General features: G+C 38.4%; 5 protein-coding genes and 2 pseudogenes across 8 annotated transcripts; 4 read left to right on the top strand and 3 right to left on the bottom strand.

Moving 5' to 3' along the window:
- Positions 1-58,050: 58,050 nt before the first annotated feature.
- Positions 58,051-60,118, bottom strand: FIBIN (fin bud initiation factor homolog). Its single transcript, XM_004016353.4, has one exon. The coding sequence runs from the start codon at positions 59,658-59,660 to the stop codon at positions 59,025-59,027; it is 636 nt and encodes a 211-aa protein (XP_004016402.1). The 5' UTR covers positions 59,661-60,118; the 3' UTR covers positions 58,051-59,024.
- Positions 60,119-355,675: 295,557 nt separating this feature from the next.
- On the top strand, positions 355,676-401,659 carry SLC5A12 (solute carrier family 5 member 12). Of its 4 annotated transcripts, none has more exons than XM_004016352.6 (15): positions 355,676-356,315; positions 365,374-365,439; positions 366,669-366,720; positions 368,342-368,409; positions 372,820-372,974; positions 373,095-373,235; positions 378,360-378,489; positions 379,365-379,453; positions 384,832-384,944; positions 390,025-390,092; positions 395,246-395,332; positions 397,219-397,385; positions 398,449-398,552; positions 398,749-398,876; positions 401,045-401,659. In XM_004016352.6, exons 1-15 carry the CDS (start codon positions 355,977-355,979, stop codon positions 401,189-401,191), a joined length of 1,854 nt encoding a protein of 617 aa, XP_004016401.3. In that variant the 5' UTR covers positions 355,676-355,976; the 3' UTR covers positions 401,192-401,659. The 4 variants fall into 4 exon arrangements, with proteins under 4 accessions (XP_004016401.3, XP_042089231.1, XP_042089232.1 ...); XM_042233297.2 differs by having other exon boundaries at positions 384,832-384,948; positions 397,298-397,385; XM_042233298.2 differs by lacking the exon at positions 384,832-384,944 and having other exon boundaries at positions 397,298-397,385.
- Positions 401,660-412,763: 11,104 nt separating this feature from the next.
- On the bottom strand, positions 412,764-868,368 carry ANO3 (anoctamin 3). Its single transcript, XM_027979573.3, has 27 exons — positions 867,836-868,368; positions 633,366-633,560; positions 632,371-632,442; positions 606,580-606,698; positions 549,032-549,190; positions 543,198-543,298; positions 532,919-532,963; positions 524,062-524,193; positions 523,397-523,503; positions 521,224-521,279; positions 517,196-517,317; positions 512,829-512,963; positions 504,567-504,663; positions 497,043-497,103; positions 471,138-471,220; positions 470,579-470,719; positions 469,887-470,051; positions 456,009-456,045; positions 449,227-449,338; positions 448,319-448,376; positions 432,182-432,279; positions 428,650-428,783; positions 427,646-427,798; positions 426,389-426,536; positions 421,730-421,810; positions 421,451-421,556; positions 412,764-416,014 (listed from the first exon to the last, which is right to left on the bottom strand). Exons 1-27 carry the CDS (start codon positions 867,987-867,989, stop codon positions 415,832-415,834), a joined length of 3,054 nt encoding a protein of 1,017 aa, XP_027835374.2. The 5' UTR covers positions 867,990-868,368; the 3' UTR covers positions 412,764-415,831.
- MUC15 (mucin 15, cell surface associated) lies at positions 484,632-497,768 on the top strand. The gene is made up of 4 exons (XM_012096107.4): positions 484,632-484,853; positions 490,491-491,209; positions 493,134-493,283; positions 495,650-497,768. Exons 2-4 carry the CDS (start codon positions 490,528-490,530, stop codon positions 495,808-495,810), a joined length of 993 nt encoding a protein of 330 aa, XP_011951497.1. The 5' UTR covers positions 484,632-484,853; positions 490,491-490,527; the 3' UTR covers positions 495,811-497,768.
- A 127,627-nt stretch (positions 868,369-995,995) lies between the features above and the next one.
- Positions 995,996-1,120,618, top strand: LOC101110537 (glycerophosphodiester phosphodiesterase domain-containing protein 4-like). The gene is made up of 13 exons (XM_042232619.1): positions 995,996-996,177; positions 1,038,036-1,038,129; positions 1,043,182-1,043,241; positions 1,047,689-1,047,787; positions 1,047,858-1,047,951; positions 1,048,713-1,048,787; positions 1,049,594-1,049,739; positions 1,050,134-1,050,216; positions 1,063,758-1,063,914; positions 1,099,880-1,100,101; positions 1,102,788-1,102,942; positions 1,119,815-1,119,962; positions 1,120,613-1,120,618. Exons 1-13 carry the CDS (start codon positions 995,996-995,998, stop codon positions 1,120,616-1,120,618), a joined length of 1,521 nt encoding a protein of 506 aa, XP_042088553.1.
- Positions 1,071,368-1,071,845, top strand: LOC114118436 (large ribosomal subunit protein uL15-like; annotated as a pseudogene).
- LOC101113955 (PC4 and SFRS1-interacting protein-like) lies at positions 1,086,803-1,087,784 on the bottom strand (annotated as a pseudogene).
- Positions 1,120,619-1,121,476: the final 858 nt, after the last annotated feature.

Genomic DNA, 1,121,476 nt, shown 5'->3' with positions numbered 1-1,121,476 from the left:
GAGGGAGACCCAGGTTGGATCCCTGGGTCAGGAGGATAACCTAGAGAAGGAAATGGCAACCCATTCTAGTATTCTTGCCTGGAAAATTCCATGGACAGAGGATACAGGCAGGCTACTGTCCCTGAGGTTGCAAAGAGTCAGACACGACTGAACGACTAAGAACTCACACTCTCCTTCTAGGGACCTTACAGCTCAGTGCCATGGCAAGCTCTCCTCTCTCCCTCTAAATATATATATTTATTTATTTATAAATATATATAAATATATAAAACTATAAATATATATATTTATAAATATATATATTTCTCAGTGAGACATTTTTGCTGAATTAAAATGGTCCTATAAAATGAAAATGTTTATTTTATACCTATTTTGGTACTTATTATTCACAATTATGATTTAATTCATGAAATATCACTTGAATTTGGTGGGAGGAAGTCATATTCACATCCTGAGAAACAGACTTCAGATTGACATCAGGGGGGCTTATTATCTAATGGGATAGATTTCTTTTCATTTCATCCCATTACTTGATGTTTCTGTATGCATTGTCATTTTCCTTGCTAACTCACCATATTTTCCCCCTTCAGAGTTATGGACCTTTGTTTGGGACTCCTGTTTTGCTCAATAAACTGTTTTAGGGATTATCTTACTTCAGTCATGGGTGTAGTTTTTACCTTCTTTAAAGTTTTACAAACTCAAAATTTCCCAGCTGCTTGGAAAATCAAGAAAATAGCTCTGAAAGTTATTTTATGTGTTGGTCTTGGGAATAAAATAAACTTAGAACTGAACTCTGAAAGAAAAATCTACGCTATCATCGGGTTGAGTGTCTTCATCTGATAGCAAGGAAAATGGAAGCTCAGAAATGCTGGGTGTAATTTGTCCAAGCACGCACTGCTGCCTGGTGGGAGAGGTTGCCCCAAACCTGGATTGGCCAATCTACTGTACACATATAAAAGTGAACACCTTCTAGTTCTAATCCAAGGGAGAGCAAAAACTCGTCAAATGCTAATTGCAACTAATTTGAATAATAGGTTTTAGAAAGGATTCTCAAGAAATTAACAAATACACTGCATAGTTACTATATATAAAATTAAAATTGATGGAGGTTAATAATATACACCAGAGAAGGCTGATTGATCTACTAGATTATTCACTCTTCAAAATAAAAACTGTCATTTTTCAACTGTTTTTGTGTAATGGAAGACTAGATAGAGAGGACTCATGTTATCAAATGTCAGAATCTGTTAATGTCTTTTTCCTCTTCCTCAGGCCTGCTGTGATAGAACAGGATTTTCTGTGTTTGACCTCCTATTTTTAGGTTTAGGATAAAAAAAAAAAAATCAAAATGCAAGAAACAAGCAAATTGCATGGGTAAGTATATGAGATGTATGTACTAAACCATGTATTCAGCACTTTTTATGTGGTAGCTGCTCTACTGATGCTTTCAATTGAATAAACCTTGTGTAATCCTCTGGAAAACATTATGAGATCCCTGCCATCATTCCCTTTTACAGATGATTGGAGATTTAAGAGGTAAAGAAACTGACTTGAAGGCAGAGGAAACAGAAATCATGGCCACTACACTTGACTACCTCATGGAGAATCTATGGTCAAATAATTTTCCAGGCAATAACTTCAATTTAGCAAGAACGTACTTTTAAAATAGCAGCTAACTCTCAAGATTGTTGGTTGTTTGTTGACCTCACCATCCAACATTTCATCATTGAAAGGAGAGGACAGGAAGAAGTTTTCCAGACATTACACCATAAAGGCTTAAAATATTATTATTCTTTTATATATCAACCTTTAAGTCATAAAACTCAATTCATTTCCACTTGGTGAGGTAGAGGTTGACCAGACCACATTTGTAGTACATGAACCTTAATATGGTTTGAGTATATACATACTCTACTCATTACTTTTGCTACCTAAGTAGTTTGAACTTTTAGAAGTTATTGCTTTTTTTGCTAACTTGATTTAATAAGTGGCTGAGTTACTTAATAATTCATGAGTGTACTCTCAGGGGAATAATGAATTCTATGAAACCCTTAGTAAAACCGGTCCGTTCTCTTGAGTATGTTTACCCTTCTGCCTGCTCACTTGTTTAAAGTATCACCTTTTATGCAAATACTTTCTTCCTAAACTAGAAAAAGGAAAAATCTAGCTTCAGTCTTGTGGCATTATTACATTCAGATTGAAACAAATTATCAATGCATTTGTTTATCAAGGTAGAGCAGAGTACTGGTCTATACAGTACTGGATCTAGATTTTAAGAAAGTCTCTAAATCTTTGAATCAGAATATGTATTCATTATGAGAAATCCTTTGTTTGCAAAGAAAAGCATTTCAAAATTTCTGTCATACTTCCCCTTGAGCTACATTCAGGAAGAAAATAATTGAAGAGGGATACAATAGCCTTAATTGACCAGTATTCTAAAAAACCATGTTACATTCAGTTTGGGAGCTTAACAAAGGGCCATCATATAATATGCAGTCATTTCCTTTGGGCTGGACTGTGGATTGGTCAGTGAACATTTTCAGATTCCAGCCAGAACCCCCCCTCCCCCCATCACCCAGTCTACTTTTTAGACAGTATCCCCTCTGTCTCCTCTGAATGCTTTCTGGATCTGCTTAGGGACTGCAAAGTAATTTGACTACTAGACTAAGCCAAACATAATTGGGAAGGGAAGCTGCCAAGAAGCAATCAAACCCACTGAATTCCAAAATCAAGACTATTGCAAATGCCTGATGGACCATCCTCATCTCAGCCCACATGGCTGTGAGACTCATGTGACTGGATTTCCAATTGGATACCCCCTCCCCCGACCCCTAATCCATAGACCTGGATCCACAAGCTCTTCCAAATAAGAAAAAGTTGAACTCAACCATACCTGTTTTCAGATGTGCATTAGGCCCCAAACCATGCAAAACTTACCAAGGCAGGAAAACGTAGGCTTTACTATTCAATGTCCTTTGCACAGGGAACCTCCAGTGCTTGTCACCACCCAGTTGGATCTGCCTCCAGTGTCCCTGTAGTGCTCTGACTTGTAAGCCTTTCTTTCTGCTCCTGGCAGCTCCCACTGCTGCCCTGCCCCCAGACATAGCTGAGGCTTGCAAATGAGGAAGGATGGATGTCCCAATCTGAAGGTGTAACAACTCCTGAGGGGAGATTGGAGGTGGAAAAAAAAAAAACAAACTAAAGAGGTTTTATGGCCTAGAGGAGAAGCAGTTAGAAAGAGAAAATCCTTTAACTCCTACTAGTTCCCGAAGCCTCGAAACCCCAGGACTCAGTGCAACTTACATTGCCTTTGTTAGAATCTTTCTGATACATGGAGGGCAGTTCTCAGGTTCTCACCCGTTTTATCTTCTGCCCCCGAGCTGGCAGCAGCAAGTGCAGGAGCTCCTTTACTCTTGTCCCACCTGTTCATGCAACAGCTTTATTGTTGCAACACTCACTTGGAGAAAAAATTTTTGAGATGTATGTTTAATAGGGAGGGGCTACCAGCTCCTCACCTGAGCAGAGAGGAGATGGTATCTCTGTGTCCAAGGAATCTTCCTTATGAGTCTCTTTGGAGGGAGCCTGACTAGTTTTGGGGGGCTGGTAGGAAGGTTGGAATGGGTCTTCCTGAGCCTGATGCCCTCCTTCCTCTGCAGCTTTGGCTGATGTGAACTGCAGTGGCCAGAGAGTGTGGGGCTTTTCTGAAGGCACCTGGTTGCCCAGTGACTTGACTCTCAACACACAGCCCTTAGGGCAACAAAAAGGAAAGGCCAGGGTAGGCAGCCTGCCAGGGACCCAGAGCCTGGCTGCTGGGCATTCAGATAGGTCTGAACAGTGCAAAGGGAAGGCTAGTGGGCAAGTCTCAAGTTCTAGTTCTTAACAGGGGCCCAGATTCCATTAAAAGCAAGTCTGCAGGTGGCAAGTAAAGTCCAGGAAAGAGACACATGCCCTCTGCCCTCCTCCCAGCAAACACCACCCTTCCCAGGAAGGCACCCAAACAGCCTCAGCCCACAACTTGTTGATTCTTGCCCAAAGGACATCCACACCTGAGAGACTCAGAGAGGCAGGAAATACAGAGCTAACTAGAGACACAGAGAGGGAGAGAGAATGCAGAGCCACTGTCTGTGGTCTCCTCGTTGGTTTTTTGCTCGGGACAACTCTTCCTTCCAGAACTGCAGTGTCCCTTCCATTAATGATGCTCTGTGGACTCTTTCACAGTAAAGTTTAAACCATGTCATTTGTGGTCCCTTCCTTTACTCTCCCAGGTCTCCAGATCAAATGACTGACATCTAGCATCCAGTGAAAATAAGGCAGGTTTTGTTTCCCATGTATGGGAGTAGGGTGTGTGGATGTGGGGGGCACTCATCAATGTTGCCAGCACTTTAAACCCACGGTGACTGAGGTGATAAGCATGCCAGAAGCAATTAGTTAATTATACTTTAAACATTTAGGAGGCGGTCCTAAGATGGCAGAGGAATAGGGCGGGGAGACCACTTTCTCCCACACAAATTCATCAAAAGAACATTTGAACGCTGAGTAAATTCTACAAAACAACTTCTGAATGCTGGCAGAGGACATCAGGCACCCAGAAAAGCAGCCCATTATCTTCAAAAGGAGGTAGGAAAAAAATATAAAAGATAAAAAGAGAGACAAAAGAGGTAGGGACGGAGATCCATCCTGGGAAGGGAGTCTTAAAAAAGAGAGAAGTTTCCAAACACCAAGAAATACTCTCACTGGTAAGTCTGTGGTGAGCCTTGGAACCTCAGAGCGCAACATAATTGGGAGGAAAAATAAATAAATAATTAAAACCCATAGATTACGTGCCCAGCGGTAACTCCCCACCGAAGAAGCAGCACAGATGCCCGCATCTGCCACTAGCAAGCAGGGGCTGCGCAGAGAGGCATGGGCTGCATTGCTTAGAGTAAGGACCAGGCCTGAATGCCTCAAGGGTAATCTTAGGGAACTAACTTGAGATAGCAAACCAGACTGTGGGATAGCTACCCCTCGAAAAGCCCTAACCTAAGACATGGCCAGGCCTGCTCACAGAACAAAGGACTGACTATAGCTACATGAAAGAAAGAGAGTTTCAGAAAAACATCTATTTCTGCTTTATTGACTATGCCAAAGCCTTTGACTGTGTGGATCACAATAAACTGTGGAAAATTCTGAAAGAGATGGGAATACCAGACCACCTGACCTGCCTCTTGAGAAACCTGTATGCAGGTAAGGAAGCAACAGTTAGAACTGGACATGGAACAACAGACTGGTTCCAAATAGGAAAAGGAGTACATCAAGGCTGTATATTGTCACCCTGCTTATGTAACTTCTATGCAGAGTATATCATGAGAAATGCTGGGCTGGAAGAAGCACAAGCTGGAATCAAGATTGCCGGGAGAAATATCAATTACCTCAGATGTGCAGATGATCACCTTTATGGCAGAAAGTGAAGAGGAACTAAAGAGCCTCTTGATGAAAGTGAAAGAGGAGAATGAAAAGGTTGGCTTAAAGCTCAACATTCAGAAAACTAACATCATGGTATCTGGTCCTATCACTTCATGGCAAATAGATGGGGAAACAGTGGAAACAGTGTCAGACTTTATTTCTGGGGGCACCAAAATCACTGCAGATAGTGACTTCAGCCATGAAATTAAAAGACGCTTACTCCTTGGAAGGAAAGTTATGACCAACCTAGATAGCATATTGAAAAGCAGAGATATTACTTTGCCAACAAAGGTCTGTCTAGTCAAGGTTATGGTTTTTTCAGTGGTCATGTATGGATGTGAGAGTTGGACTGTGAAGAAATCTGAGTGCCAAAGAATTGATGCTTTTGAACTGTGGTGTTGGAGAAGACTCTTGAGAGTCCCTTGGACTACAAGGAGATCCAACCAGTCCATTCTGAAGGAGATCAGTCCTGGAAGGAATGATGCTGAAGCTGAAACTCCAATACTTTGGCCACCTCCTGTGAAGAGTTGACTCATTTGAAAAGATCCTGATGTTGGGAGGGATTGGGGGCAGGAGGAGAAGGGGAGGACAGAGGATGAGATGGCTAGATGGCATCACCAACTCAATGGACATGAGTTTGAGTGAACTCCAGGAGTTGGTGATGGACAGCGAGGCCTTGCGTGCTGTAATTCATGGGGTCTAAAGGAGTTGGACATGACTGAACGACTGAACTGAACTGAACTGAAGACACCACCAGGCCCTCTTATAGAACAAAGGACTGACTAGAGCTAGCCGGCTGCAGACTGGGTCATGCCTTGCCGGAGACAGGCAGTCAAGGGCAGCCAAAGCTGGAAGGAGGCAGTCGCAGCCCCAGAGAGGCATCATGTACCAAACTGCAAGCAGGCTTCCTTGCTAACCAAGACTTCTTGGAATTCTGGAACTGTCAACATCCACCTGAGAAGGTGCGCCAGTTGTACACCCAGAAAACCGAGTGGGAGGGACAGGGGAGGCAATAAGTCACAGCGACTGTGCTCGCCAAACACCTGGTCACCTGAGTTGCTCAGACTTGGGAAGGGCACAAAACGCAGGCCCAACCAAGTCTGTGCCTTTTTGGAGTACCCAAGTACCTGAATCTGTGCAGCTTAGACCTGGGAAGTGCATACAACCCAGGGCTAGCCTCAGACAGTTCCTGGCAGAGCAACCTAGAGCTTAAGCAGTGTAGACAGGGAAAGCACACATGCCGTGAGTGGGGGCAAATCCAATGTGGCTGAGACACTGTGAGCACACGCCAGTGTTATTTGTTTGCAGTGTTCCTTCCTCCCCACAGCACGACTGAACAAGTAAGCCTAAAAATGTGTCCACCATTGCCCCCTTGTGTCAGGGTGGAAATTAGACACTGAAGAGATCAGCAAACAGAAGAAGCTAAAACAGACGGAACCACCTTGGAAGTGACAGATGGAGAAGTCTTGAGGCTACTGTAAGAATAAGACTAAAAACCAGAGGCAGGAGGCTTAAGTCAAATCCTGAGAACACCAGAGAACTCCTGACTCCAGGGAACATTAATCAACAGGAGCTCATCAAACACCTCCATACCTACACTGAAACCAAGCACCACTCAAGGGCCAACAAATTCCAGAGCAAGACATATCATGCAAATTCTCCAGCAACACAGGAACATAGCCCTGGGCTTCAATATACAGGCTGCCCAAAGTCACTCCAAACCCACTGACATCTCATAACTCATTACTGGACAGTTCATTGCACTCCAGAGACAAGAAATCCAGCTCCACCCACCAGAACACCAACACAAGCTTCCCTAACCAGGAAACCTTGACAAGCCACCTGTCCAACCCCAAACACAGCGAGGAACCTCCAAAATAAAGAGAACTCCACAAACTGCCAGAATACAGAAAGGCCACCCCAAACACAGCAATATAAACAAGATGAAGATGCAGAGAAATACCCAGCAGGTAAAGGAACAGGATAAATGCCCACCAAACCAAACAAAAGAGGAAGAGATAGGGAATCTATCTGATAAAGAATTCTGAATAATGATAGTGAAAATGATGCAAAATCTTGAAAACAAAATGGAGTTACAGATAAATAGCCTGGAGACAAGGATTGAGAAGATCCAAGGAAGGTTGAACAAGGACCTAGGAGAAATAAAAAAGAGTCAATATATAATGAATAATGCAATAAATGAGATAAAAAACACTCTGGAGGGAACCAACAGTAGAATAACAGAGGCAGAAGATAGGATAAGTGAGGTAGAAGATAGAATGGTAGAAATAAATGAAACAGAGAGGAAAAAAGGAAAACAAATTAAAAGAAATGAGGACAATCTCAGAGACCTCTGGGACAATGTTAAATGTCCCAACATTCGGATCATAAGATTCCCAGAAGAAGAAGTCAAAAAGAAAGACTATGAGAAAATACTTGAGGAGATAATAGTTGAAAATGTCTCTAAAATGGGGAAGGAAATAATCACCCAAGTCCAAGAAACCCAGAGAGTCCCAAATAGGATAAACCCAAGGCAAAACACCCCAAAACACATATTAATCAAATTAACAAAAATCAAAGACAAATAATAAATATTAAAAGCAGCAAGGGAAAAACAACAAATAACATCCAAGGGGATTCCCATAAAGATAACAGAGGACCTTTCAATAGAAACTGTTCAGGCCAAGAGGGAATGGCAGGACATACTTAAAGTGATGAAAAAAAAAAAAATAACCTACAGCCCAGATTACTGTACCCAGCAAGGATCTCATTCAAATATGAGGAGAAATCAAAAGCTTTACAGACAAGTAAAAGCTGAAAGAATTCAGCACCACCAAACCAGCTCTCCAACAAATGCTAAAGGATCTTCTCTAGACAGCAAACACAGAAAGGGTGTATAAACTCAAACCCAAAACAATAAAGTAAATGGCAATGGGATCATACTTATCAATAATTACCTTAAATGTAAATGGGTTGAATGCCCCAAACAAAAGGCAAAGACTGGCTGAATGGATACAAAAATAAGACCCCTATATATATTGTCTACAAGAGACCCACCTCAAAACAAGGGACACATACATACTGAAAGTGAAGGGCTGGAAAAGATATTCCACACAAATAGAGACCAAAAGAAAGCAGGAGTAGCAATACTCATATCAGATAAAATAAACTTTAAAACAAAGGCTGTGAAAAGAGACAAAGAAGGACACTACATAATGATCAAAGGATCAATCCAAGAAGAAGATATAGCAATTATAAATACATATGCATGCAACATAGGAGTATTGCAATATGTAAGACAAATGCTAACAACTATGAAAGGGGAAATTAACAATAACACAGTAATAGTAGGAGACTTTAATACTCCACTCACACCTATGGACAGATCAACTAAACAGAAAGTTAAAAAGGAAACACAAACTTTAATTGATACAATAGAGCAGTTAGACCTAATTGATATCTATAGGACATTTCACCCCCCAAAAATGAATTTCACCTTTTTCTCAAGTGCACATGGAACCTTCTCCAGGATAGATCATATCCTGGGCCATAAATGTAGCCTTGGTAAATTCAAAAAAATTGAAATCATTCCAGGCATATTTTCTGACCACAATGCAGTAAGATTAGATTTCAATTACAGGAGAAAAACTATTAAAAATTCCAACATATGGAGGCTGAACAACACGCTGCTGATTAACCAACAAATCACAGAAGAAATAAAAAAAGAAATCAAAATATGCATAAATGAATGAAAATTAACACACAACAACGCAAAACCTGTAGGACGCTGTAAAAGCAGTGCTAAAGGGAAGGTTCATAGCAATACAGGCATACCTCAAGAAACAAGCAAAAAGTCAAATAAATAACCTAATTCTACACCTAAAGCAACTGGAAAAGGAAGAAATGAAGAACCCTAGGGCTAGCAGAAGGAAAGAAATCTTAAAAATTAGGGCAGAAATAAATGCAAAAGAAACAAAAGAGACCATAGCAAAAACCAACAAAGCCAAAAGCTGGTTCTTTGAGAGGATAAATAAAATTGACAAACTATTAACCAGACTCATCAAGAAACAAAGGGAGAAAAATCAAATCGATAAAATTAGAAATGAAAATAGAGAGATCTCCACAGACAACACAGAAATACAAAGGATCATAAGTGGCTACTATCAGCAATTATATGCCAATAAAATGGACAACTTGAAAGAAATGGACAAATTCTTAGAAAAGTACAACTTTCCAAAACTGAGCCAGGATGAAATAGAAAAATCTTAACAGACCCATCACAAGCATGGAAATTCAAACTGTAATCAGAAATCTTCCAGCAAAAAAGAGCCCAGCACCAGATGGCTTCACAGCTGAATTCTACCAAAAATTTCGAGAAGAGCTAACACCTATTCTACTCAAACTCTTTCAGAAATTGCAGAGGAAGGTAAACTTCCAAACTCATTCTATGAGGCTACCATCACCCTAATACTAAAACCTGACAAAGATGCCACAAAAAAAGAAAACTACAGGCCAATATCACTGATGAACATAGATGCAAAAATTCTTAACAAAATTCTAGCAAAGGGAATCCAACAACACATTAAAAAGATCATGACCAAGTGGTCTTTATCCCAGGGATGCAAGGATTCTTCAATATCCACAAATCAATTAATGTAATTCACCACGTTAACAAATTGAAAAAGAAAAGCCATATGATTATCTCAATAGATGCAGAGAAGGCCTTTGACAAAATTCAATATCCATTTATGATAAAAACCCTTCAGAAAGCAGGAATAGAAGGAACATACCTCAACATAATAAAAGCTATATATGACAAACCCACAGCAAACATTATCCTCAATGGTGAAAAATTGAAAGCATTTCCCCTAAAGTCAGGAACAAGACAAGGGTGCCCACTCTCACCACTATTATTCAACATAGTTTTGGAAATTTTGGCCACAGCAATCAGCAATCAGAGCAGAAAAAGAAATAAAAGGAATCCAAATAGGAAAAGAAGAAGTAAAACTCTCACTGTTTGCAGATGACATGATCCTCTACATAGAAAACCCTAAAGACTCTATCAGAAAATTACTAGAAAATGAATACAGTAAAGTTGCAGGATATAAAATCAACACACAGAAATCCCTTGCATTCCTATACACTAATAATGAGAAAATAGAGAAATTAAGGAAACAATTCCATTCACCATTGCAATGAAAAGAATAAAATACTTAGGAATATATCTACCTAAAGAAACAAAAGACCTATATACAGAAAACCAGAAAACACTGGTGAAAGAAATCAAATAGGACACTAATAGATGGAGAAATATACCATGCTCATGGATTGGAAGAATCAATATAGTGAAAATGAGTATAACTACCCAAAGCAATTTATAGATTCAATGCAATCCCTATCAAGCTACCAACGGTATTTTTCAGAGAGCTAGAACATTAATTTCACAATTTGTATGGAAATACAAAAAACCTCGAATAGCCAAAGCAATCTTGAGAAAGAGGAATGGAACTAGAGGAATCAATCTGCCTGACTTCAGGCTCTACTACAAAGCCACAGTCATCAAGACAGTATGGTACTGGCACAAAGACAGAAATATAGATCAATGGAACAAAATAGAAAGCCCAGAGATAAATCCACACACCTATGGACACCTTATCTTTGACAAAGGAGGCAAAAATAAACAATGGATTAAAGACAATCTCTTTAACAAGTGGTGCTGGGAAAACTGGTCAACTACTTGTAAAAGAATGAAACTAGAACACTTTCTAACACCATACACAAAAATAAACTCAAAATGGATTAAAGATCTAAACGTAAGACCAGAAACTATAAAACTCCTAGAGGAAAACGTAGGCAAAACACTCTCTGACATAAATCACAGCAGGATCCTCTATGACTCACCTCCCAGAATATTGGAAATAAAAGCAAAATAAACAAATGGGACCTAATTAAAATAAAAAGCTTCTGCACAACAAAGGAAACTATAAGCAAGGTGAAAAGACAACCTTCTGAATGGGAGAAAATAATAGCAAATGAAGCAACTGACAAAGAATTAATCTCAAAAATATACAAGCAACTCCTGCAGCTCAATTCCAGAAAAATAAATGACCCAATCAAAAAATGAGCCAAAGAACTAAACAGAGATTTATCCAAAGAAGACATATGAATGGCTAACAAACACATGAAAAGATGCTCAACGCCACTTATCAGAGAAATGCAAATCAATACCACAATGAGGTACCATTTCATACCAGTCAGAATGGCTGCTATCCAAAAGTCTACAAACAATAAATGCTGGAGAGGGTGTGGAGAAAAGGGAACCCTGTTACCCTGTTGGTGGGAATGCAAACTGGTACAGCCGCTATGGAGAATAGTGTGGAAATTCCTTAAAGAACTGGAAATAGAACTGCCATATGACTCAGCAGTCCCACTGCTGGGCATACACACGGAGGAAACCAGAATTGAAAGAGACACGTGTACCCCAATGTTCATCGCAGCACTGTTTATAATAGCCAGGACATGGAAGCAACCTAAATGTCCAACAGCAGATGAATGGATAAGAAAGCTGTGGTACATATACACAATGGAGTATTATTCAGCCACTAAAAAGAATACATTTGAATCAGTTCTAATGAGGTGGATGAAACTGTACCTGATTATACAGAGTGAAGTAAGCCAGAAAGAAAAACACTAATACAGCATACTAACACATATATATAGAATTTAGAAAGATGGTAACAATAACCCTGTATGTGAGACAGCAAAAGAGACACAGATGTATAGAATAGTCTTTTGGACTCTGTGGGAGAGGGCGAAGGTGGGATGATTTGGGAGAATGGCATTGAAACATGTATATTATCATATGTGAAATGAATTGCCAGTCCAGGTTCGATGCATGTTACAGGATGCTCAGGGCTGGTGCACTGAGATGACACAGAGGGATGATGTGGGGAGGGAGGTGGGAGGGGGGTTAGGATGTGGAACACGTGTACACCCATGGTGGATTCATTTCAAGGTATGGCAAAACCAATACAATATTGTAAAGTAATTATCTTCCAATTAAAATAAATGAATTTATATAAAAAACAAACATTTAGAGGACATAATAGAAATACACTCCACTAAATTTTTATTTCACACTTTGTGCTTTAGTTAACAGTTGTTGGAATAAATTACGTGAATTCTGTTTTAGCTCTCAGAATGTAGTTTAAAAAAATACGCGGCATGAACATGGGTTCTAATAGAAGAGTAAAAAGAAAGAAAACAATAGCAAACAAACATGTTAATGCTTAAAGTTTAAAAACCTGCCCATAAAGAATTAATTCCTACATTGAAAACAAATAACAGAGTAACAAATTCTACTCTTGACTGTGAGAAGCCTCTTTAAGAGTGAAATAAATACCAGTGGTTCCCTGAGGGCTCTCTCCTGTCAGTGTTAACCCTTCATAGCCTTAATTGGCTTTTGTATTTGGTCTCTCAGTGTACTCTCCAGGAAGTAGCAAACAGTACTAGTATTATGGGTTTCAGATGGAAAAAATGAGGCTGAAGAGGTTCATGAACTACCGAAGGTCATAAAACTTGCAAGAGGTGACGTCAGTACCAGAGCCAGAAATGTTTTCATTTTGCCCATGTGTTTTTTAAGCTTTAGACTGAAGAAAAGTTTATTTTATTTTAAAAGTTAATTCCCTGTTAAGTACAGATAATTGAACTTAAGTCAATGAGTTAGACATTAAAAACACATTGAAACTCAGTTTTTATTCTAAACAGAAATACAGTGAATGATTCTTTCCTTTCAGTGAGCTTGCACTAATGGAGGATGATCTGGGTTACATGAAAGACTTCTATGATGTTGTCGGATTTGATGAGATTGAGCAAGCTCTAACTCAAAGATATGAAGATGGGTGGTGTTTCCAAAGGAGGAAGCCTTTGGAGGCTGGAGACTTTTGTGGCAACACGCTCATCTCATTTTTAGCATCTGGTGATGCTGGAGGTGGGGGGGGGGGAGGTGACTTGGGCTTAAGAAAATTTTGTTAAGTGGCAGGACCATTTAGCTTCAGTGAAATCTAGTACCTGTGGGAAGATTCTGCTGCTTATATCATTTCCAATTTTGTTTAAGGAAAAAAAATATCAGGATCTGTACAGGATACTTCCTACACAGTTGATTCTTTTTATTTAAATTCTAGTCATTTCATAAAGGTTTGAAAAACAAAATATAATGATATTAAAAAGGTTATATATATACTTCTCTATAAAGAAGAAAACCAAAATGGCTCATAATCGCATTGCCTTCATATTACTTAGAAAAATATGGAAATATAATAAAAAAAGCCTTCCTTCTCTTTCTTTTGAATTCTTTTTCCCAAAAGTAATTGCTGTTAACAATATTTTATTTTTAGTTCACAATGATTTACTACACATATGTATAACCCAGTGGTATGCTGGTAAACATTGAACAACCAGCTCTGTGTGTCCACAAGTTTCTAATTCTCAGGTAAATAACAAAAGTGCTTTCATTATCTAGGATCAAGACACCCGTGAACAAGGAGCAAGCCCAGCCAGAATCTACAAAAGGACCCAGTCAGGTAAGTAGAAGGAACACTCTTATGGAGTAGGAAGCTGTTCTGAGTCTGTCCTCAGCCGTCGTAACAAATACTGTGATGAAAAATAAATATTGGTAATCATTTTGCAAGCTGAAATCAATAACTCAGCTCTGAATTTTTAATCACTTATTCTCCAAGAACTAAGTAATTTCCAAATAAATAAGTCATTCTTAATCTTATGATGGTAAATATCACTATTAATCTTAGAGAGTGGTGATAATATAACCAATTTGATCTTGAAAATAATTTGCTTTAAATATTTGATATTTAAACTATTATATATTCTCTTGTGAAACACAAGTTCCACCAGGGCTTTGGGAATTCTATATTTAGTATCAGTCTTAGAACAAACAGTAAAGTCTTCTATACTGTGTCCTTTCCCATGTTAGCAAGGTAATGCCCCAAATCCTCTAAGCTGGGCTTCAACAGTATGTAAACCAACAAATTCCAGATGTTTAAGCTGGATTCAGAAAAGGCAGAGGAACCAGAGACCAAATTGCCAACATCCACTGGATCATAGAAAAAGCAAGAGAATTCCAGAAAAGCATCTACTTCTGTTTCATTGACTATGCTAAAGCTTTTGACTGTGTGGGTCACAACAAACGGTGGAAAATTCTTAAAGAGATGGGAATACCAGATCACCTGACCTGCCTTCTGAGAAATCTGTATTAAGGTCAAGAAACAGCAGTAAGAACTGGACATGGAACAATGGACTGGTTCCAAACTGCGAAAGGAGTACATCAAGGCCATATATTGTCACCTGTTAATTTAACTTATATGCAGAGTACATCATGAGAGATTCCAGGCTGGATGAAGCACAAGCTGGAATTAAGATTGCCAGGAGAAATATCAATAACCTCAAATATGCAGATGACACCACCCTTATGGCAGAAAGTGAAGAGTAACTAAACAGCCTCTTGATGAAAGTGAAAGAGCAGAGTGAAAAACCTGGTTTAAAACTCAACATTTAAAAAAAATGAAGATCATGGTGTCCAGTTCCATCACTTCATGGCAAATAGATGGGGAAAAAATGCAAACGGTAACAGACTTTATTTTCTTGGGCTCCAAAATCACTGTGGACAGTGACTATAGCCATGAAATTAAAAGATGCTCGCTCCTTGGAAAAGAAGCTATGACAAACCTAGGTAGCATACTAAAAAGCAGAGGCATTACTTTGCCAACAAATGTCTGTCTAGTCAAAGCTATGGCTTTTCCAGTAGTCATGTATGGAAGTGAGGGTTAGACCATAAAGAAGGGTGAGCACCAAAGAACTGATGCTTTTGAACCATGGTGTTGGAGAAGACTCTTGAGAGTCCCTTACACAGTAAGGAGATCAATCAGTCAATCCTGAGGGAATCACCCCTGAATATTCATTGGAAGGACTGATGCTAAAGTTGACGTTCCAATACTTTAGCCACCTGATGTGAAGAGCCAACTCATTGGTAAAGATGCTGATGATGGAAAAGATAGAAGGCAGGAGGAGACAGGGTCAGCAGAGGATGAAATAGCTGGATGGCATCACCAACTCAATGGACATGAGTTTGAGCAAGCTCCAGGAGATGGTGAAGGACAGGGAAGTCTGGCATGCTGCAGTCCATGCTGTCGCAAAGAGTCAGACATGACTGACTGACTGAGCAACAATTCTGGCCCCATTCCATTTGTACCACTCCCCATAGGTGATTTAATATGGAACTAGGCACCCCACTCCAGTACTTTTGCCTGGAAAATTCCATGGACTGAGGAGCCTGGTAGGCTGCAGCCCATGGAGTCGCTAGAGTTAGACATGACTGAGCGACTTCATTTTCACTTTTCACTTTCATGCATTGGAGAAGGAAATGGCAACCCACTCCAGTGTTCTTGCCTGGAGAATCCCAGGGACGGGGAAGCCTGGTGGGCTGCCGTCTATGGGGTCGCACAGAGTCGGACATGACTGAAGCGACTTAGCAGCAGCAGCAGCAGGAGATCCACCCAGAGCCTGTGCCATCTCCATTCTAAATGATGCCATATGATCCCAGAACCTGACATTTAAGATCTGCAAAGACTTGTGTCTGCTACTAGGATCTATAACTGTTCTCTTCTCTACCCCAAGGACACTGAGGTTGTACAATTCCCTTGGTATAAAACCCTAGGCCTGAGTGTTGGTCCTAGGCAGCTATACATCTGTGTGTGGTGTATAGAGAAGCTTACATGTGTTTTCTGGAGTGTGTCCACATGATCTTCCTCCCAGAGAAGGATGAAACTTGAGATGATTGAGAACTGGATGGAGCCATGGGCTCAAGCTGCATACTGGAGGCTAGAGTCCAAGACTGGCTCTCCCTTCCCAGTCAAGATACGGTGCAGAAGAAAAGGAATTTGGGGATTTTAAATTCAAACTTGGCCTCCTAGCTTATTTTAAAGGTTATTATTCAAGGTTGGGGAATAGAACATACTTTATTAAGCTCTTACGTTGTCATAAGCAGTGGTGAGCTGGACAAAGTTTGACAAGAGGCCCTCTGGAAACAACAACAATTACAATGACCCAATCTATTTTGTTTTCTATTCACCGTGGTGTAGATGCTCGCAGAAGTGTGGTGGCCATGGCAGCGGTGCTTGGTGCGGCCGAGAGGAGCTACCCTACGTCCAAGGTCAGGGGCAGCGGCCAAAAGGAGCTCCCCCACATCCAAGGTAAAGAGCAGCAGCTGCGCTTGGCTGGAGCAGCTGTGAAGAGATACCCCACGTCCAAGGTAAGAAGAACCCATGTAAGATGGTAGGCACTGAGAGGGGGCATTAGAGGGCAGACAGATTGAAACCACAATCACAGAAAACTAGCCAATCTGATCACATGGATCACAGCCTTGTCTAACTCAATGAAACAGCCATGCCATGTGGGGTCACCCAAGACGGATGGGCCATGGTGGAGAGGTCTGACAGAATGTGGTCTACTGGAGAAGGGAATGGCAAACCACTTCAGTATTCTTGCCTTGAGAATCCCATGAACAGTATGAAAAGGCAAAAGATAGGACACTGAGAGATGAACTTCCCAGGTTGTTAGGTGCCCAATGTGCTACTGGAGATCAGTGGAGAAATAACTCCAGAAAGAATGAAGAGACGGAGCCAAAGCAAAACAACACCCAGTTATGGATGGGACTGGTGATAGAAGCAAGGTTTGGTGCTGTAAAGAGCAATATTGCATAGGAACCTGGAATGTTAGGTCCATAAATCAAGGCAAATTGGAAGCGGTCAAACAGGGGATGGCAAGAGTGAATGTCAACATTCTAGGAATCAGCAAACTGAAATGGACTGGAATGGGTGAATTCAACTCAGATGACCATTATATCTACTACTGTGGGCAGGAACCCCTCAGAAGAAATGGAGTAGCCATCATAGTCAACAAAAGAGTCTGAAATGCAGTACTTGGATGCAATCTCAAAATCGACAGAATGATCTCTGTTTGTTTCCAAGGCAAACCATTCAATATCACAGTAATCCAAGCCTATGATCCAACCAATAATGCTGAAGGAGCTGAAGTTGAACAGTTCTATGAAGACCTACAAGACCTTCTAGAACTAACACCCCCAAAAGATGTCCTTTTCATTATAGGGGACTGGAATGCAAAAGTAGGAAGTCAAACACCTGGAGTAACAGGCAACTTTGGCCTTGGAGTACTGTTTGAAGCAGGGCAAAGGCTAATAGAGTTCTGCCAAGAGAATGTACTGGTCATAGCAAACACCCTCTTCCAACAACACAAGAGAAGACTCTACACATGGGCATTACCAGATGGTCAACACCGAAATCAGATTGATTATGTTCTTTGCAGCCAAAGATAGAGAAGCTCTATACAGTCAGCAAAAACAAGACCAGGAGCTGACTGTGGCTTGGATCATGAACTCCTTATTGCCAAATTCAGACTGAAATTGAAGAAAGTGGAGAAAACCACTAGAACATTCAGGTATGACCTAAATCGTATCCCTTATGACTATACAGTGAGAGTGAGAAATAGATTTAAGGGACTAGATCTGATAGAGTGCCTGATGAACTATGGATGGAGGTATGTCACACTGTACAGGAGACAGGAATCAAGACCATCCCCAAGAAAAAGAAAAGCAAAAAAGCAAAATGGCTGTCTGAGGAGGCCTTACAAATAGCTGTGAAAAGAAGGGAAGCAAAAAGCAAAGGAGAAAAAGAAAGATATAAGCATTTGAATGCAGATTTCCAAAGAACAGCAAGGAGAGATAAGAAAGCCTTCCTCAGTGACCAATGCAAAGAAATAGAGGAAAACAATAGAATGGGAAAGACTAGAGATCTCTTCAAGAAAATTAGAGATACTAATGGAACATTTCATGCAAAGATGGGCTCAAAAAGGGACAGAAATGGTAGGGAACTAACAGAAGCAGAAGCTATTAAAAAAAGGTGGCAAGAATATGCAGAAGAACTGTACAAAAAAGATCTTCATGACCCAGATAATCACGATGGTGTGATCACTCACCTAGAGCCAGACATCCTGGAATGTGAAGTCAAGTGGGCCTTAGGAAGCATCACTACGAACAAAGCTAGTGGAGGTGATGGAATTCCAGTTGAGCTATTTCAAATCCTGAAAGATGACACTGTGAAAGTGCTGCACTCAATATGTGAGCAAATTTGGAAAACTCAGCAGTGGCCACAGGACTGGAAAATGTCAGTTTTCATTCCAATCCCAAAGAAAGACAATGCCAAAGAATGCTCAAACTACTGCACAATTGCACTCTTCTCACATGCTAGTAAAGTAATGTTCAAAATTCTCCAAGCCAGGCTTCAGCAAGATGTGAACCGTGAACTTCCAGATGTTCAAGCTGGATTTAGAAAAGGCAGAGGAACCAGAGATCAGATTGGCAACATCTGCTGGATCATCGAAAACGCAAAAGTGTTCCAGAAAACATCTGTTTCTGCTTTATTGACTATGCCAAAGCCTTTGACTGTGTGGATCACAAGAAACTGTAGAAAATTCTGAAAGATATGGGAATACCAGACCACCTGACCTGCCTCTTAAGAAACCTGTATTCAGGTTAGGAAGCAACAGTTAGAACTAGACATGGAACAACAGACTGGTTCCAAATAGGAAAAGGAATACGTCAAGGCTGTATATTGTCACCCTGCTTATTTAACTTATATGCAGAGTACATCATGAGAAACGCTAGGCTGGAGGAGGCACAAGCTGGAATCAAGATTGCCGGGAGAAATATCAATAACCTCAGATATGCAGATGACACCACCCTTATGGCAGAAAGTGAAGAGGAACTAAAAGTCTCTTGATGAAAGTAAAAGAGGAGAGTGAAAAAGTTGGCTTAAAGCTCAACATTCAGAAAACTAAGATCATGGCATCCGGTCCCATCACTTCATGGGAAATTGATGGGGAAACAGTGGAAACAGTGTCAGACTTTATATTTGGGGGCTCCAAAATCACTGCAGATGGTGACAGCAGCCATGAAATTAAAAGGTGCTTACTCCTTGGAAAGAAAGTTATGACCAACCTATACAGCGTATTAAATAGCAGAGACATTACTTTGCCAACCAAGGTCTGTCTAGTCAAGGCTATGGTTTTTTCAGTGGTCATGTATGGATGTGAGAGTTGGGCTTTCTGAGTTGGACTCAGAAAGCTGAGAGCTGAAGAATTGATGCTTTTGAACTGTCGTGTTGGAGAAGACTCTTGAGAATCCCTTGGACAGCAAGAAGATCCAACCTGTCCATCCAAAAGAAAATCAATCCTGAATATTCACTGGAAGGACTGATGCCAAAGCTGAAACTCCAATACTTTGGCCACCTGATGTGAAGAACTGACTCATTGGAAAAGACCCGGATGCTGGGAAAGATTAAGGGCAGGAGGAGAAGGGGACGACAGAGGATGAGGTAGTTGGATGGCAACACCGACTCAATGGACATGGGTTTGGGTGTATTCCAGCATTTGTTGATGGACAGGGAGGCCTGGCATGCTGTGGTTCATGCAGTCGCAAAGAGCTGGACACGACTGAGCAACTGAACTGAACTGAACTTAGATGATCCAATCATGGCCAAATTCAAATTGCCAATACAACATTACTGAAAGTGAATTTGGAAAGAAATGCATACAATTGGCTCTCCTGAACTGTTAACAGCTGGATCGATCACAATATTATTTATGTAATAGGAAAGAAGAAATCTGATTTCATATTAGATGTGTTCCTTTGACTTTAACCCTTGTGCTTTGTGGCCTGAGCTTAGTCATGCTGGTTTTGCACCTTTTGTAAAAGAATGTTGCTTATAACCTGAAATATACCAAATAGACTACTCTTGGGTTTATGATAATTAAGTGTCCATTCATATAGAGAAAAAAGTTGCAGAACAGAAAACAGCGTTTGTTTTGTTGGAGTTGTATAGGAACATCGGACCTGACCTACATGAACACCTGCAAGAACAAAGGATTGTGACACCAAGAAGTTTGCAACAACAAACTGTGCCTCCGTTCTCACCTTGCCTTTAAAAGCACTTTGCTGAAACCCTTTGAGAAGTTCAGGATTTTATAAGGCACAAACCACCTGGTCTTCTTGAATGGTCCTACGATAAAACTTTCTCTGCTCCAGACTCTGACTTTGGGCTTTTTTGGCCTCACTGTGCATCAGGCATACAAACTTGTGTTGGTAACATTTATATTTTAAATATTTAGCCATATGGTATAGAATCCTCAATGTACTCCCATTCTTGGACCCTCCCCCTCAAACATTTATGATGCACCCTAGTGCATAAAATAGTGCTGGCATGCAGAAAACCTTAATAAACATCTCCTGGATAAGAGGCTTTTTGGTTACATGACTTTAGATAAGCCATTTATCTATAAATTCATCTGTACTTTATAGAATTCTTGACCAAATGACACAATTCATGTGAAAACATTGAACATGGTTCTTGGCACCTTAGATACAATCAATAAATAAATGGCATTGAAAGAATGAGTAATAGACTTTCAATAAATTTTCATATCTTTTTATTATCATATTTGGAAAAATTCAAGTTTTTTAGTTTAAGCTGTTCTTAGGTGTTTGTAATTTTCTACAGTTGTCTCTAGATCAATACAATTGCCCATTTCTTTGAGGATTTTTCTTGGAGAGTCCTTTGTGATAAGACATCTCATTTTCATACAGTTCCCAAGGGAACAGTGCTCACACAATGTTACTCATTTTAGAAAGTTTGGTAAAATTCCATTTGGCTACAAGTCTGTTATCTGAGCCTCAGGGAAGAAAGTCCCTGTTTTATGCTTTTACTTCACTCTCAGCTGTATTTTGTAAACTGGGGTAGTGAAAAGAAAAAGGACTTTGAATTAATAGCTAAGATTTAGTCATTGTATATGTTATCCTCAGTGAGGAATTAAAGATGAACACGAAAAATAAGAAAGTGTAAAAGATTCAGCAGTGGCATTCTCCCTCTCATTTGCTTGGCTAATTGAATAAAGCTTAATGATTAGTAATCATTTCTGCTGAGAGAGTTGTTACTGGTGAGCATAGTCCATTGACTGGTTATTGATATATTTAGTTAAAGCGTTGCTTTTTCTCAGTCATTCCAATTAGCAGATATTTTACTTTTCATGAGTGTGTTTTCTTCCTCCCCAAATATTTCAGTTCTGCTCCAGTGTGCTCAATGAGACATTTGTTCTCCCTTCAATATTTTTTTCACCATTAGCTATGTTTTATTTCCTTTTTTTAGGTGTAATTTTTCTTTCTTTTCTTTTTTTTAGCCATGTTTTCTTTTCACAATGTCACGAATAACTTATTGTTTTACCTCTCAATTTCTATGAAAAAGTTGAGAGAGCTCTGTTTCTATACATTCAAAACTCTAAGAAATCACTTGTTAATAGCAAAAATTCTTGTCTGAGAATCTTCCTTTGTACTATCAAAAACCCACAGTTCTTTCTCCAAAAGATCTCCAAAAAGGGTAACCTAGGATCAGATCACAAAGTATTGAAAACTCTTCTGAACAAATGGCTGAACAGAAATGCAGATTGATCCATATGCCCATGAACCTAAAGACAGGGCTCAGGAAAATCATCAGTAAATGTACAAGTATAATTGCAATTGGGAAGAAGCTTAGACATCTTCTGATTTTAAATCTTATTTCATAGATGGTGAATCTGGAATATTTTCAAAGGAAAGAAAAACCAGGTATCATTAAGGTGATATCATCTACATGTCCACTCTAGAGATTTTCATTTCAGTATTAGTGAGGATTGGTTGAATTATGGTGCATAAACAAATAACTGCAAAGGCTAAATGGCTTAAAGCAACTGAGGGGGCATTTCTTACACATATGACATGTCCATTTTTTGTGGGCAGTGGGATCTGATCAATGAACTTGAGAATCAAATCTGAACTTGGGGATTTAGACTGATGGAGTCCCTACTGCTTCGCACTTCACCAGATGCTGTGACAGAGTAAACATTGCTAATTATGGCTGGAAGTTAAAGACTCCCATCTGTAAGTGTCACAAATCACCCCCACTCATTTCATTAGTTAAGCAAGTCAATCATCACACATCCTTTCAAGGAGGCAGATAACTGCAATCCATTCATGTTACTGGGAGGATGAAACTGGAGGTCTTTTTGAACTGTCTGAATGTCTGGAAATCCTTATTACTCCTACAGTCACTGACAATTTTCAGATGTGTGAACTCATAGACACAGGTAGTAAACATAAAATATACTAAGGCATAATAAGTCCTTAACAATAAAATGTTTTGAGAATGTAATTATAGAAAATTCATTCTAGGAAACTGGCATGGAACTGAGTGGCTGAAACAGTTCTTCCAGCTCTCTCCTGTCTGAATTAGTAAGACCCAAGCAGTTGTAGGATGCGTGTGTGTGTGTGTGTGTGTGTGTGTGTGTGTTAGTCACTCAGTTGTGTCTGACTCTTTGTGGCCACCATAGACTGTAACCCACCAGGCTCCTCTGTCCATGGAATTCTCCAGGCAAGAATATTGGACTGGGTTGCTATTCCCTTCTCCAGGGGTTATTTCTGACCCAGGGATCGAACCTGGGTGTCCTGCATTGTAGGCAGATTCTTTACCATCTGAGCTACCAGGGAAGCCCCTAGTTGCAGGATAAATGATATCAAGATATCTAAGGAAAGGGTCAGTTGGAAGGTGAGGAAATATTGAAACATAGGAATTAGAAGAAGAAAGCTGCCAACACCCCTCTAGGACCACACAAGGATTTGGCAGTGAAGATGGATGTCTTAGTGTCAGAATATATCAAAAAATATTTGAGACCCACAAATAGTTCTCCTTGGCCATCAAGCCATTTTTATATTGAAATTTGTCTTCCACATTTTTTTTTTTCATAGAAAGAGAAAATGGACAGCTTAGGCTAATATGAATAGTTGCCATTTCAAAGTTAAGAGTTCTTGTTCTAATTCAACAAATTAGCTTCTAGTTTTGGAGAAGGCAATGGCACCCCACTCCAGTACTCTTGCCTGGAAAATCCCATGGACGGAGGAGCCTGGTGAGCTGCAGTCCATGGAATCGCTAAGAGTCAGGCATGACTGAGCGACTTCACTTTCCCTTTTCACTTTCATGCACTGGAGAAGGAAATGGCAACCCACTCCAGTGTTCTTGCCTGGAGAATCCCAGAGATGGGGGAGCCTCGTGGGCTGCAGTCTCTGAGGTCGCACAGAGTCGGACATGACTGAAGTGACTTAGCAGCAGCAGCAGCTTCTAGTTTACATGCATCAGTGTGGACCTTGCAAGGCAGTATCCCTTGGTGTTATCAACTCTGAGAGACTGACATTTTCTGTGTCTCCAGGGCCAATACTTAAGATAATCCACCCAGGAGATGCTGCTGAGTAAGACTTTCTCCTCACCAATATCTAAGTTCCTTTCTTGCTCATCCTTTAAAAGAGGTCTTGCCTTGTCCATTGGAAATGTTGTCTTCAAACTATGATATTCAGGGTGCTAGTTAACTTTCTTTCTTAATATGATCTCTTTTTGGCCAAAAGAATCTACTCCAGTAACAGGCATCCCATTGATTGCAAGGCAAGCATCTCTTCATTAAGATTTAGCCTCTTCCTGAGACCTTTGCAAATGCAAATGTCCTTTGAGAGAAGCACTACTTTGTCACTAATGTTTACTGAGCGTTTCTTATGGAGCAGACACTTTAATCATTGTTTTCTGTTCTATTTTGTTCCATCTTCACAAAACCCAATGAGGTAGATACTATTATTCTTACTTTATAGGTAAGGAAATTGGAGCTCAGAGAAAGAAGGTTGGTAACTTGCCCAAGTTTATTCAGCAGGTAATTAGCAAGGCTGGAATTGAAATGCAGTTCTGATTTCAAAATCAGAGCTCCCTTCCCTCACTTTGTAGCAATGAAGAGACTAAAAGCAACTGCAATAATCATTTACTCCCTTATTCAAGAAGCATGTTTAAGAGCCCGCTATAAACACTTTGAGATGCTCCTCAGGGAGCTATTATTGTGGAACACAGACAAGAAGGAAATAAATTAGTGAGATGATTTCAGTTAGTGGTAAGTGCTGTAAAAAATATACTAAAGAGGGAAATAGGGTGGAGAGAAATTTGTGTGAAAACATATTAGTTGTGCTGGTCAGGGAAAGCTTTTATTTAAAAAAAAATTATGCAGAAAATGCTCAAGCTGAGACAAGAATGATGAGACAGCCAGCCTTTGGGGGAGGATGAAAAACATTCCCCGCAGAGAGAACAGAAGAATGGGAGAAAGTATAAAAAATATTTCAGGCAGGGAGAAGGACAAAGCAAAATGGTTTGAGAGAGGAGTCATTGTGGTGCCCTTGAGGAAAACACAGGCCACTGCAGATACGCTTGATCACGCAGAGAATGTGAGGAGCGAGGTTAAGCAGATGGGCAGGAATCATTTAGGGCAGAAGATGAGAGGCAAGGAGCAGCATCTGCTCTTGGATGAGAGTAAAAGAAACAAGAGGGAAAAACTGAGGAGTCTTGGGAGACAGAGTTTTACAGAAATATTTCTTTCCAAGGACGACCCTACTTCCTGGGATTCTTAATTTGTATCCTGCCCCCAAGATTCAGTGATGTATTACAGATTTGGTTTTAGCTATGCAAACCATTGCATTTCTTCAAGCACCTGTTGAACACAAGACACAAGACTGTCTATAACCTTGGGTGCAATTAGGTCAAACAGGCATATTACAAATGGCTGTTTGTAATTAAATGTTTTGCATTTCGAAAGATATGTAACACACTGATGGTGGTTCAGGTGAACACACAGCTGAAAATGGGACTAAGTAAATGGTACCTGTGGATATGAGGACATAAACTGATAAATATACCTCTCTAAGATTTTCCAGTGGTTCCCAGATTAACTCTGTAATGTGGATCTGAATACTACATATCTACCTTGAAATTAGGAGGTTTCTTGAAGTCTCCAGGCAAGTGATCTCAAAGATGGAACATGTTTCTTATTTTTTGGCTAAATTCTAGGTGACCCAGGGGGTCCAAGGGGACTTGCCTTGCAATTGTCTTGTGAGTGCATGTCTGCATAAACCTTTTCCTGCAAGCCAGCATACTTCGACAAAGTAACCGATAGTTCTGTTTTCTGATTTGTTGTTTAACAAATGAAGTACTCTGCAGACTCTTTGGATACCTTGACAAAAGACTTAAACATATGTGTGGGAAAACAGATTTAGAATCTGAAAATATACTGTGGAAGATGAATTTAGAGTGTGGCTGGAAGAAAATATATACTACACTGAACTGTCTTAAAGAGCCTGGTCCAATGTGTGCAATTGTGGACAAATTTGCACTTGAGAAGTATATTAAGTGTCTTTTGTTCCCTTGAAACTAACTCCTAAAATCCCACATTCCTTTCTTATCCAGATGTATTTATGAATTTTAGTACATCCCTGAATGCCCAGTACCTTTGTCAGGACTTGCTGTCTAAATTGGGAGCACAAGTGACCTTTCCTCCCTATGAAAGACCCACTGTTCAAGTGGGCTCAACCACCTATTTACTCTTCCTCTCAGTAACCCCTCAAGATGAATGGGGGTTGCACTATCTCCCGGCAAGGAAACCAGATGGATTAAACAGTCAAGAGAGAGAGTTAACAACAATTCCCTGAGGCCTGGGCCGAAGACAACCCCCCTCCCTACTCTCCCCACCCTCCCCCCCAGGTTAGCAAAACAAGTCCCACTGGTAATAGAACTCAAACCCGATACAATTATATCAGCACCTGCCTTGGTCCTGTCAGACCTTGCTTAGCTGTTTACTCTTTATGTGACTGAAAAGGATAAAGTAGCTATGGGAGTGTAGTCCCAGCCTATGGGGACATGGGATAGACCAGTGACTTATCTCTAATCAGCTGGGCAATGTTGCTGCTGGGTGGCTGGGATGCTTACAGGCAGTTGCTGCAGTTGCCTTACTGGTCCAGGAGGCAACCAAGCTGACTTTGGGCCAAGATTTGTTCGTAAAAGTCCTGCATGAGGTCAACACTCTCCTTTGAGGGGACCCCCATAAATGGCTGTCAACATCCCGGATTACTCAATACCAGGGACTGTTATGTGAGAACCCCCATGTTACTACTGAGCCTTGTCAGGTTCTGAATCTGGCCACTCTCTTTCCTGTGGGAGAAGGTGGGCCCTCACATGATTGCAAGGAAATATGCCAGCAGACCTGACTTGAGAGACCATCCAATCCTGGACCCAGATTTGGTCCTGTACACCTATGGCACCAACCTGGTGAAACAAGGACAGTGTTTGTGGGGATATGCAGTAGTCACGGAAGAAACCATTGTTGAGGCTAGCTCTCTGCCATCACACTGGTCCACTCAACAGGCCGAACTATATGCTCTAATCCAGGCCCTCCAGCTGTCAAAAGGTAAGAAGACAAACATTTACACAGACTCCAGGTATACTTTTGCCACACTACAGGGCTCTGTATAAGGAGAGGGGCCTTTGACAGCTAATGAAAAAGATATTAAAAATAAGGAAGAAATTAAGACCCTATTAGATGCTGCCAGGGAACCAGAAAGGGTTGCAGTCATACACTGCTGAGGATGTCAAAAAGAGGATACCCCCTGGGCTCAGGGAACAGACTGGCAGATAAGACTGCTAAACAAGCAGGCCAGGGCTTGGGGGTGACAAGTGAAGCTCCTATTAAATCTCTCATATTGGGGGAGCTATCTGAGCTAATGCTGCTGCTGCTGCTGCTAAGTTGCTTTAGTTGTGTCCGACTCTGTGCGACCCCAGAGACAGCAGCCCACTAGGCTCCCCCATCCCTGGGATTCTCCAGGCAAGAACACTGGAGTGGGTTGCCATTTCCTTCTCCAATGCATGAAAGTGAAAAGTGAAAGTGAAGTCGCTCAGTCGTGTCCGACTCCTAGAGACCCACTAGGCTCCTCCGTCCATGGGATTTTCCAGGCAAGAGTACTGGAGTGGGGTGCCATTGCTAGACTCTCCGAAATACACTGAAGCCCAAAACCAACTAGCCAAAGCAAAAGAGGCCTTCAAGAATGAAAAGGGATGGTGGGAATTGCCAAGTGGCAAATTATTGGTACTGGAGGAGCTGGCATCCACTCTGGTAAGCCAAACACACAAAGCGACCCATCTAGGCCATGATAAACTGTGAGAGCTAATTTGAAAATATTTCTTGGTTCCCTGCCTCTCTTCCCTATGCAGGACAAAATCTCAGAACTGCACTGCCTGCTCACAGGTCAATGCTGCCTCTTGGCACAGAAACCTCCAGGGAATCAGGTAAAAGGCATGCTGCCTTTTGAACACCTGGAAGTGGACTTCACTGAAATGAAACCTCACCAACACTACCATAACGTGCTGGTCGTAGTATGTACGTTCTTGGGATGGGTAGAAACTTTTCACCACATGAGGGTGAAGAGAGCATACCACGCAGACCCGGAGGACGCCGAGCGGACTACACAACAGGACCCCACTGATCCCCGTAAAACCCAGATCATCTTAAAGAAGAAAAAGAGATGAAGCTCTACAATCAACTGCTGCTACAAGGACTTGCTGGTATCATCTTGAGACTAATCATAGTTTTGGTACAAAGAAGGACCTGTGCTATAATTAAAGTTGAATGTTGTGTATATATTCCTGATTTATCTGGCTATATGTCAGCCATCCTAGATGACATGAAAGGTCAGGTAAAAGTTATATCTGATGATAATCTTCTTTTTGGACTTCACTACTATCTTGGGTGAAGGGTGATGGGTGGAAAACAATATTTACCATTGTTATAGTTGCCTTGATAGTTCTGCTTTGTGGACCCTTTATTTTACAATGTATTATGAACTTTGTAACCCAAAGGTTGATGTCGTTCTCCCAAATTGGAAGTTGGAGAGTCAAGGTGCAATATATCCCTATGAATGATGCTTATACTATGAGTTAAGAGCATCAAGAGGGGGGAATGAAGGAGGAAACAGACAGAACAGGCTCCATCTTGAAAGTAGGACTCCAACTTGGGCTGGACTGTGGACTTTGAGCTGTATGCCCAGTATCTATGGAAATGACATACCAACTGGAAAACCAGAGCCCCAGGGCCTGTACCTAGACTCTCTGTTGCCTAAAAGAATACCCTAATTATCTGTGTAACTGAATAGAATCATAAATTCTATTATGCTTATTGGAGTATGACCACAGGCTTATTGATAATTGTGCACTGTTAACTACCTAGGCTTAAGGCATATGAATCACAGGTTAACTCTGATTGTATCTTTCTTTTCCTTTGTTCAGTCTAGCTTCAGGGAATTTGGGGAGGTGGGTTTGGGCACGTACACTTAGGGTATATAATAAGGTTTTCACAAAAATTGGTCTGGGTCCTTGGCTAAGAGGAGACTCTGCCTTGGGCCCGCCGATGTAATAAACTGCATTCCACTATCTGCATCGTCCTTCTGAGTGAGTTTGTTTCCCAGAACGCGTGGCTACAACATTTACAATACTTTTTATTTGTTCTCAGCTTTATAGGGTTCTATAATATTCTTTGTTTTTCTTTCATGATCATTTTTCCAATTAGCTCACAAGACTCTGATGGCGTTTTTGGCAGAAAAAGGGTGGCTTCTCACTGCATGATTTGAGCAATGGGAAAAGAGAGTTAACACACCATTTATATAAAACATTTGGGAAATAATGATTTGTGGGTTCACTATTTGTCTAGCCAAATTTCAATTTTTCAAAATACTCCATTTTTTCCTACTTCTGAGAAAGTCATCTTGAGTATCAAAAGTCACTAAAAATGCTTCATCCAGACATGCGTACTTGATTCGCAAATGTAGGAGTGAATTTTAATTTTGAGATGCTTTTAGACAGATAAACTAGCAATATAAAAATACCTTAATGGAAACTTTGTTTTACTCTTAACAGATTACTTAAAAGGGTTGGGGTGGCCCATTAACGGCTTTAAAAAAATTGGTAAACACAGACCTTTGAGACAGAAATACAAATGGAAAGCTGGAATTCATTTATTTTATAGTACATTAGTGTTACTTGGTTATTTTCATGAGCCCAGTCATGAATACATATAGAATGAGATTTTAAAAATATTTCATACTTCCTTACTTATTATAAGAATTATTATTATTAATTCCTATACAGTCCATGGAATTCTCCAGCCCGGAATACTGAAATGGGTTGCCTTTCCCTTCTCCAGGGCATCTTCACAACCCAGGGATCGAACCCAGGTCTCCCGCACTGACCCATGTCTCCCACGTTGCAGGCGGATTCTTTACCAGCGGAGCCATAAGGGAAGTCTGCCTTATCAATAAACGATGTTTAAATATTTTTTATTATAACTTACCATATTTGATATGTTACTAAATTAATGTTAATGATAAATACCAGCCACAGAATAATTGTGACATATCACATGAATATACCAATTTATGGATTTCTCAGTGAGTTTGGAAATAAAAGAAATCATTAATAGAGATTACGGCTATATAATTCTGGTAATGAAGATCTTTGTTTCATATTTAAGAAAGTGCTTTTATTTGTATCACTTTCTTTTCTTATAAAATTTTACATGGTCATAAAATTTTATATAATATGGACTTACGTAAATAAAGTACATGACTAAAGTTCTCTCTTTACTCTCTTGTCCCCAAAGAAATGTGCCAGAGAGAATCATGGTAACAGTTTGGATAATATATTTCCAGATTTTTAATGTTTATTTGCCTTACATCAAGGTATGCCTACACATACAGTTAATATACATGTCCACATATGTACATGAGGCATGTACAAGTTCATACGTGTACACAAGAAATGAGATTATATTACATTCACACTTCTACAACTTGCTTTTTCACTTGAATTGTAGTAAACATTCCCTATGAGCACATGTAGTAATGTCTTACTATTTTCAACCACTGATACTGAAATATGAGATTCTGTTTTTTACTGCTCAACTTGATAAAATTGGACAAGATTAAATCCTGTCTTTAGGAAGAAATGGAGAAACAGACCCTCCTAGGTCCAGTGGGTGGGAATGTAAATAGTGACAATATGAACAGTTTTAACAGTTTTTCCAAGAATTTAGGCAGTATATAACAAAGTGTTAATGTGCAATGCCTTTGGCTTGGAAATTTTCCTTTCATTTTCTAGCATACAGAAATAATTTTCTTATTCATGATGACATATGCAAAGAGATATTGACTGCAGCACTCTCTGAATTTAAAATTTTAAGAAGGTAAACAATGTAATAGCTAACAACGTGGTAGAATGGCTACATTAACTGCTATCTATCCTTTTATTTCTCACATTTTGCCAGTTGGTTGGGCTCCAGCTGTTCTAGACAGGGCTTGGCTGAAGTTTATAAGCCTGGTTCACGTCTTCTCCATGGGTCTCCCGCCCTCTTTGGACCTGAGACTTGTTCTTCTTGTGGTAAAAAGCAGAAGTGCAAGAGAGCCAGCCAGTCCACCTAAATGCTATTTGTGTTCTTGCCAACATTCCATATGCCAAAGCAAGTCCCATAGTTGAGCCCAACATGAATGCAGGGTTCATGCCATTTTCTTCCAGTCTGTGGAGGCAGACAAGGGGGAGGGAGTGACCATTTGCAAATAATTTAATGAAATATAATAATACAAACTATTTTAAATGAATTGTCCAGGCTTCCAGTAAATTCTAGGTACAAAGAAGTCCAGTCTAGTCTAGTTGAATTTGAAACTTCAATGTCATATTCAACTTACTGCTTCTGTTCTACTCTTCTGCATCTGATTTCAGCTTGATTTAGAGCAGGAGCACATGTTGTATCTCTTCATTCTCTATTTTCCCTTTCTTATTCTCTCTATTATGGAAAAAGATGGAATAGTACAAGCATCTGTACCTTAGCAGGTCACAGCAATTCTCCGTATCTCAGGGGAGTCAATGAGTCACTGGTTAAGACTGACTGGCTGCTGATACCCCTGTAAGGCAAGCATGCATATACCGACTCTTGTGGGATCACAAGAGATTTCCTTACTGCCAACTTTTTATTATGAGAATCTTTCTAGCTTAACTGTTTGGAACCCATTCAGCCTATGCTCCTGGTGGTTTATCTCACAGCTTCTTGATGCTCTTGATATCTCACTGTATGCCCAACCCTTTTGGGTGTGTTACCAGCAAGATATTTCCTGTTCAATTACCATTTGACATGTTCACTTAAGCTGGAAAATTTCACACACCTTTACCAAATCTCACCACTGATACCTCTTTCTCCTGGTTGCCATCTCTCCTCAGTCCCTTTGCCTTGCAGTTTAGTATGTGCATTGCGTAAGCAAAGGTCCAACCAGGGGATGAGACGACAGTTTTCTGTTGCTACGGAACCGTCAAGCTCTCAGATTGTTCTCTACATGCTCTCCTCACTTGCTGCAGGGTAAAGTTAGGAGACATCATTCTCTTCCTTATGAGACGCTGGAGCTGGGGAGTCAGTGACTCCCTAATCCCATATACCTGTAGCTCTTTGTCTGTTTATTTAGGATGGAGATGGCAGGGAATAGAGGAAGATGACTCAGATAGCCGAGACATGGTTTGGATCTGGCAGAGCCAGATCTACTGCTTCTAAATAAGCCTTGGAGAGAATTTGGCTCACCTTTGTTTTTTGTTCTTTTTAAAGAAAATGTGGTACATATATACAATTTTATACATATATACAATTCAGCCATAAAAAGGAATGAATATGAGTCAGTTCTAGTGAGGTGCATACAGCCTGTTATACAGAGGTGAAGTAAGTCAGAAAGGAAAATAAATACCATATATTAATGCTTAGCAGAGGAGCCTGGCAGGCTACAGTCCAGGGGGCCTCAAAGGGTCGGACATGACTGAGCGACTAAGCACAGCACAGCATATGGAATCCAGAAAACTGGAACTGATGGACCGATTTGCAGGGAGGAAGTGGAGACACAGGTGTAGAGAACAGACCTGTGAAGATAGTGGGGGAATGTGAGAGTGGGATGAATGGAGAAAGAAGCATCGACATATATGCACCATCATGTGCAAAATAGAGAGCTGGTGAGAAGTTGTTCACACAACACGATAAAGCAATTTTCCTATAATTAAAAAATAAATAAAAAAATAAAGTGTGGGGCACTTGTCATGTTGCCATCTGCATAGGCTCTTGAGAGTCAATTCTAAGGAAATGGTGGAAAAGTCCATTCCATTTCGTATTATTTAGTATGTGTGAAACTGACATTTCCAGTCAAGAGCAGAATTGCTACTAGGGAAATTGTTCCACCTGCAGGGTATAATTTGAGTGCCCTGGAAAGATCATGTCTTGGATAAAAATGTGCAGTCTTAAAATTCTAAGTTGGTGGTATCCTAGGGAAAAGTATTGTTTCCAAAAGGACTAAACCAAGAGAATATTTTAATCCCTTCTATTCTCAGTTCAGTTGTCTGGCACCCTGTGTCCAGGTGGTTCAGAATTGGGTGGCTAGTTGGAACCTTTCTGAGAGGCAAGATGAAAGGATATCATTTAAACTTACCACGTATAACACCAGCTATAGCCTTCCCAGAAGAAATGCTCTAATCAAAACAAGGGAATCATCATTTTTTTTTGACACCTTGTAAATAACATTATTGACTCTGAGCTGGACTTCTGCCTGCTGATCATGATGGGGAAGAAGAAGTGTACCGGAAATCAGAGAAATCTACATTCTAAGCCAAGTTCAGTGTCTTCATCTGAAAATTGGGAATCATAGTAACAACCTGATAGCATCATTGTAGTTAAATGATATAAAGTATATAAAGGTCTTAGCACACTGTATGTGCTTACTAAATGGCTACTATTATTTATAAAAGCATGAAAGCAGATAGCTAATTGAATTGGTTCTACATATAGAAGCAACTTAGAGAATATCCTCTATGGTCTTCTAATATCTGCTATTAGTCATACACTGCAGAAACTTTGTGTGTGTGTGTGTGTGTGTGTGGACATATTTATATATATATTTTTTAAATTTTTACTTTATTTTACTTTGCAATACTATATTGGTTTTGCCATACATTGACATGAATCCACCACGGGTGTACATGCGATCCTTTAATTTTGTTTGAAAAACTCTCTCTTTTTACAAGTCCCAATTTTGAAGGACCTATAAATAATATTGATTATTTTTTAATATATTAGACTCAAATGGGCTAGCTAGCCAAAATTAAAAATAATATGTTATATTTTATGAAGCAAAGCCCAGGAAAGATGGTCTTGGATGACGACCAACATATACTGGTCTACAGCATTATGATTGTTTTCATTTTTCATTATTTCCTTCTATTCATGCCAATGCACACACACCCAGTGCCATACAATAGTCAGGGCCATTTCTTCCCTATAGTTACCAATTGAAGAATGGCTAGCTTTATGTATAGTGCAGTTGTTTAATACGCATCCACAGATTCAAGCATGAAGAGGAAGAACCTCACACAGCTTTGCTTGGGACTTGTTTCTTTTATACTCCAGGAAAATGAAGAGCCAATTTGTTGGGAAAGATCTTGCTGCTGGCAAGGATTGAAGGAAAAAGAAGGAAGCAGCAGAGAGAGTTACATAGCATCACTGACTCAATGGATATGAATGTAAGCAAACTCCAAGAGATAGTGGAGGACAGAGGAGCCTGGTGTGCTGCAGCCCATGGAGTTGCAAAGAGTCAGATACAGCTTAGTGACTGAGCAACAACAACAACAAGAATGAATACCAGGGAGCACATGTGCTCCAGCATCACAGAACTTCTGGCTCACGGCCTGCTATCATGTGATTTTTCAAAATGATTTTTGATCCTTGGCATTTGTCTTCAAGGGAAGCAATACACTACATTGGAAAAATTGGAAAGAGCACGAGATCTGGAGCTTGTGGTGGAAGTCACCAGCTGTCACCCCAGATTCATTCTTCCCACATTTTCTAGCATCCCCGCACAGTTAACTGTGCCCATGTGACTTCATTTTTGCTAATGCAGTTTGATTAGGAATAATGACTATCCTCCTGAAGCTGGCTTACATGACTTCTCCAGTGTGTTCTTCAGTGTTCTTTCTGGTACATGATGATGAAGATTTAAAGGTTATAATAGATCCACAAGACAGAAGAAATTTAGACCACTGATGACCATATAAAGGAGAGTTGCCCCACTGACTCAAATGATGCTCCTAGGACACCCGTGTGAATGGGAGGCTTCTACTGTGTTAAGCCACTGAAAGTTTGGGGGTTAGTATCATTGCAGCTTAATCAAACTAATATATAATCAGGTAGCCTTAAGCCTTAAATCTTACCTTTTATTAGATATTTAGTGTTCGGCTCTTCACTTATCCTATTTTATCCTCTCACTTTGTGTAAAATATAGATACAAACTAGGTCCACTACAAATTCTTACAAGAATTTAGAAAAGGTAGGTAAAGCTATAAAACCATTTTTCCTATCTATTTCGGACCTGGGAATACAGGATGAGATTAATCATAGTCTTTAGCTATGAAGCACTCTCATCACTGGCTCATGAATGGTTGCATTTGTTTTGTTGTTTATTTGTTTATAATTATTCATTTATTTCCAATAATAACAGAAACATTTGAGGACTCACTATTTAATATAAGAACTAGAATATAGCTTAAAACTACCTTTTACTCACCCGTTATGGATAGATTACATTTATTTGGCATAACCAAACGTCAGGCCAGCAGAGAAGACTCCGGTTCTTAGGTTGTGGCCTTTTAATCTGTATGTTTAAGGATGTTCCAGCTCCTCTGCCAATGTGATCAGATTCCAGAATAGAATGGCAAAGTAATTTAGCAAAACTTTTAGTCCAGCCCTATCTTGATAGTTAGTAGAGGGTACCATTAGCCTTTCCCTTGTAGGGGTCAGGAGGTAAGGGTCCCAACCTGTCAGTTGCAGCTGTATGATGATATGATGAGTGATAGAATTTGCCTCTTGGCATGAGTATTCATGTTTATAGAAGCACGAGTCTATCACAGGCACTTCAGAGTGGTGGGCTCTAAGTCTGGCATAAATGGGATTGATGACACCCTAAGAATTTGACTGGGCTTCCCTTGTGGCTCAGCTGGTAAATAATCTGCCTGCAATGTGGGAGACCTGGGTTCAATCCTTGGGTTGGGAAGATCCCCCGGAGAAGAGAAAGGCTACCCACTCCAGTATTCCGGCCTGGAGAATTCCATGGACTGTATAGTCCATGGGGTTGCAAAGAGTTAGACATGACTGAGTGACTTTCACTTCCACTTTCACTTTGAGTATTTGACTAATGCTTGTTAAGCTTTGCAGGAAGCCAGCTCTTTTTTGGGGAGATAAGCCTACAGTGAATTGGTCTTAAAGAGTTAATATGTACCTCTCAAACCTGTTATCTAAATTATTCTCAACATTTGGCACTAGTCAAAGATCATTACTCTTATTATTATTTTGCCAATTAAATGGATCTAAATGGCATCTTTATATTGTAATTTGTATTTTCCAGGTATTTGATGACACGGAATCTTTCTCTGTATGTATAGGGCAACATGTGTTTCCTTAGCCTCAAAATGTATGCTTATGCCTTAAACTACTTATTAGTGTGCAGTTTGCCCTTTCCTTATGATTTCCCACAGTTCTTTATATGTTTTTATTTCCTTTTTATTGGTTGTACATGTTGAAAATATCTTTTTCTAGTTCACAACATGCATTTTCACTTTCTTTAATGTCTCCTGATTAACAAGTGGTCTTAATTTTAATATAGTAAAATTCATCCATTTTTTTCAGTTATAACAACACATTTTATGTTTTAAGAAATTCTCTCTTCCTTGAGGTCAGAAAGAAATTCACTTGTATTTCCCACTAAAATCTTTACTTTTGACATTTAGTTCTCTAATCCATCTGGAATTGATTTTTGTGGGGCAGGCAGAAATCCAATTTTATTTTTGGCCATATGGATAACCAATTTGCAAAGGTCTTTCTATTACATCATTTGTACTTTAGGGATTTGAGTTTGACATTCTACCTGGGTTAACATCTTGCATGATTTAGAAGGGGCCTCATTATTTCTTCCCGTAGACAAAGTCTCCCCATCATAAATAAGCAGGAAAAGGTTCTGTCTTCACCATGGCTAATTTTTATTTTATTTTTAGTGAGGTTGATTAAACTTTTTGTTTCTTAAGTTTTTCTTAGTGTCGATATTATTTGATTTGCTTTGCTCTAAATCATAGCTTTTTAAGTTCTTTCAGGTTGACTTTTCAGAACCAGGCCATATATTACTGCCACCAAATCCTTTCTCCCGGATCACAATCAGTGAAGAAAGATGAATCATGTGTTCACTGAGGGTCTCATCTCCCTCCATTGAGATTTCATCGAGGATATTCAAGGGTCACTTTGAAGAAAGAATACATTTGAGTGTTCTGCAAAGTTGGGGAAGGACACACTGGTTTGAGAGTGAAAAGCTGCTGAGATGGTATGGTCTGCATGGTGTATGTGTATCCAGTACACGTGTGGGGTGGTGTTTAGTGAGTTCTGTGGACTCACTGATGAAATTCAGATGTCTGAGGTCAGAAAGATCTGGTAGTTTTCAATGATAGTTCTCTCTCTCTTGAGGTTCATTCTCAGGAAAAAGTAAAAATACTACTTGACTAAGTTAGCATGTAGTTTCATTTTGGTAAGCTTTTGAGCCACATAAATATGGACTGCCTTTTTTAAAAAAAAAATCAAAGTCTATCCTTATTATTTTATTTTATTTTTTTTTTTTCTTTTATTTTTTTTTTTTTTTTTTTTTTTTTAGTTTTTTATTTTTTAAAATTTAAAATCTTTAAATCTTAGTATCTTATTCAATAAGTGTCTTACAAAGAAGTGTTTTCCACAAGCATAACTTCAATCTCTCATTTTTATTTAACAGACTTTTGCACAACTGCCGAGTAGCATTGATCTAATGCTAGGATAAGGGAGGTACTATAGAAAATCAGAAACAGAGAGAGAAAACCTTTTTGTTTTTTTCTGAGCTTCAGGACAACAAAAACCAATCTGTGCTATTATCTGTAATTCAGCATACATTCCTCCATCTTATTCTGCAAATCAGTGTTGCCATTGAGTCAGAGTCTGTAGTAAAACCTGAGCCCTGACCTGCACTGCAGTCTGTTACAGCCACTTCACGATGACACACCACCTACAAACACAGGCAGTTTCTTTGGAATAACATTTTACTTGGAAATCCTTGCCAGAAATCCTAGCAATGCAGTGTAGCACGTAATTTATCTAAGAAGAGTTTAAATAAAGAGTTGCTGAAATCTTATCTGTCAAGATTCCAGAATATAATCTTGTGAGCACAGTTTTCTGAATGGTGGTCAAATATTCTAGTTTTATAGTTGCTGTGGGTCAGAGAAAAGGTCTATTCAATTCATTTCAACTTGATTTGACTTGATTCAATTCAATGAAGTTCAATTCAACGCAGTTCAATTCAACTGCAGTTGAACATACAATAGTTCCATTATGCGAACTTTATTGAGAACCTAATATGTACAACTCAGTGTTCTGGGGAATGTGAAAAGAAACTGTTTTGCTGTATTCATTTTGCAGGAGGAGACTGAAAGCTCCTTGGTAGCAGCAATAAAAATTCCTCTGTTTACTTTAAGCAAAAGGATTTAGTGAAAGGGTTCAGAGGGTCACAGAACATAGAGTATTATCTTGCCATTTACAACACCCATATAAGCAAATATAGAGAAGGCAATGGCAACCCACTCCAGTATTCTTGCCTAGGAAATCCCCTGGACAGAGGAGCCTGGCAGGCTATGGTCCATGGGGTTGTGAAGAGTCAGACATGATTTAGTGACTGAACAACAACAACATAAGCAAATAGCCATATAAACAAAATTCATACAACCATGAGTAACTTAAAAGTACACTTATCATTGAACATTTGCCCTTATTTCCAGGGCAAATTCACTTGTGTATGATATACAGCAAAATATAAAAAGTTTACAAAAGCAGCTCTGACTATATGGATCCTTGTTTATGCATTTTAGAATCTAGATTAAAAATTTTGAGAAAACATGGGTAAAGTGTTAGTCTTTTATTATTTTCTTCTATGAAGAATCTGTTGATTTGTTCCATGTATTAAGCATTATGTTGGTTTATCTCATAGCTAAAGAAAGAAAGAAAGTGGAGTTGCTCAGTCGTGTCCAACTCTTTGCTACCCCATGGACTGTCACCTACCAGTCTCTTGCATCCATGAGATTTTCCAGGCAAGACTACTGGAGTGGGCTGCCATTTCCTTCTCCAGGGGATCTTCCCAACCCAGGGATCGAACTCAGGTCTCCTGCATTGCCGACAGGTGCTTTACCATCTGAGCCACCGGGGAAGCCTCGTAGCTAATGACGTAGTTAAATATGAACAATTGAGTACAATGTTGAAATATTCAATGTGCTTAAGTTTGTGGTTTTGATAAATCTCATAGCTGGCCATGGAGTCATGTCAGAGAAACCTGACTACTAGTGCTAAAGATTACCTAGCCAAGATCTCAAACTCAAAATTTTTATTAAAAATATCCTCAAATGCAACAAAAAGGTATCAAGGAGACCATGCTCAGGAATGAGGTAATATAATCTAATATGTTATATAATATAGTATAATATAATACAATATGTTAAACATTATATACTGTGTATATATATTGTATAAAATGCATGTATAATACATGTATCAATCCAGAGGTCTAAAAACACAGAATGGCTGAACCATTTAGCAAATATCCCCAGCTGGAAATAACGTACTGTGTGCTGGTGATACAGTAGATACTGCCACTCTATCTTCCCCTGTGATAAGAATGATTGCTCCTTAAAGTCCCAAAGCATCAGATTTGTTGAGATTTGGTCACAGTGCAATCCTAACTGAGCCAGAGTCTGGTCTAGAATTAGAGGTGGGCACTTGCAAGCCAGGAATTACCCTTCCACCAACTTCAAAAACAATGGAGGAAGATGATTTCCCTGAAAGAAACTGGGTACTAGTTAGAAAAGGGATGACTAGGAGCTTCCTAGTGCAAGCAAGGTGGGCATTTTCATGTTGCATAGAGAATGAGGAGCAGGAAGGGACCATCAAATTTGGAGGTGATTAGATCATTATTGTTGCTGATAGATGGGGCAACAAGGAAGTGCCCTCAAAAAGCACACAGAAAATGAAATAATATGGCCACATGAGGATTAAACTATAACATGAACACTTGAGGTTTGATCTGTCAGGGATAGACAAAGCTACATAAAGGAGAAAGAGTGCCTTTCAGGCTGGTAAGACAGGACTGAAACCTGATTGAAGGCATTACCTTATCTAAGAAAAGAACGTATCAAGAGATGTTGCCCAGCAGAGAGAAGCAGAGACACAAGCCAGAGGAGGGAGTGCTCTGATTAGATGGTATAAACATCCAATTCTCACAGGCAGATGTGTTCTTATCCTGGAAGCAGACACGCTGGTGTCATTATACATTCCAATCACCAATGCTGACTACAACACATCCAGTGCTTTGCTGACCAAAGATACTTCCTGATAAATTCTGCAGGGAAAGAATGTGCAATACGAAGAGATTGTCCTAAATTTCTATTTCTTTTTTTTTCTTTTTAAAGAAATAAAAAGAGAAAAAGAAAGGAAAAGAAATAGAGTGTTTGGTTGCATTGGGCCTTAGCTGCAGCTTGGGCTTCTCTCTAGCTGTGGCACATGGGCTACAAACCATGTGTGGGCTCAGCAGTCGTGGTGCATGGGCTTTAGTTACCCTCTGGTTTGTGGGAACCTAATTTCCCAACCAGGGATGGAACCTGCGTCTCCTGCATTGCAAGGCAGATTCTTAGTCACTGGACTACCAGGGATATCCTCCAAACCAACCTTTAAACAAAGATCAAACAGTGATTTACAGAAAAATTTAAAAATAGAAACTCAAGATGTATACATATAAATGTAGATATAGATACAGATATGCCTGTGGGCTTTCCTGGTAGCTCAGTTGGTAAAGAATCCACCTGCCATGCAGGAGACCCTGGTTCAATTCCAGGGTTGGGAAGATCCTCTGGAGAAGGGATAGGCTACCCACTCCAGTATTCATGAGCTTCCCAGTAGCTCAGATGGTAAAGAATCTGCTTGCAAAGGGGAAGACCTGGGTTTGATCCCTAGGTTGAGAAGATCCCCTGGAGGAGGACATTGCAACCTCTTTCCAGTATTCTTGCCTGGAGAATCCCCATGGATAGAGGAGCATGGCAGGCTACAGCCCACGGGTTTGCAGAGTCGAACACAACTGAGTGACTAAGCACAGGCATGCATATATGTGTGTGTATAAAATTAACATTTATAAAATGTGTATAAGGAAGAAAGTAGAATTATTTAATTCTATCACACATTCTATATACATTTTACATGCGTAGTAAAATTGACACCAACTCCATTGTTTCCTGTTTTCATTTTTTTCTTTCTGATTTTCCTTATCTTCATGGTTTGGCTTTGAAGGAAAGTTCAGCTGTTTACCTTCACCACCTCACTCACAGCCCTGAAACTGTATCTACTGCACTCTCAGTTTTGGTTCATGCAGCTCCAGAGCTTGTCTGATTTCTTCTTTCCCAGCAAGGCAACATTTTTTTCAAGAAGAAGGAGAAAAGGGATCTTTCCATGTTTCTCCCCCACTAAATCTATTCTTAAGAACTCTATCTCTTTTGTTTTTCCCATAAAGATTCCCAAATGGACTCTGTGCTTAGGAAACACGAAACACTCCTCAAAGTCTTTCACACTTTTAGAAAGAACTATTTCCTCAAATTGAGTAAGCAGAATTTTCCCTTTAATTTGAATTCTAGCAGAGTAGTAGAGCAAATTCCACATATTTTTTAAAAGCAGTTTTGTAAAATTAATTTTTTTTATAATTCAGGAGATTACTTATTTATTTAATAGCTGGATCCTCAGAAGGTTGCTCTAAAAATATTTTGAAAAAGTTTTTATGCCCTGCCGCCATGGGAAGTTTAAAGTGATAATGTCACTTATAAGATAATGATTAATTGAACAGTAACTAGAAAGAAAATAGCCCCTCTCCCTACTCTCCTTTGGACAAACCACATGAAGATTTTATCAAAATGAGTCGTCTCATTCCTGACTTCCCTCTCCAGGTCTTATTACAAACTGTTATAGCAACATCTACTTCTGTTATCTATCATAGTTGCAACTGTCTATCTATTGACTTAATCTGCAGTGTTTACTGACCATTCTGCTCTGTCAGGCATTGTTTTAGACACAGAATCCACAGCAGAAAACAGCGTAGACAAGGTCCCTGCTATCACAGTTTTCTCCTGTTGAGGGAGACAGACAACAAAGAAGATAAAAGGAATAATTTTAGTGATAAGAGCTATAAAGAAAATAGAAAATACAACAGGGGAATGTGATAGAAAAAGAATGTGGTAGAGGCCTATCTTTGATAAGATGTGTTTAAGTTAGCTATTGCTGTGTAACAAGTGAGCTTCATGCTTACTGGCTTAAAAATAAGGACAGTTTAAAATTTTCACAATTCTTTGGGTTGACTGGGTTAAGCTGAATGATTTTTCTGTTCCACAGTCTGTGATGAGATCATTCACACAACTCAGATGGCCCTGTCATGTTCCTTATGGCCTCTCACCTTCCCTGGTCTCTCTCCATGTGGGCTCCTTCATGCAACTGTCTAACCCAACCTTAGTTGCTGGCTTCCAGGGTGCAAGGATGGAAGCTGCTCTTGGCCTTTTAAATTGTGGACCCAGAACTAGCACAGGGTCACTTGCACCACATTCTATTGATCAAAGCAAGCTCCCCAGCCATCCAGATTCAAAGGGAGGAATGTAAAATGTCACCCTCTGATGAAGGAAGGAGTAAAGTGTGCACGATCAGTCGCCCTTCATGTCTGACTCTTTGTGACCCCATGGACTGTAGCCCACCAGGCTATCCTGTACATGGGATTCTCCAGGCAAGAAAACTGGAGTGGGTTGCCATGAGTGGATGCATTCACTTGAGTTTGTGAGCAGACAGTCACTTGTGTATGAAGAAAAAAGAGCCCCATTTTCCAGGCAGATATCTAATGTTTGATCTAATGATTTGTTGGATTACACAAACTTCCCAGGGGTATAAGGTAACTTCAAGAGGATATTTGGATATGAACAATCATAGGGCAACATAAATGAAGATTCTGCATCAGTTCTTCATTTTCAACTCTGCTGCTGCTGCTAAGTCGCTTCAGTCATATCCAACTCTGTGCAACCCCATAGACAGCAGCTCACTAGGCTCCTCCATCCCTGGGATTCTCTAGGCAAGAATACTGGAGTGGGTTGCCATTTCCTTCTCCAATGCATGAAAGTGAAAAGTGAAGGTGAAGTCGCTCAGTCGTGCCGGACTCTTAAGTGACCCCATGGACTGCAGCCTACCAGACTCCTCCGTCCATGGGATTTTCCAGGCAAGAGCACTGGAGTGGGGTGCCATTGCCTTCTCTGTTTTCAACTCTAGAGCTCCTCTTTCTTATAAGTAAAGGTCTTTCAGGTTGAAGACTCATACCTACAATTCTTTATTTTAGGACAAGTTGATTCTACCCTGCCATCAGTTAGGTTTACAATGATAACTAGTAAACATCCAACAGTGATTATGTGTCCTCCATGTCAAAACCACCAAGTGAAAAATAAAAGTGCCAATCAACCAGATGTTTCATCTACACCATACCAAGCTATTACTTAGAAAAATCAGCATCCCTCATTCCCTTTAATTGTCTTGCCAGAGTATAGAGGAAGCCCTCATCCATGGAAAGGCCAGAAGTCCAGGCTTTTTGTCCAGTCCAGCCAAGGAGATAAAATTAGCCTGTTGATAGATGCTTTCAGTCTTCAGCCAGATGCTGGGACATTGTAACCATGATACTATATAAAATATGTGAATTCACATCAGGCATCCTGAAACTCTCTAAGTATCACTGTGCTCTAGTACATTAGACAAACCTTCCTAATACAAATATTTTTTTAAAAAATTGTATTTTCCTTCTTGCTTTGAGTTCTAGAATATGTCAGTTACGTCTGGGAAGAATTTTAATTTGATATTCAAGATCCTCAGTCTAACTACCATGTCTCTCTTGTCCTCCTGCCCCCTTATGTCTTACATTGGTAGACCATGGTTTCTCAACCTTGGCACTCCTAGCATTGTGGGCCAGAGGACTCTGTAGTGGTGGTCATCCTGTGCACTAGAGGATGCTGATCAGCATCCCTGGCCTCCACGCTTTTCCTTTCATGTCAGGCTCTATCCCCCAGCGCATGTGGTTCTTCCTCCTTCATAATCGTTTTGTCGGGACGTGGAGTGGATCATGCGTCAGTGCAGTTGTTTCCTCTTTACCAGGAGCCAGGAGGGAGAGAGGAGGAAAGAAGAGGCTAAACAGGTAAGGGTAGGAGAATGAGTGTGGACTGTGGGTGTTAATCATTCCGATCCCATTGCGTTAAGGGGACAAAGACTGCTTACTCTTTGTTCTTTTGTGCATACATGCTAAGTCACTTCAGTTGTGTCTGACTCTTTGAGACCCTATGGACTGCAGACTGCCAGGCTCCTCTGTCCATGGAATTCTCCAGGCAAGGATACTGGAGTGGGTTGCCACTTCCTACTCCAAGGGATCTTTCTAACCCAGGGATCAAACCCGTGTCTCTTGCATTAGCAGGCAGATTCTCCAGATAAGAATACTGGTGTGGGTTACCATGCTCTCCTCCAGGGATCTTTCCAACCCAGGAATGGAATCTGGACCTCCTACACTGGCAGGTGGATTCTTTACCAGTAGCACCACCTCGGAAGTCCCTTTGTGCTTTTACACCTAATGCAATAGTGTAACATACATGCCACACCATATACCAACCCTGAGGTGCTTTCATACTCCAGCAGTGTCTGACTCTTTGTGACCCCATGGATGGTAACCTGCCAGTCTCCTCTGTCCATGGAATTCTCTAGGCAGGGATACTGGAGTGGGTTGCCACTACCTACTCCAAGGGATCTTCCTAACCCAGGGATCAAACTCATGTCTCCTGCATTAGCAGGTGGATTCTTACCACTAAGCCACCTGGAAATCCCATATACCAAACTGGAGTCTCTTATTTGATCCTTTTCAATATCCTAGGAGATAAGGACCATAGTATCCATTTATAGAGAAGAAAACAGGCCCAGGAATTTAATCATTTGCCACATACAGCCCTGGTGATAAAGGAAAAGCCATGACTCAACGCAAAGCAGGCTGTGCCTAAAGAGCCTCTCCTTAACACTCTATTGAAGTTTGTGTGATTTAAAAGATATTATCTTTGAAATGGTTTGCTTTGGTTTCATCTTCCTGTTATTAAGAGATGGATCACATGGGAGAAAAAGCCAGTTGAATTGCCATCTTCCCGGTGTATTTCAATTCCAGGGCTTTCATTTGCCTTTAATGGCTTTCTCAGGTCCTTCTCTTGAGAGTGAGACCTTCCAGGGCTGAGCTCAGCCCAAACGTAAAACTTTGGGAAAGGAGTTAGGAAAGTCTGGTCAGCTGTTTTTGTAGGTGGAGAGGGGCTGGGGAGGGATAAGATAGAAAGTACCTTTTCTTCCATCCCCCAAATTTCTTAGTATTAGAACTTTCAAATTAGCATGTGGTCACACTTTTATGGGAAAGTCCAGAATTAGTTAAAAAAGACTTTAACTCTTGTCCCCTTCTTGAGCAAAGCCGTGAGTATGAAGTGCCCTGCTCATCACGTAGTTGGTGAACTAGTGACAGATAAGCTGAAGATGCTTTGCAAGGAAAGCTCATTAGCCATGGTCACTTTGGGGTAATCATTGGACTTCTCCTCTTCATTCTTCTTTCAACCTTTTCCCCAACAGGGTCTTCTCCAAATTTGCAATACTTTCCTATACAGTTCCCTTATTCATGATGAATTTGTGCAAAGATCCAACCCAGGGTTTGTTCATTCATTCATTCAGATATAATTGTTGAATTGCTATGAAGTACTAGATATAGTACTTGTGATTTTATGTGTGTTATTTTATGCATGTTATTCATGAATAAATGAAATATCATCATCACTGATGCGTGTAAAAGGAAACCAAGTTATGGTCAGGATAAGTAATCTGTCTTTAGACATTTGTGTTGCGAGTGCAGAACTGAGATTCAAGCTAGAGGTTTGTTGGTTTGCAAAGCCCATGATTTTAACCACTGTGAATAGCTGCTTCCTGGTAATAAGGTAAAGTGGGGAGACCCTGGTTCTTATGTTACAGAAGGAGGGGTTGGAGGAATTGGGTCTATGGAGCCTGACCAAAGGAGCTGCCAGGTCTTTGATTAACTCCAAGTAGAAAAGGGATAAATGGGGCTGTAAGTCTCTTAGTGGTAGAAACCCCACGGGGAGAGATTTCAGTTCAAAATACAGAAGGACTTTCTAAGAGTTGGAGCTCTCTGACAATTGAATGCATTCCTCCAGCGACAAGGGAGCGCCCTATAATTCAAGCAGTGCAAGTGTGTGGGCTGTATAATCACTTGGCAGGGCTATCAGATTAAGGCAGCTGATGACTGACCAGGTGGGCAGGATGAACTCGGCCTCCCTGGGTCATGATTCTGTGATGTTCTGGCCTTAATACCTTGAGCTTATGTGACCCAGGATAAATTTCTTCACTTGTTTATACTTCAGATCCTCCATTTGTGAAGATTGTTTCTATCTCTGATAGTCTCAGATTATGTAGCTCTCAGACCAAAACTATGACAGGGATGCAAATACAAGTACAGTTTTTACTATTTCAGCCTGACGGAGGTTGACGTAATGTTGAAATCTGGGGTTTCATGATCAGGTTGGCTGGCTCAGTCCTGAAAGCTTGAGCCTGAAGTCAAGGTCTTCTTCTGCCAGTCTTCTCTAACATTTCCTTCTCACTTAAATCTAAAGTTTGTTTTATGTAGCTCCCTGTATCACTGAGGAAGAACTGTCTCCAAATACTCCTGAACTCTTGATTTAAAGACTGCCTGATCCCTTCACAGTTAGCACTCCTGTAGAGGGTAGGAGGGGCCAGATCAGGAGAGGCTGGTAGCCAGAGAGAGGACTCTGGCAAGAGTGTGGATCAGGGAGGAGGCAAGAAGAAGTGTTGGCGTAGGCATCTGGTGATACTCTAGAAAGGTCATTGAACAGTTTACAGGCAAGACTTGTGAAGGACTGTTGCAAAGTTTACCTGTGTTAAATAAATGTGATACACTCAAAATAGTGCACTAGGTATATAAGGGTAAAAATATTGTTTATTGTTTTATTTCTATTATTGTCATTATTATTAAAACTATTATGCTCTAAATCTAGTAAAGCAATTGCACATAGTAGGTATTCAACAAATGTTTGTTGAATGAACAGAAAAATGAGTGAATATGCCCTTTGAGAAATAGTGAACGGTAAGCAAAGTGGTGGCTTCATGTTTTGGTAATGGTCATATTTTTACAGAGGAAGTGGGAGAACCCTGCAAAGCCAAACACCCTGTTAATATTATGTCATTATTGTGAACTGTCAGTCCGGATTTTTCACTGTGATTCTTTTTATGGCAAAACTCTTGGAAATTAGAGAAGCTATGGAAAATGTGATTATGGGATAAGTATTTATCATTAATATGGCCTTTGCCAATTTCTAACCCTGAATGAGTTTTTGTTTGAGCCAAACAGTTAAAAATTGTTCCATTTCCGAAGTTTCCCAAGTGAACACAATGCCTCTAATTAGAAACAAAATGCTGCTTATTTATTTCTTATATTTATTGCTAAGTATATGCACAGATTAGTGTTCACTGGGCCAAACTATCTGCTTTTATACTGAACAGGGTGAAGATCCAAGTCTTCTCTGAGCGTGTGCTGCAGGGATTACCACACCCTCTCCTGAGTTCTTGTGCATCTGAGCCAGCGCCTCTTCCTTTGCAGTCCACGTAGAGGGTGCATAGGGGCGAAGCAGGCAAGGTAGAGAATTACTCGGTGCAGAAATTTACACTTCAGGAGGTCTGTCAAGCTACATGCAAATGTCCCCAAGTTCTCTTAGTGAAGCCCGCATATGTTTGAACTGACACAAGGTCTGGATCCAATCTACCAGGCCTGGCAAACTCATGACTTGGAGACTATAGAGTACTGCTAGGCAGTCAAGTTCAGGAAACCATACAGCCAGAACACGGGGTTACGTAAAGAAGAGCATGCTGTCACCCTAATCCTTTCCATAGTGAGATCACCACAAATGAATTCTGGCCTTAGTCTTCTATGTCTGTCTGAAAACTGGACTTTTCAGGGTACCCAGGACCAAATATGTAGGTAACACTTAATAAATGGGCTTTTCAGGTAGCTTAGTGGTAAAGAATCTACCTGCCACGGCAGGAGACAAAAGAGATGGGGGTTCAACCCCTCTATTAGGAAGATCCCCTGGAGGAGAAAATGGCAAACTACTTGAGTATTTTTGCCTGGAAAATGCCATGGACATAGGAACCTGGTGGGCTACAGTCCACGGGATTGCCAAGAGTTGGACACAACTGAGCGACTTAGTATGCACATTCAATAAATATTAGGAATTAATATTCTTATTCTCTCTCACTTTGTAGCCCTGTTGCCAAGCTTTGAGAGCTCTCTTACTGTAGCTACCCATGCATTGCAATCCCTGAGTTTCTTTCAAGTGCATCACCCCACACTCAAGGCAGAAAGTGAAAGCACTGTTAACATTTGGAAAAGAAGGGTAAGCAAGTTTACTAACTGTTATTTCCTGTTGTACCTTTCATTCTCTTGGCCCAAATGAGGAGTGTTTGTGAAATAAACACATATGTGCATAGGAGTTTCCCTTATATGAATGGAAACAAACATGGCTATGGCTTCTGAGATGCGTAGAATGGGGACGTCAGTGCATATGACACACACATACAACATCTAAGGCTCATTTGAAATACATCTTTTTCATTTTAACCTAAGAATACACATGGTGTCCCTTTTATTTATTGGAGTAAAGTTGCTTTACGATGTTGTGTTAGTTTCTGCTGTACAGCAAAGTAAATCAGCTATCAGGTCAGTTCAGTAGCTCAGTCATGTCCAACTCTCTGCGACCCCATGGACTGCAGCACGCCAGGCTTCCCTGTCCATCACCAACTCTTGGAGCCTACTCAAACTCCTGTCCATCGCATTGGTGATGTCATCCAACCATCTCATCCTCTGTCATCACCTTCTCCTCCCACCTTCAATCTTTCCCAGCATCAGGATCTTTTCCAATGAGTCAGTTCTTCGAATCAGGTGGCCAAAGTATTGGAGCTTCAGCTTCAGCATCAGTCCTTCCAATGGATATTCAGGACTGATTTCCTTTAGGATTGACTGGTTGGATCTCCTTGAAGTCCAAAGGACTCTCAAGAGTCTTCTCCAACACCACAGTTCAAAAGCATCAATTCTTCGGCACCCAGCTTTCTTTATAGTCCAAGTTTCACATCCATACGTGACTACTGGAAAAACCATAGGTTTGACTAGATGGACCTTTGCTGGCAAAGTAATGTTTCTGCTTTTTAATGCGCTGTCTAGGTTGGTCATAGTATTTCTTCCAAGGAGCAAGTGTCTTTTAATTTGATGACTGCTGTCACCATCTGCAGTGGTTTTGGAGCCCCCCTAAATAAAGCCTCTCATTGTTTCCATTGTTTTCCCATCTATTTGCCATGAAGTGATGGGACCAGATGCCATGATTTTAGTTGTCTGAATGTTAAGTTTTAAGCTAACTTTTTCACTCTCCTCTTTCACTTTCATCAAGAGGCTCTTTAGTTTTTCTTTGGTTTCTGCCATCAGGGTGGTGTCATCTGTGCATCTGAGGTTATTGATATTTCTCCCAGCAATCTTGATTCCAGCTTGTGCTTCATCCAGCCTGGCATTTCGCATGATGTACTCTGCATATAAATTAAATAAGCAGGGTGACAATATACAGCCTTGCCATACTCCTTTCCTGATTTGGATCCAGTCTGTTGTTCCATGTCCAGTTCTAGCTGTTGCTTCCTGACCTGCATACAGATTTCTCAGAAGGCAGGTCAGGTGGTCTGGTATTCCCACCTCTTGAAGAATTTTCCACAGTTTGTTGTGATCCACACAGTCAGAGGCTTTGGCATAGGCAATAAAGCAGATGTTTTTCTGGAACTCTCTTGCTTTTTTGATAATCCAGCAGATGTTGGCATTTGATCCCTGGTTCCTCTGCCTTTTCTAAATCCAGCTTGAACATCCTAAAAGATGATGCTGTGAAAGTGCTGCACTCAATATGCCAGCAAATCTGGAAAACTCAACAGTGGCCACAGGACTGGAAAAGATCAGTTTTCATTCCAGTCCCAAAGAAAGGCAATGCCAAAGAATGTTCAAACTACCGCACAACTGCACTCACATGCTAGCAAAGTAATGCTCAAAATTCTCCAAGTCATGTTTCAACAGTACTTTAATCAGCCATACGTATACATATATTCCCTCTCTTTTGTACTGCCTTCCCATTTAGGTCACCAGAGAGCATTGAGTTCCCCCATACCACAGAGCAGAGCTCACTGTACTATGTAGCCATTTGTCATTATTTATCTATTTTACATATAATAGTATATATATGCCAATCCCGATATCTCACTTCATCAATAGATGAATGGATAAAGAAGATGTGGGGACTTCCTGATAGCTCAGTTGGTAAAGAAACCACCTGCAATGCAGGAGACTCTGGTTCAATTCCTGGGTTGGAAAGATCCACTGGACAACGGATAGGCTACCCACTCCAGTATTCTTGGGCTTCCTTGGTGGCCCAGCTGGTAAAGAATCCTCCTGAAATGTGGGAGACCTGAGTTCAATCCCTGGGTTGGAAAGATCCTCTGGAGAAGGGAACAGCTACCCATTCCAGTATTCTGGCTTGGAGAATTTCATGGACTAAACAGTCCATGGGATTGCAAAGAGTTGTACAACTGAGTGACTTTCACTCAGACTCAGGTTCAGTGCATGTATACAATGGAATATTACTTGGCCATAAAAAAGAATGAAATTGTACCATTTACAGAGATGTGGTTGGACCTAAAGACTGCCATACAGAGTGAAGTCAGAAAGAGAAAAGTAAATATTGCATATTAATGCATATATGTGGAATCTAGAAAAACGCTATACATGAATCTATTTGTAAAGGTATCCCTTTTAAAGGGGGATCTTTCATGAGCTTCTCATGGCAAGACTTACTTTTGCTCAGTATTATAGTAAGTCTTCTCCATACATTGGTTTATCAAATCCAAGAACTCTGCAGACTACGTGCCACAATTCCTACCATACAGCAGAGGAAAGTGAGGCTCCTAGAAGTTAAATGTTTTGCTTATGTTCTACAGCTACTAAATTGCAGAGTCATGATGCGAATCAGAATTCTGCCTCTACTTCCCATGCTCTTAATAACAAAAGGAGAGAGAGAGATGGAGAGCAAAGGAAGCAACAGGCTAAAGCCAAGGGGAGGGGAAACCAGGGTAACAGATAACTGACATTTGAAGGGTGAGCAAAAATATACCTTAGGGCAGAGTGAACCCACTAGGTTTTCTGCCCTTTATAATTTCATCTGTAGTAGAATCATGTGGAAAATGTTAGTGGTTGACTCAGTGGGACTGCCAGTGAAGCATGCGTTTTGAAAGTTGTGCAGAGCACCCGCATTTAGAGCTGGGCAAAGATCAAAGCAAAAAAAAAAAAAAAAAAAAAAGATGTTCAGGAAACACATTTCCTTAACTCCTGCAGGAGGAAACTTTTCACAGCTGGAAAATGCAAACCATCACTGCCAGCCCCAAAGCATGGAGGATTTACCTCATTAATCATAGCTGTCAGGTTCCACTCTGTAAATAGCAAGCTATTGATATATAAAGTGTCTTGTTTTTCGTGGAAAAGAAAAAAAAGAAGATGGTGAAATGTACAAGCCATCCAAGTAAATGCTGCTAAAGTCAAAATAGGATACTCTGTGCCCTTATCAAATACAAGGCAATGCAAAATTCTGAAGTCATCCCAAAGCCTCAAGAGAAAAGAATCAGAGGAAGCCAGTGCTAAAATCAAGTCCAAAGTGGGAGGGAGAGAAGAAATGGAGTCAAGAGTCGAGAAATAGGATCAATGCAGAAGAAGTTTGCAGATAATGACACACATTTTTATGGGACAAAAACAGTAATGAGACATATTGGGAGGATCAAGGTCAGTTCCTGTCATTTTTACCAAAACCACCTTGGACCAAGCTTTCGTCATCTCCCATCAGCATGACCTCGTAGCAACCAACTGGCTTTCCTGCTTCCATTCTTACTTCCCTGTATATAATCTCCAATCAGATCATTTCATTCTTCCCCGTAGACTTCCAAGTTCCAACTCTTTGTGATTCCATGGACTATACAGTACATGGGATTCTCCAGGCCAGAATACTAGAGTGGGTAGCCTTTCCCTATTCCAGGGGATCTTTCCAACTCAGGGATCAAACGCAGGTCTCAGGCATTGCACGCAGATTCTTTTGCAGCTGAGCCGCAAGAGAAGCACAATTAAAATTTGAATACTACTTAAATGGAACATTGATAATTGAAATGAATTATATCCAAATATTATTAATATTTCAATAGTATATATCCTATATTAATTAATACCTAAATATATCCTCTCAGACTTCCAGTGCATTAAAATTATAATAATACTCAAATTTCCTAAGATAACCATTTAGTTCTTATATTACCTAGCCTCAGTTCTCATCTCTGACCCAAAGTTTTTAATTTCCTCTGATTTATTCTGCTATAATTCCACTGGCTTCCTCCCTCCCCCTCCATCTTCTCAAACTTATAAAATGATCTCTGCTTGAAGGATTTTGTAGGAATATTCTTTCCTGTAATATTTATATTCTTGACCTTCTACTCAAAATCTAAGGCTCAGTTCAAATAACCTCTACTTACTCAGATCTTCCTTAGTCATCTTGACTAAAATACTACAGTTCACTGCTTAACACTTATATGTATATATTGCATATATATATTAATTTTATTTATACATATATATGCATTTAGTTTATCTCTTCCCTCAACAAAAAGGTCTTAATGAATTCATTATATTTGCATATGTAAATATAAGATCAAGAAGGGCACAGATTTTATCTGAGTGCTGTATCCTCAATAGCACCAAATATATTGTAGGCAACCAATAAATGTATTTTGAGTGAATGAATAGATGAGTGAAAGGCAGTCCTGTAGGCTAAGTGGTGCCTGGATCAGGAATTTTTATATCTGGATTCACCCTGACTGAATAACATTTCTGGCTATGAATACTGGGCTACCATTTCCAAATGGTGAACCACCATAACTTGTCCAGGGCAATTCAGCATCTATAACTTGCGTTAAGAGAGAATGTGATGATACTTGTGAAAGTGCTTGGAAAACGTCCTATTTAGCAAGAAGCTAATTGTTCATAGGTAGAGAATCACAGAGTGACACAAGTGTAAGGAGATACTTTGGTGATGTTTAGTCACTAAATCGTGTCTGACTCTTTTGTGACCCCCATGGACTGTAGTCTGCCAGGCTTCTCTGTCCAAGGGACTTCCCAGGCAAGAATAATGGAGTGGGTTGCCATTTCCTTCTTCAGGGGTTCTTCCCCTTCTCCAAACTCTTCCCAGGGAGTGAACCCACAGCTCCTGCAATAGCAGGCAGATTCTTTACCAATGAGCCACCTACCTGGGAAACCCCAGGGAGATACTTGGCCCAATGCAAAATCAGGCAGAGAAAAAAGTTCTTTGGAAAATTGGGTTTGCCTTTTTCAATTAAGGAAATCATATAAGGAAAATGTTCATTTCACAGACCACATGTCATAGATCCTGGAAGAGGCTGAGAGTTAAGAAGTCATGTGTCCAGTTTCCTGCCTCCAGAAAGGAAAAGCCTCATTAGTGGTTATGACGGCAGCAGAGGAGCCAGATTACCTGCATTTGAATCTTGACTCCACTCCTGTCTGGCTATAAGACCTTAACCTCTTGGTGCCTCAGTGTCATTATCCAGAAATTTCAGAAACTATAACATCCACCTGAAAGGTTATATAAAATAATGTATGGAAAACACTTTGAGCTGTGCCTGTTCAATTGTCTTCATTTTACAAACAAAGAGACTGAATTTCAGAACATTTAAGGGACTTCTTCAAAGGTGCACAGCTAACACATGATGGGGCTAGACGTGAGTCCAAAACTTCTACCTCCCAAGTACTGTAGACAAACTGAAACATTTTAAAAGCATTTATGCAATTGAGCATATTTAACACCTGAACTAGACATTGGCCACAAAAGTAATGTATTATTACGATATCATTTTTTTCCAAAAATATACATAAGTATATATGAAAAATACTAAAAGAATGCAAACCAAAATGCAAATATTGGGTGTATGGAAGGGGGAGTTTGAGAATTGTAAACAATTCTGTTTTGTGTTTGCTGTTTGCCCTGCTATTAGAATGCAGCAGGTATGGCCTATATTACTAGAAAAAAAAAGTTATTTAAAAAGCAAAGCAACAATAATAATAACATAAATTATTAAATAAAATTAACAAAGTTAAATAAAATAAAATTAAACTAAATAAAAATAGCATATCTCTTGAATGTGTGATTATACAAAATTCTTATCTTATTTACACTGTTTTACATTTTCCAGCCTATTCTAGTTTAGACTTTCATTGAGCTTTCAAAGAACCTTGTTCCTATGCCAATGCCCTGTGTGCCACACTCAAATTCTCTTTCAGTTGTCAGTTTCCTTAAATGTCTGTACACAAGTTGTCCATCTTTATCTCCAGTTGACTGGTTTCCAGGGCCCTTGTGGATATTCAGATCCAGGGATATTCAAGTCCCTTATATGTAATGGCTTATTATTTGCATATAGCCTATGCACATTCTCCCATATACTTTAAATCATCTCTAAATTATTTATAGTGTCTCTGTACGTGTGCTCAGTCATGTCTGACTCTTTGCTGCCCTATGGCCTGTAGCCTACCAGCCTCCTCTGTCCCTGGAATTTTCCTGGCAAGAATGCTGGTGTGGCTCAGGGATCTTCCTGACCCTTCCTGAACCTGCAGGAGACTCTTGTGTCTCCTGCATTGGCAGGTGGATTCTTTACCAGTAGTGTTACCGGAAGGAGATGCAAGAGATGTGTGTTCCATCCCTGGGTCAGGAAGATCCTTTGGAGTAGAAAGTGGCAACCCACCTCAGTATTCTTTCCTGGAAAATTCCATGGATAGAGGAGCCTGGTGGGCTACAGTCCATGGGGTTGCAAAGAGTCGGACATGACTGAGCATACATTCACCTGCTAGATTACTTATAATCTCTAATACACTGTAAATGCTATGGAAGTAGTTGCCAGTGTATTACTTTTGCTTTTTCCTTCTTGGAACTTTTTGGAATTTTTTTTTCCTTTTGAATATTTTCAATCTGAGGTTGGTTGAATCCATGGGTGTAGAACCCACAGACTCAGAGGGCTGAGTATATTATTTCTATCCTAGTTACTTCATATGGTTGCATTTTGACAATGTCTAATGAATAACATATCCTTGAGGATTCTGACTCTGGAAATAGTACTCCTAAGGACCACCCTGATTCCAAAATTACTAAGATGACTTGAAAAATCTCCTTCTCTCTACTGGTGAATGATTGTTCCGTATTTTTGTATTCTGTTCCTAACCAAGACTTTTTATGTCTCCAGTTATTTTTCCTTTTATATTAAAACATTTATAAAGCACATTCAGCATTCATATTTCACACTCAAGTGTTCTTCTTTATCAAGAAGATTTTAATAACCACCCCCTGAAAAACATCCCAAGGAAATTCTACCATACCCTTTGGGGACATTTTGTATCTTTAGTGGTTTCCATGGACACTTTTATTACTTGTTAAAATAGTTTATAATTGAAGTTTCAAGGCTTCTCTCAGAAACTTTTGAGTCTGTTTCCTTAGCAAAATTGTAAATGAGAGTTTAAAGGGCAATGAAAGTGCATAAACTATAGGACAGCCTCTCCATGGGCCATGCATAGCATACCTACACCTGCCAGCTTCTCTGAGTATGGTTTTGGTTATTGCAGAGACTAACACAACCTAGCATTCCTTATTGACAGACTCTATCTATGGAACACCTCAAAGCAGGATAAGCTAGTGTCCACAAGGTCATATTGGAAGTGTGAAGTTGAGTGGTATTAAACAATGCCTCAGAGAAGGTATCAATGAGAAATTCCATTATCAGAGTCAGCTTCTGTCCGACAGAACTTGGCATCTGAACTACCTTAGGCTCTAGGCTCACTGACTTAGAGAGGACACCATATGGAATAGACAAATGGTGGCCCCAGTGGACTCTTACCTCCATATTCCTCTTTTATTTGATCATATATTCTACTAGATAATCATCTGCTTAAAAAGTGAGAACATAGTGAAGTAAATAAGACATCACAGTTTTGACTTTGGAAAAATTACCTAGGCTTTCTGGGCTTCAGTTATACTAAGAATAATAAACAGTGTAATAGCAGCAACTAACATTTCCTGAGGATTCACTCTGTGTCAGGTACTATTCTAAGCTCTTGGCATATATTAATTCCTTTCATATAATATTTTCCTCATACAGTTTGTTGTCAGAATTAAGGGAGTACCCAAGCAAAGTTCTTAGCAGAGGCCCTAACCAATAATGCTAAAATGAGTTCTCCAAAAGAGCTGGCTATTTTGTTTAATAATAATAATAATAAATTCCTCCTACTCCAAATAAAACTCTAAGAGGTTTTTTAAGCTTTCAGTCACATGGTGTCTCAACTCTTTGTAATATCTCAGCATTACCTACAACCTAACTAGTGCCTGACGCATATTGAGTGATCAACAAATATTTATTAAAGAAAGACTATCCTACATTGTATGAATGTTCTTATAAGTACCTTCCTCAGGAAAGAAAGTACACAGTTTTCTTCAGATTTTTAAGATATGTCATGATCTAAACAATAAGGCATCACTACTCAAAAAAAAATTCTGTCACTGTATAATAACATCTTAATAAGAATAACAAGGAAGCAGAGAGGGAAGATTTGTGTGGGGCTGGCTCCCTATCCTAATTTGGAAATTCTCTGTAATGCCAGTCTGTGTTGGTAGTCCAGGATGGCTTACTTTCCCCACCTGGAAATTTCTATTTGACCTCTGGGGTCATTTACGTAAAACTCTGTGAGATTACTGGCTATATGTCTAGCCTTGAATGGATGAGTCAATGTTAAACAATTTCATTCTGGTTTTGTAGGAATCATAGAATGTCAGCACTGGAAAGAATCAGCCATCTTCTATTTTGAGGTTTTCAAATTTGTAGCAGATGGGTCACTACTCGCCTACTTGCACGCATGCAAGACATCTCTAACTGGGGACAGCAATCTCTGCAACTGTGCTATTTAAATCCTTTTTAATGTACTATTATTCTATGTAGCTATTAACAATTGGTTGAAACTAGCATCACGAGGAAAGCAGTTTCCCATCCATGTCATGAGTCTAACTTCCTCCTATTACAGCTGGGAAAATTGAGAAGATGACATTTAATACGTCTGGGGATTAAAGGTGATCACCCTGAAGTGAGTGATATGAGGTTTTGAGATAGCAAGGGTTGTGACCATAAACTGCAATCATGTGAGTACTGAATATAATCTCTTTTGCCTCTGCTGTTATCTTTTTTTCTCATCTTTCATAGAATAAAGACTGAAACTCTCTTAAAAAATCATTTACCTATTTCTCACATAGCCTTGGTGGTTAAAAGCAGAGCCTTGGGTGATGAAAAGAAATAATAAATGACTGTATGAAGTATTGTTCCATATTTTGTTCATTTTTATTTTAAACAATGAAATAGTTATGCAAAGCCAAGGGCCTCAGATCACTCTATCTCATTTCTCAGCATCCTTGAAAAAAGCACTGTGGGAAAATCCCATACTTAAATCTAGGAGACTTGGAGCTGTTGGAACTAACCGAGGATTGGTCACCTTCTGAATCTGTTTCCCCGATTGTCATAGGAGGATATTGGACACTTCAGTGGAATAGAAAACTGGATTCCCCATGCATGGGAGAGAAAGAATGACTCCCTGTTGAAAAGGAGATTATGAATACTTATTTCTTAGTGTGTGTGTGTGCCCACATGTGTGTGTTTGCGTGTGTGTGTGCAGATATGCACATATTTAAGTGAGGATGAAGACTGGCTGGGGAATGATATGAAATAAAGTGCATTTCCACTTTTAAAATGATTAATGAAATAATGTAGACCTGTCTTCAAAATTATCAAACATTACTGTAGTTCCTACAACTTAGAATGGAGCTCTCCCTCTGCATTCCAAGGGCGTATAAGCTCTGAGCCTCACCATAAACTTTTTTTCAGTTAATTCTATGCAAAAACATTAGAGAAAATTGGAGTTTTAGGCAGACCAGCAGAGATCAAGTTTTGACACAGTCTAGATTTTTTTGTTTCCTTTTGAGGTTGGTAAGGGTGGCCAGGGAAGGGAGGACTGCTAAATATGCAGCGATCCTCTGCCTGCTTTATCATATACTCTAAGTAAACTGGCTTAAATCCCAGCCTTTCTTTCCTTTTTGCATTGGCTCCTCTTTGCAATATAAAAGTTATGAATATAAATTAGAAAATAAGCAAGTATTATATGAGAACATATTTATTGGCTGAATAATAAAACTTAGTTAAGGAGTTATGAGAATTAGAATTCCCTCTACTCGAAGTACAAGTTTTCAATAAGCAAACAGAAGCAAAACCCCCAAATGAGAAAGAATACACTGGTAACCTAAATCACAGGCTTTTGGTGGTGTGTCAAGACGATCTACCTACTTCTTTGTAATGGACTGCCCCGCTGATTACACACACACACAACGAGAGACATGGCAAATCGGCTTATCACAGGAGTTCATGACCACCACCAAGGTTAGGCTTCTTAAATGTGGCTCCTTTAACTTAAACACATACCCACAGAGGCACCGCAGACATCTCCCTGCAAAAGATGATTTGCATATAATTTCTAGCCAATACTCTTAAAAAACACCCCCAAAATCCAAAAGAAAAAAGAAGACAAAGAAAAACAAAACCTTGGAGACCATGGTTAATAAATAAGAAGGAAAAGGAGAAGAAACAAGCAAATTCCATCCTCTGGCAGGCATGCTGAGTAGCACCTCTGACCTCATCTGAAAAACAGGCAATGTTGACAGCTTTCAGAGCCCAGGAGAGAAGGCTGAAAGGAGCTGTGCACAAGCTCCCTGGGCATCTTCACTTAATCTCCAGGATGGGGAACTTTAATCAGTCTTTACTGCATAAACTGTGTCCTTTTAGATGTGGCTGAAACAGGTGTCTCTGCAGAGTTCATAAAGCCCTTCTAGGAAAGGCAGGAGGCATGACTTTAAGTTGTCCTTTCCAGGTGACAAATCAGTAACAATCACATAAATAGTATACAAAACTAAAACCACTCAACTCTCACTTTTTTCCTTTTTCAGGATCATCCTCCGAGTGCAAATTAGGTTATAAAAAATAATAAGTATAAGGGGAAAGTTAGCCCTGTCTCTGTCCCCCATCCTCCACCAGGAGGACTGACTTGATGCCCTCTCCCGGGCAGTTTGCCCCTTCACCTACACTTTAAGATAATCGTTCTTCAGCCGACCTAGTCGGGTCCCATGGCTCCTGATGGTGAGTGCCAGCAGCTCATATTTGTCCCTGAGCCCCACGGAGATGTCCAGCGTTTCCTTCAGCAGGGACCTGGTGTGGACCAGCATCCCCAAGAAGTCCTCGTTGAGCCTGCTCTCTTGCCGGCTGTCCTGCTCCTGGCCCTGCTTGAACTTGCTTTCCAGCTCAGTGAGGGACTTGTCCGAATTGGAGTAGGCATCCCCGATCTGGTGGGACTCCCGCCGCAGGTACTTGCCATAGCTCTCCTCCCCGTCGAGGTCGTAGGAGATGCTCTTACTGATGCCCTCCAGCACGCGCCCCGCGTCCTCCACCTGGCGGCCCAGCACGGTGAATTCCTCCCGCAGGGTGAGGCTTAGCAGAGCGCTGGCCGAGCTCCCCTCCCCCTGGGAGCAGCGTCGGTGGTCACTCACCCTGAAGAGCAGTTGGCACTTCTCGGGGTCGTCGTTCTCCTCGTAGTCCCCGTCCGGCACAAAGTAGTGGTGCAGGGTCCCATTGGACATCTCTGGGTAGAGAGGACCGTCGAAATAGCCCTGACACAGGTGGCACAGAAAACCCATCCAGAGAAACTTCAGGAACACCATCCTGGATATTCAGGATGACCGGGGATCCCTGGAGAAGACTTTCCGCCCAGGCGCAAGGAAGGGGAGGGGGGTCCCCTTGGGAGTCAGTGCCTCCCTGCAACGGCGTCAGCTTCAGTCCCAGTCGCCTCGCTGCACCTTGACCCCCCCTCCCCAGCTGGCTTCATGTGGCTGCGCAGCAGAGCCTGAGTAGCAGACCCCGCAGCCAGCAGCCCAGGATGCACCCTCGCTCTGAGCTCCTGCGCTCGCTCTGGTGGTTGGAACTCAGCCGGCTGTTTCCTGGCGGGATGCCGGCACGATGGGGAACCCCTCCTCCAGGGTTTTGGCTGGATGCTGGCTGGCTCCTTTGCCCCACTCTGGCTCTCCGAGGTCCCTCTTGCTCCTTGGGAAATGGAGCCTATAGCTGGAGAGAAAGGCTCTTGCCCTCTTATACGATTTCAACTCCTTGACTGGGTGGGAATGCCGAGATTTTCCTTTGGCTAATGATATCCTGAGGATCGTTCTGCTCTCAAATTACAGCTGGTTTCGTCACTTGGAAGCCAGGGAACAAGTTTGGAAAGAAACCTCTCACCAGGTCTCTGCTATTAAAGGTACAGGGTCTCTTTTTGAGGATTGTTAGGGAGACCCTGGAAAACAGAATTTAAACTGAAGGAACAAATGGGAAGAGGATTAAGTGAATTCCCATAACAGAAAGGCTGTTTAACTATTAACTATTGGGAGGAAGGGTAATTACCCTGGAGAAATGCCACTGCACAATTTTAAATAAGTGTCAGTTAGATTGGATTCTGTGAGTACGTCCTATTTTTATCACTAAAAAGTTTATGACTTTGAAGACAAATTTGCAATGTATGAAAGGCAGTTTTGTTTGGAAATGGTTAGTTAATTAAAATGTGCAATAACAATACTTTGGAAGAAGCAAGAATATACAAAACTGTTAATGTGTGGTTGCTAGTATGTATAGGAACAAAAGCTGAGAAATGGACTTTTGCCAGTTTAGCAAGTCAGTGGACAACTGGGATAATTGTTTAATTTCATGAAAGCCCATCCTTGTTAAGGTCCTTCATTGCATCTTTAACCTAACACCTTTACAGCTATTGCCTCTTTTAGGACACTTAAAATTTTTTTGAAAAATAGGGGACTAGTACTCTTATCCTCATTTTCTGTATGGAGAACCCAAGGGATAGAAGGTTAAACAAATTATTTATTGTCACAAAGATTACAGTTGAACCAGGCAGCACTCAGTAAGTCACTGGGTCTTTTAATTTAATTTAAGGGGAAAAAAAAGTGTTTGTTTCACATAGCCATCTTAGTTTTTGATTTATGAATTGCTTAGCAAATTGCTATCCTTAAGGACATCTCATTTGTTCATCACACATTTATTGAACATTTATCATATGCCAGAATCTATTTTAGGTACTATAGAAAGAGCAGTGAGCAAAAATAAAGAGAAATCCTTGCCTTTCTGGAGCCCTACATTCTGGAACACAGAAAGAAAATTAACATAAATAAATAAGAGAGATTGTATGTTGAACAGGGTTGTGAAGGAAAAGACAGGGAAAGAGTAGGAAGACAGGCAGCATCCCTGTTTCTATGGTTATGTCCTCTTTCTGCCTTGAAATGTAACTGAGACACTCATGTGATCTGCCTGTGTTTTTACTTATCTTCCTCTCAAAGTCATAACGCACTGGTATCAGTATCACAAAGCCCTTCTCCCTGCTATCACGTTCAATGACCTAAACCACCCTGGCTACGCGATGAGAAGTCTGGTTAAGTAACTTATCCATGTGATGTCATGTGCATAGATTATGAGGAGCATATTGACCACACATTTTAATTTTTATCCAGATATCTGGCATCGTGAAAACAGAGACCAAATGAATTTCCTCAGTGTTTATGCTAACTAAAGACTATGACTTATTTTCAGTGTTTCAGCAGAAAACACCAACCGTCTCCAGTTGAGAGACTGGACTCTTGGACCCAAGAGCCATATTGCTTAATTCCGCTTCCCTTGGCACGTTGACAAACGACAGCAGATGGATTCAAATGGATTCTTGGCTTGGCCAAGAAAAGGAAGAGGAATTTACTCTGATTCACTTCACTTCTTGCACAATCTCTTCCCTGACTTACTAGCCAGTTAAACTAAACAAACCTATTTTAAGCACTTACTATAATTGTCCCCTACTATGTGCAAGGCACAGAGTTAGCTACAGATACACAGGGTCTGCAATAAAAAGTTCACATGTATATACACACAAAGTGTTTGCTTTTCCCTGCAGTTTCCTCATTTAAAAGACAAACCCCATGTCACAATGTTGGAAGGAATCTTTTCCCTGCAAGTAGCTCAAAGTCCACTTTAATCAGACTAAAGGCAAAAGAAATTCCTTGACTTATTGAAAGTCTAAGCTTCAGTTCAGTTCAGTTGCTCAGTTATGTCTGACTCTTGTGACCCCAAGGACCACAGCACGCCAGGCATTCCTGTCCATCACCAACTCCCTTAGTTAACTCAAACTCATGTCCATTCCGTCAGTGATGCTATCCAACCATTTCATCCTCTGTCGTCCCCTTCTCTTCCTGTTTTCAATCTTTCCCAGCATCAGGGTCTTTTCCAATGAGTTAGTTCTTCCCATCAGGTGGCCAAATTATTGGAGTTTTAGCTTCAACATCAGTCCTTCCAATGAATACTCAGGATTGATCTCCTTTAGGATGGACTGGTGGGATCTCCTTGCAGTTCAAGGGACTCTCAACAGTCTTCTCCAATACCACAGTTCAAAAGCATCATTTCTTTGGCACTCAGCTTTCTTTATAGTCCAACTCTCATATCCCTACATGACTGCTGGAAAAACCATAGCCTTGACTAGATGGACCTTTGCTGGCAAATTAATGTCTCTGCTTTTTAATATGCTGTCTAGGTTGGTCATAACTTTCCTTCCAAGGAGCAAGCGTCTTTTAATTTCATGGCTGCAATCACCATCTGCAGTGATTTTGGAGCCCAGAAAAATTGAGGTCTGCCACTGTTTCCACTGTTTTCCTGTTGAGGTCCGTTAATGGACCGGAACCTGGTGGTCCGGAGTCAACCATTAAGAAAGTAAAGGAGAGAGAAAGAGGTTGATATTCCTTGGTTTACGCAGAAAGCCAATAGAGCCCCTGGCACAGGGCTTGCTCTGTTCATGAAGGCCTCAGGCGCCCTCTTGATAGGGTGAAGGCGCAGAGTGCCTTGTCGAGAGGGTCTTAGAAGTCCAGGAAGGAAAATGAACCCAGAGGACCTCTGTGCTCCAGGGGATCAGCCTGAAAAAGAGAGAGAGTGAGAAGGAAAGCAAGACTCGGGACCAAAGCTCTGATGGAGCAAAGGTGTGGGCATATATTCTGTAGTTATTCTCAGCAAAGATAAAGATTAAAATTCCAGACTTACAAAACATAGGCGATCCATATTAAAGAGAAAGAGAGTTGTAAATAATCTCTTTTACCATATGGGTCACAAGAAGGACATCGTATAGAAAAACTAACGAAGGAAATGCCTGGATCCCTCAGCCCTGGGAGAGGCTTGCCTCTCCTCTGGAACAGAGGATTCCTGACAGATCCAAAACAGCACACAGGAAGCCTCCTGTTAAATGCTTCCTGACAATTCCCCCTATTTTATTATATTTGTAAAATGAAATTTAATTTGTATCCAGTTGTAGGCACTATGATTAAAATGAATCAAGAGTAACACAAAATTGAAATAATCTGGAAGCTAGTCCAGCCATGGGACCTTCTTCTCAGGGTCATTGGATATTTACTGGTAGCTACAAAGTACGTTGAGATCGAAGAATCAAAAGGGAAACATTTCTTAAAGAGATAGAGGAATTAAGACAAATATATAGTTTACAATTAATACGAGTTACAGAACGTAAAGTCTTATTGTAAATTTCCTATGGCTATCACAAAAGGAAGTGGGACATAGGCCTGTATAAAATATGACTGATTATAGAAACAGTTACTATGACCACGACTGGTCCTTGTGAAATGTCTGGTCCAAGTTCCAAGTTTTTCGGTGCTCGCAGCCCAAATGTCCCTTTGTTTAGGCCCACTCTGTTTACTGAGGACAATTCGAGGAAGAGGAGGGGGTGCCATTCTACCATCAAGCCAGCCGAGGAGTCCTTTGTCATGCTAATGTTTCATTAGAAATCTTTTACATAATGTATTTTGTTCTTTCCCTAACTCTTTCCCTAAAGTTTCAGCAGTGTAAACATGGTTCACAATAAATAACCCAAGCAGTGTCCGAAGGTCTTCTTTTGGAGGCAGGATGAAAACTTGTTTGTCGGCTGACGCTTATGCGTAGTTTCCCTGGGCCCCTGCACAAGGGAAGGACTTCATATCCTTTTCTGAAATAGTTACCCATTCTATTGGTTTTTCTGAAAAAAGCATTTGTAAACCAGATATACAATAAAAGACTTGTATCTAGAAAACAAAACAAAACAAAACAAAACTGTTAATTAGTTTTCCCTCCTCCCCAGGGTGTGAAGGCCCTTTAATGTACTAGGGAGAAGGCATATGTATGAGTCATTAGTGAAAACGACTGGTCCTCTCTCTGTCCATTTGACCACCTGTAATAGAGGGGGGTTGGGTATTAGTCCTAGCTCAGTCGGGGGAGGTACAGGCCAAAAGACTGAGCATTGCCAGGAGAATGTATTCAGGACTCCGAGGCAATCCCTGTTGAGAGACCAAATTTTCAGCTCGATTAGTAAGGGTTTTTATTTGTCCCCAAGTGGGGAGATCATAGGGGTGATGCCACCGAGGGTGGTGCTTCCTGGAGATCTTTAGAGCCGCCATGGCCCGTATTGGAATTCCTTCCTCCTGGCGTCCTTGTTGTCCCATCTCCATTTTGAAGGCTGGGGGCCCCCTTGGGTTGAATCTTGTGAAGAGGAAACCATGTGAGTTTATTGGATCCATCTGGGGAAATACAAGCATACCCCTTTCCCTGTAAGATTAGTTTCCCAGATTTCCACTGTTTCATTAACCCATCTTGGTACTAGATGCGCAGAGGAAGAGAAGTGTCCTTCAATTCCTTGAAATGCCTTTCTGCTCTTGTTAAGATATCTCCCTGTGGTAAGTTTTAAAAATTTAAAACAAATAAAGCTGTATTAACAATAGTTATAGGTTTAGAAAATATCTTATGTTGAAATCTAGTAAAGTCTGCTTTAGATAATGAAGACAGTAGTGTTCCTGTGTATTCTCCCTTTTTGAATTCTTTTATTTGCAACTTAAGTGTGTGATGTGCTCGTTCGGCCATGCCTTGTGCCTGTGGATTACAAGGAATACCTGTAATATGTTTAATAGAAAAAGATTGTAAAAATTGTTTAAAGTGTCTAGAAATATAGGCAGGGCCATTGTCTGTTTTTATAGAACTAGGAGTTCCCATTACAGCAAAGCAAGCTAATAAGTGAGTTACAATGTGTTGTGTAGCCTCACCGCGAAGAGGTGTGGCCCAAATAAAAGAAGAATTAGTGTCGATACAGACGTGCAAGAAAGAAGTTGGAGAGAGTTCAGGGCAATGAGTTACATCCATTTGCCATAGTTCGTTAGGTTGCAAACCATGAGGATTTATACCTTGTGCGAAGGGTCGAAGACGTAGGGGTCTCCAAGTAGAGCGATTATTAATCATTTCTTTAGCCTGGCGGTATGGGATTTTCCATAGCTGGTGTAGGGAGCCAGCATTGTTATGCAACAGAGCATGCTGTTCCTCTGGAGTAGCAAAGGAAACCAGTTTATCAGCTTGCTCATTACCATAAGTCATCGTGCTGGAAGACAAGAATGTGCTCGAATATGTGTTATATAAGTGGGAGAATTGCAGTTTCTAACAATGGATTGTAGTTCGAAAAGGAGTTGTCGAATAATAGGTTGATTGGAGTTTACGGTGGAGGTTTCTATATTTTTTAATACGAAAACAGAATATGTAGAGTCAGAGACTATATTAATGGGGTAAGGATGTAGGCAAATAACTTGAATAAGAGCATATAATTCATTTCGTTGAGCAGAATGAAATTTAGTATAAAAGACTTTATATTCCTTAAGAGACCAGAATGAAGCTTTGGCGTTTTTAGTCCCATCTATATAAAAAAACCTCGGCCTGTGGTATAGTCTGTGAGCTGATAATGCGAGAAATAATAAATTCAGTATTTTTGAAGAAATTCCACAGCTTACCAGAAGGATGATGAAATGAAATTTCTCCAAAACATTCCAGAAAAGCTATTTGGAAATCAGTAGAAGTTTGTAAAGTGTTCTCAAATTGAGATTTATTGATAGGTATTACAATTTTATGAGGATCGGAGCCAATTAGAGTTTTAGTCCTATTTATTCGATAATGATTAGAGCATTTAAATCAAGGTAGGGCGTAAGTGTGAAGAAGGCAATGGCACCCCACTCCAGTACTCTTGCCTGGAAAATCCCATGGATAGAGGAGCCTGGTCGGCTGCAGTCCATGGGCTCGCAAAGAGTCGAACACGACTAAGCGACTTCACTTTCACTTTTCACTTTCATGCATTGGAGAAGGAAATGGCAACCCACTCCAGTGTTCTTACCTGGAGAATCCCAGGGACAGGGGAGCCTGGTGGGCTGCCGTCTATGGGGTCACATAGATTCGGACACGACTGAAGTGACTTAGCAGCAGCAGCAGGGTGTAAGTGACTTTATTCCCCTAAAATAGGTATAGATCCAGTCTACTGGGTGTTCTTGTTGGGCAAGAAGTCCTGTGGGAGAATGAGAAGAGGGGAGTATAAACAATTCTAGAGGTAAGTCTATTTTGATGCAAGTAAGAAATTCCTCTCATGCCTCTTGAGAAAGTGAGCGAGGGCTACTTAAATCAGGCTGTCCTTTTAAAGTATTAATTAGGTTATTCAGTTGATAGTTAGCTATGCCTAAAGAAGGTCTAATTCAATTAATATCACCTAAGAGCTTTTGAAAATCATTTAAGGTTGATGATTTATCAGTACAGATCTGTGTTAGTTGGGGAATAATATGTAGTCTATTAACAACAAACCCCAAGTAATGGTAACGTGTAGAGGTTTGAATTTTTTCAGGGGCAATGATTAATCCAGAGTTTTTTAAGCATAGTCGAGTTATATCAAACATGTGTTGAGTTTCTAAGATAGATGGAGCCAAAAACAATATATCGTTCATATTGTGAATAACAAGAAAGTTAGGAAACTGCTTTTTCACAGGCTCAAGGGCTTTGGCTATGTAGTACTGACATATGGTGGGAGAATTCATCATCCCTGTGGCAGTACAGTCCATTGGCACCATTTATGAGGTCCTATATGATTAGAATAAGGGAGAGAGAAAGCAAATCTCTCTCAGTCTAAAGGGTGTAAAGATATATTAAAAAAGCAATCTTGTAAATCAATAATAATAATATGCCAATTTTGAGGAATAGTGGTAGGTGATGGGATTCTTGGTTGTAATGCACCCATAGGTTTCATAGATGTATTAACTTTGCTAAGATCTGTTAGGAGATGCCATTTGTTAGATTTCTTCTTTATAACAAAAATAAGAGAGGTCCAAGGAGAACAAGATTCCTCAATATGCTTTAATTCTAGTTGTGTATCTATAAGTTCCTTAGCTGCCTGTAATTTCTCTTTCGTGAGGGGCCACTGCTCTGTCCAAATAGGCTCATCATTCTTCCAAGTTATTTTAATAATTGTATTGTTTGTTAAATGAGCAGTGGCCCCTAGGGAAAATGTGGAATGTATATCTGAGTGTTCCAATTGCATAAGTAAGTCCCTTCCTATTAAATTAAGGGATGCATCTATCACATAAGGTTTTAATGCTGCAAGTTGGCCTTCTGGTCCCTCACATGGATAAATTTGAGTACTCCGATAAACCTTCTGACTTTGGTTTGAGAAATCCCTGCAATTTGGCAAGAAATTTTTTGTACAGGATTGGGGCCATAAATGTTTGGAAATAATAGTAATATCAGATCCAGTGTCCAGGAGACCAGTAAATCTTCTACCATTAATTTTGATATTTATAGTCGGTCGAGTGAATTCAGATACTAATGATGTCCAAAAGGACTGCTTTTGATCTGTACTGCCGAATCCCCCCGTCCGTACATCAGTAGAGGAGCTAATAGAAATATAAGGTAAAAGAGGTAATTGAGCGATTTTATCCCCCTTTTTGAATTGCCATATATTCTGAGATGACATCATAATTTGAATTTCTCCTTTATAATCTGAATCAATTACTCCAGGGTGAACCGTAATTCCTTTAGAAGTCAAACTAGATTGGCCAAGTGAAAGACCGAAGGTTTGTCGGGGCAGGGGTCCAAAAACTCCTGTAGGTATTCTAGAGGGGACTGCCTGGGGGTAAAGGAGAAAGTCATTTAGGGCTGGTATATTGATGGCAGCACTGAAGTGATGGGAAGCGATGGGACCATGATCTTAGTTTTCTGAATGTTAAGTTTTAAGCCAACTTTTTCACTCTCCTTTTCACTTTCATCAAGAAGCACTTTAGTTCTGTTTCACTTTCTGACATCAGGGTGGTGTCATCTGCATATCTGAGGTTATTGATATTTCTCCCGGCAATCTTGATTCCAGCTGTACTACATCTAACCCAGTATTTCTCATGATGTACTCTGCATATAAGTTAAATAAACAGGGTGACAATATACAGCCTTGATGTACTCCTTTTCCTATTTGGAACCAGTCTGTTGTTCCATGTCCAGTTCTAACTGTTACTTCCTGACCTGTACACAGATTTCTCAAAAGGCAGGTCAGGCGGTCTGGTATTCTCATCTCTTTCAGAATTTTCCACAGTTTATTGTGATCCACACTGTCAAAGGCTTTGGTATAGTCAATAAAGGAGAAATAGATGTTTTTCTGGAACTCTCTTGCTTTTTTGATGATCCAGTGGATGTTGGCAATTTGATCTCTGGTTCCTCTGCCTTTTCTAAAACCAGCTTGAACATCTGGAAATTCATGGTTCATGTTTTGCTGAAGCCTGGCTTGGAGAATTTAGAGCATTACTTTACTAGCATGTGCTGCTGCTGCTGCTAAGTCACTTCAGTTGTCTCCGACTCTGTGCGACCCCATAGATGGCAGCCCACCAGGCTCCCCCGTCCCTGGGATTCTCCAGGTAAGAACACTGGAGTGGGTTGCCATTTCCTTCTCCAATGCATGAAAGTGAAGTCAAAGTGAAGTCGCTCAGTCGTGTCCGACTCTTCGTGACCCCGTGGACTGCAGCCCACCAGGCTCCTCCATCCATGGGATTTTCCAGGCAACAGTAATGGAGTGGGGTGCCATCGCTCTCTCTGTTACTAGCATGTGAGATGAGTGCAATTGTGCGGTAGTTTGAGCATTCTTTGGCATTGCCTTTCTTTGGGATTGGAATGAAAACTGGCCTTTTCCAGTCCTGTGGCCACTGCTGAGTTTTCCAAATTCACTGGCATATTGAGTGCAGCACTTTCACAGCATCATCTTTTAGGATGTGAAATAGCTCTACTGGAATTCCATTACCTCCACTAGCTTTGTTCATAGTGATGGTTTCTAAGGCCCAGTTGACTTCACATTCCAGGATGTCTGGCTCTAGGTGAGTGATCACACCATCATGATTATCTGGGTCATGAAGATCTTTTTGTACAGTTCTTCTGTGTATTCTTGCCACCTCTTAATATCTTCTGTTTATGTTAAGTCCATGCCGTTTCTGTCCTTTATTGAGCCCTTCTTTGCATGAAATGTTCCCTTGGTATCTCTAATTTTCTTGAAGAGAGCTCTAGTCTTTCCCATTCTGTTGTTTTCCTCTATTTCTTTGCATTGGTCACTGAGGAAGGCTTTCTTATCTCTCCTTGCTATTCTTTGGAACTCTGCATTCAAGTGGGTATATCTTTCCTTTTCTCCTTTGCTTTTTGCTTCCCTTCTTTTCACAGCTATTTGTAAGGCCTCCCCAGACAGCCATTTTGCCTTTCTGCATGTTTCCCCCCCTTGGGGATGGTCTTGATCCCTGTCTTCTGTACAGTGTCATGAGCCTCCATCCATAGTTCATCAGGCACTCTGTCTATCAGATCTAGTCCCATAAATCTATTTCTCACTTCCACTGTATAATGGTAAGGGATTTGATTTAGGTCATACCTGAATGGTCTAGTGGGTTTCCCTACTTTCTTCAATTTAAGTCTGAATTTGGCAATAAGGAGTTCATGATCTGAGCCACAGACAGCTCCTGGTCTTGTTTTTGCTGACTGTATAGAGCTTCTCCCTCTTTGGCTACAAAGAATATAATCAATTTGGTTTCAGTGTTGGCCATCTGGTGATGTCCATGTGTAGTCTTCTCTTGTGTTGTTGGAAGAAGGTGTTTGCTATGACCAGTGTGTTCTCTTGGCAAAGCTCTGTTAGCCTTTGTTCTTCTTCATTCTGCACTCTGAGGCCAAATTTGCCGGTTACTCACAGTGTTTCTTGACTTCTTCCTTTTGCATTCCAGTCCCCTATAATGAAAAGGACATCTTTTGGAGGTGTTAGTTCTAAAAGGTCTTGTAGGTCTTCATAGAAGTTCAGCTTCTTCAGCATTACTGGTTGGGCCATAGACTTAGATTACTGTGATATTGAATGGTTTGCCTTGGAAACGAACAGAGATCATTCTGTTATTCTTGAGACTGCATCCAAGTAGTGCATTTCAGACTCTTTTGTTGACCATGATGGCTACTCCATATCTTCTAAGGGATTCCTGTCCACAGTAGTAGATGTAATCGTCATCTGAGTTAAATTCACCCATTCCAGTCCGTTTTAGTTCACTGATTCCTAAAATGCTGATGTTCCCTCTTGCCATCTTTTGTTTGACCACTTCCAATTTGCCTTGACTCATGGACCTAACATTCCTTTACAGCATCAGACCTTGCTTCTATCACCAGTCACATTCTTTTTAACTTAGGTCTGTCCAGAATCTAGTGTTTTTCTCAGCGTGGTTTAGTTCTACTTCCTCGGTTTATAGTCATTCTTTGGCAGTCTCTTTAATTTGTGGTTCCAAGATGGCTACCAGCGTCTTCTGGGGTTACAGGCTTCTTTGTTCACATCTAGCCAGCATGGCAGATTAGATTTCCTGGTAGCTCAAATGCAAGTCCTTCAGGTCAACCTCAGATTCCACTGTTGACCTGATATAGATCTTTAATCCATTCCTGAATGAGGCTGATCATAGTCAGAGTTTCGCATAAGCCACTGGGCTTAAGACAATACAGAGCCAATTCTGTTGCTGATGGTAAGGTACCAGGCAAAGGATATGGCTGGGAAACAGGCACCTGCTTAGGAAGGGGTCAGCATGAGAATAGATTCTAGTCAAGTATCTGCAGATATTCCCTCTTCCCCTGCTTTTGTCTTCAGTACCCACTTCTGAAAGACACTGGAACCCCGTTGCAGTGGTGTGCTGGTAAGTACTTAACAGTTGGCTTGAGGGGAGAAAAGAGACCCCTTTCTACCATTTGCTGATTTCAGTGGGGCAAATACGCTCACCATATCCAATGCCACTGAATGCAGATTTAGGAAGATGTACAATAAAAAGTCATTGTATAGTATTTTTATCATCTACATACATTAGACACAGATAACCACAAAGGCACAAAATGTAGTCAAATAATCAAGAAATGATGAGTCTTATATATGCATTCCATTTATTTTAGTATAAGTTATTTAGTTGTAAGTTTAAATAACAAATTTTAATAAAGACAATAGATGTTTAACAACTGACTTGCAAAATTCCTGAAAACCTAACGATTAGCTTTCATGAGCCAGTGTTAGCCAGCTATAGCCCACTGCAACTTTTTGCAATAAACTCTTCATTTTATTCATTTTTGAAAAGCACTTGTTCACACATTCTTTGTTTATGCACAGTTCCATCTTGCACTGCTCTTCTAGGTTCAGAGCTAAGGTGGGCTTCTGAGAATAGGTCTAAAATAAATGGAGCCAGAGGAAACATCTAAACACAGACATGCCATGCAGAGGACTTTGGAAAGTAAAATCAAGAAACACTATCTGCTGAAAGGGACAGCGATTAAGCTTAAGACTGAAAATTAGAGACAAAGTTGAAGGACAGGAACTGGGTAAATTAAAAAATAAAGGAGGACCTCTAGGGTGGACCCAGAGGATCTGATAACTCAGACGGTAAAGAATCTGCCTGCAATGCGGGAGACCTGGGTTCTATCCCTGGGTCGATATTTGGGGGAAGATTCCCCCAAAGAAGGGAATGGCTACCCACCCTAGTATTCTTGCCTGGAGAAGTCCATGGACAGAGGAGCCTGGCAGGCTACAGTCCATAGTGTCACAGCAACTAACACTTTCCCTTTCTGGGACAGGGACCAGAGTCATGTAGATGGCATGTAGACAAGCACTGCTTTCCGATACCAGCTGCTTATATGCAATTCTTGTTATGCAGTGCCGGCAGGGTAGGCTAACCTAAAATTTGCTTATCCTTTATTCTTTTCAGTGCACTTTAAAATCTTGTTCCTTTGGTATAGTTCCCACTCCAGAGAGAGTTACTGAGTTACTGAGACCAGGAATTCAGGTTGTCACCATGAGCCTAAACATTTGTAAGATTTCTTAAGCTCTGTGACTTCCCCTTGACAGGTTTTTTTTTTTTTTTCCTTGGTGTGATCCTCTGACTGTTTCTGATTATGATAATGGTGGAACTTTTATAGAAAATGGGCTTCTATGCATTAAATATAAGAAAGGTTGGGGAGATTAGGTTCCACTATATAGTCTTTTAGACTATATTTGGATTGCAACCCACAAGGAGCCTCTGGGAAGTGAAGGCTCCAACGTCCTCCCAAAACTGTCAAGTAAAGAAAGTGAGAGTGAGTCACTCAGTCTTGTCCAACTCTTTGCAACTCCATGGACTGAAGCCTGCCAGGCTCCTCTGTCCATGGAATTCTCCAGGCAAGAATACTGGAGTGGATAGCCATTCCCTTTTCCAGGGGATCCAAAACTGTCAGGCTAAAGACAAATGAATAAATAAAGACAAATGAAAGGCAAACGGATAAAAGGATCTGGACAAGAATGGGGGTCCTGGAGTGGTAGAAGAGAAGAAAAAGTTGGGCAAGATGAGTAGGACACAGTATTTAACACTTTTGGGATTATGTGATCAATTAACATGTCAGTAGCATTTATTGAGCAGCTATTGTGTACAAAGGGTGAGAAGGACACCGGAATAGAAATGGATGGGAAAAAAGAAAAGAGAGAAGAAGGGAAAGAAGGTAGCCAGGAAGGAAGGAAGAAAAGACCCAAAGAAGGAAAGAGGGAAGATAGTGGAATATATTTTGATTTTCTAGTTGACTATTAGTTACATTAACTTTAATAGAGTGCTTATTATTTACTGTAAGAACATTGGTTGGGGAAGAGGAGGGTTGATTAGCAATCACAAACACACAGTTCCTGTCAAATATACACAGTAAACTAACCTATGAAAACATAAATAAAATGGTTACAAGGAAATGAGTGTAGTGTGTAGAGAGTAATCAGCTCTCCAATCCTTCTCTATTAGTCAGACGAGTCATAATATGCTGTGGTAACAAACATCACTATATGCTAATACAGAATTCAAGTCTACTGCAGGTCAAAGTAACTCAGTAACTCTTCTTTGTGTGGCAACTCTGCCTCACTATTTACAACATAAGACCTCCTTGGTTAATGTGGCAGGAAGGCTCCAGAGAAACTCATGCTGCACTTAAATGCAGTGTCTTAGAAGTGACACATGTCACGCTGTACATGGCCTATGGCCAGTGACATGGCCCTGACTTGGTGCAAAGAGAAGGGGAGTCTAATTCTTTCATGTGGCCAGAAGGAAAGGAAAAGCAGATGAAGATGAACACTAGGTATCTCTACCACACTTTCCAGAAAAAAAGGCTGTTAGAAATATTCTAGAATTGCTAAATAGGAAATGAAGATGTAGGTTGTGAAATAGGTTCCACAATAATACAACTATTTCTTATTTTCAGCTAGGATAGAAAATACACAAGAAAAGACGATAAGCACTTATTTCATTGTCACTACCAGATACAAGGAGTTGGTGCTGTTTTCCACTCATTTCACCCATGAACACAGTCCACACCAATTGCAGAGGAAAGAGCTAGGCAGAGTCACAGAGGTGGAGGTAGGAGAGTCTGAAGGCAGGGAGGAAGATCGAGAGTATGAGGAAGGTTCCAGGAAGGGATGGGGGGGAAGCATGCTATCTGGTGTGTGTGTGTGTGTGTGTGTGTGTGTGTGTGTGTGTTTTAGTCACTCACTCATGTCCAACTTTTTGTGGCCACATGGACTGTAGCCGTCCAGGCTCCTCTGTCCACAGAATTCTCCAGGCCAGAATACTGGAGTGGTTTGCCATTCCCTTCTCCAGGGGGTCTTCCCAATCCAGGAATCAAACCCAAGTCTCCTGGATTGCAAGCGGATTCTTTACCACTGAGACACCAGGGAAGCCTATAAAGTCAAGCAGGGGGCCGCAGATCAGCTTAGCTGAAGGGGATTCTGAGGAGATAGGCACTCGAAACAATGTACAGGTGGAGGGCGGGGGGAGAGGTGAGGGAGGAGGACAGTTAAATCACCCAGGAGGAGATGCATCATTGAAAATGAGAGCTAGGAGGGCCAGAGGAGAGGAGAATGCTGCGTCTTTAGCCAGAGGATCAAATGGTGTGATCCATCACCATGCCATGTCGGCTAAGCACGTTATAAGGACTCAGACTCATTTGGGAGGGATTGTATCCTCCATTGCAGATGCCTCAGTGGCTGCTCATTGCACTTTGCCTGAAATTTAGTTCCCTTAGTTACCCCCCCTCCCCAGGTCTTGCATTGTCTGATTCTAGCATCCCAATTTCCATCTTCCGCAACTACCCATTTTGTTCACTGTGCCCAAGCCATAAAGTGAAGTCGCTCAGTCGTGTCCAACTCTTTGCGACCCCATGGACTGCAGCCTCCCAGGGTCCTCCATCCATGGGATTTTCCAGGCAAGAGTACTGGAGTGGGTTGCTATTTCCTTTTCCAGGGGATCTTCCCAACTCAGGGATTGAACCTGGATAGAACCTGGATCTCCCACATTGCAGGTGGATGCTTTACCCTCTGAGCCACCAGGGAAGCCCTACCAAGCCATAGGGGCTTCTTATTCAAATTTGCTCTTATCTCAAAGTCTTCACTCATTCTGGTCTCCTCATCTAGCATCCTCTTACCTAACTGCTTTTCTGGCTGATGCCCACACATCTTTCATGTCTTGACTGTAATGTCATTTCCTCTGAAGTCCCTCCTTGGTTTCCAGATTTTAATTAGTTCTTCTCAGATGGAGGAGCCTGGTAGGCTACAGTCCATGGGGTCGCTAAGAGTCAGACATGACTGAGTGACTTCACTTTCACTTTTCACTTTCATGCATTGGAGAAGGAAATGGCAACCCACTCCAATATTCTTGCCTGGAGAATCCCAGGGACAGAGGAGCCTGTTGGGCTGCCATCTATGGGGTCGCACAGAGTCAGACACAGCTGAAGTAACTTAGCAGCAGCAGCAGCATTCCCTTTGATACCACCCTGTTCTTTTTCCCTTGTGGCACTTTCCATTATTTAAAATTGTACTTTATGTATTTATTTATTAGAGGTTTGTCACTCCAGCTCAACTTACAGCATATAAAGACAGCAGCTATGTTCACTTCTGTCTCCCCAGAGCCTGCCACACTGCCTGAATCATAGGAGGTGCTTAGTGACTATTTTTCAGCAAACTCTAGGCTAAGTTGGTCACTTCCTATTTAGTGTTTGACAAAAAGTTTCTGTAGTGTTTCAGAGGTACTTTTTCTTTGTTCTTTTATAATATGTATTGCATTGTGTTGGGTTATCTGTTAAACTGATCTATCTCCCCTTATTAACGGTGAGTTCTCAAGGGTAAAGATATGTTTTACCTACCTTTATTGTCTCTGTGATTAGCACAGAGCCAAATGTATAGCAAGGGCCAATATTTGTAAGTTTTATGATAGCTAAACTGTAGAATTTAAGGAATTCTATTATTTAATGACACTCAGATAATAGTCTTATTTGTGCACATGTTTTATCCAGCCAACAGTCAGCCAGTGATGTCTCACACTTAATCTGGATGATCCTGGCAGGAGAGAAGAGAAAGAACCTCATGAATTCCAATGTTCAGAACATTCAGAAGGGAGTATCACTCAGAAGGGTAACTTTTGACCTACTTTTAAGTAAACTATGCAGCAGTCTGTACATGTAATTCTAGAGTGTTCTGGTCTGTAAGCTTCAGAAGCATTAGACCACCCTGCAGGGTAGCTTGTTATTTGCCTGGTAAAGATTTCCACTTTTCTGCTGTTGAAAGCACATGCCTGGGTTGTGATCAAGTCAGATTGGAGAAGAATCTGGCCTTGTTTATTTCTCTTCTTAAAGCAGTGCTTTATGTTTTTCTTATTTTAATTCTGAGGTCTGATAGAATTGGAGGAGATGAGAAAAGGTGAATATGAAAGACTGACAATAATTCTTCTCACTTCAATTCTGCAAGCACTTCATTTAGCAGCCACATGGAAAACAGAGAATTAAATACAGTTCCATACTCTGTGGAGATTGTGGGGAACTTGGGTGTGAAGAGTCTGCAAATTGAAGTGTACAGTGAGGATCATAAGAGGAGGTTCCACAAAGACTATGATGATTTGAGGAAGGTGAAGCTCACATCTGATTGGGAATAGAACAAGTGTCATGGAATTTTTAAGCCAAGAGCTGAAGTTACCAAGGAACAAAGGGGCTGAGTCAGTCCCCTTATTTAAGGCATTCTGCTGTTTCTGGTCTTAAATAAAACTTACAAAGGAGCCCACAAAATGGCCAAATAGATGCCCCTCAGAAATAAGACTGAGCAAGAAATGGAGGATTGTGGCAGGGTTAATATTCACATTTTTCCGTCTTTTCTTTGTTAGACAAGAGGAATATCTTCCACACTTGGGTTTCTTGATTCTTGGCTGCCTTTTCTTTCTCAAGATCTTGGAGACTTTTAAATTGTCCTATGGTGAACAAGTCCTTGATTATGCTTTGTCACCAAGTCCAACTCTAATTTTTAATTCTAAAGAAATGCAGTTGGAAGAGGATAATAGAGGCTATTTTGAAGATGAGTCAAAAATGGGCTTGTTACTATTGCTTTTGGGAGGAGAAGTCTGAAGAGACTTCACAAAGTTCATTTCCAGACCTTAGTTCCAAGCTGGACTCGATTCACTGCACTTCTTATTTTGCAGCTTTGCTTATGCCACCTAGTGAATACCCACACTTTAACTCTCATTTTTCCACCTACTCCTCATTGCGTCCTTATCACTGATAAACCCCCATGATCCCAAGTGTCAAACAGATGGAGGGAGAAGAGTCGACTCATCCAGACATTGGTCATATAACAATTCACTTAAATATGCTTACTAGGTATTGAATTAAAATTTTTATTTATTTTTTAGAATATTTTTTAAAGTGGGACATTTAAAAAGTCTTTATTGAATTCGTTACAAAATTATTTCTGCTTTAGTTTTAGTTTTTTGGCCCCAAGGCATGTGGGACCTTAGTTTCCTGACCAGAAATAGAATTCACATCCCTTGCATTGGAAGGTCAAGTATTAACCCCTGGGCCATTAGAGAAGTCCCACTATTAAGTCTTAATTTAGGCATGCGTTTGTTTGAAACTGGGATGCTCTTCAATCTGATCATGTTCAGAGTATGTCTTACCAATTTAATGCTGACCGTATGTTTTGACCTGTGGCTATAAGAGGACTTAGTGGTATAGATTTGACATGATTCATTAGTGTGATTAAGACTTGTCAGCAGAATTTGCATATCATGTAGCTAATGACTGTTTAGACTGGGCAAACATTCTCATTTACTGATAAACATGTTCTGCAAATTTTTTTTTTTTTTACAAATAACTCTTGATTTGTTGGAAATGAGTCTGAGTCACAGCCTCTTATCTTTAGAATGCTATTGCAGCTCTGAAATGATCAGCAAATAAAAGAGTCGAAGGAGCTATAAAAGGAAAATATGATATATTTGGTTACATTAAAAAGTGGATGTAAAAATCACTATAATGATAAGGAGCTAATATCTAAAACATACAAAGAACTCATACAACTCAATAGCAAAAAAAAGTAAACAATCTGATTAATAAAGGGGAGATCTGAATACACATTTTCTAGACAGACAGATGGTCAACAGGTACACAAAAAGATACTCTGTATCCTTAGTCATCATAGAAATGCAAATCAAAACAATAATGAAGTGTCTCACCTATTCAAATGGCTATTATCAAAAAGACTAGAAATAACAAATGTTGGGTGAGGGTGTGGAGAAAGGAGAAACTTGTGTGCTGCTGGTGGGAATGTAAATTGATGTAGCCACTGAAGAAAACAGTATTGAGACCCCTCAAAAAGTTAAAAATAGGAATCCCATGTGATCCACCCTGGATATTTATCCAAAGAAAACAAAAACATTAATTTGAAAAGATGTATGCACCCATGTGTTCACTGCAGCATTATTTACAGTAGCCAAGATATGGAGACAAACTAAGAGTCCATCAATGGATAAATGAATAAAAGTGAAGTCGCTCAGACGTGGCGGACTCTTTCTGACCCCATGGACACCAGGATCCTCCGTCCATGGGATTTTCTAGGCAAGAGTACTGGAGGGGGTTGCCATTTCCTCTCCAAAATGAATAAAGAAATTGTAATATACAATGGAATATTATTCAGCTGCAAAAAGAATGAAATTTTGCCACTTACAACAACATGGATGGAGTTCAAGGGCATTATACTAAGTGAAATAAACCAGACAGAGAAAAATATGATGTCTCTTATATATAGAATCTAAAAAATATTTTTTTAAATAAAAAATCTTAAGTCCACAGACACAGAAAATAGATTGCAGGTTTCCAGAAACAGAGGGTGATGGGTGGGAAAAATGAATGAATTGTTGTTGTTGCTTTTGTTTTACATAAAGTGAGTTAAAAATTATTATAGTCATAAACAAATTGGGACAACATTTATTTATGACTATAACAGTTTTGAAAGTGGGATATTAATGGGTCTGACCTTTCTGCAGAGCAATATTCAGAGATTTAAATTTTTTCATATCCTTAGACTTAGCAATTTTGTTCTTAGAATATATATCAGAAACATAAACAGAAATTCATAAAAGGATTTATTAGCAAAACTATTCGTTGGCATTGTCCAAGAACAGACAGCTAGAAACAGGAAAGATGTCTCAAATAGGAAAAGAATTAAATATATGGTATACCTATATGTTGGAGAAGGCAATGGCACCCCACTCCAGTACTCTTGCCTGGAAAGTCTCATGGACGGAGGAGTCTGGTAGGCTACAGTCCATGGGGTCGCTAAGAGTCGGACACGACTGAGCGACTTCGCTTTCACTTTTCACTTTCATGCATTGGAGAAGGAAATGGCAACCCACTCCAGTATTCTTGCCTGGAGAATCCCAGGGACGGGAGAGCCTAGCGGGCTGCCGTCTATGGGGTTGCACAGAGTCAGACACGACTGAAGCGACTTAGCAGCAGCAGCAGCAGCAGCAGCAGCATACCCATATGTTGGAGGTTTTTCGCATCTTTCTTTTCAAAGTCTTTGTTGAATCTATTTCAATGTTGCTTCTGTTTTATGCTTTGTTTTTTTCTAAGAGGCATGTGGGGTCTTAGCAGGGAAGTCCAAATTTGTATCTTTTGAAAATTAAATTTAAAGTTTTTTTTAAATGGGAAACAATCATGATACAATATTATTAATGTATTTATTTATGTATTTACATATAGTATTGTATCATGATTGCTTCCCATTTTATTAAAATGGTTAATACAGAAAACAACCACAAAAGTAACAACACAAAGCCAAGCTGGTGATACGACAAAAGGTTTAGTTCTATGGACAGATTGTAGGTAATGCTACGTTCTTCTTTAATATGATGTGCTTTCTTCACATTTTCCACAATAGGAGATAGTATGAATTTGGGGAAGAGAAAGAGAAACAAAGAAAGGACTGTAGTATACAGAGATATGAAAGTGTGAAGAGTGTTAGTTGCTCAGTTGTGTCTGACTCTTTGCAACCCCCTGAATCCTAGCCCACAAGTCTCCTCTGTCCATGGAATTCTCCAGACAAGAATACTGGAGTGGGTTGCCATTCCCTTTTCCAGGGGATTTTCCCGACTCAAGGATCTAACCCATGTCTTCTGCTTTGCAGGTAGATTCTTTACTGTCTGAGCCATCAGGGAAACCCCAGTATAGAGGTATACAGAGGTAGAAAAACATTCTGAAAGCATTTGCTTCCTGGAGTGCCTCCTGAATTCACATTTTTAAGGCAGAAGTCTTCCCTGATATCCTGATTCTGGGTCTTCAGACTCTCTGGTGCATTGTCTCCAGTCTGCAGTCTGGAGCCAAACACCGAAGTCCTGGGGATTCAGGAGCCTCTGGCAGATCCATTCTATTGTTAAAATAAAACACAGGATGCTCCATTACAGTGTAGGTTTGAAGTTAAAGTCCTAAATTTTCATGGATCGGAATTTTTGTCTTCAGTATTAGTGGTTGGACTAGAAAGGCAAGGTGAGAGGAGATGCAATTCTTACGTGTTGCAGAGTAATATTTTGTGATAAAAATCTCTCTACACTAGGCTAGATGAAGAGTTTCTAAGCAGAAATCTTAATTTCCAGGAAGTAGAGGCAAGCTAAATAATCCAAGACAATTGGATTTTAATTTTTTTCTTTCTCACTTTCAGGTTCCTTAATATTTATTAAGACTGCTACTTTCCAGATTTTGCTTCACACCATCACTTAAATGGAAGAGATTTCTATTAATACCATGAAGGCAACTTCATAGTCTAATTTGTGTCCTGTTATATACAGGAGAATAGATGACATATATATTTTTTCTTCCATTTCTTTTAATATAAACAAAGGTTTCCTTCAGCAATGTTTAAACTAAGTTTCAAGATGTGTAGAAAATGTGGTTTTTGTAGAGAAAATGGTGCAAAAGTTATAATTTCCTATATTTAAAGATGAAAAAATAAAAAGAGCAAGTTTTAATGAAATTTAACAGCAAAATTTTTCTTGGTCTTAACACCGATCATGGAAAATACCCTGTAAGTATTTTTTCAATGCTGTGAAGTGAAAAAACAAAGTTTGGATTTTAAGAAAGTTTAAAAATAGAGTGTGTACTACCAGGGAGGTCTGTCAAGTAACCAAGTAACTGATGATCAGAAAGACTATTAACGGTATAAAAAGATAAAGAATCCTTTCTCCTTTTTCCTTTCCTGTAAGTAGACTAGTGTCTAATACAAGTGGGTAGCAAATTATAAATTATGAATAGTGGCAAGACTCGTGACTTACAATAACCCTGTTATGACAACATAGTAATATAATAGTATTTGCACTGTTTAATATAGAGGGAACACAAAATAAAAATGTTCTCAGTCTTAGAGGTTTCAGTTAGTATTAAGGATACTGAGCCACTTTACTGTGGGATGTGTCACTGGGGTCCATGTATGTTTGGATAAGAAGAGAAAGAGGCTTTCTGCTTAGGATAAGCCATCTTCCTCTTTTCTCCTCCCAAGTGGTTTATTGATAATGGCTTTATCTCAGAAGCAGGGGCCAAATGGAAAAAGGACAAAATGATCCCCAGAGAAGAAAAATGTTCCGTTAGGAATTACATAAACAAGTTTTAAAAATAACTAAAAGTGATTTGTCATTAAAGAGTTGCTTTCCACTTGTAGAATGATTTTTACAATCTTCAGCTAGAGGAAAACATTTCTTATTTTTAAACCTCTCTGGTCCTCCTTGGCTCAGGTATGGCTGAATTCCAAAGCTGCTTGAAGAGAAGGAAAGGATTAGCTTTGGAATGGTGAATTCACTGTAGTTTATATTTGTGAATGTAGAAATCCAGCAGCTGACAGAAGAAGCAAGCAGTCAAATGTTAGGGCTATATGAAACCAAACATCAGGCTATTTGGATACATTTAGACTTTGGATGCTTGGCAATGTATAGGCAAAATATTCCTATGTTTTCTTCTTCCTCTAGATATTTTAATATACCAGGAACCTGGGCTTAAAATCCTAAACATTAAGAGGTTTGTGGGTATTTTAATTTGAAGAAGAAAAACTTTTGATTGAAAAATGCCATCCCAAATAACAAAGCCCAGAATATTATCATAGTATGTAAACTTAAATACCACAGGGAAAAATAAGACATTAAGAAATCATCACATTGATTTGTGCTTCTGCCTAAAATAGTATAACACAATTTGAATGTATCTTTCAACCCAAAAGTAACTAAAACACCAGACATAATACATTAAAAAACAGTTTCAAGACATCATGCCTTGGGCAGTGGACAGTGTCCCCTGAGAGAGAGGAAACCAGGCATGAGGAGGGAGGGGGACCCAGGTGGGGCTTGAAGTCCAGGGAGGTTAGGTTGACTAGAGTGCATGGAGCTGAGTCATGGAGAGCATAGAATTGTACAGAGTAGGAGCAGAAGAATATGCAGAAGATCTCCTTGAAGTCTTCAGCTGAGTGTTAGTAAGCACAGGCATGTGAGGAAACTACCAGAAGTGGAGAAAGAACTGCCCAAAGGAATTAGAGGAAACAATCTCGAGTTCACGCAGGGCTGGAAAGAAGTCTAATTTCATCCAGTCAGAGTAGAAATCTTCATGTTGAATAGATTACTCAAGAGAATTTTGCCTCAGTAGTGGGGAAATGTTAATCATGTTCTAAATGCTACTCTGCAGGCTAAAGAGCTCACAAACAAAACCTGTAAAAATCAAAATTATTTCCAGGTAACACACCCAATCCCACAACAAAACTCCAGAGTGTTTATAAGACCGTAAAAATATACAACACCCAACAACGTAAAACTCCTCATTAGTTAAAAATTAGCAGGTATACACATTTACCAGGCACTTTTCATCTAGAGAAACAGACCCCATGATGGGAAGGAAAGTCAATCAATCATAACTGACCCAGGAATGACACCAATAATTGAACTAGTAGACAAGGACATGAAAACAGTTATATAACTGCTTTCCATTTATTCAGAAAGCTAGAGGAAAGACTGATGATGTTAAGGAGAGATGTGGAAAATATAAATAAGAACCAAACCACCCACAGATATGAAAACTAAAACATTTGAGGCATAAAATAAACCAGAGTGAATAAAAGGTAGCTAACACATACAGAAAAAAAAAAAAGATTAACAAGCTTGAAGACATACAAAATGTAACTGTATTTATACATAAATATATAAATATTCAGCAGAAATATAAAAGATAAAAAATATATGAAGACAGCATCTCTGAGCTGTGGGATGTCTTGAAGCAGACTGATGAAGATATAATTGCAGTTCCTAGAGGAGAAGAGGTGGGATCAATGAAAAAGTATTTGAAGACATAATGGTCAATATTTTTCCAAATTTGATTAAAACTATGAACCTACACATCCTGAAACTCAAGAAACTCTATCATGAATCAACCTACTTAAAGCTAGTGAGAAAAATGAAATCTAAAAATCAGCTAGAGGGAAAATGACAAATTGTGAACAGAGGAACAAAGATGTGGGTAGCAACAAATTCCTTCTGGGGTAAATAATGTAAACTAGAAGACAGTAGAGCAACATCTTTAAAGTATGCAAAACAAAACAACAAAGCAAAAAATAAACAAAACCAAACCTGTCAGCAAGCGATTCATACCAGCACAAATATCTTTCAAAATAAAGTCACGGAAGAGGCAGCCTCGACATGAGATCGCTCTTACTAGGACGGCATAAGGCTGTGCCTTACAAATGTATCGCATGGTAAATCCTGCAGCAGGATGCTACTAGAGCAAGAGACCAGACATGGTAAGGACACTAAACGGTGTAGTTAACAGAAGACTGATCATTTACCTAGGCATCCTACTCTTCTTTCCTGTGAAAAGTTCTGAGAGTCTTTCTGTCTCCCCGTGTCTCCAGATGCAACTACCATACCTACCATCATACAGTTGTTTGCAAGTGTGGAATATTTCTTTAAGATGCTCATCATTTTTCTGGCTCTACCCCCCCAAAAAAAACTCAGAAATTTTCTACTTTTTGGGTTTAAGTTCATAATAGTGTTTCTATTATTTTCCCTTATTCCCACCCAGGGCTCTATTCTTAGAGTGGAAAAGGTACAGGTTTTCCACATTCTGCCTAACTCTTTTATTTTCTTTGAGAATTTCCTGCTTGTCTCCTCTACTCCAAAGAAGTTCTATATATTGTCTCTGAGGTAGGAAATTCTGGTTAGCTAAGTATTCCAGCAAGTCTATTATTATTATTATTTTTAATGCAGGAACTGAATTGCCAGGAGCTTAAAAGCCACAAATGAAGTTCAGTTCAGTCGCTCAGTTGTGTCCAACTCTTTGTGACCCCATGAATCACAGCACGCCAGGCCTCCCTGTCCATCACCAACTCCTGGAGTTCACTCAGACTCACGTCCATTGAATTGGTGATGCCATCGAGCCATCTCATCCTCTGTCGTCCCCTTCTCCTCTTGCCCCCAATCCCTCCCAGCATCAGAGTCTTTTCCAATGAGTCAACTCTTTGCATGAGGTGGCCAAAGTACTGGAGTTTCAGCTTTAGCATCAGTCTTTCCAAAGAAATCTCAGGGCTGATCTCCTTCAGAATGGACTGGTTGGATCTCCTAGCAGTCCAAGGGACTCTCAGGAGTCTTCTCCAACACCACAGTTCAAAAGCATCAATTCTTCGGCGCTCAGCTTTCTTCACAGTCCAACTCTCACATCCATAAATGAAGTTGGTTTTATTAGCATCTCTCCCATTGCATGCCTTCACAGCTAGCACGTAAGGAACAAATACCGCACATACTCAAATTATCATCTGGTTATTGTTGCAAATATTTCTTCTGTCATATTGCTTATGTTTAACTTTCTGTTATTAGCTAGCTGAAAGTCTGAATAGTACTGTGTGTGTGTGTGTGTGTGTGTGTGTGTGTGTGTGTGGTGCATGTGTGCACATCCACAATGAGTAAAAGAAGGGAAGAAGAGTAACACTCAAGACAAATTTAGATGGTTTGTCATTTAAACATTTCTCAAGGGCTGTCTCTGATTATGACATTCAGAACCCTCTCTAGTGCTTCCCGTGGTCTAGAGACTATTATTCATGTTGGGTGATTATAGTCCTGGCAGGAAGTTTGCTGGGGAAAAATCTACTGAATCACTTTTTGGACTAAACAGACAAATCAGTCAAAAAAGTTAACCTAAGTGTTAACAGCATGAATTTGAGCCTTACAGAAGTGTTACCAAAAGCTCCCCAGGAGAAAAGTCACAGGGGTTTACCAAGCTGTACTTAAGATGAAAAAAATAAGTAAATGGCTGAATTTTTAATTTCATCTAATTGCTCCTTCATTGTCATACATATTGTAAATTGGATCCTAATAGTTATAGTACATTTTTGAAAGTGGCTGTTTTTCTATCAATAATTATTTTGAGAGAAATCTTGCTAATATCATAGAGATACAGCCATATTGTGTTAATAGCAGCTAACTTTTTCCATATTTCATCCATTTCAAGATGTTATCACCTTTAAGATGGACTATTAGTTTGTGTACTAAAAGAAAAAATGCTGTCAATTAAACTATAACGTAATGCTATCATAGAAGTTTTAAAAAGTTTGGTTGAAAGAGCCATTTTAGACTTATATAAACATAGACTTTTATCATTTATCACTTTATGGAATACATCAAAATGAAAATGCAAGAGAAATGAACTATGTCTTTCCTTTCTCCCTCCCAACCTCCTCCTTTTTTCCATTCTTCCTTTTTGTCTTCATTGATCATATAGCTCTGGAATTTAAATTCAAAGGTAGAAGGAAAAATTTCACAAATTCTTGTTCAATACTGTGTAAAATAAGAATTGGTCTTGTTAGTGTCTCATTTCTTTAAGATTCCTTTACCTCTTCCAGGTATCAATTTCTCCTCTCTTTAGTTCTGTTGCTTGGTGTGTGACAGATGACCTCTTTGTAGATATGCAGGCAAGAAAATATTAATGGATTCATTTACTTGTGGGTATGTTACTTTCTTAGGTCCTGTTAAACACTTGATTGCTGCTTTGCAAGAAAATATGTAATTTTAGTAATTTTCCAACAGTGATATTTGCGTCCCTAACATCAAATGTCTCAATACTCTTTTCCTGTGATCTCAGGCGTACATAATAATTTTTGTTTCAATGTGAAATCATATAATCTTTTAAAAAACATCTAAAGTACCAATCACAGTGAGTGTGCGTGGAAACAGCTGTGCAAATACAGCAATTGAAGTGACAAGGATGTGTGCATCTACTTTTGAAATCATGCAAGCACAGAGAACGACACTTACCTCAAAATGCTGCCTGGTTTATGGCGATTATAAGCTCTCTTGTTTCGGGTTGGTCTCTGTCTATCCATAGTCATACTATTGTTACTGGAACAGGGCCCCTTCCAGACCCTGAGAATCTGCTCTTGTCTACCCTCAGGAAGGAATTGTCTGAGAAGACACATGTGCTGACAAAGCAAAAGATTTTATTGGGAAGGAGAGCCCAGGCGGAGAGCAGTAGGGTAAGGGAACCCAGGAGAACTGCTCTGCCATGTGGCTTGCAGTCACAGGTTTTAAGTTCATGGTGTCCCAGACAGTCATCTTGCTTGTGCTGGCATTTGGTCTGACTCAGGTCCTTCGTGGCGGTGCTCACACGTCTCAACCCACATTCTAGCGCAAGAGGTTCTGAGAAGTTGGCCGTTACTATGGGCTGATATCTCTTCCTCCCTTTTGACCCCACCTGAATCCCCCCAGTTAGTTTGCCGATGGCAACACCATGTCTCTTATTGGAATCTCCTGTTGTGAGATAATTCATGCAAGTGATTGTTATCTTCCTGGCCAAGGTGGTCAGTTTCTGTCAAGGGTTCCCTAATGCTATCAGCTAGCAATGACTGGGGGCACTCACCTAACTTACCAGACTACTGTACTTGTGGGGAGGCCCCTACAAACATTTCACCAGCCAGACCCAATGTATGACAGAGAAAGAAAGAGAGAGAAAAAGAGATTGAACCTGGGACTCTGCCTTTATTGGGATCAAGGGTGGTGTGCCTAGGTTTTTGAGGTTTTATTCTTTATTGGTGAATTTAAAACATAAGGGTGGGACTTAAAGCACAAGAAGGGAAAGCTAGATCAGTCCATCAATTTTATAGGTTGACCAGGGCTTTCTAAAAGGGAAACTTCATGGGTGGAGCTGCCTGGCTCCTTATCTAGTTGTGTAGCTGGCAGTGTGTTTATTCCAGGTGGATGTCTTTGAAACGATTATCTTGGTGATCAGAAACTTAATGTCAGGCATTTATGTTATAATACACAAAAACTAACTGTCAGACATGTTCACAGTTATTAGATAACATTTCCTAATTTCAGAGACGTTAAAGTGCTACAAAAAAGTGCATCTTAGAACCAAAATAGTGCAGCATCAATAGCATTTATCATTGGCTAAGTGCTTTATATACTTTATTTAATCCTTATAGCAGTCATAGAAAATAAGTATGATTTTTTTCATCTTTACCTTGCAGATGAGGAAACTGAGGCTCATAAAGGTAAACATGAGGGCTTCCCCGATGACTCAGTAGGTAAAGAATCTGCCTGCAACACAGGAGATGCAGGAGACATGGGTTCAATTCTTGGGTCAAGAAGATCCCCTGGAGGAGGAAATGGCAACCCACCCCAGTATTCTTCCCTGAAAAAAATCCCGTAGGCAGAGGAGCCTGGCAGGCTACAATCCAAAGAGACTCAAAGAGTCGGACACAACTGAGCATGCACACAAAAACAAAAACGTTAAGCAATTTGCTCAAGGTCATATGAGCAGTAAATTGAGGAGCTGAGATATTAACTCAAATTTCTGTTACAAGTATCTATCCTTCTTACCATGTGCTCACTTTCCTTTGGGGCTGGAATGAGTGAGTCCCAGGCAGCCTGAAAAATAGTGTGGCTCTCCAAAACCACTTTCACGTGATCTTTGTTTTAAATTATCTGTTTGCTCTCAAAGTAAACTTGCTTGTATAGTTTAGAAATAGGTGTTCACTGTATGTTTAGAGAATGAATGAGAGCTCTTTAAGTATGTTCTGAGTATAAAATGCCCATGATATGCCAACATTATGCTACAGGAAAATATAACTTTTCAAGAAAAGTCTAGTAATAGAAAGTTACTTTTGTAAGGATGCACGCAAAAATCCAGGTAGTTCTGACATCCCAGATGTCAAACAGTGTTATCCATTATCAGTATATTAAAATACAGCAAATATCACTCAAAAGCTACTACTTTCAATAAATACAGTCTGTTTTTGTAATCAAGCTTATCTTGAATGTATTTGTTTCTGTTTGTCTGTTATATTAAAAGCAAGGAACACCAGTGGCCACAGGACTGGAAAAGGTCAGTTTTCATTCCAATCCCAAAGAAAGGCAATGCCAAAGAATGATGAAACTGCTGCACAATTGCACTCATCTCACATGCTAGTAAAGTAATGCTTAAAATTCTCCAAGCCAAGCTTCAGCAATACATAAACCGTGAACTTCCAGATGTTCAAGCTGGTTTTAGAAAAGGCAGAGAACCAGAGACCAAATTGTCAACATCTGCTGGATCATTGAAAAAGCAAGGGAGTTCCAGAAAACATCTATTTCTGCTTTATTGACTATGCCAAAGCCTTTGACTGTGTGGATCACAATAAACTGTGGAAAATTCTGAAAGAGATGGGAATACCAGACCACCTAACCTGCCTCTTGAGAAACCTGTATGCAGATCAGGAAGCAACAGTTAGAACTGGACATGGAATAACAGACTGGTTCCAAATAGGAAAAGGAGTACGTCAAGGCTGTACATTGTCACCTTGCTTATTTAACTTCTATGCAGAGTATATCATGAGAAACACTGGACTGGAAGAAACACAAGCTGGAATCGAGATTGCCGGGAGAAATATCAATAACCTCAGATATGCAGATGACACCACCCTTATGGCAGAAATTGAAGAGGAACTAAAGAGCCTCTTGATGAAAGTGAAAGAGAGTGAAAAAGTTGGCTTAAAGCTCAACATTCATAGAAAATTAAGATCATGGCATCTGGTCCCATCACTTCATGGGAAGTAGATGGGGAAACAGTGGAAACAGTGGCTGACTTTATTTTTCTGGGCTCCGAAATTACTGGAGATGGTGATTGCAGCCATGAAATTAAAAGATCCTCACTCCTTGGAAGGAAAGTTATGACCAACCTAGACAGCATATTGAAAAGTAGAGACATTACTTTGCCAACAAAGTTCCGTCTAGTCAAGGCTATCGTTTTTCCCAGTAGTCATGTGTGGATGTAAGAGTTGAACTATAAAGAAAGCTGAGCGCCGAAGAACTGATGTTTTTGAACTGTGGTGTTGGAGAAGACTCTTGAGTCCCTTGCACTACAAAGAGATCCAACCAGTCCATCCTAAAGGAGATCAGTCCTGGCTGTTTATTGGAAGGACTGATGCTGAAGCTGAAACTCCAATACTTTGGCCACCTGATGAGAAGAGCTGACTCATTTGAAATGACCCTGATGCTGTGAAAGATTGAGGTCAGGAGAATGGGATGACAGAGGATGAGATGGTTGGATGGCATCACCGACTCAATGGACATGGGTTTGGGTAGACTCCCGGTGTTCGTGATGGACAAGAAGGGGTCGCAAAGAGTCGGACACAACTGAGGGACTGAACTGAACTGAACATCGATTTCCTTGCTCAAAACAGAATGAATTAAGCAAAGAAGAATGGCTGAGTGAAAAGAAAAGACATATTTGGACCTCTGGTTCCTTATTGTGAAGATACTAATACAATATTAGGTACTTATATGCCTATGAGAGGATGTAAAGCAGTTAGCATTACAATTAGCGCAGGGCTACTCTGATGGCTCAGCGGTAAAGAATCTGCCTGCAATTCAGGAGATTCAGGAAATGAGGGTTTGATATCTGCATTGGCAAGATGCCCTGGAGGAGAGAGCTTGGCAATCCACTCCAGTATTCTTGCCTGGAGAATTCCATGGACAGAGGAGACTGGCAGGCTATACACAGCCCATAGAGTCACAGAGCTGGATACGACTGAAGTGACTTAGCGCGCGCGCGCGCGCACACACACACACACACACACACAAGCTCTCAACAGCATTGACTGTTATTATTATGTAAAAATCTAATAATAGCATTTTTTGGGTAAAAATCAGTAAATTTACTAGAATTTTGAAGGAAAAAAGTGACCCATAAACATTTTAATTTTAAAAACATCATTCTTTGTGCAAAACTTCTGCTCAATATTGATCAAGCATTGGCATCACCTAGTGACTGAAATGGAATTTCAGGGCCCTCCCTAGACTTACTGAATTAGAATCTGCATTTGATCAAGGTCCTTGGTAACTGGGGTGCACATCAGCCTTGGAGAAGCTTGAACTGGGTGAGGGGTGGATGATAGGTGCTCGTGGCTCAACAGATTTATTTTCATTCCTATTCATGCTTCAGGTTTGGACACATTATTGAATTTGCTATTCTATTCAGCTTCTCAGTTTTCCAAAATTAATTTTCAGAAAAAAAGAAGAGAACAATACAAAGTAGCAGAATCTAGAACGGAGTAAATTGTCATCCATTTCATTCAGTGTCAAGTTCCAACCACGTATCACACAGATGTGTGCTTTGTCTTATTAAATCTATGAAGTCCATATAACAATTATCCAAGGTGGGGATTATTTTGTTTGTATTATAGGAATTGAAACTGAGTCTGAGTGAGATTACAACTGTTTTAAAAGGGCACTGAGCCAATAGGTGGAAGAGGTAGATTCAAACCCAGGCTTTCTGTTTTTTCTCCAAATTATATGATTTTTTCCCCCCAGTGCATCAGCATGTCATTACCTCAGTTGCATTACATTTCTGTTCTGTAGGTATTATAATTAACGAAAGAGGTGGCTTTTCCTCCTTTCCAATAGATTGGAAACACAGTATTTCTATCAGTCCAAGAGTATTTATCCTGATACATTAGTGCCCTCCCCCTCTTCATTTTATTGGGTTTTAAAATGGTGCACATTTTGCAATTGAGAATTACAGAGCCAACATATGGTTTCAATTGGACAATTCCAATATATCATAGTGAAAAAAAAAAGAAGGAAAAAGAAAACACAGACTAACCTTTGTACTTTTGCAAATGTGTTTTAATAAAAATCTATGAAGTGAAAGGTCTTGAGTTAAGTAGAGTTTCATTTATATTTGTTTATTTTTACCTTCAGTGTTGATCACGCCTAACAGCCAGTGAGCTTTAGGACACGGTTCTCATTCAGCTGCTTTTATGATTTCCCTGAAGTTTGGGGCACTATTTACCAGAATTTCAGACTATAGCTTACTGTGTCTGCCTATGGCCAGTGGTGGCTCAGAAGCTGCCTGCTTGAGTTGGAGCTTTGTTCCAGAAAGATCTTAAGGATTTCATACACTAATCTCATTTTACTGAAAGAGAGTCACGTCCCTGGGTAGTTCTTGCCTCTGAAATGCTTCTAGCTGGGAATCACTGAATTTCAGTTAGGCTGTGGTTATCCACATCCAAACCAGTTTGGTAAAATCTGCCGTGATAATTTGGAGGCAGTGGTTGGGGTGGGTTATGGGAGAATTTTAACTCTTCAGAAAAATGTGGCATGAAGTAGAGGAGTTATTGCATGTGACTACAATGAAAACAGTTACTGTCATAATTTGTGCAGGGATTTCAGTGCTTTTGTGTACACGATTGCATTTCCTCCTCATAATGAATCTTTTGAGGTTGTTGTTCAATCACTAAGTCATGTCCAACTCTTTGCTACCTCATGGAGTACAGCACACCACCAGGCTTCCCTGCCCTTCACTATCTCCCAAAGTTTGGTCAAACTCATGTCCACTGAGTCGGTGATGCCACCCAGCCATCTCATCCTTGATCTCCCCCTTCTGCTCCTGCCTTCAATCTTTCCCAGCGTCAGGGTCTTTTTCAATGAATCACCTCTTCACATCGGGTAGCAAAAGTATTAGAGCTTCAGCTTCAGTATCAGTCCTTCCAATGAATATTCAGGGTAAATATTTATTGTAATTATTCTCAATATACTAATATACAGGTGTGGGCAGTTCAGTTCAGAGCAGTTGTGACTTGCCTGAGTCACAATTGGAAATAGGTTATAGACCATACATGACAGTCTTTTTGAGGCTTTGCTTAGCTTTTGTGACATTAAACTTTCCTATTATTTCTTCATTTTTAGCTGTCACTCTCAATGACCTTCTCATGTTCATTTTCCTCTTGTTGACTGGGCCTCCATAAATTGAAGTGCTTTGAGGTATGTTCCTTGAGTGATTTTTCTCTATTTTCTTTGTAGAAGAGCTCATTTATTTGCATATCATTAAATATCATCCATATGCTAATGACTCTCAAATTTGAGCAGAAGGAATTTGTCCCTTCCATTCTGTGGTAGATGAAACTGTTGTGAATTCTTAATATTCTTTCTCATACACAGGTTTGAAAATAAAGAAATCCAAAATGAAAGTGTTGCGTGATAGAAGAAGCCTGGATTCCTGAGTCACCACTGGAGGAGAGCACAAGGAACCTATGGGACCCATGTTAGACTGAGCCATGAAAAGTAAAGCTTAGTGTAAGCCTATTGTGTTAAGTTCTTGGTATTTCAGGGTTCATTGCTACTACCACATAGCTTGTCTTTACTAGGGATTGGCAAGCTTTTTCTGTAAAGGGTCAGATAGCAAAAACTTTAGACATTGTTAGCAAGAGATTAAAGATATTATAGGCCCTTAAATCAATGGAGGAGACAAATTTCCCTAAATTTCTATCGAGAAATAAAAAAATGCAATAATAATATCATTTTATCATATCATATTAGAAGCAATATGTTACTTTTTGTAATACAGATACACTAATGAGAGGAATGGAATTCTAGTTTGAGGGAGGACAATATTTTGCCTAATTGAAGTTCCAAGGTAGCCTTTTCTATTAACAAAATCAATTGCAATTTTCTTCTGTCGATATTGAGCTGTAGTATTATATATAAAAGTATATCTCATCTTTGAAAATGTCTTTTCACAAAAGTAGATACTACCAAATACTGATATCAATCTTATTTATATATAATTTTCAGTTCAGTTCGGTCGCTCAGTCATGTCTGACTCTTTGTGATCCCATGGACTGCAGCATCCCGGGCTTTCCTATCCATCAACAACTCCCAGACTTACTCAAACTCATGTCCATCGAGTCGGTGATGCCATCCAGCCATCTCATCCCCTGTCGTCCCCTTCTCCTCCTGCCTTTCCCAGCATCAGGGGAAGACATTTATAGAATTTCATTAAATCCTTCTCTTTGTTAGTTGCTTTTCAGCATGTCCATACAATCTAGATCAGGGCCTTCCCTGGCAGCTCAGTGGTTAAGAATCCCCCTGCCAGTGCTGAAAACTTGGTTTTGACCCCTGGGTCCAGAAGATCCCCTGGAAAAGGAAATGGCAACCCACTCCAGTATTCTTGTTTGGGAAATCCCATGGGCAGAGGAGCCTGGAGGGCTACAATCCATTGGATCACAAAAAGAATTGGATATGACTTAGCGACTAAACAGCAGTGTTGCAGATTAATCTCTTTAAATTGAAGCTTAGGTGGACTCTTTGATAGCACAGTTAAATGGATTTTGAAATTTGAACATCTCTTTTGCACTTGTATTGCACTTGCATTGAAAGGCTGTTGGAACTCTACTGTGAACTCTGAAAACATGGCTACTTTTGTTTTAACTTTCAACAGCACAGAAGTATGTAAAGTAGATTGACATTACTATAATTCAAACATTATTTGTTATTTAAATGACTACTTGTATCTTGAATAAACCTTGTTTTGTCTTATAATTTTGGGTTGAATTCATAAATATTATCAAGTTCACAGCAAAAAGTAATTTTCAAAATTGTTCACCATTTGGTAATAGCGTTTGGGGTTCATTTTGTTTAGAAAAATTCAAATCTTGTTTGTGAGATCCAAAACATAGCAATAAAATTTTACTAGTGCCAAGTCACTGAACTGGTGTGTGATGGAGTAAGTCATAACATTCAGCTGCAATTCACATCTTCAGTTCATAAGTTTTCAGCATCAGTGATGATTAAGTCCATGAGAGCAAGCAAAGCTCATCACTGACTACTGGTGTGATATCACAGGATAACTAAAAAAATTTCTGGAAATGTCCGTAGATGAATAATACAGCTAATAATACATCAAAGATTATGAAAACTACACTTCTTACAAACTTTATGTTTGTTCAACTATGACTTTTTCTGCTCCATCCACATTTTCATCACTATTAGTTGTTATGCTTCTTAGAAGATTCCATGTCATGTTATACTGAAATATGTTTTCTCAATTTTGAAAGTATTCTTGCCTATAGTTATTTCACACAGATCACTCAGAAATATTCTTCAATCACTTCAAACTCAGTATTAACTCCTTGAATAAACAACTGAACAGTATTGGTAACATCTGTTAACTCATTAAGTGCTATGGAAAGACTCATATCATTTGTTTTAAATTGATTATTGATGTTGATCCCAATATTCTCAACTTTTTGAACAACCGTTTTGGCTGAAAGGCTAATAGTCTTAAACAATTTTAGTCTAAACATATTTCTTTGGCCACTAAAATCATGCATGATTTCATTAACTCCCCAAATGCTGTTTGACTGGCTAACAAATGAGCCAGTTAGAAATTTATTTTGTCTGTAATCTTATTTTTATTTGTATGGAGAAATCTTGCTGTGATGAGATACTCAGTTTTAAACTTTCTAGTAATTTTTCAGACTGTTGCTTTCCTGTGTATTGAGAATATTGTGATAAAAGTTTAATCTGGTAATGTCGTCACATATTGTATTCTATAGCTATAGGATCATTGCATGTAGAACACAATACTTTGCTATCTAATTCAGTAACAAAATCATCTACATTTCACCGTGCCTTAAAAACATACTATTCAAGTCCACTTTTTTCCTTTCTTTTATTGACACTATGGGATGCATTAGCAACAAAAATTACATAAAATATAATTGTAAGATAATGCTTGTGACAATGACATTCTGTTGAGTAGTAACTATGCACTATGATTTATAATGCACCAAGCATCAGTGTGAAGAGATTTGTGCCACATATGGTTTCTCTCACAATTGCTCAACCTCATCATTGTAGTGCAAAAGCAACCACAATGTGTAAGTGAATGAATGCAGCTGTGCTCCAATATGATTTATTTATGCCCCCTGAAACTTAAATTTTATATGCTTACATTTCACAAAATATTCCCTTTATTATTGTCAGCCATTTGTAAGTATAGAAACTATTTTTAGCTCACAGGCCATACAAAAATAGGAAGCCAGCTAGTAACATAGGTTAATAAATTCTGACTTTGACTAACACAGTGTCTATAACTAAATTATTGTTTGTACTTCCCGAACCTATTATTTGTCTAACCTCTCCACCTTTATGTATAACATCACTACTCAACTTTCTCAAGGCAAAACTTTATTTCAAATCTTAATTTCTCCCTTTTTTCAACCTAGAAATCTTGACCGTATTTTGTCTTTTACTTTTAATCTCTTTATATTTTTATACTTAAAGTTGATTTCTTGGAAATATCACATAGTTATTTTTTCTTTTAATCTTACAAACTCTGTCTTCTATTAATAACTGAAGAGATTAGACCATTTATTTTATGCAATTAGTCATGTAAGGTTGATCTTAAATCTATTATATTCTAATTGCTTTTTATTTTCTTTCTTCCCCTTCTGAAAAAATTGAGTATTTTATGATTTAATTTTATTTCCATATTTTTTCATTATGTCTCTTCTCAAGTGTTTGCTCTAGGGTTCTCTCTCTCTCTCTCTCTCTGTCTATATATATATATATATTTATAATGATCTACCTTTAAGTAATGTTATACCACTATGTATTTAGAATAGGAACTTTAGCATATACCATCTAATTCTTTCTTTTTATCCTTTGTCTTATTATTAGCCTACATTTTACTTCTACATATTTCATCTAGCCCCAAATATATTACTACTATTTTTTATTTGCCCATCATTATTTTTTAAAGTAATTACAATTAAAAAAATAATATTTTAATATCTACTCTCTTTTTGACATTTCTGGCACTCATTTCTTTGTAAATCCAAATATTCATCTAGTATCTTAATTCTTCTGTTTGATGAACCTTCTTTAATATTTCTTGCAGTGCAGGTGTGTTGGCAGCAAATACTCTCAATTTTTGTTTGTCTGAAAGACTTTTTTTTAAATATAAAATTCTGGCTTAGCTAATTTTGTTTCAGTGTTGGAAAGATAGTATTCATTTTCTTCTGGCATGCATAGCTGCAAGAATTTTTTTTCCTATAGGCAAGTAATACTTCTTATTTTATAACCACCCACAACATTTTCTCTCTCTCTTTTTTCTCTCTTTAACTCTGATGTAAACGGACATGTGTGCAAGTATGTAGTATGTGTGTGTGTAATGATCCTGCTTATAGTTATCTGAGTTTCTTGGATATGCGCATTGCGACTGTCATTAATTTTTGGAAATTTTCAGCCATGTCTCCTGGAGAGACATGTTTTTAACCTTCATTTTTTTCTGGGACTCCAATTACATTTATACTATATGGATATAAGCCTACAGTTTGGATACTCTGTTGTCATTCTTTGTTCACCTGTTCTTTTCTTTTCCCTTCTCTTTCTTACTTCTTCTCTACCATCTTCCTTATTCTTCCTCTTCTGCTTCTTCCTCTCTCTGCTCTTTGTTTCATCTTCAGTAATTTATAATAAAGTTCAGATCCACTGATTCTTTTCTCAACTCTCTCCTATCTTTAGATAAACCTGTCAAAATAATTTTAATGCCTATTATTATGATTTTTATTTCTTATTTTATTTTACTGTCTTAAAATTTCTTCTGAAATTTCCTATGTATTTGTACATTTTGTACACTTTCTTCCCTGTATCTTAAAAATTTCTCATAGTTATTTCAATATTTCTGTTTGATGGTTTCCACACAACATATGTAATAGTTTGCTAGGGCTGCCATAACAAAATACCACAGACTTGGTGACTTGGCTTAAACAGCATATTTATATTTTTTCACAGTTCTGAAGGCTGGAAATTCAAGACCAAGTCTTTGGTAGGTTTGGTTTCCCTGAGGCCTCTCTTCCCTGAGACTTACAAATAACTGCTTTCTCCATGAATCCTCATATAGCATTTTCTCTGTGCTTGTACTTCCCTGGTGCCTCTTCATATTCATACAAAGATATCAGTCCTACTGGAATAGAGTGCCATGCTTATGACTGCATTTAACCCCAATTACCTCTTTAATGGTCCTATATCCAAATATAGTCACATTAGTGTTTAAGACTTCAACATATGAATTTAGTGACACACAATTCAGCCCATAAGTATGATCAACTCTGAGTCTGGTTCTGTCGATTGCTTTATCTTTTGATATTAAATTCTCTTTCTTAAAAACCTGTTTTCTGTGTCATTATTTCTGCATATATTATCCAACATTTGAGTAAATGTTAGAAAACAGTACTTGCCTGATGAAAATATTTACAGCTGAAAATGGACTTACTTCTTCTTCTGTCAGGCTATTAAGGCAGAGAATTGAGTCGATTTGGTCACAGGTTGAGCTCAGTTTAGATTTTATTGTTGCTAGAGCCACTTTCAGTGAAGAAGATACTTCAGTTTACTTCAAAAGTAGAATATGGTTATTTGTGATTATTGTGTGCGTGTCTTACAAGTCTATTGTAGAAAAAATAATGGAATAAGAAACACAAGATTTAGGATGGTGATTACCTTATTTAGGGTTTCCCAGGTGGCACTAGTGGTAAAGGACCTGAGTGGGTTCAACCCCTGGCTTGGGAAGATTCCCTTGAGAAGGAAATAGAAACCCACTCCAGTATTCTTGCCTGGAGAATTCCATGGACAGAGGAGCCTGGTGGGCTACAGTCCATGGGGTTGCAAGGAGTTCAACACAACTGAATCAAGTTAGCACACATGTACACATAAAATGTTGATGAGGATTTAAAATTCAGGGATTTCTTGAGATATTCTACAATAATGTATGAAACTAATTATGATATTTGCAAAATCACAGAATAATTGCACATTATAATTTCTCCACTTTGTCTTTATAAGTGTTGCTTATTTTCACTTGACAGTCTGTTCATCCCATCCTTGTCAGCAACTTGCCCCAAATCTGGCTGACTTATTTTTTCTGTGCCAGATACAGAAAAATCTCTTTTATTTCTAATGAGAATAAAATTTCAGGTCATCAAAATTAACCAAACAGTTTCCTACACTTTTAATTTCCCTGTTAAAAACAACAACCAAACATTATTAGATACAGCCTTTATTGATTTTAGCCTTTGTTAGGTGTGAGATTGCACACTCTCCCAGCAGAATAAGTATTCATTAACAGTGAATGAATGCATAGTAGTTTCTGGACTTTATACTGAAGACTCCATAGGCTTCTGGCCTTCTCTCCATGACCGGTCTCTTCTCAACCCTTTGGAAAGGGTGGAATTTGTAGGAAATGGCAACCCACTCCAGTATTCTTGCCTGGAGATGGGGGAGCCTGGTGGGCTGCTGTCAATGGGGTCGCACAGAGTCGGACACAACTGAAGTGATTTAGCAGCAGCAGCAGCAGCAAGGCTAACTCACAATGCACATCCTAATAGGCAGTTTCCTTACCCCTTAACAAAGAAAAAGCCTGTTCCCAAATGCATTTGATAAAGTGAGCAAACAAGTCTAGCACGTAGGGTTATGCAGTTTGTAAATGTTAGTTTTTTAATTTTTTTTTTAAATGAAAATATGCCGACATTCTACACGAAACTTTATAGCTCACTTTGGTGCAACTAGTTTAACAAATATGGTCAATGGCATTACTTTTTTATATCACACATAACAAATCATACACATGATTTATACCAGAAGAATTTCACGGGGCTATTTGTCCTGTGACTACACATACAGTTTTCTACTGCTTACTTATACAACTATATGTCATAATTCATCGTTACCTCTTGTGTTATGTAATTTTAATATATTTTGGAAGATTAAATCACTCTTCTATTAGTTCCTTAAATGTACTATATGTTTGTGTATATAGACACATGTTTCATCTTTGTGGTTCTAGCACATCGAATAGACAATGGCACATTGTTGACAAACCCCCATCTGTCCAGAGAATGGAGCAATGCTGGAAATCTGAGGCTTGCAAGTATTTCACTTTGGAAATTGTTCTGTCCCCTTTGTGCACAGCTAATTTTAGATCTTGGGCCCTGATCTGGTGTTTTGGGGTCTGCATGTATTTGAACTGAATCCCCAGGGTTACCTCATCCATGTATTCTCACTAGCCATTGAGTCATTCCCAGGAAGAACAGAAAATCTGGCACTGCTTTTGATGACACATTAATGATGTGATGTCTGGTTTCTATTAAAAATCTAAAAGCTAAAGTTTTGAGGCTAGAAACAAAAGTATAGACAATGTCATACATAATCTTTTATATATTGCTTAATATGCTAGATACCAGACTGGTGGACTCCACTGGACAATGACATAAGAGGCCTAGTCAAGGATGGAATATATGAATACTACAGGAAAACACTGCCTTCTTTCATATTTGTCTTTTTGGATTTTCTGTGAAACAGTCCCAGTGGAGTTAGCTAGAAAGGTGGTAACCACCCATTTCAACACAAAGTAGTTTCCTAGTAGAGTGTCACATATCTCTTCAGTTCAGAGTTTTAAAGTAAAATAGACCCACTTGCTTAAATTTTGCTCACATGTGTGATGCATCCAAATTTGCCACATGTGAGAGGTGTGGCTTGTCCCCCATATAGACTCAGGACTTAGTTGTATTTGCGCTACGATTTGAACTAGGTCCCAAGGATTCCTATATTTTAAAAATGTAAATAAGTATATTATCTAAGAAACAGTAAGTGCCTACTCTGTGCCAGACTCTGTATGAGGTTTTGGAAAAAGAAATAAAGAAGATTAGTGTTTTGATTTCAAGGAGAGACAAACATATAACTTGCAAAAGCAATTCAGTGTAAGAAGAGCTGCATTGGGGGAGGTACAGTAACATGCATGTGTGCATGCTCAGTCACTCAGATGTGTCTGACTCTTTGTGACCCCATGGATTGTAGCCCGCCAGGCTCCTCTGTCCATGGGATTTTTCAGGCAAGAATACTGGAGTGGGTTGCCAAGCCCTCCTCCACAGGATCTTCTTTATCCAGAGAGTGAAGCTGTATCTCCTTTACCACTGAGCCAACTCAGAAGCCCATGCAATAATAGGACACCTAACCAACTGGGGAAAGAGTAAGAGGTGCCTTTAGGAAGAGGGGATGGTGGTCAGAATCCAGCTGTTCACCATTGGATCATTCATTATTTCATGGCTCAGGAAGTAGAAATGTTTAACATGAAATATACCACATGGGCAGTTGTTATGAACTGAAAGTTTGTGTCCTCCCCTGAAAGTACATATGTTGAAATCATACCACCAAAGTGATGTTGAAGAATGGGGTCTTTGGGAGGTAATTAAGTGATGAGGGTCGAGTCCTCACTAGTAGAATTCAGTTCAGCCTCTCAGTCGTGTCCGACTCTTTGCAACCCCATGAACCGCAGCACACCAGGCCTCCCTGTCCATCACCAACTCCTGGAGTCTACCCAAACCCATTTCCATTGAGTCGGTGATGCCATCCAACCATCTCATCCTCTGTCATCCCCTTATCCTCCTGCCCTCAATCTTTCCCAGCATCAGGATCTTCTTCAATGAGTCAGCTCTTCTCATCAGGTGGCCAATGTATTGGAGTTTCAGCTTCAACATCAGTCCTTCCAATGAACACCCAGGACTGACCTCCTTTAGGATGGACTGCTTGGATCTCCTTGCAGTCCAAGGAACTCTCGTGAGTCTTCTCCAACACCACAGTTCAAAGGCATCAGTTCTTCAGCACTCAGCTTTCTTTATAGTCAAACTCTCACATCCATACGTGACCACTGGAAAAACCATAGCCTTGACTAGATGGACCTTTGTTGACAAAGTAATGTCTTTGCTTTTTAATATGCTGTCTAGGTTGGTCATAGCTTTTCTTCCAAGGAGTAAGCCTTTTAATTTCATGGCTGCAGGCACCATCTGCGGTGATTTTGGAGCCCAGAAAAATAAAGTCAGCCACTGTTTCCACTGTTTCCCCATCTATTTGCCATGAAGTGAGTGGGATTAGTGTCCTTATAAAAAAGACCCCACAGAACTCTGTAGCCCTGTTTCAGTCATCTGAAGAGATGGCCATCTATGAACCAGGAAGAGTGTCCTCATCAGACACTGAAGCTTCCAGTGCTTGATCTTAGACTTCTCCACCTCCAGAACTGTGAAAAATAAATACTTTTAGTTTAAGCCACCAAGTCTGTAGTGTTAGATTATAGCAACACAAACTAAGACAGCAGGGTGACCTACTGATGCCACAAGAGAGAGAACAGAGGTGTCATGAGGTCACACAGGTAGGAGTATTATTTTTGTCGAGAGGAAAGGAGAAATATTAATATCTATACAATAATATTTAACACCAGTAGTCCTACCATTGTTATGCCCAAGGTCCCAATCCCCAGAACTGAGAGAACAAGACATCCACAGCAATGCAAATGCAAAAAGGGAATTTATTGCTAGCTCGAGCCAGGGCCCATGTCACCTCCAACGCAGTGGAGTGGAACAAGGGCCCCGAGCCCTGAATTACAGCAGTATTTATAGGTTTAAGACAAAGACAGGGAGTTGGCAGGGGCGGATTGGTTGCAAGGATTCCTTAGCATCTACTAATTGGCTAGATTTTCGCGTGTGCGGGCTTTCTCAGGGGGTTTTCATCCTTGTCCTGATAAGCTTGAACCAGGCTACAGGGAGTATACTGATTGGTCGAGTCCTGGCGCCGGCGGAGGATGATCTCAGCTCCTCCTTGGCAATAACTCAGCCCGTCTGTATAGGAGACTTAGGCCTACCTTGGCCCCCTGAAGCCTGTCATGGCGCCTGTTTGGTCTTAACACCATGTCCCAGGAAGAGTTCTAAGAACTTTACATCTTATAATAAACCTAAAGAAAATGTCACTCAGTTGTGTCCGACTCTTTGTGACCCCATGGACTATACAGTTTGTGGAATTCTCCAGGTCAGAGTACTGGAGTGGTAGGTAGCTTTTCTCTTCTCCAGGGGATCTTCCCAACCCAGGGATTGAATCCAGTTCTCCCGCATTACAGGTGGACTTTTTACCAGCTGAGCCACAAGGGAAGCCAATTAACCTAAAAGATAAATATTATCTTGGGGATGGAAACCTTCTGGAGAAAGAGGAAAAAGTTGCAGACTTAAGTGCTCCATTGTGGAAGACAGAGCAAGTGGTAAAAATGGGAAGAGCTCCAGAGGAATCATCTAAGAAAGTGTCACACCCAGAGCATGTATTTCTTGGACTAGAACCTGAGGCAGCATAAAGGTATAAAGATACTGATGTCTTAGAAGAACTAGTTGAAGGGATGATCCCCACAGAAGAGCCAGATGTGTAGTTAACTTTTTATGAAAGTCTGTTTCAAAATCTGGCACTCAACAGTTTAAGTGGTCTATACTCAGATTTTTACTTCCTAAGGAAAATAACATTTTCTTTCTTATGGATAGAAACAGATAAAATATAATCATAACTGCTAATTTTTTAGAGCATTTACTGAGTGCTGGGAACTGTTTCAAGCACTTATCATACATGATTTCATTAAAGTCAAATAAAAACTGTATGAAAGGTGAGCTATAATTGATCCCATTTTACAGATGAGAAAACAGAATTAGGGAGGTTAAGGAACTTATCCAAGGTTCACATCTCTTAGTAAGTGATTGAGATGACATTACAGCTCCAGCAGTCTGATTCCAGAGCCGACACTCTTCATTCCAAACCTAGGAAAGTGTTAGATTATAACTCAAGATAAAACATTTCAGCTATGGTGGAAAAATCAAAGAAGTAAATTGTAGCAAGATGTGTCCTTTCAAAATTAAAATATGGTTTAAGTATTTAAAGTTTTTTCTGCTATGAGGCATCACAGAGGTCTGATAAATGTGCACCATTTCGGGCAGAGATTGGAAACAATATAACAGTAGCTTTGAATCTCTGCTGTGGTTTCCTGCAGCTGTGAGTTTTCCACAGATGCAGTTTTGGGTTATCTTGTCACTAGATTCTTGGTGCTAGAGCCTTCAGAATGCTAATATTCTGCTCCATTTTTCTTCATTTCCTGAATACTTGATGACCTCTGAATCATCTTAAGTTTTGACTGGCGGTGTGCCCTTTGTTGTGCTAAAATCTTGCTCCTGAGGCTATGTTTCCCTTGTTTCAATTGCCTCCTTCATTTTTCGAAGTCATTTTCATCTTGAGAGGGAAAAAAAAGAACATCTAGTTTTTGGTGATTTTGCTGATTTTTTCATTGGAAGAAATCTGCAAAAACACTTTTCAAAAGTTTTGCAGTGGCAGCAAACACTCTGGGAGGTGTTTAAATGCAGTGGAAAAATAAGACATTCATGAGGAAGGGGTTTTCAGGGAATTTGCACAGAAAAAAATAATAATAATAAAGTTCAAACTGTTGAAAAGGCAGCGTTGTCTGCCAAAATGACTATTCGTGTCTATTTACACTGACTCTTCTTTTCCAGGAGCTCAGGTTCCAAAGGTTTTGAGTTGCTGACAGCAGGTAAATGCAGAAAAACTGAGGCAGCAGAGTAGAACAAGCAGGGACCAGGAATGTGGGCAAGCTGGCCTGGGGCAAGTTTTTGATCTTTACCTCTGCAAGTCTCAGTTTTCTCCTCTATAATTGACAACCCACTCCAGTATTCTTGCCGGGAGAATCCCCAAGATCTTCTTGCCTGAACACCCCCTGGAGGAGAGCATGGCAATCCACTCCAGTGTTCTTGCCTGGAGAATCCCCAAGGACAGAGGATCCTGGTGGGCTTCAGTCTGTCACACGAGTATATGCTCCTTGGTTTTCGTCTTGTCACAACAAAGATTTGGAGTGACGGACACTAAAGCCCCCTTGGCGTGTCACAGCTCTCGGGTCTTAGACAGACGGTGTTATAGCTCTCAGGTCTCAAACAGACCGTGTTATAGCTCTTAGACAAATCAGTGTTACAGCTCAGTGTTACAACTCTATTTTTTTTAGAAGATAGCAGGAAAATCCATCTTTGAGGCATGAGGGTACGTGAATCCAAAGATGCGAATAGAAGAGCACCCCAGCGGGTGGGAGGGGGAGGGGGAGAGGGAGAGAGAGAGAGAGGGAGACCTTTGGCTCTTCTTTTTATGGTTTTTTTCTTCCCCCCTGGGCCTGCCTTATGCAAATTGGGCTTAGTCAGGAGTGTTGTTCTACCTGAAGTCCTCACTTGGGTCCTCGGACCTTCCTTTGACCTTCCTCTGTCCTATTTTCGTGGGCTTGTCCCTTCCTTGTCTTTTAGCCACCACCATTTTGGACTCCTTTTCCCTATTCTAACTATGCTGGGCTGGAAAAAGCACAAGATGGAATCAAGATTGCTGGGAGAAATATCAATAACCTCGGATATGCAGATGACATAACCCGTATGAAAGAAAGTGAAGAGGAACTAAAAAGCCTTTTGATGAAAGTGGAAGAGGAGAGTGAAAAAGTTGGCTTAAAGCTCAACATTCAGAAAACGAAGATCATGGCATCCGGTCCCATCATGTCATGGGAAATAGATGGGGAAACAGTGGAAACAGTGTCACTTTATTTTTTGGGCTCCCAAATCACTGCAGATGGTGATTGCAGCCATGAAATTAAAAGATGCTTACTCCTTGGAAGAAAAGTTATGACCAACCTAGATAGCATATTCAAAAGCAGAGACATTACTTTGCCAACAAAGGTCCATCTAGTCAAGGCTATGGTTTTTCCTATGGTCATGTATGGATGTGAGAGTTGGACTGTGAAGAAAGCTGAACACTGAAGAATTGATGCTTTTGAACTGTGGTGTTGGAGAAGACTCTTGAGAGTCCCTTGGACTGCAAGGAGGTCCAACCAGTCCATTCTGAAGGAGATCAGCCCTGGGATTTCTTTGGAAGAAATGATGCTAAAGCTGAAACTCCAGTACTTTGGACACCTCATGGAAAGAGTTGACTCATTGGAAAAGACTCTAATGCTGGGAGGGACTGGGGGCAGGAGGAGAAGGGGATGACAGAGGATGAGATGGCTGGATGGCATCACTGACTCGATGGACGTGAGTCTGAGTGAACTCCAGGAGATGGTGATGGACAGGGAGGCCAGGCGTGCTGCAATTCATGGGGTCACAATGAGTCAGACACGACTGAGCGACTGAACTAACTAACTAACTAACAAGCCCATGGGATCAAAAAGAGCTGGACACAACTGAGCACACAAACATAAAGCTCTTTGCTTGCAAAGTGCTTGATGCTGATTAAGAGCTGAATACCAGTAGATATTATACTATTATTATTACTTTATTTTTAAATATTTTTAAATAAAAATATTATTTTAATATTTTATTATTGTTTAATTATTATTTTATTAAAATTAAAATAATTAGCTTTTGGCTGTACTGCATGGAAGGTGAGATCTTATTTCCCCAACCAGGAACCAAACCCCCTGCAGTGGAAGTGTGGAGTCCTAACCACTGGACCACCAGGGAAGTCCTATATTATTATTATTGTTGTATCTTTTTTTATACTGCATTGACATTAAAATGACAACAGTAAAAATTTCTGTGTGTTGAGACTGACCCTTTCGTTATTCAAATGAACTCTCGAAGACTTCAGCCTTCATCTTCAGCACCTACAGGACCTAAGAACCCTGCCTCCTCTCCCAGAAGCTGCCACAACACGATCATTCCTGCGTTATCCATCACTGATAGACACCTCAGCATGGTAGCTCGCTGTATTGTTGGAAAACACTCTCAGAAAGTCACTGTTCTAAGTACCATTTTCCAGTAATTTCTACCTGTTCACTTCAGTATGGCTCCCTAGGACCACCTTGGGATGGGTCTAGTCCCCTTTCCACATGCTTTCATGTGTGATAAGTAACTTCAGTCATGTCCAACTCTTTACAACCCCATGGACTATAGCCTGCCAGGCTCCTCTGTCCATGGGTTTCTCCAGGCAGGAAAACTGGAGTGGGTTGCCATGCCCTTCTCCAGGTGATCTTCCTGACTCAGGAAAGATCGAAACTGAGTCTTTTACATTTCCTGCATTGGCAAGCGGGTTCTTTACTGCTCATGCCACCTGGAAAGCTCCCCTTTCCATATGACAGCTCCCCACATACACGAGAATATGTGGGCAAGTTAGTTAACTCCTCTGGATCTCGGTTTATTCCTATGTAAAATGGAAATCATTGTTTCACCCTCAAGGGAATTTCCTGAGGATTAAACATATATGTGTTTGAAAAGAGCTCAGCATACGGTAGATACTTAATAAGGCATGGTGTGCCAAACCCAAGCCAAATGCTTCCTCGATGCCATGCGTTTCTGGTCCACGTGACTAACAAGATTGCCTGACATCAGCGGCTTTCCTTCGGGTTGTAGAAGAGGAGGTTTGGTCTTCACTGAGCTACACGGCAGCCCTCCATTGCAGGTATCATGTCTTCTAGGCTCTCCCTCCCACAGCCGGGCCTGCTGTGATGACTTTAACTGGTCCTTCATGTCACTGGTAGTCATGGTCAAGCAGTGCCTCGCCTTACCTCTTCCCTCTGTTCCAGGGCCTCCCCATTGCCCTGGGCTCAGCTGGTACTTGTGTGTGCTTTGGTCCACTCAGCCAGGCTGGCGAGGCTCCTGGTTACACACTGCAGAGATGAGCACACAGCTACTGACAGGCTGGCCCCTCATGCCGTGGCCTATGCTGCCAGTGTCACTTCTGCTGTTTAGAGTCCTGGCTGCCTCAAGCCAGAGGGACTTTTCTGAAGTGTGGTGGAATCAATAGCCATCATGTGGATACACAGGGCCGCTTGAATAGGAACCAGGAGACATTCCTCCTCCTCACTCTCTGACAGACCGTCTTGGAAAGCAATGGTTTCAAGAAGCTCTCTGGAGAAGCCCCAGGAGATTGAGCTCTTGATGTGCTTATTACAAACACACTATTAAAATTATTCTCCTTCCGTCTCTGCTCCAATCCTCTCTCACTTTCACTCCCATTTTTTGGAATTATTATCTCAATACTCTTTTAGGACTTAACATGTAAACTTTTGCCTCTGTCTTTGTATTCTTGGGAACCCTGGCAAAGATAGGCAAAGTTATTATTATTACTACTACCCCTCCTTTTATTCAGAGTCAGTTTGATGATAGCTGATTACCAGCTCTCCGCTCTCCTACTCACACACAAAAAAGCTTCCTTCTCTGTTTTATGAGTCAACACCTTCAGGCCAGATTCTCCTCTCTCTCTCTCTTTTTACTCCCTTCCAGAGAGTTATCCCCTTAGTTCTCATTCACTGCTTTCAAACCTCATGGGGTGATTGGATCTAAGACAATGTTGGAACAGTGCAAATGGCCTGGTATGTCACCTATTGATTGCTATGCTGGAATTTCCATAGGGGGTTTTCTGAAGAAAAAGAGCCCAGCCTTAACCTGAAATTAGGAGTTAGTGACTTTTCCTGTAAAGAATCAGAGAGTCAGTATGTTAGACTTTCCTGGTATGACTATAGTCTCTATAGCAACTATTGAACCCTACAGATGTAATGAGAAAGAAGTTTTAGCACATATGTAAATGAACTTGCAATAAAACTTTATTTATAAAAAACATTTTGGGGATCAGATTTGTCCTAAGGGCTATAGCGCAGACCCTTTCTATAAATTATGAAATTACAAGAAAACAAGTAAAGCAGAATTGGGGGAAAATAAGGGCTGTTTTAATATCTCTAAATTTCTATTTCTTTAATTTTGATTTAATTCAGTAAAAGCATATTGAAAGGAGGAAAGAGAATAAATTCTTATTGAATGCCTCCAATGAACCAGATTCTTGGCTGGGGGTTTCCATATGATATAACCCTTATTGCTTTTAGCAATTATTATTATTTCAATTTTTGGATAAGATGGGTAAGCTGAGAATTAGAGATAAAGGAGTCATCTCTTCATAAAAAGTAGTGTCAAAGTTCAATGTATACACTCTGTTATATTTAAAAAGGATAACCAGCAAGGACCTATTGTATAACATAAGGAACCCTGCTCAATGTTATGTGGCAGCCTGGATGGGAGAGAGTTTGAGGGAGAATGGATACATGTATATGTATGGCTGAGTCCCTTTGCTGTCCACCTGAGACTATCACAACATTGTTGATTGACTATACTCCAATATAAAATAAAAAGTTAAAGAAATAAAAGACTGAGGGAGAAAAGAATAAAAAGCAGTGCCAAGGTTAAAAACCAGGCTCCCTCTAACCCTGTGTGAAAATGTTCTAATTAAGTACCTACTTTGTGCAAAGTTCCGCACTTTTAGCTGCATAAAATATAGAGGTGAATAAGATGGTTCCGTTTGAGTCAGAAGCACAGTAAAACAACAGCAAAATAAAATAAGACAGTCTCTATTGTCCCAAAAGAAGCACACAGTGCTAAAGGAGTTAAAGGAGCATACCAGGCAAGTGGGAAGCTGGGCAGCCCCTCCGGAAGGGTGGCAATGAAGTTGAGATGTGAAGAACAAGGTAGGGAGAAGAAAGAGGGCTGGTCCAAGCAGAGGAAGAATGTGAATAAGACCAGGGAGTCTAGCACAGGAATAATTAGTAAATGTGGAGGAGATGTAGACCATCAAAGACAAGTCTTGTCTACTTCTTAATTTGGCCAAATGCTTTGCTCAGCCCTAGGCTTAAAGGTCCCCCTCTGAATATAGCTAGCTCTGGGCTGGGTCTGGCCATTACTGAAATGAAGTCAGTTTTGTCTAATCTTTTCTTGGATAGATGTCTCATTGAGTACTCAGGATGGAGAAATAGAATTTTGATCAATAGGAATAAAGGGGCATCGAGTGAGAGCCATTTAATCAGAGGCTGAGTAGACACAGCAAGAGAGGAATGCAGAAAATAGGAGCAACACTGGAGAGTCAGGAAGTCCAAGGCTCATTATTTTTATACCCTTTACCCTCTCTATGTGATGAGTTCTGCAAAGGCAGGGACTCTACCTGTCACTTCCAACACGCCATCCCCTGCATTTAGCACATCGCCTCGCACAGTGTATGTGCTCAGTTATACTTGACAATAGATGGAATAAATGATTGAACTCAGCCAGGCTCTTTTCCCAGTGAGAGAGCTAGGGCCCAAATCTTGTAGTAACTTGCCCCAGGCTTTCTCAGTGGGAACCACCTCTTCCATAGAAGGATTCCTATAATCCACTGGTGTTTCCCATGTGCTCCTCCCAGTCTATGAAGGCTCAGAGCCAGGGGGAAGTGCTCAAACCACCTCATGCAACCAAGAGTCTTGCATCATTCACACAGAAAGGGAGATTTTCCAAGTTCTTGTTGCTGTGGAGAGATGAGGTTAAACTGTTAAGAGGTCAGCGGTATTCTTAACACTGCCTTTGTGTTGTTTTCATATAAATATTTTTACTGGGACATTTTTTTGGCAACCCAGGCTAGCTCTCAGGACTGTGGAGAGAAGGGAAGGTTTGCTCACCACATGCCAATGGTATGCACTTGAGTCAACTGAGGGCCAGGGTGATTTGATATCAAATCCTTTTTCGCTTTTGTCTTGATGCTTTCCCACTGACTCAGTGTCTGTCCTTTATCCTCTCTTCAAATAGGAAACAGCTGGGCTGAAGTCAAGTCCATGTCCAAATTCTCTATCCACTTCCCTTTGAATGTTCCTACCCCCTCCTTTGGCCAAGAAAGTAGAAGCTATTTCTGAGACACTAATCCTGCTACAGATGTTTTGCTAATTACCAAAAAAGCTCAATTTGGCAGCTTATTGGTGTAATAGCTAAATCAGATTCATACATTTCTACATTTTCTGCTACTCACCTAGTGAAGTCCTATTCAAGAGTTGTTCTATAATTTGGAATAACTCTAGGAGTGCCTTTCTACCAAAATAGGTGAATTTCTCTAGGAAAATTCAAACAATGACCTCTTGATCCATGTACCAAAAGTGTGATTGATTCCTCTCTGTGTCTGATTGATTCCCCTCCTGCTCTGATCCATATGGATCAATGCTTAAACAATAATGGTGTTCATAATGGTTGGAGTAAATGAATGAGTTCAGAATTAGATGTTGCATCCTTCTCTTTGTAATGGTTCTACTTAGTTCACAAGGAATTGGACCCATTTCCTTGAGCTAAGATGTAAATTGAGACAGTATTTGGCAGTAAGATCTTGTGATAAAAACATCTTGCATTTTTAAGGTACTTTAAAATCCATAAACTTAGTTCATTTTTACTACTCTATAGAGGTAAAAAAAATGCATTATTTTTATTTCTTGGTTGTTTCTCTCACTATTCTCTATATCCAATACAATCCAGGTCACTGACTTTACATATGCAGCGATTCCTTACAGTATCCTATAGGGTTACCAGCTTAACCCAGACTGCCGTTTTTCTCCATATAGCTTCTTGTGATTGTATCCTAGCTGGTCTCCTTAACTCCTGAACTTTTGATTTAACTCTCACAATATTGTTAGGATCTATGTATATTTAATATACTTTATTATTTCAAAATAAAGATTAAAATGAAATAAGCCACAGCAATAGAAAAGGCAGTATTGATCCTAGTATTGGTCCTGTTACATCAACTATGTGACCTTGGATGAAGACTGGTTGCTCTGGTCCCAGTTGTCCATTAGCATAGTGAGGACACTGACCTAGGCTGCAAATGTGTGGCACTCCTTATACCACTTACTACTGCTGTGCTTAAGGCAAACATTGCTAATCAATTTCTAAACTCATTCTCATTGAATCTATATGCAAGATCAAAATTCATTTCTATATAACACTACAAGAAGTTCCTTCTATTCTATTGGGGTTTTAAATTTTCATTTATTTATTTATTTATGGCCTCACTGGGTCTTCGTTGCTCTGCACAGGCTTTATATAGTTGCAGAGCACAGGATCTAGGGGCTCTGGCTTCAGTGATTGCAACTCAAAAGCTCAGTATTTGCCGCTCTCAGGCTCTAGAACACAGTCTCAGAAGTGGTGGTGCCTAGGCTTAGCTGCTGTGTGGAATGTGGGTTCTTCCTGGTGCAGATATCGAACCTCTGTCCCCTGCATTGCAGGCAGATTCTTATCCACTGCATTACCGGGGAAGTCCCTACTGGAGTTTTTTTTTTAATGAAAAGATTGTACATGAGATTCAAAACTAAAGAAATCCTTCACTGTTCTTGGCAGTAGATATTTTCTGAAGTCCCCCTGCCTTCTGTTATTTTCCAGCAGATCTATGTGGGCCTTTCAATGTGTTTTGATTTAGGTTTCTGAGAATTGCATCAAAGAGAAGATCATGCCCAGATCCCAGGGATGCCTGGGTTTTCTGATAATGAACCCAAACATAATCACCATCCTGTGAGTAATCAGCAGTCTGTTACTCCAAGTCTAAAGCCATTGACTTGGTGTCATAAGCTAATAAGGGTTCCACACTGAAAACATCTGAGCCAAGTGAAATATTGTCATTATGAGGGCAGATGTGGCTATGCAGTTCTCATGTATCTTTTGTATTCTCAGTGCACTAGTGCAAGGGAAGTGTAAATTGGTTTTGGCATTCTCATCCACTATCCAGAGGCCTGTTTAACATAAACGTTGAGCACTATCAGAATCCTTGATGTTTTTGGAAAGTGGGTTACATCAAAACATTTTCTGAGTCCTAATTAAATTAATTTCCCTTTTTGTTCCTGGCACAAACTAAGTGTAAAAATAAATATTTGTAGAATGAATAAATTCTTAGACTTTTCACTAGCTAGCAATTCCACTGCCAAGTGCCATGTTCTCTCTAAAATGATCCCCAACTCACTCCAGTATCATCTAGCATCTCCCTTCTGTGAGCTGTCTTAGCATCCTTGACTTTGGAAATAACTGACTGTGGGTTGTAATGTGATACATTTGGACACATGTGTCTCCAACTAGCCTCTAAGTCCTCCAGGCAGGACAAAACCTTATTTCTTCTTGTTTCTATTACAAGGACCCCTGCATAGTCAGTATCTAGTAACTGCTTACCATAAACTGTAATCCACAGCCATAGCAAGATAGTCTCTAAAATAAGAGTCCCAAGGCAAGTGAGGTGGGTTTATTATAGTAGAGGGTAATATGATCTTAAGCCATGTAAACAGAACCGTCATCTCAAGACTACAGGGTGAGGCAGCCACCTAGATTGGTGAGATAATGTGTTATACTTTGTTCTAGCCACTACAATCTTCAAGGAAATAGGAAAAACCTGGAGCACTTTCAGAAGAAAGGGACAGGGTTGGGGATTGGCTGGAAAGCATATGATGCAGATTGGTTCCATGCTCTGAAACCATGTACTCAGAAAAGAAATGAATAAGACCTGGCACGAGCGTTTTCTAAAAATATCTGAAAGGCTGCTGTGTAGCAGCAAGAGTAAACTTATTGCATGCATCCTCATGGGGCGGAACTGAGAGTGACGGGTAGAAAACAGGCAAATGTGGAAATGGGAGCCCCTTCAGTATACTTCCTGGCATAGCTCACACTCTTAGGTTGGGCACGCATGCTCAGCCATGTCTGAATCTGCGACCCTATGGACTGTAGCCCACCGGGCTCCTCTGTCCTTGCCATTTTCCAGGCAACAATACTATAATCTGCAGGACTGGCTTGCCATTTCCTCCTCCAGGGGATCTTCTTGACTCAGGAATTGAATCCAGGTCTCATGCGTCCCCTGCATTGTGGGTGGATTCATTACCTGCCGAGCAATGGGGGAAGTCACACTCACAGCGGTTATGTCTCAAGTCAGGAAGTTCCCAAACTGGTATGCTTTCAGGTTCAAGGGTATATATTTGTCACATAGGACTCAGGCTTCCTTCTTGGATGAGATTCAGAATGAAGTATTGCTGAATGGAGACAAATCCGGGAGCTTATCTCCCACTTGGAAATCTTCTGCTAGAAAATGAATCTGAGAGAAGAAGCATGTCCCTTAGCAAACAAGCCTAAATAACTAAACAAACTCTGAATAGGACATAGGTCCTCAAATCCAGCAGATCCATGATACCACTCATGAAGCCTCTGAAGTATTTTAGCAATCAGATAAATATATCCTAAGTTTGAAAACCACTTGATTTCTATCATCTTCACTTACTTCTAACAGAGGTCGTGGCAGTGAGCTCTTGAGATCAGGGAGTCTGACCCTCCCTGATGTTCCATTGAACTGGTCTTGTTATAATCTCCTCTTGGGAAGTAGACTTCTGTTTAGTAAAAGAAATACCCTTCTGGATGCTGGAGTTTGCCAGGTAAAATCTACTCCCTCGGTCCATGATAAGCTTTCCAGAGGACAATAAGCATGGACTAAAGAAACAGACTTCTAGCATAGTGCAGATAGTATAATAGTTAAGTGTATGGATTTTCCAGGGTTTCTGTTCTACCCGTGCCACTTGTGAGCCCCAAACACCACTGTAGGCATTCTCCTGCCGTCTTCCCTCTTTGCTCTCATCTGCTCTTCTTAAACCATTCCTTGTGCTTGCTTCCATCTGACTTCTGTCTTTACAGCAACTAATGTTATTGTAATCCTAAAGTCATCCTTTCTCACCCCTAAGATCCGATGTTTTGTTTCATGACCCTTATCCTCACTTTGCGTCTCTTTCACCCAGCTCCGCTGCCTCTGATTGCCTAAGATAAGCACAACTCCTGATTTCCTCGGCCTGGGATCTTTCTATCCTGAGATCTCTTCCCCTGATTTCCCTTCATCTCCCATGAACTCAAAGAGCAACAACCTGAAGATTCCTCAATTCTCTGAATCCTTTTTTGGTGCGAAGTCAACTTGTTCTCTAGGTTGTAGGAACATACACCTATGAAGGAAGGAGTCATCCTCTCTTTTTACCCAGCCACTTGGAAGTCTAAGTTCTTTCAGTTGGTCTAATTCTATGGTTTTCCAGCGCAGAACAGAGCTGTTGCTAAAGAAGCAATAAAATGGGTTGTGTTTCTCTCCCTCAACATCTGTGTTTTCCCTCGCTAAACCATGCTTTGTACCACACAGTCTAATTGAAACACTTACAGCAATATTCTAGGTTTAATATCTTCTCAAGGAAGAAGCAAAGCTGAGCAATAAAGGAAAATGAGCTGTGTCAACAAAAGCATCTGAGTTATTTTGCTTTTTTTTTTTTAATTAAATTTGGGTAAAGCAGTATAGTCTTAAATTTTCTTCACTAATTTGCCTGAAAAGTCCATGCTAATAATGACTGTCTGAATATAATTTTTTTTTTTTTTTACTTTCCATCTGCCCCCTTCACATGACATTTTGGATTTTTTCATGCCCATCCTTTTCTCCAGAAAGCTCATCTTAGATGTGTCAATGCAATTAACAGACACGTTCCAGTTCAGAAATGCTTTTGAGTATATTTCTTCATAATTAAATCTGAACTAGCAGAACATTTAAAATGTATTTCTTTTTGGACAATAACCAGAGCAACCACAAACGAATATTCTGGAGCCTGGAGCATGACAGTGAAGCTAACTTATAAATATGGAAATGCAGAAAAGTGTCATGAACCAACAATGAGGCCAAAGGGTATGTTTCTACATACTCACCTGAGCCAGCCCTTTGGGAGGAAGAAGAGAATGAGCAGTTCACACAACCGTCTGGTTTCTTTCATTTAACTGGCATTGCTTAGACCAGTGGCTCTTAACCGTTTTGGGGTCACAGACTTCTTTGAGAATTTGATGAAAGCTTAGGAAAAGTCATTAGACATTTTACTTTAGAAAAAGTCTCATTCTTACATGGGTAATTTTAGTCATATAGGGATCAAACAAGAGTTTCAGGCGAAGGGGTTAAGAGGTTAGGGACTCAAAATAAATTTAAGGTCTAATTTGCAGCTCAAGTAGCACTATTTTTCACACAAATGACTTTCTCTGGTTCCAGAATTTCAGACCCACATTTTACCAATCTGCTAAACATCTGACTGAAAATTCATCCATGCATGCCATTTGTAATTAAAGTTCAATCAACTTCAAAGGTAATACTCAGGCTAAAAATCTAAGCCATTTTGATTTCTTCTTCTGTATTCCTCTTGGCAGTCCGTCAGTGTGTTCATCCACTGTCTGGTACCTGTCTCCCCAGGATCTCTTACATTTGTTCCCTCCTTGTTGATTCCTTTGGCTCCATCCCTTCATTCTTTCTGGAGTTATTTCTCCACTGATCTCCAGCAGCATGTTGGGCACCTACTGACCTGGGGAGTTCCTCTTTCAGTATCCTATCATTTTGCCTTTTCATACTGTTCATGGGGTTCTCAAGGCAAGAATACTGAAGCGGTTTGCCGTTCCCTGCTCCAGTGGACCACATTCTGTCAGACCTCTCCACCATGACCCACCTGTCTAGGGTTGCCCCGCGGGCATGGCTTGGTTTCATTGAGTTAGACAAGGCTGTGGTCCTAGTGTGATTAGATTGACTAGTTTTCTGTGAGTATGGTTTCAGTGTGTCTGCCCTCTGATGCCCTCTTGCAACACCTAACATCTTACTTGGGTTTCTCTTGCCTTGGGCGAGGATATCTCTTCATGGCTGCTCCAGGAAAGCGCAGCCACTGCTCCTTACCTTGGATGAGGGGTATCTCCTCAACCCCGCCCTTCCTGACCTTCAATGTGGGATAGCTCCTCTAGGCCCTTCTGTGCCCATGCAGCCATCGCTCCTTGGGTTGCTCCTCCCTGCTGCAGTTCCTGGCCTTGGGTGTGGGGTGGCTCCTCAGGGCCACCGCCCCTGACCTCGGACTTGGGTAGCTCCTCTTGGCCATGTGGAAAATTCTGAAAGAGATGGGAATATCAGACCACCTGACCTGCCTCTTGAGAAATCTGTATGCAGGTCAGGAAGCAACAGTTAGAACTGGACATGGAACAATGGGCTGGTTCCAAGTAGGAAAAGGAGTACGTCAAGGCTGTATATTGTCACCCTGCTTATTTAACTTATATGCAGAGTACATCATGAGAAACGCTGGGCTGGAAGAAACACAAGCTGGAATCGAGATTGCCAGGAGAAATATCAATAACCTCAGATATGCAGATGACGCCACTATTATGGCAGAAAGTGAAGAGGAACTCAAAAGCCTTTTGATGAAAGTGAAAGAGGAGAGTGAAAAAATTGGCTTAAAGCTCAACATTCAGAAAACTAAGATCATGGCATCTGGTCCCATCACTTCATGGGAAGTAGATGGGGAAACAGTGGAAACAGTGTCAGACTTTTTTTGGGGGGCTCCAAAATCACTGCAGATGGTGATTGCAGCCATGAAATTAAAAGATACTTACTCCATGGAAGAAAAGTTATGACCAACCTAGATAGTATATTCAAAAGCAGAGACATTACTTTGCCGACTAAAGTCCGTCTAGTCAAGGCTATGGCTTTTCCTGAGGTCATGTATGGATGTGAGAGTTGGACTGTGAAAAAGGCAGAGCGCCAAACAATTGATGCTTTTGAACTGTGGTGTTGGAGAAGACTCTTGAGAGTCCCTTGGACTGCAGGGAGATCCAACCAGTCCATTCTGAAGGAGATCAGCCCTGGGATTTCTTTGGAAGGAATGACGCTAAAGCTGAAACTCCAGTACTTTGGACACCTCATGGAAAGAATTGACTCACTGGAAAAGATTTGATGCTGGAAGGGGTTGGGGGCAGGAGGAGAAGGGGATGACAGAGGATGAGATGGCTGGATGGCATCACTGACTCAATGGACATGAGTCTGAGTGAACTCCGGGAGTTGGTGATGGACAGGGAGGCCTGGCGTGCTGTGATTCATGAGGTCGCAAAGAGTCGGACATGACTGAATGAATGAACTGAACTGTTGCTTCCTTTGCTAGTCAGGTTCTTATTAACTCTAAGAAGTTAATAAGTTAATAAGTGTTTTGGAAGTAGATTTCTGACTGGTCTTCCTGTCTGCATTAACAAAGCACAGCTTCAAATCTTTTTTTTTTTTAATCTTTGGCATAAAAACATTTAATTTTTTTCACTATCTCATAGATTATATCCAAAATCTGTAGCATGATATTCAGTCTCACTATCCCAAACTTTGATTCCTGCTTTGATTAAAATGCTTCCATTCACTTGGTGACTTCATATTACACTGACCCTTTCTTAAGAATGTCTTGACACCTCTCACATCTGCCTTTACCTGCCCTGAACTTCTCCCTTTTGGAGAATATATTTTAAAAAATTCAGTATATTTATTTGGCTGTGCTGGGTCTTCATTGCAGCACAGAGGATCTTCATTGCATCGTATGGATCTTTCATTGCAGTGCATGGCCTCTCTAGTTGTGGTGAACAGGCTTAGTTACTCCGAGACATGTGGAATCTTAGTTCTCCAACCATGGATTTAACCCAGGTCCCCTGCATTGCAAGGCAGATTCTTAACCACTGGAACACCAGGGAAGTCCCTGAAACTATCTTTTAAATTCTGAACTTCATGTCAGTATATCTACAGTTCTTTTCAAGTCTGAATATATATATTCAAGCCCATATATACATATATGGCTTTAAGTTAAGTTCAGTCACTCAGTCATGTCTGACTCTTTGCGACCACATGGACTGCAGCACGCCAGGTTTCCCTGTCCATCACCAAATCCCAGAGCCTACTCAAACTCATGTCCATCAAGTCAGTGACACCATCCAACCATCTCATCCTTTGTCGTCCCCTTCTCCTCTTACCTTCAATCTTTTCCAGCATCAGGGTCTTTTCCAATGAGTCAGTTCTTCACATTAGGTGGCCCAAAGTATTGGAGTTTCAACTTCAGCGTTAGTCCTTCCAATGAATAGTCAAGACTGATTTCCTTTAGGATTGACTGGTTGGATCTCCTTGCAGTCCCAAGGGACTCTCAAGAGTCTTCTCTGACACTACAGTTCAAAAGCATCAATTCTTCGGTGCTCAGTTTTCTTTATATTTCAACTCTCACACCCATAACGTGACTACTGCAAAAACCATAGCTTTGACTAGACGGACCTTTGCTGACAAAGTAATGTCTCTGCTTTTTAATAAATTGTCTTGGTTGGTCATAGCTTTTCTTCCAATGAGCAAGCATCTTTTAATTTCATGGCTGCAGTCACTAACTACAGTGGTTTTGGAGCCCCCAAAATAAAGTCTGTCACTGTTTCCATTGTTTCCCCATCTATTTACCATGAAGTGATGGGACTGGATGCCATGATCTTAGTTTTCTGAATGTTGAGTTTTAAACCAACTTTTTCACTCTCCTCTTTGACTTTCATCAAGAGGCTCTTTAGTTCTTTGCTTTCGGTCATAAGGGTGGTGTCATCTGTGTATCTGAGGTTATTGATATTTCTCCCGGCAATCTTAATTCCAGCTTGTGCTTCATCCTGCCCAGCATTTTGTATGATGTACTCTGCATATAAGTTTAATAAGCAAGGTGACATATACAGCCTTGACGCACTCATTTCCCAACCAGTCCATTGTTCTATGTCCAGTTCTAACTGTTGTTTGTTGACCAGCATACAGATTTCTCAGGAGCCAGGTAAGGTGGTCTGGGATTCCCATCTCTTGAAGAATTTTCCACATTTTGTCGTGATCCACACAGTCAAAGGCTTTGGCATAGTCAATAAAGCAGAAGTAGATGCCTTTCTGGAGCTCTCTCACTTTTTCAATGATCCAACAGATGTTGGCAATTTGATCTCTGGTTCCTCCGCCTTTTCCAAATCCAGCTTGAACATCTGGAAGTTCATGGTTCACATACTGCTGAAGCCTGACTTGGAGAATTTTGAGCATTACTTTGCTAACGTGTGAGATGAGTGCAATTGTGTGGTAGTTTGAGCATTCTTTGGCATTGCCTTTCTTAGGGATTGGAATGAAAACTGACCTTTTCCAGTCCTGAGGTCACTGCTGAGTTTTCCAAATTTGCTGGCATACTGAGTGCAGCACTTTCACAGCATCATTTTTTAGGATTTGAAATAGCTCTACTGGAATTCCATCACTTCCACTAACTTTGTTTGTAGTTATGCTTCCTAAGGCCCACTTGACCACATTCCAGCATGTCTGGCTCTAGGGGAGTGATCACACCATCATGGTTACCTAGGTCATGAAGATCTTTTTTGTGTAGTTCTTCTGTGTATTCTTGCCACCTCTTCTTAACATCTTCTGCTTCTCTTAGGTCCATACCATTTCTGTCCTTTATCGAGCCCATCTTTGCATGAAATGTTCCCTTGGCATCTCCAATTTTCTTGAAGAGATCTGTAGTCTTTCCCAGTCCATTGTTTTCCTCTATTTCTTTGCATTGATCACTGAGGTGTGCTTTCTTATCTCTCCTTGCTGTTCTTTGGAACTCTGCATTCAAATGGGTATATCTTTCCTTTTCTCCTTTGCCTTTAGCTTCTCTTCTTTTCTCAGCTATTTGTAAGGCCTCTTCAGATAACCTTTTTGCCTTTTTGCATTTCTTTTTCCTGGGGATATACGGCTTTTGATGTATAATTTACATGCCAAAAAATTCACCCATTTTAAAGGTGCAATTCAATGATTTTTAGTAACTCTACAGGGTTGTGCAACCATCTGAACATTATAATTCTGTATTTTAATAATAATATCTACAGGGCAGGCATCATGATCAGCATATGAACTTTCATAATTACAACTATTCTGAAGGTAGTAATTATCTCTAGTTTATGAATTATTTTTTGAAGCTTAGAGATAAGTAATTGTCTAAAGTCACATAACCGTTAGGAGGTAACATCAAGACTGGAGTCCAGAACTGCCTGACTGCAAATACCCTATTTTAGGCAATATGACATAATGTGTCTCAAATAAGAAAGCCAAGTTCTACTTTAAGACTGTAATTTACTAAATAAAAAGTGAATTGGTTTTAATTCATGGTTGTATTCAGATGCTAGCACACATATAAGCAAGCAGTAAACATCTGTTAAATGACTCAAGAATCCAAACCTGTGTTATATGATGGGGTTATTTTAGAACTACTCCACTATTATTTTTGTTCAAATGATAGGCCATTGGTGGCCTTAGCCTTTGGTATAATTTGTGTAACTATAACTAGGAGTGGGTGAGGGGAGGGCTTGTTAATCCTGCTGCCACGTGAGAAGGGGTGAGTAGGGTCACTAATTATCGTTTCTTTTTTAGAATTATTATTTTGTTATTATTTTATTTAAAAAGTTTAATCATTTTTATTGTGAATATTTTATTATTTTTTACATTTTTATTGGTGTATAGTTGATTTAAAATGTGTTTATGCTATATAGCAAAGTGAATCAGCTATACATCAATAACAGTATTCCCTATATTAACTGTAGTGTATACTCATCTTGAAGAATGATTACAGTGACAAAAATGTGAGAATAACGGTGGGAAAAAATATATAGCTAACTACATTTAGGGGAAGGTGCACAGCTTTTTTCTCTGTTGCTCATGTCTCAGTGACATACACCTCACTTTTCTTCCTTGCCAAAAGTAAAGAATAGATACTCTCATAATTCTCTTTTGATTGTCCTGAAATTCTGTATTTTTTCTGGTTAATATGGATCTAGAATCATCATAATCAAATAAAACATTGTCTGCAGCTGGCTTTCACTTTATTTTACAAACAAACTGGCAAATATGAGGGAAGGAAAGAAGGCAAAAAGTAAATAAACAAAAGGGAAATAAATTAAAAGAAGCAACTGATGACAAGGAGAAAAGAAAGGAATGAAGGGTCCAGAAGAGAAAATTAACTGAAGGAGGAAAGGAAAAGGGGGATTAAATGGGCAAGAAGTAGGCAGAGGACAAGCAGGAGAGAGGAGAGAGAAGAAAATACAAATGAGAGTGGGGCAAGACCTGGGTAGAAAAGTTAGAAAGGCAGAGAAGAAAGCAACTCAGTGATTTCAGCCAGGTCTATGCATTTTGAAACAATGCTTTCTGAATCCATGCTTTAACCGCAAGCCTCGAAATGCAGTTTGATCTGGAAACAGTCTCCACCGTGACGTTTCTCCCAATGTTTTTCTGCTGAAAAGACTGCCTAGTGCATGGATCCTTTTGCTTCCCAGTCCCTGTTTGAAAGCAGATCTGGAAGCCTCAGCTTTCTATTTCCATAAGGCGTGAAGGGCTCTGGCCTTGAGTTAGCCAGACATAGAAGGGCTCAATTTGCAAAGGTAGGCTGGCCAAGGGAGCGGAGCGTGAGTTGTTCACTGCTGCAGGAGGGCTGGCTGGCTTGAGTAGTTCTTGGTTCTGCTCCAGTGTGATCTCACACATCGTGACAGGGCTTGTATCTCACTCTGGTGAAAGTGGTCCTCATTAAGTGAAACCTAGAAGGCTTGACGAGGCAGAGCAAAGACAGTCTTGGCCTGTCCTAGGGACTCAGCAAAAAGATAAGATGCTAAACTTTACGTTGAAATGTTTAGGTCCAGTTCTCAAGACAATCCACAAGCCATGCAAACCTCTGAATCCTCTCCTCAAATGGACTGTGCATTCTGTTTATCTGGAAAAATGAACACAGACGCTTTGCCCATCTGCTTTGCTTTTCAAGAGAATGATTTGCTGTCTGTTTTATATGGGAGCAAAATGATAGAACGCATCTGTAGTTCCCAGAGAAGGGTGTTTATAGTGTCAGCATTTCTGCCATATCCTTCATCAGTGTACTGGAGACATTGATTGGGTCATTCATATTTATTAAAGCTTAATGTTTTGCTAAATGAAGTTCATTACTCAGTAGTGTCCGACTCTTTGAGATCCCATGGTCTATAGCCCACCAGGCTTCTCTGTCTGTGAAATTCTCCAGGCGAGAATACTGGAATGAGTAGCTATTCCCCCCTCCAGTGAATCTTCTAGACCCAGGGAAGCCCCAGTGACATTAAAGCAGACAACAGAAAATGTTTAATTTAATCATGATTATACTAGGTTCATAGTAGAAATTTCTAGTTCTTCAGAGCACTCTACAGGGAATTATAGGAGTTGTATATATGTTATGGACTGAAAGTTTTGGGTCCCCAAAAACCTCATATCTTGAAGCCTTAACCCTCAATGTGATGATATTTGGAGATGAGGCTCCCTAAAAAAAGTGATTAAGATTAAATGAGGTCATAAGCATTGGGTCCTGATCTGAGAGAATGTGTCCTTATAAAAAGAGATACTAGACAGCAAGCTTGCTCCTCTCTCCCTCCCTCCCTTCCTCTTTCTCTCTATCCCTCCACACATATTGAGGACATTACGTGCATGGATGTATTTAATAGCAAGAAGGTGGCCCATCTGCGAGCTAGCAAGAGACCCTTCATTAGCAACTGAATCCACTGGCACCTTGATTTTGGACTTCCCAAACTTCATAACTGTGAGAAAGAAATTTCTGTTGTTTTAGCCATCCAGCCAGTATTGTTCTGATAAGACAGCCTGAGCAGACAACACAGTCTGCTCTCCTTTTTGCAAGGAGGAGGGGGAGGGATGCGCAATCAAGACATGATCAAGAAAAAGGTTGGCCATGTTCCCTTAACTGGAGTCTGTGATTTTTTCCTTCTTTTTGAACTCAACACTTTCATTCTCTTAAACTATCTTGTGTTAAGTAAACATTCCCAGAACATTTTGACACTGATTTACTGATTTCATAGTTATATATAAATGTGTAAAATCAAATATTCCACATATCATGTTTTTTCCCTCAGAGACAACAGTAGCCTTTCACTGAATGACTGTCTCTTTTAAAAGAATTATTTGTTTGTCTGTGTCGAATCTTTGCTGTGGCACATGGAATCTTTGCTGTGTCACGGGGGATCTTTCATTGCGGTGCACAAGTGTATGTATGGCACAAAGGCTTAGCAGCCCCACGCATGGGATCTTAGTCCCCCCACGAGGGACCGAAGTCGCATCCCCTGCATTGCAAGGTGGATTCTTAACCACTGGACTACCAGGGAAGTCCCTGAATGACTGTCTTTAGAAAAGAAAATTCTATGGGGAGGGAAGGTTCATGTTCTCTTTAGCCCATTGATTCAATTTACCCATTCACACCAATTCCAATAGTCAGACTACTGTCCTATTTACTAAGTAGTCCAGACACAGTCCAATTTGTTAGTCCAGACAATTCAATTTGTTAATATTTTCAGAAGAACTTTTAGACATTAAGCCCTAGGAGCTTTAAACAGACTCTCTATTTATGATCTAAACCTGGTAGGCCTGAATCTGGTTCCACGTTGCGGATTTCATCAAGGGCCTTCCTCCTAACCAACTGCCTCTCCCCCTAGTCCCTCTTCCATTCACACTCTTCTCTGCACTGTCAGGAAAATAATGAGTGCTGAAGGCTCCACACTCCCTCCTACCTCTAGTTTTTAACTTACTGTCTGGAGAGTACTCTCTACCAGGATAATCCTATTCATTCATTGTATCTATTTATTTATCCATTGCCAGATACTGTCCCAGGAACTAGGGATATATGGCATCTGTTAACAAGACAAACAATCCCGTTCTCAAGAACTATATTCTTGTTGTAAGCCACAGGTTGAATTGTCTGGGAAGCACACTCTGATAAGTAGTTTAGAAGCCAAGATGTTTATTATGAGATATTCCTGGTGTCAAGATCTGTTAAAGGAAATAAAAGGAAAGAAACAGGGAAAGCTGAGCTTCAATACAAGCTTAATAGAGAGAGGGACAAGAAGGCCTGCAGTGTTATAGTCCATGGGATCGCAGAGTCAGACACGACTTGGTGACTGAACAAGGCAGTCTTAGCTATCCCATGGGGTGATTTAGAGCAAAACTGGCCATTTGAGTGGGCCCCACTGAAATGACTGGGATTTTATTCCCTGCCCTGACTAATGATATTAATAGTATCTGAGCTCTCCCAGGAAGGAAATGACTTTGGGCAAAGTGGCTTTCTGTGGCTGAGATAATATCTAAAGGGGCAGGCAGCTGAAGGCTCTCTGATGAGCAGGAAGGGTGTCATCATATCTACAGCATCATACATTATATGCTACACATCATGTAGTTTTAGCATAGGTTGACTGAAACTGTGTGAGCCTAAATCCCAAAGACATATTTTTTTTGGCTTGTTTTTAGCAACAGACTGTTTTTTAAAAAATTGAAGCAGTTTTGGGAAATAGGAGAACATTATAATATTTATTATATAGTGAATGTTGCTCAGCCGTGTCCAACTGTGAACCAGTGGACTAACAGGCTTCTCTGTCCATGGAATTCTCCAAGCAAGAACACCAAAGTGGGCTGTCATGCCCTTCAGAGAATCTTCCCAACCCAGGGATCGAACCCAGGTCTTCCTCATTGCAGGCAAATTCTTTACTATCTTAGCCACCAGGGAAGCCCTTTATTATATAAGGGACTGCAAATAGTATAGAAATGTGATGATTCTAATTCCACATAATTTTCTTATTTTCAGTAAATGCAATTTTAAAAAATAAATAGTTGTTAAGTCAGTTCAGTTCAGTCGCTCAGTCATGTCCGACTCTGTGACCCCATGGACTGCAGCATGCAAGGCCTCCCTGTCCATCACCAACACCTGGAGTTTACCCAAACTCACGTCCATTAAGTAGATGCTGCTATCCAACCATCTCATCCTCTGTCATCCCCTTCTCCTGCTCTCAATCTTTCCTAGCATCAGGGTCTTTTCCAATGGGTCAACTCTTCGCATCAGGTGGCCAAAGTACTAGAGTTTCAGCTTCAACATCAGTCCCTCCAATGAACACCCAGGACTGATCTCCTCTAGGATGGACTGGTTAGATCTTCTTGCAGTTGTTGAAGAATCTTGTAAAAAGAATTTAAAGATTCCTTTTGTAGAAGTGGCATGGAAAAAAGATATACATATATAAAAGAGAATGTTTCATGTGATTCAATGTTTAGAACCTTACAGACTTCAAAAAATTAATACACCAAAAAGAGCAAAAGTTGTCAAAATTCCTGTACCAAACATAAGTTTAGAAAATACAGTCACTGTACCATTTGGGTTCACTCCAGTGTTTGGGGATGAACAAGCTGATGATGATGGTATGATCCATCAAAGAAAAACCTCTTCTTACTGGCTCTCCAATCTCTGATTATGCATATCTTGTCCCTGATGTGCTGATAAGCAGTGGTTTTCTGCCCTGATCTATGGCAAATAGACCTTCTCACAACTAGACTGTAATGGCCATCCCACTGAATGAAATGGTCCTCTCAGTACAAAGAAAGCTCAGGGAGACAAAGCTCCTTATGCCTAGAGCTCAAGGTTGAGTAACAAGTACGCAGTCTACAGCAGGACCTAATGTACCTCGAGGCCCCTCCTGGACAATGCTCTCCAGAAACAGCAAGGTGCTCAATCAAGTTAGCACACTTCATGCATTAAGTGAAGAAAGAAAATACAGAAACACATGCATGTACACACACACACACACACGCACACGCACACATATTCTATTCTGTGTTTTCCAGTTAACTCCAGAATTTCCTGGACAGATAATGGTCTCTTACTCTAGAACCAGTGATTTCTTCTCCCTCTCTGGTAGAAGTTAGTCTCTTATGAATGAGATTAGCAAATCTAGTGGAGAAGGCAATGGCAACCCACCCCAGTACTCTTGCCTGGAAAATCGCATGGACAGAGAAGCCTGATAGGCTGCAGTTGAGGTTGCTAAGAGTCGGACACAACTGAGTGACTTCACTTTGACTTTTCACTTTCATGCATTGGAGAAGGAAATGGCAACCCACTCCAGTATTCTTGCCTGGAGAATCCCAGGGATGGGGGAGCCTGGTGGGCTGCCGTCTATGGGGTCGCACAGAGTCGGACACGACTGAAGCGACTTAGCAGCAGCAGAAGCAGCAAATCTAGATTGAGAACTGTTTTCCCTCAGTGAGTTGTTAAAAGTCTAGTTTCTGAACCTGCAAAATGAAGTCCATAAGCTGTATCCATGAGTGAATGGGATAGAACAGAAACGTAGTGCCCTTGATATTAGAAGACCAGGGTTTAGGTCTTAGTTTTACCATTGAGTGACTATCTTTGGCAAGTCCTTTGTTAAACTCTCTGCTTTTCACTTCCCCCCTTTTTAACTAACATGATAATAATGACAATTTCACACCCTGTAGTTGAAGACTGTTGTGTAGATACAGGGTATCATCATGATATAGAAACCCTGAAATCAAGATTCCCATAGCTGGGAGGCATTTGAGAGATTCTTTGAGACCCTACCTTTAGAAAAATGAATGTCTGAATCACCACTGAGAGATCCCCTGGTTGACTTAATTCTCAACTCAAAGCAAAAGAACTTTGCAAGTGGGAAATTATGGCTTTTCAGTCGTCACAGCAAGCTTTCCACAAACACTTGTTCAATTGAATTAAGTTGGAAACATTTGTTGCATAGCTGATGCTAAAACTTCAAGTGTGCAAAAACCTTCTTTATTTTTATTGTAATTGGTCTTTCTCTCATTGCCCTCTGTTCTACTTGCTGCAGATTGTTTGAGCTAGTCACTTCCAGGTGACTTTAGTCAGTTCAGATGGAAAGCTCAGGCCCCTTTAGAGTTTTCTTCTTGTTCTCCAGTGGTCTCCAGTTCCTGCCAGTAGGTTTTATACAAGGTCATCTGTACTATATTTTCTGGGAGGTCCAGTTGTTCAGTCCAATCTTTAATGATCTGCTGAAGAGACAAAACCTTCCCCATATTTACATCTCTTGAGAGGTGCGTGCCCTACTTGGCTTCCATGGTCCATAGTCTATGCTGCCTTCTTCATTCCTTTGCTCCTTTCTTCCCCCACTTCCTCATTTCCCTCTTACTTTCTCCTTTTTTCTCTTTTCCTTCATGAGTTTCTTTGTCTTTCTCATGCACTGACCACCCAAACCCCTGACACACACTCATCATTTATTGAGCACGTAGTGTTAGCCCTACAAAAGTTACTAAAATGTGATCCTTGGTTGTAAGGGGCCTTCAAATAAAGGAACTTGCATCATCAAGTTGAGGCCAAAAATTTCAGCCTTAAAAAGCCTAAAATCTCTCAAAATAACGTTTTCATTAAGGAAGCCTAATCCTCAAGCATCACAAAGACACTGTATCTTAAAACTGATTGTCTTTCAATCCTTTAGGAGCAAATTCTACCCATCGCCTGGCTCAGTGCCAGAAATAAGAGTGTTGCAGGGAGACCAGAGGCTTCCTTTGTTTGAAGATATGAAGCGAGAAGCTCATCTCCATCATCTCTTACTAATCACCAGCACTTTAACTGTGGTTTCTGATGAGGCAAATTCCCTCAGCGGACTGAGGCAATATTTTCCAAAGGAAAGCAAGTTTTGTTTTGCATTTACTCCTCCTGTTCATCACAACCCATGCCGAGGTTCCCAGCCTGGATCTGCCCCCAAGCGACCATCTGGTTAGCAGCTGCTCTGTCCAAGTGGAAACACTCGGCCTGAGTAGTCCAAGGGCTTCGTTTACTTCTTGTAAATGACAATGTCTGTATTGTAGGTTACCCATATCCTTTCCACTGGAAAAGCAACAACTGTCATTTTCCTTCCTTCTTCTTTTCATGTGTGACTGTTTACCGCGAGAACACATATGTCTGGCATATGGCGGGGGACTAGTTGGCTTAAATTGGTAAGCATGGGCAGTTGCCTATCATCAGGTCTGTGAGTGCAGCTCTTGGGGAGAAGCTTAGAGAACCTGAAGTTGTAAGGTTCGAATTATGGAATCCAGCCAGATGCATGTCCATTTGGTCAGGAGAGCCTGCTGGCTGAGTGCTAACAGTGGTCTCAGCACCAGAGAATAACCTACCCGTCCACTCTGCTTGCCCTGATCAAGCTCAGTTGACGTGGTTAGGAACACCAATAGTTAGTATTTATAAGGTGCGTATTATGTGCCTGACACAGTGCTGAGTGTTTTACACGCCTTATTCGAACATTTTGAAATCCATGGCTGAGTCATTTGTCGAAGGTCACATAGCTCATCTGGCTACTTCCTTTGCTTTCTTAATGGCAGGATTCTTGTAAGCTCCTTACAGGCAGGAATCCTGTATTGCTCAGCACTGAGTCCTCAGTACTTAGCAAAGGGCCTCACTCATAGAAGATGCTAAAAACAAATAAATAACCTCAAGTTCCTCCACTACCACTCACCCAAACCCAACACTTGTGGAATGACTAAATGTTCAATGAATGGAGAACAAGTTTGTGCCTTTACAGTAGAAGGCTGCTTGTTTTTTCCTCTAAAAACCATGACTCTCTTAAAAAAAGCCAAAAAAACCCCCCAAAAAACCAAGACTAAAAAAACAAAGAAATGACCCTCTCCAACCGACTTTACCAGAATTCATCTACACTCAGAAATATGGTAGAGAAAAAATGCCACTGGTATTCTGACCTCTTCAGAGACAGGTCTCACCCCACATAGACTGGCAGCTAGCTGCTCTTACCTGAAAATAGATTATAATTAATGTCTCAGTTATTTTGGCCTGCAGCTTTCCCTTTAGTCATGTTGTTTACTTTCTTAACATCTGTTTTGTTTGACTTGTTCAATCCTGTCTACCTTGGAGTTTTAGCTCAGACCCTCTCTCCTGTTGAATGACTCCCCCTCTATTTGCTCCTACAGTGATTACATCACTTTAACACCAGTTAGAGGGTATGATTGCCAGGAACCCCAGGAGATTATTTTTAGAGGCTGAGGGTTTAATTCTCCTGGATAAAGAGGGCTTCAGACAGATATAGTCCTGTGTTCTGCACCATTGCTGAGATGGCGGTTAATAATGGCTTCATGATCCAGCTTTTGTGGCCAAACTTTGGGTTTCATATCCTTTGCAGCTCACACATCCTTCTTTCCTCAGCTTCTTTACATTTTCAGGATCCAAATTGTACCTAGAGATAGATACAACTTTATAATGAGAGTATATCTTTATATTGAGATTTTAGACAATATTTGAATTGATATTGAAGCATCTACTCGGTGTTAGGCAGTTGACCTACATCAGCATGAATCAGCACTCAAAGAGCAGGGCTTATGTAAATGGAAACAAAAGGCAAGCTTCCAGGGCTGGGATGTCAGGAGGGTCACTGAGGTCTTGTAGATTCCTTCTTCCTGAATCTTCTTTCTTACTCTTTCTCCTTCCCCAAGTTCCATTTTTGGAATTTTATTTTCTTGGTTGGTCTTATCAAGAGGTGACCATTTGGGTTTTGATGACCATAATGTTATGCCTTATAGAGCTTCTCTTGGAAAGACTGACCATCCAGAGTTTCCAGCTGTTGTCAGGCTGCCGTGAGTTTTGTTTTGTTTTCTCACATGATACTTCTGTGTGTTAGAACTAGGGTCAGAAGAACCTCATAACTGATATTGGATCTGAGTATCATTGCTTGCAAAGTGCTTTCAGAGGACCTCTCCTGAGCCTTAAATTTTCTGATAAAGGTTAAGAAGATTCCAATCCTTCATTTTGCAAATGAAGAAACCAAAATTAAAGACGCTGAGATTCTGATCCAAAGTCACACAACCAGTAAATGAAGGATTGATGTGTTCTATGTCCAAGCTTTTTTCACATACCACACTTGTCATTCTTAACATCTCCCCATATAGTGCTAACCACATTAGAATGACCTGATATTCTTATTGAAAAATACTAATGCTGAAGCCCTATTCCAATGACTGGCATAATTGGATCCTGGATATCAGTATTTTTTTTCATGTCCCCTATTTATTTGTTTTTAATAATTTTTTAATTTATTTTTGGCTGTAATAGGTCTTCATTGCTGCTCAAGCTTTTCTCTAGTTGCAAAAAGTGGGAGCTGTTTTCAGGTTGTGATGAGTGGTCTTCTCGTTGCAGTGGCTTCTCTGGTTGTGGAGCTCAGGCTCTAGTGCACGGGGGCTCAGTAGTTGCCGCATATGAGCTCCGTAGCTCAGGTTCAATCATTGTGGCACACAGGTTAGTTGCTCCACAGCATGGGGGATCTTCCTGGATCAAGGATTGAACCCGTGCCCCCTGCACTGGCAGGCGGATTCTTCCACACTGAGTCACCAGGGAAGTCCTCATGTCCCCTATTTCTGATGTGAGTGTCATTGATCCATAGTCTTTATTTCCATGACCCTTGGTGAATTGCAAAAAATTCTACAAACTGAGAACAGTATACTTTTCAGTGTCCTCATCTTTGATTGGTTACCAAAAGCCAGGCTCTGTTAAACTATTGAATCCCTAGACAAGTATGTTTTTTGTTGATACATGAGCTTCAAAATCCAACCCTTCTGTTATTGTAGAAGACAGTTTCCAACTCCAGACTGTGTGCTGCTCCAAACAAAAGGAAAAAAAAAAGGCAGAGGTTATCTCCTTCAACTGGCCAGCTGTTGGTATTTATAAAGCTGTTCGTGCTCCTAGAATTGCTCTGCCACGGAAATCATATTTGCTTATAAAAGCTATCACCAGCTGACTTTTATATCTGACCAGCTGTCCAGAAGAAAAATGTTAACTAGTTTACAGCTTATATTTTCTCAGAAGTTTTATGGTAAAAACACATTTTTCCAATAAGTACATTCCTCTCTCTCTGGGTTTCAAGCATAACACTTCAGATGTGATCAGTGGCTTGGACCTGGAATCACACTCGGTTACTCCTGGCCAGTGAGGCCAGTTTGCTAAGCAGCAGCGGTCCTTGAAGCTCACATGGAACAGACACCAGCTGCATTCTCAGGTGTCCTCATTTTGAGTAAAAGGACGGATTTATTTTTTTCTGTGTGTTTCCAGTGGAAGGTGGGTCTGTTGTGCTGGGAAAGGTACAGAGAGGCACTTCCCAGGGATCCAGTGATTAAGATTCCATCCTTCTACTGCAGCGGGAAAGAAGGGTTCAATCCCTGGTTGGGGAACTAATATTCCACATGCAATGTGGTATGGCCAAAAAAAAAAATGAAACCAAAAACAAACCCCCACCTGAAACAAAACAAAACAAAAAGTTGCAGGGAAAAGGGAAGACAGGCAAAGTGGAGAGAGACTTCTGTCTTTGAGTAGTTAAAACTCAGCTAACCAGAATTTTCAATTAATCAGAACTCCTTTCCATTTCAGTAGGCAAAGATAAACCTTAACCAGACACTTTTATTGTAAAAGCAATGAAAAGAAAAAACAAAAACAAAAACAAAACTTTGTGACTATGCTGTCGGTTCTATTATAGAAATTTGAAATCAGACATGGTCTTTATTCATCTTTGTATGCTTCTTACCTAACACAGTGTCTAAAGTATATTTGTACTTATATTTGTTTTCAAATTATTTTGCTTTCATTAAATAAGCATATGTTCATAGTTGCTTTTTTTTTGCTGACTTCTTGATTTAAACAGTTTAAGAATTATTTATTAACCTGATCTCAACTTTAGAAATTATCTATTGACCCACTATAATAGATGAGGATTTAGTAGTGTGTCCCCTCCATATTCTTTAATTGTTTCTTCCTACCCTCTCTTTGAGCATAGTTATGTCACAATTTTGTCGAGTCCTCATTTACATTATTTTGTCCATGTAAATATTATTTGCTGCTGAGCCAAGGTGACTCAGATGGAAAAGAACCTGCCATCAATGCAGGAGACCCAGGTTCAATCCCTGGCTTCAGCAGATCCCCTAGAGGAGTAAATGGCAACCCACTCCAGCACGCTTGCCTTTAGATTTCCATGGACAGAGGAGCCTGGTGGGCTACAGTCCATGGGGTCACAAACAGCTGGACTCTACTGAGCAAACTAACACTTTGACATACTTCCACAAGCAGTATGCTGTGACTCTATTTTCTTTCTTAAACGTTTTGTTTTCTTTCATAAGTTAATTTCCTGGTTGTATGTTATTTCTTTTCCTTGGTGAAATTATCTATACATTTTCAGCAGTTTCTTCTTTAGTTCAGTTCAGTTCATTTCAGTCGCTCAGTCGTGTCTGACTCCTTGCGACCCCATGAACCGCAGCACGCCAGGTCTCCCTGTCCATCACCAACTCCCAGAGTTCACTCAAACTCACATCCATCGAGTCAGTGATGCCATCCAGCCATCTCATCCTCTGTCATCCCCTTTTCCTCCTGGCCCCAATTTGGAAGGAATGATGCTAAGGCTGAAACTCCAGTACTTTGTCCACCTCATGCTCAGAGTTGGCTCATTGGAAAAGTTTCTTCTTAATGCAACACAATTCCAATACGCCTCTCAATACTATTTTCCACCTGTATTGATATATTTTCACATGTATCAAATAATCTCTAGTTCCATTTTGATATTTTCCCTTGGAGAGCTCTTCCCTATTGTTGCTCAATTTTGATGGGCTTTTCTGTAGAACTGCCAAATAGCTCTCATGCTTTCTGTAGTTAGAAGCCTCTGAGATGGCCTCTGGAGGTCCTGTCTCCTGTTCTTCATGTTCTTGTGTAATATTCTCCTCTTGAGTGGGGGTGGAACTTACTTATTCATGTCTAATAAACAGAGGATGGCAGAAGTGATGGGATGTCACATTCTGGAAAAAGAAAAAAAAAAAAGAAAAAATGACCATGGCTTCTATGTTGGAAACTCTTTCTCAGGCACAAGGACTCTCTCTCTCCTTCTTGACACCTTGCTTTTATTTCATGGCTGCAATATCCTCTCTTTCTCTCTGAGTTTACTCCAGTTGGTCATTTCAGGTATGGCTGTAGAGCAGAAGCTGTAAGCAAACACTAAGTCCAGACCGTGAACACATTATATAGCTAAGGAGGAGTTCTGTAGACAGTCGAGAGATAAAATAACTTAAGTCATGTGTAGTCCTTAGCAATCTAAGAGTCATGTATACGTAACATGTATAATATGTACAGTTCTTACGTGCTAAGTTTAGCACATAAGAGAAGACTTAGCACATAAGTGTTCAAAAGATATCAGAAGAAGAGAAGGGGGAGAGGGAGGGAATCTTTTTAATAGTTCTAATGAGATAATCTTGATTTGAACTAAAGAGTGGCATTGGATATAAAATAGTAGAAAGTATCAGAGACCTCTTAGAATCTAGGGAAAACCATGCTGTTGATTAGTCTGGCTACTGTTCTCTGATGATCTGTTAACAGAGCCTACTTAATTAGATTGGTAGTTTGTTAAAGGCAGAGTGAAAGTGATGTCACTCAGTCGTGTCCGACTCTTTGTGACCCCATGGACTGTAGCTTACCAGGCTTCTCCACCCATGGGATTTTCCAGGCAAGAGTACTACAGTGGGTTGCCATTTCCTTCTTCAGAGGATCTTCCCAACCCAGGGATCGAACCCAGGTCTCCCGCATTGCAGGCAGACACAATGTTAAAGGCAGAGAGGAGTCTTCATACAAGTTGATTATGTGAAGTCTTTAAGCAAATCGATTGTGATCAATATTGCATCTTATACATCATCCATCCACCTTCTTCTCTCCTGACCTTGCCCAGGCTCTTACAATTCTGCCAGATGGCCAGGCTTACTAAAAATTATTTTTGCTTTAGCCTTTAATGAGAGATATTCAGTCATTATGCCATTTTTCTTTGGTAAATTGAATTATTGAAAACATGGCATCCCACTCCAGTACTCTTGCCTGGAAAATCCAATGGACGGAGGAGCCTGGTAGGCTTCAGTCCATGGGGTCGCGAAGAATCAGACACAACTGAGCGACTTCACTTTCACTTTTCACTTTCATACATTGGAGAAGGAAATGGCAACCCACTCCAGTGTTCTTGCCTGGAGAATCCCAGGGACGGAAGAGCCTGGTGGGCTGCTGTCTACAGGGTCGCTCAAAGTCGGACACGACTGACGCGACTTAGTAGCAGCAGCAGCAATACCATTTATGCTGTATGTGATGTATGTGTGTGCTCAGTTGCTTGGTTGTGTCCAACTCTTTATGACCTCATTGACTGCAGTCTGCCAGGCTCCTCTGTCCATGGGATTTACCAGGCAAGAAATACTGGATCGGGTTGCCATTTCCTTTCCCAGGGGATCTTTCTCACCCAGGGATTAATCCGCATTTCTTGTATCTCCTGCATAGACAGGCAGATTCTTTTCCACTGTACCACCCGGGAAGCTCTAATACCATTTATGGTGCTACATGTAAAAGCAATCTCTCTCATATTCTAAAGTAGAGTCCTGCCTGGGGCCCTGCAGGCAGGTGACCTCCACATTTGGACAGTTGGGGTCTTTATTCCTGCCCCTGTGTTTTTGTATCTTGTTTGCTCTACAGCATTCCACCTCCTTCAACTCTAATTGACTGGGAACTCCTCCTCCTCATAGGGCAAGAGACTAATATTCATTTTAATCTTTCTTCCATGAATTCTGTTCCTCAAGTCCTCATTCCTGTCTCTGATAACCAGAAATGTTAATCTTCACATTTCAGGGGCTCTGTAAAGGTTGTTAAAGTAGATATTCTGAACAAGCAAACATCCCACCAGACGGGGCCAGAGAAATTGCTACAGCAGTTTGAAGAGGAAATGTCACAAAGCAGTGTAACAGAACAAAGTCAAGGGGTGAATAGGTAGAACCCTAGAATGGATGAGCCGGGAACATGATTGTAAAGTTTGTTTCTTTGGAGATTCTGAGGCCACTACCTAGCCTCTTTGAGCATAGCGCCCTGCTCTTTGTAAAATAAGCATAAGAATGTCTCTCTTTTTCTAGCTCCTTGGACTACAAGTGTTCAGAATAACATGTAAAAGCAATCTGAACTCCGCGGAAGTCAGGAGTGATGGACCCAATGCATGCCATTATGATTTTCTTCCTACGATTTGGCATTTAAAACAATGACTTAAATAACATTATTTCAAGTTAAAAGAAGTAATATGTTTCATTTATGATGATCTTTTAATTGCCAGAACATAAAGGCATATATGAAACAGTATGAAAAGGCAGAATGATAGGATACTGAAAGAGGAACTCCCCAGGTCGATAGGTGCCCAATATGCTACTGGAGATCAATGGAGAAATAACTCCAGAAAGAATGAAGGGATGGAGCTAAAGCAAAAACAAAACAAAACAAAACAAAAAACAACCCAGTTGTGGATGTGACTGGTGATAGGAGCAAGGTCCAATGCTGTAAAGAGCAATATTGCATAGGAACCTGGAATGTTAGGTCCATGAATCAAGGCAAATTGGAAGTGGTCAAACAGGAGATGGCAAGAGTGAACGTCAACATTCTAGGAATCAGCAAACTAAAATGGACTGCTTTAGCTCCATTACTTCATTCTTTTTGAAAGGTTTCATTCAAAACCTTTTAGAACTAACACCCCAAAAAGATGTCCTTTTCATTATAGGGGACTGGAATGCAAAAGTAGGAAGTCAAGAAACAACTGGAGTAACAGGCAAATTTGGCCATTGCAGAATGAAGAATGGAAGAGCAAAGTCAACAAATAGTCTGAAATGCAGTTGCAATCTCAAAACCATTCAATATCACAGTAATCCAACTCTCATCAACAATAACAAAGAAGTTGAACGATTCTATGAAGACCTACAAAACCTTTTAGAACTAACACCAAAAGATGTCCTTTTCACTGGTCATAGCAAACACCCTCTTCCAACAATACAAGAAAAGACTCTACACGTAGACATCACCAAATGGTCGACACTGAAATCAGCTTGATTATATTCTTTGCAGCCAAAGATAGAGAAGGTTTATACAGTCAGCAAAAACAAGACTGGGAGCTGACTGTGGCTCAGATCATGAACTCATTATTATCAAATTCAGATTTAAATTGAAGAAAGTAGGGAAAACCACTAGACCATTCAGGTATGACCTAAATCAAATCCCTTATGATCATACAGTGGAAGTGAGAAATAGATTTAAGGGACTAGATTTGATAGACAGAGTGCATGATGAACTAGGGACGGAAGTTCATGACATTGTACAGGAGACAGGGATTGAGACCACCCCCATGGAAAAGAAATGCAAAAAGAAAAATGGCTATCTGGGGAGGCCTTACAAATAGCTCTGAAAGGAAGAGAAGCAAAAACCAGAGAAAAGAAAATATATAAGCATCTGAATGCAGAGTTCCAAAGAAAAGCAAGGAGAGATAAGAGAGCCTTCTTCAGCAATCAATGCAAAGAAATAGAGGAAAACAACAGACTGGGAAAGATTACAGATCTCTTCAAGAAAATTAGAGATACCAAGGGAACATTTCATGCAAAGATGGGCTTGATAAAGGACAGAAATGGTATGGACCTAACAGAAGCAGAAGATATTAAGAAAAGGTGGCAAGAATACACAGAAGAACTGTACAAAAAAGATCTTCATGACCAAGATAATCACGATGGTGTGATCACTCACCTAGAGCCAAACATCCTGGAATGTGAATTCAAGAAAGTATGATGACGAACAAAGCATTGGAGGTAATGGAATTCCAGTTGAGCTATTTCAAATCTTGAAAGATGATCTTGTGAAAGTGCTGCACTAAATATGCCAGCAAATTTGGAAAACTCAGCAGTGGCCATAGGACTGGAAAGGGTAAGCTTTCATTCCAATCCCAAAGAAAGGCAATGCCAAAGAATGCTCAAACTACTGCACAATTCACTCATCTCACACGCTAGTAAAGTAATGTTCAAAATTCTCCAAGCCAGGCTTTAGCAATACGTGAACCGTGAACTTCCAGATGTTCAAGCTGGTTTTAGAAAAAGCAGAGGAACCAGAGATCAAATTGCCAACATCTACTGGATCATGGAAAAGCAAGAGAGTTCCAGAAAACATCTATTTCTGCTTTATTGACTATGCCAAAGCCTTTGACTGTGTGGATCGCAATAAACTGTGGAAAATTCTGAAAGAGATGGGAATACAGACCACCTGACCTGCCTCTTGAGAAATCTGTATGCAGGTCAGGAAGCAACAGTTAGAACTGGACATGGAACAACAGACTGGTTCCAAATAGGAAAAGGAGTTCGTCAAGGCTGTATATTGTCACCCTGCTTACTTAACTTATATGCAGAGTCCATCATGAGAAATGCTGGGCTGGAAGAAGCACAAGCTGAAATCAAGATTGCCAGGAGAAATATCAGTAACCTCAGATACGCATATGAAAGTGAAGAGGAACTAAAAAAACCCCTTGATGAAAGTGGAAGAGGAGAGTGAAAAAGTTGGCTTAACACTCAGTATTCAGAAAACTAAGATCATGGCATCGGGACCCATCACTTCATGGGAAATAGATGGGAAAACAATGAAAACAGTGTCAGACTTTATTTTTGGTCTCCAAAATCACTGCAGATGGTGATTGCAGCCATGAAATTAAAAGATGCTTACTACTCGGAAGGAAAGTTATGATAAACCTAGACAGCATATTCAAAAGCAGAGACATTGCCAACAAAGGTCCATCTAGTCAAGGCTATGGTTTTTCCATTGGTCATGAATGGATGTGAGGGTTGGACTGTGAAGAAAGCTGAGTGCCGAAGAACTGATGCTTTTGAACTGTGGTGTTGGAGAAGACTCTTGAGAGTCCCTTGGACTGCAAGGACATACAACCAGTCCATTCTAAAAGAGATCAGTCCTGGGTGTTCATTGGAAGGTCTGATGCTAAAGCTGAAACTCCAATACTTTGGCTGCCTCATGTGAAGAGTTGACTCATTGGAAAAGACGCTAATGCTGGGAGGGATTGGGGGCAGGAGGAGAAGGGGATGGATGACAGAGAATGAGATAGATGGATCGCATCACCAACTTGATGGACATGAGTTTGAATGAACTCCGGGAGTTGGTGATGGACAGGGAGGCCTGGAATGCTGTGGTTCATGGGGTCGCAAAGAGTCAGACTTGACTGAGCGACTGAGCTGAACTGAATGGAAAGGAATATAAAACATTGGTTCAGATGGTTTTTTATTTCAAGTTGTTGCCCTACTTTATTATTCAGGAGAGTCTAGGCTTATGCTGTGGTAACAAACAGCCCAGAAATCTCAGTGGTTAACACCTGAGTTTGTTTCTCATGAAGGCAAAATCCTCTGGAATCCAGGCAACTGTTGAGGGCAGCTGCCAGGGCAGGGATGCAGCATTCCATGCTGATTTGGTCTGGGGCTCCCCACTATCAATGTGAGAAGTTCTCTTTGATTACTAGGACAGGGGGAAGGGAGATTAGAGTGTCACTTGGAGCTTTTCACTGACTTGAGTCAGGAGTAGAACCCAGGGATCCTGGCTCCCAGTGCAGTACTCCTCCAATAGGCTTCCCCAAATGTTTTTTTTTGGGAGATTTAGTATGATACACCTTTCTCTCACACAAAAGTAATTCTGTCATTAAACTAATTCACAAAGATAGGATTAAACAGTAGGATAGGTAAAGCTAAAAGTTTTATTTGCAGAAGAACTTCTTAAAGCTTTTAACAAAATGTAATATATTGTGGGACTTCCCTAGTGGTCCAGTGTTTAAGACTGCACTGCCAATACATGAGGCCAGGGTTCAACCCCTGGTCAGGGAAATATATCCTACTTGTACAACTAGAAGATCCAACATGCTGGACCTAAGACCCAGTGCAGCCCAATAAATAAATAGATAAATAAAAAGAAATATTAAAATAATAATACAAATACATTGTGAATCTTATGTTAGCCAAGTATTCAGAAATGACTGACCATTTTTAAACAAGAAATCATCCCCTCTCCCCAGTATTTATTTCTTCAAAGTACCTTGTAAGTGAAGATCACACTTTAGGAAATATGACATTATCATTTTACGCTTGAAAAATTGTTAATCTTTGGAAATTAGCATCATCCATATAGGTTAATAGATTTTTTTTTTCTCTCTACCCCTCCTTAGGCCTCCATTTCTACCATACCTTGATTTCTACCACATCCTGATTTCTACCACATCCTAGCCTACTGATATACATTGTTATTCTTGCATTCATACATATCTCCATTTATGTAATGAATATTGAGTGAGCATACATTCTATGCCAGGTCTGATATTGATGTTGGATCTTTAAAGATGAACAAGATGTAATCTCTGTTTTTATATTACTCATGGACTAAAATGAGAGACAGGTTCCAAATGAACCATAAAACAAAATATTCTAAGTGCTATTATAGACATAAGAATGATATTCTGTGGCTACAAAAATAGATGTGACCAAATTCTGCTCTTTCTAGTGAACAAAACTCCTAGGAGATTTTTACAGGAACTATTACTAAGTCTCTCCCATCCTTTATTTGAATAAATGATATCCTGGATCTCGGTGCTGGGCTTTATACTCTTATACAGGTTATCCCGTATCTTGTCCACTCTGGCCTACTGGGATAACCAGACCATATCTTTTGGGAGCTTGAGTTAGTAACACATGTGGTAGCTCTCCTTTCCTGCTCCTGCCATTTGGAGATCTAATGGATGTCCTTGTACATTTTCATGCAAATCCCTCATAACAACTTCACTCAAAGCAGGGCCAATGACCCATATCAAGAACTTCTCCCAGTATTAGAAAATTTCATGCTACTAGAGAATTTTCTTTCAACCTTAAACCAATTTGAGTCTAAGCAAAAGTTCTAGGTAGGGGGTCAGGGGAAACACACACACAGGACCCATTTAAACAGTTCTAAATGGGCCACTGCTTTCCAAATAATCTTCTTAGAGAAATTTGCTTCAAGAAGAGAGAACTTTGAAAGTTGGTACTGATCCTTTTCTTTCTTCTCTACATCTTCATTTCTAAATGTTAATTGAGGTCCTACTAGGGTTGTCAGATGTACTGATAAGCATCCCAGGGAACCTGAACTCAGTCCCCAGATAGTGACCTTCTAAATCAGGTACACTTACTCTCATGTTACACACAAAAAAATTGAGAAAATGAGAATTTACATGGCTTGCCCAGAGATACACATGCCAATAGGTCGATGAGTTGAAACTAAATTTGAGTTTTTCAAATTCCCAGATTCAAAAAGGTTTTATTTATAGTATATCATGCCTTATGCTGAGGTTTCACAAGTCTCTGAATGCAAATAGGCCAACCGTTTTATTGACACTTGAATCCTCTTGCCTTATTACATGCCAGGTCACTTTCAATTACCTCTGGGAGACCACAGGGATGTGTTACATATACTTTGCTCCAGTGGTTCCTAAACCCATCATCATTAGAATGATCTGGGAAGATTTTAAAAATCAGAATTCTAAATGCGTACCCCATGTTTAGAACATTTTTATTCTACAGGTCTAGAGTTAAGGACTAAGAAACTATATTTTAAAGAAAGTATCCTAATGATCTGATGACCAGTCAGGTTTTGTAACAATTTTTTTTTTTCACATGTCATCATATATTGGGATTGCAGATTGAGACCCAAGTGGAGGATAAATGGTAAGCAAAGCTTCCTGTGATAATAAAGTCTAGAAAATTAAATGAAACTTTTAACCCTTTCTCAGTGGTACCTTTTCCATCTTCTTTCCAGGGAAGTACTATCCAGGAGTCAAAGAACTAGACTTTGGCCCTTTCTCCTTGCTTATCTACTCACGCTCAGTCATTCAGTCATGTCTAACTCTGCAGCCCTAGCCCACCAGGCTCCTCTGGCCATGCGATTTTACAGGCAAGAATACTAGAGTGGGTTTCCATTTACTCCTTATCTACTAAAGAGGATGAAAAAGGATAAATCACAATGACTATAGCACCACAATACTTTTGTATTATGCACACACCACCCCACTTCTCCCAGTCTAGTCTAAGCCACCAACCATCTCACCATGGGGCTTCAGTAATAACCTTCTCACTTGGTCTCTCTGCTTCTACTTTTACCCTTTGCACCAGCCACACTGACCTTCTTGCTCTCTTTTGAACTAGCCAAATGTATTTAGGCCTCATCATTTCTACACTTGAAATCTCTGGGTGAAATAATTTTAGGATAATTCATTTGTGCTTGTTTTCTCCACATTTTTGAAACTTCTCTCTCTCCACCTTGCTTCTCTTACTTCAGATGGATAATCTATCTTCATATGCCTTGCTTCAGGTATCTTCAAGAGTAGAAAAGACAGTTTTAAGGTTATATAGCTTTTCTAGTTTTGTAGAAGGCTAAAGTCCATTGAAGAAATTATGCTAGGTATTTTGGAAGCAGAGGAAAAAGCACAGTCATCTCTCATGGGCATCATATCTAAGAAGAGATACTGCTTCATGGGAAGTTCAGAAATGTTGGTAAGACTCAAGAGCCAAGAGTGAGACAACCTTCTGAGTACATGACTGAGAAGTAGTAGCGTAAATGCCATATTAAAAAAAAAAAAAAATCACAAGCTATGTCAAAGTCTCTGTATGTTGTGACCATAGTAGGTTGGAGATTAAAATATTTCATCTCTCATTTGGGGATATTTACCCTATAAATATCCAAGATCCTACATACCTTGGGATGGGGAGGGTTTCCAAAAATGATAGATAAAGCAGTATACAGCCTTGTGTAATATAAAGGGAGCATATTGGCAATGGATATTGATAATTGAGGAATGGTTGGAGGTAGAATTAATTTAATTTTTAGAAAATAAAGTCACTCTTTTTACACACTTTGAGTTTGTCACCAGTGGTATGTGTCATAGGAGAGAGACAGGAATATTGATGAATGGCATCCAACTTAGCACCCAGAGTCAGGGTGGTTGTTACCAAAGATACTCTGGGGAAATGATCCAGAGAGATTCATCTGCAATACTATTCTGTCTGTCAATATGGCTGGTAAACAGTCCATAAATGTAGGCAAATTGGAGTAAATTCTTGATTATGTGCTACTTCTAGTTTTAAATATTGTTGGAAAGACTTTATCTGATATTTTATTTGAGTGATATAACTGCAGTCAAATGTAATAAACTGTTCCACTATAATCAGTGGAAACACATTTTACGTTTTTTCATCTTCAGCAGGAGATTGTGATCCCTTTGAGTGAGGTCTCTACAGTTTAAAATTTTAGTTTACTTTTGCCCTGCAAAGAACAGTGTCAACACCAGTGGGTGATTGGAAAAACTGCAAAAGGAGAAGAGAAATCAATATTAATAGGGGAGGAGGGGAGAGAGAGAGAAGAAAGAGCTGCAAGTGATATAAGAGGATGATAGTAAAAAAAGAAAAGGAGGGAAAAGTAGAGACAGAGGCAAAAAGAAAGAGAAGAGGAAGAAATGTGAGCATTTGCCAAGGAGAAGGAAACAGGGAACAGACTAAAGTGTTTAATCCATTTTTTCCCATTTCCCCATCAGATCAGAACATGTGGTGGCACCCAGGAACCTTTAACTTACACATAACCTTCAATTGACACCTTTCTTGGATAGAGCAACCCTACTTAGCAGTTTCACAAAACTTGGCAATCCACCAGTTATTCTTCATTGATAAATTTGGAGCTTTCAGGATAGAGTAAATAAAGTCCAAGAGCTTTTCTTCCTTCTCTTCTGGCTGTTTTAATATTGGACAAGGTCGTGTTGTCTTCAGGAAGATAGAAGAACTTAAGCTTTCATGCTCCTCACAGAGAGCTGAGCTGCAGGTGTTCCAACTGGAAATATCTTCCATTGATATTATTACCATCATTGAAGTAGATTAAAAACATGGCAGATTTTCTCCTCCTGTAAATGTGAAAGTAAGCTGTTCTTATTGCTTTCTAGGAAGAGTGCCTTTTTTCTAAACACATCATTGATTTTTCTTTTTCTCCAGCATAAGTCTAAGCAATAGTATCTTGTTTACTTTTGTCTTTTCATTGTCATCATCCGTGACAGCAAGAAATCTCAAGAAATTGTGCTGCTCAAGCAGCTGCTGGCATGCTAATGGACATCACCATTGCCAAGCATTGGCAAACTCACTATGGAAACAAGAGGAGAAAAGATAGGTATTTACTAGAAAAATGAAGAGGAATAGCCAGAAACTGCCATTGGCCAGATGTGCTCACTAGTGTCTTGGAAATGAGATATATACCACTTATAGCTCGTGCATGTTAGCTCATTAAGTTTCCTTAGAAATGAATAGCAGTGCTTTTTAGGTTAGGCACCTTTACAAAAGCTTCTCTTCTGTTTAAAGGATTTTTCTGAGTTAACATTGTTCATTTCAAGCCCAAGACTTAAAATTGTTAAGTTTTGCTATCCAAAAATGTATTCTCTACTCCTTTGCGTTCTGACACAGGGAATACTGAACTTGTAATAATTTTTCTGATAAGTAAGGATCAGTCCTTCGGCCTCCATTTCTGTATCTGATAGTGAGAAAAGCTCGCTCTGCACTGTGCTTTTCTGTCTTTTTCTTCTATGTTAAACAATAAACAGTTATTTTCAAAAGTCTCTATGAATATCTCTCTCCCTCAGACTTTTCTATTCTATTCTATAAACCTCTCAAGGCATATGGGTTTGGTGCTTGAGTTTTGTGATGGCTATTTCATGAGATAAGTGAGGAGCCTATTTTGCTTAAAAGCATATTTGGAGGATTGAATTTGCTAGAAATATGGCCTAAGGAAAATGGAACATTGCTTTATCAAAATTCACACATTACTTCTTCACCACTGCAGAAAACTCTCCAAATAGCCATTTCTTACTTTTGATCACATGGGTTTTTTTGTAGTATAAACTACTCATTGAAATACTTTTATAGCTTTCTGCCAAATTACTGTTTTTCGCTGATACAAACTATTCATCCCAGAAAAAAATTGGTGGTCAAGTCCTGAGTGACTCTGTATGTGTGTGAGAGGGGAGTTTGTTTCTCAATCTATTCTACTTTATTATTTTTTTTAAAGCAAGCTTTGCACAAATAAATTGAACTATGGGATATTTTTTTACTTCTTTTTTAAGGCCACCATTCAGAAATAACATGGAATAGAACCAGCATTGCTTTTGTGTTAAGTATGGCATAAATGCCTTCTATACACCAGTTACAGACATTCTGGCAACCAAGGCTGATGTTTAGCAAGGAAGAGACTGAAATTACATCCATTGAAAGCTGAATTTCTGTCATTCATCATCAGTTATCAGTGACTTTATCCTGAAACTCAGTTGATTCTGTACCACAACCACAAATAATTATAGAATTCATAGGATTACCATGTTTTCAGTCTCTTAGCATCAGATTTTTAATATTAATATATTGACTATGTCTAACAGTAGTTTAAAGAATATCTTCTTGTGTTTCAAATATCTCACATGACATTTCCTACTCAGCTGTACTGCAGCAGAACAAGATACTCAGCTGGCATGAGTGTATTCAGTGTAAGGCTGATATACCTTGGCTCCAATTTGACCAAATTCAGCTCCCTTCAGAACACACTATGACAAATTGAAGAGAGTCTATAATCAGTAGAGGATTTTTGTGGCTTGCAAATGCACCCCAAATTGCCAATAATGAATATTCCATAAGCAAGAAGCCTTTTTTTACTTCCAAATGCTATTAGGGAAGCAAAGATTTTTGTCAAAAATACTTATTTTGCTAAATATTTTTGAACTTAGCAAATGGCTTTACAGATTCAGCAGAAAGACTCCAAGCGTGAGTGCTATTTACATCCAAAGTGGGATATTCATGTATGAGCTGACTTCAAATTGAAACCTCTTAAAATCATATACTCATCTTCCAAAGAGGATGAGAAATTCAATCATATTTTCCAAAGGCTCAATCTCTAGGTCCAATCAATTTTGTTTGTATTACTGGAAGATTTCTATTTATAAAAGATTGGAAGTGTTCTGCCAGTGGTTAGGAAATAAATTGTTCACTGTTTGGAAGATGATTGACTTTTTCAGGTGGCTTGATGATTTTGTATGCTTTGGGGTTTTGCTGAAAAAAAAAAATAGAACTGCATTAAGCAATTTGATTCCAAACAGATATGTTTGGAACATTTTAGCACTGAAGGGGCCTTTGAGAGTATCTAGTTAAGAGGCATGCTTTTAAAGATGAGAAAACCAAAGCCCAGACATGAAAAAAACGTATCTGTAAAAGATTTATGCTATATTAGGTCGATCTAACTCTTCTGAATTTTAGTCCCTGAAGTATTCCATCACACTGATGTATCATGATTTTTTTCCACATTTTTAATCAGTTATTTAGGACATAAGGCACTATGGACACATAAGGACATGAGGCACTACGGAATGTTCTGAAGATACAAAGATATAGAAAAGAATTTCTGTATTCAGGAAGTTAAATAATGCAGTAAAGGCAAAGCAACACCTGCAAAAACAAGAACATACTTTAAATAAAAGTTGTTGTAATCAATGTACTATAAGAATACAGAGTAAAGGGTGAATATCTTGATAGGGGCTGAAAGAGGGGCTGAAAAAGAGCCAGGAAGAGGGTTCAAGAAAAAAGGCCATGAAGCCTCATTAGGGTGAAGGAGAGAGGAAAGCAGGTGCCAAGAATATGGTACATTTGAAGGACAGCAAGTAGTTTAGTATACAATGGAATCAAAAGGAGATGAAGCTGATGTGACAGACAGAGGTCAGATCATGAAAGGCTATCTATATTATATAAAGATTTGAACATCACCACTAAATTGGAGGAAGATATGGAAGGTTTCAGCCAGGGCATGATTTGATATTAATATTATTTTGCAATTTAGAATCATAGAAATATCAAGGTAAAGATTATATCAGAATAAAAAGACCAGAGGCAAGGAGAACACGTTGGAAGGAATAGCAGCAGGGGGGGAGGGGCAAGAAGAAGTGATGGTTTGAACATCATGATAATGATGATGAAGAGAAGAGAAGTGGAGGGATGGATTAGACAAGGCTTCATAACTGATTTGAGGTGTGCAGTCAAGGAAGAAGAACTGAAGATAATTCTCAGATTTCTGTCTCAGGCTCCTGGTAGATTAGTATCTTTTATCATGATGGGAAAGTTCAAAAAGAGAAATAGGTTTGTGATGGGAATTTAGGGCATGTTGAGTTTGAGATGACACAGTGTACCCTGATGGAATCATGCAGTATATCTATGGTTCTAAGTTCAGGTCAGTTGCTCAGTTGTGTCCGACTCTGCGACCCCATGAACTGCAGCACGCCAGGCCTCCCTGTCCATCACCAACTCCCGGAGTTCACTCAGACTCAAGTCAGTGATGCCATCCAGCCATCTCATCCTCTGTTGTCCCCTTCTCTTCTTGCCCCCAATCCCTCCCAGCATCAGAGTCTTTTCCAATGAGTCAACTCTTCACATGAGGTGGCCAAAGTACTGGAGTTTCAGCTTTAGCATCATTCCTTCCAAACAAATGTCCAGGGCTGATCTCCTTCAGAATGGACTGGTTGGATCTCCTTGCAGTCCAAGGGACTCTCAAGAGTCTTCTCCAACACCACAATTCAAAAGCATCAATTCTTCGGTGCTCAGCCTCCTTCACAGCCCAGCTCTCCCATCCATACATGACCACAGGAAAAATAGCCTTGACTAGAGGGAGCTTAGTCAGCAAAGTAATGTCTCTGCTTCTGAATATGCTATCTAGGTTGGTCCTAACTTTTCTTCCAAGGAGTAAGCATCTTTTAATTTCATGGCTGCAGTCAGCATCTGCAGTGATTTTGGAGGCCAAAAAAATAAAATCTGACACTGTTTCCACTGTTTCCCCATCTATTTCCCATGAAGTGATGGGACCGGATGCCATGATCTTAGTTTTCTGAATGTTGAGCTTTAAGCCAACTTTTTCACTCTCCTCTTTCACTTTCATCAAGAGGCTTTTTAGTTCCTCTTCACTTTCTGACATAAGAGTGGTGGCATCTGCATATCTGAGGTTATTGATATTTCTCCCAGCAATCTTGATGCCAGCTTGTGTTTCTTCCAGTCCAGCATTTCTCATGATGTACTCTGCATATAAGTTAAATAAGCAGGGTGACAATATACAGCTTTGATGTATTCCTTTTCTTATTTGAAACCAGTCTGTTGTTCCATGTCCAGTTCTGTGTTCTAAAGGTCTGCACTAAAGTAAAAAATTGAGGAGTGAGTAATTCTCCCAACTGTAATAGCAACACAAACAGAAGTTCTGCCATAATAGAATTTGACAGAATTAGCAAGCATGATCCCACCTAAGTTATCAAGAAAAATTTTTTGCACTTCCTTGTTCTTTATTCATTCTTTGCCTTCTTCCATTTATTTTGTCTTTGAAAAATTACTTTGAATCTGGAGCTATAAGCTTGAATTTTGAGTAATAGTTCTTCCAATGTCCCAACTTTGTAAATTTCTTCAAGTTCTGCATGGTCTGTGAAAGTCAGGTTTCTCTTATGTAAAAAGGCAATGTTATTTCATGGGATTGATAAACTCTAAGATGAAGTAATGAATGTGAAGGGATTTTAAATGGGAGACATAAACCTTGTTAGAATCACAATAGTACAAAATCATCAAAACTAGCAGAAATCATTAAGATAATCTTTTCCAATCTTCTTGTCCACAGTAATGGCCCAACTGATATGTGTTCATGGCCTTGGCCAGGACTGGGATTAGAATCAGTAGCCTGGCTCCCAATTTAAATCTCCTTTGAGGTTGGTAAGCTTTGCAAATGATACCCTTTCATTGCAATCCAGTAGGCAAAGTAACTCAGAATTTGATATTTCATTTCTTGATATGTGCATGAGAAATGCTGGGCTGGAGGAAGCAGAAGCTGGAATCAAGACTGCCGAGAGAAATATCAATAACCTCAGATATGAAGATGATTACCACCCTTATGGCAGAAAATGAAGAAGAACTAAAGAGCCTCTTGATGAAAGTAAAAGAGGAGAGTGAAAAAGTTGGCTTAAAGCTCAACATTCAGATCAAGGCATCTGGCCCCATCACTTCATGGCAAATAGATGGGGAAACAGTGGAAACAGTGGCTGACTGTATTTTTCTGGGCTCCAAAATCACTGCAGATGGTGATTGCAGCCATGAAATTAAAAGATGCTTTCTCCTTGAAAGGAAAAATATGACCAACCTAGACAGCATATTAAAAAGCAGAGACATTACTTGTCAACATAGGCTCGTCTAGTCAAGGTTTTGGTTTTTCCAGTAGTCATGTATGGATGTGAGAGTTGGACTATAAAGAAAGTTGAGCACCAAAGAATTGATGCTTTTGAACTGCGGTGTTGGAGAAGACTCTTGAGAGTCCCCTGGACTGAAAGGAAATCCAACCAGTTCATCTTAAGGAGATCAGTCATGGGTGTTCATTGGAGGGACTGATGTTGAAGCTGAAACTCCAATACTCTGGCCACCTGATGAAGAGAGCTGACTCATTTGAAAAGACCCTGATGCTGGGAAAGATTGAGGGCAAGAGGAGAAGGGGACGACAGAGGATCAGATGGTCGGAAGGCATCACCGACTTGGTGGACATGAGTTTGGGTGGACTCTGGGAGTAGGTGATGGACAGGGAGGCCTGGCTTGCTACGGTTCATGGGGTCACAAAGACTCAGACATGACTGAGCGACTGAACTGAACTGAACTGATAGAGAGATCCGAAATATGTTATATTGAACTGAAGAATCACTAGGACTAATAATATGTAAAAAAGATTTATAGCTTGTGAAAGGTACATATGGAAGCCTTTGTATTTTTTTGGTGATAAAAAAGCTATGGCTACAGAGAGATTTCATAACCTGAGGCTACAAAAGTGCATGTATGCAGACTTGTGTGTATGTGCAAACAAACACAGAGTATATATTGCTGTCTTCACTGGGTTAGCCAATATCCTTGGTGAGGTCTTTAATATCTTCCATTTGGATTACTGACATTTCTAATCATTTATTCTTCCTATTTGTGATTCTCTCCTAGTGTCCAATGTGCTACATTAATTTCAACACAGCTTTTCTTTTAGTAATTTCAGTTTACCACTTAGTAACTTGCTAGACCTTGGTCAAGTCATTTTAACTCTTGAAAACACAGTTTATTCCTCTTTAAAATGTGGCTGATAACACTTAACCTCACAGAGGTGTAAGAAGTGAAGATCAAGTACATGAAAGACCTTCACAGGTACAAATCATTATATAAATATTTAGACATTTTATTCTTAAATATTCTATCATGACATTTCCATAAAATTAAAAAAAATTTTCTACAGCATTAAGAATCAAGTCATCTTAGTTTTTAAAAGCTTTTCTGATTTCAGAAGAGCTTCCTGATGCTCCATTCATGATCCTCTCTGATTCAGCGCATTTGCTCATTATGCTCTGATAGTTGACCCATTGAAGGCTGTGCCCCTATTGCTATGATGACTTTCATCTTAAAAAATATTTTCCTTTTATCGTTAACTACCTGCCCCTTCTGTTGAGTCCACCGATAGCGCAACTCCTCAAATGTCCCTGTTAACTCTAAACTTTTTCACCTTCTACTCTTTCCACAGTGTTTAACATGGTTACTCACTTGCTCCTTCTTGAGGTACCTTTCTAACTTGAAATCCGGGACACTGCTGTCTCTCGGTTCCTATGACTCGGTCACTGCTGCTTCTTAATCTCTGTTCTGAGGTCCTGCTAATCTTGTGTAAACATTGGAGTGTCTCAGAGTTCAACATTTTCCTTATCTCATGCCCTCCCCAGGTGAGCTCATTCTGTTCCATAACATTAATTATCACTTATAGTTAACTTATAAGGGCTTATAAGTTATAACTTATAAGGGCTTCCCTGGTGGCTCACCTGGTCAAGAATTCCCCTTGCAATGTGGGAGACCTGGGTTCGATCCCTGGTCTGGAGGTAAATCCACTATTTACCTCCAGCCCCAACTTGTCCTTTAAACTCAAGACTCACCTATTAACTTTCCTTCTGAACATCCACATTTAGATGTCTGACAGTGATCTCAAACTTAACATGCCTAAAACCTAACTTTTAATTCTTTTTTTTTTTTTTTGACCATGCCACACAACATGTGGGATCTTACTTTCTCAACGATTGAACCCATGTCCCTTGCACTGGCAGCACAGAGTCCCAACCACTGGACCAGCAGGGGAATGCCCCTAACTTTTAATTTTTGTCTCCTCCAAACCTGTTCCTTTTTCAGACATCCTCATCTCAGTAATTGAAAAACCATCCCTCCACTTCATCTAGTCAAAATTGCTTGAAACCATCTTAGACTTCTCTCCATCTTTTATATACCATATGAAGTCTGTATTAGTTTCACCAGGCTGCTGTTAACAAATTACCTCAAACAGTATCTGAAGACAACAGAAATTTATTCTTTCATAGTCCTGGAGACCAGATGTCCAAAATCTGTTTCAGTTTAGTTCAGTCACTCAGTTGTGTCCAACTCTTTGCCACCCCATGGACTGGGACATGCCAGGCTCCCCTGCCTATCACCAACTCCTGGAGCTTACTCAAACTCATATCCATCGAGTGAGTGATGCCATCTGACTGTCTCATCCTCTGTCATCCCCTCTCCTCCCACCTTCAATCTTTCCCAGCATCAAGGTCTTTTCCAATGAGTCAGTTCTTCACATCAGGTGGCCAAAGTATTGGAGTTTCAGCTTTGACATCAGTCCTTCCAATGAATATTTGGGACTGATTTCCTTTAGGATTGACTGGTTTGATCTTGCACTCCAAGAGACTCTCAAGAGTCTTCCCCAACACCACAGTTCAAAAGCATAATTTCTTTGGGGCTCAGCTTTCTTTATAGTCCATCCAACTCTCATATCCATGCATGACTACTGGAAAAACCATAGCTTTGACTAGATGGACATTTGTTGGCAAAGTGATGTCTCTGCTTTTCAGTATGCTGGCTAGGTTGGTCATAGCTTTTCTTCCAAGGAGCAAGCATCTTTTAATTTCATGGCTGTAGTCACCATCTGCAGTGATTTTGGAGCCAAGAAAATAAAGTCTCTCACTGTTTCCCCATCTATTTGCCATGAAGTGTTTAACGGAGCCCAAATCAAAAATTCGGCAGCTCTAGGCTAGATCGAATCTGTTCCTTGCCTCTTCCAGTGTCTAGTATCTCCTGGCGCCCCTTGACTTGTGGCCAGAGCCCTCACAGCCTCAGAGTCTCTGCCTCCATGGTCACATTGCTGCCTCTTCTTTTTTATGCTCATGGAAACTCCCTGTACCTCTTATCATATTTATGATTGCACTTCTTGCCCACTTGGGTAATTCAGGATTATCACCTTCTCTTAAAGTCTTTAACTTAATTATACCTGCATGTTACTTGCTCAGTCATGTCCAACTCTTGGTGACCCCATGGACTGTAACCTGCCAGGCTCCTCTGTCCATAGGATTCTCCAGGCAAGAATACTGGAGTGGATTGCCATTTCCTTCTCCAAGGGATCTGCCTGACCCGGGGATTGAACCTAAGTCTCCTGCACTGCAGGCAGATTCTTTACCATCTGAGCCACCAGGAAAGCCCCTATGAATCAGATATCACAACATAAAACTCACTAGTTGTAAACAACAGTTGGAATTAAATTTAAAAAGGTTTTGTTCCCCTTTATTTTTTCTTTGGTTTCAGGAATTAGAGATAAGATATTCTAGATAGGTGATCCAGAGAGCTCTGTTGAAAGGTATAGGGGGAATTATTTCCTCAGGGCAAGAATTCTTAAAGAGGTAATTTTTTTCTTGAAACTTTCTCTGGAGTTTAAGGAATATTGTGACCACATTGTAAAAAATTGTGTTTCTCTGTGGTCATAGTTTTGCAGGCAGAATTTAGATGAGATAGTACTCAAATTTGCCCTGATAACAAGGGCAGATTGTGCCTCTGGGGAAGTGGGGTCTTAGTTTGATCAGCCCCAGGCTCTTGATTAAAGGAGGAGGTTCTGGACATAAGTGAACTTTATTTCATTTTCCTATCTTATGTGAATAAAGCTCTAATTTTTTAGGCCATTTTTCTTGTTATTTGATCATAGCTATAGACTGACCAGTCCAAAAAAACTTCTTTTTTCTAGGGTTTCCCAGGTGGAGTGTGGAACCTTAGAGTGAGCGAGTCCCATATTAGCTCAAGCAGTTTGTACCGGATGTCTGTGTGCTCAAACCAAACCAACCAAACCAAAGTGAACCAAAACGTCACCAGCCAGGAGTCACACTCCAAATGAAACAAAAGGCAAAGAGATGCCCAGAAATCAAAGCCAAGTGGCAAGAGTGCTCCAAAATGATTGTAAAATGATAACCCAGAAATCAAAAGCCAAATGTCACTGTGGACTAAAGAGATGTACAATTTGAGAGCTGCAAATTAAGTTTTATTTGGGACAAAATGAGGACTGCAGCCCGGGAGGCAGTCTCTCAGATGGCAGTGGGGGAAGGTCGGTATATAAGGTTTTGGTGACGGAGGGGTCCAATACCTTGAAGCACTCACTTTACAAAAGGTTATTTGTTATTCATGAGGATCTGACGTCACCGTGAAGTGGTTTAGTGTTTCTCTAGCTATGTGGAGATGTAAGGATTGAGATCATAAAATCTGTTTCTAAAAACATCCAACTATCTAACGACCTGTCTCAACAGATTCCCTGAAGCACAGAGTGCCTTACTCTACCCTGAACTTCCTCAGGGGTTGTTGAAGGTCGATAGCTACAGCAGCAGGGGGTTCAGTCTCCATAGAGGCAGATGGCAAATGCCTTTGTTGTTCAGTCGTTGGCAATGCTCTTGGTGAGTGCCAATGTGTAGTTGACAGCATAAATGCCAAATGTGACTGCCCAGTTCCATTAGACTTGTGACCTGGCAGAGTCAGTGCTAGCAGCCTTTTTTAGTTCTGATATAATTTTGTTAGAGTAGGAAGTAGGAGTCCAAAATGGTGGTGGCTAAAAGACAAGGAAAGGAAAAGCCCATGAAAACAGAACAAAGGAAGGTCAAAGGAAGGTCGGAGGACCTGAGTGAGGACCTCAGGTAGAACAAACAGCACTCCTGGCTAGTCCAATTTACATAGGGAAGGCCCGGGGGAGGAAAAAACATATAAAAAGATGAGCCAAAGCACACGTGCTCTCTCTCTCTCTCCTGCGCGCTGGCATGCTCCCTCACTCTCTTCTCTTCATCTTTGGGTCAGCATGCCCTCATGCCTTGAGGATGGATACTCTTGCTATTTTCTAAACAAAATAGAGCTGTAACACTGGTTTGTCTAAGAGCTATAACACGGTCTGTCCAAGAACCGAGAGCTGTGATGTGCTGAGGGCTTTAATGTCCATCACTCCAAATCTTTGTTGTGACGAGCCAGAACTGAGGAGCATACACTCGCCTGACAGTTTCAAGCAGTTTTTTGTTGATTTTCTGTGAAGAAGCTACTCTATCATTGCCTCTTTTAGAAGCGTCTAGATACCAGTCAAAGTAAGCATGGCCAGCCTTTTCTGACTGTGCACACAAAAATGTCTATTTTAGAATATCAAAAGAACCTCAATTTTGCCATTTTAGGTTGAGATCTCTTTTAGTATAATTTCTCCAATTAACTACACTTGCTGGGAGAAATATCAATAACCTCAGATATGCAGATGACACCACCCTTATGGCAGAAAGTGAAGAGGAGCTAAAAAGCCTCTTGATGAAAGTGAAAGAGGAGAGTGAAAAGTTGGCTTGAAGCTCAACATTCAGAAAACGAAGATCATGGCAGCTGGTCCCATCATTTCATGGGAAATAGATGGGGAAACAGTGGAAACAGTGTCAGACTTTATTTTGGGGGGCTCCAAAATCACTGCAGATGGTGACTGCAGCCATGAAATTAAAAGACGCTTACTCCTTGGAAGAAAAGTTATGACCAACCTAGATAGTATATTCAAAAGCAGAGACATTACTTTGCCGACTAAGGTCCGTCTAGTCAATGCTATGGTTTTTCCAGTGGTCATGTATGGATGTGAGAGTTGGACTGTGAAGAAGGCTGAGCATCGAAGACTTGATGCTTTTGAACTGTGGTGTTGGAGAAGACTCTTGAGAGTCCCTTGGACTGCAAGGAGATCCAACCAGTCCATTCTGAAGGAGATCTACCCTGGGGTTTCTTTGGAAGAAATGATGCTAAAGCTGAAACTCCAGTATTTTGGCCACCTCATGCAAAGAGTTGACTCATTGGAAAAGACTCTGATGCTGGGAGGGATTGGGGGCAAGAAGAGAAGGGGACGACAGAGGATGAGATGGCTGGATGGCATCACGAACTCGATGGACGTAAATCTGAGTGAACTCTGGGAGATGGTGATGAACAGGGTGGCATGGCGTGCTGTGATTCATGGGGTCGCAAAGAGTCAGACACGACTGAGCGACTGAACTGAACTGAACTGAACTGCAAGTATGAACTCCGTATGTATTGTACATGAGTCTGGCTGCAGTGTTAGTCAGAGGCTGGCTTCTTGACACTCTTGTTTCTGCTTTTGAGAGATTTTGTTGCCCATTTGAAGCTGAATTTGTCAGGGATAGAATCACTAGTGAACTTGTGTAAAGAGTCCATATCCTGCTTGTGAGCTTAACTCCTCCAGAAGTCACCCCAGAGTTGTTTCAGCTTGTCTTACATGTCTCAGATTTTGCCTCCAGCGATCCAAGACCACTGTGGTTGTTCAGGTCACTGAATGGCCAGTTCTAATGTGTGACCCCCAGATAAACAAGTATTTTAATTAATGAGTGGGTTTCCCTATGGGACCACTGCACAGTATGATTAGGCCTCCACCACTTCCGTAAATTTCTCAGTCACTTGAGAAAACCAAAACAGGCCAAGAGGAGTTTTTTTCCCTTTTCTTCAGAGCAAAGCTCTCATATGTTCTCCTCACTTTTATACTGACAAATTCTATAATGGCAGTCAAATTGAGGAAAAGTGTCAGATCAGCCTCTTATTTAATCACCCAGCCAAGATCATTTAGTCCCCTACAACACAGCAACCTTGGCATCTTTCAGCTGAGCCCCAGCTACTTCTCAATTTTTTCCCAATCAAGCCCCCTTACCCAGTACCTTTTCACTAGGTAGGCAATTTCCCTGGCATCTTTCATCCAGCCTCCCAACCAACATCTTTTTACTGGGTGGGAATTTGTATCCTTCAACCACCCTACTCAGTGTCTAGACCATGAGGAGTATACCCCAGATGTTTCACCCATCCTCTCTCCCCCTAGTATCTTTCCTGCCTGAGGCCAGCGTGAGGAACTCCGCCCATGGCAAAGGTCATGAGGAAGGAGGCTTGGCATATGCAAAGGTGTGATCAAGCCTCAGGAAACCCCCTGTTCCCGAGCATCTACCCCCAAAACCAGAGTCTATCTACTTTACTGTTTCATGCTCTCGCCTACACCTCTGACTTTATGGGGGGCTGTTCCTCACCATTTCTCTCAGAGAAGGAGTAAATGGGCAGTTCCAAGTCAATAAAAATTCCTGGGCATGACAAGAGTTTCAGCTTACGGACTCCTCTGAAGGTTATCTAGCCTGCCTGTATAGGTTCGTCCGGCCACATGTGATTGTTTACAGCCTGCCAACCTGAGAGGCACAAGATGTTTTAGACTTACTAAAGGCAAATTCTTTTGGGAAGTTAGAAATTATTAGTATAATGGGTTGGTTAGGAATTATATTGGTGAAAGGTTTTTTCATTTGTTGTGCCAATAATTGCTGCTAATTCCCTGCCCTGAGTGTGACAAGGTTGTCTCAGGTCAAACCTCTCTGCTGACAGACTAGCTTGTGTGACAGGATTATCCATACTCCTGCCACTATGCACATGATTGTTTACTACCTCTCAACCATAAACAGCACAGAGAGTTTTGGAGTATTTTGAGAGTCTTACTTAGACATAGGGCTTTTCTCATTGTTGAGTCAATGATTGCCACCAGGCCTCCATATCCTTAGGCACCTGGGAATATATTAATCAATGTATTTGGAATATAGAAAAGGAAATATAGTAGTTTTTAAGGTTAGTAATACTGGACTTTTTGAGTTAATGAATTTTCTCTTTTGTGATAGATCACTGTACTTTGTTATAAATCACTGTGTCCTTGCTATGTAAAAATGTAACTTTATCACTATCTTAAGACTAAATAGATCTTAAGGGGAACATTTGTGAAAGGATTTCATTTGTTGGGCTGATGTTTGCTGCTAAATCTCCATGTTCCCTGCCCTTATAATGAATATAACTAGCATATAGGAGAAATAAGTATTAACCTTTAAGATTAATCATGTTAACCTTGGGTTAAATAAATTCCTTTCTTGACTGTAACTCACTACACCCTCACCCTATAGGAATGCAACTTTATTTGGAGGGTAGTGCCTGGCTTAAGAAAAAACACCCTTGGAAAAAATAAGTTTTTGGTTATCAGAAAGAAAGGATCATAAAATGTCAGCAGATCTCATGGCCAGAAGATGATGTAAAATCCTTAAGACCTTTTTATATGAAGCACCTGATTTTGATAAAGGTCAGGACTGCTGACCCCAGTGTGACTCTGTATTCATCCCTATGTGTAACAAAAGGTATATAAGCAAACCGCAAAATAAAGAAATCAGATCAGTTTCCAGAAAGACTGATTCCCCCATGTCGTTTTTTTCTTGCTCCCCATTTCTCTAGCTGAATTCCCATCTGGAGCATGGATGCTATTCCACATAAACCAAGTTATTCAGCCTCTTTTTCCCCACTAATTTTCCTACTGCACTATCCGTTTCTAATCTCTCTATATATCTGTAATTAAATATGTATTTTTCCAAGGACGCCGACTCCGTCCCCACCTTCAAATCACCCTGGATCCACTGGGGCTTTACCCCGGCACTTTCCTATTGGGAGGAGGCAGGTAACCTGTTCCATCACCAAATAAAACTCAGAATCTCAACCAAAAATTATACCTACACACACCCTTTTTCCAAAAAAGGTAACATGTCTAGAAACCAGAGACTAGGATCTGATATCTGATATTTTGGGGTGGTTATTATTCAGCCTACTACAATATCCATCAACAAATCCTGACAGTTCTGTCTTCAAAATATGTCCAGAATCTAATCATTTTTTCACTGTTTCCACAGCCATTATCCAAGTGCACTACCTCTCAGGTGGATTATCATTTAACTGGTCTTCCTGCTACAGAGTTTATCCTCTTCAGTTAATTGTCAAAGCAACAGCCAGGAAAATCCTTTAAAAAGTTCAATCAGTTATGTTTGAAGTTATGTTTCTGCTCATAACATTCTAAGATTAATATTTTTCTCAAACTAAGATTAAAAGTTTTAACCAGGCTTTACCAGGTTCTCTTTAATCTGTATTCTGATCACCTCTCTGTCAATCAGTCAGTTTAGTTGCTCAATCGTGTCCAACTCTTTGCAACCCCATGAACTGCAGCACGCCAGACCTCCCTGTCCACCACAAACTCCTGGAGTTCACCCAAACTCATGTTCATCGAGTCGGTGATGCCTTCCAACCATTTCATCCTCTGTCGTCCCCTTCTCTTCCTGTCCTCAATCTTTCCCGGAATCAGGGTCTTTTCAAATGAGTCAGCTCTTTGCATCAGGTGGCCAAAGTATTGGAGTTTCAGCTTCAACATCAGTCCTTCCAATGAACATCCATAACTGATCTCCTTTAGGATGGAGTGGTTGGATCTCCTTGCAGTCCAAGGGACGCTCAAGAGTATTCTACGACATCACAGTTCAAAAGCATCAATTCTTCGATGCTCATCTTTCTTTATAGTCTAACTCTCACATCCATACATGACTACTAGAAAAACCATAGACTTGACTAGATGGACCTTTGTTGACGAAGTAATGTCTCTGCTTTTTAACATGCTGTCTAGACTGGTCATAGCTTTCCTTCCAAGGAGTAAGTATCTTTTAATTTCATGGCTGCAATCACCATCTGCAGTGATTTTGGAGCCCCCCAAAATAGTCAGCCACTATTTCCACTGTTTTCCCATCTATTTCCCACAAAGTGATGGGACCAGATGCCATGATCTTAGTTTTCTGAATGTTGAGCTTTAAGCCAACCTTCTCACTCTCTTCTTTCACTTTCATCAAGAGGCTTTTTAGTTCCTCTTCACTTTCTGCCATAAGGGAAGTGTCGTCTGCGTATCTGAGGTTATTGATATTTCTTTTGGCAATCTTGATTCCAGCATTTCTCATGATGTACTCTGCATATAAGTTAAATAAGCAGGGTGACAATATATAGCCTTGACATACTCCCTTCCCTATGTGGAACCAGTCTGTTGTTCCATGTCCAATTTTAATGGTTGCTTCCTGACCTGCAAATAGGTTTCTCAAGAGGCAGGTCAGGTGGTCTGGTATGCCCATCTCTTTCAGAATTTTCCACAGTTTATTGTGATCCACACAGTCAAAGGCTTTGGCATAGTCAATAAAGCAGAAATAGATATTTTCTGAAACTCTCTTGCTTTTTCCATGATCCAGCTGATGCTGGCAATTTGGTCTCTGGTTCCTCTGCCTTTTCTAAAACCAGTTTGAATATCTGGAAGTTCACGGTTCATGTATTGCTGAAGCCTGGCTTGGAGAATTTTGAGCATTGCTTTTCTAGCATATGAGATGAGTGCAGTTGTGTGGTAGTTTGAGCATTCTTTGGCATTGCCTTTCTTTGGGATTGGAATGAAAACTGACCTTTTCCAATCTTTTTCCAGTGGCCACTGCTGAGTTTTCCAAATTTGCTGGTCTATTGAGTGCAGCACTTTCACAGCATCATCTCTCAGTGTTTGAAATAGCTCAACTGGTGTTCCTTCACCTCCGCTAGCTTTGTTCATAGGGATGCTTCCTAAGGCCCACTTGAGTTCACATTCCAGGATGTCTGGCTCTAGTGATCACATCATCGTGATTATCTGGGTTGTGAAGATCTTTTTGTACAGTTCTTCTGTGTATCCTGCCACCTCTTCTTAATATCTTCTGCTTCTGTTTAGGTCCAAACCTAAGGACCTAAATAAAGGACATTTCTGTCCTTTATCGAGCCCATTTTTGCCTGAAATATTCCCTTAGTATCTCTAAGTTTCTTGAAGAGATCTCTAGTCTTTCCCATTCTGTTGTTTTCCTCTATTTCTTTGCCTTGATCCTTTAAGAAGGCTTTCTTATCTCTCCTTGCTATTTGGAATTCTGCATTTAGATGCTTATATATTTCCTTTTCTCCTTTGCTTTTCACTTCTTTTCTTTTCACAGCTATTTGTCAGGACTCCTCAGACAGCCATTTTATCTTTTTACATTTCTTTGTCATGGGGATGGTCTTGATCTCTGTCTCCTGTACAATGTCATGAACCTCTGTCCATAGTTCATCAGGCACTCTATCAGATCTAGTCCCTTAAATCTATTTCTCCCTCCACTGGTTAATCATAAGGGATTTGATTTAGGTCATACCTGAATGGTCTAGTGGTTTTCCCCACTTTCTTCAATTTAATTCTGAATTTGGCAATAAGGAGTTCATGATCTGAGCCACAGTCAGCTCCTGATCTTGTTTTCGCTTGACTGTATAGAGCTTCTCTATCTTTGGCTGCAAAGAATATATTCAATCTGATCTCAATTTTGGCCATCTAGTGATGTCCATGTGTAGAGTTTTCTCTTGTGTTGTTGGAAGAGGGTATTTGCTATGACCAGTGTGTTTTCTTGGCAAAAGTCTATTAGCTTTTGGCCTGCTTCATTCTGTATTCCAAGGCCAAATTTGCCTGTTACTCTATGTGTTTCTTGACTTCCTACTTTTGCATTCCAGTCCCCTATAATGAAAAGGACATCTTTTTTGGGTGTTAGTTCTAAAAGGTCTTGTAGGTCTTCAACTTCAGCTTCTTCAACATTACTAGTCAGGGCATAGATTTGGATTACCATGATATTGAATGGTTTGCCTTGGAAATGAGCAGAGATCATTCTGTCGTTTTTGAGATTGCATCCAAGTACTGCACTTTTGACTCCTATTGACTATGATGGCTCCTCCATTTCTTCTAAGGGATTCCTGCCCACAGTGGTAGATATAATGGTCATCTGAGTTACATTCACCCATTCCAGTCCATTTTAGTTTGCTGATTCCTAGAATGTCGATGTTCACTCTTGCCATCTCCTGTTTAACCACTTCCAATTGCCTTGATTCATGGACCTAACATTCCAGGTTCCTATGCAATATTGCTCTTTACAGCATTGGACCTTCCTTCTATCACCAGTCCCATCCACAACTGGGTATTTTTTTTGCTTTGGCTCCATCCCCTTCATTCTTTCTGGAATTATTTCTCCACTGATCTCCAGTAGCATATTGGGCACCTACCGACCTGGCGAGTTCATCTTTCAGTGTCCTATCTTTTTGCCTTTTCCTACTGTTCATGGGGTTCTCAAGGCAAGAATACTAAAGTGCTTTTCCATTCCCTTCTCCAGTGGACCACATTCTGTCAAACCTCTCAACCATGACCTGTCCATCTTGGGTAGCCCCACACGGCATGGCTTAGTTTCATTGAGTTAGACAAGGCTGTGGTCCATGTGATCAGATTGGCTAGTTGTCTGTGATTGTGGTTTCAGCCTGCCTGCCTTCTGATGCCCTCTCTCAGCGTCTGCCATGTTATTTGGGTTTCTTTTACCTTGGACGTTGGGTATCTCTTCATGGCTGCTCCAGCAAAGCATAACTGCTGCTGACTGACTAATCTTTTATTACTAATTCTTTTCTAGGTACTCAGTGAAAGACACGCTTGTCTTCCAGAACTCATCAAACATCTTCCCACCTCATGCATTTTTCTTGCCTGGAAGGCTCCTCTTCAAGTTACCTTCATGATTTCCTCCTTCAGTTTATTCAAGTTCTTACTCAAGTAGGGTATTTTCATGGCAATTTTGCCTTAGCACTCAATATGAAAAGCAAGCCTTTTCCCTCCATCACTTTCAATCCCTAAATGTGCTTTATTTTTTTCTCTTTATATTGCTTATCACTTGTAGTACACACGTTTATTTATTAATATTTTTACCATAAGAATGTACAGAAAAACCTGAATGAATTTTTGGCCAACACAATGTTTACTGCCATCCCTTCACAATACTATGTAAGATGTATGTCAGTTCTTGTTTCTCAATTGGCATATGGTCAGCACTCAGATTTTTTAAAAGGTTCTAGAAGACACTATGGATGTAATTGCAATATATAAAATAAGATACTAAGTATTACCTAATGAAAAATTATGAACAGCATTTATTTCCTTGTTAAATATATACAAAGCCATAAACTCTGCATATTTAATAGAATGCTGTCCTGATATTCTTTTGTTTTAGTGTTGACTGATAACCAAAGTCTGAGAACAAGAAATTCTAAGTGCCCTCATATTCCTGAGTGAGATATTGATTACCTATGCACATCTGCAAAGGTAACAGTTGCAAATCACCTTTGTGATTTTCAGTTCAACAAATTTCTCAGTAATATTTCAAAATTGGAAGGTGAGAGAGGTATTTTATAGAGATCGTCTCTTTGGAGACCGTTATTGGACTTGAGCAAAGTTCGACTTCACCCCACCCAATCCCATGCCTTCCAAACGAAGTTGAAGTGATGTGAGAATGGCTTCAAACAAACCATGCATGGAGTGTGACTGCAAATCCTCCAGTTTCATTGCATCATGTTTATTTCTCATATTTGTCATTGTACCTTATCTGCCAAATTTCTGTAAGCTGCCTCAGGGAAGTTAATATGTGTTTCCCAGCTCTTCATTGCATCTTTAGAGCCCAATGCTCAGGATCTAGGACACTTATACATAGTAGGTATTTAATAAATATCTCTTGAATTAATGAATGAATGAATGAAGTATTCAGTTATATAGAAGATAAATATGCATAATGATTTTTCATCTTTAAAACAAAATATGAAGTGATAGCTTCATATTGATTAATCCAATATCCCCTCCCACATGTAGTTCTAGCAGTTAGCATCCATATTCAATTTTTTTCTATTCTCCTTATACAGGAGGGAAAACATGAACTGTTTTTGAAATAATCTTTATGAATCAAAGTTGAATGCATTGCAGAATATTTAACAGAGGTGATTTGCTGTGACAACAAAAATAAATAGTTCCACAATGACTTTGACACATTCCAAATGTTTTGGTGTGGCATTTTAATACAAATATTTTCTAAATTACCAGTGTCAAAGAAATTTGCTTTATATAGAGCTCTAGTATATATCGTACCTGAAGCATTTGAAAGAAAACTGCATGGTTTACAATGGCTAATTTTCCAAGTAAAATATAACATATGGTTTGAGTAACTGAGTTGAAGGGTTTTTATTTCAAAACGTGAACATAATGCTAAGAGCCAAGCCATCTTCTCTTAACGAGGGAAAATGCCATCACTTAGTGATAATTTTTATTATTTTGTGGGATCTAAATATATAACTCTTTCAGCTCCATAATGGTTGTAGTTCCAGCAATATAACATCCCGTATTTGTTGTCTCTTCTCCAGATCTATAAAGGGCCCATAAAATGAAAATAGAACCAACTGAGGCAGAATGAGACTCTGTTATATGGTTCTTTAATTTATTCATGTAGTCAACAAACAAAATTTCTCTAATCAGATTACAGTCTAACGAGTAAACAATTGAGATTCAGCCATCCAATTAACTGACATTGCCTCTTCCTGTTTCCAATGTAGCCTGGAGCAGGGCCTGTTTAAACGTATTTTGCATACTAATCATCGTGGAATCTTGTTAAAATGCAGATTCTGATTCAGTTAGTCTGCAGAGAAGCCAAGATAGTGCATTTCTAACTTCAAATGGCTTACATACTGCTAGTCCTGAGACCATATTTTGAGTAGTGAAGAGCTAGAGTCCTAAGACCATAAGGTCACTGAAGACTGGACTGCTGGCTTTTTCCTGGAGCTCTGAGTTCTGCTGGATGGCACTAAGTATTTGTGTTGGAAAGGTGAGGTGTACCACGTCTCCATAGTTGTTTTCTGTTCCCTTTCAAACTTCAATTTACCACTGGCTGGTAGCCCTGATTTTATAAGTGGTACCATTGTTCTCCCAGTTACAAATGCTTGAGAGTTCTAAGTTTTCTCTGACTGCTCCTTCAGACTTTTCCTCCATCTTCTACATTCAATTATATGGAAAAGATCCCTAACCAAGGCCCGTGCCTGCCTCTCTGGTCTCCTGTCCCCATTGTTCATCATCAGCAGCAGCATATACCAAGAACTTGCAATATGGGCATTATATGCATTTGCTGTTATTTTTGTTCAGTCGCTAAATCGTGTCCACCTTTTTGTGACCCTATGGACTGTAGCCCACCATGCTGTTTTGTCCATGGGATTCTTCAGACAAGAATACTGCAGTGGGTTGCCATGCTCTCCTCCAGGGGACCTTCCTGACCCAGGGATCGAACCTGCGTCTGTTGCATCTCCTGCATTGGCAGGCAGATTCTTTACCACTGAGCCACCTGGGAAGCCCGCTTGTATTCAAATGCCTTTTTCATACCCAATCCTTCAGAACATGTCTTTTGCCCTTTCCTCTGGTTTAAAGAACTTTGGTCTTGCTACATCGGTGGTTCTTTTTTTTTTTTTCCTTTTTCTTAAGGTATTATAAATTCTTTTTTGAAATTAGATAAGACAGAAGGAAAAGAAGAGGAAAGGCAGGCAGGAAGCAATAATGATTGAAAAAATATTGCTGTCTGTGTTTAATTTCTACTGTAGACGTCCCACTTGAAAGGTATTGGAGGGCACCACCCTATGGCACTTGGGCACTAAGCTTTAGGAGCTTTGGGCAGTTTCTCAGGTTTCTCCTCATGGTGTAATGGGCGTGCTGCAGAGCTCCACTCTTTCATATGGGTACTGGGATTTAGAAAGAATTATGAATAGGGTGGTCTCAATGGACTGAGAACTAGAATTAGCTCATTTCTTCTTTTTCTGGGATTCAGTGCTGGATATTGTTAAACCACACTAGGCATGGTGGAGAATGGTTCTTAATAATTTTTTTTTTTTGCCAATCTTGTGATGGGTCTCAATGTGGATTTAATTTAAAAATAAAAAATTGGGACTTCCTGACCTAAAATAAGCTGACTGTCAGATATTTCTCCAGCAAAGACAGATTTATTCAAGATCAGCAGAGAATTGTAAATTCAAGATCTGCAATTATGATAAGCCACATACAAATACCAGAGGGCAAGGGAAGGAGGACTCTTTTATAGAGGGGAAAAAGAAGTTGGGAGTAAACAACTAGTCTGGCTTTTTATTGGCTGAGTTTATTGGCCAGGACAGGAGTCCTTTCTTTTGTTGTGATTTGCCATTGTCTCAGGGCATAAGCGCTCTCCCTTCCACTCTCCTGACTCTATTTAATTGAGATTTCTGTTTATTAACCTCAATTCCATATATTTTAGAATAATTTTTATATATTTTGCAAAAAAAAAAGGAAGGGGGTGAGTAAAGGAGGCTGAGTTGAATTTATATCTCTCATAATGCCTCAAATTGGTTGCAAAACAAATAACATAAATTAATTGATTCCTCATTTTAGAATCCTCTACAGATCTCTTATTTTAGGTTTACTCCCTTCTTTTGGACAAAAAGAAAAAGCCAAAGACAACACTAGTAATCTGACTCATTGTCCAGAAATGCTGTAATTTCTCATGTAGCTGCACACAGTAAAAGCCCCACTTAGAAAACCAGTAGTGCTTAGTTCTCTTCTCTGTTTCCTCTGAATCCAATCTTTCTTGCTCACCTCTTGGCTAACCCTTCTCTCCATCACTACCTCAAATTTTGTCCCCTTCTGATTTCAAGATTTTCAAAACCCATTCAAAATTCACTCTCAAGTGCAGGTTCCTAATTAAGACTGATATCTGAATTCCTCCTAACCCTGATATTTCCTGCATCCTTGTAAGTTTTGGGTAAAAATGCCACCATCCTTTGCTCCTTAGGACTCACCCCACAACAAGATGAGTCTATGGTTAGGGAGAGGGTATTTATTTAATGACTATAGTGTTTTTTATTTTCTTCACGATTGTTTTCCTTGGTATAGATACTCATCCCGATGTTAAAGTATCTATATGTTTAAAAAATAAGCAGTATATAGGAGAAACATTTGTGTAGTCAACTGAAAGTTTGCTCAACCAGAAAGTTTAGGAATCATCTATCGTAAATTATACTTTTAAGGACAAAATCTCTTTCTTCCCTTTTTTTTTTTTCATCAACTCTAATATTGAAATATCTTATGCCTGAATTTCCTTTGCCTTCCTGGTAGCTCAGATGGTAAAGAATCTGCCTGCAATGCAGAGGACCCAGGTTCAATCCCTGAGTCGGGAAGATCCCTTGGAGAAGGAAATGGTAATCCACTCAGGTATTCTTGCCTGGAGAATTTCATGGACAGAGGAGCCTGGTGGGCTATAGTCCATGGGTTTGCAGAGTTGGACATGACTGAACGACTAACTTTCACATAATTCTCTGAGAACTTAACAATAATCTCTAGTTGAAACCATTTGCTAATATCACTATTTGTCATGATAGTCCATCATTCTTTGTTGATAAGCCAAATTGCCATAAGAATCACCTTCACTCAGAATCTGAGCTTCTGTCACTTTTACTCACTGATTCTAGTTCTGCGTCCAAAAACAATTTTCTTTCGTGTTGTATCTTTTCCAATGGTTGAAGAAAATGGTTATAATTTTTCCCTTTATTTTAAGTAAAATACAATGTTTCAATAATTTCTACTGTTCCTCATATAACTGCTTTTTTAAATTTGATACTAAAATTATTGCTTTTCAATCACAGGCTCTAGCAGAGGTCTGCTTGGGTTGAATTCCAGCTCTGCTATCTACTCCCTGTGTAATCTAATGTTCTAGTGTCTGGTCCCTCATCTACAAAATGGGAATAGAAATAATACTACCTAGGGGAATATTGGGAATATATGTAAAATGTTGTGTGTGTTAAGTCACTTCAGTCATGTCCAACTCTTTACTACCCTATGGACTGTAGCCTACCAGACTTCTCTGTCCATGGGATTCTCCAGTCAGGAATACTGGAGTGGGTTGCCATGCCCTCCTCCAGGGGATCTTCATGACGCAAGGATTGAACTCGTGCCTCTTATGTTTCCTGGATTGACAGGCATGTTCTTTACCACTAGAGCTTATTTAAAAAAAAAAAAAAAAACTCATTGCAGTGCATGAGGTAGAGTTTACAGAAGTTCAAGAATAAAAATGGAAATAGCTGCTTCTTCTCTTGTAGAAATTTTACTTCTATCCAAGAAATAAAGACTCCACTGGCTAAGACTCCTTCAAGCTGTAGTTAAACAATGAACATTTAGAGCCAAACTGCATGACTTTACATCAATTCATACTACAGTTGACATTTTTTTGGTACATTGTTTTGGAGTTTTGAATTCTCCCTGAAACCTAAAATATTTACTGTCTTTCTTGATTATGACTAGCCACTTAACTGATATTAGCTCATGGTTTTATTTATTGTGCTTCTTTAATATTTCTTAACTACAAACAGAGACACCAGAAACCTTTGAAAGGAAGGTCCCCACCCCACCCCCCACCCCTTAGAGTCCCAGAGAAGGTTTATGACTTTAGAATTCATGTATAACATATGCAAACTTATAGGCCACTGAATCTCTCCTCTTGCAAGCCATTTTTTAACACAGTGCTTTCTAATTAACAAGAAGTAGCATTTTTCCAAATGGTGATGCTGTTTGAAGTCATCATTTTCAACTAGTCAAAATATCTGCTTTCTATGACTGCTGAAGTCAATTTGACTGGTGTTCCACAGATTTACATTAGAGTCTACTGCAGGTATTGCTCTTAGCAGTTTTTTAAATAGGGAGTTATAAAGGCAATCACCTGATTTCTGATGTCTAGGCATCCTTTCCCACATGACTCCATCAAGGAAGGCTGAGATTCAGGCTGTCCCAATCTGCATAATTTATTGAGTTGAGGCCTATTTTCACTGTTGAGAAGCCAAATCCCTTAGGTAGCCTTGCCAGAGAACTCTTCCACTCATTCTTTCTCATCCCCAAGGATTTGGCTTCCCTTATTAACAAAAAGCAGGAAACAAGCTCCTATTTGTGAGGTAATGTCTTTTACATGAACAGAAGTTGAATTCTCAAAGAGAATTGTCTCTTTTAAAGTTGTTTGCTTTCTGTTCATATCTCCAGTGTGTGTGAACTTGATGGTTGACGTAAGCCTTCCAAAGTATCTGTTGAGTTCAAGTGACTACACTGACTGTGCTCCTGATAAAAGACATCTTTCTTCTGGGTCAAAACTTTCTAAATGTCAATAAATATTGAAGATCAGAAGGGCACTTTTCTCTCTGATTACTTCTATACAAGACTTTTGGTGGGTGGAAGTGGGAGACTGGGAGTGAACTCCCTAAATCCTACTTTAAAAAAATTATAAGATTATAATTACAAATTAGTTTTGCATGATAGAGCATATGTTAACTCATATATATATATATATATATATATATATATATATATATTTTGCATTATGACAAGGCATGAGGATGGTAGAAAAAGAAACTGGGTGAAAGTTAAAAGATCCAGGAAGTAGTGCTGGCTAAAGTATGGTCTTGTGAAATGAAATTTCCTCTCTGACTACAAATTTCTCATAGTAAGAAGAAGAATCTGGACTCAGATACATTTCTATAGGTTTTCCCAGCTTCAGTACTTTAGAAAATATAGACTGAGGTCTCACTTTGAATAAATGCAGCATAGGGAGTATAGAGACTGAGAAAAGTAGAAGCAGGAAATAAATTTGAGGGCAAGGAAATGTTTCTAGACCCTGAAGATCAGTAATAGAGGAGCAGAAGGGAGAAGTATGCTGTGTAAAGTGTGGTATGGCTTTGCCTGAGCATCTATTTCCATATAACAAAAGAGAGAGAAATTTTATGCTTAGAGATATGGAGAGAGGCTATGTCACCAAACTTGCCTTCCTATCTTTCTATTTCTTCTTATTTTTCACCCGTGGAATCTATGAGATCTGTACTTAAAGAGTAAGACATATGCAGAGAATCAGGGACTAAGATATGGTGTGGTGCTGCATGTGCACTGAGTGTTCTGTGGCACACTTGATTTTGAGTACTGCAAAGACCATGGAATGTTCTGGTACTAATTGTCCCATGGTTTAAGGGATCATATGGAGAATGCAAAGGCATCATGTTTTACTGCCAAGAGGAGCTCTGCTAAATGTTTTTCTTAGGTCACATGATATGAAGGAAATGATGGACTAGGGTGGCTTGAGAAACATTAGGAAATGTTTACATACCAGTTTCATGGGAGAAGGCAGAAAAATGTAGCACATTTAGTTTGAAATTTTTAAAAATTAACTTATTCTTATTTAGTTGTTGTTTATGTTCAAATGGCTTATAATTGTCCTTTTGCCATCACCAAAACAATCAAATCCCATGAAAAATAATGACTGGGGCATTATCAAGAGAGACAGGCAGAGTGAAGACTAAAAATCTTTTTTTAGGCTTTATCTGGTATTTTATCATCCTTGTGTGGGCTCTTATAACCCTGGGACATTTTGCAGTTGTCCATGAAAACTACAAAAGGCTCCAGTTCTAGCAGATTCTACAGTTCAGTTCAGTTCAGTTCAGTCGCTCAGTCATGTCTGACTCTTTGCGACCCCATGGACTGCAGCGCAACAGACTTCCCTGTCCATCACCAACTCCGGGAGCTTGCTCAAACTCATGCCCATCGAGTTGGTGATGCCATCCAACCATCTCATCTTCTGTTGTCCCCTTCTCCTCCTGCCTTCAATCTTTCCCAGCATCAGGGTCTTTCTCAAGAAAATCATATTGCTTATCAATACTCATATAGGTTATAAAACCACACGATAAAGGAAGACAATGGTTATCAGAAAGATTTAAACAGTGGCTCCATCTGTTCTGAGTATCCTGATTCCACATCCTATTACCAAATACATTACTTACGTTTGTTGCTGTTGTGCAGTCATGAAGTCATGTCAAACTCTTTGCGACCCCCTGGACTTCAGGTTCCTCTGTCCTCCACCATCTCCTGGAGCTTGCTCAAATTCATGTCCATTGAGTCAGTGATGCTACTGAATCATCTCATCCTCTGTTTTCCCCTTCTCCTTTTGCCTTCAATGTTTCCCAGCATCAGGGTCTTTCCCAGTGAGTTGGCTCTTCGCATCAAGTGGCCAAACCAATCAGAACTTCAGCTTCAGTATCAAAGTCCTTTCAATGAATATTCAGCATTGATTTCCTTTAGGATTGGCAGGTTGGATCTCGTTGCAGTCCAAATGACTCTCAAAAGTCTTTTCCAACACCACAGTTTGAAGCATTAATTCTTCAGCACTCAGCCTTCTTAGTGATCCAACTCTCACATCCATACATGACTATTATACATCATTGAATGAAAGATATTAGATTACTTAACATTGACATAGAAAAAAGGACCCAAATTGGACTTCTGAAAATATCTTAAAACAAATAAATTTGCTTGGGGCTGGTGCATGGGGATGACCCAGAGAGATGTTATGGGGAGGGGAGGTGGGAGGGGGTTCATGTTTGGGAACGCATGTAAGAATTAAAGATTTTAAAATTTAAAAAAAAAAAAATTAAAAAAAACTAAAAGCCCATTAGATAATGCCACCCATAAAAAAAATGTTTATTTTAGTCCTTATAACATTTCATTTAATCGTGATGAGGCTTTTCCTATTTCTGATTACAAAGCACAAATTAAAATAGCTTTGATTTTTAAAAAAAATAAAAAATAAAGTGTATCATTAAATAGCCCTTTCTGTGGAAAAGAAAAAGCAGAACAATGGAGAGCTTTATAATATCTAACTATAAGATTGAAGGGAGGAAGAAGAAATCTGTGAATACATTTTGTAAAGTTCCATAGATTTTTAGACCTTTGACCTATTATTTTTGTGCCTTTCAGGTCGATTTCAGTTCCATAAGATGCTCTCAGTTCAGTTCAGTCACTCCATCGTGTCCGACTCTTTGTGACGCCATGAAGCAAAGCATTCCAGGCCTCCCTGTTCATCACCAACTCCCAGAGTACACCCAAACCCATGTCCATTGAGTAGGTGATGCCATCCAACCATCTCAACCTCTGTAGTCCCCTTCTCCTCCTGCCCTCAATCTTTCCCAGAATCAGGGTCTTTTCCAATAACTCAGCCCTTTGCATCAGGTGGCTAAGTATTGGAGTTTCCACTTGAACATCAGTCCTTCCAATGAACACCCATGACTGATCTCCTTTAGGATGGACTGGTTGGATCTCCTTGCAGTCCAAGAGACTCTCAAGAGTCTTCTCCAACACCACAGTTCAAAAGCATCAATTCTTCGACGCTCAGCTTTCTTTATAGTCCAACTCTCACATCCATACATGACTACTGGAAAACACATAGCCTTGAATAGACAGACTTTTGTTGGCAAAGTAATGTCTCCGCTTTTTAATATGCTGTCTAGATTGGTCATAACTTTACTTCCAAGGAGTAAGCGTCTTTTAATTTCATGGCTGCTGTCACCATCTGCAGTGATTTTGGAGCCCCCCAAAAATAAAGCCAGTCACTGTTTCCACTGTTTCTCCATTTCCCATGAAGTGATGGGACTGATGCCATGATCTTCATTTTCTGAATGTTGAGCTTTAAGCCAACTTTTTCACTTTCATCAAGTGGCTATTAAATTCTTCTTCACTTTCTGCCATAAGGGTGGTGTCATCTGCATATCTGAGGTTATTGATATTTCTCCCAGCAATCTTGATTCCAGCTTGTGCTTCTTCCAGCCCAGTGTTTCTCATGATGTACTCTGCATATAAGTTAAATAAGCAAGGTGACAATATGCAGCCTTGACGTACTCCTTTTCCTATTTGGAACCAGCTTATTGTTCCATGTCCAGTTCTAACTGTTGCTTCCTGACCTGCATACAGGTTTCTCAAGAGGTAGGTCAGGTGGTCTGGTATGCCCATCTTTTCAGAATTTTCCACAGTTTCTTGTGATCCACACAAAGGCTTTGGAATAGTCGATAAAGCAGAAATGTTTTTCTGGAACTCTCTTGCTTTTTTGATGATCCAGTGGATGATGGAAATTTGATCTCTGATTCCTCTACCTTTTCTAAAACCAGCTTAAACATCTGGAACTTCACAGTTCATGTATTGCTGAAGCCTGGCTTGGAGAATTTTAAGCATCACTTTACTAGCATGTGAGATGAGTGCAATTGTGTGGTACTTTGAGCATTCTTTGGCATTGCTTTTCTTTGGGATTGGAATGAAAACTGACCTTTTCCAGTCCTGTGGCCACTGCTGAGTTTTCCAAATTTGCTGGCATATCGAGTGCAGCACTTTCACAGCATCATCTTCCAGGATTTGAAATATGTCAACTGGAATTCCATCACCTCCACCAGCTTACTTCATAGTGATGCTTCCTAAGGCCCACTTGACTTCACACATTCCAGGATGTCTGGCTCTAGGTGAATGAGTGCACCATCATGATTATTTGGGTCGTGATCTTTTTTGTACAGTTCTGTGTATTCTTGCTACCTCTTCTTAATATCTTCTGCTTCTGTTAAGTCCATACTTTTTCTGTCCTTTATCGAGCCCATCTTTGCATGAAATGTTCCTTTGCTATCTCTAATTTTCTTGAAGAGATCTCTAGTCTTTCCCATTCTATTGTTTTCCTCTATTTCTTTGCTTAGGAAGGTTTTCTTATCTCTCCTTGCTATTCTTTGGAACTCTGCATTCAAATGGGTATATCTTTTCTTTTCTTGCTTTTTGCTTCCCTTCTTTTCACAGCTATTTGTAATGCCTCCTCAGACAGCCATTTCGCCTTTTTGCATTTCTATTTCTTGGAGATGGTCTTGATTCCTGTTTCCTATACAATGTCACGAACCTCCGTCCATAGTTCATCAGGTACTCTGTCTATCAGATCTAGTCCCTTAAATCTATTTCTCACTTCCACTGTGTAGTCATAAGGGATTTGATTTAGGTCATACCTGAATGGTCTAGTGGTTTTCCCTACTTTCTTCAATTTAAGTCTGAATTTGACAATAAGGAGTTCATGATCTGAGCCATAGTCAGGTCCTGGTCTTGTTTGTTTTGACTATATATAGATTCTCCAATCTTGGCTGCAAAAAATATAATCAATCTGATTTCGGTGTGACCATCAGGTGATGTCCACGTGTAGAGTCTTCTCTTGTGTTGTTGGAAGAGGGTGTTTGCCATGACCAGTGTGTTCTCTTGGCAGAATTCTGTTAGCCTTTGCCCTGCTTCATTCCATACTCCAAGGCCTAATTTGCCTGTTACTCCAGTTGTTTCTTGACTTCCTACTTTTGCATTCTGGTCCCCTATAATGAAAAGGACATCTTTTTGGGGTGTTAGTTCTAGAAGGTCTTGTAGCTCTTCATAAAATTGTTCAACTTCAGCTTCTTCAGCGTTACTGGTTGGGACATAGGCTTGGATTACAGTGATATTGAATGGTTTGCCTTGGAAATGAACAGAGATCATTCTGTGGTTTTTGAGATTGCATCCATGTACTGCATTTCGGACTCTTTTGTTGACTATGATGGCTCCTCCATTTCTTCTAAGGGATTCCTGCCCACCGTAGTAGATATAATGGTAATCTGAATTAAATTCACCCATTCCAGTCCATCTTAGTTCGCTGATTCCTAGAATGTCAACGTTCACTATTGTCATCTCCTGTTTAACCACTTCCAATTTGCCTTGATTCATGGACCTGACATTCCAGGTTCCTATGCAATATTGCTCTTTACAGCATCGGACCTTCCTTCTATCACCAGTCCCATCCACAGCTGGGTATTGTTTTTGTTTTGGCACCATCCCTTCATTCTTTCTGGAGTTATTTCTCCACTGATCTCCAGTAGCATATTGGGCACCTACCAACCTGGTGAGTTCATCTTTCAGTGTCCTATCTTTTTGCCTTTTCGTACTATTCATGGGGTTTTTAAGGCAAGAATACTAAAGTGGTTTGCCATTCCCTTCTCCAGTGGACCACATTCTGTCAAACCTCTCCACCATGACCCCCCCTTCTTAGGTGGCCCCACACAGCATAGCTTAGTTTCATTAAGTTAGACAAGGCTGTGGTCCATGTGATCAGATTGGCTAGTTGTCTGTGACTGTGGTTTCAGTCTGTCTGCCCTCTGATGCCCTCTCTCAGCATCTACCATCTTACTTGTGTTTCTCTTACCTTGGATGTGGGGTATCTCTTCACGGCTGCTCCAGCAATGCACAGCTGCTTCCCCTGACCTCGGGCACAGGGTTGCTCCTCTCAGTAGCAGCCTCAGTGCTTGTGCACCGTCGCTGTGCTTAACATGCTTTAAGCCTATTACATTTCTTGTTCTTTTAATATTTGAAGGCAGTCATTGATTAAAATTTAGTTGGGCTCTTGAGTTAAAGTTCATTTCAGAAATTATGACTAAGCTTTATAAGTTGGTTTCCCTAGAATCTGTTCATTAGAAAAACTATATGATACTATAAATCCCATAATCCTACAAACGTTGGAAAGTGTTACTGAAATTCTGAATCTCGAATTATATGTGAAGCATGATGATTTTATAATCCTGGGGTTCCTTGAATACAGTGTTGCCTTCATTATTGTTGTTTAGTTGCTAAGTCATGTCCAACCCTTTTGCAACTCCATGGACTACAGCCCACCAGGATCCTCTGTCTATGGGATTTCCCAGGCAGGAATATTGGAGTGGGTTGCCATTTCCTTCCCCAGGGAGCAAACCTGAATCTCCTGCATTGGCAATCAGTTACACTAATTGTATTCTATGTTATTAGTCATAATTGTAGGCAGATTGAATTCAACGAGAAATAATACACTCTGACAAGTGTATGTATGTGTGCTGGGGCATAACACAAAACTCTAATGATGACTCTGTCCATTCTGATTGGTGGGAGTAATTGTCAAACATGTTGGGCAATACTGAGCTTCACTAACCAGATCCTGGTCTAACATTTTTTTAATTTTCAATTTGCTACTGCTAGCCCACGGATCATGTTTTAAGTATTAAGAGCTTTGGCAAAGTCCCACAAGTGAATGATCTCCCCTTCTCCTGAAGCTGGGCAAACGCCCGCTGCAATCTGCCAGCTTTTTCTAGTCTGGTAGTTTAGGAGATGGTAAAGCATAAAGGGTTTCTTCTATGCCATATGTGTGGCCCAGGGCACACATGTACAGAGACCTCTGTGCTTCTTGCCAACAAAAGTGGTGATGCCACTTAGGGCACCTGATCCTCCACTCATCAGGCAAATAAAGTCATCAGACAGAGAAAAAACAAACAGAAGACACAGAACACTTGGTTCCCAGAGGAACAACACTGAAGAGAAGTTAGACAATATTTTTATTTTAATGTAAAAATCACCTGTGTGTGTACCAAGTCACTTCAGTCATGTCTGACTATTTGCAACCATATGGACTGTAGCCCATGAGGATCCTCCGTCCATGGGAATTCTCCAAGCAAGAATACTGGAGTGAGTTGTCATGCTCTGCTCCAGGGGATCTTCCCAACCCAGGGACTGAACTCACATCTCTCGCATCTCCTACATTTGCAGGATGGTTCTTTACCACTAGCACCACCTGGGAAGACCAAAAGATCACCTATAAAGAGTCAAATACCAAAAAAAAAAAAAAACCAAAAAACAAAAAAACAATCTCAATCTCTTTATAAACATGACTGGGGAACTAAAAAAGCATCTAGTCAGAAGAAAAAAAGGGAGGGGTCATAGCTGAGACCTTAGGTAAGGCTTGGTAAAATAGACATATTGCTCTTCTTTCTGATCATTTCTGTTTCTACCACTTTACTTTCAAGAAAGATCTTCATTAGTACCTGTCTTCTCCAACCAAAAGAAATCAAAAGAATTTTCACTTTTATGAAAAAAGCTGTTACTATACTAGTGAAGGTCTTTCATAGAAACAAAATGGCATAAAGGAACATTTAGAAAGTTGGGGGATTATCTTCATTTCATGTCATGTCTGCCTATGAAATGATTCATAGGAACTCTCTACTTTCTGGTAGTGGGTGAAACCTGTATCTCAAAACACCCACACAAAAAGCAAGAGATGGACATTATTAAGAAAAGGAGTCTTGGAGAATGGAACCAGGATATCCAGTATGTTAAAAAAAAAAAAAAGTTTTCCGAAGAAGAAAACAATTGAAGAAAAATAATTGAAAAAAAAAACAATAAATAAATTAACAATTTATTATGAAAATGGAAAATACCCACTGAATTTTAGATAATGGTGTTCAAGAAAGTAGAAAAAAATAAAATCAGTATGTGATTTTCATATGAAACACTGGAAGCTAGAAAGTGGTGGGTGGTAGCAGGCACAGAAGAGTTAGCAAAAAGGATGGCAACCCAAGTATAACACTTAACTGTATGGATAAGAAAAAAAAATGTCAAGATATTCAAGATACCAAAGAATATCTACTATTTATCTATCCCACTGAAAGAATATTTATGTAAGAACTCCAAGCAAAAAGCAAATAAATCAGAATGAAGACTTCAAGAGGGCTCCCCTGGTGGCTCAGTGGTAAACAGTCCACCTGCCAATGCAGGAGTCACGAGTTTGATCTTTGATCTGAGAAGATCCCATATGCCTCAGGACAACTAAGTCTGTGTGCCACAACTACTGCAGCTGCCTTCAAGAGCCCAGAAGCCACAACTACTGAAGTCCATGCACCCTAGAGCTGGCGCTCCACAACAAGAGAAGCCACTGCAATGAGAAGGCTGCTCATGGCAATTAGAAAGTAGCCTCCGCTCTCCACAACCAGAGAAAAGCCTGTGCAGTAACTAAGACCCAGCATTGCCAAAATAAAATAAATAAATGAACGTTAAAAAAGACATGGAGAGAGCTGAAAAGAGAACAAGGGTGATGGATTTTGAAGTCATTATTGTCAAAATCCAAGTGGATAATCACAGTGACTGAGAATGTAGAATTTAAGCAAAGAGTAAAAATTATTGAACTAGAAGAGACAGACTGCAGAGGAAATCCTAATTATTGTCTCAAATTAAAGTACTAGGAGAACAGCAAACTCGGGAGTTTGAAAAAGCAAATGGAGGGAGATAAGGAAATGTCTTTTCAGATTTCACAATGTGGGGATTGTGGGGATGGAAACATCTTAAATCGTCCAGCTGTGCTGGAAAGAGTGAAATCACTGATGAAATAGAATATCCTCTTGTAAGCTTTTATTTATTTTTTAAATTAATTTTTATTGGAGTATAGTTGCTTTACAAAATGTTGTGTTAGTTTATGCTGTATAGCAAAATGAATCAGCTCTAAGTTTACACATATTCCCTCTGTTTTTGGATTTCCTTCTCATTTAGGTCACCACAGAGCAAAGAGTACAGTTCTGTCTTTTGCTCCCTCCCAAAGTTTGCTCAAATTCATGTCTATTGAGTTGGTAATGCTATCTAACCATCTCACCTTGACACCCTCTTCTCTTTTTGCCTTCAATCTTTCCCAGCATCAGGGTGTTTTCCTAGTATCAGGTGGCCAGAGTTTTGGAGCTTCAGCTTTAGCATCAACCTTCACCACTAGCATCACCTAGACACCATCTGAGAAATTGCTATTAAAAAAAAAAATGTGTTGGAACAGCAATTCTGGATCCCCAAACTGGGTGGAGGCAACACTTCATTTTTTTGCATTCTGATGCTAGTGTTCCATTGCCCCAAATTTTCTAAATGAGTCCAAGAGATAAAGGCCTTGGAGTTGAGTAGATTAGAATTCAAATTAGAGCAGGGATTCTTTTCTAGTTGGATGGTCTGGAGCAAATCAGTTAATCTCTCTGAGCCTCAATTTGATCTTAATAATTATGACAGTGATGAAGTCAGTGATATTAATACTGAAAAAATATCTATCAGTTTTTGGTCACATTGTGAAAAGCCTTGTGTCAAACACTCCTTGCTTCCTTATATAGCCTGACATCTTTCATCTGTGTTTCCTTCTAACATATATCAGTTATCAGGTATCCACCACACCTGGCATACTCTCCAGTCAAGGACCATTTCTAAATCACTCTAATCCACCTACTTCTGCCCTTTCTCAACTTAGCTGACAATTTTTTTGGTTTTGCTTTGTTCCCTCTATTTTCCAGTCTTGTTTGCATAGGATTTGCTTCTCTTATATTCCTGGCTGTAATATTCTATTAATTTTAAATTTAAAAATAAAAAGTTAAAGCTTTTTTTCAGGAAAACAAAAATGAAGGTAAAGATAGTCTTAATATCAGAATTTTTATATATCAAAATAGTATTAATATTTTATATTCTTAATTTTTACTCTATAATATCACTTTTAATGATTGTCTAATTTCCCATTTAGGAATCAGTCATGATTTATTTTATTAGTCTTATATTAGAAGGTATTTAGAAGCTATATACTTAGCAACTAAACCACCACCACCACCACCACATCCTACTAAGACTGGGTATTTATTTATTTAGATTGGATATTTAGATTCTAAAATATCTGCCAATTTCATGGAATTTGAAATGGTATTTAATAGTGGTATTTACTTGAGCTGAAATATTTTAGTATGTATGTGTGTGCCTTGTCACTCAGTCATGTCTGACTTTGGAGACCCTGTGAACTGTAGCCCACCAGGCTCCTCTGTCCATAGGATTCTCCAGGCAAGAATACTCCAGGCAATACTGGAATGGGCAGCCATTCCCTTCTCCAGGGGATCTTCCTGACCCAGGAATCAAACCTGTATCTCCCGCATTGCAGGCAGATTCTTTACCATGTGAGCCATCAGAGAAGACCCAGGTTTTTTTTTTTTTTTTTTGGCTTCTCTGGTGGCTCACATGGTAAGGGATCTTCCTGCGATGCAGGAGACCTTAATTTGATCCTTGGGTCGAGAAGATCCCCTGGAGAAGGGAATGGAGACCCATTCTAATATTCTTCCCTGGAGAATTCCATGGACAGAGGAACCTGGTGGGCTATAGTGTAAGAGGTCCCAAAGAGTTGGACACGACTGAAAAACTAACACTTTCACATTTTAATATGGTTATTTATTTATATTTCTTATGTGATTTATTTGCTGGTTTCATTGAATCATTTCTCTATTATGGTATTCCTTTTGAATACAGACTTACAGAAGTTTATCTGAAGTATAGTTTATCTGAAGTATAGTTGGTACAGTGATATTATGTAAGTTTCAAGTGTATAATATTGTGATTCACAATTTTTAAAGGTTAAACTCCACTTATAGTTAAATAAAATATTGACTATATTCCCCATGTTGTGAAATAAATCCTGAGCATGTCTTACAACTTACATCAGTAGTTTGTACCTTCTATTCCTCTGCCCCTGAGTTGCCCCTCTCCCCTTCCCCACTAGTAACCACTAGCCTGTTCTCTATGAGTCTGCTTCTTTTTTATTATTTTCATGTTTGTTGTATTTTTTAGACTCCACACATAAGTGAGATCTTATAGTATTAGACTTTCTCTAACTTATTTAATTTAGCATAATGCCCTCCAAGTCCATCCATGTTGCTACAAATGGCAAAATTTCTTTCATTTTTATGGTTAAATAATATTCTTTTGGTATATATACCACATCTTCTTCATCTATTTATCTGTTGATGGATATTTAGGTTGTAAAGGAGATCTTTTTACATTAATAATACTAGTCTTTCATAACTCATTTAAAATTATCAATAATTTTCACACTTTGCCTTTTCTTTCAGTGTTTTTCTCCCAACTTTTTCTGTTTAGATTTATAGAGTAGTTGTAAAAATAATACAGAGAATTTCCATATACCCCATGTCACCTTTCCCTTTGTTGTCTTAAAACCACAGAACAGTTATCAAAACCGAGAGTATAACGTTGGTACAATTGTATTACAGTACAGATTTCATTTGGATCTTTCCATTTTCTAGCAATGTCATTGCACTGAGTTGTTGTACCTCTTTGGTTCTTTTCCATTTGTGGCAACCCCCTCAGTCATTCCTTGTCTTTTATGACCTTGATGATTTTGAAGATTATACCTTTAACTTTCAAATGTTATTTTTAGATATTTTTAAGTTTTTATAAATGTTTCTGTTAAAACATTAATATTCCCCTTTATGATTTCTACCTTTGTTGCTAGATAAAAAATACTGAGAAAGTCAAGTCATTCCCCAAGAAACAAATATTTAATAGCATCTTGTAGCACTTTTATTGCTTCATTAAAAATACATTTAATTTTATCCTTCCTGGAATTTGTTTTAGTATAAACTATGAAGTAGCAATATAATCTGCTCATTTATCCCCAAATATCTAGATATTTGTCCTAATGCTATTTGTTGAAAAATCCATTTTTCATATAAAAATTTAATGTGCCTTACGCTACGCTATGCTAAGTGGCCTCAGTTCTGTCCAACTCTGTGTGACCCTATGGACAGGAGCCAACCAGGCTCCTCTGTCCATGGGATTCTCCAGGCAGGAATACTGGAGTGGGTTGCCTTAGTGATTGGCCCATTTTTCTTTCCCTTTACCATTACCAGACTGTTTTAATTTGTATACTTAAGACAATATTTTAATACTGCTATGCTCCATTTGAAAAATGTACTGTACTGTCTGTTTTGTTCATTTTCCCTTCTAGATCAATTGTAGACCTTATCAAGTTCTAAATATTTCCTTTTGATGGTTTCCTTATTACTTTTGAAAATTTATAGCTTTAGAGGAGACTTAGCATTTTTTCCAAATCTTGAAGTTAGTTTTCAGTTATGTATAAATCTAATTGTTTAAGACTGAATATTTATTTTTTCTCTCATTTTTAATCATTTTCATTTTAGTGATAGACTTCTCAGGTGGTCCAGGTGGTAAAGAATCCTTGCACCAATGCAGGAGATGTGGATTAGATCCCTTGATTGGGAAGATTCCAACAAATTTCAAAAGGTGTGTTGAAAATTGTTAGCAAAGGAACAATATCACCTGTTTTGTGATACACACAAAATTTGTTAAAACTGTGCTATACTCTTACCATAGAAATTTATATAGAAATTTAACATGACAATTATGTTTCAAAAGTTTATAGACATGAAAACAACACTTTTGATATAACATTGTAAGTCTCAGTGGTTGATAAAAAGAAAAAAATACAATTCCAGTGAAATAATTGGGAAATGGTCTTTGAATTTAGCTGAACAGGACCCTCTCAGAAGCAGCAGCTGTGAAAAAGGCTTATATCTAATGTGTAATATAAAAAACTGAGAACAATTATTTTAAGGTAGACTTTTACCATGCTGTATTATAAAATAATGATTGTAATAGAACTTGTATACCTCCTCTGCCCACACAGACATACACACAGATTAAAAACTAGGATTGATACAGTTGAAAATTCTAATACTATATAATGTATGAGATCTATAAACAGGACCAGCTTAGCCAGCTAATAAATGTAGGTAGAATCTTCTTGGAAGATACACCCAAGACTTGGTCCCCAGTCCTAAATCTTTACTTATCATCTTCTGCCTGAATTCAAACTCACTCTTTAGGCACACAAAGTAACACTGTAGCTCTTGGAAGAATAAGAAATCAGAATCAGAATAAGAAAAAATGATTGTAGAGAAAATTAATTGAAATTCACTATACTTAGCACTTCTATTTTTATTTTATTTTTAATATAAATTTATTTATTTTAATTGGAGGTTAATTACTTTATAATATTGTATTGGTTTTGCCATACATCAACATGAATCCACCACAGGTATACACGTGTTCCCCATCCTGAACCCCCCCTCCCTCCTCCTTCCCCTTACCATCCCCCTGGGTTGTCCCAGTGCACCAGCCCCAAGCATCCAGTATCATGCATCGAACCTGGACTGGTGATTTGTTTCATATATGATATTACACATGTTTCAATGCCATTCTCCCAAATCATCCCACCCTCTCCCTCTCCCACTTAGCACTTTTAAATAGTTTCAATTTAAGTGTCTTTTGGCTTTATGATTATAATAATGTGAGGATTTTCTCTGTGAGAAAAGTTGATTAAAATATTTAGAGTAATCTAGGACATTTAATTTGCTTATTCTGTGACTAGCAGAGTCAGCTAAATTTGTAGCCAAGGGCTACATGTTGGAAAAACTAAATGTGTTAAATGATTATTATTGGTTCTGCAAGTGGTATGCATATATCTATTGTAATTTTTATTTTTATTAATACATTAGATGTTAGCAAAGGTCATATAACACTAGATTGCTTTCTATTCATATAAACTATTCAGGTACCAAAGGATTCATTAATGCACTATAAAATGTGTTCTACTAATTTTTTAAATGTAGAGGAAAAAATTTTGTTGTATAAGAAAATGATTGAAAGAAAGTACAGTGAAATGTTTATATCAGATCTTTATAATAAAATAAAAGTAATTGTTATTTTTAGATATTGTTTTGTAATTTCTAAGAGTTTTACAACAAATGCTTTTTCAGTCAGTTTGAGCTGAATTACAGCACAGTAGAAACAACTATATAGTTCATCTTACATGTCAACTTAGCTAGGTTATGGTGCCAAGTTTTTTTATCAGACAGTACTCCAGATGTTGCTTTGAAGGTACTTTGTAGATGTAAGTAGTATTAGTAACAGTTGACTCTAAGTAAAGCATATCATCCTCCATCCTGTGGCAGATCTCATCCAATAACCTGAAGGCCTTAAGAGCAAAACTGAGGGTTCTTGGAGAAGATGGAATTCTACCTCACCACTTGAATTGAAATCCTGCCTGAGTTTCCACCCTGCTAGCCTGCCCTGTGGATTTAGACCCAAGAATCTAATATCAACTTACCTGGATCTCCAACCTGCCAGCCTGCCCTTCAGATTTTGTACTTACCAGATCCCACAGCTGCATGAGCCCGTTCCTTAAAATAAGTCTCTTCATATACATCCCTATTGGCTTTGTTTCTTTGAAGAATCTGGACTTATATAACAACCACAAAATTCAAGTGGTGTAAAACTACAAGTTTATTTTTTCATTCTGATCACTGTGGACTTCCTAGGAATTCTCTTTCCATGTTGTTATCATACTTCTCTGGTAGGTTAGGTGGACAAAGTATCTAATATCTATTTTTCCAGGCTCTGTGGCAGAGGGAAATCATGGTGTGGCTAAGATCTGCTATCCCCTTAGAGCTTGTGCCTTTGTGGAAATCACTTCCATTCATATTTCATTAGTAAAAGCAAGTCATCTGGCCACATCGGAGGCTGATAGTAGGAAAGTGCACTCCAGCCATTGCCCCAGATTGTGAACAGTCCTAATGCCTACCACAATGTGTTAATAAAGTCAGAAAACATCTTATACAAGTACATTTAATAACATTGCCAAGTTTGGTTGAACTAGTGGTTTTGTGGAATATGAAGATATTTGATACTGTATCCCTTAACTACCATTGTGTCTAGTTTGACATCAAAATCCTTTGGCAGAATCTCCTTCCCAATACTTTCTTTTCTCTTCTAGGGTTCACTCAGCAACAGCTAGCTAAATAGAAAGGAGGCTTCTTTGGCCTTCTAGTCTTCTGTAACAGAAAGATGAAGATTTGTTCAAGTCCTCTCTCCTACCATAAGGAAATCAGAAGATATAAGAAGAAATAATACAAGTGTTGAAACACTCCTCATGCTGCAAAGCTAGAATAAGGCCGGAAGAAATGCTAGAGTGTGCTTCAGAGATGTGTTTTGATTTTCTTCTCCAGGTATCCTAGAATGAAAGGAGGATAAACTCACATTCCCAGAAAGAATTGAGGTTACTGTGGGTAAATCAAACCCATTCAATCATTTAAAGAGGAAAATGAATGGATTCAAATATTAAAAATAAAGTTGGAGACTGAGAGGGAGTATGATGACCTTCAAACAAGAGCATGAAAGACTTGAAGGGGATTTGATTTGAGCTGACTAGTGCAATAAAAAACTCAGTGTCTGTGGCTTGTTTTTCTCATTCCTAGCTATATGATATAATGGTGGACTTAAACTTTTGAGTCTAGTGTGGCTTCTTTGCCAACTAATTTCTAAAATATTTCTAAGATGTTTCCTTTCAAGGTGCTTCTATTGTTAGGCACAGAATTAGCCAAAAATTTTGTTTGCAAACTGAAAAAAAATACCTACCTCAAACTGGGACTTGATTGCTTCACACAACCAAAAGGTCCAGGGCTATTCCAGCTTCTACTGTGGCTGAAAGTAGGACTTAATTTGGGGCTTCAGTAGATTCATGCCCCCTTTTTATTTTCTTCTATGCTGACTTAATTTTCAGCTAGTCTGTTTCCTTATATCATGAATGTGGCTCACAGCAGTTCCAGACTTGTATCCTAAAATCACAGGGCCTCAGTGGAAGACAGCACACCTCTTTCCTAACAGTTCTAGAGAAAATGCCTAGAATGGGATCTCAGGTAAATATCAACAGTGATGGGTCACATGCCACTTTAGAATGTAAGACCTATGAAAGTAGGGAACTTCCCTGGACCTCCCACAGGTATTCAATAAAGACTGTTGAATTAGTTTATTTAATAGGTGCCAAGGATTGCAGCCATGAAATTAAAAGACACTTACTCCTTGGAAGAAAAGTTATGACCAACCTAGAGAGCATATTCAAAAGCAGAGACATTACTTTGCCAACAAAGGTCTGAATAGTCAAAGCTATGGTTTTTCCAGTGGTCAAGTATGGATGTGAGAGTTGGACTGTGAAGAAGGCTGAGCGCCAAAGAATTGAAGCTTTTGAACTGTGGTGCTGGAGAAGACTCTTGAGAGTCCCTTGGACTGCAAGGACATCAAACCAATCCATTCTAAAGGAGATCAGCCCTGGGTGTTCTTTGGAAGGACTGATGCTAAATTCTGAAACTCCAATACTTTGGCCACCTCATGCGAAGAGTTGACTCATTGGAAAAGACTCTGATGTTGGGAGGGATTAGGGGCAGGAGGAGAAGGGGACGACCGAGGATGAGATGGCTGGATGGCATCACTGACTCGATGGACATGAGTTTGAGTGAACTCTGGGGGTTGATGATGGACAGGGAGGCCTGGCGTGCTGTGATTCGTGGGGTTTCAAAGAGTCAGACATGACTGAGTGACTGAACTGAACTGAACTGAATCCCTGGGACTAAGGGTGGGATTGTTGTTGAATAGATCATGCCAACTCTTTAAGACCCCAGTGATTATAACCCCCAGGCTCCTCTGTCTATGGGATTTCCCAGGCAAGAATACTGGAGTGGGTTGTCATTTCATTCTCCAGGGGATCTTCCTGACCCAAGGGTCAAACCCATGTCTTTATATTGGCAGGCAGATTCTTTACCACTGAGCCACAAGGGAAGCCCAAGGGTGGGATTAGCCCAATTCAAACCCCATGACCTGAAAGGAGGGAACTAATGGACTTTGTTCCTCCTCTTGGATGTACCCTTCAATGGCACTCTTCTGGGCTTTATTATTGCAGAAGAGTTTCCCTTGTTTTTGAAATTCATATGAGTGAAAATCATTCAGTCTATATATTCTTTCAATCTGATTTCTTTCTTTTAATACTGAGATTCATCTGTGCATATATATCAATATATACTATATGATAATGCAAATGTAAAGTTATAGGATATGATATAATATTAACGTGTATATGTATGTGTGATTTTATTGCTGTGTACTATTTTAGTATGTGAATATCATACCATAATCCTTTATTCATTTTACTGTTGATGTGTTTGAGATGTTTTCAATTTCTGGTGATTATGATTAAAGATGCAGTGGATATTCTCGTTCATGTCTTTTGGTGGATATAAAACTACAGTTTTTAGGTGTATTCAGAAGAATTATAGAATCATAGGGCTTCCCAGGTGGCTCTAGTGGAAAGAACCTGCTTGCCAATGCAGGAAACGTAAGAGACACGTGTTTGATACCTTAGTCAGGAAGATCCCCTGGAGGAGGGAATGGTAACTTACTTCAGTATCTTTGCCTGAAGAACCCTGTGGACAGAGGAGGCTGGTGGGGTACAGTCCATAGCGTTGCACAGAGTCGGACATGACTGAAGCAACTTAACATGCATGCAGAGCATATGGAGGTTTATTTCAGAAGTGGCTGACAAACGTTGTTCTTAAGAGGTTGTACGACTTTATATTCCTGCCTTCAGTGTGTCTGTCTAGTTGGTCCACATCCTTTCCCAATGCTGGTATTGTCAGACTTTTAAATTGTAGCCATTCTGGCAGGTATGTAGTGATATCTCTTCATGATTTTAACTCACATTTCCTGATTCCTAATTATTGAGCATCTTTTCATATGTTTACCAGCCAGTTGGATATCCTCTTTTATAAAAGTGCATGTTTAAATTGTCTTCACATTTTAAATTTGGGGTAATCTGTCTTTTTCTTACTAATTTGTAGAAATTTGTTGTATACCTTAAGATATGTTTGTTTTATATCTGGTTATTTTTTTGCTATCTGAGAAACTACCCTAAATCTCAGTGACTTAAAACAAAGATTTGTTCTGCTCACAATTCTATGACTGAAGAATTTTATAAGCACTTGTCTGGCAAGTTTGTTCCTGATCCCCAGCTGTGGTGTCTGGGGATGGAGGATTTACTCTCAAGACAGCTTCTTTACTCATTCATCTGAAGCCTCAGACCTCTGGCTTTTCCCAGTTATGGTGATCTGAGGGTGGTACACTTCTTAAATGGTTGCTGTCTTCCTAGAGACAGAAAGCAGAGCTGCAAGGTGTATTAAGGGATTTTGTGGAAATGAGCACAGCATCAATTCTGTTGTACAGCATCATTATCCTGTTGCTTAAAGTAGTCATGCATGGCATTGGGCCAGGTTCTGGGAGGCTTGAGAAACAGATTCTGAGTCTTCACGGAGCAGCAAGTTCACATGGTGGATGAGCAGGTATGACGGGACATGCTGTGGACATCTTTGGGAAATACAGGTCTTTTCAAAGAAGGATTTTGAAATAGAGATGAAAGTATATCTTGTTGTACGTTGACCGAATCTGCAAGTTGTTTGAATATATATCATTATAACACTTGAAAGTTACAAGCATTGAAGCCCGTCACTCACACCTGGTCCTCACTGGTTCTTTTTGTTCTTCCTCCATTCCATTCTCTGTCTTTCCTTCCTTCCTTCTCCTGTTCTGGCTGCTGAAACAGAATACCACAGACTGGGTAGCTTATAAATTCTAAAAATTTATTTCTCACAGTTCAGAGGCTGGAAAATCCAAGATCAGGATGCTGGCAGATTCCGTGTCTGGTGAGGGTCTTCTTGGTTTATAGACAGTTATCTTTTTGCTGTGTCCTCACAGGGCATAAAGGGTGAGGGAATTCTCTTGGTCTCCTTGCTAAGGGCTCTAACCTCATTTATGGGGGCTCTGCTCCTCACCTTGATGACCAAGTCACCTCTCCTCACTTCTTAATAACATCACATTAAGTGCTAGGATTTTGACATATGAATCTTGACAGGACATAAAAATTCACTACACTGCTTTTTCTTTTCTTTCTTTCTTTTCTTTTCTTTTTTGCTTGTTTCCACTGTCCAACTCCTAAAACTCTTAAGTGCATTATTTTTATTTCCCTGAGAAAGTCCAGTAGCCTATAGCTAACTGAAAATAAGCATTGCCTCATCATCATTCCCAATCTCAAGCAATACATCTTTTTCTTTACAGAACAAATGAAGAAAGGTTCATACCTTACATCTGCTTATTTTTTTTAATATTTTTTCTTAAATTTTTATTTTTACTTTATTTTACTTTACAATACTGTATTGGTTTTGGCATACATTGACATGAATCCACCATGGGTGTACATGAGTTCCCAAACATGAACCCACCTCCCATCTCCCACCCCGTATCATCTCTCTGGATCATCCCCGTGCACCAGCCCCAAGCATCCTGTATCCTGCATCGAACATAGACTGGCGATTCATTTCTTATATGATAGTATACATGTTTCAATGCCATTCTCCCAAATCATCCCACCCTCTCCCTCTCCCTCAGAGTCCAAAAGTCCACTCTATACATCTGTGTCTCTTTTGCTGTCTCGCATACAGAGTCATCATTACCATCTTTCTAATTTCCATATATATGTGTTGGTAGACTGTATTGGTGTTTTTCTTTCTGGCTTACTTCACTTTGTATAATCGGCTCCAGTTTCATCCATCTCATTAGAACTGATTCAAATGTATTCTTTTTCATGGCTGAGTAATACTCCATTGTGTATATGTACCAAAGCTTTCTTATCCATTCATCTGCTGATGGACATCTAGGTTGTTTCCATGTCCTGGCTATTATAAACAGTGCTGCGATGAACATTGGGGTACACGTGTCTCTTTCAATTCTGGTTTCCTCGGTGTGTATGCCCAGCAGTGGGATTGCTGGGCCATAAGGCAGTTCTATTTGCAATTTTTTAAGGAATCTCTGCACTGTTCTCCATAGTGGCTGTACCAGTTTGCATTCCCACCAACAGTGTAAGAGGGTTACCTTTTCTCCACACTCTCTCCAGCATTTATTGCTTGCAGACTTTTGGATCACAGCCATTCTGGTTGGTGTGAAGTGGTACCTCATTGTGGTCTTGATTTGCATTTCTCTGATAATGAGTGATGTTGAGCATCTTTTCATGTGTTTGTTAGCCATCCGTATGTCTTCTTTGGAGAAATGTCTATTTAGTTCTTTGGCCCATTTTTTGATTGGGTCATTTATTTTTCTGGAATTGAGCTGCATAAATTGCTTGTATATTTTTGAGATTAGTTGTTTGTCAGTTGCTTCATTTGCTATTATTTTCTCCCATTCACCTTGCTTATATTTTCCTTTGTTGTGCAGAAGCTTTTAATTTTAATTAGATCCCATTTGTTTATTTTTGCTTTTATTTCCAGAATTCTGGGAGGTGGATCAAAGAGAATCCTGCTGTGATTTATGTCGGAGAGTGTTTTGCCTATGTTCTCCTCTAGGAGTTTTATAGTTTCTGATCTTACATTTAGATCTTTAATCCATTTTGAGTTTGTTTTTGTGTGTGGTGTTAGAAAGTGATCTAGTTCCATTCTTTTACAAGTGGTTGACCAGTTTTCCCAGCACCACTTGTTAAGAGATTGTCTTTACTCCATCGTATATTCTTGCCTCCTTTGTCAAAGATAAGGTGTCCATATGAGTGTGGATTTATCTCTGGGCTTTCTATTTTGTTCCATTGATCTATATGTCTGTCTTTGTGCCAGTACCATACTGTCTTGATGACTGTGGCTTAGTAGTAGAGCCTGAAGTCAGGCAAGTTGATTCCTCCAGTTCCATTCTTCTTTCTCAAGATCACCTTGGCTATTCGAGGTTTTTTGTATTTCCATACAAATCTTGAAATTATTTGTTCTAGTTCTGTGAAAAATGTGGCTGGTAGCTTGATAGGGATTGCATTGAATCTGTAGATTGCTTTGGGTAGTATACTCATTTTCACTATATTGATTCTTCCAATCCACGAACATGGTCTATTTCTCCATCTATTAGTGTCCTCTTTGATTTCTTTCATCAGTGTTTTGTAGTTTTCTATATATAGGTCTTTAGTTTCTTTAGGTAAATATATTCCTAAGTATTTCATTCTTTTCATTGCAATGGTCAATGGAATTGTTTCCTTAATTTCTTTTTCTACTTTCTAATTATTAGTGTATAGGAATGCAAGGGATTTCTGTGTGTTGATTTTATATCCTGCAACTTTACTATATTCATTGATTAGCTCTAGTGATTTTCTGGTGGAGTCTTTAGGGTTTTCTATGTAGAGGATCATGTCATCTGCAGACAGTGAGAGTTTTACTTCTTCTTTCCAATTTGGATTCCTTTTATTTCTTTTTCTGCTCTGATTGCTATGGCCAAAACTTCCAGAACTATGTTGAATAGTAGTGGTGAAAGTGGGCACCCTTGTCTTGTTCCTGACTTTTGGGGAAATGCTTTCAATTTTTCACTATTGAGGATAATGTTTGCTGTGGGTTTGTCATAGATAGCTTTTATTATGTTGAGGTATGTTCCTTCTATTCCTGCTTTCTGGAGAGTTTTTTTTTTTATCATAAATGGATGTTGAATTTTGTCAAAGGCCTTCTCTGCATCTATTGAGATAATCATATGTCCTATAGATATCAATTAGGTCTAACTGGTCTATTGTATCACTTAAAGTTTGTGTTTCTTTGTTAATTCTCTGTTTAGTTGATCTGTCCATAGGTGTGAGTGGGGTATTAAAGTTTCCCACTATTACTGTTATTGTTAATTTCCCCTTTCATACTTGTTAGCATTTGTCTTACATATTGTGGTGCTCCTATGTTGGGTGCATATATATTTAAAATTGTTATATCTTCTTCTTGGATTGATCCTTTGATCATTGTGTAGTGGCCTTCTTTGTCTCTTTTCTCAGCCTTTGTTTTAAAGTCTATTTTATTGGATATGAGTATTGCCACTCCTGCTTTCTTTTGGTCTCTATTTGTGTGATATATCTTTTCCAGCCCTTCACTTTCAGTCTGTATGTGTCCCTTGTTTTGAGGTGGGTCTCTTGTAGGCAGCATATAGAGGGGTCTTTTCTTTGTATCCATTCAGCCAGTCTTTGCCTTTTGGTTGGGGCATTCAACCCATTTACGTTTAACGTAATTATTGATATGTATGATCCTGTTGCCATTTACTTTATTGTTTTGGGTTCTGGTTTATACACCCTTTTCATGTTTCCTGTCTAGAGAATATCCTTTAGCATTTGTTGGAGAGCTGGTTTGGTGGTGCTGAATTCTCTCAGCTTTTGCTTGTCTGTAAAGCTTTTGATTTCTCCTTCATATTTGAATGAGATCCTTGCTGGGTACAGTAATCTGGGCTGTAGCTTATTTTCTTTCATCACTTTAAGTATGTCTTGCTATTCCTTCCTGGTCTGAAGAGTTTCTATTGAAAGATCAGCTGTTATCCTTATGGGAATCCCCTTGTGTGTTATTTGTTGTTTTTCCTTGCTGCTTTTAATATTCGTTCTTTGTGTTTGATCTCTGTTAATTTGATTAATATGTGTCTTTGGGTGTTTCACCTTGGGTTTATCTTATTTGGAACTCTCTGGGTTTCTTGGACTTGGGTGATTATTTCCTTCCCCACTTTAGGGAAGTTTTCAACTATTATCTCCTCAAGGATTTTCTCATGGTCTTTCTTTTTGTTTTCTTCTTCTGGGACTCCTATAATTCAAATGTTGGAGCGTTTCATATTGTCCTGGAGGTCTCTGAGATTGTCCTCATTTCTTTTAATTCGTTTTTTCCCTCTCTGATTCATTTATTTCTACCATTCTATCTTCTATTTCACTTATCCTATCTTCTGCCTCCGTTATTCTACTATTTGTTGTCTCCAGAGTGTTTCTAATTTCATTTAGTGCATTATTCATTATATATTGACTCTTTTTTATTTCTTCTAGGTCCTTGTTAAACCTTTCCTGCATCTTCTCAATCCTTGTCTCCAGGCTATTTATCTGTGATTCCATTTTGATTTCAAGATTTTGGATCATTTTCACTATCAATATTTGGAATTCTTTCTCAGGCAGATTCCCTATCTCTTCCTCTTTGGTTTGGTGGGCATTTCTCCTGTTCCTTTACCTGCTGAGTATTCCTCTGTCTCTTCATCTTGGTTCTATTGCTGCATTTGGGGTGGCCTTTCTATATTCTGGGAATTTGTGGAGTTCTCTTTATTATGGAGTTTCCTCACTGTGGGTGGGGTTGTATCAGTGGCTTGTCAAGGTTTCTTGGTTAGGGAGGCTTGTGTTGGAGTTCTTGTGGGTGGAGCAGGATTTCTTCTCTCTGGGGTGCAATGGAGTGACCAGTAATGGGTGATGAGACGTCATTGGTTTTGGAGTAACTTTAAGCTGCCTGTATATTAAAGCTCAGGGGTGTGTTCCTGTGTTGCTGGAAAATTTGCGTGGTATGTCTTGCTCTGGAACTTGTTGGCCCATGGGTGGTGCTTGCTTTCAGTGTAGGTATGGAGGCATTTGATGAGCTCCTATTGATGAACGTTCCCTGGATTCAGGAGTTCTCTGATGTTCTCAGGCTTTGGACTTACACCTCCTGCTTCTGGTTTTCAGTTTTATTTTTACAGTAGCCTCAAGACTTCTCCATCTATACAGCACTGATGACAAAACATCTAGGTTAAAGATGGAAAGTTTCTCCACATTGAGGGACACCCAGAGAGGTTCACTGAGTTACATGCAGAAGAGAAGAGGGAGGGGGAGTTAGAGGTGACTGGAATGAGATGAGGTGGGGTCAAAAGAGGAGAGAGCAAGCTAGCCAGTAGTCACTTCCTTATGTGCGCTCCACAGTCTGGACCACTCAGAGGTATTCACGGAGTTATACAGGGAAGAGGAGAGGGAGGAAGTAGACAGAGGTGGCCAGGAGCATAAAAGAAGGAAATGAAAAGGAGAGAGACAGATCCAGCCAGTAACCAGTTCCTTAAGTGTTCTCCACCATGTGGAACACACAGAGATTCACAGAGTTGGGTAGAGAAGAAAAGGCGGAGGGAAGAGACAGAGGCCACCTGGTGAAGAAAAAGGAGAGTCCAAAGGAGGAGAGAGTGGTCAAGCCAGTAATCTCACTCTCAGGTGAAATTGGGTACTGAAGTTTGGGTTTTTAAATGTACAAAATTGACAACAAATACCAAAAAGCAAAGATTAAAAATCTAGAGTAGAGGTTGGATTTAAAAAAATACAATATTAAAGAAAAGAAGAAGAAAAAAAAAGCCACAAGAATTATTAACAAACAACAACAACCACAACCACACAAAGACTATATATGGAGTTTGCTTTAAAAAAATAGGGTCTTTTTTTTTTGAAAAGTAATAGTAGGTTATAAAAATAAAAATTAAAGGAGAAATAGAGGACTTAACAATTTTAAAAAGTTTTTAAAAAAAAAGAAGAAAAAGAGAAGAAGAAAAAACAACCATACAACAACATCAACAAAAAAGAAAGAAAGAAGAAAGAAAGAAAAAAAAAGAATGATCGTAAAAATAGTAGATATATCTGGCCCTTTCTCTGGTGTTGTGGGCAGTGTGGGGTCTCTTCCAAGGTGGTCCCCTCTCTTTAATTTCTTCTGTTTGCTGGTCTCTTCAGGATCTGATTTCCGTCCTGACATGGCGGGGCAGTGGTGGACACTTTTTTTTTTTTTTTTTTAGGCTCACTTGTTCAGTCGTGCTGTGGGGAGGGAGGGATGCAGCAAAAAAAATAACACTGGCTTGTGCATGCAGTGTCTCAGCCATGCTGTGCATACCCTGCTCACGGCGCACACCGCTCAGGCTCTACGCTGCTCCGCTGGGAACCGTCTGAGGTCGGCCCTAGGCTGCATGCACCTCCCTGGTCTAAGCCGCTCAGGTTCGGCGCTCAGGTAGCCCTCAGAGGTGCAGATTTGGTTGGGACTGTGTTTTGTGCCCTTCCCAGGTCCGAGTAGCTCAGGTGTTTGGCGAGGAAGGTTGCTGTGACTTATCACCTTTCCCATCTCTGCTGCTCAGTTACTGCTGGTGCCCCTTGTGAGGCAGCCTACATCTGCTTTTTAAAACAATTTTAATCTTTCCTAGTCATCTGAGTCATTGCACTACTCCCTTGTTAATTTTGAAATTTCTGTGGTTCACCTGCGGGGTAGAAAGTACAAGTGACTACATAGTCATAGCCTAATTCCAAACTTAAAACTTTTTGGTTGTTATTTAGTTTTGAAACTAGTACTCAATGCCACCATACTTATTAGAACAATGATTTGAATTTCAATATCAAGAATCATAATTTAGAGTAATGGATTAAAGAGAGAAATGTTGAGATTTGTATTAATTTGTAAAGGTTTTGCATATATTTTATCTTATTAAATGCTATAAACCTCAAAAGGTTGGCATTATTATTATTCTCTTTAAGGAAACAGAATGAATGAGGGTCAGTAACTGGATTCAAAGCACATACCTAGTACATGGCTTGTTAGGAAAATAGAACTTCTGGTCCATTGCCATTTTCATTACACTAAGCATTCTGCACTAAAATGTGATACAAAGCAGTCACTAAAATGTGTGAGGAAAATGCACATTTCAGGATAATAATGATAATAAAATATTGGGTTCTGTATCATATTCAGTAAGAATTATAATTCAAAGTATTAATTCTGTAGCCTTGAATATTTCTCAGTCATCAAAGAAACCCTTAACCAGAAGTAACATGTCATGTCCTCTGCTTAGCTCTATGAAAACTGAAAAGAAATCATGCACATTGTCACTGCCATCAAAACACTTCAAAGACACATCAAAATAATTGGGGAGACAAGAATGTCTGCATGAAATGATTAAATAATATTTATGTGGCTTAGGTTGAGTGGGAATGTGAGGTCAATCATTTTTCAGATCATCAATGTGTACACAATAATGAGACATAGTCACTCAGGCGTGTCCGACTCTTTATGACCTCATGAACTGCAGCACACCAGGCCTCCCTGTCCATCATCAACTCCTGAAGTTTACTCAAACTCAAGTCCATTGAGTCAGTGATGCCATCCAGCCATCTCAACCTCTGGTGTCCCCTTCTCCTCCTGCCCTCAATCCTTCCCAGCATCAGGGTCTTTTCAAATGAATCACCTCTTTGCATCAGGTGGCCAAAGTATTGGACTTTCAACTTCAACATCAGTCATTCCAATGAACACCCAGGACTGATCTTTAGGATGGACTGATTGAATCTCCTTGCAGTCCAAGGGACTCTCAAGAGTCTTCTCCAACACCACACTTCAAAAGCATCAATTCTTTGGTGCTCAGCTTTCTTTATATTCCAACTCTCACATCCATACATGACCACTGGAAAAACCATAGCCTTGACTAGACGGATCCTTGTTGACAAAGTAATGTCTCTGTTTTTTAATATGCTATCTAGGTTGACCATAACTTTTCTCCCAAGGAGTAAACGTCTTTTAATTTCATGGCTGCAATCACCATCAGCAGTGATTTTTGAACCCCCCCAAATAAAGTCAGCCACTATTTCCACTCTTTCCCCATTTATTTGCCATGAAGTGACAGGACCAGATGCCATGATCTTAGTTTTCTGAATTTTGAGCTTTAAGCCAACTTTTTCTCTCTCCTCTTTCATTTCATCAAGAGGCTCTTTAGTTCCTCTTCACTTTCTGCCATAAGGGTGGTGTCATCTGCATATCTGAGGTTATTGATATTTCTCCCGGCAATCTTGATTCCAGCTTGTGCTTCATCCAGCCCAGCGTTTCTCGTGATGTACTCTGCATATACGTTAAATAAGCATGGTGACAATATATAGACTTGATGTACTCCTTTTCCTATTTGGAACCAGTCTGTGTTCCATGACCAGTTCTGACTGTTGCTTCCTGACCTGCATACAGGTTTTTCAAGAGATGTAGGGTAAATTTTGTCATATCAGTATTATATGTAAATGTTCAAATGTCTATGGAAACAATTAACAGTACTGATAATCTTCCAAGACTGAGCCAAGTGCCCAGTAGGTCACCAAATAATGATAACCAATTTGATGCCTAGAAGAAGACACAAAATGGAAAGGCCAGTCCTTCCTTTCTAGAGATGCAAAGTGGAGACATTCTTTATGAAAGGGTAGCGATAAGCATGTTTCCAGAGTTGAGGGGGAAATCTGGATTTGATTGCAATAGGTGAAAACTTCATTTAGACTAGAAAAGAGTATTCTCTCCTTCTCCATGGTTCTGAGTGGTGGTTTCAAGGGATGTGCTTCTCAAACCCTCAAGTGAATGAAATGCTGCTGGAAATCTTTTAAAGAAAAATACAGATTTAATAGATTTGGTATGGGACCTGAGATATTGAACTTTTGAAAATCTCCTGTTGTTGGTCCATTCACCACAGGTTGAGGAGCAAAACCCTAGGGCACAAAGAAGAGACACATGAAGAGAAGATTCAGCAATTCCAAGTGAGGAAGCAGGAGTTGGTTGTTTTGGGAACTGGGCACAGAGAGACACACAACCATGAGAGTTTCTTGTGGAATGAAGCATTAACAAGAGGGGTAGGATAGACAGTATAAGGAGGAGCAGAGGTTGATTGGCTGTGAATCTAATGATGCTTAGCTTTGGTGACTCTTACTTGGTAAGAAACTGGAATCAAGACTGCCAGGAGAAATATCAACGACCTTAGATATGCAGATAATACCACCATTATGGCAGAAATTCAAGAAGAACTAAAGAGCCTCTTGATGAAAGTGAAAGAGGAGAGTGAAAAAGCTGGCTTAAAACTCAGCATTCAAAAAATAAAGGTTATGGCATCTAGTCTTATGGCATCCGCTCCATGACAAATAGATGGGGAAACAATGGAAACAGTGACAGATTTCATTTTCTTGGGCTCCCAAATCATTGTGGATGATGACTGTAGCACTAAATTAAAAGATGCTTGCTCCTTGGAAGAAAAGCTATGACCAACCTAAACAGTGCTTTAAAAACCAGAGACATTACTTTGCCAACAAAAGTCTGTCTAGTCAAAGCTATCGTTTTTTCAGTAGTCATGTATGGATGTGAGAGTTGGACCATAAAGAAGGCTGACTGCCAAAGAATTGATGCTTTTGAACTATGGTGCTAGAGAAAATTTTTGAGAGTCCCTTGGACAGCAAGAAGATCAAATCAATCAATCCTAAAGGACATCAACCCTGAATATTTATTGGAAGGACTGATGCTGAAATTGAAGCTCAAATACTTTGGCCACCTGTTGCGAAGAGCCGACTCATTGGAAAAAACCCTGATGCTGAGAAAAATTTGGAGCAAGAGGAGAAGGGATGACAGAGGATGAGATGGTTGGATGGTATCACTGACTCAATGGACGTGAGTTTGAGCAAACTCAGGGAGATAGTGATAGAGAAGCCTGGCATGCTGCGATTCATGGGGTCGCAAAGAATTGGACATGACTTAGCGACTGAACAACAGCAAAAACAACTTTTAAAGCTGACACAGAAAGACATTTTAAGCATTATCACTTAAGGCTGCTGTCTCTTTTCATTCTCACTTCTACTCTTTTGTCTTTTGGTGCCAGAGTGACTCTGGATAGTTTGCAAATCTATACTCAAGGTTCAGTTGCTCAGTTGTGTCCGACTATTTGTGATGCTATGGACCATAGCCCACCAGCCTCCTCTGTCCATAGCATTTTCCAGACAAGAATACTGGGGTGGGTTGCCATTTCCTCTTCCAGGGGATATTCCCAACCCAGGGATTGAACCTGCATTGACAGGTGGGTTCTTTACTGTCTGAGCCATCCAGATGGCTCCATATTTAGTATTTAATTCATGTGAAGCTCTCTCCTATTGGCAATGTTTTCAATGATGCAGAATATAAAATTATTAATGCCTCATACAATGAAATTATTTTTCAGAGTGTACCATATGCAATCAATAGAAATTATTCTGATACTGAAAAGTATATTTTGACAATTATTTCTCATTTTTAAAGCAGTAAGTTATTAAGAAGACATGCATTTGAAGACAAGTACTGAATAGGCTATTATTTTGATTGATAATTAAATTAACAAAGTGGATTGAATCATATGAATACATTAGAAAAACAAGTGGATACCCGTTAATTTGAACTGAAACATGGGCAACAACAAAATAAAACTGACACTACAACAGTACAATGTAAATATCTAGAACAAACTGGTGAAAGATTATCATGAATTTGCGAGTTTTAATGCCATGTACTGAGTAAGCAAATTTGAACCACCACAAAACTCAGTAGTTCACATAGGAAAAAATATCTGATATGTTTTTTTTCCCAAATTTGATAGTCATCTTAAACATTTGCATGAAGTTAGCAATAATTGTTTAGAAGTAGAAACTTCTCTAAAATGTCAATAATGATTAAAAAACAGGAAAGTTTTGAAAAAATAACTCAAAATAATGTAAAATTTGGGAATCCTAGCACTAATTATAAATCAACCATGAATTTACTATGTAGAATGTGAAAATCAATTATATTTTTGTCTTTTGAACATGTATTATATCTATGTACAGAGATATTTTGGACTTGATCTAAGGGGCTTGACTGAATTTTAGCACTGCCACCTCCTAGGCTTCTGTGGTTGACAGGTGATTCACAGCTGTGCTTCCCATCTTCTAGAAGATGGCAGTGGCACCACACTAAGTGAACACTTACTGCCACAGGCACTGTGTTAAGGGCTTGTGATGTTATCTCATTTAGTCTTTCAAATAATGGTATTTGGTTGATTCTGTTATTATCACTATTTTATATATGAGGCATTTAAGGCATAGACAGGTCAAGAACTCACCTAGTGTTAAAAAAATAACTAGCAGGTGAAAGAATATGACTGTAGAAATTCTGATTCCAGAGCTGCTGCTGCTGCTGCTGCTAAGTTGCTTCAGTTGTGTCCTACTTTGTGTGACCCTATGGACAGAAGCCCACTAGGCTCCCATGTCCACGGGATTCTCTAGGCAAGAATACTGTAGTGAGTAGCCATGTCCTTCTCCAATGCATGCATGCAGGCTAAGTTGCTTCAGTCATGTCTGACTCTGTGCGACCCTATGGACAGCAGCCCACCAGGCTTCTGTGTCCATGGGATTCTCTAGGCAAGAATACTGGAGTGGGTTGCCACTTCCTTCTCCAGGGCACAAGCTCTAAATCATCTAAATTGGGCACCATTTTAGACTTGGAGGGAAAGAAAGATTATGAAGAAAACAATGTAAAATAAGAGGCATATTATGAAGCACCACATTGTGGCCACATCCTTAAAACTTCATTTTCTGCAAAGGCAGAAAAGACCATGGGACCCTGTTCTGAACTGGAGATGGCTTCATGAAGGAAATGACTCAAACTGATGACTGCAGGAAGCATCAGCATTTAGATAAGCAATTAAAACAACCAAATAACATGATGTGAGTGGAAAGACTTGCAACAATTTATTCACTGTTACCACTTGTGGAGCCAGACCTCAGCCATGAAAAGAAACAAAACTTTGCCCTAGCAAATATTTTGACCCAAAGTTAGAGAAAGCCAGTAGAAGTAAGCCCAAACAAGCCATCGAAGTTCCCTCGAGCCTAACATGGAATGTCCTGTTTCAAGTCATAAATCTTGCTGGTTAAGCTCTCAAGGGGAATAGCAATAGATTATTGCATGAGTGTATTTAAGGGACAAATGACAGTTTCTCCCACCAATAGGATAAAAATCATACAGTAAGACAACAGAGGAATCTGAGTCATTTTGTGCCAAATCAAACTTCAAGGAATGTTTCTGTATCAAAGTTTACCTGGACTTTCCCTAGCAGAAACTCTGTTATTGAGATATATGAGCCTGGTTGTACAAGAAGGAGTTCTACCAGTTCTGGGGAAATCATGACTCACAGTAATTCAGTCCTCATGCGATCTTGGCAGAGATCAAACATTACTTTACAACAGCTGCGAAATCTGCACTGGATACCTCTGTGAATGGTCCATGATGAATGGCTATGGGAACACGGGACTTTGATTTAGTTGAAAGGGTTCTAACTGACATAGTCCACCTGTGAGTACTGTTCTGTGTTTTTGAGAATAGCAACAAATGTTTTTCATTCTTTGGTCCCAGAACATCTTGCTATATTTATTGAGTGGATAACTGAAACAAGATGACCCTGGCATCTCAAAATTTTTGAAAATTTTGTTTTTCAAATCTCAGAGTCAAACTATCACTTGGTTTTGAACTCCGAATGCGGTGCAGTGCATGCATGCTCAGTTGTGTCTGATCTTCCCAACCCCATGGGCTGTAGCCCACCAGGCTCCTCTGACCATGGGATTCTCCAGGCAAGGATACTGGAGTGGGTTGCCATTTCCTCCCTGGGAAGCCCCTGAGCTCCAAACGAGCTGAAGGCAATATTTAGCTTGACATTGATCTTTTAAGTATAAAAGCATAAATTATCTGAGTTTATGCTAACACTGCAGTCATGCTGGCAACCCACTCCAGTATTCTTGCCTGGAGAATCCCATAGACAGAGGATCCTGCTGGGCTACAGTCCATAGAGTTGCAAAGAGCTGGGCATGACTGAAGTGACTTAGCATGCACACTGGAGTCATGCTAAGAGATGTCACCTTCTTGAGATACCTGAAGCTCCAATGAGAAATAATTTCTGTGTCATAGTGGCACTAGGTATGAATGGTTTTGCTTTTTAACCACGTGATTGGGTTCCTAAGGCTAGAATTTAGAGTATAGTATTTAGAATTGTGAGTTGTATATGTCTGGCTAGTGATAGTTTGATAAAAGTGTGCAAGTCCTTGGTCCTTGACTCACACAATTTTGGGTCCTTAGAGTTTCAAGTCTAATTTCCCTCAATGAGATTTCTCTCTACCTATGGTGATATTTGAAATATTTAACAACTATGATGGCTGGACAGTGAACAATGATAAACAAAAAGAAACACATTTTATTTGTTGAGTGACAATACTATCTATCTTGTAAAGATCTGGGCAGATTAAATGAGGAAGTATTTGTAATGTCTAGAAGATAGTAGGTACTCAATATATACTCAATACATATTTATTAATTTATTTCATTACACCATTGAATTTTTTCTCAATGTGTATTCCTACCTGTTGCTGAATTTTCAATAGATTCTCTCTCTGTTTCTTTCTCTTTGGGGGGATTTCAATAAACTGGTTTATGGTTATAATAAATTGACATCCATACATTTAAGCTTCTACCTGTAAATAACTATATCATAGATTTTATTTATTTTTTTTATTTTTTTTTCTTTATTATTATTTTTTTTCCAGTTTTTTATTTTTTAAATTTTACAATCTTTAATTCTTACATGCATTCCCAAACATGAACCCCCCTCCCACCTCCCTCCCCATAACATCTTTCTGGGTCATCCCCATGCACCAGCCCCAAGCATGCTGCATCCTGCATCAGACATAGACTGGCGATTCAATTCACATGATAGTATACATGTTGGAATGTCATTCTCCCAAATCATCCCACCCTCTCCCTCTCCCTCTGAGTCCAAAAGTCCATTATACACATCTGTGTCTCTTTCCCTGTCTTGCATACAGGGTCGTCATTGCCATCTTCCTAAATTCCATATATATGTGTTAGTATACTGTATTGGTGTTTTTCTTTCTGGCTTACTTCACTCTGTATAATCGGCTCCAGTTTCATCCATCTCATCAGAACTGATTCAAATGAATTCTTTTTAACGGCTGAGTAATACTCCATTGTGTATATGTACCACAGCTTTCTTATCCATTCATCTGCTGATGGACATCTAGGTTGTTTCCATGTCCTGGCTATTATAAACAGTGCTGCGATGAACATTGGGGTACATGTGTCTCTTTCAATTCTGGTTTCCTCAGTGTGTATGCCCAGAAGTGGGATTGCTGGGTCATAAGGTAGTTCTATTTGCAATTTTTTAAGGAATCTCCACACTGTTCTCCATAGTGGCTGTACTAGTTTGCATTCCCACCAACAGTGTAGGAGGGTTCCCTTTTCTCCACACCCTCTCCAGCATTGATTGCTTGCAGATTTTTGGATCGCAGCCATTCTGACTGGTGTGAAGTGGTACCTCATTGTGGTTTTGATTTGCATTTCTCTAATAATGAGTGATGTTGAGCATCTTTTCATGTGTTTGTTAGCCATCCGTATGTCTTCTTTGGAGAAATGTCTATTTAGTTCTTTGGCCCATTTTTTGATTGGGTCGTTTATTTTTCTGGAGTTGAGCTGCATAAGTTGCTTGTATATTTTTGAGATTAGTTGTTTGTCAGTTGCTTCATTTGCTATTATTTTCTCCCATTCAGATGGCTGTCTTTTCACCTTGCTTATATTTTCCTTTGTTGTGCAGAAGCTTTTAATTTTAATTAGATCCCATTGGTTTATTTTTGCTTTTATTTCCAGCATTCTGGGAGGTGGATCATAGAGGATCCTGCTGTGATTTATGTCTGAGAGTGTTTTGCCTATGTTCTCCTCTAGGAGTTTTATAGTTTCTGATCTTACATTTAGATCTTTAATCCATTTTGAGTTTATTTTTGTGTGCGGTGTTAGAAAGTGATCTAGTTTCATTCTTTTACAAGTGGTTGACCAGTTTTCCCAGCACCACTTGTTAAAGAGATTGTCTTTACTCCATTGTATATTCTTGCCTCCAGATTTTATCACTTAGTAAACTAATGTTAAACCCTTACTCTTAGTGCTAGCATTTTCTGGACTTTGTGAAAAATAAAATAAAATATATTAGGCATAATGATGTCCAAATTAAAACTTACATGTGTAGCTGGTATAATGCTTTTTAATCTGTGTACTACAGAATATTAGTGGGTTTGGAAGATGTTCATGAGCTAATAAGTTGGAGATATTCTGGTTAACCATTTTTTTAAATTATGGGACTTCACTTATCTTTTAAAAATCTCATGACTGCAGTGAAAATTTTAAGGCAACTACAAAATTATATCATGCAATGTTTCTCAAATTTATTTGACCTTCAGACACTAATTTTTATTAGAATATCTATTTACATTTATTAGGACAGTGGTATTCCATAGACCTGAGTCTGAGAAACAATTTAAGGGCTAAGAATAAAAAACACCTGGGCACTCATCATTTGTCTGCCACTAAACAACCATCTGGGAGAAGGCAATGGCACCCCACTCCAGTACTCTTGCCTGGAAAATCCCATGGACAGAGGGGCCTGGTGGGGTGCAGTCCATGGGGTTGCTAGGAGTCAGACACAACTGAGCGACTTCACTTTCACTTTTCACTTTCATGCATTGGAGAAGGAAATGGCAACCCACTCCAGTATTCTTGCCTGGACAATCCCAGGGACGGCAGAGCCTGGTGGGCTGCTGTCTATGGGGTCGCAGAGTCAGACATGACTGAAGCGACTTAGCAGCAGCAGCAAACAACCATCTATCTGAATTTAGGCAAGTTGCTCAAACTTTTCTGTACCTTTATTTTCCCAGATCTTAAATGGGAATAATGAGACCCACCACCATCCTCTAACTATCAAATAGAAAAAGAATTATGGAGACAAATGTGAAAGTAATTTTGAAAAGTCTCATTGGTATAAAATTGCATACCTTTGTAAGTCAACTTGTTCAGTTGCTAAGTCATGTCCAACTCTTTGCAACCCCATGGACTGCAGCATGACAGGCTTCCCTGTCTGTCACTATCTCCTAGAGTTTGTTCAGACTCATGTCCACTGAGTCAGTGATGCTATCCAATCATCTCATCCCCTGCTGCCCATTCTCTTTTTGCCTTCAATCTTTCCCAGCATCAGGGTCTTTTCCAATGAGTCAGGTCTTCACATAAGGTGGCCAAAGCATAGGAGCTTCAGCATCAGTCCTTCCAATGAGTATTCAGGGTTGATTTTCCCTAGGATTGACTGGTTTGACCTGCTTGCAGTTCAAGGTACTCTCAAAAGTCTTCTCCAGCACCACAGTTTGAAAGCATTAGTTCCTCAGAGCTTTGCCTTCTTTATGGTCAAATTCTCACATCCATATATGACTACTGGAAAAACCATAGCTTTGACCATATGGACTTTTGTCAGCAAAGTAATTGTCTCTACTTTTTAATATGCTGCTTAGCTTTGACATAGCTTTCCTTCTGAGGAGCAATCATCTTTCAATTTCATGGCTGCAGTCACCATCTGCAGTATAAGTCAACTAGAAGAAAACAATGAAAGATAATTTATAGGATCATATTAGAAACTACTTAATCATGTGATTCTGTTGGAACATTTCCTATAATGATCATGAGAATCTTAAAAACTTTGCTTTTCATTAAAATTTGAAAAGAATAGCTATAAATTGTCAAGCAAGGATTATAAAGCTAATACATTTATCAAAATCTGAATATGAATTACTCTGATTTCTGCACTATTAACCTAGCAGTTTGATAGAGAGCCTTCAGAAGCAAATGGTTCATAGTTTCCAAATATTTTCACACAAAATTGCATTCATATGTAGAAACAAACAGCATGATGTAATCTTTGGATTGTCTTCATAAAACAATGTTAGTATGTTTCACTTAATTCCCAATGCATATTCAATTATGGGATTTTTTCTATCAAAAGACATGCAATAGTTTAAAAACCTTAGATCATCAAATAAGATCAAAATAATTATGCATCACTTCTTTGAAATGCATGTGTAAATGTGTTAGATGAATAGTTTCATGAGAATAGAAATTTCTTTTAGTAATATCACAAGGAAAGTGGTTATCTTTGTTGTTATCATGGGTTGAAAGATTCCCAAAGACATTACTGGTGTTTGGGGGTTTTTAATTGAATTTGTGGTTCTCCTGGTGTGCTGTTACAGTCAACAAGGAAAACCAGTTTAAAGATGGTGTTGTTATTGTTTTTGTTTTATAGTCACTACGTAGTGTTCCACTCTTTTGCGACCCTATAGACTGCAACCCACCAGGCTCCTCTGGCCATGCAATATTCCAGGCAAGAATACTGGAGTGGTATTACCATTTCCTCCTCCAGGGGATCTTTCAAACCCAAGAATCCATACTGCATCTCCTGCTTACTGTTTCTCAAAAGTGAAAGAAAAGAAGCACAAAAAGAGGGCTAATGGGAAGGGTCAAGGATGTTCAGTGACTACAATGAGTATGATGAGAGTTGACGATTCTCCTTGTCCTTCTCCTGTACTGCAGAAGGCAATGCTCGTCTGTGAGAGGAAGTCAGAATGCTGCCCTCAGGTTCAGGTTGTGTTAGATGAGAATCTTGGCATTCTCACTTTCAAGCTATATGATTGGAGGGCAAGTTACATGGCATTTAAACCCTAGTTTTCTCTCCAGTATTATGAGGATACTATTATTCACCTCAGAGGCTGAACGAAATGTTAAAAAAAAAAAAAAGAGCAAATAGTGTCTGGTATATATTAGGTACTCAGTGTGCATTTCAGAACATGAGTTCTGATGAGAAACCCTTTTACCAATTTATGCTAGTGATATTCCCATTATTTCTAACAGTCACTTTATATGTACCATTTTAATGAGAAACCAGCCCTTTTGAAATTCCTGGAAGCAATGGAAAAAGAATACAGGAGTGCAGTGCTTACTGTGGATATGCCAAACACTTCCTTCCCTTGCACATGTGGGACCTTCAGATTGGATCTGGAAACTCTCTGTTTGATTCTACCTTTGCGGACCACCCAGAAGCTCCAGCTGGAGCAGAAAGTGTGGCTCATTTCCCCTGGATTGGGAGCCAAGAGGAACCTATTACCCATCTGTTCTGCTTTCTGTTCTGAATATCCAGTCTCTATAGTATAGCTCTAAGAAATGGACCCAAAGTCTGAGCCACATGCCTTGAGGATTATCTTTGTGAGCTTTCTCTTCCTGACTCAAGCCAGCAATTCCTGGCCCTCTTAAAAGTATCTGAATCACTTTCTTAAATTCTGTTTACAAGCAACGTCTCAAATATTTTTCATTAAAATGACCAACTCAGAAATTAATTAATATGTATTTTCATGGTGCTAAAAGAATTCCCCAAATCTTTGCTATTTGACCTATTAAAGATTTTACACTTTGACACGGGTTTGTATTCAGTAAAATGTTATTACCCTGGTTTATTGAAGACAATAAACTGCCCTGATAGCTCAGTTGGTAAAGAATCCACCTGTAATTCAGGAGACCCCGGTTCAATACCTGGGTTTAGAAGATCCCTTGGAGAAGGGAACGGCTCCCTACTCCATAATTCTGGCCCGGAGAATTCCATGGACTGTGTAGTCCATGGGATCGTAAAGAGTTGAACATGACTGAGCAACTTTCTTTGAAGACAATAGCCCCTCACAGGTAACAGTCAGATGGCAGTCTCATGCAATAACTCAGATTCAGACAACTACAAAGTGCTACAGAGCTAAGTTCAAATTGCAGATCCACTAGTTACTATTTTTATGATACTGAAGAAGACCCTTGACTTTTCTCAATGTCAGTTTCCTAATCAATAACATGCATGTAATAGTGTCTGTCACAGGACTGTTGTGAAATTTAAATGAGCAAATGCATAGAGAGTGTGAAGCATAATACCTCAGTCATAGTAAGTATTCAATTTCTTTTTATTTATTTATTTTACTTTATTTTACTTTATAATACTGTATTGGTTTTGGCATACATTGACATGAATCCACCACGGGTGTACATGAGCTCCCAAACATGAACCCCCCTCCCACCCCCACCCCACATCATCCCTCCGGATTATCCCCATGCACCAGCCCCAAGCATCCTGCACCCTGCATTGAACATAGACTGGCGATTCATTTCTTACATGATAGTATACATGTTTCAATGCCATTCTCCCAAATCATCCCACCCTCGCCCTCTACCTCTGAGTCCAAAAGTCCGCTCTACACATCTGTGTCACTTTTGCTGTCTTGCATACAAGGTCATCATTGCCATCTTTCTAAATTCCATATATATGTGTTAGTAGACTGTACTGGTGTTTTTCTTTCTGGCTTACTTCACTTTGTATAATTGGCTCCAGTTTCATCCATCTCATTAGAACTGATTCAAATGTATTCTTTTTCATGGTTGAGTAATACTCCATTGTGTGTATGTACCACAGCTTTCTTATCCATTCATCTGCTGATGGACATCTAGGTTGTTTCCATGTCCTGGCTATTATAAACAGTGCTGCGATGAACATTGGGGTACATGTGTCTCTTTCAATTCTGGTTTCCTCGGTGTGTATGCCCAGCAGTGGGATTGCTGGGTCATAAGGTAGTTCTATTTGCAATTTTTTAAGGAATCTCCACACTGTTCTCCATAGTGGCTGCACTAGTTTGCATTCCCACCAACAGTGTAGGAGGGTTCCCTTTCTCCACACCCTCTCCAGCATTTATTGCTTGCAGATTTTTGGATCGCAGCCATTCTGACTGGTGTGCAGTGGTACCTCATTGTGGTTTTGATTTGCATTTCTCTAATAATGAGTGATGTTGAGCATCTTTTCATGTGTTTGTTAGCCATCCGTATGTCTTCTTTGGAGAAATGTCTATTTAGTTCTTTGGCCCATTTTTTGATTGGGTCGTTTATTTTTCTGGAATTGAGCTGCATAAGTTGCTTGTATATTTTTGAGATTAGTTGTTTGTCAGTTGCTTCATTTGCTATTATTTTCTCCCATTCAGAAGGCTGTCTTTTCACCTTGCTTATATTTTCCTTTGTTGTGCAGAAGCTTTTAATTTTAATTAGATCCCATTTGTTTATTTTTGCTTTTATTTCCAGAATTCTGGGAGGTGGATCATAGAGGATCCTGCTGTGATTTATGTTGGAGAGTGTTTTGCCTGTGTTCTCCTCTAGGAGTTTTATAGTCTCTGGTCTTACGTTTAGATCTTTAATCCATTTTGAGTTTATTTTGTGTGCGGTGTTAGAAAGTGTCCTCGTTTCATTCTTTACAAGTGGTTGACCAGTTTTCCCAGCACCACTTGTTATAATAACAATGGTTATTATTGTATTTTTATTAAAATAAAAATTAGGCATGGGGGATAGTCAAATGTAAAGCTGCATTTTGATAAGTGGAATTAGGGAAAGAAGAAGGTGTTGTCTAAGTTAGAAATCAGCCAATGAAGAATTTATTTTGTGAAAATATATTCAGTTTTGAGAAAGGCTTCAGAAGATGCAAATTAGTATATAATAAGAAGTAGCTGAATATTTCCTTAAAGAGTTTTCTACCTTTCTTTTGTATCTCCAATATATTAAAAAGATAAATATTTCCAAGTAGGGGATAGTTCTCTGTCTCAGCTACTAGACATATTTTGCTAACTGAATTATATCAAAGATAATTTAGATTTGCATTTTGTTGTATTTTTTAGGTTAAGAACGACTTCAGTGACTTTAGAACCTCTTTTCCTGCATTTGTGTACAAGATATTTTTTCAAATTATTTCTTATTTCTCATAACTACAGAAACATACTTTCTACTGTTGAAATTTGAGAAGTTAAATGAGGTGGCTATTTTACTTTTTTTAGGTTTATTTAATTTGCTAACATAATTAGAAAATCTTTAACTCAATTTCTTATTTAGTAGATTTCTTTTTCAAAATATACTTAGTCTGAAGTTCAGTTTTGGTCTAGTGCTAAATTAAAAGTACCTTTTGGTGCTTCTGAAATGTCACTTTTATAAACTTTTTGTTCTTTACTGCAACTAAAAATTGCATATTCAATAAAACATGCTAGATATTCTAACAGCTTCTCTCTTCAAACCCCATTATTATTTAACTAGATCTAAAAGTTCATAAATAACAATATAATATTTTCAAGTTTTCCATGGTTAAGCTACATTGTAGACACATGATCCCATAATCACGATTCTTGAATCTCTAATTATATGATGGCTATGGTTAGTGAAATGGAGACTGAAACAATTTTTTACAGTACAGTTTAGAAATGAATGATTTCATAGACATTTAGGGTTACAATATATCCATGGGTAAAGAAAGCTATTTGGATATTATGTACTGAAAACGAGACTTTACCTAATAGATTCAGATGACTGGAGTGAATTTTTCTGTACCTTTTATCTTCCAGTTTGCTGTGTTTAGATAGAGCTACAATTACGTTTCTAATTTTGCTCAAACTATTCTTGTGTGACAGTCACAGGTACTTCTGACCAACTTAGATCATGTTAAATGTATAAGCTTTAACATTAATTCAACATTTTGTGAAAAATATAATGCCTAATCAAGGCGTACGTGGGCTTCCCAGGTGGCATTAGTGGTAAAGAACCCGCCTGCCTATACAGGAGAGATAAGAGCTGCAGGTTCATTCCTGAGTTGGGAAGATCACCCAGAGAAGGAAATGACAACACAATCCAGCATTCTTGCCTGAGCAATCCCATGGACAGAAGAGCCTGGCAGGCGATGGTCCATAGGCTCACACAGAGCTGCACATGAGAGAAGCAACTTAGCACTAGCGTTAGCACTAATCTGGATGTACAGTAAAGGGGTTCTTCCTTTTTGGCCCTACTTTCTTCACTATACTCATATCCGACGTGAAGAGCACTTCGGGAAGTCTAAGATTTAAAAGATAAGACCTATTTTATTTCTAATTTCACAAGTTGTTTGTCTGTGGAAAAGTAGAAAATAGTTGGTGGGTCATGCAGTCCTAAATATAATGCCATCCCTATAATAGAAAGTGCTAAAAATTATAATCGATGTCACTTTTAAAGAATTTTAAGAGTAGTTTAACTTATTGTCAGTTGGCACAACCTCTTTTAAAAGTAACTATGATCTATGAATTAAGAGTTACAAAACTGTATCTTATGGGCCAGCAGTTTTTCAGTCTTCTAGAAGTGTATACTTTTATAAAAGCACATGATGCTTGCTCCAATATAATTATTATGACGTTATTTACATTAAAAAAACTTGAAAGACAAGGAAATCTGAAACAGTGGAGTGGTTTAGGTCAGTCCCCAACTTTTGGGCACCAGAAACCTGTTTTGCAAAAGAAAATTTTTCCAAGGAGCAGGGGGAGGGATGGTTTTGGGATTATTCAAGTGCATTACATTTATTGCACATTTTATTTCTATTGTTACATCAGCTCCACCTCAGATCATCAGGTACCAGATCCCAAAGCTTGGGGACCCCTGGTTAGGTGACCCATTTCTTCAATTTGAAGAATGATAAAGTCACTAAACATAATCACAGGAATCCTTACACCACCTGTATCTATGACAAAATGTTTACCATTTGATACAGAATAAAAATGGTATTTATTCACACTCACACTACGAAATTGTTCATACAGAGAGTGAAATAAGAAAACGGAGAACAGTTATTGTTCAAAGTATGAATTATAGGTAGTTTTTCTTCCTTTCTTCATTATTTTCTTTAGTACTATTAAATGTTATTTGTAAAATACATACTAAGTAGAAGAAAGAAAAATATATTGTATTATCTCTCCTCAAAATATCTATATTAGCAAAAACCATTAAATCTACAATGGTTAATTGATTGACTTTATAGTATCAAACAACAGTAACCTTTCACCTAAAATATTGAATATTGATCTAAATATACAACTATATATATTTAAATTATTCATATAGTTGGCTTCATTTTCATGTTAGTATCTCTGGATAAAATAAGAATGCAGGTAGGCAATTGTATATTATTCTGACCAAACATTCTAAATTAACTGTTTCAAAGTCTACATAAAACCCAATTAAACAGAATAATACAGTAAATCTAATTAACAAAGTAGTCTCAGAGAAGATAATCATATTTAAGGTCAATATATATTTTCCAGACCAATCAGAATGCTTTCCATCTAAGGACCATTGAAAAATAATGTGAAGGTTTAGATTCCAAACAGCTGGAATGTGTTTTTGTTAAAATATCCCAATTCTCTATGGCTATTCTCTGTATTTTGTAATCTCATTAGAAATCCTTAATTTAGCAGCAGGGTATTACTGGAGGTCTGTTTGTTAGGGGAGCCAAAGACTTGCATTTTAAATCCAGCCTGGCACACGCTTTCTCATTGACCCTGGGCAATGTGAAAGCTCTCTCTGTAATTGGGTTCTTCAGCCGTGAAATTAGAGACAGTTTACATTTCCCTGAAGATTTTAGGACACCAATGTTCATTAATAGGGCTCCAAAAATAAAGGCTTCATTTGGACGTGTTTTTTCCCATGGATGAAACAGATGTTCACAGAAAGAACTCCGGGACAAACAGCATTTCTTCTTACAGTCCTAGGTACTAAAAGTTCCTTAAGGACATCAGCTGATTGAAGCATATCATTTTTTGAGAGGATTCATTATTAATCAGAATTTTAGTGGGTATGGATTTTCTAGTTAAGCCATTTTCTCTCTTTGTCCCTTGGGATGAATTTGGAACCCTAAAGCCCCCAATATATTTTGATGGTAAATAGAGACCCAGAATATGAAGCATTGATAGGCAGGTGGCAGACCTCGTGATGTTTGGGGGACTGGAATTTAATATGAAATGTTATTGGAAAGAAGTGGAAATGGCAAGATAATCCAGTTCTTTCAAATTTTGCATTCTCCCAGTTCTTTTCCAGGCCAAGAGGAAAGTCAGCAAGGATGCCTGGTACTTTTAAGGTAAATCTTCTGAGCAGATGAGATTAAGAAAAGTGAATTAGGATGTTTTGGAAAACTAAGATCATCTCAGTGACCTTCAAAGTAAGAAAGATATATTTAAATAAGTAAATTAATGTCCCCAAAATAAAGTCACATCTTTCTGTCCTTGTCCCTAGTAATTTTCTTTACTTTTCTCAGCCTGAACTAATATATCTCTTTGAACCCTCTTAAATACATTTCATTTTCAAATTGCATGAAATTGTGTTGAAGAAACTTCCCACAATGTGCTTTCTTCCAACTTGGCTTCCATGTAAAGCAAACAGCCCCTTTTACCTTAAATGACTGTAGTAGTAAATCATGGTTGGCTTTGAAGACCAGTTGGGTTGTATGAGAAGGCAGCAATTATCCTCCAACTGAAAAGGGGTCTTATTGTTTTATTTTCTTAACCCTCCATGGAGAACATATTTAAGAACCATTGATAGAAATCACAGATCATTTGCAATCTTTCTTGCTTTGCCAAGTATATTTCCATTATAATATCAACCAGGCATTCTGAAATCAGAGAACTCATTAAGCTTTTAGGATTTAATTCTCTCCATTTATGTTTTCATTTCCTATTTATCTTCTACCTCTAATTTTTAAATTCACCTAAAAACCAGATCGGAAAGCAAACTGAAAACTGGAGTTCCTGTTCACTGGAAAAGTTTTCACAAGAAAATATGACCTGCCTTTAATTATCCCAGAATTGCTATTACTTAACTTTTATTGGGGGAAAAAAAAGTTTCCGTAAGGTTAAATACTATCATCACCCAAAATCTCTTTTGCTTAAATAGAAGCATCAAGGTTAAATTGGTCTATTAGAGTTTATTAGCTTTCCTTATGGTTGATTTGGGTAACTCAGCAAGAATTTCCCCCTAAATTATATTATATATAAAGTTTCTAAAATTTACCAGGTAGTTACATTCCAGGTTTCTTTATACACATACAACCAACTCAATAACTTCCACATAAGAAAATAAACAGTAATAAAATGTTAAAGTTAAGAATCACATCCAACTGTTTAAAAGCTACAATTTTATAGAAAACAATTTATATTAAGCTTACAAAAGGCAATTTCAAAACTACTATAAAGTAGTTCCACTTTTGTAAATGCACATATATAGAAAATATTTGAACGATAAATAAGACAAGTGATTTTAATTCTGGTTTTATATTCTAAAATGTCTGCATTATGAATACATCAGCTTTGTAAAAATATTTTTTTAATTTTCTTCTAAAAACAAAGTCAAGTCATTAAAATGTATGTGAGTTTTTTCAGCTATTTTGTGTTTCATTATATATAGCAGGTATCCCCAACCCCCAGGCCATGGACTGATGCTATATATTTATAGCCACTCCCCATCACTCACATTACCACCTGAGATCTGCCTCCTGTCAGATCAGCAACAGCATTAGATTCTCAGAGGAGTATGAACTCTGCTATGAACTGTGCATATGAGGGTCTAAGGTTGCATGCTCTTTATGAGAATCTAATGCCTGAGATCTGATTCTGCATTATGGTGAGTTGTATAATTATTTCATTATATACCACAATGTAATAATAATAGACATAAAGTGTACAATAACTATAATGTGATTGAATCATCTCAAAAGCATCCCCCCACCACTGGTCTATGGAAAAATTGTCTTAAATGAAACTGATCCAAGGTACAAAAAGGTTGGGGACCAATGATATATAGTTCAGTTCAGTCACTCAGTCATGTCCAGTGCTTTGCAACCCCCTGACTGTAGCATGCCGGGCTTCCCTGACCATCACCAATTCCTGGAGCTTGCTCAAACTCACGTTCATCACGTCAATGATGACATCCAACTATCTCATTCTCTGGCGTCCCCTTCTCGTGCCTTCAATCCTTTCCAACATCAGAATCTTTTTCACATCAGGTGGGCCAAAGTATTGGAGCTTCAGCTTCAGCATCAGTCCTTCCAGTGAATATTCAGGACTGATTTCCTTCAGGATGGACTGGTTGGATCGTCTTGCAGTCCAAGGGACTGTCAAGAGTCTTCCCCAACACTACAGTTGAAAGGCTTTATGGTGAAACTCTCAAATCCATGCATGACTAATGGAAAAATCATAGCTTTGACTAGACAAACCTTTGTCAGTAATGTCTCTGCTTTTCAATACGTTGTCTAGGTTTGTCATAGTTTTTTTCCAAGGAGCAAGTGTCTTTTAATTTCATGGCTACAGTCACCATCTCCAGTGATTCTGGAGCCCCAGAAAGTAAAATCTGCCATTGTTTCCATTTTTCCCCATCTATTTGCCGTGAAGTGGTGGGACAGGATGCCATGATCTTAGTTTCCAGAATGTTGAGTTTTGAACCAACTTTTTCACTCTCCTCTTTCACTTTCATCAAGAGGCTCTTTAGTTTCTCTTTGCTTTCTGCCATACAGGTGGTGTCAACTGCATACCTGAGGTTATTGATATTTCTCCTGGCAATCTTGATTCTAGCTTGTGCTTCATCCAACTCAGTATTTTGTATATAAGTTAAACAAGCAGGGTGACAATATAAAGCCTTTATGTACTCCTTCCCCAATTTGGAACCAGTCCGTTATTTCATGTCCGATTCTAACTGCTGTTTCTTGACCTGCATACAGGTTTCTCAGGAAGCAGTTTGTTGTGATCCACACAGTCAAAGACTTCAGCATAGTCAGTGAAGCAGAAGTAGATATTTTTCTGGGATTCTCTTGCTTTTTCGATGATCCAATGCATGTTGGCAATTTGACCTCTGGTTCCTCTGCCTTTTCTAAAACCAGCTTGAACATCTGAGTTCATGTATTGCTGAAGCCTGGCTTGGAGAATTTTGAGCATTACTTTACTAGCGTGTGAGATGAGTACAACTGTGTGGTAGTTTGAGCATTCTTTGGCATTGTCTTTCTTTGGGATTGGAATGAAAACGGACCTTTTCCAGTCCTGTGGCCACCACTGAGTTTTCCCAATTTGCTGGCATATTGAGTGCAGCACTTTCACAGCATTGTCTTTTAGGATTTGAGATCTCTCAGCTGAAATGTCATCACCGCCACTAGCTTTGCTCATAGTGATGCTTCCTAAGGCCCACTTGATCTCACACTCTAGGGTGTCTGGCTCTAGATGGGTGATCACAACATCATGGTTATCTGGGTCATTAAGATCTTTTTGTATATATAGTCTTAAATAAATTAAGCAAACAATCAAGGAGCAAAAAAGAAGTAGTACCTACAGAATAGTTATCAACTTCAGTAAATTTGATTTTGATATAGTACTTTTAATTTATAGTGTGAGTTTCCATTTTGTTAGTTAAAAAATGGTCTTCATGCATGTTGATTTCTGGCATCTCAGTGTTAGGACACTGACATTCATTCATTGAGGAAAATTATCACAAATACAATCAGATGAAACTATGCATAATATCTACAATGATCATGTTGTCCACTATATTCTAAGGTGTTGCCTTTGTGAGGTTTCACAACAGAAACTTGAGTTGAGTCTTACCACCAGCAATAGCTGTGTGCCTCTGGAATACCCATGGTCATTGAGCATAGTTTCATGTTTACCTCGACTATTAATAAATCTAAAGCCAGAATTAGGTGGCAATTCTTCAAGAATGTATGATGGCTAGTTTTTGTTTGTGCTATCCCTAGATTTATTGTTTTCTCTTATTGTCTTAGTCATCTCAGGCTGTTATAACAAATTACCAGAAACTAGGTCTCTTATAAAAAAGAGAAATTTATTGCCCATATTTCTGGAGGCTTAAAAGTCCCAGATTTGGTGTCAGCATAGTTGGGTTTGGGTGAAAGCCCTCTTTCAGGATGCAGATAGCCGATTTTCCCTTGTATTCTCACAAAGTAGAAAGAGAATAAGCTAGTTTAGTGCTAGGCTAGTGTTTTCATAAAGGTACTAATCCCACTCATGAAAACTTCATCCTTATGACCTAATTACATCGTAAAAGTACAACTTCCATCACAGTGGGGATTAGAGTTCAGAGTATGAATTTTGGAGGGAATGGACATTCAGACCATAAAACTTCCCTTCTGTTCCAATTTCCTCATCTGTTTATTTGTACTTAATATTAGCTTTAAGGCTGCCTTAATCTCTTCCAGAACAAAGGCCAGGTATAAATAAATAAATGGAGTGTATATATATATATATATATATATATATATATGCATACATACATACATGGATATGTATAGAAGGGGAAAAGGTGGAAGTAATGACAAATTTCCTCTTCTTGGGCTCTAAAATCACTGTGGATGGTGACTGCAGCCATGAAGTCAGAAGATGTTTGCTTCTTGGCAGGAAAGCTATGACAAACCTAGAACAGAGTGTTGAAAAGCAGAGATATTACTCTTCTAACAAAGTAGTCAGGGTTATGGTCTTCCCAGTGGTCACGTATGATTGTGAGATCTGGACTGTAAAGAAGGCAGAGGGCTGAAGAATTGATGCCTTTGAAGTTTGGTGCTGGAGAAGACTCCTGAGAGCCCCTTGGACAGCAAGGAGATCAAACCAGTCAATCCTAAGGTAAATCAACCCTGAACATTTGTTGGAAGGACTGATGCTTAAGCTGAAACTACAGTATTTTGGTCATCTGATGTGAACAGCTGACTCATTGGGAAAGTCCCTGATGCTGGGAAATATTGAGGGCAGAAGGAGAAGAGGATGTCAGAGGATGAGATGGCTGGATTGCATCACTAATGCAATGGACACAAACTTGGGCAAACTTCGGGAGTTGGTGAAGGACAGAGAGGTCTGGCATGCTGCAGTCTCCGGGACTGTAAAGAATTGGACACGACTGCTGCTGCTGCTGCTGCTAAGTCACTTCAGTTGTGTCTGACTCTGTGCAACCCCATAGATGGCAGCCCACCAGGCTCCCCAGTCCCTGGGATTCTCCAGGCAAGAACACTGGAGTGGGTTGCCATTTCCTTCTCCAATGCATGAAAGTGAAAAGTGAAAGTGAAGTCGCTCAGTCGTGTCCAACTGTTTGTGACCCCATGGACTGCAGCCCACAGGCTCTTCCATCCATGGGATTTTCCAGGTAAGAGTACTGGAGTGGGGTACCATTGCTTTCTCCTTGGACACGACTGAACAACAACAAATATATTCATACGTACATCCTTAATGGACAAACAAAATGTCATATATATATATATATATATTCAGCATACATATAGGTATAAATATAGATATATAATGTCATAATTAGACAAGACAAATAAAGAGCCTCTAATCAGATGTCCGTGGGTAGCATCTGTTCACATGCCCCTTTTTCTCAACTAGCTTCTTACATTTTCTGCAGGGAATCAGGCACAGAAATCACATCCTCTCAGAAGACCACACCTGTGATTCTCTTTCCAATCTCAGAACTCCTAGAAACCTACACAGAATATAATCAGGTGTAGGTCTGTACAGTGGATGTACAAAGAACGTACAGGTGACACTTAGCGGTAAAGACATATCAAATCCCCTGACTAGCTTGATAGTAAAAAAGACTTCGTAGCATTCATGTTGCTAGATTTAATTCATTTTCCCATTTCCGGCCCCTGGTGGTGCCTGGCCTCATTCATACCCAAAGCTGCTCAATGAAAGCTGAAGTCACACATGTGAGACAACTTCAGGAAAGAAGACCTTTCTGGCTTCTAAAACAATAGCTTTTGTTCTTTTTTATTATGAAAACTGTTTTGGTCAAAACCCTAAATGCAGCTGATTCAATTCAGAATGTTTTGGTAGTAAAATTCACAGACTGCTGGGTCAGATATTAAAAATGTGATATTTAGAGAGCATTTTCTTGAGATTGCTTTTCTTAAAAACTCATTTTGCAATAGGTCAGGGTGTGGAAAGCCCCATGCCAACCTACATAGAGTTGTCACTATGGGCAGCATAGGGGTTTTAAATGGTTTCATTGACCTCTCATTTGGGAATATATTTGATAATTTAGAAAACAGACACACTCATGACCTTGCCTGATTTTCACAGCAACCCAGTGAGATAAACACAACATGAATTATGATGTTTATTTTATAGGTGAGAAAATTGTGCCCCACTGAGTTTAAAGCTGTCCAAGATCAGGAAAAATCTGCCTGCCCTCTATTTGTTCTATTGCAAACTCCAAACCAAACTTGCCACTTACCCATTTCGCTGATGGAATCTCCATGCTTTCAATCTTCCAGGGTAAATAGTCTAGATTAATCTTTAACTTTTCCTTCTCTGGAACTTTCTACACTTTGCGAAGAATCCAAGCTCTGTTGTCTTTGGTCTGAAATGTCCCTGCCATCTGTTCCTTCCTTCTGTCACTTCATCACCCTCTGACAGCTATTGCCATGTTCGTGGACCTGAATTCTAGTAACCATTTTCCAACTGGTCAGCCTAGTACCAGCTTCTCTCTGATTCCAATACAAATCTGTCACCAAAGTGCCCCTCTAACATATATAAGTAGTCATGGTCCTTCCTGGTTTAGAATCTACAGCAGATTTATACCGCAAGTGAAAAGTTCACTTGGCTCAAGCTGTGAAGCACAGCCCTCAACTCTATATCTAACTTCATTTATAATTTTATTTTCTACTACAGCATGCACTTCCAACTTGTAACTTGTATTACAGCTGTCAACTGGAAACACAGCACAATCTAAAACTTGAGAATTATATTTTATTCGGTAGACATACTGAAGACTCAAACCCAGGAGACGGCCTCTCAGTTCTGAAGGACTGTTCCAATAAGGTAACAGAAGGGTCAGGATATGCAGTTTTTTGCAACAACAACAACAAACCAAAGGAAAATCCAAGTAGTTGGAGCTTCAAGCAATTACAATTAATGAAAGAAAACCAAACATCTTGAGTAAATGCACTTGGCACTTTTCTCTTTATGGAAAGATGTAAGAGTCTGGACTTAACTGAAATCATTTCTTTGATATGCACCTTAGGTATCTAGGGCCAGTATCCTGATTTTCTCTTTCCTGAATTCCCAGCAGGTACATGTCTGGGGTTGGCTGCAGTGACTGATGTTGATGGCCACAACATCCTTTGTTCAATGATATGGTAGACAGCTTTCTTTATCCACACAGTCACCATAGTTTCCTCGCTATTTTGCAAAAGCACTTTTCATCTTTAACTGCTGGGTCTTTACTCAAGCTACTCCATGAGTTAGCTCAAACATGCCTCCTATATGAACAGCTCTTTAATTTCTGTGGCTGGACTTCATCTCCTTCTTTTACATACTCTAGTGACCTTTGGTTCACCTTCTCTTCTAACACATTGGAATACAATCTTTTAACACTTAATTCTGGTGTGTCTTCCACCCCAGACTACAAATTATGCGAGGGAAAGGGCCAAGTCTTTTCTCTGTGTCATTCCAAACATCTATTTCATCTGTTACATTATCAAGCATTCAGTCAATATTTGCCAAGTTAAATTACTTAAGGGCCTCAGCGTTTTGGATTAAGATGTTGTCTCCATTTTTATCAAAATGAGGCTGTAATCTGAAAGTAGCACCACAATAACCAAGTGCGTCCATTTTCCTCTAACTATGGTTAGGTTATCAGAACAACGAAAGGCAGAGAAACGTTCTTTTTTAATTGAGGTATAATTGATTTAATATTATATTAGGTATACAACAAAGTAATTTGATATTTTTATAGACTATACTCCATATAAAGTTACTGTAAAACATTAGCTATATTCTTTGTGCTGTATATTATATCCTTGTAACTTATTTATTTTATACCTAGTAGTTTGCACCTCTTAATCCCCCTTACCTGTCCACTCCTCTCCTTACCAGTAACCATGCATTAGTTCTCAATGTTCTGAGAGACTGGGAAAGGAAACAGGTAGGTAAGGAACAGGAAGGTGTGGTACCCATAGTATTTTTGCATAGCTCAGAATGACGGAAGGTGGCCATTAAAAGGATACACAAGCTGACAGAGGAAACCTGATGGGCAGTGAAAGGGGAAAAGGGAGGAAAAGAAGGAAGCTAGAATTTTTGTACATGCCAATCCTGCACCCACAGACTTCAGCATTGGTTTTTCTTTAAGCCCCTTCACAATAGCCGCAAAATAGGCTTTTATGCCAACTATTAACGTTTAAAAATAGACATACTGAGACTTAAAGAGATTTAGTGAACTTGAACCCATGTACATCTGATTCTAAAGCCTGTTGTGTTCTCTGCCTCATTGACTTGGATAAGATGGATGTTTGGGGTACAGAGGGGATTAATAGAGGTGTTAAAAAGGTACATATGTGGGATAAATGATCAAAAATTATGGTAGGAAATTTCTGTTTTATTTATGATTTTGCCTCTGGTTTATTTTTGCTTTGAAGAACAAAGAGAAATATATTCTGACAGGAAAAATAGACTTCAAGTCAGATTGCAAGTTCTTGTCGTATTTAGCCACTGTCTTTCTCATGTCCAATTAAACAATCTGCAACTTGTCCTGGATCTGGGGAAAAAGAGGGGGAGATGGACATGGGTAGAGAGCTGGCTTTCAATATAATCGCTTTCTTTTATAGAATGAAGTATGGTGTGAAAGCTAGTCTTGCGTCTTCTAGACCATAAATCTGAATGGGCCATGCTATCCTGGCAAAAACCAGTAGCAATGTGCTAAGTGTTTATTGCCAAAAGCAATAGCATTATGACAGCAGATATAATTATTAACAGTGCTACTGAGCAGGATTCGGAAGAGACAGTTCAGAGAAAAAGGGGGTGGGGTTCTCTGGCTTAAACCAATCTGATTCTCAAATCCTTGCCTCTGATATACCTTTAAGCTCAATACACCTTTTCCCATAAAGAGCAAGTGGTTTGTTTGGAGTGGAAAAAAGGAAAACCCCAGAGAACCATCTGGAACCAGGAATGAAATGATGATCAAGGGTGAGCAGGAGGGTCTTTTATTTTTAATGTTAAAGCATCTTCATGCCCCTAAACCTGTAAAAAGTGTTGGGATTCTAGTATGGGTTCCTGAGTACCCTTGTTATTTAGGATCTTTCATCCAATATTCGCTCATGATTTTCAGTGGACACATTTTACGAGGTGTGATAGCTGGATCTTGCTGTCTCTTTCTCTTGGTTTGGAGTCAACTTATGAATGAAGGCAATTCAACCTCCACAGCATGGCTGAGAGGAAAAAAAATAAATCTAATGAATTCAGGCTGTGAGGGAAAAATCTGCTCCGAGTCTCTCTTTCAAGGGGAAGGAAGAAGAAAGAAGGCAGTCAGGCTGCTACCTAGCAGCGTCTGGAAGCAAGATTCGTCTGGACATAGGGTTTCCTGCTGAAGTTAAAGAGGCCCTCTGTTACATAAGCCCTCTGACTGGCCTTGCTCTGTAGGCAAAGCCACTGTCTGAAGGCCACTCTCCAGTCCTGCTTTAAGGAGCCTTTGGTGCTTTGAGACTTTGCTCATCTCAACAGAACACTCCCATTTACAAGGCTTCATTTTATCTGAACCTGTGCCCTTCCTGGGAGCTAATTTCTCTGAGTTAATGAGGCAAAGCTATCATAAGAACAGTTTGTTGGCCTAGACTCATTAGGATTTCAGTCTCCTAGCAAGTGAATTGTCTGCATAAATCCATGACTAACCACTTGATCTTCAGGAAAACAGACATTATTCAAGGTGGATCAAGATCTTCCTTTAAAAGCAGTATCTCCTTCCTTCTTACTACACTCATAATTAAATGCATTGATTTATTGCATGGTGTGATATGATGATTTCTTTAGGCAGAGGTGAGAGGCAAAACTTTTAGCAGTGGTACATAGTGGAACTAACCAATTAAAAGATGCTGGCCATAGATAGTCTATGTGGCCTAATTAGTGAACCCTTGGGGATTATCATCCTAGTCCTTAAGGGTCAGTGCCCTCAAACTAAATACTTACTATCCAACTGGCTTTTATCAAGTATTTACTTTACATTTTTTAATCTGATTGAATCCTCAGATGACATGATATAAGGGAAATTATTTACATTTTACATAGAAAAAAGGGTTCAGAAAGACCTAGTGCCTTGCTTCATGTCACACCACAAATAAGAGGCAAAGCCACCATCTAAACCCTCCTTATCTGTCTGACACCAATGCCATCTACAACAACCTGTCCCATTCACTCCTTTGTCCCCAGTTGTCTTCCTCATTCCTTTTGTCTCCTATTGAGAAGTAGTTGAGCATATTAAATTGCCAGTCTGAACTGAATACCACAAAGTCTTCTTTCCTCTATTATTCCAGCAAATAAGCATTTATTGAATGCCTATAATGTGCCAAGCCCAGAAAATCCAAATGGTCCATGCCATGAACAAGCCTCAGATATTGATTTCATCAGTATTGTGCCCTATCTCCAACCCACTAGGTAAACCTTACCACTTTGACCAAAAGTGAGTGCAACAGTCTTTTCTACAAAGCAAAATTTTTGTCCTTTGGCTTTTAGTTATATTTCCAATTTTGTGTTTAGTGGATGAGAGGATTGAAAGACTAAGTCTTAATAAGCAGATTATTCACCCCTGCCAGCTGCCTGATTCCCTTCAACTTATAAAGTAAGTCAGAAAGAGAAAAACAAACACCGTATATTAATACATGTACAATATGTGGAATCTAGACAGATGGTACTGATGAAACTGTTTGCAGGGCAGCAGTGGAGACGCAGACACAGAGAACAGACTTATGGACCCAGTGGGGGAAGGAGAGGGCGGGGTGAATACAGAGTGTAGCGCTGAAACATGTATATTACCACATATGATATAGATAGCTAGTGGAAACTTGCCGTAGGACACAGGGAGCTCAAACCCGGGGCCCTGTGACTATCTAGACGGGTGGGAAGGGGTGGGAGGTAGGAGGGAAGTTCAAGAGGGAGGGGACATATGTGTACCTATGGCTGGTCAAGTTGATACATGGCAGACCCCGCACAATATTGTAAAGCAATTGTCCTCCAAGTGAAAACAAGTAATCTTTTTAAAAAAGAAGAATGCGCTGAGCAATCCATACCCATTGATACGAATACAAATGAGGGGAAAATCTCTCCCTTGTTCTGAATTCATTTCATGTATATTTAGTGAGGGAGTGCCTGTTTTGCAGCAGACAAACTTCACATTTGTTTCAGGTAAGCCCATGCTACTCAATGACTGTTCTATTTGAAGCAGCATTTGTAGTTTCATATTTCATATGCCTGCTTCAAGTCTCTTCCCCAGTTACAGCCAAGAGCAACATGAAGTCTTTGAAGCGGAGTTTACAACCTTATTTTTCTATTACTAATATAGCATGCTGTTCTCATCATAGGTCTTATTTGAATATTGACATGGTGACATTTTGGAATGTTTTCTCAGAGAGCCAGAAGTGAAAAGGAAGCAACAACAATGAAAAAAGCACAAACAGTTCAGAACGAGTAGGTTTCTTCCAGAAAAGTCTACAAAAAGGAATTCACTTTCTTCAGTGCTCTAAAAACCAAGTATTTGGCATTGTAAGACAGGTCTGGGTGTTTTCTGGAAAAAAAAAAAGGTATTGGGGAAAGCTGGGAAGATTGTCACTCTGTCACCCTCCTTTTAACTCTTTAATGGCTCCTCACCATGTTTTGGGTAGACAAAACCTCTTTAGCATGACATAGGAAGCATTTACAATTTGATAACTCTTCCTCCTTTCTTACTCAGCTCAAGAATCTGAGAAAGCTTTCTGGGTTATCACTGTCCTAGTAAAATTGTCTGGTCTTTCTTTACCACTTACTTTATTATTCAGTAACATGTGTCATGCTGTATTTCAGTATTGATTCAGCAATTAGGCTCCAAAATCAAATTTTCTGGGATTGAAACTCAATTTCTGCACTTAATTGCCTAACAATCAGAAAATTTCTTGACATCTTTGAATATTTGAAATAAAGATCTTAAGAAATTTTTCCATTCTTATGCCATTTTTTAAAATCAGTAGAATGAATTAATAATAGCATCTTTCTAATGGGTTTATTACAAAGATTAAATGAAATAATACAGATAAAGTGGCCAGCACAGTACTTGACATATAGATCTCAACAAATCTGATGCCTTATTATGACTAGACAGTGAACTCAATTACTCTTATATATACATTTAGTGCCTGATGATGTTCTTATTTAATTCATTGATAAAAGCTTCAGAGTATAGGGTATGATTCATTAGAGGCTATATGTTAGGAAAACATTAAACAATAACAAAATAAAAGAAAACATTACAAGTTCATATCTTGGTTCTGTAAAATTTCAAATATACTTGTCTGATCATCAGGTATCTCTCCTCAAAAGTGTAATACAGAAACCCAGGATGCTTCTATCTTGTGGTTCCTTGTCCACAACACATAGCCTCTAATATTTTTATGCCCATCTGTACTAAAATAGGAAAAGGAGAAAGAAGAGGGGAAGAAAACACATTTTCTTCTTGATCACCTTGGCCCAGAAATAAGATACCTCACTTTTGATGACATTCTACTATAAAAACCATCCTTGCTCCCACAACATTATGTCAACTTTTAGGGGGCATTAGCCATTTCCAAATAGGGCTTCAGTTCAGTTCGGTCACTCAGTCATGTCTAATTGAGCAACCACATGGACTGCAACATGTCAGGCTTCCCTGTCCATCACCAACTCTCAGAGCTTGCTCAAACTCATGTCCATGGAGTCAGTGATGCCATCAAACCATCTCATCCTCTGTCACCCACTTCTCCTCCTGCCTTCAATCTTTCCCAGCATCAAGGTCTTTTCCAATGAGTCAGTTCTTCACATCAGGTGGCCAAATTATTGTAGCTTCAGCTTCAGCATCAGTCCTTCCAGTGAATATTCAGGACTGATTTCCTATAGGATTGACTGGTTTGATCTTGCAGTCCAAGGGACTCTCAAGAGTCTTCTCCAACACCACAGTATTTAAGAATTTAATGGGTAAAATATGACAGGGAAGGCTGTCCTAGGGTAAAGAAAAGAGGAGTAAATAAATCAAGGAACATTTAGGATTAGAAAAAACATTTCATATTACAACAGAAATATAGGATACGTACTAGGAAGTCTAGGAGATGGGAGGTTGAACTCGTTCAGTACTTATACTTCATTACGAATGTTTCCTTGGTCTCAGACTCAGTCTGGTGGGGCTTCCCCAGTGGCTCAGCAGTAAAGAAACAGCCTGCAGTGCAGGAGATGGGTTCAGTCCCTGGGTTGGGAAGATTCCCTGGAGGAGGAAAGAGCTACCCACTCCAGCATTCTTATCTGGTGAATCCCATGGACAGAAGAGCCTGAGGCTACAGTCCATGGGGTTGCAAAGGGTTGGACATGACTGAGTGACTAAGCACATAGAAACACTCAGCCTCAGTTCAGTTCAGTTCAGTCACTCAGTCGTGTCCGACTCTATGCGACCCCATGAATCGCAGTACGCCAGGCCTCCCTGTCCATCACCATCTCCCGGAGTTCTCTCAGACTCACGTCCATCAAGTCAGTGATGCCATCCAGCCATTTCATCCTGGGTCGTCCCCTTCTCCTCCTACCTCCAATCCCTCCCAGCATCAGAGTTTTTTCCAATGAGTCAACACTTCCATGAGGTGGCCAAAGTACTGGAGTTTCAGCTTCAGCATCATTCCTTCCAAAGAAATCCCAGGGTTGATCTCCTTCAGAATGGACTGGTTGGATCTCCTTGCAGTCCAAGGGGCTCTCAAGACTACAGTTCAAAAGCATCAATTCTTTGGCACTCAGCCTCTTCACAGTCCAACTCTCACATCCATACATGACCACAGGAAAAACCATAGCCTTGACTAGACCAAACTTAGTTGGCAAAGTAATGTCTCTGATTTTGAATATGCTATCTAGGTTGGTTGTAACTTTTCTTCCAAGGAGTAAGCATCTTTTAATTTCATGGCTCTAGTCACCATCTGCAGTGATTCTAGAACCCAAAAAAATAAAGTCTGACACTGTTTCCACTGTTCACCCATCTATTTCCCATGAATGATGGTACCGGATGCCATGATCTTTGTTTTCTGAATGTTGAGCTTTAGGCCAACTTTTTCACTCTCCTCTTTCACTTTCATCAAGAGGCTTTTTAGCTCCTCTTCACTTTCTGCCATAAGGGTGGTGTCATCTGCATATCTGAGGTGTTTGATATTTCTCCCGGCAATCTTGATTCCAGCTTGTGTTTCTTCCAGCCCAGCGTTTCTCATGATGTACTCTGCATAAAGTTAAATAAGCAGGGTGACAATATATAGCCTTGATATACTCCTTTTCCTATTTGGAACCAGTCTGTTGTTCCATGTCCAGTTCTAACTGTTGCTTTCTGACCTGCATACAGATTTCTCAAGAGGCAGGTCAGGTGGTCTGGTATGCCCATCTCTTTCAGAATTTTCCACAGTTTATTGTGATCCACACAGTCAAAGGCTTTGGCATAGTCAATAAAGCAGAAATAGATGTTTTTCTGGAACTCTCTTGCTTTTTCCATGATCCAGCAGATGTTAGCAATTTGATCTCTGGTTCCTCTGCCTTTTCTAAAACCAGCTTGGACATCAGGGAGTTCTCATTTCGCATATTGCTGAAGCCTGGCTTGGAGAATTTTGAGCATTACTTTACTAGTGTGTGAGATGAGTGCAATTGTGCAGTAGTTTTAACTATCTTTGGCATTGCCTTTCTTTGGAATTGGAATAAAAACTGACCTTTTCCAGTCCTGTGGCCACTGCTGAGTTTTCCAAATTTGCTGGCATATTGAGTGCAGCACTTTCACAGCATCATCTTTCAGGATTTGAACAGCTCAACTGGAATTCCATCACCTCCACTAGCTTTGTTCGTAGTGATGCTTTCTAAGGCCCACTTGACTTCACATTCCAAGATGTCTGGTTCTGGATTAGTGATCACATCATCATGACTATCTGGGTCGTGAAGCTCTTTTTTGTACAGTTCTTCCATGTATTCTTGCCACCTCTTCTTAATATCTTCTGCTTCTGTTAGGGCTAGACCATTTCTGTCCTTTATCTAGCCCATCTTTGCATGAAGTGTTCCCTTGGTATCTCTAATTTTCTGCAAGAGATCTCCAGTCTTTCCCATTCTGTTGTTTTCCTCTATTTTTTTTGCATTGATCGCTAAAGAAGGCTTTCTTATCTCTTCTTACTATTCTTTGGAACTCTACATTTAGATGCCTATATCTTTCCTTTTCTCCTTTGCTTTTTACCTCTCTTCTCTTCACAGCTATTTGTAAGGCCTCTCCAGACAGCCATTTTGCTTTTTTGCATTTCATTTCCATGGGGATGGTCTTGATCCCTGTCTCCTGCACAATGTCACGAACCTCATTCCATAGTTCATCAGGCACTTTATCTATCAGATCTAGGCCCTTAAATCTATTTCTCACTTCCACTGTATAATCATAAGGGATTTGATTTAGGTCATACCTGAATGGTCTAGTGGTTTTCCCTACTTTCTTCAATTTGAGTCTGAATTTGGTAATAAGGAGTTCATGATCTGAGCCACAGTCAGCTCCTAGTCTTGTTTTTGTTGACTGTATAGAGCTTCTCCATCTTTGGCTGCATAGAATATAATCAATCTGATTTCGGTGTTGACCATCAGGTGATTTCCATGTGTAGACTCAGACTGGGGCTCCATATTCCAAAGCCTGGCTTCATGTCCTGCCTCCAACATCAGTGTGAAATTAGAAAGTGTGAAAATGCCTGAGCCAGTTAGATAATAACTGATTGTGGTCATTCTAAGCAGGGCTGCCAGATCTTGTAAATAAAAATATAGGACATCCAATAAAATTTGACTATCAGATTAAAAAAAAACCTTATTTTAAAAGTATAAGTAAGTCTCATAAAATATTTGGGACATTTTTATGCTAAAATATTTGTTGCTTATCTAAAGTTAAAATTTAACCAGGCACACTGTATATTATCTCATAACTCTCAAGAAAGGATGAGAGTTTTTCTTTGTATTCTTCTTAGACAAGAAAAGATATCTAAATTATTATTTTTTGGTTGGAATTATAATTATCTGTGCTTTAGATAAACATTTTAGGGATTTTTCCCTTTCCCGCTCATATTTTATCTTTCTTTTTCTATACCAAAAATCATCTTCTGTTAACAATCACTCTTTCATGTTGCCTCAAACAGTAAGAAAGAGAGATGCACTATGAGAAGTCATAGCTGGCCCTAAGCGGAATCAGTTCTTTAAATGGTAAGACTGAAATTAAGGACTACAAATTCCACTGGCAGCTATTTTCTGTAGTATCTTCCCTTTTAAGACCTAGGGCTGAATACTAGTTACAAAGCTACAGGGCATTGGCTAGATCATCAACACAGCTGTAGTCCGTCAAGTACATCAATTTGTTAATGATGCCAAAAATATTTTCTGGGAAGCTTCTGGTTTTCTCTCAGACTAGGATGTACATCTAACACAAGCCAATTATCTTATAAACTAATAGCAAAAAAATGTTAGTATAGTAAGAGTAATAAGACTAGCATCTTGAATGATCACTTAGTATAAGACAGCCACTTAGACAATTATGAATTGTTTCACTCAATCTGAGTAAGATAAACTTTCTCAAAGAGAGGTTAACTAATTTACCACAGTCTAAATAGCTAGAGAAAAAGAAAGTAATATCCATATGAATGCAGAGTTCCAAAGAATAGCAAGGAGAGATAAAGCCTTCTTGAGGGATCAAGGCAAAAAAAATAGAGGAAAACAATAGAATGGGAAAGACTAGAGATCTCTTCAAGAAAATTAGAGATACCAAGGGAACATTTCATGCAAAGATGGGCACAAAAAAGGACAGGAATGGTATGAACCTAATAGAAACAGAAGATTTTAAGAAGAGGTGGCAAGAATACACAGAACTATACAAAAAAGATGTTCATGACCCAGATAACCACGATGGTGTGATCACTCCCCTAGAGCCAGACATCCCAGAAGGTGAAGTCATATGGGCCTTAGGAAACACCACTATGAACAAAGCTAGTGGAGGTGATGGAATTCCAGTTGAGCTATTTCAAATCCTAAAAGATGATGCTGTGAAAGTGCTGCACTCAATATGCCAGCAAGTTTGGAAAACACTCAGCAGTGGTCACAGGACTGGAAAAGGTCAGTTTTCATTTCAATTCCAAAGAAAGGCAATGCCAAAGAATGCTCAAACTACCACACATTTGAGCTCATCTCACAGATTAGCAAAATAATGCTCAAAATTCTCCAAGCAAGGCTTCAATAGCAGGTGAACTGAGAACTTCCAGATGTTCAAGCTGGTTTTAGAAAAGGCAGAGACACAGAGATCAAATTGCCAACATCCATTGGATCATTGAAAAAGCAAGAGAATCCTAGAAAAAACATCTACGCTTGTTTCATTGGCTATGTGAAAGCCTTTGACTGTGTGAATCACAACAAACTGTGGAAAATTCCTCAAGAGATGGGAATACCAGACCACTATACTTGCCTCCTGAGAAACCTATAGGCAGGTCAAGAAGCAACAGTTAGAACTGGACATGGAACAATGGACTTGTTCCAAACTGGAAAAGGAGTACATCAAGGCTGTACATTGTCACCCTGCTTATTTAACTTATATGAAGGGTAGCACATCATATGAAATGCTGGGCTGGATGAAGCACAAGCTGGAATCAAGATTGCTGGGAGAAATACCAATAACCTCAGATATGCAGATGACACCTTCCTTATGGCAGATAGCAAAGAGGAACTAAAGGGCCTCTTGATGAAAGTGAAAGAGAAAAGTGAAAAAGCTGGTTCAAAGCTCAACATTCAGAAAACTAAGATCACGACATCCAGTCCCATCACTTCATGGCAGATAGATGGGAAAACAATGGAAACAGTGTCAGACTTTATTTTGGGGGGCTCCAAAACCACAGCAGGTGGTGATAGCAGCCATGAAATTAAAAGATGCTTGCTCCTTGGAATAAAAGCTATGAGAACCTAGACACCTAGAAAGCATAGACATTACTTTGCTGACAAAGATCCATTTACTCAAAGCTATGATTTTTCCAGTAGCCATGTGTGTATATGAGAGTTGGACTGTAAAGAAAGTTGAGCACTGAAGAATTGATGCTTCTGAACTGTGGTGTTGGAGAAGACTCTTGCGAGTCCCTTGGACTGCAAGGAGATCCAACCAGTCATCCTAAAGGAAATCAGTCCTGAATATTCATTGGAAGGACTGATGCTGAAGCTGAAGCTCCAATACTTTGGCCACCTGATGGAAAGAACTGACTCATTGGGAAAGAACCTGATGCTAGAAAAGATCAAAGGCAGGAGGAGAAGTGGGTGACAGAGGATAAGATAGCTGGATGGCATCGCCAACTCGATGGACATAAGTTTGAGGAAGCTCCAGGAGTTAGTGATGAACAGGGAAGCCTGGCATGCTGCAGTCTATGGAGTCACAAAGAGTTGGATATGATTGAGCAACTGAACTGAACTGAAGAAATAGCTAGTAAACGAGAAAGCCAAGCCCAGGGGTTAAGAATTGATGTTCGATAGCAGGTAGAAGTTGGCTGCATCAGTGAAAACTACCTGCTGCTGGGACAATGACTAAACATCAGCTCTCCCATACTGAAGCACAATTTTGGAGTGAGACGACTGACTCAACTTAAAATATTGCCTGTCACTTCTGAACTGGCACTTAGCATAGCATGTTGAAACTTTCTATATTTTCTATTCTTAGTTTTACCTATAAAAGGAAATTATGATAGCTACTTTATAAAGTTATAGTTTAAAAAAGTTATTTTTATGCAAAGAAGTTGATATAACATGGGCTTTCAGTAACTGGTAATTGATATTGTGATTATGTTATATTCACTTTCATGCAAACTGGTCTGCACAGAATTTACTAACCTTATAGAAAGGTCCTGATGTTAACATATAGATGAAATAGAAAAAACAACCCTGTACAATTTCTTTCTTACTCTTCTATTGGTGTAATGGACTGTATGTGTCTTTTAAACAAATGATCCATTACAGCAACAGATATCACTGTGAAAATTAAGAAGTAAGGGAAACAGAAAGCTAAGTCCTTTCAAAGCTTGTTGTTCAAAAACACTGTCATATCCTGTGATTTTGTTCTCTAATGGAATAGCTATATCTATTTCCCCTCATAATACTTTTATGTACTTTTAAATACTTTTATGTACTTTTTTTTACTACCAAGTAAAGCAACAATGGCATTTTTTGTGAAAAATATGTGAATGTTGCTTTGAAAAGAAAATAGTGAATGCTTTGAATACTTGGTGTCTCCTAGCTGTTCTGGGAACACACCATGTATACACTCATCTGTGTTCCTTTGCTCTGCTATTCTTCTTGGCTCTCCTTTTTTCTACTTATCTACACTTTATTCTGGTTCCTGCTTTGGTTCCAGGTCTAAAGAGGTCTAAAGAAAGAAATGCTGGCTATCTCTGAGTGCTCAAACTTTTCTGACAAATCCCCATTCCAAATTCATGTAAGACTTAGAATGTTTCCAATAATTCATATTAGCATCACAGTATTTTGTAAAACTCATAAATATAAAGCTGATTGGTGGAAAAAGCATGGGGTTTTGAGTTTGATTCCATTTTTCTAATTCTAGGGAATTAAACACACCCCTGTTTATCTTCCCCACAATAATTTCAGTGTTACCACCTGAGAAATTTAATGAATGCTTGCTCAGTTAATGATTATTGTAATTAGATAACTAGTATATGGCATTTACTTCCCATTTTTATTATAACCATGATATGCACATGCCTATGCAAGCTCGTGGGAATTGAATTGGATCCTGCATAAGCTCCTGATTCAATGGGCCCAGCATTCCAAAAACTGAACATCTGAAACTCTACTTCTGACTCATTCAACAAATCTTAGTCAGCTGGCTCTGCTGCTGGATATTAAAAGCAGCCATCATGAATAGGATATTGTTGATATTTTGTCAGGGATAGAACTCCTGGAGCACATGGCAGATTGTATTTTCAAAGATGACCATCCCATGCATCTGTTTTACAATGTGACATTGATAGACCTCCAAGAAGGGGCTGGTTTATGCCCTTCTCTGATCGTTTGAAACTGAATGAACCATTGTAAGTGCCTCAGCCAATACTGCATACCAAAAGTGACATTGTATATTCCTCACCTGTCTCTCTCGTTGGATGTGCACCTCCAGAACATTAGATCGACATGTAAAAGTCCAGCTACCGTCAAGCTCCGACTAGAGAGAATGTGTGAAGAATCCACAAAAACAGATGCCCAAGGAGTCCCAGCTGTTTTTGGTGTTCAGTTGCTCAATCGTGTCCAACTCTGTGCTAGTCTCCAATCCTTCCCAGTGAGCATGGGTGCTTAATCATGTCTGACTCTTTGTGACCCCAGGGACTCTAGCCTGCCAGGCTCCTCTGTCCATGGGTTTTCCCCAGCAAGAATACTAGAGCAGATTGCCATTCCTCCTCCAAGGGGTCTTCTCAACCCAGAGATCAAACTTATGTCTCCAGCATCTGTTGCGTTGCAGGCATATTATTTACCTGCTGAGCCATCTGGGAAGCCAATCCATCCCAGATAAGGTATCAAAACACGTGAGTGAAGAAGCCCTTGGTCTGATCCCAGCTCTGGCCACTGTTTCATTGCACGCTCATTACAGACCCCAAGTCAGGAGACCCATATGAGCTGCTTCTGGATTCCAGACCCATGAAACTGTGAGAGATAATAAACAATTAGTATTGTTTTAAACTGCTAAGTTTCAGGACAATCTGTTGTGGAGTCATGGTAACAGAAGCAGGACAATTAAAGTAAAAAACTTTCTTCAGCTGGTTTGGTCCAAACAGATGAGCCATGTCTTAGAACATTCCATCCCTCAGCCGAAGTGACCACTGTGAGGTATCCGTTGCTTCCTGGGGTTGTGGCAACTAAAGAGATCTAAGACCATTCTGTCCTGAAAAACTCATGGTTCTGGAAGAATAAAATACACTTTCTTCTTAAGAGCTTTTCCAGTAATTAAAGTTTTATTTCCACATCCTTTTTAGTAAGCATAAAAATACATTCCAAATCACTCCTTCCCTCAAAGTGGGAAAAGGAGGGGGAAGGCAGAGGCCATATATCTCCAAATAAATGTAATTATTGGCTCTGCATTTACCAAGTTCACACACCTATACTGTGGTGGGCACAGGATGGCGCAGGGAAATTTTCACATCTGGATTGCATCAAATCATATTGATTGCAGCTTGCAGACTGCAATTCCTTGCCAGTTTTCTTGTTATTAATCCCTTGGTACCATAAAAGAAAAAAAAATATGGTTCTAAACTCTTTATAAACTGGAATTGGGCAAGAGCCACAGTGCACGATAGGCAACCCAGACATGCTGCCCGTTAACAGAGCTCCCCCCTCGCTACCATACCCATAAGGTGAAAAAAAAAAAAATACAAGGTCTACACAAATGAAGAGGGAAGTAGGAAGGTTTTGCCTCTGGCCAGGAGTAAAGTGAATGTAAACAAAACGTGCAAATCCTAAAGGGACTGAGAGCAAGAAGCCCCACACAGACCACCTGTGGAAAAGGTGTTGAATGGTCACTGATGCATTTGGAACTGTCTCAGAGAGAACGGTCTCTCAAGGTTTTGGTCTGGCAGAGTGGACCCAGTAATGTTGATAGGTGATTGTCAGACCTAGAAGCAAGGGAAAAAATTGAGGATGATTCATAGGGGCAAATTCTTTCTCCATGTCTATTATCCAGCGAATAGAGTCAGAAAAAGCGGGGGGTAGGGGAGTGGGATTCATGATTCTCAAACACAATTTGGGCTTTTACACCAAGAGTTGGCAGGTGGATTCTTTACCATTAGTGCCACCTGGGAAGCCCAGCGCTGGCATGAACTCTTACAAAGGATGGAATTACAAGGATGGGATTGAAAACTAAGTTCTTTCTAACTCTTGGCTCCAGTGAATAAGCACCTTTGATTTATGGTTAATGTTTATGAGCCTTTAAAATACCTTTAACTTTAAACTATTTTTGAACTATACGACTGTTTTTTTTTTTTAAATTGAAATGTCTATTTAATTAACAGCAATCTTTTGATTTCCAGACCACCTGTATTTTTTGACATTTTATTTTTGATTGAAGGATAATTGGTTTACAATATTCTGTTGGTTTCTGCCATACATCAATATGAATCAGCCATAGGAGTATATATGTCCCCTCCCTCTTGAATCTCTCCCACTTCCCACCCCATCCCACCCCTCTAGGTTGTTACAGAACCCCAGTTTGAGCTGTCTGAGTCAGACAACAAATTCTCACTGGCTATTTATTTCACATATGGTAGTGGATATGTTTCCAGGCCACTCTGTCCATTCGTCCCACCCTCTCTTTCCCCCAGCTGTGTCCACCAGTCTGTTTTCCATATCTGCATCTCCACGGCTGTCCTGCAAATAGGTTCATCAGTACCATATTTCTAGACTCCACACATATTCTTTAGTATGTGATATTTGTTTTTCTCTTTCTATCACTCTGTATAATAGGCTCTAAATTCATCCACCTCAGCACTGACTCAAATATGTTCCTTCTAATGGTTGAGTAATAGTCCATTGTGTATGTGTACCACAGCCTCTTTATCCATTCATCTGTCAGTGGACTTCTAGGTTGCTTCAGTGCCCTCAGTTCAGTTCAGTCACTCAGTCGTGTCCGACTCTTTATGACCTCATGAATGGAGCAAGCCAAGCCTCCCTGTCCATCACCAACTCCCAGAGTTCACTCAGACTCACGTCCATCGAGTCAGTGATGCCATCCAGCTATCTCATCCTGGGTTGTCCCCTTCTCCTCCTGCCCCCAATCCCTCCCAGGATCAGAGTCTTTTCCAATGAGTCAACCCTTCGCATGAGGTGGCCAAAGTACTGGAGTTGCAGCTTTAGCATCATTCCTTCCAAAGAAATCCCAGGGCTGATCTCCTTCAGAATGGACTGGTTGCTCTCCTTGCAGTCCAAGGGACTCTCAAGAGTCTTCTCCAACACCACAGTTCAAAAGCATCAATTCTTTGGTGCTCAGCCTTCTTCACAGTCCAACTCTCACATCCATACATGACCACAGGAAAACCCATAGCCTTGACTAGATGGACCTTAGTCGGCAAAGTAATATCTCTGCTTCTGAATATGCTATCTAGTTGGTCATAACTTTTCTTCCAAGGAGTAAGTGTCTTTTAATTTCATGGCTGCAGTCACCATCTGCAGTGATTTTGGAGCCCCAAAAAGTAAAATCTGATACTGTTTCCACTGTTTCTCCATTTCCCATAAAGTGATGGGACCAGATGCCATGATCTTCGTTTTCTGAATGTTGAGCTTTAAGCCAACTTTTTCACTCTCCTCTTTCACTTTCATCAAGAGGCTTAGCTATTGCAAAAAGTGCGGGAATGAACATTGGGGTACATATGTATCATTCAATTATGGTTTTCTCAGGGTATATGCCCAGTAGTGGGGTTGTTGGGTCATGTTTGTATTCTTAGCTTTTTTATGAAATCTCCATACCATCCTCCATAGTGACTGTATCAATTTACATTCCCACCAACAGAGAAAGTAGATTCCCTTTTCTCCACACCCTCTCCAGCATTTATTGTTTGTAAATTTTTTAATGGTGGCCATTCTGACTGATGACCAAGTATTTTTGAACAAGTTAGTACCTGATGCTCTGTATTAAGTTATTCAGGATTATCCTTTATTCCTCTTAATTTAGAGACACAGTCAAGAGGATTAATCCTGGGATTAAACTCGTATCCATCACTCCTTGACTGCTTGGACAGGCTTATGAATTTCTCTGTGCCTCAATTTCCCTACATTATTAAACCTGGGGTAATGTGTGCCTGCCCCAGAGTATTTTGTGAGGAATAATTATAGTGAAACATGTAAAGGTCTTAGAGTATTTGCCTAGAATGCTTTCTTTTTTTAAATGCTGTCATGAATGCAAGTTTCCACTTATTTTATTTTGCTTTATAACATATTCAGAACAGAGAGAGAGGTGATCTTCTGATAAATTAAGAATGTTTCCTATATATCTCAACCCAAGTTTAAAGAGTACAACTTTCAAAAAGCTATCAATGTTGAAAAAATGTTATTTTTATTTAATTTTAATTTTACATTGGAGAATAGTTTATTTACAATGTTGTATTAGTTTCAGGTGTACAACAAAGTGATTCAGCTATACATGTGCATATATCCACTTCTTTTCAGATTTTTTTCCCACATACTTTATTACAGAATATAGAGTAGAGTTCCTTGTGCCACACAGTAGATCCTTGTGAGTTATCTCTTTTACATATAGTAGTGTGCATATGTTAATCCCAAACTCCTAATTTATCCCTCCCAGAACAAAGCTTTCTTGAGGATCCCCATCTGCCTCATATGCCTCTTTTCTTACTTGGGGAGAAACAAATATTAATAGAATATCTATCCTCTGTTTTAGGACATTAAATTTTGCAACCTAGGTAAATAACGAAGGACAAAAAAAATTGTTTCTAGAAATATTAACTTGTTTTAACATGAGAATATCTTTTTTTTTTTTTTAAAGCCTGCTAAGGAATAAAATTAGACCTAGGTCAGAGATGGAATCATAAGTTGTACCAGACCTAGTTGGATGTCCATATGTAAATAGGACATTTCTTCAAAGAAAGAATTTTAATGCCATGCCATATAAGCCTATGGGTGTGCCTGTTGCTCTCATTTATGAACAAATATCTAAACATGATGGAAATTCTTTTGTTGAATCTCAGATATAACTCCATCTAATTTACAATGTCTAATAATGTGACAAAACAACCCAGTTTGCCCAGATCTGTTCCAGGTTTAGCTGGAAATTTTATATCGCGGGAAATCCCTCAAGTTCAGGCAAACTGGGAAGGTCAGTCACTCTGTGACAGAGACCAGTAGCACTCTTATTACCCAGGAACTTGATAGTAATGGGGGATCCTGGCCTCACCTCAAACCTACTGAATCAGAAACTGCATTTAATAAGATCTGCAGGTGATTCATATGCACCTTAAAGTTTGAAATCTAGAAACAAGAGTTGCAAATCTATATAACTGAAATCTGAAATATCTGAGGCATTCTAGGAAATGTTTTCAAATATCTCTGTTTCCCCTTCTCTTACTCCAACATCAGCATGAATCAATTTATGGGCAGATCTTCATATGTAACCGTTTGTTCATTATACTTATTCTTTGGAAACACAAAATATCAATTGGGTATCAGCTGTTTTATCTCCATTAACTTTCTGCATGTGTGTGTTTGTTTTCTAATTAAATTCACTTTCTGTCAATTTATTTTAATTCAGATATACTTAGGTCTCTGTAGTTATAATCTAACTCTCTAACATATAATAAGCCAATTACTGTATTAAAGAACTAATCAACAAAACTTCAGTTATTTTCTTCTTTATCTGATAATTTGAGGCTTAAAAACTGTATCATTGAACTTGTTCACACGAATAGATGAAATAATTTTTCTAGCTTGCTTCTTCTTACTTCTTTGGGCATGGTAACACCTTTTATTTTCAATTTTATGCACATGATTATCTTTAATTTTGGTAAATCTTCATAAAACAAGTAGTCAAAATGACAAATTAAACATTTCATTACAATAAAAGGTCTGTGTAGGTCCTCCCAGCTCTATATGTCTTTCCTCTTTTAGAAGACAGTATCTATTATACAGAACAGTAGAAATTTTAATTTTTCATATTTTGGTTTTTGTCCTCTGTAAAATTCCTTTTTCCAAAAAATTCTTTTCAGCATTGTGGGCTTTCCACTTCTGCTATCAGATCCATGGAATACTCTTCTGAATCTCCAGAGTTTGTTTAAGTTGGCATAAAATACTAGCAAAATTCCATCAAGACTCCCTGTGGCCACCATCCAGAAACAAAGCCCAGATTCACTCCTGGCCCATTACCTGAAACCTTGACTGTTAAGTGGAACTGCAGGGTTGACTTCAGCTCAGGAATGCAAGTATGACTTTGTGAAGCAATTAGGTTTCCCTTCATTCTCATTCCGGTTTAACTAAGGTTTTCTACAGTACAAATTTGTTACACAGAATACTTGCATTTCTTTTCAAGGAAAATGGTATTGTCAACATAATATAAGATTTGAATCCAGACAGACCTGAGTCTGCCTTCACTCTGTCAGTGAGAGTTGAATAACTTACAGAAAAATTACTAAAGTTCTATGAGCCTCAATGTCCCCGTTTATAAAATGAATAATAATAAATATCTTGCAGAGTCATTATGCAAGTTAAATGAATATGTATATGAAAAGGGGCTTCCCAGGTGGCTCAGTGGTAAAGAATCTGCCTGCCAATGCAGGAGATGCAAGAGGTGTGGGTTCAAGCCCTGGGCCAGGAAGATCCCCTGGAGTAGGAAGTGGAAACCCACTCTGGTACTCTTGCCTGGGAAACTCCATGGACAGAAGAGCCTGGCAGGAGACAGAGTCCACGGAGCCATGAATCAGACACAACTGAGTGCCCAAACAATAATACGAAAAGCATAGAGCACGATGCTTCAGTTTATGTGACTTTCCTCCTCCTCCATGTCTCCATGGTGGATCTCCATGGTATTTGTAAAATGATAGCACTTGCAGTCCTGAAAATAAAAATAAAATACATCTATAACTCTCCACATATGGCTAGACATATGTATTTAAACATGTTCATGTGTTTTCCACCATTCTAATTTATTTGCTCAATCTTTTCCTAGTCTTCTGCCCAAAGTATTAAATGTCTGTGGGGAAGAGAAATGAAACAACACATGCTATGACTTGTCCCAGGCCAATCCCTTATTTTTTACACAGACTATATAAAAATGGCATTGTTTTCATGAAATATTTATAAGTGTACACGAAAGCTCACACCACAGCCTGATCTACATTCTTTTCATGCATAGCGTGTGATGAGTTTCCCCTTGATACCATTTAAGACATAAGATTTCAACTTTTGCAAACATTTAAATATGTATTCTATCCTTATGTAGAGAACAGCAAAATAAAGGATTTTGAGCCAGAATACCTGCCCTTTATAACTGTTTAATCCATAGATGTAATTTAATCTTTATCAACTTTAGTTTTCTCCTATGTACAATAATGATAATGATCAATTATCATTATCATAATTAGCAATAATGATAATTGCCGTGAATGTTTATTAAAAGCTTACTATGCCCTAACCCACATATACTTATAGTCTGATTTAATATACACAGTGATGAGGTTGGCGTTAGTATTAGATCTACTTTGCAGATGATAAACTGAGGCTCAAGAGAGATTACATGGCATGGCTTAGGTAGGCATCAGAGCTTGTGTACATAGTCTACACTTCTAGACATTGCAATCTATTGCTACTGCTAAGTCGCTTCAGTCGTGTCCGACTCTGCGTGACCCCATAGACAGCAGCCCACCAGGCTCCCCCTTCCCTGGGATTCTTCAGGCAAGAATACTGGAGTGGGTTGCCATTTCCTTCTCTGATGCATGAAAGTGAAACTGCTCACCACCAAATAAGCACAATAATTTCATATGCTTCTCAGGACTATCGTTAGGAGCCAGTGAGTTAATGCAGAAAAAATACTACTTTCTTTACTCTAAAGCTAACTAAGAGTCGTAATATTAGTTTAATTAAAGGACTCTGACCTCTGAAACTGGGCTTCCCTGGTGGCTCAATCCCTGGGTTGAGAAGATACCTTGGAGAAGGAAATGGCAACCCACTCCACTATTGTTGCCTGGAAAACCCCATGGACAGAGAGTCTATCAGGCTACAGTCCATGGGATCACAGAGTCAGACACAACTTAGTGACTGAACAACAATGACCTCCGAAGCTAGAGGAAATCTCCGCTAGTACCAGCGAAAATCCAAGTACTTAGCACTAAGAGAAAACCCTGCAAATCCATCTTTCCAGCTTCTTAAATAATTGGATATTTTAGACATGTTCATTCTCTACCCAAGGATGATTCCCACAAATTTTCTTCATTGTAGGCTGATCTCATTTCCTTTATTAAGATAAAAATGGTAGATACAGATTTCTGTCTGTCTTTCATTTGCAACTATGGACAGTTGTATTAGTTTCTTAGGGCTGCTGCAACAAACTAACACAAATTTGGTAGCTTACCACAGGCAGAAAATTTTCTTACAAAATTAATACTTTTACTATTGCATCCAGAAATACCATCCCTTGGTATTTACCCACATGAATTAAAAATGTATGTCCACCCCAAAACCTTCAAGCAGATGTTTATAGCTGCTGTATTCAAAATTGCCAAAAACTCGAAAGCAACCAAGGTGTCTTCAATAGGTGAATGGACAAATGAACTGTGGGATATTCAGGCAATGGAATATAGTTCAGCACTGAAAAGAATAGGGCACCAACCCATGAAAAGACATGGAGGAAATGTAAATGCATATTGTTATTGCTGTTACTCAGACGCTAAGTCATGTCAGACTGTTTTGTGACCCCATGAATGGTAGCCTGCCAGAGTCCTCTGTCCATGGTATTTCCCAGGCAAGAATACTGGAGTGGGTTCCCATTTCCTTCTCCAGGAGACCTTTCTGACCCAGGGATCAAACCCATGTCTCCTTCTTTGGCAGGTGGATTCTTTACCACTGAGCCACCTGGGAAGCCAGAAAATGCATATTACTAAGTGAAAAAAGCCAATCTGAAAAGGCTACATTCTTGTAACCATTAATTTTATGTGTCAACTTGTTTGAGCCCAAAAGAACTCAGACATTTGTTCAAACCATATTCTGGTGTCTCTGTGAGGATATTTTTGGATGAAATTAACATTTAGTGGATAGATTTAGAAAAGGAGATTTCCCTCCAGAGTGTGGGTGGGCCTTATCTAATCAGTTGAAGGTACGAATAGAACACAAAGGCTGACTCTCCCTTGACTAAGAAAGAATTATTTCTGTCTGATGGCTTTTGAACTGGGACTTTTGCCATTTCCCTATCTTGAGACTCAAAGTGATAACATTAGCTCTTACTGGATCTTGAGCCTGCCAGCCTTTGGACTAGAACTGAACCATTATATCTCCTGGGTCTTCAGCTTACTTGCTTACCTTACAGCTCTTGGGATTTTTCAGCTTCTATAATCATGTGAGCCAATTCTTATCATAAATCTCTTTCTCTCTCTCATGCACCCCCTCCCCCCCCCCCCCCCCCAAACACTATTGATTTTGTTTCTCTGGAGAACCCTGGTGAAACAATATTATATATTCTAATTATATGACACTTCAGGAAAGATGTAATTATCGAGATAGTTAGAAGATTAGTAGGGATTTCCCTGGAGGTTCAGGGGCTAAGACTTTGCATTCCCCATGCAGGGGAACCAGGTTCAATCCCTGGTCAGGGAACTAGATCCCACATGCCACAACTAAGAGTTCACATGCTAAGGAACTAAGGATCCCACGTGCCTCAATTAAGACTTGGTACAGCCAAATAAATAAAAATAAATAAGTTTTAAAAGAAAAGATTGGTAGTTTCCAGGGGTCATAAGTGAAGGAGTAATGGAAAAAGGAGTGCAGAGAATCTTTAGAGCAGACAAAGTACTCTGTATACTATTACTACATTGGCAGATATCAATATATATTATTAAATATTATCAAAACCCATAGAAAGTACAACACTGAGGCTGAAACTTAATGTAGACTATGGTAATGGGTGATAATAATGTGTCAGTGTAGGTTCAGGAATCTAACAAATAATCTATCACTCTGTGCAAGATGTAGATAAGGAAGGTATGAGAGTGTGGGGCAAGAAATATATGGGAACTTTATTTTCTGCTTATTTTGCTGTGAACCTAAAACTTCTTTAAAAAATAAAGTCTATTCAAACAAAGAAAAAAACAGGTAGAAATTTATTCTCTTACAGTTCTGGAGACCAGAAGTCTGAAATCAAGTTTGTCAGTAAGACTGCTTTCCAATTGGTGATTCTAGGGGAGAATCTGCCTCTTCCACATTCTGTAGCTGTGGACATCCCTTGCCTAACAACCACATCACTCCAACTTAAATGACTTCCATGGCTCATCTGCCTCCTCTTCCTTTTCCTCTGTGTATTTCTTATAAGGATATTTATTTAGAGCCCGCCTGGACACACAAAGATGAGCCCTTTTAAACTCAAAATACTTAATTTGGTTACACCTGCAAAGATCTTTTTTTATATATATATATATATATATAATGTACAATTCATAGGTTCTAGGGGTTAGGGCATGGACATACATTTTGGAGACCACTATTCAGATGTCTACCATGGTCAGTTACTCAACCATAGAAAATAGACCTCAAAGAAAGTCGACTCAGTGACTTCTAGGAAAATTTTTTTCCTTTATTTCTCCTCTATTTATTAAAAGGGATGCAGAAAAAGAAGTAACTTCCTTTTATACTATTCTGCACAGTTGTAAGAGGAAAAGTTGCCAGGAGCAGCAGCAGCCATCTGGGGTCCAAGAGGTGACAAGGCTGAACACTTGGCTGAGTTGCCAAAATGAACTTAAAACCATCCATCTCCTGAATCTTATTCTATCTGAGGTTATAAATGTCTCTATGGTTTAAATGGATGATAACTGTAAATTTTGTTGCTTGAACCTCTGTGCATCCTAACCATTAAAATAGTAAAGTGGATATAAGGAAAAAGAGAACATATGTCATATTCAAAAGTTTATGGGCTTAGAATGGAGGGGGAAGTAAGCAACTACCTCAACTATCAAGTTGGCTGAAGAGAGAGTACTTTGGAGAGTAGTAATTTATCCTATTTCTAAGGATTAATATGGTTCTGTGTTCTTGGGGGTTATTCAAAGAACACAGTTAGAAAAAATTATATTTATCCTTAGGAATAGGATGTGGAGAGAAATAGCCTAGCCTAGTCAGGAATAAGAAGAATTGGAACCAACTTCTAGTAAATTTCATGAAGTCAATTAAGACTGAATTGAGATGAATGTACAAATAAATTATATAAAAAATACAGTATCTACTTGTCTTGCTTCTAAACCTCACAGCTCACATGGGCAGCTTTTGAGATCTTGCTGGGTAATGCAGTAAAGATTCAGCACATTGAAAAGCTCAGGCTTTTATTTGTAGCAACATGTGAAAACGATTGTGAAGTGGACATGGCCTGATATAGTACTGCATAATTGGAGCTGGATTTGACACAAATCTTATGTAACAAAATGCCAGTCAGTTTTCAGTTTATACTCCAGCAACCACTGGCTCCTTTAGAAGTAATGAAAGGGTGACCCAGACAAGTTCCCTTAGGCACACACAGCCTGATATGCAGCCAGAGGAAGCTTGTGAAAATTATGAAATAACCTTCCATTATGAAGTTCATGGACTCACTCCCTCAACATGATTAAGTGAGCTTTAATTTCAATTGCTGTCAGATTTTACGGCTTTCAACACCTGCAGCTCCCTGGTAGACTTGAGGTGGGTCCTTTTCAAAACTCCTTTTCCACATCTACAAAACAGAACTTCATTTCACTGGAGTTATGATAGATCTTCTCTTTTGCAGTCAGCAGCTCTTTGACCTAGCAGAAGAATTAGCTCCCCGACCTGAGTCAGGCTGTCCTTTTTCTTGCTTCATTGTTCTTCTTGATCTCTGTCTCTCAGAGTTGTCTTCGCTCCAGACATCTCAAAGAAAGAAAGCAATAATCCTGCCCCATGTTAGGATCAGGAGGGATTCTCAGGGGTTCTGTCATAGTATTGTGAACCTCTGCCATTTCGTGGGGGATTACCATACCTAACAACCTTAGTAAACTCCCCACCAATGACCAAAACAGACTCTGGAATTTTGTTCATACCTAAAGAACAGTCCCTGAGCAGTTTCAAATTTTAGGGCAGAGGACAAGCACCCTCTATTTTAGAAAGGTACTATAATACTTAACTGAGACCAATGTCTTGATAACAGTTAGCATTTACTTAAGTAATATTCACATCTCCTTTAATCCTCTGTCTGGTCTTTGTTGCTAAAACAAGTCTGACTCTTTGTAACCCCAGGGACTGTAGCCCACCAGGCTCCTCTGTCCATGGAGTTTTCCAGGCAAGAAAACTGGAGTGGGTTGTCATTTCCTTCTCCAGGGGATCTTCCCGACCCAGGGATCAAACCAAGGTCTTTCTGCAATGCAGGCTATCTCTTCACTGACTGGGCCACCACAAACACCCTATTTCATAAGGACCACAATTATTCATTTTCTAGCTGAGAAAATCCTGCTTCCAGGTCAAATCACCTAAACTAGCATCACATAACTAGGAAGTGATGCAGATGTGGTTCCAATTCAGGCCTTTCTCTGCTTTTAACTTCTACATCTCTTCACATTATTGAGATGTTTACTAGAGCCACATGTGCGCCACAGATCTGTTATCCTATGCTCTCATAGAGATTGCTCCTGGAGAGAAACATACCTAACAAAACCTTCATAAAGGAGGAAAATACTCTTCATGACAGTCAGTTATGGTCTAGCCCCTTTGTTTTAATCAAATGGCTGCATTTATGAGAGCTAATGATTGCACTGTGCTAAGCAGAATATTTGTCTTATTTTGCTCTCTTGATACTCTCCCAAAGAATACAGTGTTATATCTTTTATTTTTAGAGAAGCTGTAGCTCAAGGTAATTAAATTTATTTACCTCCTTCTGGTGCTTATATCTGGATTTTCATTCTTTAAAGATGACAGAAAGTACCACACTTAAATGATATGTGTTCATAACTAAATTCATGTTCAACTATCATGTACAACATCTACACAACAATGAAGGATTGGGGTGCAACAGATATTCCCAGATGTTTGGTCCACATATGAAGACAATTTGTATCAGATATACCTAGATATCTGATTTTTTAAAAATAGCTTCAGAAATCTTAGTTCTCCGAAATTCTGGAAAAGTGGCCTTCTGTGCATTTTCTAAGCATAGCTTGGGGTAGGAAAAAGATGGCTTGAGAGTAGCCCATGAAAAATTTTTTTAAACTCAAAGACTGGTAAATGAGTCTGTGATGTGAAGAGCTGCAAAATGAACTGATTAAACTCAGGCTTCCTAAATAATGGAACCATATTAAAATTTTCTTCTCCCTACAATATGCTTTTAAAGGAAAAGTATTCTTAGTATGTTTTCAAACCTAGGCTTAACTTCAGATGAATACTTCTTGTAATCAGACCTTTTCTATGAATCCCAGACACTGAACTATATCTGACTTAAGAGTCACAGAACCGTCTATAAAAGCCATATATTTCTTGTGATGTTGTATTTGCTAAATACTGAAAGAACATTCCTGGAACCTTTTTGATGCATGCTCTGCTGCTGCTGCTAAGTCACTTCAGTCGTGTCCGACTCTGTGCGACCCATAGACAGCAACCCACTAGGCTCCTGTGTCCCTGGGATTCTCCAGGCAAGAATACTGGAGTGGGTTGCCATTTCCTTCTCCAAAGCATGAAAGTGAAAAGTGAAAGTGAAGTCGCTCAGTTGTGCCTGACTCTTAGCGACCCCATGGACTGCAGCCTACCAGGCTCCTCCATCCTTGGGATTTTCCAGGCAAGAGTGCTGGAGCGGGTGCCAGTGCCTTCTCCGGATGCATGCTCTCGTTTACCTCAAGTATAGGGACCCATTTTATTCACTGAGGCTTTTTATACAAAGGCCATCCCTCTGTGTAGTCACGAACATTCCTCTAATGTCTGGAGCTCTTGGGACTCAGAATATCAGGAGTACAGGGAATTCTGCTCAGTACTCTGTAATAGCCTAAATGAGACAAGAACTTGAAAAAAAGAATAGATAAGTGTATATTTATAACTGAATCACTTTGCTGTCCACCTGAAATGAACACAACACTGTTATTTGACTATACTCAATATAAAATACTTTTTTTTTTTTCTAAATAAGCAGCTCCTTGAATGAAGGCAAAGCACAGCCCCTTGAAAGAAGGGGTTGTGATTTCCAATTGTTATTGCCTTTGGATGGTGGCTTAGAAGGTAAAAATCCACCTGAAATGTGTAAGACCTGAGTTCGATCCCAGGGTTGGGAAGAACCCCTGAAGAAGGGAACAGCTACCCACACCAGCAGAATTGACTGGAGAATTCCATGGACAGAGAAGCCTGTCAAGCTACAGTCCATGGGGATCACAAAGAGACACAACTGAGCAACTTTCACACACTGCATGAATCTCAGTGTCTGGGAGCTGTTGGATTATATGGGTATTTGTGTGTGTCAGATTCAGGGAAAGGCATTGTTTCAGCATGATATTTAGCACCATTAACTGGTTTACAAAACAAAATCCATTCTACTGAAATCTTTCATTAGAAAACATCTCTCACACTTTGTCCAATTCATTCCAGGCCTTTTAGTCAGTGAAGTGTTTATAGTTTTAGCTTGAGTAAAATAGAATCATTCAGGGATATGTCAGTGTTTCCATTACGCTCCTTCTTTTTTTACCCTAAAGTAGCCCAAGTTTATTAGTCTGTCCATAAAAATTAATATTCCACTGAAACCTGGCACCAAACCATAAAGTAAATGTTTACACATCCCTTCAAATATTAACTCAGTTGTTTCTACAAGATGATAGGTGTGCCAGGCATGAACATTCTCAATTCATAGCTTTTCTCAGCTAATTCAGTTGAGTTATTCTTTCAAGGACGAAACTTAGCTAAAAAGCAGTACCTGAAATGGACAGGATGCCAAAAAAAGGGCTGAGAGAACTTTATTAATTATCCAGAAGCTTTCAACATGAGGTCATACTGGAAAGTGGAAACTATCAAACTAAGCAAGCATAGCCAAGCAAGCAGGGGGCATATGTGCACCAAAACATACCCCCCTGATCTCCGTCAACTGCATGTCAGCTTCAGGAAATGGCCCGAGGACTAACTCCCATGAGGCTGCAGCAGTGGAGGTGCTTGGGACAGAGTGGTACAGGGAGTATTGACTGAGCGTCCAATTCTCTTTTGGCTGACCCAGTGGCAGGGAGGCCAGGTCTCCACCAGTCCTTTAGACTTTAGGTCCATTGTAGAAAAGCTGACCAAACAATTCTCTGGATGAGGGGCCAGTGAGGACAAGGGAATGGAAAGTGTGATGAGCTTGGGTGTAGACACAGAGAACTAAGGAGCCAGATTTCCTCCTTCTGTCAGCCCTTATCCTGGTTCTGCTTAAAATGAAGCCGTGTTCTGAGTCCTTTGTCTCCTTGATGCCTCCCCTGGTTTTTTTTGAATACCTATTGTAACAAAAAGGTGTCAGAATTAGAAGACTGACTTGATTTGAGATGCGTATTCACCACTTACTACCCATGTGGTTTTGAGCAAGATACTTAATTACCTGAATAATCCTTTCCTTATCCATAAAGTTAACATCCAATAAAGGTTCTCAGTAGAAACCTGATGATACTAAGTGCTGTTCTTTTCATCTTACATGGTTAGATCAGAAGAACATGAGCTAACATATATAAAACTATTGGGTAATAATATTAATAATCATAATGATAATCATTTACTATGTGTCTGGAAAGGTTCAGAATTTGGCATAAAATCTTTTGCCTAGACTACATAACGCACAGGCAAGCCATTCTTCCTTTTCAGTTTTTCAGATGAAGAATCAGAGGCTCTGAAATTTTTAATATTTTTTCCAGGGTGCTCTTTCTCCCTAAATTGATGTATAGATTTAGCAACCAAACTTCCAGATGGCTTGCCCTTCTTTGTAGATGTTGACAAACTGATTTTAAAATCAATTTGGAAATGCAGAGGACCTAGAATAACCAAAAAAATTTTGAAAAAAGTAAGAAAAACAAAATAATTTAGGTGATATGCACTACCTTGTTTCAAACCTTACTATAAGAGCAAAGTCATCAGGACAGGGTGGTGTTGGCATAAAGGCAGACATACAGATCAATGAAACAGAAAAGAGAGTATAGAAATAGATCTACATATGTGTGGCCATTCAATTTTCAACAAAGGCAACAGGATAATTCATTGGGGGAAAAGCAGTTTTTGTATTTTTTTTTTTTTAATGATGCAGCAATAACTATCTACGTGAACAAAATGTACCTGATCCCTACTTCACATCATACAAAAATAAATAATAAAATATTAAAATAATTAAAAATAATTATAGATCTAAATATAGAAATTAAAGTGCTAAAACCTCTAGGAAAGAATCTTTGTGTCCTTATTATAAGCAAAAAGTTTTAAATATAGGATGCAAGCACACTAACTATACACAGGGCTTAGAGCTGCCAACCCTTCACGTAGCAAAAAAAAAAAAAAAAAAAAAATCCATGTAAAACTTTTTAACATCCAACCCTTTGCATCCAAGCTTCTGTATCCATGGATTCAATCACCTGCTGATTGTGTAAGACTGCAGCATGTATTTAGTGAGAGAAAACTGCCTTTTACTTTTAGTAAAAGAAATGTGCTTTGAGTGGACCCATGCAGCTCAGATACATGTTATTCAGTTGTTCAAGTTTATATATAAACTTGAAAAAGTACTTTAAATAGAACTACCATATGATATAACAATCATATTCCTGGGTATATATCTGGAGTAAACCATAATTTGAAAAGATACATGCATCCTAATGTTCATTGCAGCACTATAGGCAAGACATGGAAGCAACCTAAATGTCCATTGACAGAGAACTGGATAAAGAAGATATGGTACATATATACAGTGACATATTACTCATTTATAAAAAAAAAGAACAAAATAATGCTATTTGCAGCAACATGGATAGATCAAGAGATTATTATACTAAATGAAAGAAAAATATGATATCACTTGTGCAGAATCTAATTTTTTTTTAGATGATATAAATGAACTGATTTACAAAACAGACTCACAGATTTCAAAAACAAACTCATGGTTACTGAAGGAGAAATCTGGGGAGAGGGGCAAATTAAGAGCTTGGGAATAACATTCACACACTACTACATGTAAAATAGACAACCAACAAAGACACATTGTATAGCACAAGGAACTCTACTCAATACTTTATAATGACCTATATAATGACCTTTTGGGGCTTTCAGGTGGTACTAGTGCTAAAGAACCCGCCTGCCAATGCAGGAAACACGAGACCCCAGGAATGATCCCTGAGTTGCAAAGATCCGCTAGAGTAGAAAATGACAGCCCACTGCAGTATTCTTGCCTGGAAACTTTCATGGTCAGAGGAACCTGGTGAGCTACAATCCACACGGTCACAAAGAGTCAGACCTAACTGAGCACACAGTCATAGTTATAGGAAAAGAATCCAAAAAAGAGTGGAGATATATATATACACGTATAACTGGTTCATTGTGCTGTATAGTAGAACCTAACATAACATTGTAAATCAACTATACCCCAATAAAAATTAATTTAAAAATAAAATAATGAAAATGCAAAAATACAGTTAAGGAAAAAATTTTTACAACACATATACGGGGGAAAGGATTTGTATTAAAAATATGTAGAGAACTCCTTCAACTAAATAAGACACGCACATTGTATAAGTATTTACATGAGGTTCCAGAACAACCAAAACTAATTTAAATGATTAGAAACTAGACCAATGGTCACCTAGGGTTGGAGGGGAGAGGATTAACTGACAAGGAGAAAGGAAAAACTTTCTGTGATAATAGAGATTTACTACTTCATGAATGATGTATTGGTTACATGAATGTATATATTTGTTATAATTCAACCAAATGTCCACTTAAAATGGGTGAATTTTACTATATTCAAATTATATCTCAATAAAATTGATTTGAAAATTGATACAGTCAAACATTTGGATGAACAATATTTTGAGATTAATTTAGTCTTTGCTTTCATGTGTCTGTTACATGGGAAAATTGTTCATAAAAGAGGGACTCAAAAATAACTTCTAGTTTAGGATCTTTTTCGCAGTATAGTGATGTCATTAATGGTGATTCATTCATAGAAATAGCATAGCCAGAAGAAGAAGAAAGCTTTGAAAATTGAGCTAAGTTTTTACAATGGTGAGTGTTATCTGTCTATGAGATATCTAAGTAAAAATGTCTGGTAAATAGTTAAGTGTGTGGGTCTTGAGGTCAGCAGAAATGTTGGCAGAATATGGACATTTGCGAGTCAGAAGTGCAGATGTTAAGAAAGCCATAGAATGGATGGGATCTGCCTTGGAGAATTTGAAGTATTAAAATAAGAGGCTTAGGACAGAACTACAAAGAACACGTGACTTAATGGATAAAGAGAGACAAAGATGCCTGCTAAACAGAGTAAGTTTGTGCAGCTAAAGAGCTAGGACAAAAGGAAAGCAAAGTGTCACAGATATTAAAAGAGGTGACACGTATTTCAGCTAACATTTAATTAACAAAGCATGTCATAAATGGCCTATCTGACTTTTAAGAGGTGGCAGTACCATCCTAATACATGGCAGGAAGCAACAAGCGGAAATATGAGTGAACGGTACTGATGCCTATCACAGTTTGCAGTGAATTTCCCCCGTTTACTTTTAGCTTCACATTTCATTCCTGTTCTCCAATGCTATGTCTGTTTTTGTTGGATTCCATGACATTTTGGTCTTTGTGGCAAATCTACTCTTTTCTTCTCTATATTCTTTTTTGCTAACACTCTAACCTTTGGCTTGCTCTAACGATACCACTGCTTTTGTCAGAGTTTTATTGAATTGCTCATCCACTGATGATGTTTTCTGTTATCTTCATTATTTAGAACTTTAAGAGTTCTGATATACTAATTGTAGTAATGTATCCAGAGGGAGAGGATAGGAATACAAAGATTTAATTTATTATCTTTAGACACTAAATAATTACACTTAAATTATAATTTTTTTGTACACTATTGCTTTATGTCCTATGGATTCATTGCCTGATCTGAAGATGCAAAGATAGCTTCCTAGAAGTTCTATAATTTCACTTTATTAGCCTGTGAATGTTGTTGTTGTTTAGTTGCTAAGTCATGTCTGACTCTTTTGCTGCTCCATGGGCTATAGCCCACCAGGCTCCTCTGTCCTGGCATTTTCCAGGGAAGAATACTGGAGTGGGTAGCCATTTCCTTCTCCATGGGATCTTCCTTCTCCAGGGGATCTTCCTGATCCAGGGATCAAATCCTCATCTCTTGCATCTCCTACATTGGCAGGCAGGTTCATTACTGTTGAGCCACTGGAGAAGCCCAGATAATTCATATAAAATTATATATGGTTGGAGGTGGAAATAAGTCTTCAATACTTCCCTGGTGGCTCAGACGGTAAAGTGTCTTCCTACAATGCAGGAGACCTGGGTTCAATCCCTGGGTCAGGAAGATCTTCTGGAGAAGGAAATGGCAACCCACTCCAGTACTCTTGCCTGGAAAAATTCCATGAACGGAGGAGCCTGGTAGGCTACAGTCCATGGGGTTGCAGAGTCAGACACAACTGAGCAACTTCAATGTCAAATGAAATTATAAACTATTTGTTGGAAAGCCTGTCCTTTCTCCAGTGGATATCTTTGTCACTTTTTCAAAACTCTTTTGACTATGTGAGTGGTATATTTCTGAGCTTCTTATGATCCATTTGTATATTTTTAGGATGGTACTACATACTTTATGTAACCCTTAAAGTCAGGTGATGTAAGTCCCCCTAGAACCTTGTTCTGATGGTGAAAGATGCTGAGATCCCCAGGAGCAAGGAAAATGATAGAATTCTAGTACAGCAGAGACCAGGTGCCAAGACTTAGCCATCAGAAGAATGAAAGTGAAAGTGGCTTTATCATGTCTGACTCTTTGCGACCCCATGGACTGTGGCGTTCTCCTGGCCAGAATACTGGAGTGGGTAGCTATTCCCTTCTCCAGGGGATCTTCCCAATCCAAGGGTCAAACCCAGGTCTCCCACACTGCAGCTGGATTCTTTACTGTCTGAGCCACCAGGGAAGCCCAAGAATATTGGAATAGGTAGCCTATCCCTTCTCCTGCAGATCTTCCCGATCCAGGAATGGAATGGGTGTCTCCTGCATTGCAGGTGGATTCTTTACCAGCTGAGCTACCAGGGAAGCACTAGCCATCCAAGTCAAGGCATAATTCTCAATAGAGAGCATGGTCATGATGGCCTCCAGAAGGTCCTGATCCGTAAGGATCTAAGTATATGCTTCATAGAACATAATATTCTATGAAAAATAGATAGATAGACAATGAGTTAGCTCCTTAATAATAGACCATGATCCATTGCCCAATTTCAAATCTTAGACCAGTTCTAATCCCTAGTGCCCATCAGTTAAAATAGTTTCCATCTTCTTAGTGGTGAATTCCCCAGGCCTTCCCCAGAAAAACCTAGGACCATTTATAATGGGGAAAGGGAGAAGGTCAGATTTTCAAGGTCTGGGTACAAAGTTGGATACAAGGTCTGAGCTGAAATGAATACCCAGGGAACCAAAGTACCAATGTGTCACTCCTGTTAAAACAGAAGTATGTGGGAATCAGCTAGTAAATAGAGTTCTAGTATTGGCCTATCTCATAGTGAGTCCACTGCAACTGGTAAGTACACCAGTTGTCATTTCTCTGGTTTCTGAACATATATTTATAGTCATATAGGGACCTACATGTAGCTTGAAGAAGCCTCACATTGATTTCCTGGTGCATGGAGTAAATGCAATTAGAGCAAGAACATAACCATATTAGATCAGAGCCATATGTAGTCAGCTACTCAGAATTAGTCATACAGAACTCAGAATAGAAACTTCAAGTCTGGCTTCCCAATATAGATGTTTATTTTGAGATCTACTAACTCAAGCCCAGAGACATTATTAAGCCCCTAACGTTTTTATTTTTAAAGAGCTTTTGGAATAAACCTCTGTTTATATATGAATAAAAAGAAATAGTTTATCACATGGTTATTTTGAGGTCTAACTAGAAATTACTTCAAGAACTGTGAAAGGTCTAAGATTTTATGCTACTTGCAAACTAACCACTTCACCAAACACAGGTTCAAGGATGCTGGTGGAAGCTGTGATATTTGTAGGTCAAAAATTGCATTTTTTCAAAGCATAGGTCATAGCATGAACTCTTACGTTTGTATTGGTTCGCCCATGAACTCTTACATTTGCATTGGTTTGCCTTCCCTCCAAACTCACTGGGACTCAGATGGAGTCACTTGGTACATCCTGCACGCATAGTGGATGTGCATCTATGTGTTGAGAGACCTGAAGCTTAGAAAATCTGATTTAATGGACCCCAAGCAAACCTGCCTAACATCTGCTCCAGAGGGAGATGTTATCTTAACTACATTTGACAGTGAATAAACTTGTGCTCTGCTCTAGAGGGAGACATTGATTTCATTTCAGTTCAGTCACTCAGTCATGTCCTACTCTTTGTGACCCCATGGACCGCAGCACACCAGGGCCTCCTTGTCCATCACCAACTCCTGGAGTCCACCCAAACCCATGTCCATTGTGTCGGTGATGACATCCAACCATCTTATCCTCTGTCATCCCCTTCTCCTCCTGCCCTCAATCTTTCCCAGCATCAGGGTCTTTTCAAATGAGTCAGCACTCTGAATCAGGTGGCCAAAGTATTGGAGTTTCAGCTTCAACATCAGTCCTTCCAATGAACATCCAGGACTGATCTTTAGGATGGACTGGTTGGATCTCCTTGCAGTTCAAGGGACTCTCAAGAGTCTTCTCCAACACCACAGTTCAAAAGCATCAATTCTTCAGTGCTCAACTGTCTTTATAGTCCAACTCTCACATCCATACATGACCAATGGAAAAACCATAGCCTTGACTAGAATGGACCTTTGTTGGCAAAGTAATGTCTCTGCTTTTTAATGTGCTGTCTAGGTTGGTCATAACTTTTCTTCCAAGGAGTAAGCGTCTTTTAATTTCATGGCTGCAATCATCATCTGCAGTGATTTTGGAGCCCAGAAAAATAAAGTCAGCCACTGTTTGCACTGTTTCCCACTCTATTTCCCATGAAGTGATGGGACCGGATGCCATGATCTTCGTTTTCTGAATGTTGAGCTTCAAGCCAACTTTTTCACTCTCTTCTTTCACTTTCATCAAGAGCCTCTTTAGTTCCTCTTCACTTTCTGCCATAAGGGTGGTGTCATCTGCATATCTGAGGTTATTGATATTTCTCCTGGCAATCTTGATTCCAGCTTGTGTTTCTTCCAGCCCAGCATTTCTCATGATGGACTCTACATATAAGTTAATAAGCAGGGTGACAATATATAGCCTTGACGTACTCCTTATCCTATTTGGAACCAGTCTGTTGTTTCATGTCCAGTTCTAACTGTTGCTTCCTGATCTGTATAGAGGGAGACATTACCCTTATATATATATGTGTGTGTGTCTGTGTGTGTATATGTGCTAAGTCACTTAGCCATGCCCAACTCTTTGTGACCCCATGGACTGTAGTCCTCCAGGCTCTTCTGTCCTTGGCATTCTCCAGATAAGAATACTGGAGTGGGTGGCCATGCCCTCCTCCAGGGGATCTTCCCAACCCATGGATCAAAGCCAGGTCTCCTGCAATGCAGGTGTATTCTTTACCATCTGAGCCACCAGGGAAACTCACATGGATGGATATATATGTATAAATATACATATAGGTGGATGTATATATAAATATAGATGGATATATATTATATATCTACACCAATTATATATATAATTGGTATATTCACTATGTGATAGCCTTGAAACAAGAATCTCAGAGAAAGGCGAGATAGAAACATGGAGAATCTTAAATATTAGTGTATATTTCTTTTTCAAATTTTGATAGAAAAATGAAGATTTTAGATGAGATACAAGAGCCATTGATAGACTCTGGAATATTGATACACTATGCACTAGAGTGGAACCCTATCCTTAATATCTCAACCCCCACCATTGATAAAAAAGGCAGATTTTTTTTTACATTAATTCTAGCATTTAAAAACAAGATTATTTTAAGTATCTATCTATAACTTCTTGCTAAATTTATGCTCTAAACCAAGGTGGAGGTTAATTGTGCAGCTGAAACCATTGTTTTAGGTCCCAAGAGAGTACCCATTGGGTTAATGTTGATGGATTTATTTGTCTCATCATTCCATTCGAAAGCTTGGCCGTCAGATGAGAGAGAGAATTTCCTAAGGGGCCTTCAACTGAACTTCACATTTTTTTTAACCCAATTCATTTCAGCCAAGGGATAAATTGGCACCCTTCCTGATGTGAACACATAGTGGAAAAAACATCAGACTGAGATCCAGGAGACTCATGTTCTAATCCCATTTCTTCCATTAGCTTGCTGTGTAGCCTTGGACAAGAATGTAGGGCTTTAAGTAGCACAGAGTAAGAATCAGTCATAAACAAACACAGCCAAAAAAGAAATGAAAGAAGTTTTGCCAATTTCAGATTACATATCTGGCTTCTAAATTTCAAGATGAATTCTTTCTTTAATAAGCAGAGCAATGTTCTTCTACGTTAGAAGCAGACCATTTTACTGTAGTTCTTTTTTTAAACAGAGAGAAAGAGAAATCAAATAAAAATATAGATATTCCAAAAAGTTTTATAAATCTGTAACTATATAATGATTCAATATTTTATACTACAGATGTTGGAATATCATAGAAATTTTAAATCAGAAAAATTTCATGTAAAGTGAAGACTTTTTCCTTCATTTTGAAAATATCCCATTTCTTATTTCAAAATAAGGTTATTTTAAGTATCTATCTTTCTTTCTTATTCTCACATTCACTACTCTAGATTGGTCTAGAAGATTAATCATTAATCCCTTAAATGATTTCCAAGTGTCTGGCTTGTATCCACTTTCAATTTAATCTTCTTAAAATTTAAACCACCTCTGCCTATTGGATTAAATTCAAACAATATGTCTTGATATTTCTAACCTCAGGTTATCTTATCTAGTTAACATACATTGTCTTGTTTACCAAAAGAGAACTCTTATCCCAGTCAGATCAATACATTTATATGTATCTAGAATACCTCATTTCCATGTTAACTTCCTGCCTTTTTCTCCCATCATGTCTACTTATCTGATTTCAACCTTTCCCTTAAGGTTCGGTTCTATATCTGCTTCCTCTCTGAAGCATTCCTTGATTTTTCTCAGGACTTAGCAAAGCTTTTAGACATTGTATAAATGCTTGTAGCACTAAAACTCTAATTTGAACCACACACATTTTTGATTTTGTTTTGGTATTTTTCCTTAGGTTGGGTGTTTTTTTTTTTTTTTTTTTTGAGAGCAGAAAATTAACCGACTTTTTAAAAAAATCACTCCTCAAAACCTTTGACTTTCCAATTTTTCTCCATGTGATTGGTTGGATTGTGACTTGGTATGATTGCTTGCCATGATTTAGTCTAAGCAAGTAGGAATATTCTTTTGTTCTTTTTCATCATGGACATGGTGCACAGTGGTTTGGTTTTAGTGGGCTGAACCAGAAGCTGTATCTTAAGTTTACACTGATGTTTTTCACTTATAGTACCAATAAGCTAGATGAGTGGAGGGGTTTTGATTCCACGATTCAAGAGTTTTTAATTGGGACTTCCTCGGTGGGACAGTGGTTAAGACCTCATCTTCCAATACATGGGGCTGCAGATTCTATCCATGGCCAGGGAGCTAAGAATCTATATGTTTGGCAGCCAATAAATAAATAAATAAAACAGAAAACAGAAGCAATGTTGTATCAAATTAAATAAAGACTTTAAAAATGGTCCAAATAAAGACTTTAAAAAGATCTTTCTTAAAAAGAATGAATTATTAATTGATTTTACAATTATAATTTTAATAAGGTGGGAGAGAATAAATCCATATTAAAGTAAGCAAATGTACCTAGTGATGGAGTACTGATGGAGTACTAATTTATTCATACAATTTTCCATTCAAATAGTATTCAATTGGACTATTATTGTGGTCACTAATCTACTGCGAGGATCTTTGTATATTACTTAATCCTTAAGTTTCTCCTATGACTCTTCACCAGCTATTCTCTCTGAGACTCTTAAGCTATGTTGAGTCTTATTGTCTTACCAACATTTAATTAATATCCTGAAAGTGCAGCACTCAATATGCCAACAAATTTGGAAAACTCAGCAGTGGCCACAGGACTGGAAAAGGTCAGTTTTCATTCCAATCCCTAAGAAAGGCAATGCCAAAGAATGCTCAAACTACCGCACATTTGCACTCATCTCACATGCTAGTAAAGTAATGCTCAAAATTCTCTAAGCCAGGCTTCAGCAATACATGAACCGTGAACTTCCAGATGTTCAAGCTGGTTTTAGAAAAGGCAGAAGAACCAGAGATCAAATTGCCAACATCTGCTGGATCATGGAAAAGCAAGAGAGTTCCAGAAAAATATCTATTTCTGCTTTATTGACTATGCCAAAGCCTTTGACTGTGTGGATCACAATAACCTGTGGAAAATTCTGAGAGAGGTGGGCATACGAGACCACCTGACCTGCCCCTTGAGAAACCTACATGCAGGTCAGGAAGCAACAGTTAGAACTGGACATGGAACAACAAACTGGTTCCAAATAAGAAAAGGAGTACCTCAAGGCTGTATACTGTCACCTTGCTTATTTAACTTTTATGCAGAGTATATCATGAGAAACGCTGGGCTGGAAGAAGCACAAGCTGGAATCAAGATTGCCAGGAGATATATCAATAACCTCAGATATGCAGATGACACCACCCTTATGGCAGAAAGTGAAGAGGAACTAAAAAGTCTCCTGATGAAAGTGAAAGAGGAGAGTGAAAAAGTTGGCTTAAAGCTCAACATTCAGAAAACTAAGATCACGGCATCCGGTCCCATCACTCCATTGGAAATAGATGGGGAAACAGCGGAAACAGTGTCAGACTGTATATTTTTGGGCTCCAAAATCACTGCAGATGGTGACTGCAGCCATGAAATTAAAAGACACTTACTCCTTGGGAGAAAAGTTATGACCAACCTAGATAGCATATTCAAAAGCAGAGACATTACTTTGCTGACTAAGGTCCGTCTAGTCAAGGCTATGGTTTTTCCAGTGGTCATGTACGGATATGAGAGTTGGACTGTGAAGAAATCTGAGTGCCTAAGAATTGATACTTTTGAACTGTGGTGTTGGCGAAGACTCTTAAGGGTCACTTGGACTGCAAGGAGATCCAACCAGTCCATTCTAAAGGAGATCAGTCCTGAGTGTTCATTGGAAGGACTGATGCTGAAGCTGAAACTCCAGTACCTCATGCGAAGTGTTGACTCATTGGAAAAGACTCTGATTCTGCGAGGGTTTGGGGGCAGGAAGAAAAGGGGACGGCCGAGGATGAGATGCCTGGATAGCATCACTGAGTCAATGGACGTGAGTTTGAGTGAACTCCGGGAGTTGGTGATGGACAGGGAGGCCTGGCGTGCTGCAACTCATGGGGTCGCAAAGAGTTGGACAAGACTGAGTAACTGAACTGGAGTGCACTGAACTGAACTATGTATTATGGGTTAAACTGTATTCCCTTCTGTTTGTATATTTTGAACTCCTGGCTCCCGTTACCTCAGTTGTTGCTACTGTTGTTGTTCTGTTGCTCAGTCATGTCTGACTCTTTGTGGCCCAATGGATGACAGCTTCCCTGTCCTTCACTATCTCTTAGAGCTTGCTCAAACTCATGTCCATTGAATCGGTGATACCATCCAACCATCTCATCCTCTGTTGTCCCCTTCTTTACCTGCCTTCAATTTTTCCCAGCATCAGGGTCTTTTCCAATGAGTCAGTTCTTTGCATCAGGTGGCCAAAGTATTTGAGTTTCAGCTTCATTATCAGTCCTTTAAGTGTATATTCAGGACTGATTTCCTTTAGGATGGACTGGTTGAATCTCCTTGCAGTTCAAGGGATTCTTAAGAGTCTTTTCCAACAGCACAGTTCAAAAGCATCAATTCTCGGCACTCAGCTTTCTTCATAGACCAACTCTCATATTCATACATGACTACTGGAAAAACCATAGCTTTGACTAGACAGACCTTTGCCAGGAACATCAGTAGAGTAACATCATTGGAGATCTGGTAACTAATGATTCGTGGAGTTCCCTCTGGGAAAAGCCATTCTATCTATTATCAGTCGAGTTCAGTTCAGTTGCTCAGTCACGTCCGACTCTTTGAGACCCCATGAACCGCAGCACACCAGGCCTCCCTGTCCATCACCAACTCCCGGAGAATACCCAAACCCATGTACATTGAGTCCGTAATGCCATCCAACCATCTCATCCTGTGTCATCCCCTTCTCCTCCTGCCCTCAATCTTTTCTAGCATCAGGATCTTTTCAAAGTGTCTGTCTATTATGCTGTCTTAGTGGCCATCAGCTACTGGGTTGGTCAAAAAGTTCATGTAGGATCTTACAGAAAACTGGAATGCACTTTCTGGCCAACTCAATAGTTCTTCTAAGGGCTGCGGTGACCTCTGTTATTGTTGTTCAGTTGCTAAGTCATGTCTGACTGTTTGCAACCCCACAGACTGCAGCACTCCAGGCTTCCCATGCATACCATGATCTCTAGACTTGTTCTTTTTCCCAATTTAAGAAAGTGCTTTTTTTTTTTTGTAGGAGTGGGTGGTGATCTTTCTTTCTTTCAAAGTATGAAAAGTACATTTTAGATTTCAAAACAGTCCTGTTCTTCACATCAGGTGGCCAAAGTACTGGAGTTTTAGCTACAGCATCAGTCCTTTCAGTGAATATTCAGGACTGATTTCCTTTAGTATTGACTGTTTTTATCTTCTTGCTATCCAAGGGACTCTCAAGTCTTCTCCAGCACCACAGTTCAGAAGCACCAATCCTTAGGTGCTCAGCTTTCTTTATAGTCCAACTCTCACATCCATACATGACTACTGGAAAAAATCATAGCATTACCTCAGACCGTGACCTAATTTGGAAACAGGTTTGTTGGAGGTGCAATTAGCTGAGTGCACACTGGAATATTGTGGGCCCCTTGTCCAATACAACTTTTTTTTTAATAAAAAAGGAGAAACTTGGACATAGAGACATGCTCACAGAGAGAATGGTATATGAAGATTGGAATTATGCTGCCATAAGCCAAGCAACTACCTCAAGGGAGGAGAGAGGCCTGGAGGAGATCCTTTCCAGCACCTTCAGAGGAAAAATGGTCGTGTTGACATTTTGCTCTCAGAACTGTGCAGTAATAAAATCTATTGTTTAAGCCACTCAGTTTCTGACACTTTGTTATGGCAACATTAGCAAACTTGTACACTGCCCTCACAGTTCTTGGATGGAATTTTCCCTTGCATTATTATGCATTTCTACCTCTTTCTAGAACAGTGCTGTCTAAAGAATTTTTGTTTGTGATGCAAATGTCCTGTCTTCTGTCCAGATGTTTTCCGTTAGCTAAAGGTGACTATTAAGTACCTGAAATGTAGCCTCTGCACCTGAAGAACTAAATTTTTATTTTACTTAATTTCAACTAATTTACATTTACATTAAATAAGTGCTTTTGGCTAGCAATTACCATATAGAAAACTGCAGCTTTAGAACTTGTTATAGTGCAGTAGGAGTGTTTACCTCAGAGTCCTAGTCTTAAACCAGTTTGCATTTTTCAGAATTTTTTTGATGTGAACCATTTTTAAAGTGTTTGTTGAATTTGTTACAACATTGCTTCTATTTCATCTTTTGTTTTTGGGGGCCTGAAGCATGTGGGATCTTAGTTCTCTGACTGGGGATTGAACCCTCACCCCCTGCATTGGAAGGTGAAGTCTTAACCACTGGAATCAAGATTGCCAGGAGAAATACCAATCACCTCAGATATGCAGATGACACCACCCTTATGGCAGAAAGTGAAGAGGAACTAAAGAGCCTCTTGATGAAAGTGAAAGAGGAGAGTGAAAAAGTTGGCTTAAAGCTCAACTTTCAGAAAACAAAGATCATGGCATCTGGTCCCAGCACTTCATGGGAAATAGATGGGAAACAGTGGAAACAGTGTCAGACTTTATTTGGGGGGCTCCAAAATCACTGCAGATGGTGACTGCAGCCATGAAATTAAAAGACGCTTACTCCTTGGAAGAAAAGTTATGATCAACCTAGACAGCATATTGAAAAGCAGAGACATTACTTTGCCGACTAAGGTCCATCTAGTCAAGGCTATGGTTTTTCCTGTGGTCATGTATGGATGTGAGAGTTGGACTGTGAAGAAACCTGAGAGCTGAAGAATTGATGCTTTTGAACTGTGGTGTTGGAGAAGACTCTTGAGAGTCCCTTGGACTGCAAGGAGATCCAACCAGTCCATTCTGAAGGAGATCAGCCCTGGGATTTCTTTGGAGGGAATGATGCTGAAGCTGAAACTCCAGTACTTTGGCCACCTCATGTGAAGAGTTGACTCACTGGAAAAGACTCTGATGCTGGGAGGGATTAGGGGCAGGAGAAGGGGACGACAGAGGATGAGATGGCTGGATGGCATCACGGACTCGATGAACGTGAGTCTGAGTGAACTCCGGGAGTTGGTGATGGACAGGGAGGCCTGGCATGCTGTGATTCTTGAGGTCGCAAAGAGTCGGACACGACTGAGCGACTGAACTGAATTGAACTGAAACAGAAAAGTACCCATCCAGTTCAAATTTGACTTTCTGTGACCCATAATATCATAGGATAGAATAAAGCATGAATCCCAAAACTTGTCACAAAATTTGTCTGCTGAATTTTGTTTTTAAGCCTTGTCTCAGTAGTTGGAGTTCAACCAGATTGAAAGGAATGATTGAGAAGAAGGATGCTAGATTCTAGTTCATTTGCTAGTCACTTTGATTTTGTTGAGCCTGCTATCAAATGTTCCCATTGTGTTAGTGGATTTTAATATGAATCATGACTATGAATTAAGCACTAGGTCATAATTCCTGATTAATTTCAGCTAAGTCATTTGACCAGCCACTGAGGTTGCTTACTAGCTTAAGTGACCCTGGTTAACACTGAATTGGTGCCCAGAAAATACAAGGTTATAACTCATATTTCTAATTGTGTATGACTTTCATGACTCAATCAAGCCACAGGAAGATATATTTCCTTAATATTTTTATTTTTGTGGTTTTTGCACTAAGAAAGTGAGTTGCTCTTGTTTTCTTATTGCTTCTTTATTTGGATTAAAGCTTTTCTGCTAGAGTATCTTATCTTTTTGGTTTTTGATCCTCAGTTTCTATCATGGAAAATGAATCTTGATATTCCATAGATACATTTCTTGTTTTGTGCCTTATTAGCAACCAAGACGTGGGCCTCAGAAAAGGGATCATATATGTTTTTGGATTGCCTAGATTGACTCCTCATAAACTCTGGATTCTTCTCCATCTTCCAATTCTATCCTCAATGATAAAGGTAAAAAAATTAGTCTCAAAATTCTAGAATATAAGATTAAGGAACATCCCTCAAAACCTAGGAAAGGTGAATTTAGGACAAGCTAAAGACATTGGATCAACTAATTTTACATAAACACTATCAGGAAATAGAGATTTATAGGAATTACTTTGAAGACTCAGTAAGGCACCAAGTGACTCTATGTAGTCTCTACCTAAATAGCTCTAGGTACGCAACTACAAGGAATACAAGTAAAAGAAAGAAACTATAATGAACAGTTCTGGGACAGATGCCATGTGCCAGTCACATTGCAAATTATTTTCATATATAGGTCTAATTTAGTGTGGGCAAGTATATAAAAATTGTATTATGCTACTTCCTTTACTGATGAGGAAATTGAAGATCAAAGGTTAAATGACTACTTTGAGATCTATAGCAAGCATCTCCTAAATGATGAAGGAAACAGAAGATTTGGAAAGATCCAGAAGAGAATAGAGATCGGATGAACTGTGTGAAGAGAAAGCCAACAATATGATGTCAACTACAAATTGGCACTTACCAACAGCATTGACAATGACCGAACATCAAAGGCATTTGCCATCTGCCTCTACGCATATTGAACCCCATGCTGCTATAGCTGCTGACCTTCAACAACCCCTGGGGGAGTTTAGGGCAGAATGAGGCACTCTGTGCTCCAGGGAATTTGGTGGGATAGGTCTTTCAGTTCAGTTCAGTCGCTCAGCCGTGTCTGACTCTTTGTGACCTCATGAATTGCAGCACGTCAGGCCTCCCTGTCCTTCACCAACTCCTGGAATTCACTCAAACTCATGTCCATCGAGTCAGTGATGCCCTCCAGCCATCTCATCCTCTGTCGTCTCCTTATCCTCCTGGCTCAATTTCTCCCAGCATCAGGGTCTTTTCCAATGAGCCAACTCTTTACATGAGGTAGCCAAATTTTGGGGTTTCAGCTTCCGCATCAGTCCTTCCAATGAACACTCAGGACTGATCTCCTTTAGAATGGACTGGTTGGATCTCCTTGCAGTCCAAGTGACCCTCAAGAGTCTTCACCAACATCACAGTTCAAAAGTATCAATTCTTAGGCACTCAGCTTTCTTCACAGTCCAACTCTCATATCTGTACATGACCACTGGAAAACCATAGCCTTGACTAGATGGACCTTAGTCAGCAAAGTAATGTCTCTGCTTTTGAATATGCTATCTAGGTTGGTCATAACTTTTCTTCCAAGGAGTAAGCGTCTTTTAATTTCATGGCTGCAGTCACCATCTGCAGTGATTTTGGAGCCCCCCAAAATAAAGTCTGACACTGTTTCCACTGTTTCCCCATCTATATCCCATGAAGTGATGGGACCGGATGCCATGATCTTCATTTTCTGAAAGTTGAGCTTTAAGCCAACTTTTTCACTCTCCTCTTTCACTTTCATCAAGAGGATTTTAGTTCCTCTTCACTTTCTGCCATAAGGGTGGTGTCATCTGCATATCTGAGGCTATTGATATTTCTCCTGGCAATCTTGATTCCAGCTTGTACTTCTTCCAGCCCAGTGTTTCTCATGGTGGACTTTGCATATAAGTTAAATAAGCCAGGGGACAATATACAACCTTAATGTATTCCTTTTCCTATTTGGAACCAGTCTGTTCTTCCATGTCCAGTTCTACCTGTTGCTTCCTGACCTGCATATAAGTTTCTAGAGTGGCATGACCAACCTAGACAGCATGTTAAAAATCAAAGACATTACTCTACCAACAAAGGTCTGTCTAGTCAAAGCTATTTTTTCCCCAATAGTCATGTATGGATGTGAGAGTTGGACTATAAAGAAAGCTGAGCGCCAAAGAATTGATGCTTTTGTACTGTCGTGTTGGAGAAGACTCTTGAGAGTCCCTTGGAATGCAAGGAGATCCAACCCGTCCAACCTAAAGAAAATAGTCATGAATATTCATTGGAAGAACTGATGCTGAAGCTGAAACTCCAATACTTTGGCCACCTCATGCGAAGAACTGACTCAATGGAAAAGCCCCTAATAATGGGAAAGATTGAAGACAGGAGGAGAAGGGGATGCCAGAGGATGAGATGGTTGAATGGTATCACTGACTCAATGAATATGAGTATGAGTAAGCTCTGGGAGTTGGTAATAGACAGGGAAGCCCGGCATGCTGCAGCCCACGGGGTTGCAAAGAGTTAGACACGACTGAGCAAGTGAACTGAACTGAACTGAACTGTACTGAACTATATTTCCAAGGCACACCATGGAACTGATATAAAGCCCAGGGGTGAGTGATGAGCAAGAAATCAGAGAGCAATGGGCCTGAACTCAAATGTGCTGGGTACAAGGCCGGGCTGTGCCAGATATGACTTGACGATCTTAGAAGAAAATCCAAAAACTCAATAGCCAAGAACAGAAACATGAAGCTGAACGGAAATGGAATGCTATTTCCTGGCAACAAAGAAGAAAAAATTTTCAGCTAAGAAGAAAATGTCTTCCTCTAGACTGTTTTCAAAATTTATTGGCATCCCAGTTACTTGGGCTTGTTAAAACACAGGTTCCTGGGCCCCACCTCCAGAGCTGCCTTTTCCAAAGGTTTAGATCAAGATCTGAGAATTAGCATTTCTACAAGTTCCCAGGTGATGCTAATGCTTCTAGTTTAGGTTATCACACTTAGAGAGAATCTCTGTTTTAGAATATGTCATCTACTAGCTAATTTTCAAGGTGTTGCTTTCAACTATTTTTTCAGTTCTCTTGATTCTTCTTTTCAGATAACCTCAACTACTATCAGAAAATGCTGCAATATGAACATATAAACAAGCAGATTTTCAGCCATCTTAATATGACATTCTCTATTCCAAGTTCCTAGGCTGAGAGCTTTCATCTGGTCATTTTTAAATTAAATGAAGCAATTGGCCAGGTCATCAGAAGCTCCAAAAGATTCAAAACCACTGAGTATAGGCATTTATTCTTCTTAAGGGCTAGGAAACCACTTATAATTATTTTCTTGAAAATTTAAATGGCAACAAAATGAGCAATATTCCAATGGGAATTTTATCTCCTCTTGGTCTTCTTTTTTTGTCATCTGACAATTCCCACTTCCACAAGGTGAGAATTCACAGGCTTATGTGTTTTCACTAAATTACTTCTTTGCATAGCTGTTTTCTTTCATCCTATAAGAGTGACTTCCAAAAAGAGTCACTTTTCTGATTACACCATCAAAAACTCCTGGCATAAAAAAAAGCACTAAGCATAAATGGGCTTCTCTTATAGCTCAGTTGGTAAAGAATCTGCCTGCAATGTAGGAGACCTTGGTTTGATCCCTGGCTCAGGGAGATCCTCTGGAGAAGGAAATGGCAACCCACTCCAGTATTCTTGCCATGGAGAATCCCACGGATAGAGGAGCATGGCAGGTTACAGTCCATGGGCTCACAAAGAGTCAGACACAACTTAGCGAGTAAACCACCAAACATAAATAGCCAGTTGCTAATTCTCTTTTTGAAACATCTATATTCTTAGTATCAGTGAAATTTATGTTTATACAACATCATCTTAGGATGACATCAATTAACACAGGAAAGAATTGGGTTTGAATCACATTATCTTCATCTCTGCCTCTCCTGGGAACTACAAGTTGATCCGCATCCCCCTAAAGTTTGGCAGATATGACCAGTGGCTACAGGTCAGTGAGAGGACAGGTGGGAGATATAGAAGTGGTTTCACACATACTGTGCAGAAAAAGAAAACCATCTATAGTGTGCCCCAAAGGCCTTGAAGTATTTTTACAGCTAATTTGGAATCCATTTCCAGCTCTGGATTCCAGGCTCCTAATCATGCTGCCTTCTGAGTTTCCTGGATGTTTCTGGTTACTTCTTTCACTGTCTCACACCCTGTTTCACACCATATTGCATGGTTCCACTTATTTTCCTCTCTTACTCTGCTCAATAATGTGATTACCTTTAATAGTGACTTCAAAGCTCCAAGAGTTTCAAGTTCTTTTTATAGGGACCTCACAAAATTTAACAGTTTTCAAGACCTAATAAAATTAATCTTTATTGGTCTATAAGCCTAAAGTGGATCTCCCTGAATAGAGATTTCCCAAACTGTGCCTGACACTGAATCAGCCTCTTCCAATCAAATCTGATCTGGAATCTGTAGCTATATACCTTCCCATCTTTCCACCCCAGATCTCAGCAACCATCCAGATTCTGAGCTTCTATTATAATAAATGGTGCATGCCTTCTCTTGCTCCCCACCAGGAGGTAAGACTGCATATTGGTCCAATAAATGTTAATTGATGTTCAAAGTGACTATAGTCCTGAGAAATTCTCCATCATGGATAAAGGGGAAGATGAAGAAAACAGCCCAAAGACTAAAGAAGATTTTAGTCTTGAGTAGGAGGACCAGCTAATGTCATAGCAGAGTAAAGACTGTTTTCAATGTCCATGGAAGAGAGCAGTGCGTGTGCAGAGGAGCATGTCAATTCACTGTATTTCATTTAATTTGAAGCCTCTAAGAAGTGCTTATGGTCATGGTGGATCAGCTATCCCTTTAAAAGAAATATTTTTCACTTATCCAGCTTCTTCTCTGTTTTCACAGTGGAGTATCCAACATGGAGATATTCCTCTGATGGAATACTATATTTAATGGCCACTTAAATCCTCCATATGCACTCACATGAAGTTCAGTTCAGTTCAGTTCAGTCACTCAGTCGTGTCTGACTCTTTGCGACCCCATGAATCACAGCACGCCAGGCCTCCCTGTTTATCACCATCTCCCAGAGTTCACTCAGACTCACGTCCATCGAGTCCATGATGCCATCCAGCCATCTCATCCTCAGTCATCCCCTTCTCCTCCTGCCCCCAATCCCTCCCAGCATCAGGGTCTTTTCCAGTGAGTCACCTCTTTGCATGAGGTGGCCAAAGTACTGGGGTTTCAGCTTTAGCATCATTCCCTCCAAAGAAATCCCAGGGTTGATCTCCTTTAGAATGGACTGGTTGGATCTCCTTGCAGTGCAAGGGACTCTCAAGAGTCTTCTCCAACACCACAGTTCACATGAAGTAGTAATATAATAAATAAGTCCTGGTAATGTAATTTATACTTACATGATTAGATATCTTAGTAACATTAGATATCTTAATAATAACTAGATTCAGTAGAAATCAGTAGCAAATCAGCAACAAATAAAAACTTCTGGCCTTATTTTTGGCAAAATCTTACATATATAAAATGATTAATAGTTTACAAAGTGTGTCTTGCATGGGTTATCTCAACTAATGTCCATCATGATCTAAGGTGGGAGGAAGAGATTATTACTCCCATTTATGTTGAAGAAAGTTTAATGACTTCCCAAAGTCAAACATTTGGTTCATTATGGGTAAAGGTCTCAAAAACTGTGTTTTCAATATGTACAAAAATATTGGAAACAGGAAGCTAAAATGGCTGTATTCTCCTGATTTCCTTAACGATATAATATATGCTGCTGCTGCTGCTGCTAAGTCGCTTCTGTTGTGTCCGACTGTGTGTGACCCCATAGACGGCAGCCCACCAGGCTCCCCCGTCCCTGGGATTCTCCAGGCAAGAACATTGGAGTGAGTTGCCATTTCCTTCTCCAATGCATGAAAATGAAAAGTCAAAGTGAAGTCGCTCAGTCGTATCTGACCCTCAGCGACCCCATGGACTGCAGCCCACTAGGCTCCTCCGTCCAGGGGATTTTCCAGGCAAGAGTACTGGAGTGGGGTGCCATTGCCTTCTCCAGATATTATATATATATATATATATATTTTTTTTTTCCCCTTTCTAATTTGGTATTGTCTTTTCTGTATCTTTGCCAGTTCATCATCCCATGCCTGGCTACTAACTGCTGGGATTTCTCAGAGTTCAGTTATGACCTGTCTTCTCTCGTCACCTCACACTCTGCTTAAATGACTTCATCCTTTCACATGAAATTAAAACTATACCTATATGCCAACAATTCATAAATATTTTAATTAAACAACATTCTTCTGAATTCAGACACAGCTTCCATTCTTATATTTTACATGCCAGTGCAAGTTTAATAGGACACACATTGATTTCTGAACTCTTTGTGTTGTTCAGTTGCTAAGTCATGTCCAACTCTTTTTCATCCCATGGACCACAGCATGCCTGGCTTCCCTGTTTTTCAGACTCCTGGAGTTTACTCAAACTCCTGTCCGTTGAGTTGGTGATATTTTCTGTCTTCCACCTCTCCACAGACACTTGTTTCTATCCAGTCTCCCTTAGATCAATACTGACACCATCATGACCCTCATCTCCTTCATTTTCTTCATCCAATCAGTAAGTAAGTCCTCTTGATTATATATAAACCAAACAGGTCTCAATTCTGCTGACTGCCCATCTTTCTCACCTTTCTACATCCGTGATGTCAGTTCTTTTCCACTTGTTCCCTTGTGTCAGCCATGTAAGATAATGATCTTATAAAAATGGAAATGAGGCCATGTCACCATTCCCTGCTTACAAACCTTCAGTGGTTTCCTCTTGGTTTTTGGAAGACAAATTATTGGCATAATTTATAGAGGCCCTTCCCAGGCCTCAACTCAATCTTCTCTCTCCTCTTTTCCTTCCCTCCTTCTCTGCGATCCTACATACTGGTCTCTCTCAGTTGCTCTAAGATATGAACCTCAGAGCCTTTCTACATGCTGGTTCCTCTTCCTATGGTGTTAACGTGACTCACATCTCCTCATTCATTAAATTGCCATTTAAACTCATTTACTCAGATCTTTCTGGGTTATATTCTCTTAATCTATGTTAAGCCCTTCTTCTGTAAATTTTTAAGCATTATATTCTTTTATTTTATAGCACTTATCACAGTTTTAATTTACTTCTTTGCATGATTATCTTTTTTTGCTGAAATTCTCAGTATATTATAAAATTAGTGAGAATAGAAGTCAAATCTTTGCACTTCTTTGAACTGTAATTTAACATAGTTTCTGGTGGTAGGGCTTCCCTGGTGGCTCAGCAGTAAAGAATCTGCCTGCTAATGCAGGAGATGAGAGATCAATCCCTGTGTTGAGAAGATATCTTGGAGAAGAAAGTGATAACCCACTCCTGTATTCTTGCCTGGGAAATCCTATGGGCAGAGGAGCCTGGAGGGCTATGGTCCATGGAGTGGCAAAGAATTAGACTTAGGGACTAAATAACAACAACTGGTGATATGCATATTGATATTATTTCATGTTTGAATTAATAAATATACATGTTTGTAGGGGTTATTACATATTAATCTGGACATCAAAACTCCTGGTATCAATATCAAGTCCGTATTCTGAAACCAACACAGCATATAACCTGGATCATGTCTTCCCTTTTGGGTGTCATGGTTTTCTCCTTTCCTGAAAGATGATAAAAGTGTTCATTTTCTAATTTTCCTTTTATGTCCAAAATGCCCTTAATCTATTACACTAGTAAAAAACATATCCAGTAACTATAACTGGAGCCTTAAAATGCATTAAACAAATTTCCAAGTGAAGAAAAAATGTGTTTATGTGTACCATCTTGACATTGAGACAAATTTTGCTGCTATTTTTACATGGCTAAAAACAAATTTAAGGTTTTATCTCCTGACTCTATTTCTCCTTTCTGCAAGAAGCTTTAAGTTAAAGTTCATACTCATTCATCCTAAACTCTATTATGTATATGTGTACGTCTGTTTTCATTTAGGTTTCCATCTTAAAGGGCATCTCAGCCCAATAGGATAAGTTTTATTCTGAGATACACCATCTCTGTGTTCTCCATTCTTTGTATATAAAGTCAAAGGCTATCGAGTTACTGGGATCATAGAAATTATAAAATAATCCAAATACTTATTTTACAGTCCATTAGTGGTCCCAGCAAGGAGGAATCTGTCATGCTGATTTTTTTTTACTAGAGTCTGTCTGAAACACAATATAAGAAAACAGACACCATAGTCTTTATAAATAAATACTCAAATAAGTCAACACCACTCAGAAGACAAAACACTCTTTCCAAATTACCATTGTTTATCTTCCACTGTGTTTCCATTCCTAAATATGCTATCTTCTGTCTTACCCACGTCTCACTCTCCTATTATAGATCACAGATGTTGGGTTAATAGTTTTGTAAACTAGTCCTATTTCTTGCTTTGAAATTGGTTCCACATTTATAGGACATTTTTGGAAACTTGTACCAACTCAAATATTTATGATTGTTGCTAACCTCAGAATTAAATATGGCCTTCCCCTGAAAACATGAAGGGTATTTTTTTCATTGTATTCTGGAAACTTACTGGCTGTACTCCCCAAGAAGCTTGGATCATTTATCCCAAAATTATCTGGTAGTTGAGAAAACTAAAGTAGATCTTGGAGAAGCCAACCCTCCCACAGGAAGAAAGGGACATGAGCAATGAATGGCATGTCTCTGATTCTGCAACTGAAACTCTTAGTCTCCTGTCCATGAGTTTAAGTTCAATACACAATACCTTTCCTATCTTGTGCCTATGACTTGGGTAGGGGGGTAGTATGTGTTTGCTTATATTAGAGATTCCCAGAATATGACATTCATTTTGAGTTTTTATGGAAGTATTGAGGAGAGTGGGCTTCCCTGGTGGCTCAGACAGTAAAGAATCCACCTGCAATGTGGGAAACCTGGGTTTGATCCCTGGGTTGGGAAGATTCCCTGGAGGAGGGTATGGCAACGCACTCCAGTATTCTTGCCTGGAGAATTCCCATGGCCAGAGAAGCCTGGCAGGCTACAGTCCATGGGGTCAAAAAGAGACGGACACAGCTGAGCCACCTTCACTTTTCCACTTTCATTGAGGAAAGTGCTAAACAACTCACCACAATGTTATAAGATTTAAAATAAAAGGTATTCTGAATGTAGTGCCTTGGGATATAATAAAGTTTTTCTGGGGTGTTGTTAACATTATACTCATTATTTTATATGATCTCTAACTTTCTATAGAAAATCATGGTGTAATCATGTGCTTGTAGAGTGATCAGAAATGGGGGGGTGTGTTTTACCAACCGTTGGGTCATTGTCTCTCCGTTCTTTGGTGATAATAACAGTACCTTCATAACTGCTATGCTATTGTTTCTTTCAGCTCCTTATGGAATATAGTTAAAATAAGCAATGTGTTTGCAGTTACACAGTGAGTAAAATAATAGAGGAAGGAATTCACCAAGACTTCCTGAGTTATGGTTTTATGCCTCCTCCACTGTCACAATAGCTTTTTATCCTGTTAATTTAAGGGATGATGACAGCTTCTAAATCAATGCTTCACAGCATGAACTGAACAACTATGTGTTGGATGAATTAATGAGATTTTTGTACCATAACTACCATGGGCTTGGAGTTTAGTTAAAGTACTGAAAAGTGTCTATTCCAACCATATCTGGCAGGAGGACAAAAGAAAAAGGTTGTTGTGGGGTATCTCCCTCTCATTGAAGAGACAAGTAAGGCCAGCACATCTACCCCACAGCCATGGAGATTCCAAGCTCCATACATAGTAAAGTAATGTGATAAACTTTTTCCCTGATAGGCTGAGGCATTAGATACAGGCAATGGATAGGGAATATGAGAAACAGAGATGAGTCTAGAGTAACAACAGATTTCTAGTTTATGCAGACCCAAAGGACAATGAAGGCATTCATTGAGAAAAGGGAAGAGTTGTGAGGAGCAAGTTTAAGAAGGCTGATAACAAATTTCATGTTGGAAATCAATATGAGGTTCTCTGAACCATATGCATGGAGATGTCTATGGTTTGCAATATGAAATCAAAAGTCATCTCAGAACAGGGCTTTAGATCCAAATTTGGCAGTTGTTGAGGCCGCACTGACCATTGAAACACAAATAAAGCATCTGTACTATTTAGATTCTAAGTGCACATGCAAACACAAATGTATTCATTAATTAAGCAATAAGAGAAAAACACGTGATTTACTTCTATCTTTTAAAACACTGAAAGTCATCTTTCTCCAATATCAAGTGCTTTATATTTCAATGTATGTTTTGCTTTCTAAAATTATTTTCTTGTATAAATTTAGTGATGCTTGGCTATAGTTGTCTATATATTTGCTTTGTTATTTGTCTATATATTTATATTTGTTTTGTTGTTTCGTTGCTAAGTCATGTCTGACTCTTCTGTGACCCCGTGGACTGCATCCTACCAGGCTGCTCTGTCCATTGCATTTCCCAGGTAAGAATACTGGAGTGGATTGCCATTTCCTTCTCCAGGGGATCTTTCTGACTTAGAAACTGAACTCCCATCTCCTGCATCACAGATTAATTCTTTACCACTGAGCCACTAGGGAAGCCCCCCTATATATTTAGACCATCACAGTAGATCTTTCTTGTGTACCTTTTTATATGCATAGCTATTAAATTATTCAGGCCAAATTTGGATGAAACCAATATTAATTTTTTTTGTTGTTTTAGAAGTTGCATTGAATTTTCACTTTGTATTAATAGTAAGACATCACTGCAGTCATTACAATCATGAATATTTTTATGAGACAAATTGGGTTGGAACTGCAACTCTGTAGCTAATTATATGTACTACTTGGGAATTTACATAATCTTTTCATGCTTCAACCACTCATTGATAAACTACACACAACAATCTTGCTTACATCATATGGTTATAAAGAGTATTAAATAAATTAGTAAATAAGTAAAATTGCCTTTAAAAATCCCTAGTATGTAGTAAGTTTTGTACATTGCTAACTATTATTATTTTCTAATTATTTATATATATATAAGTTTATATTTAGAAACATTAAAAACATATAATTTCTATTCATTATCAAAATTTATATATAAAATATATTTGTGAAGATTATAGTTTAAATTATTGGAATAGTTTCGTGCAAAGAGTATTAGTCTTCCAAATTTAGATTGATGGCTACAGAAATTGTGAAAGGAAATTGCTTTGATCAGTCTCTTAATGAAATTGTATTATGCAAAGTATCCAATCCAATCACATTTAGGTGGCAATACTGACTTTTCAGGGCCCATGAACTCAACTTCTCTTTCATTTCTGTAGTTGCTTTAAAAGTTGGCCTTTGAAAATCTATGTTCAGATGTTCAAATGGTCTCTGAGGGAGTTGGGCTCTTGTACTTATCAGAATAAGTAAAGGTTTGTTTTAGGGGCTGTAGTAAGCGGTTTACAGAGTTCTTTGTCCTACCTGAGAGGCAAAATTTCTTAGGTGCAGGGACTGAATGTGAATAACACACACTCAGTGCACTATGGCGTGGTTGTATGCAAGTCACAGGGCTCAGCAGCAGCCAAGAGTTGTATGATTGCTAAGGTTTGCACAGACAATAAATACTGGACATAAAGCTACTTACAATTTTTGTGGAAAAATATATTACTTTATTTTTCAGTGTAGAATTTGAAGCCAAACAGCTAAGTGAACATGCTGTTGTTCACATACCAGCTTTACTCATCTATATAGTAGAACTAATAATAGTACCTATTTGACAGGTGGTTGGAAGAATTAAACTACTGTATCTTTATAAATTATTTAAGAAAGTTCTGACATATCATGCAGTCTTGATAAATGTTAACTGTGATTGTAATGGAGATATGAGCAGAATGCCTGGGATGCAGAAGACCGGTTGTATATTTTTTCTTCCTAGGAAGGTCAAGAAAGGCTCTCCTCTTCCTGATAATTTTCTCTGCCTCCCCACTCCAATTTGTCCCTCGAAGTTTGCTCAGATGTATTCCTTTTCTGTGGAGACCTCTGGTCTCCCTGCACCTTTTTTTTTTTTAAGTCAGAATGAATCACTCTACTCTTTACACTACTTCTCGACTCTGTTTTACCACTATCTGTTGAATTATTCTTATTTGCTTTACCTTTCATTCTCAACTTTGATGAATGCTGGTGAATTTACTTTGCATTGAATATTGAAGATTATCCCTTGAATATATTAGGAACCCTTGTACATACTAAGAATATATAATACAATAAATATAAAGAAATAATAGGAAAAGTAGGAAAAAATTACCTGGTGACTTGTTCCACCAACTAATAAAATGTATTTTACTGCAAACAATTAAACCATAATGATATCAAAATAAATAGATAGATCAAAAAAAGAAGATAAAATATCTAAAGAAAGAAAGGATTTTTTTTTCAATAAATGGATTCAGACAACTGGATAAAAAATTTGGAAAAAAATATTGGACTAGGATCACACAACACATCTTAAAGTAAAATAAATCTCAGGTGAATTCAAGATTGTAATGTTATTATTAAAAAATAAAATATATGTAAATACATTATTTTTAGGGTTTTGAAACAAATTTTTCTCAGTTTATAATAAAGGCAGAAATCATAATTGATAAAATAAAGCATACTTTTCAGATGGCAGAAATACAGTAAGCAAAGATAAAAGCCACATTAAGGTTTTAGATAGAAAGTTTGAAAAATATATGCAGAAAATATAACAGAAGATTAACAACTTTGACTTCCAAGAAACTCTTTAAAATAAATAAGAAAAAGACAAACTCAAACAAAATCAACAAATGACATAACCAGACAGTTCTCAAAAGAAGAAATATTATCCACTAATAAAGATATTTAACCAAGCAAGTAATTAAAATAGCAAATTAACCCATACGAGATATCAATTTAAAGCTATCAGTTTGAGAATCTTGTTTGTTTGTTTGTTTGTTTTGGGTAAAATCTATTGTTGGAGTGGATATGGCTAAATAGATATTACATAAAATATAAACAGACTTATAAACTGATATATCTTTCTGGAGAGTAATTTGACAAAAATTTACAAAAATGCCCATTCACCTTGTGGTATCAGCTCTACTTCTAGAACTTTAGACTAATGAAATTATCAGATTTGTGTGAAAATATGAATGTGAAAAGACTACAGCATAGCAGCCCTTATCTATAATGCTGCTATTCATAAGCAGTTTTAGAGTAAATTCTTGTGTACCCGTGTATTGGTGCGTTATCAGCCACGTAACTCTTTAAGTTCTGCATTTATTGACATGAAGATGAACCCAAAGCATTGTAAAGTGTAAGAGCTGTTTTAAAATCATCACGTTTATTATGATCTCATATTAGTAAGAAATGTACGTATACACTGGGGAGAAGTAGGGAGTTCATATAAAGTGTGAAAATGTACATAAAGATTGTGCCTCGAGCAGTATTTAGGTAACTATTATATTCTTCTCTTTATATGCTCATAAGCCCATGTTGTCTTAGAGTAAATTCATAGTGTATTTTATCTATAATGGGAACTTGTTATTGTTATGAAAAAGAAAGATACTGCCCAATAACCAAATGGATTAAAAAAAATGCATTTCTGTAGTTTCCAATGACACTAGCTAAATACTTGGAAATGGTCATCTTAAAGGCCTCCCCCTGTGTAATTAGAAACACAGCTGTTCAAACTTGAACAGAAAAAATTCTAGACTCAGGATTATGCTTTCCTATTTTTCCTTCTCTTCTTCATTTTCCAGAGTCTAAGAAAACAAATCACCATGAATTACTAGTCCATGGAAAAATTACCGGGGGGAAAAAGAGCGTTTTTAAAACCTTCATTGTTTTTTATAAATAATTTACTTCATTCTAGACCTAAATGTTCAAAACACCCATGATTTACAGTTCAGAATGCCAGATCTATTTCCCAGGGAATGCAAGATACATTTTCCAGATGTGTTGTTTATGAGACTAGATTATTTATCACAGGTGTCAGGGTTTTGTGTTTTTTTTTTTTTTTTCCTCTTTCAAATTCTCTAATTAGCCTTAGAGGAAAGAGGAAACCTGCTTAATTCATTTTCAGAACAGGATACAGAGGCCCCTTCCACAGCTCAGTCACAAAACAGATGTGTTAGAAGCTGATGAAAGTTGACATGTAGCATTAACACAGATCATTTGGGGTAGATTTTGTGGGGGTGGCTTTTCCTAACCTGTATATATATATATATATACACTGCTAAGTTAAGTATGAAATAGCATTCTAGAAATAAACATGAGTTTTATTTTTTATTTCATAATTCATATACAGTGTGAATACCCAACAAATAAATAATGACAGTGATCTAGCTGATATTGAGAGAACACTCTTACATTTAAAAAAATATATAAAATATTAACTTCACTTTATGTATATCCATCATGTCTCAGCTCTATTTCTTTGTTGAAAGATAACTTTCTGTGCCTTATTAGAAAATTTCCTATGTCTAATGTGGTTGAATTTGTTACTGCTACTGATAATAATGACAGCAATCACTACATTAAAAGTAGGCTTATTTACTAAATATTAAGCCCTAAGAAACACAGCTATTCTTTTATGACTATTTCCATTTTACAGATGAGGAGACTTAACCACTGAGAAATATCTAGGAAATAACTGATAAAGATGGAGATCAAGGCCCAGTTTGTCTGATTCTGACTTGACTGTGGCTTGATGTTGTTGTCTTTGTCAATGTATTCCAGAATGGTGAAGATATATTTCTTTTAAGCAAAAATAGAATTTAAATGTAAAATATCTTTTTGTACTACCCAATGTATTCTTGCTTCTACAGTCTCACTTTATTTAAGGTATTTTATAGCTGACACATATCAGGAGTAGAGAAAAATAATTCAAAAGATAACAACTGCATTTAAACTAAAATACCAAAGTAGGAGTAAATGAAAATGATGCCTGGCTAATACAGAGTTTCTGTCTACAAGCCTAGTGCTTTATACTTTCAGTTTTCTTTCATGGCCTTTGTGGAGATTGTTTGATATATCATTTTCAACCTTGCTTGATTTTACTCTGCCTCACATGTCAACTATACGCTCGGGTGGCTCAAACAGTAAAGAATCTGCCTGCAATGCAGGAGGCCTGGTTTGATCCTTGAGTCGGGAAGATCCCCTGAGGGAATGGATACCAATTCTAGTATTCTTGCCTGGAGAATCCTATGGACAGAGGAGTCTAGTGGACTAGAGTCTCTGGAGTTGCAAAGAGTCGAACACAACTGAGCAACTAAGCACACACACACGCACAACTATTCATTGTGTCATGCATTTTTTTTTGTTTGTTTAATTAAAACCTAGAGTCTATCATACAAAATGAAGAAAGTCAGCAGGAAAACAAACATCATATGTTAAAGCATGCGTGGAATCTAGAAAAATAGTACAGATGAACCTATTTGAAGGGCAGGAATAAAAACGCAGATGTAGAGACCGACGTGTGGACATGGATGCCAGGAACAGTGGGAAGACTTGAGAGATTAGATTTGACATAAATACACTACATGTGTAAGATATTCACAGTTGAGTTCCAGTTGAGCTCTTTCAAATTCTGAAAGATGATGCTGTGAAAGTGCTGCCCTCAATATGCCAGCAAATTGGGAAAACTCAGCAGTGGCCACAGGACTGGAAAAGGTCAGTTTTCATTCCAATCCCAAAGAAAGGCAATGCCAAAGAATGCTCAAACTATCATACCATTGCACTCATCTCACATGCTAGTAAAGTAATGTTCAAAATTCTCCAAGCCAGGCTTCAGCAATATGTGAACCGTGAACTTCCAGATGTTCAAGCTGGTTTTAGAAAAGGCAGAAGAACCAGAGATCAAATTGCCAACATCCGGTGGATCATGGAAAAAGCAAGAGAGTTCCAGAAAACATCTATTTCTGCTTTATTGACTATGCCAAAGCCTTTGACTGTGTGGATCACAATAAACTGTGGAAAATTCTGAGAGAGGTGGGCATACCAGACCACCTGACCTGCCTCTAGAGAAACCTGTAAGCAGATCAGGAAGTAACAGTTAGAACTGGACATGGAACAACAAACTGGTTCCAAATAGGAAAAGGAGTGCATCAAGGCTGTATATTGTCACCCTGCTTATTTAACTTCTATGCAGAGTATATCATGAGAAACGCGGGACTAGAAGAAACACAAGCTCTAGTCAAGATTGCTGGGAGAAATATCAATCACCTCAGATATGCAGATGACACCACCCTTATGGCAGAAAGTGAAGAGGAACTTAAAAGCCTCTTGGTGAGAGTGAAAGAGGAGAGTGAAAAAGTTGGCTTAAAGCTCAACTTTCAGAAAACGAAGATCATGGCATCTGATCCCATCACTTCATGGGAAATAGTTGGGGAAACAGTGGAAACAGTGTCAGACTTTATATTTGGGGGCTCCAAAATCACTGCAGATGGTGACTGCAGCCATGAAATTAAAAGACACTTACTCCTTGGAAGGAAAGTTATGACTAACCTAGATAGCATGTTGAAAAGCAGAGACATTACTTTGCCAGCAAAGGTCCATCTAGTCAAGGCTATGATTTTTCCAGTGGGCATGTATGGATGTGAGAGCTGGACTGTGAAGAGAGCTGAGCGCCAAAGAATTGATGCTTTTGAACTGTGATGTTTAAGAAGACTCTTGAGAGTCCCTTGGACTGCAGGGAGATCCAACCAGTCCATTCTAAGTGAGATCAGCCCTGGGTCTTCTTTGGAAGGAATGATGCTGAAGCTGAAACTCCAGTACTTTGGCCACCTCACGCGAAGAGTTGACTCATTGGAAAAGACTCTGATGCTGGGAGGGATTGGGGGCAGGAGGAGAAGGGGATGACTAAGGATGAGATGGCTGGATGGCATCCCTGACTCAATGGATGTGAGTTTGAGTGAACTCCGGGAGTTGGTGATGGACAGTGAGGCCTGACGTGCTGTGATTCATGGGGTCACAGAGAGTCGGACATGACTGAGTGACTGATCTGATGTGATCTGAGTGGGAAGCTGCTGTGTGGCACAGGGAGCTCAGCTGGGTGCTCTGTGATGAACTAGAAGGCTGGGATGTGGGGCAAGAGGTCTAAGAGAGGGGATATACGTGTACATGCAGCTGATTCACTTCATTGTACGCCAGAAACTTATACAACACTGTAATTTTACTCTTATGTTGTTGCTTTTGCTCCTTAGTCTCTGAGTCATATTCAGCTCTCTACAACCGCATGGACTACAGCCAGACTACTGCCAGATTCCTCTGACCGTGGGACTTTCTGGGAAAGAAAACTGGACTGGATTTCCACTTCCTTCTCCAGTGGATCTTCCCAACCCAGGGATTGAACCCATATTTCCTGCATTGGCAGGCTGATTCTTTACCACTAAGCCACTAGAGAAACTTAATTATACTCATATATATATATACATGTATATATGTAAACATATATATATGTTTCATGATATATATTATATATGTATTACTTATTTGTTGTTATTCAGTTGCTAAGTCATGTCTGACTCTTTGCAACCCCATGACTGCAGCACGCCAGGCTTCCCTGTCCTTCACCATTGCAGTCCAAAGGACTCTCAAGAGTCTTCTTCACCGTCACAGTTCTATAAAAGGTAACTATAAGAAATGAGACAGATTTTTTGCATTCTGGAACAGTATTGGTACTGGAATATAATGTCAAAATTTGTGTTTGATTTTTAAATCACATTGAAATAACGGCATTTTTCTTTTACATGCCAAAGTATTGTCTATGTCTTGGGGACTGTGGTAGACAGAGCTCAGGGTGATCCCCATGTTCATATCTTGTATATCTGGGACTTTTGTCTTGCTTCTAATAAATGCAGTGTAACAAATATGTTGCAGTGTGATGAGATGATGTCACTCCTGTGATTTTTGATAGTTACTATGATTTGTGTGTGTGTGTATATATATATATATATATATATCCACATATATCCATCTTACTATCACACATGGGAGAGACTTCCTAACTTACCTCCCTTCTTTGTTTAAAGAAACACAGTGCCATGTTGTCAAGTGCCCATAGAGAGGGCCAGGTGGTAAAGAATTGTGAGCAGCCTCTGACAAACAGGCAGAGGAAATAAAAAAAGGGAACCTTAGTCCTACAACTTCAAAGAGATGGATTCTGCAACAACCTGAGAGAGCTTGGAAGTGGAAGTGTGTATTTTCCCATATATACATCCGAGGCCATGACCTGACTGACACCTTGATTACATCCCTGTGAAAATCTGAGCAATGGAACAGCTAAGTCATGCTCAGACTCCTGACTCATGAAAATGTGGGATAATTAATATGTTTTCTTTTACATTAATAAGTTTATGGTGTCTTGTTACACACCATTCAGGCCCTGAATATCAACTTGCATTTTCCTTACTCACATGAACAAATGGTGATTCACATAATTCCAGTGGATTGCCTGTTGAATGAAAGAGAATTTATTTTTACCAGAGTATTTTTCTTCATCCTTTGACTTGAATTTGCAATGAGTTCCTTTAAGCTAAGGAAAACTGGGTTGAATGTTTTAAACAGGAAAAAAGACACTTTTAAAAATGATTTCATATATGAATGTAATAACTGCATATGTTCACTTAATCAATATGGTTTCTAAAAAATTTATCTCTCTCAAAAGTGTTTAAAAGCTATACAATGTGAAAAGTCTACTATTTATGGACTTTGGGAAAAATAGGAATACCTCATTCTTGTTTTTAAAATGCTAATTTATTTTAAGTACATTCTATATGAAATTATGTAGGGAATGAATATATTTTGATATTCTATAGCTAAGATATAAAAAATGTCTACAATTTGTGAATCAATTCATGTGGGTAGATGATTGCCAGTATCTTTAATTTTAAAACATTATAGGGAAGAAATTGCTGTCTTGGGAATGCTATTTGCACCGCTATAAACATGCCATACTTCTCAGAGGGACCCACACTGAGGATCTCAGAGATACAAAAAGTGTTTGGGGGTGGGATTTGTACAGAGTGAAATAAGTCAGAAAAAGAAAAACAAACATCATATATTAACCCATGTATGTGGCATCTAGAAAAATGGTACAGATGAACCTTTTTCCAAGGCAGGAATAGAGACACAGAAATAGAGAACTGACATTTGGACACAGGATGGAGAGAGGAGGGTAGGATGAATTGGGAGATTAGGATCGACATATATACACTACCATGCATAAAATAGATAGCTAGTTGAAACCTGGTATAAAGCACAGGGGCTCAGCTCAGTGCTCTGTGATGACCCAGATGGGAGGGATAGGGGCTGGGAGTGGGCAGGATACCCAAGAAGGAGGAGAGGAGGGGATATACGTATGCATATGGCTGATTCACTTGATTGTACAGCAGAAACTAACACAGCATGGTAAAGCAATTATATTCCAATAAAATAAAATAAAATGGATAGCCAACATGGACCTACTGTATAGCCCAGGGAACTCTGCTCAATATTATGTAACAACTTAAATGGAAAAAGAATTTGAAAAAGAATAGATACATGTTTCTGTACAACTGAATCACTTTGCTGTACACCTGAAATTAACACAAGACTGTTAATCAACTATACCCCAATATAAAAATAAAAAGTTAAAACAAAGCCTTCCATGAATCCTTTTCCAGCTCTTATCCTATCTACATCTAGTTTCAGTCAAAGTTTCCTATTTGAATCATTCTTTGAAATGTCTTGGTGGTCTCTCCACTTTCCAATCCATGCCCCTCTGTGCTAAAAGAAGGAGCTAACACACAGTGTGTACCATGGGGAGGTCAATGGCTCCCCTTCACCTTCAAGCTAAAAGGAGAGGGAGAGGTATCCCATATTTTCTGCCTATTCCACAGCCTTCTTTTCAGAGTTTGTATTCTAGGCATCTGTGTTCTTCCCTCATCATGCCTATTGAACTGTACATTCCTTGAAAATAGGACCTGAGCCTGGTGATAAATGCTTAGGAAAAGAATAAATGACTCAAATTTTGAATCTAATATTAACCTGGCAACAAAAGGTCAATATGATTTATATAGCCAGTGAATCATGACAGTAAGATCATGACACAGATGTGGAATTTACTTGCAAAATAGCCAGTCCAAGACTTCAGCAAAGCAATATCCATACTTGCTCTATAGAATCTACCTCTCACAACAAGGCTCCTCCCTTGCCCTCTGGGAGCATGGACATCTAAAAGAGAAGTGTTATATATATATTTTTTTTTTTCATGTTTTCCTTAGGGTCTAAGTAACTTCTCTTCTAATTAGAGAGGACATAGATCAATCATATTTGCATGCAGAGAAAGAGACTGTCTTGAGTCTTCACTAAATAACCCAAGAGGTAGACCAGACGTGCCTGAAAAGCTGAATACCAGGACCTAAGAAACCTAGCGCATATGTGGGCTCCACCGTTAGTCTAAACAGACTGTCATGTGGCAGCTGCTTTTCATTATCTACTAAAATCTCTGAACCTTACTTTTTGTCTTATTCCCTCCAAACCATAATCTTCTCTATTGGCCTTGAACGTACAGAATTTCATAATCTGAAAGGGTTAGACATTGACCACAGGTGCTGTAATCAGTGCTTGGAACACTAGAACCAGTTGTGCTTAGAAGCTTCTGGAGACAGGATGCTTGATGTTGGAGTGTTTTGGAATGATCCAGCTGGATGATACCCTAGAGGTGAGAGAAACATAGAGCTTGTATTTTCTGGGGTAGTTTTCAAAGTGCTAACTCTGTTGTCAGTATAAACCAATTAGTATTTGTTAGAAAATAAGATTCTTGTTGTTAGAGATCTGGTTATTGTTATAATAGTAGTAGCTATCCTAGAGAACATTTTACATTATTTGAGGGTACTAAAGGGCATGAGCTTAAGAATCAGACTAACTAGGTCCAAATTTGTGTTCTCTCATTCATAGCTGTGTGATCTAGAACAAGGATAAATGACTGACGCTCTCTGAACTTTGCTTCCCTGATTGTAAAGTGGGAATGGAAGAGTTTCTACAACACGTTTATTATGAAGATTAAATAAGATAATTTACATAAATCATTTAGCATTCAGTAATTACTGAATATGTTAGCTATTTTGATTATTATTAAAAATTTTATAGATGAAGGAACAGAAGCATAGGAAGTTTAAATAAGTTGCCTGATCTAGACAACTGGCAAAGAAGTTAGAATTTGGATTCAGACTGTCATAGCGCCAAGCCCTTTTCGTATTCACTTCACCACGCAGCTTAACACAGAAACATCCAGTGAATTATTCAACCATACATTTTGCAACTCACTTGTGGGAAACTAGGTTCAGATTCATTATACCTGCTTATCTTCCCTATGAGAAACCAGGGGTAGGATAGGAAGGGTTGCAAGAGAGTGACCCAGAGAAGGCAAACTCATCACTTTTCTCTTGATTTCTTGTGGCTGAGCCTGAGTTGGTTAATGACAGAACCAGAGGATACTCTCTTCTCTGAAGTAGAAACAGGGATACTAATAAAAATATTTAGTAATTGGATTGATATAAACAGTAAACCATCAGAATGAATACAGTGGCTAGCCCCAGATCAAGAGGATCCTGGAGGTTCCTTGCTGTAGTTCCAAGTTTGTGACTTTTTTAAAAATTATTTTAAATTGGAGGATAACTGCTTTATGTTGTTGTGTTGGCCTCTGCCACACCACAATCAGCCATAAATATACGTATGTCCCCTCCGTCTTGAACGGCCCTTCCTCTCTACCCACACCCCACCCTTCTAGATCATCATAGAGCGCCAGACTGAGCTCCCTGTGTCATATAGACAATTTGTGTCCTTTAGTTGCTGAATTATGGGGAGAACTGTGGGCTGGCTTGGGGCAGAGACTCTTCTAGCCCAAGGGAAGTATTTCCATATTTTAACTGTGCTGCAACCATGCAGTAGCAGGCCAACTGAAGGTCAGCCCTGGAGGTGTATACTTTTCATCCTGGTTACTGGTTTGTTTTCCAATCCTGCATACTGTAGTGCCTTTATTCAATGATGAATTTTAAGGTGAGTTATACCGCTTCTCAGCAAGTGAAAACTTCCAAATCCAGAGTCAAGTCTGATTCCATAACCTGAGTTCTGTGTTAAACTACCTCAACCTCACACTGTGTGCTCCGTCACTTCAGTCGTGTCCAATTCTTTGCGACCCTGGGAAGCCCAGGATAATAAAATTCAACAGCATAATGAAGAGAAAACTGAGATATACAGTGGATGGTAGCAGCAGAGCCACACTTGAACTCAGAACTTCTCACTTGTCATCCAGAACCTTCTCATCACATGGCATTAGCCTGTCTGAAAAAAAGTGAAAGTGTTGGTTGTTCAGTCGTGTCCAGCTCTTTGTGACCGCATGGACTGTAGCCCACCAGGCTCCTCTGTCCACGGAATTCTCCAGGCAAGACTACTGGAGTAGGTAGACATTCCTTTCTCTAGGGGATCTTGCTGACCCAGGGGTCAAACCCGGGTCTTCTACATTGCAGGCAGATTGTCTGAGCCACCAGGGAAGTCTATCAACATCAAAAACACTAGTCCTCTCTGTCAAACTTTTGCCTTTGCCAGTATTTCTGCTCTCTGGTTGGGAAGACCCTGATAAGGGAGTGCCTGCACTTTAAATCCTATCAAGCATATGCAACGATCAAATATCAACTTGCTCAAAGAATCAGAAGTTTCTAAAGCTCCTTATAAATACAGCTAGATGATTATTCTTGTGGCTTGCTAAATATGATCCAGGATTATTATTGACACAAAAAGAGACTCCTGTTCAATCCAACCTCTCAAGCTAACTACATTTGCTCAAACCAGATAAAAGTATGATTTATTTTTAATTTCCGTATGATATTAATAACATAAAGCTCAGTATTAATCATAACTTCTTCCATGTCAAGATGAGCAACTAGCGTGCTGGTGAAACATATTGGCTTAGCCATACACCCTGCCATACTTAAAGAAACAGTATTCTCTGAGTCCCTTTTTTCCCAAGGAAAGGGAAAAAACTAAAGGATCAGTAAATGGGGCAGAAAAGTATCTACCAAAAAAAAAAAAATGATTTTGTTTGCTTATTCTTTCCTGTCTTGTTCAAGAAAATTTTAATTTATTTAATTTTTAGTTTATCCAATTTTATGACTACTGATTGCCACCATAGGTTTCTGAGAAATGAAAATGACTTGTGACAGTCATACCACTAGAAATGACATTGAAATGATCTGTAAGTCCCTTCAAAAATAAATTTAAGTTCAAGACTCTAAACAACTATACAGAGTTTCTGTAAATAAGATAATTTTGTTATTGTTTTCATTTATTTACTTTGCATATCTCTTAAAGCATATCATACCCAACAGTTCAAATTTAATTACACTTCTCCTCCCACTCAGGTTTAAGATGAATTCATAGTTTCCTAATAGTTTTTGTATCATAATGTCTAACATATAGATTTTTCACTTATTTCTTTATGTATTTACTTAGCATCTCAGTTTCTTGTTGAGTTGTCTTTGTGTCAATTTCATAAATTTGCTGTGATTTTAGGTAAATTGCTTAGAAAATTGACTAGCATTTACTAGTTGTTAACAAAGCTTATTTTTAAAATAAATATCAAGTCTGGTCTCAAGAGTGCCCTTAGGTCTCCCCTCAGCTGGAGATGGATCCATGGCTGGGATGGATCTGTGCATTTATCTTAGGGGCATCCTTGCATCTCTGATTCTAGAATTAATACTGAGTTGCTACTTCTGGTTATGCAAATTTTGCACTGCACTATATGTAGGAAGCACAATTCACATATATCTCAGGCTTAAAGCAGCTTCTCCTTAGAAGGCACAGGTGACCAGACTTTGCATTCCTACAGTTCCTTCTATTTGATGAGCAAGTTGGAAAATGCTATAGAGTTCTCAGTTTCTTCACTTCAGTTCTCTTCTTTTCTTTCCTCTCAACTTATGTTCTCCACCTTGCTGTTTCTATTGCAGTTCCATTGCCTCCAATTTGAATTATACCACTCTGGATTTTGGGATTGATACTAGCTTGGCCTATATGCTGGTTTTGCCTTGGACTCTTATCTTTTAAAATCCAAGTGGAAAAATATTTCTTAAACAATACACAAAAAAGCACAAACTGAGAAAGAAAATAAACTGATTTGATAAAATCAACTTTAGACTTCTCTCTAACAGAGGACCCTAAAAGTTATCAGATGACTGGTATAATGGTGAGAACATAATATTTGAATATAGTAGAGAATCACTAGAAAAAGATAAAAATTACAAAAGAGAGTATATGAATAAACAAATCAAAAAAGGGAAAACAACATAAGTTTATGATGAGATACTCAAATTTAAAATAATCTGAGAAATACAAATTAAAAGATAATTTTATACCAATCAGTTCAGTTCAGTTCAGTCGCTCAGTTGTGTCCGACTCTTTGTGACCCCATGAAATGCAGCACTCCAGGCCTCCCTGTCCATCACCAACTCCTGGAGTTCACTCAGACTCACGTCCATCGAGTCCGTAATGCCATCCAGCCATTTCATCTTCGGTCGTCCCCTTCTCCTCCTGCCCCCAATCCCTCCCAGCATCAGAGTCTTTTCCAATGAGTCAAATCTTCGCATGAGGTGGCCAAAGTACTGGAGTTTCAGCTTTAGCATCATTCCTTCCAAAGAAATCCCAGGGCTGATCTCCTTCAGAATGGACTGGTTGGATCTCCTTGCAGTCCAAGGGACTCTCAAGAGTCTTCTCCAACACCACAGTTCAAAAGCATCAGTTCTTCAGCACTCAGCCTTCTTCACAGTCCAACTCTCACATCCATACATGACCACAGGAAAAACCATAGCCTTGATTAGACGGACCTTAGTTGGCAAAGTAATGTCTCTGCTTTTGAATATACTATCTAGGTTGGTCATAACTTTTCTTCCAAGGAGTAAGCATCTTTTAATTTCATGGCTGCAGTCACCACCTGCAGTGATTTTGGAGCCCCAAAAAATAAAGTCTGACATTGTTTCCACTGTTTCCCCATCTATTTCCCATGAAATGATGGGACCAGATGTCATGATCTTCATTTTCTGAATGTTGAGCTTTAAGCCAACTTTTTCACTCTCCTCTTTCACTTTTATCAAGAGGCTTTTAGTTCCTCTTCACTTTCTGCCATAAGGGTGGTGTCATCTGCATATCTGAGGTGTTTAATATTTCTCCTGGCAATCTTGATTCCAGCTTGTGTTTCTTCCAGCCCAGCGTTTCTCATGATGTACTCTGCATAGATGTTAAATAAGCAGGGTGACAATATACAGCCTTGATGTACTCCTTTTCCTTTTTGGAACCAGTCTGTTGTTCCATGTCCAGTTCTAACTGTTGCTTCCTGACCTGCATACAGATTTCTCAAGAGGCAGGTCAGGTGGTCTGGTATGCCCGCCTCTCTCAGAATTTTCCACAGTTTATTGTGATCCACACAGTCAAAGGCTTTGGCATAGTCAACAAAGCAGAAATAAATGTTTTTCTGGAACTCTCTTGCTCTTTTGATGATCCAGTGGATGTTGGCAATTTGATCTCTGGTTCCTCTGCCTTTCCTAAAACCAGCTTGAACATTAGGGAGTTCACGGTTCACGTATTGCTGAAGCCTGGCTTAGAGAATTTTGAGCATTACTTTACTAGCATGTGAGATGAGTGCAGTTGTGCGGTAGTTTAAGCATTCTTTTGCATTGCCTTTCTTCCAGTCCTGTGGCCACTGCTGAGTTTTCCAAATTTGCTGGCATATTGAGTGCAGCACTTTCACAGCATCATCTTTCAGGATTTGAAACAGCTCAGCTGGAATTCCATCACCTCCACTAGCTTTGTTCATAGTCATGCTTTCTGACAGAGTGTGGTTCACTGGAGAAGGGAATGGCAAGCCACTTCAGTATTCTTGCCTTGAGAACATCATAAACAGTATGAAAAGTCAAAATGATAGGATACCAAAAGAGGAACTCCCCAGGTCATTAGGTGCCCAATATGCTACTGGAGATCAGTGGAGAAATAACTCCAGAAAGAATGAAGGGATAGCACCAAAGCAAAAACAATGCCCAGCTGTGGATGTGACTGGTGATAGAAGCAAGATCCGATGCTGTAAAGAGCAATATTGCATAGGAACCTGGAATGTCAGGTCCATGAATCAAGGCAAATTGGAAGTGGTCAAACAAGAGATGGCAAGGGTGAACGTTGACATTCTAGGAATCAGAGAACTAAAATGGACTGGAATGGGTGAATTTAACTCAGATGACCATTATATCTACTACTGCGGGCAGGAATCCCTCAGAAGAAATGGAGTAGCCATCATGGTCAACAAAAGAGTCTGAAATGCAGTACTTGGATGCAATCTCAAAAATGACAGAATAATCTCTGTTCATCTCCAAGGCAAACCATTCAATAGCAGAGTTATCCAAATCTATGCCCCAACCAGTAATGCTGAAGAAGCTGAAGTTGAACGGTTTTATGAAGACCTACAAGACCTTTTAGAACTAACACCCAAAAAAGATGTCCTTTTCATTATAGGGGACTGGAATGCAAAAGTAGGAAGTCAAGAAACACCTGGAGTAACAGGCAAATTTGGCCTTGGAATGCGGAATGAAGCAGGCAAAGACTAATAGAGTTTTGCCAAGAAAATGCACTGGTCATAGCAAACACCCTCTTCCAACACCACAAGAGAAGACTCTATACATGGACATCACCAGATGGTCAATACCAAAATCAGATTGATTATATTCTATACAGCCAAAGATGGAGAAGCACTATACAGTCAACAAAAACAAGACCAGGAGCTGACTGTGGCTCAGATCATGAACTCCTTATTGCCAAATTCAGACTCAAATTGAAGAAAGTAGGGAAAACTGCTAGACCATTCAGGTATGACCTAAATCAAATCCCTTATGATTATACAGTGGAAATGAGAAATAGATTTAAAGGCCTAGATCTGATAGAGTGCCTGATGAACTATGGAATGAGGTTCGTGACATTGTACAGGAGACAGGGATCAAGACCATCCCCATGGAAAAGAAATGCAAAAAAGCAAAATGGCTGTCTGGGGAGGCCTTACAAATAGCTGTGAAAAGAAGAGAAGTGAAAAGCAAAGGAGAAAAGGAAAGATAATGCAGAGTTCCAAGGAATAGCAAGAAGAGATAAGAAAGCCTTCTTCAGCGATCAATGCAAAGAAATAGAGGAAAACAACAGAATGGGAAAGACTAGAGATCTCTTCAAGAAAATTAGAGATACCAAGGGAACATTTCATGCAAAGATGGGCTCGATAAAGGACAGAAATGGTCTGGACCTAACAGAAGCAGAAGATATTAAGAAGAGGTGGCAAAAATACACAGAACTGTACAAAAAAGATCTTCACAACCCATAAAATCATGATGATGTGATCACTAATCTAGAGCCAGACATCTTGGAAAGTGAAGTCAAGTGGGCCTTAAAAGCATCACTGCGAACCAATCAGTTTAACAAAAATGTAAATGTAAAATTTAATTATTCTAGGTGTCCCTGAGATTGTGAGGAATGTGCATGCACTGCTAACGAATAGTTAATCAGTTGCAGCCTTTCTGGACAGTAATTTGGCATGGCTGAGTGAAATGAGCAACAAACAAATATTCCTACACCTATGTATAGAAAACTAGAGAAACTCATGCTAGAGAAACTCTCCCAAATCTCCATAAAAGACAGGTGCAAAGAAATTCATCAGAGCATTGTTCAGGGAATTAGGGTATTTGGATGACCTGAATGTCCATTACTGCATATATGGTTAAATTAAATGCAACGGATATATTTTCAGTGATGCAGTACAATGCAGCAATGAGAAGGAATGAACAAGATTGATAATAACAACATGGACAGATTAAGGGCAAAGTCCTGAGTTTTAAAAAAAAGAGAGAGCATTGAAACAAGAGCTAGTAATTTTACATAAATTAAAACTTAAATCCACTTAATGTTATATTGATATTTCTTTCAAGGATATGCATACTCCAAACCACATTAAACGCTTTATAATAGGTTCACCATAAAGGAAGTGTTTGTAAGGAAATTACATTAGGATGGGGATGGAGAGTATAATAAAAAATAAATAGAATTAAATGAAATATGGGATTGGTCAAATTATTTGTTTGGGTTTTTCCATAATATGTTACAGAAAAGTCTGAACAAAATTTTTGGCCAGCTCAATAAGAAAGGGGCTTTACTGGGATCACTGAGAGTGACATGAATTAAAGCAAGGATTCATTTCTCCATACCTGCTGTCCAAGAAATAAAATTGTCTGAGAAACCTACCAGGACATTCTGCCCAGAGTTATTTACTTGTGAGACGATGCTTCACTTTTAGCATTTCCATCAGAATATCTTGAAGAGTTCAGCTCAGAGGTTTATGTTTTTCTATATGAATGAAGAGCCGGACACGACTGAGTGACTGAACTGACTGATATGAATGAATATACTTTTTTTCTCCTAAAATATATGAAACATTCATTAATATTAATAAGAGTTGAGGATGTACTTGAGATAAACCAGTTGCTATCGAGTAAAATACTGACAAAGTCCATCACCACATGTTATATACTATTTCTTCTCAAATAAAGATGCTTCAACATGCTTATTTACCAAAAAATCTGTTTAATATAAACTACATGATGTTTATATAAGTCTACTTGATAGACACCAATAAAGAAACATACTCCTAGTATACTAGTTCTTTACATATATACATATATAAAGAAGTCACATTATTTTCTGCATCTTTTGAATATATTTGGAACAGAGACAAAGCATGTGTATTAGTCTAAATATAGATATGAATACACTAAGTGATTTAAAAAACAATTGAAATTTAGATTCGAAAAATAAATTGTGGGGTCTTCACGGAGCTCTTACAAGGCCTGCTGTTCCAGAGGATTAAGTGGGCTTTACAAGATGACACATGTACTAAATTTATGGATGTTCCCTCACCAAGTTGTGGAGATGATGGAAACTGTGGGGAGATTTTCAGGTCAACCTTATATTGTGGAAAGAAATCCAGACTAAAATTGTGAGGATTTCCTTCTAACACTTCTTTCTAACAGCTTGAGAAATCACATTATATCCCTGAACCCAATTTGTTCATCTGTAAGATAGTGGAGAAATAGTTGCAAGATGTTCACAACATTCTAAGGACATAACAAATGTGAAAGAGCTTAGTGAACCTCAGTTGTTGGGATATAGGGAAAACTAGTAGCAATCATGATTGTTTACCCTCCCTGACCTTGTCACTTCACCCGCTTTGAAAGTGGAAAACAAAAGGTAAGAATGGTAGAAAGTTAGGTTGAAAGTAAGACACAAACAGATAAGATTCTGAAAGACTTTGCATCTACTGAGTTGAGGAGAGAAATTATATCAGAACAAGAATTTAGCATCAAATCTCTGTCAATTTCTTGCCAGTCTTCTTCCCTGCTTTGGTCAGACAAACCCCTCAAACTGAAGCTCACTTCCAGACCAGGGTCTTCCCTGGGGGCTAAGACGGTAAAGAGTCTGCCTGCAATGCAGGAGATCAGGGCTTGATTCCTGGGTCAAGAAGATACCCTGGAGAAAAAATGACTACCCACTCCAGTACTCTTGCCTGGACAGAGGAACCTGGTGGGCTACAGTCCATGGGGTCGCAAAGAGACATGACTGAATGACTTACACTTTCTTCTTTCTTTCTTCCAGACCCTGTGAGTTTGAGGTCTTCAGCCAGACCAGAGTTGACATCTTTCATGTCAAGTGGTGAATATTATGGTATGCAGGGAAAAACTGGGTGAAATACTATTATGTTTCCTCCAGACTGGGACACTTGTATGAGTGATGAGAGGGGAACATACGCTGACTACTCCTGGCAACTGACACAGGTAGTCACCCTACAGAAAGTCCACGTGTCCTTCTGTCTCCTGTGCCTTGTTAAGTTGCAGGTTAAATCATTTCACAAACCCAGTAGCAATGCTGAGTTTTTCTAATCCCATTTGCACTAACACAATTATGAGAATCCCAGGAATTCTAATGCTCTATGAAGTTTGCTCCTTCCCAGCTATTTTATGGGGTCCCTAGAAAGTAACTCTGCTGTTTGTGAATTCATTCTTTCTGGCTAGCATTAGAACATTTGCCGTCTTTTCACCATCTCCTCAGGCAAGTATCATGAATGCAGGGGAGGGAGCATTTTCCATGCCCTGGGTGCCAGCATTTTCCATGCAGGGTACCAGCCATTTTCACTTCACAGGCGCATGCGATCAGAGTCACCCTGTCCCTGAGTCACATCTGTTGTTTCCTTGGCACCTCCTCCTTTTCAGATGTGAGCCTGTCAGCTTCATGCTCCCCACTGTGTGCCTTCACCGTATTCCCATCACATTTTTTGAGGTTTCTTCTTTATTCCACTTTGTTAGAGACTCTAAAGCAGCATGTTCAAGATCTTCATTGAAATGCAAGCAGAACCACTTTTATTTTTAACCACTGCTTCTGCCCAAGACTCTGGCACTGGTTTCTGGAGAAAAACACTAACTCTGTACATAATATGAGTAGCTCACTACTAAAACAAATTCTTCTACTCTGTAACTGGGTGTGCATCTTTATAGCACATTAGTTATTTTATCTCTCCCCTCCATAAACAGATGATCCTTGGCATTTCATAAAAATAGAATGAGGTGAGAGAAAATACAAAGAAGTGAGGAGATAAGTGAGGAAGATATTCTCCACAGGAGGAAAAGCTTGATTAGAGAGCAGCAAGAATAATTATGTCCATGCTACAAGATTCCTAGACTGCGCTCATTGAAAGATGCGTGTTGGGGAGTATTTTAAGCCAGAGTTGCCTCAACTAACAGCTGCTCAATTCACACAGGAGGAGTTGAGGCAGTAAATGAAGGTATATTTTGTAGATTTCTGAACAAGAGAGAGCCAAGGACAGTCATGTTTACAGGAGGGCTTGCAATGGGTAAAGATTGTAAACAGAGAGAATGGCTAGGACTATATGAATAAAACATGCGTGAGATATAATTTAGACTCTACTAGTGGTCAGGACTGCAGGGAGCGATGGAAAGGAGAATGAAAGGCATTTTAAAAGAATAACTGACATAGCTGCTTTCTCAGGGGAAAAAACGTTCAAGTCCATTTCAGAGAGCTTAACAAATTAAAATTCATGAATCTCCCCTGTAGGCTGTTTCCTTTAAGGTGATTTTCAGTCTGAGGAATCTCATCTCAGACTTGCTCTCTTAGTGTCCTAGAACAGAAAATCAAGCCCAGCTGTGTTCAAGGTAACTTTACCTAGATTGAAGTTCACAAGCTTTCAGCCTTCCTGTCTCAACGCTTAAATGTCCATCCCACCAGTTATTTATGGTATGGTACTGGCAGGTTGAATGTGAACAAAATGTATACAATCCATCAATAGCTTCCAGATTTTGACTGCCTAAAACTGGAAAATAAAAGCAACCATAAAAATGGGAAGATAGAAGATGCTATCCACACTGAGGACAGGCTGTTGGCATTGACTTTGGATCTGTGGTGATGTGTTGAAATGTCCAGGTGACAAACAGCAAGGATGGTAACTTTCAGAGGGTCAAGATAGGAGAGAGATATTTGAGTCACTGGGATTAGGGTAAAAACCGAAACTCTGAAAATAAATACCCTTTTATAAAGGACAAGATAACAGAGAAGACTAGAAGGGAAGCCAAGATCAATTGTCTCATCATCTATCATAGGGAGAAAGTACCCGTGGTTCCTTCTACACAGCAAGCAGCCTTGAACACAGGCTCCTGACTGTCAGGCTATATCAGAGATATGATTTACCCGAATTGTCCTCGTCACCTAGCTGTTTCTGTGCCATGTTGACCAGCTTGTGCTTTCTCTTTCACACTCTCCTCCTGTGTATCTAGTGTTTAGACAGGGATGTCTGCACTGTGATCCTGACTCATGTGTTCCTTTCCTGTTTGCTCAAATCTGGCTTTACAAAGGCTTACTGCAGAAGGAGAGGTGATGTATTACTTTCTGACTCTTGGAAATATAAGGAAATCCCATCATTTAATGAAATTATGCTTATAGTTTCCCTTACATACTGCACAGATGTCATTTCACTTTTTGCCTCTGATCCCTCCATAAGCATCTTGGGGAAGGGGGGAATGAGAGAACACTTTCCCTGGGAACCACCACTGTCTGTAGAAGGTTACAGCAGTTTTTCAAAATGCCAGGTCAGCAAGACATACGCTTCAGAGACCACAGCACACGATGTAATACTTGCAACCACAGTGAATTTGGCTCAAACCATTTATTTTGAAAAATTCCAGACTGGGGCCAAGGTATAGAGAAATAGCTCCATAATTTATAGGTCCCATTTAAGTCTTCTCTCTGTAAAATTAAATTCCACCCTTTTCCTACTTCTTCTTGCAACAGCAGTTTCCTGGCATGGCTGACAAGCTTTACTCTTGAGAGTGCTACTCCTTAGAGCAATGAAAGGCTGTTTGCAAGCTCCTGATTAACCTGCCAACTAACTGAATATGAAGCCATCGTTTAGGAAGAATCAAAACAACCTCCACTCCATTTTCCAGATGCGTGGTTCCAAGGGCCAGAGCACAGCTGGCCTAAGAGAAGTCAATTGTGGTTTATGAGAAGGAAAGAGAAGCATAGGCTTTGGAATGATACAATTCTGGAGTCTAGTCCAAATTTTTTACAGCCTCGGGGTCTTTGCATTGCTATTCCCTATGCCCAGATGACTGTTCTCTTAGCTCAGTTTGTTGCATTACTAATGACTTCTCATCTTCACATCTCAGCTTAACTGTCACTTTTCCAAAGAGGCCTTCCCTGGCCAGTCCACTGAAAGCTACACCCTGTTCTCCCTCTGGTTATTATCATCACAATCCTCAGCTTCATCCAAAGCATTTTCCTCCACATATAAGTGCTGTTTACTTATATGTTTATTTGTGTTTTAGTTTCCCCTATACTCCACCCTGCTTATTTAACTTATATGCAGAGTACATCATGAGAAACACTGGACTGGAAGAAACACAAGCTGGAATCAAGATTGCCGGGAGAAACATCAATAACCTCAGATATGCAGATGACACCACTGTTATGGCAGAAAGTGAAGAGGAACTAAAAAGCCTCTGATGAAAGTGAAAGAAGAGAGTGAAAAAGTTGGCTTAAAGCTCAACATTCAGAAAATGAAGATCATGGCATCTGGTCCCATCACTTCATGGGAAATAGATGGGGAAACAGTGGAAACAGTGTCAGACTTTATTTTGGGGGGCTCCAAGATCACTGCAGATGGTGACTGCAGCCATGAAATTAAAAGACGCTTACTCCCTGGAAGAAAAGTTATGGCTAACCAAGATAGCATATTCAAAAGCAGAGACATTACTTTGCTGACTAAGGTCTGTCTAGTCAAGGCTGTGGTTTTTCCTGTGGTCATGTATGGATGTGAGAGTTGGACTGTGAAGAAGGCTGAGAGCCGAAGAATTGATGCTTTTGAACTGTAGTGTTGGAGAAGACTCTTGAGAGTTCCTTGGACTGCAAGGAAATCCAGCCAGTCCATTCTGAAGGAGATCAACCCTGGGATTTCTTTGGAAGGAATGATGCTAAAGCTGAAACTCCAGTACTTTGGCCACCTCATGCGAAGAGTTGACTCATTGGAAAAGACTCTGATGCTGGGAAAGATTGAAGGCAGGAGGAGAAGGGGACAATGGAGATGAGATGGCTGGATGGCATCACTGACTCAATGGACGTGAGTCTGAGTGAACTCCGGGAGTTGGTGATGGACAGGCAGGCCAGGCGTGCTGTGATTCATGGGATCGCAAAGAGTCGGACACGACTGAGTGACCCCGAACTGAACAGAACTGATACTCTTGAGAGTCACCTGGACTACTAGGAGATCAAACCAGTCATTCCTAAAGGAAATCAGTACTGAATATTCATTGGAAGGACTGATGCTGAAGCTAAAACTCCTATACTTTGGCCTGGATATGGTACTCCTGTACCTGATATGAATAACCGACTCATTGGAAAAGACCCTGACACTGGGAAAGATTGAAGGCAGGAGGAGAAGGGGACGACAAAGGATGAGATGGTTGGATGACATCACCGACTCGATGGATCTGAGTTTGAGCAAGCTCTGGGAGTTGGTGATGGACAGGGAAGCCTGGCATGTTCTACTTCAGTGGATTGCAAAGAGTTGGACACGACTGAGCAACTGAATTGATACTCTAAGAGGCAAGTTACCTGAGGGCGAAACTGTAAACACATCTGTTTTTTTATTTTATATTTTGAGAAGTAGAACAGACAGTGTCATGGTTCTCAAACCTTTCAGTTTCTAATCTCTGGATCTTAATACATCCTTAAATGGTATTAAGGATCCTGAGAGTTTTTATTTATATAAGTTATAACTACCTATATTTTTTGTATTAAAAAGTAAAACTGGGTAAATTTTAACAATACATCTTTTAAGTCATTTAAAAATAACAGTAGTAAAATCCACTGCATGTTAACATAAATAATACTTTTTATCAGAAAGAAATATTGTCTTCCAAAACATCTGAAGACAGTATAGTGAGTGGCATTATTTTATATTTTTGCAAATCTCTTTAATATCTATCTTACTACCAGAGATCTCTGTTATCTCATAGGCTTCTGCGTTCAGTTTGTTGTGATACACTATTTTGATTGAATAATTAAAAAAAAATATTGCATACACTCTTCTTTGATGTTATACCCAAAATTTACAACTGATAGTTCCTTAAAGTTGTTTGCAAACTCAAATCTGAAACCCTATCAATGGGCTTCTAATAATTTGTTACACTATAATTCATTGGCTTAGTACTTTGAAAGAGTTTTTAACCTATGAATGATTGTTTAATATCATGCTTTGATCATCTAAATAAATTTAGTTAATTGGTCTATGCCTATCTATCAAATCAAGTAGTTTCATTTGCTAATATCATCTCTAATCTCACAAGAAAAATTTTCATTAGGAAGCTTATTAAGCCAACAGCGACATATACACGCTTTTCAAAATCCTAGTTTTTCATTTAAAAGCTTACATTTTATAAATAGCAAAAAATACTCTCAGTTGTTTGTCTTGCAGTGACAGGGTTAAAAATTCTGTTAAGATGATTTTTAACAAAAATACTTCAGTATTTTTTCCTGGAGAATTCCTTGGACAGAGGAGTCTGGTGGACACAGTACAGGGTGTTGCAAAGAGTCAGATAGGACTGAACAACTAACACTTTCACTTTCTTTTCAAAATTAAGGAGAAGGTACAGAGATTTCCCATCTATTTTCCACCCACACATACAGCCTCCCATTATCAACATCCCCCTCCAGAGTGGTGCATTTGTTGCAACTAAAGAGCCTACATTGACAGTGTAATCAGCCAAAGTCCATAGTTTATGCTATGGTTCACTTTTGGTGTTGAACATTCTCTTAGTTTGGATGAATGCAGAATGACAGGTATCCATCATATAGGTATCAAGCAGAGCATTTTACTGTCCTAGAAATCCTCTGTGCTCTGCCCCTTCGTCCCTTCTCCTGGAAAACAGTGATCTAATATTTTGTTGAAAACTTTTTAATTCATGTTCATGAGAGATTATGGTCTGTACTCTTTCTTGTGATGTCTTTGTCTGGTCTTGTTATTAAGGTAATGCTGGGCCCAGAGAATGAATCAGGCAATATTTCCTTTGCCTTTATCCTCTGAATGAAATTGTAGAGTTCTGGTATAATTTTCTCCTTAAATGTCTGGCAGAAGTTGCCAGTGATCTGGGCCTGATTTCTTTGTATGTTTGTTTTTTCGGAAGTTTAATTAATTATTGATCCAATCTCTTTAATAAATATAGGCCTACTCAGATTATTTACTTCTTGTTAAGTGAGTTCCAGCAAATTGTGACTTTGAAAAAAAAATAGTTCATTTCACCCAGGTTATCAAATTTATGGTCATAGAGTTTTTTGCAATTTGTATTATCCTGTTAATGTCCATGGGATATGTAGTAACAACCCCTTTCATTTCTGATTTTTAGTAATTTGTGTTCTCTTCCTTTTTGTTTTATTTATGGCTAGAGAACTGGCTCTTGATTTCATTTATTTTCTCTTTTTGTTTCCTGTTTTCAATTTTGTTGATTTCTGATCTAGTTTTTGTTCTTTTATTCTGCTTTCTCTGGATTTAATTTTATTATCTTTTTCTAATTTCCTAAAGTAGACAGATTACTGATTTTAGAGCTTTTTCCTTTCTATTACAATAATGCAGAGCTTTATTTCTTCTAAGTTTTCACTTATCCCATTAATTTTGATGAACTTACTTCACTCACTTTTGAGAAATTATCTACAAAATATCTTAGTGCCAGTAACCTTATTTTGACTTCTATTCATTTAAACAAAAATGGTATTCCATGAAAAAACTGGTTAGCTTATTTCCCAATTCAAACATCATATAAATCCTTTTCCTCAAGACAGTTGTTATACTTTGTAAGCATAATTAGGGCTTTATGTGCACTCTTTATTCCATGACATAAGCTATTTAAAAAATGTATACTCAAGGGTTGCCACTTAATATAACTAATAATTTTAAAGCTGAAACTCCAGTACTTTGGCCACCTCGTGTGAAGAGTTGACTCATTGGAAAAGAGTTTGATGCTGGGAGGGACTGGGGGCAGGAGAAGAAGGGGACGACCGAGGATGAGATGACTGGATGGTATCACTGACTCGATGGATGTGAGTCTGAGTGAACTCCGGGAGTTGGTGATAGACAGGGAGGCCTGGTGTGCTGCGATTCATGGGGTCGCAAAGAGTTGGACACGACTGAACGACTGAACGACTGAACTGAACTGAAGTACATTCTTAACTTCTTCAACATTAAGATTGTTTTTTTTCTGTGTGTAAACACAATGACTATTAGGTCAGTTTGGTGCCATTGCATTGATTCATGGGATGACACTAGCTGTTTACCAACCACTATTTTGCACCATAAGTGTAAATGTCCACATGATGAAAAGCAAATGTGAAAATTGCACTGACCTCATGAAAAGGTCTCAAAGACCTCTGGGTACTCTGAGGACCACTGGAGCAGTGGTTGGGGGGATAGATGTAGGGCTCTAGAATGCTTTGGGCTCTCCTCCGTGCAGCCTATTCATAAGGAGGTTGTTTTCATCTTCGTTCAGTTTCCTCATCCCTAGAAAAGTATGCTACCGATGAATACATTTCATTATAGCTGTACAACACCAAAACTGAACCCTAATGGAAACTATGAATTTTGGGTGATTATGATGTATCAGTATCAGCCCATCAGTTGTAACAAATGTACACCTGCCGTACTGGCTACTGATAATGGGGGAGGCTATGCACATGTGCGATCAGGGAGGTGTATGGGAAAACTCGGTACTCTCTCTTAATGTTTCTGTGAACCTAAAATTGCTCTAAAAATGTCTTTTTTTTTAAGAGGAAATGCTAATAATAATATCTAATGCATAGTGTTGTGAAGTTAAGTAGGAGAAGGAAATGGAAACCCACTCCAGTAGTCTTGCCCAGCAAATCCCCATGGACAGAGGAGCCTGGCGGGCTACAGTCCATTAGGTTGTAAAAAGTCAGACATGACTGAAGCAACTTAGCATGCATGGGAAAGGTTCAGAACAGTGTCAGGCACAGAGTAAGGGCAACAGAATATCAGCTCTCTCTATTGCTTTTCATTGTTGCCCAAGCCCTTAGAAAGTATTTGACACAGGATTGGTACTCCATAAATGTTTATTGAAAAAAATGTGATTGGACCAAGCCTCACCACATATTAGTTCTTGGTTCTTAGGTAAATGACTATCTTTGAGCCTAAACTTTTTTAAATAAGATGGGAAATTTTTACTTTACAGGTATATTATGAAGAGTAAACAGAAGGCTATATGTGGAAATGCTCAAGTTTCAGGCACTCCAGAAATAATTTTTTGCCAATAATGAAAATTTTCCCTTATGGACTTCTACCCAATTTTCTGTTACCTTCTGACTTTCCCCCAGTTTCTACCCAGTTTTATAGAATTCTCCATGTCTTATCCTCATCAGCTTGGCTTTGACTAGCTCATCAGATATGCGATGGGGGATTAAGAGCAAAAGTGTCAGAGTTTCATTAAGTGGTCTACACCTAAAATAAAGTTTGTAGAAGAGAATACTAGAGCAAAACTTTTGTAATACAAAATGGGAATCAAAATTTGAATGAGCTTCCAAGCATAATAATCAGTGACAATTTGGAATTAATTTATATGAACAACAGGTGAATTAGTTAGAATTCTCTTGGCTACAAGTGATCAAAACTCAACTGTGTAAGGAGAAAACAGCCAGTCAAATAGACAAAAGTTAGTTCACATTCCTTGTGCGCAGCTTCAGGCACAACAGAATCCAAATATTCACATTTTGTCATCCTTCATCTGTCTTTCTCCTCTTCTCCACTGTATTCTCCTTAACACTGCCTCATTTCTCAGATTAGATCTCAGGACATAGTGACAGAATGAATCCCCAACAGATTTTAAGATTTTAAGCTTTCATCAGTTTAAAAACTGTGGTGGAACATTCATTTACTAGTTGACTTAGCAGAGTCCTGAGTAGGACTCTCACTGACCCAGTGTGGTCCTGTACCCATTCCTTCACCGCTTAGAGGGTTAAGTTCTCAAATAATGACCAGCTTGTAATTGACAAGTTTGATCAAACACATAACTCTAGAAACAGAAAGTAATTCAAGTCCCATTTTAACTATATAGATTGAAAATAGAAGAGAGAAAGTTTCCCCAATAAAATTTTGGTATGATATTACCAAAAGAAGGGAGATTAGAGCTGACCAAATAACAGGTATTAGCTAAGAGTGGTAGAAGAGAAATGTTGCCATTTTACTCTTATAGACTAATTACATATACTGTAAGTCCTGTGTTTTAACAGGAGTCTTTCTTGTCCGAGGGGTAACTCTGATAGAGGAATGTCAGGGGATCAGGCAGGCAAGTTGACAGACTGCATCACAAGATACTGTGTTTTGGTGAAGAGGCTTTACATTTTTATGTTATCCCTAAACATTTTGTTTAAAATAAATATCTTAGAGAAGCCCAAAATATATAAGCAGTAAAATCATAATTTCTCTGGTGAAATTATAACTTTTCTGGTTAACTTATGCTCTTTCTCTTTGTCTCATTTTCTGAAATTTCTCTTTGGACAGATTCGTGGAATTTTAGGGCCACCAAGCACAACTTGAAAGCTATCAGCATAATAGAAAGAGCCTAGGATTTCATGTCACAAATTCTGAGTTGCACCTCTAAGCCTGCTACTTATCAAATCCATGTCTTTGAGCGAAGCTTTTAACATCAGGATTTTCATTTTTGATAACTCTGTAATAAGTGGCTCAGTAACCCTTCATTCATAGATTTCTGGGCAGATCAGCTGAGGTAATAAATATGAGAGTAGTTTTCAGTCTGTAAAGTGATATTACAAGAGGATATAATGTTCTGATTGCTTTTCTGGCCAGACTTCCACTCAGTAGCTTAAGCCAGCTACCTGCTAACAGATTGTCTCCTCAACAAAACTGACATACTGTATAGCTACTTACTTCTAGGATCTTCCAGATCATGTGGACTTATCAGGACAAATGGAGGTTTAATAACCATAAAATTGAATTTAATGACTCTTGCTTTGACCTACTCACACAGAACTTCCAGAATCCCTCAAATTGTCTCCCAGTTACTTCAAGGGGTCTATAAGGGCTTTCTCACATATATGAGAAAGTAAGTATGCCTTTTTTAGTTAGTAAGTGATTTCTTCTGTTTCTTCATCTCTTGCAGTGAATCCCCTTATCTACATTCTTATCCATGTAGGTCCTTGAAGGAACTGAGTTTTCTGTAGCTGCATTTTCTATTTCTGCCCATTTCCATAAAATCACTGCTCTCTATGTGGTTTCCCAGCTCTCCTGAAATTGCTATCCATCACAGCACTAAAAAACACCATGCCCTCTTATCCGTCTCACCCTGCCCATACTTCCATATGTTCCGCCCGTTTTCCTCACTGAAAGCAATGTGATTTTACTGGGGCACAGAAGCCAGCAGTGCCTGGTCTCCATATCTCACAGGGTCCACGATACAAACAGTTGTTTTCTTTTTTGTCCAGGAACTCCTGTCCCTAAAGGGCTCATAGAGGGGTCCTTGAGGATGTGTGGATAGATGAAAGGAGAAAGATAAATTCCCATCTAGCCAGGGATGGGGCCAAGGTTGTAGTTAAGGAAACAATACCAAAGTGCCATATTGAGGTTGTGTGAGGTTGGAAATGGCTGGTGGTGGGTTGCATGGAGTGAGTCAGGGTAAGCAGCTCAGGTCTGACTCTGAGATAAGTGAGAGGGCCAAGGGCTTACTTCTAGGAAGGTTAAGTTTTTTCTACATTGATGTAAGTGATACTGTCACATATCTTTTAATTAATGGTGTTTCCATAGGACAATGATTCTAAAAATCTTAGAGTATATATTAACAGAACCTTGCAAATAAAAAGGCATGTTGCATGGCTTGAAGATGTTCTTGAGTACGCTGCATGTGCTTGCCTTCCACACAGAGTGACGCTCTATGTTACTGTGTCGCCTGCATGGACTGTTGGTCGGCTAGGTCACTAAAGGAACTGCTCTAATGAGATTCATACTAACTGTGGTGGTCAGTCTCCAAAATGGCCCCCATAGTCCTTGCCTCCTGGCATTTATTTCCCTGTGTAGTCTTCTCCTGCAATGAATTAAAGCTGGTCTGTGTGACCAATAAAGTAAAGTGGAGGTGACAGTGTGTGACTTGAGACCAGGTCATACAAAGTACTGAAGCTTCCTCTTTGATTCCTTGGATCAGTTGCTCTGGGGAAACCTGGCTGCAATGTCATGACGTCACTCTAGTATAGAAGCCAGTGGGGAGAGGAGTTGAGGCCCTCCAGCAAGCAACCAACACCAGCTTGCAAACCACATGAGTGAGTCAGCTAAAGAGGATCCTCCCGCTTTAGTTAAGCCATCAGATTAACTGTCGCCTTGGTCAAAGGCAGCTGTAACTTCGTCTGAGATCTTGAGCCAGACTGCTCAGCCAAGTCTACTTCCAAATTCCTGATTCCTGATTATGTGATAAACAACAAATATTTATCATTGCCTTAAGTCACAAGGTTTTCAGATTATTTGTAACACACAAATAGGTAACATAGAGTAACTTTAATTCCATTACTGACACCTTGGGTTAATTATACCTGTTCTTTTCCATATTGTACCAAGTAGACATTTTAAAGCTTTAGAGATTCACTAAGGACAGTGAAAAAAAAAATGCAAAGGGATGAATAAGTGTATATGATTTAATTTTTTTTAAAATTCATGTTTGCTCATATGAGGTCACAAACATGTCTTAAAAACTATGAGAGAGGAAAAAGATGGTCCCTAGAGATAGCAATATATTTATCAAATATTTGATGACAATATTAAGGACATATTTTTCATTTCTGCAAATCTAACAGAATATAATGAAACAGAATAGATTAGGGAATAAGTTATTTGACAGAACAAGGTACCAAAACGTCCACGTTGTGTGAGTCAATGGGCCACAAATTAAAAACAATAGTTTTAATGAGAAAAGGATATATTTTCTACTGTGGCCAAAATGTATATCATTTACGTATTCGTAGATCACACACAACACAGTACAATACTGGATATTCTTAATAAAAAATATTTGAAAGATATCAGCTAACACCTAGAAATTATGAGACCTGGGAACCTACTGCAAAAAAGAGGAACAAGTCCAGTCTAATTATCTAGACAATAAGAACATCTTTAATCCTCAGGAAGGGCCACTTCTGGAATGAAAATGTGGAACCATTTTTATTCTCAATCTGACTTTCTTTATATAAAACTAAGTATCCTGAGCAAACAGAGTCTGAATGCTCAGCTATATGCCGATGTCTACACTAAGGAAGAAAATAGCATTTTAATTATAATCTCTCCCTTTATCCTGTTTATCTCAAATTTAAGCTATTGTTACTACTAATAGAAGAGAAGAAAGGATGCTGGAGACTATAAAACAGCAATTGTGAACCACCAAGATGAATTTTCAAGAACAAAATAGCAGAGTTGTAAGGAGATTTAGGATTTTAGACTCCATTAGATTCAAATATCATAATGTAGCCTCTAAATGCTCATTCAGTCTTAGGCTACAGGGAGAGTCAAGGTATGAAAAATGAGAGAGTAATGTTGCTGCAGCTGCTGCTAAGTCGCTTCAGTCGTGTCCGACTCTGTGCAACCCCGTAGACGGCAGCCCATAAGGCTTCTCCATCCACGGGAGTTTCCAGGCAAGAGTACTGGAGTGGGTCACCAGTGCCTTCTCCGGAGAGAGTAATAGATGTATACTAATATGTATGCTTAGATCATGCTGGGAAAAGCAGCCTTAATATATTGCTGAGATAAGAATGAATTATTCCAGAATGTTTGTAAACACATATACACAACACACACACACATTTGTAAAGGATAAAATCTACTTTACCAGCTTAGGTCATATATAAAGTATATATACGTATAAAGTATATGAAGTCATGAAGCATAGTATTTGCTCAAGCCAGCATCTATCTAACAGGCAGGATGCTTCATTTCTCTTCCCTTCTACATTCCGGTTTCTGAAACCCCCAGAGGCTGCTCAGTTCAAAGGGACTGATTACATCTGGGTTCCGAACCTTTAACTTTTTGTTCACCACTAAGGGATGTAAGATGAGGACAAAAGGGGTAGCCCGCAGGGAGACTAATTTTTGCTTATAAGAAAACACTGTCTGAAAGTCAAAGCAGGCTGATATTTGTTATGGAAAGCGCTAAGAAATACACTGATAGATATTTAGCAGGAAGTTAAACAAGATATTTGATCAAAGATTATAGAACCAGACAGGAGTCTTTCTGCCTTGCTTGTAAGAGCACACACACTTTGTATATTTGAAAACACTGCTGATATCCTACATTTATCTACTCAGGCCACTTATAGTCTGCATATCAACACGATGCTCAGTTACTACAAATACTTTTCTAATCACTAATTTATAGCATCTGGTAGTGCTAGTGGTGAAGAGTCTGCCTACCAATGCAGGAGATGCAAGAAATGTGTGTTCAATTCCTGGGTTGGAGAGATCCCCTGGAGTAGAAAATGGCAACCTGCTCCAGTATTCTTGCCTGGAAATTCCATAGAGTGGACAGAGGAACCTGGTGGGTAAGGCCATGGGGTCACAAAGAGTCAGGCATGCCTGAGTGACTGGGCACTGGGATCAGACTCATAGGTGAAGAAGCTAACATTCTGGTTGTGTCCTTCTTTTGCACTGATAGGAGTCCTCCAAGAGAAACCTGCTCCTTGAAATGCTCCAGGGCCTATCTGCACAGAATTAAGGAAAAGAGAGCAGGGATAAAGAAGCAAAGAAAAGAGGAGAATATCAGAGAAGAGGGTTGTGATACAGACAGGCTTCTTTTCCCAGAACTAAGATGAAGTTACCATGCAGCTATGTTTTCCCGCCAGGAAAATCAACCTTGTCTTGCTTCTTTCCATTGTTTCAGTTTCTGTTTTGTTTTTTTTTTTCCTTTTATCTTTCTATTTCTTCTTCTTTTTTTTTTTTTCACTTAAAAACTTTTCCTTGTCATGGTTATTTAAAAGTGATCCAAAGAGAGCAGTAATGTGTCCAGATGGCAGTGTTAAGCACCCTGAGGAAATTAGCTAAACACAGTGTGGAATCAAAGACAGCTGCTGCTTTTTGCATATAATTAAACACTTTTGGGGAAAAACCTACTGACAAGAGCAGGTCTCTATGGGCAGTCATTGGCTTTCTACTTGTAAGTCAGAAGCCAGGCAGCATGTAAACCAGCCTCATAATCTAGGGATGCAAAGAACCACTGAAACATATTATAAGATTGCCCTTTTTTTCTTGGCCTGAAAACTTTCTTAAGATTAAATTATAAGGTGTTGAGGACTCTTATATGTCCCTGGAAATCATTTCCCTTCTCTGTATCTCATTTTCATCAGAAATAAGGTCAGAACTATGGTTCCTCACCCAAAGTACCTGGAATCTTTAAGGATTTAGGAATCTAAGGTAGTGATAAGAATCATTAAATTGCTTTTAGTGTCTCTGAAAGTTTAATGGAAATTATGAAGGCTTCCCAGCTTTCTCAGTAGGTAAAGAAGTCACCTGTAATGCAAGGGACACAGGAGACACCAATTCAACCCCTGGGTTGGGAAGCTCTGCTGGAGAAGAGCATGGTGAACTATTCCATTCTCACCTGAAAATCCCATGGGCAGAGGAGCCTGATGGGCTACAGTTCATGAGGCTGCGAAGAGTTAGATACGACTGAAGCTACTGAGCATGCATACATGCACAGAGGGCTATAAAAATAATCACTACTGAGTTTGAGTTTTTTTGAAATCTATCCATGGATTGAGACTCTATTGGTTATTTAAAGATGATAAAGAATGTTACCTGGCTATAGAAAGCTTTAAGAAGTTCTGGGACATGATTGATGGACTAGACTCTGGTAATAAAATAGGGTCACACTGGTCATGACAAAAAGAGAAGCTCTCTGTTAAGTGTTAAAAAAATAAACAACATGGAAAGGTTAGGAAAATCCACAACAGGTACGTTATATGTGTACCTGAAGCTCTCATGGGGGCTTCCTAGTGGCTCAGTGGTAAAGAAATCCCCTGCCAATGCAGGAGGCGCAGGTTCAGTCTCTGGGTTGGGAAGATCCCCTGGAGAAGGAAATGGCAATCCACTCCAATATTCTTGCCTGGAAAACCCCATGGACAGAGAAGCCTGGTGGGCTACAGTCCATGGGGACACAACGAGTCCTATAAGACTTAGTGACTGACTTAGTGACCTGCATGCTCAAGTCCTAACATTCTTTAATTTGAGATTACTAATTTCTGTGGCCTGAATTTGTCATGATCATATCTTAAGCTGTTTATCCAAAACAAATATCCCAGGATAAACTTGTGAAATTCAACCTTCTGTGAAGAGGCCATGGAAGCCATTTTTCTCTACAGAAGCGGTAAATTTTATAATTCTCCTGCTTTGACTGCATTGCAGCTATCATTTAAAGGACAAAGTAGCATTTGGAAATGTGACCATCAGGTCTTAACTTTGCCAGAGCTTTTCCTCTTTTCAGGGCACTATTGATGCCCATAACCCTCACAAGAAATGTTTTATATCTGTCTTTGTAGAGCTTCTTTTCAAGTAAAAATATTGACTTTAGATCTTCCTGGGGACAGAGACAGGGATGGAGTTGACAGCTAGGCTAAAGCTCAGTGCCCACCTTCTCAAACGACAGATGTTTTTGTGGCCAAAACTCAGGCTCTTTCTTTTTATAATGTACTATTTTAGGTCTTCAACATCTGCCATTGGTATTATTTTAATAATTGGTTTCCTGGCCTCCAATCTTACTATCTTACTGTTTTTGCCAGATAAATCTTTCTAAGGCATAGCCCTGAAAATAATTCTTGCTTAAAATCCTTCAATGACTTTTTATTGAATATAGAACAGAATAAAATCCTCCAAGCCTGGGATTCAGGGCGCAGTGTATTCTGGCCCTGAAATTCTTTACAGAATTTCTTTCCAGTACAGCCCCCTCTGGTCTGAACTTCAGCAATGATACCATGCTTATCATTCTCCCTTTTATCATTCATTCTTCATGCCTTCAAGTTTTTGCTCATGTTGTACCTTACACCTAAAATTCTTTCTTTCCATTCTTTAAAAAAAAATTGGATTAATTTCTGGGGACCAGTGCAAATGTTTCTCTAGGAAACAGAAAGACCTTTCTGCTCCTCTTTATCTTCACTTTCACAGACTTTGGCACACATTTTCGTCAGCCTTCCGTTGTGTTCTGCAGACTGGCTATAGTCCATGGGGTCCCGAAAGAGTTGAACGTGGTTTAGCAACTAAACCAACAACAAACCTGCTTGTCACACTTGTAAACTCCTAGGGATCAAGACGGAGAAGGCAATGGCACCCCACTGCAGTACTCTTGCCTGGAAGATCCCATGGGCGGAGGAGCCTGGTAGGCTGCAGTCCATGGGGTCGCTAGGAGTTGGAGACGACTGAGCGACCTCACTTTCATGCATTGGAGAAGGAAATGGCGTTCTTGCCTGGAGAATCCCAGGGATGGGGGAGCTGGGTGGGCTGCCATCTACGGGGTCGCACAGAGTCGGACACGACTGAAGCGACTTAGCAGTAGCAGTAGGGATCAAGAATTAGGTTATTTCCTCTTGTATCTTAGAAAGACCTTTAGGAAGTCTCTAAAATTATTTAGTTCCCCCACAGCGGTCAGTTGCTACATTATCTTGTGAAAGTTCTCCTAGAGAGAGAAAATGAGGATACAAGGAAGAATCTCCTCTGTTACTTCAGAGCTAAAGGATGAAACTTCACTCAAAAATGTCTGTGCTTGAAATAAGCCCTTATGGTCCTTATTGAAAGCTTTCCTCAGTCATCTTGGCTTTACCCAATTCCCGAATAGTGTAACCGATAATCTGGGTCTTTCATTTTATTTTACTGCTTTCAGATCAGGAGCCTGGGTCTCTGGTGGCTCTCTCGGGAGAATCACTCCTCTACCAGATACTTGCCTAGAGTCATAAGTAAAGATTCTGCCTGATTCTTGGAAAAAACATGTTTCCAAAGCTAAAAACAAGCAGATTCCATTGCACTTTTGCAGAAACCAAGGAAGAGAAGCCTAGAATTCTGGGTAGGTCTTACGACAAAGTAATGTCTCTACTTTTTAACATATCAGATAGAAAAGAGTGTCCTGAGGAGACACCAGTGTGAATCACAAGATGGGACATGAGAAGGGAAACAAGCTGAAAGATTAAACAAAGAGTAGAGTTCAAGAAATAGATGAGGCTCGTGTCAAAAATAAGGTAAAGTTTCCATTTCTTAAGTATTTGTTAATTATTCCTACATTTTTACTAAAAACAAAATTTTCTAAGTTGGCATGGTATATCAAAGTGAGTTGAGATGGTTTTAGGCTAGGGAGGATCCTTGATATTTAGCTGATTTACATAGCCTTATTGTGATGAAGCATATGATTGCCATTACATTCTAAGAAATATGGAAGCTGATTTGCAGACCCCTGTTATAATCTTTATAGATTCCTAGGAGGCCACCAAGTAAGATTTGGGAGAGTCATTAGAGTGAATCAATTCCAATTCTTGCACCTTTATTTTTGGAACATGAAAAACTTAACATTTCCCTGAGTTTTACTTTCTCATCCTATTGCTTAACTCCCAGAAAAAAATGTTTTCATTTTTAGATCCTCTATTCCCTCTGAAGGGACACCTATGTTAATGACTCAGGTCTGCCAATCCACAGTATTTCTTCATGAAACCTAATATCACTGTCTACAACTGTTTGAAGATAAAGAGGTCCAGATTTAAACCTCACAAAGGATTTTCCTCAAGGGAGGCTTTAAAGGCACAGTACAGCATGAATCACATGACACCCTCTGAGAATAAGGTCTTTGGGGCTGATGGAGAAAGCACTCAATGAAGTGAGACTAGAGGGGCTGTTCTATTAAACCTACAAAAGATAATCTCTATATAGCAAAATTCCATTTTTGGAAAATACCCTATTTGTATAGATATGGGATCTTATAAAACAGTTAACAGGGTGGTAATAAGATACATTGTTTGATGTTTTTCTTTTTCATTTTTCTTTTATTTAAAATTTTGCTCTTGTTTAGTAACTAACATGTCAAAAAGAATGGTTTTATGAAGGAATGTCAAACACATTTATTGTCTTTATTGAGTGAAACTATGTTGCCTTTTCTCAAAAAAGTTATAAATTATTACGGTTAAAAGTGCTTAGTAAAATGAGAAAATTAAATTAAAATTAGAATTTTAAGTAAATAAAATATAACGTGTATTTTCAAGTACTTCAGTTCAGTTCAGTCCTTCAGTCGTGTCCGACTCTTTGCGACCCCATGAACTGCAGCATGCCAGGCCTCCCTGTTCATCACCAACTCCCAGAATCCACCCAAACCCTTGTCCGTTGACTTGGTGATGCCATCTAGCCATCTCATCCTCTGTCGTCCCCTTCTGTTGCTGCCCTCAATCTTTCCCAGCATCAGGGTCTTTTCAAATGAGTCAGCTCTTCTTGTCAGGTAGCCAAACTATTGGAGTTTCAGCTTTAGCATCAGTCCTTCCAAAGAACACCCGGGACTGATCTCCTTTAGAATAGACTGGTTGGATCTCCTTGCAGTCCAAGGGACTCTCAAGAGTCTTCTCCAACACCACAGTTCAAAAGCATCAATTCTTCGGCACTTAGCTTTCTTCACAGTCCAACTCTCACATCCATACATGACTACTGGAATAACCATAGCCTTGACTAGACGAATGTTTATTGACAAAATAATGTCTCTACTTTTTAATATGCTGTCTAGGTTGGTCATAACATTCTTTCCAAGGAGTAAGCGTCTTTTAATTTCATGGCTGCAGTCACCATCTGCAGTGATTTTGGAGCCCAGAAAAATAAAGTCAGCCACTGTTTCCACTGTTTCCCCATCTATTTCCAATGAAGTAATGGGACCAGATGCCATAATCTTTGTTTTCTGAATGTTGAGCTTTAAGCCAACTTTTTCACTCTCCTCTTTCACTTTCATCAAGAGGTTTTTTAGCTCCTCTTCACTTTCTGCCATAAGGGTGGTGTCATCTGCATATCTGAGGTGTTTGATATTTCTCCCAGCAATCTTGATTCCAGCTTGTGCTTCCTCCAGCCCAGCGTTTCTCAAGATGTACTCTGCATATAAGTTAAATAAGCAGGGTGACAATATACAGCCTTGACGCACTCCTTTTCCTATTTGGAACCAGTCTGTTGTTCCATGTCCAGTTCTAACTGTTGCTTCCTGACCTGCATACAGGTTTCTCAAGAGGCAGGTCAGGTGGTCTGGTATTCCCATCTCTTGAAGAATTGTTCACAGTTTATTGTGATCTACACAGTCAAAGGCTTTGGCATAGTCAATAAAGCAGAAATAGATATTTTTCTGGAACTATCTTGCTTTTTCCATGATGCAGTGAATGTTGGCAATTTGATCTCTGGTTGCTCTGCCTTTTCCAAAACCAGCTTGACCATCTGGAAGTTCACGGTTCATGTATTGCTGAGGCCTGGCTTGGAAAATTTTGAGCATTACTTTACTAGCATGTGAGATGAGTGCAACTGTGCAATAGTTTGAGCATCCTTTGGCATTACCTTTCTTTGGGACTGGAATGAAAACTGACCTTTTCTAGTCCTGTGGCCACCGCTGAGTTTTCCAAATTTGCTGGCCTATTGAGTGTAATGCTTTCACAGCATCATCTTCCAGGATTTGAAATAGCTCAACTGGAATTCCATCACCTCCACTAGCTTTGTTCATAGTGATGCTTTCTAAGGCCCACTTGACTTCACATTCCAGGATGTCTGGCTCTAGGTGAGTGATCACACCATCGTGATTATCTGGGTCTTGAAGGTCTCTTTTGTATAGTCTTCTGTGTATTCTTGCCACCTGTTCTTAATATCTTTTGCTTCTGTTAGGTCCATACCATTTCTGTCCTTTATGAGTCCATCTCTGCATGAAATGTTCCCTTGATATCTCTCATTATCTTGAAGAGATCTCTAGTCTTAGAAGACTGAAAAAACAAAGTACAAGAGAGTCCTTCCCTGTAGGTACAGCCAGAAGCTTGCCTTTAGGTGGTCGCCACAACCAGGAAGAGTCTCAACTCGGTTTGTCTTTAAGATTCAAATAGGCCCCAGGTGGCCTCTGGTCCCCCAGCCCAGTAGAGTCAGACCAGAGGGAATTTTGGGGCAGAGCCCTCCCTGTAAATACACCTGTGCTTTCAGTATCTTCTTGAGACCAACCCAGATAAAATAACAATTTAAATTTATGAGAAAAAGTAAACCTTAGAAAGAAAATAAGTAACTTTTATTTATCTGTGCCCCTTGATCGAGTCCCTGCTCCCAGTCCTGCCCTCTACCCCAAGATTCTTGTCTCTAAAATCAAAACCCAGTAGAAGCAGGGAGACCACAGAAGAGTTAACCGTGAAGACGCTGCCATCTTGTGGCCGCTGAGAACACGCTCGCTCTGTCTGCGTAGTTTTCCTCTTACAAAACACAGCTGGTTCATATTAGACTTGTTTCAGACTGTAGTCTATAGACCATAAATACAAATCCTAGTCATGTGTTAGAGTAGGACCGGGGTCTTATACAGTCATTTTTTATGACTTTATAAAAAGCAAGGGTCATTTGAGTTTTGGGCGTGTGGCCCATTTCCGGCCGTTTTGCCATTAACATTATTCTGAATGACCTACTGTCTTCAGTCATTGGAGGCCTTCAGAAATTCACAGTGCACCTTACTGTGTGTGTTTGCTGCATTCTGAGGACTTTCCCCAGACAACTAGGGGGAGGACAGCCACACAGAAGGCTCTCTGTAGTCGCCTAACAGAGAAAATATTATAAAGATTTCTAAGAATTTCAGTGTGTAGAAAATTTTATATGGGGGCTCTGTTCAAACATACACACACACACACACACACACACACACACACACACACACACACTCAATTTACCTATTCATTTGCTTTTTCTAATGTTTGAGGAAATGGCATGGTGGGCTTCAAATTGCTTATGTCATTTTGTCATATACAGATGGCTCCTTAGTGAAATAATTAACATTGAAATTACAAAAAAAAAAAAAAAAAAACCAACAAAAAAACTTCAAATCTATTCCCGTGCAGGCTCCTTAGACATAAGAAGCACTATACCAGCTGTCAACCAATGACTGAGAGTTATAGCTACTGGGACCAAAAAAATTTAAAGAAATGAGTTTATCACTCAATGGATCTTTGTAGTTAATTTATCCTGTTAGTCGTTAAGTCATGTCTGACTGTTTTGCAACTTCATGGACTAGCCCACCAGGCTCCCCTGTACATGGGATTTCTAGTCAAGAATACTGGAGTGGGTTGCCACTTCCTTCTCCAGGCGATCCTCCCCACCCAGGAATCAAACCTGGGTCTCCTGCATTGCAAGCAGTTCTTTAATGACTGAGCCAGCAGGGAAACCACACCCTAATAGGATTCTAATTCAATTCTGGGGAATCTGCATTCTCATCACGCTTACACATATTTTCCCTCCAAACCTCCCTTGATCTTGTGTTTCTTAAGTCTATTCTGAAGTTTTACTTCTTAAGTCATCTTTCTCTTTTTTTTAGCTTTATTATTTCCTTTAGCAATTTCCCACTAGTGTACAAAGTAACTAAAACTTCCTCATCTCTAAAAATATACAATGAAACAAAACCAAATAAAAATAGTGTTGTTCAATCACCTATTTCTCTTAAGCCACCATTCCTAGTGTTATTTCTCAGAACAAATTTACGTTTCTGCCTTTCTGTGACTTCCCCAGTGCTGTGACTCAGATGTGAGAATTCAGTTAGATATATAGATTAAGATATCATCAATAAGGAGGCAGTATTTTAAGTCATCAAAGTGAAAAGTCCATCCAGGGAATGAATATAGTTTGAGAACAAAAGAGGGTTGAGGGTTAAAGAGCTGATTGAATATAAAAGTTGACCAAAGAGAACAGAAGTAGAAATTAACTGATATAGAGGGGCTGAAAAGGAAAGAAAAAGAAAAGTCCAAAGTCACTGAGTTCCAACAACAGTAGTATAAACAGCAACAAAATAATAATAATTTCAAAAATAATAATAAAATATATTGACTGTTCTCTATATTGATCTCCTACTTTTTACTAATCCTGCCTGTAAATATTTGGATTTTTTTCATTTAATTCTCATAACAGTCTTCAAGATAGATATGATTTTCTCTTGTACAGTTGAGGGATTGAGGCTTGGACAATTTATATTATTTTCTAGTTTTATAAAATGGGCTTCCCTCAGCTCAGTTGGTAAATAGTCTGCCTTCGATGCAAGAGACCCGGGTTTGACTCCTGGGTGTGAAGATCTCTGGAAAAGGAAACGGCAACCCACTCCAGTATTTTTGCCTGGAGAATTCCATGGACAGAGGAGCCTGGCAGGCTATAGTCTATGGTGTCACAAGAGTCAAACATGACTGAGCGACTAAGCACAGCACATACAGTTTTATAAAACAAGTTGGCAGAGACAGGGTTAGAATTCAATCCCCTTCATAGTGCTTCACATGCTCTAAATGACACTTCACAAATACATAAATACGTATTTTTTTCTTATCTTTATGTCTATTCTCTAACAGAGATTTTTTCCTTTCTAATTACTCCCCTATAAAGGGAAACGATGAGAGAGCACTTTGTTAGGGAAAAAGAAAAAAAAAAAAGGCGTTATGGAAATGTGATGGCTAAGGGCACATTAAGTAAAATTAGAATTCTTTTTTCATTGGACTAGGACCTTTTCATTTTCAGAAGTGTGTTTATATACCCCTGCTCATATCTATTACTGGCTGAGTTACAGCAAGGATTTCAGTCACCCAGGCAAGTTGGTAGTAACATGGATTTGTACAAATGCAAAGCATGGCACCCCACTCCAGTACTCTTGCCTAGAAAATTCCATGGACGGAGGAGCCTTGTAGGCTGCAGTCCATGGGGTTGCGAAGAGTCGGTCACGACTGAGCGACTTCACTTTCACTTTTCACTTTCATGCATTGGAGAAGAAAATGGCAACCCACTCCAGTGTTCTTGCCTGGAGAATCCCAGGGGCAGGGGAGCCTGGTGGGCTGCCGTCTATGGGGTCACACAGAGTTGGACACGACTGAAGCGACTTAGCAGCAGCAGCAGCAGCAGCAGAGCAGAAGGTCAGGTTTCCTATGGAGAAGATAATTCAGCTGTTTTATATGTTTATATGTTTATAAAGATACAATTCTCATTGGAAAATTCTATAGGCACTGCGTCCATCTGTCAAATGCAATGCTAATGTTTATATTAAAACACTATGGATATGAAGGTAAAGCTCTCTCCTTGGTTCTTCCTCTCATGATAAATGCCCAAGAGCTCTCAGAATGAAAACTTTTCTCTCTCTTCCTGCCTCACTTCCTCTTGGTTCCATTATACTTTTTGTCATTTCTTGACTCCCAGGTGCACTAGCATGGACCATCACCATCACTTCTGTTATAGATCAAGCTTCCTAAAGGTTGCAAACCCTACATACATTATTTGACCTCCCCAATTGAGCTGTCTCTGAGATGATGTTCTTAAAAATCACTCTGATGGGTCACCTCCTCTGTTTAATCATTGTTTTGAAAGAAAAAAATGTAGTTGTTCTGTTGAGCTGTAATATCTTCCATAGACTTGGTGGCTTACACAATACAAATCTAGTATCCTATGATTCTGGAGAGTGAAAGTCTGAAATATGTCTCACGTAAAATCAACATGGCAGCAAGCAGTGCTCTATTCCTGGAGCGCAGGGAAAAATCTCTTTCCTTGCCTTTTGCAGCACCTAGAATGCCATCTGAATTCCTTGTCTGAATTCCTTGGCTAGAGAGCCTTTCCTGCATCTTCAAAGTTACCAACAACAGGCTGAGTCCTTCGCATGCTGCCATTTCTCTGCATCTCTTTTTTTTCTCCCTCCTCTTTTATTAATAAGGACTCTAGTATGACAGAGTCTGCTGGGATAATCTCGGATAATCTCCCCATCTCAGTTCAGTTCAGTTCAGTCGTTCAGTCGTGTTTGACTCTTTGCAACTTCATGGACTGCAGCATGCCAGGCCTCCCTGTCCATCACCAACACCCAGAGCTTACTCAGGTAAGCTCATGTCCATCATGTCTAGGTGACACCAACCAATCATTTCATTCTCTTTCGTCCCCTTCTCCTGCCTTCAATCTTTCCCAGTGTCCGGGTCTTTTCCAGTGAGACAGTTCTTCTAATCAGGTGGCCGAAGTATTGGAGTTTCAGCTTCAACATCAGTGCTTCCAATGAATATTCAGAACTGATTTCCTTTAGAATTGACTGGTTTGATCTCCTTGCAGTCCAAGGGACTCACAGGAGTCTTCTCCAACACCACAGTTCAAAAGCATCAACTCTTTGGTGCTCAGCTTTCTTTATAGTACAACTGTCAAATCCACACAAGACTACTGGAAAAACCATTGCTTTGACTAGATGGACCTTTGTTGGCGAAGTAATGTCTCTGCTTTTTAATATGCTGTCTAGGTTGATCATAGCTTTTCTTCCATGGAGCAATACCTTTTAATTTCAAGGCAGCAGTCACCATCTGCAGTGATTTTGGAGCCCCCCCAAAATAAAGTCTGTCATTTTTCCCATTGTTTCTCCAACTATTTTCCATGAAGTGAAGGAACCAGATTCTGAGTTTTAAGCCAGCTTTTTCACCCAACTCTTTCACTTTCATCAAGAGGTTCTTTAAGTCTTCTTTACTGTCTGCCGTAAGGGTGGTGTCATCTGCATATCTGAGGTTGTTGATATTTCTCCCAGCAATCTTGATTACAGTTTGTGCTTCATCCAGCCTGGCATTTCGTACGATGTACTATGCATATAACTTAAATAAGCAGGGTGACAATATACAACCTCGATGTACTCTTTTCCCAATTTGGAACCAGTCTGTTGTTCCATGTCCGGTACTAACTGTTGCTTCTTGACCTGCATACAGGTTTTTCAGGAGGCAGGTCAGGTGGTCTGGTATTCCCATCTCTTGAAGAATTTTCCACAGTTTGCTGTGATCTACACAGTCAAAGGCTTTGGTGTAATCAATAAAGCAGAAGTAGATGTTAGCGATTTGATCTCCAGTGCCTTGGCCTCTTCTCAGTCCATCTCGAACATCTGGAACTTCATGGTTCATGTACAGTTGATGCCTGGCTTGGAGAATTTTGAGCATTGCTTTGCTAGCACATGAGATGAGTGCAATCATGTGGCAATTTGAACATTCTTTGGCATTGCCCTTCTTTGGGATTGGAGTGAAAACTGACTTTTTCCAGTCCTGTGGCCACTGCTGAGTTTTCCAAATTTGCTGGCATATTGAGTGCAGCACTTTCACAGCATTATCTTTCAGGATTTGAAATAGCTCAACTGGAATTTCATCACCTCTCTAGCTTAGTTCGTAGTGATGCTTCCTAAGGCCCACTTGACTTCATATTCCAGGATGTCTGGCTCTAGGTGAGTGATCACACCATCGTGGTTATCTGGGTCATGAAGATCTTTTTTTGTATGGTTCTTCTGTGTATTCTTGCCACCTCTTCTTAACATCTGCTTCTGTTAGGTCCATACCATTTCTGTCCTTTATTGAGCCCATCTTTGCATGAAATGTTCCCTTGGTATTTCTAATTTTCTTGAAGAGATCTCTAGTCTGCCCTATTCTATTGTTTTACTCTATTTTTTTGCATTGATCACTGAGGAAGGCTTTCTTATCTCTCCTTGCTACTCTTCGGAACTCTGTATTCAAATGGGTATATTTTTCCTTTTCTCCTTCGCCTTTTGCATCTCTTCTCTTCTCAGATATTTGTAAGGCTTCCTCAGACAACCATTATGCCATTTTGCATTTCTTTTTCTTGGGGATGGTTTTGATCACTGCCTCCTGTACAATGTCACAAACCTGTATCCATAGGTCTTCAGACACTCTGTCCATCAGATCAAACCACTTGGATCTATTTGTCACTTCCCCTGTATAATTGTAAGGGATTTGATTTAGGTCATACCTGAATGTTCTAGTGGTTTTCCGTACTTTCTTCAATTTAAGTCTAAATTTGGCCATCAGGACTTCATGATCTGAGCCACAGTCAGCTCCCAGTCCTGTTTTTGCTGACTGTGGGCAAGGGATTCTTGCCCAAAATAATAGATATAATGGTCATCTGAATTAAATTCACCCATTCCAGTCCATATTAGTTCACTGATTCCTAAAATGTCCTAACATTTTAAGATGTTTTAAAAAATAAATAAATAAATAAAAATAAAAATAATAATAAAAAATAAATTTAAAAAAAAAGATGTTTAACACACTAAGATGTTTACTCTTGCTGTCTCCTGCTTGACCACTTCTAATTTACCTTGATTTATGGACCTAACATTTCAGGTTCCTATGCAATATTGTTCTTCATGACATCAGGAAAGGTGTATGTCAAGGCTGTATATTGTCACCTTGGTTATTTAACTTATATGCAGAGTACATCATGAGAAATGCTGTGCTGGCTAGAACACAAGTTGGAATCAAGATTTCTGGGAGAAATATCAATCACCTCAGATATGCAGATGATACCACCCTTATGGCAGAAAGTGAAGAGGAACTAAAGAGCCTCTTGATGAAAGTGAAAGAGGAAAGTGAAAAAGCTGGCTTAAAACTCAACATTCAGAAAACAAAGATCACGGCATATGGTCCCATAACTTCATGGCAAATAGATGGGGAAACAGTGGAAACAGTGTCAGATTTTATTTTGGGGGGCTCCAAAATCACTGCAGATGGTGACTGCAGCCATGAAATTAAAAGACGTTTACACCTTGGAAGAAAAGTTATGACCAACCTAGATAGCATATTGAAAAGCAGAGACATTACTTTGCCAACAAAGGTCCATTTAGTCAAGGCTATGGTTTTTCCTGTGGTCATGTATGGGTGTGAGAGTTGGACTGTGAAGAAGGCTGAGCGCCAAAGAATTGATGCTTTTGAACTGTGGTGTTGGAGAAGACTCTCGAGAGTCCCTTGGACTGCAAGGAGATCCAACCAGTCCATTCTGAAGGAGATCAGCCCTGGGATTTCTTTGGAAGGAATGATGCTGAAGCTGAAGCTCCAGTACTTTGGCCACCTTATGCGAAGAGTTGACTCATTGGAAAAGACTCTGATGCTGGGAGGGATTGGGAGCAGGAGGAGAAGGGGGCCAACCTAGACAGCATATTAAAAACAGAGACATTACTTTGCTAACAAATTTCCATTTAGTCAAAGCAATGGTTTTTCCAGTAGTCATGTATGGATGTGAGAGTTGGACTGTGAAGAAAGCTGAGTGCCTAAGAGTTGATGCTTTTGAACTGTGTTGTTGGAGAAGACTCCTGAAAGTCCCTGGGACAGCAAGGAGATTCAGTCAGTCAATCCTAAAGGAAATCAGTCCTGAATATTCGTTGGAAGGACTGATACTGAAGCTGAAACTCCACTACTTTGACCACATGATGAGAAGAACTGATTTACTGGAAAAGACCCTGATGCTGGGAAAGATTGAAGGCAGGAGGAGAAGGGGACAACAGAGGATGAAATGGTTGGATGGCATCACTGACTTGATAGACATGGTTTGAGTAAGCTCCGGGAGTTGGTGATAGACAGGGAGGCCTGGCGTGCTACAGTCCATGGGGTCGCAAAGAGTTGTACATGACTAAGTGACTGAAGTGACAGTATTGGACTTTATCTGTTACCAGTCGCATTCATATCTGGGCGTTGTTTTCACTTTGGCTTCATCTTGTCATTCTTTCTGGAGTTATTTCTCCATTTGTGTCCTTATTGGGCATATCGGGCACCTACCAACCTGGGGAGTTCCTCCTTCAGTGTCATATCTTTTTGCTTTTTCATGCTGTTCATGGGGTTCTCAAGGCAAGGATACTGGTGTGGTTTGCCATTCCCTTCTCCAGTGGACAATGTTTTGTCAGAACTCTCCCGCATACCTGTCTGTCTTGGGTGGCCCTACATGGCATGGTTCATAGTTTCATTGAGTTACAGAAGGCTGTGTTCCACGTGATCAATTTGATTAGTTTTTTGTGATTGTGTTTGTAGTCATCCTCTGATGGAGAAGGATAAGAGGCTTATGAAAGCTTCCTAATGGAAGAGACTGACTGAGGGGGAAACTGGGTCTTGTTCTGCTGGGCGGGGCCATGGTCAACAAATCTTTAATCCAGTTTTCTCTTGATGCGTGGGGTTCTGTTCCCTCCCTGTTGTTTGACCTGAGACCGAACTATGCTGGAAGCAATGAAGATAATGGCGACCTCCATCGCAAGGCCCAGTGCCCCTAACTTCTGCACTCAGTGCCCCGACCCTGCAGCAGGCCACTTTGCTCTTTGCCATGTAAACTAACATATTCACAGATTCTGGGGATTAGAATGTGCACATTTTTAGGGGTCACTATTCTGTCTACCGCAGAAGTTAGAGAAGCCTCACAAGAAAAGAACAGCCAACTTCAATTTTCCATTTATCATCATGACTTTTATCTCCATCTGTATATTTATACTTATGTGCATGTGTGTGTGTGTGTGTGTGTGTGCAGTCACTCAGTTGTGTCTGATTCTTTCCAGCCCTATGGACTGCAGCCCACCATTCTCCTCTGTCCCTGCGATTTTCTCAGCAAGAAATCGGGAGTCAGTTCCAGGGAACCTTCCTGACTCAAGGATCGAATTCATGTCTCCCAAGTCTCCTGCATTGCAAGCAGATTCTTTACTGCTAAGCACAAGGGAAGCCCAACTTATACATATATGCATATTATAGTAATTATTTGTGCTAAGTTTGAAAATAACTGGCAGGCATTATAACCCTTCATATTTCAGAATTTAGTTCTTAAGAGCATCACATTTACTTATAACCACACAGCAATTAGCAAATATTATAGTAATTATTTGTGATAAGTTTGAAAGTAACTGGCAAGCATTATAACCCTTCATATTTCAGAATGTAGTTCTTAAGAACAAGCACATTCACTTATAACCACACTGCAATTAGCAAAATGTATAGGGAATTAATGATGATAAGACTATTATCTAATATTCACATTTCAACAATTATTTTTAACATGTCTTTAAAAAATTCAACTCAAGATCACACATTGCTGACATTTTTGAAGAGTACAGGATGGTTATTTTACCAAATGTCTCTCGATCTTGGTCTTTCAGAGTTTTTTAACCTCAGGATTAGACTCAAGTGATGTTTTTGCTGGTAGCAATACCCCAAAAGTGATGCTGTGTCATCTCAGTGCAATATAGAAGGAGGCTCACACTATCAGATTACTCTGGTATTGGTGATGCTGATTTTGATTACTCGACTAGCAGCGTTTGCCACAGTTTTTCACTATGCAGTTCCCATTTTCCCTTTCATAAGTAATTAATCATCTGTGAGAGAACTTTGAGACTATAGATGTTAATCTTTATTCCACCAGACATTCACGCAATATTTTAGCAACCTTTGCTGATTCTTGCCTGAATCAATTATTGGGAAAAATGATTGTAAAATGTGCATTTGTTGGAAACTTTATCATTCTTATTATACTTGTTAACTAGCATTTTATTATAAGGATCATACCAACCATCAATTCATAAACCTCCAGTGGCTACTCATGGCCTACAGAACAAACTCCTAAACAAAGTCACAGGCCAGATCTGGGACCAAAGGTCAGAGGATATATATTTTCTGTTTGATGCAAGTCATCACCTGCAGAGACTCTAGCTGACTTGTCAGTTGTTCTGTGTTTTCTCTGATTGCCCCTTAGGTCTATATGATAGGAAGAAGGGTCTTCAAAGAGGAAAGGATGAACATGATTTATTATTGTTAATAATTTGGGTTAAAGGAGATGTAGATGCCTATCACTGATTCTGTAAGCTGGAATAAAGAAGAGGAAAACTTCACAAATAGTAAGATCCATTTGGGGGTTCCCTGTGGAGCCCAAGGCCTTCTGCAGGATGGGGGCTGTGAGATAGTTAGTAGTAAACCAGGAAAGAGGATAGAGTTTTATAGGTTAGCCATTATATGCATACTAGAAATTATTTTAAACAATGACACATATTAACTCATTTAATGGTCATTTAATTTAACATGAGGAAGTTTGTTGTTGCTGTTGTTCAGTCAGTCGTGTCCAACTCTGTATGACCCCATGAACTGCAGTGCTCCAGGCACCTCTGTCCTCCACCGTCTCCCAGAGTTTGCTCGAACTCAAGTCCATTGAATCTGTGATGCTATCTACCATCTCATCCTCTGCTGCCCTCTTCTCCTTTTGCTTTCAATCTTTGCCAGCATCCGGGTCTTTTCTGAGTCAGCTCTTCACATCAGATGGCCAAAGCTTCAGCTTTAGCATCAGTCCTTACAATGAATATTCAAAGTTTTTTCCTTTAGGATTGACTGGTTTGAGGAAGGTACCCCTTATTATATCCATTTAACAGAAGAGGAAGTGATGCACAGAGAGTTTAAATAATTGCCCAAGTCCACAGACTTGGCAAGTGACTGAGCAAGAACTGCAATCTCCAAAAGGGAAATGCTTCACTACTGATTATCCCACAGATGCTCAGAACACAGCTTGGTATTGATTCAATACAAATAGATGGTAAGTAGATGCATGAATGAATGAATGATTGAGTCTTTTCAATGTAATCATACAGAAGCCTCTTTATTGGTCTCTCTGTCTCCATGCTCTTCTCATGCCAAGTTATTACCATATCATTGCTGAATCAATCTAAAATTGCTTTTGTACATGGTGGGCATTCAATAAATATTTGAGAGAATAACTAAAAATTCAAATATGATTGCATACTTCCCTTGACAATGAGTCAATGTATATTAATAATATATACTTGAAAATCCAGTCTTCTCACGGCATGATCATTTCTGGCTTAGCTGATATAGCCACATCTACTTCCAGTTTTCAGGTTCTAAGCTTCAACATTACTAACACATTACCCACAGAAGCTGTTTTTTCTGTCACCTCCATTCTTTTGAATGTGTTTATTCTTCTATCTAGAACTTCTTGCCACCTATACTCCACTTTTATCCACTTAGCACTGTGTTCTCCTTCTTCAAGCTTCCTCTTGAGTGTTACAATTTTTAGGAACCTAAACAGACTGGTTCCAAATAGGAAAAGGAGTACGTCAAGGCTGTATATTGTCACCCTGCTTCTTTAACTTATATGCAGAGAACATCATGAGAAACGCTGGACTGGAAGAAGCACAAGCTGGAATCAAGATTGCTGGGAGAAATATCAATAACCTCAGATATGCAGATGACACCACCCTTATGGCAGAGGGTGAAGAGGAGCTAAAAAGCCTCTTGATGAAAGTGAAAGCGGAGAGTGAAAAAGTTGGCTTAAAGTTCAACATTCAGAATACGAAGATCATGGCATCCAGTCCCATCACTTCATGGGAAATAGATGGGGAAACAGTGGAAACAGTATCAGACTTTACTTTTTTGGACTCCAAAATCACTGCAGATGGTGACTGCAGCCATGAAATTAAAAGACACTTACTCCTTGGAAGAAAAGTTATGACCGACCTAGATAGTGTATTCAAAAGTGGAGACATTACTTTGCTGACTAAGGTCCGTCTAGTCAAGGCTATGGTTTTTCCAGTGGTCATGTATGGGTGTGAGAGTTGGACTGTGAAGAAGGCTGAGCGCCGAAGAATTGGTGCATTTGAACTGTGGTGTTGGAGAAGACTCTTGAGAGTCTCTTGGGCTGCAAGGAGATCCAACCAGTCCATTCTGAAGGAGATCAACCCTGGGATTTCTTTGGAAGGAATGATGCTAAAGCTGAAACTCCAGTACTTTGGCCACCTCATGTGAAGAGTTTACTCATTGGAAAAGAGTCTGATGCTGGGAGGGATTAGGGGCAGGAGGAGAAAGGGACGACAGAGGATGAGATGGCTGGATGGCATCACGGTCTCGATGGATGTGAGTCTGAGTGAACTCCAGGAGATGGTGATGGACAGGGAGGCCTAGCGTGCTGCAATTCATGGGGTCACAAAGAGTTGGACATGACTGAACGACTGAACTGAACTGAATCTGATTCTGTCAGTTAGAATTCAACTTTTCTATATCTTTGATCCCATTGGGCCTTGGTGTGAGTGAGTGTGTGCGTGCCCAGTTGCACAGTCATGTCTGTGTCCAACTCTTTCTGACCCTATGCACTGTAGCCTGCCAGACTCCTCTGTCCATGGGATTCTCCAGGCAAGAATACTGGAGTGGGTTGCCATACCCTCCTCCAGGATGTCTTCCCAACTCAGGGACTGAACCAGCATCTAATGCATCTCCTGCACTGCAGGCAGATTCTTTATCACTGAGCCACTGAGGAAACTCTGGAAGTTGATAGATACTTCTTATTATATATCCTCTGATATATCTTTTAATTTATATCATATCACAATTATTTCTTGCTTGCTCTTCGCCTAGAGCTTCTCCAGAGCCAGACTAAGTCTAATTCATTTTTATATCCTTGTATCCATCTCATGGGTCTTTCCCAGTGGCTCGGTGGTAAAGAACCCACCTGCCAATGCGGGAGATGTGGGTTCGATCCCTGGATCAGCAAGATGCCCTGGAGTAGGAATGGCAACCCACTCCAGTATTGTTGCCTGGAAAATCCCATGGACAGAGGAGCCTGGTGGGCTACAGACCATGGGGTCACAAATGAGTAGGACACAACTTAGCAACTAAACAACAATAATATATCATATAGCCTGGCACATGGGAGATGCTGAGGTTTGTACATCTCACTATAAAGAATGTAGATTCTGAAATCAAACTGCCTCATCTTAAGTCCTGATTCCAGAAAGTAAGAGCTTTCTGATCATTCATGAATTGCTATCTTCTCTGTATCTTGGTTTTTTCCTTCTGTTAAAGGGAAATAATAATACTTAGCATTTAGGTTTGTTGTGAGAATTAAATGAGCAAAATGTACATATGCTTTACATAATTTAATATAATTAATCTTTAAGATAATGCATATAGATAGGTCCTATTGTTGCCTATATATTACATCATCCAGTATATTGAATTGTGGGGAGTTAGAGTAACTTGCCAAATATCAGTTATTGTTATTATATTAATTAATTTAGATCCAGTGACTAGAACAAAGGTTGATGTAACAGTAGATTCATATAGAAGATTCTGAAGGTGGGTGGGAAGAGACTTCAAAACTTTTAAATGCTGAATTAGAGTTGAACTTTATCCTAAAGATGGGAGTGGCAAATAAATTTCAGTTTTTGTGCTAACTTAGACTAATTGCTGATGGCTGTTTGGAGTGTTGAGTTGAGAAAGATTGTTGGCTTGCACACAGCATTAGGGAAAGCAAGCAGCATGAGTGACCTTATATACTTATGCTAAATGTGGGCAAGGGGAAATGGTAGCAAAAATCCCATTTAGTTGACTTCCCTGGAAACAAAGCATTAAGGACATGTGGATCTTGGGAAACTCAGACTAACTTTTCAGACTCTTGGGAAGGAACATGAGTCTCTTGTACATGAAAATAAAAATCCAATTTTATTATTTTTGACAGTTCTTTAAATGGAGATATTTCCCATGACCATATTCAATCATAGCTTTTAGTAACCAAACAAAAGTCTTAGATATTTTCTTCTAGATCATGTTGGAGACTCAGATTATATTATAAATCTGATTCCGTATTATCATCATGAAATCTTTGCTTAGACAAATCAAGCCATTAAAACAGTTCCTGGAATTTCAAAGCCTTTTCTTTCACTGATTCTAAAATATACCATATGACATCCCTGATATGAGGAATCGAAAAGAAATGATACAAGTGAACTTATTTGCAAAACGTAAACAGACTTAAAGTACAAATTTATGGTTACCAGGGGGAACAGTCGGGGGAGAGATAGTTAGTCTGGGATAGTCTGGGATTAAACATGTTATGTTTAAAATGGATAACCAACAAGATCCTACTGTATAGCACAGGGAACTCTGCTTAATGTATGTGGCAGCCTGGATGGGAGGGAAGTCTGGGGGGGGAAATGGATACATGCATATGTATGACTGAGTCCCTTTGCTGTCCATTTGAAATTATCACAAGATTGTTAATTGGCTATACTCCCATATAAATCTAAAAGTTTTAAAGAAATGTATGGCCCTGGCTGAGGACTTGCTTGTGTATGTGAAGAGTGCAAGCCTCAGTAAGTCTCTACTAACTTTACACTAATTCTCAATTCTGTGCTTGTGACATGCCCCAAGAGAATGGCACAAAAGTATGCCTACCAGTAAGGAATACATACTTGAGTCAGAGAAAATGGAAAAAAAAAAAAGAAGAAGAAGAAGAAGAAGAAGAAGAAGAAGAAGAAGAAGAAGAAGAAGAAGAAGAAGAAGAAGAAGAAGAAGAAGAAGAAGAAGAAGAAGAAGAAGAAGAAGAAGAAGAAGAAGAAGAAGAAGAAGAAGAAGAAGAAGAAGAAGAAGAAGAAGAAGAAGAAGAAGAAGAAGAAGAAGAAGAAGAAGAAGAAGAAGAAGAAGAAGAAGAAGAAGAAGAAGAAGAAGAAGAAGAAGAAGAAGAAGAAGAAGAAGAAGAAGAAGAAGAAGAAGAAGAAGAAGAAGAAGAAGAAGAAGAAGAAGAAGAAGAAGAAGAAGAAGAAGAAGAAGAAGAAGAAGAAGAAGAAGAAGAAGAAGAAGAAGAAGAAGAAGAAGAAGAAGAAGAAGAAGAAGAAGAAGAAGAAGAAGAAGAAGAAGAAGAAGAAGAAGAAGAAGAAGAAGAAGAAGAAGAAGAAGAAGAAGAAGAAGAAGAAGAAGAAGAAGAAGAAGAAGAAGAAGAAGAAGAAGAAGAAGAAGAAGAAGAAGAAGAAGAAGAAGAAGAAGAAGAAGAAGAAGAAGAAGAAGAAGAAGAAGAAGAAGAAGAAGAAGAAGAAGAAGAAGAAGAAGAAGAAGAAGAAGAAGAAGAAGAAGAAGAAGAAGAAGAAGAAGAAGAAGAAGAAGAAGAAGAAGAAGAAGAAGAAGAAGAAGAAGAAGAAGAAGAAGAAGAAGAAGAAGAAGAAGAAGAAGAAGAAGAAGAAGAAGAAGAAGAAGAAGAAGAAGAAGAAGAAGAAGAAGAGAAGAAGAAGACTCAGAATATGTTAGAGAGACATGTTGGATTAACAGCCAAGCTCCATATCCACTCTACTCCTGGCTTCTGGCAGACAGGGAACACTTGGTATGTCCACAAAAGAAAAAAAAAAAAAAGAGAAAGAGAAAGAAGAAAGATGAAATTGGTATATGTGATAATTATTCATTAAATTCACAATTTAAGGACTTCATATTCACTTTCTATGTATTATATCCCATCTTGTTCTAGAAAGAATTTCAGAAGGCCTATATATTATGTGTAGGGCATAATAAAATATGATAAATTAGTTCAGGTTAAGTGTGGGCAAAAAGTTGTGAAAGAGTAGATACAAAATGCAGCCATAAATAAAACTAATCATTCAAACTATAATGAACTACACATTTAATGTGGGTTTGAGCAACTGATGTCAAAGGTAAAAATTTGGCAATTAAACAAACCAGTGTCATTAGATAAGACCATATGAGTTACTAGATGGAATTTTAAGTAATCTTGGTTCTAAACTTAGCAAGATAACCTCCCATGATATGTATTTCAGGTGAAAGTTAATTTTCTTACAACAATACTCTCTCTATCTCAGCTTTCTCTCTATTTCTTCCTGTCCCTCCCTTTTTCTCTACACTTGACTCCCACCTAACAGACACACACACACATGCTCACACAGTCTACACACAGAGAAGAATATTATTACTAATTGTAATTAAAGAATAGCTAATATTTAACTTTGGCCATATTATTGAGTTTTAATGGATAAATCAATGCTCCTTCTCCTCCTACTCCCACCAGAAACAATCCAGAAAATACTCCCTGGAGGTACAAATATAGAATTTCTTATTTTAATATTATGTCTTATGATGGACTAGATAAAATAAAGAATTTACAAGAGGACAAAGCAGGTATGAGAAGAGAAGTGAGAGAGAAGGAAAATGGGATTTTCTTTCAGATTTCTCCTATGGTCTGAAAACTTATGAGCTAATGTTTGACCTTGATTGTAGTGGAACTGCACCATGAAGTTTAACTGAATCCGTTCCAAGAATTATCTAAATTTGGCAAGCAGATAATGCTACATACCTAAGGAAAGATTAGAATACTCACATAAATCAAAGGTGGAGGAGATCAAGTACCAGTCGAAATAACATTTAGAAATAATAATGCAGTATTATATGCAGTAAAGTCCAATGACTGCTTAATTAGATACTGTGGTCTTAGAAGCATTTATATGCAAACCTTGGCCAGCGTGAGCTCCCCAAATAAAAAAGAGTTCATTAAAGTATCACATTCCTGCTCCATGATTCTGTTATAATGATAACCAGGTATTCACAGCAGGGCCTCCGTGGATTCCTGCTTTTATAGCTTAAGCCAATACAAAGTCATGCAATGTTTTCATTTTTGTTACATCCTAGCCACCAGTCAGAGAAAGTGGAATTATAGCTTAATGGAAAGATGGTTTTATTTTCGCAAGGGAAAGTGTTATGCAGGTGATTTAATAACCTTGCAAGCAAAAGGGGGGCAAGAAAGTGACCTTGTTTAGGGTTTCAAATTAAATGGAGAAGAATACATATATACTGGGTAACATTGAAATATATTCATTATATGAAAACTGAAAGAAAGCTCATGTCCAAGAAAACAGTGCATCTTTGCAGAAAGAAAGCTTTAGAATTATATAGATCTTGGACTGGTGTTCTCACTCTGGCACTTATTAACTCTGTGTCCTTGGAAAAGTCAAACAGCTTTTTCAGTCTCAATTTCCTTATCTGTAAAATGGGAATAGTGATACCTATTTCTTAGGGTTGACAAGACACACTTTTTAACATATCTTATTCAAAGTCAGGCACATGGGAAGTAATCAATACATGGCAACTTTACGCATTTCAAGATTTGTTTTTTGTTATTTTATTTCATTTTTTTTAGATTCCAGATATAAAAACATAGTTCTTATCCTCAATAATGCAGAGTTTAACAGAGGCTACAGGTAGATAAATAAAGAGTTAAGAAATAATGTGATTAATATTATAGTAGCAACATATATGATGTTCCATCGGGGTAAAGGCTAACCAGTTATTAATTCTGTTCTGGGTAGTTGGAAAAGGCCTGGAGGCAATTACATTTGGGTCTGTCTTAAAGATGAGTAGAACTTTTTCCATCTAAGGACTGACCTGATAAAAGAAAAGGGTCCATGAAAATCCTGGAGTAAAGGATAATCTGGGACAAGGCATAAAACTGAGGACTGAGATTCTGGTTGAAGCTACATTTTGAAAGGCAAGGTGTTTCGCTAAGGATTTGGAATTTGTCTTTAGGCAGAAAGACTCTGGATGGTTTACATGACTTTTAAGCAAATGAATGACTGGTTTAATGTGTTTAGGAAGGAACCAGCAACTCTATAGAATAAGAACTAAAGAATTTGGAGAATGGAGACAGGAAATAAATTGGCCATTGCCACAGTCCATGACCGCTCAGTTGGTAAAGAATCTGCCTGCAATGTACGAGATCAGGGTTGGATCCCTGGGTCCGGAAGATCCCCTAGAGAAGGAAATGGCAGCCCACTCCAGTATTCTCGCCTGGAGAATTTTATGGACAGAGGAGACTTATGGGTTAGTCCATGGGGTCACAAAAAGTCGGCCACGACTGTGACTAACACTTTCACTTTCACAGTCCATGTGAAAAATAAGGGTTTGGACCAAGGTCCTAGTAGTGAAATTAAAAGGGTAAGACTGCAATTTCAGAGGCTTTTCAGAGGTAGATGAGTAGAAGTTGGTAATGGCTGGATATTAGAGATTAAAGAGTTAGGAGTTTTGATGGCAGCTAGAGGTGCCAGGCAGACTACCGTCCACAGGGTCACAAAGATTCTGACATGACTGGAGTGACTTAGCATGCACACATGCACAGCAGAGTTATGACAGGATCGTCAACCTGACAGAAGAGGAAGCGCAGTTTTGCAGACACAGCACTGAAGTTAATTTTGAATGGGTTGGTGTGAAGTGCTCAGGAATCATCTCAGCAGAGATGTGCAGAAAATAGTTGCACCTTGTGTTCTGGGGCTCATGATTCAGAGATGAAGATAAAAGTGAAGGAATATAAATAATTATAACATCTGTAACAACAACAGCAATAGCTACTGTTAACTGAGTACTGATTACGTGCCAGTCATGGCGCTAAAAGCTTTAATACATTATTTTATTTAACTCTGACAATATTTTCTTGTTGAACACAGGGAATCTCAGAAAGCTAAATGACTGTATACAAAGAGTGGATTTCATTCCTTAGAGGGAAGGTATACAGAATCAGCTGAGAAGCTGTTGACTGCAATTAACAGGAGACTAAACTCAAACTCTAATCTATTGATGTTTAATAATTGAAATGTCCCAAAATAGGGTCAGTCCAGTTGAAATTTGACTCTAAAACTCAGCAGTGTCTCACCAGAACCAGCTTCCATTCAGTTCTTGATTCCTGCTCTGCCTTCCACAGATTTGCTCTCATTGACCAGCTTAAATCATGGTTTCCTGCCTTCCCAATTCATTTGCCTAGAGGAACAGAATGTGCTGACTTGCTTACACCTAACTTTCTGTGCATCTTCATGAAACAGCTACGATAGCTGGGAAGGAGGCCTGGAGTTTGCTTACTGGGAAAGACCCAGAAAGGCCTATTCTCGAGAGATGTGGGCATCAATCCTATTCAAACTTTAGACTGGAAAACATTACATTCTTTAAGGAAGTGAAATGGAATGCTGGGGAGACAAATAGCAATATTGACTATACAGAGTAAACATGAGAGGGTTGAGGATGGAATTCTGGAAAGGCACCCTATTTAAAGGACAGGTTAAGAAGGCAATATTACTGCAAGAAAATGAAAAAAAAAAAAGTGATTAAAGAAGTAGGAGGAAAACCAGGGAAGAGCAATATCTCAGATACCAAAGGAAGTTTCATGTGTGCCCTTGAGACTGATTGCTAAATTCCCTGAATCAGAAAAGCCAATATGATTTTGTTTTTAGGAATCTGTTATTATTAAATCCTTATAAAACTTTTGTAAATGAATGGAAATGAGGATATCACTCCAGTGTTAGCATAGTATGATCATCTAATATGATTGCTTGAAATTTTACAATAATTTTCTCAGGCTCTTGAGATATTCTTTTTCCTTTGAGGGAAAAAATATAGAGAGTACAGTTCCAGACCTATATGTGTGGTCTTTGTTGTGAGGGGCGAGGGGTGGTCCCTTGACCTTCTAGTCTACAGAAGAGATCTCTTGGATGCCTTTGAACTGAGCATTATCTCTTACTCAACTCCCAGGCCTTAGAAGGCATTCAACATGTAGCTACATATTTCTAATGCACAAAGCACTCCTTCCAAGATTAAAGAGGTGGGATAAATTCAAACAATTATCTACTGGAAAGACTTATTCACTGCAACAAAGGTTCAGCACTACTTTAGGAAAGAATTGAGGTCTGGGGAGAAGAGAGGTCTAACACACCTGAGTTTGAATCTGACTTCTGATGCCAGATGTAGGATCCTAAGCAAATTACTACATTCTTTTGAGGCTCAGTCTCATGACAATAAGATGAGGAATTTGATAATATCTTGAAAAATGTTTATAATGTTGAGTAGGCAACATATACCTATTAATTACATTGTAGCTGTTCAATAAATTGCTGTCATAAAGTCCCATGTATGTTGTCTTTATAGTTGCCATTATTATCTGTTACAAAAAGGAAGCAGTTTGAATAGTGGCTGATCATAGAATAATGAAAATGGAGCTGCCTAGGTTTCAATTCCACACCATTTTTTAAATAATTTTATGTACTTGGATAACCACACCTCAGTTTCTTCATCTGCAGGCTAATGGTAATAATAATACTTTTTCAAAAGATTGCAAAGAAAATTAAAAGACATGATTGATATATAACTCTTAGACTTGCTACGGATGCTCAATGAGTGAGCAGTAAACATTGGTTTTAATTACTGTTGTGTAAGGTGATGATCATGGGAAATAGATGGGGAAACAGTAGAAACAGTGTCAAACTTTATTTTTTTGGCCTCCAAAATCACTGCAGATGGTGACTGCAGCCATGAAATTAAAAGACGCTTACTCCTTGGAAGAAAAGTTGTGACCAACCTAGATAGTATATTCAAAAGCAGAGACATTACTTTGCCGACTAAGGTCCATCTAGTCAAGGCTATAGTTTTTCCAGTAGTCATGTATGGATGTGAGAGTTGGACTGTGAAGAAAGCTGAGCACTGAAGAATTGATGCTTTTGAACTGTGGTGTTGGAGAAGACTCTTGAGAGTCCCTTGGACTGCAAGGAGATCCAACCAGTCCATTCTGAAGGAGATCAGCCCTGGGATTTCTTTGGAAGGAATGATGCTAAAGCTGAAACTCCAGTACTTTGGCCACCTCATGCGAAGAATTGACTCATTGGAAAAGAGTCTGATGCTGGGAGGGATTGGGGGCAGGAGGAGAAGGGGACGACTGAGGATGAGATGGCTGGATGGCATCACAGACTCGATGGACGTGAGTGAGTGAACTCCAGGAGATGGTGATGGACAGGGAGGCCTGGCGTGCTGCGATTCATGGGGTTACAAAGAGTCGGACACGACTGAGCGACTGAACTGAATTGAACTGAAGGTGATGATCAGAGAATTTTTCGTTTTAATAGACTGTCTCAGAGTGCTCTACTTACCAAGCTATTTCTTATTTGACTTCATCTCATGAAAGAGTAGATGAGGTTCTCTCTGATTGTCTTTAGATACAGTCTCATTAAGAACATGTGATCTTCTGATGGATCCACGCTCACTTTATGTACAATGTGATCAGAATAACGGTAACCTCACCGGACTGTTATAAAAAATTAGCGATCTAACATTATGCAACCCTCCAGATCTAATAAGGTTTAACTGGAGCTCCATTGTACACTCCCTGGAATTTCAAGTACTTCCTCAGATTGGACTGAGTTTTGCATTCTCCTGGTCAACCTTGAGCATGCTTTCGGTCTTTTTCTGAATCATGTAAGAATATGAACACTCCCACCTTCTCTCTCATGTTCTTGTCAGTTTTGCAATGGTTTTCTCAGCGAAGAGAAAGGGAGAGAAGAAGAGATGAGAGGGGAGAGAGAGAGAGATTAAATAAACACAGGGCACTTAAATGTGTAGTAAAAATCACTGACAATTTGGGAGACCAAAATTCCTAATTAAAAATTAGATTTTTTTTTTTTTTGGTTTAAAGTCCTCATTATAAGGGAGTTTTTCTCTCATCATTTTACCTTTCAGTGTATCCTAGCCTAACATCACTTAGCTGATTTCTCTCTTTGCTTTTTTTTCTCTTGTCATTTTAGTCTTTTTCCACTTCATTCACCATTCTCTAAAGTAATTAGAGAATTACTGTTGACATATATCCTGGCTTACTTATCAAAGGATATTCCTGAACAAATGTTTTATCCTGTTACCTACAAGCAACAATTAGTAAAGTTAAAGCACATAAAATGTGTTCAGTGATATAGCATTTAACAATAATGGAGATAGTAATTATCATTATTGTGATTTTGCCATGGGAAAGAGCACTGGTCATGGGAGAGATACATGGTTTCAGAGCATCACTCTATGGCTAACTTAGGTGGAAACTTAGGACAAGTTACTTTATCTCCTTAATCTCATATTCTTCAAATGTAAAATGAGGTGTAAAATTAATATCTACCTCATAGGGAGTTGTATGGATTTCCTGAGAGTATGTAATCTGCTTAACTCTATGCAGGAGATCCAACCAGTCCATTCTAAAGGAGATCAGTCCTGGGTGTTCTTTGGAAGGAATGATACTAAAGCTGAAACTCTAGTACTTTGGCCACCTCATGCAAAGAGTTGACTCATTGGAAAAGACTCTGATGCTGGGAGGGATTAGGGGCAGGAGGAGAAGGGGACGACAGAGGATGAGATGGCAGATGGCATCACCGATTTGATGGACGTGAGTTTGAGTGAACTCCGGGAGTTGGTGATGGACAGGGAGGCCTGGCGTGCTGCAGTTCATGGGGTCACAAAGAGTCAGACACGCCTGTGCGACTGAAATGAAATGAACTGAACTAAACTAAATTGATGTCTAGAAATACTTAATATTCGATATTTGTTCATTATTATTACTCACAAACTTCCAAACAAGCTCTCAAGGTCCAAATAATGTACAGAGTACATGCTACTTCAATAAACATACTTTCAAACACTCACCATCTAACTAACAAGCAGGTGTACCAATGGTTTTCTCTCCCAATCTACTTCTTTTTTTTTTTTAATTTTTTTGTATTGAAGGGTAATTTGTTTACAGAATTTTGTTGTTTTCTGTCAAATTTCTACAAGAATCAGCCATAGGTATACATATATCCCCTCGCTTTTGACCTCTCTCCCACTTCCCACCCCATCCCACCCCTCTATATTGATACAGAGCCCCTGTTTGAGTTTCCCGAGCCATACGGCAAATTCCCATTGGCTATCTATTTTACATATGGTAATGTAAGTTTTCATGTTACTCTTGCCATACATCTCACCCTCTCCTCCCCTTTCCCCATATCCATGTCTATTCTCTATGTCTGTTTCTCCATTGTTGCCCTGTAAATAAATTCTTCAGTACCATTTTTCTAGATTCCATATATATGTGTTAGAATATGATATTTATCTTTCTCTTTCTGATTCACTTCAATCTGTATAATAATTTCTAGGTTCATCCACCTCATCAGAACTGACTCAAATGCATTCTTTTTTAAGGCTGAATAATATTCCATTGTGTATATGTACCACGACTTCTTTATCCACTCATCTGCCAATGGACATCTAGGTTGCTTCCATGTTCTAGCCGTTGTAAATAGTGCTGCAATGAACAATGTGATACATGTGTCTTTTTAAATTTTGGTTTCCTTAGGGTGTATGCCTTGGAGTGGGATTGCTGGGTCATATCGTGATTTTATTCCTAGTTTTTTAAAGAATCTCCATACCATCTTCCATAGTGGCTGTATGAATTTACATTCCCACCAGCAATGTAAGAGGGTTATCTTTTCTCCACACCCTCTCCAGCATTTATTGTTTTTAACTTTTTTGATGATGACCATTCTGACCAGTGTGAGGTGATATCTAACTGTAGTTTTGATTTGCATTTCTCGTAGTGAGCGCAGAGAAGGCAATGACAACCCACTTCAGTACTCTTGCCTGGAAAATCCCATGGACGGAGGAGCCTGGTAGGCTGCAGTCCATGGGGTCACAAAGAGTTGGACACGACTGAGTAACTTCACTTTCACTTTCCACTTTCACACATTGGAGAAGGAAATGGCAACCCACTCCAGTGTTCTTGCCTGGAGAATCCCAGGGATGGGGGAGCTTGGTGGGCTGCCGTCTATGGGCTTGCAGAGAGTTGGACATGACTGAAGCAACTTAGTAGCAGCAGCAGCAGCAGTAATGAGCAATGCTGAGAATCTTTTCATGTGTTTGTTAGGCATCTGTATGCCTTCTTTGGAGAAATATCTGTTTAAGTCTTTTTCCCACTTTTTGATTGGGTCACTTGTTTTGCTGGCATTGAGTTGTATGAGCTGCTTGTATATTTTGGAAATTAATCCTTTGTCAGTTGTTTCATTTGCTATTATTTTTGCCCATTCTGAGGATTGTCTTTTCACCTTGCTTATAGTTTCCTTTGCTGTGAAAAACTTTTAAGTTTAATCAGGTCCCTGAATCTACTTCTGAATGGTGTGAAAAGATGAGTTTTTTCACTCATGGATCTGTTGGGATCTATCAATCTGCACATATATATGCCTATATGTTTTATATAGTATATATTATGTAATATATCCAATAACTATAGATCTTGTCTTAATATATATAACATAGTGTGTATTCTTTTATCTTCTTTTAATGTCTGTATTTAAAATACTTTAAGATGTGCATGATATATTAGTATATATAAATAATCTTTAAGCAGATAAGATATACCAATGTTAGAAGTGTGATAGAAATTTTTTAATAATGAGGTGCAGTATTAAAAAAAAAGTTTAAAAGACAATTTACAACATTCTTGGCACAATAATATTTAATTTGTTACAAGGTACCAATTTGCCAGGCTCTAGGCTATGGTTTTCCCAGTGGTCATGTATGGATGTGAGAGTTGGACTGTGAAGAAGGCTGAGCGCCGAAGAATTGATGCTTTTGAACTATGGTGTTGGAGAAGACTCTTGAGAGTCTCTTGGACTGCAAAGAGATCCAACCAGTCCATTTTGAAAGAGATAAGCCCTGGGATTTCTTTGGAAGGAATGATGCTAAAGCTGAAACTCCAGTACTTAGGCCACCTCATGCGAAGAGTTGACTCATTGGAAAAGAGTCTGATGCTGGGAGGGATTGGGGGCAGGAGGAGAAGGGGATGACTAAGGATGAGATGGCTGGATGGCATCACTGACTCGATGGATGTGAGTCTGAGTGAACTCCAGGAGTTGGTGATGGACGGGGAGGCCTGGCGTGCTGCGATTCATGGGGTCACAAAGAGTTGAACACGACTGAGCAATTGAAATGAATTGAACTGAATTGAGGCAAACTCTTGCACTTATCCCATATGCTAGTAAAGTAATGCTCAAAATTCTCCAAGTCAGGCTTCAGTAGTACATGAACCATGAACTTCCAGATGTCCAAGCTGGTTTTAGAAAAGGCAAAGGAACCAGAGATCAAATTGCCAACATCCGCTGGATCATCGAAAAAGCAAGAGAGTTCCAGAGAAACATCTATTTCTGCTTTATTGACTATGCCAAAGCCTTTGACTGTGTGGATCACAATAAATTGTGGAAAATTCTGAAAGGCATGGGAATACCAGACCACCTGACCTGCCTCTTGAGAAATCTGTATGCAGGTCAGGAAGTAACAGTTAGAAATGGACATGGAACAACAGACTGGTTCCAAATAGGAAACGGAGCACATCAAGGCTATATATTGTCAGCCTGCTAATTTAACTCATATGCAGAGTACATCATGAGAAATGCTGGGCTGATGGAAGCACAAGCTGGAATCAAGATTGCTGGGAGAAACATCAATCACCTCAGATATGCAGATGACACCACCCTTATGGAAGAAAATGAGGAGGAACTAAAGAGCCTCTTGATGAAAATGAAAGAGGAGATGAAAAGTTGGCTTAAAGCTCAACATCCAGGAAACTAAGATCATGGCATTTGGTCCCATTACTTCATGGCAGACAGATGGGGAAACAGTGGGAACATTGGGTGACTTTATTTTTGGGGGCTCCAAAATCACTGCAGATGGTGATTGCAGCCATGAAATTAAAAGATGCTTACTCCTTGTAGGAAAGTTATGACCAACCTAGACGGCATATTAAAAAGCAGAGACATTACTTTGTTAACAAAGGTCCATCTAGTCAAGACTATGGTTTTTCCAGTGGTTACGTATGGATGTGAGAGTTTGACTATAAAGAAAGCTGAGTACCGAAGAATTGATGCTTTTGAACTGTGGTGTTGGAGAAGACTCTTGAGAGTCCCTTGGACTGCAACGAGATCCAACCAGTCCATCCTAAAGGAGATCAGTCCTGGGTGATCATTGGTAGGACTGATGTTGAAGCTGAAACTCCAATACTTTGGCCACCTGATGCAAATAGCTGACTCATTTGAAAAGACCCTGATGCTGGGAAAGATTGAGGGCAGGAAGAGAAGGGGATAACAGAGGATAAGATGGTTGGATATCATCACCGACTCAATGGACATGGGTTTGGGTGGACTCCAGGAGTTGGCAATGGACAGGGAGGCCTGGCGTGCTTCGGTTCATGGGGTCGCAGAGTCAGACACAACTGAGCGACTGACCTGAACTGAACTGAAGATAGAGGGTATGTATAATACAATAATATAATAATGGCTTATGTGATACAACAATGTAATAATAGTTCAGTTCAGTTCAGTTGCTCAGTCATGTCCGACTCTGTGACCCCATGAATCGCATCATGCCAGGCCTCCCTGTCCATCACCAACTCCTGGAGTTCACTCAGACTCATATCCATCAAGTCAGTGATGCCATCCAGCCATCTCATCCTCGGTCATCCCCTTCTCCTCCTGCCCCCAATCCCTCCCAGCATCAGAGTCTTTTCCAATGAGTCAACTCTTCCCATGAGGTGGCCAAAGTACTGGAGTTGCAGCTTTAGCATCATTCCTTCCAAAGAAATCCCAGGGCTGATCTCCTTCAGAATGCACTGGTTGGATCTCCTTGCAGTCCAAGAGACTCTAATTACATTTTATACTTTTCATTCATCAGACATCAGGTTATGCACTTTGCATATCTTTCCTCACTTAAACTGTCTAAACATCTGTGGTTGTCAATAAAATTTGTATATTACAGATGAGGAGACAAAGTCTCAAAGAAGCTAAGTAACTTGCACAAAGTTATAGAACAGGTAAGTTGTAAAGTCAGAGTTTATACTCATTCAGTCTGACCATGTCATACATCAGAGCACATGACAGTCTGGTTCTAATAATTTTGTATCACACTTGACCTACCCAAGTTTTAAAATCTGTTCCTGAGTCCAATCTTATTTGAGCCACACAGCAAATCTTTGAGTCATAATTAGCCCTTGAATTTGATATGCAGAGAGCAGGAGCCCATTTCATTACTAGTCTTCAGACTATTTTTGTTTTCATTAAACCTTTACTCTTAGGGAAAAACAGAGTTGAAAGCTATCAGAGGTGAGATTTGATATATTTCTCTGATTCTTCTTTAGATATATTTCTCTGTTTCTTCTTTAATTCCCAATGTCAATGTGAATGTGTCTATCATAAATTTTGCTTCTAACTTCATCTAATGAAGTCAATAATCAATGAATTGTTGTTGTTTAGTCACTAAGTCATGTTTGATTCTTTTGCAACCCCATGGACTGTAGCCCACCAGACTCCTCTGTCCATGGGATTTCCCAGGCAAGAATACTGGAGTGGTTGCCGTTCCCTTCTCCAGGGGATCTTCCTGAGCCAGTGATTGAACCCGTGTCTCCTGCACTGGGACTCGTGTCTATACCACTGATCCAGCAAGGAAGGTCAATCAATGAATTACACAACTTCAAATTACTTGTGAAATGTAAAACTTTTTTTGTCCATAATGCCACTGAAGTCCTTTCAAGTTATAACCTATTCAATAAAGAAACAACTATGACTAACTGCTTTTGGTAAAGCATTAACAGGGGATGAATTTACTATACTTCTTTGCTGACTAATGCCCTCATTCATTTTTGAGCTCTAGCAAACACACAAGCTTGTTCTTACACCTTCATTAATAGACACATTCACTGCAAAAAGAGGCAGTCATAACTGTGTGATGGTGGGATAGGCATACATATTTATCTTGCATGATTTCACAGCAAATATTTGCGTTAAGTAGAAACCAGAAAGGGGAAGAATGATTTCTTGTACTTTCTGTAATTTCTGAGAGAGATCTGGAGAGAGACTTATAAAAATATTTTAAAGTTACCTAGTCCAATGAATTATGAGCAACAGAAGTAAATTGGAGAGATGAGCAATTGTCTGGCACATTCAGGCCTTGAAAATCTTTCATCTAAAACAATAACATGATGAAAAGAACTTGTTTTTGGCTTGAGTGATCGGGAAGATGGCCTAAGTACTCCACTTCCAGTGCAGATTAGATCATAGCATGTAAATGTTTGTTTTTGTTTTTTTTTTCTAGTACCTAGAGCAGGGGTGGGCAAACTTTTTCCGTAAATGAACAAGCAGTAAATATTTTAGATCTGTGGCCCATAAAGTCTCTGTTGCACTAATGAACTCTGTCATTGTAGCAGGAAAGCAATCACAGACAATAGTACATGAGTGGGCAGGACTGCATTTCAGTAACATTTTACTTATAAGGACAAGCAAGTGAAACAAGGGTTGAATTTGTGCTGAGAGACATAGTTCACCAATCTGTTGTCTACAACTTCTGGCTCCAAAACACCATTACTATCAAAAATTAAAACAATTTTTTTCTATTTCTTATTTTAATATTTTGACTGTACCATGCAAGTAATGCTTAAAATTCCCCAAGCCAGACTTCAATAGTACATGAACTGTGAACTTCCAGATGTTCAAGTCAGATTTAGAAAAGGCAGAGGAACCAGAGATCAAATTGCCAGCCTCTGTTGGATCATCAAAAAAGCAAGAGAGCTCCAGAAAGACATCTACTTCTGCTTTATTGACTATACCAAAGCCTTTGACTATGTGCATCACAACAAACTGTGGAAAATTCTTCAGGAGATGGGCATACCAGACCACCTGACCTGCCTCCTGAGAAATCTGTATGCATGTCAATAAGCAGCAATTAGAACTGGACATGGAACAACAGACTGGTTCAAAATCAGAAAAGGAGTATGACAAGGATGTATATTGTCACTCTGCTTCTATAACTTATATGCAGAATATATCATGAGAAATGTTGGATGAAGCACAAGCTGGAATCAAGATTGCTGGGAGAAATATCAATACCTCAGATATGCGGATGACACCACCCTTATGGCAGAAAGCAAAGAACTAAAGAGCCACTTGATGAAAGTGAAAGAGGAGAGTGAAAAATTTGGCTTAAACCCCAATATTCAGGAAACTAAGATCATGGCATCTGGTTCCATCACTTCATGGCGAATAGATGGTGAAACAATGGAAACAGTGAGAGACTTTATTTCTCTGGGGTCCAAAATCGCTGCAGATGGTGACTGCAGCTATGAAATTAAATTTTCTTGGAAGTAAAGCTATGACCAACCTTAGAGAGCATATTAAAAAGCAGAGACATTACTTTACCAATAAAGGTCTGTCTAGTCAAGCAATGGTTTTCCAGTAGTCATGTATGGATGTGAGAGTTGGACTCTAAAGAAAGCTGAGCACTGAAGAATTGATGCTTTTGAACTGTGATGTTGGAGAAGACTTTGGGAGTCTCTTGGACTGCAAGAAGATCTAACCAGTCCATCCTAAAGGAAATCAACCATGGCTATTCATTGGAAGGACTGATCCTAAAGCTAAAACTCCAATACTTTGTCTACCTGATATGAAGAACTGTTTAATTGGAAATGACCCTGATGCTGGGAAAGATTGGAGGCAGGAGGAGAAGGGGACAACAGAGGATGAGATGGTTGGATGGCATCACTGACTCGATAGACATGGTTTGAGTAAGCTCTGGGAGTTGGTGAAGGACAGGGAGGCCTGGAGTGTTGCGGTCCATAGGGTCGCAAAGAGTTGGACACAACTGAGCGACTGAACTGACTGATTTACTGATGCATGTAGGATCCTATTCCTGTCTAGGGATCAAACCCATGCCCTCTGCAGTGGAAGCATGAAGTCTCAACTATTGAGCTGCCAGTGAAGTCCCCAATAATTTTGAATATGTTGTTGTTCAGTTGCTAAATCATGCCTGATTTTTTGTGACCCCATGAATTGCAGCACATCAGGCTTCCCTGTCCTTTACTATCCCATGGAGTTTCTTCAAACTCATGTCCTTTGAGTTGGCGATGCCATCCAGCCATCTCATCCTCTATTTCCCCTTCACCTCCTGCCTTCAATCTTTCCATCAGGGTCTTTACCAATGAATCAGCTCTTCACATTAGGTGGCCAAAGTATTGGATAGAGTCTACACGTATACATTAGATATTTATATGCATGTGTGTATGTATAAATAATGTCTCTGATGATGAAAGTCTTTCAAATCTAATTTAGTAAATTCAAATTATCCTATACTGTTTCTCATTTTCAAATTACTTGTCTCACCTAGGTGGCATACCTTTTCATACCAGAAAAGGCAGGCACTATTACATGTGCTTTCTTTTTATAGAACATGAAACTATGAGCTAATTAGTGGAACCTGAACCAAGTCTTCCAAAGCTCAACCATAGGTTATCTTCGAGTGATTTAAAACATCAATTTTAGCAGCTTTTGTCTTCCCTAAAATTCATTCATGCCCAAATTTTACAATGTTATCTTTTAGGAAAAATAGATACAACCTGTGCCTAAATCTGGAATGAGAGTGGCATATAAATAAATTTTATACTAGTTTATAGTTCCTAAGATAGAGTTCAAAGGTTTTGTTTACAGCATCATCAGCATGAACGTTATTGTATGTATGTCTGGAAGATCAAACATTCTGCTCCACACCAGACAAGGACTGGGCTCTGATAGTATTCATTCAAAGATTTCTTTACATTTTTTATTGGTCAAAGGGAGGCTCAGGACTGACTTAGTGAATGGGAACCATACAGAGATGAATGACTCTGAAGACGAAAATGGCAGAATTTTTATTTGATTAGTTGGTTGATTAATTTTGCTCCTCAAGGAAAAAAGAGAGAGGAGGAAAGAAAAGATGAGGGGAAGACTAGCAAAATGTAAAGTGGCAAAAAGCAAAAACAAAAATACTTTTTCTAAAAAAAGTATATATTATTGAAGGATAATTGCTTTACAGAATTTTGCTGTTTTCTGAGAATGAATCACTGGGCTTTCCAAGTCGGAAGGGGCCCCAAATAATCAACTTGCCACCAAGTGGCTAAAAGATCTACTTGAGCAACAGTGGTATCTCCAAGGCCAAGCTTTTTGTCTCTACTAGGGTCCAGAACCCAGGAGTCTACTCACTGATTGTCCCACTGGGATCTGACACAAATTCTTTAGCACAGCTTTTTCCACCAAAGATATCTCCGGAATCAGATTCTGCTAGATCATGTGACCCAATTGGCAGGCCCACATACACTGCAGTTGAGGTCTGCTGCAGAACCCTTTCTTTCCGGTTCCCAATCAATGTTGACATTCTTTCACGGTATGCGATGTGTGATCCAGAGCAATTTTTCTAATTATAAAATTGGTTGTGTGTATATGTGTGTGTGTGCGTGCATGTGTGTGCATGTGTGTGTTATCATTCAGTTGTGTCCAACTCTTTGCAACCCCATGGATATAGCTTGCCAGGCTCCTCTGTCCATGGGATTTCCCAGGCAAGAATATTGGAATGGGTTGTCATTCCCTTCTCTGGGGAATCTTCCCAACCCAGGGATCGAATCCAGGTGTCCTGCATTGCAGGCAGATTCTTTACCATTGAGCCACCAGGGAAGCCCATGAAATGGGTTACCTCGAGATAAAAGGATACTCTCAGGAATTAGATTTCTTTGTGGAAGAGGATACAAGATTCATGATCTTTAAGGAATGTCCTGACACATCTCTGACCTATGGTTCCCTGAAATATTTCATTACAGTAGCACATCTTTAAATAGTCACAAGGTTGATCTGAGTGCCTCTGTAGCACTTATGTCTCAAAGGCTTTTGTATATAAGTCACTTCCTACTTATTCTAACCTATCGATATGATATCAATGATACATTAGATCAATGTCATGGTCTGCAGGATGTCACAACAGCTCAGATCTCTTTATTATACTATGACAAAAGAAAGGAGAGTTGATACTACTCTGGGGTAAAATTGCAAATATATTACCATCTATTTATTGTACATGTCAACTGTTTCTAGTCCTCAATTGTGATGGGACTGAAAGGAATACATTCACCAAATTAATGGCCACATGCCAGGCACACAGAGTCATGTTATATCAATCTACTGCTGCAAAAATATCTTGTTTTCCGTAATAACTCTGGCTGTAGCTACTCCTTGGTTAAGCTTGCAATAGTCTATGACATTCTCCAGGATCCATCTGATTTTTGTATGAGCTCAGACTTGCAAATGAAATAAAACTATGAGAATGACCCTCACTTTTGCTTTCCTTAAACTTGTACTGTTTTAATCTATCGTCTCCTCTGAGATGTGGTATTGCTGTAAATTTACTATTCTGCCCAGTCTTGGGATGCCGTTTCAGGGGGTTCCATTTGGTTTCCTTACTCTGCTGGTACTTACCCCAGAGGCCAAGGACTTAGTATGGGAGATCCTGCCAAGGATGTCATTCACAGATACACTTTCATGGACCAAGTAAGTGACCAACCAGTTGAGATAATGAACAAGGGGACACACAGTCATTCAGACTTTGGGGAACATGTCAATTCCTTGTATCTCCAAGTATCATTCCCCTTAGACACACTATGCCCTGTTTACATGTCTATAATTCTCACTGATTTAAGTTTCCTGGACGGCCACTCTGGCCTTGCCATTTGTTGTAACAATTGCAACATCTTAGTTTCTAGCCACCAAGGCTGCCTTCTAGCTTTTCACTTCAGGGCTCCATCATTCCCATGACTATCAGTAAGGCACATTCTCTGACAGCCTCTCCAACCACCTGATCTCAGAGATGTTCGAATTTCTGTCCCATCCCATTCCCACCAGCTTTTATGAATAGTATGTCTACTAGGCCTTTGTGGGAAGCCTAATCCTCTTCTGGATCTTCTGGCCTCCTACACCTGTCCAGCTTGCTCACTCACTTAAGTCTATTTTTCTTCTTAATAATCTTTTAATTTTAGAATAGTTTTAGGTATACAGAAAAGGTACAAAGGTAGTATAGAGTTCTCATATATCCCTCAGTTTCCCTCATTATGGACTTTTCACATTACCATGCTATAATTTTAGAACTAATAAACCAACATCAATACACTATTATAGCTAAAGTCCATACTTATTTGGATTTCCTTGATTTTTACCTAATGCCCTTTTTCTGTTGTAGGATTTCATCCAGAATATCACATGACATTATGCCATCTTTGTATTTAGCCTCCTCTAGAGGGCTTCCCTGGTGGCTCAGATGGTAAAGAGTTGGCCTGCACTGCAGGCGAGCTGGGTTCAATATCTGGGCAGGGAAGATCCCCTGGAGGAGGGCATGACAACCCACTCCAGTATTCTTGCCTGGAGAGGCCGCATGGACAGAGGAGCCTAGTGGGCTACAGCCTATGGGGTCACAAAGAATTGGACACAACTGAGTGACTAAGCACACACTTAGATGACAGCAGTTTCTCAGACTTTCCTTGTTTCTAATAGCCTTGACATATTTGAGTAGTACTTGTTTTTTAGAGTATTTATCAATTTACTTGTGACTGATATTTTTATTATAATTATATTGGTGTCCTAAGCCATGCTATCCTTTCTCTGCCATCTGCCATGATGATGCAGGCTTAAATTTCATTCATCATAGACCGTTACCTTTTTCAATCTTCTAGGAGCCACCTGAGTGGTAAGTTTATACCATTTCTGGGGGTCCTTGCCAAGGTGTTAAAATAGTATCCTAAGAGAGCTTCCCCAGCTGAGGAAGCTCTTCTTTATCTAGGCTTATGTTTTTCACTGGAGGTACAGATGGCCATAGAAAAGATAGTTTCCTAAGACTTAACAAAATTGTAGAGATGTCTCCTGATATACGATTAGATAGGATCACCGATTGAATGGACATGAATTTAAGCAAACGAAGCACAGGGAAGCCTAGTGTGCCGCAGTCCATGGGGTCACAAAGAGTTGGACATGACTTAGCAACTGAAAAACAACAACTCCTGATACTTAGAGGTAATTAGTTGGGCTCTGAGAAAATTAAGATTCCATTTCAAGAAACAAGGGAAACTCAGATGATATTTGGGTCTGTCATGCAGTGTGAAGCCTTCTGATCCACACACATTAAATAAGTGGTCTTACAAAGGTACTTTTTTCTTCTTTTTTTCTCTCCTGTAGGTTCTTTCCCATAGGCTGGACTTGGGAACAAAATTGCATAGTATGTCTGCTCAATGAGCCTTTGATTCCCTGGAAAGATGGGATGTGAAATCAATTCATGAAAAAAATTTCATCTGAGATGATTCAGATTCTAAAAATTGTTGAGAATGTCTTTTCTATTCTAACAAGTAATACAATCTTTTCCTTCATACTCAGTGACTATTCCCTGCAATGAAACTTGAACATTAATGAAGTCCTAGAACTTAAGCTAAATTTATGTGACCTGTGATCTTTGGTACAGTTAAACAACAACATCTTATTACCAGGTAAAACAATTATTAACAAAACCCAAAGTTCAAAAACAAATCTCTAACTGAAGGAAAATATCCTTGGGAGTGTGCAAAGTGCTAAGTACTTTTCAAAACTTTTAATGAAGTAAGATTTTTCTTATAAGTTGCATATTTATAAACTTTATATCCTCACCAGCAAGACCATTTACTGAGTTATTCTATCTATAGTATACTGTACTAATCATCTTAATTACTTGGTAATAGTTGAGACCTGATACTGTATTAAATCATCTTAAACTACTTTATAAACATTATTTTGTTTAATTCAAATGATCATCTTTCATATAATAATTCCCATTTCACAGCTAAGGACATTAAATCTCACAGTTTTCAGAACTTTCCTCCAACCTGTAGTGTGGAGCAGAGCTTGGGAAAGAATCTAGACTTGACCATGGTCATGATCTGTCCACCAAGATACCTTGTCTTCTCAAAAATATTTACTTCTGCCTGACAAGGTCACTCACTGGTGGTTTTTAAAAACCTCCCCACCCCCCCTTTTCTGTATTTAATTTTAGATTTGGAAGAGCAGTTTGTTACTCAAAACCAGAACCCTTTAATCAAGTATACGGGCTCTCTTAGGGAAAGAGAATGTTAGAGCCATGTTAGAGCCACCCTCCCTAAAATTACCATTGTTCCTCTTGAGTAGGAGCAGTGTCAGTGGCTTCTTTTTTCCTTTCGTTGTTGTTGTTTCCCCAGTTGGTTCTTATAAGTAAACTGCATAGAAGCTCCTTGATCTAACACAAAGACAGAATCAAACACAAAGGTATTGCTTTTTATTAGCAGTTCTATGAGTTCTACTCGCTCTCTGCTTTTCCCCTTTGACAGCAAGGTTAACTTTAATCCCAAAGTCACTAGGGGTATTTTCATTCTTTGGTGCATAAAAGTAGACACATTAAGAAGTGGCTTAGTGACAAAAAACCAGGGCATCAAAGATCTCAGCTGCTGTGTGTAGGTTTTTCTCCACTGGGGTGGGAATCCTGTTTTAGATGGTGTTTTTTTTTTGTTTTTTTGTTTTTTTTTTTCATAAGATACTGGAGGATGGGGCTGTTTTTGATCTCAAGCATTTACCCAGTGGAGTTGTTGCCAGAGTGTGGGTGCTGGAAACCAGAATGTTCTGGATCCTCCTGTGATCAGAAACAAAGTACCAACCACGGACTTAAAAGCTGGCCTGAGGCAACTGGAGAAAGTCAGCAGATATATGCCCTGCAGAAGGGGTGACCATATGCTCTGGTTTGCTTGGAACAACAATCTCTTTCTCATTATCATAACACCCTTTTCACTGTCAGCACTCCCAGTTCAGTTGATGTATCATAAATTACATCATGTCTTTAGTTATAGATCTTATCTTTGCGTCATCACACTCATACTAGATGAGAGCTAGCTTGAGAATATGAACCAGACCTCATTTGCCCTTGTATAGTTCCTCAGCATTAAGCTTTGACCCTTTTACACAGTTTGCACATAATACATGCTTATATTACTAAACTGACTCCTGTATTTACACTTTCCCCACTCATTGCTAACAAAAAAAAAAAAAAAAAGAAAGCAACTAATGTGTACAGAAAAACTGCTGTGTGGTAGGCACTGATTTGGTCTTCCCTGGTGGTTCAGCAGTAAGGAATCTGCCTACAATGCAAGAGACCCAGGTTCGATTCCTGGGTCAGGAAGATCCCCTGGAGGAGGGCATGGCAACCCACTCTAGTACTCTTGCCTAGAGAATCCCATGGACAGAGGAGCCTGGAGAGCTGCAGTCCATAGGGTTGCACAGAGTCAGACATGACTGAAGCAACTAAGCAGCAGCAGTAGGCACTGATTTAGATGGTATCTTCTATTGCTCATAAATACCTTGCAACGTATTTTTATTTTACCAAAGAAGAAAGTCCCAGAGATTCAGTAATCAGAGTAAGTTACATAGTTAGTAAACAATATAGCAAAAATGCTCTTCAGTTTTGTGTCTAAGCTCAAGACTGTCATTTCCCCTGTTTCCCCCCGACTGCCTATGCCAGCATCCTCGTATAACGTTTTTACGGTTTATAATGCATAAAAGCATGGAAACCTCAAAGCAGTCGTTTGAGGTAAGTAGCATCATTTTCATTTTAACAAAGATGTCTTTTAAAATTTGTTTGTTGTGCTCAAGATCACACTGCTGATTAGTGGAAACCTGGGCTCAAACTCAGTTCCTTTCACTTCAAATCACAAATTGCTTTGGTTCAATACTTTTAAATGTGCTGTCTCAGTGGTAAAGAAACCGCCTGCCAATGCAGGAGACATTGGTTCGATCCCTGGGTCAGGAAGATCCCCAGGAAGAGGAAATGGCAACCCATTTCAGTATTCTTGCTGGGATAATCCCAGGGACAGAGGAACCTGGAGGGCTACAGCCCGTGGGGCCACAGAGTTGGACATAACCGAGTGACTGAGCTCACATGCACGATATTTTTAAAACTACTGAAAATGGTGAAATAGCTCACCTATTGATATCTTCAGTGTTCTAGGATGAATTAATTGTGCCTTTCCCACTCCACCCCAACCTTCCTTCTTCAGGGATATGATACACAGCCTTTTAATTTATGCTGGTGATGAATTCTTAAAAATTTTGTAGTTATTTGGCTTGCAATATGTTTCCCTAAAATTGTTATCAAAAATACTTATGATTTAAAATGCAGCAGTATGTCTTTCCCAGCTGATAATTTTTGTTACTAACCCATGCTTTCCCATCAGAAAAACCTCAGCAATTTCAGACAGACCTCACAGACCTCAAACAAAGTTTAATAATTTTCCTTGGCAAGGATAAGAAGTCAGATTTTGAACTTGAAATGTATCAGGTAAATTCATATTAAAATCTCATCCATATAGGCATTCCCATACATAGGTAAGTTTTAAAAGAAATGGACAGAGATTGTCTTTACTCCATTGTATATTCTTGCCTCCTTTGTCAAAGATAAGGTGTCCATATGTGTGTGGATTTATCTCTGGGCTTTCTATTTTGTTCCATTGATCTATATGTCTGTCTTTGTGCCAGTACCATACTGTCTTGATGACTGTGGCTTTGTAGTAGAGCCTGAAGTCAGGCAAGTTGATTCCTCCAGTTCCATTCTTCTTTCTCAGGATTGCTTTGGCTATTCGAGGTTTTTTGTATTTCCATACAAAGCTTGAAATTATTTGTTCTAGTTCTGTGAAAAATGTGGCTGGTAGCTTGATAGGGATTGCATTGAATTTGTAAATTGCTTTGGGTAGTATACTCATTTTCACTATATTGATTCTTCCAATCCATGAACATGGTATATTTCTCCATCTATTAGTGTCCTCTTTGATTTCTTTCATCAGTGTTGTATAGTTTTCTATATATAGGTCTTTAGTTTCTTTAGGTAGATATATTCCTAAGTATTTTATTCTTTTCGTTGCAATGGTGAATGGAATTGTTTCCTTAATTTCTTTTTCTACTTTCTCATTATTCGTGTATAGGAATGCAAGGGATTTCTGTGTGTTGATTTTATATCCTGCAACTTTACTATATTCATTGATGAGCTCTAGTAATTTTCTGGTGGAGTCTTTAGGGTTTTCCATGTAGAGGATCATGTCATCTGCAAACAGTGAGAGTTTTACTTCTTCTTTTCCAATTTGGATTCCTTTTATTTCTTTTTCTGCTCTGATTGCTGTGGCCAAAACTTCCAGAACTATGTTGAATAGTAGCGGTGAAAGTGGACACCCTTGTCTTGTTCCTGACTTTAGGGAAGTGGTGCTGGGAAAACTGGTCAACCACTTGTAAAAGAATGAAACTAGATCACTTTCTAACACCGCACACAAAAATAAACTCAAAATGGATTAAAGATCTAAATGTAAGATCAGAAACTATAAAACTCCTAGAGGAGAACATAGGCAAAACACTCTCAGACATAAATCACAGCAGGATCCTCTATGATCCACCTCCCAGAATGCTGGAAATAAAAGCAAAAATAAACAAATGGGATCTAATTAAAATTAAAAGCTTCTGCACAACAAAGGAAAATATAAGCAAGGTGAAAAGACAGCCTTCAGAATGGGAGAAAATAATAGCAAATGAAGCAACTGACAAACAACTAATCTCAAAAATATACAAGCAACTTCTGCAGCTCAACTCCAGAAAAATAAACGACCCAATCAAAAAATGGGCCAAAGAACTAAATAGACATTTCTCCAAAGAAGACATACGGATGGCTAACAAACACATGAAAAGATGCTCAACATCACTCATTATTAGAGAAATGCAAATCAAAACCACAATGAGGTACCACTTCACACCAGTCAGAATGGCTGCGATCCAAAAATCTGCAAGCAATAAATGCTGGAGAGGGTGTAGAGAAAGGAACCCTCCTACACTGTTGGTGGGAATGCAAACTAGTACAGCCACTATGGAGAACAGTGTGGAGATTCCTTAAAAAATTGCAAATAGAACTACCTTATGACCCAGCAATCCCACTTCTGGGCATACACACCGAGGAAACCAGAATTGAAAGAGACACATGTACCCCAATGTTCATCGCAGCACTGTTTATAATAGCCAGGACATGGAAACAACCTAGATGTCCATCAGCAGATGAATGGATAAGAAAGCTGTGGTACATATACACAATGGAGTATTACTCAGCCGTTAAAAAGAATTCATTTAAATCAGTTCTGATGAGATGGATGAAACTGGAGCCGATTATTCAGAGTGAAGTAAGCCAGAAAGAAAAACACCAATACAGTATACTAACACATATATATGGAATTTAGGAAGATGGCAATGACGACCCTGTATGCAAGACAGGGAAAGAGACACAGATGTGTATAACGGACTTTTGGACTCAGAGGGAGAGGGAGAGGGTGGGATGATTTGGGAGAATGACTTTCTAACATGTATACTATCATGTGAATTGAATCGCCAGTCTATGTCTGACGCAGGATGCAGCATGCTTGGGGCTGGTGCATGGGGATGACCCAGAAAGATGTTCTGGGGAGGGAGGTGGGAGGGGGGTTCATGTTTGGGAACGCATGTAAGAATTAAAGATTTTAAAATTTAAAAAATAAAAACTAAAAATTAAAAAAAAATAAAAAAAAATAAAAGAAATGGACATTAGCTTCTTCAACCCTGTTTGTCCCATGAAGGCACTGATATTGTAAAAGTTTTTCCATAAGTTTTTCTTTCTAATCCTCTACAATTTTAAAATACAGCACACAGATAGATCATGCGTAAATGTGCTTTCTTACATAGTTCTAGTTGGTATGATATTCCATAACATGTTTGCTTCATGGGGGACTGAAATAATAATGGTTTGTAAAAACTTGACATATTCGCAAAATGGGCCATACAATTGCTTTTCTAGAGTATAGATCTGACAAGAAATTACATAGAAGCATAATAACTGCAAATACCTATAACATCACAAAGTCAGCTTCAGGCTTGCTGGACAGATATCAGCTGAACCAGAACTTTTAGCACATTCATAAGAAGATTCCCATCCAAAGATGCAAAGAGTTAATTTGAAAAAAGAAAAAAAAATTTTTATAACAGTCACAAAATGATGAATATCATCAGTTCAATGAAATTGAGAAGGTTTCCATAATCTATACATTAAAGGCAAAGAATAGAGCAAAAACCAAGGGAAACCCAATCAGAAATATAAACTCTATCCCTCTGATTTGTGAAATAAATATTTATGAATGATAGATAGTATGGTAGCTCCTGTGTTATTTTCCTAGGCTTTGTTCTTCCCAGCATAGTACTAAAAGTTCCTAGTGCAAATGCTGAAATATGACAGCTGCCAATCATATCGATCATTTGTCGTTCAGTAGCTCTGTCGTGTCTGACTCTGCAACCCCACGGTTTGCAGCATGCCAGGCTTCCCTGTCCTTCACTGTCTCTTGGAAAATTTGGTCAAATTCATGTTTGTTGAGGCACTGAAATGGATAAGCATTATTACTGAAGCTCCTACGATGTGCCCAACTCTGCATAAGGTAGCTGACAGACACCTTCAAAATCAACAACAACCCAATGAAAAGGGTCTCATTTCTATGTTAAAGATGAGCAATTGAGTGTCAAAGAAATGAAAGAACTTTTTAAGATGATCAAATTAAATACCTGAGCAAAAATCTGAGCCTAGTTATGACTCAAATTCTCATCTTCATTATTAATAAGAGCTTTCACTTAGACACTTTCACTTGATACACTTAAGTATGAGTCAAATACCTGAGTGTTAAACTAATCCCCAAATCATAAGTAGGGCCACCAAGAGTAAGCTTCTAGGAAAAAGAAAAAAAAAAAAAACAACAAAGAGAGAAGTACAAAAAGTAAATTCAAGGTCTCCAGCAAAGGAGGAGAGATACGAATCTTAACCTGGTATTTGTATGGATATGTTCATTGACTTCCTACAGAAAACTATGCTCACAAATTACTCTAAATTATTTCCCTCTGTGTGCTTTAGCATTAACCTGAGTTTCATGATGAACAATGAAAGACATAGAGCAGCTTTCTGAAGGTCATAAGGTTGGTTGACTGAGATGAGATTTGAATTTAGTTCTTTCTGCTTTAATGTAAGAGGACGCTTTCCTAATTAAACAATTTCTAAACATGGAACATTTCAGGAAGCTGAAAACTAAATTCTAAGGGGAATTTTTTTATGACATATTTTCCATGTATCATGAACCAAAATAAAATATCATGAAGACCTGGCAACCTACCTAGCAAGGAAATCAAGTCTTAGAATAAATTGGAAGGTATAGAATTAGAATAAAATTTCTGGAAATTCTTTCTTAGAAATGAAATTCCAAAAGACACACATGATCACTGAGGAATTCAACACTTAAAGAAGCTTGAATGACTGTGACCAGTGTTGATGAACCTCTGTTATTACCACTTTTTATTAAAGAGGACAACAGCATCTTATATGTGTCTCCAAACACTTGCAAACACAATCCCCTCAATCAGGGTTTTAAACAAGTCCTCGTGGAATAACTATATGTTGTAGTTACCATTGCACCATACAGTTTGTGAAATCTTTATTTGACATCGCCTTTGAGGCTAGGAGATATTCATTTGTATATTCTTAGTGATGAAAAATATCCAGTTAATTTCAGTTTAGGAAATCAATAAAAATCATTTATTCATAGTGGTGCCTGGTGATGTCAGAGATAGCATGAGGAATGCTGGAATTGATAAGAAATGAGAAACTAAAAAGAGTTTCCATGGTAACTGATAAACACTGCATCTGAACTTGCCAGCTATACTGTATGTTCCAAAGGATCTGAAAAACAAAAATCACTCAACATTAAATTTTGCCTGAATTTAATGGAAATGTCAATTGCTTATTTATAAGATATTTGCTGCTGCTAAATTGCTCCAGTCATGTCCGACTCTGTGCAACCCCATAGTCGGCAGCCCACCAGGCTCCCCCATCCCTGGGATTCTCCAGGCAAGAACACTGGAGTGGGTTGCCATTTCCTTCTCCAATGCATGAAAATGAAAAGTGAAAGTGAAGTCGCCCAGTTGTGTCCGGCTCTTAGCGACCCCATGGACTACAGCCCACCAGGCTCCTCCGTCCATGAGATTTTAGATATTTGAAGATGTGACAATATCACAAGATCGACACAAGGAGCCTTGAGTATCACTGTTCTGTTTTACTTCAGATGTGTTGATTATCATTGTTGAGGTTGACAGGAGAGAGAAACCCAGATTTTTCTCTATTACTTTTAAGAAGTGCCCCCATCAAAGCTTGAAAAGTAAGTCAGAACTGTGTTTGTAAGAAATATTCAGTATAAAGAACATGGATTTTCGAGTCACCCAGGGTTAGACTGTGTGAACTGAATCTTCATGTTGCACAAAGCATTTCCTTGTGTATATTTTTCACTTAGAAGATGGGATTATTGACACTAATTTTAAGATTTTTTATAACTATGAATGACATGACATATGAAAGTGTCACACACATGCTCGATTCTGTCCCCTTTTGAAACTTATTCAAAAGTTCTATTTTAATGCCTAGAAACCTGAAACAAACAAGAGATCCCTTCTGTTATGCTTATTTAACAAAAGGAGGCTCATAATAGATCTTGCTGGTGGTTCTCCCATTTGTCATTCTACAATGAGAAGTTATTTGGTATCTGAGGATATTTAGCTAAGGAACTTGATCCTCATGCTCAATTACCCTTCTGACTACATATTCACTTTAAAAGTTCTACTTGTTTACTGCAAGTGTGTGTTGCCATTAGTCTGTTTTAATATTAAATGATGATCTCTGCTGGACTCTGAAATTTGCCTCTTAAAGTTGAAAGTCACCATTTTTCAAAATTGTTAAGTGTATGTAGGATGAATGAATAAAATTTTAACTACTGTCAAATTTAGCTGTAAAGAATTTTGAGAATCTGATAGAATTAAATATAAATTTCAGTTTTTATTTAGATGGGAAATGTGTTTTGGAGGTAGATAAATATTTCAACTTTTTAAAAAATAGTCTTGGAAATTTTTCTTTTAGTTTCCCTTTTTATCAGTAAAACAATACTTAAACATAGATTATAACAATGAAAGAAACCCCTAGAATTCACCTAATTTAATTTGTTGAGTGTATACTATGGGACAGAAACTTACAGGTACTAAGAGTAACATAGAGAACAAAATAGACAAAGTTCTTTATGGAGCTTATATTCTAGTAGGGGGATATTGACATTCAAAATATATGATATATTAGCAGGAGATATATTTTATGGGGAATAAAGAAAGTAGAGATTGAACATGTAGCTGTTTACAGTGTAAGAAGGTTGTCTGGTCCAGGAAGGTAACATTTGAGCAGGCTTGAAAGGGTAATTTAGTTACTTAAATTAGTTTAATTATCTAATTATTATTAAATATGATATAGCAGTTTCAAATAGGTAACTAAGAACAGAGACATTAGTAATGTGTCCAATATTACAAGATGGCTGAGTGAGAGGGTGGAGAAAGAGACTTGATCCTTGTTGCAGATTAAGGATGTTTTCCACTATAGTACAATATCAAAATGGCCATGTCTTGTTCATGTCTGTTTTCCTCCTTTCTGTCCTGCTCCTGCTGCTGCTGCTAAGTCACTTCAGTCGTGTCCGACTTTGTGCGACCCCACAGACGGCAGCCCACCGGGCTCCCCTGTCCCTGGGATTCTCCAGGCAAGAACACTGGAGTGGTTTGCCATTTCCTTCTCCAATGCATGAAAGTGAAAAGTGAAAGTGAAGTCGCTCAGTTGTGTCGGACTCTTCAGGACCCCATGGACTGCAGCCCTCTGTCCTAGGCTAACATAAATGTAGTGTACATAGCCTGCTGTTAAGAATATTGCAACAATGGTGTCTTTTTCCTGGATGTCATGTCCTTCCAGTTCTTTACTCTTCTCCCCATTCCCCACCTTGGTTACCATCCAACGTCCTCCAACTCTTTTCCATTATAAATGCTCTATGCCAGGTGCAGAACAATTTCACAGCACAGAACTATTAATGATCACAAGTTCAAATATAACCTACTAGGCAAGGGTGTAATTGAATAGTTGGGCCTTGTAAAGGGAGTGTGTGTGTGTGTGTGTGTGTGTGTGTGTGTGTGTGTGCATGTGTGTGAAGGGTGGCAATATTTAGTATTTACATTCTAATAAAAGTCTCAGTTTTGCACTAATGAAATCAAATAGAGATGTGCCCTTGGAGGCCTCAGTAAGAGGATACAGGAAATACTGTGGTTTCTTTTGGTCAAAGCAGCACATTTTCCTTTGTTCTCCCCCCATGTTAATATTTCTGACATAGGGATGTACTTTCTAACTAATATAATCACTGAATGTGTTGGCTTTTTGTTTTCCCCCACAAGTTATGAATAAACAAGTGTTCTATATTATAATCAATATGAACTTTGCATAGAGTGAGTTTTAATGGGATAGAGGGAGAGGATTTGAAGACACTGAATTTTATCAAAGGAAGAAAGTGTAAAGAAATAGAAAATAACTGAGAATTAAATCAATATAGTAATGTTGTGCCTTATAATCAGCGAAAGTTGTAAGTGAGGAAGGCCAATAAAGTTTCTTGACAAAGGTTAACTGAAATCACAAGTACTCATCAATTCTTTATCTACAAGCTTCTGGTATTTAACCTTGGGAATGTATTGATATACTAATAGTGTTTTGAATTAATACTCACAAGACTTGTACAAACTGTCCTCATGTCTTATGGATTGAACATTAACGGTTAGATGTTAATATTAAAGAATAGAATAGCTAAAACTCTGAAAGCTGGAGCTCTGATTTTCTGCTGAGACAGCTACCAACAAATACCTGTTATATAATTAGAATATCTCATGATAAAAATTAGTAAAACTCAGGTTAAGGCAAAAAAATTAAAGAACTATTTTTTTCATTAATGCTGATATCAACTCTGAAAATTTAAAGGAAGGAATAAAGAAACAGGACATAGACAACCCTGGCAGAGTTTTTTCAGATTTATTCTCAACTAAAAGCATATTTCAGTCATCAAAGCTTTGTGTGGTTGACTTCAAATCCATGGATCAAAGTAGGGAGTAAAGACAGTATCCAAACTAAGCAACTAATCAAGGAGTCAGTCAGCTACTCAGATGTCAAAAGCAAAATTAGAGGTTCCTCTGTTTCATGGGAAGTATTTTTGGCCTTGGACATAATTTTTGTTTTCTTCTTTTGCTTTTTGGATGAGTTCTTTAATTTCTACAATTGTCGTTATTCAGTCACTAAGCTGTGTCTAGCACTTTGAGACCCCATGGACTGCAACACACCAAGCTTCCCTGTCTTTCACTATCTCATGGAGTTTGCTCTAATTCATGTCCACTGAGTAATTATGCTATCTAACAAACTCATCGTCTGTCGCCACCTTTTTCTCCAGCCCTCAATCTTTCCCAGAATGAGGGTATTTTCCAATGAGTCAGCTCTTCACATCAGGTAGCCAGAGTATTGGAACTTCAGCTTCAACATCAGTTCTTTCTACATATGGATTGGGCACCCTGGCCCAGATCTTGTGCCTCTGCCTCCAATGAGTTGGTCATCTACAACCACTTAGTGGCTCCTACAAATACATACATACAGAGTCTTTAAAACAGGTGAGGATATTTGCAGAGTAAAAAATGAGCACCAAGGGACCCTGCTTCCTACAGGAGTTGGGGAGGAGGACAGTAGGAAGTGTGAGTCAGAGAAGGCTCCACAGAGCAAGGTAAATAGGAACTAGATCTTGTGGGACCAACTGGTTTTGTAGGGGTGGAGTGGGGGAAAACCAATAAGAAGGCAGGAGAGGCATGAATAATGTGGAGAAATTACCCCACAGAGGCTTGCTGGGGGCACTTTGCATCAATCAACAGAGTCTAAGCGCAGAACCAAGAATCTCTGTTTCGTACATCAGTTCATTTGTAATATTTTTCCACATAAAAGTGTTATCATATGATATTTGTCTTTCTCTATCTGACTTACTTCATTTAGTGTGATAATATCCAAATCCATCCAAGTTGCTGCAAATGGCATTATTTCACTCTTTTTAATGAGTCAGTAATGTTCCATTGTATATATTAATATATACCACATCTTCTTTATCCATTTATCTGTGGATGGATATTTAGATTGCTTCCACATCCTGGCTATTACAAATAGTGCTGCAATAAACATTGGAATGCATGTATCTTTTGGAATTATGGTTTTCTCCAGATATATGCCCAGAAGTAGTATTACAGGGTCACAAGGTAACTCTACTTTAATCTTTTAAGGAAAGTCTATACTGTTCTCCATAGCAGTTATACCAATTTACATTTCCACTAACAGTGAAGGAGAGTTCCCTTTTCTTCACAACCTTTCCAACAGTTATTGTTTGTAGACTTTTTGATGATGGCCATTCTGACTGGTGTGAGGTAACATCTCATTGTAGTTTTGATTTGCATTTCTCTAATAGTTAGCACTGTTGAGCATCTTTTCATGTGCTTTGTGGCTGTATGCCTTTTTTGGAGAAATGTCTAGTTAGGTCTTCTGCCCATTTTTTGATTGAGTAGTTTGCTTTTTTGACGTTGAGTAGCATGTGTTGTTTGCAATTTTGGAGGCTAATCCCTTGTTGGTTGCATCATTTACAAGTATTTTGTCCCATTCTGTGGGTTCTTTTTGTTTTATTTATTGTTTCCTTTGCTGTGCAGAGCAGAAACATACAGACTTAGAAAATGAACTTGTGGGTACCAGGGGGAAGGCAGAAAGAGCAATAGATTGGGAGTTTGGGAGGGACATGTACACACTGCTATATTTAAAATGGATAACAAACAAGGACCTACTCTATAGCACAGGGAACTCTGCCCAATTCTCTGTAATAGCCTAAATGGAAAAAGAATTTGAAAAAGAATAGATGCATGCATATATATAACTGAATCACCTTGATGTACCCTGAAACTAACACAACATTGTTCATCAACAAAACTTCCAATATAAAATTAAAAATATAAAAGAGTAAAAAGAGGAGTAATAAAAATAATTTTAATGCACATAGAAAAAAGAATCTTTAACTGGGTTCTTCTTTCTCTTATTTGTCCTGGTCTTAAACTTAACCTCTGTGCATAAGTGTTGTGAGCTGGAAAAATGATAGAGAGACAAAGAAGAAAAATTTGAGAACTACAGGCAATGTTTTAATTATTGGTAAATTTATTTTCTGAAGCCTAGAGTCAAGAAAGAGTCACCTATTGTGTTCCTAGTTGCTTGGCTATGAGCAAGTGTAATAGTTATTTACATATCAGAAAAAGAGGGTCAGAAAGTCTGAGACACTTAAAGATTCACCATACTCTATAAGGTGTTACCATTCCATGTTCCAGCTGAAGCTCTAAGAGTTTAAATAATTCATCAACAATATCACAGCTCAATTAAGTTTGCGCCAACTTGAGCAAAGGTCTCCTGACTACTTGTTCTTTGCTCCTTTTCCTCCACACCCACTGCCTCAGAAAGTCACAGGTACACACCTTCACTCTCCCTTACTCGGAAGAAAGACACCAGTGATAGTTGTGTTGGCATTTTACAGATTCTGTTTAACTCAAAAATGCTGAGGTGGTGAACTTGAATCACTCCTATGTTTCCCAGTAATATTTAACCTTAAGTTAAAAGAAAACCTAGGAGATTAAAGAACATGGTATCTGGCAAGTGCATTTCACCATCGGTGGTTATTAATTTCAGAATACATCTGAATTCTTTCTCTGCAGCACATGCTTTAGCAAAGGAACAGAGAGCTCCAGGCCAGGGTCAGATTTCAAGTTCTTATCTGTCGATACCCATAACACTACCAGAATCCTCTTTGCTGTTGACTTCTGAGATCCTTCCCAGGTACAACTTGGTGTCTGAAGTGCTACCCAAGTGCCTCTGGTCATCATTCTCTTCACACAGCCTCAGCCTCCTCTCACAGCAAAGCATACTGAGCTTTGCTTTTGGAAAGACATCGGGTTGAGAATAACTCTCTGGTGCCTATACGTCTCAGCATGGAGGTGAAGAACTTTGCAGTTTGGGATTATGTTGTCTTTGCAGCCCTCTTTATCATTTCCTCTGGAATTGGGGTGTTCTATGCGATTAAGGAGAGAAAAAAAGCAACTTCAAGGGAGTTTCTGGTCGGTGGAAGGCAAATGAACTTTGGCCCGGTGGCACTCTCCCTGACAGCCAGCTTCATGTCCGCTGTCACTGTCTTGGGGACCCCTGCTGACGTCTACCGCTTTGGAGCATCCTTCGTCCTCTTCTTCATTGCGTATGCGTTAGTCATTATCCTCACATCAGAGCTCTTTCTTCCTGTGTTCTACAGATCTGGCATCACCAGCACGTACGAGGTAAAACAACTACTTGCTTCTTTTTTACTTTGGGAAGAGTTGCTGTTTCCTCTCCACTTGAACGGGTCTTTTTACAATTGCTTTTTCCCTCTAATATACATCTTCTATGTATTATGTCTTAATCATAACACATGGTGGTTGCAAAACACTTATTTGCAGGATAATTACAAATCATGGCGAGAATTTATTACAGTGTTATTGGGGAAAGCTTAAGCTTTGGACACGGACGTACCTGTATGCAGAGACAGCCAGACATCTACACCTTCCATCTGTAGGGTGAAAGTAACAAAGTCAAGCTCTGAGGCTATTTCAGTGATTAAATGAGAATTTGTTGGTAAACTTCTAAAGCACTGCCTAACTCATAGGAGATTCTCAATGAAAGAGAACTGAACTTGTTACTTGTTTTATTTTATTCTGAAAAGCACAAAGAACATTGTGTATTGTCTCTTTTTGGCTGAGATACAGATAGATAATTTAAGATTGTACAATAGATGGTGCACTTTTAGTAACGTGGTTCCATTACTTAAACCAGTTACAAATATGTAACTGAGGAGATTCAAGACCATACAGATAGAGGACACACAGGGATTTAGTTGAATTTAATTTACCCTTCACATTTGCCTTTTACATATTTTTAAAATTGTAGTACCCTGATACAAAGAAACTCAGATTGTGTAAAGTATATATTTTGGAATTGCCTCTTTCTTTGTAAGAACTGGCAGTGTCAGGGGTGGGGAACAGGGCAGAAAGGATAATTAGAGAGTTTGGGATCAACATGTACACACTGCTATATTTAAAATGGATAACCATCTGTATAGCAGAGGGAACCGTGCTCTATGTTATGTGGTAGCCTGGAGGGGAGGGGAGTTTGGGGGAGAAAGGATACATGTATATGTATGGTTGAATCCCTTTGCTGTCCACCTGAAAGTGTCACAACATTGTTGGTTGGCTATACTCCAATATAAAATAAAAAGTTTAAAAGAGAGAGAGGAAAGCATTGGCAGTGTGGCATATGAGAAAGGCATGAGCTCTAGACTCAAAAGAGTCTAGAGTTACTTGGTTTTGACTACTAGCTCTGCCACTTAACTAGCTGCATAGCTTTGGGGAAATGACTCACCTCTGTATCTGATTTTAACACACGTAAAATAAGAATAATAAAAGGGTCTATCTTAAAGAATGTCTGTGAGGATTAAATGAGTTATTATAGGCAAATACTCTTAACGGAGCTTGGCAAATGGTAAATACAGAGGAAGAATTTGTATTATTATAATTATTATTCTTGTTGTTGCTACTGTCCCCAAATTTATAGTCTCAATATACAGGCTTTAATTTATGTTTATTTGTTCATCCTCCATTTCTTGCTGCCTATCTATGGATATTCTTATCAGGTTTCTTGAAGTAGAAAGGACTGAAAGGGGAGAGTTTATTTCCCCACCTCTTAAATCTGGGATGGCCTTGTGACTTATTTTGGCCAATAGAATGTGACAGAAGTGATGTGTGAAAGTGGAGCTAAAGTCTCGTGAGCTTATAACTTCTGCCTTTGCCTTCTTGGAATGCTGTTCTGATACAGCTATGTCAGGAAGCGGATCTAGCTGGTCTCATTTCTGGAGGATGAATGGACACATAGAGGAGAACAGAGGCAGCCTGGCTAGCAGCCAACACCAATCATCAGACTTGTGAGTGAGGCCGTCTTGGACTTTCTCCCCCAGCTTATCTTCCCATTGATTGCAGACCCATGAGAACTTTGTGCAAACAAGTAGAGCAATCGCCTACCCAGTCCTAAAAACTGTGAGAAATATTAAGTCCTTAGTTTTTAAGCCAGTGACTTTTGGGGCTGGCAATAACCAGCTGATTTACATGCTTTAATATGCAGAAAGATTTCAAGACTAATCTATGAATGTGGGCTACTTTGTCACTATTCTCTCCCATGTCAAAGCATAAGGAATTGTTCTCGCCCTCAAGTTGTAACTCAGGCTCAGCTCATTTGCAATAGCGTGCATTTTCATTATCTCCACTTGGATAATCTATAATTAGTCTCAGGATGTTGTCTCCACCTCAGATAGAGTTACTTTCTTCTTTCTGTTATCAAACATTAATAGATCCAGTTTGTTATAATTTACCCTTAACACTAGTTGTGGGCTACCTACTTTCTCATTTTTCTTAGTCTTCTTCTTCTTTTTTAGTTTAAAGCACAAAACTTGTTATTCTTATTTTATTTTATTTCATTTTTTTGGCTGCACTAGGTCTTCATTGTGACACATGGGCTGGCAAACAGGTTTAGTTGCCCCACAGCATGTGGGATTGAACTCATGTTCCCTGCACTAGAAAGTGGATTCCCAACTACTGGACCACCTGGGAAGTCCTTTCTTGTACTTCTTAAACTAAATAGTTTCTGAACTACATACCTCTCTCTAATCCAGATTTTTCATTATAATGCGAAGGCCACTACTTCTCTATGTCTTCTTCTATGGTGTTTTCTAAGCATTATAGATTATATACACTCTTTATTTATAAATGGCTCTCATTTTACTTCTCCTTTAAATTACATTTGTGGCATTTTAGTAATTATAGTTAAAAGTTGAGAAATTAGATGCGTATGATATCATTATTGATATCGTTATTGAGTATATGATATCATTATTGAGTATTATTTCAGTATAGTAAATATTGTGACAAAATATTTGTTGTAAAATGGATGTTTAGTGCGTGATAGGGTTTGAACCACTGTTATGGGGCCTTTTTTAGACCATTTTAAGGATTGGTTTTTACTCTCAGTGAGATAGGTCATTACAATGTTTGAGCAGAAGAGTGACTTGTATTTCAAAAGTATTCCTCTAGCAGGATATTATTGCTGAAGCAGGGGTCTAGTTAGGAGGCTGCTGCCATAATCTAGGCAAGAGATGACAACATTAGTGTGGAGACAGAGGGGATGACACGAGTGGAATTCTGAAAGTTGGGGGAGGAAATGCCGGGATTCTTTTACAAACTGCACGTGAGGAGTGAAATGAAAAAGAGTCAAGGATGGCGTCACATTACTTGGGCTTGAACCCACAAGAAAAGTGGACTTGTTATTTCCTGAGATGGAAAGGAGTGAGGCTAAATCAGGTTTGGGGCTTGAAAATAATCCATCACAATGGTAAATGTTACCTGTGCTATTTTTAGAAGCAAGCATGATGTGTTCAACTTTTCTGCTGAACTTCCATTTTTACTTTTGACCATACCCAGTATTCTTGCCTGGAAAATTCCATGGACAAAGGAGCCTGGTGAACCTCAGTCCATGGGTTTGCAAAGAGTCAGACAAAACTAAGCAACTGGACATGCTTGCTTGCAAAGCTATACATCTACAAAGATGACCACTGGATGAGTAAGTGAGTGAATACAATCTTTCAGATGGAAAATTATGCAGTTTGAATAGTCTTTTATTATGGAGTGAGATAGTGGCAAAGCTCAAATTAGAATTCAAGAAGTCTTATTTCGTATATATATATATTTTTTCTTTTTTCTTAATACTGTCTCTCTAGTTTGACCAAATTGACTGAATTTAGAAGAACTAAACTGAGTTGGATGTTACAACCAATGACTTTTTCTAGATTCCTATAGCAGCTTCCTTACCCTATATCCATTTTTCAGTAACAATTCTCTGTTTGCTTTCCTAGACTTCATATGCTATCCAACCAATACCATATATTTTGGGTTTTGTTACATTTCTCAACTTCTGACATCACTTTTTATGTCAATTATCTATTGATGTGTAATATACCACCCCAAAATAAATTTCTTAAGACAACAATTATATTTGTTCACAATTCAGTGGATCTGATCTGAGCTCAAGAAGTTCTAAGATAGTCAGGTTCTTCTTCTGATCTACCTTGGGGCCGTCTATCCAGATGTTCAAGCTGGTCTTAGAAAAGGCAGAAGAACCAGAGATCAAATTGCCAACATCCGCTGGATCATCAAAAAAGGCAAGAAAGTTCCAGAAAAACATCTATTTCTGTTTTATTGACTATGCCAAAGCCTTTGACTGTGTGGATCACAATAAATTGTGGAAAATTCTGAAAGAGATGGGAATACCAGACCACCTGACCTGCCTCTTGAGAAACCTATATGCAGGTCAGGAAGAAACAGTTAAAACTGACAGAGTGGTTCCAAAGAGGAAAAGGAGTACATCAAGGCTGTATATTGTCACCCTGCTTATTTAACTTCTATACAGAGTACATCATGAGAAACGCTGGGCTGGAGGAAGCACAAGCTGCAATCAAGATTGCTGAGAGAAATATCAATCACCTCAGATATGCAGATGACACCACCCTTATGGCAGAAAGTGAAGAGGAACTAAAAAGCCTCTCGATGAAAGTGAAAGAGGAGAGTGAAAAAGTTGGCTTAAAGCTCAACATTCAGAAAACTAAGATCATGATATCCGGTCCCATCACTTCATGGGAAATGGATGGGGAAAGAGTGGAAACAGTGTCAGACATTTTGGGGGGAGGCTCCCAAATCACTGCAGATGGTGATTGCAGCCATGAAATTAAAAGACACTTACAACAAAGGTCCGTCTAGTCAAGGCTATGGTTTTTCCAGTAGTCATGTTTGGATGTAAGAGTTGACTGTGAAGAAAGCTGAGCGCTGAAGAATTGATGGTTTTGAACTGTGGTGTTGGAGAAGACTCTTGAGAGTCTCTTGGACTGCAAGGAGATCCAACCAGTCCATTCTAAAGGAGATCAGTCCTGGGATTTCTTTGGAAGGAATTATGCTAAAGCTGAAACTCCAGTACTTTGGCCACCTCATGCGAAGATCTGACTCATTGGAAAAGACTGATGCTGGGAGGGATTGGGGGCAGGAGGAGAAGGGGATGACAGAGGATGCGATGGCTGGATGGCATCACCGACTTGATGGATGTGGGTTTGAGTGAACTCCGGGAGTTGGTGATGGACAGGGAGGCCTGGCATGCTGCAATTCATGGGGTCACAAAGAGTCAGACACGACTGAGCAACTGAACTGAACTGAACTCCTTGGAAGGAAAGTTATGACCAACCTAGATGGCATATTAAAAAGCAGAGACATTACTTTGCCAACAAAGGTCCATCTAGTCAAGGCTATGGTTTTTGCAGTGGTCATGTATGGATGTGAGAGTTGGACTGTGAAGAAAGCTGAGCACCGAAGAATTGATGCTTTTGAACTGTGGTGTTAGAGAAGACTCTTGAGAGTCCCTTGGACTGCAAGGAGATCCATCCAGTCCATCCTAAAAGAGATCAGTCCTGGGTGTTCATTGGAAGAACAGATGCTGAAGATGAAACGCCAATACTTTGGCCACCTCATGCGAAGAGTTGACTCATTGGAAAAGACCCTGATGCTGGAAAGATTGAGGGCAGGAGGTGAAGGGGATGACAGAGGATGAGATGGTTGGATGGCACCACTGACTCAGTGGACATGGGTTTAGGTGGACCCTGGGAGTTGGTGATGGACAGGGAGGCCTGGGGTGCTGAGATTCATGGGGTTACAAAGAGTCGGACACGACTGAGAGACTGAACTGAATTGACTGATGTGACTGACATCAGCTAGTGCTTTGGCTCATTTTTCTAGGCAAACTCAGATGGGACAACTTGTATAATAGCATATCAGATTTGGTCTCATCTTACAGTAGGCTATCCTTGACTCTTAATGTTATGGGAGAAGAATCTCTGTCAACAAGAAGGTACAGCTTATCACACAAGCAATTCTTCAGTCTCCACTTGAATCATATTTGTTATTAATAGAAATATCACTGTCTTAAGTTGCATTCTCCCAGAAGAAAACCCTGAGACAAGGAGTTGTATGCAAGTCATTTTTTAGGGAAATGATTTTATTAAATTATCAGTAGGCCAGTGGCAAGTAAGACATGGAAAAAAAGCCAATGTTTTTTGAGCAGGTTGTTAACCATGAACAACTGAGGTTCCATCTCACTGGGGATCTCAGGAAGACAGTATAGGTTACATATCAAGGTTGGCCTCACTGGGATGGAAATTACCAGGATTTTGGAGGTCCAATTTCCTTTTATCGTTGGCTTTCAGCAGTTTTAGTCTGTCCTGGGGAAGGGCTAAGATAAAGCCCTCTAGCAGATAATCACAGAACACTTAGATACCATCAAGGTGTACTGGGACAGAGAATGGCAATAAACTACGGGGGTCACACCCACGACAGCTACTATGGTCACTAAGATCCCATATATTCCTGTCCCTGCACTTGGTGTTATCATCCACTGTGTCGTTAGGTCACACAAGTGTCAATTTTAGAGAGAGGGAGCCATGGTTTAGTGCGATAATCTAATCTTTCCAAGGACATGTAATCTGAACCCGAGTTGTCCTCAACATAAAAGTTTTGTTTTGTTTTTTATCCTGTGATAGCTGAGACTTTCAGATCGTCCCTCAGTGACTTCTTTAAAAATATTTTCCTTTTACATGGTGCCCTCATTCACACATCCACCTGACTCATAGTGTACTGAATGCACCATCTGAAGAAAGATGGGATGAAAATAAGGCAGTTCTTTCTTTGGGGGAATGATTGAGCAGGTAAGTTGAGAGATTGGATTAGTGTGAAATCGAGTGACAATTCTGCCAAGAGGAGTCTTTTCTAGGGTTTTAAAGAATGTCCCATCTTAAGGCATCAAACAACTCTTACTTATGTATTATTTCTAGGAAAAAGGAGTGGTTAATTCCAGGTTTAATCAAAATAATTTTTTCTTAAATTAGATAACAATTATTACCAATTAAAAATTACTACCAAGAATTACTACTAAGATATTGAATCCTCAACTATTTGCTACTTTTAACAATTATTTTGTTCATTCAATGCATGTTTATTGTGCACTGGAGTTCAAATACTAGTGCCTTCTAGAGCAGGAATTCTAGGAATTCAGGAATACCTTTGGTGACCCCCAACAGTAAATCAGATACATCTATTTAGTATGTTCATAACTCCCTGTAGCCTTTCTTCTAGTACATACCATCACTGTAGCTTTACTGCTATAAATTTAGCAGTCTCCTCCTTTCATCTGTAAAGTCCTTTGGGTCATGAACTATATAATATTTGCTATCATTATAGGTCAGAATGCAATATGGAAGACAAGGGATAAATATTTGTTAAATGAATACATGAAAGATGAAGATAAAGCGAAAAAATTGGACACTGTTACATGCACGAGGGAAAATAAGTGGTAGACTGGAAGATGCATACACCTCCCTCCAAAAACGGTCTTCCCAGTGCTCAGTAGTAAAGGAGCCACCTGCCAAGCAGAGGATACTGATTCTATCCTTGGGTCTGGGATATTCCCTGGAAGAGCAAATAGCAACCCACTCCAGTATTCTTGCCTGGGAAATCCCATGAACCAAGGAACCTGACAGGCTACAGTCCATGCTGACACAAAAAATCAGACACAATTTAGCAGCTAAACTACCACCACTACTCTCCAAAAGGGATAATAAATGTCCTAATGCCAAGAATCTGTAACTATTACATTATATGATTTTAAAAAAGAGATCCTTGCAAAACTGATTAAATTAAGAATCTTGAGATAGAGGGACTATCCCGACTTAACCAGGCAGGCCTTAAGTACAATCATATTTATAAAAGGGAAGCAGAGGAACACTTGTCAGACAAAGAGAAAGCAATGTGACCACAGAGGCAGAAACTGGAGTGATGACGTTAGAAGTTAAGGAATGCCTACAGCCACCAAAACTCTTAAGAGGCAAGAAGTAGATTCTTCCCTAAGACCTCCAGAGGGAGCAGAGCCCAGGCAACACCTTGGTTTTGGTCCAGTGAAATTGATTTTGAATTTCTGACTTCCAGAACTGTAAGAAAACACATTTCTGTTGTTTAAAGTCACCAAATTTGTGGTAGTTTGTTACAGTGGCTATAGGAAATGAATACTGTGAAATATGTGATGTGTGCACACAGGCATGCTCAATCAAGTCCAACTCTTTGCAGCCCATGGACTGTAGTCAGTCAGGCTCCTCCGTCCATGGGGTTTTCCAGGCAAGGATATTGAAGTGGGTTGCTATTTCCTTTTCTAGAGGTCTTCCCAACCCAGGGATTGAACCCACATCTCTTGCATCTCCTATATTGGCAGGTGGATTCTTTACCACTGTGCCACCTGGGAAGCCTATAAAATATGGGAATCCAACACTAAAATCCAAGGTAGCTGTTTATCAAGTGCTAAAGAAGCTTAGTATAATTGCCTAAAGAGTTCAGAGGGGAAAGTATGAGTAGGAACAGGAATGGCAATCAGGCTCTCGTTTTTGAAAGATGACTAATAATTGGTGAATTTTGAGGGCTAGGGGTGAGGGGAGGCTCTCTTGCACTGAAAAATCTTCCTACACAGAAGAGAAATCTGCAGAGTACAAAGCATGCTGGCTGAACAATACATAGTGATTTTATGTACACAGTAAATCAGGTGAGGGCAAGTGATGTTGAAAGTGGAAGGGTGTGGATCAGATCGTAGAGGGTTTAGAATGGAGAGCCTGAATGTGTGTTATGTTTTGTCAGTGATAGAGAATCACTGAAACCTTTGAGGAAAAGTGTGATGTGACCAGTGTTCTGCTTTAGGAGAATCAATGTGGCAGGTGTGTGGTTGGTAGAATGGGTGGGCACGATTTGGAGTGAGCTTAGAGAGCTCAGATAGAGCGTTACTGCATTGATCTGTGCAAGAGGTAAGGAAGGCCTGAGCTGAATCTAGGGGCAGTGTGGCTAGAAAATGAAATAATGGCTTTAGTACATCTAGTAGGAAGAGCCCTGGGGAGAGAACCAGGAGACCTTTTAATTGAAGCAATAATAATTTAAAAATTTAAAAAAGTATTTATCTTCTCTGACCATCACGTGAAATTTGAGCAAAAACTGAGCTTTAATACATCTTTGACTTTAAACAATCCAAATTTCTCTCCCTTTCTTTCAATTTCAAACACGGTAAAATCATGTTATAAAGCTAAGCATTAAACTCAGAGAAATACCAAGAAAAAGCAAACCTTGTTAGCAGCCTTTAAATAAAACTTGCTGATTTTTTGCATGTCCTTCTCTCTTTTCTTTCTAGTACTTACAACTACGATTCAACAAACCAGTTCGCTATGCAGCCACAGTCATCTACATTGTGCAAACGGTAAGGAGGAAGGGCTGCTGCAGAGGTGGGTTGTGGGGTGGCAGGAATGGATTTGTTTATTTCAAGAAGCAATTAACACAGTTAAAGGAAAGATTCAACCCTAAGAAGAAACTACTGTCTTCCGAGGATAGCGCTTTCAAAATATGTGATTTTATAGAGGGATTTCCACATTTCATAGACTTCATGTATCTGTATAAATAATGCCAAATACATATCATAAACCACCAAAGGAGCAAAAAAGCATTTTCTTAAATTTATTGTGAACTCTTATTTAACTGGTACAAGTTGCTTTTGATATGAAATGGTCTGGTAACTGTTTTTTGTTTTGTTTTGTTTTGCTAGTTTAGCTGTGTTGAATCAGAAATGCTCACTGGTTCAACACAGAAATGGGTTAGTTTCTGAAAATTAGTTTAAAACTATACTCTCAAACCAATACTCCCACATCCCCTTTTGGACTCTTCTCCTACCTCCTTGGTTCTAGGGTATCCTCTTGCTGCCCACAGCTGCCTGTGGGATAGCTTCGATGCATTTCAATGACTCACCGAGAACTTTCTACTATAAGATAACCTTCTTCCATTTCTAAATTAAAACTTCCATCAGTGACCTTAGGATTTAAGGGCAAGAAAACATGGAAAACAATGCTCCTTAACCTGTCCATGGTTATTTGCCTTTTAAAACTCTCACATGGATCTCTAAATGGTGAAATTTCATTCAAAACTATATGGGACCAGACCCACTTCTGTCAGTGTAGTGGCCTCCAGTTCTGGAAGTCTGAAGATATGCCCGTAAAGGAGGTCGCCTGTGTTGCTAGTTTTCCCTGCAAGGTGCTCCCCTCTTAGATTATTCCATCTCTGCTCTAAAGCCTATGTTTCAGCAAACTGCTAACATGTGTTTGTGTCACGGTGATATATGTATAATGGGCAGTGGAAGGGTGAGTCGAACACTGAACCTTATTTTCATATCCTTCAGAAATGCACCAGCTGTAGCCATAAAATCTCAAAATGTATAGCCATTTTAAAACTCCAACAGCCTTCCTCTATCTCATGCTTATTATCCTTTTTGCAAATTAGTTACAGTTGCCGAGGACTTCAAAATGAGAGTGTGAGGGAATGAAATGTTTGGAACAAGTTGAAGAAAGTGTAGTGCTAAGGTCGTAAGGAAATTTTTAGGAAGGTTTCCTTCCCATGTCGCTCTTCTCACTGTTCACCTGATTCTTGTCCCTCCACCAGATTCTCTACACGGGAGTGGTGGTGTACGCTCCTGCTCTGGCCCTCAATCAAGGTAAGTTAGCCACACTCTCTTGTGCTTTCCACCATTTTTATACCTGTGTTGCTATCTTGAGAAATGTATGCACAAAATCTTGTTGGGAAGACATTCCTGTGGTTAGAATACTGTGAATTACTGTAGTTGTCACAACACAAAGCTCTGAAAGTTGAACATAGAAAATAACGTGAATAATGAGTTATTTGGCTTTATCCACGTGGTTTCAAACATCCAATTTGATTGTCATTCGTTTTCTAATCACTGAAGTAATGACAAATTTTTTTTTGAGGTTTGGTTGATTTACAACACTGTATTAGATTCAGGTGTACATCAAAGTCAGTTTTATGTATATTTTTCGAGCTATTTTCCATTATATGTTACTATAAGATACAGAATATGGTTCCCTGTGCTAAATCTTTGTTGTTTATCTTTTTCAATTTTTTTCATGTATAGCAGTTTATAAATAGTATTAGAAATCCTGTGGATGTGTGTTAGTCACTCAGTTGTGCCCTGCTCTTTGTGACCCCATGGACTGTAGCTCACCAGGCTCCTCTATCCATGGGATTCTCTAGTCAAGAATACTGGAATGGATTGCCATTCCCTTCTCCAGGGGATCTTCCCAACCCAAGGATCAAACCTGGGTCTCCTGGATTGCAGGCAGATTCTTTCCCATCTGAGCTACCATTTATCCCTACTCTCTCTCTCTCCCCTTTGGTAACCATAAGTTGACAGTTTTGTGTTCTATACAAACAATGTAAATAAGGTCATCTATAACATATGGTTCTTTCTCAGTAATCTCATGAAGAGGATACTCTGGATACATGAGTAACAGGTGTTGGTAGTAATTATTTAAGATTTACACTTGACCTTGTTGAAAGAATAGAATCCCAGGGGGAAAAAAAGGAAAGAAAAATCAAAAGCAAAAGAAATTTCATAATGATATCTATAATTTTAGAAGTCCTCAATATTCAATTTAATTGTGTTATGTGCTCATACTGAAAAATATTTATTCACAGTCATTGTTGAGGTGGGTTGAAAGTATGTAGACTTTGTTAAGAAATGCAAATAATAAAATGTTTGGTGCAAAGATTGGACTAACTAACTTTTTAAAGAAAAACAAACAAATAAACAAATAATTGGTACAGAGATTGGGAACTCCAGAATCTTAAGAGAAAAATTTGGCTTATAACATTACATGAAAATTATGAACTGGGTTGCTGCTGCTCAGCCATTTTCATTGTGTCTAACTCTGCAACCCTATGGACTGTAACTCACCAGGCTCCTCTGTCCTTGGGATTCCCCAGGCAAGAATACTGGAGTGGGTTGCCATGCCCTCCTCCAGGGAATCTCCCCAGCCCAGGGATGGAATCCATGTCTCCTGTGTCTCCTGTACTGCAGGTGGATTCTTCACTGCTGAACCACTGGGGAAGTCCCACGGACTGGACTGAGTTACAATAATATAATAAAATAATCTTTATCAGACGTGATAAAATTTAATTTAATTTTATCACCTCTAATTTGATTTTAATTTGCCCACAAAGAATACAGACAAGAATATTGTGACTTTTTTCTCATAAAGTTTGTTCTTTTACTGTCCTTAAAGGAACTTCTTTCAATTTTTTGTTTTCTCTTTTTGTAGTGACTGGGTTTGATCTCTGGGGCTCTGTGTTTGCAACAGGAATCGTTTGCACATTCTACTGTACCCTGGTATGTATCTAGCTGTGAAAAAGTATTTAGCACTACTTCGTAATATGGGATAAGGGCAAATTTCCAACAACAAAGCATTTAAGTATAGCAGAAATTGCTATTTCTCAATTAAATAGAAATATGCTGCCTTATCTGTAACAGTTTTCTGAGGAAGGTGCTCTTGTTTTATTTAAAATCCTTTTCCATATCAACCATTAGTAGAATTTGAGCTCTGGGCCTATTTGAGAGAGCCATGACTAAAAGAAGATTTAATGACAGAATATCTCCCTGCAATGCAGACTCGGTTTCCATCCCTGCAGGAGGGTGTGGCTACCCATTCTAGTATTCTTGCCTAGAGAATCCCATGGACAGCTAAATTGAGTCTGCATTGCAGGCAGATTCTTTATCGTCTGAGCCACCAGGGAAGCCATATTGGTACTATCCATTCAGTTCAGTTCAGTCGCTGAACTGTTCAGTCTCTCAGTTGTGACCGACTCTTGGCGACCCCACGGACTGCAGCATGCCAGGCCTCCCTGTCCATCACCAACTCCCGGAGTTTACTCAACCTCATGTCCATTGAGTCAATGATGCTATCCAACCATCTCATCCTCTGTTGTCCCTTTCTTCTCCTGCCCTCGATCTTTCCCAGCATCAGGGTCTTTTCCGATGAGTCAGTTCTTCACATCAGGTGGCCAAAGTATTGGAGTTTCAGCTTCAACATCAATCCTTCCAATGAATATTCAGGACTGATTTCCTTTAGGATGGACTGGTTGGATCTCCTTGTATTGGTCTTATATATGGAGCTTATAAGTAACTAGTTAAGAATATGGCAATGGTTCCCAGATAGTTGGATTGTCTTCCCCCTTTATAGAGAAAAATAAAGTAATTGATATATTATCATATAGTATTTTGATATAGCATACTGTCCATGCATTTTGGCCTTGTGTGCATATCACCTACTTTTTAAAAACATATGTTATGATAATATACAATTTAAAAATGTTCCTATCTCTTTTTCATACCTGTAAATCCCATCTTTTCTTTACACTGCAAAGTTTCGTCTTATTTCTTTTCCCATTCCATTCTCACTACCATACTTCTGTTCCAGACACACATCTCCTTTTATTGTCGTTCAGTCCCTAAGTCACGTCTAACTCTTTGCAAATCCATAGAGTACAGCACAGCAGGCTTCCTTTGCCTTCGCTATCTCCTGGAGCTTGGTCAAATTTGTGTCCATTGAGATGGTGATGCTATCTAACTATCATCCTGAACTTCCCAGGTGGTGCAGTGGTGAAGCGTCCACCTACCAAGCAGAAGACAGATTCCATCCCTGGGTTGAGAAGATCCCCTGGACAAGGAAATGGCAACCCATTCCAATATTCTTGCCCAGAAAATCCCAGGACAGAGGAGCCTGGAGGGCTACACTCCATGAGGCTGCAGAAAGTTAGACACGACTGAGCATACACACATCCCCTACCTAAATTAGAAATGGGCTTCTACTTCGTACATGTCTGGCCATACTTAACAGATCAGTGGCTTCGAAGTATTTGCCTGTAGGAAGATAACCAGATGCATTGCCAGGGACAGGAAAGGCAGACTTCTTAGCAACAGTAATGGAAGCCAGAGCAGTGAAACAATATCTTTAAAACACTGGAAGAAACAATTGTCAATTATAATTGTGTATTCAGCAAAACTATCTTTCAGCACAACTATCAACTGTCAAGAACTAAGACAAATTACCATTAACATATCTTCCCCAGAGAATAACCTAAAGGAAGTGTTGTAGGAAGAAATAAAATTCTCTGGATTTTGATGGAAAAAATGACAAAAATATAATAATGAACATTTAGTAAGTCTAGTCAAACAATTTTTGGTGCTTAATGACAATAATAATTTTATAGTGTGGTATAATTTATATAATGTTAGATAATATAATTTATAATATTAAAATGTAATAACAATGATTATATGTGATTTAGGAATTAAGAAAAAGAATAATTTCATTTAGACATCAATAGCATGTAAATCAGGGAGAGAGCACTTAGATTTAAAGATGCTTTAATCCTTGAATTGTTGGAGATTAAGACATTTTAAAAACTTAGACTTTGGGAGAATGACATTCTAACATGTATACTATCATGTGAATTGAATCGCCAGTCTATGTCTGACGCAGGATGCAGCATGCTTGGGGCTGGTGCATGGGGATGACCCAGAAAGATGTTATGGGGAGGGAGGTGGGAGGGGAGTTCATGTTTGGGAATGCATGTAAGAATTAAAGATTTTAAAATTTTAAAAATAAAAATAAAAAATAAAAAAAAAAATAAATGAAAAAAAATAAATAAATAAAATAAAAACTTAGACTTTAAATGAAAAACCCATGGCAAAATTTCAAGGGGACCCATTTAAATAAAACAGTCAAATTAGAAAAAGGAAATTAAAACAAAGTGAAAAAATAAAAAACACCCTCAGCTGATTTAAGCGAAAGGAAAATATATATATAGAAAAAGTAGAACAAATAGCAAAAAGATGTCAGAAACAAGTCTGGATATTTTAAAAATCACAATAAATAAAAATAAGCTAAATGTACTACCTCTTAATTGATTTTAGTGCCTCCCTCCAGCCTGCATACCTCTGTCAGCCTAATCTTCTTCAAACATGCATCTCTTCATGCCACTTGACTGACCTAATTCTCTCTTTGCTTTGCATTGTTCACAGGATAAAGTGTAAGCTTCTTAGACTAGTGTTGAAAATCTTTCTGTCTGTGAGTCAGTCTGCCCAATTTGATTTATCCTCACCACACCTCTATTCCATCCTCTCTGGCCAGGCTGCAGGTCTTCAAAGTCTCACCAAAACAATGGCTCATCTATCTAGCACTTGCTCATATTGCAATCTCTTTACTCTGATAATCCCATGGATGAATAGCGTAGCTAAGATAATCAGTGGACAGTGGAAGATATTTTAAAAATAATAATAAGAAAGAATTCCTGCCATCCAGGAGTTTGCAATCTAGTGAGGTAAACAGTCGGCAACATAAAACAAAACAGGCTGATTCAATACCTAAGTGACACTCGAGATACAATCAGGATTATATATGAGTGGCATGTGGGTAGGTGTGTTTCTTGCTATATAAAGGAGTCATAAAAATCAGAGAAGTTTTCATGCTAGCTATAATCTGCCTTTTGATGCCCATTTGATAAAGTGGTTTGTTCTCTTGCCCCAGGTCTAGCTTAAGTCCAGGTTTATACATACTGTTGCATAACCCATGCCAAATAGCCTCTGAAAGGATGTCTTTGGCATTGGGCTTTGTATCACCAAAATCTGATATTTTGATTTGGATTTGGAAGGGTTTTATCGCCTTTAAATAAAATCAAAATACCACTATTTAGGAGGAGTAAGTAAGAGACTGAATATCCTTCCAGTCAGAAATTGAATAGAATATGCAAATACAATGTATCTGGAAGGGACTTTTATGTCTATTTTTTAAACTCATTTTAATTTTAATTACACAAGAAATGATGAGACAAATCCAATGTCTTCTTTCTTCTCAAGATAAAGATGAAACCTGTCATCTTTTCATAGAAGTTCTTGACACTCTGGAGGAGTAACTGAGGATAATAATTCTATTTTTCAGTGTTAAAAATATCACATCCTTTCATTCCCATAGTGCTTATTCATTTTCAAAGTACTTTAAAAATATATCATTTCATTTAATCTTTCCTAGTTTGCGCATTCCACCTTCGCCATGGTCCTAAAAGATTCTCCAGCAGCCTCTTTCTTTCCTCATTTCTTCTTGCCCACATAGTTCCAACTAGAATTATACATTTGAGTCACCTGGGGGGGCTTTCAGAAACACTTAGAACTATCCCAACCCAGACCTCAATTTATTCTGAATTCCTGGGAATGGGGCTCAGACATTGTTTTTTGTTTGTGTGCTTTTAAATTCCCCAAGTGACTCTAAAGAGGATCCAGATTTGATAACAACTGCTCTAACCACTTGCTTAATCACCCTCTCCTGAAATCTACTGTTAGAGTCACCCTCCTGACACTCTGGTTTGTTCATCTCACTATTTGATCTTCCTCCAGCTCTTGAAACACTTTTCTCCATGAATGTATGAGATCTATCATTCCTTTCTAGTTCTTTTCTTTTTTTTCAGTAGCCTACCATCTCAGTTTCCCCAAATTTATTCACTAACTTTACAAAAATAAACCTCAAGTTGTACAAGCCAGACCCAGATGATTATCCTCAATAAACGTGGCACATAAAAGGTGTTCAGTGACTGTGAAAGGAAGGAAGAAGGAAATAATGAAAGGAAGGAAGAGAGGGAGGAAAAAGACAGAAAGAAAGATGTCTAGCAGATAGCAAAGAGGTTGTGCAGAAATGGAAGAGTTTGAGTCTTCCTAAAGAACTCACATCCATTCTCTTCATTTCAGGGAGGATTAAAAGCAGTAGTGTGGACCGATGCATTTCAGATGGTTGTCATGATCGTGGGCTTCTTAACGGTTCTCATTCAAGGATCAACCCATGCTGGTGGATTACACAGTGTATTAGAAAAAGCGGAAAATGGATCTCGATTAAATATATTTGAGTATGTCCAATGCTACTTTTTCTTGTTTTATAAAGATTTAGCTGTATGACCTCATCAACTAAAATAATATTTGGGTATCAAAGGAATGTGTTTGCTCACTCATTTCTCTCTGCTTCATAGCTTTGATGTAGATCCTCTCAGGAGGCACACTTTTTGGACAATCTCAGTGGGAGGAACCTTTACATGGCTTGGGATCTATGGAGTTAATCAGTCGACCATCCAGCGATGCATCTCTTGCAAAACAGAAAGGCATGCCAAGCTGTAAGTTATTAATAAACATTTTTATGTTTTCTGCCTTCTTGGGTATTTTAATACTTTGAGTGTGTATATAAGTGTGTAAAAGAGAGAATAAAGTGAAGATTCGTTTAACCCTTTCAATAATTTTTTGAGGCAGGCATGACCATTCCCTTCTCCACAAGGAAGTGGCAGGGCTGGGATTTGAGCTTTTTTTGGTTTGCCTTTGCTCACTATCACTTGTTGCTTTCATTTTTTTTTTTTTCAGAAATTACTAGGTTAATTAGGTGCTGTGGGAGACAAAGCAAAGATAAGGAGCACCTATGTTTTACTTACAGTTTCGGTGATGAGTTGGTTCTCATCACTATTTCCATTCACCATGTGGTCTTTTCTAACTAGCATTTTTATTTTGATGGATTTACCATAAAAGTTTCCAAGGAGGTTAAGAGAATAAAACACAAGGGAATGAGGCAGTCATAACAGGACTTTAGTGGCTCCAGCTCCTGCCAGGATACTCAATAACCAGTTTTACCAGACTGCTTACTCTGAAGAACACCACAAAAAAAAAAAAAAAAAAATGAAGAACACCACAGAGTCACAACTTGTTAAGCCTTTTTTAAACCATGCAAGTCATCCCACTCTTGAGAGTGGAGACCAAATGAAGTTATACACTGTTTTGTTTTGTTTTGTTTTGCAAAGCTGGACTAAATAAGCTAAAATTGCATTGAAAATAGGCATTTCATCCTCATTGCTGCTATCCAAAGTTCCAGCCTCTGCAGACTTGTCAGGATGCCCTTAACTTCTTTTGGAATGAGAAACAGTCTCTATAAATATTTCCACAGCTGATTATAAAGACTTTAAGTGCATAGTCTCTTATTTAGATGGAATAAAAGATGCAAGTAAATGATCATGGTTCAACATTTTGTGACTTGAATTACAAAAGGGAATATATTACTTATATAGTTCACGTACCCTCAGGAGGAAGAAGTGAATATGTTGCTTACTATTCTATCATTTCATATCTTATCACAATAAATAATATTAAGCTCTCTATGCATGTGATAATCACTTTATCAAATAGTTAAATTGCTTAAAATGTGAAAGTGAAGTCACTCAGTCATGTCTGACTCTTTGCGACCCCATGGACTGTAGCCCACCAAGCTCCTCTGTCCATGGGATTCTCCAGGCAAGAATACTGGAGTGGGTTGCCATTTCCTTCTTCAGGGGATCTTCCGACCCAGGGATCGAACCCAGGTCTCCCTGCGTTGCAGGCAGGCAGGGTTGCATTGCAGGCAGAAGCTTTAACCTCTGAGCCACCAGGGAAGCCCAAGATCAAATGTAATTTTGATCTTAAAATTCATATAAAATTAGAATTTATTTAAAATTCTGCATTAAAATAAACTAGAGGATATCTGATGGGGAAGAATCCTTAGATGAAATAAATAATAATTCTCTGTTAGAAAAAGGGTTTTTTTGGTCTTATGCGCTTGTGTTATACCATTTATTCTTGTGAACATGACCAATTTTTTCCTATTACTATAATAGTACCTAAAAGTTAGGAAATGTACTTTTTTCATCATATTCCCTACAAGTCTAAGAATGATGCTTTGTGCTTATTAAATATTTATTACTTATTTAATAAAACAATGCTTCAAGAAGGTGATGCTTATATATGTGAGTGTATGAGCATATAAACTGATACATATATACATAGGAACTTTTATGTATGTGTGTGTGTGTGTGTGTGTGTAGGTGTGTGTGTGTGTAGTAGTGTATGTGTATACTCCTGCAAGTGTACTTGTGTTTGTGTATCTTTCAGTCTCATTTAGTGGACTGGTTTAAATTAAGCAATCCATTCATAATAGTTTCTTGGAATTTGTTACATTAGTATTTGATGCATATGAAAACTGTCAGAAGAGGAGAGATATTCATAAAGGAAGAAATATGTATAATTTCCTAAGCATTTAAGATCACCATTCTTGGTTTGACCCATCCCCACTCCCATGGAGGGACCAGAACTATGGTAGGAATTTTGTTAGAATAAGGAAAAATGAACAAATAAAAACTGTATTTAGAAAATAAGTACCTGTAACAATCTAAGCTGATTTCATTGATACCATCCACGGGTGAGAAATCAGCCCAAGTGGTCAGTAAAAGTGCAAGTAGCTGGAGGGGAGATTGCTAGAGTAGGGATCTACTGGGACCCTCATTTGTCACAGAACTTGAGCATCAAGGCCACCACTGGGGCACCTGAATACCGCTCAGAGCCAGCTGCCAGCAGACTCTGACCTAGAAGGCTCTATAGAATGTTGATCACAAGTACCACTTCCATTCAATTATCTGATATGACTAACAGTCCATCAGGGCTAAACCTATGCATCATTGGTAGGCAAAAGTACATTCAGAAAGTTCATACTGAATGTGGCTGTAAGTGAAAACCAAAAGTGACCCATTATAAATGAATTTAATTGCATGGTCAGAATTCTGATTACTTACAAAAGACACTTTCATCTTAAGCTAGATCTTCTTCACATCAGGAATAGTATCACTTACTGAGTCATCTTAGATGTTCTCCCTGGAAACTTCCTTGGACTCTTGTTTCTAGACTTCCATTTACATTTCAGGACTGCTGGTAGGAGATAGTGCTGTGAGGGCAGGAGAAGCTGGTGCAGGTTACCAGGTCCCTTCCCACCACCACTCATCTCCCAGCTAAGATGAGCATGTCCACATGTAGTCGCTTTTGTTCCATTCTCACTGACTTTATTTTCTTTGTATCTCTTATCATATATAAAAACACCTTGTTTATTTTGCTTTGGTGATTATTCCCTGCCTCCAGTGGGTTCTGGGTTGTCCCCTACTATGTCCTCAGTGCCTAGAAGAACCTGGTACATAATGATGCCTAATAAGTATTTTCTGAATGAATCAACAAAATGGCTTAGGTTTCAAATAGGAGAATAAGCCTTGCAGGGAGTTAAATTATATCTCTAGTGAAAAAATGGGTTTCCCAGGTGGTGCAGAGGTAAGGAATCCACCTGCCCATTGCTGAAGTTGCAGGAGACACAGGTTCAGTCCCTGAGTCAGCAAGATCCCCTAGAGAAGGGCATGACAACCCACTCCAGTATTCTTGCCTGGAAAATCCCATGGACAGAAGAGCCTGGCTACAGTCCATGGGATCACAAAGAGTCGGACATGACTGAGCAGGCACGCACATCTAGACTCAGTGTGAGGCCAGCCAAATTTCAAATCTTCCCTGATGTCATGGTCTTGTGCAACTTGGAAAAGAATTTCCAGACATGAAGCAGAATGAGAGGAGAATAGTTCATTAGAGCAGAAGATACTGTTAGAACAGTGGGCCGGCTCAAGGGAGAGTTGAGGCTTTTGTGGCTAGTAGCCAATTTTTAGAGCTTCAAGACAAAGAAAACTCCTGCTGGAAGGGTGGCAGTAGATTATTTGTTAGGGTGCTATAGTGAGGTAATAGAGTGGGTATTTTTACCTAATATGGGATCAGGGAGTTGGCAGATTTAGATTAGGAGAGCTCATGGCAATGGCTGCTATGGAGCCTAGTCAGTTACAGAGCTGACCTTAGTGCAGGTCCCACGTCTGTGGCCTTGGTACAAGGCCTTACACCTATGTCCAGGGCATATGGCTCCACACCTGAGATTTAGAAAATGTGTGATATTTTGACTTTCAAAAGACAGTATGAATACAAAATAGCCATAGGATACTACAAATGCATGCAAACTGAAGTTAAGCAGAATTTTGTATAATTTAAAAGAATAAAAAAGAATTGCTTCCAAAGAAATAGGGAAAATGACTTTAGGTTTGTCATACTTTATATTGCCTTTTAAAAAACTGAACTTTAAATTTCATCTGACTTAATCCCTAAAGTGAATATTGCCAGAATGTGTCTACTTCTACGTTTATCTCATCATCCCTCTGGGGGAAAAAAGATGTTAAAATATAAGTTGGCTTTTTGACAGTTTCATGAATTGAAAGAGGGCAAATTATTTGAAGTTATATAATATAAGTGATTGATACATGAAATTTCACCCAAGGAATTAGACCTGGCCCATATTTGAGGCTTTGCAGAAAACCTCTCAATTTCAAAAGCCTTACAGAAAAACTCTCTAATTCAAAAACCCATAAAAAATCTACCTCGTTTAAATTTCATAATCAGACTAAAAATGTAACATTCCCAAATAAAAATGAGAAAAATACAAAATGCAATGATTCTTTTAAATTGTGATATAATCGACATAATATTATGGGGCTTCCCCGGTGGATCAGTGGTAAAAAATCTGCCTTCAATGCAGGAGCCACAGGAGACGCAGGTTCAGTCCCTGGCTTGGGAAGATCATCTGGAAGAGGACATGGCACCCCACTCCAGTGTTCTTGCCTGGAAAATCCCATGGACAGAGGAGCCTGGTGGGCTACAGTCCATAGCGTTTCAGAGTTGGACACGACTGAAGTGACTCAGGAAGCGCATAATACTATATTCGTTTCAGGTGTATAGCATAGTGACTTGATATCAGAATATATAGATTTCTGAAGGCTAGAGAATTTTATTTTATAGCAAAAAGGCCCTCCAAATTTTGTCTTGATTCTTTGGTAATGGCCTTATTGACTTAGAAAAATGCACAATGTGACAGATACAATTTAAATTTCATTTGGGGCAAAAAACGAGAACTGAAGCCCAGAAGATAGCACCTCAGATAGCTCTGAGAAACTGCTCCAAAGAGGCAGGGGGGAAAGGTCAGTACATTTGTGATTTTGGTGAAGAAAGAATACATGCAGTCAAGCACATGTTGTTCCAGAAGGTTTCTAACTAGTCTTGTGAAGCTTTTGCTAGTTACTAGGAACAGTCATCACCAAGAAGAATTTTAATGCTTTTCTAGATATAAGGAGATATAAAAATTGAGCTCATAAAATTAGCTGCTTAAAATAGCTAACTATCTGAAGACCTGTCCTGCCAGTCTTTCCTGAACACAGAGTGCCTCATTTCTGCTCTCCAACCTAAACTCCTTTCAGGATGTGTTGAAAATCAGCAGCTGCAGCAGCTCATGTTTTAATGCCATGGCAAGTGCCAAACTGTAGTTGACAACATCGCCACATTGTAGTATGACATAGAGTCTACCGTGTGTTCTTTCCTAGAGCCTTGTACTTCAACTTGCTAGGTCTCTGGATCATTCTGCTATGTGCAGTCTTTTCTGGTTTAACCATGTATGCGCACTTCAAAGACTGTGATCCTTGGACTTCGGGCATCATCTCAGCCCCAGACCAGGTATGTGCTCCCTTGGGGCCAGCTGAAATGAGCGTGCTTCTGGCCTTCACTAGATAATATTGAGCCTTTCTCTTTTTCTAACTGGACCTCTAGCTATTTCCCAAACCCCACGATTTGATTTCTTTCCTCTCCTCTTGGATGATATTGTCACAGACCAGGATCTATAGTGTTCACTCTCTCCTCCTACATGTTAAACTGTCCCACTGTGTCTTGTGGGAGTTCCTCTCCCACAAATCTGGCTCCAGAGTAGAACCATAATACCTAGATTCCCTGAAGACCTGTTTTAAGCACTTGTTTTTATGGCTTGATTTCTATCATTAAAGTAAACAGGCAAGAAAATGGCACACATTGAAAACATTTAAAAAATTGAAGGTTTCTGAACATTCTAAAGTTCATACAGTGGGTTTTCCTAATATGACTGTCTGCTTCCTACCTCTTCTCCTACCCTACAGCTGGACCTCAGGTCCATGGAAATTGGATGGATCATAACTTCATTTGCTGGCATTTAAAAACCATAGTCAATGAAAACTTCTTTATTATTACTTTCTTTTTTTCCCCCACATCCTTTTGCTAAAAAGCTACAATACATGCTCAGATGCTTAGTCTTGCCCAACTATTTATGACCCCATGGACTGTCACCCACCAGTCTCCACTGTCCATGGGATTCTCGCAGCAAGAATACTGGAGTGATGTACTATTTCCTCCTCCAGGGGATCTTCCCACCCCAGGGATAGAATTCGTGTCTCTTACATCTCCTGGGTTGGCAGGCAGATTCTTTACCACTAGCACCACACAGGAAGCCCCCCAAATCCCACATTTCAGACATTCCTGATGAGACCACTCACCTGTCCCATCTCGTCTTGCCTCCTCTTCAGCTGATGCCATACTTCGTCATGGAGTTATTTTCCACGATGCCTGGACTTCCAGGACTTTTCGTGGCTTGTGCCTTCAGTGGAACTTTGAGGTTAGTGTATTGATAACACTTGTCAATAGTGTTCTGATAATGAGGATGGTAATAACAAAGCAACAAGGATGACAAGAGTATTAGTGGTACCCACCGCCAGTATCACTGAGTACTCACTGTGTATCAGCTGCCTGCTGAATGCTTTATATGTATCTGCTCATCAATTGTCAAACAGTATATGAGACCGAAATGACTCATTATCTTCTGCTGACAGACAAGGAAACTGAAAATTTAGCAAGGTAGACAACTTACCTATGATAAGAAAGTAAACTGCAGATGCGGTGTGTAAACCTAGGCCTGCTCTTGCACTAGATCTCTCTGTTTATTTTCTCAGCCTCTTCTGGAGCTCACTGCCCCCATGGTTTCACATCACTTTCCCACAAGGCAGCTCTGTTTGCTGGCATTTCTCATTCAGCTGCAGTATATTCTTCCAGATCTCTCTTTTGCAATCCATTCTATACATCTTCAATAACACACAGCTAAGAACATCCATTTCCAAAATGTAGACATTACTATAAATTCAAAATTATTCACACGTTTACTCTGACAGATATGTTAAAAGGCTTATACTATGCCAGGCACAGCTGGTGACCGTGGGGATGCTACAGACAAGATTGGCTTAAATGTTGCCCTTAAATAGAGTTTGCATTCTAGTAAACATGAGGAGAAGGCAATGGCATCCCACTCCAGTACTCTTGCCTGGAAAATCCCATGGACGGAGGAGCCTGGTAGGCTGCAGTCCATGGGGTTGCTAGGAGTCGGACATGACTGAGCAATTTCACTTTCACTTTTCACTTTCCTGCATTGGAGAAGGAAATGGCAACCCACTCCAGTGTTCTTGCCTGGAGAATTCCAGGGACGGGCGAGCCTGATGGGCTGCCGTCTATGGGGTCACACAGAGTCAGACACGACTGAAGCGACTTAGCAGCAGCAGCAGCAAACATGGGAGATGGACAATATATAACTAAACAGTAACAAAAAACAAGATATTGTTTGATGATGACAAATAGTATAAAGGAAATGACAGAGTGATAGCATAGACAGAGGTTAGGTTTGGGAGCTCTATTTTTGAGAGGGTCTTTAGTGAACTTCTATTTAAGTGTATGACATTTGTGTTGAGATCTAAAGAGTGTGAAGATCACAAACAGAATTTTTGCAGGCAGCGAGGAGGACAAATACCAAAGCCCCAAGGACATAATCTGTATGAAACAGTTCAGGATCAACGAGAGGAGTTGAAGCTTAAGGAATGAAGAGGAGAGCAAATGAGGAGAAATTGGAAGAGGCAAGCAAGCATCAGATCAGGAAAGTTTTTATGAAAGACTGAAGAGCTTTCGTTGCACATTATATAGGAAGGCACTGGAAAGTTTGAAGCAGGGAAGTTTGAGTGAGTGATGTCATACCGCTGAAGACTGTCTTCTTTGTGAAGGGAAGGGGCGATCACAAAAGGGGGAGTGGTGAGAGCCAGTGATTGTAAGGAGACTTTTGCCTTAATCCAGGTGAGGCACGACAGTCACATGGAGAATGGTGGGGGCAAGGGTGTTGGGAAAAATGAACTAAAACAATAAGCCAGCATCACTTTTTTAGATTCCACATATAAGTGATACCATATGGCATTTGTCTTTGTCTGACTTGATTCATTTAGTATAATACAAATTGCCTTGAGCAGAAGTGGGGTTGGCTATCTTTCCATACCTTCACTGGCCATTTGTATTTCTTTTTCTGTGAAATGCCAGTTCATGTTCCCTATTACTTTTTTTTTTCTTTTGCGTTTTCTTCCATATATACGTATGGGAAAAGCTTATTGATATATATCTCATTTTTTCTCATTTGGCCTATATATATTTGCTTTATTAATATTTTTGAGTATATGGAGCTGCTATATCATATTAATTAATTTTTATATTATGACTTCTAGGTTTATATCATTCTTATGAAGGCTTCTCCATTCCATGCTTACAAATAATCATCCAGATATCATTCTAGTAAATTTATTGTCTTATTAAATGTTAAAATTATTAAATCATCTAGACTATACATGGGGTATATAAAGAAAAGAAGTGGAGTTTCTGACTTATTTTTCTGCTAAGATAGTAGCAAGTTATCTCATTATTTTTAGTGAAAAGTCACCTTTTCATCACTGACTTGAAATGCTACTTTTATTACATCCTACCTTCTTTAATATTTTTAAACGTTTCCTGGATTTTCTGTTATATTCCTTTGTTCTATTTGTGTACAGCTATGACGATGCTAATAATTCTAATGACTAAGCTTTAAAGAATGATTTTAAATATGTTAGCATAGTATATAGTATTTATTCATTACTTTTATAAAATTTCCCTTGATATCAGTTTTTTTTCTAATTATTTTCAGTCCATTCTATAGAAGTTGAATGTACTCAAGTTATAATATTTGCAAATACTTTTGAGTTCTTCTTTCCTAATAGCTACACGTCTATGTTCACTCTCATATAATCATGCTTTGAGAACAGTGATAAGAAAACTGAGGGATTATGGAAATCTTTGTTTTGTTATACACTCTAAAGGGAACTTCCCTGGTGGCTCAGATGGTAAAGTGTCTGCCTACAATGTGGAAGATCCAGGTTCAATCCCTGGGTTGGGAAGATCCCCTGGAGAAGGAAATGGCAACCCACTCCAGTACTCTTGCCTGGAAAATCCCATGGATGGAGGAGCCTGATGTGCTACAGTCCAAGGGGTCACAAAGAGTCAGACATGACTGAGCTACTTCACTTTTTCTTTAAAGGGAATGGTTCCTGGATATTACCAGTAAATATGATACCAAGTTTTGGTTTGAATGATATTATTTATTTGTATTTAATATACTTATATAAAACTAATAAAATCATAAATAAGAACAATAATGCATATATTTATTCTACTTTTAGGAAATATTTTTATCAGGGAGATATATGGAATTGTGATTACTATTGGCATTTTTGAAATGACTATTGTTTCTTTTCTAGCTTTTGACATATCAATGTTAGTATGCTTATGTATTTCCAAAATAGCAATATCTCTGAATTCACATAATGATTTTAGCTTGCTTATGGTGTAATTTTAATTTAGTGTTCTGCTGAATTATTTTTGCTACTATACTTCATAGGATTTTGCATCAGCAGTACACATGATGTTGTTCTGTGGTGTTAGTATTGGTATCTCAGGGAAACTAAGGAAGAAACAATGAACAGTAGAGGATCAATAATCATTAATAGGAATGACACATTAGCTTTCATTTGGTCCCTCCCTACAGAGCTTGATTTATTTATTCAATTTTCCTAAAGCTGACTCCATAATGGATCAATACAGTTGTCAACAGATTGATTCTCTCTTAAAAGAATGATTGATTCTTTTGATCTCAAATCCAAAAATTCCAAGAAAGAGATGTACTGGACAGTACATATTATAGAGAGATTTCTTTTGCTATAAGGTTAAGGAGGATGTCAGGTTAGAGAATGGGGAAGACAAGGGAAGGGGTAGAATAAAGAGATGGTGGTTTAGTGATAGGAAAGAAAAAAAGATTTTCACCATCTTGTACCAGTTTTAGAATCTGAGAAATTGACATATGGATAATATATCTGATTGCAAAAGCAGTCCGGCAGAGGTTCTGCAAATCTGATCCTTCTGGGGAAAATTGGCTTTTTGTTGCCTCCCTCCCAGTGGATTCAAGGGTAGAAAATAAACTCTAAAGCTTAAAGCTTTCAAATGATGGATTTTGAGCCATATATGTAGGGGGCATGGAAGCTTTTTTTTTTTTTTTTTGATCCTCTCCTTTCTTTATTTGACTTGTATGGAGCTGCAGATGGAAGAGGAATCTTCTAGGGGGCATACACTGTGCCTTGATTCTCAGGAAAAGGAGAAAGCTAAGCTAAAGTACTTGGAATTTCAATTTTAAGAAATGGGTCACAGAAAGTTTCTACTAACTGTATCTGTCATTAGGGAAAGAACTTTTAAATTTTGCACTAGATGGACCTGGAACCATCCCAACTGAAGTAAACTACAGCTAATAAATTAATAACAATACTATTATCTTGCATTACAGAAAAAAGGCAAAGTTTGAATTTTCTTCCCTGCTGTTGCCGTAGCTATAGCTTGTCTTCAAATGAGCATTGGAGGATAACAAAACAATTAGCTAATGGATAGCAATGGAAAACTTACAAAGAGCCTGCCGGGCTTTGTTCATTTGCTTGTTTCTTTTCCAGAACTTTTGTTTGTGCTTGTGATTTTGCATAACATGAATTTAATAAATATATCTATCCTACTAGCTAAAATATTCCTGGTCTGGATGAGAAATTTAATAAGTTTTCATGCTGTTCTACAAAGGAAACTCCAATTTTTTGGTTTTTCTGTCCATTAAGCAAATTTCGGGCTGTAAGACTGAACTTGGTTTGGAAAGTCAGAGAGAGAATACCAGAGCTTTTATGTGCTTTTGATCTTTGCCTATTTCTTAGTATTTTCTTTGTCTTTTTCTCCCTTATTAATTACATGCTAGTTACACTGGTGCTTCCTGTTGTTGGATGAAACAAGTTTTCCATCTGCAGGCATTTACTTAAATTTTTCTCTTTGTCCTAAAACATCTTATTCTGAATTTGCAAGAGTCCTTTTAGTACTTATCTTAACCACCACTGTCCATGGAATTCTCCAGGCAAGAGTTCTAGGGTGGGTTGCCATTCCCTTCTTTAGGGGATCTTCCAAACCTAGAGATCAAACCTGGGTCTCCCACATTGCAGACACTTCACCATCTGAGCCACCAGGAAGCCCTTCCTTAGAGAAAAATCCTAACTTCATTTCAGTTTAGGTCTCTGCAAGATATGCTTTCTTAACTCTGTTATTTTTCTTCATAACAGTGTAGTCAGCTGAATAATTGATTGTTAAATATCTATGCCACAACTAAAATGTAAGCTCTATGTCTTTCTGGCTCACCATTGTATGCCTAGTACTCAGAATGAACAGATGTATAAATGGTATGAATGAAAGAATGAATGAATGATATATTGTAGTGATTCCTGAATTAGGATAGTCACTACTTCCTGCCTCAAGTTTAACCTACACACACACACACACACACACACACAACCTCTCTGCTACTGCATGTTAGCTCATTTAAGGTCTAGGGAAATCAGTGGGAGTTAGAGAATGAAACCTTAGCTTCTTCACTGGAATTAGAGGAAGAAAGTGAAGAGCATTAAACACAGAAGCAGCTTTGGAGGGTGAGGCCCTGTAGTTCCCCTGGAGATCCAGAATAAGGACATATGTCTATCTGTTTTGTCTAGAGCCTTGCCTTGTCTATTTACCCTGGATGGCAGGGCAGGCTGGTCAGCTTTATTTAGTTTGGGCTATGTTCTCGCTTTTGTCTCCCTATAGCACCGTGGCTGCCAGCATCAATGCCTTAGCAACAGTGACCTTTGAGGATTTTGTCAAGAGCTGTTTTCCTCGTCTCTCTGACAAGCTGAGCACCTGGATCAGTAAAGGCTTATGTAGGTACAGCCGGTGGATCTTCTATTCCATATCATGAAATGTATATGCGGTACATGTCAAAATCCTGCACACTCCATTTAGTGCATGCTGACAGGCACAAGTGCACATGGAGATACAGGCGTAATCTCACATATAAATTCTTTTTTAAATTGGGGTATAGTTGCTTTACAATATTGTGTTAGTTTCTGTTGCACAACAAAGTGAATCACTATATATACACATATATCCTGTCCCTCTTGGACTTCCCATCCACCCCCAGCCCATCATCCCACCCATTTAAGTCACCATAGAGCACTGAGCTGAGCTCCCCATGCTATACAGGAGGGTCCCACTAGCTATCTATTTTGCACATGGTAATGTATATACCGGCTTCCCAGGTGGCACAGTGGTGAAGTATCTGCCTGCAGGGAAAAAAGAGATGCAGTTTCATCCCTGGGTGAAGAAGATCCCCTAGCATAGGAAATGGTAACACACTCCAGTGTTCTTGCCTGGAACATTCCATGGACAGAGGATCCTGATGGGCTACAGTCCATGGCGTTGCAAAGAGTCAGACAAGACTAAGTGACTGAACAACATATACACGTCGATCCCAGTCTCCCAATTCATCCCACCCTTCCGTTCTCACTCCCCCCACTATGCAACCTTCTAAGACTGAACCAGGAGGAAATAGAAAATATAAACAGATCAATCACAAGCAATAAAATTGAAACTGTGATTAAAAATCTTAAAATGTACAAAAGTCCACGACCGGATGACTTCACAGGTGAGTTCTATCATTCATTTAGAGAAGAGATAACACCCATCCTTCTCAAACTGTTTCCAAACAATCGTAGAGAAAGGAGTACTCCCAAGTTCTTTTTACGAGGCCAAGATCACCCTAATACCAAAATCAGACAATGATATCACAAAAAAAGTAAGTTGCAGACCAATAGAATTGATGAACATAGATGCTAAAATTCTCAATAGATGCTAGCAAACAGAATCACATATAAATTCTTACACTTCCAAAGATCCCAGGAAACCAGGAGGGTGTCAAGAAAGAATGACTGGCTAGCTTAGCTTTCACCAATCTTATATTTGACATTCTCCTGTGTTCATCCTACAGTCTAGGCTCATCACATCAACACCTCTTGATCATGCCATATATCGATCCTATTTGTTCCTCCAAAGACAAAGACATTTAGCTCACTGTGGCCAGTCAGCTTGTCTAATAAAGTCAAATTGTTTTCTAAAGAATCCTTTATTACCAAACTCACGGTAGCCTTAACTCAAAAGATAATTGCTCTTTGTTTAATCATATAATCACATTTTATATTTATAATCACTGTAGCACTTATATTGAATTACAGTTTTACAAAGTTTACTTCTTTTTAAGTATAAACAAATTATACACCTACTTACTATAGGAAATGTAAGTAATTTGGGGAAGTATATGTGCTTTTAAAATAAAATTATGTATAATTTTGTTCCTGGTTATTATTTTTCCTAGTATGCTATACTGAGCATCTTCCTGTGCCATTTAACGTATTCTTTGAGAACATGATTTTGAGTGGTTGCTTAATGTTTTACAGAATGACTCATTTTTACGCTATTAGTTTGAAGTTGGTTTTTTTTTTTTTTTGGTAACACTGTGATGAAATCCATATGCATAGTATTTTATTGTATCTTTAATTTTTTTTCCTTAGTCAGGAACTCCAGAAGAAAATTACCAGGTTGAATAAAATGCTATAGTTTTTTGTTTTCACTTGTTTTGTAAAGCACATATCTGACCATTGGCACAACTCTTGTTTATTCCCAAAATTTTAATTGATTTTCTAGTAAGTATGGTTATTACCTTCAAATATTGATGGTTTTATGGTATTCTCATTCTTAAATGTTTCTCTAATCTGTGGTTTGTGTTCTCCATATTCTTCACTGTTTCTCTTATTTTCATAATATTTTCCTCTCCCTCTGTGTACTTGAAGGGCTCAGATTTTTTCTCAATGTTATTGTAAGTCTTCCACAAAATAAATTTCTTAATAATAGTGATTTGAATTCTGCTATAGTATTTTGTTCCTCACATTTTACTATTAAAAATACAATCACACAGCAAAGTTTAAAGACATTTATTATGATCTCCTGTATATATACCACCAAGATTCTCCATTAATGCTTTATTGAACTTGATTTTTCACACATCCATCTCTCTATCCATCTATTAATCCATCATATGTTTGATATATTTAAAAGTAAATCCAGACATCAGTACACTTCTCTCTAATTATTTTAGCATATTATTAACTAGAATTCAGTAATTGTTTAAAGTTTTTTAAGTGTAAAATTTATCCACAGTTTCATGGAGAAATGTTAAATAAGCATTTGCTGAGTTTTGAAAAATGCATACACCTGTGTGACTCAGCCACTAGGGATATAAATCATCACCATCACCCTTGAAAGTTCTCTCTTGGTTATTCCGGTCAATTCTTACTTCCACTTCCTTCCAGCAGCAGCCACTATGATATTTTTCATCATAGATTAGTTTTAACTCTTCTAGAATTTTAGGTAATTAGAATCACACAGTACACATTTGTTTTTGTAAGACTCCTTTCACTCAGCATAATATGTTTGAGATACATTCATATTGTTTTGTGTATCAGTATTTCATCTCTTTTTATGGCTGAGTAGTATGACATTGTATAGATACACTGCTGTTTGTTTGTTTGTTTTTTTTAACTTCTATTGGTGTACCCAGATTATTTCAGTCTGAAGTTCTTTTGATACAGCTGCTATGGATATTCTTGTACAAGTCTTTTGTGAACATGTTTTCTTTTCTCTTTAGTATATACCAAGGAGTAGGAGTGCTTGGTCAACTACTATGGTTTTCAATTTCCTTGTAGTCCTTTCTTATCACACCTGGATTCATCCTCACCTAAACTATAGGTGCTTATCCTATCCTGCTGTTTTTTTCTTGCCATTTGTTTCCTCTTGACCTGCGCTTTTCACTTCATTGAGTCCACATGTTTTTGCATAGTATTGAAATTACCAGACAATTTCTAAGTACTTTTTATGGTTCTTAAGGTAAATTATTTCCAGAAAACATACTCTGTATTTGAGCTTTTAAGTTAATATATTCATTTCCTTCTTTGGCAACATTTTGGCATGGATCCTATCTTTATTTTTTCTTTTCACTTATGCTTGAACAAGAGATTGGTGCTGACCAATGTTTGCTAACTGGGTGATTGAACTGCCTTGATTTTTTTTTTTTTTTTACTATCTTGCATAATGAGTTACACGCAGCTAATAGCAGGTGGATGAGCACCACTTCTTATGCAATTTCCAATTTCTAGCAGATATTCAAGAACATGCTGGGTAGAAGTTTCTGCTATGCCCACGGTGTCTTGTCTGATCCTCCAAGCTGTTTGTAACACTGGGAAAATCCATAGGATTTGCTGAAACTGTGGTGCTGTCTCTCTCTTGCACATTTAGTGCTTTGTCTGTGGATGCATACACTCTAGGTCTCCGTGGAACACCACCAATTTTCTCTAAGCCCCTTGCCCCGAAAGTTGCTATTGATTGCGATTTGGTGGACGTATAAAGATTTGGCGGAGGGGGGTACCGAATCAATTCTCTAGTCAGCACAGAAAAGTAGAACCCTTGGATTGAGGGGTGGTTTCCTAGAATCCCATTTGAAATAGATAACCTTTGGCTCAGCAAGAAGATAATTAACAGTTGAGAAAATATATCTTTTAAATTTTCTTCAGGCAGGCAAAATTCTCCTTATTCATGAAGTGATACAGAATTAGGGCAAACATTTATTTCTGATGTCTAATCTATCATCTTTAAAAATAATGGGAGCAATTTTATAATTTTAAAAGGTGTTTATTGGTCAAACTTGGTATTATTGTTATTGTGTAGGTTTCCTCATTTTTCCATGTTTTATTGAGAAATTGGAAAATATAGCTTTAAAGTTGCTACTCTGATTTCATCTTAAAAGTGAATTCCTGATAATAAACATGGATATCATATACCAAATCTGATATAATAATAACAAGCATATAGTACTTGCTATATAACAGGTACTCTTGGATAAATTAATTTAGATGTGATTCCTTCCTAGAATGTGAGATCTTTGGGGGAAGTCGTATTTATAGCATTGGCATTTGGTAAGTGTTTGACATACTTAGTGAAATTAATGGTGACATTGGGAACTGAGTCAAATATTTACCTGCGAGAGAGTTTCAACTAAAATGAGAAAAATCATTTTCTCTATCTCTGTCACTGTGTCTCTGTCTATATCTATCTCCAACTCCTTGTCTCTCACCCTTTCTCATTTAGTCTATGGGTTTTAATGGGAATTGAATAGTTTTAAGGTAGTTTTTAAACAAAGATGTATGAAAACAATTGTTTTTTAAAATATGGCTTAGAAGAAGATATTACCTTTAAAAGATAACCAAGATATGCTGATTCATCCAGCAAGATCCTATGATGCTAGAGGCACACTGTGCAAGATGCTTCAGAGCGTGGTACCCTGATGATCCTCATGGTGCTCCAACATAGCCATGTAAACAAAGAAATCCTTATGCAATATACTGAGGGCCATAAGGAGTTATGAATAAAGCATGAAAAGACCAGAAAAAATTCCCAGATTTGCAAAATCTGTGAGGTAAAGTGTATAGATATTTAGCCATTTTAAAGATGAAAAACTACATGTATCCCAGAGAAGTTAGTAATTTCTTCAGCTGATTATAGGTAAGTGGTTGAAATGGACTTAGTTCTCACTAATTTAGTCTGGATTAGTCTGTAGACCAGTGATTTTTCTACATCTTCATGTTGATTCAACATGACAGTTTCCTTCTTAAATCCTGGAGAGAAGACTTCAGAAGGCTGGATTCCAGCTTATTCTGCCTGACAGAGGAAAGCATGTGTTGGGGGGAGAAAGTCTCATTGGTGCCCTTGTTGGGGCTTGTGATAGCTACCTGGGGTAGACAGTCCTTCCTGAGACCCCTTCCAATTTGGCTTGCATGAGAGAAGACCCTGAGTAGGAGCTCAAGGAATCCCTCAAAGCAGGTTGGATGATAGTCCCGCATTTTCTTTCTTCAGGTCTCTTATTCGGTGTGATATGTACCTCCACAGCTGTGGCTGCATCCCTCATGGGTGGTGTCATACAGGTAATGACAGACCTGAGAACTTATTATTCTTAAATAAAACTAGGATAATCATATTAGTAAAATCAATCATTAAAATGGACATTTATAGAATGCTTATTATGGTCTAGCTGCAGTCTCGAATGTATTACCTCATTTGATCCTCATCACTTCCCTAAGATGTAGTATGAATAATGTACTAATGTCACAGGTGAAGAAACTAAGAAGTAGGGAGGTGAAGAACTGTCCCAAATTCGTATAACTAAAGTATAATAGACCTTGGAAATGAGCCCACCTCTACCTATTAACAATGCTGAACTACCTCCCATATGTTCAACTCCCTGTTCAGCTTATGTCAGCACTAGAAAGTGCTGATAATCTGTTTCAACATTTGTTTTGTAGATGATACAGAAAAAAATGAAAACATCCTGCTCAAGTTCTCCAAGCTAGTTAGTGGTTAAACCATGTTTATGACCCAAGTCTTCTGAGCTCCCCCTTTTCCTTCCTCAAATTGCCCAGCTCACAAAACATCATCAGATAAGCAATCTTCATAGTCTACATCAACCATCTTAATCCTATCACATCTTTGTATAATTTGAACATCCTATATATTTTCTTGGCATGGTTTAGGTTTTCAATACATGCTACTTATATGTAGAAATGAGTGAGAGTGAGTGAATAGTCATCACTGACTTTTATAGGATGTGTTTTAGTTTCCAGAGCAGTGGATCTTGCTTGATCTTTCCAATGGCTCTTTACATAGGTTCCATTATTTCCTTTTTGAAGTACAGGAAACTTAGTTGGCTAGTTTAGTACCGCAACAACCATTTCATCCTCTGCCTTTATAAGACAAGTTGTGGGACTGGAAACGTCCTGTCCTCTGTGCCAAGTATGAGCTATATTTAATGACAGGTACTTGCTGATCTCTTTACAGCTTTTGAGGACTTTGATATCTCCCCCTCCACACAGCAGAACTGACATGTTCATGAAGTTGTCTTTAGTGATCTCAACAGCATTTTTTAAGGTTTGCATGCTTAGTCACTAAGTCATGTCTGACTCTTTGCGACCCTATGGACTATAACCCTCCAGGCTCCTCTGTGCATGGGGATTCTTCAGGCAAGAATACTGGAGTGGGCTGCCATTTCCTTCTCCAGAGGATCTTCTTGACCCAGGGATCAAACCCAACTTCTCCTTTGTCTCCTTCAATGCAGACAGATTCCTTAGCCAGTGAACCATCGGGGAAACCTCTTTTTAAGGTTTATTTCCCCCCATTTCCAAGTTACCTCTGATGTTTTGTGCCCCTTTGTTTTCTCCCCATTTATCCGATCATTATTTACTCTTTTTTCTATTTTTTATTGTGTATAGCTGATTAACAATGTTGTTTTAAGGATGTATCACCATGTCCAATTTGGTGAGAATTTGAAAAAATAAATTGTATTCTTCCAGAGATATTCGCATGTTAAGCTTATTTGCCATTGAGGCATGAAAGGCTCCAGAATAGATAAGGTCTCCTGCAACACTGGTGTAACACGTCAAGCTTACCATGAAGTGGGAGCTGTGAGGGATGTTTGTCCTTATTCAAATAAGTATGCTAGGCTTGCTTCCTTTCTTGATTGGTTAAAATGTGTGTCACAAAGTTCACACAGTTTAGGGGATGCCAGTGGGCAAGAAATGAACACACTGATGTGCTGTTTCCTAGGAGAGAGATTTGTGTCTAAAATGCTCTCCTTGCTTCTCTGAAGACATCTGATTTGACAGGTGCAGAAAGACTAATATACCATTTAATTTTCCAATGCATTACCCTTTCAGAAAACTACAGCACATAGCAAAAGGCTCTGGGAAAACCTAGTAAGCTGTTTCACTTTAAATAAGTGACCGAAGAATCATGTACAGGGAGAGAAGATAGGAGGAGGGGCAGGTAGCACCAGTCAGTTCAGTCAGTCAGTTCAGTCGCTCAGTCATGTCCAACTCTTCGCAGTCCCACGGACTGCAGCACACCAGGCTTCCCTGTCCATCACCAACCCCTGGAGCTTACTCAAACTCATGTCCTTTGAGATCGTGATGCCATCCAACCATTTCATTCTCTGTTGTCCCCTTCTCCTCCTGCTTTCAATCTTTCCCAGCATTAGGGTCTTTTCCAATGAGTCAGTTCTTTGCAGTAGGTGGCCAAAATATTGGAGTTTCAGCTTCAGCATCAGTCCTTACAGTGTATATTCAGGACTGATCTCCTTTAGGATGGACTGGTTGGATCTCCTTGGAATACAAGGGACTCTCAAGAATCTTCTCCAACAACACAGTTCAAAAGCATCACTCCTTCAGCTCTCAGCTTTCTTTATAGTCCAACTCTTACATCCATACATGACTACTGGAAAAACCATAGCTTTGACTAGACAGACCTTTGTCAGCCATATCAGTAGAGTAACCAATGGAGATCTGATAACTAACGATTTGTGGAGTTCTGTCTGGGAAAAGCCATTCTATCTATTATGTTGCTGTCTTAATGGCCATCAGCTACTGGGTTGGTCAAAAAGTTCATTCAGGATCTTCCAGAAAACTGGAATGTACTCTCTGGCCAACTCAATAGTTCTGCTAAGGGCTGCAGTGACCCCTGTTATTGTTGTTCAGTTGCTAAGTCATGTCTGACTGTTTGCAACCCCACAGACTGCAGCACTCCAGGCTTCCCATGCACACCACGATCTCTAGACTTGTTTTTTTCCCCAATTTAAGAAAGTGATCTCTCTTTCTTTTGAAGTATAAAAAAAAATACATTCTAGATTTCAAAAGAGTCCAACTATCATATGACACACCTCAGGGATCAGAGAGCTCACCAACAGGGGAGGTAAGAAGATAATAGTAAGATGATAATAATGGTGGATAATATTTTGGGAGTGATTATCATGTTCTCCAGAGTGCCCAGGTTCTATTTAGATTCTATTGGATTCCACATTGAATACTCTCAAACAGGCACACACACAAAAATCCTAGGAAGCAGGTATTAGAAGCAGGTATTTTGATCCCCATTTGTCATCTGGGAAGGCTAGGATACCTTAGTCCTGAAACACATTTCTTTAGCTGTGATCCTCTCCTTGCAGCAGGGGCTTAAATGAGATTTGGCCACTGGGGGTAAGGACTATTAAATGATCTCTGTCTTCCTTCAATTAAACATACTTAATGACAAAAAGAAAGATAAGAAATTGAAGTTGGTTTTGTATATTACAGAAATATGTATTTTTAAAATCCAGAAACTCTTTGATTTATTTCTCTTTTATCACAAGAAGACTTCCCCCTTACCCGGGGCATATTGGCTAAGGACTTTGTAAGAGATTGTTCATTATTTTTCTCTTATGGGGGAAATAAACATTTTCCTAATTTATTGATTCTCCCATATAATAGCTAGTAAGTTAGCTTCCAAATTCAGCAACCACAGCAACTAGAAATTAATACTATCAATCAGCGGAGAAAATGTGAAGACTGTTAAGTACTGACTTTGGGGAAGAGTATCTACTGTAATTTTATCTATCTCCATCTTGTCAAAGATCTATCTGTGGCATTGATTTCTCTAAAAATTATCCTGGAAAAGCAATCATAACAGTGCATTTTAGCTCATTTTTCTGGACAAAAGAATTTATATTATAGCTGGAGTGGACTTGAAGTCCCCTTGGTCCTACTTCTATTTTTTTTTTTTAAAGAAAGAAGACTCTCTGAAGTGAAATAAATCTGAATTAATAACTGAAGTTTCACCAGATCATATTTACATGTGGCAGAGTCAAATGAGAATCTAAATATTCTCTTAGTAATGAACTATTTCAAATAACTTTTTCCCCTTAAGCAGAAAAAAGGAGACCATGATGGTTTTCCATGCTTTTGTCTTTTTTTTTAGGTGGGACTTGCTTTTAGAAGAGAAAATATGGGTTTTAGAGCCAAGCAAAACTGACTTCAGACTTTTAAATCTCACCTCTACAACATTCTAACTGAGAGTATACCTTGAATATGTTTTCTTTCAGTCCAAATTTCTCATCTGTAAAATCCAGTTAGTGCTATCAACTAAGCAGGGTAATTGTGGGGATGAAATGAGATCATTTGTTTATAGTACCAATTCATCTCTATTATCTGACGCATAAGACATGGAGCTGGTGCCTGACAAACAGAAAAGATGTATAAACTGTTTAGAACATTCTCATCACAGCCCCTTGATCTAAGAGCCCTGCAGTTGTATGGATAGAACTAGGGTTGCACTGCAGAGTAGCTTTGTGTGTGTGTGCGTGTGTGTGTCTGTGTGTGTGCATGCACGCACATACTTAAGTCATGCTTCCTTCCAGGCTTATCAGTGCCTGCGTATGTTCAAGACTTTTGAAAAGCCATGGCACAAGACTATATAGATTGATAGAAAACTAGTTTAATTAAAACCCATTTCCAATTCACTGGGTTCAATAACTTAAAGGCTAAGAGAGATGGAAATGCATTTGCCAAACTCCCTCTATATCCAAAAGAGACGGAGCCATAACAATGGGATATAGGATATGGAGTATCCAATGGCCTCCCCACCATGTTCCAAATTAATGCTGCAACATCCTTGAGGTATTCTGGTGAGATAGCAAGAGGGGGTTAACAATTATTGTCAAAATAAAGAGTTGTTCAAACTAAATTAAAACAACTGGATCAACTGCATAAGATATGCAACCAAGTTATAGATGTATTTATTAAATACATTGTTTAAAAATCTTTCTTTTAAAAAATTGTGTTACAATTCCCTTACCATGCCGTGTTAGTTTCTAGTTTCATTGCTGTACAATGAAGCGAGTCAGTCATATGTATACATACATCCCCTCCCACTTGGGCCTCTCTCCCACCCCCCTACAAAAGCTTTTTGACAAGATAGAAAATATAAACAAATCAGTAATTTCCAGCTTGCGGGAAAACTTATTCTACTAAATCTAAATTGTCTGTGTTCACACATACACACACAAGTATGTTTATAGATATTTTTGGTTTTTTACATAATGCTTATCAATGGGCCCAGAAGGGAGAAATTATTTTGAGAAAGCATATGATTAATAAGTGACAAGGTCAGGACTAGGACTGTATTTCATCACATGTCCAAGAAAGGGAGTTGGTCCTGGGTGGGCCACAGATTCAGGGGACTATAGTTTGTTGATCTGATCTGCTTTGCTCCACAGGCTGCCCTCAGCATCCACGGTATGTGTGGGGGGCCAATGCTGGGCTTGTTCTCTCTGGGAATCTTGTTCCCTTTTGTGAACTGGAAGGTAAGTCTGCACACTTCCCCTCTGCACACTTCCAGCTGAGACCAGGCCCAGACACTCTCTCTTCTCTCAGTCCTCCTTGGAAAGGCCATTTGTCTTTGCCAGAAAAAAATGAGGTCTTCTTTCCATAGTAGATCTAAATAGAGCCCTAGCCCTCCAATCTCTGAATCTGTGAGTCTGTATTAAGAGCAGAAAACAAAGTAAGAGCCAGTCATGAAATATCATATGTTATGGCATCAATGCGAACTCTTTAGGGTTTAAGTTGTCTTCTCTAAATTAAGAGCCCACAAAATGAAATATAAAACAGATACTAAGATCAGAAATAGTTTAGTTAAAACCCAACTTTGAAAACTTTAAAAGTGTAAATTTTCTTTTCTATAGTTACCCCAAATTATAAGTAACTTAATTCAGCTAATTAACTAATTGAAGAAGGAGAGAGGAGACCAGCCTGCATAATAGCTGAGTATTCTTGGTTTTGATGAAGATACAAATACTAGATACCATACAAGCTAATGTGTGTGTGTGAGTGCTAAGTCACTTCAGTCGTGTCCAACTCTTTGTGACATTATGGACTCTAGCCCACCAGGCTCCTATGTCTGTGGGATTCTCCAGGAAAGAATACCAGAGTGGGTTTCCATGCCCTCCTCCAGGGAATCTTCCCAACCCAGGGATCAAACCCACTTCTCTTATGTTTCCTGCATTGGCAGGCAGTTTTTCCTTTACCACCTGGCACCACTGGGGAAGCCTCAGCACAAGCTAATGGTATGTCCTTAAGTAAATGTTGGTTGGATGACTGTGTAGTAAAAATAAATCAAAGGGATCACTTATTTGGAAATGTAATACAATGCTCTGTTATTGCAAATACTTTTCTGATCATTAATTTATGGCATCTGGTGGTACTAGTGGTAAAGAATCCACCTGCCAATGCAGGAGACTCAAAAAATGTGGGTTCTATCTATGGGTCTGGAAGATCACTGGAGGAGGTAAAGGCAACTTACCCCAGTATTCTTGCCAGGAAAATACTATGGACAGAGGAGCCTGTTAGGCTACAGTCCACAGCGTTGTAGTCAGACATGACTGAGCAAACATGTGCAGTGTAGCCCAAGGGCCCTAGCAGTCAAGTCATATTCCTTGCTTTAGTTCCGCCAGACAATAACAAACAGAACATTCTGGTGCTGTAATTGAAGAGACATTTTCATGAATAAATAGAGAAACTGACAAGTTGTTTTCTATCACATAGAAAGTTCAGCTATCTGGCACAGACCAGCAAGATTCAGTTTTAGTTTTTGGTGGTCCTGATCCCTGCTGGGTTATTCTGTTTCCTCGGAAGGAGGAGTGAGTGACTCACTGACTTTTAACTTTTGATCAAGGAGTATGACCCTTAAGTGACATGACGAAGATTTACACTCAAACCAAAAACTCCAAACCTGGGAGTCCAAGGACCGTGACCAGCATCACCTGGGAAGAGATATAGGGATAAAAATTTCTGTATCACAGCCTACAGTGGATGTCAGGGGAAAATGACCCCAGTGTCTCCATTATCTGAGGTTTTGCATTCTGAAACTCTTCTGGGAACTGAGGTTCAACAAGTACTTTTTAGTGATAGGAGGGAGAAGCCAAAAGGAGAAGAATAAATCCTGCTAAAATTTACATAGAATGACCACAATAAAATCTTCCAATGTCTTCATCTAAGGAACAATGTGTTCCTAAATAAGGTTGTTGTGGGAGTTTGAAGGCAGGCAGTGTGCTGTTTTGAGCACAAGTGGCCAGGATTGGGGGTAGAAAGCCAGAATCTCTGAGACATAAAGCTTTTCATCTCATTATTCTTTCAATGCCTTTGATCTTTCAATGGTCAGATTTCTCATTAACTTTTGCTTTTCTTTATCAAGGGTGCCCTAGCAGGCCTTCTGACTGGAATCTTCTTGTCATTTTGGGTGGCCATTGGGGCCTTCATTTACCCTGCACCAGCCTCTAAGACATGGCCTTTGCCTTTGTCAACTGACCAGTGTGGCCTATCAAACGTGACGGAATCGGTGCCTCCAGTGCTGTCCAGCAGGTATTCTCACCTTAAAGATGGTGTCAGGTCCCAGAGAGACAGTCACCAAGTTAGAGAAAGGTGCATACTTCATGCTAGGTCTGAGGAGGCCATCTTACTCTCCTAAGAGAGAGTTAGGTGTTCTGGACAGTACCCAGCAATAAAGAGTGCCCCAGGTTTCTGTAAATATGCATTCCCCTGCACCCCAGTGCCCAAGAGTATGCATTCCTCTGCATCCTGGTGCCCAAGGATGAACCTGGCAAGAGCATTAATTGGAAGTCTCAGTTCTCAGGTCCACTATGCTGTTTCTTCCTTCCTGCCTATTCTTATTCTATATTTTTTCTTAGAATACTTAATCCTGGCTCTAACAACCTTTTTTTTTTTTTTTTTGCTTGAATAACAGCTAAGTATTTTTTAAAAACAAGCTGTGGCATCATCTCACATATCAGCCTGGGTTTAACACTCTTTCTGAATATTTTCCAAATCCTTTGTTGCTCTTCTATCAAGGTGTGCTGGTCTATTTTATGATTGTGAACTATTATATGTAGACTTTGTGGCTTACTTATCTTTAATCTCCAGTGTCTGTCACAATTTCTGGCACTAAATCCGGGCTTAGTAAATGTCTGAAATGGAAGGCATGGTCCTTATCGCAATTGTGGCATAGTAGTAGGACTTGTAATTCAGGGATGGACTGAGTTGAGTGGAATATAAAACACAACCACTCTACAGTCAGTTATTTTAAAAAAAAATGATCAAATGGCAAAAAGATAAGCTTTGGGGTTTTGAGAGATTGTTGTTTAGTTGTTCAGTCATGTCTGACTGTTTGTGACCCCATAGACTGTAGCCTGCCAGAATACTCTGTCCTCGGGATTTCCCAGGCAAGAATACTGGCGTGGGTTGCCATTTCCTCCTCCAGGGGATCTTCCCGATCAGGGGTCATACCTGGGTCCCCTGCATTGGCTCTTCATCACTGAGCCACCAGGGAAGACCATTTTAAGAAATGCCGAGCCCGCAGACATCCTCTTAGTCACTGTGAATCATGACTTCACACTCAGAACTGAGGATGTGCTGCTATTCTTCACAGACCCGCCATCGCTGAGACCTGGTATGCCCTCTCCTACCTGCACTACAGCACCGTGGGTTGCCTGGGATGCATAGTTGCTGGAGTAATCATCAGCTTCCTAACAGGCCAGTTACATACATTCCTCTTCTTGGGGCCAAGGAAGACATGGGCTAGTCTTATGCATTGCCAAATGAGGTACCCATCTTACAGGCATGATTTGGGGTTCACCACAAAAAGAGTGACCTAGTTCTCAAATGGACAATCCTTAAAGGAACTCTTGGAAGTGTGCAACACCTAATCCATTTTTGCTTTCATTACTAGGTCGCCAAAAGGGCAAGGATATTCCACCACTGCTAATTAGACCAGTCTGCAATTTATTTTGCTTTTGGTCTAAGAAATACAAAACACTGTGCTGGTGTGGAGTTCAGCATGACAGTGGAACAGAGCAGGTAAGCTGATGTTTGAGCTTCTGAACAATGTGAATTGGCTCAAAAGGATTCTGTTTCTGCCCATTTAAACCATCTGCAAGGCTGGGAGTTGGGAGGGTAGCTGGTGGATATGAGAATCTGAAAGAATCTGGGTTTCCACTTCAGTTACTTCAGCTAAATTCCCTGGTAGCTCAGCTGGTAAAGAATCCACCTGCAATGCAGGAGAGGAGACCCCAGATTGATTCCTGGGTTGGTAAGATCCTGGGCGAATCCTTGGAGAAGGGGATAGGCTACCCACTCCAGTATTCTTAGGCTTCCCTGGTAGCTCAGCTGAATCTGCCTGCAATGTGAGAGATGTGGGTTCGATTCCTGGGTTGGGAAGATCCCCTGGAGAAGGGAACAACTACCCACTCCAGTATTCTGGCCTGGAGAATTTCATGGACTAGTCCATGGGGTTGTAAAGAGTAGGACATGACTGAGCAACTTTCACACTTTTGGAACTTCAGCTTTTACCTGAGAACAAAGGGGAGACCATGGAGTGTGATCTGGACACGAACATGTCTGGTATGTCACAGAGTATAAATATAAAGTAAGATTTATTGGTGGAACTTCTCAGAGAAGCAGCAGGATACATACTATCTCCCAGCTCTCCTCTTATCCTTCCAAGAATCGTGTTTAGGCCACACAGGGTGAGGGAAATTGTCCCAGTGCTGTTAAGGTCTAGAGACACTGCCCGAGTATGATTAAGGTCACATCAGCTCATGACCACCATAACAGTCTGACGTCAGACCAGATTGGACTTACTGACTTGATATAGGAAGCAGGGCTGGGACACCCCAGGGGAGCCAGGGAGTGCTACCCTCAACAAAAGGGTAAGATTGGTGTTTCTGCTGTAGGATTCTAAGAGGGGTCTAAGTAAGGGAGAAAGGACTGGAGGCAAAGCCATCTGCAGCAGCTTTGGTGGAAGAGCAGTAACCACTCAGAGTTACTGTGGCATCTGATAACTCCAGGACCTTGACAGAAGCAATGTTTCCTGTTGGGCTTGCAACTGGTTTTATCCAGGTCTGTCTTCTCAGTCAGATAACAGGCAGGAATTTTTTTCCCTTAAAGTGAGGGCTTATTATCTTTCTTTCAAGCCCAGATATTTCACCCTTTCAGTACTCTAGGAGAGGACTCTTTGCCCTTATCACAGGTCTTAAGTTGTCATTTGTTTCCCCTCTACCCAAAGTATGTGAAGTAAAGCTGAGTTTCATAGTTTTTGCTAAGGAGAGCACCTTCTTGACAGGGGCTCAGAATGGGAAGGCAGTCTATTTGCTGACAAGGCAGCTGGCTAAGCAGTGTATTGTTTGGATAAATGAGTTTGAGGAAGTTCTAGAAAAAAAATAAGAATAATATTATTTACTGCTTTACGGACTTGTCTTCCTGGGCACAAATTTCCTGAGATAAATGGGAAATCTTGCTGATGCAGGCAGCTTCTGTTCCCAAGGCTGAGTCTAGAGTGGGAGGGGACACTTAGTTGTCACTACTGGGCTCCTTTGCCAAGAAATAACACTGAGCAGCCTTCTGCAGAGTTCTCATACAGGGCCCCTGTTGTGACCAGAAGACTTGCTGTTCATGGAAAGGAAGAGGGTGACCACCTTCTGAGACACAAGTTTGTCTCTCCTCAGGAAGTAATACTACCGCTTCACAGGACTATTGTACTAGAGACATAAATGTCTTCATGCCATACACTGATGCATTGTGCAATGCAATTACTGGCTCAGTTGTGTCCGACTCTTTGTGACCCCAAGGACTGTAGCCCGTCAGGATCCTCTGTCCATGGGATTTTCTAGGCAAGAATACTGGTGTGGGTAGCTATTCCCTTCTCCAAGGGATCTTCCCAACCTAGGGATCGAACCTGGGTATCCTGCATTGCAGGCAGACTCTTTACTGTCTGGGCCACCAGCTCACTAAACTGCTCTGTTTTTATTATTATGATTATTATCATCATTAGAAATGGTACCTACATGGACTGAGGCATCAAAGCTACCAATTAGGAAGTGCCCTGGGTCAGAGTTATTTGTGCTATTTTCATATTTGTCTGTCTTTCTTTTCTTTTTCAAAAGGGGAGGTGTAAGCAAGATTCCCTCAGTTTGATTTGGGATACATTAAGACTGTCCCACTAATATGTATCTTTCTATTTTCCTCAGGAAAACCTTGAGAATGGCAGTACCTGGAAACAAGGGGCTGAATCTGTCTTACAAAACGGCCTCAAGCAAGAAAGCCTGGTTCCAGGCTATGATCCCAAGGACAAAAGCTATGACAACATGGCTTTAGAGAAGATTACCCATTTCTAAGGCAACACACACACACGATACACAGATACACACAGTCCACATACTTCTTTCCTAATGTTTAGTGGCTTCCCTGGTGGCTCAGACAGTAAAGAATCCGCCTGCAATGCGGGAGACCTGGGTTCAGTCCCTGGGTTGGAAAGACTCCCTGGAAGAAGGCATGGAAACCCACTCCAGTATTCTTGCCTAGAGAATCCTCATGGTGGGCTAAGCCTGGTGGGCTATAGTCCATGGGGTCAGACACAACTGAGCGACTAAGCACATTGGTTAGTAGACTTTGTAGTTGCCACTACTAGAAGACAGGTTTGTCTAATGTGTATTTATATTATTTATGACCACAAATAAAATGAATGTTCCCCAGAATATTCTGAAGATTATTCTTTGGAAGATTCCACTTTCAGGTGAGAAAAAATAGACAAGCCTTAAGCGCCCCAGCAACTTTCTTTTTTAATAAATTTGGGCTTGACTTCATCAGAGTGCAAGAATCAGTCTCTTTGCTTTGTATTATATAAGACTCCAGGAACTATGTGTGTTTGTTGGTTGGCTGGGTATTTTTTTTTTTTTGTGGGGGGGAGTTATTTTTTTAGCCATCAAATATCCTGGAGTTTGAGCTTCCCTGGTAGCTCAGCTGGTAAAGAATCTGTCTGCAATGCAGGAGACCCCAGTTCAATTCCTGGGTCAGGAAGATGCCCTGGAGAAGGGATAGGCTACCCACTCCAGTACTCTTGGGCTTCCCTAGTGTCTCAGCTGGTAAAGAATCTGCCTGCAATGTGGGAGACCTGGGTTCAATCCCTGGGTTGGGAAGATCTTCTGGAGAAGGAAACAGCTACCCACTCCAGTCTTCTTGCCTGGAGAATCCCCATGGACAGAGGAGCCTGGGGTGCTGCAGTCCATGGGGTCTCAAAGAGTCAGACAAGACTGAGCGACTAAGCACACACAGCACATACATGTTGGATTCTGCAGGAGGAGAGATGCATATTAAATGCTTCCCTGACACTGTACATAAAACAAGGGAATGACGTCCACCCCTACCCCCATAGCTTACACATATGCAGATATGTCGCATGCCTTCACCCTTCAGGGGCAGTGGGAACACAACTGCTCTTAGTCCTTCCCACAACCCACCCACACACCTTTAAGTCCTTATCTAGTCATTCTTGCTATTACAGCTGTCCTGACCAAGCCTTCAAATTAATTTTGCTCAACACGAGGAGAGACTGGTGTGTCTGATAAATGGGAACAATTATAACGAGATACTCTGCTCCCTTTATGTTCTTAGTGTAGCATTCTTCTTCTCTTCTACCCCCATACAGTGAAACATGCACTCTGTGCTCAGTAGGAAGTCTGCAGTCTTCTTTTTTCCATGCATGCATGACCGCTCATTTGTTCAGTTGTGTCTGACTCTTTGTGACCCTATGGACCACAGCCAGCCAGGCTTCTCTTTCCATGGAAGTTTTCAGGCAAGAATACTGGAGTGGGTTGCCATTTCCTACTGCAGGGGACCTTTCTGACCCTGTCTCTGTTGTCTCCTGCATTCCAGCATCTCCTGCATTCGCAGGCGGATTCTTTACTACAGAGCTGGGTAAAGAGCAAAGGCCCCAGTAGGAAGCTGTTAGGACAGTATTGTGCAAAAGAAACTTACAGATAGCTTACCAACCCACAGTGGATTTCAAGAGATGCTAGGTGCCTTGCCCATGGGATTCCAACTTTGTTCCTTCAGCTCGTATCTGCAAGCTAACTGTGATCCATCGGGTTAAGGAGATGGAAGTAAAGACCCTAGTAGTTGAATTCTAGAAAATAATTGTTAAAGTTCTGGAGTGAGAGGAGACTATAGATCAAAAAGTGAATTAACAAATGGAGAGTGAATCAAGCTTTTTGGAAGAAGCAAAGAAAGCAAATCCTTAAAGGGTTAAAAAGAACCAGTGCCATAGATGCTAGATCAAGGAAAGATAATAGAAAACAAACTGATGTCTGTTAGGTGCATTAGGTCAGGGGCCAGGTATTTATTTTGGTGGCCAGGTAAGATGAAGGCCTAGAACAAGTATGTCAGCAAAATAAGGAGAAATGGTTCAAATAAGTAAGGATAAGGAGTCCAGAGGCTGTGTTGTGTCAATGTTACCCAAGAGGAGAAAACTTCAAAAGAAGCAGAAGATGGGGGGAAATTATGTAAACAGTGCTTATTAATAGGGAGATAAACTAGAAAGAAGGGAAAAGAATCAATAGAGGAATTTAAAATATAGCTGGAGTTTATGTCATAGTCCATTGCTTGCCTTCTCTTCTCCAGTTTCAAACAGGAGGGGAAATAATGGGAGAGGAAGAGAAAATTGGGCTATGGTATAAAAGAGAGATGAGAAAAATACATTTTGAAAAGAGGAGGAAAGAAGGGAAAGGAAGTACATTGGAGAAAATAATATGAAAATGAGAAGGAAAAGAATTACTAAAAACATTTTTGAAGTACAGCATGTTAATGAAGGTATTGATCTAAGGATTTGTAAATTGAAAATTGCAACTATTTTCCAAATGAGTTAGTGGTTAAAACATTCTTATCAATTAGAACTTGAAAAAATACATTAGGTGAATGTTGAAATCTGGGCCAAACCTCATTGGCTCAGTTAATGGGACAGAGAAGGAAAAAAAATCTGAGGATAAGAATTAGATTAACAGTAGCTCTATCTATAAAGAGATATCCCTGGTGGCTCAGTGGTAAAGAACCCACCTGCCAATTCAGGAGCCATAGGAGATGTGAGTTCTATCCCTGGGTGGGGAAGATCCCCTGGAGGAGGAAATGGCAACCCACTCCAGTATTCTTGCCTGGAAAATTCCATGGACAAAGGAGTTTGGCAGGCTACAGTGCATGGGGTCCCAAAAAGTTAGACACAACTGAGCATGCACACTATAAATACATATAAATATATAGATGTATGTGTATATATATATATATATATATATATAGTAGCTATATATATGAACTTCAGAACTTCACTTGGAATTCTGCAAAACTAAAAGGTATCCTATATTTTTCCATTTTACTCCCATATTCTCTTACAAAGTTTACTCACAAATTCTCCTACAGATATTTCACTAGCTTACTACTTTCCCAGAAAGTTTTTGGATCCTTTTTCAGTCACTAATTCTTTCACCTGGAGTGTTACCAAAATATAAAATGACTTACTTGCACATTGAAAATAATATTTATCATAAAAATATCTCTGTCTTCTCTCATGTGATTGAACCTATGGCATTCTGAGGTCACATTTCAAGAAATTTTAGAGGTCAATATAGGGATCACACCTAATTCTTCCCAAAAGAACAGGTGAAAAATCCAAAAGCAGATGGGGATCCACAGGAAAGCCATCTTCCACAGTGCACAGAAACCACATGTGCTGTGCAGTGAAGCAGACAGGCACTACAAGGGCAAGGTAAACAGATTTGCCTGGTTACTCATAGCACACCTCTGCTGCCTCACTCCTCCCTAAGGAATGTCAGCTCAGAGTTGCGTCAAGGCCGCTGGTGCAGTATAAAGTCTGCCCAGGGCTAAGTTCAAAGCCATAAAAATGGGTTACACTTGTGGTTGGTTTTGCCACAGAATGAACAGGGTATTTGCAATAAGGGGGCAATGAATGATGAGCTCCGACTGCTGCTGCTGCTAAGTCACTTCAGTCGTGTCTGATTCTGTACGATCCCATAGACAGCGGCCTACCAGGCTCCTACATCCATGGGATTTTCCAGGCAAGAGTACTGGAGTGGGGTGCCATTGCCTTCTCCTGATGAGCTCCTAGGATGGCCTAAAATGTGCCAAATTTGATTCCAGTCTCTTATCTGTTAAACACACCCACAGATATTGGTAAAAATGGAACAGAATGTCTTCAATGCCTCTTTCACTCATTTGGAATGATTTCATTTTGATGACTGACATTTTCTTTGTCACCAATTGGAGCAAGGAGTACAGATTCTTGATTGAGGTGAGGGATTGGAGTCAAAGGGCTTCAGGTATAAATGTAAGTTCCAACAAAAATTATCTTGATAATCTTGGGCAAGACTTTCTGACCTTTATTCACAAATTAAAAGGAGCAAAACTGTCCCTACTTAATAGAATTGTTGCGAGGATTTACAGAGGTAAATCATCTGAAGTAGTTAGCACAGTGACTGAACTGTGTGTAACATTCAATGCCTGTTAGTCTGCAGTGCACGAAGCAGATGGTACCCATTCCAGTATTCCTTTTAAATTAAATTGGTTTACTGTTTCCCTTTAGGATTTTCAAGACACATAATGCTGAGTTCAATTGAAATATGATCTTCCAGAGAGTAACTTTTCTAAAGGTCCTAAATTCTTAAAAACAGAAAAAAAAATACTGTTCTAAAGATGGACAAGTTTTTTATTGAAAAGTATAATATTCATATCTATGATTTAAGTAATACATTTATAAGTATAAACTTTGATAAGTAAACAGCATTTCAACCCCAGTTTGCCACTCAATGCACAGTTAATAGCAAGTTTAGTTGTCTAATCAAAGCAACAGTTAGAACTGGACGTGGAACAGAGTGATTCCAAATAGGAAAAGGAGGACGTCAGGACCGTATATTGTCGCCCTGCTTATTTAACTTACATGCAGAGTACAACATGAGAAATGCTGGGCTGGAGGAAGCACAAGCTGGAATCAAGATTGCCAGGAGAAATAGCAATAAGCTCAGATATGCAGATGACACCACCTCTATGGCAGAAAGTGAAGAACTAAAGAGCCTCTTGATGAAAGTGAAAGAGGAGAGTGAAAAAGTTGGCTTAAAGCTCAACATTCAGAAAACTAAGATCATGGCATCAGTCCCATCACTTCATGGCAAATAGATGGGAAAACAGTGAAAACAGTGGCTGACTTTATTTTGGGGGGCTCCAATATCACTGCAGATGATGATTGCAGCCATGAAATTAAAAGACACTTCTCCTTGGAAGGGAAGTAATAACCAACCTAAACAGCATATTAAAAAGCAGAGACATTACTTTGTCAACAAAGGTCCATCTAGTCAAGGCTATGGTTTTTCTAGTGTTCATGTATGGAGAAGTGAGATTTGGATTATACAGCAAGCTGAGCACTGAATAATTGATGCTTTTGAACTGTGGTGTTGGAGAAGACTCTTGAGAGTCCCTTGGACTGCAAGGAGATCCAGCCAGTCCATCCTAAAGGAGATCAGTCCTGGGTGTTCATTGGAAGGACTGATGTTGAAGCTGAAACTCCAATACTTTGGCCACCTGACGTGACAAGCTGACTCATTTGAAAAGACCCTGATGCTGGGAAAGAGTGAAGGCAGGAGGAGAAGGGAACAACAGAGGATGAGGTTGTTGAATGGCATCACCAACTCGATGGACCTGGGTTTGAGTGGACTCTGGGGGTTGGTGATGGGCACGGAGACCTGGTGTGCTGTGGTTCATGGGGTCGCAAAGAGTTGGACACAACTGAGCAACTGAACTGAACTGAAACAACAGTGGAAAGGTGGGGGGGGAGACTTTTCCTTTTGTTTAATTCAAATAAATTTTCTTTAGTATAAATTTCATTATTTTGTGATTTTATGGTGTTATACCATTTCTTTCTAAAATAAAAAGAAATAAACCACAGATCGGGGGCTTGCAACCAGTATTTCAAAGATAGTATTATTGAAATGTTTTTATGGTAATTTGAATCTTAATCAAGCATTATTACCAAGATCAGATCAGTAAATTAAAAAAAGGAGTCTCCCTTTAATTGTTCTTTTAGAAATAAATTGCTTTAAAATTAGTAATAGACATTTTAGCTCTTTCTATGTACATTTGAATATTTAAAAATCTAATGTGCTCAGTCTCAGTTTTGTAACAACTAGGTTTCCTATAGAGTTAACCTCTTTTATCCAGTATTCATAACCTTGAAGTAAAATCTATTTTCAAACAAATTGTAATTGATATTACAAATGATGTATATTAAAATGATATAAAACTTTAAATTAAGCAAGAATAACTAGTAATCAATTGTAATCACCTAGTGGTTATTTTTATTTGCAATTCTTGGAAAGAGTTAATGACATTATTTTCTCCTCCATTCCAATCTTTTGACCCATCTAATTTAGATTTGCAAACACTTATATGAGTAACAAACACTCATAAGCCCAATTTTCTTTTGTTGTACCTTTGGTGTTTGAAATATCAAGTTATCTTCACCAGACAGACATAAGGTTATAAATATTTGGCTACCTAATACAAAATCACCCTCACATGGGATGTCAAGATATCAGTACCCTTTCTTATTGGACTCTAATGACAAATTAGAAAAATAACCCTACTCTATAATGGAAACAGTTGGTTAATAATAATGCTTCTGTACATCAACAGGAAATTTAAGATGATGTTTTTGTATTTCCAAAAGTGTACACAGATTTTTCACAGAGCCTTGGAATACCACTCAATTTAATGCCATATTTGTATAACTAGTTAATTTTAAGGGAAAAAATGCCTATAGAATAAGAATAGATATACATAATGAAAATACATAATTATTTTAATTATATCTTCTAAAAACAAATGCAGATTGAAGTGCATTCAAACTTCGATATTCAAGCTGGTTTTAGAAAAGGCAGAAGAACCAGAGATCAAATTGCCAACATCCACTGGATCATCAAAAAAGCAAGAGAGTTCCAGAAAAACATCTATTTCTCCTTTATTGACTATGACAAAGCCTTTGACTGTGTTGATCACAATAAACTGTGGAAAATTCCAAAAGAGATGGGCATACCAGACCACCTGACCTGCCTCTTGAGAAACCTATATGCAGGTCAGGAAGCAACAGTTAGAACTGGACATGGAACAACAGAGTAGTTCCAAAGAGGAAAAGGAGTACATCAAGGCTGTATATTGTCACCCTGCTTATTTAACTTATATGCAGAGTACATCATGAGAAATGCTGGGCTGGAGAAAGCACAAGCTGGAATCAAGATTGCCAGGAGAAATAGCAATAACCTCAGATATGCAGATGACACCACCCTTATGGCAGAGATTGAAGCACTAAAGAGCCTCTTGATGAAAGTGAAAGAGGAGAGTGAAAAAGTTGGCTTAAAGCTCAACATTCAGAAAACTAAGATCATGGCATCAGTCCCATCACTTCATGGCAAACAGTTGGGAAAACAGTGAACACAGTGTCAGACTTTATTTTGGGGGGCTCCAAAATCACTGCAGATGGTGATTGCAGCCATGAAATTAAAAGACGCTTACTCCTTGGGAGGAAAGTTATGACCAGCTTAGACAAGATATTAAAAAGGAGAGACATCACTTTTCCAACAAAGGTCCATCTAGTCAAGGCTAGGGTTTTTCCAGTGGTCACGTATAGATGTGAGAGTTGGACTATACAGAAAGCTGAGCACCGAATAATTGATGCTTTTGAACTGTGGTGTTGGAGAAGACTCTTGAGAGTCCCTTGAACTGCAAGGAGATCCAACCAGTCCATTCTAAAGATCAGTCGTGGGTGTTCATTGGAAGGACTGATGTTGAAGCTGAAACTCCAATACTCTGGCCACCTGATGTGATGAGCTGACTCATTTGAAAAGACCCTGATGCTGGGAAAGATTGAGGGCAGGAGGAGAAGGGGGAGACAGAGGATGAGATTGTTGGATGCCATCACTGACTCAATGGACATGGGTTTGGGTGGACTCCAGGAGTTGGTGATGGACAGGGAGGCCTGGCTTGCTGCGATTCATGGGAATCGCACAGAGTCGGACATGACTGAGCAACTGAACTGACTGCCTGACTGACTAGGGTCAGGAGTGGGATGAAACAATTATCTTCTCTAAAATCTTCTATTTAAACAACATAGTAAGGCAGGTCAACCAAGTGAGCAAGCTAACATATGTCAAAATAAGATCTGACATATTGTTATAAAACATGACTTCTTTTTCAGTGTTTTGGATAATGCCTGTAATATCTGGGCTACCCAGGGCTACATATACACATACACACACACACACACAGACAGAGAAATAAACATTAAAGGGATTTTATGACAATAAAATTGGTTACTATAAGTAAAGAAAAGCAAATATAATGGTGGTAGTATTTATGGACATGACTTGTTTGTCCTCAGGAATTTCTATAAGCAACAATTCATCTCTTTATTAAAGCAAGCGTATGCTCAGGTATTCACAACACAGTTCCCAATTATGGAGTCTGCTTCAACACATTTGAAAAACTAAGAATAAATTTCATGTAGTATATTGATTTCATGCCACTATAACTGCCATGTAAGAAAATAAATAAGCAATCCCCAAATTGCTTATTTGTAGCAGTATAATATAGTCAGGCAGAATTTGTAGAGAATTGAGCAATCAGACAATATTGTTGACCGATTCAGAATCTACATGATAAAGGCTTATGAATCTTTATTGTTCACTTTCTTTAATAATGTCGACCTTCTCTCAATTATGGTATCTTTGGGAAGATACCATCTAAAAAACTTATTCTATCTCAACAGAGCAAAGAATTTCTTAACTGGCTTTAAAGTTTCTTATGAGAGTTTGGTGGAGAAGGCAATAGCAACCCACTCCAGTACTCTTGCCTGGCAAATCCCATGGATGGAGGAGCCTAGTAGGCTGCAGTCCATGGGGTCGCTAGAAGTCGGACACGACTGAGCGACTTCACTTTCACTCTTCACTTTCATGCATTGGAGTAGGAAATGGCAACCCACTCCAGTGTTCTTGCCTGGAGAATCCCAGGGACGGCAGAGCCTGGTGGGTTGCCGTCTCTGGGGTGGCACAGAGTTGGACATGACTGAAGCAACTTAGCAGCAGCAGCAGCATGACAGTCTGGAATGTTTAAAGATTAATAATCACTATTGTTAAGATTCATATTTTAAGATTTTAAGCATTTTCAGAGCAAAAGTTGAGAGTAAAAAGAAAAAAAGTGATATTTATAATCATCAGGCTAAATATATGGCTAAATCATCAGGCTCAATATATGTAATTCTCATATTGAGAACAAAAATGTTTGGAGAAATCCAGTCTTTCTCTTTTGGCCTTCCCCAAATTCCCCCAATTACAGGACTCTAATAGTTCTTTCCTACATGAAAATTACACTATAGACGCCAACCACCATTCCAGGAAGATAAAATTTTTCACTTAATTGCATTTTCATCTTCAGTGTTGAAAACTGAAATGATTATTCTTTAACTAGAGTTGTCACTGAAATCTAAGCTTACTAGATTTAGCTTCATGACTTAAAATAGAAAAAAAAAAAAAAGAAAACAAGACCATAAACCCTCCATTTCTTCTTCATATTAAAAGATGAACTAAATTGAAATTGTTTTTTAGTCAGAAAGAAGGCAGAGTGTACTGACAGCAGATACTGAATCAGGATCTGCAAAACAGCCATTTTTGCTTCTGTAGGCAAGTCCCATTGTGCCCCTGCCCACCATTCTCAGAACACTGCTTCCATAAGTATCTTTGCTATCAAAGTTTACTGATCATTCAATTCTCCCTTTTCTCACTTACAGAACAGCACCCAAAAAAAGTATAATATGTCAAAATCAGCAAGACAATCTGCTCATATTTTTTTGTTAGAAAAGATATTAAATTTGGTCTGAAGTGTTTACCTGGCAGCATTGAGGGATACTGACAAAATAATTACAAAAATTTTCAGGCAGCTTAAATACCACAGGGGGTTAGCTATCCACATGACAATCATTTTTGTGGGGAATTATCAAAATGGACCTCATTAAGTTTTGTTTTCAGCTAATAACTTTAAGAAATGTTTGTTTTCTGAAAAACAGAGCAAAGATAATGCTTTTCCCGCAGAGAGAGAACTGAGAGCGAACAAATATCCTGAATAAGTCAATGCTAGCATATGTATGAAACTATCATCCTCTTCCTTCTTAGGGAAAGATGTAAAGATGAGCCCACCTAGCTGACTGTCCTGTCTACTGTACAAGGCTCCCACTTTGTGGGTAGTTATACATGGAACTGATGTTAAAGCTGAAACTCCAGTACTTCGGCCACCTCATGCGAAGAGTTGAGTCATTGGAAAAGACCCTGATGCTGGGAGGGATTGGAGGCAGGAGGAGAAGGGGACGACAGAGGATGAGATGGCTGGATGGCATCACCGACTCCATGGACATGAGTTTGAGTAAACTCTGGGAGTTGGTGATGGACAGGGAGGCCTGGCGTGCTGCAGTTCATGGGGTCGCAAAGAGTTGGACACGACTGAGCAACTGAACTGAACTGAACTGATACATGGAACAGTTGCTTTTTTTTTCCCCTCAGGGAGAATGTGCTGGAGCACACATTGATACCATCATAAAGTAGTAAGGCAGGAGGTATAGATGTCTTTTTTCCTCAATGTGATAGTCTAGGAAATTGGATCTGGTCTCAGATAGGAGTCTCTTCTCCAAATCTGCCTGCTTTCATCTTACTTTCCTGAAAACATGTCTTGTGGATGTGGCTAGGATGCAGTGCTCTAATATCTGTGTTCTCCAGGAAGAAAACCATTTAATGCGGTCATGGATATCATTTCTGAGATGAACACAGCTGACAAGTACTCTTGAAGGTTCCTTAACACCACTACAAGTATATGAATCCTAGCTAGCGAGAACCTACACTGATTAGTGATTCAAGAGCAGGCCAAATCAGTCTTCAGACTATATTTTGTTGACACATTTCATTTTGAATAGAAATGTCTATATGGGAATGCCCACCTTTCCACTAGAAGCTGGGTTTTCTAAGCCATTCCTAAAATGTTTTATTTTGAGCTACTGAGGATAACAGGAAGGATATAAGAGGTTCACTGATGCTCTGGATAAAACTTAAAATTGTTTTCAGAGCTTGTTATAATACTAAGATTTGGGGGAAAATAAAAGTATCAGATGAATGTAACAGGACTGAGTTAGGCATATCTCACAGAGAGTAAGTGCTCACTGGTTTTTACAGAATAAAATGAATTCCTAGTCCTGTGTGTGAGTGCACCCATTCACACACACATACACACACATATACACAAACACATCACACTCTTGGCTTATGTCTCCCTGTTACCAACTGATAGACTAATCAAGTCAGCCTTATCAGTTAAGCAACTCTTTTCACAACCTGGATTTTCAATTTGCATCATCAAATTGAGAGAAAAAAATGGGCAATTTGGTGGCTTCTTGTTGACAGCAGGCTCAATTTGTCCTCCTTCGTTGGCATGAATTATAATCTCTGCTAAACTTCCTGTTCTAAGGAGGTTTTAATGGTGACTGATAGAGCCAGTGCAAGTGTAAAAAAAAAAAAAAAGAAAGAGAAAATGCTTCTGTGTGACAAGATCAAGCTTCCTCTCCCATCTTTGCTAACACAAAGCACTATTAGGATCAATGTGGTACTCCGTCTGCACTATAATATGAGGAAATGCCTTGAAGATGACAATGAGTTTATTAGAAGACAAAGAGTCAAAACTTTTCAAGAGTGGGGAAGGGCCCAAAGAAAAGGAAACTATTGCCTTGGAGACTATCCCCTCTTGCCATACACACTCAACAATTCCCAGCTTCAAATTTAGAAAACAAATAGGATTAAATTAACATGCATATTATAGAAAAAATACCATCTCACATGAAAATTTATTGAGTGAAAAAGATTGCTTTTTATCGCATTCTACAACAGATTGTGCTAAGAGTCATTTTGGAAGAATATGCAGCATTCAGAAGTTGTATCTCCTCATGCAGTCACTCAGGCACATTTTATCTCAAAGTGCGTGCACAGACTCAGACAACTGCAAACAATTTCAGCTATAACCTAGAGCGATTTTCCACACCCTGTACAATGAAAATGCTACAGCCTGGCGCAACTTGTCAAGGCTGAGAGCATGCACATATATGTATATATTAGTTATCTGCTTGAAAAGACAACAATTTAGAATAAGAAAATATATAAGCAGCATTCATGTAATACAGAATTCCTGAGAATAGTGTGTTATATAAATCTTTGAGAAATAATTTGTATTCATATGAAAACCATGATATAAAATATTTCTGTCAACTAAAGCTCAGTTGTCTAAAACTTATATACTGTGAGGGGCTGTCAATATTTTGCTGTCAACAATGATGAAGATATAACTAGATTTTACTGCATTGATTCACAAAAGGAGAATTTCAGATAATTTTTTCATTCTCTATTTTTCCATCGATTTCAAAAATATCAGAGAAGGCATTTCCTAAATCAATGTATTACAATTTTTATTAAAAATACCTTTTTCTTTTCATATTATTCCCACTAGGCATCAATACGATTTTATATGGTTATATAAAAATAACAGAAAGAGACAAATTCTCAAGGGCACAGCTATCCGTATTCTTTACTATAAGGCAAATATCTTTGCCTTGCATCCCTAATTGTAAAAGGACATAAATGTCAGGTTCATTTATGTCTTCAATAAGCATAGAGAGTATTTATCCTCAGGCATGTGTATACATTTAACCAACAAAGAAAAGGAAATGTAGATGCTACAAAATGGAAGTATTTAAAGTTTCTTTGTGCAGTTAGTACAATCAGTTACTGTGAATAGGCAGGTGGCAGAAAAAAAAACCTCTCTGGAATCTGAATGGAATTCCCTTGAGAGTCTGAAGTTCTTCCTCTTGCTTAGAATCAGAGGGCAGGTAGGGAAGTAAGTATTTTTGACAAAAAGCAACCAATCACTGTGATTTATTTATCTCTGGAGAGAAAGAAGTTAAACTAACATAAAACAAAACAAAAAACACTTCCATTGTTAACATTTTTTAAATAGTGAAGATAAACTTTATGATTTTTCTTGCTAGAGAAACCCTTGCATATACACAAAGTAGTTTTATTTCCATTGGGTTTAATCTGGTCTTTATAAATTTTGGAAATAACTGTACCTTTAAACAACACACAAAAAAATCACATATGTCTATGAATGCATGATTGCATACGGGCTTCTCTGGTGGCTCAGTGATAAAGAGTCTGCCTGTCAATGTGCAAGATTTCGGTTCAATCCCTGGGTAGGGAAGATCCCATGGAGAAGGAAATGGCAAACCCCTTCAATATTTTTGCCTGGAGAATCCCATGGACAGAGAAGCCTGGCAGGCTACAGTCCATGAGGTCTCAAAAATTGGGCATGACTTAGCAACTGAACCACAACCACCATGATTATGCATGCCTCATCCCATTCCCAGAAGAAGAAAATTGAGATTAGCTTTGTTTTGCAAGAAAAAGTATCTTGATTTCTACTATATATTTTCTTAATTCAACTCTTTTCTTTTTTCCCATCCTGCCCCCGTAGTTTATGCCTCCACCAGACTTTCTTTATTTGAATGCTTCCTCCAACATCAGTCTGTGAACATTCATGCTCACAGAGTTCAGAGAAACAGCAACTCCACAACAAGCAAAAACAGTATCTTTCACAATCAATTTGACTTTGTTTCTTCTGAGTTTTCAAAAATAAACCAAATCAATCTACCAAAGAAATAACAGAAAACTCCCTTCAGTGATGAAGAGAAAGTAAAATTCAAAAAACTGTGTTATTCTACAAATAATATAAATTTATATTCATGCATTGTTTTCATCAGCTCACGAGCAAGAGTGCACGTTGTTGGAAAAGCTTACGTGTTGCAAAGCATCTGGCTTCTGTTTTCCTGAATAAACAAGCTACAATGGAATACTGTATAACTGGTCTCAGAGCTGCATGAATTGTATTAATTACTTGTGTTCCGTATTGCAAGGTGCAAAAGTACAAGGAAAATCAATATATTTACAGCATTTCAAGTTATTCGGTGAGAACTGTAATAAATCAGGGAGGTGGAAATTAAGTATACTATAAAACAGCCTTCCACAGTAAAATATGGATTCATTATCTTCTAAACGATATGAGAATGAAAATCCATATTTTATAACAATATGACTCCACTGGACTTTAGTAAAGGAGAAAAAAAGGCAGTGAAAGTGAATCTGCTAATAATAAAACAGATTTGAATGCGGCCAATGCAATAGAGTATTATTTCAATGAATGGTGTTCTTTTTGGAGTCTTAGATTTTTGGTTTGACTACTGAAGTTGTGCAACTCTTCAACTGCATAGTCAGTGAAAAACAACATGAATTTCCTGTGACACAGATCCAAAAATCCCAGCAAGAAACAAAGGAAATTCCTATAAAACAGTAAGTTGAAGGGACACGGAGTTCTGGCAGCAAAGACAATAACTGATTTGTCATTTCTTGGTAAGTAGCTCAACTCAACCTAAGGTTCCAAAGTCAGATTAGTGTGCACATGAGGACCACATGATATTTTAAGTCATGCCTGACTTGTGTACATTTACATGGAAATCTGTCATTAGAAACCTCATCATCACCCTCCCTAGTATACTGTGTTGATGGAAGGTGGAGGTTTCCAAACACACAACTCCCTGAGGCTGGTTCTGAGAATTAGACCCTGGCTTCCTGCAATGTCAATCTAAGCATTTTTTTTAAGGTCGTGAGCCATTTTTCTTCTTCCCTAGAAGACTGGATATTTCAAATCCAGAGATGGCTGTGATATATTTCCAAATATCATATTATACATGTGGTTTGCCAGGTATGCCTTCCTCTTAGATCCCACCTAGAATTATAATTTGCCATCACGTCCACTAACAGTATTGCCCCCATTGGGCAACAGATCCACTAAGGCCATTCATGGTGAACAGGGTGACCACTTTTTCTCCGCTGCTGTTGCAAGTGTTCTAGTTCAGCCTCGTACATCATTTCTTGGACTAAGTACTTCTCCCGCCTTATTCGGTCATATAGGTTCTTTGGTACATCTGGAATCAGGTATGCGATGAAAGACTTGATCCCAAAAACAAGGTGCTGAAAGGTTAAGAGGAGAAAGTACATTTTCAACGATTCTGAAATGCTAATTATAAACCAAAATAGTCACGAACAATGCTATGTTTGCCTTACAATCAAGCATCAGAACTCAGTATGTACCATCTAGAATATTTTGGGGATATTTCAGGGATATCCTAAAACTATATTGGAGATACATTTATTGCCTTCCATCTAATAAGTATTACAACAAAAACGTGTTGATGTCAGCTTACAAACACTGAATGAGTCTGACATGCACACCCATAAAACCTTTATATACTATGCAATACTGCTATGATATGCATTGTCATACATGGATAAGAAAGACCATACACAGGGAAAATTCCTGCATTATAAGATGTTATAAGACACAGTGTATGAACCATACAGAATACAGTGAAGCTGTGAAGCTGAGTTTGGACTCAACCCCCAACATACACATTTTTCAGAATTTCTACTCTATTAAAATCATATATTATTATAACTGCTCTAAAAATCTTATCTTTATCAACATTTAGTCTATGATAAAATATATTATACTAAAATAAACTGATAAAAGTATTGCATTAAAAAAAAGCAGGAACAAAAATCAAAAGGTAATATGTCTGTGATTAAAAGTACAGATGTTGAATGAAATTGCATTTGAATCTTACTCCAACACTCTTAGCTGTGTAACCTTATGCAAATCACTTATGTTCTCGATGTCTCAGCTCTAAAATGATGCTAATATTGGTAACTTTTAAAGGTTGGTATAAGAATTAAAAGAGCAAATATATGTGAAAAGTTCAAAGGTGTGCTTGGTACAGTATAAACACTGCTTAAATAGTACCTTCAACTATTATAAATGCATCTTTTTTCTTTTCCCATGAATAATAGGTCTTTTAATTTCTCGTTAAAAATAATCTGATTGATAGAGTTAGGATGATCTGTAGAAAAGAACCCATTCACTAATTTAAATTGTAACAAATGTTTCTAATTTTTACTTCTGTGCTCTTGAGTCACATTGATTAAAAAAAAATCTGACTGATAGAGTTAGGATGATCTGTAGAAAAGAACCCATTCACTTGAAGGACTTAGGACTTAATCTCTCTGTGGAAAGGAAAAAGGTACTTTTAACTGGGCTTGCTGTACGTGTCCAGGGAAATAGCACTGCATAGTAAATCATAGAAATGCAAGTCATACTTTCCCATAGACAAGCAGATCAAGAGTTTCTTTCCTGACCAAATACTTGATATGCACAGAATATCCAGCAATGTGACTCAAGAGCACAGAAGTAAAAATTAGAAACATTTCTTACAGTTTAAATTAGTAAGCAGGAATATGCTCCAAGTCCTATGTGGTTCAGTCATTCAGTCATTTCTGACTCTTTGTGACTCTAAGGACTGCAGCATGCTAGGCTTCCCTGTCCTTCACCATTTCCTGGAGCTTGCTCAAACTCATGTCCATTGAGTTGGTGATGTCATCCAACCATCTCATCTTCCGCCACCCTCTTCTTCTGTTGCCCTCAGTCTTTCCCATCATCAGGGTCTTTTCCAGTGAGTCAGCTCTTCACTTCTCAAAAAGCCAAAGTATTGGAGCTTCAGCTTCAGCATCAGTCCTTCCAGTGAATATTCAGGGTTAATTCCCTTTAGGATTGACTGGTTTGCTCTCCTTGCAGTCCAAGGGACTCTCAGGAGTCTTATCCAGCACCACAGTTCCAAAGCATCAATTCTTTGGCACTCAGGCTTCTTTATGGTCCAAATCTCATATCTGTAAATGACTACTGGAAAAACCATAGCTTTGACTATATGGACCTTTGCCTTCAAAGTGGTGTCTCTGCTTTTTAATACGCTGTCTAGGTTTGTCATAGCTTTTCTTCCAAAGAGGAAGCGTCTTTTAATTTCATGGCTGCAATCACCATCTGCAGTGATTTTGGAGCCCCCCAAAATTATAATCTGTCACTGTTTCCACATGAAGTGATGGGATTGGATGCCATGATCTCCAAGTCCTATACAAAAGTAATAAATGAACCTACAAATTGATTCTCAGAAATTGATATGCAAGTATGGCTTAATACTAAAAAGGAAATCTTTTTTAAGTTAGATTTTAATACCCATTTATCAAGGCACTGTCACAACCAGTAACAGATGACAATTTTCTTAAAGTGATAGAGTTTATCTTAAAAAACCTACAGCAGATAATATACTTTAAAAAAATCAGAGGTATTACCATTGAAGATGGAAACAAGACATGGTTGTTCACACTGCTCCTATTCAACATCCTATTGAATTGAATAGGATCCTATCCCATTTCCAGCTATAGAGTAAGGCAAACAAAAGCAATGAAACTTTGGAATTCAAGATGCAAAACTGTTGTTATTTGCAACTGGTATTTTCATTTGAAAAGACAATTCACCAGATTTACCAGACAGAATACTAGAACTTAAACAAGGAGGTATGATCATCTTAAAAACACTATTAGCATTCCAGCAAAAATCAAGCAAATCATGTAAGAAAGGTTAAGATAGTATTCATAACAGCAATGAAAAACATCCATAAATTTTATAGAAATTAAAAGGGAAAAATAGCAAAAGAATATTTAAAACTCTATTAAAGGAATAGAACAATTTGAATAAATTCCATGTTCATTAATGAAACAACAGAGATTTTATAAATAAGTCAAAATTTGATTTCTACAAATGTAATTCTAACCAAAGTCTTTGCTCAATATTTGAAGGAACCTGATAAACAGTTTATATGAATGACTAATAATTCCAAATAGCTATGAAAATTTTTTAAATTAAGAGAAAATGTGGCAGGAATGGAAGGACACTTGCTTTATCAGATATGAAATATTTAAATATTGCATTTGTATAGTGCAATAGTGATCCAGTTACAGACAGAGTGATAACTCAAAATACTGAGATCAGAGATATACCTGTGACAATATAGGAGCTTGAAATGCTTGAAATATAACAGAGATGGTTTTACAAGTCAGTGGATAGAAAATAGATTATTTAGTAAATTGCAGTGCAAAAATTATTTTACTATATGGAGAATAAAAAAATAACTTTTTCTTTCAGACTCTATAAGAACTCTAGGTATCTTAAAGACATGTGATAGGTAAGACTATAGAGTTAATAGTAAAATGTAGTAGAATACCTTTTTGAATTGGAGGTAAGGAAAGTGTCCTAAATAAGCAATACAGAATAAGCTCACACCATGAAAAGTAAACAATTATGGGCTTGACTACATCAAAACGAACATTATCTGCTTACAGGTAAGACTAATAGGTTGTGGACAAAAAGTGATATCTGCTATGTATATAACTGGTTAAGATTAATATGTAAAATAGATAAGGAAATCATAAAATTTGTTAACAAATACACTGGAAACACAATCCAAAATGGACCAAAGTTATAATACACTTACAAAAAAAGGAAGCCTACGTGGCTTTCTAGTACTAAAAGTGATGGTCAGTGCTATTAATAAACAAGTTATAACAAAAAAATTAAAGCAAAATATTACCTTACTCTTTTACAACTGCAAAATATTAGAAATCAGATACTGTGAAAATCTGGTGAAAATCCAGGAGAATTTTGAAGAGCACTCTCTCAGTATTATTATACATGAAACCAAGTATGCATATAAACTAACAATTCCACACCTGAGTAAAATATTCCTTAAAAACCCTTAAATGTGTTTACAAGATAACATGTCCAATAGTCTTAATAATAGACACATTGAGGTAGAGAATTATTGTAGGTCTAAGTACCTATCTTAAGGAGCATATGGTATTTAATTTTGATGAAATATCATAAGTGACAAAATAAATTACAGATCTCATGGATAGATGTCTCTCTAGATCTGAAAAAGTACAATGGCAAAAGATAACATGAGTTATTACATAATACCATTGAAGTAATTCTGGAAAATAGTACTTTAAGTAATACTATACACACATAGACACACACATACATATATTTATAAACAAACATATATTCAAATAAAGACGTGGAACATCTTCCACAGAAGAAGAGAGAGTGGGTGCTTATGGAAGGAGTGGGTAGCAGGGAATGAAAAGAGAGGGGGAAAAAAGAAGGCATCATTGGTGTCATGGATCCATGATGGTAGGTTGCTGGTAACTGAGGCATTTAATTAAGTTCTTAACTGTATCAGGCTGGCTATATTTTAAGCAAGGCAATGATACTGGAGCTTCTCTAAATTTCTTCCCAAGACTACAATCTAGTATTATTGCATCACTGTGATCATCAAAATCTGTGCAATTTTTATAAAAGTGTTCTCAGGCATAAATTACTGAATTATTTGTATGCTTATACAAATACATATGATTAACTATAATTAGCATTGATTGTTCAGAAGATAATCTCTCCATCCGATGAATAAAATGGGTCCTTTTGTCAGATTATGAAAATCATTCTTTCCTTTTTAAATTTGGTTACTATGGTGCTCATAACTAAGTTGAAGTACAGTTGATTTATAATGCTGTGTTAGCTTCAGGTATAAAGCAAAGTGACTGAGTTATATATATATACATATACATCTAGTTTTTCAGATTCTTTTACCTTCTAGGTTATTATAAAATATTGAATATAGTTTTCTATGCTATATAGTAGGTCATTTTTGGTCATCTATTTGATATATAGTAATAGACTCTTGAGAGTCCCTTGGACTGCAAGGAGATCCAACCAGTTCATTCTAAAAGAGATCAACCCTGGGATTTCTTTTGGAAGGAATGATGCTAAAGCTGAAGCTCCAGTACTTTGGCCACCTCATGGGAAGAGTTGACTCATTGGAAAAGATTCTGATGCTGGGAGGGATTGGGGGAAGGAGGAAAGTGGGGTGACAGAGGATGAGATGGCTGGATGGCATCACCAACTTGATGGACATGAGTTTGAATGAACTCTGGGAGTTGGTGATGGACAGGGAGGCCTGGCGTGCTGCAATTCATGGGGTCGCAAAGACTTGGACACGACTGAGCAACTGAACTGAACTGAACTGAATATGTATATGTTAATTCCAAACTTCTAATTTATCCCCCTCTTTCTCCTTTAGTAACTATACATTTGTCTTCTATGTCTGTGAGTTTGTTTCTGTTTTATAAATAAATTTATTTGTTCACTTTTTAGATTCCACAAATAAGTGAAATATATTTGTCTTTCTCTGTCTGGCTTACTTCACTAAGTGTGATAATATGTAGGCCCATCATGGACCTAGAGATTATCCTAGTTTTCTGGTATAAACACTCTTTAACTAACATTATTCATCCCTTGCTTTTTTTGTACTTGTCACCGTGGTTTCATTGTATTTAAATCTTTTACAGGTACATAGTCAGCTCCAGTTTTGGAAGTCACTGAGAAACTGAGCTCAAAAAGACAATTAATGTATCAGTTGGAAAAGTGTTTATCTACAGTAATTTTATCAGCCTGTGACTAACCTCAAACACAATAATGAAGGCCAATCTAGCAGCGAGGATATGCCAGTATTGTAGGGTGAATTCATAGGGTTTGGAACTCCAAGGAGGACCTCTGTAGTCTCGGTACCTAAAATCCACAAAAACAGAGTTTGGAGAATAGAGATCAAGATGTGAAGATCCCAAATGTTCTTTATTTGCCAAAACTTCAAAATGACAATTTCAATGGGCCCATTAACATGTTGAATGGAGGAGATGGAATGGTGAAAGCAACAAGAAAAGACAGCTATAATTTTAAAGTACCTGCAATACCCAGATTTTCCTATGCCAAGTTCACTCAGGTCAAAGAAGGATAGGCTATTGTTGACATATCCTGTTAAACAACTGAAAAGAAAAGAAAGCATCATGTGACTCAGATTCATAAATTTCTAATCCAACTCCTTCATTACAAATGATGGGGTTTAATAAGTGCAGTTATGCCATTCTTTCTAATTATAAACTCCAAGCAACTCAGCTCTCTGATTCTATTCCCTGACTCACTATACCTGTGATTATACCTTAATGAGACCAACTCTTGCCTGCGATTTCCCTGCAATAGTTTCTGTCTTGCCCTATCACCTGGCTTATATTTTGTTAAGTGTTCACTGCAAAGAGTCGGACACAACTGAGCGACTGAACTGAATTGAACTGAACTGAACTGATGCAGTGGGCAGGTTTCCCTGGTGGTTCAGGCGCAGGGGGATTGACTCTCATTGCCAGCAGCCCCAGTATTCTTGCCTGGAGAATCCCACAGACAGCAGAGCCTGGCAGGCTACAGCCCATGGGGTTGCAGAGCTGGACACGACTGAAGCGACTTAGCATGCAAGCATGCATATCAATTGATATTTACCGCATTAGAAATTGAAAGAGAAATTTAGAAAATATTTATGTTAACTCATTGTAAATAACTATCAAATCCATTCAAATAATATAAAAACACATTTGAAAAATATATATTCCAAAAGAAAAAATTGGAGTGAGAGATGACACAGATTTACATGTTTGCAAAATACCTTAATATCTGCCTTAATAGAAGACAGGTAAGATTGAAAGCAGGAAGAGAAGGGGACAACAGATGATGGGATGGATCACTGACTCAATGGACATGAGTTTGAGCAAGCTCCAGGAGATGGTGAAGGACAGGAAAGCTTGGCGTGCTGCAGTCCACGGGGTCGCAAAGAATCAGACACGACTGAGCCACTGAACAGCAACAAGATACTCATGTGTGCCCCATCGTGTCCAACTCTTTCGACTCCGTGGACTGTAGTCCACTAGGCTCCTCTGTCCGTGGGATTTCCCAGGCAAGAATTCTGGAGTGGGTTGCCATTTTCTCCTCCAGTGGATCTTCTTAACTCAGAGATTGAACCCAAGTTTCTTGGGTCTCCTGCATTGGCAGGTGGATTCTTTACCACTTGAATCACCTTGGGATACCTGCATTAAATCTGCTGCAATGTGTTGTTTTTGTTGAAAGTTAAGTAGAAAATCTGGCCTCGTACGGATTAACTAGTTGGAAAAAAGAAGACTACTTTAATATTTCAGATAAATGTCAGTATTTTTCTTTGGTATTCCACCAAAGCCCTACCTATGGTAATTTCTCAAATTTTGTTGCAAAGTGGAATCTTAAAGTTTCAATGAACTTTCACATATATTGTTTCATAACAGGTCTATCTTGCAGTCTGAATTCATCATTTATCCAAGCATGATTCTCTGATATCAAATAGGGGCCATTTGGAGAATATCTTTTCCCTAAATCAGGGGTCCCCAACCTCTGGGCCACAGACTGGTACCTGTCAGATCAGCAGTAGCATTAGATTGGAAATAAAGTGCACAATAAATGTAATGCACTTGAATCATCCCAAACCATCCCTCCTCTCCCAGGTCTTGAAAAACTGTCTGCCACAAAACTGGCCCCTGGGACTGCTGCTTATGCAGATATCCCATGTGTTGATTTATTTTTTCCTGAAGAGCATGAAAAGCACAATTGTTAATATCACCACTGATTTTTATCAGAAAAAATAAATACTGGGAAACTCTCAAGCCCAACAAACATTCTTGATTATTTTCCTTAAAATGACAAGCTAGTTTTGTGCATTTTATAAAAGAGTGTTTGCTAAATACCCAAGTCGGAATACTCATAGTTTGTTTGGTAATTGTTCTTTGTCTGGCAATTGTTGAAAAACATGCTGGTTTGGTATGCAGCTCCAACAATCACGCAGGTGCTCTCTGACACTCCCATCACACTTCAGGGTATAGCACAAGTGCTTCATGCACACTTTGTGCTTTGTCAGATAGAATATTGAGAAAACATTTATTCAAGGGTAGAGACTTGATACAATTAATAATTATTACTGCTTTATCAAAGATATTTTGAAATGTCTTTGTTGTTGTTCAGTTGCTAAGTCATGTCCAACTCTTTGTGACCCTATGTACTGCAGCACGCCAGGCATCCCTATCTTTCACTACCTCCTGGAGTTTGCTCAAATTCATGTCCATTGAGTCGGTAGTGGTGTTCAACCATCTGAAATTTTGTACTGGCATCTTAAAAATGGTGACTGTAGTGAGAAATACAATCATTACTAGTAGTTTTTGGTGCCACTGCTTTGAGTGATGCAAAGCCACCAAAAATTTTTATCCACCAGTGCTTTTGTACCATCTGTGCAGACTTCAATGTGATAAAGAAAGCAAATAGTATCTTAGTATTATTATGAAAATAGTATTGACCTCATGAACACTGAAGAAGACATGCAGGCCACAAACTGAGAACCTGCCTGGAACATAACGTTGTTAGAGCTTGGGTTTGAGTGCCCATTTATCTTATTCTAAACCTCCAAATATTGACTGTAGGATCCCACTGACTTCTCCCCACCTCCCTGTCCATCCTAGACCTAATAATTTATCATTTCAGCTGATCTCTTGCCAACATTCTCCTCTCCACTGCCATCTTGCCCTTTTGCCCTCTTGCTCTAGAAATCTCCAATCTGAATGACGGTACTCCAATTTAGCTGCTAAGCATATCCAGAGAAAATTAAATACAGGTAGCCCTTGTGAATGTGTGGTTTCAACCTCACATAAGTTCACCACATCTCTCCTTGAAATGATTCTGCATCCCTAGTCACTGCTTATGGAGAAGGGGTCATATGCTGACTAAGTGAAAAGTCGGGACTGGAATGTAAAATAGCTGATGCCCAGCCAATCTCATTCTCATCTGCCGCTAGGTGGCAGTAAAGACACTAACAAACAATGCCTGTGAGGAAGAGGGCTGCCAATTGTGCTATGTATTTCAAATCTTTCCTGCTTCTAGACCATTTTGAATTAAGAAAAAAGGGACTTTGTGATTTTTCACTGCTAATATTAAAACCTTCTTTTTCAGTGTTTCGTGTTTTACAGTTCATAAAATATTACCTCAGACATCATTTCTGAAACAAAGTTCCAGATTGATGATGCGCCTTTTAGTAAGAAGCAAAGTTAATACTTAAGTCTAGGGAGTTTGACTTCAAGTCAACAATCTCTTGACAAGACTCTAAAATATAAAATAAAATCTCATGTATTTATTACCTCTCTTTGAAAAATTGAGATATTTGTTTGTGTTGAGAAAGGCACTGCAATGTTCTGAGACAAATTAGTTCATCAGCAGAACTAAGAGCTGATGTCTTCCTAACCAGGACTCAGCCTGCTGGGGCGCAAGTCCTGTACCTAGATAAGATGCAAGCCCAGAGCTGCTCTTGAAGGGAGGAGAGGCAGCTTCTCCTATCACTACTAATCACCTATCACTACTTTCATGCCTAAAGCTACCCTCTAGCTAAAAATTCCAGTTTCTCTCCCTTTCATTCTTCCCTAACACACATTTTCAAGAAGGAAAGATCTGGAAAGTCCATGTCCCTTAAGGCAGTGGTTCCATTAATAAAATGAGAAATTTTGTTCCCCAGGGACCATTTTGTGATGATTGGAGACATCAGTGGTTGTCACAACTCGGGGAGCAGGGAGGTTGCTTTTCGTATCCACTGGGTAGAGGCCATGGGTGCTGCTAAACATCGTAAGATAATTCCCCTCCTAATCAAAAACAGAATTATCTGCTCTACAGTGTCAATAGTGCAGAGGTCAAGAAACTATGGAAGTATTGATTTAAATTTTAATGAAAAAGAAAAAGGAGGCAGGTCTAGGGTATCCTTTTCTGCATCCTTAAAATCTCCAGCAGTAAATTCCTTTAGAAAAATCTCTTATATAGCTGACAGTTTCTTTACATTCTGCATCTCCTCGCAAACTAGTTTAATTCCCTTCAGTAATCCAATTAACTATTATGGGCCTCAATTTCCTGATAGCTCAGTTGGTAAAGAATCCACCTGCAATGCAGGAGACCCCGATTTGATTCCTAGGCTGGGAAGATCCACTGGAGAAGGGATAGGTTACCCATGCCAGTATTCTTGGGCTTCTCTTTTGGTTCAGAGGGTAGAGAATCTGCCTGCAATGTGTGAGACCTGGGTTTGATCCCTGGGTTGGGAAGATCCCCTAGAGAAGGAAACAGCTACTCACTCCAGTATTCTGGCCTGGAGAATTCCATGGACTGTATAGTCCGTGGGGTTGCAAAGAGTCAGACAGACTGAACGACTTTCATATCACTTCACTTCATAGACAGAAAATTGCACTGGATGGTTTTTAAGGTCTCTCCTGGTTTTATATCTGACTTCTAAATACATTATAATGTTTTTACCATTTTAATGCTGGTGATGAATTTACACAGAAAGTCATAGAGAGACTCTAAAATTATTTGCTGTAAAACACTGTTGCACTTTTTATCCCACTTGGTTTCATCTAATAAACATAGAAAAACAATGATCAGAAACATTACCCTTAATGGTCACAGAACAAAACTGCCCAGTAAGTTCTGTTTAATGACAAGCATAAAATGTGTAACGTTAACCTTACCTTTCACTATATTCAAAATGAGTTGCACAGGGGCCATATTTGTATTCATAGACGAAACGTGGGATGTAATCAGATGTTATAGCAATTACAAAAGCATTAGTGATCACAGCCAATATACCGATTCCTTCAAGAATTCCATACCAGATGCCTAGTGGGAGAAAGATAAAAGACAGCGAATAAACAGAAAAAACAGAAAATCCTTTAGTTTTCCAACCTTTAACTTGGAAAAGATGTTTTAGTTATGCTGGAACCAAGTATTGTGAAAGTGTTACTTGCTCAGTTGTCTCTGACTCCTTGGGACCCCGTAGACTATAGCCTACCAGGTTCCTCTGTCCGTAGAATTCTCCAGGCAAGGACACTGGAGTGAGTAGCCATTCTCTTCTCCAGAGGATCTTCCTGACCCAGGGATCGAACCCAGGTCTCCCACACTGCAGACAGATCTTCACCGTCTGAGTCACCAGAGAAGCCGCTGTTGGAACCAAGCTCTGTCCACTATTTATTTTCTAAGGATGGTGTATATCTCACTACAGATATTACAGCTACCAAATACTTTCTATAGAGAGGAGGAAGATCCCATCTACAGAGATTTGAAAATTAGAAGATTGTTGGAATTGGTTTTTATTTTTAACAATGAGATATGGCATAGATGCTTAAGATTCTTCAAAGCCTATATATAGAACTTGATTAGTACTTAAACCAATAAAAATATAGTAGTACTTCATTGTGTGAACCCCAAAATATCTGCATTCACTATGAGTTTTGCCTTTATCTTTGTCAAAAACGTTTTTGATGTAAAAATATTAAAAAGTAAAACTAGTTTAGTGTCAAGATCTGGAAATCATTGGTTTCTTAAGAAGCAGAAAATGTCAACCGATCTGGGATTACATAGATACACGAAACAGGCTTTGAAATTGTATATCATCAACAGAGTACTGATTTTGGTCAAAACTGATGTTTTCAAATAGGGTTAAAATTAACTTTAAAAAACAATGATATGAAAAAATAAGTCCTAGAAAGGTATATATGACATCCTTTACAGTTACAAACAAGTTTACGAAATAGCAATGCTCAGTAAGAACTTACTCTCAGGCAAGAGTTATAAATAAAATTACTCTCATTTCATTCTTTTGTTAATGAAAACAGTTTCGTTATGTTTGGAAGGGAGCCCCAGCAATAGAAACACATATGATGCTAAGTAAGATCAAGCCACCACTTGGCCTTAGCAATGCAAAAACCCATGTAGTTCCTGAATCTTACCTATGTCGGTTGCTCGGGCTGGCAAAGGCCTCCGCCACTGGGTGACAAATTTGTATGCATCCAGCCTGATTTCGATGATATTGTTTAACAAGGCCAAAAGGGGGGCCAGAGGAAAAGCTGCAACGAAGATGGTGGTAAAACCAAACTGCAAAACTGTAAAGGCAGAGAGTTAGAAAATTAGTAATATAAACAGTCTCATTTATCGAGTGTCTTCTTTGTGCCATATTAGGCATCTTTACATAGATTGCCTTTAATCCTTTCAACACCCAAAAAGTAAGTATGCTTATCCTAGTTTACAGTTGAGAAAACTTGAAGCTCATAGCTGTTAATCTGGCTAAAAGATAGATAGCTAAAAAAGGGTTAAAATCTGAATTCAAACTCAGGTCTCAATAGACTGTAAAAAGCTCTATGAGCCTTTTACCTCTATGCAATACATCAAAAAAGAAGAAAAATGTCAGAGGACTTGAAGAAAACTGCTCAGTCCTAGAAGAGAAGCAAGAGACCTAATCTTGTCCTCTGTTTTTCTGGATGAGAAAACTGAGGGCCAGAGAACAAAAGCAAACGTTAAAAGAACACACCAACATGCAGCGATCTTAATAGTCGATCCTTATTTTCATAATATAAAAAAGTTTCTTGAAGAAGCCCAGACTCAGATGGATCTGTGCAAAAATTTACTGTGAGAAAGAATTACTGCTTTTTTGGGGGATGATACATTTCTTAACATAGGAATGAGTTTTGCTTTATTATGTTCCTTTAAAATATTTGTTTAAAAGGTAGATACTTTCATTTTGCTCAAATGTTATGGTTGACAGAGCAATATGCATAAGCCTTCCAAGGCCACTGCCTTAATATCTTCTCTAGCTCTGCTGAGATAAAGGTGTAGTTGTATTTTAGAAAGCTTGGAGTTGGAAAGAAGAGAGACGGTTTTCTCTCTGGAATCAGAGTCTGCGTGAAGTAGAAAAAACTATCAAGAAGGTCAAACAGCTTTGCAGAAGGTTCCATACCCATTTCTAAGTACTCATCCATCAGTCCGTGAATATTCATGGGCTGCAGATTCCAATCATTTTCCCACTGAGGGATGGAAGCATCTTGAATTCCCCGCTTGATTTTATGTCGTGACCACCAGTTCTGGATCAACCTACATTATGAGCAGACAAAGGGCTTTTGAGCTCTTATTTAAGCAACTAGCAAACAATTTACAGTGCATTAGGAAAAGTGAAACATTTGGAAGGAATGATACTAAAGCTGAAACTCCAGTACTTTGGCCACCTCATGAGAAGAGTTGACTCATTGGAGAAGACTTTGATGCTGGGAGGGATTGAGGGCAGGAGGAGAAGGGGACGACCGAGGATGAGATGGCTGGATGGCATCCCTGACTCGATGGACGCGAGTCTGAGTGAACTCCGGGAGTTGGTGATGGACAGGGAGGCCTGGCGTGCTGCGATTCATGCGGTCGCAAAGAGTCGGACACAACTGAGCGACTGAACTGAACTGAACTGAACTGAACTACCTTGAAACTGTACTGGGAATGGGGGCTTTGTATGGTCTCAACTTCATTTTTACAAAGTTATTTATTCATTTATTTTTGGTTGTGCTGCATCTTCCTTGCTGCACGTGGGCTTTCTCTAGTTGTGGCAGGCGGGGCTATTCTCTTGTTGCAGTGGCTGGGCTTTTCATTGCTGTAACTTCTCTCTCAGCAGAGCACAGGCTCTAAGGCACGTGGGCTTCAGTAGTTGTGACACACAGGCTCAGTAGTTGTGGTGCTTGGGCTTAGTTGCCGCACAGCATGAGGAATCTTCCCGGAGTGGGGATCAAACCCATGTCCCCTGCTTGGCAGCAGGATTCTTAACCACTGGACCAAAGGGGCCCTAGACTTCCTAGCCCCTATAAACATCTACATATTTTTCAGAGTTGATCCTCCCATGCACTGGCGCTTCCTGACATTGTTTAGACAGAGTCTCATTTCTATGATTCTATGATCCCACCTATATAAATATTTAAACTCCTATGCTGCCTGCTGTAATTGTATCTGAGCCCTTCCTGCCAAATTATCTTGCTGTGCTCTCTGAACATGAGAAAAATCATTTAATTGAGCCCTACCTAGAGTTTCAAGAGATGTAATTTCTAGTCTCCACCCTACAGTGCATTAGCTGTGTGGCTTTTATTAAGTCACTTCACTTCTCTGAGTCTATAAACATGAAGCATTCAAGCAATTACACTCTGCTTCTATAGAGAACAATAATTTACAGGCAATGAGTCTGTGTTTCAGTCCATTTATCAGACTTGGGAAGGAAGTAACAATACTCTTTCCCCAGTCCAGGGGCAGTCTTGAAATTATATGACTCAGAAATATCCTGGTATGCAAATATTATAGACTTCTGGGTAATTAATTATTTTAAGAGTTAGATGAAAATTATCTCTAGGATAAAGTGAATTTCACAGGACTCAGTGAACACTATTCAACTCTCAGTTGTAATTAATCATGGACTTAGAGCTTTAGTGGGGGTTGGAAGAGCCACTATAGCTAGATAAAAACGTCGGGCAGAGTGCTTCAGTGTGTGCTCCATGTAGGTTGCCTCTGGAGCCTCATGAAGATGAAAAAGAGGGTTGGGGTTGGAAGGCCAATTTGCTTCTATGTTATTTATTTCAGTCTGATCTGCTTAATATTCTACTTGAAGAAAGAGAATTGTTGTTTAAAGTTTAAAAATTATTGCTTTAGGGGCTGGGTCACTCCTGTTACATTTTCTGCAGCAAGGTCTTAACCCAATTGTTGGAAAAACCCCACCAGGTATCCTTTGCCATGGTACCCTTGGGATTTGAAATACAAAACCCAGGCTGACCTCTTGGGCAAGGACATGGTAGAAGGTGCTGTCCAAAGTGCACAGTATGTATAGAAGTACATGGATAATGATAACAATATGAATCAATGTTAATACCGCAATGGCTACCACACCATTTTGACTGTGCTTGTGAATTACCCACACTATGTGAGATGCTGTGGTAGGCACTTGATACCTAATTTATTCTGATATTTTCAAATTACATTCTTCAAAATTTATGTTCAAAGAGATGAGCCAAGGATAGATAAGGATATGAAAAATGCACTGGACTTCCCAAACCTCTGTTGCTATTCTCTTTATTCGCTTTAATGCATCTGACTCTTGAGGATTTGTATAAATATCTCTTCACAAAAAGCTTCTGTCACTTATTGATGAAGATTTAAATACCATTGTGTCATATAATCTAATCTTCATAAATCCCTTATTTTACAAATTAAAAAATAATGTCTCAGAGAGGTTAAGTAAATTATAAGTATCTTTAGCAAGAGGCAGAGAACAAATCTGAACCAGGTCTCAGTAATTTCACAGTCCAGTGCTCTAAGACTGCCTGTAATTTAACACAATACTTTATTGCCAATTTCAGGGTTAATATCACCTCTCCAACCCCTCTGCTCAGGCATGTCCTGATATAGTTATGCGACAATGAGGAGAAAAAAATATTGTATAATTTGATGACTGAGCCTAAACTATTTATAGCATCAGTTAACTAACCAGTTCCTCCCCCATAACAAGGAAATTTCTCAATACTACATTGTTTTTAGCTTGATTAGACCTCAAAGCTTCCATATCACATTATTTTAAATACACTGTATTTCACTATATTCTAAAGGATAATATATTTTTGTAGATGTAAAAGTGAGCATTCAAGGTCCTTTTATGTCAGCATTTCACAGAATATATCTATATGGGCAAAAATAGAATGCTGTTGGTTTGATATTGTCACAACCAATACTGGTGTAATGATTTTTGTTATTATTGTTGTTGTAACAAAGAGCCCAAAATATTCCCATCTACGACTTTAACTTTATTTTGCTTTTTTTTGGCAGGCGGGTAGAATGGAGGTTCTATGTATTAAACGAAAACAACTACCACCTTAGTCTTTTGGTAACCAAAAGAAACCAGAAAGTTATTTTTGTCCTCAAGAACCCACACTATCAATAATGCTTTAAGAATACCAACAAGTGTGTTAGGATACCGAACAGAATACAAGTAATTTACATCCATTCTTTCCATTAATCCTTTAAACTGTTCTTGAGAAGATACAGCCATTGAGCCCTTCTAGGAGATGTGAAAACTAAGGCCAGACTGACTTACACACGGTCACACATTTCAGAGAGGAGCAGAATGGAAACTGAACTGTTATGAGCCTGCTTACCAAGCCCACTTCTTAACAGCCAGCCATACTGCCGTACCTTTCTTCTTTGTCACTCTCTATGTACATGTGTGTACACTCAGTTGTGTCTGACTTTTTGAGGCCCCACAGACTATAACCCGCCAGGCTCCTCTGTCCATTGACTTCTCCAGGAAAGAATCCTGGAGTGGGTTGCCATCTCCCTCTCCAGGGGATCTTCCCAACCCAGTGATTGAATGTGACGCTCTTCTGTTTCCTGCATTGGCAGGAAGGTTCTTTACCCCTAGGGCCTCCTGGGAAGACCTGTCACACTATACATGGCCAGTGTAAAAATTAAGTACTCACGGGTATCCCAGTTCCATAAAATTGTTCCATATTTGCTTCAAAAACATGATAACTCCCATCTGGAGGCAGAGGTCTATCAAACAGCCACTAGGGTGGCACTGAAACAAACAACAGAGGCAATAAGGATCTTGCTCTTCTCAGGTAGCTTAAACACCCCCATCTTCCAACTGCATAGCAAATTCTAAAGCCATGTCTCCTCATGTCAATGCACAAAGAGAATAAAAACAAGGGAGGAATAGCATGTATGAGGATACTTGATAGGAAAGTTTTCAGTAAATATACTGGAATATTGATCAAAATTATAACAACAATAACAACAAACCTTTTTTTTTTCATGGCCACCCCATGAGGTGTGTTCTCTGCATTGGAAGCACAAAATCTTAACCACTGGACCACCAGGGAAGTCTAACAAATCTGCCTTTTAATGAACACTTACTACTGCCAGGCTCCATGTTAGGCATGATCGCATTTAATGAATGCTCTGGAATACTTTATGAAAACAGTATAAGTACTAGTCACTCAGTCATGTCTGATTCTGTGATCCCATGGACTGTAGTCCACCAAGCTCCTCTGTCCATGGAATTCCCCGGGCAAGAACATTGGAATGGATAGCCACTTTCTTCTTCAAGGGATCTTCCTGACACATGGATCAAACCTGGGTCTCCTGCATTGCAGGCAGATTCTTTACCATCTGAACCATCAAGGAATCAATTTAATAACCAAGTGATATTAAAATATTTAACAAAATGTTTATATTTTTAAAATTAAGCTTCCTACCTCAGGCTAATTTTAAATTTGTAGAAAATTTGCAAAGCTAAAATAGTACAGAGAGTGCCAATACACTCCTCTCCCAATTCCCTTCACTGCCCCTTACAGAACCAAGGTATATTGTCAAAGCTAAGAAGTTCACAGTAATACATTTCTATTAGGTAGTGTATTAAAAAACAGAGACATCGCTTTGCTGACAAAAGTCTGTATAGTCAAAGCTATAGTTTTTCTAGTAGTCATGTACGGATGTGAGATTTGGACCATAAAGAAGGCTGAGTGCCAAAGAATTGATACTTTTGAACTGTGGTGTTGAAGAAGAACTCTTGAGAATCCCTTAGATAGCAAGGAGATCAAACCAGTCAATCCTACAGAATCATCCCTGAATATTCATTGGAAGGACTGATGCTGAAACTGAAGCTCTAATACTTTGGCCACCTGATGAGAAGAGCCAACTCAATGGAAAAGACCCTGATACTGGGAAAGACTGAGGGCAGGAGGAGAAGGGGATGACAGAGAATAAGATAGTTGGATGGCATCACCAATTCAACAGACATGAGTTTGAGCAAGCTCTGGGAGATAGTGAAGGACAGGGAGGCCTGGAGAGCTACAGTCCATGGGGTCACAAAGAGTCAGCCATGACTTAGCGACTGAACAACAATTAACTAAACTCCAGACTTAGATTTCACCTGCTCCGGGATCTAATCTGGGATACCTTGTAGAATTGATTTGTCATGTCTCTTCCAATCTCCTCTGGTCTAGGCAGTTTCTCAGATTTTCATATTCTTAACAATTTTAAGTATCACTGACAAGCATCCTGTGGACAATCCCCCAAGCTGGGTTAATCTCATGTTTTCACATTTAGACTGGGGTTATATGTTTTGGGAATGGAGGTAGGGTACAGTGGTGAAGTGCCATTTTCACCATCAGGGTTACATGGTATCCACACGTCATTCCTAGTGATATTAACCTTCAATATTTGGTTAGTATAGAATCTGCCAGGTGTTTCCATTGAAAAGCTACTCATTTTTCCTTTCTCTCAGAAGTGAGTCACTAAGCCTAGCCCATTCTCAAGACGGGGGGAAGGTCTATCGCCCAGGGAGGAATTATCTATGCATATTATAATGCATTTAAGTGATAAAAGTACACCACAAAAGTTTGCCAGTATGATCCCAGTGATGCCCTGTCTGTGCTCCACTGCCTTTTAGTCTTCAGTAATAGCATTAGAGGGCTTCTCAGGTGGCTCAGTGGTAAAGAATCCATTTGCCAATGCAGGAGAAGTGGGTTCGATCCCTGGGTCTGGAAGATCCTCTGGAGGAGGAAATGGCAACCTGCTCAGGTATTCTTGCCTGGAAAATCCCATGGACAGAGGAGCCTGGTGGGCTACAGTCCATAGGGCTGCAAAGTCCGACATGGCTGAGTGACTGAGCATGCACAGATGCAACAACATTAGAAACCCATGCACACAAAAATGTGATTACAATGAAAATTGTAATCAATGTGTTTTGCTTGAAAACTGTGCACTATTTGAGTAGGAAAGCGTAGGTCTTTTTCTTTGGAAATGGGTTCATGCCCTGCTCATAAGGCCGATGTTCTTTGTAGCTTTGATCTACAGTTTCTATTTCTATCAAGTCAGTACCAGTGGGACTTCAAAGGGAACAAATACTTAGGACACAAAGAGCCTCCTTTTCTGTTTCCAGCCCAGTAACTTAAAACTCTCCAATCTAAGCCAGAGAGAGGGTTTGCCAGTGGTAGTTTTTATCATGTGGAGAAGTTTCAGTTCTCCTATACAAGCATACTCCTTTTCAGGATGAATTTAGGACCCCCTGAACTCTGCCATATATATACCATAAACAGGTTTAGTAGAATGTCTGAGACCGAATAATTACTAAGCTACAGAGGCAGATCACAGATCACAGTTGCAAGCTGAAACTGTTCATTTTTTGTAGAGAGACTCAAAGAGGCACATTAACTTGTCCAAGATCATGCAATGCTAACTGGTGATGTGGAAATGAAAGCTGTGGTCTCCTCTACCCTAATGCACTGCTCCCTCACATAATGCTAAGGATGACTTCTATTTATCAAATATGTTTGCTGCCTTGTAGGGCTGCTTTAGCAAAGCCTATTATTTTGTGGAAAGGGAAAAAGAAGACCATCATAGACTCTCCGCAATGGTAGAGCAAAGTGGGGAGGCCAGAGGACAGGCCATTTACAATTTTGTTGGAATTGAGCATAAGGATTTTGTGATTTATAGGACAGAGTGTGTTAGTCGCTCAGTCATGTCCAACTCTTTGCGACCCCATGAGCAGTAGCCTGCCAGGCTCCTCTGCCCATGGAATTCTCCAGGCAAGAATACTGGAGTGGATTGCCATTTCCTTCTCTAATATGGTAGAGAAAGCGGTCTAACAGTTTCAGTGAATCTACCTCCTCACATAATGATTCCTTTGAGCTAAATCCAGTCCTTCAATACTCTAAAATTCATTTAGTAAAAAGTTTATACTTAGAAAGAGTAATGTGAAAGTCACTCAGTTGTGTCTGACTCTTTGTGACCCCATGGACTATACAGTCCCTGGAATTCTCCAGGCCAGAATACTGGAGTGGGTAGCCATTCCCTTCTCCAGAGGATCTTCCCAACCCAGGGATCGAAACCAGGACTCCCACATTGCAGGCAGATTCTTTACCAGATGAGCCACTAGGGAAGCTCAGAATGAGTAAAGGGCATGGATAAATGTGCAGGAGACCCAGACTTTCATTCCCATTGCACCACTCACAATCATATGACCAGCAGCAGTTCAGTCGCTCAGTTAAGTCACGTCTAACTCTGCCACCCCATGGACTGCAGCACGCAGGGCTTCCTTGTCCATCACCAACTCCTGGAGTTTACGCAAACTCATGACCATCAAGCCAGTAAGGCCATCCAACCATCTCATCCTCTATCGTCCCCATCCCCTCCCACCTTCAATCTTTCCCAGCATCAGGGTTTTTTCCAAAGTGTCAGTTCTTTGCATCAGGTTGCCAAAGTATTGGAGTTTCAGCAATAGCATCAGTCCTTCCAATGAATATTTAGGAAGATTTCCCTTGGGATGGACTGGTCGAACTTCTTGCCGTCCAAGGCACTCTCAAGAGTCTTCTCCAACACCACAGTTCAAAAGCATCAATTCTTCAGCTTTCTTTACAGTCCAATTCTCACATCCATACATGACTACTGGAAAAACAATAACTTTGACTAGACAGAGCCTTGTTGGTAAAGTAATGTTTCTGCTTTTTAATATGCTGTCTAGTTTGCTCATTAGATTTTCTTACAGGGAGCAAGTATTTTAATTTCATGGCTGCAGTCACCATCTGCAGTGATTTTGGAGCCCCCTAAAATAAAGTCTGTTACTGTTTCCATTGTTTCCCCATCTATTTGCCATGAAAATTAGAGATACCACGGGAACATTTCATGCAAAGATGGGCTCGATAAAGGACAGAAATGGTATGAACCTAACAGAGGCAGAAGATATTAAGAAGAAGTGGTAAGAATACACAGAAGAACTGTACAAAAAAGATCTTTAAGACCAAGATAATCACGATGCTGTGATCACTCACCTAGAGCCAGACATCCTGGAATGTGAAGTCAAGTGGGCCTTAGAAAGCATCACTACGAACAAAGCTAGTGGAGGTGATGGAATTCCAGTTGAGTTATTTCAAATCCTGAAAGATGATGCTGTGAAAGTGCTGCACTCAATATGCCAGCAAATTTGGAAAACTCAGCAGTGGCCACAGGACTGGAAAAGGTCAGTTTTCATTCCAATCCCAAAGAAAGGCAATGGCAAAGAATGCTGAAACTACCGCACAATTGCACTCATCTCACACACTAGTAAAGTAATGCACAAAATTCTCCCAACCAGGCTTCAGCAATACGAGAATCATGAACTTCCAGATGTTCAAGCTGGTTTTAGAAAAGGCAGAGGAACCAGAGATCAAATTGCCAACATCTGCTGGATCATCGAAAAAGCAAGAGAGCTCCAGAAAAACATCTATTTCTGCTTTATTGACTATGCCAAAGCCTTTGACTGTGTGGATCACAATAAACTGTGGAAAATTCTGAAAGAGATGGGCATACCAGACCACCTGACCTGCCTCTTGAGAAACCTGTATGCAGGTCAGGAAGCAACAGTTAGAACTGGACATGGAACAACAGACTGGTTCCAAATAGGAAAAGGAGTATGTCAAGGCTATATATTGTTACCCTGCTTATTTAACTTCTATGCAGAAAACACCATGAGAAACGCTGGGCTGGAAGAAGCACAAGCTGGAATCAAGATTGCCGGGAGAAATATCAATGACCTCAGATATGCAGATGAAACCACCCTTATGGCAGAAAGTGAAGAGGAACTAAAATGCCTCTTGATGAAAGTGAAAGAGGAGAGTGAAAAAGTTGGCTTAAAGCTCAACATTCAGAAAACGAAGATCATGGCATCTGGTCCCATCACTTCATGGGAAATAGATGGGGAAACAGTGGAAACAGTGTCAGACTTTATTTTTTTGGGCTCCAAAATCACTGCAGATGGTGATTGCAGCCATGAAATTAAACGACGCTTACTCCTTGGAAGAAAAGTTATGACCAACCTAGATAGCATGTTGAAAAGCAGAAACACTACTTTGCCAACAAATGTCCGTCTAGTCAAGGCTATGGTTTTTCCAGTGGTTATGTATGGATGTGAGAGTTGGACTGTGAAGAAAGCTGAGCACCAAAGATTTTATGCTTTTGAACTGTGGTGTTGGAGAAGACTCTTGAGAGTCCCTTGGACTGCAAGGAGATCCAACCAGTCTATTCTAAAGGAGATCAGTCCTGGGTGTTCTTTGGAAAGATTGATGCTAAAGCTGAAACTCCAATAGTTTGGCTACCTGATGAGAAGAGCTGACTCATTTGAAAAGACCCTGATGCTGGGAAAGATTGAAGGCAGCAACAGAAGGGGACGACAGAGGATGAGATGGTTGGATGGCATCATCGACTTGATGGACATGTGTTTGGGTGGACTCTGGGAGTTGGTGATGGACAGGGAGGCCTGGCTTGCTGCGATTCATGGGGTCGCAGAGTCGGACACAACTGAGTAACTGAACTGAACTGAACTGATGGGACCAGATGCCCATGATCTTAGTTTTCTGAATGTTGAGTTTTCTGCCAAAATTTTCACTCTCCTCTTTCACTTTCATCAAGAGGCTCTTTAGTTCTTCACTTTCTCCCATAAGGTTGGTGTCATCTGCATATCTGTGATTATTGATATTTCTCCCAGAAATCTTGATTCCAACTTGTGTTTCATCCAGTCCAGCATTTTGCATAATGTACTCTGCATATAAGTTAAATAAGCAAATTGACAAAATACAGCCTTGACGTACTCCTCTCCTGATTTGGAACCAGTCTGTTGTTTCATGTGCAGTTCTAACTATTGTTTCTTGACCTGAATACAGGTTTCTCAGGAGGCAGGTCAGGTTGTCTGGTATTCCCATCTCTTTCAGAATTTTCCACAGTTTATTGTGATCCACACAGTCAAAGGCTTTGGCATAGTCAATAAAGCAGAAGTAGATGTTTTTCTGGAACTCTCTTGCTTCTTCAATGATCTAGTAGATGTTGGCAATTTGATCTCTGGTTCCTCTGCCTTTTCTAAATCCAGCTTGAACATCTGGAAGTTCACAGTTCACGTACTGCTGAAGCCTGGCTTGGAGAATTTTAAGCATTACTTTGCAGGCATGTGAGATGAGTGCAATTGTGCAGTAGTTTGAGCATTCCTTGGCATTGCCTTTCTTGTCCTGTGGCCACTACTGCTGAGTTTTCCAAATGTATTGGCATACTGAGTGCAGCACTTTAACAGCATTATCTTTTGGATTTGAAATAGCTCAACTGGAATTCCATCACCTCTATTAGCTTTGTTCATAGTGATGCTTCTTAAGGCCCATTTTACTTTGCATTCCAGGATGTCTGGCTCTAAGTGAGTGATCACACCATCGTGGTTATCTGGGTCATTGAGATCTTTTATGTATAGTTCTTCTGTGTATTCTTGCCACTTCTTCTTAATATCTTCTGCTTCTCTTAGGTCCATACCATTTCTGTCCTTTACTGAGACCTTCTTAAAATGAAATGTTCCCTCAGTATCTGTAATTTTCTTGAAGAGATCTCTAGTCTTTCCTATTCTATTGTCTTCCTCTATTTCTTTGCAATGATCACTGAGGAAGGCTTTCTTATCTCTCCTTGGTATTCTTTGGAACTCTGCATTCAAATGGGTATATCTTTCCTTTTCACCTTTGCCTTTTGCTTCTCTTCTTTTCACAGCTATTTGTTAGGCCTCGTCAGACAACCATTTTGCCTTTTTGCCTTTCTTTCCCTTGGGGATGGTCTTGATCGCTGCTTCTGGTACAATGTCACGAACCTCTGTCCATAGCTCTTCAGCACTTTGTATATCAGATCTAATCCCTTGAATCTATTTGTCACTTACACTGTATAATCCTGAGGGATTTGATTTAGGTCATACCTGAATAGTCTAGTGGTTTTCCCTACTTCCTTCAATTTAAGTCTGAATTAGCAATAAGAGTTCATGATCTGAGCCACAGTCAGCTCCTGGTCTTGTTTTTGCTGACTGTATAGAACTTCTACATATTCAGATGCAGGGAGTATAATCAATCTGATTTTGGTCTTGACCATCTGGTGATGTTCATGTGTAGAGTCTAGAGTCTTCCCTTGTGTTGTTGGAAGAGGGTATTTGCTATGACCAATGCATTCTCTTGACAAAACTCTGTTAGCCTTTGCCTTGCCAGGACCAAATTTGCCTGTTAGTCCAGGTATCTCTTGACTTCCTACTTTAGCATTCCAGTTCCCTATAATGAAAAGGATATCTTTTTGGGGTGTTGGTTCTAAAAGGTCTTATCCATATGACCATGGACAATTCAAAGCTGGGTGCCTTCATATATTTTTCTCATTTTTTTCCTCATCAAGCCTGGTGAGATGGGTGTTCATATCTCCATTTTGTAAATAATGAATCTACGTGGCAGACAGAACTGTGAGACTCTGATATCCTCATTCCTCTCACTTGATCCACTTTAGTATGTCTACTATATTCCAGTTTGTATGTAGGAGCCAGAAATCATTCAGCAATTTCATATCAAAATCTATCTCTATTAGGTTCTCCATTGTGGCAATATGCTATCCCAACAGTGGCTGGAATGCACAGTGGTCAGAGCATAAAATCTAGACTGCCTGAATCAAATTAATATCAAAGTGATGACTTCATCACTTTGTAAGTATTTTTTGATGTGTAGGCAAATTACATAACTTCTCTAAGTTTCTGTTTTCTCATCAGTAACATGTGTGTTATAATAGAAATGCTGTAAGGAATCAATACATTAACATATGTAGAACTTTTAGAACCAATTGCTTGAATGTGCTCAGTTCAATTCAGTCACTCAGTTGTGTCCCACTCTTTGTGACCCCATGAATAGCAGCATGCCAGGCCTCCCTGTCCATCACCAACTCCCAGAGTCCACCCAAACCCATGTCCATCAAGTCAGTGATGCCATCAAACAATCTCATCCTCTGTTGTCCCCTTCTCCTCCTGCCCTCAATCTTTCCCAGCATCAGGGCCTTTTCAAATGAGTCAGGTCTTCACATCAGGTGGCCAAAGTATTGGAATTTCAGCTTCAACATCAGTCCCTCCAATGAACACCCAGGACTGATCTCCTTTAGAATGGACTGGTTGGATCTCCTTGCAGTCCAAGGCACTCTCAAGAGTCTTCTCCAACACCACAGTTCAAAAGCATCAATTTTTCAGCACTCAGCCTTCTTTATAGTCCAACTCTCACATCCATACATGACCTCTGGAAAAACCCTAGCCTTGACTAGATGGACCTTTGTTGGCAAAGTAATGTCTCTGCTTTTCAATATGCTGTCTAGGTTGGTCATAACTTTCCTTCCAAGGAGTAAGTGTCTTTTAATTTCATGGCTGCAGTCACCATCTGCAGTGATTTTGGAGCCCAGAAAAATAAAGTCTGACACTGTTTCCACTGTTTCCCCATCTATTTCCCATGAAGTGATGGGACCAGATGCCATGATCTTAGTTTTCTTAATGCTGAGCTTTAAGCCAACTTCTTCACTCTCCTTTATCACTTTCATCAAGAAGCTCTTTAGTTCTTCTTCACTTTCTGCCATAAGGGTGGTGTCATCTGCATATCTGAGGTTATTGCTATTTCTCCTGGCAATCTTGATTCCAGCTTGTGCTTCTTCCAGCCCAGCATTTCTCATGATGTACTCTGCATATAAGTTAAATAAGCAGGGTGACAATATATAGCCTTGACGTACTCCTTTTCCTATTTGGTACCAGTCTGTTGTTCCATGTCCAGTTCTAACTGTTGCTTCCTGACCTGCATACAGGTTTCTCAAGAGGCAGGTCAGGTGGTCTGGTATGCCCATCTCTTTTGGAATTTTCCACAGTTTATTGTGATCCACACAGTCAAAGGATTTGGCATAGTCAATAAAGCAGAAATAGATGTTTTTCTGAAACTCTCTTGAATGTGCTGGTATATCGTAAACACTCATTCAATATTAACTATTAACATTTTATATAGATACACAAATAAGGTGCTCAGTTGCTCATTTGTGTCTGACTCTTTGTGACCCCATAGACTGTAGCCCACCAGGCTCTTCTGTCCATGGAATTTCCCAGGCAAGAATACTGGAGTGGGCTGCCATTCCCTTCTCCAGGGTTCTTCCTGACCCAGGGAGACCAAACCTGGTGTCTCTTGTGTCTCCTGTATTGGTAGGTGGATTCTTTACCACTAGTACAATCTGGGAAGCCATGAGATATTATATAGCATAGTGTGAGAGAAGTCCATAATGGCCAGTTTATAAATTTTCTAAATAAATTGCAGTACTATTTTTATTTCTTTATAAATAGCTGCCATTATTTATGCCAGGCATTTTACATGCAAGATCCAACTTAATCTACCTATGGCCAGTATTATTGAGAATGATGAATCTTATCACAATTTGCAATAACAACAACAAATAAACTGAGACATAGAAATATTAAGATCATGTATCCAGGGGGGCCAGATTAGAACATAGATTGTCAGATTCCAAAGACAAAATACTTGTTACATATCATGGTTATGTTATTTTCTTCAAGATTGTTAACATTATTAAAGAAAGGAAAAAGATATCTTCACTTGTACACCACATATTACCCAGCAGAGGTCTAAGATACAGTGTGTATTAATAAATGCTTGTTGTATGACTAAATTCAGAGATCTAACTTTTATTTTCCATCATATATACCTTTCTATCTACATTTCCAGGATTTCCAGGCTCTATTCCAAACCCATATTTTTAATTCACTGATTTTTTTTTCAAAATAAATCTTTTGTTGGAAAATATGGCTACTGTCTATGTCATATGCATTGTGGAAAATAGGATGGTTATGAAATATTTTTCCTGACACTAATATTACAGTTATTTCCCTGGGACTTTCAAAGAGGAATCACAAATTCTAATAATTTCACAATTAACAGTGAAAGTGTGAAAGTAGCTCAGTTGTGTCTGACTCTTTGCGACCCCATGGACTTTACAGGCTGTGGTATTCTCCAGGCCAGAATACTGGAGTAGGTAGCCACTTCCTTCTCCAGGGGATCTTCCCAACCCAGGGATTGAACCCAGGTCTTCCACATTGCAGGTGGATTGTTTACCAGCTGAGTCACCAGGGAAGCCCAAGAATACTGGAGTGGGTAGCCTCCCCCTTCTGCAGAGGATCTTTCTGACCCAGGAATCAAACCAGGGTCTCCTGAATTGCAGGAAGATTCTTTACCAACTGAGCTATCAAGGAAGCCCCAGTTAAAAGAGTACCCAATTAAACAAAATTACTGGTGCTAGCAGGCACTCAAATGGCATCAATATGCAGACCTCCCTGCCTGTGACCACTTTGTTCCCCACACTACCCTTGCTAACTCCACTGAACATTCTTGGAAAAAAGTAAGCCTTATTTCTCCCTCCCCCTTCACCACACCACACCACACACACACACACACACACACACACACACACACACACACACACACACACACACATCCACACAAACACCAAAGGGGAGCTGAAAGTCTTTTAGTGCATATGGTCATACTTCTGGGTTATGAAAGAAAACTGCAAGTTTGATTTGGGGACTTCCAGGAAGCTTGGGATTAAGAAAGCCCTAGTTTATCTCTTTCCTATAGAATAATACCCAGGTAGCTATAGAGACAGAGCATTGATAAATATCAGCTACAATTTACAGAGTTTCTAGCATAGTACAAGCATTGGGCTACTTGTGTGATGCAAATTACCTCTTATCTAGTAACAGCTTTGCAACATAAGTATTACTATTGCCAGTGTACAGATGAGAAGACAGATATTCAGAGAGGTTAAATGAAGGACAAAGAATAATCAGGAAGATTAACATTTAAGCCCAGTTTTCTTTGATAAAAACCATACATTCTTTGGGCTTTCTCAAAGTAGTCCAATCAACTTTTAGAACACCCAAAGGAGACAACATTAATGAAAAAGCCCCTGTGTTTGGGGGGGGATGTTTAGATAGAGATCAGAAATGCCTCTACCCTCCAATTTCTCAGGTGATCTTTTTCTTAACCTTTCTCTAAATTATGACCTCCTAATAATGCTGCCTCCCCTTCATGGATCATAGCCTTTTCTTGGCAAAGGGGTTTTTATAACTCAATGAAGCTATGAGCCATGCCATGCAGGGCCACCCAAGACAGGTTGATCATAGCAGAGATTCCTGACAAAATGTAGTGCACTGGAGGAGAGAATGACAAACCACTCCAGTATTCTTGCCGCAAAAACCCCATGAACAGTATGAAAAGGCTAAAATATATGATACCAGAAGATGAGCCTTCCAGGTCGGAAGGTGTCCAATATGCTACTGGGGAAGATCAGAGGGCAATTACTAATAGCTCCAGAAAGAATGAAGAGCCTGGGACAAAGCAGAAATGTCACTCAGTTGTGGATGTGTCTGGTGGTGAAAGTAATGTCTGAAGCTATAAAGAACAATACTGCATAAGAACCTGGAATGTTAGATCCATGAAACAAGGTAAATTGGATGTGGTCTAGCAGGAGATGGCAAGAATGAACATCGACATTTTACGAATTCAGATGACCATTATACTGACTACTATGGGCAAGAATCCCTTAGAAGAAATGGAGTAGCCTTCATAGTCAACAAAAGAGTCTGAAATGCAGTTGCTGTAGGTCAGTCACTAAGTCGTGTCTGACTCTTTGTAATCCCATGGGCTGCAGCATTCCAGGCTTCCCTGTCCTTCACTATCACCTGGAGTTTGCTCAAACTCATGTCCAAAATACAGCACTTGGGTGCAATCTTACAAATGACAAAATTATTTCATTTTTTTCCAATGCAAGGTAATCAATATCACAGTAACCCAAGTCTACGCCCCAACCGCTAATGCCAAAGAAGTTGAAGATGAATAGCTCTGTGAAGACCTACTTAAAACACCTTCTAGAACACCAAGAAAAAGATGTACTTTTCATCAGAAGGGATTGAAATGCAAAAGTAGGAAGTCAAGAGATACTTGGAGTAACAGGCAAGTTTGGCCTTGGAGTAGAAAATGAAGCAGGGCAAAGCCTAACGGAGTTTTGTCCAGAACACACTGGTCATAGCAAACACCCTTTTCCAACAACGTAAGTGATGACTCTACACATGGACATCAGGAGATGGTCAATACTGAAATTTGATTGATTATTCTCTTTGCAACTGAAGATAGAGAAGCTTCGTACAGTCAGCAAAAACAAGACCTGGAGCTGACTGTGGCTCAGATCATGAACTCCTTATTGTAAACTTCAGGCTTAAATTGAAGACAATAGGGAAAATATTCATACCATTTAGATAGGACCTAAATCAAACCTTTATGATTATACAGTGGAGGTGATGAATAGATTCAAAGGATTAGATCTAGTAGACAGAGTGCCTGAAGAACTATGGACGGAGGTTCATGACAATGTGCAGGAGGTGTGAACCAAAACCATCCCAAAGAAAAGGAAATAAAGAAGGCAAACTGGTCATTTAAAAATGGCTAATAAAAGGAGAAGAAAAAGGCAAGGGATAAAGGGAAAGATATACCCTACTGAATGCAGAGTTCCAGAGAACAGCAAGAAGAGATAAGAAAGCTGTAAGTGAACAATGCAAAGAAATAGAGGAAAACAATAGAATGGGAAAGACTAGAAATATCTTCAAGAAAATTGGAGGTATTAAGGGAATGTTTCATTCAATAATGGGCATGATAAAGAACAGAACAAAAAGCAGATGAGATTAAGAAAAGGTGGCAAGAATACATAGAAGAACTTTAGTTTAAAAAGTCTTAATGAACTGGATAACCATGATGGTGTGGTCACTCACTAGAGCCAGACATGCTGGAATGTGAAGTCAAGTGGGCCTTAGGAAGAATTACTAAGAGAAAAGCTAATGGAGGTGATGGAATTCAAGACAAACTATTCAAAATTCTAAAAGATGATGTTGTTAAAGTGCTACACTCAATATGTCAGCAAATTTGGAAAACTCAGCAGTGGCCACAGGACTGGAAAAGGTCAGTTTTCATTCCAGTCCCAAAGATGAGCAAAGACAAAGAATGCTCAAACTATTGTACAGTTGCATTCATTTCTCATGCTAGCAAGGTAATACTCAAAATCCTTCAAGCTAGGCTTCAGTAGTACATGAACTGAGAACTTCCAGATGTACAAGCTGGATCTAGAAAATGCATAGGAAGATCACCTGGAGAAGGAAATGGGAACCCATTCTGGTACTCTTGCCTGGAGAATTCCATGGACAGAGGAGCCTGGCAGGCTACAGTCCATGGGATTGCAAAGAGTCAGACTCAACTTTGCCACTAACTTTCACTTTTCACTTTTTTCATAGGCACCAAAGTTCAAATTGCCAAGATTCCATTGCATCACAGAGAAAGGAACCGAATTCCATAAAAGCATCTACTTCTGCTTCATTGACTACACTAAAGCCTGTTATTCACTATGTGGATCACAAAAACCTGGAAAATTCTTCAAGAGCTGGGAATACCTGACCACCTTACCTGTCTCCCGAGAAACCTGTGTGCAGGTCAAGAAGAACAGTTAGAACCAGACATGGAACAGTGGACTGGTTCAAAATTGGGAAAGGAATATGACAAAACTGTACACTGTCACCCTACTTATTTCACTTCTATGAAGAGCCATCATTAGAAATTCTGGGCCGCATGACTCAAAAGCTGGAATCAGGATTGTTGAGAGAAATATCAACAATCTCAGATATGCAGATGGTAACATTCTTATGGCAGAAAGTGAAGAGGAACTAGATAGCCTTTTGATAAAGCTGAAAGAGGAGAGTGAAAAGAGTTGGCTGAAAGCTCAGATTCAAAAATAAAGATCATGCATCTGGTCCCATCACTTCATGGCAAATATTATAGAAGGGGGAAAAGTGGAGACAGTGACAGATTTTATTTTCTTGGGCTCCAAAATCACCGTGGACGATGATTACAGCCATGAAATGAAAAGACACTTGCTCCTTGGAAGAAAAGCTATGACAAATCTAGACAGTGTACTAAAAAGCAGAGACCCACTTTGCTGACAGAGGTCCAAAGAGTCAAAGCTATGGTTTTTCCAGTAGTCATGTACAGATGTAAGAACTGGACCATAAAGAAGGCTGAGGGCTGAAGAATTGATGGTTTTGAACTGTGATGCTAGAGAAGACTCTTGAGAGTCCCTTGGACTGCGAGGAGATCCAACCAGTCAATCCTAAAGGAAATCAACGATGATTATTCATTGGAAGGACTGATCCTAAAGCTAAAACTCCAATACTCTGGCCACCTGATGAGAACAGTTGACTCACTGAAAAAGACCCAGATGCTGGGAAAGATTGAAAGCTAAAGGAGAAGGTGGAAACAGAAGATGAGAAGGTTAGATGGCATCACCAACTTAATGGACATGAATTTGAGAAAACTGTGGGAGATAGTAGAGGAAAGGGAAGCCTGGTATGTTGCAGTTTATATCATTGTAAAGAGTCAGACACCACTTAGTGACTGAACAAAAACAACTAATGCTGCCATATGTTAAACTGAGTTTTACATTAGAATAATTTTTAAAATTTTGAATTAGATAAGTAAAAAATTTGACAATTAGTCTAAATAGATCCAGAAGTATTAAGATGTAGAATACTGATATAATAAACCTTACAATCTCATTTTGCTGAGTGAAAACTCATTTTATTAAATTTGTGGCTGCTAATTTTGGGAGATCTTAATTACACTTTACATGAAAATGAACTTCCAATGGGTCAAAGATAATACTTTTAAAAATAACAGTAGTTAAAAATATGCATGAAATTTTAAAATTTCCCAGATTGACAACACATTTTTATGATGAAACAAATTCCCCAAAACATTCACGACAATAATATTTTGATTAGAAAATGCCATATAGTTCTGTAAAAAATATATCAAAACAAAATTAAAAGATATATAAGAAAATGGAAAACATATCCTTAACAAATTTGAAAGAACCTTATTTTATTTGTTTAGAAATTATTAAAACAGAAAAAACAGTTTAATGAAAATTAACAGGAATAACATAGCTGCAGAATACAAAATATCAACAAACATGAAAAATGTTCTCTGCGTCACTTGTAATTAAAGGAACTGAAATCAAGAGATATTCTGATATCTTTTGGATTATTGGTAAAAATGAAACTGTTTCACTTGGCAAATTCTGAAGAAGTAAATACATATACTATAGGTAGGAGCTGGCATTTGGGAGGACAGTTTGTCAGTCTCAGTGAAAATATACAACACTCTCACCGTGGAATATAGAAATATTATTCCTAGACATTTTGTTTCCATACATACATAAATCAATGAAGAAATATAAGACTTTGAAGATATACCTATACATTTATAAATGGTATTTCATTAAGATTTCTTTTAGACTAAATTTTCCTTGCTTAGAAGGAAACCCAATATACTTAAAAGTTTGGAAATCAGTGCACAGATAATAACAATCCTCCAAAAGAAAAAAATCTACTGGAGCTAAATTTCTGGGCTTTGTGAATGGAAGAACTGGTTTTGATAGTATATTAAAGAGAGCTGAGGTCAGGATCTTGGGGTTTAATGTATATCCTCTTTTTTGGAAGACTTAGTTTCTTAGGAACCCCTAGATTTCCTGCTTTATCAAAAACATGTCTTCAGTACAGGTGAACTTGCCTGTTTCACCTCCCCTTTCTCTCTCTTCCCACCCCCTTTTTCCCCACAGTCATTGGCCCATATCCATGCCCATCCCACCCCTACCCTTACAAGGTTACTTACTTCCTCCAGTCTCCACCGGTTGAAAAGTTTATTGTACTTTCCCGGATGGCCAACAAATCTGTAAAAAGCCATTTTAATTCATTAGTGTTTAGGCGGGGTTGACTGAAGAACACTTACTAATGCATTACAACCAGTGCAAGTGTGGGTAGACGTAAGGACTCTCTGGAGCAATTTGTACCCAAACAGTGACTTAGGCCATGCTTACACATCAAAGGACCTGACTTGAAAAGGAAAAATGATGTGTGAAGTCATTATCAACGGGTTGAGAAAGTGCAGACAAACCAACCAAATGAAAATTTCCACACTGACTTGTAGAGTTTTAATGTCTTTTTGACCTACTTAATGACTATTAATAAAATGTGCTGAATTGTTTAAAATTTTCTAGCTTCAGTATGTTTCCATGGCACTGGCTGGAGTGTTGAGCATACAGCAAACCAGAACAGGTAGCTTAATATGCTTCTTTTTTTATATTTTGCAGCAAATTCAGGAAAAAAATATTACCATGATAGGTTGTTTCCACACTAAGGAAGTGTACTCTGGGCTTATACAAAACTTTTCTTATTTAACAAAATCATCACTAATGATTGGAGAATCATAATTCAACCCCAGCATGGCATATAGGTCTTATTTATTTTATTGACGTATAGCTGATTTACAATGTTGTGTTCGTTTCAGTTGTACAGAAAAGTGATTCGATCATATGGCTTTACTTTTTTATTTCAACTTTAATTGGGAGTGCAGCCAGAAGCACTATACTAAGTCTTGATTTGAAAAAGCATGTGAAGATTCATTGGGACAGTTTTTCAAGGCAGAGAACAAGAATTTGCCACCTCTGTTAACAAACTGGCAATGAAACTGTTGACAGTCTCTGTCACTGTGCAAAGACAATGTGTATAAAGTTGACTTACCTCCCCAAAAAGAAAGCAATATAGAAGATAGAACTGTTCAAATTGACAAATTGGAAGAGGAACATCTTCAAAGCAAAGCTGTTTTCCCATTCAGATTCTGTTCGAGGATATTCTAAAAGGAACATGGAGTGTGCTTACACAGATGAAGTAAATGACAAGAAATATGGATACAGAATCAGAAGTCCTATGTTCAAAGTCTGGTTCAGTCATTTACTGAGTCTATAAGCCACTCAATGCCTCTGAGTTCTAGTGTCTGCATTTGTGAAAATAGGAGTGATAATATCTGTTCCACAGAATTGATAAAAAGATCCAATGAGATAATCTTTAGACATTTTCCACAACTACAAAAGTATGACATCTGTTATTAAGACATAAGGATTTTCATGATTCTCTCTGCTCCTGTCGTTTAGAGGTGACCATAAATACTAGATCAGTCTTTCACTCCAAATGTCTATACTTAATTCAGAGACCTTAACTGTCTACAGAGTTCTTTAAAAAAGGAATATTCTGTATGCAGACTGAAGTGGATTAGTAAAGGAAAAGAGGGCTTCATCAGCCAGAAAAGCTCAGTTCTTATCTCAGCCTTATACCTAATTTGCTGGTAACTTCAGGCAGGTGTCTTCATGAATTTTGCAATCAGTTTTATAATCTGTGTGCAGGGACTTACTTCCCTGGTGGCTCAGATGGTAAAGTGTTTGTCTACAATGCGGGAGACCAGGGTTCAGTCCCTGGTTTGGGAAGATCCCCTGAAGAAGGAAATGGCAATCCCCTCCAGTACTATTGCCTGGAAAATCCCATGGACAGAGGAGCCTGGTAGGGTACAGTCCATGGGGTCGCAAAGAGTTGGGTGCGACTGAGCAACTTCACTTTCACTTTCACTTTATAATCTGTGAAGTGAGGAATTTAGATAAGATGATTTTAAGAACTCTGTCAACTTACACCTTAGGGCTCTGACTTCTCAAAATAAAGCAAACAAAAGATAACAAAATAAAGCAACATCTTCATAAAACTAGATGAAGATGGCAGAATGTACCTCAGCCTCAGCTCCCACTGGATATCCAAATAAGGGATAGAAAATATATAAGCAAATCTAATGTATATATTCTAATGTAACTGAAAATTCAACAAAGATAGAACGTAGATGTGCTCTGACTTAAAAGAAAAGATAGGCCAAACTGTATGCATGAGCAAAGCACAGAATAAAGAGGAAACTCTATCCTGGGGAACTCCAGAATAGGTCCTGGGGAATGCCAAGCCCAAAGCAGACAAGTGTCAGAAACAGGAAAGATCTGTGGGGCATCCACAAGAGTGACTGGTGGACGGGCAGAAGGGAGAGCTGTCAGGAGAGCCAACATTTCTGCATGGTTATGTTTTCACTGTTGTTTCCTTCTAAATAGTTTGTATATTAAGCAAAAAACTTATTTAGAAATGAGACTGTGGGTTTTTTAAAAAAAATCCCCTGTGTTAGATTGTTTTGGGTCTCCATTTCTAATTTTAGAAAAAACTTTGGAGAAGGAAATGGCACCCCACTCCAGTATTCTTGCTTGGAAAATCCCATAGACAGAGGAGCCTAGTAGGCTACAGTCCATGGGGTCGTGAAGAGTCGGACACGACTGAGCGACTTCACCTCACTTCACTTCTAATTTTACTGCTTCATGATCCACAAATGTGTCCTGTGTGATTTCTGCCTTAGAACAAAAAAAGTTGCAATTTCATTGTGGCCAAATTACATGGATAAGTTTTGTCAGTGTACCAAGTGTCTCACAAGAATATTCACTTTTCTCTTGAGCATACAGCTTATATACATTTAAAGGAAGCCTGCTAGTTATGATATTCAAATATTCTATCAGTTCAGTTCAGTTCAGTCACTCAGTCATGTCCAACTCCTTGCAATCCCATGAACCGCAGCATGTCAGGCCTCCCTGTCCATCACCAACTCCTGGAGTCCACCCAAACCCATGTCCATTGAGTCGGTGATGCCATCCAACCATCTCATCCTCCGTCATCCCTTTCTCCTCCTGCCCTCAGTCTTCCCCAACATCAGGTATTTTTTCAAATGAGTCAGCTCTTTGCATCAGGTGACCAAAGTATTGGAGTTTCAGCTTCAACATCAGTCCTTCCAATGAACACTCAGGACTGATCTCCTTTAGGATGGACTGGTTGGATCTCCTTGCAGTCCAATGAACTCTCAAGTGTCTTCTCCAATACCACAGTTCAAAAGCATCAATTATTCGGTGCTCAGCTTTCTTTACATATAGTGTAACTCTCACATCCATACATGACCACTGGAAAAACCATAGCCTTGACTATGTTGGCAAAGTAATGCCTCTGCTTTTTAATATTCTATCTAGGTTGGTCATAACTTTCCTTCCAAGGAGTAAGTGTCTTTTAATTTCATGGCTGCAATCACAATCTGCAGTGATTTTGGAGCCCAGAAAAATAAAGTCAGCCACTGTTTCCACTGTTTCCCCATCTATTTCCCATGAAGTGATGGGACCAGATGCCATGATCTTCGTTTTCTGAATGTTGAGCTTTAAGTCAACTTTTTAACTCTCCTCTTTCACTTTCATCAAGAGGCTCTTTAGTTATTCACTTTCTGCCATAAGGGTGGTGTCATCTGCATATCTGAGTTTAGTGATATTTCTCCCAGCAATCTTGATTCCAGCTTGTGCTTCCTCCAGCCCAGCATTTCTCATAATGTACTCTGCATATAAGTTAAATAAGCAGAGTGACAATATATAGCCATGAAATTAAAAGACGCTTACTCCTTGGAAGAAAAGTTATGACCTACCTGGATAGCATATTGAAAAGCAGAGACATTACTTTGCCAACAAAGGTCCGTTTAGTCAAGGCTATAGTTTTTCCAGTGGTCATGTATGGATGTGAGAGTTGGACTGTGAAGCAAGCTGAGTGCCGAAGAATTGATGCTTTTGACCTGTGGTGTTGGAGAAGACTCTTGAAAGTCCCTTGGACTGCAAGGAGATCCAACCAGTCCATTCTAAAGGAGATCAGCCCTGGGTGCTCTCTGGAAGGAATGATGCTAAAGCTGCAACTAAAGTACTTTGGCCACCTCATGCGAAGAGCTGACTCATCAGAAAAGACTCTGATGCTGGGAGGGGTTGGGGGCAGGAGGAGAAGGGGACGACAGAAGATGAGATGGCTGGATGGCATCACTGGCTCGATGGATGTGAGTTTGAGTGAACTCTGGGAGATGGTGATGGACAGGGAGGCCTGGCGTGCTGTGATTTATGGGGTCGCAGAGTCAGACATGACTGAGCAACTGAACTGAACTGAATATACAGCCTTGACGTACTCCTTTTCCTATTTGGAACCAGTCTGTTGTTCCATGACCAGTTCTAACTGTTGCTTCCTGACCTGCATACAGGTTTCTCAAGAGGCAGGCCAAGTGGTCTGTTATGCCCATCTCTTTTGGAATTTTCCACAGTTTATTGTGATCCACACAGTCAAAGGCTTTGGCATAGCCAATAAAACAGAAATAGATATTTTTCTGGAACTCTCTTGCTTTTTTGATGATCCAGCGGATATTGGCAATTTGATCTCTGCTTCCTCTGCCTTTTCTAAAACCAGCTTGAACATCAGGGAGTTCACAGTTCACGTATTGCTGAAGCCTGGCTTGGAGAATTTTGTGCATTACGTTACTAGCGTGTGAGATGAGTGCAGTTGTGCAGTAGTTTGAGCATTCTTTGGCATTGCCTTTCTTTGGGATTGGAATGAAAACTGACCTTTTCCAGTCCTGTATATCTTGGCTTATATTTTGAGTGTTTATTTGTCAATTTATTTGTGTATTTCTATTATATTTTGCTTTCTACGCTTTGAAGGTTGGTGGAAATGTGTATAGAAACTGACTATTATTCTGACCTGATAGGTTTTTTATCAGTATAAAGTCTCTGTCTTTCCCTCTCAAATACAGATTAAATTCTAGTTTGCCTAATATGAGTATGATGACATCTGATTTTATTGTTGCTGTTCCCTTGACATAGATACTTTTATTCCTGAATTGAACTCTGACAAAATAAAAGTTCTTTTCACCAGTTGACCTAATTTGTTTCTTGGAATCCAAGTTTATCTTTATAGATAATCAATACTACAGATAAATCATTGTTCATTATTATAGATACTTCATTATTTGGAACAACTGACAACCATTCTGATCTAATTCTTAAAAACTGAAAAGCTAGGCTGAAAAAAGTATCACTTTGGATCAAATATTATATATTCTCTTTTAAAAACCTTAATGTGACAGAATTGAAGCTTTGATTTTTGTGTATTTATGATATTTTAAAATAAAATATTTGGGCAAAAAAGAAATCAAGAAACAAAGTCTTAAAAGTATTTTATATAATTAGAAAGTTAAACCTAATTTCTAATTTGAAGCACAAATTTGCAAGCCTAAATTTATATAGAATTTAATATCATATATATTGCATACATATTATTTTTATATATACATGCAATGACATTACATTTCTTTAAACAAAATATCAATATTTTATTAATTTAAATTTATAAAGCTCATTATTAATCGACAGCTATGAGTCCACAGGCATTATGGTATGAGTTATAGATGGAAAAAATCAAATATCAAGTGAAAGCTGACATTCCTGGCAATTAGCATATTCTGCTCCTATAATTAATATTATGGTTCCCCCAAATTACTTGCTTAGGCTTGCTTTCATCTTGGGAATAAAATACTTTACAAGCAAATAAATATAAGAAATCAGAGCTAGAAGAAAGCCTTGAGATATCTAGTTCAAGTGTTTTATTACCCAACTGAAGAAACTATAGCTCAGAGGGTTTAAAGAAAATTGAAAACGATCATTCCCATTTATGGGGCACTTGTCATGTGTCAGGCAGCTAACCTACAATGACAGTGAAACAGGAACTATTCTCATTCTCATTTTACCAATGAAGAAACTGAGACTCAGAAAAAGAAAGAAAAGGAGATGGAGCAGAGAGAAGAGATGAAAGAATGGAAAGAAGAAAAAACTTGCTCATAGTCATGTAATTTCCAAGTGACCGTATCAGCCAGACTATGAACTAGGGGCTAGTTCTTCCCCCTATACGTTGTCTTTTCTCATGTTACTCGCATCTGTAAATACATCGTAAGACAAGCAACACATCTTAATGGAGTGATACAGTTACTCCACCACAGTCAGTGGAGTCTGTCACATCTGAGTTTAAATTCTACCCATTAACTTAATTGGGCTTCCCTGGAGGCTCAGTGGTAAAGAATCCACCTGCAAGGCAGGAGACACAGGATACGCGGGTTTGATCCCTGGGTTGGGAAGATTGATGAGGGATTTAACCAAGATCCTAGGGGAGGGCATGGCAACCTACTCCAGAATTCTTGTCTGGAGAATCCCATGGACAGAGGAGCCTGGCCGGCTACAGTCCATAGCGTTGCAGCGTGGGACACAACTGAAGCAACTTCGCATGCATGCAACTTAATTACCTTGATTTTCTTATCGATAAACTTGGGATACTACTGTCACAGAATTGTGATGTAAAACAAAATAGTAAAGGAGGAGAGTCTAGCTGAGCTCAGTGCCTTGGCTCTGTTGAGTTTTCAAATAATAAAAGATCGCAGCTCAAACAACTCTGTAATAAAAATTTTGTACCCAAATTGGGGGACCAAAACTTAAGTTTGAGGATAGAAATAAAGGTATTTTCTGACATGCAAGGTTTTGAGATGTTTACTTTCCATGTAGCAAAATAAGAAATTAAAACAGAAGAAACAAAGGATCCAAAAAGTTTTGTCCAACGAAAAAATAAAAAGTGAAGGAATTACCACAGTGCTGGTCAAAGCAGTGTATGCAGCTGAACACAAGCCCAGAGGGTAACCTACTGAGACTGGAGTAGACAGTGGTTCAGGGAGGATAGCTCTCGGAAGAAAGTGAGTACAATACTTAATGTTTTTTAATGTACTTAGAGAGAATTTAGAGTTACGGCAGGAAGTTCGGGATAAATCAAGGCAAGTATGTGTAGACAAGCAAAAAAAAATGTTGTTATTAGCTTCACGAAAATATAAAGTTCTTATAAGAAAGAAAGCAACCACAGTACACGTCATGCCTTAGATATGAGCATAGTTCTGTAGATACGTGATGTGAACACTAATTATTCATTAGGCTAACGCTGCTTTGGAAGGAGGAGAATTAGCAATCTGCTTTTACCTAGAGATGGATGGGGAAGTGCGAGGGAGCAGGACGCTGTGGGAATAAAGTACGAAGCTCCTGTCTTTTATTACGGGAAGGCAATCACTTCCCAAAGCTGGAAAACTCAAGAATGGCAGTAGTAGCATGCAATTTAGAAATAGGGTAGAAAAGAACAGAAAACAATGATTAAACTCCTAGAAAGCACTACCTCAGGGATATGGAAAACAAGAATTAGCAATGTGGCAAAGAGCTGGTATTTATTATAAGTCTTTTAATACTCTTTTGCCTTTTAAGTTGTGCACATGTAATATGACACTGTGATAAAATAAATGTTGCAGGGAAAATCCCAAAGAACTGAAAAGGTAGGGGGGAAAGCAATCCCAAGTAGGCAGAACTAGGTTTGTTAATTTCTACTAGGATTTTGTAACTGTGTACATTGCTTCTCTATAGTTATATGATGAATTCCAACTTCCTAGGTCCCTTCTTTCATTTTACTGACAAGTATCTAACTAAAATTGATATAAAAAATGCTAAAGAATGTAAAGAAACCATAGACTGATGCCCATGTTATTTTCTTACTAAGGAGTGAAGTAAGAAAAGTGGACTTACCTAAATTAGTGAGAAGATAAGCAATTTTTTCATAAGCCTGTGATAAGAGAAAGCAGTTAATGTTATTTTCTTTTAAAAATACTGTTATTAAAAAAATAAAATAAAAATAAATAAATAAAAATAAAAATACTGTTATTTAGACTATTCAATGAAACATCTAAAGTTATAACTTCTTTCAATTAAGAAGAAGCATGTTTTAAATCTTACTATGTGGTACTTTATATACATGAACACACAAAATGCAATAAAACATGTTGTAAACGTGGCTATATACAGACATGATTTCTGCAATAACCTTTCTGCTAGCTGTCTTTATTTTTGCTTTATAAGTCAAACAGAAGAGACCTGTATATACCCCAAAGACTTTCAGCTAGTTGATGTCTGACCTGGGATTTGATAACCAAATTATATTTTCTTTTTTCCTACACTGGAAGGTTTAGTGGAACTATGTCTTCTTTACTATTGATAAACAATTTTCCTAATTATGACGAAGACAGTGAACAAAGTTGCATTCCCAAACAACAAAGTTGTTTGGTGGTTATTTAAAACAAAATCCACTTTGCTTCCCAAAACAAAGTTGGTTTGATGGTTATTTAAAGCAAGATTCACTAATCAACTCTGTTGAATCTGTAGTTACGTGAACATTTTAATAACATTTTTTTATATTTTGTCACCTCCTTGTCTCACCTTACTCTGTCCACAGCTTATACAGACTCAAGGAAAGAAAACATATTTTACAATGTTACAAGTAAATACAGCTGGAAGCATATATTTACTACAGATAGAAGGGTGATATATACATGCATGTAAATATAATTACATAACTCCAAAATGAAACAAATCATTCTTTAGACTATAAATTCAAATAACCCTGCCTACCAGCATACAAAATCAAGAAGGTATATGGACACATTAAAACTTGTTCACCTTCCCTGACTGCTCATTCAATAGAACTAATGTGATTATTCATCTTAACCATGATTCAGTCCATCTCTTCCTAAGATCTGAAGCGGTGTCTTCAAACAGAAAGATTATATTGAGTACAAAAGTTTCATTCTACTCCTGGTGCAGTTTTTTAAAAGAACTGTACACACAAATTATCATTTTCAAATTTTAGAATTAGATAAGTTTGAATTTGTGAGCACAAAAGTTTTCCTGACTTTATTCTTTTCCATGCCCCATTTATCAACTAAGATGATTAGAGAAGGGTCTCCAAAGAGTATGATAAGACAGCCTTATCAACAAGCAAATAGTCCATGAGTAGCTACTGTGCTTCCAGCACTGAATTAAGTGCCCTCATGGGGGCTGAGAGAAAATTTTACTTAAGTAACTGCCATTTAGAGTATCTGGCTGGTGCCAAACAGTGTTTTCCAATAGGCTGCACAGAAAGTTCATTCAGGTTTTTCTGTAAGATATTATGGAAACCGGAATGAACTTTTTGGCCAACCCAATGTATACTATTTATGTTTGTCCTTACAAAAATATTATCAAATAGATGTTATGATTTTATGGAACAGGAAACTGAGGTTTAGAATGTTAAGTACCTAGCCTGAGATAATACTTCTAAGCAAGAAGCAAAGTCAGTATTTGGTATAAAGGCTCTCTTGTATCATCTATGCTATGCCTTGTCTCATAAACAATTTCAGATTTTGTCTTAGTAGTTAGCACATAGACCTGCCCATAAGCCCAGGATGGCAACATCACAGCTGATGCCCCAAGGGACTATAATAATCTAATAACCTATGAAGGAATTTTACCAGTCAGAAAAGATGCTGTGCCACCCTGGAAATACTACTTTTGGAAGGGTATCTAGAGTAGGGGAGAGCCTATACCATCCAAGGCCCAAATGCTACAGCCTATTGGCACTGTCATGATGATAAACTACAAAAAGTCCTTGCAGTGTGACTCATTAACTCACCCACAAAGTGTACGAAGAAACCATAATTTAAATATAACCAACTAGATGGTATATGACAGCAGCCTTGACGGGAAGTGGTGTGTGTGTGTGTGTGTGTGTGTGTGTGTGTGTGTGTGTGTGGTGGAATGGAGATATAATTGAGGGAGGAGAAAGTAAAGAGATTCAGGGTCAATTGTTCTGCTTCCTACATTATATACAGGCAGTGAATGTATGGGGGCTTCCCAGGTGTTGTGGTGGTAAAGAATCCACCTGCTAATGCAGGAGAAGCAAAAGACACCTCCAGGGTTCAAACTCTAGGCTGGGGAGATCCCCTGGAGTAGGAAATAGCAAGCCACTCCAGTATTCTTGCCAGGGAAATCCCATGGACAGAGGAGCCTGGTGGGCTACAATCCATGGGGTCACAAAGAGTTGGACAGCAAGAAGAATTCATGGAAGAGTGTATGTATACATTATATGAATCTGCATCATTATACATATATATATATATGCAATATATGTGTGTCTTTAAAATACATATATAAACAAAATAAATTTTAAAAATATATTAAATACCATATAATGAACCCAAGCTTTTAAAAGTCATTCACGAGTCCATTTCAGTAAGCCAATATTCTCTTAGTCATGTGCTGCTGCTGCTGCTGCTGCTAAGTCGCTTCAGTCGTGTCCAACTCTGTGCAATCCCAGAGATGGCAGCCCACCAGGCTTCCCTGTCCCTGGGATTCTCCAGGCAAAAACACTGGAGTGGGTTGTCATTCCTTTTCCAATGCATGAAAGTGAAAAGTGAAAGTGAAATCGCTCAGTCATGTCCCACTCTTCGTGACTCCATGGACTGTAGCCTACCAGGCTCCTCTTCCCATGGGATTTTCCAGGCAAGAGTACTGGAGTGAGGTGCCTTTGCCTTCTCCACTTAGTCAAAATTTCTAATGAGTCAGGTACTATCCAGGGAACCAAATGACAGTGAATCAAGTATAGTCTCTACCATTATGGAATTTAAATTTTGGTTCTCAGAGACATATGACAAAGAAATATGTACTTGGCCAGGAGATGCCAAGTACTAAGAGGAGAGATGAAGCAGGCTGATGGGTAGAGAGCGGTAGAGTGCTATGTAGAGGCTGGTCAGGGAAACCTCTAAGAGAGGGAGACCTCTGAGCAGAGAGCTACTTGGAGTAAGGGAGCCAGACAGAGATGGGGCTAAGTAACTGGTAGACATAGAAACAGTGAGTGCAAATGCCTGAGCCTGCCGTGCTCTTGGTGTGTCTCCTGAAGGTGGAGGAATAAGAGCAATGGGGTGGAGGTACAAAGGAAGTAATGGATGAATCAGAGAGATCTCGGAGGAAATACTTTTTTGGTGTCTCACAGGCTGTGATGAGGACTTCAGAATGCATTCTAAGCTGAAAAAGTCATCATCTCCCCAAATAATGCTTTGTTTTAGGGTGTTATGAGAAATCAATTGGGAAAAAAGTGGCAAAGGCATTTGCTGTGAAGGGGCAAAATTCAGGAGTTCTACATTTGCTTTAATGCTCTTCATCTCCAAGTTAGATGCTCACAATCTAACTTTCATTGTAAAAAGGAGCTCCAAATGGACAAATGCAGAATCAAAAAGAGTCTTCACTTTTCTAGGAATTCTCCTTTTTGAATTTCTAGAAATCGTTGACACACACATGAACAAACTAAACAAATACATTTAAAAAAGCTAATCTTCTCAAGAGTCATTTGTCATTGGTTCCTTTTGAGGTCAAGATGTGTGGTCCAACACTTTGATCCCCCCTATTTCATAATAACCTTTTTGCATTGTAATTATCAGTTAAGGAAACCTGGGTACATTTTGAGGTCTTTGGGGATCAGGCCCATGGAAGAAACATAGGAATGCATACTCTGGACTCTAGAGACAGAAGGGGATTAATATGTGGAAGAGTCCAATACTACAAAGCTACAGTCATCAAGACAATATGGTACTGGCACAAAAACAGAAATATAGACCAATGGAACAAGATAGAGAGCCCAGAGATAAAACCCACACCCTATGGGTACCTTATTTTTGACAAAGGAGGCAAAAATATACAATGGGGCAAAGATAAGCCTCTTCAGCAAGTGGTGCTGGGAAAAACGGACAGCTATGTGCAAAAGAATGAAATTAGAACACTTACTAATGCCATACACAAGGATAAAGTCAAAATGAATTAAAAACCTACTTTTAAGACCAGAAACTATAAAACTCTTAGAAGAAAACATAGGCAGATTACTCGATGACAGAAATCAAAGCAAGATCTTCTATGACCCACTCTTAGAGTAATAAAAACAAAAGTAAATAAGTGGGACCTAATTAAACTTAAAGCTTTTGCACAGCAAAGGAAACTACAAACAAGGTGAAAAGATAACCCTCAGAATGGGAGAAAATAATAGCAAAGGAAACAGCTGACAAATAATTCCCAAAATATATAAGCAGCTCCTACAATTCAATATCAGAAAAACAAATAACCCAATCAAAAAGTGGGAAAAAGACCTATACAGACATTTCTCCAAAGAAGACATACAGATGGCTAACAAACACATGAAAAGATGCTCAACATCTCTCATTATCAGAGAACTGCAAATTAAAACTACAATGAGATACCACCTCACACCAGTCAGGATGGCCCTCATCAAAAAGTCTACAAACAATAAATGATGGAGAGGGTGTGGAGAAAAGAGAACCCTCTTGCACTGTTGGTGGGAAAGTAACTTGATACAGCCACTATAGAAGACAGTATGGAGAGTCCTTTAAAAACTAGGAATTAAAAAAAAAAAAAAAAAAAAAACTAGGAATAAAACCACCATATGACCCAGCAATCCAACTCCTGGGCATATACCCTGAGGAAACCAAAATTGAAAAAGATACATGTACCCCAGTGTTCAATGCAGCACTACTTATAATAGCTAGAACATGGAAGCAAACTAGATGCCCACTGCCAGATGAATGGATAAATAAACAGAGGTACCTATATACAATGGAATATTAGTCATAAAAAGGAATGGATTTTAGTCAGTTCTAATGAGATGGATGAACCTAGAGCCTACTAGATAGAGTGAGGTAAGTCAGAAAGAGAAATATAAATATCATATACTGACACATATATACGGAATCTAGAAAGATACTACTGATGAATTTATTTTCAGGGCAGCAATGGAGAAACAGACAGAGAACGGACCTACAGACATGGGGGGAGATGGAAGGCAGGTTCGGGAGGGAGTGGACATGGGTGTACCCATGGCCGATTCTTGATGTATGACAGAAACCCACAAAATTCTGTAAAGCAACTATCCTTCAATCAAAAAAATAAAGTGGCAAAATATAAATAAATAATGTGGATGAGTCCAGAACCAGCATGGAGTACTTACAACAGCCCAGTATATTCAAGGGTTTTCTTTCTTTCTTTCTTTCTTTCTTTCTTTTTTTTTTTTTGGTTAAAGCAAGCTCTATGCATGGCACATGGATTCTGAAATAAGAGGAGGAATATCAAAAGGAATTTATCCTTTTATTGGCAATGCTGAAATAGTTTAATTGGCTTAATTCCAGCTATTTCAAACTGTAAGAGTACTTCTGCTGTGATGTTTCCATTTTTTTCTTCAAAATTATGCATTACTCATGAGACCAGACAGCTGTCATACTATTGCAATCTATTCTTAAATTAATTAATAATTAATTAATTAAGAATTAAGATAAATTAAGAATTAAGAATCTTGTTGTCAAGCAACAAGAACATACGTTTTTAAAATAACTGCATTTTAAATTTTTATTAAAAACGTTTTGGAAATATTTCCTAATGATGGCTAAGCATGCTGTTTATGGTATCTTCAATAGCATATTTTCAGGGTCAGTAAAATAAAGAAGAAAGAGGATGATGGGATTTATAAAAAGAAAGTCCTGGTTTTAAATTTTGGCTTTGAAGTTTTTTAGCTGTCATCCTGGTAAAAGATGTTAAAGATAATAACTTGAAATTTTAGCTACTGTTAAATTATTTGTAATCTGTATTTGAAATATGTGATTTCTGATCTTGGCTGTGTATCAAAATTACCTTATATCCCTTAAATCACTGATTTTGTAATGCTATTTTGGGGACTGACTGGATCAGAATCACTTGGAGAGCATTACGGGTTATTTTTTGTTTTAAAAACAGACTTCATAGTCCTACAAAGAAGATTCTGAATGAGACTCAGGGATCTGTAGTTTTTCAAAAATGTTTCAGGTGATTTGATGAATAAAAAACAGGAAACAATCCTTTAAGTTACTTTTATGATCTGTGAAATGGCTGTCATCAAATTTTTATTGTCTTGACCCATATCTCATTCCCAAATTGGACATTTCTTTAGGAATGGCTTGACCCACCTATTTCAAAAGCTTAGAGAATGGTATACTTTGATTATTAATTTGAATGAAAATAACAAGGGCAGAAAACCTGAAAGACACTGAAAGTATAATTCTAATAACAAAAATAATTTTGATCACATGTGATATTCAAAATGCTAGGATATTTGAAGAATAAAATATTTTAAGTGTCTTCAAAAATATATTCTAAATGTCTTTTAGTCATTCAGCAAGACCTGGAGATACAAACACGAGGAAGCTACAGTCCCAGTTCTTGAGGAGTTGATACCCTGATAGTGGGAGAAAAGGCATGTCCCAAGCACTGTAACAGAAGAATAGTCACAAAAGGGATTGTTTAATTCTACCAGGAGAATCTGATAAAAATGGAAAATAGACCTGCCCAAGTACCTATGAGAAGAGACACAAAGAAGAGATTATTTCACATATGGAACTGAGAAATATTTTAAGAAGGAAGTGATCCTTAACTAGAATTTTCAAAGATGAAGAGATATTCTCCAAGGAGATAAAAGGAAATAAAGGCCAACAGAGGAAGCACTGTGAACCAGGAAATGGGTGTGAAATAGTAGAATGCCAGGGAGCAAGCACAAGTGAGTCAGTAGGCTGCAGTGCAGAGTATGATAGACAGGGAGGGAACAGGACACACCACCAAATGAGGAGAGAAGGGAAAACCGATTTTAATAATGGAAACCCTCCTTGCCATTGATATCAGAGGCAGTGGGAACCTGTTAGGCAGATTCGAGTACAAAATTACAATGATCAAATTTGCAATTTAGAAAGGCGATCGCAGCAGCGGAGTGAAAGGGAGACGGGAAGAGGTGAAAATACAGACAGGAAGACTAATCAGTTAGAAGGCTGTGGCAACAGTCCAAGTTAAAAATGATAAGTAGCTGGCTGGACTAAGGAAGCAGAAGCGAGCCTGAGGAGCAGGGAATGAATAGGAGAGATGTTATGGAAGCACAGTTCTCGTTAGTCACTGATAAGACGAAGGAGACAAAAGTAGCACATGAATAATGACTTAAGGTTTCAGTCTGTGTACATTAAATATGAAAAGCTCCAATTAAACATATTTGGCTGATTTAAACTATTTTCCATGCACTTATTTTGTAATTTCATGTATATGACTTATAGCCAAAAAACATATTAGATTTAATAGGGTATTTTGACCGAGTCCAAATCCTTCATTTGGGGAATATAGTTTCACGTAGTCAAGTTATTAAAGAACAAAAAGTACATTTCCATGAGCTGTATATTTAGTGTTGGTCTGAAAATAACAAAAGGTAGCATTTGGTATTCCAGGTGAATCCTTTTGGTGGTATGTTTTTTTAAAGGATCTGATATTTTGATATCAATTGATATTCATCTATCCTTATTTGTTTAAGCTTTTAAATGAATCCTGTGTGTTAAGGTGTTTGATAGGACTGTTTGATAATCTGTGGAGTGCCTGAACATCCTGAGAAGGAAGGAAATGCATAAATTCAGAAGGAATATTTTATATGGATTGAATCTGAGAAATGTAACATTCCCTTCACATTTGTTGAGTAGACTGCATAGTTCTTCAGTTCAGTCGCTCCGCTGTTTCTGACTCTGCAACCCCATGGACTGTAGCACGCCAGGCTTCCCTGTCCATCACCACCTTCTGGACCATGCTCAGACTCATGTCCATCGAGTCAGTAATGCCACCCAATTATCTCATCCTCTGCCACATAGTTCTTGCCTGATGCTAAATCCATTTCAAAATTTTCTCCTGAGTTAGTTGCAAGGACAAAGGACAAGTTGTATGGCCTATTTCACTTCCAAGAATCCCTATCTCTATGCCAAATGTTCAACAAGTAGAAATAAACTTTTAAAAAAGAAAAGTCAGCTGTTTTTCACCTGGGAACTATGGATGCTTGTCTCTTAGCTCTAGGCATTTACATGGACTTTTGTATTTAAAGAAGTAGAGCTAGTGGGAGCCTGGTGGGCTACAGTCCATTGGACACAACTGAGCTCACGCATGCACACACACACACACACACACACACACACACACAGAGTGGGATTTTAAGGATCTCAAAGGATGGTTTTTATAATAAAAAGAGTACTGTCTTCACCTGTCTCTAGAGGTCTTTTTTATCTGTAAAATGCAAGTACTTTGGAAGAGACAATACATTAAACCTCATCAAAAATATAAACTTAGTGAGAAGAAGCTGTGTCTGAACCTATGAGAGGAGTGTATGTTGGAGGGTTAATTGTGATTCTCAGAAAGGAGTGGTCACTGAGGAGACAAACTAGAGGGGGTGTAGAATCAGAGGTCAAAGGACTGGGGATTGAGAAGCACCTGGAATAATACAAAACTGGAGTGTGGTACATCACTGGAAACTTTCATCAAATTTCAATTTTTTGCAATATCACTGATAATAAGAAGAATGCCAAAGAATGCTGAAACTACCGCACAATTGCACTCATCTCACACGCTAGTAATGCTTAAAATTCTCCAAGCCAGGCTTCAGCAATATGTGAACCGTGAACTTCCAGATGTTTGAGCTGGTTTTAGGAAAGGCAGAGGAACCACAGATCAAATTGCCAACATCAGCTGGATCATCAAAAAAGCAAGAGAGTTCCAGAAAAACATCTATTTCTGCTTTATTGACTATCCCAAAGCCTTTGACTGTGTGGATCACAAAAAACTGTGGAAAATTATGAAAGAGATGGGAATACCAGACCACCTGACCTGTCTCTAGAGAAACCTGTATACAGGTCAGAAAGCAACAGTTAGAACTGGACATGGAACAACAGACTGGTTCCAAATAGGAAAAGGAGTACATCAAGGCTGTATACTGTCACCCTGCTTATTTAACTTACATGCAGAAAACATCATGAGAAACGCTGGGCTGGAAGAAGCACAAGCTGGAATCAAGATTGCCAGGAGAAATAGCAATAACCTCAGATATGAAGATGACACCACCCTTATGGCAGAGATTGAAGAACTAAAGAGCCTCTTGATGAAAGTAAAAGAGGAGAGTGAAAAAGTTGGCTTAAAGCTCAACATTCAGAAAACTAAGATCATAGCATCCAATCCCATCACTTCATGGCAAATAGATGGGGAAACAGTGAAAACAGTGGCTGAATTTATTTGGGGGGGGCTCCAAAATCACTGGAGATGATGATTGCAGCCATGAAATTAAAAGACGCTTACTCCCTGGAAGGAAAGTTATGACCAACCTAGATAGCATATTAAAAAGCAGAGACATTACTTTGCCAACAAAGGTCCATCTAGTCAAGGCTATGGTTTTTCCAGTGGTATGGATGTGAGAGTTAAACTATAAAGAAAGCTGAGCACCAAAGAATTGATGCTTTTGAACTGTGGTGTTGGAGAAGACTCTTGAGAGTCCCTCAGACTGCAAGGAGATCCAACCAGTTCATCCTAATGGAGGTCAGTCGTGGGTGTTCATTGGAGGGACTGATGTTGAAGCTGAAAATCCAATACTTTGGCCACCTCATACAAAGAGCTAACTCACTGGAGAAGACCCTGATGCTGGGAAAGATTGAGGGCAGGAGGAGAAGGGGACGACAAAGGATGAGATGGTTGGATGGCATCATTGTCTCAATGGACATGAGTTTGAGTGAACTCCGGGAGTTGGTGATGGACAGGGAGGCCTAGCAAGCTGCGGTTCATGGGGTCGCAAAGAGTCGGACACGACTGAGCAACTGAACTGATCTGAACTTGTAGGGAAAATGTTTGAAGATAAAAGTTCCTAATTAATTCAAATGCGGTTCTGATTGTAACAAGTCCTTCAGTTTAACTGAAAAGATCAGTAATTTTCTGGGTAGGGACTAAGGATTGAACACTGAATCTGGAAACTCTGTAACCAGAGACGTCATGCTTGCCTTCTCAAGCAAAAAATAATTAATCACATTTGGCTTCTTCATTGTCTTTGTCTGTGAAATATTGTTCATCTTCAAAAATATGAGCCCATTTCAGTACTTAAGATGTATTTGAAGATCGGTAGGTCGCTGGAACAAATTGCCAAATAGACACAGGAACACAGGGTACGTTTTTGAAGGCAGTAATAATTGATGGGGGGAGTAGAGATTAACAGACATGAAACCATTAACACTGATTATCTCCAATGGGTACAATTAGTTTATGGTAGGAAGGGAGGAGACTGGCATTTTGGATTGAGAAAAGTGACTTTCATGTAATATTTTAAATATCCTTATACTGTCATTTGTTTTATAAGAACAATGCGATTATTTTATAGTCAATGCTAATAAATAATGGATTTAAAAAAGGAGAAACTAAAATTAAGACATATAAAAGAACAAGACTACTGAAATTACCATAGTGTAAGGTGTGATTTCTGTATGAAATAAGTAAACATTTCAATTTTCTTATATTCAGACATATATTTGATGAAAACACATAATACAACAACCTATATGTGATTCATTTTCTCTCTACCAGCACTATGAGTATATACATATTTATAGGTAGCAGATAATTTTTAAAGAACAAAGAGTAAAAAATTATTAACAAATGCAGATATGGCCTGAAGAATTTAGAAGGATCAAAGGAAAGATCATCAGCATTCCCGAACCTTGAACTAAAGGGCAATAATCAAACTCTATTATTTGAAGATGAGAAAAATGGAAAAAAATAAAGAAAATGTGGTATTTTGTAGGAAAGGAAATGAGAGTAAAATAGACTTATAAAGAGAAATAAAAATTCAAAGCGTTGAACAAATAGGAAGAAAATGAGCATTTATTGAACACTTCTATTCACTAGAAGCAGATTTCATTCCATCTTTCAATCCCCCTAGGCATTTGTCCTATTACCCTCATTTGAAAGATCAAGAAATTAAAGTTCAAAGATGTTATGCAGGGTAGTCAGGATCACACAGGTCAAGGAGCAAATCTTTGTTTTGTCTGTGTTTAAAGTCCATTACTTTTTATCTGGACAGTATGTTGAGGAACTGACAATACAAACTGATGAAAGCCTGGACAGTGTTCAGAGGGGCAGGAGAGAGGGGGAGAGCAACAATGAGAACAGAAGGAACAGAGAGAGAGAGAGAAAGAGACAGAGAGAGAGTGTGTACGTGTGTGCTCGCCTGCATGTGAGTGTCCTGGGATGCTATGCAGCCATCAGTAAGCCTTTTGTTTACTTGGTAAAAGACAAAATTTTACAAATGACCTGAAATTGCTACCTAAAGCTACCCAAGTGGCTGTGGTTTCATGAGTGACTTAAATACAAAGTAAAAATAAAGTACATTCCAATTCTGATTTGTTCCAGATTTTATATCATGGTATAATGTATTAAAAGTAAAGATTATTTTTTCTGATTATAAACCAAAACCTACATATGGAGAAAAACATTTGAATGAACAGGAAAAAAAAATATTAAACCAAATATTATCCCACTCTTGAAATATAACCACTATTAACATATCATTGTCATTCTTCAAAATGCAAGTGTGTTCCAGTTGAAATCAAGTGAAATTGTATATCCTTCTTATGTAACTGTATGTCATGTACTTAAATAATATTAAAATTTAATATTCAACCAACCTACCAAGATTAGGAAAATGAATCAATTTAAAGTCATACTAGCTTATCACTAGTGTTACCTAGAAATAACTACATTAACACTAAAGCCTTCTTTTCCTTAGATAAACAATTTTTCTTTCACTATCTGCTAGAACAGTTAAAATAAGAATGAAAGATAAAAAATCTGTTGTATAAAATCCATGCTGCGAATGGCTCCTCTTTCACTGTGGTGATTTTGTGCAACATACAACCTATACTATCTTTCATAGATTACCACACAGGCCTCTTAATCCTAGCTCTGTAGTTTTTCTATGTTTATTGTTCATTTCAATCCATGAGTCAAAAGCATAAATTAAAATACTGTATGGCTTACTTGGAGATATAGTAAAAAAAATTCTCCTTCTGCAAATAAACTGAACCCAAAGAAAGCAAACTCCAGTAGAAAATATTAACTATTGTCCTTGCATTGAAATTTACCCGTTTCTTGAAGTGACTGTTCACTTTCACTTAAGAACTTCCCTGATTATTTTAAAGTTAAATAGAAAATGATTCCAGTCCCTTCTCGACTAATCATATAACACCAGTGTCAATCTAGGTTGGAGCCAGATGCATATTACCTGTTTATGTATTGGTCAGCTCTCTACATGAATTATCATGTAAATAAATATGAAAGCACTAATACTTACTAAATGCACAATCTGGGACAAGTTATTTAAGCTCTCTGAACTGTAGTTTCCTTATTTATATAATGAAGAGAATATTGACCTTGTGGTGGTGTTGGAAGAATTAAAGGAAATAAATTGTTCTAAATGAGCCAGTCAATGCCTTCTGTTTTCAGAGAAAATAGGACCCCAACCACAGACCTTGCTAAAGGGGCAGATCTAAGCATAATGTCTTCTCAGCCACAGATATTTGGTTCACAAGTTAATTGGTATATATGATGTTGAACCAATTACATGCACTCTCTGAGAAATTAGCACATTAAAATACTGGATGATCTAAGTTAAATAAACTACAGAAACTGACCAACATGGTCATGAAGTTAGAGTCAACAAAGATAAGAAAAGCATATCAATGCACCAGCACACCAGACACTGAAACAGAGGCCATTGTTAGGCAATATAGTCTTTTGCTGATAAAAACAGTCTCTTCCCCATGAAAACAAATGCAAATAGAATCATTGTCAAAAAAAAAAAAAAAAAGATGGGAACGGAAGAAAGGAAGAGAGAGAGAGAAAGGAGAAACGGGGAGAGAAAGACAGAAAGACGAAGAGGAAGGAAGAAAGGAAGGGAGGAAAAATACTTAGTCTCAGAGAAATGCAAATGGAGAAGCTGTTTTCCTTTTCACACGAGGTCTTGCAGGAAACAAGGCTACACTTTCAAACAGAATTTCCTATATCTTTCCAATAAATTCTCAGAGTTTGAATTTGTTGGACTGGTTTTCTAATCTTAACAATTCCTTACCTGAATGAAAAGAGCATAGCATCATGAATAAAAAGAGCATAGCACCATTTCCAGCACACACTAGATACTTGATGAGTGGAAGCTGTCACTAAACCAAGTTATAAACCTAAGACTTCCCTGCTGGTGCAGTGGATAGGAATCAACTGCCAATGCAGGGGACACTGGTTCGATCCCTGGTTTGGGAAGATTCCGCACGCACCTGTGTGTCAAAGCTGCTGAAGTTCATGGTCCTAGAACCGGTGCTCCACAAGAGAAGCCACCACAATGAGAAGCCAGGGCGCTACCAAGAAGAGCAGCCCTTGCTTGTTGCAACTAGATAAATCCTGTGCAAAGCAACAAAGACCCAGCACACCAAAAATAAAAACAAATAAATAAACTATAAATTCAAAGAGCAAGGAAGACAATACAACTATCATGGATTTTAATTTTTAAAAAAATCATGTAAACCACATAGATGAAATACTTCCTGTTAAGCAAAACTTGTCTTTGCCAGAAATGATACTTGGCCTTATTTTGGCTTCTTATAAATCCAATGCAAATATAATGGAAACACAGACCTTTCCTCTATTCACCCACTTGACACCTACTGAAAAATTGTAAACACTTACAACATTCAGTGCCATAATGATTACAAAATTGATACAGACTGCAGCAGCGGAAGTTGCAAACTGCCAGTGTTGTTTGATGAAATTCCACTTGAATGATGCAAACTGTTCCATGACAACCAGGCGATACACCACGACTGCAAACACTGCAGTGATCACCAGAGAAATCTGCAAAGTGGGAGACCAGAAGAGACATCCACGTTTTGCGTTATTGAAAAAATAAAAGCAGCAACATAGATCCAAAACATTGACCCCCAAAGCTAAAGAAATTTACTTTTCCGAGAAAGCGTACATAAATTTAAAATTTCCTTTAAAGAACTGAGTTACATTAGAGTCAAAACAAACAGTGTAAGACTCAGTTGTTTTAGTGTGATATGTTGTTCAAATCTCAACTGTCACATGATTGCTCGGTTTTAAAGCAGAGGATCTAATTTAAGGACGACTTACATAATTTCCATTTTTTCTTAGATGATCTTTGTTTCTCCCAGACAGTATTTTATTTAAAAATATATACAAACTGCTTCTGCAATTACTGCATGACCTGCTGTGATTTTTAATAGTACGTATGTACCACCAACATACTGAACAGGATACAGTTTCTTACCCCCTCAGGGTCACAAAATGAGTTGGTATTTTAGAACTTCTTTCTAAATCTGGAATCCCACAATATTCTGAGATTGATGGTTCTACTTTACCATGAAGAATATTCCTGAGATAGAAACAAGAAGACGAGTGACTTTGTCTGAGGAAGGTTGATGTGGTTCAGGTTTTCCACTGATAGGATTCACTCGCTCCATCTTGTAATACTTTGCCTCGAACTGGGGACGAAGGGTTTCCTATGAGAAAAACTAAAGTTAATTAAATATCTAAGGCATAAATTTGAAAAATCATCCAATATTGACTAAATTCTTGGAATTTGGCCTACTTCTATGTCGAGTCTTGGCAAAGAAGCAACTTGTAAAAATTTAGATGCAAGATAATTTCCAAATAAACCCTAAGCTATATTTTAATTAGCATGATTTTCCACTAATGGAATTTAAGGAAACATTATAGAAGTGCTCTGAAAAAAGTACATATTTCATCACTGGTGTCTATTATCTTCATAAAATAACAAGGTTATTAGTAAAACAAAAAAAAATCAAGGGAAAACTGAATTGTGTTTAGCTGCTTCCTGCTTAGACATTAAGGCAGTGAGTGATTTCCTACATCATATGTTATTCCAGTTTCTTATCTCCTGGTCTCTTAACATCTTACCTCCTCTTCTTCCCATTCAATAAGGTCCCAAGTATAGGTTAGTGTACTTCTTCTCCTTTTCCAAAACTCCAGGAAGACTGTGGCTATAAATAAGAATAATAAAATATTACTATTATAATTCTTACCTGAGATATCACATTCTGTCATCATTGCCTTTCTTCTTTGAATTGATGCATTTACATCATATTATTAAATAATTAAAACTAACCACATTTATATTAAATTCATACAGCTGCAATTTTTCTTCCCTTACCTTCTTCTATGTAAATTATCAACATGCACTCTCAATGGAGAGTGATTCTTTTTATTGGAATAAGTAAGCAGAGACTTTTGTTAGCATGATCTTGATCTTGTGAAACTGGATTGGAGATGAAGCTGGAGGATAAGAGGCCTTCAGTGGAAAAGGGAGCTTAGTTATCAGGGAAAAGCTGGGTTTCCTATGCATCATGGAGGTAGAAGAGCATTTCAGAATAGTTGAAGATGATCTGCCCAGTAATTCTGCTCCTTAGCAACTATGCATTTATTTTTTCACTATCCCGCTGACTATCACACATAGTTTTGTCAACATTACAAAAATTTCACAGATGCACATGCTGCATCCAGTCCTTGTACCTTCATGTCTCACGATCATTTCCAGCAGCTTTCCCTTGTGATCCAAATTCAATGGCACAGAGTAACAGAATCACAGGGTCAAGCATGTAACCGTAGTAAGGTTCTATGTGTTCAGTTCACTTCAGTCGCTCAGTCGTGTCCGACTCTTTGTGACTCCATGAACTGCAGTACGACAGGCCTCCCTGTCCATCACAATCCCAGAGCCCACCCAAACCCATGTCCATTGTGTCAGTGATGCCATCCAACCATCTCATCCTCTGTCGTCCCCTTCTCCTCCTGCCTTCAATCTTTCCCAGCATCAGGGTCTTTTCAAATGAATCAGCTCTCTGCATCAGGTGGCTGAAGTATTGGAGTTTCATCTTCAGCATCAGTCCCTCCAATGAACACCCAGGACTGATCTCCTTTAGGATAGACTGGTTGGATCTCCTTGCAGTCCAAGGGACTCTCAAGAGTCTTCTCCAGCACCACAGTTTAAAAGCACAGTTCTATGTGTAGTTTGAAGTTATTTTAAATTTACAAAAACAAACTCCAGAGTGATCAATATATATCACTGACCTTGCCAAAGCATCTAGAACTTTTTCCTGTACCTGTTTTTTCCCACACTTGAAGTTTAAGTTTCTTGAGGGCCTTTCCCCCTTAGTATTTTAGTGCTTTGCACACTAAAAATGTTTAATAAATAAACTTAATTACTGAACAATTCAGGGATTGCAACTCTAATTCCTGTGCAAGTGTTCTTTGCATTATTCCAGAGGTTTTCATGGAATGCTCCATGGAATTTCACTGAAGACATTGTAAGAAAGAGAGTCCCTTGGCAGAGAATCCCTTTCTTTATATAAATATATATTGAGCAGTCATGTTCAAATTTTATTTGGAAAAATAATTATTGTTGAAAAAGTTTTAAAAACTACTTCACTATACTTTGAAGAAGAGGAGTGGCTAATGAGAGGGGGATCAGGGGCAAGAAGTCAGTTCCAAACACAAATGAAGTTAAGTATGTCTGAATATATTGAGCCTCCAAAATAATTCCAAGTATTATTTTCACCAGAAGAGATAAGGATTTGAAGCCTTCTTAAAAGGAGACCCAGCTGAAATGAGATTGTGTCAGAGCAAATGCTTGGCCTCATCAATGGGGACAACACCCAAGAACAACTAAAGAGTCCTCCATTCCTCAGATATTTTTTCAGCGACATCTGCAAGCATAATGTGCTTTCCCCACACAGCATTGCAACATCACTACACAAGAGGTAGAAACAGAAACCTCACTAAACAGGTTCTACAATTATCAGAAGGGCCATGAATATGGGACATTTTAAATCTCCCTGCTTAGGATAAGTTATTGATTTTCTCGCTAATGCCTTATAGAAATGCAATTAGTAGGGCTTTTTATGCATGAATATCTAGTAGATTAATCAATGGAAAGAGCCTATGTGTGAAATAGTAGATTTTGAATATTTGGGCTGGACTGTGCTTGACTCAGTCACCACTGGTTAGTTGTAGAACTGGCTAGTCAAGACCTTCTTGTCTGGTTAAATTTCCTCTTTGTCCAAAGACACAGAATCTGTTTCTAACTTTACTTCCAATTTTCCTCTCTTTCTGTCTCTCCAAAAATACTAAGAAATGAAACAATACATATCTATGTTCTAAAACATGAGAAGGCCAGTATTTGATATAAGCACTGAAAATCCTTACCAATTTCTAAAATCAGACATTCTTCCCCATAGGAAACTTCATTAAAAAAATAAAAAGCTACATATAAATAGCATTGTGCTATACTAAAATATGAAAACTCTCAACATAGTCTTGACCAGAGCAGACTCTTATGTTTGATGGAATGTGTCTCTCTAAGTTAACTCTTCCTGTCGCTCAATATGGTATTGGCATTTGTACATTAAATAGGCATTCAGTAGCACCTGTTCACATTAAAATGGATACTAAACGAATTGCTAAAATATTAGGTGTCTACAGAAATAACTTGTTAACTTTTTTGCCATGCATTTTAAATAAATACAACTTAATCTGTTTAAAGTTCTGGATTTATTTTTCTCAGGACATTTCTTCTTCTTACCATTCATATATTTGATATAACTTCTTTAATTAACTCTGTGGAATATTTTCTGATTATAAATATAACACCAAGGAAAGTAACAGAAACAGCCCCTGTCTTACTTCTGAAATCTAGGAATACCTGCCATTTATAAGGCTTTCAGTAAATGTATGCTGAATGAGTAAATTAAACGGTAAAGAATAGAAGTCACCTACAATTCCACATTCATAAACAGTCACTACTTCAATTTTGGCAATCCCATCCAAAGTATTTTACTAAAGAAGTGTATTTAGGGCTGATATGTTACTGACACTCAGAGATACAACCATTTGTTTTTGTTAAGTTGCTAAGTCATGTTCACCTCTTTGCAACCCCATGGACTGCAGCATGTCAGGCTCCCCTGTCCTTCACTATCTTCCAGAGTTTGCTCAGATTCATGTTCATTGAGTTGGTGATACTATATAACCATCTCATCCTCTGCTGCCCCCTTCTCCTTTTGCCTTCAATGTTTCCCAGCATCAGGGTCTTTTCAACAGAGTTGGCTCTTTGTATCAGGTGGCCAAAGTATTGGAATTTCAGCTTCAGGATCAGTCCTTCCAATGAATATTTAGGACTGACTTCCTTTAGGATTGACTGGTTTAATCTTGCTGTTCAAGGGACTCTCAAGAGTCTTCTCCAGAGTCTTCACAATTCCAAAGCATCCATTCTTTGGTTTTGTTTTTCTTTTCTCTTTTTCTGTCATAAATGAACCTGGTTGTTCATTTTTGACAGGGAAAAAGAAAAAAAAATCATAACTGAACCCTCTAAAGGCATCATGCCCTTCATAGGTTGGCCCTTCCTCTCCAGGAAACCTTCACCAGGATGAGGTACATGTAGCATTAACCCCTGGAACAGCTCTGGCCTCCAGGAAAGTGCTCCAGAACTAAAGTCAATATCCATTCTGATTGTCCAGTAAGGAGTCCTAGTTCCAAGCATGGTTAAATATTTGCCTTTTCATCTTATAAACATCCCCCTGGAATTAAATCCTTAGAAATGTACTTGGCATCATAGGTGAATGCCAACAACTATCAAAGAAATTACTATATTTTTACATAAATACAGTTTATCTTCATGATCAAGTTACAATGACCCCCAAAAGACCATCTAGGAATGACAATGTGGTGCTGGAGAAAGAGCATGGCTTGGGGTACAGATGTTCTGGTTTTGAGAGCTACCTGTATTCTTTTCTAATTATGTGACCTTGGACAAATGAATGAAAAATGATAAGCCTTTGTTTTCACAATTTAAAAACAAGAATAGCAAAATCATCTTCTTAGAGGTGTTGTACAAATTAACCTTAAATTAAGGTATAATTTATAAGTGATTTAACATCTAACTATTATTCATTCATTTGAAGAATATAATAGATAATGTTGTTGTTCGTGCTTAGTCGTTAAGTCATGTTCAACTCTTTACGACCCTGTGGACTGTAGCCCACCAGACTCCTCTAGCCATGGGATTCTCTAGGCAAGAATACTGGAGTGTGCCTTTTCCTTCTCCAGGGACTCTCCTGACCCTGGGATCGAACCCACATCTCCTGCACTGGCAGGCAAATTCTTTTCCATTGAGCCAGCAGGGAAGTCCCATAATAGATTATAATAATCTTTTTTTCAACACTCTGTTAGTTATTATACATAGGGAACTTGGTAGACAAAGTTCTTGGTTTCACTGAATAAAGCTACTGTATATTTTTCTGTAGGAAACATGCTTTTTCAATTATTTATATTTTGACTGTTTTATAAAAATTCAGTCATATCTGTCATAACACTGCCCATCTTTTTCTGGTGACCCAGCAAACCGTTTATATTGTTCTTTTTCTTCTTTTGTATTTAAGAGAGTAAAGCTGCCTCTAGAGCAGAGGTCCCCAACCTTTGGGCCACGGACCAGTACCTCCTGTCAGATCAGTGGTGGCGTCAGATTAGAAATCAATGCATAATAAGTGCAATGCGCTTGAATCATCCTGACTCCATTCCCCTGCCCCTGGTCCAGTGAAAACCTGTCTTCCATAAAACTGGTGACGTGCAGTGAAGTCAAAGCTGTCAGTCATGTCTGACTCTTTGCAACCCCCTGGACTATACAGTCCATGGAATTCTCCAAGCCAGAATACTGGAGTGAGTAGCTGTTCCATTCTCCAGGGGATCTTCCCAACCCAGGAATCAAACCTACGTCTCCCACATTGTAGGCACATTCTTTACCAGCTGAGCCACCAGGGAAGCCAGGAATACTGGAGTGGGTAGCCTATCCCTTCTCCAGTGTATCCTCCCAACCCAGGAATCAAACCAGGGTCTCCTGCATTGCAGGCAGATTCTTTACCAACTGAGCCATCAGGGAAGCCCATGAAACTGGTCATTGGTGCCAAAAAGGTTGGGGACCACTGCTAGAATAAATAATCTAATTCAAAATTATTTTTTAGAGCACAATGTCTATTATTAGAGTGCACAAAGAAAAAAAAGAAAATGAGTTGCATCATAGTCTCAAAGAGGAAGAAGAAAACTACCATTATAGAGCACTTCCAAATTTCCAGACTTTGTGTTAGACATATTTTTAATTAGCTCCTATCATTTCCAAAACAACCCAGGTGAAATAAAGGTTATTATCTCCTTCAGCAGAGCAAATTGAAGCTCTTGGAGATTAAGTTACCTGAGGAAGTCACTTGGCTGAAATTCAGATCTAACCCAAACACTGACCTTTTTCTATACTAAAGGAAAAACTATTGCTAAACATGGTCTGATACAGAACTTTTTGAGCTACATAATCTGCAACATCCTTCTGGGAAGAAATTAGCATCACAGACAAAAGGTTTGAGCAGATTTCTAATAGACCTAAATGAGATTGAGAGTGGCTTATTAATCAGAAGTCTAGTCTGACACCCTTTTTTTTTCCTTTGGAGTCTAAAAATGATTACTAACAATTTTCTTATAAATGTCTCTACCAAGATAGAAATCTTTGCATTGGTCTTTTAGAAGACTTTTCCTTTGCAGTCAGACTCAAATAAAAATCTGACACGTTATAACTTAATTGTCTGAAAAGACTATTATTTTTCCTTTATTAGACCACTGTATCTGAATTTGTGAAGACGGACATGCAGAAGTAAGCATAATGCTTCTTGGTTCACACTTCAAGCAAACAGTTTGTCCCAGAATAATTAAACTGCTTCTATTTACAATTTTGATGTGTCTAATAGTTCCCTGTAGACATAGCCAGTATCTCTGATTTTTCCAAATATGGCTGAGGGAGTGGCCAAGTGTTTTTGATAGCTAAGTCTTGCAAGGTTTCAATAATTAGGGATACATTTAGTTTGCATTTGGTGAGATATGTTTATGTGATTTGCAGGCACTTCCAAGTGTTGTTCAATCATTGCCAGTTATCCTAATGTAGCAATGGCTTCTGAGGTGACTCCTCCAGTTACATGCTGACTCTTTCAGGTGCCAGGCCAGGGGATGTATGAAGAGATGCACATGCTCTATGGTAATGGAAGAGAAATAAGATCTAAAATATATGGGGCCAGAAACTACTCCATGGGAATTATTTCACAAACTTTAAGTCATATATGAAACACACTAGAGATTTTCTCAGAGTTCCAACAATATTGAAAATGCACACAGCATTATCAATTATGAAGTTGAAATAAGCCTTTCAAAACTGCCAATAATGGGGACTTGCCTGGAAAAGACTCTGATGCTGGGAGAGATTGGGGGCAGGAGGAGAAGGGGATGACGCAGGATGAGATGGCTGGATGGCATCACGGACTCGATGGACGTGAGTCTAAGTGAACTCCTGGAGATGGTGATGGACAGGGAGGCCTGGCGTGCTGCGATTCATGGGGTCTCAAAGAGTCGGACACGACTGAGCGACTGAACTAAACTGAACTGAACTGCCTGGTAGCCCAGCAGTTGAGAATCTGCCTTGCAATGGAGGGAACAAAGGTTTAACCCCTGATCAGGGAACTAAGATCCCACATGCTGTGGAGCAACAAAGCCCCCACACCTTAACTGGAGAGTCTGGGCACCATTCTCAACAACTGGAGAGTCTGTGTAGCATCCTCAAAGATCCCACATGATGCAATGAAGATCCCATGTGCCACAGCCAAGACTTGAGGCAGCAAAACAAATTAATAAATCTTTTTTAAAACTGTCAAAAATAATAAAATAATTTTCAATTAATTGTGCTAGAGAAAGAGGAAAAACTGAATGACTTCTCCATTCCTTCCGTGAAATATCTTTTTAAACATCACACACAGAGATTGGGATTCCCTAGTGGCTCAGATGGTAAGAAATCTGCCTGCAATGTAGGAGACACAGGTTCGATCCCTAGGTCGGGAAGATGCCCTGGAGAAGGAAATGGCAACACACGCCAGTATTCTTGGCCTGGAGAACTCCGTGGACAGAGGGGCCTGGCAGGCTACAGTACATGGTGTCACAAAGAGTTGGACACGACTGAGTGACTAAAACACGCAGAGATAATAAAAAAATGCAGATAAAAAAGTAAGACAAAAAGCATTTACAGAGATATGTTAGGCAACTAATTAATTAAAATATTATTACTTCTATGGATTTTGATTTTACGTAGCATTTGAAATTTTTAAAATTTGTAAACTTTTGATATTTTTATTTTTTACTTTTTCCCTAAAGAGAGCTTCCAAAATTGTGTATCTCCTTCCAATGAATAGCTATTGTGCATCAGACACAAATGTTCCAGATAGCCTGTTCAAATGTTTTACACATACTTAACTCACAAAATCCTCAACAGCTCCATGTTCAAGAAATGAAGTTATTGTTGTTGTAACGCTGCAAAAGTTCAGAAAGTATAGCAGACTTGTCCCCAAATGAACTGGACCCTAGAAGATCAGCTCCCTGTGACACCTATGGCGGGGTTATTGGTTTAAATTATTCATTCAGAAAAAAGGATTTACAACAACACTAGGCGTTTTTAATAAGGATTCTCTCCTGATGCAACACAAAACTGCCTTCCTTTTACTGTCGCTAAGAGCTTGTAGAACTGTCAGCTTAGCTAAACCTAACATGTTTTCATTGTTCTCTGCAAAATGTTTATATTGTTCCTAGTCCTCTAAACAGATGAGAAAAACACTTGTCATTGTTATTTTTTGCCCATGAACTTAATGTCAAAATCCCACTTAAGTCATGAATAACTTCTTTTTCTTCTACCCCTGCTTTTGAGCCAAGGAAAAATCTGGATTCTTAAAGTGTATAGACCTAGCCTAGGTATCTCACTCTCTCTTCACTCTGCTCCTCTCCAGGTCATGGCTCAGTGCTGAGAACACTCAGCAAATAAACTCTTAAAAACTCTTTTGCTATGAGGTTCGGTTCAGTTCAGTTCAGTTCAGTTCAGTCGCTCAGTTGTGTCTGACTCTTTGTGACCCCATGGACCGCAGCTCGCCAGGCCTCCCCTGTCCATCACCAATTCCCAGAGTTTACCCAAACCCATGTCCATTGTGTCGGTGATGCCATCCAACCATCTCATCCTCTGCCGTCCCCTTCTCCTTCTGCCTTCAGTCTTTCCCAGCATCAGGGTCTTTTCAAATGAGTCAGCTCTTCACATCAGGTGGCCAAAGTACTGGAGCTTCAGCTTCACCATCAGTCCTTCCAATGAACACTCAGGACTGATCTCCTTTAGGATGGACTGGTTGGATCTCCTTGCAGTCCAAGGGACTCTCAAGAGTCTTCTCCAACACCACAGTTCAAAAGCATCAATTCTTCGGCACTCAGCTTTCTTTATAGTCCAACTCTCACTTCTATACATGACTCCTGGAAAAACCAGAGCCTTGGCTAGATGGACCTTTGTTGGCAAAGTTGTGAGGTTATTACTTAGTTACTCTAACTTTCAAACCAGAAAGAAACAAATTAGAAATGACAAGATTTTTTAATTATCCATCTTGATTTTTTTAAAGGCAGGATTAATAAATCACTTGGATCTCTTCTTAAAGGTAGAAAAATAAACTACAATATTATCAATCTGCCAGTTTTGCCACTTTATTATATTTAAAACCGGTTGTAACTTGATTTAATTAAATTATATCAAAATATATCATATAGTTGATAAATTAGGCAATGGCCATCTAAAGATTCTATAATGAAATTACCATCTTTAAAATTATTATAGTTACCATTGATAAGCCCTTATTTAGCATCAAGCAACACATAATACTTTACCTACTTTATCTTTTGGTTCCCCATTGTCTAGGATATCTACCTAGGAGGTAGATATCTCGTTCTGTATTTTACAAATGAGAAAGTAGTCTTTGGATATGATAGTTCAGGTTACAGAACCAGTAAGTAGCAGGACCAGGATTCAACAGAGAACACAGCCAGAGAAGGAGCCGCAGAGATCTCACACCAAATAAAGATACGGTAGGGCCACCTTATGCTAACAAATCTACTGTAGTAACATACAGGGTAGAGTATGAGCACACTGGCAATGGTAACATTCTGAAGAAAGTAATATTTACTTTTGAAATGTTTCCATCACATTTTGGCAAAAGCTCTGAAACCCTCTCCGGCTTTTTTTGTTTTTTGTTTTTTTTTTCCCTTTAATGGAACTAGAAGAGAGTAAAACTGTTACTGTGTCAGGCCCTAATTATTATAGAAAAATGCCCAGTAAAATATTCTGAATCCTTAGAAATTAGTGGAAAAGTAACACACTAAATCAGTGGTCTTCAAAATTTTTGTAACCTCAAATAAGTTTATAGAACTATGTATCATATTATATATATTTATGACTTATGACCAACCTAGATAGCATATTGTAAAGCAGAGACATTACTTTGCCAACAAAGGTCCATCTAGTCAAGGCTAGGGTTTTTCCAGTGGTCATATATGGATGTGAGAGTTGGACTGTGAAGAAAGCTGAGTGCCAAAGAATTGATGCTTTTGAACTGTGGTGTTGGAGAAGACTCTTGAGAGTCCCTTGGACTGCAAGGAGATCCAACCAGTCCATCCTAAAGGAGATCAGTCCTGGGTGTTCTTTGGAGGGAATGATGCTAAAGCTGAAGCTCCAGTACTTTGGGCACCTCATGTGAAGAGTTGACTCATTAGAAAAGACTGATGCTGGGAGGGATTGGGGGCAGGAGGAGAAGGGGATGACAGAAGATGAGATGGCTGGATGACATCACTAACTCAATGGACATGGGTTTGAGTGAACTCCAGAAGTTGGTGATGGACAGGGAAGCCTGTCGTGCTGTGATTCATGGGGTCACAAAAAGTTGGACACGACTGAGCAACTGAACTGAACTGAACTGATGACATCCAAAATTTATTTTCATCATATATGTTAATTGTGGCAAATGATGCAATTTCCAGTGAATTATAAAAACCGACATTTTAAAATACAACTTTTATGTTGGTCTTTTATACCTAATTCATATCCCTTTAAGACATATACTTTCAGAAAGCTCTTCTTATCTACTGAAACATTTTAATGGTTCCATTTTATCTTTAAATCCAATTCAATTCTATTTCTACCTCAGAATATTATCCTTTATATTTATGCCTGAAAATGTTTATTGATTACCTTGTCATACTTCTTTGAAACAAACAAACAAAAAAGAAGGAAATTAAAATAATTAAAATAACTTTAAACATCAGAATGGATATAAGTCTCTTTAAAACACCTGGATTATCACTTCAATTAACAAAACAAAAGAATTCATTCCAAAATTTAATAAATATTAAGCTTAAAATATAAAATTTATTATAAATGCTTCTCTTAAGTTGTTAAGTCAATGGTCTTTTTGTTTTTCAATTGATCCAGGTATCCATGGACACCTACTACTTATTACAATCAGATAGGTTTCAGCATCAACTTCATTTTAATTTCTTGTTTTTATAAGGATGTTTACTGAGAAAACACGTTCCTTTAAATGTATAGATATGAATGCAACAGGTTTTGTTATGGTTATGTAATTTACTTCCCTGAACTATGCCTGAATTAAAGTTTGTATCTGACATGTCCAATTTATAACCTTCATCAGATCCCCATTTATGCCTGTATGTATGCCATGTATATGCTCTTTCAAAACCTCTGCTTAACAAAAGGCATTGTCCTTAGCACCAAAATAGAGTGTTTAACCTTTCCAAGAAGTTACAGTTAAATGAAGATCATACTATAATACCATAGACTTAGAAAAAAAAACAAAACCTTGTATGCTAAACAAGTGTTAGCACTCATGAGAATGATCCCTCTACTTCTCTTCTAACAGAATACTAAAACAGCTGTTAACATTTCAAAGAAATTTTTCAGTCGCCAATTTCCATTGTACTTGTAAAGAATATCATTGACATAGCCTCAGATAATATAACCATGATATTGGTGGCTCAGAGGTTAAAGTGTCTGCCTGCAATGTGGGAGACCTGGGTTCAATCCCTGGGTCGGGAAGACCCCTGGAGAAGGAAATGGCAACCCACTCCAGTATTCTTGCCTGGAGAATCCCATGGAAGGAGGAACCTGGTGGGCTACCGTCCACGGGGTCGCAAAGAGTCGGACACGACTGAGCGACTTCACTTTCACTTTACCTTATTGTTACTCAAATTTTTTTTTATTGCTTAAAAAACCTAGGTTTCTCTGGGGAGACAAAACATAAATTCAACATAAAATTTGTTTTAGGCTCATAACCTGCTAATAATGAATTTAACCTATGGAAACGAATTCCATATGTGTGATGTCAGTATCACACATGTGAGGCAATAGGGTTTGTAAAGATACCATTTTGGACCTAGAACAATATTTTGGTTTTATCTGAGACATGGTGCCAAGCCACAATCTGGTTCTGTTTTCAGATCCATCAGTGACAATAATGTGACCTCATGTTCTGGAAACTCCACTGGTGAGTGGTTCTTCTTCCATTATATATTGTGAGGTTTAATTAATGGGTGTAAAGCAGTTGGAGAGTGCTAGATGAAAGCCTCCATAGAAGATAAGTAAGTACAACACAAATTATGTAAGCATTGTGTATGTATGTATGACATTATGTATGTCATCTCAGCTGGTTTGGCGGATGAAATTGTTGGGTAATTGTTCCTTACTGTTGAGTTCTCCAGGTCCAAAATGGGATAGGTCTTACCTGACTGTGGTACACCTGGAAATGCATCTCAGCAAGACTTGTTTGGCAAGAAATTACTGTTTAACTCCAACTCAGGTGCTTCCATAAAGGTGTCTGATCACAACTACATGAGCTAAGTAATAACTGAGGCATTAAATTTATGCATAGTTTTCATTTTATAACTTTGCTTCCAGATGTGCTCACGACAGGGAAGGTAAACAAGGTTTATCTCTAAGGTCAGGTCTACTCAATTGGTTAAGGTTGTCAGGAGGGCAGTAGTGAAAAGGATTCTGAGGCCATAGCTAGCATCTTCAGAAAAGGGGGTCACTGGAGATTAACTTTGACTCTTGTGGCAGTGAAAGCAGAGTTGAAGCAGAAGTACCTTATAATTTCCTTGCCTGGTATAGGCCATGATTACTATGCCAAGTAGAACGTGGTAATGTATTCATGCACATATCTAGGAAAATCCCTAAGGGTATGTACGGTACACCCAATCCTGCCAAGTCATGTTCAGTTCTCTAAGCACAGATATAAAAATATTTATTCAGTTGAGTTTTTTCCCTAGTAACTAGCTAATCTGAAAATAACCAATTGAATTTTATTAAGCCACTTCTCAGTAACTAGTTATTTGATTAAACTGAACTTGCTTTTCTTCCTACCGGTGCAGATATAGCTTAAATATCTTTTGAGTGAACATATTTTAGGCTTAATTGGCTTAATTTCTAATCAAACTCTAAAGGACTTTGGGCTTCAGAAAATTTGAAACTATAGAATTACCTTGTTCTTTCTTGAACCAATTAACTGAGTAGATTCTTTGCATTCGATTTAAAGCCCCTGAACTTTAGCTAAAGTTTCATTTTCTCTCCCAGCAGTTGGAAACCTATCTCCTTGTGCAACAGAAACTAAGCATGAACCTCAGGCTTACTGAACTGAACAGACCCTGGCGCCTGTCCCCAAATATTGATGTGCAGAATCTCCCAGGAAGTGCAGTTTCACTCTTCTCCCTTTTACAAGCCGTGAAAGGAAGTATGCCAGGTTGTTATTCAACTCTAGTATTTAATCAAGCATTACTTAGGCTCTTCTGAAACTCTTTGGCTTCTAAGTTGAGAGGAAAGGCAAAGAGAACACAGGATGGAAACTAATTGAGCAGGCTGCCAGGATTACTCGGGATCACATGGCCATTCTCAGTCAGGCCCCAGTTACCACCTCCCCCAAACTTCCGAGAGTCAGCAAGAAACCCCACCTCAGTCCTGGTGCTGATTTCTAACTTAATATTTTACAGCTTTCTCAAGGATATGATGCACAGTAATCCACTGTCTGAAGTGTGACTTTCTATAAATCTAGTTTCAGCGCACAGCAGACAACACTTTCTCCATTCAGGTTGTGAGTACACAAATCGGGCATCCCCACAATGGGAAAAAAAAAAAAAAGATTTGTTTATGTGTTTGGAGAACAGCATGCAGGTCAGGTCACTTGAGCAACAGGTGCAGGACTGACTCACTGTGGTTTCCTCACCTGCAAAGGGGAACCCAGCATGTGTCAGAAATCCCTGATACAGCAGTGACCAGGACCAAACTCTGTCCTGCTTTTTTTTCACTGAGGGCAAGAAACGTATGTCCTTTGTTTTCCAATACCCAAAAGAGAACTAGCCTGTCCCGAAGTCAAAGCAACCAACCTATGAAAGCTGGAGGGTTGGGCTTTCTTTTTCTCTTTTTTTTAAAGGCCTGAATGAGGTGATAGCTTCATGCTGACAGCTGAGAAGCAGGTCAGTCAGGTTCTTGGGTGCTCTATTACACAAGCAAGATACAGCCAGCCTCACCTCACTTCGTTTCTCTGGCACCCTCCTGCCCAGTGGGACATCTGTACACTTAACCCATCTGCTTTCTCTAATGCATGGCAGACTCCCTGCGGTCAGGACGGCTGTGATACTTCAGTTTCTATTTGTAAACACCTCCTAGACCTGAAGGTAAGTGCATGCTGGATTATATCAGATCCTTGGTCTCATCTCTCTCTCTCTCTTTCTCTTATTTACCAAAGAGAATCAAAGCCAGTTGAACTTTTGGCAGAACAGTCTGGCAAGTACCTACAGAGACCCTTTGTGAAGACAGGTAGCTGTTTCATCAAGTAATTATCTTCCAAATGAGCATTCGTGCTAAGTGAGTTAACTTTAAGAATTATTGCCAAATTCTCTAGATGATGAAACCAGCTGAAGAGTTAAAGAAAAAAACTTGCTTCAAACCTACATGATTGTAAGGGCGAATTTCCTTAAGTCAGATCTTAGTAAAAAGCTTCAAAATGTTTAAAGCAGAAGTGGCTGCGAGAATATAAACTGAGTATTTAGATTTAAATTATGCATTTGGCTCAATGGTTCTTGCTGAAGTATTAGAACCTGACAGCTTTTTGAAAACAATCTGCTAATGCAAGGAATTATGAAGCTTTATATCTTTACCAAAGATCTTCTTAATCAAAAATTGGCAAAATGATGTGTATATATTTTACTTAACATGAAATGTGTACATGTAGAGCACTCAATGGAAATCTAAAAAGCTAAGCTGGTTGCTGCAAAAGACCTCCCATGGATCAAAGACAGGCATTAAGTTTCTTATAATTATTTTCAGTTTGTGGCTGTGTATGGATTCTTTTATTACAGAGAGCTCGATATAATGCTTACCACTGTCTTCTAACCAACCCATAGAGACTCTTTCTACAAACAGTGAAACAATAGAAGGCTGAAAACTCAGGAATTTGGGTCCAGAATATTTCTTTTGGTGACACAATCTTTCTAAACTTAACACTCTTCCACCTAATTATCTCAGTATTGAAGTTTATGACTGAAAATGCCCGAGTTCGCAGGGAGTATGACATTCTATATATTTTTCTGGGCTTATACATTCCTCTGTCTTATAATTAGAATGATGTTCTCAAACTCTTGAAATGTATTAGTTCCTGGAGGAAAGTCATGTTTTCCTTTTTGTGTGTTTCTTTCTTTTAAAATCAAATAAAGTGAATGATATGGGTTCTCAATAGAATCCTACCTTCTGGCTAGTTAAGTCTTCTCTCCCTTAAAACCCTCTCATAAAAGGCATCCTAGAAGCGTAATTCCTCACGTCTTCATTTACTGTGGCATTTTCAGTGAGGGACAGCAAAATATAATGCAAGACTGGAAAGCCCACTCTGAGTAAAATGTGAGTTCTGCCTGGATACCAGCTACATGTCTGGCTGTTTCTTATGACTAAGACAAGCAAAACTCATCTGTCTTAATCGGTAGCCTGAGATCTACAATAAGAATGATCACAAACAACACAGAGAAGCAACACAGAATATACTCTTTAGTTGTTTCACTACAGAAACATGCTTTTATACATCTTCTCAGTGCAGCTTAAAGTGATGGTTTTCTTTAAAATTTCTGATTTTGGTTTAGTTTAGAATAACTAGCATTCCTCTTCCCTTTCATGGCTTGATTACTTGACACAAACCAGGATACTTCCTTATTTTTAAAGCTCAGTGCAAAATAGGTATGACTCAATTACAACAGGAGGACTGGGCAGAATAATAACTTTACAAAATTAAGGGGCAACAATTTTATGAACATTGAATGTGGCTTTGCTTCCCTTAATGGCCACAAGTGTTCTTTTTTTTCTTCCCTTATCACCACCTCCTGAAACCCTCTATACAAAAGCAGTAATGTGAAACCACTTTTTAGTGCCAACACCAGAGACAAGAGAAAATAGCGTTCATTTTCTTTGGATAGAGGAACTATTAAAAAAAAAAAGTGAAACTCACACTATCTGAAAGTATATTTTAAAAGTTATTAAGCCTTAGAAGCAATACAAACATTTCAATATATTCAGAAAGATTTAGAATCTTTGTTTAACGTATCACAAATTGGATGGAAATCCTCCTCTCTCTCTCTCTCTGTCTCTATTCCCTTTATAATAATTCTAATTTTGGAAGTTTTTCAGGTTCATAATGAGCTTATCTCTGTTCCTAGGCTATATCCAGAAAATTCCTCTTAGGAATTTCTACCTCAGGGCAAGATGGGGCAAAGAATAGGAGAAATGATGCTATCTGGTTCTCCTGTTTGTTTGTTTGTTTTTTCCCTCTCTCTCTCTCTCCAAATTCACTTTCTTTCATCCCCACATTCTCTCTGCCTCCACTGTGCACCTGGTTGACTGATGAACTTGGAACACAGGAGCACACAATCCATTATCTAGCATAACTTTACACAGCAAATAGACAACAGAGTTTACATATATTAACTAGAGAGGGAAGGAGGCTGAAAGGAAATTGTAAAGAATATAGATTTTTATTGTCCTCTGGAGTTTCTGTACCACTAACGTAATCTTCCCTGTTTGTAATACGCATTGTTCCATTCAGAATGGGGTCTGTGCTCAGTCATGTCTGACTCTTTGCGACCTCATGGATTATAGACCGCCAGGCTCCTCTTTCCATGGAATTTTTCAGAAAAGAATATTGGAGTAGGTTGCTGTTTCCTACTCCAGGGGAAAATGGGGTCACACTTAACCAAAATTGCTTAGTCCTTGCCCCAGCAAAAATCCAGTACCAGTGTTCTGAAAAGCTGATGGCTTCAATTCCTGGCTGCTTCTGTCCCTTTAAGATGAACGGACCTGAGTAGGAGGTGCAACCTGGTTCTCTCAGAAGCCAGAGGGCAGAAGCAAAGCTGTCCCCAGTTACCATTCTGGGACAACAGAACAAATCAGTACTCACAAAAGCCTTACCCACGGAGTGTATTAATTTTTGAATAAGTTGCAAATAGCATTCACAATGTACTGTCTTATTCCACTCTTTACTTTCTCCTGTTTCCCTGGAAATAAATTATAGGCATAACAGACTGCTTGGCTCATTAGGGGTGTTGATACCTGAGGTTTTCAAGTTATAATCAAAAGCTGGGTAAAAGGTAGAGTGATCCCCTTGGTGGTTCCATGTTACAGGCAAAGTGAAACAGGAACAACAAAACTCACTTTGTTGACTCTTGATATGTGGATTCTCATTATGAGAAGGGAGCAAAAGCACTTTGCAACAATCCTTATGTGACATTATGAGAAAATTAGATGAACGGCCAAGGTTTGTTTTTTGGTCCCCTCTGGTGACCGCTTCTTTGGGAAGACAAAATAATCAGAAAACCTAAGTTTAGGGAAGGCAAATCAAACTGCCTAACCAGATAGGTGACCAAATACAATGCAAAATGAATCAGATCTGTGGCAGGAGACAGTGAAAGAGGCTATAAAGCTTACTATGAACTTGACAGAGTTAACAGGAGAGATGTTTCTGAAAAGGTCCATTTGAGTATTTTTAAACCAAATTGAATTGCATTTTAAATGCGCTAGGTGAAGCAATATTTTAATTAAATATTGGTGAACTTCAGGTCCTGGGGATAATTGTTCCTATTTTGTTAATGTTAATCTGTAAATTACAAGCTGAAAGTGTTTATTTAGAAACCATGGAGACAACTGCTGGGAATTTTTAAATTAGGATAAAGATGTACTTTAGTATGTTTAAGAGGTACTAAATGAAGAAGGTGGCTCAGACGGTAAAGAATCTACCTGCAATGCGGGAGACCTGGGTTCAATCCCTCGGTTGGGAAGACCCCTGGAGGAGTGCAGGGAAGCCCACTCCAGTATTCTTGCCTGGAGAATTCCATGGACAGAGGAGCCTGGCAGGCTACGGTCCATGGGGTTGTAAAGCGTTGGACATGACTGAGTGACTAAGCACAGCACACAGGTAGAAGTCACTACTTTACCAGTGATTAAAAATATGAGGTTACCAACAGCTCTGTTTAAAATAAAATTTGGATTATTTTATTACTATTATAATCTGTGCTAAGTAAACACTTGTGGGAAAAGTTCTAAAAACCAGCTGATACCAAATCTATATTCTTTTGTAGCTTCTATTATATAGGTGAGTGATTATGAGATTTTGATGCCAAGGTCTGACTCCTAACCCTATCTTTCAACTACTAGCTATGTGTTTTGAATACATTATTGACATTTTTTATTCCCATTTAACTATCTGTAAAGTAGGATTAATAACCTCTTCCTTATTGTTTGATTGTTTTTGTTAAGCATTAAATGAGAAAATATGCAAACCGTCTCATGTAATAAGTGCATACTAATAATGTTTTCCAATTATGTTAAAAATTTTTAGGATCTAAATGAATTTTCTTGATTATCACAGAAAGTAACTGAAATATAAATAAACAAAATAATCACAAATACAAATATAGTCTAACTATTTTTTAAGAATTATTTTTAAATTAAAAATACTTAAAACTTTAACACCTAATTAGGTTGGAGTCAGCAAACTTGGCTTTCACTGCTGCTTTTTTCATTTACTAACTTTCATTCCTGGACACTCTGACCCTCAGTTTCTTCATCTGCAAAATGAGGATAATGTGAGCTGTACTTTTTGTCTCCAGGGATCATTGTGAGGATCTAATGAGTTGATATTACAAACTTTAAGACACTTATGGAAATAATGTTATATTTTAATAATAAGAAATGGAAATTAACTAACTGCTTACTTTGGACCAGATATGGTTTAAAGTACTTCTACCTAAATCATTTCATTTAGTCTGCAGAACACTATGAAGTTAGTATGATTATTATGATTTGATAGAACAACTGCTTCACATGACAATTTTTTTTCATATGTTTTTCATATAGAAGCCAGATTTGCAATATAAATGTAAATTCAAAACCTCTCCCCCATATCCTCCTGTCTATGAACTGTGGCACTTCCACGTTTAAGAGGCAATGTGATGTGCCCAGATTGGAGGTCAGAGCCATGGTTTCCAACTCCAACTCTGCCATGATCTAGTTAGGTACCTTTTCCCACACATGCTCCCAATCAGATTCTTCACTTATACAATAAGAGAATACAATGAAAGAATCTCCAGTTCTAAGAGTTTTCCTGACTTTCTATAACTTGGGATTAATAGGAAAAGGGGCAACATGAAGTAAACATAATGTAATAAAAAAGGATGTTAACCTCAAATTCAAGTAACTCAAATTAAGACCTAATAAAATGCTTTCAAGTGGGGTTCCTGACTGACTCACTTTAAAGTGGTATGTTTAGTGTATAATTGAGAACATAATTTTTATAATAAACACTCCAAATTACATCTTTATAAAAAAAGTTTCCTTAAATAGGTTAAAGAAATCATCAAGCTCTACATGCCTTATATTTACAGTATTAAAAGAAAAAATTACTTAGCCATCCATATACACTATGTGTGTGTATGTGTGTGTGTGTGTGCGTGTGTATACTTCAACTTGTCCCAAGCTAAATGATCTTTGAAATAATAAAATGACAATGTCTAGCTTGAAAAAGTTTCTATATGGCATTTCCCTAGAGGAATAAAGAAAGAAATACTATATAGAAAATAGAACTCAGTCAAACAGCACTTAGTGACTCTTGTTTCAATAAAATCCAAAGAAAACAAACTTTTCGAATAAAGGGTATGATACTGTCATCTCAGGACTATGTCTCTATATTTTTTAAAATCACTTTAGAAATGTAGATCCATTAAAGCAAAACCTCAATACTTCATTTAATAAATCAAATGGTTATTATTTTCTTTCAGATTCTCCATATCAACACTAATACCAAAGAAGATTACAATGTTGACTTCAGCCAAAATTCTGTTGATTTCAATTTTGCCTAGTTTACTACTGTTTGGAAGCCATGGGGAAGAAGATCAAAAAGCAAACAAAACAGAAAGCACTGTAGAAGACTTAAAAACAAGGGAAAATCAATCTGTTCCTTTAGAAAGTAAAGCAAATTTAACCTCAGATAAAGAAAATAGAGAAACTTCCAATCCCAAGGCAAGTAATTTCTCTTTTGAGGATCCATCAAATAAAACACATCAAACAGGTTTCTACAATAATCTGTCAACAGACAACTCTTCCAGGAGTCCGAGACTCATGCCTACACTTTCCCCAAGACCTCCCTCAATCCACAGCTTTGTTTCCAAACTGCCTTGGAACTCATCTATAGCAGATAACAGTCTTCTGCCAGTTTCAGCCCCTCCCAATACCACAGTTCCTGTGTCTTCAGAAAACTTTACCCGGTCTTCCATCAATGATACCTTGAAAGCTCCTGACAACAGTTCCATTACAGTTAGCAACCTCCCTTCAGGACCAAACACCGTATCTGTGACCCCCATGGTAACAGATGGATGGCCTACCACAACCAGAGAGAGCGTGGAGGGGTTTACCATCTATCAAGAAACAACTTTACATCCCACCCTGAAATTCACCAATAATTCAAAAATCTTTCCAAATACGTCAGACCCCCAAGAAGGTAAGTATAAATGGATTTAATTTTCCTTTTGTGTGAAATTGAATATCCAAATAAGTTATTACACCTAAGGAATGCACCACTCTAAAAGAAAAAGGAGGCTGCAATAGTACAAGCGTTTCTCATTTTACAACAGCAGCCATGATATTCATAGTGAATAGTGAAGGGACTTTTGGACTTAAGTCAATAGACACTAGTCATTTTGTATGGGAATGTGATGAAACAGTGGGCCAAAATAAGAAATAGGTTAAATTGAAAAGAAATTGAAACTGATGTAATGGTACAATTTTAAGATACTGTAGCAATATTACTGCATCTCAGAAAGACTATATGAAATATCCCAGGCTTTTAGGAATACAACTCAACGGAAGTTTAAAAATATACGTATGTGGGATTTGAAAAGAGAATGGAATGAATAAATTTGGTAATTACCTGAAACCATACAGCAATCACAGGAGACTAGAACACTGATATTTTAAAAGTGTAAATTCAACAGGATACCCTTCTTGATTTTTAGTTTGGTACCTACTGAATACCATAAAAATAAAATTTAGCTGTGAGTATCACAAGGAAATTGTATTATGGGGACATTTATGTTTTCATCTGGGGATTAGTCAAGTTTTAAAACATAAAGCAGAAAATATTTCTAATGTGTAATGAAGATTCATTATATACCATGGTTTGTTTCCTGAATTAAAAAAAAAAAATTCTTTTTTCCCTCCATGAACTAATTGATTTCCATACAACTTATCTACAGATGTTAGTGATATAAACAACAAATTATATATACAAATTCCTATTTGAAAGCTGTTAGTGTACAAGAAAAGTTTTAAAATTTGAAATTCAAGATTAGTATAGCACTGCAACCAATATATTATGTGTACACATATTTTCATAATTTTAAGACATCCTTCCATTCATACATATAAAACTATGCTCTGTTTTGCCTTTCTAACACTATATATATATATATATATATATAGAGAGAGAGAGAGAGAGAGAGAGAGAGAATATTGAGTACTTAATCCTACCACTGTTCTTTAATCAAAAGAAAATTTAGTTAACTTTGCCTCACTTTCAGCTTAGTAAAAAAATGTGCTGCTGTTGTCAAAAAATTTCAACATGTTTCTTGGTGTATAAATGGAGTCTGATATAGAATTAGAGACCCTATAAGAACTCTTGCCTACCTAATTAATAAGCTTCTTGAGAAATTATTTTTTTAAGCTGAAAATAAATTGCACTAAGTATAAAGTCAGGGAGTATTATGTGATTTATTGATGACAGCCTTCAAATAAGGTGCTTGTTAAAGGGGATGATAGAATGAAATTCTGGATTCCTTGAAACTCAGACCTACACATTTGTTTGAAATGTACAAAGCACAGCAAACATCCTGTTTTGTTTGGTATATTTCCTGTATTTGAAAATATTCTATATCAGAATATATTTATTTTTCTCATAATGCCTTTTCATTGGGGTGAATTCATTTCTATCACCTACTTACTCCCATTTGCTTTCTAATTCTGAATAGAAACAAACTCAAAGCCTATCTCATCATTAAAGTTCATCAGTGATTCAGAGTTGATTAAAAACAATATAGAATTCAAGAAGTTAGATCTTAATGGAGAATGCACATGGCATTTCAGTACTATTAGTGTTAATACGTAATGAGACAGTTACAAAACTAAGGCTTAGGAATGTTTCAAGATAATTCAGATTTTGAAGTACAGTTTTATCAGGAAGTATATATTTCTGATATATATACAAAACTCAGTACTTTATAAAACACACATACACCAACTATATATACATACCCATTATCTTAAAAAAAGTGTTAAACTTTGCTAACACAAAGTCCACATGTATTTCTATTCTTTGAATAACTGTTTTCTACTTCTTATGTGTAAATTATTTTTTCTTTGTCCTCTAGAGAACAGAAACACAGGAGTAGTATTTGGGGCCATTTTAGGTGCTATTCTGGGTGCTTCATTGCTTAGTCTTGTTGGCTACCTTTTATGTGGAAAAAGGAAAACAGATTCATTTTCCCATCGGCGACTTTATGACGACAGAAATGAACCAGGTAAACACGACTTTCAGAACTTCACCTGTACACACTGGTTTTAATTAAGTGAAGGTGCTAATGTTCACTGCATTATCTGGATGGGATTTAGAGAGTCACATGACAGAAATGAACTAAAGATTTATTCTGATCTACTCTCTTTCTCAAAGAACATAACCAAAATAACTATGGGCCTGTTAGTGAAGTTTTAAAACCATTTGGAACTGTTGCTCATCACATCACAATTGGTTTTAAGTAATCCCAGAACCTAAAACATAGCATTATAAATAGTGTTAGTCACTCAGTTGTGTCTGACTCTTTGCAATCTTATAGACTATATGTAGCCCACCACACACTCCTCTGTACAGGAGGAGTGTGGCAAGAATATTGGAATAGGCTGCCATTTCCTCTCCAGGGCATCTTCCCAACCCCCTGGAAGAATCAAACCCAGGTCTCCTGCATAACAGACAGTTTCTTTACCATCTGAACCATCAGAGAAGCCAATGAAAAACAATGGTATGATATTAAGAACAAAATTGCCAGTTTGTAAATAAAAAACTGGAGCCATTCTCCATCATTGTTGGATCTCTTAATAGCAGGATTTCGAACAATGATTTATTCTAATTGGATGTTCTTCCAAAGTTTACACATATACAACAAATTTACACATATACAGTAGCTCTCTATTAATTATCTTGATGAGGCTCTAAAAAAGAATTTCGGAAGAGCTGTATATTTGGGTAGATAAAGTCAGATATACCTTAATTCAGAAATTTCCCAATCACGTGATGGAAAAAAAAAGCACCACATCTATGGATGAGAAATGTGTCTGCTAAAAATGAAGTACTGAGTTTGATCAGTATTAACTAGAACAGAAATGCTGCTGCTGCTGCTAAGTCACTTCAGTCGTGTCCGACTCTGTGCGACCCCATAGACGGCAGCCCACCAGGCTCCCCGGTCCCTGGGATTCTCCAGGCAAGAACACTGGAGTGGGTGAAATCACTTCAAAAGCTTGACTCATTTCTTTTAAAAAAAAAATATTTCAGGACCCAAAAAAAAATCTAGTTTTTGGCTTACACAATAGACTCTTGCTACCTTCAAAATATAGTTAAATGCCCCTGTTGAGTCCTATTGATAAAATCTTGTTGATTTTTTATAAGTTTGGATCACTACTGATTTATTGCTGATTTTCAAAAGCAAACCCATTAGTTGTAAATTTAACTGAACTCTGTTCATCTACATCCTGGCCTTTTCAAATCTGTTTATGGATTTCTAACAATCCATAGAAAATAAAAAGTAGAACTTTTCCAAATTGAAGGATAGGATTTCAAGCTTTGGGGGCTTCCAAACTTTTTTTTTTTAAACTTCATAATATTTTCTTTAAATGTTATCACATGCAAAAGGTCAGTCTGTCAACTTTACACAATCTAAGATGTTGTGATTGAGGCATGCTGGAATAATTCAATCACAACAGTTTTTCTTTTTCTAGGTAACTTTGTGTCACGCCTTTCAAATCCATAAGGCTCCTGGGAGCCCAGTTTGTAACAGAAGGCTTAAGGACTAGTTAGGATCTGAGACTACCTAGCTGAATAATTAGATGACTAATATAGCTTGTAAATAGTCACTGTTTTAGTATTCAGAAGCCTAGAACATTCCAAGTTTTCTATAAAAATAAATTCAAGATCATTAAGGAAATAATAATTAGCTGTTTGTAGAAAGAAAAAAAGAAAACTAACCATGTTATTAGTTACAAAACCTTAAATGTATGATAACCTGGATCTATCAGAAGCAAACAGAAGCTTTTACAATTTTTTTTATCTCCATTGCTCACCCATAAATATATTAAGACACTTGATAAAATAATGACACTGATTTTAAAAGTAAAGCTCTTTACTTTTTAAAAATCACTTAAAACCAGAAGTAAAAATTCTGAACATGTTGGGAATTCCCTGGTGGTTAGGATTCTATGCTTTCATCACTGTGGGCCCAAGTTCTAGCCCTGGTCAGGAACTAGGATCCCACAAATGCACAACATGACCAAATTAAAAAAAAAAATTCTGAACTTGTCGACATGGTTCTGAATTCACAAGATTCAAAAGTCAATGAGACATGTTGATACTTCCTTATACCAAATATTGCTAGACTTCTGTTGTGATCTCTCCCGTAGTTCCTTTGTGTTTGGACCACCAGTAGTGAAATTTTGGAAGTTAAACTGTTCTTAGTTTTAGAAAGAAAAATGTGGCTTGATAAATTCAAAACCAGTATCTGACAATATCACATAAAAATGTAACTATTTGCTCATCCAGAACAATTCCTATGGTCTAGCAGATGCGGGAGTATGCGTTCCAGACTGTCACTATAAAACCATTTTTTTGTTGCTTTTTTAGTTCTGCGATTAGATAATGCACCGGAACCTTATGATGTGAGTTTTGGGAACTCCAGTTATTACAACCCAAGTGCAAATGATTCATCTACTTCAGCAGGTGGAGAAAATGCCCATGACGGCATTCCTATGGATAACATACCTCCGCTTCGCACCTCAGTGTGAAACTTAGGGGGGAAATGCTGCAGATGGCAAGTGTTCATCTACGTCCTGGCTTTTTCAAATCCATCTTCCAAACACTAAAGCAAGGCCACTGTCACGTGGCCTGTGCCAAGGAGAACTGTAAAAGCATGAGGCTACTAGCAAAAACATAAACAGAGGATAAATCATCCAAAAGGTTTCCTTTCTTACCAGCTTTGGCTATGCTGATTCATCCATTGAAAAACCTTCATTAGTATTTTGGCCTATTTTTTTCTTATTAGGAAGTATCTATGGAATCAGGTAAAACTAAGAGACTTCACCATGATTGCCCTGCCTGATTAATTAAAAAATCCTTCAGTGAAAATAGGAACCCCAAATTCAAAATCAATGGATTAACTCTTCATTGCTCCCTTTGTAGTCTTAATGAATTTTCCTGATGGAAAATTTGAAGGGTGATTTTTTTTTTTTTCAATTTTGACTTAAAACTAGAAAGAGTATGGCACAGAGTTTGTGTTCCTGGGAAATTAAGGCAATGGGAGTGAAAGATTTGTATTCTAGTACATTTTATTTTTCTGAATCAGCAGGTCCCTAGTAAAGTTCTTGATTTGCCAAGTTGGTGATAACTTTGCATTCAACAGACCATAATCAGAAAGTTGACCCTACCCAGGAAAGTAATCACTTCTTTTCAAATCATGGGAAATACCAATCTGTAATTTACTTTAGGTCTCAATTAATTGGGTTCTTTAAAAACTCAATGAGAAACTTCATGAAAAAGTCAGCCAATACATATACATAAACATAATTTTTACAGTTTTAAGATGTTAGATAGGAATAGGATTTATTTAGTATTAGACATTATTGCTCAATCGTATACGGAATAGATTCTGTATCTCTAAGTGTATAAAATGTAAGGTTAAAAAAACAGATGACTGGAAGCCTTAAGCAAACAAAACATCTTCTGATCATCACTTTCACAAGTATGCTTCAGTTTGTTTTTAATTACTGGCTGCTTTTGGTAGGAAAAATATGCTCTACAGTATAGGAAGGTTGAGGTTTTAGGGCTTAGAAGATTAGATCAAGAGTTAAATTCCCAAAGAAGCCGTGAATGTATGAAGAAGGCATAGGAAAAAAAGAGATTTTATTGTTGAATTGACACATGGTATATGTGTTTGTGCGTGGGTGTGGGTGTGCAGAAACACAGCAACAGCTTCAGAAAACAAGGGCTAGGAAGTTAAGCAATGGAAGAACGTACTTACCCCATATTGCCATAAAAATAGCAAAGAAGACTGTCCCTCCATTATCAAACAGATATGTCACCTTAATGAAAAACAAACAAAAACATTAGCCACATTTTTGCTTTTAAAAATCCAGTGATTACTTTTTTTTACACTGAGGCACTACTGATTTTTTTTTTTTTCCTCGATGGAATCGCATTATTTTATCATTTGTAAATATAAGATATACAGTCCTTTCATGGGTCCCGCAACTGTTTCATGTGATTTTCTCATGGAGAAAGTTGGGGAATCAGCATTTTCCCCCTTACTTTCTCTTTTCCTTTTGGACTCTACCTTTATTTCTGCTTTGAAGGGGTTCTAGCACTCTGAGGAAGTATTTGTGGACCGCAAATGGAAGCTATGCAGTGAGCTTTAAGAAGTTAGCTTTCCAGTGAAAGCACACACAGCTGCACTTCCTGTTAGCAAAACTTCCAGGGCTGGGGAAGTTACAGGATGCAGAATTCCATCAGTGATCCAGCATTTCCAAGGGAGAGGTATCAGAGTGCTAGGCCTGCTCTCCGATGTCCTTCAGAACGTGCCATGGGTCATTAAGAAATTTCATCAATCATTGTATATACATAGTCCAAGTGTTTTTTAATCAGACATGACCTGAAGTTTTATAAAGAACAATGTACAGTTACACGATGTTATTGAATATACATTTCAGAGTTGTAAGAATTGTTTGATTTTAATAAAGTATAAATTCAATTTGCCTTTTTCTCTTTTTATTTGCATAGTATCTTTACTATAGTTATAATTTAGTAAGGGAGATTAAACCAATACAGTCAAGGCATTATCTTTTTGTCAGTCACTTAAATCTTAAATACCGTAGAAATCATACAGAAAATAGGTGCATTATTCTCACAGGAGTAGAGGGCAATTAGGTATTTTCTTATAATATTGCATTATTGAAATTTTCATTATTTAAAAGATAATGAAAAGTATTACTTTTGAAAGTTGGTAGATAGGTGAAAGATATTCTAGATGGTTCTAAACTTCTAAGACTGTTGATGTTAAGGCTTGGGCTTTTGAAAAATGCAATAAGAATAGTTTTTCACAATAATCATCAGTGTATATTCTGTACAGTAGAGAAAAGGACCACAAAGAAATTCTTCCACAGAGCTCAAAAATTCCACCCAATGGCGGTATTTAGCTTTTTTTTATGTCCAAAGATATCCCAAACAGCTGAACAGCTGTTTGCTGTCCTTTATAAACAAGTTTAGTGCAGGAAACACCCTCTTGAAAGTGTTAGAACAGAGGCTTCACACATGGAAACATAAAGGTGACCAAGAAATAATGGCTCCCCTGCTCCAGAAATGGCCCTGTTTTTAGAAAAGTGACATGTAAAAAGCCATATTTAATAACAATTGTGTTGCACAAAAATTATTTTATGAGTAATATTTTCCTTAAAAAAACTTTTCATTTTTTTCTTGTTACTTTTGTTTATAAATCTTTCAGGCATTTTTTAACTAAGTAAATTTAAATATCAACTTTTAGAAACACATCCACTAGACGTGGTAAGGTATACGTGTCATACTGAAGTAATATGAGATTATAAACTTGTAGTGAGAGATAAAGCTAGAAGGGAAGTTAGGGAAGTCTTCAGAACTTGCCCTGAGGAGGCGGGTAAAAGTGTAAGGTCATCATATTACATCCACTAAACTATTACGTGAGGTGTGTGTTATGAGAGGGGAGACTTTGGAGATAAGAGCGCTTAGAAGCCGGTGCTTATATAATAGCTTCCCATGACAAAGCTTTTTAGGGTGCTAATATGGGCTTCCTTTAGGTTCAGTAGTAAAGAACCCACCTGACAACGCAGGAGACTCGAGTTTGATCCCTGAGTTGGGACGATCCCCTGGAGGAGGAAATGGCAACCCACTCCAGTATTCTTACCTGGAAAAATCCATGGACAGAGGAGCCTGAAGGGCTATAGTCCATGGGGTTGCAAAGAGTCAGACATGACTTACCAACTGAATAACAACAACAAGTGTCCTAATATAAGAGCTGCTAAATGAAAACGGAGGAGACAAAAAATGAAGAGTCAAGCACAATGTGAATGGCTCAAGCTTAGAAAGTGAGCAGGAGAATAAAGGTGGGAGAGGCCTTCTGCCTATTAGGAAAAGAACACTTGCTCCATAAAAGAAAACTCCAGTTGAAATCTTAAGAAAAATCCCAAAGCAGCATAACAGAGCCAAAAAAAAAAAAAAAAAAGAGCAAAAACGCTAAAAGTAAAAAGTCTTGTCCAATCTACAAATGTATATTTGCAGTGAATTATTTTATTTATTTTAATAGCATGACTTTATGCATAGAGAACCTCTGGACAAGCATTTTATTTAATATTATGCATGTGAGTAGGGATAATTTAAGAAGACAGAAGCAAACTTCTTTAAGAAAACAAAGCTGTGTTTTAGCACAAATTCTCCAATTTCTTTGACATGTGATTTCTCTTGGAGAGCTGTGGCTGAAAATCAATAAATGTGAGGACTGCTTATGGAAATAAATTTCTTATTAGGTTGGAAGCTTAAAGTCTATTTCTTGTCCTCTACTGTAATTGATAGATAGCTCTCTCTGAAATTGTTTCTTGGTGAGAAATGGACTATTTTCTGCCATATCAGTGCATAAGGATGTCATAGTCATCAACGATTCCACCCCCCAGGGCACTCAGAAAGAATACCTGTACCATCTGGCAGCCATTAGACTGCAGCCACTCCCTACAATGAGAACTGTAAATGTCAGGATGTGAAATACTGCAGGATGCTGGCCCCAGACAGCTGAGATGCATAGGAAAGGAATGATTTCAGTGAGCCCAGACTCGCATCTTTCCATACATACAAAAGTGCTAAATTTCTTAACTTGAGATATCTGGTTTTCTTTAATTCACAAAAATACTTTTGATGTTCAGACTACCTGCCCTTTGTTGAAAACTTGTATGTAACCTGACTCCTCTCTGCCTCCTTGAGCAGTTCTCTTAGGGTTACTTGAGTTGTCTCCTGGGCTTAAAGTCCTAAAAATTCCCACCAAATAAAACATTACTCTCAACTTTTAGGTTGTAACTATTTTTTAAATCAACAATGGGTTCAGAATAACTTAAGGCTCTGGAAACTGCCATATATATTCCATTCAAGAGTCTGTGGGCTAAGGAGAACAAGACTCTTCTTGAACAGATCCAACCCTGCAGGTCAGGTGATCACAGGGAAGAGAGGCAGAGAGTTGGAATTCAGACTGAAGTTTAGCCTTCTCTCAGTTCCTCAGTTTCTAATTCTTCAATAGCGCAAAATCTGTACACCTATCCATGCCCACCGGACCTGGGCACAGGCTACACCAAACATGGCAGCTTCATGTATTCACCCTCACCCCAACTCAATAGTTGTTTAGTGCAATAACTTTATAAATGTGGGCCTACAAATAAGAATCACCTGAGGAATCTGTTAACATGTAGATTCCTAAGCCTTGCCCTTGACCAGCTGATTCTGAATCTAACATGGGCCCAGGAATCTGTTTTTAATGACAGTTCTAGATGATTCTGATATAGTCTTCTGAGGATTCTTCTGTGAAATTTCTTAAAGAAGGAACATTGCACGCATGTGAGTTAAGTCACTTTAGTCACGCCTGACTCCTTGCAATCCTATGGACTATAGCCTACCAGGCCCCTCTGTCCATGGGATTCTTCAGGCAGGAATATTGGAGTGGGTTGCTATTTCCTCTTTCAGAAGAAACATGATCTGTCCTGATTCTGTTGTAATCTTAATATTAGTATACAATCTGAGGTTCAGTACATTAGGGATTGAAAAAATGTTTGCTGAACCAGTAAAAAAATCATCAAATATTAATAACTATTATAAGTAAGAGTAACTTCAAATAAGAGTTGAGTCATTTTTAGAACTATATGAAAAAACAATGTAGGACTCTTTTACCTAATGATTTCACCTTAAATGAGAAATCCTAACATAATAGGAATTGACACCTGTGGTCACCTGTGCTTTGAAGAATATGCAGATATCACTGCAATGACTTAATTGTAAATATTTCTCAACCCCCATACTTTTAAGTATCAAAAATGAAAATAATCACCAAAGAAAATATTAATGTACTTAGATATAATTTGTATTATATAACGGGACCACATTTTTCCTAAAACACACCCTTGACACTATTAAGGGAATGATTAAATGTGCACATATATTTATTTATTTATGTACAATAATAACATATAAAATATGGCAAATTTAATGTCCTGCTACTTTTCACAAGTGCTGATTGATTCCATAGGGAATTTACCAGTTCCTAGATGAGGTGGCTCGAAGAAGGCAATGGCACCCCACTCCAGTACTCTTGTCTGGAAAATCCCATGGACGGAGGAGCCTGGTGGGCTGCAGTCCATGGGGTCGCTGAGAGTTGGACACGACTCAGTGACTTCACTTTCACTTTTCACTTTCATGCATTGGAGAAGGAAATGGCAACCCACTCCAGTGTTCTTGCCTGGAGCATCCAGGGACAGCGGAGCCTGGTGGGCTGTCGTCTATGGGGTCGCACAGAGTCAGATACGACTGAAGTGACTTGGCAGCAGCAGCAGATGAGGTGGCGAGGTGATCGAGTGACTAGATGATTTTAGATTGGTGGGCTTGTTTCTTTGCTAAAAATTTCTTCTCTTATTTCTGACACTGCCCATCTAGTAACCTCTAGGTGTTTAAATATATAAACTGATTTTAAAAGAAAAGTAATTAGCCACCAATTAAAATAAATAAATTTAATTTTTAAAAAAATGAAAAAAATAAAGCTAAAAGAAAATGTTTATTTCCATTCAATGAAGGAAGAGTAGTTCTGATTTTTAAAATGTAAATCAAGTAACTACATTTTACCTTAACCAGAGGATCAAATACAAGACATAATGAAGATTTCACCTGGTGGGTGTTATTTCTTGCATTGCTCCTTAAGGCAATATTCTCTTCGGCAAGCTAACATTTCCACCTACCTGATAATAGTTACTAAGTGAGATCTTCCTGAGTCATACCTACCCTTACATATACTCTTTCCTCCAGGGTAACAGAGGAATGTAGATACCACATAATTACAATGGCTCCCTAGATTTAACATTTCTTTGGACAGCTTCTTCGCTTTATTACTCTGCCACATACGATTCTCAGCTTTAGTGTTTGGATTTGTTGGTGTCCCTAAGGCTGCCATATATCTTTGAAATGCATGGGCAAAGGGAGGGACATGTGTCTATGCATCTAATGACTCCAATATACTTGGCTTTTATTAAAAGTGTCGAGAAAATACTTCCCCAAACAAGACATCTTTGGGGAACATTTGAGAGAATTCAATACGAAGCACATTTCAGAAATTAAACTATAGACAAAAGAGATTTTTCCCATACCATGCATTCAAGAAAAATAATTCAGAAGCTAATTTTAGTAAGTTTTGGTCTCCTAGGAGGATCCTAAGTGGTTTTTGTTTTTATGTTCACCCTTGTCAAAAGTGATTATACACAAGCTTCTACTTCTGAACAGGGCTTCCCAGGTGGCCCTAGAGGTAAAGAACATGCCTGCCAAGGCAGGAGACAAGAGACGTGGTTTTGATCCCTGGGTCAGAAAGATCCCCTGGTGGAGGGCGTGGCGATCCACTCCAGTATTCTTGCCTGTTAAATTCATGGACAGAGGAGCCTGGTAGGCTACAGTCCATAGAGTTGGACACAACTGAAGTGACCTAGCACAACATTTCTGAACAAGATAAAGTAACAGAGACTGACTTTATCCACATTCTGGAAATAACCGAATAATTCCCCAAATACATAAGGCAATGGATTTCAAGACTGGATGTGAGACAGTGAAGGACAGTGATCCCTAAGAGGTGGGAAACAATGGAGGTGAGCGTTATGGTTGCCTGAAAGAGTCACAAGAGTGGAAAGAGGGACAACCCAGACAGTGAGCACTCATGTGAGGAAACTGGCTGAGGATATAACCACCTGAAACTATTACAGGAAAGAGTTTCAGGAGCTCAGAGTCAGGCAGGAGTAGGGCCTGTTCCCACCAGCCAGACTGGAAATCCTCAGTATTCACAGTTCACTGGGGAGAGTGAACAGAAAGATTTGGTGGGAAAAATTAGTGCTAGAAAGAGCACTGATATGAGGTTAACTCACAAATCCTAAAAGCAAGACCTGAAAGAATCAAATAATTTTCAAGTGACTAAACCACAATGAGCTCTCTCTAAAGATCTATTCGAACAGAATGAAAAAGACTGACTATCACGAGGACTAGTGAGTATACAGAAAACTAGAACTCTCATAAATCGCTGGTGGAAATGTAAAATGTGTAGAAATTCTGGAAAAAGTTCTGTAATGTCTCAGAAGGATAAAGATCTACCTATCATAAAAATCTAGTCATTTTTATTCTAGGCATTTACCCAAGAGAAATAACAATACTTGTCCAAACAAACATTTGTAGATGAATGTTTACAGCACCTTTATTTAAAATTGTAACAACTTAACCTCCTGCCCAAATTATTAATATGAATGGATAACTATTAAGATTCTTCTTAATAATGAAGATGAAGGAATAATTGAATTCTGATATAGCCATATCACTCAATACTATTAATACTCAGCAATAAAGAGGGAGGATTTGCTGATAAATCTTATGACATGGATGAACTTCAAAATAATTATGCTGGGTGAAAGAAACTAGAAAAAATTCACACACTGTATGACTCTATTTACATAACAGTCTGGAAAATACAAATGTATCTATAATGACAGGAAATGTTTGCCTGAGCCCAGGGGTGGGATTTGGAAGGCAGGGATTACAAGAAATCAAGAGGAAACCTTTGGAAATAATAGATATGTTCATTATCTTGACTGTGGCCGTGGTTTCACAAAAGCATATATATATTTAAATGCATTCATTTATATACTTCAAATGTGTACATTTTATTACTCAAAATTATAAAATTGAAGTACACATTTCTCAAACTTGTATGCACCCTGAAATCACCTGGGAGTTTTTAAATTATGTTGATGCCTAGGTTCCAAAACTAAAGATTCTAATTTAATTGTTCTGGGATGTGGCTTAGGTTTCAGAAATTTAAAAACTCTTCAAGTGACTCTAATAGGAAGAAATTTGATAACTTCAGTTAAGAAAACTTCATTTTCTCTGTCAAATTAGAAATATTTGGATCTCATGAGTCTTCATGGGAAGATACAAACTTTACCACTGAAGAAGAAATAATCTCCAAAAAAATAATCTGGATATCATTCCAAGTGGATGTTTTATGTCTGTGATGGCAATAAACATTTATAAAAACAGAGGAAGACAAAGATATTCTAATAAAATACATCCTTTTTATAGCTGCCACAAAGTGATGTTTTATTCAGCTGTCAATGATACTGTTTGTTGAAACTCCCGGGAACATTTAACTTTGGTAGAAAGCAGGGTTCTGGAGGACTTTTTACTGCCTAGATTCCTAGAAAAAGTAGAGGGCAGGGAGGGGAATGTGAGGGTCCACACTGACCTTGGCGTAGATACAGCTTTCGTTGAGTCTCTGCAGTGAGCAGTTCTTATCACAGAGAGGGCACATGAAGACTTCAGTGGCCTTGCAAATTTCTTGGCTTAAGAAATCAAAGAAGAAAAAGAAAGCATGAACCTCCACACTCAGGAAGCTGCTTAGCCCCTGCAGGCAATCCTACGGGAAGCAGTAGGGTGGGGAGGAAAAGAAGAAACGGAAATACTGGAAGTGTGGTGGACAGGAGGGAGAACTTGAATGACTCCAGCCCAGATTTTTAGAATTTTTGTGATATTGAGTTTGTTTGCTTCTTTGTTCTAAGAAATCTCTGATCCAAGATATTTTAATGATAATAGGCCAATTTTATACTCAGGAGGCACTTGTGGGGCATTGTTACAAGGGCATTTTTCTACCTGATTTCATGGCTGTAGGACAATCTTGGGAGGAACACCTAAGAGTATTTTAACCCAGATCATAGGCTTGGATGTGGCTGATTTTTCAGAGAAGGCAATGGCATCCCACTTCAGTACTCTTGCCTGGAAAATCCCATGGATGGAGGAGCCTGGTAGGCTGCAGTTTATAGGATCGCTAAGAGTTGGACACGACTGATCAACTTCACTTTCACTTTTCACTTTGATGCATTGGAGAAGGAAATGGCAACCCACTCCAGTGTTCTTGCCTGGAGAATCCCAGGGATGGGGGAGCCTGGTGGGCTGCCGTCTATAGGGTCACACAGAGTCAGACACAGCTGAAGTGACTTAGCAGCAGCAGCAGCATGCTGATTTTTCAGATCTGTAGATCTTTCCCCTGGTTCTCATTGCTTTACAGTCACCAAAATGAGTAGCACCCATAATTCACATAATTTCACAACCCCTACTGCAGCCAGTCAATGCATTATGGATTACTGAAATATATAATATCCTCCAATAGAATGTAACCTTGTAACATTTGCTTCTTAAGTTTATTGCTATCTTTTAAAAATCTTAGCATACTTTATAGATGACATCATGATATGAGCAGGGCATCAGTAACAATTTCTCAAAAGACTCACAGTCTGAGAGTTCACAGAAACCTGTTATTAGGTGTTTTGTGTGTTTATCTGTCGTACCTGGCCCTTTCCCATTTGGTATCCCCTTAATAAATTGTCTTTAAGTAAATCTGCTCTAGAAATGTTGAAGGTAATATAAAGGCTTTTAAAACTATGCCTGGAAATACAACTGTTAATAAAAGTTTTGCTGTTTTCAAAATATATAAACTCAAGTGGAAAAAAAAAAGTAATGCATATCTGTTTCAAATACTGGATGTGTACAATCTCAAGCCAAAGCGGAAATGACTAGTAAATAATACTACTATACACATTACAGTGACCAAAGATGGACACATGTCCATCAGGTTTAGTCCTCAGCGTAATCTCCTGCAACTGTAACATTCTCCACAACTGAGAGGAAGCTGATGTTTAAGTGATTTGTTCAAGGTCATAAGCTTACGAGAGATACTTGAACGAACTGAGTTTAGGGTTTCCCGATTCTAGGTCCAGTTCTCCATCAACTACAACTCATCTGAAAGAGGGATAAGTTTATTTCATATTAAAAGGGACTTTCCTACCAAAAACTAATTTACTAATGATGATGATGATAGAATAACGAGTCTTATATATACTATACTTCTCCCACTTTCACTTATACCTTGTTGCTAATAATCATGATGTCCACATGAAGTAGGGGGAAGCAGGTAAAATATACATTTTTAAAGCTCAGAAAAAAAGAGAGATGATTATACCTCCTCTTACTAATACTACTAATTTGTAGAAACAAACAAAAAAAAAAGAACCTACCTCTTGAAGAAAATTCCTAGTAAAATAAGCTTGCTATCATAATTCATTGTTTAAAAAATGTACAATGTGCCCCATATTGAAATCTCACACTAGAATGGTATAAAATTTGGTTTATACTACATCATCTTTCTCACCTTCCAAATAATCAAACAAAAGCAAAGATGTATCAAAGCATTCAGTCTAGGATCCTAGTCATCAGACTGAGCCTTATTTTTATGTCCAGAATTATCAAACTCATTTTCTGTAAGCTGCTCAAAGTTCCACGGGACAGATAACACACAAAAAAACACTAAGCAAGTTTTACAACATTTTTTAGCCTAAAATATGGAATTCGAAATGATTACAGCGTTCTTTGACTTAACCACTAGATGGAGAGAGAGTGCCCCAAGTGTTTCTTAATTTCTTCCTAATATACACCTGGCTTCTCTGGTAGCTCAGCAGGTAAAGAATCCACCTGCAATGCAGAAGACCCCAGTTAGATTCCTGGGTCGGAAGATCCCCTGGAGAAGAGATAGGCTACCCACTCCAGTATTCTTGGGCTTCCCTGGGGACTCAGGTGTTAAAGAATCCACCTGCAATGCGGGAGACAAGGGTTTGATTCTTGGATTGGGAAGATCCCCCGGAGGAGGGCATGGCAACCCACTCCAGTGTTCTTGCCTAGAGAATTCCCATAGACAGAGGAGTCTGTCAGACTATAGTCCTTGGGGTCACAAAGCGTCAGACACGACTGAGCAACTAAGCACAACATGATACAAACCACTGCTTAAAATGTGGCTTTCTTTTGTCTTCTACCTGTTAGAAGTACACATCAAGGGCTAATTCAAAGGAAATAATAACTATCACCCATTTATCATAACTACCACCTCCATCCATAAGGGAGGCGGGAGCAATTTGTCCATTTGTGGGTGAATGCCTGGACCTGCTCCAGGGTCTTGATGCTTCCTGTGATTCTGTTAACATGCAAAGTACAGAATAAGCAGTGTGGTAATGCCCATTTTGGGGAAATCTGGTAATATGAAAGTAGGCTTAAAGGAAGGAAGTTTGGAAACATGAGTAAAACATGGATTTTAGAATAAGATATAATTGTCAAGGAATAAGTAAATGGTAAGATGTTAAGCCACACCTGTTAGGATTGTTATTGTCAAACAAAACAAACAAAGCAAAAACAATACATGTTGGCAAGGATGTAGAAAACTTAGAACACTTGAATATTGTTGATGGGACTGTAAATTGATGCTGCCACGATGAAAAACAATATGAAGGTTCCTCAAAAAATTAAAAATAGAACTTCCATTTAATTCAGCAATCCCACTTCTGGGTATATATCTAAAAGAACTGAAATCAAGGTCTCAAAGAGATATCTGCACCTTATGGTTCACTTCAATATTATTCACATTAGCCAAGGTATGGAAATAACCCAAATATCCATCCACGGATGAATGGATAAAAAGGTACAATAAACATATAACAGAATATTAGCCTTAATAAAAGAAGGATAGTCTACCATATGCAACAACATGGATAAACTTGAAGGACATTATTTTAAGTGAAATAAACTAGTCACAGAATAATGAATACTGTGTAATTTCACTTATATTAAGTATCTTAAAAAACACACTGTTAGATACAGAGTAGAATTGTGGTTGCCAGGGAGTGATGGAGTGGAAATGGAAAGCTGCTGTTCAGTAGGTATAAAGTGTCAGTCACGTGGGATGGGTAAACTCTAGAGATGTGCTGTCCAGCATCGTGCCTACAGTCAACAATACTGCTGTGTGCACTTGTGTGTGTGTTAGTCGCTCAGCCGTGTCCAACTCTTTGCAACCCCATGGATTGTAGCCCACCAGGACCCTCTGTCCATGAGATTCTCCAGGCAAGAATACTGGAGTGGGTTGCCATTTCCTTCTCCAGGGGAATCTTCCCAATCCAGAAATCAAACCCACATCTCCTGCATTGAAGCAGACTCTTTACTGTCTGAGCCACCAGGGAAGCCTGTGCACTTAAGCGTTCTTTTAAAATATATCTATTTATTTACTTATTTTTGGTTGTGCTGGGCCTTTTTTGCTGCATGCACTTTTCTCTAGCTGTAATGAGCAGGGGCTACTCTTTAGTTGCGGTGTGCAGGCTTCTCATTGCAGCGGGTTCTCTTATGCAGAGCATGGGCTCTAGGGCGTGTGGGCTTCCGTGGTTGTGGCACATGGGATCTGAGCACAGGTTCAATAGTTGCGATGCACGGGCTGAGTTGTTCCACTGCATGTGAGATCCTCCTGGACCAGGGATTGAACCCCTGTCTCCTGCACTGGCAGCCAGGTTCTTCACCAGAGCCACCAGGGAAGCCTCACGTAAGTGTTCTTATTGCAATTTTTGAAAATTAGATATTGGTTTAACTTGCTAGATATTTCCCCCTAAGTCATCTACCACTCTGAGGATCAATTCTTCATCTCTAGTTGGAGATAACAGCCAAGTGGGATGCTACTTCAGGAATACTGATAATGTGCCTGGCACATCATAGGCACTTGATAAACCAATGAAGCCCTTATTGCTAAGGTGGTTGTCAGGAGAGGGTTTGAAATGTCCTTTAAGACAGGACCAATTCTCGTCCAACAGCTTTTGAAAAGCTGGCCAGTACTGATATTTCTTGGTGAGTTCTAATGCCGAAGAGACAAGAAAGTTGTTTCTGCTCTTTGCCTTGGACCTGAAACCCAAAGCCTGAGAAGAAGGGACCATGTGTTCCTGCTTGTTCATTTTCATATTCCTATAATATGTGCTCTGCTGCTGCTGCTGCTAAGTCGCTTTAGTCGTGTCCGACTCTGTGTGACCCCATCTGACACAGATCTGATCACCTTTGATTGTGTAAGACCAATACACATATAAATATATGCTTGTACATGCACATACAAGAAATAATCTGAACATGATTTTCACATAAACAATTAACTGCAGAGCCGTTAAGAAATATGACCTTAATTTATATAAACACAACTGGTAGAAACATAATAAATGCAACCTAATCTTTAGCTTTTCAACATTTTGTTACCTTGTAATAAACAAGAAAGAGATTACTAAAATAAAACTGAAACAAAGCAACTCAAAAGTCCTATGTCCTCCACCCACATGCCATGATAACACCTACAACTTAACCACGTCTGACACCTTGAATGGAAAAATTCAATCCCATGAAATTTTGAAAGTCAAGATATTCAGTGATGCTTACCTTGATTTAGAATAGCAAGTCTGACAGGGTCTTAATTATAGTGTGACAGAAGTAGCAGTAATATAATACCATAAAGCACAGAAGAAAAGAGTTTGCGAGTTTAAAACACTCCTTGTGCTAAAGGTTAAAGAATACTTATCTCATAAAAAAGGAGTCTAATTTTCTTCACTGGTACATAAATCAATAGGAACAGAATACCTATTCCTTTCGTTGCCTTTTGTTCATTTTCAGCTTCGAAAGTGTGGAGGAGGAAGTCTACACCACGTGGGAAAACTTTGTGAATATGTTCTCCATGGGATCAATTTGAACAGTAGCTAACTGCCTAAAAATCATTTTCTACTCTTGTCAATTCATTTTAAAAGACTACTTCTCCAAAACCCTAAGTGAAGAGAAGTGATAGTCCCTCAGTCACGTCTGACTTTTTGCAACTCCATAGACTTTACAGTCCATGGAATTCTCCAGGCCAGACTACTGGAGTAGGTTGCCATTTCCTTCTCCAGGGGATATTCCCAACCCAGGGATTAAACGCAGGTCTCCCACATTGCAGGAGGATCCTTTACCAGAGGAGCCGTCAGAGAAGCCCATTCTATCAAAAAACTATAACTAAAACAAAACAAAACAAAACTATAACTAAAACATGAATTCAATAAATTTGCTGGATATAAAATCAGTACACAAATATCAGTTGTGTTTATATATACTAACAAAAAAACTATCAATAAGAGAAAAATTTTTTAAAAGCCCACTTAAAATTACATCAAAAAGAAGAAAACATTTAGGAATAAATTTAACCAAGGAGGCGAAAGGTCTATACACTGAAAATTATGAGACATTGGCAAAGGAAATTAAAGAATATACAAATAAATGGAAAGATTTTCTGTACTCTTGAATTAGAAAATTTCACACTGTTTAATGTCCATACAACCTGAAGAGATCTACAGATTAAATGCAATCTCTATCAGCAATTCACTGGTAATTTCGCAGAAACAGAAAAACCTACCCTAACATTTTTATGAAACCACAAAAATCCCAAACAGTCAAAGCAATCTTGAGAAAGAACAAAGCTGGAGGCATCACACCTTTGATAACAATATTATAAAGGTATGATAATCATAACAGCACATTACTGGCATAAAGACAGATACATAGATCAATGGAACACAATAGAGAAACCATAAATAAACCCATGTATATGTGGCCAATTTTTGACAAAAAGCCAAGCATACTCAATGAGGAAAGGACAGTATCTTCAACAAATGGTGTTGGAAAAGAAGGATCCACACACAAATGAATGAACCTACAGCTCTATCTTCCACCATATATAGAAATTAACCCAAAATAGATTAAAGATTTAATTTAAGAGCTGAACCTGTGAAACTACTAATAGAAAACTTAGAGGGTAAGTTTCTTGAAATCAGTTTTGGCAGTGATTTATAAGGTTTGACACCAAAAGTAAAGGCAATAAATGCAAAAAATAGCATATAAAGAGACATCCAAAGAGGGATGAATGTCTTCAGTGGGTGCATGTTTATCCAGGAGGATGCTGCCTTCTAGACTGGTGCTGAGTTTGCAAAACTCTGAAATAAGACTGTTACTAGAAGAAATGCTTTTGAACATTAGGTGCTTGTTTTCATGCTAATTATCATTTGGCCTTCCTGAAGAACAAAGGGATTCTGAGATACCAAATCAAGAAATTTGGTTATGGAATAGGCTTCAACTCTGAAACAATGAAAATATTTTGTTTTTAGGCAAAATTGTTACACAAATATATCTGCATTATATATAATGCAGTGTGTACATGTGTGTATGTATGCATGTATACAAATATACAAAGAAAATTCAAGGAAATGCATTTTATGGTCCCATTAACTGTCACGATTGCTACCCAGTAGCACAGCCATGGTTAAAAGATGAACCAAAAGAGAAAAAAGTACTGAGCTTTTAAGGAGAGAAAAAAATGCTTTATCATATTTTGAATTGTATCATACAAGGTTGAACTTGATGAAATCCCTTTGGCACAGTAAATAGAACACACTATTAAGAGGATTTTTTAATGCCAAAGTGACTCTGACTTCTGCTGAATAATATCTTTGTGTGTGTTGTGTACTCAATTGAGTCTGACTCTTTGTGACTCTCTGGCCTGTAGCCTGTCAGTCTCCTCTGTCCATGGAATTTTCCAGGCAAGAATACTGGAATGGGTTGCCAGTTCCTATTCCTTGGGATTTTCCTGATCCAAGAATTGAACCCACATCTCTTGCATCTCCTGCATAGGCAGGGAGGCTCTTCACCACTGCACCACCTGGGAAGCCTGAATAATTTTATACTGTTTCTATATCCAAGTGTTGAGTCATTTAAACTTTAACAGAAAAACCATCATTCTGATAAACATTTGTTATTTCTCAAAATCTTATGTACTACTATTTTGATACTTTAAGTTGATGCTAAAATCTTTTATAAATTCTATTCACATAGAGAATAAAAAGAAAATAGAAAGTGATTTTGTTATCATGACAGGAGACCACTTAGGATAGGATTTACATGGTACAAATTCACCTGCAGTACAGGAGACTGGGAGACTCAGGTTCGATCCCTGGGTAAGGAAGAGCCCCTGAAGGAGGAAGTGGCAACCCACTCCAATATTCTTGCCTGAGAAATCCCATGGAGAGAGGAGCCTGGTAGGCTACAGTCCATGGGATCACAAAAGAGTCAGACATGACTAAGCAATAAACAACAACAGCAACAACATTTTGTTCAGATATCTTGAGCTATGTAAGATTCTCTCAAGTGCCAAAAGGAAAACTCATCTCCAAGGATGGTAGTGAAAGTTGTATAAAATGAAACAGTGTATTTGGAAGGTCTATGTATATCTCAAGTGTTTAAAGAATTGTATCTATTGCAATTATTTGAATTATTATATTGAGAGAGTATTTCAGACTACCAAAGACTATATGCAAATTTAAATTACATAGAATGGTCTATTGCATTGTTGAATTATTATTAGTTATATACTAGAAAGAGAAATTTGACATAAAGAGAAACAGTCTTAGAACTTATCCAAGATAATCTGCATATAAAAAATAGGAATGGCCTTTTTATGGTGCCTCTCCCCTGCAAAAATAAAAACAAACAAATTGTAGTGCCATCATTTATTTTTTAATCAGCATTATTGTAAAGCTTTGATCCAATCAGAAGGCCAAGCTTTTTAGTAAGTCTATTAATAGCTTACCTTACTTGACTTGCATTCATTGTTAATATTCCATAGAAGAACACACACAAGCCAACAATGGCTGCAGGAATCAGCATTCCAGTATACCACCCCAGCCAAGCAAAGTATAAGCCAATCTTCTCACCAAAGTACAGCCTGTGTGGGAAAGCAAATTCTTAGCTTATGGCAACCTAAGGAATACTACAAATATTAATGCCACACCTAATATGACTTTCAGATAGACAGTTGAGGTTCTGGCTCAGTTCCTCCTCAGTTCCATCTGGGATATCATAATAGTCTTGCCTAATAAATCCAGTGATGATAATAGTTTGTTTTGAATGTTGCCTTTATAGGAGCAATTTTGCAAAATCTATTTATGTCTGTGGCAAACTTCTTAACGTGGCTCATAAAGCTTTTCATAAGCCAGTTCTTGCTTTTCTTCATCCTCTTAGTAGAATCCTTTTTGTTTCCCCCACACAGAGCTGTGCTAAACCATACTGCTTTGGCATAACTTAGAAAAGTGTCTCCCTCTGGGTAGTTGCTGAAAGCAGACTGGAATTCAGTCTCCGTCTGCACTCTTGGCCAGATTCCCTCCCGCCAGACACAATCTGCACGATTTTGTCACACATCTTCCTCAACAAAATTCAACTCTGCTGTTCCGGGAGCACATGACTCTTTTCTTGGTTAAGGCTGTTTCCTCCCTTTGCTGCTGCTGCTGCGGCTAAGTCGCTTCAGTCGTGTCCGACTCTGTGCGACCCCATAGACGGCAGCCCAACAGTTTCCCCATCCCTGGGATTCTCCAGGCAAGAATACCGGATTGGGTTGCCATTTCCTTCTCCAATGCATGAAAGTGAAAAGTGAAAGTGAAGTCACTCAGTCGTGTCCGACTCTTCGCGACCCCATGGACTGCAGCCTTCCAGGCTCCTCCGTCCATGGGATTTTCCAGGTGAGAGTACTGGAGTGGGGTGCCATTGCCTTTCGCCCTCTTCTCCCATCTGGCTTATACTTATCCTGTCCTTTATATCACTTCTTCCAGGAAGCCTGCCCTAACTTCACTTCAAACCTGGGTTAGATGTCCTTGGTGTTGCTCCCACACTCCCTTCACCCACATTTCAGTATCCTAAACCCATGAAACTTCATGACAATTACCTGTCACACCCCCATTCCTTACCCTCCCCCTATGACTACAAGCTACTTGGAAATGGACCTGTATTTTGTTTCACTAGCACCCACCACAGGACGTATTTTGTTGAATGAAACAAAGGGAATGAATGTATTTTATTTCCCTTCACTTGGTTAACATTTCATATGGACACAGCAGATGAATAAGACGGTTCCAACAACTTCTCAGTTGCTCTTCACTACGTCACTGCCAGTATTAACCATCACAATTTACAAGGTGCCAGTAAGAAATGACAATTTCTTGAATTCTGCACTGATGTTTGGTCTCCATCTTCTAAAAATGATTACTTAACACAGTTTTGTCCCAGTACTAGTTTTAGAGATTAGTGTTTTATAGTTCATTTGGGAATACCTCTCTGAGCAAAAATTCTTACTGGAAAGAAAATTCTCTTGTTATTTTTTTCCTTCTTCAGTAAGACTTCCCTCTCAAAAATCATTCTCTTTCTACTCCATTCTCTGTACTGTGCCAACTAAAATGTGTGTGTATTCTATCTAGTGTAGACATGAAATCATCCTCTACTGAGCATCATTTATCTAATTTTTTGCATTTTTCATTGATTTCTAATAGGAGACATAGATCAAAAGTCTGTTTATTTCTTTTATAATGGAAGTATTCTACTCTGAAATGAAGCTTATAATATTAGCAGGTATTCTAACAAAGCTACTTGTTCCTTCAAACAAGTGTTCTGTGGGGTGGAGTATGGTTCTGGCACATATTACTAACATTTTTATGATGATGATTATAGAGGACTGCACAGACAGAAACCCTTACATACACAGAGTATTATACCAAGATTTTTAATTGTACATTATTGAAGGTTAAGAGGAGCAATGATGTTATTTGACAAGAGTACAATTAACCTAAGTTATAGCATATTTCAGATCTGTTTCAAGAGAAGAAACTAGTTCCAAGCAAAGAAGGCTAATGAAAATATCCTTAATCTAGAACATGGGTAGTCACAATCTCTTAGGAGCTCTATTCAATTTCTTTAAAACCACAACAGGGCAAGGAGGAACAGGGGCTTACTGTTGGTGTCACCCCATCGCACTTCAACTGAAGTCACTCTCTTTTTATGTTGTATATAGCGGTATCCTATGTTATGGGGCTTCCCATGTGGCGTTAACCCGCCTGCCAGTGCAGGAGACCTAAAAGATGCAGGTTTGATCCCTGGGTTGGGAAGATCCTCTGGAGAAGGGAATGGAAACCCCCTCCAGTGTTTTTGCCTGGGGAATCCCATGGACAGAGGAACCTGGCAGGCTACAGTGCATAGTGTCACAAAGAGTCGGACATGACTGAAGCAATTTAGCACAGCACATTCTATGTTACGTTTCATTTGACGATAGGATTCTGCTGTTGAAATAACTTCTATCATAAAAACAAATGTTTAATTGAACTCTTTTTAGAGTGAATTATTTCATTTAGCTTTTACACTTAAATCCTTCCAGTGTCTATTGAAAGACATTAGGAAAAAAGTCACACAGCTATCTTAACCAGGTTTTGTAGCAGACCATTTTTTTTAATGTATTTTTTTTCCAGATTTCAATATTTTATTTGGAAAAAAAAGGCTAAAAAGGCTTTAGCTACTAAAATGTTAGAGTTCATTCTTAAAATGAAAACAAAACACAAACACATGTTTAGAAATGGTTGTTTATAAAAAAAGAAAACGAATTGATACTCCCTCACTTTTCACCTGGGATTCTCTGGTGGCTCAGTGGTAAAGAATATGCCTGTCAACGCAAGAAGACACAGGAAACACAGGTTCAGTCTCTGGGTCGGGAAGATTCCCTTGGAGAAGGAAATCACAACCTACTCCAGTATTCTTGCCAGGATAATCCCATGGACAGAGGAACCTGGTGGGCTGCATTTCATGGAGTCGCAAAGAGTCGGACACGATTGAGCCACTGAGCACATGTGCACACAAGTACGCAGACACTTCATCATCATCTCACGGCTCTCTTGATCCTATTTATACTTCTGTATATTGAATTCTTTCATTAAATTAATTTCAAACACTCCCTTTATTCTCTCTGTCTATCCGTTTCCTATTAGGACAATGACTGACACGGTTTTGAGTTATTCTTGATATTTATAATTCATGAACATCTCATCAACACGTATAATCTTATAATATGGATGCTATTTTAAAATTTTTATCCTATAAATATTTCTAGGTAGCTGGGGATGTAAGTCTCTTTAATATATATTTCCTGATTTTTTAAAATAAGAACAAATCATCCTCCATCAAAATAAAATAAATTGTGAATATAATACTATTTCAAGACTAATTCAAGTTGTGAGCAGTTACTCACTAGGCTATACCTCCTGGAATAAAATAGACACTCATTAAATCTTCGTTGAAAGATAAATATATGCAGGGATGCTATGCTGGCCACCTTTCTGTTTGTTCTCAGATCTATTTTCTGCCTGTCCTTTCACTGGGAAGTAGATCATACAGATTCCCTTGTAAATTGCTGCTAAGTCACACTAGGAGGTACTGAAAGTTTCAGAGGTGGAAGGATGGTCGGAGCCTGTATCTTTTCTCCTCTCCTGGCCATTCTCAGGGCTCTCCCCAGAGCAGCCATAATCTGTTGTGAATTGTGTGTGTGCTCAGTCATGTCTGACTCTTTATGAGTTGGTGGACTACAGCCCATCAGGTTCCTCTGTCCATAGGATTTTCCTGCAAGAATACTGGAGGGGTTGCCACGCCCTCCTCCCTCGGATCTTCCCAACCTAGGGATCGTACCGTGTCTCCAGTGTCTCCCGCATTGGCAGGCAGAGTCTTGACCACTGAGCCACCTATAATTCTCTGTGGCTTGACTCTCAACAGGTCACATCTCTGCAGACAGTCCTAATCATCAATAGCAAAGCTCCTACCAAAGGGTTCAGGTATTAACCTCTGAAATACACTTCATCCCACTTTTCCTCCAGCATTAACGGTCGTTAGCATTTGTCTGCTGTTGTTAATTTTGGGTTTAACATGCCTCACATTTCCTGTTTGAGTTCTTACTTTTTCCATCCCTCGAGAAACTAATTCCGTAAATCGTTTCTTTTTTTGAAAAGATGCGTAGTGGCCTTTTTTTTTTTCTTGTTCAACCCTGAATAATACAGATGATTTGGTGGGTAAAGAAAATTAGTCCAAATCTAAGACAATGTTGAGAAAACAGCATAATCTGTATTCCATTATTGATCTATCCCCAGGACCTACCTGATTAAATCCAGGGGCTGATGCTTGTACCACATTCCCCAGCGTGCCCAGCGTTCATATAATAGATGTCTGTTATTCTGAGGTCCGTGGGTTTTGATGGGTTGGTTACTCTTATAGGCTCCCTGAAACAAATGAAATAAAATGAGTTGGCACACATTCTTTTAGTGAAATGTGAATTAGTAGGAATTGCTTTTGCTTTTTTTTCCTTACAGAATAATTTTAAAATTTATCGGAAGCTTCAGGATTGTAAACATAAGCCCGTCACTGGAGTGTTGCAGTAAATGCTTTTATATATCTATCTTTTATTGAAAATATTCTGATAGTTCTTTAAAACTTTTCTTAAATTCCTTTTGTAACCCAATGAAATCCCTTTTACTTAAATTAGACTTTAGGTTTGTTTGAAACTTAATGTCTTTAAATAAACACAATGTCTTCATCATCATTGAGAGAAATTACTATAATCTTTAGTTCAGAAATTGAGTCTTATTCTGCTTTGATAAGCTATCCAGTCCCAGAAAATATTTACTTCATTAATAGAAGCTAATGAAAAGAGTAAATGCTCATTGAATAAGTGCTCCCTATCTAAAAGAATCACTACACTGTACACATGAAATTAATATAATATTATAAATCAACTGTATTTTAATTAAAAGTGTTTAAAGCATAAGAGATATAAGTCACCAGTTTTGGCCATGTTTTTAAATTCTAGAATTTGTAAAACTTACTTCAGATAAGATATTCCAAAAATGGAATTGTGTTTTAAAATTCTTTATATCGCCTCTCAAAAATCTGTCATATGCAATTTCAGAAACATAGAATATATCTTTTAGAAGAAAGTGTTCCCTGAAGGCTGAACTGCTCTGCTTCTATAATAAAATAGGACAATAGATACAATAATTTTATTTTCTGAATCAAAACTTAGACACAGAACTTAATGAAGTTCCTCTGCTCACTTTGATGTGTGATTCTACTTTTATGACATGTTTGATGAAAATTTAAAGCAAGTCAAGTTATGTTTCAGTTACCTCACTTAGATCCTCACTTAGTGGGGATAAGAATAAATATTGATGAATATCAGTATAGAAGAGGTTTTGTGAAGACCCACTTGGTGTATAGCTATAAAATGTCAGGCACATCGGAAGTACAAAATCACTGTTAGCTGATTTTATAGATGTTTGCTATACTGTGGCAGTTGAACAGTGCCAAACTAACGTCTCCTTCTAGACAATCAGGGCTGTGAGATCCTATGAAGAAAAAATGGCACCTGATTCATGGTCTGCAGGTGCCTCAAGGCTGAAATGAGACGTTCATATAGATTTTGCCTCTGTTTTTCTCACTTCCGGGTTTTCCTGATAGCTCAGTTGGTAAAGAATCTGCCTGCAGTACTGGAGACCTGGGTTCGATTCCTGGGCTAGGGAGATCCCCTGGAGAAGGAAACAGCTACTCACTCCAGTGTTCTGGCCTAGAGAATTCCCTGGACTGTATAGTCCATGGGGTCGCAAAGAGTCAGACCCGACTGAGCTACTTTCACTTTTCACTTTCACTTCTAACAAAATTAATTAATCAGGTAAAAGCGGAAGTACAGTTAGTGTGCAGCCTCAGAGTTTCCTTTCCTAAGGGAACCCAAGGTGCTTAAAGATTGGAAGCAAAGGAGACGGGAGGAAAGATCAAGATGCTTAAGACATCAGCTTGAGAAACGTTTGTTTTCTTTTGAAATTGGCCTACCCGTTAAGATAGCTTGCCCTGAGACTGGGAAGTTAAATCAAAATCTCAGGTTTCTTTAAATCATTCCTAATAATCCTTCTAAAATACATGACTTTCCTTGCCAGCCTCAATGGTCAGATGTAGGCATTTCCTGGATTTAAGATGCTAACCTTCAGAATCTCTAGTACATCATTGTCTGACTTCTACTCATTAATCTCAATGAACCACAAAGTTCTGGGATGACAGTGACATGATGCACTGCAAGAGGAAGCTGACCAAAGTGCAGACTCCAGCTCAACCATGCATTTTCATCCCTTTTCACAGGACTGTGCACACTCCCTGATCCCTACCTTTTCCATGATCAGCCCCCTCATCCAGCCAACACACTTTCTTCTGTCTCCACTACTCATAATTGGTGGGATTATCAATTCTACCTATATTTTAGGCAGTCTTTCTCATATATATTCTCCTCTCCTTCCCTTTCTTCATGGTCGTGGCCAAATTTCCCTGGAAATGTCTCTTTCTCCCCTCTTGCTATTGTCTTTTTTGTAAGCAAAAAATAAATCTCAACTGTGGTGAAAAGTATAAGACTGATATTAATAATATTCTTGCATGAAGGAAAAAGGAGGTCTAAAACTGTGAGTGACTTTATTCAAATTACAGAGTCCATTGACTCCATTTTCCTCTAAATAAGCTTTCCTTTTCTTTTTACAAGTAGTAGCCCTCAAAATCAATAGGAAATTTCTGAGTACATTTTATTGACTTGCCGCTTTATTTTCATTGCCTGTATTTCAACAATATTGTTCTCTGTCATTTGGTATATGTGTACCCATAATTTTGTATACGTGTACCATATATTAGTTTTTCTACAAAATTCCAAGAATAAATGGGAAAATGGCTATTATTTACAACATATTCCTGCTGCTGCTGCTGCTGCTGCTAAGTCGCTTCAGTCGTGTCCGACTCTGTGCGACCCCATAGACGGCAGCCCACCAGGCTCCCCCATCCCTGGGATTCTCCAGGCAAGAATACTGGATTGGGTTGCCATTTTCTTCTCCAACCTATTCCTAATAGGTTCCAAATTTCACATAAGAAATTGTCAAAAAAAAAAAAAACCACACAACTGTCAGAACACAGACTAGTTAGGTAGACAAAGTATTTAAAATGATAAAACAAATGATGTGCTATAGAAGCTCTTGTGGGGACTCACACTCCAAACACTTTACCACTTACTGACTAGGTTGTATTGGACGTGGTTTTTAATTTCTGAGCCATGTTTCTGTCTTTCTGCAAGGGCAAAATAATATCTCCTCTCCAGGGTTACTGTCAGGTGAATGGGAATATTCACTTACAGGACCTGTTGTATGAAACACTCTAACACATTATCTGATATCGTTATTTCTATTCCTAATATCAGTAGGTATACCATAATGAATAGAAGCATTGAAGTCTGGATGCCTAGGTTCAAAACTGGGCCATTAATACTTAACTTTTCTCAGACTCAATTATCTATCTATAAAATAGGGTCAATATTATTGCCCATCTCAAAGGGTTGTTTGCAAGGATTAAATGAGATAGTCCATATAAATAACAGCTCAGTACCAAACAGGAAGTGCTCAATACACTTTACCTTTTATGAGTTATACTAAACTGTGAATTCCTCTGGTATAGCAATTAGGTTCTGAGTCCTCAGCCTTTAAAAATAGAAGACTGCTGGGCTTTGGAAATACACACATTACAACCCTAAATACTTTGTCTTATTTTAAAATGCAAAACTGCCTTAAAAAAGAATATTATGTGTGTGTGTTGGGGGATGGAGTTTAAAACTGATTCTTGTGTCGTTTATGACTCAACAGGCAGAGTCTACCACAACATGACCTACTGAAAACTGGAAGAGGTAATAATCTGGCAGAAAATCAAGTAAATAATGGGGTGTAGGGTTGGGGTTGTGGTTTTCCTTGGGCTTTCAGGTATCCCAAGGCAGTAGGCACAGACCAGAATCTGCCCTGTTTCACAGCTGTGTGAATTCCAAGCTGCATCAAGCCCGGAGCTCTATGCTGGAACAGTCTGGTCAGAGTGGCTGAGTCACATCCACAAGTTCCCTCCGAGGCTGGGATTCCTGGCACAGGGCAAACTGCCGAAGGAATATAGACCCAGTGCACAGGCACAGACTATAATGGGGGTCTCAGAAAGGCCAGGGCCACTCACTTAATTGAACCCTCCTGGAATAAGGCAGCTAGACTTAACTGAAAAAAAAAATGAGACCAAGCATTGAACAGGAGAAACTTTTTTTTTTTTTAATGGAAATTGTTCTTTAAAATTACCTCATGGGGGGGAAAAGCTGCTATATATGAGCCATTGTTTATAAGTTTACAGATACCTGGAAAGAGAAGAATAGAACAGCAACTGAGTTAGTTTAATTGAAGAATTCCCTCTGAAGCAACATACATAATACTCAGATCAATAAATTATCCCAAATGACTTCCACAGCCATACCACCTACAAGGACAGTGACACTATGAAAGAGACTAAATCTAAGAGTCTAATTGTGTCCTTATAACAATAATAAATGGAGCTTTGCAAGGTGCTAACAGATGGCACTTTGCCATATCATGAAATGTGGGCATTTTAATACCAACTTATTTGGAGGCAGATGAACCTGGAACAACTGGTTATTCCTCAAGAAAAAATGTCTCAAAAGGAGATTGCATATCAAGAAGTGTTTAATTCTTTAATGCTGACCCAAAGAGAATAAATATCAATATGTGACTCTTTAAAATTTCTTCTGACACAATGAGACTGTAGTGAAATGGACTCTCTCATATCGTTTGGGGAAGACTAGATAGTGATAAAACTTTTCTGAAGAGAAATTTTTATTGCAATATCATTTACATTAGTAAAGAATTAGAAATAATTATACATCAAAATTGGGGAATTGCTTCATTATTAAGGTTCAAACAATTATATTAGGGCTTGATAAATGACTGCAGTTTGATGAATGCTTATAACAGAGTATTTATAGCTATTTACAATAATGTTTTCAGGCATACTAAGGGCTTGATAAATATACATAATGGTAATTTAGAAAAGGACAGAAAATTGTAAGCATTGGATGATTCTAATTATGAGATATATATGTATGTACATAAATTTAGCACTATTTTGTAACAGTGCCAATTTTTAAATTTTATTTTTATACCTTTCTGTGTTTATTGCATGTTTGACAAAGTGCATGAATCATTTAAATGTCAATTTTATCTTTAAAGACTACATAAGCACATAGAGCTATCATTTAGACACATTTGTAGTTTACATTCTGGATTTCTCTATATTTCTTATTTAGAAAACATCTGAGTAACTGTAAAATTTTTAATAAAGATTTAGTGCTTAAATTAATTATTTTGACTGCTCAATAATAAATTAATTATTAATCAGAAGAGAACCAAAGTCTGAACATTCCTCTTTGGATGACTTGAAACATAGTTCATTTTACTAATGTGGCATTCTATTTGAATGCAAATTAGTAGATAGTAGTACAAGTTTCCATTGGCTATCAACTCTTTATTTTAAAAAGTTTTTAGAATGTGACTAACACTCTATTTCTTAAGCCATCTTTTTCACCCTAACAAATGGCCAGCTCATCTGATACCTGCTATTTTCTGTTTTGCTCTGTGTAAACTTTGCAATTTTTCTTAATTTTCCCGATGATACTTTCTCAATTTTCTGTTGCATCAGACATATTGTAGCACAGTGCTAAACATTCAAACAACACAGATGTTTAGAAAGCTAAAGTTAGGTATAATCTCTCCTTTCAGAGATAATCTCTAAAATATTTCATATATCGTCTAGATTTTTTTAATCTGTGTTTAGGAAATGGAATTATATTAGACTTATAGTTTTGTAATAATTTTTTCAACTTAATTGCTTTCAGATATCTTTCAAAGTCAACAAATAGAGAACTAATACTAATTCTCAATCTCCATCAGTAAAGGGTCTATGTCTTATACTTTTTATAATATGTAGAGTATAATAGATGATTGAATACATTTGAGTTGAGTGAATCAAATCACATCATTTTTAATGGATACATTATGTGGATATAACCTAGTGGACAAAGTATCTCCAGTATTACTCTACTGGAGTAGAGTACTCTATTCTATTTTTTGTTTACAAAGCCACAGTGGACAAATATCTACATATATCATTATTCAAGAGTCAGATTTTTTTCTTTGGAATACATTTCAAGAAATAAAGTCTAGGTTCCAAAGTTTTTGAACACTTCACATTTCAATACCTGTTGCCATATGCCCTTAAAAAAGCTTTGTTTTATTCTGTTTTCTTTCATTAAAGGCTGAAAAGAAGAGGGTTGAGAATTTGTTCACTGCATTATATCCTCATATCTAATGCAAGAAGGCAAAGCTTCATTAGTCAAAAAATACTTCTGAGTGTAATTAGTAGAAGTAAATACCATGTTGCATTTTGAATTAGTGTTCTTACCCACTTTTGATATTCCATTTTCATATTTGGTGTGCTGCAGCATGTGATACACTATTCTGCTTCGAGTAGCATTGCTGAAGAAGGTGTCCTTATTGTTAATTATGAAGCTGGGAAGATTAAGGGGATTGGTTTTAATATTCAAAGTAGACCACAGAATCCAGCAACAGTTATAAGGTCCTGGGTAGTCATCCATGCATTTTCCCCTTAAAATGAATGCAAGTAAAGTATAGTAAATCAGAAGAGAAACCCTCTTCTTAAAGGAAAATCATTTGGCTACAGTTATAAATAATACAGGGCATTATCAAATATTCATTTTAATATCTTTCAGTTTATAAGGAAGCCTAGCTATCCTCATATTTCTTGTTGAGCATGAAACAAGAAGAGATTGTCTTTTGCCTCCCATAAATTTTGTACTACCTTAAGCAATGTGGTTCCAAATAGAACACATTAACAATTGATGTCATTCCCCCATACTGCACTTTCCAAGCGAGGAGCTAGCTTATTTTGTTTTCAGTACTTTAGCGATAAGCAATTTTCTCCCTTTCCCTTCATGTCCTACTCTCCCAATACAGAAAGAGTTACATGAAATAAATGTGAGAGCCAATTATGTAAAGAGTAAAAGGGTGATTTCAAGAGATGCTGGGAGAAAAGATATGGGAACTCACTGGTGAATCCGTGCACGGCTGAAGGGGCCAGTATAGCAGTCTGACTCCTCCAGGTCTGGGAAAGCTGACTTGTCGAGAACCATTGGGTTTTGGGACATCCATTTTTTGATTCTCCTAAAATATTTTTGCACCCTGGAACAAGGTCATATTTTTTAAATGAATTAGGTTTTATTCCAGAGTCATGAATGTCTACCTTTCACTACCATTCTGAAAAAGAGTTTCCCAAAGACATACATACATCCACACTCATACCCACATACATGTATTATTTCTGTGCTCACACAAAGAAAATATATTCCAAAAAAACCCAAATCTTGCATTTATTTAAATTCTTTCAGGGAAACTAGGTTATCCTTATAAGAAAAGTCTTGTGGAAAAATATTAGAAACTCATCATGTATTATGATGGGGTAGGAAAAAGCATAAAGAATAAAACCAGTGAGATTATTTATTAAAGTTGTTTGTATACATGTATGTGTGTGTGTGTGTGTGTGTGTGTGTGTGTGTGTGTGTGTGTGTGTGTGTGTGTGGCTACAGATCACTTTACAGCAATGTGGCTCCACAAACACGGAAACAGAAAAGAAAGAAATGGCTCCAACATACTCAACACACTCAGTTTTAGGAGCCACAGGTCCTATGGGACCAGCAAGGGTTTTGGAATCAAGAAAAATTGTGTTCAAAGGCAGCTCTGCATTATGGGCATTGTAGGGACAAGTTATTTAACTTCTTGCTTTGGTTTCCTCACTCATAAAAGTAATCATACTGACATTGCTAGACAGTTGTGAGTTGGTGTTTTACTTTAAACTTGATTATTAACAACAAGTAAAGTTGAGTCAGGAGAAGGCAATGGCACCCCACTCCAGTACTCTTGCCTGGAAAATCCCATACTAAGGGTCGGACACGACTGAACGACTTCACTTTCACTTTTCACTTTCATGCATTGGAGGAGGAAATGGCAACCCACTCCTGTGTTCTTGCCTGGAGAACCCCAGGGATGGGGGAGCCTGGTGGGCTGCCGTCTATGGGGTCACACAGAGTTGGACACGACTGAAGTGACTTAGCAGCAAAGTTGAGTCAAGGAGTCTTTGTGGTACTTTCAGGACTTTAATGAACAGTTAAATCACCTGAATATCTTGTTAAAATGCAGATGCTAATTCAACAGGTTTGAGTTCTGAGACCCTGCATTTCTAACTAGTTTCTGTGGTGCTCATCCTGCTATCCATGAACTCAGCTATGTTATACTTATAAAAATGTGCTATATTTATACAGTATGAGGTCTATCTTTGGCTAATTTTGGCTTCTTCTGTAATAGTAAGTCAAAGTGGCAGGAAAGAATATTTTCCTAGAGAAGTACAATGTCTTATAATATCTGTTTGGCCAACTCTGTTTAAGCTTTTAAAAATTTAGTACAGCAATCTGCAGGCAATGATTGTATCTTAGAAATTATTTCACTAAAGTCTATTATTATAAAAATACCATACATAATTTGAAACAAACGTCAAGTCTTAATGTTAAACTTTAGCATGTAAAGAGTTTGGACCTTTTCTTTGCCAAATGAGGTTATCGTTTAGATGCCAAATCTTTTTTGGTTTTGCAGGGACAAGAGTGTTTCTTTCTAGCCTAAAATAACACATTAAAATTATCTGAAGAGTCTTTTTTGTTTCTTCTTACTACAAAGAAAGTCTCTGAAATCGCAAAATATCACCACATTCTAGCCAGTTGTGCACAGACATGTAAAAACACTGAGGAAGCAATTATAAAGCAATTATTCTAACTTTTCAAATTCAGCCTAGTGAAGAAAACAATGGTATAGAAGCTAGAGGATGAAATTGCCAGTATGGAAACTGAGCCAAACATTTCCAGTCTTTGAGCAGCAAAGACTGCTCCCTCATCTGTAAAAACAGGAAGAAATTCCATCTGTCCTACTTCATTAGGTGGCTAGGAGGATCAAATAAAAGAGGCATCTGATGACAGTTAGAAAACACTGATAAGCTACAGGACTCAAGGGCCTATTATCTCTGACAAACTTAGACAAATGAAATAAAGTGACTTTTAGATCATCATTGACCTTTTAAAGAAAAATAAATCTTATTATCAGTTTAGGCTTTTCACACACTTACTGTGAAGGAAAAAATGATGCCTGATAATGAAATGCAGTCAGTTCAGTTCAGATCAGTCACTCAGTTGTGTCCAACTCTTTGCAACCCCATGAATCACATATGCCAGACCTCCCTGTCCATCACCAACTCCCAGAGTCTACCCAAACCCATGTCCATTGAGTCAGTGATGCTATCCAACCATCTCATCCTCTGTCATCCCCTTCTCCTCCTGTCCTCAATCTTTCCCAGCATCGGGTCTTTTCCAATGAGACAGCTCTTCACATCAAGTGGCCAAAGTGTTGGAGTTTCAGTTTCAACATCAGTCCTTCCAATGAACACCCAGAACTGATCTCCTTTAGGATGGGCTGCTTGGATCTCAATGAAGGCCAAGGGACTCTCAAGAGTCTTCTCCAACATCACAGTTCAAAGGCATCAATTTTTCAGTGTTCAGCTTTCCTTATAGTTCAACTCTCACATCCAAACATGACTACTAGAAAAACCATAGCCTTGACTAGACGGAGTTTTGTTAGCAAAGTAATGTCTCTGCTTTTGAATATGCTATCTAGGTTGCTCATAACTTTCCTTCCAAGGAGTAAGCGTCTTTTAATTTCATGGCTGCAATCACCATCTCCAGTAATTTTGGAGCCCAAAAAAATAAAGTCAGCCACTGTTTCCACTGTTTCCCATCTATTTCCCATGAAGTGATGGGACTGGATGGCATGATCTTAGTTTTCTGAATGTTGAGCTTTAAGCCAACTTTTTCACTCTCCTCTTTCACTTTCATCAAGAGGCTCTTTAGTTCTTCTTCACTTTCTGCCATAAGGGTAGTGTCATCTGCATATCTGAGGTTATTGATATTTCTACTGGCAATCTTGATTCCAGCTTGTGCTTCCTCCAGCCCAGAGTTTCTCATGATGTACTCTGCATATAAGTTAAATAAGCAGGGTGACAATATACAACCTTGATGTACTCTTTTTCCTATTTGGAACCAATCTGTTGTTCCATGTCCAGTTCTGACTGTTGCTTCCTGACCTGCATACATCTCAAGAAGCAGGTCAGGTGGTCTGTTATTCCCATCTCTTTCAGAATTTTCCTCAGTTTATTGTGATTCACACAGTCAAAGGCTTTGTCATAGTCAATAAAGCAGAAATAGATATTTCTCTGGAACTCTCTTGCTTTTTCGATGATCCAGCAGATGCTGGCAATTTGATCTCTGGTTCTTCTGCCTTTTCTAAATCCAGCTTGAACATCTACCTGGGAGTTCATGGTTCATGTATTGCTGAAGGCTGGCTGGGAGAATTTTGAGCGTCACTTTACTAGCATATGAGAAGAGTGCAATTGTGCGGTAGTTTGAGTATTCTTTGGCATTGCCTTTATTTGGGATTGGAATGAAAACTGACCTTTTCTAGTCCTGTGGCCACTGCTGAGTTTTCCAAATTTGCTGATACATTGAGTGCAGCACTTTCACAGCATCATCTTTTAGGATTTGAAATAGCTCAACTGGAATTCCATCACCTCCACTAGCTTTGTTCATAGTGATACTTCCTAAGGCCCACTTGACTTCACATTCCAGGATGTCTGGCTCTAGGTGAGCCATCACACCATCGTGATCATCTGGGTTGCGAAGATCTTTTTTGTACAAGTCTTCTGTGTATTCTTGCCACCTCTTCTTAATATCTTCTGCTTCTGTTAGGTCCATACCACTTCTGTCCTTTATTGAGCCCATCTTTGCATGAAATGTTCCCTTGGCATCTCTAATTTTATTGAAGAGATCTCTGGTCTTTCCTATTCTATTGTTTTCCTCTATTTCTTTGCACTGATCTCTAAGGAATGCTTTCTTATCTTTCCTTGCTAGTCTTTGGAATTCTGCATTCAAATAAGTATATCTTTCCTTTTCTCCTTCGCTTTTCGCCTCTCTTCTTTTCACAGCTCTTTGTAAGGCCTCCTCAGACTGCCACTTTGCATTTTTTTTCTTGGGGATGGTCTTGATTCTTGTCTCCTGTACAATGTCACAAAACTCGGTCCATAGTTCTTCAGGCACTCTATCAGATCTAGTCCCTTAAATCTATTTCTCACTTCCACTGTATAATCATATTTGATTTTATTTACTTCATACCTGAATAGTCTAGTGGTTTTCCCCACTTTCTTCAATTTAAGTCTGAATTTGGCAATAAGGAGTTCATGATCTGAGCCACAGTCAGCTCTGGGTCTTGTTTTTGCTGACTGTATAGAGCTTCTCCATCTTTGGCTGCAAAAATATAACAAATCCAATTTCGGTGTTGACTATCTGGTGATGTCCATGTGTCAGGACATGTCCAATGCAGTCACGGTTGGATCTGAATCACATGATGCAAAGATCTAGCTTATTAGTTAATTTCTTTGATTCTCATTGTTTTCTCATCTCTTAAATGAAGGGATATCCTGATAACTAAATAGGTAAAGCCTGACCCTACAGTGCAAAGTGAAGACTCAATAAAATTTATGACATTAATAAGGAAAAGGAATATCACTGCTACTTCTACAACCAACACAACCACCCCCAGGCCATCAATGCAATCTACTGTATTATCGACACTCTACCAAACCAGATAATCATGATGGTGTGATCACTCACCTAGAGCCAGTCATCCTGGAATGCAAAGTCAAGTGGGCTTTCGGAAGTATCACTATGAACAAAGCTAGGAAAGGTGATGTAATTCCAGTCGAGCTATTTCAAATCTTAAAAGATGATGCTGTGAAACTGTTGCACTCAATATGCCAGCAAATTTGGAAAACTCAGCAGTGGCCACAGAACTGGAAAAGGTCAGTTTTCATTCCAATCCCAAAGAAAGGCAATGACAAGGAATGCTCGAACTACTGCACAATTGCACTCATGTCACACACCCACTAGCAAATAATGCTCAAAATTATCCAAGCCAGGCTTCAACAGTACACGAACCATGAAATCCCAGATGTTCAAACTGGATTTAGAAAAAGCAGAGGAACCAGAGGTCAAATTGCCAGCATCTGTTGGATTATGGAAAAAGCAAGAGAGTTCCAGAAAAACTTCTGCTTTATTGACTATACCAAAGCCTTTGGCTGTGTGGATTACAACAAACTGTGGAAAATTCTTAAAGAGATGGGAATACCAGACCACCTGACCTGCCTCCTAAGGAATCTGTATGCAGGTCAACAAGCAACAGTTAGAACTGGACATGGAAAAACATACTAGTTCCAAATCGGGAAAGGAGTACATCAAGGCTATATATTGTCACTTTGTCTATTTAACTTATATGTAGAGTATATCATGCAAAATGCCAGGCTCGATGAAGCACAAGCTGGTATCAAGACTGCCATGAGAAATATCAGTAACCTCACATATGCCAATGATACCACCTTTATGGCAGAAAGCAAAGAACTAAAGAGCCTCTTGATGAAAGAGGAGAGTGAAAAAATTGGCTTAAAACTCAACATTCAGAAACTAAGATGATGGCATCTCGTCATGGCAAATAGATGGAGAAACAGTGGAAACAGTGAGAGACTTTATTTTAGGGGGCTCCAAAATCACAGCAGATGGTAACTGCAGCCACCAAATTAAAAGATGCTTACTCCTTGGAAGAAAAGTTATGACCAAACTAGACAGCATATTATAAAGCAGAGATATTACTTTGCCAACAAAGGTCCATTTAGTCAAAGCTTTGCTTTTTCCAGTAGTCATGTATGGAAATGAGAGTTGGACTATAAAGAAAGCTGAGTGCTGAAGAATTGATGCTTTTGAACTGTGGTGTTGGAGAAGACTCTTGAGAGTCCCTTGGACTGCAAGGAAATCCAACCAGTCCATCCTAAAGGAGATCAGTCCTGAGCGTTCATTGGAAGGACTGATGCTGAAGCTGAAACTCTAATACTTTGGCCCCCTGATGTTGAAGAACTGACTCATTTAAAGACCCTGATCGGTGGGAAAGATTGAAGGTGGGAGAAGGGGACAACGGAGGATGAGATGGTTGGATGTTATCAGTGACTCAGTGGAGATGAGTCTGAGTAAGCTCTGGCAGTTGGTGATGGACAGGGAAGCCTGGCATGCTGCAGTCCATACGATCGCAAAGAGTCGCACACAACTGAGTGACTGATCTGAAATTGAACCAAACCTTTATCACAGTAACCATTTTGCAAACTCAAGATTTTATGGCAAAATGTGAAGATGACTTCTAACAGAGCTTTAAGTTTCTTTGCTAAAATCAGTGCAAAGCACAGAATTCAAGAGAACTTGAAAAGAAATCTCGATTAAAGGGTCAAAGAACTTGTCAGAGCACACCAGCTGTAAACGTTAGGGCATGAGGTGCAGGGTTGGTGAAAAGGAGTGATAATGAAATCATTCCTTTTCCCTGATCTGCAAAACTGGTTATGCTTTGTTCTGCCTCCCTAAAGGGTTGTTTTGAAACTGCTTTGATAATTCAGTATTAACGTGCTTTGTAAACTAATTATAGATAGCAGCAATGCTTGAACTGTATTTTTATACACATTTTCTAGCGATCTGCCTGGAGAAACAATGATCTTCAAAGCCTGGATAACTGCCTGTACCTGTTTATCCCCTAATGTTTATTGGCCAAATTACCCATGCACAAAACATTTCTCCCACATTAGAAAAGGGAAAGCACAGTGCCATCTAAATGCACACATCTGACTTTTGCTTCCCTCTTTCCAAATGTCTACAAATTGGGTTTTATAATTCTATAACAATGATGACCCCCGCGCACACACACACACACACACACACACACACACACACACACAAACATTTAAGTTTACTTTTCCAAAGGTCAAGTTTTAAGAAAAATCAAAATCAATCATTTCCTTAGTTGAAAGTGTAAATGCAAGCAAATACCAAGACAGTCATTTTTTTCAGTTTAATATTATGTATTTTATAAATTTCGCCTTTCCTATTTATTTGTTACCCTCTTCATATGCGTCCACTAACTCAAGAACAAAGAAAACTATTTGTAATATGTAAATTGTAAGTCAGTAAACTAGAGTACTACTTAAGATAAATTAACAATCATTTGGAATAACTGATAATCTTATTTTAATTTCATAAAATGAAAGAAAAAATAATAAACACAAAAGAAAATAAAACATATTATGACACATAATATAGTGTTCATTTTTCTAGTTTACTTCTGTTTGACCAAAATAGAAAAGAAAAGCATTTTTCCACTATTAAAAATGTCAAAGAAACCAAATTTAGAATACACATTTATCAGGAATTCTAAACGCAAGTACTCTAAAACTAAATTATGACAGCATTACATAGACATTGGTTCCCAATTTAATATACAGGATTTCATCCTTCTGTAAGTCTCTGAAAGGAATATACCTCTATAGCAGAAAATCCACCACTTACATAGTGGCAAAAATCCCACTAATTCTATACCGCACCCAGAAGTAAACCCAGATATGTTTTCTCAGCACAATCCAGTATTTAACAGGCATGTGTAGAGGAAAACCTGCAGTTGTATAATTATATAAAATCCCAATGAATTTGTCCTTGTTATGCAAAAATAACTTTGGAAATTTGCTATATAGACCAGGAACAAATGAACACAAGGGAAATGATGAACACTCACAGTAACTCTGAATATGTCAACCTGACAAACAGATACATCTGACTGGCTAAAGAACATCATTAATTTTATTAAAAGCCATTTAAGTGCTCATTTCTTTTAACGTTCATTCAAATTTCAAGTTTTCCTCCCATGATTTACTTTTCTTGTCGCCTATTCCAACCACACTCAAATTTAGAGTTTAAAGGAGTATACTCTTCTACTCTTGAATTCAAAAATTTCCTATTTTAAAGTTCTAAATTATATTTAGATATTTCTTTGGTAAAAGAACTAGATTTATTAAATTCTTTCCTTAAATGGTCAGATATTTACACTGTATTTTTCTAGTTTTTGGTGTCATTCTGATTTGCAACGTCCTGCAGTATCATTCACTAGAGCCTACTACATGACATTCACATTCTGCTTTGGTTAACTGATTTTTGTGCAAGGGGCAGAGCAGTCAAACATTATAAGCCTTTTGTTTGTAGAGCTCATTAAATGAAAGCTCATTTCCTCCAGTGAAAAGGGGCCAAGGCAGTTTAGTTGGGAGGGTTTCTTGTGTCTCAGGGTTATGTTTTAATTAATTCCTTTGCCATAGCTACTGTTACCACAATACATATGGAGATGTTGTTTTGAAATAAAGCTTTTAAAAAGAAGTTTGCTTTCAGTGCCAGGACTGAAAGAGAATCAGCTTCAGCTGGTGGAATAAAAGTAGGTGCGTGATACAAAAGATGCTGTATGGTCTTGGGAAACCACTTCATCATTCCGGATGCTAATCTTTCTTTTACCATCTCATCAATAAGAGGCTTGGATTAGATGATCCAGAAGGTCTCTACTGTGTCGTCTATTACTTTAGTGGGTCATCATTTACCTATCAATCCTAGCTTTATAACTATTTTTAAAATTAAAATCTCTTAAAACACTAACTAGCAATTAAAATCCTTGTTCTATGATATTATATAAAAGGAGGATTATAGGAATGGCAATGGTAAATAGAAAAAATAGATCATGATTTTAAGCGTTATTAAATTTGGTATAATCATTTTGGAAATCTGTTGAATAAATAATAAAATTCCCCTTTCTAAAATCTACAACTGCTGTTACAGATAATCAAATGCGTTTTTTATTTTTTTTCCCCCAAATGACAAATTGGTTGTAAACAAATTACTTATCACCCACCAACCTGCCCATTGATTTGCTCCTCCGGTCAGTGTAATAGGATTTTTTCCTAAAAAAGAAAGAAAGAAAGAAATCAGCTGAGGAAAGTTACATGAAAATTGTGAAATCAGGGAGTTGACAACATTCAGTTATACTGAGCATTTCAATACTCTCATTTTCACATGCTAAAGAAAGACATGGAATAAACCAGTGTAACAGGAAGAACATTTCCCAGGTGTCTCAGTGGGTAAAGAATCAGCCTGCAATGCAGGAGATGCAGAAGACGTGTTGTTTGATCCCTTGGATTGGAAAGATCCCCTGGAGGAGGACATGGCCACTCACTCCAGTATTCTTGCCTGGATAATCCCATGGACAGAGGAGCCTGGTGGGCTACAGAGCATGGGGTCAGAAAGAGTCAGACACGACTAAAGCAACTGAGAACACACACAAATAGGAAGAATGGTGAATTTGCATTGTTTTAACTTCAGAATCTAAGTTATTAATAATAGAGACACTTCATAAATCAATAGATGATTTTTGAATATTTGATTTTTATTTTTTTTAAGTTTTTAAAAATATTTATTTATTTGGCTGTTCTGGGTCTTATTTGCAGCAAGTGGGATCTACTTCCCCAACCAGGGATCAAATTCAGGTGCCCTACAATGGGAGTTCAGAGTCTTAGCCACTAGGCCACCAGGGAAGTCCCTTAATTCTCTTTTGAAAGACTGTCTTCTGCTACACAACGCATATTAATCAGAGCATATGCTTATTTGTTATACGAAGTCATCTATCCATCTAAACACATATGTACTGAATATTTCTGATATTGCAAAGAATTATATTATACCCTTAATATTATAATTAGAATTATATTATAATTAAATTATAATCATTAAAAATTTAGAGAAAAAAGAGGGTCTTTACCCTCAAAAAGCTACTCTACAGTTGAGGAGACAAGTGATAGTTATAATAAAGTGTCATGACACAGTAAAACAAGGAGGGGTAGAAAAGCATTAAGAAGGTATCTCATTTAGCCTTTGTAGGAGAAAGGAGACAGAGAAGCCTTCTTCACTATGTGTTATCTGTGTTGAGTCTTAAATTCAACCTTGTTGAATGACAGGAGTCTTCTAAACGGAGTACTTAGGACATAGCATTTTAGCCTGAGGTAGCAGGATATGAAATGGTTATGGGAGCAAGTGAACCATTGTAATATTCAGGGAATTTTTACTAATTTGATAACTTCCAGCATATAAATTGCAAGTTGAAGATCATAAAGAGGTGAGGGGATAATGAACAAGGCATATATAATGAAGGATCTTAACCACTGGTGCTAAGCTTTGGGGCTGAAAGATATTGAGTGTATTAAGTAAATGTGTACCATTCTGATTTTTGAGAAACTAAATATTTTAATGACAGAGGTTAATTCACACTCTAGAAGATTCTCACTAAATCCACATCTTGAAGCTCAAGAATCTCATTCAGGATTTTCTAAAATGCCTCTTTACCCCCACCCACAAAAACCCATTCCAGAGAATCAGAAGACTCCTCTGCAGTGCCTGTGGTTTCTAGAAAGAAGGGCTGAGAGTCAGTACAATTGATATTTAGTCCTGTATTATTAACTGCTTAGAAAACCTGAAAACATTCTGAGCTACTGTATTTCATAGCAATCACCAGTCACAATCCTAGAAAAGAATTTTAACTTGTCCCTGACATACTCTAACACTAATTTTAAGTATGGAGTTTGAACGCTTGCTCTATTTATCCCAAACTCACATTTTAAATATCTCTTCCTTCATTTTTTTCAAATACACACAGGTGTGTGTGCATATGTCTTTCACTCCCTATTGGGCTATAAACCCATCTTCACTCTAAAACTCTTGCATATTTACCCCATTATTATATAACTGTTCACTGACTATCTTCTATAAGAGATTGGGCTTCTTAAAGATGGAAGTTTAAGTTCATCTGACTTTGTCTGTATGGTATGAGTTCAGTTCAGTTGCTCAGTCATGTAAAACTCTCTGTGATCCCATGAATCGCAGCATGCCCGGCCTCCCTGTCCATCACCAACTCCCGGAGTTCACTCAGATCCACATCCATCGAGTCAGTGATGCCATCCAGCCATCTCATCCTTGGTCGTCCCCTTCTCCTCCTGCCCCCAATACCTCCCAGATTCAGTCTTTTCCAATGAATCAACTCTTCACATGAGGTGGCCAAAGTGCTGGAGTTTCAGCTTCAGTATCATTCCCTCCAAAGAAATCCCAGGGCTGATCTCCTTCAGAATGGACTGGTTGGATCTCCTTGCAGTCCAAGGGACTCTCAAGAATCTTCTCCAACACCACAGTTTAAAAACATCAATTTTTCAGCGCTCAGCTTTCTTCACAGTCCAACTCTCACATGACCACTGGGAAAACCATAGCCTTGACTAGACGGACCTTAGTCGGCAAAGTAATGTCTCTGCTTTTGAATACACTATCTAGGTTGGTCATACCTTTTCTTCCAAGGAGTAAGCATCTTTTAATTTCATGGCTGCAGTCACCATCTGCAGTGATTTTGGAGCCCAGAAAAATAAGGTCTGACACTGTTTCCACTGTTTCCCCATCTATTTACCATGAAGTGATGGGACCTGATGCCATGATCTTTGTTTTCTGAATGTTGAGCTTTAAGCCAACTTTTTCACTCTCCTCTTTCACTTTCATCAAGAGGCTCTTTAGTTCCTCTTCACTTTCTGCCATAAGGGTGGTGTCATCTGCATATCCGAGGTTATTGATATTTCTCCCAGCAATCTTGATTCCAACTTGTGCTTCTTCCAGCCCAGCGTTTCTCATGATGTACTCTGCATAGATGTTAAATAAGCAGGGTGATGATATACAGCCTTAACGTACTCCTTTTGGATTGAGTCTGTTGTTCCATGTCTAGTTCTAACTGTTGCTTCCTGACCTGCATACAGATTTCTCAAGAGGCAGATCAGGTGGTCTGGTATTCCCATCTCTTTAAGAATTTTCCACAGTTTATTGTGATCTACACAGTCAAAGGCTTTGTCATAGTCAATAAAGCAGAAATAGATGTTTTCTGGAACTCTCTTGCTTCTTCGATGATCCAATGGATGTTGGCAATCTGATCTCTGGTTCCTCTGCCTTTTCTAAAACCAGCTTGAACATCTGGAAGTTCGCAGTTCATGTATTGTTGAAGCCTGGCTTGGAGAATTTTGAGCATTACTTTGCTAGCATGGGAGATGAGTGCAATTGTGCAGTAGTTTCAGCATTCTTTGACATTTTCTTTGGGATTGGAATGAAAACTGGCCTTTTCCAGTCCTGTGGCCACTGCTGAGTTTTCCAAATTTGCTGGCATATTGAGTGCAGCACTTTCACAGCATCATCTTTAAGGATTTGAAATAGCTCAACTGGAATTCCATCACCTCCACTAGCTTTGTTCATAGTGATGCTTTCTAAGCCCCATTTGACTTCACATTCCAGGCTGTCTGGCTCTAGATGAGTGATCACACCATTGTGATTATCTTGGTCATGAAGATCTTTTTTGTATAGTTCTGTGAATATGGTATATTCTTTGGTAAATAGTAATGAGGATTCCCATGACTGATGAATAAATAATGAGCTTCTAACTCACAGCTGCATTTATTTCCTTCAGTGCCTGAAGGTACTTTCAATTTAATAAACATTTACTAAATAAGGTATATCTTTAAAAGACTACAAATGTAGAAGTTGGTTTAAAATAATTGTCAGCATCAAAAAAATCTAGGAATGTGATTAAGAGATGATAAGGATTATGATTATAATTATCAGTCATGGATATGGTAAGGAATAACATAAAAAGACAAGGGAACATTGAGACTAAATGTTATCCTCTTTTTATTGTTACTATTTTGAAGTATTTCTTTCAAGTATTTTTAAAAATTTTGAAAAGTTTTTGGAAAAATAAAATACAAATGAAGGAAAAAATCATACAAGATGAATACACATGGTTTTTAGACCATAAAAACAAATAAAATTAAGAGACTGACTTTTCCCAGGTAACTAAAATTCTAATTACCAGTCAAATCTAGGATGAAGTATGTGTGACAATTAATGCTGTCAAGTCCTCTTATTTGAGGATTGGTTACTGTTTATCTTGAGGACATGCCCATAATGGCTTGTATCTGTGCAGCTGTATAAAAAGGGGAGCTTTCTTTCTGTCTTTGCAATCTCAGTGAATTTCCTGTGACTCAAGCCACATTTGGTTTAATGCTTATTTATGATAAAAAGGGTGATCTTTCTCTTTGTGGAGAAATTTCTTTGCTTGGGGAAGATTTAGTTTTTAACTACATTCCCCTGACATAGACAAGTGAACCTTTAACCCACTCAGTCAATAATAACCTGCAATTGTCCTTAGTCTTTCTGCATAAATGAACCTGCAGGACCAAATTATTTCCACATACAATCTTCATTACACAATTTATTAACTGCATATTGTCCATTAACAGAGCTTTCTTTATTTTCCCTTATTTTTTCATTTGAAAGATCCTTCTCTTTTACACCTTGTGTCAAGACAGCATTTATCTACCCATCTACCCACCCACTTATCACAACAGTCACTCAAAATTATAAGTAAATCATTATCTCAATCACTGTTTCCAACCAGTGTTTCACATGTGAAGATGTTTGAAGGTCCAAATGAGAAGGACTGCCATATGAGAGGAACCCTGTTCCCTACTCCTTGTTAAGCGAAGCTCCTGTACTTTTATCTATTTTATACACTGGGGTCTCTGCATGTTATTACATCATTTTATTTTTGAGTGAGTTATCCTTTGCATACAAAGGTGATCTAAGTTTACTCCCAACAATAATAAAAGGTTGTTCTTAGTTGTTTTAAACAATTCTCCCAAATTTGCTATGATTAAAACACTTGTTTGAATAAAAGCTTGAGGAAAGATGGAAGGCTGACCCATATTGAACTCAGTCTGAGAAGCTACAGGCTGACTGAATCATCTTAAATAGGCTTGCCCATTTTAATGTGAGAAGGGTAAGAATGAATATGAATCACCTTGAATAAAAAGAAAAATGAGGAAAGTGGGAATTGATATTTATGGAATATAGAAGACACACAAAGTCATTCCTAATAGAATAAAAGATAGAAAATATGGGATATTTTAATTCTCAGATTCTTTTTTGGTTAGTTATGAAACCCCAAGTCCAGTATGCAGGCCATTTTAATCAAGAAAAGAAATTGCTAGAAAATTTAGATATATAAAATTCTATATATGCAGAATATTCAAGCATAGGCTCTAGATAAAATGTTGAAGTTTCATGTTCAAATAGTAAGTTAGCAGAAAACTTTTGTAGGAAGGGTTATAACTCTAATAATTTTTTCTGAATAAATTTGCAGCTTTTCTTTATGGAATGCAATATAGGTTTCAACACTGAATATGGAATAGTCAAGCATGTCCCTCTTGCATAAATCTTTTAAAAAATCTTGTCTTGAAAAGAGATATGCATTTTTCCTATTTAAGTTCTTTGATGTCAATCCATTTCTTAATTTTAAGACAATATGTATGTCTATATATGTCCCTAAATATGACAACAATTGACATTTGGAAATTGAGCTGACAATCATGAGAATAATTTGCCACTTATTCTATACTTAAATAATATTCCCTCTTCATGAGCTGACTGCTATCCCAAATTTTAGGCATACCTTATAAATAAATCAGAAGTTAGTTACTAAGGAGTTGGTTAATGCTACATCTATTATTAAAGTAATATGGAAAGATGTTGCAAAAGAACTCATTCTAGAATTCCTCAGAATGTTTTCTCAAGGATATCATTATATGATGATTTTAAAAATCCATCATCAGATGAAAATTAAGGAAAGGTTGCTCTATGTAACTGTCTGTTTAAATTTATGAACATTATAAGAATTATAAAAATAATAAAATCTTCAAGATAATATTTCTCTACCAACTATAACAAAATCACTTGGGATGCTTGTTAAAAATGTATATACTCTATCCTATCCTCTGGGTATAGGTTCTAGGAAACTTCACTTTTGCTGAGTTTCCCAGGTAATTTTGATGTATTCTGAAAACACTTAGAATCACTTCTCTAAAAATTCCTACAGTAAATAAACTTATTGTTTAACTTTGAATTTCAAGAACGTATTTGGTCACAGGAGATTTTTCTTTTACTTTCTCTTGAACCAGTGTTCTTTTGGTATACTTTGGGAAAGCTATATATTTTCTAATATTTATATTATTAAATCAAAAGAATCACAATTGCATTTTTCAAAGTTTCAGTAATGTGGAAATTGTAAACATTATCTTGAAAAACATAAAGAAGAAACTTCAGCCGCAACATCAATTAAAAGAGACAGTAACTATATATATTTCATATTTCTTTCTTTTGATGTATCATAACTCTTCTTTCAAATGCAATCTTATCAGAAAATAAAAATGAATATCATTTATAACAGCAAAATGGTTTTAAAGAACTTCTAAGGAAAAGACACAAAGAAATTATTTTGATATAGATTTTTTAAAAATTATGAGAATATTAATTATTCTTTAAAGTAGAGTTCCTCAATATTTATCTGAAAAGTAAGGGAAATGAGAGGAAAAAGGCCAATATGCTCTAACAGATTTTCAATTTTTAAATTTAATACAATCCAACCAAGATGGTGGAATGAGTTATATGAAATTTGTGACACTAGATTCTTTTGCCATTGTCTTTATAAGACTTTTTCCTGATACACTACAGCAGAGTGGACATACTTGGATAGTACTGTTAGGGGAAGCACATTGATTGAAACCGCTTATACTGGCCAGGCACCATAGTAACCATCTGCATGAGTTGTTTTATGACAGGTGGTCCTGGTAAGGAACACGGAACTAATAAACCTCCACCAACCAGAAGAGTTCGGGAAAGGTCAAAAGGAGACACCACATGTCTGACCACCTCCCAGAATCCTTCTCTCTGGCATCCATCTTGGCTGAACAAGGTGTGCACCACCAGGAAGGACTCTGAGTCAGACAATTGGCTAAAGACAACTCGAAAACTAATCCTATCACCATAAAACCAGGCTGCAGCCAGAGCTGTTCTCCTGGGTTCCCTTACCCTACTGCTCTCCACCCAGGCGCCCTTTCCCAATAAAATCTCTTGCTTTGTCAGCACATGAGTCTCCTCGGACAATTCATTTCCAAGTGTTAGACAAGAGCCCAATTTTGGGCCCTGGAAGGGGTTCCCTTCCTGCAACAGTACTGATAAAGAAAGAAAAACCATCTCTGAAATTATGAATGTTAAATATTTGGTACAAAGTGAGCATGCTAACCAACATTTATGTTTCATTGAAGGAAACTATAACTTCAAATTAATAATAAGTGTCTTGGCCAGGAACTAAGAATCAGATGATGCCAAATTCCCCCTTGGATAGCAAAAAAGGATTCAGTCTTTTGGACCTCTAGCAGAAATGTGTTTTCTATAAAGTTCAGAGGAGGTAATGGAAGCTATGAACCTTGTTGGATGAGATATTTAAACATAATATTTAGTTAACCTGAACAGAATTCAAATACTAAAATCTACTCAAATGGCATGCTTTGTGACAGTTTCTAAGGGTTTCCTCCTTTTGGATCTCTACAAGGCAATTAGTTTGTGCATAAGCTCAACTATAATTCCTCTTAGAAACAATGGTGAAATCACAGGAATAGGGGCAGAATGAAGGCATATGAAAATTAATTTGGAATTTTTTTTTAGTAATTTCACCCTGATATCAGAAAGTAGGTTATTGTCTTGGGTGTTACACTTCTTTCGCATCTTTGTTTATATCCTGCAAGCAAATTAGAACTTGCTAAAAGTAATTTTGTAAGAAAGTAAAATAAATAAGGACCCACAAAATAATAAGGACTTCACCCCCACCCATCAGAAGCAATCATGTTTTAGCATATTATATTCTCTTCCAATTTTTTCTATTCATTTTACATTGTTGAAATCTCATTGTATAAATAAATGCATATCCTAAACATATTTTACTTAAATTTTACTACTTATTATTTAACTACAGTCATTAAGAAATCCTTGTACCCATTAACTTTATAAATGAATTATTTTGCATTACAAGGGTATATCTAATTTATTTGAATCCTCTACCGTTGAACATATTCACATTTTTCACAATTATAAAAATATTGCAGGGAATGTTTTTACATATTTTCAATTTTCTTCTTAAGATAAAATATGAGGCTTATGAAAAGTTTTAAATCTCACAGAAAATACCTTTAAATTGTTTCAGAATATTTTATGAAGCTTGAGTCTCACCACATATCAACAGATCTGATTATTCACCATGTCTGTGCTAGGTTTGAAGAGTACTACCTGTGAAAGTGTTTGATAATTTTGTAAGTTAAAATGAATCTCATTATTTTAATTTTGCATGATTCTGTGTAGCATGTATACATACAGACCAAACAAGAAGAAACCAGATAGAGCAAAAGGCAAATATTCTCCCATTGTCAGCCTGAAATAAGTCACAGGCATGTATTTCAAAAGACTTTTTTAAGAAGGAGACATGGTGTCAGGAGGAAAAAATTCCTCTGAAGTCAAGAGATGTAGAGTAGCACAGTGTTTACTTACCTATTTGTACTCTCAAGATTGGTTCAGTAGAATGACCTGAATTGAAAGAAGTCTTCTGGAGACTTCAAACTATCTAATCACAACACAAATAATATTTCATATGTCCTTACTTGCTTCTTTCAGGGATCAAGTTTCATAAAAATGTACAAACTTCAGGTTCTTATAGATATCATATTAATAATTTATATAAGGTGCTATAGAATTCTAAGGAATTTTCTCTCCTGTGTTCATCTTCTTTTGTTCTTTATTTTGTTACTATTATTATTTTTGACAAGCTCTTCAAGATATTGTTTACCTATCTTATAATTATCTATATAGAGGATTTTGAAACTATTTCTCAAACAGGTTGTTTAGTTGCCCAGTCATGTCCAGCTGTTTGCAACTCCATGGACTGCAGCACCCCAGGCCTCTCTGTCCCTCACCATCTCCCAAAGTTTGCCCAAGTTCATGTCCATTGCATCGGTAACGCCATCTAGCCACCTCATCGTCTGATAGCCTCTTCTCCTTCTACCCTCAATCTTTCCCAGCACCAGTGACTTTTCCAATGAGTCAATTTTCCCATCAGATGACCAAAATACTGGAGCTTCAGCTTCAGCATCGATCCTTTCAATGAGTATTCAGGGTCAATTTCCCTTAAGACTGACTAGATTGATTTCCCTTGAGATTGACCCAAATGGGAATGGGAGTCAATTTAGGTATCTAATTCTGATATTGTCACTGTAAAATTCCTCAGTAGTTGCCAGTGCTTAATCAATTTCTCCTTTGTGGGCAATGACTTGTGGGTGCAACTTCCAAAGCCTGAGGAATTTCAGATGACTAAAAAGACAAGGCTCTCGAGGCTTGTCATGCGACCCGAGGCTGGCAGCCCTCTCACAGATCTGGCCTCTTCCATGCTACCACGTCTGATAAATTGCTTCACAGTTTTGAATTGCCCTCTTACTGTTCATGCAAATTCATTATCTAGAGGCTCTTTTCCTTAGCATCTTGTTACCCTGAACCTTTTAAAACCTTTTTTAGCAGTTGATGAAGCATACTGAGCTTCAATGCCAGTTCATGCATAGTAGAAACACTTGGATTTCATTGTGAGAGATCAGGAAGAAAAGTGATACATTCTGCATATAATACAAAACACACAATATGGGGAAATAGGTCTATTCAATTTTTTACTTTCCTGTAGTCTTGCCTAGAGGAAAGACTGAAACATCTTTGAACTAAGAAGGTCTTTCATTACCATTTATCCTTTGGCACTGAGAACAGAGTTAAGAAACTATCTGGTTGATCTGCACCTGAGAAAAGATTTCTGATAACTTCTATACAGAGAAGAACACCGAATCTGTATACATAAGAATGCTACACACTTACTTCTGTCACAAAAATAAGAGTTCCATCTACCTATATTAAATAAGTGAGACTGATTTGGGGAATAGTAAGTAAAATTAGAAAACAACTTTCTTTCCCTCCTTCCAGTCTAGTCCAGCTAGAAATGATACAAAGCATCCAGGGAACCTGGAAGCTTACATTAGGCAAGGAAATTAGAAGGTAAGATAAATGGCCATAATTAACTAAACTTGGGGGAAAAAAGCATTTCTTCTGTAGAAAGAATTACATTTATTACTCTCTGGTTTTGCAAAAAACAGGCTCATCTTAATATATTCTGAGATAGAATGAAATAAAACCTGAAAATACCTGAAGGGCATCCTAATATTCAGTCTCTCTGCATACTTGCACAGTGTGTCCCATGGAATGTGAATTTTAATAAACATGATATCCGGGTTTGCAACAGCTGGCTGTAAAGGGCAACAGAACAGGTGCCAATTAGAATCAGAGCTGATAATATCATGTCACAATTTGACCTGACAGGGAAGAACACTGTCCCCTTTATATATACAGGAATCATTATCACTGATTTTAAAGGAATTTTTATGAATAAAATTTCTTAACACAGAATTATCTTAATAAAAATGTAATAATGCCATTGTATGCAAGAAATCCATGTGAGTCAGCGCTCTTTCTTCCTTGACCAGAGCCACCAACCAGAATAATCATGAGCCAATTAGGACTCTGAAGTTATTCTGGTTGTAAACTTTCTCATGATCCTTTCTTTCCTGGTCAAGGTGGGTAGACAACACTGACATTTATACCAGTTATTCATTCATTTATCCTTCTAGGATATTTTATTGAGCAATTACTATTATACTTGTGAGAGCCTATGAAAATTCTGGGGATAAACGGAGTATAAGACCTACAAGTCCATGCCCTTGCAGAGCTGTCAATTTTGCATACTTACTTGAATCTTAAAAGGTTAGTATAATGTTTCCTGCAAGAGATCATAATAATTTGTGTCTTTGATCTAGACAAGAGGTTTTTAAGCAAAATAAAGTGGGCATTGGGATTATCTAAGGAGCTTTTAACAAACTTGAGTACTCTGGTCAATTTCTTTAATCCTAAATGCCTACTTGGAAGAAATGACACAGTATGGAAGAAAAAACACAGGGTTTAGAATCATAAAGAGGTAAGTACAAATTCCATTTCTATCATTTATTAACTCTAGGATCTTGGGGAAATTACCTAATTTCTCTGATCCTCAGTTTTCTCGCTTGGGAAATGGAGAGAATGGTCTTACCTCATAGAGTTGTCATGAGTCTTATGAGAGACTAGACTATAAGGAGCTCAAGTACAAGAAGTTTACCAAAATGTTCATTCCCAGTGAGAGCATGCTCCTAGAATCAGACCATGGCCAAGGTAATGGCTATTTTCAAAGCTTCACTAGAATAATTCTTTTTTTTTCTTTTTCTTTTTCTCAGTAAATAGCTCCTTGATTCATCTTTGGCGGAGCAGTGCCTTGGTTTTTAGGCCTTCTATAATAGGCTTTGAATTATACAAGTAAAAAGCCAGTAACAACGTATGATTGAGGAAAACTCTGAAGTTGAGGACTTGAATCAAGGCATTGAAAAGTTAAATTTTCTTTGAAATAAAACTTAGTATAAATTGTAATAAAACTGTATTTCTACAGACTATAGTTTCTTTGGGAAATTTATCTTTCCTCTTTATGTATTCAAAGTACCTTATGCTTTTATGTCATTGCTCAGTTCCTGGGGAGGTGTGGGTTACTTTCCAGCAGTTACTCAAAGACAGAGAAAATTGGACCCTCAGGATTAAAGAAAACATATTTAGTGCTCATTTCATCCCAGAATCTGGAAGTGAGACTTCTATGAAAACCAATCCAGACTTAGAAAAAATCAGTCTCCACCAGAATGACACATTCTACAGGTGGGATGATTTAAGATAACAACCAATCCCTTGAGAAGTGCACTGATGTTATGTCATTACATTTTCTCCAATGGTTTCTCAGAAGTTTGAGGGTGGGGATCTCTTTTGAGGAATAAGCAGATGTCAGGACAAAAAAAAAATCATTTCTCAGGAGCTAAGCCTTATTCTGGTGTGAATAGAGATCACACTCTCCCACAGAGCATTACAGTTCTTAAAACCTAGGCATGTTGGCTGCCAGAATATATTAGCAGCATGAAGAAGGAATGACTATTACATGCACGGGAGTTGGGAGAGATCTGGGAAGGCTTAACCTCCACCACAGGAGAGCTTGGGTTTCATACTATCAGTTGGTTCCTAGCTTGTTTTTCTTCACACCATGTGCAGCTAGAACTGGTCGCCCCCCACTTCTTCCACAGCTACTGCTCTGGGCTATCACCACCATCTGTGGTCTAGAGTCTTACAGTGTTTTCTAATAGAGTTTTGTTCATATTCTTGCCGCCAGTGGTCTATTCATAGCACAATGGCCAGAGTTATTCTTTAAAATATAACTCAGATCATATACTTTCTCAAAACCTCATTTGAATTAGAGTGAAAACCAAAGTTTTTCCAATGACCTACACAGCCTTTTACAACCTCACCCTCCATAGCTTGTTAAACCTTTCTCCTACTAATCTCCCTCACATTCACTCTACTTCCATCATTTGGTCACTTGCTATTACTTGCCTGCTTCACTCCATCATCCTTACCTCACTCCATTTTGTTTTTCTATAGTGTTTATTATCTTCTAATGAATGAGTCTATTTATGTAAGTGCTGTGAGAGGAGGGGTATTTGCTTTGTTCATTTATGTCTACTGAGCACCTTGTTCTACACCAGGCACAGAGTAGTCATTCACTAAGCATTCATTGAATGGATGAATGAATGAATGAGTTCACTTACTTTGAGTACACATTCTTTGTAACTTGTACCTAAGCGAGAGACAATGAAGATAAGAAAGCAAATAAGCCAGAATTATTTTGGAAGAGGTACTAAGTCAGGTTCAAATTAGCATCATGAATAGCTGGCTTAGCACTGATAATTAATTCAGTCTGGTCAACTCTTAAGATGTGAAAAAAATCTAACACACCCAAATAAAGTAGATGCTTCAGAAGTACATTACTGCATTAATTCTACCACCAGTGAAACATCAAGCTAAGGGCACATACAGCTAGAACATTTTTAATTTTGTATGTCTAAAATATATTAATATGTACATACATATATATGTATATATTTTTCCTAAGCAGCATGAATTGTCTTATAACTTCTTCAACTTAATTTCTCTTTTGTTATACCTCTACTTAAAAAAAAAAAAATAGTTTTATTTCCTTGCAGCAGGGGGTTGATGAAGGGATGGTGTTGGCAGAAAGCAAAATTACTTTCTCCCTTGGAATCAGAAGCTCCCAATCTGGCACTATTCTGTTTAGCTCTGATGCAGGCAGGCTTTTCCAGGGGAACAAAACACCCACAGCCTTCACACTTCACATTATTATTTAATTATTCCATCCAGAATTTTCAGGAGGTAGAAGATTCATTCTTGAGGAAAAAAAAGGAAATTTTAAAAATATGTTTTTACAATGTCACTCTGCAAGTTGGTGGCAGGGAGCTGAAAAAAATATAGAATATGGTAGCTTGCTATACTAAGTATAAGATAAAGGTAAAATGCTGATATAATCTGGAAATACACTTGGATAATAAAGAACATATCTTGACAGAGATCATCTACCTATTTATCTGCACAATCTTCAAACATGAATCATTATCTGTTGCTGATGTGATCATCTAGAAACTATCCACATCAACATGCAATTTAATGAGGATTTGAGATATACTCTGTGCCAGGCTCAGTGCTTAACTCTGTTGAATATAAATTTTAAAAATGGGAACTTGTTTCCTAGGGAATACTCCCATTTTTTCTGCTAAAAATCCAATACTGGCTGACATTTTCACAATTTCATTTTCCTTTTCCACCTGTGATAAGACCTAAATATTTTCAATTTAATACTTACTAAAATTAAGCTTCAAATAAAGCACACATACTATAATACTAGAAATTTTAAGAAGAAATAAAAGTTCATGATAATGCAAAACACTGGATTTGATAGTTCATATAGGTATAACTATTTAGATGCCATTTAGTCATCAGTTAACATAAGGTTTAAACCAAAAACATATCTATGTTCTATATTATAATCATAGCATTGTTTCTTTCTATGCCTACTTGCTTAAAAAGGCAATACATAGGATATTGAAATTTTTAATAATGTGGTTGGCAGAATTCTAAGAAATCCCCTTAGATCTTCATGCCTTGTCTTCATCTTGAACACTCTACAGGACCTGTGAATATGATGGCATATTCAGTCTCATGATTAAGTTCCTTATATGGCACATTTGCTTTTAAAACAGAGAGATTATTCTCCATGGCAGATGATTCCCTGAAAGGGACTCTTCTTGGCAAAAGAGATTCAAAACAGCAGAGGTACACAAAGGAGAGTCTCTGCCGCTAGTTTTGAACGTGGGTGGGGAGCATGCAGCAAGGAATCAGAATGGCCTCTAGGAACTGAGAGAGGTACCTGGCTTATAGCTAGCAAGGAGATGTGGATTTCAGTCCTACAACCACAAGAAACTGAATTCTATCACAACCACATAAGCTTGAAAGAATACCCTAAGTTCCAGGTGTGAATGCAAGCCTATTCAACACACTGATTTAAGTATTGCAAGAAACAGAGCCAAGTGCTCACCATACCCAAACTTCTGATTTGCAGAACTGTGAGCTAACAAATGGGTTTTATTTTAAGCTGCTGAATATGTGGTGATGCGTTAAGCAGCAATAGAAAATTAATAAAAATAGTACTGAATAATTTCTTGATTAGAAATTTTAAGACTTTTTTATATATAAAAATAACATGCTTATTTCATATATAAAGTTAGCATGCTTATTACATAGATATGTCTTGTTCACTTAAACTGTTTTTTGTTGATTTTACACATTAACATTATGATAATTAATCTAGTCCTAATTAACTCAACCATTTAAAAAACCAATGTTAATACTCTTAGAATTAAGAATATAAGTAAATATATCTTTGACAACCAAAATAAATGATTGCAGAAAATTAACTTTAAAATACAATTAAGGAATCTTAATTTTCCCTGATATTACACTTGATATTTTAACTGTATACTGGATCTCACCCTTAATTTTCACCTAAAGGCCTTTCAATTTTTTTTACTCATCTGTCTTCTGTCTCCTCAATCTTTCTCTTCTATTTCTTTCTTTCCCTGCCTCTCTCCATTCACACTTCCTTCCTCCTCATTATGTAAACACATACAAGAAAAAAAGAAAACAGAAAGAAAGAAGCAAAACCTCATGAGACCTCATTCCATCTCGGGCTACCACTCTTCATCCTTCCATTCTCAGATGAGCAAACAGATGACGTTTGCCACAGCCTCTATTTTTCCATTACCCTGTCACTCTTCAACTCGTCCCATTCTATCTCCTCAGAGAAAAGATTCTCACTGATTTTACCAAAGATCTCCATATTCTCCAATTAACTGGGCCTCTTTCTTGTCTCACTCGACTTCTGAGCAGTATTTAACCCTGGTAACCACTCTTCGCTGTGACTCCTCATCTCTTCTACTAACACCTACATCCAACACCTTCAACCATTTATTCCCCCCCCCCCCGCCCCGCCCCTACTTTTTATAGGCTCACTTTTAGGCTCTTTTTTTTTATGGTTCTTTCCAGTGATCTCATACTAAAACACAGCTTATATTACCATCTATGTTCTAAAGATTAAAGCATTCACTTTCAGTTTAGACTCCTCATTTGAGCTCTAGACACAAATTTCAAACATACTTACTAAAATATTAAAATCTAGATATTAATGGTTTGGCAGACTCATTTCTTTCAACATTTTGGTTTTCTTTTCATAGGGTTTTGTACTTTATACAGGATCATTCCTTCTTTAATTTAAAAAAAATGTAAAAACAGCTATGCCCTTTGCAAAATATTTAAATTTATAGAAATGTATAGAGTAAAAAAGGAAAATATTTTAAAATATGACTATACATATGCATTTCTTTTCCATGTGGGAGAAAATTGCTATATGTTTTTAAAAGCCATATGTTATACCTTTTAGATTGAAATGTAAAATATCATATCTCTTCCAGCACATTGTATCATATAGCTAATATTATTAAAGCACCTACCTCCTTTTCTAACATTAAGCCTTCCGCTCTGAGGTTCTTTTCAAATGTGTTTCTTTTGTCATATTGTATATTTGACTTTCTATAAACCAAGATGTAATCAATCCGCTTTTTGCCATCTTTGAATAGAAGTCCACTGGATGCTATGTAATTCATGTCATTCTGCAAATAAAGCAATGGTTGTTAATAGTGTAGGTTGGCTAAGCACACACATTCAGCTTTCAGACACTTTTGTTCAAATATTTGCAATCCAATGTAAAAATGTATTTTTTACATCCAATTATAAAACATGAAAAGATAATTTTTAAAGTTTTCATTTTTTAATATAAATTTATTTTAATTGGAGGTTAATTACTTTACAATGTTATATTGGTTTTGCCATACATCAACATGAATCCACCACAGGTGTACACGTGTTCCCCATCCTGAACTCCCCTCCCTCATTCCTCCCCACCTTACAGTAGGAAACAAGCTACCAGTGATGTTCTAGGATTTGAAATTAGTCTGACACCAGAACATGGATCCTATGATGCTAGCATCTAAAGGTATATGTTTTATTCAATAAAATCCTATAAAAATAATAACAGCCAATATACATTGAACATTTGCTCAAAATCAGGCCCAGACATAGATGTTTTACATGTTTTATCTTACTCAAAACTCAAACTTGCCTTTCAAAAATAAAGACAACAAAGCTTAAACAACATAAGTACTGAGAACTGAAATTAACATAATTTCCTCCATGAAATAATACTCAGATGAGGCATTATTTCCCTAAACCTATGTTCAACAACACCAAACAATAATTTCTGAACTGCTTGTTCCAAGAAATACTTCCCCCCAGAGTATAAGACCATGATCTGATGACAATCACCTACTTACTAAGACTAATCATGTGCTTATTAAGACTTCTGTAAGGTACTCACCTTGCTCTGTCCACCTATCCCAGCTGTTTTTTACAGATGCTGCCCAATTTTCAACCAACTGCCTGCCTTGCAAGATTTACCTTAATATCTACCAGCCCAGGTCCTAGAACCCTCTGAAAACTCTTTCCCAACTTCATCTTTGTAAAACTACTAAGACTACCCAGATGATACCCTTACTTGCTGTAACTTTAATAAAATTAATTTCAGCAATCACCTGATATTTGTAATGGCCTGTTTTTGGGAGCTGGCACTTTGTCAGTAAACAGCTCAATATTACTTTAATTCAATTTTTATTCCTGGTCCATGTTTTTAGCTATTAGATACATTATCCTTCTTTTTCCATGTTTCCTGTCAAGCTATTTGATTATCTGTACCAAATCTCTGTCCCATTTTTCCCATACAGGCATTCTTGAGCTTATTTTTATGTCCTAACATTCTGAGAGTTAACTGATAATTTCAAAAAAAGAGATCTCAGACTTCTTTGGAGGAGCCTGCTTAGGACATATATGCAGCTTAAGGTTTAAAAAAGTGAGGACCAGAGTAACCTAGTGGCCAACAAGTCAGCCAAGTGAAGCAACAAAAACTGATATCTGAGCGATTGTAATCCTACAGGAACAGGTCAGGTGGCTCAGGAGCTGTCTTCTTGGAGAAAATAGGTTCAAGTGTGTGAATTCAGGGGTATAGAGACTCCAGTATTCTTGCCTGGAGAATCCCAGGGACAGAGGAGCCTGGTGGGCTGCCGTCTATGGGGTCGCAGAGTAGGACACAACTGAAATGATTTAGCAGCAGCAGAGACTTCCAGGCTCAAGGACAAGAAGACTTTACACATTCTTTTCTCCAATGAATAAAAAGGTCTTGAGAGTCCCAGGATTACTTTCTTGGATACTACAAGGTGACTAAGTAACAACTCAAGCAGAGTCACCACTGCCTTGTAGTTGCACAACGTGTGCTGCCTTTAGTCTCTCAGTCATGTCCTACTCTTTGCAACCCCATGGGTTGTAGCCCACCAGGCTCCTCTGTCTGTGAAGATTCTCTAGACAAGAATACTGGAGTGGGTTGCCATGCTCTCCTCCAGGGGATCTTCCCAGCATAGGGATCAAACCCAGGTCTCCTGCATTGCAGGTGGATTCTTAACCATCTGAGCCACCAGGGAAGCCCATAATAATGATGAAAATAATGGCTATCACTAACTGACCTCTAACCATGGTGCCAGACAATGTGCCAAGTGATTTATTCTCACAATTCTTTAAGGTAGATATTGACATGAGTACATAGAAGCCAAAAAAGGTTGAGTAACATCCCAGATGTCACAGAAAAGGAAATAGTGAAACTAGAACTCTTATAGTGGTCTTGACAACTATATTGAAAAAGACAAGCATATGTAGGTACACATTACTAGGTCCAGGGGTTGGCAGTAATAGAAGGCTAACCCCTCAAAAGGCCTATGATTTATAGTTCCTATAGGGTAGAGATACTGAGGATTAGTAGCTGGAGAAGACATAATTAACTTCAGACTTTAGAATTCTTTTGCCTCCACCACTCCAGAGATTTCACTTGGATATCTAATGGACATATCAAAGCTGACTGTCCAAAATGGAATTCCTTATTTTATCTAAGCAAATGTTCCCCCAAACCCTTGTTATTTTGATTGGCTGCAAACCTATTCTTTAAATTGCTCAGATCAAAAATCTCGAGTCTTTGTTTCCTCTATTTTCTCCCATCTAACATGCAAATCGTTGGAACATTCTTCAAAATATATTTAGAATCTGATCACTTTCTAACATCCTCAACACTACTCTGTTCTAAGATATGTCATCTATTGACGACATTATCACAATAGTCTGACTCATCTCCTAGCTTCTACCTTTGCTTCTCTAAAATCTATTCTCAGCATGACAGTTAAGACACTTGAGTGATCCTCCACATTATAAATTACATTATGTAACTCCTCTCTTCGAGACCCTTCAGCTGTTTTCCACGATACTCCACTCTTGATTCTCCTTTCCTTACCCTATTTTTCTTAACGACTGTTAAATTCCAACATGTTCAGTTCAGTTCAGTCGCTCAGTCATGTCCGACTCTTTGCAACCCCATGGACTGCAGCACATTGGCCTTCCCTGTCCATCACCAAAACACAGAGCTTGCTCAAACTCATGTCCATTGAGTCAGTGATACCATCCAACCATCTCATCTTCTGTTGTCCCTTTTCCTCCTGCCTTCAATCTTTCCCAGGGTCTGAACTCCAATCAGTCAGTTCTTCGTATCAGGTGGCTAAAGTATGGTAGCTTCAGCTTCATCATCAGTCCTTCCAATGAATAATCAAGCCTGATTTCCTTTAGTATTTCAAACATCTAACTCAGAGCCAGACACATAGTACGCACCAATAGATCTTTATGGGAAGAAGGAAGAAAGGATAGAAAAAAAGAAAGGAATGGAAAGAATGGAATAACCCATGTAAGTGTATCCAGACAGGAATTACCTCAAAAATATAATGCCATTAAAAGCTCATGTAATCATTTCTCATCCTCTTTCCTCCAACATTAACACAAATCAAATTAGAATAAGATGATTGATCACAAAATTATAGCAGAACTGCAAAATCCCTGGCTTGTACTTTGTTTTATACATATGACCCACTGCCTCCAGACATCCTCATGATAATATAAACAAAGACAAAGTTAAAATAAGGTTATATAAAATTTTCCCTCCGCATTTTATTTTGCCTAAAGCATACCATCCTTTTAATACTAGTCTAGTATTAAGTATCACCTGATCTTAAATTAATAATAACATACTTAGCCCAGGTGAAGGTAAAATCTTTCAATGAGATGATCTAGAAATCAAACGATTGGTTGGTAGGAAAATAATGAGACAGTAAGATAGCTTTTAAAATATTTTATGTGCTTTACCAACTTTAAGAAAGTGGAACTCTGATAGTTATTACTCATTACTCTAAGATTAAGCAAAATAAATGTTAAACTCTTCCAGAAAATCAACTGCCTTACAATTTGAAAATCAAAAAAAAAAAAAAAAACACTACATCTTTTACATTTTTATAATAAGTGACCTTAGGTAATATTAACAGTTCTTGTATCTTTGTAAACATGTTACAATCAAACTCTATTAACTAGGATTCTAGTTTAGTATCTAACTATTCTATGATATAAATTATGAATAAAAAGTTTGACCAATTGATCAGGCAAAAAGAAAAGTAGTTTTCAAAATGATGATAAAGAAATATGGCAAGGAAACTCATTCTATGAGGCCACCATCACCCTAATACCAAAACCGTACAAAGATGCCACAAAAAAAGAAAACTTCAGGCCAATATCACTGATGTACATAGATGCAAAAATCCTTAACAAAATTTTACCAAACAAAATACAACAATATATTTAAAAAGATCATACATCATGAACAAGTGGGCTTTATCTCAGGGATGCAAAGATTCTTCAATATTTGCAAATCAATCAATATGATATATCACATTAACAAATTGAAAAATAAAAACCATATGATTATCTCAATAGATGCAGAGAAGGCCTTTGACAGAATTCAACATCCATTTATGATTAAAAACCCTCCAGAAAGCAGGCATAGAAGGAACATACCTCAACACAATAAAAGCCATATATGATAAACCCACAGCAAACATTATCCTCGATGGTGAAAAATTGAAAGCATTGCCTCTAAAGTCAGGAACAAGACAAGGGTATCAACTCTCACCACTACTATTCAACATAGTTTTGGAAGTTTTAGCCACAGCAGTCAGAGAAGAAAAAGAAATAAAAGGAATCCAGATTGGAAAAGAAGAAGCAAAGCTCTCACTGGTTGCAAATGACATGATCCTCTACATAGAAAACCCTAAAGATACCACCAGATAATTACTGGAGCTAATCAATGAATATAATAAAGTTGCAGGATATAAAATTAGCACACAGAAATTCCTTGCATTCCTATACACTAACAATGAGAAAACAGAAAGAAATTAAGGAAACAATTCCATTCACCATTGCAACGAAAAAGAATAAAATACTTAGGAATAAATCTACCTAAAGAAGCAAAAGACCTATATATAGAAAACTATAAAACACTGATGAAAGAAATCAAAGATGACACAAATAGATGGAGAAATATACCATGTTCATGGATCCGAAGAATCAATATAGTGAAAATGAGTATACTACCCAAAGCAATCTATAGATTCATTGCAATCCCTAGCAAGCTACCAATGGTATTTTTCACAGAGCTAGAACAAATAATTTCACAATTTGTATGGAGATACAAAAAACCTCGAATAGCCAAAGCAGTCCTGAGAAAGAAGAATGGAACTGGAGGAATCAACCTGCCTGATTTCAGGCTATCCTACAAAGCTACAGTCATCAAGACAGTATGGTATTGGCACAAAGACAGAAATATAGATCAATGGAACAAAATAAGAAAACCCAGAGGTAAATCCACACATCTATGGACACCTTAACTTTGACAAAGGAGGCAAGAATATACAATGGAGAAAAGACAATCTCTCTAACAAGTGGTGCTGGGAAAACTGGTCAACCATTTCTAAAAGAATGAAACTAGAACACTTTCTAACACCATACACAAAAATAAACTCAAAATGGATTAAAGATCTAAATGTAAGACCAGAAATTATAAAACTCCTAGAGGAAAACATAGGCAAAACACTCTCTGACATAAATCACAGCAGGATCCTCTATGACTCACCTCCCAGAGTAATGGAAATAAAAGCAAAAATAAACAAATGGGACCTAATTAAACTTAAAAGCTATTGCACAACGAAGGAAGCTACAAGCAAGGTGAAAAGACAGCCTTCAGAATGGGAGAAAATAATAGCAAATGAAGCAACTGACAAAGAATTAATCTCAAAAATACACAGTTTTTGTATTTTTGTATTGTATTGAGTTTCTGCAACTCAATTCCAAGAAAATAAACGACCCAATCAAAAAACAAGCCAAAGAACTAAACAGACATTTCTCCAAAGAAGACATACTAATGGCTAACAAATGCATGAAAAGATGCTTAACATCACTTATTATTAGAGAAATGCAAATCAAAACCACAATGAGGTACCATCTCACATTGGTCAGAATGGCTGCTATCAAAAAGTCTACAAACAATAAATGCTGGGGAAGGTGTGGAGAAAAGGGAAACCTCTCACACTGTTGGTAGGAATGCAAACTAGTACAGCCACTATAGAGAACAGTGTGGAGATTCCTTTAAAAACTGGAAATAGAACTGCCATCAGTTCAGTTCAGTTGCTCAATCATATCTGACTCTGTGACCCTGTGAATCGCAGCACGACAGGCTTCCCTGTCTATCACCAACTCCCAGAGTTCACTCAGACTCACGTCCATCAAGTCAGTGATGCCATCCAGCCATCTCATCCTCAGTCGTCCCCTTCTCCTTCTGCCTCCAACCCCTCCCAGCATCAGAGTCTTTTCCAATGAATCAACTCTTCGCATGAGGTGGCCAAAGTACTGGAGTTTCAGCTTTAGCATCATTCCTTTGAAAGAAATCCCAGGGTTGATCTCCTTCAGAATGGCCTGGTTGGATCTCCTTGCAGTCCAAGGGATTCTCAAGAGTCTTCTCCAACACCACAGTTCAAAAGCATCAATTCTTCCATATGACCCAGCAATCCCACTTCTGGGCATACACACCAAAGAAACCAGAATTGAAAGAGACACATGTACCCTAATGTTCATCCCAGTACTGTTTACAATAGCCGGGACATGGAAGCAACCTAGATATCCATTGGCAGATGAATGTATAAGAAAGCTGTGGTACATATACACAATGGAATATTACTCAGCTATTAAAAAGAATGCATTTGAGTCAATTCTAATGAGGTGGATTAGAAATTGTAGCCTATTATACAGAGTGAAGTAAGTCAGAAAGAAAAACACCAATATAGTATATTAATGCATATATATGGAATTTAGAAAGATGGTAACGATGACCCTATATGCGAGACAGCAAAAGAGACACAGAAGTAAAAACAGGCTTTTGGACTCTGTGGGAGAAGGTGAGGGTGGGATAATTTGAGAGAATAGCATTGAAATATGCATATTTTCATATGTGAAATAGATCACCAGTCCAGGTTTGATGCGTGAGACAAGGTGTTCAGGGCTGGTGTACTGGATTGACCCTGAGGGATGGGATAGGGAGGGAGGCGGGAAGGGGGTTCAGGATGGGGAACACATGTACACTCATAGATGGTTCATGTCAATGCATGGCAAAAACCACTACAATATTGTAAAGTAATTAGCCTCCAATTAAAATAAATAAATTAATTTTTTTAAAAAGAAAGAAGAAATATGATAAGATTTGGAAACCTCTTCTGGATTATGTATCAAGAACACAACATAGGTTCTACATAATTTAAGCTTAGAGTATTATATTTTGCACTTCCTGGTGGCTCAGTGGTAAAGAATCCACTTGCCAGTGCAGAGATGGAAGAGACGCAAGTTCAGTCCCTGGGTTGGGAAGATCTCCTGGAGAAGGAAATGGCAATCCACTCCAGTATTTTTGCCTGAAAAATTCCATGGATAGAAGTGCATGGTAGACTACAGTCCACAGGGTCACAAAGAGTCAGACACAACTGAGCAACTGAGTATGCACACACGTATTATATTTTAATACATACATGTCAACCATCAACCAAGATGTTTATTAAGCCATGTTCAAATATGTTGCCTAAAAGCAGAATTGACAGGAAATTTTTTAGATATATCTTTGTATTTAGACACCAAAATCAAGACTCATTTAGAACAGTGAAATGCTTTCCAATTACAACGTGGAATGCATTCAATTTAACACCAAATTTTTCATGTTTATTTTTCCCAGAAGACAGAATAAAATCAGCTTCTCTCCCAGAAGCTGGGATGCAGATCATCTATCAGGTACCTAACCTTTCAACAATTTTGAAAACCACTTAGTTATTTAAGGCATTGCAAATCATGAAGCACAGGGACTTTCAAAAAAGCTCAACTTCCTAAAGAAGATCTTAAGAATATGCAAGTTATGACTCAGGTTTGCAAAGATTTTAGCCCATTTGCCAAATAGCAATAAAGCCTGCTTATTTGCATGAGAATGCATTTTAGGGTATTCTTCAAATAAAATTATGGCAGCAACTGCTTGTGAAATGTATATTTTTCCTAACATTAATTCTTCTTGATCTAACAAGCATTTATTGAACACCTAATGTGTGCTGGTGCTGTGCTAAACTCAGGGATAAAAATAAGAAGACATTGAATATTTTCTGATTTTAGCATACATATTGGTTTCTCCAGTGGCTCAGTGGGTAAAGAATCTGCCTGCAATGTAGAAGACATAAGAGATGCGGGTTCGATCCCTGGGTTGGGAAGATCCCCTGGAGAAGGAAATGGCAATCCACTACAGTATTTTTGACTAGGAAATCCCATGTACAGAGAAGCCTGGCAGGCTGCAGTCCATGGGGTCACAGAGTCAGACACAAATGAGAGACTAACACTTTCACATTTTCACATGGAGTGATAGGCAAGGACATGTTTAGTTACAATGCTATCTAACATGTGCAGTAGGAGAGATCTGAGCTACAGAGTTAAAAAATGTCAATGTGTAGCCAGAGGAAACTGGATTAATGGATATCAGAAGCCATTAAGGGTCATATTATCTCGGTGGATTTACTATCGTCCTTTCTCAGACCATTGCAAAATTAGATCTTGTCACTAATCAGTAAGTGATGGCTGATTATCTGTTAACTATACCTTTGAGTTAGTAAAATGCAGTATGACATATTGCTTAATGTATTGAGATCCAGATCAGACACAGATGGGTTTTGATTTACTGTGTTCTTAGACATGTAATTTAATTTCATTGCTTAGCCTCAATTCCTACAGGCTTGAAGTTAAGAAAAAAATATCAACCTTGTAAGACTGTTGTTATGACTAAATGAGGCATTGCATACAGAGTACTCTCAACATAATCTGACTCACTTTACAAAGTTTTTAAAACTGTTAGCGATTATCACAAGAAAACAAGATAAAAATGCAGGCAATGTATTAATTCTTGTTAGAATGTTTCTTGTTTTTTAATGAGTCAGATGAACTCTTTCACATTTTGGAATGTTATCATTCTCAGGACAAAGATAGACAGAAACAGATAAATATGCCAAAAGATGCTATTGTGAATATGGAACTAGAGCAAAGGAAAGCAGATATCCCTCACAAGTACTTATGAAACATGATTTGCTATGAAATAAAGAGAGCAATAAAAATGCATAATAAGACAAACCTCTTTATAACTACTCCAAGAAACAATAAATACCCCCGTTAACCTTCTCTCTCAATCATTATGCCCTCCACATCCTGTTCCTCTAAAATAATCATAATCCTGTTATTTATGGTATTATTATCTCACTTTCTCTTAGCTTTATCTTCAAAGGATACATCTTTTAAGTTTTTTAAACTTTATGTAAATGTATAATGAGCAATCTATCGTGTCTGGCTTCTTTCATGTAACATTATGGGTGTGAAATTTATCCCTGATTTTCATATACATTAGTAGTCATTTTTTTCACTGTCATATTACCATATGAACACAAAAAAAATTAATTATTTATGCTCTCTTCTAATAACGGATATTTGGGCTGTTTCCAGTATTGCCTATTACAAATAAAGCTATAATAGACATTCACGTGTATACCTTAAAATACACCTGTGCATGCATTTCTAGTATGTACCTAGGATAAAAACTGGTGAGTCACAAAGAATGCTCATTTTCAACTTTAGCAGATAATGCCAAACTACCTTCTAAATCAGTTTAAATTTCTACCAATAGTAAAAGTTACCCCTTTAGAAGTGTTTCTTCTAATCTTTTAGAAATAATAATTACTATGATTGTTTCTTAAAGACATCCTTGTCTATGAAAAAATTAACTCTCCCCAGTATACAAGGATCTCAGGTGCTACTAGTTTCTGTTCTCCCTGCCCCCAACACTTCTTATCATCAAAATTTTGGTATTTCGAATTCAACCAATTACTGCCATGCCCATTTCCTGGGTATTTGTTTTCTTTGAAGTTAGCGAGTGGGACACAGATAGGGAAGGCCAGAGGTGGGAGAGCATGACTCTGGCCCACTCAGAAGACTGCGCCTGTTAAGACAGGGAGCCAGTGTTAAGTTTCTTAGACTCTGTGATCCCTGAAGCCCAAAACTAAGGCTACATCATGGACCAAATTAGCTCAACTCTCTTCTGCAATTTCGGGGCCATTAGGCAGGTTAGTTAATAAGGCCAAGTGTCTGTTCCAGGCTTAATCATATCCTGCAAATCTTCAAATACTGAAAATCTTTCCAATTAGGTTCCAGTGGTGGTGTTTGTTTTTGTGTTTCCGTATTATTTTTTTGGCTATCTTTAATACAAAACTAGAAGACAGCAGTCCAGATGCTATCCGATCCATATTTTCCTCAGAAGTTCTAGCTTTACACTCCTTAATTAGAGAAACAGCCAAGGAGCCTTGGTATGTAACTATAATTTATTTCAGAGTAAAACCATTTTTCATAATAGCTCTTGTTATTGGCCATACTTTTTATAGAGGAAAAATGATTTTTAATATTTTTTTCCATTTCAGACAAATAAGTAGTTTTGTCAAAAAATACCCACAAAATTTAAAAGAATAGAAACAATCCCTATTAATAAAAATAAATCAACAGAACAAACATCATACACTATGATTCACAAGAAATTCCACATATAGGTGGAATTTTAGTAAATGGTACTGAACTAATTAAAATTCAGATTTTTCTATCACAGAAAGTTTACTTTTTAAAATTGTACTTATAGAATAAAAATGTTTTAATTTTCTCTACATACATATTTCAATCATTTCAGTCACTCAGTCATATCTAACTCTTTGTGACCCCACGGACTGCAGCATGTCAAGCTTCCCTGTCCATCACCAACTCCCAGAGCTTGCTCAAACTCAAGTCCATCATTTCAGTGATGCCATCCAACCATCTCATTCTCTGTTACTCCCTTCTCTTCTTGCCTTCAATCTTTCCCAGCATCAGGGTCTTTTCCAATGAGTCAGTTCTTTGCACCAGGTGGCCAAAGTATTGGAGCTTTAGCTACAGCATCAGTCCTTCCAATGAATATTCAGGGTTGATTTCCTTTAGGATCGACTGAATTGATCTCCTTGCTGTCAAAGAGACTCTCAAGGGTCTTCTCCAACACCACAGTTCAACACCATCAATTCTTCAGCACTCAGCCTTTATGGTTCAACTCTTACATCCATACACGACCACTGGAAAAACCATAGCTTTGACTCAATGGACCTTTGTCAACAAAGTAATGTCTCTGTTTTTTAATATGCTGTCTAGGTTGGCCATAGCTTTTCTTCCAAGGAGCAAGCGTCTTTTAACTTATTGACTGCAGTTACCATCTTCAGTGATTTTGGAGCCCAAGAAAAGAAAGTCTCTCACTGTTTCCATTGTTTCCCCATCTATTTCCCTTGAAATGATGGGACCAGATGCCATGATCTTAACTTTCTGAATGTTGAGTTTTAAGCCAGCTTTTTTACTCTCCTCTTTCACTTTCCTCAAGAGGCTCTTTAGTTCCTCTTTGCTTTCTGCTATAAGGGTGGTATCATCTGCATATGAGATTATTGGTATTTCTCCCAGAAATCTTGATTCTAGTCTGTGCTTCATCCAGCCCGGCATTTCACATGATGGACTCTGCATATAGGTTAAATAAGCAGGGTGACAATATACAGCCTTGATATATTCCTTTCCCAACTTAGAACCAGTCTGTTGTTCCATGTCCAGTTCTCACTGTTTTTTCCTGACCTGTATACAGATTTCTCAGGAGGCAAGTAAGGTGGTCTGGTATTCCCATCTCTTGAAGAATTTTCTACAGGTGGTTGTGATCCATACAAAGGCTTTAGCATAGTCAGTGGAACAGAAGTAGATGTTTTTTTCTGGGATTCTCTTGCTTTTTCTATAATCCAGTGGATGTTGGCAAATTGATCTCTGGTTTCTCTGCCTTTTCTAAAACCAGCTTGAACAGGAAGTTCACAGTTCATGTACTGTTGAAGCCTGGCTTGGAAAATTTTGAGAATTACTTTGTGAGATGAGTGCAACTGTGTGGTAGTTTGAACATTTTTGGCATTGCATTTCTTTGGGATTGGAATGAAAACTGACCTTTTCCAGTATTGTGGCCACAGCTGGGTTTTCCAAATTTGCTGACATATTGAGTTCAGCATTTTCACAGCATCATCTTTTATGATTTGAAAAAGCTCAACTGGAATTCCATCACCTCCACTAGCTTTGTTTGTAGTGATGCTTCCTAAGGCCCACTTGACTTCACATTTCAGGATGTCTGGCTCTAGGTGAGTGATCACACCATCGTGGTTATCTGAGTCATGAAGATCTTTTTAGTATAGTTCTGTGTATTCTTGTCACCTCTTCTTAATGTCTTCTGCTTCCGTTAGGTTCATACCATTTCTGTCCTTTATTGTGCCTATCTTGCATGAAATGTTCCCTTTGTCTCTCTAATTTTCTTGAAGATATCTCTAGTCTTTTGTTTTCCTCTATTTCTTTGCATTGATCACTTAGGAAGGCTTTCTTATCTCTCCTTGATATTCTGTGGAACTGTCCATTCCAATGGCTGTATCTTTCATTTTCTCCTTTGCCTTTCACTTTTCTTCTTTTTCAGTTATTTGTAAGATCTCCTAAAACAACCATTTTGCCTTTTCGCATTTCTTCTTCTTGGTGATGGTTTTGATCACCATCTCCCGTACAATGTTCTGAATCTCCTCCATAGCTCTTCAGGTACTCATCTATCAGATCTAATCCTTTGACTCTATTTGTCACTTCCACTGGATTTGACTTAGGTCATAAATGAATGGTCTGACAGATTTTAATGCACCTACCTTAAAATATATAAGAGGTGTTATTATTATTCAAATTTTTCTATGCAAATCATCTCTAAATATACTTCTGAGGAATCTCAAAAAAATCTGACATGGCCTGACTTCACTGCTGATTAAGGCTTGTCTTATCACTTCCTTACAGAAAGTCAACTTCACCTCTAGCAGGTAGTCATCAGAAATAAAAATCTTCCCTAAACTAGTAACTCTGAAGTACTGTTTATTAGATGGCAGAATCTCTAACTGATTGTACTCCAGCTCCTATTACAATCTAGCGGGTATAACTGCTATTAGAAAATAATAACCAATATCTAAAGAAATACAAAGTGGGCCTTAGAAAGCATCACTATGAACAAAGCCAGTGGAGGTGATAGAATTCCAGTTGAGCTATTTCAAATCCTGAAAGATGATACTGTGAAAGTGCTGCACTCAATATGCCAGCAAATTTGGAAAACTCAGCAGTGGCCACAGGACTGGAAAAGGTCAGTTTTCATTCCAATCCCAAAGAAGGGCAATGCCAAAGAATGCTCAAACTACGACACAATTGCACTCATCTCACACGCTAGTAAAGTAATGCTCAAAATTCCCCAAGCCAGGCTTTAGCAATACGTTAACTGTGAACTTCCAGATGTTCAAGCTGGTTTTAGAAAAGGCAGAGGAACCAGAGATCAAATTGCCAACATCGGCTAGATCACGGAAAAAGCAAGAGAGTTCCAGAAAAACATCTATTTCTGCTTTATTGACTATGCCAAAGCCTTTGACTGTGTGGATCACAATAAACTGTGGAAAATTCTGAAAGAGATGGGAATACCAGACCTCCCAACCTGCCTCTTGAGAAATCTGTATGTAGGTCAGGGAGAAATGGTTAGAACTGGACATGGAACAACAGACTGGTTCCAAATAGGAAAAGGGGTACATCAAGGCTGTATATTGTCACCCTGCTTATTTAACTTATATGCAGAGTACATCATGACAAATGCTGGGCTGGAAGAAGCACAAGCTGGAATCAAGATTGCTGGGAGAAATATCAATAACCTCAGATATGAAGATGACACCACCCTTGTGGCAGAAAGTGAAGAAGAACTAAAAAGCCTCTTGATGAAAGTGAAAGAGGAGAGTGAAAAGGTTGGCTTAAAGCTCAACATTCAGAAAATGAAGATCATGGCATCTGGTCCCATCACTTCATGGGATATAGATGGGGAAACAGTGGAAACAGTGTCAGACCTTATTTTGGGGGGCTCCAAAATCACTGCAGATGGTGACTGCAGGCATGAAGCTTACTCCTTGGAAGAAAAGTTATGAGCAACCTAGATAGCATATTGAAAAGCAGAGACATTACTTTGCCAACAAAGGTCCATTTAGTCAAAGCTATGGTTTTTCCAGTGGTCATGTATGGATGGGAGAGTTGGACTGTGAAGAAAGCTGAGCACCGAAGAATTGATGCTTTTTAACTATGGTGTTGGAGAAGACTCTTGAGAGTCCCTTGGACTGCAAGGAGATCCAACCAGGCCATTCTGAAGGAGATCAACCCTGGGATTTCTTTCGAAGGAATGATGCTAAAGCTGAAACTCCAGTACTTTGGCCACCTCATTCAAAGAGTTGACTCATTGGAAAAGACTCTGATTCTGGGAGGGATTGGGGGCAGGAGGAAAAGGGAACAACAGAGGATGAGATGGCTGGATGGCATCACCAACTCGGAGGTGAATTTGAGTGAACTCCAGGAGATGGTGATGGACAGGGAGGCCTGGTGTGCTGGAATTCATGGGGTCGCAAAGAGTCAGACACACTGAGCGACTGAACTGAACTGAACACTAATACAAGCTAGGCAGAAAACAAGTGCTCCTCTACACAGTCTGCATATATTGACACATTTCACGGTCACAAAACTGAGAGGTAAGTGCTATTTGTCCCATATCACAGATGTTGATATTGAGGCAAACTTTAAAAAACAAATGGAAAGGTCTTTGTATTCTCTATATTCTCAACTATTACTAAGCTAGGAAACCAAGGGCCCCAGAAAGCATAATGTATTTTAATCACTGTTTTAATTACCACTGATGGCAATGCATATGAAAATAGAGAATTTTTAATAATTTTAATTCAAGAAGTTTAAGAATAAATCATGATCTGAATTAGCTTCTAACCTTGTACTACTGGGCATTGATATCTATATCTGATGATAGATTGATTCAATATTCATAACTACAGCTAACATTTATTAAAGCTTTTCTATATGCCAAGCATTTAGTCAAGCATATATGTGTATATATATATATACAGATATAGATATAGATATAAATACAGATATACACTACAAATTTAACCTGCATAGGAACCCAATATAGCAGTTTTATCATTAGCTCAGTTCAGGCAACAGTGTCGAAGGTCAGCCAGTCTGTCAGCCATAGTGTGAATTAGAATTCAGGCAGGCTGAGAGGAAGCACCAGCTCTTAAGCACTGCATTTTATAAACCCTCTCAGCTCAGTGAGGTGTTATTCCTATTTTCCTTTAGCTCTCTTCACCCAGACTCGTGCATGTGTATATCACGTAATTATGGCTTCCTACATATTAAAAATCACTACTAACTATGGAATTCAATCAGTTTACAACTAATAAATACTGATGGTGGCTCAGACGGTAAAAGCGTCTGTCTACAATGCGGGAGACCCAGGTTTGATCCCTGGGTTGGGAAGATCCGCTGGAGAAGGAAATGGCAATACATTCCAGTTCTATTGCCTGGAAAATCCCATGGACGGAGGAGCCTGGTAGGCTACAGTCTATGCGGTCACAAAGAGTCGGACACGACTGGACGACTTCACTTCACTTCACTTCTTCATTAATACCCAGAGATAGCTTATGACATCTTGGCAGCAGGCGATGCCACATGGACTTTGAAAAAAAATTTTTTTAAGATTGACAAAATAGTACATCAGTCACGGAACCCAGAGGTTGCCTTGTTACCCAACCACAGAATGCTACCTCTGAGGCCTGACAGATAATGATATACAGAGTTTAGGACATAGAAGAGAGGGCCTTCACTGATTCACTCTTCTTTCAGCTAGGGCAACTAGGGAAGCTGAAAGCAGAATCCAGGAATCAGTCATAAGCTTCTTCCCCAGTGGCAATCGAAGACCTCCTTGTCCCATCTGGACTTTCCAAGAAGAGATTCTCTTCACCTCCCTTTCACCTGAGACTTAGTGGATGCACACATACTGTGTGGCTGTGTAAATCCCAGATTAGGGAATAAGGTTTGGGAGAAGGAGTTACTGCCTCTTCTTTCTCACTGCTTATGCTTCTTGGGAATGTACGAAAGGAAGCAAGCCACTGTGCCTCCTATCCTGACCTAGAGCCAGGTACAGACGGATTCATCAGCCCTATCTGCCTACAGGCTATGCAACTGGTTGGATAATGAGGTTTGCTCCAAATGGTAGCTCTAACATATTATGTGATACAACAAAAGCACCCTAGACATTCTGGACCTTACTCTAATCTTGACCAAGATCTAATTCTTGACTTTCTTTCTCTCCGGGAGAGGACTTTTAGAGGAAGAGAGTCACCTGGGAAAAGGGTAGGACTAAAAGATGCCTTTTCTTCCTGTGCTTGGTATCTTCAGAAGGTTCAGAATTTCAGGATTTGTTTTTAAATCATACCAATTTTTTCAGCTTTAGAAATGACTGAGTTGTCAAGTGAAAGTAGCCAGTTCAAAAAGCTACATATTATTCCAATTATATTATATCCTGGAAAAGAGAAAACTATGGGGACAATAAAAAGATATACAGTCCAAGGGGCTAGGAGAATTTTAGGGCAGTGAAACTACACTGAATGATAATATAATGATGGATACATTCCATCATAAACTTTTCTTAACCTAGAGATTGTACAACATCAAGAGTGAACACTAACATCAACTATAGACTTTGGGTGATATGTTAATGTTGCTATGTCAACTGTAACAAACACACACTCTGATGGGGGGGGGGCGGTGTTGATCTTGGGAGAGGCGTTGCATGTGTTGAGGCAGAGTATACAGGAAATCTCTGACTTTCACTCAATTTTTCTATGAACCCAAAACTGCTTTGAAAAAGAAAGTTCTTTTTCAAAGTTTCTTTAAAAGACTAAATGAAATGTCATATACCTTACAAGATACTTTGTGTCTGTTATTGCCACTTTTCTAGCAATACTAAATTTACCTCTTGGGGGAAAAAAGGAGACATCTTCAAGTAAAGGTGAAAAACAAAGGACTTTTCATCTTGCTGTACAACCCCTTATCTCTAACAAGGCAATGTATCTGTTCAAGAAATATTTATTTTATATATAAAATTATATATATATATATATATATATATATATATATATATATATATATTTATCTACTCTTGCCTGGAAAATCCCATGGATGGAGGAGCCTGGAAGGCTGCAGTCCATGGGGTTGCTAAGTCGGACATGACTGAGAGACTTCACTTTCACTTTTCACTTTCATGTATTGGAGAAGGAAATGGCAACCCACTCCAGTGTTCTTGCCTGGAGGATCCCAGGGACGGGGGAGCCTGGTTGCTGCCATCTCTGGGGTCGCACAGAATCAGACATGACTGAAGTGACTTAGCAGTTTATCTACTATATTTTTGGAATGTTTGTAGACTCTGAGAAATCAGCAATGAACAAAGCAAAACAAGGTATTTCCTCCTGTAAGGCAGATATAGCAAAGACATAGTTACATGGTATAATCCAGATGGTGACAAGCACTACACAAAAATAAGTCTGGTGCTTTGGACGATTGTCAGTAAAGACCATTTTAATGGGTAGAAATAAAGATGTGGGGTTTCCAGCTGGGACAATAAGATTCAACTTGCAGATAGCAATCACATTTCTTTGTTGTGTTTTTTTTTTCTTTTTCTGTAAGAGGAATAGTTCAATAGTTCATATAATTATTGTGTAAGGTGAATTAAGGTAACATATATAAGTAAGATGGTCTCTTATTTTAATATTCTATCCTTACACATGTGCATGCAAGCTTAGTCATGTCCAACTCTTTACAACCCCAAGGACTAGTCCGTCAGGCTCTTCTGTCCATGGGATTTCCCAGGCAGGAATACTGGAATGGGTTGCCATTTCCTCCTCCAGGAGATCTTCCTGACCCTGGGATCAAACCCAAGTCCCTTGTGTCTCCTGAATTGGCAGGTGGATTCTTTACCACTGAGTCACCTGGGAAGCGTCTTTATACATATATGCTAAATGAGATAACACTTGAATGACAGGAGTAAAAACTATGTAAAATATTATAAATGTGCTTCTTATTATTGCCATTACTATTACAGCTAGGTGATGCTATTAAATAGAAATCTAGAGAATAGGGAGAACGTTCTGAAATGGGGCCTTTTGTGTAGCCAGGAAATAAATAAGTACAAAAGAAGTGTTGTTGTTTATTTTTTTAATATTGCTTCTTAAAGTAAAGAGATTCGTGAAATTAGGCCATCATATTTTTCTCAGATTGAATACTCAGAATTGTGCTAATAGAGCATCTTGTTGACAAAATTTTATTGAATTAATTCAATGAATGTTTAGAAGTTATACAAAATTAATTTACTCAAAATTTCAAATCTGTGTCAGTGAGTGAGACAAAGCATATTGTTGATTATATTCCCTGGCCTGCTGACAAGCTGGTATATTTCAGTTAGATTAAGAATTTTCAGTTTGGTTCATTAATGGTATACCAAAAATTCATTGGTAAGACTCCATTTAATGTATCAGGATAGCATATTTTATGGTAAGTGTATGAGTTAACTATTCTTGGATAAAACATTTAATACAAACTTAAGAACTAAAAATCATGTAGATATATTATCTTATATTTCTGTGGGTCAGGAGTTTAGGCAAAGCTTAGTGGGTCAGGGTCACATAAGCTGCAATCAATTTGTCTGCAGGGCTGTATTCTCATTTAGACCTGACTAGGGAGAATCCACTTCTAAGATAATTCAGGTTCTTGGTAGAATTCATTTCCTTGTAGCTAAGGAATGAGTATTTGACTTCTTTTTGGCTGTTAGCTGGAGGTCATTCTCAGCTTCTAGAAGCACTTTACTGTTTCCTGACATGTGGACATTTCCAATACGGCAGTTTACTTCATCAAACCAACAAGAAGAGTCTCCAGAGTGAGACAGATAGCAAAGTAAACTCATGTAATGGAACAAAGTCATAGAAGGGACACTGCATCTCTTCGGCCTTATTCTAGTGTTTAGAAGCAAGTCTACAGGGGAAAGGATTACATAAGAATGTGAACACCCAGAGGCAAAGATGATTCAGGCCCTAGAGTCTGTCTGTCACTGCGAAGTTTATGAATTAGATAAAAGTTAAAGATCTGGTTTAAAAGATGAAAAGGTTGATTTTTAAGAGTGATCTTAGGAAAAACTACACAAAGGAAGGAAATCTTGCCATCTCATCCACCAAATTCCACCATGGATCAACTGGGGGATAATATATCATTTTAGGAAATGTCAGGAAAAAATTTAAAAACGTAAAAATAAAGAAACAAAAGAATGTATATTTTACTCATGGTTCTATGACTGCTATCGCATTCAGACAATTCTGTTTTCTTATCTGTTGCTTAATTCTCCTATGTTTCTTTTTAGTCACTAAATCGTGTCTGACTCTTTGCAGTCCCATGGACTACAGCATGCCAGGCTTCCTTGTCCTTCACTATCTCCTAGAGTTTGCTCAGATTCATGTCCATTGAGTCAGCGATGCTATCTAACCATCTCATCCTCTATCACCCCTTCTGTTTTTGCCTTCAAGTTTTCCTAACATCAGTGTCTTATCCAATGAGTTAGCTCTGAGCATCAGGTAGGCAAGTACTGGAGCTTCAGCTTCAGCATCAGTCCTTCCAAGGAATATTTGGGGTTGATTTCCTTTAGGATTGACTGGTTTGATCTCCTTGCAATCCAGCTCCCCTGCCATGAATCATAGAGCTGCTGCAAAACAAGGAAGGACATGTGCAGCTCTGACATTCATGATGCTCTCCTTTTTCCCAAACATTTCTCCAAGTGACTGTGTTTAAAGGTCTTTCAGGGTTTTCAACTGACTTTGGCTAGGGCTTTTATTTATCTTTGAAATGATGCTCACATAAAGAGCTGGCAGTTGAGTTCACTCCCTAGGTGAGCCAAAGGTCTTTTCAGGGAAAATCATGAACAAAAATTGAGATCTGTTGTATTTCTGCCTCAGCGAGCACCTTTAACATCGTGAAGGAGAAGATAAGAGAAAAAGGCAGTGCTTTTATTCCAAAAGAAAATGTGTTGCCTTATCAATGTTATCAAATTTCACAAATCAGCTGGAATACAAAGCACATATGTTGGAATGCAGCACTCTTCTTTGACCACTGAAATAAAGTCTGAAGGGGAAAATGCAGTGATGTAAAATTCTCCCAGGAAAAACCAGCACAAGTTTTCAGAAACAAGGATAAGAATAGAAAAGCATGGCTGGGATCCCAGCCACATGGCACACAATATAATTTCAAAACCCTCATGCAGTGAAATCCTGGAAATAATAGATAAAATAAAACATACATCTTTTGAAATTCATAGAGGAATTATCAGGAAAGTATGAAAACATCTAGCTCCCAAGTAGAAAAAAAAGTGGTAGGTTTTCTAAACACATGCTGGCAAATCTATAGTGTGGCTACTCCAGGTAAGATCTTAAGGTAATAACAATAGCGGAAACAAACATTCATAAACTAAAAATAAATCACCCAAATAATTAATAAGCGAAAGAAATAAAATACAATGAAAGCTAGAAGACATTGAAAATGTAAACATAGTCTATTTAATAAATGATGCTGATTCAGATGAATTGGATATTCACATAAAAAAGATTAATTAGACCTCTACCTTATACTTAATAGGCTTTTAGAATTTTGAAACATCAATTCTAATCCAGAGATGACCCATAAATTTATGATCAGTTGACTTTAAACAACAGTGCCAAAACAATTCAATGAGGGACAAAAGTGGTCTTTTCGAACAGTGGTGCTAGGGCAACTGTATATCCATGGGCAAAGAGGTTGAGCACCTATCTTAAAACAAACACAAAAAATAATTCAAAATAGAGCACGAACCTTAATGTAATAGAGAAAACTATGAATTATGACACTAAAAACGTGAGTAAATATTTGTGACCTTGAGTTTATAGGTTATATACAATACCAATAGCACAAGTGACAAAAGATAAATAGAACCATACCAAAATTAAATATTTTTGTGTTGCAAAAATTCCATCAAGAAAGTAGGAGGAAAACCACAGAAATAAAAAAAAATTGAAAAAACTGTATGTGTGATAAGTGGACTTGTTTTCACAAAATACAAATAACAATAATTCAAACCACAAATAATCTAATTAAAATGGGTAAAGGATTTGAATAGAGATTTCTCCAAGAAAATATACAACTGACCGTATAAACACTGAGGGATTTTCAACATAATGAAAGTAATAGAGAAATACAAGTCAAAACCACAGTGAGATACCATTTTTCACCCATTATGATGGCTATAATCAGAAAGACAAAATTAAACCAGCATTGGCAAGGATGTAGAGAAACTGAAACCCTTTTATGTTGCTGGTGGGGATGTAAAATAGTAGAGAAGCTCTGGAAAACAGTTTGACAATTACTCCTCATGTGAAACATAGAGTTACCAAATCATCGATTTCGTTCCTAGGTATGTGAAAGTCGTTCAGTCATGTCCAACTCTTTGCAACCACTGATCATACATTCCATGGAATTCTCCAGACTGGAATACTGAGTGGGTAACCTTTCCCTTCTCCAGGGGATCTACCCAACCTAGGGATCCAACATGGGTCTCCCACATTGCAGGCGGATTCTTTACCAGCTGAACCACCAGGGAAGCCCAAGAATACTGGAGTGGATAGCCTATACCCTCTCCAGCAGATCTTCCTGACCCAGGAATTGAACCGGGGTCTCCTGCATTGCAGGCAGATTCTTTACCAACTGAGCTATGTTCCTAGGTGTATACCCTGAGAAATGAAGCACACATCCACACAAGAACTTCTATAAAACATGCATAACAGCATTACTTGTAATAGAAAAAAAAAAGAAATAATGCAGTGTCTACTGGATGAATACACAAATCAAATGTGGTATTATCCATATAATTAAACATTGTGTGTGCATGTTAAGTTGCTTCCGTTGTATCTGACTCTTTGCGACCCCACAGTCTGTAGCCCACCAGGCTCCTCTGTCCATGGGATTCTCCAGGCAAGCATACTGGAGTGGGTTGCCATTTCCTTCTCCAGGGAATCTTCCCTACCCAGGGATTGAACACTTATGTCTCCTGCATAGGCAGGCAGATTCTTTACTATTAGCACCACCAACATTATTTAGCACTAGAATGGAAATGAAAATTGACACATGCTACAACATAGAGGAAAACTGAAAATATACAAAGTGAAAGAAGTTAGTACAGAGTCCATATATTATATGTTCCTATCTATGAAATTCAATAGTAGGCGACATACATACTTAATACTTTTCTAAGATCGGAAGAGTGGGGAAATGAAGAGTAACCACCAATGGGTACAGGGTTTTTTGAGGGGGAGATAAAATATTTTAAAATTATATTGTGATGATTACACAATCTTATGAATATACTGCTGCTGCTAAGTCGCTTCAGTCGTGTCCGACTCTGTGCGACCCCATAGACGGCAGCCCACCAGGCTCCCTCATCCCTGGGATTCTCTAAAAACATTAAAATGTACACTTTAAATGGGCCATGGATTATGTAGTATGTGAATTTTATCTCAATAAAGTTCTAAAAATAGTTCCAGATGGATTACTGACTGTGACCAACATTAGAACATATAATTTCTAGATGCTAACATAGGAACTTACAGTAGGCGAATATTTCTACAACAGGACAGAAATAGAAAAAGATGGATAAATTTGCCAACACTGCATGTAAAAAGCATCTGTTCATCACAGGAAGATTCATTATCGTAAAAATACCCATTATCTCACACTCATCTATAAAGCTGATATCATTTAAATGAAGATCTCAACAGAGTTTTGTGTGTATGTATACAACTTGACTTCCTTGGTGGTTCTGCGGTAAGGAATCTGCCTGCAATGTAGGAGACCAGGTTTTGTTCCCTGGGTCAGGAAGATCTCCTAGAGGAGGGTATGGCAACCCACTCCGGTATTCTTGCCTAGAGAATCCCATCGACAGAGGAGCCTGGTGGGCTGCAGTCCATAGGGTCACACAGAAACAGACATGACTGAAGTGACTAATCCAGCAGCAGCAGCATATAACTTAACAAGCCTATCCTCCTATTTACTTGAAAGATCAAAGTGTCTTTGATAGGAAAAGATAGGGTTGCTAAATTCAGGGCACAGGAGAAATTAGAATTGGAGAGGTAAACTGCATACCTGAACACTTATGCTGCTTTTCCGCCTCAAGGACTTTTGCAGATCCGACAAATATGGGCTTTCATATTAGCCCTGTTGTGTGTGCTGGGTGCCAGGGTTACAATGGTGAATGAGCCAGACAGCCCAATCTGCCCAGATATTTTTAGGATACCTCAATACTTAAAATATCAAGATACTCCCTCGGCTCTGAATTCATAGCAGATGAAGGACAGGCAGATGCCTAAAAAGAATGGGAAGCTCAACACAAAGGGGTCAGATTACACAGGGGCAGACTGAATTCATTTGCAGGTTTGCAAGTGCAAAATAAAAATGTCAGGTCAAAATACAGGAAAAGATTATCTCTGAAACAGAGGCATAATCCAGAACATTACCCTGGTCAAAGGCTACTGTTTCACTTGGATATTTAACTTGAAATGGCAGACCTTCAGATCAGGGTATCATAGTTTCTGGCACTGAATAACTGCTTGGTATCATTGCCATTGTCCTTGACCATATGTGGAAATCAGGGCAATTCACATAATACCAAGGAAAACTGTCTGAAACTACGAGGTGTTTGTTTATCATCAATCATATACTCTAAGAAGGCAGAGAATAAAATCCTCCATAACCTTCATGGCAAGATGGATTTGATCTGATGAGAAATGTATTGACTCTTGCAGAAAAGAGGAGCCATAGGTTGTGTTCTTTATATTTGCAGAAAATTACTTTTCATGATCCAGCATTCCTAGGTTTCTCTTTATTTCTCCCTAAAAGCTCTACCTCAATAAGACAACAGTCTCTTGAGACACAGCAAGAGGAAGAAGAATTATCAAGCAAATATTTTTGCTAATGTCATAAAGCAGATGAGCTTTTCACAATATCTACAAATAATCTACTCAGAGCAAAAGTGAATCAGGTCATGTTGGAAACTTTAGAAAGTGAGCAATGAAAATACATGATAGAATATAAATGCTTATTTTACCATAACTTCGTTCCTTACAGTGCCAGAGTTACTTTTGCTGTTAAAATGTACATATTTATAAAGTGATAAACCCCTTCATAGATCATAGCTTTGTTGTGGTGAAGGGGCTTGCATAACTCAGTGAAGCTATGAGCCATGCCATGCAGAGCCACTCAAGATGGACAGATCATGGTAGAGAGTTTTGACAAAACACGGTCAACTGGAGGAGGGAATGGCAAACTATTTCAGTCTTCTTGCCATGAGAACCCCATGAACAGTAGGAAAAGGAAAACAAAAAGATATGACACCCCCCAGGTCAGAAGGTGTCCAATATGCTACTGGGGAAGAGCAGAGGGCAATTACTAATAGCTCCAGAAAGAATGAAGAGACTTAGCCAAAGCAGAAACAATGTCCAGTTGCGGATGTGTCTGGTAGTGAAAGTAAAGTCTAATGCCATAAAGAACAATATTGCATAGGAATCTAGAATGTTAGGTCCATGAATCAAGGCAAATTGGACTGACCAGGCAGGAGATAGCAAGAGTGAACATCAACATTATAGGAATCAGTGAGCTAAAATGGATGGGAATGGGTTGGGTGAATTCAATTCAGATGACCATTATATCTGCTACTGTGGGCAAGAATCCCACAGAAGAAATGGAGTGGCCCTTATAGTCAACAAAAGAGTCTGAAATGCAGTACCTGGGTGCAATCTCAAAAATGACAGAATGATCTTATTTCATTTCCAAGGCAAACAATTCAACATCACAGTAATCCAAGCCTATGCCTCAACCACTGAGGCTGAAGAAACTGAATTTGACCAGTTCTGTGAAGACCTATAAGACCTTCCAGAGCTAACACCAAAAAAAGATGTCCTTTTCATCATAAGGGTATTGGAATGCAAAGGTAGGAAGTCAAGATATCTAGAGTAACAGGCAAGTTTGGCCTTTGGAGTACAAAATGAAGCAGGGCAAAGGCTAACAGAGTTTTGTCAAGAGCACATATTGGTCATAGCAAACACCCTTTCCAACAACACACAGGACAACTCTACACATGGACATCACCAAATGGCCAATAATGAAATCAGATGGATTATATTCTTTGCAGCAGAAGATGGAGAAGCTCTATACAGTCAGCTAAAGCAAGATCTATAAAAACAAGAATTCTATACAAGTCAGCAAAAACTGTGGCTCAGATCATCAGCTCTTGATTACAAAATTCAGGATTAAATTGAAGAAAGTAGCAAAAAACCACTAGGCCACTCAGGTATGACCAAATCAAATTCCTTACCATTATACAGTGGAGGTGACAAACAGATTCAAAGGATTAGATCTGGTAGACAAAGTGCCTTGAGTAACTATTGGCAGAGGTCTGTAACATTGTAGAGGAGGCAGTGACCAAAACTATCCAAAGAAAAAGAAATTCAAGAAGGTAAAGGGGTTGTCTGAGAGTACTTTACAAATAGCTGAGAAAAGAAGAGAAGTAAAAGCAAGAGAGAAACAGAAAGATATACTCAGCTGAATGCAGAGTTTCAGAAAATAGTAAGGAGAGACAGGAGGCCTTCTTCAACAAACAATGCAAAGAAGTAGAGGAAAATAATAGAATGGGAAAAACTAGCTATCTCTTCAAGAAAACTGGAGATATCAAGTTTCATGCAAGGATGGGCACCATAAAGGGCAGAAAAGATAATGACCCAGAAGCAGAAGAGTTTAAGAAGAGGTGGCAAGAATACACAAAACTATACCAAAAAAAGGTCTTAATGATTGGGATGACCATGATGATGTCGTCACTCTCCTAGAGCCAGAAATCCTGCAGTGTGAAGTCAAGTGGGCTTTAGTCCAAGCATTACTATAAAAAAGCTAGTTGACATGATGGAATTCCAGCTAAGCTATTTCAAATCCTAAAAGATGATGCTATGAAAGCACTGCACTCAATGCGCCAGCAAATTTGGAAAACTCAGCAGTGGCCATGGGACTGGGAAAGGTTAGTTTTCATGCCAATCTCAAAGAACAGCAGTGCCAAAGAATGTTCACTACTGTACAATTGCACTCATTTTGCCTGCTAGTAAGGTTATGCTCAAAATACCTCAAGCCAGGCTTCAAGAGCATGTAAACCAAGAACTTCCAGATGTACAAGCTGGGTATAGGAAAGGCGGAGGAACCAGAGATCAAATTGTGAATATTTTTGGATTACAGAGAAAGCAAGGGAATTCCAGAAAAACATCTACTTCTGTTTCATTGACTGTGAGGATCACACAAAAAAAGTGGAAAATTCTTAAAGGGAAGGGCATACCAGATCAACTTACTTGTCTCCTGAGCAACCTGTATGTTGGTCAAGTAGCAACAGTTAGAACCTTACATGGAACAACAGACTAGCTCAAAATTGGGAAAGGAGTATGCCAAGACTGTATATTGTCACTCTGCTTATTTAATTGCTATGCAGAGTATATCATGCAAAATGCCAAGCTGGATGAATCACAAATTGGAATCAAGACTGAAAGGAGAAATATCAACCATCTCATATATGCAGATGATACCACTCTTAATGGCAAAAAGTGAAGAAGAACTAAAGTGCTTCTAGATGAGAGTGAATGAGGAGAGTTGAAAAAACTGGCTTAAAACTCAACATTCAAGAAACTAAGATCATGGCATCTGGTCCCATCCCTCATGGGAAATAGAAGGAAAAAAAGTAGAAGCTGTGACAGATTTTATTTGCTTGGGCTCCAAAACCACTGCAAATGGTGACTGCAGCCATGAAACTGAAAGCTCCTTGGAAGGAAAGCTATGACAAACCCAGACAGCATATTAAAAAGCTAAAACATCACTTTGCTGACAAAGGTCCATATAGTCAAAGCTATGTTTTTTCCAGTAGTCATGTACAGTTGTGAGAGTTGGACCATAAAGAAGGCTGAGTGCCAAAGAATTGATGCTTTGGGATTGTGATGCTGGAGAAGACTCTCGAGAGTCCCACGGACTGCAAGGAGATCAAACCAGTCAATCCTAAAAGAAATCAACCCTAAATGTTCATTGGAAGGACTGATGCTGAAACTAAAGCTCCAATACTTTGGCCACCTGATGGGAATAGCTGACTCACTGGAAAAGACCTTGATGCTGGGAAATATTGACAGCAAAAGAAGAGAGTGGCAGAGGATGAGATGGTTAGATAGCCTCACTGAGTCAATGGACATGAATTTGAGCACATTCCAGGAGATGGTGAAGGACAACAAAGCCTGGTGTGTTGCAATCTATGGGGTCACAAAGAAATAAAAAGATTAACTCTTTGAGGCACCCATGGATGTCATTTAAGATTAGAGGTTTGACTTTTTTTACTTTTATAGATTCCTCCATCATTGGTAGCTTAGTTCCCTAACCAGTAGAATGATAGATCAAAACAAGACTAATGGTTTTTAACTCTTCTTTGGTAATAGGCAATATCAAGAGGGGAAAAAATACACATAATTACATATTCATATAATTATACATACAATGTCAGACAGTTCGTGGGTCCCCTGGAACTCATGTGGAAGCCCCTGTAGAGCTCCTTGGACAGACTGAAAATTTTTGGATCAGGCAGTCTCAGAATCCTTCCAGTTCTAGGAACACCTGCCTCTGTAAACTAAACTCCCCTTGGTAAGCCTTGACAGAAAGATGTTGCATTTTTTACAGCAAATCCTCTAAGCTCTTTGGAAGCCTCACAGCTAAACTAATAATATAGTCATTTGAGTTTATAAAAGAAATGTGGATTAGTGAAGGTACACAACATTTATTTTCCTCCTACTAATCTTTACTTTTTTGGAGACTATGAACAACCAACACACCACAATGCCTTCTGTTTGAAACCAAGATAAGTGGAAGAATTCATATTCCTTTAATTTTGTGACAACATAACTTGCAGTTGGGATAACAGAGATGAAGACCCATTTCCTACTTCTTATCTTGAGTTACTGTGCACAAATCCTTAATTAAATTTTCCACAGTCTTATTTATAAAATGGTAATTATAAGGCCTGTTTATTTCTCTGAAAAATTGTGAAGATGGTGGCTGATGAGTATAAAACAGCTAGTGTGAGTGCCAGACCTCTTAGGTGCTAGATAAATGACAACTGTCATCTGGGAAGTAATTAGACAAGATACAACACAGCATTGCTTCTCAAAATGTACTCATATATCCATATATTTTTTGCTACAGCTAAGACCACCTATTTAATATATTTTTCTTTAGATTGCACTCTTTCTTAAAAAAATAGACTTTGCAAAAATAACAACATCTAAAAAAAACCGGTTTGGCCAGTTATGTTTTTTTTCTTCAAACAAATATTAAAATAAAGTCATATTTATTAAATTTTTAAAAGTTGTTTCTGTGCAGCTTACAAGTTATTTTGAAAACTATGATTTGGAAAGTGTGCAGGTATAGCAAGCCACTAAGCCTTAGCTTGAAGTGAAGTGAAGTGAAAGTTGCTCAGTCGTGTCCGACTCTTTGCGACCCCATGGACTATACAGTCCATGGAATTCTCCAGGCCAGAATACTGGAGTGGGTAGCCGTTCCCTTCTCCAGGGGATCTTCCCAACCCAGGGATTGAACCCAGGTCTCCTTCATTGCAAGTGGATTCTTTACCAGATGAGCCACCAGGGAACTTAATCTGGGTTTATTATTTCCCTCGGCAAAAACCAAGTCAGGAAACAAGGTGGTTGGAGTTTTGAGGGTGGGAAGGGAAGAAGGAAATGCCTCGAGGAGGCAAGTGGCAGTGCCGTGGGCATCTGACGTTTAGCCAGTGAGTGGCAGTCCCTGCGGGCTGCAAACAAGGAGAAGAAGGAAAGGAGGTCAGAACACAAGATGTCTGAATTTTAAAGACTGATGTTACTGATCTCAGGTCCAGAGATGGATAAGCTCCTGTCATTTTTAATAGGGAAAAATGACATCTCTTTTTAATGGCAGCAGTATTTTAAAGTTAGCAAAAACTTACAGATAGTTTATCACTTAAAAAAGTAAAAATTAAAACACAAGGCAGGAGTGGTCAGGATATTAGCTCAGCAGGCAGAAAAAAATGGCTCTCAATTGCTGATTTACTGATGAGAATCTTTCCTAATGCACTCCTTTTTAGAAGCTAGATACAAAGTTGTAATTCTGTAAAGCATTTGGAAAGCCATTAAAGCACTGCTTATCTTTTCTTTAATTTAATTTTTAATTGGGGGATAATTACTTTACAGTATTGTGTCAGTTTCTGCCATAGATCAACATGAATCAGTCATATGTATACTTATGTCCCCTCCCTCTTGAACTTTCCTCACACCTCCCTCCCCATCCCACTCCTGTAGGTTGTCACAGAGTACTCTCTTTGGGTCCCCTGCATACAGCAAATTCCCACTGGGTATCTATTTTACATATGGTAATGTACATGTTTCAAAGCTACTCTCTCAAATTATCCCACCCTCTCCTTTCCCCACTGTGTTCAAAACAGCACTGCTTATCTTTTAGCCAATATTTTCTGGAACTGCCCATGGCAGTCCTTTTCAGCATGCTCCTATATGGACACTAAGAAATATGTCCTAGAAAAAAAAAAAGATGGAAACAAATCACATCTCATGAAAGTTGCATTATTAAAATTCAGAGGTGCAGCTTTCACTAACCTAAAACACACGCATATCTAACATACTCAGCAACTTTGAGCTACATGCTGAAGAAACAAAGGAGCATGTATTATTCAACACATCTGTTTTTAGTGTCTACTCAGATCCAAATACTTGTTTCAGTCATTGAGGATAGAGTAGTGAACAGCAAACAGGAGAATAAAATGAGTACAAAAGTGGTCTTTTATATTCCAGTTGGCATAAGAAAATGTTTAATAAGCACTCATTACATGCTGACAAGCGTGTCTTTTTCTTAACCTTGGCCCTTTTCACCCTATAGGAGTTGGTGCAGCCTAGACTTAAAGGCTCATTCTTGGGAAGTAGACAGACCTGGATTTGAATTCTGGTTCTGCCTCTCAGCTAGCTATGCGGACTTGCACATACCAATCTCTGCATTCACTGGTTTCCCCATTCACAAAGTAGGAGACAAACATCCCCTACAATATAGAGTTAAGTACTCAGCAGCAAGTATTGATTCAGTGTTCTGTAGTGGTTACTATTTTAGGCATAAGTGGAAAACAGTGAACAAAACAGACATGGCCTTATAGTCCAGCCATCGGTATAAGTGGATAGCTTTATCTTAAAGGGATTAGTGGGAAGTTGGTGCAATGGACTTACTGGTATAATTATTCAATACTGGCATTTTGAATGGAGGGCAGGATGACAAATACATGCCCATAAAAGAAAAGTATTTTGATAAAATAAGTGGCAGGTATTAAATGACAAATGACTGTCTGGAAAATAATAAGCGTTTTAAATTATATGCTGCCCTAGAAGTTAAATATGGGAAGCTTACATGGCAGATGGTGCTGATCAAGGGCAGCTTTACCGAGAAGATAGGTTTTCCTAACCAGACAATAAGTAAAAAAGATCAGATAATCACATAACCATTTAGGCAAAGGCACCTATGAATATTCTTGAAGTGTACCAGCAGCTTTGAGATAGAGCAAAAGATATACACATCTCAGCTCCCTAATTCATTAATAAGACACTAATGGTTAATCTCATCCTAATGCCTTGAGAGAACCCCAATTTTATTGAACACAATTTTAATTCTAGATAACTAAGTTTTTCCTATGATATGGTGCAAGGTCCAGGGTCCAGGGCCCACATTCAATACATTTCTCCTTATCTACGTTGGCACAGGAAACTCTAAATAACAGATGAACTCTTGTCTTTGTAAAGAAAGGAAAGAAAGAACGTGTACTTGCTCAGCTGTGTCCAACTCATTGAGACCCATGTACTGTAGCCCACCAGGCTCCTCTGTCCATGGAATTCTCTAGCCAAGAATACTGGAGTGAATTGCCATTTCCTTCTCCAGGGGATCTTTCCCACCCAGGGATCAAACCTGGGTCTCCCGCATTGCGGGCAGATTCCTTACCATCTGAGCCACAGGGAAGCAGACAATGTCTTTGTAATGACTGATTCAAACATGACATTCTTTGATTTTGGCTTTAAACAATATTTAGAGGAGATATTAAATTGTACTTATGAACACATTAAACATCCTTAGTACAAATTGTTCTGTTGTTCATTCACCCAGTTGTGTATGACTCTGTGACCCTGTGGATTGCAGCACGCCAGGCTTCCCTATCCTTCACCATCTCCTCAAATTTGTCCAAGTTCATGTCCGTTCCATCAGTGATGCCATCCAGCCACCTCATCTTCTGATGCCCTCTTCTCCTTCTTCCCTCAATCTCTCCTAGCATCAGGGACTTTCCCAATGAGTCAGCTATTCGCATCAGATGACAAAATACTGGAGTTCCAATTTCAGGATCAGTCCCTCCAACAAGTATTCAGGGTTGATTCCCCTTAATATTGACTGGTTTGATCTCGTTGATGTCCAAGGGACTCCCCGTCTTCTCCAGCACCATAGTTCAAAGGCATCAATTCTCTGGGGTTCTGCCTTCTTTATGGTCCAGCTCTCACAACCAAACGTGACCACTGGGAAGACCACAGCCTTGACTATACAGACCTTATCAGCAAAGTAATGTCTCTACTTTTCAGCACACTGTCTAGGTTTGTCATAGCTTTCCTGCCAAGAAGCAAACATCTTCTGATTTACCATCTGCAGTGATTTTAGAGCCCAAGAAGAGGAAATCTTCACTACTTCCACCTTTTTCCCTTCTATTTGTCATTAAGCAATGAGTCAGATGTCATGATCTTAGCTTTTTAATATTTAGTTTTAAGTCGGCTCTTTCACTCTCCTTCACAAGTGGTACAAGTTACCACTTGCTAAATAATGTACAGGTAATTAAATGTTTTGGTTTTGAGTTTTTTATAATTTGGGTTTTTTTTTAACTTCAGAAAATTGTAAATAATAGGGTTTCTCTAAATCTAACGATGTTTGGTAGAAGACAGGAGCGACAATGGAGGTGGAGGCTATGTGGGAAGAGTTGGTTAAAATTCATCTGTTTCCCTTCTGAGTGTGGAGAATGTATAGGTGAATTGTGTCAACATTTTCTTACGGTCCTCTTTTCATGGTCAAAAGGAAAAACAAACTGGTGATGGAGAATAAAGAACAGTTGCTTCTGTTCTGAGGCATCTTATGGTCTTCTGGTAATGAAGTCCTTTGATGCATTGCCTCCATTTTTTGTGTACCTTTCCCTACACTGAGATCTTTTCCTCACTTCTCACCCACTAGTACCGACTGAAGTGACTTAGCACGCATGCATGCATTGGAGAAGGAAATGGAAACCCACTCCAGTATTCTTGTCTGGAGAATCCCAGGGACGGCAGAGCCTGGTGAACTGCCATCTATGGAGTCGCACAGAGTTGGACGCGACTGAAGCAACTTAGCAGCAGCAACAGCAGCTGTACCTACTCACAAGAGCCAACTTTTAAATTTGGGGAAATTTTATAAATTAGCTGACCTCATTGACAGTCTGAAATAGGCCGCTGGGAGCTTGCTGCTTTTTCACCATGGAAATCAGCAAAAATAATTATTTTGAGACCTTTACCACCAATGTTTATACATGTTGACTGCAGGAAGGCAGAGACCATATCTTTGTTCTTTACAACATCTCTGTGGTGCTTAGTCTAGTGTCTGCTATATTATGGATATAAATGAACTAGACAGATCAGATAGGAGACTTAGCAAGTCCATTCATTCATTCATTCTCAAAACTTACATATGACCTTTAAAATCATAACAGTGTCACAAAAATCCCCAGCTGTGTATGAGCTCTGTTCAACCATTTCCATAATTCCCCTGCAACAGAGAGGAGATGCTCAGAAACAAGTTATATGTGTGGAGGAAGACAACCATTGAGAGCCCCTTGGACAGCAAGGAGATCAAACCAGTCAATCCTAAAGTAAATCAACTCAGAATATTCATTGGAAAGACTGATGCTGAAGCTGAAACTCCAATACTCTGGCCACCTGATGCGAAGAGCCAACTCATTGGAAAAGACCCTGATGCTAGGAAAGATTAAGGGCAGGAGGAAAAGGGGAAGACAGAGGATGATATGGTTGGATGGCATCACCAACTCAGTGAACATGAGTTTGAGCAAATTCCAGGAGATGGTGAAAGACAGGGAAACCTGGCGTGCTACAGTCCATAGGGTCACAAAGAGTAGGACACTACTTACCGACTGAACAACAGCAACAACAGGAAGGCAGAATAAATCATAAATTTTGCAAAGTTTCTGTCACTTCAAGGCAGAATATCTCCTGACTGGGGGGAATGGAGCTACTCACAACAAATAAGTTTAAATAGCCTAAATAATCTGAGTTTCACAGGCAGGGTTTTAAAGAGCTATAGTTTTGATGTTTTTTAACCTTCTGCTCCTAAGAATCACCATGGTTTAGGAATAAAGAATGCAATGGTGTGTGGGGAAAAAAGGATTGTTGTGACTGACTTTTTGGAGACTTTAAAAGCCAAACAATTGTGAGTCATGAAAGAGTCCCTGCGAATCAGGTTGGCATCTGCAGGGCAGTGGAAACTGCATTAGGTAATAACAAAAAGCACACATCGGAGATGATTCTTAATAGCAGTATTTAACAAATGGCTAGATGATGCTATTTTTTCCACTAAAAGCCTCCCCTCTTGTCTGCCTGTTTTGACCCAGTACCACTTTAAGACCCTGTCAAACAAAGATGACAGGTCCCAAGTTCTAGGTTATATAAGAGTAGTAGTTTCTTTAATCTTTGTCCCTGCCCCAGGATCCCTTTCTTTTTACAGATGGCTGTTCTTTTATTCACTAATGAAAAAACATTTTATTTCAGTGTCAAAAATGCCAGTAGCATCTGCTAAACTCTATGATCTCATGTCAGGAACAGAAATCCTTTGAAGGCAGGATCTTGAATGTCTCCTTGTTACCAAAGGAAGAATAGCTTATCTAAGGACTAAAGAAAATCTATATCTATAAACACATAAGCATTTTGAGCACCCTGGAAAGTTTGTACAGGTTTTTAAAACACTGCTTTCCAAAGCAAAAGCAATGATATCACTAAGAAAAGCAGGTATAAATAATGTCAGGCTAGAAACCTCTACCTAGGGACTCTAAAAACATTCTCTTCTAAGCATTTAATCCTGCTTATGATTTTGTAACAAAATATGTCTCCTAAACTACATTTGCTTTATTGATGTATGTGTTTACTTTTTTAAAGGCAGTTAAATGTTTGAGACCATAAATGAAATAAACACAAAATGGAACTCAGTTATATGCATATGTGAATTTTACTTATATACATATACAGACCTGAATATTCTTTGGAAGGACTGATGCTGAAGCTGAAACTCCAATACTTTGGCCACCTGATGTGAAGAACTGACTCATTTGAAAATACCCTGATACTGGGAAAGATTGAAGGCAGGAGGAGAAGAGGATGACAGAGGATGAGCTGGTTGGATGGCATCACTGACTCAATGGACATGAGTTTGAGTAAGCTCCAGGAGTCGGTAATGGACAGGGAAGCCTGGCATTTTTCAGTCCATGGGATTGCCAAGAGTCAGACATGACTGAGTGATTGAACTGAACTGAATTGAACATATATGAATATACCTGAAGTCAGATAATTTCTAAGTAGGAAAGTTTACATATGTGCGTGTGTGTGTGTGTGTGTGTGTGTGTGTGTGTGTGTGTGCGCTACCCTGGTAGCTCATTCAGTAAAAAATCTGCCAGGAGTCTAGGAGACCTGGATTCGATCCCTGGGTTGGGAAGATCTCCTGAAGAAGGAAATGACAATACACTCTAGTATTCTTGCCTGGAGACTTCCATGGACAGAGGAGCCTGGTGAGCTATATAGTCCATGGGGTTGCAAAGAGTTGGACACGACTGAGCGACTAACATGCACATAACCTATCTCTTGTTAAGTGGGGAAAATACAAGGTAAAAAACAGACTGGTAAGTATTCTATAAAATTGATCCCAAGTCACAAGCATAATCCCCATGAAGTTCCCATGATTCATTACCACTTGTTCAGTGGTGTAGGGAGAGACTAGTTTTCCAGATTCAACATTCAAGGTCTACTTTTTCCCTTAGGTTATAAACATGTAACACAACATTGAAGAATTTTTCATCTTGTTCTTTACTTCTCTCCCTCAGCCACAAAATCCCATTTGTGGAGACAATTAGTAAGCAAGGTAGAAATTTGTCACATACTGTAGCAGAAAATGAAAGATTGCATATCACACTGTGCATTAGACAAGGCTCTTCTTCTGGAGCATTTTTTCTAAGTTTCTTTTATTTCTCCTACGATCCTAAAACCTCTAAGTACCTGCTCCTCCTCTTGGATTTTTTTTCCCTTAATCTCAATATACCTCCCTTTCTCAGCACAGAATTAGACCACGAAAGGGATAAAGTCAATCTTGCCACTTACTGTGACTGTGAATCCTTGAAACAGTGATTTGATCCCACAAATCATCAATTTTCCCATCAATAATACTATGAATGTCTTATTGATAAATCACTATGCACCAGCATAATTCTAAATTTCATATGAATATCCATTCATTGATTCCTTATAAATATCCTATGCAGTAGGTAGGTATCATTGACTGTTACTGCTCTCCCACCTTATTTTACAGAGAGGAAATCTGAGGCAAAGAAAATTTAAGCAGCTTTTCCAACACAGCAAGTAAAAAGCAGCACCAAATCTAAATTCATGTGTCTTAGATTCAGGAGCTAAGTTCTTAACTATTATATTGTTAAGATGCATGTCTATAAAGTTACAAGAATCATACCTATTTCACATACACTTATTATGTAGAGTCCCATGTACTCTTTAGCACATATTATTTGTTACTTTTACAATTACTGTTACTATTTTCAATTTTTATTTTTAGTACTACTATCAAGTATATAAAGGACCAACATCCCTACACAAGAGCACCTCCAATGCCATATCTGCCCTTCAGAATCAAACTGAGGAGCTTAGTACATAAATTGAAATGTCTATACTGTCATTTATTTAAGGAGTTACACGTGTTGTCCAGTTAAGTGACAATACAGAGTCCATTTGTTTGAATGCACAGTGGTCAATTAATCCACTCTGTGTGTGGATGTGTTTTGTAAATCTGTTTGATATCACAAACATTTGCATTTATGGGTATGAGGCAACAAAGGCTCTTCAATAAGACTTGTTATATAAAACCATATTGCCTCCTTACCTGTTGTCTCTCTACAGGCCCTTTCTGCCACACTCTGTGCTATAGCTACGTGCGTCTCTTATCTTGGTCACTGCACACATATGACCTAGTCTAGACCCTGCTTTTGTTCATGCCCCAGCCTTCGTCTGCTCCAACGGCGCTTTTCATTTTTTCTAAGTCTGCTTCCATTTTCCCCCTAATCTGCATGCCTGCTACAAAATGAAGACAAAGTTAGCATTGCTCAGAGGTGCCTGGTGTTTCAAATTCAGAGTTATCTTTCATTCTCTCCTCTCTCGACCCACAGATATAGATGCAACTGTATGTGTGATGCATATACACTTCTATGATATATAATATGCAAGGTGGTCATGTCCTATTGCACTGTTAAATACCCAAACAGTATTCAGTTTTACAGTTCTTTCATTTATTTACCTTCCAGTGAAGAATAAGCCTATTCTTCTAGCCTATTCTAGTGAAGAATAGGCTTTCCTGATGACTCAGATGATAAAGAATCTGCCTGCAGTACAGGAAACCTGAGTTCAATCCCTGAGTTGGGAAGATCACCTGGAAAAGGGAATAGCAACGCACTACAATATTCTTGCCTGGAGAATTCTATAGACAGAGGAGCCAGGACACAACTGAGCAACTAACACTTATTGTGAGTGGTAATGATTCATTGAAGAATATTTTGGCTATGTTTGCTAAATTATTCTTTGGCATGATTCATCATGATTCAGTGAATATCCCTGTTCATACATTCCTATTAACCTCTCTAATTGTTTTATTCCTATAAATCCTAGAAGTAAAATTACTCAAAACTTTTATCCAATTTCAAAGATAAACTTGATTTCCTACTTTTTCATAAACTTTATCTTAACTCTTAAGGTCACAATCATAACTCTATTAGACTGAAAGTTGTAATGTTTTCCTAATATTCTTCTTCAAGTTCACTTATTTAACAAGTTTATTGTGTGTTCTTGTTATGAGGCAGGCTCTGTGCAAGGTGCTGATGTAATTACAAAGAAAAATAGACCATGATCCCCATCCTTGAGAGAGTAATTTAGTCAAGTAGACAGATAGCAGGACAGGTTAATTACAATTTGGTGTGATTTGGGCTATATGAGGGGTGAGCGCAAGAGCTGAGAAGAAAGATAAAGTGACTGTCTGGAGAAGGAAGGAAAAGTCTTCTCTTTAACAAATGGCGCTAGAACAAGTAGACAGTCAAATGCAGAACAGAACAAAACAACTAATCTAGATGGACTACACTCTTCACGAAAATAATTCAAACTGGATCAAAGACTTAAATGTAAAGTATAAAACTATAAAATTGCTGGAAAGAAACCTAGATGACCTCTGAAATAATGATGATGTTTTAGATACAACACCAAAGTCATGATCCCTGAAAGAAATCATGTATAGCTAGACCTGATTAAAACTTTGCTTTAGAAATAGACAATATCAAGAGAATTAGAAGACAAAGCATAGACTAAGAGAAAACATTTTTAAAAAATATATCTGATAAAGAACTGTTATCCTAAGTAAACAAAGAAATCCTAAAACTCAATATTAAAAAATCAGTTAAAAATGGCATGTGGTCACTGAAAATATACTTCTTCAAAGAAGATGGTAAATAAGTACATGTAAAGATGCTCCACACTGTATGCAATCAGGGAAGTGTAAATGAAAACAATAGGGAGGTACCATTACAAATATATTAGAATGGCCAAAACCTAGTACACTAATAACAATAATTGCTGGTGAGGATGTGGAGCAACATGAATTCTCACAATGCAAAATGGTATAGCTACTTTGGAAGACAATTTGGGGATGTGTTATAAAACTAAACATACTCTTACTATATGATTCAGAAATTGTGTTCTTTAGTATTTACCCAAAAGAGTTGAAAATCTATGTCCACATAAAAACCTGCACATGCATGTTCACAGCAGCTTTATGAATAATTGCTCAAACTTGAAAGCAACCAAGATGTCCTTCAGCAGGTCAATGGATAAACTGTGGCACAGCCAGACAATGCAATAATATTCAGCACTAAAAGTAAGTGGGTTATACAGCTATGAAAAGACATCAGTTCAGTTCAGTCACTCAGTCGTGTCCGACTCTTTGCGACCTCATGGACTGCTAGAGGAATCTTAAAATGGATATTGCTCAGTAAAACAAAACAATCTGGAAAGGCTATATGATGTATGATTCCCAACTATATGACATTCTGCAGAAGACAAAACTATGGAAACAACAGAAATATTAATAAAAAATTGGTTGCTGGCAAGGGGCCGAAGTAAGGTAGAGAGAAACAGTCAGAGCACAGAGGATTTTTAGAACAGTGAAAATGCTCTGTATGTTATTATAATGATGTACATACATCATGATGCATTTATTCAGCCCATAGAATGTACAATACTAAGAGTGAACCCTAAGGCAAACTGTGGACTTTGGATGATTGTGAAGTGTCAATGTAGGTTTATCATTAGTGAAAAATGTACCATTCTGGTGAGTGATGCTAGTAATGAGGAAGACTGTGCATGTGTGAGGGTAGGGAGATATGAAAAATCTCTGTCCCTCACTTTTAATCTTGTAAATCTAAAATTGCTCTAAATATAGCCTTTAAAAGGTGGTATGTGATTTGATTCCTGAAAAATGAACAGAAGAAAGGGGGGAAAACTCTGCAGGTAAAGGGACAGGTCATGGAAGTGGGGGAGTTCTTCAAGACCCATTAGGGTGTTGGTTGTGATTGTGTTGGGAAGAAACTGGTATCTAAAAAGGCTGTCAAAGAACAGAAAGGACGGTACTTATGCACTCTAACATTTCCATCAGAGTTGCACTTATGTCCCTATTCTTATCTTTCCCAACTAACTACAAGCCTTTTGATGACTAGAACTATACCTTATTCATTTTGTAGTCACTATATTTTGTATAATGCTTGGAGTGTATATGTATGTGCGCACATACACACACACCCATGACTCAGTCATTCAACCTTGTTGGCTGTCTTCTCAAAGTCACAGTGTTTTCTTTTCACTGATACATGTGAATTTAGAATTCTATAATAATATGCATTTCTATTGTATAAAAAATAAAGGGAATAAAAAATCACCCATAATCCCAGTACGATACTTGAACACTCTTTTTACACACATGCTAGTATAATTTTGCTTTCAAACAAAATTATTTTGCTTTTTTTCCCCTCTTTGGCATGTTCCCATGTCACTATAACCAACATCACTGTGATTTTTTAGTAGCTATCATCTCTATTGTTATACATATACATATATTCTGATGTTGGAAACTCATGTATCTACCCCAACTGCCAGCACTCCTGGCTACACCACCATCATCTTTCAACGGAACTGCTCTAACACCACCTTACTTTCATCACTGTTTGCCCATTCTCATATAAAGTGATCTTAGGAAAACAGAAATCTGTTGAAAACTCTGAACTTAGAATGAAATCCAGACTCCCGGCATGAGGGCCCTGTAATGGTGTGCTTGCTTACCTCTCTCTCTCCTCTCGTTTCAGCCATCCTGGTGTTCAGCCTCTGTGTTCCTGCCCCACAGGCTATATATCAGTTTCTCAAACACACCAAGCTCTTTCCCATTCCAGGGCCCTCATAAGAGGCACCTCTCTGCCTGGAATGTCTCTTTCTCCCACTCTTCCTTCGGCTGACTTCTCATCTTTCAGTTCTTGGCGTTAATACCATCTGAGAGGTGAATACCTCCCTGATTGCCCTGTGTAGCTCCTCTTCCACTATTTAATAACCTACTTAATGACAACTTGTAAATAGTTATTTAACTTGTTAGTTTATTATCTATTTCCTGACTCCTCCATTAGACATCTACAAGCTTTGCAAGGGTAGGGATTCTGCCTGTTTTATTCATCAAGAAATATCCAGACTTAGTATAAGGTCTGGCATATGGCAGGCTCTCAAAATATAGAGTACACTGGAGATATTAAGGGAAGATGTCAGGGAATGGTTCTCAAATGTGGTACCAGTATCAGCAACACCAATATCATCTGAGAATTTCTTAGGAAAACAAATTCTCCAGCCTCAACTAGAATTATTGTTATCAGAAGCTCTGGTATAGAGCTTTGTTACCTGTTTTTTTAACAAAACCTACAGGTGATTTTGATGTTTCCAGCTTGACAACCACTGCTGCAAGGTATCTGTTTAGAAAAAGAAACATATTTTGTTTGAAAGTTGCCACAGCTAAAATTTCTTAGAATGTGACATCTGAACCTCTGTGTGTGTCTATGTGCTCAATACTGTCTGACTCTTTGCAACCCCGTGAACTATAGCTCTCCAGGCTCCTCTGTCCATGGGATTTCCCAGGCAAGAATACTGGAGTGGGTTGCCATTTCCTTCTGCAATTTGAAACTTTAATATCACCAAATATCATCTTTCACTTATTGAAAAAAAATGCTGAAAGATAATTTTTTAAAAATATTTTAACCTGACAATTAGTGAAGTTTTACTTATAATTTTGCTTTTAAGGTTATAAAATACACATAATTTTTATAAAATCAAGTAAAATTATGCAGCACATACTCTTCTCTGAAAAAAAGTCCTCAAATGTAAAGCTACTTTCCTACTGATGCCTGAGTACTAATTCAGTTAAAATCAGGTATAATTATAGAAGAACATATTTCCTATTTTTCTCAAGATGGTTCATATAATGAATTGTTCTGATAATGTATCAAACACTTGATCTTTGAGGTGAATTTTCCATTAGTGACTTAGTTATTTTATTTAAGGGGAATCAGTTTTTTACATTTGGAGTATCCTATGAAATGGAGCTGGTTCACTGAGAAACACAGTATCAGTGGAATTGCAAAGAAGATAGAAAATTAATCACTGAAGGTGGAACTTCAGGTTGGATTCAAAACACTTGAATTACTTGGCCTGCTATCACTGGATTAAGTGCGACTCTGAATACCATAGAATAAGACATATATCCATAGAAAGAATAAAGAATATGAAGCAGTTGTAAGTATTCTTTGTAAAAGTTAAAAAGGAACCAAAAGGAAGAGAGAAACAAAATGCTGATTGAATTTCTATAATGTTACAGGCACTATATTATACTAAGTGCTATTTTTTAAGACTATCATATTATTCTCTTTCCACCCATTTTTATTTGCCAAAATCAAAGGTTTTCTGGTTTTTCTAATGAAAACCAAAAGCCAAACCTTTCTAAGCAGATTATGATGGGTAGACTATGGTTTTTCTACTGGGTTCTCATTGAAATAAACATTTGTTTTTTAACATATGAGCTTTAAATATAATCTTAGTGGGAATAATTGACAGAGAATACATTTGAGCATACTTTTCCTCCCCACTGATTTTTATATTTCATATACTGTAAAATGAATCTTTTTTAAGTATTTATTTTTTTTAAAAAGAACACTTATTTACATATCAGTGATTATCTATTGTAGATGATCTAACCTTGAATGCAGATTTAGAAGTTGAACCTCTTATCTCCAAAGGGAAGTAGCTGACATTTTTAAAGAAATGAAAGCTCTCAGAATGGGACAAAATTAATTTTATCATCTTTAAATGCATGAGAAAATACAGTCGGTTGAAAAACATTTTGTTCTCTAGTTTAAAACAAAATTAATTTCATAGTTGTGTCACTTTTTTAACATTTAATGTTACAAGACATGCTTCTTTAAATTCAGATTTTTTTCCCAGACACTACTTTGACTGATATTATTTACTAAAATATCTTGTATAAAAAATAATTTAAGAACATCTTGAAAAGACATACTTTTGTAAGTGATTATACTTTATAAATATTTTGAATGAAGAACAAATTTTAGAGTAGAACTTATGAGTACCTATTTCATTGAAACCAAAAATCAAATGCATTTAAAAATAGTCAAAACTTCAGAGAGGCAGCATCTGTTATGTGAGATAAACTCTGATGCTTAAAATATATCTATTTAGATCATATATTTCTTATTTTCAAAAATACATTTCTAGTATTTGAAAGAACAGATACACTCATTTACAATTCTGAAATCAATGTCTATAATTCTTAGTTGGCTTCTTACATATTTTTAAGGAAACAGAAAAGTAAAATAGAATTCCTAGATTGATATACTTATTTAAACATACCACAGTCAGAGTTCTGGGTTCAGCTGCATTTGGAATCCTTCATTGCTGACAACAGAGTTTCAAATGACAATCTTCTTTGAAGCACTCTTCAGCTTAACAACAGAAAGTTCTCCCTTCCACCGCCTGCTTTTTCCATTAGCTAGAGTGTTACATATTGAATGCTGCACAAAGCATTTGACTGGAGGGTTTTTAGACAACTCTTTAAATGCCTGAATCTGAATAATGATTAAAAGGGGAAAAAAGATAACACATCATCTCTTTATAAGAACTTCTGTGTTTTTTTATTACTTTATTTTAAGGGGGAGTGGTTATGGGGTGGAGTAGGGGGCTGCCTTTGTGTCTCATTGCTTAACAGTGTCTACGTATGATTCATCTAAATGGCATTTAGTTATATAATGTCAGTGACATTCTGATGATTTTACTGTCAATTTTTAATGATCTATTGCATATTCTTAGGTTATTTGAATTAGTTGGGCAGATTAACATAAAAGGTGGGAGGTATATTTCAGCCTGAATAATAGTGGTCTGACAAACAAAAACTTTTTTTATTGGTGAACTATTTTTTTATAGGTACTGTATTTTTGATAGCCAAGTGGGGCTATATATTTTTTTCCAGTTCATGTGAATGGCCACATTCTCTTTTTCACTAGAGAAAGTTACAACAGAACCATTTGTAGTTTTTGAAAAATCCTATATCTATTACTTGACATTGTATTATATTGGCTCTGGGATGAAAATGATGAAGTGATTGTAACCCGAAAGCAACAGAAGTAATTGTTACCTAAAAAAAAATAAATGAATAAATAGAATTGAAAAGTTTTGCCCCTCTGTGATAAACACTGACAGGTTGAGATGCAACAGAAGGTTACACTTATTTCTGTCAAGAAAACCTCCACAGGATAGTTTGTCATTGAGACTGACAAGACAGTGAACTAAGAATCAGCCACTTAATGGATATAGCCCTGAATTAATCAGCATGCTAAAAATGGATTTTCCAGTTAATCCCACATAACAGATCATTTTAATGTCACTCAAGAGTTTGAAACCTTTAAACAACAAATGGAACATTACTGTAATCCCACTGTCTACACTGTCTGTGTCATCAAGGGGTTAATAAAATCATGCAGGTCTCCATGACTGGGATCCTCACCTGGAATCTTGAATTGCACCTTGCAAAGAAGTCAACAGTCACAAGACAATTTTTTTTAAATTCTACAAGTTTCAGAAGTTATTTAATAAACCCAAGAGTACTTAATTTTGTTGATATTTTCTTCCCTTTTCAAATAGTGATAGTGGCTCATAATGGTCATATTTTGACGGACACATTTGGTGGCAGGAAGGAGTGTGATGTGAATGGAGGCAAAGGGCATGGGGCAGTGATGGGCTCTGAGCAGCAGAAAAGGGGTGAGTATTTCACAGTTTATTAGGATTTGAGCATGCTGCTGCTGCTGCTAATTTGCTTCAGTCGTGTCCGACTCTATGCAGTCCCACAGATGGCAGCCCACCAGGCTTCCTCGTCCCTGGTATTCTCCAGGCAAGAACACTGGAGTAGGTTGCCATTTCCTTCTCCAATGCATGAAAGTGAAAAATGAAAGTAAAGTCGCTCAGTCATGTCCGACTCTTAGCGACCCCATGGACTACAGCCTACCAGGCTCCTCCATCCATGGATTTTCCAGGCAAGAGTACTGGAGTGGGGTGCCATTGCCTTCTCCGAGGATCTGAGCATAGGAACCTCAATTTTATACTTTCTTCTTAAACAGAAAACATTGACGAAAGCACAATATCCATGGTCCCTAGTGAACATGAAAATTCCTGAGTGAGGTGAACATGGTCTCTAACCACTTGATGGACTTGTCTCATGGGTTCTACAGGCCCTTTGCACACCTCCAGTATGCTGTTCAGCACAGCACAGCACTTAGCCGTGAGGTGGCCTCTATAGACTTCCTGCCGACTGCTTACCTAGCTATACAATAAAGGATACTTAGCCATTCCCAACTTCCATTTCCTCACCTCTGAAAATAGGGTAAAAATATACCCAACTTTTTAAGAGTTGCAAGTATAAAATGGATGTAGGTCATCAACAAAATCTCTGAAGGATCCTTAATAGACGTTAGCTGTTGTAACTATTTGATGTCATTTTTATTAATGTTCCAATTCCCGGTCCAGTGTTCCTTCTGCTACACACACAACCTGGAGAGTCTCAAATTAGGAGATTAATGAAGTAGACTTGACTTCAGCTGTGTTCAAATAGCATTAGTTTTTATCTGATTTCACTGGCTGCCCTCACATCTCAGCAGGTAGAGAAAGAGTTTGATGTGAGTCTATCATTGACTGACCCAAGCAGAATTCTCTGCACCATTTAACTGGTGTGCCCACACATTAATTTATTAAATTTGCTTTCATGTCCCATAAACGTATATAAAATTCTGCAGACAAGTTATTACAGCTTTCATTTTAGAGCTAAAGTCCTCCAGGGAGGCTTAGATCTCCCAAGATGAGCTAAATACTCGTGGGGACAAACAGTAAGCTGGTGATTGAGGAAGCCTGTTCTGTGTCTAATTACCAAGACATTAGTTCCAGGAGAGAGCAAACATCTATGGCATTTTGTTTGTTTTCTTGTATAGCTTATGAAATAAGACGACTTTCTAAATAGGCACATTTTCCCCATATAGTCTCTAAGGGAACAAAAAGACAACAATCCCAACAAAGCCATCCCTCACTTGAATCTACTCTCATAATTAAATGTCTCTTGATCTCCTAGCCTCCTGCTCTAGACATAGCTGTAGGGGCTTTTGTGAAGGAGTAGAGTTTTGTGGAGTTTATTTTTTCCCCTCATTTACAAGGGTAGTTCCCATACTGTGTAGCAGATGCATCTGAAAACATTTAGATCACTGATTATTGTGTAACACCAAGGAGTATACACATCCTCCTCTTGTGGCTACTTTTGCTAGAAATATTAAGTCTGTAACAAACTCCCTATAAATTTTTATTTTGTTGATATAAGAGTAAATTACAAACAGGTCAGTCCACTCCTGGGATGTAGAGGGTTAGTTACACAATATTAAAATACAGAACTACCTCCTTCAGAGCAACATTTTAGGATTTTTGAAAGATATGATTAATATATGAGTATGTTTATTATAGTTAACTATTAAGCTGAAGTCAGAAAAGCATAGAGTTCTGAAGATAAAGAGATGCTATAGTCCAACTCTGCTCCTGCCTAGTTCAGAGACTGGGCAAAAGACTTACCTCTTTAAATCTTATTTTCTTCATTAGTAAAATGAGACTACTACTCACTTTCATTATTATGAGAATTAGATTTCGTATATATATATGTGTGTGTGTGTATATATAGAGAGAGAGACAGTGAACTTCTGTTTAATGACAGTTAACATATTGAAAAGCTGAAGTCCTGAATTGCTCTTATCTCACCAGTATAGCAAAGTGGAAAAGCAGTTGTAGGAAACAGAACCATCTTATTTTAAATTCTGCATCTGCCCATTTACTAGTTGTGTGAGATTTTTAAAAATAGGAATTATAATAGTGTAATACTTAACAGCTTACATATAAGAATATGTGAAATAAACTTCAAGTCATGTGAATTTGACCAATCAGTTTAATTTTTTGTACATAATGCTAATAGTTTTATTTATGAAAAAGAGCTATATTACTTTCATATAGATGGTATCAAACTACATATATTGTTTTTTAAAATCATTTTCTTATTACATAAGTATACACTGTGATCATTTCACATCATTCTTAAATAACTGGGGACTTATTTTGTACCACCTTATTTAAAGGCATCACTACTTTTAATTTCATTTTTTACTCTTGAACATTTAAGCGCTTTATATTCCCTCCCCCACAATTCCCTTACAAATTACAGTGTGAGAAACATCTTTAAATAATTATTTAGGCTAACATCTAATTACATTCTCTGAATAAGTTCCTAGAAGTGGGTCAAAGGAAAGATTATTTTAAGGTTTTTAATCCTTATTGTCAAATTACTTTCCAGAAAATTTGGATCAACATACATATCTACCAACAAAAAATGAAATAAAAGTGACAGTTTATAGTATCAATTCTGAGTTTTATTTTTTAAATTATAATTTGGTTTAAAAAATTGCTTACTTTTGTATTTCTGCAATTACTAGTTCTGCTAATCACTTTACATGTTAAAACTGTATTGTATTGTTTTTTCAATGATTTTTTTTACTTGTACATTTATCAATTATATTGCTATGATGTCTTTGTAGGCTAAGAATATGAACCAACCTTTGGTATATTCTAGTATATTCTATATGTAGAATTTTATCTCTTTCTTCTTAACGCTATTGTAATTTTAATACTAGTAAGTATCTAGTCAACTCCATCAAGATTTCCATGATTAATTTTGTTGCTTGTGTAGAAAATCCCTTTAGAGAAGCCATTTTTCTAGTCTGTGATTAGAAAAAAAAAAAAAAAACGCTTGTTTTATTTTTACACGTACAGTTTTGAATTGGTTAACTATTTGGTTCTTTGATTCATTTTGGTGTAAGATGTGAGGTAGGCGTCTGAAAACATTTTGCGTGCATACTGAGTCGTGTCTGATTCTATGCCACCCTATGGACTGTAGCCCACCGTGCTCCTCTGTCCATGGGATTCTCCAGGCAAGAATACTGGATCGGTTGCCATGCCCTTCTCCAGCGGATCTTCCTGACCCAGGGATCAAACCCTCTCTTATGTCTCCTGTGTTGGCAGAAGGGGTCTTTACCACTAGCACCATGTGGGAAGCCTGAAACCATTTTAACCTCGTCTAAATTACTGATCAGTTACTGTGAAAACATTTGCACATTTTTTAAAAGATTGATGTCTTTACAGTTTGAAATGCTACTTTTATCACAATACATACATGAACACATGAACACATTTGGGTTTAAACAACTCATAGATAATGTGGAGGGGTTCTAGAAAAATCTTATGACAAATATTAGGGAAAATATACACTGGCAATTAGCAAGTATAGAACACACCCTCATCATTTTCTGATGAGGGCTTCTGAGGGTCAAGGTAAGTGGTTAAACAGCACAATGGAGGGACATGCCTTCTATGGCCGCAGGGAAGATAACGCTGTCCTCAGTATCAGAGTCTGCAAACAAGATCAGGTATTTGTTAGACTGATTAAAAAGGAGTCTTTTTAAAACTAGGGAAGAAGATAAATTTAAAATACCGGCAAAAACATAAAGAAACCAAAATGATTTCCTGCATGTCCCATGGTTTAAATAATAATTAAATATTTAGGGTACAGTTTCCACAATGAAATTATTAAATATAAACAAGTATTATCTCAGGTCCTAAGTTTGGGACATGTTAGCATTTTTTTTAGAAACTATCTCAATAAATGCAAATAATTAATATTTAATTTCATGTATACTCATTAGCTGAAGCAGCCACACTGGGTCAAGTTTAGTCATTTACCTTATATTTTAAATTAATATTATTAGCTACTGGGGCATAGTGTGCAAATTCAGAATAGTAGCACCTATAACATTATTTGGAGACAAAGAACCATTGAATTAAACAACTGCCAGTGTCCACAGGAAAGGTACACTGTAGAGACCACAGAGACCATCTGCCTGCACCGCACCATTAAATGATCTGTGCTTCTCCAGCCTTAACAGAAAATTATTTCTGTGACCAATTTAGTTAAAGATGAACACCATCTGCCAATGCCAGTAGACACAGTCAAAATGAATGGCCTTGTGATTCAAATTTAATGAACTGCTAAAATATTCATATCAAGACTTTCCTGATCTATAACCCCTTTTCCATCTAATATGCTCCCCAAAGTCTCTTAAGAGGCGGGGTCACTATAATTTGAAATATAGATTTATATTCTCAGACATTATTAGCAACTTCTATAGTTATTTTTGGCATCCTGAGGGACAGTAGCAGCAGTAAACTCTTCATTAATGAATGCCTAGTACACAAGCCACTGATTCTGCTTCACAGCTTCATTCCTTTTAACCTAGATTAATCACAGACATTCTCTGTATACTGTCCACATCTAGAAGTCTCAGCTGGTATGAAGTCTATGATTCCTTGATGGAGAAAGGGATTTTGTTTCTCAGAACCATCCAGTTGGTTGTAGGACCTCATCATCATGAGTTATTCATAGTTCTCTCTAAACTAATGAGACAGAGATAGGAAATATTTACTGAAATCATCTTAAAAAGAATCCTTCTCTCCTCTAAAACTTTGCTTGCAGTCTGCCCAGGTGCTCCAGTCTATAAATCCATAGAATTGCTACTTTTCTCAGATTACATTATTAATTTTCTCCCTCAATGTTCTTGTCTACACATGTGTGACAGAGTCTTTTTGTCAGGAAATAAACTTGCTTTTAAAAAAGCCATCTCTTCACCAATTTCAATGGGTGTTTGGAATATTGCTAACAATACACATATGGTTTAATGGAAGGTAATCTTGGAATTCTGCACTGATTCAAAGGTATAAAAAAAACTACTTTTGTAAATAAAGTTTTATTAAGAAAAGATAATTTAAGAAAATGTTAGATTCCTAGATTTCTCGTGATTTAGGTTATGACATTAAGATATTCTTGGGCTCTATAGAATTAAATGGATAGCATGGGTATATGTGGAAAACTCAGGGACAATTTTGCAAATGTTTCCTTTCCAATGAGAAAGAATTCACTGTACATTTACAATCATTGGTGTCAGCAAATACACTACCCTCTAACACTGATGGCTCCAATATCTATTGTGGAGAAATAAACCATCCCCAAATAATTTTTATTTAGCTCAGTAATCTGTGAGCAGACCGGGCCCAGTTGTGCAGTTCTCCCGGTCTCAGCTAGACTTTCTGTGGGTTCTAGCTAGATTCTTGCACACCTCTGTGTCAGCTGGGACAGCTGGACTCACTAGGCTTCAGTCCACATGGCCTTACAATCCTCTTGCAGGGTGGCTCTGACATTTCTATGGTGGAGGCAGAGTCCCAAGAGGAATAATGGGAGTGCAAGATCTTCCGAGTTCAAGGTTCAGCACCGGGACATGGTCACTTCTGCAGGCAATCTATTGATCAGAGCAAAGCCCAAGGCAAGTCCAATAAGAGTGTACCTCTTAGATGGGAGAACCTGCAAAGTTCCATTGAAAATATTGTAGGTATAGGGAAGAGGGAAGGGCTGTGGCCAACTTTCTATCTACCGCAATGCCCCAGAGATATTTAAATACGGCTTTTATTATAGAGCTTGAGGCTAGATAAATCTAGACTTATCCCATATCTAGTATCATCTCTAATTTCTAAAGCCTCTTAGCTTTCTCCATGTGTATGCATGCCCACCTCCTGAACTGCATCCCACTACATGGACAGCAAGACCTGTCCATGTTTGCCATCTTTATCTGTCCTCTGTCCTGTGGTGTCGAACTCTGCTCACAGTGGGTTAAAAATACATAAAAAATATATCCTATTAACTTATCAATGTCATTTTATCATATTAGATATCAGTATCACATGAGTTTAATCTCTGAAATATTAAGGAATTTTAGTGTAAATGATATGTGCCTAAAGTTAATAACTTGAAGAAAACATTCTAAAGAAATAATTCATCTTACTGAAGATAATTCTAGAGCAAACTATAGTATCTTACAAATATATTTGACTTACAAAATAATCAGAAGCAGTGGATATATGGTCAAAGCAAAATTCACCACACTGACTCAAAATCACTCAGGAAATGTTTGTACAATGGCTCTCAAAACAAATTCTCAAGCAGATGCATAGTCTACCTATACAATAACTAGTAAACTAGCCAGATGGATTTCTATATTTATTTATTTTTTTCTTACTATTGATAAACTCAACAGGGCATCTTCATAAATTCAATGTAAGACACCACTTTGACATATTTAGAGTTATTTCCTAGAACCTAGTTTTATAGATGATGGCAAATCCTGTTAGAAATTTTTATTTGTTTTCTGTAACCTAACACTTGTCATGATTTACAATGTAGTTTACATTAGGAGTCATTTTCCTCTGTGAATCTTTGTTCTCTTTCTGCTGACTCTTTATAAACTTGTTTTTTCATCTTTAAAATGTAATTGAATACCTTTTGTGAAGAAATAAAATATCAGTTACACTGTATAACATCCATGGGATGGGTTGCAACCAGTACAGTTATCCCAAGCAAATAACATAATGCACAGATCTTCAGCCATACAACTAGATACATAGAGATCAATATGTGCTAATTTGAACCATATGAAAGTTGCTATTTTGTAGGTCACAAGTGAATGAATGTTGTCAATTTCCTAAGAGCCAACTTAAAATATATGTACATACACATACACACATATATATGTATATCATTTGATGATGGGATGAAATATCAATAACCTCAGATATGCAGATGACGCCATCCTTGTGGTAGAAAGTGAAGAGGGATTAAAGAGCCTCTTGTTGAAGGTTAAAGATGAGGTTAAGAGACGTTTGCTCCTTGGAATAAAAGCAATGACAAACCTAGACAGCGTATTAAAAGCAGAGACATTACTTTGCCTACAAAGGTCTGTATAGTCAAAGCTATTGTTTCTCCAGTAGTCATGTATGGATGTGAGAGCTGAAAAATAAAACAGCTGAGCACCAAAGAATTGATGCCTTCAAACTGTAGTGCTGGAGTCTTGAGAGTCCAGACTGCAAGGAGATCCAACCAGTCAGTCCTAAAGAAAATCAGTCCTGAATATTCATTGGAAGGACTGATGCTGAAGATGAAGCTCCAATACTTTGGCCACCTATTGCAAAGTGCTGACTCATTAGAAAAGACCCTAATGCTGGGAAAGATTGAGGGCAGGAGGAGAAGGGGACGACAGAGGATGAGATGGTTGGATGGCATCACCGACGGAATGGACATGGGTTGGACCAAACTCCTGGTAAATACTGAAGGACAGGGAAGCCTGCCATGCTGCAGTCCTTGGGGTCTTAAAGAGTCGGACATGACTGAGTGACTGAACTACAACAGCAGAGTTATAAACTAAGGTTGCTCAGATGCTTGTTCAAACACTAAATATATAGGTCATTGCTTTTTCGAGGTTCTCTCTGATAAACGTACACAAAGAATACACCTAAGAAGATTATTTTGCCTTTCATTTATAGATAAGCTTTGCAGGCAAGTAGCCTAGCTAAATGTATTTTAAACATCTTTTTTCTTCTTTTGGAATAGAACTATTTATTCAAGTTGGATTTGTGCTACACCTTAACCTGTACAAAGGATGAAAGTGGACATATTTTCATAGAAGATAGAAGAGTGAATCCAAAAACTTCCAGGTGATGCACATTTTCAAATTTAAATAGAAGTGTAATAGAACTAACAGGACTTTAGGTTAGGATGACTGGACTGGACGACCATCATCACACATCATTCTCTTATTTTGCTGTCAAAAAAAACCAAAAGATGTATGCAGGTTTAATTATTGCTTCTTAACTTGAATATTCTAAAGTTCAAGTCAAGTTTGAGAAGGCAATGGCACCCCACTGCAGTACTCTTGCCTGGAAAATCCCATGGATGGAGGAGCCTGGTGGGCTGTAGTCCATGGGGTCGCTAGGAGTTGGACACGACTGAGCGACTTCACTTTCACTTTTCACTTTCATGCATTGGAGAAGGAAATGGCAACCCATTCCAGTGTTATTGCCTGGAGAATCCCAGGGACCGGGGAGCCTGGTGGGCTGCCGTTTATGGGGTCTCACAGAATCGGACACGACTGAAGCAACTTAGCAGTAGCAGCAAGTCAAGTTTAGAGATTCGGGAATTGGTGACTGTTGAGCAGAAATGGAGTGGAAGGTATCATTGGTGGTGGTGGTTTAGTTGCTAAGTCATGCCCAACTCTTGTGATCCCATGGACTATATAGCCCACCAGGCTCCTCTTTCCATGGGATTTTCCAGGCGAGAATACTGGAGTGATTTGCTTTTTCCTTCTCCAGTGGATCCTCCCCATCCAGGGATCGAACCTAGGTCTCCTGCATTGTGGGAAGATTCTTTACTGACTGAGCTACCAGGAAGCCAAAGAGGTGGGAAGGAAGGCATTAGAATGGAAAGAGACTGAAATCATAGAGGGAAGAAAACATGGTGGCATGTGCTAATTTTTAAAGCAGCAGATAACACAAATTTTATTTAATCTTAATGCATTTTTTAATTATTTTAAGCATATCATGTTTGTGTTCCTACACATTGGTGCTAAAAGTATCTTAAAGTAGAATATCTGCTTTTCCTCAATTTTTCTTATGGCTTCTCTCAGGCTCAAGTCTCTTGGAACAATGCTTTAGAGATAGTTGTTGTTTGTTATCGTTCTGTTGCTAAATCATGTCCAACTCTTTGTGACCTCATGGACTATAGCCCACCAAGCTCCCCTGTCCAGGGGATTTCCCAGGCAAGAATACTGGAGTGGGTTGCCAGTTCCTTCTCCAGGGAATCCTCCCAACCCAGAGGTTGAACCTGTGTCTCCTGCATTGGCAAGTGGATTCTTGACCACTGAGCCACTCGACTCTCCAAACATCCACAGGGCCAATCAGATAGTACATAGAGAGGCAGATGAAGTAAACATCAGGAGATAAACTACCGATTTGTGAAGACGATCTAAGAAATATCAGCACAAAATAGCATCCTTACCTAACAAAACCAAACCAAAGATGAATGAATAAACCTGGCACAAATATTTCAGCTCAGAATCATTATAACAATACGATTTAAATTGTGCCATATTTCATTACTAACACACTGATGGTGACAAATGAAGGGATTTGTAAAGTCAATCCAGGTCAAACCAAATCAAAAATCACAGAAAAAGATATTTTCAAGGAAATGATTATTGGTTATTGTCCATGCAATGACAACTAAAAGTTAAGTCATTCCTTATGTTAACATCCAAATTTCTTTACTAAGGTATTCCCACTTTAATCAATAAGCAATTTAAGAAAAAATGACAATATTTGTCTTGGAAAGCATCAAAGGGGATGATGGTATTTGGTGCTGGATGACTTTATTCAGATACTTTGAAGAACCCACAAAAGAATTTTGAGGGATGGTGGGATTTCTGGAACCAGAGATTTTTAAAACTGAACCCCAACCCAGTGATTTGTTGATGAATTATAGTTTCAACACAGTATTCTCAACATCCAAGTTGTTATGGAAACCTTTCATAATGTTTCAAAATCTGCAAATCAGTGTGATACACCACATTAACAAACTGAAAAATAAGGATTATATAATCAGCTCCATAGATGCAGAAAAAGTTCTTTGACAAAATTCAACATCCATTTTTGATAAAAACTCCCATCAAAACAAGTATACAGGGAACATATTTCAACATACATGCCAAACCCACAGTTAACATTATACTCAACAGTGGAAAGCTGAAAGCATTTGTTAAGGGACAAGAGAAGGCTGATTATTCTCCCCACTTTTATTTAACACAGTATTGGAAGTTCTAGCCACAACAATCAGACAATAAAAATAGGCTCAAAGAATCCAAAATGGGAATGAAGAAATAAAACCGTAAATATTTGCAGATGATATGAAATTTTGTAAAGATGTAGGCTACAACTTAAAATACAGAAATATGTTGTATTTCTATATACTAACAACAAATCAACTAACAGAAACAGAAATTTTTTTAAAAAATCACATTTGCAGTTGCATCAAAAAAAATTAAACATCTAGGAATAAGTCTATCTAAGGAGGTAAAAGACATACTTGCAAAACCGACACTGAGGAAAGCAACTAAAGACCAGACGCACAGAAGGAAAGATACATTAGTACCGTACTTATGGACCGAAAGAATTAATAATGTTAAAATGATCATACTACCCAAGGCTTCCCACAGATTCAACACAATCGCTATCAAAATACCAATGGCATTTTTCAGAGAACTAGAACAAATAATTCTAAAATTTGTATGGAAGACCAGAAACTATAAAACTCCTAGAGGAGAACATAGGCAAAACACTCTCCGACATACATCACAGCAGGATCCTCTATGATCCACCTCCCAGAATTCTGGAAATAAAAACAAAAATAAACAAATGGGATCTAATTAAAATTAAAAGCTTCTGCACAACAAAGGAAAATATAAGCAAGGTGAAAAGACAGCCTTCTGAATGGGAGAAAATAATAGCAAATGAAACAACTGACAAACAACTAATCTCAAAAATATACAAGCAACTTATGCAACTCAATTCCAGAAAAATAAACGACCCAATCAAAAAATGGGCCAAAGAACTAGACATCTCTCCAAAGAAGACATACAGATGGCTAACAAACACATGAAAAGATGCTCAACATCACTCATTATTAGAGAAATGCAAATCAAAACCACAATGAGGTACCACTTCACACCAGTCAGAATGACTGCGATCCAAAAATCTGCAAGCAATAAATGCTGGAGAGGGTGTAGAGAAAAGGGAACCCTCCTACACTGTTGGTGGGAATGCAAACTAGTACAACCACTATGGAAAACAGTGTGGAGATTCCTTAAAAAATTGCAAATAGAACTGCCTTATGACCTAGCAATCCCACTTCTGGGCATACACACAGAGGAAACCAGAATTGAAAGAGACACATGTACCCCAGTGTTCATCGAAGCACTGTTTATAATAGCCAGGACGTGGAAACAACCTAGATGTCCATCAGCAGATGAATGGATAAGGAAGCTGTGGTACATATACACAATGGAGTATTACTCAGCCGTAAAAAAGAATTCATTTGAATCAGTTCTGATGAGATGGATGAAACTGGAGCCGATTACACAGAGTGAAGTAAGCCAGAAAGAAAAACACCAATACAGTCTACTAACACATATATATGTAATTTAGAAAGATGGCAATGATGACCCTGTATGCAAGACAGCAAAAGAGACACAGATGTGTATAGCGGACTTTTGGACTCAGAGGGAGAGGGAGAGGGTGAGATGATTTGCGAGAATGGCATTGAAACATGTATACTATTATGTAAGAATCGAATCACCAGTCTGTCCGATGAGGATACAGCATGCTTGGGGCTGGTGCATGGGGATGACCCAGAGGGATGTTGTGGGGAGGGAGGTGGGGGGCGGTTCATGTTTGGGATCACATGTACACCCGTGGTGGATTCATGTCAATGTATGGCAAAACCAATACAGTATTATAAAGCAAAATAAAGTAAAAATAAAAAGTTAAAATACTAAAAAAAAAAGACAAAGCCCCAAAGCTCTAAAAATAAAATAAAATAAAATAAAATTTGTATGGAAATACAAAAGATGCCCAAATAGCCAGAAACAATCTTGAGAAAGAATAAACCTAGAAAAATCATGCTTTGTGATTTCAAACTACACTACGAGTTAAAGTAATCAGAACCATATGCTACTGGCTCAGAAACAAACACACACATCAGCGGGACAGAACAATGAACCCGCGACAAAGGAGGCTGCAACACAGAAAAACGAACCTGCGACAAAGGAGGTTGCAACGCACAATGGGAAAGACAGTCTCTTCAGGGAGTGATGTTGGTAAAACCAAACAGCTATGCACAAAAAGATCAGACTGGACTACTTTCTCACACCATTCACAGAAGTAAATTAGAAATGGATTAAAGATGTAAAGGCAAACCCAAAACCATGAAACTTCTAGGAGATAATATGGGCAGCATGCTCTTTGACATTAATCTCAATGATATTTTCTACATATGTCTCCTTAGACAAGGGAAACAAAAGCAAAACATAAACAAATGGGACTACATTACATTAAAAATCCTTTGCACAGTGAAAGAAACTATCAACAAACTAAAAAGGTTCTCCAGGGGATCTTTCCAGCTGAGGGTCTGAACCCACATCTCTTGCATTGGCAGGCAGATTCTTTACTTCTGAGCCACCAGGGAAGCCCATACAGAATATTACTCAGCCATAAAAAGTAAATTCTTGCCGTTTGTGACAACATGGAAGGACCTAGAGACCTAGAGGGCATTATGCTTACTGAAGTAAGTCAGGCAGAGAAGGAAAGAAAAATACTGTATGATTTCTCTTACATGTCGAATCTAAAAATGGAATAAAAGGATAAATATAAAACCGAATTATAGACAGATAGGACAGACAAGTGAACAGGTGATGGCCAGAGGGGAGGGGGAGGACGGGAGGAAAGAAGTAAGGGAGATTAAAAGGTACAGACTTCCAGTTGCGAAATAACTGAGTCATAGGTATGAAATACACAGTGTGGGGAAGAGAGTCAATAACTACATTATATCTTTACATGGTGAAAAATGAAAGTGAAAGTCACTCAATCATGTCTGACTCTTCGCAACCGCATGGACTATACACATGATAAATATAATGAACACTGCTATATGCTGAATGTGGAAGTTGCTAAGAGTAAATTCTAAGAGTTCTTATTATAAGAAATATATATATATATTTCTGTTTCTTTGATTTTGCATCTATATGAGATGATGAATGTTCACTCAAATAATTCTGGTAATCATTTCATGATGTATGTAAGTCAAATAATTATACTGTATACCTTAAACTTATAAAGCGCTATGTCAATTATATCTCAACAAAACTTGAAGAAAAACAAAAAATTTGTCAAGCTGACATGATTCTAATTTTACAAACGATGAAAACAAGGCTAAGTGAGTTTGATTGACTTGCTCAAGTTACCACAACTATAAGTATTGGAATTGCAATTCAAATATTGGCCCACTTGATAATAAAATTCATGTTCTCATCAAACCATGGTGTCTTTCATAAAACAAGAAAGAAGATGGAATAAACCTCTAAAAAATTACTGAATAATTTTATGCTTCAGAATATTTATAAAATTCTGTTTGATAATATAAATTGATATGATGTCTACACATAACTTTTCAGTTTTGAGTCCTGTGCAACCTCATTCTCTCCAGGAAATATCAACTGAAATTAAAAAGAACTGTGTGGATTTAGATGTTAGAGTCCTCGATGACTTATAGACTGTTTAGTTTGCATTACCTTAGGCAATCTGGGCTTCGGTTCAGAATTATTTTTAGGAACAAAGTCTTTAATGAGGCGAGATCGGTCATAATTAGCATGCTCTGATTCATCCGTGTAATCCTTATCTTTTCCTAGGTCTAGAAAAGAGAAAGAGAAAATTACATCCATTTTTATCCTTCTTTCTTTTATTTCTCCTTAAATATAATAATCTCTTTTCTTCCATGTTTTCTCAAGGTTTAACCAAGTATAATTTTCATAGGACCCATATATCCAATAAATAAGCAAAAAAAGGTAATAATACAGAATCTTGCCAGTAACTTTCAGAAAAAAATGAAATGCATCTCTGTCATTTCGTGTACTTAAACATTTGAAAACAAAGTTAAAGTCATGCAAATGCAACAAGATGTTATCTCTTTTGAACTTGAAAATAGAGATATTTGCAAGAATTCAATACAATTTTGCTTTTTAAGGCAAATTTTACACATTTATCTGCTTAATTTAAAAGACTACAGATTTTGGTCATTTTTTTAAATAGCTGCTTCATAAATATGAACTTGACTTAAAAGAATAAGAAGTCTAAGAAATCATATAAGAAATGCTAACAAACTTTACAAGAAAGATTAAAAAGTATTGGGAGATTGAAATGAAACCACAACAGTAAAAAAGGAGCAAGAACATTGAAATATGGTAATTACCACTGGAAAAATCAAAAAGGGTAACACATACAAGAAATTATATGTGCACATTATATGAATAATGAGCAAGATATAATCAATGTAAAAGAGTATAAAATAGAAAATATCCTGATGGTTGCAAACATCACTAAGAACTAGTGACACATTTCAAAAAGTTTGTGTTCTAGGTGATACAAATCTCTCTCCAAAGTAAAAAACAGATTCAAAGAGACACAGATGTATAGAACAGTCTTTCGGACTCTGTGGGAGAGGGAGAGGGTGGGATGATTTGGGAGAATGGCATTGAAACATGTATAATATCATATATGAAATGAAACGCCAGTCCAGGTTCGATGCATGTTGTTGGATGCTTGGGGCTGGTGCACTGGGACGACCCAGAGGGATGGTAAGGGGAGGGAGGAGGGAAGGGGTTCAGGATGGAGAACACATGTATACCTGCGGCAGATTCATGTTGATGTATGGCAAAACCAATACAGTATTGTAAAGTAATTAACTTCTAATTAAAATAAATGAATTTATATATAAAAAATAAGGACATTCTCTTACAAAATTACAGTACATTTATCTTTAATATTGGTAAAAATACTATTTTTTAATCTTCATACCTTGTTCAAAGTATACTAATTGTACTTCTAATGTTCTTTATGGCATTACTATATGATATCACTATTTTGCAAGACATAACAATGAGCTAGAAATGTAATTTAAATGTTCTAGTATCTACATTAAAAAAGTAAAAAGCAAGTGAAATTAATAATAAATTGCATTTAAACCAGTTAAAAAAAAACACAGATTCCTAAATATTTAGTTTTTTCAAATAAATCAAATGGAATTATTGTAATTATTTTATTCAATCTGTCCTTAACCTGTCAACAACAAATTTTGACACAGAAAACCATCCATACTTCTTTCAAGAGTTCAGTCATGTGACTCAGTATTGTAACAAAATAAAAAATTTTATTTATACTACATGCATTAGTTTCTTTTATTCAGTTCAGTCCAGTCGCTCAGTCTTTGTCCGACTCTTTGCAACCCCATGAATCGCAGCACGCCACACCTCCCTGTCCATCACCAAGTCCCAGAGTTCACACAAACTCACGTCCATCGAGTCGGTGATGCCATCCAGCCATCTCATCCTCTGTCGTCCCCTTCTCCTCCTGCCCCCAATCCCTCCCAGCATCAGAGTATTTTCCAATGAGTCAACTCTTCGCATGAGGTGGCCAAAGTATTGAGTTTCAGCTTTAGCATCATTCCTTCCAAAGAAATCCCAGAGTTGATCTCCTTCAGAATGGACTGGTTGGATCTCCTTGCAGTCCAAGGGACTCTCAAGAGTCTTCTCCAACACCACAGTTCAAAAGCATTAATTCTTCGGCACTCAGCTTTCTTCACAGTCCAACTCCCACATCCATACATGACCACTGGAAAAACCATAGCCTTGACTAGATGGACCTTTGTTGGCAAAGTAATATCTCTGCTTTTCAATATGCTATCTAGGTTGGTCATAACTTTTCTTCCAAGGAATAAGCATCTTTTAATTTCATGGCTGCAATCACCATCTGCAGTGATTTTAGAGCCCCCCAAAATAAAGTCTGATAATGTTTTCACTGTTTCCCCATCTATTTCCCATGAAGTGATGGGACCAGATGCCATGATCTTCGTTTTCTGAATGTTCTTTTATTAGTAATGCTTAAAATCTACTATAACATATGGCATGTGATGCATAGCTAGCAGTATCAAGTTATTAGCAGCAGTATGAACTAAGAATGAACAGATCATTATACACCTTAGGAGATGATTAACTACCAATTACATTAACATGCTCTAGGCATTTGACCTATACCTATATACCTATTAATAATAGCTATCACTCATGGATGACTAATATTTGCTGAGCGTATACTAAGAGCCAGAAACTTTACACATATAATTTCCTTTAATCCTTATAACAACTCTAGTAGTGTGTATGATTTTTATCTATACAATGATACATAAACTAAGGCATATGCAAATTAAGTAGCATGGCAAAGTTGCTGAACCATTAAGGGGTACATCAAACACATCCCAGTTGGTGCCAAAGCTGATGTTTGTGAACATGCTATAATGTTTCCCAAGACTTAGGTACGAGCTTCTCAGGTGGTGCAGTGGTAAAGAATTTGCCAGTGCAGGAGATGCAGGAGACATGGGTTTGATCCAACATGATACCAACATAATAAGTTAGTAAACTTTTGGAACAAAATGTGTCAGTATGTTTTAACAGAAAGACTGGAGGGTAATCCTAAAGCTATAATCTGAAAGAAAGAAAATCTATTTTCACAAGAATGTTCAACAAGCCTATGGGCACTACAGTATAGAAACCATTGCCACCTTAATAAACAGCAACTCAATTCTTCAACACAGGCCAGAATCCTGACTCCTCATTTTCTCTTATCACCATGTCTGTACCTTAAGCAAACTGTGTTGATTTAGCACAAAGCATAATTTTTCTACTATGCCTCACTTCTTTAGCACATATCACTGCCTAAATGGCTGTACAATTTCACTTATTTATCTTCATTTATGATCTGTTTCCCTCAGTAAGGTATTTGTGCACTGAGTTTTTACTTTTTCACCTTTGCTGTCTTTCTGTTCACTGCTTCATCCCTAACATCCAGAACAACTAAGGACATTTAGCTGTCATTGACTGTATATTTGTTGAATAAATGGATTTATATGTTCAACAAATCTTATCTGAAACATCTTCAAATTATATCTAGAAACTGATCCTTTGCCGATATCTGATAATAGTTTCTTAATCCAAGCTGTCAGTCTCTCTTGAGTCTGTAAGAGCCTCCCTTACTGATCTTCCCATTTCTATCTCTTGTCTCTATTACATGGCAGAGTAGCTCTTTTACAACCTAGGTTAAATTACATTAACCTTTACTCAAAACTCTCCAATAATTTTGTAGCTCTAAGTAAAAGCCATGGTCCCATTAGGGCATGTATGAAATATTAGTCTTCTTCCTACCACATCTTGTCCCTGTCCTAAACCCGACCCTCCCTCCCTCCAATCCAGCCACCCCGTTCCCTGATGAAAAATATACTCTCACCACAGGACCTTTGCACTTGCTCCTCTCTCTGCAAGAATGCTCAATACCTTTTTCATCCAGAGTTCTGCTCACATCATCACATGAGAGAACCTCTTGTTGACCACTGTTTCTAAAGTAGAACTTTCCATAGATCTCTGTCTTCTCATAAAGTCTTATTACTTTTATTAGCACCTGACATAACATGATAACACACATATGCAAAACATACATACTATATATGTACATATATATCAGCAACTGACATTGCTATGATATAGATATATAACGTGGTATATGTTTATCCTATATACATATGAGTAAATATCATGTGCATATGCATATATGTGTGTATATATATAATGAATATGTACAAGTTCTACATGCATATATTTGTGCTGGTGCTTATATAAAGGACAAAGAAAAGAGTGTATATGTAGAGAGAGAGAGTACTGATAGATGGTCATCTATCTCTTCCACCGTAAGTGCTATTGGTGAGGTGATTGTTTTGTTCACTCTTTCACACCAATTATTTAGCTTACCGTTTAGCATCTTGTAAGCATTTAGTATCTGTTGAATAAATTGATGAATAGATGTGGGAATATTTTCCATCTGTTAAATTGCTAATTTTACAGACTGAAAACGTATAGAAATGTTTAAAACATAATATTAAGTTAAAATTTTGTTTTTCTTAATTTTGATGTATTTCATTTCAAATATACTTTCCCTTATGAATGAAACTTTTGTGATACTATGCAAACTTAAGGACAAAGAGTGACAACTGCAGTATGTTAAGAATGTGAAACATTTTCCTATTTTGACAGAAGAATGGTAGTTTTCCCCTCACCCTAGACCTTTTTCTACTATTCTTGCCAGAAGTTTATGTGTATCATAAATAGCAGAACTAAAAAAAAAAAAAACTGCAGTTGGTATTAACACCAATAAATATCTGTGACAATTAAGAGGACCACATTGCATATGATTAATAAAGTAAATCCCTCTTCCATTAGAAGAATTATCTGAAATGTAAGCAAAACCTATTAATGTGTTTTGGTTCTTATCGAGGACACAGACCCTTGTTTGTGTGAAATATGCCCCACGTGGTAAAGATCATTTAAAATTCAAACAAATTGAATAATTTCAACAACACCAAATTACAATACCAATTACATATTTCATTGTCTTAAGATGCTTTTACCCCACATTTTAGCATTTCTGAAATCAGGATGGGGTCAACAGTCCATGTTGGCCCATAAAGAAGACGGAGCACCAAGGAATTGATGCTTTTGGATTGTGATGCTGAAGGAGACCCTTGAGAGTTCCTTGGACAGCAGGGAGATCAAACCAGTCAAGCCTAAAGAAAATCCACCCTGAATATTCATTGGGAGGACTGATGATGAAACTGAAGCTCCAATACTCTGGCCACCTGATGCAAACAGCCAAGTCACTGGAGAAGACCCTGATGATGGGAAAAATTGAGTGCCGGAAGAGAAGGGGAAAACAGAGGATAAGATAGTTGGATGGCATCATCGGCTCAATGGACATGAGTTTGAGAAAACTCCGGGAGACAGTGAAGGACCGGGAAGCATGGCATGCTGCAGTCTATGGGGTCACAGAGTCAGACATGACTGAGCAACTGAACAAGAGCAACAATCCATATTTCCTAAAAGTGATTATTAATTTGATGATGCTTTTCACAATTGCTAGTGTCTTAAAATCCAGTAAATTTGATAATTAAGAAAAGCAGACTTTCAAAAAACAAAAACATTTCTGTCTGGTATAGTAGAAACAGGTAATTTTGATTATGACAAATGAAACTACTGTTGCTCTCCAGTAGCTGACTGGTAGAAAGACATACACTCTTAAAAAATAGATAATTGGATTTTATCAAAATTAAAAATCTGTACTTTAAAGAATACCATCAAGAAAGAGGGACAACCTTCAGAATATGAGAAGATGTTTGCAATTTATATATCGAATAAGGGACTTGTATATATGTATATACAACTCTTACAACTGAATAATAGACAAACAACCCTGTTTGAAAATGGGCAAAAAATCTGAACAGACATTTCTTTGAAAAAATATACAAGAGGTTCAAAGGAAAAACTAACATGAAAAGGTGTTCAACATGATTAGTGCTCAGGGAAATGCAAATCTAAACCACAATGAGACCACTTCATATTCACTAGGACGTAGTGTGCTGCAGTCCATGGGGTCGCTGAGAGTTGGACACGACTCAGTGACTTCACTTTGACTTTTCACTTTCATGCATGGAGAAGGAAATGGCAACCCACTCCAGCGTTCTCGCCTGGAGAATCCCAGGGACGGCAGAGCCTGGTAGGCTGCCGTCTATGGGGTCGCACAGAGTCGGACACGACGAAGCGACTTAGCAGCAGCAGCATATAATAAAAAAGAGTGTTGATGAGAATGTTGAGAAACTGAGTCTTCATATACTGCTGATGAGAATGAAAAATGGTGAAGCTGTTGTGGAAAACAGTCTGGCAGGTCTTCAAAATTTTTAACAGAGTCACCACATGATCTTGCATTCTACTTCTAGGGATAATACTCAAGAGAAATGAAAACATAATTCCACCAAAAAATTATGCATGAATGCTCCTAGAAGCATTGTTCATAATAGCCAAAAAGTCAAAACAATACAAATGTCCACAATCTCATGAATGGATAGATAAAATATGGTTTAATCAATAGAATTGAATTTTGTTCAGTTGAATTACTGAATTACAGTAAAACCTGACTGCTAATAGGTATGGAATTTCTTTTTATTTTTAAGTATAAATTTATTTATTTTAATTGGAGGTTAATTACTTTACAATATTGTATTGGTTTTGCCATACATCCACGTGAATCCACCAGGGGTGTACTTGTTTTTTGAGGTGACAGGAATGATCTAAAATTGACGGTGGTGATGGGTACATATCTTTGAGAATATGCTAAAAACCACTGAGTTTTCACCCACTACTTAAAGTAGGTGAATTTTATGGTCAAGGTGAATTGGAACTCGATAAATCCATTATAATAAAATACAAACAAACAAAAATCAAGATTCTCCAAGCTTAAGAAAATCACTTAGTATGTTAAGTAGAGAGTCTGATGTAATGGAAAGATAACTAATATTTGCTCCATAAAAGCCAAGTTTAAATTCTGGTTATGCCATTTATTAGCTGAGTGGCAGTGAGTCAGTTCTCAATATGAAAATTTGGGGTAATAAAATCTTTTCATTCCAAGGATTAAACAGAATAATCTAAAGTGAAGAGGTACAAAAGAGTCTCTTGACGAAGGTAAAAGAGGAGAGTGAAAAAGCTGGCTTAAAACTCAACATTAAAAAACTAAGATCATGGCATCCGGTCCCACCACTTCATGGCAAAGAGTTGGGGAAACAATGGAAACAGTGACAGACTTTGTTTTCTTAGGCTCCAAAATCAATGCAGATGGTGACTGCAGCTATAAATTGAAAAGATGCTTGCTCCTTGGAAGAAAATCTATAACAAACCTAGACAGTGTATTAAGAAGCAGAGACATCACTTTGCCAACAAAGGTCCATCTAGTCAATCCTATGGTTTTTCCAGTAGTCATGTATGGATGTGAGAGTTGGACCATAAGGAGGGCAGAGTGCTGAAGAACTGATGCTTTCAAACCATGGTTCTGGAGAAGACTCTTGAGACTCCCTTGGACTGCAAGGAGATCAAACCAGTCAATCCTAAAAGAAATCAGTCCTGAATATTCATTGGAAGGACTGATGCTGAAGCTGAAACTCCATTCTTTGGCTACCTGATGTGAAGTGCTAAATCACTGGAAAAGACCCTGATGCAGGAAAAGATCAAGAGCAGGAGGAGAAGGGAGCAACAGAGGTTGAGATGGTTGGACAGCATCATTGACTCAATGCACATGAGTTTGAACAAACTCTTGGAGATAGTGAAGGGCAGGGAAGCCTGGTATGCTACAGTCCATGGGGTTGCAAAGAATTGTACCTGACTGAGTGACTGAAGAACAATTAAAAAAATGTGACTTGTACACATAAATATTGAAGAATTATATATTTCCTTCCTTTGGTTTTTCTTAAATTCACAACTCAAATATTTAGAATCAACAAAACAAATTAGGTAATTTGGAACAAACAAAAATACCTTATCTTCCCTTTTAAAGCCTGAATGGGGAAGAAACAATGTAATTACCTTAAGTATGCCAATGGACAATTTAAAATTTAATCTAAATATCTTTTTTCCAATCACCAATAATATGATTTATGATAAAAAAAACTTTTGTTGAGTCAAGTGGGAATCCAGTAAGTCTTCTAAATTTTGCTTGTAAACCAGCACCCAAACAAAAGGGACTGATCAATATAGGAGGCTACTAAGATTGCAACATAAACTTTAGAGCCATCTCTGGGAGTATAATTTTAATAACCAAGTTATTCCATCTCAGCCATTTTTATTATAATACTATTTTATTTCCTTATGTTGTTACATTGTATTATAATTGCTTAAGCATCTGGAAATGGATGGTGAAACTTTCGAACAATTTTCAGTATGTGTGAATGATCATATTAGTTATCACTTACTTTCAAATGTGTAACCTTCCCATTTATTACTAATGTCAGCATGTTTTAGGGCTGCCAGAGTAGCTGAGGCTGAAGATTAAAACAACAGTTGTTAGGTTCAAGATGGTGGCGTAGGAAGATGCTGGACCCACCTCTCTAGGGTAGTTACATATGCATCAGTTCCTTCTGAGAAAGAGCTGTAAACCAGATGAACTGCTCCTCCATGACAAAAGATAAAAGGACCACATTAAGAAAGGTAGGAGAGACCGTATTTGACAGTCCTTCCAAAACCCCACTCTCAGCGTAGTGACACACAACAGGGAGAGATCTCCTCAGTTCAGTATTTTTCTCAGAGGAGCAAGGGATTTGTGCCTTACACGAGGCACCCCAGCCCTTGGGATCTGCAGCAGAAGAAAAGGCCCCAAAACACCTGGCAAGGAAATAAATAGGAAGACATTCAAGGGACCCAAAGGGAACTGAGATTCACCTTTTAAAGGGCTTGCATGTGGTCTCATTCATGTCAGCAGCAGTTTAAAAAGTGCCTAGCCTATATGTGAAGGAGATTCACCTGCTAATTTTAAAGCATCTGCAGAAACAGCCGAAACTCTCTCCAGAGGCAGAGGTGTTAGTGGGCACGGTTTTTGCACTCTCTACCCACCCTGATAGCACAAGTGAAAGTGCAAGTGTTAGTCACTCAGTTGTGTCTGACTCTGCGACCCCATGGACTGTCTATGGAATTCTCCAGGCAAGAATACCGCAGTGGGTTGCCATTCCCTTCTCCAGCGGATTTTCCCAACCCAGAGATCGAACTCATGTCTCCTGTGTCTCTGGCATTGCAGCCAGATTCTTTACCATCTGAGCTACCAGAGAAGCTAGCACAAGCAGGCAAGCTAAACCCTCTTGCTGCCTTGCTAGGACAGGTGGGGAAAGCAGTCTCTGCACTGCCTCACTGCCTTGCTGAAACCGCACTGTCCCACTGCCTTGCTGAAACTAAAAAGCTCATGCAGTGTGACACTCCCTCACCTGCTGTCTGGGTCCAGGGAACAAGAGCATTCTCCCCTTGTGGCTCAGTGATGGTCTTTAGTGTTATGCATTTTTGCTTTGTGATTATCAAGAGGCTCAAATATAACATCCCATGATAGCAACTTAAATGTGAACATGTTCCAAAGCTCTTCAAGGAACTCTCTCATTGCATCACGGAGACCTGCAGGCGAGCACAGTCAAGGCATTTTCCTGCAAGACTGCCCAGCTTGCAGCTGACTCAGGAAAGCCAACAGGAACACTGGTGGTATTTATTGATCAGGTAACCCTGGCAGCCAAAGAGGCTAGTTTCTGGTCTCCACCAGACTGTGACAATCAGAGACAGTTCTTGGCAGGCTACTACCCTCAGAGCAATGCACAGACCACAGACTGAAACACATCCCCACCTTCCTGTGAAAAGCCTCTTTATTTATGTTGGAGCTTCAGCCTGAGGGATAGGCTTAAGGTTTCCCACACATCTAGAGTCTATGGAGGTACTTCCAGTGAAGTAGAGAGAGAGCATCCTATCCAACCTCTTTGCTTCACTTCAACTTGATAATAGCTTACACACTGATCTGGAGCTCTGATTTTTGTTAACAGTCTCCCAAGGCCACCCTCAGATTTCCTTTCTGAAGACTGTAGGGTTTGGGATTGCAGCCCCACAGAAACTGTATGTATTTGCATACTTTAACAGAGACTGTCTGAGGCCATGGTCTCCAATCAACCTGAAACTCGGTGCTAAATGAGATTTCTTCCCTTGGAGACAATAGGTAAGTAAGAATCTCACTGCCAAAGGTAAATACAGAGAAAAGGTAGTGAATTAATTACTTATAAATCTAGTAAGGAAGTTAATGGCAACCCACTCCAGTACTGTTGCCTGGAGAATCCCATGGACAGAGGAGCTTGGTGGGCTACAGCAAAGAGTCGGATACGACTGAGTGACTTCACTTCACTTCACTTCAAGGAAGTTAAAAGACAAAAGTAGTAAAATCAACTAAAACTACAAAAATCAGTTTAGAAATACATAAAATGAAAAGATACAAAATTTGACATAAAAAACACAAAATGGAGTAAAAATGTAGAAGTTTGGTGCTGGTAAAGATCCAGACCGTCTTTTTTACATTTTTTTATTTTGTATTGGGGTATAGCTGGTTAACTTCCCAGGTGGCTCAGATGGTAAAGAATCTACCTGCAATGCAGGAGACCCTGGTTCTATCCCTGGGTCGGGAAGTTCCCCGAGAGAAGGGCATGGCAATCCACTCCAGTATACTTGTTTGGAAAATTCCATGGACAGATGAGTCTGGCAGGCTACAGTCCATAGGATTGCAAAGAGTCAGACACGACTGAGTTACTAAAACACATGCACATAGCCATTTTACAATGATGTGATAGTTTCAGGGGAACAGTGAAGGGACATGCATACACACGCAGAAGACCCAAATTTACTGATTCTTTGCTGTTCTTTTGTTGTCTGCTTCTCCCTAACAGTATCAATGTTCTAAAGTCCTGACACTAACCACTCACAGCACAGGTACTGCTGGAGCTATACTGAGTCAACTCCCCAACTGAGGAAATTCTGTGGATAAACTACTTTCCATCGTGTCAATGTGTTGGCGTTTATTCTACCCACGTCTATCTTTCCATATATTCACCCAATCAATCATCATTTGTCTACCTATCTGTCACTGAAAACAGGGTACATGCTAGGCAAAATGAATAGGACAGATATAAACAGCAACTGTTATCATCTAGCAAAATGAGTGGAGAAGGCAATGGCACCCCACTCCAGTACTCTTGCCTGAAGAATCTCACGGATGGAGGAGCCTGGTAGGCTGCAGTCCATGGGGTCGCTAAGAGTTGGGCACGACTGAGCAACTTCACTTTCACTTTTCACTTTCATGCATTGGAGAAGGAAATGGCAACCCACTCCAGTGTTCTTGCCTGGAGAATCCCAGGGACCGGGGAGCCTGGTGGGCTGCCATCTATGGGGTCTCACAGAATCGGACACGACTGAAGCCACTTAGCAACAGCAGCAGCAAAATAAGTATGCATAGAAAGTAGAAAGAAAGTGAAGTCGCTCAGTCGTGTCCGACTCTTCGACCCCATGGACTGTAGCCTGCCAAGCTCCTCCGTTCCTGGGATTTTCCAGGCAAGAATACTGGAGCAGGTTGCCATTTCCTTTTCCAGGGGAACTTCTTGACCCAGGGATCAAACCAAGGTCTCCTGCATTATAGGCAGACTCTACCATTTGAGCCACCAGGGAATCCAAAACTGAAAGTCGCTTAATTATGTCCAGTTCTTTGTGACCCCGTGGACTGTAGCCTGCCAGGCTCCTCTGTCCATGGACTTCTCCAAGCCAAAATACTGGAGTAGGTAGCTGTTCCCTTCTCTAGGGGATCTTCCCAGCGCAGGGACTGAACCCAGGTCTTCCACATTGCAGGCAGATTTTTTACCTTCTGAGCCACCAGGGAAGCCCAAGAGTACATAAAGCCATATTCAAAGTGATATAATAATAGAAAGAAGGCCTCATCTCAACTTCTGAATGTTAGGGAGGACTTCACAGAAGAGTAATGTTAGAAAGTCATAGTCTTCCTACTTAAGGAGAATGGTGACTATCCGTTCTTTAAATGCTCTCCCAGAAGGTTTGTCAACCCAAATGAAAAAGAGGAATATAATCAGATTAGGTCATCAGTGAGAATAATAACACAGTAATGATTTCTAACAGGTGAGGAAAATCACACTGAGGGATCACATCATGGTGAGAAAAGTAATGGGCAAATCCTACAGCAAACTCTCCAGAGATATGCATGTCAATAGCCTCTGTGTCGTTTATCCATTTTTCAGATTCTAAATATATTATTGGAGCCCCTGCTGCTGCTGCTGCTAAGTCACTTCAATCGAATCCGACTCTGTTGGAGCCCCTACTATGTGCCAAATAATGTTCTTGATTCTGGGCTACAGGAATCAAGAAAGTTAACAAAGCCTCTGTGTTCCGGAAACAGCAAGAGAGAGAAAGAAACCCACAGAATTTCAGGTAATACTCTCTATGTATTCAAAAGAAAAATAAATCAAGATTAGAGCACATAGAGTGAAGTTTGTGTCAATCCGGTTTCTCTCAATGGAAGGCCCTGGGATCAGAACAACAGGCAACAGAAGCTTGAATTGGCTACAGCATTAGTTTCCCAGGTGGTTCAGTGGTAAAGAATCTGCCTGTTACCATGCAAGAGATACAGGAGACATGGGTTCAATCCCTGGGTCCAGAAGATCCCCTGGAAAAAGAAGTGGCAACTCACTCCAGTATTCTTGCTTGGGAAATCCCATGGACAGAGGAGCCTGGTGGATACCCTATGGGGTCACAAAAGACCCAGACATGACTGAGCAACTGAAAAACAACAAGGGGGAAGAGGCAATAGGAAATGGCCTAAAGAGGCCATGCCCAGATATCTCATATGGCCTCTGAAGGCCAAGTAGGAGATTTACATTTTAAATGTAATGGGAAAGCTGGAGGAATATGAGGAGAAAAACGATGAGATTTAATTTCTTTTTTATTAAAGCTTCCTATAATTGCTGTGTAGAAAACAGATTATAAGGAAGCAAGAGGTGGAGCAGAGAGACCAATTAGGAGGTTATTACACTATCTCCCAAGAAATGGTGGCAGAGTGGATTAGGTTGTAGCAACAAATAGAGCAATGGTGAACAGTGTTACATTCTGAATATAACTCGAAAAGTGAGACAAGATGACTTATGTAATGTGCTTAATAAAAAGCTGAAAAGATTTACAGCGACTGTGAGGCTTTCAAAACTAAAGAACAATGTCTTTCCCTGTAATTTCATTTTTTTTTGTAATTGTAAGTAAATTGGTATCAGTGGAAAAGTTATTTTTATACCATTTTAACATGAAACTGTTGGAAAAAATGATGAAAATTAGCAGAGATTAATATTACAGAAAGACAGCAAAATCATTACATACATACATCATTACATTTGAACATAACTGTTTTGAGAAATAAGATCAACAAACAAGCCATTAAGCTGAACTATGAAACTTGCAGAAAGTGAATGTCTTGATTATCTAACACAAACCACTTCCTGAGGGAGTCGTTTCATAACACTGGCAAAATGTTGATTGCAAAAGATTAGGTAGATGAATATTTTGGTGGTTGGACCCAAAGTATATTGGTCTTAATTAGCCCTGCTTATTTCACTTCAAAGTTACCTGATTTTACTGCAGCGTGAGCAAGGGTAGAATTAGGCATTAGTTACTTGTTAATTGGATTTCTCTGTCTTTGCCATTTTCTACTACACTAACAAGAAAAGAAGGGTGAGCAATAGTAGCAGGACTTCCAGGATTGATGAACAAGATTGCTGACACACCATGATTTCAAGTTCACTGTTACATGGATCAGTACTTCCCAGAACAATTTGTGTGTGTGTGTGTCTATGTATCTATGTGGCTGGGGGAGAATGGTTTATGCAATGGAATGGTGCCCTGGCTGCTCTATGAAAAGTAGAATTAAAAGTCCAGAGACGACAATTAGAAAAATAAATGAAGAAAACCAAGCAACAAAATCCTAACCTCCCAACCTGATTAGTTTTCTTTAATCCATCATCTCCCAAATATATTTTACCATGCAATGTTACTCCTCCATCTTTTGCTGCTCCCAGCCTGATACTTATTAATATCTTGCAGAGCTGGTGTTCCCTGGGTTTCACTAACCACTTTTCATCTTAAATGCCTCTGTTACCATTGCGCTGATTTAGAGAGAAGGTGAGAGATGAAGGTTTCCTGGGTTGAAACCTCTGTTCTCCATTTGCTAGTTAGATGATTTTTGTAACTTAACTTGCCTCTTGGTGAGTCAATTTCCTCATCTGTAAAAATAAGATGATAATAACACCAACCCAAAGGACTGTTAAGAAAATTAAATAAGATAACATAGGCAGGGAGGTGCGCATGTGAGTTCAGTAAATTACTGTTATTCCAGTATGCCATCAGGGTCACATTTTGGTGATAACAGAAAGAGATGGTTAGTGAAGATATTTAAAAGCCCAGAAAAATTCAGTGTGAAAAGTAAGTTGAGTGAATGACTAAATAAAAATACTCATTGAATTTCCATGATGATGTCTTAGAGACTGTGATGGAGCTATGCTTCTTCATTTAATTCAACAATATTGTAAAGCAGGGATCTTTAATCCCAATTTACATATTAGATCATTGAGGCTCAGAGAGGTTAATAATATGCCACAGTTGCACAACTAGTAGATACAAGAATAAATGTCTGATCAATGTCTGGCTGGGAAAATAGTATTTCACTGATAATCTACTACGAACTCTGTCAGGCAACATTAGCAAAAATCTGCAGCTATGAATCAATAGAATCATGAATATTCCATTTGGCCTTGGGGTACAGAAGGAAGTGGGCAAAGGCTAATAGAGTTTTGCCAAGAGAACACACTGGTCATAGCAAACACTATCTTCCAACAGCACAAGAGAAGACATGACACATTGACATCACCAGATGGTCAACACCAAAATCAGATTGATTATATTCTTTGCAGCCAAAAATGGAGAAGCTCTATACAGTCAGCAAAAACAAGAAGGGGAGCTGACTATGGCTCAGATCATGAACTCCTTATTGCCAAATTTAGACTGAAATTGAAGAAAGTAGGGAAAACTACTAGACCAATCAGTTATGACCTAAATCAAATCCCTTCTGATTATACAGTGGAAGTGAGAAATAGATTCAAGGGATTATATCTGATAGAGTGCCTGAAAAACTATGGACGGAGATTCGTGACATTGTACAAGAGGCAGGGATCAAGACCATCCCCACGAAAAAGAAATGCAAAAAGGCAAAATACTTCTCTGAGGAAGCCTTACAAATAGCTGTGAAAAGAAGAGAAGCAAAGACAAAAGAGAAAAAGAAAGATATACCCATTTGAATGCAGAGTTCCAAGAATAGCAAGGAGAGATAAGAAAGCCTTCCTCAGCAATCAATGCAAAGAAATAGAGGAAAACAATGGAATGGGAAAGACTAGAGATCTCTTCGAGAACATTAGAGATACCAAGGGAACATTTCATGCAAAGATGGGCACAATAAAGGACAGAAATGGTATGAACCTAACAGAAGCAGAAGATATTAAGAGGTGGCAAGAATACACAGAAGAACTATACAAAAAAGATCTTCATGATCCAGATAACCACAAAGGTGTGATCACTCACCTAGAGCCAGACATCCTGGAATGTGAAGTCAATTAGGAAGCATCACTATGAACAAAGCTAGCAGAGATGATGGAATTCTAGTTGAGCTATTTCAAATCCTAAAAGATGATGCTGTGAAAGTGCTGCACACAATCTGCCAGCAAATTTGGAAAACTCAACAGTGGCCACAGGACTGGGAAAGATCAGTTTTCATTCCAATTCCAAAGAAAGGCAATGCCAAAGAATGCTCTAACTGCCACACAATTGCACTCATCTCACACACTAGTAAAGTAAAGCTCAAAATTCTCCAAGCCAAGCTTCAACAGTACATGAACGATGAACTTCCAGATATTCAAGCTGGATTTAGAAAAAGTCAAGGAACTAGAGATCAAATTGCCAACATCCCCTGGATTATTGAAAAAGCAAGAGAATTCTAGAAAAACATCCACTTCTGCTTTATTGACTATGCCAAAGACTTTGACTGTGTGGATCACAACTAACTGTGCAAAATTCTTCAAGAGATGCAAATACCAGACCACCTGACCTGCCTCTTGAGAAATCTGTATGCAGGTCAGGAAGCAACTGTTAAAATTGGACATGGTTCCAAATAGGAAAAGGAGTATGTCAAGGCTGTATATTGTCACCTTGCTTATGTAACTTCTATGCAGAATACATCATGCGAAATGCTGGGCTGGAAGAAGTACAAGCTGGAATCAAGATTGCTGGGAGAAATATCCATAACCTTAGATATACAGATGACACCACCCTTATGGCAGAAAGCAAAGAACTAAAGAGCCTTTTGATGAAAGTGAAAGTCAGTTCAGTTCAGTTCAGTTGCTCAGTAATGTCGGACTCTTTGCGACCCCATGAACTGCAGCACACCAGGCCTCCCTGTCCATCACCAACTCCCATAGTCCACCTAGACCCATGTCCATCGAGTTGGTGATGCCATCCAACCATCCCATCCTCTGTCGTCCCCTTCTCCTCCTTCCCTCAATCTTTCCCAGCATCAGGGTCTTTTCAAATAAGTCAGTTCTTCGCATCAAGTGGCCAAAGCATTGGAGTTTCAGCTTCAAAATCAGTCCTTCCAATGAATACCCAGCAACAATCTCTTTTAGGATGGACTGGTTGGATCTGCTTGCAATCCAAGGGACTCTCAAGAGTCTTCTCCAACACCATAGTTCAAAAGCATCAATTCTTCGGCGCTCAGCTTTCTTTATAGTCCAACTCTCACATCTATACATGACCACTGGAAAAACCATAGCCTTGACTAGACGGACCTTTTGGAGCCCAGAAAAATAAAGTCAGTCACTGAAAGTGAAAGAGGAGAGAGAAAAAACTGACTTAAAACTCAACACTCAGAAAACTGAGATCATGGCATCTGGTCCCATCACTTCATGGAAAGTAGATGGGGAAACAATGGAAACAGTGACAGACTTTTTGCGTGGGGACTTCAAAATCACTGCAGATGGTGACTGCAGCCATGAAATTAAGATGCTTTCTCCTTGGAAGAAAAGTTATGACCAACCTAGACAGCATATTAAAAAGCAGAGACATTACTTTGCCAACAAACTTCTGTCTAGTCAAAGCTTTGGTTTTCCTAGTAGTCATATATGGATATAAGAGTTGGACTGTACAGAAAGCTGAGTGCCGAAGAACTGATGCTTTTGAACTGTGGTTTTGGAGAAGACTCTTGAGAGTCCCTTGGACTGCAAGAAGATCAAACCAGTCCAATCTAAAGAAATTAGTCCTACACAATGGAGTATTACTCAGCCGTTAAAAAGAATTCATTTGAATCAGTTCTGATGAGATGGATGAAACTGGAGCCGATTATACAGTGAAGTAAACCAGAAAGAAAAACACCAATACAGTATACTAACACATATATATGGAATTTAGAAAGATGGCAATGACGACCCTGTATGCAAGACAGGAAAAAAGACACAGATGTGTATAACGGACTTTTGGACTCAGAGGGAGAGGGAGAGGGTGGGATGATTTGGGAGAATGGCATTCTAACATGTATACTATCATGTAAGAATTGAATCGCCAGTCTATGTCTGAGGCAGGATACAGCATGCTTGGGGCTGGTGCATGGGGATGACCCACAGAGATGTTATGGGGAGGGAGGTGGGAGGGGGGTTCATGTTTGGGAACTCATGTAAGAATTAAAGATTTTAAAATTAAAAAAATAAAAAACTAAAAAAAAAAAAAAAGAAATTAGTCCTGAATATTCATTGGAAGGACTGATGTTGAAGCTGAAACTCCAATACTTTGGCCACCTGATGGGAAGAACTGACTCATTGGAAAATACCCTGATGCTGGGAAAGATTGAAGGCAGAAGGAGAAGGGGACGACAGAGGATGAGATGGTTGGATGGCATCACCAACTCAGTGGACATGAGTTTGAGTAAACTCCTGGAGTTGGTGATAGACAAGGAGGCCTGGCTTGCCACAGTCCATGGGGCTGCAAGGAGTCAGACACAACTGAGTGACTGAACTGAACTGAACTGAATAGCTTATTTTGAACAGGGAGAAATATGTCTTCAGTGAAACACTGACCACATCCACATAACTGCCATAGCCTCAACATTTTTATGGGGCAGTTCAAAGTAGTTTACTCTAAAAAAAATGAAAAGCCATTAATTAGAAACATCAATTGGGTTCCAAAAATTGTACTAGAGCCTATTAGCACTTGGAAACTCCGATGCATTAACCAACTCAACGTTAGAAGCTAGTCATCTGCACTCTAAATGCAAAATTAGAAAATGTAACTTCACTGAATTTAAAAGACAGTGTGTATTTTTAAATACTCATGATTCATGAAGTTACAGTTTTTCCATATTTGACATTGTTTTACTTGACCTCATCGCAAACATGATAAAGGCATACCAGCTATAGATATTCATCCAACTTTGAAAGAGCATTTCACAGCCAGGTTTTGTATCTAGCTAGGCCCCTGGTGCCTGGTGATACTACGGTCAACTGGAGCTTCATTCCTGGCTTCATTATAGAGGCGAACACGTACTTCCTGTGTGCTCTCTTAACCCCTTCAGAAGCTCTGATGTTTCTCTAAACTGAATGATAGGCTGATGCCGGGAGATGCAAAAATAATGGGTATGAGTTACAAATTCCTGGAGAGATATAAACACAAGACAAATGTGTCAAATGACTGAGATACTTGAATGATGAGGTGAGGGGAAAGGAGTCTGGGCATCTAATTACATTATGCACTAGAGGAAATGTTAATATTTGGATTGGCAAACTGTCAAAAATAAGATTCCTGGATCTGAATGGAAAGGTTTACATGACTGGAGTCATTGTTAGGCTACCAGTAGTAACTTGCTACCAAGTCACTTCAGTCATGTCCGACTCTGTGTGACCCCATAGATGGCAGCCCACCAGGCTCCCCCGACCCTGGGATTCTCCAGGCAAGAACACTGGAGTGGGTTGCCATTTCCTTCTCCAATGCATGAGAGTGAAAATTGAAAGTGAAAGTGAAGTTGCTCAGTCATGTCTGACTCTTCGCGACCCCACGGACCGCAGCCTACCAGGCTCCTCCGACCATGGGATTTTCCAGGCAAGAGTACTGGAGTGGGGTGCCATTGCCTTCTCCAAGTAGTAACTTAGGAGAATTAATAATGAAGGGTTCTGTGCAAACTGTAACACCTTCATGGATATTTTGAACAAGATTTTTGTTTGTTTTTGGTTTCTTATCAGAAAACAACTAACACAAGTAACCTCTTTCAGGATTAATTACTTTTTATGGGAAAGACCTTTGCACCCTGATTGAGCATATCTGTTCTGATGAAATGCTCTTCTCGATGTTATATGTGAAATGAACCTGCTGGTGGCTGTCTTCCTTTAATTAGGAGACTTAATAAGCCAACATTGTGTCTAAGCCACACACACATAAAGAGGTATTACTTAAAAAAATACATGACTAATTCACAGTCATTCAGAGTGCTATTATAAGTAACACAGCTCGTCCTTTAAACAAATTATGAAAAAGTGTCTCAGCGAAGTCTTCAGAGAGAGATCAATATACATGTTTTAGGCTAGACATTCTTAATTCTGGCTATACTTAATATTTATCTGGGGAACAGTTAAAAGAATGGATCCTGATTTCTATCCTTAGATCAATTAAAACTGACTCTCTGGAAGTGGGTCCCAGGAAGTTTTAAAAGCTCTAGGTGACTTGAGAATGCCTGATGTAGGCAATGCAGCCAGGCCACCAGTGTGTGCACTACTGAAAATTCAGGGCTCAACTTCCACAGATTACAAATAAATTCAGTCTGAGGTTATAAAATACTTGTTGGGGCAGACACAAGTGTTGGGGTATCACTATTTGATAAAACTATGACTTCATTTTATTTCTATTTAATTTATGAAAAGAAAAGGCCCTTGTTTCAAGGAATTGCACTTAGGCAAGTCCAACAAGTATGAATCCCTCATTCAAATGAAGCAAACTTGCATTGTAACTGCAAAAGGCAAATGAGTATATTGAGTATAATTGTCTCTGTTATAGAAAAAATAAATAAAAATTATACTGTCTACTAATGGAGGATCAAGATAAAATCTTTCAGTACTACCATTATTCCAAATGTTACAACCAGTTCCAAATATCAGTTTTGAAAACTATGCATAGAACTGTGTGCTATTTTGACTGAAATATGAGCATTTTCCTCAACTTATAAAAAGTTTTGATGTCAATATTTTTCTTTACATATTCTTACTATATAACATTTGTATATATCTTGCTTAGAGAAAAAAAAGAAAATACAGACAACAAGAAGATATATAACAATCCCAAATAACCACTTGTGGAGATGATATTCATTATCAGCTAGCATAACGGTATATTTCTTTCCAGTTCTTTTGCAATATTTTTAACTAAAATAAGAGGCACTCTGCATTTATATTTGGAGAAGGAAATGGCAACCCACTCCAGTACTCTTGCCTGGAAAATCCCATGGACGGAGGAGCCTGGTAGGCTACAGTCCATGGGGTCGCAAAGAGTCGGACACGACTGAGCGACTTTACTTTCACTTTTTACTTTCATACATTGGAGGAGGAAATGGCAACCCACTCCAGTGTTCTTGCCTGGAGAATCCCAGGGATGGGGGAGCCTGGTGGGCTGCCATCTATGGGATCGCACAGAGTCGGACACGACTGAACCGACTGTAAATGCAGTAGCATTTACATTAAACTGTTTTCCCCTCTTAGCAACAAATTTCTAAACGTTCCATAATATAGTGTATTAATGAGTATGTGATATTCTAGCATGTAGATATTTCACAATTTATCTACTCTCCCATTACTAAAATATTCAATTTGCTTCCATTTTTATGATTTTTTTTGTTTTATTGCTTAATTTTTAGAATAAATTTTTAAGTTTTGGGGGCTTTTTTCCTGAAGTATAGTTGATTTAAAATGGTGTATTAATTTCTGCTTTACAGCAAAGGACTCAGTTATACACATACATTCTTTTTATATGTTTTCCCAGTATGGTTTGTCCTGAGGTCTTGAATATGGTTCCCTGTGCTATACAGCGGGACTTTGTGGCTTATCTATCCTGTATGTCATAGTTCGCATCTACTAACCACAAACTCCCAGCCCATTCCTACCCATTCCCCTCCCTTTGGTAAACACAGGTCTGTTCCCTAGGTCTGTGAGTCTGTTTCTGTTTCACAGATAGGTTCATCTGCGCCTTATGTTAGATTCCACAGATAAGTGATATCATATGGTATATCTTCTCTTTCTGACTTGACTTCACTAAATACCATAATTCTAATAGCATCTATGTTATTGGATGTCATCTACAAATGCACTAATTTGTTCTTTTTATGGCTGAGTTGTGTTTCATTGTATCTATGTACCATATCTGCTTTATCTATTCATCTGTCAATGGACATTTAGGTTGTCTCCATGTCTTGGCTATTGTGAATAGTGCTGCTATGAACACAGAGGGGTATGTATCTTTTTGAATTATATTTATATTTAATGGCTATCCACTCCAGTATTCTTGCCTGGAGAATTCCACACACAGAGGAGCCTGGTGGGTTACAGTCCATGGGATCACAGAGTCAGACATGACTGAGAGGCTAACAGTTTCTCTTTATCCTGATACATGCCCAGGAGTGGGACTGCTGGATCAGATGGTAATTCTATTTTTTAGTTTTCTGAGGAACCTCCATACCGTTTTCCATAGTGACTGTACCAACTTACATTCCTGCCAACAGTGTAGGAGGCTTCCCTCTTTTCCATACCGTCTCCAATATTTGTAGAGTTTTGCATGATGGCTATTCTGATTGGTGTGAGGTAGTATAATTTGCTTCTGTTTTTAAATTTGATAATGACTATAAAGAAAAGCTGCAAGAAAAAGTGTTTTTAATTTCTAATATTATCTTTCTTGGGATAAATTTTTAGATGTAAAATTGGGTACTGAGTCTCTACAGTAAGTAGGCCACAGATTTCCCCCTCTGTTCTATATGATAAAATATCTCATCAAAGAATCATTTATCATTAACTTGTTGATAGTGTGAAGAAGCAGAGTTCAAGGTGGCTGAATGAGCTTTCAGGTATGTTTGTTGGCCCCTCCTCTGGAGACTTCAGATAACTATTAAAAAATAAAAATCTACCAGAGTGTTCTAGAAGGCAAAATTCTGATGGAAGTGTTAACTAATGGAGCAGCTTAGCCTAGAATATGTTCAGAGGTAAGAAGAGACAGTGACTTTCCTTAGACAAATCCTAGAGATGTCTGGACTCAAAGATGGAAGATAAACAGAGGGAAAGAATGAAAATTGAGGGTGAAAACATGATGAGAACTGAAACAGGCAATAAAATACAAAACAATAGAACAGACAAACAGAAACCATTTCTCTACAGAAATTCACAGCATAAGAGAGTGATGCAGGCATTGGCACTTTAGAGTACAGTCCTCAATCTGACATGGGTGGATCATCTAATTAACAGTTCCTTCACCACTCACTGTAGCATAGATGTTTCTGTTTCTAAGACTTGTCCTTGTATCCAGCTTTGAGTCAGTCTTTCCTAAATGTAAACAGAGGACCAAAAATCACTAGAAATTTGATAAAATTCTACAGCTAAAAATGATCCCTGGGAAAACATGCTAAAATTTACAACACAAAGGAAAACTTAGGATAATAGCTCAGTGTTGTTAGAGATCAGAGATGCTGTATTTATGAAACAGAATAGGATACTTTGAAAAGTACATTCAGAAAACAAAAAACAGTCTTGGAAACTAAGTATACATATAGTGTTGCATCCCCTGCCCCGCCCCCAACCCCCCCCCCACACACATAAATGAAAAGAGATTTTGAGGAAAAATGTCAGGAATCTTCCTGAACTGAGGCAGAAATCAAAACCATGGGATGAGAGAAAATGTCAGGCTTTTAACTGGATTTCCCGAAAGAGAAAAAGAAGGAAAGCGTAAGTGCATAAATTGTAGGTAAAGTATCACAGAAGTGGAAAGGAGGCATAAGACAAATATAAAGGACAAATGATCTCTAGAGTGGGATGAACTAAAACACATACACAAATATATAAATATAATGTTGTATAATTTTATAACCAAAAAGTAAATATAATCAAAAGGTACACAGAGAAGAAAAATCAACTACAAAGGAATTTATAACAGTAATAACAAATGTTAGATGACATTGAATTAATCACCAAGTTTCATATGGAATTATTTTTAATGCAGAATTTTATAAACAAAGAAATATCAATTGAATGTAAGAACCAACAGAAGTCATCTCAGATATAGAATAACTTTAAAAGATTGCATCTCACATCAATATTCACAGGTAGTTGTTTAAGGATACATTCTGAAAAAAAATGAGAAAGAAAACCAAGAAAGAAGAATATGTGGGGAAATTAGAAAATGGAATTAATGCAGTAATTCAATGAAAGTCAATGGACACCACTTAAGAATTTCTTAAGGAAGAATGAGATAAAGGATATAAAAACAAGAAGCTGAAGTATAATGGAAGTATTTAGAAAAAGGAATATTTTTCTTTTTGAGAAAAAATTTAGATGATCTAGGAAAATAAAACTAACAGAAGTCTGTGACATGATATAAGCAACAAAATAAACGTAATGTAACATGACTTTGAGTATTTGATAGAGGGTGGATGTGGGGGACCAGCATGAGGGACTCCGCCCATGGTAAATGTTATGAGGAAGTAAGCTTGGCATACGCAAAGGCGTGATCAAGCCTCAGGAAACCCCCTGTTCCCGAGCATCTAATCCCAAAACCAGAGTCTGTTTTATGCTCTCACCTACACCTCTGACTTTACGGGGGGCTCTCCCCCATAACTGTTTCTCTCGGAGAAAGAGTAAACGTGCAGCTCCAAGGCAATAAAAATTCCAGGGCGTGACAAGAGTGTTTCAGCTTACGGACTGCTCTGAAGGTTATCTAGCCCACCAGTATAGGTTCGTCTGGCCGAATGTGATTGTTTACAGCCTCCCAATCTGAGAGGCACGAGATGTTTTAGACTTACTAAAGGCAAATTCTTTAGGGGAGCTGGAAATTATTAGTATAGTGGGTTGATTGGGAATTATATTGGTGAAGGGTTTTTCATTTGTTGTATCAATAATTGCTGCTAATTCCCTGCTCTGGGTGGGACAAGGGTGTTTCAGGTCAAACCTCTCTGCTGACAGACTAGCTTGTGTGACAGGATTATCCATACTCCTGCCGCTACACACATGATTGTTTACTACCTCTCAACCATAAACAGCACAGAGAGTTTTGGAGTATTTTGAGAGTCTTAATTATCATAGGGCTTTTTCTCATTGCTGAGTCAATGATTGCCACCAGGCCTCCATATCCTTAGACACCTGGGAATATATTAATCAATGTATTTGGAATATAGAAAAGGAAATATAGTAGTTTTTAAGGTTAGCAATACTAGACTTTTTGAGTTAATGAATTTTCTCTTTTGTAATAGATCGCTGTACTTTGTTATAAATCACTGTGTCCTTGCTATGTAAAAATGTAACTTTATCACTATCTTAAGACCAAATAGATCTTAAGGGGAACATTGGTGAAAGGATTTTCATTTGTTGGGCTGATGTTTGCTGCTAAATCTCCATATTCCCTGCCCTTATAATGAATATAACTAACATATAGGAGAAATAAGTATTAACCTTTAAGATTAATCATGTTAACCTTGGGTTAAATAAATTCCTTTCTTGATTGTAACTCACTACACCCTCACCCTATAGGAATGTAACTTTATTTGGAGGGTGGTGCCTGGTTTAAGAAAAAACACCCTTGGAAAAAATAAGGTTTTTGGTTATCAGAAAGAAAGGATCATAAAATGTCAGCGGGTCTCATGGCCAGAAGATGATGTAATATTCCTAAGACCTTTTTTTTACATTTATGTGAAGCACCTGATTTTGATAAAGGTCAGGACTGCTGACCCCCGTGTGACTCTGTATTCATCCCTATGTGTAACAAAAGGTATATAAGCAAACCCCAAAATAAAGAAATCGGATCAGTTTCTGGAAAGACTGATACCCCCATGTCATTCTTTCTTGCTCCCTGTTTTTCTGGCTGAATTCCCATCTGGAGCATGGATGCTATTCCACGTAGACCAAGTTATTCAGCCTCTTTTTCTCCACTAATCTTCCTACTACACTATCCGTTTCTAATCTCTCTATGTATCTGTAATTAAATATGTATTTTTCCAAGGACACCGACTCCATCCCCACCTTCGAATCACCCTGGATCCACCAGGGCTGGACCCCAGCAGGTGGCGCCTGAACAGGGACTTGAACCCTGGACCATCAGATTAAAATATATATACTATTTAAAGTTACAAATTTAATCTGAAGTGATTTAAAATTTTAAATGGCAGTGTAACTGAAAAGAATGAAAGGCTATACAAATGGACTAATAAGCCTTCATCTAGCATAAGAAATCAACAGATAATACTGAAATTTGATAAATCTATACATACTAGTATAAATTTATTTATTCATAGAGAAATGAAGGAAATTTCCAAAAGACTAACAGCAAATTTTTTTCTTTTTTCAGTTATAGGATTGTTGTTCATTTAAAACTTTCTGTGTTTGATTTTCAAACTGTATATGACATACCTTAACAATACTTGAACCTTTTATTCTCACCCATCAAATATTAAAGACTAAACATGAAATTTTTTCTTAAAAAATAATGTTTTAATTTGAAGACAGTTTGCTTTTGGAGTGGAAGAAAGGAGGAAGAAAATATCAAAAATCAACTCACCCAAGCAAAAATCACTGAGGTCGGTGAAAGAACATTTGAGCACAGAATCTTTTCTCTCTTCCTCATTATTAACTGGAACAACAGCAAAAAGACTTTGTAGGTTTGGGGACTAAACACATAACAATGATTAGAAAAATAACTGTGGTGACTAATATTCAAATGACTGCCCAACGTGAAGAAATGTTTTTAAGTTAATGAGTTGACATGAGAAAGACACCTGTCTTACATTTAGCACTTTGATTCTCTTAAACAATTAGCCACTTTCCTTACTGGCCATGGATGTAAGCTATTTAAAATAGGCAGTACTTTCCCAATACAATTGAAAAGAGAATATCAGAATTTTCAATTTACCTAGAGGAGGAAACAAGCTTCAGGAATCATAAGGAAATGAGTTTTCATAACATAAAAGCTTTTAGAGATGGATTGGGGCTGGTGGCGGGGGGGGAACAACACCCATCCACTGAATGACAAGGAGCCTGGTTGTATTTTGAAAAGGAGTTATCTAAAGGTATAATGGCATCTCAAACGGGCACTTGTGTGTAGTATTGGTTGCCAACACTTGTCCAATACATCTTCATGCAACCAAATCTTTATTGCTTTATAGTCAGTATTATTTAAAGTTTTGGGTCTTTTGTTTTAAGGAAACCAAGTTTATTATTGCTGGAATATTTAATTACTGGTAATAAATTCTCACTAGGAATGCTAATGAGCCAGTGATTTGGGTGGCTGGTCTGTCTCCTGCCAACAGAAAGTAGGTCCATATCTGCATGGCATTGCTACTTTTAGGGACATAAAGGGATGAACACACATCTGGCCAAGGAATGGCCTTTTGTCAGACTGACAGGGGCAACTGTTCCCCTTCCTATGCCAGTCTCCTTTCTGAAAACTCCATAAATACTAAGTGGAAGAAAGGAAGAGAGGGCAAGAGGGAGGGAGAAAGAGACAGAATGTTGGAACACTACTCTTTATAAGTTAAGCAAGAAAGTAGAGCTTACCTTGCTCTGCTTTGTCAGCAGAGATTGAGGTTACAGAAGTGGGATCCTGAGATTCACTCTCAATTGACTGGAAGAGTGAGGTAGACTGGCTCAGGCTCTTTGAGTAAGCATAGCTCTGGGCCAGGCAAGGCAAGGATCTCCGAGATGGTTTTAATGAAGTTTCTTTTGCTATCTCACTCTTGCTCATATTCATACCTGCAAATTCAAAATGGTAAGTTTTAACAATAAGAAATTATCAGAAGAAATCAACAAATAATTTTAATTCTCATGACGGCTGTTTCAGGAAAATACTATTGGAAAGTACCATCTGGGGATTAGAACTAAGTAAATTCTGTTTCTATATTTTCAAGGGAAGTATTTTGAGATTTTTGTCAAACAGTTATGAGACATAAACAGCTCCTCTTCCAGTTTTGAGCTTTCACTTTCTGTTAAAGTGCCTGCAAAAAAGAAACTGAGGTTTCAGTTCATTTGGGGAGTTATGAGGACAACAATATGGATTGTCTTTGAATGAATCTGTTTTGGTTTTAAAGCAGTGAAATAAATAAAACCTAATGAACTGACATTCAAATTACTATTATTAACTGGAACCCTTCTCTTTATACTTTATCCTCCTTTCAACACATGCATAACACATTAATGGGTGATCAAGAGGCTGGAAAGAGGTAGCATACATAGTTTAGTACAAAAATTGGTCAATAGGCAGGGGTCAAGGGACAATATTCCTGAGCTCCATGTAACAGTCCCTCCCCTCACAAAGGACTGATCTGCCAGAAGAAAGAATGTCCCTAGATAGGGCTCTGCCTCCATAACTGGATGTCCCTGTAACTATATGCTCCCAGCAATGAATGACCCCATGCCCCTGCACATCCCTGTCCTCATCATTCCTCACTTCCTCACATTAATCCCAGGGCATTCCTCAGCCCTGGAATACTGCTGTGCGTATTCTGGCATATGCCTTCTTTTGCACATACTGAGTATTTCTCTAAGAGGAAACACTTAAATGTACTATTGCTGGTTTGAAGAACATGAATATTTACGATTTGGATAAATAATGCCAAACTGATCTCCCTGAAAGCTTTATCTTTTCACACTTCCACAAATAGTACAAGATGGAATCCTTTTCCTTATGAAATTTCCCGGCCAACTCTAGACAGTATCCATTGTTTTAATTCTGAATAAAATAAAAAGCCAACAAATAGAAAACTAAAAAATTGTTTTATTCTTTTTGTAACAGATTGAACATGTTTTCATATATTTCATAGCCAATTATAACTCTTCAATGACTAAGCGATTTTATGGTTTTTCTAGTGTGTTGTTAGGCTTTTTCTTGTTATTTTATAGGTACTTAGTATATGTGTGTATACATATACAGATAGATATATTGTTCAGTCGCTAAGTTGTGTCTGACTCTTTGCAACCCCATGAAATGCAGCACGCCATCCTTGTCCAGCCTTCACTATCTCCCTGAGTTTGCTCAAACTCAGGTCCATTGAGTCAGTGATGCCTTTCAACCATCTTATCCTCTGTTGCTCCCTTATCCTCTTGCCCTCAATTTTCCCCATCATCAGGGTCTTTTCCAATGAGTCAGCTCTTTGCATCAGGTAGCCAAGGTATTGGAGCATCAGTCCTTCCAATGAATATTTAGGGTTGATTTCCTTTAGGATTGACTGGTTTGATCTTGCTGTCCAAGGGACTCTCAAGAGTCTTCTCCAGCATGACAGTAATTATCATATTTATTACAAGACAAACAAGTTAACTAAACTCCACCTACATTGTTCTGGTCAATACTTTTTAGCTATTTTATAATCAGCTCATGAATTAACTCCAGATTTCTAACAACTTATCAAATGCATGAATTCAAATAAAGACAAGCAGAGGTACCAATGTGCACTGTCCTTTGATAAAATGAGAATCTTGGGGAAAAAATGACAATTTTTGAAAGTGGTTCTAAAGAAATAAGACATGATTGAATAGATGAAATGCAGATAAACCTACCAGTATGGATTTTATCTTCCTGTTTTATTTTTTAAATGTATTTAATTAGTTTCAAATAATTATCAGGGTGCAAATAAAATGTGAACTAGAAAGGGATGCAAGAAAGAATTATAAATTGATCCAGTCTCTGACAACTAACACTTTCACTTTCTTTCACTTAGCTTTCTGGGACTCCATAACAGTAAGAAAGGAAAACACCCTTTTGTAGAGGCATTCCCTAAGGCCTATAAAACTCGTATTGAAATCCTACTCAAATATCATACAATCTCCCTTAGTTAAGGACTGAATAGAGTTTTCTATACTACATCCAAGGAACTACACAGGAAAAATCTGTCCTAGTAAGGTTTTATACCTGTGAATCTTTTGTAATATGGTCTAATATTTTATTTCATTTAGAAAACACTAACATTTAATATTAAATGATCTGTTTTTGTTACAGGGCTCTGGCTGAAAATTGTCTTTTACCATAGAAGAAGATATAAGTAAATGAATAAATATTCTTTGGAGGGTTAGGACACAGATGGAAGATGGTAATAGTTACTAGTTAAAGATATTAGAAAAAGAGAGAAATGCCTTGGTCCTCTGAGAATGGCCTTAATGGGGACTCTACAATAATACTAGTTACCTTAATCTACTGAACCCAGAAAGTATGTTCAAAAACTGCTGAGCTAATGATGACAATCACACTGGTGCCTGCGTGCATGTACATGCTAAGTCACTTCAGCCTGTCGACTCTTTGCAAGCCTGTGGACTGTAGCCTGCCAGGCTCCTCTGTCTATGGGGATTCTCCAGGCAAGAATACTGGAGTGGGTTGCCACTTCCTCCTCCAGGGAAATCGTCCCGATCCAGGGATCGAACCAGCATCTCTTAAGTCTCCTGCGTTGGCGGCCAGGTTCTTTATCACTAGCACCACCTGCGAACGCCACCGCACATGTAGATATTATTTTATGAGCCAGTATAAGGTGAGACTAAGCTTTATGCTCATCAATGCTATCAGTATTTTCTATCATTTGATTCATCTCTGTATTCATCTAGTCACAGAAAAGACATTACTTAGGTTTTTGCTCTCTGCAGGCTCCATGTTGATATTAGGTATACGGTGGTGAATAAGGTTGACCTATAATTTCTGCCCTCATGGGACTTTCACTCAAGCAGAGTGTCAGACATTAATCAAAAAATATGTATATGCTTATATAAATTGTCTGAAACACTATGAAAATACAGGCATAGTTATATAATGAAGAATTATTAAAAGGTCTTTCTTTATGAAGTGATCAGGGACATTTTCTCTGAAGACATGACAATGTTAGGCAAAAAAAAAACCATGAAAAGGAGCCTAACATACAGAAAGGTGTCTATGTATGTTTGTGTTGATGTTTATATGTATGTGTCTGTGGGGAGTGCTTTTAGGTAAAGATAATAACGTGTAAAAGCCTTGAGGTAGAAAGACTGAAACATATTTATAGAACTGAAAAAAACAACAAGTACGGTATAGTAAGTGAAAGAGGCATAAATGAGCTATCGCTGCAGTCCAGGTAGGGGATAAAAATTCGCTATGGTTCTTTGGGGAATTCTGCATATGCTTATGTTCCCATTATTTTTCACAGATTTATCTGCCTTATGTCCTTTTTTTTTTTTTTGAATAACTGCATTTGCCAAAATTTATAAAATAGCTTTAAACATACTTCAAATGGGAAATGAAAATGTGAGAAGCAATGAAATTTACCTACTCTAGGTCATAAATCAAGCAGTTGGCAGAAAGCTGAATGTGAAAGTGAGAGTCATTGGATTCCAGAATCCATAATCTATGCAGAATGCTCCCCACATGGCTCTTCACAAACCCCAATCCTAGACGAGTGGTTACCATGGTTTCACTTAGTAAAAATATCACACACATTTTCAGCAGAGGGCTCTGAATGTAGAAACCACAGAGCCAGAGCGAACTTCAGAACCTATAATTCTATATCCACAATCTTAGCCAACGCTGAAATATGCTGGTGAAAAACGAATGTGTGCTGTTTGGCACACAGTAACTAGGATGTCTACCCATCATCTGACAAGTTGGTGTTCTTGTGCTGATCTATAAAATAATTGTTGTTGTTTAGTCATTAAGTCGCATCTGGTCTTTTGTGACCTTATGGCCTGTAGCCCACCAGGCTTCTCTGTCCATGGGATTTCCCAGGCAAGAATACTTGAGTGGGTTGCCATTTATTTTTCCAGGGAATGTTCCTCACTCAGGGATCAAACCCACATCTCCTGCACTTCAGGTAGATTCTTTACCACTGGGCCACCTGGGAAGCCCTAAAATAACAGATAGGAATAATACACAAGCTGCTATGAGTAGACACGGTATGTAACTGGGTGGCACAGATAAGTATCTGCTATTATTTATAAACCTAATTGTTATTTTTCCATTTCCATCATTAAGTTAACAACGTGTGTAACTGAGTTATATAACATAAATATTATTATGCTTAAACCTAACTTTTATTCATTCAGTTTTCTTATATTTAATAATTCCAACAATTATTGAGTTCTTTTTCTGGACCAGGACTTAACTCAGTGTTTGGTAAAAATGCTGCTCACCATCAGGAGATGTTTATATACATACAAGTAGTTCTTTATATTAGAAACATAAAAAATTATGTATAAGTCACCATAAAACCACCAAAGAGGAACTCCTAACCCAAGAGGTAGTAACAGTGAAGTCCTGACTGTGAGGTAATCTGAGCTAATTCTTTCTGAACTATTTCTTCTCCTATAATTTTATTTATAATTCTTGGATTTAGTACATTTTTTACAGAGGATTATGCATATAAGGTAAGAAATTCTGTGTAAGACTCTCCATAAACACATAACTGTGGGAAACATTTGTTAAAAGCAACATAAGAAAATTGAGAAAACAATGTTGATGATACACATATCCTTCCTAAAGCTCTGCATTTTTCTTCCCCATTGACCTTTAAAGCAGAACTTTCTCATTTATTAAACAATTGAGTGTTTTAAAACTATCATACTGATCGTCTTTGCTAGAAACCAATAACATCTAAGCTGAAAGTGTGATATCCTAATGTTCTAAAAAGTACAGTTTCTTTTCAAATTTCCACATCAAACACCATCACATTCTGCTTGGCATAACCAGCAATATCTGTTCTTTCTTTGGCATGATTAACACTAACTACTCCCACAGCACATTCAGGCCTATTTTCTTCTATATTCTAAAGTTCCATTTCTTTTCTTGTATGACTTTATGTGGTACCCTTGAATATCTGACAGTTACCTATTTAAAGCTAACAACTAGAAAAGAGACCACAGTAACATGTCAGTTTTGGTAAACATATGCAGCTCTTAAGTTCAAGGTTAAACCTGTAGAAGCATAAAGATGTGTTATTTCCTATATTTGGAACAGCTTTTTCTAAAGCAACAATTAGTACTACTTCCAACTGTTCTAAGAGGACTTAATAAATGCTCACATATTTAAAAGGATCTCATGAAAAGACTATTTCACTTGGGTATTCACAAAGGTCCAATTGCAAATAAGGTATTTTCTAGAAATACATTCACATAAGACATCTGACATCAAAGGAGGTGAAGTTCTGATTGAGATACTACTTAACTCAATGAGCTTCCAGATGATAAAAAATTTTAATTGGAAAAATAGGTCCTTTGAAAACTTCAAAGAGAAAATTGAAGAGTAAAAAAATCTTTGTTGTTTTTGGTGCAAAATACACATTTTTCAAAAGACCCACCACTCTTTTATAAAATTTCAAAAAAATTAACTCATCCTAAGGACTCATGTGAATATATATATATATTTAATATATATAAAATAAATGCATATTTGTAAATATATAAAATAAATATATATATATATATATGCATATTTTATAGATCAAACTTTGGCATTTCTGCCAAGTAAATTGTTAGAAGAATTTTGGAATATTTGTAGCAAAAGAACACAATATTGTTATCTAACAAATTTCATATTATGTCCATAAGAGGAAATTTTTTTTAATTTACTCTTTCCATACATCTCGCCCTCTCCTCCCCTCTCGCATATCTGTAAGTCTATTCTCTATGTCTGTTTCTCCATTGCTTCCCTGTAAATAAATTCTTCAGGACCATTTTTCTAGATTCCATATATGTGCGTTAGAATATGATATTTATCTTTCTCTTTCTGACTCACTTCACTCTGTGTAATAGGTTCTAAGTTCATCTAGAGGTTCATTTTTCTAGAGGAAATCTTTAAAATAAATTTAAAAATAAATATATTTGTCTCCTTTTGTAGTCTCAAGATGAATTATGCTGTTTAGTAAGATTTTATACCTTTATCAGAAGTACTTTAGAACTGATGGCCTGAGGAGGGGTGGTGTCTTATGATGCTATTTAATTTTATAAACTCCAAACACAGTTTTCGATATTAGTGGATACAATCAAAGCATATCTACCTAAATAATAAGCTTTAAATCAAATCCCTTATGATTATACAGTGGAAGTGAGAAATAGATTTAAGGGACTAGATCTGATAGATAGAGTGCCTGATGAACTATGGAATGAGGTTCGTGACATTGTACAGGAGACAGGGATCAAGACCATCCCCATGGAAAAGAAATGCAAAAAAGCAAAACGGCTGTCTGGGGAGGCCTTACAAATAGCTGTGAAAAGAAGAGAGGTGAAAAGCAAAGGAGAAAAGGAAAGATATAAGCATCTGAATGCAGAGTTCCAAAGAATAGCAAGAAGAGATAAGAAAGCCTTCTTCAGTGATCAATGCAAAGAAATAGAGGAAAAGAACAGAATGGGAAAGACTAGAGATCTCTTCAAGAAAATTAGAGATACCAAGGGAACATTTCATGCAAAGATGGGCTCGATAAAGGACAGAAATGGTATGGACCTAACAGAAGCAGAAGATATTAAGAAGAGGTGGCAAGAATACACAGAAGAACTGTACAAAAAGATCTTCACGACCCAGATAATCATGATGATGTGATCACTAATCTAAAGCCAGACATCTTGGAAAGTGAAGTCAAGTGGGCCTTAGAAAGCATCACTACAAACAAAGCTAGTGGAGGTGTTGGAATTCCAGTTGAGCTGTTTCAAATCCTGAAAGATGATGCTGTGAAAGTGCTGCACTCAATATGCCAGCAAATTTGGAAAACTCAGCAGTGGCCACAGGACTGGAAAAGGTCCGTTTTCATTCCAATCCCCAAGAAAGGCAATGCCAAGGAACGGTCAAACTGCCGCACAATTGCACTCCTCTCACATGTTAGTAAAGTAATGCTCAAAATCTCCAAGCCAGGCTTCAGCAATACGTGAACCATGAACTACCAGATGTTCAAGCTGATTTTAGAAAAGGCAAAGGAACCAGAGATCAAATTGCCAACATCCACTGGATCATCGAAAAAGCAAGAGAGTTCCAGGAAAACATCTATTTCTGCTTTACTGACTATGCCAAAGCCTTTGACTGTGTGGATCACAATAAACTATGGAAAATTCTGAAAGAGATGGAAGTACCAGACCACCTGACCTGCCTCTTGAGAAACCTGTATGCAGGTCAGGAAGCAACAGTTAGAACTGGACATGGAACAACAGACTGGTTTCAAATAGGAAAAAGAGTATGCTAAGGCTGTATATTGTCAACCTGCTTATTTAACTTATATGCAGAGTACATCATGAGAAACGCTGGGCTGGAAGAAACACAAGCTGGAATCAAGATTGCCGGGAGAAATGTCAATAACCTCAGATATGCAGATGATACAACCCTTATGGCAGAAAGTGAAGAGGAACTGCAAAGCCTCTTGATGAAAGTGAAAAGGAGAGTGAAAAACTTGGCTTAAATCTCAACATTCAGAAAATGAAGATCATGGCATATGGTCCCATCACTTCATGGGAAATAGAAGGGGAAACAGTGGAAAGAGTGTCAGACTTTATTTTTTTGGTCTCCAAACTCACTGCAGATGGTGATTGCAGCCATGATATTAAAAGACGCTTACTCCTTGGAAGAAAAGTTATGACCAACCTAGATAGTATATTCAAAAGCAGAGACATTACTTTGCCGACTAAGGTCCGTCTAGTCAAGGCTATGGTTTATCCTGTGGTCATGTATGGATGCGAGAGTTGGACTGTGAAGAAGGCTGAGCGCCGAAAAATTAATGCTTTTGAACTGTGGTGTTGGAGAAGACTCTTGAGAGTCCCTAGGACTGCAAGGAGATCCAACCAGTCCATTCTGAAGGAGATCAGCCCTGGGATTTCTTTGGAAGGAATGATGCTAAAGCTGAAACTCCAGTACTTTGGCCACCTCATGCGAAGAGTTGACTCATTGGAAAAGACTGATGCTGAGAGGGATTGGGGGCAGGAGGAGAAGGGGACGACCAAGGATGAGATGGCTGGATGGCATCACGGACTCGATGGACGTGAGTCTGAGTGAACTCCGAGAGATGGTCACGAACAGGGAGGCCTGGCGTGCTGTGGTCATGGGGTCGCAAAGAGTTGGACACGACTGAGTGACTGAACTGAACTGAACTGATGGGGAAAAAAGGAAAAATGGAAACATAATTTTTTTATTTTTCTGCCTTATGAAATTATAATAGTTTTCTCTCCCTCAAAAGAACATGTGGCTTGAGTGTGTCCTTTTCAGCAGAAGTTATTTCTATGTGATAAAAGCTCTATTTATTGAGTGCCTACAAAATGCTAGGTACACCCTGTGTGTTATCAATACTTCGCACAACAATCCTGTTAAAACTTGTCATCTCCACTTTACATGTGAGAATCCTGAGACACAAAAGACATTAACTTGTCTCAAGTCCCACAGGCAGGAAGTGCTGGAGCCTGAAACAAACCAGGTCCACCTGATTTCAAGGTCTCTGTTCTTTGGAATATAACAAGCAACTTCTCTGTTTACTTAAAAATTCATTTTACAATAATTTGCTCTTCACTCACTTTTCAGTTTTCTTCTCACTTGAACAAGAAAAAGTATGTCCACTCATACTGTCCTAGTAGGGTAGAGATATTTAGTGTTGTTTAGCCACTAAGTCTTGTCCAACTCTTTCATGACCCTAGGGACTGTAGCCCACCAGGCTCCTCTGTCCATGGGATTTCTGAGGTAAGAATACTGGAATGGGTTGCCATGTCCTTTTCCAGGATATCTTCCCAACACCGGGATCAAACCTGCATCTCCTGCACTGGCAGGGGCAGTCTTTACCACTGAGCCACTAGGGAAGCCAGAGATGGTTAACTCAGAGTAACTGATGAGTTTATTAAAAGTGAACTGACTGTCATTCAGTCATGTCTGACTCTTTGTAACCCCATGGACTATATGGCCCATGGAATTTTCCAGGCCAGAATACTGGAGTGGGTAGCCTTTCCTTTCTTCAGGGTATCTTCCCAACGCAGGGATTGAACCCAGGTCTCCAGCATTTCAAGCAGATTTTTTACCAGCTGAGCCACAAGGGAAGCCTACTTAAAAGCTGTGGGCAGGACAACTAACAGTACCCAGAAACCTTTATCACCCTTGGGCCTACAGAGCAAGGAGAGGAAGTAGATGAACAAACCTGGAGACAGTTAAAGGTGGGGAAGAGGAAATCTGTCGGATCCCGCGTGCTTAGACACAGGAACGTAGCCACTGCCAACCACAGACAGGCATGAAGGGAGCCAAGGAAGTAAGGTACCCCAGCCTCTCTTTTGTCAGCTTCTAATCTGCTGCTGAAGCCTCCCACTGGTCAAATCTAAACAGTAGTTAGGGATCATGAGAACCAGCAGTTGCTGTCAGTCATAGATATCTGCTTGCTGGGACACAGTGCAGGGTAGAAAAAGGTGCAGGATGAATGTGGGGGGGATCTACAGACACGGTCCACCACATGTGTACAGATGTGTAACTTCAGAAGAGCACCGAGCATAAAACTTTGGGAGGAGAAAACAACATATGCCTTTTTAACACTAGAGAATAAAATTTAAGTCTTTTGGTGTTTTGTTTTTCTTTTTTTTAAATAATGGTAAGTACATGAACATGCTGTCGTTGTTGTTGTTCAGTTGCTTAATTATGTCCGGCATGAATATTCGAGTGGGTTGCCATTTCCTTCTGCAGGCAACCTTCCCGACAGAGGGATCCAATCCACATCTTCTGCCTTAGCAGGTAGGTTCTCTACCACTGAGCCACCAGGAAAGCCTTTATCTTTCTGTACTGCTCTGATTTCCAAGTCACACAGTCCACCCAAAATAGGTTCTTTTCCTTGCTATATGTCCTATTATAAACATACACTTGGCTTTAGTAGAACTTACCGTGTTTGCATGCACTTATTTATTAGGTTATTATTTAACATATAGTCTCTTTAGCTAAAGGGAAGTCCCATGAGGGCAAGGGCCACGTTTGTCTTGTTCACAATCATAGCTGTAGTGCATGGCACTGGGTTTGCACAAATGATATGTAAATGAATGCTTACAAATGAAAGATCAAGATAAAGTTCTATTAGGTATTTTACTAATTAATATATTCATTTGATAACTGTTTATTGTTATAGATGCTACATATTTGTTCCAAACAATGGGATATCAGTTTAGTTCAGTCGCTCAGTTGTGTCCGGCTCTTTGAGACTCCATGAACTGCAACATGCCAGGCCTCCCAGTCCATCACCAACTCCCGGAGTTTACCCAAACTCATGTTCACTGAGTCAGTGATGCCATCCAACCATCTCATCCTCTGTCGTCCCCTTCTTTTCCTGCCTTCAATCTTTCCCAACATCAAGGTCTTTCCAAATGAGTCAGCTCTTTGCATCAGGTGGCCAAAATATTGAGTTTCAGCTTCAACATCAGTCCTTCCAGTGAACACCCAGGACTGATCTTTAGGATGCACTGTTTGGATCTCCTTGCAGTCCAAAGGACCCTCAAGAGTCTTCTGCAACACCACAGTTCAAAAGCATCAATTCTTCTGCACTCAGCTTGCTTTATAGTCCAACTCTCACATCCATACATGACTACTGGAAAAACCATAGCCTTGACTAGATGGACCTCTGTTGACAAAGTAATGTCTCTGCTTTTTAATATGCTATCTAGGTTGGTCATAACTTTCTTTCCAAGGAGTAAGCATCTTTTAATTTCATGGCTGTAATCACCATCAGTGATTTTGGAGCCCCCGAAAACAAAGTCAGCCACTGTTTCCACTGTTCCCCCATCTATTTGCCATGAAGTAATGGGACCAGGTACCACGGGGATATGGCAGTGAATAAATAAGTAAAAGACCCCACACGCATGAAAACTGAAATCACGAGAGAGGGGACTATGTATACCTATGGCAGATTGATGTTGGTGTATGGCAGAAACCAACACAATAATTGTAAAGCAATTTTCCCCCAATTAAAAATAAATAAGTAAATCTCAAGGGGACTTCAAAAGGGATTTACTTTTCGTTCATGGTACAGTGTTCTGAAACTTGAAGGTTCAGACAACCTATCAACTTAGTGTTGCTGTTGTTGTTGCTGTTTTGAAGTACAAATGAGATTTTTCTTTAAATAGTCATTTGGTAATGCCACAAATAAGATATGGATATTTAACATTACAAATACAGTGACCCACACAGTGATTTGAAAATCCCCTCTCCCTCAAATACCATTAATGTCCTTGCTTCCTTTCTAAGACTCAAATCGATCTTGGCAGAAATGAAACCTGAGAGTCATAGAGATGCCTGCTATTTATGAAAGGTGCTATTTGCAAAGTGCTTTCTTTAGAATACACTTGAAAAAAAAACAAATTAGCAAAAGATAAATCTATAACACCTCTTCCTATAATTTCCCACTGTAGTTAAGTTCATAATCTCACAGTCAACATCTCCTTATTCCTTCAATAACCTGGTCATTCAGCCACATTTTCTTCATAGTATTTCTTTTGTCCTGAAAACTTCTACCTTTCAGAGTGAGGCTCAGATGCTATCGACATTGGAAAAGCTTTCGTGTAACACCTTTATGCGGTATTTGCTACCATATTCCCTAAGCATCTGTTGCACTCCCAAGGCACTTCTAGTATAGGTGCATATTTTTCTGTGACACCATGAGCTACCTCAAGGAAGAAACCAAGTCTCATTAAGTTTTGAGATCTTAGCATTTTGCACACAATTGGTTTATAGAGAAAGAAAAAGTAAGAGTGGATGGATAAATGGACGGTTTTGCTCATGCACAAGAATGAACAAATATGAATTATTGGCAAAATATGAATTCCTGATCTTTGATAAACTTTTCCATCTCTCTGCTTCCGTTTACTCAATTTCAAAATTAGAAAGTATGTGTGTGTGTTAGTTGCTTAGTCGTGTCCAACTCTTTGCAAATCCACGTAATTTAGCCCACCAGGCTCCTCTGTCCATGGAAATTCTCCAGGCAAGAATACTAGAGTGGGTTGCCACTTTCTTCTCCAGGGGATCTTCCCAACCCAGGAATCAAACCCGGGTCTCCTGCATTGCAGGAAGAATCTTTACCATCTGAGCCACCAATGGTAATTAATTTACAGACAAGTGTGAATATTAAATGATTAAAGTGTGAGTATAATGCCTGCTACTTAGTTTATCCTATAGGTATTTGCTATTATAATAAATGAATAAATGATGCCATGTGTATATAAGATGTAATAAGATTTAAAATCAGAACCATAAATATGTAGTATGCAGAATTTTTTTGTTTTTGTTTTTAATTTAACTTTATTCATTTTAATTGGATGCTAATTACTTTACAATATTGTATTGGTTTTGCCATACATCAACATGAACTTCTGGAGCTTTTATACCAGTAAAATAATAAGTAGCTCGTTTTCCAAAAAATTAATATTTTATGTAGCACAGAGACACAGAGCGCTATAAAGGAACTAATCTTCTGCTTTAGGTTTTGGTAATTAGGGTCAAAGACTGCATCTGGGTGAAAGAAATTGCGGTATATTTGAGGGAACTCCTGCCTAAATCCTTGAAGGAAAGAGATCACTATGTTCAACACTATGCTCAAAAGGCAACAGCTGTTTGAAGAAGGATTCATGAATCAATGCCCAAGAAAGAAACTGAAAGTCAGTAGATTCCCTACACATTCTCAAAGATTAAAGTCCAATAACAGAAGCAAACCTTCTACCAACATATTAAGAAATTAGGGAATTTCGTGCAAACTAACAATGGTTCTAATGAAAAACCCCAAATGGGTCCAAAGCTTCCTCCTGAAGTGCCTAATTACAATGTCTAACAAGGCTCATAAATATTCTTTTTTTTCCATTTTCTATCTAATCCTTTTGTGTTTGAAAATCTTGGAAGCCCTACTAGGAGATAATTTGGGACAGGACATATATCAAAAACCTTGAACAGTTGCAGATATCCTTTTGAAATAACCTCCAGGTAACCTTTGAAAGTGAAGAGGAACTAAAAAGCCTCTTGATGAAAGAGAAAGTGGAGAGTGAAAAGTTGGCTTAAAGCTTAACATTCAGAAAACGAAGATCATGGCATCTGGTCCCATCACTTCATGGGAAATAGAAGGGGAAACGGTGTCACACTTTATTTTGGGGGGCTCCAAAATCACTGCAGATGGTGACTGTAGCCATGAAATTAAAAGACGCTTACTCCTTGGAAGAAAATTTATGACCAACCTAGATAGCATATTCAAAAGCAGAGACATTACTTTGCCGACTAAGGTCTATCTAGTCAAGGCTATGGTTTTTCCTGTGGTCATGTATGGATGTGAGAGTTGGACGGTGAAGAAGGCTGAGTGCCGAAGAACTGATGCCTTTGAACTGTGGTGTTGGAGAAGACTCTTGAGAGTCCCTTGGACCACAAGGAGATCCAACCAATCCATTCTGATGGAGATCAACCCTGGGATTTCTTTGGAAGGAATGATGCTAACGCTGAAGCTCCAGTATATTGGCCACCTCACGCGAAGAGTTGACTCATTGGAAAAGACTCTGATGCTGGGAGGGATTGGGGGCAAGAGGAGAAGGGGATGACAGAGGATGAGATGGCTGGATGGCATCACTGACTCAATGGACGTGAGTCTGAGTGAACTCCAGGAGTTGGTGATGGACAGGGAAGCCTGGCGTGCTGCGCTTCATGGGGTCGCAAAGAGTCGGACATGACTGAGCGACTGAACTGAACTGAACCTTTGAAACCTTGAATTTTATTGTTCAATTATTGTACCACAAGTGTGTTTCATGCAGGTGGGGGCAATGGACTTCTTAGGGAAAAAACTGGTAATGATCTTGGTGGAACCACCAAGTAGGAATCATTGCAGGAACTGGAACAGTTGACAGTTCATCTCACCATGTGTGCCCAAAATCCATGCCCCTTCACACATCCTATAAGACCACCTGTGACCCAAAACACCTGTTTGAACTCTTCACTGGAAAGGGAAAAGGTATTTTCAGGATTTTGTCTTCTGAGCTGTCTCTTGACTGAAGTTAGCTAAAAACAAGGAGATTTCAGTATCATTCATTCATCATCAAGATCATATTCTAATGGAAATGCAGCTCAGAGCTATCAGGTTTAACAAAAATGTTTATTGGTTTTTTTCCAGAACTACCGTGATGACTGATAGACTTCAAATGCCTAATCAAACTCACTGGATTCTCAACGCTGCGAGAAAGGGATGCAAATGAAACCTTTCAATACCTTGGGGTTATTATTATGAAAACCACAGGGGTGCTCCTTGCATTATACTTAATGTAGTGTGTGTGCGTATGTGTCCATGCATGTGTCTGTAGAAGGGTAAAATGAAATTCCTGAACAACCCTTACCTGTCCCATGGAAGGTAACACCAAATGAAACTAAATCTTGGGTTTGGATAAGGATAAAACACTTAAAGACTTAGAGTACCTCTGACAAGGTTCAAAGTTATACTATTTATATGACTGCCAAGACCAGCACAGGTTGTTTCACTCCAAAGAGCTCAAAAACATTTGGCCAAAGTATTTGGACACTGCAAGGACACTTGGGTTACACTCTGTCCTGAAGTAGGGGGGTTCTGAAGACTCCTACTGTATGACAACATTTTGAAAATCTAAAAATCTAACCTCTTTCAACCACACATTGTTACTGGTAGAACCAATAACTAGAAGAAATTTGTTGATGTGTAGAATATGAACCCAAACACAGGCATGATTAGTCTAACCAGTGCTGCACTGGGACACAAGCTGTTCTATATTTTTATCCTACTATGAACATTTGTAGCCACCGATCTTCCCACTTCTTGCCACCTGCTGCTGTTGTTCTTACTTATGGTTTTGTTCATACTGTGCCAAAGGCTGACAATTTATACATCTGCTTATGAATATAGTTTGATATTTTACCATTGAAAGCTTATTTCAAAAGGTTAAATAAGAATGGGAAAAATTAGTTTACTAATGCTAGGAAAACAAAACAAAAAGTAGTATTTATTTCAATATTTTTTCAACCAGTTCGGGATGAGAACTTTTAGCTATTCCTATGGTATTTAAAAATAAGGTCTATTTTTAAAAACAAGTGACAAATAATAAGGATTTCACATATTATTGTTACTATTAATATTGATGTTTAATTATGTTTGTATTATTAATAATAATTACCACCTATCATTTATCAACTACTCTTCTAATGGATATTTATTTTATAGAAGGTCAGAATTTGAGTTTTAGTTTAGTTTAATAGCATTTTAGCTTTGATTTTTGAAATTATATTTTTCAAATCATGGTTTACATGCATGAAGAAGGTTATATTATTTTTTCAAAGATTTGAGTTCAATAAAACCTAAGATTATTTTTGCCAAGCACTGTTATTCTCATTATAAAAACCATATGTGTTTTGAGAGATAACACATATGCTTGGATTTTTCCCCTTTTTTAATTTACATAGAAGAAAATTAACTTTTTTGTTGTACAGTTATTTGATTTTGACACAAACATATATTATTATAACCACTCCAAAAGCGCAGTTGGAAAAATTCAGCTCAGTTCACTTCACTCGCTCAGTCGTGTCCAACTCTTTGCAACCCCATGAATCGCAGCACGCCAGGCCTCCCTGTTCATCACCAACTCCTGGAGTTCACTCACACTCATGTCCATCGAGTCAATGATGCCATCCAGGCATCTCATCCTCGGTCGTCCCCTTCTCCTCCTGCCCCCAATCCCTCCCAGCATCAGAGTCTTTTCCAGTGAGTCAACTCTTTGCATGAGGTGGCCAAAGTATTGAGTTTCAGCTTTAGCATCATTCCTTCCAAAGAAATCCCAGGGCTGACCTCAGAATTGATTGGTTGGATCTCCTTGCAGTCCAAGGGACTCTCAAGAGTCTTCTCCAACACCACAGTTCAAAAGCATCAATTCTTCGGCACTCAGCCTTCTTCACCGTCCAACTCTCACATCCATACATGACCACAGGAAAAACCATAGCCTTGACTAGATAGACCTTAGTAGGCAAAGTAATGTCTCTGCTTTTGAATATGCTATCTAGGTTGGTCATAAATTTTCTTCCAAGGAGTAAGTGTCTTTTAAATTCATGGCTGCAGTCACTATCTGCAGTGATTTTGGAGCCCCAAAAAATAAAGTCTGACACTGTTTCCACTGTTTGCCCATCTATTTCCCATGAAGTCACCTCAAAAAATTTCCAAGTCTTCCCATTTGTGTTCAGGCTCTTCCTTCACCGTTAATTCCTGACAATTAGTGATTTGTTCTTTTTACCTCTTTTTTTGCCTTTTCCAGAGTGCCACATAAACAGAACTGTACATTGTACACTGTATAAATTTTAAGATTAGGTTTTTTCATTTGGCAAAATGCATTTGAAAACCATCTGTGTTTTTGTTAAGTATCAATAACCTATTCATTTGAATTCATTTCTATTACCAAGTTATAACTCCATTGTATGGAAGTAACACATTTTTCTTTTGGCAATGTTACATAACATATAGGATCTTAGTTCCCTGAACATGTATCAAATCCACACTCCCTGCATTGGAAACATGGAATCTTAACCATTGGACCTGCAGGGGATTCCTTAATCTAATAAAATTAGATTATCCACTCACTCATTTAAGTACATTTGGGTTTGTCTAGTTTCTGTGCTTATGAATAATGCTACTATAAACATTCACATAGATGCTTTAAATTCTCATAACTGCATGGGCGTAGGCTTGCTGAGGAGAAGGCAATGGCACCCCACTCCAATACTCTTGCCTGGAAAAATCCCATGGAGGGAGGAGCTTGGTAGGCTGCAGTCCATGGGGTAGGGAAGAGTCAGACAGAATTGAGCGACTTCACTTTCACTTTTCACTTTCATGCATTGGAGAAGGAAATGGCAACCCACTCCAGTGTTCTTGCCTGGAGAATCCCAGGGACGGTGGAGCCTGGTGGGCTGCCATCTATGGGGTCGCACAGAGTTGAACACGACTGAAGTGACTTGGCAGAAGCAGCAGGCTTGCTGAATCATATGGTAAGTGCCCATTTAACTTTTAGAGGAACTGTCAACTTTTTTCAAAAGTGGCTGTTCTACCACCAATGTATGTGTTTCTGATGTCCCATACACTTATCAACAGGATTGTTGTTGCTGCTGTTAGATCTTCTAACAATAATTAGAGACTACATTTCCTTAATGACATAGAATTTCTAGAACTTCCAATCAAACACTGAGAAGCAGAAGTAAAAGTGGAAAATCTTGCCTAGTTCCTGATCTTAGGGGGAAATCTCATGATTAAGTGTGGCGTTAGATGTGAATTTTTATAAATGCATTTATCACATGGAGCACACTTCTTTCTAACCCTAAGTCACTGATATTTTTATCATGATAGATATTAAATGTCTTTTCTGCATTTATTGATATATCATGTAGTTTTCCTCTGAAGTCTGTTAATGTGGCAAATTATAATTGGTTTTTAGTGCTGGACCAACCTTGCATTTATAGGTCATATTTGATATATTTAATTCTCATAATAATCCTAAAGTTTTGATTATGCATATTTGAGACTGAGGAAATTAAAGTTAACTAACTAAAGGACATTCATCCCTGTGCTGTGCTATGCTTATTCACTCAGTTGTGTCCAACTCTTTGTGACCCCACAGACTGTAGCCTCCAGGCTCCTCTGTCCATGGGGATTCTCCAGGCAAGAATACTGGAGTGTGTTGCCATGTCCTTCTCCAGGGGATCTTCCCAACCCAGGGATTGAACCCAGGTCTTTGGCATTGCAAGCAGGTTCTTTACTGTCTGAGCCACCAGGAAAGCCAGTAGCTGCCAAACCCATGAGCTGAACTCAAGTCCATAAGATCCCTGAGCTATGTTCCTCTTACCATAGCACTCTGCCTTTAAGATATGCAAGAAGAAATTACTGATGGCCTCTAGGGCAACAACAGAAACTCTCCCTCCCTATACTCCACTTCCAAGGTAAAGAGTCCCTGGTAATGTTCTAGCAAATACACACGGTTGTTCCAGGGTTCTTAAAGAGTGAAGCCAACGGGTACATTGATAAAAGAGATCATAAACTCTGGCATGTACAGTGTCTCTTGGTCTTGCCTTTCCACTTAGTTTGTCTTCCATGTGTCAGGATTTGTGAAGGGGAAGCAAAAACAGTACAGGGCTTATGCAGGTAAGCTTTTGGAGGATAGTTTAAGACTTACACTTTAGGGACATATTTTCATTTCTTTCTGATTTCCTAGTGTTTATTAAGGTTTTGAGAGGATGTGACTTTAAGTTTCAAAATTAGATATATGCCTAGAAGAAAGAATCCTGAAAGGCCATTTGGTTTATTGTTATTTTATATCTTAAAGCATAGATGAGCTCAGCAAAGCCAATAATTTCACCTAGAATTTTGAGGCCAAGGCCCTAGTTAGAAAAAATAAAATTAACAAAAAACACTGCCTTGTGTCTTCTCTGCATATTGTTCTTATGAACCTACTGTAAGATTTGAAAATACATTTCCTGGGTTTCAGCTAAATCTTTATCTTAATTCAAGAAATGCTTATAAAACCTTAGGATTCTATGCTCACATTCTCTAATTCCACAGCATTATTGTAATTTACTCACTGAATAGAAATACCAACCTTCAAATAACATCTAAGATACAACAAAAAGTGCTTTAAAATAAATATACATATATTTTTTATTTATGGTGGAGAAAGAGTAGAATTTGGGTGATCTTAGGAAGCATATGATGAATATCCACAGTAAGATCACTTGTCCTATAAAATGGAAGTTATTAACAACTGCCAACCTATACATCAATGCTGAGCACTTTAATTATTATATCAAGGCTGAAAATAGTAAGAAATTTAGGAATAATTCATTTAACTCAGTATAAGTCTAACGTTAAAAACTTCAGAGGAGTTTCATTGCCTTCTAATTTTCTTTTAAAAGCTGTCTGAATATAAATGTTCTAATCTTGTCACTATAGAATGAAGAATGTATTTTAAATTGACAGACTGACATTATTAAAAAGAATGATTTCAAATCATTCATGATATGTACAAATGTCATGCCCAGTTCAAAAAGAAAAAGGGAATATGTCCCTTGCTTTATTTCCCTGATTTTCAAGCAACCCCTGGTCCTTGATAAGTTTTCTTCCAGAATGGCACACGCAAAAACAAAGATGTGTTCTGGAATTTTCTTTTCTACTCCTTGGAAAGGAAAATGGACTGAGGGATGAATAGGTGCTGCTTTTTGCCATGGGAGAAATGAACAGCAAAGAAATGCAAACAAATTCAAAATACAAGTGTGACTGACTGCTTTGTCTCTTCCAATGGAAACCATAGCCACATATATTTTTTAAAATTCAGACACACATTGTCAGTGAAGGTTGCTTTATCTAACTGACTAGATTGCAGGCCTTTTGCAGTTAAGAGGTCGCAGTGTTCAAACAGGTGGCCCTGGAATTGGTATAGGTCACAAACACAGTTCAGGGTATGCCACTGAACCTCTGAATATATTATCTTTATGCTTGACAGGTCTTTCTGGGGACATACTGTTATGTGAATGAGCAGGTTCAGATGGGAGTGTCATTACAAAAGGGAATGTCATCTTCTGAAGATCCTAGCAGGTCTAGCATATGGTGTCTTCATATGCCAGTTAGTACAGGGGTCTTAGGGCAATTCTAAGAATATTCAGGAGCTCCTAAATAGATTCTAGATAGACCTGGTATTTAAAGGCCTTAAAGTAGCTTGTGTGTACTTCTAAACAGACATTCACATATACACACATCCTCACACCTATCCCAAATAATATTTGGTCAGTCTGGCTCTACCTTGTACTCATGGCTACTTCACAGCCACAAGTGTGCATTCTGGGATTAGGAGTATGCTTTCACTTCTCTAAACTATAAGAAATCTCCCCCAAATTAAAACAGATAAATTGGACTGATCATAACGGTCATGGATAATTCTAAGGAAGAGTATGGCATATTATTTGTGAAAGATCCCAAAGCAGGTGATAACTCCAACACTGGACTTGGATTAAACTTCCAGACTCTGGACAATTTCAATTCCAAGATTGTAATATACTATGATTTTCATAGTTAAATTTGGTCATTCTGTTTCTAAGAGAAGTCTCAAAGGCCTTTATTTCCAATTTTTCTAGTTTTTCTCAGCCTTACTTTATTAAGTTTATGCCATAGTGAAGCTGCCCATGAATGCAAGGAGGCTGTAAACTCGGGCAGCATTATTTCTATAGACATGGGCAGGAGACATTGTGTATAAATTCTCTTCAATAACCCAACTCCTTTGTTCTGTTTTTGAAAGAAATAACAAGGAAGCTTAAGTATTAAACTGATGAAAGGAGTACATAAACATGGTTTATGATGTAAGTTCTTTGGAGATAAGTTCTAAAGTAACTCCCAAGGTAAGGAGTTAGTTTCCTATTAAATTCATTTTCAACAAAACTTAAACTAGTTCTCCAACATATTAAAATAGACTGAAATTTATGATAGTTCTATACACAGGTCAAAATAATAATATTTCTGTACAAAATAGAAAGAGTAATTATACTAAGATTTAAAAATCAGACAATTCTAAGGAAATAGATTTAAGTCACTTTCACGTAACAGCTTTACCCCAAATGCATGACATCTCAGCCTTCATATATTCTTATTTAAGGATTAGAAATACACTATGAAGACAGCCTACTATCTCCAGTTAAACAATATATAAAGTAATTTCTTCAGCAAAGTACCTATAGGAAAGGCATTCAGGGATGATAGAACGACAACTTGCAAATACATGTGACTGAACCAGGCTTAATTCCCTTCACTTCCTCCTCCTGCTTTTAAGAACACTATGGGCAACATATTGTTAAGGCAGAACTTGGCACTGTTGAGTAAATACAGTTCGTGGCTGCCATGGAATTGTAGGATGAGATAAGAGTGCTTAAGCCATTCCCAACTGTAAGGCACATATGTAAAACAGTCTATGTCTTGTGAATCACTTTTAAAAGGGACCCTTGATTTCTGGAACAATGGTGACCCCATTTAACATTCATTTCCAGAAATACATAGAGATTTGTCTGACTCCATTTATGACTTTAGAGATTAATGAAGAGTTTAACCTACCTAATAAGCCATTCAAAAGCATCCATACGCTCACACAATCTCCCTTTATTTTTCCCTTAAAAGTGTTATCTCTTTATTTCGAATTTTAATAGTACCTAGACTCCTTAACTAAAAATGATAATTTTTGTAAGCAAGCTATATCTCTACCATTAAACTCAGCCGCTTGAGGTCAGGGACAAATAAGATGCCTCCTTATTTCTGCCACAGAAGCTTGGTCAGTGCTTTACATTCACTGAACAACTTGAGGCACTGTGTCGATTTCAGCACACCAAAGGCCAGTCATGCTTCTTAAAATATACCAATATACAGTTACAGACTAAAAATCCTAAAACACCTATCAGAGTATTATATCAATAGCAATATTGTTTCACTACCCACTACAGTTATTAGACTGTTTAAAGTATATTACCTATTAAAATGTAGGCATACAGAGATTATTGCTGCAGTGCTAGTGCTAAGTTGTTTGAGTTGTGTCCGACTCTTTGCAACCTTACGGACTGTAGCACACCAGGTTCCTTTGTCATGGGATTCTCCAGGCAAGAATACTGGAGTGGGTTGCCATTTCCCTATCCAGGGAAATCTTCCTGATGCAGGGATTGAACCCAGGTTGCCTGCATTGCAAGCAGATTCTTTACCATCTGAGCTTGGAGGGAAGACCTTCTACTCTAGGAAATTATTATAATTCAAGCCAAGAGATTTCTCCTAAAGCCAGACAAACCTGCCAGAGAGTTAGGAATCTGAGGTCCCGGGACAGAAAGACAAAATTGCTTCTGACAGTCAGTGGCATGGTTAGTGCACAGGATGCCCATCCTACAAACCATGGAAATATCTACTAATACTGCTCTAACATTATACTCTGCAGCTCTGCTTACATTATGTCATTCCCTGCTTTAAAACTGTCAATGACTCCCACAGGGCAGCCTGTTTCACATTCAGACAGTTCTGGCTGTTAAGAACTTTTTGCAGAGCAAAAATGTGCCTTCCTATGGTTCCCAATGTTGATCTGGTTCTGCCTTTCAGAAAGTACAAAAATAAATGCAGTCTACCTTTCATATGACAGCATTTCAATTATTTGAAGATAGCTATCATTTCCCCTTTAAATCCTGTATTCTCTAAAGATTTTGTTTCTACAACTGTTTTGGGGGATGTTGCCAAACCACACTATTTCCCTTCAGTTCCTATAAAGGTGATGATTTGGGATTCAGTTCAGAATCAGCTCTTAACCAGTGCTCGAATTCATTGTGTTATATTTTGACAATTTCAGCAGCTCTTGATATTAGAAATAAAGAAGACTATCTCCAGTTACTTAGGATACATCTGATCCCACCTCAGTTAAAGGAGGTTTCCCTGCTTCTACTTCCATCACACACAGGCATGTATCTCCATTGTCATTAAAGAATCCTCCCTGAAATCACCTGATTCTTGTCTGCATAACTGCTGTGCATGGTAAGGTCCTGGAAGGCAGGAAATATGGTACGTTCACAGCTACAGTGTGAGACTGACACTGAGGCCACCACAGTGCCTGACACATAATAGGCACTCAATAAATATACTCAACAACTACTAAATACCAATGTATTCAGTGAATATTGAGGGATACCTGAATACTGAAGACCATCCCTTTACTTTTCATTTACATTTATGTGTCAAAAAGCATATTTTCCTTATACTCTATCCTCAGAATTCATGAAAATATTGAATGTGGTCGGGTCTAGAAAAAGAACTCTGACCAAGAGGAAATCATGCAGAAAATGGCTGACACTGATCATTAACCCTGAGATACGGTCATTTAATTACTCGACATTAACGCTCACCTTGTTTGTGCCTTGCAAAAAGAGGAAAAGACACAACATTTAAACTGCCATCCTGTTCACACACACTTTAAAATTCTGTCAAGGCACAAACAGAGATGATTAGATGAAAATAATCTGCTGTGGGAAAAAAAATGACGTTCATTTTTTTCACGATAGTTTTTACCTCAATGCAAATAAGAGAGATTATGTTACTTCATTACATATATTCCAGTACTCAATTCACAAAATACATACACAGCACATTTACTTGACTGGCAGATTCATATAACTGTTGTTCCTCCAGTGTCAGGTTACTACAATTTATAAAGTAGATATGCAGGGAAAGTGCAGCGTTATACACTCAGTTCAGTTCAGTTCAGTCGCTCAGTCGTGTCCGACTCTTTGCGACCCCATGAATTGCAGCACGCCAGGCCTCCCTGTCCATCACCATCTCCCGGAGTTCACTCAGACTCACGTCCATCGAGTCGGTGATGCCCCAGTCGTCCCCTTCGCCTCCTGCCCCTAATTCTTCCCAGCATCAGAGTCTTTTCTAATGAGTCAACTCTTTGCATGAGGTGGCCAAAGTACTGGAGTTTCAGCTTCAGCATCATTCCTTCCAAAGAAATCCCAGGGCTGATCTCCTTCAGAATGGACTGGTTGGATCTCCTTGCAGTCCAAGGGACTCTCAAGAGTCTCCTCCAACACCACAGTCCAAAAGCATCAATTCTTTGGTGCTCAGTTTTCTTCACAGTCCAACTCTCACATCCATATATGACCACAGGAAAAACCATAGCCTTGACTAGATGGACCCATGTTGGCATAGTAACGTCTCTGCTTTTGAATACGCTTTCTAGGTTGGTCATAACTTTCCTTCCAAGGAGTAAGCATCTTTTATTTCATGGCTGCAGTCACCATCTGCAGTGAGTTTGGAGCCCAAAAATATAAAGTTTGCCACTGTTTCCACTGTTTCCCTATCTATTTCCCATGAAGTGATGGGACCGGATGCCATGATCTTAGTTTTCTGAATGTTGAGCTTTAAGCCAACTTTTTCACTCTCCTCATTCACTTTCATCAAGAGGCTTTTGAGTTCCTCTTCACTTTCTGTCATAAGGGTAGTTCCATCTGCATATCTGAGGTTATTGATATTTCTCCCAGCAATCTTGATTCCAGCTTGTGTTTCTCCCAGCCCAGCGTTTCTCATGATGTACTCTGCATAGAAGTTAAATAAGCAGGGTGACAATATACAGCCTTGACGTACTCCTTTTCCTATTTGGAACCAGTCTGTTGTTCCATGTCCAGTTCTAACTGTTGCTTCCTGACCTGCATACAGGTTTCTCAAGAGGCAGGTCAGGTGGTCTGGCATTCCCATCTCTTTCAGAATTTTCCACAGTTTATTGTGATCCACACAGTCAAAGGCTTTGGCGTAGTCAGTAAAGCAGAAATAGATGTTTTCCTGGAACTCTCTTGCTTTTTCGATGATCCAGTGGATGTTGGCAATTTGATCTCTGGTTCCTCTGCCTTTTCTAAAACCAGCTTGAACATCTGGTAGTTCACGGTTCACATATTGCTGAAGCCTGGCTTGGAGAATTTTGAGCATTACTTTACTAACATGTGAGATGAGTGCAATTGTGCGGTAGTTTGAGCATTCTTTGGCATTGCCTTTCTTGGGGATTGGAATGAAAGCGGACCTTTTCCAGTCCTGTGGCCACTGCTGAGTTTTCCAAATTTGCTGGCATATTGAGTGCAGCACTTTCACAGCATCATCTTTCAGGATTTGAAACAGCTCAACTGGAATTCCATCACCTCCACTAGCTTTGTTCGTAGTGATGCTTTCTAAGGCCTACTTGACTTCACATTCCAGGATGTCTGGCTCTAGGTGAGTGATCACACCAATGTGATTATCTTGGTCATGAAGATCTTTTTGTACAGTTCTTCTGTGTATTCTGCCACCTTTTCTTAATGTCTTCTGTTTCTGTTAGGTCCATACCATTTCTGTCTTTTATCGAGCCCATCTTTGCATGAAATATTCCCTTGGTATCTCTAATTTTCTTGAAGAGATCTCTAGTCTTTCCCATTCTCTTGTTTTCCTCTATTTCTTTGCATTGATCACTGAGGAAGGCTTTCTTATCTCTTCTTGCTATTCTTTGGAACTCTGCATTCAGACGTTTTTATCTTTCCTTTTCTCCTTTGCTTTTTGCTTCTCTTCTTTTCACAGCTGTTGTAAGGCCTTCCCAGACAGCCATTTTGCTTTTTTGGAAAAGATAAAACTTATATAAAGCTGGTTTATAAGAAAAAGCAGGGAAGGAGTAACAATACAGCTTTTCTAAGAACACGTTTGGCGGTATACAGTAAAAAATTAATTATTTGCAATGCAAGCCATAATGGGAAAAAGATTAACCTAACAATATACAATAACTACATACAGTTTTTTGGGGTAAAGCAGAATGATGTGGTATATGTACACATGTTATGGATGCCAAGGAATTCATTTTTTCCATATTTCAAATATATATATATATATATATATATATAAAGAAAAAAATGAATTCTTTGAAGTCTTATAAGGCTGGAAAACTTCATTTTGCATTTCACACCGGAGTTGGTAATAGAAAAGCTAGAGAAGCAAAAAATTTAGCAAGGAAGTTGGAAAAATATAAAAAAATGTGATTAAAAGCATGAAGTCTTGGGTTACACAAGATCACAAAATACCTGGCTGTTGCTCTTCAGTTCAGTTCACTTGCTCAGTCATGTCTGACTGTTTGTAACCCCATGGACTGCAGCACACCAGGCCTCCCTGTCCATGAGCAATTCACAAAGTTACTCACACTGATGTCCATCGAGTCGGTAATGCCATCCAACCATCTCATGTTCTGTCATCCCTTTCTCCTCCTGCCTTCAATCTTTCCCAGCATCACGGTCTTTTCCAATGAGTCAGTTCTTCACATCAGGTGGCCAAAGTATTGGCATTTCAGGTTCAGCATCAGTCCTTCCAATGAATATTCAGGACTGACTTCCTTTAGGATGGACTGGTTGGATCTCCTTGCAACACCACAGTTCAAAAGCATCAGTTATTTAGCTCTTCTCAGAAGTTACATGAAACATGCCTGCATTCTTTATAGAATGTTTTCTTTTGGTATAAGAGAACTTCAGCTCCGTTTTTATGAAGTAAATACATTCTTAGAGTGACACTGAAATCCTTTGCTATTTTTGTGTTTTGATTTTTTCTTTAATTCATGTCTTTTCTTTCTTTCTTTCTTTTTTTTTTTTTTTTTTTGTACAAAAAGGCAAACAGGCTAAAAAATGGTATTTTGTAATGCTAGGTACAAACTTCTAAAGCCTATGCTGTGATACTAAACTTTATTCATCATAAATCTTAGAAAAATAAATTATGACATCCTTTTTATGAGGAAATTGTGGTTCAGAGTAAGTACACTGACTTTCCTAGTGTGCCATATATTCAAGATTGAGGCTGAGGTCTGTCTGACAAATGCCCCTATCACTCTAGGTTTGGTCTTCAATATTTTTATCCTGGCTAACTAACTGAACAAACTGAATGTTTTCCTATTGGAAACTTTCTTAGTCCCTGTGATGATCTTGAGGCTAATGTACATTTCTTCACTGTAACGCGATGAAAATAGCTATATCTAAATACCCTACAAACTGAGGAGAACAGGTCAAACTATATACTACTTCTGGCCTCAAAACTGGCCCAATCACTGCCCAAAATAATTAAGCAAGGGTATTGGAGAAGGAAATGGCAACCCACTCCAGTATTCTTGCCTGGAGAATCCCAGGGATGGGGGAGCCTGGTGGGCTGCCCTCTATGGGGTTGCACAGAGTCAGACATGACTGATGCGACTTAGCAGCAGCATGGTGATGTTTTTTCTTGTAAAAGATTTTAGCCCTAGGAATTAATCTAAGGAAATAACTGAATGGATAAAGTACTCAGTTGGCCAAAAAGTTTGTTTGGGTTCTTCTGTACGATGTTATAGAAAAATCCAAGGAAACATTTTAGTAAACCCTACAGTAAAGAAAACAAATTTTACATATTTTATGTGTAGTTCTCAGGCAAATTTTCATGATTCATACAAGATAGAAATGAACTCCAGATTCCTTCATTTTACCTATTTGGCTTTAGAATTTTAAAAGTATTTTGCATACTTTTAAATTTCAAAGAGATCCATTTGACTGAGTTTCATTATTTCTATTTAAGAATGAAGAAGAGTCATTATCCAGGGTTATTTAGCTAATAGGTAATAGAGCTCTGGCTTGAGCCCAAGAAAAAATGATCAAATCATTTTAAAGTTTAAATAATGATTCAGTTCTGTTCAGTCACTCAGTCATATCTCTTTGTGACCCCATGGACTACAGCATTCCAGGCTTTCCTGTCCTTCACCAACTCCTAGAGCTTGCTCAGACTCATGTCCATCGAGCTGGTGATGCCATCCAATCATCTCATCCTCTACAAATCACATAACTTTTTTTCAATTAATTCAATTTTTCTCTCTCTCAACATGTCAGTTTCTACAAAATTCAAGATAAAAGTAGTTTTTCAGAGGAACTTGGGATGTCTCTTTTCTTATCAGCACCTTTGTTACCTCACTGTAATAACTTCCTAGATGTGTCTCTCACCACTGTCTTTCTCTTCCTCTTTATAGAAGGGAAAAGGTGGAAGCAGTGACAGATTTTATCTTCCTGGGTTCAAAATCACTGAAGGCAGTAACTGTAGTCATGAAGTTACAAGATGCTTGTTCCTTGGAAGGACAGCTATGACATATCTAGACAGGGTATTAAAAAGCAGAGACAACAATGGATAAAGAAGTTGTGTTACATATATACAGTGTAATATTAGTCATTACAAAGAATGAAATAATGTCATTTGCAGCAACATAGACGGACCTGGAGAACATAATATTGAGTGAAGTACGTGAGACAGAGAAGGAGAAATATCACATGACATCCCTTATATGTGGAATCTATAAATAAGTGAACTTGCTTACAAAACAGAAAGAAACTCACAAACTTAGATGAGGAACTTATGGTTGCCACGTAGAAGGGATAGTTAGGGACTTTGAAAAGGTCATGTACACACTGCTATATTTAAAATGGATAACCAACAAGGACCTATTGTATAGCACATGGAACTCTGCTCATTGTTATGTGTCAGCCTAGATGGGAGTTAGGTTTGGGGGAGAATGGATACATGTATATGTATGGCTGAGTCCCTTCCCTGTTCACCTGAAATTATCACAACATTGTTAATAGGCTATATTCCAATACAAAGTAAAAAGCTGAAAGTTTAAAAAAAAAAAAAAGCAGAGACATCACTTTGATGACAAACATCCATATAGTCAAAGCGATGATTTTTCCAGTAGTTGTGTATGGATATGAAAGTTGGACCATAAAGAAAACTAAGTACCAAATAATTGATGCACATTTTGCTGGAAAAGACTATTGAGTCGCTTTGATGGCAAGGAGATCAAATCAGTCAACCCTAAAGGATATCAACCCTGAATATTCACTGGAAGTACTAATGCTAAAGCTGAAGCTCCAATACTTTGACTACCTGATGCAAATAGCTGGAAAAAGACGTTGATGTTGGGAAAGAATGAAGGCAAAAGGAGATGGAGACAGCAAAGGATGAGATGGTTAGACAGCATCACCGACCCAGTGAACATGAATTTGAGCAAACTCTGGGAGATAGTGGAGGACAGGGAAGTCTGGTGTGCTACAGTCCATGGGGTTGCAAAGAACAGGACATGACTTAGAGACTAAACAACAACAAATAATTCACACTGGATATAAATGTGAAAAAATTCCCTTTTTAAGTACCAAGAGAGACATTAACATCCATATTATACAAAAGAAATACTTGATATCTAATTTGAGTGCATATTTCTATAAAGCTTCTCTAACAGGAGCTTGAAAGACCCTCTTCTGGTGATATTCTAAGAGTCTGGCATACTATTCTCTTTCCAATGATGAAATTGCACCCTACAAATTCTTTCAGTTTCGAGAAACTTAATAAAAGACAAAACCATGTGAAGGCAGGACAGTGAGTGGTTTATTGATTACTGATTACCTTCTTATTCATATATATACTCTCAATTCAGACTGAACTTCCTAAGACAGCGCAGTACATCATTCTTGAGTTAGGCAGCAGAGGTGAACAGAGACTTTTAATTATAATATTTCAAAACTATATCAAGTTTACCATAAACTTTAAAATTTAAAAATTTTGCAAAGTACATACAGAATCAGAATTTCAATATTCCTTAGTCTTTTATTCACGATGAAAAATAATACCTTTTCAGTATGTATGATGAAAATGTAAAGCACTATAAAATGTAACTTGAGATATTCAACTTTAAGACAAATTAGCAAACATGTGGTACTTAATACATATTCATGATTATAAAGCAAGACTTTTCATAAGAATTAAAAATCTTTTCAAATGTTAATCAAAGTTCCCAAGATTATAAAGAATGCTATTATACCTATCCATTTGCAGAGTGCCTGTCTGCACATGGCTGGCCAGCTTGACTAAGGTTGGAGAAATATAATTAAAGACACATACATTGTGCGTTCTGTGTCAGATCCTGGAATCATTCATTAATGGACTCGGTTAGCTTTATTCACTCACCAGTATCACAAAGTCCTTTTGAGATAGAAACTTTTAGTATTCACGTTATATTCAGGAGTTAATTGAGGCACTGAGTTATTAGCCCAACAGCACAGGATGAATGGTAGAGGTGGGATCTGAACCCAGGCAGTCTCCGCACATGTTATTCTTCACTGTACTATTTTGTTTCACATAATAAAAAAGTACTATACTTTTTTTTCCTAATAAAGAAGGAAAAAAATCATATTTGGAGTAGTTGCTGATACACTGGCTTGGTCTTCTTACAATGGAGTAGAAAAAAATCAAAATATGTGTATTTATAAATTAATTTAACATATCAAGCAAAGTTGGCCTAAGGATTCACGGCTTAGGAAGAAATTCTGCAGATCTCACTTATGAGCACTGAATTTTGTGTTCTGTGCACATGAACACCTCTAGGCTTGCCTTGAACTTCAGTTTTTCTCAAGTACAAAATGCTCCCCAATATTTCTTTCAAGTGTTAACACGGTACAGAATACTCAACATTACTCTATTTGGGTAGAGTTTTTTGACTCTTTGATAGGACAACTGATATATGCTTAACTGCTCCCTCAACCTGGTAGATGCTGGCATTCTCTCAATGAGGGTCATTAGCAGTGACTTTAAGTGGTTCAACGACTAGTACTTATCAAAATTGGTCATAATGGGATGGCTTGCAAGGTGTGATTTTAAACGATTCATTTAGCTCTCTGTCTGCTTTCTAATCTGTAAAGTGTGTGTTAGTTGCTCAGTTGTGTCAGTTCTTTGCGACCCCATGGATTGTAGCCCTCCAGGCTCCTCTGTCCATGGAATTCTCCAGGCAAGAATATTGGAGTGAGTAGCCATTCTCTTCTCCAGGGAAACTTCCTGACACACGGATAGAATCTTTCTCCTGCATTGCAGGCAAATTCTTTATAGTCTGAACCACCAGGGAAGTCCTTTGTACCTAGTCAGGTATGTATTATGGAGGCTTAAATGAGATTTTATATGCAATGTACTTAGAACATAATGTGTCATATTTAAATGCTTAGTAAATTTTAGTTATTATTACATGTTAAAGACTACTGTTAAGAAAAGAGACTTCAAATAGACTTTTATTAATTCATTCATTGTTCATTTTACAATCAACCTTTTTGCATGAAATTCTGTGCTAAAGCCAAGATAATAAGCATATGCAAGACTGGGGTTATCTGTAACAGATTTATAGTTACTCAGGAAAAACAGTAAAATATTATATATAAAATATTCCTCTTTTTTCATAACAAAAGACTTGACATTTTAAGGATTCTTTTCTTAAAGTACTACCTGATTCTGGTTAAAATATATTTTAATGTATTTCCTGGACTGTAGGAAGTAATGAAACTCTCAAAAAAGACAGCATAACAAAACAAACAAATATTAAACAGAAAAAGAATCATGATCTGAAACCAGAACAGAGGCAGTTGGTGGCAAGCTTATAAAAGCCTATGTTACCCAGGAGACTAGAGCTTTAGCCTCTCCAAAGTGAAGAGCTGAAATTGCAATTTTCACATTAAGATCAAGCAGTTAAATCAGGAAAAAATGATTCCAGACACACTGTCCCCTGGCTCCCAGCAAAAGAAAACACAAATTCTCTGTGAAGAAAAACATCCTTGGTTTAAGCTCTAGTACTCCCACTAACTAAAATGATTTAAGAGTTGGCAAATGCAACATATAAAGATTACTCAAACAAATAAGAAAATGAACCTCTACTAACGAAAATCAGGAACAATGAAGACATAGGCTTAGGTCCTTCAGGATTTCAGATACTTACATATTAACATACAGAACATAAAGTAACTAAAGATAAAATGTTTAAAAATAAAATACAGAATTGAAAAGATGAACAAAGGGGTATTCATAAAACTCCTGATTTGATAAATACAAAAAATTAATGAAAATATATTTATTAAAATATAAAACAATGAAAGTATACAGTAGATTAAATACAGCCATAAGGAGAACTGGGGCACTGGATCTAACCAAATTACAGAGAGTGCAGGAAAGAAAGGAAAAGAGAAAGAAAGATCCAACATGTGTTAGGGATAGAGTTGAGGAGCTAAGTGATAAACTGGTTTCAGAAGAAAGGGAAAAGAAGGAAAACTGGAAGCTGTTCTTTGAGCACTTGGATGCATTGTAGGGTTCTCTATTTTTTAAAGGATTTTCAGTTAACTCTATTTGAGCTCTACTTCAGGTAGCCCCTTTGGAGGTTCTTGATACTTACAATATCTCAGCTGTTCTGGGGTCTGATAGGCATGGGTCTTGCTGTCTTCTCCATGTACCCTCAGCTTTTCACCTATCATGTCTAAAGTTAGCTACTTATTTGCTTATCTGCTTTTTTCCAGATTCCAAAACTGAGGGCATCTATTATCAATTGCTATTATGTGTAAAGCACCAAGAACAATGCCTGACACCAAATATATGCTATAATAGTGTTAGATATTGTTGTTCTTATTACTTCTCCCACATTCTTGCCAGTTTTGATAGTATTAGACATAAGCAAATATTAGCTAATGTACATATATAATAAGGAATTTGAATATTGTATTTTATCTCTCCTAGTTCAGGCTGAATCTCAGTACTTGTTTTAGGATGCTTCTGTTTCCAATGTAGTTATTCTCTAAAGGTAGTCTGAAAATAATTAAGAAAACATTTTGTTTGAAAAGCAAAGGAGAAAAGGAAAGATATAAGCATCTGAATGCAGAGTTCCAAAGAATAGCAAGAAGAGATAAGAAAGCCTTCTTCAGCGATCAATGCAAAGAAATAGAGGAAAACAACAGACTGGGAAAGACTAGAGATCTCTTCAAGAAAATTAGAGATACCAAGGGAACATTTCATGCAAAGATGGGCTTGATAAAGGACAGAAATGGTATGGACCTAACAGAAGCAGAAGATATTAAGAAGAGGTGGCAAGAATACACAGAAGAACTGTACAAAAAAGATCTTCATGACCAAGATAACCACAATGGTGTGATCACTCATCTAGAGCCAGACATTCTGGAATGTGAAGTCAAATGGGCCTTAGAAAGCATCACTATGAACAAAGCCAGTGGAGGTGATGGAATTCCAGTTGAGCTGTTTCAAATCCTGAGAGATGATGCTGTGAAAGTGCTGCACTCAATATGCCAGCAAATTTGGAAAACTCAGCAGTGGCCACAGGACTGGAAAAGGTCAGTTTTCATTCCAATCCCCAAGAAAGGCAATGCCAAGGAATGCTCAAACTACTGCACAATTGCACTCATCTAACATGTTAGTAAAGTAATGCTCAAAATTCTCCAAGCCAGGCTTCAGCAATACGTGAACTGTGAACTTCCTGAAGTTCAAGCTGGTTTTAGAAAAAGCAGAGGAACCAGAGATCAAATTGCCAACGTCCACTGGATCATCGAAAAAGCAAGAGAGTTCCAGAAAAACATCTATTTCTGCTTTATTGACTATGCCAAAGCCTTTGACTGTGTGGATCACAATAAATTGTGGAAAATTCTGAGAGAGATGGGAATACAGACCACCTGACCTGCCTCTTGAGAAATCTGTATGCAGGTCAGGAAGCAACAGTTAGAACTGGACATGGAACAACAGACTGGTTCCAAATAGGAGAAGGAGTACGTCAAGGCTGTATATTGTCACCCTGCTTATTTAACTTCTATGCAGAGTACATCATGAGAAACGCTGGACTGGAAGAAACACAAGCTAGAATCAAGATTGCTGGGAGAAATGTCAATAACCTCAGATATGCAGATGATACCACCCTTATGGCAGAAAGTGAAGAGGAACTGAAAAGCCTCTTGATGACAGTGAACGAGGAGAGTGAAAAACTTGGCTTAAAGCTCAACATTCAGAAAACTAAGATCATGGCATCTGTTCCCATCACTTCATGGGAAATAGATGGGGAAACAGTGGAAACAGTGTCAGACTTTATTGTTTTAGGCTCCAAAATCACTGCAGATGGTGACTGCAGCCATGAAATTAAAAGACGCTTACTCCTTGGAAGAAAAGTTATGACTAACCTAGATAGTATACTCAAAAGCAAAGACATTACTTTGCCGACTAAGGTACATCTAGTCAAGCTATGGTTTCTCCAGTAGTTATGTATGGATGTGAGAGTTGGACTGTGAAGAAGGCTGAGTGCCGAAGAATTGATGCATTTGAACTGTGGTGTTGGAGAAGACTCTTGAGAGTCCCTTGGACTGCAAGGAGATCCAACCAGTCCATTCTGAAGGAGATCAGCCCTGGGATTTCTTTGGAAGGAATGATGCCAGAGCTGAAACTCCGGTACTTTGGCCACCTCATGCAAAGAGTTGACTCATTGGAAAAGACTTTGATCCTGGGAGGGATTGGGGGCAGGAGGAGAAGGGGACGACAGAGGATGAGTGGCTGGATGGCATTACTGACTCGATGGACATTGTGTCTGAGTGAACTCCGGGAGTTGGTGATGGACAGGGAGGCCTGGCGTGCTGCAATTCATGGGGTCGCAAAGAGTCAGACACGACTGAGTGACTGAACTGAACTGAACTGAACTGATTGTTTGACTTGCTAGATGTTACAATTTAATAGTCCAAACTCATTTAGGATGGGACAACCCTTTAAATAAATTGCCATCATTTCCTAAAACAGCAAATCCATTACCTTAACTCAAGTTTAATTATCAGGAGCACTCTAAAATGTGATTGTGAAATGTCCATAAGGCAACTGTATCACCAAACGTAGGAATAAGTCAAAATTCTCACAACTATTAATAAATTCCCAATTTGAATACATTTGAATCAGTTCTAATGAGGTGGATGAAACTGGAGCTGATTATACAGAATGAAGTAAGCCAGAAAGAAAAACACCAATACAGTTTACTAACACATATATGGAATTTAGAAAGATGGAAACAATAACCCTGTATGTGAGACAGCAAAAGAGACACAGATGTATAGAACAGTCTTTTGGACTCTGTGGGAGAAGGAGAGGGTGGGATGATTTGGGAGAATGGCATTGAAACATGTATAAAAAAAATCCCAATTAAATATGATTAGAATATGTAGTTTTAATGACCCACTCTTTGGTTAAAAGTTCTCACAGTATGTCTTGTGGAATTTTTTATAGTGTGTTAGCATATACTGGTTGAAAACAAGTTTGTTTAAAACATATTTGGCAAAAGCTTGATAAAACTAACTTGCCTGTCATACTAATTTTCACTATTAATACCCATCTTGGAGGTAACTAGGGGATAAGATAATAAATATTATTAAGAAACAAATTCCTATCTCATTTGATTTCTAATTCCTTTTTCTTTGGATATTTGATAGAATTTCTAGGACCACATTTTGGAAAATGTGGGTATAGACTAAACCTCATCTAAAAGTGCTGCAATCTATCTGTTAGGGAATATTTATTTTCTATTTAGTACTGAATATCACAGTAACAGTGATATTTACAAATACTTCACATCAGGTATATGCTTACTTGGAGTCCAAGATCATCACAGATTAGGATAAATCTAACTTCCTTATGAGGATTCACCATTGCAGGCAAACTACTGTGACTCAGTAATAGGCTCAGGTGCTGCTGCAAGTCTCTGACTTCTTTTCAAATAATGCCAGTGTTTTCACAACTAAACAGGGAAATCTCTCAGCTTGGGTAACATGTACTTATAATTATATAAGCAGTGCAATTATTGCATTACCTTGGAGAATCATCAAGGAGGCAGAAACTGGGGTTTATAAAGCTAGGTTCATAAATGCTAGAAGCTTGCTACGAGAGAGAAGTGGGCTTGGAGAGAATATTTATGTAATTTCTGAAAAGTGATGACTAACTCCACAGCAGAGGAGCATTTGGGGAAAACCAGCTTGCTTCTATAACTGTTTCTTCTTTAAAAAATAACATCCATTTTTATTGAATTTTGTAAGGTAGGAGTTCATACTTCTTTTTATCTGAGAGACTACCAGAGTGGGTGGTTGAGGGAGGAGAAAGGAAGGAGAGTAGAGGAGCCAAGTCTAGCATGTTAGAGTTTGTTCTTGCCAATTACATTCTAATCTCAGGGAATCCCAGCAAACTGGATTTTGAGGATGTCAGTTTGGCTATCAATTATGAAGAGACCACTGCTTTGAAAACTATAAGGCTGTATACTCACTATATAGATGCTATTGTTATTATTATATCAGTAGTGTAAATATTACTTTATTGGAACTTCTAATTTTGAAAATATTTTATGATTTTAACCTTCTTTGAGCAACTATTAATGGACTTCTAATAAAACTGCTAAACTGAGAACTTTCTATGCAAATTAAATATACTATGCAGACTGAATACCAGAGCCCATGACCTGCCTTGAGAAATCTGTATGCAGGTCAGGAAGCAACAGTTAGAACTGGACATGGAACAACAGACTGGTTCCTAATAGGAAAAGGAGTACGTCAAGGCTGTATATTGTCACCCTGCTTATTTAACTTATATGCAGTGTACATCATGAGAAACGCGGAGCTGGAAGAAACACAAGCTGGAATCAAGATTGCCGGGAGAAATATCAATAACCTCAGATATGCAGATGACACCACCCTTATGGCAGAAAGTGAAGTGGAGGTAAAAAGCCTCTTGATGAAAGTAAAAGCGGAGAGTGAAAAAGTTGGCTTAAAGCTCAACATTCAGAAAACTAAGATTATGGCATCTGCTCCCATCACTTCATGGGAAATAGATGGGGAAACAGTGAGAGACTTTGTCTTTTGGGGTTCCAAACTCACTGCAGATGGTGATTGCAGCCTTGAAATTAAAAGATGCTTACTCCTTGGAAGGAAAGTTATGACCAACATAGAAAGCATATTCAAAAGCAGAGACATTACTTTGCCAACAAAGTCCATCTAGTCAAGCCTATGATTTTCCCAGTAGTCATGTACAGATGTGAGAGTTGGACTATAAAGAAATCTGAGCACCGAAAAATTGATGCTTTTGAAATGTGGTGTTGAAGAAGACTCTTGAGAGTCCCTTGGACTGCAAGGAAATCCAACCAGTCCATCCTAAAGGAGGTTAGTCCTGGGTGTTCACTGAAAGTACTGATGTTGAAGCTGAAACTCCAATATTTTGGCCACCTGATGTGAAGAGCTGACTCATTTGAAAAGACTCTGATGCTGGGAAAGATTGAAGGCAGGAGGAGAAGGAGACGACAGAAAATGAGATGGTTGGATGGCATCACCGGCTCAATGGACATGAGTTTGGGTAGACTCTGGGAGTTGGCGATGGACAGCGAGTCCTGGCATGCTGCGGCCCAGGGGATCACAAAGAGTCAGACATGACTGAGTGACTGAACTGAACTGAATACAGACTGAATATGTATGTATGTATATATGTGTGTGTGTGGGCTAAATTATTACCCAAATTGGCTAGAATGTAAACATTATGATAATATAGAATGAATCTATCATTAGTAAAAAAAATGCAATATCCTCAAAACCCAGTTTGAGAAACAAAGAATACAATCATGATTTCTCCTGCTACCAAGAAGTTTTTAATGAGGTGGATGAAACTGGAGCCCATTATACAGAGTGAAGTAAGCCAAAAAGAAAAACACCAATACAGTTTACTAACACATATATATGGAATTTAGAAAGATGGTAACAATAACCCTGTATGCGAGACAGCAAAAGAGACACAGATGTACAGAACAGTCTTTTGGACTCTGTGGGAGAGGGAGAGGGTGGGATGATTTGGGAGAATGGCATTGAAACATGCATAATATCATATAAGAAACAAATCGCAAGTCTAGGTTCAATGCAAGATACAGGATGCTTGGGGCTGGTGCACTGGGATGACCCAGAGGGATGGTATGGGGAGGGAGTAGGAGGGAGATTCAGGATTGGGAACACGTGTACACCTGTGGAGGATTCATGTTGATGTATGGCAAAACCAATACAATATTGTAAAGTAAAAAAATAAATAAATAAATAATAAAATTAAAAAAGTTTTTATACATAGATCTATTTTATGTTTATTTCTGAAAATACCCATTCTCCATTCTACTGGAGAATTACCAGTAACTTCTAAATCATAGCTGACAATCACCTTCTTTGGGAAATAGACCTGCCTTATAAGTAAATAGACCTCCCTTATGGTAAAGCTTTGGACAAGTTATTCTTTGGACACTGCTGGCAATATTCTGTATCAGACACAAGAATGGAGGGTTGAAGTGGAGGTGATTTAGGAATGAGGCTTTACCAGCTTCATATAGCAGACAAATTATTCTTTTGGTCCAAAAACATTCATTATGACCCTACTAAGTGTCAGGTCCTATTCTGTGTGCCAATGAATAAGACAGACATGGCCGCTTAGAATTGTAAACGGGGATGAGACAGTTAGTATAAAGCTAATACTGTATGAATAATTCCAAATGGTTAAGGATAACAAAACAGGGTGATGGGATGGATTATACCATTAATCCGTTTATATTGTTTACATTTTACTAAATAGTCTATAATAAGCATGTACTGCTCTTATTTCCATAAAACGACACATATAAAAAACAGTATTTATTACATGAATATAATCGTTCACAGTGAACTAGCCAATCTATTAAAATTTCAAGTATTACTCTGCCAATTTATGGCCCTTTTCCTGCTCTAATTTTATGTCTTTGGTGCCAGTCACCATTTGTCTGATGCATGTATGCATGTTAAGTCGCTTCAGTCCTGTTTGACCCTTTGTGACCCCATGGACTGTAGTTCACCAGGCTCCTCTGTCCAGTGGGATTCTCCAGGCAAGAATACTGGAGTGGGCTGCCATGTCCTCCTCCAGGGGATCTTCCCAACCCAGGGATCAAACCTGCATCTCTTATGTCTCCTGCATTGGGTTCTTTACCACTTAATGCCAACTGGGAAGCCCCGTTTGTCTGATACATTATGCAGATATATTACTTCTTATACTGTCTCTGTCTACCAACAGAATACTACCTCACTAAAAATCAAAACTTTATCTGTTTTGTTTATTGTAGGATTTAGATCAGTGTCCAGTGCACTATATAAAGTCAATTTGTGTGTTTATTTATAAAAAAAGTAATTGAAATAGTATAAAAAGTACTGCTACTTAAAGATTTACCCTTGAATTAAAAGCAAAATACATCCACTGATGTTTTATAAATGTGCAGTAACCTCTTTTATAAAAAGAGCATTTATTTAATTTCATTTATCCAGGTCTGACTTTTCATCATGAGAGCATAAAAAGGCTGCTGCTGCTGCTGCTGCTGCTGCTGCTGCTGCTGCATCACTTCAGTCATGTCCGATTCTGTGCGACCCCATAGACGGCAGCCCACCAGGCTCCCCCATCCCTGGGATTCTCCAGGCAAGAACACTGGAGTGGGTTGCCATTTCTGTCTCCAATGCATGAAAATGAAATATGAAAGTGAAGTCGCTCAGTCATGTCCAACTCTTCGCGACCCCATGGACTGCAGCCTACCAGGCTCCTCCGTCCATGAGATTTTCCAGGCAAGAGTACTGGAGTGGGTTGCCATTGCCTTCTCCCAGAAAGGCTAGCAATCCATTTTTAAGGGGGTTAATCATTTCTAGTGCATATGCTGTTCTAAATAGGTCAATTTAATTTTCACCCAAGAACAGACTGAATCTTCACATCAAAGAGTAATCTGAGTATACAGAGGGAGGGAAAAGATGAGAAGGCATTAACCTGCTCAATTTCATCCTCTCTTTAGGCAATCAGAAGGGTACAAGAAGTGGCACTGATGGCGTTCAAAACCTGAAACTGATTTGAACATCCAAGGATAAGTCCCACATGATGGTTCAATGATACACCAAACAGAGGATTTTAATTTAGAAAATAACAGTAAACCAGAAAGTAGTCAATACTGTTTGAAGAAAAAATGGAAAAAGAAGCTTTCCTTACACAGGGATAGATTAGAGAACATGAGGATGAAAATTAGAGAGACTGTGTTAGACACATCATTTGGAATCATTAAAATCAGGCCATGTTGAAAATAAGCACTAAAATCAGAGGAGTATCCTAAAAGTTTCCAAGAGTACTTTAACAAAAGTAAAAAGAAAAGAGTTGGACATTGGTAATGCGTTGTTGCTTCCCATTTTAAAAATCATAAAGTATCCAAAAATCAGCTTTAGGTTTACCTGATAGCCTCAGAGCTCTCCGATTGGAAAATAAAAAATTAAAGGAGGAGGGGAAGTGGCATAAGTGAAGAAGAAAATTAAGAATTTAAAAATATCAAACATAAATGTTATAGTTTATGTGACATTCAAATGTTTTCAGATAGGACAGATTTGAAAGATTTCCTAGATTCCCTTCTAAAATCTAAGTATGTCAGAATTCAGCTTCTTCAGAATTCCTGTTCAGAATTCAGCCACTCCTTCTTTATTTTCACTCCATGTACTGTGCTTAGTCGCTGAGTCATGTCAACTCTTTGTGACTGTAGCCCTCCAGACTCCTCTGTCCAGGGGGATTGTCCAGGCAAGAATATTGGAGTGGATGGCCATGCTCTCCTCCAGGGGATCTTCACAATCCAGGGATTGAACCCAGGTCTTCCACATTGCAAGGGGATTCTTTACTGTCTGAGCCACCAGAAAAGCCCTCCACGCTTGCAACACACATACATGCATTCATGTCATTTGAAAAGATATATATTACTTACCCGATTTAGAATATAAAAATAAATGAGGCCTTATTTTATTCATAATGATAAGGCAGAGAGAGTACTCTCAGCACTTCTGTGAATGTGGACCCTGTACATTGGTTGAGCTTTAAATCACCTATGCCATGATTATAGACTTTGTGCTTTTTTGAACCCTAAGTTATCATATTAAAAGGCATGCGCCACTATTTCAAAACCAGGTAAGAATAAAGAAAACTGAACTTTGCCAGTTGCATTTCCAGAATGTATATAGTTTTAAATAGATTCATTTATATTGAGATTCTTGATGTAAACTGATGCAGAGATCATTCAGAACTGATACTAGATTTAACCTTTAATTATTATAGAAAAGTCGAAGCACATAGATTCTCAAGGCTCACTCTAAAACCCACAGATTTATCTGTCATTAGTATTTGCATTCACAGTGATAAGGCAGAGAGAGCACTCTCAGCACTTCTGGGCAACAGTTCTTTGTCACCAACATTTGTTGTCCACTCAAGTGGACTTTAATATTTACAGGATTCATGACCTCAACAGGAAAGATCATCAATACAATGACTATGCTGTCTCTAAATGATGGCCTTGCAGGTATGAACAAGAAATATTAAGAGAGACGGGCCTTGTGAACCAAAGGCAATGATGTTTTAAAATCACTTAAGAAACTGCTGAAAATATTAGCAATATTTTTTGTTACTGAACCAGAAAGGTTATCAAACCTGAAGGGTAGATCCAACCTCTGTGTTTCTGGATGAACAGAGGTTGGATCTACAGAGGCCAGACATGCAGGCATAGGATTAATTTCTTAATTAATAGGATTAATTTCTTCTTTCTGGAAGAAGAAATGAAATTAAAATTTCTTCTTTTAAGCTTGTTGGATCTGGAATATTACCCAGAACTCTGGAGCTAAGTGAGTCCACATGAGACAGCAGCATCCACTACCAGTTGAAAGTACACAAATGGATATGATTAAAATGCATGTACTGTGAAGACTGACTTCCCAGGTGGCCCAGTGGTAAAGAATTGGCCTGCCAATGCAGGAGACACAAGTTTGATCTCTGGGTTGGGAAGATCCCCTGGAGTAGGAAATAGCAGCTCACTCCAGTATTCTCACCTGGAAAATTCCATGGACAGAAGAGGCTTGTGGGCTATAGTCCATGGGGACACAAAGAGTTGGACACAACTGAGTATGCACACACACGCTGCAGAGATTAATTACTGCAGTTCCCACTAGCACATCTCTTCTAAGTAACATTATAAATTAATATAATTTGTAAATTATATTAAATATAAATTTGTAATTTTAAATGTATATATTTAAAATTAAAGAAAAGAAATTAAAATCTCTTCTTTTTAGCTTGTTGGATCTAGAATAGCACCCAATATCTTGGAGCTATGTGAGCTACTCCTTTAAAAAGGACTGTCCTGATCAGGGCAAACATACCAAAAGTAGGCACTTGAACCTTGAAAAGACAATCTGCTTTGTTCTCAGATCTACGGTATCTTCTTTTGGGAGCTGGGTTAGGCCAGTTGTCTTAATCTCCTTCTTTCTGTAATGTATATTAGAGAACATGAAGCAAACATAGAAAATATAACTATCAGTAAGAATTGAAGCCAACAGGAGAACTGAAGGAAATAAATGCACAGTTTGTCTCAAGAATATGAAAACAACACAAAAACATAAACTCAGCAAGCACAGACTTGACGCTCACATGCACTGCCCTGTGTTGCCTAAGAGTCACCTAGGAAGTCCTAAACCTCAATATGGGTATCTTTGGATATACGGCCTTTAAAGGGGCAATTAAAGTTAAATTAGATCATATGCATCAGAATCTAACTCAATAAATGTCTTTATAAGAGGAAGAGACCCTAAGGATGCCTAGACATGGAGAAAGAGACCACGTGACAACACAGTAAAAGATGGCCACTCACAAGACAAAGAGGAGGGCTTCAGGGGAACTGAGCCAGCGGCACGTTGATCTTGGACTTACAGCCTCCAAAAAAAAATGATAATAATGATACATCAATTTTTGTTGTTAAAGGCAGCCAGTCTGTGCTTTTTTGTTATGGCAACACTAAACAGAATGCTCACTAACATAAATTCTAAAGTGCCATCAATTAATTAAGATTTATACATGGATTACCTGACAAGTTTGTGTTTTCCTGTTAAGTAAGATGAAGAAAAGTTATGACCAACCTAGATAGCACATTCAAAAGCAGAGACATTACTTTGCCAACAAAGGTCCGTCTAGTCAAGACTATGGTTTTTCCAGTGATCATGTATGGATGTGAGAGTTGGACTGTGAAGAGAGCTGAGCACCAAAGAATTGATGCTTTTGAACTGTGGTGTTGGAGAAGACTCTTGAGAGTCCCTTGGACCACAAGGAGATCCAACCAATCCATTCTGAAGTAGATCAGCCCTGGGATTTCTTTGGAAGGAATGATGCTAAAGCTGAAACTCCAGTACTTTGGCCACCTCATGTGAAGAGTTGACTCGTTGGAAAAGACTCTGATGCTGGGAGGGACTAGGGGCAGGAGGAGAAGGGGATGACAGAGGATGAGATGGCTGGATGGCATCACCGACTTGATGGACATGAGTTTGAGTGAACTCTGGGAGCTGGTAATGGACAGGGAGGCCTGTTGCTGCTGCTGCTGCTAAGTCGCTTCAGTCATGTCCGACTCTGTGCAACCCCACAGACAGCAGCCCACTGGGCTTCGCCATCCCTGGGATTCTCCAGGCAAGAACACTGGAGTGGGTTGCCATTCCCATCTCCAATGCATGAAAGTGAGAGGTCAAAGTGAAGTCGCTCAGTTGTGTCCAACTCTTAGCGACCCTGTGGACTGCAGCCTACCAGGCTCCTCCTTCCATGGGAGTTTCCAGGCAAGAGTGCTGGAGGGGGATGCCATTGCCTTCTTCACAGGGAGGCCTAGCACACTACAGTTCATGGGGTCACAAAGAGTCGGACACAACTGAGTGACTGAACTGAACTGAAGAGGATGATTGATGGGAAGTTTTTTAGTCTCTATATGTCATCGCTTCCTCACCCAGATAATGGGAAAACAGTAAGATATTGACAAATTTAAATTTAATGGGAATGATGACATTCCTAACTATGCCAATCCATCAAGGATTAGCCCATTCTCTTGACATATGCACTTAATATACTGCACTACTGACTGTTGAACAAATTCCAGTTATCACTTGTTCTTGAATGATACAAGCATATTTTAGTCCACCAATTGAGCTGTAAGAACTTAGAGGAAAGATTCTACATCATGCATTTTCATTTTTCTATGGTTTCTTTTTTTAAATTACTTTATTTTCTTAAACATATCCTACGTAAGAAACACCACTGATGCTAAGAATAAAATTATAAAGATGATGTATATGACACTTTCTTTTATGGAAGAAACTGACAAACAGAACTATGCAAGTAATTCAGAAACAGAACCACTAACAACCTATAAAATAATCTGTTAATATTTCCTTAATGAATACTTGGAAAAAAGTGTAATATTCTGGAATTCAAAAGAAGGTAACTCCTTCCTCTAAAGATCAAATTAATTTAGGAGATGGACTGATAATCCACACACCAAAAGCACAATTTGCTCATGCATTTTAGGGTCAGCCTGAGCCAGCACAATTTCATAACTGCCACAAAGCCATCTGCTCAAAAATCTGTAGGCTCTGCTTGCCATCAGTCATTCCTTTAAGATAAACTAGTTTGCTTACTGGAGTGAGAGGGATTTCAGGGTCAGGTAGAGCTGCTCTATTAGATTTCATAAATAACAATCTGAACTTGCTGTTTAAACATTCAGAACTTTAATTTCTATAACTGAGTGATGGAAAATCATAATCTACCCTGTACAGTTGTGAGAATTAGAGATACTAAACACACAACTCCAGAGAGACTATTTAAGATACATTAGAAACACAACATACTTATCATTATTTTGTTTCAAAATAAACATGGCAAAATGATTTTTAATGATTGATTGTGGCTACTTGGTACACCATCATGAAAATAGTAAGACAGTGATTTGACTCAAGTTCCTTGGCCCACAGTCAATGAAGAATTTATGTCATGGGCTCAATGAGAGAAGCTGCACATTTAAGTCTCATTCTCATGTTAAAAACTCCTATTTGGTGGTGGAAATGGTAACTGGAGACAGTAATGGATGGTTCCAGTAATTTTCCTGAACCTGTGAATCAGTCACTAAAATAATTGACAATTGTTCAGCTAAATCCTAATGGAGATGTGTGGAAGGAGAGGATAAAAGGGTATTTTACAAAAACCTGGAACAGAGTTCACTACCCAGAAGCAGAGTCAGAAGGCTACTGCCTACCGTGAAGAGATGAAAATCTTAAATAAGAAGCTATTGCAAAAAGAACCAAAGTGCCAAAGGACTAAACATGAATGCTTACTAGTGGTTTTGCAAGTACTGGGCATGTACTATTTGGGACATGCATAAGGTAGAAAAGTAATTTCAGAAATATTACCTTCTAAATCAGCAGGGTAGCAAGCGCCAAAATTGGCAGCCAACACCAGAAGTCTAATTACCATCCCTTTGCATTTCCTTCAAAATAAATATGTTTATTGCAAATGTTCTCTATTCTTCTTCCATGGCACTCATAAGGAAAAAGCATAAACAAGGGTTCAACTAAGTCATTACAATTACATTTTCAGTTATATTACAAAAGGCAGTTAAGTCACATTTCCGTGTTAAATGCAATTATGTTTTATTACAAATATTACAATAAAGAACAGATCTCTTTAAAGTGCAGTTTCTTTTTGTTCTGCTGTGATGTAGAGCAAAGCCTAAAACAATAAAATGTCATCGGATATTTGAAATGAAAAATAAATCTAATAGTCCCCAAACTGCTGCAAATATAAAACACTTATAAAAGCACTCAGGGGCCTTTTTCCCAAGACAATGGAACTCTTAACAGAATACTTGTAAGAATCTGCATACCTCTCATTTTGAACAACAGCTTTTCATTACCTAGGCCATAAGCACTGATCTCTGATATGATTTAACAGCTCTCGCATTATATTAAACTGGCCTATCCTGGCTTCTGGCATACAAATATAAAATGTAATCACATATTGTGTTTAAAGTTTAATAGGATAAAAGGGGTCAAGTTGCATTTGCACACTTAAAGCAGAACTTTTTTTTTTTCTAAAATGAGGAGTAATTGACATATCAGTTTAGATGTGCAATGTAATGATTAAGTATTTGTGTATACTGTTAAATGGTCACAAACTAATACACATCTGTCACTAGACATAGCTACAAAATATTTCTTGTGATGAGAAGTTTTAAGAAGTACTCTCTTTTAGCAACTTTCAAATGTATAATACATGATTGTTAACTAGTTACTATGTCATGCATTCCATCCTCATGGCTTATTTATTAAGGTAAGTAAGTAGTGGAAGTTTCTACCTCTTGATCCCCTTCACCCATTCTGCTCACCCTCCTCACCCCTCTGCCTCTGGCAACGACCCATCTGTTCTCTGCATCTATGAACTTGGGTCATTTTTTTTTAAGATCCCACAGATAAGTGAGATCATTTGGTGTTTGTCTTTCTTTGTCTGACATTTCAATTAGCATAGTATCCCTGAGGGCTATCCATGTTGTCACAAATGGCAAGATTTCTTTTTTTTTTTTTTAACAGCTGAATTATTTTCTGTTTATCCACTGATGGACATTCAACTTGTTTCTGTATCTTGGCTGCTGTAAATAATGCTCCAATGAACACGGGAGTGTATATATATTTCCCATTTAGTGTTTTTATTTTCTTCAGATAAATACCCAGAAGTGAAATGGCTGAATCATGTGGTAGTTCTGTTTTTAATGTGTTGAGGATTCTCCATAGTGTTTTCCATAGGGTCTGCATCAATCTGCATTCCTCCAACAGCGCACAGGGTCCTTTTTCTCCATATCCTTGCAAACACTTTTTATTTCTTGTCTTTTTGATAGCCACTCTGACAAATATGAGGTGATGAATTATTGTGGTTTTGATTTACATTTCCCTGATGATTATGATGTTTAATACTTATTAAGGATCTGTTAGCCATCTGTATGTCTTCTTGGGGAAATGTCTGTTTAGATCCTCTGCTTATTTTTTTATTGTTTTTTTTTTTTCTGCTATTTAATTGTATGAGTTCTTTATGTACTTTGAATATTAACCCCTTACCAGACAAATGATTTGCAAACATTTTCTTCCATGTGGTAGGTTGCCTTTTTATTTTGATGGTTTCCTTTGCTGAACAGAACTCTTTAGTTTCATTAGTTTATTTTCATTTTTGTTGCCTTTGTTTTTGGTGTTATATTCAAAAAAAAAAAAATCACCACCAAAACCAATGTCCATGCAGGACCTTCTCTAGATATGCAACTGGTACCACCCCAAAGAATTTGAGTTTACAATACACAGTGCTCATACATTCCAGGGATAGTGGCTGCTCCCACTAGCTAGACTGAGTGTGTGCTAAGTTGCTTCAGTCATGTCTGACTCTTTCCAGCCCATGGACTGTAACCCACCAGGCTCCTCTGTCCATGGGATTCTCCAGGCAGGAAGGCAGGTTTCCATGCCCTCCTCCAGGGGACCTTCCTGACACAGGGATCGAACCCGCATCTCTTATGTCTCCTGCATTGGCAGGTGGGTTCATTACCACTAGTGCCAACTACTAACTAGACCAGAAACTCTCAATATTCAAAAAGCCTTGCACTATAGCGAGAAATTCCTTGATTGAGCTCTGATCCCACTTCACAAAACTTAAAAACAAGATATAAGGGAGTCAAAGTAGTTCCAAGTAACTTAACTGCCTTCTAGAAAAAAGCTCAATGATATTTATAGAAATATAAAAATGTCCAGCATTCAGCAAGGAAAAATTGACAGTGTTTGGTTTCTAACTGAAAATATATATACCAGGCATTCAAAAAGCAAAATTTGAAACAAAGTGACAAGAAAATTTATCATAATTAACCCAGAACTGACACATATAGCAGAGTTAGTAAAGAAAGACATTAAATGGTTACTATAATTTTATTTCATATGGTCAGAGTAGAAGCATGATATTGAAAAAAAATGAACTTTTAGGAATAAAACCAAAGTTGTATAACAAAAAACATGCTTTGAATAAGATTAACAATAATTACTGAAGAAATAAAGCAGTGAATTTGAGCATGGCATAATGGAAAAAATTTGAAAAAACAATTAAATGAAGAGAGCAGAACTGAGTTTTGGGACAACTTCATGTAACCTAATTTATGTGTAACTGGAGACTACAAAAGAGAAGAGGATAAAACTACTGGCCAAATTTTTTTTTCCTAAATTTGTAGAAACTAAATGTGCGTGTGTGTATATATATATATATATAATATATATATATAAAACAAACCCTAAACATAATGAATTAAAAGATATACCATCTTGTAAGTCAAAAGAATATTATGATGTCATTTCTCTGCCAATTGGTCTATAGATTTAATCAAGATCCCAACAGTCTTATAAAGTGTAAATGAATAAACTTACTCTAAGTTTCATATGAAAATACAAGTAACACAGTATAGATAAAAGACCGTTAAAAAACAACAAATGAGTAATGTTAACTGAATTTCAACATTTATTATAAAGCTACAGTAATCAAGACAGTGTGAAATTGGTGTAAAGCCTGACTAGCAGAACAATGGAATGAAAATAGCTCAGTAATAGGTACACACACATATATGGACAACTGATTTTTGACAAATTGCAAAAGCAATTCAGAGAAAAAATGGCACCATTTTCAACAAATGATGTTGGAATAATTGGATATGCAAATGAAAAAGACACTTTGATCCATATAGAACACCATATGAAAGGCAAGGAAAGGGATTCTCCCCTTAGAGTCTCCAAAACAAACTAGTTCTGCCAACAATTTGACTTTATCTTGGTGAAATTTATTTTGGACTGTGACCTCCAAAAATGAAAGATGTAAGTTTAAGTCAATAAATTTACGGTAATTCATTATAGCAGCAATAGGAAATAATACATTATAATCAATATAATCAAATGTTAATCAGCAATAAAAGAAATGAGCTACTGATATACATAATACAAATGAGTATAAAATAATTAAAAAGCAGAGGCATTATTTTGCCAACAAAGGTCCATCTAGTCAAAGCTATGGTTTTTCCAGTAGTCATGTATGGATGTGAGAGTTGGACTATAAAGAAAACTGGGCGCCAAAGAATCCATGCTTTTGAACTGTGGTGTTGGAGAAGACTCTTGAGAGTCCCTTGGACTGCAACCAGTCCATCCTAAAGGAAATCAGTCCTAAATATTCATTGGAAGGACTGATGCTGAAGCTGAAACTCCAATACTTTGGCCACTTAATGCAAAGAACTGACTCATTGGAAAAGACCTTGATGCTGGGAGAGATTGAGGGCAGGAGGAGAAGGGGACAACAGAGGATGAGATGGTTGGATGGCATCACCAACTTGATGGACATGAATTTGAGCAACCTCTGGGAGGTAGTGATGGACAGGGAAGACTGGCATGCTGCAATCCAAGGGGTCGCAAAGAGTCGGACATGACTGAGCAACTGAACTGAACTGATAAAATAATTACATTGAGTAAACAAAAACATAAAATATATACCATTTATATAAAATTATGTCACTTAAATAAAATTCCAGAAAATGCAAAAGCAATCTACAGTGTCAGAGAGTATGCTGGTTATAGTCTGGGGACAAGGGGGACAGGTAGGTAGGGAAAGGAGTGCCACATGGAAAATTTCAGAAATAATATTATATTGAATGTTGTTTTGGTTTCATTCATGTGTACATAGTCAAAAATTATAAAATTGTATACTTAATTACATGCAGTTTATAATATGCCAAATATACTTCAAGGCTTTTAAAATTAAAAATAAATGCATGTAGCAGTACACGCACCGTGCTTAGTCACTTAGTCATGTCCAACACTTCACGACTCCATAGACTGTAGCCCACCAGGCCCCTCCTGCATGAAATTTGCCAGGCAAGAGTACTGGAGTGAGTTGCCATTTCCTACTTCATAGGATCTTCCTGACCCAGGGATAAACCCGTGCCTCCTGCATTGGCAGGCAGATTCTTTACCACTGAGCCACCTGGGAAGCTGTAGCTGTAGCATGCATATATAAATGGACACATATATATATACACACACATAATGTGTTAATATATACATGTGCATATGTGTGTATAAACATATAGAGTAGATAGAAGAATGGAACAAAAAGAAAAAATACAAATAGATGAAAATAGGAGAAAATAAAAGATAATTTGAGAAGTCACAATTTCAAAATCTATCTTATAGTAGCTTAAGAAAAAAATGGATAAAATTTAGAGAACTGTTATAGAGATAATATAGGAAAGCCTCCCAGAATTAACAGGCATCAATTTTATATATTAAAATAAGGAGCTTATAAGTACCAGCATAAAGAATAATTAGAACCAATGCTTGTCATTATGAGATTTCAGAATACCAAGTTAAAGAGAAGATCCTAACCCTTTAGAAGAGTTGGTATTGTGAGGAACAAGAGACTGGGAGAGAAAAAAGAAAAATAAACAAGTAAATTAAAAATTTGTAAAAGATATTTGGATCCAGAATGATGTGAGGCTATTTGAAAGCAAATGTCTGTTAAAGTGAGCAGCAATATAATTCTGTAAAAGTTTTGTGAGGAAATAATTTCTATCTTAGAATTCATTTTCTAGCTAAACAGTTCATCAACTTTGCAGGTAGAGGGATAAAAAGACATTTTTATAACATGCAAAGGCTCAAACAATTAACTCCTCAAACATCCTTTCTTAGGAAGTTACTAGAGAATATCTTAGTAAAATAAGACAGCAAATCAAATAAGTGAAAACACAGAATCAAAAAGAGATCTAAAAACAAGAAAACTGAAAAGAGAGGTTCCAGTACAACAGCTCTGCATCAGTCTTGAAGTCTGGACTAGAAGGAGACAGGTAAGATGGAGTAGCATCTTCAAGAAGGAAGAAAAAAATTTACAATCATCTATGTTTGAATATAAGGAAAAATAATTGCTAAACCTTTAATAAATTATTTTTGAACACTTAAGAAATTATGGAAGAGTTAATAAAAATAAATCAAATGAAAAATGAGTTATTCAAAAAAGAAAAACTCATAAAAAGGGAATTAATCAGTATACTATTTGACTATCACTTGACAAAGCACTAAAATATTATAGTATGATAATATATTTATTAACTAGTGATTTAATCAAAATTGATAAACTTTACTGTGAAAGTAAAGGAAGAGGGATTGTGGTGGTGATGCAGTGTTAGTATGAAAAGTTAAATTACAAGTAATTTGAGAGGAAAGCAATAGATTGTATCTAAATTTAACAAATAATAAAGTGCATCATAAGTATATAACCTAGAAATACAGAGGAAAATACCAGAATAAAGAATACTAAGAGCTAAAAGAAAGGTTGTTCCTAGGAAAGGTCCTGGGGAGTACAAAGGGGTAAAATAAGCCATTGCTCTCTTTTTAAGTCTTTTTTCATTATCCCTTCATTTTCACATTTTCCCTTTCATTTTACTTTAATCTAAAAACATTTAACAAGGAATCAGCACCTGTTGTCTTAGCAATACCTCCTAATTAGCGCAGCTTTGAATAAATCTCTACTTGCATTCTGAATCTTTTTTTTTCAGCAAAATATGTTTTACAATTAAAAGGAAAAATAAATAAAATATTTTAATTGAGGTTTACATTTCCTCATTTTTGCATGCCAATTTCTCAAAAACAAAATAAAAATGAATATCTACTGTTGTTAGTTGAGGACTTCAACTTTGGTGATAGAAATTAGTAAGAACATGTTCTTAACAGATTACAGTTTATTACTGGGTGCTGCTGCTGCTGCTACTGCTGCTGCTACTGCTGCTGCTCCTGCTAAGTCACTTCAGTCCTGTCCGACTCTGTGCAACCCCATAGACAGCAGCCCTAGATGGAAGCCCACCAGGCTGCCCCATCCCTGGGATTCTCCAGGCAAGAACACTGGAGTAGGTTGCCATTTCCTTCTCCAGTGCATGAAAGTGAAAAGTGAAAGTGAAAATTGAAAGTGAAGTCACTCAGTTGTGTCTGACTCTTAGTGACCCCATGGACTGCAGCCCACCAGGCTCCTCCATCCATGGGATTTTCCAGGCAAGAGTACTGGAGTGGGGGGCCATTGCTTTCTCCTTTAGTGGGTGCTAGTGGCAGCAAATAAACAGAAAATTAGAATTCATTGTGATTATGCTCAAAACAGTGAGGAGGGTGGCTAGGTTTAATTATGAAGAAATTTCAAAACTGGGATAGTTTCCAAATTTATAGAAAAACTTCTTGGATGGGCAAGTGTAATCAAGGCAATGAAGGGGGAAGGGTGTAAATGATGTGATTTATTATATACCAGGCAGAGGCCATCAGACAATCAGAATTTAAAACAGAGTATGTGCTTTCCAAATTACTGAGAAAGTTGAAAACCAACAATTTAAGTTTAATATAACAAAGACAGAAAGCAAAAAATAAATAAATAAAGGTAAATAAACACAATATCCAGGGAACATTAAGATAAAATGAAAAAAGGGAAAGGCACATCCATTTTAATAATTATAATTCTTATTTTTGCAACATTCTTCAATTGTATTTCTGAGAGAATTCTGGGGAGGGTGCTTCTTAAAATCACTCATATAACTCTCTCTGTCTGAAACTCCAAATTAAATGACCTAGGAGGAAAAAGGAAACGAATGAGGGGAGGGGAGGGGCAGGAGAGGGAGAAATAATATAAATGAATGAATCTTCATTACTACCACAATGCTACAAGCTAGTAAAAAAAAAAAAAAAAAGTAATGGGATAGACAAAGCCAGATTAAGTCAAGATGTCTAGTCAGATTTGGTGCTAAATTATTGGAAGAAAGTTTATGGAATTCTGTTATGAGTTGATTAATATCTGTTGATTATAAAAGCAAGGATAAGTGGACAGGGCAGAAAAATAGACGGGTCAGCATCCCTTTATCTTTATGTATTAACAGGTGAGAAGCAATAGCATAGGGCAAGTTGGTCCATATCAAACAGAAAAACACTTCAAAGTGGAGTTTTTCATTGATCCTACCGGGTTTACTTTGATACAGAAGGAACCAGAAACAAGAAAGAATTACACAAAAACACACAATTTGCCTAAAGTAGAAACCAGGCCAAAAATAAAATTTCATTAGTAAATGTAGCAAGAGGCCCAGCTGATTAAATAAACACATTTAAAAAATGGCACAAAGGAAACTGCCCAATGATCTTCTTACCCAAATCACGTCAAGATTTTAGGTCACTGAGCTGGCAAATGAACTGAGAGCAAACAGCCCTCCCCTTTAAGATATGATTGGAGGATGGTAACACAGAGCAATGACTAGGAGAATCCTCTCTATTGCCTTGGGTCAAATACCTAGCTTTTGTAGCCCTTTCTTTCATTAAAGATAAAAATTAGAAATTAATGTATAGAACTAATGAAAATGCTTATTTTTTTCTCAATGTAAGAGGAATAATATATCTCAAAGGTTGCAAAATAGTAAAACTGAATAAGACAAGCTACAATAAACAAATATAGATAGCATCTGTGATTTCCTCTAAATTAAAAAAAATTCTTAAAAATTGTTATACCATATTAAAATGAAAACAGAGCTGGATAAATTGAAGAAATAATTTATAGAGTCATTAATAATTTGTTGCTAGACATTTAAAATACTTTCTGAAAAATAAAGAACAAAATCTACCCATGAGAAAACTCGATCATTGATACAGAAGACAATCTTAAGCAGTACTATCAGAATATAGGGGGAAAAAAACATGGAAAACTGATGACAAAACAACAGAGAAGATAAAATTAACTTGAAAGCTGTATATCCCAGAGTTATGGTTGAACAATGAAGCAAGAATGAAAGAATGAGAAACAATAAAGTGAGTTTTAGGTAATTATTGAAGTTATTAGGATGACATAGCCAGTAAGTGATAAAACAAGAATTTGAAGTTTTATATACAACTCTCATCTTATACTACCTCCTCATAAGAATTAGATACTATAATATTTTATTTAAAATACTTCCAAATATTATTATGGGCAGAACATTTTGAATTGCAATGCTGGATCAGCTCCCAGGAGTTTATTCCAACAACAAGGCTGACTATAGCTGTTCTTAAAGAAGTTTTGCTTGCTTTCAAATTTTTAAGTGATTCCTTGACCACAAAGCACTTTTATGACTGAAGCTGGTGTCCAAATTGATGACAGCCAGTTATTTCTTCAGTAAAAATGATTGGTTAAGAGACAGCTCTATGTTGAGAAACCATCAGTATCCATGGAAAGGAACATAAATTTTGAAGAGCTTCTTCAGCAGATGTCAAATTTAATTAACTGTTGTGTTTCCAATATTTATCACAGTGCCTGGAACATAGTGGATATTCAATACATATTTGTAGGAACACATAATTACGGAGTTAGGGTAAGCCACATTATGATTCCTGGACCCTTGTTATTTTCCATCCCAGTGTACATGTTCCAGTAACACAACTGATGCTAAAGCTGAAGCTCCAGTATATTGGCCACCTCATGCGAAGAGTTGACTCATTGGAAAAGACTCTGATGCTGGGAGGGATTGGGGCCAGGAGAAGGGGACGACAGAGGATGAGATGGCTGGATGGCATCACCGACTCGATGGACATGAGTTGGGGTGAACTCCGGAAGTTGGTGATGGACAGGGAGGCCTGGCGTGCTGCAATTCATTGGGTTGCAAAGAGTCGGACATGACTGAGCGACTGAACTGAACTGAACTGAATATTCGATGTTTAAATTTAGGGGAAAACGTAACAAACAGCAAGTCCAGATTTAAAATGGCAGCATGAACGATATGTGACTAAAGGGAATTGGGTGTTTGGGGAGAGGGTGGTTTAGAATAACATGAGATTGGAACAGAGTCAGTCTGAGATGGTAAAACTATCTTCATAGATATTGACTATACTATAAAAAGAGATACAATCTGTAGCAGAAATTTTCAAATATTCTTTGTCGTTATCCCTCTTGTACCTTCTAACTGGATGAATAACACAAGCACCCAATAATCCTTCCACCTTGCATGGCATACAAAGTTCATATCTTGGAGTATTCATTGTAATTATTGATTAATAAACTATTTTTTCTAATCCAGTTTTTTCAGGATGACTTATAGTAGAAACAACTCTTCTTAAATATAATGCATTTCAAGATAGTAGAAAGTCAGTGAGATTTTACTCCAGGCCTGCCACATACTGGGCTTCCCTGGTGGCTCAGAGGTTACATATTAGCTATGTGAAGTGAAGAAGTGAAAGTGTTAGCTGCTCAGTCATGTCCGACTCTTTGAGACCCCATGGCCTATAGCCCACCAGGCTCCTCTGTCCATGGAGTTCTCCAAGCAAGAATACTGGAGTGGGCTGCCATTCCCTTCTCCAAGGGATCTTCTCCACCCAGGGATCAAACCCATGTCTCCTGTATTGCAGGCAGATTCTTCAACATCTGACAACAAGGAAAGTCTGTTAGGCTATGCAGCCATATGCAACTTTAAATTCATCTGTTTCCTTATCTGTAAAGTATATTTGTGCCTGAAATATACAAATTGTGTGATACTGCATGTATACAATGGCCAGCACACTGACAAACAGCAGGCCCTGAATATTATCAGCTCCTCTTACCCACCTTACTAAAATGCAAATAATATTTTAGAGAACAAATTATACAGCCAAATTGCTGGTTTAAAGTTCATAACCTAAATACTCACCTTATGTTACTGGATAAGCTATTTGTCACACTGTGCCTCAATTTTCTAATCTATGAAATGAAGCTGAGGGTACCTTCTGTGATGGGTTTTCAAGAGAGTTATTTGAACTCAATGCACATCAAGCACAGTAAGTTCAATTACAATTCCCCACATCTTTATAACAGGAATTTTTTAAAATGTTCAATGAACACTTGATGACATCTCTTCATCTACTGAAAAGCTGAAGAAGACATTTATATCTGGCCCAAAATTATTTTGGCAGAAATAAAATTCAAATACGTTGTTTTATACCTGCTGGGTACTATACACATCAAGGATTATTATCTTGGTTAAATGAAGAATTATCAGATAATTTCAAAGAAAGTCTTGCTTGTGACATTTCCAATTGGCTATGGGAGGTTTTTTTCAAGACTGGGTCTGAAGCAGGGAAAAGTTCAGAATTTCCCCATCCCTTTTTTATTTCTTACTCTCAAAACAAGCCATTCTTTTAGAAAAATTACTGTATTCTTAATTGGAAGATAATTGCTTTACAATATTGTGTTGGTTAGCTCCTTACATCAAAGTGAATTAGCCATAGGTATACACATGTCCCCTCCCTCCTAACCTCCCTCCCACCTCCCACCCTATTCCACCCCTCTAGGTTATCACAGAGCCTGGGTTTGAGGTCCCTGTATCATAAACCAAATTCCCACTGGCTATCTAGTTTACAAAGCATGCCATTCTTAAAGACAATTTGGTACTCAAACATTATGCATGTCTCAGATTATACAGGCAAATTACATTATGTCTTAAACATTATATTTAGACTGAATATCTTTATGTATACATTCATTGTTCAGTTATATCATACATGGTGTTTTAAAATATATAAAATAAGTTTTGCAAAATGTGAATTTATATGAAATATATACTAGAGTGACTGTTATCCATGATTTTTTTTTCTTTTTTAAAAAATTTATTTATTTTAATTGGAGGCTATTACTTTACAATATTGTGATGGTTTTTGCCTTTCATTCACATGAATTAGCCATGGGTATACATGTGTTCCCCATCCTGAACCTCCCTCCCTATCCCAATCCTCAGGGTCATCCCAGTGCACCAACCCTGAGCACCCTGTCTCATGCATCGAACCTGGACTGGCGATCTATTTCACATATGATAATATACAGGTTTCAATGTTATTCTCTCAAATCATCCCACCCTTGCCTTCTCCCACAGAGTCCAAAAGTCTGTTCTTTACATCTGTGTCTCTTTCGCCATCTCACATATAGAGTCATTGTTATCATCTTTCTAAATTCCGTATATATACATTAATATACTACATTGGTGTTTTTCTTTCTGACTTACTTCACACTATATAATAGGCTCCAGTTTCATCCACCTCATTAGAACTGATTCAAATGCATTCTTTTTAATAGTTGAGCAATATTCCATTGTGTATATGTACCACAGCTTTTTATCCATTCATCTGCCAATGGGACATCTAGGTTGCTTCCATGCCCTGGCTATTGTAAACAGTGCTGCGATGAACATTGGGGTACATGTGTCTCTTTAAATTCTGGTTTCCTCTGTGTATATGTATGCCCAGAAGTGGGATTTCTGGGTCATATGGCAGTTCTATTTCCAGTTTTTAAGGAATCTCCACACTGTTCTCCATAGTGGCTGTACTAGTTTGCATTCCCACCAACAGTGTAAAAGGGTTCCTTTTCTCCACACCCTCTCCAGCATTTATTGTTTGTAGACTTTTTGATAGCAACCATTCTGATTGGCATGATATGGTACCTCATTGTGGTTTTGATTTGCATTTCTCTGATAATGAATGATGCTAAGCATCTTTTCATGTGTTTGTTAGCCATCTCTGTCTTCTTTGGAGAAATGTCTGTTTAGTTCTTTGGCCCATTTTTTTATTGGGTCACTTGTTTGTCTGGAATTGAGCAATATCAAATTTCTTGTATATTTTGGAGATTAATCCTTTGTCAGTTGCTCTGTTTGCTATTATTTTATCCCATTCTGAAGGCTGTCTCTTTACCTTGCTTATAGTTTTATTCATTGTGCAAGAGCTTTGACGTTTAATTAGGTCCCATTTGTTTATTTTTGCTTTCATTTCCATTACTCTGGGAGGTGGGTCATAGAGGATCCTGCTATGATTTACATCAGAGAGTGTTTTGCCTATGTTTTCCTCTAGCAGTTTTATAGTTTCTGGCCTTACATTTAGATCTTTAATCCATTTTGAGTTTATTTTTGTGTATGGTGTTAGAAAGTGTTCTAGTTTCATTCTTTTACCAGTTGACAAGTTTTCCCAGCACCACTTGTTAAAGAGATTGTCTTTTCTCCATTGTATATACTTGCCTCCTTTGTCAAAGATAAGGTGTCCATAGGTGTGTGGATTTATCTCTGGGCTTTCTTATTTTGTTCCATTGATCTATGTTTCTGTCTTTGTGCTGATGCCATACTGTCTTGATGACTGTAGCTTTGTAGTATAGTCTGAAGTCAGGCAGGTTGATTCCTCCAGTTCCATTCTTCTTCCTCAAGATTGCTATGGCTATTCGAGCTTTTTTGTATTTCCATACAAATTGTGAAATTGTTTGTTCTAGTTCTCTGAAAAACACTGTTGGTAGCTTGATAGGGATTGCCCTGAATCTATAGATTGATTTGGGTATACTCATTTACACTATATTGATTCTTTGGATCCATGAACATGGTATATTTCTCCATCTATTTATGTTCTCTTTGATTTCTTTCATCAGTGTTTTATAGTTTTCTATATATAGGTCTTTTGTTTCTTTAGGTAGATATATTCCTAAGTATTTTATTCTTTTTGTTGCAATGGTGAATGGAATTGTTTCCTTAATTTCTTTCTGTTTTCTCATTGTTAGTGTATAGGAATGCACAGGATTTCTGTGTGCTAATTTTATATCCTGCAACTTTACTGTATTCATTGATTAGCTCTAGTAACTTTCTGGTGGAGTCTTTAGGGCTTTCTATGTAGAGGATCATGCCATCTGCAAACAGTGAGAGTTTTACTTCTTCTTTTCCAATCTGTACTCCTTTTCTTTCTTTTTCTTCTCTGATTGCTGTGGCTAAAACTTCCAAAACTATGTTGAATGGTAGTGATGAGAGTGGACACCCTTGTCTTGTTCCTGACTTTAGGGGAAATGCTTTCAATTTTTCACCATTTAGGATAATGTTTGCTGTGGGTTTATCATATATGGCTTTTATTATGTTGAGGTATGTTCCTTCTATGCCTGCTTTCTAGAGGGTTTTTGTCATAAATGGATGTTGAATTTTGTCAAAGGCTTTCTCTGCATCTATTGAGATAATCATATGGTTTTTATCTTTTAATTTGTTAATGTGGCGTATCACATTGATTGATTTACAAATATTGAAGAATCCTTGCATCCCTGGGATAAAGCCCACTTGGTCACGACATGATCTTTTTAATATGTTGCTGGCTTCTGTTTGCTAGAATTTTGTTAAGGATTTTTGCATCTATGTTCATCAGTGATATTGGCCTGTAGTTTTCTATTTTTGTGGCATCTTTGTCTGGTTTTGGTATCAGGGTGATGGTGGCCTCATAGAATGATTTTGGAAGTATCCATGATTTAAATTCTAGAGTAATGTTGTCTAAATTGGCATAAGTGCCTCTGAGTAGGTGATTTGCTCACATCTGGTAAAAGTTATGACTAATTACAAGCTGTTCATTGTTGTGCAAACACCAACTCGCTCATCTGGGAGCAACATGTGAGAACTAGAGAAGCATCATTCAAAATATTAGTGGCCCAAAGTAGGCATTACACCAAAGACTATTTTCCTTAGCAAGAAACTTAGAATTTACTGTATCCCCCCAATTTTTTTGGCTACTTTCAATAATGGACATTTAAATATTTTCATCTTGCATTATAATAGGCACAAAATATGAAATGAGAAACATAATTTGAACTCTAACTGAATAAATGTTTTTAGTTTCCATTTTCTATACACTCATCCCATGAATAATATTGCTTTATAATTCTTATAAGCATAAAACATATCATAAATAATTATAAATTTATAATGTTATATCAGAAATAAATGAAAATTCAGAGATTAACAATATATGGATTGTTTTTAGATAATTTTACTTCTAAACTGAAACCCTGGTATGTTGACATTCATATATGGGCTGATTTCTTTTGAATTATGGCATAAGTGTTGAGCTGTAAGGAAAATGAGTTAAATTTGATTTTTTCTGATCTATATTATAGGGATATCTATAGTACAAGCCTTGACTAGACGGACCTTAGTTGGCAAAGTAATGCCTCTGCTTTTGAATATGCTATCTAGGTTGGTCATAACTTTTCTTCCAAGGAGTAAGCATCTTCTAATTTCATGGCTGCAATCACCATCTGCAGTGATTTTGGAGCCCAAGAAAATAAAGTCTGACACTGTTTCCCCATCTATTTCCCATGAAGTGATGGGACCAGATGCCATGATCTTCGTTTTCTGAACGTTAAGCTTCAAGCCAACTTTTCGCTCTCCTCTTTCACTTTCATCAAGATCTCAAGGAGATCCAACCAGTCCATTCTGAAGGAGATCAACCCTGGGATTTCTTTGGAAGGAATGATGCTAAAGCTGAAATTCCAGTACTTTGGCCACCTCATGTGAAGAGTTGACTCATTGGAAAAGACTCTGAATCTGGGAGGGATTGGGGGCAGAAGGAGAAGGGGACGACCGAGGATGAGATCGCTGGATGGCATCACTGACTCAATGGACATGAGTCTGAGTGAACTCCGGGAGTTGGTGATGGACAGGGAGGCCTGGCATGCTGCGATTCATTGGGTCTCAAAGAGTCGGACATGACTGAGCAACTGAACTGAACTGAACCGATAGTACAAGCTTCCCTGGTGACTCAGATGGTAAAGAATCCACCTGCATTATGGGAGACCCAAGTTTGATCCCTGGATCAGGAATATCTTCTGGAGAAGGCAACAGTTACCCACTCCAGTGTTCTTGCCTGGAAAATTCTGTGGCCAGAGGAGCCTGGCAGGTTACAGTCCATGGGGTCACAAAGAGGCAGACACGACTGACTAACACTATCTTAGGACACACATTGTACTACAAGTGTAACCTGTACTGGGATATCTTAGAACTTTTTAAGATTAGGAAAAGTTAAAACAATAGCAAAAACAGGCAGAGCCAAATTGGTAAACGTATTATTTTTTAGAATCCATTTCAAAAAGCTACCCTCAAAACAATCCTATCAGTCCCAATTTATAAGAGAAATTTCTCTTATAATTTATAAGAGAAATTTCTCTTATAATTTATAAGAGAAAGTGGGAAATTTAGAGAAGTAAAATTATGGCTAAGACCATGCAATCGCACATAGCAAATTATACACAAGTATCATTTTAACCCAAGCTGCTTGACTTGCACTCGAGTTCTTCACCTTTCATCTCTCTCTTATTGTAAGTCTGAGACAACCTTGTGTTTATATGTTCAATCTATATTCAAAGTAACTTTAGACAAATAGACTATAAGTGTACCACTGACTGGCAAGTATATAACACTGTGCCTGTGAGATTCACCAGTTCACAGATAAAAACAATTTTGTCTTTTGAATATGTCTAAATTGAGCCAATTTTGGTAAATTAAACTCACTTATAAGAAAAAAAGAAGCTGAGTATTTTCAACCAGCTCAACTTCAGGAGAATCATTTGAAAAAAAGAATTAGGAAATGCTGGTGAAATCAAGTTGCTAAAGGAAATAGTTGGGTAAAGAAGGAAATCCCTGTACTGAGTTATGAACAATTTTTAATCCTATTGATTTGGAGTCAGAGTAGAGAGTTAATGATGCTTTATGTAAACATTATTTACAAAGTACTGAGCCTACTATAGAGCGATTTCTGTAAAAGTAACTAATGGTACACTAATGCTAATCGTTGCAACATTTCTATCTGCCAGGTAGGTAGCTTAGCTCCACTTCTACTAGTTTTGTGACCTTAAACACTTGCTTAACTTCTCTGCCCTTGTTTCCTCACTTATGAAATTCAGTTTAGTTCAGTTCATTCACTCAGTCGTGTCCGATCTTTGCGACCCCATGAACCACAGCAGGCCAGGCCTCCCTGTCCATCACCTACTCCCAGAGTTCACCCAAACTCATGTGCATTGAGTCAGTGATGCCATCCAGCCATCTCATCCTCTGTCATCCCCTTCTCCTCCTGCCTCCAATCCTTCCCAGAATCAGGGTCTTTTCCAATGAGTCAGCTCTTCACATGAGGTGGCCGAAGTACTGGAGTTTCAGCCTCAGCATCAGTCCTTCCAATGAACACTCAGAACTGATCTCCTTTAGAATGGACTGGTTGGATCTCCTTGCAGTCCAAGGGACTCTCAAGAGTCTTCTCCAACACCATGGTTCAAAAGCATCAGTTCTTCAGCACTCAACTTTCTTCACAGTCCAACTCTCACATCCATACATGACCACTGGAAAAACCATAGCCTTGACTAGAAGGACCTTTGTTGGCAAAGTAATGTCTCTGCTTTCCAATATGCTATCTAGGTTGCTCATAACTTTTCTTCCAAGGAGTAAGCACCTTTTAATTTTATGACTGCCATCACCATCTGCAGTGAGTTTAGAGCCCCCAAAAATAAAGTCTGACACTGTTTCCACTTTTTCCCCATCTATTTCCTATGAAGTGATGGGACCGGATGCCATGGTCTTCGTTTTCTGAATGTTGAGCTTTAAGCCAACTTTTTCACTCTCCTCTTTCACTTTCATCAAGAGGCTATTTAGTTCCTCTTCACTTTCTGCCATAAGGGTGTTGTCATCTGCATGTCTGAGGTGATATTTCTCCTGGCAATCTTGATTCCAGCTTGTGCTTCTTCCAGCCCAGCATTTCTCATGATGTACTCTGCATATAAGTTAAATAAGCAGGGTGACAATATACAGCCTTGACATACTCCTTTTCTTGTTTGGAATCAGTCTGTTGTTCCATGTCCAATTCTAACTGTTGCTTCCTGACCTGCATATAGGTTTCTCAAGAGGCAGGTCAGGTGGTCTGGTGTTTCCATATCTTGAAGAATCTTCCACTGTTTATTGTGACCCACACAGTCACAGGCTTTGGCATAGTCAATAAAGCAGAAATAAATGTTTTTCTGGAACTCTCTTGCTTTTTCCACGATCCAGCAGATGTTGGCAATTTGATCTCTGGTTCCTCTGCCTTTTCTAAAACCAGCTTGAACATCTGGAAGTTCACGGTTCACGTACTGCTAATGCCTGGCTTGGAGAATTTTGAGCATTACTTTACTAGCATGTGAGATGAGTTCAATTGTGTGGTAGTTTGAGCATTCTTTGGCATTGCCTTTCTTTGGGATTGGAATGAAAACGGACCTTTTCCAGTTCTGTGGCCACTGCTGAGTTTTCCAAATTTGCTGGCATATTGAGTTCAACACTTTCACAGCATCATCTTTCAGGATTTGAAATAGTTCAACTGGAATTCCATCACCTCCACTAACTTTGTTCATAGTGATGCTTTCTAACGCCCACTTGACTTCACATTCCAGAATGTCTGGCTCTAGATGAGTGATCACACCATTGTGATTATCTGGGTCATGAAGATCTTTTTTGTACAGTTCTTCTGTGTATTCTTGCCACCTCTTCTTAATAACTTCTGCTTCTGTTAGGTCCATACCATTTAATAGAAATGTCTGCTTAGGAATATTAAGTGGTTATTACAAGCAAAATGCTTTAAACAGTGTCTGGCAAAGAATAAACATTTAATAATAGCACTTATTGTTATTCTGATTTTAGAAATGAGGAATCTAAAACTGACTGAAAGCAGTTTGCCCATGATTTCCCACTATGTAACAGCCTTTAAAATTCAAACACAGCCTGTAGGATTCCATACCCCCATTTTTGATTGCACACATTGCCTTTCTCATAGTGACTTTAAATTATGACAGTAAATTATTTAGAAACACAAACCTAACACATATCTTTCATATACATTAATCAAGGAGAACCTTAAACTTTTAGCGTGCATTTTATTTTTTAAAAAAGCCATGTTGAGACATGTATAATAGCAGAATACTCATGAAAGTGTTTTCTTTTGCAAAAACTTATGCGGTAACAAATAGGAATTAAAATACCTGGGGCTTAAATGAATTAACAGCATTTGCAGCATTTACAAGTTCATGACAGGACAACTGGAGACAAAGTCTGAGAGCTCTTCCTTACAAGTATAAAAACTCCTTTACTGAAGTGTCCAGTAAAGGACACCAGACAGTAACTCTCATTTAGGAACTTCATCACTCCTCCTTACAGAGGAGGAATTGGGGAATTATAATTATATTAGAAACACACTAAGTTACATCTTCATAGTACTAAATGCATGTATGAAGCTTAAGTGCTAGAATCTGTACAGTTTTGCCTCTATTAATAAGAAATGTCATCTATTTACAATTTAATTTAGCCCACTCTCTTAAATCCATTATCTCTCTTAGTGCTTACACAGTTACTTTTTTTTTTCCACAAAATTGTTTCTCAAATGCACCTTGTAAGAATTCCATAGTGCATAATTGTGCTTAATTGTAAAGAACACAGATTCCCAGTATCCCCGGAAATGAGATTCTGTAAGTCTGGAGGCACTAAGAACTTTCATTTTAACAAGAACTCCAGGTGATTTGTTAAATCTTGCAAATGTGGGAAATGAGCTATGGCAGATAAAATGAATTGCTCAATGTATCAGTGAGTGATGGAAACTGTTTAAGACAGAACTTGTGCATGTATTTGCAATGTAGCCACATCTCCACCTCCAAATTGCTTCTAAAAGAGCTCCAAAGCCAAACATAAAACATATACAATTTAAGAGTTATTTTGGGGAGATGCCTTTTGGTCAACCTATTAAGTTCCTGGAAACATAATGATGAGAGGTGTTCCATGACTAATACAGTGCAATTAAAAAATACTTTAAGCGATATACTTCCACCCAATTTACCCGCAAGAAAGTCCTCTCCTCCATGGCCAACTATTTCTCATCTTTAGTGAGGATGTGAGTCTGGGCCTGATGTTTTGATAAACCTGAGTCCTGCAGCTAGTACAGGCTTCCTACATGCTGCTGAGTTGCCATGTAGGAAGTAACTGCTGCTTTCCTGTGCAATTTAGGAGGAAAGGCAATAAATGAAGGGAAGGTTGGGGTGGTTGTACTAATGATCTGTCAGGTTTAGAATATGATTTTATACTTCTGTAATTTCTGATGAAGTCAGAAGGTGTAATGAACATTATTCTGTTTAAATGAACATTATTCTGCAGAAGGGAGTGAGCTGATCATGATCAAGCTCAGAGATCTTAGAACTCTACCTTGAGTTCATTAAGAGTTAACTTGGCAGTGCATATAACATCTAAACCTTAACTCCCTCACCTTGAAAATAGAAAAAAAAATATGTATCTATCTGCTAAAGTTTTAGTTATTATAAAATAACACAGTGTACTTTTAAGTTCTGGGGACAGTGGATAGCGATAGTATTCACACATTAGCAGTTTTTGTTTTTGTTTTTGTTTTCTTTTGCTATCCTTTACCACATTCCTGAGAGATGAAGATTATTATCACAAAATTTTGGATAAGGAACCTAACAACCCAGTATTTGTTAGGTAAATACCCAGAGTTACAGAGGAAAAGACAGGATTCAATCACAGGAAAACCTGAGTCAACACTTTGCATCAAGGTATGATTACTTTGCATTAATCTGCAAATACTAATATTTTCTAAACATCTGAGCGATGGTAAAATGTAAAAGTAATAAATGAAAGAAAGTCAAGCTTTGCTATGCTTATAGATTCGGGTTTCCTTTAACAGGTTAATTTATATCCAGTTGACCCTTGAACAGTGTGAGGGTTAGGGGTGCTGACTCTCCATGCAGTCAAAAACCTACATATAGTTTACAGTTTGCCTTTAAATATCTGGTTCCTCTGTATCCGTGGTTCTGCATCTGTGAATTCAACCAACTGTAGATCGTGTAGTACTGTAGTGTTTACTGTTGAAAGAAAACCACATGTAACTGGACCCATACAATCCAAACTCATGTCGTTCAAGGGTCACCTGTGATCACCAATCCCAATATTTTTTTCCAGTAACATTGTGCTCACAGTATAATGTTAAACTCTACATTGAGATGGAAATTTCAGCTCTCTAGAACTCTCAGGAAATATGACGCTTTGAATACTTGAATTTCTAAATAGCTTTCATAAACACTCACATATTTACATTATAATTAATTTGGTTGGAATTCCTTTTAAACTTTACCACTTGCCTTCATTCCTACTATAAGATATATATTTATTACATAATATATACTACTGTTGCTAATTCAAAATTATCATTTTAAACATCAATGTCCTTACTTTGAAGTAACATGGCAATTCCTCTAAGCCATTTGTGGTACACAGGATTTTTAAAGAGATGATCCTAGATACATATGTTTGCTTTTTGGACTGAAGTATCTCTTTATTGTATTCACAGTTTGATTCATCATTACTAGGAGATGAATTATCTATAACTAGAGTCATAAATATGTAAGAAATAGCCTGTGGAAAGGGAAAGAAAGGGAAGGGTAAAAATGAAAAGAGCAGAAGATCTGAGGGGCTCTCAATTAGATTAGACACTCCATCCTTTCTGATGATCCAGGGTGATATTCAGCACCAGCCTGAGTACCAGTTTGTGCCTAAGGACCAGTCAGAATAATTTTCTGACTTTAAGACATCTTCCCCAACGTTTTGCCTATATAGCTGGGAAGTATTTTAACAAAAGACAATGCCTTCCCTTCTTCAGTTATAAATAAAAGAACAGACTGTCAAAATACCAGGCAGAGTTACTACGAATGTGTGAATGCATTTCTGTCATTGCATAAATGGCTTTAGATTTTTTTCTGGATTCACCAGGGTGAGAGTATAGGAAGATTCTAGATCCTAAAAATATCAGTGAAGGGAAAAGGAGGCTTAAACAGTGGATGCCAGAAATTCTGAAACCAGATATTCTCCCCAACACCCCCTCTTCTAGGTCTTGTGAAGAAGAAACTAGCACAAAGCAAGCTGGCTGCTGAGAGGCTCGACAGGTGGACCTCCGCAGTAGTGAATAATTTAAGAAAAAGAGAATGAAAGTGCCTGTGGCCTGCCAATTCCCATGTAAGTGTAACAATTACTATTACCACATAACTTATTTGAGTAGGAAGTATTTGATTCTGTGGAAATATTATAAACACTCTTCATGTTTAACCAAATGTCCTTTATGATAATGATGAATCACTTAACCACTTCTGATGATCCCATTAAATCCAAGCTTTTGGGGACAGGCTGTGTTTGATGTGACCTATGGCTTCTTTGAAAGTCTGACTGGCTGTATTGGTAAATAACAGCCACCAGAAGCCAGAACTATCATTGTCTTCTTCCCGCCCACTCTTGGGTGACACACGAGTCCATTTTAAATCAAATGGAACTAAGCAAATCAGGCTGAGGAGCAGTTGGATCTGCATCAGAAATCAGTGATGATTTGCCAGCTAGTAAGTTCCTCCAACATGTGCTAAGTCAAAGGCAAACACACACTCCCAGTTGTCTGTAAGCATAATATACTCATTTACCTTTGGGACTTCAGAAATAAAGTTGCAAAAATCCCATCCCAACACCTACCTCCACTCTAGCTGAGGATTCTCAGGGTTTTTTTTGTTTGTTTGTTTGTTTGTTTGCTTTCTTATTATGCCTCTTAATGAAACAATCTATTAATAAAACAAATAAAAATCAAAAACCTATGTGCTTCTTTGCTTCAGAAAACAAAACTTAATTGACATGGTCAAGAAACAATGTCAGCATCTTCCTAGAAAAATACAAAATTCTCTATAATTCACATGAAGGTGGTGTTCAGCAAACCTCTCAGACTTCCTACTGTACAAAGTTCTCTGAAGGAGGTTTCTGCAGCAACAGGTTTGGGAATGAAAGTGTCCTTAATACTGCTACCACTAAGCATAGTCCCTGGCACACAGCAAGAACCTGTTAAATATGGGGCAAGTCGGTAGTGAATAAATGCAACTTATTCACAAAGGAATTTTAAAATTAAGAAAAGAATTGAATTTCTAAATTTACTTAATGGGAATTTAGGTGAAGTTTTCCTGAAGTATGGTCGTATGTGTTGAATAGTTCAGAACTGTAACCCAAGACTACTGGAAGGAATCCTTTGATGGTCTGGAATCCAGTTTTCTCTAAGAAATCCTAAAGTAATAACAATGAATGAGACTAAGGAAAATAAAGGGCAATGAACTATAAGGAAATCACTAAAGGTCTGTGTTTTTTTTAACTCCTAAGAAGCCCAAAAAAAAAAAAAAAAAAAAAGAATGAGGCTGGGAAGGAAAACTATTACTATTATTGCTGCTGTTTTTGTTATTGTTTACTACATTTTGAACCCCAAACATGTGCCAGACAAACTCAGGTACTTTGAAACATATATATTATTATATTTATTTCACAGTGCTGGTGATTGAGGTTTAGAGAGATATTAACAAATGTAATTTGTTAGTAGGATATATAGGATAAAAATCCAAGGCTGAAAATGAAGAACATAGATTAACCTAAGGCTAACTATTTTAACATCCATATTGATTTATTGAAAACACTGAGTGATATCAGTGTTTGGATCAATGATTGCTTACTACATATTTCTCACGTATACTGGAACATCTCTAAGCTTGCTGAAAGTTTCATTACTGTGTGCTTATCAAGTTAGTGAACATTTTTAAAGTTTTATAATAGTTTTTTCTGAATATCTCAGGCTATTTCTAGGTATTATAAAGTTTAAATCAAAATGCATGAGACAGGGTGCTCAGGGCTGGTGTACTGGGATGGCCCTGAGGGATGGGATAGGGAGGGAGGTGGGAGGGGGCTTCCGGATGGGGAACACATGTACACCCATGGTTGATTCATGTAATGTATGGCAAAAACCACTACAATATTGTAAAGTAATCAGCCTCCCATTAAAATAAATTAATTAATTTTTTAAAAAACACACAAAATACATTGATATCACTTAAGATAAAAATAATCCTCATAAATTGCTTTACTTATCCAAATTATTTCCTAACAGTGAACTAAAAGCAGTGCTTTCCACTTTATCTGGCCCAGGGTGGGAAAATCATCTCTTTTCATTGCACCTGGCCTTCCCATAGACCAGAGGAAGACCATGTTGTTCAAGTGCTCACTTTTTTTACATTTATATATGAAGAAAAGTCCAAAGAAGTTAAAAACTTCACTCAAGGTTTCTAAGCTAATTATAGTGGCAAGCTTAGGATTTAGGACACTAGAGTTACAGTACACAACTTTCTCCTCTTTAATGGGCAGTTTTCAGGTTAATGTTACAATGAAAAGCATCCCTAAAAGCTTTCTGTCTCACACTTCCTGGGTAGGAAAGCATCTAGAATAGTGTTTTATTCTTCCCTCTTTGTAAAATTAAAATAGTTAATCCTATGTTTGGTATGTCTTTTTCAAAAGTCCACCCAGGGTTAAAAACAATTAATTAAAACCACTTTAATGATACTTCTTTCTTATCCCTCCTGTTCCCTGCATTTATCCTTCTGCTAAAGTTGCTTTTTGTGCCAAAAAGTAAAGGCAGCTTGAAATTAGATGGCTCATAATGCATCATAATGGAAACAATGCTCATAATGCATTATAATGGGAACAATAACAGTTGGTCCTAGAGTTAGCAATTATTTGCTTTTAAAAATACAATATGTGTTCATACATAAGTTGTGTGAGGGCTATTTCAATAGTTCAGGTCCCAGAAATAAGTTACCCATAGCACCCATGCATGAGGGGAGGATTATTAACCATATGGAGCTGATGCAAATTTCCTATACTTTCTTCATTCTGAATGTTTGTATGTGTTTAAAATAATGATTAAAGGGAACGAACTTTTGGAACAACTAAATTTTCTTTGGAACATTTAGATTTGAAGTGGAATTTTTTGTCTACCCAACATCTCATGTCACTTCCAACTTCAACATATTTGCAAAATAACCTAGAGAACTTGGACTTGAAGAGAGTATAAAACTACGCTATTCAAAGCTAAGTCCATAATTTGCCTAATATGGGGATTGCTCCTAAATTACCCCTGGTGGATTCAACAGTTTTTGCTTAGAAAAAGGCAAATATCTACAAAGAAACAACTGTTGGCCAAAAAAAAAACAGAAACAAACATGAATAACATCTGGGCGTGGGGAAGCAGGAATATTTAATTAAATGTATATGTCACCTTTTTTTTTTTTTTTTTTGACCCTGCTGCATAGCTTGTGAGACCTGTTTCCAGACCAGGGACTGAACCTTGGCCATGGCAGTGAAAGCGCAGGATCCTCACCACTAGGCCACCAGGGAACTCCCTATTTACTTCCCTTTGCATGAACAAATCTGCTATTCCAGAATTCACATATCTTAGGTACCATATGATCAACTATGACATAATTATCATCATTAATTCAAAAAATATGGCAATTATGCTATTTAATAATTTTAGAAACTCCAGAAAACTGGAAACATTTCCCAAATATGTGATCTATTAAAAAGCTTTTAAATAAAATAATGAACAAGGACCAAAGGGTGAGAATAACTTGAAAAAAAATCTTAATTTGACTATGAACATATATAGACTCATCACTGTATCTAGGGAGAAATTTGAAGGAAAGGCAAAGAGAGAGAAGACAGAGAACCTGACAGAGGATCCTACTAACAATAATAAAATCCTGAAACCCAGAATCAAGCATAACGACAAGGGGAAATTTGAATTTTCTGAGAAAGTTTCAGAGCCCCTTCAACAGGCCAACTTCTGGAACTGTCCAAATATTAATTTATCCTAGCATTGTATAAAATCATCTTAAATAGGATATCCACTTATGTGGAGCTTATTAACCATCTGAATCACAGGCTGGGGCAAACCTGGGCCAATATCTCTGTTTTCAAATCTCAGAGCGCAATTGGGCTAGTATAACAACCCCTGCTAAGCTGGTTTACTGCAATGCATTGACAGAATCTTAGAAGAGATAGACATTACAGTCTGTGAAATGACGAATTCCGCTTTTCCCACGGACCGTGCGGAGGCTCAGAGATCAGACTCATTTCGGATGCAAAGTGAAGTGGCATTAAAAAGAAGAAGAAGATTTTTTTTAAAACTTCACAGAGTTCTCCACCTCTGCGACGCATTAGTCTGGAAAGGATGCTCCTACACAACTGCAAGGGCATGCAGACGGGACGTGACGCCCACAGAGAGGGGGGGACCAAGATTCCGACTGACCTTTCTGCTGTTTAAAGGACTGAATCGAGCCTGAATGATGGACCATTTTCACTCAGTGCGTCCCCGCCGGTTTAGGAAGCTGTCCGAGGGAAAGGTGGAGTATCAGTATGCAGACTCTGTGAGAGCCTCCGAGGCTCAATGCAATCCCGGAACAACCGCGAACGCACTGCAATCAGACACCTGCTTTTGCCGGCACTTAGCTCCCCAGACAGCGCGCCCACTGTTGTCATGGTAACAGCGAGGCGGTCCAGCGTCCAGCTCCCCTTAGCGGCTACTCGAGGAATAGCCTCGCATACCCGGAGTGTCCAGTGCCACAGTATGGGTGGGCGTTATGCGGGGTAGGCCGGGTGTGAGAAGGGAGAACTTCTCCTAGAGTCTGTAAATGAATTGCAGGAAATCTCTAGAATCGCAAGTTCAGTTCGATTCAGTTCAGTCACTCAGTCGTGTCCGACTCTGCGACCCCATGGACTGCAGCACGCCAGGCTTCCCTGTCCATCACCAACTCCGGCAGCTTGCTCAAACTCGTGTCCATCGAGTTGGTGATGCCATCCAACCATCTCATCCTCTGTCATACCCTTCTCCTCCTGCCTTCAGTCTTGCCCAGAATCAGGGTCTTTTCCAGTGAGTCAGCTGTTGGCATCACTTCAGTTCAGATCAGTTCAATCGCTCAGACGTGTCCGAATCTTTGCGACCCCATGAATCGCAGCATGCCAGGCCTCCCTGTCCATCACCAACTCCCGGAGTTCACTCAGACTCACGTCCATTGAGTCAGTGATGCCATCCAGCCATCTCATCCTCTGTTGTCCCCTTCTCCTCCTGCCCCCAATCCCTCCCAGCATCAGAGTCTTTTCCAATGAGTCAGCTCTTCTCATCAAGTAGCCAAAGTACTGGAGTTTCAGCTTCAGCATCAGTCCTTCAAATGAATATTCATGACTGACTTCCTTCAGGATTGACTGGTTTGATCTCCTTTCAGTCCAAGGGAGTCTCAAGAGGCTTCTCCAACAGCACAGTTCAAAAGCATCAATTCTTCAGGGCTCAGCCTTCTTTATAGTCCAACTCTCACATCCATACATGACTACTGGAAAAACCATAGCTTAGGCTAGATGGACTGTTGTTGGCAAAGTAATGTCTCTGTTTTTTAATTTGCTGTCTAGGTTTGCCATAGCTTTTCTTCCAAGGAGGAAGCATCTTTTAATTTCATGGCTGCAGTCACCATCTGCAGTGACTTGGAGCCCAAGAATATAAAGTTTTCTTTATTGCTGTTTAACACTGTTTCCATTATTTCCCCAGGTACTTACCATGAAGTGAAGGGACTGCATGCCATGATCTTCATTTTTTGAATGATGAGTTTTAAGCCAGCTTTTTCACTCTCCTCTTTCACTTTCATCAAGAGGCTCTTTAGTGCTTCTTCGCTTTCTGCAATAAGAGTGGTTTCGTTTGCATATCTGAGGTTATTGATATTTCTCCCGGAAATCTTGATTACAGCTTGTGCTTCATCCAGCCCAGCATTTCACATGCTGTACTGGTACATATCCACAATGGAGTATTACTCAGCCATTAAAAAGCATACACTTGAATCAGTTCTAATGAGGTGGATGAAACTGGAGCCGATTATACAGAGTGAAGTAAGCCAGAAAGAAAAACACCAATACAGTATACTAATACATATATATGGAATTTAGAAAGATGGTAATGATAACCCTGTATGGGAGATAGTAAAAGAGACACAGATATATAGAACAGGCTTTTGGACTCTGTGGGAGAGGGAAAGGGTGGGATGATTCGGGAGAATGGCATTGAAACATATATAATTTCATATATGAAACGAATCACCAGTCCAGGTTCGATGCACGATACTGGATGCTTGGGGCTGGTGCACTGGGATGACCCAGAGGGATGGTATGGGGAGGGAAAAGGAAGAGGGGTTCAGAATGGAGAACACGTGTATACCTGTGGCAGATTCATGCTGATGTATGGCAAAACCAATACAATATTGTAAAGTAATTAACCTCCAATTAAAAAAATAAATTTACATTTTAAAAATATAAGTAGGGTGACAATATACAGCCTTGATGTACTCCTTTCCCAATTTGGTACTAGTCTGTTGTTCGATATCCGGTTCTATTGCTTCTTAACCTACATACAGATTTCTCAGGAGGCAGGTAAGGTGGTCTGGGATTCCCATCTCTTTAAAATTTTTCCACAGTTTGTTGTGATCCAAACAGCCAAAGTCTTTGGTGTAATAAATAAAGCAGAAGTAGATGTTTTCTGGAACTCCCTTGCTTTTTCTATTATACAACAGATATTGGCAATTTCATCTCAGGTTCCTCTACCTTTTCTAAATCCAGTTTGAACATCTGCAAGTTCTCAGTTCATGCACTGTTGAAGCCTTGCTTAGACAATTTTGAGCATTACTTTGCTAGCATTTGAGATGAGTGCAGTTGTGCAGTAGTTTTAACATTCTTTGTTCACTGAACACTCTTTGAACATTGCCTCTCTTGGGGATTGGAATGAAAACTGACCTTTTCCAGTCCTGTGGTGACTGCTGAGTTTTCCAAATTTGCTGGCATACTGAGAGCAGCTCTTTCATAGCATCATCTTTTGGGATTTGAAATAGCTCTTCTGGAATTCTTCTGGAATAGCTCTACTGGAATTCCATCACCTCCACTAGGTTTGTTCGTAGTGATGCTTCCTTAGACCCACTTGATTTTACACTCAGGATGTCTGGCTCTAGGTGAGTGATCACAACATTGTGGTTATCTGGGGCATTAAGAACTAGGTCATCAACAGAAAATTGGATTAAAGACTTACTGAGTATGGACCCATCCATCAGAACAAGACCCAGTTTCCCCACACAGTCAGTCTCTCCCATCAGGAAGCTTCCATAAGCTTCTTATCCTTATCCATCAGAGGGCAGACAGAATGAAAACCACAATCACAGAAAACTAACCAAACTGATCACATGGACCACAGCCTCGTCTAAGTCAATGAAACTATGAGTCATGCCTTATAGGGCCACCCAAGATGGACGGGTCATAGTGGAGAGTTCTGACAAAATGTGGTCCACTGGAGAAGGGAATGGCAAACAACTTCAGTATTCTTGACTTAAGAACCCCATGAACAGTATGAAAATACAGAAAGATATTACACTGAAAGATGAATTTCCCAGGTCAGTAGGTGCCCAATATGCTACTGGAGAAGAGTGGGGAAGTAACTCCAGAGAGAGTGAAGAGACGGAGCCAAAGCAAAAACAACACCAAGCTGTGGATGTGACTGGTAATGGAAGTAAAGTCTGAGGCTGTAACAAACAATACTGCATAGGAACCTGGAATGTTAAGTCCAGCAATCAAGGTAAATTGGTCAAACAGGAGATGGCAAGAGTGAACATCAACATTTTAGGAATCAGTGAACTAAAATTGACTGGAATGGGTGAATTTAACTCAGATGACCATTATATCTACTACTGTGAGCAAGAATCCCTTAGAAGAAATGCAATAGCCATCATAGTCATCAAAAGAGTCCAAAATGCAGTACTTGGATGCAATCTCAAAAACAATAGAATGACCTTGGTTTGTTTCCAAGGCAAACCATTCAACATCACAGTAATCCAAGTCTATGTCCCAATCACTAATGCTGAAGAAGATGAAACTGAATGGTTTTATGAAGATGTACAAGACCTTATAGAAACAATACAAAAAAAAAAAAAAAGATGTCCTTTTCATCATAGGGGACTGGAATGCAAAAATAGGAAGTTAAGAGATACCTGGAGTAACCGGCAAGTTTGGCCTTGGAGTACAGAATGAAGCAGGTCAAAGACTAACAGAGCTTTGCCAAGAGAACACACTGGTCATAGAAAACACTCTTTTCCAACAACACAAGAGAAAAATCTATACATGGATATCAACAGATGGTCAACACTGAAATCATATTGATTACATTCTTTACAGCTGAAGATGGAGAAGCTGTATACAGTCAGCAAAAACAAGACCAGGCGCTGACTGTGGCTCAGATCATGAACTCCTTTTTACCAAATTCAGACTTAAATTGGAGAAAGTAGGCAAAACCACTAGACCATTCTGGTATGGTCTAAATCAAATCCCTTATAATTATACAGTGGACGTGACAAATAGACCCAATGGATTAGATTTGATAGACTACCTGAAGAACTATGAATGGAGGTTCATGACATTGTGTAGTAGGTAGTGATCAAGATCATCCCCAAGAAAAAGAAATTCAAAGAGGCAAAATTGAGGCTTTACAAATAGCTGAGAAAAGAAGAGAAGCTAAAGGCAAAGGAGTAAACAAAGATATACCCATCAGAATGTAAAGTTCCAAAGAAAAGCAAGGAGAGATAAGAAAGCCTTCCTAAGTGATCAGTGCAAAGAAATAGAGGAAAACAAAAGAATGGGAAACACTAGAAAGCTCTTCAAGAAAATTAGAAATACCAAGGGAACATTTCATGCAAAGATGGGCATAATAAAGGATAGAAATGGTATGGACCTAACAGAAGCAGAAGATATTAAGAAGAGATAGCAAAAATAAACCAAAAAAACTATACAAAAATGATCTTAATGACTCGTAACTATAAGTAATTCACTCTTCTTCAAGTTTTGAGGCTGCTTATATCTAGGCACAGACTGATTTCCTAAAAGTTGGTCTGAAACACCAGCACTTATAGAAGAGCAAAGGTGGTTTCTGCTCTAAGAGGAATGCAATGGCAGATGCATGAACAGTTTTATTTTTCCTGCTAAACTTGAATGTGGAAAATATGAATAACCTCCACTTATCCAGTAGAATGGGTTTTTAGATAAACAATGTTAAAGTCTAGCACATTACACTTGAGTCCTCCTCTTGTATTTCAGTTACTGAGACTGGATCATATATGATATGAGCTCTGGACCTTTTCAGTAGTCAGGTATGGAAGCGAGAGTTGGACCACAAAGAAGGCTGAGCAGCAAAGAATTGATGCTTTTGAACTGTGGTGCTGGAGAAGACTCAAGAATCCCTTGGATGCCAGGAGATCAAACCAATCAATCCTAAAGGAAATCAACCCTGAATATCCATTGGAAGGACTGATTCTGAAACTGAAGCTCGAATACTTGGGCCACCTGATGCCAAGATCCAATTCATTAGAAAAGACCCTGAAGCTGGAAAAGATTGAAGGCAGGAGGAGAAGGGGATGACAGAGGATGAGATGGTTGGATGCATCATTGACACAATGGAAGTGAATTTGAGCAAACTCCTGGAGGTAGTTTAGGACAGGGAAGCCTGGTCAGCTGCAGTCCATGGGTTCACAAAGAGTCGGACACAAAAACTAAACAGCAAGAACAGGTAACAGGTGCTGAAAAAATGTACCCAAGATACTTACCTTAATCCTCATAAAAGAGCTATAAAGTGGGTAGACTATCATTATCTGAATATTATAAGAGAAACTGAAGCCCAGCACAACAAAGAATTATCACGTAAAGAAACACGTAAAGCAACACCTTGAGAGAGAAAGGAAGGCACATGATACCTAAAGACATGAAGTCACTTTCAGAAGGCCACGGTGGCCAGAACAGGAATCAGGGGCCTGCTCACCACACTTTTGGGTACAGTCTCTTTTCCTCTTACCAATGCTTCCTGAATCAAACCTCAAGTTCCGCCTGGAAGATGTAACATATTATAGAATAGGCACACACAAAAAGAGTCTAATATTTCCTGAGTTTTAAAGTTTTGTGAGATCAACTGAGAATCAGGTGAAAGATCCAAATAAAGGTGGATAAAAGAGAGAAGGATACATAGATATCAAAAATTTTAAAACCTCAGCCAGGTTGAGCTACTAGCATATGCTCTTTGATTTCACCTATGGTTCATGATATAAGGACAGGAAAGTGAAGGCAGTTTTGCACAAGCAGATGTTCCAGTGATATATGCCAGCATAACAAACCACTCTGAAAGTAGAGGCTTAAAACTGAAATTTATTATTATCTCTCATGCTATTTTATAGGTTGCCTCGTGTCAGCCTGGTGGTTCTGACTCAGAGTCTCTCCTGAGTTTTTAATGACCGGGCCTGAAGCAAGTCATCTGAAGCAAGAAGAGTGAAATTGGATTTCACTCTCAGTGGGAGCCATAGCAAAGGCTATGCAGCCTTGTTTGATGAAGGAGGGTCCTATAGAAGGAAAATGTTGAGTATTCAGTAAGAGCTCAGGAGGCAGACACCAAGAAAATATTAATTATTATTATTAATATTTGGTTAGAAGAATGAACTCAATGTGAGTTTATCTTCAACTGAAGATTTGGAACAAATCTCAGAGTCAGTTTCCACAAAGAGTCCGTTTAGAGATGTTTCTATTGAAGAGGACCCTGAAAATCACAGCAATAACTCACTTACCTAAAGGATGTTTTTGTTATGCTTTGCTCATTTCATTAAAATTCTAATACAACTGGTAGGTCATTTTGATACAACACAACACACTGAATTTTAATACAACCCGATTCTCATAGGTGAGTATTAGATAATGTATTTAAGGACTAGTTTATGGCAGGAAACTAACACACCTCAAACATTAGATACTATTATTATAATTATGATCTCAATGGATTTGATCTTCCTTTTCAAATCCTTTTAAATCACTGGGTTTGAATCATAAATATTTTTGAAATGTGGGCAGTAATCCAAGTCATGATCAGGGGGAACAGTTGTAAGAATTAAAAGCCTGTGGTTCTACTCTACCTATACTCCAGATATAGGTAACATTTTCAGTTTTCTAGAACAACTTCATTATGCTGATGTCTGATTTCTCCAACCACACATCAGCAGGAGGCAAGAATGCGTGCACAGGATCTATGGATGACTAAGAATTTGAACCTCATTAGAAAGAATTTAGCTTCATTATTTTTTTCCAGAAAAAGTAGTTTGGCATTATTCCTAGCACCCTTGTACACAAACCTCTGCAGTGCATCTAAGATTAAATTATCTTCTCATAAAATTGACTGCTTTTAATCAGAAACATTTTAGGCTGGACTGACAGATTGACATCTTTGCTTGTTTTAAAATCAGTGTTTTAAGGAAGGTTGCTAAAGGAACAGCTTTGTGAGGGGCCTTGGAAGTTTCTAGCACCATCTGCTTTACAGGAAAAGCAATGTAAAGAAAAGGAAAGGCTGTGTGTATGTGTGTGTGTATGTGTCTGTGTGTCTGTGTGTCTGTGTGTGTCTGTGGTGTATAAAGAAAGAGAGGTTGTGTGTTTGGGGAGTGGGGAGTGCAGAAAAAGGTGTTTAAACAAAGACTTTTCTGAAAAGCAAGTCTATGATTTGTTAAAAAGAAATAGTTTATACTGACATCTCTACCGCAGACAGTTTAGGAAAGCATATTAAATAGCCTCATTAGGGAAAGCTAAACTAAATGGCTTGTTTTTTCATATTGTTTTTCATTTTGGACTTTTCCACATTTTTAAAAATTTCTTGCAATTTAATACAAAGTAGAAAAATGCCGAGTAAAATGATTTCAAAATTTTCTGAGAGAAAAATACACGTATATGTCGAAATTATTTGTTTATATGTCTGCCTTCCCTTTAGATACAGCTGCTCTTTGTGAATGGCTAGTGTGTCTAAGTTTGTATCCCCAGAACCAATCATAGTGCTTAACACAGTGCTTCACATGAGTGAATGAATGAACAAAAGGAAGAAAGCAATAAAAAGGGGAAGGAAGAGAGATAATCCACTTCTAGGAATAATCATGAAAATGAGATTATTGGAATGATTGATACAAGTTCACCATAGCAGAATATAGAACACAGGTTCAGAGTCAGAGGTGGCCTGCTTGGCTTTAAACCTTGTCTTCCTTACTTGCTAGATGTCTGCTCTTGAACAAGTTACTTTCCTCAAATTTTAATAATGAATAAATATTTATTTATGTAATTTTTAATAAAGGGTCATGATTAATATGTTCTTGACTATAATATATGTTCTTAACTATAATTTATAAAACAGGGGGGAAAAAAGACTGGAAAGAAACGTACCAAAAATGTCCAGAATAATTAATTTTGCAAGTTGGGACTCGAGTGGATTTTCTAAATTCCTCCATGTATGTCATGTTAATTTATATTTTGTATAAATTATGCAACATTGATTTTAAATTGATTAAATACATGTATCTTTAAAAATCCTTCCATATCTATCTTTCTACAACTCTGAGTTTCTTTCTTTTTCCATCTTGGAACATGGCTTTTTTTTTCCTTGTTGAGGTTTCTGCTGCAGTTGCCCTCCCACAGGTCACCACCTGTCTCCTGTCCTCCTTAAGTAATTAATTTATAAGGCCCCATGCTAACTGTTGCCTTCCAGAGAGGTAAAGGACTCTGATCTTTATGTAACTGAGAGGCTTTGCATTCCTTTGAATTCTGAAATATGACCGCTCAGCTCAGCCAGTTTTGAGTTTCCCCATATTGCGCTCTGTCACAGGGAAATAGAGAGTTTCCTTGTTACCTCTTTGGCTCTTGAATCACTGACTTAATTGAAATTGCCCATTCTGCGTCTCTGCCTAAGTGCAAACAGAAATAGAGACAGAAATTCTCTTTGAGGTTACTCCCTTTCTAGAACCCAGTTATTTGAGGTATCAATGGGCAAAATCAAATAAACAAGTCACATCAGTAAGGATTTACCTACAAAGAGTAACAGGCAGTGCAGTAACGCGATCTCCCTGGAAGACATTAGGAGTGGGAGAGTATGGTCTCTTTGAGAGCAGACTGAGTGTAGAATATCTCTTTCCTCTGACACCAGTGTAGTTCTTGTCACACACGCTTAATAAATGCTTACTAATGAATAAGTAAAGAATGCAATGAATTTTAAAACGTAAAATGACCTTAAGAAAGAAAATGGTGTTTAGTTCCCTCATTTTCATATATATAATATGTATGTATGTGTGTGTATATATATACATATATATCTGCATTAATTACTTTTTTTTGTTCTAGTGGCTCTCCCTACTCAAAGGCACAAAAAAACTCTTTAAAAATTGATATGCTGTGATAAATTGAAAGGTGGAGTGCAAGTTAACAACTGCTTTCCCCAAAGTCAGTGGTTCCTTGTCACACGTGACTATATAACAACAGAATTAGGCAGGTTAGACCTGCTAAAATCCAGACTATATGTTCAGAGAAGCATTTAGGAATAACATTCCTGATGGATTCATGTGACTAAAAGAAAGCAATGGAGGAAAATCATCAGCTCCATCTTCTCTGAATTCCACCTGATAAGTTTTTTATCACAAGTATTTTCAAGAGACAGCACAAAATGATTTGCTGAAGAAGACAACATCAAGAGAAGGCAGATGTATGGGACAAAGTAGCTGGTGATGGATTAAACCACAGTTTGTATGACCCTGCTGAAAAACTTAACAGTTACTTCTTCAAGCTGCTTATGGAATACAGTCCAGGTTCACTGCTCTGCCACTCAAGCAGCTTCACGATCTGCGCTCACCCCTTCCCAGTCTTGTTTCCAAGGCTTTCCTTTATAAACTGCTTTGATCCTACAATGGATTTCTTCCTCATGCCTGGAAGATATGCTTTGCTGCTGCTGTTTCCTCCACATGGAATGCTCATTCTAAAACTCCTATCTGACTCATAAGTATTTTCACAACCTACCCATTCTTCAAGGCCCCAGTACAATACCATCTTCAGGTGATGGCTTCCTTTATCCATACCCATCCACTATAAAGCCAATTAGATATGAATTTAACCTCCTATAATTCCTAGAGGGTATGACTAACATCTTTTCAAAGCATATGTTTCTACCATGCATTATATGTATAAGCTTTTTTTTAATATTATATTTTTTGTGCTTAGTTGCTCTTAGTCATGTCTGACTCTTTGCGACCCTTTGGACTGTGGTCCACCAGCCTCCTCTGTCCGTGGGGTTTTCCAGGCAAGAATACTGGAATGAGTTGCCATTTTTAATTAGAGGATAATTACTTTACAATATTGTGATGGTTTTTGCCATGCATCAACATGAATCAGCATTAAGCTTTTTAAAGTAGGCATATACTTTTCTTCTAGTTCAGAAGGAATACTTTAGGGAAGACTTTGTACTTACCCATTTTTAAAAAATTTCTTACATTGCCTAAAAGGTAGTCTGCCATGTAAAAGTGGATCAAATATACATCTGCTGAGTAAAGTGTTTTCTCTGATCACCAACTGCTTTATAGTATTTGTCAGAAGAGTCTAGTAACAAGATATTCAAATATAAGTCTTTAACTACCTTTTAAGATTTGAATAAGACTATGCATTTGCCTTCCTTTGTAATTTTATTTATTCCAGGCAGATAATTTCGTACAGACTGTCTTTGTGATGAAAACCCAAGAATTCAATAATTATTGATTTATTTTCTATGCCTGCTCATCTTTGTAAGTTCTTAAACTAACACTCTGGTCATATCAACTACTCAACTACATTTTATTGAGTTCCTATGGTTTCGAGCATAGCTGATACTCAGCTGGTGTTCTGGATGTGGTGGAGCTTATTCTGGGTGTGACTAGAATCTCTTCTGATAGTTTGATGCTCCTACCTGACTTGTGTAGGCCTGTGCTGTTGTTGGTTTTTGGGTGCTTGCCAATAGGAAGGTAAAAATGGAGGAAGATTTTGTAGTTACCAAATTGCTGGGAGCCAGCGTGAGGAACTCCGCCCATGGCAAAGGTCATGAGGAAGGAGGCTTCGGCATACGCAAAGGCAGGATCGAGCCTCAGGAAACCCCCTGATCCCGAGCATCTACCCCCAAAACCAGTGGCTGCCTACTTTACTGCTTTATGTTCTCACCTACACCTCTGACTTTATGGGGGGCTGTCCCCCACCACCTCTCTCAGAGAAGGAGTTAACCTACAGCTCCAGTTAATAAAAATTCCTGGGCTTGACAAGGGTATCTCAGGTCAAACCCCTCTGCTGGCAGACTAGCTTGTGTGACAGGATTATCCACACTCTTGCTACTATGTACATGATCGTTTACAACCTCTCAACCATAAACAGCACTGAGAGTTTGGAGTATTTTGAAAGTCTTAGTTAGCATTGGGTTTTTCTAAAGATAAAAATCATGTTGGTGAAGGGTTTTTCATTTATTGGGCCAATGTTTGCTGCTAAATCTCCATATTGTCTGCCCTTATAATAAATATAACTAACATATAGGAGAAATAAGTATTAACCTTTAAGATTAATCATGTTAACCTTAAGCTAAGTAAATTCCTTTCTTAATTGTAACCCACTACAACCTCACCCTATAGGAATGCAACTTTATCTGGTACCTTCGGAGGATGGTGCCTGGTTTAAGAAAAATCACCCCGGGAAAATGAGTTTCTGGTTGACTGACCGTTATCAGAAAAGAAAGGATCATAAAATGTTAGCAGGCCCCCTGGCCAGAAGATGATGTAAAACCCCTAAGACTTTTTTGTATACATTTATATGAGGCACCTGATTTTGATAAAGGTCAGGACTGCTGACCCCTGCGTGACTTTAAAATTTCCATTTGTCTCTATGTGTAACAAAAGGTATATAAGCAAACCTGAAAATAAAGAAAACGGATCAGTTTCTGGAAAGACTGGTTCCCCCATGTCGTTCTTTCTTGTCCTCCGTTTTTCTGTCTGAATTCCCATCTGGAGCATGGGTACTGGCCAAGCCTGCTAACTTTGCCCTGGCTTCCAAGACCCACGTGAGAGGGAGCCCAAGGCAGAGCACCCTCCGCTATTCAAGTGGGTGCCGGTGGCCTACATAGGTGGTGCAAACTCCTTGTTTTGGAGTTTTATTGGTATTTCCACAGAAACCAAGTTATTCAGCATCTTTTTCTCCACTAATTTTCCTACTACACTATTCTTTTCTAATCTCTCTTTATACTTCTAATTAAATAGCATTTTCCTAGGATGCCGACTCCGTCCCAGCTTCAAATTACCCTGGATCCACCAGGGCTGGACCCCGGCACCAAATTACTTTTCAAAGGTAATATATGCTTAACCTCTGAGAAGCTGGAGTGACTGGGTGTGAACAAACTGTGGTCTCTATTTGAACATAACCAGCTCTGTTGAGCAAGGAATATGTCTGCTGGTTTGTCATTTGTCCAAAGATATTAACAATGTAATACTAAAAAATCCATTAAAACTGTAGTGTGCGTAAATGCTTTTTTACTGGAAAAAATGTTTGATATATGTTTTATTAATAAGAACAAACTGCAAAATAATATTGCAATGTGAGATCCACCTTTGCAAAAAATCACATATACATAGATAAATCTATGACAGAACTAAAATTAGAGCTAAATCTGCATGGAGGAAATACCAGTGAACTATTTTTATTTTACTTTCTAATATTTTAACCTTATTCTCCATCTATTCCTAACCTTATTCTCCACCTATTCCTATTTTATATTCTGGGTTGCCTTTTGTTGCAGTGTAATTATTAATAGCCTCAAACTTTTAAAAATGCTCTGTCTTGGACAGCAAATTATATAGTTACTTTAGCCACCAAAAATGTATTGCTTATGTTAGAAAAATAAATGTAAAAAAGAAATGCATAATGATAACAAGTATTTTAAAATAATATTGATATAGAATACCATTATGCCATTTTAATCCAGTAATAGTACAGATTTGAAATTGAAAAACAAACTCAGCAATTGGCCATGGAGACCCCTTTTAAATCTAGCAGAAAAATTGGAAGGAGGGCATTGCTTTGGGAGTCTAGAGCCTACCCATTTACCCTGGCCTATAAATTGGCATGCTAACCTTATGAAAATCATCTTGCCTTCTTGGCCCAAAATGTCTCATCTATAATAAAACTGATGGATTAGGTACTCCATAAGGTCTGTTCTGTTCATCATATTCCAGGCTTCTTGTGTGCTGGAAGAGAATTACATGTGCTCTGATTTCAGGTATATAATGCATAGGGCTGGCTTCACTAGGGTCATTCCTCTTAGAAAATCTTCACAGATATAAATCTACAAATAGAAGCTTTGTGCAATCTAAACTTGAGTGGGATCTGAAATTAAACATTGTAATGTGATGAAGAGACACAAATTTTGCCAAAACAAAAGTTACAGGATGAAAAATTATTGAATTATTTAATGAGATACCATTAAATCTGCTATAAAAATTAATATTGCTACTTGAAACCATTTACATATCAGTAATAAATCTGCCAATTATAGCCTTTGTATTTATTAAATCTAAAGAATCTATTTAGCATCACAGAATAGTTGATCACATTATGTTACCTTGAAAATAATCAATAAATCACATTTTATATGAAAGAAAGGTCTTCTTCCCTTCCTACAACTTCTATAGGTAAGAGGAGAAAACTACATATTACTTTTCCTTACATTAAACAAATATATAAGGAATCTATGTGTCAAATGTTTACTTTGCCGACTAAGGTCTGTCTAGTCAAGGCTATGGTTTTTCCTGTGGTCATGTATAGATGTGAGAGTTGGACTGTGAAGAAGGCTGAGTGCTGAAGAATTGATGCTTTTGAACTGTGGTGTTGGAGAAGACTCTTGAGAGTGCCTTGGACTGCAAGGAGATCCAACCAGTCCATTCTGAAGTAAATCAACCCTGGGATTTCTTTGGAAGGAATGATGCTAAAGCTGAAGCTCCAGTACTTTGGCCACCTCATGCGAAGAGTTGACTCATTGGAAAAGACTCTGATGCTGGGAGGGATTGGGGGCAGGAGGAGAAGGGGACGACTGAGGATGAGATGGCTGGATGGCATCACGGACTCGATGGACGTGAGTCTGAGTGGACTCCGGGAGATGGTGATGGACAGGGAGGCCTGGCGTGCTGTGATTCATGGGGTTGCAAAGAGTCGGACACGACTGAGCTACTGAACTGATGTGTCAAATTCAGTAGGGATGTATAATTTTAATGTTTTTCAAGCTTTATAGGAGAAGAAAGAGTACATCTTTGTAATTACTTTAAGAATAAGTAGCAAATGGTTATACAAGCTTTATACGTTTGAAGTTTCAAGTCTTCCAAGTTTGTGGTGTTTTATCGTAAAACCATGGTCGAACATTTGGAAGAAAAAAAAGTCACATTTTACACAATAAAAACAGAATGTGCATGTTTCCATTCAGGAAAGGTTGCTGGTCAATGCTAGTAACTATATTTTCCAGTCCCCAAATTAGATTTTGTCACCTTGGAATCATTAAAGTATTAAGAAACGAAAACAGGAAATAGACTGACATCAGACTTTCTAATCTGCAATGATGCAAGCTGGAATAATTCCTTCAGATTGATGATGAAATGACTTCAAACCAGAATCACATACCTAGACAGGATATTATGTATTATCAAGTATAGGAAGACATTTAAGGATTTGCAGTAAATTGAGTGATATATTTAACTTACATACTTTGATTAAACCCTGAAGGAAAGAGAGGAAAAAGAGATAAATCAGAAAAGAAACCTCAAGATAAAAGAAGAGTAAAAAATGTAGTAGCAGTATCGTGCTTATATATTTACTGAATTACATTCAAGTTAATAATAATGCATTTTCTAGGGATACTTAAAATAAGAGCTACTAAAGTCACATGGTGACTGCAGCCATGAAATTAAAAGACGCTTACTCCTTGGAAGGAAAGGTATGACCAAGTTAGATAGCATATTCAAAAGCAGAGATATTACTTTGCCAACAAAGGTCCGTCTAGTCAAGGCTATGGTTTTTCCTGTGGTCATATATGGATGTGAGAGTTGGACTGTGAAGAAAGCTGAGTGCTGAAGAATTAATGCTTTTGAACTGTGGTGTTGGAGAAGACTCTTGAGAGTCCCTTGGACTGCAAGGAGATCCAACCAGTCCATTCTAAAGGAGATCAGTTCTGGGTGCTCTTTGGAAGGAATGATGCTAAAGCTGAAACTCCAAAACCTGGGCCACCTCATGTGAAGAGTTGACTCGTTGGAAAAGACTCTGATGCTGGGAAGGATTGGGGGCAGGAGGAGAAGGGGACAACAGAGGATGAGATGGCTGGATGGCATCACCAACTTGATGGACGTGAGTTTGAGTGAACTCTGGGAGCTGGTGATGGACAGGGAGGCCTGGTGTGCTGCAATTCATGGGTCGCAAACAGTCGGACATGACTGAACAATTGAACTGAAACTGAAAAGATATTTTAAAGAAGAGAAACACTATAAAACAAATTACACTTAGTTATCAATTCTTTCAACAAACCCAGGTAGTTGGGAGTGAGAAAGTAAAAATGTTACAGAAGTCTAATGAGGGAAGGGAGAATGAATCAGGAAAAGTAAAAACAATCTTAATACCTTCTTTTATTGAGAAGAGAATAAAACAAGAGGGAAACAGAGCGGCTTTCCGGATGGTCCAGTGGTTAAGAATCTGTCTAGCAATGCAAGGGATACAAGTTCAATCCCTCTTCCGGGGAGATTCACACATGCTACAGAGCAACTAAGTCCATGAGCCGCAACTACAAAGTAAACATAGAATGATCTAAATGACTTTTCACAATCAGTGAACATTTAACAGAAGTTTATAAGAGCATATAGTATCTTTGTATTTTGTGAACAAACTGTAACATCACCTTTTGTGTCAACCTCACTAAGCTACAACTAAGTTTTCCAAACTGGTCTTCCTCCTGTGATTCCAGGTTAAAGCTAATCAGGAGAGAATTAGTGTGTGACTAGGAAAGCTGGAGGAAAGCAGCAGCTACTGCACTTGGAATGTTGTTATGTATACAAGCAATGAAAGAATGACACAGAAGTGCGCTCAGCCCTTGTTGTTGTTGGCACTGTGTCCAGCTCTTTTATCACTTTCCTACAGAAAAGCAATGCCACCAGCAGGTACTGAAGCAACAGCTGTTCCATGGGCTGCTCCAGCAGTGCGCCATCATCATCCCACTCCATGTTCCCTGATTGTCTGCCATACCAGTGCTACAGAAGAGCTGGTTAGTGGCTTTTATAGAGTCACCCAACATCCCCTTTTGGACCACTTTTTTCCTTAAACTCTCCTATTGTTGGGTAAATTCAAATTTCTAAAATAAATCCCTATTCCGTGATATTTAAAGTATTTCTCACTCTGCTTCCCTGATTAAACCTAGACTGACAAATTTAAAAGAGAGATAAGAGATAGAGGAAAAGAGAGACACAAAAAAGAAAAGAAAAGAAAAATGTAGAGTGTTTACAGACTGCATTCTCATATCATAATCTAAAAAGTCATAAAAAATTTTAAATGGGAAATACATTTTCTCCAGCAGTCAGGGAAATTTAAGTTAAAATAACTAGGTATATTTTTAAGCTCTGTACATTAACAAAAATGGAAAGGAGCCATGATACCTATTTTTATAGGGGATGTTGAGAAAAGCTTTCTTTCATATATTGCTTTGGAATTGTGATGTATGAGAGCCTATTTTAACCAATAATCCACCTCCTCAAAATATATCCCATACAAACACAGAAGCCATAAATAACGACCTAAATGTCAGAATCTTTATTGCATCACTGATCTTGATAAAAAACAGTGGAAACAAAACTCAGACTCAGCAACATGTTAAATTATAATTTATCCTACCTTGAAATCTGTCTGATTGTTTGAATATGTGTGTATTATTAAAATACACACAAAACTACCTACCAGGCTATTAACATGGGTACGGGCAGGTTAATGTGGCTGTATAAGAGAAAGAAAGAGAAGGAATCCCAAAAAGGGGAAAAGAAAAAATGACCATATATTCAAAGGCATGTATGTATATAACCATATTTATGCATTTATGTAAAGCTATATATATGTATGGCTAAAACAAAATTAAGCATTAAAAAAATTCTCAAAAGCTGGCCCAACTTAGTTTTTCCACCAGATTTCTCTTGACTCCCCAGCACAGGCTCTCAGTTTGGGTCAGAATATATTCCTTGATCTGCCTCACAAAAACAACCAAAAATACTTCTATTTCTCTCATGGAAATGTTCTCCACCTGCTATTCATCACTCAAGTTCTCCATGGCACAATTGACTTGCCGCCTCTTCCTTGAACATACCAGCCCACATGGAGTCTCTTCTGAACTTCTTTATCCTTACAAAATCATTCGGCACTTAATTATATAGAATCATGAGTTGTTCTGAGTCTTTTATGCCAGTTAGTCTTGTCTCCCTAACTATTAGTCCTATTCTATGAGTCTATTTCCTTAACATATGCATCATCAAATTGTACCTTGAGTGTAGTAATTGTCATGTATAGTGTAATGCTTGATCTTGGGTTTCCAAATAGGGAGACAGCTAGGAAAGTATGTAGCCTTGACCTCAAAAGATCTTAGCTAAAATCTGTGCTCTGTTACTTCCTAAGGGATGTACCTGAGTACATTTTTCTCTTAGCCTTATTTCCACTATCTGTAAAATAGTTTCCTCAAGCTCAATATAAAATTTTAAACAGCCTGGATTATGGAAAGAACTCTGATTTTAGAGTCAGCTAACCTGGTTTTGAGTCTAGACACTACAACTGTTTTATTTCATATAGTGTTAAGTAGCTTCAGTCGTGTCCAGCTCTTTGCAATCCCATGGACTGTAGCCCACCAGGCTCCTCTGTGTACGGGATTCTCCAGGTAAGAATACAGAAGTAGGTTGCCATTCCCTCCTCCAGGGGATCTTCCTGACCCAGGGATCGAATCTGGATCTCCTACATTGCAGATGGATTCTTTACCCCTGAGCCACCTGAGAAACCCCATCTCCTATAGTACCCTAAAATCATTAACTTGTGTCTCTGCATTCAGGTGATTTTGGTTTGTCAATAGCTATGATATGTGTTAAGTAGCACTGATGTCACCACATAATTTTCCTAACTGGCATAATTTTAAGTATGAAAAAGGAACTATTAATTTATTACACTGGGTGGGAAAGCAAGTATAAACAGGGAATGTCCCTGGGAAACTATTAGAACCTATGGTGACCCCCATCTCGAGCAAATATTCTAGTAATAGTCACCTTATTCATGAGCAGCAGGAGATAATTTTATTCTCAATTCACCCTTCCTATTCTCAATCCTGGGCTTCCCTTGTGGCTTGGTGCTGGTGGTGGTTTAGTTGCTAAGTCGTGTCCGACACTTCGACCCCATGGACTGTAGCCTGCCAGGCCCCTTTGTCCATGGGATTCTCCAGGCAAAAATAGTGAAGTAGGTTGCCATTTCCTTCTCCAGGGGACCTTCCCCACCCAGGAATCAACCCTGGGTCTCCTGCTTTGCAGGCATATTCTTTACTAACTGAGTTATGAGGGAAGCCCCTCCCTCGTGGCTTAGGGGTAAAGAATCTGCCTACAGTGCAGGACACATGGTTTCGATCCCTGGGTTGGGAAGATGCCCTAGAGAAGGAAATGGCAACCCCTTCCAGTATTCTTGCCTGGAGAATCCCATGGACAGAGCAGCCTGGGGGCCGGGGGAGAGGGGGGCTACAGTTCACGGGTTCACAAGAGTTGAACACATCTTAGTGACTAAAACACCACCACCACCACCACTGTCAACCCTGCCCCTAGTGGAAACGAGAGGTCTTTAGTCAAACAGAATAAAGAGACAGACTATGCTGTCATAACTCATTAGCCACTTGATAAAAGGCAGTCAATATTAAAAAGCCTTCATTTTCTTTATATTGTCCCTCAAAAACTTCTGAAGTATATAAAGCAGAGGTTTCGGGTTGATAAAGAATAAATCTGAACTTACGGTCATTTTATTAGGCTTACACAGTATTTTTTTCAAGGATTAGAAAGTATTGCCAATGTTCTAAATTGAAATATTTAGACAAATACCCTCATTTGCAACTTCTCTTGAAAAACTGGGGACATGTGTTAAAACTGAAACTTCATGTCACTTGTCAAGGGTCAAGTGGAACTGAACTGCCGGTGCCTCCTCTCCCGTCTCTCTTCAATTCATCACACTTCTTCTAAAGAGGTTTAGTTTCATTCATCATTCCCTTTGTCATATTACGATCTGCCTGCCTAACTCACTCACAGGTCCTGCAAAGACCCTGAAAGATTTTAGATGCTTTTTTGAGCTCCATGTAAACCTCCTTCAAGTAGCTTGCAGCAAAGATTTTCAGACTGATGCTGAAAACAAGGAGAGCAGAGTCTTACAAAGGCTAAGGAGATTTTAAAAGGGAAGAAGGATACAGACTGGAGAACACAGTGAACTCTGCCCAACTAAAGTGGGTCTTTGTGGACTGAGATATGAAATAATATATAAAAAGGTAGGAAATAATATACAATTACTAAATATTTATGGACTGACAGGTGACTAGATGGATTACTCACCATCTGACTATCATAGATAAGTGTGATTATCTACAGTTGTTTTTTTTAAATAACATTCTTACAGACCTGCCTAGAATTTATAAAAAAGGACACAAAAATTACATGCAAAATAAAAACAACAAGGTTTATTTAACTTATAAAACTGTTGGGGTCAGACTCAGTAATAAGTAAATGTAACTTTAAAATATAATAACTATAAAATGTTATAAGCCTTGAAGATGAGGAGGAGGAGTCATTTGTATTTAGAGAGCATGCTTTTTGGTTTGGGAGGTTATCTGAATATCCAGATAAAGTTTATATTTCTTGCTTCTGTATTCATTTTATTCATTGATCACCTCTTGTTGAAAATGGACAAAAAAATCATTACTAATATGACTTGGGTCAGTTTGTTACTTATTTTGTTTATTCCCTGTACACCCTATTCCTTGCATATTGCCATTCAAAAAAGGAAAGAACCAAGATCTGAGCACCAGATGGGTTTGAAGCAAGGGCCCTGGACAATCTAAGCTTTGAAGAGTGGAACCATCAATATACAGAAGACAAAGAAAGAAAAAAAGGAAAAATAAAGATGGACAACTTTCCATTCTCCTTTATCATACCAAGAGATCACTCACATTTCTGCATGGCATTCCTGAAAATCCACTTGTGGCAAAAGGAATTTTGTGTGCTGCCCCACTTACAATATTAGCAACATTAGTAAGAAATATAACAACTAATATTTAATGAGACCTTAGTATGCAAAACATTTATCTCAATCCTCATACTAGCCATATAAGACCAATAATATCTCAAACTTATACATGAGGAAATTGAGGAACAAAAGGATTAAGCAAACACTAAAAGTCATGCAGCCAGGAAAATGCATGATGAAAATCGGAACACAGATAATCGGATTCTACAGGCCGTGCAGTCGGCTTCCTTGCCATGTAGTTGCTTTTCGTGCCTAGTCGCTCCGTCATGTCCCGCTCTTTGCAACCCTATGGACTGTAGCCTGTCAGGCTCCTCTGTCTATGGGCTTTCACAGGCAAGAATACAGGAAAGAAAGAAAGTGAAGTCGCTCAGTCGTGTCCAATTCTTTGCAACCCAATGGGCTGTAGCCTACCAGGCTCCTCCGTCCATGGGATTCCCCAGGCAAGAATACTGGAGTGGGTTGCCATTTCTTTATCCAGAATACTGGACTGGGTTGCCATTTCCTTCTCCAGGGGATCTTCCCCACCCAGAGATCAAATTGGTGTTTCTGCTGTCTTCTGCACTGCGGGTGATTCTTTATCCTCTGAGTTATCAGGGAAGCCCAGTTGCTTTTTGCTACAAACGTTTATATATTTTTCTCCTGCTGACTTTTTTTGTGTTTAGAAAAGAACCTTGACAGTCATTCTCCCTTTCTGTCTTTCTTATATATTCCCTTCCTATTATATAATGAAGTTTTTATAATAATATTTAATTTCATATAAAAATATAAAATGTTTTGTTATAATGTGGTAATAAAAGAACTTACCTCTATATAGCATTTTACAAATTATTTTATAATTCAGTAATTCTTCCAGTGCTCAGAAAATCCAAGTTTGTAAAGTATATATTAACACCATCATTTTCTTAATAAAAAATAGGAAATTCAAAGAAAATTTGAGTTGCCCAAGTCACACTGCTATTATACACCCCATTCAGACTCAATCTTTTTTTTTTTTACCTTGTATATAATGTTCTTTTCAGTCTCTCTTCCTGTACTTTCTCACCTAGCTCAATGCCTGTTGCAAAAAGAACCATTACAGTGCTATGATAAATGAATGAGTGAACACAAGTCTTAATAAACAATCACTCCAATACATATATTCTTGTACAGACCTGCTAGCTTTCTTATTCACAAGATAGAAATGCTGGGTGCTAAGACTGGGTTTTTCTAGGCTGTTGGTAAGCAGGAACTACAACTTCTGGTTTGTGCCAATGAAGATTAAATTACATTCTCCCTCAAGAATTTGGAATTAATTTAAAACAGATTTTTTAATAAAATGAAATAAGCTGTATTCCTTTGATATTTAAGCATCTACCATGTCTAGGAGAATAAGAATGGCATTAAAAGAAAAAGGAAATTTTGAACATACTAAGGGGAAAACCTAGACCAACATCCCATAAGAATCATAAGAATCTCCACACAGTTAGTTATCTGGCTTTAATTAAGACAGGAAGACCTACAAGTCGTTAGTGTGGCAGGCAATTCGTGCTTTACCTCACATTAGGGATGTGTATACAGTTTGCATGGGCTTGGCTAATTCTATTTTCAGAAGGACACATGTAACAGGAGAGACTGCTGTCTAAGGAGCTCAAATTGGTGCTGCAGTTCACTCCAGGGAAATATAGTACTGCACAAACTTCCAGTTTTACATTTTAAAGACAGATTACTGTGTAGTTCATTTCGTCAGCAATATTTTTGAGAACCTACCATTTATCAGGCACTGTTCTAGGCACTAAAGACAGTGATCAAAATAGAAAAACTAAACAAAGCAAAACTTACTTCTCCCATGCCAGGTACAACATAATGGAAGAAAATAACTCATAATATAAAGAAAAAAACTATAGTATGTCAGATATGCGCTGTGGAGAAAAATAAGTACAATGATGCACATGATTACTCAGGGTCCCACTGAAAAAGTGATCTTTGATCAAAGCTCTGAAGCAGGTGAGGCAGGAAGCCATACACATATCTGGAGAAATATAGTGTTCCAGACAGAATCCAGCACAAATATAACAATCCAGAGGTAAGGAGAACTACAAGGAGGCCCTGTGCTCTATGGGGTGAGAAATGGAATATTCCCTGCCATATCAGAGAACAAAGGATGTCACAGTCATCAGCAATTGCAGCCATCAGCCAAGGGTAAGCTGGTAAGCCCTGAGAGAACTTATCTTCCCATACATGGAAAAGTGCTGTATTCCTTGACCTGAAATATCTGGTTTCTTTAACTGGCAATCTTTTGACATTAGGATTACCTATCCTTTGTTGCAAAGCAAAACTTCTGTATATCCTAGCTGCTCCCATCGCCTCCTCAGAGCAGTTTCTCAGAGCCATCTGAAATGCTGTCTGCTGGGCTGCAGCCCCAAGTAAAACCTAATTTGCACCTCTCACATGATGTAAATTTTTTTCAACAGGGGAATTAGTAGGAGATAAAATCATAGGGCTGGTAACTGGTGTTGTAGGTCATTTTAAGTAAGGTCTGTATGACACAGGAAGCCTTTAGCAGGTTTTCTGGAAGAGGAGTGACCTTATCTGATTAAAGTTGTAAAATCTGTTGTAGCTGTTCTGTCAAGAAGAGAGTGTGTGAGGGGTAGCAGAAGAGAGTAAAGCTATAGAGGACACTGGTTGGCAAGTATAGTAATCCAGTGGGAAAGATGATGGTACTTTTGACCAGAGTGGAAACAGTGAAGATGATAAGCAGCAGTTGAATTAGGCATGCATTTTGAAGATAGAGTCACAAGAGGAATTAACTAATCATATGTGGGGGATGTATTGGAAAAGGCAATGGCACCCCACTCCAGTACTCTTGCCTGGAAAATTCCGTGGACGGAAGAGCCTGGTAGGCTGCAGTCCACGGGGTCGCTAAGAGTCAGACACGACTGAGCGACTTCACTTTCTCTTTTCACTTTCATGCATTGGAGAAGGAAATGGCAACCCACTCCAGTGTTCTTGCCTGGAGAATCCCAGGGACGGGGGAGCCTGGTGGGCTGCCGTCTATGGGGTCGCACAGAGTCGGACATGACTGACGTGACTTAACAGCAGCATGTGGAGGACAGTGAGAAAAGTATCATGGAGACTATGAGTTTGGTCTGAGTAACTGGAAGGATGGAACTGTAACAAAATCTACTGATTAAACCAAACAAACAAGAGCAACATAAAATCTATCTACCTTGCCAGAAAACTTTTAGTTATACAACACAATATTATTAACTATACCACTGATCATCAGAACTTAATCGTCTTGCGTAACGGGTGACTAGCACTTTGACCAGCACCTTTGCATGCTCCCTTGCCCCTAGCCCCTAGTGACCAACATTCCACTTATCATGAAAGAATTAATTAATTAATTAATAGGTGAAGTGATAGTCACTCAGTCATGTCTGTCTCTTTACAATCCCATGGACTGTAGCCCACCAGCCTTTTCTGTCCATGGAATTCTCTAGGCAAGGATACTGGAGTGGGTGGCCATGCCCTACTCCAGGGGATCATCCTGACCCCGGGACTGAACCTGGATCTCCCACACTGCAGGCAGATTTTTTACCATCTGAGCCACTGGGGACCCCTTAATTAATAGGGTCAGAGAATAATTTTGGAGGTGGTGGATATGTTTATGGCACTGATTGCAGTGATGATTTCAAAAGTGTACACTAATCTCCAAATTCATCACATTGTTAACATTAAGCAGAACATTTTGTATCTCAATCATACCTCAATAAAGTGACTTAAAACAAAACAGGGATTTCCTTGGTGGTCCAGTGGCTAAAACTCCACTCTCCCAATGCAGGTGGCCAGGGTTCGATCCCTGGTGAGGGGAATAGATCCCACATGACATAACCAAGAGTTCCCATGCCACAACTAAAGATTCCATGTGCCACAGCTAAGACCCGGCGCAGTCAAATAAATAAATAACTTAAAAACAAAGCATGAAATGTCAAATAGGACAATACTTGCTTCTTATCCCCAAGAAAAAACAAGCTAGTAAATGCTCTGACTTTACACTAAGAAATATACAAAAATAGGTATAATGTACAGAGGATTGTTTCCATTAGGCATCAGAGAGGAGGAAAGAGGTCTTATTTCTCTGATAAGTCAGGCTTGTGGCCATGTGGTCCTAGAGCAGTAAAACCTTGAAAGCCTAAACCTTGCCAACAAGGAGACAGGTTTAGCATCTGGATGTCAATTTCTTCATTATAAATGAAAACTCTTTGATACAAAAACCCTACCTGAAATTTTCATAGCATAGGATAGAAAGGACATGCCATTTAATACCACAGGTGGATCTAAATGAGAAAAATGTAATTATTCACTTTTTATAAAAATAAGAACATCTATAGAATTGTAGAATTAAAGCAAAATCAACTTAGAGTTTCCTAGTAAGTTAACTTTATCCTCTCCCAGCATTTATTTGTCTATACACAGGATTTTGATGATTTATCATGTAAGATATGTCTGAAGACTAACAACACTCCTTCCCAAAATGCATCTAATTTTGATTTCTACAGTCGATGGAAATTTTGCTACTGATTTTTAGGATCACTCCACTATCCGTGAATGTTCAAGAGCTCTGTCTCTTCAAAAGACAGACCTGGTTTCGTGTTCAAGTTCATGACTCTGCGAGGGCAAAAGGAGCTAGATCACAAAATGTTACTTCACATGTCTCATCCTCATTTACCTAATCTGTAACTGATAGTACTCTTGGTCTCACAGAGTTGCTGGGAGCAATCAATAAGCCCACACAAAGGACTTATACGCAGTACTTGGCACACAGAATAACTCCAATATCAGTTCCTTCTAACATTCTCATTGTCATTAATGTTATACAAGAGCTTGTTTTATTCATATGAGTTTTCATTGATTCACAATTTCTTCTTGTTAATTACTTCACCATCCACCCATCAGAGAATTATGCATGAGCTGATCATGCACCCTGTGACTCTCTATGTCACCATGCCTTCAAACATCCTTCCCTGAAATCCATCAGGGAGTTGGAGTCTTTTGAGTTTTAGCTGCCCATCGTCCTTGCCAAGAACCTGCGATAAATATTGCACTCTTCTTCAACAAACCCTGTTATCCGTAGATGGGCTTTACTGGATAAAACTCAATAAGATGCACAATAATTAGTCATATGAATGCAATCCTACAAATTCGTGTTAAATTTTCACACCCCACAGACTCCGGAGGTTCTCCTCCATATACTGAATAAAAAAGGTAGGAGCACCTGAAACCAACCTCGAAACTTACCTTCATTGTATTTGCCTTTTGGCAACCCACACACTCTTTTCAAGCCCACGAAGAGAAGAGCACAACTTTTGCAAGGAGGAACAAAGAACAAAAAAATTGCTTAGAAACTCAGTAGACCAGAAAAAGAGTAGAAAATTATCATGAAAAAAAGAGCTTTTCATGTTGACTACAGTTGCTGTAAAACTACTATCTGGTATAGGTCAAATTAGTTATGAAAAAGTGTGTAGGAAGATACAACTTTCAGTAAATTGCATTAAAAACTAAGCAGGTAGGTAGCTCCTATTCACTGTTATGCAAGCTGACTGAGCTGTCATCTTCGAAGAACTTAGAATGGCTAGATTTTCCAATTACATTTGCCCCAGGTAAATAACACATTCTTCTAATACCCAGTCCAGCCAGCCTCAAAGGGTGCATCTTTTCCTTTGCTCAGTCCCTACTCTTCTTGTCACCATGCCTAATCACCAGAATTCCCTGAACACGACCTCTACTTCTTTGCCTCTGGGATTTTGCTCAATCTGTTCTCTATGTTTCAAATGACTTGTCTACCCACCAAGTTAAAGGAAAGTCTATTCTTCTTACAAGACTCACTACTAAAGCTACTTTCAAAGGCAATTTTCTGACACCTCCATTTAGAAATAATTATTTCTTTTAAATAAGCATTTCTACAGAAATGTTTCCAAGCCTCAAAAGATACCTAATAAGACGTAATGAATAGTACATTCTTATCACTCTAGCTATGTGACTTTGGAGAGATTAAGATTTCTGATCTCATTTTTTTTCTTCTGCAAAATAGAATAATAACCTTGGAATCTTGTAAAAAATAGTTTTGTTTATGTTAATTAGCATTCATATGTTAGTTCCTGGCATAAGTCCTAGTTCATATAAGTATTCAGTAAGTGGTAGCAATTAACAGTTTCTTATAATTGGAGAAGGCAATGGTAACCCACTCCAGTACTCTTGCCTGGCAAATCCCATGGACGGAGGAGCCTGGTGGGCTGCAGTCCATGGGGTCGCTAGGAGTCAGACTCTGCTGAGAGACTTCACTTTCACTTTTCACTTTCATGCACTGGAGAAGGAAATGGCAACCCACTCCAGGGTTCTTGCCTGGAGAATCCCAGGGATGGGGGAGCCTGGTGGGCTGCCATCTCTGGGTCGCACAGAGTCAGACACGACTGAAGCAACTTAACAGGGGCAGCAGCAGCATGCTTATAATTATAGTAATCCCTTTATCTGTATGCTCCCTCATTAGACAATTTTCTCCCGGAAGATAGATACCTAACCTTTTAATTCATTTCTCTATCCATATCCCCATCCCAATCTATCAATATTTGTCACAGTGCCTTGCACTTAGTAAGCTTTTTTGTCCCAGTAAAAGCTTCCTAGCTTATTCAATTAATAAATTATATAGGTGTGATGTTGTCATTTATAATAAAAAATATATAGATGGTCTTCATCCCCATTTTTGGCATAGAGCTCCTAAAACCCTTTGGGTTTCCCAAGTGTGGGGAGGGGCCTAAAGGTGTCCTTTATTGTGTTAATTAGGTGCTTTATGGAAAGCGTCTATGGACAAACATGTGATTAGAAGGCTGAAACTGCAGACCTGATATCCTGACATCTTCTAGAAATGGAATTCAATCACCAATGGCCCAGAGCTGGGTAATGAAGCCTCCACTGAAAACCCAAAAGGACAGGTCTCAGAGCTTCTGGGTTGGTGAACACAGGAAATTTGGTGAGAGTGGCACACCTGGAGAAGGCACGGGAGCTCTGTGTCCCTTCCCACAAACCTTGCTCTATGCATGTCTTCTATCTGGCTACTCCTGAGTTACAATCTTTTCTAATAAATCAGTGATCCAGTAAGTAAAATGTTTTCCAGACTTCTGTAAGCCTATCTAAAACACTGATCAAACCCTAGGAAGGAGAAGCTCATGGGAAACTCTGATTTATAGCCAGTTTGTCAAAAGTGTAGGTAACAACTTTGGCTTTTTCTAAATTTATATATTTATTTTAATTGAAGGCTAATTACAATATTATAGGGGGTTTTGCCATACATTGACATGAATCAGCCATGGGTTGTATCCCGCATCTTGAACCTCCCTCCCCACCTCCCTCCCCATCCCATCCCTCAGGGTCATCCCAGCGCACCCTGAGCTCCCTGTCTCATACATCGAACCTGGACCACTTTGGCTTTTGACAAGCATGTGAACTGCGAGGGAGAGGGGGAGCAGTCTTGTAGGACTGAGTTTGTAACCATAAAATTTGATTATATCTCTGGATAAACTGTCAAAATTCAGTTGATTTGTAGGATATCTAGCTGGTGTCCCAAGAATTGCTTGCTGGAATGGGAAACCTCCCCCATCACTCACATTGGAATTGGTATCAGAACCTATTGTGTGTGTGTGTGTGTGTGTGTGTGTGTGTGTGTGTCTTAGTAGCTCAGCCGTGTCCGACTCTTTGTGATCCCATGGACTGTAGCCAGACTTCTCTGTCCATAGAATTCTCCAGGCAAGAATACTGGAGTGGATTGCCATTCCCTTCTCCAGAGGAACTTCCCAACCCAGGGGTCAAACCTTGCTCTTCTACATTACAGGCATATTCTTTACCATTTGAGCTACAGGGAAGTCCTACCTATTTAGTAGGTGACCCCATATTTTAATGGCTCATCTGAATAAAATTGGTCTTATACAGTTACAAAAATGGAATAACTATCCTGTAATTTATCTATTATTTTGATTCTGAAATGTGAGTACTTTTATAAGGGCCTGAGGTTGAGAAATTTAATGATCACCAGACAAACATGTAATAAAATAGAGTCTATTTTATAACAGTAGAGATTGATTTATAATAGTAGAGTATAGCTTACATATATTGTATTAAATGCCTTTAAATATCAGTTTATCAATTATAAACTGAAAGAGACTTAGGGTATATCTAATCCAACCCTATTTATTTCATAAATGAGCAAATCAAGACACAGTGCATGTTTTGTAAAGGGTTTTTAGGAGACATACAGGTTGAAAGTCACAGAAGAGACTTAAAACTAGGTTTCTTCATTATTCTTTCTTGCCCAGCACTTACAAGTTTTTATAGAAGAGTATTTAGATTTCCTGATTGTTTTATCAATATGATAAAACATTAAACATTATTTTAGGGAGACAAAGACCGGAGGTTTTGGGGTTTTTTTTAGGATGGCCATAATAAGTTTGAACTGAATATCTTCAGGTATTAATAGGATTTAGGCTGACCTTAAAAAATATAAATGTCCTGGGTAGACTAAGGAGATCATAAAGTTACTTCAAGCACGGGAAATAACGAGAGAAGTGTAGAAGCAGGACAAAGGCTTGCTGAGAGATAAGGAGACGAATATGGGGTTGGAGAAGCACATTTACAGAACCCCAGCCTGATAATCTGAAGTAGAATAGTATCTACTATCTAAAGTAGATAATCTGAAGTAAAATAATAGTAGAAATAAATTGCACAACAAATGTAATGTGCTTAAATCATCCCCAAACTATACCCCTCCACATGGACCATGGATAAACTGCCTTCCATGAAACCGGTCCCTGGTGCCAAAAAGGTTGGGGACTGCTGGTCTAGGGTATATATATAAGGGTCTTAGCAAACTAAAGGTGCATCTCTTGCCTGAATCTTTTCATCACACACACAAACACACGTAGCATAACATCATATGTTTATAAAATTAGAGAACCATAAGAGACACCAGATCCTCTAACAGTTTTAAATCATGATTCTTGGAGAACTTGAGTTCTGTGCAGCTGTCTGAAAGAAACCTGAGAAGGTTGGAAGGTCTTCAAAGGGTGGTCAACTGAGCCATCATATCTCTGATTCAAATTTTTTTTTTAAAAATTCATTTTCATTTCTCACACAACCAGGATGCTGCTACCTTAAAAATACCTTAACCACTGATCAAGCTCACTTTATTCAATTAATATGTTTAAAAAAATTAGTGACCCAAAGTTTGGTACTTAACCAATGTTACAAAACCACGGCAGAAAAAGGACAAGAATTCAGGTACCTAGACTTTAACTCCAGATGGAAATGAGAAAGTTAATGAAAGTGGTAATCACCTGTGATTCCGGATTTTCCATGAGGTTGCTATAGCTTATGAAACTCGCATTATGAAGAGACAATTAAGAACTTAAAGAGGTAACTAGGCAACAGTAATGCCATTTTCCTAAAAATAATATGAGAGATATTATGCAGGGATAGTTTACTTCTGCTTCAGCTGAGCTGTTGCATATGTAGGAGAAGAGAGGTTGAGCATCTGCTGGGAATTAGCATAGACCTTTTTCCTACACACCTGTTCTGCAGAAGAATACTGATACCATCTTTCTAAATTCCATATATATATATATGTTAGTATACTGTATTGATGTTTTTCTTTCTGGCTTACTTCACTCTGTATAGTCGGTTCCAGTTTCATCCACCTCATTAGAAGAGAGGTGGGAGGGGAGTTCAGGAGTGGGAACTTATGTAATTCATGTTGATGTATGGCAAAACCAATACAGTATTGTAAAGTAAAAAAAAAAAAAGAAGAAGAAGAAGAACACAGCAAAAACCAAAAGACAAAAAAAAAAAAAAAAAGAAGAAGAAGAAGAAGAATATTGATAATGAAAGTGCCTACTAGCTTGTTCCTATGTAACTGACAAAATCCAAGCCTGTAATATTCCCTGGTTGTATCATTACAAAAGGCAGATTCTGATCTGTGAGATGGCACTAAAGTAAACAAATAAGGTAAAGTTTGATGAGGAAATTCTATGGGTAGAGTTGTATGGAATCTTAAGACCTCTGGGCCAATCCCTCTTGCTGGGCTTTAGTTTTCCTATCTGTAATGAGGGGAATGGAATTGATCTCTAAAATAAATTTCAATTCTTACACGTTGGTTATGTTGACTGGGGTATAGTATTCTTTGTATTTTATTTTTTGCTTTAAAATCATATCCAGTGCCTATAGGGAAAAAGACAAAAGAAAGAAAAATATTAGCAACTGTTTTAGAAACATGGTATCAAAGCCTTTGTATTGCTATGTTTAAAAATACCATCTCAGATAGAGCTGGAATATGGACCATGAATATTATTAAAAATATTCTTTTGACTAGAATAGAGGAGACACAATTTATTTTTAAATACAATTTGTGTGCGTATGTGTTCATGTTCATATCACACCAACTCCAGGCATAGACTGGACAGTTTAAAACACAACTGGAGCTTAAAATGTGTCAACCTGTAGGCTGATCGCCCTAAAGTTTATAACAATAGCCTCAAATGGGTCCTTAATGCTGACCAGCAGTCAATATATATTTTCACTCTCCTGGAAGACTATACCATATTTCATTCCCTCACTTTAAAATCTGTCTTCCAACACCGCCTCCCCAGAGCTCACTCTCAGCTGATGGTTTTGCTTCCTGTTTCCCTGAGAAGATTGAAGAAAAATTGCACAGCTCCCATCCACCCCCTGGCATCTGTACCCATGTATTCTGATTTGCTGCCTGATACTCAAGACAAACTAACTGCATTCCCACCAAAGCCTATCTCCTTTACTTATGAAATAGTTTCCATTACTGTCACCTACTTCAGACCAATAACTTTCTCCCATGCTCTCTCCTTACTGAGTCAAAGCCAGCCTCTCTCCACACTCCACCTCACCCCTAGTTGCTAACTCCCATCACCATACAAGCATACTGTTTTAATCCCTAAAAATTGGGGGGAGGGGAAGCAACCTCTTGACTCCTGTTTTCCTGGTGGTTTTTTCCATATTTAATTGTTTCTTTTCATTGCAAAATTCCACAAAAGTAGGGTTAGTAGTTATTGTCTCTAACTCTTCCCTGGTGGCTCTGATGGTAAAGCGTCTGCCTACAGTGCGGGAGACCCAGTTTCGATCCCTGGGTCGGGAAGATCCCCTGGAGAAGGAAATGGCAACCCATCCCAGTATTCTTGCCTGAAGAATCCCATGGACTGAGGATCCTGGTAGGCTACAGTCCATGGAGTCACAAAGAGTCGGACACGACTGAGCGACTTCACTTTCACTTTCACTTTCAACTCTTCTTAAATCTTCCACAACAGGTTTCGCTGTTGCTTGCTTGCTGTTCCATACCTCCACTAAGACTATCAGAGTCACCAATGGCTCTTCAATGCCAAAGTCAGTAGTCAGCTCCTAGTCCTCATCTTATTTGGTCTATCAGGGACTTTTGACACAATTGCTTGCCACCTCCTCCTCAATGCGCTTTCCTCACTCGGCTCTTCTCCAGCTTCACTAGCCGCTCCTTCTCAGTCCTCCCTTCTCTTGACCTGTCCACTTTGGAACGCCCATGACTCAGTCTTTGGATTCTTCTCTTTTTTATCTTTATCGCCTTCCCTTGGTGACCTCATAATTCCTCATGGTTTTAAACCTTATCTACATCTGATACCACTAGATCAGCATATCTCCAGGCCAGGTATCTCTCCCTAACTCCAGGCATTTATATTATATATCTGTCTTCTTCATATTTCCACTTGGTCTAAAAGAATCATGTTCAAACTGAACCAATATTCTCAAGTGAACCTTCTGACATTTGTTAACGGATCAAATTCACTCATCATTTTCCCATATCAGTTGATGGGGAAATCTTGGAGACCAAAATCTTGACCCCTTTTTCTCATTACCCACATTCAGTCCACTTTCAAAATATATCCAGAATCTAACTATGACTTCTCAGATCTCCACAGCTGCAAGGCTTCTAATTGGTCTCTCTACTATTGCAGTGACTGAGCGTGGGGGGTAGGTTTGGAATTGAGAGTGAACAGACATGAGGCAGATGAGTTTAAAGTGAAATCCATCTAATATGACATCTTTTCTTAAAACCCTTCATTCAGTGAACTCCCATTTCACTCAGTGAAATATAAAATGTTTATAATTAATATATGACAACAAGTCCTGAAATAATCTTGCTTGGCATTGCAGATACAAAAACACATCTGTTTCACAAAATGCTTTTTCCATATTCCTCTGTAAATGCATCTTTAAGAATTCAAAGCACATCAGTACACACATGCTTACAGAGTTTACTCATGACTAATACAGCACTTAATTATCTTTATAATGATAAGGACATTTAGAATTTAATTATGCTGTTTATTATGTCTCTCTGCTTTCAGTACCCTACACTCTTTTAAAAATGCTGCTGTCATTTCAGCTTTTTTCAATCCTAATAATTCTTTTGGTGTCCCCTTCTATTACTAGTTTCTCAATTCACTTTCCTTCCTAATTTTAATTTTTGCACATCAAATTATGTAAGTGTTTTATAAACTTGTTGCCTTACTCTTGGTAATAAAATACTAATAGTCTTTATTTTTATTGTTGTCAGTTGTAAATATGAAATTTAAAAATAAAAAATACTCCGAATTCATGACAAGAAGGGGTTAAGTACTCCTTTTCATTGTTTCCTGTGTTTGTTAATACTATATGAATCCTTTTCATTGTTTCCTATATTTGCCAATACTATATGAATTATAAAATTGCATATACAGAAGTCCCATGTGGAGAGACTTCAACAGAATATGCTCCTAGTTTATCTGGGCTATACGAATTGCAAGTTTGGAAGAAAAGGAGTGAGGAATGCTTACTTCAACAAATTTTTTATCTATTTTGGTCTGTTCCCCTATCTTCTGCCATGTAATATGGGGTCAGACACTACGGAAGTTGTCTGAGGTTTATACTTACATCAGTTGCTTGATGGGAAGGTCTAAAATTCAGAAGAGGAATTTGGCCTAGCTCATTTGGCCACACATCAAAGTTCCATTCTCCCAGCTTTCATCAACTATACAGCTGACCTTTTGATAGCCATCTGTCAGTCTCTAGTCTCTATTTATCAACTGGTTTAAAACCCAGGTAGGGAGAAGAGAAGGGAATTTGTGGAGTCCATCACAATTGCAAGGATCAAGGTACTAGTTTCTAAACTCCTTATTTTTGCATGTATAATCTGAGGGCAGGAGGGTATAATGGAAAGGATGTGCTCTGAGGTCAACCTTCGTTTCTAAAGTCAGTTGTGTTGCTTATTGACTACATCACCCGGAGTCAACTTATTTAAAGCCACTTGGCTTCTTTTCCCTGATCTATAAAAGGCATGAAAAATGACTCCCTCACTGCATCATTGTGGAGTAATATATGGAATGACTAGCAGGAAACTTGGTATAAATGTATGCTCAGAATTATTACCTTTCCCTTTATATTAATAATCCATGGAATAAATGACTGAAATCAAGTCAGAAATAAGACTCATGAGATAAATACTTACTTATTTCATTCAGAAATAAGTAGTCATGAGAAAGTTGCTTACAGACCAAAAACAACTGAGTTGTATAGACCACATATTTTGCAAAATAACCAATCTTTTATATTGAAGGGAAAGTAAATTATCTTCTTGAAAAACTGAAAGAGACTAATGAAAAAGGTACCAGTAAATGTCCAAAATTTCCACAGTAGCTGATGTGGGTGGAATAAGAGGACCCTTGATTCATCCAGCCCACGGCTTATGTTTTATATAATTACAAGTTTTTAATGGCTTCTGCAAAGGTGCTGTTGATCATTACAAGACAACAACCCCATAAATATGTGTCTGTGTTAGAACACTGGTTACTTCTGATACTGACAACAGTACTCACTACTATTAATAAAACGCATCCCCTTATAAAGCAAACTTAAATAATCCTTATAGATTTCAGCAAGGTAAAAAAGAGGATACCCAACTCCTAAAGTATACTTATAAATATCTGGATGAACATAACTGTAAAATTACTCAAAATGGAATGAGATGCTTTGGTTTGTGGCTCCCTACACCTCAAGAGATGCCCAATTATATGTTAAAACAGTCATTAATTGGAGTAGCTCTAGCAAAGATTCATGAATAATAATTAGGAATTCTAGATGATCTTTGAAAGTACCTAGTCAAGAACTCAGAGCAAACCCGCACTTACCTGACTTGGAAACTTGTAACATTTTTTATAGTAAAATCTGGTTCATTTGCTCATATGTAAATTATATAAACCTTTTTTTTTAATGATTAAGTCTCTACTCGCTTTGGAAATAGGAGTGCTCGTCAAATCAGTGCCCTTGCTAGCCTTTTGTCAATGATAATTACTCACTGCAGTGAAAAATAATAAAAAGTATCTATAGCTTCTTACCAATGTGATGATTTTCTGTCACTTAACACAAAAACAGCAAGAATGACTGACCTCTTCTCTTCTCCTAATTCCCAACCTTAGTAAAAATCTTAAAGTCTCATAGTAAAACTAATATCAGGTTTCAGGAGAAATTCAACATGTTATCAGAGACTGCAAGGACTCTACCCTGACAGCTCATTATTTTTTTTCTCCTTTTTAGACTGGTAAAAGAGAAAAATGTTTTGAATTTCTGGCTTAAACATGTTGCTTATTAGTGGAGGGTCAGTTAAATGCTAGGACCAGAAGAAGCCTTAGCATCCCATGCAGAAATTTTCTCATTTCCTATTTTAGAAATGTAGACATTTGAGAACTTACAAAGAAACTGTTAACTCGCCCATAAACCCATTCATATAATGACAGCTTGTTTCCCTTAGGTACCAAGAACATTCTTAAATATAAATCAGTGCAGGGCTTCCCCGGTGGCTCAGTGGTAAAGAATCCACCTGCCAAGGTAGGACACATGGGTTCGATCCCTGATGAAGGATGATCGCACATGCCGAGGAGCAACTAAGCCTATGTGCAGCAAATATCAAGCCTGTGCTCTAGAGCCCAGGAGCTGCAACTACTGAGGCCTGCATGTAAATCCACTGCAATGAGAAGCCAACACACGGCAACCAGAGAGTAGTCCCCACTCACTGCACTAGAGAAAGCCCACATGCAGCAATGAAGACTCAGTGCAGCCAAAAATAAATAGATAAAATCATTAAAAAATAAATCAGTGTACATAAGATCATTTACCAATACAAGAGAAAAGATGATCTTGTTACCCACCACCACTGTAGTGGGCTCCCCTGGTTACTTAGGTGGTAAAGAATCCACCTGCAATGCGGGAGACCAGGGTTCGATCCCTGGGTTAGGAAGATCCCTTGGAGGAGGGCATGGCAACCCACTCACAGTATTCTTGCCTGGAGAATCCCCATGGACAGAGGAGTGAAGCTCTCGGTCCATAGGGTTAAAAAGAGCTGGACACGACTGACCAACCAAGCATAAGCACTCTATTACAGAGAATAGTAGTCAAATTCATTTAATTTTCTTTATTAAAAATATATTTAGGCAATGAAGAACAGTGGAAGAACTGTGTTTGTGTTTTTCTACCATCCCTCTTTCCAGTTATCATTGGAGTGTGCTGATCACAAGATAATATTCAGGCTAAATAAAACACATGCATATAGACATAGTCAGCTGTGTAGTTTGAGAGCAGGAGGAGAAACTATTTCATGGAGAACATAGAAGATGAACGCATGGATGAGGGTAGAAAAAGAGGAATTTGACTCAAAGTGTCCATGTGGTTCTGCTTTCTCAGACTGAATTATTTCTAAACAATAGCATCTGTAAGAACAAAACCCAGAGATGTATTCAAAGGCATTTTCAACGAGGCGGGCTCAAGATGGCAGAGTAGGAAGACCCTGAGCTCACCTCCTCCCACAGACACACCCAAACTACAGCTACATATAGATCAACTCTCCCTGAGAATGTCCTAAAGACTAGCAGAACAGCTCTTCTACTGTAAACGATACAGAGAAAATCACACTGAGATTGTAGGAGGGGAAAAAAAAGAACCCAACCTTCAGCAGGCAACCCAAAAGAGGAAGGGTATTTCAAAACCTAGAAGAGCTCCCTAAAAAGTGAGGAATTTGAACCCCAGTTTGAGCACCCCAGCGCTGGAGATTGGCACCTGGAAAATGAACCACTTAACTGGTTTTGAAAACACGTGAAGCCTATGACCAGGAAAATCAGAAGGCTATAATAAAATAAGACTCCTTTCTTAAAGGGTGTATGTATGAACTTACTTGGGCTTCCCAGGTGGCGCTAGTGGTAAAGATGCTGCCTACCAATGCAGGAGACGGAAGAAATGCGGTTTGGATCCCTGGGTTGGGAAGATCCCCTGGAGGAGGGCATGGTAACCTGCTCCAGTATTCTTGCCTGGAGAATCCCATGAACAGAGGAGCCTGGCAAGCTACAGTCCATGGGGTTCCACAGTGTCGGACACAACTGAAAGGACTTAGCACTCATGGACGTACGAACTGACTTCTTGAATGACAGCACAGAAGTAGCAGATAGAAAAGTGTCTGGAACGTTGTTAGCCTGCCTGCCAAGGCTGACCCAGAACACCCACCAGCCCACACCCAGCTCCAGCTCCAAGCCCTCTACCAAGGCAGCAGCCTTAAGCATGCCCCAGGAGGGGTTCCAACGTACACTAGACTCCAGCTCTAGCCCCTCTGGTTCCAGAATTCCCACCAAGATAAAGGTCTCAGCACGTGCAAGGAGAAACCCTGGCCCATGCTGTAGCTACAACTCTGGCTGTAGCCAGTAGTTAAGACATATACAAAAATGTCTTACTGCGTCCAAAACATAAAACACGGGGGAGGAGTAAGGGTGTAGAGCATGATGACACTGTGATAATTATTTTTTTCAAACAGCTACAGGAAATATGCAACAACTCTCAACACACTGGCAAAAGAAAACATATCAAAGGCCATGATGTTACCAAGTGTCCAAGAGAACACAGTGGAGCCCAGGGCAGCAGGACAGCATCGTGCTATCTGGTTCCTATCATTGTATTCCACACATACATACATATTATTCACTTCTGCAGATGTTTCCAAGTTGCATAAAACAGAACTTGCTCTCACAAAGCTCATCACCATCATAATCACTGTTATTTAGCTGTATCAAGATGCTGCTGCTAAGTCACTTCAGTTGTGTCCAACTCTGTGCAACCCCAGAAACGACAGCCCACAAGGCTCCCCTGCCCCTAGGATTCTCCAGGCAAGAACACTAGAGTGGCTTGCCATTTCCTTCTCCAATGCAGGAAAGTGAAAAGTGAAAGGGAAGTCACTCAGTCGTGTCCGACTCTTCGCGACTCCATGGACTGCAGTCTACCAGGCTTCTCCATCCATGGAATTTTCCAGGCAAGAGTACTGGAATGGGGTGCCATTGCCTTCTCTGATACACTCACATAAATCTCACAAATGTTTACTAGGTTAAAGAAGAGGTAACTGAGGCATGAGGTTGAAAACTCCTTTCATAGACAGGCAATAAATTAGTAACAGAATGGAATAAAGCCATACCTCTAAAACTCATGATTTAAAACAGTCTATAGCTTGTCATTCTGTGTATTTAAATAATTATAATGAAAGGAAAGAAGAAATAATGGCCACAAGGGAGGTACAGATAAAGCATTGTGTTGGCATTTCGGAAAAATTACATTAGTTTTTAATAGAGGCAAAGTGAGCAAGTATCTTATGAAGATGTTTTGATTTGAAACCCTTAGGTAAGACTTTCTCAATTATGAAAAGAGGTACAGTACCCTGCAAAGTAGAGAGAACTACATGAGCAAATTCTGTGGGGAGGGAGGTTGGAAAAAGCACAGAAGCCATACAATTTCACTTTGGCTGAAGTGTACATCATATCAAAGAGAAGGAAAATAATATTCCTGAGTGTGTTCTTTAGTGCTAGTCACCTTGCTGTGTATTTCACACGAAATACCTATTTGTTATTGAACTATTACAAGAACTCAGTGAAGTATTATTAGAGTTTTGACAAAAATAAGAAATTGACAAGATGACAGAGCAAATGTATTCTGGTGAGATGTTGAAATCAGAGAATAAAGCCCATATTCTCTCAAATAACATCATATTTTATAACATGATGAAAAATCCTAAAAATAGATAAAGAAATAGAAACAAGGACCACATTGAGTAGAACCTTAAAGATCAAGATAAAAAAGATTAAACTTAGTTTTGACTATAATCATAATTCATTACTGGCATATTTATATCTATAGTCTAAAAACGTTTCTCTATATGTCAAAAGCACATTTTAGTCATTAACTGACTGACTTGTCTGTCATGAAAAACCAAGGTCAGTAAATTCTAATGTGTTCATTTAAATTTGTTCTTTCAGCCAAATTTTAAGCTCCTGAGTCATAACTCCCATGCAACAATCAGAAAAATAACAAAATCAAAATACTTCAGTGAATATAAAATTCATGATAAAAATTATTAAATTACTTATATAAAGAGTAAAATAAAATGGATAGTAGAATGCATTCCTGAAATGGAGACTTTCTGTATTATTCATATAAGTAGGACTGGAACATTTGCTTTGGTGAAGGAGGCTGCCACGTATTTGCCAAAAGACAAAATCTACCACTAAAACGTCACTCCTTATACATACTCTTTCCATGGATAATCATTTTTCCGAGAATTTATCCTGTGGAAGTAACTCAGTACATGCAATATTTAGGCACACAGAGATATATTTCCAATCACAAAATTGTGCAGGAAAAGTACAATATGAGGGTATAGCCTAAAATATTAACACTGATTGTGGGGATGTTTGCTGCTGCTGCTAAGTCGCTTCAGTCGTGTCCGATTCTGTGCGACCCCATAGACAGCAGCCCACCAGGCTCCCCTGTCCTGGGATTCTCCAGGCAAGAACACTGGAGTGGGTTGCCATTTCCTTCTCCAATGCATAAAAATGAAAAGTGAAAGTGAAGTTGCTCAGTCGTGTCCGACTCTTCGAGACACCGTGGACCGCAGCCTACCAGGCTCCTCCATCCATGGGATTTTCCAGGCAAGAGTACTGGAGTGGGGTGCCATTGCCTAGCTTGCGGTTAATTTTTATTGTGTTTTCATGATATATTTTTGTATTTTAAAAAGTTTATATAATGAACACAAATTATGTTTGTATTGGGGAAAATATGCAATAATATAAAATGGAGGGAGTGAGAGAGGCACAGAACTAGGAATTAAAGGACAGACCTCTTCATTTCTTACGTTCTCTCTCTGCTTCTGGCTGGCTCTGGGCACAGGAATTTGTGAATGCTGCCCAGAGAAATGCAAGATTCATTAGAGCTGTCGAGTGGTGACTGGAATGTGACCCTACATACATGACTTTTAGAGCTCATTTCTCATTCTCAAGGTCAAGGATCCATTGCTCTGACTCATATTTTATGTCAGTAAAATGATTTTGGTTTTCAGAGTGTCAGTGATCACACTTCTTGAACTTTGAGACATTCTGTTCAATAATTTTTTATTTGTGTAGATGTGTGTGTAAAAAATTCAGTTTTTGAGTTTCACATTAAAATTTAACTATATGTTTAATGTTCACTTTGATATTAAAAGTAAAATATATTGTTCTTGAGAAAATTAGATTTCTTGTTATAGATATCTAAATGCTTATCACTCAAATACACCTGCCGACATTAATGCACAGAGTGAATATTCCCATAAGTAATATTTTGATGGTTAATATTTTCTCATCATTTTTTCTTAGCTATCTTATGTAGTTTCCCATTCTTGAAGCCATTTCTTTTGTCAATTACTTATTACTGCTGCTGCTGCTGCTGCTGCTGCTGCTGCTGCTGCTGCTAAGTCGCTTCAGTCGTGTCCGACTCTGTGAGACCCCATAGACAGCAGCCCACCAGGCTCCCCCATCCCTGGGATTCTCTAGGCAAGAACACTGGAGTGGGTTGCCATTTCCTTCTCCAATGCATGAAAGTGAAAAGTGAAAGTGAAGTCGCTCAATCGTGTCCGACTCTTGGTGATCCCATGGACTGCAGCCTACCAGGCTTCTCCATCCATGGGATTTTCCAGGCAAGAGTACTGGAGTGGGGTGCCATTGCCTTCTCCAACATTATTACTAGAGTTTGTTATTCAAGTTGGCCAAGCACAAATATCTTTATCTTATTTCAATTTATATTTCTTTTGATGCTTTGCTTCGTAGCACAAGTAAAAAGACCTAGGAAAATCATGTAAATAATAAAATAAATTTGAGAGAATTGTTTACCATCAGTAAATAAGCCAGTTGATTTGTAATAATGGTTATTCATACACTTGGACAGAAGGTGAAATCTCATTTAATAAGGATATGGAAAAGTTTTAATAAGTTGCACATAGGCCAGCTGAATGTCTGAGAAAAAGATCTTTCAGAGGGTTTACCAGTGAAGAAGAGGAAATTTCTGATATAGGTGGAAACTGTCAGGTACAACTAATTTGGAAGGTAACATCATAAATATATATCATTCGTACACATAAACTCATCCAAAATGCACACACTAAGTCAGTGCTTTCAGCACTGACTATTTTTCTAGCCATATATAATTGTTCCTCTGGTATCTATGCTGCTTCATGGCATGTTGTTTTTCTTGCTCTGTTTCCAATGACTATTACCATGCCTTCATGCTAGCAACAGAGCTGATGTTAGTCTTGTTAGTAAGAAAATGTGCCTGTATCATGTCTTGAAAGACAGGTAATTTCACTTAAGTATTAAACATGTTTGCAAATAATGTTCTAATATTTGAATCTGACATTCTTGGAATACATAACCTCTAAAGTCTGCTGTAGCAGAGCCCTAACTCAGCCATTTCAGCACACGCCTTTCTGAATGTTGCTGCAAGCATCTGTGTGTCTCTGTCTAAAGGGTTTTTCTTCACAATCTGTATCTATACTGCTCATGTAAAAGGCAGGCTAGGAGTTCTAGGAAATTAACATACCTGGCAGCATCCCCCAAAAGTGATTGATGGGTCTTATAGAAAAATACCCCAGGTCCTTAACCTCTCGGGTGGGATAAATCTGAAGCATGTGTGCCAGGCCATTTTCAAATAACCTGGGATTCCAGACAGGACTAAGCTACAGATATTCACATTGAGGCCTTTATTACTTTATCAACTTCTCTCATTCAATATGCCAGCAAATTTGGAAAACTCAGCAGCGGCCACAGAACTGGGAAAGGTCAGTTTTCATTCCAATCCCAAAGAAAGGCAATGCCAAGGAATGCTCAAACTATCACACAATTGCACTCATCTCACACGCTAGTAAAGTAATGCTCAAAATTCTCCAAGCCCAGGATTCAGCAATACATAAACTCTGAACTTCGAGATGTTCAAGCTGGATTTAGAAAAGGCAGAGGAACCAGAGATCAAATTGCCAGCATCCGCTAAATTATCGAAAAAGCAAGAGAGTTCCAGAAAAACATCTATTTCTGCCTTATTGACTATGCCAAAGCCTTTGACTGTGTGGATCACACCAAACTGTGGACAATTCTGAAAAAGAGATGGGAATACCAGATCACCTCACCTGCCTCTTGAGAAACCTATATGCAGGTCAGGAAGCAACAGTTAGAACTGGACGTGGAACAGACTGGTTCCAAATAGGAGAAGGAGTACGTCGAGGCTGTATATTGTCACCCTGCTTATTTAACTTATATGCAGAGTACATCATGAGAAACGCTGGGCTAGAAGAAACACAAGCTGGAATCAAGATTGCTGGGAGAAATATCAAAACTCAGATATGCAGATGACACCACCCTTATGACAGAAAGTGAAGAGGAACTAAAGAGCTTCTTGATGACAGTGAAAGAGGAGAGTGAAAAAGTTGATTAAAGCTCAACATTCAGAAAACGAAGATCATGGCATCTGGTCCCATCACTTCATAGGAAATAGATGGGGAAAAAGTGGAAACAGTGTCAGACTTTTATTTTGGGGGCTCCAAAGTCACTGCAGATATTGACTGCAGCCATGAAATTAAAAGATGCTTACTCCTTGGAAGAAAAGTTATAACCAACCTAGATAGCATATTGAAAAGCAGAGACATTACTTTGCCAACAAAGGTCCATCTAATCAAGGCTATGGTTTTTCCAGTGGTCATGTATGGATGTGAGAGTTGGACTGTGAAGAAAGCTGAGCACCGAAGAATTGATGCTTTTGAACTGCAGTGTTGGAGAAGACTCTTGAGAGTCCCTTGGACTACAAGGAGATCCAACCAATCCATTCTAAAGAACATCAGTCCTGGGTGTTCGTTGGAAAGACTGATGCTGAGGCTGAAACTCCAATACTTTGGCCACCTCATGCGAAGAGTTGACTCCTTGGAAAAGACCCTGACTCTGGGAGTGAATGGGGGCAGGAGGAGAAGGGGACGACCGAGGATGAGATGGCTAGATGGCATCACTGACCTGATGGACATGAGTTTGGGTGAACTCCGGGAGTTGGTGATGGACAGGGAGGCCTGGAGTGCTGTGATTCATGGGATCGCAGAGTCGGACACGACTGAGCACCTGAACTGAACTTCTCTCATTTCCTGTCTTATTTTTTCACTTTGCTATTCTCCTGAAATCACTTCTCAAATGAATTATAATAACTGTTGTCTCTGATAACATTTAGTTGTTTGTCTCTCATAATGACTCATGAAACACTATGGTTACTTGTTCTGAACTTGCCCTAGTCTGCTGACATACTGATTATGTTCAAAATCAAAGTCATGGATTAGACACTTAAAAGAAGCTCCTCCTGCTGACATCCCTTTACTTCATGCTATTTCAGAGCTAATGAAGTTTTCCGTATTCTTGTCAGTGATATCTCCAATATATGTCCAGCATCTAGTACCCCCTTTATTTCTTTCCTGTTATTATTAACTTCATTCAACCCCCCGATTCCTCACACTTGGGATTATTTCCATATTAGTTCAGTTCAGTAAAGTTCATTTGCTCAGTCATGTCCGACTCTTTGCGACCCCATGAACCGCACACGCCAGGCCTCCATGTCCATCACCAACTCCCGGAGTCCACCCAGACCCATGTCCATTGAGTCTGTGATGCCATCCAACCATCTCATCCTTTGTCGGCCCCTTCTCCTCCTGCCCTCAAATCTTTCCCAGCATCAGAGTCTTTTCAAATGAGTCAGCACTTAACATCAGGTGGCCAAAGTATTGGAGTTTCAGCTTCAACATCAGTCCTTCCAATGAACATCCAGGACTGATCTCCTTTAGGATGAACTGGTTGGATCTCTGTGTAGTCCAAGGGACTCTCAAGCGTCTTCTCCAATACCACAGTTCAAAAGCATCAATTCTTTGGCACTCAACTTTCTTTATAGTCCAACTTTCACATCCATACGTGACCACTGGATAAACCATAACCTTGACTAGACAGACCTTTGTTGACAAAGTAAAGTCTCTGCTTTTCAATATGCTATTTAGGTTGGTCATAACTTTCCTTCCAAGGAGTAAGCATCTTTTAATTTCATGGCTGCAGTCACCATCTGCAGTGACTTTGGAGCCCAAAAAAAAAAGTTTGCACTGTTTCCACTGTTTCCCTATTTATTTCCCATGAAGTGATGGGACCAGATGCCATGATCTTCGTTTTCTGAAGCTTTAAGCCAACTTTTTCACTCTCCTCTTTCACTATCATCAAGAGGCTCTTTAGTTATTCACTTTCTGCCATAAAGGTGGTGTCATCTGCATATCTGAGGTTTTGATATTTCTTCTGGCAATCTTGATTCCAGCTTGTGTTTCTTCCAGTCCAGCGTTTCTCATGATGTACTCTGCATATAAGTTAAAAAAGCAGGGTGACAATATACAGCCTTGATATACTCCTTTTCCTATTTGGATCCAGTCTGTTGTTCCATGTCCAGTTCTAACTGTTGCTTCCTGACCTGCATATAGGTTTCTCAAGAGGCAGGTGAGGTGATCTGGTATTCCCACCTCTTTTTCAGAATTGTCCACAGTTTGGTGAGATCCACACAGTCAAAGGCTTTGGCATAGTCAATAAAGCAGAAATAGATGTTTTTCTGGAACTCTCTGGCTCTTTTGATGATCCAGTGGATGCTGGCAATTTGATCTCTGGTTCCTCTGCCTTTTCTAAAACCAGCTTGAACATCTTGAAGTTCACAGTTCATGTATTGCTGAAGCCTGGCTTCGAGAATTTTAAGCATTACTTTACTAGCTATTAAACTTCTTTAAATTATTAAAATGTACTTTATCCCTTCTGTCCAAAATTGAGTATGAATTACTTAACTGCAAAAAGTGGTTGCTTGTAGTCAATAGAAGATCGCATTATACTGGACAAAGAAATAATATAGTCATGGATGCCAAGTGGAGTGAGAAGTTTACTTATTTATTATTTTTGAAAGCTTTTTTTCCCTCTCTAACCAGAATGCTAGAAAGCACATTACAATGAGGGATCCACCAACTGTTCCTCTATATTCTGTTAATACATTAAGATTCAAAATCCAGTCATGGCGCTCACCTCCTTGCCAGTTTTTAAATTGTATTTTACTGCCTATAGAACGAGCAGCATTCCTTAGAGATGTATGCAAAGTTTTGTCTTACACTTCTTGAAATTTCCCCACAAAAGTTCTGTGCTCTACCTTCACCTACCTGTTTACATTTTCCCAGTGTTCTTTATAACTCAAAATATCTACACAGATGTTCATTTGACCAGTAGGACTCTTGTCAACTAGTGCTTTTAGAGCCTAATGTTAAGGCCCTTTATTAACTTCTCTGGGAAGTCTTTAAAGCAAAATTCCCACCAGAGGTAAACCACTGCTCTTCCTCTATATCCTTGCAACTTCTCTCTCCTATATTTGTTTATTCTAATGTAATTTATTATCTACCACATCCTGCATGAGACTGTGAACTGCTAGAGAGGGGACTTTCTTTGAATCTCCAAAAGGTGAGTGCCATATGATTTGGTAATAGTAAATGGTCAGGAAATAGTCAAATAAATGAATGTAGAAATGACTGATGACTGAAGACTCAAGAAAGATGACAGTGTATTCAATAACAAATGGCATCTTTAACCTAGAATATGGGATGTTAAGGAAGATTTAAGATTCTGGAGGCTGATGGGCAATCTTAATAACACAGAAGAAAAGTAGTATAATCAAATGGCATAACATTAAAGGAATTTCCCCAGTTACTCAGCAGTAAAGAACCCAGCTGCAAGGCAGGAGATGCAGGTTGAGTTCTTGGGTTGGGAGGATATCCCCTGGAGGAGGAAATGGCAACCTTCTCCAGTATTCTTACCCAGGAAAATCCATGGACAGAGGAACCTGGTGGGCTACAGACCATGGGGTCATAGAAGAGCTGGACACAACCTAGTGACTAAACAACAACAGCATAACATTAGAAGATAAAGAAAGGCCGGTGTGTGAAAGTGGGCAAATGATGCAACGGAGTACATCAGAGGAAAGGGCGTATATAATAGACTCCTCAGCTCCAGCATATTGATTCTCTAACTAATTAGAGGAATGAAGTTAATTACAACTTTAACCTATGTGAGGACATTTAAAGATACTTTAGAACATAAAGTTTAAATGGGAATCCAGTGATCCTGAGCCTATATCCATGAGGAGTCAACCAGTATGTTGTAATATTAAGGGAGAAAGCAATTGAGAACTTTCCTTTGCGATAACAAATCTCACGGTGATAAGTACGTGGAAATTACTGTGTACTAGCAGAGACAGCAATGGTTGTGAGAACTAGCAAAACTTTGTGATGACTTTCTGTTGCATCAACCTCTTATAAATACCAGAGGTGGTTAATACTGTTGGAGGTATGGGCTCTTTTGAAACTAGGATGAAAGCTGCTGACGCTCTCCTAAAAAAGAGCAGAGTCACACGTGCACACTAAAAGCGCCACGCAATTTTAGGTAATTCATAAACTGATCAGTTCAAATCAGTGAATGACCATGCTGCCTTTTCCTGGAGTGTACAGACTGTAAAAGATCTTCCTCCAAATAATCTTAGGTTAACAACACGAATTTAGCTTCCTCTTTGTTCATACCCTGGCCTCTCTTTTTTCTATATTTTGGCATCAAAATCTAGATTCAAAATATAGATTTGTTTTCAAGGCCAAACACAAATTAGTATCTATTCTATTATCACATGATAAATTATATGGTATCCTATATCTGAGGTTATTCTACTTTTCTTCATCATGGGTTGGTTTCTTTTACATGTCTGTATTTGTCCTGAAGTCTTGGCAGGATTTATTTCTAAATGGGCGGTATAGAAACCAAATGCATTTCCTTTAAAACCTAAACCAGTTTAATAGAATGGTTTAATAGAATAGTAAAGCAGATGAGCTACATATGATCAGAAATTTCCTTATATTGCACTTCTAAAAAAATAGTCGAAACCAGATACCTAAAATACAATCTATCTGATAATAAGTCTGGGTTTAAAGACTTTTAACAGTGAGAATTGTTCAGACAGAGTTCATATTTCCTTCATTTACTTCAACTAAGTGAATATGGGGCAGAAGCTATACAGCATACAGCTATTTGAAAAACTGAAAATTATAAAATCTACTGAGAGTCTATTGTCTCCCCAGAAAATGAGTACAGACACATACATAAATGTGGTAAAATGCTCATTTCAGGTGCTATTGGGACACTAAGCAAAATAATAGCACATGGGTTACTTATTTAGTTATTCTCCTGACAACAGCATAGAAGCATTGCTATTTTTACACTGTGAGAGATTGAGAAGGAGGAAAAGAGGTTCTGTCTACCTTCTCTGATTTCTAAAAATAACGTTGGAGCTTTGCCTCAGTCTGACAAGGTCAACAGATATACCATGTAACCTCTTTGAACGTTTTCAAGCACTTTCAAGAATTAGCACTTTTAAGAGTTAGCTTCCATCTAGAAGCATATCAAATGTTTTTATATAAAGTATGGATACATTTTAAAAATATTACAATGATGTTCTAAAAGATTAATTTTTCAAGCTAGATATAAGTATCTAAGTAACTTGAAATACTTAAAGAGACAAATAATTTAGCTATAAGGCATATCCATGCATTCTCAGTCGCTTAGTCATGCCCACCTTCTTGTGACCCAGTAGACTGTAGCCCACCAGACTCCTCTGTCCATGGGATTTTCCAGGCAAAAATACTGGAGTGAATTGCCATTTCCTCCTCCAAGTGATCTTCCCAACCCAAGGATCAAACCAATGTCTTCTGCATCTCTTGTATTGGCAGGCATATTCTTTACCTCTGAGCTACCTGGGAAGCCCCATAATAAGGCACATACCCATATAATATCATCATATTATACAAACTGCACAAATAAAACCATGGGGCTTATAAAAAATACAGTTGGAGACAACATTCAAAAACTTCTTACATGACATAAAAATTGAAACTGAATAAAAGAGGAAGCATAGTTTTATCAATATTAAATGGTTAAGATGCACATAAATTCTACAATAAACATGCTATTTTCCCTGACAGAGACCTACAGCTTGCTTGCAGAAGTGTTGTAGATTGTGAAGCAGTGGAAGGGGTGTTGTCTGAATCTAAAGGAACTCTGCCATGCATATGAGGACAGGAGGATTCATAACACACCACGTGGCTGAGGGGGTCGGTAGTGTCTGAGGGGTGTCCACGGGTGTGAGTTTTGTGTATGCTGTTGCGTCTGGCTTCAGTTCAGCGCAGTTTCTGTGTTCACCTAGCAGTTTCTGTGTGTGGACTCATGCCCAAGTAAAGGCAGGCTTTACATTTGTCCTCTAATACAGCACCTGAATTGAAACAAACCCTTGTTTTCAAAACAAGCTCTATAGTAGAACAGACTTCTGGTGAATATGAGAAATCCCATCCATTTTACTTCAACCAAAACAATATTCCTTATGCAGAGAAGAGAAATCTGACAGGACTATAAGCTGAGGAACCTTCAAATGCAAAAATAATGCCAGTATGACATCTGATACTATAATATTATTCTAATCATGTTTCTATTCCAATAAATCACACTATGTAGCCCATTAATTCATTGTCCTTGGCACATGATTAAGAATTTAGTGCATTTCAGAATTCAGTTCAGTTCAGTCGCTCAGTTGTGTCCAACTCTTTGCCAACCCCATGAACTACAGCACGCCAGGCCTCCCTGTCCATCACCAACTCCCGGAGTTCACTCAAACTCATGTCCATCGAGTCGGTGATGCCACCCAGCCATCTCATCCTCTGTCGTCCCCTTCTCCTCCTGCCCCCAATCCCTTCCAGCATCAGGGTCTTTTCCAATGAGTCAGCTCTTCGCATGAGGTGGCCAAAGTATTGGAGTTTCAGCCTCAGCATCAGTCCTTCCAACGAACACCCAGGACTGATCTCCTTTAGAATGGACTGGTTGGATCTCCTTGCAGTCCAAGGGACTCTCAAGAGTCTTCTCCAATACCACAGTTCAAAAGCATCAATTTTTCAGTGCTCAGCTTTCTTCACAGTTCAACTCTCACATCTATACATGACCACTGGAAAAACCATAGCCTTGACTTGACAGACCTTTGTTGGCAAAGTAATATCTCTGCTTTTCAATATGCTGTCTAGGTTGGTCATAACTTTCCTTCCAAGGAGTAAGTGTCTTTTAATTTCATGGCTGCAGTCAATATCTGCGGTGATTTTGGAGCCCAGAAAAATAAAGTCAGCCACTGTTTCCACTGTTTCCCCACCATGAAGTGATGGGACCAGATGCCATGCTCTTAGTTTTCTGAATGTTGAGCTTTAAGCCAACTAGTGCACTAATTGTTTAAGTGAGCCTGTGGTGAAGAAGGAAACCTAGTCCTAAGAGGGCCAAACTCTATAACAACAGTGATAAACAACTGGCATTCTGTTTGCCCTTATCTTACTCGTGTGTGTGTCTGTCTGTCTGTCTGTCTGACTCTCTCTCTCTCTCTTTCTCTCTCTCTCTCTCTCTCTCTCTCTCTCTCTCTCTCTCTGTAGGAGTCTTGCCTTTAGACTATACATTCATGAAGAGCAAGAACCATATTTCATTCATCCTGCATTTTCAAGAACTATCTGGAACTTGAAAGGCACACAGCAGCTATTTGTGAAATGAATAAACTACTGTTAATTGGTGGTTGCTATATGCTGACTGTTTGTCATGCTACTTCTGCTCCTTACAGCAAATGTGTGAAAGAAGGATTTGTTCTCTGTCTTTCTAACTAAAGAAACTAAGGCTCAAGGAAGTTATGTAACACGTCTAAAAACACATGGGTACAGCGGAGGAACTAGGATTTTAACATATTCTCGTGTTGAACCACTTACACTGGCAGTTCATTTTTCTGTCTCTCAAAAACATAAGACCTTTTTTTGAAAGCACTTCAAATCAAGGTTGCACTGTAGTGGTAATATACTTGTACACTACACTGTAACCTTGATTTGAAGTGTATATAACACACATCTTTGTTAAGTTAACCAGTAATCACATCTTCAAATATTTGTTACTCACCCTTGTATCCAGGCATTGTCCTGGATGCAGAGATTTGGCCCTAATATCAGAGAATCTATGAACCAGTTTAGATGGCTTAAGAAAGCATATATTTAGAATATTCATCATAAAATCTGACATTTTTTCATACACACACGCACACAAAGAATATATCATTGACCTCTCATCCTGCACTACTTGTAGATGTATTAATTTAACTGTTTCTTTTCACACATAGCTTAGTCTCCACTGTGCTAGTTCAGTTCTCTACTACATTTTCTAGGTTATTAAAATAGTCACCTGTCACGCTTACATCCAATATAAAATCTTTTCAATACCTGCTGCATTCAACAAGTACTCATGATGTTGTAATTTACATTTATATCTGACCATTTCACATCCCTGTTGTTTATAGAATTGGAACCCAGACTTTTTGGCCTGCCACATCCGGTATAGAGCCTCTGAACTTTCAGTGGGGGCTGGATGGAATTCTAAATACCTCGCTTCTCTTGCCTAGAATAGTTTTTTTCCAACACAAAGCTTAGGAGGAAGAAAAGCGTTGGCACCTCTCCCTTCTGGGGAAATACAGCAGTTCTAGCCTGGAAGCCCTTTGGAGAGGCAGCCCTGTGTTCTTGGCCACACCAGCCTAGAAAAAAGCTTCCATCATGTTGGGCTGTTTTGTTCTGAGAGAGAGGGGCAAAGAGACAATGGGTCTTGGCTCAAAAGCCACATGTACTCTCATTTCCCAAATACAACTGCAATTTAATTTACTGATGATCTGGCTCCTAAAAATCTCATTAGCAACTGCCTACTTTATGTATTATGTTACAAAAATCCAAGGCTGTTTGTAGTTTCCTGAATTCATCTCACTTTTACATACTGACAGTGTTTTCTGATGGAACAGATATGCAATATGAGAGAAGAGAGATGCTGAGTATGATTGAAAGAGTTTTACTCTAATCACATGGGTAAATGGATTAACAGCTATAGGGAAGGGGAAAAGAACAAGACACAAGGTTGGGGATAGGAAGTAAATTTGATAAATGTTATGTTTCAGATGCCAAGACACATATGAAAATCTAAATATTAGTGTGAGGCATTCCACAGATCCACCCTCCCCTTTTTTCCCGGCAAAACACCCTTAAATGATGATGTATGTATCTATCACCATTCACTTTAAATCTCCAGAAATTTCTGTAAGGATATACAGCAAACTAAGACAAGCAGACGGAGAAGGTGATGGCACCCCACTCCAGTACTCTTGCCTGGAAAATCTCATGAACAGAGGAGCCTGGTAGACTGCAGTCCATGGGATCGCGAAGAGTCGGACACGACTGAGTGACTTCCCTTTCACTTTTCACTTTCATGCCTTGGAGAAGGAAATGGCAACCCACTCCAGTGTTCTTGCCTGGAGAATCCCAGGGACGGGGAAGCCTGGTGGGCTGCCGTCTATGGGGTCACACAGAGTCAGACACGACTGAAGTGACTTAGCAGCAGCAAGACAAGCAGAAGAAAAGAAATAACTAAGATTAGATAAAATGTGGTATATCTATGCATAATGGAAAGTTATTTGGCAATGAAAATGATTGAATTACTGATACATGAAACAAAGTGGATAAATCTTGAAATTTTTGTTACATGAAAAAGCCAGTCACAAAACACTACATGCTGTAGAATTCCCTGTACATGAAATGTCTAGAGTAGAAAAATACATAGAAGCTGAAAATAGATTAGAAGTTTTCTAGAGCTGGGGTCCAGCAGAGGCTGGGAGGGGGATTGGGAACTATGAGTATGAGGTAATTTTAGGGGGCAGAAAGTCTCCTAAAATTGATTGTTTTGATGGTTGCACATCTCTGTAAATACTAAATCCCATTGAGTATACATTAAATTGGTGTATTACATGGCTATGAAATAGGATAAAGTAATGCCCCCCAGTGTGTGTTTGTTGCTCAGTCATGTCTGACTCTTTGTGATCCCGTGGACTGTAGCCCACCAGGTTCCTCTGTCCATGGAATTTTCCAGGCAAGAATACCAGAGTGGGCTGTCATTTCCTTCTCCAGGAGATCTTCTCGACCCAGGAATAAAAACCCAGGTCTCCTGCACTGCAGGCAGATTCTTCACTGTCTGAGCCTCTAGGGGAGTTAAAGTAATGCCCCAAGTTAGAATCTATTACCTAGAACTTCTTAATAATATATTTTGACTGGATTGAACTCTACAAGAAAAGCAAAAATGGCACCAAGTTATAACACACTTGATGGTTGGGTATTGGGCTTCATTCCTCTACTGCAACTTCCCAGGAGGTCATTTGCATGCAAATAGATATTGTGTATTATATCCATGGTACCAATTAATTTCTTCAACTTAGAAATACCCATGATGACTAAGGGCTTCCCTCATAGCTCAGAAGGAAATGGCAACCCGCTCCACTATTCTTGCCTGGAGGATCCCGTGGACAAAGGAGCCTACCAGTCTATAGTCCATGGGTTCCCAAGAGTCAGACTAGACTTAGTGACTCATCCTCCACCGTGATGACTAATTTAGTGTATCCAGTTGGCAAAGCAATATTCCTCTCTTCTCCTACCTTGCTGTTTTCTAGAACATGGCACAGAAAATAGTCTGCTTTAAATGTTTTCTTCCTTTATTGCTCCAGGCACACAACAGTCAAAGAAATTGGTCTGAAACTGGATGAAGGGGAGAGGCCAGGAGAAGTCTACACATTTATCCACTCTAGTTTGGGTTCATTACTGAAGCTAGAATGACCAGCTTTATGAAATCTATTAGGAAATAATAATAATAAAGCTGAGAATACTTTTATCCCTTTTCTACCCACTCATATGATGATAGTTCGAGCCAAGATTTATGTATTCTCTTGTAGGCACTTTCTTAGAACAATTTTTTTTTAAGTAATAGAAAATTCCATGTTTATTGTCTACTTAGACATGGGGTCTACTTGTTTCTTTATGAACAACCATTTCCTCAAACGTGGGCAATAATAGATACATTTGAAGTAAACTTCCACTTCTTGATCTTAAAAGTAAGCTAGGAAAAAGGCAGCATGCGGTTTCCTTGAAATTACTCGCCCTGTTGTGGGTACAGTGTTGCCAGTCTGTCTTCCTCAGGGATCTTCTGAGCCCATTCCCTTTTTTCTTGGGTACTTAGCCTCCTGCTCAGCTATGTTCAGATTTTCATCATAAAGGTTGGGGTGAGGGGAGGGCACTCTCTGCCTTCCATAATTACTTGGTTAACTTTGATGTGATCACTAATCTAGAGCCAGACATCTTGGAATGTGAATTCAAGTGGGCCTTAGAAAGCATCACTATGAACAAAGCTAGTGGAGGTGATGGAATTCCAGTTGAGCTGTTTCAAATCCTGGAAGATGATGCTGTGAAAGTGCTACACTCAATATGCCAGCAAATTTGGAAAACTCAGCAGTGGCCACAGGACTGGAAAAGGGCAGTTTTCATTCCAATCCCAAAGAAAGGCAATGCCAAAGAATGCTCAAACTACCGCACAATTGCACTCATCTCACATGCTAGTAAAGTAATGCTCAAAATTCTCTAAGCCAGGCTTCAGCAATATGTGAACCGTGAACTCCCTGATGTTCAAGCTGGTTTTAGAAAAGGCAGAGGAACCAGAGATCAAATTGCCAACATCCACTGGATCATCGAAAAAGCAAGAGAGTTCCAGAAAAACATCTATTTCTACTTTACTGACTATGCCAAAGCCTTTGACTGTATGGATCACAATAAACTGTGGAAAATTCTGAGAGGGATGGGAATACCAGACCACCTAACCTGCCTCTTGAGAAATCTGTATGTAGGTCAGGAAGCAACAGTTAGAGCTGGACATGGAACAACAGACTGGTTCCAAATAGGAGAAGGAGTACATCAAGGCTGTATATTGTCACCCTGCTTATTTAACTTATATGCAGAGTACATCATGAGAAACGTTGGGCTGGAAGAAACACAAGCTGGAATCAAGATTTCTGGGAGAAATATCAATAACCTCAGATATGCAGATGACACCACCCTTATGGCAGAAAGTGAAGAGGAGCTAAAAGCCTCTTGATGAAAGTGAAAGAGGAGAGTGAAAAAGTTGGCTTAAAGCTCAACATTCAGAAAACGAAGATCATGGCATCCAGTCCCATCACTTCATGGGAAATAGATGGAGAAACAGTAGAAACAGTGTCAGACTTTATTTTTGGGAGCTCCAAAATCACTGCAGATATTGAGTGCAGCCATGAAATTAAAAGACGCTTACTCCTTGGAAGAAAAGTTATGACCAACCTAGATAGTATATTCAAAAGCAGAGACATTACTTTGCCGACTAAGGTCTGTCTAGTCAAGGCTATGGTTTTTCCAGTGGTCATGTATAGATGTGAGAGTTGGACCGTGACGAAGGCTGAGCACCAAAGAATTGATGCTTTTAAACTGTGGTGTTAGAGAAGACTCTTGAGAGTGCCTTGGACTGCAAGGAGATCCAACCAGTCCATTTTGAAGGAGATCAGCCCTGGGATTTCTTTGAAAGGACTGATGCTAAAGCTGAAGCTCCAGTACCTTGGCCACTTCATGCGAAGAGTTGACTCATTGGAAAAGACTCTGATGTTGGGAGGGATTGGGGGCAGGAGGAGAAGGGGACAACAGAGGATGAGATGGCTGGATGGCATCACTGACTCGATGGACATGAGTCTGAGTGAACTCCAGGAGATGGTGATGGACCGGGAGGCCTGGCGTGCTGCGATTCATGGGGTCGCAAAGAGTAGGACACGACTGAGCAACTGAACAAACTGAACTGATGATAGCATTAATCCATGCTGCCGTGTGGATAGCCCATAACATACATGGAGAAGAAAATGGATGGCAATTAAATCCATGTGTCATTTTTCTATTCTTTGATAAGATCCTCTCTTAGTTTCAGTAGCCACATAGAGAACAACTTGGACTTTGTCACTGAAAGGAAACAATCTGAGTTTTTACCTATTTGTGGCCAATGACCACTTCTTTATAACTGAGTAAGTCATTTACTTTCCAGGGCTCTAATTTTCTCACCTCTTAATTGGTTCCTATAACAGTTTTATGGCAAAGCTGTAAAAAGTGGCCGTTAGGAGCAAAGGCTTAGATACACCTACTGCCTGGGTTTAAAATCCCGATTCCACCATCATTTACTGTGTGACTTTACGTAAGTTTCTTAACTGCTCTGTGTTTCTATTTCTGATGATGGAAAAGTATCTCAAATATTCACAGACCTAATTTTACCTACAATTAATATATTAGTGATACAGAAAATCAGGTGGGTACTGTAAAATCAAACTCATTGTGTTTCCACTAATTCATATATAATTTGTTGTTTAAAACTCCTTGATGCTGAAAAATCTGAGTATCTGTTGGCCCAGGTTTCCTGAAAGAAAAAATAATCTAAGCAGAGAATCCTAGTGGGTTCTAGGGTCAAGCAAAAGATTCACAGAAGATGGGCTGAAGCTTGTGTCAACAATTCAAGAGCTTCTAAACCATGGAGCAACAATGAGTGAGTGAATGAGTAAGTGACAGTCACTCAGTCATGTCCAACTCTTTGCAACCAAGTGGAATGTAGCCTGCCAGGCTCCTCTGTCCATGGAGTTCTCCAGGCAAGAATACTGGAGTGGGTTGCCATTCCTTCTCCAGGAAATCTTCCCAACCCAGGGATTGAACACAGTCTCCTGCATTGCAGGCAGATTCTTTACCATCTGAGCCATCAGGGAAGCCTACTATTAAGAAACGTTTCTGAGTATAAAGACAGGTCAACTTAAAAAGTATCAGCAGATACACGCTAGACTTTTATCTTATAATCTGTAGATAATACACTTCCATACCACTGAGCAACAATAAATAACACCAAATAAGCTGAAGGAGTCCTGGCATTTAAGAAGCTCTGTGTTTATCCTGGAGAAGAAAGCAAACCCATATTGCCTGGTACCGTGGCTAAGCAGTGGTATGTTAGTAGCAACATCGCCATCTTCTGGGAATTTCAGGCTTCACTCCAAACCTGCTGCTGCTGCTAAGTCACTTCAGTCGTGTCTGACTCTGTGTAACCCCATAGATGGCAGCCCACCAGGCTCCCCTGTCCCTGGGATTCTCCAGGCAACAACACTGGAGCGGGTTGCCATTTCCTTCTCCAATGCATGAAAGTGAAAAGTGAAAGTGAAGTCGCCCAGTCATGTCTGATTCAGCGACCCCATGGACCGCAGCCTACCAGGCTCCTCTGTCCATGGGATTTTCCAGGCAAGAGTACTGGAGTGGGTCGCCATTGCCTTTTCACTTTTCACTTTCATGCACTGGAGAAGGAAATGGCAACCCACTCCAGTGTTCTTGCCTGGAGAATTCCAAGGACAGCGGAGCCGGGTGGGCTGCCGTCTACGGGGTCTCACAGCGTCTTACAGGACTGAAGCGACTTAGTAGCAGCAGCAGCAGAACTCACAACATATTATATGTTAGATCCCGGGCAGGAAGGTGATCCCAGATTAGAAACACATGCTTCACTGGAAGGGTACTTATCTACCGGCACCTAAGAAGCTCCATTCTGAGCGAGGTTTTTATCGCTCATAGCCTTGCATGGACTGCTACCACCTTGCTGCTACTGTGCTCAAGAAGCCTTTCATGACAGCACACGGCAAAGGGAAGGGACAGCCCAGGGCTGGCCTGTCTTATTCTGCATCGGACACCAACATGCCTAAAGGAAATGATTAAATAACAATCTATGTATCCCAAATGGTTGCTGTTGTTGTTTGTACTTATTTTGTGTAATTTAATTGGAGGTATTTATATGATATGACTCATGTGCTCTAAAAATTTCCTCTGGTAGAAAAATTCTGTATTTAGTAACATATAACCTTAGAGGAAGAATAGATTTGGGGACTACGTAGAAGGTAGCTTTAATTGTTCTTAAATATTTGCTAGTCACTTAAAACAACAAGTAAAGACAGCACAGTGAATATAATTGTATACATCCTAAGGTAAAAATGCTGATTTCTCTTAAATTTTATATGACTGTATGCCTTGCTTACTAAAATATTTTCAGATTCTTCCTCAATCACAGTTTAAATTAGATGCTTTGCTGCCAATTCTTTAAATGGTGAGTTACTTTTCCCCCCCTTTATTTCCTACATTTTCTCCTTCAAAAAGGTTTATGCTCAAGATTCCAGGATCTCGTATGTGGAATATGCATACAACTTTATACAAATAACAAAGTAACCTTTATTAAAATTAAATCTATGGGTAACCCAAAGACACTAACTTTACCTTAGTTATCAAAAGCCAAGAATACAATGAAGAAAAAAATAGAAAGCATTGTAGTAGCTCACTCTAGTGGACATTCTGAAGGTAGGGCAACTCTAACAGAACAGCCATTCTACATTGTCAGGCTTGAATAGTGCCCTTACAGATCAACGAGCTAGTCAAAAGAGTGGGGAAAAGGAAGTTCAGTATTCAAAACGTGCATTTCTGAAGGCAATAAATCCAGGGAAAATCTAATTTGTATTATTCCACTTTTGCACTGAATGATGGGGACAGAATTAAAGCTATCTCATTATCCATAAATACAAAACACTTCACAGACTTGCTTTAAAAGGATTAAACAAAATCTGTTTCTCCCTCCGTCTTTCTCTACATCAAAACTCAGCATTCAAAAAACGAATATCATGGCATCCAGTCCCATCACTTCATGACAAATAGATGGGGAAACAATGGAAACAGTGACAGACTTTCTTTTCTTGGGCTCCAAAACCACTGCAGATGTGAATGCAGCCATGAAATTAAAAGACATTTGCTTTTCCGTGCTTGTGATGGGTCTGTTAAGATTTTCTATTTCTTCCTGGTTTAGTTTTGGAATATTGTACTTTTCTAAGAATTTGTCCATTTCTTCCATGTTGTCCATTTTACTGGCATATAACTGCTGATAGTAGTCTCTTATGATCCTTTGTATTTCTGTGTTGTCTGTGTGATCTCTCCATTTTCATTTCTAATTTTATTGATTTGATTTTTCTCTCTTTGCTTCTTGATGAGTCTGGCTAATGGTTTGTCAATTTTATTTGTCCTTTCAAAGAACCAGCTTTTGGCTTTGCTGATTTTTGCTATGGTCTCTTTTGTTTCTTTTGCATTTATTTCTGCCCTAATTTTTAAGATTTCTTTCCTTCTACTAACTCTGGGGTTCTCCAATTCTTCCTTTTCTAGTTGCTTTAGGTGCAGAGTTAGGTTATTTGTTTGACTTTTTTCTTGTTTCTTGACATGGCTAACAAACACATGAAAAGATGCTCAACATCACTCATTATTAGAGAAATGCAAATCAAAACCACAATGAGGTACCACTTCACACCAGTCAGAATGGCTGCGATCCAAAAATCTGCAAGCAATAAATGCTGGAGAGGGTGTGGAGAAAAGGGAACCCTCCTACACTGTTGGTGGGAATGCAAACTAGTACAACCACTATGGAAAACAGTATGGAGATTCCTTAAAAAATTGCAAATAGAACTGCCATATGACCCAGCAATCCCACTATTGGGCATACACACTGAGGAAACCAGAATTGAAAGAGACACATGTACCCCAATGTTCATTGCAGCACTGTTTGTAATAGCCAGGACATGGAAACAACCTAGATGTCCATCAGCAGATGAATGGATAAGAAAGCTGTGGTACATATACACAATGGAGTATTACTCAGCCATTAAAAAGAATACATTTGAATCAGTTCTGATGAGATGGATGAAACTGGAGCCGATTATACAGAGTGAAGTAAGCCAGAAAGAAAAACACCAATACAGTATTCTAACACATATATATGGAATTTAGAAAGATGGCAATGATGACCCTGTATGCAAGACAGCAAAAGAGACACAGATGTGTATAATGGACTTTTGGACTCAGAGGGAGAGGGAGAGGGTGGGATGATTTGGGAGAATGGCATTGAAACATGTATACTATCATGTAAGAATCGAATCACCAGTCTATGTCCGATGCAGGATACAGCATGCTTGGGGTTGGTGCACGGGGATGACCCGGAGGGATGTTGTGGGGAGGGAGGTGGGAGGGGGGTTCATGTTTGGGATCGCATGTACACCTGTGGTGGATTCATGTCAATGTATGGCAAAACCAATACAGTATTATAAAGTAAAATAAAGTAAAAATAAAAAGTTTTTAAAAAATAAAAAATAAAAGACATTTGCTCCTTGGAAGAAAAGCGATGACCAACCTAGACAGCATATTAGAAAGCAGAGACATTACTTTACTGACAAAGGTCCATCTAGTCAAAGCTATGGTTTTTCCAGTAGTCATGTATGGATGTGAGAATTGGACTATAAAGAAAGCTGAACACCGAAGAATTGATGCTTTTGAACTGTGGTGCTGGAGAAGAATCTTGTGAATCCCTTGGACAGCAAGAAAATAAAACCAGTCAATCCTACAAGAAATCAATCCTGAATATTCACTGGAGGGACTGATGCTGAAGTTCCATTACTTTGGCCACCTGATGCGAAGAACTGACTCATTGGAAAAGACCCCAATGCTGGGAAAGACTGAAGGCAGGAGGAGAAGGGGAAGACACAGGATGAGACGGTTGGATGGCATCACCGACTCAATGGACATGAGTTTGAGTAAGCTCCAGGAGTTGGTGATGGTCAGGGAAGCCTGGCATGCTGCAGTCCATGGGGTTGCAAAGAGTTGGACATGACTGAACCGAACTGAACTGAAAGATGTGCAGCACCACTAATCAAGTTTGAATCCTCATTCATTTTACTTCACATTCTACATGCATGCATGCTAAGTTGCTTTACTCATGCCTGACTCTTTGCAACCCCATGGACTGCAAACTGCCATACTCCTCTGTCCATGGGATTATCCTGGCAAGAAAACTGGAGTAGGTTACCATTCCCTTCTCTGGAGGATATTCCAGATAAAGGAATTGAACCCACATCTCCTGCATTGCAGGCAGATTCTTTACCATCTGAGCCATTCATATATGATGGGAAATTAAAAGAAGATCTCTCATAGTTGATACAAATTAGCATGGCAATAAGTTGTGAAACAAAAAAATTAAAAACTATATTAATAATTTAAAGTGTTGGATCAACTATTTTGGAGGAAGGAATGAGTTATCCTTCAATTTTGTTTACTATAGAAAATGTTATTAAAATGCACTAAAATATTCAAATAGCATGTAGCCAAAACATAGAAGAGTAATTATAGGGTTGTGACAGGTAATTATCGAAAACATATTTTACATTCTTTTTCTGAGTTTTGTGACATTTTGGTGCATGTGACCTTTCAGAATTTTATAATCATTTTGTCTTCTCATCTACTTTCTAGTTCCGTGTTTGTATTTTTCTATTTTTTCAAAAGTCTTGGGTATTCTTGAAATCTGAATTTTCCCTTAATGCTTACCTGAAACGACACATGATAATTATTGTTTTCACCTGAATAGATCAGACATGTATTCTTGTATTTTCACTTTTATTTAGTTCTCTTAATCAATTTCTATTTTAAAACATAGTGACCTACATAGTGTTAGGAATAATAAATTAGTTTTAATTTTTTAAATCTTGTCTTTTCAGAAAGGAGAAAATACATGATAACAAATTAAAGGTAAAGAAGAAATAGAACAAAAAGAAGCTACTATTGGGAAAAGTTGAATCCAAAAGTGAAATTAATATACAGAATGCAGGTTATGGGGTAATCTTAATATTATTAGAAGTTAGCAACAAATTTGTCCCTGAGTTTCCTAACAACCAACACAAAGAGATAAGCATAGACACAGTAATCAGATAATCTACTAAAGGAAAAGAGGATAAAACCCCCAAACCTTCCCAACATTATAAAATGGTCCTATTATACAAATCCAAGAATACAGTACACATATCTCACAAAAGCACACAAATACACATGCATGCACACACATAGAGAGTCTAAGTTTGGGTTCCCCCAGAAGAAGATCCTTGGACAAAATTTTAAATGCAAGTAGCTTGCTTGGAAAGGTACAGAAAACACTAATTGGGAAGTGGTAAAGTGAATCAGGAGAGACAGATAATAGACAGTATATTAACCAGAAAGTCATGACTGTGGGTAATGAGTTTCAGGCACCTGGGGAATCTAAGACACAGGTGCAAAACTTATTATCTCAGAATTAGCACATCTGAGGTACAAACCAACCATAGCATTTTTTATGACAGCTATTGAGACCATCCACAGTGATTCTGGAGTCTAAGAAAATAAAATCTCTCATTGCTTCCACATTTCCCTTCTATTTTTCAGAAGGATTAGCAGTGTCTTAATGTTGGTTATCCTTGAGTCAATCACCAAGGCCAGAAGAATGTGGCACTCTCATTAGTCAGATCTAAACCACATGCTTACTAACGGAAGAATTAAATGGTGTCAGCATCACTGGCAAGAAGGCAATGGCACCCTGCTCCAGTACTCTTGCCTGGAAAATCCCATGGATGGAGGAGCCTGGTGGGCTGTAGACCATGGGGTTGCTAGGAGTCAGACACGACTGAACGACTTCCCTTTCACTTTTCACTTTTCACTTTCATGCATTGGAGAAGGAAATGGCAACCCACTCCAGTGTTCTTGCCTGGAGAATCCCAAGGACAGAGAAGCCTTATGGGCTGCCGTCTACGGGGTCGCACAGAGGCGAACATGACTGAAGCAACTTAGCAGCAGCAGCAGCAGCAGCACTGGATACCCATGGGAATTCATGGAAGTACAGAAAGAGAATCTGGGAGTCATTACTACAACATGTGATTGGAAGTCATTACTAAAATGATGCTTTTGATGCTTTTGAACTGTGGTGTTGGAGAAGACTCTTGAGAGTCCCTTGGATTACAAGGAGATCCAACCAGTCCATCCTAAAGTAGATCAGTCCTGGGTGTTCATTGGAAGGACTGATGTTGAAGCTGAAACTGCAATACTTTGGCTACCTGATGTGAAGAGCTGACTCATTTGAAAAGACCCTGATGCTGGGAAAGGTTGAGGGCAAGAGGAGAAGGGGACAACCAAGGATGAGATGGCTGGATGGCATCATCAACTCGATGGACATGAGTTTGGGTGGACTCTGGGAGTAGGTGATGGACAGGGAGGCCTGGCGCGCTGCAGTTCATGGGGTTGCAGAGTCGGACACAACTGAGCCACTGAGCTGAAGTGAAAGATTTTATATAATAATGTATTGGCAACAAGGATCTAATGAAAGGTTTTTGACAGAGTAGGGAGATGATGAGATAAGAATTCAGATATCCTGAGAATCAAACTAATTCCTTAATATAAAAGTCTAGATACGGTATGAACAATCCAAACTCCACCTTGAAAGTCACCTCCTTCAGTCACCTCCTCCTCCATTTATATGATGGGAAACAGTATTTTACTAAAGACAACATCACTGACTCAACGGACATGAATTTGAGCAAACTCTGGGAGATAGTGAAGGACAGAGAAGCTTGGAGTGCTGCAGTCCACGGGGTCTCAAAGAGTTGGACATGACTTAGTGACCGAACAACAACAAACACACACAAGGCAGTTCTTAATAACTGCTTATTTTTACTGAAAATCTATCTCAGTCAGCACATCCAAAAGAGTACTATGAGAGAAATTCTCATACAATAAAATTATTATTTGGTGAAACTGAGAGACAACTGGGCTTCCCAAATGGCACTAGTGGCAAAGGAACTGCCTCCCAATGCAGGAGACATAAGCATCTCTGGGTCGGGAGGATCCCCTGGAGGAGGAAATGGCAATCCACTCCAGTATTCTTGCCTGGAAAACCTCATGGACCGAGGAGCCAGGCAGGCTACAGCTCATGGGGTCACAAAGAGTGGGACATGACTAAAGCGACACAGCATGCCCAAGAGACATCTATTTTTGGTGCAGATTTATTTCTGACAAATTGTTCCAGTCCCATCTGTCATGCAGCTGTGTGGCACTGGAGCAACTTTGGGGAGATACCCCACATCCAAGGGCAAAGAAGCCCCAGCAAGATGGTAGGAAGAGCGAAATTGCATTTAGAATCAAACCCTATACCAGCCGGAGGTGCTCAGAGTGCTCAAACAAAGCTTGTGTGCATCAGGACCCAGAGGCCCCTAGGGACTGAAACAGAACTGTGTTAGTGTCTCCTGTGGAGGTCCGGTTCAGCAGTGGACTGCCGCAGGGGCAGGGGCTCTGGGTGCAGCAGACTTGGGTACTGCATAAGCCCTCGTGGAGGAGGTCGCCATTAACCCCATCGCAGAGCTCCCAGAACTTACACAGGACTGGGGAAATAGACTCTTGGAGGGCACAAACAGAACCTTGTGTGCACCAGGAGAAAGGAGCAGAGACACCACAAGAGGCCGACCCAGGCTTGCCCATGAGTGTCCAGTAGTCTCCGATGGAGACGTGGGTCGGTGGTGGCCTGTTGCAGGGTTGGGGGCACTGAGTGTAGCAATGCATGCATGGGACCTTCTGAAGGAGGTCGCCATTCTCTTCATTACCTCTACCATAGTTTGGTCCCAGGTCCAAGGAGCGGTGGCTGTGCGGGCACAGGAGGGCCTAAAGAAGCCATCCCATGTTGAAGGTCAGGAAGGGCCATGGTGAGGAGATACCCCTCATCCAAGGTAAGGAGCAGTGGCTGTGCTTTGCTGGAGCAGCCGTGAAGAGATACCCCATACCCAAGATAAAAGAAACCCAACTAAAATGGTAGGTGTTGCAAGAGGGCATCAGAGGGCAGACACACAGAAACCATACTCACAGAAAACTAGTCAATCTAATCACACTAGGACCACAGCCTTGTCTAACTCAATGAAACTAAGCCATGCCCACGGGGCAACCCAAGACGGGCGGGTCATGGTGGAGAGGTCTGACAGAATGTGGTCCACTGGAGAAGGGAATGGCAAACCACTTCAGTAATCTTGCCTTGGGAACCCCATGAACAGTATGAAAAGGGAAAATGATAGGATACTGAAAGAGGAACTCCCCAGGTCAGTAGGTGCCCAACATATTACTGGAGATCAGTGGAGAAATAACTCTAGAAAGAATGAAGGGATGGAGCCAAAGCAAAAACAATACCCAGCTGTGGATGTGACTGGTGATAGAAGCAAGGCCCGATGCTATAAAGAGCAATATTGCATAGGAACCTGGAATGTCAGGTCCATGAATCAAGGCAAATTGGAAGTGGTCAAACAGGAGATGGCAAGAGTGAACGTCGACATTCTAGGAATCAGTGAACTAAAATGGACTGGAATAGGTGAATTTAACCCAGATGACCATTATATCTACTACTGCAGGCAGGAATCCCTCAGAAGAAATGGAGTAGCCATCATGGTCAACAAAAGAGTCTGAAATGCAGTACTTGGACACAGTCTCAAAAATGACAGAATGATCTCTGTTCATCTCCAAGGCAAACCATTCAATATCACGATAATCCAAGTCTATGCCCCAACCAGTAATGCTGAAGAAGCTAAAGTTGCACGGTTCTATGAAGACCTACAAGACCTTTTAGAACTCACACCTAAAAAAGATGTCCTTTTCATTATAGGGGACTCGAATGCAAAAGTAGGAAATGAAGAAACACCTGGAGTAACAGGCAAATTTGGCCTTGGAATGTGGAATGAAGCAGGGCAAAGACTAATAGAGTTTTGCCAAGAAAATGCACTGGTCATAGCAAACACCCTCTTCCAACAACACAAAAGAAGATTCTACACATGGACATCACCAGATGGTCAACACCGAAATCAGATTGATTATATTCTTTGCAGCCAAAGATGGAGAAGCTCTATACAGTCAACAAAAACAAGACTAGGAGCTGACTGTGGCTCAGATCATGAACTCCTTATTACCAAATTCAGACTCAAATTGAAGAAAGTAGGGAAAACCACTAGACCATTCAGGTATGACCTAAATCAAATCCTTTATGATTATACAGTGGAAGTGAGAAATAGATTTAAGGGCCTAGATCTGATAGATAGCATGCCTGATGAACTATGGAATGAGGTTCGTGACATTATACAGGAGACAGGGATCAAGACCATCCACATGGAAAAGAAACGCAAAAAAGCAAAATGACTGTCTGGGGAGGCCTTACAATAGCTGTGAAAAGAAGAGAGGCAAAAAGCCAAGGAGAAAAAGGAAAGATATAAGCATCTGAATGCAGAATTCCAAAGAATAGCAAGAAGAGATAAGAAAGCCTTCTTCAGCAATCAATGCAAAGAAATAGAGGAAAAGAACAGAATAGGAAAGACTAGGGATCTCTTTAAGAAAATTAGAGATACCAAGGGAACATTTCATGCAAGATGGGCTCGATAAAGGACAGAAATAGTATGGACCTAACAGAAGCAGAAAATATTAAGAAGACGTGGCAAGAATACACAGAAGAACTGTACAAAAAGATCTTCATGACCCTGATAATCATGATGCTGTGATCACTCATATAGAGCCAGACAGCCTGGAATGTGAAGTCAAGTGGGCCTTAGAAACCATCACTACGAACAAAGCTAGTGGAGGTGATGGCATTTCAGTAAAGCTATTTCACATCCTGAAAGATGATACTGTGAAAGTGCTGCACTCAATATGCCAGCAAATTTGGAAAATTCAGCAGTGGCCCACAGGACTGGAAAAGGTCCGTTTTCATTCCAATCCCAAAGAAAGACAATGCAAAAGAATGCTCAAACTACCGCACAATTGCACTCATCTCACATGCTAGTAAAGTAATGCTCAAAATTCTCCAAGCCAGGCTTTAGCAATACATGAACCGTGAACTCCCTGATGTTCAAGCTGGTTTTAGAAAAGGCAGAGGAAGCAGAGATCTAATTGCCAACATCCGCTGGATCATGGGAAACGCAAGAGAGTTCCAGAAAAAACATCTATTTCTACTTTATTGACTATGCCAAAGCTTTTGACTGTGTGGATCACAATAAACTGTGGAAAATTCTGAGAGAGATGGGAATACCAGAACACCTGACCTTCCTCTTGAAAAATCTGTATTTAGGTCAGGAAGCAACAGTTAAAACTGGACATGGAACAACAGACTGGTTTCAAATAGGAAAAGGAGTATGTCAAGGCTGTATATTGTCACCCTGCTTATTTAACTTATATGCAGAGTACATCATGAGAAACGCTGGACTGGAAGAAGCACAAGCTGGAATCAAGATTGCTGGGAGAAATATCAATAACCTCAGATATGCAGATAACACCACCTTTATGGCAGAAAGTGAAGAGGAGCTAAAAAGCCTCTTGATGAAAGTGAAAGAGGAGAGTGAAAAAGTTGGCTTAAAACTCAACATTCAGAAAACTAAGATCATGGTATCCGGTCCCATCACTTCATGGGAAATAGATGGGAAACAGTGGCTGACTCTTTTTTTTTTTTTTTTTTTTTTGGTCTCCAAAATCACTGCAGATGTTGACTGCAGCCATGAAATTAAAAGACGCTTACTCCTTGGAAGAAAAGTTATGATCTACCTAGATAGCATATTCAAAAGCAGAGACATTACTTTGCCGACTAAGGTCTGTCTAGTCAAGGCTATGGTTTTTCCAGTGGTCATGTATGGATGTGAGAGATGGACTGTGAAGAAGGCTGAGCAATGAAGAATTGATGCTTTTGAACTGTGGTGTTGGAGAAGACTCTTGAGAGTCCCTTGGACTGCAAGGAGATCCAACCAGTCCATTCTGAAGGAGATCAGCTCTGGGATTTCTTTGGAAGGAATGATGCTAAAGCTGAAACTCCAGTTCTTTGGCCACCTCATGGGAAGAGTTGACTCATTGGAAAAGACTCTGATGTTGGGAGGGATTGGGGGCAGGAGGAGAAGGGGATGACCAAGGATGAAGTGGGTGGATGGCATCATTGACTCCATGGACATGAGTCTGAGTGAACTCCGGGAGTTGGTGATGGACAGGGAAGCCTGGTGTGCTGTGATTCATGGGGTCGCAAAGAGTTGGACATGACTGAGCGACTGAACTGAACTGAAGGGAACACAGCCCCACCCATTAAAAGAAAAATGGATTAAAGATTTACTGAGCATGGCTCTCTCATCAGACCCAGTTTCCCCCTCAGTCTCTCCCATCAGGAAGCTTCCATAAGCCTCTTATCTTTCTCCAGCAGAGGGCAGACAGACTGAAAACCACAATCACAGAAAACTAACCAATCTGATCACATGGACCACAGCCTTGTCTAACTCAAGGAAATTATAAGCCATGCCACATAGGGCCACCCAAGATGGATGGGTCATGGTGGAGAGTTCTGACAAAATGTGGTCTACTGGAGAAGGGAATGGCAAACCACTTCAGTATCCTTGCCTTGAGAACCTCATGAACAGTATGAAAAGGCAAAAAGATAGGATACTGAAAGAGGAACTCCCCGAGTTGGTAGGTGCCCAACATGTTACTGGAGATCAGTGGAGAAATAACTCCAGAAAGAATGAAGAGACGAAGCCAAAGCAAAAACAACACCAACTTGTGGACGTGACTGGTGATAGAAGTAAAGTGTGATGCTGTAAAGAGCAATATTGCGCAGGAACCTGGAATGTTAGGTCCATGAATCAAGCCAAATTGGAAGTGGTCCAACAGGAAAAGGCAAGAGTGAACATCAACATTTTAGGAATCAGTGAAATAAAAGGGTCTAAAATGGATAAAATTAACTCAGATGACCATTATATCTACTACTGTGGGCAAGAATCCCTTAGAAGAAATGGAGTAGCCATCATAGTCAACAAAAGATTCCCAAATGCAGTACTTGGCTGCAATCTCAAAAGTGACAGAATGATCTCTGTTCATTTCTAAGGCAAACCATTCAATATCATAGTAATCCAAGTGTATGCCCCCACTACTAATGCTGAAGAAGCTGAGGTTGAACGGTTCATTGATGACCTACAAGACCTTCTAGAACTAACACTCAAAAAAGATGCCTTTTTCATTATAGGGGACTGGAATGCAAAAGTAGGAAGTCAAGAAACACCTGGAGTAACAGGCATATATGGCCTTAGAGTACAGAATGAAGCAGGGCAAAGGCTAATAGCGTTTTGCCAAAAGAAGGCACTGGTCATAGCAAACACCCTCATTCAACAACACAAGAGAAGACTCTACACAGGGATGTCACCAGATGGTCTACACAAAAATCAGACTGATTATATTCTTTGCAGCCAAAGATGGAGAAGCTCTATACAGTCTGCAAAAAACAAGACTGGGAGCTGACTGTGGCTCAGATCAACTCCTTATTGCCAAATTCAGACTTAAAGTGAAGAAAGTAGGGAAAAACCAACAGACCATTCAGGCATGACCTAAATCAAGTCCCTTAAAATTGTATAGTGGAAGTAAGAAATAGATTCAAGGGACTAGATCTGATAGACAGAGTGCCTGAAGGACTATGGATGGAGGTTCGAGACATTGTACAGGAGGCAGGGTTCAAGACCATCCCCGTGGAAAAGAAATGCAAAGGCAAAATGGCTGTCTGAGGAGGCCTCACAAACAGCTGTGAAAAGAAGAGAAAAGAAAGGCAAAGGAGAAAAGGAAAGATATACCCACTTGAATGCAGAATTCCAAAGAATAGCAAGGAGAGATAAGAAAGGCTTCCTCAGTGATCAGTGCAAAGAAATCGAGGAAAACAATAGAATGGGAAAGACTAGAGATCTCTTCAAGAAAATTAGAGATACCAAGGGAACATATCATGCAAAGATGGGCATAATAAAGGACAGAAATAGTATGGACCTAACAGAAAGAAGATATTAAGAAGAGGTGGCAAGGATACACAAAAGAACAATACAAAAAGATCTTCATGATCCAGATAATCACGATGGTGTGATCACTCAACTAGAGCCAGACATCCTGGAATGTGAAGTCAAGGGGGGCTTAGGAAGCATCACTACGAACAAAGCTAGTGGAGGTGATGGAATTCCAGTTGAGCTATTTCAAATCCTGAAAGATGGTGGTGTGAAAGTGCTGCACTCAATATATCAGCAAATTTGGAAAACTCAGCAGTGGCCGCAGGACTGGAAAAGGTCAGTTTTCATTCCAATCTCAAAGAAAGGCAATGCTAAAGAATGCTCAGACTACCACACAATTGCAGTCAACTCACATGCTAGTAAAGTAATGCTCAAAATTCTCTAAGCCAGGCTTTAGCAATACATGAACTGTGAACTTCCAGATGTTCAAGCTTGTTTTAGAAAAGGCAGAGGAACCAGAGATCAAATTGCCAACATCATCTGGATCATCGAAGAAGCAAGAGAGTTCCAGAAAAACATCTATTTCTGCTTTATTGACTATGCCAAAGCCTTTGACTGTGTGGATCACAATAAACTGTGGAAAATTCTTCGAGAGATGGGAATACCAGACCACCTGACCTGCCTTTTAAGAAATCTGTATGTAGGTTAGGAAGCAACAATTCGAACTGGACATGGAACAACAGACTGGTTCCAAATCAGGAAAGGAGTATGTCAAGGCTACATATTATCACCCTGTTTATTTAAGTTATATGCAGTGTACATAATGAGAAATGCTGGCCCGGATGAAGCACAAGCTGGAATCAAGATTGCCCAGAGAAATAGCAATAACCTCAAATATGCAGATGACACCACCCTTATGGCAGAAAGTGAAGAAGAACTAAAGAACATCTTGATGAAAGTGAAAGAGGAGAGTGAAAAAGTTTGGCTTAAAGCTCAACATTCAGAAAACTAAGATCATGGCATCCAGTTCCCTCAATGCATGGGAAATAGATGGGGAAACAGTGAAAACAGGGACAGACTATTTTCTTGGGCTCCAAAATCACTGCAGATGGTGACTGCAGCCATGAAAATGAAAGACGCTTGCTCCTTGGAAGAAGAGCTACGACCAACCTAGAGAGCATATTAAAAAGCAGAGACATTACTTTGCCAACAAAAGTCTGTCCAGTCAAACCCATGGTTTTTCCAGTAGTTATGAATGGATGTGAAAGTTGGGCTATAGAGAAAGCTGAGCACTGAAGAATAATTGATGCTTTTGAGAGTCTCTTGGACTGCAAGGAGATCCAACCAGGCCATCCTAGAGGAGATCAGTCCTGAATATTCATTGAAAGGATTGATTCTGAAGCTCAAACTCCAATACTTTGGCCACCTCATGCGAAGAACTGACTCTTTGTAAAAGATCCTGATGCTGAGAAAGATTGAAAGGGGGAGGGGAAGGGGATGACAGAGGATGAGATTGTTGGATGGCATCACCGAATCAATGGACGTGAGTTTGATTAAACTCCAGGAATTGGTGATGGGCATGGATGCCTGACGTTCTGTAGTCCATGGGGTTGCAAAGAGTTGGAGGCGACTGAGCTACTGAACTGAACTGAACATCTCTCATGAGTGAAGGTAGAACCAAAGCTCTGCACCCCGCAATTTGAGCAGCTGCCACTAGAGGGCAAGCTTACATCGTGATGTGAACAGTTAGCAGCAGCAGCTGCTGCTGCTGCTGCTGCTGCTAAGTCGCTTCAGTTGTGTCCGACCCTGTGCAACCCCAGAGACGGCAGCCCACCAGGCTCCCCCATCCCTGGGATTCTCCAGGCAAGAACACTGGAGTGGGTTGCCATTTCCTTCTCCAATGCATGAAAGTGAAAAGTGAAAGTGAAGTCGCTCAGTTGTGTCCGACTTTTAGCATGAACACAGCTCATGGACTGCAGCCTACCAGGCTCCTCCGCCCATGGGCTTTTCCAGGCAAGAGTACTGGAGTGGGTTGCCATGCTAGCTAAGTTAATTCAGAGCATGAAAGAACAGCAAAAGTGATCTCAGCAGAGGTTGCAAAGAGTCCATTAGTATAAAAAGAGAGGTCAGTCCGAATGACACGGACAAAATATCTCGTGAGTCACTGTGAAGCCAAGCTGACCGATTATACCCACCAAAGCCCAAAGGTAATGATACCGGAGCAGTGAACAGTATCATTTTGATGCGGAGATGACCTGTAAAGGGAGGAAGGAGGTTGCTGTCAGATTAACCAATTCTACCTTATCAGGAGTGAGGTGGGGACATTTTTCAAACACATTAAAACAGGCTAATGAAAATGTGTTGTAAGCAGGTGTTATTCCACAGAAACAGATCAGAGTGAGAAGTGCTTTTTTAAACCTAAAAACAATGGCTAAATAGAATCCCTGAGGGGATATCCTTCCTATATGAATTTATTCTTTGAAAAACTGACCCCTATTTGAATATAAACACAAGGATCCTAGAGTAGCCTGTATGTAAACAACCTTATCTCAGATTAAAGTCTTGGTGTTGTTTTGAAAGAGCTGAAAGTTATCAAACCAAATCCACCTGTTAAAATGAAGTCAGAATTCTTTGAAGGGGGACTACCTGCCTCAAAGGAAATCAGTCCTGAATATTCATTGGAAGGACTGATGCTTAAGCTGAAGCTCCAATACTGTGGCCACCTGATGCGAAGAACTGACTCCTTGGAAAAGACCCTGATGCTGGGAAAGATTGAAGGCTGGAGGAGAAGGGGATGGCAGAGGATGAGATGGTTGCAAGGTATCACCAACTCTATGGACATGAGTTTGAGCAGACTCTGGGAGCTGTTGATGGACAGGGAAGCCTAGCATGCTGCAGTCCATGAGTGTCTCAAAGAGTTGGACAAGACTGAGCGACTAAACTGACCTGCCTCAGGCTACCTTCCTCAGACAAGAGGACAGTTGTTAAAACTTGGATGACTAGATTCCGTCCTCCCTTTTGATGACAGACCCTCCCTATCAGAATTGCTGAGGTGGGGTCTAGGCATCTGCATTGCTGGGAAGAGCCTTAGGTGATTCTTTTTATTTGCAATATTTGGAGACAGAGAAGTGTGGCACAACTCAAGTTACCTCCATGTTAGCTCTATTGGGTGATTTAGATGGGTCAAGCTCTTAAGCTCAGCTAAGTGTCATCTGTTTGCCTACATACAGATACACATTTTTATAAAGCAGGCAAAGCCTCCCCTGTGTGGGACACCAGTATTTAATCTCATACTGTGCTAAGCACTGCATGTACATTATTGTATTTTAATGTTTCCTGAGCCAGTAAAAATATATATTGTCATTCCCTTTTATATATCAGAGAGAACACAGCTTCAGATAAAATTAACTGATTCATCCAAGGTCCTGCATCTAGAAAGCAAGATCTACTTAAATCTAAAGTTCTTTAGCTAAGAAGCAGAGGAAGAGGTAAATACTTAAAGGTTTATTAGACATTAATTTCCTCTTTTATTCCTAAGCATAAATTTTTGAACTGGATTTTGGAAAGCGACCCCCATTTAAAATTAAAAACCTTTTTTCTACAATTCATCTCATCTCCTGAGATGTCCAGAGTTACACAGGGGACAAGTTAATCTCTGTCCTACAATATAACTTCAGAGAAAAACTTTAGCTCCTGACTCTGTTTCAAAAGAAGAGGTAAAAAAGACTTCTAATGCTATCTCCTTGAAGGAAATCCATTTAAAATCCATCTTAATGGATTTCTTTGGTTTAGAGATGTGTTTGTAATATTTATAAACTATGAGCATTAACATTTAAAGTCAGAAGGAGGTCAGGCATTTCATCTCTACCAAAAATAAAGTGAATAAAAAGCCTAGAAAAATTACTGCAGATTTTTAGATGTCTCTAAATAAGCATATTTCACTTGTCAGGGTGTAGTCATGAAATACTATAACATAAAAATGAAATGTGGCTCGTTTTCTTTTCCTTTTAGTATATTTGGCCATTCCCATGAAATAAAACCTTTTTTTTTTTTGTAAACTCTACTTCATTTCATGAAGTATTAAAATGTCAAGCAAGAGATAAAAATCCAGATTTTCATATATTTTTTTATTATTTCTTTCATATATATATGTACACACACACACACACATAATTGTTTACCTTTACAAATTGTTAAGAAAATCACAAACATAAAAAATTAACCCTTAAAAAGTCAAAAACTAAAAAAAATACTTCTGAAATCCATGATGATATTTACAGGAGTAAAGATAAATTACAGCATTTTCAGTTAGCCTATTTTTATTTTTAATTATATATTATGTATGCATTATATATACATATTTAAGATTTTCTTTCCTTAGCTTTGTTATTATTTTAGACATATAAAAAGCTATAATAATGTATACTACTTGGTGAGCTTGGAGATAAGCATCCATTTGTGAAATCATCACCACAATTTGTGCTACTATTTTTATAAAGAATAAGTTAATTTATACTTGTATGAAGTAAGAATTATTTTCCCTCCTCCTTCTGCCCCCTCACTTCTAACCATCACTCATAATTTTCTGTCTGTTGTTTCATATCTATCCATATAGGTAGATCAGTAGGTGAAGAAGGGCAGACAGTTAGGAGAGTAGATAGATAAAATGTCTTCTTTTAAAACGAGAAATAGCACATCACTGGAGTGCCTCCATATACTATATCTGAATTTACGCATTTTCAAACAGCAAAATGGTTCCCTGACTTAAACTGAAAGGATGTATGACAAAGTCACAAGCAGATGAATTTACATTGAGGATGCTGCTGCTGCTCCTGCTAAGTCGCTTCAGTCGTGTCCGACTCTGTGCGACCCCATAGACGGCAGCCCACCAGGCTCCCCCATCCCTGGGATTCTCTAGGCAAGAATACTGGAGTGGGTTGCCATTTCCTTCTCCAATGCATGAAAGTGAAAAGTAAAGTGAAGTCACTCAGTCATGTCTGACTCTTCACAACCCCATGGACTGCAGCCTACCAGGCCCCTCCATCCATGGGATTTTCCAGGCAAGAGTACTGGAGTGGGGTGCCATTGCCTTCTCCAACATTGAGGATATAGAATGTTAATAATACAAACTATATCAAGATGATGGATTTACTCTCTCAGTGTCACCTCAAAGTTCTGCTGTTGACAATAACAAATGACTCGAAAACCCTAGTGACTTCCAACAACAAGGTTTAATCTCATTATGCAACCAAGAGGAGTGAATAGCTATTTGGTTCCATGACTCCATCGCTCCCCAATGTGAGACCACAATGATGGGACAGTTACTACCTGGGACACTGCATGTATCATAGCATAGGGCAGAAAAACCATGGAAAACAAATATTTGTGTAAAAACGTGACAGTCACCTCTTCTGCTGACATTTCATGCCCTATATAAATCCTTCAGTCAAGCCTGATGTCAGTGGGTCTAGGGTGTGGAAGGAGGGTGAGCAAATATTTTTAACAATATGTAAATTACAATAGCTTTTTAAATAGTAACTGCCATATCTAACCTTGTATTATTTTATATTATTTCATCATATGAATGCATCACAATTTATTTGTGGACTTTTATGTTCTAATTTTTCAAAATACAAACAATGCCTAATTGAACATATTTCAATATAAGCCCAAGTACACACACTTCTTTTGGACTATGCTTAATAAATACAAATTAAAACTCTAGAATTCTCTTTTATGCCTGCATTTTTTCCTCAGTTTTTCCTTCTTTTACAAAATAATACAAGTCATTCTTGCCTGATTAAACAGCTTATCCATTCACCAAATACTGATAGAAGCTGGCTTAAAATATCTATTACTGTGACAGCAAACTGAAATTTGTAAAAAAAAAATTTTTGCTTTTTTATCACTTACTTTAAAAAAAAAAGGTAGTTCAGGAAGGACGATTTGCTGTCCTCTGAGACTATTTTAATCAGATTTTTTTCACCTTGCAGACCCAAGGTACATAAAGAATTACTTCTTTGTAAGCTTTCTGGCTACTTGGATATCATTAACTGAGTTTGGGTCAACTCTGGGGTAGCTTCCTTTACTCCATGTGTATTTCTAATTCTAACACACATCTGACATTCAGCCATCTGAAGAAATAATGCCATTCTTTTCCTATATCACTGAACAAACATAATCAAGTAGTGGGTAATACTTTTTGAAATTAATGGACAGTTACACCTCACTTTAAATATCATTTAAACACATAGCCTTCCTTGTAATTTTGATAGATATTATGGTATTTTATGATGTATGAATTTATTAATTATAATATTTCTAAGAAATTGAAAGATGACTGCATCCATAATTTTGTAAATTTATTCATCCAACAAACATTCTGAAAATTGAGGACCTACTCTGTGAAAGACACCATGATCAGGTGCTGGAGTCATGAAGAAACAACATGATCTTGCTACCACACTCTCCCAGTTAGTACATAGCAACGCTGTGACCTAAAATCAGATCCATCTCTAGACAAAGCCTACAATTTTAACGAGCATGTATTATGGCCTAGAGAAATATGTGCAGACTACACTATCAATAACTGTTTTACTAAATGGAAAACAGTCTTGCTTATTCTGCTTGGTTGACAAACTAAACACATAAAATGAATGAAAATGAGATTCCTTTCACTAACCACTAACATGAATAGGGGAGGACAAAGAAACAAGAAAGTTTTTGTTTTTTCCTTTATTCTTAATATATTCAACAAATGCTTAGAGAAACTCCTTATGCAGCAGGCATTGTACCATGTGCTATAGATTTAGCTGTGACTAAAACAATCCAGGAAAATACAATTAAACCACAGAAAAAGAGACATTAAAAGGAGAAAACTGCAGAGAAGACACAGGTAAAGAACAAATAAAATGGAAACAACAAAAGGAAAATAATTCAGGGGAAATTATTCAACTAAAAGATAAAACCATTTCAACTTCCTCAAGTGGTATTCTTGATAGAAATTAGAAAAAATATATACAACAAAACTACTGGGGAAAAAAAACAAAAACTTCTAGGGAAAGGAAAATTTTTGAGGAGGGGAAGAGATAGAACATAAACCTAAAATATATATTTTGAAAGGACAATAATACAAACTTACATGAAATGAAAATCATGAGATATATATATACCAATTAAATGGCTGCATTTTAAGGCTGATGAAAGACTCCTGTGAGTGACTAAAAAAAAACTGATAGTGTTGGGAGGCAGAGATATTGAATAATATCCTCTGAGCTGAGAAGGAACTTTAAGACTTGAAAAATGGAATGCACTTACGAAGTTTATTGTGGGTAACTTATGGGGAATCAGGCAACAATGATTTAGAGGCATTCACAGCTGTACTCTGCAGAGCCAAAAGGGGTATCAGTTCAGATCAGTTCAGTCACTCAGTCATGCCCAACTCTGCGACCCAATGAACCGCAGCACGCCAGGCCTCCCTGTCCATCACCAACTCCCAGAGTCCACCCAAACTCATGTCCATTGAGTCGGTGATGCCATCCAACCATCTCATCCTCTGTCGTCCCCTTCTCCTGCCCCCAATTTTCCCAGCATCAGGGTCCTTTCCAATTCTCCAGTAGCATATTGGGCACCTACCGACCTGGAGAGTTCATCTTTCAGTGTCCTATCTTTTGCCTTTTCATACTGTTCATGGGGTTCTCAAGGCAAGAATACTGAAGGGGTTTGCCATTCCCTTCTCCAGTGAGGGGATTTAAATGAGCAAAAGATAAAAATAGAATCTGACCACTAGGGGAAAGTAAATCCACACTTCTGGGAACCCGGGGTTTTTCTCCTCCCAGGGGTCTCATGACTATTAACCATAGGCATCAGCAAAAGGCACTCTTTCAGTTTTCATATCAGACAAAGGCAAGAGGAACAGTTGACGAGAACTTATCTGGCTTGGGCACAGTCCTGGGAGTAAGCTAAACACATAGAAAGGGGAGAGGATAGGACTGCTGGCCTGAGATAGAGCTGACAAGATGGAGTCAGTGTGGTTCAGCCAAATAGGTAAAAAGACTTACAAACTTTGAAACAAACTGTCCTTAGGCCTTTTCATAAAATATGAGTATAAAAGTACAGAGAAATTTTGTCACTAAAATTTTTATACTTAGATAATATGTCATCATGGAGAAGGGAACAGCAACCTACTCCAGTATCTCGCCTGAAAAATCCTGTGGACAGAGGAGCCTGGCGGGCTGCTGTCCATAGGGTCGCACAGAGTTGGACACGACTGAAGTGACTTAGCATGCAAGCATGCATTGGAGAAGGAAATGGCTACCCACTTCAGTATTCTTGCCTGGAGAATCCCAGGGACAGAGAGCCTGGTGGGCTGCTGTCTATGGGGTTGCACAGAGTCAGATATGGCTAAAACGACTTAGCAGCAGCAGTATGTCATCAAGAATCAAAGAAAGATAAATATTCTCAAGACATATATTTTACTAAAGGCTACTATGGGGAATGGAGAAGGCAATAGCAAACCACTTCAGTATTCTTGCCTTGAGAATGCCATAAACAGTATGAAAAGGCAAAAGATAGGACACTGAAAGATGAACTTCCCAGGTTCATAGGTGCCCAATATGCTACTGAAGAGGAGTGGAGAAATAACACCAGAAAGAATGAAGAGACATCTGGAGCCAAAGCAAAATCAACACCCAGCTGTGGATGTGACTGGTGATGGAAGTAAAGTCTGATGCTGTAAAGAGCAATATTTCATAGGAACCTGGAATGTTAGGTCCATGAATCAAGGTAAACTGGAAGTGGTCAAACATGAGATGGAAATAGTGAACATGGGCATTTTAGGACTCATTGAACTAACATGGACTGGAATGGGACTGGAAGATCAAATTGCCAATATCTGCTGGATCATCAAAAAAGCAAGGGAGTTCTAGAAAAACATAATTTCTGCTTTATTGACTAAGCCAAAGCCTTTGACTGGGTGGATCACAATAAACTGGAAAATTCTGAAAGAGATGGGAACACCAGACCACCTGACCTGCCTCCTGAGAAATCTGTATTCAGGTCAGGAAGCAATAGTTAGAACTGGACATGGAACAACAAACTGGTTCCAAATCGGGAAAGGAGTACATCAAGGCTGTATATTGTCACCCTGCTTATTTAACTTATATGCAGAGTACATCATGAGAAATGCTGGGCTGGATGAATCACAAACTGAAATCAAGACTTCCGGGAGAAATATTAATAACCTCAGATAATGCAGATGACACCACTCTTATGGCAAAAAACGAAGAAAAATTAAAAAGCCTCTTGATGAACATGAAAGAGGAGAGTGAAAAAGTTGGCTTAAAACTCAACATTCAGAAAACTAAGATCATGGCATCCGGTCCCATCACTTCATGGCAAATAGATGGGGAAACAATGGAAACAGTGACAGACTATTTTCTTGAGCTCCAAAATCACTGCAGATAGTGACTGCAGTCATGAAATTAAAAGACACTTGCTCCTTGAAAGAAAAGCTATGATCAACATAGACAGCATATTAAAAAGCACAGACATTACTTTGCCAACAAAGGTCCATCTAGTCGAAGCTATGGTTTTTCCAGCAGTCATGTATGGATGTGAGAATTGGACTATAAAGAAAGCTGAGTGCCAAAGAATTGATGCTTTTGAACTGTGATATTGGAGAAGACTCTTCAGAGATCCAACCAGGCCATCCTAAAGGAAATCAGTCCTGAATATTCATTGGAAGGACTGATGCTGAAGCTGAAACTCCAATAATTTGTCCACCTGCTGTGAAGAATTGACTCACTGGAAAAGACCCTGATGCTGGGAAAGGTTGAAGGCGGGAAAAGAAGGGGACGACAGAGGATGAGATGGCTGGCTGACATCACCAACTTGATGGACCTGAGTCTGAGTAAGCTCCAGGAGTTGGTGATGGACAGGGAAGCCCGGTTTGCTACATTCCATGGGGTCGCAAACAGTCAGACATGATTGAGTGACTGAAGTGAACTGAACTATGGGGGAAGCCTGACTGATACTTTTCTAGGACAGTATCAGTTTCATGTTAGGTATATTTTCTGAAAACATTTTATCAAATATAAATTCTTCTTCATGTAAAGCAGATTCTTACTTAGAAATTCATGTGCCTACTTTCAGATATACTGGTCTGTGGAGCTCACTGTAAGCCTTTTATATTGTGGGTTATCTATTTTTAGAATTTGTTCAGAAAAATCAGAGCCAAACTGGGAAAACACATTAAAGCTTCTCCTGGTGAAACATGAGCCACAGATACTCTGTCAAAATCACATAAATGAGATTCTTTTTGTGATACTATAGCTGGCAAAGCATGGAGTTTTGGACAAAGAAGGGAGCTTGATATTACAAAACTGGATTTGGTTCCCACCAATACAGTTCATAATTATCAGCCGCCTATGTTTACTAATTAATCTCTCGAGACTATGTTCTATCATCTGTAATACGAAGAATCTTAAAAATAGTACTATCACTAGTTATTATGAAGCTTATCATTATAAATTCGTAGATCCCACATAATGTATGACTTTTCTTTCCATAATGAATAATTTTATGCCCTTCTCACCTTAGTCCAGCAGCATATCAAAAACAATAAGAAACCAAACACACAGAAAACTATATGTCATTATAAAGTTGATCATCCTTTGCTTGTCCTACACCACGTTCTAATTAGCCTTAGTTTAATGGAAATAACAGAATTTGTCAGCAGAAATGCCTGCGGTAACACTGAAATTTTATAATGCAACAGTATGGAGCAAAGTCAATTACTTAATATTTCTAATGGTTAGTATCTTCACCCATAAAATGTACTTAATAATCCCTACTTTTCAGTTTCATGAGGCTTAAATGAGGTAAAATTATGAATATTCAGAACAGAGTAAATGCTTAGTATTTAATATTCTCATTTGACCTTTCTTGTATTTTCAGAGCTTTCAAAGAATGTAAATATTTTCCAGAAATTTTCAGAATTATGTTACTAGATAGGTAATATTTACCTTAAATAATTTTAGAAGGAGAACAACATAAAATTGTACAGCAAAGTCTCTAAATGGTATTTTAAAGTGGTCTTTTAAAGCAATCTCCTCTTCATTTAGATGACATTTTGAAGGGGAGCCTTGCGGGTTGCAAAGGGGAGTCCATGGGGTCACAAGAGTCAGACATGATTTAACAACTAAACAAAAACAACAAGAAGCTAATATTACATAAATATATCAAGGCTGACATCTTTGGCTCAATACTCCAGTGGACACAATTTTGTAGGTGAAAGGGGGCTTTGACTTCCTCATATGCATCCTCTCTGCTTGAGAAGAACCTACTACAAAAAGGTCTCTGGGGGAGAAAATACATGGCGATTATCTGAGTTACACCCTTAGCACCATCCCTGGGGGACTGGGCACATTACTTCAGACAATGTTCACAACAATTACATAAGTAGGTAATATTACTTCCAGGTTGCAGATTTTGAAACTACCAGAGACTGGACATTGATGTTATCAATCCCATTAGAACAGAAACTAAATAACAACCAACTCTCTATATTTTAGGTGGTGCTTATGACAGTATCTGGCACACAGTAAATATTCTGTAAATGATCATTTTATCATATTCCTTTCAAGACCATACATTTACCATACAATGTGGAACTGTTCTCTGCTCCACAATGATTTGTCTTGGGCTATTAGTACTGTGTTTAAATTTGTTTAATTTTGCTCTCAGCTTTTTTTAGAGTTGTAAAATAGTTTCTTAACTAAAATTTCATTTTAGTATATTATCCAAGGTTTTATATGCCAAGAAATTAACAGGAAAGGGCTGCTGCTGCTAAGTCACTTCAGTCGTGTCCGACTCTGTGCGACCCCAGAAACAGCAGCCCACCGGCTACCCCGTCCCTGGGATTCTCCAGGCAAGAACACTGGAGTGGGTTGCCATTTCCTTCTCCAATGCATGAAAGTGAAAAGTGAAAGTGAAGTCGCTCAGTCGAGTACAACTCCTACCTACCCCATGGACTACAGTCTACCAGGTTCCTCTCCATGGGATTTTCCAGGCAAGAGTACTGGAGTGGGTTGCAATTGCCTTCTCCAAAAGGAAAGGATAAAGTGAGACAGAAGGAGTTATATAATTCTGTAGAGAGAGAGTAAGCATAAGTTGTTTTTTTTTTTTAATGTCTGATCATTTTAGCCAGTAGACCAAGTAGATGGAAACATAAGTAACATGTGCAATAAGATTAACTGGAGAACCATAAAGAAGGGCAAGAAAAGTGGAAAATTTAGCTGGCAATACCTGCACAATAAATATAACTAAAATGCTACTGAATTTAAAAAGAGATTCCTGATCTTCACATTATTTGCTAATTTGTAAAACTTTTTTTTTTAACTGATACTTTTAAAAGAAGAGGGAAACGTTATGGAAATGATTATGATTTTATTCTCTCTTAGCTGATGATGTTTTTCAAGACATTTAAATTACCTGCTATAGAAAAAAAAAAATTACCTGCTAAACCAAGGATGAAAATAAACTGATAAAGCCAAAAAATAATATTTTGAGCTGTATTACCTCAGTGTTCATGCAAAAATACAAAGATCTCTGAATATAAATTCTCTGTGAAATGGAACAGTTGCCACATAATACAAATTACTAGTGATAAATTTCTGGCAAAATACTTTATGTAACATCAAGCGCTTAGGATTCAAGGGGGTGACCTCAGCTATTCTGATACATGCTCCTCAAAAGGAAAGCTTCTGGTGGCACTGAAGAGTGTTGGGAAATTCCTGGTAAGTTTAGTTTGCACCACTGCAGATTTTTACGTGTATGTGGGAAGGTGGTCCTCATACATGTTCAACTTGCACTTTATGCATGGAAACGTTTTGAAAATACTGTATACTGGAAACATTGAATACTCTGTACCTAGAAATATTTACATTTGTTATTTGAATGCATAATTAACTGCTTGGATTTCAGGTCCATAAGAGCAGGAATTATATGAACTGTCTAGCATAAATCAAGTGCCCCATAATAGTGTTAAAATCAATCAATGAATAATTCTAATTAATAAACCTTTAAAATCTGAACCATAGGGAAAGAGGAAATGATGAGTGAGAGCAGAGAAAGATTTCAGAGTAATTGGGGGATAGGTTTGAGGAGGTTGGAAGTATTTCTAACTTTGAGCAACTTTGCGGAGATAGACTAAAAATTTCCCCTCGGTGATTCATGGAGGGATTTGATGAATCCCAGTGTAAACATCTACTTATAAAATTGTATTGAATCCTGAATTTCATCCTAGAGATAAGAGACAAAGAATGTCTTTAAAATGCCTTCCTTATTCCCCAGAAGGATTCCAGTCAAAATGGGCTGACACTGACAGGATTTCTCCCTCCACTGCAGAGCTTATGAGGCAGGCTACTCAGTTGGAATTTCAGGTTTACTTGACATGTATTTCATTTATCATTGCCATCTTTTGAATTGTAACCACTTTACCTCTAGGTTTTCATATGTATAATTCTCCAAGCATCTTACTCAGGATAAATGTTGTCATAGGTGAATTTCTGCTTCTCACCTGAGCTTTGAGAAATGGTCCTACATTTCACAATATTTGACTCACTACAAAATTCAAGTCCTGAACTGCTAATATTTGTCCTAAACAGGCTAACTAAGAATGGAGAGAAATCTCTGCTCAAAGAATATAACATTCCTCATAAAAATCTACTTAACTAGAGAAGAAAGAATAAAGGATGCCTTTTCGTGATTATAGATAGTGGTGGTGGTAGTGGTGGGGGTGCATCCAAGATGCATTGCTTCTGAGATTCTTTCATTAAACTGTTCTAGTAGAGCAGAGACTGATATTTTTTTTCTTTTTGTTGTATCTTCTCTGTCTGCCACAGAGAGAAGGCTGAACAATATGTATCGGATGAAGAAACTAAGTTTATGTAAAACCAAGCCAGGCATTGATGACATGGGAATAAAACAGCTAGTCCTAATCCTCAAGGAGCTCTCAGCTTAATGGAGGGAATAAATGTATATGATTACTGTACAAGATGATAAGCCTACCAGTGCTGATAAACATTGAGGTGCAAAAGTAGCACAGAGGAAAACTGCTGAATTCAGATCAGTAAAACTGGGAGAGAGTAAAGGCTTCCTACAGGAGATGGTGCTAAAATTAATTCTTCAAGCACGTCTAGGAATTAGCCATATAAGTAATGGGGAAATAATTATTAATGACAAAAAATATGTACCAATGCAGGGAAGAAGGTCACATTGGTACATGTCTAGGTGTAGCATAGTGAGAAGCATTTCTTTTTTTTTAATCTTCTTGTTCTTGATGGTCTCCTATCTTTCCCCTTTATTTCATCCAACACCACCAAGTCCAATAAATACTGTCTTCAAAAGAGAAATATAATTACCATATTGTTATAGAATGAACCATGTCCTCCAAAATTTATACATTGAAGTATTTATCCCCCGGTAATTCAGAATGTGACTGTATTTGGAGATAGGTCTTTAAAGAGGTAACTGTTAAAAGGGATAATTCGAGTGAGCTATAATCCAATATGACAGTTTTCCTTATGAGAAGGCAATTAGGACAGAGACACATAAAGAAGGAAGACCATGTGAAAAGAGAGAGAGAAGACAACTATCAACAATGCAACAAGAGAAATGATCAAAAGAAACCAAGCCTGCCAACACATTAATCTCAGATGTGCAGCCTCCAGAACTGTGAGCAGATACATTCTGTTGTTCCAGCTACTCGGTCTGTGGTAGTTTTTCATGGTAGCCCTAGCAGATTAACACAATGAATGATACCACCAGTGCTCTTCCAACACTGATAAAAGGGTAAAGACCCTCACACACACATAAAAAAATCAAAATAAAGATCCTTCGTTCATTTTGTATTCAGTTCATTCATTTAGTTATGCCTGACTCTTTGGGACCCTATGGACTGTAGCCTACCAGGCACCTCCATCCATAGGATTTTCCAGGCAAGAGTACTGGAGTGGGTTGCCATTTCCTTCTCCAGGAGATCTTCCCAACCCAGGGATTGAACCCAGGCCTTCCGCATTGTAGGCAGACGCTTTACCATCTGAGCCACCAGTGCTATAAAACTCCTCATCAAATGTCCCAGGTTAGGACACACAATTTTGAGTGGTACAAGCCTGCTATGGCCCCTTTGCCTAGTGAAACAATAAAACTATCCTTTCCTACTTCACCCCAAACTCTGTCTCTGAGACTCTATTCTTGGCACTGGTGCACAGAGGCCAGGATTTCAGCATTAAATCCACAACACGGAACACCATCCAGGTGTTGGCAGTTCCTTCTAGAGTGAGACTGCAGTATGCAGAGGAGCACTGCACCGTACTGTTGAGCATGCCTTCTTCTTATTCCAAATTACCGTTCCGGACGCTGAATAGTCTACTCAGTATCCAGCAGAGCAGACAGAACAAGCAAATGAACTATCTGTTTCAGAGGCCTTGTCCATGAAACCCAGGTAACTCAGAGTGTGATGCAGACTCAAAGCTGGCAAACACAGGTAGACTGCCATAGTGCATTAAGCAATTAGATTACCCATCCTCATAGCTCATCTTTACCACTGACCAGCCATTAGGCCTTGGATAAGAGTGCCATTATCTCTTAATTTCAATTTCTTTATCAAAAATTAAAACACACTTGACTCATGGGTTTCTTAAGGTTATTTCAAAATAAAGCATTCTCTCATTGCAGATTTCAAAGATATGCCCAATTTAAGTGTTTTCTTGTTCTTATATATTTTAGTATATTCTGCTATATTTTGTAAAGCATTGGTACAGATGTATGATCATGGTCAGTGTGCAGAGAGATGTTATGGGCTACAGCAGTGGCTTCACCAAAGACAGTGCAGTGAGAAAAGGGTTTGTCTCCTTTGGACACGATCATCCATCATTATTGTGAAGTGTTCAAGAATGTCTGCTTCCTGAATCTTCATGCCAGACAGGATGACTAAGACTCCAGTATTGTTGTCCTTTGTGAATTCTGACTTTCAATTAACTAAAATCTAACAAAGGAAGTTCTCACTTTCATACCGTCCAAGTGTTTCTTTTAGGATCAGTGACATAGAAGAATCTTTCAGGTGGATTATTTTAAAAAGGTTTACTCGGGGCACTAGTACACTAATACACTACCTTAAATATGAATTTTATTCAGATTTTAGAAATAACATGAAAAGATTTAAAAAAAGCTTTGTCTTTAATGAAATACAGTTCACTGGTGAAGAAAGAAAAACAGGCATGAAGAAGGTGTAAATGCATCTGTGTATCTGTCTAATATGTATAAACGGGGGGTTTTGTGTGGGGAGGGGGTGTTCAAATTACTGCAGAGTTGGTATGTGAAAAGCCTGGAATAAAATTAATGAGAATAAAGATTAAATAAGTAGGAACACCAAGTGCTCAAAACTATTCACTAAAGTGACTCACTTTTCTTAAGAAGGTGCTAAAAGTAGTACTCCATGGGAGAGTTTCAAAACTACTCTATTTAAATACTAGAAAATTAAAGAACAATTCACATATCTGTCTTCAGGGTCCTCATTGGCCTCACTCTATAAGAGATTTTGAAATTTTAGTTCAGAAACCAGAGGAAAACTATCTGGAGAGCAAGACATCTTCTATTGAGATTCTAGTAATTCATGGCTTTTTTAAGATATCACTATCTTCAGAATATCACTTCTCGTGATGCTTTTTAACTGTATTTTACGCTCCAAAATAAGACTGACTCACCAACTATATCATTTTAAAATTTTGAAAATTAAAAAAACTTGAGTATCTCAATTTCTAGAAAATTGAATTAAACAATGTGATTTTCTGAGTTTCTTTCGAAGTCAAGGCTAAAGCTGAATTTAGCTTTATGAAAACAGCACACCTAGAATCGAATAGCTGTGTCTCAGACTTTGACCCAGGATAGAAGGCTAAGCCTCCTATTCCCTCCCCACACTCCCTCCTTATATCCCCTTTTTAGTTAGTTTTTTTTTTTTCATTTTCTTGTTTATATTTAGGAAAACTAAAACAAATTTCATTTTAAAAACAGGTTGTGTGTGTGTGTGTGTGTGTACTTATGTGTATAAAATCAGAAGGATATAATAGCACCTCCATTTAACAGATTAAGGATCTTATGATTATCGAAGTTAAGTGAAATGCCTGAAGAAGAAAACAACTAGCTAGTGACAGAATTAAAAAGATTATTTAGTTGTCTTGCCTATCAATTCATTGTCTCAACCCTATCGTTCAGGTGGGAAACTGCTTCAACACTGAAGGATGGCAGTGAGGAATTCAATGGAAATTTTTGCATAAAATCAGCTCAGTGATAGTATGTAAGGTAGCAGAAAATTCGTAAAATAGTATCCCTTGAAAATTTATTTCACTGTAGTCTGTATATTGGAAATGAAAAGATTAAACAGGAATACAGAAGTGCTTTGACCTAGGGGTGATCAAACATGTTAGCCACTCAGGGAATGTTATGGCATCTAGAGATATGCCCATCATGGGACTCTTCAGTTACAAATGCAATCAAACGGTGACCTGGTCCTCCAGAGGGAACAGAGTCTACTATTCTTTATTCTTATATATTCACCAACATGTGCATGCATGCTAAGTCACTTCAGTTCTGTCCAACTCTTTGCGACCCTATGAACCATACCCCACCAGACTATTCTGTCCATGGGATTCTCCAGGCAAGAATACTGGATTGGGTTGCCATGCCCTTCTCCAGGGGATCTTCCCAAGCCAGGAATCGAATCCTCATCTCTTAAGTCTCCTGCGTTGGCAGGCAGGTTCTTTACCACAAGTGCCACCTGGAAAGCCCTCACCAATACCAATGAGTAGAACAAAGATGGCAGCCAACCAGAAAACATAAAGTGCTCAGAGCTGCAGGAGAAAGAAAAGGTCAAGCGCACACAAACACAAAAGGAATTTTTCCTAGTTTATGAGCAAGGCTTTTGCAACGCAAGTGACAGAGAGTTATTGCTCACCAAATAGTCCACCACAAGCCACCAGAAGAGGCAAAGAATTACACAATTCAAGAAGTAATAGAAACCAGAACACCATAAAATTCATTCCTTAACTAAAGCTGGCTAAGGCCTCTCATTTGTTCCTTTGTGTAGTGATTGATAATTAACATCAGAATATCACTATTTATTACTTCTTATGCTAACTACATAGTGGCATGTGTTCAATTATCACTCCATTGAATAAATTCAGCTTTTTCCTTATAAGTAACCTTTTATTGTCTTCACAAAGTACTATATAAACAAAGCCATACATATAGTGGGACTGAAGGACGTCTGGATTAAGAGGGTCCTGTTCAAATATGGCCATCAGTATTCACACGCCACAGTGGCAAAGCTAGATAATCAGTTTCCATTCAAGAATATTTGAAAGAGCTAGGCAAATATAAGTCATGGTCAACATTTTATCTTTGCTTAAGTTACAGTTCTGATATAAAAGGAATACAGAAATGTAAAGGCAAATAAAAAATGGTGCATCCCACAGAATTAAAGAATATCACAAAAAAATAAAAGCTTCAGAACTTCAACAAGTCAGTTCAATAGAATGATTGTGTCTGGGTAAACAGTGTCTGCATACAGAATCCAGTTACGCTCCATTAATTGATTTCAAGAGGATATAATTGAAAAGATTCCTTGGAAGAAAGTCTCTGTCTTTTGTCATACCATTTGCCATAGTTTTTCTTCAGTTTCTCTGTATTTCCTGTCATTCATTCAAGTAAACAAAAATCAAAGCCAAGATCACAGTCACATACTATAACCATCTCATTTGGGAAAGAAGGCTAATTTGAAAAAGAACTTGGAAGATGTAAATTTAAAACCTTCCTCTTAAAAGTGACTGGAGTTCCCAACTAAATAAACATTATGGATCTTTCAATAATATTCCCCTCTCTTCAAAACAGTCAGATGACGCAGACAGAAATGGAAACTGAAAAAAGCTCCATCACTAATTCAACTGAGCTGAAACAATGGTTTCTGTGAATACCGGTTCTTTCAACTCCCAATGGCCTGTCTCTTGATTTTAACAACTAACAAATAAAAGTGCTTATGAGTCTAATAATCACTGAGTAACTGATGATGTGAGAACACAGTGACTTTTTGTAGTTTATTTTTCTGGGTCTTCCAATTTTCATTACAGTGCTGAATATGATCTTTGCATTTAAGTGTTGACTATTAAGTGTTGACTAATGGTCATGTTTGAAGTCTGAGGAATTTTACACAGAATATTCAGGTGTACTCATATATCTTTTTTCACAAGGTAGCAGTTTAAGTTTGGGTTAGTGTCTGGGTCAAGGAAATAGTAAGTTCCTATCACATATTAAGTTCAGATTAAATTTGAGTCAGTAATACTATTTACCCATATTTCTCTTATGAAACTAGAAGTAAAGAAAAGAAGGTATTTTTAAAGAAGGCGTTTTAGCGAAGCTTGCTTCTGATATTTCATGTCTCTAAAGACCAGTTTCAATGAAAAACTTCCCACAAGACTAGAGAACAGAGGGACAAAGTACAATGCTAGTGCTTTATATAATTTCCAGTGAATACAGCTTTCAGCACTCACATACTGAGTATCTTTGAAATAGCCCATTGTTTTGTTTTTCTGTAACAGCATTGACTAAAATGGGCCTTTGAAGACAGCTATACTACCAAGGAAAGCTCTGGTATGAATAAACATGGGAATAAACTTTTATGTACAGCTTTAGTGGATATGAAGGGATTCCCTTAGTGCTCTTCTTTGTCATATGCTGAGGGGCCACCACAAGAAAGATAATTATGGTCACTGAATAATGATGATTGTGACAGCAAATACTGTCAAATGTTTATTACATACTATGCACTATCATAAACATGGAAAGAAATAAGCTCATTCAGTCTTCACAGTAACTGTATGAATAACTATTATTATCTTGATTTTACAGATAAAGAAGCATAGAAGGGTTAAAGTAATTTGCATAAGTAAGCAGCTGAGTCAGAATTTCAACCCTAACCATCATGAAGTTATCCACAATCCATGACTTTAACCATTTAACCAACCATGCTAAATTTACTCAGAGAAGGCAATGGCAACCCACTCCAGTACTCTTGCCTGGAAAATCCCATGGACAGAGGAGCCTGGTAGACTGCAGTCCATGAGGCTGCTAAGAGTTGGACATGACTGAGTGCCTTCACTTTCACTTTTCACTTTCATGAAGTGGAGAAGAAAATGACAACCTACTCCAGTGTTCTTGCCTGAAGAATCCCAGGGCTGGGGGAGCCTGGTTGTTGCCATCTACGGGGTCGCATAGGGTCGGACACGACTGAAACAAATTAGCAGCAGCAGCAGTAGCTAAATTTACTATGGTATACATACTATACTATACTATACTATATATCTTATTCTACTGTACTATATCATACTATACCAGACTATTCTACTTTATGGCAAATGCTTTTTTTACCCCCCAAAAGTATCAATTTAATTCCCACCTAATCTGGTATTAAAAAGTTAACTAGAGTGAAAACACTAAATTATGGAGAGAAAGTAATTTTCTAGATTAATTTAATCATGGAAAGTCTGGGACCTGTATCATTTCTCATTCTTCATTCAACAAATATTTCTTGAGCATTTGTCGTGTCAGATACTTAGCTTATACCAGAGTTACAGCGGAGGCCAAGGCAAATAGGAGCTGTGCATTTAAGACATTAAGGTAAGACAATAAGATGATAATAAACCAGGAAACAGTTCAACCTTAGTGCTATGAGGGAAATGAAATGGATAATATGAAAGAAAGTGACCTAGGGTTGCTTTAATAGCATGGGAAGAAAGTCTGCTTTATGGGATGACATCTGAATTGAAATCACAATGATGAGAAGGGGCCACCCTGGGCTGATCTGGGGCAACAACAGAAGCAAGTCAGTGAAGAGCTGTGTAAACAAGAAACTGTTTGGCATTTACAGTAAAGAGTAGAAAACTCTGAACCACAAGTCATGACTCATTTTCAGGAGGCTGAATATAAATGAAGATGTAAATTAGTCCTGCTTCTTGCTCCAAGGCCATGAAATGGAACTCTAATTAGCATAAATGGGAGGTCTCCAGCTTCTTGTAACCATACGATTATGAAAGATCTATTTTAACAATGTGTTTTCATATTATTTTTTTGTGTAAAGAAGCAATACATTACCACGAAAATAGTTTAATAATGTCTTAGTGCATCCATAAATATCAACAATTTTTAGCAGGTCTATTAAGTTACAAATTTTTGAAAAATCTGAATACAAAATCATAAATGTCTTTTAATCCAAATTAGGATTAATATAAGTCTTTAAAATGCTGGGCAGAGAGGGGGAACTGTAAAGATGGCGGAGGAATAGGACGGGAAGACCACTTTCTGCCTCACAAATTCCTCAAAAGAACATTTCAACGCTGAGCAAACTCCACAAAACAACTTCTGTAGGCTGGCAGAGGACATCAGGCAACCAGAAAAGCAGACCATTGTCTTCAAAAACAGGTAGGAAAAAATATAAAAGACAAAAAAGGAGACAAAGGAGGTGGGGAGGGAGCTCCATCCTGGGAAGGGAAGCCCGTCCTGGGAAGGGAATTTTAAGAAGAGAGGTTTCCAAACACCAGGAAACACTCTCCCTGCCGAGTCTGTGGCGAGCCTTGGAAACACAGAGGGCAACATAACAGGAAGGGAAAAATAAATAAATAATTAAAACCAACAGATTACAAGCCAACAGTAACTCCCCCAGCGGAAAAGCAGCACAGACGCCTGCATCCGCCATTGGGAAGTGGGGGCAGGGCAGGGATGCGCGGGAGGCGCGGGCTGCAGTGCTTTGTAAGAATCGGGCAGGAACGCCCCACGCGCAACCAGAACGATCTAACTTGGGCTAGCAAACCAGACTGTGGGATAGCTACCACGCGAAAAGCTCGAACATAAGACACTGCCAGGACCGAGCACAGAACAAAGGACGGAACGGAAAAAGCCGGCTGCAGACCATCCCCCGCTGGGGACAGGCAGCCAGAGCCGTAAGGGCTGGAAAGGGGCAACTGCAGAACCGGAGAGACTTTACTTACCTAACTGCAAGCAGGCTCCTTTGCTAAGACTTCTGGGGGTGCTGGACAGTCACCATCTGCCTCACGGGGGGCGCCAGCGGTCCACCCAGAAAGCTGAGCAGCAGAGGCAGAAAAGGCGACAAGTCACGGCGATCGCGCTCACCAAACTCCTGAGCTACTCAGACCTGGGAAGGGCACAAAGCGCAGTCCCAGCCGAATCTGTGCCTCTGAGGGCTGCCTGAGCGCCGAACCTGAGCAGCTTGGACCGGGGAAGTGTACACAGCTTAGGGCCGGCCCCAGACAGTTCCCGGCTGAGCATCGTAGAGCCGCAGTGGTTTGTGCGCCGCGAGAAGGGACAGGTCAAGCAGGGCTGAGACACTGTGTGCACACGACAGTGCTATTTGTTTGCAGCATCCCCCCTCCCCACAGCGCGACTGAACTAGTGAGCCTAAAAAACCAGCAAACAGAAGTTAAACAGAGGGAACCACCTTGGAAGTGATCCCACATGGCCCACAACATCAGAGAAGGGCCAGGTATATTTTTACTATTTTTAAAATCATTCCTTTTTCTTTTCTTTTTTTTTCTAACTTTTTTTTAAATTGTTAAGTCTTATAATTTTTATTTCTATAACCTACTATTACTATTTTTTTTTAAAAAAAGACTTTTTTTTTTTTAAGGCAAACACCATATATAGTCTTTGGATGGTTGATGGTGGGTTTTTTTTATTTTTAATAATTCTTGGGGGTTTTTTTCTCTTTTTTTCTTTCTTCCTTTTTCCTTCTGCTTCTTTTATTTAATATTGTATTTTTGAAAATCCAACCTCTACTCTAGATTTTTAATCTTTGCTCTTAGGTTTTTGTTGTCAATTTTGTACATTTAAAAACCCAAACTTCACTACCCAAGTTTACCTGAGAGCGAGATTACTGGCTTGACCACTTTCTCCTCCTTTGGACTCTCCTTTTTCTCCACCAGGTGGCCTCTGTCTCTTTTCCCCCCATCTCTCCTCTATCCAACTCTGTGAATCTCTGTGTGTTCCAGACGGTGAAGAACACCTAAGGAACTGGTTACTGGCAGGATTTGTCTCTCTCCTTCTCATTCCTCTCTCTTATCCTCCTGGCCACCTCTGTCTACTTCCTCCCTCTCCTCTTCCCCGTATAACTCCATAAATACCTCTGAGCCGTCCAGACTATAGAGCGCACATAAGGAAGTGACTACTGGCTAGCTTGCCCTCTCCTCTTTTGATCTCACTGCATCTCATTCCAGTTACCTCTAACTACCCCCTCCATCTTCTCTTCTCCTTGTAACTCACTGAACCTCTCTGAGTGTCCCTCAATGTGGAGAAACTTTTCATTTTTAACCTAGAAGTTTTATCATTGGTGCTGTATTGATGGAGAAGTCTAGAGGCTACTGTAAAAATAAAACTGAAAACCAGAAGCAGGAAGCTTAAATCCAAAGCCTGAAAACATTAGAGAACTCTTGAATTCAGGGAACATTAAGCAATAGGAGCTCATCAAATGCCTTCATACCTACACTGAAACTAAGCTCCACCCAAGGGCCAACAAGTTCCAAAACAAGACATACTACGCAAATTCTCCAGCAACACAGGAACACTCCCCTGAGCTTCAATATACAGGCAGCTCAAAATTATTCCAAAACCTTTGATGTCTCATAACCCATTGCTGGTCACTCCACTGCACTCCAGAGAGAAGAAACCCAGCTCCACCCACCAGAACTCCAACACAAGCCTCCCTAACCAGGAAACCTTGACAAGCCACTGATAGAACCCCACCCACAGTGAGGAAGCTCCATAATAAAGAGAACCCCACAAATTACCAGAATATAAAAAGGCCACCCCAAACACAGCAATATAACCAAGATGAAGAGACAGAGGAATACTCAGCAGGTAAAGGAACAGGAGAGTTGCCCACCAAACCAAACAAAAGAGAAAGAGGTAGGGAATCTACGTGAGAAAGAATTCCGAATATTGATAGTGAAAATGATCCAAAATCTTGAAATCAAAATGGAATCACAGATAAATAGCCTAGAGACAAGGATTGAGAAGATGCAAGAAAGGTTTAACAAGGACCTAGAAGAAATAAAAAGAGTCAAAATATAATGAATAACACAATAAATGAGATCAGAAACACTCTGGAGGCAACAAATAGTAGAATAACGGAGGCAGAAGATAGGATTAGTGAAATAGAAGATAGAATGGTAGAAATAAATGAATCAGAGAGGAAACAAGAAAAACGAATTAAAAGAAACGAGGACAATCTCAGAGACCTCCAGGACAATATGAAACGCTCCAACATTCGAAGTATAGGAGTCCCAGAAGAAGAAGACAGAAAGAAAGATCATGAGAAAATCCTTGAGGAGATAATAGTTGAAAACTTCCCTAAAATGGGGAAGGAAATAATCACCCAAGTCCAAGAAACACAGAGAGTTCCAAATAGGATAAACCCAAGGCGAAACACCCCAAGATACATATTAATCAAATTAACAAAGATCAAACACAAAGAACAAATATTAAAAGCAGCAAGGGAAAAACAACAAATAACACACAAGGGGATTCCCATAAGGATAACAGCTGATCTGTCAATAGAAACTCTGCAGGCCAGGAGGGAATGGCAAGACATACTTAAAGTGATGAAAGACAATAACCTACAGCCCAGATTACTGTACCCAGCAAGGATCTCATTCAAATACAAAGGAGAAATCAAAAGCTTTGCAGACAAGCAAAAGCTGAGAGAATTCAGCACCACCAAACCAGCTCTCCAACAAATTCTAAAGGATATTCTCTAGACAGGTAACACAAAAAGGGTGTATAAACCCAAACCCAAAACAATAAAGTAAATGGTAACGGGATCATACTTATCAATAATTACCTTAAACGTAAATGGGTTGAATGCCCCAACCAAAAGGCAAAGACTGGCCAAATGGATAGAAAAACAAGACCCCTCTATATGCTGCTTACAAGAGACCCACCTCAAAACAAGGGACACATACAGACTGAAAGTGAAGGGCTGGAAAAAGATATACCACGCAAATCAAGACCAAAAGAAAGCAGGAGTGGCAATACTCATATCCGATAAAATAGACTTTAAAACAAAGGCTGTGAAAAGAGACAAAGAAGGCCACTACATAGTGATCAAAGGATCAATCCAAGAAGATATAGCAATTATAAATATATATGCACCCAATATAGGAGCACTGCAATATATAAGACAAATGCTAACAAGTATGAAAGGGGAAATCAACAATAACACAATAATAGTGGGAGACTTTAATACCCCACTCACACCTATGGACAGATCAACTAAACAGAAAATTAACAAAGAAACGCAAACTTTAAATGATACATTAGATCAGTTAGACCTAATTGATATCTATAGGACATTTCACCCCAAAACAATGAACTTCACCTTTTTTTCAAGTGCTCATGGAACCTTCTCCAGGATAGATCACATCCTGGGCCATAAATCTAAACTTGATAAATTCAAAAAATTGAAATCATTCCAAGCATCTTTTCTGACCATAATGCATTAAGATTAGATCTCAATTACAGGAGAAAAACTATTAAAAATTCCAACATATGGAGGTTGAACAACACACTTCTGAATAACGAACAAATCATAGAAGAAATCAAAAAAGAAATCAAATATGCATAGAAACTAATGAAAATGAAAACACAACAACCCAAAACCTGTGGGACACTATAAAAGCAGTGCTAAGAGGAAAGTTCATAGCAATACAGGCATACCTCAAGAAACAAGAAAAAAGTCAAATAAACAACCTAACTCTACAACTAAAGCAACTAGAAAAGGAAGAATTGGAGAACCCCAGAGTTAGTAGAAGGAAAGAAATCTTAAAAATTAGGGCAGAAATAAATGCAAAAGAGACCATAGCAAAAATCAACAAAGCCAAAAGCTGGTTCTTTGAAAGGATAAATAAAATTGACAAACCATTAGCCAGACTCATCAAGAAGCAAAGAGAAAAAAATCAAATCAATAAAATTAGAAATGAAAATGGAGAGATCACAACAGACAACACAGAAATAAAAAGGATCATAAGAGACTACTATCAGCAGTTGTATGCCAATAAAATGGACAACGTGGAAGAAATGGACAAATTCTTAGAAAAGTACAATTTTCCAAAACTGAACCAGGAAGAAATAGAAAATCTTAACAGACCCATTACAAGCACGGAAATTGAAACTGTAATCAGAAATCTTCCAGCAAACAAAAGCCCAGGTCCAGACGGCTTCACAGCTGAATTCTACCAAAAATTTCGAGAAGAGCTAACACCTATCCTCCTCAAACTCTTCCAGAAAATTGCAGAGGAAGGTAAACTTCCAAACTCATTCTATGAGGCCACCATCACCCTAATACCAAAACCTGAAAAAGATGTCACAAAAAAAGAAAACTACAGGCCAATATCACTGATGAACATAGATGCAAAAATCCTCAACAAAATTCTAGCAATCAGAATCCAACAACACATGAAAAAGATCATACACCATGACCAAGTGGGCTTTATCCCAGGGATGCAAGGATTCTTCAATATCCGCAAATCAATCAATGTAATTCACCACATTAACAAATTGAAAAATAAAAACCACATGATTATCTCAATAGATGCAGAGAAGGCCTTTGACAAAATTCAACATCCATTTATGATAAAAACTCTCCAGAAAGCAGGAATAGAAGGAACATACCTCAACATAATAAAAGCTATCTATGACAAACCCACAGCAGACATTATCCTCAATGGTGAAATATTGAAAGCATTTCCCCTAAAGTCAGGAACAAGACAAGGGTGCCCACTTTCACCGCTACTATTCAACATAGTTCTGGAAGTTTTGGCCACAGCAATCAGAGCAGAAAAAGAAATAAAAGGAATCCAAATTGGAAAAGAAGAAGTAAAACTCTCACTGTTTGCAGACGACATGATCCTCTACATAGAAAACCCTAAAGACTCCACCAGAAAATTACTAGAGCTCATCAATGAATATAGTAATGTTGCAGGATATAAAATCGACACACAGAAATCCCTTGATTCCTATACACGAATAATGAGAAAGTAGAAAAAGAAGTTAAGGAAACAATTCCATTCACCATTGCAACGAAAAGAATAAAATACTTAGGAATATATCTACCTAAAGAAACTAAAGACCTATATATAGAAAACTATAAAACACTGATGAAAGAAATCAAAGAGGACACTAATAAATGGAGAAATATACCATGTTCATGGATCGGAAGAATCAATATAGTGAAAATGAGTATACTACCCAAAGCAATTTACAAATTCAATGCAATCCCTATCAAGCTACCAGCCATATTTTTCACAGAACTAGAACAAATAATTTCAAGATTTGTATGGAAATACAAAAACCTCGAATAGCCAAAGCAATCTTGAGAAAGAAGAATGGAACTGGAGGAATCAACTTGCCTGACTTCAGGCTCTACTACAAAGCCACAGTCATCAAAACAGTATGGTACTGGCACAAAGACAGACATATAGATCAATGGAACAAAAGAGAAAGCCCAGAGATAAATCCACACACATATGGACACCTTATCTTTGACAAAGGAGGCAAGAATATACAATGGAGTAAAGACAATCTCTTTAACAAGTGGTGCTGGGGAAACTGGTCAACCACTTGTAAAAGAATGAAACTAGATCACTTTCTAACACCGCACACAAAAATAAACTCAAAATGGATTAAAGATCTAAATGTAAGACCAGAAACTATAAAACTCCTAGAGGAGAACATAGGCAAAACACTCTCAGACATAAATCACAGCAGGATCCTCTATGATCCACCTCCCAGAATTCTGGAAATAAAAGCAAAAATAAACAAATGGGATCTAATTAAAATTAAAAGCTTCTGCACAACAAAGGAAAATATAAGCAAGGTGAAAAGACAGCCTTCTGAATGGGAGAAAATAATAGCAAATGAAGCAACTGACAAACAACTAACCTCAAAAATATACAAGCAACTTATGCAGCTCGATTCCAGAAAAATAAATGACCCAATCAAAAAATGGGCCAAAGAACTAAATAGACATTTCTCCAAAGAAGACATACGGATGGCTAACAAACACATGAAAAGATGCTCAACATCACTCATTATTAGAGAAATGCAAATCAAAACCACAATGAGGTACCACTTCACACCAGTCAGAATGGCTGCGATCCAAAAATCTGCAAGCAATAAATGCTGGAGAGGGTGTGGAGAAAAGGGAACCCTCTTACACTGTTGGTGGGAATGCAAACTAGTACAGCCACTTTGGAGAACAGTGTGGAGATTCCTTTAAAAATTTCAAATAGAACTACCTTATGACCCAGCAATCCCACTGCTGGGCATACACACCAAGGAAACCAGAATTGAAAGAGACACATGTACCCCAATGTTCATCGCAGCACTGTTTATAATAGCCAGGACATGGAAACAACCTAGATGTCCATCAGCAGATGAATGGATAAGAAAGCTGTGGTACATATACACAATGGAGTATTACTCAGCTGTTAAAAAGAATTCATTTGAATCAGTTCTGATGAGATGGATGAAACTGGAGCTGATTATACAGAGTGAAGTAAGCCAGAAAGAAAAACACCAATACAGTATACTAACACATATATATGGAATTTAGAAAGATGGCAATGACGACCCTGTATGCAAGAGAGCAAAAAAGACACAGATGTGTATAACGGACTTTTGGACTCAGAGGGAGAGGGAGAGGGTGGGATGATTTGGGAGAATGGCATTCTAACATGTATACTATCATCTAAGAATTGAATCGCCAGTCTATGTATGACACAGGATACAGCATGCTTGGGGCTGGTGCATGGGGATGACCCAGAGAGATGTTATGGGGAGGGAGGTGGGAGGGGGGTTCATGTTTGGGAATGCATGTAAGAATTAAAGATTTTAAAATTTTAAAAATAAATTAATTTTAAAAATAAAATAAAAATAAAATTTTTTAAAAAAAATAAGTAAATAAAATGCTGGGCAGGAATGGATACAGTTCCATGAAATGCTAAAAGAAGCTATCTCTAGTTAGAAGAAACTTGAATTTAGATTTTCCAAATTTGGGTTAATGATCTGAAATAACTGTCCAAAATAGATGTGCTTCGTCAGTCACTCAGTCATGTCTGACCCTTGTGACCCCATGGACTGCAGCTCGACAGGCTCCTCTGACAGAATTCTCCAGCAAGAAAACTGAAGTGGGTTGCCATTCCCTTCTGCAGTCCAAAATAGATAAATAAATATGTTATAAAACTTGACTGTAATGAATTACCAGACGATAAATAAAAAGGATGCTTGCAATAACAACGACTTCAATACTCTTTCTTCTAGTTTTATATAACACACAACATCCACCAACTACTAAAGCACTATATATAATTTTCACATTCATTATATATATAATATATATATATACATGGTTGTGAATTTTCTCTTATTCTGGGAGAAATTAATATAAAATATTATAAATATATATTATTATAAACATAATAAATTATTATAGAAATATAATAATTCTCAATGCAGTATCCCTCCCTATACTGTTCAGCTGCATGAAGCCTAGAACATTTCTGACATTCAATAAATATTGAATGAATAAATAAGTAGATAAATAGGTATATATAATTGTTTTAATGGTTGAAAGTTAAAATATCTTGATTTAAATTTTAAAGAATATTAATGTTAAACCAGATTAATTTCTAATCTCTTTCATCTTTAATCTATGATTGTAAATTAAGACCACTAAAGTCAATAAATCTGGATGACATTGAAAAAAGTGGTATGCACACTAAGTAAATACTAGTTAACCCCACAGAAACAGTTTCTATAGAGACTGTGCTGAAAAAACAAATTAATGAGCAAGCTTCCTTTTCTTGATCTTGACAAGCTAAATTCTCAAACTAGTCTAATTGAGTTTTTTTTTTAATTGAGTTTAATATGATGTGAATCCTAGAAGTTTAATTCTATGTTCTAAGCAAGCACGTGTATACATGCACAACCATTCTATGGACAACACTCAAATGATGGTCGCAGAAGGGGAAATAGACATTTTCATGAAGAGATTTTCTAAATTGTTAAAATTTGGAAATTTTTGTTTTATAAAATCATTGCACCATTTATTTAACAGTCCATGTAAACAATCCAGTTTTTGTCTTTTATACTCACACACAAGAGAAAGTTGCTTATTTTAGAATCAGTGCAGCCCTTAAATTTCACACTAACTTATGACATTCATAAACACTTTCATTCAAGTGCAGTAGAATGTTTAAGATTAAAGGCTGACATGTAATATACTAAGTTATAAACTACAGAATACTTGTTAAAATTAGGGACTGGCATGTAAACTTTAATACATGGATTTGGGCATGTATAACTTTTCATTACTAATTATTTTCAGTTTACAAAGATAATAAATGTCTATTATAGAACCTTTCACCTACATGGAAAGACAAAACAAATAAAGCTCTCTATATAAGAGCAAAAGCAAAAATATATTTTTGTTGTTATCCTACGATTCATGCTTTTTTAGAAAGAAGAAAAATATTCAGATATTTTTAGAATCACTTTTAAAATTACTAACTCCTTAAGATTTTTATGATTTTTGTCAGCTTTGTTTTATTTGTAAAATCTTGAAGCAAATTATGTAAAATGTGTTGCAACAAGAAACATATTTTGACAAAAGAAAGATACAATAATAATTAAAAGTATGATTTGTTGTCGATATTGCTGTTCAGTGACTAAATCTTGTCCAACTCTTTGTGACTCCATGGACTTGTAGCACACCAGGCTCCTCTGTCCTCCACTAGCCCAGAGTTTGCTCAGATTCATGTCCATTGAATCAGTGATGCTATCTGACCATCTCATCCTCTGTTGCCTCCTTCTCCTTCCATCTTTCCCAGCATCAGGATCTTTTCCAAAGGGTCAGCTCTTCACATCAGGTGGCCAAAGTATTGGAGCTTTAGCATCAGTCCTTCCAGTGAGTATTCAGGGTTTATTTCCTTTAGGATTGACTAATCTGATATCCTTGCTGTCCAAGGGACACCTGAGAATCTTCTCCAGCACACGGTACCAAAGCAAGAATTCTTGGCACTCAGTCTTCTTTATGGTCTAACTCTCACATCTGTACATGACTACTGGAAAAACCATGGCTTTGACTATATGGACCTCTGTTGGCAAAGTGAAGTCTCTTCTCTTTAATACGCCATTTAGGTTTGTCATAGCTTTTCTTCCAAGGAGCAAGTGTCTTTTAATTTCATGGCTGCAGTCACCATCTACAGTGACTTTGGAGCTCAAGAAAATAATGTCTGTCAGTGTTTCCACTTTTCCCCCTTCTATAAGGGAAATAAATAAGATACTTACTGATAAAAACTAAAACAGCAAACTTAAAAAAACTTAATCACCTGCAATCAGACTGTAATCACCCAAAATGCTTTAGGGAAAGGGAAAATATAACTTAAAGCTATTCTATTTTTTATGATCTTTGTAAAGTTTCATAAGTTATACTATTTAATCCTAGCAATGTACAGAAAAGGAAATATAATTACAACCAATTCATAGAATAAAAAACCTGGATTTTAGAGATCATAAGCAAACTGTTAATATCATATGAATGAAACCTGTAGAATGCATAACCAGTTTTGGCAGACTTCAAACCCTTTATGATTCAATCAATACTTTTCTATACATGGAACTATGAGGGAGGAGATACCAGTACAAGAGAAAGAATCCTTGATAATTCAAATTTATGAAAAACAGAATTTGGACCCAAAATATGTTTTCCCTAAATTTAAAATCTTTTGGAACTGTATATATCCTCATTTCTGATCCACAAAGAATTACAGACTAAATGAACCTAGTATTTGAAAACTGGGGATTCTGAAGACACTTGAATTAGTATTTCACACCATCAAATCTCACACATATGAGAAATACATTTCTTTAAAAAATTGTTTTATGTTTCAGATTCTTTTGAGGCAAAACAAACAAATAAAACCTTTTAAAAGGCTGCTTGAAGTATAATACATTGTTGATGAGAAAAGGAACATGACTCATTAGAAGAAGCCTCAGAGGCTTAATTCTGATTCTAGCCCTCGCTTGCCCTTATGTTGATGAACATACCCTATTCTTCTTCTGTGCATAAGCATTAATACCACTAATTGAGGATGACTGGTTCACTACTATTGTTCAGTATGTCAGAGATAAAGTTGGACAAGTTACATCCCCAGAGATTACAGGGTATCAATTCTCCTATTGAATCTCCATCAAAACACATCTGAACAACATGAATGGCTACCGTGATCAGTGGTCATTGTTCTGCATTTTCTTCATTTAAGTATGATTCTCACAGACTTTGAACACTCTTGGCAAACCCAAAGTTTTGATCAAAGGCCAGGACTCCTGAGGTTTAACCCCAGATGATCATCTTTATGAAAATCATCTATTTAGAGAAATACAAAAAGGAAACACTGAAGAAGAAACAAAAATTCTCATGAAAAGACAAATATTTAATAAGAACCTGCACTGTGGGTGGGGTTGTAAATTGGTGCAGGCACGTAGAAAACAGTATGGAGGATCCTCAAAAAATTGAAAATAGAAATACCATATGACTCAGAAAATTCCATTTTGGATATTTGCACAAAGAAAATGAAAATGCCAATTCAAAAAGATATGTATACCTCTATCTTCACTGCAGCCTTATTTACAATAGCCAAGATATAAGTTCAGTTCAGTCCCTCAGTCGTGTCTGATCCCATGAACTGCAGCACGCCAGGCCTCCCTGTCCATCACCAGCTCCCGGAGTTCACCCAAATCCATGTCCATTGAATCAGTGACACCATCCAACCACCTTGTCCTCTGTCTTCCCCTTCTCCTGCCCTCAATCTTTCCCAGCATCAAGGTCTTTTCAAATGAGTCAGCTTTTCGCATCAGGTGGCCAAAGTATTGCAGTTTCAGCTTCAACATCAGTCCTTCCAATGAACACCCAGGACTGATCTCCTTTAGGATGGACTGGTTGGATCTCCTTGCAGTCCAAGGGACTCCCAAGAGTCTTCTTCAACACCACAGTTCAAAAGCATCAACTCTTCGGTGCTCAGCTTTCTTCACAGTCCAACTCTCACATCCATACATGATCACTGGAAAAACCATAGCCTTGACCAGACAGACCTTAGTTGGCAAAGTAATGTCTCTGCTTTTGAATATGCTGTCTAGGTTGGTCATAAATTTCCTTCCAAGGAGTAAGCGTCTTTTAATTTCATGGCTGCAGTCAACATCTGCAGTGATTTTGGAGCCCCCAAAAATAAAGTCTGACACTGTTTCCACTGTTTCCCCATCTATTTCCCATGAAGTGATGGGACCGGATGCCATGATCGTTTTCTGAATGTTGAGCTTTAACTTTTCACTGTCCTCTTTTACTTTCATCAAGAGGCTTTTTAGTTCCTCTTCACTTTCTGCCATAAGGGTGGTATCTGAGGTTATTGATATTTCTCCAAGCAATCTTGATTCCAGCTTGTGTTTCTTCCAGTCCAGGGTTTCTCATAATGTACTCTGCATATAAGTTAAATAAGCAGGGTGACAATATACAGCCTTGACGTACTCCTTTTCCTATTTGGAACCAGTCTGTTGTTCCATGTCCAGTTCTAACTGTTGCTTCCTGACCTGCATAGAAAAGGCCATGCTAGTAAATCTTTAATCCAATGTTTCGCTGATAGGTGGAGCTGTATTCCCTGTCTATAGTAGAGGTAATGGCAGTAATGGCAACCTCCTTCAAAAGGGCTTATGCAAACATGCAAGGCCTCTCAAGACCGTTTTGGTCAGTACCCCTAACCCCGCAGCAGACCACTGTTGACCCATGCCTCCACCAGAGACTTTGGGACACTCATAGGCATGTCTGGCTCAGTGTCTCTCTCTCTCTCTCTTTTTTAAAATTTGTTGATTTATTTTAATTGGAGGCTAATTACTTTACAATATTGTACTGATTCTGCCACACATCAACATGAATCCGCCATGGGCGTACACGTGTTCCCCATCCTGAATCCCCCTCCTACCTCCCTCTGAGTGGCTCACTGTTCCCTTCTCCTGGGTCCTGGTGCACATAAGATTTGTTTCTGTCCTCCAAGAGTCTCTGTTTCCCCAGTCCTGTGGAATTTCTTTTTTTTAATTGTTTTAATTTTTTTATTTTTACTTTATTTTACTTTACAATACTGTATTGGTTTTGCCATACATTGACATGAATCCACCACGGGTGTACACAAGCTCCCAATCCTGAATCCCCCTGCCACCTCCCACCCCATATCATCTCTCAGTATCTTCTGTAATCAAATCCCACTGGGCTTAAAAGTCAAATTCCCTGCAGGTTCTCAGGACCTTTGCCAGGTCCCCAGGTTGGAAAATCTGTTGTGGGCCCTAGAACTTTTGCCACAGTGCAAGAACTCCTCTGGTATAATCATTCTCCAGTTTGTGGGTCGTCTGCTCCACGGCTCTGTAGTGGAGCTAATGGCAACCTTCTCTAAGAAGACTTATGCCACATGCTGCACCTTCCAGGATTGCTGCAGCCAGAGCCTCTGCCCCCGTGGCAAGCCACTGCTGACCCATACTTCCACAGGAGACCCTAAAACACTCAAAACCAAGTCAACTCAGTCAGTCTCTGGCAGAGGTCACTGCCCTGGGTCAAAAATTGTGAAAGTGCTGGCACTCAATATGCCAGCAAATTTGGAAGACTCAGCAGTGAACACAGGACTGGAAAAGGTCAGATTTTCATTCCAAACCCAAAGAAGAGCAATGCCATAGAATGTTCAAACTACCACACAATTGCACTCATCTCACAAGCTAGCAAAGTAACGCACAAAATCCTCCAATTTGGAACCAGTCTGTTGTTCCATGTCCGGTTCTAACTGTTGCTTCCTGACCTGCATACAGGTTTCACAGGAGGCAGGCAAGGTGGTCTGATATTCCTACCTCTTCAAGAATTTTCTGCAGTTTGTTGTGATCCACATAGTCAAAGGTTTTAGCATAGTCAATGAAGCAGATGTTTTTCTAGAATTCTCTAGCTTTTTCTATGATCCAACCAATCTTGGCAATTTGACCTCTGGTTCCTCTGCCTTTTCTAAATCCAGCTAGTACATCTGGAAGTTCTAGGCTCACATACTGTTGAAGCCTGGCTTGGAAGATTTTTCTTGGACTCCAGAATCACTGTGACAATGACTGCAGCCATGAAATTAAAAGACGCCTGCTCCTTGGATGAAAAGCTATGGCAAACCTAAACAGCATAATAAAAAAGAGACATTACTTTAGCAGCAAAAGTCCATATAAGTCAAAGCTATGGTTTTTCCAGTAGTCCTGTACAGATGTGAGAGTTGGACTGTAAAGAAGGCTGAGCACCAAAGAATGGATGCTTTCAAACGGTGGTGTTGGAGAAGAGTCTTGAGAGTTCCTCAGAATGCAAGGAGAACAAATTAGTCAATCCTACAGGAAATCAACTCTGAATATTCGTTAGAAGGACTGATGCTGAAGTTGAAACTCCAATACTTTGGCCTCCTGATGCTAAGAGCCAATTCATTGGAAAAGACCCTGTTTGTGGGAAAGATTGAAGGCAGGAAGAGAAGGGGACGACAGTGGATGAAAGGGTTGGATGACATAACCAACTCAATGGACATGAGTTTGAGCCAGCTCCGAGAGACGGTGAAGGACAGGGAAGCCTGGCATGCTGCAGTACATGGTGTCGCAAAGAGCTGGGCACAACTGAGTGAATGAACAGCAACAACAACAACGAAAGTCATGGGTATGTAAAATACAGCACAAGAAATATGGTCAATGTTATAATTTTCTATGGGGACAAATGGTTATTAGATTTATAGTGGTGACCATTTCATAATGTATTTAAATGTTGAATCACTAGGTTATACATGTGAAACTAACATAATATTGTACCCCAACTATATTTCAATTTTTAAAAAATCAACAAAGAATGACACTAAAGAATCATCTTATTTCAAAATTAAGCTGATGAATTAGGAAATCAAATGAATCTCAGTCTAAATAAGGGACATAAATTGTCTTTAGATTCCTCTACTCTTTTCTTCCTTTTTGTAGTCAGAGTATTTTAGGGACTTTTTTGTAGATATATTGACTTTTCCTCACTGGCATGTGCTCTATGTTGAAGACCTTTCTTCCCCCAGTTCTCCATATTGTCCCCTCTTATAACATCGTCACATCTCACTTTTTAAACTTTCCCACCTGTGTCCATTTCCTCATCTCTTATCTCTGCTCAAAGAAAATGTGTTGCAAAAAAATAAATAAAAATTAGCCTCTTTTGTTCAACTATCCAATTCCATGATTTTATTAATTTAAACTATATGTGTCTGGAAAGAATCACACTTTCAGGAGGCAGAAGTCTTTACCCAACTAGCTCATCTGTGCCAGTCTGTTTCATCTTTGGGCGGTGTCCTTGTCTTTACATGGCACCAATCTCAGAAGAAAGCAAAGAGGCTCTGATTCTGAAACAGAATGAGGCAAACTAAGAATAAAGGATCCTAGAGGAGAAATGATTTTAAGACAGCAAAGTAAATGGGCAAAAAAGAACAGAAAATCTCTACCAACCGTTCTTTTAGTCATGTTTTATTTCCAGCTTTATTTGTTAATACTTCATTGCATAACGACTTGAATATGGAGTAGTTCTGTGTATGGGTGATTTTTTTAAATTAACCTCTTGTAGATGTAGAGGATCCTGAACTTAAATAATAATAAAAACACACACCATGAGCTCAGCAAATGTTGCTCATAAAGAAGCAATGGATCCTAGATTAGCACCCAGTGTAGATGGGTGAAGAAGAAAGGCTCTGTGACAGTTCAGGGTCGCCCATCATTAAGAGGTAGGTTATAGACATTTTTAGAATTAGAGAAGTAAGAATAACAACAAAAAGGAGAGGATAGTTTAGCATTTAAAACAAAAACAAAAACCGAATGCATTCTTTAAAAAAATAAATAAAAGCAACCTATGATGTGCACATTGAAATATGAGAGGGGCATGCATGCCCAGAACTCAGAAGGTACTCATGGCATTTATGTCACACTTTATCATCAACAATGTTGACTTACCAACAAAGTGACTATAACTTCACTTGTGGAAGCAATAGGTTAAGAAACCAAAATTCTGTTTAAAAAGTTCATTGCTGTATAGACCAATAGCAAAATATCTTCATCTCACTGGTAACACATAACTGGCAGTCTGGATTGCTATTCTGAGGAGTATAAAGTATGAGAGGAAGAGAATTGTATGACTGAAGGGAGACGTTTCCCCAAAGCACATGGGGAGCACAAGTGAAATCATGCAAATGAAGAATCTTCCTTCATCAAAAACTCAGGATGAATAAAGGCAGGTTGAGAGATTCTTATAATAAAAAAGGGAAAGAAACTTCTCAATATTGCCTATGGATGAATCACTGATTGCTTCACCCCTGTTTTCTACAAATTGATTTAATTTCACAACATTCATCAACACAATCATTTCCCAAAGACCAGGATTTCTTTGGAAGGAATGATGCTAAAGCTGAAGCTCCGGTACTTTGGCCACCTCATGCGAAGAGTTGACTCATTGGAAAAGACTCTGATGCTGGGAGGGATTGGGGGCAGGAGGAGAAGGGGACGACCGGGGATGAGATGGCTGGATGGCATCACGGACTCGATAGACATGAGTCTGAGTGAACTCCGGGAGATGGTGATGAACAGGGAGGCCTGGCGTGCTGCGATTCATGGGGTCACAAAGAGCTGGACACAACTGAGCGACTGATCTGAACTGAACTGAACTGAGCTGAAGATGTAAATATGTGGTCTCAACTACGGCCAGTAGATGGCAGGAGGACACAGATGATCCAGTTGGTGACTTTCCCATGAAGCTCAAAGGAATGTTTATTAATAGAGGCAGGTGTCAATGAAATTCATTAAACTCATAAAATGAAATATAACAAACTCATGAGGCAACAGCAAAAGTTTCACTAACATAAATTTTCATGATTTTTTTCAGAGCTTACTGTGAACTTTTATATGTCAAGATTTAAGGATAATATATTTAAGTTAGATATTGCAAAATTCATTTAAATAAAATAAGATATGCCGTTCTATTTATCTTCCTTTAAATGTAACCTGCCAGCTTTGCCTATGTGATAAAACCAAATTTTAATCTGGCCAAAACATGTTTAATATCAAAAAAGGAAAGTGTAACAAGATAACAATTTTGAATCATTTTATTAATAGACTGAATATGCTTTTAAGGGGTTGTTAGAGTCTGTGAAGACAGGACTTACTAGGATGATTCGAGCAAAAACTGCTCCTTGGGTACCTAAGCCAAGAGGTGAGAAATAGTTACAGCAGATAAGAAGTTGGATTTGTCCTTCCTCTGCTTAAAACCAGGCAGCGACTTCTACTAACTTATAAGTAACTTGGTATTCAAACTTAAATTGAAGAAAGTGGGGAAAACCACTAGACTATCCAGGTATGACCTAAATCAAATCTCTTATGATTATACAGTGGAAGTGAGGAATAGATTTAAGGGACTAGATCTGATAGACAGAGTGCCTGATGAACTATGGACGGAGTTTCATGACATTGTACAGGAGACAGGGATCAAGACCATTCTCAAGAAAAAGAAAGGCAAAAAGGCAAAATGGCTGTCTGAGGAGGCCTTACAAATAGCTGTGAAAAGAAGAGAAGCAAAGCAAAGGAGAAAAGGAAAGATATTCCCATCTGAATGCAGAGTTCCAAAGAATAGCAAGAAAAGATAAGAAAGCCTTCCTCAGTGATCAATGCAAAGAAATAGAGGAAAACAATAGAATAGGAGAGACTTGAGATCTCTTCAAGAAAATTAGAGCTACCAAGGGAACATTTCATGCAAAGATGGGCTCAATAAAAGACAGGAATGGTATGGACCTAACAGAAGCAGAAGATATTAAGAAGAGGTGGCAAGAATACACAGAAGAACTGTACAAAAAAGATCTTCATGATCCGGATAATCACAATGCTGTGATCATTCACCTAGAGCCAGACATCCTGGAGTGTGAAGTAAAGTGGGCCTTAGAAAGCATTGGTAAGAACAAAGCTAGGGGAGGTGATGGAATTCCAGTTGAGCTATTTCAAATCCTGAAAGATGATGCTGTGAAAGTGCTGCACTCAATATGCCAGCAAATCTGGAAAACTCAGCAGTGGCCACAGGACTGGAAAAGGTCAGTTTTCATTCCAATCCCAAAGAAAGGCAATGCCAAAGAATGCTCAAACTACCACACAATTGCACTCATCTCACATGCTAGTAAAGTAATGCTCAAAATTCTCCAAGCCAGGCTTTAACAACACGTGAACTGTGAAATTTCAGATGTTCAAGCTGGTTTTAGAAAAGGCAGAGGACACAGAGATCAAATTGCCAACATCCACTGGATCATTGAAAATGCAAGAGAGTTCCAGAAAATCTATTTCTGCTTTATTGAGTATGCCAAAGCCTTTGACTGTGTGGATCACAATAAACCGTGGAAAATTCTGAAAGAGATGGGAATACCAGACCACCTGACCTGCCTCTTGAGAAATCTGTATGCAGGTCAGGAAGCAACAGTTGGAAATGGACATGGAACAAAAGACTGATTCCAAACAGGAAAAGGAGTACATCAAGGCTGTATATTGTCACCCTGCTATTTAACTTATATGCAGAATATATCATGAGAAATGCTGGGCTAGAAGAAGCACAAGCTGGAATCAAGATTGCCAGTAGAAATATCAATAACCTCAGATATGCAGATGATACCACCCTTATGGCAGAAAGGGAAGAGGAACTAAAGAGCTTCTTAATGAAAGTGAAAGAGGAGAGTGAAAAATTTGGCTTAGAACTCAACATTCAGAAAACTAAGATCATAGCATCCAGTCCCATCACTTCATGGCAAATAGATGGGGAAACAGTGGCTGATTTTATTTTGGGGAGGATCCAAAATCACTGCAGATGTTGACTGCAGCCATGAAATTAAAAGACGCTTACTCCTTGGAAGAAAAGTTATGCCCACCTTAGACAGCATATTAAAAAGCAGAGACATTACTTTGCCAACAAAGGTCGATCTAGTCAAAGCTACGGTTTTTCCAGTGGTCAAGTACGGATGTGAGACTTGGACTATAAAGAAAGCTGAGGGCCAAAGAGTTGATGCTTTTGAACTATGGTGTTGGAGAAGACTCTTGAGAGTTCCTTGGACTGCAAGGAGATCCAACCAGTCCATCCTAAGGGAGATCAGTCCTGGGTGTTCATTGGAAGGACTGATGTTGAAGCTGAAACTCCTATTCTTGGCCACCTGATGCGAAGAGCTGACTCATTTGAAAAGACCCCAATACTGGGAAAGATTGAGGCCAGGAGGAGAAGGGGATGACAGAGGATGAAATGGTTGGATGGCATCACCGACTCAGTGGACATGAGTTTGGGTAGACTCCAGGAGTTGGTGATGGACGGGGAGGCCTGGTGTGCTGTGGTTCATGGGTTTGCAAAGAGTCAGACACGACTGAGCTACTGAACTGAACCGAACTGAACTTGGTATTATCAAGGTCCTTTGAGATCTGGTTCCTGCCTACCTCCTCATTTCATTGCCCACTATTGTCCCCCGTGCATCTCACACTATAGATCTAGAACACTGTTTTCTTTTCTGTATCTCTCTACTCATATCATATAGTGTGCCTTCCACTGGGAATGCCTGATTCTTCTCTGTAAGTTCGTCCCTATTCTTGCATCCGGGGATGGTGGTTTAGTCGCTAAGTCGTGTTAGACTCTCGTGACCCCATGGACCATAGCCTGCCAGGCTCCTCTGTCCATGGGATTCTCCAGGCAAGAATACTGGAGTGGGTGACCAATTCCTTCTCCAGGGGATCTTCCCGACCCAGGAATCGAACCCAGGTCTCCCATGTTGATTTACCAACTGAGCTATGAGGGAAGCCACCATGCTTCAGAGGTTCCCATTAATATTTCCCCCCTTTTGAAAGCTTTTCCTGATTGTTCAACTGACCCTCTACTGTGCTTTGGGCTGTTTTAAATATATCTCTCTTGAGTTCTTAATCACAACCAGTTCTCAATGATTACTCGCTTCTCTGATCACATCATTAAACTATAATAGTAGTTATTCATTCACTATCATTCAACAAACATTTGTGCCAACTGCATGCAATTTGTGAGGTATCAGAGGTGCATTTGTGCTCAAACTATAGACTATATCCTTAGAAAACTTTGTGTAGTGAGAAAGACCAAGTAACCCAGGAAAGAGTCCAAGATGAAGGACTAAAACAGAAGGAAATGACATTTCCAGCTTCACACAGATAGTAAACAGGCAGCCAGGATTTAAAGTCTTTCAAACCCACAACCAGTATCTCTAATCCTTATAATAGTTTTTACCAGGAAGGAAAAAAAAAATCCAGACATAGACACCAGGCCTAGCCTGTTTCTTACAATCATGACAAGCTCGTGCTCATGCCACATGGTATAAACCACTAAGAAAAAATCAAAATGCAAAATAGTAGTACAGGCAATGTCATAGTTCACAGGTCATGATAGAAATAAACAGTGCTTCTTTTCTATTGAACACACTCCTCGTGGAGAAACAGAAAAATGTAGTCAATGGAGCTCATAATTGAAGGTGCCTCTCATTCAATATGTTCCCATGATCACTCATACATTTTTATAAGTTTGCAAAAGTTGTAATCCATTGAGACCATTGTCTGTATCTACTCTAACTTTCCTCTGTCACATCTCACCTTTGTCAAGTGGGGCTGTGGACTGGTCATGAGTACTTTTGTGACTTGACAGGGGAAGCTGAGTACGAACACATTTATTTGGGTTTTAGTGAGAAAATTATGGGCTTAGCACCTGTAGCGATGTAGTCAGTCAGTTCTGTCAGTTCAGTCACTCAGTCATGTCCGACTCTTTGTGACCCCATGAATTGCGGGACGCCAGGCCTCCCTGTCCATCACTAACTCCCGGAGTTCGCTCAGACTCATGTCCAACGAGTCAGTGATGCCATCCAGCCATCTCATCCTCTGTCGTCCCCTTCTCCTCCTGCCCTCAACCCCTCCCAGCATCAGAGTCTTTTCCAGTGAATCAACTCTTTGCATGAGGTGGCCAAAGTACTGGAGTTTCAGCTTCAGCATCATTCCTTCCAAAGAAATCCCAGGGTTGATCTCCTTCAGAATGGACTGGCTGGATCTCCTTGCAGTCCAAGGGACTCTCAAGAGTCTTCTTCAACACCACAGTTCAAAAGCATCAATTCTTTGGCACTCAGCTTTCTTCACAGTCCAACTCTCACATCCATACATGACCACTGGAAAACCATAGCCTTGACTAGATGGACCTTTGTCGGCAAAGTAATGTCTCTGCTTCTGAATATGCTGTCTAGGTTGGTCATAACTTTCCTTCCAAGGAGTAAGCGTCTTTTAATTTCATGGCTGCAGTCACCATCTGCAGATTTATGGCAGTACTGGCGTACAGATGGTTTCTAGGAATATTCCTACCATCTGCTTGCTATGTGAACTCACCCATGGTATGGCACAAACATATAAGGATAGTAACTGTGATTGTGAATGGATGTGTCCTATGTTGCTTTACTCCAGAAATTTGTAATTAGAGCTGAAATAACATTTGGAATGTACCAAACCTGAAACATCTGAGAAATTATACCAAACCCTATAGATGACAAATGAGAAACTAGAGAGAGGTATTTCCAAATTGGACAATAATTCTAAAAATGTGCATGGTATTATCAAACATAATTGTATAGCAGAAAATAATTTTTTAATGAAAATAAGCTTCTTCAAGGATGAGAGAGAAAACAATGTATCATTAAAAAATTCTTGCTACAAAAACAATTATTACAAAATCAATGTCATGTGAAGAGTTTATCAATGTTTTCCTGGTGGCTCAGTAGTAATTTGCCTGCCAGTGCAAGAGACATGGGTTCGATCCCTGATCCAGAATAATCCCACATGCGACAGGGCAGCTGAGCCCATGCACTGCAGTTACTGAGCTCCAGCGCCTGAGAGCTGCCGCTACTGAGCCCATGTGCCAGAACTACTGAAGTTCAAATGCCCTGGAGGCCATGCTCCAAATGCAACAAGAAAAGACTCTGCAATGACAAACCTGCACACCACAACTAGAGAGTATCCCCCACTCACCTCAGCTAGAGAAAAGCCCTGCAGCAGCGAAGACCCAGCACAGCCAAAAATAAACACAATAATTTTTTTCAAAAAGAGGCTATCAAAGAGTATGAATCTGAAAATTAACAGGGGAAAAAACACGGCAGACGGTGTCGGGCAGTTCATCAATAAAAATAGCATGTCTTTTTTTTTTTTTTTTTTTTTTGCAGTTTGTGCTTCTGTGCCGTTGTCAGCATTGAAACAAAGTCTAACTGTAGTAATTTACTTTTCTCAATTCTAAATATGCCCTTTTCCACCAGCTACTGTATATTAAAATTTGCATTATTTTTTGAATGTGAGTAAGTGAAAGTCTCTCAGTCATGTCCAACTCTCTGGGACCCCATGGACTATACAGTCCATGGAATTCTCCAGGCCAGAATACCGGATTGGGTAGCCTTTCCCTTCTCCAGGGATCTTCCCAACCCAGGGATTGAACCCAGCTCTCCTGCATTGCAGGCGGATTCTTTACCAGCTGAGCCACAAGGGAAGCCCAAGAATACTGGAGTGGGTAGCCTATCCTTTATCCAGCTGATCTTCCCAATCTAGGAATGGAGCTGGGGTCTCCTGTATTGCAGGTGCATTCTTTACCAACTGAGCTATCAGGGAAGTTCTTTTTTTATTATTATTTTATTTTATTACATAAGCTGCAAACCTCACAAATCCTGGATCATTTCTTACTCTCAAGCCAGAAATAATTTCTCATTTGAATTTTCTGTGGGACATTTATGGTCTCTATCTTTTTCTTCCACTTACTTGATCTTGAATAAAGTTGAATTATTCTAGTTCAGTGCCTATGACATGCAAAATGTTATGCAAAATTAAAAAGGCTTTCTAAATCCTCTACATGGAAAACCCTAAAGACTCCACCAGAAAATTACTAGAGCTCATCAATGAATATAGTAAAGTTGCAGGATATGAAATCAACACACAGAAATCCCTTGCATTCCTATACACGAATAATGAGAAAGTAGAAAAAGAAATTAAGGAAACAATTCCATTCACCATTGCAACGAAAAGAGTAAAATACTTAGGAATATATCTACCTAAAGAAACTAAAGACCTATATATAGAAAACTATAAAACACTGATGAAAGAAATCAAAGAGGACACTAATAGATGGAGAAATATACCATGTTCATGGATCGGAAGAATCAATATAGTGAAAATGAGTATACTACCCAAAGCAATTTACAAATTCAATGCAATCCCTATCAAGCTACCAGCCATATTTTTCACAGAACTAGAACAAATAATTTCAAGATTTGTATGGAAATACAAAAAACCTCGAATAGCCAAAGCAATCTTGAGAAAGAAGAATGGAACTGGAGGAATCAACTTGCCTGACTTCAGGCTCTACTACAAAGCCACAGTCATCAAGACAGTATGGTACTGGCACAAAGACAGACATATAGATCAATGGAACAAAATAGAAAGCCCAGAGATAAATCCACACACATATGGACACCTTATCTTTGACAAAGGAGGCAAGAATATACAATGGAGTAAAGACAATCTCTTTAACAAGTGGTGCTGGGAAACTGGTCAACCACTTGTAAAAGAATGAAACTAGATCACTTCCTAACATCGCACACAAAAATAAACTCAAAATGGATTAAAGATCTAAATGTAAGATCCGAAACTATAAAACTCCTAGAGGAGAACATAGGCAAAACACTCTCAGACATAAATCACAGCAGGATCCTCTATGATCCACCTCCCAGAATTCTGGAAATAAAAGCAAAAATAAACAAATGGGATCTAATTAAAATGAAAAGCTTCTGCACAACAAAGGAAAAATATAAGCAAGGTGAAAAGACAGCCTTCTGAATGGGAGAAAATAATAGCAAATGAAGCAACTGACAAACAACTAATCTCAAAAATATACAAGCAACTTATGCAGCTCAATTCCAGAAAAATAAACGACCCAATTAAATTGAGAATCTTTTCTTAATATGACCTCACTGATGAGAGTGTAATAGATATTTTAAAATTGTGCTATAAAGATAACATGACTTTTTATTTATAGTGAATTCACAATCCCCGAAAGAGCAGTGAGTAGCTTTAAGCTATAAGAAGAGAATGTAGACTCTTGTACTCCATGTTTCCTTAGGTATCTTAGGTGAGTTTCTGTCTTTTCTGTCTTTTACTTTCCTCAGCTACATAAATTGGTATATTTAACGTTGTTGTGCTCAGTCGCTAAGTTGTGTCTGACTTTTGTGAGTGTGGAGTCTGGACTATAGACCACTATGGACTGTTGGCCTGCCAGGTTCTTCTGTTCATGGGATTTCCCAGGCAAGAATACTGGAGTGGGTAGCCATTTGCTTCTCCAGGGGTCTTCCCAACCCAAGGGTTCCAACCCACGTCTCCTGCATTGGCAGAAGGATTCTTTACCACACAGCCACTTGGAAAGCCAATATTTAACCTTATTTTGTTTCAAAGACAGAGTTCATGAAAAAACTAAGAGATCCCAAGGAAAAGAGCTTTGTTTATTTTACCATAACAAAAATAAGATACGATTTCCTTTTACACTGCTGGTTATTAAAAATTTCTCCTCAGATAAAACAAACATCAAGTACAAAATGATTAAGCAGTCTCAGATAACACAGAAACTTTAATATAGCTCTTTGAAGTTCTGCCTAAGTTTCTAACTTGTGCTTACTTTCAAGTTCCCCATTTCACCATATCTCTTTCCCATGGGCTTAAACATCTCCTGGAAAAGCATATTTTAAATGTTTTTTGTTGTAGTTCTCAACTGGGGGCAATTCTGCTCTCCTGGGACTTTTGGCAATGCCTAGAGATATTTTTGTTTGTCACAACTAGTTGGAGGGGTGCTGCTAGCATCTAGTGTTGTTGAGACGAGGGATGCTGCTAAGTATCCTATAATGAGTAGGAAAGCCCCTCAAAACAAAAAACTTTATGGCAAAAAATGTTCGTAGTGCCTAGACTGAGAAACTTCAATCTGAGATGACAAACCCACAAGAGTCGAGATTTAACATGACAACTTTGAATCAAATGTTCAAATGATGACTGAAACCATCAATCTGCAGGATACCAGCTCTCCCCCACTTCATTGCATTTTATTTTCACATTAAAAAACACATGTGTGCCAAGTTCTGGTGTATATTTTTTAAAACATATCTCTTTTTTTGCCTTTTTTGGGAAAACAATCTAACAGTTTGGAGCTCTACTTACTGCTATTTCTTTCAAGAAAAATATAAGCCTTTGTACATTTACTTACCTTATATAAAAATCCTGAGTGTTAATATTGTCCTTTGGAGAAATTCTTATCAGTACAGCCACTGGATAAATGCAAATTTTCAATGAGCTGAACAATGATATGAAGCAGCTGCTCAGGACATTAAGGGTCAGAGGGTGTCACTGAACATAAATAATATCTAGAGAAGTGAGGAGCAGAGAAGGGAGCTGGAAGGATGAGTGTAATTAATTAAAATATTATTGCTCAAGCAAAAATAGAAACTAGTATGAGAAAATACGGAAGAGAAAAATTCAAGAGACTGTACATTTACAACAGAGAGTAGAGAAAAAAGCAATAAAGGATTCTAGATGGTTCTAGGAAAAGGTCATCTGACTGCTAATACCACTAGGCACAGCTACAGTGTCTTTCCTCTGATGATTCTTCTATCCAGGGTCAAACTGGCTGCAACAGGCAGTCATGGTCTGATTGTCCGGCATAAAGTGAAACCAGGACCACTTTTCCTCAAGACAAAAATCCTGTATTTCTGTTAATGTGCACTATAAACAGTGCTACGTGACCTTCTGAAAACAAATAAATGCATTTCAGAAATGTTAAAGTTGTTAAAGAGGGAATTCCTTATACCCTAGGATAGCTAAATCATACAAGCCACGAGTATTCCTGAATTCTCCTGCGTGCAGTTCAGTGTCCTTAGTTATTACATTGGTCACAATGCAAATTACATCCTCCACTTACCATGCTGGTCCATGCGTGAATATAGATACCAACCTCCCAACCTCCCAACTCCAATCATTCAGAAAGGAACTAACACATTCATACATATACACGCACACGCCAAATATCCTTAATGACTAAGGGTTTTATCTTTTAAGTTAAAATGTTTTTAAAAAGTAACAAATATCTAGAGATAATTTGAACTTAAACTTGCATTTATATATCACTTTTCAAATATTGTTATAACATGTACTATGTTCCAGGTTTTCCTCCAAGCACTTAACAAATATTAATTTGACCTTACATCATCTGCATGAATCCAGACTAATATCAACCTTGTACAGATGGGAGTTGGTGATGGACAGGGAGGCGTGGTGTGCTGCATTCCTTGGGGTCGAAAAGAGTTGGACATGACAGAGCGACTGAACTGAACTGAACTGAACTGAACTGATGGAGAAACCAAGATACAAGAGGTTGTACAAAAACGTGTCCAGGGTCAACTAGCTAGTAAAAGATAGACTTGGGATTCCAAACAGATTATCTGAATTCAGAGTCTATGCTCTCTCACTGTGACCCCCCAATCTTTACTTTATCCACCTAACTCCCATCTGAAGGTATATGAAATGGTAGAGGCCATCATCACCTCAGTCTGTTGGCAATACATGAAGACATTCAGACTCCTTGAAATTCAGGGACAGAGACAGAGAAAAGTATTTTAAATCCCTTCTCCTACAGTCAAGAAATGCTACAAAGTTTTCATCACCTGTCTGTAAACTAGACACAGGTTATATCTTCACAAAAATTAACTCAAACTAGATTATAGAACTAAACATAAAACTATAAACTTTCTGGTAGATAATAAAGGAGAATATCTATATTATACACAAAAAGTGCCATTTGTGGAAGAAAAACTGATAACTTGGACTTTAAACTATTGCTCTGAAATGGCACTTAATGGAAGAGAAAGACACACTATGGATTTGGAGAAAATACTTGAAAAGTAAATATCTGATAAAAGTCTTGTATGCAAAACATAGGAATAACTCTTAAGACTGTATAATAAAACTAACACAATCAAAAACTTGGCAAAAGATCTGACTAGACAACTAGACTCCTCATCAAAGAAGATGTTTTGGTGGCAAATAAACACATGAAAGATGCTCAAGATCTTGTCATTAGAGAGCTATAAATTAAATTAGAGAGTTAAAAATTAAATGTCACTTCAAACATTTTAAAAATTTAGAAATGTTTTGTGTGTGGAGGGGTGGCAACATAAATTGCTGACCACGATGCAGAACAATAGGAACTCTCACTCACTGCTGCTGAGAATGCAGAATGGTACGGTCAAAGCTAAGTATAATTTTACCATACACTCCAGCAATCATACTCTGAGATGTTGATTAAACTGACTGAAAATATGTCCACACAAAACTTTCACATGAAAATTATAGTAGCTTTATTCATAACCACCCAAATTAGAAGCATTCATGGTAGGCTTCAATAAGTGAATGGCTAAAAAGACTGTGGCATGTACACACGACAGAACATTATTCAGCCACAAAATGATATAAGCTGATCAAGCCACAGAACAATACAGATGGACCTTAAATGCACATTGGTGAAATGCAAGAAGCCAGTCCAAAAAGGCTGCATATGATATGACTCCACATTACTCAACATTCCTTCAAATGTAAAAAAAAAACTATAAAGATGGTACAAAAAAAAAAAGAGTGGTCATTGCCGTGTTGGATAAAGGAAAGTTTAATGGGTGGAGTACAGTGACATACAGTTAAAGTTTTATCTATGATACTGGATATGGAATACAAGACAGTACACATTCATTTGTGTACTAGCCTAGCCTATACCTATAACAACATAGACAGCATATTAAAAAGCAGAAACATTACTTTGCCAACAAAGGTCTGTCTAGTCAAACTATGGTTTTTCCAGTGGTCAGGTATGGATGCGAGAGTTGGACTACAAAGAAAGCTGAGTGCCAAAGAATTGATGCTTTTGAACTGTGGTGTTAGGGAAGACTCTTAAGAGTCCCTTGGACAGTGAGGAGATCCAAGCAGTCCATCCTGAAGGAAATTAGTCCTGAATATTCATTGGAAGGACTGATCTTGAAGCTGAAACTCCAATACTTTGGCCACCTGATGTGAAGAACTGAGTCACTAGAAAAGACCCTGATGCTGGGAAAGATTGAAGGCGGGAGGAGAAGGGGACGACAGAGGATGAGATGGTTGGATGGCATCACCAACTCAGTGGACATGAGTTTGAGTAGGCTCCGGGAGTTGGTGGACAGGGAAGCCTGGGGTGCTGCAGTCAATGGGGTCGCAAAGAATTGAACACTGAGCAACTAAACTGAAAACATTTATTTAAACCCTTAGAACTTTGTGACACAAAGAAAAAACCCTAAATTATGCAAATTTTTTTAAAAAATCTAAATAATTTTTTCAGGAAAGAAGGCAGAATGTGACAAAGCCATTTACATTTATTGCAATACATGAAACATCCTAACTAAAGAGAGTAAAGGAAAATGTTGCTATCCTAAACAATCTGAAAATGAAAGAAATCTGTAAGACTAAAGGCAAGAGGCTATACATTAGGTACAGTACTCTAGTGGACAAAGTTCTTTCTGTTGGGGGTTTAGGCTAACAATTCCAGTAACACTATACATGTATACTGGCATTGCAAAATAAATCAGTAAATGGGTGGTATCAATACATGGTAGAGGTCAAGCTTCTCATTGTTGAGAGTTGATTGTTACAGATAAACAAACGAGGAGGCTACAGTGACTCATGGAATGGATCAGTTTAACATAGACGGATACCACTACACACTGAAATATTTACAGATAGATGCACACACACAGGCTATTATGTATACATATAGTTCACTGTACTTTCAGCTGAGAGAGCCTAACAGCAATGATATTAGAACACTAATAAGCATACTTAAAGCCCAGATGTTGGTTTCTGTTTGTTCATCAATAAACAGAATAGGAGTTTTTGGAAAAATGGCTTGCTGAAGGACTGGGGAAAGAAATATACAAGAAGAGTCTGTAGCATCTTATATTCTCCAGAAGTGCAGAATGTTTCATAAGGGAAAAAACAAACACTCACAAAAATAGCAGTACAGCAAAGTGACACTGGAGACAGTTGAAACGGCTCCAAATGGCAAACTGCGAACAACTGAAGCAATACTGTATTAAAACTTAAAATTTAAAATAATTATGCATGTTTCCATACTGATAAAAATAGATGAGTATTTAAACAAATGAGGGAAAATGAACAAATCATCCGTAAAGAAGACCTCCAAATAATTTAGCTGAATACTACTCTTAAAGGAGGTGAAAACAACTTGCTACTCCGTAAGTGTGGGTTATTTATACTTTTAGTGAGTCTTTTCTATGGTAAAGAGGAAAAAAAATGAAAACGTTCTAAACTTGACAAACAGTACTTCATCCAGGTTAATTTCAACATTGGTAAGTAATGTTGATAGTATAACCTTGACACATTGTAATGAAAATTGTATTTTACATCTGTGGTCTTCCTTCTTCAAACACACAATCTCAGTCTAAACATGAGGTAAGTATATGACAAATACATGTTGAGGGACTTTCTACAAAATAGCTGACCAGTTTTCAAAACTGTAAAGACCATCAAAAACAAGGAAAGCTTGTAAAACAGTCAGAGCTAACAGTAGCTTTAATGTGTGAGTCACTCAATCATGTCTGACTCTTTGCGACCCCATGGACTGTAGCCTGCCAGGCTCCTCTGTCCATGAAATTCCCAGGAAATTCTCCAGGCAAGAATACTGGAGTGGGTTGCCATTTCCTTCTCAAGGGGATCTTTGAAATGACAAACACAAGCACTGTATTTTACTGAATGAGGTTCTGAAACAACAAAATGAATACAAATAAAAGCTAAGAGAATCTGAATGAAGTTTGAAATTTAGATAATAATATATCTATTTATTAATTTTACTAATGCACCAAATTGATGCAAAATGTTAATAACAGAGAAAACTAGGGGTGGTGTATATGAGAATTCCTCATACTATTCCCTGGATTTTTCTATAAATTTAAATCTTTTCTGAAAAGTTTATTTTAAAAATATTATGTTGATAAGGAGAAGGAAAAAGTAATGAGTAGAGGATGGAGTATGAAGAGGAATCAGACTATTCCTGAGTTTGTGGCTCTGGATGTAGTTGGACATGTCCAAATATTGCTAGTTAACAGTGATGATATTTATTTTGTGGTTACTATTTTGATCTGGAATACTTTTGCCAGAATCCATGACTAAGTATTAAATCAACAGTTATCCATTGGAAAGAAAATAATGAAGCATGACAGTTGTGAACTCGTGGAAAACTAAAAGATGCCAGCCTATCTTACAAGTACCACCACTGCCCATCCTTAATCTCCAAAACAGAAAAACACAAATCAATGTTGGTACTTATTTACACTCATAAAAGTGAAAGTGAAAGTTGCTCAGTTGTGTCCGACTCTTTGTGACCCCATGGACTATACAATCCATGGAATTCTCTAGGCCAGAATACCAGAGTGAGTAGCCTTTCCCTTCTCCAGGGGATCTTCCCAACCCAGGGATCGAACCCAGGTCTCCTGCATTGCAGGCAGATTCTTTACCAGCTGAGCCACAAGAGGAGCCTATTTACATTCATAAATAAACAAATATATTTATAAGGTTTAGACAAAGGTAATACTTGTAACTTTTTTTTTTTTGGTGTTTCTTTTCCAATTTAGTAAAGTGGCATAATATATTGCACTGCAATTTTTAAGGGACAAACTTTTGTTTGGAAATTGGTATGCTGATATAAATAGCTCAATTGGTTAATCCACCTGCAGTGCAGGAGGCCCCTGTTCGATACTTGGTCTGGAAGATACTCTGGAGAAAGGATAGACTGCTCACTCAGGTATTCTAGCCTGGGGAATTCCATGGACTATACAGTCCATGGGGTTGCAAAGAATCGGACACAACTAAGCGACTTTCAAACTTTCACTTACATGCTGATATAACATGAAAGGTCATATATGTGAAAATAATCTTTCAAAACTCTCTATTACCAAAAGCTTTTCAAAATTAAAACACTTTCATTTCTTTTTTAGGGCTCAGAACCAATATCTAAAGCTATTTTGCTCTTAAAAAGTCATATGTGGAGAAACCAAATTACTTCTGGATTCAGAAATCTAATTAAACTTGCACTAGTCCAAACAGAAATTAAATCAAGATATATTTCAGTGCAATATACTTTGAAGAGAGAGGTACAAATTTAAATGAATAAAGACTAATGCTTTAGTTTGCATTCCCACCAACAGTGTAAGAGGGTTCCCTTTTCTCCACACCCTCTCCAGCATTTATTGCTTGTAGACTTTTATAGCAGCCATTCTGACTGGTGTGAAATGATACCTCATTGCGGTTTTGATTTGCATTTCTCTGATAATGAGTGATATTGAGCATCTTTTCATGTGTTTATTAGCCATCTGTATGTCTTCTTTGGAGAAATGTCTGTTTAGTTCTTTGGCCCATTTTTTAATTGAGTCGTTTATTTTTCTGGAATTGAGCTGCAGGAGTTGCTTGTATATTTTTGAGATTAGTTGTTTGTCAGCTGCTTCATTTGCTATTATTTTCTCCCATTCTGAAGGCTGTCTTTTCACCTTGTTTATAGTTTCCTTTGTTGTGCAGAAGCTTTTAAGTTTAATTAGGTCCCATTTGTTTATTTTTGCTTTAATTTCCAATATTCTGGGAGGTGGGTCATAGAGGATCCACTATGGTGAACAGTGTGGAGATTCCTTAAAAAACTGGAAATAGAACTGCCTTATGACCCAGCAATCCCACTGCTGGGCATACACATTGAGGAAACAGAATTGAAAGAGACATGTGTACCCCCAATGTTCATCACAGCACTGTTTATAATAGCCAGGACACGGAAGCAACCTAGATGTCCATCAGCAGATGAATGGATAAGAAAGCTGTGGTACATATACACAATGGAGTATTACTCAGCCTTAAAAAGAATACATTTGAATCAGTTCTAGTGAGGTGGATGAAACTGGAGCCTATTATACAGAGTGAAGTAAGTCAGAAAGAAAAACACCAGTACAGTATAGTAACGCATATATATGGAATTTAGAAAGATGGTAACAATAACCCTGTACGCAAGACAGCAAAAGAGACACAGATGTATAGAACAGTCTTTTGGACTCTGTGGGAGAGGGAGAGGGTGGGATGATTTGGGGGAATGTCATGGAAACATGTATAATATCGTATAAGAAACGAATCACTAGTCCAGGTTCGATACAGGATGCTTGGGGCTGGTGCACTGGGATGACCCGGAGGGATGGTATAGGGAGGGAGGAGGGAGGGGAGTTCAGGATGGGGAACACGTGTACGGCCGTGGCAGATTCATGTTGATGTGTGGCAGAACCAATGCAATATTATAAAGTAATTAGCCTCCAATTAAATTAAATAAATTTAAATTAAAAAAAATAAAATGTTTAGAGAAAAAAGTATATATTAAAAAAAATTTTTTAAGACTAATGCTTTAAAACAGACCTTTTAAAAACATGTCAGATATACAAACATTTTAATTTCACCCTTATTAACCTGTACATCAATCAAAATATACCATTTAAAATAACTACCATTATTTTATAAAAAAGCAGAAAATTTGAACTTTTCCCAAGTTTACCTTGAGGTCAGCTTTATCACTGTATGAGAAGGATAATCTTAAGACTACTTTTCCCATAGAGTAGGAACTGATATTTCCAGACTGATAATATCCTTAGTGCTTGTAATCTCAGAATTAGCGTCTCTTTCCTTATAGTTCCTATAAAATTGTAAGCAAGGTTCTCCCACTTTTGTCCACATGTTCAAGTGATAAAGGACAATGACTACCAAGTGAATGATGTGTTCTAACTGAATAGAAAGTGATTTATCATGACAGTACCAGAAAGTTACCTTATCAAAATCAGTATTCTATTGTTTGAGTTATTGTAACCATTTACTTTTTATTTCATAATAAATTTTTTTATTTCATGGAAAGAATTTTGATTAGATCCAAACAAGACAGATATTTGCCCCCTCTTTTTCCCACTGTCTAACCTTGCTTTCCTCCACTTTTATAAAATTTTTTCCAAAATCTCTTTTCACTTTCTTCCCCAAATTTCCTCAAACCACAGAACAAAAGTGAACCTTTCCTGTGAATTAGGAACACATGCTATTTATGGTACATTATATACAAATGCTCAGAAGATATTTTAAATAAAGGGACTTATTACTGAGGAAAGAAGTAACTGTTGCTCTCATCAGATGTTGAATCAAGGGGCCAAAGTTGCTCATGTGACTATATTTTTATGAAGAATGTTCCTGAGAAATATCTAACTGAAAATCCCTGAAAACTTGTTTAAATATTCATAAGCTTAAAAAATCTGGTAACATAAGAGAAGACGGTTGTTGTTCAGTTGCTCAGCCATGTCCGACTCTTTGCAGCCCCATGGACTGTGGCTTGTGTCTATTTCATTGTCAAGCTTCTGTATATTTCTCATACCAACCATTAAATTAATGCTGATTAGTATAAAGGTACTTGCTATCTATTTCTGATATTCTCAGAAGTTTTAGAAAATGGCTTGATGGAGGTGGATGTGAGACTAGAAAGAACAACATCAAATATTGGCTTGGGGAAATTTATGTAGCTATATATATTTGAAGGCTTCAATTTGAATTAAGATGGAATTTTTTCCTATTGTATATGAAATCACAGGAGTAGTATTTGTGTTATGCAGGAACATGTGTTTGGGCCAGTACACAAATATGAAAGATGCATACAAAGACAAAGAAAATCCATGGAAAAATAAAGAAGTGGTACCATTCAAATAACTGCTGCTTACAATTCCCATCAATAATTCTGAGCCAGAACATAACCTCCTAATAACTCAAATTCTTAGCTACTGCTACTCCTAGAATACATTAGCTGCATAAATTTATATTCTTTATTCCTGAGTTTTATCCTCAAGGAAGCAGCCTTTCATTCAATTTAAAAAAATGCTTATCCAAGAATTACAAATTTCTAGGTACCTATTATTTAGCAAAGGTTTTTCTTTTGAAGAGAAACATTGTTAAGAAAGAGTGATGGGAGACTAGGAATGCATCTGATCAGCATGTTTGATGACAGAGAGAAAAGGATTGATGCCTAACAAAAATGAGAAATACACAAAACCAGTATCAATAAACTCACTCTTTGTAGTTATGAAGAAGATATCATTGATTGGTTGAGGCAATAGTTTTTTGCTTCATTTATAAAATGTATCTATTTATTAGCTGTCATCACATTCACATAGGCTAAGTTAATATCATTCACAGTAAAATGTTTATAGGACTTGATCAACCCATATCAATTTAGGGAGTTAAGTGGGGAGTTGTTTCACAAACAGGGTTATCAATTTTCCATTGCAAAATAATTAGTAGAAAATAAATTTATTTCCCCTAAAAATCACTATTACGCAGGGCAATTCGTTAACTATAAAACGCAATCTCAAGGATTATAATCTTAAATTTTATATGGTTTTTCATACAGTAAGCCTTAAGAAAAAGGGCTCAATTTGTAATTAAGAGATAACAGTCTAACATTCCAAAATTCAATGCAGTCTTCTCAGGGAAATCAGAACTGATTGCTCTTCATTTCAACTATCTGACACACCAGCTCCTTTTAGTCTTTCCTTACAGACTTTTCCTCATTACACGGCAAATGGTGCCATATTTCTGCCTTCTCTGTCCTAACAGAGAAATTTATTCATGGTAATGGTAATGTTGTCAGTGAATTAAGATTCTGCTAGAATAGTGTGTTGCTATTATTAGAGGGTTAAATGGTTGGGAGACATGAGACCAACAGATTCATTTATATAATATTTTAATCCCAGGAGATTGATCCTCTTTCTTGATAAATGTGGAAATGTGTGAAAATTAATAATACAGTTAAGTTGGATTTTAGGTTACCTTGGTAGGAGAAACTCATGAACTGGCTAGCGCAGTTGATAAATGCTTTTTACTATAAACAACTAAAGAATATTTTTAGCCCAATCCATGCATCCCAAAACTCACTGCAAACCTGATTTATTTATATCATGGACATTTCTACTTGAACTTTAAAGTCAACTCTTGACCTTGTCAAGAATATAACAGCTGCTCTATAAAATGTGAAATGAATCCACTGATGCTACTGAAACTGAATTTTCTCTCCCACTGTGATACAGCAATACCAAAGGTCTTTTTACAAAGTAAGGTGATCAGCTAGGTTCAGTCGCTCAGTTGTGTCTGACTCTTTGTGACCCCATGAATTGCAGCACGCCAGGCCTCCCTGTCCATCACCATCTCCCGGAGTTCACTCAAACTCACGTCCATCGAGTCCGTGATGCCATCCAGCCATCTCATCCTCTGTCGTCCCCTTCTCCTCCTGCCCCCAATCCCTCCCAGCATCAGAGTCTTTTCCAATGAGTCAACTCTTCACATCAGGTGGCCAAAGTATTAGAGTTTCAGCTTCAGCATCAGTCCTTCCAAAGAACATCCAGGACTGATCTCCTTTAGGGTGGATTGGTTGGAAATCCTTGGAGTCCAAGGGACTCTCAAGAGTCTTCTCCAACAAAAGCATCAAATCTTTGGCGCTCAGTTTTCTTCACAGTCCAACTCTCACATCCATACATGACCACTGGAAAAACCACAGCCTTGACTATGGACCTTTGTTGGCAAAGTAATGTCTCTGCTTTTGAATATGCTATCTAGGTTGGTCATAACTTTCCTTAAGGTGATAAGTGTCATTAAATTATTATTATTATCCATATTATCACTACCACTACTACATCATATTAGTTTACTACTTACTTTGTATTTGTATGTAGACAATTTTTTACAGTTTACCCACCACTATCATATCAGTTAGCTAATCTACTGATATCAGCCTTATGGGATCAAAGCTATTCCCACTACACAATGAAAGCTACACTGGCTCCAACGGTTACTTACCTCGTTTGCAGTTATGGAGTTACCAAGTGACAGAGCCCATCCTGGAACCAACTTCTTCCAACTCTAATTTCAGCATTTTTTTCCCTATAACACGAGTTTCTCCCTAACTTAATCTCTTATGAGACTCCGAACTCTGAGGAAAATTCCAGTTGAGGATAAAAAACAAGCTAGAGAGAGAACAAGATCGTGGAGGAGTAGGTGGACATGGAGTACATCTCTCTCCACAGATACATCAAGAATACACCTTCAGACACGAAAGTGCATGCAGAACACCAGCTGAGAGCAGACAGGAGTACCTGACCAGAGGAAAAGAACATATAGAAGCATGCAAAACTCCACAGGATGAAGGAACCAGGGGGAAAACAGGAGTGTTAGCAGGACTAGACCTGCCCTCTGTGGGTGGGGGAACTGATGCAGGGGTCTGATACTCACATGGGGAGAATTGTCTCGGTCAGAGGAGAAACATTCAAGGCTGACAGTGAAACAGCTGATCTGTGGCAGACTAAACAGGATGAGAATCAGATAGGCCTTGCCGCAGCCGTACATACCCTGGACAGGGATGAGGTCCCATGGAAGACGCAGCGGCTGGGAGCTGGAATTTGGGGATTATGGAGTGATCCCAGGATAAGGGCTGCTGATGACTGTGGAGAGACAGATTGAGGGGATGTGAGGGAGGAGATCGTGGTGGGAAATGCCAGTGGAGGAAAGCCAGGCAGCCATGGAAGCAAGGCGATACTGCTCAGTCATGCGTAAGGGGTGCAGCCATCACCATAGCCTCTGTCTCCCTACATGCCAGCATCGGCAGCTGAACAATACAGAGTCTGACCCATCAAATCACGTGATGCACTGAACTACAGGGTAGGACCCCACCCACGGTGCCCCTTAAAGTGCCTGATGCCCAGATCTACAGAGAAGGACATTAGGCAGGGGAGCCCTCTAAGTGCCTGAATGGACAGAGGTACAGAGAGAGACTGGCCAAAGAGGCCCTCTGATTGCCAGCTACAAGAGGCTTGAAAAAAGACTCTGATGGGGCCATTACTCCTGCAGCAGAGGCAGTCCATGTCCCTGCACACTTGGCACCCCCAGGGTCCCTGCAAGTCAAGCAGCTGCTCTACCTTCACACTCAACTCTCACTGGGGCAGAGCTGCCACAGGAAAAAACTTCTTGTATCTATGTGCACAGGGTCACTTCAGTAGTATTCGACTCTTTGTGACCATGTAGACTGTGGCCTGCCAGGCTTCTTTGTCAGGGAAGGATGGGAAGAGGTTCTCCAGGCAAGAATACTGGAGCGTACTAGCCAATACTGGTTGCCATGCCCTTCTAGAGAACTATATTTCCTGCTGGCCTAGCCGCCAACCCCCCTGAGTACCTGGTGCTGCCAGAACCCTTGCGACCCAAGCAGCTGCACAACCTCCACACCTGGCCCTCACAGGGGCAAACTAGGTCCTCCAGGGCAGCCTTAGGGGCAAGCCCCAGTGGACAATCCACAAGCAGAGGTGGAAATAAAACCACAATTGAAACCCAGGGGCAGTGTGGCTAAGGAAGAAGACTCAAAATCTACCCACCAGTTGTACAAGCTGCAAATTAAATCCACATGATCAACTAGGCAGACTCCGTGTCTATGGAATATATAAAAGGTCGTTGAGAGCTCCCATACACACACACCAAAAAAACACGCTAGTTCTGATAGCTGTGGACTTTGGAGGCAAGAACACATAGGAGTAGGAACAGATTAGAATCTGACCTGCCCCCACAGCAGGTCCAGAGATCAGCACAGTGTTGGAGGGCAAACTAGGGAGGTGAGGTGGACTGTGACTCCAGCGAGGGAAAGAATTCTGAGGGGAAGGATTCTGACAGCAGTGACTCAAGAAAAACACTTATTATTCTAATGTTTTGACTTGTTCTGTAGAACTCTTTTGGATTTCTTTTTCTTTTTCCTTTTATTCCCCCCTCTGTTGTAGTTGTCAATTTCATTGGCACTATGAAATATAATGAAGCTTTTGAGCTTTTTTTTTTTCCCTCAATCACATTTTTTATTGTTGTTGTAAACCTCTGCCTCTTCATTGCACTTTTGGCATTCTGTGTAGTTTTCCTTTTTGTTTTTTCTCTTTTTTTATTTTAATTTTTTAAACCTACTGTATTTTTTCTAACTTTATTCCTTTGTTTGCTTTTCCTACAGTCTTTACCCCCTTGCAGTTAATCTTTAATGTTTACAAATCTTCTTTATCTACCTCTATTTAACTTCTTATCTATTCTTTCTTTCTATCCTTTCCTCTCAACATATTTGTGAGTTTTATTTTCATTGCTTTATCATTCCCCAATTGGCATCTTGCTTTAGCTTAGTTTTCCAGTATGTACTTTAGTTAGTTTTGTCTTTTGTTCTGGTAGATATAATTTTTAGTTTCCTTTGTTCACTGGGTCAATCTAATGTGCTGTATTTTCACTGAACTGTTTTGATTTTGCTTATGGGTGTATATGTGTACATTCAGCATAATTTTTATTGTTGTTATAAACCTCTGCCTCTAGGTTGGGCTTTTGCAGTTCTGTGGAATTTTCCTTTTTTTTTTTTTTCCTTTTTTCTTTCTTCATTTTTCTTTATTCTTTTCTCATTTTATATTTTTATTTTTTAAAGAGATTATATTTTTCTACATTTATTCATTTTTTGCCTTTCCTACTGTTCTTTTCCCATTGTAGTTAATCTTTAATGTATATAAATCTTCTTAATCTACCTCTATTTAACTTTGTGTATCTATTTTTTCTTTCTTTTCTTTCTTTCCTTTCCTCTCAACATATTTGCTAGCTTTGTTTTCATTGTTTTATTCTCCACTTGGCACCTTGCTTTAGTATTGATTTCCAGTTTGTGCTTTAGTTAGTTTTATTCTCAACTGGTACATATAATTTTTTATTTCCTTTGTTCACTAGGTAAATCTACTGTACTTTATTTTTGTTGGACTACTTCACTTTGTTCATGGGTATATATGTATATGTGTATATTCCATTATTTTAATTATTATTTGCCTGATTTTGTAACTGTCATTTGTCTGGGGTTCATCTTTGGTTTCTCATTTTTGGATATTTATTTTAATCTCAGTTAATGTCATAACAAGCCACTTGTGGAATCTTCATTCCTGACCAGAGATCAAGCCCTGAGACTTTGGAGTGCCTTGGGAGCACTATATCCAAGACCCTAGACTACCAGAGAACTAACCCTGCTGCTGCTGCTGCTGCTGCTGCTGCTGCTGCTGCTAAGTCGCTTCAGTCGTGTCCGACTCTGTGCAACCCCATAGATGGCACCCCACAAGGCTCCCCCATCCCTGGGATTCTCCAGGCAAGAACACTGGAGTGGGTTGCCATTTCCTTCTCCAATGCATGAAAGTGAAAAGTGAAAGTGAAGTTGCTCAGTCGTGTCCAACTCGTCACGACTCCATGGACTGTAGCCTACCAGGCTCCTCTGTCCATGGAATATTCCAGGCAAGAGTACTGGAGTGGGTTGCAATTGCTTTCTCCAGAGCCTAGAGAGTATCAAATAGTGAGAACTCACACAAAGTAAAACCACTTGAATACAAGATCCAGCATCACCCAACCACGAGTTGCACCCTGTGTAGGACACCTCATCTAAACAACAAACAAAACAAAAATACAAACCCAGTCATCAGCACACAGGAGTACCACCTCATTCAGCCTTGCCCTTCGGAGGAAAAGCAAACAAACAAAAACACAGCACAAATCTCACCCTATAGGAAGCTCACACAAACCGCTGGACCAACCTTAGGAGGACAGAAAACAAAGGAAGAAAGAATTCAGCCTTGAAGCCTGGGAAAAGGAGACCTCAAACAAAATAAGTTTAAAAAATAGTGAGAAGGCAGAGAAATACCACACAAATGAAGGAACAAACTAGAAACACAGAAGTCCAAATAAATGAAGAGGAAATAGGCAAACTACCTGAAAAAGAATTCAGAATAATGATAGTAAAGATGATCAAAAACCTTGAAAACAAAATGGGGAAAATGCAAGAATCAATTTACAAAGACCTAGAAGAATTAAAGAATAAACATACAGAGAGAAACAATACAATTACTGAAATTAAAAATACTCTAGAAGGAATCAATAGCAGAATATCCGGAGCAAAAGAATGAAGCAGTTCCTCTGATAAAGATAAAATCAGTTCAGTTCAGTGCAGTCGCTCAGTCGTGTCCAACTCTTTGCAACCCCATGAACCACAGCACGCCAGGCCTCCCTATCCATCACTAACTCCCAGAGTTTACCCAAATTCAGGTCCATTGAGTCAATGATGCCATCCAACCATCTCATCCTCTGTCATCCCCTTCTTCTCCTGCCTTCATTCTTTCCCAACTTCAATCTTTCCCTCAGGTTCTTTTCGAATGAGTCAGCTCTTCTCATCAGGTGGCCAAAGTATTGGAGTTTCAGCTTCAATATCAGTCCTTCCAATGAATACCCAGGACTGATCTCCTTTAGGATGGACTGGTTGGATCTCCTTGCAGTCCAAGGGACTCTCAAGAGTCTTCTCCAACACCACAGTTCAAAAGCATCAATTCTTCAGTGCTCAGCTTTCCTTATAGTCCAACTCTCACATCCATACATGACTACTGGAAAAACCATAGCCTTGACTAGATGGACTTTTGTTGACAAAGTAGTGTCTCTGCAAGGATTCTTCAATATGCACAAATCAATCAATGTGATACACCGTATTAACAAATTGAAAGATAAAAACCATATGATGCAGAAAAAGCCTTTGACAAAATTCAGCACCTATTTATGATTAAAACTCTTCAAAAAATGGTAATAGAAGGAATCTGCCTCAGCATAGTAAAGGCCATATATGATAAGCCTACAGCAAACATTATTCTCAATGGTGAAAAACTGAAAGCATTCCCCCCTAAGATCAAGAACAAAACAAGGGTGTCCACTTTCACCACTATTATTCAACATAGCTCTGGAAGTCCTAGCTATAGCAATCAGTGAAGAAAAAGAAATAAAAGGAATCCAGATTGGAAAAGAAGTAAAGCTCTCACTGTTTGCAGATGACATGAAAATGTACATAGAAAAGCCTAAAGATAGTATCAGAAAATTACTAGAGCTAATCAGTGAATTTAACAAAGTTTCAGGATACAAAATCAATACATAGAAATCACTTGTGTTTTTATATACTAACAATGAAAAACCAGAAAGAGAAATTAAAGAGTCAATTCCATTCACCATTGCAACAAAAAGAATTAAGTATCTTAGAACAAACTTACCTAAGGAGACAAAAGAATGGTACACAGAAAATTATAAGATACTAATGATATGAATCAAAGGTGACATAAACAGATGGAGAGATATCCATATTCCTGGGTAGGAAAAATCAGTATAGTGCAAAAGACTATACTACCAAATGCAATCTACAGATTCAATGCAATCCCTATCAAATTACCAAAGGCATTTTTCACAGAACTAGGACAAAAAATTTCAAAATTAATATGGAAAGACAAAAGACCCTGAATAGCCAAGGCAGTCTTCAGAAAGAAGAATGGAGCTAGAGGAATCAACCTTCCTGACTTCAGATTATACTACAAAGCTACAGTCATCAAGACAGTATGGTACTGGCACAAAAACAGAAACATAGACCAATGGAACAAGATAGAAAGCCCAAAAACAAACCCATGCATCTATGGGTACCTTATTTTTGACAAAGGAGGCAAGAATATGCAATGGGGCAAAGACAACCTCTTCAATAAATGGTGCTAGGAAAACTGGACAGCTACATGTAAAAGAATGAAACTAGAACTCTTCCTAACACCATACAAAAAGAGAAACTCAAAATGGATTAAAGACTTAAATGTAAGGCCAGAAACTATAAAACTCATAGAGGAAAACATAGGCAGAACACTCAATGACATAAATCAAAAAGCAAGATCCTCTATGACCCCTCCCCCACCTAGAGTAATGGAAATAAAAACAAAGGTCAATAAGTGGGACCTGATTAAACTTAAAAGATTTGCACAGTAAAGGAAATGTAAGCAAGTTGAAAAGAGAACCCTCAGAATGGGAGAAAATAATACCAAATGAAACAACTGATAAAGGATTAATTTCCAAAATACACAAACAAAATCCTTCCCTGGTGGCTCAGATGGTAAAGCATCTTCCTACAATGCAAGAGACCCGGGTTTGATCCCTGGGTCGGGAAGATCCTCTGGAGAAGGAAATGGCAACACACTCCAGTACTCTTGCCTGGAAAATTCCATGGATGGAGAAAGAAGCCTGTTGGGCTACAGTCCATGAGGTCACAAAGAGTTGGACACGACTGAACCACTTCACTTCACTTCATACAACTCAATACCAGAAAAACAAACAACCCAATCAAAAAGTGGGGAAAAGACCTAAACTGACATTTCTCCAGACATACAGATGGCTAACAAACACGTGAAAAGTTGCTCAACATCACTCATTATTAGAGAAATGCAAATCAAAACTACAATGAGATATCACCTCACACCAGTCAGAATGGCCATCATCAAAAGTCTACAAAAAATAAATGCTGGAGAGGGTGTGGAGAAAAGGGAATGCTCTTGCACTGTTGGTGGGAATGTAAATTGATACAGCCACTATGGAAGATGGTATGGAGATTCCTTAAAACACTAGGAACAAAACCACCATATGATTCAGCAATCCCACTCCCAGGCATATACCCTGAGGAAACCAAAACTGAAAGAGACACATGTATCCCATTGTTCATTGCAGCACTATTTACAATAGCTAGAACATGGAAGCAACCTAGATGTCCACTGACATATGAATGGATAAAGAAGTAGTGGCATGTATACACAATGGAATGTTACTCAGCCATAAAAAGGAATGCATTTGAGTCAGTTCTAATGAGGTGGATGAAGCTGGAACCTATTATACAGAGTGAAGTGAGTCAGAAAGAGAAAGATAAATATTCGTATTCTAATGCGTATGTATGAAATCTAGAAAAATGGTACTGAGGAATTTATTTACAGGGCAGCGATGGAGAAACAGACATAGAGAATAGGCTTATGGACATGGGGAGAAGGGAGGCGAGGGTGAGATGTATGGAAAGAGTAACATGGAAACTTACATTACTATATGTAAAATAGATAGCCAACAGAAATCTGCTGTATGGCTCAGAAAACTCAAACAGGGACTCTGTATCAATCTAGAGGGGTGGGATGGGGTGGGAGATGGGAGGGAGGTTCAAAAGGGAGGGGACATATGTATACCTATGGCTGATTCATGTTGAGGTTTGACAACAAAATTCTGTAAAGCAAGTACCTTTCAATAAAAAAAAAAATATTTAAAAAAAGCTAGAGTCACACCAAGTACATCTGTTCCCACCACCTCCACCCATTTCTTCTCCACAAGAGCAACAACAGTCCAAGTTGTTCCTCAATAGTCAGAAGAAACAGGAAAAAAGAGGAGATCTGCTGAAGCAAAGCCTTAAAATACAAATGAAAGGTCTCATATATTATACAATGCTATATAATGAAACAAACTTAATGAATCAGAAAACTTTAAAAATATTAGAAAAGCAAAATCACCTCAATATCTTTTTCTTCTGACTGTTGTGTCTCATGATGGCTCTACCTAAGGCTGTTGCTTCATTCAGATCTAAGACAAGGACATGCTAACTGCTTTGATTTTATAAAATATACTTATGTGTGCAAAACAATAAATGTTTGTGTAAAACTAAAAATATTAATCAAAATAGTCTTTAAAAAGATGCCTTGGATACCTTAGAACTTTATTTTTCCTTCACTGAGGACTAACAACATTTTCATATTATATGGAAATATTTAGTTTGACATTTATTTTAATATTTTATAAAACATTCAGTTCCCTGCAGTCAAATGATCTGTAGAAGTGTGGCTCTCTGTGGAGAGCCTCCATGATCAATGCATAGAAAATAAAGTGTTAAAGCTTGGTACTATATCTTTTAACCATGTGTATCCTTCGCACAAAGTTTGATATCATTAGCCCATGGAGATTTCAGTATAGACCTCTAATGGATTATATTAATCAAAATAAAATGTCACCTTTACAAGTTCTAACTTTTACTGACCTTGATGTAACCTAGTATGGGTATTAAGAACAAATGAACCATCCTTGTCGTACCCCTGCTTTGCAGTACCCCTGCTTTATATCTGCCACTTATGAAGTAGATGCAACCCACCTTGGGCAATCTCTAACATCTCTGAGCGTCAGCTCTTTCTTCTGTAATTATAGCAACTTCTTCATTGACCCATTATGAAGATTAAATAAATCAAATTATGAAAAGCATGTAAAACAATGCCTGACACCAAGTACTTAATGAATTTATTCTTATTAATGTCATCATCATTATTATTATTATCATTAAAGATGAAGAAACTTTGGAAGAGCAGAGAAGTTGAAGGCTCATGCAAGATGGCTGGTGAGAGAGAAAAATGTGAATCTAAACCCACATCAGTGTTTAATAAAGCAATTAAGCACACATACAAAAGAAAACTACTGCTGAGGTTTTTCTTCCAAACTTCTAAAGGTTACAGAAAACCCCCAAAACTTAGAATATTAGCTCTACATTTAAGAATCTGATTTATTATAAGGGATTTATACTTTAAAAAAAAAACTATTTTTAAACCCAAAATCCTTATAAAATGAAATCTCTGGGTATCAAATTCCCTATCAATTTGACTTTATTTTAGAAATCAACTATAATTAATTGAAACAGTTAAATTAGTTATTAAATTAGCAAAGCTCAAAGTACACACTAAAATGCTTCTTTCTTGTATGTTCATTCACCTGCTCAATGCCTAACTTACTGTTTAAGAGCACATAATGCCCCAGCATGGCAAAACCTCTGCACAAACGATCCCTAAAGGTGAATAAATAATTCACTAACCTTGAGTTAGATAGTTTTGATTGAGAATATTCCAATTATTTTGTCCTTGAATGCATTTTTCTCTTCAGTCTTTAAAACAGCTTTGTACTAAGAAGATAAAATCATTCTCATTTGTCAGATAATAATTATGCTGATGTCCTTTCCACAATGGCAACCCACTCCAGTGTTCTTGCCTGGAGAATCCCAGGGATGGGGGAGCCTTGTGGGCTGCCATCTATGGGGTCACACAGAGTCGGACATGACTGAAGTGACTTAGCAGCAGCAGCAGCCTCTCCACGTAACCTTCTCTTTTCCTTAGGGAAATCAGTTTATATTAAAATATAAACTAAACTGTTCTGATACTACCCAGAAGGAAAGAGTGTTGATATTTTTATAAAAAGTAGTGCAAATAGAGATAATAATAATGAGGTTACCTAGAAATGCAAACCAAGTTGATTAACAAATACCAGATTTCTGACTTTTTTGAGAGGAATTCTAAGCATGCAGTATTTCTAATAATATAATATATGCATTTGGAGATGGATGGGTAGAATTATGTATCATGTTCGGAACAGGGAGAGGTGACATTTTGACTGCAAGATGAATTGTTCACACATATGCAAGATTCAAGTAATATAAACTGAAAGTACAATAAAAAGAGTATCACATTCATATAAACCCATACTTTAAAAGCTCCAAATTACTAACTAAACCAAATTTCCAAATGTATAATCAAATTATGTTTGACAATATCTTCAGCTCAATCAGAAATAATCTGCTATGATATATTCAATAGAAAACTAAACCATAAAAGTTGAATTGTAATTGGGAAACTACAGTAATATATTGTTATTGTCTATCACTATTCCTTGTTATCTCCTCCTTTTTCATCTATGCATGTACCTCCATTTTTCTTAAAAGGTTTTTAGATTTTCCTTTTAACAGGTGAAGGAACAAAAATTACTAGAAGAGGACACATAAAATTTAAGCTTGAGTTTTAAACAATGCCTTTTTAGGGATGAATTAGTAACTTTGATTCAACTGCCATTTTACTTGGAAATATGACTGGACAACTAAACGTCTATGGGAATGGCTGGGTCCCAAGGCTGCTATACTCAAAACAACTTGGGATCAAGTCACCTAAACTCCTCAGATTTTCAGAGGAATCTTCTGGAATATATAGGCTTTCCTTGAGAAGAAAATCCATTGTTCAGAAAATGACCTTTTAGTCACAAATCAGTGTCAATTCTGTTAGCAACCGCCTTGCTCAGATATTTCAGAACTGAGTAAGGTTGTGGTGTTTGGGCTTTAAAGCTAGACACAGCAGATTTCCAGCCAACTTCTGCCACTTGGAGAGATAATGAGTTCCACATCCATTTCCACACCTGTAAAATGAGGATAAAAAATACCTATTCTTAGAGCCAATGTGAGTATTAAATTAGCTGTAGACTGCTGCTGCTAAGTCACTTCAGTCGTGTCCGACTCTGTGCAACCCCATAGATGTCTGCCCACCAGACCTCCCTGTCCCTGGGATTCTCCAGGCAAGAATACTGGAGTGGGTTGCTGTTTCCTTCTCCAATGCATGAAAGTAGAAAGTGAAAGTGAAAACACTCAGTCGTGTCTGACTCTTAGCGACCCCATGGACTGCAGCCTACCAGGCTCCTCTGTCCATGGATTTTCCAGGCAAGGGTATTGGAATGGGGTGCCATTGCCTTCTCCTGTCTGTTGCTACTGCTAAGTTGCTTCAGTCGTGTCCAACTCTGTGCGATCCCATAGATGGCAGCCCACCAGGCTAGTAGGATACAAAATGAGATTTTTCTTTTTTTTTTTTCTTTTCCAGAAAGAGGAACCAAAGCTGAAAACAATAGGTAAAATTTACCCCCATATTCCAAAGAATGATGCTGGAAACACTTACAGATTATAAAACACATGGCTGCTTCCCTTGACACATCTTTCAGCACATCTAAATAGAAGACAATATAGAAGATTAACAGAGAAGAAAGACTGAAGACTCGTGTACACAGGAAAAGTGTTAGCCTGCTGTATCCTCTGCACATCTTCCCAATGTGCTTCACCTCTATCTCAAACCAAATGTGGCAGATTCAAGAAAACTAGTCCAAAGAGTCAGGGTGCCTCCGGAAAGACCTGTTTTACACCCATACAGGAGCTCAGCAATGAAAGATTCTTAGAGTTTCAGTGGTTAAGTGACAAATGTCTTCCTAGGAAAAAATAACCTGCATTCTCCAGGGTTCCCGTGGCACAGAAATCAATGTCTTACTATTTTCCTGGAAAATTCTGCAAGACATAGGTGCTGGAGATGTCCCTGATAACACAGCAAGGAGAAAAAAACTGGTGAGTAGCTACTTAGTTGCCTGCCCTTCTGGAATGTGTTGGGTGTAATATTACTGTGTTATCCTGTGGGATAGGCCAATATTTGGAAGGAACAGCTTGAAAGGAACTTGCCTGAGAGGAATGCCTGCCAAGGTGAAGAAACTTTTCTAAGAAAAGGCCTGTGTGAGGCCTGTGTGTGGGAACTGAGGAAGCATTCTAAAGTAGCTCCCTCCCAGGGAGAGTCGAGCAGAAGCTCCAGAAAAGGTGTGAATGTTGCGATCAGAGTGACTCTCCAGAAAATCCTCAGAAACTTTCCACTGAATGGTTTATAAACACGCATTTCTCACAGTTCTGGAGGCTGAGAAGTCCAAGATCAAGGTAAGGTGCCAGCAGATTTGTGTCTGGTGATGACCTACTTCTAAATGGTCATCTTTTCACTATGTTCCCATATGGAGGAAGAGAACAAGAAGCTCTCTGGGCTCTCTTTTATAAAGGCACTTATTCTATTCATGGAGGCTCCAACCTCAAGACCTAATTACCTCCTAAAGTCTTTACCTTCTAATTATCATCACAATGGGGGATAGGATTTCAATATGAATTTTAGGGAAAACAGACATTAAAATCTATAGCAGAAGGCAAGGTGAGTTAAACTTTGGACTGCACGAAAGGTTGAAGTGTTAAATCGTATTGTTTTCTGGACTTTTTAATTTCTTAAAACTTGATTCTCGTAAACCTGAATGCAATTGGCAAAAGGAGCAGAACTGGCCTATGAAACTGTTCAAGAGCAGAGAAGACAGACTTAATGACAAATTAATGTATAGTAACTAGAAAAAGTACATACATTCTTAAAGAATATTCTATACTTTAAATTTTACCTTACTATGCCTTTGCAAAGAGGATGTGATGAGTTTGTGTGTGAGTGGATGTGTGCATCTGAGTGGGTGTGTGTATAAGAGAGGTGTGTGTGCCTGTCTGTTTGTTCTACTACTCTATACCCCAGGAGAGTGCATGGTGCTAGAGTTAATCTACACTCCAGAAGCAGTTACTACCAGTTTTTCACTATCTGCAGTCAAAACCAATGGTTTATCAATTAAAACAGTCGATGTTAGTGTGATTTTTTATTGTGAAAGGAGTGATGTTTCAAACATAGTTTATGTAGAAACAGTACAGAGGCATTTTTGCCATTGCATAATAGGGTATATAAATCTGGGAACCCGTATCTTGGATTTCTTAACAATGGTTCCCTAGATTTAAGTTTTACATAGTCCTGTTTTACAGGTTAGGTGAACCTGCTCTTAGAATATTATTGCGTTGCCTCAGATAAATCTTTCACTCAAGGTACTATCGGAGCACCTGAAAGGACTGGCCATAGGACTTTGTGAACTTACAGAATTGGAATAACTATTTCACACTAGTCTGTTAATGAGTATTTGTATGTAGCAGTATATGTTGATTTCATTACAACTGGTAACAAGGAAGAGACATTTTCCATACCCACTTCTAATTATTCAGAAGGTACTTTAATTATTAACAAACTTAAAAGTTGTGTATGACCAGTTGTTTTAATTATTTGTAAACTTAAGAATCATACGAGGCCATACTAAAACATTTTTTTACCAAGATAATTAGCCTTCATTTGGAGACCAAAAAAATAACTTTTCTTCCTCTGGAACTATCAATAACATAGCTTGGGTTGTATCACCAACCTCCTTTAATATCCTTGGAGGCCTGTTTTCTTTAAAAAAAAAATAAAAGCTAAACTGCTTGTTTTGACATTCGAATCCCATCATAAATTGGCCCATCTTAACCTTATCTTTCAATCTCTGTCTCTTGCAACCCACGGTCCAGTTACATTACTATCCATTTAACAACTGTCTACTGAACTGCTGCCAAGGAAACATATGCTTTGCCAAGTAAATCAGAAATGGTTCCTACTTTGAGGAACATAGAATGATGATAAATAGCCTAAGAGACTCATAAAAAAATTACTCTACCAAATATATGAAAAATGTTCTAGGAATTCAGAGAAATGATTGAATATCTCTGGTGGTTTCAGGGTGGTTTTAAAGATGGATTTTGATTTCTCAACTGCAGGTTTCTTTCCCATGCTCTTCTGTGGTTGACCACATTGTTCTCTTTACCTGGACTCCTTCACCATCCTCATACTTTATGGAAAAACCCTATTTATAAGGAGTCAAATGTCTCCACCATCGTGTACTTTTTTTGCCACTTCCTTTCCAACTCTTTCTGTCAGAACTTATCACTTCTGATGCTGTGTTTCCACAACACACTATTCATGGATTTACTATAGAACTAACCATGTTACACTCTATAGAAGGTTTAAGTGTTTCTCTTTCCACTAAACTGTTCCATTGATCAAAATCCACCACATAAGATTCTAAAAAAAATTAATGAATGGAATTCTGGAAATAAATATAACTTAGAAGAGTATTTGAGGCCAGTTAGAAATTCTGGATATGATATTCTAAGAAATTTTTGTTGCTGACTCTTCTAGACTCAACCAGTTATACGAGTAGGTTAATTATGAAGACCAAGGAAGCTAATAGCTTGAACCTAATTTCCAGGGTAGAAGCTTGCTTAATTCTATTCCAACATCAGCTATATGCCAAACTCAAATAACATTTTCATAGATGAATGTAAAAATAGCAATAGACTATAAGCATCAATGAGAGTGTTCTGCCTAAAATCATTAGTACAATTTCATCAGGGTTTTATTAGTGGTCAGTCTTTCATTTGATAATCTGTATGTTAAGACCTCAAAGGCTTTGAGGGACATTTTAAAAAGTATTGCCTCATGTACTGATTCTATAGAGAGAAACAGACCCAGATATATGCAATGGTTTATTTACAGAGTTTGAATACACAAATCATTATCCCTTCATGTAACTTGTCTCTCTGAATTAAATGTATTACCTCTCAAACACAACATTCATGGACTTGAGCTTCATGATTTCTATATGTTTGACCACACTGAAAATCCATAGGATGATTTCACTTATGATTTATCAGCCTAACAAAACTGAACAGTATATTTATTTAGATTTCAAAAATATGTTGCATATGTAATAATCTGTTATTAGACGTCTTCCATGGCTTCCCTAGTTCTTCCTTTGGCTAAAATACATCTTACTTTTAATGATCAATAATCTGTCATTTCAGTAGTTCACTCAGAGCACAGACTACGTCTTGATGAATTCCCCAAACTGAACACAATATAGAACAGAAGAGGTGCTAAATACTGTAAAATTAATTACAGTAATTTGTAATATGAAAGATATAGGTAAGTAAACATACCATTATATGATAAAGATTATGATGGATTAACCACCTATCAAGTTGTGTCAAAAAAAAAAAAAATCCTCACAGATAAAGAGAACTTGAGAGAAACTTTGAAGGAAAGCAAAGGATCAGTTACACAAATTCGTACATAGGCTAGTTTTAAAAAATAACAGACTTAATTTAACCAATTTCTGGATTCAGACCAGCTTCAATTAGGGCCTGATTAATGCTCACAGATTACAGGACTATCCATCTCTTGGTTCTGCTTCTCAGTATGCTCCACAGATAGGCCTTTACAGCTCCAGGCTCTCACAGCATAACTGTTTCAGGTCTCAGTTCTAGCCTCATATCTTTCCTCAAACCCAAACAGTAAGCCCAGAATTCCTAACTAAAGTCCTAATATCCACTCTAATGGCACAGCATATCTAAATAAGTAAGACACTCTATGATCATGGATCAGTCAAACTCCCAGAGAAAAGGCTTTTATCTACAAATATTATGATTAGAATGTGGCAAGGGCATGTTTCTTCAAAGAAATTTGGCTGAGTGTCCACTGAGGGAAAAATGTACACTGTTGCAACTGTTATACAGAACCACATGGTCTTATGTTTTTAGTCTTAAAACCATTCACTGAGAAAAAAATCAATTTCTCCATATAAGGAAGATAAAATCCATTAAGGTACCATGAAAATATAGAAACATAGGATACCATTAATATCAATGAATTCTATAGTCATAGCTTCTTAAGAGTGTAAAAGTATCTTTGTCCCAGTTCCTAACCAGATGGTTAAATATGTCATTTCTCAGTGGTTATGCAAGTATAAATTTATGCCTAGATCCCATGCCTGCATGAAACAAAAAAACAGGAACATGAAGTACCCACATGGATTTCACCCTGAAATAGAACTGAATCAGGCTAGGCGAATCTGAGACCCCTGGAGGAATTCTGTAAACAGTCTAAGATTAGCCACTTCCTCCTCCTCCTACAATTAAATAAAATTTTCTCTTTAGTGGGAGAGAGAGAAAACTTCAATGTTGCCTTGGGGACACATTAGGCTTCTACATGAGGCTTAGTTTCCATCTATTTTAGATGCAAAAGGATATAAAGTCAGGAACCTAGAGAGCAGAGGTTAAGGCCAGAGTTTGTTAGACTTCCATGAGTTAAGAATGGTTGTCTGGCTATGGGCCCAGCTTACTGTTATGAGGTCTTGACTAGAAAAAAAGAGGAAAGATAAAATGGGTCTCCCTCAAATAGCAGGGTATCTATCATCCACACTGGCTAATACTATTAATTTATCATTAAAGTCTAACTATTCTATCCATGGGCAGCAAAAAGACCAAACCAGTGAATCCTAAAGGAAATCAACTCAGAATATTCATTGGGAGGATTGATGCTGAAGCTGAAGCTCCAATACTTTGTCACCTGATGTGAAGAGCAGACTCATTAAAAAGCCCCTGATGCTGGGAAAGATTGGGGGGGGGGGGGCAGAAGGAGAAGAGGGTAACAAAGAATGAGATGATTGGATGGCATTACCAGATCAATGGACATGAATTTGAGAAAACTCTGGGAGATAGTGAAGGACAGGGAAGCCTGGCATGTTGCAGTCCATGGAGTCATCAAGAGTCAGACACGGGTTAGTGACTGAACAACAACATTCATCCATTCTATCCATGTTCCACCACCTGACAACAAGAATCTTCTAATCTAGCTAAGCAGGTCATTTCTTATCATTATCCTACCCCAAACTGGAAATGTACATCTCTACCTTTGAGAAATCTTCCTTTTGCACCTGATAGAAAAGTCAAATCAAATGAGTGATAACCAATAAGAAATTCATTGGCCCAATAACTGAAATACTTGGAAGGAAGGCTGACTTCGGGCACAGTTTAGAGGCATAAACCTTATCATCAAACAGTAAGAAAGGGATTCATTTCCCAAGAGAAATCCAGAGTATTCATACTGAAAGAAAGAGGAATGTTTGCAGGACTGGCAAAAAACAAACCAGCAAACACAGGAATACGCAGCCACACAAGTGAATGCTTTTGAGACATCATATTCTGCGGTCAGTCTTCGTCCCTGCATCCGCTGAGGATCTCTTCCTTTCTTTTAAAAAAGTCTGCCCCACTTTAAAATGTCTTTCATTTTCTACTCTCTTTGGGCCATATTGATCTATTCTTCTGAAGGTCCAGAACACATATCCTCAATCATTGATTTTTCCTTTGACATACACTATAATCAATAGTTACCTCACTTTTCCCTTCAATAACCACTCTCAACTTTAAAGCGGCTGCATGTGCTGCTGAGGGTTAAATTCTAAGTTACACTGCACAGAAGATAGAAATCCCTTCCCCTTAAGAAGTGGTGTAATACAGTGTGTCCGCTTTTCAGGACAGCTTAGCAAAATGTAGTTAATTCATTATGAGACTGAGGTACAACATGAAAGTTCTAATTTGACTTTCCAAAACGATCCTAAATTATTTCCTGTTCTCTAACACCTGACCACTTATATTGGGAGAGGGAAGAACACTGCTACCCCTTCTTACCTAACTGGACCTGGGAGGTGAAAGGGTGTGCTCATTGCCATCATTTTGATAGCTCCATATCTGTGAAGGTCCTCAGCAGTACTGAGGCTGGAGTCACGCATGAGATACAGATGTTCCAACAGGTAGGGCTGAGTAAGATGGCATAAGGTGTAGAGAATGCAGGAATTTGACATCTGTGGAGGATGAATATCTAGTGTGGATGAGGATTAAAACAGTGGCCAAGTCCAGATCTGGGAAGGGTACATCTCAGAAACACTAGGGGAAGACTAATACAGATAAAGAGATATTATGCCATAGAAGCACAGACTGTAAGCCCAGGAAGAGATTCTTCTCTAGCGTAACTTCCAGTAAACTAAAGACTAAAATTAAACTTACGTGGACACATCCACACAGTGACTGTACTGCAAAATTCTCATGCAGACTCTCCTTTTCCTTAGTTTTCTTCTCCTTCTTTGTAGCCATCTATCAAGATCCTAATACTGATCACATTCAGGGTGAGACAAGGACAAGAGCCGAAGACTGAAGGGACAGCTTGAGCTAATTCATGAATAATAAAGAATGAGGCAAGGGATGCAGTGATGTCTAGAATGTCAAGAAGAATAGAATTGATACCAGCCCAGGCAGTACACACACACACATATACACAGATATTACTTCTTGTGTATCAAATTACATTTACACATGGTACATTGTATATTGCATATATTTTTATATATATATATATAGTACAATATATTGCCACATATATATATATATATATATATATACACACACACACATGGCTACTCAGTAAGTGTTAATGTAATGAATGTCTTCTCTAATAGTCAACTAAAAGAAGATACCATGTTTTAATCTCCTTTTAATTAATTCCTATCCTTGTATTATACAATTTTTACATTTTAGTAGGTCACACATTATATTGTTGATCCATAAATAAACAATTCATTCCCTGGAGCTTCCAAAAATTCCACCTATTCTTTCTATTCATCATTTCTCTGTGATGAAATAAATGGTCACTTTCAATTCAAATGTAAGACAGTTTGCATATGTATTTTATGGAGCTAACAAGATGCTACTTTCTAAAAACTAATTAATTTTATTTTTATTTTTCTAAAAACTTTTTTAAAGAATCCATATGATAAGGACATCAGATAAATTGAGAAAAGCTTCATTTGACTTTCAAGACAAAGCCAGAAGAAAAAATGACCACGCTCTCTACGATTACTCTATAGTATTTCATTTGAAATTTTGAAATACGTAGCATTTTGGATGTAGAAGTTAGGTAACTTCCAAAATCCACACTCTGGTTTCCACTACAGAACTGATCTCTTCTTTATGTCCTTCTGTTTCAAGACTTGTCTCCATTGTGGCCTTGGAAATGGAACGTGCATTCTGAAATTTGACTGGCTGGAGCCAAGTAGTCAGTGGAAAGGAATAAAAATAAAGCACTGAATTATGCTTATCTACCAAGGAATCAGATAAGAATTTTGGAGCAAACAATGGCAGAGTAGATAAAGGGGGAAGATAATTTCTTCAGTGTTAATGAACAATAAACCAACAATGATGAGATCAAGATTCTTGTATTACTAGAAATGTTTAGATGAATATTCCCATATCTTTGTCTTTTTGAAATTAGTCATAAATCACTCTCAAGGGAATCTGATCTAAAAGGCATGTAAAAGGCATGTAGTTGCAAGAATTAAGTAGGGAACTCACAGTGATATAGGTAGAATATTTTGTAGAATATTTTGTGGTTTTTCAGATTCACTATCCTTAGTTATCATAGCAATTAATGAATGGCCCAGCAATTTTTCGTTTGAGAAGCCACAGGGAGTAAATAAGTAGGCAAAACACTGAAAATGGGAAATGGGGAGACATCACATATTTATTAAACACTTATTGTAAGTCCCTCTCTGCACAAGGTATTTTTTCATACATTTTCTCAATCCCATAGACAAGTCTGTAAAGTGGATATCCCACTGAGAACAGGAAGAAAATTATTAAGTAACTTGTACAAGTTCTGAAATCTACTGTGTCTCTGAATCATAGTCAGAGCTTCCTATGATGAAGCCCATGTCGTGCCTCTTATTCATCATGAGCCCTTGGAATTAGAAGACACTTGCAGTTTTGACAATGTAAATTATACAACAGTATAGACTGACCTCTGTATCCAATTCTTTGTGTGATCTTAGACAAGCTACACATGCTGTCTTGGTCCCACTCTCATATTTTCACCTAAGAGAAGATTACAGATCTATCTCTACCCATTGACAAGTACAATTCAGTCAAGCTAATCCAGATAATGCCTGAGTATCACTAGTATCTCAGCTTCCTTATGGAACACATCATTCAACATTAAGAGAAGACATCCCATTTCTAGAAGCTAGATCACCTCAATTTATTTTAAATTTACTGAAGTACAGTTGATTATCAATATTATATGTTTCCAGTGTACAACATAATCATTCACAGTTTATAAATATTATACTTTTATAGTTATTATAAAACACTGGCTAATATTCCCTGTACTGTACAAATATGCTTATAGCTTATTAATTTTATACACAGTAGTTTGTACCTCTTAATTCCCTATCATGTCCCTCCCTTTCTGCTCTCCCCACTGGTAACCACTAGTTTGTTCTCTATCTCCATGAATCTGTTCCTTTTTTGTTATATTCATTAGTTTATGGGCTTCTCTGGTGCTCAGATGGTAAAGAATCCACCTGCAGTGTGGGAGAGCTGGGTTCAATCCCTGGGTTGGGAAGATCCCCTGGAGGAGGGCAAGGCAACCCACTCCAGTATTCTTGCCTGGATAATCCCCATGGACAGAGGAGCCTGGCAGGCTACAGTCCATGGGGTCGCAAAGAGTCTGACACAACTGAGTGACTAAGCACATTAGTTTCTGTTTTAGACTCCACAAACAGTATTTGTCTTTCTCTGTATGACTTATGTCACTAAGCATAATATTACTCTGTTGATCTATCCATGTTGCAAAAGCTAGACAATCTCCTGCCTACTTTGACCTAGACTGCCCTCTGCCTACTTTCATCTAGAGTGGGAGCAAAAGACAAGTTTAATAACTAACACAGAAAAAAGCTTGTTTCCCTTTCCCAGTCTCATTTTAAGTGAAGTATTATAAAATTCCCAGCTTCTCCTGATGATATCCTGAGAAGAGAACGCTGTTTAATGGCAATGCAACTATGTAAATGCTAAAACTAACATGGCCTCACTGAACCCAAGACATTTGACTCCACAAAAAGCACTGAGCATCACTGTCATCATGGGGCTGTGTGTGCCTATGTCCAACTTTTTGCAACCCCATGGACTGTGGCCCGCCAGGCTCCTCTGTCCACAGGATTCTCCAAGTAAGAATACTGAAGTGGTGCCATACCCTCCTCCAGGAGATCTTCCCAACCCAGAGGTCAAACCCAGGTCTCCCGCATTGCAGGCAGATTCTTTATCATCTGACCCACCAAGGAAGCCCATTGTCATGGGCCATCAACATCCAAACAACCAGCAGAAACCAAGATTCTGATGCAGCCAATACATTTTTTTTCTTGCTTTGTTTTCTTTCCAGTGCCTCACAAACTTTCCTCTAAAAATGTTTCTCATGTTAGAAAAGCAAATGCCCACAAACATCTCTAGGTTAACAGGAATTTTCTTTGAAATCTAACATTTTATTATACAAATTAATCTAGGTATTTATTCACTTCCTACCAAATTTTCCTTTTTAGTATTAAAATTTCATAAGATTACTTTTCAAGTAAAATAAATGCTCCTGAAATGTGTGATGTTAATTCTCTGTACAGTCATATATCCCTGTGGAAAACTGTACCTAAATTGAGAAGCTCAGCTCTCACTGCACAGATTCTACAATTTGTCTCATATGGATTACAATCCCCAGAACATGGTCAGTCATTGTATTGTGGAACACCATGATAGTATATAACCTACCTTGTTACCTTGCATAATGTACTTAACAACATTTCCTAAATATTTACTGTATCTGCTTAGTTGCTTGGTCATGTCCGACTCTTTGTGACCTCATGGACTGTAGCCCCACCAGGCTTCTCTGTCCATGGGGGATTCTCCAGGCAAGAATACTGGGGTGGGTTGCCATGCCCTCCTCCAGGGGATATTTCCAACCCAGGGATCAAAGCCTGCTATCCCTCATTGTAAGCGGATTCTTTACCATCTGAGCCAGCAGAGAAGCCCAGATACTTACTAGTTATAGGCTAACTGCTAAGCATTGTGCTAAATGCTTTTTTGGTATTATTTCATATACTATTCTTAACTACTCTGTGAAATAGAGATTTTTTTACAGGCTTCGGCTTCCCTGTTGGCTCACCTGGTTAAGAATCTGCCTACAATGTGGGAGACCTGGTTTCAATCCCTGGGTTGGGAAGATCCCCTGGAGAAGGGAACGGCTATTCACTCCAGTATCCTGGCCTAGAGAATTCCATCGACTGTACAGTCCATGGAGACACAAAGAATTGGATACAACTGACCAACTTGCACTCTCATTTTTAACTATTCTGTGAAATAGAGATTTTTTTTTTTACACCCTTATATGAGGAAACAGAAACACACAGAGATTCACTGAAATTTTCTTAAGTCCTATAACTAAGAAATATCAGAGTAATCTCTGGACTCTAGCTTGATTCTAGGGTCTAAAGCGACTGCCTCTCTATTGCTTTATATGATGAATAACAATTTTACTTTATATAGGGTACCAGATTATCTGCTAAGTTCCATTTCTAGGTAGACAACTCCCATATCAAGAAGTTGTTTTTCCATTTAAATGTATAGTTAAAAAATTTACAAAAATAAATGCTAGCAACTTTTGGACTTACTTACAAGAAGTAGAAAATAAAACTAATGAATCTAAGATTATCATTATGGTTTGTATTTTCTACTCATAAACTGAAGCAAGAACTTTCTGCACAGAATTTTCAGGTAACATGAACAAGTATATTTGAGTTTTGAGAACTCAAATTACAGACCAAGAAAAAGCAAAGAACAAGCAAACGCAAAGAACAAAGCACAAAGAAAAGTGAAGAACAAGCAAAAAGTTCAAATTTCAGAATGTGTAAGACACAAATATGGGAAACAAGAGAGTAGAATTCATTGGTCATCTAAGAACAGGCAAAATGCCACTATCAATAATAGCATCCACCACAGATGACTCAAGGGATAACAATGGTTTCTCCAATGCCCTTGGTTTAAATGATAAGTACCCCTGAGTCAGGGAGCACCATGAGTTTAGAAAAGGCACAAGAGTAAGGGTGAGAACATAGCCGCAGGAACATCGGAGATCAGAAGCCAATGGAGAGTTTCTCCACCATGCAAATTTATATTAAGCAATAAATATTCCAAATTTATGATGACTTGCAGGACTTTGTAGACCTTATTATTATTTAACAAAGACCCTTATTATTTTTTAACCAAATGCTTATGAAAAAAAAAAATCAAAGAATCTTTGAAAAGAGGTCCAAGTCCCTTGTTTTTCAAATGAGGAAACAAGTTCAAAGTGGCCTTCCCTTGACAAATCTATGCATTGCCTACTCTCAGGCATTGGGTCCTGTGTGGGGTTCATTCCACCCCAGTGCAAGGGTTTTGGCAGTGATTTAATCAGAAACCAGTTAGGGCACAGTTTTGGGTTGGAGATGTAGCACTGCATACTTTTCCTGTTTACTAAGTGATTTTCTGTGTAGCGCCAGAGTTGGAGGAGAGGTGAAAGTTTGGGCATATCAGCATAAGTAGCATGTGTTTGGAGTTGACAGCAGCCATGTCTCACTTTTCATGCTTAAACATCAGTATGTTCTATGATTTTTTTTTTCCTGAAAACTTACCTTAGAGCCTATTTCAATTTGAGTCAATGAGTCTATGAGATATAAAATATCTTCCTAACAAATCTCTGTGTTTCAACAGATCTTGATACATAAAAATATTCTATTGTGTAATTATCTTCCTGTTGATTTCCATACTTTTGCTATTGTTAGTTTTTAATACATGGCCCTTTCTCTTCTCTCTTATTGTTAGCTTTTTGATGCCCACAGACATTTTGATGCCTACAGCCATCATTATTTTTCCTTTCTTTCCTTTCTGCTAACTCCAACCTTTAAATAGATGTTTGTTGAGTGCCCCTTTGTCTTCCCTGAAATATCCTCTTTCTTGAAAGGTTGTAAAAATGATTTCTTCTTCTCGAAAGTAAAACATAATGCAGCTCATAAAAGTGCCAGTTGCAGTTTTACCTGGATATGGTAAATGGCCATTGATGTGTGCATATTGGCTATTTCTGCATATGGAAGAGTTTTGTTGGAAATAAGGTTAGGTATTTGGAGGGCTGGGGAGAACAAAGACTGCAAAAACAGTGCTAAAGATGACTATCCTCAACATCCTGAACAAGTGTCTTGAGTATCTAGTGTTTTCATGTGGGCCTCTATGCTAGGGCCCCAGCATGAAGATGAGATTGGAATAGAGGGTTGTGAAAATGCTGTGAGAGTCAAATGGAGACTTGAAAATTCTCAAATATTAAGAAACCTATATCTAGCCAAGGACTCTGGCACAATTTAGCTCCCTCTATGTCTATTTTCATGTAAGCTTTTTCTCATTTTTCTTCAGTATATGAAAACAATTATACTCCTGATATGCATTCATATGTAACTGTTTTATCATTGTAAAAGTAATACATGATTAATCAAGGCAGTTTGGAAAGCATACAACAAAAAAAATCCCCTTTACTGGGGATCCTAACCCTCAGGACTAACAGATTTTACTAATTTGGTATGTTTTTCTTGTATTTTTTGCTCAAATCTCATATAATTATAAATATCTACACAAAACTTGTATAAAACATCTGCATATAATTTTATCACCTCATTTAATGTTATGTCTTGAGCATTTTCCATTACCAACAGCATTTTCTTCATTACTTATTTATGAGTCTCTAACATTCCTTCTTGGGAGATATGTTATAGTTTAATTGTTTAATGAATCCAGCATTGTTGGACTCTTAGTTCTCATTATCTCTATTAAAAGCAACACTACAATGAGGGTTTTTGCTCCATTATTTCTGTGTATGTCCCTGATTTTACCTGAAACAAATTCTTAGAAGTTGCATTTCTAAATCAAAGCTATATATGATTTGAAATCCATCTGAAAAATAATGCCAAATTTCTTGCCAGAATAGTTTACTCCTGGACCTCTATCCTCCTGCTTATATCTCTAAGAATAGTGATTTTCAATTGTGTCTCTACCTTTACACATGCAAATACACCCATATATGCAGACTTAATTAATTCACAGTGTACATCTGTACCCCACTACTTTATCTCCTGCTTTAAAAAAACAGAAAGAGCATCGGAGTTAAAGTGAGATTGATTAACTGTAAGAAAATCTTGAATCTATTGTAAAGAGATAATACTCGCAAGCTGCAGTACCTAAGTACATTTTCTGTAATTGGCCATAAATTATTAGGTAGCATGTGCGACTCCATACCTCAGATATGAACACACCCATTACTTTAGAGAGAGTTTCCTGTCAGTTGCTTTCCAGAAACAGTTTTATGAATAAAGATTAAGGCTATGTATCATTATGTCAACCTGAGAACATTACCATAAATATTTCACCACAAGTCTTAATTTAGAAAGATAAAATAAAGTGCTAGGTAAGCCAAGGTACTGAGACTTATTCCAAAAAATTGATGCCAAAAATTTTTTCGTGTGGTATCAGGAAGACAAGACACCAGAAATCATTTGAGGAGAGATATCTCTATATCAGCAACTATCTTTATCTCTATTCACTTTAGTGAATTCCACCAATTATTATGCACTGATGCAATGGCCACATAAGCACTCCTTGTATGTTATTAGAAAAGTCATTTTGGAAAAAAAAAAAAAAAAAAAAAAACCTTTTATTTTGTACTGGAGTTTAGCCAATTAACAAACGTGTGAGAGTTTCAAGTGAACAGCAAAGGGACTCAGCCATACATATGCATGTATCCATCCCTCCTCAAACCCCTCTCCCATCCAGACTGCCACATAACATTGAACAGAGTCCCCTGTGCTGTACACTAGGTGCTTATTGCTTATGCATTTTAAATATAGCAGTGTGTACATGCCCATCCCAAAGTCCCTAAATATCCTTTTCCCCTATCTGCCCCTGCCCCAACCCCTGGCAACCATAAACTCTTTCAGTTTCAAAATCTGTGAGCCTGCTTCTGTTTTCTAAGTAAGTTCATTTGCATCACTCCTTTTGTGAATTAAGTCAGACAGAGAAGAGGAAATATCATGTCATCCCTTATATGTGGAATCTAGAAAGGCCACTTTTTAAATCATTATTTTGAATTATAATAGATGTACTCAATTCCTAGCAGAATATTTTCAGCAAGCATGTAACAAAATGATGGTTGTTGGGGTTATTTCCTTTTACAGCATCACATTAGCATTAACTTTTCATTTTACCAGGGCGGCCAAAGTACACATATTATATGAACCTAGATTGCTCTTCTTGAGACAGAACGAACTGAAGGTCCCTAGGCAGAGCCATTAGGAGATCAGTTATATTAAAACATTATACAAAGGAAGTGAAGATTTCTATCAGTTGGTCCATCTTTGTAAAGTCATATTAGGAACAAGTATTGCAGGTCCTTCTGTCCACAGAGCTTTCTGTTGGTCCCTTTTGAGGGAAGAGAAGTACAACATGTCTCTTACCTTGTAGAAATTTATTCTCTATTTGACAAAATTACATTGAATTTTGACAAAATTACATTAAATTGCATCCATTTAAATGCAAGATTAAATGCAAAAAGTAAACATTTTACATTGAAATCAGTGCCATAGAAGTGGGTATAATGAACCTCCAATATACAGAAAATGATATATTTTATATAAAAGATGAGAAGAGGACTTTTTAGAAGGATGTGTGAGGGTGATGTGTAGGTGTAAGAAAAATAGGAAGACACTTTGGCAAGTATATAAATGGATCAACAGCCATTAAACAAAAGTTGCTGACAAAAGAGTTCTGCTGCTGCTGCTGCTGCTACTGCTGCTGCTGCTGCTAAGTCGCTTCAGTCGTGTCCGACTCTGTGCGACCCCATAGACAGCAGCCCACCAGGCTCCCCCATCCCTGGGATTCTCCAGGCAAGAACACTGGAGTGGGTTGCCATTGCCTTCTCCAATGCATGAAAGTGAAAAGTGAAAGTGAAGTTGCTCAGTCGTGTCCGACTTTTGGCGACCCCATGGACTGCAGCCTACCAGGCTCCTTCGTCCATGGGATTTTCCAAGCAAGAGTACTGGAGTACTCAATGTTTTACCTGGATCTAATGTTTCCATGTGGGCCTCTATGCTAGGGCCCCAGCATGAAGATGAGATTGGAATAGAGGGTTGTGGAAATGCTGTGAGAGTCAAATGGAGACTTGAAAATCATTATGATCAGAAATTATCTGGAAAAAAAAATGCCATAATATAGTGATCACTGAAAGGGGCCTTTGCCAATAAACCTCTCCTTGCCATTGACAAAACATTGGTTCTCAACCTTTGGTATATAGAATCATAATATGAGAAGGTTCTAAAATCTAGATTTCTGTATTATAACCACAGACTGTACATGTAATGGGTCTGGGATGGGATCCAAGAATACTCACATATTACAAGATTCTAATGTGAGTGCTCTGTGGGCTACACTTTGGCTTTAAGAACTACCTCTCTAAAAGCACTGTCCTCCCGGTTCATAGGTTCCTGCCCTGAATGACACTGGCAGGAAGAGACAGTAACCTGTTTCAATCATACATATGGATTTTTTCATAACCAGATTTAGAGAGCACGATTTAGAGCAGACATTGGGCCTTCCAAGTACATTTCTCACACAGACTGGCAGAGAGTTGGACACAGAGCAGACATTTAATAAAAACGAACAGTTGGTGATGTTTGTATAACTATAATTAGTCATGTGGCAGCTGGTCATAGTTCTAAGCATCTCAAAAAAGTTAGTACCTCTAATTACTTCTAACTGAACAAAACTCTTTTTGTAGAGTGGCCTGTCTTCTACTCTTTGATCAGAGATAGTCTTCTGGGCTGACATTAGTTGGGTGCTCATCCTCATACCCCAAGGTCAGAGAACACATAACCTATTCTTTGGATTCCCTTAGTAGTCATGTTCTTAATTTTTTGAGACAGAGATTTCATCTACAGAGTGGTTGTAATTTTTCTCTAACATGTATGCCTATGTATGTGATTATGTGGTTTGATGGGGATACTGTGTAATACTTATCATGGGTTCATGTTTACTCCTCTGATTACTACTGAATGGTGCAATGCTCTTGAAACTAAAGCATTTGTTTGAGATCATATGACACCTGAAAATCTGTTTTTTAAGGAAAGCACAATAATTAATTGTTTTATGTCTCAGTGGAGTAGATTTATTTTCATTTGGTATCAGGGAGACATGATACTAAGAAATCTTTGAAGGAAGATGACTACTTTAGTGTGAAATGCAATAGATGAGAAATCATGAGACCCAGCTTCTCATCTTCATCTTTGGTATTAAGTAGCAGTATGACTCTTTCATGCATTGGAGAAGGCAATGGCAACCCACTGCAGTGTTCTTGCCTGGAGAATCCCAGGGACGGGGGAGTCTGGTGGGTTGCCGTCTATGGGGTCGCACAGAGTTGGACACGACTGAAGCGACTTAGCAGCAGCAGCAGCAGTATGACTAAATAAGATAATTTTAAGTTAATCCTCAGCTACAAACAAAAGAAAGCAGAAAGGATGTTTGTTGCCTCAAAATGTTACTGTAAATGCACAATACACCAGCACCTTGTTAAGACATCTAAATTCTTTAAAAATAAAAATTTAGAGAAGAAAGCAAGTCTCTTATGGAAATAACTCAAAGGCAATTTTTTTAAAGTATAGCAATTATTGCAGATTCTAGTATTTAATGATAGTTGGTCAAAAGTTAGTATTAGTTTACCAGAAATCATTAGAATTGAATAAGCTTCCTAATTTAGACATGAAAAAATGATTTAAAATGATTAATACTATTAAAAGATTCTGTGCTTCACCAAACATATAGAACACATTTGAAATGTGATGTTTGTATAATGTACTAATTATTTTAAACCAGCATGCTAACAGTTAATTTCTGTAGGCCAAGTAGTCATTCCTAGCTTAACAAGTTACTTGTCATTATTTTTTCTTGCAAAGATACCAGCTCAACCATTCTTAATTGAAAAACTATATTTGAAATATGACAGGTGATTATAATACTATTTAATCTCTCCATTCTTCTGAACAGTATGGGAAGAATAAAATGAGATTAGAAGTGTCTGGAAAGCAATTAACAGCAAATGTTGTTTTTCAATTTTTCATTATGATCATAGCAGCAATAGTGGTACTTATACTTGTAGTAGCATAGTGGCAATAACATGTGGAATTGGAAAAAGCCTGGATTTAAGTCTTTGGTTTGCCACTTACTAAAATTTCACTGTTAGATATGCAGTTTCTTTATTTGTAAAATGGGAATAATAAAATGATTTCATCTACAGAGTGGTTGTAAAGTTCAAATGTAAAAGAGCTCTGAAAATTATGAAGTTCATTGCATATGCTGACACTCACTGCTATAACTTACATATAAATTACACTTTATCTTTATCTATTTTTATATTACTGGCTTTACCAAGCTTAATGTTGTGTATTGGAAATGTTCTACATCTGTTTTTTTTTCAATTTTTTATTTTTTAAAATCTTTAATTCTTACATGTGTTCCCAAACATGAGCCCCCCTCCCACCTCCCTCCCCATAACATCTCTGTGGGTCATCCCCATGCACCAGCCCCAAGCATGCTGTATCCTGCGTCCTATTAAGCTTTTTTATAATTATCAGTGGCCTTCAAGATCAACTAATCTATTCTAGATACCGTATAGATTAGGAAAATCATTCAGAAGAGATGTTAAAACCTTGTCTAAGGTGGCATACTTTGAGGTGACTTAGTGGGACCCTATCTTGATTTTTTATTAGAGTTCTCATTGTTTCATTAGTTACATAACGTATTCTTTAAATCTTCAAAGCAAATCTTGCAGGATGTTGGAAATGTTCTGTCAAAGTGTTTTGAGTCTAATAAACATGCACAGTTCTAGATTAAATAAAATTAACAAACTTCTTCAAAGTTGAATCACATACATTCTTGAATATATTAGACTGCACTGTATGAAACTCCAGAAAAAAGTTTTACTATCTATTATGGCCAAAATCTTTAGACCACTGAAATATATTTTATGCTATTGGCCTTTAAGTGAACTACAGATCACTTTGATCAAAATGTTACTTTATCACACTGGAAGTTACATGACTACCAGTGAGACATACCTGGTTTTGGTAAGGAATGATAGATGAACAAAATGATCTTCAACTCTTCAGAATTAGCACTGTATACTTAGCACCACTGTAAAGTATTTGTATCAGTACTTATGTGAATTATATAAGCATTGTTTCAATATCCAGCCCATTGGTCCAGGATGTTTACTGGTTTGCTTTCACACAATTGAGATAACTGACACAACTTTTTTTCAATAATATACGATTTTATGTTAAGAGGTTATTATCTAATTGTACTGAGGTACTTAAATTCTAAAGGAATGTCGTGTCTGCATCATGCAACAACAGGTTAATTTGAAACTAGAAAAACAGTTCATGAAAAATAGAAATAGTAAGAGTCCCTGAGGAGCTGGCAAAAAAGCAAACATTCGGAAGCATCAAGGATATAGAAAACAGATGTAAAGACAGAGCAGTAAGTCAGTCTAGAGAACTAGACATCCACACAGGCAGACACTAGAGACAAGGGGAGAAGACATCCTTTAAAATTGCATCCGGGTTTGCTACAGTCTGCAGTAGTCATGTCTTCTTCCTGCTATATTATAATAACCACAACATGAACAAATGATCTGCTTCCTAAACTGCAGGTCTTTAACTATCAAGTAGAGCCAATCACCAAAAAGTCACAATAATCCAAGACACAATTAGGTTTAAATAAGTTTTTATAAACTATAGATGCATAACAGATTATTACAGAAAATTAAAGATGTGTAATTTTATAAACATCTAAAATCAGTGGTAACCACTCTTTGCATTTATGTACATATAATTTGTTCCTTATTGTTCATGTTGGCACATATGTCAAATGTGAACCACTGTTCTCACAGCGGGAAATGACCCATTACCCCACTACACATTTCTTAAGGTGTCGGAAATATCTGTTGATTGACTAGTAGTGTAATATGGAAATAATATTACCTAACTCTCCATAGGGCTGAACATGAGAAATTAAATATGTAAATACATACATTTGTGTGTGTATAGTGTAGCAATGTAGTGTTGCTCAGTCATGTCCGACTCTTTGCAACCCCATGGACTGTGACCCGCCAGACTCCTCTGTCCATGGGGATTCTCCAGGCAAGAATACTGGAGTGGACTGCCATTCCCTTCTCCAGAATGTGTGTGTGTGTGTGTGTGTATGTGTGTGTATACATGTATGTATGTACATATGTGTGTATATATATATTACATTAGTATGTTATAAATAAACTTTACATGTTTTATAAATAAATATAACCATTATAGGTATAAAAGAAAGCACTGCTTGAATACACAGGAAATGATATATCTGTGCTTGTCATTAACACCACAGTAAGGATGATGACCAAGATGACCATAATGATGAAATGCTCACCGGCTCACAAATCATTTAAAGTGCATTCTGGAGTCCAGAAATTTATATTTTCATTACTGATTACTAATTAAATCCATTTCTGGAACACAATAAAGCATGTTCCCCTATGTGACTTTCTTTAAACTTAACATCCAACTTGTGTTAAGAAGGAAAAAACACTAGAGACAGAAAACAGACTAAGAATTCTTACACTTCCCTTTGTCTCTGCCACCTCCCCAACACACACACACACACACACACACACACACACACACACACATACACTGTCTCTCTCTCTCTGTCTTACTATATGTATATGACTTTTGTCCAATTAAATTACTTCTCTGAAATTTGGATTCTCCTAGTGAACAGAGTTTAAGATAAACCAACTCTACCTAATAGATGTCTTGTGAGAACTATTTAAATTCTGTAGGTATGTGTTATCTTCAAGGTATTTTTTTTTAAGTAAAAAGTATAAATACTGCTTTTGCAGACAATGGAATGTATTTCTTTTTAGACAAATCCATTACAATCTTCTTCAGCATTACTGGTCGGGGCATAGACTTGGATTACTATGATGTTGAATGGTTTGCCTTAGAAACAAACAGACCATTCTGTCGTTTTTGAGATTGCATCCAAGTACCGCATTTCAGACTCCTTTGTTGACTATGATGGCTACTCCATTTCTTCCAAGGGACTCTTGCTCAAAATAGTAGATATAATCGTCATCTGAATTAAATTCACCCATTCCAGTCCATTTTAGTTTGCTGATTCCTAAAAAGTTGACATTCACTCTTGCCATCTCCTGTTTGACCACTTCTAATTTGTCTTGATTCAAGGACCTAACATTCCAAGTTCCTATGCAATATTGCTCTTTACAGCATTGGACCTTTCTTCTATCACCAGTCATATCCACAACTGGGTGTTGTTTTTGCTTTGGCTCCATCTCGTCATTCTTTCTGGAGTTATTTCTCCACTGATCTCCAGTAGCATATTGGGTACCTACTGACCTGGGGAGTTCATCTCTAAGTGTCATATCTTTTTGCTTTTTCATACTGTTCATGGGATTCCCAAGGCAAGAATACTGAAGTGGTTTGCCATTCCCTTCTCTAGTGGACCACATTTTGTCAGACGTTTGCCTTTGACTGTGTGGATCTTAACAAACTATGGAAAATTCTTAAAGAGATGGGAATACCAGGCCACCTGAAATGCCTCTTGAGAAACCTGTAAGCAGGTCAGGAAGCAACAGTTATAACTGGACATGGAACAACAGACTGGTTCCAAATAGGGAAAGGAGTATGTCAAGGCTGTATATTGTCACCCTGTTTATTTAACTTCTATGCAGAGTACATCATGAGAAACTCTGGGCTGGATGAAGCACAAACTGGAATCAAGATTGCTGGTAGAAATATCAATAACCTCAGATATGCAGATGACATCACCCTTATGCTAGAAAGCAAAGAAGAACTAAAGAGCCTCTTGATGAAAATGAAAAAGGAGAGTGAAAAAAGTTGGCTTAAAACTCACCATTCAGAAAACTAATCATGGCATCTGGTCCCATCACTTCATGGCAAATAGATGGGGAAACAGTGTAAACAGTGACAGACTTTATTTTGGGGAGCTCCAAAATCACTGCAGATGGTGACTACAGTCACGAAATTAAAAGATGCCCTTGGAAGAAAAGTTATGACCATCCTACACAGCATATTGAAAAGCAGAGACATTACTTTGCCAACACAGGTCCATCTAGTCAAAGCTGTGGTTTTTCTAGTGGTCATGTATGGATGAGAGAGTTGCACTCTAAAGAAAGCTGAGCGCCAAAGAATTGATGCTTTTGAACTGTGGTGTTGGAGAATACTCTTGAGAGTCCCTTGGACACGGCAAGGAAATCCAACTAGTCAATCCTAATGGAAATCAGTACTGAGTGTTCATTGGAAAGACTGATGCTGAAGCTGAAACTCCAATTTTTTGGTCACCTGATGAGAAGAACTGACTCATTTGAAAAGACACTGATGCTGTGAAAGATTGAAGGCAGGAGGAGAAGGGGACAACAGAGATGGCTGGATGGCATCACCGACTCAATGGACATGAGTTTAAGAAAACTCTGGGACTTGGTGATGAACAGGGAGGCCTGGTGCGCTGCAGTCCATGGGGTCACAAAGAGTCAGACTGACTGAGCGACTGAACTGTCGGATCTGACTGACTGACAAAATCTAGGAACTACCATTCATCTCCTACTTTATTCTCCCATGCTAGGAGTATGCACATATGCATACTGAAAACACATTGTTGGCCTTCCCTGCTGGCTCAGTGGTAAAGTATCCACCTCCCAATGCAGTAGACTCAGGTTCAGTCCCTGGTCTGGGAAGATCCCACACGCTGTGGAGCATCTAAGCCCATGTGCCACAACTATTGAGCCTGTGCTTTGGAGCCTAGGAACTGCAACTGCTGAGCTCAGGCTCCAGAACGACTGAAGTTCGTGTGCCTGGAGCCCACGCTCTGCAGGGAAAGAAGCCACAGTGAGAAACCCACAACACAACTAGAGAGAGTCCTCCTCTCGCCCCAGCCAGATCCAGCACAGCCAACAATAAATAAATAAAGGTACCAAAAAGAAAAAACAATGCACTCTGTCATACCATTGAGATTAAAAGGACACATTTCTTCTCTACTTCTATTATCACCTTATTTTTATTTTCATATAGACATCTAAGCATTAACTCTCATGAATATTCAATCAATATATATTGAATGAAAGGATACAACCTGACTCTATTAGAAATAGGATAAAAAGATTTAGCATACAAAACAGATTCTAGAATGCTCAATGCTCCATAAAAATTTCAAATAACAAATTCCAGGTACTTTTTATTATCAGGCAACAAATGTGTAATAATTTCCACATATTTTGGCTGTTAAAATATATGTATAATCTGATTTCAGTAAATATTACCTATAACATAAAATTCATTAAAAGATAAACTATACTGTTCTGTGCTTAGTCACATACCACTCTTCTCGAACCCATGGACCACAGCCTGCCAGGCTTCTCTGTCCATGAGATTGTCCTGGCAAGAACAGTGGAGTAGGTTGCCAGGCCCTCCTCTAGGGGATCCTCCCAACCCAGGGATCGAACCCAGGTCTGAACCACCAGATCTGAGCCACCAGGGAAGCCCAGGAATACTGGAGTGGGTAGCCTATCCCTTCTGCAGGGTATCTTTCTGACCCAGGAACTGAACGGGGGTCTCCTGCATTGCAGGCAGATTTTTTACCAGCTGCTCTACCACGGAAGCCCAAACTATATGGTACTAATTGACAATTCACTGAATCATATTTATTGTATGTGACAGACAATTGTTGTATGTGATTCACAGACACAAAAACAACAACTGTGAAATGGCAATTACCTTTAAGAAACAATCTAATAGGAAAGGAGCCATGAGCATATGTATTTATAAAAATAATTAGAATGTGAAAATTTTAACACAATGAATAAACATTTTGTAGAAGTTTAGCAACAGGAAAATTTCCTTTATATAGAGAGTTAATCATAGGTATTTGGGGATACAACAGTATTTTATCTCAGTGAGATCTTAATAGAGGCAGAGGGAAAGAATTATTGGAAATTATTTTGAAAGAATAATATGCACACTGATTTAAAGTGAAAAACATTCTTGTTGCGTATGTGTAGGTTGTATAAGGCTGGAAAAGTTTTGGAAGAAAACAGATTTAGATCATAGAGCACTAGATTTATAACTGAAGTCACAAAGAATTACAGAAATTGTAAACAAAGGTGAAAATAGGTCAGACTTGTACTTATGAAGGACTATGTGACTGTCTTCTTAAATTGAAGAAATTAGGGAACCACTATGCCACTCAGGAATGACCTAAATCAAATACCTTCTGATGATACAGTGGAAGTGACTAATAGATTCAAAGGATTAGATCTGATAAAGTGCCTAAAATATGGATGGAGTTTCATAACATTGTACAGGAGGTGGTGATCAAACCCATCCCCAAGAAAAAGAAATGCAAAAAGGCAAAATGGTTATCTGAGGAGGCCTTACAATTAGCTGAGAAAAGAAGAGAAGCAAAAAGCAAAGGAGAAAAGGCAAGATATGCCCATCTGACTGCACAGTTCCAAAGAATACCAAGGAGAGATAAGAAGGCCTTCTTAAGTGATCAATGCAAAGAAACAGAGGAAAACAATAGAATGGGAAAGACTAGAGATCTCAAGAAAATCAGAGACACCAAGCTAATATTTCATGAAAAGATGGACAAAAAAAAAAAAAAGATAGAAATGGTATGGACCTAACAGAAGCAGAAGATATTAAGAAGAGGTGGAAAGAATACAGAGAAGAATTATACAAAAAAGATCTTAATGACTCAGATAACCAGATGATGTGATCACTCACCTAGAGCCAGACATCCTGGATTGTGAAGCAAAGTGAGCCTTTAGGAAACATTACTATGAATAAAGCTAGTGGAGGTGATGGAATCCCAGTTGAGCTATTTCAGATCCTAAAAGATGATGCTGTGAAAGTGCTGCACTTAATATGCCAGCAAATTTGGAAAATGCAGCAGTGGCCACAGGATTGGAAAAGGTCAGTTTTCATTCCAATCCCAAAGAAAGGATATGCCAAAGAATGTTCAAACTACCACACGAGTGCACTCATTTCACATGCTAGCAGAGTAATGCTCACAATTCTCCAAGCTAGGCTTCAACAATGCATAAACAGAGAACTTCCAGATGTTCAAGCTGGATTTAGAAAAGGCAGAGGAACCAGAGATCAAATTGCCAACATCCGTTGGATCATATTAAAAAGCAAGAGAATTCCAGAAAAGCATCTGCTTCTGCTTCATTGACTATGCTAAAGCCTTTGACTGTGTGGATCACAAAAAACTGTGGGAAATTCTTCAAGAGATGGAAATACCAGACCACCTTATCTGCCTCTTGTGGAACCTGTATGCTGCTCAAGATGCAACAGTTAGAACTGGACATGGAACTGAACAGTTAGAACTGGATAGTTGGTTCAAAATTAGGAAAGGAGTATTTCAAGGCTGTATATTGTTACCCTGCTTATTTAACTTATATACAGAGTACATCATGTGAAATGTCTGGCTGGATGAAGCACAAGCTGGAATCAAGATTGCCAAGAGAAATATAACCCTAGATATGCAGATGACACCACTCTTTATGACAGAAAGGGAAGAGAAACTAAAGAGCTTCTTGATGAAGGTGAAAGAGGAGAGTGAAAAAGTTGGCTTAAAACTCAACATTAAAAAAATTAAGATCATGGCATCTAGTCCCATCACTTCATGACAAATAGATGGGGAAACAATGGAAACACTGACAGCCTTTATTTTCTTGGGCTCCAAAATAAGCACAGATGATGAATGCAGCCATGAAATTAAAAAACACTTGCTCCTTGGAAGAAAAGCTATGACCAACCCAGACAACATGTTAAAAAACAGAGACATTACTTTGCCAACAAAGGTCCTTATAGTCAAAGCTTTGGTATTTCCAGTAGTCATGCATGAATGTGAGAGTTGGAACTTAAAGAAGGCTGAGCATCAAAGAACTGATGCTTCTGAAATGTGGTGCTGGAGAAGACTCTTGAGAGTCCCTTGGACAGCAATGAGAACAATCCAGTCAATCCTAAAGGAAATCAACCCTGAATATTCTTTGGAAGGACTGATGCTGCAACTGAAGCTCCAATACTCTGGCCACCTGATGGGAAAAGCCAACCCATTAGAAAAGATCCTGATGCTGGGAAAGATCAAAGGCAAGAGGAGAAGGGGACGACAGAGGATGAGATGGTTGCATGGCATCACCAGCTCAGTGGAGATGAGTTTGAGCAAGCTCCAGGAGATGGTGAAGGGCAGGGAAGCCTGGCGAGCTGCAGTCCATGGGGTGGCAAAGAGTCAGACACGACTGAGCAACCAAACAACAACAAATGTGACTGTCAATATGCAAGAGGCTTGTTAAGGAGAACCTGGAGGTGAGATCAGTTAGAAATCTACACAGGTGCATGCACTAGGCGGAATGAAGAGGGCCAATCTTTCAGTCCCTTAGGTATGCAGGCAGGGAGTCACATCAAGAACCTTTTATTGCCAGGCACCCTATTGAGTATTAGGGCTACAGTGGTCGTCGAAGAGGTAGAGAAGACAAATATTATTAATAAACTAATATGCATACAACTAAACACAAACTTTATACTGCAATATATGCTAAGCAGTTATTGACTAAAAGGGAGAAAAGGATATAAGAAGGAGGAGGAGCTTTTAGGAAGTTTTGCTTAGTTGTTTTGAATCTGAGGCACTGCCAGGATATCAATGAGGAAGTGTCTTCCAGGCTCTGGGTTTACACTTAAGCTATAGATGTACAGCTCAACTGTATGAAGACAACTGTTCAATCCAAGACGTGCTATGACAGAGATGAAATGAGATAAAATTCCTTTCAAAGAAAATGATTGAACTGGCAAATGCTTTGTTTATAAATTTTCTCTTCCTGTCTAAGTTTCCTGTATAAAGCTGCATTTACTTATAAAGAACTGATTTTTCAGTTCAATGAAACCTTTTTGAGGTTCAATGCTCAAAAAGATTCTCAATTTAAGAAAAAAAAACAATAACATGGGGACCTCTTTTCTTACAATGGAAAGAAAATTTACAAAAGATTGTTATATCTCCTGACTGTAGAACTGTCTATAGTATAATAAAACAAGTCTCAGAAGACAAAGAATCTATCAACAAAAAAATCAGCAATTGGCTTGGAGTCACATAAAGCTTCTTTTTAAACATCTCAAAATAAATAAAGATGCCAAATTCTCTTGGAATAATCTTCTGGTTACAAAATGGAATTTATTATTTCTGCAAATATTTTTCACTGGACAAAGATTAGTGTCCAGTAACAATCAGAGTGATGAAGGCTTTGCTTAACTTTTACATTCATATTACACTGTCATTTTTATGAGTAAAGATAAAGAACTGAATCATAATAGTTTTCCTTTAGAATAACATTTAAGTATTATTTATTATACAATTTTTTTCTACAAAGAACAGTTTATTATCAACATCTCACAGCTGTTCATCCAAATGAAACCCTCAGAAATTTTTGATGAATGCAAACTATTAGCATCTAGCATTATTTACTCAAAAATTGCAAAGCAAGAAGGAAAACTGAAATTCTGGATAGTAATACCCAAAGATATCAAAAAGAAATTTTTCACATTAAATTCTATTAACAATGTCAGCTTACACAGAATCCAAATAAAATAACAAAACCAAAATGAATACTATCTTGTTCTTAAAGAGAGGCAAAGCATATATTGTCTTTGATATAATTATGTAAAAGGAAACAAAAATAAAAAAGAAGAATGAAAGATGGCAGGACTTTTTTTTTTTTGCAGTTTATAGATAAATCCCCTGATTTCCTCAGTCATCCCAAACAAAACTAAGCCATAATAGACTTGAGTGTTCAGACAAACAAAATCTACTTCACCATTAACATTTTTTAGTTCATTGAATTTGTTTTCTGACATTTTACTCTATTGGCAAACCCTCTATTCTTTTCTATAAAAAGCATTCATTTATTTCAGGAAAAAATAAGAAACTAAAATTGACATCAGTTACACCACTGCAAAGTAAATGACATCAAGATTTAATTTTTACACATCTGGCATTTAAAAAGTACACAGGTAAGTTAAGATACTCAAAAATATCAATCTAAAGTTTAGCTTACCAACAGGGACAGAATTGTAGTGCTGAAGTTCCCATTGACTAGAATCACCAGAAAGTTCAGTCAAGCAGGTTAAAGTAAACTCTGAGCTGGAAACATGCTCATGTCTGAATCCTTCAGGAGAAAGATTATCCAATTCAAACTTCACAGCTGACATTGCAAAATTCTTATACAGCTACATAAATCAAAGTTTAAACTTTGATTCAGATAGTTCAAACTACTGAATTTTTAAAAATCACAGGAGGGGAAAAATCACTGTTTTATAATCAGCAACAACCTCAGGCTTTCTAGCAATTGTTTTCACTTGGAAATCTAAGATAAAACACGCAGAGCTGACTTTCTACGAAGTTTTCTGTATTCACTCCCTTCCTAAGCAATTGACGTCAATAGGATGGATGGATTTTAGAGCTGTTTTTCTTGAAGATAATCTTGCTGCCTTTAAATGATAGCAGTGCTAACCCCATCTCAGAGAGGCTGCAACAGAAAGTAAAATGAGCTAAGTGAAGATACAGGCAAGGCTGCAGAGAGATGCTTTTAGTAACTTGGTATTAGGTCTCCGCATATCTGTACACAAAAGATCAGCTGGGTGGGGCTAAGTACTGTCAGAGAATGCAACTTTATTCCACTGGGCAGCACATCAGAGGAATGTTTTAATTTGGAAGGAAGTTAATTCTAAATTATATTTCCTCGGTCAGAATTGTGAGACTGTAGTCTTCATGCTTACTGAAACATGCTTGTGATAGTGGAGATTAAATTGTGAGTTAAACTAAAAAGTTCTGCACAACGAAAAATACAATCAACAAAATGAAAAGGCAAACTATGGAATGGAAGAAAACATTTGTAAACCATGTAACTGAAAGTGTGTAACATCTGAAATATACAAAGAATTCATACAGTTTGGCAGCAAAAGAATCCAGTTAAAGAACTGGCAAACAACCTGCATGTCTTCCCAAGAAAACATACAAATGGCCAACAAGTAAGCGAAAGGTGTTCAATGTTGCTAACAAGGGCAAATAAAACCACAATGAGATACCACTTCACATTCATTAGAATGGCTATTATCAAAGAAACAAAAACACAAGAAATAACATGCAGGCAGGATACAGAGAAAAAAAAAAGAACAACAACACTGTGTACTGTTGGGGGAACATTAATTAGTACAGCTACTATGGACAACACTCTGCTGCTGCTGCTGCTGCTGCTGCTGCTGCTAAGTCGCTTCAATCGTGTCCGACTCTGTGTGACCCCATAGACGGCAGCCCACCAGGTTCCCCCGTCCCTGGGATTCTCCAGGCAAGAACACTGGAGTGGGTTGCCATTGCCTTCTCCAATGCATGAAAGTGAAAAGTGAAAGTGCAGTCTCTCAGTCGTGTCTGACTTTTCGCAACCCCATGGACTGCAGCCTACCAGGCTCCTCCATCCATGGGATTTTCCAGGCAAGAGCACTGGAGTGGGGTGCCATTGTTTTCTCTGGAACAACACTGTGGAGGTTCTTCAAAAGATTAAAAAAATAGAAGAAAAAATAAATATTATTTGGTAATTCCACTTCTGGTTGTATAAAACAAAATGAAATCACTATTTTGAAGAGATATTCCACCTCCTTGTTCACAATAGGCAAAAATGAAAGCTATATAAATGTCCACTGATGGATAAATGGATAAAGGCAATATAATATATGTACAATGGAATATTACTTAACCATTTATTTCTTCATTTAAGTGAGTATGTATTGACCCTGTAATAGGTATCAACTTATATACAAAAATGCCAAGGAAGGCTCACTGGAAAGAATGGGGGCTGGATCTGGTCTCAGTGGGAAAGAGAGATACGATTCACTAGCAATCTTAATTATGACCATGGTATTAGGTTTGGGCATAGATGTGCTATACATGAGGAATGGCAATTTTACTTTCTGTGTTCAGCACTCTGAGAAGGTAAATATATATAACAGGCTCACAAATCCACTGCTGTTATAGTATAAAAAGAATTCTGGAGAAAAAGTAACAAGTCTTACTCATCATTAATTATTGTAACTGAACAAACAAAGAAAACTGGCTCTCTGCTCTACATGCTTTTATAAACTACTGTTCATAGCCATGGAATCATCATCATTTCAACAGAAAGGGCAACAAGAAATTATGCTAGGCAAACCTAGGCTACCACAGTTCTATAACAGGAATGAACAATCTGACTGAAATGGCTAATATGACCAAGTTTCTCTGTTAATTATATGACACTTTGCTTGGATAAGATGGTCAAAGCATAACCAAATTATCAATTTAAAAAACAAAATACACAGTTTCCATACGATCTTGATATTCCATTCCTGGGATGTATTTGGAAAAAACTATACCTCAAAAAGATACAGGTACCCCAGTGTTCACTGTAGCACTATTTATAATGACAAAGACATGGAAAAAAACCTAAATGTCCATTGACAGATTAATAGATAAAAGATGTGGTCCATACATAAAATGGAATATTCAGTTCAGTTCAGTTCAGTCTCTCAGTCATGTCCAACTCTGCGACCCCATGAACCGCAGCACGCCAGGCCTCCCTGTCCATCACCAACTCCCGGAATCCACCCAAACCCATGTCTGTTGAGTCGGTGATGCCTTCCAACCACCTCGTCCTCTGTCATCCCCTTCTCTTCCTGCCCTCAATCTTTCCTAGCATCAGGGTCTTTTCAAATGAGTCAGCTCTTTGCATCAGGTGGCCAAAGAATTGGAGTTTCAGCTTCAACATCAGTCCTTCCATTGAACACCCAGGACTGATCTCCTTTAGGATGGACTGGTTGGATCTCCTTACAGTCCCAGGGACTCTCAAGAGTCTTCTCCAACACCACAGTTCAAAAGCATAAATTCTTCAGTGTTCAGCTTTCTTTATAGTCCAACTCTCACATCCATACATGACCACCGGAAAAATCATAGCCTTTACTAGATGGACCTTTTTTGGCAAAGTAATGTCTTGGGTCTTTAGTCAGAATGGGACTGCCAGTTTTTTTTTTTTTTAAGTTAAGCAGCACTGTATTCTCCTCTTTCCACCTAACAGTTTGACTGAGGCAAAATTGACATAAAACATTGAGTGAGATGGAGATGTTACCTAACTTAGTTCTAAACTTCAAATTCTTTCATGAAGTATTTTCCATGATATCTTAGCTAATACTTACATTCAGAATATTTTTCTGTAAATCTTTGGAAATATCAGTCCAAACTTTTTGCTCATGTCATCTTTCTGATACCTGGAACACATCCTCCAATATTTTTCTCCGTAGAGTAAGAACGTAAGAGGGCAGGAAACAGCACACAGAAACGCACTTCCTGTTGACTGGTCTACCTCCGAATATTTTTCTCTCAATCTGGATCACTTTGTCTCCATTATTATAGTAACCACTCACTTGCCAGTGGTTACAATAAACTCAAATCTGGTCCTTTATTCATTCTAAAATATAAACTGCATTTGCAAAACTTTGTCTTCTTCAGTAAAGCCTAAATTTGTTATAATGTGTCTTGGATTCTCTTAACAGGCCAAAGTAACTTGATTTTTTTTTGAAAAATAGTTAAACTTATTTTGAATCACTGCAATTTTAATGGTATCATCAATACATTTTCAAACAAGTATAATAAGCTTGCTTTTTACACAGGTTTTAGGATATGTAGAAATTCCCAAATGAACAATTGTTGTGAATTGTAATTATTTATAACAACTTGTAATTTATAACAATTGAATAATTGTTGTGTGAAATGTCACACAATATCAGTGACATGTCACAATATCAGTGAGAATATCAGACAACATATTTTCACTGTCTCAGATGCTTTGCTCTTGGATGCACTGTGTGAAACAATTCCCCAGACATATATTTATCATTTTTCTAGTTTCAGAATGACTCTTTGAGCCCGCAGGTGTATACTCTTATCTTTTCCATTGAACCAACCATTCAACTAACTAAATAAATTACCATAGGCTCCCCTTGAATTAGCAAAAGAAATTTTAAAAATCTAAGAGTAACAAGACAGCAAATATCAGAAAATTTTAGAAAATTCTGGACTATATGGTGGAGGTGAGTGTTAAATAGACTGAATAATTGGCAATTCCATGATAACAAAAAGGAAGTTGCCTCAAAATAAATAGAGTTTGACTCAGGATGACCATGGACAAATCCTCCCCAGTTGAGAGCCAGAAATACTGAAATTAAGACGGGATATGTTCCTTTTTCTCAATCATCATTTGATTCTAATCTTCCAATAAGAAAATAATTATATACCTAAAAACTTTTTAATAATTATGCTCTTTTTGCACTGGCTAGTAAATCTAGTACATGTTAATTGAAATGACAATCATGAATATCATTTCATTTCTATTCTGAGCAGAAAATTTTCAATAATTCACTAAATATGTAGCTTATCATATGTTTTTATAGATATTCCTTTATTAGATTATTGCCATTCCTCTTTATTCATACTTCAATAAGAACATACTGCTTTTATAAACAAAGCATGTGGGTTGTTTATGTGGGTTGACTTGTGCCTAATACTTTTTCAATGTCTATTAAGATGATTTCTTTTTAATGTGATTGTTAAATTTAAAACTAATTTTTATTCCTATACTAAGTTCAACACTGATCTTGATGTAATGATTATTTTCATGTATCAATGGATTTAAATGCTAATGTTGCACCTATGTTTATAAGATAGCTCAGCATGCAATTCTCTTTCTTTAGTCCTTATAAGAAGTGGCATTGAAGATGATACTGTCCTTCTGTAAAATAATTAAATCTATTATTTTTCCTGTTCTCTGGAAGAATTTTTTTTTTTTAACTAGTATTATTCTTCCTCAAATGTTTGGTAAACTAACTTGGGAAACCATCTGGGAATTGAAGTTTTCTTGCTTTGAAAATTCTTAATTATTGATCTAATCTCTTTACTTGATAGAGAATTTGTTTTTCCCCCCTGAATCCAGTCAGTTGTGGAATGTTGTCTTTCCCAAGGTACTTTCCCTTTCTATGTACTTTTAAAAATTCTTTTGCATAATGATATTCATCACTCAACTCAATGAACATGAATTTGAGTAAACTCTGGAAAATAAATGAAGGACAGGGAAGCCTGGTTTGCTGTAGATCATGGGGTCGTGAATAATCAGATATAACTTAGAGAATAAACAACAATTCATAATATGGGTTTCCCTGGTGGCTTACTGGTAAAGAATCCGCCTGCCAATGCTGGAGACACAGGTACAATCTCGGGGTCAGCAGGACGCCCAGGAAAAGGAAACTGCGAATCACTCCAGAATTCTTGCCTGGGAAATCCCATGGAAAGGGGAGCCTGGACAGAGGCTGGCAATGTCCACGGGGTCACAAAGAGAGTCCCACGTGACCTGGTGACCACACAACCACCACCAAATTCATAATAGCCTCTCCATATCCTTTTGATGTATGTAAGATCTGAAGTTATTTCCAGTTTTTATTCTTACTATTGACAATTTATGCCTTCTTTCCTTTGATTTGATCAATCCTGTTTAGGGTATTTTTACTTCTATTTATCTTTTTCAACACAACAACAAACTTTGTTGATTTTCTCTTTTATTTATTTCTTTTATATATCAGTTTCTACTTTTACTTTTAAAATTTCCTCTTCCTATTTTTTTTTTTTTTTTGGAATCAATTTACTGTTGTTTAGACTCCTAAGAGGCATACACAGATTTTCAATCTTTCTTCTTTTCTAAAGTATAAATTTAATGTTAATTTTCCTCTAAACATAGCTTTAACAATATCTCATGTTTTGTTGATAGTTCTTAATACTTTTCTATTAATAGTTAATATTATACTTTGTGTTAAAAATTAATATTATCATTTTCACTCAATTCAAATTATTTCCTAATTTGCATTATGATTTCTTCCTTGAATTATAGGTTACTTAGTACTTGCTTAATTTGAAAATTTGGACCCTTCCTTCCTTCTTTCTTTTTTTCCATTTGTTGGTTTTACTGACAAGATGTGTTTTAAAATGGCCAGGAATCATGATTTTCATCTTTGGACTTTTATTGAAAATTACTTAAGACCCAGCATAATATCTTTGGTGCAATGTTCTTACAGGCCAGCAAGGCCATCTGTTAACCATACTGTCTAAACTTCCAAACACTTGGTGATTTTTATCTGCATGTTTCACAAATAACTGGGAAATTTTTCTTACAATCTTCTACTATGAAAGTGATTTATCTATTTCCTTTGTGTCATGTTTGCCTTGAGTAATCTGAGAATATGTTATTAGTCCACATGCAAAGTTGTAACACTTTATAGTGGATTTAACCTTTTTTCTTAAGAAATTATATACTCCTTATATCTATTAAAATTTTTTTGTTTGTTTTTCTTAGTTTTTTATTTTTTTAATTTTAAAATCTTTAATTCTTACATGCGTTCCCAAACATGAACCCCCCTCCCACCTCCCTCCCCATAACATCTCTCTGGGTCATCCCCATGCACCAGCCCCAAGCATGCTGTATCCTGCATCAGACATAGATTGGTAATTCAATTCTTACATGATAGTATACATGTTAGAATGCCATTCTCCCAAATCATCCCACCCTCTCCCTCTCACTCTGAGTCCAAAAGTCCGTTATACACATCTGTGTCTTTTTTGCTGTCTTGCATACAGGGTCGTCATTGCCATCTTTCTAAATTCCGTATATATGTGTTAGTATACTGTATTGGTGTTTTTCTTTCTGGCTTACTTCACTCTGTATAATCGGCTCCAGTTTCATCCATCTCATCAGAACTGATTCAAATGAATTCTTTTTAACAGCTGAGTAATACTCCATTGTGTATATGTACCACAGCTTTCTTATCCATTCATCTGCTGATGGACATCTAGGTTGTTTCCATGTCCTGGCTATTATAAACAGTGCTGCGATGAACATTGGGGTACATGTGTCTCTTTCAATTCTGGTTCCTCAGTGTGTATGCCGAATAGTGGGATTGCTGGGTCATAAGGCAGTTCTATTTGCAATTTTTTTTAAGGAATCTCCACACTGTTCTCCATAGTGGCTGTACTAGTTTGCATTCCCACCAACAGTGTAGGAGGGTTCCCTTTTCTCCACACCCTCTCCAGCATTTATTGCTTGCAGATTTTTGGACCGCAGCCATTCTGACTGGTGTGAAGTGATACCTCATTGTGGTTTTGATTTGCATTTCTCTAATAATGAGTGATGGTGAGCATCTTTTCATGTGTTTGTTAGCCATCCGTATGTCTTCTTTGGAGAAATGTCTATTTAGTTCTTTGGCCCATTTTTTGATTGGGTTGTTTATTTTTCTGGAATTGAGCTGCATAAGTTGCTTGTATATTTTTGAGATTAGTTGTTTGTCAGTTGCTTCATTTGCTATTATTTTCTCCCATTCAGAAGGCTGTCTTTTCACCTTGCTTATATTTTCCTTTGTTGTGCAGAAGCTTTTAATTTTAATTAGTTCCCATTTGTTTATTTTTGCTTTTATTTCCAGAATTCTGGGAGGTAGATCAAAGAGGATTCTGCTGTGATTTATGTCGGAGAGTGTTTTGCCTATGTTCTCCTCTAGGAGTTTTATAGTTTCTGGTCTTACATTTAGATCTTTAATCCATTTTGAGTTTATTTTTGTGTGCGGTATTAGAAAGTGATCTAGTTTCATTCTTTTGCAAGTGGTTGACCAGTTTTCCCAGCACCACTTGTTAAAGAGATTGTCTTTACTCCATTGTATATTCTTGCCTCCTTTGTCAAAGATAAGGTGTCCATATGTGTGTGGATTTATCTCTGGGCTTTCTATTTTGTTCCATTGATCTATATTTCTGTCTTTGTGCCAGTACCATACTGTTTTGATGACTGTGGCTTTGTAGTAGAGCCTGAAGTCAGGTAAGTTGATTCCTCCAGTTCCATTCTTATTTCTCAAGATTGCTTTGGCAATTCGAGGTTTTTTGTATTTCCATACAAATCTTGAAATTATTTGTTCTAGTTCTGTGAAAAATGTGGCTGGTAGCTTGATAGGGATTGCATTGAATTTGTAAATTGCTTTGGGTAGTATACTCATTTTCACTATATTGATTCTTCCGATCCATGAACATGGTATATTTCTCCATCTATTAGTGTCCTCTTTGATTTCTTTCATCAGTGTTTTATAGTTTTCTATATATAGGTCTTTAGTTTCTTTAGGCAGATATATTCCTAAGTATTTTATTCTTTTCGTTGCAATGGTCAATGGAATTGTTTCCTTAATTTCCTTTTCTACTTTCTCATTATTACTGTATAGGAATGCAAAGGATTTCTGTGTGTTGATTTTATATCCTGCAACTTTACTATATTCATTGATGAGCTCTAGTAATTTTCTGGTAGAGTCTTTAGGGTTTTCCATGTAGAGGATCATGTCATCTGCAAACAGTGAGAGTTTTACTTCTTCTTTTCCAATTTGGATTCCTTTTATTTCTTTTTCTGCTCTGATTGCTGTGGCCAAAACTTCCAGAACTATGTTGAATAGTAGCGGTGAAAGTGGACACCCTTGTCTTGTTCCTGACTTTAGGGGAAGTCTACTAAAATTTATTAACTTATAGTTGTTTATCTGATAGTCATTTAGCAACATTAGGCTGGTTTTTGCTAACATTTGTAGAGTATAACATTTTTCCATCTCTTTACTTTCAAGCATTTTGTATTCTGTATTACAGTTTTGACTCTTCTAAGGAGAATAGGACAAGGTTTTTAAAAATCTCAGTGACAGCATTTGTGCTTTAATTGTTCTTAATGTATTACATTAGATGTAGTTACTGATATATTTAAGATTAAATCTACCATTTTTTTTAAATTGCTTAACCTTCTGGACAAACCAATGGTTTTTTTGTTTTGTTTTGTTTCTCTGCTATTCTTCTTTTCCCATAATGCTATTATACATACTTTAATCTTTGCTTAGTGATCACCATAATACAGAATACTTTAATAAATTGACACTTTTGCCACTTCTTTAAAAGAACTTAGAAATTTTAGACTTCCTTAATTTGTCTCCTGCCTTTTGGGGCTGTAACTCTAAATGTGTATATATGTTTAATCACTACAAGAAAATATTATCATGGTTTCAGTTCTGTTTATTCAAATATTTAACCTGTTCTTTGTTCCTGGCTTCTTTTTTTCAATTTCATACTTTTCTAAAACTTCTGTCGGATTTTTTTTATCTAAACAACTGCCTTTGTAGTTTTGTTATGGGTTTTTGTAAGCCATGACACTTGTTCACTAAAGAGGCTGGCAGAGGCAGCAGCAGCCAAATGCACTGATATTTTGACAAACACCATTTGTGACTGTTATGGGATGGAGTATGCTGCCTTACTTAGCTGATCTGAGAAAATCTGTTATATCATCAAGGACTCTCCCAAAGCAAAGAGAATCAGATTAGGGTCTTGCTCATGTAAAACTGTGAGTACACGTAATCTATCACTCTATTAGATGAAACTACAGATGGAAATGTAGTGTAAAGGTTTCTCAAACACTTCCATGTTCAGTTCAGTTCAGTTCAGAAGCTCAGTCGTGTCCGACTCTTTGCAACCCCATGAATCGCAGCACGCCAGGCCTCCCTGTCCATCACCAACTCCTGGAGTTCACTCAGACTCACGTCCATCGAGTCCGTGATGCCATCCAGCCATCTCATCCTCTGTCGTCCCCTTCTCCTCCCACCCCCAATCCCTCCCAGCATCAGAGTCTTTTCCAATGAGTCAACTCTTTGCATGAGGTGGCCAAAATACTGGAGTCTCAGCTTCAGCATCATTCCTTCCAAAGAAATCCCAGGGCTGATCTCCTTCAGAATGGACTGGTTGGATCTCCTTGCAGTCTAAGGGACTCTCAAGAATCTTCTCCAACACCACAGCTCAAAAGCATCAATTCTTCGGCGCTCAGCCTTCTTCACAGTCCAACTCTCACATCCATACATGACCACAGGAAAAACCATAGCCTTGACTAGATGGACCTTTGTTGGCAAAGTAATGTCTCTGCTTTTGAATATGCTATCTAGGTTGGTCATAACTTCTCTTCCAAGGAGTTAAGTGTCTTTTAATTTCATGACTGCAGTCACCATCTTCAGTGATTTTGGAGCCAAAAAAAAACAAAGTTTGACACTGTTTCTACTGTTTCCCATCTATTTCCCATGAAGTGATGGGACTGGATGCCATGATCTTCGTTTCCTGAATGTTGAGCTTTAAGCCAACTTTTTCACTCCCCACTTTCACTTTCATCAAGAGGCTTTTCAGTTCCATTTCACTTTCTGCCATATGAGTGGTGTCATCTGCATATCCGAGGTTATTGATATTTCTCCCAGGAATCTTGATTCCAGCTTGTGTTTCTTCCAGCCCAGCGTTTCTCATGATGTACTCTGCATATAAGTTAAATAAGCATGGTGACAATATACAGCCTTGACATACTCCTTTTCCTATTTGGAACCAGTCTGTTGTTCCATGTCCAGTTCGAACTGTTGCTTCCTGACCTGCACATAGGTTTCTCAAGAGGCAAGTCAGGTGGTCTGGTATTCCGATCTCTTGAAGAATTTTCCACAGTTTATTGTGATCCACACAGTCAAAGGCTTTGGCATAGTCAATAGAGCAGAAATAGATGGTTTTATGGAACTCTCTTGCTTTTTCCATGATCCAGTGGATGTTGGCAATAGATATAATGAGGTAATAGAAGTTGATCTGTCTTTAGTGTTTATTCTATCTGAAGATGGCACAGGTTTCAGCTAACTCTGTTGCCTTTTTTTGGTTTCCCTAATTGTTTTTGGATTTCCCTAAGAACACCTGATTAAATAGAGGCTACACATCACAGCTCTTTTTGTTGAAATCCAGTATTACGTTACTAAAGCCCTACTGTGGTGGTGCTAGGATGTGGGGAGGAGGGAGTATACTATAACTACGTGATAAATTTCAGTCTTACAGGGTCTATGTCTCACTCAATTTTAAATAAGAAACATGTCCTCTCAAAATATATCTTAAATATTTGTATATTCATCTATAATGTCACGGTACTAATGATAAAAAAATTTATTCTTTGATAGATATACTTTTTCCCTAAAATTTACCCAAAACTAATTTCTAGTTAGTGAGAATATTATTCACTTAACTTCAGTTGTCTCATGGCCATTGTATATTGCATGTATACAGGAAATGTTAACATCTTTTCCATGGCCACACCTCAGTCTTACAGAAGCAGAAATCACTGAACTACAGTTAGAAGCTAGATATTTCAACAGCGACCTATGAAATATCAGTAATGAGTCATATTTAGGAACAAGTGGATTAGATATCATTTGAGAATTCTTCAGTTTTTCAATGTTAGAATTTAAGATTCTAAAACTTTATATTGGCTAGCTCCCAAGAGTTAACATTAAAGAGCACCTTGTTCGCTGTTCAGTTGCTCAATCGTATCCAACTCTTTGTGGCCCCATGAACTGCATCACAACTGGCTTCCGTGTTTTCACTATCTTCCAGAGTTTGCTCAAACCATTGACTTGGTGATGCCATCCAACTATCTCATCCTCTGTTACCCTTTCTTCTCCTACCCTCAATCTTTCCTGGCATCAGGGTCTTTAAAAATGAGTTGGTTCTTTGCATCAGGTAGCCAAAGTATTGGAGCTTTAACTTCAGCATCAATCTTTCCAATGAATATTCAGGGTTGATTTCCTTTACGATTGACTGGTTTGATCTCCTTGTCCAGGAGAACCTCAAGAGTCTTCTCCAACACCACAGTTCAAAATCATGAATTCTTTGGTGCTCAGTCTTCCTTATGGTCCAGCTCTCACATCCATACATGACTACTGGAAAAACCATAGCTTTGACTATATGGACCTTTGTAGTTAAAGTGAAGGTTCTGCTTTTAATACACTGTCTAAGTTTGTCATAGCTTTCCTTCCAAGGAGCAAGCATCTTTTAATTTCATGGCTGCAGTCACTGTTTGCAGTGATTTTGGAGCCTAAGAAAACAAAATCTATCACTGTTTCCGTTTTTGTCCATCTATTTGCCATGAAGTGATGGGACAGGATGCCAGGATCTAAGAATCTGAATGTTGAGTTTTAAGTCAGTTTTTCTCACTCTCTTGTTTCACACTCATCAAGCTCTTTAGTTCCTCTGTGCTTTCTGCCATCGGGAGTAGAAACATGCATATGTGAGATTGTTGATATTTCTCCCAGCAATCTTGATTCCAGTTAGTGATTTATCGAGCCAGGCATTTCACATGATGTACTTTGCATAGAAGTTAAATAAGCAAGGTGATAACATATCACCTTGACGAACTCCATTCTCAAATTTGAACCAGTCCATTGTTCTATGTCCAGTTCTAATTGTGGGTTCTTGGCCTGCCTACAGGTTTCTCAAGAGACAGGTAAGGAAGGTGGTCTGCTATTACCATCTCTTTAAGAATTTTCCACAGTTTGTTGTGATAAACACAGTCAAAGGCTTTAGCACAGTCAGTGAAGCAGAAGTGGACGATCTTCTGGAATTCCCATGTTTTTTCTATGATCCAGTGGATGTTGGCAATTTGATCTCTAGATCCTCTGCCTTTTGTAAATCCAGATTGTACATCTGGAATTCTTAGTTCAGCTATTGTTGAAACCTCTCTTGATGGATTTTGAGCATGAACTTACTAGCATGTGAAATGAGCACAATTGTGTGGTAGTTTTAATATTCTTTGGCATTGCCTTTCTTTGGAATTGGAATGAAAATTATCCTTTTCCAGTCTGTTGGCCACTACTGAGTTTTCTAAATTTGTTGGCATATTGAGTGCAGCACTTTAATAGCATCGCCTTTGGGGATTTTAAATAATTCAGCTGGAATTCCATCATCTTCACTAAGATTTTTCCTAATAATGCTTCCATAACACCCACTTGACTTCATACCAGGATGTTTGACTCTAGGTGAGTCAGACACCTAGATACCTACCTTGTGGTTATCCTGGTCATTAAGACTCTTGTTGTACAGTTCTGTTTATTCTTGCCACCTCTTCTCAATATCTTCTTCTTTGGTTAGGTCCCTGCTGCATCTGTCATTTACTGTGCCAATTTTTACATGAAATATTGTTTTATTCCATAAAGTAAGCCCAATATAAATTAGCTGATTGGCCTAAAATCTCAAAATAAGCTATGAATATGAAAACCAAGACAAAGTTCAGCTTGAATCCTGAGGGTTTTAGAGTTTTTCAAAAGTGGAAAAGGTCAGTTTTCATTTCAATCCCAAAGAAGGGCAATGCCAAAGAATACTCAAACTACTGCACAATTGTGCTCATTTTACATGCTAACAAAGTAATGCTCACAATCCATCAAGATAGGTTTCAACAGTACCTGAATTGAGAATTCCAGGTGTACAATCTGGATTTACAAAAGGCAGAGGATCCATAGATCAAATTGCAAACATCCACTGGATCATAGAAAAAACACGGGAATTCCAGAAGATCGTCCACTTCTGCTTCACTGACTGTGCTAAAGCCTTTGACTGTGTTTATCACAACAAACTGTGGAAAATTCTTAAAGAGATGGTAATAGCAGACCACCTTCCTTACCTGTCTCCTGAGAAATCTGTATGCAGGTCAGGAAGGAACAGATATAACTGGACATGGAACAATGGACTGGTTCAAAATTGAGAAAGGAGTTCATCAAGGCTGTATGTTGCCACCTTGCTTATTAGTGTTCTATGCAAAGTACACCACGTGAAATGCAAGACTGGAAAAATCACAAGTTGGAATCAAGATTGCAGGGAGAAGTATCAGCAACCTCGGATATGCACATGATTCCACTCTTAATGGCAGAAAGCAAAGAGGAACTAAAGAGCCTCTTGATGAGTGTGAAACAGGAGAGTGAAAAAGCTGGTTTAAAATTCAACATTCAGATTCTTAGATCCTGGCATCCTGTCCCATCCCTTCATGCAAATAGATGGGGAGAAAACGGAAACAGTGACAGTTTTTCTTTTCTTGGTTCCAAAATCACTATGGACAGTGACTGCAGCCGTGAAATCAAAAAATGCTTCCTCCTGGTTTTAGAAAAGGCAGGGGAACCAGAGATCAAATTGCCAACATCCGCTGGATCATCAAAAAAGCAAGAGAATGCCAGAAAAACATCAACTTATGCTTTATTGACTAAGCCAAAGCCTTTGACTGTGTGGATCACACAGAGAAGGAAACGGCACCCCACTCCAGTACTCTTGCCAGGAAAATCCAATGGACAGAGGAGCCTGGTGGGCTGCAGTCCATGGGTCACTAAGAGTCGGAGATGACTTCACTTTCATTTTTCACTTTCATGCATTGGAGAAGGAAATGGCAACCCACTCCAGTGTTCTTGCCTGGAGAATCCCAGGGACAGGGGAGCCTGGTGGGCTGCCGTCTATGGGGTCACACAGAGTCAGATATGACTGAAGCGACTTAGCAGTGTAGATCACAATAAACTGTGGGAAATTCTTTAAGAGATGGGAATGCCAGACCACCTGACCTGCCTCCTGAGAAATCTGTATGCAGGTCAAGAAGCGACAGAACTAGACATGGAACAGACTGGTTCCAAATCAGGAAAGGAGTACATCAAGGCTATATATTGTCATCATGCTTATTTAACTTATATGCAGAGTACATCATGAGAAACGGTGGGCTGGATGAAACACAAACTGGAATCAAGATTTCTGGGAGAAATATCAATAACCTTAGATATGCAGATGACACTACCCTTATGGCAGAGATTGAAGAAGAACTAAAGAACCTCTTGATGAAAGTATAAGAGGAGAGTGAAAAAGTTGCCTTAAAGCTCAACATTCAGAAAACTAAAATCATGGCATCTGGTCCCATCACTTCATGGCAAATGATGGGAAACTGGAAACAGTGGCTGACTATTTTTTGGGGCTCCAAAATCACTGCAGATGGTGACTGCAGCCATGAAATTAAAAGATGCTTGCTCCTTGGAAGGAAAATTATGACCAACCTAGACAGCATATTAAAAAGCAGAGACATTACTTTGCCAACAAAGGTCCGTCTAGTCAAAGCTATGGTTTTTCCAGCTGTCAGGTATGGATGTGAGAGTTGAACCATAAAGAAGACTGAGCACCAAAGAATTGATGCTTCTGAACTGTGATGTTGGAGAAGACTCTTGAGACTCCCTTGGACTGCAAGGAGGTCCAACTAGTCCATCCTAAAGGAGATCAGTCCTGAGTGTTCATCGGAAGGACTGACGATGAAGCTGAAACTCCAATACTTTGGCCACCTGATGTGAAGACCTGACTCATTTGAAAAGACCCTGATGTTGGGAAAGATTGCAGGCAGGAGGAGAAGGGGATGACAGAGGATGAGATGGTGGATAGCATCACCGACTCAATGGACATGAGTTTGGGTAAACTCCGGGAGTTGGTGATGGACAGGGAGGCCTGGCATGCTGAGGCCAAAAAGAGTCAGACACGATTGAGTGACTGAACTGAACTGAACTGCTCCTTAACCTAGATAGCATATTAAAAGGCAGAACCATCACTTTGCCGACTAAGATCCATGTAGTCAAAGCTATGGTTTTTCCAGTAGTCGTGTATGGATGTGAGAGTTGGACTATAAAGAAGGCTGAGCATCAAAGAACTGATGCTTTCAAACTGTGGTGCTGGAGAAGACTATTGAGAATCCTTTGGACAGCAAGGAAATCAAACCAATCAATCCTAAAGGAAATCAACCGTGGATACTCATTGGAAGGACTGATGCTGAAGCTGAAGCTCCAATACTTTGGCCACCTGATGGGAAGACCCAACTCATTTGAAAGACCCTGATGCTGGGAAAGATTGAGGGCAGGAGGAGAAGGCAGCAACCAAGGATGAGATGGTTGGCTATCATCTTTGACACAATGTACATGAGTCTGAGCAAACTCCAGGAGATAATACAGTACAAGAAGCCTGGTATGCTGCAGTCCCTGCGGTCACAGAATCAAATATGACTTAGTGCTTGAACAAAAACAGTCAAAAAAATCAGTAACAAAATTGAAATAGACTTCTTTTACTTGTTCAGTTCAGTTCAGTCGCTCAGTCGTGTCTGACTCTTTGCAACCCCACGAATGGCAGCACATAAGGCCTCCCTGTCCATCACCAACTCCCGAAGTTCACTCAGACTCACGTCCATTGAGTCAGTGATGCCATCCAGCCATCTCATCCTCTGTCGTCCCCTTCTCTAACTTTAACTCTTGAATGTTATTTTATCTCATTGTGGCTTTTGGTCTTAAATCTACTGATTGATCATTTTAACCGACCTAAGATAGTCTCCAGACATTATTCTTTACAATATTTCAGGCATCAGATTCCCATACCATATTGAAGTCAGTCGAAACACTATGATCAATCAAATTGATTACATATTCAAATATATTTTCCCCAGCACCAACACTGCTCTTAGAGGAAAAAGTGTTCTTATCTCATTACATTTATGATTCACATAAGTAATGCATAATCCCAAAGGCCTGGTTATTTGCTTCTCAAATTTCTCACATGAGCTTCTGAAAATTTGACTTCTGAGATGCAATCTCACATACTTATGTACATTTTCAAACTTTACTTAGAGTTGGGAATATGCAACTTGTGAGCACAAGTTTTAATAGAAGCAAAGGAAAGTTATTTATTTGAATGAGTTAGCTGAACATTCTGTATACTACAAACCGGAGCCACAAAAATCTTTTCTGTTAGGCCACTTCTGCACTTATCACATCATATGATTACTATCTTACACCAAAGATCCATTATGAGTGTTTTTAAAAATTTGTTTAGAGCCAAGCAATCAGGCATTTGTAAGAAAGTCCTAGGGTAATAACATGATTAAATTTTTAAAGAACACAGAGGCTTCATAAAAGAAATTTGCAGGGAAAAAAGAGAAAGGAAACTTTTTTTTTTCTTGGAGGAGGACAGAGATCATTGTGGCCACTTGTGAAGTGGACTTTCAATTCTGTGTCATAAAACGTCTTACAGTTCTGACTTGATCTAGGGCACTTAGGGTTAAGGATTGATACGCCTCTTAAAGTTCCTAGATTCATAAAGCTGCACATTATTATTTAATGAAGAATTTAAATTGCATATCTCTGTAGAAGAACAAAGATAGATGCAAGTATATTAGAAAAAACAGTCAGCACTTTGATTATAAAGGTATGAAGAAATGTCCTTTTAAAACTAGACTTAGTTTAATGGATATATTATACTAAAACATGTTACTGTGATACAAAATAATGATTTACAGCATAGATAAAATATTCATTTTCCTTATTTTTGCTTTCAAAATAATTAGAAAGGCAGCACAGAATAATTGCAAAACTGGGAACTCTAAAATCATATGAACCTGAATTCAATCCTGTCTTGGATATTTAATACTTATTTACATCTGTCAAATTTATTTGATATATATGAATCTGTTTTACCATGTGTGGAAAGAGAAATATTGATAGCCTAGAAGGACTGTTTTAAGACTGAGATATTATCCTCAGCTATTAGCGTAACATCTGGCTCATGACCACCTACTCATTCAATACACATTTATAAAAAGAGTCTGCAATATGATATCCATTGGTTTAGGCACTGTTTATCAAAATAATAGAAAAGATAAAATAAAGCCATTAAAAGTATAAGGTGACATTAAAAACAGTAATAATTATTAAAAAGCAAAAACAAAACAAAACTCATTAAGTAAGTAGATTGCATGTGAAAGGGTGGTCAAGGAAGGGCTCTTGGGAGATGCTATTTGCAAGGAAACTAGAAGGGAAAAGGGTGGTGTGCTCTGTAGATATCTGGAACAAGAGGCTTCTAGGCAAATGCAAGAGTCCATGAACAGAGTATGTACTGCATCTGTTGGACTCATGTTTGATCCCTGGGTCAGGAAAATCCTCTGGAAAAGAGAATGGCTATCCACTCCAGTATTCTTGTCTGGAGAATTCCATAGACAGATGAGACTGGCAGGCTATAATCCATGGGGTCACAAAGGGTTAGACACAACTAAGCAATTAACACTTTCACTTTTCACAGAATTCACACAGGTTCTAATATGTTCCCAGAAGGTAAACTAGGAGACAATATTACAAATAGCATACATGCAGTAAATTCAATAGCTAAGAACAAGGACAGTGGGATCAGACTATCTATATCCTATGTCATCTGGATATAACCTTCTGGAGTTAGCCTTAACTTATTTGTAAAGTGAGAACAACTATCTCCTAAAATTGTTGCAAGAATTAAATGTGCTAATAAACAATAAGGTGCTGCTGGGCAGTTGCTGCTGCTAAGTCGCTTCAGTCGTGTCCGACTCTGTGTGACCCCATAGATGGCAGCCCACCAGGCTCCTCTGTCCCTGGGATTCTCCAGGCAAGAATATTGGAGTGGGTTGCCATTTCCTTCTCCAATGCATGAAAGTGAAAAGTGAAAGTGAAGTTGCTCAAAAGAATTCTTTTTTTTTAAACTAACAACAAACATACTAGAGTATCATGCTGCCCGTACTGGAAAATCAACTTTGATTTAATGAGAATATAGTCAGTCCAATGAGAATTCTTGGATTACCATTTTGAAATATACTTTATCTGTGTGAATCTTGTTTTCTATTTTGAAAACATGCCTTTCCTTCTCCTCTCTAGTTTTGTTTTTAGGTTTCTTTTAGATAGAGTGGGTATTTCGTTTATTTCCAACTTTAGAAATCGTACTTAAAGAGCTCTGCTACCTCATAAACATCAGTGAGCTAAACAAATATTTTGAAAATTGATGACTCATACAATTCAAAGAAGAATTTTAAAATTCAAGAACAAATAGTTTTGATGTTTTCTTTTTGAAAACTTTTGACAGCAGGGTTAAACATTGTATCGAGTTTAAGCATGACCAGAATTTTGCATTCAAATAAAATACAGATCTCATTGCCAATTATAATGCCTTCTGCATTTAGACTATGAATTTGCTGCTTGCTCTTTCACTCATTTTCCTAGCCGATACTGACAACAGTACAGTGAAGCAGGTATTGTTTCCCCTACTTTAAAGAGGTTAGAAACTAAGAGCCATAGACAGTTAACTTAAATAACTATAATGTTAAATGTTAGAGGTAGAATTCAGTCTTAGATGTCTTAAGTCAAAGATGTATTCCCTACTGTTAATAGTTGGAATATTAGTGTTCCCCAAAAATTCATGCAAAAGTAGGAAGTCAAGAGATACCTGGAATAACAGGCAAATTTGGACGTGGAGTACAAAACAAAGCAGGGCAAAGGCTAACAGAGTTTTGCCAAGAAAATGCATTGGTCATAGAAAATACCCTCTTCCAACAACACAGGAGAAGATGCTACACATGGACATCACCAGATGGTCAATACCAAAAACAGATTGATTATATTCTTTGTAGCCAAAGATGGAGAAGCTTTATACAGTCAGCAAAAACAAGACCGGGAGCTGACTGTGGCTCAGATCATGAACTCCTTATTGCAACAATCAGACTTAAATTGAAGAAAGTAGGGAAAATCACTACACCATTCAGGTGTGACATAAATCAAATCCCTAAAAAATTATACAGTGGAAATGGCAAATAGATTCAAGGGATTAGATCTGATAGACAGAGTGCCTGAAGAACCATGGATGGAGGTTTGTGACATTGTACAGGAGGCAGTGATAAAGACCATCCCCAAGAAAAAGAAATGCAAAAGGCAAAATGGTTGTCTGAGGAGGCCTTACAAATAGTTGAGAAAAGGAGAGAAGCTAAAGGCAAGAGAAAAGGAAATATATACCCATTTGAATGCAGAGTTCCAGAGAATAGCAAGGAAAGATAAGAAAGCCTTCCTGAGTGATCAATGCAAAGAAATAGAGGAAAACAATAGAATGGAAAAGACTAGAGATCTCTTCAAGAAAATTAGAGCTACTGAGGAACATTCCATGCAAAGATGGGCACAATAAAGGACAGAAACAGTATAGACTTAACAGAAGCAGAAGATATTAAGAAGAGGGGCAAGAATACACAGAACTACATAAAAAAGATCTTCACGATCCAGATAACCACGATGGTGTGATCACTCACCTAGAGCCAGACATCCTGGAATGCAAAGTCAAGTGGGCCTTAGGAAGCATCACTATGAACAAAGCTAGTGGAGATGCTGAAATTCCAGTTGAGCTATTTCAAACTCTAAAAGATGATGCTGTGAAGATGCTCCACTCAATATGCCAGCAAATTTGGAAAACTCAGCAGTGGCCACAGGACTGGAAAGGTCAGTTTTCATTCCAATCCCAAACAAGGTCAAAGCCAAAGAATGTTCAAACTACCACACAACTGGATTCATCTCACAGGCTAGCAAAGCAATGCTCAAAATTCTTCAAGTCAGGCTTCAACAGTACGTGACCCAAACTTCCAGATGTTTAAACTGGATTTAGAAAACGCAGAGGAACCAGAGATCAAATTGCCAACATCTGTTGCTAAGTCACTTCAGTTGTGTCCGACTCTTTGCGACCCCATAGATGGCAGTCCACCAGGCTCCCCCATCCCTGGGATTCTCCAACATCTGTTGGATCATGGTAAAAGCAAGAGAGTGTCAGAAAAACATCAACTTCTGCTTTATTGACTATGCCAAAGCCTTTGACTGTGTGGATCACAATAAACTGTGCAAAATTCTTCAAGAGATGGGAATACCAGACCACCTGACCTGCCTCCTGAGAAATCTGTATGCAGATCAAGAAGCAACCGTTAGAACTGGACATGGAACAACAGACTGGTTCCAAATCGCAAAAGGAGTATTTCAAGGTTGTATACTGTCACCCTGCTTAAACTTATATGCAAAGTACATCATGCAAAATGCTGGACTGGATGAAGCACAAGCTGGAATCAAGATAGCCAGGAGAAATCTCAATAACCTCAGATATGCAGATGACACCACCCTTATGGAAGATAGCAAAGAAGAACTAGAGCCTCTTGATGAAAGTGAAAGAGGAGAATAAAAGAGTTGGTTTAAAATTCAACATTCAGAAAACTAAGATCATGCCATCTGGTCCCATCACGTCATGGCATATAGATGGGGAAACAATGGAAACAGTGAGAGACTTTATTTTCTCAGACTCTAAAATCACTGCAGATGGTAAAACTGCGGCCACGAAATTAGAAGACACTTGCTCCTTCGAAGAAAAGCTATGACCAACCTAGACAGCATATTAAAAATCAGAGACATTACTTTGCCAACAAACGTCCGTCTAGTCAAAGCTATGGTTTTTCCAGGAGTCATGTATGGATGTGAGAGTTGGATTGTAAAGAAAACTGAGCACAGAAGAATTGATGCTGTTGAACAGGTATTGGAGAAGACTCTTGAGAGTTCCTTGGACTGCAAGGAGATCTAACCAGTCCATCCGAAAGGAAATCAGTCCTGAGTGCTCATTGGAAGGACTGATGCTAAAGCTGAAACTCCAGTACTTTAGCCACCCTATGCAAAGAACTGACTCATTTGAAAAGACCGTGATACTGGGAAAGAGTGAAGGCAGAAGAAGAAAGGGAGGACAGAGGATGAGATGGTTGGTTGGCATCACGAACTCTATGTACATGAGTTTGAGTAAGCTCCAGGAGTTGGTGATGGACAGGGAAGCCTGGTGTCCATGGGGTCACAAAGAGTCAGACACAACTGAGCGACTGAACTGAACAAAATTAATATGTTTAAATCTTAAGCCTCCAAAATTATGATACTAACAAGTGGGTCATTTTGAGTATGCTTAAGTGATGAGCATAAAGCCCTCTGAATAAGGTCAGTGCTCCAGAAAGATCTCCAGTTGCTGCATCATGTCAGAATACAAGAAGTCTGGACTTAGGAAGAGGGCCCTCACCTAACCATGTTGGCTCTATAATCTTGGACTTTCAGTCTCCAGTAGTGTGAAAAATAATTTGTTTATACTTATTAGTTACCCATTCTTGGTATTATGCTATAGCAGATATCGATCCAAAAAACATCTACTACCTTCTGTTAGTTTTGCAAGCACCCAAACTACCATAAAGCTCACGCTAATAACTTCAAATCACAGTATTGATTTTACTAGTCATATAATATACAATGGGTTTGGGTTTTATAACTTTGTATTTAATATTATCTCTTGCAAATAATTATAAATTCCTTAAAGGAGGGACTGAATACTATAAACATATATTTTTGTATTTAATCTTCCATAGTCTATAAAATGTGTCTGATATAAAAGAGCTATTTTGAAAATCTTTGATAAACAAATTAAAATACCTGCACCTGGAAAGATTACAGGGTTCAGAGCTGCTCTCATTTAGACTGAAAATCTCTTCCTTGTCATTTGCTTGATCTGTGACCCTGAGCCTTATTACCTTCATCTTTAAATAAGACTAATATTTTTTTCTACCATAGTCATTATATGGATTGAATGTGTAGAAGAGAAAAAATAATTTTCCCTCTTCCCTTCTGAGTTTTTAGCTGATAACGCTTAGTAGAAGACAGAATAATAAGAGAAAGGCAAACAGAAGTTTATTAAGATGTATGGCACCCCACTCCAGTACTCTTGCCTGACAAATCCCATGGATGGAGGAGCCTGGTGGGCTGCAGTCAATGGGGTCGCTACGAGTTGGACACGACTGAGCAACTTCACTTTCATTTTTTACTTTCATGCACTGGAGAAGGAAATGGCAACCCACTCCAGTGTTCTTGCCTGGAGAATCCCAGGGACGGGGGAGCCTGGTGGGCTGCCATCTATGGGGTCACACAGAGACAGACACGACTGAAGTGACTTAGCAGCAGCAGCATACCTCATGTACATGGGAGATACCCAAAGAAAATGAATAACTTCTCTAGGTGGCTTAGCATTCTAGCTTAAATACCACAGGAATAAGGAAGGAGAGAGAGGATGTACATCTTTTAAAGGAAGAGTACAAAGCTTCTCTAGGTGTGCTATCAACTTCTAATCTAGTCTCCTGTAAGAAGTGCCAATCTTCTGCTAAAGAGACTCCTGGGGAGGAGCCTTAGACAACTGAGTTTGTTTGGGGGGATTTGTTTTTAGGCAGATAAGAGTTCAGAGTAAACCTCTCCCCTGTTTTTCCAGAGTCTAACACTCAAAATAATCAATATATTTAAGAGACATATTTAGGTTTGACACACCCTGAACTCCTACAGTCATAATTTGGGCTGGTATATTCTGCTACCTTTCAAATGTAAATCATCTACCATGAGCATGGACACATTATGGCCATTTCAAAGGTGCTGGCATTCCTAGTCCCCTCAGCCCTCACATCTATCAGAGCAAACTGAACAAATATCCCATGTTACCTCTTGCAACAAAAATAAGCTCATCTTTAATCTAGTGTCCCAAAGACTCATTAATGCTCTTGGTTTATCTTTCAATATATTTAGCTTTGAAAAGATAAATATGCTTTTCACTCTTCGTCGGAGACTTTGTTCAATGTCATTTATAATTCAAATTTAGATTTTCCACTCTTCCTTTTATTTAAATAATCGTTAAAAGGATTTTATCCATGACTCTCATTCAAGAGTATGTAAGATATGGGAGAGGCATGAGGAAGTCTTTACATATAATTCCATATTATTAACAAAACTATACACTAGCAAAGTAATGCTCAAAATCCTTCATGCCCGGATTCAACAGTTTGTGAACCAAGAACTTCGAGATGTATAAGCAGGATTTAGAAAAGGCAGAGGAACCAAAGATTGAATTAACAACATCCGTTGAATCATAGAAAAAGCAAGAGAATTCCAGAAAAAAAAAAATCTACTTCTGCTTTATTGACTATACTAAAGCCTTCGACTTTAAAGAGACTTTAAAGAGATGGAAATACCAGACCACCTTACCTGCCTCATGTGAAAGCTGTATGTAGGCCAAGAAGCAACAATTAGAACCAGGCATGGAACAGCGGATTGCTTCCAAATTGGAAAAGTAGTACACCAAGGCTGTATGTTGTCACCCTGATTATTTAACTTCTATGCAGAGAATATTATGTGAAATGCCAGGCTGGATGAGGCACAAGCTAGAATCAAGATTAGGGGGAGAAATATCAATAATCTCAGATATGCAGATGACACCACATTTATGGCAGAAAGTGAAGGGGAAATAAAGAGCCTCTTGATGAAGGTAAAAGAGGACAGTGAAAAGCTGGCTTAAAACTCAACATTCAAAAAAGTAAGATCATGGCATCTGGTCCCATCACTTCATGGCAAATAGATGGGAAACAATGGAAACAGTGACAGGCTTTATTTTCATTTTTTATTTAAATTTATTTATTTTAATTGGAGGCTAATTACTTTACAATATTGTATTGGTTCTGCCACACATCAACATGAATCTGCCATGGGCGTACACGTGTTCCCCACCCTGAACCCCCCTCCCACATCCCTCCCTGTACCACCCCTCTGGCTCATCCCAGTGCACCAGCTCCAAGCATCCTGTATCGAACCTGGACTGGCGATTCGTTTCTTATATGATAGTATACATGTTTCCATGACATTCCCCCAAATCATCCCACCCTCGCCCTCTCCCACAGAGTCCAAAGACTGTTCAATACATCTGTGTCTCTTTTACTGTCTCGCATACAGGGTTATTGTTACCATCTTTCTAAATTCCATATATATGCGTTAGGATACTGTATTGGTGTTTTTCTTTCTGGCTTACTTCACTCTGTATAATCAGCTCCAGTTTCATCCACCTCATTAGAACTGATTCAAATGTATTCTTTCTAATGGCTGAGTAATACTCCATTGTGTATATGTACTACAGCTTTCTTATCCATTTATCTGCTGATGGACATCTAGGTTGCTTCCATGTCCTGGCTATTGTAAGCAGTGCTGCGATGAACATTGGGGTACACACGTCTCTTTCAACTCTGGTTTCCTCGGTGTGTATGCCCAGCAGTGGGATTGCTGGGTCATAAGGCAGTTCTATTTCCAGTTTTTTAAGGAATCTCCACACTGTTCTCCATAGTGGCTGTACTAGTTTGCATTCCCACCAACAGTGTAGGAGGGCTCCCTTTTCTCCACACCCTCTCCAGCATATATTGCTTGTAGACTTTTGGATCGCAGCCATTCTGACTGGCATGAAATGGTACCTCACTGTGAATTTGATTTGCATTTCTCTGATAATGAGTGATGTTGAGCATCTTTTCATGTGTTTGTTAGCCATCTGTATGTCTTCTTTGGAGAAATGTCTGTTTAGTTCTTTGGCCCATTTTTTAATTGGGTCATTTATTTTTCTGGAATTGAACTGCAGGAGTTGCTTGTATATTTTTGAGATTAGTTGTTTGTCAGTTGCCTCATTTGCTATTATTTTCTCCCATTCAGAAGGCTGTCTTTTCACCTTGCTTATAGTTTCCTTTGTTGTGCAGAAGCTTTTAATTTTAATTAGGTCCCGTTTGTTTATTTTTGCTTTTATTTCCTTTACCCTGGGAGATGGGTCATTGAGGATCCTGCTGTGATTTATGTCAGAGAGTGTTTTGCTTATGTTATCCTCTAAGAGTTTTATAGCTTCTGGTCTTACGTTTAGATCTTTAATCCATTTTGAGTTTATTTTTGTGTATGGTGTTAGAAAGTGCTCTAGTTTCATTCTTTTACAAGTGGTTGACCAGTTTTCCCAGCACCACTTGTTAAAGAGATTGTCTTTTCTCCATTGTATATTCTTGCCTCCTTTGTCAAAGATAAGGTGTCCATAGGTGCATGGATTTATCTCTGGGCTTTCTATTTTGTTCCATTGATCTATATTTCTGTCTTTGTGCCAGTACCATGCTGTCTTGATGGACAGTCTTTATTTTCTTGGGCTCCAAAATCACTGTGGACGATGACTGTAGCCATCGTCTTTTAGACAGTTGCTCCTTGGAAGAAAAGCAATGACAAAATTAGTGTATTTAAAAAAAAGAGACATCACCTCGCCTACAGTCAAAGCTATGGTTTTCCCAGTAGTCATGTACAGATGTGAGAGCTGGACAATAAAAAAAGCTGAGCACTGAAAAATTGATGCTTTTAAACCCCGGTGCTGGAGAAGACTCTTGAGAGTCCCTTGGACTGCAAGGAGATCAAACCAGTCAATCCTAAAGGAAATGAGTCCTAAATATTCATTGGAAGGGCTGATACTAAAGCTGAGCTCCAATACTTTAGCCAACTGATGCAAAGAACTGACTCACTGGCAAAGGCCCTGATGCTGGGAAAGACTGAAGGCAGGAGGAGAAGGGGACAACATGAGATGGTTGGTTGACAATCACCGACTCAACAGACATGAGTTTCAGCAAACTCTGAAAGATGGTGAAGGACAGAGAAGCCTGGCGTGCTGCATTCCATGGGGTCACAAAGAGTTGGACGCAACTGAGTGACAGAACAACAACAAATATTCCTTAATTTATAGGGTAGATAGTGTCTGATAAGTTTCTAAATTTTCACAAAGCTTTGGAAGTCATCTTTGGCAACCACGAGAATGCAGCTTGCAGGTCCATAACTATTGAAGGAGGAAACAGACAGAACAGGCTTGGTCTTGAAAGCAGGACTCCATCTTGGGCAGGAATGTGGACTTTGAGCTCTATGCCCAATATCTGCGGAAACAACATACCAACTGGAAAACCAGGCCCCCAGGAGGAAGAGCCCCAAGGTTCGTACCTAGACTCTCTTTCACCTAAAAAATACCCTAATTATCTGTGTGACCAAATAGAGTCATACATTCTATTACGCTTATTAGGGTATGACCACAGGCCTATTGATAACTGTCCACTGTTAACTACCTAGGCCTAAGGCATATGAATCACAGGTTAACTTTGATTGTATCTTTCTTTTCCTTTATTCAGACTAGTTTCAGGGAATCGGGGGAGGTGGGTTTGGGCACGTACACTTAGGGTATATAAGGTTTTCACAAAAACTGGTCCAGGTGCTTGGCTAAGAGGAGACTCTGCCTTGAGCCCGCTGGTGTAATAAACTGCACTCCACTATCTGCATTGTCCTTCTGAGTGAGTTTGTTTCCCGGAACGCGTGGCTACAACACTATAGATAGATTAACAGCCTATTGCAATCTAAAATTTGCTGCAATGTTTTTCCCAAGATCCTACTTCCCAGGAGCTGCTCCCAACCAATGATAGTGTGGCAGGGTTACTAAGGCAGACCCATGCGTGGAAGACTTGGAACTCCTTGAAGAACTCTGACCTTGTCCAATCTTTATTGAATTGTACTGCAGTCTAAGACAAATCTACGCAAATTTCCCTCCCTTTCTGCTTGCCACAGGGTTGAATTTACAACACAGTAACTGTCTCTTGTGACTGCCCTCCCTCTATTTCCTTTCAAGCAGGGGCTTCCCTAATAAAATTCTTCCACATTTTATCTTGTACTCTTAAAGAAAACAGGTTAATACACCATGCTATTGTCAAACTGAAAGGTAAACAGGAAGAACAACTAGGTGCTTGAGGAAGCTAGAATGCATAATACATAAACAATTGAGATTATTTAGGCAGGAGAAAAGGTCTGTAACATACACTTTACCAGTAAACTATGCCAAAAGCATCCTTCCAAAAAGCACACCTGACTATATTTTAAAATGCCTTAAAAATGTCTTAAGGTCTGTCAACTAAAAAAATACTAGCCACAATCTGTTAATAGAGAGTTGTTTTATTTGGTGGGAATGTTAAGAACTCTGAGCCCCAGGAGGCAGCATCTCAATGGCCCTAAGAAAAACTGCTCCAAGGAGGCAAGAGAGGGAGTCAGGCTACATATAAGTTTGCAACAAAGGGGGCAGGCAGCTGGAACATCAAAGACTATGGTTAAGTAAGGAAAATCAGATATCAAGCTAAGGAATTTAGTTCTATGTATGGGAAGATGCAAGCCTTGGGACTCACTGGATTCATCTTATGCACCTCAGCGGTGCATGCGTGCCAAGTGCTCAGTTGTGTCCAACCTTTTGTGAGCTATGGACTGTGGCCCACCAGGCTCCTCTGTTCATGGGATTTTCCAGGAAAGAATACTTGAGTGGACTGCCATGCCCACCTCCAGGGACTCTTCCTGACCCAGGGATCCAACCCGGTCTCCTGTGTCTCCTGCATTGCAGGTGGATTTTTTACCGCTGAGCCACCAAGGCTAAATCCTGTTTCCTATTGTCACGCGAGTGTATGTTCCTCGATTCTTTGTCTCGTCACAACAAAGATTTGGAGTGACGCTATCAACATAAGGTGTGGCAGATGTGATGGATGGCTGCTTCTTGCATCCCCCTCAAGCTCCTCTGCAATCACCTTGGTGGAGGTGGCAACATCTGCTGGATTCCAGGCACTGTTCCCTTTTGGGAGGCCTCATTCACATTAAGGGGCCAGAAATCACTGATAGCTGTGACATTTTTAGGCCATGGATATGGCAGGAAATAGTTCATTTCACAGGTCAGTATGGTATAGGCAAAAAGTGTGGACCTCAAAGTCAGCAACATTTGATTTGAATAATAGCCCTGACACTTATGGGCATATTCATGTAAAATTAGGTGAGACACTTAACCTTTTGAGTTTCACTTCCCTTTTACATAAGAATGACAATCAATTTTATAGATGCAGCTATCACCAGTGAAAATGCTTTCACAGTACCTTGGTGTTGTTTATAACCTAAATCTTGAATCCAGTGACTCTATCCTGATTTGTTGCTCTGCACCCTCAATATACCCATCTAGAATCTGATCCATCTTCTCCCATCTTTATCTCTGTACTCTTGGGCCCAATGCATAATACTGCTTCTCTTATTCTTTAAACTAAGATTTAAACTTATCCAATATATTCTATCCCCTTCACAGATTACTGCCTTGTCATTGCAAAGAGGCTGTCTAGTGTCATCCTGTTTATGTAAAGTATATGCTGAGCACATCATGAGAAATGCCAGGATGGATGAGATACAAGCTGGAATCAAGATGCAGGCAGGGGAAACATCAATAACCTCAGATATGCATATGATATCTGATACCACTTTAATGGCAGAAAGCAAAGAGGAACTAAAGAACCTCTTGATGAGAGTGAAGGAGGAGAGTGCAAAAGCCAGCTTAAAACTAAATACTAAAAAAACTAAAATCATGGCATCTGGCCCCATTACTGCTGCTACTGCTGCTGCTAAGTCGCTTCAGTCGTGTCCGACTCTGTGCGACCCCAGAGACGGCAGCCCACCAGGCTCCCCCATCCCTGGGATTCTCCAGGCAAGAACACTGGAGTGAGTTGTCTGGCCCCATTATTTCATGACAAAGAGAAAGGGAAAACGTGGAAGCCCTCTTCTCGGGCTCTAAAATCACTGCGGATGGTGACTGCAGCCATGAAATCAGAAGATGATTGCTTCTTGGCAGGAGAGCCATGACAAACCTAGACAGTGTGTTGAAAGGCAGAAATATCACTCTTCCAACAATAGTCTGTATAGTCAAGGCTATGGTGTTCCCAGTGGTCAAGTATGGTTGTGAAAGCTGGACCATAAAGAAGGCAGAGCGCCAAAGAACTGATGCCTTCAAATTGTAGTGCTGGAGCAAGATCAAACCAGTCAATCTTAAAGGAAATCAACCCTGAATACTCCTTGGAAGGACTGATGCTGAAGCTGAAGCTCCAGTATTCTGGTCACCTGATGTGAACAGTTGACTCATTGGAAAAGTCCCTGATGCTGGAAAAGATTAAGGGCAGAAGAAGAAGAGGGCATCACAGGATGAGATGGCTGGATGGCATTACCTATGCAATGGAACTTGGGCAAACTTTGGGAGACGGTGAGGGGCAGGGAGGACTGGTGTGCTTCAGTCCACGGGTTCACAAAGAGTTGGACATGACTGGGCGACTGACCACCAGCAACAATATAGTCTATGTGTTTCTAACTGATCTAGGTAGAAAGTTTTTAAATCTATCCTTCCATTCTGGTACTCATTATGGATTAATGAGTAGTCTTTCTCTGAGGTTTGCCTGAGCTCTCAAAAGAGGGAAGAAGGAAGAGAGCAGACAAGGAGTAGCATCATAGCTAGGCTCCATAACTTGGAAGAACGTGATGTGGCAAAGATTTAAAGCACTCATCAAAGTCAAAAGAGATACAGATTACATTTCTTAACCTTCGCAGGCACCTGCATTTCTTGAATATACTGTATGCCTACAGAATGATTTTCTAAATCTTTCTATTTTTCCAGGTCCTCGAAGTTAATTAATGCCTCTCATTTTGTGCTCTAAAAAGGTGAGTTGATTCCTCTTAGCTCTTGGCTTTAAACCTCCTACACATTATCTATCTTTTAAACACTTTTATTGGCTATTTCAAGAATCTAGGAGTTAATTTAGAATTGTCATCTATAGCACATATTTTATATTATTGTCTTCAGTTCAGTTCAGTTCAGTTCAGTCGCTCAGTCGTGTCCGATTCTTTGTGACCCCATGAATCGCAGCACGCCAGGCCTCCCTGTCCATCACCAACTCCCAGAGTTCACTCAGACTCACGTCCATCGAGTCAGTGATGCCATCCAGCCATCTCATCCTCTGTCATCCCCTTCTCCTCCTGCCCTCAATCCCTCCCAGCATCAGAGTCTTTTCCAATGAGTCAACTCTTTGCATAAGGTGTCCAAAGTACTGGAGTTTTAGCTTCAGCATCATTCCCTCCAAAGAAATCCCAGGGCTGATCTCCTTCAGAATGAACTGGTTGGATCTCCTTGCAGTCCAAGGGACTCTTAAGAGTCTTCTCCAACAACACTGTTCAAAAGCATAAATTCTTCGGTGTCAGCCTTCTTCACAGTCCAACTCTCACATCCATACGTGACCACTGGAAAAACCATAGCCTTGACTAGACGGACCTTTGTTGGCATAATAAAGTCTCTGCTTTTGAATATGCTGTCTAGGTTGGTCATAACTTTTCTTCCAAGGAGTAAGCATCCTTTAATTTCATGGCTGTAGTCACCATCTGCAGTGATTTTGGAGCCCCGCAAAAATAAAGTCTGACACTGTTTCCACTGTTTCCCCATCTATAAAAACTTTAATTACAAATCATATTTCTAATTACAAAAATATCTCTCTACCTACATGAAGTAACATCTCCAGCTCTCTGTAATCAACCATATTCTCAGGATGCTTCTTTTATTTCATACAGTAGTGAGCCTATAACCTCGGTCTCCTACTGTCATTCCTTTCATTCAGAAACATTACCTTTTACTTGGAGTACTGCTTTCATCTCTTATCTGATATTTCTGCCCTCACTTTTAATTGCAATATGACTTACAATATTAAGGTATTAAATCAATATTTGGAAATATGGCAAAATGGCCACCACAATGAGTCTAGTTAACATTATCACCCTAGATTTTTTTCTTTTGATGAGAAATTTCAAGAGCTACTCTCTCAGCAAATTTTAATACACAGTACATTACTGTTAACTACTGCTACTGTGTTACACATTATATCCCTATGACTTATTTTGTAACTGAAAATTTATACTTTTTGACCTCTTTAACTCATTTTGCCTACACCACTCCCCACTGCCCTTATTCCTCAATTAATTAGCCTGTCATTCAAACTTCTGATTAAACAGATTCTCTTTGGAAGTGGTCATTTTTTTTAAATTTTAGGTTAATTCTTAAATATCAAAATAGTTCAAGGAAGAATAACTTTAGATACTCACATTTTTACCTTCCAGAATTAACCATCTTGAATATTTTGATAAATTGCTTTAAGAGATTGCTTTCAAATTTATAATTTTGAAAAAATCCGTTATTACTTACTAAAATAATTTCCACTGGAAATAACAGATTGTTACAGACAAATCTGATACTGTTCTTTGATCTTCACTGGTTATATCATTCCTTCACCCCATCTACTGCAGCACTTTCTAGAGTAAAATTCAGAGGACAAAGTTATTCAAACCCACTAGCCAAAATAAAGTTATTCTCATATCCATTCAAGTTCCACAGTTTTATAAAGTAGTACATTATGATCCCCTAGCTTTAAGTCCTAAGTCTAAACACTTACTGCATTTTCCATTACAGATTATACTTACATTTGAACAGTCCTACCCACCTTCTTTAATCATAAAAATCTGGCTCAATTTAAGGCACTTTTGTCTTCCTCTATTCATTAGGCAAATATGATCATTTCTCTGTCATATTCATGATTACTCTTCTATCATAAAACTTGTCATATTTCTTTGGTGTTACTAGTAAATGCATAGCTTTTGATCCTAATCTGTGAAGGATTTGAGAAACACAGGCTGTTTCATCCTCATATTTATAGCTCCTGAATGAAGCCTAATAGTGATCCTTTCTCTGGGTTCAATAAATTTTTGTTTTACATGAAAAGTTGAGGAAAGGTGATAATGGGAATGTAGGAAGAGGACCAAGAGAGAAGGAAGCTCCAACTTGGCATTAATTTACTCAAATCTGATTTAAAAATAAGGTTTTAGATGTAATAGTAGAAATAATATATACAATGTGGAATGAAAAGTTCAAAATATACTCATAGATGAGTAATGGTTTAAAGAATTCAATGACTTCCCTGCTATAGAATACTTGTTTAAGAAATTAAGTTTTTAGCACAAGGGAAACGTTCTGCTTGACTGAGAAGTATTGTTGAAGAAAATTTTGGAATATAAACATATCAAATGAAGATGTATGCACAAGTCTTAAAATTTAAATCTGCCCTCAAGATGAGAAAAAATAATTAGTAAATGATGTCTTTTTGCAAAGAGCTTTCTAGTTGATATCTTTGAAATGATGCCTTAAAATCCCAATGCAAAGAGTACTTTGTGTTTTAAGTTTCATATGACTCAAGCTGGAACTTTCAACTTTGGACTCTAAAATAAGATATACTGATAGAAAATATGTTGATAATTGATTTACGTTTATCAATCAATCTGGCAGGTATCAAAGTAGTGGTATTTGGGGCATTGTTTTTTAATATGAAAACAGAAAAGTAATTTTGCAATTACTAGCCATTATTTCCAATATTGTATTATAAAATCTAATACTGTATTATAAAATCTAGTTGCATAAATAAGATTGTATATTAATGTATCCAAATTATACTTCTGTTAGTTATTTCAAAATGATAGCTCTGAGTCATTTAATTAGCTGATGCTTTTATATCAATTAGATCAAATGGTGAACAACAAGGATGAGTGGATTTCAAAGCAATAATAATGGAGAATTTGAGAAAGGAATAAATATATAACTGTATGGATATGGTGGCTGATTATCTTTGGATTCATGAAGACCACTTCACCAAAAGTAAATTTGCCTTGCAGGATGTAAACTGACCAATGATCTATGTCTTAAATCTCAATCAAGCCAGTAGTTGCTTTGCAAAGCTGCTGAGACTACTGTAACTTCCTGGGCCTACAGCAAATAAAATGACAATAGGACTCCTATTAATTCTTGATTATCCCTGTGAGCTCTTTCTGATAAAGTTTTTCCACATTTTAAAATTAATTCCAATTTTCCTATTGTAATATTAGTGGTTATAGACTGAATATAAGGTACCAGCAGAAAGAACCAATCTAGATAGGAAACATATAAAATGTGCCTCAGAAATGGAATTATTCAGTGGTTTTAAGGTAGGAGAATTATTCAAACAGGGTATCTATTAAATTGAGAAAGGGAAAGCAACAGATTTTATTAACCAGTTTTGTTGTGTATCAAACAACTGCAAAATCCTAATGTTGATTCATTGCTCATGCGCCTGAAACACAGATTAATCTTGAGAAATAAGTGGATTCTTTTGAAGTAGTTGCAATTTAAAAAATCATCATCTAATGTTCATGAAGATTTCACTAAAGTGATTTATATTAAAGATGTCACAAGGAGAAATCTCCAAAAACAGAAAAGAATGCTTTATATCCCAGATGAAATTCTTCATCTTCATTTCCCATGTAACTAAGAATTAGTACATGACTGAAAACACATTAAGTCAAATGGTGGGGAAAAAATATGTTTTCCGTATTACATTGATCATATTCTCTAATTAATTATTCAAATATCATAACAAAGAAATATACTTCAAAAGTCTTCACATGCTTTAATCATTTTAGATCTTTTCTTCTTTGAAGTCAGTCAGCAGTCCCCCAGAACTAGCACTGCAGGATTTTTATGTAGATATTTACACTGTTAGGTGGAGTTTGATAATTCTCCAAATTGCAAGACTTACTGCACTAATTGGTCTTCCTAACAGGATTTTAAAAGCCTGTCCACTAAAATTTAGCAGCATCTATTTCACATATGAACTAATTATTAATCAACTGAGGAATGATGGCAAATGCTAACATTTGAGTGCTTAAATGTAACATGTTTTATGACAAACAATTCAAATAAATTATCTTTTATAATCTCACAGCTATCACAAAAGGAGTGAGTATTTTTAATGTTTATAGAAAGAAAAGAAAGGTTTATAGCTAGGTTAAATAGCATTGCCAATTTACTCAGGTAGTGATGAAGGTGGCAGATATTGAACTAGGTCTCTGTGACCTGAAGCTTGAACACTTAACACTACTAACGTTCAGTCTATATATACTACTTTAGATATTTTTGTTGTTGTTGTTGTTCAGTTGCTAAGTCATGTCTGACTTTGCAACCCCAAGGACTTCAGCACACCAGGCTTTTCTGTCCTTCACCATCTCCCACAGTTTGCTCAAATTCATATCCATTGAGCTAGTGATGCTATCTAACCATCTCATCCTCTGCTGACCTCTTCTCCTTTTGCCTTCAATCTTTCCCAGCATCAGGGTCTTTGTCAATGAGCTGGGTCTTTGCTAATGAGCCGGCTCTTCAGATCAGGTGGCCAAAATATTGGAGTTTCAGCTTCAGCATCAGTTCCTTCCAGTGAATATTCAGGGTTGATTTCCTTTAGAATTGACTGGTTTGATCTCTTTGCAGTCCAAGGGACTCTCAGGAGTCTTCTCCAACATCACAATTTCAAAGCATCAATTCTTCGGCTCTCAGCCTTCTTTATGGTCTAACTCTCACATCCATACATGACCACTGGAAAACTATAGCTTTGACTATATGGAACTTTGTAGGCAAAGTGATGGCTCTGCTTTTTAATATGCTGTCTAGGTTTGTCATAGCTTTCCTCCCAGGGAGCAAATATCTTTTAATTTCATGGCTGCAGTCACTGTCCACAGTAATTTTGGAGTCCAAAGAAAAAAAATATGTCACTGCTTCCACCTTTTCTTCTTTCATTTGTCACAGAGTGATGGGACTGGATGCTATGATCTTAGTTTCCTAAATGTTGAGAACTTAAAGCCAGTTTTTTAACTCTCTTCTTTCATCCTCATAAAGAGGTTCTATAGTTCCTTTTCGCTGTCTGCTATTAGAGTGGTATTATCTGCATATCAGAGGTTGTTGATATTTCTCCTAGGAGTCTTGATTTCAGCTTGTGATTCAAGCCAGCCTGGCATTTTGCATGATGCATTCTGCATAATAAGTTAAATAAATAGGGTGATAATATACAGCCTTGTCAAACTCCTTTCCCTGTTTTACTTTAGATATATAAGCCTAAAACCAACATTGTGAAGTTGATGCTTAAATCACCATCTTGCAGGTGAGGAAACTGAAGCTAAATAATTTGCACAAGGTAGCGTTTTTATTTAGAACCAGGATTTGTCTTTTATGATTTCAATGCACAATTCAGCAACAATTTGATTTGGTATTTAGTCCTCATAGCTAAAAAAAGGATCTTGTAAAGAACAAGAAAAAGAAATAAAATAAAGTTCTGATCAATTAAATCCCATAGGAATGCTCAGGAACACACAAGACAAAACATGGTTATTTCTAAGATGTTAAGTGAATCTACTGAACTTGGACTGTTTCTGAACTGGCCCATCAACGACCATATTTTAGAGGTACTCATGAGCAAAAGCGAACAAAATAATTTTCCTTTATTTTATTTACTCTTTACTTCAGTTCTCAAAATTCCAAAGGTATTGAGTGAAAATGAAACAACACAACAGCACTGTTATCAGAAAGCAAGCAAACCAAAAGAAAACCACAACAAACAAACAAAACCCACACAAACATATCAGAGTAAGAAAAACCCTTACTTCAGTAGAATTGAATCTCTGAAAAGCAATGTATTTGGCAGACAAACTTGAGTTTGAATCCTGACTCTAGGACCAATTAACTACCCGATTTGTGGTATAGTCCTTTCACTTCAAATAATTACAGCTGTCTACTAAATGCAGACAATTCTAACTCACAGCATTTTTATAAAAATCAAATGGCTTCAACCTATGCAAATCACTTAAGATACTGCCAGGCATATAGCAATTATTAAATTGCTAGTTTCTTTCTCTTTTGTTCTGTGTATACACAGACACATTGCTTTGTTTAAATGAGGATTAACATTATTTTTCCTCCTGTATCTCTTTGTGTTCTATTTGGCATGATTAATCCAACCCCATTTTCAAATATCACATAAAATGAAAAGATACATTGGATATACTAAATATATATTACACATACCGCAAGGATGAAATACTATTTCTTAAAAGATATTTTCTATTATATATAAGAAAAATGTACATGTGAATACTGGATTGTGATATAAAGTAAATTCTTACTGTGGGTCACCATCAAAATCTTTGAAAAGCATGGCTTAGTACAGTTCTGAGGGCAGAGTGAGCTGCAGGTAAACATGTAGTAGAACATTTTCATCAGATAAACATTGTGCTTGGTTAGTAAAAAAAAAAGGCCTCCTTTAAATATTCAAGAGTATTTTTCTCTTGCGTAAAACAAGTCAAAAGGCAGGCAATTCTGGGTTTATTTATTTTTTTTTTAATTTTAGTTTTTTATTTTTTAACTTTAAAATCTTTAATTCTTACATGCATTCCCAAACATGAACCCCCCTCCCACCTCCCTCCCCATAACATCTTTCTGGGTCATCCCCATGCACCAGCCCCAAGCATGCTGCATCCTGCGTCAGACATAGACTGGCGATTCAATTCACTTGATAGTATACATGTTAGAATGTCATTCTCCCAAATCATCCCACCCTCTCCCTCTCCCTCTGAGTCCAAAAGTCCGTTATACACATCTGTGTCTCTTTCCCTGTCTTGCATACAGGGTCGTCATTGCCATCTTTCTAAATTCCATATATATGTGTTAGTATACTGTATTGGTGTTTTTCTTTCTGGCTTACTTCACTCTGTATAATCGGCTCCAGTTTCATCCATCTCATCAGAACTGATTCAAATGAATTCTTTTTAACTGCTGAGTAATACTCCATTGTGTATATGTACCACAGCTTTCTTATCCATTCATCTGCTGATGGACATCTAGGTTGTTTCCATGTCCTGGCTATTATAAACAGTGCTGCGATGAACATTGGGGTACATGTGTCTCTTTCAATTCTGGTTTCCTCGGTGTGTATGCCCAGAAGTGGGATTGCTGGGTCATAAGGTAGTTCTATTTGCAATTTTTTAAGGAATCTCCACACTGTTCTCCATAGTGGCTGTACTAGTTTGCATTCCCACCAACAGTGTAGGAGGGTTCCCTTTTCTCCACACCCTCTCCAGCATTTATTGCTTGCAGATTTTTGGATTGCAGCCATTCTGACTGGTGTGAAGTGGTACCTCATTGTGGTTTTGATTTGCATTTCTCTAATAATGAGTGATGTTAAGCATCTTTTCATGTGTTTGTTAGCCATCCGTATGTCTTCTTTGGAGAAATGTCTATTTAGTTCTTTGGCCCATTTTTTGATTGGGTCGTTTATTTTTCTGGAATTGAGCTGCATAAGTTGCTTGTATATTTTTGAGATTAGTTGTTTGTCAGTTGCTTCATTTGCTATTATTTTCTCCCATTCAGAAGGCTGTCTTTTCACCTTGCTTATATTTTCCTTTGTTGTGCAGAAGCTTTTAATTTTAATTAGATCCCATTTGTTTATTTTTGCTTTTATTTCCAGAATTCTGGGAGGTGGATCATAGAGGATCCTGCTGTGATTTATGTCTGAGAGTGTTTTGCCTATGTTCTCCTCTAGGAGTTTTATAGTTTCTGATCTTACACTTAGATCTTTAATCCATTTTGAGTTTATTTTTGTGTGGGGTGTTAGAAAGTGATCTAGTTTCATTCTTTTACAAGTGGTTAACCAGTTTTTCCAGCACCACTTGTTAAAGAGATTGTCTTTACTCCATTGTATATTCTTGCCTCCTTTGTCAAAGATAAGGTGTCCATATGTGTGTGGATTTATCTCTGGGCTTTCTATTTTGTTCCATTGATCTATATGTCTGTCTTTGTGCCAGTACCATACTGTCTTGATGACTGTGGCTTTGTAGTAGAGCCTGAAGTCAGGCAAGTTGATTCCTCCAGTTCCATTCTTATTTCTCAAGATTGCTTTGGCTATTCGAGGTTTTTTGTATTTCCATACAAATCTTGAAATTATTTGTTCTAGTTCTGTGAAAAATGTGCCTGGTAGCTTGATAGGGATTGCATTGAATTTGTAAATTGCTTTGGGTAGTATACTCATTTTCACTATATTGATTCTTCCAATCCATGAACATGGTATATTTCTCCATCTATTAGTGTCCTCTTTGATTTTTTTCATCAGTGTTTTATAGTTTTCTATATATAGGTCTTTAGTTTCTTTAGGTAGATATATTCCTAAGTATTTTATTCTTTTCGTTGCAATGGTGAATGGAATTGTTTCCTTAATTTCTTTTTCTACTTTCTCATTATTCGTGTATAGGAATGCAAGGGATTTCTGTGTGTTGATTTTATATCCTGCAACTTTACTATATTCATTGATGAGCTCTAGTAATTTTCTGGTGGAGTCTTTAGGGTTTTCCATGTAGAGGATCATGTCATCTGCAAACAGTGACAGTTTTACTTCTTCTTTTCCAATTTGGATTCCTTTTATTTCTTTTTCTGCTCTGATTGCTGTGGCCAAAACTTCCAGAACTATGTTGAATAGTAGCGGTGAAAGTGGACACCCTTGTCTTATTCCTGACTTTAGGGGAAATGCTTTCAATTTTTCACCATTGAGGATAATGTTTGCTGTGGGTTTGTCATAGATAGCTTTTATTATGTTGAGGTATGTTCCTTCTATTCCTGCTTTCTGGAGAGTTTTTATCATAAATGGATGTTGGATTTTGTCAAAGGCCTTCTCTGCATCTATTGAGATAATCATATGGTTTTTATTTTCAATTTGTTAATGTGGTGAATTACATTGATTGATTTGCGGATATTGAAGAATCCTTGCATCCCTGGGATAAAGCCCACTTGGTCATGGTGTATGATCTTTTTAATGTGTTGTTGGATTCTGATTGCTAGAATTTTGTTGAGGATTTTTGCATCTATGTTCATCAGAGATATTGGCCTGTAGTTTTCTTTTTTTGTGACATCTTTGTCAGGTTTTGGTAATAGGGTGATGGTGGCCTCATAGAATGAATTTGGAACTTTACCTTCCTCTGCAATTTTCTGGAAGAGTTTGAGGAGGATAGGTGTTAGCTCTTCTCGAAATTTTTGGTAGAATTCAGCTGTGAAGCCATCTGGACCTGGGCTTTTGTTTGCTGGAAGATTTCTGATTACAGTATCAATTTCCGTGCTTGTGATGGGTCTGTTAAGATTTTCTATTTCTTCCTGGTTCAGTTTTTGAAAATTGTACTTTTCTAAGAATTTGTCCATTTCTTCCACGTTGTCCATTTTATTGGCATACAACTGCTGATAGTAGTCTCTTATGATCCTTTGTATTTCTGTGTTGTCTGTTGTGATCTCTCCATTTTCATTTCTAATTTTATTGATTTGATTTTTCTCTCTTTGCTTCTTGATGAGTCTGGCTAATGGTTTGTCAATTTTATTTATCCTTTCAAAGAACCAGCTTTTGGCTTTGTTGATTTTTGCTATGGTCTCTTTTGTTTCTTTTGCATTTATTTCTGCCCTAATTTTTAAGATTTCTTTCCTTCTACTAACTCTGGGGTTCTCCAACTCTTCCTTTTCTAGTTGCTTTAGTTGTAGAGTTAGGTTATTTATTTGACTTTTTCTTGTTTCTTGAGGTATGCCTGTATTGCTATGAACTTTCCTCTTAGCACTGCTTTTATAGTGTCCCACAGGTTTTGGGTTGTTGTGTTTTCATTTTCATTAGTTTCTATGCATATTTTGATTTCTTTTTGATTTCTTCTGTGATTTGTTGGTTATTCAGAAGTGTGTTGTTCAACCTCCATATGTTGGAATTTTTAATAGTTTTTCTCCTGTAATTGAGATCTAATCTTAATGCATTATGGTCAGAAAAGATGCTTGGAATGATTTCCATTTTCTTGAATTTATCAAGTTTAGATTTATGGCCCAGGATGTGATCTATCCTGGAGAAGGTTCCATGAGCACTTGAAAAAAGGTGAAATTCATTGTTTTGGGGTGAAATGTCCTATAGATATCAATTAGGTCTAACTGATCTAATGTATCATTTAAAGTTTGCGTTTCTTTGTTAATTTTCTGTTTAGTTGATCTGTCCATAGGTGTGAGTGGGGTATTAAAGTCTCCCACTATTATTGTGTTATTGTTGATTTCCCCTTTCATACTTGTTAGCATTTGTCTTACATATTGCGGTGCTCCTATATTGGGTGCATATATATTTATAATTGTTATATCTTCTTCTTGGATTGTTCCTTTGATCATTATGTAGTGGCCTTCTTTGTCTCTTTTCACAGCCTTTGTTTTAAAGTCTATTTTATCGGATATGAGTATTGCCACTCCTGCTTTCTTTTGGTCTCTATTCGCGTGGTATATCTTTTCCAGCCCTTCACTTTCAGTCTGTATGTGTCCCTTGTTTTGAGGTGGGTCTCTTGTAAGCAGCATATAGAGGGGTCTTGTTTTTGTATCCATTCGGCCAGTCTTTGTCTTTTGGTTGGGGCGTTCAACCCATTTACATTTAAGGTAATTGTTGATAAGTATGATCCCGTTGCCATTTACTTTATTGTTTTGGGTTCGGGTTTATACACCCTTTCGTGTTTCCTGTCTAGAGGATATCCTTTAGAATTTGTTGGAGAGCTGGTTTGGTGGTGCTGAATTCTCTCAGCTTTTGCTTGTCTGCAAAGCTTTTGATTTCTCCTTCGCATTTGAATGAGATCCTTGCTGGGTACAGTAATCTGGGCTGTAGGTTATTGTCTTTCATCACTTTAAGTATGTCTTGCCATTCCCTCCTGGCCTGAAGAGTTTCTATTGACAGATCAGCTGTTATCCTTATGGGAATCCCCTTGTGTGTTATTTGTTGTTTTTCCCTTGCTGCTTTTAATATTTGTTCTTTGTGTTTGATCTTTGTTAATTTGATTAATATGTGTCTTGGGGTGTTTCGCCTTGGGTTTATCCTATTTGGGACTCTCTGTGTTTCTTGGACTTGGGTGATTATTTCCTTCCCCATTTTAGGGAAGTTTTCAACTATTATCTCCTCAAGGATTTTCTCATGATCTTTCTTTCTGTCTTCTTCTTCTGGGACTCCTATAATTCGAATGTTGGAGCGTTTCATATTGTCCTGGAGGTCTCTGAGATTGTCCTCGTTGCTTTTAATTCGTTTTTCTTGTTTCCTCTCTGATTCATTTATTTCTACCATTCTATCTTCTATTTCACTAATCCTATCTTCTGCCTCCGTTATTCTACTATTTGTTGCCTCCAGAGAGTTTCTGATCTCATTTATTGTGTTATTCATTATATTTTGACTCTTTTTATTTCTTCTAGGTCCTTGTTAAACCTTTCTTGCATCTTCTCAGTCCTTGTCTCTAGGCTATTTATCTGTGTTTCCATTTTGATTTCAAGATTTTGGATCATTTTCACTATCAATATTCGGAATTCCTTCTCTGGTAGATTCCCTACTTCTTCCTCTTTTGTTTGGTTTGGTGGGCAACTCTCCTGTTGCTTTACCTGCTGAGTATTCCTCTGTCTCTTCATCTTGGTTATATTGCTGCGTTTGGGGTGGCCTTTTTATATTCTGATAATTTGTGGAGTTCTCTTTATTATGGTGCTTCCTCACTTTGGGTGGGGTTCTATCAGTGGCTTGTCAAGGTTTCCTGGTTAGGGAGGCTTGTGTTGGAGTTTTGGTCGGTGGAGCTGGGTTTCTTCTCTCTGGAGTGCAGTGGAGTGACCCGTAATGGGTTATGAGACATCAAAGGTTTTGGGATAATTTTGAGCTGCCTGTATATTGAGGCTCAGGGGAGTGTTCCTGTGTTGTTGGAGAATTTGGGTGGTATGTCTTGTTTTGGAACTTGTTGGCCCTTGGGTGGAGCTTGGTTTCGGTGTAGGTATGAAGGCATTTGATGAGCTCCTATTGCTTAATGTTCCCTGAATTCAAGAGTTCTCTAATGTTTTCAGGCTTTGGGTTTAAGCTTCCTGCTTCTGGTTTTCAGTTTTATTTTTACAGTAGCCTCTAGACTTCTCCATCTATACAGCACCGATGATAAAACATCTAGGTTAAAGATGAACAGTTTCTCCACATTGAGGGACACTCAGAGAGGTTCACTGAGTTACAAGGAGAAGAGAAGATGGAGGGGTAGTTAGAGGTAACTGGAATGAGATGCAGTGAGATCAAGAGAGGAGAGAGCAAGCTAGCCAGTAGTCACTTCCTTATGTGCGCTCTATAGTCTGGACCGCTCAGAGGTATTTACAGAGTTATACGGGGAAGAGGAGAGGGAGGAAGTAGACAGAGGTGACCAGGAGGATAAGAGAGAGGAATGAGTAGGAGAGAGACAAATCCTGCCAGTAACCAGTTCCTTAGGTGTTCTCTACCGTCTGGAACACACAGAGATTCACAGAGTTGGATAGAGAAGAGATGGGGGGGAAAAGAGACAGAGGCCACCTGGTGGAGAAAAAGGAGAGTCCAGAGGAGGAGAGAGTGGTCAAGCCAGTAATCTCGCTCTCAGGTAAACTTGGGTAGTGAAGTTTGGGTTTTTAAATGTACAAAATTGACAACAAAAACCTAAGAGCAAAGATTAAAAATCTGGAGTAGAGGTTGGATTTTCAAAGATACAATATTAAAGAAAAGCAGAAGGAAAAAGGAAGAAAGAAAAAAAAAGAATTATTAAAAAACAAACAAACAAACAAACAAAAAACAAAACAAAACACCAACAACCATCCAAAGAGTATATATGGTGTTTGCCTTAAAAAAAAAAAAAGTCTTTTTTTTTTAAAATAGTAATACTAGGTTATAGAAATAAAAATTAGAGGAGAAATAGAAGACTTAACAATTAAAAAAAAGCTCGGGAAAAAAAAGAAAAAAAAAAGCAAAAAGCAAAAAAAAAAAAAAAAAAATGATTTTAAAAATATTAAAAAATTAAAAATATATCTGGCTCTTCTCTGATGTTATGGGCCGTGTGGGCTCACTTCCAAGGTGGTTCCCTCTGTTTAACTTCTTCTGTTTGCTGGTTTTTAGGCTCACTAGTTCAGTCGCGCTGTGGGGAGGGGGGATGCTGCAAACAAATAGCACTCTCGTGTGTACACAGTATCTCTGCCCCGCTTGACCTGTCCTTCTCGCGGCGCACAAACCGCTCTGGCTCTACGATGCTCAGCCGGGAACCGTCTGGGGCCGGCCCTAGGCTGCGTGCACTTCCCCGGTCCAAGCCGCTCAGGTTCGGCCCTCAGGCAGCCCTCAGAGGCACAAATGCGGCTGGGACTGCACTTTGTGCCCTTCCCAGGTCCGAGTAGCTCAGGAGTTTGGCGAGCGCGATTGCCGCGGCTTGTCACCTTTTCCGCCGCTGCCGCTCAGCTCTCTGGGTGGACAGCTGGCGCAGCCCGTGAGGCAGACTGTGACTGTCCAGCACCCCCAGGAGTCTTAGCAAAGGAGCCTGCTTCCAGTTAGGTAAGTAAAGTCTCTCCGGGTCTGCAATTGCCCCTTTCCAGTCCTTACGGCTCTGGCTGCCTGTCCCCGGCGGGGAATGGTCTGTAGCCGGCTTTTTCCGTTCCGTCCTTTGTTCTGTGCTGGGTCCTGGCGGTGTCTTATGTTCGAGCTTTTCGCGTGGTAGCTATCCCACAGTCTGGTTTGCTAGCCCAAGTTAGGTCGTTCTGGTTGCGCGTGGGGCGTTTCTGCCCGATTCTTACAAAGCTCTGCAGCCCGCGCCTCCCGCGCGTCCCTGCCCTGCCCCCACTTCCCAATGGCGGATGCAGGCGTCTGTGCTGCTTTTCCGCTGGGGGAGTTACTGGTGGGCTTGTAATCTGTTGGTTTTAATTATTTATCTATTTTTCCTTCCTGTTATGTTGCCCTCTGTGTTTCCAAGGCTCGCCACAGACTCGGCAGGGAGAGTGTTTCCTGGTGTTTGGAAACCTCTCTTCTTAAAATTCCCTTCCCGGGACGGGCTTCCCTTCCCGGGACGGAGCTCCCTCCCCACCTCTTTTGTCTCCTTTTTCGTCTTTTATATTTTTTCCTACCTGTTTTTGAAGACAATGGTCTGCTTTTCTGGTTGCCTGATGTCCTCTGCCAGCCTACAGAAGTTGTTTTGTGGAGTTTGCTCGGCGTTGAAATGTTCTTTTGAGGAGTTTGTGAGGGAGAACGTGATCTTCCCGTCCTATTACTCCGCCATCTTTCCCCACTCCCCAATTCTGGGTTTAATCTAATGCTTCCTAAAATCAACAGGAACCTCATCCATTGGTTGTTTTCATCCTTAAGGTTCCCTGCCTGTTCAAGATGAACATTGTAGCTCTAGCCACAACATCAATACCACACTTAACAGTAAAGAAAAGAGGAACAGAGACATTCTCTCTCCCCTCCAAAGAAAGAACCTTAAGTACCTCTGAGCGATTTGATTCCTGTGTCATTCACCAGAACTTAACTGTATGGCTACAGAAGCTGAAAGGCAATGATTAGCTGACATAAATTATTCAGTTGAGTTCAGCTACTAAGGAAGATGGTAAAAGTGTATTTTAGAAGCCTGTTTCCCAGAAGAGGGGTCTGTGTTTCTTTTTCCCATTTTGTTTTGCCTCATGGCAAGAAGTCAGAACTAAGTATGAGAGGAAATCAATTTTAAGAAGAGAGATTTCAATTTCCCTTAAAGATGTTCAACTCCTAGTGGTTAATGTCAGCAATAATCTAAGAAGGCCCCACACATTCACAAAGGCAATGTCCTTGTGTGTCTTAGGATGTCCAAGGATGTCCTACGGTGCCATAATAAATATACTAAATGCACGATCACAGAAAGTTGTTGTGAATAATGGATTTCAAATGTAATTTAAGAAACGGAGAGACAGGGAGGAAGTAGGAGGGAGGGGGACAGACAGACAGATAGAGGCAGATAGAAAGTGTCTTCAATCTCCCAGGGTGAACTGGTTTTAAAAATTGATTAAAATGCCCTAGAATGGTTCATCTATTCCCTGATCTTAAAATACATATATAAGGAAATTCCAAACTGTGTTTCTTAGAACACTAACTTCTTTAGATGTTAATACTGTTCTCATATGGTAGCTCTACTTTTAATTTTTTAAGGAACCACCATATTGTTCTCCATAGTGGCTGTAACAATTTACATTCCCACCAACAGTGAAGGGATTCCCTTTTCTCCAGCATTCAATGCTTGTAGATTTTTTAATGATGGCCATTCCAACCAGTCTGAGGTGATACTTCATTGTAGTTTTGATCTGAATTTCTCTAACAATTAGTTATGTTGAGTACCTTTTATGTGACTCTTGGCCATGTCTTCTTTGAAGAAATGTCTATTTAGATCTTCTACCCATTTTTTATATTGAGCTTCAAGAACTGTTGGTATGCTGCTGCTGCTGTTCCTAAGTCGCTTCAGTCGTGTCCAACTCTGTGCTACCCCATAGATGCAGCCCACCAGGCTCCCCCATCCCTGGGATTCTCCAGGCAAGAACACTGGAGTGGGTTGCCATTTCCTTCTCCAATGCATGAAAGTGAAAAGGGAAAGTGAAGTCACTCAGTCGTGTTTGACTCCTAGCAACCCCACGGACTGCTGCCTATCAGGCTCCTCTGTCCATGGGATTTTCCAGGCAAGAGTACTGGAGTGGGGTATATTTTGGAGATTAATCCCTTGTTGGCTGGTATAGTCACTATGTGGAACAGTATAGGGGTTCCTTTAAACAAAAAACGGAACTATCATAAAACCCAGCAATCCCACTCCTGGGCACATATCTGAAGGAAACCATAATTCAAAAAAAGATGTACACCCCATTGCTCACTGCAGCACTATTTACAATAGCCAGGACATGGAAGCAACCTACACGTCCATCAACAGAGGAATGGTTAAAAAAGATGTATTTATATATACAATGGAATATTAGCCGTAAAAAAGAACAAAATAATGCCATTTGTAGCAACACTGTAAAGTAACTATACTCCAATTTAAAAATTTTTTTACAAAGTTGTTGTCAGTTTGAAAATAAGCACTTCAAGGATATATGAAAGACTGTTAAAATATTAAAATCTCTGATTTTTTTCAAGAAGAATCAGATTAACATTAATTCAGTATTTCTCTAATATATGTATATATGTACTTGAAAAGAGAGTCACTCTTTTTCTTTTTGATTAACAGCTATTCCATACTGGAAAACAGTGTACCATAGAATGCTGTGTAAGAAAAATTAAACCAAGCTGTCACCAATATCACCAATACTCCAACTAGTAGCTAATAGGAGAAAATCACACAATAAAATGTCATTTCACTATAATTGTTTTCAAAGTTCAGACTGGTTAACATTAATACAAATTACCACAGCAGCATCCAACTTTCATGGAAGGATCAAAACAGAATCATTCCCTGGACCAGTCCATGAACTTTTCTTGTGGAAGAATTCAATAAGATAAAAATATCTGCATCTTTCCTATACACTTGTCAAGTACAAATATAATGCCACCACCAATTCTTATATTACATAGTCCTAAAATGGTTTTATTCTCTCTCTCCAACCACATATTATTTGCCTTAATATTTATGCTTCATGTTATTTTAAATTATGTCATTTTTCCCATGAGAATAAATCTTCCTTTCCTCTTTTTTCTCTAAAATTACACAATAACTTGTTTGAACTTCAGAAAGAATTTAAGTCCAGGAGGAAGCTGATTTGGCATTTACTTCCCATAACCATCCCTTGTTATGCTTATGCTTTTTTTTTAATTCATTTATTTTTATTGAAGGATAATTGCTTTACAGAATTTTGCTGTTTTCTGTCAAACCTCAACATGAATCAGCCATAGGTATACATATATCCCCTCCCTTTTGGAAAACTATCCTATCTTCCTCTCCATCCCACCCCTCTAGATTGATACAGAGCCCCTGTTTGAGTTTCCTAAGCCATACAACAAATTCCCGTTGGCTATCTATTTTACATATGGTAATGTAAGTTTCCTTGTTACTCTTTCCATACATCTCACCCTCTCCTCCCCTCTCCCCATGTCCATAAGTCTATTCTCTATGTCTGATTCTCCACTGTTGCCCTGTAAATAAATTGTTCAGTACCATTTTTCTGAATTTCATATTTGTGTTAGAATATGGTATTTATCCTTCTCTTTCTGACTCACTTCATTCTGTATAATAGGTTCCAGCTTCCTTCACCTCAGCAGAACTGACTCAAATGTGTTCCTTTTTATGGCTGAGTAATATTCCATTGTGCATATATACCACTGCTTCTCTATCCATTCATCTGTTGATGGACATCTAGGTTGCTTCCATGTTCTAGCTATTGTAAATAGTGCTGCAGTGAACAATGGGATATATGTGTCTTTTTCCATTTTGGTTTCCTTAGGGTATATGCCTAGGAATGGGATTGCCGGGTCATATGGTGGTTTTATTCCTAGTTTTCTAAGGAATTTCCATACCATCTTCTGTAGTCGCTGTATAAATTTACATTCCCATGAACACTGCAAGAGTGTTCCCTTTTCTCAACACCCTTTCCAGCATTCATTGTTTGTAGACTTTTTGATGAGGGCCATTCTGACTGTGTAAGGTGATATCTCAGTGTAGTTTTGATTTGCATTTCTCCAATAATGAGCGATGTTGAGCATCTTTTCATGTTTGTTGTCTTCTTTGTATGTCTTATTTGTCTTATTTGTATGTCTTCTTTGGAGAAACGTCTTTAGATTTTTTGATTTTTTTTTTTCTGGTATTGAGTTGTATGAGCTGCTTGTATATTCTGGAAATTAATCCTTTGTCAGTTGTTTCATTTGGTATTATTTTCTCCCATTCTGTCTTTTCACCTTGCTTATAGTTTCCTTTGCTGTGCAAAAGCTTTTAAATTTAGTCAGGTGCTACTTGTTTACTTTTGTTTTTATTTCCACTACTCTAGGAGGTGGGTCATTGAGGATATCACTTTGGTTTATGTCATTGAGTGTTCTGCCTATGTTTTCCTCTAAGAGTTTTATAGTTTCTGGCCTTACATTTAGGTCTTTAATCCATTTTGAGTTTCTCTTTGTGTATGGTGTTAGGAAGTGTTCTAATTTCATTCTTTTACATGTAGCTGTCCAGTTTTCCCACACCATTTATTGAAGAGGCTGTCTTTGCCCCATTGTATATTCTTGCCTCCTTTGTCAAAATAAGGTACCCATATGTGCATGGGTTTATTTCTGGGCTTTCTATCTTGTTCCATTGGTCTGTATTTCTGTTTTGTGCCAGTACCATACTGTCTGGATGACTGTAGCTTTGTAGTATAACCTGAAATCAGGAAGTTTGATTCCTCCAGCTCCATTCTTCTTTCTCAAGACTGCTTTGGATATTCAGGGTCTTTGGTGTTCCCATATAAATTGTGAAAATTTTTGTTCTAGTTCTATGAAAAATGCCATTGGTAATTTGATAGGGATTGCATTAAATCTGTAGATTGAATTTGGTAGGATAGCATTTTCACAATATTGATTTTTCCTATCCAGGAACATGGAATATCTCTCCATCTGTTTATGTCATCTTTGATTTTTTCATTGTGTCTTATAATTTTCTATGTACAGTTCTTTTGTCTTCTTACATAAGTTCATTCCTAGATCTTTAATTCTTTTAGTTGCAATGGTGAATGGGATTGATTCCTTATCTTTTTGATTTTTCATTGTTAGTATATAAAAATGCAAGTGATTTCTGTGTATTGATTTTGTATCCTACAACTTTGCTAAATTCACTGATTAGCTCTAGTAATTTTCTGATAATATCTTTAGGCTTTTCTATGTATAGTATCATGTCATCAGCAAACAGTGAAAGCTTTACTTCTTCCTTTCTGGTCAGATTCTTTTTATTTCTTTTTCTTCTCTGATTGCTTTAGCTAGGACTTTCAGGACTACGTTGAATAATAGTGGTGAAAGTGGACACCCTTGTGTTGTTCCTGATCTTACAAGGAATGCTCTCAGTTTTTCACCATTGAGAATAATGTTTGCCATAAGCTTATCATATATGGCCTTTACTATGTTGAGATAGGTTCCTTATATGCCCATTTTTTGAAGAGTTTTAATCATAAATAGGAGCTGGATTTTGTCAAAGGCTTTTTCGGCATCTATTGAGATGATCATATGGTTCTTATTTTTCAATTTGTTAATGGTGTGTCACATTGATTGATTTGTCTGTATTGAAGAATCCTTGCATCCCTAGAATAATAACAAAACTTGATCATGATTATGAGCTTTTTAATGTATTGCTGAATTCTGTTTGCTAAAATTTTGTTGAGGATTTTTGCATCTATTTTTGTCAGTGATGTTGGCCTGTAGTTTTCTTTTTGTGTGTTGCCTTTGTCTGCTTCTTTCCCCCTATCCATTTGCCATGAATTTATAATAGATGGGGAAACAGTGGAAACAGTGGCTGACTTTATTTTTCTGGGCTCCAAATCACTGCAGATGGTGATTGCAGCCATGAAATTAAAAGACTTTCTTACTTAGACTTGCTTACTCCTTGGAAGGAAAGTTATGACCAACCTAGATAGCATATTCAAAAGCAGAGACATTACTTTGTCAACAAAGGTCCGTCTAGTCAAGGCTATGCTTTTCCCAGTGGTCATGCATGGATGTGAGAGCTGGACTATAATGAAAACTGAGCAACAAAGAATTGATGCTTTTGAACTGTGGTGTTGGAGAAGACTCTTGAGAGTTCCTTGGACTGCCAGGAGATCCAATCAATCTATCCTAAAGGCGATCAGGCCTGGGTGTTCATTGTTAGGACTAATGTTGAAGCTTAAACTCCAATACTTTGGCCACCTGATGTGAAGAGCTGACTCATTTGAAAAGACCCTGACGCTGGGAAAGATTGAGGGCAGGAGGAGAAGGGGATGACAGAGGATGAGATGCATCACCGACTCGATGGACGTGAGTCTGAGTGAACTCTGGGAGTTGGTGATGGACAGGGAGGCCTGGCGTGCTGCGATTCATGGGGTCACAAAGAGTGGGACACGACTGAGCAACTGAACTGAACTGAACTGAACTGTTTGGTTTTGGTATCAGGGTGATGGTGGCCTCATAGAATGAGTTTGGAAGTGTTCCTTCCTCTGCAATTTCTTGAAAGAGGTTTAGAAGGATAAGCATTAGCTCTTCTCTAAATGTTTGACAGACTTCTGTGAAGCCATCTGGTCCCAGTCTTTTGTTTTTTTAGAGATTTTTGATCACAGCTTCAATTTCAGTGCTTGTAATTGGGTTGTTCACAATTTCTATTTCTTCCTGGTTCAGTCTTGGAAGATTGAACTTTTCTAAAAAATTGTCCATTTCTTCCAGGTTACCTATTTTATTGCCATATAGTTTTTCATAACACTCTCTAATAATCCTTTGTATTTCCGCATTTTCTTTGTAACCTCTCCTTTTTCATTTCTAATTTTGTTGATTTGAGTCTTCTCTTTTTCTTGATGAGTCTGGTTAAGGGTTTGTCAATTTTGTTTATCTTCTCAAATAACCAGCTTTTAGTATTATTAATCTTTACTACTGTTTCTTTCATTTCTTTCTACTCAGGTTTTTATGATTTCTTTCCTTCTACTAATTTTGGGTTTTTTTTTTCTTCTTCTTTTTCCAGTTGCTTTAAGTGTAGCATTAGGTTGTCTATTCGTGTTGTTCTTGTTTCTTGAGGTAGCTTCCCTCTTAGAACTGCTTTGCTTCATCCCATAGGTTTTGAGTTGTCATGTTTTCATTGTCATTTGTTTCTAGAAGTTTTTTGACTTCCCTTCTGATTTCTTCAGTAGCCTGTTGGTTATTTAGAAACATGTTTAATCTCCATGTTTGTGTTTCTTACAGGTTTTTTTTTTTCTTGTAATTGATATCTAGTCTCATAGAATCGTGGTTGGAGAAGACACTTGACACAATTTCAGTTTTCTTAAATTTACTGAAGTTTGATTTGTGACCCAAGATGTGGCCTATCCTGGAGAATGTTCCATGTGCACTTGAGAAAAAGGTGTATTCTTCTGTATTTGCATGGAATGTCCTAAAGATATCAATGAGATCCATCTCATCTAATGGATCATTTAAGACTAGTGTTTCTGTTTTGATGATCTGTCCATTGGTATGAAGTTTTTGTTTTTGTTTTTTTTATGGTCCCTTAAGTAAAAAGAAGTTAATGGTATCTGTTTATGTACTTGTTTCACTTTCCTTATTTTTACATCATGTCTAGGTTTTGTTTCCTATTGTAGCTCATGCCACTTTTAAAAAAAAAAATCGGATAGATTTATATTTATTTTGCAAATTCCAAACTTATTTCTCAAAAAACCATGAAATCAAGTTAGTATGGAATGATAGTAACACTTCAAAGATAATAAAACCTTTTAGAACTAGAATTCCTTGAAACAAACTAAATTGCATGCAAGCAAACAGAAAAACAGAAATGTAAAAACAACTTCAGTAAAAAAAAAAATCAATAATATCACCTCCCAATGAGTCCCTAAACACTTTAAAAATTTATAACTTTAATGAAAATACAGGTTACTCATGCCTTATCACATTTCTTAAAAATCTAATATGCACAGGTGACAATAAAGGGAATTATCTGAAGGAGATCAGCCCCGGGATTTCTTTGGAAGGAATGATGCTAAAGCTGAAACTCCAGTACTTTGGCCACCTCATGCAAAGAGTTCACTCATTGGAAAAGACTCTGATGCTGGGAGGGATTGGGGGCAGGAGGAGAAGGGGACGACAGAGGATGAGATGGCTGGATGGCATCACGCACTCGATGGACATGAGTCTGGGTGAACTCTGGGAGATGGTGATGGACAGGGAGGCCTGGCGTGCTGCAATTCATGGGGTCACAAAGAGTCGGACACGACTGAGCGACTGAACTGAACTGAACTGAACTGAATGGTGAAGATCTATGTTTGCTAAGTAATCAGATACATGATGCAAACATTTACTAGCTAAGCTGCTTTTGATTCTACATAATAAAAGTGCTAGTGAATTTAGCATTTCAGAAGTTATAGAGTACGCTCTCCTACATACAAACCTTCAAGTCGCAAACTTTCAAAGATGTGAATATGTTTGCACGTCCAATCACATAAGTCATGTTTCTGGCCTATGCTATCACGTGCCTCCATCATCTACAAGTGGCTGTGCTTTGGTATATTTTACTGTACAGTACTGTATACAGCAGTACAGTGTCTTTATTTCAAGCCCAGGATGTCCTGAAGCTAGCATAAAAGCATTCTGAGCTGAGCACAGTATGAACTGATCTACATTCTGAAACTTTTGCTTCTACTCTTTTGGGGAAATTAAGCATAGAGAATCAAGAGCAGAAGCTGAAAAGTCATCTCAGGAGATACAGTGTGACAGGCTGGAGATAGTGACTTAGTTTATTGAACCACTGGCGAAAACGATGAGTATTGGTAAAAATCAACATTTACTTTTGAAGACACTATAAATCCAGGAAACAAGAATATCATAGGGTAAACATACTTCAATGGAGAGATTACCTTGAATAGTGTATGTTATTTCACCTACTCTTTAGCTGACTAGAGAACAGACAAATGCAGTCTCTTTCTGTCGCAATGTTATACTCTAAAGTTTCCAATTTGGGGGGTGTTCAATGAATGTTAATTTCCAAACTGCAGAAGCATTAATGCTACACAATGCAGCTGACACAAATTCAAATCTTTGCCTCATATAGCAGCTTAATAACTTTGGACACATTTCATAACTTCTGTGATTCAATTTTCTCATTTATAGAATCAAGATGGTAACGTATGGTAACTAGAAATTATCTTACTAAATGAAGTAAATCAGAAAGACAAAGACAAATACCATATAATATCACTTATATATGGAATCTAAAATACAACACAAATGAACTTCTCTATGAAACAGAAACAAAACCAGGGACATAGACAGTTGACTGGTGGTTGCCAAAGGGGAAGGGGTAGGAGGTGGGTTAGTGGGAGTTTGGGATTAGCAGATGCAAACTGGTGTATACAAAATGGATTAACAACAAGGTGCTACTGTATAGCACAGACAACTATATTTAATATTCTGTGATAAACTACAAAGCAAAAAATATGAAAAAGAATATATACAAATGTATAACTGACTCACTCTGTTGAGCAGCAGTAATTAACACACTATAATTCAACTATACTTTCATAAAATAATAGATTTTTAAAAAGTAACATAACTCAATATATTGCTTTGAGTAGTAAATGAAAATATAAATCACTAAGCACACTCTCTATCATGCATTAGGAGCAACTCAATAGTTATTAATTTATTTTCTCTTGTAGTTTGCATAATTATTCTCAAGCTTTGGATGTCATGAGAAATTTTGTGTACACTGCCAACACTTTGATATACAATTGTCTTTAAGAGAGAAAGTGGTCTTAATGACATGTCCAGTGGATCAACAATCTTCTAGCAATTGCCAGAAGCTCTTGGAATAAGACATGACTATGCCATGGAAAAGAAGAAAAAAAAAATCTTCATGTGCTGGGAATTTGACCATTCTTGGCACAGACAATTTTCATTTGGCAACAGGCCTGAATGTTTACTGGCTTTTGCTTTCTATTCTCTGAAAAAAATAATTTTTCCCAGGAAAATATGAAGTTCCCATAGCTATCTATGAAGAAGAATTTGAGAAGACAAACCTTATTATAATTTAACCAGGCATTCTGTGTCCTACAGCTATTATTGAATAAAATCACCATCTCCATGACTGTTTCTAAAGTTGCATATTTTATGCAAATTTATGTATGATGATATATGCTTATTTGAAAAAATTAAATGTTTGCTTCTTATTTTTATGATGGCAGTCTGTTCTAAGCTTAACTACTGCAATGTGTCTTGATGTCTATTAGTTATGTCCTTATATCTATGAGCTGCACTATAGGTAAAACACACAAAAAAGCCAAAGAGACTCTCAAAATTCTTATCTGGTGGCTAGAAACACAAGCACAGTTTAATTCTGATAGAACATCTACAAAGAAGTGGAAGTTCATAGGAACATGGGTGTTGACTGTTTCACTCTAGTAACTTCAGTGCTTACTTTTTCAATCAAGTACCTACTTCACTGATCCTTTTCTTGTGAAAACCATCCCAAAGCCTACTGTATCCACACTCTCCCCATACTCTCTTTTGCTATTACTCTTGATTCATTCTCGCTCAGACCTGGACTCACTTGCAAATCTGTCTCTTCAGCAGTCCACTTCCTTCTCCTTCTCATCACTGTCTCTCACTCTGGACAAAACTTCCTGATTCACAGATCTGATTAATTTCAGGTATCTGCTCAGGAACTCTGAGGGGTTGCTTATTTCCCACCAAATAGTTGAAGGAGAGCAGAATTTGCTAGCCTAAAATATACCTCTTTGGCATAAAGATTTAGGCTGACTACTTTCAAGAAAGAGTGGACACGAGAAGTTCTGAAAATCTAGTAGAAGTTTGTTAACCTTTTGTAATGTGCCAGGGTCCAGCCCCGGTGGATCCAGGGTAATTCGAAAGGTGGACAGAGTCGGTGAGGAGAGATTTATTTAATTAGAAATATAAGATTAGATTAGGAAAAAATAGTGTAGTAGGAAAATTAGTGGAGAAAAAGATGCTGAATAACTTGGTTTACGTGGAAAACTAATAAAACCTCGAGACAAGAGGTTTGTACCATCTACGTTGGGCCACCGACATCCACTTGAATAGCAGAGGGTGCCCCACCTTGGGCTCCCTCTCGCGTGGATCTTAGAAGCCAGGGCAAGTAAGTAGACTTGGCGAGCCTCCATGCTCCAGATGGGAATTCAGCCGAAAAAGGGGAGAAAAGAATGACATGGGGGAGCCCAGCATCGATGCAAGACTCAAGACTTTATTTTCAAAATCAGCTTATATACCCCAAGTTGTACATAAAGAAATAATGGAATATGCAGAGTTATGCAGGGGCAGCAGGTCTCCTGACCCTCACTGAGACCAGGCTTTCTTTTTGCATACCTTCCCGTATACAAAAGGTCTCAGGTGGTTTACATTATCTTCTGGCCAAGAGGCCTGTTAACATTTTTGTGGCTCTATTTCTAGATAAATGTCTATCAGCTAGAAAACTCTTTTTCCTTAGAAGCATTTTTTCTTTACTCTGCATCACCCTCAAAGTACTAAATAAAGTTACATTCCTGTAGAACAAAGGTGCAGTGGGTTATAACAAAGAAAGTACTTAACTCAAAGGTCTAATGTTGCTAATGCCAGGGCTACTATCTGTTTTTTCTATATACCAACTATGTCTACAAATAAAAGATATGAAAATTTGGCAGCAAGTATTGGCTCAACAAATGAAACCTTTAATTAGTCCTATTCTAACGGTTTTGACTCCTCGGAAGCCCCTACATTCCTAGGATGTTTTAAGCTTCCTGTGCCTCTCAAGGTCGGGAGGCTGCAAGCAACCACATGCGCAGCTATAAGAGTCCCGCAGGCAGGCTAGAAAGCCATAAGAGGGGTTTTTGGATTGAAACACTCTTATTATGCCCATGAGATTTATTATCTAAAAGTTCTAAATTAAATTTTTCCAGAAAAATGTGGTGGGGGGACAGCCCCCTGTTACTGTCAGAAGAGTAGATGGAAAGCATAACACAATAAAGCAGGCAGACTCTGGTTTTTTGGGGTGGATGCTCAGGAAATTCCAGGGGGAACCCCTGAAGCCTGATCACGCTCTTGCGTTTTGTCAGGCTTCCTTCCTCATGACCTTTGCCACGGGCAGGATTCCTCACGCTGGCTCCCGGCAGTAATGTAAATAGACATTGATACAAGCAATCACCTTACAAGAGTGTCTCCATTGGTATACCAGGAAAAAGACAACTAAATCTCCAGAACCTCTCATCAATGGAGAAGAATTGGTCTGCATAACAAATGTACCTTTGTTTACTGGGCTATGCCTGAAAACCTTCCTGCTGGTTCATCACACACACACACACACACACACACACACACACACACACACACAAACACCTTTTGTCTTTATTTGGAAATGTATTTAAGGTAATGGTTTAGGCAATTTGGGGCAGTTACTCCATTTTCCTGGGTCTCTCCCATGCATACAGGAGGTACATGTTACTAAGTTTCTGCTTGCTTTTCTTCTGTAATCTGTCTTTTATTATGGGAGTTGGTTCTGAGCCAAGAATTTAGCAGCATAGAGAAAAAAATATAACTTTCACTACATAGTCACTTTTTAGACTGCTGTTTAAAATCTTGAGGATGTAGCTCCAATATTTCTTTCCACTGTTGTCTTCCACTCACCTACAGGGTGCTACACTTATAGCTGCAGTTCCAATTAATCAAATTCTGATTCCAGCAAGTAAGTGGATTCTCTCTTGTTTGAACTCCACTACTATTTTCAGTTCCTTCTGGGCACCTATCCTGTTGCATCTTCTATCAGTGATCAGTTCAGTTCAGTTCAGTCGCTCAGTAGTGACTGACTCTTTGCGACCCCATAAATCACAGCACGCCAGGCCTCCCTGTCCATCACCAACTCCCAGAGTTCACTCAGATTCATGTCCATCTAGTCAGTGATGCCATCCAGCCATCTCATCCTCTGTCATCCCATTCTCCTCCTGCCCCCAATCCTTCCCAACATCAAAGTCTTTTCCAATGAGTCAACTCTCCTCATGAGGTGGCCAAAATACTGGAGTTTCAGCTTTAGCATCAGTCCTTCCAAAGAAATCCCAGGGCTGATCTCCTTCAGAATGGACTGGTTGGATCTCCTTGCAGTCCAAGGGACTCTCAAGAGTCTTCTTCAACACCACAGTTCAAAAGCATCAATTCTTTGGCACTCAGCCTTCTTCACAGTTCAACTCTCACATCCATACATGACCACTGGAAAAACCATAGCCTTGACTAGATGGACCTTTGTCAGCAAAGTAATGTCTCTGTTTTGAATATGCTATCTAGGTTGGTCATAACTTTTCTTCCAAGGAGTAAGCATCTTTTAATTTCATGGCTGCAGTCACCATCTGCAGTGAGTTTGGAGCCCCCCAAAATAAAGTCTGACACTGTTTCCACTGTTTCCCCATCCTATTTCCCATGAAGTGATAGGACCAAATGCCATGATCTTTGTTTTCTGAATGTTGGGCTTTAGGCCAACTTTTTCACTCTCATCAAGAGGCTTTTTAGTTCCTCTTCACTTTCTGCCATAAAGGTGGTGTCTGCATATTTGAGGTTATTGATATTTCTCCCGGCAATCTTGATTCCAGCTTGTGTTCTTCCAATCCAGCGTTTCTCATGATGTACTCTGCATAAAAGTTAAATAAGCAGGGCGACAATATACAGCCTTGACATACTCTGTTTCTTATTTGGAACCAATCTGTTGTTCCATGTCCAGTTCTATCTGTTGCTTCCTGACCTGCATACAGATTTCTCAAGAGGCAGGTCAGGTGGTCTGGTATTCCCATCTCTTTCAGAATTTTCCACAGTTTATTGTGATCCACACAGTAAAGGGCTTTGGAATAATCAATAAAGCAGAAATAGATATTTTTCTGGAACTCTCTTGCTTTTTCCATGATCCAGCGGATGTTGGCAATTTGATCTCTGGTTCCTCTGCCTTTTCTAAAACCAGCTTGAACATCTGGAAGTTCACAGTTCACGTATTGCTGAAGCCTGGCTTGGAGAATTTTGAGCAGTGCTTTACTATCGTGTGAGATGAGTGCAACCGTGCAGTAGTTTGAGCATTCTTTGGCATTGCCTTTCTTTGGGATTGGAATGAAAACTGACCTTTTCCAGTCCTGTGGCCATTGCCGAGTTTTCCAGATTTGCTGGCATATTGAGTGAAGCACTTTCACAGCATCATCTTTCAGGATTTGAAATAGCTCTACTGGAATTCTGTCACCTCAACTAGCTTTGTTCCTAGTGATGCTTTCTAAGGCCCACTTGACTTCACGTTCCAGGATGTCTGGCTCTAGATGAATGATCACACCATTGTGATTATCTGGGTCGTGAATATCTTTTTTGTACAGTTCTTCTGTGCATTCTTGATAAGTAGAGTATTTTGCAACTAGTACCTACTTCATTGTTGTCCAGTCGCTCAGTCGTGTCCAACTCTTTGTGACCCCATGGACTGTAGCACGCCAGGCATCCCTGTCCTTCACTGTCTCCCAGAGCTTGCTCAAACACATGTCCATTGAGTTGGTGATGCCAACCAACCATCTCGTCCTCTGTCATCCCCTTCTCCTCCCGCCTTCAATCTTTCCCAGCATCAGGGTCTTTTCTAATGAGTCGGCTCTTCATATCAGGTGGCCAAATTATTGGAGCTTCAGCTTCAGCATCAGTCCTTCCAATGGACATTTGGGTTGATTCTCTTTAGGATTAACTTATTCGATCTCCTTGCAGTCCAAGGGACTGCTACTACTACGTACTACTTCCGACATTTCTAAGGCTCTTAGCTATCTCCGGTCTATCCCTTCCCCAGAAGAAAGTGGCAGTAGGCAGACTGCTTCTTTGTGTGTGTGATGACTAAAGGAAATACTTTTAAAAGGGTCTATTTTTTTTCTATTCAAAATAAACTACCATCATGCTTCAGAATGAGGACTCTCTCAACGTGAGAATAAAAACAATTTTATCTAACTAGCTGAATTGTAAGTTGGAGATGACGAAGATGCAGGAAACAGTCATGATGATGACTGTGAGGCTTAGATACCTCCAGGATATCAGGGCCTACATTCTAAGCCTGGTCATGTATTCTGGAATATTCATAGTGGGGAAAAAATTTCCCTTAAGTTTGTTAAAAGGTTGTAGGGAGCAGGGGGTACCCTGACCTTTAGAGGAATGTGACATGGATTCTAGCAGCAGTCATTCTGATACTTAATATTACATTGCTTTTTTCTGCATTTTAACAGGTTAACCCATACATAATGGCCAATATTTATTAACTTACTGTACACCAAAAGAGTGCTGGGGTTACAGTCAGAGGCTAATTTACCAGAAAGCTAATGGAATAAAAGATTTAAGGCCTCTTACTTACATGAGGCCTCTTCTGTGCTGTACTGTGCTTAGTCGCTCAGTCGTGTCCAACTCTTTGCAACCACACAAACTGTAGCCCACCAGGTACCTCTTCCCATGGGATTTCCCAAGCAAGAACACTGGAGTGGGTTGCCATGCCCTCTTCCAGGTTATCTTCCCAACCCAGAGATTGAATCCACATCTCCTTTAGCCCCTTCATTGGCAAGCAGATTCTTTACCACTGAGCCACCTGGGAAGCCCCCCACTTTATAATAATTCCCATTTCATCGCTTTAGGGTGACAATTAACATTTTTAGAATCTGATTCAAGGTAAGTTGAGAAGGTACATTTAGTTTGGGATTAATAGAATATATATTCCAGTTAATAATCCTTTCTATGTAGATTAAGTTATAGTAACAATCTGGGAATAGGAGGGGTGTCCAGTAATTCTCTGAATATTGACATTAGCTAATGAGTTTCTACTAAGATGATGCAGTTGTTAATAGATCCAAGTAATCACCAATCAGAGCAGGAGAAGGGCTGGGGTAAAAGTAAGACTGCAGGAGTTGTTTGTTGACAAAGACACTGTGGCAAAGTGGAAGCAGGAATTGGGAAGCAGATTCTCCTGAGAGAGTCTGTAATTTGGAGTGGCTGAAAAAGAGATACATTAATAAGAGGGCACAGAAAACTGGTTGAGCAATAATTTGTTACAGTGACAGGTAATTTCATACACTACAGGTCAAAATGGCCTCATATTATGACACAAGAGTCACTCATTTGGGCAACGTGTACTTTTCTTTGATGTCAGTTTCTGGCAGGTTGTACATGCATGGCATATAGCTATAATAGATTTTTCAGCTTTTATAAGCTCTTCAGTATGATAAATATTGCTAACTTTAGTGCCTTACTTTTTACTTTTACATTAATATTTTCTCTGACTCTTTCATATTCTACAACCATAGATTTGGTTGTCAAATATCCAAAAGCATCTCTTTACTAGACAGAGATCTCATTCATATGTGCCCTCTTTTTCTCCAGTTTAGCATTCAGAGCTGAACATGAGCCTGTACTTATAGACATTTCCTTTTTCAGTTCATATTCAAGTAGGGTAAATGGAAAATGGCAAAGAAATGCACTTACAATAAACTATCTGTTATAGAGCTTGCTGTGGGGTTAGAAGGCAACCTTCTCAAATATGTGACAAGTTTTTAGGAATAACTATGGCATCAGAAACTGAGACTGCTTATTCCAAAGTATTCACTCCCTTATGCTATTTTATTTAAAGGAAAATATTTCTTCTTGACACAGACTGCCAAATAGCCCAATTCCATCCTGCCCTGTTTAGTTAAAGAAAATTTAATGCTTATTGGGCTAGGAGAGGGACACTAATTTCTATAATCTTTCTCCCCCAATACTCTACAACTTTACTGTAAGTGGCAGTAAAATTCAGCTGATTTTTTTTTCTAATTTTGGCTTTCTGTGTTCTCTTGTTTGGAAAATTTTAATTCTACCCCTAAACATTTATAGCTGAACTCTCCTTGCTCATAACATCTCTTTCCCATACAATTTAAGAAATTTCCTCTCTGTGACGATCTTGTTTAAAAAAAAAATCCAGTTGATGTTCAGCACTTTCCTCTGTGATGATCCTACAAACAATGGTCGATTGTAGCAATCTTCAGAAGACTTCTCAAACTCTAACTATAGATATATTTTAACTCATAAGACAGGGCATCAACCTCCTTTAATGCTGAAAAAACAAACAGACAAAGAACTCAGTTTTCTCAGATTCATAAAAATTTCAGGGATGAAAGTCACATAAACATAATTTATGGAGGAGATTAGACTTAAATGTATCACCTCCTAGGTATTAAACTGGAGCAACAGGTATCATTTTCTGGAACTCACTGATAATTTTTAGATTTTGGTATCAAGTTCATCAAGTTAAGCATTCTCATTGTGAGAAATATCAGTCCAAATCATTAAAGTTAGCAAACATCAGGAGCACACCACTAAGGTAAAATTTAAGGAAATGTGTTGCTGATAATGAATTTCATAGCAAAAAAACACACAAAACCTTTCTGTTTATAGATGTTCTTCATCAGGTTACCAGGACCAAATCTGCATTTCTGTACTTTGAGATTTAGTACTGGGAATTCTTCTGAAGGCCAATAAAAAATTTCTCTGATAATTCAACTCTCTTTTCTGGACCTTACTTTCATCATTGTATAAGGGTTAATTCCTAGAGTCCATCCCCTATTTGATATGTTCTCATTGGTCCTGCTTTTCTGACTGATAGACCTGCCCATACACTACCTTTGGATGAGATCATGACCTATCTTTTCAACACAACTGGTTGAACAAGGAGAAGAAAAAAATTTAAAGAAGGAGCCCATCCACAGACAGACTCATTGAGAAAAAGATCATCTGGGCCAACTAGATAACTCTTTTGCATTTTAGATTCAGGGCACAGAGACTGTGTCCACTAACCAAAAGATTTAAAACAAGTGACTTTAGCTATAAAAGAGCCAAGACCAGTCATGGTGAAACATTTTCAAGCTGCAGGATCAGATGAGAACTCGCTATAGAGGAAAAAAAAAAAAACTAAGAAGAGAAGAAAACAATTTCTGAGCCTGAAAGATGAATAACTGCCTTGCGTTGCTGATGGCTCCTCAGTTCTCAAGTCTAACCCTATGTGACTTTCTGTATTTGAGTTCTGGAAAACTTATCTAGGTTCTTGAAATAAACACCTCTCTCTCTTATGCAAGTATTATTTTTCCCATGAAACAAAAGAAAAATTGCAGTAAAATAAAACCAAATGTTTAAATTATATAGATGGAGATTAAAGCAGAGATGTGAAAATTCAGCACCTTCAGCTAAGATACTACTTTTAACATCCTATCTCATTCAGATTTCAAAGACCAGAAAGTAATTATACTTATGCCAGTAATTATTAAGACAATGACACTTTTTTAAGTCTACAGTGATATTTTATTTTGTCACAAGATGGTGATTTTGTTCCAAAAGATAAAATAACAGGATTTCCTAAAAGACTGATAGTTTACTAAGTATCAGGCTCTGCACACGACATTTAATAATTTGAAGATTTGTATGGAAATACAAAAAACCTCGAATTGCCAAAGCAATCTTGAGAAATAAGAATGGAACTGGAGGAATCAACTTGCCTGACTTCAGGCTCTACTACAAAGCCACAGTCATCAAAACAGTATGGTACTGGCACAAAGACAGACATATAGATCAATGGGACAAAAGAGAAAGCCCAGAGATAAATCCACACACATATGGACACCTTATCTTTGACAAAGGAGGCAAGAATATACAATGGAGTAAAGACAATCTCTTTAACAAGTGGTGCTGGGAAAACTGGTTAACCACTTGTAAAAGAATGAAATTAGATCACTTTCTAACACCGCACACAAAAATAAACTCAAAATGGATTAAAGATCTAAATGTAAGACCAGAAACTATAAAACTCCTAGAGGAGAACATAGGCAAAACACTCTCAGAAATAAATCACAGCAGGATCCTCTATGATCCACCTCCCAGAATTCTGGAAATAAAAGCAAAAATAAACAAATGGGATCTAATTAAAATTAAAAGCTTCTGCACAACAAAGGAAAATATAAGCAAGGTGAAAAGACAGCCTTCTGAATGGGAGAAAATAATAGCAAATGAAGCAACTGACAAACAACTAATCTCAAAAATATACAAGCAACTTATGCAGCTCAATTCCAGAAAAATAAACGACCCAATCAAAAAATGGGCCAAAGAACTAAATAGACATTTCTCCAAAGAAGACATACGGATGGCTAACAAACACATGAAAAGATGCTCAACATCGCTCATTATTAGAGAAATGCAAATCAAAACCACAATGAGGTACCACTTCATACCAGTCAGAATGGCTGCGATCCAAAAATCTGCAAGCAATAAATGCTGGAGAGGGTGTGGAGAAAAGGGAACCCTCCTACACTGTTGGTGGGAATGCAAACTAGTACAGCCACTATGGAGAACAGTGTGGAGACTTCTTAAAAAATTGCAAATAGAACTACCTTATGACCCAGCAATCTCACTATTGGGCATACACACCGAAGAAACCAGAATTGAAAGAGACACATGTACCCCAATGTTCATTGCAGCACTGTTTATAATAGCCAGGATATGGAAACAACCTAGATGTCCATCAGCAGATGAATGGATAAGAAAGCTTTGGTACATATACACAATGGAGTATTACTCAGCCGTTTAAAAGAATTCATTTGAATCAGTTCTGATGAGATGGATGAAACTGGAGCCGATTATACAGAGTGAAGTAAGCCAGAAAGAAAAACACCAATACAGTATACTAACACATATATATGGAATTTAGAAAGATGGCAATGACGACCCTGTATGCAAGACAGGAAAAAAGACACAGATGTGTATAACAGACTTTTGGACTCTGAGGGAGAGGGAGAGGGTGGGATGATTTGGGAGAATGGCATTCTAACATGTATACTATCATGTAAGAATTGAATTACCGGTCTATGTCTGACGCAGGATACAGCATGCTTGGGGCTGGTGCATGGGGATGACCCAGAGAGATGTTATGGGGAGGGAGGTGGGAGGGGGGATTCATGTTTGGGAACACATGTAAGAATTAAAGATTTTAAAATTTAAAAAATAAAAAAATAAAAAATAAAAATAAATAAAATTTAAAAATTAAAAAAGTAAAGCAAACAGCCTCTCATCTTTTAGAATCTCTCAGTGCTGTTGGGAAAATAGACACATAAATGATAGATACATTAATGATAATCATGAACAAATGGTATGACACTAGTGATTGAGACATATATACAGTAAATACGGGGAGAATATGGTACTCCATCTTTTACAAAACATAAAGTTATGTTTTTTTCCAATTAGGAATAGCAGGATTTCAGGAGCACTTGCATTAATAATGCTGAGTCAGGGAAAAAGCACATTCTTCAACAATGCATATCATGTCTAAAACCTACCACAGTTCATATTTACACAATGAATCATTATAACTCCTCTGCAAACATGCTCAACTATCTTCTCTCCCTTTTGATTTTTTCATATTTCCCAGGAAAAAAAACACAATCCAAGCCAAAATCTGCACCTTTGCAGATAAATATAACTGAAAAATTCTGATCTCACTCTAAATTTATGACTTCTGCCTTCAAGTGGGCCCGTAACAGTGTCCACAACATACTGTAACTCCCAGCCTTTTCTAATTCCAGTTCCTCCAGGTAAGTATTTATGTTCTTCTTTTTCTTTTCAAACTTTCAAAATATTTTGCCAATCCTCTCTCAGTTTATGACCTTGGTTCTTACTTAGCTAAGAAAATCAAAGCAACTAGAAAAGAACTATAATTGGAAAGACAATATTTGAAAACCATTTTCTACTAGACTACAGATTTTTAAACAGACATACTTTTATTCTCATGAGCTTTTTGTTGTTTTTATTTGAAAACTCTCTAAAATGTATAGAAAGCTTGCAAGAACAGTAAAAATAGCTTATATTTTCATGAACTATTTGCCCATAGGCTGAGAACCAACCAAATAATTTAGTATTTTAGAATTCTTGCATAAAGACAAACCACAGGAATCAGGAAATTAACACTAAGTCATTACCAATTTAATTCTCATACCCTCACATGTAAACTTTGTTCCCCAAATGTCCTTTAAAGCCCAGAAATAGCTTTCAGAATCATGCAATGCACTCAGTTATCATGTCTCGTTAGTGATTTTCAGAATGTAGCTGTTCCAGTCTTTCCTTAACTTTCATGAACTTGATACTTTTCAAAGTAATGAGGTTCAAGGCATCCCCCACTTCAAAATATGTTCTTTGGCATATTGATTATTTTGAATTAAAGTTACTTAAGGAGAGATCTCCTGGAGGAGGGCATGGCAGCTCACTCCAGTATTCTTGCCTGGAAAATCCTATGGACAGGGGAGCCTGGCAGGCTACATTCCATGGGGTCACAAACAGTTGGACACAATGAAGCTACTTACCATGTACCCATGCAAGAAACCACTGATACAAGAATACTCTGACCCTCTTTGGTCCCCCTTGAAGCAGGAAATTAATCTCTCATGTGAAAGGTACCCTCTCTGTACCAGGAGGTAGCAAGATATCCTTCCCACCATAGATGGAGAATTTAGAGCCTATATAAACAAACTGTTACTTCTTTACTAATTTATTACCTCAAGTTTCAAATTCTATTTCTTGTCAATTCTTCACAAATCTATTGCTTCTTTGTCTAAAAGGTATATCAGTTTCCTGCTTCAGTCACTTCTTTGGTTTCCATATCTATGGGACATCTGCATGTATGACTTTTTTTCTTCTCTTAATCTGTCTTGTGTCAACTTAATTATTAGTCCAGACAAAAAGACACAAAAAGGGTGGGGGAAAATTCCCCCACCCAACAAAGGTTAGTGGTCAATTGTCTTGTAGAATGGTCTTCAGTGGGGTTTGTCTAACGTTTTCTTAAGAGCAGATTCAGGTTATGCATCTTTGGATAGATACTGCAGAAGTTATACTACTCTCTTTTTTTTTCTTTTTTGCAGCCTATCAGGGTCACAAGATTTCAATTTGTCCCATTACCAATAATGTTTGATCTCTTGACAAGGGTGATAACTGTTAGGCATCTCTTCTCCAAAATAATATATTCTTCCCTTTATAATAGACTGGTATTTTGTGGGGAGTTGCCTTGAAATTTTATAAACATACTGTTCTTTGCAAATCTTTCAATTTATTCTCATGTCTATTTTTATTATTTTAGAGCTTCTGGTTTCCCATTTTATTCAATGCATCATAATCCATTACTGTCATGTTTATTTTTGTGCTTAAATTATCTGAGAACAAGCTGGCTACTGTGTTCTTTGAAATATTCTTTGAACATTTCCTTATTTTTTGAAATCAGCAATGTCAGGCTCATATTCAAGCGGGGTTGCCCTATGCTTGCATTCAGTCATTCTCCATCCCAGATTTCTTGGAGATGAGAATGGCATACAGAAGTCAAAATTTGTGAGGCAGATGCATACATAATCTGAGTTTCCATTAATGACTTCAAAATTAATTAACCATCATTCTTCTTTATTCCCTTTATCGCATACCTGTAACTCCATTCTCTGATACTAGCATCTATTACCCTTAATGTATTTGTTCAACTAATATCCCCATAGCCAACACACACCCTCTTTTCACCCTACTCTAGATTGGACACGCTATGCCTAGCATCTACTACTACCCACCTGTGGAGAACTCTCCATCTTCTGCCCAGGCTCCAACACCCGTTGCCAAATCATTCCACAGCACAGAAGACTCTGTACCCACTCTGGGCTCCAGGCCCCTGCAAGGCCCTATCTGTTCTACCCCCATTTGGATCCCAGCCTCACCTCACATAGGTTCTGTATCATATATTGCAATGTCCTCCTCTTCTGCTGGGACTTCCCTTCCTCACTCCCCTTTCTCTCCAGTGTGAAGGCCTTCTTCATACCCCACAGCACTGAACCCTGCTTTGTGGATCCATGACTCTTTTCCATTTAGAAAAGAATACTTCCGTGCTAGGCCCTACCTAATGGCCTTAAGACTGGATTGCTGAGGAAAGGAAAGGCAGAGATAGAAACGGTTAAAAAAAGAGAGAAGAGAAGGTATGGAATAAGAAGAAGAGAGGGTAATTTTCATGTTTTTAACACATTGAGATTGGTTTTCTGGATCATTTGTTTCATTGGCCCTTCTCTTTTTACCTTCACTCAGATTGTCCTCCTTAAATGACTGTTATATAAAACTTAAGGACAATAGTGAGGATGATATTTCTTAAGCATAATTTTCAATTAAAATATTATTATAAAATTTAATGACTGGGCTATTGCCTAGAAAAATCATTCTCAACTATGCACTTCCTTGGTCCTTTAATTAATATTGCATGGGGTGAAAAGGGACTACTTAGAAAAATTCTCAAGGAATAGTTAGCAAAACAAATCTGATACTGTGATTTCTGTTTATTTCATTGTTAAAATGTGAAGCAGGTAAATCATCCCATTCCTGTAGTTTTAACATTCCTGCTTGCAATTCCCATGTTGCTTTTCAGTTCCTCTTTTTGTTATTCCTTATCTTCTAGGCTTTTCTGAAACCATGTTTATTTTACTAATGGTTAGGGTGGCCCTGCTCACATTAAATGCTATCTGCTTCTTTATTCTAGAACAGTGCTCTCCAACTGAGACATAAGGAAAGCCATGTATACAATTTAAATTTTTTCAGGAAAAACATAAAAAGAAACAGGTAAAGTTGAATTAAAATTATATTTTACTTAACTCAGTATACACAGGTTATTATTTTAGCATGTTAACAATATTAAACTACTATTTTACACTCCTTTTTTCATACTAACTCTTTGAGATCCACTACGTATTTTAACATATACAACATCTTAATTTGGATGCTGGATTTCCATGTGAAATATCTGGCTTATATTTAGAGTTCATAAAATTATCATTTGAAAAATCAGATTCATACTTCCAAATTGGTTAAAACACACTTAAAAGTCTCCCGATATATGAAGTAAGTATAATTTATAAAATTATAACCAAACTAAACAAAATTATAACCACTTTATTGATTTTACAAGTGATCAACAGATACATGCGGACAATCTCTACTATCTAAAATAGTGTAGACTTCATCACTTAGAAATAAGGAAGGACCCTGAGGGATGGGATGGGGAGGGAGGTGGGAGGGGAGTCCAGGATGGGGAACACATGTACACCCATGGCTGATTCATGTCAATGTATGGCAAAAACCACTACAATATTGTAAAGCAATTAGCCTCCAATTAAAATAAATTTTAAAAAAAATTTTTTAAGAAATAAGGAAAGTCTGAGTTTCAGCATGGTGTGGTGTTAAGAAAGCAGATATGAGTAACTTTGAAGAGATGCAATCCATCTGATTTAGAGGCAGATTAGATCTGGGGCTATGAGAATTTAAGAGGAAAGTCAAGAATAACTGGCATTACTCATATAATATAGTTTTGAACAGTGTTTCTCAAACCATTTAGTGTGAAGAAATTTCCTTGGGGAGATACTTTAAAACATCTATCAATTTTCCTGTTCTTTACTCCACTCCCTCAGAGATTCTAGCTTAGAACTTCTACAGTGGGGCTTAGAAAACTGCATTTTGATTCTGCTTCAAATACTTTCACATGAAACTCTGAGAAATACTGCCCTCCAGAGTTTGACTGCATTAAAACCAGTTTTCAAACCAGTATTAAAAATATTTTCTAGCATTGATTTGGTGATGCTGAGCCAGCATCAGCATTGTTTTATTATTTGCCTGTTTTATTACTTACATATGTCTATGGGGTCGCACAGAGTCGGACAAGACCAAAGTGACTTAGCAGCGGCGGCGGCATGCCTGCAATTATAATGCATAGTGTCTACAATCTTGCCAGCAAGTGTGTTTAAACAGAGTGTTATTAGATCATTAAAAACACAGCAAATGATAAACTGTCCAAGTGACTAGCTCAAAACAATGAAGTCTACTGCTATTCCTCCCTCAGGTTGTCAATGTTCAAACTGTGGCTATGCCTCTATATAAAAATATTTTTCTGGCCTACAATCATAGACGATCAAGAGAAGCAGTGCTTTTAACACACTATTTAAAGATTATTCATCTGTTAAGAAAAACATTGTTAGTGTTTTGGTCATCTATATGTGATGTTACTTTCTGCTTTATATTATTTTTCTTTCCAAAATTTTATAAACATATACCTTGAAAAATTAGACTTACGCTTGTATGATTTTTAAGTATTTACATTTTGTAATCTTGTATCACAGTTTTAAAATGCAATCCTAATTATTTAGAAAAATAGCAAGGCACTAAAGAAGGGAAAAACTACATAAAACTTTGTTTAGGTATTTCTTCATATAGTATCATTTTATTACAGTTCTGCCAATGTTTCTAGATTATAATTTAAAGGGGAGAGATTGAGTATATGAGAACAAAATAAGTAAAAAGTGTCATCTGTGTCATGACAGTCAATAATAGTCACTGAGAAATTTTCTGAGACTTTGAAGGTGTTAACAGGTAACTTAGTACCAGACAAATATTTGACAGCATCAACAAAACATCTGGTAACTATAATATTCTGTCATGGGCTTCCTAGATAATCAACCCTTGCTGCTGCTGCTGCTGCTAAGTCGCTTCAGTCATGTCCAACTCTGTGCGACCCCATAGACGGCAGCCCACCAAGCTCCCCTGTCCCTGGGATTCTCCAGGCAAGAACACTGGAGTGGGTTGCCATTTCCTTCTCCAATGCAGGAAAGTGAAAACTGAAAGTGAAGTCGCTCAGTCGTGTCCGACTCTTAGCGACCCCATGGACTGTAGTCTACCAGACTCCTCCGTCCATGGGATTTTCCAGGCAAGAGTACTGGAGTGGGGTGCCATTGCCTTCTCCGAATCAACCCTTACCTCTCATTAAAATAAAGTGGTAGTATTAAGAATAAAGTGGTCCGTTTTGAAAAAAAGTCAAATAAGATGTGACAAAAAACTTCTGTAGACTACAGTGTAATTGGATAGAGATTCCATGATATCCTAATACAAGAAAGCACTGCCGTAAGAGATGCAACACAGATTTGCCAGGATCGAGACATACACCCTTGCTCAGCAGCTAGGCAGGAGAGACTGGCCCCAAACAGAACCAAATCACAAGCCCACATGGCATGTCATGGCTGGAACACAAGCAAGCTCTTATGAAACACATTTCTAAAGGAAGTAGTAACTTTGTTTTCTGCATGTCAGAAAACACTTCTCCAACCTGACAATACCCATCAAAGACATACGTCAGGCCCCTTTCACCCTTTTATTTGTCAATTTTGTCTAGGCAACTATTAGAGTTCACCTCTTGTCTGACACCCTGAAACAAAAGCAGAGACTTCTCAGTTTTCATTCCTTTTCATATACCTACAAGCTGATCTTCCCTGGTGGCTCAGCTGATGAAGAATCCACCTGCAATGCAGGAGACCTGGGTTCGATCCCTGGGTTGGAAAGATCCCCTGGAGAAGGGAACAGGCTGCCCACTCCAGTATTCTGCAAAGAGTCAGACATGACTGAGTGACTTTCACTTTCACAAGTTGATCTAGTCCTAGAAAGTCATTCTGTCTAGATTAACATCAGACTACTGTTGATTTAAGAATAGAGAATGTATTTTCTTCAGAGAGCTATCACAGAGAAAGTGGGAAATGGTGAAATCAACTTATTTTTGATGCCTAAGAATATTGAAGAATACATCCTCTAGGTATGAAAAAGGATTGATTAAATTTTTCTTGAAATTCATATAGCTGAAAATATGTACATAGGCAAATTCAAACTAGGTCCATTTAGAAATTATTTAGTGCACCCCTTGAGGTCACTGGAGAGGAAGAGATGGAACTTGTTTTAGAATCCTTGTGTAAATAATTTTGTTAATTAACTCTATCTTTAACAATGTGTCACCAAACATTACATTCTTGTTCCAAAATTAATAATTACACATTAATACTAAGTTTGTTTACTATACCTACAAATCCCAGAGTTAAGAATCCATTTAGGTATTTTTATATATAAATATCAGGGTAAGTCGACCGAAATTGACTTTTTCAGTCAACATACTTTAGCCCAGCCTTGGCCAATCCATGTAAACTGCTTTCTGAAAAAATTCACTATATAATACTAATGTGTGTCACTTGTTACACACAAATAAGTTTAACCTTTCATTGGCCACCTTATGCAAAGAGCCAACTCATTGGAAAAGACCCTGATGCTGAGAAAGACTGAAGGCAGGAGGAGAAAGGGACAACAGAGGATGAAATGATTGGATGGCATCATCGACTCAATGGACATGAGTTTGAGCAAACTCTAGGAAATGGTGAAGGACACAGAAGCCTGGCATGCTGCAGTCCATGGGGGTCACAAAGAGTCAGACACAACTGAGTGACTGAAAAACAACAAAGTTTAGCCTTCAGGATACAAATATAGCACCCAGAGAGCCCATGCCTTTAAGAAATTCATAGTCCAGTGTGTGTGTGTTTGGGGAGGAGGGGGAGAGAGGAGAGGATGGTCAAGCAACAGAAGAAATAATAACTGTACATTGTGTCCTGACACAAATGTTTATAATGAGTCTCACAGATTTGAGACTTGTTTGTAGAGGTGGTTCAAATTGTGTGCAAATTATTTTCCAGAACTGAAAAGAGATTCCAGACAAAAGGAATAACAGTTACAAAACAGAAGTGCCAACTATTGCATGTTTTAGGAAATGCACACTGTTCAACTGTCAAGAGTACAGAGGTCATGCAGGATAATAGGGATGATTAAGAACAGGAAGCTGAAAGCAGAGAGTGTACTATTGAGAGCCATGAGCACCATGCTAAGTGAACTGAATTTTATCCTTTGATGGTAAGACATAATTGAAGGCTTTAAATATGGGAATACTAGCTTAAATCATGGAGAAGGCAATGGCAACCCACTCCAGCACTCTTGCCTGGAAAAACCCATGGATGGAGGAGCCTGGTAGGCTGCAGTCCATGGGGTCACCAAAAGTCAGACACGACTGGGCAACTTCACTTTCACTTTTCACTTTCATGCATTGGAGAAGGAAACGGCAACCCACTCCAGTGTTCTTGCCTGGAGAATCCCAGGGGCGGGGGAGCCTGGTGGGCTGCCATCTATGGGGTCACACAGAGTTGGACACGACTGAAGCGACTTAGCAGCAGCAGCAGCAGCACCTTAAATCATATAGTTCAACCAAATTATTTGTAATAACAGTTTAGAAAGTATAGTAACTGCTACCACAAAGGAATAGGCTTCAGTTCCACAATTTCTACCTCACTTTTTTTCTGTTTTCATCTCTTAGTTCCATTTCCAGGGATAATAAAAATTCTCAGCAAATTACAAATAGAAGAAAACTTTCTGCACCTGCAAAAAAGCATCCAAGGAAAACTTGCAGGTAACAGTATGTCTAATTGTGAAAGATCAAATATTTTTCATCTAAGAGCTAGAATAAGGCAAGAATATCTTACCAATTCTATTCAAATTGTACTAGATGCTATAAGAAATGCAACAAAGTATGAAAAATAAAAGTTATACATATTAAAAAGGAGGGATAAAAGTACTTCTGTTGTCAGACAGCATGGTGTTTTATATAAAAAATCATATGGAATAAAAATAAATAGCTTTTAGAACCAGCAAGTTTACCATGTTTAGTATATTTATAAAACAGTAAAACAAATAAAATAGACAGACATAACATACCAGGAATTTAAAAATTCAATATCATCAAGATGAAAAGTTTTCTAGATTTCACTCAACCTCAGTCAAAATTCTCATAGTTTTTTTTTTTTAATAGAAACTGATAAATCATAAAATGTATTTGGAAATTCAAATGGTCTAGAATAGATTAAACTATTTTGAAAAAGAAAATAGATGGGCATCTTATACTACATAATTTCTGTGCCTAGTACATAGATGCTTTGAACTGTGGTGTTGGAGAAGACTCTTGAGAGTCCCTTGGACTGCAAGGAGATCCAACCAGTCCATTCTAAAGGAGATCAGCCCTGGGTGTTCTTTGGAAGGAATGATGCTAAAGCTGAAACTCCAGTACTTTGGCCACCTCATGCCAAGAGTTGACTCATTGGAAAAGACCCTGATGCTGAGAGGGATTGGAGGCAGGAGGAGAATGGGATGACAGAGGATGAGATGGCTGGATGGCATCACTGACTCGATGGATGTGAGTTTGAGTGAATTCCAGGAGATGGTGATGGACAGGGAGGCCTGGCATGCTGTGATTCGTGGGGTCGCAAAGAGTCAGACACGACTGAGCAACTGAACTGAACTGAACTGAGTACATAGAAGTTGCATCATATATATTTTTAAATAAATAACATGTTCCCCTACATGTAACAAAGCCTTACCATAATCAAATCTCACATTAACCTTTGGTAGGAAAAAATGAATTATGAAGATAGCAAATGATAACATCAGGTGAAGTAAAAAATAAAAATAACTAACAGATCTTAAGTTCTATTGAGTTTGATGTGGACATATCATCAGGTGTCAGATGTCTTTTCCATTTGCAGATTAAAAGCAAATTTTCCCATAGTTAAAAATTTCAACTCACCACTATACCTTTCACAGCTACTATCATGTTATTTCTCTTGTGAAGTGTTCAAAATGGCAGAACATATAAGCACTTGAGCCATACAGTCATTAAAGATATTAAGACAAAAATAAATCATTCCATACTGAAACCTCTAAGCCTGAAAAATCTGTGACTCATAAAACAGTGAGTAACCTTAGGAGAAATTTATTGCTTTTCATACAGAAAACTAAACCTAACTGCCTCATAAATAACTAATAAAAGTATGTAAGAGATAATCTGAGGCCTAAATTAAAGTTGTTAAACTAATTATGCTGAAATATACGAGTGTCCATATGAGCTTAATTTTGAGAAACACAATTTCTCCACTTTTATTTTATTCAGCAAGATTTTCACTGTGCCTATCTGCTACAAGTCTGATAATTTCAGCCAGCAGATTATTGCATATAATTTACTAGTGATTTATAAATTTTCCATGTAGCTAAAAGGATATACTTATTGTTGATCCCAGCCTACCAATGGTTCCCAATGAGGCAAACTGCTATGACTTCTAGGAGGGGTCAACAATAGGCTAAAAAGTATGTGTTCTTAAATTACCCAAGCGTGTAATCACCATTCCAAATAATATATAAAACATTTTCCTCACTCCATAAAATCCAACTTTACCCTTTAAATCGTTATTCCTACCCTTCCCCAGCCACTCACTGACTATCATCATAGACTGCTTTTGCTAGTTTACATATACCTTACGAAAATTCCATTTCACACTATGTATGTGTATGTATGTGTGTGTCTCCATCTTCACTGTCTCTGCTACTGCATATATCTCAAGTGTATTTCTTTTTTTATTGTTGGGTACTATTTTATTGTTTGAATACATCACAACTGTGTTTATCCATTTTTCTACAGTCGGAACTTGGGTTGTTCTCTGTTCTATTTTATTTTATACTATATATAATGCTTTTATGAAATCTTTATACAAGTGTTTTTGTGGATATAACTCTAATTTATTTCCTTGGGAAATATCTAGGAACAGAAATGTTAGACCATGGAGTTGATTTATGCTTAAATTTGTAAGAAATCACTATATAATTTTGAAACTTTAATAAACTGCTGCTGCTGCTAAGTTGCTTCAGTCATGTCCAACTCTGTGAGACCCCATAGATGGCAGCCCACCAGGCTCCCCCGTCCCTGGCATTCTCCAGGCAAGAACACTGGAGTGGGTTGCCATTTCCTTCTCAAATGCATGAAAGTGAAAAGTGAAAATGAAGTTGCCCAGTCGTGCCCGACTCTTAGCGACCCCATGGACTGCAGCCCACGAGGCTCCTCCATCCATGGGATTCTCCAGGCAAGAGTCCTGGAGTGGGTTGCCATTGCCTTCTCCTTTAATAAACTAGATGTAGTATTTTACCCTCGCACCAGCAAATTGTAAGAATTTGTATTGTTCCACATTCTTATAAACATTTTGCATTTTTGATCTTTTTTATTTTTACTATTCTATTAGATGTAGGGTCTTATTTTGTGTGCATGTGTACATTTTGTTCTGAATGGATATTTTTCTTTCCCAAGAGAAATGAAACCAACAACTTTTAGTATTTTGTGTACTTGCACAATATGGAGAGCAGACAATACCATCACCTCAGGCAATATCCTGTCTTATCTAGAATTCTTATAGATTATGACTCAGAGATTAATCTCAAGTAGTTTTGACTAACTGAAACTTTTTTTAAGTATTAAAAAAATACTGCAAATCTCTAATGTTTTATGTGCTTTATAATTTAGCATACTCAACTAGAACATATTCTAAAAGTGTGAAAATTTGTGCTTTTATAAAACTCAGAATGACACATGCATATAAGATGTCAGCTCATACAATTTATTCATCTTCTATAACTGCTAATTAGTTTGTATTCACTAGCATTTGTCACAGTCCTAAATAGTTCAGTGTTTACTAAAAAGAGTGAAATGCTTCTGAAAAATATTCTCACCACCTGGAAAGGATTTTTCCCCTATTTCAAGAAGCCTAAGAAAAGAGTTCTAACAATTTAATGTGTCCCTTTTAGCACAAAATTGATACCAAATAGAAGCAGTTAATATTATCTATCTTCTCCCTCTCCCTTTGCCTGATATCTGATAGAAATTTAATTTTCTGAAACAAACCAGTCATAAGCAAAATAAGAGAAGGTTGGCAAACAGACAAATGACAATAACAGCACAACAGCATCAACAACAAAAGCTAATGCTATCACCATATGAAGGAGCAAGTTAAAGCTACTTCCCTTAGAAAATACACAGACTAAAGAAAGAAGAGAAGACCTGAAAACTACATGTTTACAAGAGATCATCTGATGGTTGTGTGTACATTTATACACATAGCTACTGTATATTAAAATAATTTTACTGTAGAAGAAGAAAGAAAGTCAAGAGTAAGAACGAGGGATAAAGTAACTCAATTTTAGAAAGCTTTATAAGAAAAAAGTTGATTTTAAAAAGGCATAAAAAAATAAAAAGGCATAAAGTACAAAACAAATACCATTTTGAGGGGAGGGAACAAAGAAACTGTACCAGACTATACTTAGTTTTACCACGGTTACCTTGGATTTAGCATATTTAATATCATACCTTTGATTCTCTAAATTCTCATCCTAATGCACAACTGACCATACCACTACATGTCTCAATCCCAGAAACAGCACCATCATCAAGATATCATCCAACCTGGAGAACACACTTATATTTGGACTCTCCTTGTATAAGTAGCAGAATCACATCACCTTCTATATGTCTTCTGCCATGTGATTACCAATGTTATTGCTTTAGGCCCTCTTCATCTTCCTCTTGTAACTATGTTTCTCACCTAGTTTCCCCATATTTCATTTTGACTTTCATATTGCAATCAGAATTTATTTACAAATAAAATCTAATTAAATCAGTCTTCTAAAATCATTTGATTATACACCATCACATATAAGATAGTTGATAAGATAGTTTAAAATCACAGTTTATAATTCAAGGATCTTTATGAATTAGCTTCTACCAATTTCTCTCTATATAACCATATACATAATTATTTATATACAATAATTGGCAGTATTATTTCCTGCTAAACCTTCATTCATTCCCTAAGCTCTTGTTACACTGAGCCACTTTCACTTCCCTTTCTTGTACCTCATTGGCTTTCATATATTGTTGAATTTACTGAAAATTCTTCAAATTTCTTATGCACCTTCTTTCTCCATCTACTTCTTTATGTAGCTAGGCAGCTCATAGTCATCCTCAATACCTAGTTCAAGGGTAATCTCCGGGAAGTCTTTCTTTACTGGCTTTGCCCTCCTCTGTCTTCCTATGTTCTCATACTACCTTTGAGCTATCTTATGCCACTTACTTTGAAAGTCTAAGTCAGACACTATTTACATTCATTTAAAAAAAAAAACTGTTTTAGCTGTATAGTTTAATAAGTTGAGTTATTCTGCATTCTGGCTCAGCTCAGTTCAGTTCAGTCACTCAGTCATGTCCAACTCTTTGCAACTACATGGACTGCAGCACTCCAGACCTCCCTGTCCATCACCAACTCTCGGAGTTTATCCAAACTCATGTCCATTGAGTCAGTGATGCCAGCTAATCATCTCATCCTCCATCGTCCCCTTCTCCCACCTTCAATCTTTCCCAGCATCAGGATCTTTTCATACGAGTCAGTTCTTCGCATCAGGTGGTCAAAGTATTGGAGTTTCAGCTCCAACATCAGTTCTTCCAATGAATATTCAGGACTAATTTCCTTTAGCATGGACTGGTTGGATCTCCTTGCAGTTCAAGGGACTCTAAAGAGTCTTCTCCAACACCATAGCTTTCTGCCATATGGGTGGTGAAATCTGCTTATCTGAGGTTATTGATGTTTCTCCTGACAATCTTGATTCTAGCTTGTGTTTCATCCAGGCCAGCGTTTCACATGATGTACTCTGCATATAAGTTAAATAAGCAGGGTGACAATATACAGCCTTGACGTACTCCTTTCTTGATTTGGAACCAGTCTGTTGTTCCATGTCCAGTTCTAAATGTTGCTTCTTGACCTGCATACAGATTTCCCAGGAGGCAAGTAAGGTGGTCTGGCATTCCCATCTCTAGAATTTTACACAGTTTGCTGTGATCCACACAGGCAAAGGTTTTGGCGTAGTCAATAAAGCAGAGAAGTAGGGCTTCCCTGATAGCTCAGTTGGTAAAGAATCCACCTGTAATGCAGGAGACCCTGGTTTGATTTCTGGGTTGGGAAGATCTGCTGGAGAAGGGATAGGCTAACCACTCCAGTATTCTTGGGCTTCCCTTGTGGCTCAGCTAGTAAAGAATCTGCCTGCAATGTGGGAGACCTGGGTTTCATCCATAGGTTGGGAAGATCCCTGGAGAAGGAAAGGCTACTCACTCCAGTATTCTGGCCTGGAGAATTCCCTGAACTGTATAGTCCATGGGGTCACAAAGAGTTGGACATGACTGAATGACTTTCACTTTCACTTCACTAAAGCAGAAGTAGATGTTTTTCTGGAACTCTTTTGCTTTTTCTATGATCCAATAGATGTTGGCAATTTGATCTTTGATTCCTCTGAAGTGAAGTGAAGTGAAGTCGCTCAGTCGTGTCCAACTCTTTGCGACCGCATGGACTGTAGCCTACCAGGCCCCTCAGTCCATGGGATTTTCCAGGCAAGAATACTGGAGTGGGTTGCCATTTCCTTCTCCAGGGGATCTTCCCTCCTCTACCTTTTCTAAATCTAGCTTGAACATCTGGAAGTTCATGGTTCATGTACTGTTGAAGTCTGGCTTGAAGAATTTTGAGCATTACTCTGCTAGCGTGTGAGATGAGTGCAATTGTGCGGTAGTTTGAACATTCTTTGGCATTGCCCTTCTTTGGGACTGGAATGAAAATTGACCTTTTCCAGTCCTGTGGCCACTGGTGAGTTTTCTAAATTTGCTGGCATATTGAGTGCAGCACTTTCACAGCATCTTTTCAAGATTTGAAATAGCTCAACTGGAATTCCATCACCTCCACTAGCTTTGTTTGCAGTAATGCTTCCTAAGGCCCACTTGACTTCGCATTCCAGGATGTCTGGCTCTGGGTGAGTGATCACACCATCATGGTTATCTGGATCATGAAGATCTCTTTTGTACAGTTCTTCTGTGTATTCTTGCCACTTCTTAATAGCTTCTGCTTCTGTTAGGTCTATACTGCTTCTGTCCTTTATCGTGCCCATCTTTGCATGAAATGTTCCCGTGGTATCACTAATTTTCTTGAAGAGACCGCTAGTCTTTCCCATTCTATTGTTTTCCTCCATTTCTTTGCATTGATCACTTAGGAAGGCTTTTTTGTCTCTCTGTGCTATTCTTTGGAAGTCTGCATTCAGATGCTTATATCTTTCCTTTTCTCCTTGCCTTTAGCTTCTCTTCTTTTCTCAGCTATTTGTAAGGCTTCCTCAGACAACCCATTTTGCCTTTTTGCTTTTAATTTCTGGCTAGTATATCTAAATTTCAGCCCTTCGAGTGAATGTATGGATACATCACGGTGGTTTTAGTTTACATTTCCCCAATGAATAATGAAGCTGACAACCTTTTATGTTCTTACTTTTCAACTGCCCATCTTCTCTGTTGAAGTGTCTGTTTAAAACATTTATTGTTTTGTTAAATTGTTTTGGTTTACTTTGTATTACTGAACTGTAAAATTATACAATATGAATACATATATATATAATCTTGCAGCTCCGTTATACATACATTTATGTGTATGCATTTTCATACATATATACACATATAGTATGTATGTGCATTTTATATGTGCATGTACAATATTCTGAATATTAGTATTTTTAATGCAACTTGTACTCCAGACTGTGGGTAGACGTCTCATTTTTAAAAAGTGCCTTCTGAAAACAAGAAGTTTTAAATTTTCACCAAATTTAATTTTAACAAATGTTTTCATCATTCATACTTTTTGCTTCCTTTCTAAGAAATCTTTGTGTAACTCAGGTTTACAAATTTTATTCCCTATGTTTCCATCTAAAAATTTTGTAGTTTTATTTCTATGATACATTTAAGGTTCGTTCAACTTTATACATTGTGATATAAACTTCATTTTTGTTTTAAATTATTAATTGTCCCATCTGTTAAAACACTATTCTTTCCCCCATCGAATTACCCTGAATCTTTGCTGAAAGTCATTAGACCATATATCTGTGAGTGGCATGTGAGTATACTTCTGTTCCAGTTATATATTTGCATATTCTTCAACAAACAGCTCGCTCTTTTTAGTACTCTAGCCTTATAGTAAATCTTGAAATGAGGTAGTGTCTTCCTACTTTTTCACTTTTAAAATTGTTTCGATCATTCTGCGTTCCTTGAATTTCCATATATATTTAATAGTTTCAGCTTGTCCATCTGCAGAAAATATAAACTTCTGAAATTTTGGCTGGGTTAAATTTCAGCCTATAGATCAATTTAGAATGAAAACAATTTCAGCATATTTTGCAGGCTTCAAGTGTACAAATATTGAACCTGGCTTTTTTCAAAATCAATATGTTTATATGTTATTGTTAATGATATATAATTTCAAGTGTACATTGTTTAAATATAGGAAAATAATTAAGTTCTGTATATTACTTTGAACCTGAGACTGATAATATTCTTTTATCAGATCTAATTGTTTTTACAAATATTGAGATTTCCCACACACAGAATAATGCCATCTGAAATTAAAACTATTTCTAATATATATAAATTTTATTTATTTACTTATTTGCAACTTATATAATATTTTCTATTTTAATATAAAGGATTGTATCCAACTCACCAGGCCAGGCTGATTTCTTAGTCACCACTGGACGACAAAGATCCATCTAGTCAAAGCTGTGGTTTTTCCACTCCTCATGTATGGATGTGAAAGTTGGACTATAAAGAAAGCTGAGCCCCAAAGAATTAATACTTTTGAACTGTGGTGCTGGAGACGACTCTTGAGAGTCCCCTGGACTGCAAAGAGATCCAGCCAGTCTATTCTAAAGGAAATGGGTCCTAAATATTCATTGGAAGGACTGATGCTGAAGCTGAAACTCTAATACTTTGGCCACCTGATGCGAAGAACTAACTCGTTTGAAAAGACCCTGATGCTGGGAAAGATTGAAGGTGGGAGGAGAAAGGGACAACAGAGGATTAGATGGTTGGATGGTATTACCAACTCAACAGGCATGCATTTGAGTAAGCTCTGGGAGTTGGGGATAGACAGGGAGGCCTGGCGTCCTGCAGTCCATGAGGTCGCAAAAAGTCAGACACGACTGAGCGACTGAACTGAACTGATTACACAGAATAACTGAACATTCCTTCCTGAACAGTTCAGGCCAAGAGCACTACTGAATGATTCTGCCCTTCCCCAAGGTTAGATTTGGCTTTAATAATTTGCTATTTCTGATGAATATATTCCAGTTGAACAAAGCCAGGGGTCCTCACCCTTAATAAATCCCTCTACCAGGCAGGTTCCATGCCTAGATGGCCAGCCCGTCGACAGCTGGGATTTCAGAAAGGGTAGCGTGGACCACTTCAGTCCCTAAAGGTAAAATTCACCTGACCATGAGGAAGTACATCTGCGGCCGCACGGGATCCAGCTGCCCCTCAGCTCTTCTTGAGCCACTCCGACACCTCATGGTTCAGTTCCGCTCCAACTTCACGCAGATGAATGGCCATCTCGAAGAGATGAATAAATGGTTCTTGAGCTCTCTCGCCCCGAACCCATGAGCATAAGCGGCCGCTCTGCCTTGGCAGTCTCCTCCGCTCACTCAGGGCCAGGCTCACGTAGGCGGTTCAGTCGCTGCGTCTCGAGGCATGCTGGGAAATGAAGTCTGTGTCGCGTGACCATAGTCTGAGTGGCACGTGACGTGCGGAGGGTTCCTGGGAATTACACCCTGACTCGTGAGGTCTTCAAACGCTCAAAACCAGAGGAATTCAGAGAAAAAGGTATTTCCTGGTGTTCGGATTATTTGATGCATCAATCTTCTGGATTGTTTAGTCCAACTTTTTAATTTCACATACAGCCCATTTATTGAATATATAATCACTGTGGGCCACATCTAGTACTTGAGGTTGAGGAATAAAGATATATCCTGTCCTCAGGTTTACAGACACTGGAGAACACAGACAGGCGTGCAGACAGTTACAATACACTATGGGACTAAGCACTAGATGCTAAGGAAGGACGTTCCTGGATTTAGGGGGTGGGGAAAGTTTCCTGTAGGAGATACAGGGGAACAGATGGGAAGAAACCGGGAGAAACCCCTTTCCAGTCTGGCTTAGCCAGCCTGAAGCAGCAGCACGAGCAAGATCTGAGAGGAGAGAGAACTTTGAAGGAGTCATTGCTTCCAGTGTGTTGGGTAGCATTTTCGTATGATTGAACCCCAAAGAGCAGAGATGATGGTCATGGTGGGAAGCCAGTCAGTGGACAGAAGTGAGGAAGAAGAGGCAGATGCGAAGGTCACATTGGGCCTCAGACATTGTGTTAAGCGGTTTTGTCTTTATCTTAGGAAGAGTGGGAAGCTGGTGATGATTTTAAGGAGGGATATCACAGGCAGTCCATTCTAAAGGAGATCAGTCATGGTGTTCTTTGGAAGGAATAATGGCTAAAGCTGAAACTCCAATGCTTTGGCCACCTCATGTGAAGAGTTGACTCATTGGAAAAGACTCTGATGCTGGGAGGGACTGGGGGCAAGAGGAGAAGGGGACGACAGAGGATGAGATGGCTGGATGGCATCACCGACTCGATGGACATGCATTTGAGTGAACTCTGGGAGTTGGTGATGGACAGAGAGGCCTGGCGTGCTGCAATTCATAGAGTCTCAGAGTCGAACACGACTGAGTGACTGAATTGAACTGATCACAGGATTAGGTTTTTCCAAGATGATACACACCTTTTTAACATATCTAGATTTTATTTCGGAGAAGGCAATGGCAACCCACTCCAGTGTTCTTGCCTGGAGAATCCCAGGGACAGGGGAGCCTGGAGGGCTGCCGTCTATGGGGTCGCTGAGGGTCGGACACGACTGAAGTGACTTAGCAGCAGCAGCAGCAGCAGCAGCAGATTTTATTTTATATATTCTTAAATATTTTGTAGACTTCTTCGTATATTCTTTACTATTTCTCACAGCTCATTTTAAGGTGGAGTAATACCCTCTACTCTTCACTAGACTCACCATTTTTACATTTATATGTATGTATATACTTATATATTATTTTATTTAACTACATATTAGTAGACTTTATTTTTTAAAGTGGTTTTGGGCACACCCAAAAACTGAACAGAAAGGTCCCAGATGGCCTTTAATTTCCCACACCTACGTGCTGTTATTCACATCTTGCATTAGTGTGATACATTTGTTACAATTGATGTGCATTGTGTTTCCTACAGTTTTAATGAATATCATGTTATGTATCCACCATTAGAATACAGAATAGTTCTGCTCTCCTAAAAACCCCTGTGTTCCGCCTATGCATCCTTCTTTCCCTCCAAACCCTTGAAACTTAATTTTCCCTATTGGCTCTCACTTTCCATACAGTGTTGAATAGAGCTGATGAGTGGACCTATTTTATTTCTGATCTTAGGGCTAAAGCATTCACCATTAAGCATGAAATTATATGTGATTTTGATGCTTGCCCTGAACAGATTTAGAAATTTCTCTCTGGTTCTAGTTTTATGAGAATTTTTTTGTTATGAATGGGTATTGGAGTTCATTAAATGCTTTCAACATGTATTAAGATGATGTTTATTGATATGATCATATTTTTTCTCCTTTATTATTTTAATGTGATCAGTTACACTGATGCATTTTTAAATTAGCAAACTGCTCTTTTAGTTCTGCTAAGACTACAGCAGTCCTAATTTATTATTCTTTTTTATATTGCTGTGTTTTATTTGCTAAGTCTTTTGTTAAGCCTGTTTTTGTGTAAATTAGTGGTGGATATCACTATTTAGGTTTTTCTTTTTTCCCTTGAAATATCTTTGTTTGGTTTGGGTACCATAATGCTTGCCCCATAAAATGAGTTTGGGTATGTTCGTTCCTTGTTGTTTTTCTAAAAGATTTAATGAAGGATTGCTATTTTTTCTTCCTTAAATATCTGATGGATTTGACCAATGATGCTTTCTAAAACCAGAATGTTCTTTGTGGAAAGGTTTTAAATTGCAAATATATTAAAGTGATATAGGGTTATTAAGATTTATTATGTCCTCTAGCATCAAGTTTTAAATGTGTGCTTTCAAGGAATTTTTGTAATTCACATAAGATGTCAAATTTATTTGCATATATTTATTTGATGTTATTAAGTTATGTAGCACTTGTGCTGATGACTCTTCTTGAATTCCTATTATTTGGTAATTTTGTCTTCTCTCTTTTTTATTTACTTTAATCAGTACAACCTGAGTGTTTTCTTTTTAATTTTGTAGATCATTTTAGAAAAACTGCTTTCAGTTTGAATGATTTTTCTCTGTATTCATTTCTTATGTTAATGATCTTTCTTTCTTATTTTTTTTCTGTTTACCTTAGTCTTACTGTTTGTTTTCCTAACTTTTTCAGAGGTAGACATCTCAACCATTGATTTTAGACTTTTCCTTGTATTTGATATAAACATTTAAACATATAAATATCTGTGTAAGAACTGTATTTATTATGAATGCAAATGTTGGTTCTTTTTTTCATTTTCATTTAGTTTATAATATTTTATAATTTTTCTTATGCTATCCTCCTTGACATGTGAGTTATTGAGAAGTGTGTTATTTAATGCTTGTGGTGATTATTTCACACATAGGATCTGTTTTTTGTTTTTCCATACTGGAAAGTCAATCTAGCTCAAGGTATTTCATCATGCAGAAGACATGACTTTCCAATGTTTGGAGTATTTGCCATAATTCTTTTGTGTACTATCCCTACCCTTTAGAAAGGAGCCAGAACATCAGTTTCTCAGCCTTTCTTACATCAAGAACAAAAACCTAGGTTTACTAGTCAGAGGCACCAGTGTATGACCTTGATTCAGAAGAAACCTATCTGAATTAGCAGATGCATGAAGAAATTGGTTTTTTTCTAGTGATGTTGGTGACATAAAGCATTAACATAAAGCGTTCAAGGTGGAGTGGCTAGGGTTTTGATGTTCACGTTTCAGTTTCAGCAGTGTGGTTTTAGTGTTGTTTTAGATGGGTGGCCTCCGAATCTTATACTTTGCTCTTCCCTGCTCCCTGAGATTTTGAAAGATTGTTTTTAGGTAAATTGCTTTTCCATTTGAATTAATTAAGGTGGCTTCTGTTACTTTGAAAAGGAATTATGATGGACAAAGAGGTGATTGTTTTTCTAAATAATTTGCAAGTAAATCAGCTTTTAATCAGAAATATGTAACACTTTTCCTGCACTTCAGGACAGATAAGAACAGTACTTGTACACAGAGCGATTATTGAGTAAATATAAATGAATTGATGTACATTCATGTTAGTAAAATATATAGTTGTTCTTGAGATTGTCTTTGAGTATGATAAATTGTCCTACTAAGAAATCATAATTTGTATTACATAAAATATTTTTGCTGCAAGGTATTTTATCCTCCAGACCTCTCATATTTTATCTTTATTATGTTATATTACAAATATTTATGAAAATAGGCTGGAATGATATGAAAGTCTGTAGACTGTCTCTGACAATCCATTTCAAATTGCTACCCTAAAAATTTCTGGACATGACTGAGTTCGACTTGACTTTCACTTTTCACTTTCATGCTTTGGAGAAGGAAATGGCAACCCACTCCAATGTTCTTGCCTGGAGAATCCCAGGGACGGGGGAGCCTGGTGGGCTGCCGTCTATGGAGTCGCACAGAGTCGGACACGACTGAAGCAACTTAGCAGCAGTAGCATCGGTGCCTAATTTGCCTATTACTAGTATTACTATAGGAAAGAAAGAACAAAAAACTTTCCCTGACTAATGATTCCAAAGTGTGTTCACCCTTTACATCAACTCCGTGATGATGCGTATGAACTTGTCAGTGAGTTGAATAGTTTCCAGTTACAGATTCTTAAACTTTAATTTTCAGAATGGATATATTGAGGATTGGTAGACTTGACTATCTAAATCTGAAATTTCAGCACACTTATTCCATAGAATTGCTTTTCTGGAGGGACTGCTAGTTGTGTAGGGCACTGCTGGGTATACAGCAATAGGCACATGAGTGAAAACTGACTTGCACTGTATCTTCTGTTTGCTCCCTTACTTCTGTTTTACAACCCATTTGATATTGTTCTGTGCCCTAAAAGTGTGATCCTCAAGAGCTCTGCAGTTTGGAATACTTTGGTTGGTAAATGGGAGACACCAGGAGGAGATTAGTGCATGAAGGGAAGAGAGGTGGAGACAATTATCTACCAACTTCCTCCTTCTTGGGGTGTGGTTGACGGAGGATGAGTTCGGCTGTTGAAGGCTGCAACTTCTGTCTGGTGGTTCCACAACTAGATTTTTCTCTTTGAAAACGGCTCCCTGTTTTTGTCCCTTCAGACGTAAAAGCAGTATTATTTTACACTCCAGTTAACTCCAGGGTGCTTACCAAGGTATCCTTGTTATTTTTCTTTAACTCTGCCCCCAAATTTTGTAAATGGTCTTGTCTTTGAATTTATCTAATCACCACTTTTGAGTAGAGGATCTGTTTTTCTGCTGATACAGTAATTAGACCAGGAATGATCCCAGGAATCAGGGCTTCCAAATGAGAATCTGGGAGTGGGTTTCTCATTTACTTAATAGCTACATGGATATCTTACTTCTAAGGAAAAAAATAAGAAAATGGTAATCCATGCTTTTCAGTGAAAGCATAGTTGCTCAAATTATTATTCGTCATGGAATTGAAAGATGGAATATAGTCAGTATCAACTCCATCAGCATACAAGCAGTGCAATCATAATAAATCATATTATTTAATGCTAGGTAGCCACTGTGTTGACATTCTTAATAAATTTTGTCAGTGTTTGTAAATGAAGTTCCATGGATAATAAAAGACTTGGAGTCTCGGCTCACACCCAGTCCCGCCTCCTTCTGCCTCTCTCTACCATCATGTGACTGGTCTTGGCCACGAGCTCCTCCACCTCTGCCCAGTGACTGCTGTCCCAAGAGGGGACCCCAGGTGCTGGCACAGGAAGGGCTGAGGTTTGTGTACCACTGTGTCATGAAACAGGACCCTGGATATGAGAGTCTGCATATGTACCACAACCTTCCCCATGCCTGAGCAAATGTAATACTTAATAACAAATAAAAATTCCGTGACAGTTGAGAGAGAGAGATGTGGAAAAAACAAAAACTCTTTTCTGGCTTTTTCATCAGAGCCCTGCATTTTTATCTTGTTCTGCTCCCTACCAATTCTTGGGCTTCCCAGATGGCGCTAGTGGTAAAGAATCCACCCACCAATGGAAGATATATAAGAGACGTGGGTTTGATCCCTGGGTCGGGAAGATCCCCTGGAGAACGGATGACAACCCACTCCAGTATTCTTACCTGGAAAATCTCATGGACAGAGGAGCCTGGCAGCCTACAGTCCATAGCATCACAGAGTCAGACACAATTGAAACAATTTAGCATGCACAGCCCATGAATACATGGGATAGTGGGGAAGATAGATTTTTTTTAAAATTTTTTATTTTTACTTTATTTTACTTTACAATACTGTATTGGTTTTGGCATACATTGACATGAATCCACCACGGATGTACATGAGCTCCCAAACATGAACCCCCTCCCACCTCCCACCCCACATCATCCCTCCAGATCATCCCCGTGCACCAGCACCAAGCATCCTGCATCCGACATCGAACATAGACTGGCAATTCGTTTCTTACATGATAGTATACATGTTTCAATGCCATTCTCCCAAATCATCCCACCCTCTCCCTCTCCCTCTGAGTCCAAAAGTCCGCTCTACACATCTGTGTCTCTTTTGCTGTCTTGCATACAGTGTCATCATTACCACCTTTCTAAATTCCATATATATGTGTTAGTATACTGTATTGGTGTTTTCTTTCTGGCTTACTTCACTCTGTATAATTGGCTCCAGTTTCATCCATCTCATTAGAACTGATTCAGATGTATTCTTTTTAATAGCTGAGTAATACTCCATTGTGTATATGTACCACAGCTTTCTTATCCATTAATCTGCTGATGGACATCTAAGTTGTTTCCATGTCCTGGCTATTATAAACAGTGCTGTGATGAACATTGGGGTACATGTGTCTCTTTCTATTCTGGTTTCCTCAGTGTATGCCCAGCAGTGGGATTGCTGGGTCATAAGGCAGTTCTATTTGCAATTTTTAAGGAATCTCCACACTGTTCCCCATAGTGGCTGTACTAGTTTGCATTCCCACAAGACAGCCTTCTGAATGGGAGAAGACAGATTTTAACACAGAAGAATAGTTAGTTTGCCAATAAATGCAAATATTTCCTTTGGGAGGGAAAGACAAGAGTGGAATGTATGTGCAACATTCCAGCTGTTTGGAAGTCTGCTGGAAGGACCGTTTTCTGTGTCACAGTGTAGAGTATGGGAAAATATGGATGTATAAAATAGGTCCGTTGCCTTTAAGGCAGTGCCATTTATCTTCTCAACTACAACAGCACCTTTTAACTCATACACTTACATCCATATTGTTGTCAAGATATAGTTCCAAATCTTAGACACTGGTCTGCGAAGTCATAGTTGCTTGGCACCTGTCCACCATCCCAACACCATCAAATTGCCTAAGACACTGAACATGTTCATGAAAATAATGAGATTTCTATCTGCATCTTATCTGAGCTGGAATTTTTCTTCTTTATGTCTTTCAGTGTTGTATAAAATTCTCCATCAAAGTCATTTATTTTTAATCAATCGAAACAAAGTAAGAGAAGGAAAAAATGCATATGCCAAAAGGAATGAGGTGAATTTTAGACATCATTTTCTATTCTTAACTTGTATTCTGAAATTTGGGGACTTAGCACTTTAATGCTTTAGTCTTTTCTTTTTACTTATTTTTAAAATGAATATATTTTAACTGTCACATGTTAGTAGAAATTGTTGTGATTCTAAAATAAATACGCCCTTTCTGGTGAATGGTTTTGAAGTTAAGAGCAGGAAAGTTTACCCAAACTGTTACTTACAGTGTATATTAACCACATAAACCAAGGTTTCCACATTTAAACAGTTAAGAGATTCTTGGAAAATGTTTATCTTCCTTTATAGAAGCACCCCTTGTGTATGTATTGTAGAAAAAGTTGTGTGTGTGTGGATATACAAAGAGACTTTCAGAGTTTACTCTACATTTAGTCAAATTAAACATGCTTTTTGAAGACTAAACCACATAAGCATGGTCTCGCCCCAAAGAGAAAACATGGTAATAAAAATATAAAACTTACCCATCTGACTGTTCAATCTTTATAGATTCTAGGAATGTAAAAGCATCTCTTTAATGCAAAAGTTATTAACAACATATTTACTTAGTATGGCATTTTTACAGTGTTCAGTAAGGCTGAAAATAACTTGAGAGATGAACTGGTCCAACCTAGACTATGTCCAACAACACAGGAAATGACTCTACAGGTGGACATCACCAGATGGTCAATACCATCATCAGATTAATTATATTCCTTGCAGCTGAAGATGGAGCAGCTCTATACAGTCAGCAAATACAAGACCAGGAGCTGACTATGGCTCAGATCATGAACTCCTTATTGCAGCATTCAGACTTAAATTGAAGAAAGTAGGGAAAACCACTAGACCATTCAGGTATGATCTAAATCAAATCCCTTACATTATACAGTGGAAGTGAGAAATAGATTCATGGGATTAGATCTGATAGACAGAGTGCCTGATGAACTATGGACAGAGGTTCATGACATTGTACAGGAGGCAGTAAACAAAAACATCCCCACCCAAGAAAAACAAGTGCAAAAAGGCAAAATGGATGTCTGAGGAGGCCTTACAAACAGCTGAGAAAAGAGAAGCAAAAGGCAAAAGAGAAAAGGAAAGATAAACGCATTTGAATGCAGAGTTCCAAGGAACAGGACGGAGAGATAAGAAAGCCTTCCTGAGTGATCACTGTGAAAAAATAGAGGAAAACAATAGAATGGGAAAGACTAGAGATCTCTTCAAGAAAATTAATGATACCAAGGAAACAGTGTATGCAAAAATGAGCAAAATAAAGAACAGAAACAGTATAGACCTAACAGAATCAGAAGATATTAAGAAGAGCTGGCAAGAATACACGGAAGAACTATACAAAAAAGATCTTCATAACTCAGATAACAGTGATGGTGTGCTCTCTCACCTAAAGCCAGACATTCTGGAATGTGAAGTCAAGTGGGCCTTAGGAAGCATCACTGTGAACAAAGCTAGTGGAGGTGATGGAATTCCAGTTGAGCTATTTCAGATCCTAAAAGATGATGCTGTTAAAGTGTAGCATTCAGTATGCCAGCAAATTTGGCAAACTCACCGTGACCATAGGACTGGAAAATGTCAGTTTTCATTCCAATCCCAAAGAGTCAATGCCAAAGACTATTCAAACTACTGCACAATTGCACTCATCTCACATGCTACCAAAGTAATGCTCAAAGTTATGCAAGCAAGGCTTCAACAGTACATGAACCAAGAACTTTGAGATATTCAATCTGGATTTAGAAAAGGCAGAGGAACCAGAGATCAAATTGCCAACATCCATTGGATCATAGAAAAGGCAAGAGAGTCCCAGAAAGATAACTACTTCTGCTTTATAGACTGCCCCAAAGCCTTTGACTGTGTGGATCACAACAAACTGTGAAAAATTCTTCAAGAGATGAGAATACCAGACCACCTTATCTGCCTCCTGAGAAATCTGTATGCAGGTCAAGAAGCAATAGTTAGAACAGGACATGGGAAAATGTACTGGTTCCAAATCAGGAAAGGAGTCTTTCAAGGTTGTATATTGTCACCTTGCTTATTTAACTTATATGCAGAGTACATCATGCGAAATGCCAGGCTGGATGAAACTCAAGCTGGAATCAAGATTGCCGGGAGAAATATCAGTAACCTCAGAAATGTAGACGACACCACCATTATGGCAGAAAGCAAAGAAGAACTAAAGAGCCTCTTGATGAAAGTGAAAGAGGAGAGTGAAAATGTTGGCTTAAAGCTCAACATTCAAAAAATGAAGACCATAGCATCTGGTCCCATCACTTCATGGCAAATAGATGGGGAAACATCTATTTTCTTGAGCTCCAAAATCACTGCAGATGGTGACTGCAGCCAGAAGTTAAAAGGCATTTGCTCCTTGGAAGAAAGCTATGACCAACCTGAACAGCATATTAAAAGCAGATACATTACTTTGCCAGCAAAGGTCCATCTAGTCAAAGCTATGTTTTTTCCAGTAGTCATGTATGGATGTGAGAGTTGGACTATAAAGAAAGCTGAACACCGAAGAACTGATGCTTTTGAACTGCAGTGTTGGAGAAGACTCCTGAGAATCCCTTGAACTGCAAGGAAATCCAGCCAGTCAATCCTTAAGGAAATCAGTCCTGAATATTCATTGGAAAGCCTGATGCTGAAGCTCCAATACTTTGGCCACCTGATGCAAAAAAAACTGATTCATTGGAAAAGACCCTGATGCTAGGAAAGACTGAGGAGGAGAAGGGGTCAACATGGTTGGATGGCATCACCAACTCGATGGACATGAGTTTGAGCAAGCTCCAAGAATTGGTGATGGACAGGGAAGCCTAGTGTACTGCTGTCCGTGGGGTTGCAAAGATTTGGACACAACTGAGCAACTGAACTGAACTGAACCTAGACAATTCTGGAAAAATATCACAACTCTGATGGCCAAACACAATATATTTTCTTTTAATTTCCAGTCATTGGACATAGTTACATATTCATTCATTTATTTGCTTAATTATTCCATGCTTTCTATAGGCTAAATATTGTTAAGAATCTATATCAATAAGGAAAGCAGACACACTGTCTGTACTTGTGAAGTGTACATTCTATGATGAGTCAATCCATTAAAGATAAATATAATAATAAGTAAATTCCTTGGTATATTACAAGGTAATAGATGGGGAAAAGAAAAAGTAGAAGAGTAAGGATAATAGGTGCCAATATTAATTTTTAATATTTTCTTATTTTCACATTCAGAAATGTATATAAATATTGTTTAACTGATAAGGAGTTGCTTTAGTAGATAGAAAAATGTATTGTAACTTTTAAAGATCTTTCATTTATAGTTTAGAGATTATTCTTAACTGGTTTTATAAGAAGAGGAAGAGGTTGGCTTGGCTAAATGATCTCAGATTTGCTTACAAGTCTTAAATTTCAGTTCATATAAACCATAAGGTGATAACCCCTCATTTATGCTGCTTCATGATTTGGGAACAAGATTTGTGAGACTTTGTGTCACAATAAATATGCAATTTGTGCAAATGGTTCTGTGATCTGAGTTCAGTACTGAGTTCTCCTTGTCTGTGTTGTTACCAAGCATTTTCCATTGTTTGTTGCTCTGTACTTGTAGAGCAACACTCTCTGCCTAGAGTGCTTTCCTTAGGTTACCCTAGTCTGGCTCCTTTTTACAAACAAGATTTCAAATCTAATGCAAATTTTTCAAAAAAGACCTTGCAATACACTGTTTAAATCATCTACTCCACTCCAGCAGTCTCCATCATATTAACTATTTTATTTTCTTTATGACACTAAAGTTAAATAATAATTTTTTATGATTTATTGCCCTCCTTTTCCACAGTTTGATCTCCCTGAGAGCCCATCTCCTGTCTTTCTCTTTTCAGAGCTATAACCACAATCCCAGCAATGGGACAGTGGATACTAAGTGAAATATTTGTTGAATGAATTATGACCTTCCCTACTTGTCCACAGTTAAATCCAGAATGTATAAAGAACATTTCTCTTTAGTATTTTTACTGTAGTTAAATTATTAGTCCTACAGTAAATGTAGTTAAACAAGTTTAACTCTTGGTTCATATATAATACATTTTAGAAAGTCTAGTTTATTCTGGTAGTTAAAATAGTGGACTCTGGGGCTCAAATTTTAAATCTGATCTTGACAAATTTATCCAGTCTTTCTATGATCTTCAGTTCAGTCGCTCAGTCATGTCAGATTCTTTGCAACCCCATGGACTACAGCATGCCAGGCTTCCCTGTCCATCACCAACTCCTGGAGTTTGCTCACACTCACATCTATCAAGTCGGTGATGCCATCCAACCATCCCATCCTCTGTCTTCCCCTTCTTCTTCCACCTTCAATCTTTCCCAGCATAAGGGTCTTTTCCAATGAATCAGTTTTTTGCATCAGGTGGCCAAAGTATTGGAGTTTCAGCTTCAACATCAGTCCTTCCAATGAACACCCAGGACTGATCTCCTTTAGGATGGACTGGTTGGACCTCCTTGCAGTCCAAGGGGCTCTCAAGAGTCTTCTCCAACACCAAAATTCAAAAGCATCAATTCTTCAATGCTCAGCTTTCTTTATAGTCTAACTCTCACATCCATACATGACTACTGGAAAAACCATAGCTTTGACTAGATGGACCTTTGTTGGTAAAGTAATGTCTCTGCTTTTTAATATGCTGTGTATGTTGATCATAGTTTTTCTTCCAAGAAGCAAGCGTCTTTAATTTCATGGCTGCAATCACCACCTGCAGTGATTTTGGAGCCCCCAAAAATAAAGTCTTTCACTGAATCCATTGTTTCCTCATCTATTTGTCATGAAGTGATGGGACAGGATACCATGATCTTAGGCCCATTAAATTTATCTTTCTATGCCTCAGTATCCTTGTCTATAAAATCAGGATAATAATAGTCATGAGAGAGTGACTTTGTAAGGACACAATTCTTAGAATAATATACATAATATAAAATATGCATTCGATAATTAGTTTTTTTTTTAATGTGTTTGGTTCTGTTCAGTTCAGTCGCTCAGTTTTGTCTGACTCTTTGCGATCCCATGAACCGCAGCATACCAGGCCTCCCTATCCATCACCAACTCCCGCAGTCCATCCAAACCCATGTCCATTTAGTCAGTGATGCCATCCAACCAACTCATCCTCTGTTATCCCCTTCTCCTGCCTGCAATCTTTCCCAACATCAGGGTCTTTTCAAATGAGTCAGCTCTTCGCATCAGGTGGCCAAAGTATTGGAGTTTCAGCTTCAACATCAGTCCTTCCAGTGAACACCTAGGACTGATCTCCTTTAGGATGGACTGGTTGGATCTCCTTGCAGTCCAAGGGACTCTCAAGAGTCTTCTCCAACACCACAGTTCAAAAGCATCAATTCTTCGGTACTCAGCTTTCTTTATAGTCCAACTAGGTGACTATATTGTCCAGCATTCTGGCTTTGCCTGTGCATATGAATGAAAGAGCACAAGAATTTAGCAGATACTGTGAGTCTGTGGCCAGAAACATAGGTGATAGCATTTTCAGCCAAGCCAGTTCTTCTCTTGATGGGTATCCATTTTCAGAAATTCATATAGATTGTTGAATTGCAGAAAGCAATGTGTACAAAGATGGGCCATCTCAAAGTTGATGAGTATGTAACTTCTGAAATCTGTATTTGTTGCAGATTGTCCATGGCCTATGTCCTGCCTTGTCTTCTGATATTCCTCAGTCCTGTAATGTGTATGTGGGAATATTTCTTCATTGAAATGATTCCTCAGAGATTCATTGCCAAGCATGAGACTAAGATACATTCTGTAAGTATACTTTCTCAGGTTTATTCTAGAGTTAACAAAAATGTTTTGGCCACCTGAGTAAATAGTTTGAGTCAAATCTGAGCACCCTTAAAGTATGATAATAACATCATAATTCTCCTGGCTTAGGCATTCTCTAAAGCTTATGTTAAACTGGTACTGCTTTGTGAAAGAGATATTCTTCATCACTTCTCAGTGCCTGTGAAAGATTCTTCTGGCTTCAGATGTCTCCATCAAATCTTCTCATAAAACTGGAGGTCAGACTCAATGGCATCATCCAAAGAGGGAAGCCAGAAATAAACTGCCTCAAAAGACCAATATTTTTCTTTAGAACTGAGAAAACAAAATATTTCATGAGGGAGGAAATGGCCTTGGGAATTGTTATTTAAGATTTTCAAATTGCAACAATATGTGTAGAAACAATCACTTCCCATATCCTGTGTTAAATTTTCTAGTCTCTAAATTTAGTGTGATGATCATTTCATGATGCGTGTAAGTCAAATCATTATGCTGTATACCTTAAACTTAAAAACACTGGAAAAAAAAAAAAAAAACAAGAGAAAATGGACTTCGGTTAATATTAAGGTATCAGTATTGGCTTACTAATTGTGAAAAATGTACCACAGTAATATAAGATCGTAACATTAGAGGAAACTGGGTGAAGGAAATATTGGAACTTGTATTATCTTTGCAACTTTTTCATAAATATAAAGCTATTCTAAAAATTTTGTTTAAATATAAATAATTTTTTTAATTTTTAAAAATAAAATATATCTCTGAAATCTACAAATTGACAAGAGCTCTAGTTTCAACAGTGAGACAGTTTGTGTAGTGTAGGACTCAGAAAGAAAATAGCCCCACCCCTTATGCCTGTATTCTGATACTGGTGATTTATTCTGGAATCTTAATCATTGCTATGGACTTTTTTTGTCTAATTCTCTTCCCAAAAATAAACCTTACCAACCTAAACCGTGTTTTCATTAACTACAGGTTACCTCTCTAGATGTTTTATCCATTTGTTATTAGACAAATGGTGATTTATCCATTTGTTATTTCTTACCTTGAAATAAACTGCTATATTTGTAATTTAGATATCTCATAAGGCTCTTGAATCCAGAATGTATAAAGAACCCTTCAAACGTAATGCTATAAAGATAATCCAGTTAAAAATGAACAAAGAATCTAAATAGATATTTCTCCGAGAAGATATACAGATAGTTCATAAGCAAATGAAAAAATGGTCAACATCATTGCTCATTAGAGACATATGCATCAACACCACGAGATAACACTTATACCACTAGGATGATTGAATTTCAAGTTTTTCAAATCTCATATTGCCATCTAAATAACATCTGAATTCATTCAGGTGACCTTTAACATCCTGTGTCATGTGTGCACAATTTAAATTCTCATTCCTGTGTTGTATATCCCCAGTCTTGGGTTTATCACCCTGTACTCCCCTGAAATACTTGCTATTTTTCCTACCAGCCCTGCTACTTGTAGTGCTGCAACACCTCCGTTTTTAACAAGCCCCCAGGCAGTGGTATTGTAGATCATCTATGAAGAACTGTCACCGAGCTGTCTTCTTACCTGTGAAATAGCTGTGAAAATGCTACCAAGTCCAAACTCATACTGCTTGCACACAACAGGCCAATAAATCAAGAGACAAATCTTTGTTGGGACAGAGAATCGTGACATTATTAAGAAAGCCCTCAGGCCTAGAAGATGGTGGACTACTATCCCAGAGAATCATCCTACGTGAGTTAGAATTCCAGCTTCTTTATATTTAAAGAGAATGCTTGGTTGTAAAGTTCTTGGTGTCAGAATCCTTTGTTCCTGCAGAAGTCCATGTAGGTCAGGTCATGATGTTACTGTAACCTCCAAGACAGATGTTATTCTCTGTTCTGCAACTTTTTCTCTCCGTATGAATGGGCAAGTAGTAAACCTTTAGGGTCACAGCCTTTAAAATGGGCTATTCTGTATATTTCAGACTATAGGCCACATTCTTAACTTCTAACAAAAGCAATAAGGTTAAAGTAAAAGAAGCAGATCTGATCGAGATTTGTTCTTCCCTGTTATAAAGCTCCAGATTCCCAGGTGGCACACTGGTAAAGAATCTGCCTACCGGTGCAGGAGATGCAAGAGATGCGGGTTGGATCCCTGGGTCAAGAAGATTCTCTGGAGTAGAATATGGAAACCCACTCCAATATTCTTGCCTGGAAAATTCCATGGACAGAGGAGAACTGGTGGGCTACAGTCCATGGGGTCGCAGGGTCAGACACCACTGAGCAACTAACACTTTCACTTTTTTCACATACATATGTTCTTTTTTTAAATTTATTTATTTTTTATTTTACTTTACAATACTGTATTGGTTTTGCCATACATTGACATGAATCCACCATGGGTGTACATGAGTTCCCAATCCTGAACCCCACCGCCACCTCTCTCCCCATATCATCTCTCTGGGTCATTCCAGTGCACCAGCCCCAAGCATCCTGTATCCTGTATCAAACCTAGACTGACAATACGTTTCTTACATGATAGTATACATGTTTCAATGCTATTCTCCCAAATCATCCCACCCTCTTCCTCTCCCACAGAGTCCAAAAGTCTGTTCTATACATCTGTGTTTTTGGTTTGTTTTTTTTTTCCAACTTAGCATACATACTCACAAACATTACAGAAACTCTTACTTGGAAAAATAGAATGCTTGTCTCTCCAGCTGCTTCCAACCAAAAGTTATTCTTTTGTTTCCTGTCTCAAGGTTTCATTCTGCTTATAAAGAGAAGAAAAGGCACTTTTTCCTTCATATAATATCTACTCAAATTGTACTCAAATACCTTGCAAGTGTAGCATCCTTTATGCTTATCTGTTTGATTTATAAAGAACAAGGGAATTGCAGTAGTACTACCACTAATAAAAATTCTATATGGTAGCAGTGGAGCTGAAGTTGGAGTTAGTGGTTAAAACAACAGCTTACCTGTCTTTTGTTCTTGAAAATACAATATAGGGTGACTTCTCGGGATATATAACTTTACTCAAATAAACCATACCACACTTTGTTTGACAGGAAACTACAAAGAAGTTTAATGAGCATATAATGTCACATATTATTGATTCTGAAATCAGACTCTCATTGGGATTGAGAGAGTGTTTGCTGTTACTTTGCTTTTTTAGAGTTTTAAAAACAGAAATCCTGGGTATCATTCTGCAGAGTTCTACACGGTATAGTTTCTACAGAGTACATTTGATTGCAGTTTACTAATCTAGGCACTTAATAAATAACAGACATAAAACACCTCCTCGGGTTATCTATCAGCCAGTTTTGGGAAACTGTCTACAGTGTGGATCTCAGATCACTAGCTTCAAAATATCCCTGAAGTGTTTTCCTAAAGCTCTGTATCCTATACTTGCTATATCAGAATCTCGAATGTGAAATCTAGGAATCTGTACAATAAACAGATTCTACTGTAGATTCATATGTATGTATAGGAGAACAAAATGTCTCTGACACGTAGATTATTTTGAGCTGAAAACAATTAAAATCCAAAGACTCACAAAGAAGTATTGACCTCTCCTGTTAGCTACCCAAAGAATTTAGATGGAGGGCCTCTTACAGGAAAGGAATGATCACCATGGATAGCTAGAGTTTGAGCTAGGTGTGGTTGACTAAGACCTAAGAAAGTGAAAGTGAAAGTCTCTAAATCATGTCTGACTCTTTGCGTCCATGGGATTGTCACTGTTATTCAGCCCGTTCTCTGAACGGTTAGGAAATGTGTTTGTTTGTTTGCTTTAATTATGAGTTCATAGTGACACTTGGAATTCTGATCCTAAACCACAGTCTTCTCCCTTTCCGATTTCATACTTGTATTTCCCCTTTTTCCCATAAGGAAATCTGGTGCTCGAAAACTTTTAATACATTTGTACCATTTGCTTAATGTTACAATATACAGTAGTTCAAGAGTCACTTTACAAGTACTATTACTACCAAAAAAAAAAAAAACCCTGCTATTAAAATTCAAAATTTCTCTTAGTTTCCCTTAAAATATGTCTCATTGATCCATATATAGTCAGTACTACATTCAAAAGTTACCTACTTCTTTCCTCTGTATGCATGCCAGCATTTGTTAGCTCTTGTCTTTTTTTTGATGGTCATTCTAACATGCATGTGGTAATAATATCTCATTGTGGTTTTATTTTATTTTTTTTTACTTTACTTTACAATACTGTATTGGTTTTGCCATACATTGACATGAATCCACCACGGGTGTACATGAGTTCCCAAATTTTGTATTTCTCTAATGACTAGTGATGTTGAGCATTTTCTCATGTACCTCTTGGTTATTAGTGTATCTTCTTTGAAAAAATGTTTATTCAGGTCTTTTGCCCATGTTTTTAAAAATCAGGTAATTTGAGGGTTTGATATTGACTTTTAAGAGTTCTCCATGTATTTCCAGTAGTATACAGTGTTGGGGCTCAGGAAGAACTGCCCACAAATATAACACAATAGCATATTGATTACTTGGAATTAAAGTTACTTTAAAAATGTCCAGTGCAAGAGGAATACTGTAAACCTCCTTTCTGGCTCCATGAAAGCAGGAAATAAATCTCTCAGGTGAAAGATGCACTCCCTGCATCTGGAGGTGAAAGGATGCCCTGATTGCCAGAGACAGGGAATTCAGGTGAGAGGCCTATTTATGCAAATCTTGTCACTTCTTTAACATATTGCCCCAAATCCAAACTCTGTTCAGATTCTTTACTAAGTGAGCCCCCCAAACCTAAGTTTTTATGGCCTGTCAATTCCTCACAACTTATTGCTTGTCTAAAATAAAACTATAAAAGCTGCCTGCTTTGGCCATTTTTTTGGTCCTATTTCTATGAGACCTGCATGCACATAAATAAAATTTATTTCTTTTTCTCCTGATAATCTGTCTTGTGTCAATTTTATTATTAGTGCAGCTGCAAGAACTCAAGAAGGGTAGAAGGAGGAATTTTCTCCTCCCTGGCAATGGTATGTAAATACTTTCTTCCTCCTGTTCTGTGGATTGTCTTTTCACTTTGTTGATAGTTTATTTCTCTGTGCAGAAGCTTTTTTAATTTGATGTAGCCTCACTTTAAAAAAAATTTGTTGCTTGTGCTTTAGGTGTGATTTCCAAAATAATTATTACCAAGACCCATGTAAGGAGATTTTTAATATTTTCTTGTAGGAGTTTCATGGTTTCAGGTCTTAGGCCTAAGTCTTTAATCCATTTTGAGTTAATTTTTGTGAGTGATGTAAATTAGGAGTCAAGTTCTATTCTTTTACATGTGAATGTCCAATTTTCCCAGCACCATTTATTGAAGAGACTATCTTTTTTCCATTGTGTATTCTTGGCTCCCTCAATGATTCTTGTTTCCTTTCCTTTCTCACACAAAAGTTAGCATACCATATAAACTATTTTGCAATTTGCTTTTTCTATTCAATAGTAGATATTAGAAATTACCCCAAATCGGTTACAGAGATTATCTTCATTCATTATGGTATCTGCATACAGAAACTGTAATTGTTTATGGATGTATCATAATTTATTTATTCAGTTAGCATCCTATGTTTGGCAGGATCTTATCCCCAATATTTTGTTATTAAAAATAATGCTACAGTGAGAAAATCAATGCATATATTTTTCATATTCCTAACAATGAAACTTCAGAGTAAATTCTTAGAAGGAGGATTGCTGTGTGTGTGTGTTTGTCCTCTGTTGCTCAGTCATTGTCTCTTTGCCACCCCGTGGACTGTAGCCCCCCAAGTTCCGCTGTCCGTGGAATTTTCCAGGCAAGAACGAGTGAGTTGCCATTTCCCTTCTCCAGGGGATCTTCCTAACCTAGGGACTGTACTTGTGTCTCCTGCATTGGCAGGTAGATTCTTTACCTCTGAGCCGCTAGGGAAGTCCATTGGCATTACGATAATTATGTAAGAAGCTGGACATCTTTTTATAAGGTTTAGAGCCATTTTGCGTATCTGTTTTATGGACTGTCAGTTATAATATTACTCATTTTTAAAATCATGTTTCTGATCATTTTTCCTTAAGTGGTATTAGTTCATTTTGTAGTAGGGAGATGATCTTGTCATCACTGGTAGTTTTTGGAAATGTTTCCTGTTTTCATTTATCTTTTTACTTTACAATGTCTTTTCACTTTATAAGTGTATTTTAATATAGTTGAATTTATTATGCACTTCTTTTACTGATTTTAATTTTCAAGCCATAATTGGAAAAGTTTGTTTTTCTCATCCTCAGATTATGATTAATGTATGTTTTTTTCTATTACATATATGAATTCTTTTGGTGTTTTTTGTTTGTTTGTTTTTTGACCTCCAATCCCTTTTGACTTTATTCTTGTCTATTGTGCAAACTGTAAGTTCAGTTTTGTTTTGTTTTGTTTTCCAAATTTGTATCTAGTTGCCCACAACAAGTTATTAATATAAGTCATTTTTCCTCGGTGATTTGAGATGTTTTTATACCCTGGATTTTCTTCTGTACTTAAATATATTTCTGAACTTTCTCTTTTGTCGTACTGATTTATCTATCCATGTGTCAGTAACAAGAGGAGGTAGTATTTATCCATTAGTGACTAGTAGTCTTGCAAGTACTTCTGTTTATTTTTATCGCTCAATTATTGAGATAGAGACTGTTGGAAATTCTAGGAAATAACATTTATAGAAACAGTTTTTTCAGCTGAAATTAGGTAGTCTCAATCTTTTTAAATTACCATTTCTGTCTGTGCTATGTCAATTTTGAAGTTAGGAAAGACTTTTTGAAAGTCAGTTGTTTAACTTAGTTAACCTGAGTAACATGTAAGAAGGTGTGTTTATTAATGTAAGCTTAAACTTACAGGCTAGTCTCTTTGAAGTTACTTTTATTTTCTTCTCCAGTGAGAATGCTATTATTTGTGTCTCCAGTGTCATTGACTTTGATTTATTCTTTGATACATGTAACTGAATGAATAATGAAAAATTAGGGAATCTGCATAAGAATTGCGTCAAATGGTGTTTCAAGAATGAAAGAAACACAGTTTCGTTTAAATGGTCTTTTCACCTGCGTCTTTATTAATCATCAGACACAAACCTTCTGTCAGAATAGATTGTTTCTGTTAAGTTTGCATTAATTTACATTGCTCTAATAATTTTAAGAAAGTAGAACATCTAACATACTATGTTATTATTTCTTATTGTCTTTAAATTTCTGTTATGGTATTCAAAATAGCAGTAATATTACTTTAGGGAAAATATGATTCTGAAAACAGTTTACATTTGCTGAGTTCTCTGACATATGCTGTAATAGCAACTGTTTATCTGGCTTTTCCACACTGCACAGTGGTATGCTGACTGCAGTGATTGGTCTTGATATTTTTTATAACAATGTCTGTATGGTTTCTTTCAAAATAGAATTTTCTGAAGACAATGAAAAGGTTAATTACCAATCATTTAATTCATACTATTAAAATGAGAATTACATATTCTCTTAGGCTGTTGACTTAAAACAAAGGTTGTCAAAGCATGACCAATAAACCAAATCTGCCCATCTGCCTTGTTTTCTAAATAAAGTTTTATTGAAACACAGCCATGCCATTTGTTTACTTACTCTCTGCACTGTGGTGGCAGAGGTGAATAGGTATGACAGAGGTCATATGACCCTCAAAACCTGAAATATTTACTATCAGGCCCTTCAGAAATAGTATTTGCTGATCCCTGATTTAGAAGATACCACATAAAGCAAATTGTAAAAAATACAAAGCAATATTTTATCATTTATCTATGCCACATATTATAGATTGAATATTTGTGCCCTCCCAAAATCTATATGTTGAAATCCTACATCCCGAGGGTGATGATATTAGGACGTGATTATTGTTGTTTAGTTGCTAAGTCATGTCCAACTTTTGCGACCTCATGGACTATAGCCTGCCAGGCTCCTCTGTTCATGGGATTTCCTTGGCAAGAACACTGGAGTGGGTTGCCATTTCCATCTCCAGGGGATCTTCCTGACTCAGGTATTAAACCCAAATCTCCTGCTTTGGGAAGGGGTTCCTTACCACTGAGCCACCAGGGAAGCTTTAGTCTCCTTATAAAAGAGATCTGCAGAGCACCCTGCACTTTGTGCCACGAGAAGATACAAAAAGTGATCAGTTTGCACATGGGGAGAGGGCTCTCTCACCTTTGCTGGTTTCTCTCCGGCTCACAATGGATTGAAGTTTGTTGGATAATAGCTTGAGCTAATAAGTCCAAAGTAGTCTCACATCTGCTAACAGACAGGTCCTGACTTTTATCCAGGAGACCTCAGTTCTCTGTATAATAGTATGGCTCCTTCCCCATACCTGGCTCAGTGTTCCAAGGGAACACTGCCTTTATAGGCAGAAACCACATGAAAGAATGCACTGAGTATCTGTCAGTTCTGTTAGGCAGAAGTCAAGCTTCATTCATCATTATAGTACTAGTTAGCATGGTTTTGTAGAACAGAACAACAAATAGGTAAACTTATGAACAACAAAGCAGAATTGAGAGAGAATAAGCTTAACCATGACCACTGTGATCTTTGAGGGCAAATCTCTGGAATGAGTTCATAACATTCCCTACTATGTCCTGAGCTGCATGGAGAAGATCTGTGCCAAGAACTGCTTATTTGTTTGTTCTGTCTTGTTAGGTGTTGATTACCATTGACCATGATAGTGGATTAGACCAAATATGAAGAAAGGTGAAAATATAAGCCTCATATAAGTGTGTATGCAATGTTAACATACAGTGTTAAGACAGCTCTTCTACAGGCTGCAAATTCATGAAGGAATTTCCAACTCCAGAACTATATTTACTCCTTGGAATCCAGCTGTCTGTAAACAAATTTTAACATGCCAGACCCTAGACCTTCATAAGACTGCAATGTTTCCTTTCAGGCCAGTGACTTATGAGTGCCTGTAGTGTTTACTTGAAAGGTCTTATTAAGTTAAATTGTGCACTAAAGTAGCAATCATGTTGCTCTACTTCAGTCAATTTGAGTCAGAGAACATAAATATTTTTAAAGTAAAATATATTGCAGTACTCTGTTTATGACTGGGACACCTTGGATACATAAAAGATAAATGAACATAAGAAGGCTAGAAAACAAGTCTAGAGAAATAAACTATATGTATAGACCAGATAGCCTTCATTTTAGAAAATGGCTAAGTTCAAACAAATGGCATTAACTTTTATGTCTGAAACCTTCAAATTTATAATTATTTTTAGTGTGAGAGTCAGTATTTCTCATATGGAGAGATTTTTAATAATCTTTATAAACATTAATTTAGTTGCCTTTATAAACAATGAAATTTAAGGTTAACACTGGAGGCTGGCAATACTGAGAATTCTTTTCTCAATGATGCATGTTCATGTTATGCTCATTTAAATGATTCTCCCTGTACTTTCCAAATATCCACTTAACAGTGGGAAGATTTTAGCACAGAAAGATTGTTTACAAGGGACTCATACGTAATCACTGAGCAAAACTAAGACTTAACAAAAGTCCCTCATAAACTTCATACTTCCTATGTCACATTTGAAACTCACGTTTAAAATGACACAAAGGTGAGAAAGTATTATTTAATTTTTTAATCATGATACTATTTTTGCTTAATAAGGACATATTTAGTACTAAGCATTCATAGTATAGAAACTCCATAATTCCTTTACTTACTTTGTCCTCATAATAGCAATTATAGGTAGTTCTTAATATTCCATTGTTCAGACAAAAAAGCAAGTTAAACAACGCGATGAACTTACCCAGGGTAAGTGATAGAGCCAGAATTCAAATCCAGACCTGCCTTACCACAAAACCCATGCTGTGTACACTCCACTGTGCAATCTCTGTAATCATGTGTACTATCGTTGTAATCATGTTTACTAAGCATTGTATGTTATCCTAAATGAGGTGTTGATCTGATAGTTAGATGTTTTCACCTCTTTCTAAATATCATAGAATGACTAAGTGGCTAGTCAGAGGCCTGCTGGGGCATTTGTGGTCCCACTAGAAAAAGCGGACTTCTTCAGGCTGCTGAAACCTTTTGTCATTCCAGTTCTGTGGGTATTCTTTTATCTGGCATTGTTCCCTGATCAACTTTATATTATTGTAGAATGTAGCCCCACTAAAAGAGAAATGAGCTTTAAGTACAGATAGGCTTAGATCCCAGAACCAGCCTTTCCCAGTACTGTTATTTAGGCAGACTGTTCTCTGAGCTTTGGAGTCTTCATTTGCAGAATAAAGATAATAATTGCACCTAACTCAACTTACTGAGTTCTGGTGAGAAATAAAGGAACATTATGTGTGGAATTTTGTCACCAAAAGTGATTACTCATAGCCATTTTATTGCTTTACCCTAGACATGTTAGATACTTAATTTATAATTTCTATTCTTTGTTAAATAACACTACTTTTTGTTCCCTTTGAGTCTTAACAGAATGGTTTGTACATGCCAGGCACTAAGCTGGTATCTGGATAGAGCAGTGGACAAGGGAGGAGGAAAAGAAAGGTGTAACAGGTAACTAGATATAGGAGAGGTTAAAAATATCTGAGAGGTTCCCATCTCAGTAACTGGGGGAAAAAATGAAACTCTTTAAAAGGAAAAGGGAAATTAGAAAAAGTAATGAAATCAGAAATGGCAACCTGCTCCAGTATTCTTGCCTGGAAAATTCCATGAACAGGGGAGCCTCACGGTCTACTGTCCATGGGATCACAAAGAGTTGGACATGACTGAGAGACTGAGCATGTGCGCACACACGCATACACACACATACACACACATACACACACACACACACACACACACTCTAAGGCAGAGGAGTAGTGTTAGTCATGTTTAGGCTGAGAGCATGATTCTGGATGGGAATTGTCCTCACTGCATTTGGAGCATTAAGAATATAAATTGAACAAGATATTTTAACTAAAACTTCAATTTTAGAATTTGTTAGATTGAGTGACAATTAAAATCCAGAGGTCACTCTATTAAAAAAAAAAATTTGAAAGGTCAGGCACAGACCCATGGGGCATGCTCTTGTTTACAAGAATAAGAACAAGAAGGAGAAGTGGTGAGGTGATGTGTTAATTAACTAGATAGGCAGAGTCTTCTCACAATGTATATGTATTTTATTTGTATTTTATTTGTCAATTTTACCTCTCTGGATAGGCATAGACCCCTGAGGCATGCTCTTATTTACAGGTAGGAATCACAGGAATCTCTTCATACATTTGAGAGATATAAAACATGAGAGTAAGAAAGAATTTGCAAGAGCAGAGTCTAAGAGAAGCCAGTCAGATGCTGCAGTATGCTTCTTACTTGCTATATAACTTAGATCTCTGAACTCATTTATGCTTCTACAAAGTGGGAATAGTATCACATCCTTTGAATGTGTGTGTTAAGAATTAAAACAGGTAAAGAAATGGGCAGGCAGGTGTGGTAGGTAGAATAAGAGTACTGGTGCTGGAGGGTGCAATTCTGTCTCTATCCCTCAATGACTCTCAACTCTAAAAAGTTGACAACCTCAGCTACTCAGTGTCTGTTCTTTTTTTCTTTCAGTTTTATTGACATACAATTGACAAACAAAAATGTAAGGCATTTAAACTGTGTTAATACATTGTGGTGATTTGCTATATTGAATACATACTTTGTCAACAAAGGTCTGTCTAGTCAAGGCTGTGGTTTTTCCAGTAGTCACATATGGATGTGAGAGTTGGACTGTAAAGAAAGCTGAGTGCCAAAGAGTTGATGCTTTTGAACTGTGGTGTTGGAGAAGACTCTTGAGAGTCCCTTGGACTGCAAGGAGATCCAACCAGTCCATCCTAAAGGAGATCAGTCCTGGGTGTTCATTGGAAGGACTGATGTTGAAGCTGAAACTCCAATACTTTGGCCACCTGATGCGAAGAGCTGACTCATTTGAAAAGCCTCTGATGCTGGGAAAGATTGAGGACAGGAGGAGAAGGGGACGACAGAGGATGATATGGTTGGATGGCATCACCAACTCAATGCGCATGAGTTTGGGTAGACTCCAGGAGTTGGTGATGGACAGGAATGCCTGGCGTGCTGTGGTTCATGGGGTTGCAAAGAGTCAGACACAACTGAGCGACTGAAATGAACTGAACTGAACAATATGAGAAGACTCCTCCCATCTAGTTATTTAACTCATCTATCAGCTCACCACTTCTCTTCCTTGTTCTTATTCTTATTTGTCTTATTATTTTGGGGATAACATTTAAGTTCTAGTTTATTAGCATATTTCATTCATGCAATATAATGCTATCAAATATAATACCATTTTATACATTATAGACTCAGATCTTACTTATCTTATGATTTCTACCCTGAGAATTTGTACTGTTTCACCAGCCTCTATTTCCCATACCACCTGGGCCCTGAAAAACACTTTTCTACCCTCTATTTCTGTGACTTTGACTTTTTTATTTTTTTATCTTAGTTTTTACTTTTTTAAAGATTCTACATGTAAGTGATTCAATGAAGCATTTTTCTTTCTCTAACTTATTTCATTTAGCATAATGCCCTCAAAGTCTATCCATGTTGTCACAAATGGCAGGATTTTCTTCTTTCTCATGGCTGATTAGTGTTTCATCATATATATTTTGAACAACATGGAAGTTAGGAACCCTGACCTTCCACATATCAAAAATCTGCATATAACTTACATTCAGCCCTGTGTGTCTGTGTTTCCTCTGGATCCGAGGCTCCACATTCATGGTTTAAACCAACCTACGATCCATAGTACTGCAGCATTTATTATTGAAAGCAATCTGTGTATAAGTGGACCCTCAAAGTTGAAATGTTATTCAAGGGTCAGCTGCATATTTATATGTTTATCATCCCCTCCTCTTTAGCCATTCATTCACTGATGGACACTTAGTCTGTTTCCATATCTTGACTATCATGGATAATGGCCACATTGAACACGGGAGTATAACTATCTCTTTTATACCCTTTTAAAATTTCTTTTAAATAATGCATATACCCAGAAGTAGGATTGCTGGATCATATGGTAGTTCTATTTTGAATATTTTTCACTTTTTGAATAACCTCTATAGTGTTTTGTATCATTGCTCCACCAGTTTATATTCTCATAAAAAGTGCACAGAGTATTCCCTCTTCTCCACATCTTTGCCAACACTTATCTCTATATATAATTTTTTTATTTTTGGTGACACCATTCTAACAGATGTAAGGTGACATTCTATTGTGGTTTTGATTTGCATATCCTGATAATTAGTCATGGTGTAGACCTTTCCATGTACCCATTAGCCATTTGCATGTCTTCTTGGAAAGATGTCTATTCAGTTCCTAATTTTTTAACCAGATTTTTTTTTCCTTTTTGCCAGTGAGTCCTGTGAGTTCTTTAAATATTTTGGACATTAATCTCTTATATTTATGATTTGCAAATATTTTCCTCATTCTTTAGGTTGCCTTTTCATTCTTAGGTTGCTATGATGAAGCTTTTTAGTTTAATGTAATCTCACTTACTTATTTGTGCTTTTTTGCCTTTGCTTTGGTGTCAGATCCGAAACAGCATCACTGAGACTAATGTAAAGAAGCTTATTGTCTTTGTTTCCTTTTAGGAGTTTTATGATCTTAAGTCTAATGTTCAAACCTAATCCATTTTGAATTGATTTTTTTTTTTTTTTGTATGGAGTAAGATTGGGATACACTTGCATTCTGTTGAATGTGGCTGTCCACTTTTCCCAATACCATTTATTTAAGGTAATATCCTTTAACAAAGTATAGTCTTGACTTTTTTTGTCATAAATTAGTCGACTATATATGCATGGGTTTATTGCTGGGCTATCTGATTTTAGAATTCTGATCATTTTGAAATTTTCCATGCATTTTTGAGTGATTCTTCTTCCAGATAATTTGTGTCATTATTATTATTGAAAATTATAATCATGATTTTCATATGGATATAAAATATACATGTGTGAAAGTTTCATTTAATTCACTAAATTGTTCATTGATCTATGTGTCTGTTTTTATGCCAATATTATACTGTCTGGGCTTCCCTGATAGCTCAGTTTTTAAAGAATTCACCTGCAATGCAGGAGACCCTGGTTTGATTACTGGGTCAGGAAGATCCACTGGAGAAGGGATAGGCTACCCACTCCAGTATTCTTGGGCTTCCCTTATGGCTCAGCTGGTAAAGAATCTGCCTGCAATGCAGGACACCTGGATTCCATCCCTGGGTTTGGAAGATCCCCTGTAGAAGGGAAAGTCTATCCAATCCAGTATTCTGGCTTGGAGAATTCCATGGACTGTACAGTGGTGTCACAAAGAGTCAGACATGACTGAGCGACTTTCACTTTCACTATTACACTGTTTTGATTACTGTAGCTTTGTAATATAGTTTGAAATAAGTAGTGTGATTTGTTCAGTTTTGCTTTTTTTTCAGATTGGTTTGGCCATTTTCTTTTCTGGTTCTGTGCAACTTTTAAGATTGCTTTTGCTATGGAAAATGTCAAATAATTTTGATATGTTTTAATTTTGCAATGAACCTATGGATTGCTTTGAGAAGTATGAACATTTTTAATGTTAAATCTCCTAATCCATGAGTATAGAATTTTTTTCATTTCTGTATGCCTTCTACAAATTCTTTTATTAATGTCTTATAGTTTTTTTCATGTACAGACATTTCATCTCTTTGGTTAAATTTATTGCTAGATATATTATCATTTTGCAATTATAAATGGATTTTTTTAATTTTTCCTTTCCAATTCTGTTTAGTGTGTAGACACACAACTGATTTATATTTTACATCCTAAAATTTTACTAATAATTTTTAATTCTAATATTTTTTGGTGGAGTGTTTAAAGTTTTCTTTAAATAATATAATATCATCTGCAAACAGTGACAGCATTACTTTTCCCTTCCCTATCTGGACATCTTTTAGTTCATTTTCTTGCCAAATTTGTCACCCTAGAACTTTCAATATTATGTTGAATAAAGTGAGTGAGAGTGGGAATACTTGCTTTGCTTGTGATCTTAAAGGTAAAGCTTTTAGATTGTCACCATTGAATATGATGTTAGCTGTAGGATTATCATATATAACATTTATCATGCTAAGTTTCATGCCCACTATATCCAGATTGCTGAGAGTTTTTAGTCGTAAATTGTTGAATTTTCTCATATGCTTTTTCTATATCTATTGAGATGATCTTATGATTTATGTCCTCTATTTTGTTAATGTGATATATGTCATATTGATTGATTTGTGAGTGTTGAACCAGCATAACATTCCAGAGATAAATCCCACTTGCTCATGGTATATGACCCTCTTAATGTACTGTTGATTTGCTATTATTTTGTTGAAGATATTTGCATCTATGTTCATCATGAATATCAGTCTATAATTATCTTTTTTAGTAAGTGCTTGTCCAGTTTTGGCATCAGGATAATGCTGGCTTAACAAAATAAGTTTGGAAATGTTCCCCCCTCTTATATTTTTTAGAAGAGTTTGAGAATGGCTAGTATTAATTCTTTAAATACTTGGTAGAATTCACTGGTGAAGACATATGATACTGGATTTTTGTTTATCTAGAAGCTTCTGGTTACTTACCGGTTTTTTTTCTTTTAATTGGTTTCTGCAGATTTTCAATTTCATCATGATTAAGTTTTGATATTTATGTTTCTAAGAATGTATGTGTTTCTTCTAGGTTTCTCAATTAGTTACTGTACAATTGTCTATAGTAGATCTGTGCCTGGAAATGGAAATGCTGGAAAACAACTGGACAGCTTTTCGTAATATAATATTTTTCATTAATTCATTAATATATTTAAAGTTATGACTTGAGCAGTATATGATTGTAATAACTGAATGTTTTGTTTTATTAACACTTTTGAATTGTTTTTCTATCTTCAGTTCAGTTCAGTTCAGTCACTCAGTCGTGTCGGACTCTTTGCGACCCCATGAATCACAGCACACCAGGCCTCCCTGTCCATCCCCAACTCCTGGAGTTTACTCAGATTCATGTCCATTTAATCTGTGATGCCATCCAGACATCTCATCCTCTGTCATCCCTTTTTCCTCTTGCCCCCAATCCCTCCCAGCATCAGGGTCTTTTCCAGTGAGTCAACTCTTCGCATGAGGTGGCCAAAGTATTGGAGTTTCAGCTTTAGCATCGGTCCTTCCAATGAACACCCAGGACTGATCTCCTTTAGAATGGACTGGTTGGATCTCCTTGCAGTCCAAGGGACTCTCAAGAGTCTTCTCCAACACCACAGTTCAAAAGCATCAACTCTTCGGTGCTCAGCTTTCTTCACAGTCCAACTCACACATCTATACATGACCACCAGGAAAACCCTAGCCTTGACTAGACTGACGTCTTTGCTTTTTAATATGCTGTCTAGTTGGTCATAACTTTCCTTCCAAGCAGTAAACGTGTTTTAATTTAATGGCTGCAGTCACCATCTGCAGTGATTTTAGAGCCCCAGAAATAAAGTCTGAGACTGTTTCCACTGTTTCCCCATCTATTTCCCGTGAAGTGATGGGACCAGATGCCATGATCTTCGTTTTCTGAATGTTGAGCTTTAAGCCAACTTTTTCACTCTCCTCTTTCACTTTCATCAAGAGGCTTTTTAGTTCCTCTTCATGTTCTGCCATAAAGATGGTGTCATCTGCATATCTGAGGTTATTGATGTTTCTCCTGGAAATCTTGACTCCAGCTTGTGCTTCCTCCAGCCCAGTGTTTCTCATGATGTACTCTGCATAGAAGTTAAATAAGCAAGGTGACAATGTACAGCCTTGACATACTCCTTTTCCTATTTGGAACCAGTCTGCTGTTCCATGTCCAGTTCTAACTGTTGCTTCCTGACCTGCATGTAGGTTTCTCAAGAGGCAGGTCAGATGGTCTAGTATTCCCATCTCTTTCAGAATTTTCCACAGTTTATTGTGATCCACACAGTCAAAGGCTTTGGCATAGTCAATAAAGCAGAAATAGATGTTTTTCCGGAACTCTCTTGCTTTTTCCATGATCCAGTGGATGTTGGCAATTTGATCTCTGGTTCCTCTGCCTTTTCTAAAACCAGCTTGAACATCTGGAAGTTCACAGTTCACGTATTGCTGAAGCCTGGCTTGGAGAATTTTGAGCATTACTTTGCTAGCGTGTAAGATGAGTGCAATTGTGCGGTAGTTTGAGCATTCTTTGGCATTGCCTTTCTTTGGGATTGGAATGAAAACTGACCTTTTCCAGTATTGTGGCCACTGCTGAGTTTTCCAAATTTGCTGGCATATTGAGTGCAGCACTTTCACATATTATTCAATACTAGTGATAGTAGTAGTAATAATTATTATTTAGGAATTCTGATTATTTTGAAATTTTCCATACATTTTTGAATGATTCTTCTTCTGAATAATTTTTATTATTATTATTGAAAATTGTAATCATGACTCTCATATGGATATAAATATACAAGTGTTAAAGATTATTGATCTATAATCAAATATGAAATCTTGAAATAAATTTAAAAGTAGATAAACAGATGAAACTTGCTAGTATCTACAGGTTGATAATTAATTGCATTTCACAATATACAGTTTGATTTCTAGCATTAAGAATTACTTACATTCTAGCTTATTATAAAAACATATTTTGCCAACTTATTTTTATACTACAAATAGCATTAAGCACTCATAAACTCAGACTCACGTCCATCGACTCTGTGATGCCATCCAGCCATCTCATCCTGGGTCGTCCCCTTCTCCTGACCCCAATCCCTCCCAGCATCAGAGTCTTTTCCAATGAGTCAACTCTTCTCATGAGGTGGCCAAAGTACTGGAGCTTCAACTTTAGCATCATTCCTTCCAAAGAAATCCCAGGGTTGATCCTCTGGGAGTTGGTGATGGACGGGGAGGCCGGGCATGCTGCAATTCATGGGGTCGCAAAGAGTCGGACACGACTGAGCGACTGAACTGAACTGAAACTTGTTAAACCAGTCCATTCTAAAGGAAATCAACCCTGAATATAAATTGGAAGGACTGATGGTGAAGCTAAAACTCCAATATTTTGGCCACTTGATGCAAAGAACTGACTCATTGGAAAAGACCCTGATGCTGAGAAAGATTGAAGCCAAAAGGGGAAGGGGGTGGCAGAGGATGGGATGGTTAGATAGCATCACTGACTCAATGGACATGAATCTGAGCAAACTCCAGGAGATAGTGAAGGATAGGGAAGCTGGCGTGCTGCAGATCGTGGGGTCACAAAGAGTCGGACATGACGTAGCGACTGAACAACAAAAACATCACCTGTAAACTTCTGATATAAGAGATGTATTGGATCTCCAGTGGGACAAACCACTAATTTAAGTGGAAACTGAGAAATCTGAAAGCTGGAAAACAAATCCATCTGTCCTTTCTTTAAGTGAAATGTGATGAACTGCTTAAAGCTTTTCACAAGGCAAGAATAACCTAGAAATATCAGAAAGGAGCTCTATTTTCTCTCTACTCTCAGCTCTTGTTTATTTGTCCCCACTGAACTGGGAAGTGTTTATTACTGAGGTAAATTTAAATTGTTCACTAAGACTAAATGTTGAGGTACTAGGAAATCCAATTCAGTATTCTCCAAAATGCCTAAAACTATACTTATGGTCATCTCCAGAGAGGCATTTTTTAATATTAATTGAAACATGCACCAGAATCATGCTTTCAGGAAAAAAAATTCACAGATACATATATGTGTGTGTGTGTGTGTGTGTGTGCGTGTGTGTATGTGCATTATATATATGTGTGTGTGTTCACGCACACACACTGTGCTAAGTAGCTTCAGTTGTGTCTGACTCTGTGCCACCCCATGGACTGTAGCCCGCCAGACTCCTCTGTCCATGGAATTCTCCAGGCAAGAATGCTTAAATGGATTGCCATGCCTTTCTTCAGGGGATCTTGCCCACCCAGGGGTTGAACCCATGTCTTTTAAGTCTCCTGCATTGGCAGGCCAGTTCTTTACCACTAGCACCACCAGGGAAGACAAATATATTAGTATTAATAACACATTTTGAAGAACAGCTTATTTTTCAACATACAGTGGTAAAACATGCTCCTGTAAGAGGAAAACACTTAAAGAAACGTACAGAATATTATATTCCATTTTCTTATCATACAAGTACTTAGAATATGCTTGCATATCTTATGTATGTCATATCATAGGATGTATTTTTAAAAGATGATCGGCTGCTGCTGCTGCTAAGTCGCTTCTGTCGTGTCGGACTCTGTGCGACCCCATAGATGGCAGCCCACCAGTCTCCCCTGTCCCTGGGATTCTCCAGGCAAGAATACTGGAGTGGGTTGCCATTTCCTTCTCCAATGCATGCATAGATGCTAAGTCGCTTCAGTTGCGTCCAACTTTGTGCGACCCCATAGATGGCAGCCCATGAGGCTCCCCTGTCCCTGGGATTCTCCAGGCAAGAATACTGGAGTGGGTTGCCATTTCCATCTCCAGGGGATCTTCCTGACCCAGGGACTGAACATGGGTCTCCTGCATTTTCATTGTAGGAAGATTCTTTACTGTCTGAGCCACCAAGGAAGCCCTTTCATTAAGATTTCTTTATTCATCCAGCAATATATATCAAAGGCAGACATGGTACTATGGACTCAGGTTACACATCAGACAGGACAGTCAATATCTTTACCCTCATCAGATTTATAATCTAATAGGTTACACATAAATAAGTAAAATATGGTATATTAATCAGTATTGAGTGCAAAAAACAAAAATATGTAACAGGGAAGGAAGATATTTCGTGAGGGAGTAGGGATTGTAAATTTAAAGTTGTTGCTCTACAAGGTTTCAAGAAAAATGTGTGGAAGGAAGTGAAGGACAAAGTCATGTTATTGTCTGTATCAAAGCATTTCCAGGCAGAGGGAAAAGCAAGCATGAACATCCTGAGGCAAGGGAATGCCTAGTGAGAGAACTTCCATTTGGGTAGATACGGTAAGCCAAAGGGGAAAATCATGAATAATATGAAGAAAATAATGTTGGCAAAGATACAATAGGAATTTTTGTTTTTACTCTGAGATGAGAAGCCTTAGGAGGTTCTGAACATAGAAGTAATGTCATCTTATTTATTCTAACTACCTTACTCTGGTGTGTTGGGAATAGACTTGGGAGCAGGAATGGATGTTGGAAGACAAATTAAGAGACTTATATAATCATCACAGTGAGACCTGATTTACTTGGGAGAGGATGGGATACCATGTTCAGATTTTTTCCTATATGATTAATTAGATTGTTTGTTTTCTTCTTGCTGAGCTTTAAGAGTTCTTGGTACATTTGGGTAATAGTCCTTTATCATATACAATCCTCCCTCAGTATCCATGGGGGATTGGTTCCAGGAAGACCTCAGGTACCAAAATCCATGGTGGCCATTCAAGTCTCACATAAAATTTCATCAGTTCAGTTAAGTTCAGTCACTCAGTCATGTCCAACTCTTTGCGACCCCATGGACTGCATCACTCCAGGCTTCCTTGTACATCACCAGCTCCCAGGGCTTACTCAAACTCATGTCCACTGAGTCAGTGATGCCATCCAACCATCTCAACCTCTGTCATCCCCCTCTTCTCCCACCTTCAGTCCCTCCCAGCATCAAGGTCTTTGCAAATGAGTCAGTTCTTTGCAACAGGTAGCCAAAGATTTGGAGTTTCAGCTTTAGCATCAGTCCTTCCAATGAATATTCAGGACTGATTTCCTTTAGAATGGACTAGTTGGATCTCCTTGCAGTCAAGGGACTCTCAAGAGTCTTCTCCAACACCACAGTTCAAAAGCATCAATTCTTTGGCACTCAGCTTTCTTTACAGTCCAAGTCTCACATCCATACATGACTACTGGAAAAACCATAGCCTTGACTAGATGGACCTTTGTTAGCAAAGTAATGTCTCTACTTTTTCACATGTCATCTAGGTTGGTGATAACTTTTTTTCCAAGGAGCAAGCGTCTTTTAATTTCACGGCTGCGGTCACCATCTGCAGTGATTTTGGAGCCCCCAAAAATAAAGTCTGTCACTGTTTCCACTGTTTCCCCATATATTTGCCATGAAGTGATGGGACCGGATGCCATGATCTTCATTTTCTGAATGTTGAGCTTTAAGCCAACTTTTTCACTCTTCTCTTTCACTTTCATCAAGAGGCTCTTTAGTTTGTCTTCATTTTCTGCCATAAGGGTGGTGTCATCTGCATATCTGAGGTTATTGATATTTCTCCCGGCAATCTTGATTCTAGCTTGTGCTACATCCAGTCCAGTGTTTCTCGTGATGTACTCTGGATATAACTTAAATAAGCAGGGTGACAATATACAGCCTTGATGTACTCCTTTTCCTATTTGGAACCAGAGTGTTGTTCCATGTCCAGTTCTAACTGTTGCTTCCTGACCTGCATACAGATTTCTCAGGAAGCAGGTCAGGTGATCTGGTATTCTCATCTCTTTCAGAATTTTCCACAGTTTATTGTGATCCACACAGTCAAAGGCTTTGGCATCGTCAATAAAGCAGAAGTTGATGTTTTTCTGGAACTCTCTTGCTTTTTCGATGATCCAACAGATGTTGGCAATTTGATCTCTGGTTCCTCTGCCTTTTCTAAATCCAACTTGACCACCTGGAAGTTTACAGTTCATGTATTGCTGAAGCCTGGCTTGGAGAATTTTGAGCATTACTTTGCTTGCATGTGATATGAATGCAGTTGTGCGGGAGTTTGAGCATTCTTTGGCTTTGTCTTTCTTTGGGATTAGAATGAAAACTGACCTTTCCAGTCCTGTGGCCGCTGCTGAGTTTTCCAAATTTGCTGGCCTATTGAGTGCAGCACTTTCACAGCATCATCTTTTAGGACTTTGAATAGCTCAACTGGAATTCCATCACCTCCACTAGCTTTTTTGGCAGTGATGTTTCCTAAGGCTCACTTGACTTCACATTCCAGGATGTTGGCTCTAGGTGAGTGATCACACTATCATGATTATCTGGGTTGTGAAGATCTTTTTTGTACAGTTCTTCTGTGTATTCTTGCCACCTCTTCTTAATATCTTCTGCTTCTGTTAGGTCCACAGCATTTCTGTCCTTTATTGTACCCATTTTGCATAAAAATTTCCCTTGATATCTCTAATATTCTTGAAGAGAGCTCTCTTCTTTCCCACCCTATTGTTTTCCTCTATTTCTTTACATTGATCATTGAGGAAGGGAGTATATCATCCAAAATGCAAGGCTGGATAAAGTTCAAGCTGGAATCAAGATTGCTGGAAGAAATATCAATAACCTCAGATAATGTAGATGACACCATCCTAATGGCAGAAAGCAAAAAGGAAGTAAATAGCTTCCTGATGAAAGTGAAAGAGGAGAGTGAAAAGATGGCTTAAAACTCAACATTCAAAAAACAAAGATCATGGCATTTAGTCCCATCACTTCATGGCAAATAGATGGAGAAAAAAATGGAAACGTGTGACAGACTTTGTTTTCTTGGGTTCCAGAAAAAAAAAAAAAAAGCAGAGATATCACTTTGCCAACAAAGATCCATCTAGTCAAAGCTATGTTTTCTCCAGTAGTCATGTATGGATTTGAGAGTTGGATATAAAGAAAGCTGAGTGCCAAAGAATTGATGCTTTTGAACTGTGATGTTGGAGAAGACTATTGAGAGTCCCTTGGACAGCATGGAGATCAAACCAGTCAATCCTAAAGGAAGTCAACTCTGAATATTTATTGGAAGGACTGAAGCTGAAGCTCTAACATTTTGGCCAGCTGATACAAAGAGCTGACTCAATGGAAAGACCCTGATGCTTTGAAAGATTGAAGGCAGGAGGAGAAGGGGATGCCCAAGGAGGAGAAGATTGGATGGTATCACCTACTCAGTGGACATGATTTTTTAACAAGCTCCAGGAGATGGTGAAGGACAGGAAAGCCTGGCGTGCTATAGTCCATGGGATACAAAAAGTCTGACATGACTGAGCGACTGAACAACAACAGTTCTTTGATGCTCTGTTACTTTTTTCTTCAATCCTTTTTCCCTCTGTTCTTCTTATATTTGGGAATATCTATGGGTATTTCTTCAAATGTACTAATTCTTTCTTCTCCCAGGTTGAATCTTTCATTTAGCATCACAAGTGAGATTTTCATTTACTATGTTATGCTTCAACTTCAATATTTTCCTTGTTTTTTTTAAAATAATGAAAACCTATATTTGTTGATTCACTATTGTTATGCTTTAATTCTTTGAACATATATATAATACCTGATTTGAAGCCTTTTAAATTAATTTTTATTGGAGTATAGTTGCTTTACCATGTTGCATTATTTTCTACTGTACGGCATAATGAATCAACCATACATATTCATATGACCCCTTCTTTTGGACTTCCTTCCCATTCAGATCAACACAGTGCCTTAAGCAGAGTTCCCTGTATTGTATAATATATTCTCGATAGTTATCTATTTTATACATAATATCAGTAGCGTATATGTGTCAATCCCAGTTTCCCAACTTCTCCCACCACCCCCTTCCCCCTTGGTATCCATATATTTGTTCTCTACATCTTTGTCTCTCTTTCTGCTTTGCAAATAATTTCATCCCTATCATTTTTCTGGATTCCACATATATTCATTAATATACAGTATTAGTTTTTCAGTTTCTGACCTTCTTCACTCTGTGTGACACCCTAGGTCCATCCACTTCTCTACAAATGACCCATTTCCATTACTTTTTGTGGAAGAGTAAGATTCCATTATGTATGTGTATGTACCATGCCTTCCATATCCGTTCCTTTGTTGATGGACATTTAGATTGCTTCCATGTCCTGGAAGCAGCACTATCTAGAATGTTTAGGATAGTGCTGCTATGAAATTTGGGCTACATATCTTTTTGAATTATGCTTTTTTGGTGGTTTATGCCCTGTAGTGTGGTTGCTGGGTCACATTGTAGTTCTAGTTTTAGTTTTTAAGGAACCTCAATACTGTTTTCCATAGTGACTGTATCAGTTTAAACTCATACCAACAGTGCATGGGAGTTCCCTTTTCTCCACACCCTCTTCAGCATTTATTGTTTGTAGATTTTTTATGATGACCATTCTGACCAGTATGAGGTGATACCTCATTGTAGTTTTGATTTGCATTTCTCTAATAATTAGTGATGTTGAGCATGATTTAATATGCTTGTTAGCTATCTGTATGTCTTCTTTGAAGAAATGCCTATTTAGGTCTTTCACCCCTTTTTTGATTGGGTTGTTTATTTTCTTGATATTGAGCTGCTTGAGCTATTTTTTTAATTTAAATTTATTTTAATTGGAGGCTAATTACTTTACAATATTGTATATTTTAGACATTGATCTTTCGTCAGTCCCTTTGTTTAAATTATTTTCTCCCATTCTGAGGGTTATCTTTCATCTTGTTTACAGTTTCCTTTGATGTGCAAATGCACTTAATTAGGTCCTATATTCTTTTTTAATATTTCCATAACTCTAGAAGGTGGGTCAAAAAAATACCTTGCTGTTATTTATGTCAAAGCATTTTCTGCCTGTGTTTTCCTCTAACAGTTTAGATGTCTGGAGTTATATTCAGGTCCTTAATTCGTTTTGAGTTTATTGTTGTGAATGGTGTTAGAGAATGTTGTCATTTCATTATTCCACATGTGCGTGCACGCGTACCCAGTCATCTCTGACTCTTTGTGACCCTTTGGACTGTAGCCTGCCTACAGTCCATGGGATTTCCCAGGCAAGAATACTGGAGTGGGTTGCCATTTCCTTCTCTAGGATGTCTTCCCGACCCAGAGATTGAACCTGCGTCTCTTGTGTCTCTTGCATTGCAGGAGGATTCTTTACCCACTGAACCATTGGGGAAGCCCTACTTTTTTACATGTAACTGTCCAGTTTTCCCAGCAGCACTTATTGAAGAGTCTATCTTTTCTCCATAGCATATTCCTGTCTCCTTTGTCATGCATTAGTTGACCATAGGTGTGTGAGTTTATCTCTGGACATCTTATCCATTCTAAATGTAATAGTTTGCATCTGCCAACGCCAGATATCTTGAGGGATGCCATAGGGTTTTGCAGTCTGCCAAGGATATTACATAGCCCTCTTTCTGTACCATTATTCCTTTACCATTATTTTGGCACAGCTGATGCTAATATGGGAGGAAAACTACCACATTTTACTTTGTATGTGCATCTAGCAACTCTTTCAAGAGGCCCTTGACTCAGTGCTGTTTCCCATGGTATTTTGTGTGAAATGGTTTTATCTATGTAGTAGCTTTGGACTCCCTAAATTCCCTAGGCTGCTGTCCACATCTTGTCCTTGTGTACAACATTGAGAGGTTTTCTAGGAGAGAGCCATATCTGGGTGAGAGCAGTGTGAGAAGTCAGAATAAACTGTAACAACTTTTAGAATAAGGCTTTTCTTCAAGAAGCTGGCCTCTTTTTCCATCTTGAATAAGGAGCTAAAACGTTAAGATCTTCTGATGGCCTGAATCCTTAGATCAAAGAGAAGGATCTCCAAACCTGAGACTGTTAATTTTGGATGGGTGTGTTGGCCTGAGATGATAGTCTGTCAGTTGTGAGAGTACCCTGTTTTTACAGTGTGTGGCCAAACTCTCTGCAAAGGGAAATGTTTGCAGAGTGTTGGGCATGTTAGCTCTGTCCTGCTGTCTTTGTGGTTTCTGTCCTCCCACTATGGTCCAGGTCCCTAACCAGCACTGTGTCTTGTCATGTCAGCCCCATTGGCTATCTTGTCATACTCTGAGGTACCACTGCCTCTGCTGGATGAGTTTTATTTCCTTCAAAAAAAAAGGAGATTAAAATATTAGAATTGGAGTAGGCCTTTCTTTCTTCCTTTTCTTTTCCCTTTCCTTTCTAATTTTTAATTTCAAACTTAAGAAAACCTAACAAAAAATATATTATGACATATGTTTATTCTTTCAGAATCATTTGAGATTAAGTTGAAGAGGAGGTGTCCTTTTATCACTATGTACTTCAATGTGTTTTCATTCTTCTTTTCACTTTTACTTTAAATATTAAGAGAAATGGATGGGTCCCAAATGTTTGTATATTATAAGGTGTTGATTTAAGCAGTTATGGAGGCTGAGAAGTCCGATGATCTGTATCTACAAGGTGGAGACCCATGAATCCCAGTGGTGTAGTTTGAAGGCTAGACAGGCAAGGAGCTGGATTCTAGTTGAAGTCTGATGCTTGAGAACCAGGAGCAATGAGACCAGGAGAAGATCAATGTCCCAGGTGAACAGTCAAACAGCGAGCAGTCTTCATCTACCTTTTTGTTCTTTTTAGGCTCTCAGTTAATTGAATGATGCCCACCCACACCAAGGAGAACCATCTGCTTTATCCAGTCCATCAGTTCAAATGCTGATCTCTTCTCAAAACACCCTCACAGATCTACACAGAAATAACATTTAACCAGATACTGAGCTTCCCAACTTGACGGAGGCCCAGTCAAGTTGGCCGAATAATGTTAACCATCACACTCTCCATCCCCACCTCCAGGTGAGGAGCTAACTGTGGGAGAGCTAAATGAGCTGCTATCTCCTATAATCTATTTGATTTTGGCTTTTAGATCAAGGGGTCAAGATTGATAAAGAACCGATGACTCTTAATGTTGGTTTATGAGAGGAAAGAAACAATTAAAAATGAACAGTAAAATCACAGAAGATCCTCCATTTTGTTCCTGAGAGGACAAGCACAGATTTCTTATGTGTAAGATAGAAGGAATGTTAGATCATGGTTTGGCCCACTGGTAGGCAGGCTTGATATTGACCCAAAGATTGTGTTTCCTCAGTTTGAGTGTGTGGTGGTATATGGTTAGTCTTATGAGTGCCTAACTCCTAACAGATATACGATGAAATGGTATAAGAGGCTAGAAGCCACAGTTCTGCCATGTCATGCAGGCTTTGGATCACAACCCTTGTCAAGCTAGCCATTCTGTGGTTTTCCAGCCTCTTCCTTTGCGAAGCAATATCCTCCCTTGTTGACAGTCATATTAATACAAGAATCAGAGCCCCTCTCATTCCTGTATGTTGATCACAAATGGAATAAGCAACAGGGGACTTCCAAACCTGCTACTGATGTCTTCCAATAAATCCTATGCTAAAGGTCTGGTCATCTGGCTTTGTTTGCTCCATATTATCCAGTTGTCTCAATGTGCTGACATTATTTATTAATTCTTCTTAACGAACATTTGGGGGTTTTTTGCTGTTTGAGGCTATGACAAGGAATGCTGCTAAGAACTGTGTTGTATATTTAGTGCCCCAAAGCACATGTTTACCTAGGAGACATTCTAGTTGTGAATTATTGGGCAGTAGGGCAAATATATCTTCAGATTTCTAAAGTAATTCCTAAGAGTTTTCCAAAGAAGTTGTACCAATTTAATCTGCCACCCATCTGGAAGTTCGTATCCATTGCTCAACCTTTCTCAAATTGCTTAGACCTTGCTAACATTCAGTACTGTCAGACTATTTCATCATAACCGATCTGGTGTGTGTATTGTATTGTATTGTGCTTTTTCTCTTTTGTGAAGTGAGTTCTCAATCTTTTCTTCACTTTATCTATTGAATATTTTTGTTGGAATTCGTTGTATTCTAGATGGTTTTTTTTTTAATTTTGTCTTGTAAAATCTCTTTTGTGGCTTGTCTCTTTTAAATGTTTTGAGATAATTGTAGCTTTTTATATCATGTAAGAGATATTTAAGAATACAAAGGGATACACCACATACTCTTTACATAGTTTCCTCAAGAGGTAACAACTTACAAAACTAGAGTAACAATATCATAGCCAGAACATTGACATTGATATAATGACGATGCAGGACAATTCCGTAACTACAAGGATTTCTCATATTGCCCTTTGATAGTCATAACCACTTCTCTCATGTCTCATCCCTCTTTATTTTACTTTCCTTCTTCCTGCTGCTCTTGGGTCTATTTTGCTCTTCTTTTTCTAGATTCTTGGGGGCTATATTATTGTTTTGAGACTTCCTCTTTACTAATTATATATTTACTGCCATAAATCACATATGGCACTATATATGTGATATTATATATATATTATATATATATAACATATATATAATATATATAATATAATATATAATATATAATATATATTATATCTTAATATATATATTATATCTTTCTGTTATGATTACTATTTTGATTCCAGTGTATCATAGAACACATTGTGTGTGATTTAACTCCTTTTAAATTGCCAAGGTCTGTTTTAAGACTCAGAATATGGTCATACTTGCTTATGTTCTGGTAAGGATTTGAAATGAATGTATATACTGATGTTGTTGGGTGGAATGTTCTATAAATATCAATTAGACCTATTTGTTGCTGTTGTTGAACTCCTATAAATATTTGCTGATTGTCAATCTAATTTTCCTATCAATTTTCGAGAGTTTAGTGTTGAAGACTTAAACTATTGTGGATCCATCTATTTCACCTTTTAGTTCTATCAAATTTTCATTCACATATTTTGCAATTCTGTTGTCTGTTGCACACAAATTCAGAATAGCTATGTCTTCTTTGTGGACTGGCCCTTTATCATTATATAATGTCCTTCTGTGTTTCTAGTAATTATCTTTGGTCTGAAATATAATTTATCTGGTATGAATGTAGCCTCTTCTGCATTCCTTTGATTCATGCATAACCTTTCTATCCACTTACTTTCATCCTGACCATATTGTTATTTTTGAAGTGTGTTTCTTTTAGACAGCATATAGTTGGCTATTCCATACTTTATATCAGGGAGGTCATACAAAATCAGGTGAAGTGTCCTGATTTTTATTTATATTTATCTACTGGCCTTTTCCACAAATGATTTAATAAAACCTCCAACAAGAACTTTTTCAATGAAATAGTAATAAATAACAGAAAATTAGGCCCAAGGAAAAGATGACACAGATATGTTGATCACAAGAGTTAAAATATTGTTATACTTTAGCTTTTAAACTTTGGAACTGAACTTCCTGGGAGTCAATATAGCTATCGTTGAGCTTAAATTTTGGAACTGAACTTCCTGGAAGTCAAAGTAACAACGTACTTCATGTATTTCTCATTGTCAGAAAAGAGAGAGGGCATTTCAGTTACCAGTGATTCTAGACCAGCACTGTCCAATAAACTTTCAATACTAATTTTCTCTACTTTCATTGTCAAGTACAATAACTGCTAGAGACACATGGCTGTTAAACACTGAAGTGATTAGTGAATGTGATTAGTAGCAGAGAAACTTGACTTTTATTTTTGTTAAATTTTTATTAATTAAAATTTAGTTAGCCATGGGTGGCTCACAGCTACTTAACTGAAGAATTCAGGTCTAGGGGAAAAAAAGTTGCATAATGTAACTGAAGTCAAATGGACTGGGTTAATTTATATGGGTCACTTCAGTGGTATCCAACTCTTTGTGACCCCATGGACTGTATCCTGCCAGGCTCCACTGTCTATGGGATTCTCCAGGCAAGAATACTGGAGTGGGTTGCCATGCCCTCCTCCAGGAGATCTTCCTGTCCCAGGGATTGAACCCATGTCTCTTATGTCTCCTACATTGGCAGGCGGGTTCTTTACCACTAGTGCCACCTGGGAAGCTACAATTTATGAGTCAGAGGTATATGTGACTGTGGAAAAGCTACTTAACCTTTCTGAGTCTCAGTTTCTAGACCTGTGACATAAATACAATGATAACATTTAACTCTAAGACTCTGAGGAAATAAATAACATGTGCATTGTATTTAACACAAACCCTAACACACAGCAAATGCAGTCCTGTTTTATCATGCTTGGAATTACTTGGTTTATCAAATTTTATGCCACAAAACCTTTTACTCACACTAATATGGAAGTTTTATAGAAGAATTAATAACTAGGGATCAGAGTTATGCTTGAGCATCTTAGCCAATAACTGGTTTCTGTCCATAGAATCAAAGGCCAAACAACACTGATAACAACCTAAAACCACTCCAGGCTGCTTGCAGATATTCTGCTCAAAAGCATGGGATTCTTTTTTTCTTGTCAAGTTGTTAAGAGTTTCAGCCCCAATATTACCACTGAGTAGCTCTTTCAACGGAGAAGACAATGGCACCCCACTCCAGTACTCTTGCCTGGAAAATCCCATGGACGGAGAAGCCTGGTGGGCTGCAGTCCATGGGGTCGCTAGGAGTCGGACACGATTGAGCGACTTCACTTTTACTTTTCACTTTCACGCATTGGAGAAGGAAATGGCAACCCACTCCAGTGTTCTTGCCTGGAGAATCCCAGGGACAGGGGAGCCTGGTGGGCTGCCGTCTATGGGGTCGCACAGTGTCGGACACGACTGAAGTGACTTAGCAGCAGCAGCAGCAGCTCTTTCAAACTTGCTGTTGAGTATTTCTTCATTATGAGTGTATTAAGAGCAAAAATATTAATTTCAATGAGCTTTCATGAAGACAATCATTACTTTTAATAAAAAAAGGACAGTTGTTAAAATAGGAATACCATATGTATTTAGTGAAGATAATGTCCAGACTTTGGGCTTGATACACTGTTGTACATTGACTAGAGTCTGGCATCAAACCCCAGCATACTGCCAAGAAAGAAAAATCAGAGGCTGTCACTCAGCTGGTGAGGTGACATGTTTCTATAGGTCTTGAATTTATCCCTTTTTTGTGTCAGTTTTATTATTTTGCAGATTTAGGTAACTGGTACTTAAAACAGCTCCTGACTCAGCCTTCAGTCTAAGAAGTAATCAACAGAATTGCTCTAACAGTAATTAGAATGATACAAATAAAGTTTGGGATTGCTATTGCCTAGACTGTATGCTGCAGGTTAGAGATTTGAGTGTTTGTTTTAATATTACTTGCTTCTTACATTTTTTCTGAGAAGTCTCTCCTGTCACACAAAGACTTAAGTGACAGTAGGCCAGCCTACATGTTTAAGTAGCAAATGACTGTGTGTGTGTGTTTGTGTGTGTGTGTGTGTGTGTGTGTGTGTGTGTGTGTGTGTTTGCAAAGAATATGAAACAGGCTTTATGGACTATAACAAACTGCAAACTCTCTTACATTGTTTTCAGTAGAATTCTCCCCAAGATGATAGTGTAACAATGATCACTAGAAAGAAAAGTTTATCTTGGGTCAGCTTGCTCCTTATGGAAACTATTTGACTGAGAGTGCCTACTCTACAGGAGGATGGAGTTGTGAAAAAATGGCTGATATTCTTTGTTTGCAGGTTTGAAAGTGTCCTTAAAAAAAAACTCAGTTCTTCTAGCACAATCTTATATGAGTTCATCATACTTTTTGTCTAAAATCATATGCGGCTTACTAGACTTTGAACAATATTCATTACAAAACAGCCATTTAATTAGATGAATAACAAGTCTGAAACTTAGTCAGTTCTTTTGGGATAATAAAGCTGGGAGAAAATATTTCCCAGATATCAGTGGGAATTTGTGGTCTCTTATGCTATATCATGTCCCTGAGTCAAATTCTTTAACTATATTTTGCAGTCAGATTTGAAGCCTTACACAGAGATTGAGTACTTATGTTCTTTGAAATTAAAATGTGATAATTAGACTTATTTGATAAACTCTTTGGTACCCTTTTTATATTCTGCTTTGCATGCTTTAATTTTGTCTTGCTTCTGCTTTAAAACCAAGAATGATAGTATCAGACCTATGTCTGCCCTAACATGGGACCAGCCTCCAGAACTTGTTTCATTCTCTCTTGATAAGAGAAGAGGAAAAGGTGTCTAAAGAAGAAGTCAGCATGACGTTTTAGAAAATCTTGATATCAGAAAAGATTTCTTAATCCCTTGATTGCTACCTAATCTCAGTGGATACAATGATTTCAAGGGACATATAGGACAAGAGGAGGAAATATTTAACTGAGTATGGTTCTGAGGAATAGGTGGTGATGATCAAAGATGATCAGCTTCCTGTGAGTCTTACACCAACAAGAGGTATTAACCAGGTGAAAGTTGGAGGTGGGAAGTGGGTCAGCCTGGCAGTAGGGACAGCATGAATAAAGATACATAATGGTCTAGGGGAACAGTACAAGGGGTTTACTTTTACTGGAGTTACCCAACTTTTGCTGATTTGGGATGAAGGAGAGTAGAGGGAAGATGAAGCTGGGAAGAAAGGCAGGATCCAATTTAAGGAGCTAAAAATTTAACATTAGGGATGAATTTCCAGAGAAGGCAATGGCAACCCACTCCAGTACTCTTGCCTGGAAAATCCCATGGATGGAGGAGCCTGGTGGGCTGCAGTCCATGGGGTCACGAAGAATTGGACACTTACTAAGCGATTTCACTTTCACTTTTCACTTTCATGCATTGGAGAAGGAAATGGCAACCCACTCCAGTGTTCTTGCGTGGAGAATCCCAGGGATGGGGGAGCCTGGTGGGCTGCCGTCTATGGTGTCGCACAGAGTCAGACTCGACTGAAGTGACTTAGCAGCAGCCGCAGCAGCAGGGATGAATTTTAACCATGGTCAGGTATGCATTTTTTTTAAATATCACTAGACAACTCTTGAAAGGTACATTTTGGGAAAGGTATACTGGAATTAGTGAGATCTTAACACTTAGCATAGTAGTACTAAGAAGTTGTTACCAGGGTGATGATTATGAGCCTGTTGTAGTTCAGTGGCTAAGTCATGTCCAGCTCTTTGCAACCCCATAAACTGCAGTATGCCAGGCTTCCATGTTCTTCACTATCTCCTGAAGTTTACTCAAACTCATGTCCACTGAGTCAGAGATGCCACCCAACCACCTCATCCTCTGTCGCCCTCTTCTCCTGTTGTCCTCAATCTTTCCCAGCATCAGGGGTCTTTTCCAATGAGTCCACGTTTCGCATAAGGTGACCAAAGTTTTGGAGCTTCAGCTTCAGTCCTTCCAATGAATATTCAGGACTCATGTCCTTTAGGACTGACTGTTTGATCTCCTTGCTGTCCAAGGGACTCTCAAGAATTTTCTCCAACACCACAGTTCAAAGCATCAATTCTTCAGCGCTCAGCCTTCTTTATGGTCCAGCTCTCACATCCACATGTGACTACTGGAAAAGCCGTAACTTTGACTAGAGGGACGTTTGTCAGCAAAATGATGTCTCTGCTTTTTAATATGCTAAGTTTGTCATATCTTTTCTTCCAAAGAGCAACTGTCTTTTAATTTCATGGCTGCAATCACTGTCTGTAGTGATTTTTGGAGCCCAAGAAAATAATGGGCATTGAAATCAATAAGAGAATGTCTAGGAGAAATGAGTAGGAAGGATAATAATCAGAATTTGATAGGTAACCATGGGAATGGAGTTGGAAAGGAAAAAGGAGGAATTACAAATGAAGTATTGCTTTCAAATCTTGTCATTTAGGGATTTGAAGACAGAGGCAATGGATTGTATTTAACGGGAAAGATCCTTCAGGTTAGGGTTTATGGAGTCTGTGGTGTCTACAGCAGGACATTCAGATGAATATGACCAGTAAACAGTTGGATATGAGTCTAAAAGGCAGAAATAAGGTGAGAGCTAGAGAAATGCCTGGAGGAATCAGAGATTAAACAAAGGTGTACATTTTTGAAGCAGGTTGCTAAGTTCCTTCAGTCCTGTCCTACTCTGTGCGACCCCATAGACGGCAGCCCACCAGGCTCCTCCGTCCATGGGATTTTCCGGGCAAGAGTATTGGGGTGGGGTGCCATTGCCTTCTCCATTGAAGCAGGTTAGTTAAGAGAAAAAAGAGTAGAACAGAAAGAATTAAAAACAAACTGGGGTACTAAGTTAGTTAATGCCTGAACTAAATGACTGACAAGAACTGAGTTTATGTGTAAGTTATTTTTAGGAAGAGCAAGACAAAACAGTCCATACCTTAAAAGACATTTAAAGCGTGGTGCTCTGAGCTAAGGTCAAGGGTTAGCCTTGTATTTCCTCTCAGTATCCAAGGCCACGCCCCTGGCCACGCCCACCCGTACCTGCGGTCTTGGGAGCTTCATTCTGCCTGGCCGCCATCTTGAGAGACGTTGGCCTCCAGCCTGTATTCCTGATTTAGGTTTCGAATTGCAGTCACCGTAAGTACAATTCTGTGCTTACCCCTTAAGCATCTCTAGAAAGATGAAGCTACATTAATACTCTCAATTTGGTAGGCACCTCTCAGGCATTCTACCTTGTCAGCTCACTATGTCTAGTGGAGCTGGCGCTGCCATCATCCTTACCTGCACAAGGGACGGCGCTAAGAACAGCCTTAAGCCAGCCCCCAAGTGGGGCGGGAAGGGCGGGGTGGAGCGGAACGGGGGTGAGGTTGGGGGGCTTGGCAGCCCCTGGGCAGGGCCAGGGGTTCAGCTTATCTGGAAGTCCTGCAGGTGTGAATGGCATTTTTGTTTGTTTCTCTTCTCAAGAGTCACTGCTCATCTTTGCCTTGTCAGATGTCTGAAAGTTGTTTCATGCATTTTGTCCAGTTTTCTTGTTTTTTTTTTTTTTAATTTAATGTCTGTAGAGTAAATCTTGTTTCACTTTCTCAGTCCTAATGGACACAGCCTGGATTTTGCTCGGACAACTGGGTGAATGGCAGTGCCCTTTACTAACATGGAACTGACCTCAAGAGAAATAGATTTTGAAGGGAAAGTCAAGGGTTCGGTTTTGGACATACTAAATTTTGAGATACCTGTGAAAAATCCAGGTTGAGTTTGCAGTAGAGTTTTGGATGTATGGGTTTGGAAATAAGAGATCTGGAAGAGAAATCATATTTCTTAGTGTTTCTGTAAATAGTACTGAATTTTCGTGTGAATTTGGTCACCCTTGCTGATAGATGCAAGGTAAAGAATTGGTGGATATGTGGAAAAGTACGATGGTTATGATTCTGGTTAGAATGTTTCCTTTCATTCAGTATTCAAGCAGTTTACCTTCCTCTCAGTCACAAAACTTTTGTTCAGAACATCTTTCTTTGGCCAATATTTGAAATATTCATATTGCAATTCATATTGCAGTTTCAATATCAACCAATTAAAGCTTTTTCTCACATAATTGTAATTTTCCTTTTACCCATAGTTTTTTTTATGAGTATAGTGTATAATTCAGATGTTAGATTTTTCTAGTTATCTTTTTATGATTGATTTCTGGTTTAATCATACTGTAGCCAGAGAATATACCCTTAATATTTTGTTACTGAGCCACAATTGGTTTTTCAAGGGACTTTATAAAGTCCACTTTAGTTCTTTAACACTGTCTAGTCAGTCATATTTGAGTTTATATATTTTCTGAACAGGACATTCCATGGTAGTATAGTCATTATTACTGTGTCCCTTTATAAGGAGAACAGATTCTTAGTGAACTCATGCAAGTAGCTATATTTCCATGAAAATAAAAATACTGAGTTTCCAAATTCTGAAGGGATTGGGTAGAGAAGGTCTCAATTTTATTTACAAAGTTATAACTTACCAGGTTACTATATGTTATAATTAGCTTAAGGGGAAAGCTTTCCCCATATGGAAAACACAGATTAAAAGCCAGTAATATTTCAGATAAAAGCTATAAAACTTATAACTATATTCATCAGTTCACTCTATCCAGTGTACCTAATCTTTGATCTTGCATTTTGTTAACAGTTTGAAGGAACCATCAGGGTTACATCAGTGTTTCCATTAGATTTCTGTAGTTTTTTGCTTATGCATTAGAATGAATCAATAACTCTCTTTGAATAGCAAAAAAAGCTTAAATAGCTTAGTTAAAGATCTGACGGGAATGCAGTTGACAAACGTGACATACAGTGTGACATACAGTGTTTAAAGATAATAGCTAGAATTATGCCTGGTACTATGACACATCCAAGTTTTAGAAATTTCACATGATTTCTAGGAAATTTATGTTAATGACATTTATCCATACTGTACAACTTAAGATTTATCACCACTCATTTTATAATGCTTCCCATGTAGTCTGAAATATCAAATAATACTAATTAGTTTAATATTTCTCTCTGTGATGCTTCAGCGGCCCTCTGAATTATCCCAAAGTTAGCTCGAGATCCAAAAAACTTCAATTAGAATTTGCCCCTTGGAATTTTGTTGGAAATTTTTTGTCAAAAAGATTTTAAAATACCTGGTCAAATAGGTATAAGGTGACTGTAAAGCACCACTTATTCACTTAACCAAAGTGCCATTAAAAGATTTCAAAGGCAAATAAAGTTATGACAGATCACTTAAAGGAGGTGAGGAATGTAAAATCTGTAATCAACAGTAGCTCAGTATTCCAAGAAAACTTGGTTCTCTTTTCAGAGAGCACCAAAACTTCAGTCTTTCATCAGCCTACTTTTAATAACAAAGTCCTTAATTAGATCATTTACCTAATTAAAATCCAATCTAATCCTATTTCTTACCACTTACGAAACTTTTCTCAGGGTTCCTTTCCCATAAACAACCTTCCACGATTTTCTGTGTACATATTGTTCAGTCACTAAGTCATGTCCAACTCTTTCGTGACCCCACGGACTATATGCTGCCAGACTCCTCTGTCCAGGAGGTTTTCCAGGCAAGAACACTGGAGTGGGTTACCATTTCCTGCTCCAGTGTATCCATATTAGGTTAACCTTTGTTTTCTCTCCCATTTTAAAATAACCAGGATTAGGAAAAAAATCACTTTGTTTTCCCTTAACAATGCATTTCCATTTTTTCGTACTTTCTTGCGCTGAAAACACATATTTTTCCTGTATGCTAAAATGTTTCCCTTATTATTTCTAGTAGCTTTAATTATGTGTATTTTATTATTTTTCCTTGGTTTTTTTTTAAAGGCTGAGTAATATTCCATTAGAATCTGCCTGCCAATACAAAAGATAAGGGTTTGATCCCTGAGTTTGGAAGATACCCTGAAGAAGGAAATGGCAACCCTCTCCAGTATTCTTGCTTGGGAAATCCAAGAAAAGAGAAGTCTGGCAGGCTTCAACATTCAGAAAACTAAGATCATGACATCTGGTCCCATCATTTGATGGCAAATAGATGGGAAAACAGGGGAAACAGTGGCTGACTTTACTTCTGGGGGCTCCAAAATCACTGCAGATGGTGACTGCAGCCATGAAATTAAAAGACTCTTACCCCTTGGAAGAAAAGCTTTGACCAACCTAGATGACATATTAAAAAACAGAGACATTACTTTGCCAACAAAGGTCACAGCTATGGTTTTTCCAGTGGTCATGTATGGATGTGAGAGTTGGACTATAAAGGAAGCTGAGCACCAAAGAATTGATGCTTTTGAACTGTGGTGTTGGAGAAGATTCTTGAGAGTCCTTTGGACTGCAAGGAGATCCAACCAGTCCATCCCAAAGGAAATCAGTCCTGAGTATTCATTGGAAGGACTGATGCTGAAGCTGAAGCTCCAATACTTTGGCCACCTGATGTGAAGAACTGACTCATTGGAAAAGACCCTGATGCTGGGAAAGATTGAAGGCAGGAGGAGGAGACAACAGAGGATGAGATCATTGGATGGGATCACCGACTCAATGGACACGAGCTTGAGTAAACTCCAGGAATTGGTGATGGACAGGGAGGCCTGGCGTGCTGCAGTCCAATGGGTTGGACACAATTTAGTGACTAAAACTAACAACCAACTAAGATTTAGGAATATCATTTCACGTTTTCTTTTATTTTCACCTGAATATAAAGTAGTTCCAAATTCTCAGCCTCCAAATAGCCAATTTTTTTTTTTACTTTATTTTGCTTTACAATACTGTATTGGTTTTGCCATACATTGACATGAATCAGCGACAGGTGTACATGAGTTCCCAATCCTGAACCACCCTCCCACCTCCCACCCCATATCATCTCTCTGGATCATCCCCGTGCACCAGCCCCAAGCATCCTGTATCCTGTATCAAACATAGACTGGCGGTTCGTTTCTTACCTGATAGTATACATGTTTCAATGCCGTTCTCCCAAATCATCCCACCCTCGCCCTCTCCCACAGAGTCTAAAAGTCCATTCTATACATCTGTGTCTCTTTTGCTGTCTCGCATAGAGGGTTATCATTACCATCTTTCTAAATTCCATATATATGTGTTAGTATACTGTGTTGGTGTTTTTCTTTCTGGCTTACTTCACTCTGTATAATAGACTCCAGTCTCATCCACCTCATTAGAACTGATTCAAATGTATTCTTTTTTATGGCTGAGTAATACTCCATTGTGTATATGTACCACAGCTTTCTTATCCATTCGTCTGCTGATGGACATCTAGGTTGCTTCCATGTCCTGGCTATTATAAACAGTGCTGCAGTGAACATTGGGGTACACATGTCTCTTTCAATTCTGGCTTCCTCGGTGTGTATGCCCAGAAGTGGGATTGCTGGGTCATAAGGCAGTTCTATTTGCGATTTTTAAGGAATCTCCACACTGTTCTCCATAGTGGCTGTACTAGTTTGCATTCCCACCAACAGTGTAAGAGGGTTCCCTTTTCTCCACACCCTCTCCAGCATTTATTGCTTGTAGACTTTTGGATCGCTGCCATTCTGACTGGTGTGAAATGGTACTGGATGGTTTTGATTTGCATTTCTCTGATAATGAGTGATGTTGAGCATCTTTTCATGTGTTTGTTAGCCATCCATATGTCTTCTTTGGAGAAATGTCTATTTAGCTCTTTGACCCATTTTTTGATTGGGTCATTTATTTTTCTGGAATTGAGCTGCAGGAGTTGCTTGTATATTTTTGAGATGAGTTGTTTGTCAGTTGCTTCATTTGCTATTATTTTCTCCCATTCAGAAGGCTGTCTTTTCACCTTGCTTATATTTTCCTTTGTTGTGCAGAAGCTTTTAATTTTAATTAGATCCCATTTGTTTATTTTTGCTTCTATTTCCAGAATTCTGGGAGGTGGATCATAGAGGATCCTGCTGTGATTTATGTCTGAGAGTGTTTTGCCTATGTTCTCCTGTAGGATTTTTATAGTTTCTGGTCTTATATTTAGATCTTTAATCCATTTTGAGTTTATTTTTGTGTATGGTGTTAGAAAGTGATCTAGTTTCATTCTTTTACAAGTGGTTGACCAGTTTTCCCAGTACCACTTGTTAAATCTGCTAATGCTTTTTGCCTCAAGAGTCTTTGATCTGCTGATAATATCGTGAAGTAGATTATGTCACATGGCCCCAATTCTCATTTTTCCTTTAATTACATTCTTTGTGTTCATAGCTGTTGCCATGCAACTTTACAGTGGGCTCCTACCATAAGTTGACACATTCTGCTTTGACTTTGACATGAAGACATCCCTTGGAGCAGAGGGTTGAAATGAGTTTGTACCTTGGTCTTGCTCTCTTAGATAATTTCCATCACCATGAGAGCATACTCAGGCCAACCTGGTTGAGTGTCACATGGAGCAGAATTATCTGGTCATATTAACTGAGGCCAGTCTAGGTGAAAAGAATGAATAATTGATTAGCTCAGATGTGTGAGCAATAAATTATAATTATATATGATTAAAGTTTTTCCCTTTGGTTGCATATGGCATTGTCCTAGTAATGAAAAACTGATACATACAAAATTTTGTGTTTTCCTATTCTTTTACTTACTATTTCAACAGACCAAGCTCTTCTAAAGCATATGTGGTTGAGTATTGTTCTTTTGGACTTCCCTGGTGGCTCAGACGGTAAAGCGTCTGCCTATAATGCAAGAGACCCAGGTTCAATCCCTGGGTCGGGAAGATCCAATCCCTGGGTCGGGAGGATCCCCCAGAGAAGGAAATGGCAACCCACTCCAGTATTCTTGCCTGGAGAAATCCATGGATGGAGGAGCCTGGTGGGCTATAGTCCATGGGACCGCAAAGAGTGGGACACAACTTCTCTTTCTTTGTCTTTCATTGTTCTTTTAATCTAGTTAGACAGCTGTTTTTATTTGGAGCATTTAGTTCATTTACATTAAAAGGAATCAGTGATATATTTATATTTATATTTGGTATTTACTATTTGCTTTGTTCTCCTGTTCCGTGTTTATTTTCCCTCTTTTGATGTTAATATCTTTTTATTTCTATGTAGCTCCTTTGGCTTATTATATACTCCTTATTGAGGTTAATAGTATACACGTTTAACTTATCCTAGTTTACCTTCAACTAATATTATACTACTTCACATGTAGTGGAGAACTATGCAACAAATTGTACTCTTTCATTTCTCTACTTCTGGCCTTTGAATTATCATTGTCATACATTTTATTTACTTCTGTGATGGTGATGAGCTGCAGTATTCGTGGTTATATTTTTCCTTCAAATATTCAGTTATCTTCTAAAGTGATTTTATAAATAACATTCTTTCATACCTACACAAGGTATACTACAAGGCTGTTTATTGTCACCCTGTTTATTTAACTTATACACAGAGTACATCATGTGAAATGCTAGGCTGGATGAGTTACAAGCTGGAATCAAGATTTCCAGGAGAAATAGCAACAACCTCAGATATGCAGATGATACCACTCTAATGGCAGAAAGTGAAGAGAAACTAAAGAACCTCTTGATGAGTGTGAAGGAACAGAGTGAAAAAGCCAGCTTAAAACTCCATATTACAAAAACTAAGACTATAGCGTCTTGTCCCATCACTTCATGGCAAATAGAAGGGGAAAATGTGGAAGCAGTGACAGATCTCTTCTTCTTGGGCTCTGAAATCACTGTGGATGGTGACTGCAGGCATGAAATTAAAAAACGATTGTTTCTTGGCAGGAAAGCTATGGCAAACCTAGACAGTGTGTTAAAAAGCAAAGACATCACTTTGCTGACAAAGGTCCTTATAGTCAAGGCTATGATCTTTCCAGTAGTTATGTACAGATGTGAGAGCTGGACAGTAAAGAAGGCAGAGCACTGAAGCATTGATGCTTTCAAACAGTGGTGCTGGAGAAGACTCTTAGAGTCCTTGGAAAGCAAGGAGATCAAAGCAGTCAATCTTAAAGGAAATCAACCCTGAATACTCTTTGGAAGGACTGATGCTGAAGCTCTAATACATTGGCCACCTGATGTGAACTGCTGATTCATTGGAAAAGATCCTGATGCTGGGGAAGATTGAAGGCAGAGGAAGAGCGGTGACAGAGGATGAGATACCTGGATGGCATCACCGATGCAATGGACATGAACTTGGGCAAACTCCAGGAGATGGTGAGAGACAGGGAAGCCTTGTGTGCTGCAGTCCATGGGGTCACAAAGAGTCAGACACGACTTGGCGAATGAACAACAACACATATATTTAATATTTCCAATGTGCCTCATTCCTTTAAACAAAGGTGTACATTCCCCCCTGGTACTTTTTTCCTTCTTATTGGCAGACCTTCTTTGGCATTTCATATAGTAGATGTCACCTGTTGATTAATTCTCCAGTTTTTAATATCTGAAAATATCTTTATTACGCTGTCTTTTTGTAACTCTTTTGTAATACTAATGCTGAATTCTAGGGTTACATAGTTGTTTCTTTATTTCTTCAGTTCTTTGAAGAGGTTGCTCCACTATTTTTTTGGCTTTTCATTATTTTTTCACCAGAAGTCGTTCAATGAAGATCCAAAAGTCATTCTTATCTTTATTCCTTTACGTGTAATTTGTCATTCTTCTCTGGCTAATTTTGTGATTTTCTGTTTATCATATTTTTAACCATCTTGATTATGATGTGTTTCATAGTTTTATGTCTGTGCCTTTTCCTTGGGATTTGTAATGCATTTGCCTATGGATTTATAGTTTTCATCAAATTTAGAAATCTTTCAACCACTACGTCTTCATATATTGCTTTTGTCTCTAACTTTCTCCCTTCTCACTTTCAGTAACCCCGGTCACATTTATCTTAGAATGCTTCTAGTTGTTCTGCAGCTCATAGTTTCTCTATTCTTTTTTCTCAAGTTTTCTAATTTTTTTTCTACAATATCTAATCTCCTTTTAATCTTAGCAGTATATTTGTCATCTCAGACATTATGTTTCATCCCTAGAAGTTCACTTTACATATTTTAAAAATATCTTCCATGTCTTCCCTTAAAATATTTGCTTTCCTCTATTGTCATGAACAAGTGGAATATAGTTGTAATGAAGCTTTAATGTCCTTGCCTGCTAAACCTGTCATCTGAGAGTTTTCTGAGTAGTTGTTGACTGATTTATTTCCTATTTATGGATTGTATCTGCCTGGTAATTTTTGATTTGGGCTTCCCTGGTGGCTTAGTGGTAAATAATCTGCCTGATGGTGCAGGAGACATGGGTTCAATCCCTGGGTCAAGAAGATCCCCTGGAGAAGGAAATGGCAGCCCACTCCAGTATTCTTTCCTGGGAAATCCTGCGACAACAAAGCCTATAGTCCATGGGGTTGCAAAGAGAACCATGACATAGCGACTAAACTGTAACAACAACAACAACAATTTTTGATTGGACGCTAGGCATTGTGGATTTTGCTTTATTGCCTACTTTTCATATTTAATAATACGTATTCTTGATCTTTGTTCCATAACCCAGTAAAGTAACTTGAAAATATTAGATTGGGGCAAAGTAATTGAGGTTTTACATTGTTGAACTTTGTCATTTGATAATGGAATACATTCTTAAATAAATTTAGTTATCTAAAACATTTTAGTGCACCTTTCTTGCTCTATGTTTTTTGCAAACGACTTATTACTTGCTATTTATTTTATGTTTATTTTAGACTATAGAAATAATGTAGACGAAAACCAGTTTTGAGCAATTTTTTTATTCAAGTTCAAAATGAGTTGTAAAGCAATGGAGACAACTCATAATATCAACAACACATTTGGCCCAGGAACTGCTAATGAATGTACTGTGCAGTGGTGGTTCAAGAAGTTTTGCAAAGGAGATGAGAGCCTTGAAGATGAGGAGTGTATTGGCTGGCTATTGAAAGTTGACAGTGACCAATTGAGAGCAATCACCAAAGCTGATCCTCTTAGAACTACACAAGAAATTGCTGAAGAGGTCAATATTGACATTCTATAGTCATTTGACATTTGAAACAAATTGTAAAGGTGAAAAAGCTCAGTAAATCGGTGCTTCATGTGCTGACTGAAAATTTTTTAAAAAGTCACGTTTTGACGTGTCATCTTTCTCTTATTCTATACAACAACAGTGAATCACTTCTCAGATTGTGACATGTGATGAAAAGTGGGTTTTATGCAACAACCAGCTCAGTGGTTGGACCCAAAAACTCCAAAGCCCCTCCCAAAGCCAAACTTGCACCGAAAAAAAGATCATGGTCATTGTTGGTGGTCTGCTGTCTGTCTGATCCACTACAGCTTTCTGAATCCCTGCAAAGCCATTAAGTCTAAGAAATATGCTCAGCAAATCGATGAGATACACCAAAAACTGCAGTGCCTGCAGTCAGCAATGCTCAACAGAATGGGCACAATTCTTCTCCACCACAACACCCAGCCACATGTCACACAACCAACACTTCAAAAGTGGAATGAATTAGGCTACAAAGTTTTGCCTCTTCCACCATATTCACCTGACCTTTTGTCAATTGACTACCACTTCTTCAAGCATCTCGACTACTTTTTGCAGGGAAAACACTTCCACAACCAGCAGGGTGCAGAAAATGCTTTCCTATCATTCATCAAATCCTGAAGCATGGATTTTTTACACTAAAGGAATAGACAAACTTATTGGCAAAATTGTGTTGATTGTAATGGTTCCTATTTTGATTAATAAAGGTGTGTTTGGTGTGGAGATTCCTTAAAAAATTGCAAATAGAACTACCTTATGACCCAGCAATCCCACTTCTGGGCATACACACTGAGGAAACCAGAACTGAAAGAGACACATGTACCCCAATGTTCATCACAGCACTGTTTATAATAGCCAGGACATGGAAACAACCTAGATGTCCATCAGCAGATGAATGGATAAGAAAGCTGTGGTACATATACACAATGGAGTATTACTCAGCCATAAAAAAGAATTCATTTGAATCAGTTCTGATGAGATGGATGAAACTGGAGCCGATTATACAGAGTGAAGTAAGCCAGAAAGAAAAACACCAATACAGTATTCTAACACATATATATGGAATTTAGAAAGATGGCAATGACGACCCTGTATGCAAGACAGGAAAAAAGACACAGCTGTGTATAACGGACTTTTGGACTCAGAGGGAGAGGGAGAGGGTGGGATGATTTGGGAGAACGGCATTCTAACATGTATACTATCATGTAAGAATCGAATCACCAGTCTATGTCTGACGCAGGATACAGCATGCTTGGGGCTGGTGCATGGGGATGACCCAGAGAGATGTTATGGGGAGGGAAGTGGGAGGGGGGTTCATGTTTGGGAACGCATGTAAGAATTTACAAAATAAAATAAAATTAAATTAAATTAAAAAATAAAGGTGTGTTTGAGCCTAGTTATAATGATTTAAGACTCACGGTCTGAAACTGCAATTACTTTTGTACCAACCTAATATTTCTATTCTTTTGAGGCTCACCTTTAAGTTTGTTTGGCCAGATCATAGCAGCCTTTAATGTCAGCCTAACTGTTTTTTGTTTTTTTTTTTTTTTTGCACTGCTGAAGAAATACCCTTCTAAGTTTGCTACTTAGTGCCACATGGAACAGTTTTGCTGCTTTGGTGGAAACTATTCCCAGCCTTTTATGAGCCTTGGGGATTGACTCACCACTCTATTTTGTGTGGTTCTCTCCCTACTCTTCTAAAAAGTTCTTCTAAAGCAAGTATTGATTAGTATGCAGTTGGAGACATGGGAGAGACACAGGGGAACACTAATCTCCCTAAACTGCCATTTCATTCTGCTCAGTCTGGGATACTGCCAGGCTCTACTGTGTTTTCACACCCAGTGCTTTACCCTGAAAAAGTATATCCAGGTTTTAAGTGAGAGACTCATAATATTCACTTCCTTTGTTTTCCTTCAGTCGAGGATTGCTACACTTCACTGCTTATTGTATGCTGTCTGAAACCTGTTATTTCACATCTTGCAGTTTTTTAAATCATTTAATCTGGGTGATACTGTAGGCCTTGTTACTCCATTAAGGCCAGACATGAAAATTTCAGACTTTGTGTTCTTTTTATTTTGGCTGCACTGGGTCTTCGTTGCTGCAAATGGGTTTCTCTAGTTGCAGCAAGCAGGGGCTTCTCATTGCTGTGACTTTTCTTGTTGTGGAGCATAGACTCTAGGGAATGTAGGCTCAATTGTTGTGGTATACAGGCTTAGTTGCTCTGCAGCATGTGGAATTTTCTGGGACCAGGGATTGAGCCTGTGCCCCCTGCATTGGCAGTCAGATTCTTTTTCTTAATGTATATATTAAGAAATACATATAAATAAGACGTCAGGAAACGCCTGGAATAACAGTCAAATTTGGCTTTGGAGTACAGAATGAAACAGGGCAAAGGCTAATAGAGTTCTGCCAAGAGGACGCACTGGTTATAGCAAACACGCTCTTCCGAAAACACAAGAGAAGACTCTATACATGGACATCACCAGATGGTCGACACCGAAATCAGATTGATTATATTCTTTGCAGCCAAAGATGGAGAAGCTCTATACAATTGGCAAAAACAGGACCAGGAGCTGACTGTGGCTCAGATCATGAACTCCTTATTGCCAGATTCAGACTGAAATTGAAGAAAGTGGACAAAACCACTAGACCATTCAGTTCAGTTCAGTTTAGTTCAGTCGTTCAGTCGTGTCCGACTCTGCCACCTCATGAATCGCAGCACACCAGGCCTCCCTGTCCATCACCAACTCCTGGAGTCTACCCAAACCCATGTCCATCGAGTCTGTGATGCCATCCAACCATCTCATCCTCTGTCGACCACTTCTTCTCCTGCCCCCAATCATTCCCAGCATCAGGGTCTTTTCCAATGAGTCAATTCTTTGCGTGAGATGGCCAAAGCATTGGAGTTTCAGCTTTAACGTCAGACCTTCCAGTGAACACCCAGGACTGATCTCCTTTAGGATGGACTGGTTGGATCTCCTTGCAGTCCAAGGGACTCTCAAGAGTCTTCTCCAACACCACAGTTCAAAAGCATCAGTTCTTTGCGCTCAGCTTTCTTCACTGTCCAACTCTCACATCCATACATGACTACTGGAAAAACCATAGCCTTAACTAGCTGGACCTTCGTTGGCAAAGTAGTGTCTCTGCTTTTCAATATGATGTATAGGATAGTCAAAACTGTCCTTCCAAGGTGTAAGCGTCTTTTAATTTCACGGTTGCAATCACATTCTGCAGTGATTTTGGAGCCCCAAAAAATAAAGTCTGACACTGTTTCCACTGTTTCCCCATCTATTTCCCATGAAGTGATGGGACCAGCTGCCATGATCTTCGTTTTCTGAATGTTGAGCTTTAAGCCAACTTTTTCACTCTCCTCTTTCAATTTCATCAAAAGACTTTTTAGTTCCTCTTCACTTTCTACCGTAAGGGTGGTGTCGTCTATATATCTGAGGTTATTGATATTTCTCCCAGCAATCTTGATTCCAGTTTGTGCTTCTTCCAGCCCAGCATTTTGCATGATGTACTCTGCATGTAAGTTAAATAAACAGGGTGACAATATACAGCCTTGACATACTCCTTTTCCTATTTGGAACCAGTCGGTTGTTCCATGTCCAATTCGAACTGTTGCTTCCTGACCTGCATACAGGTTTCTCAAGAGGCAGATCATGTGGTCTGGAATTCCCATCTCTTTCAGAATTGTCCACAGTTTATTGTGATCCACACAGTCAAAGGCTTTGGCATAGTCAATAAAGCAGAAATAGATTATTTTCTGGAACTCTCTTACTTTTTCGATGATCCAGTGGATGTTGGCAATTCAGGTATGACCCAAATCAAATTCCTATGACTATACAGTGGAAATGAGAAATAAATTTAAGGGAATAGATCTGATAGAGTCCCTGATTATGGACGGAGGTTCGTGACATTGTACAGGAGACAGGAATCAAGACCATCCCCATGGAAAAAAAATGCAAAAAAGCAAAATGGCTGTCTGGGGAGGTCTTACAAATAGCTGTGAAAAGAAGGGAAGTGAAAAGTAAAGGAGAAAAGGAAAAATATACCCACTTGAATGCACAGTTCCAAAGAATAGCAAGGAGGCATAAGAAAGCCTTCCTCAGCAATCAATGCAAAGAAATAGAGGAAAACAATAGAATGGGAAAGACTAGAGATCTCCTCAAGAAAATTAGAGATACCAAGGGGATATTTCATGCAAAGATGGGCTCAATAAAGGACAGAAATGGTAGGGGTCTAATAGAAGCAGAAGATATTAAGAAGAGGTGGCAAGAATACACATAAGAACTGTACAAAAAGATCTTCATGACCCAAATGATCATGATGGTGTTATCACTCACCTAGAGCCAGACATCCTGGAATATGAAGGCAAGTGGATCTTAGAAAGCATCACTACGATCAAAGCTAGTGGAGGTGATGGCATTCCAGTTGAGCTATTTCAAATCCTGAAAGATGATGCTGTGAAAGTGCTACACTAAATATGCCAGCAAATATGGAAAATTCAGCAGTGGCCATGGGACTGGAAAAGGTCAGTTTTCATTCCATTCCCAAAGAAAGGCAATGCCAAAGAATGCTCAAACTATCGCACAATTGTACTCATCTCACACACTAGTAAAGTAATGCTTAAAATTCTCCAAGCCAGACTTCAGCAATACGTGTGAACTGTGAACACCCTGATGTTCAAGCTCGTTTTAGAAAAGGCAGAGGAACCAGAGATCAAATTGCCAACATCTGCTGGATCATCAAAAAAGCAAGAGAATTACAGAAAATCATCTATTTCTGCTTTATTGACTATGCCAAAGCCTTTGACTGTGTGGATCACAGTAAACTGGAAAATTCTGAAAGAAATGGGGATACCAGACCACCTGACCTGCCTCTTGAGAAATCTGTATGCAGGTCAGGAAGCAACAGTTAGAACTGGACATGGAACAGCAGACTGGTTCCAAATAGGAAAAGGAGTATGTCAAGGCTGTATATTGTCATGCTGCTTATTTAACTTCCATGCAGTGTACATCATGAGAAATGCTGGGCTGGAGGAAGCACAAGCTGGAATCAAGATTGCCTGGAGAAATATCAATAACCTCAGATATGCAGATGACACCACCCTTATGGCAGAAAGTGAAGAGGAGCTAAAAAGCCTCTTGATGTAAGTGAAAGTGGAAAGTGAAAAAGTTGGCTTAAAGCTCAACATTCAGAAAACGAAGATCACGGCAGCTGTTCCCATCGCTTCATGGGAAATAGATGGGGAAACAGTGGAAACAGTGTCAGACTTTATTTTGGGGGGCTCCAAAATCACTGCAGATGGTGATTGCAGCCATGAAATTAAAAGACGTTTACTCCATGGAAGGAAAGTTATGAGCAACCTAGATAGCATATTGAAAAGCAGACATTACTTTGCCAACAAAGGTCCATCTAGTCAAGGCTATGGTTTTCCAGTAGTCATGTATGGATGTGAAAGTTGGACTGTGAAGAAGGCTGGGTGCCAAAGAATTGATGCTTTTGAACTGTGGTGTTGGAGAAGACTCTTGAGAGTCCCTTGGACTGTAAGGAGATCCAACCAGTCCATTCTGAAGGAGATCAGCCCTGGGATTTCTTTGGAAGGAATGATGCTGAAGCTGAAACTCCAGTACTTTGGCCACCTCATGCGAAGAGTTGACTCATTGGAAAAGACTCTGATGCTGAGAGGGATTGGGGGCAAGAGGAGAAGGGGACGACAGAGGATGAGATGGTGGGTGATAACACTGACTCAATGGATGTGAGTCTGAGTGAACTCCGGGAGATGGTGATGGACAGGGAGGCCTAGCGTGCTGCGATTCATGGGTGTTGCAGAGAGTCAGACGTGACTGAGCAACTGAACTGAACTGCAGGGCAAGGGCTGCTGTTGACTGTGGAGAGACAGATTGAGGGAATGTGAGGGAGGAGGTCCTGGTGGGAAATGCCAGTGGAGGAAATCCAGGCAGCCAGGGTAGCAAGGTGATACTGCTGAGTCACGCGTAGGGGGTTGGAACCATCACCATAGCCTCTGTCTCCCCACACGCCAGCATCTGCAGCTGAAGAACAGAGAGGCTGGCCCATAAAAGGCCTGAGGCTCTGAACTGCAGAGTAGGACCCCACCCAGGGTGCCCCTTTAAGTGCCTGAGGCACCGAGCTACAGAGTAGGACCCCAGCCAAGGGGGCCCCTCTATGTGCCTGTCTTGCTGAACATCAGAGAAGGGCCCCAGGCAAGAGAGGTCTCTAAGTGCCTGAATGGGAGGAGCTATGGAGAAAGACTGGCCAAAGAGGCCTTCTGATCACCAGCTACAAGAGGCTCAGAAAAAGACTCTGATAGGGCTATTATACCTGTGGTGGAGGCAACCCATGTCCGCGCACACTAGTCACCACCAGAGTACCTGCAAGCCAAGCAGCTGCGCCACCTTCATGCTCAACTCTCACTGGGACAGAGCTGCCCCAGGCAAAAACAGTCTTAGATCTATGCGCGCAGGGTTGCTTTTGTCATGTCCAACTCTGTGACCCTGTAGACCATGGCCTGCCAGGCTTCTCTGTCAAGGAGGGGTTTCTTTAGGCAAGCATACTGGAGCATATTGGCCAATACTCGTTACCATTCATTCTAGAGCACTATATTTCCTGCTGCCCTAGCCGCCACCTCCTCTGAGTACCTGGTGCTGCCAAAACCCCTGCAACCCAAGCAGCGGCACCACTTCCACACCTGGCCCTCACAGGGGCAAACCCAAGCCTTCCAGGGCAGCCTCAGGAGCAAACCCCAGCTGATGACCCACATGCAGAGGTGGAAATAAAACCACAATTGAAACCCAGGGACAGTGTGGCTAAGGAAGAAGACCCAAACTTTCCCACCAGGTGTACAAGCTGCAGATTAAATCCACACGATCAACTAGGCAGACTCTGTGTCACCTACATTCTGAAGTTTTGGGGGAGAGTAAAAAAAACATACAAAGTATCTATTGATCACAATGTGTGATAAACTGAAAATCTTCAATAAACAGTGTGCCTGCTTAGTCACTCAAAAAAAAAAAAAAAAAAAAGGTCATTGAGAGCTCCCATGAAAGAAAATGCGCTAGTTCTGATAGCTGTGGACATTGGAGGCAAGAACACACAGGAGTAGGGCCAGATTAGAATCTGAGTTGCCCCCACAGCTGGTCCAAAGATCAGCAGAGTATTAGAGGGCATCCTAGGGAGATGAGGTGGACTGTGACTCCCAACTAGGGAAAGGACTCTGACAGCAGTGACTCAAGAAAAACATTTATTATTATTATGGTTTGACATGTCCTGTAGATTCTTTTGGATATTTTTCTTTTTTTCCTTTTTCTCCCACCTCTGTTGTTGTCAATTTCACTGGCATTATGAAATCCACCTAAGTAACCTTTTGAGCTTTTTTTTTTTTTCTTTCTCAGTCACATTCTTTATTGTTATTATAAACCTCTGCCTCTGTTGGGCTTTTGCAGTTCTGTGGAATTTTCCTTTTGTTTTGTTTTCTCTTTTTTAGTTTTAATTTTTTAAACCTATCATTATTTTTTCTACATTTATTCCTTTGTATGCTTTTCCTGCTGTTCTTTTCCCCTTGCAGTTAATCTTTAACATACATAAATCTTCTTGATCTACCTCTATTTAACTTTTCATATCTATTCTTTCTTTCTTTTCTTTCTCTCCTTTCCTCTCAATATATTTGTTAGTTTTATTTTCATTGCCTTATCCCCCAATTGGCACCTTGCCTTAGTTTTGTTTTGCAAGTTGTGCCTAAGTTAGTTTTGTTTTGGCAGATATAATTTTTGGTTTCCTTTTTTAGCTGGGTCAATCTACTGTACTTTATTTTTGTCGGACTGTTTTGATTTTGCTTATGGGTGTGTATGTATATGTGTATATTCAGCCACACTTTTTATTGTTCTTATAAACTTCTGCCTCTCCATTGGGCTTTTGCAGTTCTGTGGAGTTTTTTTCTTTCTATCCTTTTTTTTTCCTTTCTTCTTTCATTTTTTTTTCTTTTTTATAATTTTAATTTTCAATTTTTGAAAACCTATTATATTTTTCCTACATTTATTCCTTTGTTTGCCTTTCTTACTGTTCTTTTCTCCTTGCAGTTAATATTTAATGTATATAAATATTCAACTACCTCTTTAACTTTACATATTTATTCTTTCTTTCCTTTCCTCTCAACATATTTGTTAGTTTTGTTTTCATTGTTTTATTCCCAACTTCACACCTTCCTTTAGTTTTGTTTTCCAGTTTGTGCTTTAGTTAGTTTTGTTCTTAACTGGTAAATATAATGTTTTATCTCCTTTGTTTGCTGGGGCAATCTACTGTACGTTATTTTTGTTGGACTGTTTTGACTTTGCTCATGGGTGTATATGTATCTGTGTATATTCTATTATTTTAATTATTATTTGCCTGATTTTGTAACTGCCGTTTGTCTAGGGTTCATCCTTGGTCTCATTTGGTTATTTGTTTTAATCTCACTTAATGCCATAAAAAATCACTTGTCAAATCTTCATTCCTGACCAGAGATCAAGCCCTGAGTCTTTGGAGTGGGAGCACTGACTCCAAGACCCTAGACTACCAGAGAACTAATGCTAAGAAGAATCAAATAGTGAGAACTCACACAAAGAAAACCACTTGAATACAAGACCCAGCATCACCCAACCACCAGTCACATCCTTTGCAGGACGCCATATCTAAACAACAAACAAAACAAAAATACAAACCCAGTCATCAGCAAGCAGGAGTACCACCTCACTCAGCCTTGCCCATCAGAGGAAAAATAAATAAACAAAAGCTCAGCACAAATCTCACCCTATACAAAGCTTGTAGAAACCACTGGACCAACCTTAGGAAGGCAGAAACTAAAAGGAAGAAAAAATTTAACCGATCTTCAAAGAAAGAAACTTTCCTTGAAGCCTGGGAAAAGGAGACCTCAAACACAATAAAAAAGTTAAAAAATAATAATAATGAAAAGTCAGAGAAATACTTCACAAATAAGAAACAAACTAGAAACACAAATCCAAATAAATGAAGAGGAAATAGGCAAGCTACCTGAAAAAGAATTCAGAATAATGATAGTAAAGAAGATCAAAAACCTTTAAAAAAAAATGGAGAAAATGCAAAATCAGTCAAGAAAGACCTAGAAGAATTAAAGAATAAACATACAGAGACAAAAAACACAATTACTAAAATAAATACTCTAGAAGGAATAAATAGCAGAATATCTGAAGCAGAAGAACAAATCAATGTGCTGGAAGATAAAATGGTGGAAATAATTTTTGCAGAGAAGAATAAAGTAAAAAGAATGAAAAGAACTGAGGATAATCTCAGAGACCTCTGGGATGATATCAAACACACCAATGTTTGAACTATAGGGGTCCAGAGGAAGAGAAAAAGAAAAGGTATGAGAAAATTTTTAAAGAGATTATAGTTGAAAACTTCCCCAACATGGAAAAGGAAATAGTCAATCAAGTCCAAGAGACCCAAAGAGTCCCATACAGGATAAACTCAAGGAGAAAAATGCCAAGACACATACTAATCAAACTGACAAAAGAAAGTGAAAGTGAAGTCCCTCAGTCATGTCTGATTCTTTGCTACCCCACGGACTGTAGCCTACCAGGCTCCTCCATCCATGGGATTTTCCAGGCAAGAATACTGGAGTGGGTTGCCTTTTCCTTCTCCAGGAGATCTTCCCAACCCAAGGATTGAACCTGGGTCTCCTGCATTGTAGGCAGTTTCTTTACTGTCTGAGCCACCAGGGAAGCCAGTTAAACTGACAAAGATTAAACACAAAGAAAGAATATTAAAAGCAGCAAGGGAGAAGCAACAAGTAACATACAAGGAAAACCCCATATGCTTAACAGCTGATTTTTCAGCAGAAACTCTGCAGGCCAGAAGGGAGTGGCAGGATATATTTAAAGTACTGAAAGGCAAAATCTACAAACAAGATTACAGTACCTGGGTGGCTCATTCAAAATTGATGGAGAAATAAAAAGCTTTTCAGACAAGCAAAAGTTAAGAAAATTCAATACCACCAAACCACCTTTACAACAAATGTTAAAAGAGACTTATATAATCAAGAAATACAAGGAAGGAAACAGATCTACAAAATCAACCCCAAATAACTAAGAAAATAGCAATAGGAATATATATATCAATAATTACTTTAAATGTAAATGGATTAAATGCTTCAACCAAAAGACACAGACTGGCTGAATGGATACAAAAACAAGACCCATATATATGCTGTCTAAAAGAAATCCACTTCAGACCTAAAGACACATGTAGACTGATTGTGAGAGCATGGAAAATTCAGATCAGTTCAGTTCAGTTCAGTCGCTCAGTCGTGTCCATTTCTTTGCGAACCCATGAACTGCAGCACGCCAGGCCTCCCTGTCCATCACCAGTTAATTCCACACAAATGGGAAGCAAAAGAAAGCTGGAGTAGCAATCCTCATATCAGACAAAATAGACCTTAAAGATTACAAAAGATAAGGAAGGACACTACATAATGATCAAGGGGTCAATCCAAGAGGAATATATAATAATTGTAAATACCTATGCACACAACGTAGGAGCACCTCAATACATAAGACAAATACTAACAGATATAAAAGGAGAAATTGACAGTAACACAATAGTAGAAGACTTTAACACCCCACTCACACCAATGGACAGATGATCAAAACAAAAAATTAATAAGGAAACATGTCTTAAATGATACATTAGATGAGGTGGATCTCAATGATATCTTCAGGATATTCCATCCAAATGCAGAAGAATACACCTTGTTCTCAAGAGCACATGGTACATTCTCCAGGATAAACCACATTTTGGGTCACAAATCAAACCTTAGTAAATTTAAGAAAATTAAAATCATATCAAGCATCTTCTCCAACCACTATGCTATGAGACTAGATATCAATCACAAGAAAAAAATTGTTAAGAAACACAAAAACATGGAGATTAAACAACACATTTCTAAATAACCAGTGGGTTACTGAAGAAATCAAAAAATTTCTAGAAACAAATGACAGTGAAAACACAACTCAAAACCTATGGGATGCAGCAAAAGCAGTTCTAAGAGGTGCCAGGGTCCAGCCCCGCTGGATCCAGGGTGATTCGAAGGGGAGATGGAGTAGGCGAGGAAAAAATTTATTTATTTATAAATATAAGATTAGGAAGAAATAGTGTAGTAGGAAAATTTAGTAGAGAAAAGAGGCTGAATAACTTGGTTTACGTGGAGAACTAATAAAATCTCAGGACAAGAGATTTGCACCATCTACGTTAGGCCAGCAGCGTCCATCTGAATATCAGAGAGTGCCCCGCCTTGGGCTCTCTCTCTCACGGAACTTAAAAGCCAGGGCAAGTAAGTAGACATGGCAAGCCTCCACGCCCCAGATGGGAATTCAGCCTGAAATTAGAGTAAAGAGAAGACATGGGGTAAAACCAGTCTTTCCAATGACTGGCCCCCCTTCTATTGTCTGGAAAGGCCTTATATACCTTTTGATTTTACATAGAGATCAATGGATAATACAAAATTATGCAGTGTCAGCAGCCTTGACTCTTATCAAGACCAGGCTTTCTCTCTGCATACTTAGTTGTATACACAAGTCTTAGGTGATTTACATCATCTTCCGGCCAAAAGGGCCAATTAACATTTTACAGCCCTTTTCTGATAAGGGTTTGTCAACCAGAGGACTTATTTGTGTTGTTCTTCTCAAAGTCTGGTGCCACTCTCAGAAAGTACTAAAGTTACGTTCTTACACAGCAAGGATACAACAATTTGTAACAAGGAAGAAGTGATTTATAACAAAAGAAAAGTAATTAACTCAAAAGTCTAGTATTGCTAACATCAAAACTACTATATTCCTATTTCTGCATCCTGATTACATGGATTAATATCCTCCCAGGTGCCTAAAAGATAAAGGATATGGAGGCCTGGCAGCAAACAGTAACTCAACAAACTCTTCACCAAACTAATTCTTAGCTCCAAAAGGCTCCATATCTTTAAGATGTTTTAAGCTTCGTGCCTCTCACAGTTAGAGGCTGTAAACAATCCACAAGCTGTAAAAAGTCCGGGGGAACCTGTTAGGCAAGTTAGGGAGTTATCAGAGGGGGTTTGAACTGAAACATTCCTTTCAAATGCAGAAGACTAAAGCCCTAAATTAACTTTTTCCAGAGAGTGTCAGAAGAGTGGAAAAGCACAGTACAATAAAATCAGGCCAACTCTGGTTTTGGGGGTACATGCTCAGGAAATTCCAGGGGGAACCCCTGAGGCCTGACTCACCTTGCCCATCATACCTCTCTGCATGACCTTGTCCTGGGTGGGATATCCTGTGCTGGCTCCTGGCAAAGAGGGACATTTATAGCAATATAGAGTCCCTTGGACTGCAAGGAGATCCAACCAGTCCATTCTGAAGGAGATCAACCCTGGGATTTCTTTGGAAGGAATGATGCTGAGGCTGAAGCTCCAGTACTTTGGCCACCTCATGAGAAGAGTTGACTCATTGGGAAAGACTCTGATGCTGGGAGGGATTGGGGGCAGGAGAAGAAGGGGAAAACCGAGGATGAGATGGCTGGATGGCATCACAGACTCGATGGACATGAGTCTGAGTGAACTCCAGGAGATGGTGATGGACAGGGAGGCCTGGCGTGCTGCGATTCATGGGGTCGCAAAGTGTCGGACACGACTGAGCAACTCAACTGAACTGAACCCTACCTCAAAAAACAAGAAAGGCATTGAATAGACAACCTAACTTTACACCTAAAACAACTGGAAAAGAAGAAGAAGAAGAAGCCCCAAAATTAATAGAAGGAAAGAAATCATAAAGATCCAAGCAGAAATAAGTGAAAAAGAAATGAAAGAAACAATAGTAAAGATTAATAAAACTAAAAGCTGGCTCTTTGAGAAGATAAAAAAAATTGGCAAACCTTTAACCAGACTCATCAAGAAAAAAGGAGACTAATCAAATCAACAAAATTAGAAATGAAAAAGGAGAGGTTACAACAGACAATGCAGAAATAAAAAGGATTATAAGAGACTATTATGAACAACTATATGGCAACAAAATGGATAACCTGGAAGAAATGGACAGATTCTTAGAAAAGTTCCATCTTCCAAGACTGAACCAGGAAGAAATAGAAATTATGAAAACCCAATTACAAGAACTGAAATTGAAGCTGTGATCAAAAGTCTCCCAAAAAACAAAAGCCCAGGACCAGATGGCTTCACAAGAGAATTCTGTCAAACATTTAGAGAAGAGCTAATGCCTATCCTTCTAAAACTCTTTGAAAAAACTTCAGAGGAAGGAACACTTCTGAACTCATTCTACAAGGCCACTGTCACCCTGATACCAAAACCAGACAAAGACAACACAAAAAAAGAATACAGACCAATATCACTGATGAACATAGATGCAAAAATCCTCAACAAAATTTTAGCAAACAGAGTTCAACAACACATCAAAAAGTTAATATACCATGATCAAGTCGGGTTTATTCCAGGGATGCCAGGATTCTTCAGTATATGCAAATCAATCAATGTGATCACCATATTAACAAATTGAAAGATAAAAACCACATGATCATTTCAATAGATGCAGAAAAGGCCTTTGACAAAATCCAGCACCCATTTATGATTAAAACTCTTCCAAAAAATGGGCATGGAAAGAACCTACCTCAACATAGTAAAAGCCTCAACATATTATAAGCCTACAGCAAACATTATTCTCAATGGTGAAAAACTGAAAGCATTCCCCTGAAGATCAGGAACAAGACAAGGGTGTCCACTTTCACCACTATTATTCAACATAGTTCTGGAAGTCCTAGCTACAGCAACCAGAGAAGAAAAATAAATACAAGGAATCCAGATCAAAAAAAGAAGAAAAAAAGTTCTCACTGTTTGCAGATGACATGATACTGTACATAGAAAACCCTGAAGATAGTATCAGAAAATTACTAGAGCTAATCAGTGAATTTAGCAAAGTTTCAGGATACAAAATCAGTACACAGAAATCACTTGCATTTCTATATACTAACAATGAAAACTCAGAAAGAGAAATTAAGGAATCAATACCATTCATCATTGTACCAAAAAGAATTAAATATCTAGGAATAAACTTACCTAAGGAGACAAAAGTACTGTACACAGAAAATTATAAGACACTGGTGAAAGAAATCAAAGACAACATAAACAGATGGAGAGATATTCCATGTTCCTGGGTAGGAACCATCAATATTGTGAAAATGACTATGCTACCAAATGCAATCTACAGATTCAGTGTGATCCCTATCAAACTACCAATGGCATTTTTCACAGAACTAGAACAAAAAATTTCACACTTCATATGGAAACACAAAAGACCCTGAATAGCCAAAGTAGTCATGAGAAAGAAGAGTAGAGCTGGAGGAATCAAGCTTCCTGACTTCAGATTATACTTCAAAGCTGCAGTCATCAAGACAGTATGGTACTGGCACAAAAACAGAAACTGGACCAGTGGAACAGGATAGAAAGCCCAGAAATAAACCCATGCACCTATGGATATCTTATTTTTGACAAAAGAGGCAAGAATATACAATGGGGCAAAGACAGCCTCTTCAATAAATGGTGTGGGAAAACTGGACAACTACATGTAAAAGAATGAAATTAGAACACTTCCTAACACCATACACAAAGAGAAACTCAAAATGGATTAAAGACCTAAATGTAAGGCCAGAAACTATAAAACTCTTAGAGGAAAACATAGGCAGAACACTCGATGATGTAAACCAAAGCAATATCCTCAATGACCCACCTCCTAGAGTAGCGGAAATAAAAACAAAAGTAAACAAGTGGGACCTGATTAAACCAAAAGCTTTTGCACAGCAAAGGAAACTGTAAGCAAGGTGAAAAGACAACTCTCAGAATGGGAGAAAATAATACCAAATGAAACAACTGACAAACAATTAATTCTCAAAATATACAAGCAGCTCATACAACTCAATACCAGAGAAACAAACAACCCAATCAAAAAGTGGGGAAAAGCCCTAAGCAGACATTTCTCCAAAGAAGACACAGATGGCTAACAAATACATGAAAAGATGCTCAACAATGCTTATTACTAGAGAAATGCAATTCAAAACTACCATGAGATATCACCTCACACCGGTCAGAATGGCCATCATCAAAAATTCTTCAAACAATAAATGCTGGAGAAGGTATGAAGAAAACTGAATTCTTGTACTGTTGGTGGGAACGTATATTGATTCAGCCACCATGGAAGATGATCTGTAGATTCCTTTAAAAATCTATGATTAAAACCGCCATATGACCCAGCAAGCCCACTCCTAGGCATATACCCTGAGGAAACAAAAATGGAAAAAGACACATGTATCCCATTGTTCATTGCAGCACTATTTACAATAGCTAGAACATGGAAGCAACCTGGATGTCTATCGACAGATGAATAGATAAAGAAGTTGTGGTACATATACATGATGGAATATTACTCAGCCATAAAAAGGAATGCATTTGAGTCAGTTCTAATGAGGTGGATGAACCTAGAATCTATTATACAGAGTGAATGTGTGGAGTAAGTCAGAGAGAAAAAAAATATTGCATTCTAACACAATATATGGAATGTAGAAAAATGGCACTGATGAATTTGTTTAAAGGGCAGCAATGGAGAAACAGACAGAGAATAGACTTAAGGACATGGGGAGAGGGGAGGAGAGGCTAAGAGGGTGAGATGTATGGAAAGAGTAACATGAAAAGTTACATTACCATAGTAATGTAACAGGACAGATAGTGAATGGGAATTTGCTGTATGGCTCAGGAAACTCAAACATGGTTTTTTGTCAACCTAGAGGGGTAGGATGGGGAGGGAGATGGGAGAGAGGTTCAGAAGGGAGGGGACATATGTATACCTATGGCTGATTCATACTGAGGTTTGACAGAAAACAATGAACTTTTGTAAAGCAGTTATCCTTCAATAAAAAATAAATTTTAAAAACTTTTAAAAAGTCATAAATTCTTTAGCTAGAAAAAAATTCGTAGGTTTCCTAAAATACATAAGACATATTTAAATGTATGTATACAAAAGCTTTTCCACTATGCTTGATAAAGGCTTGAGAAAGAACATAAAAAAAGACAAGATGGAGAAATTGGAAAACAAATTAAATGAAATGGAAGCACTGGATATGAAATAGAAAAAAAGTGAAACAAACTAGATAAAAGTAAAATGTCGTCATGTAGTCCAGTTGTTTTTAAACATGGCTGTTCATTAGAAACATATCTGGAGCTTTGAAGGAAAACAAAAAGCAGTCATGGCATTTTTGTTTTTCAAAAATTAAGATAATTCTGATATGCATCTTGGTTTTAAAAAGTGATTGCAGGTTTTTCTATTAAATCCTAGTTTTAGAGATATAGAGTTCTATTATTTTTCTGTTGATGAATCATGATACAGTGGTATTAAGGTACTAAAAGTTACATAATCACAATAGTACAAGATGTTTATCATTTTCCACAATCAGTAGCCAGATGAAAAATAAAAGATAATTACAATTGCAATCCATAATGGGAGCATGATTAACTTAAGAGTATAAAATAATTACATACAATTTAGGGGTCAAGCAGAGTGAGGTAGTAAGTGGAAGTGCATACATGCACATGTTTTCATCCATCCAACTAGTCTATATCTTTTGGTTCGTGACTTTAATCCATTTACATTTAAGGTGATTATTGATAAGTGGCAACCCACTCCAGTATTCTTGCCTGGAAAATCCCATGGACAGAGGAGACTGGGAGTCTACAGTCCATGGGGTCACAAAGAGTTGGACATGATTGAGCAACTTCACTTTCACTTTCATGATCCTACTACCATTTTAATTGTTTGGGGTTTATTTTCTGTAGGTCTTTTTCTTCTCATGTGTTTCCTGCCTAGAGAAGTTCCTTTAGCATTTGCTGTAAAGCCAGTTTGGTGGTGCTGAATTCGCTTAGCTTTTGCTTGTCTGGAAAGCTTTTGATTTCTCCATCAAATCTGAATGAGAGTCTTACTGGGTAGAATATTCTTGGTAGTAGGTTCTTCCCTTTCATCACTTTAAATATATCATGTCATTTCCTTCTGGCTTGTAGAGTTTCTGTTGAGAAATCAGCTTATAGTCTGATGGGAGTTCCCTTGTATGTTACTTGTTATTTTCCCCTTGTTGCTTTTAATATTTTACCTCTGTCTTTAATTTTTGTCAGATTACTATGTGTCTTGATATATTGCTACTTCGGTTTATCCTGCCTAGGATTCTCTGTGCTTCCTGAACTTGGTTGACTATTTCCTTTCCCATGTTAGGGAAGTTTTTAGCTATTACCTCTTCAGATATTTTCTCAGGTCCTTTCTGTTTCTCTTCTCCTTCTGGGATCCCTATAATATGAATGTTTGTGCATTTAATGTTATCCCATGGGTCTCTTAGGCTGTCTTCATTTCTTTTCATTGTTTTTTCTATATTCTGCTCTGTGGCAATGATTTCCACCATTCTGTCATCCAGGTCATTTATCCATTTTTCCGCCTCGTTATTCTACTATTGATTCCTATTCTAGCGTATTATTCATCTCTGTTTGTTTGTTCTTTAGTTCTTGTAGGTCTTTGGTAAACACATTTCTTGCATCTTCTCCATTATTTTTCCAAAATCCTGGATTATCTTCACTATCATAATTCTGGATTCTTTTTCTGGAAGCTTGCCTATTTCCACTTAATTTAGGGGTTTTATCTTGCCCCTTCATCTGGGACATAACTTTCTGCTTTTTCATCATGATTCATTTTCTGTAACATGGTTTTTGTTTTAGCTGCTACAGGACTGTCCTTCTTGTTTCTTCTATCTACTCTCTGATGGAAGAGACTAAGTCACTTGTGTAAGACTGAGGGGAGGGACTGGCAATGGGAAAAACTGGATCTTGCTCTGGTGGGCAGAGCCTTGCTCAGAAAAGCCTTAATCCAATTACCTGTTGATGGCTGGAGTTACACTCCCTCCCTGGTAGTTGTTTGTCCTGAGGAGACCCAGCCCTAGGGTCTATGGGCTCTATGGTAGGGTTAATAGTGAACTCCAAGAGGGTTTACACTGAGGGGGACCTTCCCATCCCTCTGGTGAGCACTTGCCAACCCATGACCCCACAGGAGGCTCTCCAACACTATTAGGTAGTTTTGGTTCAGTCTCCTGTGGAAGATTGTGTTGTGCAATCCATGATTGGAGTCTCTGCTTCCCACAGTCCTGTGGTAGTCCTATAATTAAATCCCACTGACTTCAAGGCCAGATTCCCTAGGTATTCCCAGTCCCTTTGTTGGATCCCCAGGCTAGGGAGCCTGACATGGGGTTTGGAACCTTCACAACAATGAAGCTTTTTGGTATTATTGTTCTCCAGTTTATGGGTCACCCACCTGGCGGATATAGGATTTTATTTTATCATGATTGCACCCCTCCTACCACTTCACTGCAGCTTCTTCTTTGTCTTTGGACATGGGGTATCTTTTTTTTTTTTTTTTTTTTGGTGGGTTCCAGCATCCTCCTGTCGATGGTTGTTCAACAGCTAGTTGCAATTTTGGAGCTCTCACAAGAGGAGATGATTGCACATCTTTCTACTCAGCCATCTTGAATTGGAAGTCCAGACTTCGTGTTCTTAACTACAACATTAGATTGTCTTTCACAAAAGAAAAAAAAAAGGCACAAAAAAATTTCCAGGGGCAGCGACTATTGTCTTAGATCAAGTCTTTAAGAATTTTTGTTGTTTGATTGAATTTTTTCTTTACTCCCCTAATTCCACACATTCTCTAGAAGTTCCTTTGTCTGAGAACTTTATTCTATCACAGAGGTACGAGGAAATGCAGGCGTGACAGCTAGATGTCTTTCAATATCTATTTTCCCTTTTTTAACTAGTAAGAAAACCCCTGTTAGTGAAATGTCTCATACAGTTTCTTTAAATGTCCTTAAAATAAGGGGGAGTACCCTTCTTTGTTCCTTCTTCCTTCCTGATAGTTGGAATTTGGAATGATAGATATAGCTTGAACATCCATTTTGTACCCTGAGAAGGAGCCATGTGCTGTAATGGAAGAACAAACTGGAAGATGTCTGGGTTCAAATGACATTGGGAAGTAGCATGCCAATAATTTGTTTATACCTTTTGGGGGGCAAATTTTTGTTGGCAAAAGCAAAAATAAACGTCTAATTTAAGCAACTGCTTTTATGAATATTCCATAATTTTTGATTGAGGCTAACTCTTAAAAATGCCGTATGTGAGGTGAGAATGGCAAAGGGAAGGCATTTGTATGTCTAACTCATTAGTCAAGGATTGTATTTTTTCATATACTTAACCCATGCCTCTATAAATTCTCAAGCTACTTCATGAGCATGCCACAGTTTTAAAAACACATTCATATCTATTCTCTAATTTTATATTTTCAGCATCTATTAGTTAGCTAGGGCAGAGAATATGGTACCATTTTAGAGGTAAGAAAATTAAACATTGAATAGTGTAACATTTGCAGTAAATACTAAGCTAATTCATGGGAAAGAGAGGGTGAAGCTCTACTCTTCTACACCAAATCCAGTGCATCTCCCTAGATTATAAACTTTTGAAAGATCTATCCATTGTTGGGGCTTCCCTGATAGCTCAGTTGGTAAAGAATCTGCCTGCAATGCAGGAGATCCTGGTTCTGTTCCTGGGTCAGAAAGACTCCCTGGAGAAGGGATAGGCTACCCACTCCGGTATTCTTGGGCTTCCCTTGTGGCTCAGCGGGTAAAGAATCTGCCTGCAATGTGGGAGACTTTTCTATAGAATTGTGGGGTAGGAGACATTTGAGGGAGCTTCTGGATCCTAACTATTTTATTTCTCATTCCAGCAAAAGGGTGAACCATGGATGACATTAACAGGACTGAGGCTGGGAATGAGGAGACAGCAAGAAGGGAAAATGATTCATGGATTAAACGCCACTTCAACTATGAATGCTATATGACTTTCCTTAATGGCTGCTACAGCTGCAAGTGGGAAGCCCAACGGAGGGAAAAACCCAGACGTCCACTCTGCTGCTGTTCTTTGGTACAGAGCGATGGGAAGGAGATGGGCCATATTTTCTTAGATATGGGGAACATGGGCCTTGAAAGAAGTGCTGTAATTGTGTCTGTGTGTGTGTCTGCCTATGCAGACAGTCATGCATCATGTGTAATGGGTCAAAAATAACTGTTTATAAGGTGAAAGGTGATCAGAATCATAGCTAAAGAAAAGAAGATGGCAAAAGAAGTGGTATCAGAGGAGGAGGTAAAGCGCTTAGTATTAAGTGTACTTTAGGTAGAGCAGAGGATATGGATGGAGAAGTGACGGGACATGAAGCTGGAGACAGAGGCAGGACAGATGTTGTGTGGTTTAAAGAATTTTATTTCTGCCATGTAGGGAGTTAAGAGTCCCTAAAGATTTTAAGATACCAAGGAGAACAGTAGTGTGGTCAGTGAAAAATGAACTTCCATTGTTGAATTTACACATATTAGGTGATAAATGTTAAGTGATCAAGTTGGAGAATATTTTAACCAGATTGTATAGTAACTTTATGTCAAACTAAACTGTTTGAACTTTATCCTGGAAACAGTGTGGAGGCTTGGAAATGAGGCTTTTCAAATGAGTGGCAACAGTGAAAATCAAAATAAGGAAATGGATTTATTCATTATTTGTTGAATGTGTGCCATAGTGAATAAGACCACTAAGGCCTCTGGCTCTCCTGCGTATCACAGTCTAGTGGGATGAGTTAGGTCATAAACAGTAATGAAGAAAGGTGGTTTCAGCTAGAGATAAGAGCTTTGAAGACAATGCATAGGAAAATATGTTAGGTAGATGGAAACATGGTTAGAGAAGACTACTTTGAAACAATGTCACGTGAGCAGTCTCTTAAGTGAAGACTTTGGGACCACCCATGTATGTCTGGGGGCAAAAATACTTCAGGCGGAGGAACCAGGAAATGCAAAGCTCTTGAACTGGGAAGAGATTTGGTCATGGTTTGGAAACAAACAAACAAACAAAAAAAAAAAAAAACCAGCATGACTGGAGTTCAGAAATGGCAGAGTGGGATGAGGTCAGGAGTGGGCAAGGGGCTTAATCATGTAGGACCTTTGGGTAGGCAGTTTGGATGATTATTCTGATATAATAGGAAGTTCTGGGAGAGTTGTAAGCAGGGGAGTGACTTTAAAAAATTAAAAATAAAAGGTCATACATGTTTTATGTAGAGAGTGCTTATAAATCTAAGTCAAAACCTTCTCTCTCCATCTTCCTACACTCTAGACGCAGTGCCTTAATGCCTGTAGTGTCTCTCACGTTTTGGGGGTATTCTTTCTATGTTTCCCATTTTATTTCTTATCTTTAGTCTTCACAATAGCCACATAATTTATATAAGGCAGAGATTCTATACATTTTTAATAGTTTGGATGCAGTATCCCAAGGAGGCAAAATTTCTCTTTCATGTGGTACAATAATGTTCCCAGGGTTTGACAACTCTGGCTTGGCTGAATTTGATATGGTTTCAGTTCATGGGGTTGTCTCCAGGAACCAGTTTGTTCACCTTCTCCATGAAAATACTATCCATCTTGACTTTGGGCTCACATATCTGGATAATGCCACTGCCACCACTTAGCTATGTGACCTTGAGTCAATTACCTTACCTCTCTGAGCTTTAGATCTTTCTTCTTGAAAATGAGGTTAACAATACCTAACTTATATGACTATATTGAGTAATAAGATAAATGAAAATCATTTGTGAAGTCCCTAGCATTGTATTCATATAAAATGGATACTGAAAAAAAAAAGGAGGTTGTTCATTCCCTAAATTCCTCCCTTCCCAAAAATGTGGGTAGATAAATGACTAAGTGAATTTGTGAATGAACATGTTACTCAACTAATGACCAAACATTTGATACTTGAAGAGGTTGATAAATTCAACAGATGGTTGTTGAGACACTGTGATAGACACTGGCAATATATAGAAGGGTAACAGAAGTTCCTTTTCCTCAAAAAAGAAACAGATGACATCAGATGCAAATCTATACAAAAATGATTCCAGTTCAGGGTAATGTTATAAATAGGCTTTTACAAAATTCCATAGGGGTAAAAGAATACAGTGTTCTCTCCAGCCTGGGGAGTGTAATGCTGCAGTGGAGCTATGTAGACCTCTGGGGAGTATAAGCAGATGTTGCTGAGATACGATGGATAAATGGAGCTAAATGAGACCTCCTTCTTTCTATTCCCAGAGAGAGCGAATATTTTACCCATGGCTGATTATGTCATTTTTCTTGTCTGTAATTTTGCTGTTTACATGGGTGGAGACTTCAAATGAATACAATGGCTTTGACTGGTGAGTTTCACTTTTTTAAATTTTCACTGAGTAAGGGTTCTTTGATCTGATAGCCACATGGATGCTACTTCAGGCTGAAAAGATCTGGTGACATAAGAGGGAAAGTAAAAAAATTGGGTGTTCTACAGCTAGTGGATGGGAGGCACAACTCTGGGGAGGGCTATGGTTGCTCAGCACCCTCGGCTACTATACTTCCCTTCCACCTATGCTCCCTCTCACACTTAGACCAAATCTGCTCAGTGAGAAGCTTTCTCTGTGCTTCCCATGCCCCCAGTCCTTCTATTCAGATGACTCCCTGATACCTTGTTCCTCAGCTTCTCTGTCTGGGTTACTGATACCTACAGTGGTTGCATGATCTCTGTCCATGAACCCTGATGTCTGCCTCACCTCCAGCCTCTGTTTCTTCCTTCTCTCCTTAGTGGGCTTTGTAAGACTCTGGAGACAGAAACAATGTCCCATATCATCACCTTTTCTAGCCAGATTCCTGCTGTGAACTATTCCTAGCTCTTCCAATTTCTCTGGCCTGACTGATATAGCGTACCCATACTTGGTATTTGAGGGCAAAAGGGGTATCTTTTACTATGAGGCTTTAAAAATGTAATACAGTTTACTTTTTCCATTATAGAAGTAAAATATGTTGTTTTAAATATTAAGAAAAGAAGAAAATATTATCTTATTCTTCAGTGGCAATCACTTGGCATACTTCTCAGTCCTTTTTCCTATGCTTATTTTTATATTATTGTGCTTGTACCATATATGTAATTTTTCTTTTTCCCCCATTTAAAATAGCTATACACATTTTGACTAATTATTAAAACTCAATGAAAATCACTTTAAATGGTTTTAGAGGCTTTCATGACATGAAGGTACTGTAGTGCACTTGCATGCTCAGTTGCTTCAGCTGTGTCCAACTCTAGGCGACCCCATGGACTGTGGCCCACCAGGCTCCTCTGTCCATGGGATTCTCCAGGCAAGAATACTGAAGTCCCCTAGAGAAATCCACGTCTCTTGCATCTCCTGCATTGCAGGCAGATTCTTTACCCACTGAGCCGACTGGTAAGGAGGTAGTGCACTTACTTATTTTTTATTGTTAAGCATTATTAGTTTTTATAGAATATGAGTGTAGAGAAATCTTTGTGTTCTGACTTAGAGTCTTACAGAAGATTCCCACAAGTGGCATTATTCAGTCAAGAAGAATAAAACACTAGTAAAATTCATTATTCCTGTTACTAAAGTATTTCTCAAAAGGTAGTAGTTTCCATTCACAGCAAAGGTTTTGGCTTTCTATTTTAACCTTCCATTGAGAGCACTGACTATTCTAATTTTGAATCATTTTTATTAATTTTGTAGATGAAATTTATTTTTATTTAATTTGTTTATCAGGTGTTGAAACTGGTTTCTTTAGTAATTTATTTTCTTTTTGGTTTTCTTCCTTTATCTTGTGGGATTTAGTTTTCTCATTTATATGCATTCTTTATTTATGGATCATTTCTAAAGTTCTCCACAATACTGGAAATAAGAAATGTTTCACTTCTTTATAAAATTTTACCTAGTTTTAGAGAACTTTATATTGAGATGTAATTGAAATACAATATTACATTTCTTTTAGGTGTATATTATAGCATCAGTTCATTTCAGTCGCTCAGTCATGTCCGCCTCTTTGCAACCCCGTGAATCGCAGCACGCCAGGCCTCCCTGTCCATCACCATCTCCCGGAGTTCACTCAGACTCGCGTCCATCAAGTCAGTGATGCCATCCAGCCATCTCATCCTCGGTCGTCCCCTTCTTCTCCTGCCCTCAATCCCTCCCAGCATCAGAGTCTTTTCCAATGAGTCAACTCTTCTCATGAGGTCGCCAAAGTACTGGAGTTTCAGCTTCAGCATCATTCCTTCCAAAGAAATCCCAGGGTTGATCTCCTTCAGAATGGACTGGTTGGATCTCCTTGCAGTCCAAGGGACTCTCAAGAGTCTTCTCCAACACCACAGTTCAAAAGCATCAATTCTTCGGCGCTCAGCCTTCTTCACAGTCCTACTCTTACATCCATACATGACTACTGGAAAAACCATAGCCTTGACAAGACAGACCTTAGTCGGCAAAGTAATGTCTCTGCTTTTCAATACGCTGTCTAGGTTGGCCATAACTTTCCTTCCAAGGAGTAAGCGTCTTTTAATTTCATGGCTGCAATCACCATCTGCAGTGATTTTGGAGCCCCCCAAAATAAAGTCTGGCACTGTTTCCACTGTTTCCCCATCTATTTCCCATGGAGTGATGGGACTGGATGCCATGATCTTCGTTTTCTGAATGTTAAGCTTTAAGCCAACTTTTTCACTCTCCTCTTTTAGTTTCATCAAGAGGCTTTTTAGTTCCTCTTCACTTTCTGCCATAAGGGTGGTGTCATCTGCATATCTGAGGTTATTGATATTTCTCCAAGCAATCTTGATTCCAACTTGTGTTTCTTCCAGCCCAGCATTTCTCATGGTACTCTGCATAGAAGTTAAATAAGCAGGGTGACAATATACAGCCTTGACGTACTCCTTTTCCTATTTGGAACCAGTCTGTTGTTCCATGTCCAGTTCTAACTGTTGTATCCTGGCCTGCATACAGCATAATGATTTGCTATTTCTATATATTGTGGAATGGTCACTGTAGTAAGTCTGGTTAAAATTCTACATCACACATAGTTTCAATTTTTGTGTGTGATGAGAATTTTTAAGAAATATTCTCTTAGCAACTTTCAAATATACAATACTGTATTATTAACTATAGTCACCATGCTATATGCATTTATCCCCAGGAGATGTTTATTCTATAACTAGAAGTTTATACCTTTTTATCCATTTTCACCCATTTGTCTACCTGTCACCCCTCTCCTCTGGTAATCACCAATCTGTTCTCTGTGTCTATGAGTTTGGTTGGTTGGTTTTTATTTTTCATGCATAAATGAAGTCATGTGGTATTTATCTCTTTCTCTGTCTGACTGATTTTACTTAGCATAATGCTGTCAGGGGTCCATCCATGTTGTCATAAATGGCATTTTTTATATAGTTGAATGATACTCCCTTGTATGTGTATACCACATTTTTATTAAGTCATCAGTGGATACTAAGGTTGTTTTCTTGTCTTGGCTATTGTAAATAATAGACTTTTTGATAAAGGCCATTCTGACTGGCATGAGGTAATACCTCGTTGTAATTTTAACTTTCATTTCTCTAATAAATAACAGTGTTGAACATCTCTTCATGTGCTTGTTGGCAATCTTTGTGTTTTCTTTGGAGAAATATCTATTTAGGTCTTATGCCCAATTTTTTATATTTCATTGCTTGTTTGCAGTTGAGATGCATGAGTTGTCTGTATATTTTGGAGATTAATCCCTTGTCAGTCACATAATTTACAAATATTATCTCCCTTTCCGTGTGTTGTCTTTTCATTTTGTTAATAGTGTCCTTTGTTATGCAGATGCTTTTGAGTTTAAGTAGGTCCCATTTGTTTATTTTTCCCGTTACTCTAGGAGATGTATCAAAAAAGTATTGCTGCAATTTATGTGAAAGAGTTTTCTTCCTATGTTTTCCTCTAAGAATTTTATAATATCTATTCTTATGTTTGGAGCTTCCCTGGTGGCTCAGATGGTAAAGTGTCTGCCTGCAGTGCGAGAGATCTGGGTTTGATCCCTGGGTTGAAAAGATCCCCTGGAGAAGGAAATGGTAAACTGCTCCAGTACTCTTGCCTGTAAAATTCCATGGACGGAGGAACCTGGTGGGCTACAGTCCAAGGAGTCACAAAGAGTCGGGCACGACTGAGCAACTTCACTTTCACTTTCACTATTCTCACATTTAGAGTTTTAACCCATTGTTATTTTATTTCTGTGTATGATGTTAAAGAATGTTCTAATTTAAACCTTTAAAAAGTAGCTGTCCAGTTTTCCCAGAACCATTTATCGAGGAGACTATATTTTCTCCTTTGTGTATTCTTGCCTACTTCTTCATACATCAGTTGATCATAGGTGTTTTGAGTTTTGGGTTTCCCAGGTGATACTCATGGTAAGATCAAGTGGCGGCTCAGACAGAAAGTGTCTGTCTACAGTGTGGGAGACCTGGATTCGATCCCTGGGTCAGGAAGTTCCCTGGAGAAGGAAATGGCAACCCACTCCAGCACTCTGGCCTAGAAAATCCTACGGACCGAGGAGCCTGGTGTCCATGGGGTCGCAAAGAGTTGGACATGACTGAGCGACTTCACTTTTTTTCACTCATGGTAAAGAACCTGCCCATCAATGCAGGAGACCTAAGAGATGTAGGTTCGGTTCCTGGATTGGGAAGATCCTGTGGAGGAGGACACAGCAACACAATCTAGTATTCTTGCCTGGAGGATCCCATGGACAGAGGAACCTGGCTGGCTACAGTCTATAGCGTCACAAAAAGAGTCAGACATGACTTAGCACATGTGAGTTTACTTCTGTTTTTTCCATCCTGTTCTATTGATCTATATTTTGTCTCTGTGACAGTACCATACTTTGTGCCAGTACTATTTTGATTACTGTAACTTTGTAATATAGTGTGAAGTCAAGGAGCCTGATTCCTCCAGCTCCATTTTTCTTTCCAGTGTTTGGTTTGGTTACTCAGGGTCTTTTGTGCTTCCATACATGTTTTAATTTTTTTGTTGTTCTAGTTCTGTGAAAAGTGGCATTCATGTTTTCATATGGACTGTATTGAGTCTATAGATTGTCTTAATGGTATAACTCATTTTGACAATATTGATTCTGCCAATCCAAGAACATGGTACATCTTTCCATCTTCAATTTCTTTCATCAGTGACTTATGGTTTTCAGAGTTCAGGTCTTTTGCTTCCTTAAGTAGATTTATACCTACATATTTTATTCCTTTTGATGTGATGGTAAATGGATTTGTTTCTTTCTCTTTCTGATTTTTTGTTGTTAATATATAGGAATGTAATAGAGTTAATTTTGTATCCTGCAACTGTACCAAATTCATTAATGAGCTCTAGTAGCTTTGTGGTAGCATCTTTAGGATATTCTACTTATAATATCTTCTCATATACAGTGACAGTTTTACTTCTTCTTTTTCAGGTTGAATTCATTTTATTTCTTTATCTTCTCTGAATGCCATGGCTAAGACTTTCAAAATTATGTTGACTAAAACTGGTGAGAGTGGACATTCTTGTCTTGCTCCTGATCTTAGAGGAAATGCTTTCACCTTTTCATTGTTGAATATGATGTTAACCGTGGGTTTGTCATATATAGCCTTTATTATATTGAGATATATTCCACCTATGCCCACTTCCTGGAGAGTTTTTATCGTGTATGGCTACTGAATTTTTTTCAAAAGCTTTTCTGCATCTATTGAGATGATCTTATGGTTTTTACTCTTTAACTTGTTGATGTGGTATATCACACTGATTGATTTATACATATTAAAGAATCCTTGTATCCCTGGGATAAATGCCACTTGATAATGATGTATGATCCTTTGAATTTGCTGTTGGTTTCAGTTTGCTAGAATATTGTTGAGGATTTTTGCATCTATATTCATCACAGTTATTGACCTATAGTTTTCTTTTCCATGATATCTTTGTCTGGTTTCTGTACCAGGGTGCTGGTGGCCTCATAGAATAAGTTTGGGAGTATTCCTGCTTCTGCAGTTTCTTTGGAATAGTTTCATGAGGATAGATGTTAACTCTTCTCTAAACGTTTGATGGAATTTGCCCATGAAGCCATTTGGTCCTAGACTTTTTTTCTTGAAAGACCTTTGATCACACTTTCCATGTCAGTACGTATGACTGGTCTATTCATATTTTCTATCTCTTCCTGTTTCAGGCTTGGAAGGTCGTACCTTTCTAAGAGTTTGTCCATTTCTTCCAAGTTGTCCATTTGAGGGGACGTATAATTGCTTATAGTAGTCTCTTATGATCCTGTGTATTTCTGTGATCTCTGTTGTAACCTCATACTTTTCATTTCTAATGTGAATGATTTGAGTCCTCTCTCATTTTTCTTGATGAGTCTAGCCAAATGTTTTTAATTTTGTTTATCTTTTCAAGGAAACAGCTTCTAGTTTCATTGATCTTTGCTATTGTTTTTTGTTTCTATTTCATTTATATATATATTGTGTTCTTTATGGTTTCTTTCCTTTTACTAATTTCAGGTTTTCTTGCTCTTTAGTTACTCTTTTACAAGGTTAGGTTGTTTATTTGTGATTTTTCTTGTTTCCTGAGGTAAGATTGTATTGATATACACTTTCCTGGTAGAATAGCTTTTGCTGCATCTCATAGGTTCCGGGTCATTATGTTTCATTGTTGTTTGTCTCTAGGTTTTTCTTTTTATTACTTCTTTAATTTTTCAGTGCTCCATTGATTGTTTAGTAGTATACTATTTAGCCTCTAAGTGTTTTTGTTTTTTATACTTTTTTCATGTAGTTTACTTTTCATCTCACAGAGTTGTGCTTGGAAAGGATGCTTTATATGATTTCAGTTTTCCTAAGTTTACTTCAGCGATCAATGCAAAGAAATAGAGGAAAACAACAGAATGGGAAAGACTAGAGATCTCTTCAAGAAAATTAGAGATAACAAGGGAACATTTCATGCAAAGATGGGCTCGATAAAGGACAGAAATGTAATGGACCTAACAGAGGCAGAAGATATTAAGAAGAGGTGGCAAGAATACACAGAAGAACTGTACAAAAAGATCTTCCCAACCCAGATAATCACGATGGTGTGATCACTCACCCAGAGCCAGACATCCTGGAATGTGAAGTCAAGTGGGCCTTAGAAAGCATCACACGATCAAAGCTAGTGGAGGTGATGGAATTCCAGTTGAGCTATTTCAAATCCTGAAAGATGATGCTGTGAAAGTGCTGCACTCAACATGCCAGCAAATTTGGAAAACTCAGCAGTGGCTACAGGACTGGAAAAGGTCAGTTTTCATTCCAATCCCAAAGAAAGGCAATGCCAAAGAATGCTCAAACTACCACACAATTGCACTCATCTCACACGCTAGTAAAGTAATGTTCAAAATTCTCCAAGCCAGGCTTCAGCAATACATGAACCATGAACTTCCTGATGTTGAAGCTGGTTTTAGAAAAGGCAGAGGAACCAGAGATCAAATTGCCAGCATCCACTGGATCATGGGAAAATCAAGAGAGTTCCAGAAAAACATCTATTTCTGCTTTATTGACTATGCCAAAGCCTTTGACTATGTGGATCACAATAAACTATGGAAAATTCTGAAAGAGATGGGAATACAGATCACCTGACCTGCCTCTTGAGAAACTTGTATGCAGGTCAGGAAGCAACAGTTAGAACTGGACATGGAACAACAGAACTGGTTCCAAATAGGAAAAGAAGTATGTCAAGGCTGTATATTGTCACCCTGCTTATTTAACTTATATGCAGAGTACATCATGAGAAACGCTGGGCTGGAGGAAGCACAAGCTGGAATCAAGATTGCTGGGAGAAATATCAATAACCTCAGATATGCAGATGACACCACCCTTATGGCAGAAAGTGAAGAGGAACTAAAAGCCTCTTGATGAAAGTGAAAGAGGAGAGTGAAAAAGTTGGCTTAAAGCTCAACATTCAGAAAACGAAGATCATGGCAGCTGGTCCCATCAGTTCATATCAAATAGATGGGGAAACAGTGGAAACAGTGTCAGACTTTATTTTTTTGGGCTCCAAAATCATTGCAGATGGTGATTGCAGCCATGAAATTAAAAGACGCTTACTCCTTGGAAGGAAAGTTATGGCCAACCTAGATAACGTATTGAAAAGCAGAGACATTACTTTGCCAACAAAGGTCCATCTAGTCAAGGGTATGTTTTTTCCAGTGGTCATGTATGGATGTGAGAGTTGGACTGTGAAGAAGGCTGAGTGCTGAAGAATGATGCTTTTGAGCTGTAGTATTGGAAAAGACTCTTGAGAGTCCCTTGGACTGCAAGGAGATCCAGCCAGTCCATTCTGAAGGAGATCAGCCCTGGGATTTCTTTGGAAGGAATGATGCTAAAGCTGAAACTCCAGTACTTTGGCCACCTCATGCGAAGAGTTGATTCATTGGAAAAGACTCTGATGCTGGGAGGGATTGAGGGCAAGAGGAGAAGGGGACGACCGAGGATGAGATTGCTGGATGGCATCACTGACTCGATGGATGTGAGTCTGAGTGAACTCCGGGAGTTGGTGATGGACAGGGAGGCCTGGTGTGCTGCGATTCATGGGGTCTCAAAGAGTCAGACACGACTGAGCTACTGAACTGAACTGAAGTTTACCAAGTCTTGTTTTGTGGCCCAGCATGTGGTCAGTCATGGAGAATGTTCCATGTGTATTTGAGAAGAATTTGTGTTCTGCTGCTTCTGGATGGAAAGCTTTATAAATACCAGCTTCTCAGGTGGCACAGTGGTAAAGAATCTGCCTGCCAAAGCAAGAGACATAGGTTCAATCCCTGGGTGGCAAGATCCCCTGGAGTAGGAAATGGCAACTCACTCCAGTATTCTTGCCTGGAAAATTCCATGGACAGAGGAGCCTAGGGGATTACAGTCCATGGGCTCACAAAGACTTGAATACAACAACACACACTTTATAAATATCAAGTAAGTGTATCTGGTCTAATATGTTACATAAGGCTTGTGTTTGCTTATTGATCTTCTGTCTGAATGATCTGTCCATTGATAAAACTGGAGTGTTAACATCCTCCACAATTATTGTGCTACTATCGATCTGTCCATTTGTGGCCCTTAATATTTGTCTTATATATTGGGGTGCTCCTATGTTGGGTGTATATATAATTACAATTGTTATAAAAGCTTCGTCTTGGATTGATCCCTTGATCACTATGTAGTGTTCTTCTTTGTCCATTGTAACAGTCTTTATGTTAAAGTCTATTTTGCCTAATGTGAGTATTGCTACTCCAACTTTCTTTTGATTTCCATTTGCATGGAATATTTTTTCTATCCCCTCACTTTCAGTCTGAATGTGTTCCTAGATATGAAGTGGGTTTCTCGTAGACAGCATGTATATGGGTCTTTTATGTATCCATTCAGCTAGTGTATGCCTTTTGACTGGAGCATTTAATACATTTACATTTAAGTTAATTACTGATATGTATGCTTCTACTGCCATTTTCTTAATTGTTTTGGATTTGTTTTTCTAGGTCTTAATTTTCTTTCCTTCCTCTTTTGTTCTATTTTCTTATGGTTGATGACTAAGTTTATAGTGCTGTGTTTGGATTCCTTGTGTGTGTGTGTGTGTGTGTGTGTGTGTGTGTGTGTGTGTACACATGCACACATCTAATTAGTTTTGGGTTGTGCTGTTTCCGTGAGGTTTTGATACAGTAGTCTGTATATGTATAAGGTTGTATTAAGTTGCTGGTCTTTTTCTTGCCTAGAGAAATTCTGTTAACATTTGCTAGTCTAGTGGTGCTGAATTCTCTTAGCTTTTGCTTGACTATAAACTTTCGATTTCTCCGTCAATTCTGAATGAGAGCTTTGCTGTGTAGAGTATTCTTGTTTGTAGGTTCTTCCCTTTAATCACTTTGAATTTATTGTGCCACTCCCTTCTGGCCTGCAGAGTTTCTGCTGAGCAATCAACTGATAACATTCTGGGGATTCCGTTGCATGTAATTGGTCACTTTTGCCTCATTGCTTTTGATATTTTTTCTTTGTCTTTAATTTTTTGAATTTGATTACTATGTGTCTTGTCATGCTCATCCTTGTGTTTATATCCTGCCTGAATTTCTGCATTTCCTGAACTTTAGTGACTATTTCCTTTCTCATGTTAGGGAAGTTTTCAACTATTATCTCTTCAAATAATTTTTCAAGTCCTTTCTGTCTCTTCCTTCTAGGACCAGTATCATGTGAATGTTGGTGAATTTAATGTTATCTCAGAGGTTTCTTAGACTGTCTTCATTTCTTTTCATTATTTTTTCTACTGTTCTGCAACAGTGATTTCCACCACTGTGTCTTCCAGACCAAGTATCCATTCTTTTGCCTCACTTATTTTGCTACTGATCCTTTCTAGTGTATTTTTCATTTCAGCCATTGTTCATCTATGTGTGTGTGTTCTTTAGTTCTTCTTGGTCTTTATTAAACAGTTCTTACATCTTTTCAATCCTTGCCTCCATTCTTTTTCTGAATCCTGGATCATCTTCACTGTCAGTATTCTTAACTCTTTTTCTGAAAGCTTGCCTCTCTCCACTTCACTTAGTTGTTTTTCTGGAGTTTTATCTTGTTCTTCATCTGGGACATAATCCTCTGCTGTTTCAATTTTTTCTTGTTGTTTTGTGATTGTGGTTTCTATTCCAAAGGCTGCAGAATTGTAGTTTTTCTTGTTCCTGCTGTCTGCCCCTCTGGTGGGTGATGCTAAGAGGCTTGTGCAATTATAACTTTGCTTAAGAAATCAATTTATAAGCAGTTTTATCTCATAAACTACTTTAGACACACACACAAAAAAACAGAGATGTTGGAGTCCAGAGCTCTTACACAGACTATAGACATTAATAAGGTGGCTTGCTGTTATGTAAGAAAACATATATTTATATGGATAAAAAAATTTGCCAAAATGGAAAGTATTAGCTATGTGAAAGCAGTGAACTTACAGATGACTTTTCCTCTTTTGACATTCCAGAATTTCTATATTTTTTTTTTACTGAGTACAAAGCTTTTGAGTATTCTAAATAGTATTCTAATTCTAATAGTAATCTAAATAGCTTTTAAAAGCCATACAATTCACGCAGAACCCCATTAGAGTACATAATTGTCTATAGAACAAACTTAAAACTTCTCAAATAAATATCCCCAAAGGGTATCTATTCCCAAATTGCTTTTCTTCTTAGCCCCTGTTTTCTTATGTCTCATCTAGTCCAGTCTTATCCCTTATCCTTGACACAGATGCTACTAATTTATGTATTTTAGGAATTGAAACATATTTTTGCAGGGTTGTTTTCCTAGGTTCAAGAATTTGGTTCTTTTGGTCCCTTGTCTTGCTGAGTGTCCTTGGGATCCTGGCTGCCTACACAACAATGCTGGTGGTGAGTAATGTTTCCCATTTCTCCCACCCCTTTCTCGAGTAGCCTCATGAGGTGCTCTTGTCTGTGGTATGGTTCCCAATTGGTGCTGGGAGCCCTCAGATCACTCTTAGCAGAGTTTGGGTTTATATCAGCCCCTTGAATGTTAGGGAGGAGGGATAGATTGTGGGGGGAAAGGCTTGTGCTATTAGAAGGTATGTCTTTCTACTTTGACCCTTTGAAAAGGAGGCAGGACATACTTTTTCTCTTCCTCTGTTTCGTGGCTTATTTTCTGGTTCACTCAGTATTGTCGTCTTAGATGCTAACACCTTCACATGGCAGTACTTTTACACATTTAACTATTCATTTCATAGCGCATCTCCTGAGAATCAATCTTTCTGGGCCTTACAAATTATCTAGTGTGTTACACCTGTTATACTGTGCAGTGCCAGTCCGCTAGTCCAGGTGCAAAGTACATTTATTTTAGCAAGTGTCTTTACACAGTAGAGACCCTGCCTGTTTCCTGACATAGTAGTATATGTAGTCTGATAAATTCCCACCAGACATAGTAGTGTCATGTAGTATGAGAAACTGAGGCCAACCAGTAGCGGAATCTGTAGAACTGGAACATTTATGGGAGACTAATGTTTAGGTTACTGGAGTTTTTCGGTACCCACTTACACGTAGGACATATATATCTTTCTCTGATTTCATAATTTCTTGTCCCCACTGATTTCTTGTCTGATACTAAAAATACCCAACTCCCAAAGCAGTTGACATTTGCATTAACTTTTCTTTCAGCAAAATATATTGACTATTGTATGAGCCATAAGTACTGAGGTTACAGAGATCAAAGACGTGCAGTTTTTGTATTTATTCAGGGCACTTCAAAGACAGAGGTATGAGAAATAAAGTTACAATAGTCCTTAATTCAATGAGTTTAGAATCTAGTAGGGAAGTAAGTCCTAGACAAAAAATAACCAATGCAGACAGAGCATTATAATTGTCATTAGAAGGCCTAAATAAAGTTCAGCATGGGTTCTGAGAAGGAAGAGGTAACTTTCAGTCAAGAGGATTAAGTGAAACTTCTTGGAGGAGGTGGCAGAAAGGATGGTGGCCTTGAAAGGATGTTGGATTTAGACATGTGTTTATGGGAGTGCAGAAGAAAGTCCAGACCATGGCAACATCATGACAAAGTCAGTAAGACAGAGATATATGGAGTTTGAGTAGATAAGAGGGAAGAATCAGTACTGTTAGCATGTAGGGGATAGTGAAGAAAAATGGGGAATATGGTTAAAACAATAGACTTGTGATACATTTTGTAAGGCCTAAAGAGTAGGCTAAGATACTTGATATAAATCAGATTCTATAGGATTATCATTTTGAAAGGCATTGTGTGAAGGGTGTCTGTAGACAGAAATTAGTTAGAAATTTTCTATTTAATGAGAAAAATGCAGATGAATGATGTATTTGGGACAAGAATCTGGCCACCGACTTATACTACTCTCATACATGATCAAAATAAAACTAAGATGGACTTCCATTTTCCAATAAGCCATAAGTTTTTTAATAGGCTTCTCCTCTACCCTCCCTGTTTTTGGATACACTGGCAACAACGGAGGAGACCTAGATTCTGTTTCTGCTTAAAGTTATTTTGTAACCTTGACCAAGTCACATAACTCTTCTAAGCCTCAATTTCTTGGTTCAAATGAGAATTATCATAATATTTACTGATATTCTATAGGGCTTCAGTTCAGTTCAGTCTCTCAGTCGTGTCCGACTCTTTGCGACCCCATGAATCACAGCACACCAGGCCTCCCTGTCCATCACCAACTCCTGGAGTTCACTCAACTCACATCCATTGAGTCGGTGATGCCATCAAGCCATCTCATCCTCTGTCGTCCCCTTCTCCTCCTGCCCTCAATCCCTCCCAGCATCAGAGTCTTTTCCAATGAATCAACTCTTCGCATGAGGTGGCCAAAGTACTGGAGTTTCAGCTTCAGCATCATTCCTTCCAAAAGAAATCCCAGGGCTGATCTCCTTCAGAATGGACTGGTTGGATCTCCTTGCAGTCCAAGGGACTCTCAAGAGTCTTCTCCAACACTACAGTTCAAACGCATCAATTCTTCAGTGCTCAGCTTTCTTCACAGTCCAACTCTCACATTCATACCTGACCACTGAAAAAAACATAGCCTGAGTAGACGGACCTTTGTTGGCAAAGTAATGTCTCTGCCTTTCAATATGCTATCTAGGTTGGCCATAACTTTCCTTCCAAGGAGTAAGCGTCTTTTAATTTCATGGCTGCAATCACCATCTGCAATGATTTTGGAGCCCCCCCAAAATAAAGTCTGACACTGTTTCCACTGTTTCCCCATCTATTTGATATGAAGTAATGGGACCAGATGCCATGATCTTCATTTTCTGAATGTTGAGCTTTAAGCCAACTTTTTCACTCTCCTCTTTCACTTTCATCAAGAGGCTCTTTAGGTCGTCTTCACTTTCTGCCATAAGGGTGGTGTCATCTGCATATCTGAGGTTATTTATATTTCTCCCAGCAGTCTTGATTCCAGCTTGTGTTTCTTCCAGCCCAGCGTTTCTCATGATGTACTCTGCATATAAGTTAAATAAGCAGGGTGACAATATACAACCTTGACGTACTCCTTTTCCTATTTGGAACCAGTCTGTTGTTCCATGTCCAGTTCTAACTGTTGCTTCCTGACCTGCGTACAGGTTTCTCAAGAGGCAGGTCAGGTGGTCTGGTATTCCCATCTCTTTCAGAATTTTCCAGTTTATTGTGATCCACACAGTCAAAGGCTTTGGTATAGTCAATAAAGCAGAAATAGATGTTTTTCTGGAACTCTCTTGCTTTTTCGATGATCCAGCAGATGTTGGCAATTTGATCTCTGGTTCCTCTGCCTTTTCTAAAACCAGCTTCAACATCAGGAAGTTCACGGTTCACGTATTGCTGAAGCCTGGCTTGGAGAATTTTGAGCATTACTTTACTAGCATGTCAGATGAGTGCAATTGGGCAGTAGTTTGAGCATTCTTTGGCATTACCTTTCTTTGGGATTGGAATGAAAATTGACCTTTTCCAGTCCTGTGGCCACTGCTGAGTTTTCCAAATTTGCTGGCATGTTGAGTGCAGCACTTTCACAGCATCATCTTTCAGGATTTGAAATAGCTCAACTGGAATTCCATCACCTTCACTAGCTTTGATCGTGTGATGCTTTCTAAGGTCCACTTGACTTCACATTCCAGGATGTCTGGCTATAGGTGAGTGATCACACCATCGTGATTATCTGGGTTGGGAAGATCTTTTTTATACAGTTCTTCTGTGTATTCTTGCCACCTCTTCTTAATATCTTCTGCCTCTGTTAGATCCATTACATTTCTGTCCTTTATCGAGCCCATCTTTGCATGAAATGTTCCCTTGTTATCTCTAATTTTCTTGAAGAGATCTCTAGTCTTTCCCATTGTGTTCTTTTCCTCTATTTCTTTGCACTGATTGCTGAGGAAGGCTTTCTTATCTCTTCTTGCTATTCTTTGAAAGTCTGCTTTCAGATGCTTATAGCTTTCCTTTTCTCCTTTGCTTTTCACTTCTCTTCTTTTCACAGCTATTTGTAAGGTCTCCCCAGACAGCCATTTTGCTTTTTTGCATTTCTTTTCCATGGGGATGGTCTTGATCCCTGTCTCCTGTACAATGTCACGAACCTCCATCCATAGTTCTTCAGGCACCCTATGTATCAGATCTAGTCCCTTAAATCTATTTCTCACTTCCACTGTATAATCATAAGGGGTTTGATTTAGGTCATACCTGAATGGTCTAGTGGTTTTCCCTACTTTCTTCAATTTAAGTCTGAATTTGGCAATAAGGAGTTCATGATCTGAGCCACAGTCAGCTCCCGGTCTTGTTTTTGCTGACTGTATAGAGCTTCTCCATCTTTGGCTGCAAAGAATATAATCAATCTGATTTCGGTGTTGACCATCTTGTGAAACTGTTTATAGGGTTTGGTAATGTACAAATAAATGGCCTGGTGACTCAGTCAGTAAAGAATCAGCCTGCAATGCAGAAGACCCAAATTTGATCCGTGGGTTAGAAACATCCCCTAGAGAACGAAATGGCAACCCACTTCAGTATTCTTGCTTAGAACATCCCATGAATAGAGGAGACTGGTGGCTATAGTCCATGGGGTCACAAGAGTTGTGCACAACTTAACAACTAAACCACCACCAAAGTACAAATAGAATCATATCCATAAAATTATTTTGATAAAAAGGTGATTTCCTTATGCATTCAAACTCTCCTTAATAACCTAGGAATCTGAAGACCAGTTTTCAGTCTGTGACTTGGTGATTACATAGATTCAAACCTAATTAAGGTTTATTGACTAATACCAATGTTAACAGCAGTGGTTAACAGTTGTAACAATGGCACTGGTTCCTCAAAGAAGAGCTTTGTAAAAAAAAAAAAAAACTATTTATTTGGCTGTCTTTCGGTCTTGGTTGCATAGTTCAAGGTCTTTCATTAATGTTGTGGTGTATTGGTTAAGTGCTTCTCTGCATGTGGTATCTTAGTTCCCCAGCCAGAGATCAAACCCTTGCATCACAAGGTAGATTCTTGACCACTGAACCACCAATAAAATCCCAAAAAAGAGCTTTTAAATGACCTTTGGAAGGGCTGGCCCATGACCTCTGTTCTCTCACTAGTGTCTCTACCTAATACCAGGAATAAGTTCCATCACACAGAAAGGAAAATTGGTAGAAACTCAGGAAGGATATCAGTGTACTGATTGTTACAAAATCCCAGAGAAGATAATAAATTCTCTCTGGATTGCTGGTGAAAGTTACAGCTAGGAAGTAACACATGAACTGTGTTTGATGGGTCCATGGCATGGGGAGGGAGAGCTTTTTAGACAGAGGAACAGCATGGCAAACTCTTAGATGATGAAAAGGGCAGGTGTAGCAAAGAGTGAATGTAATGCCAGACTGTGAAAGGAATTTTGAGTTCAGTTTTGGGTAGCATCTTGGTTTTTTCTCTTTCATTGTTTTTTGTTATTGTGTTTTTTCTTTTTTCAGGTATTTGGATTTTTGTTGTGTTGGGAAAAAAATGAACTATACCTGCACTGGTATCATAAGGTAGGACATCTGAATCTTCATAGGAGATCTGAAACAAGGGCTGGCACTAAGTATTAAATACAGAGCCTCCCTTTCTTTGTCTCCCTTAGAAACAAGAGACCTGCTTACACAGTCTCAACTGAAATCATTCAGTTTCTAACATGTGGAACTGGCTTACTGACCAAGCTGAACCCAAACTTTATTTTTTCTCACTACTCCATGTTAAACTCATTCTGTGATTCTGTTCTTCCCATTCCCATAAAATCCTGTGCAAACTCCATTGTTTTCCCAGTCCTTTATAGTCACAGAACTTTCTTATTTCAGTCATTAAGAATTTTAGTTTACTGTAGTAGACCAAGCTTTCCTGATGGCTCAGCGGTAAAGAATTCTGCAATGCAGGAGACACAGGAGATGCAAGTTCAATTTCTAGGTCAAGAAGATCCCCTGGAGGAGGGCATGGCAACCCACTCCAGTATTCTTGCCTGAAGAATACTGGTGGACTGCAGTCCATCGGGTCGCAAAGAGTCAGACCTTGTTGTAACCTAAATGGGAAGGAAATCCAAAAAGTGGGGATATTTGTATACATACAGCTGATTCCCTTTGCTGTACAATAGAAACTAACACAATCTTGTAAAGCAACTATATTCTAATAAAATTTTTAAAAATAAACAATGTATGGCAAAACCAATACAGTATTGTAAAGTAAAATAAAGTAAAAATAGAAATAAAAATAAAATAAAATGTAAAAAAATAAAATAAAACTAATCATATTCTAATTTTAGTGTACATACTTAAAAGCAATGTACTTATTTATTTTACCATTTTATTGAGATATAATCAACATGTATTTCTCTAATATAATGTTCATATTTCAGTCATAAGGAAACAAAAATAATATAATTTTTTAGCAAAAATTTAATTTAAAAAATAAATAAAAATTTACTGTCAGTAACAAAGAATCCATATCTGGTCTGAGGAAGCAGGTATCACTGACCCAACATCTGAAGACATGCGGCTCATTTCTAACATGCAGCTCATTTCCTTCCTCATTTTGTTCTGCCATGGGCTTGAGCATCTCTAGCACAGCCCCTTGCTATTTATAGGCTTATGGCTTTGATACCATTCCTTGTATTTCCTAAAATCCAGGAACATGTCAAACTCTGAGTGGTCCCCTTAAATTTCCTTTTACTCAAAAGGGAAGGATGAACTGAAAATGCAAATTTAAGAGTTAGAATGAATGGAAATTGAAATCACAAGATCATACAGGGAAACAGGAAATTGAAGAGTGAACATATAGGCCTTACTGAGATCCTATGGGTTTTGGAGTTGGGACACCATGAGCAGTTAGTCACTACCAAGAGAATCTATCGGTTAAACCATTCTAATTACTATTCCAGGCTTGTGTGTATTACAGAAACCATGCTTATGTTGTCTCTGTCAGTGAGTGCTGCTACTTGGCATCTGCCTAGCAGAATCTCATCATTGCCTTTGAACTCAGGAAGCCAGTTTCAATGGCAGCACTTCTCACCTTTATCCAGGCATAAAGGATGGCCACTACAGTGCTTTTCAAGGATGCTGACACTTTCCTTACCAATGTGTTTCTCAGTGTCCTCTGAGACCTCCCATAGAGCATGATATAAAGTGGCTTAGCTCATCATAGGTGATATTAACAGCATTCCAGTAACCTTTTCTCAATAAGTCATTAGATTCTTTCTTCCATATTACACTAAGAAATTGCTGGTGTCCCAATTTTATAAAGTATGGGCTACTATTGAGCTGAAATTCCAATACTTTGGCCACCTGATGCGAAGAGCTGACTCATTTGAAAAGACCCTGATGCTGGGTAAGATTGAGGGCAGGAGGAGAAGGGGGCGACAGAGGATGAGATGGTTGGATGGCATCACTGACTCAATGGACATGAGTTTGGGCAAACTCTGGAAGTTGGTGATGGACAGGGAGGCCTGGTGTGCCGCAGTTCATGGGGTTGCAAAGAGTCGGACATGACTGAGTGACTGAACTGAACTGAACTATTGAGCCAAGGTTTCAGATACACAAACAGAACCACTCTGAGATGCATAATACCTAAATGTTAATACACTGAATTTAGAATCTCTGGTAAGTGCACATGTATCAGTAAATTCAGCCTGGTTTAATATCACTATTTTCTCCTTGTCTAGCATCCTTAATATTACATTGTTTTTTCCTTGGCAAGCATCCTCAGAATCAATTCTGACACATATTCTACAGGATTTTTGTTAATAAATCTAACAAAGCCATTATCTCTTCAGGTATTCTGTGATCTAATTCCAGTTACGAATGCATAGCCAATGAGAAGTGGTGGAGCTGGTTATTAGAGGAGTTGGAATACCCTTGGAAGATGACTAATTTGTGTGGACCTTTAAACCCTTGGCCTTTAAGTCTCCCTGGCAAGGGAGTTTCTTTAGGGCTTGGAATTTCAGTGTGAAAAGAGTAAACCTGGAAGGAAAGGGTTAGCAATCAGGCCTATAGTGTATCCCCTTCTACTTAAGTGTGCTCAGAGAACAATGAATGACCTCAATTAAAACTCTTTATTTAAAAAAATCTATATATAACTAATAACCCAACCTCCTAATAAACATACTAAAGATATTTATTAGCCAAAAGATAATGGAGAGTCCTTATCTATGGAAATTTCTAGGAGGATCTAAATTGGTATATCTAGGTTGCTACAATAAGTAAACTTACCTGGAATTTATAGATTTGTAAGGTGGGAAGCATGGCTGGCTGAAGTTGTGCAGTTAACAAAATATATTTTTTAAAAAATGATGCACCATAACCCAAAAGATTCCTTCTGTGGAGAAATGTTTCCACATACTTTGCTTAAAACACACCTCACAGGTTGAGTCCCAGACCAGAATATATCGTAATGTAGGAAAGACCTTTTTATGAATAGCTATTTTTGACAGACCTCCAAGGGAAACTGTTTTATCTGTACCTTATAATTGCCTTAAATCATTAGTAAAGCTTGGTGTGGAATAAAATCACAGAATTGCAAGAGATTCAGGTGAGTCTCATTCATCTATTAAAGTTTGTATTGTGATGCATTTGGTTTGCTAATAAGTTATGTAAGATTTTAATATCTACATAGACCTATGTATAGAAGCGTTTGGAATGTCATTTTTGTTTCCTATAATGTCCTTGTTGAGTGTGAATATCAGTGTTTTTGTTGGCTTCAAAAAACAAGTTCGAGAAAATTCCCTCTTTATTCTTTGGAAGAGTTTTTTAAAGTTGAAATATTTCTTCCTTAAATGTTTGAAAAATTAACCCTGAGGGCAGCAAGGCCTGGAGTTTCTTTTATGAGGTTTAATTACAGAATCAGTTACTCTCATAGGTAAAGAATTATGGAGGAGTGGAAACCAAGTCCTGTCTAGAGGGCTACATACATATAGAAAACTATCTATGTGAAGGGAGGCAGTTAAAGTTATGTATTCTTGGTCTCGATGTTCATTTCTTATGACCAAATATAGTTTTCAGGCCAGCAGGGTTTTTTCATCTGTTAACCAAATATTTATAGAAAGTTTATTATGTGTCAGACATTCTAAAGACAATAAATATATAATCATGAACATTATCCCTGATTTCATGAAGCTTATAGTCTATTTGGGGAAAGCATACATTGAACAAAATACTGTTTACCTGAGATTGTATTGAGTCATATTTTTAAAAAGAGAATATTTGTAATGGCTACTGTTGAAACTAAATGAGACATGCTAAGCAATGTTGAGGGCCAAGCTGACATGGAGATAATAAATCAGTAAAGGAATTCGACCACATAGCTGTGTAGGTTTGTTTGTTTTCCAACCATGGTGCACAAAAAAGACTTCACAGCAAAGGTGGATTATTAGATCCATGGACTATTAAAGAATGGTTAGATTAAAAAAGATGAGGAAATGAGGTCCCTGAAACTGTGAGTACATACATGGCAATCCACTCCAGTATTCTTGGCTGGAGAATCCCATGGACAGAGGAGACTGGCAGGCTACAGTTCATAGGGTTGCAAAGAGTCGGATATGACTGAAGTGACTTATCACACACTCATGCATATTTCCCAAGGACAGTTCTGATCCAAGATTAGTGTCTAAAAGTCAAAGTGAAAGTTGCTCAGTTGTGTCCAACTCTTTGTGACCCCATGGACTATATAGTCCATGGAATTCTCCAGGCCAAAATACTGGAATGGGTAGCCTTTTCCCTTCTCCAGAGGATCTTCCAAACCCACGGATAGAACCAAGGTGTCCTGCATTAAGGGAAGATTCTTTACCAGCTGAGCCACAAGGGAAACCCAAGAAAAATGGGTAGTCTATCCCTTCTCCAGTGGATCTTCCCAACCCAGGAATCAAACTGGGGTCTCCTTCACTGCGGGCAGATTATTTAACAACTGAGCTATCAGGGAAGGCCCAAAGAAGTCAAGATATTCTTTTTATTTCCCTAGATCATGGTTCTGATAGTGATTCTGTTTTGCTCGTTTTTGATGTGGATTTTATTAACTTTTTGGAGAGATAGATGGCTCACCATTGGGCTGTCACTGCAGGTAAGCACCATCCTTAGTAGTAGCCCTGTCTGTCCAGATGTGTTCAGCCTGACTTTTGGCTTTCTCTCAGGTCTTTGCTCCCTACATACACCTGAGCAGCATATCTGCAATGGTTTTGCTTTCCTGGCCTGTGGCCTTCTACTTGATCCATTTGGAAGGAGAAGGTATGTCCTAAGGGTGGAACTTTCCCTGATTCTTCCAGCTCTGACTTTAGCTAATGTACTTCACTCAGCCAAACAAGGTTGGTAGATAGCCAGCACTGTAGCTTTTTGAAATTCATTTAGCTTGTTACTCAGGCATGCTTCTGGTCAAACTCATAACCCTACATGGCCTGTCATAGCATTTCTCTGATCAGACAGGCCCTCTTCTAAAAAGGGATTCTCCTTCTAGAAAAATAAGAATTTTCTCTCTATTGTTACACATTGACTGTCTGGGAATAGGTTGAAGTAGTTGTGGGGAGGGTAGAGGGAATTTTAATTTTATTTGACCAGTGATGGTACAAGTCAGAGTTCTTTTAGTTTGTATTCAAATATTACTATTTTCAACTCTAGAACCAAGTACAGATATCCCCTGGACACATCTTAGTACTTCAAAACAGTCCCCAGTGAAATATCATGGAAACAAACAAGAGTCAAGAGCTGTATATGAAACTATTTTGAGAATGGAGTTCTCTCTCAGCACACTTACTGAGAAACCAGGAGGACCTTCTTCTATGTCTTTTTTTTCACTGCTGGTTAAATAGGGAGTGCTTGCTTCCTGACTTGTGCAAGGATGCAGGAAAGAGAAAAACTCGATTGGTAGTGTTGTCATTGAGTGTACACGTGTGTATGTGCATGTGACCAGTGTGTTTTAGGAAATGTTTCTGGGGGCAAGGACTCACAGGGCACAAAAATGACTCTCTTGTTTTTCATTTCCTGAATTTTAGCTAGAATGAGAAGAAACCAGAATACTAGTGAAAGAAGAAGAAACAAGTGGTGTAATATGCTCACAAAGTTGAGAGGTTAGAGCTGGCAGATCTAGATTTGAAAGCAACATAGGTGGTAATTTTAAAATGTACAAATGGGTAAAATCCTCCAAGATCTAAAATAGTATGTGTTGGGGAGTGGCCAGTGATAACAGGTATTATGGTCAGGCTGTGTGTGTGTGTGTGTGTGTGTGTGTATGTGTTTGTGTGTATATTTAAGAGATGAATGAGGAGAAAGAGAGAAGTGTCTACTATTTACTGAGAACCTATGATGAGTCAACACTGTCATATTAATTACATGAGACAGATGTTAGTAGCAAAATAATTCCATTTTTCAGAATGAGAAAAGTAAAGATCCGAAGAGGTTAAACAACATGTCTAAGTCATAAAATTAGAAAATAGTAGTCTCGCTTTGAACTTGGATTTCTTTTAGCTAGTATCCCTTCTACTATCCCTCACTGCCTTCAGTACAGGGGCATTTTAGGCTGATCCTTAAGGGCTTGAGGACTTTCTCAGAACCAACCAAACTACTCCTCCTTCTGAGAAGTTATTCCTTAACATTCCCTCTCCTTCTACCTCCTGAACAACTCATTCCCTTGTAAATTTGCAATTGCAATAGTTTTGACTTAATAACACTTTTTATTTGAATAGTTCTTTACTTTCAAGTCACTGAAAGAATATGGGGATATGACAGAAATTGAGAGTAAATCAATGAGTCCACAGATTCAATGAACCCATGCACTCGGTATTTACGGACTGTTGTTTTGGGGATAGTTATTTGCTTGGGATGGTTCTGCATTCCTCTTTTCTTTTTTGTCACTTTCTCCTTCCAACTTTTTCAGTTCTGCAAGTGGTTGTTGGATTGCCCTTCCTTCTTATCCTTTTATGTCTGTATGTGGTGCCATTTGGGACTTACTCTCCCTGTGTTCAGGAGAAGGATAAATTAGCACCCAAGCCGGACTTCTTTGGTCATAGAGGTGCACCCATGGTAGGTCTGAGCATGACGGATGTGGGTAAGTACAGATGTGCATGAGTGCGGATGAGACAATGGCACATCAGATCCAGGAGCCCCTGGAGAAGTAAAGAGCTGGCTTGAGATGACAGGAATAAGGAGTTAAGTGTAGAAGTTGGACTTGAACCCAGGTCACCTAATTCTCAGTCTTTTTTCTCTTTATTGTGCCCAGTGACATTGCCTCAGATGAGCCAAATCCCCAAGTCAGGTTCAATAGAGTAGAATGTAGGCAGATTCTTTACAGAAAGAGCCAAGGGAACGAAACTCTGCTTCCTAAAGTCTTTTCATTTCTGGGACCCTCCCTACCCTACAAGGGATGTTGGCAGTAAAGACTGTGAGATTAAAGGCCTGATGTCCTTTTCTTACACAGCTGGGACCTGAGAATACCATAATGTCCTTTGAGAAAGCTGTTGAACAAGGGGCCCATGGACTGGAGAGTGACGTGCAAATAAGGTAGGAAAGAAGGGGCCAGGGTGAGAGGAGAAAAGACCAATGCCATGGACGACTCCAGCCTGGCCCAGGCTGTAGAGAGGGCAAGCCTGTGGGAGTTTCTCCCATGTCCACATGGGACATCTGCACATGACACACATACGTGAACCACTTCTCCTTTACAAATCACATATCTGCAACCCCTACATTCTCAATCACAGGCTCATAAACCACTCTGTGTAGTCTCCACACATAGCTCAAATTTGTACCCCCTACAAACATGCTTATAACTCGTTCCCATGCCCTACCTTAGCAATCTATTTAATTAACATTCCCTGAGTACCTACTATGGTCCTACTATATCCTCCTTTTGAGTGCTGGGGAGAGGCAGATGAGTGAAATATAGTCCTGCCTAAGAGCTGTTCCCAGCCAGTGAAGGAGATAGGGCATGTTTACAAATAAATACAGTACAGGACCATGTGTGGTGAGGGCTGTCCAAAAAAGAATAAGGCAATGCAGTGGAACCTCAGTGGAGGAGGGTGAGTCCCCCTCCTACTCTGTGGAAAATGATCTTTGTGCTCAGAACTGTGTTTGTGTTACACCTTGAAGGAAAAATAGTATTTTCCCAAGCAGAGATGGGGAATCTGGGTAGAGGCAATAGCTTAGCCAAAGGCATCCCAGTGAGAAATAACAAGTTTGTGGATCAGTACATGATAAAGCCAGGATTAGGACTAGACTTCTTTATCCCAGACTAGGGTTCTTTTTTTTGTTTGTTTGTTTTGTTTTGTTTTGTTTTTTGAATGCTGTTTTTTTTTTTAATTTTAAAATCTTTAATTCTTACATGCGTTCCGAAACATGAACCCCCCTCCCACTTCTCTCCCCATAACATCTCTCTGGGCCATCCCCATGCACCAGCCCCAAGCATGCTGTATCCTGCATCAGACATAGACTGACGATTCGATTCTTACATGATAGTATACATGTTAGAATGCCATTCTCCCAAATCATCCCACCCTCTCCCTCTCCCTCAGAGTCCAAAAGTCTGTTATACACATCTGTGTCTTTTTTGTTGTCTTGCATACAGGGTCGTCATTGCCATCTTTCTAAATTCCGTATATATGTGTTAGTATACTGTATTGGTGTTTTTCTTTCTGGCTTACTTCACTCTGTATAATCGGCTCCAGTTTCATCCATCTCATCAGAACTGATTCAAATGAATTCTTTTTAACAGCTGAGTAATACTCCATTGTGTATATGTACCACAGCTTGCTTATCCATTCATCTGCTGATGGACATCTAGGTTGTTTCCATGTCCTGGCTATTATAAACAGTGCTGCGATGAACATTGGGGTACATGTGTCTCTTTCAATTCTGGTTTCCTCGGTGTGTATGCCCAATAGTGGGATTGCTGGGTTATAAGGCAGTTCTGTTTGCAATTTTTTAAGGAATCTCCACACTGTTCTCCATAGTGGCTGTACTAGTTTGCATTCCCACCAACAGTGTAGGAGGGTTCCCTTTTCTCCACACCCTCTCCAGCATTTATTGCTTGCAGATTTTTGGATCGCAGCCATTCTGACTGGTGTGAAGTGGTACCTCATTGTGGTTTTGATTTACATTTCTCTAATAATGAGTGATGTTGAGCATCTTTTCATGTTTGTTAGCCATCCGTATGTGTTCTTTGGAGAAATGTCTATTTAGTTCTTTGGCCCATTTTTTGATTGGGTCGTTTATTTTTCTGGAATTGAGCTGCATAAGTTGCTTGTATATTTTTGAGATTAGTTGTTTGTCAGTTGCTTCATTTGCTATTATTTTCTCCCATTCAGAAGGCTGTCTTTTCACCTTGCTTATATTTTCCTTTGTTGTGCAGAAGCTTTTAATTTTAATTAGATCCCATTTGTTTATTTTTGCTTTTATTTCCAGAATTCTGGGAGGTGGATCATAGAGGATCCTGCTGTGATTTATGTCTGAGAGTGTTTTGCCTATGTTCTCCTCTAGGAGTTTTATAGTTTCTGGTCTTACATTTAGATCTTTAATCCATTTTGAGTTTATTTTTGTGTATGGTGTTAGAAAGTGATCTAGTTTCATTCTTTTACAAGTGGTTAACCAGTTTTCCCAGCACCACTTGTTAAAGAGATTGTCTTTACTCCATTGTATATTCTTGCCTCCTTTGTCAAAGATAAGGTGTCCATATGTGTGTGGATTTATCTCTGGGCTTTCTATTTTGTTCCATTGATCTATATGTCTGTCTTTGTGCCAGTACCATACTGTCTTGATGACTGTGGCTTTGTAGTAGAGCCTGAAGTCAGGCAAGTTGATTCCTCCAGTTCCATTCTTCTTCCTCAAGATTGCTTTGGCTATTCGAGGTTTTTTGTATTTCCATACAAATCTTGAAATTATTTGTTCTAGTTCTGTGAAAAATGTGGCTGGTAGCTTGATAGGGATTGCATTGAATTTGTAAATTGCTTTGGGTAGTATACTCATTTTCACTATATTGATTCTTCCGATCCATGAACATGGTATATTTCTCCATCTATTAGTGTCCTCTTTGATTTCTTTCATCAGTGTTTTATAGTTTTCTATATATAGGTCTTTAGTTTCTTTAGGTAGATATATTCCTAAGTATTTTATTCTTTTCATTGCAATGGTGAATGGAATTGTCAGACTAGGGTTCTTGACATTATCTGACAGTGGTGTTAATCAGCTGTTTCATGCAGGATATTTTAAGCAGAATTGAAACGATGTTCTTTCAGAGCTTCTGGGTTCATTGTGCAAGTGCCTAGAGGTCATGGCCTAATGTGGTCATGATGCTGAGCCAATGAGCTCCTGGCACATTTTCTTTCTCTCTTATCTTACTTATGACTTCACCTTCAGTGTAAATGACCCTTCCAACCCTTCAGTTTCTCTGTGTCTTGATGTCTTCATTTCCCATTACCACCTCCTCCACATACCTCCACCATACACATTGATGATCATAATCTAGGTTTTATCACTAATAAATACTGCTTATCAGCCATAGTCTAGCCAGAACAGGAATAACACAGCAGTAACTACAACAGGAAAATGTAATATCAAGAATTACTAAGTAGTAAAATGGGGAAAGACTCTGATGCTGGGAGGGATTGGGGGCAGGAGGAGAAGGGGACGACAGAGGATGAGATGGCTGGATGGCATCACTGACTCGGTGGACTTGAGTCTGAGTGAACTCTGGGAGTTGGTGATGGACAGGGAGGCCTGGCATGCTGCGATTCATGGGGTTGCAAAGAGTCGGACACGACTGAGCAACTGAACTGAACTGGTCTATTGTATCATTTAAAGTTTATGTTTCCTTGTTAATTTTCTGTTTAGTTGATCTATCCATAGGTGTGAGTGGGGTATTAAAGTCTCCCACTACCATATTAACCATTTTTAAATGTATGCTTTAGTTGTAACATATATTATTTATCTGGAATTGAGCTGCAGGAGCTGCTTATATATTTTTGAGATTAATTCTTTGTCAGTTGCTTTGTTTGAAATTTAGAAAGATGGTAATGATGACCTTATATGCAAGACAGCAAAAGAGACACAGATGTAAAGAACAGCCTTTTGAACTCTGTGGGAGGAGGCTAGGGTGGGATGATTTGAGAGAATAACATTGAAACGTATATATTATCATATGTGAAACAGATCGCCAGTCCAGGTTCGATGCATGGGACAAGGTGCTCAGGGCTGGTGCACTAGGATGACCCTGAGGGGTGGGATGGAGAGGGAGGTGAGTGGGGGGTTCAGGATGGGGAACACATGTACACCCATGGCCGAGTCATGTCAGTGTATGGCAAAAACCACTACAATGTTGTAAAGTAATTAACCTCCAATTAAAATAAGTTAATTAATTTAAAAAAATTTTTAACTTAAATAAAAATAAATAAAACATATATTATTTATAATACTGCCTAAACTTCAACTGTTTATCTCCAAAACTGTTTTTATCTTGTAAAACTGAAAGTCTGTACCCATTAAATAATACTTCCCAATGCCTCCTCCTCCTCAGCCCCAGACCCTGGCAATCCCATTCTGCTTTCTTCCTGTATGATTTTGTAGTCTACAAATGTAGACTATTTCATGTAAGTGGAATCATACAGTATTTTTCGTACATTACTGGCTTATATCACTTAACATCTTGAAAGTTCATTCCCGTTGTAGCATGTTGCAGGATTTCCATCCTAAAAAGGATGAATGATATTCCTCTGTATGTATATACTACATTTGGTGTCTCCATTCGTCAGTTGATGGACACTTGTTGCTTCCAATTTTAGCTATAGTGAATAATGTAGTCATGAACATGGGTACATACATACCTCATTGAGAGACTGCTTTCAGTCTTTTGAGTGTATACCTAGAAGTGAGATGGATGGTAATTCTATTGTTCATTTTTTGAGGAATTGCCATTACTCTTTTCCAAAGTGGCTGTACCATCTTGAGTTCCCACCAACAGTGTACAAGGGTTCCAGTTTCTCCACATTCTCACCAATAACAAACAAACCTTGTTGGTTTCTGCTTTTTGGATAGGAGATAGCTTAATCTTTGTGAGATGGCATCTCATTATAATTTCGATTTGCATTTCCCCAGTGATTGGTAATGTTGAGCTTCTTTTCATATAATTATTAGCCAGTCAAGTCTTCTTTAGACAGATTTGTAGTCAAGTCCTCTGCCCATTTTTGAATCAGGTTATTTGTTTTTTTGTTGCTGAGTTTTAGGAGTTCTCTTTATATTCTGGACATTAATCCCTTGTCACAAATATGATTTGCAAATATTTTCTTGTAGCTTATGGGTTGCCTTTTTAGGTTGTCAGTAGTATATTTTGATGTATAAATTTTTGATTCTCATGAAACCAATTTCTTTGATTTTTTGTTTGTTTTCGCCTCTACCTTTGTCATCATAGAAAAAAAAATCATTGCCAAATCCAATGTCATGATTTTCCCCTATATTTTCATCTATGTCTTTGTATATGGTATTAATTTAAGTAAAGGCCTAGTTTCATTCTTTCATGTGAATGTCCAGTTTTCCCAGAACAATTTGTGGAAAAGATGTCTTTTCCCTGTTGAATGGCCCTAGCACTCTTGTCAAAAATCATTTGACCATATATGTGAGGCTTTGTTTCCAGCCTCTTTATTAGTTTGTCTGTCTTTATGCCAGTACCACACTATTTTGATTACTGTTGCTTCATAGTAAGCTTTATTTTTTTTTTATTTATTTTTTTTTTAATTTTAAAATCTTTAATTCTTACATGCATTCCCAAACATGAACCCCCTCCCACCTCCCTCCCCACAACATCCCTCTGGGTCATCCCCATGCACCAGCCCCAAGCATGCTGCATCCTGCGTCAGACATAGACTGGCGATTCAATTCACATGATAGTATACATGTTAGAATGTCATTCTCCCAAATCATCCCACCCTCTCCCTCTCCCTCTGAGTCCAAAAGTCCGTTATACACATCTGTGTCTCTTTCCCTGTCTTGCATACAGGGTCGTCATTGCCATCTTCCTAAATTCCATATATATGTGTTAGTATACTGTATTGGTGTTTTTCTTTCTGGCTTACTTCACTCTGTATAATCGGCTCCAGTTTCATCCATCTCATCAGAACTGATTCAAATGAATTCTTTTTAACAGCTGAGTAATACTCCATTGTGTATATGTACCACAGCTTGCTTATCCATTCATCTGCTGATGGACATCTAGGTTGTTTCCATGTCCTGGCTATTATAAACAGTGCTGCGATGAACATTGGGGTACATGTGTCTCTTTCAATTCTGGTTTCCTCGGTGTGTATGCCCAGAAGTGGGATTGCTGGGTCATAAGGTAGTTCTATTTCCAATTTTTTAAGGAATCTCCACACTGTTCTCCATAGTGGCTGTACTAGTTTGCATTCCCACCAACAGTGTAGGAGGGTTCCCTTTTCTCCACACCCTCCAGCATTTATTGCTTGCAGATTTTTGGATCGCAGCCATTCTGACTGGTGTGAAGTGGTACCTCATTGTGGTTTTGATTTGCATTTCTCTAATAATGAGTGATGTTGAGCATCTTTTCATGTGTTTGTTAGCCATCCATATGTCTTCTTTGGAGAAATGTCTATTTAGTTCTTTGGCCCATTTTTTGATTGGGTCGTTTATTTTCTGGAGTTGAGCTGCATAAGTTGCTTGTATATTTTTGAGATTAGTTGTTTGTCAGTTGCTTCATTTGCTATTATTTTCTCCCATTCAGAAGGCTGTCTTTTCACCTTGCTTATATTTTCCTTTGTTGTGCAGAAGCTTTTAATTTTAATTAGATCCCATTTGTTTATTTTTGCTTTTATTTCCAGAATTCTGGGAGGTGGATCATAGAGGATCCTGCTGTGATTTATGTCTGAGAGTGTTTTGCCTATGTTCTCCTCTAGGAGTTTTATAGTTTCTGATCTTACATTAAGATCTTTAATCCATTTTGAGTTTATTTTTGTGTGCGGTGTTAGAAAGTGATCTAGTTTCATTCTTTTACAAGTTGTTGACCAGTTTTCCCAGCACCACTTGTTAAAGAGATTGTCTTTACTCCATTGTATATTCTTGCCTCCTTTGTCAAAGATAAGGTGTCCATATGTGTGTGGATTTATCTCTGGGCTTTCTATTTTGTTCCATTGATCTATATGTCTGTCTTTGTGCCAGTACCATACTATCTTGATGACTGTGGCTTTGTAGTAGAGCCTGAAGTCAGGCAAGTTGATTCCTCCCGTTCCATTCTTCTTTCTCAAGATTGCTTTGGCTATTCGAGGTTTTTGTATTTCCATACAAATCTTGAAATTATTTGTTCTAGTTCTGTGAAAAATGTGCCTGGTAGCTTGATAGGGATTGCATTGAATTTGTAAATTGCTTTGGGTAGTATACTCATTTTCACTATATTGATTCTTCCAATCCATGAACATGGTATATTTCTCCATCTATTAGTGTCCTCTTTGATTTCTTTCATCAGTGTTTTATAGTTTTCTATATATAGGTCTTTAGTTTCTTTAGGTAGATATATTCCTAAGTATTTTATTCTTTTCGTTGCAATGGTGAATGGAATTGTTTCCTTAATTTCTTTTCTACTTTCTCATTATTCGTGTATAGGAATGCAAGGGATTTCTGTGTGTTGATTTTATATCCTGCAACTTTACTATATTCATCGATTAGCTCTAGTAATTTTCTGGTGGAGTCTTTAGGGTTTTCCATGTAGAGGATCATGTCATCTGCAAACAGTGAGAGTTTTACTTCTTCTTTTCCTATTTGGATTCCTTTTATTTCTTTTTCTGCTCTGATTGCTGTGGCCAAAACTTCCAGAACTATGTTGAATAGTAGCGGTGAAAGTGGACACCCTTGTCTTGTTCCTGACTTTAGGGAAATGCTTTCAATTTTTCACCATTGAGGATAATGTTTGCTGTGGGTTTGTCATAGATAGCTTTTATTATGTTGAGATATGTTCCTTCTATTCCTGCTTTCTGGAGAGTTTTTATCATAAAAGGATGTTGAATTTTGTCAAAGGCCTTCTCTGCATCTATTGAGATAATCATATGGTTTTTATTTTTCAATTTGTTAATGTGGTGAATTACATTGATTGATTTGCGGATATTGAAGAATCCTTGCATCCCTGGGATAAAGCCCACTTGGTCATGGTGTATGATCTTTTTGATGTGTTGTTGGATTCTGATTGCTAGAATTTTGTTGAGGATTTTTGCATCTATGTTCATCAGAGATATTGGCCTGTAGTTTTCTTTTTTGTGACATCTTTGTCAGGTTTTGGTATTAGGGTGATGGTGGCCTCATAGAATGAGTTTGGAAGTTTACCTTCCTCTGCAATTTTCTGGAAGAGTTTGAGTAGGATAGGTGTTAGCTCTTCTCGAAATTTTGGTAGAATTCAGCTGTGAAGCCATCTGGACCTGGGCTTTTGTTTGCTGGAAGATTTCTGATTACAGTATCAATTTCCGTGCTTGTGATGGGTCTGTTAAGATTTTCTATTTCTTCCTGGTTCAGTTTTGGAAAATTGTACTTTCTAAGAATTTGTCCATTTCTTCCACGTTGTCCATTTTATTGGCATACAACTGCTGATAGTAGTCTCTTATGATCCTTTGTATTTCTGTGTTGTCTGTTGTGATCTCTCCATTTTCATTTCTAATTTTATTGATTTGATTTTTCTCTCTTTGCTTCTTGATGAGTCTGGCTAATGGTTTGTCAATTTTATTTATCCTTTCAAAGAACCAGCTTTTGGCTTTGTTGATTTTTGCTATGGTCTCTTTTGTTTCTTTTGCATTTATTTCTGCCCTAATTTTTAAGATTTCTTTCCTTCTACTCACTCTGGGGTTCTCCAACTCTTCCTTTTCTAGTTGCTTTAGTTGTAGAGTTAGGTTATTTATTTGACTTTTTCTTGTTTCTTGAGGTATGCCTGTATTGCTATGAACTTTCCTCTTAGCACTGCTTTTATAGTGTCCCACAGGTTTTGGGTTGTTCATAGTAAGTTTTAAAATCAGGAAGTGTGAGTCCTCTACTTTTGTTCTTTTAAGATTCTTCTGACTGCTTGGGATTCCTTGTGATTCCTTATGAATTTTAGGTTGAATTTTTCTATTTCTTAATAGAAATGTTATTGAGATTTTGTCAATAGATTGCACTGAATCTGTAAGATTGCTTTGGATGGTAATGACGTCATACAATGTGAAGTCTTCCAGTCTATAAACATGAGATTATTTCCATTTATATGTGTCTTCTAACCTTCATTTCAGTAATGTTTTCTAGACTTCACTATATACATCTTTCACCTCCGTTTAATTCTTATGTACTTTATTCTTTTACTAAATGGATGCTAATGTAGTTGCTTTTCTAATTTCTTTTTCTGATTGTTCAAATCTTAGTATGTAGAAATGCAACTGACTTTTGTGTGTTGACTTAGATTCCTGCTGCTTCACTGAATTCATTCATTGGTTTTCTTTTATGTGTAATCTTAGAATTTTCTGTACATAAGATCATATCATCTAAAAACAGAAGTGATTTTATTTATTCCTTTTCAGTCTGTATGCATTTTATTTCCCTATGTTACCTAGTTGCTATGGCTAGAATTTCCAGGACTGTTATGAACAGGGGTCCTCAAAGCAGACATCCTTGCCTATTCCTAACCTTAGAGGAAAAGTTTTCAGTCTTACCACTGAGTACAGTGTTCACTCTGGATTTTTCATATATGTCTTTATATTGGGGTAGTTTCCTTTTTTTTTTCTTTTTAAAAATATTTATTTACTTGGCTGTATCTGAAATAGATGGGAATACTATACTACCTGACCTGCCTCTTGAGAAACCTGTATGCAGGTCAGGAAGCAACAGTTCGAACTGGACATGGAACAACAGACTTGTTCCAAATAGGAAAAGGAGTACGTCAAGGCTATATATTATCACCCTGCTTGTTTAACTTATATGCAGAGTACATCATGAGAAACACTGGGCTAGAGGAAGCACAAGCTGGAATCAAGTTTGCCGGGAGAAATATCAATAACCTCAGATATGAGATGACACCACCCTTATGGCAGAAAGTGAAGAAGAACTAAAGAGCCTGTTGATGAAAGTAAAATAGGAGAGTGGGAAAAGTTGGCTTGAAGCTCAACATTCAGAAAACTAAGATCATGACATCCGGTCCCATCACTTCATGGCAAATAGATGGGGAAACAGTGGAAACAGTGGCTGATTTTTTATTTTTCTGGGCTCCAAAATCACTGCGAATGGTGATTGCAGCCATGAAATTAAAAGATGCTTGCTCCTTGGAAGGAAAGTTATGACCAACCTAGATAGCGTATTAAAAAGCATAGACATTATTTTGCCAACAAAGGTCCATCTAGTCAAGGCTATGGTTTTTCAGTATTCACGTATGGATGTGAGAGTTGGACTATAAAGAAAGCTGAGTGCAGAAGAATTGATGCCTTTGAACTGTGGTGTTGGAGAAGACTCTTGAGAGTTCCTTGGACTGCAAGGAGATCCAACCAGTCCATCCTAAAGGAGATCAGTCCTGGGTGTTCATTGGTAGGACTGATGCCAAAGCTGAAACTCCAATACTTTGGCCACCTGATGCGAAGAGCTGACTTATTTGAAAAGACCCTGATGCTGGGAAAGATTGAGGGCAGGAGGAGAAGGGGACGACAGAGGATGAGATGGTTGGATGGCATCACCGACTCAATGGACCTGAGTTTGAGTGAACTCCGGGAGTTGGTGATGGACAAGGAGGCCTGGAGTGCTGCAGTTCATGGGGTCACAAAGAGTCTGACATGACTGAGCGACTGAACTGAACCAGGTCTTAGTTGTGGCATGCAGTATCTTTGATCTTCATTGCAGCATGCAATATCCCCAGTTACCACATCCCAGATACTTTGTTGCAGCATGTGAACTCCCATTCACAGCATGCAGGATCTAGCTCCTGAACCCAGGATCAAAATCCAGCCCCCTGCATTGAGAACACGGAGTCCCAGCCACCAGACCACCAGTGAAGTCCCAGGAGTGGTTTCCTTCTATTTCTAGTCTGTTTAGTGTTTTTTATCATTAAATAGTATAGAATTTTGTCATATGCTTTTTCTGCATCAATTGTGATGGTCATTTTTCCCCTTTATTCTATCAATGTAGTATATGATGTTGATGGATTTTGATATGTTGAACTATTCTTGCGTGTCAGAATAAATTCCACTTGGTCATGGTCTATATTCCTGTTATTATACTGCTAAATTCTATTTGCTTGTATTTTGTTGAGGAGTTTTGCATCACTGTTCCTAAGGGATATTGATCTGTAATTTCCTTTTTTGAAGTGCTTGTCTAGCTTTGGTGTCTGGGTTACCTTATTAGACTCCTCACTTTTCTGCAGTCTTTTTTTATTCTCTTCCTCAGACTCAATAACCCATATTGTCCTATTTGCAAGGTCAGTGATTCTTTCTTCTGCCTGATTTAGTTTGCCTTTGAATCCTTCTAATCAATTTTTTTATTCACTTTTTCATTTTAGCTCCAAAATTTCTTTCTGCTTTCTTTTTAGGTTTTCTGAATCTCTTTATTAATATGCCCATTTTACTCATATATAACTTTTTAAACTTTATCTACAACTTCCTTTAGTTCTTTGAGTATCTTTAATATTTAATGTTTAGTGTATCTTATATCAGCTCTTTTTCAGGGACAGTTTCTGTTGATTTACTTTTTGCCTTTTAATGGGCTGTACTTTCCTATTTTTTGTGTCTTGTGATTTCTGAAGATTTGAAAACCTGACAGATTGTATTATAATAGTTCTTAATGTGGGTATGTGCATGTGTACTCTTATATTTATCCTTCTTTGAATACATTAATATTCTTGGATGTATTGGTGCATAATTTTTATAAAGTTTTGGAGATTTTTTAAAAACTTTCATTTCCTCAGACTTTTTTTTCCTGTTCTTCCTTTCCTCTTAGGATTCCGATCACACATATATAATTTGGATAAATTATATTCCTACATCTGCAAATTCAGTGATCATCTATAATACCTAATCTGATAATAATTTCACCCAATGAAATTTTCATTTCAGCTATTATTCAGTAGCAAAATTCAGTTATTGAATTTTTACTTCCATGAAACTTTTTCATTTCAGCTCTGGAATTTCCCCTTATTTTTTATTTCCTACAAGTATGTCTTCATTATGTTCATATTTTCCTTTACATCTATTTTATACATCACTTATGTTTTGTATCATTTAACATCCTTATTTATTAATTTTACCATCTCTTTCCTTTCCAAGTTTCCCATTATTGGGTAATTTCTCCTGGTTATAGGTACATTTTTCTCCTTCTTTACCTATCATAGAAATTTTGTTTACATGCTGGAATTTGTGATTTTACCATGCTGGGTAGTAAATTTTCTTCTCCTTGAAAGAATTTTAGACTTTTGTTAGCATGCAGTTAAGTTGATTGAAGAGTCTTTGGAGGCTTGCTTTTTTTTAATATAAATATATTTATTTTAATTGGAGGCTAATTACTTTACAATATTGTAGTGGTTTTGCCATACATTGACATACTTTTAAGTCCTTTAGTGGAAGTTCTAAAGTCATTCTAGTTTTAAATTATCCCCATTTCAGAAGTGTAGCCCTCTGTAGTCTCTAGAGAATGCCTGAGTTATTACTGAGGTCTGTGCACTCTCACTGGATGGAACTTGACTCATTCACACACCCAGTAGAAGCTGCCCAAACTGTCTTAGAATTTTCTGGTAATTTTTCTCAAAGTTGATCTTAGCAGGCTTCAAAGAATTTTACTCCACAAGGGTATCCTTTGATATTTATTCATATATTGAAGGAAAATCTTTACATATTTCCCTAACAGTCTTCTTTTTAGCATAGCTCAATCTCCTGTGGAACTCTAATCCACAAAGTCTAGCTGTCTTGACCTCTCCTTCATCTAGTTTTTTTCTCATTTCAGCATCATTTCTGGGTCGCTTTTAGATTTTTCTTAGTACCACAGTCCAGTATTCACTTGCAAGAAGAAAACCTGGAGAATGGTAGAGGCTGTTTATTTGTTTACCTTTTCTCCAAAACCATCATGCTGTGCTCATTGTTGTCCATTGATTGAAAAAGTTATTTCCTTATTTTATCCAGTTTTCTAATTGTTTATGGGAAGGATGCTAAGTTTCAACCCTATTACTCTCTGATAGCCATTACAAAGTTCTCTTCTTAGGTATTTTAATGAGAAAAGAAGAAAGAGTCTCATAAAAACAGAGATTCTTCAAGGAAAACTTCAGAAAACAAAATTAGGACCTTTTCTAATGATACGACCTGATGTGAAGTGTCTAGGACAAGAAGTACTCACTCATGGCAGGTGCCTGGCTGGAAAATGGGTCAGAGAAACAGAGGGAGATTGTCTGGGTGCCTACTTTCTATGACTCTGAAGACCACAGAGCATTGCCCCATCCTCACCCCATTCACTTTACTCTCAAGTCACTACTCTACCTTTCTCTCCATTCTAAAAAGTTCATGGATAGAGAAGTTATTCTTTCATCATAAACATTATTATTATACACCAGAAAAGGCTGATCCCTAGGGCATTAAAATACTGACATCAACTATGAATTACTGGTACGTTGGACTGCAAGGAGATCCAACCAGTCCACTCTAAAGGAGATCAGTCCTGGGTGTTCATTGGAAGGACTGATGCTAAAGCTGAAACTCCAATACTTTGGCCACCTCATGTGAAGAGTTGACTCATTGGAAAAGACCCTCATGCTGGGAGGGATTGGGGGCAGGAGGAGAAGGGGACGACAGAGGATGCGATGGCTGGATGGCATCACCGACTCTATGGACATGAGTTTGAGTAAACTCCAGGAGTTGGTGATGGACAGGGAGGCCTGACGTGCTGTGATTCATGGGGTCGCAAAGAGTCAGACACAACTGAGTAACTGACCTGGACTGAACTGAACTGAACTGAACTTGCTGAGATTCGGTAGGAGTAAGACTTGTGACCCTGATGCACTTTCTGAGACCTCTGTCTGCCAAGAGGACTTAATTCAGTCTACTGACCCTTTCTCTTATTTTTCCCTTTGCATGCAGCCTGGATGAGGTGCCTTTCCTCATGCATGATTATGACCTGAGAAGAACAACCAATATCTTGGAAGTCATGCCAAATGCCTCTGATGAACAGAGTAGCTTTTTTTATTGGGATTTCCTGTCAACTCTGAATGCAGGCAAATGGTTTGCAGATTCATGGGTAAGACACATTCCTCAGGTCAAAAAAATCTGTATTTACTCCCTCTTGTATAGTCATATGCTGCTCCTGGAGATAAGTACACTATGTTCAGTGTAATTTTGATGCAAGTGTGAATGAATCTACTTGAGAGAGTTGGAAAACATTTCATGCGCAGGTATCATTTGAACTAAAATAAGATCATTATTAAGAGGAACCATGGGCATTGATGGATTAATGGTGGTTTGTTTCAGAGATTATAGTATACTGGAGCAAGAGGAGATATATTTGTGTGTGTGTGTGTGTGTGTGTGTGTGTGTGTATGAATGTGTAAGAAAGAAAGGAAGGAGAGGTAGGGAGGAGATGGGAGAAACAGATGGAGAGAATAATCAGGAAAATATGTTATGAGGAGACTAGCATTGCTTAAATAACAAGTTAGAGAGTTTAGAATTATCCTGAATATTTTAAATAGGTAAAACAAAAGGTCAAATTTGCATGTGATAAAAGTCGAGCCTGCCTTCTCAAGAAAGTTAAAACAAAACTTACATTTTCTATGTTATCATATGTCCAGAGGGAATCTACATGAATTCGGTTTTATCAATCAGATGTACTCATTTTGAGTCTTTGATTTTGACAGCAAATATCTGAGCAGGGCATACAGCAAGCATTCATATTGCTAGCACCTGTGGCAGCAGAGCTAAGATAGTTGGGGGCAGCTGTAGTAACGGCTCTCTTATCAGTTAATGTGTGATTAGGAAAACAGTTTTCAAATACTTTTAATTATGTTCTAGTTGGAATGGAATTTTATTTATCTCTAATGTTAATCTAGAGGATCCATTTAATCTTTTTCGTGTTAAAAGAGTGAGAAGTAAAGAGCTGTGTGAGGCTAAATTTATGCACTTCAAATGTATTCTGTTAACTAGTGTTAATACAAGGAATAGCTAAAGATTGATTTGTAATGACTGTATCATCTCAGAATACTTACTATCATATGAGTACATAACCTATAAGCACTATTTCCATATATGAAAGTAGTGGGATCAATCTGATAGTCCAAGTGTCTATATGTAGGCTCTGTACATGTCTCATCATACATGAATAAATAGACACATAGAAACTAGAGATGCTTTATTAAAATGCATATATTGGCTTAGTTAGTCATAGGTGATATTTTGTCTAATGTGTGTTCCAGATGAATAAGCTGTTATTGTATCTGTTGTGTAACATATGGCTGGTAAAAGTCTCCATGGTAAGTGGTGTGATTAGATATGTTATTGTAATAAATTTTGGTGGCTTCTTTTAGGATTAACAGTTTTTTCTTAGCATATTTAGATTATATGCTTGAAGTGCTTTGTTTTGCTGTTGCTTTAGCTACTGAAGAGTATCCTGAAACCTCAGGTTCAAATATGGTTATCTAAGCAGCTTTATTTTCAGGTTTGTTTGTGTTTTCTTTACTTGCATGCTGTATATTTTAAAGATTTGAACGTTTGGATAATTTTCCAAAGAAAAATTGGTTTTCTTTGTGAAAAATACTCTGGGTTTCTCTTCATTTGTATAGGTATAATTATGGATTGATATGGTGGTGAGTTGATGATTATTTGTTAATACATTTGTTTTTCTTGAGGTTACATGTGAAAATTAAGTAATCTGATCGGTAATGAATTAAAAATAGATACAAAAATTCTGGGAGTTGTCTCTGGAAGCTTAGCTGAGTTCCTATTTCTCCAGTAAAACCCCTTTGTGTGGAACATTTTTATATCCTCTTGTGAAAGTATAAATCTCAAAATTACAGAGATATAATTCTTATGCATATAGACAGTAAACAGAGTACAAGTTTTATTTAGCATATTCATGTGGGAACAAGCAGGATGACAAACCCCACTCAAAAGAAAAGTGAGAAACCAAAATGCAAATACTCAGTGCAACAAAGAAATACTAAAATTGCATTGCTTAGTTGGATACAAATCTAGTGTATTGTTTTGGTTAATATACTCTGTGACAATAAAGTTTACTTTTAGAGTTCTCTTCTCTATCAAAACTCATTTGCATCTTTACCACACAAAAATCTTTTCCTCTTTTATCAGTTTTCTAGAGGTCAACATCTAACTTTACATAGTCTGTCCCTAATTAATAATAAATAATTCAAAGAAAGATACATTCCCTTAAGAGATGACACTTAGGTGTGCCTGGTAAGAAAAAAATGTGCTACCATAATACTGGAGGGTTCAACAAGCCTTATTTCTGAGTTTTGAATAATTTAGTTCCCCTCTTGTGATCATAAATAAACTCTATAGACTATTTAGAGGCTGTTCTCATTGTGATTTGTGTTATTTGTCTTTATTGATTTACATCAGTGCAGTTAAAAGAGTTGGTTACTACACATAAGGTTCCTTGTTGTATAATCAGCAAACCTAGAGTCAGATTGTGTTGTACAACTACTAAGCCTATTAAATGAGGTTCTGTCTAGAGAGTACATAAGGAATCTAGAATTACACTTTTAATAGTCCCTGTCATTCCAGGGCTCTTTTGCTCACTACTACTTTAAAAGTTTGAAGTTCACTTGAACCCAGTTTCACATCTATAGCTACAAATATGTGCCAATTTCTCTTTCCTTTTCCTGCTAGTCATTGATCTTTCTTACCTGTAAAGGTGAAACAATGTACATCTTGACTCAATGTACAAGAGTCATACCTGACTCTTTGCAACCCAATTGACTATACAGTCCATGGAATTCTCCAGGCCAGAATACTGAAGTGGGTAGCCTTTCCCTCCTCCAGGGGATCTTCCCAACCCAGGGGTCAAACCCAGGTCTCCTGCATTGCAGGCAGATTCTTTACCAGCTAAGCCACCAGGGAAGCCCCCGTGTACAACAGGGAACACCAGATAGTTTGCCTAGGAAGGCTCATAGGCATTGGTTCCAAATACTGATCAGATATGTGTCCTTAGCGAGGACTGGTGGCTTGTCATATTCGATTGAATGACATTTATTCTCAGATATGATCCTTCAGATATGACCTTTACAACACAATCAGTTTTTCCAGTTATATCCCAGTGTAAAGGGGCACATATTTTTATTCAGTGTATGCAAATAACTGCATTGCCCTGAAACATAGTGACTCAGTAAAGAGAATTTGTACCTAAATTCAGAGGAGTGGTGAGAACAAGTTCTTAAATATTGGGTTGCCCAAACAGCTCCTTAAGCTATTAAGTAAAAATGAAGGACGTTTTTTCATTTTCACCAAGAAGTTTATTAAACAACGTATTCACCATTTTGTTCCACTACCTTCTGCCATTTTTCTGGCAACTTCATAATTCTCTCTTCAAAACGTTTTATCTTTGTGAGCAAAGAACTGTTCCAGGTGCCTTGTACAATCTTTCAGGAAACTTAAATTTTTTCCACTAAGAGAATTTTGTGAAGACCAAAATCAATGGAAATTCAAAGATGCAATGTCTAATGAATATAGCAGTTGAATCAGAACTTCCCAACCAAACCATAACAGTTTTTGCCTGATCATCAAAGAAACATGCAGGCTTGCATTACCCTGATGGAAGATTATTTTCTGATGACTAATTCTGGATACTTTTCATTGAATGCTGCTTTCAGTTGGTCTGAGAGCAATACTTGTTGGAATTAGTCATTTGGTCTTCCAGAATGAGCTCATAATAGAGGACTCCCAATCCCACCATATACACATCATCAGCCTCTGTGGATGAGGACCAGGTGTGGTTGGTGGTGGTTCATTTTGCTTGCCCCACAATCACTTCTGTTCCACATTATGGTACAATATCCACTTTTCATCACCAATCACAATTTGTTTTAAAAATGAAACGTTTTCACTATGTTTAAGTAGAGAATCGCATGCAGAACTACTTTCAAGGTCTTTTTCACTTAACTTATGTGGAACCCAAACATCAAAGCAATAAACATAACCAAGCTGGTACAAATGATCTTTAACACCTGACTTGGTTATTTTGAGTATGTCAACTGTCTCCCTTGTGGTATAACTTTGATTATTCTCAATTAATGTCTCGATTTGGTCACTATCAACTTCAACTCGCCTCCAATCTGTTTAGAAATCTCCAGCCCTGAACTTCACAAACTACTTTTGACGTGTTCTATCAGTCACAGCACCTTCTCCATACACTGCACAAATCTTTTTTTGTATTTCAGTTGTGTTTTGACTTTCTTGAAATAATAAAGCAAAAAAAAAAAAGAAATAATAAAGCATAATATGCTGAAAATTTTGCTATTTTATTCCATCTTCCATATTAAAATGGCTACACAATTGCTGTATGGGAGCTCAGATTCAGTGCTCTGTAACAACCTAGAGGGATGGAATGGGGTGGGAGTGGAAGGGAAGTTCAAGAGGGAAGGAATGGGGTGGGAGTGGAAGGGAAGTTTGGAAGTTCAAGAGGGAAGGGACCTATGTATACCTATGACTGACTCATGTTGCTATACAGCAGAAATCAACATAATAAAAAATGTCATTATGAAATATTAAAGATGAAATAAAATAGCTACATAAAAATTCACCAATTTTGATAACTTTTTAAAAAGTTTTTAAATAGTCTAGCAATTTTTCTCATTTGAAAAGACCCTGATGCTGGAAAAGATTGAAGGTGGGAGGAGAAAGGGACTACAGAGGATGAGATGGTTGGATGGTGTCACCAGCTCAATGGACATGAGTCTGAGTAAGCTCTGGGAGTTGGTAATGGACAGGGAATCCTGGCATGCTGCAGTCCATGGGATCACAAAGAGTCAGACACAATTGAGTGACTGAACTGAACTGAACGACAGCTGTCACAATAGAATCTAACAAAATTGTTTCAAATGAAGTTAGACAGCTAAGTGCTTCTAGAACCATCTTATGGAAAAAAATGAATGAACCTTTTTGGCCAACTCAGTATTTATGATGTTATGTATTGTTAATGTTTAAACCCTTTTATCATTACATCGTGACTTTCTTTGTTCCTTGTTACCATTTGCTCTAAAGTTTATTTTGTTGGGCATAAGTATAACTACATTTGTTTTCTTTTGATTATAATTTGCATGGAGTATCATCTTCAGTCCCTTCATTTTGAGTCTGTGTGTATCTTTAGAACTGAAACAAGTATCCTGAAGACACCATACAGTTCAGTCTTATTTTTTAATCCATCCCGCCACTCTGTGCCTTTTGATTGGTGAGTTCAATCCATTTACATTTCAGATGATTATTGATATGTAAGAACTTACTACTGCAAATTTATCTTTTGTTTTCTGGTTGTTCCATATCTCCATTGTTTCTTTTTTCTTGTGTTTCTGTCTTACTTTGTAAATCAGTGATTTTCTGTGGTTGCTTGCTGAGTTTTCCTCTTTATGTTTACTATCTGTGTTCTAGATTTTTGTTTTCTGAGTATCATGGGGTTTGCATAGGACATCTTTCTCATAGATTAAATAGTCTTTTTCCTGTTAATAGAAATTTTTCTTAATTTGCTGTCCTCCCTTTTTTTATTTTCTCTGTAGAAATTATCTCTTTTTATTCTAGAGTTTGTTGCCACATTGTAGTAGCTATAGTTATTTACGAAGCTCCTTCCTTTAACCTTTATATGATAGTTTAATGTTTAACACTCTGTTCTAAACTAGAGTTACAGTTTTCTAAATTACTGAGAGCTATGTATACTTTTATCTTTTCCTTGGAAAAGCTCCTGTCAGTATTTCTTGTGAGGCAGATCTAGTGCTGAGGAACTCCTTAATCTTTGTCTGGGAAAGCCTGAATTTCTCCTATCTAAGGAATAACTTTGTTGGATAGAGTATTCTGGACAAGCAACTTTTATCTTTCAGTACTTTCAATATGTCATTCCACTCTTTTCTGGCCTATAGAGTTTTGCTGGTAATCTAATGGGGATTCCTTTGGGCAATACGTTTCCCTAGTTTCTTTTTTTTTATCATGGACCCTGACACCTTCCTTTTAATGTGTCTTGGAGAAGGTCATTTTGCATTGAGATAAGGTGATCTCTTAGCTTTATGGATTTGTATGTCCAGGTTTAGGAAGTTTCCGGCTATTACTTCTTTACATAACTGCTCTGCCACCTTTTCCCTTCTCTTATTCTGGTATACCCATTACCTGTATTTTGGCTTTCTTAATTAATCTGATACTGTGCATAGTGTTTCTTAACTATTTTAGAAATCTTAGCTCTCTCCTCTTCCATCTGAAGCATTGGTAGATTCCTTTCTTCCAGCTCATTTATTCTCTCTTCCATTTCTGTATTTCAAATGCTGTCTCATGCATTCTTCATCATATCTGTTGAGTTCTTAAGCTCCAGAATTTGGATTTGGGTTTTTTTTTAATTGAAAACTTCCCAAAAGCTAAAACAAAAAACAAAACAAAACAAAACAAAACAAAAAAAACCCACACCTCTAAATAACCCATAGAAAAAAGGGGAGAAATCTCAGAGAAAATTGCATATGTTTTACACTGAATCAAAAAAAAAAAAATACAACATATTAAAATGGGCAGAGCTTCCCTGGTGATCCTGTGGCCAATGCAGGGGACAAAGGTTTGATCCCTGGTCCAAGGAGATCCCACATGCCACAGAGCAACTAAGCACAGGTACCACAACTACTGAGCCCAGCCTCCTAGAGCACATACTCAACAATGAGAAGCCACCACAGTGAGAAGCTTGCACACTGCAAAGAAGGGTAGCCCCCAGTTACTGTAGCTAGAGAAAGCCCACACACAGTAATGAAGACTCAGCACAACCAAAAATGCATAAAAGTTTTTAAAAATTGGTAGAATGCAACTATGGCAGTGACTAGAGAAACACTCCTGGGATTATCTGCTTATGTTAGGAAAGAAGGGTCTCAAATCAAAAATGTAAGCTTCCTCTTTAATAAGCTAGAAAAAGAGCAAATTTAACTTGAAGTAAACAGAAGAGAAAAAAAATAAAAAGCACAAATCAGTGAAATGGAAACAGAGAAATAGAAAACATCAATGAAACAAAAGGTTATTCTTTAGAGATCAACAAAATTGATAAACATCTAGTCAATTGACCAAGACAAAAAGAAAATACACAAGTTTCAAACATTAGGAATGAAAGAATGTTCATCAGTTCAGACCCTCCAGTCATTAACAAAGGTAATAATGAAAGTGAATAGTGGAGCTGGCTCATATTGGCTCATAAGAACTAAATAGATCTCAGAGCTTTCAGAACCAGTTGTTAATTCAGTTGTAAAATTAGGCATGGTTATAAGTCCATGTGCATAAATCTGCCAATTTAGATGGAATGGAACAATTCTTTGTATCATGAAAATTCAATTAACAATCAAATTTTAAAAAAGAAGTTGAGCCAAACTGAAGATTATAACCAGGAGACAGACTCTCAAAAGCTCTAAGAACTGTTCTAGTAGTTGATGTTCAAGGCACAGTCATATAGGTTTTCGAGACAAAAGATCATACATCACAATGACATGCTGACCTCTCTCGTCTAGGCCGACAACATGCCATCCAGACTAAGGAAGACGCATAAACTTAGGGGCCACATGAGCCACAACCACATGGACAAACACCGAGAACACCTAGGAGGCTGAGATAATGCGGGTAGCATGCATGACCACAGGATCAACTTCGACAGCTATCACCCACGATACTCTGGGAAAGTTGGTATGAGGCATTACCACTAAAAGAGGAACCAGAGTTTCTGCCCAAATATCGACCTTGATAAATTGTGGACATTGGTCAGTGAGCAGACCCAAGTAAATGCTGCCAAGAACAAGACAAGTGCTGTTCTTATTACTGATGTGGTGCAATCTAGGAGCTTTCCCTTCCCCAGAACTTTGTAGTAAATAGATTGTAGTAAATAAAGTTCTGGGGAAGGGAAAGCTCCCAAAGCAGCCTGTCATCATGAAAGCCAAATTCTTCAGCAGAAGAGCTGAGAAGATTAAGCATGTAGATGGGGCTTGTGTCCTGGTGGCTTAAAGTCACATGCTGGAAAATTAATTAAATGTTAACAAGTGCTTTTCAAAAAAAAAAAAAAATGACATGCTGACATTTTACATAACACTCACCAAAGATAAACAGACCAGATAAGCACATATAAAGTGAGCAGAAAGTCACCATGAACCCTTGCAGAGTTGAGAAAGAATGCTAATCTTTTAAGACATCACATTAGTAGCATCAGAAAAAAAGTAAAAATTGATGTTTCCAGTAAAGCAGTCATTCCCATCTTTGAGATCTTGTTGATGTTCAAGGCAGAAGCACATTGCATATTGAAGGGGTGGGGTCAGGGGAAGGAGGGCCAAAAGACAGAGAAAGAGCATTTTATCCTTAAATTTTCTTGTCCTGCCTTGAAATATAAATTTTATCTTTTGAAAAACTCAGTAAGAAATACATAAATAAACTGACATTGTAGTGTAAAAACTTTCAACAGAAAATTCCAGATGCAGGTGTGCTCACTGGGGAATTCTACGATTGCACAAGAAAAAAATTATACTGATTCCACAGTCAGTGGATTCTAGAAAATCCAACAAGAGAGCATAATTCCCAGTGTAATTTGATCAGCCCAGTATTTCTCTGATAACAAACAAAAGCATTTTCATAAACCTCAGGACTGATACCCCTCATGAATATAGATTGAAATAACCTCAACAAAATCCAGCAACATGTAAAAAGAGCATATCTTAATCAAAGGAGTTTTATCATGAGAATGCACTGTTAGTGCTTACAGTTTAAAAATGAATGATTTTTTATCATGTGAACTTACACGAAGAAAGTCATATAATCTCAATACACGCAGATCATTTGATATAATTCAGTTCCGTTTTTCATTTTAAAAACTCTTTGCAAACTAAAAAATAGAGACTTTCTTAACTTGATAGAGGTAATCTCCGGTATACTTATAGCTTTTATTATACTAATGGTGAAAGACTGAATTAATTCATTTTCCATAAGACCTGGAAAAAGAAAGGATAATTATTAAAAATTCTATACCTAGGCATATTGCATTCAAATTGCAGAAAATCAAAGACAAAAAATTCTCTAAAGAAGTCAGCCAGGAGGAAAAATATCCTTACCTATTGAAGAACAAAGATAAGAATTACATCAGACTTCCCATCGGTCTTGAAACCATGCATACAAGAAAAGAGTAGACTATTTATAATTGCAAAAACCATCGCAAGAAGTTCTTCAGAGAGAAGGAAAACAATATAGATGAGAAACTCAAGTCTCCGTAGAAAGAGAAAGAGCATCAGAAAAGGAATATGTAATTCCTAAATAAAATTTTTTATTTAGTATAAAACTTCTAATAGAATATATGGTAGAAAATTGTGGTAACCCTGGATTACATAAAGAGTTCTTGGAACGTCAAAAGCATCTTTGAAAGAAAACTGGATAAATTAGACGTCATGAAAATGAAAAGCTTTTGCTCTGTGAAAGACATTCTTGATATTTCAAAACAAGGAAAAGGGTACGAGTGATATAGAGCATAATATATCTAATTGTATTATCCTTGCTTGTAAGTGCTACAGTCAGGTTTGCATCATGAAAGAGACAACTTTTGATATTTTGCTGAGGAATAGCACATAATTTGGGATGTAAAAAACTTAATTTATTTTTTCTGAATTTAGGATCCTATGTTTGGAAGATAACATAAAAATGTTATGGTATATAGTTCATTTAATTTTGGAGAGTTAGGTAACTAAGAACAGAGAATAATTTTAGTTTTGTTATCAACCATACTGCTAAACACTTTTAAAACAAAAATAGCAGAACATAACAATTATAAGGAAATTGAATTCCTTAAAAAGTAAAAAACATTTGTTTTTGTTATCTAAAAATAATAAAGGGCATGCCAAAGTTAAGGCATGAAATAACGAAGCACAAGTTATTTAAGGGAAATATGGGACCTTTGCTAAGTGGACAGATGATGACCCACAATGTTCAGTCCATATTTTAAGGAGAAGACCAAATAGTCAAAGATCCATTTGGCATTTTAACAAGGGTAAAACTGAATTATAGTCATACAATAATGTAATGTTTGTCAGCAGAAATTCAAAAGCCCTTTAACTATCTTTTTAAATGAGTTAAACTGAACTTTGTCCAAATTTTGATCCATTTAATTGCTTCTTACCACAAACCAAGACAAATATATCAACAGTTCTCCTCCCTCAAATCTTATATAATTTATTGTACACACTCACTTGTCTTTAATTACATTTTGCTTCACATTCTAGAACAACCAAATACTTTCAGCTCTTTCACTAAACACACTGTTTAGTTGACTTGAATAGCCTTATTCTAGCACGATACGTATGTATAGTGGGAAATAATACACCCAAGGAAAGAATCCTAGCATCAGGGCTGAATTTTAATCCTGCGGTTGTTCACTGTTGAGTTGAGTGATTGGACGTGTCACTTATAGTTTACCTATTAGTTGAATAATTGTACTTGTCATTTTTTAAGCTTTAGTTTTCTCATTTTTAGTATATGCTGTGGTAAAATTAAATAGTGCATTTGGTGTTGGGTTTTGTTTTTTGTTTTTTGGGTTTTTTTTGTTTTTTTTTTTTTTTTTGCAAATTGCATCTTACTGATACCATAGTCCAACTCTAAGAAGAGCCCAAAATAATTTTCAGTGACCACTGTCATGAAACATATTATGTTTTATTTGTCTGTGTGTCTTACCTGCCTTACTAAACTGAATATTTTGAAAATAGAATTTGTGTTTTAGGAGCACACAGAGTATGCTTGCTGAATAAATGATTGTCTAGTATCCAGGGCTTAGAAAGCAAATCTTACACTCCTTTCTTCTTATCAATGTCATTGAAAATGTACAACTAATGACATTGGTAAGTTAAATTTCCTGAAACACTGCGTTCCTAGTAGCATCCACTGCTGCAAAACCGAGGCAATGCAAGTCCTTTTGATTACATTTAATAAACCCCTCCCTTATCAAGCCACAGTTCAGTTCAGTTCAGTCGCTCAGTCATGTCCGACTCTTTGCAGCCCCATGGACCACAGCATGCCAGGCCTCCCTGTCCATTACCAATTCCCAGATTCAAGCCACAGTTGGTCTTTAATCCAGTACAACATGAAGTGTTGGCAGTGATGCTGGTTGGACAAAAATAAATCCAGGGCTTCACTATTTTCCATAACTACTCAGGCTAAGGAATTTAAACAGTTACGGTATACACCTAAGGCTTGGGTTGTGTCTTTTATCACATCAGCCAAAGTGAAAGACACATTTTTTAAATCACTTCAATTAGTCAGTTCCTGGTAGTGGGATCCATATCCTTAGAGAGCTGTTTCCTAGGAAATATGCTATTCTTCATATGCTTTATATGCAGATGTTGTTTACTGAGAGTTTGGAGAGTCCTGCAGTTGGGGAGATCTAACTGGCCCACAGAACATCTAACCCTGCCATGGGTTACCATCAAAAAGCCTGATTTCTACATAGTTAAAGAACACAGGAGTTATACGAGAAAAATACTGTCACTACAAATATAATCGTTATTAATAAAATTTCAAGTTGTCTACACTAGTAACATCTTGGAGGAACTTAGAGTGATGATTGTGTAGAAAAGCTTGAAAGTGAAAGAGAAGTCACTCAGTCGTGTCTGACTCTTTTGCAACCCCATGGACTGTAGCCTATCAGGCTCCTCCATCCATGGGATTTTCCAGGCAAGAGTGCTGGAGTGGATTGCCATTTCCTTCTCCAGGGTATCTTCCCTACCCAGGAATTGAACCCAGGTCTTCCGCATTGCAGGCAGACACTTTACCGTCTGAGCCACCAGGGTAGAAAAGCTTAGAGTTAGGCAAATTATTATTTTTAGTAAGAGAAATATGGTCGGCTAAATCAAAAGTATATAACCTTAGGACTTCCCTAGTATTCCAGTGGTTAAGAATTCACCTGCCACTAAAGGAGGAAAGGGCTTGATCCCTGGCTTGGGAAGACTCCTCATGCTGCAGGGCAACTACACCCATGTGCCACAACTACTGAATCCATATGCTGTAACTGCTGAAGCCAGCCTGCCCTAAAGCCCACGCTCTACAAATGAGGCCATCACAATGAGAAGCTTGTGCACTGCAACTGAATAGCTCACATGCAGCCTAAATAAATACATTCTTAACCTTAAATCAATAAAAAGAAAATATGGCCAGAAAGATATGGAATGAAAGCATTCAAAGGAGAACCTAGCATTTAACAAGAAAATCTTTTCCCATTGCTCTTTGAGGAAAGCTGTTCTACTTCATGCAGCTGTTTGTTCATGCCAGGGATCTAGGGTCAACTCTTGACTTCCTGTGGTTCTCTAGGCAACCTGAGTTTATAATCTCTAATGAGTGTGACTTTCCAATTGTTGTCAGATGGGGTTGTAATTTTAGTTGGGAAATGTGTATCCAAGGATCAAGTCCTTCTACTTTAATAGCTCTGTTGAAGTTAAGAGTATTCGGTACAGTCCTCTCCGGTGATGTTCAATGGCAGTCTCTCTGTAAGCTTTTCTCTGTACACTGGACTTCACTGCTTCGATGGTTGGCAAGGAAAAGCAACCTGTTCTGTTAATGATTCAGCTGAGATATATTGCTTTACCCCTTATAATATTTACCTAAGAGAGTTTTGGTAAATTTTAGCTGAAAAGTTTTAAAGCTAGAGTAGAGATATTTCCAAAATGTAGGCCTGCAAGTGGCCAATTAACAGAAGATAATCTAGGGTTCCATGAGACGGTGAAATACAGGGGAGACAGGCATGCTGCAGCCCGTGGGGTCGCAAAGAGTTGGACACAACTTACCAACTGAACATCAGTAGCACCAAATCTAGGATTACCTGGTGGGAAAGAACACAAAACCTAAGAGAAAAAAGAGTGGTCCTTAAGAGTATGGGTTGTCAAGAGTATCTGACAGTTTGGCAGATTTCAGTTTTTACATATCATGTATTCTTCCCACTTTTCTAGAGTATCTGTATGTTTAAGGACAGGACATTTTTTTAGTACGGAGCTAAGCTTTACCTAATTCAAAGTAAAACTTCCAATAAAATGTTTTCACCTATCACTGGATAGCTCAGTTGGAATGGCTTAGGTACAGAACACAAATATGTAACCGTTTTTTAAGCTATTTTAAGTTGCAGTGAAATTATCTGGGACACTCCCAAAATAAACACACAGTTACTAGTACAAATTCATAATGCACAGAGGGAAGAAATTGTACAGAATCTATTTGGACATCCTCAAAGGATCCTTTGGGCAAGGTGCCTTTCATATCCGACTTTTATAGTTTTTTCTAGGATTGTGTTGGTAGATGAGGGAAGAACTGCTCATATCTTTTGATGTCTTGAAAAGTTACCCCATCAATGTTCATTTAATACTGTAGTCAGTTTGAACTTACCTGGTGTCCCAGTGGTAAGAATTATCCTACCAATTCTGGGGACATGGGTTCAACCCCTGGTCTGGGAAGATTCTGTGGCAATTAAGCCCATGCACCACAACTGCTGAAGCCCAGGTGCTCCAGGACCCATGCTCCACAACAGTGGAAGCCACTGCAATGAGAAGTCCGTGCTCTGCAACCAGAGAGTAGCCCCCACTTGCTCCAGCTAGAGAAAGTTCATGCACAAAGACCCAGCACAGTCCATATAGATGTAGATATATAGATATATGTATGTATATATACATACATACATACATACTGTAGTCAGTTTATCCCTACTGTAGTGAGTTGTATCATGGAAGATTTGAAGAAATACCTGTTTGAGTTTAATTGGTACTACCAGGTTGCCATCATAAATCTCAAAACCTAAGTGGTTCTAGTGTTTCTTTTCGGAATTGGGAGTCAAATGCTATACATCAATGTGATGGAATTTGTGATCTCTGTAGACTGATCTGTCTTCTGTGAAAGAGGCCCTTGTCAAGGACTTTAGTCAGAGCATTCTTGTAGTTTGATGATCTGTGGAAACCTTTCCTCTAATGTCTCATCTTACTAGCTATGTGCCCAGTCGCTCAGTCATGTCCGACTGTTTGTGACTCCATGGACTGGATGGAGCCTGTCAGGCTCCTCTGTCCGTGGAATCCTCCAGGCAAGAATACTGGAGTGGATGGCCATTTCTTCCTCCAGGGGTTCTTCCCAACCCAGGGACTGAACCTGTGTCTCCTGCCCTGTCAGTTGGATTCTTTACTGACTGAGCCACCTGGGAAGCCTCTTACAGGCTATGAGTAGATGATTAGTGTTGCCAAGAGTTCCATTTTTTCCCCCTGAGGCAAAGATAAAAAGCCTTACTCCTAGATCAAGGAATAGGCATTAATAAACAATGAGTCTTTGATGTCTGTTAACTTGTTAATAGATTAGACCAAATTTAGATTTGACCTCTTGTTTTGTATACTTTTAAAGAGAAAGATTTATGGTTATCTGGAAGATCAAGAAGGTGAGCAAGTTCAGCAAAGATGAACATTGAATAAATATTTTGAGATCACTGAAGGTCTTTTTGGTTTCTGTTTTTTGAAAATGGTTCTAGGATGTCTGATCAAGTCAGATCACATGGACACATTTCATAAATGCTTCCTTCTTTAATCTTAAAGAACCAGTTAATCCCAGAAATCGTCTTTAGTGATTTAGTGGTTGACCCTTGATAATTTTGAAAAATTTGCAATCTCTCATTGCATTTTGTCTCTCCTCAGCCAATATATCATGGCGTAGATCAGGAGCTGGCAAACTACAGTCTATGGTCCAGTTCAGTTCACTAGCTGTTCTGTATGGCCTGCAAAGTAAGAATGGTGTTTGTATTTCTAAGTCATTGGAAACAATCAAAAGAGTAATATTTCAAGATTGTAAAACTCATATAAAACTCGTTTTGTTTTAGTTCAATCTGTAAAGTTTTATTGGAACATAGCTATGCTTATTCACTTATGAACAGTTTACAGCTGTCTTGCACTGTAATAGTTCAATAGTTGAGACAGAGCTGTGACTCACACAAAGTAAAAATAATATTTGTATCTGCTCCTTCACACATAAGTTTGCTGAACTCTGGATAATGAACTATAATTTTATAGAGTTAAGTTTACCCTTAGAAGTTTTATGAATAAAATCATAGATTCAATCTTAAGAATTTCAAGATGGGTTACTGCATAGCCTTAAGATCTTGGTTTAAGACTTAAGGAGAATGAAGTGAAGTGAAGTCGCTCAGTCGTGTCCAACTCTTTGCGACCCCATGGACAGTAGCCTACCAGGCTCCACCGTCCATGGGATTTTCCAGGCAAGAATACTGGAGTGGGCTGCCATTTCCTCCTCCCGGGGATCTTCCCAACCCAGGGATCGAACCCAGGTCTCTTACATTGCAGACAGATGCTTTACCATCTGAGCCACCAAGGAAGCCTCTTCAGAAAAGCTGAAACATAACTTCCCAGGCAAATTGTTGATTTTGCCCTGGTCAGGGCAGGCAGTGTTGATGATCTTCATCAGATAAGACACAACAAAAGTAAATATAGAACCAAAAAGAATACATTTGGGTTACGCAAACTAGAAAATGAGGTATAATTCTTTGGTTAAGAACTCACAGATAGTGAATGAATTTATATCCTCCACTGTCTCAGTTTTGGGGTTTAAAAGAGATCATAAAATAGATACATTGCTTGGACTAATATAAGATATAGTTAAACCTTGTTTTATCAAGTCTGTTATAGTTGAGTTAGATCTTCCTTAAATTCAGTATTAGGATTTTAGGCAAAAGTCTCAATCGAGTCATTGTGAACTCTTATGGATTTTACTCTGATTATTCTAGATCTTTTCTCCTCAGGAATTCTGCTACCATGACCATTTATTTATTTATTTATTTATTTATTTATTGAATCAACATACTAGTGTCTATAGCTACAATTTGATAACGTGCAGTTGAAATTGGAAAAGGAGTACGTCAAGGCTGTATATTGTCACCCTACTTATTTAACTTACATACAGAGTACATCATGAGAAATGCAGGGCTGGAGGAAGCACAGGCTGGAAGGAATCAAGATTGCTGGGAGAAATATCAATAACCTCAGATATGAAAATGACACCACCCTTATGGTAGAAAGTGAAGAAGAACTAAAGAGCCTCTTCATGAAAGTGAAAGAGGAGAGTGAAAAAGTTGGCTTAAAGCTCAACATTCAGAAAACGAAGATCATGGCATCTGGTCCCATCACTTCATGGCAAATATATGGGGAAACAGTGAAAACAGTGACAGACTTTATTTTGGGGGGGGCTCCAAAATCACTGCAGACGGTGACTGCAGCCATAAAATTAAAAGACACTTGCTCCTTGGAAGGAAAGTTATGACCAACCTAGGCAGCATATTCAAAAGCAGAGACATTATTCTGCCAACAAAGGTCCATCTAGTAAAAGCTATGGTTTTTCCAGTGGTCATGTCTGGATGTGAGAATTGGACTATAACGAAAGCTGAGCACTAAAGAATTCATGCTTTTAAACTGTGATGTTGGAGAAGACTCTTGAGAGTCCCTTGGACTGCAAGGAGATCCAACCAGTCCATCCTAAAGGAAATCAGTCCTGAATATTCATTGGAAGGACTGATGCTGAAGCTGAAACTCCAAAACTTTGACCACCTGATGCAAAGAACTAACTCGCTTGAAAAGACCCTGATGCTGGGAAAGATTGAAGGTGGGAGGAAAAGGGGACACCAGAGGATGAGATGGTTGGATGGTATCACCAACTCAATGGACATGCATTTGAGTAAACTCTAGGAGTTCGTGATGGACAGGGAAGCCTGGCGTGCTGCAGTCCATGGGGTTGCAAAGAGTCGAACATGACTGAACAACTGAACTGAACTGACTGAGAGTAAGGAACAATCCAGGATTAGTGAAGTTTGAAGTTTATGTAATTTTTTTAAAAATAAAAATAAATAAATGGGCTTCCCTGATAGTTCAGTTGGTAAGAGTGCGCCTGCAATGCAGGAGACCCCGGTTTGATTCGTAGGTTGGGAAGATCCCCTGGAAAGGGATAGGCTACCCACTCCAGTATTCTTGCGCTTCCCTTGTGGCTCAGCTAGTAAAGAATCTGTCTGCAATGCAGGAGACCTGGGTTTGATCCCTGGCTGGAGAAGTGAGAGACTACCTACTCAAGTAATCTGGCCTGGAGAATTCCATGGGCTGTATAGTCCATGGGATCTCAAAGAATGACTGAAGTGACTGAACTGTAGAATTTTCTTCAGCTCCTGATACTAATTTGTCTGTGGTGGCTTTATTCTAACTGTTCTTTTTCAAAAAAGATTCCTAACATAAAATTTTTAGGAAAGTGCTATAGAGAAGAACCTAGATAGCATATTCAAAAGCAGAGACATTGCTTTGCTGACTAAGGTCCGTCTAGTCAAGGCTATGGTTTTTCCTGTGGTCATGTATGGATGTGAGAGTTGGACTGTAAAGAAGGCTGAGCGCCGAAGAATTGATGCTTTTGAACTGTGGTGTTGGAGAAGACTCTTGAGAGTCCCTTGGACTGCAAGGAGATCCAACCAGTCCATTCTGAAGGAGATCAGCCCTGGGATTTCTTTGGAAGGAATGATGCTAAGGCTGAAACTCCCAGTACTTTGGCCACCACATGCGAAGAGTTGACTCATTGGAAAAGACTCTGATGCTGGGAGGGATTGGGGGCAGGAGGAGAAGGGGACGACAGAGGATGAGATGGCTGGATGGCATCACTGACTCGATGGATGTGAGTCTGAATGAATTCCGGGAGTTGGTGATGGACAGGGAGGCCTGGCGTGCTGCAATTCATGGGGTCGCAAAGAGTCGGACAAGACTGAATGACTGAACTGAACTGATAGAGAAGAAACAAGTGTTATATGACAATAGTCTCAAAATAACAGTTATAGGTTGGTAAATGGAAATGGACTTAATATTGTTAGAAATTCTCTCTTCATGAATAGTTTAGTACTCTGAGCAACCTGGTTTACTTCCGTAGTGGGATTAATAGTAAAAGTAGTGGCACCTGTTATAATAAGAAAATGATATTATTGTTCATTTAAGTTTACAGCTGGTTTTCAGAATTATCTATTGAGTGATAATCTTTCCCTCTAAGTGGCATCACTGAGAAGATTTTACATAATTGTTCTTTTTTAAAACTGAAGATTTATTGACTTAAAATATTATATTAGTTTCAACATGGTGATTTGATATTTTTATACATTACATAATGATCACTACAATAAGTCTGCTTACATCTGTCACCATACAAAGTTATTATGATATTATTGACTGTATTTCCTTTGCTGTACATTATGTTTCTCTGGCTTATATATTTTATAACTGGAAGTTTGTGCCTGGTTGTTGTTTAGTTGCCCAGTCATATCCGATTCTTTGTGACCCCCCTGGACTACAGCATGCCAGGCCTCCCTGTCCCTCACCATCTCCTGAAGTTTGCCCAAGTTCATATCCATTGCATCAGTGATGTCATCCAACCATCATCCTCTGACGCCCTCTTCTCCTGCCCTCAATCTTTCCCAGCATCAGGGACTTTTGTACCTCTTAATCTTACCTGTTTTATCCATTACTTCTTCCCTTTAGCATTCACTACTTCATTCTTTGTATCTATGATGTTCCATTTTGTTATATTTGTTTGTTTTGTTTTGTTTTACTTTTTTAAAATTTATTTTTTTACTGAAGGATAATTGCTTTACAGAATTTCACTGTTTTCTGCCAAACCTCAAAATGAACCAGCCATACATGCATATACATACATATATCCCCTCCCTTTTGAACCTCCCTCCCACCTCCCTCCTCATCCCACACCTGTAGGTTGATACAGAGCCCCTGGTTGAGTTTCCTGATCCATACAGCAAATTCCCGTTCACTATCTATTTTACATATGGTAATGTAAGTTTCCATATTACTCTTTCCATACATCTCACCCTCTCCTCCCCTCTCGCCATGTCCATAAGTCTATTCTCTGTCTAATTCTTCAATGCTGCCCTGTAAATAAATTTGTCGGTACCATTTTTCTACATTCCATATATATGTATTAGAATACAATATTTATCTTTCTCTTTCTGACTTACTTCACTCTGTATAGTAGGTTCTAGGTTCATCCACCTCATTAGAACTGACTCAAATGCATTCCTTTTGCAGCTGAGTAATATTCCATTGTGTATATGTACCACAACTTCTTTACCCATTCATCTGTCGATGGAAATCTAGGTTGCTTCCATGTTCTAGCTATTGTAAATAGTGCTGGAATGAACAATGGGATACATTTGTCTTTTTTCCATTTTGGTTTCCTTGGGGTATATACCTAGGGGTGGGATTGCTGGGTCATATGGTGGTTTTATTCCTAGTTTTTTAAGGAATCTTCATACCATCTTCCATAGTGGCTGTATCAACCCACATTCCCACTGGCAGTGCAAGAGTGTTCCCTTTTCTCCACACCTTCTCCAGCATTTATTGTTTATAAATTGATTGGCCATTCTAACCAGTGTGAGATGATATCTCATTGTAATGTTGATTTACATTTTTCTAATAATGAGCAATGTTGAGAATTTTTTCATGTGATTATTAGCCATCTGTATGTCTTCTTTATGTAATGTCTGTTTAGGTCTTTTTCCCATTTTTTCATTGGGTTGTTTGTTTTTCTGGCATTGAATTGTATGAGCTTCTTGTATATTTTGGAAATTAAGGATTTTTCATTGTTAGTATATAGAAATGCAAGTGATTTCTGTGTATTGATTTTGTATCCTGGAACTTTGCCAAATTCGATGATTAGCTCTAGTAATTTTCTGATACTATCTTTAGGGTTTTCTATGTACAGTATCATGTCATCTGCAAACAGTGAGTGCTTTTCTTCTTCTTTTTGATCTGGGTTCCTTGTATTTATTTTTCTTCTCTGGTTGCTGTAGCTAGGACTTCCAGAACTATGTTGAATAATAGGGGTGAAAGTGGACACCCTTGTCTTGTTCCTGATCTTCGGGGGAATGCTTTCAGTTTTTCACCATTGAGAATAATGTTTGCTATAGGCTTATATGGAATTCCAGTTGAGCTATTTCAAATCCTGAAAGATGATACTGTGAAAGTGCTGCATTCAATATACCAGCAAATTTGGAAAACTCAGCAGTGGCCACAGGACTGGAAAAGGTCAGTTTTCATTCCAATCCCAAAGAAAGGCACTGCCAAAGAATGCTAAAACTACCACGCAATTGCACTCATCTCACACACTAGTAAAGTAATGTTCGAAATTCTCCAAGCCAGGCTTCAGCAATACATGAACCATGAACTTCCTGATGTTCAATCTGGTTTTAGAAAAGGCAGAGGAACCAGAGATCAAATTGCCAACATCTGCTGGATCATGGAAAAAACAAGAGATTTCCAGAAAAACATCTATTTCTGCTTTATTGACTATGCCAAAGCCTTTGACTGTGTGGATCACAATCAACTGTGGAAAATTCTGAAAAGATGGGAATACCAGACCACCTGACCTGCCTCTTGAGAAACCTATATGAATGTCAGGAAGCAACAGTTAGAACATGGAACAACAGACTGGTTCCAAATAGGAAAAGGAGTATGTCAAGGCTGTATATTGTCACCCTGCTTATTTAACTTCTATGCAGAGTACATCATGAGAAACGCTGGACTGGAAGAAGCACAAGCTGAAATCAAGATTGCCAGAGAACTATCGATAACCTCGGATATGCAGATGACACCACCCTTATGGCAGAAAGTGAAGACGACCTAAAGAGCCTCTTGATGAAAGTGAAAGAGGAGAGTGAAAAAATTGGCTTAAAGCTCAACATTCAGAAAATGAAGATCATGGCATCTGTTCCCATCACTTCATGGGAAATAGATGGGGAAACAGTGGAAACAATGTCAGACTTTATTTTGGGAGGCTCCAAAATCACTGCAGAATGTGATTGCAGCCATGAAATTAAAAGACGGTTACTCCTTGGAAGGAAAGTTGTGACCAACCTAGATAGCATATTGAAAAGCAGAGACATTACTTTGCCAACAAAGTTCCATCTAGCCAAGGCTATGGTTTTTCCAGTGGTCATGTATGGATGTGAGAGTTGGACTGTGAAGAAAGCTGAGCACCGAAGAATTGATGCTTTTGAACTGTGGTGTTGGAGAAGACTCTTGAGAGTCCCTTGGACTCTAAGGAGATCCAGTCAATCCATCTTAAAGATCAGTCCCGGGTGTTCATTGGAAGGACTGATGCTGAGGCTGAAACTCCAATACTTTGGCCACCTTATGCGAAGAGTTGACTCACTGGAAAAGACCCTGATGCTGGGAAGGATTGTGGGCAGGAGGAGAAGGGGACAACAGAGGATGAGATGACTGGATGGCATCACCAACTCGATGCACATGAGTTTCGGTGAACTCTGGGAGTTGGTGATGGACAGGGAGGCCTGGCTTGCTGCGATTCATGTGGTCTCAAAGAGTCAAACGCTACTGAGCAACTGAGCTGAACTGAACTGAACTATAATATGTTGAGGCCTTTACTATGTTGAGGTAGGTTCCTTCTATGCCAATTTTTTGAAGAGTTTTAATCATAAATGGGCTGAATTTTGTTGCAGTGTTTTGGTTTTTAGATTCCACACATAAATGAAACTTGTGGAACAGCTTGAAAAGGACAGGTGTTAATTCTTCTGTAAAAGTTTGGTATAATTCACCTGTGAAACTGGCTGGGATTTTGTTGTAGGGAGTTTTTTGCTTATCAGTTTCATTACTAATAATTGTCCTGTTCATGCTTTCTGTTTCTTCCATATTCATTCTTGACAGAGTGTACATTGGTAAGATGTCCAACAATTCTAAGCTGTCCATTTTGTTGCCATATTTGTCTGCAGTAATCTGATCTTTTGTACCTCTGTGGTGTCAGCTGTAACTTCTCTTTCATTTCTAATTTTGTTTGGGCCCTCCGTCAGTTTTCTTGATGAGTCTGGCAAAAGTTTTATGAATTTCGTTTCTCCTTTCAAAGAACCACTCCTTGTTGTGTTAAGTTGCTCAGTCATGTCTGAATCTTTGTGACCCCATGGACTGCAGCCCACTAGGCTCTTTTGTCCATGGAATTTCCCAGGCAAGGATACTGGAGTTGGCTGCCATTCCTTTCTCCAGGGGATCTTCCTGACCCAGCGATTGAACCTGGGTCTCCTGCATTGCAGGCAGATTCTTTACCATCTGAGCCACAATTATCTATCCTATAGTTTTTATCTGTGTTTTATTTATTTTTGCTCTAATCTCCATGATATCTTTCCTTTTACTAACATTAGCTTTGGTGTCTTTTTTTTTTTTTTCTTTCTTTAGGTTCATGATTTCAGATTTTCTTTTTTTCTGAGATAGGCTTGTATCACTATAAACATCCCTCTTAGAACTGCTTTTTCTGTATCCAGTAGATTTTGGATCTTTGTGTTTCATTTTCATTTGTCACCAGGTATTTTTTTTTTCAGGTTTGTTTTTTTAAAAAAAAGTTTATTTTTAAATTTTAGTTACAGTTTCATTTTTGTTTTCTTAACAATTCTGCTGTTTAATCCCTCAAGATTAAAAACAATTATTAATATTCTAAAGAATTAAACAGCAAAGGAATGTCAGAGAAGGCATAACTGCCCCGTTGCCTGGGGTTAAAACTACTTCAGTTTAGCACCTACCTTCAAAACAAAATGAAATTTTATATTTTCTGAATGAAATAATGTACAACCGCTACCTTTATCTGAGTTTATTTATAACTTTCAAACACAACGCTTCATTTTAAGCTTGGTAAAAAACTTTTAACAGGAATGATGGCCAACATTAGTCTGTATGTGTACCTTACAGGAAGTGTTCTTTTTTAATGATTATAACACAGTAGTAATGCCATTAATGAAGTCCTCAATTTAGAACTGGAACATTCTTCCATCAAGGGAGAAAAGGAAAAAATTCAGTCCAGTGAGTCTGTCTCAAGATCTTCATTTCTTGTTTGCTCCACTTGTATTCTTTTTTCAGTAACCAGATTAATGCTTAGAGCCTAAAATGAGATGTATTTTTAATTACTGAAGATTACATGTTGTTTTGATGATCAATTTCCATTTGTTCCTCTTGCTTGCATTTTCTATCTGTTGCTTCTTTCTCATGTTGGTTGGCCTTTGAGCATATTCCTTCCATGAGCAGTCTGAAACTTTCTTTCATCTCTTTCCTCTTCAGAATCAGAGATTGATATAACCCCTGTTTTAGCTAAATTTCTTCTTTTAAATTCAACTTCCTATTTTCCCTTTTTTATTTGGCTCTTTTCTTCCTTCTGACCCTTTTCATCCTTTTTAAGCTGCTTTTTAGGTTCTTTTTCCCCTTTTCTTACTTTTGTCTTCTTCAGTCACCCTGTCACTTTCTGAAGGACAGGGCTGTTTCACCATTTTGAGTCTGTCTCTTGGTTTTGAAATCTTGACTTCTGTAGCTACAGGTCGTCCTCCTTTAGGACTCACTTTTAGATCAACAGACGCTGTTGCTATAGTCACTACTCCTTCCTGCTCAGTTTCTGCTTGTTTTTCTGCTTTTCTCTCTCTCCCTCTTCTGGTAGCTTTGGGTATGGTTATGTCAGTTGCTTTAGTCACATCATGGCTGGCTTTTTCTTCATGGTCAGTATTTTCCTTTGAAACAATAGTTTCTTTTTCTTGAACTGCAACATCAGATGACACATTCTTTTTGTTTAGCTGATGCTTGTTGACTTGAAAGTTTCACTTGCAAATTGTTGTTTATCTCTCGTAAGCCTTCACTAAAGACTTTTTGTTTATTTGGTTCGCCGTACTTTTCCTTATTTTCTGAGTAAGGAAATATGTCTTTGGGGCCTAAAAAAGCAGTCCTGCGAGTTCCAAAACAGAAAATGGGTAGTTAGTTTTTTCTGGGTGGTTTTACAGCTCTACCAGGAACCTCATCTATGAGCTGGCCAATGAGGATAACCATTCATCTTGACAAAGATGAGGTCCCCAGGTTTGAAGTCACAAGTCATGTTTCAAGGGTGAGGCCAGGGGTCCGAAGTCCAGAGAGGAAGTACAGCAGTGTGGACAAGAGGATGTGAGAGGTGGATGGGAGCCTAGGCCCCCATGGCAGCAAGAGGGAGAAGATGCATCTTCGTGTCCCAATGCACCCGCCAGGAACTGAAGGCACTGATGCTGTGGTGGCAGGCTGGCAACCTCTGCCCAAGTCCATGCAAGCCGTCTGTTCCACCGGCTGCCACAGAGGTGTCTCAACAGCTCTGAATAGCAAATGCCACTGCTGCCACCGTCACTCTCAGTGAAGGTGAAGCTGCTCAGTCATGTCTGACTCTTTACGACCCCATGCCATGTTCTGTAGCCCATCAAGCTCCTTGGTCCATGAGATTTTCCAGGCATGAATACTGGAGTGGGTTGCCATTTCCTTCTCCAGGGGATCTTCCTGACCCAGGGATCAAACCCTGGTCTCCCGCGTTGTAGGCAGATGTTTGACTGCCTGAGCTACCAGGTAAGCCCTGAGTACCGTCACTCTAGGTATTTTTTAAATTTCGTGTTTGTGACCTGTGGGTTACTCATTGGTTGTTCAGTTGCACATTGTTTAGCCTCCGTGTGTTTGTAGTTTTTGTAATCTTTTTTTGTAGTTGCATTCTAATTTCGTACTTTTGTGGTTTATAAAGATACTTGATATGATTTCATCCTCACTTTATTAAGACTTGATTTGTGGCCTGGCATATAATCTATCCAAGAGAATGTTCCATGTGCCCTTCAAAAGAATCATAGTCTGCTGTTTCTGAATGGAATGTTCTAAATATGTTTAGTAAGTCTATTTGTTCAGGTGTGTCATTTAAGTAGGATGTTTCCATATTAATTTTCTGTTAGGGTGATCTGTGAATCAAAGTAAGTAAGGTCCTAAAATACCCCCACCATTATTGTGTTACCCTCAGTTTCTTTATGTTCATTAATATTGCTTTATATGTTTAGTTGCTCCTACAGTGAATACACATACATTTACAATGTTAGTTCAGTCTCTCAGTCATCTCTGACTCTTTGCGACCCCATGGACCGCAGCACACCCGGCTTCACTGTCCATCACTAACTCCCGGAGCTTGCTCAAATTCATGTCCATCGAGTCGGTGATGCCATCCAGCCATCTCATCCTCTGCTGTCCCCTTCTCCTGCCTTCAATCTATTCTAGCATCAGGGTCTTTTCCAATGAGTCAGTTCTTTGCATCAGGTGGCCGAAGTATTGGCGTTTCAGCCTCAGCATCAGTCCTTCCAATGAATATTCAGGACTGATTTCTTTTAGGATTGACTGGCTGGATCTCCTTGCAGTCCAAGGCACTCTCAAGAGTCTCCTCCAGCACCACAGTTCAAAAGCATCAATTCTTCAGTGCTCAGCTTTCTTTAGAGTCCAGCTCTCACATCTGCACATGACTACTAGAAAAACCACAGCCTTGACTAGATGGACCTTTGTTGGCAAAGTAACATCTCTGCTTTATAATATACTGTCTAGGTTGGTCATAGCTTTTCTTCCAAGAAGCAAGCGTCTTCTAATTTCATGGCTGCAGTTACCATCTGCAGTGATTTTAGAGCCCAAGAAAATAAAGCCTGTCACTGTTTTCATTGTTTCTCCATTTCTCCATTTACAATGTTATAGCTTCTTATTGAATTCATCCCTTTACCTTTATGTAATGTCCCTCTTTGTTTCTTGTTAAAGTCTTTGTTTCAAAGTCAATTTTGTTAGGTAGTATTGCTACCCCAGCTTTTTCTTTGCATGAAATAGCTTTTTTCATTCTCTGACTCTCAATCTGTATGTGTCTGTAGGTCTGAAGTGATTCTCTTGTTAGGTAACTTATATATACCTGTATGCATGCTTAGTCACTCAGTCGTGTTCAACTCTTTGCAACCATGTGGACTGTAGCCCAGTAGGCCCCTCTGTCCATGGGATTCTCTAGGCAAGAATACTTGAGTGGGTAGCCATTTCCTTCTCCAGGGGATCTTCCTGACCCAGGGATTGAACCCAGGTCTTCTGCATTTGCAGATGGAATCTTTCCTGGCTAGGCCACCAGGGAAGCCCTAGCTTGTACATGGGTCTGGTTTTCTTGTCCACTGTTCTACTCTATGACTTTTTAGTTTATTTAGATTTAAATAAATTATTGATAGTTATATACTTATTGCTATGCATACAAGTTGTTTTAGTTATTTTTTTTTCTTCTTTTTATCTCTTCTCTGGTAATTTGATAACTACCTTAGTGTTATGTTTGAACTCATTTCTCTTTTTTGTGTATGTGTTAGAAATTTTTGGTTTGTGTTAGCATGGAGTCTGTGCATGTGTGTGTGATTATTTTAAGTTATTGATCTCTTAAGTTCAAGTATATTATAGCAACCTTACATTGTTACCCCCTGCCTACTCCCCATGTTTAATGTGCTAACATATTTTACATATTTTTATTTTATGTTTTAATTAACCATTTATTGTAGATATAGATGATTTTGCAACTTTTTTCTTGTAACTTTACTACTAAGTTTGTAAAGGTCAGATCTACTACCTTTAGTTAATGTTTGCCTTTACCAGTGAGATTTTTCCTTTTGCCATTTTCATATTTCTAGGTGTTATCTTTCTGTTCCACTTAGAGAGGTCCCTTTAATTTTTCTTATTTAGCTTTTGTCTATCTGGAAAATTCTTTATCTCACCTTCAAATCTAAGTAATAAACTTACTGGGTAGACTCTTTTTGGCTATAGATTTTGTCCTCCATCACTTTGACTATATCATGCCATTTCCTTCTGGCCTGCGAATTTCTCCTGAAATGCTAGTTGATAGTCTTATGAGAGTTCCATTGTACATAATTGGTTGCCTTTCCTTTGCTGATTTTAAGATTCTTTCTTTATCTTTATTTTTTACCGTTTTAATTTTAATATGTCTTGGTGTGGATCTCTTTGAATTTGTCTTATTTGAGAATCTGTCCTTTCTGGATCTGCATATTTGATTCCTTTCCCAGGTTAGGGAAATTTTTAGCTATCATGTCTTCCAGTAAGTTTTCTGCCACTTTTAAAAGACCTGAACAGACAGTTCTTATGAATAACTGTCTTCAGAAGAAGACATACAGATGGCTAATAAACACATGAAAAAGTACTCTACATTGCCCATTATTAGAGAAATGCAAATCAAAGCTACAATGATGTATCATCTCACACTAGTCAGGATGGCTATGATTAACAAGTCTACAAACAATAAATGCTGGAGAGGGTGTGGAGAAAAGGGAACCCTCATACACTCTTGGTTGGGAATGCAAACTGATACAACCACTATGAAGAAGAATATGGAGAATCCTTTAAAAAACTAAGAATAAAGCCATTGTACTGCTCAACAGTCCCACTACTGGTACTGGGCATATACCCTGAGGAAACCATAATTGAAAAAGACACATGTACCCCACCATTCATTGCAGGTCTATTTACAATAGCTAGGACATGGAAGAAACCTAGATGTCCATCAGCAGATGAATGGATAAGAAAACTGTGATACATATACACAATGGAATATTACTCAGCTATTACAAAGAACGCATTTGAGACAGTTCTAATGAGGTGGGTGAACCTTGAGTCTATTATACAGAGTAAAGTAAGTCAGAAAGAGAAAAACAAATATTGTATATTAACACATATATATGGAATCTAGAAAAATAGTACTGATAATCCTGTGTGCAGGACAGCAGAGGAGACACAGATATAAAGAACAGACTTTTGGACTCAGTGAGACGAGGAGAGAGTGGGATGATTTGAGATGATAGCACTGAAACATATATACTACCATATTCAGTTCAGTTCAGTTCAGTTTAGTCACTCAGTCGTGTCCGACTCTTTGCAACTCCATGAATTGCAGCACGCCAGGCCTCCCTGTCCGTCACCAACTCCCAGAGTTCACTCAGACTCACATCCATCAAGTCAGTGATGTCATCCAGCCATCTCATCCTCTGTCGTCCCCTTCTCCGCCTGCCCCCAGTCCCTCCCAGTGGCAAAGTCTTTTCCAATGAGTCAACTCTTCGCATGAGGTGGCCAAAGTACTGGAGATTCAGCTTTAGCATCATTCCTTCCAAAGAAATCCCAGGGCTGATCTCCTTCAAAATGGACTGGTTGGATCTCCTTGCAGTCCAAGGGACTCCCAAGAGTCTTCTCCAACACCACAGTTCAAAATTAGATAGTACCAATTAGATACCCAGTGGGAGTTTGATGTATGATGCAGGAAACCCAAAGCCAGTGCTCTGTGACAGCCAGGAGGGATGGATTCAGTATGTATGCACGAGGAAGATTTATGCTGATGTATGCCGGTTCAGTTCAGTTCACTTCAGTCGCTCAGTTGTTTCCGACTCTTTGAGACCCCATGAACTGCAGCATGCCAGTCCTCCCTCCTTATCATCAACTCCCGGAGTCCACCCAAACCCATGTCCATTGAGTCAGTGATGCCATCCAACCCTCTTATCCTCTGTCACCCCCTTCTCCTCCTGCCCTAATCTTTCCCAGCATCAGGGGCTTTTCAAATGAGTCAGCTCTTCGCATCAGGTGGCCAAAATGTTGGAGTTTCAGCTTCAACATCAGTCCTTCCAAGGAACACCCAGGACTGATCTCCTTTAGGGTGGACTGGTTGGATCTCCTTGCAGTCCAAGGGACTCTCAAGGGCCTTCTCCAACACCACAGTTCAAAAGCATCAATTCTTCGGCACTCAGCTTTCTTCACAGTCCAACTCTTACATCCATACATGACCACTGGAAAAACCATAGCCTTGACTAGATGGAACTTTGTTGGCAAAGTAATGTCTCTGCTTTTTAATATGCTATCTAGGTTGGTCACAACTTTCCTTCCAAGGAGTAACCGTCTTTTAATTTCATGGCTGCAATCACCATCTGCAGTGATTCTGGAGCCCCCAAAAAATAAAGTCTGACACTGTTTCCACTATTTCCCCATCTATTTCCCATGAAGTGATGGAAACAGATGCCATGATCTTCGTTTTCTGAATGTTGAGCTTTAAGCCAACTTTTTCACTCTCCTCTTTTACTTTCATCAAGAGGCTCTTTAGGTCGTCTTCACTTTCTGCCATAAGGGTGGTGTCATCTGCATATCTGAGGTTATTGATATTTCTCCCAGCAATCTTGATTTCAGCTTGTGCTTCTTCCAGTCCAGCGTTTCTCATAATGTACTCTGCATATAAGTTAAATAAGCAGGGTAACAATGTACAGCCTTGATGTACTCCTTTTCCTATTTGGAACCATTCTGTTGTTCCATGTCCAGTTCTAACTGTTGCTTCCTGGCATTCATATAGGTTTCTCAAGAGGCAGGTCAGGTGGTCTGGTATTCCAATCTCTTTCAGAATTTTCCACAGTTTATTGTGATCCACACAGTCAACGGCTTTGTCAATAAAGCAGAAATAGATGTTTTTCTGGAACTCTCTTGCTTTTTCAATGATGCAGCGGATGTTGGCAATTTGTTCTCTGGTTCCTCTGCCTTTTCTAAAACCAGATTGAACATCGGGGAGTTCACAGTTCATGTATTGCTGAAGCGTGGCTTGGAGAATTTTGAGCACTGCTTTACTAGCATGTGAGATGAGTGCAATCGGGCAGTAGTTTTAGCATCCTTTGTGTTGCCTTTCTTTGGGATTGGAATGAAAACTGACCTTTTCCAGTCCTGTGGCCACTGCTGAGTTTTCCAAATTTGCTGGCATATTGAGTGCAGCACTTTCACAGTATCATCTTTCAGGATTTGAAATAGATCAACTGGAATTCCATCACCTCCACTAGCTTTGTTTGTAGTGGTGCTTCCTAAGGCCCACTAGGATGTCTGGCTCTAGGTGAGTGATCACACCATGTGATTATCTGGATCATGAAGATCTTTTTTGTACAGTTCTTCTGTGTATTCTTGCCACCTCTTCTTAATATCTTCTGCTCCTATTAGGTCCCTATGATTTCTGTCCTTTATCGAGCCCATCTTTGCATGAAATGTTCCCTGGTATGTCTAATCTTCTTGAAGAGATCTCTAGTCTTTCCCATTCTATTGTTTTCCTCTATTCCTTTGCATTGATCGCAGAGGAAGGCTTTCTTTTTTTTTTTTTTTTTAATCACTGCACTGTTTTGTTTTGTGGGGTTTTTTGGTTTTTTTTTTTTTACTTTACAGTATTGTATTGGTTCTGCCACACATCAACATGAATCTGCCACGGGCATACACGTGTTCCCCATCCTGAACACCCCTCCCACCTCCCTCCCCATACCATCCCTCCAGGTCATCCCAGTGCACCAGCCCCAGTTGAACCTGGACTGGTGATTCATTTCTTATATGATATTATACGTGTTTCAGTGCCATTCCCCCAAATCATCCCACCCTCTCCCTCTCCCACAGAGTCCAAAAGACTGTTCTATACGTCTGTGTCTCTTTTGCTGTCTCACATACAGGGTTATCGTTACCATCTTTCTAAATTCCATAATATGCGTTAATACAGTTGACTTCAGGCTCTACTACAAAGCCACAATCATCAAGACAGAATGGTACTGGCACAAAGACAGAAATATAGATCAATGGAACAAATTAGAAAGCCCAGAGATAAATCCACGCACCTATGGACACCTTATCTTTGACAAAGGAGGCAAGAATATACAGTGGAGAAAAGACTATCTCTTTAACAAGTGGTGCTTGGAAAACTGGTCAACCACTTGTAAAAGAATGAAACTAGAACATTTTCTAACACCATACACAAAAATAAACTCAAAATGGATTAAAGATCTAAACGTAAGACCAGAAACTATACAACTCCTAGAGGAGAACATAGGCAAAACACTCTCAGACATAAATCACAGCAGGATCCTCTATGACCCACCTCCCAGAATTCTGGAAATAAAAGCAAAAATAGACAAATGGGACCTAATTAAAATTAAAAACTTCTGCACAACAAAGGAAACTATGAGCAAGGTGAAAAGACAGCCTTCAGAATGGGAGAAAATAATAGCAAATGAAGCAGCTGACAAACAACTAATCTCAAAAATATACAAGCAACTCCTGCAGCTCAATTCCAGAAAAATAAATGACCCAATCAAAAAATGGACCAAATAACTAAACAGACGTTTCTCCAAAGAAGACATACAGATGGCTAACAAACACGTGAAAAGATGCTCAACATCACTCACTATCAGAGAAATGCAAATCAAAACCACAATGAGGTACCATTTCACGCCAGTCAGAATGGCTGCTATCCAAAAGTCTACAAGCAGTAAATGCTGGAGAGGGTGTGGAGAAAAGGGAGCCCTCTTACACTGTTGGTGGAATGCAAACTAGTACAGCCACTGTGGAGAACAGTGTGGAGATTCCTTTAAAAACTGGAAATAGAACTGCCTTATGACCCAGCAATCCCACTGCTGGGCATACACACCGAGGAAACCAGAACTGAAAGAGACACATGTATCCCAATGTTCATCGCAGCACTGTTTATAATAGCCAGGACATGGAAACAACCTAGATGTCCATCAGCAGATGAACGGATAAGAAAGCTGTGGTACATATACACAATGGAGTGTTACTCAGCCATTAAAAAGTAAACATTTGAATCAGTTCCAATGAGGTAGATGAAACTGGAGCCTATTATACAGAGGAAGGCTTTCTTATCTCTCCTTGCTATTCTTTGGAATTCTGCATTCAGATGGGTATATCTTTCCTTTTCTCCTTTGCTTTTCACTTGCCTTCTTTTCACAGCTATTTGTAAGGCCTCCTCAGACAGCCATTTTGCTTTTTTGCATTTCTTTTTCTTGGGGATGGTCTTGATTCCTGTCTCCTGTACAATGTCACGAACCTCCATCCATAGTTCTTCAGACACTCTGTCTATCAGATCCAACCCCTTGAAGCTATTTGTCAGTTTCACTGTATAATCATAAGGGATTTTATTCAGGTCATACCTGAATGGTCTAGTGGTTTTTCCCTACTTTCTTCAATTTTAATTTCAATTTCTGAGCCACTGTCAGCTCCCGGTCTTATTTTTTCAGTAGAAGCAGTAGAGTGAGGGAACTGTTGTGAATTATGTAATATTCTGTGTACCAGACATGCTCCTAAACCCAGAAAATATCTTATCATATATAATAATCAAAGAAACCATGAGAAATACACAGATCATTCCTCCCCTTTCCCATTTTATACTTTGGACAATAAAGATTTTGAGAATCTGAGTGGTTTTATCAAGGTTATAAAACAACAAGCATATGAAGCCACAATTTTAATATGACTTCAGAAGTATACAAGTAGGTATAGAGAACAGAATTAAAGGGGCATAAAAATTAAACATCTTGGGTGTTAACCACTTACTGAAATGGCAAACCAGTATTCTTGCCTTGAGAACCCCATGAACAATACAAAAAAGCAAAAAGATAAGATACTGAAAGATGAACTCACCAGGTCCGCAGATGCCCAATATGCTCCTGGAGGAGAATGGAGAAGTAACTCCAGAAAGAATGAAGAGATGGAGCCAAAGCGAAAACAACACCCAGTTGTGGATGTGACTGGTGATGGAAGTGAAGTCCAATGCTGTAAAGAACAATATTGTATTGGAACCTGGGATGTTAGGTCCATGAATCAAGGCAAATTGGAAGTGGTCAAACAGGAGATGGCAAGGGTGAACATCGACATTTTAAGAATCAATGAACTAAAATGGGCCAGAATGGGCGAATTTAACTCAGATGACCATTATATGTACTACTGTGGGCAAGAATCCCTTAGAAGAGATGGAGTAGCCTTCATAGTCAACTGGTGTCCGAAATACAGTACTTGGGTGCAATCTCAAAAATGACAGAATGATTTCTATTCATTTCCAAGGCAAACCATTCAATATCACAGTAATCCAAGTCTGTACCCCAACCAGTAATGCTGAAGAAGGTGAAGTGAATGCTTCTATGAAGACCTACAAAACCTTCTAGAACTAACACCCAAAAAAGATGTTCTTGTCATCATAGGGGACTGGAATGCAAAAGTAGGAAGTCAAGAGATACCTGAAGTAACAGGCAAATTTGGCCTTTGAGTACAAGATGAAGCAGGACAAAGGCTAACAGAGTTTTGCCAAGAGAACACACTGGTCATAGCAAACAACCTCTTCCAACAACACAAGGGATGACTCTACATAAGGACATCACCAGATGGTTAATACCAAAATCAGATTGATTATATTCTTTGCAGCCAAAGATGGAGAAGCTCTATACAGTCAGAAAAAAACAAGACCGGGAGCTGACTGTAGCTCAGATCGTGAACTTTTTATTGCCAAATTCAGACTGAAATTGAAGAAAGTAGGGAAAAACCACTAGACCATTCAGGTATGACCTGAATAAAATCCCTTATGATTATACAGTGAAACTGACAAATAGATTCAAGGGATTGGATCTGATAGACAGAATGCCTCAAGAACTATGGACGGAGGTTCGTGACATTGTATAGGAGGCAGGGATCAAGACCATCCCCCAAAAAAAGAAATGCAAAAAGGCAAAATAGCTGTCTGAAGAAGGCGTACAAATGGCTGAGAAAAGAAGAGAAGCTAAAGGCAAAGCAGAATAGAAAAGATATACCCATTTGAATGCAGAGTTCCAAAGAATAGCAAGGAGAGATGAGAAAGCCTTCCTGAGTGATCAATGCAGAGAAATAGAGGAAAACAATAGAATGGGAAAGACTAGAGATCTCATCAAGAAAATTAGAGCTACTAAGGGAACATTTCATGCAAAGATGGGCACAATAAAGGACAGAAATGGTAGGGACCTAACAGAAGCAGAAGATATTAAGAAGAGCTGGCAAGAATACACAGAACTGTACAAAAAAGTTCTTCACAACCCAGATAATCACAATTGTGTGATGACTCACGCTCACCTATAGCCAGATATCCTAGAATGTGAAGTCAAGTGGGCTTTAGGAAGCATCACTACAAACAAAGCTAGTAGCGGTGATGGAATTCCTGCTGAGATATTTCAAATCCTAAAAGGCAATGTTGTGAAAGTGCTGCACTCAATACGCCAGCAAATTTGGAAAACTCAGCAGTGGCCACAGGACTGGAAAAGGTCAGTTTTCATTCCAATCCCAAAGGAAGGCAATGCCAGAGAATGCTCAGACTACCACACAATTGCACTCATCTCAAAAGGCTAGCAAAGTAATGCTCAAAATTCTCCAAGCCAGGCTTCAACAGTACATGAGCCATGAACTTCCACATATTCAAGCTGGATTTAGAAAAGTCAGAGGAACCAGAGATCAAATTGCCGACATCCATGGATCATCAAGAAAGCAAGAGAGTTCCAGAAAAGCATCTACTTCTGTTTTATTGACCATGCCAAAGCTTTTGACTGTGTGGCTCACAACAAACTGTGGAAAATTCTGAAAGAGATGGGAATACCAGACCACCTTACCTGCTTCCTGAGAAATCTGTATGCAGGTCAGGAAACAACAGTTAGTACTAGACATGGGGAAACGGACTCGTTCCAAATCAGGAAAGGAGTATGTCAAGGTTGTGTATTGTCACCCTGTCTATATAACGTATATGCAGAGTACATCATGCGAAATGCCAGACTGGATGAAGCCCAAGCTGAAATCAAGATTGCCAGGAGAAATATAAATAACCTCAGATACACAGATGACACCACCCTTCGCAGAAAGTGAAGAGGAACTAAAGAGCCTCTTGTTGAAAGTGAAAGAGGAGAGTGAAAAAGTTGACTTAAGACTCAACATTCAACAAAATAAAATCATGGCATCCAGCCCCATCACTTCATGGCAAATAGATGGGGAACCAATGGAAACAGTGAGAGACTTTATTTTGGGGGGCTCCAAAATCACTCCAGATGGTGACTGCAGCCATGAAATTAAAAGATGCTTACTCCTTGGAAGAAAAGTTATGACCAACCTAGACAGCATATTAAAAAGCAGAGACACTACTTTGCCAACAAAGGTCCATCTAGTCAAGGCTATGGTTTTTCCAGTAGTCATGCATGGATGTGAGTATTGGACTATAAAGAAAGCTGAGCACTGAAGAATTGATGCTTTTGAACTGTGGTGTTGGAGAAAACTCTTGAGTCCCTTGGGCTGCAAGGAGTTCCAACCAGCCCATCCTAAAGGAGATCAGTTCTGAATATTCATTGGAAGGACTGATGCTGAAGCTAAAACTCCAAAACTTAGGCCACCTGATGAGAAGAACTGACTCATTGAAAAAGACCCTGACGCTGACCAAGATTGAAGGCAGGAGAGGAAGGGGATGACAGAGTATGAGATGGTTGAATGGCATCACTGACTCAATGGGTATGAGTTTGAGCAAGCTCCGCAAGTTGGTGATGAACAGGGAAGCCTGGTGTGCTGCAGTCCATGGGGTCTCAAAGAGTTGGACATGACTGAGAGACTAAACTGAACTGAAAAAATTGGAGTTTAATGCCACCAGTCTCTTTAGTTCAGAATTACTTAAGGAAGTCTTCATGAAGGAGGTAGCATTTGAACTAAGCTTTGCAAATAGAAGAAAGGATTTTAACAGGTTAGTATGGCAAGAAAGATCCCTTGAAGGAGGAAATGGCAACCCACTCCAATATTTTTGCCAGGAAAATCTAAAGGACAGAAGAGCCTGGAGGACTGTGTTACAGTCCATGGAGCTGCAAAGAGTCAGACATGACTAAACACATACACAGACAGCAAGGAAGGCAAGCAAGTGATAGAGCTAGGATTGAGTCCAATTCAGCTTGAAACTGAAGTCCTTTTTTTCACACTACACATAACTAGAACAGTGAGAGAAAATGTGGGAAACCAGTGAAACTAAAACTGAATTATATTACCTTGAGTTTAAAAAAAAGGTTGAAAAGGAAGCTCAGGAAGAAAATAGGAAGGTCCTTCAGTTCAAATACAGCAGATTCTGCTACAGAATAAATCATTGAAAATACCATCACTACCTATGGAGATTACATTTCATTTCTCTTCTTGGCTACTCTTATCTCTGGACCAGTATTTCAGAAGACTTGGTGGGTTGAATAGTAGTGGACCAACATGAAGGTAGGGCTTGGTGTGGGGCTAAAAGCATGAGAATTGGAAAATACTTTTGATAGGAGCTAATGTTTTCTCTGATATACTTATTTTTAGATCAAACCATTTTTCGGTATGAAACCTCTATCAGAGGCTGATAGGGAAAGAGCAAGAAGTCAGAAGATTCCAAAACTAAGTGAATTATTGCAAATTGCACGGAAGGCCAAAAAAATGGTGATATTTGATCTTTACACTCCTCCACATTCACATCCTTCGAGATCATCGTATATCCGCCTTGTAGTAAGCGTGATCCTTGACTCTAAGATTGAGCAGCATCTGGTACGTCTATCTCAGTATTTATGGTAGAGGTTGGGAAGTGGGTAGCATAGCATTTGAACCTGAACTACCTTGTAATCTTCCCTGGAATGGTTCTACTCCCTGTAGAAAATGGAGTTGGCTGCTTATATAGCTACTAGGTTGGCCAAAAATTCCTTCAGTTTTTAAGTAAAAATAAAAGACATTTTATTTTTACCAAGAGGTTTATTGAACAACATACCCACTGTTTTGTTTCACTAAAAAAGAGGTAAAGGTGCTTGCTCAATCGTGTCTGACTTTTCGCCACTCCATGGACTATGACCTGCTGGGTTCTTCGCTCCATGGAATTTTCCAGGCAAGAGTACTAGAGTGGGTTGCCATTTCCTACTCCAAGGGATCTTCCCAACCAAGAGATCGAACCCGTGTCTCTTGCATCTCCTGCATTGGCAGGCGGTTCCTTTACCACTGCGCCACCTGGGAGGCCTTATCTTTTGCCACTTTTCAAGCAACTTCATAATTTAATCTTCCAAAAATTTCTTATCTTTTGGGGCAGAACTGTTACAGGTACCATTTACAGCTTTCCAGGGAAATGAAATTTTTTCCATTAAGCTGCTGCTGCTGCTAAGTCACTTCAGTCGTGTCAGACTCTATGTGACCCCATAGATGGCAGCCCACCAGCTCCCCTGTCCCTGGGATTCTGCAGGCAAGAACACTGGAGTGGGTTGCCATTTCCTTCTCCAATGCATGAAAGTGAAAAGTGAAAGTGAAGTCGCTCAGTCTTGTCCAACCCTCAGCGACCCCATAGACTGCAGCCTTCCAGGCTCCTCTGTCCATGGGATTTTCCAGGCAAGAATACTGGAGTAGGGTGCCATTGCCTTCTCCATTAAGAGAATTTTGTAAATACCAAAATAAATGGAAATCCAAAGATGCAATGTCTGGTGAATACCGCAGATGAATCAGAACTTCCCAGCTAAGCTGTAACAGTTTTTGCCTGGTCATCAAAGAAACATGCGATTTTGCATTATTCTGATGAAAGATTATTCATTTTCTTTTGACTAATTCTGGTTGCTTGTTGTTGAGTGCTGCTTTCAGTTGGTCTAATTGGGAGCAGTACTTGCAGAATTAATCATTTGGTTTTCTGGAAGGAGCTCATAATAGAGAACCCCCCTGCCCCCTCCCAATCCCACCAAACACATCATCACCTTCTTTGGATGAAGACTGGCCTTTGGTGTGCTTAGCGGTAATTCATTTTGCTTGCCCCATGGCATCTTCAATTCCACATTATTGTACAGTATCCAGTTTTCATCACGTGTCACAACATGTTTTAAAATCAGAACATTTTCACTATGTTTCAGTAGAGAATCGCTTGCAAAAATACCTTCAAGAAGGTTTTTTTTCCTTAATTTATGTGGAACCCAAACATCAAAGCAATTAACATAACCACAGTGGTGCAAATTATTTTCAACACTTGATTTGGATGTTTTGAGTATGTTGGCTATTCCCATGTGGTATAACATTGATTGTTCTCAGTTAATACCTCAATTTGACCACTGTCAGCTTCACCTGGTCTTTATGACCATGGAGCATCATCCAGCAAGAAATCTCCAGCATGAAACTTCACAAACCACTTTTGACATGTTCCATCAGTTACAGCACCTTCTCCATACACTGCACAAATCTTTTTTTGCATTTCAGTTGTGTTTTTACTTTTCTTGAAAAACTAAAGCATAATATGTCAAAAATGTGACTTTTTTCTTTCTTCTTCAATATTGAAATGGCTACACTAAAATTCTCCAATTTTGATGTTTTTTTAATGCACACTAATATTTCAGCTGTCACATTACAATCTAATTAAATTGTCTCAAATGAAGTTAAAGACAAGTAAGTGCTGCTCAAGCCATCTTACAGGAAAAAAAAGAAAAGAACAAAATTTTTGGTCAACCCAATACATGTGACAGTCTATAAATGAGCCAGTTAAATTTGTATCAGTAGGGAAAACATTGAGGCTGTTTGCTATTCCAAACCAAATGTCACCACTGTGTTGAAAGGGAATGTGTGTAATAGCTATATGATGTGACTTGCACCATCATCAACATACATCTCTTAGAAAAAGGGCCTTAGAGAAAGGGAACGCTAAGACTTTCAATACCAGCTTTCATTTATGATATAGAAAGTTCTTATTTCAGCAGAAAATTTATTCATCATGTTTTCCAGAAAGCTCTGTATTTTGGCAGTCAGTCATTCCACATATCTTTAATTCTCAGAATATGGAAGAACGCCATGAATGAAACAAATATCTGTCATTTTGCAAATAGAACTCTTTCCACAGATGAGTCATAATAGCATTTCCTATTGACAGGAAATTACTCTTCTGATGATTTGTATCATCAGCCAGAGGAGATGGTTATGATTCCGACCCCTCCTCCACACCTACCACCTACTCATCCACTTTAGCTAGTGTAGTGACAGTGAACCCTTGGCCCCATGATGTTAACTGGGAAAACTCAGCTCCAGAACAACCCTGGTGAAAGCCCCATTACAAGAGTTCCCTAGACAATATTAGGCCAGGTTGACTCTCATCAAGGGCTAGAATCTCTGCTCCCTATAAACTGTTGCTCATGCTGGAATGAGACTTCTCCCATTCTACATGAGGCTGTTTGTACCTAGACAGCTGATTACCCACTGAAAGACTTACTGTTTCTCCTTGCAGATTATTTGGCTACCAGGTTCTGAGAGGAATTACGTCAGGAGCAAAGCTCCTGGTTTTCAGCACATTGGCCGGTTATTCACCATCGAAAGACTTACAAAAGAAAAGATCACTAGAATAAATGTTGACTACAAGAACTTGTTCTACGATGGGTTGAAGTAAGTGTTTAACCACACCTCTCTTGGTGTGTGTTGCCTTTCTTGCACAAAATCTGCATCCCACCCAAGCTACTGGGATTTCTCCTCCCATCTCAAGAATTTCTGTGTGTGACTGTCTTTATGAAATTCCCTGTTTTCCTCTTCTTACCCTTCCCTCCCTATCTGCCAAAAAACGTTTATTAAGAGTAGACTCTGTTCGTGGAACATAGTTTTTAGCCCCTCCTCCTGTCTTCCAATCTCTCATCATTTAACCCACTTTTGTGTATTCTTGGTGTTTTTCTTTTTAAATTATGTAAGTATTTGAAAAGTCAGAATTCAAAAAGTTGTTGATGCCCTCTGCCACTACCAGATAGATTCCAGTACCTTATAAATGGCTTTGTGATCCAATATCAAGATCTCTTATAGTGTAAACAAAAATTATTAAACATCAAATTTATAAGTATTATAATTAGAAATACATTTTCAGAATTAAAAGTACCTGGGAATAAAATAACTCTTTCAAATTTATTAATCACTGCTTACATTAATCCCTATACCCTTTCTGTTAAAAGTAATTTTTTTCAAATAATTCTAAATGCTTCAGAGACAAAGTTTCCTTGGAGATATAGATGTAGCTATATTTATGAGTATAGATGTAGATATAATTATAGATATATATCCAAAATCTCCCTGGGCTAGTAAAAATTCCCCTAGTTACTTTTCTGTATTTCAAGCCTTGAACTACTCTGTTGTATTCACCGGGATACCAATAAAAGGTATTGCCAATTTATTACACTCCACTTGAATTAATATTATTCCACAGTATAGAGTACAGAATATTATAGTCCTTCAGTTCAGTTCAGTTCAGTTCAGTCACTCAGTTGTGTCCGACTCTTTGTGACCCCATGAATCATAGCACGCCAGGCCTCCCTGTCCATCACCAACTCCCGGAGTTCACTCAGACTCAATGTCCATCAAGTCGGTGATGCCATCTAGCCATCTCATCCTCGGTCGTCCCCTTCTCCTCCTGCCCCCAATCCCTCCCAGCATCAGAGTCTTTTCCAGTGAGTCAACTCTTCGCATGAGGTGGCCAAAGTACTGGAGTTTCAGCTTCAGCATCATTCCTTCCAAAGAAATCCCAGGGTTGATCTCCTTCAGAATGGACTGGTTGGATCTCCTTGCAGTCCAAGGGACTCTCAAGAGTCTTCTCCAACACCACAGTTCAAAAGCATCAATTCTTCGGCACTCAGCCTTCTTCACAGTCCAACTCTCACATCCATACATAGCCTTGACTAAATGGACCTTAGTCGGCAATGTCTCTGCTTTTGAATATGCTATCTAGGTTGGTCATAATTTTTCTTCCAAAGAGTAAGCGTCTTTTAATTTCATGGCTACTGTGGGCAGGAATCCCTCAGAAGAAATGGAATAGCCATCATGGTCAACAAAAGAGTCAGAAATGCAGTACTTGGATGCAATCTCAAAATGACAGAATGATCTCTGTTCGTCTCCAAGGCAAACCATTCAATATCACAGTAATCCAAGTCTATGCCCCAACCAGTAACGCTGAAAAAGCTGAAGTTGAATGGTTCTCTGAAGACCTACAAGACCTTTTAGAACTAACACCCAAAAAAGATGTCCTTTTCATTATAGGGGACTGGAATGCAAAAGTAGGAAGTCAAGAAACACCTAGAGTAACAAGCAAATTTGGCCTTGGAATGCAGAATGAAGCAGGAAAAAGACTAATAGAGTTTTGCCAAGAAAATGCACTGGTCATAGCAAACACCCTCTTCCAACAACACAAGAGAAGACTCTATACATGGACATCACCAGATGGTCAACATCGAAATCAGATTGATTATATTCTTTGCATCTAAAGATGGAGAAGCTCTATACAGTCAACAAAAACAAGACCAGGAGCTGACTGTGGCTCAGATCATGAACTCCTTATTATTACATCCTTAGGAAAACATAATTCCATTTACTACCTTCTGCCATTTGTGCTATTGTTCTTATAAATGATATTAATAACACTTTATTTTTAACCCCCAGAATATATTTTATTATATTTTTTAAATAGTCTAGTTTCAGATTAAACTTTTTATTTTGAGATGGTTGCATGTTAACATGTAAGGAATAATAGAAAATAGTCCTGTACCTTTTACCCAGTTTACTCCAGTGGTAAAACTTGCAAAATTTTGGTATGATATCAAAACCAAGATATTGAAATTAATGCAATCCATCAATCTTATTCAAATTTCCCCAACTTATATTCATTTTTGTGTGTTTTTTTGTATTAATATATACAGATCTATGTGCAGTTTTATCATATGTATGTTTGTGGATCCAACATCACAACCAAGATATAGGCTTGTTTAATCACCAGATTAAATTCCTTTTGTTGCCCTTTGATAACCACATTCCCCTTCCTTGGATATCCAACTCACCTCAAACCCTAACTTCCTCAATGAATAATCTCTTCTGCACTTCTGTAATTTTGTCATTTTAAGAAAAATATATAGAAGAATCATAGAGTGTGCAACCTGTTGTGACTGGCTTTTTTCCACTCAGTGTAATTCCTTTTGAGATTCATAAAGACTGTTTCATGTGTCAGCAGCTGGTTCTTTTTCATTGCTGAATAGTATTCCATTGTATGAATGCACTAAACTAATTATTCACCAACTGAAGGATATCTGATTGTTTCATCAATTTATGAGCTATTTTTAATAAATGTGAATGTTTGTGTATAGGTTTTCATGTGAACACAATTTTTTAACTAAGAGTTAATAGCTTATTCAGACTTTCCTCTCTGTGTTTTTTATTTTAGGCTGTGCTGGGTCTTTGTCGCTGCACAGGCTTTTCTCTAGTTGCAGTGAGTGGGGGCTGCTCTGTAGTTGCAGTGTGCAGACTTCTCGTTGAGGTGGCTTCTCTTATTGCAGAGCATGGGCTCTAGGGCTGTGGACTTCAGTAGTTGTGGCACATGGGCTCAGTAGTTGCAACTCCCAGACTCTAGGGCACAAGCTCAGTTGTTGTGGCACACGAGCTTAGTTGCTCCATGGCACGTGGGATCTTCCCAGACCAGGCATCAAAGTCATGTTTTGGGTTTGCCAGGTAGATTCTTTACCTCTGAGCCACCAGGGAAGCCCTTCCCTCTCTTTAAAAACTTTTAATCACATTAAAATACACTTAAAATTTACTCTTGCAATAATTTTTAAATATACAACTTTGTGACTTTAATATGCATTCATTACATTGTTCAGCAGTCACCACCATCCACCTACTTAACACTTTTCATCTTGTAAACTCAAATTCTGTTCTCATTAAACAATGAGCTCCCATCATACTCTGCCTGCAGACTCTGGAAACCACCATTTTACTTTATATCTTTATGATTTTGATTCATATAAGTGAAATGATGTAGTATTTGTCTTTTTTTAACTGGTTCATTTCTTTTAAGATGAAGTCCTCAAGGTTCATCCATGTTGAATTCATCCACTGAAGAATATATTCCTTTTTAACTGAATAATAATTCTTTGTATGTATATGCCACTATTTGCTTAGCCTTTTGTCAATAGATGGACACTTGGGTTGCTTTCACATTTCAGTTATTGTGAATAAAGCTGCTATGAAAATGGGGGTACAAGTATCTCTTCAAGACCTGCTTTCATTTCTTTTGGGTATATACTAGGAAGTGGAACTGCTGAATTATATGGTAATTCTAATTTTAATTTTTTCAGACACCACCATACTATTTTTCACAACTCTAAAAACAGAAGGACACAAATGCTCCAGTTTCTTCACATTAACACATCCTATTGATTCCTGGTTTTCTAATGCCACCGTAATGGGTTCGTATTAGTTCTTCTTGAAATGTTTGATGGAATTCACCAGTGAAGTCATTGGATCCAGGGTTTTTCTTTGTTGGAAGAGTTTTAGTTAATAATTCAATCTCCTTATTGATTGTAGATCTATTCACATTTTCTAATTCTTCATGATACAGTTGTGGTAGGTTTCTTGCTTCTAGGAATTTTTCCACTTCACTTAGGCTACCAAATTTATTAGGATACAATTGCTCATATTGCTCATATCCTTATAATCCTTTTAATTCTATAAATCTTGTAATAGTATCCTCAATTTCATTTCTGACTTCAGTAATTTGGGTCTATTAGTTCAGTTCAGTTCATTTCAGTCGCTCAGTCGTGTCCGACTCTTTGCAACCCCATGAATCACAGCACGCCAAGCCTCCCTGTCCATCACCAACTCCGGGAGTTCACTCAAACTCACTTTCATCGAGTCGGTGATGCTATCCAGCCATCTCATCCTCTGTCGTCCCCTTCTCCTCCTGCCCTCAATCCCTCATCAGGGTCTTTTCCAATGAGTCAACTCTTCGCATGAGGTGGCTGAAGTATTGGACTTTCAGCTTCAGCATCAGTCCTTCCAAAGAACACCCAGGACTGGTCTCCTTTAGGATGGACTGGTTGTATCTCCTTGCTGTCCAAGGGACTCTCAAGAGTCTTCTCCAACACCACAGTTCAAAAGCATGAATTCTTCGGCGCTCAGCTTTCTTCACAGTCCAACTCTCACATCCATACATGACCACTGGAAAAACCATATCCTTGACTAGACAGGCCTTTGTTGGCAAAGTAATATCTCTGCTTTTCAATATGTTATCTAGGTTGGTCATAACTTTTCTTCCAAAGAGTCAGCGTTTTTTAATTTCATGGCTGCAGACACCAGAAAAATAAAGTCTGACACTGTTTCCACTGTTTCCCCATCTGTCTGCCATGAAGTGATAGAACCAGATGTCATGATCATAGTTTTCTGAATGTTGAGCTTTAAGCCAATTTTTTCACTCTCCTCTTTCAGTTTCATCAAGAGGCTTTTTAGTTCCTCTTCATTTTCTGCCATTAGGGTGGTGTCATCTGCATATCTGAGGTTATTGATATTTCTCCTGGCAGTCTTGATTCCAGCTTGTGCTTCCTCCAGCCCAGCGTTTCTCATGATGTACTCTGCATATAAGTTAAATAAACAGGGTAACAATATACAGCCTTGACGTACTCCTTTTCCTATTTGGAACCAGTCTGTTGTTCCATGTCCAGTTCTAACTGTCAAAGCTAGTGGAGGTGATGGAATTCCAGTTGAGCTATTTCAAATCCTGGAAGATGCTGTGAAAGTGCTGCACTCAATATGCCAGCAAATTTGGAAAACTCAGCAGTGGCCACAGGACTGGAAAAGGTCAGTTTTCATTCCAATTCCAAAGAAAGGCAATGCCAAAGAATGCTCAAACTACTGCACAGTTGCACTCATCTCACACGCTAGTAAAGTAATACTCAAAATTCTGCAAGCCAGGCTTCAGCAGTACGTGAACCATGAAATTCCAGATGTTCAAGCTGGTTTTAGAAAAGGCAGAGGAACCAGAGATCAAATTGCCAACATCCGCTGGATCATCGAAAAAGCAAGAGATTTCTAGAAAAACATCTATTTCTGCTTTATTAACTATGCCAAAGCCTTTGACTGTGTGGATCACAATAAACTGGAAAATTCTGAAAGAGATGGGAATACCAGACCACCTGACCTCCCTCTTGAGAAACCTATATGCATGTCAGGAAGCAACAGTTAGAACTGGACATGGAACAACAGACTGGTTAGTATCTCTAGCTAAAAATTTACTAATTTTGTTGTTATTTTCAGAGAACTAACTTTTGGTTTCTTTGTTGGTTTTCTGTTGTTATGTGTTTGTGCTAATCTTTATTATTTTCTTCCTTTTACTATGTTGGATCACTTTGTTCTTCTTTTTCTAGTTTCCTAAGTTGTAAAGATATGTTGTTGATATGAAATCTTTCTTGGTTTTGAAATTTTTCTTCCACTTTTATTCAAATATACATATAGCACTATAAGTTTAAGGAGCACAGCGTAATGCTTTACTTACAAATATCATTAAATGATTATCACAAGAAGTTCAGTGAACATCCATCATCTCATATAGATGCATAACTGGAGAAATAGAAGTTTTTTACTCAATAACTTTCACATATAACATACAGCAGCATTAATTATATTTATCATATTGCACATTATATCCCTAGTACTCTAATGTTTCTCTTTTTAATTTTTTTAATTGAAATATGATTGATTTACAATGTTGTGTTAGTTTCAGGTGTACAACAAATTGATTCATATATATATTTAATTTTTCCAATTCTTTTCCATTATAGTTTGTTCAGTTCAGTTCAGTCCAGTCGCTCAGTCGTGTCCGATTCTTTGCGACCCCATGAATCGCATCACACCAGGCCTCCCTGTCCATCACCAACTCCCAGAGTTCACTCAAACTCATGTCCATCGAGTCGGTGATGCCATCCAGCCATCTCATCCTCTGTCATCCCCTTCTCCTCCTGCCCCCAACCCCTCCCAGCATCAGGGTCTTTTCCAATGAGTCAACTCTTTGCATGAGGTGGCCAAAGTACTGGAGTTCCAAGTTATTAAATGTAGTTTCCTGTGCTATACATAAGTGCTTTATTTATTTTGTATTTGATATTGTTTATATTTTAATTTATACCTTAATTTATCCTTGGATTTAACTCTTAATTTATCCCTCCCTATATTTCCCCTTAGGCAACTATAAGTTTGTTTTTTATGTCTGAGAATCTATTTCTGTTTTGTAAAAATAAAATATTTGTATCATTTTCTCAGATTCCATATAAGTGATATATTGATATTTGTCTTTTGCCGTCTGGCTTACTTCACTTAATAGGTTCATCCCTGTGCTGCAAATGACATTATTTCATTCTTTTTATAGCTGAGTAATATTCCAGTGTGTGTGTGCACGCATGCACACATGCACACCATATCTTCTTTATACATTCATCTGTCAGTGGACATATAGGTTGCCTCCATGTGTTAGCTATTGTTAATAGTGCTGTTCTGACCATTAGGGTACATGCATCTTTTCAATTAGACTTTTCTTTGGGTATATACCCAAATGGGATTGCTGGAGCATATAGTAACTATTTTTGTTTATCAAGGAACCTCAATACTGTTCTCCCTAGCAGTTATACCAATTTACATTCCCACTGAGAGGGTAGAAGGGTTCCCTTTTCTCCATATCTTCTCCAGCATTTATTATTTGTACATTTTTTTTAATGATGGCCATTCTGACTGGTATGAAATGATGCCTCATTGTATTTTCCATTTGCATTACTCTAATAATTAGTGGTGTTGAGCATCTTTTCATGTGCTTTTTGGCCACCTGTATGTCTTCTTTGGAGAAATGTCTATTTAGATCTGCTACCTATTTTTTCATTGAATTGTTTGTTTTTTTGCTATTGAGCTGCATGGGTTGTTTGTATAGTTTGGAGTTTAACCGCTTGTCAGCCACTTCATTTGCAAATATTTTCACCCATTCTGTGGGTTGTCCTTTCATTTTTATGGTTTCCTTTGCTGTGCAAAAGCTTTTAAGTAGGTCCCATTTGTTTCTATTTTCATTACTCCAGGAGATGGATCAAAAAAGATCTTATTGTGATTTATATCACAGTGTTCTACCTATGTATTCCTTTAAGACTGTTATAATAGCTGGTCTTACATTTAGGCCTTTAATCCGTTTTGAGTTTATTTTTGTGTATGGTGTTAGAGACTGTTCTAATTTCATTCTTTTGCATATAGCTGTCTAGTTTTTCCAGCACCCCTTTTTGAAGAGACTACCTTTTCTCCCTTGTATAGTCTTGCCTCCTTTGTTGTAAGCTAATTGACCATAAGTGTATGGGTTTATTTTTGTTCTTTTCATCCCAGTTCCATTTATCTACGTTTCTGTTTTTGTGCCAGCACTATACTGTTTTGTTTGCATAGCTTTTAAGTATAGCTTGAAGTCAGAGACTATGATTCCTCGAGCCCCTTTCTTCTTTCTCAAGGTTGTTTTAGTTATTTGGGGTCTTTTGTGTTTCCATACACATTATTGACCAGGGAATTTTTGCCAAAGCCAAAACCTATGGCTGGCAACTTGTTATGTAAACAAATATTGATACATCTCCAGTCAATAACATTTGGGTAACAAAAAACTTATTAATACATCTCTGGTCAGTAATTTGTTCACAATATTTCTTCTATTCCAAGAACACAGTTTACCTTTCCATCTATTTTTCATCATCTTTCATTTCTTTTATCAAAATCTTACAGTTTTCAGAGTACAGGTCTTTTGCCTCCTTAGGTAGGTTGATTCCTAGGTATTTTATTATTTTTGATGTAATGGCAAATGGGGTTGTTTCCTTAATTTCTCTTTCTGATATTTTGTTGTTACAGTATAAAAGTCCAATAGGTTTATACACATTAATTTTGCATTTTGCAACTTCACTGAATTCACTGATAAAAAAGATAGGTACTTGTTAGTAATAACAACTTGATTCATATGAATTTTCTCCTCAGTCATCTTAAATCATGCTTAGGAGGAATCTACCTATATGTTATGCAACAGCAAGGCATGCTGAGCAAGAGATGCCATTCTCGCCTTCTTGGATTTTTATTTTCTAAAGCAGATGCTCTAAATGCTTGAGAAGTCATGAACAAATAGGCAGAACTAGATGTTTGAACTTGAGCCTAAATATTATTTTCAAAGCAGAATTTTAAGACAGTCTATGGAGGCCACCCAGGAGAAGACAATGGCACCCCACTCCAGTACTCTTGCCTGGAAAATCCCATGGACAGAGGAGCCTGGTAGGCTTCAGTCCGTGGGGTCACTATAAAGAGTGAAAGTGAAGTCGCTCAGTGGTGGACTGAGCGACTTCACTTTCACTCTTTACTTTCATGCATTGGAGAAGGAAATGACAATCCACTCCAGTGTTCTTGCTTGGAGAATCCCAGGGACGGGGGAGCCTGGTGGGCTGCCGTCTATGGGGTCGCACAGAGTCAGACACAACTGAAGCAACTTAGCAGCAGCAGCAGTAGTTTTCTGGTAGTGTCTTTAGGATTTTCTATTTTATCATGTCATCTACAGAGACAGTTTTACTTCTTCTTTTCCTATTTGAATTCATTTTATTTCTTTTCTTCTGTGGTTTCTGTGGCTAGGACTTCTAAAACTATGTTGAATAAAAGTGATAAGAGTGGGCCTTCTTGTCTTGTTCCTGATCTGATCTTAGATGAAGTGCTTTCAGCTTTTTAACTCTGAGTATGATCTTAGCTGTGAGTTTGTCATGTATATGGCCTTTATTATGCTGAATGTTCCCTGTTTGCCCACTTTCTGTAGAGTTTTTAATCATAAATGGATATTGAAATTCATCAAAAGCTTTTTCTACATCTATTGAAATGATCATATGGGTTTTATTCTTCAGTTTGTTAATGTGGTGTTTCATATCGATCAATTTGATAATACTGAAAACTCCTTGCAGTCTTGGGATAGATCCCACTTGATCATGGTATATGAGCTTTTAAACATATTGTTGGATTTGGTTTGCTCATATTTTGTTGAGGATTTTTGCATCTATGTTCTTCTGTGACATTGATGATATTATTTGGAAGGAACACTTCTGAATTCATTGTGTGAGGCCACTGTCACTCTGATACCAAAAGCAGAGATATCACAAAAAAGAAAATTACAGGCCCACATTACTGATGAACATAGCAATAATCCTCTTATTTTTTTAAATGTAAGAATTTATAGCTATGCACTTCCCCCCTTAGCATCACCTTTGCTGCATCCCATGAGTTTTTGTGTTTTCATTTTCATTCATCTCCATATATTTTTTTCATTTCCCTTGTGATTTCTTTCTTTATCCTTTAGTTACTTTAGAGTGTAATAATACTATCTTTTATACTTGCCTTTATATTTACTTTTATTGAGGTTTTTTTTTTTGTCTCCCTTAGACTTAAGTCCCACAAATATGTGAATTTTCCAATTTTCCTTTTGTTAGACTTCTGACTTCATTGTGTTCGATTGGATATAATTTGTGACATAACATATCTAAAGTGAGAGTTGCCACACATGCACTTGAGAAGAATGTGTGTGTTCTTATTGGATTGAGTGTTCTGTCTCTTAGATATAGTTTCTTGTGTTAAGTCCTCTGTTTCCCTGCTTATCTTCTGTCTAATTGTTCCAGTTCTCATTGAGAATGAGATATTAAAATCTCCAGCTGTTATTATACAGCTTCAATTTTGTCAGTGTTTACTTTGTAAATTTTACTGGTCTATCATTAGGCACATAAATGTTTATAATTAATAGATCTTCTTGCTATGTTGAAACTTGTATTAATATATAATAGCCTCCTTTGTCACATGTAAACTTTTTTTACACAGTCCCTGTTTTATCTGATATTAATATAGCCACCCATGCTCTTTTTAGTTACTATTTGCATGGAATAACTTTTCTGTCCTTTGGCTTGCAATCTGTCCGTGCATTTGGATCTTAAATGAGTCTCTTGTGGACAGCATAAACATGGGTCATGTGTTTTTATGCATTCTGACAATCTCTGATTGGAGAGTTTAATCTATTTACATTTTTTAAATTACTGAAAAGGACAAAGATTATTGTTGTTACTGCTGTCATTTTTATAAATATTGTTTCTATCATCTGTTATTTTAATTTGTTATTTCTATATACCTTATTGGAGAAGGCAATGGCAACCCACTGCAGTACTTTTGCCTGGAAAATTCCATGGACGGAGGAGGCTGGTAGGCTACAGTCCATGGGGTGGCGAAGAGTCGGACACGACTGAGCGACTTCACTTTCACTTTTCACTTTCATGCATTAGAGAAGGAAATGGCAACCCACTCCAGTGTTCTTGCCTGGAGAATCCCAGGAATGGGGGAGCCTGGTGGGTCGCACAGAGTCGGACACGACTGAAGCAGCTTAGCAGCAGCAACAGCATATACCTTATAATTTTTCCCTTATTTCCTTCCTTACTGTTTTCTTTTGTGTTTAGTTGTTTTTCGTAGTGAAATGCTTAAATCCTTTTCTCAGTTCCTTTTTTATTTTTTTTATACCTAATTTTTGTGTGTTACCATGGGAATTACACTTACCGTCCTAAAGTTACAACACTGTGGTTGAATTTATACAAGCTTAAATTCAGTAACATGCAATAACTCTTCTTTATAACTCCAGTCCTTCCATTTTCACTTTTTGATGTCAGAAAATTTCATTTTTATATACTGTATGCCTCAAAAATAAACTAATAATTCCTCTAAATGCAAGTTTCTCCAACTATGTAAAAGACAACATGTGAAGTTGATAAAGTTATACAGTTATTAGCTTTTAGACTAATAATTCTGGTTTTTTTCTATAGATCTTTTGCTAAATTATGTATAAAATAAAGACTATAGTTACACACCATTGTTACAATAATACTATCTTTTATAGTTGCCCGTATATTTACTTTTCTTGATATCTTTTTGTCTTCCTTAGACTTTAAACTACTGTCTCTTTACTTTATTTCACCTTGGAGGACGCTCTTGAGTTTTTCCTGCAGGGCTGATCTAGTGCCCATGAACTCCTTCACCTTTTGTTTACCTGGGAATATCTTTATTTCCTCCTGTGCCTGTGAATCTCCTACAAGACAAATGCTTCAAGATTCTTTATTTGCCTTTGGCTTTTGGAACTTTGATTATATAGTGTGTCATAGGTTGGATCTAAGCTGCTCTAGGAACGTGGGCACAGCTGCCTGTCATGGAGCTGGGAGTCTGGAAATGGTAACTGCTACTGTTATAGTTGCTGAAACTGACCAACGTTAACTATAGCTTACCATCTAAAACTTCCCTGAAAGTTGTAAGACTACAATAGATGCCATAGTACCAAAATATTAATAGTTACATTAGATTTTGCCAATGTTATTGTCCAGGATGGGATCAGGTTCCTGGTGCTTCTTTTTCTGCCATCTTCCCAGAATTGCCTGCTGTGAATGTAAGTTGTTACTTCTATGAGACTAATGGCTAAAACTGCAATTGCTGGAGTATAGTAGTTTTCAGAGTTTTCTAAGAAACTTTGTAAGTTTTATTTAGTTTTATAACAAACTTCCAAACATTTTCAGAGGGCCTGTACTGTTTTACATCCCACCAGCAATGTATGATGACCCAGGGCTCTACATCCTTGCAGTTTATGGCATTGTCATTTTTTACTGTAGCCATTCTGATAGGTGTGTAGTGATATCACACTGTGGTTTTAATTTTCATTCTCTGACAGGTAATGATACTGAAGATCTTATTATGTTCTTAGTTGCCTTGGCAAATAGATGGGAAAACAATGGAAACAGTGACAGACTATTTTCTTGGGTTCCAAAGTCACTGCAGATGGTGACAGCAGTCATGAAATTAAAAGACGCTTGCTCCTTGGAAGAAAAGCTATGACCAATCTAGACAGCATATTAAAAAGCAGAGACATTACTTTGCCAACTTGGCCCATATAGTGAAAGCTATGGTTTATCCTCTTCAGTAAAATGTCTTTTCTTATTATTTCTAACTGAATGGCTTGATTTTTATTGTTGAATTTTTAGAGTTACTTCTATCAGTCAGGTCAGTTCAGTGGTGCAGTCATGTCCAACTCTTTGCGCCCCAAGGACTGCAGCACTCCATGCTGTCCATCACCAACTCCTGGAGCTTGCTCAAACTCGTGTCCCCCCGAGTTATTGATGCTGTCCAACCATCACATCCTTGTTGTCCCCTTCTCCTCCTGCCTTCAGTCTTTCCCACCATCAGGGTCTTTTCTAATGAGTCAGTTCTTCCCATCAGGTAGCCCAAGTATTGGAGCTCCGGCTTCAGCATCAGCCCTTCCAATGAATATTCAGTACTGATTTCCTTCAGGATTGACTGGTTTGACCTCTTTGCAGTCCAAAGGACTCTCAAGAGTCTTCTACAGCACCACAACTCAAAAGCATCAATTCTTCTACACTCAGCTTTCTCTATGGTCCAACTCTAACATCCATACATAAGCTATGAAGCTATGTAAAAACCTGGAAAAGCCATAGCTGTCACTATATGGGCCAAGTTGGCAAAGTAATGTCTCTGCTTTTTAATATGCTGTCTAGGTTGGTCATAGCTTTTCTTCCAAGGAACGAGCGTCTTTTAATTTCATGACTGCTGTCACCACCTGCAGTGTCTTTGGAACCCAAGAAAATAGTCTGTCACTGTTTCCACTGTTTTCCCATCTATTTGCCATGAAGTGATGGGACAGGATGCCATGATCTTTGTTTTTTGAATGTTGAGTTTTAAGCCAGCTTTTTCACTCTCCTCTTTCACTTTCATCAAAAGGTTCTTAAGTACCACTTCTCTTTCTGCCATAAAGATGGTGTCATCTGCATATCTGAGGTTGCTGATATTTCTCCCAGCAATCTTGATTCCAGCCTGTGCTTCACACAGCCCAGCATTTTGCATGATGCACTCTGCATATATGTTAAATAAGCAGGGTGACAATATACAGCCTTGATGTACTCCTTTCCCAACTCAGAACCAGTGCATTGTTCCATGTCCAGTTCTTGCTGTTGCTTCTTGACCTGCATACAGATTTCTCAGGAGGCAGGTCAGGTGGTCTGATATTCCCATCTCTTGAAGAATTTTCCACAGTTTGTTGTGATCCACACAGTCAAAAGCTTTGGTGTAGTCAATAAAGCAGAAATAAATGGTTTTCTGGAACTCCGTTGTTTTTTCTGTGATCCAATGGATGTTGGTAATTTGATCTCTGGTTCCTCTGCCTTTTCTAAATCCAGCTTGAACATCTGTAAGTTCTCAGTTCATATACTGTTGAAGCCTTGCTTGAAGAATTTTGAGCCTTACTTTGCTAGCATGTGAAATGAGTGCAATTGTGCAGTAGTTTGAAAGTCTAGATGAATAGATGAATAAGTCCTCTTCCCAATATGCCAGTATTGGCCCGGTGGGGAGTAAGTGTCTAATGCCTTAAGTTTGAGTAGAATGATGGACACTCATCTTCTGCAAAAACTCCAAAATTGCAACTAACCCCTGAACAACCATTGACAAGAGAATGTTGGATCCCACCAAAAAAAGATACCCCATATCAAAAGGCAAATAAGAAACCCCAACAAGATGGTTGGAGGGGCAAAATCATGTTTAGAATCAAACCCCATACCCACCAGAGATGCTCAGAGGGCTGAAGCAAAACCTTGTGTGTATCAGGACCCAGGGACCCCACAAGAGACTGAGCCAGACCTGCCTTTGAGTGTTAATGTCTCCTGCAAAGGCATGGGTCAGCAGTGGCCGGCCACAGGGACAGAGGCTCTGGCTGCAGCAGACCTGGGAGATGTGGTGTGTGGCATAAGTCCTCTTGGAGAACGTCGCTATTAGCCCCACTTCAGAGCCACCAAGCAGGTGACCCATAAACTGGAGAACAATTATACCAAAGACATTCTCGTACTGTTGCAAAAGTTCTAGAGCTCACAACAGATTTCCCAACTGGGGATCCAACAAAGGTACTGAGAATTCCCAGGGAATATGACTTTGAAGGCCAGTGGGATTTGATTGAAGAACTCCCACAGGACTGGGGAAACAGACTCTTGGAGGACACAGACAAAACCTTGTGCACACCAGGACCCAGGAGAACGGAACAGTGACCCCACAAAAAACTGAGCCAGACTTGCCTGTGAGTGTCCAGGAGTCTCCAGCAGAGGCGTGGGTTGACCGTGGCCTGCCACAGGCTCGGGGTCACTAAACACAATAGTCCTGGGAGCCATGCATGCTGGCATAAGCCCTTTTGAAAGAGGTTGCCATTACCCCTACCATAGTTTGACCTCAGGCCAAACTACTGAGAGAAAACATAGCCCCACCCACCAACAGAAAATTGGATTAAGGATTTACTGAGCATGGCCCACCCCATCAGAGCAAGACCCAGATTCCCCTCAGCCAGTCCCTTCCATCAGGAAGCTTCCACAAACCTCTTATCTTTATCCATCAGAGGGCAGACAGGATGAAAACCACCATGAAAACCTCCACAGTTACAGAAAACTAACCAAACTGAACACATGGATCACATCCTTGTCTAACTCAATGAAACTATGAGCCATGCCATCCGTATAGGGCCACCCAAGATGGACAGGTCATGGTGGAGAGTTCTGACAAAACGTGGATAGATATAATCCTTTGTTGGATGTTCTGTTTATAAATACTTGATCCCAGTCTATTTCTGGTCTGTAGCATCTCCTTAAGATTCTTCCACAGAACAAAAGTTCTAAATTTTTTATTAGGTCTAACATCAGTTTTCTCAATGATGTATCATGCTTTTACTGTCAAGTCTGAGAGTTCTCTGTCTAGCCCATAGGTCTCAATTTTTCCTGAAAGTTTTGTAGTTTTACATTATGTATTTGTCTGTGATCCATCTAGTCAATTTTTATATGAAGTATGCGATGTAAGTTGAGGTTTTCTGGGTTTTTTGCCTATGTATGCCTGTCCTATTGCTCTAGTACCATTTGTTGAAAAACTCTTATCCCACTGAATTGCTTTTACACCTTTGTCAAAAATCATTTTGACATATTCTTATGGGTCTATTTCTGGGTTTAAAATTGTGTCCCACGGTTCCATATGTCTGTTCCTTCCCTAATACCACACTATCTTGATTACTGTAGCTATATAGTAAGACTTAATATTAAGTAGAGTGATTCTCTCTCACTTTCAGTTCAGTTCAGTCACTCACTCATGTCCGACTCTTTGAGACCCCATGAATCGCAGCACGCCAGGCCTCCCTGTCCATCACCAACTCCCGGAGTTCACTCAAACTCACGTCCATCGTGTCAGTGATGCCATCCAGCCATCTCATCCTCTGTCGTCCCCTTCTCCTCCTGCCCTCAATCTTTCCCAGCATCAGGGGCTTTTCAAATGAGTCAGCTCTTCGCATGAGGTCGCCAAAGTACTGGAGTTTCAGCTTTAGCATCAGTCCTACCAATGAACACCCAGGACTGATCTCCTTTAGAATGGACTGGTTGGATCTCCTTGCCTCTTTAGACAGTGCACAAATACCTACTGGCATTTAGTGCACAGGGAAATGTGGGTTCCATTTCCCCTACTAAGTGCTTTAAAAAATTCTTTATATTTGAAGTGTAAATATTTACCAGATCAACATTCATTTCTTTATTTCTTTAGTTAACTACTTATGAAGCAGGTACTGGATATGCAGAGACGAGTAACACAAAGTCTTTGCTTTTAATTCGCTACAGTCAGGTGAAGAAGACTGGTAGGAAAGCAGATAAAGGGTGATAAGCGCTCTGAGTACATTTGCTACATAATAGTGTACTGCAGCTGGCACATAGCAGCTTATGGGAGAAAAATTGGAGGAATATTTACACCATGAATTGAAGTCGACAAATTCTGACAGGTCTTTCCTTTTTCCTCCCTGTCTCCCTCCCTTCCCCCCTTATTTGTCTCAGGGCATGTAGTTTACTAAAATACTACTATTACTGTTGACATAGAAAACAAGCTTATGGTTACCAAAGGAAAAGGGAGAGGGATAAATTAGGAGTTTGGGGTTAAAATAAACACACTACTATAAATAAAATAGATAACCAACAGGGACCTAGAGTGTAGCACAGGAAACTAGTCAACATCTTAAAATAATCTACAATGAAGAAGTTTCTAGAAAAGAATAGATGCAGATTTAGATAGAGATATATATGCAAAACTGAATCGCTTTGCTATAAACCTGAAACTGACACAACATTGTAAATCAACTACTTTTCAATAAAAATTTTAAAAATAAAAATAGAATAAAATAACTACTGTTGGTACAGGAGTAAAGGTATTAAGTCTACAGCTTTACCATCATTGCAACATGAGCTAATTCAGCGTGTCATATCATAAGTTGTCACATGACCAGGCGTTTCCGGTGATTTAAGCAACAACCTTTCATGACACAGTGGCTGTTTCCCTTTTAGATGTGAGAATGAGATTAAGTCTAAATCTCCTGTGGGTTCTTTTTCTTCCCAGAGAATATAAAGCAGCTAACATCAACATCAACATATACCTCGTCAATGAACCTTGGCTCTTCTCACTGGCCTGGTGTTCCAGTATTCATTCAGTGACAACAGACAACATTCAGGTCCTGAAGGAGATCAATCACCCTTACTACTTCATGGTGAGCTGGTTGTCCAGATTGTTCTTCCAAGTCTGGTACAATAGGAGTCTCTGTCTCCCTCCCCACCCCTACCTAGCACACTGTGTAGTCTCTAGATGAGCTACTTAAGAGCAGAGACTTATGTGGCACTGAAGATGTGGCATTCCCCCTTCCCTCACCCAGCACCTTCTGTGATTTTTCAGGGAGAAATTATTATTAAAGGTATAATAATCACTGTTTATTGAATCCTCACCATGTGCCTTTCATACATAATGTAATGCAGTGCTCTGGAGTTGAATTCAACCCACTAGGAGTATCACCATGGGGAGTCTGAAACTTGAAATTAAGATCCTTGACATCATCACATGAATGCAATATTCAGAATGAGGTCAGATTCCAGAGTTTTGTTACTGCAGCCCCACCTTCCTGAAGGTACAGCAACGATGACAGTGACATGAGGTGTGGAAGAGAAACCAAGTGAAAACTGTGTATCCTGAGCAAAAATGCTTTTGAAAAGGAGAGTGTGTATCCAGCTACTGCTTGTGGTTAGAGGCATGGGGGCCTGAACATCTGGGTTACATTTCCAGATAAATCCCATCACTTATTATCTATGAAGAGATCCCCAGCTAACCAGTTAACTGATACAGAGCTAATTTTTCTTATCATTGTAGAGGTAGAATGGGTTGACTGAGTCAGACACAATAGCCTACAGCAGAAAACTGGTCTGTGACCTCAGTCTTTTCTTGTCCTTGAATAAGATCTCAGTCAGATTCCATAGTTTCTCTATAGTTCACTCTTAGATAATTTTTAAAGTTCTTTTTAATCACCAGATAGCTTCCATTCAACATCAAGTGTCTTGTCCAGAATAATAACCCAAACTCTAAACTGCCTTGAATATCAAAGTTTTAGTCAGAGAAATCTACGTGAGAAGCTTACATATTTTGGGTTGCTTTCTCCATACCCCCAGCCTCACTGGTCCTTGTTTCTGACTTGATCGGGGTCAGGAGGAGGTATGAGGTGATCAGAGCCATGGGCACAATCTCATAGAGCCAGCACTGCATTGAGGCCCTATGGTGGAATTGTCGAACTGCTTACTCCTTCCTTGGAGCCTTGGGCAGCGTTCTTCAGATTACCCTCAAGGAAACCCTGGATAACAGGTCCCTTGGCATAGGTGAAGCCTCTCTACTTGTCTGTCTCTGTAATATCCTCCATCATGTATATATTATACATTTTTCTAGCATTTTTGCTTTTAAAAATTGGTTAAACTTGTTCAGTATATAAAATTCAATCATTCTAAAATACATAAATTGGAAATCAATATACCCCTCCATCATCCTATCCCTCTAAACCAATAATGTCTGAAAGTTGTCCCTTTGGGTATATTAAATAAAACTTTATTAAGTAAAACTTTTCAACTTAATATTTGAATTGATAATAAACTCATGTGATTCAAAATTCAGAGAGTGTAAAGGATATTAAGTCAAAAGCTTGTTTCTATACCTGGCCTGGGCTTTTTTAAAGGACTCAAGGTCAGT

This window comes from Ovis aries, chromosome 15, assembly GCF_016772045.2.
Source record: "Ovis aries strain OAR_USU_Benz2616 breed Rambouillet chromosome 15, ARS-UI_Ramb_v3.0, whole genome shotgun sequence".
Taxonomy (NCBI): Eukaryota; Metazoa; Chordata; class Mammalia; order Artiodactyla; family Bovidae; genus Ovis; species Ovis aries.
This window is presented reverse-complemented; position numbering and strand designations above follow the sequence as displayed.

What these genes read in the sequence shown, in the direction of transcription:
- FIBIN (XM_004016353.4), bottom strand. Translation starts at nt 59,660, where the DNA reads ATGGTGTTCCTGAAGTTTCTCTGGATGGGTTTTCTGTGCCACCTGTGT.
- MUC15 (XM_012096107.4), top strand. Translation starts at nt 490,528, where the DNA reads ATGTTGACTTCAGCCAAAATTCTGTTGATTTCAATTTTGCCTAGTTTA. An exon ending in TACGTCAGACCCCCAAGAAG is followed by an intron (nt 491,210 to 493,133) that starts GTAAGTATAAAT and finishes TTTGTCCTCTAG; the next exon opens with AGAACAGAAACACAGGAGTA. An exon ending in TGACGACAGAAATGAACCAG is followed by an intron (nt 493,284 to 495,649) that starts GTAAACACGACT and finishes TTGCTTTTTTAG; the next exon opens with TTCTGCGATTAGATAATGCA.
- LOC101110537 (XM_042232619.1), top strand. Translation starts at nt 995,996, where the DNA reads ATGTCTAGTGGAGCTGGCGCTGCCATCATCCTTACCTGCACAAGGGAC. An exon ending in CTTATCTGGAAGTCCTGCAG is followed by an intron (nt 996,178 to 1,038,035) that starts GTGTGAATGGCA and finishes ATATTTTTGCAG; the next exon opens with GGTTGTTTTCCTAGGTTCAA. An exon ending in CCATTGGGCTGTCACTGCAG is followed by an intron (nt 1,047,788 to 1,047,857) that starts GTAAGCACCATC and finishes GCTTTCTCTCAG; the next exon opens with GTCTTTGCTCCCTACATACA.
- SLC5A12 (XM_004016352.6), top strand. Translation starts at nt 355,977, where the DNA reads ATGGAGGTGAAGAACTTTGCAGTTTGGGATTATGTTGTCTTTGCAGCC. An exon ending in TCTCGATTAAATATATTTGA is followed by an intron (nt 372,975 to 373,094) that starts GTATGTCCAATG and finishes TCTGCTTCATAG; the next exon opens with CTTTGATGTAGATCCTCTCA. An exon ending in TCATGGGTGGTGTCATACAG is followed by an intron (nt 390,093 to 395,245) that starts GTAATGACAGAC and finishes TTTGCTCCACAG; the next exon opens with GCTGCCCTCAGCATCCACGG.
- ANO3 (XM_027979573.3), bottom strand. Translation starts at nt 867,989, where the DNA reads ATGTCAGCTGTGAAGTTTGAATTGGATAATCTTTCTCCTGAAGGATTC. An exon ending in AGGAGCAAATCAATGGGCAG is followed by an intron (nt 524,194 to 532,918) that starts GTTGGTGGGTGA and finishes ACCTTGTTCCAG; the next exon opens with GGTGCAAAAATATTTTAGGA. An exon ending in TTATCTTCTCACTAATTTAG is followed by an intron (nt 449,339 to 456,008) that starts GTAAGTCCACTT and finishes TGTTCCTTTTAG; the next exon opens with AATATCCTCGAACAGAATCT.